The following is a 1,128,076-nucleotide window of genomic DNA, read 5'->3' on the forward strand; positions in this document are numbered from 1 at the left end:
CAAGGAGGCAGCGTCCATCCCAGTGATAGAGGGGAAATGGGGAAGGAAGACATCTGAGGGCGGGAGGGTAGCCAAGCCAACCTTCCGGTGCCATAATAAAGACATTTTTATTTTTAGAGAAGTAGCAGTGGCGAGAGGACGAGGAATGAGGGGAAGTACGAAAAGGCTAAGCACGAAGGAAGGAGGAAGAATGCTAATTGTCCGTGATGCTAGGGAATTATTTCACAGAATGCAGTGAACTTATCCATGAGATTGCTTGTCCTACACGTGCTTTATGTGGGTAGAAAGTTAAATATTATTTTGCATGAACAGCATTGTGGTACTAGTCAGATTGCTTTGATGATTTATTCTCGACTTGGCCAACATAGCCTGGCACGTGAGAAACTGTCCTCTCAGCAGCCATAAATTTTCTAAAAGTTTCATTTCATTTTAGGGAGAAAATTAAGTGTCCACTCCAACAGTAATAAGAAAGAATAAATCCCATTTTAGGCACATATTTCTTGCTGTGAGCTTATAAATACAATCTTTACCAGCCTGTTTCTCTCTTTATGGTGAATTAATTTTGAGTCGCGGCTTTGAGGTATGCGGAGTAGGCACAGGTCCATAGAAAGAAAAGCAAAAAAAAGGATATGTCTCAGAGACAGTTTCTTTTCCTAAGATCGCCCACATGTGTACGTCCTGGCCGATATCCGGCGGTGCTTATTAGCAGATTGGTAGGTTGGGGCCGCATCGACGATCCTGCGCTTAAACTGCAACGGCCTTATGGGGACCGTTGGCCTTGTCCTCGGGCTCCTGGCAGCCCAGGGCAAACTTTTATTTCCAGGCATCTGCTCGCCCCTTAATTCGTGATTATCATTCCGGGGGCAGCCAGGGCCGGGAGCAGCGGCTCTAAATCCCCACTTCGGACAAGCATCTAAATGATGAAACCTCATCGGTGACTGACGGCTCCGCAGAAGGGTGATTTCTGGCGGTGTCACATCCTTCGCCTGTGATTGAGGAGACACAAACCAGCAGCATTTCGCTGCAATAACCAACATAATGAATTGTCCTATTGTATTTTCCTTTTCTTTGTTTCCTTCTCAATTTTGGGAACGCTTCAGTCTGGACCCCTAGAGGCAGTTTTTCTCTTATTAACAATAGCACGGACAGTCACACAAATTAGGCTGTAATATTGGATTATCCCTCATTTTATTAGGCATGAAGATATTACATAAAGTGGGCTTAAATGCCGAGAATTTAAGGCCACGTTTAACTCCTGAGAACTGCATGACACTGGCAATGTTTCTATTACATTTCAAAGTTCTTTTTTTAAATTTTTGTTTCTGTTTGTTTTTTAAATTTCAAGATTTAAAACTTCAGTGGCAGCATTGTAAAATCTGTTTGCATGCACCGAGGGGTCAGTGCTCCTGGGTCCCTTGCTTGCTGTATGTCAGGCAGGTCATCTTGAGGAGTTCGGAGGGTTTGGGTAACGGACGCCAAACATAATGATGCTGTTGATGGCCCAGGTGAGGCCCGGCGGCCCCTCCACGGACCTGGAGGGGAGGCCTCCTGGAAATGGTCCCCAGGTGCCCACCGTCCTGATGGCCAGTGACGCCACCAGAGCCAGCGCATCTGTGGACACAGGGTCCGGCCCAGGCCCGGCCTCTCTGAGTGTCACCGCGCAACAGCTTGGGCCTCAGGACGCCGGAGGCAGAGACGCCAGTGACGGTCGACAAGCCAAGGAAGGACCATGGTATCACCGACCCAGGACTGGGGCAACCTGCGACACTCTATACAGAGTCACGGAGGTGTGTGACCTAGCAGAATGGTTAAAATGAAAAACAAATGGAAACCGGCCTAGGAAAACTCTGGAGCAGATAAAACCAGTTTCATCCAACAAACAAAGCTTAATTTAGTCTGTTTTCCAGACTGACTTGATCTGGGTCAGTGTTGCCTCTGCCTCTGGAAAACGTGAGAAAATTTCAAACTGTTTCTGAGACTGATTTCAGGTAACCATTAATCAATTCTTTATCGTTTAAGAAAATTCTAATATTATAAGCTCTGAGCTCTCCTGTCTTGCGTTCCTGCCTGTGAACACAGCGTGCACCAAACCCCCAAAGAACCGGCCTGTGGCTCGCTACAGTCGGTGTGTCTCAAATTCCGAATCCTATTCTGTTCCCCAAGAAACTTCTCTTTTTTGACGACTTGGAGTTTGCCTCTGTTTATGTCATTATTTAGGTTGACAGGATGAAAAGTAAAATAGACACTAACTTTTCCTTTTTTTTTTTTTTAAAGATTTTATTTATTCATAAGAGACAGAGAGAGGCAGAGACACAGGCAGAGGGAGAAGCAGGCTCCATGCAGGGAGCCCGACGTGGGACTTGATCCCAGGACCTCAGGGTCACAGCCTGGGCTGAAGGCCACGCTCAACCACTGGGCCACCCGGGCTGCCCGCCACTAACTTTTCCTTTCTAGCTCTGGGCTCGGTTTGGCTCCCTCTTGTTTATGGAACATGTCCTTCTGGTTAGGATTTTGGTTCTAAAAATCTCCATCCTGTGTAAGGGATACACGCGGGTGTCACTGGACGCCTGTAACCCGGACCCAGGACTGTCAGACCCCAGGGCGCCGTCCTGCTGCTGGGCCCTGGGCTTGGGGGTGGACAAGGAGGGACATCCAGCTCCAGGACAGTGCTACTTTGCCCTCCCGGTCTTTTGGCACAGAACGTGTATTTATACACTTCCACTAATAAAGTTTAACTCTCTTCGTCTGGTAATTTCTTCTGTTCCTTTATTTAGTGGAAAGAACTTTAGATCTATCTTCCCTACTTTAAACTCATTCCCCCCATTTTCCCACTGGGGTGTAAGTTAAAAAACCTTCCGCTTTTCTATTTCGGTAGGTTTGTATCTGGAGCAAGTACACAGCGCTCCTATTTCAACTCCATTTTGAGATTTTTTTTTGGGGGGGGGGATGAGCATTTTTAAAAGAAAAATTTTCCCACTGGAGTAAATGATTTGCCAGCCAGCTAAAAGAGCAAGGAAATTGCTCATACTAAATCTCAGAACACTCAAAGTTCTAATGTGCCTCTGAAGTTTAGCTCTTAGAACTTCAGGTGGTCTCAAATACCTGAAGCCTAACGGGAAGTGATACTATATAAGCAAAGGCTTCCTACTTCTAGGATTTAAACAGTAATGGACCTTGAAGAAGCATGCTAGGAATCCATGTTTAGATGCCATCTGTAGGTTAGTATTCACTTTCTTGAGATATGCTCATTAAAAATTCATATTTTACAGCATTTGCACGAATAGGTGCCCCCTCGTACATATGCTCATTTTACACACACACACACACACACACACACACAGCCTTTTTTCCAGAATTTTATTTCCTTTACTATATACATGACGCACATGGAATATTGTAAATAAAATCTATCAAGGAGTTAGAATCAACAATCAGATTAACTTCTGTATAACCAGCTAACAAACTGCCAACCCTCACCTAAAAGAAGGCTACTAACTACAGGAGACACTCGCTATAGCTAGAATGAAATGTATATTATAGATTCCATTGCAAAAATACCCTTACTAAGGCCATGCTTCCTTTAGAATCTATCTTCGAGTTTGAGACTGGTTAATCTCCAACTGTTTTTCCCACTTCCTCACCAAAAATAATAAAGGCTTTGATGCCGTATTTATCAAATACTTAGCACCAGAGAATCTTAATATGAAAAGAGCAATTATGGGAATCATCAGAGAAATTTTCAAAAGACTGTTACACCACAAAAATGGTAGTAGTTATGGGGTACAATTGTACCGCTTTGTCTCAAATGAACCATGTTCAGAATGAATCAGGAAAGAATACATACTTAGCTTGGAAATAGAAGACAGCAGGCTGTTCCTTTCTTCTTGATGTTATTTCTTATTTCATTGACATTACAAGGTAAGTAATATCAAGGTAAGTAACTAATACTTTGCTCATAAGTGGTAATACTGTGAGTTTCTACTTCTTTTTTTTTAATTTTTTAAAAAATTTTTATTTTTTGACTTTCTACTTCTCAGTGTGGTCCCCGATTGTGCTTGGGAATAAAGGTCTTCAGAATTAAGACAAGAAAGCAACTGGAAGCTGCTAACATCCTCAAATATAAAAGTATGAAAAGGGGCAAAGAACCTGCAGTGTAAGTCAGAGAAAGTTATTACTAACTGAGAGAATATCACAAAACAGGAGACCACCAGCAGAGTTGGCAGCAGGGGAAATTAGGATGTGTCTTTCTGTTCTGGACATCTCCTGGCCGTGTGCTCTCAGGCTTCCTCCTCAAATGCTCCTCCCGGCCCATCTTTTAGAAGCCCTTTCTAACCCAACAGCATCTACCTTCTGTCATTTCAGCGCCCTGCAGGACATAACTTGTCCAATTGCTCTGTTACCAACAACAAAAATACCTGAGCATCAAATATGTACAAGAAACTAAGGACATAAAAATTAGGTACCATGTTTAATGGTGTTAGCATTCCCATTTGTTCCTCCATTAGAAGGGATTTCTGGACAGATTAAAAAGGCAAAACTTTGGGATCTTTTTTTTAGGAAATAGATATCTAAAGGTATAGTCTTGTGACTTCCCTTGAATGACACTGTTCATATATATATCTGCTAATTTGATGTAACTTTATGACTTAGACTTTGAGAGCATACACACAAAAAATCAGATGGCTTTACGGTATTCCAATCACTAGTGTTTTGGGTTTTTTTATTATACGGAGTGAAAAATCTGGATTCTCAGGCAGGTTAAAGGAGTCATGGATTAACAAGATATTTTTTCATCCTGCAAATTGTTCCTTAATTTCTTATTTGATGTTCTCACATAAAATATTTGTTCTCCATTCTAAGGACATACTGACTTCAAATATTTAGCCTGTTCAACTTGACTTCTAAGAATCACCACAAATACGCTCACACCTAATTGGAGGTAATTTAAGGACTAATAGGAGATATGACTTAGAACTTGAAGGTGGCAATAAACACTTTCACTTTCAATTCAGCTGGAACTGAAAAAATGGAAAATGTGTATAAATAAGCCATTATAAAAAATGATTTACCTTATTTGTCATTGAAGTTATGTCTTCAAATATTTGGAATTGAAAATTTTAGAGATCACATGCTTGATTCATGCCCCTTAACTAATTCAACAAGTATATTAACATGATAGCTCTTCTACTGAAGAACATTAATTCCTTTCATTAAATCCACTAGCGGATACTGGCAGTCGTTGCTAAAGTCAACTACAAACATTCCCTTTTGACTCTTCATTGCCTGTTCTTATTTTTTTTATAAATTTATTTTTTATTGGTGTTCAATTTGCCAACATATAGCATAACACCCAGTGCTCATCCCATCAAGTGCCCCCTTCAGTGCCCGTCACCCAGTCACCCACACCCCCTGCCCACTTCCCCTTCCACCACCCCTAGTTTGTTTCCCAGAAATGAGCATTTATTCAGCTCTAAATATGATGAAGTGCATGACTGGAGGATGATGTCTGTTTCTTAGTTCTTTTGACTTCAGGATCATTATTGTACCAAGCCTCTCAGTAAAACTCGCACAAGGAACACAAGAGCCTTGAAGGAACGCTTTAGAAAGCAGTTACATGCGGCCTGATAACCTTCATCCAGACAGTTGAATGTGAAATGTGCATGCCTCTTTAATGTGTTGTTTTTAATAACAAGTACCAAACATTTATGAATAAAATCATTATGTTATTTCACTTCTAGACTGTTGCAATCTGCTGTTTCAGGACAACCTAACAGGGGGAAAAATACAGATACATTTTAGTTTGTTTGGATTTCGTTTTTGATTACTTTTTAAAAAATTTTTACTTGCTATAGATTTCAGTTTCATTAAGAACCTGTAGTGGATTCTGTAGGGTGCTGCTCAGGTTCCCATTCCAGGAATGAGACTTGAGAGATTTACCTTTTGATGGCTCTTGGCTGCACTATCCTCAGCCTGAGAGCCACCCACTCAAGGCCACACCCTTTTCCTGAGGCCAGCTACATCAAATGACTAGTTGACTTCTCCAGGTATGGGTTTGTGTATCTCACTCCCTTCCCCAAAGGCAGAGCACCATCCCTGCTCCAGAGCACCCATGTGATTGGGCGAGCCTTATTTGTGACTTCATCCAGTTGAACATTCTCTCCACCGTGTCTTCTTACACCCCTTCCTACTCAACTTCCTGCATGCATGCAACACACTCTTACCTACAGTACCATGCAAGTTTGAAAATGACAGTCATCTTTTGACACCCTAGACCAGTATTTCAAAGAGAAAGTTGAGAGTATAGGATAGAGTGACATTAATAGGCAACAATCACAAAAGTTTTTTCTCCTGGGGGGCAGGGTACACTAGAGCTGTAGAATCCAAGAATTAGTCAACAGAAATCTTCCTGTGACATAACTGATCTACTGCAAACAACAGAGTGTTGTGGAAAGAGTGCAGGGCAGGAAGAAGAGGCTTACGGTTCATCCTTCCAAACAGTGTGAGACCCTGGGCAAGGTTGGCTTCTTCCTGAGTGTGTTCTCTAAGGCCCCTTCCAATTACACAGATCTGTGATTTTCCCCAAGTGTATGAAAGAAGTGCTACTTATATTTAGCTGTTAAAGATTATTAGGACAGGGACACTTCGGTGGCTCAGTCCATTAAGTGTCAGACTCTTGATTTCGGCTCAGGTCATGATCTCAGGGTTGTAAGATCGAGCTCCATGTCGGGCTCCACACTGGGCATGGAGCCTGCTTGGGATTCTCTCTCTCTCTCTCTCTCCCTCTGGTCCTCCCCTACTCTAAAAAACAAAGATACAAAAAAAAAAATTATTAGGACAATATTTACTTCTTTATAGACGTCTTCAGCAAGAACTCCAGAGACCACAAAACAGGGTTGAATGACAGATAACCCAAAAGATAACACTATTTTTTTCTAAATCATATTACAGATTAACATAACAATAATTCACTACAGCTGACAATGTGTCAAAGCAGCTGTAATGTTTATGAAGGATTGGCCCTGAGAGAGAGGAGAGTGGTAAGACTATGAGGAGGCATCTGAGAAAATGTCATTTCAACAGGTAGAAAAGTTACTCCCACAGGCGAAAAGAAACACCACACACACACACACACACAAAACTTGTTCTGTCTTTCCTTTTCCACATTTCTTAGTGAGCTGTGTTAACTCCAAATACCCACCACAACCTCTGCTTCCAGCTATTGCAGACTAACTTGTTGCAGACTGTTCTTCCAAGAAAAGCTAGAAAAGTGAAAAGCTGGATTAAAATACACACACACACACACACACACACACTATCTGTCTGAAGACATTAGAGATTCCAAGATAGTAAGGACTTGGGGTGCAGACAGCTGAAGAGAAGGAAACGAAAGTGTGTGCAACATCCAGTGCTGCTTTTCTCCTCAAGGCATCTGCCAATTTGTATGTAATAGTTAAGAGGCTGGAAAGCTGACCAGAGCTTTAAGACAAAAATGGAATTCAGAGATCGTTATGGAGGAGACAGACCTAGTTAAGAACCCAGGATTTCAACTGTGACTCCTGAAGAATTACTCTTTAATAGTGATGACAAACCAGAAATAGACTGGCTCTAGCACAGGCTAAAGTCTGCTTCAAACTAGCTCAATTTCAATTTCAGACTGGATTAGGTGAATCTCCCTTATACTAATGGCCTGCTAGAAGCCAAATGTCTCTAGAATTGTTCATACCCCCACCCCCCCAAAAAAAATAGAATTGTTCATACCCTATGTGCAGCATTCATTTGTGAATTTACCAACCTATAGGAAATAAGAACAAATGACTAATAGAAAAAAAAAACAAACATAAGATACTAGTAAAGGTCTTTAGCAATTTCAGCTCTTGGGGTTATCAAATCCCCATCTTTTGTTAATGTGCAAGTACCCTAATTCCCTCGTTTTTCCCAAGGCCTCTGATGTATTCAAGGTGATATAAAGTAATTTCACATAATAATTCATGCTAATAAATGAGGAGAACTTTTCTTCCATCTCATTCAACTCTTTGATAAACTTCCATATACTTCTAGGAAAAGAACTAGTTAGTTGTATAAACCCCAAAGAGAAAGTAGGAATTTTAGGTTACGTAGGAGACAGGAGTGTTGGTAAAATGGCAATATGTGAGGGCAATATTTTTGGGGACAGGAAAGGCACCATGGGAATCTAAGATTGGCTTCATGCAGTCAACTCTTCGGTCTGCCTCCATGAACGTAAATTGTTAGCAAGCATAATTAACCATTGGCCGCTATGTTTTTGTTTCTGCTTGATCTGCACCCTATAGCTACTCTATACTTCAAGCCCCTCTTCAATATTTCACGCAGTTCCGTTGTTTTAAAACACTGATGAGGTATGATGTGTTTTCAGTGAAGCGACTCTAAATCTGTCAAATCTGCCACAGTCAATATCAAATCCACCAGGGCAAGATAGTTGCCATAAGAAATGCAGATTACTTTCTGCTGGCTGTGCTTGGGTGAAGATAGACCTTGCCTGAAGAATCTAGGACTCTGACAAGATGAAGGGCACGGGGCTCTTGGTTTTGTTCTTTAGAAAAAAGAGAAATGACATAAAATAATATTTCTAAGTCCAGTAAAGGAAAAAAAAGAGAGCATTTATTTATTTAGTAAGTTATACTGTTGCAAGGTACAATAAAATAAGAGGGACAACAAGAAATTCAGTTGGAAGATTGAATAGTTGGGTCCAATAGAGCTATTGTTCTGTCAGGGTTGACATTACAAATTCCCATCTTTGGGTGTTTATAAAATCCAGTTATACCTAAAACAAAATACACTGGCTCTAGCCAGCAAGCAATTTAAAAAAAAAATGAATAATAGACCTTAAATCATTTTTAACTCTAGGCCTTGCAAATTGCTCTACCACCAAACCACTCTAAATGTTTCCAATCTCATTTACCTGGTCTTGAACTTGATTTCTTTCAGACACAGTTATGGTATATATAAGTATGACAAAATGCTCTTCAAAGATACTTTAATATGGATAGATGTAGACATTAAGCTTCATTACTACTGTCAAGGGGTATTACCTTTAAAATAGAGTCACCAGTGTGTATCATTTGAATTGAGCAATTTTATTAAATACTTTATAAGTACTGAACTTCATTTAAGTAACAGCATTCTGAAGAGCTGAAATTAAGGTTGTAAATTAAGATTTCAACAGGCAATAATAACCAAGTATAATAGTCCCAGTGCTGACGTAGAGGCCAGCACAACACTGGTGCTCCAGGGCCAAACTGGATCAATCAACCCTGCCTTTTTCCAGCATTGCTACATAAATGTTGCCAAGTTTTATTGATTTTGTCTGAGAGACAGAGAATAGAAAAAGATGGGGGAAGACACCAGGATGGTTATTGAAGAGATAATAAAAGAAAGAACCAGAAAAAATAAAGCGGGGAAACAGAGGAGATGAGCAGACATGGGTGACCCAGAAGCAGACTCATATCAAGATTTATAACATATTCAATGGACATTATGCTGCTCTAAGTGTACCACACATTTCATTGTTACTCATTAATTTACCAAATGATCACCAAACACCTAATATAAGCCAGGAACAACAACCATAATACTATACTGTGGGATAAAAGGAAAGCCACAGAAAACTGAAATACTCGATAACAAAATCACACAGGTCAGACAGGTTTGGAGTTCTAAGGTCTTTACATTGTTTGAGAGGATGATAAAGAAATTTATTGATTTCAGACTTGAAGAAGCTAATAGCTCATCATAGAAAGTTTAACTTACCAACAAAATTGGATTGTGGTATATGTTCTCCAAATTTGTAGTTGAAAGAGGAGGAATAAAATACCATAATCCAAAGTGGGGGAAAAGCAAGAAAGGAGAAAAAAGAAAGCAACATTAAAAGCAAAAATAAGGGATCCCTGGGTGGCGCAGTGGTTTGACGCCTGCCTTTGGCCCAGGGCGTGATCCTGGAGACCCGGGGTCGAATCCCACGTCGGGCTCCCGGTGCATGGAGCCTGCTTCTCCCTCTGCCTGTGTCTCTGCCTCTCTCTCTTTCTCTCTGTGACTATCATAAATAAATAAAAAAAAAATTTAAAAAAAAGTAAAATAAAAGCAAAAATAAGACCACAGAAATAAATACAAAGGTATCAATAAATATCATGGATAGAAAAAGATAAATGCTTTGGTTGAAAAATTGGCAGATTGAACCAGTTAATTTTTTCCATCTTATCAGTCAGAAGCACATCTAAAACATAATGATCCAGAAGTTCTGAAAACCATAAAATAGGAAAAGATATTCTTAACCGAGCAACAGCTGGTGTACTTATACTAGTACAATACAAAGAAAATTTAAAGGTCAAAGAGCAGAAAAAGATATTCCCAATAAAATGAAAATTAGCATACTCACATTAACATACAGAGAAAGCTGTAAGGCAAAACAAAACAAAACAAAACAAAACAAAACAAAACAAAAAAACCAAAACATGATTAAAGATAAACAAGGGGTGCCTGGGTGGCTTAGTGGTTAAGGGTCCGACCGGTGATTTTGGCTCTGTTCATGATCCCAGGGTCCTGGGGACTGGCAATCCGCAACAGAAATTGACAAACGTCCCAAAGCACGATGGGACACTTAGTCATATTTGTCAGTAATTGATGAATCAAGTGTACAAAAAATTCATACCTTTATTAAAAACGTAGACTAATGGTCCCGTGCTTAAGTCGTTGTGTGCTTTCACAAAACATAACTAGTTGCAAGAGACTTTCACAAATGCACTCTGGCCAGAAGTAAAAAACAAAAAACAAAACAAAACAAAACAAAAAAACCGACCCAAACAGAAATGACAAGACAGCGCCTTATCAGACATAATTCTCTTATAATTAATAGTTGTTGGAAAATGGAACTTGGCATGATTTACAATTCAGTCAACACTCACGGAGGCTGGATACCTCAAACATAAGGTGCCTTCTGACCACAAGAAGTGTTTTCATGCTCTGCAAATGGTTTTGTAGTTCGTCTCTGAAGATCAGTTACCGGAGCCAAACTCAGTCTTAACAAACAGACCTTGCACGTATGTACATTCGAAGAGTCTCTTGCGTCTTTCTGGGCCTAGTCATTCTCAGGCAAGAATAAGAGCTGCAACAAGATTCTCCATAGCGTGCATTTACACGTGATGCACAATCTTCATACACTCTCCAATTGCTTTAAGGCACAAGGAGGGCTTGTGGCAGGGCCACATTGGTGCGGAAGTTCCCGATGGAGGCGATCCCACCCTCAAGTGTCTCCCATTTCATCTCTTTGCTCAGCTTCACCTCAAGCCCTCCGTCTCAGATGTCACGTCTTTTCTCATTGGGCGTCCAGGTGGCACTCTGCTCTCCTTGCCTGGCACCTGGACAACTTTAATTTCTCCAAATCTCAAACACTTTCAACGTAGAATGGAAGTCGGAGTATCTAACTGATGGCATTGTTGTGAATTTTAAGTGAGACATATTCAAAAAGCTTTACCCAGAGATATTAATATTCTTCTCTCTTCCTCTCACCCCGACCTTGCACCTCTCACTCCTAATACCCTGGGACTTATCTTTTCACTCATTACCCTTCTAAGCGAGAGAATAGGTAAGAGGATTAAGAGCAAAGGTCTGCGACTGTGCTGTCGTATTGTATGCTCACCCTAACTCAGGATCTACCCTTCACTCCTTTGGTGTCTCCGCTACGGGTCATAGTCCAGGTAACCTAGACGTCAAGCCTACCAGCCAGGGAAGCCGCATTATGCTTTTCTTTCTATGGCCAACGGTGTTGATATTGCATTGTTTTGTGTTCACCGAACACCAGGTCACTGTTATTATCATCATCATTGCAACTGATGACAATAATAAAACAATCTCTTAGGCTTTTGCGAATGATGTCAGCTCTCCTCAGGCTGTTTGGCTGTTTCTGCCCTATTTTCTCAGTTTGATCTAAAACAGATCCCTGAGTTGTCTCTTAGTTGATAATATCTTTCCTAACTCATTTGATTTCAGTCATTTTTCCCCCTCCAGATTTTAAATGATGAACAAGTTCTGTACAGACTCTTCTCAGAACTGATTTAGTTTAGATTCAGTAGCAGTCTTGCAGGATCATGGAGAGACTGCTAAGCTTAATGCCACAATCATCTCAGCTCCTACAGAGTATTCATTTCATTGTCAGCTGGTGGGAACAGGCAATTGCTGTGCTCTAAGGCTGATTCCCTTCAGTAATGAAGCAAGGCACTGGGACATTTTCATTTCTGAATTCCAAGTGAGTACATATTGTCATTTCAGATGCTATTCTAAGAGCTATTATTTGCTGGAGTGCATCTGGTACCACATTTATTTACAGCATTCTAATTTTTCTTTAAAACTTAGGGAATGTGGGAAGAAACTGAGGTATCGATTTTGGGTATGTAGAGCTCAGCTAGTAAGATAGGGTCAAGCTGTATCCTCCAAGGGAAAATGCTCAATTTCTCATCATTTCTCATACTGAAGGCAGCATTAGAAGTAATAATTGAAAATAGGTAATGGACAATCAGCCAGAGGGTTTATTTGATAGAAAAGAGATGTCTGAGTCCCAGGGAGAGAAAATCAAGTTGTATGAGAGGCAAAGTGCTACCATGCAGTAAAAATGGGAGATTGTACAACTTTTTACTTTGATTGTGAAACATTTCTTATCCCGCTCTAAATGAGATGGTGAGCACTATTACCTTGTTAGAAAAAATAAAGAAAGGAAAAGGAAAGGGAAGAATTGTGGAAGATAATAATTGCCTTGCCCTGAGACAAAGCCATAAAGCAAAGGAATATTGTAACGCAATATCAAAAAGTGAATTTAATATAATTAAACAACCAATTGAAGATGTAAAAGACAACCACATTTCAGAAATTCAAAAACTCTGGAATTGTCAGCAATTGTGTAGGATGTTAGATATCCTAGATATCTAGATTAGATAAAAGTAGAATAACATTTTTAAGAGGTTCGAGGGAGAATGTGTAGTCCAGGAATTTTATATGCTGTTCTTCAATTTTCACAGCTATAGAAAACCCACTTTAACCATGTAAGAATTCAGGGAATATTGCATTTGCAAGTTCTTTCTTCCTGAGAAATCTTCTAGAGAACAATCTTCATCCAATCAGGAGAAAATTTTAGCCAAAATGTTTCTAGTGTGTATCGTTGCATATATTTAATTGTATGTACATCTAAGAGTAAAACAAAGATAAGATTAGAATGTAAATGCCAAATCCTCTGAATAGATAGAAATGTCATAACTAAAAAACGGGAGAGGAAGATATAAAGCCAACAACTGTACAGAATGTACAAGGAAAACATTAAGTACTTCCTAATGAAATATAATTTAAACAAACTGGAAAGGTATTCAATTTTCTTTGAAAGGATGAAAAGATCATCAGGATGTTGATTCTCTCCAAGGTAGTAATAAGACCCTGATAAAAATACCAGGTTTTTAAAAGAACAGAATTAGATAAATATATGAAGTTCATATAAAAAAAATCAATCAAGTTCTGATAGCTTTAAAGGGGAAAACAAGGAAAGAAGAAGGCAACAGGCTGTGAGGAGGCCAGCATGAGAGATTCTAAAACATACCATGTAGCCTCCAGTTAAAGCAGTGAGGACTGGCACCTAAACGGACTGACGATCCAAAGGAGCACAATGGGAAACCCCCAAAGAGACTCAAATAACGCAAGATCACTTATGCCTCTTAAATCACTGGGGAAAAGATAACTCAACAAATTGTGTTGGGTTAACTGGAGAAATGATGGGAAAAAATTAAGTTGGATCCTTACCTTAAACTACACACAAGAATAGACTCCTTGGGGTGCCTGAATGGGTCAGTCAGTTAAGCGTCTGACTCTGGGTTTCCACTGGGGTCCTGATCTCAGGGTGGGGAGATGGAGCCCCACGTGGGACCCTGTGCTCAGGGGGGAAAGCCTGCTTCAATGCCCTCTCTCCCTCTGCCCCCGTCACATGCGCATGCTCTCTCACTCTCTAAAATAAATTTTAAAACCTTAAAAAAAAGAATAAAAAAATCTCCTCTGATTGATCAGAGATCTGAGTTTTTCAAAAAATGAAAATGAAAAAAAAATTATACATGTACCTTAAAAAAAGGAATTCCTCTATTAATTGGAAATGGAAAAACTTTCCTAATTATGACTAAAAAACTTTCCTTGAAAAAAAACCAAAAATAAATAAAATAAACAAATAAAAAACTTTCCCTGAAATTATTAGGGGAAAGATTGATAAATTCACCCTCAAAAATGTATAAGGCAAAGAAAAAAAACTAAATTGAAATATAAAAGATTTAGAAAGTAAAGGAAAAGAAGATTTGTCTTGCTACTATTGTCTTTCTTCATCTCAATTTGTTCTTAAAAGGTTTTGAGTAAAGAGGTTGGATAAAATGATGTCTAAAGTCTCTTTAACCTCAGTATCCTAGAATGCTGATATGCATGGACTCCTTAAATAAGAGAGAAAAAAGCTTATATGCTTAGAATGAATCTTGGTCTCTTTTTTGTTTTCTGATAACCGGACCTCTTCTGTTTAATCTCTTTGCCCAATCATAAAATACAGGATTATTCCTACTATCGCTTCTTTCTGTGTGGCCCTCACCAACAGCCTTCCCTCTTTATTCCTCTCGATGTGAAATTCCTGCTGTTGGCCCATGAGCAGCTCCTCGGGCCTCACGGGTCAGCGTTCCTGTTCCCTGTGCCTTTTAGCATCGAGGAGCTGTGGACCTTCAGAGTGACCAGGCAACAGCTGGTTAAGGCCCCAGGTCTGTGAAGTGCAGGGTCATACAGCTAATCCGGGAAGCTTTAGTCTTCTGAAAGGTGGTGGGAAAGGACAATATCCAGCAACAGGAAGTTAAGTTCCGTGACCTCTGACTCTGGGTGTATAAAAGGTAGTTTATGATTAGGAAGCGTAAGAAGGTAAAAAGGCACATGTGCAAAAGAAGCAATATTTTTATAAGAATTGTTTTTGTCAGTGATGACGACTGTAGTTACAAGAGCTTGAAGGAAAACAGAAGCTAATCGTGATTTTTTTCTAGATAAGTATACAACGTTTAGCTATTCGTAAAATATTTATTCCAAAGATGGTTTGAATTCACTTACGATAAAAGACGCATTTACAAAGAAAAAATCATAATGGTGTATGAGATTGAGGATAATTATACATACTACCTTGGAGATGAACAGTTTATAAGTTATGTACTCATATTAGGCAAAAGTAAAAAAAGAGGACAGAAATGAGCTATGTGTTTCTCATTGTCATTTAAAAGTAAGCACGTCTTGGGACGTATGAGTGGCTTCGATGGTTAAGCATCCAACTCTTGATTTTGACTCAGGTCTGGTTTGTGAGATCGAGCCCCCTGTTGGCTTTTGTGCTGGATGTGGAGCCTGCTTAAGATTCTCTCTCACTCTCCCTGTGTCTCTACACACTCCTTCTCTTAAAAAGAAAGACAAAGAAAGAAAGAAAGAAAGAAAGAAAGAAGAAAGAAAAGAAAGAAAGAAAGAAAAGAAAGAAAGAAAGAAAGAAAGAAAGAAAGAAAGAAAGAAAGAAAGAAAGAAAAAGTAAGCATATCTTTTTTTTTAAGTAATAGTTCTATTTTTATTAATTTATTTTTGGGACATCTTTTTAGGAGAGAGACATTTTTGTGTTTTTTTTTTTTTTTTCCTGTTGTTAAATTCTTTGAGAGGTTTGTTTATCAGAAGGATCCTTATATAGGAATAGGGAAGGAAACATTAACAGTGGGTCTGTAACTAGTTTCCTCTTTCCTCAGAGCTGCCTGGGGAATAAGATTGACCTGAACTCTTGCAAACAATGACTTCTGTAACTTACAGCTACCAGACAAAGGAGAGCCTAACGGGAATGCTTTTAGAAGGCTATACATGGTTTAGCTAGTTTGATTCTTATCAATAAATCTTAAATTTATGTAATTCCGTGCCAGGGCTGTGATGAAGAATAGGATTTAATTATGTAGCTAGAACGGGTCTATGTGATTAATGAAATGTATAAGATATCCCAAACTCATTGGTTTTCCTGTGTCTGGCTGACACCCAATAGATGGCATAACTCTGAAACCAAAGAACACAGGTGCAGAAAAGGGTCCTTGAAGAGCTGCAGCTGATGTTCGGGGCTTTCGTAGATCCTAATGCTGTCTGTATTATTGCTTTGATTTTTTTGCTAATAATAAAGCTTGAGGCTGAGGCAGACTCTTATTTTATGGATTGATAATTCGGGCCTTTGTGACTGTGCAGGAATAGTGAACCGTGTAGGTGGCAGCATCTCCCACTTTCTTTTAGGAAGGGCGCTGCTGCTTTCCTATGGACAACCTTCGTAGCTGCTAAAGACCCAACACAGTGCAAGCAAACTGCTTCTAAAAGGACCCAAATAGGCACCCCAGAAAGAGTAAACTATCTTTTAAACAAAATAAATAAATAAAAGGACCCAAATAGGGGATCCCTGGGTGGCGCAGCGGTTTGGCGCCTGCCTTTGGCCCAGGGCGCGATCCTGGAGACCTGGGATCGAATCCCACATCGGGCTCCCGGTGCATGGAGCCTGCTTCTCCCTCTGCCTGTGTCTCTGCCTCTCTTTCTCTCTCTGTGACTATCATAAATAAATAAAATTAAAAAAAAAAAAAAAAAAAAAGGACCCAAATATCCTGGGCACAAAAATGTGGCTTTTTGGAGGTTGGGCTCAGTTCAAGGCTAGACTCCCAGGGATCTAGAGCAATGAATCACTAGCATGTTCTACAGACTGTCTTTCAAATACTAACAACCTCCATAAGGTTTGTGTCAAGAGCTCTGCAGGGATCCATTCATGACAAAGCTTTCCAGAGAGCGGCTGAAGAGTAAGTGTTGATTGAAAGAAAGGTCTTTAAGATGTAGAGACAAGATGTACTGTACAGTGTTGGCAATGTTATCAAGTTTAAGAGATTTTTCCTCTTTCTTTTCCTTGGGACTGGATGCAAGACACTTACATGATCTATTCACTATTTATACCTGAACAGCAACCAGCAAATACAAATTCTGCACACATTCAAATGAAACTCAGAATCGTTCTTTAACGAATATTAGTTGCTTGTTAGAGTTCCCTTTACATGTGTCTAGTATTTATAAGTTGTTAAGTACGTAGTAGTTGTGTCTTCTTCACTTTTTTAAAACTCAAGAATACTTTTCCCTAGTAGGTTTTCTTTTTTTTTTTTTTTTTTTTTCCTAGTAGGTTTTCCTACTGGGTAAAGAAGGTGTGATCCAGTGTGAAATTTTTTTTTTTTTTTGCCCCTGGAGTAGTTCTTATTATAAATTAATGAATGATCTTTTTGTTTGATTGACCTGAATCAGTCCCCTAGAACTTATCACATCAAATTTATATTTTTTTTACTTGTAAATATGAGTATATGACTCTAGACTCACAGGGAGCTTATCAAGGTGAAGATACCCTTCCATGTGTCCTAGATAAACCTACTAGGAAAAGGCCTCATTGTTAGGAAAGGTAGGGCCAAGGGGACCAGGGGATAAAATAAAATAATTTAAGAAACAGGGGTTGAAAAGAGAAGAGTCTCTTGAGTCATGGCTCTTTAAGTCCAAAATTTTAATTTTTAAGTACAAAATTCATTTGTACATTCTGAATGTACTGATATTTTATTGGGCAGTATTATCTACATCACACCCAAGGTGGTGCTTTTAATCAAATTCATTCAATTGGCAAAGGTCTGGTTTTGCTTAGCCCGGGACTTTATGCTAAGGATATAAGTAATTAGCAAAATAAGGCTCTTTCCCTTGGGGACACCACTACCTTACGACAGAAACTCAATTGATTATTTCATTATAATTGTGATAGATATCTCATAGGAGCTGAATGCCACGGAAGGCTGTAAACAGATGATCTGAGGTAAAATGAGGTTAAGTAAGGTTTTGTTTGTTTTTTGTTTGTTTAGAGAGAGTTGGCGGGCAGGGCAGAGGAAGAGAGAGACTCCTCAGTAGGCGCCACATGGAGCTTGATCTCATGACCTTGGGATCATGACCTGAGCCAAAATCAAGCTGGTTGCCTAACCAACTGAGCCACCCAGGTGCCCTTTGGCCTTAATTGCCAAAGACCATACAGTTTAGAACGCAGAGCAGAGCACTGAGGGGGGCACTTGACGGGATGAGCACTGGGTGTTATTCTGTATGTTGGCAAATTGAACACCAATAAAAAAATAAACTTATTATTTAAAAAAAATAGAATGCAGAGCAGACATTTGAATCCAGGTATAATCTTACTCCAAGGCACCTACCGCCAACTAAATAGTGGCGCAAAATACCATGTGAGCAAAAGGAATGGTATGTTAGTTTTTTATGACTGCTGTAACAAATTACCACAAATTTAGTAGCTTAAAGCCACACAATATATTATTTAATAGTTCTCTAGGTTAGAAGTCCAACCAGGACTCAAGGGCCACAATCAGGGTGTCGGCAGGTGTATGTTCCTTGCAGGAGGCTCTCTGGGAAAATCTGTTTCCTTGCAGTTTTCCATCTTTAAGAGGCTGTCCTCATTCTTTGACTGGTGGCCTCCTTTCTCCATCTTCAAAATCAGAAACGATGAGTCAGGTTCTTCTCACGTCACATCACTCTGATCTACTTTGTGCTTTCCTCTTTTACATGTAAGGACTCTGGTGATCACATTGAGCTCACTTGGATAATCCAGGATAATGTCTCTATTTTAAAGTCAGTTGATTCACAAACTAAATTTCCCTTTCATATACAAGGTAACATATTCACTGGTTTCAGGGATTGAGATGTGGGTCTTTGGGGGCCATTAGCTCAACTACCACAAGGGGGACATTCATTGTGGCCTGAGAGTAGAAGAACCAGAGATAGCGCTTGGTGGAAAGGTGTGCGATAGACAGGTAAGTGCTGCGGTGTGAGCAGGACCTGCAGAGGTGCTCCAGTTACCAATTTAAGGACTGTGGAGTCCAGAGGAACACGAATCCAAACGCAGTTGGACTCTGATTCAGAGTAGCAGCTAAGACATATCTTTTTATATCTATAAATAATTGGAAATGGGAAACTTCCGAGATACTTGATGATATGGAGCATTGGTCATCTCATCTTTTAGCTATTATATGGTAGCATTGCCATGTGGATAGCCCGTGCCTCGCCTCTTGGGCACCCGTGTGACCTGGCTGTGGGCCGATCCTGAGACACCTGGACTGGCTTCCAGTCGGAAAGGGAGAGAGGAGATGTCTTGGCTGCGGGTACGGAGTCAGGGTGCTGCGAGTTCGGGGACTCATCCTGCCCTGTGCTTTGGAATTTTCCACAATAAAAAGTCAAAGTTAAAAATAAAGACATGCCTTTTGTCAAGCTGAATAATATTCTGCTGTGTGAATATAACACATGTTCTTCATGCATTTATCGGTCAGTGGACGTTTAGGTTGCTTGCAGGTGCGGCTGGCACGAATGGCGCCGCAGTGAACACAGGAGGGACAACACCTGAAACCTTGGGGACGCTTGGCTAAGGGAAACGAGGCCATCACAGGCCAGATCTGATGCAGGGCTGTGTAGATGGGGCATCTCGTGTGGTGGAACTCAGACCGGGGAGCAGCGTGGCGGCTGCCAGGGGAAGGTGCAGGTGGGAGTAGCTGCTCGGCACATAAAGTCTTAGCTACTTAGGTCGTAAGGTGTCTGGACGCCTGCAGGACGCACTGCGCTTGGCGTCAGCAACACAGTACTGTGCACTTAGAAACTTAAGAGGGTAGCTCTTGTGTTACATAAATTTAAAAAATGAAGTCATGTCACCATTTTGCATCTTTTGATGAAGAACGTAAGTGATGACTCTACCAAGGATCATTAATTTTACGTTAGTTATAATCTTTTCAGGTGTCTTATGTAATCTGGTCAGCCAGTTTACTGTCCAAACAATTCTCATTAAAATGTTCACCTTTTTACTTTATAGATAATGATCTTACTCCGTGATGATACTATACTTCATAAATTGAATTCACTGGCAGAGACCTCAAGTTTAATTATCAACCTACCAGTCAATGATCTCTTCATTCCATCTGATAATATTATGCCGTAGTTGACCTCCCTAAGCGAAGATATAAGACCTTTCATCTTAGAGCTTATAAAAATACTGAGTAGATAAAACTTAGGACTGTGGCCTATGAATCATCACACCTGCGTTACAGCCTTGGCTCCGTCTATCAAAATGCATCCTTTTAAGGCCATTCAGTTGACTCATTTTTGGACTAGGGCTAATAATACTCACTTAAAAGAGAATTATCTAGATCAGTGAATTTAAAAATGTTTTCATCTGTGACATTAAGCTTTGACTGAGAATTTCAAAGTAAAATTAATTAGTGAAAATAATTTCAATTCTAAGCACATTTGGTCAAATATTTGTGATATATGTTCTTGACATGCTTCACAGTTAAAATACAGACTTTGAAAGTTGGCTGTGTCATAGGCAATGAGGGCTACTCTAATATGGCTCCTTGCAAAACTTTCCAATTTAAAGTCATTTCTCCCATCTTTTCTTTTATAACAACTCACGGAAGTAAATGAGAACAGCAGAATCTAACATAGATAACAACTGGGGAAGGGCACAAGGACGTCAAATGAAGACTGCCCCTTCAGGACCTTACTTTATTCTCTGACTTTTCAAATTTTACGTACCCCTTCTAGGACTTTGAGGCTAGGAGAGATACAAAGCATCAAGCTCACAAGTTATTTTGCATCTTTGGAATCAGGTGGTGTAGGTTGTTGGGCCTCATGAGCGTCCCCGGAGCTTTCCGCAGGGGTGTTCGGATGGTTTACTTAAAAGCCTAGAATGATTTCTCTATAGTTTAACCCCGCCTTAGCATTCCCACTATTTGTAGTTAAAGCTGTTGTCACAGGAGTATTCGTCGGACCCATGAGTACAGGAGCAAACTTTAAGGTACGTGAAAGTAGTGGTTACAGATTTGTGAGCCGTTAGTTCTGGGCTCCTGTTTGTGAGCCCGGGGTTTGCAGAAGGCCTCGCTGGATGCACCACAATCTGGGGCTGCAGAGTTACCCAGCGAACGGAATGTTCTTGGGACCATGACCTCCTTACTATGGTTCTCTAGTCAAACAAATGAAGCTGGTAAATACAAGCATCAAACCCAGTGGCCTTCTAGAGTGAGCCCTGAGGGGCTGAGGGCTGACGAACCGTTTGAATGGAGACCTTGGCAGTGACTGATGAATTATGTTAATTCTGAAATTCTCTCCGTTTAGTTCACCTCTTGTGGTCCCAGGAATACAGGACTGCTTTGCAAAGCTGGAACCAAGAACAATCTTCCTGTCTCCATCATAACATCTAGTTTTGTTGCCTTCAGTATTATCCACATGCCAGAGATTTAATAATTAGAGACTGAACGTCTTACATAAAGTAGGGGGGCACAGTGATCTATGGTGATCTCCTATCTCCAAGAAAGTGAACGTGTTACATTTGACCCGAGTTTTATAATAGTAAATATTGTCTTCACAACAAGTTCTCTAAATGGAGGAATACTGGTTTTGTATTGAAGTAGAAATAACTTCATTTTTTTTTCTGCTATAAAAGGAATGTGTATATACATTCATTTCAAATAATTCAGAAAATACAAAACATATGAAAGAAAATTAAAAATCGTCACAATCTCATCACTAAAAGCCAATTTCTGTATTTTTTCAGACTCTTCAATATATCCACTATTTGTCTTATAGAAATATGATCATATTATATATGCTGTTGTGTGACCTGATGCTGTTTGTGACCAACCCCTGCCCATGGCTGCCCCTTAACCCTACACATGTACACACCCCACTGGGAACTTTCTATTTCAAAAACGTGCTTATAGACAACCAAAACCTAAAGAAGTTGAATATCATGTCTAATCTGAGGGTTTTCTGTTGGGAGTGGGAAGGAGGAAGGGTTACTACTTAACTATGAGAACTACCAGAAGTGTGTATGTTCCCCGAAGGATCACAAAGCTGGGTTAACATGATAGAGGCACCGAGGCAGAGTCTTAAGGAAAATGTCATTTCAGGGATGACATAGAGTGCAGTCGGACGGGCCCCTGTGGCTGAGAACAATTCTGAATTCCATCTCACAATTTCAAGTCTACATTTGTATTTTGCTTTAAGACACTTTATTGCTAAGCTAGTTACCAGCAGCTATGCATGAATTTATTAGTTACTGGTTTTTGGGTTTATTAGCAACCATATCCTTGTTGCTATATAAAAGCTGAATAAGAGGAAGATAAACTATATTTGCTGTTTATTTATGTCAACGATCAGGGAACATGGGATAGTGGTGCTGAAGGAGGCCCAGACCTGGTGGTGCCCACAAACCCGTCAAGTTCATTGTGATTAGAGGAAGCCTTGAGAGAAGCAGTTACTCTAGCTTTTGCGTTGCAGTGTTTGTAAGCTGCATGTTGCAGGAGCAACCTGTCTACTTTGAGATTGACTAAAAACAAACAAACAAACAAAAAAACCCCACCAATAATACAAAAAAACCCCAGATGTATTCAATGTGATTTTCCCATATCAGACCAGATTTACTGGGGATTTATAGTCTGAATTCTTGTCCTGAGCAAGAGTGTTATCTTGTCGAATGTAATAAGCATCTCCTTTTTGACCTGTGATCATAGGTTAAGGAATGTTAAATATGTACCTAAACATATTAAAGATTTATCTAGTCAAACAGTGTTTAATTCACCATTGGAAGAATTAAAGGCTAGAGAAGTGACCTTTTAAGATCGCATAAATAATTACTGACAGAGCTGTGATAGGAACCTATGACTCTTGACACCTAGGGAGTCTACTGGGCAAGATCAGGTATTAACTCTGTGTTGTTTTTTTTTTTTCTGTATTCTGATTCTGTGTTTTATATTCTGTATTCTGATGCTTTGACATCTGGAGCCCTCTTGACCCTGGAGAGGCTCCACCTTACAGAGCTAGCCAGCTTCTAGAGATAGTAAATAACTTGCTTACCAGCACACTTTTCCGTTGCAAACTAACCAAGCCAGAGCCCACATCCCCATGCTGGCCTTGCCATGCCTGAATAATCATTAAAAATCCATATATCAAAACACGTAGACTTCCATTCTGCTGCTACCACCGGAGTGAGCATTATGTGTGCAGAGATTTTAATCATTGCCTCTGATTCCACTTCATCCCAATACTGCATTGTCTTCAGCCATTCAAGTTATCTAAGAGACGTTAGTACTGTACCCCTGTGAGGGTGTTAAACACACACACACACACACACACACACACACACATAATAGCATTGGTACAAATGATGCACCTATTTCAAACTTTCCTCCCATCCAATTTATCCTTTCCCTTTTCCAGATTCATAAAGAGTTCGGCAAATGAGGTTTGCCACGAGAGCCTCTGGTGAACTGCTGAATTTAATTCAATGTATACAAGGCATGTGGCCTTTTGGCTTTGCTTTGGTAGTCCTGGGCTTCTCACAACAAAGCTCTTGCAACATTCTAGAAAAAAAAAAAAAAAGATGTACCTAAAGTTCACTTTATTCATAAATTACATTCCCATGACCACAAAGAGGTCTATTTCCTATTTTGGGAAATAGGAAGAAGACTTTGGGGGAATCAAAAGGATTTGGCAGAGCACTCAGCAATTCTCAGTCGGAGAAAGTTTTTGCATCGGAATTTAGAAAAGTCTCATGTTAAACAAAAGGTATAATTCATAGAAAAATTGCTATCACCTGTCAGATTGGACTATAGGAACTTTCCATTCTTGCAGATAAAAATGGTTGAATATTTACAATTCCCTATGGTTCAGCCTATTAGTGGAGCAAGTGGGATTTTTCTCTGGCAAGCACTGTTTTGCTTTGTTTTTTTAATCAATGTGAGAACTAGAAATATGGGACTTTAGTAATCAAAGTTAGACTCTTACTCATGTTTAATTATCCTCCTAACCTCCAGATGGAAGCTTACACTACAGGCACAGGGCCTCTTGCCTCTATAAGTCAAGAAGTGAGGGAGTCAGATCATCTTAGGACTAAGAAGATAGAAGCTAACACTTAGTTTTTCAGAGTAGAACTTATTTTCTGCTCTGGTATTACTACTCGATCTTGTCATCACTAATCCGACAAGTTTTCCAGTAGCCTCAGTTGATGGCCTGGTAACTTTATTTTTATATCTTCCTCTAACATTCACAGATGGTGAATCTCATGCTGCTTTCAAGAAAACATGGACTATTAACTGATTGTTGGAGTTTCCTCAATATTTTTCTCCCTGGTATTATATTTCAACAGGGAAGGATTTGCAAAATGGATACTGCAGTTGGTAAATAAAGATTATATTAGTAAAGACCTGTGTATCCTCTGAGGAAAAGGAAGGGATTGAAGTGGAAAAGAGTTTCTGTGGTGTTGATCTTAAAACTAACATTAGCAGAGCAAAGCGCCTGGGAATTTTTTCTGTTTGTCGGCTTCAGGCTTCGGTGTCCGACACCTGCCTTTATGTGCACTGACTCTCTCCTCTCTCCTGATGTTTGGATAGCCGGGGAGCATCAGTGAACTCACGCTGGGGCCGGGTGTATACAGTCCACATAGTGAACAGTAGAGTGGATGACCCAGGACACTCCCTGGTCAGTTCTTCAGAAAATAGAGTTTTCTCTGTCTTACCTTTGTGTATCGACTCTTAGTATTGTGTAGTGAATGAACGCGTGCTTTTTGGCTTGGTGTGTTGGAGAGCGAAGACATATTTTCTAAAATCCTCAACAATTAGACATAGAAATAGTATGGTCCTGGACATAATAGCAGTCCCACCATGAAAACCTCTTGGTCATGACAGTGACAGTCTGGCCAACTGTTACCTAAAAGCTCATCACAGTCTGAGATAAAGGCCTGAAATGAAGTAAATGGCTTTTCGCAATCTAGTCAGTTATTAAAATAACCAGTGGCATCAGCCGACAGATTTATTTCTATTATCGGAGGTAGTAATTCCTTGAGGGTTATTTCATAGGAAATAAGGTATTAACAAATGATATGCTGAAACATGTTCAAACTCCTGGCTGATTAAAAAGATTTCAAACTCAGAGCAAGTATGATGGAAATTTGTAACGATTTGTGATATTAAAAACTGGAAGCATCAGCAAGCATAATACAAAGAACGAGGAGAAAACACTCAAGTCTGGAAAAGAAAACGTTAGGAGGTCTAAGAAAAGACTGAGCTTCGACAACGGTGGAGACTACAGTGTCTAGGAGATCGGTCCTCCAGCCCACGGGCACCGACCTCGTGAATCGCTAGGACACGTTCTAATCCAGTGTTCTCTGGCATTACTTCACTATCTGCGTTTTGTTTCTAGAGTTCTCTTGGTTGGTTTAGCCCTTTTTATGGTATTATTTCAACCAAGTGATTATTTAATGGCACCCAATATGGTCTTCCTTTCAGCAAAGTGGTACTCTAGGATCCAGCGTCTGGGAATAGATTAGCATCTGCTGTATCTATTCTAGCTACACATAGTTGATAATCTTGTAAAGACTTCTCATTTTAATTGAGGTCTTGTGTCTGCTTAAGAAACCTGTATCGTTTCCCACCAGTTTTGTTTTTTTAAAAAATGTTAAAAATAAATAAATAAATAAATAATAAAATTGTGTCTTACTGTCTGACCTAATAGAAATTAAGTTAGTAAGTTTTTACATTATTGCAAAGTTAAAATGTGGAGTGTGACTATATTCTCATCTATGTAGACCATTAGTTATTTGCAGAAGAGTTAAGAAACGTTAAAAAAGATGGGCTATAAACTGAAAGTACTGTTATAAACTGGTGGTACTGTTACACCCTGAACCATCTCATGACTACAGAATGTGCCCCATGGAAAGTGTGCTCTGGAGGTCTGGTGCTGAGGCGCCCGAGGCAAGGAAGCAGAATCAGGGGTTCAGGTATGAGCAACGCGAAAAAAATACAGCAGAAGCAGGAGGTAGGAAGGTCCTTTAGATTCTTCTAAAATAAGGAGAAGACTTTAAAAACACCAAACGGAGCTGATCCTGGATGATCCCGGGGAATCCAGGACAAAAGAGCTATTCAGTCCTACTTTAGCTAGAATTAGGCACCTGTTGTGAAACTCACCTGGTGCTTCAGAGTCCCGGTCCTGGTGGCCTGAGGTTGGTACCGCAGGTGGGGGGGTTAGATGCTTTCATCTTTCTCAAACTTGGACACTACCTCTCAAGTTTGCCTTATAAAGCTCTGTCTTTTGCTGAATGGGCTCAGGGAACAGCCCAAGAGTATTTTATTGAATGCTATTTTCAGGGAGCTTACTTTTATTTTTTAAAAATTGATGGACTGTTTAAGCCTGTAAGTTGAGCGCATAGCGCAGGGCGTCCCTGAGAGCCTCCTCTCCCGTGTGCAGGATGTCTGCTGGCACTAACATCTCACATGAAGTGTGCTTCCCGTGTTATCATCAGTGAACCGATGTCAATACGTTGTTACTAATCAAACTGCATAGTTTCTATCGGGGTTAACCCTTCCTATTATACAGAAAGTTCTACAGTTTTGACAAACCTGTAACGATGTGCACGGGCCGTTGAACTAAGGTAATTGTTCAGGTTGAGTGAATCGAAGACAACTTTAAACTGGCCATATGACGTGACCATAAAGATGTTTACATCTCAAGCATCAGTTTGACCTTTTCTTCCTAAATGATACATGGTAGTGAGGCTAATACTAATTTGCAATAAAAAAAAGTGTAATATAGGGGAAAGGAGAGAAAATGAGTGGGAAATATCAGAAAGGGAGACCGAACATGAGAGACTCCTAACTCTGGGAAAAGAACTAGGGGTGGTGGAAGGGGAGGTGGGGGGGGTGGGGGTGACTGGGTGACGGGCACTGAGGGGGGCACTTGACGGGATGAGCACTGGGTGTTATTCTGTATGTTGGCAAATTGAACACCAATAAAAAATAAATGTACATAAAAAAAGTGTAATACAGAGGAGAGTGTAATGTAGACAGTAGGGCAAAAACAGAAGAAAAAAATCTCCCCGTTAGAAAGACGGAGTGCTTGGGTTCCCTCTGACCTGGCCAGAGATCAAGCTACTCCCAGCCAACGCCTTCGTGAGAACGCTCACCAGACCTCGAAGCTGGCGGCCGTGCAATAGTGGATTGAAGGGAAGCACCGAGAAATGAGTATTGAGGAAAAAATCTACTTACCAGCCAAGAACTATTCCAGATATTCTTGGGTGCCATGATTAAAGACAGCTTACTCTTTATTATTTCAGATAGCTTCCTGACTTAGAATCAAAACTTTACTTAATTCGATACTATTAAATGTGGGTCTTTAAAAAAAACAGTTCAGTAGCAAGAATACAGTTAAGTTTTATTTTTTTTAATTTTTTAATTATTTTTAAAATTTTTTTAAATTTTTATTTTTTGGTTTATTTTTTATTTCTTGGCTTATTCTGTCCTTGATTTGATTGACTCAACAGCAGTCCAACTTCATCAATAATTAATAAAGCAGCCGTTCCTAAATCAACCGTGTTGCAGGACGTGGCTTTGGTATTGTCTCAGCTGGAGGGCGTAATACCATCCGTTGGTTTCTTTTCTTCCCCATCTAATTCCGCCTTTGGCAACTTCTTCTTTCCATTATGCTTACACTTTGTTTATATTTAAATGGTACCATTGTCTTGGTTATCTTGGTGGTTATGGTCTTTTCCTGAGGCATTGTGATGTTTTTCTAGCCGTGTTTTCACTAACAAATCTCTTCGTGCTGTCTCCTGGAGGCCCTTTCATCTTCACAGGGTGAACACAGGCTCTGGGCTGTAACACGAGCTGCAATAGTGTGTGGTGTGTGATCTAGTCACACCTGGGTTGTAGGTAGAGCTGTGTTCTAGGGATCCGCCCCCTGGGAACCCAACGCTCTTGAGGGACTGTGTGTTAGACGTCCCTGTGTCCTCTCCACCACCACCAACCCCCCTGTTAGTTTTTTCCAAATCGACTCTTATTTTAATTTCTGTTCCCATTTCCAGACTCCTTTGGGAAATTTAAATCATCTTTCTTTCCACACTAGGTTTGTTTAACAACCGCCAATTTGGAATCATCAGCCAACGTTGGTTCTGAGAAGTTCATCTCTTATTTCAGATGATTAATGAAGACAAAGGTTGTTCTTCCCGTCTAGCTCCTATAGAACGATGCTTATACTTCTCTTATCACCTCCCAGGCAGCCTTGCACATGATTAGTTGTGTTTATTTTCCTTAGGAGATTGTCAGTGTCTCTAGAGTGGAGGATATGCAGCTTGGCATTTTCCACAGGGACCGGCATAATGCTTTACTTAGTAAATATGTGGGAATTACATTATTATGCATATTTATAGTAAACTGTGCAAAATACCTCTAGAAATCTTGCCATTCAACCTAACACATAGTCTGTGTTTTTTCTTCTCAGTGTCTTTCAGCTGATATTTACTGCATGTACTTATGCAAATTAATTTGAATTAAAACTGTTTTTATGGTTTGGGATGCAGCATTATGTCTTTTAAAATCCGGGCACACATTGAGTGTTACATTTGTTCTAATCACAACATGAAATTCAATGGAGAAGTTTTTTTTGTTGTTGTTCTTGTTTAAGTTAATTGGGCATTTCCATCCTGGCGTTTAAGATTCTGATTGCTTTGGTTTCAAGTATTTAAATGCTTTCCCTTGGCATTTTCTAATTATTACATAAAATAACTGAGATATATAGGAGCACTGTTTCAGCCTTCACTCTTGTTTTGCCAGGGAATCCAAAGTTATTTTGTTAGCATTGAGAACTTTCTTCATAATTTCCACCCGGTTTTCTGTAATAATATATTCTCCTGCTTTAAAATGGGAGAACAACGACTGTAAAACAATGGAAAACATTAAAAAGCATTAACAAGGAAATAAAAGTTAACTATAATTTATAAATCAGAGAATTATCATTAATGTTTTAGGAATATAATCTTACAGTTTTTTAATAAATTTTTTTGTGTTATCATTTTCTTCCTTCTACTTAAATGCATATATGCAACGTTTTTCAAGTTCTTAAGTACTGTACGATAACATTTTCAATATTTCTTATTTAATATTTTCAATTTTGACATCATGATTTTGGCGATCTTTGTTTTGGATATGAAAGACTTTTTCTTATTCAAATCCTTATAAACACAAGTGTATTACTGTCAAACATGCTTTATGATAAATTACTTTTCAATAAATAGGCAGCCTAAAGGGTACACAAGGGAACCCTGACTTGGACTACCATGATAAGTTCCTAAAGTCCAATTACCTGTTTCTTTACTATTCAGTCAGTGCCATTGGTAAACCTACAGTCCAGCAGTTTCTAGGCACTGAAATTATGGTTCTTTACCGGAACACCATAACTAGAGAACCAAGATAAAGGACAACTGCTGAGGCATTAGTATGGCCAGAGAGGAAATGAACAAATACCGCAGCTTACGCCGTGCCATGGAGAATGAAGTGCATTTTATTTTATTATTTCTATAGTAATGATAGTGTAAATGCTGGTACTGACTTAATGAAAAATTGAGATGTAACTAAGTTGGGAAAATGGGGAAAGGAGAAACAGGTATCATGGTGTAAGAGTGCCGTATCAGTTGTATCTGTTAGGATTAGGCTTGGTCATATATAAAATGAAAATACAAAAGGAGATTGACTTAAACAGATAGTAGGTTTATTTCCCTTCAGGTAAATGAGTTTGAGAGATGGACTACCCAGGTTGATTTGGAAGTTCCATCAAGTACGCGGGGTCCTATACTTTTTAAATCACTGCTTTGTCATGCTAGTGTGTTGCCTTCTTCCTCAAGGACCCAAGTGGCTTCTGGAGATTTACAGATGACAACTGCATTCCAGGAAGCAGGAAATAGGAAGGGGAGAAAAAAAACACTCATACAGGAAAATACTGAATCATGAGTACAGATCAATAAATTATCACAAAGGGAGCTTATCCAAGTAGCCACAACCCAGGTCAAGGAGCAGAATATTACCAGCATCATAGGAACCTTCCTGTGCTTCTTCAGCTCTGCACACCATCCTGCTCCCTGGAGATAACCACGGTTCTCACCTCTACCCTTATGGGTTGGCTTTTCCTAGTTTGCGTTTTTACAAATGAAAACATACAATATATGTTCTTCTGTGTTTGGATTCGTCCATGCGACATTATTTTCTGTGAACTGATTCACGGTCTTGTAGGTAACTGCACTTCATTCAAGGACTTGGGCAGTGTCCTTGTATGTTCTTCCAGCTTCCATGTTCCTGCTGAGAGTAACCTGTGTTGAAGGTAACCTGCCTTCTTTCTTTTTCTTTAAATTTCTATGTAGTTACCCTACAGTGTTCTGTTAGTTTCAGGCATATAATCTAGTGATCCAACAATTTTATACATTACTCACTGTTCATCACAATTAGTGTCAACTTACTGTTAATCCTGCTAATTTATTTCACTCATCACCCCACCCACTTCCTCTGGTAACCACTGGTATATTCTCTATAGCTAAGTCTCTCTTTTTGGTTGTCTCTTCTTTGTTTATTTGTCTGTTTTATTAAATTCTATGTATGAGTAAAAGCATGTAGTATTTGTTTTTCTCTGACTGACTTATTTGGCATTATATCCTCTGGGTCCATCCATGTTGTTGCAAATGGCAAGATTTCATTCTCTTTTATGGCTGAGTAATATTCCATTGTATACACATGCCCCCTCTTCTTCATCCATCAGTCAGTGGACACTTGGGTTGCGTTCTTTGTTTGGCTGTTGTAAATAGTGGTACAGGAAACACGGGGGGGTGGGTGTATATCCTTTTGAATGAGAGTTTTTGCATTCTTTGGGTAAATAGTGGTGGAATTACTGGCTCATATGGTAGTTCTATTTTTTCATTTTTTTGAGGAACATCCATACTGTTTTCCCTAGTGGCTGTACCAGTTTGCATTCCCACCAGTAGTGCACAAGAGTTCCATTTTCTCCACACTGTCAACAACACTTGTTGTTTCTTGTGTTTCAAGACAATGAGGTAGGCCAGAGATGTGGGATTTAGCTGTAAAGTTGGTCAAGTTGCCTAAACACTCAGATCTTCTTTTTCCATCTTCTAAATAAGAATACTGGTAGTAGATATCTTATAAGGTAGTCATGAAAAATTAAAATAATTCATACAAACACTTGGCTTATAGTAAATGTTATTATATGTTATTCTTATTGCCTAATAAAGTATTTTTTAATAACAAAGAAAGATTGTCACAGTAGTCACTAAATCTTCATCTTCTTTGGTGGCTTATGCCCTGTTTCCTTCTTTGGTTGGTTGGTTGGTTTCTATTTTGAATCGGTGTTACCAGAATTAACTATACTTTCTCCAGATGTACATAAGCTTTTAGCAATTTAATAGAAAGACTTCAGGGTACCTTTGTAGTTTTCAATGTAATTTTACATTTTGCAAAAAGGACAGTAGGAAAATTGAAAATGTGAACTAAATGCACTACCCGTTATATACAAAATTTACAGGACATGTACATCACTAGATATGTACACCAAACTTTTGTCTCCCTTTCTTTTTTCCCACTAGTGGATATAGATTTGCATAAACCTGACCAGTCCTACCAACTCATATTCAGCCTCCCTTATGTCCAACAGAATGTGTTAAATAACTGAAAGTGTATATGTTCAGTAGCCGAGAAACAAAGACAAAGAAGACAAGAAAAAATTATACTTCTGTTTTAATCCCTTTTAAACTCTTCTCAACAACTCTAATTATTGGCTCTTCATCTTATTTAAAGATAAAATGTGGCATGTCATTCTCTAGGAGGTAAATATATTATTTTTAAGGCCTTGAACCCTAAAATCTAGAAGAACCAATCCCTGTATTACAATATGAACATCTGCTGATATCTGGAGTCTCCAGCCTCCAGGGGTTAGCATCACATGGGTTAGCAGCATATACCATTTAAGGTCAAATTTTAAAAAAGTATTTACTGTTGGGCTGGTGAGACTGGGGACCTCAAAACGGCCGACCCCAGGCCAGCAACCTCCTGCCAACGCTGCCCTGTTGCCCTACCCTAACTGAGCTTACAAAGACCTATGACCCTGGCCCTAACTGGAATGCTGCCCCGCCCCCATCTTCCCCCAAAAAACTCCTTATAGACCCCCATGCAATTGCCCCGGGCCCCGACTTCCCCTGCTCTCTCCCTTCCCTGCGGCCGCCGAACCTCGCCCAACAGCACGTCCTATGAAAAGCCTGTTTTGACCAACTTTTGCCAGGCCTCTCTATTCCATTTCACTACCGATCAGATTAAACCTGACATTTACATTATGAGGGTTCTTTTTTTTCTTTTGAGAGAAAAAAAGAATTCAGAACCAACAAAAGTCTATTCAAGAAAAACACAAGATTTCTTTGAACGTGGAACCCGTGTCTCATAGTATTTCTTATACAGTCCCCATGCAAAAGGTGGCCTCAAGCCCTCAGCTTCCCAGGGCCTCCGAAGCACAGTGCTGCCCTCTCACATTTCCATCTACCTCTGACACACGTTCATAGCCTCCTTGGTAGGAGCCATGTGCCAACCTCACTACATCCCCCTGTATATGTAATATGGTGGCCTGCGTGTTTCATGTAAAATAAATGAATAAAAACCAATTAGCATAACTGGAGGCGACACACTAATTTCTTTATGCTTTATCTTGTCATATTCCAAACAGTCTGTTAACGGTTTGTTAAACAGGTCTGGCTACTACTCTGCTCACCTCCACTTGCCCAGGAGAATGTAGGCAGGGACACTTTGGTTTTACCTGACTCTGATACTTATTAGTGGCAATTTGAACACATTATGTCACGTTGGAGGTCTTCAGTTTATTCATCTGTAAAAGGAAGGTAATGTTTCCTTGCTGTGTTGGCCTCACAGATTTTCAAAAGGATCAAATAAGAACTGATACGAAAAGCTTAAAATATGCCAGTATACAAAAGGAATGTGCTCATATTAACCAAGCACTGAGCATGGGTTCACAGGCCAGGAAAGCCTTTAAGCAGAGAGAGGGTGGCTGTTAAGGGGTCCTGTGTTAGGTCTGCTCCCTGTAGGCTCTTCTCTTCTAAAATAGCTGGAGTCACCCTGCACCAGCTAACCAGTACGCTTGCCTTCCTGATTAGAGGGAAACAAACGGAGCACATGGACAGAAATAAGAGAAAGTAACAAGCCAAACACAGAATTGGAAACCAAACTGATTTTAGTCTGGATTTAAAAATTGTATGTTGTCAACATTTAGCAGAGCCATTCAAAACATGCACCAGAAAAAAAAAAAAAAAAAAAAAAAAAAAACATGCACCAGGAGTCATTCACTAGCTTTGCCTCAATATGGCTATGTCCTTGCCTCTTGATCTCTCACATTTCTTTTCCTCTTCTATCTTAAATATTTTTTCTCTGAGATTTTTTTTTTTGTTGTTGTTGTAAGCTTGAATCTCCACCCATCTCCTCCTTCCCCTAAATGGGCCAGGGCAAACCTGGTCTCTCATCTAATGCCCTCCTTAAAACCAAGTTAATGGCTGACCTAAGTTTTTTTTAATCTGATATAGTTATAAACAGCTTTTTCCAGCAGCAATTCAATGTACTAATGGATCATGAAGCAAAGATAAGAAGTACAGAAAGGGAAAAGACACAGAAGGAGGTATGAAAGTCTGCAACAAGCAAATATTCCGCTGGATATAAGTCTCTCAGTGATGTTTCTCTGCTGATTTTCTAAGCAAACAGGCTAGCTGAAGCCTACTGAACAACCTAGCCCTGGACTTACATACATTGCTTAGAACTTCACTTTCAAACATATAGAATCACTTCTTTCTTTAGGACTTAGAGCTGTAGAAATGCACATATAACATATAATGGGCATATTATATAAATAAATTATGTGTGTGTGTGTGTGTGTGTGAGAAGCATTAATGGTGACAAACCTAGTGCTCAACAAATATGTATTGGGCATTTGCTCCAAGCCAGGCACTATGTTAGGTGTTGGAGATAAAGCTATGGATAAGTCAAATTCAGCTTAGAGTGTAGTTTGCTTATACTTTTATTAAAGCTTTTGGTTTCTAAGTAAGCTTTTCTGCTTTCCTTGAAGTACTTAGCAGCAAACAGTTAAGGAAAATATACTACAAATATATTTGACTGTAATGCGTTGCTTTTCCCAGCAGTTAGGACTTCCTCGTTCACCTCCATGTGATAACTGGGATACATAAATAGTACTTGAAACACTGTCTGAACACGTGACCGGTCAAAAAAAGTTAGGAGGCAGGGGAAGGTAAAGATGATGGTCAGAGGACTCTAAGTAACTACTAGCTTTGAAGGTAGCACCGTGCTCCGAGGTAGGGGAGGCGCAGTAAGTTGAAGAGGCTTGGGTGCGAGTCCAGTATCTGCCATTTTTGTTTGAGCAGATTAGTCTCTCGGGGCCGCCAGTTCCCATATCGAGAGGGGAGGATAAATCACATCCTCCCATGTCACTGGAGGCTGCGTGGATCAAATAACGTACCATATGCGATCATCATTTCGTGAGTTGTAAAAGTACTATTAAGTATAGTGGTTAGTCAAGCTTTACGCTGAAATAAATCAAAGTAGCAGTAGGTCCACCTTCTTTTACCTTTTATTAAGAAATTCATACCACCGAATGCCCGAATTCCTTGGAAAATGTGAGCTGTATTTTTATTTCTCAGAATGCAAACACAAGGAATGTCTGAGATAGGCATATATTGCTTTTATGGGAGGGATAGACGCTTAGTTGTTTGGAAAATGGTCCATGCTGGTGAGTCTGTGCCAGCTCTGCCGTCTCCATGGCAACAAGCTCTGATGTAACAAACAGGGGAACTTGATGGAGAAATCGAAAATAGCTCAGAGATATGGCAATGGGATTTCATAAAGTCACTAGCAAAGTAAGAAAATTGTTTCCACGTAAATAATTCTCTCTTCCACTTCTGTTCCTAAAGTGAAATTCTTCTTTGAAAGTCATTTGTTATTGTGGTTCTTAAATTTTAAATATCCTCTAACCTTTCCTTTCTATTAAAAAGTTGGTTGTCAAAATACGAGAGAGACTCCTAACTCTGGGAAATGAACAAGGGGTGGTGGAAATGGAGGTGGACAGGGGGTTGGGGTGACTGGGTGACGGGCACTGCGGGGGGCACTTGATGGGATGAGCACTGGGTGTTATGCTAAACGTTGGCAAATTGAATTCCAAAAAATAAAAAATAAAAAAATAAAATAAATAATAAAAAGTTGGTTGTTGCAGAGTGAAGCATTTTTAGTAAAACAAAACATGACAGGCTTATAATTCCTGACTCACTTAAGGGGACATGTGGTACCTTGTGCCAGATAACATTCTTTGGCCCCAGCTGCGGTCCTAAGAGTAAAGTAGTCAGGAATGGGTCTCACTGTCGCTGGCGTTTTGGCCGTCAGGGTCACACTATGAAGGACTGCTAACCGGATTGTACTGCATGTCCTTGTCTGTTCTGGTATTTTCAGTATTTATTGATTAAAACTGAATAGCAATAATAGTGAACACGTAGTGCTCACAACATGTCAGCAATATTCTAGGAGGTGTGTGTTTTCATTCATTTTATTGTAATAAATGAAATTTATTTATTTATTTAATAATAATTTATTTATTTAATAAATTTATTTATTTAAATTTATTTATTTACTTTATGAAATATGTACTATTATCTGTCATTATTATTTATTACTATTATGTACTAGTTTTAATATTATTATTATTATTATATGTACTATTATTATTATACATATCCTATATATGTACAAGGAACAGAGAATTTCAGTAACTTGCCTCAAATCACCTAGCCAGTAATGTAAATGCTGCTGTTTGTTTTATTTGGTTTTTATTTGGTTTATTTATTTGGTTTCATATCTAGAGGTTCACCATCTCAGAATCATGATAGACTGTACTCCAAGTAGTAAGATATCCCATTTTAATCAGGGATGATGAAACCTTTAATACATAATTAAGCTCAAAGCAAAGGGAATGAGCAATGTTCTTCCTGAATAGGAACGAGGAGGAAGGGAGATACAGTTCCTTCTGGTTCAGGCCAAGTCCCGCTCCTGCACTTTGCAATAACATTGGTAGCTGCCATCGATATAAAGCACCTTTTTAGTGCGGAGCAGTAGAGTGCGTGTGTTATAAATATTTCTCATTTAATTTTCACAATAGCCTGTTCTGCGGGTGCTATTTTCACCTTACAAGTGAGGAAATGGGGATGAGTGAATCACGTGGCGGTAGAATTGTCCAATAATTTTTTATTCTTTCAACAGGGCCTTAGAAATTTTAAGCAGTTCATAACGGAGGGTGATCCAGGGTTTAGATCATAGGCGGCTCGATTCCAAGCTCTAGAGAGTGATCAAAAGCAACTCAGAAGGTAATCTGCCGCTTCCTCACACTCTCCTGGGAAGAATCAGACCTAACTCAGACTGGAGAGTGCTCTTCAGGCCAGGTCTTCAAAGGACTGGGAAAAAAAACAACTACATTTTACAAAAGACCAAGCCAACTTGGTTTGAACAGATTTGCTTGGGTTTCCCTGTCGCTGTGGCGTTCTGGGCTTGTTTGCTCTTTATTAAAAATTAAGAGACTGGGATCCCTGGGTGGCGCAGCGGTTTGGCGCCTGCCTTTGGCCCAGGGCATGATCCTGGAGACCCGGGATCGAATCCCACGTCGGGCTCCCGGTGCATGGAGCCTGCTTCTCCCTCTGCCTGTGTCTCTGCCTCTCTCTCTCTCTGTGACTATCATAAAAAAAAAAAAAAAAAAAAAATTTAAAAATTAAGAGACTGAACTGAAGAATATCTGAATTTTGGGGGGAGCTCAAAATTAGAAGATTCGAGGAAGCTTAAGGCTCATTTCTCTCCCACACAAGCACACACGAATATAAGGGATCCGGCTCTTCTATAGTGTCATCGATTAGAATTGTCTGATTCCAAACAACTAAACACCCCGGATCACTGGATTCTATGAAGTGATTGCATCGGGACATTTACCAGCAGTGAAGAGAACGATTAGGGAAAAGCTCCCTGAAAAGAGAACAGTTTACGTATCAACTGGGATGCGTTAGCACTGAGGAGTGGAGGAAAAAATTACATTTTTTGTGATTAGAGAGAGCACTGTCAATAAAGCAGATGGTCACTAAAGTCTGGGTGGGGAGGGTTATCCTCACGAACTGTCCCCCTGCAACGCAACCATCACACTGTGACACATCCTGAGCTGCAAAATGTGCGTAGGGTCACCGTCAGCAGGACTTGGGAGGCGCCCCTGAGAAAAACCCTAGGTCCCCACGGCACCTGGCCCTCCCTGGGGTCGCCCTCCTCTGCTGCTCGTGGACTCGGACCCTTCAAGGCCACACTTTGGGAGTAACCCCTGCTCAGGACCCCACGTAGGGCCGGCCTGCAGGGCTGCTGAACTCACAGCTGTTTAGGCTCCGTTCCTGTCAGTGGAAGCCTGGAACCGGGCGAGCTGCAGCTGAAGTCAGGGTGGCCGTGGGGTAGTCGAGGCACGGCTCGCTCACCCGGAACTGGCGCAGGTTGGTTCAGGCTGACACACCGGCTCTACCGACCGAGCGGGCCCGAAGGCTGTGGCTGCGAGCTCCTCCGGGGCTGAGGCGGGCCCAGCGAGTCGCCCTCGGGTCGGGCTCTTGCAGGAGGCCTCCCAGACTGTCCTCCCAGGCTGTCCTCCCACGCTGTCCCCCCAGGCTGTCTCTCTACAGTGTCCCCCTAGACTGTCCTCCCAGACTGTCCCCCTAGTCTGTCTTCCCAAACTGTCCTCCCACGCTGTCCTCCCATGATGTCCTCCCACACTGTCCTCCCAGACTGTCCCCCACACTGTCCTCCCAGGCTGTCCTCCCACACTGTCCCCCTAGTCTGTCTTCCCAAACTGTCCTCCCACGCTGTCCTCCCATGATGTCCTCCCACACTGTCCTCCCACACTGTCCCCCACACTGTCCTCCCACGCTGTCCTGCAATGCTGTCCTCCCACACTGTCCCCCCATACTGTCCTCCCAGGCTGTCCCCCCACACTGTCCTCCCACGCTGTCCTGCAATGCTGTCCTCCCACACTGTCCCCCCACACTGTCCTCCCAGACTGTCCCCCACCCTGTCCTCCCATGCTGTCCTCCCACACTGTCCCCCCATACTGTCCTCCCAGGTTGTCCTCCCATGCTGTCCTCCCAGGCTGTCCCCCCATGCTGTCCTCCCAGGCTGTCCCCCCATACTGTCCTCCCAGACTGTCCTCCCAGCCTGTACCTGGCAGTCCTAAGGCACCACCTGTCCTCCGACCCCAGGCTCAGCTGCCTCGGGCTTCTTCTGTGCACCTCAGTCCCCAGGCAGTGGTTGCACACGAGGGGAGCAGACCGGGCCCAGGGGCTCTGGCTGCTGGTGGCCCTGCGCCTATGGTCCGCTCCTACCGGGGGCCTGAGCCCTTGTGCAGAGCACGCTGTCCCCAGGGGGCAGTGGCCACTTGGCTCCGGGCTGGGCTGCTGTACTGCACCCTGGGCCCCCACGGCTGGGCCCCACTACTGGGCCGCAGACCCCCAGGATGCTTCGGGAACGGGCCTGCTCCCAGGGCGGCCTTCCTCCAGAAAATCCCTGTGACCCCTTTTGGGGTCAGCACCGTCGGCCCTCGCCCCCAGGGGCGTGCTAACAGTGAGGGGTGCAGGAGAACAGGCCCAGAACGCAGGCCCGAGCTACGAGCCTCGTGGTGGAGCCCTCCGCAGGAGCGCACCCTGGGCAAGTTGACAGCATTGGCCGCGTGGATCCCACAACGTTCTTTGCCTCGTGTAGCCGCCCGACATGCACTTAACTCTCCGGGTTATTCATAGTTTGCAAAACGTTTTTCATGAGTGTCCCCTCACTTAATTTTCGTAATACTCCTGCGGGGTGGGTATTATTATTTTGAAGATGATCTTGTTTTTCTGCTGATGATGCCCTGAATGTATTTTTTCTTACGTGTTGTTTCAACAAACAAATGTAACTTAACGTGACTCCTGTGGTCTGCAGAGTAATGGCCCCAAACATACTGCCCCAAGGACATCGTCATCCCAATCCCTGGAGCCTGGATTTGCTAAGGCAAAAGGAAGCAGGACCGCAGATAGAATTCAGGTTGCCGGATCAGCTACTCGTCCCTTAAAATAGGGAGTTTATCCTGAGTTATTGGGGGGGGAGCCCATTGTAAGCACAGGGAACTTAGAAGTCGAAGAACGGGCGGGAGAGGTCACGGTGGTGCTCTCTGAGAAGGACCGGACCGGCGGGTGCCGGCTTTGAAGACGAAGGAAGGGCCCCAAAGCTAGAGACGAAGGCCAGGGAACAGGTTCTCCTCCGGCGCCTCCGGAAGGGAGCATCGTCCTTACTGACACCTTGACTTCAGGCCAATTAAACTTGCCTTCGACGGCTGACCTACCACGTGGAAAGACGGTGAGCTTGGCACGGTCTTAAGCCACTACGTATGAGGGAATTTATCACAGCAGCCATAAAACACGGATTTTTGCACACAAGTGATCGGTCTAGGTAATTAAAGTATAATGGTGTGTTTACAGTTTTAATCCTTTAGATGGAAATATCTGTTAAATACATTTCGCATTTCTCTACTACGTTGAACAGGATACACTGATCACCATTTAGCTTTCCTAATAACTGTGGAGCGTAGTTATGAACATAAAAATTTGGGGCTGTAATAGTAGAGATGAACCCCTCGGGCTACTGATGTAGGAGGGGCTGTTGGCATTAATACTAAATAAGCCTAGCCCAGTGTTTTTTCTTTTCTTCCTTTTTTTTTTTTTTTTTTTTTTTTTTTTTTTTTTTTTTTAGTGCTTGAGTCTCATTTCTGCTTGTCATCTCTTGCTGCTGGTGGTTTATGAATTTCTGCCAGCCACCCCCAGGAATCCTTATAATCTGCTTAGAGCCAAACTTGTTGAAAAGTAACTTAAAATGACATTTGATTGCATTCAGAACTGAGTGATACACACGCGCACACACACACGTACTTTTCCCTAATGTGCGTGTCTTCTGGGAGGATTGAACATGATATGAAGCACCGCCCGTCAGTGTTTATGTATTTAATGGTCACGAGGATCCTGTGGGATAAGTGGGAGACTAACAAATGCATAGTTTCTGGGTTATCTCTGCATCTGGCCTCCGGGGGGAGAACAGTGTTATTTTGACTCAACAGTCTGGAGGTCGGGGCTAGGGGGTCTGCGAGGCTTGCAAGCTTGAGACCCCGGAAAGCCCGTGTGGCTGAAAGGTTTGCAAAAGAAAACAAGGCAGGCTGCAGAGGGAGGCAGGCCGCTGATCATGAGTTTGGGTTTTACTCCAAGAAGAGAGAATTAGGGGGAGAAGCAGCAGATTGGAGCAGAAGGTCACTTGCCTGGTGTGTGAGGAACGGAGGGGCCGGGGTGGCTGTGAGCAGGAGGGGATGACGGGGCACCCGAGCGAGGAGGCTGCGGGAGGCAGTCGGCCGCGATGGCGCAGCAGGGGACTAGAGAAGCGGATGGGGTCAAGGCAGAGCCTGGAGGCAGAGCATTTTATCAAATCTTAAAGGAAAGGGTCAGTTATTATGCGGGGCGCAACATGCAGCGTGGGGGGAGCTCTGGCTGATGGAGACCACGTTGGGCACAGGGAAGGCCGCGACCACCACGGCCGTCTGCCCAGCGGAGTCCCTGCAGCCCTTGAACCGAGGCTGGCTCTCTGCCCCGAAAGCCCGAGCCTAGACCAGGTGTGGGGGACCCCGGCCCTCAGGGGTCCTTCCTCTGCCCGTCCCAGTGCGAAGCCCCGACGCCGGCCACCGCTCGGCCTGGCGGGCACCCCTGCTCGGCCCTGCGCTCACACCTGTAGCCCCGGCCCTTCCAGGAAGGCCTGGAGACCCGACACTAACGTCACAGGACCCTTCACTTACAGGAACCCACGGTTGATGGGCCTGATCCGGAGCCCCAAGGTTGCAATGACGCTGTCTGAAGCGTGAGAAAATCCAGGAAAGAGACCTACGTTCGGTTAAGCAAAATAGGCTTCACATGTTGAATTTCAGTTCATTTGAAAGTCTCCAATTGTTTGAACCAGGAAAGGATCCAGACACAGAGATGATGACCCAAGATTCCTTGAAGTGGACGCCTGGCTCTGAACAGCACCTGCCAAGCTTTCCTAATAAAAGGGACATTTTCTGGCAAATGCTAACGTTTATCATCCAAATATACCTTCTCATTTCTTACAGGCATCCCTCAGAGGTAGCCTGATTTTTTAACTAGGCATAAACTCTGCACATTCAGGAGAAATGTCATGAGTCCTGCGTCAGGGTTTAAGGCCAGGTGAGCCTCGGGCAGCCCGGGTGGCTCAGCGGTTTAGCACCACCTGTGGCCCAAGGCATGACCCCGGGGTCCCGGGCTCCCTGCCCGGAGCCTGCTTCTCCCTCTGCCTGGGTCTCTGCCCCCCTCTCTCTCTCTCTCTGTGTGTGTGTCTCTCATGAATAAATAAATAAAATCTTAAAAAAATAATAAGCCCAGGCCTCCAGAATGAGGCCGATAAATCATTCCCGACTCCTTGTATTGGAAGTAATGAGAACAGTAACTAAAACAATTCGTAGAATTTGTGCTTTTTCTATATTAAAACTATTCTAACTAATAGCCAAAAAGAAAAGAATTGCTGCTTTTTAAAAAACAGTAATAGAGAGTAGTCACAAGAGAAAAAAACCCTGAACGTCCTTTCTGCATCTCTTTCAAAGAAACTTAGACTGATTTTTTTGAACGTAACAGAAATCAAATGTTGCGCAGCCACACGCTGGTGTCCACAGGTGCTCCGCGGTGCTCCTAGAGGCCCCGGTGCGTGACCAGGCCGTGAGGCCCGTGCACAAGTGAAGACGACCCAGGGTCGAGGGCACCCATGGCTCCTGCTGGCCCAGGGGCCTCCAGGGCTCTGGGGCGAGGCTCCCCCGGGCGGCTGGCCCGGCTGCGTGGCCAGGGTCTTGCTTCAGACACGCTGGGGCCACTTGGGGGTCCTGTCCCAATGGGAGGGGGTCTCAGCGAAGCACGATTTATGGGTCTTGGGGTGCAAAGTGCATTGCATCCGGGGCCCAGGAGCTCAGCCGTCTGCAGGCGGCCCGAGGGAGGAAGGCCTGCACCCTGGGGTCCCCTCGAGGCCCACGCAAAGCCCTGCCAGCCCCCGAGGCCTCCCCTTGGCAGGTGGGAGCTGCTTGGCTGCTGGGCGCACACCTTCGCAGGACGAGAGGCAGCTGCGGCTGTGACCCTGCCCCGCCCGGGGCCAACACACCCGAGGGGGGACCCGACGCTGGGCGCTCAGGGCCTCGGCTCCCACGCACAGCCCGGGGCCTGTCAACAGGGGAGCATCGGACCCGCACGGTGGCCGGAGGGTCCATGCAAGGCAGCCCGGGCACTGGGGGCACGGAGGCCGCGGCCCAACTATCTCATCAGCCTGGCCACGGTGCGGGGGCCTGTCCCAGCAGGTCCCCAGGTGCACGCAGGTGGCCGTGGCTGCTGGACCAGGAGGTCGCCACTGGCCGCGGTCAGGCCGGCACCTGCTCCGCTCGCCGCAGGCATCCAGGTCGCTGGGCCGCAGGCCGGTGGCAGCTGGGGCGGCAGCTGGCGAACATCTGGGGACCGTGGCCGACCTTGGCCCTCAGTGGCAGAGGCGGGACCATTTCGCCTCATGACACCATCACTATCGATTCACTCGAGCAACAAAAGGCCAGAATCACGCTCACCGATTTTCCGCGGGGTCTTTCCAAACCAGAGAGCTTCTCCTTCCTAAATCCATCACGTCAGCCCAGCGGCTCGGCCACGGCATGGCTTTCCGCAGGGATGTTCAGGTCATGCGTCGGCTCGGGCCGGCCCTGCCGTCCATGCATTAAGCTCAATACTGCAAGATCCAGCCAGTTAAGCTTTATTTGTCCTAAATTTAATTATGTGTGTCAAGACAAATATTTAAGTGTGAGGATTTCCAGCACAAGAAATAAGAAAAAAGTAAACTTGATTTAGAGGGAAGGTAAAAAGAAATATTCTCACGACACCCATCGGCTAACCTATATGATTCCGATGCCTTGGACTGAATTAAAAAGAATAAATGTGTCGGGTATTTAACAATCATGTTGCAAACACACGTATTAAAGCACATAGAGGGCAGCCTGGGGGTGCTCAGCGGTTCAGCACTGCCTGCAGCCTGGAGTGTGATCCTGGAGACCCGGGATCGAGTCCCGCATCGGGCTCCCTGCAGGGAGCCTGCTTCTCCCTCTGCCTGTGTCTCTGCCTCTCTCTCTCTGTGTCTCTCATGAATGAATAAATAAAATCATTAAAAAAAAGAGAGAGAGAGATACTTTAATAATGTTAATGTAAATAAATCCAACCCCGACAGGCTGCTGCTGTCGCAGGATGAGATGATTGGCCCGTAGATGACTGGGTGGCACCAGTGGGACTGAACTCCCTAATGGCAGCTGCTTCCGCTGAGCTGGTGGCTCCGGCCTGGTCCCCACGCAGTCATGCAGTTGGGAGCCCATGGGCCTCCCAGAGCCCGCGCGCCTCCACTGCCCTTCCTCTCACGGTTAACGGGAAGGCGTCCTGGGTCCAGGTCCTCCGCGCCTCCCCAGGCCCCTCCCGCTCCAGCCACGGGGCCCCGCTCCCCTTCCCCTGCGCCTGCTCCCGAGTCTCTGGCTCCAGAGCTCTCCGCCTCTCTGAAGGCACTGCCCTCACCTGGCTTCCCTTTGGCCACAGGAAGCCCTCATCTCTCCCCATTACAGAACGGCAGGCCCACAAAATCCGAACAGGAGGATTAATTAGTTAAAATCATCTTTTGAGCACAGTTTTACTGAATTCCCAAATTATTGATTTTCTGTTTCCCAATTAAGATTCGTATGTGCCCTTAAACTCTCGGGCTTCCCACAAATCTAGAGGATCTGGCGACGGGTACAGAAGCCCTGGGAGCTACGGTCATTCCACCCAAGTCACTCCGGAGGCACCTACCTGCCTAGAGACACCTGCTGCGGCCTCCTGCTGCGTAGCCGGGAGGGGCCCCGGGCCTGGGGGGCAGGGAGCTGGATGGTGCACGTCCCAGGCCGGCTGTGGGCTCAGGCCACCCGGTCACCCGTGATCTCCCGGGGCCTGGGGGCTCAGGCCTGGTCCTGAGGGGGGCTCAGGCCTGGTGCTGGAGGGGGGCTCAGGCCTGGTGCTGGAGGGGGGCTCAGCCCTGGTCCTGGAGGGGGGCTCAGGCCTGGTCCTGGAGGGGGGCTCAGGCTTGGTGCTGGAGGGGGCTCAGCCCTGGTGCTGCGTGTGGCCAGTAGCTTCTGGATGCGAGGACCCCATTCCTTGCTCTGTAGCCATGACTCGCCACAGCTTCCGTTCACTCCTGTGTCTCACACACATGAGCAAGGTGGCGAGGGTGACAGATCACTAGGGGTCGCGGGGTCTGGGTAGATTAAATCGCCCTCCCAGACACCCACCCGTGGGGGTGGCGAGCGATGGGCTGGGCTTCAGCGGGCAGGTGGCAAGTGGCGCCTGTGGCCTCGTCCCCTGGGTCCCCGTGTCCTGCTGGCTCCGCGGGCCCGCCGCCTGCCGCCCCCGGCCACCGTCCTGCTCAGGTGGCCTAGGCCCGCACTGAGCTGTGCGGGACCCCCGAATGGCAGCTGCGGGGTGAGCGGACCCGGGAGGCGCCTGAGCAGCCTGTGGGAAGGAGTCGAAGCTGCAGCGGGACGCGGGGTGTGCACCTGCCGGGGCAGGGACATGAGACGCGCACTCGCTGGAGCGTCTACAGGGGAACCGCTGCACCTTGCCTTCCTAGAAGCAGGAGGAAATCCGGAATATTGTACCTTATTTTCCCCTGGGAGTGACTTAACGACGAGGCAGTGTGACACGGCGGGAGCAGCTTCGAAAGAAATAAAGAATGAAAGAAATGTTTTGGGATCTACTTGCGAGTCTTCAAGCGTAGAAGATACATGGGAGGGCACACGTGCGTGCCCCGTTTTTATTTGGATTTACTCACTTATTTCATCGTCAAGCAGTGAGCGACGAGGTGGCACCGCTGGAGCCGCTGGGACCCGGGAGCCCGGAGGCGTCGCCGTCGCCCGCCAGGAAGTGGCAGCTCCAGGGCTCCGGGCCAGGGACGCGGCCGGGTCCACGCTGCACCGGGTGAGGCCTCCACGGACTCCCAGGAACCGGCTCTACTGACACCGCAGGACACCCCCAGCGTCCCGGTCCCGGGTGGTGAGTCGGCCTGGTGTCTGCTCCAGCTCAGGAATGATCTCAGGGCCCTGGGACGGAGCCCTACCCTGGGCCCCCCCTCTCTCAGGTAAATAAATAAAATCTCAAAAAGAAAGAAAACGAAACAGCCAGGACTCGCCGGGTGGACAGGGGCTCACAGGCCTTCATCCTTCTCGCGCGGGGTCCCGTGGCCGGGTGCTTGCCCTCCTGCCACACTTGCCTCCAGGCGCATCCCAGATGGGCCTCCTGCACAACGCTCCATGGGTCCCCGTGGGTCTCCGGGGTCCCCGTGGGTCTCCCCGGGTCTCCCTGGGTCTCCCTGGGTCTCCGTGGGTCTCCCTGGGTCTCCCTGGGTCTCCCTGGATGTCCCTGGGTCTCCGTGGGTCTTTGTGGGTCTCCCTGGGTCTCCCTGGATGTCCCTGGGTCTCCGTGGGTCTCCCCAGCGTGGACTAGGTGTCCTCCTGTGTCTCCGTCCCCCTGGTGCCCTGCCTTTGGCCTTCGACCCTGCGGTGGTAGTCCACTGCCGTCTACTCCGACTAGGGGTGCCTCGAGAGCGGGGACTGTGTTCGTGCCGGTCACCCAGAGGTTCCCAACAAGGCCGGGTGTGAGCCTACGAGACCGTCGCACACCTGCTGGGTTTGGAAAGACTCCCCGTACGGTTCCAGAGTGATTGGATGATGCCCTGTGTCACCTGTGAGCGTCCTCCAAGGGATGTCCCAGCCTGGGAGGCTCGGGGCCCTGGTCCCCCTCCAGGCCTCTGCCCGCGGCAGGTGATGCCCTGGGCCCCTCTTCCCGTGCCCCCCCCCCCGGCCTCTGGCACCTTCTCTGACCTCCTAGTCACGGAGACCACTTGGGTATCGGGGTCGGGCGCCGCTTGTCCCCTGAGCCCTGTGCCACCGGAACCTCCTAAGATACTAATTCGTGTTTTCTTTTCGTTGCTGTAGAAGAATCAGCACCCTGGGAGCTACTGTGTTTTGTTTCCATGTTTCTCTCCCAGGTTTCTGGAAGGCCTAAAGAGGAGCTTCTGCTGGGCACTCCAGGAGGCAGAGCGGGAAGGCCATGCCCGTGAGGTAGGGGTTACGGGGTGGGGGAGGACATCCCCAAACCCTGGGCGAGGGACAGAGCAGCCAATCCATGCGGTGGTTCCATTCCAGTTCCTGGAGGGACCTCACAGGAGGTTCCAAGTCCTGCCGAGCAGCCTCCTGTTGGGTCTCTGGGGATGTCGGTCCCTTGGAACTAGACCCGTTGCCTCAGCTGAGAGTTCTGAGCTCAAATATAGCTTTGGGGGCAACGGGCTGCCCACCCTCCCCGGGCCGTGTGGGCCCAGTGACTTCCACCGTCCAACCCCGGCCTCGCCGGCCTGAAGCCTGGAGGAGGAGGAGGTGGGCCCTAACCCCGCTGAGATGGAGTTTCCCACCAGGCTGATGTGCTGGGGACTCAGAGGTAGGTTTAATGTTGTTTGAAGCAAACACATCCCCCTGACAGTTCAGGCTTACTTGACCATAACCTATACCCACTACCGAAGCACTGTCATGATTCGCAATTATCGGGCTGTTTTCACTGGTTCATTGTTTGCCTTGCAGATTCCAAGTTTGATGAGGACAAGAAGGCGCTCAAGTAACTTTTCTCAAATCGGTGTCAAATTAATGAATGTTGCACATAATACGGTAAAGACTAACCATTCACTCAACCCACCGGTGCAGTATCCTTGGCAGAGGGCAAGGCAGTGAATAGCGTCAGGTAAAAAATAGTCACTGAGAGGTCGATAAGCTGTCTCCACTTTTTATTCCTAGTTATTAGCAGCAGAAACTTAACTGAGAAAAATGTGGCCAGACAACCTCTTCCAGAATCTTCCTTACTTATGTGACAGTCATTATGTGGGGTGGTCTGTTGAAAATGAACAAGGGAATGGGGAGGGGCGGCTGTAAGGATAAAGGAGACAAGGACCTGAGACAGGAATGAAAGAGAAAAGGGCAAAAGGGGGAAAGAGCACACTGAGGGGAGGATACCCAGGAAAGGCCTGAGGATGATGCCTGAGAAGTTGCCTAAGAACATTCTGGAAGAACTGAGTGGACTTAGGGAAAAGTCACCATGAGAGGCGCGCTCAAGATTTCAGAAGTCCCGTGGGGGCTGAGTCCTTGCCCACCATTATGCGGAAGAGATGGTCCATCATCCGCACCTGGGCTTCCTCCAGTTGATTTCCCTTCTTGGCATGGACTAGGACCTCACCACAGCCTGGTCTGCTGTGGACCCTGAACCAATAACAAGACTTGGGTGCATCCCGCTCTTCATAATCCTAATCAAAATAGCTCTTGATGATTCAAACTTGACATATATGCAGATATTCAAATATCAGATGGTTTGATTGCAAATTTCTATATTACTGAACCGAAGCTGAACATCTCTGTCTCCTTCGACTCCTGCCGTGTGCCCTTTCTTTGCGTGTGCCTTTAGCGTGTGCATAGTCTTCTTGTTAGATAACCTGATCCCCCAAGCACACGTTATACAGTGGGACACCCATTAGTAGAAGGCGAGAACCCAAAAACCAAGTGGACATGAGTAAGGAAGAGCCGTGCCTGTAGTTTGTGATCCCTGAATTAAACACATCTTAGGTGTCTGAGCTGTGACAGCCCTGGTTCCACAAGTCATTACAAACAAGAGAAATATGTGGTCGTTTGAAGCCTATAACGGGAGCTCCTAATCTCTTTTGGAGTGGGGAGAGATGCTATAACAGGAGTTCCTAATCTCTTTTTGAGAGATGAGGGAAAGCTTCCCAGGAGAGGCCACATTTTAGGTCCAGCCGTGAAGATGAACTGGAAACGGTTAGGAGTAGGATGGAAATGTGGGTGGAATTCTGTTTAGGAGCAGTCCTGGGGCTGGGGGAGCTCCGTTCTTGTCCTCGTCCTCCCATCTAGATCTTACTGCACACCATAATCTACATGAAGGGGTTGACTACCCAAAGGTAAAGGATAAGGGTTCCACTCTCATCAAAAATTGTGCATAAAGTACGGGACTTATAATGCTCAAAAGAGAAAGTTAGGGGATGCAGGTGACTTTTTGGTTTGTTTGTGCTCACTTCTCCTGAATCTGTCAACTGGTCTTTGTATCACCTGCCTGGATGTCCTAGTCTTTACAAATCATGACAGCGGTGAGCATTCAAGTGCTAAGATTCTACCATGAGTGCATTGAGTTATGAGCTCTATTTCTTTTTTTAAAAAATATTTTATTTATTTATTCATGAAAACATAGAGAGGCAGAGACATAGGCAGAGGGAGAAGCAGGCTCCATGCAGGGAGCCCGATGGGGGGCTCGATCCCGGGACCCTGGGATCACACCCTGAGCCAAAGGCAGATGCTCAACTGCTGAACCACCCAGGTGTCCCATGAGCTCTATTTCTAATGGTGAAGATGGCTTTGTGCAGAGTGGCCTTAAAACCAGCCATCATCCTTGGATGCTCTGCATCTGGCCACAGTGGACCCCTGAAGAGAGGCTGTTGATGGAGCAGAAAGTACAAATCATCCATTTCTGATTTCCCTATAATGGGCCTGCAAAACCCTCTCCTGCCCCAAAAGAAAGCTTTAACTAGTCACAAGGGACCACTGGTTATGGGGAGGAAAACTACCTTTCCCCCTTACTTTAGCAGTAAAAGTCAGGATAAGAATGAGGGTTTGAGACAAAGGCTGGTCTTCACCGGCTCTCTTTTTTCTGTTGTGGTTTATGATGGTGGTGAGCTTTGGAGTCAGGACAGAATGGAGGTGTGGGGAGAGGAAGGGCATCTTTCAAAATTTACAAATTACTAATTAAAATAAATGGCCGGGCAGCCCGGGTGGCTCAGCGGTTTAGCACCTGCCTTCGGCCCAGGGCGTGATCCTGGAGACCCGGGATCCAGTCCCACGTCTGGCTCCCTGCATGGAGCCTGCTTCTCCCTCTGCCTGTGTCTGCCTCTCTCTGTGTCTCTCATGAATAAATAAATAAAATCTTTAAAAAAAATAAATATATAAAATGAAATGAAATGGCCTTTTGGCACTCTCTGAAGGGGGTCCTTGTAAAAGAAGAAAATCATTTGTTTTCCTTTTGCTTTTGGCATCGTGAGTATCCCTTTAGGAAAACTGTGTGTGGAGACTCCGAGAGTTCGTTGCTCTATTCATTCAGTGTGACAGGAATGAAAATGATTCTATGAAAACAAGGCAGTATGAGTTGGATTATATTTTATATTGCTCATAATCTAAACTTTTCCAATGCCATCGTGGTAGTATCTGTTAATAAATATTCATTAAGCTATCAATGTGTTTTCTCCCTAAAGTAATTGGATGAGGATGAAAGGAAAGGAGGTTAGGTTGGAATAAAGACATAGAACCCACAAGACTCTGGTATCAACCCTGCCTACGTTTCTATTATAACTGGAAATTGTATTTTTTAAAAAGATTTTATTTATTTATTCATGAGAGACAGAAAAAGAGAGGCAGAGACACAGGCAGAGGGAGAAGCAGGTTCCATGTAGGGAGCCCGACGTGGGACTCGATCCGGGAACCGTGGGATCAGGCCCTGAGCCGAAGGCAGGTGCTAAACCGCTGAGCCACCCAGGAGCCCCACGGAAATTGCATGTTAATGCCCTTTTTCAGGATATGGACTTTACCATAAAGGAGATATTTAATCTAAAAAAGATATTTAATCTAAAAACCTCTACATACTTGGGGTGAGGTTTTCACTTGTAAATAAACACGTGTGAGCAACTACCTGTGGCAAAAACACCAAGGAATAAATAACAGTTGACAGTTACTGATAGTGGAGTTAATGACTTGGCACTGTAATTCATGCTGGATAATAAAACTATAGACAACAGTAAATTCTGGAGCTGCTAAGTGGTTCGGTCTTTAAAACCAATTTGAAAAAGGAAGACATAGAGCTCTTGAATAGAGCTGTTCCCTGGGACAGCTTTAGGAATAGTTTAGGAATAATTCCCTAAATTCCCTAAGGATATTATTTCCCATGACCACACCTCTGGTTTCGAGAGTGCAGATTCAGTTTATGCCTGCTGTACCAACATACATATTAATGGATCCCTTTTAACTCTAAAAAGTATAACGATTGGATTAAAAAAATTGTATTGGGACGCCTGGGTGGCTCAGCGGTTGGGCGTCTGCCTTTGGCTCAGGTCGTGACCCCAGGGTCCCAGATCGAGTCCCATGTCGGGCTCCCGGCATGGACCTGCTTCTCCCTCTGCCTGTGTCTCTGCTTCTCTCTCTCTGTGTCTCTCATGAATAAATAAATAAAAACTTAAAAAAATTATATCTACTCATGGGTCATCATACTACCATGAAGCGGTCTCAGTTTGAGGAGGATGAACCGTGTGAGTTCCAACCGAGTGTATTTATTGAGCAGCCGCTATAGACTCAGCAATGACAGTAATAGGAGCAGTAGTTTTCGCAGGTAATGCTTGTGCTCACCGTGCTCTAGGTAACACGCTGGGCACTTCACATGCATTAGCTCGTTAAAGGTCTGCAACAGTCTTACAGAGTAAATGCTCTTATCATCGTTAGATTGATTTTTTTAAAAAATGGAATGGAAGCACAGAGCAATAAGTAACTTTCCCAACATCACACAGATAGTTTGTATTAAATCCATTATTTACCATTTTTATTCCAAGCCCTATTTTCTTTTTTTTTTTAAGATTTTATTTATTTATTAATAGAGACACACAGAGAGAATGAGAGGCAGAGACACAGGCAGAGGGAGAAGCAGGCTCCATGCAGGGAGCCCCACGCGGGACTTGATCCCGGGTCTCCAGGATCACGCCCTGGGCCGAAGGTGGGGCTAAACCGCTGCGCCACCGGGGCTGCCCTCAAGCCCTATTTTCTTAACCACTTTTTAAAATCAAGAAGCCTACTAATTAGTTCAGTAATTAGGGTAGGAAGTATGGCATAAACACACGAAATGGGGAACATGGGATAATTAATAAAATAAAATGTATCGTATTGCCTATTTCCCAGGAGCTCTTCCATCTGTGAAACACAGAGTTACTGCAAGGAGTTTTTAAAGTTATATAAAAATGAAGTATTATTTATAAATTGAATAAATAATATGCTCCGTATCTCTGCTATACTTTTATGATTGATAAATTATACCTTAAATTAAACGCAGTACAGAACTCCCAAGTAGTTTCTTTTGTCAATTCAAAGAGATTTCCTTAAAACCCTACTACTTTCAGGTTTTCTGTGGCCAGGGACACGGAGGGTACCAGCAAGTCAGGAAAAGCTGGATAAACGAATTGCACAACACCCGCGAGCACCCTGTGTGGAGACAGTGAGCGTGACCGCTGGAGGGTTGTATTAGGTGACACGTGTGAGTGTTCAGGGCCACAGCAGGCTCGCGGCAAATGCTTACGAACTGATCGCTCCACGAAGGCTACTGAGGAGTGCGGCACGTGCTGTCAGTAGGGTGTTCGGTTGGCGTGGCACTCGGAGCTGCCAGGATAAGGATGGGAAGGTTAAAAGGAAAACCATCAATGAGTTGCTGAAGACGTGCTGTAGATCCAAGTGGGTCTAGCAGGACAGGACCAAAGAACAAGCAGGAAACAGTAGCTGGTGGTGGTACTAGTGATTGTGAACAGAGAATTTTAATATGTGGTTACTTGAAAAGGAGAGTAAAACCCTCCAAAGCACTCACCAAATCCTTCGGGATATTTGCTTCCTCCTTTTCAATTATTGCTATAATTCGCTTTCCCAGAACTCCTTTTGGTGACCCATTCATCCCTTTATTTTTTTTTAAGATTTATTTATTTGAAAGAGAGAGAGAGAGAGAGCAGGGGGAGGGGCAGAGGGAGAGGGAGAAAGAGAATCCTCAAGCAGAGTCTCTCCTAAGGGTGGAGCCTGACTCAGGGCTCTATCAGGAGCCTGGGATCATGACCTGAGCTCAATTGAGCCACTGAGGTGCCCCATTCATCCCTTTAAAGATTTTATTTATGTATTTGACAGAGAGAGAGAGAGAAAAAGAGCTCATGAGCAGGGGAAGCAGCAGAGGGAGAGGGAGAGGCAGGCTCCCCGCCCAGGACCCTGGGATCATGACCTGAGCCAAAGACAGACACTTAATTGAGCCACCCAGGTGCTCCCCCATTCATCCCTTTAAAGCCAAATTTTATGTATGTTGAATTATATATACTAAAAAATAAACAGTGGGAGCATTTATAATAAGTTCAAAGAACAAATAAATGAAGTGATTTTTTTTTTTGCACTTATATTCCTCATTGTTTTCTGGGTGTTTTGTGATCATCCTCCACCCTGCAGTGAGATGTGGTGAACACTCTTAATTGTGGTCGTCAGAAAGATGGAAGAGTTTTCATATCACAGGTGTTGACAGCAAACAAATCTGTGGTTTCAGAAAAGGAAGTTTCAGTCTGAAGACGAATGAATGTTTACCAAAGCAGAAGAGATACTGCAAGGGTAATAATCTCAAATTTTCTTTAAAAACTATTTTATTTATTTATTCATGAGAAAGAGAGAGAGAGAGAGAGAGAGAGAGAGGCAGAGACCCAGGCAAAGGGAGAAGCAGGCTCCATGCAGGGAGCCCGACGCGGGACTCGATCCTAGGTCTCCAGGATCACGCCCTGGGCCGAAGGTGGGGCTAAACCTCTGAGCCCCCCCAGGCTGCCCCTAATCTCAAATTTATAAGGAGAACAGGCCCCGTCATGCTTGCAGCCCAGCTTTGGGACGTTCACTGTGAGGAATGGCTTCCATTCTGACTCCAGCAAGAGTGTTCATCGTTCTCTTCCCATGCGTGTCTAGTGCTACAACACAAATCTTCTTCCCTTAATCAGATTTTGGAAATTTAGATTTTTGATTCAGAAAGGTCCCACTCTTGACCTGGATTGTTCTGGGTAGCAGCATTGATGAGTCTTATTTCAGCAGCCCGGAGGTGCAGCCCATCGACCAATCTGCCAGTTTGTACCACGTCCCTACTATGCAGCTGGCTTTGTGTTGGTGCCTTCCAGAGCCCACCCCTGAACCGTGGAGCCAAAGCCTGCACATGGGAAATAATCGGAGAACCGTGTGGACCGACTCTCAATGCAATAGGAACTCACAGGAAAGAGAGAGCAGTGTGAAATACATAGGTTTAAAATTTTTTTCTTATAATTTTAAATCATTATTATAAATCACTACCATTATAACAACATTTGCTGAGCATTGTGTGCTCACCGTATCCCAGGGACGATGCAAAGCACTTTGTGTATCTTCTCTGATTTAATCCTCCCAACAACCCCCTTTATTATTCCCACTTGCCAGGAGAAAACAGCATACCTATTATTATTATTATTCCTAATTTATAAATAGGATATTACTCTTAGGGTGGTTATGTAATTCAGCCATAGTAGAGTTAGCAATGCCCGAATCCATATTTGAGGGCTAGTTTGTCTGACTGCCGAACCGTGATGCACAGCGAGCTCCTGCAGCCTTGTAGCAGAATGAAGTACCCAGAGGAAGTCTTAAAAAGTATGTGCAGATTCCAAAAGGCAGGAGAGAAGAGGGAGGGTATCTCAACAGGAGGGTTAGCATAAGCACATACCCTGACATGAGAAGCAGCCTGGCATCTGTGAGGAGCAGCGGCAAAGAGCATGTCCACAGCAGAAGGTTGGTTCCACGGAGGACTGCAAAGGCTGAGTGGGTCTGGTTTGCATGATCTTGTGTTGTGCATCGACACAAACCAAGGCGTGGAGCCTGAAGTTGAGTCAGACGGGCAACAGGTGATACAGTGCAAGAAATTAGAATATCTGATGGCAAAAGATTTACATCCAATTTGATGGCCAAGAGACTCAGAGACACAAGAATCAGAGTAACAGAATGAGAATAGGTAGGGATGTCATGCGTTCATTCATATCCTCCCTTCATTCATTCACGCTGCTGTACGTGAGCATCTACTACACTCAAAACATTGCAGTGGGCATTGTAAAAATTATAGAGATAAAAAAAAGCAGATTTCTTCCCTCAAGTGATTTGCGGTCTAGACAGGGTTGACTTGAGCTGGGGTTGTTAACGTATGCGGGAATGTGGAACAGGAAAAGTCTTTGAGGAAGACCTAAAGATTCCAAGTCAGCTGAAAGCTCAGTCAGAGGATTGATTGATTGATTGATTGATTGATTGAATAACTATTTTTGAGCACATACCTTATGCTAGGTGTTGGGGAGAATGGAGTCCTCATAAAAGTTAGATGTGGTTAAAGGGTGGACATTAATAAGATGAACTCACGGATGAATATAAAATTACAGGGTCAGGAAAGGTTTCCCTGCAAGAAATTAATTGACATTGAGGGATAAATAGGGAATAACCAGACACAGAAGGGAGGGAACATTATTCTGGGCAAAGGAAAGGGCAAACATGAATGCTGAGCATGGGGTATAAGTGCAGTAACTGTAAACAACTGAAGGCCAGAGCCTCTGAGCACAAGGGATCATACTGTGTGAGACGTGGAGGGAAGACAGAACAAAGATCTAGAAGCCATTGGGCAGCATTGTCTCTATCTTAAGAGCAGTGGCGAGCCGAAGAACAGGGACAGAGGGAAGTGATCCATCAGATCTGCAACAACGTGGAGAAAGGACTAGATTGAATGCAGAAAGATCAATTGGGAGGCAAAAGCTTAAATGATGGTGGTGTTGATAGTGCTGGTAGGGTGGGGATGAAAAGAAAAAATCAAAATCTATTGATAAGGTAAAACCAGGAAGACTTCGCAGTGAATTAGATATAGGGGAAAAGAAGAGGAAGCACCAAGGAAAACTAGATTTTGCTTGTACCACTGATGAATGATGGTGCTGTTTTCTAGAAGACCACATTCTGGGAGGAAGACTATGAGTTTAAATGAGGTATTATGGGGAAATCCAAGAAAAATCTCAAGTAGGCGGCTGTACGAACGTGTCTAGATCTGAAGAAGAGTTCTGAATTGAGCATATATATTTGTGACTTTGTTGTATCAGATCTACAAGTTGTAGCTGAATTCTAAAAGGAGAAATAGGGATCCCTGGGTGGCGCAGCGGTTTGGCGCCTGCCTGTGGCCCAGGGCACGATCCTGGAGACCTGGGATCGAATCCCACATCGGGCTCCCGGTGCATGGAGCCTGCTTCTCCCTCTGGCTGTGTCTCTGCCCCCCTCTCTCTCTGTGACTATCATAAATAAATAAATTTAAAAAAAATAAATAAAAATAAAAGGAGAAATATAAGTTTTCTTCATGAAAACCCTTATTTTCATGTGGCCTAGTTACACGCTGTCTGAGGCCAGTGTTGTGCTGATACTTCCATCCTCACAGAGGAGACATCCTCACAGGCGAGAAGTATCCATCCCACCAGCATTTGGGGGCGTATGTAGCAAAGGCATATGGCAGGGACTTATACCATATTTGGTCTAGGAAAATCCATAATTTGTTTAATAAAAATCTGTTGTGGGTAAGGTCTTCTATTGACCTATCTGGGAGTTGAAATTTGAGTGAGATGCGGTCCCCGGTGATGTTCAGCATCTCCTATGGCTAACTCATGTGAAATCAGCATCGTCGGTTCTCAATAAGTAGTAAATCGTAATCAAAGCTCGTGGGTATGTTCATTATGATCTTTATAACCTAGAAAGGTTCCTAAGTGGAGCAGAGTTATATTAGGGCATTGAAGACTCAGGTTGAAGGATAACCAATGTGCTAAGACTCTGAGACAAGCTAACAAAAGGGGAGAAATCGCATAAAGAAAAGAGATGGACACTTTCACGGGTTCTGACCAGTCATCAGATAAAGGACTAAAGGACCGTATTTAGAAATGCAACGCTCCTGTGCACAGAAGTCACATTACCACTCTGCTTTCTTTACTTAAAATTTTCAACAGAGCATCGATTTTAATTGGAGAGACTCCACCCATGTTGATTTAGAGCGCATCTCATGTGAGGTAGAATTGCTATTTTATTTTATTTTATTTTATTTTATTTTATTTTATTTTATTTTATTTTATTATTTTTGAGGTAGAATTTCTATAAGGAACTTGAAACATCAGAAGGAGCACTTTAATGTACGTGAACCCAGCATATGCAGTGTGACTTGAAAGAAAGTGGATCTGATGAAGAACTTGTATTGAGAATATATAAAGAATATTTACAACTCAATCATAGTAATAGGAATAGTAGGAAGACTAGACATTCTGATTTTTTTTAAAGACCAAGATTTAAAGAAAGACTATATGCTAGAATAGCTAATAAGCACACGAAAGATAATCAACATCATTACTCAATAAAGAAATGCAAATTTAAGCCATACTGAGGTCCTACTACATACCAACCAGAATGATTAGAACTGCAAAAACCTAGAATACCAAGTGTTGACAAGGATCTGGAAAAACCGGAACGCATGTTCTGCTGGTAGGAAAGAAAAACGATTCGAGCACATTGGAAAATAGTATGGCAGGTTTTTTTTTTTATTATACACGCTCTAGGTATTTACTCAAAAGAAATGAAAATAGATGTCTGCAAAAGACATGTATGCAAGTGTTCATAGTAGTTTTACTTAGAATAATCCAAAACTGGCAACGATCCATATGTCCACCAGCTGATGGCTGGATAAACAAATTGTGGTGTATGGTAGGCCCATAAATCAAATAGTACTCAGAGGTTAAAAAAGAATAAAAACTACCAATATGTGCAAAATTATGGATAAAGCCTCATTGACAAAACCAGTGTAGTTCTTAGCCATAGAGTTTTGGAAAAACTGAATTTTATTCCTTTTCATTCTCCTCCAAACACTATCCTGTCCAGCTGCTCTCCATTCAGTGCCAGAAAGAAAATACCATCATTGTTCTACTGGCATATATTTACTTTTTAAATACTTTTGGAAATATCCTCTATACGACTGAAATACTGATGTATTATTATCCAAGAAGGGAAAAAAATCTCGGATTTTGTCAACAATAGGTTACTATAGTTTTTTTTTTTTTTTTCCATCAGTGGAGAATGCCTTGGTGTACTACTTAGAAATTATTGTCTTTATTACAGCGTTCTCTTGCTGCCCATATCTAACGTAAGGGTGGCCTGGTGTTGGCATGCACTTGCTTCTACCCCAATGATACATATTCATCTAACCATTCATTTAAAAAATTTTTTGAGTAATCTCTAAAATATTCAGTTCTATGCTAGATACAGAGAATAGGACAATGAATAAATCTTATTTCAAAGGCTTGAGCCCCATGGCAAGATAAGACATGCCAGTAGTTGATGAATGTCAGTGGTTCTCAATTCTGGCTTCATAATAGAATCGCCAGAGAGACCTTTCAAGAAATAATGATACTAGGTTCCAACTGAGAGATTCTAGTTTAATTGGTCCGAGGCAGTGCCTGGACATCAGCATTTTTTTTTTCTAAAACAAGATACAAGTAAATTTAGTAGCATCCATAATAGAGGAAAATACTGGGTGCTGTGAAAGCATTTGGGAGTTGCCTGGGATCGAATATAAATATCTGATGGAATTGATTCATTCAGTGAAAAATATCTAATTACATCAGGAAGACGTTTCTCCCAACCAGATGCGTCAGAATATGGCAAAACAGGAAAGTCCTGCCTTCATTCAACAAATACTTAGTAATATCATACCCCAGGCACAGTCCAAAGAACTAAGAACCAATTCCCAGTAACCAACCAGAAATCACTCCTGCTCTTACAGAAATTATAGTACGACGGCAAACACTGACGTCACACTATTAATTGTGGAAATGATAGTTAAATCACAATTGTGAAAACCTCAGTAAAACACAGGAACTGTGAGGATCTATTTGGGATAGACCCAGCTGGCTCTGGGGGGCCGGGAAGATTTGCCAGAAGGACTGATGCTTATGTCGAAACTTGAAGGATGGACAAACGGTGGTCAGCACAGGTGGGAATGCGGAGAATTGCTAGCGGAGAAAGTCGCTGTGAAAAGCCCGGGTGTGGGATGCACGGTGGGAGTAGAAAGATGGAAATTGGCTACAGAAGAGTAATATAATCTGTAGATAAATACACAGAAAGAAAGAGGGGCCCTCCTAAAGAGCAGTCATCCTACTGTTTACTCACAGGTGGTCCCGGGGGGCCTGGTTTTCCTGGAGGCCCTGTTTTTCTAACAACAGCTGAGGGGGCTCTGGGGGGGTCGTTTCCTCCGTGTGGCGAGGGCCCAGGATTCGGTAGGCCACGCGGGGGCCTGAGCGTGTCGCGTCCCTTCTGTTCTCGTGCCGCATCGGCAGGACATCAGTGTGGGCGCCTCTTGGCAGTTCACCGAGTGTCTCCACGGCTATTTCATGTCCTCAGAGCAGTCCTGCCTCTTCGATGATGTTCCAAGACGCGAGTTGGCTTGCTCGAGTCCACATAGGTTAAAGTCAGTGAGTGGCCCCCAGGGCTGGTGACTCCCAACCCGAGCCTTTCCCACCACGTCGCAGCTGGTGTTTTGTCACGGGCAGACTGTGAACACCGCATGCGGCCACGTGCGGGGCGCCCTGCTGACCCGGGAAGCGCTGGTCCAGACCGTATGCCCGCCCGACAGGCCTGGAGCGCTTTGTGGCTTGCTGGTCGCTTTTATAGGAACGATGGAGCCCGAAGCAAAGGGCAGATTCAGCAGCAGCGAGGCAGAGGCAGAGGCAGACCCCACGGGGAAGGGAGAGAGCAGGCAGCTGCGGGCCCAGAGCGGGAGGCGCCGCAGCACTCGGTGCCCGCCCGGGGGAGTGAGTAGGCCCAGCCCCGGGACTGGACGTGGACACCGGCTCCCCACCGCCCGGGTCCACTGCTGAGGGAGAAGGGCCTGGCCCGGCCGGAGGAAGAGCCCAAGGCGCCTGCGGGGCTCTGGGAGGCAGGGAAGCCGGGCCACTGGCTGCCGTGCTGTGGGTAGCACCGGGTCAGGGCCAAATGTCCCCCAGGCCACATTCCCAGGGATTGACCGAGCGCCCGCTGGGGTGGAAAAGATCCTGGTAGACTGGACAAGGCCATTCATCCTCCGCGCGCTTTTGCTTGTTGTAGTCCAGGCCGACCGGATCGTAGTAGCTATTACCACAAAAGGATTCAGAGAGAAATGTTCTCTGCAGACATTAAATTGGGACACAAACTATATATTTAAATAAGTAAACCACTACCTAGGTAGAGTGAATGCCAGAAAAAGTAACATCTGATAACCGGCTGAAAACATCAACTCCTTAATATTTGTCCCTATATCCTAAGTTTGCAAGACCTGTAATACGCATATATTCCAGGGAATGGAGGGCGGATATGTTTGAGTGAGCATCTCGACTCCTTGAACATAACCAAGGGTTTTATAAATTATAAAATTATATATTATTAATTATAATTATATATTATTTATATAATTATAAATTATTGCCTCATTTGGTTAGTGTCCTTAGAAGGCAAAATATCCGAAAAGCAAATTTCTGGAGGATTAAAAGCAGACCCTTCAAACGGCTGGCTATATTTTCCCATATTTTCACTTTTTACCATCCTTTAGCATAACTGCCCTTTGGTTTTACCACATCTGGTTAGGATTATCACTCTTCCCGTCCCTCCAGGCTGCCTCCCCGTGGCCCTTTATTTCTCCAGATCCCTTAATCCAGTCTGTCTTCCATCTTAATAGATTCGACCCCCTGAAAGCTCACATATTTAGTCTCGATTCCTCTTTTTTCCATTTCTACTGTTGGTGTCAAAGTTCAGATATCACCTGAACCACTGCAAAATGTCTTCAACTCTTCTCATGGTTGCCTCCTTCCAACTCTAACTCGATGACCAGGTGGGATGGCTGTCTGCCATGAGAATCCAGCACCTTGGGGCCAGGCTTGCTGTGCTTGGAGAATGGCCAACGTTTTGGAGTCTGCCTTCCCAGAGAAATCCCAGAAATCTATGTTCTCTGGCTTCTTGGTAGCAAGGGCACAGGAATGGGGACTGGGCCCCATTACTTAGGCTCATCCATGCAACACTTGGATTCCCAAGTGTGTAAATGAAAGAAGGAAGCTCTACGTACATTCCATTTTGCTGGCAATTGTGGCCGGAAGTCTGGTTCTGGAAACAGAGTCACTGGGGTGTCCAGAGGCGGCATTTGAGACGGCCGTCTCCGATGGAGCCAGTTCTGAGCACGATTCGGGGTGTCATTCTTCAAAGTCGCCTAGAGGCTAGGTCTTCAGCTTGCCTCAGGGTTCCATGGATCACTACTGAGTGATCTGGTTTCTTTCAGTAAAATCCACTCTTTTTCTTGCCCCCTTATAAGCCCAAAGTAATCTTTCTCAACGGTAAACCCAATCATTGCACTCCCCTACTTAAACTTCAGGACTCTCTACTGCCTACATAACGAGGTCCAGATTCTTTAACTTGTTTACTCCAGGTTCATCATCATTTAGGATCCATCAGCTTCTCCAGCCTCGTGCCCTCTAATTCTCCCCACACGGGCGCTGATCCAGGTACAGCAAACAACATGCAGGACCCTCTATGTGCGGCTGTTTTTAGGGCTCTACGCTTTGCTTGGAATGCTCCTAATTCCACTTCTGTCTCTCCAGTACACAGCGCTCCTCTCCTTCTCCGTGTCCTAACTCACCCTGACCTTTATTCCCCACAATCCCCTTGGCAGAGTTACGTGTTTTCCCTCTTTCTTTCAAGGTGCATCCTACGTGTCTCTGTTTTGAAACTCATCACATTAGAGAAATGGCGTAGACATGGGCCTTACACCCAGGCTGTATGCCCTTCAAAGGCAAAAACTGTGCTATTTACCCTTGTATGCCCACTGCCGGCAGTCGCTGATGCTTGATATAAACTTTATATATAAACTTTATATATCACGAATAGATGATGAATTTACCCAGTCCTTTTAATTCATCCAGCTTCACTCTCCTCAACACCCCACTCACACCCCACCTACTCCAGCCAAGTGCTCCCCTCAGCACCTCCACTACCGAGGGCGCCTGACATCTTTGTTCCTTTCTGTAAAGTCCTTCCTCTGGATGTTCTCTGGGAAACATTTACGCAGTTAACGAAGCTGTTCAGTTGTCTTCTTCATTTCTGTCCCCTTTTTTAAATTCCCCAACAGATCGAACCACTCACTCTTTTGTTTTAAAACTGTCCCCTAAAAAAAAAAAAAAAAAAAACCAACAAAACAAAACAAAACAAAACAAAACAAAACAAAACAAAAACCTGTCCCCTAAAGAGGTTTCATCAGTCTCTAAAATACTTCCATGCCGTTATTCACACAGTCCGCTTCTCTTTCCTATGCTGTGTGCCGTTGGGGACCAATGACTGGGTCTTCTTCATCTTCGTATCCCCAGCACTGAGCAAAATGCCTCGTAAATGAAAGAGACTTAATGAAAGTTTGACAAATTCCTTGAATGATGCTACCACATATTTTCTAGTGAAAGATGTATTTTGGCCTCTTTTTCTTGATCTTCTTTCTCTTTCTTTTCTCTTTCCCCTATCTATTCTTTCACTAAAAAAATCAATGTTTCCAGAGAAAGTGGAATTTGATATTTAGTTTTAAGGAATGGAAGGATGGATGAATGGATACATAGATAGACGGACAGATAGGACAACATAACAGAGAGAAAATTTAAAAAATTACAAAGCACTGAAACTTAACAGCTGAAGAAATTAAAACACGCAGTCGAGAAATGAGATAGTTCAAATAATTAAAATTCAAAAATCACAAGGCCCCGTCCTAATTTGTCCTGAAACCTGTGGCCAGAACTGGCAATCTTAAGTGCTTATCTATTTAAGTTGCTTTTATGCTTTAAATCTTCCATTGACCCAAATCTTAGCAAGACCTGTAGAGTTTAAGTATAACCTAACCCTTCCTCTCTTCCAACCTGGGAAGCTGATAAGGGGAAGATTTTTTTTTTAAAAGATTTTATTTATTTATTCATGAGAGACACACAGAGAGAGAGAGGCAGAGACCCAGGCAGAGGGAGAAGCAGGCTCCATGCAGGGAGCCCGATGTGGGACTCGATCCCGGCTCCCCAGGATCACGCCCTGGACTGCAGGTGGGGTTAAACCCCTGAGCCCCCCGGGGATCCCGCATCTCTGTCTTTCTGTTGGAGAGTGCCCCTGCTGTGCCAGGGTGGTTGGTCCCCACAGCACCCCTTTCCTTGGGCTGATGAGTGGTCTGCCCTGGGTCCTTCCAGCAGAAGCAGTTTCCAGCAGGTTCCAGGGCCCACTGCCAGCTGCCCTCAGCGGCCTGCATGTAGGGGTCCAGGTCACAGGGCCCTGCAGCGAACCAGTCGCAGGCCTTGCTTGCTGCTGTTTCTGCCGAGTTCCAGGGAGAGCCCCCGAAGAGCTCATTCGGGCATCTGCGGGAGTTCACTCCAAACTCAGTCACGGAAAATGATTCTACAGCGGAAGTTTCAGTTTATTTTCTCCCTTGTCCCCCCTTTTCCCCTTCTCTTGCTAAGCTGGGTGGCTCGGCTCTGACGTTTTGGCTCTCGAAGCCGCTGGAGGTGGGGTGATCTCATGGGTCACCTCGTTCGGACCCTCCTCCCGCGGGGCAGCCTCAGCCGCTGACCCCGACCTACCTTGCACCACCCCCACCCCCCACCCCCCCAAGGAGCAGAATCCTGGGAGCGTCGCCTTTGAGGCCCTAGACTGTCCCGCAGAGGTGGTCACAGGGGCAGACATCGGGCAAAGTCAGCCCTGCAGCTTTCTCCCTACAAAAAGCAGTAGTTTAGGGATCCCTGGGTGGCGCAGTGGTTTGGCGCCTGCCTTTGGCCCAGGGCGCGATCCTGGAGACCCGGGATCGAATCCCATGTCGGGCTCCCGGTGCATGGAGCCTGCTTCTCCCTCTGCCTGTGTCTCTGCCTCTCTCTCTCTCTGTTACTATCATAAATAAATAAAAATTTAAAAAAAATATTTTAAAAAAAAGCAGTAGTTTATTTGGTTCCTCTTAATGTGCATTATTTATCAGTAAGGAGTGGACACGGGCTATGCTGTGGGGCTGTTCGCATGTCCCATCGTGACGCGATGCTACATCCAGTGGGATGGAGAGGGGACAAAGGCAGCACCAGCATGACTGCGGCTGGAGTCCGCTCTGAGTGTGAAGCCCAGTTGCTCATCTTGGACACAAGGATCGGAGTTAGGAGCCCGAAGGCCCCACTGCAGTGTGGCTTCTGTGTGTTTAGCTCACGTCCCTGCTGGGTCGTGACCCGCTAGTGCCCTCCTGAGCAGAAGGCAGCGCGTCTGTAGTCAGAGATGGCTCAGGGACCGCGCACCGCAAACGTGCATCTCTTGGGACACAAGGATGACGCCGACCTCTCAGACCCGACTTTGACGTTCTTTCTTAATTAATGGTAACAATTTGTTCTGAGTCATCTGCGCGCTCTGGGATATGGGACGAGCAAGGCATAGGTCTGTCCTGGGCCACAGGACGGAGGTTTAGGAACAACTACAAACGGGATCGTATTCATGCCTTCAATTCCGTTAGTGTCACACTGAATCGGTTGCCAACGTTTAAATATCAGGAAATGTCACATAAAAGATTAGGTTTGTGAGGGTTTTTCTTTTTAGAAAATCAGAGAAGCCTGACACCCTGGGACCTGTGGCGTGTCACACCAAAAGACTGGCCCTGCGGATGCTCTGTGGCCTAGTGGGCCTTCGATCGGCCTCCCCCAGGTCCTCCGCTTCTTCTTCCCCTTCATCCTTGGCAGTCCTGAACTAAAGGCTTGTGGGTCTGCAGCCCTGCTTGAGGGCTATTGTATCTGCTGTACAGGGAAGGACCCTGACCTTAATGAAAGCAATTCCTCCTCCGGGATGGAAGGGGCGTGAATTCCGCAGTAACTTTCACCACAACTGCATTTTATTTTCTCGGTGAGATGAAGCTCCGCAGCCTGTGAATCAGCAAATCTATCAGAATCATAAATAAAACTTCTCTCCTAGAGACCGTCTTGTCACGCAAACTAATTTTTGACACTCAAAAAGAGATCCAGTGTTCAAGACACTTAGTGAGTTTTTTAGTTCATCTTAGGATTCTGGTTGCTCCCAGGATTTCTAAAATCCTGTACTATGAACTAATCTACTCAAGTCAGTCTTCTTTTTTTTTCACGAGAACCCTCTCCCCAGACCCTCAAAAGATCCCAGATCTTTACTTTGAGACCCCACCTAGGGATGCCTGGTGGGGGGGGGCTCAGTGGTTTAGCATCTGCCTTTGGCCCAGGGTGTGACCCCGAGGTCCTGGGATCGAGTCCCACATCAGGTCCCCGCACAGAGCCTGCTTCTCCCTCTGCCTGTGTCTCTGCCTCTCTCTCTCTCTCATGAATAAAAAATAAAATAAATAAAAATAAAGGGGACCCCATGATGCAATCTTCCTGGGATAGCCCCAGAGTAATTATTGAGAACATCCCTTTTGTTCTCAAAAGTGTCCAGATTCAGCAATCAAATATGTGGCTCCCGCTCCACTGGCTACCTCGATCCATAATGAAGCCTGCGTTCGTGGTTATCGCGAACACAGAGCGGTCCATGGTCTAGGATTCAACAATTAATGATTTTCTTATTTAATAGCAGTCTTCTCTGAGCGTGAACTGTTGTTTGTATCAACACCAAACTGGGTGGATGCTTCTAACTGCCTACCTCGCATAGAAGGCAAACTTCTTTCTAATAACAATGGTCTACCGCCTGCTTAGGTTAGTGCTTCTCAAAATGTGGTACAGGGACTCCTGTGGGTCTACAAAACTATTTTCATAATCAGCCAAAGACCTTATTTTCCCTTCCTCCCTTGCTCCCTCACCAGTGTCCAGTGGCGTTTCCCAAGGCAACACGGCCTGTAGGCCAGGAGTTGGAATGCGGAATCCAACTGTTTTCAGGCTCTAAAGAGATTTGCAAAAATGTGAAACAATATCGCCATTCTCACCGTTTATTTTTTTTTTAAGAGTAAATTCAGACTTCTTAAAATGTATTATTGACGTTAGCCTATAATGGGGTTATTACTTTTGGCTTTAAACAAATTGCTAAACATTTAAAATTTTTCTCAGTTTTATTTTCTAACAGCGTGTGAGAAAACGTTGAGGTAAGAGTACAGAGGAGTTCTGAGGCTGAACGTCTGAGAACTGCTGACAAAGTGCTTTTCAAGTAATTTTCACATTTATTACGTAATTTCGAGTCACTTTACTTTTTTCTTGAATTGAGATGTGATTCACATGCCATAATGTTCACTCTTAAAGTGTGCAATTCAGTAGTTTTTCCACAAAGTTGTACAATTATCACTGCCAATTTCAGCATATTTTCATAACCAAAATAGAAGCCCCATTGCCCTTAGTAGTTAATCCCCATTCTCCCGTTTCTCCAACTCTTGGCAACCACTCACCTACTTTCTGTCTGTGGATTTGCCTATCCTGGGCATTTCGGATGCAGGTTATTGTATAAAATACGTAGCCTTTTGTATCTGGCTTCTTTACTTGGCGGGATGTTATCCAGGTTTGTCCGTGTCATAGCATATATCGGGATTTCATTCTATTTTGTGGCTTATTAATATTCCATTGTACGGACATTCCATGGTCTATCCACTCATCATTTAGTGGACTTTTGAATTGTTTCCACTTTTCAGAAATCCTGTAAAAAATGCTCTTATAAAGACTCATGCGCAAGTGTTTGTTTCACTTGGGTGTGTACCTCAGTGTGGAATTGCTGGGTCGTAAGGCCACTGGATGTTTAACACTTGAGGAACTTCAGAATTGTTTTTCAAAACTTCTGCACAATTTTATGTTTGGACCATCACGTATAGGGTTCAGTTCCCAAGTCCTTGCCAACATTTGTTAGATGTTTATTGTTTATTGTTATTGATGTTATTGTTGTTTATTGTAGCCACCCCAGTGAGTTTGCAGTAATACTCCATTATCGTTTGATTTGCATTGCTTCGGCGACCAATAATCTTGAGCATCTTTTTTTTTTTTTAATTTTTATTTATTTATGATAGTCACACAGAGAGAGAGAGAGGCAGAGACACAGGCAGAGGGAGAAGCAGGCTCCATGCACCGGGAGCCCGATGTGGGACTCGATCCCGGGTCTCCAGGATCGCGCCCTGGGCCAAAGGCAGGCGCCAAACCGCTGCGCCACCCAGGGATCCCTCTTGAGCATCTTTTTGTAAACATATTGGCCATTTGTGTATCTTTTTAATAGAAATGTCTATTGAAGCCTCTTGCCCATTTAAAAAATGTATTATTTATCTTTTTATTATTGAGTTGTAATTTTTAAAAATAAATTCTAAGTACCACACCCTTACCAGATATATGATTTGTAAATATTCTGTCTCATTTTGTAGGCTGTGTTTTCACTTTCTTGACAGTGTCTTTGGAGCACAGAAGTTTTTAATTTTGATGAAACCCAATTCGTCTAGGTTTTCTCTGGTTTTTGGTATCATGTCTAAACAAAACAATGCCAGAGGTGTCAAGGGTTGTAGAAGTGGGTGAAGGTGGTCAAAAGATACAAATTTCCAATTATAAAATAAATAAGCTAAGGGCATGTAATGGACCACATTGTACATTTAAAAGTTACTAAGAGAGTGGATCTTAGAAGTTCTAATCACAAGGGAAAAAATTTTGTAACTGTGTGGTGATGGATTTTAACTAGACTCTGGTGACTATTTCTCAAAGATACAAATATCCCAAACCATTACGCTGTACACCTGAAACTAATATGATAAGTCGCTTATATCTCAATTAAAAAATAGACTAGAAAAAAAATAAATAAAAAATAGACTAGATAAAGCCAACGACAACACCACGAATGAATGGATGAATGAATGAATGGGTAAATGAATGAAAATTAAAAAAAAAAACAATGCCAAATCTAAGGTCACAAATATTTAAACTAATGTTTCTTCTAGAAATTCTATAGTTTTAGCTCTTACATTTAGTTCTTTGATCCATTTTGAATTAATTTTTGTATATAGTGTGAGGCAGGGGTGCAACTTCAATGTTTTGCATGTGGATGTACAGTTGTCCCAGCACTATTTAGTGAAAAGACTCTTCTTTCCCCATTGAGTTATCTTCCTCACCTTCATCAGAGTAGTTTTATTTTTTCCTCAATTTTCACTACTTCCAAGTCAGTCTCAACTACTTGTGCTTTCACTCAAATTCAAAGTGCACATTCTTGGACAGACCGCTGGCTGCCAGATAATTAGTGAAAACATGTGACAATGAAGTCAATTGTGGGAGACAGTTTACTCAGTGTCTATGAACCATCTTCCGGGGTGAGTGATCACAGCAAGCTGCTGGGTCTATGGAAAGATGAATGATTCTGTATAAAATCATCTGAACATTTATTTTATACTATCTAGATTGGATTTCTTGAGGTTCTATATGGCAATAAGTTTGTCCAAAGCCATTTTAAGTAGCAAATCTCTTGGCTATTTGTTTCGATTGACTTTGGATAGTTTCTTTTGTATTAAGAGTTTGTTTTGTTTTGTTTCACTTTTAGGAGAAACCGCACCAAAAGAAATCTGTACATTTTTCTAGAAAATTTTGAGAATATTGTATTTTTTGAAAGAAAAATTTTAATGTATATACTGAAAAGAAATTATTTGAATAGAAGTCAGTTTTAGAAATATAGAATGTAAGAGCCATGAGATCATATAAATCCTTAATTTTTAAAGGGAGAGTAATGAGGCCTACAAGCCTTATTATGAAGCCGGAAGCCTTATCTATTTGGGGAACGGCCACAGAGCAGTAACCAGGCACGGAGGAAAGATGGTAGGAGACTATAGCTAAGGTCTTAAAAGAGCCGAAAAATGGAAGGAACTTTACAACTTGCAGTAATAATCCAGATATAATACATATTTGTAGAACCTATCTACTTCGTAAAATGGGCTCAGATGAACAAGCAAACAAGGGATTTTTTTCTGCACCGGTGTGTCACAGGGGCCTAAACAATTTTCCAAACCAGAGATACTATGATTCTCCAAATGTAAAGGAAACCACGTTAGGTCAGGACTCTTGCTGTGAGAATTTCTAAGTAGTTATTTTAGGGACTATGAACACGGAGGCTGTTGTGAAATACAACAGACCAGTCGGCGGTAGTCGCCCTCCCACAGCGTGAGTCTCACGCTCTGAGCCATGAGACGGTCTTCACCATGTGCATGGTGTCTTCCCCATTTGATGTAAGCTCTTGCGGAGGCACAGTATCTTATTCACATCAATTCACTCACTAGAAGGGTCCATTTTATTAGCCTCATTTCTTTTAAAATCTCCCAGAATTCAAACTACTCACCACTGTTATTTTATATCATGCTTATCCTATCCAGGCCAAACACCTAAATTAAGCTGTGTCCTCATGGTCTGTACGTGAATGTGGTTTAACTGCACACTCCTATAAATGAGAGGAAAATGTTGTTCTGAAAATGTACCTCTGTGAATCTGTGGTTTAAAAAAATGGACGAAAACGTAAACATAAATAACTTGTCGGAATAAATGTTGGTTATGTTTCTTCATAAGGTCTTCAGTTGGTACAAGGCACATATTAACTTCCTCTAAACAATGAATTTTTTCTATAAGCAACCACTTTGAACCCAAAACTGCCAAACCCAAACAACAAAAGCCATGGGGTGAAGACCAGTGAATGCTGTAGCTATGCCAACAGAAAATTACTGCAACAGGTCAGCCTGGCTAACTTCCTGTGTTCACGTTAATGACATATTGTGAAATATCCTACACTTGGGCAAAAAATAACTCCCAAGGAAGATGGGTCAGCTTGACAGTATGCTGCATCATGTCAGTGCCGCTTACTACACTTGAAATGAAATCACCGTTAGGAGCTATGTTAACCCTTTCTCTTTTCACTGTCATCAAGGACAGGAGATGTTCCAAGCTTAAATGGGCAATATTTTTGGTGCTAAAAATGGTGGGAGAAATACCAATGTATTTTTCTGAGAGAGAGAAAAAAACAAAAAAAACCAGACACGAGGCTGTGGAGCAATAGTGAATTCGTAGCAGAATGGAGATAACCAGGGGAAAAATTGTTACCTCACTGGTTTCTTTAAACTGGTTTCTCTAGCTATACCCCAAGGCAGTTTCTGACCGCCTGCTTTGAACCCTAAGAAATCCTTCTGACTTGACGAGAAGCCTGGACTCGTGGATCAGCTGGGGTCATGTGGTGCTTCTGTGGTTCCTCAGCTTTATGGCCGAGAGCCCTGGAATCCATCATACGCGACCCTTCTTTAACCAGAGCAGCCCAAGTAAGCCCTGGTCTGCTTTCCCATCCAGATCCCGACTCCTGCTACATCCAGGAGTCCTGGGCTCACCTCTGGATACCCTACAGAGTATCACGAGGATGACAATACCATCTCATGTGTGCAGACTGCTGGAACATGACTGTTACGCAAGGGGATTGGCAGGGCAGGGAGGGACGGGCAGGGGGCAGTAAACAGAGTTCTAGACAATTCACCTTTCTTCTCTGATGGTTACGCTAAGTATTCTAGAAAGTCCTTTCTCCTCTTTCTTTCTTCTCAACACTTCCCTCTTCCTCCCTCCATCCCCCAATGTTTCCCTCTTATCTCCCAGAGAGCCCAAGATAAAGACATATGGTCAGCCTTGGTCAAGGAAACACATTCCTCCCTCCTCAGTAGAGGGTGTGACCAGTTGTGTCTGGTCTGGAGCACTAAGGTATTTTGGCAACTGCTTTTTTTGCTGGGAATTGGTCCTCTTTTTGGAATGTGCTTTGCTTCTCAGTTTATGGGACTTCAGGTCCTCACCTCACAGGACACAGTTCAATCTTCACTGTTCAGTCAACCATTTACTTCATGACAGTGGAGGAATGATTAGTGAAGTTGTAGTTAATAATCAGTGTACCAATGTAGGTATTTAGCCGTTGCATGGGAATCTGGAGTTTCTAGGGTAGATTTTCCTTCCCAGATAATGACTTTATTCCTTATATCAGGAAACAAAAATTAGAACTGGCACAGTTAATTGATGTGGGCCTGGAAATTATACTATATACATTATCTGTATGTTTCATTTTCATCAAGAGAATTCATCATCTTACAGAATAAAAAAGGGCCAGAGGAAATTGAAAATATTAAAAATTACTAGGGAAAATGATCTTTAGATGCCACTTAGGAAGGAACAAATTACCTTAGTTTCCACAGCATCTAAAAAGGTTTGGGGGCACAGTTCACATACGGCACCAGGGAGTAAACCCTTCACAGTGCAATGTGTGGCAGTTATGGAATTTATACTGTAACCAGAACATATAAATGGAGACGCACCATGAGTCAGTGTCAGAATTAGGGATTAGGTGAAGCTTAGAAACAAATGACTGTGAGGAGACAATCCGACCTATATTCCTTGAGTCGATAGTCTCAAGAACAGTAGTCGACTAAAGGTGCCATCATGCACTTTGAACTCTAAAATTTCTAAGAATGAAAATAGGAACACACCATAAAAGCATTATTTTTTCCTTGTCGAAGTCTATACTGAGTACAGACACTTTCTTATCTAAGCATTTATGGGTACATTTGCAACGGAGCAAATATTCCCCCATTAAACAAGCCACATCTCTTGGCAAACTTAACACTCTGTTGAAGAACTGCTCTTATAAACCATCCTCGGAATCCCTGGGTGGCGCGGCGGTTTGGCGCCTGCCTTTGGCCCAGGGCGCGAACCCGGAGACCCGGGATCGAATCCCACATCGGGCTCCCGGTGCATGGAGCCTGCTTCTCCCTCTGCCTGTGTCTCTGCCTCTCTCTCTCTCTCTCTGTGTGACTATCATAAATAAATAAAAATTTTAAAAAAATTTAAAAAAAATAAAAATAAATAAACCATCCTGTGTCAGCAATGAGGCTAAGTGGTTCCCATTTATCCATATTTGTAGTTAAGCTTAGAGAAAGTTCTCACGGAGCGTTCACTTGTCCCTAGCACCTTGTTGGAGACATAAGGGAAATGAATTCATGTCCCCTGTGCTCAAAGAGTTTGCAGTCTTACTGAGGATTTAGGATTGACATGTATTATCGAAAGAGTAAGTAATGTAAGTCAGTTTGCTCCAGGCCAGAAAATATCTTACAGATACTAAGTCAATGGTTCTCAAATATGAATGTGCATGAAAAGTACGCAGGGAGCCAACTAAACATAAAGCCACAACAGGGCAGGAAATCTGTACCTTTGTCAGGCGCTCCAGGTTATTTGGATGTAGCTGGCCCAGTAAGACTCTTGGGTGGGTGCATGGAGAGTCAGGAACTGCCAGGATGGGTCTACAGAAGGCCGCAGATTTGAGATGAGTCGACAAGTCACACTTCAAGGATTGGTGGGATTTAAAAATAGATAAGGGAAGCTTATTCTCGGAAGAGGGAAAGGCCTGAAGCAAAGCACCAATTTGGGAGCAAACGTGGCGTAAGGGACACCCAGAGAACAAGGCTGGGGGAAGCATGTAGGATAGCCACCTAGAAGCTGGTTTCCACTCCCTTCAGGGTGATTGTCTACACAACTTATTTATTTACTTATCCTGGACAGTCTAACCTCTTTACAAAGCTACTCAGAGCACATAAGGAAGGGGGCTTTCTTTCCCCATATACTTGAACCTGAGTTTCACGTGTCTTGTTCATTCCTAAGGCTCAAGAAACATAAAAAAAAAAAGCAAACCCTAGAGCTACGACTTCTAAGCTGACCGAATCATGTGCCTTTGTACAAATGCTAGATCGGATGATTTGGTGTTGAGTGTCACGTTGACAGTCATTATAGTAGACATATGACTAGCACACACACGAAAATCATTGCCTTTGAAGCCAGAAAGAACTGGATTTAAATCATCATAATATCACAGAGTACCTGGGACATTTTATTTGGCCTCTGAATTTCAGTTTCCAAATCTATAAAAGAGAACTAATTATAACGATACCTACCATATCAATACCTTGTATCGGGTTTTGAAGATTAAATGCAGTGGTGAGTAAACTCCCCGGCACAAAGCAGACAACTGTAAATGAGTGAATAATGTTTATAATAGTCTTATATTTGTAAAGAGCATGTTTTAAATGAATTAATCCATGATTGCACATGGTGTAATTCATCTTAGGTCAAACAGGTAAAACAGCACAGCTGTGATGTATTAAGCGAGACTCATGTTTTTCTTGCTTAGGTGCCAAGGAGGCAGGTGCAGTGTGACGATGGCAGGCCTAGGTGGCAATGCGATGTGGCTTGAGGGGCACCCTCAGATATGTTTCTAAGGGGCCCAGAGTCTCCCATTAAGAGGGTCGTGCCCTGGTGACTGGGGGAGAGGGTGCCGCACATGCATGCTGGGCGTGAATCATCCCCGCAGCCCCCTGATCCACGTGGGGGGCATGGAGACCGGCTAGACACAAGGGAAAGGCCGAACCATTAGCATCAAGGGCGCCCGCAGAACCCTGGTGGGGGCCGGCCTCCGCCCACAGGACCGCCCTGCAGCCCCAGCCTGGTGAGAACAGCAGAAGGAGAGAGAAGGCGGCAGGGAGGCACCGAGCAACGTCGAGTTTTCCCTTCATCCCTGTCTGGATTGGGTGCCACTGTCCCCTCATTTCTGTTAACTGTCACACAAATTCCTTCTCATTTTGGGTGTCATCTCATAAAGTAAAATCCTCTAAGGTAAGAAAGTGGGGCTCAAATGGTCTCACCAGGTGGCCTAAGGGAATTTAAGAACAGAAATGGTTTCTTAAAAAAAAAAAGAAAAAAAGCATCCAGTGAACTGTACAGGGTGTTACATAGGAAAAAAAGAAGTGTTGAGACGGCCTTGAGTAACTCTGTTCCTTTAACGTGTTTTTTTTTTTTTAAACACTTTTTAGTATTATTGATCACTATTTATTACTATCATTTGTAATTACCGTCTCTCTTTTTTTTTTTTTCACCTGAGAAATTCAAGATATAATGTGACTTTTCTGGTTTGGAGACTTTTTTCCTATTTACTCTGCTGATATCCCTGAATCACTATGTGTTATGTATCTTTAGAAATTTAGACAGTTAGAGGGGAAAAAAATGCTTCTTCACCTACATTTAAAAAAAAGTAAGTGTTGGCGAAAGAATTATTTTCTTTGTAGGAAAAGAAAGCAGAGTTCCATTAGTGTGGAATCAGAAATAAGGTCTCAATGCCAACTAGAGACTGCATCGGAGCAAGGTTATTTATGCCAAGAGAAAGTGACTATAAATTACAGAAAGAAATGTGTTCTGTTGACACCTAGGACTGGGTGCTTAGTAGTTGTTTAGTTGAAGTACATTGGGTTATTAATTTACATTATAATGAGAAACAAACCAGAGTCCTTATTAAATGTATTAAAATATATTAATATTACTTATATTATTAATTAATTATATAAAGTATATGATAATTAATATATATAATATAATTATTAAAATATATCCCCCATATCACTATCATAAACATCCCCATCTTCACATTTGTGCTTATACACACGTACACCCCCTCCCCGGACTCACCCCATGGGTGGCCCCCATGACTCATCTCTGTGCAGATTTCCCGTTAATTATCTAATCCATATCAGCACAAGAGCATCAGCTCAATCCTGAAGGAGTAGAACCAAGGAGGGTTTGAAAAGGCTTGATAGGGGATCCCTGGGTGGCGCAGCGGTCGGTTTAGTGCCTGCCTTCAGCCCAGGGCGTGATCCTGGAGACCCCGGATCGAGTCCCATGTCGGGCTCCCTGCACAGAGCCTGCTTCTGCCTCGGTCTCTGCCTCTCTCTGTGTCTCTCATGAATAAATAAATAAAATCTTAAATAAAATAAAAAGGCTTGATGGTAACTTTTGGTTTGCTGTCAAAAGAGGCAATAGGGTTCAAGAAATACACAGAACTTGGCTTTTAAATGGTGAATAAATCATTTTGCAGCTGAGAGTGGTACTGGGGAGGAAATGCTGCTCAACAGCAGGAGCCGCGTCATCCACCTCTTGAACGAGAGCCGAGAATTCCTGAATGAGAGAGGTCAGGAGCTCCTCTCTGAGCCAGGCTTCCCGTAGGCAGTGTCGAGGGCTGGCTCAGTGCGTTATCTGAGAAGCCCTAGAAAAATCCACCTGTACCAAGACCCTTACCTTTCACGCTGCCATACATGAAGCTCCTAGTACGGGGATTGCTATTTCAATTCACACCCTGCAAGCGCACCGGAGGCAGCCGGTAGAGATGCCCAAGGTACCACCCAAGTGCAGAGACCGAGAGTCAGGGAACGTCAAGAGGGGCAGAGGGGCCGCAGTGTAGACAGACCCAATTTACCTCCCAAGGCTGCCTTCCCCTAGATACGGCCGGTAAGTGTTCTAGCCAATGTGAACAAATTAAATAAAGGAAGGACAACTCTGTCTTTCAAAAAGCCGCACCAGCAAGTAGCATGTGATTTCTTGCAAACACTCTTGGGCTTATCTCTCCATGTTAATTGTGACAGTAAAACAATAAAAATCAAGATTTAATTTTAACTCATGTTGATCCGTCTAGCGCAGGAAATGGTGATGATGGGCTGGAGAAATATTAATCCACATTGGTTATTTAACGTCTGCCTTATTTTGAGGAGAGCACTGTCAAAGGCTCCTGCTCGGGACAATGAAAGTCTTCAGTTATATTTTAGTTTATCGCCGGTTTCTCCTTATAGTTCTCCCTCCGTTGGTTTTACTGCCGCTGCCAATCATCGTTCGCACCAAGGTGAGTGAACCTGGAGAGGAGGCTGATGGCTTTCCTGGGTTATTTCGTTGTCCCTTATTGTTTCTGTGTGACGGCCCGGTTCAGAGCTGAAGGGAAGGTGCTGCTTCCAGCTGAAGTCACGATGGTCATACATTGTGTTTTTCTCCTTATTCGTGGTTAATGTTGATCGATTCTCAGTATGACTAACTAGAATAATTAAATAACATACTCAGTCAGAATTGTTCTCTGCCTGGCTAGTAGTTGAGAGGAAGAGCAAAAGCAGCACATCGCTTGGGACCTTCCCATTCCGGTCATCAATCTCCAAGGAGATCCTGGATTAGCACCAATCCGTGCCCCGCGCCCTGGCAGCCGTGCGATACGGGGAAGAGCTGGAAAAGCAACCGGGAGCCCCAGGGTCTAGCACAGACTAATTTACATGTCAGCTCCCTGGCTGGTGTGGGCTCCCAAACCCCCGAGTAATATAGTTTCCTTATGGGATGAGACAACATTGAAAGCACGAAGCAATTTTCCTTGGTTAATTAAGTTTCCTTGGTTAAGAAAATTAAGTTATTGCACCATGTTCTGATCATCTGAGATGTTATTTCATTTTGGCACCCTTATAAGCATTTTTCTGTTTACTTTAAAGTAATAGTCTACTAGTCCGGAACAATAAACCCAAGACATTTTTAATTCCATGGTAAAATGATTTGAATCAGCAAACAGTGAGCATTCTTTGTGCCAGGCATGAGCATGATGACTGTCAGTTGGCACGAGGACAACCCCTGGAGCTAGGCTTTCTGCATCAGGTCCCAGGTCCACCACTTGTACACAAGCTGAGGGACCTGGGCACACCAGCTAACTTCCCTATGCTTCTATTTTCTTATATGTAAGATTGGGATAGAAACAGGCTTGTTGTGAGAATTAAATGCATAAGTTCAAGGAAGTTCTCACTTCCTTGGAGCGCAGCTGGCACACAGTAAGTTGGGCTGCAAGAGTTTCCCAAATGTGTTGACCCACAGCTGGAGCGATTCCCACCGTCCCATAGTGCCTTTCTGATGTTCTTCTCCAACAAGCATCAACCAAGGTTTTACCAGTCTGGGTTAAAATAGCATCACAGTAATCACGATACAGGGGATCCTCAGCCGCCTCGGCAGTCCGCCCCTGGGCTGGGACTCTGAAGGAATTCATGTGAGCTAATGGAAAGGCTACCAAGGTAGTTGGAGAAGGGACTGGCCCCTGCTGCCCTGGCTACCTACTAACCACCAGCTCTAGCGGCGCCCCTGGCTGGGCCTCTCTTCCCACTAATGTCTCACAGTTCCCTGTTGGAGAAGGGACCTTCCCCACCCCTTTCTGGTCAAACATCCTTCTGAACCCTCACAGCCCTAAAGAATGTCTAGTGATAGCAACAGGCACAGTCCATTGTTTTGGTTTGGTTGGTTTTGTTTTTCCAATTTTGTGGGGCTAATCTTCCCCTCTCCCCGTCTTCCCTTCCTAATCTAGCTACTTCTGAGGACTCCTCTAGGAGTCTCTGGCGGCCACTAGACGACACAGGGCTCTCATCCACATGCTCGGCCCAAGCCCCCTTTGTAGACCTGTTCCTCTGGCTAGCATGTGTGGTGGTTCCCTTTTAACTGCCCTGGGCCTGGGGCTCCCCCCGATCTGGTGACTACTACCATTCTACTATGACTGCATCCTGGTTCATACCCGGACCTTGCTATATTTTAATATTTCTGGTTAGCTTCAGTGTGAGTCCTTACTTATGGCAGAGAAAATGAGAAACCAAACAAGTCGATGCAAGCTTAGGCTGCGGCTGCGTATCTTCTGTGCTGCTCCTTTGATGTACTCATACATGACACTTTGATGATCTTCCATAATTTTCAGAGACAGTGAATATAAATTCTTTGAAAGGGAGAACAACCAAATAAATAAAAAGCGGTGGTTTCAGCGCATGATTCATTAATCAGAAAGTGTATTCTTGCCAAGAAATGCAGTCACTGATTTTTTCCCCAAGGTGTTATGATACGAGTACGTTAGGCCTGTGGAGAGACCAGAGACCTGGCACCAAGTTGCATTTGACGAACTGTGTTCCTCTTTCCGTTTCCGCTAATCAGCTCATTTGTTAAAACTCAATCAATGTTAATGTGAGGGTTTTTTCCTAGTACAATAACATGATTTCATTTTTGGCTGCTTCAAATGCATATTCAATCATTCAATCAACTGCTGAATAAACTCAAAGAATATTATTTTAACTCTTCCTTACAATGAAAGCAGAACTTTTTTTTTTTTTTTTCCAAGAATATGGGCCTTTGGAGGGTATGAACCTAAAGTAGAGGCTACTGAGACAAGGACGCAAATCAACCTATTATGACTTTTAGGTTACTGAACTAGAGAACTCAGTGCTTCTAAACACTCAGTAATAGAACAACTAAAGAATCCAGACAAAACAAAAAAATCAATTTTGATTTGTAAAGACACAGTAAATCTACACAATGTAGGATGAATAATGAATTACTGACTGACTTTTTCCCCATTTTCTACCGATTATTGGGTTGTTTCTATGGACTGGCCTTACCCCTTACTTTAGTTCCATCTCAGTTCAGAAATGTGGCGTCAACGATAAGGAGCCCTCCGTGGTTTTATGGTGAATTACTCAGAGTGAAGGAGAAGGGAACCCTTCGCAGAGCGCACCTCTCCACTCGGCATCCTACGTGATTATCTTATTTAACCTTCATCACTAATCATAAGACAATCATGTATATCGTATCATCACAATTGATGCTCACAGATATGTGACCCAACAAACGTCGCCCACCCAGATACTGTAGGAACTGGACTTAAACCCACATTCTGTCAGAACTCAGAGCTCATGCTTAAGCAGTAGTTATGTCTTTTCCGTACTTATACTTTTGAAGATTGACCCCCTATTTTGCACAGTTAGATAAAGTGTGACTGGAGAGTCGCTATCAATAGCTCGGGTGTTTCTCTGAGTTAATACTTCGGATGGGTCAAACCCCAGGCGAGGTATATCTCAGCCATTTCCTCAGTTGACCTCATGCTACCCAACGTCTTGAAGGTAGATCATTGCCGTGATTCTAACCACAGGGAGGGGCCTGCACCGAAGCAGCAGTCGTCTGTGCCATTTGCTGAAAGTCCCAGAGTCCCAGCTGCACACGTAGGTCACGTGGGCTTGTCAGAATATGCTGCCCCCCTTCACACCTGTGCCCAGATGTCCACCAGGATCACAGCATTAGGTTGGCATCTTCCTATCTTCTAGTTGGAAGAAATTTTAAGATTGTGGTTTTCAGTGTTTTCCTGGAAATATTTTATAGCAAAGAAGAATATGCTCCCAGGCATAAGTCAAACAGAAGCTCTAATTTAATCCTTATAAATTGGGTATTATTATTATTAGTCCAATGTTGCAGATAGAAGCAGAGATGTAAACAAGTAAATACCTTGCCAAAATGTGGTATATAGATGTTTCTGATCAGCATCTGTCTAACTCTAGAGCCGAGATTTCAACCACAACTGAATATCTATGTGTTTATGGCTTCCACGGTGTTGTGATATGTATACTCGTAATACGTTGGGATAAATATCACTTTACTAAAGGAATCCTGTTTTCTCATTGCTTCACACTAAAACATCAGGAATGCTGTCTTTTTTATTGTCACATAAGCACAGAGGTAGTCTTAGTCTTTCTCCAAGTAGTTGTTAGTGATCAATTAAACAAGCCTGTAATATTATTCCTACTAATGTAAATAATTGAATGAAATTAATAATTGCACTGAATTTTTCTCACTTTGGAGAGGAAGTTTCTTAAGTATTCCCAGAAAAAAAGTTAAAATTGGCCTAGAGTACATGCCATAGTTCCAACGATATCCTCTTGCAACTTTCTTTTTTTTTTTTTACTATTTCAAGTATCTTGTTAATTTTTGCTCTTCTCAGTACTCTGTACTATGTCTTTTCTCATTTTTTTCAATTATTGGCTTTTCTTTGTCTCTCTATTAATAAAACAAAGAGATAGAAAGAAGGCCCGGGTTTTTTGAGGAGCTGTAAGTGGTAAAATTGAGCAATAATATTTTCTGTGTGTATAGTGCATTTCTTCCAGGTATGTCTCACTCTGTCTGGCTTATCCCTGATTTGTCTTTAATTAGGACCCTCCTTTTTATAGATTTTATTTTTTTATTTGAGAGAGAGAGAGAACGCACACGCACATGTGAGCATAAGTGAAGGGGGAGGGAGAGGGAATTGCAAGCAGATTTTGTCCTGAGAGAACCCCACGCCCAGTCCATCTCAGGACCCTGAGCTCTTGACCTGAGCCAAAACCAAAAGTCTGACCCTCAAGCTGCTTAACTGACTGAGCCACCCAGGTGCTCTAGGACCCCTTCCCGAGATAAGGGGAAGGGAAACAGACACACGGATATTGAGCTGCTTGCCTCAGTTGATTGGTTGTAAAACCAAAACCAGATTTCAGTTATTTCTCAGATACATCAGGATTTCTCTGCAAAATATTTTACATGAGGAGAGACTTGAAGAGAGAACAGGAGAGTCAACACAGCAGAGCATGAGTGCACAGGCACAGCGCTGGTGAGGGAGGGAGGAACCACAGCATGAAGGGCCAGTGGTATTTCTGCAGCTGTCACGTGCTACCTGTGTTTCCTTCACAATATATTCATCTGTTTCATTATGAATTTCCTTTTTTTTTTTTAAAAGATGTATTTATTTGAGAGACAGTCAGTGAGAGACAGCATGAGAAGGAGGGAGAGGGAGAAGCAGGCTCCCTGATCAGCTGGGGCTCTATCTATCCCTGAGCAGGGAGCCTAATGTGGGGCTCTATCCTAGGACCCGGGGATCATGACTTGAGCCACTCAGATGTCCCCATATCATGAATTTCAAAGTTATGATAGAAATAATAAATAGAAGAAATGATCTATAATGAGAGACTTATGGTGCCAAATCTAAAAAAAATCTGGGAGAAATATTGTGCTCATAGAGAAATGCAAACCTGTAAGTGAGAAAGAATGTACTAAAAGGAGGGAAGTCTGACAGAGAAAATGAAAATGAAGGGGATAGAATTTAAAAAGACTACAAGTGAAAGAAGAGGAAAGGGAGGAATTCCAAGCAAAACATAATGAACTTTGAAAGGGACAAGTCAAATAAGCATATTAACAGAAATAATTGATATTGTTTTAAATGTTCTTTTAAAATATGGTAGGGATTTAAGATAAGGGGGGAAATGCTGTAAACTCCAAGAAAGTAAGCATTTTAGCCACAAAAGAGCATCAGAATGATGGAGGGCGAGGAAAAAGAAAAAAGAGAAATCATGGTAATAGTAATGTGGTCGATGAGCAAAACCAAGAAATCCAGATTTGGTGTATATTCTCCACGAATATCTTATGAGAACTTGCTAAGCCCAAAGTGCTGCGCTAAGTGAACTGTGGGATATTAGCGTAAGTGTAAAGGAATGCTTCAGCTTCCAAGTAGCTTGCACAGTTGCCACCTACGCTATGGCAAATATTAATCACAAAACAAGGTTGTATATAAATATGTGCCAAGTGATTTAAACAAATCATTTGTGTCTAGACGTGTGATTAAAAGGTAGTTAATCTCCGGGGAGTCATCCTCCTCCATCCAGCCCCTCCACGTCCCCAGCCACACCCAGTCCCATTGCCCACCACCTGCTGCTCCTTTCTTTATCTCAGAGAACCTGCTGGCCTTCACCCCGTTCCCAGGGCTGAAACCTGTGTCATCTCAGGTGCTTCAGGTCATCGGGCTGTGTTGCCTCATCTCCAAAATCCAACCCCCTCCCATCTGCTTTTATTTTTTAAAGATTTTTATTTATTTATTCATGGTAGACAGGGAGAGGCAGAGACCCAGGCAGAGGGAGGAGCAGGCTCCCTGCAGGGAGCAACGTGGGCCCTGACCTCGGGTCCCCAGGATCACGCCCTGGGCCCAAGGCGGCGCTCCACGCTGAGCCATCTGCTCCGTCATCTGCCTTCCCCCGGCCCTGCTTTCCTCGGGCCGCCCCCTCTCTTTCCCATGGACCATTTCACAGTCTTCTCCCCCAGGCCTCCTGCCCAAGTGCTACTTCCAAAATATCAACCTGGTCCTATTGCGCCCCTGGTCCAACTTCTTCGGTGATTTCCCTTTGCCTACAGGGGAAAAAGTGTCTACACAAGCCGTGTCTACACTGATGGGCCTTTAAGATCTTGCCATGCATTTGCCCTAACAACCAGCCCGCCAGCCCAGCACCTGGTCCCGCGTTCACAGCTCCCACACCAGCATCATCTCCCTGGATGAAGTCCCTGGGCGGCCGCCTGGAGTCTTGGGGGTGCATCCTCCACCCTGGTCCTGGGGCGCCCTCTCCCTCACTCTGTCCTGGACAAGGGGGCTGTGGCTGTGGCCTCACGTCCTTTCGGCGCTCCCTTGCACCTGGCCCAGGCCTGGGGACAGTGTGCTTCCCCCGGGCCTATAGGCCTTGGAGACGTCGGCCATTGCAGAGCGATGCTGGGGTGAGGGCTGATGGCCTGTCCCCACAGAAAGATGGCCTGTCCCCGCAGAAGGATGACCTGTCCCCACAGAAGGATGGGGAGCTTCCCCAGCCTCAGAGGCAAAGATAGGGCACAGGAGAAGAAAGATGGGGAAAGGAAGGGACTTCAGATAGAGTGGAAGTGTAGCAAGGGGACGCAGCAAGTGCTGGTAGACGAGGAGGTCCATTTTTATGCCTGGCTTGGCAACAGTAATAAAGGTGACCGTGCAGTCTACGCCTCACAGCAACCTGAGAAATCCTCAGTAGCATCCCCATCATCCCATCACCCCATCACCCCATCACCCCCATTACCCTATCATCCCCATCACCCCATCACCCCATCACCCCCATCATCCCCATCATCCTCATCATCCCCATCACCCCATCATCCCATCACCCCCATCACCCCATCATCCCCATCATCCCCATCACCCCATCATCCCATCACCCCCATCACCCCATCACCCCATCATCCCCATCACCCTATCATCCCCATCACCCCATCACCCCCATCATCCCCATCATCCCCATCACCCCATCACCCCCATCATCCCCATCACCCCATCACCCCCATCACCCCATCATCCCCATCATCCCCATCACCCCATCACCCCCATCATCCCCATCACCCCATCATCCCCATCATCCCCATCACCCTATCATCCCCATCACCCCATCACCCCCATCATCCCCATCATCCCCATCATCCCCATCATCCTATCATCCCCATCACCCCATCACCCCCATCATCCTCATCATCCCGATCATCCCATCACCCCATCATCCCCATCACCCCCATCACCCCATCATCCCCATCACCCCATCACCCCCATCGTCCCCATCACCCCATCATCCCCATCACCCTATCACCCCATCACCCCCATCACCCCATCACCCCATCATCCCATCATCCCTATCACCCCATCACCCCATCATCCCCATCACCCTATCATCCCCATCACCCCATCATCCCCATCATCCCCATCATCCCCATCACCCCATCACCCCATCATCCCCATCATCCCCATCATCATCCCTGATGAGCAGAGACTTGATGACAGGTGGAGCAACCTGCCCAGCTCACCGCCTCCTGAAGGAAGGGAGGGGGTTCAAACGCAGTCTGGGCGGCTCCCGAGCCCATCAGGGACATTGCGTCTTTACTAGGATTTGTGTCCCACCTTTAGGAGCTCGTGCCCAGTTTGCCTCCCTCCATCGTCTCTGGGTTTTAATCACAAAGCGAGAGAGGAGGGGACGTCCCCTGCCTGGGCCACAGGGTGACCACAACTCGGGAGGAGCAGGAGCGGCCGCAAGCCCCGGTGGCCCTCAACGACAGGGGCTGCAGCCACCCCGGCCCCCCTCGTCTGTAAAGTGGACCAGGCCCTGGAGGAGCCTCCAGCGGCATCTGTGGGCGGCTGTGGGTGCGAAGGCCACGGCGGCCCGGGGTCCGGAGGCGGTGGTGCACCCTGCACGTTGGCCCCCAGGCCGGGGCTAGTGAGCTGGGCCACCTGTCTGGTGCCACCGTGTGCACAGCAGGTGCAGACAGCACGTCCCCCTCGCTAACTAGCTGCAGGGGTCAAATGGAAAGAGGGAGTTAAACATTCTCCAGTAATTGGCAGAGTGACTCCACCCATGGCCTTTCCTTGCCATCCATTTGGGCTAAAAAGTAACAAGAAATGCTAGTTATTTTTCCTTGACTTTGTAAGTTGAGCTCCTCCTTACTCTTCATCTTCCGACAGGAGAATATTTCTAATCATTTTAAGCCTTGCAATTAATATGGATTGAGTCTTGAGAAATCCCTGCCGCAGAAGGGGTAGGTGTATCACAAACTATGCAAGCCCTTTACAGGCTCTGTCAAATAATAATAGTGTTTTTCTCGTAGCACCCAGATTTAAAATGCATGATTTTTCTCCTTTCTTAATTGCTCTGCGTTCTCTTTAGAAAATCAATTGCAGCGAGTGAGGCCCATGATTGGTCCTGCTTTTCTCAAGCTGTGCTGAGCGATCGTGCCCACATGTGTACTAATTCATCAGCCAAATTGCTCCCTAATATCCGTCAGAGTGTCATTAAAAAATGGAGGGAAGGGGTGAAAAAAACTATGTTTTACAGACTAATTTTTATTTCAATTCCGTCTGGAGGTATAATTTAAAAGAGAAACAAGGTGATTTTTAAATATAATCAGCCGCACTTCCCAAGACAGTTTGACAGTCGGAATTTGTGGGGGAGAAGCCATTATCCAAATTGCCTAGTCATGGCTTCATGTGCCTTCCTGCCTCTGCAGCGAGCACCCCGGCTGCACTCGGTTGAGGTGGTGAAGACGAGATACGACTGCATTATTGTTAAGTGGGGCCTGGGGAAGATAGTGTTCGACGCAGGAAAAGTTTTAGCTCTACTTCTTGTTTCCTGGCAAGAGAGATGAGAGCTCCGGGAAACACGGAGAAACATTTCCCCTGTGGGGTGAGGTTACGATATCCAGTGCCAGCAGGTAGGAGAGAATGCAGAAAAGAAAGCAAGGTTCCTATGCTGAAGAATTTTATATCTAGGGTAGTGATTAAGACTTTTACATAGGGGTCAAGGCATATAAATAGAAACAACCGTAGGAAGAACACAGCAAAACTGTGAAAGGAAAACAACTCAACAAATATTACTGGTGCTCACTACACGCCAGGCATTGCCTTAAGTACTGGGAACAGAGCAATAAATGACAAAATATATGTTCTCGTGGCGTTTCTGCTTGGATTGAAGCCCGGCTCTACCTCATCTTAGCAATGTGGTCATTGATCTCTATTTGAACAGGCAATTGCAATGCCTACCTCGAAGAGTTTTGGTGCAGACTAAATAAGAGGAGTTGTGCGGAACTCCAAGTACTGTACCTGGTGTGTGGTAGCATCCTCATAAAGCATCCTTTTACTTATTCAGAAGACAGAAAAGCAGCGTTGTCTATTTACTTGACAACTTACTTTAGATGTCTTTACCTTTTAAGTAAGTTCTTGCATCTACAAAGCTTGTGATCAGCAGTTCAGCTCACACAGTTAGGGCTCCTCCACCCCAACCACCCTCCACTCTAAACAGATGCATGTTTCCTGTGGACCAGAGTGAGTCAGACAAGCAAACAAGGGTAGTGAAGGTGAGAACCTTATGATTGAAATGCTCTCCCATCATCCTGGGTTCAGGCAAGTTCAATGACCTGAACTAAGGGCCAGAGAGTAATTTTCTTGTAGCTACCAGGAAAAAAAAAAAAAAAAAAAAAGCTACATCGACAACTGTCTGTGCAGCATTCACAGGAAGCAGGCGCTTCCCAGCCTCTCATCTAGGACATGACTCAAGCTACTGGGTCCGGCTAGACGAGTGGATTTGCATGGTCCTGGCCGGACAGGACCCCAGGCTGCCAGGAGAAGACATTCCAGGTGGGAAGCTAGGGACTTAACTGGAGGCAACTGTAAAGATTCTAGATGAGGAATAAAAAATACAGAAAGAATATGCACAAAAATAAAACAACTACCACACAGCATAAATATGAAAACAAAATCTCGGGCAGCCCGGGTGGCTCAGCGGTTTAGCGCCGCCTTTAGCTCAGGGCATGATCCTGGAGACCCAGGATTGAGTCGCGCGTCAGGCTCTCTGCATGGAGCCTGCTTTCCCCTCTGCCTGGGTCTCTGCCTCTCTCTCTCTCTCTCTCTCTCTCTCTCTCTCTCTCTCTCTCTGTCTTCCATGAATAAGTAAATAGAATCTTTAAAAAAATTAAAAAATAAAAAATAAAATCTCAACATGCAAGAAGACAATTAAGACTGAGAATGGAAGCACAGCGATGAAAGCACTCCAAATAGAATGAAAACAAAGGGGAATCAAGGCAAGTTTGAGAAAAATATAAGATGGGGGCTTGAGACACAGATTGCAGAACTTGTTGAAAAGCTGTAATAATGAAAAGAGTTTAATAATTTTGCGATATGTGATTTTCAAAAGGTGGTGATGACTGAGGGACAAAATAAAGAGCCCAGAAACCTATCTGCCTGCATTTGTAGAAATTTGGCACAGGAAATATAGAGCAATAGGAAGTGGTGGGGGAAAGATGGACCATCTAATTTAAAAAGACAGGCATTTTGGCTACCCATTTATGAAAAATAAGGTGTCTGTTTCCTATACAAATAAATCAAGGCCCCACACTTGAAACTTTATAAACTTTAGACAAAAAACATGGGAGTGTATAATATAGGAAAAATTTCTCATACAAGGTCGTAAAAACATAGCAAAGAATTTGATAATAACTGCACTACAACCAAAAGTAGAATAAAGCAAATTGCAGAGAGGAGCCAGAGATCAAGAAAAATATTTGGAAATATTTAAGTTATAAAGAAATGATAAGAATTCTAAAAATAACTCTACAAATCCATGAAAAAGAGAAGCAAACAAGCAACAGAAAAATGGTAAGAGGCTATAAATAAGGTAATTTGTATGAGAGAAACAATTATGTTTCAATAACCATGAAAAAATACTTTAAGGTATTCAAGCAAATACAAATTAAATTAAGAGGAACTTTCCATATCATCAGATTGTCAAATAAATAAACTAGCCCAATATACCCAAAGTTGGCGAGGTGGAATTTTCTCCCATTATTGCTACTGATATAAACTGATAAACCATCTTGGATACCAAATGGGCAAATATCCCTACAGTTGGACTCCTCTTCCACTCAGAAATTTCACCACTACTTTTATACTCTAGCTTAGAAAATCTCTTTCCTTTATCCACACGAAGATACGTACGAAGATGTTCATAGCCTTATGATAATGAACAATTGGGAGAAAAGCCCTAAATAGCCTTCAGTAGGAAAATGGACAAATGAATTGTAATATGTTCATAAAAAGAAATGCCATGTCCATTTAAAAGGAATGAATAAGTCTATGTGTATCACTATGAACGCATTTGAAATACATGAGTAAAATGATAGAGTGAAAAATAATATATTTCTTCTTTCACAAGTGGAAGAACAAGCCGAAAAATAACATATACAGTAAACCTTATTTAGTCTTAAAATCTTGTGTCGTTTGTCAGTGTGTTCATGTCTACGTGTAGGAAAACCACAAAAACATGGATGGAAAGGATACGACCCGCACCGTAGACGGTGGCTGACTTTGGGGTTGACAGAGGAGAGAGAAATGAAGAAGTGGCTTACATGTCTTGAACTATATGAGGAATGTTTTATTTTCCTAAAAAGTTTCAAGCAAATGTGGCCAAATCTTGCTTAAAAATTTGAAGCATAGAGTGTGTTATATTATTTTTCATGTGTTCTTGGTATTTCATTAAAAAACTCTTAAAAGATATATTGCTAGCAGGGTTCTAATACTTTGTTCTATTGTCAGGGAAGAGGAATTTCTTATCCATATGGGTAATCAGTCTACACGTCCCGGCTTCATCCCTCGGGTGGAGGTGGCCCCGCCGGAGCCAGGGAGGCACGTTGTACCCACCGAGGCAGGAAACCATGGCTAAGTGCCACTGCCTCATCCTGTGTAACGGAATTTGCAACATCTGCATTTGGCACGACTACCTCTGTCCATGTAATTTTTGGAAGTGGTAGGGAGTATATACATTTTTGAGCAGAAAATTTTGTCCTTTTATTTTATTTTGAGGTATTTTTATTTAGGGAAGCCCTCTCAGCTCCCTCCACCCCTTGTTTCATGTGTGTAGTATTTTGAGAATGAATCATGATTTTATTTCTTTTTTTAAAGATTTTCTTTATTTACTCATGAGAGACCCAGAGAGAGGCAGAGACACAGGCAGAGGGAGATGCAGGCTCCCTATGGGGACCCGATGTGGAACTCGATCCTGGGACCCCGGGTAACGCCCTGAGCCCAAGGCAGATGCCCAACCGCTGAGCCACCCAGGCATCCTAGAATGAATCATGATTTAAAAAATATTTTTTGTAAGATGGGTCTTAGAATTTTGAACCTTCCTTTTCTTTCTGTATTTTCCATCACAATAAACAAAAAAGGAGACAATGTGTTGCTCTACTTTAGCTCAAGAACTCATGTACTAAAGTTCTTTGCTATTTCTAGAACAAAATTTTACTCAAATTGTTACTTGTTATGGTTGCAGAGTTCATTTTAATAAAGACAACAGTACTTCCCCATACCCGAGAGGAATTGGAAGGGGCGGGGGACTTGACAACTGGCCTTCTTTTCCCGTAGCTTTACCATCGTTCACGGTAGTGGCTGCGGTCGCCGTGGTGGACAGCGGCGATGATGGTAGAGAGGCTCTATTTTAGGAGTAAGGCGCTTGCTGAGAAGGTGAAGAGAGGGAAGAGAAAAAAAATGAAAGGGATCCACAGGAAACAAAGATGCTATAGCTACAGATAACGGGTCAGTCTCCGGATTTCCACTGATGGAATGAAGGAATTTTATCCAGGACACAATTCTAGTGGTAGCACAGACAACTGACAATTTTTCTCCTTCATCAGAAGAATGTGTTTGCCAGAAATTATTCACCCTGATATTAGTGGTTTTTTTTTTTGACTACCTATATGACTAACAGAAAACAATGGAATGTTTGTGTTTGCCAAAAATTATTCACCCTGATATTAGTGTTTTTTTTTTGACTAACTATATGACTAACAGAAAACAATGGAATGTTTTCCTTTATCTTTTGTTGCTTCTTCTTAACAAGGATATTTGTAGATCTTGTTTATTTTTATTTTTTTTTAGATCTTGGTTTAAAAAAAAAGGATTCTATATATTTTAATATTAGATTCTTAAAAGCATCGTATCTGGATTAGCCTTCTGTTGTTAAAAGCCTGAAGAGTGTTGGTGGGAAAGAGTACTTTCCTGCCCACCTCTCCCAGCCTGACAAAGAAGGATCACAGGACAGAAAGCTGGAAGGAGGTATTCCTGGGATGGTGGACCCATCAGTAGGACGACTGTTGTTTATCAAAGAGGGACACTTTAGGAATGAAAAGGGTTGCTAATCAGAAAGACACCAATACAACAGGGGTAAACCAGCACTATCCCCCCAAACTGAGGCAGATTGCCCTCCTGCCCACCAGCCCCGATTCCTTCTCTTCTATGCTTTGATTTTTCATTAAGTTATGAAAAATGGGGCATTTCCCACAGATTCTGGGAAGCTATCTCTTTAAGGACAATGCAGGTGTGGTGCCTTAGCCAGCTACAATTATAATCCCCTGGGACTTATATGCAAAAATATAAAATGTGAGGACGCCTGGGTGGCTCAGCAGGTGAGCGTCTGCCTTCAGCCCAGGCTGTGATCCTGGAGACCCGGGATCGAGTCCCACATCGGGCTCCCTGCATGGAGCCTGCTTCTCCCTCTGCCTGTGTCTCTGCCTCTCTCTCTCTCTCTCTGGGTCTCTCATGAATAAATATATAAGATCTTTTAAAATATATATATATAAAATCTGCATGAGTGTTTGGAGGAAGCTCCATAGACAAGATATAAATTTGAACCTTAACTCTGAAGGATGGGCAACTTTTCCAAATAAGTTCTGAGTGTAGGGATTGTACTTAGGCAAGACATGGCCTGGAAGCAAGTGTCTGGTTTCCGAGTTGGACCCAGAGTTAGAGATAAGGGGGAGAGTCTGGGGAGGAGGTAACCCGGTGCTTGTCAAACTCCAGCCTGTGCAGGAGTCACCTGGGAAGCCTGCTCCCGATTCAGTCTGGGGAGGGCCTGATGTCTGCCTGCGTGAGCTGCGGGTCCAGGGGCCACATGGCGGGGTGCAGAGAAGTGCAAAGGGACAGCCTGTGTGTTGATTCTGGAGCAGCAGGGCAAGATCTACTCGCAAGGCAGGGTATCTGGGTAGCATTTTTATTACCAGAGATTTTATTCAAATGCCCACAAAGGCCGAGCAGGGAAGCCAGAAAAGTGACGGGGAGCCATGCACAACTGAAAAGCACAAGGCTGTCTCTAAAGGGTGGGCTCCCCTTGAGTGCAAAGGACTGTTGACGTAGAATATGGTCCTAGCATTACCAAATTCCTCAGTTTTTCAAGGAAAGCCAGAAATCCCGATTTTATTTTTAATATGAAATGTGTTGGTTCATAAATCATAATTCTAAGGAAACACACACTCACACACATTCCATCGTGAGTCAAATACGTCGTATTTTCCTGTTGGGCTTGGTCATCAGCTTGCAACTGCTTCATCTAACTTGTGGAGCAGGGTCCAAGAGTCCAGAGTGTGGTTACAGGCAGGTCGAGCCGTGACTAAGGGCCCCTGGGGACTTCCCCGCAGGATCCTGGCTCACCATTACCTACTCAAGTTCAGGAGGAGGCTGCGTGATAAGGAGTGGGGGTCAGAGCCCAGACACCGAGAAGGATGTAAATCAACTCTAGGAATAGAGACGTGATGCCAGGAGGTCGTGGGCTAGGTCTTCGTACAGTCAGAGTGGACGGGGCCTCAAATGCAAGATGAGGATTTCAGATCATTTCCAATAAACGACTGAAAATCCCTGACTTGATTTCGCATCAGGGCAGGGCCAGGTGAAATAGGACCGTTGTTAGGGAAACTAATAATTCAGTACTTGGAATTTTGCTTTTGATCGTGCTTTAAAGTGGCCACGCGTGAGCGGCCGGTGACGTCCCGCTGAGGAGGCCCGTGTTGGGATGAGGCCGGGGTGGTGGCAGCTGGCGCCGGGTTTCCTATTTACTTTTCTGTTCCGACGCTCAGCTGCAGCTGGTGCTCCCAGCGTCGGCAGGCGGCCGGTCCCTTAAACTCCAAGTGGATCCTTGGAAGACGGGGTGGCTGTGGGGCGGCCTGGGAAGAAGGGGGTGCAGGTTGGGGGGTGGGTCAGAGAGGGAGAACGATGAGGACAGGGAGGCGGGCTGGTGCCGGGTCCACTCATCTTGGAGACCCAGGTTCTCATCAGCAGGACGGGAAGCACCGTCGGGAGGAGGCACTTCGGGGCGTCCCCGCGTGTCCGCCAGGAGGACCACAGGCCCGGGCATGCACAGCTAGGCTGGTGTGGGGGCACGGGGGGCTGTCGGGGGGCCCAGGCTATCCGGGTCCCGGCTCAGGCCAGGACCTCGGGGTTGCGGATGGAGCCCCGCCTCAGCCTCCAGGCTCAACTCAGAATCTGCTGGAAGGTCTCTGCTTCCCCCTCTGCCCCTCCCCCTGCTCACCTCTTTCTGTCTTTAAAATAAATAAATTAAATATATTTTTAAAAATTAATTAATGACCTAATTGAGCTCATATTCACAAATTCTCTCCAGGGCAAATTAGGAAGTTTCAGTCAAGGCCTGGCTTTGTTCCATTGCTTTATTGTCAAGGTTACGGGACTTTCCATAAAACTGTCAACCTGCGAACTCCTTTCTGCTTCCTCCTTTCAAAAGACACAGTGAGGACGTAGCGTGGCCGCAGCTTCGGAAGGGTTTCTGAGGCCTCTGCCCGAGGTGCAGGGCTGCTGGGTGAGCAAACACCCTACGAGGGGGCTTCTGAGGGGAGCAGAGCTAGAAATTTTGCTGCCCTGGGAAAAGCATAAATAAAACCCCTCATTAAACTCCTCCTCGGAGACCACTCGCAGCAAAGTTCTCTCTGGGTCCACGTCTCCCTGGTGATGGGAGGACAGGGAGGCCCACGTGAGGCGGGCCATGGGCCGGGAGGTGCAGTTGGCAGCGCGTGCGACCGGCCCGGGGGAGGCAGCCTGTGACTGGGTGCAGGCCCGGAGCTGGGGTGCATGTGGGGGGCAGGCTCAGGGGTGCACATGCTCCGGGGCCGGGGTGCATGTGGGGAGCAGGCTCAGGGGCACACACTCCAGGGCTGGGCTGGGGGTGCATGTGGGGGGCAGGCTCAGGGGCGCACGCTCCGGGGGGAGCCAGGAGCTGTGCGCGGTCCCCCCCACGGGGAGGTGAAGGAGCCCCGCGGAGGAGGACTGGTTGGCGTCGCCTTCCTCGCGGGCTCCAGGGTTTGGCTCCTGCTGAGCCTCCTGCCGCTTCCCGCCTTCTGGGCTCGGTTTTGGGGGGTCGGGGGAGGCCGGGGTGTGGGGGGCGGGGGTGCTGGGGCGGAGGCCAGGAGCGCTTGCTGGGGGCGGGCTGCTGCGGGGGTGGGGGTGTGGGTGTGGGTGGGGTGCGGGTGCGGGTGCCGTCCGGGTGCGGGTGCGGGTGCGGGTGCTCCGCGCCGCCTCACCGCGTCTCCCCGCTCCGCCCGCAGGAGGCCGAATGCGCCTACACCCTGGCCGTGGTGGCCGCGCTCTGGCTCACGGAGGCCCTGCCGCTGCCCGTCACCGCCCTGCTGCCCGGACTCCTGTTTCCGCTCTTCGGGATCACGGCCTCCAAGGAGGTGGGTCCTCCCCGGGGACAGCGCACGGGACCCGGGGCCCCACGGCCGCTCCCGGACCCCGACACCCAGCCCGGAGCCCCCCGCGCCCCGCCCAGCACCCCGCAGCGCAGGCGCCCCCGGCCGCACAACCCCCGGGCTGCGCCCCCGGGGCGGGAGGGCTGCGTGGGAGGGCTGCCGCCACCCGCCTGCACCGGCCTGCACCTGCCTGCAGCCGCCTGCACCTGCCTGCACCTGCACCCACCTCCACCCACCAGCACCTGACTGCACCTGCCTGCACCTGCCTGCAGCCGCCTGCACCTGCCTGCACCTGCCTGCACCTGCACCCACCTGCACCCACCTACACCCACCTGCACCCACCGGCACCTGCCTGCACCTGCCTGCAGCCGCCTGCACCCGCCTGCACCTGCACCCACCTGCACCCACCTGCACCCACCGGCACCTGCCTGCACCTGCCTGCAGCCGCCTGCACCTGCCTGCACCTGCACCCACCTGCACCCACCTCCACCCACCAGCACCTGACTGCACCTGCCTGCACCTGCCTGCAGCCGCCTGCACCTGCCTGCACCTGCACCCACCTGCACCCACCTCCACCCACCAGCACCTGACTGCACCTGCCTGCACCTGCCTGCAGCCGCCTGCACCTGTCTGCACCTGCCTGCACCTGCACCCACCTGCACCCACCGGCACCTACCTGCACCTGCCTGCAGCCGCCTGCACCTGCACCCACCTGCACCCACCTGCACCCACCGGCACCTGCCTGCACCTGCCTGCAGCCGCCTGCACCTGCCTGCACCTGCACCCACCTGCACCCACCGGCACCTGCCTGCACCTGCCTGCAGCCGCCTGCACCTGCCTGCACCTGCACCCACCTGCACCCACCTCCACCCACCAGCACCTGCCTGCACCTGCCTGCACCTGCCTGCAGCTGCCTGCACCTGCCTGCACCTGCCTGCACCTGCACCCACCTGCACCCACCGGCACCTGCCTGCACCTGCCTGCAGCCGCCTGCACCTGCCTGCACCTGCACCCACCTGCACCCACCTGCACCCATCGGCACCTGCCTGCACCTGCCTGCAGCTGCCTGCACCGGCCTGCACCAGCCTGCACTGGCCTGCACCGGCCTGCACTGGCCTGCACCGGCCTGCACCTTCCTGCCTGTACCTGCCTGCACCTGCACCCACCTGCACCCACCAGCACCGGCCTGCACCTGCCTGCCTGCACCTGCAGCCACTTGCACCCACCAGCACCTGCCTGCACCTGCCTGCAGCTGCCTGCACCTGCCTCCACCTTCCTGCCTGCACCTGCACCCACTTCCACCCGTCTGCACCTGCCTGCACTTGCCTGTACCTGCCTCCACGCACTGGTACCTGCCTGCACCCACCTGCACCCACCTGCACCTGCCTGCACCCGTTTCCATCTGCCTCCACCTTCCTGCCTGCACCCACCTCTACCCACCTCCATCTTCCTGCCACCTGCCTCCACCCAGCTCCATCTACCTGCCACCCACCTCCACCTGCCTACGCACCTGCCTGCACCTGTCTCCATCGGCCTCCACCTTCCTGCCTGCACCCGCCTCTACCTGCCTCCATCCACCTGCACCCACCCACCTCCACCTACCTGCCACCTGCCTGCACCTGCCTGCACCTGTCTGCACCTGCCTCCACCTTCCTGCCTGCACCCTCCTCTACCTGCCTCCATCTGCCTCCACCTGCACCCACCTGAACCCACACACCTCCACCTGTCTGCCATCTGCCTCCACCCGCCTCCATCTACCTGCCACCCACCTCCACCTGCCTGCCACCTGTCTGCCACTGCCTCCACCCACCTCCATCTACCTCCACCCTCCTCCACCTACCTCCACCCACCTGCCACCTGCCTCCACTTGCCTCCACCCACCTCCACCTACCTGCCACCTGCCTGCACCCACCTGCACCCACCTCCCAGTGACAGGGCCAAGCCTTTCACGTCCTGCATAAGCTGCTGCTTTTCAGCAGTTTGGCTTCACACCATGTAGAAAAGCAATGTTTGTGTTTAATGAGGACAAAGCCACCGTGTTCTCTTGTCCACGATCCTGCCACCTCCAGAGACAAAGCCCAATGAACTTTGCCGTGTGACCCATCTGCTCTGCTGGAAGGACTTTAGTCCCGCCGGAGGTGCGACCCCCGACGCAGGCCGAGGCTCCGGTGACCTCGGGGCTCCCGTCACAGGCCTGGCCACCCAGCTCGAGGAGCCGCCCCAGGGTGCCCTCGTCCAGCACCCAACGCCCAGCACCCAACACCCAGGTCCTTGGGGCACCAGGCCCGCAGTCCGGCTCCTGTGGACTCGGGTCTTAGGCCACAGCCCAACGCCGTGGGGGCACCTGTCTGGCCACAGGGTGCAGACTTTTCTTTTTACCAACCCATGACGCAGAACAAGAATCTTTCTGGGGTTTCCCTTCTCTTCACACCGTCCTTCCTCCTTTTGCTTTCATCTCTCTTCATCTCAGATCCGCCTGTTCCTTTGTCTTCACTGCCGTTCCCCTTCCCTCCTGACCTCCACGCTGGCCTGCACGCCCTGCTCGCGGGGGGCAGGGTCTCCAGGGATGGGACCCTGGGTCTCCAGCCCCGGGAGTGCCCGCGGGCTCTTGGTGAAGGGCCTGGCGAGCTCTCGGGATGACGTGTCCCTATGGGGCCCGCCCCGCGGCCTGGGGGGTTCGCCCCGAGGACCCTCAGGTTCGGCAGGGATATGCTTGGCTCTTCGGGCTTCAGAACTGAGTAGGGCGACTATTTAGAGAGAGGCTGAGATAGAGACCGGCTCCCCGGAGTCGGGGCGTTTCCGTGCCCACAGCTTAGAGGAGGACAGAGCCGGGGAGCCGGGCGGCACGACAGCTGCCAGAGGGACCCTGGCCCTGGCCCCGGGCGCTGCGGAGGCCGAGCCCGCACCCCGACGTCAGCCTCGGCCCGCTTGCCAGCCGCCGGACCTTGGCCGCCGGGCGGGGACTTCCCTCCAGGATTCCTGACAGATGAGGTCACTCAGGAAATAAAGGCTTCCTGTGTGGGGGCCTACAACAGCCCACACGAAGATGCATATTATTTTTCAAGACTTTTAATATTTAAGTCATTCACCTGTATTTATTTTTTTTAAGATTTTATTTATTTATTCACGAGAGACGCAGAGATGCAGAGACACAGAGACGCAGAGACACAGGCAGAGGGAGAAGCAGCCGCCCTGCAGGGGGCCTGATGCGGGACTCATCCCGGGACCCTGGGGTCATGCCCTGAGCCCAAGGCAGACGCTCAACCGCCGAGCCCCCCCCCCCCCCCCCGGGCGCCCAAGTCACTTATCTTTATTGAGCTCAAGTGTGAAACTCAGTCACTTTGACGCTCAGCATTCCTCTAAACATCCCAGGTCACACACACGCACGCACACACCCAACAAGAACAACAAAACCCCCCTCGCCTTCCACAGGACGGTGTTGCTTGGATGGGGATAACTGTCGTTTCCTTCTGACGCCTCCCCACCTCGTCTGTATGGGCCGCAGCCCTCAGCTCCCTTCCTCAACCCCCACCGCCTCCGCCCGCAGCATCACCAGCATCTTCACTCCCCTTCCTGGAACGGCCTCTGGTTTGTCAGTGACGCTTACAGATTAACTAGTTAATCACGTGGGGAGCGCTCGGTGCACACGAGTCAGCACTATTATTTACACACTGGCAGCAGTGAATAGGTCACTCTAGACTCATTCGGACTGTTGCAAAGCTAAGTGAGTCTATCTCCCCTCCGCTCTTTCAGCCTAAATTCATTTTAAACTTCGTGTGATTTTTTTAAGCTTAATGGGAATTTACAGCAAATCAAAGTCCTTAGGTCTTTTAGTGTAGACGACTTCTCTTCAGTCTTGTGATTCTCTTTCCAGACAGTACAACTGATCTTTTACTAGGAAATATCTGACCAAAGCTACAGGGAAAGGTCTAGAGCGTTAGAAGATCTGAGCCTAAAACCTGATATTCAGGACACCCAGGGGGCTCAGTCGCTTGAGCATCTGCCTTCGGCTCAGGTCGTGATCTCGGGCCCCTGGGATCCAGTCCTGCGTCAGGCTCCCTACTTGGCCGCGAGCCTGCTCCTCCCTCTCCCTATGCTGTTTCCCCTGCTTATGTTCTCTATCTGTGTCAAATAAATACATTTTAAAAATGTAGAAAAACCCACCCAATATTCACCACTAATTACTTATATGACCCTGATCTCTCCCTCGGCAACGCTTCTTTTTTTCCACCTATGAATAAGGAATGACAATGCCACACAATCCAGGGGTGGTTGTGAGAGTCAAGCCAATAATAGATGTGTAATGCTAATGCGTACGACGCATCAAGTATTCTTATGAATTTTAATACCCACAGTCAAAGGTCTTGGACTCTCATGCCAGCCCACGGAAGCGTACTGAATCTCAGCTCCTTGAGAGCCATTGACAGTCGTGAGTCTTTGGTATCCTCCCCTAAGCCCAGAGCCCTCCACAGCCTTCTCTGTGGCCACCATAGTTTTAATCTCACTTTCTGTATTTATTAAGACAATGCTAAATGTCTATCTTACCAAGCACCTTGTACCAAAGAATATCAACAAGTATTGAATTTTCTCGTGTCTGTTGAATAAAATCTGAAATGCTAAATATTTAGTGTGCCCGGTTAGATATTCCAAAACAGACATCATTATTATTGTCATTGAACATATGTTTATACATGAATTTTACACCCATAAATGTGGAGGTATATGTGCATATGCATATGCAGATGTCATGTCACATATTTCCACAGTCGTTTGATAAATATGCGCTAGGCTCTTGGGAATACATTAATGAGTAAATACAGACAAGAGTCCTCGTCTTCCTAGGAGAGAAGAGACAATATACCTTAATGTATAGGTGAATTACAGTGAGTTAGGAGGTAATTGGTGTCATGAGAAAATGCAACAGGACAATGGAGATCAGGAGAGTTTCAGTCTTAAATAGGATGATCGGAGTAGACCTCGATAAGGTGTCAGTACTTGAACAAAGACTTACACATGAGGGAGTTCGTCGTGTGGCCATCAGGGGAACATCCATTGCTGAGGGCAAACACCCACCACAAAGATGTCGAGGCAGGTACGTGTCTGTGGTGTGATGAGAGCAGGTGCAGACAGGAGGGAGGTGTTGATCTCCAGGGAGATCATTAGCAGAGGGCCTCGACCCCCAAGGGCCAAGGTAGGCCACTGCAAAGGTGTGACTCTCAATGAAATGAGACTGTCTAGTGAGTTTTAAGTAGAAGAGTGACATTATCAGTTTGACTTTTATTTAAAAGGATAATTTGGACTGCTGTATTGAGAAATAAGGCAGAAAGAAGGAAACGGGTAGCAGGTTATTGCAATAATCCATTTGAGAGGCTGTGGTAATTCAGACCAGGGATAGTAATGGGGATATTGAATCTATTGTTAATGTATTTTTAAGATTAAAACCAACAAAATTTCCTGTATGATTCGACACGGCATATGACAGGGAAGATAAAAAGGATTCGAGGATGCTTCAAAACTCTTTGACTTGGCAGCTGGAAAAATGGAGTTGCCATCAGTTGAGATGGGGAAAACTATGAGCAGAGTAGGCTTCTTGCAAAAGAGAGGCTGACACTGAGAGTACAAAGCTTGATACTAAGTTTGAAATAACTAATGTCTAAGTGAAGGTGTTGGTTAGGCAGTTAAATACAAATGAGTCCAGAGTTTATGCGATAGACCTGAGCTGGAAATACAGATTTGAGAATTGTCAAGCAAATAGACGGTATGGAAAGCCCTAAAATTTGATGAGGTGATTTAGAGAGTGAGTGAAAATTTAAAACAAAACAAAACAAAATCAAAGAGGACGGGGATCCCTGGGTGGCTTGGCGGCTTAGCGCCTGGATCCTGGGGTCCCGGGATCGAGTCCCACATCGGGTTCCCGGCATGGAGCCTGCTTTTCCCTCTGCCTGGGTCTCTGCCTCTCTCTCTCTCTCTCTCTATCATAAATGAATAAATAAATAAATAAATATTTTTTTAAATAAATAAATATTTTAAAAAATCAAAGAGGACAAAGAACAAGCTCTGGAAAACTAAAATATTAAGAGATTGATGAGAAGAGAAAGTACTAGCAAAGAAGAATGAGAAGGATAGGTTATTGAGGTAGGAGGAAGGCCAGGAGAGTGTGGAATCCTGGAATCCAAGTGAAGAAATGTTTTAAGGACGAGGCAATGATCAAATGTGTCAAATCTGTTAATAGGTTAATTAATGTGAAAACTGGGACTTGACCATTGGAATTAGTAACAAAGCATAAATAAATATTTTTTAAAACAGCAAAATATATGTGATATAATAGAATTATTTCTAATCATATGCATTATTACTAAGAGCTTTTCTAAAAAATCTCATTTAATTCACACACTTGATGTGCAGCATTATTAAACTTTTATGGGCAAGCATATTGACTTGTAGAAAGCTTGTGAACTGGTACATTTTATAGCCAAGAGAGAACCCAGGTGCTGTGATTGCAAAACTGCATTTTTTTTTAATGAAATCTCATTTTGAGACAGAAATAGGACTATCTTGATCTTAAAAATAGATTTCAAATTTCATTAGGAATTTTATTTGACATGCCTACTTTGCCTCAAAAATATCAGTGGCCTTTTTAAACCAGTAGCATTTTCTCTTATTACCTCCTATGTCTGTAGGCTATAAAGAAACACATATGCTTGTGACTAATGTGCTACAAATACACTAACCTGATGAAACCCAAAGAATGGGTAATACAATGAAAAGCAAAGAATGTGAAAATTCCTCCTTAAACTGCAATTGATTTCATTTAGACAATTGGGCTAGAGGCCATTTTTTTGTTTACATAGTCTATTAAGAGATTGGCACACTATGAATCTGAGGGCCAAATCCAGCCCGCTACCCAACTTTTAAAATAAAATTTTATTGGAAACACACAAAGCCATGGTCATCCATTTACATATTTTCTTTGGCTGCTTTTTTTTTTGCTACAAAGACAAGTTGAGTAGTTGCAATAGAAACAATAAGGCTCACAAAGTCTAGAACATTTATTATCTGACGTTTTACAGACCAAGTCAGCCAACTGTTAGCATAATCTAAAGAGATCACAGTAAGAATGTCTCATGGTCCTGGCCTTCCTTCTGTGTTTAAGTACTTACTAATAATGGCTTGCTGCTCCTTTGTGTTTTTGAAGTCATTCTACATTTATTTTTTTCATTGAATTCTCAGACTGTGAGAATAGGGTGACTGGGTCTTATTTTCATGAGCAAAACTGTAAAAGAGATGAGAAGAGAAAAATTCAAATGTCTATTCATCTTCTAAGAGTCAACTTGAGTATCGGGTCCTCTAAGAAGACTTTGCCAATTCCCCTAGAAAAAGGTGGTCGCTTACTCTTTGAGCCTCAACTCTACCTTGAAGAAATATGTCCCATCCACCTATGATGCCTTACTGCAGTCTGTTAACTTGTTTTTCTTACCTAATAACCTCTAAGCTCTAGTCTAGGGACTTAGTAATTCAATATCTCCTGGGTGCCAGTATGTGTCGGGCATGGGCCAAGTCCACAAATTCAATGATTAGGAAGATACATCTCTGCCTTCAAAATATGTCTAGTCTAATAAAGGGGATAATTAAGTAGTAAATGATCACTGTATAGATTAAGATGTGCTCTGACAAAAGGAAGTAGCATCCAACCAAGCTGAGGACAGTCAGGGAAGGAATCTTAGAACTGACGCCTGAGTTCATCCGTGAAGGAAGATGTTGGATCACCAAAGAGAAGAGAGTCATTCCAGGTTAAATGACAGGCAAGTGTTAGAGCATCTCTGTGACCAGAGAATGTCACACGTAGGAAAAGTTGGCCGAGCACTAACAGACTAAGCTGGAAAAGTGAGATGGGACTAGGTGATGAAGAATCGTAGGAGACATGTTGGGGGACAGCCCGGGTGGCTCAGCGGTTTAGTGCAGCCTTCAGCTCAGGGCGTGATCCTGGAGACCCGGGATCGAGTCCAGCGTCGGGCTCCCTGCATGGAGCCTGCTTCTCCCTCTGCCTGTGTCTCTGCCTCTCTGTGTGTGTCTCTCATGAATAAATAAATAAAATATTAAAAAAAAAAGAAGAAGAAGAAGACATGTTGGGTGGGAAATTTGGATAAAGTCTTAAAAGACGTGGAGTCCAGTGAAGGCGTACAAGGAGCACAGTGATGTGATTAGATTTACACTTCAGAAAACTAGCTGTGACAATGGTAAGGGGCAAATTAGGAAGACACAGATCCAATAGTAACCGTGCGAGAAGCAGGAAGGAGCTCCATCAAGGTAGTAACGTTTGAATAGAGCAAAGTGGACAATGCTTTCTTGGGCAATACTATTTTCCTACAGATATAAATAAATAAATATCAGAAAGGGAGACAGAACATGAAAGACTCCTGACTCTGGGAAACGAACTAGGGGTGGTGGAAGGGGAGATGGGCGGGGGGTGGGGGTGACCGGGTGGCGAGCACTGAGGTGGGGCACTTGACGGGATGAGCACTGGGTGTTATTCTGTATGTTGACAAATTGAACACCAATAAAAATAAATTTATTTAAAAAATAATAAATAAATAAATAATCATGGGTTTAATTATAATTTCAGGTGGCATCTGCTTATTTCAAAGACTTTCACCTACTGCTAATTGGAGTCATCTGTCTAGCAACATCAATAGAAAAATGGAACTTGCACAAAAGGATTGCTCTGAGAATGGTCATGACAGTGGGTGTGAACCCAGCATGGTAAGTACTCCACGTACTGTTCCAGGTGTGCTTTCCAAACAGAGCAAATAGCTAAATAGGTAATGCACATCCAGGCAGTCATTCATATCTCCGTGTAATTCATGCCTTTTTTCCTCTGCAAATATGAGAGGGATGTAAAGTGCCCTGGTGTTGTAGGAGGAAACAATAGCAGAAAGAGCTTCCAGGTCTAATTACAGGGAGGCTGGGCTAAGTGCACAGGACCCCTGCACCTTCCACACGCAGTGAGCAGCCTTGAACCCCAACAGAGGGGACGGAGAGACTTCAGAGTAGATTTCAGGCCTATCTCGTTTATTTGGCCGATTTCACATGCAAGGCTTGTTCAAGAGCATCCCTGATCACAGGGAGGACGTTCAGAACCAAAGACAAAGACATGACTGGCAAAATGCAGATGTGTGCAGGAAAATTCCAGGGTGAACATTCTTCTTTTTAAGTGAACAGCTGAGAACCCAAACAACCAACTTAAAATTTCATCTACAGAGTGTGAAATCGCTCAGTTGACTGATTTTCCCTGCTAAAATAAATACTTTTTTCCCTTTACATTGTCTATTTTAGTTTTAATTCTAGCTCTTGTTAAGAACATGGATGTGAGCTAAAAAAAAAATTTTCCAGTGTCATAAACACTTGCATCATAGCGTTAAGCTCTAAAGCCTTAGGTGGTTCTTCCCTTCTCATTTTTCTTGGAAAACAAAAAAATTGTATTGAATCATGTTGCATAATTCCTCCTAGAATATATCCTCATCTGTATTTATCATTTATGAATCAAACAGTTTTGTTAAATACAAAAAATAACTTAGATGAACCAATTTTTTAAAAAAATATTCGTTACTTTAATTTTTATGACATATATGTATTCATAGAATTTCACTCTTGAGATGAAATGGTGTTTCCTGCCCCTTGGGGTGCCATAGAGATGTGTATCTTTTCCTTGACCACCTGTTCAGTGACCCCAAGGGACGGGGTAGTGAGCTGCACAGCGGAGCAGAGTCCTCCCCGTTGAGCCACTACGTGGCTTTGAAGGCATTCTCCCCACGCAGGCTTATCTGCTCACTATCTTTTTTTACAGGAAGATTTCACGTCTAGCCAATGCCTTAAATTAAAAGTATTTCTAGTTTAGTTTTTATCGAGAACCATTTCTTGTTTAAACAGATATCTAAAAAGTTTTATATGTAGAAATCATTCACTTGATCTGAAGTTGAAACCTGGAGTGCAGACTTTGTCTTGTAGATCTACCTATAAAGGGAGTCACAGAATCTCATAAGTGGCTCTATATGGAAAGATCTGCCTCTGAATGATTTTCTGGGATTTCCAACTCAAAAGAGATGATATTTTTTTCCCCAAGTGTGATTTTGAAAGCTTAAAAATATGATTTAAAACCCTACAATCTGAGGGGTGCTATTTTTAAGGGAGAAGAACTACTCTATTTATAAGAGAAGACAATGTCACACATCCAGTTCTTGACCACAGGCAGGACTGTCGAATTCGGGAAAGCACAAATAATAGAATCTACAGAAAATTCTGACACTGCATTTCAGCTGGTAATTTTAACCATTTTCCTCCACCTACTATATATCGAACCAGGGCAGGCAAAGGTAAAAAGTAGATTTACAAATATTAATTTCTCCGCTTGTCCTTGTGCCTCCTTGGCACACATACTAATACACAGAGATGTGACCAAAAGATCAAAGAAAGAGTAAGGGACCCTAAATTGAAAAACTGATTTGATTTCATCTAAGTAGTATTTCAAGGTAAGTGTCACTCATCAAGGGCTTTCAGATATTGGTGTGACATGTAAGCGGTCATACACTCAGTTTGACTTGCAGTTGGTCATACACTGACCCCTCTCCTGGGGTGAGAGAGTCTCGTCCCATAAGAACACCACTCTTCCAAATGCCACTTCCGTCCCCTCCCGGCTCCCACCATCCTCGGGTTCCTCATCTGAGAGGAGCCCGAACCTACGTGTGTCTTGAAACTGTCCCCAGCCCAGCAGCAGTGTCCCTTCCAGTCGAGTCACAGAGCGGGGACGCTGGAGAGCCCTTCCCCCTAAAAGCCCTCTCGTTCCAGGCTGACGCTGGGGCTCATGAGCAGCACCGCCTTCCTGTCCATGTGGCTCAGCAACACGTCAACCGCTGCCATGGTGATGCCCATCGTGGAGGCCGTGGCCCAGCAGATCATCAGTGCCCAGGCGGAGGTGGAGGCCACTCAGATGACCTCTCTCGGTGGATCCACCAACCATGGACTGGAGATCGACGGTATCACATGGTGCCCCAGCCAGAAGCTCAAGAGGCCTGGCGTGGGTTCCACCGGCCACACCAGCAGGACGTGCATTTAACTCTCTCCTTTCTGTAGTTCCCAGTATTTATGCAAGGGAGCGGCATTGCTGCATATTTTACCTTCCTTTAATGGTTGAATCCACATTCTCTGGAAAAAGAGAGAGAATGCCCTTCAGAGCCTCCAGCCCCTGAGGGAGCTCTTTCCCTCCCCGCCTCTCGTAGGCCCCGATTCTCAGACAGAATCGACCTTCCTGCATAATGGTGGGAATCGTTACTTCCGACATTCCATTTGGAAAGAGTATTATTACATTTGGCCGTGGTTATTTCTGGCTCTGATAAATTGCCCTGGTGGAGTGAAAAATGGTAGGGTGATAATTTATATTTATGAAATGCTTTATTAAAATGAATGTTATGTCAGTACAGGTGAATTTATTTTCAGTTTCTAGTAATGCCTGCGTCTTTACACACGCACACAGGCACATGCTGATAACCCTTTAAATCGTTTTTCTTTACTACTTTGCAGAAAGTGTTAATGGACAAGAAACAAATGAGAGGAATGAGAAAACAATACCAGCTCCAGGGTAAGGAATATTGACATTTTGATCAGGATTTTCTAAATTACATTTTAATAAAATTATAAACTGGGTCAATTTATTTTTCAGATACGGTAATGATGCAGGAAAAATTTCGAGCAAGACGGAGCCGGAAAAGGTAACTTAAATGTGATTCTTTCTAAATAATTATATGTGAAATTATCTTAGACCTGCAGTTAGAGATGTATGCATTTTTTTCTTTTATTTTTAGAAAGGGAGGAGGGAAGGGCAGAGAGAGAAAGAGAATCCTAAGCAGGATCCAAGCTCAGTGTGGAGTCCATCCCTGGGGCTCCATCTCATGACCCTGAAATCATGACTGGGTTGAAATCAAGAGTGAGATGCTCAACCAGCCGAGCCCCCCGGGTGCCCTGAGATGTATGCACATTAAAACCTGTTACTTCCTTCCTTGCCTACATCAAAGCGGATGTAATGGTTTGATGAGTCCTCGCAGCCATAGACTAAAATCAACACTCTGATAGAAAACATATTTGGGTTTGAGGATTAGCATCGTTAGTTTCTCCTTCGACTGAGTTCATGGTGATGGGAGTTAGCATATGCAGTTTAAAGAAATATAATTCCAGTCTCAGAATGTCTCATTTTCTTATTAAAATCTTATCAGCCTGAAAGCCTGATTTTCACTAGAACTATCCTTATTTCTTTCAGGTCATAAACTTAGAGCAACTCTTATTTGCCTAATTACAATCCAGTTATCTTTAGTGTCCCCAGTAAAAAATTCAGTACAGAATCGCTTTTGTCAAACAGATTAAGGAGTCGTAATCATTCTAGCTATTGAAGGAAGGAAGGAAACTTTTGTAAACTATCGTACAGAATTCATTGCACCCAGAATAAATCAATATAAAAATCCTATATTAAGTTGTATTGGGAGCAATAGATCTTGAGACCACTGAAAAATAATCCTGCATAGAAATGGTTTTCTGGTAACCATGGCATTAGGAATGGAGTGGGGCATATGGTCCTTCCTTAGACTACAATGCATTTACTTGCGACTCACTAGGAGAAAGAAAACCTTCTTGCTATTTACAGAAATCTTCAGGGAAAGAATGATTTCTTTGTAAACAGAATACAAATAACGAAGATACGTTTTAAGCCATTAGCTACAGTGTAAGGGTTAGGGGCTTTAAAGATGAGTATTGAATATATATTTATGAGAACATTATCATCTTTAGGAATAGAAATAATTCTTTTAAAACAGAAAATCAATAGTACGTGAGGTATATTACAGAATAATACATTAAAAATGAGCTTTAAATATCATGAAAATTGGCAAGCATAAACAGAAAGAATATACTTGCACAGTAACTTTCTCACGGTTAACTTTAGAAACCCAGTTTTCTGGCACGATGCCTAAATTTTGGGTCAAGCCCCTTCAAATCAACCTGACATCTAACACTGTCCTCGGCATTTTAGGAGGGTCCATTGGTGAAAAGACCTGCCCCTTACTGTAAGCAGCTCAGAGTCTAGTGGGGAAGATGGACTTAAAAAAAAAAAAAGAAAAAAAAATGTGTGACATAAATAAATCCTACGACAAAAGCATGCACAGGGGCTGAGTCTTCCAAAGGTAGAGGGACTCACTGAATCAGGGGATATCGCAGGACGGGGTGCGAGCGAAAGGAACGTGAGTCCAGGAGGAGACTGCACGTTCCGTCAGCAGAGTGCAGGCTCCATGTATGCAGGCGCCTTGTCTACGTCGTTGACCACCTTAACCCCTGGCACACTTCGTCCCCTAACACAGGGTAGATGCTCAGTAGATCCCTATCCTGGTTAATTAACTAACGAGTGGAAAGATAAGAGGTATTCTAATTAGAAAAAGCAATGAATTCAAAGACCCAAGTATGAAGAGAGCAGGGCTCCTTCTGGAAACGTCTGTACCGCAGGTGCCAGGGTTGAGTTGTGGTGAGTGAGATGCCTGGAGAGCTCGGGCCGCGTTAGACACGGTTGTTGAAGCCAGCCAACGAGCGTAGAGCTTGTCTCAGAGACCTTAGGAATCATTGAAGCTGGAGAGCAGCATGGTAGGTTCTGCCATTGAGAGACTCACTATGGCAACAATTTGAAGGGCAGAGGGTGTGAACCTAACTGGACTTTTTGATTAATCAGACTTTGAAGACAAGAGAGAGAAACGTAGAGAAGACGCTTTGCTGGAATAAACTTGGTAAAGGTAGGCTGTGACGCCACTGCTTGAGAAGGGGAACACAGAGGAGGAATAACTCTTCAGGGGGGCAAAAGTAAGGCAATTTGGGTACATCATAGGCAATAAGGATTGAGTTCTGAGTTTGGGGGAAGAGAGCAAGGAAGGCCCTTAAACAATGATTCTATGGTCTTTCTAGAACTCAAGGTATAAAAATTCAGTTTCGTGTAAAAGAAAAATTAAAGGATGACTTTTTACTTTACAGAAGTGTTCTTTATTAGAGATACGTGAAAGTATTACCTGCTTTTGGTGTCACATTAAAAAAGTGTTGTCAAAACCAATGCTAAGGAGTATGCCTATGTTTTCTTCTAGGAGCTCTACAGTTTGGGGTCCTTAATTCATTTTAAGTTAATCTTTGTGAGGAGTACAAGATAGGAATCCAATGTTATTCTTCTGCACGTGGTTATTGAATTTTCCCGACACCATTCATTGAAGAGACGAACATGTCCTCACTGGGTATCTTGGCTCCTTGACACATGTGGGTTCACTGTATACGTGAGGATTTATTTCTGGGCTCTCAATCCTGTTGCATTGGTCTGTGTGTCTGTTTTTATGCCAATTCCAGACTATTGTGATTATACAGCTTAGTAATATAGTTTGAAACCAGGACGTGGGATACCTTCAGCTTTGTTCTTCTATCTCGATTGCCTTGGCTATTTATGGAGATTAGTTTTGTTTTTGGTGGAAAGAAAGCAAGGGTTGGGAACTAAAATTTATCAGCCCTAAAATTCTTGTTAATAAAACTGCAAATTTCTGATGTAGATGATGATGATGATGATGATGAGGATGAGGATGAGGATGATGATGATATTTTTGCCATTACTTTGGCTGCTGATGGTGATGATTACATGTTGGTTTTAAAGATGGTGGATAGTCACTAGTCCCTTAGATTCCAGAAACTGATTAAAGAATAGTCATCTTCCAATGCTGCATATCTAAAAATAGATGTTTTCCACGACTCGCCAAGTTCTGTTCTTATCATAGGCCATGACCCAAACATTAGCAGAGCTTCCTACTTGTGTCCAGAATAAATGTGGTGGGTAGATACTTAGCCTGTAAATCCTGCATGACTCCAAAAGAAGTTAAAATATTTTTTTGAGAAGAAAAGGGACAAAAAGAATGGAATACCCTAAAAGGACACTGGCAGTACATGGAGAAATATATTTGTCAGGTTCCAGTGAGAAAACTGAGAGACCGGTCATCATCACTCATATTATTTCCATTTTTTTACATACCAAAAGAAGAATGAAATTGCTAGATTTTTCCCTTCCTCACAAGCACTAGTATCATTCAAAGAGATATCCCAGATTTTTATACTAGATCCATTTCTAAACTCCAGGCATCTTCAAATGAAAGGAATCGGAGAATCAGTTCGCTTTTAATGAAAGGTCTAAGATAATTGTTTTCCATTCATCTTATATAATTTGTAGTTCTCTAAAGGGAAAAGTTCAAAGGAAAAATTTCCTTGAACAAATTAAATATTGCTTTTTAATTGAGTGTTTAGTTTGGGGGTGAAATTCCTTATTTTTGAAAACCGAATTATGTTAAAGAACACTGTTTAATGTTCTCCAAGAATTCAAAGAACCGTATTAACGGTAATAAGCACGGTTCATAATATCATGGTCTAGGGTCATTGGTTCTGCCAAGTTAGGGGATATCAAATCTAGAATATCTGGTGTCTATCAAATGTAAACAGGAGTTTATCCTCCTTGATTATGCTTCAATTCAATGTTGGGTGAAATTGGGTGGCAAGGCCAATATTAGTCCTCACCTGACACAACCTACGTGTCTTCTTTCACTCATCCAGCCGAGTCCTGTAGTTTATAGAGAGATGATGACAGAGAAAGAGCAGCATCGAAGTGACAGTAGATAACAGGTGTTGGCAAGGATGTGGAGAAAAGGGAGCCCTGTGCACTCTCGGTGGTGTAAACTGGTGCAGTCAACACAGAAGACAGTACAGAGGTTCACTAAAACATTAAAAATGGGATAACCATATGATAATTGGTAATCCCACTTCTGGGTATAGATCCAAAGGAAATGAAACAAGATCCCAGAGAGATATCTGCGCATGTGTTCATTGCAGCATTATTCGCATTAGCTACAATACGGAGAATGTGTCCACCGACGGATGGATGGATACATGCATTATGCATATTCAGTGGAATGTTATTCGGCCACGAAACAGAAGGAAATCCTGCCATTTGTAAGAACATGCATGAAATTTGAGGGCATTCGACTAAGTGAAAGAAGACAGGCAGCAAAGTACAAATATAGTGCGGTAGCATTTATATGTGGAACCTAAAGAAAATAAAAAGTCAAACTCATAAAAACAAAGAGTAAAGAAGTGGTTGTCAAGGGTTGAGGGATGGGGTGCAAACTTGTGGCTGTAAGACGGATAAGCTCCAAGCGTATAATGTACAGTTAAAGTATACTTGGCAGTGTTGTATGGTTGAAGTTGGTTAGGTAGGGTGATGGTGCTTGAATGTCCGATGAAAGAAAGAAAGAAAGAAAGAAAAGAAAGAAAGAAAGAAAGAAAGAAAGAAAGAAAGAAAGAAAGAAAGAAAGAAAAAAGAAGAAGAAGAGAAGAAGGAGAAGGAGAAGGAGAAGGAGAAGAAGGAGAAGAAGAAGAAGAAGAAGAAGGAGGAGGAGGAGGAGGAGGAGGAGGAGGAGGAGGAGGAGGAGGAAGGAAGGAAGGAGAGGGACGTGGTGGGTGTGCTGATTGGCTGGATTGGGGTAAACTTTTCACGATGTCTACATGTCTCAGGTCACAGCCAGGTGGCTGGGTGTCCATGTGGCCGTGAGAGGATCGCCCCTATCCTTTGGCAGCACCTGGGTGCTCACCCACTTCCCCTGTTTGGCTCTTGCAAGCGTGTGTGGGGGGCCTGTGCTCTGGGCGCCTCCCGCTGAGCAGGCAGCACGGTCCCCTGCAGTGGCCAAGCGTGGCCTCGAATGCCAGCCAGGTCATCTCAGGGCAGGCCGTGTGCACCCGCTGTGCATTGCGCGGCCTCTCCTGATGGGGCAGCATCCTCGGCCTCTGGGAGGAGAAGGGGTTTCTAGAAGAAACCGTAGCCCCCTTACTTCCTAGACCAACAGAGAGATAACATTTCGGTCCAGAACCCGGGATCCTGTCACCTCCAGTGTTGTGTGCGAGCAGAAGCCTGGGCTTGTGCGGGAGGACGAGGCCGGGCCATGGTGGAGAGCGTGTGAGGATAAGCTCCAAGGGTATAATGTACAGTTAAAGTATACTTGGCAGTGTTGTAGGGTTGAAGCTGGTTAGGGTGATGGTGCTTGAATGTCCGACGGAAGAAAGACCGGCAGCAGCTGGGCCCGGTCACCCTGGAATCACACCCCGAGGACTTCCCGATTCAAGAGGGAAGCCGGGGCAACCGCCGGTGAGAACCACCACTCTCCTGAGTGAAGAATTTTTTTGACATTCGCTGTAACGCGGAGAGGGGATCCGGCAGCAGCCCGGGCCCACGACCTCCCCATGGTCCCAGTTGTCGTGGAGGTCAAAGGCCCGGCTCCTTCGGTGTCTGCGCTCAGCCGTGTTTCCACACAACATTGTGCTGTTGAAACGACCGGTGAGAAGAGCTTTGGTCCCACGAGTCTTCCATCTGTGAGTCCCCGAAACGGGGCTCCTGGCATCTGGAGCTAAGTGTGGGCTGGGGTGGGCCGGGTGGGAGCCTCCCGCGGCCGCGTCTGCTCTACGGTGGACCTTACCTTCTCAACCCTCAGCAGCGTGCTTCCGTGCATCTTCCAATAGCATCCCCTAAAACAGGAAAGCATTCATTTTGCTTTGTCCCCAAATGGCTTTTGCACTTGATTATGAAATATGTGAAATAGACACACATTTATTAAATGTAACAGAAAAAATTTAAAGGATATAAAAATGCATGACACGGTATACCTCACATCCCAGCTTAACTAATTCCGAAAAGTCTCGGGGCCTTGTCTGGTTCCGCCTCCTCTGCTCAGTCACTTGCTGGTCCCCTCGCCCAGACACACAGGCCGGAAGGTCGTGTCAATCATTCTCTCGTCCTCTTTTTGGTGTTTCTGCTCGTCCTGGTTACCCCTTCATCACCACAGAGCCCCAAATAGCAAGAGTCTTAACGAGAGAGAAGTAAGCGGGCAGGGCGGCTCCACATCACCGGGCCGACTCTGCCTCCCAGCTCCGCGGCCTCAGTACCAACCGCCCCCCTGGGGCAAGATCGCTGCCTCCCCTCGCCCTCCCCATCCTCTACTTAGGCTCACAGGAAGAGGAGAACGCAGAAGGCAGAGGCTCTCAGGAATTACTCTATCACTTTCCTGGCTTTAGGATTAATTACATTTTCTATTTCTTCTTGAGTTGTATTTTTCCAGGAACCGTATGCCTTCCATCCTGCGGCTAATAGCATATGGTTGTTTATAATATCACCAAGACCAATTTAATTTCCAAAGTATTTTTAGTTATAGCTTTTGTCATTGCTAATATTTCTACTTAAGCTTTTAAGCTTTTTTTTTTTTCAATAGTCTTTCAAAAATTAGTTTTATTAGTCTTACGAGTCTTGTCAAAGAACTGACTTTTGGCTCTTTGATCATATTTTATAAGTATTCTAATTTATTCATTTCCTCTCTTTATTATTTTGTTCTGCTTTATCTTTAATTCATTCTGCTGCTTTTTTACTTTTTATTTTTTTATTATTTTTTTCTTTTACTTTTTAAATTAGACATTCACATTATGAAATATGAGCGTTTCTTCTCTTCCAAAGTAAGGATTTAAGGAGATGAATTTTCTCCCATTAACTTAGCTCCATCACATATTTTTCAGTTCTTTGTATCTTCTGGATTTCTGTTATACTAGATTCTTCCCTTCATGAGTTGCTTAGAAGTGTATTTTAAAATCTGAAATAAATGAAACTTTTGTGATACTTTTTGTTTTTCTGTTTTTATTTCTGACTTCATTTTACTGTGCTCAGAAATTGTTTATATGACATCAGTTCTTGTTGAGACAGATTTATGGGCTAACACATGGTCAATTGTGATAAATGTCTCGTCGTGCTTAAAAAGAATTGTATATTCTCAACTTACTGGGAGCAATATTTTCCAAAAGTCTGTTAGATCAAGTTTGCTGGTTGTTTTTCAAATTGTCTGTGACCTGATTTTTTGTCTACTTAACCCAGCAGTTAATGAAACTGTTCTGTTAAAATCTCCCTCTAGGCTATGGATATGACTCTTTCTCCTGCTAGTTCTGTCAATTTTGGTTTCTATATATTTTGGACTTATTTAGATTATGTTATTGTGTCCCTACCAGTTTAGAATGTTTATATATTCCTGGTTAATTAATGCTTTTACCATTTTTCAGTGCCCCGATGTTTTGGGGTCTTAGAGTTTATTTGTCTGATGCTAATGAAGCAATGCCAGCTTTCTTTCTTTCTTTCTTTCTTTCTTTCTTTCTTTCTTTCTTTCTTTCTTTCTTCTTTCTTTCTTTCTTTCTTTCTTTCTTTCTTTCTTTCTTTCTTTCTTTCTTTTTCTTTCTTTTTCTTTTTTTTTTTTGGTAATTATTTTCATTCCAATATAGTTAACATACAGTGTTATACTAGTCTCAGGTGTACCACACAGTGATTCAACAGTTCTCTATATTAGTCAGTGCTCATCATGACCAGTGTATTCTTAGCTCCCATCACCTATTTTACCTATTTCGCCCATCCCTTTGCCCACCTCCCCTATGGTAACAACTAACTTGTTCTCTATGGTTAAGATTATTTTTTGGTTTGTCTTTTTTTTCTTTGTTCATTTGTCTTGTTTCTTAAGTTCCTTGTATGAGTGAAATTGTATAATATTTGTCTTTCTCTGACTTATTTCACTTAGCTTTATACCCTTTAGATCCATCCATGTTGTTGCAAATGACAAGATATCATGTTTTTTGCTAATATTCACACACACACACACACACACACACATATATATATACGTATGTCATATCTTCTTTATCCATTCATCAGTTGATGGACATTGGGCTCTTTTTGTAGTTTGGCTCTTGCTGATAATGCTGCTGTAAACTTCAGGGTGCAGGTGCGCCTTTGAATCAGTATGTTTGTATCCTTTAGGTAAATACCCAGTAGTACTATTGCTGAATCACAGGGTAGCTCTATTTCTAACTCTTTGAGGTCCAAACCCCCCCCCCCCCGCTGCTCTCCACAGTGGCTGCACCAGTTTGCATCCCCACCCACAGTGCAACAGGGTTCCCCTTTCTCCACATCTTCACCGACATCTATTGTTTCCCGTGTTAATTTTAGCCCTTCTGAGGGCTGTGAGGTGGTGTCTCCTTGTGGTTTTGATTTGCATTTCCCTGATGATGAGGGATGTCGAGCACCTTTCCATGTGTCTGTTGGCCATCCAGATGTTTTCTTTGGAAAAATATCTATTCATGTCTTCTGCCCTTTTTTTTAACTGGATTGTTTGCTTTTGAGATATTGAGCCATGTAAGTATTGAAATAGTAGGTTTCCTTGGGACTTCTCTGGAAATTCCTTAAGTCTTGAGTTGCAGCTTCCTGGAAGAGCTTTTATACTATTGTTTTTATTTTAAAAGACAGGTAACACGAATTTAGGCTAAAGATGCTCATGATTAGGAGTTTTTAGGCTACATTTTGTTTTCCTGTAAGTCAGCATTAGATTTCCTTATTGTCAACTTTTGCAGAGGACACCAGCTTTATGCGTATTTTCCTGTAGGGTTCCTCATAGATGATGGGCCTTTGGCATTATCCGCCATATCCAGCTCTTTCTGGAAAAAAAAAGATTGAGATTCTCAGATCAAAAAGCTGCCTAGTTACTCACTTAAGATTCCCACTTTCACTTGATTTAGGGTCAAGGCAAATTCCCTATTTTTGTATAGTTTTGAGATACATTTTTAAGGTGCTTTTTAAACATTTTATTTAACAGGAAATCTGATTTATCATGCTGTGGAAAAGAAAAATACTATATTATTTATATATTATGTCAGTCATTTTTACTGCTATAGAAAGAAAAAGATTTTTTTCTAATACATATTTATTTTTGGCTACTCACAAATGAATTAAAAAGGAAGCTTCTCTCTGGGAAACGAACTAGGGGTGTTGGAAGGGGAGGAGGGCGGGGGGTGGGAGTGAATGGGTGACGGGCATTGGGGGTTATTCTGTATGTTAGTAAATTGAACACCAATAAAAAAAAATAAATTAAAAAAAAAGGAAGCTTCTAAATATTTAACATTTAGGATAACATATATAACATTTTATAAAATACATCTTCAATTTAATTATGATTTTTGATATTGCTGAAAAAATAGAATTTTTATAAAGAGTCCTCAGGTCTTAAGTGCTTAAAGACTTTTCTATTCATCATACTATTACTATGTAAAGTAATATTCCAATTCACAATATGCAGCATAATTCCTTATTAACTACAGTGTATATAAATCGTATTTCCAGGAGTCTTATTGATAACTTCAGTTTTGTTACCAACTGCTCTGAGTTTTTCAGGTTATTACAGACTAGATTCTTACCAAAGCTTCATGATGAGTTCATATCAACAGTAGAAGAAGCGTCTCTCCTCTTATTTTCTTGCCGTTCACTTACGTATTATCTTTATTCTGGGCTTTCTTTACATGAATAATTTCTTATAGAAATCATTTAAAGCCACATGCACGTTATGAGAGGGCTGTTTTAATTAAAACTAGAAAGTGTAACTGTTATTCACTTAACCAAGCACATGTAAACTCAATACGCTGAGAGCAAAGAGGGAGACAGGGCCCCGCTGTCAATCGCTCCTCACACTATTGAGCTTTTCCTCCCCCCCATCTTTCCCTATATCACCCGCTGATGTATAGACCATGAACGGAAGTCAGTCTGTGCAATGATTATTAGTTAAGATTAATTTATTTTTTAATGTAAGAGAAAGGTTGCATCTTCCAGTAAGATGCTAGATTGAATACACCCATTTACCTTCAGTATCTCCTAAATCTCCATTAAAACAGGAACAAATAGACCTTTTAAGTCATAAGTCATGATTATGTAAATGTCAAGAGAAGAGATGACAGCAAAATCATTTTGGAAGCTGGAAAGTAAAAGGATGGATATGAAATGACTCAGTTATCTCATAAAAGTGGAATCCTAAATCAACAGTGAGGAGAGGAAATGAACAATCCAGGTTACATAGCAGCAGCCTTCAAAGTTTTTAAAACGTTGAAAATCAGGGGTAAAAAACTGCTTATGAAAACAGATGAATTCCCAGATTTTTCCTCAACTCCACACAGATGCAACTGCTTCTCTTCCACCAAACACCAGTGTCCTCTTTAGACCAGTAAAGCAGAGAGTAAGGAGAACCAGGCACAGTTCAGGTCACACAGGGTTTCACGATGAAAGGGGGGGGCATTGAGAGGCAGTTTACCTGCAGAATGGGGGAAACCTTGCTTCTACTCCACTGGTTCCAGGATCCAGGCCTGTCCCTTCCAGGCGTCAGCAGGCAGGACATCAGGAGATCCTCTCCTGGGGAATATAATCAACATAAAGGAAAGGTGAAAATAAAAAAAAGAAAAGAAAAGGTGAAAATATATACAATTGGATTTTCTCAGAAAAAGAAGAGGCCCAGTCAGAGGTACTGCAGCGAAGCCCACAGTCAACAACTCCCAAAGCAGGGGTACAGAGCTTCCAGACAGCTTTTCATGGTCTCAAATCTAAGCAAACAGCAAGAAGGTCCCGGATAGCTGAAGAAAACCTCAGGCATGAAAGAGAGTTCCAAAGAAGCAAAAAGAAAGCAGAAAGCTACAGGAAACAGGGACTATGCAAGAAGAAGGAAAACACAGGAAAAGAAACTATCATTAATATATTCAGAGGAAAACAAAAGAATTGCATTCATGGAATATGAATATCCTTTTATTTTTCATAACATAGATATGTTGTTTTATTTTTGCTTTTTTTTTTACAAACAAACGTAGCATACGATATGCTGTATTGCACATTCCTTTTTTTATCTTAATTTTTTTTAATTTTAATTTTTTAATAAATTTACACCCTCTTCACATATTTTATCTGACCCGCTGCCTCCAGCAACTACCAATCTGTTCTCTGCATCTATGAGCTTGTTCTTTTGTGTGTTTTTATATTTGTGGGTTTTTTTTTTTAAAGATTATACTTGTGAGAGAGATCATGTATTTGTCTTTCTCTGACCTATTTCAGTTAGCACAATGCCCTTGATCTCCATCTGTGTTGTCACAAATGGCAAGATTTTGTTCATTTTTTGTGGCTGAGTAATAGTCCACCATGTACATTTACCACGATTTCTTTATCCATTTACTCACCAATGGACACTTAGGTTGTTCCCATATTGTTGCTGTGGCAAATAATGTTGCAATGAACACAAGCATGCATATTTCTTTTTGAGTTAGTGTTTTCATTTTCTTTTGATAAATACCCCAAAGTAGAATTGCTACGTCATGTTGTAGTTCTATTTTAATTTTTTGAGGATCTTCAATACTGGTTTCCATAGTGGCTGCACCTATTTACGTTCCCGCTGTCAGTGCACAAGGGTTCCTTCTTCTCCACATCCTCACCAACATTTATTATTTCCTGTCTTTTTGATAATAGTTATACTAAAAGGTATGAGGTGATAGCTTATTGTGGTTTTGATTTGTATTTCCCTGATAATTAATGATATGGAGCATCTTTTCATGTGCCTATTGGCCATTTGTAAGTTTTCTTTGGGAAAATGTCTGTTCAGACCTGCCCTTTTTTTTTTTTTTTTAGAATTTATTTATTTATTCATGAGACACGGAGGCGGGGGGTGGGAAGAGACATAGGAAGAGGGAAAAACAGGAGGGGAACCTGATGCAGAACTTGATCCCAGGACCCCAGGATCATGCCTTGAGCCAAAGGCAGATGCTCAACCGCTGGGCCACCCAGGTGCCCCCTTCTGCCCATTCTAAAATCAAATTGTTGATTTTAAAAATAAAATTGGTGTTTTTTTGCTATTGAGCTGTATGAAATCTTCATATGTTTCGGTAAATAGCCTTTTATCAGAAATACAATTTGAAAATATTTTATCTCGTTTAGTAGGTTGTCTTCATTTTTTTTATGGTTTCCTTTGCTGTGCAGAAACTTTTTAGTATGATGTAGTCCTACTTATTTATTTTTGCTTTTGTTGTTTTTGCTTTTGGTGTCAGATTGAAGAAATTATCACTAAGCCCTATGTCAAATAACTAACCATCTATGTTTTCTTCTAGGAGTTTTATGGTTTCAGGTCTTATGTTCAAGTTTTTAATCTATTTTGAATTAATTTTTGTGTATGCTGTAAGATTGTGGTAAAATTTTATTGTTTTGCATGTGGCTGTCCAGTTTTTCCAACACCGTTTATTGGAGAGTCTGTCCTTTCCCCGTTATATATTCTTGGCTCCTTTGTCATAAATTAATTGGCTATATCTATGTGGGTTTATTTTAGGGCTCTCTATTCTGTTACACTGATCTGTGTCTATTTGTATGCAAATAGCATACTATTTTAATTGCTGTAGATTTTTAATATAGTTTGAAATCAGGCAGCATGATGCCTCCAGTTTTGTTCTTTCTCAAGATTACTGTGACTATTCAGGTTTTTTTTTGTGGTTCCATACAATTTTAGGATTGTTTGCTCTTGTTTTTGAAAAATGTCATTGGAATTTTGATATCAAATTTTCATCAAAACTGTAGATTGCTTTGGGTAGTTTGGGTCCTAAAGATTGTTTTGAGTAGTATCAATTTTAACAATATTGATTCTTCTAATCCATAAGCATGTGATATCTTTCCATTTATTTGTATCTTCAATATTTTTCATAGATGTCTTATAGTTTTCAATATACAGGTATTTCCCATCCTTGGTTGAATTTATTTCTAGATATTTTATTTTGGGGGCAATTATAAAAGATGTAGTTTTCTTTGTTTCTCTTTCTGACATTTCACTTTAGTGTATAGAAATGCAACAGATTTTTGCACATGGATTTTGTATCCTGCAATGTTGCTGATTTTTTTTTTATTAGTTCTAACAGTGTTTTGATGAAGTCCTTAAGGTTTTCTATATATAATAACATTTCATCTACAAATGGTGACAGTTTTACTTCTTCCTTTTGATTTTGGATGGCTTTTTCCCCCTTACTTAATTGTTCTGGCTGGGACTTCCAATACTATATTGAATAGAAATGGAGAGAGCAGGCATCCTTGTTTGTTCCTGATCTTAGGAGAAAGACTTAAAGCTTTTTACCTTTGAGTATGATGTTAACCGTGGGCTTGTCATATATGGCCTTTTTGATGTTGAGATATATTTCCTCTGTACCCACTTTATCATAAATGGATGTTGAATTTTGTTAAATATGTTTTCTACATTTATTGATATGATCATATTATTTTTATAAATTTCACTTAATAATGGTATATGATTCTTTTAATGTATTCTTGAATTTGGTTTGCTTCAATTTTGTTGAGGATTTTTGCATCTATGTTCATCTTGGATAGTGACGTGTAATTATCTTTTTTTGTAGTGTCCTTGAATGGTCTTGATATTAGGGTAATGCTGGCCTCGTAAAATGAGTTTGGAAGATTCTCTCCTCTTCTATTTTTTGGAAATTTGAGAAAGATTGGCATTGATTATTCTTTTAATGTTTGGTAGAATTTACCAACGAAGCCATCTAGTCCTGGACTTTTTTGGTTGAGAGACTTTGGATTACTGACTCAATCTCCTTACTAGTAATGTGTCTGTTCACATTTTCTATTTCATCATGATTCAGTGTTGGTACAATGTGTGACTCTTGGAATTTATCCATGAATGGCATTCTTTAAAAGAGGACCAAGAAGACAAAAAATAAAATATGAATATAAATAAAATAAATATATAAAATGTAGTTAAAAAGATATAAAAATATATCATAAATGGAAAATCTAGTAGAAAAATGGCAAGAAACAAAGTAAGAGAATAATAGGAAATTTCAGAAAAAGAATAGAGAAAACTGAGGAGACTACATCAAAAATTGAAGAAAATTTCCATAGTGTAAGAATATAATCCCACTGGGTGCCAGCCAAGAGTTGAAACACACATTGAGAAGGTTATTGATAGTTCAGAATATTATGAGAAAAGAGAAAATCCTAAAAATTTTCAGAAAAATGACAAAACTGATTCATTAAAAAAGATAAAAAATATGTTTAAAGACTTCTCTACAGCAACACTGGAAACTCAAACAATTGGAAAAGGATGCCTTCAACATTTGGCATGACGTTTATTTTCAAACTTGAAATCAATATCCAACCAAGCTATCAATGAAGTAGGAAGACTGACTGAAGTTGAGATAAATCTTTGCAGACCCAGAGAGAAAAATGCTCGGAGTTAGGACAGGTTAGGAATGTCCTGGAAGACGTGCTCTAAGACAATGAAATGGGTAGAATATTTTATGTACATTAAGTATCTTACTTGATTGTTCTGAGAGAAGATTTAAACAACCATGGAATGTTTGGAGACTTTTAGTGGTTACTCAGAAAACTAAGCGAAACTTACGAAACCAAGCAAGCCAGGAGGGGTAGAGTAGGAGTACGAAGCAGGAAAAATAATGTAGGTCATATTTCTCAGAAGTTCATGGATTTCTACTAGACAACATTCTAAATGTTGAACTCTGCTCTAAGTAGGATTATCACGTAGCCGTAATAGGAGGAGGATGGGGACATGAAGTTTAAGTGTGTTGGGTGGTCGAGTGTATCAACGAAAGCCAAATCCTCATCAACTAACAGTGGAAATCTAACTATAATGCCTACAACTGAGAAATCAATATGTGATATCAGATGGATCTAATGCAAGTAAATATCCAAAAAGAGCTAGATTTTAACCTGGCTGTTTGGCAAGCAGAAAATGATTAGTGATATTTTGTACAAGTCATCTCACATTATTATTCAACCATAAATAGAAACCCTAACGGTTTCATGCCACTGTCCCCCCAGTGAGTTGTCTTGTACAGCGTTGGAGACCCTGGGCTTAGCCCCTGCGGTTCACGGATGGAGTGTTGAGTAAGCCCCTGGGTCTGCACCTGTAACCACCAGGTAGCAATAGTGAGGCGTCCCTGGTCTTCGTACCACATTAATTTCTGAATACTTTCTGCACTAAGGGGTCTACAATTCTTTCATATGTTGGAAAGACTTTTTATGGTTGTAGAAGATACAAAAAGTATCAAGAAGGCAGAAGATATTCCCAATCCCATTGTTAATATTTTGACATATTTCAGTTTAGTCTATTTCTGGGCATTATATGCGTGTGGACATATTTTTATCATAAAAACTACATCCTTGTGTGTATTCAATTTCACATAAGTCCTCTGTTGTGAAACAGTATAAAACAAGCATTTTCCCATTCACAGTGTGTCCATGGCAATGCCCTTCGGTCACCTTAGCACAGGAGGTTCCCTCTAGCCATGCCATCCCCGACTGCCTACAGTTCCATCCCTCTAGATGCTTTGCTTCTCCTCCCTTCTTTGGGAAGGAATCTTTTTTTCTCTCCGAAACTCTTGGGAAAAGATATACCACACACACGCGCACACAGACACACACACACACAAACACCAAATTCCTCCTCCACTTATGGAAAAATGTCATGCTTATTCTGTTGTCCTAATATCTGCAAACACATGCTCTTAACTTTCCAAATGATTTTTTCCAGATCCCTTTGGGCCAAGGTCAAACCCTTGGTCTCAGGTTGAAACTAGTGTCTTAGGCAAAAGACTAATCTGTTGATGGTCCACCCTTCCCTTGTTTTTGTAGTTTCTGTACTAATAGTTGGCTCAATTAATGGCTCATCTCAGGCTTTCCTAAGAGCTCTATTATTCTGCCATTGACCTTCCCAACTGTCTCTCTGGTCCTCGGTCTTTACCCCTTACTACAGCATCATCTCTTCAACCAGCCCATCAATCACATGCCCTAAGCGAAAAACCGTAATAGAGCTGACTGCAAGGGGTTCATGTTTACTGCCAAGATAATACAGACGTTGCCCTCGATCCCACTTCCCAACGCCTGCACTTACTCCTCAACATATATTATGGTATATTAGCATTACAATTTACTGCAGAATTTAAATTCACCCTGAACTTTTAATGTGTTTCTAAATTGTAATATTTGCATAAATATCACCTAATGTATGTTTTAAAGGTCTGTACGTAGGAAAAAGTATGAGAAATCCACAAAGGATAAAGCATGGCAAATATATTAGCATTTTCTTATTTTGATTCTTTAATTTTGTATCTACCCATACCTTTTAATCATTATGTTTTATATACACATATATATATCTGTATATGCATATATTTGCAATTAAGAAAGTTTAAGTGTGGTGAGAATTATGTACATTACATCTTTAAGTTTCCATTCTTATGTTCAGTTTAATAATATCCAAATTATATATCACTTCCTGGTTTCTGTTGTTTTTTTCTACAGTAAAATAGTTAATATTTAAGCCCCAAATTTCAGTTGCCACTTAGTACTACACTATAAGAATTTTTAAACTTATTTTGCTATTTTATTTACATACCATTTGTTTTTCAAGTTTTCAATGGAAACTGTTATCATGGAAAATATAAAACATTCCCAGGTATGAAATATAAGGCAAACAAGATATTTATACATTAATTTGTTTGGGGTGAAGAGTAGATACCCCAGGGAGCTAACTTTAAATTAATTAGAACATAAAAGGCAAATTATAATCCAATGCACCTGACCCTACTATGCTAGGTCATTCCCACATCCATGATGGCTTTCAGTGAGTACTAAATACTTCCTTTCCATGATTTCTTAAAAAGATCCTTCAGTGTATATATCACAGACAGCATACCTCTCTGTATGAAACAGGGTGATTCTTCTATTTGTATATTTTTAAATAAGGACAGATCGTAAATAAGCAAGAATTGATACATGAAGAAATATAAGGAGGCTATTACAATAACCCAAATCAGAGGTGATGTTGATTTATTCCAAAGTGATAGCAATGGAGATGAACATGAAAGAGTCCAGACATATTTATATAGATAAAATTGACCCAATTTGGTGGGAAGGAAGAGAATGTTCTCAGGGAGGACAAGCAATATAGTATAGTGGCTGAGGGTATGAATTCTAAAGCAAGACTACATGGTTTCAAAATCCAAGTCTGCCATTTCCAGACTCTGTGACCTTGGGCAAGCCACTGAACTTTACTCTGTCTCATGTTTTCATGTGTAAAATGTGATAAATACAGTGCTAACCTCATTCCACTGTAAGAATAAGATGGATTAAATTGTTTATTTACTTTGAACTTAGAATAGTGTTTATTATATACGGAGCACACTGTGTTTGTAATTATAATGATGATAATGCTATTAGCTTATATAGGTGATCCTAAAGAAGAACTACATTTGAGGAAGAAAATAGTGGGTTTGGTCTTGAACATTTTGGGAGTGGAGTTTTATTTAAGATTTTCAAGTTATGTTAAATAGTCAATTGGATATATAGGTCTAAAAGGAGAAGTCTGGGCTGAAGACCAGAATTGATAGTATGGTGTATCTACAGGCATTAAATCAGTGAAAATATATGAGATTTCCTAAAGATAAATACTTCAGAAAAAAGAGGTAGCCGTGACGGAGTTTCAAGAAACTCTAGTTTTAAGGAAGGATAAAAGAAAATGAATTGGCAAGGTAAATAGAGAAACAAGTAGAGATGTGGGAGAAAAACCAGAAGAGTGAGATATCACAGAAGCCCCAAGAAGAGTTTTGCAGCAGGAAGAAGTGGTTAACTCTTCTGGGCACTGTCAAGAGGTCTACAAGACTGAGACTGAGAAGTATGTGTTGGGTTTAGTAGTACATTGATAATCAAAGCAAGTGCGGTTGGGGTGGCCTGAAGGGACGGAAGCCAGATTGGAGTGGTTAAAGGAACAGAGTCAGTGAATGTAGACGACTCTTTTACGTAGTTTGTGAAAATGGGGGTGAGGTAAGGCCGTGGTTTAATTGAGAAGAATGTAACGAAGGCCGCCATTTTCCCTTTTGTAAAGATGACTTGAAAATGATGAAATGTTGGCGGCATGAAGCCAAATATTAAGCAAAGGACCACATGATGTATAAACTTTTTTCTTGTTGAACAGAACTCAGACACAGGAACCAAGTACCGAACAAAGAAGGACCACATGATGTGTAAACTTATGTGCTTGTGTATCGCTTACTCTTCTACCATTGGTGGACTCACAACGATCACAGGCACTTCTACCAACTTGATCTTCTCTGAGCATTTCAATACGTAAGTAAAATGATTGGATCGTTGATTAAATAAATAGGCAGCACATAACTTACAAGGCTTATTCTTCACTGATTCAGAGAATCAGGAACGGAAATTGCTGTACTGAGTTAACCTTTTTTCTTTTTTTTCATCAGGACATCTATAGGTCTAGAGACCTTCCCTTCCACTAAGAGTTAAATATGGAAGGTGTAGTGAATTAACAGGTGCCTTAAGATTCCCCAAGTCAGCTCACAATAGATAGTTATGTCTGGCTGACCATTCTAATCAAATGGGAAGACTTTTCTTGTTAAAAATAATACTGTGAATGATAGTTAACTAATGTGAATAGGGATTATCTAGGTAGGAAAATTTATGTAGGGTTTGGGAACTAGCATTTAAACATAAAAGATGAGAGTTGCGTACAAAGGTGCTTATTACAGAAGTCTTGCCTAGAATTCAAAAAGATTTGAAGGATTGGGCAATTGCAAGAAATGTCAGTGATAAAGCATTCTAAGGACAGACATAGGACTCTAAATATTAGTTTGCAACCGTGATGTTCATCTATTGGAGAACATGGGGAATCTGTGGGTAGAGTCAGATAACTTGGGTTAAAAAATCTGTAATTTTCAGCCACTTACTTTGTGAATTTGAACAACAAAAAGTGAATTACTCTCCCAGGACTTAAATTTTTCGTATCTAAAACAGTCACAATTCAGATGATTAGTGTGAGACTTAAATGAAGTAAACCATGTAAAAATACTTGATGCTATTTCTGAGAGCTATTGTAAGAATTATTGATACAATAGTTTGAAAGTCCATGCTTTCACGTGAGGACTCAAACAGAATTCTACACCTGCAGTGTGTTTTCAGATACTAACAAGACAGATGATCAGAGTTCCAGCAAGGTGGGCCACATTAAGGATGCCCTGGAACAGGATGTACGTCTTTTCACAAAAAGACTAGGGTTCAGAGTCAGGAAGACTACATTCTTCAAAGCAGATTCACAGATTTTATGACCTTTCTAAAATTATTTGCAAAATGTTGTGCATGCATGGCTTTTCTCGGAAACCTAAGACAAAAAAAATGTCACACTCCATTGTCCTAAAAAGAACAAGAACTGTGTGCAAAAAGCAGTGGGATAGCAGTTGAAGACCGTCTAATACAGACCTCCATGTGTATTTATTGTTTCCCTGATTGCACGTCCATCACGCATGCTCCAGCGGCCAACATCGATAGGAACCTCAAAACGGCATTTGGTTTATTAAGTGGGAGACTTCTGAAGCTCTCTGTGTCAGAGAGGATTTATCTAATGTGTCTCCTAATTCAAGACAGGAAATGTACTTGATCTCTTTCTGAAAACTAGACTTCCATCCTTTTTCATGAGTTCCTCCAGAAAGAGATTCCACATTTTGGTCTTCTCTGCAAATCTTTTTCTAAAATGTAGACCAAAAGTTTATTGTTTTACTCTTGGTGTTAGAGAACTGCTGGTTTCCAACATTCTCATGAGATCGATGTTGTTGCAGTAATCCATGCTGACTTGCCCTGTGTCTGCGGTCTTGCACAATGTATCAACCAAATTTTCTTTCTTTTATTTAACTGTTCCCTTGATTCTTAGGATGCAGTAATCCATTTGCAATGACAGATTGGGAGCATTGCAGCACTTTAAGCAAAATGTTTCAGTAACTATTTTCCCTAATTATCTAATCTTCCAATTCTCCTATTCATGGGAATTTGGCCAAATATTCTTTAATTTAGAAAATGCTTAATATGTACTTGAAATTTAGTGAAGTTTTTTCTTCAAAAGTTTGCTTTAACATTAGAGAATTATACACAAACAGAAAGAAACTCAAAGTATCCCTTCCTGATAGAAAATACTAGAATAGAGGGGGAAAACAAACTTATGTGAGGCAATATGATTAATCCTATTAAACAAGCCAGACAGATATTTAACCCACTTTTTCTTAAACATTGGCCCCAAGATACAACCACATCTCAAAGCAACAGTGGAATGAAATGCATTCAATTTCATTGGAAAAAGTGCCAAGAACTTAGAAATACAGGGAAAAAAAATTATATTCTTTGTCAAGATGTTTGGACCTGGAAAGAAATTGCCCTTTGTTTCCAAATCTTATGCAATAATGCCACCTTTTCCTCTTGACACTGCTTGCCATCCTTTTTAAAGCAGTATCGACAGTCATTGTGTATAATTTAATTTGGATCTTGCCTAACTCCATGGGTGCATGAATCCTAAGAATCAGTGACTTGACATCTAGAGAAAGGTGCTATCTTACAAACAGTGGGAAGAAGGGAACGGATTTCAAAGCCTTTGTTTATTCATCTATTCACCTATCACTTGCAGATATAAAATGTATCATGTTTACTGACTGAGTGAATGGGTAAAGGTTTATTTTTATTTGCACTGAATAAAATTTAGCTTCCTCAGAATAAACATTTGTTCTAGGACTGATGATGTGCAAGCAAGGCACTGTTGTGAATTCTTTTGGAGAATGAAAAAAATGAAACTTGCCAGGAAGCTTTGAGATTCTCTCTGGGTTCTAGACAAAATGTACATCTGTGAAAAACATTAAAAATTTTAAAACATAATAGCGTTTGGTTTTTCACATGGAGGCCAGTAGGTAGGTGGTATGTGTTGGATTCCACCTGCTCCGCAGTACACACTTACCCTATATGCCCTTGCTGTGAGGGCAGCATATGGAGGTGAGAAAAGCACAGATTCTGGGCTTAACTGCCTTTGTTGAAATCCCAGCTCTTCCATTTCCAAGCTGGGTGATCTTACACTACTAACTCTCTTTAAGCTTCTTACCTTGCCAGAAAAATGGAATATTAAGAACTCTCTTTTAGAGAATTGTTTAAAGTTTTTATTAAAAAATAAATAGCACTTTATTTTTTTATTATTTATTTATTTATTTATGATAGTCACACAGAGAGAGAGAGAGAGAGAGAGAGAGGCAGAGACACAGGCAGAGGGAGAAGCAGGCTCCATGCACTGAGAGCCCAACGTGGGATTCGATCCCGGGTCTCCAGGATCGCGCCCTGGGCCAAAGGCAGGCGCCAAACCACTGCGCCACCCAGGGATCCCTAAATAGCACTTTAAAATCGTACCTGTCTCAGAGAATATGCTCAGTAAATGTTGGTTATTACTATGAGATTTGAGAAAGTTGATGTTCATCTAGCAGACTGAAGTTCGGACTATGGTCATTCAAACCCCAAAGTCTGTCTCCCTAAAAAATCACCTCCTTAGAAACATAATTGAATATACATCCCAAAAGGGGACTGTAGCTGTATGCAGCACCCTTCAAACACTAGAGATTTGTGCAACATGGCTCAATCCTAAAAGAGGTAAACACCACATTTATGGAGAAAATGAATGCAAATAATTCATAAAATGAAAGCACAAAAAGTTTGTAATCATTTCTTTTTTTTTTTTTCCTCAAGGCAGTAAAAGAGCCTGTGGATTTTCTTTTTCTTTTTTTTCCTTTACCTTTTTTTGCACTGTTTAAATAACAATGTGCAGATTGATTGGCATTCCAAGAGTCTGGGGATAGGAGACCATTTAGGAGTCTGTTACCAAAGTGCTGACAAGTGACAAGGGGCAGAACTAAACTAGTTATGAAGTGATAGGATTTAGACTCAAGATAATGTACAGGCAGAAGGTGGTGAGTAATCAGGTGTGAGGATTTAAGGGCCATGAGGGGTTAGGGCAAGTCTGGGATTTTTGCCGATCCAGCTAGATAGATGGTGATGCCACGAACTTTTAGGTTCATTGAAGAAATTAACAAATTTGATTTTAGATATCTCGGGATGGCTGCTAAGAGCCTATGCAAGGTTTTTTTTTTTTAATTTTTTTATAAATTTATTTTTTATTGGTGTTCAATTTGCCAACGTATAGAATAACACCCAGTGCTCATCCTGTCAAGTGCCCCCCTCAGTGCCTGTCACCCAGTCACCGCCACCCCCCGCCCTCCTCCCCTTCCATCACCCCTAGTTCGTTTCCCAGAGTTAGGAGTCTCTCATGTTCTGTCTCCCTCTCTGATATTTCCCACTTATTTTTTCTCCTTTCCCCTTTATTTCCTTTCACTATTTTTTATATTCCCCAAATGAATGAGACCATATAATGTTTGTCCTTCTCCGACTGACTTACTTCACTCAGCATCATACCCTCCAGGTCCATCCACGTCGAAGCACATGGTGGGTATTTGTCATTTCTAATGGCTGAGGAATATTCCATTGTGTACAGAGACCACATCTCCTTTATCCATCATCTGTCAATGGACACCGAGGCTCCCTCCACAGTGTGGCTACTGTGGACATTGCTGCTATAAACATCGGGGTGCAGGTGTCCCGGCATTTCACTGCATCTGAATCTTTGGGGTAAATCCCCAGCAGGGCAGTTGCTGGGTCGTGGGGCAGGTCTATTTTAAGCTCTTTGAGGAACCTCCACACAGTTTTCCAGAGTGACTGCACCAGGTCACATTCCCACCAACAGTGTAAGAGGGTTCCCTTTTCTCCGCATCCTCTCCAACATTCGTGGTTTCCTGCCTTGTTAATTTTCCCCATTCTCACCGGTGTGAGGTGGGATCTCATTGCGGTTTTGATTTGTATTTCCCTGATGGCAAGTGATGCAGAGCATTTTCTCCTGTGCATGTTGGCCATGTCTATGTCTTCCTCCGTGAGATTTCTCTTCATGTCTTCTGCCCATTTCATGACTGGATTGTTGGTTTCTGTGCTGTTGAGTTGAATAAGTTCTTTATGGATCTTCGATACTAGCCCTTTATCTGATAGGTCATTTGCAAATGGCTTCTCCCATCTGTAGGTTGTCTTTGAGTTTTGTGGACTGTTCCTTTTGCTGTGCAAAAGCTTCTTATCTTGATGAAGTCCCAACAGTTCATTTTTGATTTTGTTTCTTTTGCCTCCGTGGATGAATCTTGCAAGAAGTTACTGTGGCCGAGTTCAAAAAGGGTGTTGCCCGTGTTCTCCTCTAGGATTTTGATGGAATCTTGTCTCACATTTAGATCTTTCATCCATTTTGAGTTTATCTTTGTGTTGCACGGGGTTTTTAGTAGACATTTGCAAATGGAGTGGAAAACTTTGAGGGCTGTGTATATATAAACCCAGAAATTAGCATCTTGAATGTAGAAATGGTCACATAGGGAGAAGAAAGTTGAAAGAACCAAGACATGGATAGATTCTTGGGAACTATTGACAAGAAAGAAGATGAGAAAAGTTTATCAAAGTGGGTGGAGAACCATGGGCATGTGGTGTTCTGAGGGCTAAATGAGACCTTTTTCAGAATGGAGGATGAGTTGGAACAAGCTGCGCGGTAGAAGGGTCAAGGGGGACCGTGGCTAAGGGAAGGCTCCTTTCTGATGGGCGCCCTCCCATAAGACGTGGGAGGCGGGGCAGAGCTAGGCCGAGGAGAGGGAAGATGTGAGCAGTAGGGAGGGAAACAGCTAATTGGAATGATTTCCTTCGACGTTGAGGAAGCAAAGAAGAAAAGAGCAAAGTGTGGTGTGCCCAGAGGCAGAGAGCCCTCGTGGACAAGGAGGACGTCAGTTTTGTGTTGCGCTCAGGAAGGAAACTGTAAAACAGATACATGATGTTTTGAGAAAGAGAGAGAGAGAGAAGGAAATGACTGGCTAAGTGTCGGGTAGAAGCAGAAAGAAAATAGGAACAAGCGTAGAAACGTCGGTCTTGGAAAAGAAGGACGTGTCGTCCTGAGGACTAATGGGGGGAAGTAGAAAAATGGGAAGACACAGAAACTTCAGGTCACATATACGATTCCCTCATTTCACAGATGAGGAAACTGAGGCGCAGAGACTTTAAATATGTATTTATTTATTTATTTAAGAGCAGATAGTGGGGGGCGGGCGGGCAGGGGAGAGAATCTGGGGCAGAGTCTGCCCTGGGAGCCAGGCCCCACTCGGCTCCACCTCACGAGCGCCTGAGTTCATGATCTGAGCCCAAACCAAGAGTCTGACGCTCCACTGAGTGACCCTGGGGCCCTATGGCTCAGACACTCTGTAATGACCCCTAGTCAATGAAGGGACTGCCAGCTGAGGGCAGATGGCCAAGTTCCAGGCTCCTTCGACCCCACGGCCTGCCTCACAGACCATGGGGAAGGTGCCAACCTGCAAAGATCTAGAAAAACAAGTGAGTTTGCTGCCAGTAGCAAGGGCTACATCCGTGTTCACATTCACGGGTCGCATTTTCTTCCTATAAAACGTGAGCCTGCAAACACGGCGCGTGTTATGTGAAGTAGTTGCAAAGCTCAGTTAGCTCCGAGTTAGACTGAACCATCCCCTCGTCATGAGCCGGTAGACAGCTCGGAAGGTGACTTTCAGGATAATACTAACAAGACTGGAGCGATGTACTAACTCAACTATAAAGTGTGACATTTCTCACGTTCTTAATCCTGGAAGCGAGCTCCAGAGGTACCTAAGCTCTGACTTCTCTGTGATTAATTCATCGTTGGCCTTAATTGATCCTTGGAACAGAGCATTCTGGAAATATTTTTTGTTCTCTCGCCTCCTGTTACAACTTGCTGCTTTGTTAGGTTTTTATTGGCGCCTCCAGTGGATAAATCCTGCTTGCTCGGTGCTCTCTACCTGCCCCCCATTCCCTCCTGCTCCACCGATAACGCCCCCAGTCATCACCCAATCTCCGTCTTTCCCGACGATATCGTCAATAAATACCAGGCTGTCAGTAAGCCATTTCCTCCTACTCCGGTTCCCGGAAGATGGGCCAATGCTGCCAACTTCCTCCTCGGCCTGTGTAGATGCTGTTTCGTCTGCCACTCTGTTCAGGTGCTGCTATGCCACCTTTCCCAGCTCCTCTTGTCATGAACTATATTCGCGTTTCTACAAACCTGTCTCACCCACGCTCACGCCATCACCCCTAATGATTTGAAATCTTGTCGAGTCCGCAGGGACCGCTGTCTCATCCTTTTATCACACAAAGGGCGATCAATAAGCACTATCTGAGATGGACCATACCAAGACATACATGAAGCGTTTACTGTTCTTGGGAATCACCTAAATAACGAAATAATCTTTTGATATTAAAATTATGCTATTGAGGGAAATATTATTAGAGACAATGACTGCTTTCATAGCAGAGTAGTTTTGGTGCATCGATAGTAGTTAACAAACAGAATAGCTATTAGACTCAAAAAACCAAATCTACCGGATTAAAATGGAAGATTATCCCGAGAAATCTCTCCTAGCTTGCTAATTGTCAGAGAATATGATTCAGCTTGTGGGTGTCAGCTTGTGGGTATACCAGAAGCACAGAAGGAAGTTTTGTTATCAATAATTAGCGCAATGACTGTTACTAATTACCTGTTAAATTATAACTACTCTAGGTTCACAAACTAAGAAATGGCAAAATAAATGTGTTCATAGGGGCGCCAACTTCAGGGCCCACCTTCCCGCCATTTCTTCTTGGCGCCCTGCAGAGGGGAGGGTGAAGCGCTTACCTAGCAGCAGCTGCCGTCAGAGGTCGCCCCGATTTTCCCCTGCAGGGACGAGCAATTCTATTTCTCAGAAATAATTTCTCTGGCAAACACCATAGGGGAGATTTGGGCATTGCAGAGTTTGGACTCAGACTGGCTCAGGTTTCAGTCCTGCCACATGTTAGCTTGACGTCTGTGAACGTCGCTCCTTCTGCCAAATGCGGCAATGTCAGAGGACTGCGAGGACTGCCTGGAGAATGTGCGCGTGGGCCTTGGCTCGGTCCGTCACGGAGCCGCCGGCTGCCCTCCTGGGCCTTTGCCCTCGTGAACGGGAGGAGCTGATATTTGAAAAAAAACGTCTGCAAATACACGAATACCAACGCGACGAGTGGCTCGGACTCAGGAGTAATCAAGGCAGTCCGTAATCTAAAGGACTCTGATCAGCGTGGCCATGGCTTCGGGCACTCGAAAGGCCAAACGTGGTTTGAAGGCCGCAAACCTCCCCAGCTGCCCGCCGGAGGCCGTGGCGCGTGGCCCGGGCCGTGGGGCCGAGGAGGGCAGCAAGGCCTCCCCCAGCTGCGCCGCGCTCCGGGCCGGGGCTGGCCTTCGTCGCGGTGAGAGCATCTCCACGGGGCTCTACCGCGTCCTGAGGACACCAGGTTTGGGCCCGGCCTGGGCACGTTCCGCAGCACACACGGACCCGTCTGTTCTCACCGGGGCTGGAGTTGAGGACACTGGGCTTCGATGCAAACACGCTGCGCTTAAAGCGCTCCTCCTGGGGCGAGAATTCTGCTCGGCTGCACAGTCTGCGACCTTGAAGAGTCCACCGAAGCTCGTGAGATGGTGTCATCCTGCGGAAAGTGGAAAGATGCTGGCCGCGCCTTAGAACATAGCGTGCGTGGCTCACCTGCTCGTCCTAACCGTCCGTGTGACCTGTGGCTGGACGCCCGGGGTGCACGCCCCCTTCCTCCTGCCTCCATTTACTCTTGAAACCATCACACCCATTCCTCTGGTTGGCGGTGTCACCTACCTGTCGCTACCTACCCATCTTATATGTAACCTGCCCTCTGCCCTCGGGGCCAGACCCACGTGAGCACTTGGGAGCCTGGGGACGTTCCCACCTCAGGTGAGCATGCCCGCGGGGCGTGTGTGCCCAGCCGCTCCCTCCCCGTCTGCCAACCTGTTCTTCCCTCAGACTTCATTTCAATAAATGGCACCTATTCCCCACTTCTCCACATTTTGTCCCAAGTATATTGGAAACCAATGGTCTTCTCTTCACCTTCACTGCCACCAATCCTCCTCCAGCCAAATCTGCTCTACTTCCTACGCCATCACACCCTCCTCCTCTGCCAAGCTTCTTTGCCCTCTAATGAATTTCCTTGCGTATTTGTTTTATGTGACTGTTGTACAAACTACCATTAACTTAGTGGCTTAAAGAAGCATGAGTTTATGACTTCATAATTCCCAAGGTCAGGAATTCTAGGCCTGGGTTATGTGAGTCTGCTGCTTAGGATCTCGTTAGATGGAAATCAAGGTGGCAGCTGGGCCTCGAATCCCACAGAAGTCAGGGCCCTGTTCTCAGATCACCCACTGGCTGAATTCAGTTCCCCGTGCCTCAACTACGGAGGTGCCCACTGTAGGTGGCCTGGGGTCACTCCCTGCTTCCAGAGGCTGTGCCTCGATCCTCGCCACCTGAGCCCTCCGCTGACAACAGGAAAGCTCGCTTCCTTAGGCCAGCGGGAAAGGCTGTCCTTTGAGCACTCGCCTGAATAAGTCAGACCCGTCCAAGTCTCCCGTTTGAGTCACCGGAGTCTATCTCAATGGGGACCTTGGTTCCGCAACAAAATCCCTTCACCTTTCCCATGAAAGAACCTAATCAGACTCTGCCTGCACAGAAGGAGGGAGGATTATACAAAAATTTATACCAGAGGCAGATAGGGGGTCACCTATCACACCGTGGCTTCTACTCCGTGGCCTTCAATCCTGAGGATCATCCAACCAGGATGTTTTGAGTAAATCACAAATTTACAGACTCTAAATCATGTCACTAATGTATTTCCTGTGTTTCGATCACGCCTAGTTGCATTCATACTAAAATTCACATTTCTTCTGACGGCCTACAAGGTTTTATATGGTCTGATCCCTACTGGCTACTTCGTAGACTCGATTTCACTGATTTTAGCTCACCACCCACAGCCTCACGGCCTTCTGATCCTCAAACGTGCTCCTCTTATTACTACCCTAGGGCCTTTGGACTGGCTATTTCCTCCGCCTGGAATGCTGTTTCCCAGTTACTTACATGACTGGCTCCTTCTTGCCATTTAGATCTCATTCCGAATCTTACCCTCTTTAACCACACTATGTAAAATCTCTCCTTCCCCCTAGCCACTTTCTATTATATTATTTTGTTATATTTTATGATTCTTTTTATGCTTACCTATTTACTGCCTGTGCTCATTTAAATGTAAACTTTATGAGAGGCTGGACTGCATCCATCGACTTCACCACTATTTCCTCATTATCTGGAAGAGCGCCTGGTAGGTGTCTACATGGTAGACGCTCAAAATATGCTGTTGGGTGAAAGATTCTATCAGAATTAATCGTACTTAACATAATTCATGATGAAGGATTCTATTTTTACTTTAGGCAGATTCTTACAGGGTATGAGGAAGTGGGAAAAGAAACGGTGAAACCAGTCCCTCACAGTTTGCCATTCGTTCCATCATCGTTCAAAATAGTCACTGCAGATGGAAGCGTAAAGGTTGTGATCATGGAGGCCACTGTCCTGCGCGGTGTTCACTTCCTTACTAAAGAAAGAAACTAACACAAAACAGAATTTCACTTTTGCAGGCTTTCATTTTTCTACCTGAACTATCCCTCCAGGCAAAAATTCCAAATAAAACCCCCATTCAGTTAAACAAATTCAACAGGGTTGGGTGGAGAGAACCTGATCTCAAGGTATGAGCCGCAGATGGTGACAGCTGCAGCTGGGCGGGTGAACCGCAGCATCTCTAAATGCCTTTAGGCTGGACAGAGTAACTAGGTCATCGACCTGTAATCCAAGTCTAATAAATTGATGGGAAAAAAGCTTAAGCATTTCCTCCTTAATGCATTTTCCACCTGAAGACAACAAACATTTTTTTTTAAGTGAGCATTCCCAATACAGTCTTGTGGACATGATAAAGCATTTTTCCATTCATCAATTTTCTGTGTTCTCTAGCATGTCTTATTCATCATTTGTCGCTTCTTTTATTTATTTATTTATATTTATTAGTTTATTAATTAATTATTTATTTATTTTCATTTGTCGCTTCTAATTGCATAATATGTAAATTAAGCTTTAGATCTCTTCGTGGTCGATAATAATCACCCTCAACTTGATAATGATAACTCTAGAATCCACGACTTCTTATAACCTCAAAGAAATCTTAAAAAACATTACAAACCTAGAGTTTTAAAAACCCATTGTTGTTTTTTTAAAAAGTCTTTGCATTACTTAGCAACCATCCTAAAATAGAAGAAGAAACGATTTATAAAGTACAAATAAAAGTGGCTTCTGCTGATGCATGTGGTATGAAACATTTCAGTTATTTACATGACTTTTTTAAATGGAAAAATACAAGGTGTGATTTCAATAGAATAAGAATTTAAAAATCTATCATTCCTAGAAAGTTCTCTGTATTTTGTAATTTCAAAAATAATAAAAGTATGTTAATGGTGTTTTTATTGCTTCTGAATATTTCCTATACTTTCCAAAGTTCCAACTCTTTGTGTCGTGTCAAGAAACAAAATCAAGGACAATTGTCTCTCAAATTACCTGTTTTTCCCTCTTCTGTCACAAAATAGATAACTATATGAGATTTTACTTGGAATTTATACTACATTTCGCAAAAATAAGTGTGAGGTTACCAAAGAAACTATGCTGGTGTGTGACGCCCCCCAAGTGTCCTGTTACTGCTTGTGACTGTGTGGCCTGAACACCTGAAAGTAGGAGGAGTGACGGCCGAGCTCACGTTCTCCACAGAACTTTGGATTGATTTTAACTGGTCTCAGTGTTCAAGCGAGCCCAGGGCTAGCCTCGGCCCGCCTGGTGGTGACGGCTGCTTCAGGGCGGGCGACCCGGAGGGGGAGAGCCACGGGGGCCGCGGGGGCAGGTGCGTCCCGCGGTGGCAGTGCCAGTCGGATCCTGGGACTCGTTCCGGTGGCCATTCTGGTGGCCGGGACCAGGGCAAGGCCCCCGCCTGGAGGCCGCGCTCCCACCTCCTGGCCTTGGGTGACGGCCGGGCCTGAGCCGGCTCGGCGGCGCTGCCTCACACATCGACAGGAGACCCCGAGCCCCAGCTCCCCACCATCCTTGGAGGGGAAGCAGCCACAAGGGAGCACTCACGGAATCGGGACCCAAGGGCAGAGGTCAGACCGACCGCTGTACGTCCTCCTGCTGGCTGGGCCGCGGGGAGATGCGGGCCACTGCCCCAGGCCCCAGGCCCCCAGGCCCCCAGGTCCCCAGGCCCCCAGGCCCCAGACCCCCAGGCCCCCAGACCCCCCAGGCCCCCAGGCCCCAGACCCCCAGGCCCCCAGACCCCCCAGGCCCCCAGGCCCCAGACCCTCAGGCCCCCAGACCCCCCAGGCCCCCAGGCCCCCAGGTCCCCAGGCCCCCAGACCCCCAGGCCCCAGACCCCCAGGCCCCAGGCCGGGTTCCGGGCGCACCCCCGTGACTCTCCGTGTCTCCACAGGCGCTACCCTGACTGCCGTTGCATTAACTTCGGATCCTGGTTCCTGCTTTCCTTCCCGGCTGCTGTGATCATTCTGCTCTTGTCCTGGATCTGGCTCCAGTGGCTTTTCCTAGGGTTCAAGTAAGTAGAGCCCCCATGCTGATGGCGGGACGAGGTTGCCTGGGCTCCCCGAGAGCAGCCGGAGCCCCGCGGTGCCCGGACTCACAGAGCCCCTGGGCCCGGCTGAAGGCCCCTAGCAAGTCCCCACACCAGGTTGGCGGAGGAGGGGCCCGTAGAACCCAGCCCGTCCTGCCGTCCTTCGGTCCTACGCAGTGATTCACTGAGCGCCGGCGGGCCTGAGGCCTCCTCCTGATGGGCCAGGCCAGCCGGTCCGGGGGGGCTCCAAGACGTTTGCCCCCTCGTGTACGCGGGCATCGCCTGCGCCGTCCAGTGCCCGCGGCCGCCGCCAAGACTGGCACGTCCTCGAAGAGCCGCAGGGAGACCGAGAGCGCGCCCTGTGTGTCCGGGACGAGGAGCCGGAAGACCGGGGACAGAGCTGTGGCTCTTCGCGACGAGCCATCTGTCTCGGTCTCGGTGTTTCAATCATAAAACGATGGAATTTAACTGGAAGATGAGTAAGCCCGCTTCCCACGCTGTGGTTCTAACACACATGGTGCAAGCTGAGAAAAGGTCAAATCTCTGTATTCAAGGAGAATCGGCGAATATTACCTCGGCTGTGGCTGGAGCTAATGAGCTACTTAAATGACTTAAGTGACGGGCAGCGTCTAAAATCCCGAAGGGCTCCATGGCAGATCCGAATGCAGCCTATACCTGGAGCACATAAAACAAAACCCCAGAAAGACCAGGGAAATGACTGTAAATCAAACCCTGAGGATCTTTTCCTGAGACAAAAAACAAAATAATTCAAATTCATCTTTACTGTCTTGTATTCAAATAATTTCAAGGACCTGTGAGCAAAACCACATGCTCTCTGCCGGGCAGGGGGCCCGCGGTCAGCTCTGCAGCCTCGCTCTGCAAAGCAAAGCGCAGTGACCAGGTGGTGCTCCCTGCCGCCCTCCGAGCCCCACCAGGAAGGTGCTCCCCCGCTCCTTTCCCCTTCCTGGGTCCTTTCCAGAACGGCCACAGTTTTGTTCGTAGTTGGAAGACGGTACTGATGGCTATAAAACAAAACAACCCACTCTCTGTGCAGATTGTGGGACCAGCATGCGGCCGTCCTCCCGCTGAAGCAAATGTGTGGCAGGTCACGGACCCCAGCAGGGGCCCGGGGAGGCCAGCTGCATCCTAACGCCCCTTCCTGGAGACGCACGCTGTTGGGGTGGCTTCAACCGCACGGGTGGCAAAGCGAGAGGCGAAGGGCGGCAATGCCAGCCGTGGGACACAGCGCCCAGGCCCAGACCCACAGTGGTGTCCTTCCCTTTCGCTACATAGAAGGACTTTATAAAAAACGTATATGACCATGGTCATTATTTTGAAGTGGCCCACCGTGTATAAAGGGAAAACCAAGAAAATAGAGGGCAGGCGCACTGAAGGGGGTTGTCTAGGAGATCAAGAATGTGGTGAGGTGCCTGCGCTAGGCAAGGCCCCTAACCCACGGCCCCGGGCGCCTTGGGGCAGCCCCCGCCGCCCACTGCATCCCTTAGGCCTTGCACGGCTTTGCCTCTGCTAAGTTTGCAGTGTCCGCCTCAGGGCGGCAGGGTCTTCACCTCCAGAGGCCTAAGAGCAACAACCAGAAATGATCAGCCCCTCCCCGGGCAGGCACCACACATCCTGATCGGGGCTGGGGGACAACACGGCTGATGCCCCGTTATAAGTGACCCCAGCACACTTGGCGGGAGCAGCTCGTCTGTCAGCGCCCTGAACCTACTCAAAGCAAGAGCTTGCCACCCTGTCACAGGCCGCTCCAAGGCACCAACCTTCATTTGTCCAAAGCCATCCTGGCTTTGGACTTAACTGTTTATCATCTTCAACCAAAAAGACCAAGTACGTATGCAGTCCACTGGGTAAAAAACATTTTTTAAGGAGACTCACCTTTTTTTTTCTTTTTCTTTTTCTTTTTCTTTTTTTTTTTTTAGAGAGAGGGAGAGAGCGTCAGGAGGGGCAGAGGGTGAGGGAGAGAGAATCCTAAGCAGGCTCCACAGCCAACATGGAACCCAACGAGGGGCTCAATCTCACGACCCTGAGATCATGACCTGAGCCGAAACCAAGAGTCAGACGCTTAACCGACTGAGCCACCCGGGCGCCCTGAGACTCACCCTTTTTTTAAAATTCTACTTTCTGTTCTCTAGGTGGATCTCAAAGTGGTCCGTGGATCCGTTTCTCACAATGCTCTTATTTAAGTTGTGACAAGGGGTAAAATTTCAAGATTGGCGCTGGTCAGTAGTTTAGTTGAGACCATAAAAGTTAAATATTACCTCATCGATCTTAAATATAACAACATCCATGTAATTCTGTCCAGTGGTTGGAGTGTGTCCAGGAGAATGATTTTCAGTATGTACGATGGATGTAAGAATTGAGGAAAATCTGTTCATTCAAAGGGAATAAGAGTTTAAACATATTAGAATAGCAGAGCTACGGAAAAAATAAGTAAATAAAAATGTGTGTGATGGTTACGGTCACACCATCCTAGAGTTCTTATTTTTTCCCTCATGTATATCCATGTTTAGCTCAGCAATTTATTTATTTATTTATTTATTTATTTATTTATTTATTTATTTATTTATTTATTTATTTTTAGCCCAGCAATTTTATAGGAGAACATGCTTCTGCACTCATTCTTTTTTCCAAAACTGCTTTTACTGAGGCACGATTGGCATACAAAAAGCCGTAGATAATTAACGTATACGACTTGATGTCTTTGGAGCTACGTGGACACCCGTGAACCATCATCAATGTGAAGGCCATAAACTTTCCCATCACCTCCCAAAGTTTCCTGTTGCCCCCTTTGCTTTTTGAGGTTCTTTTTCTTCTTTTTCTCCTTTTATAGTCAAAGCACTTAACGTAAGAGCTACGCTCTCGGTAAATTTTTAAGTGACAGTACAGTGTCATGAATTATAGGCCTTACTTTGTGCAGTGGATCTCCAGGACTTATTTCTCGTGACTGAAACTTTGCACCCTTTGACTAACACCTCACCATTTCTGTCTCCTTACATTCCCTGACAAACAACTGTTTTACTCTCTGCTTTCATGTGTTTGACTATTTTAGACTCTACCTATAGGTGAGACCATACAATATTCGGTTTTTCTGTGTCTGGCTTATTTCACTTAGCGCAAGGTCCTCCAAGTCCATCTGCCTTATCACAAATGGCAGGATTTCCTGATTCTTTAAGGCTAATATTCCAGTGTATGTTTATACCACCTTTTCTTTTCTTTCTATACCGCTTTTTCTTTATCGACTTGTTTGTCAACGGACATCAGAGTTGTTTCCACACCTGGGCTATTGTGAGTCATGTTGCCGTGAACACGTGGATGCAGGTATCTCTTCAAGATCCAGATTTCAATTCCTAAATCTCCACTCAGAAATACCTTCCCTACCCACACATAATGTGATCTGAGCTACTTATAGACATTCCAAAAGATAGAACATAAGAATCTAAAAAAAAAAAAAGAAAAGAAAAGAAAAAGAAAGAACATAAGAATCTAACCATTTGCTCATTTGCTTGTTCCACTGGAGGAATTTTTTTTTTTTTTTAAATCTAGGCCTAGAGCAGTACTTCACCCAAAAAAAAATAAAATAAAATAAAAAAGTTTTGAAGACCTGAGACTTCAGGAAAGGAAAATTAGTCACAAGGGAAAGTGTCAGTAAAAAACGGAGACTGGCAGTTACTATTAGCAGAAGATGGGAAACTAGTGGATTCTATTAGGACATAAAGGATGAAAGAAACTTGAAGAAAAAAAAATGTAATAGAGTTGGTGTGCGTCCTGAGCGTAAGAGCCCTAGCTTCGACTCCCCTCACGATCAGCGTACATGACTTCTCTGCCCTAGAGAATGGATCGAGTCTGGTATATTTTGTGCAAACTGATGGATCTGACAACCAGCTGTCCCATAAATTTGAGGAAGGTTCTGTTGAGTTGACGAGTCAAGTATTTGTCATGCATGCCAGCGCTGAGTTCCAGCACCAGCGCAAACACCAATGGCACTGCCCCTCCTTCCAAGACTTCATTACCTAAAGAGATAAAGCCTACACATGTGCAGCAAGTAACAATCAAGGTCGACAATAAAGAAATCAAAATCTGTAACACTCAGGTACGGAATATGTCAGAGATGAGCAGCACGTGGCAAAATTCCAATGATATGAACACTTCGAGAAGGAGGCGATCGGGGGAGGATGTGTGAAAATACAGAACAAATATTAAGCCTTGAAAACGGAGCAAACCAGGCAAGACGGGAAAAGGGGAGAGGACATTCAAAGAAGGACCTGGAGGCATCGGCGTTGCACACAGATCTCTGTTATTGGCGGGAGGTTGGTATTTTGTGAAGCTTTCGCGCAAATCTCCTCTTTAGGGAGGATCCTCTGCTTAACGGGCTCCGTTATTGTTTTCAGTTTCAAGGAGATGTTCAAATGCGGCAAGACCAAAACAGCCAAACAAAAAGCTTGTGCCGAGGTGATCAAACAGGAATACCAGAAACTCGGGCCAATGAGGTGAGACACGCCCACGCGGGCGCACGTGCAAACACTCCTACACACGCAGAGGCTTATGCGGCCTGTGTTTGTTTAAGGTGAACGTGCACCTTACCGTAATTTAACGTATTTAAACACGTAATGGGGGCCTGGAGCCCACTGACCTTTGTAAATATGACTCGACGTGACAAAACACATACTTCGGCCCAACAAAAATTTCCCAGATAGAGTGGAAGGGAGCCAGGGCCCCGGCGAGGAGTCGAGTCCTCTAACCCGACGGTCACCCTCAGCTGCTGGTCGCCGTCACCTGGCCACGGTGTGGGGTCGGGCGGGCTCCGGTGCCTGCGAGTGTCCTGGCCCGGGGCCGACTAGGCACGGACTCCTCCCGCAGGTACCAGGAGATCGTGACCTTGATCCTCTTCATCGTGATGGCTCTGCTCTGGTTCAGCCGGGATCCTGGGTTTGTGCCCGGTTGGTCGGCGCTGTTCTCCAAGTAAGCATCGTTCCGTGTCCCGTGTGCTGACCCTTCCCGTCTCGCCCCATTTCTCTCCTCGGTGGCCCCACAACTCAGAGGGTCGGAGGGACTCCTCTCTCTGCTGGGAAGGTGGCTCGATTGGCTCGGTTCTAATCTTTTCGGGACAAGAGGTGGGAAGGAGTGAAATGACAGGGGCGACCGCAGACAAGAGGTCTATGCCCAGCCGGGCTCCTCCGAACAGGCCCTGCTGGTCCCCAAGGGGTGAGGTGGTAACGGGCCTGTGGGTGCCGGTGGGAGCAGGGCCCCGGGTGGGAGCAGAGCCCCGGGGCCCCGCTGGGTCTCACCAGGCTCCTCGCTTGGGGCGAGTCCCCCACGTTTCCGGCCTGGAAGGGACACTGGCAATGGTCGCTCCACGATGGGGGGGGCGGCGAGATGCGTGTTTCTTAGGTGACATGAATGCCACCCTGTCCTCGCTGGCCCCCCGAGAGAGGCTCACATTCTGGGATTCTTGCCGGCTTATTTTTTTATTCAGTTCAGTATCTCGTCTTGCCCTCTCATCGTGCTCACCTGTACCCTAGTTCACTATGACTCCATCCCTGCCCCTATTTTGTAACCAGGAATTTCCAAGTAAGTAGTCGGACCGATTCTACACACTGACGTTAGGAGCTGGAAGCTGGGTCACGTTAATTTTACCTCCTCGCATCTCCCAGGCCAGCAGTCATGCTGAGTCACATGAAGTGAGGGGGACGACGAGACTGTGATTTTCTAAATTAAGGACCAGCCTACATATCAATATAAATACTTGGGTTTTTGAGATTTGTGCTGTTAATCCATCTCTCACCGAGGTGCTCGGGTTCTTAAATTGAGCAGATCCCTGGTGGGGACTTCCTGCCTCACACCCCACAGCGGAAATCCACGTTTATGGGGACAGAAACCAAAATTGTTGGGGTTAGAAGTACCCGGCCCACATGGAGTAAAGAATTCCCCGACCCCTGAGCCAGAGCCTTCGGCCGCGTGGGCCCTGTCACGGCTGTTGAGAGCTCCACAGGGGCGCAGGTCTCCTCCGGGCCCCCGGGCGCAGCGGTGCTGCGTGAGGGCGGGTTCCACGGGGTCGGCTTCAGACGGTGAACTTCGTGTTTCGAACTAAGACTTGTCACTTTGCAAAGTCTAAACACGAGGCAGCATCCGGTTATTCAAAGCAGGCTATTCATAGCAAATTAGCACTTAACACCTTCAGTATTACTTTTTAGTCTTGTAATAGGTCCTAAACCAACATAAAGTGATTATTGTCCTTTTAAAATCTTACTCCTGGGCCACCTGGGGGGCTCGGCGGTGGAGCATCTGCCTTCGGCCCAGGGCGTGACCCCGGGGTCCCGGGATCGAGTCCCTTGTCGGGCTCCCCACAGGGAGCTGCTTCTCCCTCTGCTTGTGACTCTGCCTCTCTCTGGGTCTCTCATGAATCAATAAATAAAATCTTTAAAAATAAAATAAAATCCTCGTCCTATTACCTTAGGAAGGGAGAAGGGAGAGTCTTCTCTAAACACCAGGGTGTAAAGACCAAATGAAATCAGACAGTAGCTAATAAAAACCAGGAAGAAATCCCAGCAGAAGATTCAATATAATCAGTCTCTAATTTCTATTCCTTACTGAAGGAGAGTGTAATTCAGGAGACACTTTGTTTGCAGCAGGAGAACAGAGTATATTTGCTATGGGCGGGTGCTCAGGTTACCTAGAATTCTGAGAAAACAATAGGAAAAGGAACAAAGGTTTGAGAGAAAAGGGGATTTGAGGATACAAATCTAATCAACTTTGATTCATAAATTGTCAAAGCAAATAAAATTTGTGTAAGCCTAATATTTTGTAATGGTGAGACAACCTTTGTTCCTAATAAACTAAAAATAAAATGAAAATAACAATAAAATAATTATAGTTTTAAAAGTCTTTTGGAACAAAATTACTTCAGTATTTATAGCTTGATTTTATTTAAAGTATAATCTGTAGAATGTACATTATAGAGATTTTAAACATTTCAAATTTCCAAAGCTAGAATGATATATCAAGATTTATGGCTACCACCTAATGTTTTCATTCCATCTGTTTGAACCTGGACTGAATTCAATGTGTCGTTTCATATAAAACAAAATCAGATTACATGATGCCTGACCTAATTTGGCAAATATACCGTAAAAAAATACAGCTCAAATAAAAGAAATAAGGAACAACAACATAATAAATATTGGTTACATTTGTTGAATGAATTACACCAAGATAGCTTTTTATTCAGCAAAGAAATAAATAAAATCTATATTTAAGGAAAACAGACTCCTTTATCAGACTCCTTTATCCTTTGTCAGGTTGAATAAAATAGTCTATTTCCTTGATTGTTTAGACTGCTCAAGTAAATCACAGATGTAGAGGCATCTATACTGTGGACACGTTGCTGAGTCACAGGAGAGCAAAATAATCTCCGGGGTGTACATAGCTCTTCTCAGACTGCAAATATTCACTAGCTAATATTGCTGAGTCTTAGAACTGAATTCTAATTATTTATGTCTGTTTCATTCATATCTGGTTTCCAGGTGCTTCTTAACTGTTGAGGCTTCTGGGAGCCTGTCTTATTTGCTGGAATGGCCTGGTGATTCTAAGACCCCATCTGTTCCTGAATCACTCTTAATTTGCACAGTGATCATTTATGAGCATCTCATAAACCATTCTAATAATTAATATTCTTGATTGAGTTTCATAGGGTGCAAAGCATTAAATGGGTTGATTTCATTTGTATGATATGGCTAGGGCCTATAATCACAGTAGCAGATGTTGCATCTTAGAAAAACAGATCAATTTCTTTTCAGAAGAATTTTAGAGGACTCCAGAAATACCCTTTCCTTGCCACAATGCAATAGTAGGATGTTATACAACAATCATACAGGGTTTTGCCTGGGCTAGCCAATTGTTGAATTGGCTCAATTCTCTGCCAATATAATTAAAAGAAATAATTCAAAGAAAAAGTCGTTTATCAAATCCTTAAGCTTTACCTTAAAAGGAATTTGCCATGTTGCCCTTGTATGTCAGCATGTATATTCATGGTTTTGAAAATAAGGAAACATTATATGTTGGAAACATATGGAAACAATGGGAACATGGTCTGAGATTTTTGGCTTTACTAAGTTTTAATATTTGGTTGGAAATCCATAGATGTTAGACCAGATTATCCAGAATGAAGAACCTATAACATCACTACTATTTGTATGCTTATTAGCATAGTCAATTGTTGTTCAGTTCATGCAAATTCTTGATGCAATTTTTTAATGTATCCATCTGTCCTTTTTCAGGTATCCTGGTTTTGCTACAGATTCAACTGTTGCCTTGCTTATAGGAATCCTATTCTTTATTATCCCAGCTAAGAGATTGACTAAAACTACACCTACAGGAGAAATTGGTTGAGTATTATTTATAATTCTGAATGAATTTGACAGAAGAGAAAATATTACAAAATTCCATTGGTTTCAGTTAGTACTTAAAACAGAAAGAATGGACGTGCTCACCCTGTCTGGGCATGCCTTGTGTGCACATCGCAACCCTGATTCAGCCAGCACATGTTCTCCCCCTACAAGAAGGATCATCTTTCTTGGCAGAAGTGAGAAGTAGATTTCCTTATGTACCATGGTTAGGATTCCATTACGAGTGATACTATTTGGTCCACAATAAACCCACTTCCCCTGCCATAATCAGAATTAATCTTACTATTGGCAAACATAGGAACAAGAACTTGGAAGTCACACTTCATGAGGAGCCCTTGGTAATAAATAAGTGCTAAGGATCTAAAAAGATGAGGAATTTCAAGGGAAACTACTATTACAGCCTCACAGTAATCCTGGAGGGAATGCAAATCAAGCCCACACTTAGCGGAACCTAGTGTCACAAATGAAAGATGAGGTATTCCGTGGGAGCATTCGTTGTCTTTGTGATACGTGAATAAAGAAGTACCCACGTTATGTGAACCTACCCTTCCTTTGCCTGACACACACACACGCCTTTTAAACATAGGATTCATCTGCATCTATGCTGTGTACTAATACAGTATGTTTTGGGTAGTCAGATTCCTATGTTATTATTGTGGGACAAATAGCTTAAAATTGTTTGAAAATAGTCTAGTATAGTTGTGGGCTTTTTTCTTGATGGCTTTTCTTTTATTTCTCTCTTTCCATTTTTTTTTTTTTTTTTTTACTTAGATGGAACTGGGATTCATGCAGTTGGGTTGGCCCTTCTGACTCCCTGAGTCCAAACTGATAAATGACTAGAGTCAGATGTCTAGGACATGATATATGTAAATACCACAGCATAGATATAAGTGCCTTTTGTTCTTTACTTGAAACTAGAACATCTCAAAGCATGTTAGAAGGAGATATTAAAGTACAGAGTAACGATTTCTATGAGACCCTGAGGACTGACCATTGCACAAAGCCCTAAGGCCTGTCGGTGGCAAATGTTGAAGAACCAATGCTTGACTTAACTTTCCTGGCTCCCATATCTGAACCACCCACTGAGAAAGAGCCTTGCTTCTGTTGGGAAGAAAGAATTTTCTTTGCCCTTCAAGATTCTTGTAGCTGGACTAAGAATCAAGTTGACATGAGACAGATTAATGGTAGAAAATCAAATTTAATAGTGTGCAGGCAAGGAATCCACATAGACGTGGAAGTTCCAAAGACAGTGAGGCAACATGACACTTTTATGAGCTGCGAAGAAGGGTAAGGGTCTGAGGATACAAAGAGGAAAAAGACCATGAGCAGGAAGGTGAGAGGAGATATTTGTAAAACAAAGGCTGCCTAATTATGAAGATAAGGTTCTTAGGTAAAAAGGAATCTTTATTAATCTCTCTCTTCCTGGTACAAGAGGGTAGTTGGGTAGTTGAGGGGGAGGCCAGGAGCTTTTTCTGAATCTGCTGGGTGTTGATCGCTTTTAACTCAAAATAATGTTCATGCCAAAGAGGCCCATCTTGGGACAGCCTGCCCTTAGACCCCATGCCCCTATCCACAATTCTCTCTCTTCTCATTCTTCAACTCTTGTTCTCCCTGAAAACCCACTCACGCTAGGTTTAAAAATGATATCATATGTTAAATTTTACATGAGAGGTACATTTCAGAGATGTTTGCATAATAACAGGACATATGCCTTAATTCAAGTAAGAAATAACAAAATTTCCATCAATAGTGATGGTAGGTTTGGCTTAGGTTTGTGGGAAAGAAATAGGAAGGGATCTTATCAGTAACTCTAAAATCTTACCTTGTAGAAGGCTGCTTGTTACACACAAATGTCAAATGTTAATAATATATTCATGGATGACTTTTTTTTCAATAAATCAAATGAGCCATTATGACCCAAATATCAAGAGAAATCTTCATGATAATTGCTTTATAAGAATTTTAAGAGTCTTATAAATACTTAAATTATTTAATCTGAGCTTTGTTTTACACTGAAATCCTGATGAATCTATTATGACCTTCCTCATGATTTGAAAAAAACAATAAAGATTCAAGTAAATATTAGTGAATAAAAGTATAATGTCACACTGATGATTTTAGAACCAATGGCATATTATACACATTTTGTATAGCAAAGAATAGTACAGCCCAATGCACTGTGTCGCTCATAGTAGGCAAAGATGTTAGTGAATTAATGAATGAAAGGCATTATAAAGGACAATGATATAGTCTTTCTAAGTTTACTCTGTAATATGATCCAAAGGATTTTTCCAAGATATGGCATTTTTTTTTCTTTTTTTGTAATGCAGTGTTCCACCTCAAGATAGGGATATTAAAAACTTCTCCTGAGATGGTGATTTAGGATAATAGAAAAAAAATGTAATATGGTCATAATTAAGCAATGTATAACTATTGGGCTTGTGTTTTGCAGTTGCTTTTGATTATTCTCCACTGATTACTTGGAAAGAATTCCAGTCATTCATGCCCTGGGATATAGCCATTCTTGTTGGTGGAGGGTTTGCCTTGGCAGATGGCTGTGAGGTAATATGCTGTGACTAAGATATTTAACAATTAACTAGACTTTTTAAAAGAAAAACAGGAGACATTCAAGCTTTGGCGTATTCAACTTTATCCTATCATTTTAATGATGCAGATTTTAATAGCCATGCAGTAAGTATACCACACAGATGAAGTGAGTTTAATAATTTTGGCAGGCTGCAGGCATTAAACATCATTTTTAAATGATGTCTCAGTATGTCGAAAGGGATAAAGCAGAGAAAATTAGAATTCTGCAGGAAGGGGGTAAAGAGGGGCAGAAGGAGAGGGAGAGAGAGAGATTCTCAAGCAGACTCCCCACTGAGCACAGAGCCTGATATGGGGCTCAGTCTCACCACCCTGGAATCATGACCTGGGCCAAAATCAAAAGTCAGACCCTTATCCAACTGAGCCACGCAGGCACCCTGAAGATTAGAATTCTTAATCCATGAAATAGTATTAGAAACTTGACCAAAAAGAAAAAATATAAAAGTCATATGTACAATGACTCCTCATAAAACATTCTGTTTATAACCTTATCTTACTTCATGATGAATTTGAGTAGCTCACAGACCTCTTTTCAATATATCATAGTCCTAAGGCTGTCAGAGAAAGAGAAGGAGAAATAATAGTACTTTATTACATCATTTATTTATTACATATTAAGTATGTTAAAGGTGCTTTGTACATGTTTATGGAATGAAGTCAGAATTTTATATAACCATGGCTAATATTATATTATGTCCAATTTTAAAGAGAAATAAAACCAACATAAGGAATAAAATTCATGTCAAGGTTACAATTGCTGATTCTGATTCCCTCACAATTCAAAGTAGCTGTCAAAAGAATGGAAGTTATTGATTCTGAGAAGCCAGATCTCAGTCTTGCTGAAATAGTAGAAAAGTGTATTTGTCTTATATTTCTATCATTTAAACTTGAGTGGTCTATGAAGCAAGCCAAATCTAGACATCAAACAACATTGTAAGTGGCACTCAGAATTGAGACAATTTCTAAGATTTTCACCCATTACTAAATCGTATTGCCGAGAGCTCAGTGTCCAAATACAAAAAAAACCAAAATGACAATAAAGTCAGAAACAAAAAAACCCTCCCTATAGGCTGTTAAGAAGATAGCTGATAGTTATTTGTCTTGAAAAGAATAAAAATTTAACTCCCCAGAAGCTAAAAGGGTGGATACAACACATCTCTCTCACCAACCTTTTTACTTTGATGACTGGATAAGGAAATGGAACAGCCATGAGCTTTAAATGTTTCACAGAAGGCTTCGAAATCCAGAAATGAGAGGTTTTTAATTAGTCAAAGGAGTAAAAAATTTTCATGGACTTTTTGAGAAGATACTTTCCTTCTAGGAGTCCTACAATGACTTTCAAGTGACAAAGGCCTCCCCAGACTCGTACTTTATATAAACTGGATAGATCATAGGACAAAGAAGTAGCAACTTTATTCTTCACAGTACACTAAGTGACTCAGGTACGAGCAATATTGATATAATCATAATGGCAAACTTTAAACATTGACTTAATAAAAATGTGGATATAAGAGTAAAAGAAATAGGGGGACACAATATATATATATATATATATATATATATGGTTGATGATGTAAGAAAACCAAATCCTTATGTAACATGTTAGAAAGTTAGTAAACAGGGATCCCTGGGTGGCGCAGCGGTTTGGCGCCTGCCTTTGGCCCAGGGCGGGATCCTGGAGACCCGGGATCGAATCCCACGTCGGGCTCCCGGTGCATGGAGCCTGCTTCTCCCTCTGCCTATGTCTCTGCCTCTCTCTCTCTCTCTCTCTCTGTGACTATCATAAATAAATAAAAAAAAAATAAAAATAAAGAAAGTTAGTAAACAATGTCTAAATGTGAAAAATAGGAAAAAGCATGTTTTAAAAACTAGCTATACATAGCTAATATGGCTTGAAAATTGTGTCTGAGGAACACAACTTAGGAGGGGAGAGAGGTAGACCAGAGGCTGCCATTTTCCTAAAGCCGTATAGTGCCACATGACTTGTTAAACTATCCACATATATTAATTAGATAAAATTAAATTTCAATTGAAACAATGTGGGAAGACAATTCGAATTTCCTAAAGCATTTCAGTAGTTTTGAAATAAGAATAATTGAGAGCTTCTCTGTGTCAAAGCCGCCTAGATCCACCAAACCATGGGAAAATAGGAAAGATTAAAATTGTATTTTAGAAACTAAGTTCTTAGAGCAACTGGCATCTTATGCATTTAAATTGTGTCTGATTAAAATGATTGTTAATGAATAATATTGAAAATTTTTTTTTTAGGAGTCAGGATTATCTAAGTGGATAGGAAATAAATTATCTCCTCTAGGTTCATTACCAGTTTGGCTGATAATTCTGATATCTTCTTTGCTCGTCACATCTTTAACAGAGGTAGCCAGCAATCCAGCTACCATTACCCTCCTTCTCCCTATATTATCTCCATTGGTGAGTATCTCATTCATCTGCTTTTATATTCATCAAAAGAAGAGTGTTCCACTCTGCTTGTTCTCATATTGTGGTATAGAATCATTTTGGGTGTGAATGATCTTCCTGTAAGTAACTTATAGGGTGGTCTTTATTTGCATGAATACATTTTTAGGAGACCTTAAATCCGGAGAACTCTTTTCTTCCACATTCAAGTAGAAGGATCTTAAGAGAAGCACTTACCTTCTTCTGTCTCCCCGGATTTTATATTTGCATCATCGGGAGGGTCAGCTTGAATCCTTTCTAGCTGTAAGACTTTGGGAATCCATGTTTCCTGGCAACTTTGGCTCTGACACTGACACTTCTCTCTTCGGATTATTCTTCAATTTCTGAGAAGTGGTTCATATAAGTGATCTGCAAATGAATGAAAACCTAGGCTTACACTCAGGCTTTAAGCTAAAATATCTTAGACACAGTTCTCTGCGGCCCAGGGAATAGTTTTTAAAGAGAAGTAAAAAAGCAGATTTGCAAGGAGAGAGAGGAAAAGACAGCCTTACTTCTGTCTCCCCACCTAGCTAGCAATTACAAGAAATAGCCTTAAGTAAAGTGTTTTTCTTATGGGGACAGCTGAGTTTGGTGAAAGGATAGCACTTCAAATTAAGAAGGATCGCCCTTCTGGGATTGTTCTGCTACAGCTCAAGGGGCAGATGTTGGTGTTCTTGAGCTGCTGCTTCAAATTAGAGAAGAAATGTAGGCAGTTTTTAATGGTAAAATATCATTTTGGTTTTTCTCTTTTTTGCTTCTCAACAAGGCACAGTTAGAAAATTAGGTGATGAATTAAGGGTAGTAGTAACTCTTCTTCTAAAGATGATCCCTAAGCAATTTTAAATTGTATATGGCACAGGGGCAGACAATTAATGGAATAATGAGAAGCTTTGAAGCCAGAGGGACCTGAGACCTTACATACGCTCTACTGCTTGTCAGCTTTGTGTCTGGACAAGTTACTTTTGCCTTTCCGTGCCTTAATTTCTTATCTGTTATTTGGGGCTATAGTAGCCATCTCATAGGTCACTGGGAAAATTTAGTTATTTTATATAAATGCACCCCCCCCCACACACACACACAGAGCACCTGGCACTAGATGAGTAAAAACTATTTTTGTTTGTATATGGTTCTTGAAGTAAATGATACTTTATTTTCTATATGAACTAAGCTACAGCACTTAAATAGCACTAATTACCATATAAAAACAAGAGGAAAATATTCTTCAAGTGATAACTGCATTTCTGAAGAATATTCTTCAAGTGATAACTGCATTTATGTGTATAGTATTAGGTCTTTAGATTTTAACGTGCTTCTGGGAAAGCTTATCATACTAATCTTGTTCATTTTGATGCTTGGTGCCTACCTCAAAATTTTACCTAAACTCCTTCTTATCTTTTCCAACAGGCTGAAGCCATTCAAGTGAACCCTCTTTATATTTTGATACCTTCTACTCTGTGTACTTCATTTGCATTCCTCCTACCAGTAGCAAATCCACCCAATGCTATTGTTTTTTCCTATGGCCATCTAAAAGTTATGGACATGGTGAGTGAGCTGAAATCAGGTCCAATAGACATCTTTGTGTGTGTGTGATGTCCTGGGTTATCACTCTTTTTACACACTATCAACTGCCAGGAAAAGCAAGGCTTTAGTTCTGCTTCTGAAGGTGAGTACATGATTGGTCACAGAACTGTTTTTAAAAATGGTAACTAGAAGCAAACTTACCATTAGGATTTGCAGTCACAAACACAGAGATACTGAATGCATCAATAACGTACTTGAAAAATGAAAAGAGCACAGAGTATGGGCAACACAATGGCTTAAACTCGCATATCAGGATCAGGATCCAACTTGACCTAGTCAAAAAGAAGAAATAGGGTTAATGAAATTCAGCAATTACACGCTGTGGTTTTCTTTCTTTCTTTCTTTCTTTCTTTCTTTCTTTCTTTCTTTAATTTATTTATTCATAGAGACACACAGAGAGAGAGGCAGAGACACAGGCAGAGGGAGAAGCAGGCCCCACGCAGGGAGCCCGAGGTGGGCCTCCATCCCGGGTCTCCAGGATCACACCCTGGGCTGAAGGCAGGCACTAAACCACTGAGCCACCCAGGGATCCCCACGCTGTGGTTTTCTACCACAAATATTTTGCAGCAAATACTTGCTTCACATAATACACTGGACTCAGTACCTGCTGATGAAAGGTCATCTTTCTTGCTCTGATTCTAATGGTGGCACCTGACATAAAAGCACAAGCAATAATGAGACATTCAAGTGATAAAACATGGTCATTTTTCCCAAATACAAAAGTAGTGATTGTCAAGGACTAGTTTGAGAATATTCTAGTCTCCCCCTAACCTTGATTACCAACTTCCAAACCAAACAAGGAAAAAAAAAAAAAGAATATAACCAAAGTAAACTCAATGAGCTTACTATGAAAATTCAGTTCCAAGGTCTCAGTTGCCTCCTCCCACACACAGTGCTGTCCCTACAACCCTGCAATGTAAAAACTCTGGAAAGCTCTCTATGCAGAAGTCACATAATATCCTTTTGGAAAAGAAAATGTGCATAATAGAATACAACCAGTGTCGGGTGTATGTGAATTTAAAAAATTAAAACAGGATTCTTGAGTGGGAAATATCAGAAAGGGAGACAGAACATAAAGACTCCTAACTCTGGGAAACGAACTAGGGGTGGTGGAAGGGGAGGTGGGCGGGGGGTGGGGGTGACTGGGTGACGGGCACTGAGGGGGGCACTTGACGGGATGAACACTAGGTGTTATTCTATATGTTGGCAAAATGAACACCAATAAAAAATAAATTTTTAAAAAACAAACAAACGAAAAGAAAAACCAGGATTCTGGATTAAATGAGTGGCTTGCATGGACAGAAAAGGGGGCCTCTGTAATAAACATTGCTAGGTATCCCCTTTTGCTTCGGGGCTCCATGTTTTAATACAGAGAATGCAGAGATAAGCTTTCTCTGTAAAGAGTCAGATAGTAAATATTTAACGCTCTCTGGGCCATATGCTCTCTGTCACAACTGCTCGGTTCCACCATTGTACATGAATGCAGCCAAAATATGTAACCACCATGGTTGTGGTCCCATAAAACTTAATTTGCCAAAACGGATCATGAGCAGGGGTTTGCCAACCTCTGTTTTAATGGATTAAAAGCAACTTTGAAATTTTTAGTGGACACCAGGATGATGACACAAGAGCTAGAAAAATGATAACTCTAAAGAAGATGAATAGAAGTGGCATTTTATTAAATCTCAATAAGAGAATACTGAAGGCTAAACTAATAATGGTATTGAGTGAATTTGAAAGATCCAGTTATCATATAGTGACCTGAACCTTATCCACTGAAATACAAGACCTCAAAACTCATATTCTGATTTAACATGAAATGGGAAATTTTTAAAGGGATTTTTCTTGAATCAGAGTGATTCCAGTATATTCCTAAAAGGAACCTCATAGAATTTGCAACTAAATGTCATTTAGTTGAGGATAGATTCTGTTTTGATATGAATGGAGAGCTCAATGTTTTGTGAAGTAACAACAATTTATGCTAATCATTTATGACATATATAAGTCTGACATCTACTTTCTGCGTTAGTATTCTGATTCTCCTATAGGTTTTCTTTTCAGGAAACTGACATTTATGCTCTTCCCTATTCAAGGTTAAAGCTGGACTTGGCGTTAATATTGTGGGTGTTGCTGTGGTGATGCTTGGCATGTCCACCTGGATTTGGGCTCTATTTGACCTCTCTACTTACCCTTCCTGGGCTCCTCCAATCAGTAATGAGACCATGCCATGACAAGCTGAATGCTATGACTATCCTTTGGTGAGTTTTGGAAACTATTGAGAATTCACTGCAGATACGGCATTGGAAAATTGGTGACTCATTTAAATTAGTCCTGTTGTAGCTGCTGTGGTTCCAGTAAACACCCAAAACCTGCCGTCGTAACCTAGAGTTCACAATTCCTTTGAGACGCAACCAAAGAGCGACTACGTCCCTTTATCAAGAAGCCCACAGCTGAGATTCTGCTCATGGACCATATGCATCCTGCTTCATCATAAGAATAATTTATAACATGACCTTCAAAAAGATTAGGCGATTTACTTCATTTTACATTTTGGGTTTGGTGTAACATTTCAAACATCAATTTATTATCTCAAAAACTTCCCGTAAAGTTTGAAATAGAAAATAAAACATACCAGTTAGTTAATACATGGATAAATCATTCCTGTTGTGTTGTTGAAGGGAATTTGTTGAAAAACCAACACTGTGGTCATCTGCACCGTATTGCAGAAAAAAGTTTTAGTCTAAATGAAATGTGCATCCTCCCATTTAGAAAATACCATATTATTCTTCATGTATAGATATGGCATGAAAATTGAAATTGAATTAGTAGTTTCAAAATTGTAATTGAATCAACTAAACAACAGAAAACTTGTAGATAAGGATTAATTTCTACTTGACCGTGTGGTTAGATTAATGTAATTCATACCTTTAATATCTCAGTGCGCTAAGAAATGCATTTTGTAGGGCTGTGACTAATGCTTGCTGTGAGATGCACTGTTAGCACAGCATAGTTATAAAAGAAAGCTAAACACTATAGAACTATTAACACATTTATGTAGCTGTATAGCAATTTTGCTTTAGTGTTTATCTTACTTCAGAAATACACAAAGTTAGGGGTGTCTGGAGAGCTCAGTCGGTTAAGCATCTGACTCTCGATTTCGGCTCAGGTCATGGTCTCACAGTCATGAGATCGAGCCCTTGCCTGGATCCTGCTTAAGATTCTCTCTTTCATTCTCCCTCTGTTTTCTCTCTCTCTCTCTCTCTCTCTCTGTCTAAAAATAAATAAGTAAACAATAAAATAAATTTTTAAAAGTTTAGAAATAGAAATACATAATGTCATGTAAAAAGACTCAGAAATTTAAATGAATTATCACTATGTATAGAGACAGAAAAAGGTCACACAACTCCATTATTATCAACATTGAGATGAAATATCAGATGGAAAATAAGAATAAAACTGTTGAAAAATTTACAAAAAGAAAATGAATTATTCATGGGCAAACAAACAAAAAAGGAGATCTAAACATTCAAACAAAAAGTGGAAGAGAATAGTCTCCTAATATGAGGGTTGTGAACAGGAATAAGGTCTATTGACATTCCAAAATCAGACTACAAGGGGAAAAATGACAATCAAAAACAAAATAATGTGCAGTTAGGAAAAGATGGAGAAGTTAAAACATAACAAATTTCATTCTAAAAATAAAAAGGAAGAGAGGCCAAGAAAATATCTTTGGTATTTTTAATCTTCATAGAAGTCATCAGACCTGGTTTGGGGTTTTTTTGTTTTGTTTTGTTTTGTTTTTGTTTTTTGTTTTTTGTTTTTTGTTTGTTTTTTTGTTGTGTTTTTTTTTTTTTTTTTGCAAATGATGGTATTTATAAAGTTGTTCTTAAAAATTAAATATAGTAAAAAGTATTTTTAAAAAGGAAGACATTTCTTTAAAAAGCATACATGATAAATTGTCTATTATCTATTTATTAGTCAATGCACAATTTGTCAATTTAAACCTTAAAATATACTGCCACTTTATGTATATCTTCTAAGTTCCCCCCTATTCATTTGTTTCTTTCCCTATCATATGTTACATATTTACTTAAGATCAATAGTATTTCTTTTGGGCTTTTTTCTAGTCATTCAATTTATCACTGCTGAATTATGTGATGAATACATTTTAATTATGAAAAATGAAATGACTTTTCAAATTAGAATGAGTAAGTTTTGCTCTCAAGAAAATAATATAAACATTTCAACTTGAATCATTTTAATGAATTACTTCCAACAGCTGCCAGCTGAGTACAGGAAAAGTAATACTTGGTCAAAATTTGTTTAAGTGAGCCATATCATTCTCTTGCTACATCTTTCTGTTTAGTTGGTATATCAAAAATGACTTAACTCATCCATTTCACATTTGTTCCATTTACATCAAAGTTCTCAAGCTCTTTTAGTTGGAAAGATGATCAAACAAATCTCTGTCCTCCCACTCTATGGTAGATAGTGTTTTTGTCATTATCCTCATCCTTACTTAAAGGTTAACTAGAAATCTTTGTCACTTTAAATCCCAGTATCTCACTTAGGGTTGGATCTTGTCTAGATAATAGTAGCAATTTCACTAAGTGCCTATTTACTGTCTGTTCATGCAAGTGCTTGGAAGACTCCACCGACATGTGTAGATCCTTCACTCACCCCAACCGCCTCTGAACATGTCAGCATCTCCAGAACTCAGACTTCCTTCCTTTCAAATGTCTGCACTCTTTCCACCTCACTTGGTATCCAAGGCTTTGTTCTCTCCTTTCAGCCTGGACATTAGGAAAGTATGCTTTTTTCCAATGGTATTAATTAATCCTATTAGCCAAAATGGATTAAAAAAAATTATCCTGATACCTGAACTGTTTCTTGACATGTGTACTGCATAGGATTATATTTCAAAGATTTGATATTAAATATATTATTCTATCTCTGCCATGGCTAAATATATGATAAAGATCTGTGTCATCCGTCCTTTTATTCCAAAATTTTACTGATTCAGTTAATGAATGACTCTCTTTGCTTGACTATGTGAATTTCACCAAATTAAACTTTTTTTAAATTTTTAGGAGGGGTAGGGTTGTACTAAGAACAAAAGAATAAACTCAAACAAACTGGGTCAGTTTTAGTACTCTAACATAATCTAAAAAGGAAAGGTTAAAATTGTTAGTCTAGGACACCATTAGCCATGCTATTCAAAAATGAAGCACTTTAGTCAAAGGAAAAATTTGCTAGGTAAGTTTTGAAAACACACATATCAAAACCACAGGTCCCCATTGTAGAAGCGAGACCAGACTAGCCCAAGAGCAAACAGTGAAACAACACATAACCAAAGCAGAAGCTAAAGGGTTTTTCCAAATATGGGGATCTTCATTTACCTTGGAAGAAAAAGACAGCGTTTAAAAAAAGAAACAAAGGGACTTTTCTTACTTATAGTATAGTGGTAGAGATACTAGGGGCAGTTTTGAGGGGAGTAGATCTTAAAGCCAAATAATAATAATAAAAAAATATTGTATTATGTGCATTCTGTGTCAGCAAGAAAATAATGGAAATTCTCCAAAGAGAAAGATGATGGAGCATCAGCAAGAATGCAGACGTGGCAACTGCTAATCCCTAGAGAGCTCAACATTTTCTTTTAACAGATACACAAGGAACAAGGGGTGGGAGACAAAGCCAGGACCCAAGCAAGTTGTGGGTTGAGTGGAAAACTATGAGTGAGGATCTCAAAGGACTGTGTTCTCTGAAAAGATGTAAGCTAGGACAAAATCCCATTTTATAAAGGGAAACCTCAAGGGAACCTTGATGTCTTGGCCTATGCACTGGGTGAAGGAATCTCCCCGGAGAATTCACAATGTGCAGGTTATGGGCCAATACCAGTGTGGGGGTGGGGGTGAGGGAAGACCAAACCCTTAATCTCAAACTTTATTTTAAAACAATTCCGGGTTGATAGTGTGCCTGAGTACCTGGCAAAAAAAGGAACACTTTCTTCAACCTGGGGCTCAACATATTACTAAGATTAAAGCTCGGCAAGAGATTATGATCGAAACTTGTCAATTATGCTAAGACAGAAAACATTACTGTTCAAGAGCCACATGAACAAAAGAAACAATCCGAGTGCAAAGACAACAGATACTCTAATTATCAGATAGAGAATATAAGATGAGGAAGTATGTTTGAGAATATAAAAGAGGGTATTGTAAATGTAATTGTGGTAGGAAGAATGCTGAAAATGTCTCCTAAGACTTCTGGCTCCTGGTTACTCAGTCAGACTCCAATCTAGGTACTGCTGTGAAGAGGTTTTACACATGGATTCAGCCAGCCTTAAACGATGGAGATTATCCTGGATTATTCAGGTGGTCCTAGTGTGATCCTATGAGCCTTAAGAAGCAAAAGAGAAAGGTCGAAGGATCAAGGGGGTAAGATGAGACAAGGGGAAATCAGGGAGATTGAAAGCATGAGCAGGATGGACCCAATATTGGCGGTTTTGAAGGTGAAAGGATTTATAAACCAGGGAATGCAGAAAGCCTCTGGAAGCTGAGAATGACCCCTGGTTGAAACCCAGCAAGGAAACAGAGTTGTCAGTCCTACAGGCGCATGGAACTGAACTCTGCCAACACGTGGGAAGCCTGGGAGTAGCTCTCCTTAAGAGCCTCCATTAAGGACAGCAGAGGGAGGCCTTGATCTTGGTCCTATGAAACTTGTTTGGACTGGCCTGTTCATCTACAGAGCTTTAAGATAGTAATGACTATTGTTTTAGGCCACTAAATTTATGGTAGTTTTTTTCATGACAACAATAGAAATCAAATAATAAAGAATGAGAGACTGTGAAAAGTGACCATATCTGAAAAAGTATTGAATAGGAATTTTAGATATGAAAAGCATGGTAATTTAAATTAAAAATGTAATGAAATGGTTAAATAGCACATTACACCAACTAGGAAAGAAATGTGTGTGAACGTGAGGACACATTCCAAAAAAATTAATTAGAACGCAACACAGAGATAGACAAAAGGAACTCTGAAAGGGACATTAAGGAAAATACAAGCCAGGATGATAAATATAACATATGTTTAATTGAAATTCCAAGACTAGATTAAAAAACAAGGGAGACAACAATCATTGAACACAATGAGTGATAATTTTCCAATACTAGTAAGTGAAACAGAATTTTTCAGGAAGCATAAAGAATCCAAAGCAGGATTTAAAAAGAAAAAAAAAAAGTAAATGTACACTCACCTCCATGATTGTGGAATAGTGGAACCCCCAAAGGAAGGACAAGATCTTTACAGAGAAATTAAGGCTTAGCCTAAGGCTACCTTCTCCAGAGCAACTGGAAACAAGTATCGCAAGTGCGAAAACAAGGAACCGTCAACCTAGAATCGTACATCTAGAAAATCTACATTTTAAGAATAAAAGGAAACTCAAGAATTTTCAAACTCGCAGAAACTAAGGGAGTTTACCACCAGCCAAAGCTCCAAAGTTACTTCCAATGTCTATAACAAAGGAAAAGATAATCCAAAAAAGAAAATAATGTGACACATTATACATGGGTTTAAAAAACCGACTAGAATTAAAATCCTGCAAAAGTGTAACATACAGTTCAAAGGAGACAAAACATTCTAATTTTCTCTGAAGCCCCCATTTTTCTTGGCGGCAGAACACTTAATCTAGTTGAATCCAAGTCGAATTCACCATGTCTGTGTTTTAATGGATGTCAGAGTTTAATTTAGTCAACTCGGCCTTACGTTTTTAGAGCCTCTCTCTTATTGATTTCGCTTAGGGGTTTTATCTAAACTGTGTAGCGGGTGCGTCCACAGCCCCCTGGGAGGCCGGCTGGAGCTTCTGAACCCAGACTGTGCCCCCCCGCGCCCCATCCGACCCGTCGCTCCACCTCTGCAGAGCCAGCCTCGTGCTCTCTGCACCCTGGCCCCCGGTCTCCAGGATGGAGCCCCACCTGCGCCCAGAAGCCCGGCCCCTCCCCGCCCCAGGAAGTGCTCACTGCTTCTGCCCTGAGTTCTAGTAGCAAGGGGTTCACAGCAAAAATAAGGAATGTGACCTCGTGCCCCAGAGGGGAGCCTCGCATCACAGGAGGCCCCGCCCCCAGCCCTCACCTGCGCGGTCCTCACCTGGAGCATCCGGGCACGGCCTCTAGGGCCGCGGAGATGAGACGAGGGGTCGCGGAGGCCCCTCCCGGGGCTCGTGCAGGCGCAGCGGGGTTAGCCCCAGGTCCCCCCAGGAGTCGCACCCACCACCTGGGTCTAAGCCCTGCTTTGGAAGACTCTAGCCGGGTCTCCCCGGAGCCTGGGATTTACGGTAGAAGGGCGACTCCTGTTTGTAACGCCTAAATGCAGATTTCCAGAAAATCTTATTTTTACAAAATCAGTCCTTGGTTGAGAGAGAGCCCTGGAGGTCAAAGGGTGAACGAAGCATGTATCTTTTTAGACGGGCCCCCACTTACAGAGCCCGGCTCAGGGAGACAGTCTAGGAGGGTTTCCATCCCACATGGGATGCTGCAACCCAAGTTCAATAACTTAGTGAAATAATAATAGTGGCATGTTGGTGTCGAATGAGCCTCTCGCTCCATGAAATTATTCTCATCACTGTTCTCACTTCAGGGATGTTCAGAGAGTTCACCCACCCCCGCCCTGCTGCTGGTACCCCCAGAGCTTGCCCGCCAGGGTGTTGATGGATCCTGACACCTGTAGCCCACCTGTAGTGCACCTGCTGGGGCCCACGTGCCCTCTGACCCCCCGTGGCCATGGAATCGACACCTGCCTTTGTGGCTACAGTTCTGTAAAAAGTATGACCGAAAGATTGACCAAATATTGTAAATGTCACGCAGCCTCCTCCTTTGTTCCCAGAAAACGTATGTGCTCTTGCCTCTATTTGCAACAGCCAGCATTTCCATTATTTTTCCTTATTTATTCTAATTGCTTCATTCTATCCTTTTTTATCAGCACACCTGTCTTTCTTGACATATTGTCTTTTATTTTTATTTAAGCAAATGCGCTTAGACTTCTCAGAAAGTCAGACGCTACGTTTGTTAGAATCTCTAAGAATACTGGTCTCTGACGGCGTTTCCACACACAAAAAAATTACAAATAGATCACTTCATCCATGTATTCCAACCTCTGTTGTGGCCTATGGATAAATTTTCAAATAAAGCTGGAAAATTACCTACCTTATATTCTGTGCAATGGCTTTCAAACTCCAAGTCATCTTGATAGAGAGTGAGGGAAATGTTTGCTGGAAAAGCTAGGAAAGAAGAGACGAGATGTTTTGAAAAAAGCAAGTTTGATTTATCCTAACATGACTGCCATGAAATTGGCTTCCAGTTTGACAAAAGACATTGATTCTTCAAACACTTTTGTATCTATTAGACGTCAGCCCTCCAGACTAGCTTCCAGGGTCCTTCCTTAACACTCTTGATGATGTTCAGGGATTTTACCACCTTAGACAATGAAAATAAGCAGGTACCAGTCGCAAAAAAGTTTGAGACTAGCACAGGAGCCCAATGAACTCTAGTCATAACAGATAAATCAACTCAGGAAGAATTGACATCATAAAATTTCTGAGCCTCCTGACCCAGGAGCACGCCGTATCTCTCTATTTAGGTATTCTTCAACTTCTCTGGGCAATGCTGTAGAGCTTTCAATGCACAGTCTTGTTCATCTTTAAACACATTTATCCCTAAGTGCTTCATGTTTTTGATATCACTGTATTTCATTTTTTGACGTTATTGTAAGTGGTCTGTTTTTTGGCACCAATTTCTGATTGACAGTTACCAGGATTTAGAAATGCCTCACATTTTTATAAACTGATTTTGTATCTTCACCTGCACTAAGCTAACTTATTATTTCTACTTGGGGTTTGTTTGTTTTTAAATAGATTTCATAAGACTTTGTACTTAATAATATCTTCTTTGAATAAACTCAGTGAAATTTATCCATTCCAATCTAGATATTTTTATTTCTCATTTTATCTTAAGATATCCTTGTCTTTTTTCTGCCCTTAGTAGCAAAGCATTTTTTTTAACCATTAATCATGAATGTTGGCTGTAGAATTTTCAGAGCCTCTTTATCAGATTGAGGAAACTTCTATTGCTAGTTTGCTGAGAGGTTTTGTTTGTTTTTTAATCAAGAATGGATGTTGGAATTTGTCAAATGCTTTTTCTATATCTTTGGAGCTGATCTTATGATTTTCTTTATAAGTCTGTTAGTATGCTAAATTACATTGAATTAAACAGACTTTGAACATATTTTGTATTTTTATATATATTGTTATATTTTATTTACTAAAATGTCATTAAGAATTTTTGCACCAGTGTTCAGGAGGGACATTGGTCTGAAGCTTTCGGACCTTGTTGTTGTATTAAGGTAATGCTTGCCTTGGAGAATGAGCTAGAAAGCATTTCTTCTCTTTAGTTGTCTACAAGAGTTGTAGAATTTAAATCCTTTTGAACTTACTGAGATTTGTTTATGAAATTTACATTCTGATAAATATTCTGCCTTGAAAAAGATATGTATTCTGCTATTATTGGGCAGAGTCTTCTAAAGTGTTAATTGGGTCCACTTGGTTGCTACTTTTTTTCATATTCTATATTATGACTGATTTTTTCCCCTACTTGTTCTATCAGTGATATATTGAGAGAGGAATGTTAAAATCCTTGCCTATAATTGTGGATTCACCAATTCTTGCATTTTTATCAGGTTTTGCTTTATGTTTTTCAAAGCTGTATTTTTTGGTTGATGTGCCAATGTTTAAATTTGCACATTATGCCTTTATCCCCATGTGATGCTCTTTTATCAATGTTGGTATTCTTCACTCTGAAATACATTGATATTAATATAAGTATTTCAACTTTTTAAATTAGTTTTAGCATGAGTTATCTTTCTCCAGCCTTTTATTTTTAACCTACTTGAGTTTTTAAAGTGAGTTTCTTGTAGGAAATATAATTGAATCTTGCTTTCTTATGTTTTAATAAAAAATGACAGATTCTGTCTTTTAATTTAGGTGTTTAGGTCATTTATATTTAATGTGATTACTGGTATAATTGCACTTAAGTCTACCATTTTGCTATTTTTTTCTATTTCTATTTCTTCTGATTTATATCCTTTTTGATGGGAAATGTATTTTAATTCCTAACTCCGTTCTTTTGAATGTAATGTGTATTTTTTTTTCTTCTGGTTGCCTTTAAGATATTTTTCTTTATTACTGATTTTGTGTAATCTAATTGTGAGGTACCTTGATGTCATTTTCTTTGTTTCTAGTGTTCAGGGTTCATTAGGCTTTGAAGTATTTATAGGTTTGTTTGTTTTTTAATCAAATCTAGAAAATCTTCATCTACTATCCCTTAAAATATTCTCTCTACACCTTTTATTTCAGAGACTACAATTACAAACGTATTTGGTCACTTGAAATTATCCCAAAGTACACTTGCTGGAATGGCTCTGTTTTTGTTCTTTGTTTTTTCCACCATTTTCTCTGTATTATTTTGAATAGTTTCTATCGCTACATCTTTCAGTTCACCAATTCTTTCTTTTGCACTGCTGAATCTTCTATTAAATCCATCAAGTGTATTTTCCATTTAATGGAAATGTAATTTTCAACTCTAGAAATTTGACTTAGGTCTTTTATATTTTTCCTGTCATTACTGAGCATATGTATATTTTTCTCTACCTTCTTGAACATACATAGTATAGTTTTAATAACTTTTAATGTTCTTGTCTACTAATTCTATCACATATTCATTCCTGCCTCTATGTCTATTGCTTGATTTCTCTCTCTTTCAAGAGTCAGATTTTCCTGCTTTTTCTACCTGATATGTTTTTTCAATTGAAAGAAAGACATTGCTTATTTTGCTTTGTTTAATACCAGATATATTTTTATTCCTATATACTTGAATGTTATTCTGGGACACAGTTGCATTATTTGGAAACAATTTGATCCTTTTGAGGTTTGTTCTTCAGAGTTTTTTTAAAGATTTTATTTATTTTTGACACACACATGCAGAGAGGGAGAGAGAGAGAGAGAGAGAGAGAGAGAGAGAGAGGCAGAGACACAGGCAGAGGGAGAAGCAGGCTCCATGCAGGGACCCCAACGTGGGACTCGATCCCGGGTCTCCAGGATCACGCCCTGGGCTGAAGGTGGCGCTAAACCGCTGAGCCACCCGGGCTGCCCTGCTCTTCAGATTTATCGAGTGAGACTAGAACACCCTTTAGTCTACAGCTACACTTGCCTCACTACTAAGACAATGCCCTTTTGAGCATTGTACTTAATGCTCCATTAAATTTAAGGTTTTCCATTCTAGCTGGTGGGAACATGAATTATTCCCAGCCCTGTGTTAGCTTTTGGAGTTTGTTCCATCTAATAATTTTGATTAGTTCTTTCTTCACCCTCAGGTAGTTTCCTCTGAGACTTGTGTTGATCAGTAGTCAGCAGAATAGTGGACAAGATGCCCACAGATCTTTATGCACATGTCCCATGTCCGTGCCTGTTTTTCCTTTCTGATTCTCTGCCTGAAAACTGTAGCTACCACCTCTCTTCAGTCTCCCAGCTCCAACTATTCAACACATGATCACCAGCATCTGCCTGGATTCCTCCTTTTTTGAACTGCTGCCTGGATACTCTTCCCTTGTTGTAAGTTGGAATAATCAGAGGACTCAACTATTTTTTCTCTTTCAGCGATCACTGCCTATGTTGCCTGATATCCAATGTCTGAAAACTGCCATTTTAAATAATTTCTCCTATTGTAGTTGTTTCAGGCAGAGTGTATTCCTGTTCCTCATGCTGCATTTTACTGAAAGTAGAAGTATCTAGAAGAGTCAGATTTAATTACAGTCTTTTTTTATTTTTATTTTTCCTAGTAAGGTTGAAATCAGAACAAGTTGAGTTAATTGGATGGTTATGAAGTCTCCAATTTTAATCACTGGTGTATAATGCAGCTCTTAAATAAGAGCAAACCCTGGATGAGGAGCCTACTCTTCCTATTACCTCAGGAATGCAATTCTGAATTTGTTGAGTTTGAGATTTATTCACCACTTATGAGAGACTCAAGAAGAAATAACTAATGGGCACTTAAATAATCCAAATGTGAGATGCAGAATAATGGTCGGACCTGCATTCTAGTTTAAAATATAAGATAGAGTCTAGAACATAGTAAAAATGTGTAGGAACAACCTTTCTGTTTTTTTTTATCAACTTCAATACTATGACAGCTACTTAATATTAATGTCCTAAATTGATATATTTTTAATTATTATCTTAATTCAAAACTGAAGATTTTATGGCCATACTTGAAATATAATTGTACAATATTATTTAAATGTAACTCGTTTTTGTTGTTGTTGTTGTTTTTATGTAAAAATAATTAAGGAATAAGCAAGTTTAAAATCCTGGGGAAATTGTTCAGAGAACAATTCAGCCCCAAAGTAAGTTCAACCTGAGAAGATTAGGTCTCTGACAGAGATTGTGGTCTGGCAAGAAAATTGTATCTTCACAGCCACGGGGCTTTCTGGGTAGATCATCTAACAAATGTTAAATGAATAATAAATAATGGCAGGTTATTCCTCAGGGTCTGGGAAGGCATTTTTGACTGCAGTCCTTGATATTGCTCTCCATAAACTTTTCATCTCCATCTCAGCTAGGAAAGTAATTGCTTCTGGCCAGAGCTGGGGGTTCACAGGAGCAAGAAGTCCTTTTCTCACAGAATCTGGTAGGGTCCTCATCCTCCCCCATACAGAACCTACTCATGGGCCCACCCTAGAATTTGAACAAGGCCAGAATCCATCATCAGAACTGGAATTCGAATTCTTTTATTGCGTCTGTAGTCAGGACTGTATGCATGATTTAATGTGCTATATATTTTATACTTTGAGTTAAAAACAGCTTCATTATTTTTTTTTTAAGATTTTTATTTATTGATTCTTGAGAGACACAGAGAGAGAGAGGCAAAGACACAGGCGGAGGGAGAAGCAAGCTTCCTGCGGGGACCCTGATGTAGGATTCTGATCCCAGGACCCCAGGATCACGACCTGAACCAAAGGCAGATGCTCAACCCCTGAGCCATCCAGGTGCCCCTTAAAGCAGCTTTGTAGTTAATATATTGCTGAGGGCTATTGTTACTTGTGCTTGTTTCCCTCCCCCCTCCTTTTCTTTTGTAAAACCAGAACTCTGAAGGTTATAAAGAACCTCAGTCTTCTCATGGAGACAGAAGTCCCACTGGCCTCTGTGTACATACCATCCCCTATATCTATCTCCTTTATCTTCACATATTCATTTGACTAAAGAATATAAACAAAAAAACGCAATTGTATGCAATCCCCTAAAGCACTTTTGAGCATTTCTAGCAGCTTGCTTTTTAAAGATGTCATTAGCCAAGTACTTTGCAAAATATAAAGCAAGTTTCCAAGAAAGAGCCGTTCTAACTAGTAATCCTTGATGGGTTTTCCTGGGAAAACCTATATGGAAAGCAGAGATGATAACTAAACACACAAGTACCGGTGATTCTAGTATTACTATTGCATCTCATGCAATCTCCTCTGAATCTATTCTCTAAAGATTATTGATATTGAATCAGTAGTAAAGCGGCTCAGTATATCCAACAAAAACATTCAAAGAAATTCAAAATAGACTTTAAATTTAGATTTTTGAATGTCATGACAGAGGACAAAACCAGACTAAATAGTTTACCCAAGTTCAAGACTTATTAAATAGATATAGTAATCAAGACTATGTGCTCTTGGGAAAGAGATGGACAACTAGGGTTGACACGAAATGAAAACCCATAAATACTCTCACATAACTATGCTTATTTTTGACAAAGCTACAAAAGTAATTTAATGAAGGAAAAATAGCCGTTCCAGCAAATGGTGTTAGAGAAGTGAACATCCATGGACCAAAACAGAAAACAAAACAAACAAGACTTTGACCTAAGCTTCATACTTTGTATGAAATTTAGCTCAAGATTGATCGTGAACTTAAATGCATAAAGTGGAAAAACATAAAATTCTAAAACATTTAGAGGAAAATATGGAAGATAATCTTTATGGATCTAGGGCTTAGCAAAGAGTTCTTAGAATTAACACCAAAAGTATAGTCCACGAAGCAAAACTTAATAATTTAAAATTTAAATTTGCTCAACAAATACCCCATTAAGAGAACAAAAAACAAGCCACGAAATGAGAAAATATTTGCAAACCACAGGGAATAATACTGATAATGGATGAAGGACGCCTAAACTCAGTAACAGACAATCCAATGAGAAAGTGCGCAAAAGATAGGAAGATACTCTTCCCAGAGGAGCCCATGCGGATGTTAAATAAGCACAGGAAAAAACTTCAACATCATGATCCAGTTAGATAAATGCAAATTAAAACCACAGTGAGATATTACCAGCCTCGCATCAGAATGGCTAAAATAAAGAATAATGACGGCACAAAATGCTGGCGAGGAGCGGAGGAAGGCGGCCACGCGTATAGGTGCTGCCCTGGAAAACTAAGCAGCAGCTTCTTAACAAAAAATTGGACACAAAACTGCCATATGACCCAGCAATTGCAATTGTGGACATTTATTCCGGGGAAACAAGAATGTATGTTCTTACAAAAACCTATATAGGAGTGAAGGTCAGACCTTGGAAACAGCCTTGCTGACCCTCAGACACGTCCGGTGGAGCAGAGCCACACACTCCTACCGGGGAACATCACTCAGCACTGAAAAAGAACAACTGCTTTGCACCGAGCTGGGGCCTTGTAGGGCCTAAGCCCCTGAGTGTCCGTGGCCGCCCGGTGGAAAGGCCCAGGTGCCTCTCAGGGTCGTGGGGTCGAGCTTCCCGAGGCGCTAGGAGATTAGCGGGAGTCCCTGTAAACACCTGCCGCTGATGTGGCTCTGAGTCCCCCCACCGCCAACAGGAGATCACGGTGAGCAGGGGTGTGGGGCCCGAGGCTGCGCTGCAAGGTGCTGGGGCAGTGGGGCACCCAGAGGTGCAGACGCCTGGGCTGCACAGGCACCGCGTGACCCTGGAGGGAGCAGCTCTGGGCCTCCTCTTCCCTTCCCAGTGTCATCCTTCACGACCCGTCTGTTCTCATTCTTCCTATCTGGGTGGCTGACACCTTTCCATCAAGCCCGCAGAATGTCTGTGTGAGTTGGAAGACGCATCCCCCCATGACTTCTTGTTTTCCACGAACCTTCGCATTGTTCGTTCTCAGCGGAGTCCGGGGACGTGCCACGTGCGAGGCGAAGCAGCAGGAGCTGAACCATCAACGCAACCATCGGCTCATCCTCTGACTCCCACTTGTGGGAAAATGTCAGCTTGTGAATTAGACTTTCCAAAATTTTCTTGTTGACATTTTCTATCCCCCTTTTTAATTCCCTCAGAAAAAAATATAACAAGAGCTGATCTGATAGTGCTCTCTGTTTCCCCAGTGTTGTTCTTAATGCCTATCAGCGTTACGTGCGAACATGCCAGGAAGAGTTGGGAAATCAGCCACGTCCCCTACACACACACTCACACACACTCACACACACATGCACACACACGCTCAGCCACTCCTGTTCAGAGGCTAGAATTAGTTGGGGGCTGATTCAGCCTGTTGTACAAAGCAAGAGCTTGCAATCGGTTCTAGGAATTCTTTGTGAGAACATATCATTGTAATAAATATTTCTGTCACTCTTAGGGGAAAAAAATCAGAATAAACAATGATCATCCGGAAAAGATCATTTAGTCCACATTCTCGCCTTTTGTATAAATGTGGGTGCTCAAAGATCTTTGATATGAAGAGCTCGTTGACCAGCTGATTTTAAGGAAGGTGTGACCAAGTTGTTTTGAACGAGTGAGTGGAATTTGAAAGCCTGGGGTGGGGAAGTACAAGATAAGGTAGGAACATGTTTGTATAATATTTAAGTATCATCCAGGGCACCTGGGCTCAATTGGTTCCGTCACCGACTTGGTTTCTGCTCAGGCCATGAACTCAGGGTCATGAGAAGGGCTCTGTGCTCAGTGAAGAGCCTGCTGGAAGATTCCCTCTGCCCCACTCTTGCCCACGTGCAAGCCCTCATGCACGCTCTCTCTCTCTAAAATAAATAAATAAATCCTTAAAATAAACAAACAAACACTATCGAGATGCCTTGGATTTAGATTATTTGCCAGAGTACCGTTGTCTAATTTAAGATTAGGAAAGTTTAAAAAATATATATATATATATATGAGTTAAGACCTGGTTTGAGAGTAGGAAATCCCAAGGCCTGGGGTGCCTGGGTGGCTCAGTCGTAAAGTGTCTGCCTTCTGCTCAGATCCTGATCTCAGGGTCCTGGGATCGAGCCCCGAGTTAGGCTCCCTGCTCAGCGGGGAGTCTGCTTCTCCCTTTGTCTCTGCCACTCACCCCTGTAAAATGTCATACTATTGAGAGTACAAGATATAGTGCATGTATTTAGTTTTTAGGAAGCACTTTAAAATCGTCCTCACTATTTTATTATTGCTTATAAAATACGTTTTTGCCTATATGGATCGCAACTCTTATACAAGAGTAGGGTCAGAAAATCAACTCCTGTTGAATCCTCTTGATAATTTCTTTTACTCTGTTTATTTTTAAACTTTTACCCTGGACTTCCTTCCAAAAAGGATTGTGATTGGATTATAGATATTGCAATCTAAGATAATTTTTTAAAAATAGAGGCAGAAAGAGCATAGGGAAAATAAATACAGGAATATCAGTTGAAGCTAAATGCATTACAGTGCATTTAAGATAATGTCACACAGAGTCAGGTGTCTTTTTACCTTGGTGTTAAAGAGGATCCCAGCCTTCATGACATTAATATAATAGTGAAGCTCCTGAGCTGTTTCTTAGAATGCTCTGTAATAAAATCCTATAAAATAATCACAAGATATCACTCAGGAAAAGCAAGTCTTGTTACGACCCGGGTGGGCAGTGGGGGTGAGTTGAGGTGGGGAGGGCAGATGGAGGGGAAATGACACTTTCCTAACTAAATGACACTTTAACTAAATGACTTTCATTTAGTTCAGGTGTTTGGTATCCTACTGGCTTGACTCAATATTTTATCTAAAGAATGACTATCATTGTTTTTGTTTTTTTTTATTATTATTGGAGTTCAATTTGCCAACATATAGCATAACACCCAGTGCTCATCCCATCATTGTCTTTGAATGTTAATCAATTATTTTTTATCTATTTTTTTATTTTTACCATGAAAGACTTCAAATATATAGAAAAGCACAGAAAATATTAGTAACAATACCAGTACACCCACTATCCCATGAATCCACGATGCAGATCTTTAAAATTAATAACAATGTATGATGTTCATTCCATGTATTTTTTCCAAAAAGAAATAAATATTCCAAATAACATCTAAAGCCCCCCAAAACTCATTATTTCCACTAGAGGTAATCACTGGCCTCACTGCCATCCATCCACGATGCCATACGTCCTCAACATCTGTGTGTATCCATAAGCAATTTATAGTACTGTGTTGAGAGTGGGTTTTTTTAAGTTTTATATAACTTTTCTCATTCTATCAGTGTATTTTTACAATATATTTTTCTTAGGAACTGTATCAATGTGCATTATTAGATATTAACAGATAACTATTATAATAACTGTATTAATAGATCTAGTTCATTCATTTTAATTTTTGTATAGCATTAGATCTTATGTTAAAAGACAATCTTATCAACTCCTCTAGTCGTGGACAATATTTTTTTCCCTTGTAATATTCTTGCCCATGGCTCGTTGTGCGCACGTATGAATTTCTCCAGAGAAGATCAGTACCATTGAAATTGCTCAGTTCCAGAGTACGGACACCTCCGGTTTTACTAGGCATCACCAAGACGGCTTTCAGGAGTGACCATTCGCATCTATCCTCCCGGCAGTGACGCACAGGAGTTCTCACTTGCCCACAACGTACAGGAGTTCTCACTTGCCCACATCCTTTTCAACGTTTGTTATTAGACATTTCAATTCTCGCCATTCTCATAGGAATTCTGTCTTGATATTGTTTTACCATTTTTCTAATATGTTTTGAGGTTGACCATTTTTCCATATATTTATTAGCCAGCCCTCAGAATTTCATGTTCTTTGAAGTGTCTATAAATTGGGTTTCCCTAATGTTCTGCTATTTCTTTTTATTGATTCATAGTAATTCTTTTTTTTAAATTTATATTTTAATTTTTTTTCCATTTATGATAGTCACACAGAGAGAGAGAGAGAGAGGCAGAGACATAGGCAGAGGGAGAAGCAGGCTCCATGCACCGGGAGCCCAACGTGGGATTCAATCCCGGGTCTCCAGGATCGTGCCCTGGGCCAAAGGCAGGCACCAAACCGCTGCGCCACCCAGGGATCCCTAATTTATATTTTAAATAACAGTCTTCATGCTGGTTGGCAGGTTGTTGTTGTTGTTTTTCATGATGGATTATCTTTGAACCAATTTGTTAATTTTAATGTAGTAAAACTTATGAGTTGTTTTCTTTAGCATTTTGTGGTTTCTGCCCTTTTTGCCCTTATGGGTATACTCTATGCACTCATTTAGGAAACCCATCCCTGTGCCCCAATGTCATAAAGCTATTTTCTTATGTTTTGCAGCAATCTCATCTATAATATTAGTTTATAGTTTTTCTTTCTTTGTCTTTGTCCAATTTCCTTATCAAAGTTATGATACTCATCATGTGAGTTAAATATCTTTCCCACTTTTTCTATTCCCTGAAGTCATTTCTGTTTGCTATAGACTATCTTTCTTCCAAGAGTCGAGAGAAATTGACTACATAAGTATCTAGAATTTTCCCACAAAATTTTACTGTAAAAGTTCAGATATAGCAAAGTCGAATGAGTTTTAGTGAAGGTCCCCGTATCTACTACCTAGATTGTACCACTAACATTTTACTCTACTTGCTTTATCACGGATCTGTCCATCTCTCCATCCCTCTGCCCAACTAGACTCTTGGGGGTAAATAGATTTGATTCTGCCTTGATGTAATAAATCAATTCGGACTTTAAAAAGTTTATTATGAATGACTTTCACCTCAGTTTTCAGTATTATCAGAATAAAGTTTTCGATATGATCCTATTATTTTGTCTATTATATCTGTAACTGAGCCCATCTCTCCATTATATTTTTTTTTACAAATTGGTTGATCATGAACTATTTCACAAAACCTCTCAGTACATCACAACAAATCAATTTGAGACAATGTTCTGTGACCACAATGTAATAAAATTAGTAGCTAATAATATAAAGATAGTTCAAAATAACCTCAAGCGTTACACGTTTTAAAAACATCTTTAATAAATGATCATACGGCGTGAATTGTAAGTCATGCTGGTGTGTTTGTTACGTATGTTCCATAAGTTGCTTCCAGTAGCATCTCAGTGCTGTCAGCATGTCTCTACGGAGCGATTTGTGCTCGTATGCCCTGTGCATTTTCCTCTGTGCTACGGCTGTTGAGATCCTGCTGTGTGTGCTTTCATAAGATTCCAGCCTTCTCCTCATAGGTCCCCGTGGATTTTATGTTGTGACGTCGTGGTCAGAACAAGCACCTGTTCCGTGAGCTGCCGTGCCTGTGGATTCCACACGATGCCCAGTGATTCACTGTAATCCGTCCTGCTCCTGTCACTTGTGCACCGTGGGAGAAGCTGCCGTCTCCCCCGTTCCTGTGGGACGCAGCCCGTGTCACCGCTTTCCTGACTTGGATCTCTGCTCCTAGTCAGGTTAGGCCGTCACCCTTTTGCGACCGGGCCCAGGCGCTGCTCGAAGAACACTGGCTGCACACAGAGAAGAGCAGTGGAGCCCCGGCTGCTCCCACTGTGTGTCCCGGGCCCCAGACACCCCCGGTGTCGGGCACTGGCCCTGAGGACTTGGGGGCCAGGGTTGCTCCCCACCCCTTCCCCAGTAGCGGGGGACAGCGGGCACTCGGGGCTGGCCTGGGCCCGGCTCCCACGACAGGGCCAGCGTCCTCCTGGGCACAGGCCTGCCCCGCAGCTCTCGGGCTCCCACTCACATTCAGGGCAGCAGCCCTAAGGGCACTTAGGGCTTCCTACACTGGGCCCATTCCCTGTCGCCTCACCGCTTTGTTAAAGGTGGAAAATTAGTTTAACTCTGATTTAGCGGCAGCAGGATCAGTGGGGGACGCGTCCTCAGCATTTCCCTCCTGCCCTTCCCGTTAGGGTGCAGCCGGCGCCGCCAGGCAGGTTGGGTCAGCACCCGCGTGCCTGTGCAAAAACACGCAAAGGCAGCCGGACATAATTCATTATTTGGAATTATACGCCTAAAATCTCGCCGGTGACAATAGAAGATTCTAAATGATCCTCACAGGATTTTGTTGTTGTTGTTATTTTTTCCCTTCTTCATTCGTTTGGTGCTATTTTCTAAAGCCTTGCTCACTGCCTTTGCACACTTATCCCGCGGTGTTCGGCGGGGTTCACATAGATGAGGGGCAGTACCTGCACGGCCCCCCAGCCGCCGCGGGGAGCACCTGACCTGTGTCTTCCTGGGGCTGAGCCCCCCCCCCCACGGCCACCTGCTGAGGCTGCGCCAGGCCTGCCCCATCTGCTGGCCGCGGGTCTGGGCGCTGCAAAGCCAGGGGGGCCCGGGAGGGAGGCCCCCGGACTCAGGCGGGACAGACGTGCAGACAGGCGGCCCTCATTGGGCCTGGACGCCGCCCATCCCGGGGTGCTGCTTGCTGCCTGTGGTCGCTGCAGGCACCCACCGGCCTGGCAGCAGTGCCCGGAGCAGCCCCCCAGGAGCCCCAAGCGTGGCCTCCAGCCACAAAGGCCCTGGGGGTGTGGGGCCAGAGCATCCCTGGGGAGGCCTGGGGGTGCGGGGCCAGAGCATCCCTGGGGAGGGGGCCTGGGGGTGCGGGGCTGGAGCATCCCTGGGGAAGGGGCCTGGGGGTGCGGGGCCAGAGCATCCCTGGGGAGGGACCTGGGGGACACAGGGACCTGGGGCAGCCACCAGCACCTGTTGCCCGGACCCGGGGTGACACCTGTCTTACTCCTAATCTGCAGGAGACATGATGGTGGGGAGCAGGGAGGCTGTCCTAGCAACACGAGGTCTAAGATCCCATGTGGACAAAAGCAAATACAATCCTTTTTCCTGGGGATTCCTGGGGGGCTCAGCGGTTTAGCACCACCTCTGGCTCAGGGCGTGACCCCAGGGTTCCGGGATCGAGTCCCGTGTTGGGCTCCCTGCATGGAGCCTGCTTCTCCCTCTGCCTGGGTCTCTGCCTCTCTCTCTCCCTCTCTCTCTCTCTCTCTCTGAATAAATAAATAAATCTGAAAAGAAAAGAAAAGAAAAGAAAAGAAAAGAAAAGAAGAAAAAAGAAAAGAAAAGAAAAGAAAAGAAAAGAAAAGAAAAGAAAAGAAAAGAAAAAAGAAAAGAAAAAAGAAAAGAAAAAAGAAAAGAAAAGAAAAGAAATCCGCTTTCCCTGAGCAGAAGTGACACGGATAGTGCTGGGTTCGGGAACGGGTGTCGTGGCCGTGACCAAGTGGCCTGAGGCCTTTGGAGCTGCGGCGGCGACAGCACAGCCACCAGCCTTGCGCAGCGACACTGTCCCCGATACTGGGACCCCCGGGGGGGCTGACGCCCAGCCCCAGGCCCTGTCTCCATCGCCGTCCGCCACACACCACTGGGGGGATGCGATCCCAGCAGATTCAAGGATGTGAGAGTGGGAGGTCGACCTGGAATGACAGTCTCACTCTAAGTTTTGTCTTATGTTCGTGCTTCGTCCATATATGTGTTTCCCTTAATATATATTCATAATACGACACACGATGACATGCCTGTTCCCTGAGTTCCCAAAGGCAGCAGAGAACGTCTGTGCACGAGGAGCCCACGTGGCACTTCTGGGGGAACCCGCGCTGGGGCACCTGGGGATGCCGCAGTGCCTGGGCTCACGGTGCTAGGGAGTGAGAGCCCCCAGCCGCCAGGTGACCCCTGACAGTAGCCACACTCCGCTCCCACCGGGATGACCGACCATTTTCACTTACCCTCATTTTTTTTCCCCAACAATTGATATTTGCAACTTTCCTATAATCTCGGCCCACTTGGTGAACAGATAATCAGTATTTGATGATTTAAGTCTGCATTTCCCTGATTGATAATGAGAATATTTTTAATTTCTTCTCTGAATTGCTTCTTCATGTTTTCCCATTTATGTTTCTGTTGAGCTGTTGGGCTTCTGTTCGTCAAACTACCATCTCCTTGTACCTTCTTGTTTATAATCCTTTGACACTTGCAGCCGTGTCCAATCGTCCTGATAAACGATTGTCTTTTGCCTTTGTTTATTTTGTTTTTTTTTAATAGAAGTGTTTAGGTTTAAACCCTCATCAAATTAGCTTTTAATCCTCATTAAGTTTTTATCAAACTAATGTCTCTTTTCTTTTTTATTCTATACGTATCTTATTTAAGAAGAGCCTTCTCTTCTCCAGTTAGAAAGTTATTTTCTACAGTTTCTTTTAAAATATTTGTTTTGCTTTTCACATTTGTTTTTAACCCATTTAAAATGTATTTTGGTAAACACTGAGAATAAGCATCTATGTTAAGGCTTTCAGTATGAATAAACCTATTGCCCTGGTAATATAAGTTGAGAAGTCTAATATTTTCCCAGGCGATTGGCAAGACTATCTTCTCACGTGCCACATTAGAATAATCCCCGTGCTAGCATTTTCATCTCTTTCATTGACCTATTGGTTCTATTTTTTAAAAAATAAAGTTTTAATATAAATTTTAAATAAGATTTTTTCAGATAATTTTAGATTTACAGAAAGTTGCAAAGACAGTATAATATTTATGTCTTGCACCCAATTTCCCCTATTATTGACATCTTAATTGGTAAGATATATTGGAATTAAGAAACCAATATTGGAACATTATTATTAAATAAAGTACTTTCTTTAATCCTGTTTTCTTAGTTTTACCTAATGTCCTTTTTCTGCTCCAGGATAAGACCACCTTCAGGTGTCATATCTCCTTAGGCTCTCCCAACAATTTCTCGGACACTCTTTGTTTTAACAATCTTGACGATGTTGAGAGGTCCTGGTCAGGTAGTTTGTAGAATGCCACTCTACTGGGGTTTTTTTATTTTATTTTATTTTATTTTATTTTATTTTATTTTATTTATTTTATTTTATTTTATTTTATTTTATTTATTTTATTATTTTATTTTATTTTTTATATAAATTTATTTTTTATTGGTGTTCAATTTGCCAACATATAGAATAACACCCAGTGCTCATCCCGTCAAGTGCCCCCCTCAGTGCCCGTCATCCAGTCACCCCCACCCCCTGCCCTCCTCCCCTTCCACCACCCCTAGTTTGTTTCCCAGAGTTAGGAGTCTCTCATGTTCAGTCTCCCTTTCTGATATTTCTATTGGGGTTTTTCTAATGTTTTTTTTTTTTTTTCTCATGATTAGACTGGGCCTCTAGGTATTTTGATCTGCTTGGGTGCCTGCCCTGCTCTCCTCAGAAAGCTTCATTATGTGAGTAATACAACGTTTCGTACCTTCTTGGTGCTTGTGTAGCTTATTAGCCTGACATAGGAACTAAGTCTGAGGAGGAAGGGAGACCAGCAATCCTGCCTCAGCAGGGTGCCCATCACGGTTACTGTTGGTCATTAAAACAAATTAAGATCTTTGAATTGAGGCCCTAAACTGTATTCTGGTGAATGTTTACAGAGCAACTAAATATTCTTTTAAACTTCTCACCAGGATATCAATTATGAACCTGTGATGATAGATTTTATGTTGCATCTGTCTGACTTTCCCCTGTGGCTCCACATGATACTTTCTCTGGGACTGTCGTCATTTTCTTATATTAAAAAGAAGAAGAAAAGAAAAAGAAAACGCTTTAAAGCTTTCCTTCTAATATTTTGGTATTTGATACAGCTTTGAATTTATTTTGTGCTGCTATAAGGACAAGATACAACTTAATTTTTTCTATATACATGACCAACTATTCTAAAACTGGTTGTTGAATGCCCCTATTTTACCCCACTAGTTTGAAAGACTCTGCCATATAAAAGATTTCCATGTACGGTTGTGCGATGCCACCACAGACTTCTAGAAGGGGGAGCCTCCAGCTTAGGCCCCGTGCTTCAGGGGGTCTGCTGTTGTTCCCCTCCAGGCACAGACCTTCTCATGCAGAGAGGAGACGGCGACGCAAGAGACTTACCCACCCGGAGCCCGAGTCCCAGCTTTAGACCTAGCCAGCGATAGACCCCCGGGATCCCAGAATCTTATGCCCAGACAACTGTGGGTGCACTGGTGTGGCTGCAGCGAGCCCCCCCAAGGGCAGACCACACCGCAGTAAGCATGGGGGCTGTGCTGTCCACGGCAGGAGCCTGGATGTGCAGGCCACGGTCCCGGCGTCCACACACAGGTGCGCATGAGACCCTCGGGGATGGAAAGAGAACAGGGTTAGGCTGAGACTCGGGAGCTGGAGCTGAAGTCTACTCCTCCCATAGCACCACATCCTGAGACAGAACTCCAGGAATCCAAGAATTATAAATTCAGATCTTGCATTCCACATATAAATGTGCATATATCAAAATGAAAAGATAAAACATATTTCGCTTCATTGTTTGCTAGCTTGATTAAATGGCATATGGGTTTTCGTTTGCACTCTTGCCCGAGACCCTACAAAGGTTAAGGGGCATCTTGTGTTTGTGTATATTTCTAGGTTCTTTATCATGTTCCATTGGACCATTTGTCTAGTCCTGTTTCAATAACATTCTGCCTTCATTAGAAAAAATGAGTGGGAAATATCAGAAAGGGAGACAGAACATGAGAGACTCCTAAGTCTGGGAAACAAACTAGGGGTGGTGGAAGGGGAGGAGGGCGGGGGGTGAGGGTGACTGGGTGACAGGCACTGAGGGGGGCACTTGACGGGATGAGCACTGGGTGTTATTCTATATGTTGGCAAATTGAACACCAATAAAAAATAAATTTATTAAAAAAATAATAAATCTCAAAAAACAATTCCCTAGATAACTACTTAAGAATTTGGGGTATTAAAAAAATAAAGAAAAAAGAACTCAGGCTATTAAAATGAACATTAAATGTTCAAACAAATATACATAAAATGTTTATTTTTAAGGTCTTGACTGTTAAGTAGTGACTTTTTTAACATAAAAATTCTATAAAAATACCACTTAGGTATTTGGAGGAAAAAAATTCAGAATATATGGTCTAATTACTTGTTGGTATGTAGTGGTTGCATATGTGTGTCCGTATAATCACCTATCTTTTCAACATTTAGGATATTTATATAAAGTATTTGTGCTTAGACATGTACAATTTTGTTTACTACCTAACTAGTAAGTGGATTTATATTTAAATGTAAATGTCTTTGCAGAGTTCAATGTGTTGAAATTCCTAATTTTCATACTAGACATTTCAAAATTTGCATGTATAATTGCACATTCCTTCACGCAAATAAAAACTTAGTTTTTGCCCTCCTGGAAAAAAAATTCTGCCTTAATTAATATAATAATTAATCGAAAGGGCAATTCTCCTGCCAATTTTATTCAAAATCATCTTCATTATTTTTGTCCTTTTTTTCTTCCAGTATAAATTTGTGGGGCCAGAGTAGCAAGTTAAAAAAAAAAAAAGTCTCCTTTGAGCTATCACTTTGAATAAAAACTGTTTCATTCTCTTTTTAATTTAAAAGCTCCCTTTTAGCCTAATTTATGAATTTTCTCATATTTTAACTTCCCGCCATTAGTTCTACCTTAGTCTCTATGTCAGTGGTTCTAGACCAGAAGTGATTTCTGCCCTCCAAGGGACATTGGATGATGTCCGGAGACATTTTTTGGTTGTCACAGCTGAAGTGAGGGGTGCCCCTGGCATCTAGTGAGTAGAGACCAGAGATTCCCAGGGCAGTCCCCACAACAGATTGTCTGACCCAAAATGTCACTAGTGCGAAGGTTGAGAACCCTGTTCCAGACGACACAGGAACACGTAGAAGCCGTCATGACGCACCCTACACACAAGTGTACATCAGAAGTGTGTGTACTTATTTGCACATATGTGAGCGTATTGTAATCGGCGCTTAGCTGACCACTTTCTCACCCACTGCCTTCAGCTGAGATTCTCCGAGCGATTTACCAACAAGATCGTGTTAATCCTCACCCGGTGCTCCACAAATAGGTGACACCACGATTCCACTGGCTTTGTTAATTCAGAGACACAGATTAAGCGCCTTACCAGTGCTCCTTAAAAAAGGAAAACTCTTGAAAAACATGTTCCATGAAGTCCTCTGTTTCAGCTATTATGTGATAGTTGATAGTTTCTTCCTTTCTTCTGCTTATGAAAGTTGGATGACTTTTCTTTTTTTTTCTTTTTTTTTATAAATTTATTTTTTATTGGCGTTCAATTTTCCAACATATAGAATAACAGCCAGTGCTCATCCCATCAAGTGCCCCCCTCAGTGCCCGTCACCCATTCACCCCCACCCCCCGCCCACCTCCCCTTCCACTACCCCTAGTTCGTTTCCCAGAGTTAGGAGTCTCTCATGTTCTGTCTCCCTTTCTGATATTTCCCACTCATTTCTTCTCCCCCTCTATTCCCTTTCACTATTTTTTATATTCCCCAAATGAGACCATATAATGTTTGTCCTTCTCCGACTGACTTACTTCACTCAGCATCATACCCTCCAGGTCCATCCACGTCGAAGCACATGGTGGGTATTTGCCATTTCTAATGGCTGAGGAATATTCCATTGTGTACAGAGACCACATCTCCTTTATCCATCATCTGTCAATGGACACTGAGGCTCCCTCCACAGTGTGGCTACTGTGGACATTGCTGCTGTGAACATCGGGGTGCAGGTGTCCCGGCGTTTCCCTGCATCTGTATCTTTGGGGTAAATCCCCAACAGTGCAATTGCTGGGTCGTAGGGCAGGTCTATTTTTCACTCTTTGAGGAACCTCCACACAGTTTCCCAGAGAGGCTGCACCAGGTCACATTCCCACCCACAGTGCAGGAGGGTTCCCCTTTCTCCACATCCTCTCCAACATTTGTGGTTTCCTGCCTTGTTAATTTTCCCCATTCTCACCGGTGTGAGGTGGGATCTCATGGTGGTTTGGATGACTTTTCTTCAGGCAACAATACACTTCCTACTTTTCAACATGCTGTTGAACTCTAATTACCTAATTCTTAACATAGAAAAGGAGTCTGATTTTAATACACATTTAAAAACTTGATCTGGGTGGGTAGAAATATTTTCATACTTGAAGAAAAAAAATCTAAGGAAAGCTTTTATAAAAGATTGTAATGGTTTAGTGATTAAGAATCTGAAAAGAGCAGATGCTGTAAAGGAATTTACTGAACTGGGATCCCTGGATGGCCCAGCGGTTTAGCGCCTGCCTTCGGCCCAGGGCTTGACCCTGGAGACCCGGGATTGAGTCCCATGTCAGGCTCCCTGCATGGAGCCTGCTTCTTCCTCTGCCTGTGTCTCTGCCTCTCTCTCTCTCTCTCTCTCTCTCTCTATGTCTATCATGAATGAAGAAATAATATCTTTAAAAAAAAGGAATTTACTGAACTAATGAGGATAAGCAATGCCATTAGGTTTTAGACTTGATTTGTAAGCTTAATATTTGAAAGTAAAGTGATCTTCAGTAATTCTGAAGGGATTATTACTAAACACAGTGATTCTTAGGGAATTATAAATCTGTAAGTGGCTAGAAAAGAGTATTTCATGCTGAAGGCACTGGTCATGAGGGCAAGTCCAACCTCCTTGCTCCCCCAGCTGGTGGGATCATACTTCCGAGTGTGTGATGATTGACTTTAAGTGTCAACTACGTTGAGCCACGGTGCCAAGTATGTGGTCAAACATTTTTCTGGATAATTCTGTGATAATCATTGCTTTGGGTGAGATCAGCATTTAAAACAGTAATTTAGAATAAAGCTCATTACCCTCCTTACGGTGGATGGGCCTCATCAGGTGAATTCCTGAGAACTCTAGGCTGACCTCCTAGCAAGAGGGAATTATTCTGCGGCAGATGGCCTGTGTCCTTGAAGTGCGGCATTGGCTCTTCCTGGATCTCCTGCCTGCCATCCCACCCTGCAGGTTTCAGATTTGCCAGCCTCAATAATCATATGAGTCAATTCCTTAAAATAGGTATCTTTCCGCACACACACACACTCACACACACACACCCTATTGGTTCTGTTTCTCTAGAAAACTCTGAGTAATACAGTATGTCATGAAATCCTTTAAAAAATTCTTTATTATGATCAACAATATGAAGGAAGATGGCTTGAGAGACATATACTTTGAACTAAAAGGAATTATACCCTGTGTCAAGTAGCCAGCTGTATTTTCTTTTATTTAGACAACAGGTTTACACACCTTTTTGTCTTCTCTACTCTCAGATCCCATCAACGTGTTGTGAGTTTCGCAGACTTGCTGAGACAAATACTGTACATGCAGTTCTCCTGCCCTTGAGCATAAGGGAAACTGGATTTCCTAGGAGTTCTTGCAATTAGGCAGGCCAGTGGGACTGGTCTTGGCTAAAGGAATGTGAATGGAAATGACCGGGTCGCTTCCAGGTCGAGGCGGTCCTCAGGCTCTCTACGCCTCCTACAGCAAACCCTGAGACCTGACGCTGAGTTGTCTGCGCCTCCCTTAACCAGGATCCTCGAGTGATTCTGTGGAGCAGAGCCCGCCTCTGCCTGGCCCTGACACAGAAATAAACCTTTATGGTCTTTAACTGCTGGAATTCACCGCTAATAGGTTGCCCGGGCATGGCCTAGTGTGTCCTGACCAATACATGTGCCGTGCTTCCTGCGGGCCCTACAGAAATACTAGGAGAAAAGTTGATTGCGACTATTCCCTTCTGGAACACGGTCACAGTCTCTAAAGGGATAATAAGGTGAACCCAGAATTAACACAATATAATCAAGAATTAATAAAGTTCTAAAATTAGCACCACCATGTTAACTGATACTCTGACTAAATTCAAACGTATTTGAATCAGTTTATGTCTCACAGTTTTTCTGACATTGTCCAACTCATCTCAGGTACCACGGCTTCCTTACCACGGTGACATAAAAATTAGGAAGATGGCTAGTTTTCTAACGTCGCGAGCTTCTCAGAGAAACACATTTCACAAATATCAGCACAAGTGTCATCTAAGGCTAACATTCCAGGCATGTACAAATCAAAGAAGAGTGATTATGTAATTTTAGACCCATTAATGTACCATCATCGTTAATCTCTATCATCGGGAGCTGGAGATTGATAGACTCTCTCTTCTACTTCTTCTCCTTCTAGAAATGATGGAACATAGATATCACAATGAATGTTTTTCTGGTTCCTGAGCTAGACTTCCCGCCTATGTGGATCAGGAGAAGAAGAAGAAGAAGGAGAAGAAGAAGAAGAAGAAGAAGAAGAAGAAGAAGAAGAAGAAGAAGAAGAAGAAAAGAAGAAGAAGAAGAAGAAGAAGAAGAAGAAGAAGAAGAAGAAGAAGAAGAAGAAGAAGAAGAAGAAGAAGAAGAAGAAGAAGAAGAAGAAGAAGAAGAAGAAGAAGAAGAAGAAGAAGAAGAAAGAAGAAGAAGAAGAAGAAGAAGAAGAAGAAGAAGAAGAAGAAGAAGAAGAAGAAGAAGAAGAAGAAGAAGAAGAAGAAAAATGCTTGAAGCTCAAACTTATCTCAGCAGCAATAGTCACTGGTCTTAGTCATCTGCTCTGCTCGAGCAAACTGTTTTTCAACTCTGAAAGTCATGAGGACGGTACTGGATTTGCCTGACTCTGTGCACCCCCTGGATTTACTCTCTTATGATGCTGAGCTAGTCATTTAATCAACCTCACCTTCAATTTCCTCAATTCAGAAATAAATGTGTTACTATGTAGCTCATACAGGTCTATCTGGTGGTTTAAAATGACTCAAAATTATTGATGAATAAATATAAGAATGGAGGGGTGGGTGGTAATCACGAGATCCATAGACTGCGATAATGCTTGTGAAAATGTTTTCTAAATGACCGAGAGTTCGAGAGCATAGAGTATCATCAATCAAACAGTGTTTTGAAGACATTTTCTCTAATGTTTATTTATTTTTTTTTAGATTTTATGTATTTATTCATGAGAGACAGAGAGAGAGAGGCAGAGGCAGAGGCAGAGGGAGAAGCAGGCTCCATGCAGGGATCCTGATGTGGGACTCGATCCCGGGTCTCCAGGATCATGCCCTGCGGCAAAGGCAGATGCTCAAGCACTGAGCCACCCGGGCCTCCCTCTAATGCTTATTAGATGGGAGTCTAAAACCCGACGGGTTGACAATGTGGGGTTCTTAGGGCTTCTGTGAGCGCTTAGTGGGCTCCTTGGCAGCTGGAGACTTCCCTCGGCAGCAACCCGAGCAGAGGAAGCTCCGTGCTCCCCCTTCCCTGGAAACATGCGCTGGGGCTGGGCTTCTGCACCAGGAAGCTAAAGCTTGGCCTTGTGGAAACGGTGATTCAGAAGGAGGTTGAGAGAGACCCCGCAGGAGATGCCTGCGCGCCCCGACCTTCCACCCTCGCCTCTGTGGGGCGGCCCTGCAGGAAGGTGTCCGGTCCGTGGGCCTCCAGGGAGGAACTTGCTCCGAGACCCTGAAGTGGTGTGAGGCCTCGGAGCTGCAAGCAGTGCAGGCGTCAGGCGGAGTCCGCGTGAGGTCAGGCTCGGGGGTCCGAGGACCCTCCCAAAGGCGAAGCAAGTGCTTCTGAGCAGCTCTTTATTTTTTTGTTTGTTTTCCTGCTTTATTTATTTATTTTTAATGTAAAAGCATTGTCCTTTATTTTTTCTTTTTTTCTAAAATATATTTATTTTTTATTGGTGTTCAATTTGCCAACATACAGAATAGCACCCAGTGCTCATCCCAGCAAGTGCCCCCCTCAGTGCCCGAGCAGCTCTTTAAAGAGAGCCTGTGAGCAGCCGGGAGCTGCAGGCGCCCTGGACCGTCCCCCCGACGGCTGGAGCTCCTCGGAAGGAAGTCGGCCTGGGCCAGGGTCTGGGCCTGACTTGCTATTGATTCAGAGAAAACCCTTTTCTTCGGGCGTCAGAGTTGGATTTTGTCCCAAGCAGCAGCCTGTCGTGTCTCACTGCCCGGACCGGCTCACAGCAGGGGGTCGGCCTCTAACTGGGCCACTCACGGGGGCTCCAGGGCTGCAGGCCGCCTGCTAGCTACGTCCCAGAGCCGTCTGACGTGTCACGCGCGGAGCCGTGTGTCAGAGCCCAGCCTAGCCAGGTGAGGAGGGCGAGGGCCCCTGTGCCGTCTGCTTTCCCCTGCGCTGCTGTCAGCCCCGCTGCTCGCCCCACGCCGTTGCCACGCACCTCCACGGCCTCCACGGCCTCCACGGCCTCCACGGCCTCCGTCTTCACTGCTTGGGTCATACCTGCTGGGACGGTTTGTGAGACAAGCAGTGAGACCAAGAGCTCAAGAAAAAGAAGCTTCAGTCATGCTGTATTTAGCGTCTCCCTAACCCCTTAGTTCTGAAGGATCCCCTGGAGCTCGTTCATCACGGACGGCCACCCGCTGTCCCCTGGCAGGTGTAAGGGCACGACCTCCAGGCCGGGGCGGCCGGCTCGGGGACAGAGAGCCCCGGGGCTGGCAGCGTCCCTCGCTGTGGCTGCGGCCTGGCCTCGGGGGCTCCGTGCGTCCGGGCCGCTCCCTCCAGGTGCACAGGGACCCGGTGGGCAACCCAGGCTGTCGACACCCGCTGCTCCAGCCGGCGACGTCCCCAACACGATGAATCGGTAGCGCCAGGGGCGGTAAAGCCACGGCGGTGGAGAGTCCCCACGCCGTGGAATGCACCGGGGGCTTTCTTCTGTGGTTTTTGTTCAGATCGAGTGGACGAAGGGTAGAGACCTGTCACTGCAGCAGATAAGCTCCTCCCTCGTCCAGGCCCATCCCCGCCTCTGCCAAGGCCCCTGTGGTCACACTGGGTAATGGAGGCGGCAGGAGGGGCCTGGGCCTGTGTCCCCACGTCGGCGCGGCCACCCCACCAGTCATGTCACACGAGAGGAGGGGGGTCCATGCAGGGCGCTCGCAACGGGCGAAGGACGCAGCGGGGACTCGAGGCGGGGGAGCCCCAGGGCTGGCCCAGCCCTCCCGAGTCGGTGGCCGTGGCCCTCCGGGGGTCCCCGGGAGCTGCCCCGACAGAAGCCGCGGCCCGGCCCACGGGGGCCACCTCCTGCTCCCGGACACGCAGGTGCCCGCACCACCGCCAGGGCTGCCCCAGGGCTTCGGCCTCGAGGCCAGAGGAGCAACGTGATGCCCCCTCGAGCAGGTGCTCCGAGAGGAGGGGCCCAGGAGCGCCCCAGGGGGCAGGCTGTCCAGGCCGGGGCGGGGGCGCTCGGCTCACGGCCGACCTACAGCGTCCCTCACCGGGCGACCTCCACGGAATGAAATCGGGTGGAAAATACCTTATTCTAGCAGCACGAGAAGGGGCGGCCCCGGTGGCCTCGTCGGGAGTCGCGTCTCCACCCAATAGCTGAAGACCATGCGGTGTCAGGACGCTCCCCGGTGTGTTCTGACTATTGTGATCAAAACACAAAACTGAAAAAAAATAAAAAAAATAAAAAATAAATTAAAAAAAACACAAAACTGATTTTCAAGTGACATCAAGTTACGCTACGGCCCAAGTGACCCGAGGAGCAGCAATTACTGTCCACGTGCTCGCTTCGTGCTCGGCGCCGGAGAGAAAGCCTTAGACCCTTTTCTTGCGTTTAACGACGTGCGGTGACGGAACGGCTGGTTCGTGCCCGCTTCCACGGTCACAGGGTGAGCTTTCTCACCAAGAATCAAGGACCTTGATTCTCATTCCTCCCCCCAACCCTCCCCAGCTCCCACCCCGGGCACTTCTGGTTTGTTTTTGTTTGGAAGTGGAGAAGCTTGTTTACCACCTGCTTCCGGAACATACTTTACGTTCTCTAGGTGCCCGGAAGATGTCACATAAATAACACTGACCGCATCTGGGATTGGTCTCAAGCCAGCGCCTGGAAGGCCATGAGCTGCTTCTGAGCGACAGCCCAGGCCCGCCCTCGGCCCTGGAACCCCTGTCCCCACGGGGCTCGAGGAACGATTTTCTGTGCGTGACCCTCCGTGGGTCTCCAACCGCGCTATTGTCTGGGAGCAGAGAGGAGCTGGAAGGGGCTCACCTCTCGCAGGTGCGTTTCCTTGGCTGATGCTGCCCGCGGCCTGCGGCCCACCCTGCCCGCCGCGGCCCGGCCCCGCTCCAGAAGCAGCGGGAAGGGAAGCCCTGGGCGCTGCGGCCTCCCCGCCCTGCTCCCCGCGGACACGCGTGGACACGCGCGGAGGAGGAGCTGGAGGAAAGGACGGGCCGTGAATGCCATGGGTGTCTGGGCCCACCTCGCCCACCTGCTCCGTTCGCACACTTCCATCGCAGCTGTTATTACCTTGAGCTACTTTGTTATCCCTTCAGTTGCATCTCCCCAGACTCGGAGATGGACTCCACGAGCGGCGCCCCTGCCTCACTGGCACCTCGAAATACTGCATCCCTGTCAGAGCTCTCACCTTGCTGATGTTCAGGGAGACAAAAGACCGAGTAAATAAACCTGTTACCTTGAAGATCGCTTGTACTCCTCCGGGACACGCTGAGGACGGGAGAGCTGCTGCGTGTGGGGTCCCCTCGGGGGCGGGGGCCTCCCTCACCCAGCACGCAGGCCTGGCCCTGCCCTTCTACAAGGCTGCGGGCCCGCACCGGAAGCAAGGACGGGGGGTTCCCAGGGCACCTGCACCTGCCCCAGGGGCACCTCACCTCCCCGACCTGCACCCCTCCACGCCCATACCTGCACCTGGCTCGGGGGCACCTCAGCTCCCTGACCTGCACACACACACACACACACACACACACACCCCGTCAGCTCCCACCTATCACCACCCACAGATGAGGTGACCGTGGGGCTTTCAGAAGAGTTTGGGCCGATGACTCAGGGGAATACCCCAGTCGGGACCTTTCTGAATTGAATCTGTACCTTCTAGAATGTGTGAAAAGAGAAAGAAAGAAACTATCCTGAAAATAATGATGATGCTTTACAATGTAATTTTCTTCAATTTAAGGATATGGTCTAGATTTCTTTAAAGAAGCTAGAAAGTGATTTGCTCTCAATTCCAAGGGTTTTAAAATGTTATTCTTTAAGGAACTCCAGGCAAGCTTAAGGAGGAAGTTGTATCACTTTCATTTAAAGTTGCCAGATTAGTCAAAAGGAAGGAATATAACTTTCTTATTTCCTCTTTTTTTTTTTTTTTTATAAATCGTCCTTTTAATTATATAAAGACTTGGTAAAGAAAAAAATCCAAATAAGCAGAAACTAGCTCACCTATTTTTCTTTTCAGAGCAAACATCTTTGGTGCCTAGCACAATATCTTTTCTATTCCTGAATTTTTCTAGCAAAAGTTTTTTTTCAATTGGATGCATAATTCAAGATAGGCTGTGAACTCCCTGCACCCTTAGATCATGTACAGAGAGACTGCCAAAAATGCATCATTCACAAGTGGCATTTAAATGGCCATTTTTCAATAGTAAAATATAAGGCTATAATTAATAGCCATTATTGATGGGTCAAAATATGACACACTCGGTTCACACCTGTGATTTACTCTGTGATTAGCTAATTTGAGAAAAGCTGTCTCTGATATGTTGCCTTTGACTTACAAATTTTCCAAAGATTGTTTTAAATCATATTTGTTCCAACTTTCTGTTTAAGTGACATTGTCCCAGAAATCAGATTGGCGAGGATCCCTGGGTGGCTCAACGGTTAGCGCCACCTGCAGCCCGGGGCGTGACCCCAGGTCCCGGGATCGAGTCCCGCGTTGGGCTCCCTGCACGGGGCCTGCTTCTCCCTCTGCCTGTGTCTCTCTCTCTCTCTCTCTGTCTCTCATGAATAAATAAACAAAATCTTTAAAAAGAAAAAAAGAACTCAGATTGGCTAAAATAGCAAATGCCTGTTTGGAACAGGACTTTGAAGAAGCAAAGTCTATTCATCGTGTGTTTTAAATCAACTGAACTCGCTGCCGTACGGTAGAGTTGCCTGGGAAGATCTAATTTTTTTTTTTGTATTAATAATGGAAGAGCCTACAGATTTTAATTTAATTGAACTGGAGTGAGGCTTCTAAAAGGAGCCAAGATCTGAACGACTGATTTTCCCTGACGGGGACAATTGATGGGTCAGGAGAAACTGTAGGACCAGGAGTCTGTGCATTAGTGTACATCCTTACCCACAAAGGATTGAAGACCAGCCAATGGTGCAAAGACCCCGACCTACTTTCCTGTTTGCTATCCCTATAGATTTCCTTTTTTTTTCTTTTTAAATATTGTTTTATTTATTTTAGAGAGAGAAAGAGAGCAGGAGGGGCAGAGAGACACGGAGAGGGTCCCCAGCAGACTCCCCGCTGGATGTGGGCCCAATGTGGGCTCCGATCTGGTGACCCTGAGGTCACGACGGGAGGTAAAAGCAAGCGTGGGACGCTTCACCGACTGAGCCACCCAGGCGCCCCTCCCCGTAGATTCTCCTACATGGGGCTCACCCTTCATTCTCCAGCAAGCATACGGGGGGAGACCAAGGGCACAGAGAAACTGCGGAAGAACCGTGTCACCTTCACGCGGAGCTGCGGGCCGCTACCTGGTGCCGTGGGGCCTGGCCCGTGGCCCTTGTGCTGTCTGGGGCCGGGGCCATAACGGGCGGCCCCACAGGAGACCTACACTTCTGACCCCAAGATCGAAAGGCCAGAGAGGTCACGTCCCCTCCTTCTGCTGATTCAGAAGACGGAAGGTCTGAAAAAGCCGGAGATGTGTGGACGCGTGAAGGCCTGGGCAAGAACGCGGAGACCCACAGCCCACCCCATCCCCCCACCAGTGGCGGACTTCAGTGGCCTTTTGCTCACTCAAAGGACACATTTCTGGCAAACTCTCCCACCGCTGGCATAACAGATGCTCTGAAAATCATTTGTGAATTGATTAGAAAAATGGCAATAATAAAATGCTTGAATGCACAGGAAAATCCACAGGAAAAGAAGTCTTCTTTGGGGCCTCAGATAAAAGCCCATTGATTTACAATGATGAAGAAATGATTTATTTTTTATTTTTTAATTTAACAAACTTGGTCATCTGTGCCCCTAGGTGACATTAAACAACCTCTTAGAAAGGACAATTCGGCTGTTGAGCCAGAAGCTGACGCTGAGCAAGAAGAGCTGATATAAAACCCAGAGCTGGAAAAAATGGGGTCTCTCCGCATCCGCAGTAAAATTGAAAGAATTGCGATTTATCACTCCGGCTGCACGAGAGAACTTTCCATTCTATTCAGGATATTGTACTTAACAGGACGAGAAAGTGCCTGACATACGTTGAGAAGACTTGACTTAAATATCTGAAAAGCTTAAAAGTTACTGAATAAATTCTAAACCTAAAAAAAAAAAAATTCTAAACCTCAGCATCACAAAATTTTAATTATGGGAAACCATTTATTTTCTGATAAAGCTACACGGATGCAACGACGGTCTTTGTCTTCCCTAGAGGACGCCGAGGCTCCTGGCCCTGGAGCAGATGCGCGCTCCTCACGCTCCCCCCGAAAGCCGGTAGCTGCCCCCCTTCCCGTTCGCTTCTCCCCGCGGCCGGGCTGCCAGTCAGCGCTCGCTCCGCTCCCGGGGCTTCTGGAGCTTGCGTGCTGACTCTGTAATTAAAAGCCCGTGCCAGGGAGCAGCTGTCAGCTCGGGCCTTCCCTCCTACTGCTGAATGTCTGTCAACTCAAGGATTTATTATTTTTTTTAATATGAGAAAATGTCAGTTGTCGTCTGAAATAAGGTTTTTGATGATTCAAGCGAACTGAATACCTGATGGTTAAATAAGTAAAAATATTTTAAAAATACAGGATTGCTGGGATCCCTGGGTGGCGCAGCGGTTTAGCGCCTGCCTTTGGCCCAGGGCACGATCCTGGAGACCCGGGATCGAATCCCACGTCGGGTTCCCGGTGCATGGAGCCTGCTTCTCCCTCTGCCTGTGTCTCTGCCTCTCTTTCTCTCTCTCTCTGTGTGACTATCATAAATAAATAAAAAAACTTTAAAAAAAAAAAAAAATACAGGATTGCTTTGAAAGACACTCCTACAGGATCCCTGGGTGGCTCAGTGGTTTGGCGCCTGCCTTTGGCCCAGGTTGTGACCCCGGAGTCCTGGATTCGAGTCCCCCGTCGGGCTCCCTGCATGGAGCCTGCTTCTCCCTCTGCCTGGGTCTCTGCCTCTCTCTTTCTCTCTCTATATCTATCATGAATAAATAAATAAATCTTTTTTTTAAAAAGAAGACACTCCTTTCTCATTATCAAAAGGAGTTTCCCCAAGAACGCATCATAGATCATAAATGCTACATATTCCCATTTTGTGGATTGTGTGCGCGTGCGTTCTAGGGGCAGGATTTTTTAATGAGAAGAACCTCAAGAAACCTCGGGATCTCTTATCACTACATCTGTGAACCCAAAAATACTCTTAGTAGGAAAATACCATGAAGTTTCATAGCGGAGATGATGCTTCTTCATGACCTGACTGCACACGAGTGAGCCCATCTGGATTCCGTGCCAGGACAACAGTCTAATGTTTTTTGATTCCGAAAAAAAAATGGTTTTGGCATATTATGGTGCAGTCGACCCCTGAACGATGCAGAGTAAGATGAAGTCGCTCGTTCAGGCGGTGACTCCGGTCCCCCGTGACGTAAGCAGCCAGAACTCTGCAGCGGAGAGCAGATGCCCCCGAAACCCCCTGCAGCAGGTGCACCCGGACCAGGGAGGCCTGCAAGGCCCGGGGTTGGTCCCGCTCCCTGAAAGGGAGAGGCCTTGGGCAGCAAACTGCCAGGCTGTGCCCAGGCGGCCCCTGTCGGGGGGAGCACCCCCCCCAGGAAGCGAGGGCGACCGGGGCCCCACACTGGGCTCGTCCACTGCTCAGCCTCCTGAGACTTTGCCCCGTGCTCCGTGAGCTGTGACGCGCGTGGGGCCAAGGTGGATGCCCGGGGTGGGGGGGCCTCGAGTCCGGCCCTGCAGCTGCTCTACGACGAGGGGCTGACATCACGGACACGCGAGCGGCCACCCCCGGCAGCTGCACATCTGCAGGGACGTGGGCGCCTCCAAGGCTCGGCCGCTCACGGCCTGGAGGCCAGCAGAGGCCTTGCCGGTGCCGTCGGGCCCCGTGAGCACACATTTTGCGTGTGTTATGTACCCTGTTCCTACAATACTGTTTGGAAAGGAAATGTCATTAAGAAAGCTCTAGGGAAGGGGTGCCCCGGGGGGCTCAGCGGTCGAGCTCCGACTCTTGCTTTTGGCTTGGGTCATGGTCCCAGGGTCATGGGATCGAGCCGGGCAGAGCCCCGAGCTGGGTGCAGCGCCTGCTTGAGGTTCCCTCCCCTCTCCCGGCCCCTTGCCCTCACCTTTGTGCACATGCTGCCTCCCTCTCACGTAAATAAATAAATAAGATCTCCCCTCGGTCCCCTCCGCCCCTGCCTCTGGCTTCCTTCCCTGCGAACCTCCTTCCCTGTCCCGTCCAGGCCTGAGCAAATGCCTCGGGCCACTGAGTCCCTCAGAAGATCAATTCCTCCAGGCCCGTCTGAACCTCAAGTCACAGGATGTACAAGGGACACAGCGCAGGGCCCCCCTTGTATCTGCTTGAATACACACGGTCCCCTTCCCAAACCAGATGGCAGGCGACCCTTGGGTCAGGGGCCCCGAGGGAATCTCACCCTGAATCTGTGCGGAGATGGAGCCCTACCTGGACTCAAACCCGCAACCCCGAGGCCATGACCCGAGCTCCTATACATTCCTTCCTTCGCGTAACCTTTATGGAGACCTTTCCGAATTTCCGGTGAATCACTTAAAAAAAAAAAAGAAAAGCTACACAGGATGCAGGGCAGTGACAGGACATTAAGACAGGTGAGTTCACAGAAGGAAGCGGAGCTTGAAGGAGCAGCAGGCGGCGCGTGTGTGGTCGTATCCCGTACCCGCTTCTACGAGTTGCTTCTACATCACTGTCATTATAAACCTCAAAGGCAACAATTCCATCTTCATTTCATAGTCTTATGAATATATCCAGAGGTCTGTTTGAGGAGCACACAGTTAAATCCAGTTAAGAGCTACTAACGCTCTAAGATCACTCAATTGCTAAAGAAGGTGGCCCATGCTACGTTTTTATCTGCAGGCGCTGAAATAAATTCCTACATTTTGATTCCACGCAGCCAGGGGTAGGAATTACGGGAGATGCTAAGTTCCGTGGCTAATCTTTTTCTTGCACAATCAGGAAATGCATTTCCAAGTTTTAGCCATACGTAAGACACTATGTTAGGTATTTTGATGCATTAAAAAAAAAATAAAAATAAAAATGAAGTCACTAAAAAAAAAAAAAAAAAAAAAGTCACTGACCTGAAGGTGATTGGTTTGGAAAGGAAACCGTGTGTCTATGAATAAATACAAGGCCATACACAGGGCTGCAGGTTTGTAGATTTGTGAAGCTATGGAAATCCGAAATGTCTAAAAAGCATGTACTTCACACTTACACCAGCGTCTAGACCCCTGGTCAGGAACTGTTCAGAGATAGACTTTGTGTCCTTAGTCTTTTGCCATAAAAATCTCCATGTAAAAAAAAAAAAAATCTCCATGTAGCTCCGCACAACTGAGTTGCCGAGATCTCGTTATGGACACGTGAATTCCATCCTTTTTGAAATAAGAACATGTTTTTTTTTGAGATATGTTCCTGTTTATTTGTTTGATGGGTGATGAAGGCATTTGGTATGACACGCAAATGGTCCGACACCTAAACGGTGAAAGGTGGGTCTTGATCTCTTTTTCCCTCTCTGGTCAGCACCCCCCGGCTTCTTGTGTATCTTTCTAGACAAATGTTGCGGCTTCACAAACAGCACTAATGCTCTGCCGTTTGTGACAAATGCAGCATACATTTTTGTGTTATTCACTAAGAATGTAACTTAGAGCCGTTCTGGTATCTCTGTGCGGTCCGTGGAAGAGGGGGACGGACCGAGCACACTCCATCCGAGCCCCCGTAAGGAACGTTTAGCTATTCTCTGGTTTGGCGAGCACGGGCCGTGTCCGGGGGCCACCCGGGCATCCACGTCCTGTCACACGCGAGGCTGAGCTGCTGGACCCGGGGTGGGGGGAGTTGGTCCCGCGTCCAGCCGACATGGTCTCTGTCCAGTGATAAGTGTGTTCAGCCGCGAAAGTCACTTGTGAAAATAGCAAACTCCAAGCTGAACCTCTGTTTCTGTGCAAGAACCACCTGGTTTAAAAGCTCACACGTGAGGGCCGTGTCTCTGCCCGGAGTGTGGAGGCCAAAATGGCTCAAGAACTCTTTCGAATAAGGCGTTTGTCTTCCTTCGGGGGAGAAGGCTCCGGGCGGCTGCAGCAGGTGCACGGCCCTCGGCGCGAGGCACAGGGGCGGGCGTGGGGCAGCAGGTGCAGGCGGAGGCGAGGGCACACGGGCCGGCCAGCGACCCCAACCAGCCACTCCGGGCCCGGGGCCGGGAGGCAACTGTGGTGAGGCCCCTGGGGAAGCCGGGGCCACCTGCCGGGACCCGGGGGCAGGGCCACCCCCCGCGGGGCGCTCGGGGGCCTTCCTCCCACGGATGCTCCCCCCGCCTGCACCTGCGGTACCTGTCAGCCGCGGTCGGCCTCGCAGGTGGCTCCCGGTGTGACCGTGGCCCGAGGCCGCCAGTGTGGGGCCCTGGGCTCCCCCCAGACCCCGCCTGGCAGCCCTTGTCCGAGCCGTTGGCCCTTCGATGAAAGAGCACTTATGCGCCTGGACTTTACCTGAACAGGTGGGCTTCTGACGTCCCTGCCGTGGGCTCACCACGCCCGCCAGTCACCCCGCTCCCTCCGGCAGGTGTCCTCTTGCGACGCACACGCTCCCCTGTCTATCACCATCCCACTTTCCCTTTAGGTTAATACTTAGTGGAAAAGGCTCTGACGATGTTATGGAAATAAGCCCACAGGAGACCTTTAAGCCTTTTATTTTCCTTAACCTCCGTTGTGCGTGTTGTGTTCACGTCCTGAGAAAGGACATTGGATGGGCCGGGAGCCGCAGCGGTTCAGAGGTGAGGGGTACGCGGTGCCACCCCCGGGCTCGCCCACTGCCCGCGGCTGGCACCCCGGGGGGCTGGGGGCCTCACACCCCGTGGCTTTCTGTCTTCCCTTAACAGTAATGATTGCGGGTTTTGAAGTGATAAATATTCTTGGCAGCTCAGGTGACTTTTCAGATTGTTTTTCCTACTTTCGGCAGGACTTGCGTCACCTTTTTTGGGCTCCTCTGTTCCTCCTGCCTCCTAGTTTCTTCTCCCGCTTCCGACAGCCAGGAAACCGCGAATGTGTCTCTTACTTTCATTCTCAGACTTTGAGGCCTTCACAAAAGTAGAGGAAAACGTCTGAAGTTAATGAAAGGCAATTTTTCCTTCACCCACTGGAGAAATTGAAACTATGACCTTTCGAAAAGACGGAGGGAGGGAGGGAGGCAGCTGAAAGTGTGACAAAAGCAGCGTCAGAGTAGGCAAGCCCCCCCCCCCGCCACTGCTCTGCGGGGGCCCGAGCCCCCCAGGACCTGCCGCTCCCTCCCTTTCACCAGGGTGAATGACTCCTAATTTTGGCTCCGTGACTTGCTTTCACCCATTTGCAGACTAAATTACACGTCAGACACTGGGAACTCTGAACACCAACTTCATGCACGGAAAGTTGAAAAGAAGAAGCTCAGAGCAAGGTCTCCTGTGCCTGAAGAGAGCATCTTCATTTCTGTGCTGAGAAGAAAACACGCGTCCCATTCTGGGCTTAGATATCACTAATAATTTAATCTGCACTCAGTCTCAGTTTTCAATTGTAAAACTGAATAGAGGGATAAATAAAATAGAGGGATAAATAATCCTTTTAGAGAGGTCGTGAGATTGGAGGAAGGTCCCACCACATGGGCAAAAAAAAAAGAAGGTAGAATAATACTAACACGAAGTCAACGGTTGCCTAGAACTTGCAGTGTGGCTGGTTTCACACGCTGGGGGTTTAATTCGCCTTCACAACCATCTTGGGCTCCAGGTCGCTAGTGGACATCATGGCTGTGGGAAGTTAGACGATTCAAGCGACTTGGTCGAAGTCACACACCTTGGAGGAATCAAACGGCTGATTGAAACGAGGCCATCTGGTCCCACTCCCCGGACTGTCTTTCTATGCATTCCCAGAAAAATTAAAGTCTGTTTCTCTTCATTCATGAAATACTATTATTCTGAGAAACAACTGAAAATTTGTCATTGAAAAGCAGACTCTAAAAATGAGAAAAGTCTGGTATTCCAGTCTTTCCCTCTATCCGTAAATCTCTTTCATGACATCTCAAATCCTCTAGATTCCTCTGAAACGCCAGTGTCTGGGAGCATCCCACCTGTATACGCAGCCTGTTCCCTTCCTGAGTAGCCCCTGTTCTGGGTGGAACCAACTATTCCTTGCCCTCTTCTTCTAAGCACCTCTTCCCTCTGTCCTTCCACCACCGGGTGGTTGCCTATGTTCTTCAAAGACATCCTACAGAATGGGAGAGGATATTTGCAAATGACGTATCAGATCAAGGGCTAGTTTCCAAGATCTATAAAGAACTTATTAAACTCAACACCAAAGAAACAAACAGTCCAATCACAAAATGGTCGAAAGACATGAACAGACATTTCACGGGACATAGACATGGCTAACAAGCACATGAGGAAATGCTCTGCATCACTGGCCATCAGGGAAATACAAATCAAAACCACCATGAAATCCCACCTCACACCAGTGAGAATGGGGAAAATTAACAAGGCAGGAAACAACAAATGTTGGAGAGGATGTGGAGAAAAGGGAACCCTCCTGCACTGTTGGTGGGAATGTGACCTGGTGCAGCCGCTCTGGAAAACTGTGTGGAGGTTCCTCAAAGAGTGAAAAATAGACCTGCCCTACGACCCAGCAATTGCCCTGCTGGGGATTTACCCCAAAGATACAGATGCAGTGAAACGCCGGGACACCTGCACCCCGATGTTCACAGCAGCAATGTCCACAGTAGCCACACTGTGGAAGGAGCCTCGGTGTCCATCGACAGATGATGGATAGAGAAGCTGTGGTCTATGGATACAGTGGGATATTCCTCAGCCGTTAGAAGCGACAAATACCCACCATTTGCTTCGACGTGGATGGAACTGGAGGGTATTATGCTGAGTGAAATAAGTCAATCGGAGAAGGACAAACATTATATGGTCTCATTTGGGGAATATAAAAAATAGTGAAAGGGAATAAAGGGGAAAGGAGAAAAAATGAGTGGGAAATATCAGAAAGGGAGACAGACCATGAGAGACTCCTAACTCTGGGAAATGACCAAGGGGTGGTGGAAGGGGAGGTGGGTGGGTGCTGGGGGTGACTGGGTGGTGGGCACTGAGGGGAGCACTTAATGGGATGAGCACTGAGTGTTATTCTATATGGTGGCAAATTGAACACCAATAAAAAATAAATTTAAAAAGGATATGTGAATAAAGCAGTCACACAAGGAAAAAAAAGGGGGGCTTTTACCGTGGCCCCCTGGACACCTACTGTGTGCTGGCTCTGCACGCATTTTATCCCAAGCTTCCTCTCTGTTCTGTCTTCTGTTAGGTACATTTCCCCAAATCCTGATACGAGACATTTACCTGCTTCCTTTCTAGCCTTAGCATCTGTTTTTTGTTTTTTTTTTTTTTTTAACATTTCCTAATTGTCAAAGGAGCATCCAGTTGAAATTCTAGCTCCCTTCTCTATAAGACATTGGAAAAGCCACGTTTAAAACTCCTGCCTTCCATCAAGGGATGAGAAAACCTCAGAGAGCTGAGGAACTTATCTAAGGACACAGAAGTCAACGCAGGGCTCCTTCACAATATCCACTAATATTATTCTATTATTATCATGGTACAAATGATTCTCTCTTCTTAGATCCGCAAATACGAAATGCTAAAGTCACTGGAATGTTAAAAAACAGTCACCAAAGGAATGTTCTCAGGTGATTCTGCACTAAACCAGTCATTTTTGTCCCTGTTTCTTGGGGCTAACTCCTGAGAACTGTCAGGGCTCCCACAGAAGCAACCCTTGCACGCTCACGGAAAGTCACCCCCCAGCCATTGTAGCTCTAACACCCAACTGTCTAATGATATCATGCATCTCACTTCCAGGGAAAATTACTTCCAAGACTATCGCTGAATCTCTGTTGCTGACCATCTGGAGGACTGAAGAAATGTCCTATGTGTCTCTCAGTTACTAAAATTAGTCTACCTGGGGATGCTAGAAAAAAGAGTGTCATATGCTTACAGTATATTTCTAAGGTCTTGGTACAAGGAAGTATTAAATATACAAATATTTATTAGCTGGTATAATCAAGGAATAGATGGTTTTGATCACTCCTCAAGCTCCTTGGCTAACTGAGCATTCATCTCCTCATGTAGTAAAATCGCTGGGGCAATGCAAAGATTTGCCACAGAAATTCTGTGTGTGTAATTGCTTGCTCTTATTTTTAAACAATGTGTTTTAAAGCAGATGGTGGGATCCCTGGGTGGCTCAGCGGTTTAGCGACTGCCTTTGGCCCAGGGCGCGATCCTGGAGACCCAGGATCGAGTCTTGCATCGGGCTCCTGGCATGGAACCTGCTTCTCCCTCTGCCTGTGTTTCTGCCTCTCACTCTCTCTATGTCTATCATGAATAAATAAATAATAATAAATAAATAATAAATCTTTAAAAATAAAAAATAAAGCAGGTGGTAATCACAGAGGAGGTAGGTGGGCAGTTGGGTGAAGTAGGTGAAGGAGACTAAGAGTACACTCGTCTTTTTTTAAAAAGACTTTATTTATGTATTTGAGAGATATAGTGAGAGAGTGAGCACAAGCTGGGGGGTGGGCGGAGGGAGAGGGAGAAGCAGGCTCCCCACTGAGCAGGGAGCCGGATGTGGGGCTCCATCCCAGGACCCCGGGATCATGACCTGAGCCAGAGGCAGATGCCTGACCCACTGAGCCCCCAGGTGCCCCAAGAGTACATTTGTCCTTGTTGAACCACGATATTATACACCTGAAGCTAATTACCACTGTCCTAGCTACCCTGGAATTACAATTAAGAAAAATAAATACGGTGATTCTACAACTAAGGTATGACGACAAGATAACCAAGAAGCCTGGTTCTCCCTCTCCCTGGCTCCCCCAGCCTGTGCTCTCACCCGCTTTCTCTCTGTGTCATATAAATAAATAAGACCTTAAATAATAAATGGAGTTTAAGTAGGCACACAGGAAAAATAAATCATCTAAACTTTACATAAGTAAAAAGCTTAAGGAATAAGTAATAATAAAATTAAAATTTTTTAAAATCACAAAAATAAGAAGTCCAAGGAGTTTATTTTTTTTTAAAGATTTTATTTATTTATTTGAGAAACAGAGAGAGAGAGGCAGAGACCCAGGCAGAGGGAGAAGCAGGCTCCACGCAGGGAGCCCGACGTGGGACTCGATCCCGGGACCCCAGGGTCACGCCCTGGGCTGAAGGCGGCGCTAAACCGCTGAGCCACCCAGGCTGCCTAGTCTGAGATGTTTCTAAGAAAAACCAGAGGCTTAAAAAGTATTTGTGGTGGTCAGAATTAAAATGCTGAAGTCTGTCCATCTGTCCCTGCTTTATCATCTTAGAAACTATGATTTACATGCTTACATAATTAAAGCTTACTTCTAAAAAATATTTATTACCAATGGATTAAGATCACCGAAATTTCTAAAAAACACATTTCTTCTTCTTTTTTTATTATAACAACAATAATATTCAACTTAGAAAACTGGGACATATAGGGAAGCATATCTACAAAAATTAAAATTAACAACTTCATTACTCAAAGGAGATCAGTGACAAATCTGCCATTTATTCATTTAGCCTTTATTTTTGCCTAGATGTAAATATCATCAAATATAAATTTGAAATAGTGGGGTCATATGATATATAATGGAGTGTAACTTTTTTCACTTATGAAAATACCATAAAGACTTCTCTGTATCTTTTAATATCCTTCAAAAATGATTTTACTAAAAATGCTGTCAAGACATTATTATGGATATACAAAATTTGTTTAGTTCCCCTATTATGCATTATGTTGTTTCCATTTATTGTATCAAATTTCTTTCCGGTAAATAATATTATGTATATATGTATGTTTTATATACATATATACACATATATATGGGGTGGCATAAGGATATAGCTATTTTAAAGTTTTTTGGTGCACGTTACTAAAACACCTCACAGAATTTAATGATTTGTACTCCCACCAGACAAATATGGAATTCCTGTATTTTTTTAACTCATTGTTTTAACTTGCACCTCTCATTATTACTAACAAAATTATTGTGGTAAATAGGATTTATTTACCAATAAATAGGATCCCAAACAGTCCCCCAAAGATGTCCTTGTCCACATCTCCAAAACCTGTGAATATATTCTCTGACATGGCCAAAGAGACTCCGCCGAGGGGGTCCAGATCATCTCGGATTATCCTAATGAGCTCAATGGAGTCACAAGAATCCTTGCAAGGGGGAGGTGGCCTCAAGAAGTCAGAGAAGGCAGTGTGGCAGCAGAGGCAGAGAAGATGGGGTGACCGAAATAGAGGACAGAGAGGGAGAGAGAGAAAGATGCGGCACTATTGGCCCTAAAGATGGAGAGAGGGACGACAATCCAAAAAATGCAGATAGTCTTTGAGAAGCTCAAAAGGCAAGGTTATAGATTCTTCCCTAGAACCTTAGGACGCAGGAACACGGCCCTTCTGACCTCCAGAACTGTAAGATAATAAGCTTGTGTTGTCTTAAACTTCTGAACTCGTGGTAACGTGTTACGACAGCAATAGAAGCTAACACAGCTGCTTTCATTGGTTGTGGTTATTGTTAAATTATTGCAGGTCATCTTTTAGACTATAAAAATATTGTCTTTTTTGCTTTTGCTTTCATGAACATAAAAAATACTTGACAGTACTCAGAGACCATCTGCTGTTACCCAAGTTAATAAAATTATAGGTCTTACATCAATGGGAGAAGTAGGTTTCATTTACATCCTTGATGTGTAGGTAGACTCAAAGACCATTAGCTCTCCAAGGGGGTTTAGAGAATACGGAGTCCCACAAAAACTAGATCTTTTTACTCATGAGGGATACTTTAAAGTTTTGAAGAAGTGATGCACAATTAGGTGACAGTTTCATTTCACTTAACTTTAATTCAAAGTCACAGCGAGAATCACAATCACCTGCTCTATAGGCATGAAAACAGAAAAAAGATCATCAAAGAATCTCCCAACAATACAAGTAGGGGAACCATTCGGAACCTAGAAAAAAAAAAGTCACTCTCAGTAACTGATGGAGGAAGGCAACAACCAGTACTTTCTAAACTTTCCTCACAAAACAGAAAGGACATAGGGATTGTAGCTCTACAGTGTCCAGCCCCTATTGCACAGACACTGCGTGCTGCACCCCAGCACCCGGACCCGCTCCTCTGCAGAGCAGATACTCCTTTGCAATCAATCAGTGCCCTGCACTGCCCTGAACCAACTTCTTTTAGGACCCTGTCGAAATGGGAATGAATAATCCCAATGTATAATTTTTATTTTTTTATAAATTTATTTTTTATTGGTGTTCAATTTGCCAACATACAGAATAACACCCAGTGCTCATCCCATCAAGTGCCCCCCTCAGTGCCCATCACCCAGTCACCCCCACCCCCTGCCCTCCTCCCCTTCCACCACCCCTAGTTCATTTCCCAGAGTTAGGAGTCCTCATGTTCTGTCTCCCTTTCTGATATTTCCCACTTATTTTTTCTCCTTTTCCCTTTATTCCCTTTCACTATTTTTTATATTCCCCAAATGAATGAGACCGTATAATGTTTGTCCTTCTCCGATTGAGTTATTCACGAAAGTCCCAATTTAATTGACTTTTTAAACAAACAATGAGATGGAAACTTTTGGACACCAAACAATGGAATTCTGTTAAAGTGATTGTCAACCTATACCTTCCAACACCTACTATTGTTGAAATAACATTCCACCCTTTACCGGTGAGTCTCCTGTTCTCAAAATTTTGAGCAGACACCAAATAACTACGTTAGGTCCAGGTTTTCTGAGAAGCAGACGTCAAGATGGCAGTAAATGTGCAAGGACTGTAATATGGGAAATGCCTTTGTGGATGGAATAAAGAAGATGCTGGAGAAGCTTAGGAAACATTGAGATGAAAGCCTGACATCAAGTGAAGGAGAGGGTCCGTTTTCTCCAGCCAGCCAGAGACACCACGCTCTGGAAATAGGAATCCCCAGTCCTAACTCCCAGCCTCACTCCACCGTTTAAAAAGTGTGCAAATGTGGACAGATGAACGTTCTCCAAGACTTAGTCTCTTTGGTAGTGGAATGCGGAGACTAATTGTGCTCCCCTGCCATAGCTGGGCTAGCGAATGAAATAATGCGTGTGATTCCAGCTCAGCGGTTGGCATTAAGCCCTCAGTAAATCTGGCTATTACAAATATAACTTCACTAGCTCATTTTTCTTCAAGATAAAAGAAAAATGGGTTAAAAACAACATTTCTCTTTTAAGTGGCAGCACAGGATAGTGAAGAGTGCCATGAAGATATTCAGAAAGCGCGGGCCGTGCCGTCCTTCAGATCAGAGTTTGAATCCCATTTCAACTCCCGAAGCTTACTGACATGCTGTGAATTAATTAAAATGGCTGAGACTTCCCTCATCTGTAAAACAAGGGCAACTGCAATATCTACGGTAAATAGATATGGTTGTTACAAGAATGAAATGAAGTAATAAATGTATTTAAGAGTGTCTACCCAGTGCCTAACACATACCAAGAACACAATGAATTTTCGCCAGAGTCAACCATTGTTCTCTGTTACATATGATAATTTCATGGCTGATGAAGTACGTAGAGTTTATCGATTCCTAAAGCTAATAATTCCGGTGATTGTCCTCAAGGTTTTCATCATCCTTTTAAGAAGTATTTCAAAACCTCTTTTGTGTCGTTATTCACCATTTTGATGGTCACACGCATCCTCGCCACCAGAGGATCTGTGGCTGTTTCTTTCTTCTTCGATTTTGCTTCTAGGCTGCTGACATGCTCAGTAGTCAGCGATGCAAATTTAACTCAATTGTGACTTTAAAATTTTTTTGACTCAATTGTGTATAAAATAAGAATAAACATATTGTGCGTGAGGGACTGAGAGCTGTTCCCCGTGCAGAAAGTTGAGCTTGAGTACCAAGACTTCTATGAAATATATTTTAATCTCCAAAGGCCACCTTCCCATGCCTCTTGCCTCTGCGATATTTCCCCGTAAGAACTGAGTCTCAAGTGGGTTACACCTGCCAACTACACATAAAAAACGCCAATAACGGTCGCTAATTAAGTGAAACAGAAATAAGTGGAAACAGTAGCATGATGCCCAGTCCTCCTCCGTATAAAGGTGGTACAGACTACATGGTCTGTAAATGTTCACGTGACTTTATTTCCATCAATGGCATCACATATCTGGCCATGTGTCGCTGGGAACTTTGATTTTCTCATCTTTTATACCAGTGAGAAAATGCAAACTTTGCTAGTCCTGTTGCAATCCTCTGTGAGGATCCATGCCCGTGTCTGATTAGACGAGTGTTGGTGGATGAGCTTTGCCTTCAGTCACGGCAAACATTCAATATCCCTCTGCTTATTTGGTTTTAAAAGGTTTGTGAAGTGTACATCTGGGTATTTTCAGCACTTCATTTTCCTTCTTTTCCAAGTGGCATTTAATACTAAACAAAAGCTGAGCAGAGGTTGAGAATTATCCTTGGCCCGTTGTGTTTCCATGGTTACGGGTCTGTGTTGTTCATCTTCCGGATTCAGCCTCAATGACTTGCGCTACCTTTGTGACCCGTGCTTATTAAATCTTGATTACTATGTTCCATCCATGTTGGCCTCTTACTTACACACCACAATAGCTTCTAAAGGGGGCAGCCTTCCTACATTGTGATTGAAGCATCTGAACACAAACACCACTTTTTTCGGTATTTCTCACTTCTCATGACCAAGTCCACACTAAAATAACTGACCCCCTTTTCAGATTACACTTTGAGGAAAGTAACATCCTTTTAGCCTCTCTCACCAATGTTATTCCTTCACAGTTCTTTCCAATGTTCAGCTAATCATCCACTTCTCTACCTTCCCGTCCAGAAAAAATATTATTTGTTTGTTTGTTTGTTTTACCACCAGGGGAATGAACGGATTAATGTAATCTAGAAAACAATGAAGCGGTGCTACCAAATTAATAGAACATTATAATGCTAAACTAAATAGTAGAATATATTTTGAAAATGGAAATGTAATTCTTTTGGAGTGCCTACTGCCCTTTGTAAGTAAATTTTAGAAATCTTAGATGAGAATATATATAAATTAGAGAAGACTGAATTTTTTTTAGGATCGTATTTTTATTTATTCATGAGGGACACAGAGAGAGAGGCAGAGGGAGAAGCAGGCTCCCTGCAGGGAGCCCGATGTGGGATTCAATCCCAGGACCCCGGGGTCATGACCTGAGCCCAAGGCAGACGCTCCACCGCTGAGCCCTCTGGGCATCCCATGAGCTAAATTTTAAAACTCTCAAGCCAAACTTTTGAAATGGTTATAGTTTATTCTCATTTTATAGAAAACAAATTTAAGGAGGTAAGTGATTGGACCAAAGTCATGGAACCATTAAGTGGTGTAGCCAAGACTAACTCACTCAAGTCAGCAGGGAATTCCGTTCTCGCTATACGGTGGCACCATTCACTGGCTGTGATCCTCATTTGTCTCTTATGCTACTTGTACATCCAATTCGTATCTCCCTTGACTTCTGCTTTTTACATCCAATTACTTTTTTCTACTCATGTTCAAAAAAAAAAACAGTAAATAACGTAGCTTTTCTACTAAGAAGGGTTAGTTAGTGTCTTCACTGTCCTATTTTGCCTGATATAGTCCTTTGCATAAAGTAGGTGCTCACTAAATAATTAGGGGCAGCAAACGAGAGGGCTAGAAAAAAGCGATGGGTCATGTACTGGCAAGTGGTGTCAGCCGAATGGTGGAGGGAGAATTAGACTATGAGGTGTGGGCAGGGCGCCTGGATGGCTCAGTCGGTTAAGTGTCCAACTCTTGGTTTGGGCTCGAGTCGTGATCTCAGGGTCGTGACATGGAGCCTCCCATAGGGCTGCGCACTCAGCGCAGAGTCTGCTTCGAGCTCCTCTCTCCCTCTCCCTCTGCCCCTCCTGCCTGCCCTCCCTCTCTGTCTCTTCCTCCCTCTAAAATAAATAAATAAATCTCAAAAAAAAAATAAAGTGTGATCGGAAAAAGAAAGCAGGCAATGTTGGGTGAGTCTATACCCTTAGGTTTTGCATTACAAGATTAGAGGTTAAAGAAGGTCACAAGGCTTAGCAGGATTTCGTGCAATCTTGGTTCTGATTGTTTGTTTTTTGTTTATTTCGATTTTAACATCTGGGAAGGTTGAGAATGTTTGAGGTATAAAGCATCTGAGGAAATGAGGTGAAAGATCAGGTTTGTAAAGCAGAGGACAACATGCAAAGGTAACCCCCCAAGGAAGAGGAGAGGAGAGAGGAGGAGGGGAAGGGAGGAGAGGAGAGGGGAGGGCAGGGGAGGGAAGGAGAGGAGAGGAGGGGAGAGGAGGGGGGGAGGAGAGGAGAGGGGAGGGGAGGGGAAAAGAGGGGAGGAGAGGGGAGGGGAGGGAGCAGAGGAGAGGAGAGGGGAGGGGAAAGGAGGGGAGAGGAAAAGGAGAGGGGAGGGGATGGGAGGGCAGGGGACGGGAAAAGAGGGGAGGAGAGGAGAGGGGAGGGAAGGGAGCAGAGGAGAGGAGAGGGGAGGGGAGCAGAGGAGAGGGGAGGGGAGGAGAGGAGAGGGGAGGGGAGGAGAAGAGAGGGGAGGGTAGGGGACGGGGAAAAAAGGGGAGGAGAGGAGAGGGGAGGGAAGGGAGCAGAGGAGAGGGGAGGGGAGGGGACGGGACGGGAGGGCGGGGGACGGGAGGAGAGGAGAAGGGAGGGGAGGGAGCTGGGTGGGCAGGGACTGGGTTCATGTCCATGGGTTGAGACAAGTGCCCGGACAGAGGAGGAGGGGGAAGGGCATTGAGGTGGGTCACGAGAGCGGAGCATGGCCCAAGGCGGTGTCCGGTGTCCCCGAGGGCCTGGGGAGGGGACACTGAGCTCGGAGCTGAGCCACCAGCCTGGGTGTCCAGGAGGGGACGGGAATGGGGGACCCGAGGAGCCCCGAGTCCCTGAGGCAGGGGCTGTGGAGTCGGGGGAGTGACCAGGTGGGGACCTGAGGCCTCACAGACCCCCACACCCTGGGGAACCTCAGGGGGTTCCACTGGGCTCACAGGTCAGAGGGTCGCTGTGGACGCCGGGCTGTGAGTTGAGGGCAGGTGGTGGTGGGGCCACTGGACCTGGGGTCTGCAGGGGAGCAGAGGCAGCAGGGTGACGGGCTGGGACAGCATCACTGTCTGAGCAGGTGCACAGGGCGAGGTGGTCACCCTGGGGGCTCGAGGGCAGCGGGATGCAGCGGGAGACCACACATGCCCTGTCCCCGCAGGCCACCTTCCAGGGGCGCCGGGGCGGAGGACGGTGGCCCTGGTCAACCTGGACCCAAACCTAGAGGCACACGGCCAGGGTCAACTGTCTTGCTCCAAAAACCCTGCAGTGAGGGGGCGACCTCAGCCCTCGTGTCCTCCTACGTGTCACCTGGAGTCCGAGGAGAAGCCCCCCACCCTGGCCAGCGTGTCCTCCTCCGGGCCAGGGACAGAGGCAACACAGTAAGGCTGATGGCCCCTGGCCATCAGTGGGGACATCTGGTGACATTGTTGTAGCGACAGAGAGGCTGAGAACCGAGAGCTGGAGCGGGCTCAGGTGCGTTGCAGCAGGAACGATGAGCCGGGGCCTGGGAGCAGGCTGCAGGGCTGTGTGTCCGTCCGTCCCTGCTTCCTCCTGCCTCGGCATCGCAGGGCCCTGCACCCCACTGGCCAGGCTGCCCCCCAGGGCTGTTCCACCCCTAAGAGCAGGGGCTCCTTCTATTTTGCTTATTGATTCCCAAGGGAAATCACGCACCTCGGGGTAATAAGGGAAATCATACACCTCGGGGTAATTTTCCCCTTTGGACCGACTGCATCCTCTCACTTTGTGAAGTGAAGTGACTGTGGAACAAAGCCTTCATGGCCCTGTGAAAGTCGTACATACTTCTCTTCACCCCAAGCGCTATAGGACCAGCCTGTATAGCCTTGACCTTTTCTGGTTCCCTGTTTCCCCCCTTTAGGAGGCAAGACAGTCTTTAAAACATCCTACAAAAAGCAAAAGCCAAAAACAAAAACAAAGACGACATGGAAAAGTTTGGCCGTCAGGTTCACAGGGTGCTCCATTCCCCACGGCCTCGCTGCCCTCCAGCTGCGCGATGTCCCCGGGGACGAGCTCCGGGCCACACGGAGCCTGAAGACCCCGGTCTGGGCCCGGGTCCCTTAGCAGCCCCATGTCTGCCGCCCTTGGGTCAGGGTCTCCGTCAGCCATGGGGTGACCAGCTGCTCACCGAAGTCACAATCGTCTCCCCTCACTGCCCGGGAGGGCACTTTATATGGTCACTTGGCCACAAAGGAAGGACACAAGCCGATGAATCACATCCAAAGCTGATCATATAAAAAAAAAAAAAAAACAACAACCAAAGCTGATCATATTGTGAAAACCTGGGAAGGGACATCACAACTGCTGTGCCGTATGTTTTACTCTAATGCGTCTACGTTACATGTATGTGCTAATATTTTAAGTCGCTTGAGCCTTTTCGTATCCCCGTAACTTTCTCCAGAAGGTGATTAAGAGAAGGTGCAGGAGACTCACTTGCAAATGGATACACACAAGTCGGGAGAGGATACGGGAATGTGAAAACGTGTGGCCGCCACTGAGAGTCTAAATATGTTGTTAACTGGACGCAGTCTCCAGACTTCTGTTCCACGAGCCTCAGCTCCTCGTCACTCATAAAGATGTCGTAGCATTTATCTCCCGTTATTTCCCCAGGTTCACGAGTCTTTCATCTGCAGGGTTGAATCTATTTCTCCAGCTCCACTGAGATGCTGTTGACAGGGAGCAGCATAAGCAGGTTTCCCGCGGGCACCGCGGTGACTGGGCGCCACCCGGATCGTGCAGTGAGCAGCCCAGCAGATCAGCTGATGCCGCCTCCCGTCATATAAACCTGTCAGTGTGTGTGGTGATGACATTTGCTCATTTATTTCTAAATGTTTTACTTGTGTCCCGAGGGAGAGAGGCACGTGATCATGCGAAAGCTGGAGCGGGGCAGCCAGAGAGGGAGGGGGACTCGCAGCAGACTCCGGGCCGAGCACGGAGCCCACGGGGCCGGGGGGGCTCAGTCCCACAAGTCTGCAATTGTGACCTGAAATCCAGAGCTGGGCCCACTGCGGCGCCAGCCGGGCCCCCGTGGTGATGCTTGCAGCCTGCCCTCCTGACAACTTTCAGGTGGGTCACGCAGTCGGGTTCGTAGTCGCTGTGACGTGGGACCCACAGAGCTTACTCAGCTTGTGGCCAGGAGCCTGCACGCACGGAGCAGCAGGTGCCACTTCCCCTTCCTGCCCCGGCGACTACCGTCCTGCTCCTCATTCCTATGACTTCGGCTTTCTAACGCTCACGTGTAAGTGGACACTGCAGATGCGTCCTCTGCCTTCGGCAACGTCCTCACAGTCCTCATCCGTCGTTGCTCCACCTGACCCGCACCCTCTTGGGCCTCCAGTTGGCAGCAGCCTCGTGGACCGTTCCCACGTCTTGGCCAGTGTGACTAGCGCAGCGACGGGCCTGGGGTACACACGTGTCTCTGGGCAGCAGTTTCGTTCCCCTTGGAGACACACCCGGAGGCAGACTGCCAGGCCCTGTGGCAGCTCTGCTTTTAGTTTCTTGAGGAACCCGCATGCTGCGTCCCTGGTGGCCGTGCCACCACTGTGCTCCTCGCCTCTGGGCACCGGCGGGCGCGGGGTGACACCTCGTCGTGGTCCTCGCTGGCCCATCCCCGGGCCTCTGAGCCCTGTGATTGCTCTGTCTGGCCAGTGCAGGTCCCCTGCTCTGCCGTCAGCTTGTCTCATGGCCACTGGGGCCCTGCTGGGACCTAAGCTTGTTCACAGCCTGGCAGCGGGAGGGGACATGGGCCAGGCCCTGAGGGCTGCATCCCCGGCCTTCTGGAAGGCGCCTGTGCAGCCAGCAGCTTGGCAGGTGCAGCAGCTCCTGCGGGGGGCCCGGGCCCTCCGTGTCTGCAGCACCAAGTCCTGGTGCCAACCCTCGATGGCTCCCGCTGCCCGTCCCAGCAGGGCCTGGCCTCTGGCCCCTCAGACCTGTCTGGGCCACACGTGCTCGTGGTCCTGGGGCTGCCACCCCCTCGGGTCCCCAGCTGCTCAGCCGCCGCCGCCAGCCCCGCTGTGTGGGTGAGGCCTGGTGACGGGTGCGCTGCTGCACATGCCTCTGGCTTCCACGCCAGGCTCTTACCCACGTGTTCGTGATCTCAGAGTCCCCACCCCTTGCCAGGTGGCCACAATCTGGGGCACACCATTCCCTGATACCCTCCCAGTGACCCACCATCGCACCCACGGGCAGTGGGTTCCACTGATGTGTTTCCTGGGTCACCCTGGGGGCCTCCGGCTGCCGGGCCAGGGGCTGCGTGTCCCCGGACCACACTCGCGCTGAGGTCCTCTGCCAGCTGGGAGGGAAGGGAGTGGGTCACCAGATGCCATCCTGCCCCCTGGCCCTCCGACGGCTCCTCCAGCCCTCCTGCTACCCCAGCCTCCCGAAAGCAGGCAGCGCCCCGGGTTTGCTGCAGGCACCTGAGCCCCTCGAGGGTGGAGCTGGAGGAGCCACAGGTCGACCGCGAGGGAGGTGAGCAGGCGGGGGGGACAGCGTGGGCATTCTGGGGGCTCCGCAGCTCTCGGCAGCTCTCGGCAAGGCGTGGCCAGCCTGGGAGGCGTCGGAGCCGGAGTCGGAGCCGGAGCCACACGACCGGGGTCCCTCTGCTCTGGGGTCGGGCCTGCGTTATCTCTCTTTCTTCCCTGCCGGGCCCTGGGCGGTGGCTCAGGTAGGTCCCGCGGCTGGAAGCCAAGCGACGCTGCCCTAGCCGCTGCCCCTGCAGCTCTTTGCTGGCCCGTCCAGGAATGCTGCGCCCCAGGCTCTGCAAGGCACGACCCCCGTGCCTCTGCCACCTCAGCACCTGCTCCACAAACCGTCCCTTCCTCGTCCTCAGCTGCAAGGCCTTGTTCCCTACCTCGCTGAAAATACAGGAAAGGACCTTGTACAAGTTATGGCCATCACCGTGCGTTCACTTCTCTCCTTCCTGCTCCGGGGGAAGACGTCCTTGCCGGCAGCAGAGGCCGACCCGTCCACCTGGCTACGGGGCCCGTAACCTCTGGGGCACTAAACACAAAGCTCCAGAAGTTCTGTCTCTCAGTGTCTCCTCTGCCTCAGTTTCCCTCCTCCACGAGATCATCGCATCATACAAAAATATGCTATTATTTGTCTTTGAAGTTCTCATCCCCCCTTCCCAGGTACTAGTCAGTGTATCTGCTTCCCCTGGACACCACTGGTCTCTGGTTCCTCTCTTCACCTTCTGTCTTGAGTCAATCAGACTATTTTTCCCCACAATTCTATCAAAATGGTTCTTAACCCGGTATATTACCATAGGGGTTATGCTGGGGTTGCCATAACCAAGTACCGCAAACTAGGTGACTCGAACAACAAATATTTATTTTCTCATGGTTCTGGAGCCTAAAAGTCTGAAATCAAGGTGTCTGCAGGATTGCTCTCTTTGAAGACCTGTCTTCTTGCCTCCGGGTGGCCACCCTGGTGTCTTCCCTCTGTGCACATACACATCTATATCACTATTTCTTCTTTTTATCAAAACACCCACCATATCAGATTAGGGCCCAATATCATAACCTCGTCTTAATTTTTTTTTTAATTTTTTAATTTTTAATTTATTTATTTTTCTTCTTAATTTCATTCCTGTTTTAAAGACATCTCCAAACACAGGTACATTCCAGGAGAGCTAGGGGTTAGGACTCCCCATGAATTCTGAGAGACCCCATCCAGCACACACCACACGGCCACCTACAAGCTCCATGTTGCTGACACTCAACGCTCAGTTCTCAGTGGTCACCTCACTTCATCAGTCAACTAGACTATACAGTTCAGAACTCAACTCTCTTTGAAACACTTTCATCTTCTTTCTTCTTTTTTCTTTTATTTATTTTTTTGAAACACTTTCATCTTCTTTTTTTTATTTTTTTGAAACACTTTCATCTTCTTATTTTTTTCTTTATTTTTTGAAACACTTTGATCTTCTTTCTTCTTTCATTTTGTTTATTTTTTTGAAACACTTTCATCTTCTTTCTTTTCTTTTGTTTATTTTTTTGAAACACTTTCATCTTTTTATTTCTTTTCTTAATTTTTTGAAACACTTTTATCTTCTTCTTTCTTTTATTTATTTTTTTGAAACACTTTCATCTTTCTTCTTTCTTTTCTTTTATTTTTTTTGAAACACTTTCATCTTCTTCTTTCTTGTCTATTTATTTTTTTGAAACACTTTCATCTTCTTTCTTCTTTCTTTTCTTTTATTTATTTTTTGAAACACTTTCGTATTCTCACTCACTGGTTCTCTTTGCTCTCCTTTGCCAATTCCTCATCAGCTTGATCACTAAAGATCAGGATGCTCCAGAGCTCAGTCCTCAGAGCTCATTCACCAGGTAATACTGTATAGTCCCCGGTTTTCAAATAACATCTTTATACCGAGGACTCCCAAATTTTTATCTTCAGCCCAGACTATGTCCTTGAACCCTAGATGGACGTGCTCAGCTGCCCACTCATTACCACCAGGACAGTACCTAAAATCACCCTCTCAAACTTGATATACCCAAACTCCTTCTCCTTTCCCAGGGCCCAGAAGAAAGCCTGGCTCATAATAGATGTTTAATAAATATTTGCTAATGAATGAATGAGTGAACACAAATATAACTAGCATTGTTTTATCTTTCTGGAGGAAATTCTCTCATTCGTGAAGTAAACTATGACCTGCTAAACTATGACTGCTTCCTTTGCTAGTTTGTAAAATTGAGATAACAGGAAAGAATAAGATGCTCTTTGCTCACAGCAAGATTGCTTTAATGAATCTTCAGGGTAAGCTTAGAATTTAGTCTTTATATAAAAAAGTCTTTTAGAGGACACCTGGGTGGCTCAGCGGTTGAGCCTCTGCCTTTGGCTTAGGTCCCGGGGTCGAGTCCCACATCGGGCTCCCTGCATGGAGCCTGCTTCTCCCTCTGCCTGTGTCTCTGCCTCTCTCTGTGTCTCTCATGAATAAATAAATACAATCTTTAAAAAAATTATTTTGAAAGTTGTATCTCCTATATTTGCATTTGATATAGAGTTTTCATGGAAAAGCTTACATGGGGAATTCTAACCCTATGGACACGCTTCTGCCTCACACACTTTTCCCTGTCAAAGTGGTGCAGTGTAGCTTTTTACTGACTTTAGGTCACGTGAAGGGTGGAGGGACTAGATTTAAAGACATTGAGTCAGATTGGACATTCACCTGATATTTCCAGCATCAGAAACTCTAAGAAAAAATGTGACAAATATTAACCAGCTATGATTTGATTAAAGGCAGTTGACACTACCAACACCCCTTCTGTCTGCGACCCCAGTGGCGATTAACAGCTTTTATTCCTCTGTTCTGTGTGTGTGTAGGCGTGAAAGTAGGGGCTGGTCCCAGCAGGATAATGGCATGTAGTTGGCATCTCTACTCTTGAGAAATGATTGTTTCCAAACTCCAGGAACATAGCAGAGCCTTCCTTGACTCTGCAAAGAGGGTCCAGGCAGACTGAACAACTCTGAATTCTGGGGTAAGACAAAAACCAGGATGCTTGAGAGCTCTTGTCCTCTTTATTAATCCTTTCATTTTTTTCACCTTACTGTCTTCTCCTCTTGCATTTCCATTCCTCTTGTTACTTTTGTTCCTACTCAAATCCTTTGAGTAGTACAGAGGTATCCAAGTTTTCCATGACAGTTGCCACCATTGTCTGCATCCAGGGCTGGCTGATGAGTCACTGACCTTGTAGTTGAGAAAAATATAGAAGGAAACCAAGGGAAGGTCTCACAGCTCTTCAGTAGCTCATCTGTCTCTTACTCTTTTTCATGATATATCATTAAGATTTATTCCAAAACCTCTCCCTAAGGTACTCCACCTCTGAAAATGTTATACTGCCCCACATTAGAACAAGGATACTTTCATAGTGGGATGTTGTTTGTTAAAAACAAAAGCAAAACCACACTTTTTTATATGTGTGGAGAGTCTCAGCTTGGGCCAAAGTGTGTCTTCCTTTAGAGTCAAGATAAATTTATTTATCTTTATTTATTAAATTATTATGAATTTATTTATAACAGGAACACCCTGAGGATTGGCCACAAGGTAGCCACAAGGTACAAGGTCCTAACTCCTTCCAAGGTTAGAAGAAATCAGATATGATGTGTTCATTTCAATAATTCTCCAACTTTATCAGCCATCAAAATCACCTAAAAGCCTTGTTAAAATTCAGATTATTAAGTCCACTCTCAGAATCACTGATTCAGTAGGTCTGGGTAAGGCCCCCGAATCTGCATTTCTAAGCATTTTCCAGGTGTTAACGATGCTGTTAATTGGTGGGCACCATGGCTTTAGACGCTGGGGGAGAGGAGGGTCTCTGAGGGCAGTGTTACCGTTCTGTCCTAACCCCTTCCAGCCTCATGGATCTACACGACGTCCTAGGGAGACGGGGACAAGGCAAATGAAACGTCTCTGAGGCTCTGGAGTGTTTGGCTTTGGTACATTTCGAATTGAATATGACAGAAGAAGGGGGAGATTGTTCTCATCCACGGCCCCACAGATCACCAGAGCCCTACACCTTGAGTGTTCAAAGGTTCTGAGGCATCACGGGTCGTGCCCTGTCAGGGTGATGAAACAGAGACAGTGAGCCAGTGCAGCACGTACATCAACTGTACAGAAAGCTGCATATGTTTAATGTGTATAACCCGAAACACAGTTGCTTTGTTGATGATGGTGGTGGTGGAGTCCAACTCCCTTTGGTCAGAGTTTTGCCTAAGGCCTTTGAGTGGCATCATTTTAGTATTAAATTATAGTTCTTGCACTTTCTATAATTTGCAATTTGCCAATTGACTGGGTACATGCTCCCAGGGTTCCAATAATGTGTACATCCAATAAATTAGAGACTAAACAGATTAACGCTATGATTCTTATTTAAAGAATGAGATAAAAAAGCAAAGAAAAACATTACTTGCTTCAGGCCAGAAAGGTTAGTGGCAGATTTAGAAATAGGAGGGAAAATGCTCCCTAACCTTCTGCATGGACCACATTAGTTACTATTAGATAATCTTTCACTGCTGACCATTTTCAAATGAAAATGATTAATTTTCATTTTCAAATGAAAAAGATTAATTCTGATTATTCCTGCATACTAGTAAAATAAGGAAGAAAATGTATTTGACTAATTGGGAAATATCTAAATCCACTGTTTGTTGTTGTTTTGTTTTTGTTTTTTTTACAAATCTGGGATTGCTCTAACAGAGTCAAAGGCACAAGACTCCATGACAAGCCTATGACGGGAGTTCTATTTTTCAAGAAAGGGAGTTATGAAGAAGGCAGGTAAACAAAGCGTGCTATTCATTTTGGGGTGAAGATGAAGTCATTTTCCTACAGTCGTTAAGGACGGATGCATCTTCCTTCACAGAGCAAATAAATACCAGGAAAAATGAGAGCATCACAGGCTGAAAAGAAGCTTCTCCTACTACAAATAGGAGCAAGAGTAGGTTTAAGTCACCTCCAAAGCTGGATTATCTCTGGATTTATATCAGACAAGGAAATTTAAAAGAGGCATATGGAGTATAAATCCTCATAGGAAAAAAAAAAAATCCTCACAGGACCTTGAGAGAAGGCTTTGTTTAAAAGACGCAGCCCTCGATGTCGTATAATATGCAGGCTCTAATGTTACTAAATAATTAAAATGTGCCTGGAGTTCATGGACGCTTTGAAAATATGACACACGTGGCATTAAATGTCTCATATGCAGTCACAGAAAAGCGGTGGCTTTTCTGGTATAATCAAGGCACCAGAATGTACATGATATTAGGAGGGTCACATGCATGTTCACAAATGCGGAAACTATGAAAGCTCCAGTGAAGTCTATGCTGTGTGGATGCGCTGAGGCGTAAAATATATCTAAGGAAGAACGTCCTCGTTCCTTGGATGGATGAGAAATATTTCCTGAAGAATTAGACATTTTGTCATTTTCCAGCTGCTGAAAGCTTGTGAAATTAAGAGCTCACTTTGCCTCACACATGACGTTGGAAGTAAAAACACATGCGGGGGTTTTGTTGTTGCTCCGCACGCAGTTATCTTCCCCACAGAGTGGCTCCAACCGCAGTGAACCTAGAAGTAGGCTGCCGTCGAGAATTCGGGAGGTGACCTTTTAAAACCCTAAGACGCAGGCTATGCCCGAGACAATGAAATCAGAGTAGTAGGATGGACCTTCAGCCTCAGTTACTGATCTTACTATGGTTTTTATTTTTCAGCCTTACTGAGGTATAATTGGCATCCAGTGGATCCCCAAACACTGGCTTATAGGGCACGGGTCCGCTCGCCCACAGACCACACTGCAGTACGATTGATGCATCTTTCTCTTCCTTATGGTTTCCTCAGCCCCATTGTTTTCTCCAGCTTACTTTACTGTGAAACAGTTTATAGTACGTGTCACATACAGAATACGTGTTAAATAGCTTATCAGTAGGGCTTCTGGCCAACACCAGGCTATTAGTAGTTAAGCTTGGGGGAGTCAAAAGTTATATGTAGACTTTCAGCTACATGGGGGGGGGGCTGGTAGTTGATGTCCTGTTGTTCAAGGTCAACTGTACAGAAAGCTGCATATGTTTAATGTGTATAATTTGATGCGTTTACACATATGCCAACACTGGTGACAGCATCACTACAAGGTAATAGCCATATGCAGCTCCTCCCAGGGTTTCCTTGTGTCCCTCTGTCCTTTTTGCTTTATTTTGTTTTGTTTTTGTGGTAAAAACACTTAACATGAGATTTACCCACCTGATAAGTGTTATGAACGCACGATACCGTATCGTTAACAAGAGGCCCCATGTTGTATAGCGGCTCTCTAGCACTTACTCATCCAGCATAACTTAAACATTTTGCCTGCTGAATAATAAACCATTTCCCCCACTACTCAGTCCCTGGAAACCACTGTTATATCCTCTGCTTCTATGAATTTGACTACTTTTGGTACGTCACATAAGTGGAATCATGCAGTATTCACCCCTCTGTGACTATTTTATTTATAGGATGTCCTCCAGGTCCATCCATGTTGTCACAAATAGCAAGATTTCCTTCTTTTTTAAGGCTGAATAATATTCCATTGTGTGTGTGTGTATATATGTATATATATATATATTTTTTTTTTCTTAATCCATTCATCTGTTGATGAGCATTTGGGTCATTTCCACATCTTGACTATTATGAACAGTGTTACACTGAGCATGGGAGTACAGATATCTCTTTGAGATCCTGAGTACAATGTTTTGGATGTATATACCCAGAAGTTAGATTGCTGGATCATATGGTAGTTCTATTTTTATGTTTTTTGAGGAATCCTCATACTATTTTTCGTAGTTGTTACACCATTTTACAATCCCACCAATAGTATTCCAATTTCTCTGCAGCTTCTCCAATGCTTATCTTTTTGTTTTTTAAATAATAGCCATCCTAACAGATATGAGGTGTCAACTCAGTGTAGTTTTTTCTCTTTTTTCTTCTTTATGATGATGTTTTTAACCTGAGAACAAAGACTAAGATACTTATCTTCCACATTTTCTTTATTGCACTTCTAATGAGCATTTTCCTGATTATTAATGATTATTAATGACTAATGATTAATTTCCTGATTATTAATTGAGCATCTTTCCGTACACCTGTTGGCCATTTTGCAGGATCACAAATTTGATATACAAAACTGATTGCATTTCCAAACACTAATAATGAACGATCTAAAAACAAAATTAAGAAAACAATCCTACCTACAATAGTACCAAAAAGGGTAATATACTTAGGAATAAACTTTTTCTATAGAAATATAAAAATAATTCCAAAGTTCATGTGGGATCACAGAAGAATTACAATAAGCAAAGGAAGCTTCAAAAAGAATGAACAAGCTGGAAACATCGTATGTTCTGATTTCCAAGTGTGTTAGGAAGTTGCAGTAATTAAAACAGCACCGTACTGCCAGACAGACAGACAGACAGACATGCTGACAGAATGGAAGAGGGAGCCCAGAAATCAACCTATGCATACACAATCAACTGATAATTGACAAGGAATTGGGAAAGGATAGTCTCTTCAACAAATGGTGTTGGGAAAACTATACACACATGCAAAGACATAAATTGGACCCTGATACTAAAGGACCCAGTTCGGTTGGACTCTATGCTGAGACCAATACAGAATGCATTGAGGACTTAAATGTGAGACTAGAAACTGTAAAAGCCCTAGAAGAAAACTTAGGGAAAAGCTCGTGGCCACTGGACTTAGCAATGATTTCTTGGGTACGACCCCCAAAGCACAGGCAACCTAAGCAAAAATAGTCAAGTCAGGAAAACATCAAACTAAAAAGTTTCTGTACAGCAAAATAAAAAAACAACAAGGATAGAAAGGCAACCTAAGGCATAGGAGAAAAAGATTTGCAAACCATAGAGGTAATAAAGGGTTGAATTCCAAAGGAATAAGGAACTCCTAAAACTCAACAGCAAAAAATCAAATAACTGGCTTAAAAATGAGCAAAGGACTTGAATAGACATTTTCCCAAAGATGTCAGTTACTATTTCTGATGCTCCACGGGTGAGTCCATGTGAAGGACTACTGCTCACAGGGGCCTCCGCTGAAACGCCTGCTGTCATAAATAGTTCCTATGCAGCCCACTCGCACATACCCTTTTTTGCGACCTGATTTTTCACAGGAGCCTTTGTCTATTCTCTTGAGATTTTCCCTGTGTACAAACTCATTATTTTAGTAATTACCAAATACAGGTACCATAACTATGACTCAAGCTCACAGAGTTTGGTGATCTAATTCTTAGAGCTGTCTCAGTATTAGTTTCCTGTTGCTGCTATAACAAATTACTACAAATGTAGTGGCTTAAAACAACACTGATTTTTTTTTTTTTTTGTCATAAAGTTCTGAAGTGAGTCTTAACGGGTCAAAATCAAGGTATCCACATAGCTGTGCTCCTCCTGGAGGCTCGGGAGCAGATCTGTTCCTTGCCTTTTTCTGCTTCTAGAAGCTGCCTAGATTCCTTGGATTGTGACTCCGATGCCTGCTTCCATCACCCCATCTCCTTCTCTGACTCTCACCCTCCTTCCTTCCTCTTGTAAGGACCTTTGTGATTACCCTCGGTCAACTGGGGGCCACCTTTTCCAGGATCGTCTTCTTATCTCAAGACACTTAATCATATCTGCAAAATCCTTTTGCCACATAAGGTAACAAAGTCACAGGTTTGGGACATTCAGATGTATTTGGGGTCCACTATTTTATCTACAACAATGTAAATAAACTACCATGTGATGGGGGCATGACCAGAGCATTACTCGGTTGACATAATATTAAGCTGGGGTTCATTTTGCCAGGCCCATTGGTTCTCACGTGACATACTCACGCAGGGCAGGTCGTGAGACTCCCTCTCCACAGCGTCACACACTATAAATCACCATCTGTCTCATTCAATTTCAGTGCATCTGTTCAAACGAAAGGCCAAGCCACAACTTTTTTCCTAAAGCACATCTGCCGACGTGAGAGCACCTACCCTTTAGCGTCCTGGCCAATGTCAGTTGTCCGAATGGCGTAGGAAAGTAATCACAGTATGTATTTTGTGTCGAGCTCGGATGCTGGCTACGGTGGAATGGAGGGCTCCCCAGTCTGGTCTCCTGGTGCTCGTCATTCATTCAGGGGGTATTTTCTTCGAAGTCCCTACTAGGAGCCGCGGTCTTCTACATCAGGGGCCCCAGAGGTTGCACCACGGGATGTCGGGCACACACGGTGAAACAATCTTTAGGGGCCCCGGAGAGGCTCAGTCGGTTAAGCATCTGCCTTCAGGTCAGGTCACAGCCTGGAGTCCCGGGCTCCAGCCCTACAGGGCCTCCCATCTCAGCGGGCAGCCGGCTTCTCCCTCTGCCTCCACCCCCCCCCCGCATTCTCTCTCTCATTTGCTCTCTCTCTCTCTCTCAAATAAGTAAGTAAATAAATGAAATCTTAAAAAAAAACACCTCACCCCTTGAACTCCTAACCCTGAGAGCATCAACCAGCAGGCCGCAGGGACTCATTTTGTGGGTCTCGCATTCAGGGAGCCGGGGTGGGGTGGGCGCTGTCACGGGGGGGCGCCTACCTGGAGGAGAGGCAGGCCACGGCCCTTCCTGCTCCAACTACTACGGCTGCTATTGTCGGGGTCACGACCGAGGCTGGCTCTGCAGGACCCCCAGGAGGAGGCCTGCACCCCCAGGAGGCGGTGTCTATAGGAGGCAACGTGCTCAGTGCCTCCGGGACAAAAGACGGGTGTCCATTCCGTTACTGCGTATTTCCCTTATTCCCATTCCTTCCCTCTTCTTTCTCCTTTCTTACATGTGGATACGTTTCAAGCCAGTCAGCCTTTAACTGCGAACTACTGTCACCTCACTTTTTAATTTTCTGATTGTTACATTTCATTGAGAATGAAAAGCAGATGCTATTCTGTTTTCTAAAGTAGTTTTTTTAGAGTAATTTTTTTAAACCTGGTTTACCTTTGTATCATGAGTTCAGTGGTTTATTGTGTTAAGAATCCTAAGCTTCGTGTTGATTTCTTCTGTTTTCTCTGCCTTGAATGATTAAAAGTCCATAAGGTGGGGCACCTGAGTGGTTCAGGGGTCGAGCATCTACCTTCGGCCCAGGGTGTGACCCTGGCTCCCAGGATCGAGTCTCGCATCGGGCTCCCTGCATGGAGCCTGCTTCTCCCTCTGCCTGTGTCTCTGCCTCTCTCTCTCTGGGTCTCACAGGAATAAATAAATAAAATCTGAAAAAAATATAAAATAAGTAAAAGTCCATAAGGCTTAGTACTTATCACCCATAAAGTCAATGACCTTCACTTGGCCTCTATACCAGCTATTAATCTTTAGAATTTGCACCTCATTTTTGAAGCCACTAATTAAGTATTTGGTGCCTATCTGGTATAGTTTTCCTGGACTCATTTCCTGAATTCCTCCTCTAATCTGCCTTTATAGCTATGAATTAATTCCTAGATATTTGTCAGTCATGTGTAGCTTATCCCTGGTCCAAAACAATGCTCAAAGTCTACAGATTCAGAGGTCCCTGCTTGTAGGGATCTTTCTGTCTCTCGGTCTTTCAACCTCATCTTCAACGTGGATGGCACTGGAGGGTATTACACTGAGTGAAGTAAGTCAGTCAGAGAACAATCACCACATGATCTCACTCCTACGGGGAATAGAAGAGATAGAGAAAGGGATTATAGGGAAAGGAGGGGAACTGAGTGGGGAAAACCAGCAGGGGAGACAAACTCTGAGCGACTCCTAACTCTGGGAAACACAAAGGGTTGCGGAAGGGGAGGTGGGCGGGAGGATGCGGTGCCTGGGTGGCGGGCACTGAGGGGGGACACCTGAGGGGATGAGCACTGGGTGTGAGGCTATATGTTGGCAAATTGAATTTAAATAAATTTTGTTTTAAAAATTTGAATTACTGTCTCAGTCAATCATAGAATCCTCATCTCGCATGTTGTAAAATCTCAGAAAGCTGAAAAAAAAAAAAAAACACAAACGGTGAGCTCCATACATGCATAGAGAATAGCAGGGGAAACAAACTTCACCTCAACTAGCACATACATGGACAGTCTTCCAGAAGCTGTTCAGTGTTTGTCACACTCTGTCTTCTTTTGTATAAAGTCCAACGGAAAACTCCGGATACAGAAGGTGGGGTATTGGAGGTAGTTGAGGGGCTCCAGAAACAAATATAGTAATAGGGTAGAAACTGAAAGCATGGGGGTCCCTGGGAGGCTCAGCGGTTTAGCACCTGCCTTCGGCCCAGGGCGTGATGCCGGGGTCCCAGGATCGAGTCCTGCGTCGGGCTCCCTGCATGGAGCCTGCTTCTCCCTCTGCCTGGGTGTCTGCCTCTCTCTCTCTCTGTCTCACATGAATAAATAAATAAAATCTTAAAAAAAAAAAAAAGAAACTGAAAGCATGACTGCCCTTATGCTGTGGCACCTAGTAGCTCACATAGAGCTCTCACATACATTTTATCAGTTTCAGCCAAAAAGACAAGTCACGATCATCCACTCCAGCCCAGGGGGGCAACAGACTCAAGAAGGTCAGTGAGTGACCTAAAGGCACACGTCCAGTTAACAACAGACCTAAGAGGCAAAGGAAAAGAAAGGGACACCAAGGGACAAATTTGAAAGAAGCAAAAGGTTGCGCTCGGAAACAGGCAGTTAGCACTTACAAGGGAAGCCCTTTGTGAAGAGTGACGGTGACGTTTGGACCCAGAACCAGGAAGCTCCTCTTGGAGACGCTGATACCTCCCACGTGCCCACCTCTGTCCCCGCGGTTCAAGCTACATGGGCCCAAAACCTTCAGTTGCATCATTTTGCTGATCTGTGAGCTCACTGAGGACTTGACAAGTCGTCAGGGCGCCCGGGGAGCTCGTGACCCCGGGTCCCGGTATCGAGTCCCACATCAGGGCCCCCAGGGAGCCTGCTTCTGCCCCCGCCTGGGTCTCATGCATTAATAAGTAAAGTCTTACAGCTCCAAAGCCTGGCCAGGCCGTCCTCCGAGGCCGTCCCCTCCCCGTGGCTCCCAGCGCCCTGCACCTGCTCCGGCCTGTCGCACCTGCTCCCGCCTGTCACACCTACTTCCCCCTGTCACACCTGCCGTCTTGGTCTCTGGTGTCCGCCCCGCGAGCAGCCACCACTTTCTTCCACCTCTTTTCCCAAAGCTGAGATGTCGCTGCCCCGTGTCGGCTGCGCTCGAGCCGCGCACCTCAGCGCCGTCAAAGCCCATCGGGTCACCTCAGCCATGTGTTTCTGTGCTGGGGACAGTCAAGGTCTGGCTGGAAAGTGACTTCCCAGCCGCGGTCGCAGCGAGGCGCAGCAGGACGGCGGTGCTGCCAGGTCCCGGGCCCCTCGCTGGCGGCCTCGCACCCTGCCCCAGCCTCAGCCCCGAGCCCTCGGCCTCCACACGCTTGGCCGCCACGGTCGCGGGCGGGGGTGGCAGGGGGGCAGCGAGCGGGCCCCGGGGAGGCGAGGCCTCCCAGTCCCCGGACGGAGGCTGCCCCCGGGCCCTGCGCCCCCCTCAAGCTCCCTCACCAGGTCCCGTGGGCTTCGGCGGTGGGTGCTGCTTCCCGAAGAATTCAGCCCCACGAAGCTGCTAGGACCGGGCCGGGCCGCCGGTGTCCGGGGCGTGGCTCATCCTGCCGGGCAGGCCGGGGGGCTCGGCCAGGCCTGGAGGCCGGATGCTCGCCCCACCCCAGGACCCCGCGTGGAGCCCGCAGCCACCGGAGGACACGGCCCCGCGGGCAGGTGCGGGCGGCCCTGGACGATGCTCGGCGCGGGATCCCAGGGAGCCGGAGCCGCCGCGTCCTCCAGCCGACCCCACCCCGGGTCAGGGGAGCCCCGCAGGAACACGGGGACCCGGGGGCTGAGGTCCTGTCCCCCTGACACCGTGTCCAGCCGGCCCGCCCTGGGCTGCCAGGCCTGCTCCCGGGCGCCTGGCCTTCCCCTCCCAGGGCCACCCAGCTGGACGCCAGTGCCTCGGCCAGGGCCGGCTCGCTGGCTGCGGGGCCCTGAGCCCCCCAGGGCGCCTCTCCCTGCTCCACAGGTGCCCGGGCTCCCCTCGGCCCGGGATCCCGCGACTGTGCGCAGGCACCGCGGCTCCTGAATGGGCGCTGAGCGGTACTTGTCACAGGAGGCCCTCAGGGTCGGGGGCTGACTCCGGGTCCAGGTGGCCCCGAACTGGGGCATGACCTGGGGCATGAGATGGGCCCAGGCGACCCGACCTGGGGTGTGACCTGGGGCCCAGGAGGCCTGACCTGGGGCGTGACCTGGGGCCCGGGTGGCCACTGACCTGGGGTGTGTCCTGGGGTCCGGGTGGCCCTGACCTGAGGCGTGACCTGGGGCATGAGATGGGCCCAGGCGACCCGACCTGGGGTGTGACCTGGGGCCCAGGAGGCCCGACCTGGGGCATGAGCTGGGGCCCAGGTGGCCACTGACCTGGGGTGTGACCTGGGGTCCGGGTGGCCCTGACCTGAGGCGTGACCTGGGGCATGAGATGGGCCCTGGCTACCCGACCTGGGGCGTGAGCTGGGGCCTGGGTGGCCGCCGCCCCCACTTGGGGTCTGCTCGCTCCCACTCCCTCTGCCCCTCCCACACTCTCAAAACTAAATAAACAAAATAATTTTTAGAAGGACATCTGATGGCTCCTTGAGGTGACGTCACTCTCTGCTCCTCTCCGATACAGCTTTTGGTACGTAAGAAATTCAACATTAAAAGGCGATGATGACAACGCAGGGGTGACCAACGACACTGAATGCTGATGGCACAACACGGGAGTCGCCCCCAGTGCCACGTGCTCCACAAATCGTCCCCGGAACCTACTGCACTGCTGGGACCACGGAGGTGGGCGGGTGGCCACCGAGGACACCACGGGGACTTCCGACATCTCACACGGGAGCTCTGTCGTCTGCAGGGGCTACTGGCACCGACTGGGACCCTCCTGGTTTCAGGAGAACCTGTGGTGGCCCCACGCGGGCCTAGAGCAGTGGGTGCTGGGTGGCAGGTGCCCCCTCCCAGCCCGACCAGGGCCCAAACCTGCAGCGCTAGGGACCAGCCTGCACCTGTGCCCCAACCCCTCGACGCTCAGACTCGGGTTGTGTCCCCGGGTCACTCAGAGGCCCTGGGAGGGCAGGAGGGACAGGGACGGGATGGGGACAGGACGAGGACGGGGGACCAGGCTAAGTAGATACATCAGGGGCAATTGAGCATCTTAAAGCCCCAATGGGAGACTAGTTGTAGAAAGTTGTGGCATCTGTAACACGGTCAGGGGTGAGAGGGAGCATCCTGGGGACAGCCTGGAGGCCGAGGGGACCGTCCTGGGGACAGCCTGGAGGCTGAGGGGACCGTCCTGGGGACAGCCTGGAGGCCGAGGGGACCATCCATGGGACAGCCTGGAGGCCGAGGGGACCATCCATGGGACAGCCTGGAGGCCGAGGGGACCATCCATGGGACAGCCTGGAGGCCGAGGGGACCATCCATGGGACAGCCTGGAGGCCGAGGGGACCGTCCTGGGGACAGCCTGGAGGCTGAGGGGACCGTCCTGGGGACAGCCTGGAGGCCAAGGGCCCGTCCTGGGGACAGCCTGGAGGCCGAGGGGAGCATCCTCGGGTCAGCCTGGAGGCCGAGGGCAGCATCCTGGGGACAGCCTGGAGGCCAAGGGTGGAGAAAGGCTTGTGTCTGGAGCTCAGTCTATCAACGCACCTGTTACAGGAGACCTAAGAGGCAGTCATCGTGACACGACACACCTGTCTAGGCCCTCTGAGGGTGTTTGTCCTGAGTTGTGTGGCACATTCTCCCTTAAAGGACCTTGGGACGAAGTCTTTCCTCAGAAGGAACTCAAGCTTGGGGCCCGGGCCGTCACTGCCCCTTGTCCCTGAATTCAGGCGCAGCAGCTCCGACTGCACCCCGGCCCCAAACACGTCTCTAAGGGGCTCCTGATGCGGGTGCTGCTCCCTGGCCCTGCTGGGGGTGTTGCTCCTTTAAGGACCTTAGAGTTCTTATATCTCAGCTGTAAATTGTGGAGAGTCCTTCCTTGTCTTATGAAAAATAAAGAAAGAACAAGCCAGGGACAATGGAGGAGCAGCATTGGAGCAATAAGATGATTGTGACATAACTGCAAATGCAAATCAAATTTTTAAAACTATCCAGACTTACTCTTAGTCCTGAAACTTGTATTAAAGGAGAAAGTTTAGGGAACTCTTTCTTGTAAAGCCTCAGGGAGCATCTAGCTAAAATCCGTGGCAAATAGGTTCTCCATGTGAGTGTGCTTAATGTCAAAATGCTTCCTAACAGGAAGGGAAGATGCATCTTCTTTGGCTTTTCTAAAAAGAGCTTTAAATAGAATTCTTGAGACACATCCACCATCTATTTATTAGTCATTTCTTAAACTCCCAAAGGAACATTTTTCTTAAAGATTATTTGTTCTATTTTTAATAAACCTAACAGAAGTGTGAATTGACTTTTTGCTAGTTTTGATGGCAAGCATGGGGCTGTATAAACTATGTCGTGGTGCCAAGTTTCCCTCCAAAATTTTTTAGTTAACATAGGTCAAAAAGGACAGGTTAGATGGGTTAGAGAAGAGATAAGTTTGTTATCATGGATTAAGTTTTTCTTAAAATTTTAACCTACATGAGAGATTTTATAAAAGATATTTTTATTAAAACTGCTAAGTGCAAGACACTGAGACATAGCCAAGATACAGTCGAAATGACTGGAAATAATCCCCGACATCTGCAGGGGAAATAGATGTTAAGATTTAAGTTTCAAATTAGAAGAAAAATAAGTTTCCTGAGCCTTCATTCTTAACGTCTAAAGATAGACTGTGTAGGTCGATATTTCTCGAGAATATTGGCAGATTGGTGTTGTCAGCACTTGAAGGCTTGAATGAGGCCTGCTCCAGGAACTTGGAAATAGGATCATGTTCTTTAGAGGAAATCAAGGAATCAAGTTCCCTCCCTATTCCTGCCTGAACGCAGCGGCCTAAGCACTGAGGAGACAGTGGGAGGCTGGCTGGTCAGTGGTCGGCCGGGAGCACGGGGGATGGGGGTCGGCAGGGAGCACGGGGAGGACGGAGGTCAGCAGGGAGCACGGAGAGGACAGAGGTCACAGGGAGCACAGGGAGGACGGAGGTCACGGGGAGCACGGGGAGGACGAAGGTCACGGGGAGCACAGAGAGGATGGAGGTCACGGGGAGCATGGGGAGGACGCAAGTCCGTGGGGAGCAAGGAGGACAGAGGTCACGGGGAGCACGGGGAGGATGGAGGTCGGCAGGGAGCACGGGGAGGATGGAGATCACGGGGAGCACGGGGAGGACGCAGGTCGGTGGGGAGCAAGGGGGGACAGAGGTCACGGGGAGCACGGGGAGGATAGAGGTCGGCAGGGAGAACAGGGACAAGGCCTGAGCCAAGAGAGAACGCGAACAAGGCTGTGGAATTCATCGGCAATAGGTGAAAAATGCAGTGTTTACATCTATGAAATAAAATCAAAGCGGTTTTCGTGCAGAACACCTTTAAAAACACAGATACACAAGTAATATCTGTGGATTAAACACGCTACTCCAAAAGCTGTAAAAGGAAAACAGAAGAAAGCAAGAGAAAATAAAGATGAAAGCAAAAATTGATGGATTTGAAAACTGAAAAAGTCAAAGTAATAGAATTTAACGCTGTCACTTAAACTCTTTAACAACACGGGCAGATTAGTAGCTAATTTAATCGAGGAATAAAGGGAAAAACCGGAATCATCCACACTTAGAAAGAACAGGAGCATGTGTACAGCAGGGCTCAGGGGGCCTGGGGGCCCAGGCAGGCCTCCGGACCGTGGTTTGGGCTCAGGTCACGGGCTCAGGACCCTGAGATCGAGGCTCCCTGGCTCTGCCCAGGGCCCCGCGTCCCGCTGCGCCTCCCCCACTCACAGCTCCTTGCTCTCTAACACACGCATGAATCTTTAACATAGAAACAGAACTTTTAAAGAAAATCAGGAAACTACTTTGTACACTCTGAGCATTAAATCCCTTTAATTTTTTTAAGGAAGGATTTATTTCAGAGAGAGAACGCAAGGGCGAGCGCCCGAGCGGGGTGGGCAGAGGAGGGGAGCAGGCCGGGGCCCTGAGCGCCGAGCCCACTCGGGGCGGCCTCCCAGCCCTGAGGTCAGCAGCCGGGGCCGCCCCACCTTACAACAGATGAACATTTAGTAAAGTGGGGCAGAGGGCCCCCAGCTTGGGGCCACGTGGAAGGAGCCGCCACTGCCCTTGCAGCCCAGCAGCGAGTGCCCACCGCGGCCTCCTGGCCAAGGTCACCGGCGGGTCACGGGGGAGCCTCAGGCCGAGGCCCTGCTGTGAAGCAATGACAGTGACACTGTCTCTGTGGCCTCCCTCCTAGAAACCCAGTCTAGGGGCGCCCGGGGCCCAGTGGTTGGGCATCTGCCTTCGGCCTAGGGCTTGACCCAGGAGTCCCAGGATCGAGTCCCACATCGGGCTCCCCGCAGGGAGCCTGCTTCTCCCTCTGCCTGGGTCTCTGGGAATAAATAAATAAAATCTTTTTAAAAAATAAATTTAAAAAATACTACCTTCCAACCATTTCATTAAAAAAAAAAAGTGCTCTCCTAGACACCCCAGGCTCCCAAGCCCACACCTCCTTCTGCCGCCACCACTCTCCTCCCCTGATGCCCGCATCCCCACACGCACGCCCCCACATTCACAAGGACACACACTGCAAATCCTCTCTTTTTCCAGAGACACCTAAACCTTGTTGCCCGGGGCTTTGCCTATTTACTAATCAAAGCTTTGCATGGGAGAAAGTGTAGATGCTCACAAAGAGAAATAGGAAGAGAATCGAAAGGAGTAGAAGTTCTGTAGACATGACAGGAAATGGCTGCGTGGAAGGGGATCTGCGTGTGAATCTCTGCCTTCAGGATCTGGAAGAGCCGGACGACGTGGACGTGTGGATACAAAATTTGCGAGTGGGCGAGATCTTTGAGGCCGAGGCTGGCAGATAAAGAGAAGAAACAGGAGTGGAGAGTAGGTGACTTAATTCAGGAATTTAAATAGTTGGTGGGGAAACTGGAATTGGAAACTGCATCTGCCAGTTTTTCGATTAAGATGCTGAGTTGTTTTTTTTTTTCTGTTCACACAACCGTAGGCACGTGCTCCTCCCAACCCACGTGGGACACGACTGCCATTTGCTGACCTCCTCTTGCGAGATGGTTGTCAGCCCGGGAAGGGCGGCTGCGCATTGGCCGATCCCCGGGTTCGGGGGAACCAGCCGTCTGGGGCTTGCAGGGGGGAGGACCTGCTGCTCAAACACGCGAGGAGTAAACGGAACAGTCAACGGTGTCGATCACCCCACGGAGCACTGGAATGTCACGCAGGGCCGTCCTAGGAACCCGGAGTTTGGTTCCTGTTGGGCGGTGACATCTTCCTGTCCTGCTCCAGTGTTCTCAGATGACGTGGACCCAGCTCACCCCAAGTCTGATGCTCTTGTTTTTGCTGATAATAGACCTTTCTTTCCCCTTCTCTGTGTGCATGACCCATTCCAAGTCCCCGAGAAAAATGGCAATCACCATTTTTGGTGACTGCGCACACAGTGCACCTGCGTGGGCCTACTCTCAAGGCCGTGACTTAACCCCACGATTTGGCTCCTGTGGGTCAGATGCTCGTCCCTGTTTCCCTCAGGTATGGCCAGGGTGGCCTCCTCAGTGGAGGCCATGGGCGGAGCAGCCGTGTGATTTCCAAAAGGATCGTCGTGACCGCAAGCACGTCACACTCCGCGTGGCCTTGCCTTGAAGAGCTAAGCCATGAAAAGAAACCCGTAGACGATGAATTAATACGTGATATATGCGTGGGGTCCACCTAAGGCAGAGGGTTTTCTGGCTGCAGCTGAACGTACACAGTGGCCCCCCCGGAAACACGCTACACGATGACAGAGGAGGCGTAAACCCACGGAGATGAGGAGAAAGGAGGGAAAGACCACAAACACAAGGTTTTGTAAGCGAGAGAGCAGACGCTGGGCCACCGAGTCCGCATTCCCGAGAAAGGCGAATCCTACACGGACCATAGGGAAACCAAGGAGCAAGCAACCTACACGACGTAACCCTCGAGGGAGACGAGGCACCAGGCACCTCCGCGACGGGAGTGGAAGGGGCCGCGGCACGGCGAGAAATGCTAAGTGCAATTGTTCTAAACCACCACGTTGGACGGATGTTCACCTGAAGATCGCGTGAGAATCACGCTCTTGCCTTTTCAAAACTATGCTTTGGTGACAGCCGGCTCGTCGGTTTTCTCAGGTTGAGATAATGCCTCAGATTGGGGGAGAAAGAGGCAAGATGAGCCTGTTACTTCGAGTAATGGGGTCAACGTCCAAAGAACCCATTAAAGTTTGAGAGCGTCGCTTTTCCCTCCCAATCTTTACAGGACTCTTGTTTTCTGCAAGTCTTAGGCACGTGGAACTTGGCTGGGAGCCCAAACCACCTCTCAAAACGGGAAAGCCAGAGAAAAAAGGAAGAGGAGGAAACGCGCCGAGACGTTCGTGCCGGTGTTGGGGCCGGGATGGTGGCTTGCAAGCGGCTCTATTCTGTGCTCAGGAACTGACTTACGCAGCCTCTAACACTGCTCTTGTTTTCCAAATTTTCAACAATGAGTATACACTGCTTACATCATCATCATCAGAAAGAAAGAAAAACCTTGGAGAGATACGGAAAAAACAAACGAGAGCAGCGAGAAAGGGAAGGCCCTCGCCCGAGCTCCTTGCTCTCACACACACCCGGCTCCTCCACGACTGTCGACTCTTTTTAGGTTTTTGGTTCTTGCAGAAGACAAACCTCAGAAAAATAAACTGGCCGGTATATGGCAACTTTCTTTGATCGAATCCTCCGTACTTCTCGGTACCTTTAGGTCCCTGCCGCCTCCGGGCCCCTGGGCCGCTGGCTCTGCCCCCCAATCCCCCCCACCTAGACCCCGTCAGGAGATGCAAACTCACATCCTCCAGGCCCACGATCTGATTGCACGTTAAACAGCGGTTAGACCTATGGGAGCCGAATTACAATCCCCGTTCCCAAGCCGTTGGTCCAGGTCCTGGACTGATGTTGGCCAGGGACCAACAGAAGGTTCCTGGTGGCCGGTCCCCCTCCCGGGAGCTCTTTGGAAGGGGAGCCGAGACGCCGAAGGTCGCCCCGTTGTCGCCCATCGTCGCCCGTCTACACCGCTGCTTGTGCTACAGGCTCATCTGCGAACCACATAGAGTCGCCGCAAACCCAAGGGCCTTACAGAGCCGGCCGCTCAGGGAAGCGCCCTCGCAGGGGTTTCCAGGAGGTCCGCTCTTTCGTTCTTAGGAAATGGGCCAATTTTCACAAAGAAGACGATGTGGGGACAGGGAAGGCCGAGAGGAAAGGGCAGAAAAGGATCTGTCCCTTCACTAAGACGCACGTATTTTATATGTGAACGCCGGGGGTAGCTTCCACTCTGGAGTTCGAGTTCTTTATTCTCCAGCTGAATATTGGAGAATATTCAGGAATATTGCAACGCGACGGCGTTTTCTGGCCGCGCCGCTGTCACGCTCCACGTTGGGGTTCACCCTTTACATTGTGCTTCAGAATACACATAAGGCGGTTGTCAATACTTTCCATATATGCTTTATAAATTAGTTTGAATATTTGCATTTTTTGTAGGAAAAAAGTCTCCCTCATCCTCTTTTCCCATCCCTCTTTTCTCTCCCTTTTTGGGACAGAAAAAAAACCCACTATTATTAGCTGAGGGCAGGGCTAAAGTATTGGCTAAAGTAGGAGTATTCATGACTAAAGTATTCACTCATATCTAAAAAAACCTATTTCGGCAAATTGTTGCCACAGACAGCTCTAAGAGCATGAAAAGATCCTGATTTCTACGCGGCGCGCAGCTGTGTTTATATATAGAAGAAGGTCTTGGTGTGTAAACACTAGCGGCTCCCGCAAGAAATAACACCGACTTCCCCGGTGCGGAGGGCCCGGGAGGACTCACCCCAGGGGAGGAAGGGAGGAGGAAAGGAAGCAGGGAGGAAAGAAGGAAGAAAACAGGAGGAAACAAAGAAGGAACGCTACTAATTTAGACTGCATTAACAAACCCTAATCCGCAAAGAAAGTTTAGAAATGCTGATTTATATTAAGAAACACATTTTCCATCATATTCAGAAGTGGGAGAAGGGACGCTGATCACATGAAAAAAAGGAATCCTAAATCCATCTTATAAAGCTGTGAACAATAATAATCTATCGTCATGACTTTGTTTTCAAAGGTACCAAAGAAAATAAAAAGATTGAAAAAAAATTAAAAATAAATAAAAATTTAAAAAATACAACAAAAAAAATAAAATTAAAAGATCGAAAAAAATAACTTTATTATACCTCCCAGTCATTGTAATAGATGAAAATTAGGGAGATGTGGGCCACTTACTTAGTTTTAGAGAACTTTTGAAGGATGGAAATCTGGGTGGGTTCTGGTTTTTTTGTTTGTTTGTTTTGGGGGGGGGGTTGGTCAGAATGTATTAAAATGTTTTGATTTATAAAATAAAAAAGTCAGAGAAAACTAAACATGATAAAGATTAAAATAATAAAAGAAAATGTACAAAGAATGGGGATGGGATGGAGAAGTTAATTACCAGCTTCTATACTGATTCCACCTATATATTTTTTTAAAGATTTTATTTATTTATTCATGAGAGAGAGAGAGAAAGGGGGGGGGGCAGAGACGCAGGCAGAGGGAGAAGCAGGCTCCATGCAGGGAGCCCTATGGGGAAACTCGATCCCGGGACCCCAGGGTCACGGCTTGAGCCCAAGGCAGATGCTCCACCACTGAGCCCCTCAGGCGTCCCTCTTGCACCTATATTTTATCACAATCCTTGAATCTCACTTTATTTTTTTTATTAGAAATCAGAGTATTTTAATTACATAACCAAAGTTTGTAGTTCTTTTTTTATATAAATTTATTTTTTATTGGTGTTCAATTTGCCAACATATAGAATACCACCCAGTGCTCATCCCATCAAGTGCCCCCCTCAGTGCCCGTCACCCCGCCCACCTCCCCTTCCACCACCCCTAGTTCGTTTCCCACTTTAAACACCATTCCAAATTTCCCTTCTCTTCCCTTCAAATCTCCACACTCATCCCTCTTCTCCTCTTATTCCCTCTTCTTTTCTTGCTTCCCTTCCCTTCTCTCCCCTTTCCCTCATAGCAAGAGATATGCAAATTTTAAAACAAAATAGAAGTATTATTTTTAAATAAAATGGAAAAAAAAACATCAAGAAACACAGCAGAACATTTGGGAGATCAGCTCAATTGTGCTTCCTTTCTGCAAAAGCAGGATGAAGACAGAAGAGAGGGGGAAGCAGGAAGAGGAGGTGGAGACAGAGGAGAGGAGGAAGGAGGAGACGGGGATTTGCACAAGTGATCCCTCGTGACCTTGGGGCACCTACCCCAACGGGAAGCACGAGGAGTGACCAAGCCAACCAGAGGGACCGACGGGGGAGCGTACAGCGGGGGCCCGCGAGGAGTGAAAGCTCAGGGTTAGTGGTCAATATAAAGCACACAAGCAAGTGAGTACGTCGATTGCTAACGTAGCTTCTCAGGGCTTTCGGTCGGTCAAAGCAAGAGTAGGACGGTCGGTTAGGGAGGCTTTCGTTTCAGTGGCATCAAACGTCAGGAATGAGGAAGCAAAATCACGGCGAAGGACGTTACTGAAAAAATACGTTAGTAACACTTGAAAAATTATAGCACAGGGATCCCTGGGGGGCTCAGGGGTTGAGCGCCTCCCTTGGCCCAGGCCGTGACCCGGGATCAAGTCCCCCGTGAGGTTCCCTGCAGGGAGCCTGCTTCTCCCTCTGCCTGTGTCTCTGCCTCCCTCTCTCTGTCTCTCATGAATAAATAAATAAAATGTTAAAAAAAAAAGTTATAGCACACATAAATTCTTAAATATTGCCCACTCAAAAGTATTAATAATTCAACTTAATATGTAGCTGCTGCTCCAGACAAATGGTTTTAGCATATTTATTTAAATAATGAAAGACTTCATTAATTATGAAGATTGGTTAGTGGGATAAAAAGGCATTCAAATTAGTCTCTTTCCATGATATGCTCTTATAGAAACTGTTAAAATCCTCTAAGTTTAAGCAAAGATGAGATTTGCAATCTATTAGAATACCAAAAACTAAGGGCTATAATATTGCTGGATATTTATTTGTACTTAAATTATATATTCTGTAAGGATTTACCTCCTTTTTTAAAAAAATTTACAATCGTACCTAACAGATTGCTTGATTGTTCTATGTCCAATTTTCTTGTGAACATTCTAAATAATAAATTTTTACGTAAGTGGAATTATAGCCAGGTGACAAATTTTTTATTGAAAAAATACCATGATAGGCAAGCTTATTGGTAATTTAATTTCTGGTGGTAGGACAACTGTGTCAGAGCAAACAAACTTAATCATTTGCAGAGACAAATATATTTTAAAAATACATTTTCTAAGTTATTTCAGTCAAAATTGCTGAATATTTTAGGTGAGAGACAAAAAGACAAGTAATTACAAAACCACACCTGCTTTTATGTATATTTTAATAGTCCAGTAGTCCAGTGGGAGATCAGAAGTGGGAGAGATAAAAATAATAATGGAAAGATCTAGAAATCCCCATGGATTGGCAAGAATAATGCAGTGCCTTCCACAAACATCACAAGGAGAGAAAATTTGAAAAGAAGGTGAAAAACAAGAAAACAAGAGCTAAGGCACAGAGGTGGGCGCCTCTTGTTTCTGAAGCTTCTCTCCTGGATCAGCCTGAAATCCGACGCTCTGGGATTTCCGCTCTGATATTTCTCCCGCCTCCAGGATCACACACACTAGACCTACTCATTCTTTTAGAAGAAGCCTTCTAATTATTGCTGATTGCATCTGAGTCTTCCGTAAGTAAAGATCTTTTGTTCCTTCTTAAATGACAATTTTGAAGTGTTTCTTAACTGTCAAAATCTTGAATCGCTTTATCATCTCCATTGTCTTCTTCCAAACCAGTTTCGGACTGAGCCTACTGTTCCAAATGTGTTGTCAGGTGTCTTTTCAACAGTGACAAAGCAGAACTGGATTACGAGAGCTCCTGCTCCCAAACACAAATGAAATCAAACAATAATCAAAAAATGACAAATGTATTGCAATCAAGGAAAACAGTAGAAAATCCTGGGGCTTTTGTATGTGGCTCTGAACCCCCAAGAGGTATTATTAAAGGAAAAAGTGAATTGAAATCCTAAAAGTCTCACTAATACTGACAAGGTGGAGAGAAACGTACTATGTGTGGTGAGTAGGAAGCGGGGGAAAGCCTTGAGAGTAGAAAACAATATGACTTTTCAGGACTTTAGAAGCTCAGTGGAGGCAGAGTATGTTGGTGAGGATTGCCATTGTCCAGGGATCAATCCCAAAATAGAGAACCAACATAAAGCCTTAAACTATTTTTCTTAAAAATACAGCATTTTTTGGACTCGGTGGCATAGACCCCGTGAGGCCCGGGGAGGGCCGTTAACAAAATATTACACAAGAAGGCAGCATTCGAGCCCTCTGCGGAAGAGGAAGGCCGCTCCAGGTCCGCCTCTCACCCGTGCTTCAGCTCCAGAAATGTGGAAACCACGGGGTCCCCCGTCGTCCCGCAGAGGGTAGGTCTCAGGTCGAGTGCTAAGGCTGCGTGGAAGGATTCAGTCACTTTACAGCAGAACCTGGGGATTGTCTGGATACAACTGCCCACACCAGACATGAGCAAACTGAGGAAAAAGGCAGAAACAACAGCAAAGGAAAAATGAGAAAACAGAGAGAAGGAGGAGAACAAGGCGTGCAGAGATGAAGAACCTGCTACGGAAGAGGGCACTGCCCAGGGCAACAAGAAATATCTTCCAAGAGTGCTCTGAGCCCTGGAAAAATACATTATGAGTAGGATTTTAATAAAACATAAACTCAAGGAGAAGCTGATAAAGCAGCTGTGTAAATGGCTATAAAGAAACAAATTGGGGGAAAAAACCTCATTATTTCAGAACTTATCAGTGACTTAGGATCAGCAAGGATGTGGCTGAAAATCTATTAGTTGCGTAGAGAAAAGACCTGGATGTCATGGTAACGGCCACCCAAGGCATCCGGCTTGGCCCCTGAAACCCGCGGATGTTACCTGACAAGGAGAAAGGATCTTTTCAGCTGTGATCAAGTGAAGGATCTTGACCTGGAGAGGGGATCCCAGATTACCCGATGGGCCCTGAATCTAACCATGGGTCCCTGTAAGAAGGAGGCAAGGGGAGATCTGATGCACGGGGGGAGAGGCAGAGGCTGCGGTGACAGGGCCAGATCCACAGGGAGGGAGGCCGGCGGCCACCAGCAGCTGCAAGATGGGGGGACGGAGTCCTTTATTTATTTATTTATTTTTAAGATTTTACTTATTTTCTCATGAGAGACAGGGGGAGAGGCAGAGACCCAGGCCGAGGGAGAAGCAGGCTCCCTGCAGGGGGCCTGGGCAGGACTCGATCCCGGGACCCGGGGTCCCCTGGGCTGAAGGCGGGCACCCTGGCTGCTCCAGTGGCGGCTCAGGAGACAGGGGGTGGCTGTGCCGCCCTTGACCTCCAAGCGCAGCAGCGCGGCTCTGTGCAGCTCTAACCCCGGCCTAGGGCCTAGGGACGTGGGGCGCAGGAGGAGCCCGGCCCGCTCAGCGGGGGCCGGGGCGGCCTGGGGCCCGAGCTCTCCGCCCACAGCCTCCAGCCAGGGAGCACCGCTCTGCAAGCAGAGGCCGCTCAAGATCTGTTGTGCTTGTGAAACGAGCCGCTGCCGGTTCGCCCGGCCTCGGTGCCGCTTCCCGCCTCCCCGTGGCCCGGATGCCCCTAGCCTGACACTGCACGGGGTCGCGGCTTCCCTCTTGCAGTCACATAGTGGGCAAGGTCAAGTCACTTTTTAGAATTATTTAATCTCTACCTCAAGACAAAACTTCGAGAGGATGTGACAAGCAGAGAGGCCTGGGGCGCTCCGGGAGCGGGCTGTGTTGCCCCGACTTCCGAGCAAAGGTGACATAGGGACGGGCCGACTGCACCCGCGTGCCGGACGCGTCAGACACTTGGCCACCCGGTATTTTTTCTGATTGTCACTCTGTCTCTCATTTATTTATTAAAAAAAAAAAAAAAACAGAATCAAAGAGCAGCCGTTTCTGATGTGCAAGAGCGGTACCTGATTTTAAGTGTCACGCAGCATCATAAAAGAATTCATCACATGGAGGCAAAGATGTTCCCTTTCCAAATATCTCTCCGTTGATCATACCGAAGAGAAAGCCTCGACCTCTTGCCAGTGTCTTGAACGTACTTGCAATGCACTGATCCCTTTACGCAAACAGAGATCAGGTGTCAAGCTGAGGGCCGTGGCCAGGCAGTAGGATTTGCTCTCGTTTGCTTAGTGCTTTTGTCTTGCCAGTCTCTTTCCACGTACTTACTTTTATAAATGTCTTCTACTTGCTCCAAATTATATCAATTTCTGTTTATATTAGTTCTAGAAAGCCAAGTTAAGGGATATGGTCAATGAGGAAACGAGAAGTGGATGTGGATATGGCAGGTGTGATGCAGGTAGTACAAAAACGAACGAATTTAGGGAAACTGCGGGGAAATCACGCAGCGGGCATCCATCACCACCCCCGGCGGCGCAGGAAGAGGCTGCATCTCCAGAGGCTGTTGCTGTGAACCAAAGCTGCTGGATTTACACTTTGAATTGTTTGTCACAAGGGAAATCCCACAGGAAGGAATAGGCACACGGGCAAAACCAGACTCACTCAATGACGTTGCCGACCAGCTGTGATGACTGGCAACCGGGTTAAACGCGGCCCGGAGCAAGCACACTTGCATTCCTCTTCGCAGCAGGTGCACGGCAGGGGGGGCAGGGGTTCCCCTTCCTCGGGCTGCTGCAGGTCCCACGAGGCCTCGGCACGGGCCGGCCTCGCACGCCGCGGAGGAAGGGAGAGGCCAAGCCGGGAAACTCCTCCCGAGCACCAGACCCTGGAAGGCGCCAAAGCATTCGCTGCTTTTAAATATAAAGGAGCTTGGCTGGCCAGTCTCGTGGCCTGCCGAAAATCCCATTACTTCAGAAGCAGAGAATGGATATTAATGGGCAGGAAGCAGTCTGTTCAAAGATCAAGGGATTTCTCAATACAGAAGAGATGAAATCATATTTAGTATTATTTTATCATTACAGCATTTTATTGCATCTCATGGTTCGACTCCATATTAAATTAAATACAAACCTCTTGGCCTAAAGTTCAAGTACCTTCACAGTCATCTGCAATATAAAAATATGACATTAAGTTGCAAAGACATTTTGAAACGGCAGCATGTTAGAGCTGCTTCTTTTTTAAAAAAATCTGTACAGCGCGACTGAGTTTATTTGGGCGGATCTGATAATTAAGCAAGATGAGAATTGGAGCCCTTACGAGCATGTGCGTGGGGTTTATTTCTTGATGCTATCAACTGACCGTAAAGCCTGGAAAGGTGTTTATGTATTTTTAGCTCCGCTAATGACCAGCAGGTCACAGAAGGTAAACTTAAGGCCCCCACAGAAGAGGCTGACACTGACAAATGAATATGAGGTCACACGGAATCATTATCAAAATCCCTCTGGTAAAATTTCAGAAAAACAGAAGTTAAAGCCAGATGCTTCCATTATACAGCTCTCCCAATGTAAGTCCGCACAAGCATCAAAAGAGCTCTAGTCTAGGACTTTATAGCAAATGCCCAAGATTTTGGAGAGTGGCAGGAGGCGTGGCGAGCGCTTGCCACTCCTGGGACGTCTCGTATGGGGCCCCCAAAATCATATCACTTGAGTTATGGGAAGCCCCTGGAATCTGTCCTAGATCCAGGGATCTTAAATCACTTTCAACATCATGATAGCACCATGGGGAAAAATAACCTTTAAGCTTTCAGTATCTTGGAAATGGTTGTGGCATGCGGTGAGCAGAAAGGTCATGGGGACGCCCCACTGCCACCCGCCCTGAGAGTATCACGGGTTCCATTCAGTGTAACAGTGAACGTAGATGAAAACACTCATTAGTATAACAGTGTTATTACCTATTACTCAAACGGGACCAGAATATGAGAATTCACTCCTGTATCAGAGCGGAACATGTTCTCATTGACCTAACACTACTTTGCTCTCAAATCTTACGATCTTCTTAATGAGTAAGGAATTGTGTCCATCCATCCGTAGAAATTAATGCTACCCTGGACATGAGGCAATTAGCTTAACTGTCACTAGGTGTAGCTCTAAACAAGACAGTAGTGTAGCCAGAACCTGTCTTCACTGCAGCCTACAGGCTTTGCAATTTCCTCTTCCTGCTGGTGCCCCCCCCCCTTATCTTTCGAGCACCTGGTCTCCTTGCATCCTCCTCTACCCTAACCCCTGTCCTGGCCTCTGACCCACTCCGTGCCATCCCTGCTCTCAGAAAAGGATCTCTTACACAACGGCAGTAGTGCATTACATTTCATATTCAACTGTAAAGAGAAAAGAAAGACCCACTACGGGCAGGTGGCGGGATATCCTTGCCCTCTTCCACCGATAGTACCTGGTTTCCCATGAAAGAATTCATGCCCCACTCACTCTTGGTCATGCCGTTTGGATGGGATGAACCATTCCCGGCTCTGGGGGTGAGCCATAAGACTGTCTTCTGCCATCTGTAGTCAAGTGCCTGGAGAAGGTCAGGGCTTGAGTAGAAATAGAGTCTAAGGACCGTGGAGTTGGTTGGTTACTTCTAAAAAACTTGGGGAAAGAAAAACGATGAGTTTAGAGCTTTAAACTTCCAGCTCAAGGTCTAGGGAACACACAGAAAGCTTCCTTACATCCTAGAGCTAATGGGTTGGTATTTCTGAAAACAAACCCAAAGTCCAATCCTGCAGGTGACTAATAATGTACCTAGAATTCACAGCCACAAATTCTTTTAAGTTAAAGATATAGAATTGATTAGGAGAGAGTGGGAACTGTGAAAACTGGGTAAGTTCTAGAGAAGCTGGGCACCTTGAACTTCCAGATTCTTCTGTGTCTCCTTTGCCAGGAGAAGTAGCCTGTTTCCACCGTACAAGGGGTCAGACTCTTCTTGCCTAAAGAACCTGTAATGACCTTCCCAAAAGAGTTGCCTTTTCAAGGAATCTTCATTTTCTTCTTACTACTACTCCTGACCTATAATTATATTAAAATGCGAGGCACTGAGAATAAAGTACGACCTGGGAAGAAGCAGCATGCACAGTATTGCAAGATTCTACACAAACTACAACCTGAAGACTGTGTATCATAATAGATTCTAAGGGTCTGGAATCAGGTAGAAAGAATGCGATATTGGCCAAGTCCAGACTTATTGATACGGGTGGATTAATGAGAAATTTTGAATTTAATGTGTTATCTAAAGTAGCTTGGATTGGCTCGATGAGTTCAACTGCTTGACTGACATTTGGAGTTAAATGTGATTTATGCTGACTGAAGGTGAAGAACCAAAATTACCCTGGTATTTTGCAGGGAAGTGCATCAATGTTTAAGGATTATTGGCATGCTCTGGGGACTTCATAACGTGTGACTTCCTCACCCATCAATCACATAATGTCCCCGAGGAAGATCTGGAGGACATGTCCTTCATAGAGACTTTGAGATGTAGGCTAGTGAAGGCATCACCAGCATCCTTGAAGGCCTCCATACTAGCTGCTCTCTGGAGGCCAAGGGTAACAGTGGGTAATGCTGCTATTAAAATAAGTCCCCTCTCTCTCTCAGGGCACCTGGGGGGCTCAGGTGGTTAAGCATCTGACTCTTAGTTTTGGCTCAGGCCATGATCTCAAGATCTAGAGATTAAGTACCATGTTGGGTACCATGTTGGGCTCCATGTTCAATGGGAGCCTATTTGAGATTCTTTCCCCCAAACTCTCCCTCCCTCTCTGCTCCTCCCCCAATCCACACTCTCTCTAAAATCAATCAATAAAATATTTAAAATAAAATAGAATAAAACCAAATAAATAGGTTCTCTGAATTCCATGTGGGAAAGTACAATCCCAGAGTACTATGGGCCAAGTTCCAGTCTCCAGTAATTCATTAAAAGTCTACTACCTTCTCCATGATGTTGAGAACTCCATAAGAGCAGAGGATATGGTGTGATCATCTCTTTATCTGTAATGCCCAGGAAAATTTCTCAGCAAATTTCAACACATTTTTTAAAATTTTATTTATTTATTCATGGGAGATACAGAGAGAGAGAGGCAGAGACACAGGCAGAGGGAGAAGCAGGCTCCATGCAGGGAGCCCAATGTGGGACTCAATCCCGGGTCTCCAGGATCACGCCCTGGGCCAAAGGTAGCTCTAAACTGCTGAGCCACCCAGGGATCCCCAATTTCAACACATTTTTATAGAATGTGTCCCAGCATGAAATAATTAGGGCCTAGACAAGGAATGTGGGAATACAGCACAAAGGAATAAATGGGTTAAATTAAATTAGCAAGAAAGTTGTACTGGGGGCAAAGAGCTGAGAGAAGAGTTGAGAAACAACAAGAAGCATGGGAAGCATGGACAATGACAGTGAGAGTTCTGCTTCTCTTTGACTAAACCTGGGGTAGAAAAATGAAATTTTAGTGGAGGATATAAATAGAAATTTCAGGAAAAAAATGTCAGAAGAAAGTCACGAAGTTTAGTGTCTGTGAATATAAAATATAAGGAGTTCTTCAAGGCAGTTAGTCTCCCGAGGAAATAGTAGGTCCTCCAGAAAGAAGCATAGTCAAATTAAAGGGGAAGAAGAAGCAAGCAAAGAAGAAACTTCAAGAGCAAGTAAAGAGGAAAATGGAGAAACAAGAATAATGTAGTTGTGTCAAAGTGGGCGGGTCTAACAATATTACCAGATGTGGAGTAAAGAGGGATAAGCTTTAGTTATCTCTGGTCACTTTTACATTGGAATGATTTCAGCAAAATGGAAATAATGGAAACCACAACACAGAGTCAAAAATTTGAGAAAAAAATAGAGACAGGCTACAGGGATATTCTATTTGATCAAGATGAAACAAAGAGATGCAGTAGAAGCATTCAGGGGGAGTTTACACCAGGAGGAGGACGTACCTCCGCATGTTGGAATAGAGCAGGGCTGGAAGCAATGGGGAAAAGGGGAACAATGAGAGGAAAAGCAAGAAATGCAGGCAAGGGGACGAGACTGAAGCAGGTCAATGGGTGAAGAATAGGCGTGTCTGTGGCCAACAGCTGGCTTATGATTACGATATTGGGAGATGGGGGAAAGTGAAAAAAGATTAGGTGCCACAATCAGTGATGTTTCCCCAAAAGTCCACCTCACGGGGGCAGGGAAGAAATGATCGATGGGGAATGATAGTTTCAAAACTGTGAGTGCTCATTAGTGGCAAAGAAAGGGATAAGAGCTGAAGATTGTAGAAAAATGTGCATTGCTTCTCCTTGATGTGCCTTGTCGGCCTCATAAGTTTTCATTTCAGTTGCATTCGGAGAATACAGGACTACACTTGATCACAGTCTTGCGTTTTGGATTAGCGAATATTTAACAATAAATTTTATCGTGACTTTGGTGTTAAATCATGCTATGTCCTCAGTAACCTCAATTATGAAACATAATGTTCCAGATCCTAGCTCGGTAGCAAGGTACATGCACATTAACAGAATCTTTAAAAGCCTATACATATAAATCCTAATTTAAATATGAAAATCATATACGTTATACAATCTTAGGTTTGGAAGAGATGGGAAGATTTAAGAACTGCTCTTTATTCTTGCCCCATAAGATTAAACAAAGTTCTAGAGGCTTCCCATCGAAGCGAAGCTTATTATCTTGAATATTTCCCTTCTACTTCATTATTCCTATTTTCAATCTGAAAACTCAATATAGTCTTAACATAGTTTGAGTTTATTTGTTTATTATTTTGTTTATTTTCCTCATCTTGTTTAAGAATTCTGGGGGAATAGGAGAGGAGGAGTACCCTTCAAACTCCTATATTAATGCTGCGTTCATTGAATTGCACTCAATTAATTGGCACCTGACCTCAAACCTATGTGCATCCTCCTAAAAAACATTAATTAAAAAATGTTCAGTAAGCATGCTCAGTGAAAGAGGTCCAAGTGATGATTTTCAAGACTATCTTTTCTACACACATTCGGCTGCCAGTTTTGAAGTTCTGTTCTTTTATTATAAAGACAGAGCGGTCATAAACATAGCTAGTCACTAGAGCTTGGGAGTTTTTAATAAAGTGAAAATTGCCTTGTTTCTATCACTGATGCTCTTTCTTCCTTTGCTGGCATTGAGTAACAACTATTAAATGGGTTTTTAATACTAATTCTTTGGTAAACTCTGTGAGGTTGCAGGGAAAAGACAAGCCAAGTTAGATGATATTGTGCTATTACAATGGCCCTGAAAAGTAAAGAATCATGAGAAACCACCTCCGCGGAGTGCATCCGCTCCAGGAATAGGATTGCACTGAGCTCCCTCAAGAACCAGCAAGGGCCCGTTTTCACCCAGGATTCATCAGACTAAGGCCCGGGAGCCCACCTCCGATTGAGGTCGCTTCCCTAATCAGGCCATCCAGTATGGAATATCCCAATTCGGCTGAATATTGCATCAAGTCATCTCAGTAGCAGATGGCGTAACTTCTGTCTATAAGACGGTACATCTTATGTCTATTTCATGTCCAAGTTTACTTTATGCAGGGCACCTATTCATAGCTGGATTTCTGTATCTATTTCATTTCATGCACCTGCCATAAACCATAGCAACTTAAAATAGAACCTCATTTCCTTATAAAGGGTTTGAAGGCCACCCTTGTCCATAATTTCTCTCTGGTATCATTGCTTCCGTAGGCAGGTACTGCAAGAATAGTAAACCATTGGTTGTCAAATGTGAGAATGTAGGATTAACCTGTAACGCTTATTTCAAATGTGGGTCTCGATCCACAGTGCCTAGATATTTTGATTAAATAAATCCAGAGAAAGACTAGTGCTTTCGTTTTTAAAAAGCACCTTCTGTGTTTCTGATGAAAGTGGTAGAGGATTGCACTTTAAGAAATTCTGTAGAGAGCAAATCCGGGAATTGAGGTTTTCTCCATCTGCTCTGCTTTTTGCAGGATACTTGAGGTTATTCAGGGTGTTACCTGGCCACATCATCTTGCAGTAAGGTTCTTTAAAGTCTAAATGTTTCAGAACCAGACCAAGATACCCACAGAACAAGAAGAGAACTCGTCAGGGACAAAAGTAGTTTTAAGAAGTTATGGGGATCCCTGGGTGGCACAGCAGTTTAGCGCCTGCCTTTGGCCCAGGGCGCGATCCTGGAGACCCGGGATCGAATTCCACATCGGGCTCCCGGTGCATGGAGCCTGCTTCTCCCTCTGCCTGTGTCTCTGCCTCTCTCTCTCTCTCTCTCTCTCAATCTGTGACTATCATAAATAAATTAATTAATTAAAAAAAGAAGTTATGTATCACATCAAAATAACAACAAAACACCGTATCAGAAATTATTTTGTGCAAAATGCCTGTAATTCACCACCGTCATCACTTCTACACTGTTAGACGCCATTGGAATAGAGGCTATTAGAAGACTCCACCCAGCTGGGTTTGGAAACTTGATGAGATCATAGCCCAGTGGCAGATGGTAGCTGGGAAAATAATGCAAATCACAACTAAATGATAGTAGGAAAATGAGGATCCATATTGAGAGGGAACACACCATAATCTTTAACTAATGAGAAATTAAGTTCAGTTAACTAAGCTCATCCAAGCCTTCAGTGTCATGCCGCATGAGATTTTAGAAAAAAAAATTCTTTGCCAAACATGAACAAACCATTTCTTTTATAGACAACTTAACTGTAATCATTTATCTTATATTGGCAGCGAGATAATTTCATCACCAAGTTTTCCTTTAAAAATATTACTTCTATTTAACAGGTATTTATGAATAAATTTAGAAAGATACATAAAACATCATTGGGAAACTTTGCTGCTGGGTTTGCAATGTGAAAGATATGAATTACTTTATTTGGAAGCAGTAGAGGCCAATGCTCCTCTACATGTACCTCCCCCAAAAAGATTATATGGGTAATACTTCTAAAACATTACGGGAGCTTTAATTAGAACTACATAATTCAGCGTGTAGGATTTGGAGAAGCAGTGTTAACCAGTAAGAAAGGAAATATGGGCTCTAAAGGAAAAATCACAAAGGCTAAGCATGACAGGGCTGGGATAGATTAAGAACTAAGATGGGACAAGGAGCCAAATCATGGAGCGGGTGAGAGCTTGGACCATTTCTCTCTCTCTCTCTCTCTTCTCACCTAGTTTTGTAATCCTAACCCTTCTCTATCTGTAAAGAAGGGATAATAACACTCTGTGTCACAAAACCATTGGAAAGCATCAAGGAGTTACCTCAGGTGAAGGGTTCAGAACACCACCCGGCACACAGCAGGCCCCAGGGAGCTCGGCTCCTACCGTTGACTGCAGGAGATTCCTGCTACTGAGTCATGAGGGCTCAAGCCATAAAACCTTTCCCGGAGGTACAAGCCAAATCCCTTCCTCTCTTTCAATTTAGACTCCTATTCTTTCACTCCGTCACTCTCGGCACGGGGACTAGTTGGGCCCTCTCCTCCGCATGATGGCCCTTCACGCTCTGAGTGATTTCATGTAATCGGAAACATTCGTGGATGTAGAGCCCTTCAGGGAAAAGCGTGTCCCAACCTAATTTCACAAAGTAATGTCAGGAAGGAAACAATCAAAGAGGTTCGTCCAAATCAAAGCACTTTAGAGAAAGTCTTTTAATCCATCTTTAGGCCAGTAAAGCATGGAGAGAGAATCACTGCTGTTCGAAGGAGGTTTATCTCATCTATACTTCCTACTATATTTTGAGGCTAAAATTAAAGATTAGGGGAAGATTTAACCTATTAAATCGGCATGATTTGAGGAGGTCTGTTTCCACATTAGGATAATTTTTACTTACATGATTTTGAAATATCCTAGTCTTAGTTTTAGTCTCCTATGTTAAGCAACAGCTTGAAGGCAGAGGACACTATTTGCACATACTCAGATTTGCACAAAACTTAGCCAATGGTTTACATATTGCAAGTGTTCATGAAGCGTCAGCACTCAGTGAGTCCATAGAGGTCAAATTAGAAATTTAGGAACTAACACTTTCTGAACTCTGTTTATTGAAAAGAATGGCAACCCGGGGAACATCACGCTGTGATATAAACATTCAATAAATATGTGTTTCTTCAAGTGGTGCAAACAGTAAATCAAGGCTAAAGCTCATTTTCTTTCATGAGTGCCGAGGGTGCTCGTAGGCCAGTCGGGATTCGAGGGTGAGGTGTCCCCAGTGTCTCACGGGTGGGGTTCTTGATGGGAGTCCCTGAATCATTTAGTGGGAACTGCATCCTCCTAATGTCCTCTGAGAGCCTATCGGCCACTGAGCCTCCTCATGCAGCTCAGGACACAGTGCTCCATGGATGGTGAGAAGGGATTGGCAACAACCCACGGGGCTGGGGAGGCATGGGGCTCAGTTCTGTGCCCTCAACTCCCCTACGGGAGAGAGATCCCAGGCCAGTAAGGTCTTGCCAGGCACTGAGCTGTGCCCTTCGTTGGGGAGACTAACACAAGTGAAGTCAACGTCAAAGACTTCCTCTTCCTCTCCCTGATGCATCTCCTACCTTTTGTTTGTTGCTGTTCCGGTGGTGGGCCGGAGCTTCTTCTCTGAAAACCTAGACTTCCACAAAGTTTCTCTCATCCATGGGTGATTGTCTAAGTCAGTCCACAGCCAAGAGGGGCTGGAGCCAGCTCATAGGCCACTGCAAATGTTTCTCAATGTTTTTTCATTACTCATATCTTATCTTCCATATGTACTTAGGTAATGGGCAAAGAGCTTTAAAGTACTCAAGATCGGGGAGCCTGGCTGGTTTAATCAGTAGATCACGTGACTCTTGATCTCCAAATTGTGGTGGTTTGACTCCCACATTGGGTGCAACGATTACTTAAAAATAAACTCTCAAAAAAAAAAAAAAAGTACTCAAGATCATGCAATGGGAAGTTAAGAACTAGAATCCATTAACTACAAACTATTTGAATTATAGCTTTGCAATAATCTTCCGGTAATTGCAAGAGCTTAAGATGTCATCATTGCATTTTGAATTCTTTTAAATATAAGCTTATTTTTATGTTTCATGTTGTGTAGGATTTTGCTTAGCTTTTACTCATGTTCATTTTCATCTTTTTTTAAATCATCTATATTTAAAGTTTAAGCAATTTCTTACTAAATTGTCACTTCCAGGTAAGGTTGGTGAATGATTACTGATGACACTTAAACTGTACAGAATTCATAAATATCCAAAATATTCCTTACTGGCACAAGGTTTTAATTCTTTTAAATTAAAATATTTAGACCTCATAAATCTCTTATTAAAATGCAGATGTGGTTTCAAAGGATAGAAATGGAAAGAATAGTTCCAAACTCGTTCTATGAGGCCAGCATCACCTTAATTCCAAAACCAGACAAAGACCCCACTGAAGAGAATTACAGACCAATATCCCTGATGAACATGGATGCAAAAATTCTCACCAAGATACTAGCCAATAGGATCCAACAGTACATTAAGAAGATTATTCACCACGACCAAGTGGGATTTATCCCCGGGATGCAAGGCTGGTTCAACGCTCGTAAAACAATCAACGTGATAGATCATGTCAACAAGAGAAAGAACAAGAACTATATGATCATCTCAATAGATGCAGAGAAAGCGTTTGGCAAAATACAGCCTCCATTCCTGATCAAAACTCTGGAGAGTGTAGGGATAGAGGGAACATTCCTCAGCATCTTAAAAGCCATCTACGAAAAGCCCACAGCAAATATCATTCTCAATGGGGAAGCACTGGGAGCCTTTCCCCTAAGATCAGGAACACGACAGGGATGTCCACTCTCACCACTGCTATTCGACATAGTACTGGAAGTCCTAGCCTCAGCAATCAGACAACAAAAAGACATTAAAGGCATTCAAATTGGCAAAGAAGTCAAACTCTCCCTCTTTGCAGATGACATGATACTGTACATAGAAAACCCAAAAGCCTCCACCCCAGGATTGCTAAAACTCATACAGCAATTCGGCAGTGTGGCAGGATACACAATCAATGCCCAGAAGTCAGTGGCATTTCTCTAACCTGACAATGAGAGTGAAGAAAGGGAAATTAAGGAGTCAATCCCATGTACAATTGCACCCAAAAGCATCAGATACCTAGGAATAAACCTAACCAAAGAGGTAAAGCATCTGTACCCTGAAAACTACAGAACACTTCTGAAAGAAATTGAGGAAGACACAAAGAGATGGAAAGACATTGAATTGTCCTATTTTATTTTTAAAAAAATATTTTTATTTATTTACTCATGAAAAGTACAGAGAGGCAGAGGGAGAAGCAGGCTCTCTGCAGGGAGCCCGATGTGGGACTCGATTCCGGGACCCCGAGATCACGCCCTGAGCCCAAGGTAGAGACTCAGCCGCTGAGCCAGCAGGTGCCCTCAAATTGTCCTATTTTAAACATTAATAGTAACAATTGTGTTTAGAGTATAAAAAGAAAAAAAAAACAGTTAATCCCTTGTTTTGATGGAAACAATGTTAATTGATATAGACTTCCTGGCAATTGGGTGACAAGTACACAAATTTTCTGGCAATTAAAAAGATTATATCAAACATCTTGAAATATATGTTTATCAACTTAGAAAGACTTCTCCTAAAAAGTCGTTCAGAGGAAATATTTAATGGTATCCGCAAAAACATAGCTGCATTATTGAGGGTTATAAACGGGTTAAGTACTCGTGTTTCACAAATTGACATGTAGCGTTACTCAAAATTATTGCTAATCAGGAAAGCCTATTTTTGTAAAGAACAAAAATATATAAGCATATATAAATATAAATAGATATAATTTCAGGAATATACATCAGGGACTTCTGGGATATCTTTTTACTATTCTATTATTTCTATTTTATTGTTCTATTTTGTCCACCTCTGTTATTTTTGTGCAGTGATTATGTATTTAATAAAATTTTAAAAATAATCTAACAATTATTTTACAGAAGTGGCCTATGCCTCAACTATATCTCCTTAAGCTGTGATCCTTTTCCATGAAAGCAAATTGGGTAATGTCTAGAAACCCACTGAGCCACGCACCCAGCAGCATGCCCAGCCCTGGCAACTGCCCTTCTTTACCCCGTGGAAGCCCCGCAGCTCTGTGTGTAATGGCTAATGCTGTGGGAACCAGAGCGGGCATAGGTACAAACGAGGCCACTCAAAGCCTCTTTCCCTTTATCTGGAACCGGAATTCTCTTGACTGAATAACTAGTGAGCAATACCTGAACTGAAAACAAATAAACCCAGAGCTATGGGATGTCGTGAGAGACAGGTGGAGAAAACGAGCCTGCGGAGAGATAGAGAGAAGGCGAGGACAGAATGGAGCAGGTGACAGACTGTGGAATTACCAGAGAGATAAAAAGGAGAAATCCTAGTTCTGAGCTCTTTCCAAAGCTATCGGGCCTGATTGTACGTCCTGTCTCAGGATTCCAGGAGAAATCTCTATCCTACAATAAGTTAAAGAGAGTTTCTGTTGTTTGCAAAGAAAAAGCATAGATTAAGAAATATTCTATCAGTTAGGAAAGCAGAAATCACAGCAACTGTTTTAACCAGAAAATTTAATATTAGGAATTGATTTAACTGTTACTGGATGATCAAAAAGAGAAAAAAGAGAGACACTGAAGTATCGGATACAGAAGCAGCCCGCGCGATGGGAAGCTACCGCCTGCCGGGCTGGCATGATAAAGAGAGCAAAGTGGGGGTGCTACAGAAACCAGCAGTTGGAAAACAAGCTGCCTGGTTGGCGCTTGTGACTCAACAGTCTAAGGCCCCAAGGACCTGGGACTCAGACGTCTGAGGATATGATGCCAGCCACGTGGTGCAGTGGGCATCTCTGAGAGGGCAAAATGGGGCTGATTACGGATTACTGCTTTTGGGGGAAAGAAGTCGAAGGTAGAACCAACCACTACTTCTCGACGGCCACTTCCAGGGTGAAAAACCATAGCTCAGGGGTCGCTGACAGTGAGAGGAAGTAAAACAGGAAGGAACACGGCCCCGTTTCCTTCTTGAACCTCCCGTCTTCCCTTGGAATTCTCTGTTGTCAAAGTCTACGAGGGGTGCAACGGGCAAAGGGCAGTGTGGTTTGCGCGGTTCCAGCCCGGGTTACACACAGCAGACTGGGAAGCTAGGCCTGAAACAGCAAGAAAATGGCTTAACACGCCAATATGGTAGAAGTAAATTTTATGTTACTTCTTAATTCTATGCTTATGCCAAATTCACAGTCTAAAAATACCTTCAAAATGAATGAATAACACAGTAGAGAAACCATAGAAACCATTCAATAGATAAATTAGCAAATTCAGGGGAGATTTGCTATTTTGGCAGCCTGTGTTCTGCGAAAAAAAGTCTTTTAATTAGCTTTGTTTAGTCCTACATATAATTAAGTTTGTGCATTTAGGGGCAATTTTGTATGTTTCAGTTGAACAAAAATGAGAAATTGTTAGTAGCTTTTTTTGGTTGAAAAATATTAAATTTTGACAGATACCGTAACCTGAAGTAAAAGAAAATAGAAAGAGATAAATAAATGGTAACTGTGTGACGTGATGAATGTGTTAATTAACTTGATTGTGGTAATTACTTTGCAATGTATGCTTATATCAAAACATCACATTGTACACCTTAAATATATATAATTATTTGTCAAAAAAGAATAGAAAAATTAAATACTCCTAAACTATTAAGGAAATAAATCTACTATTTTTATAAAACAAAGAAAACCACATTCTCCAAAAACTCCACTAGTGAAAATTTCCAAACATCAAAATAACAAATAAGACCAATCCTAGATAAACTCTTTCAAAGAATAGAGGAAGAGGGGAAACCTCTTATTTCATTGTTTGTCAACATAGATTTCACAAGAAACAGAAATTACAAACCCCCTCTCTTGCAAATACAGATGCAAAATACCTTTTAAAATGATGTCAAGTCAAACATAGCCATATATAAAAAGGATAATGCATCAAAACTAACTGGGGTTTATCCCAGGAATGTAAGGATAGGTAAACATTCAAAAATTGACCTGTGTAAATTTTTACATTAACAGAATAAAGGAAAAAAAAATCACTTCAGTAAGTATAAAAATAGTATTTGATAAAATATAATACCTACTCATAATTTTTAAAAAATACCTCTTTGCATACAGAGATCAGAGGGAATATTCATATTCTTATCATAGTTGTCTATGAATAATCCATAGCTAACAATTATATTTAATGAAAGAGTAAATATTTTCACCCTGAAGGTAGGAGCAAGGCTTAAAGATCAACACTCACATTCCTATTCAACTTTGTACTTGAGGTCCTAGCCTGTGTTATAAGACAAGTAAGAGAAATAAAGGGTACAAAGATCAGAGAGAAGGAAGCAAAACTCTTTTTTTGCTTATGACACGTGTATATATATTTTTAAAGCCAGGAAAACTATTTGGAAGTAATAAATGAGTCTGGCAAAATTGCAGGGCTAACAAGATCAATCACAAGGTTATTAACAAGGTGAAAATAATTAATTAATTAATACAAAATTAATTTTTCTATATACTGGCAATGAATAGTGGAAAGAAAATTTTATTTTCTTTAATTTTTTGGAAGATTTTATTTCATTTTATTTTTGTAGGTAAGCCCCATGCCCAACCTGGGGATCGAGTTCACAGCCCTGAGACCAAGAGTCACATGCTCCACTGACTGAGCCTGCCAGGTGACCACCCTAAGGAAAGTAAAATTTTAAATCAATGTCATTTGCAATAGCATCAAGATCATCGAATACCTGAAACTAAATCTAACAAGAGATATGAAATGCCCTTACAATAACAATTTCAAAAACTTATTAAGAAAAATCGAGTAAAAAAAAAAAAAATAAAATAAATAAATAAATAAATAAATAAATAAATAAATAAGAAAAATCGAGTAAATAAAGTAGAATTCACCGTATTTTTGGCTTGGAGTCCTCAGTATTTTTAAAATATCAATTCTCCCTAAATTAACCTCTTCTTTCAATGTAATTCCAACCAAAAATTCAGAAAGATATGTGTTTGCGATTCTGTAAACTGACAAGATGTTTCTAAGAGTCACATAAAAATTCAAAGAAACTTGAAAAACCAAGACATTCTTAAATAGTAACAAACTTGGAGGACTTCTATCGTATTTCAAAACTTATTATGATGCCACAACCATTAAAACTACAGCAATCGGGGGATCCCTGGGTGGCTCAGGGGTTTAGTGCCGCCTTCGGCCCAGGGCGTGATCCTGGAGTCCCGGGATCGAGTCCCACGTTGGGCTCCCTGCATGGAGCCTGCTTCTCCCTCTGCCTGTGTCTCTGCCTCCCTCTTTCTCTGTCTTTCATGAATAAGTAAATAAATAAAATCTTAAAAACAAAAAACAAAAAACCTATAGCAATCGTGCAAGGATAGACAGATAAATGGGAAAATGGAACCAAGTGGCAAAAGCACCACAGCAATTCATGGAGAAATTAATTGCTTTTCAATAAATGGTTCTGCAATAATTGAATATCTATGAAAAATAAAAAGGAGCTTGACTCTTTACTTCATGCACTATACAAAAATTAAACTGAGGTGTATCAGAGGTAAATGTGAACAGTAAATAAATGAAGCTGGGGAAAAACCCAAGGGACAATATCTTTATTATTTTGGGATAGGCAAATATTTCTTACACAGGACAAAAAAGCAGTAGCAATAAAAAATGGATATGTTGGACTATTTTAAAATTAAAAACTTCTTTTCATTAAAAGACACCATTGTTGAGTCTGAAAAGGTTACCAGGAAATGATATTTGCAGTTTCTGTAACTGTCAAGGGCTTAGATAACAGTTTATACAAAAGTCCAGGATATTTAAGAACGCGCATGAATCCATTAAAAAAAGACAAACACAAGAGAAAATTGAGCCAAAAAAAAAAAAAAATAGCATTACAAAGACAGGAAAAGTGAAGTGGCTGGTAAATGCACAAAACTTGTCCAAGTTTACTGCACAACCAAACTCCACAAAAATCTCAGAAAGGACGACAGGCACGTGGAACACACGACGGGGGACATTTACACCGATAGCCCCTCGTGTGGGACACGCACACACCGGACAAGTTTCTGTTCCTCTGGACTCACTTCAAAGAAATGCGTACAGTTGGTAATAAGGACGGACGTGCACAGGGATAGTCACGGCGCTGTTGTCCGAATAAATCAACACGGGGTTAATGACAAGGTCTACCTGCAGTAAAAGTGATCAGTAAATTCCAGTATATTTTTAAAAACAAGATGCTACAGGGGCATCTGGGGACCGCAGCGGGTCAAGTGTCCAATTCCTGGTTTCAGCTCAGGCCGTGACCTCAGGGTTGTGGGGCGGGGCCCGCGGGGGCTCTGAGCCCCACCAGGACTCTCTCCCTCTCCTCTGCCCCTCCCTCCGCTGTGCTCTCTCTCTCTCTCTAAAGTAAATGAGTCAATCTTTAAAAAAAAAAAAAAAAAGGGATCCCTGGGTGGCGCAGCGGTTTGGCGCCTGCCTTTGGCCCAGGGCGCGATCCTGGAGACCCGGGATCGAATCCCACATCAGGCTCCCAGTGCATGGAGCCTGCTTCTCCCTCTGCCTGTGTCTCTGCCTCTCTCTCTCTCTCTCTCTGTGACTATCATAAATAAATAAAAAAAAATTAAAAAAAAAAAAAAACAAGATGGAATATTCCTCAGCCCTTAGAAACGACAAATACCCACCATTTGCTTCGATGTGGATGGACCTGGAGGGTATGATGCTGAGTGAAGGAAGTCAATCGGAGAAGGACAAACATATGGTGTCATTCATTTGAGGAATATAAAGAATAGTGAAAGGGAATAAAGAGGAAAGGAGAAAAAATGAGTGGGAAATATCAGAAAGGGAGACAGAACATGAAAGACTCCTAACTCTGGGAAACGAACTAGGGGTGGTGGAAGGGGAGGTGGGCGGGGGGTGGGGGTGACTGGGTGGCGGGCACTGAGGGGGGCACTTGACGGGATGAGCACTGGGTGTTATTCTGTATGTTGGCAAATTGAACACCAATAAAAAATAAATTTATTAAAAAAAAACAAGATCTGAAAGAAAAACAGGATGCTATAACTTAGTGACAATGGTCAAACTACGATTTCATACAACAGCACAAATATACCATTGGAAAAAGGAAGCCATAACCAAAAAAGAATATATTCTAAGGTTCCATTCGCAGAAAGTTCAAAAAAATAAAAATTGGCAAAGCTAATTATTACATTAAATCAGGATGATGGTCACCCTTGAAATAAGAAGAGGGGACAGGATGGGGCACAAAGGGGCCTAGTGAGGCACTGCTAACGTGCCGGTGAACTGGGCATGTTAATTTTGTGAAAACACATTAAGCTGCTCTATGATTTGTGTACTTTTAAAATGTGTGTTATAATCCAATAAAATTTACATTAGCAAACCCGAACGGAAAGATGAAGCCGCTAATTAGACACAGGTGAGAAATAATGTGGTGACGAGAAGATAGAGCTGAAGGAACCGGAAAATAGGGCGCGGGGAGAGAATATGAAAAATAAAAGATGCAGGAAGTGGAACCGAATGAGGGTAAACGCAAAGGGACACACACTTAGACACCACGTAGTGAGACACAAAATGATGCAAATCCGTAACGGGGAGAATGACTACCGGGACACAGGAGGACGTCAGGAATCCGAGCTGTATCCTGTAATATCACGACAAGAGGATTTAATACCTCCGGACATCGGTTTCCTTGTTCAAACAATCTAGGAGGAGGATGGAGAGAGCGAATTAATCCAGACGAGCCCCTTAGAACCAAACCGTCTAGGCCTCTTGGCCTTTAATATTCCCGGTTAGACAAAGCCTCATTTTCCTTTTTTCCATTTAAGAAATGGTTACGTCTAACACCTCGTGCTCCTGGTTGCCCTTCTCACGCGCCTCGGCGGTGGGCTCGCGGCCTGTGCCGTGACAAGCACGTGGGGGGTCGCTTTCATGGAAGCACATACTCGTAGTTTGATGGCATTGGTTTTGGGCTCACCCACACGATCTGGATGTTTTTGCAGGACAAGGATGGTGCGTTGGGAGCGCATTAGGGCTCCCGACGAGCACGGGCTGCGGGAAGAGCAGGTAGGGCAGTGACATAGGGTCCGGGCGGGAAGGTGCCAGGCGAGTGGCGATTGCCACCTTCCCGGGCCCTGGGAAGAGCCGCCCTGACCCAGCGGCTGCCAGGGGCCCGGGGCGCGTCCTTACAAACCGCAGTGCGTGGCCACGGGATAGGATACGCGTGGGGAGCCGCCGAGGGCCTGGGGCTCAGGGCCTGGAACCGCGCCAGGCTCACGGATCTGCCCTCGACGACAACGGGCCGGGTCTCAGGCAGCTCGGGCTTGAGGCGACCCCCGTCCGCCCACCTCGGGACGAGCCCGTGTCATGATCCCCGACAGGAGAACGTCTCGCATTCCTGTCTCACGTCGGGAAAGTTGTTGCCTGTGAAACATCTCGGCACGTGGGAATCTGAGGCAAATCATACAGCAAATGGGGAGAAGTCTATAAAAATGCAGGAAATAATGTTGACAAGTTATGGATTTCATAAATTGTTACTTATTACCCGGTGAACGGTACAAATCTTGACATAACCAGGAGCACACCGGGGGCCCCTGGGCGGCCCACTCCCGACTTGAGCTCAGGTCACGACCTCAGGGTCCGCCTGTCCCTGTCCCTCTCTCGGCTTCCCTCCCAACGGTGCACAGGTGCACGTGCGTGCTCTCGCGCTCTCCTCAATAAATACATCAAGAGCAAGTTGGCTCTGATTTCTGCATCCCTGAGTGCAGTTGGTCGTGGCTGGCACGAGCGGCCCTACTGGAGTGTCCGGCAGAGTCACGTCGCTGGGCCTCTATGCAGGGCCTGGTGACAGGTTTGGCACTAGCTCCCCCTCGGTCTTGGTCTCCCGGGAGCACCTGCTTCCGGGGAAGGAAGGGCTCCCCACGTGAGAGGCGGCAGGCAGCTCCGACCCCCGCCTCGGACGGTGACCGCGGTCACAGGCGGCCAGGCCACCTCCAACGGCAAGGGTCCCCGACGTGCTCGCTACTCGGCGGGGGTCGGGCGCCCAGGCGGTGACAGGTCGTGCTGGCCGGATGACACCTCCACAAGCTCCCAGCCCCCTCTTCCCGGTTCACCCCCACTGTCCTCCCCATCAGTCTCTTCTCTGTCCATAAACTCAGGGGGGTTGTGGGTTTTTTCTTTAATTTGGGGTTTTTGTGGTGGTTGTGGTTGTTTAGATCCGGCATATAGGTGAGATTCTATGGTATACATATATTTTTAAAAGTTAGGTAAGCCTTGGGGAGCTGGGGTGGCCCAGTGGTTGAGCCTCCACCTTTGGCTCAGGACTGACCTTGGGGTCCTGGCGTGGAGCCCCCCGTGGGCCTCCTCCCCATCCCTCCTCCACTCATCTGCACACACACACTCTCTCTTTCTCTCTCTTTCCAATAAATAAATAAAATATTAAAAAAAGAAATGTAACGCAAGCCTCTTGCTAGCTCGAGGAGCCAGACTGTGCTTCTCAATGACCCAGGGATCATCTCTTTGGAAATGTAAAATCGACATAGATGACGCCTCGATTTCCTAGTTTCTGTGGGAGGTTGGTGGCCTCACTTCAGTGCGAGTCTCATTCCAAGTTGCAAAACGACTTCCTGTCATAAAATAAGTGATTTTTTTTCTTCTTTTGGGTGAAGCCCATTAGATGGTCATCCCAATTACCAAGTAACTATGACGACCTGTGCGTGACCAGTGGGGCTCTTCTCCCAAGGACTAGTTGCTGCTCATCTTTGGAACATTTACCCAGTGGACCGTCTGCGGGGCCGCACGGAGTGACTTTCTGCTTCTGCAGTCCCGCTGTCGGACTGCCTGTGGTGTGCGTCACATTTGGGTTTACTGCTTATTCAACAATAAGCTTGCTCACCTTCTCTTCTATTTCTGCAGCAAGGTTTTCTGGGCTAGGAGAAGACTTGGTTTCTAATTATTTTTCTCCAACATAACTCGTTTTCCTCTGATTCCATGCTTATTCCAAACTCTTGATTTAAATGGCTTTCCCTAAAAAAAAAAAAACAAAAAATAAATAAAAAATAAATGGCTTTCCCTTAAACAGTCTGCATCAAATGCATTATATAGGGGCAAGAATTTGTGACCTGCATTATTCTTCCTCTCCTTGTAAAACAATAAGCATTTGATCATACACATCGGATTCCATGAGTAGTTAGTGGTGTGGTTAGTGCACCTGTCAAGTTTTTAAACTTGTAAATCTGAGAACCAACTTCTAAGCCCTGATGAATCGCCACAATGAATGCTATTCTTCTTGGACTCTCAGCAAAGAGCCAGCAGGCTTACCCTAGCGAATTACCTTAGACATGGGCCTTTTCATGCTTCAGAAACTAGAAGATAACAGATTGGGAAAACTCGTCTCCCCAGCAAAAATTGCTAGATCTGTTCAGATCATGCGCTTAGCTTTGCCCTAAAAAGACATAAGTCTTGGGATGCCTTTAAATTTCGTTCTGGGATATCCAAGAGAATTTATCAAGGTGGAAAGAAACAGGTATTGTACTGAGGAATGAATGAAATAAAACAAAACATTGTGTTTCAGTATTTTCTATCCTAACATCTCTCAAGTATAGGGCTTGGTAGACAGCAGATAGAGAACACCATTCTCTGCCTAATTCCCGTTAAAAATATATATGGAAGACTGAAGAAAGTCCACAGGCTGTAATTTGTGTTATCAAATGCTCATCCTATTCTGCATTTGTTGTAGATGCTCTTAAGTAGCATTAAAATAGAAAAAAATATCGATTTTTGGGGGAATTTCAAGATACCATTGAGTATCTGGAGCTGACCTTTCAATCAGCAACATGCGTGGTCCCTGTTCCTTCGTGTGAGGTTCTAATAACAAGCTCTCATCTCTATTTATTCTTTCTATGCTCATTTTGTCTTTCAGCCCCTTAATATGCTGGCACACTTTTATCCAGAGCAGCTTGTATTTACTATATTAGTTTTTCTTTATACTACATAGAACCTAAAGCTACATGTATATACACCACACCTAGCTACACCCAGCCTGCACGTGTATGAATTGCTTAAGATATAAAATTACTGGGGGCACCTGGCTGGCTCAGTTGGTGGAGCACCCAAGTCTTGACCTTGGGGTTCTGGGTTCCAGCACCATGTTGAGTATACAGATTATTTTAAAAAATAAAAGTACTGAGATTTATGTTCATTTCTTCATTTGGGGTACTTAATTTTGGTTCTAGATTGTCTTATTTTTCAGTATTTTAGTTTTCATTTGTCTACTAACAGATCTTTTAGTTTGTGAGTTCATGGTTTGGGGATTCGCTTAAATTCTGCTTATGATATGCATTGGTGGTGTGTCCTGAACTAATTTCATTATCAAACTAATTATGCATCTGAAGTTTATCCAAAAATCTAAAATGTTTATGAATATAGTGGCTAGTTACATTTGAATCTCATTCCTCATATCCATGCTTTGTAAGAAAAAAGGTAACAGATGTATAGACTTAAATCTATAAGTAAATTAGATTAGATCTATAATCTAATCTCAAAGCTTTATTTCAACTTAACCCCAAAATGCATAAAATATTTAGTCCTTGTCATGCTCATCAAGGGTGAAAAACAACAAATATAGAAAAAATGGGCATTTAATAATAGAAACAATAACTAATCTGTAGACATTTTTTCAGTCTTCCATAAATATCTTTTCATGGGAATTAGCCAAAGAGAATGCAAGAGAATGGTAAATATTAACAACTCAACATGTATTTCAAGATAAAACTTAAACTGTACTTCTGAACCACAAACATCACGTACACATGTAAACATCCTATACGCACACATACATACATGTACACACACACACAGCTTCTCCTTTATTTTCTGAATTCCCCATATTTTGTACCTCTTTATAATTTTTTCTAATTTCTTACTAATAATTTTCACTTCTTAAAAAAATGTTCTATATCATTGTCTTTTATAAATGATTGGTTAAATTGAGGTGGCTTTTGCTTCATTGTAAGAGATCACAAATCTCATTTAAAATAAAGGGCATGCAGATCCCCATCTCCACTGCCAAATAAACCCAACTGATTTTTTGATTTTTAGTCACTCTTCAGATGTAAGAGCTTTTTTTTTTTCAAAGTAAGCTCTGGGCCTAACATGGGGCCTGAATTCCTAATCCCAAGATCAAGAGCTGCACACTTTATCGACTGAGCCAGCCAGGCACCCCAAGAACTTTTAATAAAGGCCTTAAACATCTACCTTGTCTTACCCTCTTCAATGCTAATCAAGAAAATTACAAATGGAGAACGTGACTCTTCCAATTAAAATATGATGTTACCATTATATCACTAGGAATGTGATTTCTTTAAAAAGTATAGTAAAAATTTGCAATTTAGCAGTTATATTTAGCAGTTAAAATGTTATTTAATTGAATATTGTTCTAGAGAGTGGTTGAAATGCTACATCCCAAACCATCAAGACAGAAGGAGAAATTTGGGCTTAAATTAATAAATGGCAAGATTCCGATAAAGCTGATAAAACTATTCTGATAAATGGCAAGAATTTGATAAATAGTTAAGACTTTTTGGCACTCAATAAAACCTGAGATGCCAAGAAAACCAAAAGATCAAATTATTTTCTTATTTTATCTTAGCAATACCTGCTTGTCAGTTGCAAAGAGGCAAAGAATCAGGGTGATTCCTGTAGTATTTTTCTGTGCTGGCGGAGCAGTGTCAGAGGAAGTTCACTGGGACACGCGGGCGCGCTGCCACCGTCTTGGGGCCGGGCGTGCAGTCTGCCCTGCAGAGCTCGAGGGAGCGCCGCCGCCTGCACCCGTGTGTTAATGACCTTGGCTGTCTGTCGGGATGGATGCCCGTGTCCTGGGGAAGGGAAGGGTGTCTCCTAATACCAACGACAGCCGCACTCAGGCTGCAGCATCTAGACTCAGATTCCAGATCCACATTGAAAACAGTAATACAAGAAGCCCAAATCTCTGCCTGATTAGGTCACAGCTTCAACTAAACCTGCATCTTCCGTGAAAACATATGGAAATTCAAATGTAGCATTTCCCCACGATATTTAGCGACTTTACTGAGGATACCACATCATGAAGTAACATAATAAAAATGATTAGCTTTTATAGTATGAATAGAAATAGAAATCTACTGAGTTTCATTATTGGCTCCTCCCTGTTGCAGTTCTAGTTTATTTCAGTCAAGTACGGCTAAAAACTTTGACCATCGTGATATGAAATGCAGTATATTTAGACAAAATACAGCAAGGATTTTTTAATGAACAGTACATTCAAAAAGTAATATAAGAAACACAATGAGGTCACAGGTACAACCGGTAAAATAATGGCGCCTTAAATTACTTAAGAATATTACAGAGGAAGAAGTAGTTGCCTATGATGCTGTTAAAAAGAATTATATAACACATAGCATGAACTTGAAAATAATATATTAAGATATAATTATATTGTATAATTATACATTAATGTATTAATATATAATATAGGGAAGGTAAGTCCAAGCCTGCTCTTACAGAAGATACGGGGAAAGAACACTTGTAATAAACCCCCCAAAATAAGACCGCAAAAATTTAACATTGAGGAACCGTTCTAGATGCCTGCGGTGGGCAGAAACAAAGAGGTGGGGGAAGAGATCTTGAATAACCAAGAGAAAGCTGTCCTGCGGTCAGGAGACGTCTGGGGAGCTCGTTGCAAGAGAAGGATAATAATGAAGACGTCAGAATAAACTCCAGAAGTAGGAGGAAGTAAAGGAGAAGGAAGAAAGGAAGAGTAGCCCTCGAAGGGAAGAAGCCCGTATCCCATAAGGTAGTGGGTATGATCCAGATGAAAGCGCAGTGTCTCGCTGGCTTGGGTTTGAATCCTACATCCGCCGTTGAGCTGGCTGCGTGGACTCGGGCAAGGCATAACCATCTCGGGATCAGACCTTCTGTGAATGTGGGATTTGTCGTAACAAGATGCAGTGAGTACGTCCAGCCATCTAATCACGAATACGCATATTCCGTATCTTATATTATTACGGCAAAAACCACTGAAAGAGAAGAGAAATGCTGCCAGCAGGAAGCGTACTCCCAGGCGTTTTCATCTGAGCCTGGAAATCCCAAGACGTAGAGGAAGCGGGATAATAGATCCCTCTCACCATATAGTTGAGAATACCGCTAACTCTGCTTCCTTTCCGTCCTTAGCTTAAACACTGAGCCATTCGGAGTTTCTGTTGACTATACCTACATTTTGCCTTCTTGGGAGTTGGTTTTTCCACTGATTTCCTCAAAATGCTACTAAATACTTAGTTTATTATTGACAGTTTTGTAGCTGATGATGTTTCTTTGTCCTACCAATTTGGTTCTCTTTCTTCCTTCCTAGCAAAACGTTTTCATGGATCAAATGCTTATCCCTCCCTCTGCGGGGCGTGGCCTGATTGGACGAAGGTGAATTCCAGTGATTGCTTCAGGGGTCCAGGCCTCGGCCAATCAGCGCATGGCCTACCTTAGGGGCTACGAGATGCAGTCGCAAGCGAGTATGTGACCCAATTCTGGCTAAGTGGGAGAAATTTGCTGAATATTTCGGGAGGGGGGGAAGCATCTTTGTCATTATAAGATGATTCCCTGAGTCGTTTCTGTCTTTCTCTGGTGTAGTAACAGGTGATGTGCAATATGGTATTTTCCCTGGTACGTAGCGAGCAGCCTAAGGAACAGCCCAATATTCAGAGGAAGGCACAGGGAAACTGTGACGGAAGCAGAACCATAATGACTGAATTAAGCAGACCCGGAGTCGGGCCTCTGGAGCCTCACTCATATAAGCCAATAAATTTTCTTACTGCTTGAGCCAGTTTGAATTGGATTTTGAGGCACTTGTGTGTGACTTGGCTTCTATATCAAAAGAGCTGTGGCTCATTCTCGGACCAGAGCGCCCTTTATCTGGTTCGCCTGACTTCATAAATTACCGTACTTTGCCCAGAAGGACTTTAGGTCATAAAATCTTGGGGGACCTCTTGATCAATTCTGGAATGAGCCAAAGAATTAAAGACTTTCTAGATATCTAGGAAAATCTTAGGAAAATCTTCCACTTGTTTGCACTAGTTTGTCCTTTTGTTCCAGGTTCACAAATAAAACAGATTTCGTTCTCATAATTTCTTTCGCTAATGTAAGAAAAGCTTGAATGCAGTACAAAGCCAAGAGAGGTACTCGGCGATTTCTCGTCCTTTTCCCTGTTAGATTTGGACAGGGTTACCGCGGGGCTTCTATTGAGAACTGTGCGTCACGGGAAGTAGGCTGCTAAGGAAGAAAAATGAGATGATTCTAACCTAAAACAGTTTTACCTAAATGAAAAAACCTAAGACAAATAGAAATTAAATGAAAACAAACGCATCATGAATTTTATACTATATTTTTAATGAAGAGACTACAATCTGCACATTATGTTAAATATTCTGAAATCATTGCCATTTCAATAATATAGAATAATATTGGAAATCGAGGAAATGTACACTGGAGGGAAAATAATTCAAAATTAAATGTGTCTATTTTCAAAAATCAAACAAACAATTCTTTTGCGACTTTCATCTTCAAATCACTATCATCTCAAAATTTGATTTCCAATCCGTGTAAGGAGTACCCCATTTCTTCTACTTTCAGGGGTTTTTCTCCTTATTTGTTCACCAACACTTGGTTGACTTACTTTCCAGAAATAAGCTTTGGGGGAAAACATATTAAACATCTTTTAACAAATTTCAAACCTCAGGCTACCTAGCATTTATTCAGTTGTGTCCTGGACCATGGGCTTGTACCCAAGCCAAGCTACAAGTGACCTTTCACGTCTACCATGTCTCTTGCCTCACAGGTGTTGGGCCACATGTTAGAAATCACTTGACCAGGAAACGATTCCCTGGGGAGTGGGCAGTTCAGCTATCACCCCCTTGGGGGAGGCTGCCTGGAACCTCCTCGAGCCGCTTGCCCAGCCTCCTCCGTTCCCTAGAACGTGCGGGACACGCCATCCTCACGTCTGTGGCATGTCACCTGCTTCATTCTCATCCACCGACCGTCTGAGGTACTGTCTCCTTGCTGGCCTACGACGTCTGCAGCCCCCAGCGTCGCTGGACTTTGAGCCCCGCTGCCCACCCTGAGCCCTGACGCGGTGCAACCTGTACCAGGTCCCTGTGCTCCGAGGCCATGGAAGGTCTCCCGGGGAGCGTGCCTCGTTCAGGCCGCCTGTGCCCAGAGGCTGGAGACGGCCCCTTCACCTCCGTCGTGTCTGCAGCGCGGCCTTTGCAGCTCCTCGAGGTCAGGAGGCCAGCTTCCAGGGTCAGCCCACCTGCGGCCAAGTCCAGCTCTTACTTCGTAGGTGAACCACCTTGCAGACGTCGCTTAGTAACGTCGAGTCTCAGTCTCTTCGGCCGGAACGTGGGCCTGATAACAGAGCCTACCCCTGGGGCTTTGTGACGATCCGGTGAGAGACGTTCGCTGAGGCTCCTCATGCGGCAGGGCCCTGCTGCCCATCTGCACCCCGGGGGCGTGATGCCTGGGTTGGCGGCGGCCGTTCCCATCACCGTTGCCCTTACTAGCTCCTTGAGTATCGAACTCTCAGCGCGATTAGACGTGACAGTTCAGAGTAACGAGACTTTGTTATGAGAAGGAAGGCTGTTGGGCAAAGGTGGCTTTGGAAGAGCGCCCGGGGATCCCACAGTTGAAGAATGAACAGTATGGACAAGAGCGTTGGGGCCGGAATTGCATGCGTATGGTTCATAGGCTATCGTCTACAGGAGGGCAAGGTTCATATTTCCCGTCAGCCTGTATTTCCAATCTCTGACCCACCATTTGAATTCAGTGGCTACTGTCATCAAGGTATGAGCATGTGAAGATCTAAGTACACGAACTCTGGAGTTCAAATCAGCACTTGATGGGGGGGGGGGTTGCTGTATATTCAGAACGCTGCGAACTTCCTCCTATTGCCCTACATGACCCGTCATCGTGGAGAAGCAGGGGTTCGGAGACATACGGAAAATGGACGACAAACGCTGGTCATTTAGTATCCTCCTACTAGGTCTTTAATTTTTTCTTTCTGATTCCAGCTCTTGAAAATTTGTGGCTGGCGGAAACATGTGTTGGTATACGTTCGCCAGGGGAAAGTCTATTTGTTTGCGGCAGTGCTTCCAGGCGAAGAATCCCCCAACATATAGTCTCTTAGAATTTCAAAGACTCTCACGTGACTGTGGTTCTTTATTATTACCTCTTTGAAATATTCAAGTCGAAAAATTAGCTGGAACCAATAGAGACTTTTGGTTGGACAATAGAAAATTGGAAAGTTTTTTTGTTGTTGTGGTTTTGTTTTTTTTGGGTTTTTTTTTTTTTTTTTTTTTTTGGAAACTGACCCTGAAAACTCTACTATGTGATTTGTAAACTTCATATGCGGGAAAGAAAAAACAAATGTAAGATCGACTTGCGTTCGGGTGGACCAAGCTTAAGAGGGAATCAAGTAGGATCAGGGACAGGCTCCTCGGAGACACACTAAAGCTGTCTGGGTTTTGTTAGCTTTTGTGAGCGCTTAGACACTACGGCAACCTCGGGGCACCCTCTCTGAATCTTGGAGACTGCGTATGAAATGTTTGATTCAGTTTTTTTGCCAGTACTTCCAATTCTTTTAGTGGAATTACGTGTACTGCCTCTAGTGTATGCAATTTTACACCTGAAAATTCCCTCCCAAATTTACAACAATCAACCTTTGGTGAACCCACGGTCGGCAACGTCATAGCCCTGACTAAACTACGACAGTTGTCCCCCGTTGTCTGCAGGGCATATGTGCCAGGACCCCCAGTGGCTGCTTCTGCATAAAACCAAACCTTATGCAGAGAGAGTTTCCCCCAAATCTACAAAGCTATGATAAAGTGTAGCTGCTAAATGAAGCCAGGAAGAGACGAATAACAATAACTGTTGACACAATAGGACGGCTGTAATAGTTCCTATAGTGACGCGACTGGTCCTTGGAGTCCCCCATGGGGCCGGCTGTCGGGCTCGGTGTCAGGAGGCCCGGCAGCCCAGGAGCAAGGGCCCTGCAGTTAGAAGGGGACACGCGGGGGACCTGGCCCTGTGCTCGGCCCCCAGGCCTGGGCAGCCGTCGGTCTTCACAACAGCGAGTCTGAGTTTGGAAAGAGCAGTGTTACCGTCGTCACCCTTCGTGTAGTGATGTGTGCAGGAGGAGATGAGGCGGGTGGGCCGGGTGGGCAGCTCGCCCCCCACCCAAGGCTGCCACCCACCTGCTACCCACCTGCCGCCAGCAGTGGGTGCGCCCGGGGACCCCCTGGGCCGGGCTGCCCACCTGCCCACGGGGGCCACGGGGGCCACCAGACCTCAGCCGGATCACGTCCTTTCTGCTCCACAATAAATACCACGGGCCCGTAAACCCCAGTCCTCTCCAGGCCACAATTCCACGCCTTTTAGATAGCTTCCCGTTGTGTTCGCAACTTCCCTGAGCTGTGGCTGGCTGGGTTTTGGTAGACGTGCGCCTGAAGCTGCTGCCATGACCCGAGACCCAGAGGCTCTGCGTAGCCCCAGAGCAGGCCCCGTGGGGCCCAGGCAGCGCCCACCTGCCTCCAACCATCGCTTGTTAGCTTGCAATTTCCGTACTTTCACATAAGCAGAATGAGACATACGGACGGCTCGTATCTGGGTTTTCTCGCCCATCACGGTAGTTTCCAGATTCATCCACGTGGCCTCTATCATAGAGGCCACATGCATTGGCTACATTTTTTCCACTCACCTATTTATTTGGATGGTTTCTAGCTTTGGCGCTGATGAGCAATGCCGACCGGAGCATCCCTCGACGTGTCTCTGCATGGGCACGGGCCTCAGTTCTCCAGGGCAAAGACGTGCTTAGGAATGGAACTGCTGGCCCATGTGGTGATTTTATGTCTAAACGGAAAAGAAACCGCCAAACAGGTTTTCAAAGCGTTTGTACCATTGTACACTCTCACCTAATGAGGTATAAGTTCGGGTGCCCCACAGACGGACCAGCAACGGCTATTGCTGGTCTCCTTCGTTTTAATTCATATGAGAACGTAGTACGGTGTCACCGAGACCTTCATCGCTGCAGGGAACATCATGTAAACGTGGGGCGGAGGTGAAACCCCAGGGTCTCCCGCGAGGTCCCACTTCTGTCCTGACCCTATCTCTGCTCAGCAAGTTTCATGGATCGTCTACCTTGTGTCACGTGCTGTGTTAGGAAAGATGCAAGGATAAGACAGTTTCCTGGAAGATCATGCTTTGTGAGACACGAAAGAAAGAAAAAAGAAGTCACATAAAAGTCCCATAGGACCTAGTTGCTGCCATAGTAAAGGTTTAGAAGAAAATGCGGACGGTCATGGGGGAAGGAAGACAAGTTGGAGAAGGCTTCACGGGACGGTGTCACTGAGACTGAGTCATCTCCATGGCAATTCCTTCTGTCTTCTTTTGAAAAGGAGATTCGCTTATAACAGAAAATTTAGAGAAAAAAAAAAACACATAAGGATATTTACCTCATTCTCCTGTATTTTGGGAGGTAGCGGTCTCATACGGACCGACAAGCTGAGCCAGCACATGGGCCTTAAATAAGAGAAGGAAGCCTGGTGGACTTGCTGATGGGCCTTCCCTACGGATGAGCCAGGCACTGCCGAGCTCACGAGAGCCAGCCCCGCTGGAGTGTAGACCTACCGTCCTGGGCCAGACCCAGGTGCCTCCCCGGACCCGGGCATGGCTGTGGGAGAGAACACGGGGGCGGAGAGGCGGCAGGTGGGCCGAGGCCGACAGAGCACGAGTGCTGACTGCTTACCCACGCGGGACAAGCGTCTTCAGTGCTGTGCTGAGTTCTCACAGCAACGTGAGGCCGGTTTTCCTAAGAAGCCCAGGTAAGAGATATTAGGGCTACGGCGGTAGATTAGATGATCGTTCAGAGAAATTCAGTCTCCCCCACCGCCCTGCTGCCCCCACCCTGACCTCCCCATCCTGTTGATACTTAGCTTGGTCACGTGATGGGCTCTGGCCTGGGGTGGACAGACTGTACCCCCCGTCTCCTCCCTTGGGAAGGCTCGGGTTGGGCCGGGTGATCTACTTTGACCGGCGGGATGCTAACAGGCAAATACACGCAGAGGCTCAGAGCCCGCATGCAAGGATGGCTCGTCCTCTCGCCCTCTGCCGTTGCAGTAAAATGGGCGCCCCTGGAGAGCGCATCGGCACTTGGAGGATGAAGGGCCGGTGGAGCCGACCCAAACCAACCTGCAGATGCGAGCACAGCCCGGGTCAGGGCAACCCACCGACAAGTGGGAAACAATCGTCGGCTATTGTTTACTCCACTGAATTGTAGGCGGTTTGTTATTCAACCACCCAAGTGTCAGGAAGGATTTGCACTCTTGACAATCCAGCTACAGAGCCTAGGCCACGCTGCCGCTCATTCAGTGATTCTCAAATATCTAGGGAAAGATAATCGGCTAGAGGATGAAAGGTAATCAAGAGGAACTGATGGGCCTGGAATTAGAAGAATGTTTTTATCAATTAAAGAAGTAAACCTTGGGGGAATTATTTAAACTCTCTGTGCCACCCGCCCCCCTCGCCCCTCGGACTATGGTGAAAAAGAAAATGCAGTGATAGCTACCAAATGTCTTCGAACACGGTAAAAGTGTTACAGAAATGCTAGTTGCTCTCTCTTTCTATGATTTTATCTGTTTATTCATGAGAGACACAGAGAGAGAGGCAGAGGCACACGCGGAGGGATGAGCAGGCTCCCAGCAGGGAGCCCGACGTGGGACTCGATCCCGGGACCCTAGGGTCACACCATGGGCCCAAGGCAGCCGCTCAGACACTGAGCCACCCGGAGCCCCTGAACCTCAGAACCTTGAGTTTCCTCTTTAAATCTATTTTCTTTCCCGCTGTTTCTCGGTGCCTGCAACAGTACCTGATGTGCAATAGGTGCTCATTAAATATTTGTTAAGAGAAATTAAAGTGAACTATTTTCAAGTAGTACTCCCAGGGTGTAAACGACAAAAATAACGAAGCGTGTTTGTCATCAGGGAAGTAAAGTCTAGGCAGTCACTTTGTCTTAGGGCAGATCCGTGTGGGAAACCCTGTACGGAGAGTGAGCCTCCGCCCCACCGCCCAGCCAAAGGCTCCCCCACTCACGCTCTGTAAATGCTCGCGTCCAGCGACAGGGCTGTGGCCGTCGTATACGCCGATGCTTTCTGCCTCAGAGTGTTTTATTAATGGGAAAATATTTGAGTTTGCTCTTTGTTCTGCAGCTTGAAAAAGTGAGCCTTATTTAGAACACACAGGTAATCCAGGAAACAGCCGAAGGAGCCCGTGGGGTTGAAAGTTGGGTCACTACAACGACAGATGGAAAATGGCCATTTACACCTTTCCCTTCTCCGTTTGCCACGAACAAGGCAAGGTCTAGTCCAACGAGGTGCCTCGCTTTATGGACACTTGCACGCACATGCCTCGAGGGTTCAGACGCCTCAGGCCGTGCGTGCCGGGGCCGGGCTTCGGTGAGCAGCTTGTTCCCCTCATCGTCGCAGAGGTGGGACCAGAGGTGCGATTCCACGTGCTCCATTTTCCGACACACACACACGCTGCCTTTTTATCCCAAAACTTGTCCAGCGATTTCCCGAATTTTTGGCGGTGCAGGCAACGTGTGACATCAGCTCCAAAGTTTCCTGTTAAAATACTACACGGGCCACGGGAGCAGGACTGCCCCAGCGCCGTGGGCCGCCTGGCAGCCTGGAAGCACCGCAGTTCCCTGAAGTGTCCCTCCCGGGGGGTCAGCCCGTGACCGAGGCCCTCCGGCTCCCGCGGGCGGTGCGCGCCGAGCTCCGTCTGTCTCAGCCACGAATCTCTCCGCAGCCACCCCCGATCCTGGCCGTCAGGGGCCAGGTGGGCCAGGAACGTCCCTGGTCTCCCGGTGTCAGCCGCCCGTTGCCCGTTACAGACTGACCCGGTGTTGAGGGGTGGGAAGGAAAAGATCAGTGTTCTCTTTCCTCCTGCTGTCGACGTTCACGACCACTTCTTTGTTTCATTTCTTGGAAACCTACTGTATGTGCACAGAGACCAGCCATGTGCAGCTCTGGACTTGGACCCTGCAAGAGAAGGGACACAGACATCGGGAACAGGAATTTACCCGATACTCTGATCCTTTGGACAGGATCCAGGGTACGAACGCTGATTTTCGTCTACTCGACAAAGTTTACCTAATAAGCCCCAGACTCTGGATGAAACAGAAACCACGGGAGACGAATTTGGCCTTCCAGTCGGGACTTAAATCTTTTTTTTTTTTTTTTAAGAGAAAAAAAGGGACTGAATTGCTCAAGATTCCATGGGATGAGAAAGACCAAGACCACAGGGTTATTTTTTTAAATGTGATAAAAACAATTTTCTTAATTAAAAGAATTTCCAAAGTCCACTGTTGTACCAACTCAGGAACGAGGGGGCCTTACTATCTTCCTCTCATTCTGGTGCACCACCTGCTTCTTCACCAAGTTCTCTCGGTTGCAGCTCCTGCAATTCCTTCCAGGTGTTCCCTCTCCTCTATTGTCACCGCCTTCCCTCCTGCCTGCCCTCGTGTCATGTCTGCAGTGCAACCTGAGTGGTTTTTATCATAAGAAATACAGCGTAAGAATATAACCCTGCTGCCCGACGCCCGTCGCTGCCCGCGGGGAAAGGCCGAGGCCTTGGTTGGCGAGGCCCCGGCCTGGAGATGCAGCCTCAGGCCAGCCTTCCGGCCCTCGGGCCTTCTCTCGGGGACACGGGGCAACCCGGGGTCCCCGCCTGGGCCCGGACGTCCCGTCGCTGCCCATGCACCTGTTGGCGGGTCGAGCACAGCCGGGCGAGCAGGACTGAGCCCACCGCCCCCAGCGCCCCCAGCGCCCCCAGGCCACCGCCAGGCTGGACGTGTGCTGACGGACACCTCATCACCTGCGCCTTGCCCCAGGGCCTCCGCCCGCCCCCTCGCCCCTCGGCCAGGTGCACCTGCCCGGCCCCAGCTGCTGCCGCTGACCGTCGGCCTTCGTGTCGCCAGCTCGTGTGTCACTGCACGGCCGCCGGGGGAGCGGGAGCCGCGTGCACAGCCACCTCCATCCCCCTGACTCTGCACTCACTTCCCGTGGCCCCACGTGGCTGCGGCTCATTTGGCCTAAGATTGTTGGTCTCGAAAGTAAAGGACCCTGAGGCCACATTCAAGTGCTCTGTTTATTAAATCTGCTTACGAGCGACGATCTGGTATCACTGCTCTGCTTCCCCGGAGGACCTCACCCCAGACCGGAAGGGCCAGGGGATTGTTAGCGCATCCTCAGTCGGCTCTCCCTTGCTGCGTCGGGCACCGACTAGAGGAAGTTGTGGAGTTGGTTCCTCCGGGGGTAGAAGTGTTCTTCTAGGAAGTGTTCTTCTCCAACACTGCGAAGAGGCGCTTGCATGTGGCATCATGTCTAATTGCCATCAGATGGGATGCTTCAAAGGATTTTTTTTAAGAATTTATTTATTTATTTATTTATTTATTTATTTATTTATTTATTTATGATAGACATAGAGAGAGAGAGAGAGAGAGAGGCAGAGACACAGGCAGGGGGAGAAGCAGGCTCCATGCAGGGAGCTCGACGTGGGACTCAATCCCGGGTCTCCAGGATCACGCCTGGGCTGAAGGCAGGCACCAAAGCGCTGCGCCACCTGGGCTGCCCGCTTCAAAGGACTTTTATTATTTTTAAATTTTTTTTCCAAAGGATTTTTAAACTCTATCATTAACTTTGGTAGAAATGGATACTGGATGTCATTCAGCTACTTTATTCGCCTTATACGGGTGTGCAACGTGGCTACTCTCTAGAACGTGAAAGTTGAAATGAGAATTTCAATCACTTTTTTCACCTAGAGCTGGTGACTAAATCTGGCGGTAAAGACACTTTAGCAATTGTGTGATACGCGAAAAATAAGTGGGTAAAGATTCTGGTTATGCTTATGCTGACATCTCCACATCCTGAGACTTGTTAAAGGTGAGACTCTAACCTAGTGACTGTGCTTGTGAAGGACACGTTTAGCGCTCGGCGCGACCAGATTAAATAAGATACAGCACCATCTTATGGATATTTGTATGTTTGTGAAAATTGGAAATGCAAAAATCATTTTGGGTTTGTAAAGGGACATCTTTATCAAGAAAATTTGTAGGAGGACAGTATTTTAAGTTAACAGAGAAAAATGAGGGACGCCCAGGTGGTCGAGCATCTGCCTCCGGCCCAGGGTGTGACCCCCGGTCCCGGGATCGAGTCCCGCATCAGGCTCCCTGCATGGAGCCTGCTTCTCCCTCTGCCTGTCTCTGCGTGTCTCTCTCTCTCTCTGTGTCTCTCATGAATGAATAAATACAATCTTTAACAAAAAAGATGCAGTACTGAACAATCCGAGTACGCGTGTGCAGGTACGAACGAGTATGATCCCGGGGGCACGGCCACCAAAGGCACAAACTGAGATTTGTAGTCCTTTTTCCTGTCAAAATTAGGAATTCTAATAAAAAGAAAAATAAAAGATTGTCATCACAATGTAAGCCCCCGACTTTGTGAACTAAGACACGGCGCCCGGGACTTCTGAGCCCCTTATCACTGCAGCATCGCTGGGGGCCCCCGGCCCAGATGCTTCGCAGGCGCCGAGGCCCAGCAGCCCAGGTGTGCCCAGCCGCCAGCCCCACCTGCGACGTGCCCACGGCGTGGGGCGAGGAGCCCGGTGCCCTCCGCCGACACCGCGCAGCTGGTAGCAAGTCTCCTTACCGTCGTCCGGCCCGTAAAGTTTTCATAAGTGGTTTACGCACATCATTATGCTTAGATTTTAGGTGCCAATATCTTCCAACCGACACTTCTTAGGGTGACGTGGACGCAACGCCAGTTCAAGGAGTTTAGGGAAAAATTGAGGAACAGGCTCCCCACTTAGTTGTTTTGTTTTTAAAGATTTATTTATTTATGATAGACACAGAGAGAGAGAGAGAGAGGCAGAGGGAGAAGCAGGCTCCATGCCGGGAGCCCGACGCGGGACTTGATCCCGGGACTCCAGGATCACACCCTGGGCCAAAGGTAGGTGCCAAACCGCTGAGCCACCCAGGGATCCCATCCCCGCTTAGTTGTTAAGGGGCAGCGAGGTGGGTGCAGTTCATCCTCGACCTCTGGTCCCCCTTGATTGTCAAGCTGGGCCTGCGGCCCTATGTGATCCCCCGGGTCACAGTTCTCAGGCCACTGCACCCTGAAACCCAGGCTCGGGAATTCTTGGCTCTCTGGAGTCCTGGACTCCAGGGGAAAGGCCTTGGAACCTCTCAGTCCGCGGACACCATCCGTGCTCAGTGGGCCCGTGCTCCCGGGTCTGGGCGGCGCGGCCGGGGGTGTCTACCGTCCAGGGTCCTGGGGCCGGTGACCCGCTCGGTGGGGACCTGCCTCTGCCTCTGCCCGGGCCTGTGGCCTTGCTCTCCCTCCCTCTTAAATCAAATCAATAAGATCTTTAAAAAAAATAAAATAAAAAAAAATCACAGTGTTCTCCTCACTTTAACATGTCTTTCTTTAGGTCCAAATTTGACAAACAAAAGCCAGGAACTTATTTGCAAAACTGTGAAGTCTTCTTGTGGTAGAGGATCCATGATTTTTATACACACACGCGTACAAATATACACACACTCCCATTTGATTTTAACTCATTTTCCCCAACCACTAAATCATATAAAAAAAATCGGTGTGTACAAAGGGGTTCTCACTGGTTTTCTTTTATGTAGATTTAATTTTCATGTTATTTACTTCAGAGCAAAATCTAAAAATATGGCATCGACTGCAAACAACATAGAATTTTTGGCTTTATCCAAAAGCACCATCTTATGGATATTTGCATATGTTGCCAGAACAGTATAGTTTCCAACAGTGTCTTACTAGGACAATCATTTTCTACATAATGGAGACTCTTGAATCTAAATTTCTAAATTTTGTTTGAAATGGAAACTTGTCACCGATTAATAAAATCAAGTTATTCGTTAATTAGAAAAAAATAATTAATAGAAAAAATATGACATAAAGCTGAAAAATTCTGAGCATACCATACACATATTTTTATGTTCATGTCTTAGATGTCGACAGATATTTTATGGCTTAATAAGAAACCCAGGGAAATTCAATAGACTTATAATAATGTTTATATTCAGATCCAAGACAGTATATTAGACGTTACATTAAATTTTTAATGTCATCAAATGCAGAATTGTCTCTATATAAAAATTACTTTGTTCATTAATATCCTAGAAATATCTTGATAATTGAATATGCTGCTTTAATTTTTGAGAGAGACTGCATAATATTCATGGAAAATTTAGATATCTGATCATTCAAAATTTTCACAAGCCATACCTTTACCTGTAATAACATCCATGGGACATGTTTGTTCAACATAGTGTAAGACTTACTTTATTCTGAAATCAGGCAGAGAAAAGATCTGCAAGTGAATAGCTGCTGAGTAACAACAGTGTGTTAGTCCTACAAAGAGTAAAATTAGAAACTTGAAGACTAAATTCTCAAAATATGGTCTTTAAACCCCCGGGCATCCCTAAGGCCCTATGGGAGAGGGTGAACGTATTTTCATGTAAATACTAGGACAAACATTATATGGTCTCATTCATTTGGGGAATATAAATAATAGTGAAAGGGAATAGAAGGGAAGGGAGAAGAAATAGGAAATATCAGAAAGGGAGACAGAACATGAGAGACTCCTAACTCTGGGAAATGAACTAGGGGTGGTGGAAGGGGAGGAGGGCGGGGGGTGGGGGTGACTGGGTGACGGGCACTGAGGGGGGCACTTGACGGGATGATCACTGGGCGTTATTCTGTATGTTGGCAAATTGAACACCAATAAAAAATACATTTATTATTAAAAAAAATATTAAGATGGTGTTTGTTTTCTCTGTAAAGGGTTTTGCGCGGGAGCCTCAGCGTGAACCAAGGCCACTGTCCCCAAATCCACCGGTAACCGTGGGGTCCAACCGCACAGAGTCACAGAAAGAGAACAAAAAGCCAATATCCCTCAAAATATTCCTGACTAAGCAGTAAAAAGTATTAATTGTGTTAAATCTCAACCCTCAGTAAAAGTATCGTGTAGGTGAAGGAGAGGCCGACGTCGGAGGCTCGCGTGGCCCCTGCAGGGGCAGGGCTGCTGGAGGTGAGCTGGGCCGGCGGCTTTCTCGCAGAGCACACTCTTCACTGGAGAGAACGACTCGACAAACAAATTACAATTATTCATAGTTGGGTGACTTGGCAGACATTTGCCCAAACGTGAGCGAAGTGAGCTTGTCACAACTGACGCTATTGTGGCCAGTGATAAAATTCAAGCTTTCGTGCAAAAATTAGAATTTGGAAAACTTCTGTCTGCAATTATGAGCTTGATAGCTTTCTGGTACTTCATGACTTTTCTGAAGAGATTGCTGGTCATCGGTGAATGTAATTTTGGGGGTACTATATAATTAAAGAAAATATGTGAATTTTTGGACAATACATTTCCCGATGAACCAACATAAGAAAGGTTTATTGACGTGGTTCTAGATTCCACATTGCTGCTAATCTTAAAGAAACCACCCCTTGTTGAGTTTGGGGGTAATATCAAAATAGAAGAGCCACAATTACATAAAAAGGCTATTAAAATACTCCTTCATTAATTGCGTATCTATGTGAGATTGGGTTGTCTTCATCTATCTCAAACAAAGTAATATATTTCAACAGATTGTAGAAGCAGACATGAAAATCTACATGATTTTTAATAAGTCAGACATTGAAAAGATTTGTGTAGTTGTAAAATGATGTCACTCAGAATAAAAATAAAAAAATGAAATAATAAATAAAATCAAATAAAAATAATAAAATAAAATTAAATAAAAATAATAAAATAAAAAATAAAATAAAATGTCACTCTTTCCACCCATTTTTTTTTACTTTGGAAATATAGTTTTTTTTTCATACTAATATGTAACTAATGTCATATAACAGTTTTGTTATTTTATGTTTAAATGAATTAATAAAGAACTATTTCTAGATTTTCTTGGTTTTATTTTCCTAATATTAAAACTACTAATAAGTATAACCATAATCCACATAACCAAAAGATCTTGGGGTCCTTAGCGACTTTTAGGAGTGTAAATGGGTCCTGAGAATAAGTTTGTTAATCTCTGCTACAGACCGGAGTAACAGTAGTTAACAAAAATATATCTTTATTTTTCCCATGTAACGTGACGATCACTTATAATTGTCTCTGATAAACACTCCACCTCAATTTGGTCTAATTTTTTTTGACATTACTATTGAAATGGTTTCAGTTTTATTTTGCAGTAGTAGAATTCTCATCTCCTAGTGAGACATTGGTTGTATTACTAGTCAATCAGTGCAATGCTGTCTCTACTGCGTCCTAGTGCAGTGCTTAATATAGGATAGACACTCAATAAGTATTATTGATTGGCAGGAAATGTGTTTAGCAACAAAGTCAATATAAGTAAAAAAAAAAAAAACTATGAAAGTTAGAGGGAAAAAGGCTCTAGTCATTGCTTTATCCAATTGTGAGCACAATTTCTACATTTTATCCATTTCCACAAAAACTCATAGTTTGTGTCTCTATTGCCGTTTAAAGCACAAACCTCTCCTCCAGGCTAAATGCCCACTTCTCTAGGAGAACATCATCACCGCATACATTTTAGGTCCTGAATTAATGTAAGACTTTTCTCATGACATTTTGAGCACATAGGTCACAATATGCTTCTCCCTTTTTCCTCTCCCTGTATTTCACAACCAGTTCATTTCTGTTACTTCCTCCAAATTTCCCACAAGATGGAAAGTTAAAGAACAAAATTTTAATCAAATCATTAAAGAGTGCCCACAGATTGAATAGGAACAGAAGGAAAGTAGCTTCTTCTTGTGGGATTAGACCTTCTTATAAAAATCATGAAATCTTTTGAGATTTTTTTTTAAACATTTTTATTTATTTATGACAGTCACAGAGAGAGAGAGAGAGAGAGAGGCAGAGACATAAGCAGAGGGAGAAGCAGGCTCCATGCACCGAGAGCCCGACGTGGGATTCGATCCCGGGTCTCCAGGACCGCGCCCTGGGCCAAAGGCAGGCGCCAAACCGCTGCGCCACCCAGGGATCCCTCTTTTGAGATTTTAATAAAAATACCTTAACACATATTTGGAAGTTTCTTTAGTCTGATTGTTTCAAGACAAATAATCTAGAAATACAAATTCTAAGTTATGTAAAGCTCAATAAAAATGCGTAGAATCATTTACTGTATTATCTACAGTTTGTTTCTATAGCCGTCTGGATAGCAGTGAGCTAAACAATGAGGCAGTTAAAATAACAGGAAAATACTTGGCATTTGCTGAGTATTTACTCTGTACCAGAGGTTGTTTTTTCTTTATTTTTAAGACCTTGCATGCATTATCTTATTAATCTTCACAAGCAATCCTTTGACTCTATCGCATGAGTACGTACGTGCGTGTGTCTGTGTATCAACACGGGCTACTCGTTCACTGGTCCATTTGTGCTAATCACTTGCATATATTTTTACCCATTTTCCGTAAAAAGTGGAGTCCTAAAACAATTCTCTGCTAGGACGCCAATTCTGACTGGGGAGGAGAGAAAGGGAAAGGTGAGCAAAGAGAAGAAAGGGATTTAAACGGGGTCGCCAGGAGGATTAAATGCCTCATCAGATATAAATACCTTAGAATTTGTTGTTCTTCTCCGGCTCCTGTAAATGCATAATCTTTTTCTTAGCTGGGTTTGTGAGTTGACGGTTTTCCCGGACATATTTGCAAAACTGGTCTTTCTATTTGACCTGAAAAAGATTCCTCTCTCTGTTGTAATGTAATTCTAGTGATAACTAGACTACAAGCAATAATAGACTGTCCAATTCCAAAACACTGAAGGGGCATTTTGTGATTTTTTTTTCCTCTATTACCACAAGAGCACCTATTACCATAATTTCTTATTTTGCTCATGTCTGTTTCATACGCATCACCTCGGGGACTTTTATTGCTCTTATCTACTCAGAATAGTGCCTAGCCCAGAGAGGGCGCTCCCCAAAATATGTCTACTCAATGCAAGAACAATTTCATCTGTGACTTGAAAGAGTTAATATCTTCCTTTCAGGTCAAATGCACAAATCAATTCTCAACCAGAAAACAGACCACCTATAGCTATTCAGGTCACACACCTGTTTCCTTAAATATCATCGCCAAAGCGCATTTGATAACTGTGCATCCATCTTCCGCTAGCATTAGAGGTGTTTCATTAAAAAGCAATATAAGTCCAATTTGTTTTTATATTCACCTTGACAAAAGTAAAAATCACTGAGTAAGTTCATGTGTCTTTTGTGCATTTATGAAATCACACAAACCAATCACAGTCTTACGTTCGGCATCGTTCATTCAATTATCCAGGAGCATCAGTTGATGTTATGATGACCTGAAAAGGTAATATCCAAGGTAGAGATTTGGCCAGAGTATTCCTGTAAGCACAACGTTAAACATGTGAATCAAGAACAATTAATTTTTAACGATCAGGCTGTCTTTTCAGGTAGTCTTTTCTTTGGACCATCCCTTAACTGGAGGAGAGGCAGGGAGAGTTCCCCAGGGCCCACCGTTGGCCTGCGTCTCACTCTGAGCACGTGACTCTGGCCCTTACCGTCCAGAGCTGCAGCTTCCTCCGGCACCAACGTGCGGATGACCCCTCAGCCCGTAGTAGGTGTCAGCAAGGGCTTGGCCTCTCCAGCTGAGCCCGGGAGCTCTGTGACAGGCTCCTCAAAACTTTGTGTTTCTCCAAAACCTTTAGGACTTCTAGAAGTCTGTATTTCATCTACTATCAGTCAAATCACCCCATCCCAAGAGTCCCATTCTTTCCTTAGCCCCCTTTATTAGCTCCGCAGCCCTCTTCTGTTGAGTCCTTGGCCGCCTCTGAAGCCTCCCTCCTCCCCTTGTCTCCGCTTCCCTCCCAGATTAAGTTATTTCATTGTATTTGGTTTCTGCCGTCAGTGTCGGTCCCTTGCTCCAGAGTGACCCTCCAGAGTCACAGATCACCTCCTACCGTCCGACTTCCGAGGCTGGGCACGACCACAGGGCCTGCCCGCCGTCCTGCTCAGCGCCGACTGTCTCGGCCTCTCGCCCGCTCTCACCCTCCGTCTTCACACGTCCACGCTCACCTGGGCCAGGTGCACTGGCAACTCCCTGCAGGGGGTGCACAGCGGCCCGCCTTCGCCAACACGCTTCCTCCTGCCCCCGCCGCTCGGAGTCGTGCTCCTTGGACGTGTATCCGGTATCTCTCTCTTCCTCCGTCCTGCATGTGGTAGTTCTTCTCCATGTCACCATTACCTTCGGGTCGTTAGGACAATCATCAGATTGCAGTGTCAATGTTTATCTTCTGCTTTTTAAAGTACGTTAATTTTTCATTTGTCATTCTTTAATCTACACACTTTTCAGGGTCCAAGACTGTATCTTGTCCTTCTAAATACACGCAGCAGATTTTTAACATTTTTAAGCAATGTCACTTTTTTTTTTTAAGATGTTTATTTATTTATGTATTCATGAGAGACACAGAGAGAGAGGCAGAGACCCAGCAGAGGGAGAAGCAGGCTCCATGCAGGGAGCGGGACGTGGGACTCGATCCCAGGACCCCGGGGTCATGCCCTGGGCCAGAGGCGGACGCTCCACCACTGAGCCCCCCAGGCGTCCCTAGTTATCAGTTGAAGGGATCATACACTTTGTAATCACAGGACAACACAGAGTCGCTCTTTGGAACGAGAAAGGACTCACGTTGGCTCTAACAGCCCGTGGTAGGAAAGGGGGTTCTCTAAGTCCCAGGTTCCTTATCTGTACAAAGGAACTTAAACCAAATGACAGAATGTATGTAAAAGGCTTAGCGCAGTCCTGGCTGTGAAGCCGGAGGAGGTGACAGTCGTCCTCCCATCGTCCGCACCTGTTGACCCGGGGTTACTCGATGACCTCGGATGAGCAGGCGGACAAAACCTGGCAAGCGGACCCCGGATTGTTGGCAAGCAGTAGACGGGAGGCCGCGGCTCAGGGGCTCGTCGTCTAGCTTCGCCTCGCCGAGCGCACCACGGCCCCGGACTCCCTGGGTCCCCGGGACCCCCCCCCCCGGGCCCTGCAGCTGGAGCCCCGCGGCCCCACCGCGACGACAACCGCGGGCCCAGGGCGAGTCGGTCCCGGCACCTGGTCCCGCGGCCCCTCCCGGTCCGCCCGGCGCCGCCCCTCGGCCGGGGGGAGGGGACGGGGGTCCCGCTGGGGGCGCAGCGCACGGACCGCGGCAGGTGCCGGCGGGCGGACCCGCGTCGGAGGCGGCGGCAGGCGCGTCTACACCGCACGCCCCGGCTCCGCGCGCGGGTCGGGTCTCGCCCGGGGTCCGCGGGTCCGCGGGGGGGCGGGGGGGCGCCTGCGCTCGGGGCCGCCCGCTCCGGGCTCGTCCTTCCCGAGGCCGACTTAGGGGCCGGGCGGTCGGCGAGGGCGTCCGGCAGCCGCGGAGCTCGGTCTGCGCCCCCCGGGCCCCGGGTCGCCCCGGGTCGCCCCCTCCCCCCCGGCCGGGGCTCAAGCCGCGGGGATGAACCACGCCCAGGCCGCCCCTCCGCGGCGCCGCGTCCACCTGCGGGGGCACCTGGAGGGGGAGGGGCGGGGGAGGGGCGGGGAGGGGGCGGGGCTCAGGGCGGTCGGGCCGCCGCTCCCCGGGCCCCGCCCCCGCCCCGCCCCCCCAGGCCCCTGCACCCCCGGCCTCCCGTATCCCCCAGGCCCCCGCCCCCCTTTGCAGACCGCTCGGGGCCGGAGCAGGGGCCGGAGCCGGGGCAGGGGCAGGGGCCGGGCACGCGCACGCGCACTGGCCCCGGGCGTCCGCCCCCCGCGGGCCCCACGTGTCGCTTGTTGTGGCGCCGCAGGTCGGGGCGGGCGGGGCCGCGGGGTCGGGGTCCGGGGCGGGTCCGAGTCCGCCCGCCCCGCCCCGCCCCCCGCCGGCTCCGCCCCCCGCCCCCGCCCCCGCGGCTCCGCCTCGACGTGTCCGGGAAGCGGCGGCTCCTCGGCGGCGGCGGGCGGCGGCGGGCACCATGCTGGACCCGTCCTCCAGCGACGAGGACTCGGACGGGGCCCCGGAGGCCGAGCGGCGCGAGGGGCCGCGGGCGGCGGGGGCCGAGGGCGGGCGGGCGCGGGACGGGGGCGCGGGCGGGGGCGGCGGGGCCGGCGGGGCCGGGGGGGCCGGGAGCGGGAGCGGGAGCGGGAGCGGGAGCCCCCCCAGGCCCGGCGACGGCCGCCCGCAGCCCGACGCGCGGCGGGACGAGGAGCGGGAGCGGGAGCGGGAGCGCGGGGTCCGCCTGCAGCTCTACGTCCTGGTCGTGCGCTGCATCGCGCACCCCTTCAACGCCAAGCAGCCCACGGACATGGCCCGCAGGCAGCAGAAGGTGCGTGCGCGCGGCGACCCGGACCCGGCCCCGGCCCCGACCCCGACCCCGCCCGCAGACCCCGGGACCCCGGGAGACCCCAGCCCCGGGAGACACCCTCCACCCCGGAGACCGCCCGGGAGACCCCCCGGGGCACCCCCACCCCAGGGAGACCCCCCCGGGAGACCCTCCACCCCCCCGGGGCACCCCCACCCCAGGGAGGCGGCCCCTCCCCCTCCCCCTCCCGACCCCGGGCCGCCGGCGCCTGCCCACCTGCTCCGCGCGGGCGCTCGAGGTCCCGGAGTCGGCGGGGAGCGCGGTGCAGGCGCGGGGCTCCCGTCCCCTCGGTGGGCGCCCCCCGGGCTCCCTTGTCCCCGCGGGCCCCCCTCCCCTCCCCCCGCGCACCCCCCGTGGCTCCCCCCCGTGGCTCCCCCTCGCCCCGCAGGCTCCTCCCCCCTTCCCCTCCCTCCCCCCCTCCCTCCCCCTCCCCCCACGGCCCCCCCCCTCGGGCCCCCCCCCCCCGCCGGGCTAGGACGCGGCCCGGTGGCCTCCAGCAGCGCCCCGCAGCCGGCCTAGCCCAGGGTCCACCGGCCGCGGACTTGGGCGGAACTGCTGGGACCTGCCGGCCCCGTGGCTAGGCCGGTCCTCGCTGGGGCGCAGGGGTCGGAATTCTCCTCCGTGAATTAAAAAAGAAAAAAAAAAAAGTTCACTTGGGTGCAGGGCGCGAGGCCGGGACTGCAGCCGGGACTGCACCCGGAGCCCCAGAAGTTGCTGTGGGAGGCGGATCCCGCCCGATCCCGGCCCTGCAGGCCCAGCCCAGGCGCCTGGATGGAAAACAAAAGGGTGGTGGGAAGCCTTTAAGGATCGGGCTCTTGTTTGTGCTTGTTTGTGTCCCGCAGAGGCAGGGGCTTCAGGTGCAGGTCTTCCCACTGCAGTTTTAAAACAAGATCCCAGGGGGCCTAAGGTCCTGCAGAGATGAAGGCCATGACCCAGGCCGCCCCACTTGGGAAAATGTTCCAAATTAAACGTGTCCAGGGAATCCAAGAGAATGCGGAGCCTAAAGGTCCTAAAGGTGCCCCAGGAATCTAAGGGTGTCCTCAGTTGGCCCCCGTGTGGAGGCCCGGGGCGCGTGTGATTTGCTCCAGGCCTCTCTAGACGCGCAACTATTTATTTTCACAAGCAGGTGAGGCCTTCCTCAAACACTCGGGGGCATCGGGATCACCTCTGAAACGCCCCTGCGGCTTCTGGCAAAGGCAGTCTTCTTGCCACCCCCCCCCTCACTTATCGGGCTTTAGAAACACCCAAGCTAGGAAGCAGTGTGCAGCCTTCACTCGGGGTACGAGGGGAGGATCCTCTCCAGCTGTCCGTCCTTCCAGGCCCCAGCACTGTGGGTGATCCACGCACCCATTTCCTAGTCACAAACCGGTTGGCACAGTCGGGTCCCCGTTGCGCATGCCCCGTGGGGTTCTTGTGCGCCCACCACCCCGCTCCTGGGTGGGTACAGAGCCTCCTCCTCCTCCTCGCTTGCAGCGCCGTCACCTGTTGCTGCTCCACTCCCGAGGCCGAGCAGCTTTCAATAGTCGTCCTTAAAGTAAGTAAGTGCAAGTTTTGACCTGTTCCACGTGGTGCTGTATAGAGCGTCTGACGGCCGTCCCGGGCACCACGTTGATCATGCGTGGGCCATTTAGGCTTATTTTCAGTGTATTAAAGCATAAAAATGTACGGTGAAGCTAAGGCTGTTTCCCTCTGGACGATTTAGCTTTTGTCACTGGCAGCCGATCTATGCTGTGCTCACGTGTCGCATTCTGTCACGGAGACCTGTGCCTGTTCGTAGCTGCAGATCTGACTCCTATTTAAATGAAAAGTTTCTCCAGCTCCTGTTTAAACTTTCAAGCAGGTAATTCATAATACTAAGGAAGCTACTGCTGTGACGTTAGGTTATAACCGAAATCCAAACAAAACACCCTGCTTCTGGCCTCTGCAAAACGGTTGGGATGCTCGGCGACTTCCATTCTGTAAAGCTCGAGGGCACTGCGTATGGTCAGATTTAATTCTGTGGATTTTTATTGAGGAGGCGGCCACATAACAGCCTAAGTACGTATTTCCCTTATTCAGAGGGCTCCACGGTTTTTTTTTTTTTCTAAACATGCTGCTTTCTAAAGGGAGCTGGAGCATTTCTTGGCAGTAGGTTTTCTCCTAGGACAGAGAGAAGTGGGAATTTATATTCTTGTGAATCTGATGTACAAGTCAATTAATGCCAAAAGCCTTAAGTCTTGAATTACACAGTTGGGTTTTATAAAGATAACAGCATAATTGCAAAAATCACTAATCCACTGTGTATTTTTATTCTGTATCTTCAAGTAGTCAGACAGTGAGTAAAAGGATTTAATGGCGTAAGCATCTGAGATGCATATTGCTGCTTCCTCCTCGAAACGGAGCATTTAGAAACCCCCCCAGAATTGATCTCAAAGGGTCTTCGTCTTAGAAACGACACAGGGGCCCCACGGCGTCCGTCCAGCTCTCCGTTAGGTGTGGGTGAGCTTCAGGCAACTAGAGCCGAGCCACAGTGCGGGCGTTTTTGTTTTCTTTCTTGGCTGCAAAGCCGAGGAGACTAGTTTGGTTTTTTTTCTTTTTTTTTTTTTCTTTTTATCAATGAGGTACCTGAGAAAGCTTAGTAGCATTCACTTCATTTGACTAAAACATACCTTTCTTTTGCTTTTGGCTGGAAAACTTCGATTCCAGGAATGGCAGTGGCCAGCGTGTGCCAGTGGGACCTGTGACTCCTGACGGCTTGGCAGGAAATCGGGAGGTGAGGGTGGACCTGGAGAAAAGCTGTGCACACGGTGGTCACAGCACCTGAGTGGCCACAGCCAGGGTTTCACAAGTGACACAAATACGGTGCAACGGCCGACGGCGAGGTACTTGCGTGGTGCAGTGCCCCAGGCTGATGCTCCCGCACCGCGGTTGCGTGTGCGCCGTCAGGATGCCGCAGCAGCGAGCCCTGGCTCTGGTTGCGGCTGGGTCAGTGTGGCAACGACAAGGCGGTGACACATGAGCAAACCCATTTCATCGAAAGGCGATTTGCTGAGCCGTTGGAGAACCTGGAGACCCTGGAGGAAAAAATAGGTGGTGTGCAGGGTGCTCAGAGGGTAGGAAGAGCCTGACGGCCACGCCGATGCCGCCGCACAGGGCCCGTGCGTGCCCCTGTGGGCAGGGGTTAGGCCGCAGGCCTCCGCTTGGAGCCGCTTTCTAGACGTTTAGGACCTACAGCGCTGTAGTTCGGCGGGGTCTGTAGTGAGTGGTTGCACGGCTTTGGTTCTCGTTTAATTTAGTCAAGTCAGCTGTTGAAGGAGCCGACTCTTTAGAAATGAGCAGGAATTAAAGCTTGGTACCTAGTGGCTTTGAGCGTGAATCCTCCTGTTCTGTGCATGTTTACGTGCAGGGCCACTGTGATCACACCGAATGAGGACTTATTAAACCTTCATGTGGAATTATTATTCCCCCCACTTTGCATATTTTCCGTCTCTCGTAAGTTTGAGAAGTATAAGCAAATAATACCGTGAAATCGGTGGGAGGGGCAGAGGGAGAGCAGAACCCCGCGGACTTTGGCGCCTGACGTGGGGCTCCGTCTTACGACCCCGGAATGATGACCTGAGCCCAGAGCAAGTCCGGCGTTAGACCGACGGAGCCACCCAGGTGTGCCTTCTGAGACCTCCCGGATCCCCACCCCGCAGGGAAAGCCGTAAAAACGGTAAGGCCTGCTGGGGCAGAGCCCACGACTGCCGAGGGCAGCGTCGTTGTCAGAGCCACCACCAAGCCCGGAGCCCAGCGGCACACCTTGCTTTCTTGTCCGCGGGTGTCAGCAGACGGGAGGGGCTTACTTTTTTTTTTTTTAAGATTTATTTTTATTTATTTATGATAGAGAGAGAGAGAGAGGCAGAGACATAGGCAGAGGGAGAAGCAGGCCCCATGCCGGGAGCCCGACGCGGGACTCGATCCCGGGACTCCAGGATCACGCCCTGGGCCAAAGGCAGGCGCCAAACCGCTGAGCCCCCCGAAGACGTGAGGGTCTTACAAAAGCCAGACCTTTGGGAGTTATGAGGGGCCGCCCCGTGTGCTCCTCGGGCTTCGGTGCATGTGGTGCAGATGCGGAGGGATGGGTCCTGTCGGCCTCTACTAGCAGGGGTGCGGTGGGGTGGAAAGTGGGTGGAAGCGACCTCGGACCGGACCTTGGCGGTATCTCGGGGAGTCGGTGTTGCTTCGGCTCCTCCAACCCTCCGCTGGGTATCTGGGACCACAGCACGTAATTTAGGGAGATGAGTTGTGCTAATGAGAACTCAGACATGTTAAGTGATACCGGCGTTCGCCCTGCTCCCCAAAACGAAATCAGCTGTAATTGTGATACACGACGACTGCTTATCGAGTGCCATAAAATAACAGTATTATTTTCCCTCTTTAGTCTTTTTCTTTTTCTAAATAGAAATCACACTCTTTGTACACTCACAAGATAAATAGCACAGTTTATAAGGTTATTAAAGAACTTAAAAGGAAAGCCAAATGCCAGGTTGCGAAGGATGGGAATTCTGAGTGGAAAATCCCACAGTTATCATTTGGTAGTGAGGCCAGCCTCTTTTGAGTGATCGCGATTTTTATAATGCATTTCAAACTGATGTGGATCTTTGGGGAATAAGTGGTGGGTCACACAGTCATGTGTCTCTGCTGTTTCGATTTTTAGGCTATGAAAGATTTAATGACTGTAAATAGCGGATGTATCATTGGAACAAAGGACACCGTCCCAGAGGTGAGAATATTTAGGAATCAAATTATGAAACTATTGTCCTAAATTGGTAACACCTCATCTTAGGACTGTTTTGTTCCCTTTGTTTCAAACTCAGCTAAGGGTTTTGGTGGGATTGCCTTTCTTTAAAAACAAAACAACCCAAAAAGACCAAAAACCGGTGCTTTGTATCTTTAGCTGAATATTAGAATTACCCGGAGAGCTCTTCGGAATCCCGTCATCCAGGTTGCACTCCTGACTAATGAAATCTCCGAGGCTGTGCTCTTGCAGCTTCCCGGGTGATGCCGGTGTGCAGCCCAGCTCGAGGGCTGCCGCTTGGTGTTTAAAGCTGCCGGTGACCGGGCTTATGCGAACCTGGGCAAGGTGGAAGTGTTCCTCGTAAGGAGTGAGATCACTGAGTAATTAAGTCAGTATATTTCATATTAAGGTGAAGGCGACCGGGATGCTCTGAGCGTGGAACAAACGCATCCAAATAATAACCTAGAGTTCATTGAATCAGTGCAACGGGAGGCCAGTACCTTGCAGAGGGTCTTTAATTAGGTAACGTGCTAGAGGCGACTGCCTTGCATTTGCGATTGCGTGATTCCCTCTAAAACCACAGATGACAGCATTAGGAACGGAAAATCCAGGAGGCTCAGGGTAAGCGTGAGTGTTGCCTTCCATCCCAAAATAAACTGGGAAGTATAGTGGAATCTAAGTAGGAGTTGACAGCGAGAAATGCCTGACTGAGGAGTAATTTCACCAAGGTCTTTCAAGATCCTTAGTGGGAGGACTGTTTCCTGTGTCTGTGCTGGGAGTGCGCACGGGTCCTTCAGAAAGTAAACCTCAGGAGGCATCCGTAACGGATTGTCTTCCAAGTGATGGACTTGGATTTCCTGTTTATTTTTTTTTTAAGATTTTATTTATTTATTCATGGAGACACACAGAGAGAGAGGCAGAGACACAGGCAGAGGGAGGAGCAGGCTCCATGCAGGGAGCCCGATGGGGGACTTGATTCCGGGTCTCCAGGATCACACCCTGGGCTAAAGGCAGGTGCTAAACCGCTGAGCCACCCGAGCTGCCCAGATTTCCTGTTTAAACAGCTTTAAATGTGTTATTTTTGCGTGCAGCCTTTTTTTTTTTTGCAAAATTTTAGCATTAGTTAGTACGGAAAACCTATTCCAGATTGTGTCAGGTCAGTGCTGTACACCTGAAGCTAACACTGGGTATCAACTACACTTCAATAAATTAAAAAAAAAAATAGCATCAGTGGGTTGTTGGTTTGCATTTTGGAGTCTGTTTGTGGAGCGTCATGGATGGTCTGCTTTTTTGAAACTTTATCACGTCGCTTTGTAAGCACCATGGTTTGAATATTTTCATCTTCTAGTCTTCAAGTTAGTGATGAGTTTTTGCAATGAAAATGTTACTGGGGCAAAGGTATGAACAACTCGAAGGTGATCTTTCCAGTCCGGTAGATGGGACGATGGTCGACTTGCTCCTCGTGGGTAGTGAGGGTGGGTGTCTGTACGGTCTAACATCCTTTTCCCGTTTTTCTATTGACCTACGGGTTTCACCAAGGTGAACTCTTTATCAAGGTGTTGAGGAAAGCGTTCCTTTGTGGAGGGTTTCTTGAGTCTTACTGCCTTTAGATATACTTTGATTTTTTTGACATTTGTTCTCTCCCATGGAGAACTGTTTGAAGGACGGAGTTGACTTATTCCCCCGAACAGCTAAGTGATTCTTGCAGCCCCGATTCCTGATAATACTCTGCTTCCGTTACTGAGCTGTAAGGCAAGTTCATACCGTTTCCTTCATTACCTCATTGGTCAAATATTTACTGAACCTCTACCTAACACCATCCGATGTTTTGGAAAGACAGTAAAAGATAAAACAAGGAGAAATACCCTCACAGGCTGGTGTTTAGTGACTTACGGATTGTGCATGTTTTCCTTTACATCTTTCTCTAGGTTGGCTCCTCTAATTGATCTAGTTTTTCCTGTTTTTTTTTTTTTTTGTTTGTTTGTTTGTATTATGCTGAGTGAAATAAGTCAATCGGAGAAGGACTTTATATGTTCTCATTCATTTGGGGTAGTTTTTCCTGTTGCTAGTACTACATACATTTGGTTCTGGATAATCCTTTATTTTAATAACCTGATGGGGTTAGTTCCCATCTGTCACATTCTTTCCATCCTGTTCCCCCTTCTTTTTTTTTTCTTTTTTTTTTTTAAAGATTTATTTATTTATTTATTTATGATAGACATGAGAGAGAGAGAGAGGGGCAAAGACACAGGAGGAGGGAGAAGCAGGCTCCATGCCTGGAGACCGACATGGGACTCGATCCCGGGCCTCCAGGATCGTGCCCTGGGCCAAAGGCAGGCGCTAAACCGCTGAGCCACCCAGGGATCCCCTGTCCCCCCTTCTTTTAAATAAAATTGCATCAGTACAGCAGCAGCGAGGAAGTCCAGGTCTTCGGGGGTTGGGGGGGGCCTGGGCTCCATTCTTCAGTAGTATCCGTGCGTCGGATGAGTAAGGCATCTCCTTTCTCTGGGTCTCTCGGTCCTGGCTTTTTCATTTGTAAAATGGGGATAATGCCCGCGGAGATTTTTGTTGTAATTAAATGATATATATCAAGTGCTCAGTTCAGTGCCTATGATACATACGCTTTGGGTTGCGTGTTATCTTTTTTTTTTTTTTTCGGTCAGTTAAGCCTGTTGGCAACTGTTTTACGAAATTCAGTCTTCTCGCAACATCAGCATCACTCATTGAAGCCTCTTATGTCTTTGTGATGTTTTATAGGTTTCATTTATGTAGGCTGAGGTTGATGACCAAGGTTATTTTTAAGAATTTTAACATTTTTTAAAAACTCTGGCTTCTCTTGTTCTGTTGGTCAATGCTCAGCTAACTTCGTGTTAACTGATGATGTTACTTTACTGATTATTTGGGTCATGATTACCCCAATCCTTCTAGGTCATCTGCGTGGGCGGGTGGATCCTCGGATAGTAGGGACTTGTCCTGACCGGAGCTCCACCCTTTCTGCTTGAGGTCACTGGTAAGAGTGCTCAGGAGCATGTATTTTTGGCCGTGCTTTCGTTGATCCAGGCTCTACCGAGGAATGCCTTTGGTATTGTGCTAGTGAAATATTAGTGTTTTAGGGTATTCTTTGTTACTCTGTTACATTAGGATAAAGACATCAGGAATGGACTTTGAACGTCACCAAATTCCTTGTCACGTCAATTGAGGTCGTTGCCCAACCTAATCTCACTGGTGCGACCTAGTTTCATATTGTTAAATCATATTTACATTTCTAGGGTGATTGCTCCCCCATCGTGGTTTTTAAAACACTTCTGATTTCTGGTTCCCTAGACTTTTATTGCTTTATTTTTTGCCTGTGTTCCGAAAGGTCCATCACATGCTTGATTTTAAGGAATAGTATTAAGTGAGGAATGTATAGACTTTGCTCAAGGATGTAAAATAGATACTTGTTTGACAGCAGACAATTCACTCGTGAAATTAACTATACCCAGAATCTATTTTAGATTTTTCTTCTTTGATCCTATTTGATGTTCTCCTTATTCCACATTCAAGTATGATAATCATGACTTCAGAGAATTGGCCATTTCTGGGTTTTCAGCTATATTAACATAGTTGGACATACCTCTTTTGTTTTCTCTATGGGTTTTCAGTCTTCAGGTTTTATCTGTCCCTTAAAAAACTGCATTCGAGAGGCGCCGTGGTGGCTCAGTAGGTTCAGTGTCTGCCTTCAGTTCAGGTCATGGTCCTGGGGCCCTGGGGTCGGCCTGCAGTTGGGCTCCCTGCTGGGGTGGGGGGGACTCTGCTTCTCCCCCTCATGTACTCTCGCTTGCTCTCCCGCTCATGCTCAAGCTCTCTCTCAAACGAATAAATAATCTTTAAAGAATTCATTAGACCACCCAGATACTCTTGCTTTTTAGATGTAACTTCATAAATCTTTTTATAGTTGCTGTTTCCCTAAGATTTTTATTTGAGGTGGGGGGAGTGGAGTTGGGAGAGATAAAGGTGGTTCTTTCATCTGGCAGCTTAATTAGGATTCTTTTATTTTCTGCTTCATAATAAAATGAAAGTATATGGAGCTATGAAGTTACCTCTAGATACAGTTTGGCATCAATTCTATAATAATATGAAACTTTTGCTGTTTTCCTTTTGAACCAGTATTAACACAACTAGAATACTTAGAAATTTCTAGTGTTGAAGTTTTGTTTTCTCTTTAATAATTTCTAATTTTACGTTGACACTGTGGTTCACTGAACTATTTCTTTGTAGTATGTGATTAATTTTTAAGAATTTTTATTTTTATTTATTTATTTATTTTAAAGATTTTATTTATTTATTCATGATAGTCACACAGAGAGAGACAGAGAGGCAGAGACACAGGCAGAGGGAGAAGCAGGCTCCATGCAGGGAGCCCGACGTGGGATTTGATCCCGGGTCTCCAGGATCGCGCCCTGGGCCAAAGGCAGGCGCCAAACCGCTGCGCCACCCAGGGAATCCCAATTTTTAAGAATTTTTAAAGTATGAGTCAGGGGGGAGGAGCAGAGGGAAAGAATCTCAAGCAGAGATTCTCAAGAGAATCTCTGAGAGCTGCATGCGGGGCTTGATTCCATGACCCGAGATCATGACCTGGGCCACAAGGGAGTCTGACATGCAGCTAATGCAGCCACCCTAGTCCCTCAAGTAGTATTTCATATCACAAGTCCTGTGCAGATTTTCTGACTTTAGGATTTTTTTTTATGCATCTAATAAGTGTGAGTGATCATTCCTGTCTTGTCATCTTTATAGTGACTGTTACCCTACTATCATTCTACGATTATTTCTAGAAGTATTTAATTCATAAGTTTTGATACCAAATTCCTGAGTGTGAAGGTAAGTATATACTTAAAGGGAGTTCCTTTTCACTGATTTTGATTCATTTAGTGTGGTATTGGGCAAGGAGTTTTTGTTCAACTTTAAAGTTGAAATTGCTCTATCAGGTGCTGATATCTCCAACACACATGCTCTCGCTCACCTGTATATGCCTCTAAACGTGCACGTGCGTGGATGCATGCACGCATTTTGAGGTTTTTGTGTATTGAGGAAAATCAATGCAACAATTTTGGCCTAGTCTTTGCTTTTATTTTTTTTTTATTTTTTTTTTTAATTTTTATTTATTTATGATAGTCACAGAGAGAGAAAGAGAGGCAGAGACACAGGCAGAGAGAGAAGCAGGCTCCATGCACCCGGAGCCCGACGTGGGAATCGATCCTGGGTCTCCAGGATCGTGCCCTAGGCCAAAGGCAGGCGCCAAACCGCTGCGCCACCCAGGGATCCCATAGTCTTTGCTTTTATAAGAGCTTGAAACGGTCATTGCTAGTGTAACCATCTCCTTTTCCCTCTTGTTCTGTGTTTTCCGTTTCCTTTCCTTTTGTTTTATCTTTATTGTATGCATTTCACCTCTCTCCTATGCTGGAGTCAGGGACGGGGAGAGTGGCAGGACATAGATCTTAGGCCTTCCTTGTGGTTGTGCCTGTTACTTGGATTCACTGGGCAGAGCGTATGTGTGTGTTAAGCTAGGTCTCTAGCTTTCTTCATGGATTATGAAGTTAGTAGACGTTCATCTGAATGGATTTCAGTTTTATATTCAGTCTGCAGTGTTTCCTTTAAAGATACTCTTACGTATCTGCATGAATATTGGAAGATGGGAAAATTAAATTCTGCTGTGAAACCCGTATTTTTATTACTTTCACAAATTTAGGGAAATATATTCCAAATTTTATTTAAGGAGATGAGAATCTTATTTTAATTTAGTTCTCTAGAAAAATATTTAAAACTCAAAACACTGCTTTAGCCAAAAAGGCTTACAGAATGCTGCGTATCCTCAGGAGCCATTCTGAACTATAACAAGACAACTACTGATTACGTTTTTGAAGCTCTGGTCTTCCTGACCGGAAGGACTTCACGTATTCTTGAGCAGTGGGGAGTAGGGGGCTTGAATGCATGTCCTTGTTCTTTCATCCCTGCTTCAACTAGAGGGCCGCGTGCTTTCCATGATCAAACAATGCACCTGAAATGACCGAGGGAGGCCAAAATGTAATTTTTCATAATTGTGGTCCAAGCGCACAATATCATAAGAATTCCTGTAGTTTGCTCACTACGTCCTAGAATCCTAGCCTTTGGACTTTATTTCCTTTTTTTATCCTTACGAATACTTAAGAAGTGCTGTTGCGGATAAAATACAGTTGAACCCAGTACAAATCCTGCCATAAGGAAGCTGAGATCTAACACGTGAGATGTTGAATTTGTGGTCCTTCGGATGAGTCGAGATCAAAAGGACAACTGTTTGGAGCTCAGGAGCAATTTGGGTACAAGAGGTAGATTTGAGAATGGATTGTACTATCCATCGTCACATGGACTGTAATTGAAGGCATGGGCTTGGATGACGTGGTAGGAAAGCAAGTCCAGCAAAAACGGTTGTGATGCCTTGGTCTTCAAACTTGAGGATTTAAGCAGGAGACAAGGTTGAGCTGGTAAAGGAAATGGAGGAGGGGCAGTCACTGTAGAAGAGAGGATCTGTTTAATAGGATGACGTAGAAGACAAGGTCAAGTGCTATGGAAGGTCAAGTAACACGGGGATTGGAAAGGTTACCTGGATTCGGCGATACGGAGGTGACCCCGCCAACTTCTTTTAGGTTTAATGTCATGACGCAGTTTTCATGTTATTTCCAAGCTGTATTTTATATGCTGAATTCAGGCTTTCTTACGTTCTCTGACGAACAGCTTGGGTTCTACATGGTGGCTCTCCTACCCCGGACTAAGCCTCAGTGCTGCTCTTTGTAGACTGCCGTGTACAAGGACGATATAAATACAACTCTATATGTGTGCACGCGTATGTATTGTGCTTTATGAAAGGGAGATAGAAGTTATTGATGAGCATAGCTTTCAAATGTGCAGTGGAGCCCTACGCGACGTATGCTACGGAGAGCAGATCTTTGATGTTGATTGGCATTTTTACTGAGTTTAGAAGTTAATTGTGTATAAAACAAAGATTTTGTGTGAGTGCTGGCATGCATACAAGGGGGAAGGAAGGCCGTTCTTGGTATTCTTAGCTTATTGGTAATCTGTCTCCCCTCCTGTGTCGTCCCCCCCTTTTGGCCTTTCCAACTTCCACTCTTCTTTATGGAAAGCCCCCAGAGGAGCAGGGCTCTGCCTTTGTCTTCTCTAAACTGCTCTCTGACGTGTGAAAGGTTGGATCCTCCAAGATGCTGTGAAGACCCTATAAAACTCCTGAAATGCACCTAGTGCGGTGCCTGGCGTGGAGTAGGTCATCAAAGGGTTTTTTTCTATGTTCTCATTTTCATTTAGAAAAATGTTCTATGGAGCCTGTTAACATTGATGTAGGCAGCGAACAGGGGCAGTGTTTCAACAGGTATTATATTCTAGGCTCTGCTTTAGGCACTGGGGGCGTAGGTGTGGACCTAACTGCCCTGGTGAAACTTGTAGTAGAGATGGCATATCAGCAAGTGTATGTGTAAGTGTCGAGGGGCCGTGGAAGGGGGTTGGCACGCATCGCTGATTCAGGTGGGAGGTCAGAGGAAGGCTCCCTGAGGAGCAGGGACTGGTTGACTTAAGCAGAAGTCTTTGAGCCACTTGAAAATGGGGTTGAACGGTGAGGAGAAAGAACACGCAGAGGGCATGGACAGCAAGGCGGAGGGCTGTGAGGGGCAGTAAAACCGGCTGAGGACAGCAGAGGGGTAGGGGGCTAGAGTGGGACGAGAAAGGGAAAGTAGAGAAGGGACGACTCTGAGATGGTAGACGGCAGGCTCACGTACGTTCTGTAGGTCATGTTAGGATGTTCAGAACTGAAGTTTGGGAGCCGTTGAGTTTTGGGCAGGTACAGGAAGTGACCGGATTAAAAATCTAAAAGGATCTTTGACCTGAGAATCCTGCACTGCCTAACCCAAGGGGCCACCATTTATGTGCAATTTAATGTACACGGCGAAAGTTCTCTGGCCTCGAGAACAGGCCGTGGGGCAAGAGTCAAAGTGGGAAGACCAGGTAGGAGGACTGTGGCGTATGGCGATGGTTCTGGGTTTGAATAGGGTGGTCGCCTAAGAGCTGGTGTGCGGTATGGGAGGTATTTACTCCACGTCATGATGTGTTTGTGAACTTAAATGATCAGCACGGTAAAGTAGTGCTGCTTGGAGAGTCTAATGTGCTCAAACCAAGCCATTCAGGTTTACGTACGTAGTTCAGTAGAAACCTTGCAGAACTTAGGGTTAGTCTGTCCATGCTTCCCACTTGCAGCCAGCTTCCCGGAAGGAGCCCTTTGAACTCTTCATTTTTTAGTTCTTTTGGAAAAAACTTCATAAATTGAAATACCCGCAGCACTTTCTCTCATTGATTCTTTCTAGGCTTTACCCTTCCCTCCTGTAGAGCACATGGCAGGGAGAGTCAGCTCCTACCAGCATCTGGCTCTTTTTCTTCTACTTGGAATATGGTTCTTTACCATTGCTGGTTTCTGCTAGTTGCCTCCGATATGTTATTACCGTCTTGCAGGCGGTAGAATTTTTTAGGCACGTGGCTGTCTGGGTGAAGACCCTTCTTGCCGCCCCCCTTTTGCTATCCACAGGACTGCGCATGGTCGTCCAGAGAATGTGGGTCGAGACGATAGCCCTGGAGGACACCAACTTCATTTCTCCCCCGTGAGAGCAGGAGCACGTCCATGGCACCATCAGTCCTCATGGGGATGACACAGGCAGTGTCTTTGTTTTTCACACAACCCTGGAAGACCAGCTCCAGACTTGAGGTTCCACGGACGAAGGCGGGAAGGGAGTCTTGCCACTATAAGAGCAAGGGTGTGGCGTGCAGACGGTGGCCCCGAGTCGTTTTGATGGCTGGGGAACAGTCGGAATCGGATATGTGTTCCAGCTCCTCATGCGGTGACCTGGAGCCAAGACGGATTTCCGACTAGTGGGGTGTGGATGGAAGCGATGATGCGTGCAAACATATGGGCCACTCTCTGTGAAGGGGAAGAGAAAGTCTTCTCTACCTTTGACGTCTTCTAGCTGGACTGAGAGTTAAATTTACATGAGGCAGACCAACAAGAGGAAGAAAGCTTTATTGGCTGCACACATAGGCCCAATGATAGGGACATAAATAGGGCAGGTTTTCTATTTTTAGGCAAAGACCATAAATCTGAGGAACTGACAGGACAAAGAACTGAGCCTGGGGAGCTTCCATTATTATGGAATTCTAGACAGGATTTGGGCCGGGCAGGGTAGTAACGTAGTAAAGGGTTTTCTTGTGTAGGCTCCCGGACTCCACGTTTCCCCCCTCCTGTGATGGGGACATCTGTGTACCTCTGGGATAGGAGGATCCTTTCACGTGGGGGCACGTGCAGAGCTGGGTGTTGTCCTTGCAGAGGCGTCTCCAGTAACTTACAGTACCACGCCAGGGCCCCGGGGTGGCCCATGAGGCGTCTGACTCCTGGTCTCGGCCCAGGCCGCGACGTCCCGTGGGAGCCCTCGCTCGTGGGGGGTCAGCTTGCCATCCTCTCCCGCCCCCTCTCCCTTGGCCCACCGGAGTCTCTTCCTCCCTCCCGCGGCCGGCACACCTGCCGGGCTGCACCTGCGCAGCCACCTGGCCGGGGCTGATGCCGCTGGCTGAGGGTCGCGGAGCGGCGCCGTGCAGAGGGACGGCCACCCCACTTCTCGGATCTCGAGACCGAGCAGTGACCTCGTCCTGTTGGTGCTGATTTTCCAAGTCGCTTGGGTTTCCCCTGTCAGGGCAGGTCTGTGCTGTCGTGGTCTAGCTGCGTCAGTCCCATAGCAGAAGCCACCTGTGTTCCTGTCCTGCCGTGGGAGGCAGGAGGCCTCTTGTGGCCACGAGGGAAACCCCGCAGGGATCTCAGGAACCGGGATGCACATCCGTTGCCGCAGCCCCTGCCTCTGGCCCGTTCCGTGAGGACGGTGCCCCGCCAAGGCCCCCTGTATCTTCGAGCATCCGGAGACCCTCGTGCTCGGAGCGGTTGACTCTGGAAACCGAGAGCTACCGAGTGAGGCGAGCTGCTGTCACGACCGTCTCACGCCGCAAAGCCAGCTAGTGGCCGTTGGTTGCGGGTCTTAGAAACTTTCCTTGGAGTTCTTGGTTCTCTTCTCTGTCCCCCTTCATTGCCGCCTTAAGTTGGCGCACACTATAAACCAGCGGTTCTCCGCGGGGATGATAAAACCCCAGCACACGTTTTTAAATATCTGTGAGATACGTTGATTTTCTCCACGATTGGGGATCACTATTGGTGTTAGTGGGTAGGGCCCGAGGATTCTAGAAAACCTGAGATGCACGATGCTCTGTAGGGTGAAAGACACAGCATGGGGGTGTCCTATTGGATATTATGCAGGAAAAGCCCGTCTAGTTATTTGAGCCTCGAGGAGAGCTCTTTATATAATACAGAGTGTCTCGTGTGTGGGTTTAATATGGACGATCTTCCCAGAAATACAACCTCTGGGTAAATTTGGGGAAAGATTCCACTTTATTTCTTTTTTAGGAGCTTTCCTGAGAATTGCTCACCGTGTTGCAGTGTCACCAACAGCAGTGGTGCTCGTGATACTTGTGTTACGGACACAGGATGCTCGTGTCCACTTTTATTTTGAATTGTCCCATTCTCCTGGATTGTATGATAAGTGAACTACCGAGCCCTTCAAAACCCCAAAAAGAAATAGCGCTGGCCTTTGGGTCACGTGCTGCTCCACTCAGCTTACTCAGACTTGCACCCTGCGTATGTGGGTGCGTGCGTCTCTAGTCTCCTTCCCCGTGGACCAGCCATGCCCAAGCGCTTACGTCTGAAATACATGTTATTTCCCTTCATCTTATTATTCCAGTTAGGATGTTAGGTTTTTGAAAATATGAGCAAATTATCTAACCTGGTGATAGATTTCACTTCTGTGTAGCAAAAGGGGGGTGTTTTTCTAAAGAGGGGGCGGCTCATGCGTTAGGGCCCGTCAGAAAGCGCTGTCGCACGGAGGGGCAGCTCACGATGAGGCCCCGGCAGCTTTAAGGGCACCGGTGAGGGACGGGAAGGCTTCAGGGTTGGGGGGAGACCGTAGTGTCTTTGGCCTCTGTGGGCAAAGGCGGGAACTCCGGCCTGAGTTGACCAGGAGCCAGTGGCGTTGGGTCGCAGTCGGACGGGGTGGTCTGCAGGAGGAGCAGGCAGCGAGCCTGGGGGCCGTCTCCCGCCGGCTTCTATGCCCCCCTGACTGTGCAGGTCCCTCACCAAAGGGAAACCCGAAGAGGAGCCGAAGAACAGCCGGCCTGGCTGTTGGGGCCTGTTAGTCCCGAGCCACGGAGCGAGGGAGCCTGTGGGGCCGTGGATCCGGGGAGCGTTGGTGTCCTGGCCTCCTCCCCGGCCACCCCACTGCTGTGCTCTCCCGGGAACTTGGCGTCGGGGCCACAGGCTGAGTCGTGCTCCTCCCGTCACAGTTCTTGTGAGTTGAAGATCTCGTGCTCCGGTTTCCTAATTTCATTTGAACCTTTTTTTACATGTACCTTTGAAGGAGCGTGACAAATTTTCTGAATTTATGTGGGTTTGAAATTCTGTTTTGATAGAGAAATTGGGCATCACACTCTGCGTTGAAATCCTCTTCCCTCAACTTTGAAGATACTAATGCCCACCCTTCCGGCTTCCAGAGTTGCTAATGAGAAGGTCAAAGTCTGGTTTCTTTTTTTTTTTTTTTTTTTTTTCATTCTGGATCCATTTTTTTTTTCTCATGCTGTTAATGTTGGGTTTAGAGGGTTCTTTTTTTTTTAATAAATTTATTTTGTATTGGTGTTCAATTTGCCAACATGTAGGATATTGACTTGCAACAAATTATTTTAAGATTTGTGTGGAATCAGAAAAGACCCCGAATAGCCAGGGGAATTTTATTTTATTTTATTTTATTTTATTTTATTTTATTTTATTTTATTTTATTTTATTTTATTTTATTTTATTTTATTTTATTTTTTATTTTATTTTATTTTATTTTAATCTTATTTTTTTATTATTTTATTATTTTATTTTATTTTATTTTTTATTTTTTAAGTATTTTTTTTTTTAATTTATTTATTCAGAGAGAGAGAGAGACTGAGAGGCAGAGACACAGGCAGAGGGAGAAGCAGGCTCCATGCAGGGAGCCCGACGTGGGACTCGATCCCGGGTCTCCCGGATCAGACCCCGGGCTGCAGGCGGCACTAAACTGCTGTGTCATCGGGGGTGCCCAGCCAGGAGAATTTTAAAAAAGAAAACCATATCTGGGGGCATCACAAAGCCAGATTTCAGGTTGTCCTAGAAAGCTGTGGTCATCAAGACAGTGTGGTACTGGCACAAAAACAGACACATAGATCAGTGGAACAGAATAGAGAACCCAGAAGTGGACCCTGAACTTTATGGGCAACTAATATTCGATAAAGGAGGAAAGACTATCCACTGGAAGAAAGACAGTCTCTTCAATAAATGGTGCTGGGAACATTGGACAGCCACGTGCAGAAGAATGAAACTAGACCACTCTCTCGCACCAGACACAAAGATAAGCTCAAAATGGATGAAAGATCTAAATGTGAGACAAGAATCCATCAAAATCCTAGAGGAGAACAGAGGCAACACCCTTTTTGAACTTGGTTTAGAGGATTCAAAAATGTTACGATCTCTTTAAGTGTCTTGTGCTACGTGCTTGTTAATTCAATGTGGCTCTCGGCACGTGTCCCCTTCATCCAAGGAAATTCTAACTTTTTGTGCACTTGTGATGCACAGAGGCTGGGTTCTAAAGGGCGGTGGTTGCTTTTGTTCCGGGTGAGACAGCTCCTGGAGTTGCTCCACTGTCTGAGCGCACTCAAAATTTCTCAAGGTTCTATCTGGATGAATTTTCTAATCCTGCTTTTGAGATTATTGTAAAGGGTTTCCTCCTGCCTCTTGGCTTTAGGTATCAGAGAAATGTAAAATTAGCTTAGGAAAATCCAAGAACAGAACAGAGCGTATTTATGTTATATGTGTAAAATAATGCCCTATTTTTCTTTTAATTTTCTATATGACTCACGAGTCTCCTCGTTGGCTTCCATGGGGGCTGATGGAGCTGTTAACTGGAGCGAGGCCCATCGTCTCTGATGTCCCTGATGAAGACAGAGAAAGTTTGTCCGAGGAAGGGAATTTCAACAGAAACGTGGTTGTTGAGCGTGGTTTTTGCCTGTGGGCATGAACCGGTTGCCACAGATGTCATGAAGAAGCCAGACCTAACCAACCTCCTGCGTCGTGTAGGACCTTCCATGTCTAGTCACTGTGAGATGGAGTCGTGGGGAATTTTAACATAAAATGTCGCAAACTTATAATTAATCAAAACCCCGTTAATTTGAGTATTTTAAGCAGTCTTAGGAGCACCCCACGAAGGGAGCAGTGAGGGGAATCGAGTATCTTCTGAAATAGCGTGCGTAGGAGCTGGGGTCCGGGAGGAGATGGTTCTCAGTAGGACGTCGGAGGCTACTTTTCACGGTGTGAGGCCCTCGGGCCGCGCTCCCCGACTCGCCAGTCTGCTGGTTCCACTGGGTTGTAACGTCTGTATTTTCTCTCAGGAGCCAAGCGTGTGACCGTAAGAACACTTGAACTCTTCATTAAAAGAGTATTTGCTTAAAATCCTGCCGCCTTCACTGGTGAGGCCACTGATGAGCGGAGACGCAAGCCCGCGGTGTGTCACTCACGTCGGCCTCCTGCGCAGCGGGGGAGAGGCCCTCCAGCGGGCGGTCCCCACGTCTTCGCGTCGCGGTTTAGCGTCCGCGCGTAGAGGGGCCCGCAGCATCGCTGGCCAGGCGTGCTAGACGTGTGAGCTCATCTCGTTTCCCTTTCCGTGTTTGCTCAGAAAATGTAAGCAGCCTGCCTTGGGGCGGCTGGTAGGCCGTGGTGTCGGAGTTCTGATCTCGGGGCCCCCGTGGCCCTCCACGTTGACCTCGTGGGCTCCCCTAGATGGCGTCGCCCCCCCCACCCCCCCCTTGCAAAGGAAGATTTGTAGTTTTTCCCCCGATACAAGAGCTCTGCCCTAAAACCGGTCGGACTGCCCTGACGTCGGGAGCACGAGGTCCACCGCAGGATGCGTGGCCCGGCCTGGCTCATGCTAGCGAGCGTCACGGCCTGGCCTGAAGGGACGAGAGGGTTCGCTGAGCTTGTGCAGCGGCAGTAGCAGGGAGGTGCTTGGGCCCACAGGGGCCGGTTCCAGTCGCAGACCTTAGTGTCGGCCCCTGGCCTTGGACTTGTGAGTGGTCACGAAGTGCAGTGGTGTCCGTCCAACGGCTGGGACAGTGGTCGGCCTTGATGCCCGGCGCCTGCTGTTCGGGGGCGGCCCGAGGGCTTCTGACCCCGTCACCCGGGCAGCCCTGGACCTGGCTGTGGGACGCGGAGAGTGCACGTGTCGCCGCGCCTCCTCTCCCATGGACTGTGCTACAAACTGTCCTGTAGCTTGGCTTTTCCCCACCCCAGCACCATATCCTGAATGTTTTCCCTTGCAAACGACTTACTAGTCGCGTACTCTTTCCTCTGTGGACCCTATAACCTCATTAGCGTTTCGGCCGTGGTGGCCCGTTCAGCGTCCCGTAGAGGGACGAGGCGTGGATTTCGCGGTGTTTGTAGCCTGGGCGTAACGAGTGTGCACGTTCTGGGGCTTACGTACTTGGCCCCAGTACAGGGCACCAAGCACGCCCCCGCCCTTCAAAGTCAAATCTCTGGATAACTTTGATTTCCTGAAAACCTAATCCCTTAAAAATGTACCTCCGGTTTTCACGCTGACGGCTTGCTGCGGCCCGGAGGCCTTCCCGGCGACCTGCGCCTCGTGGATGGGCTGCGTTACGGGCCCGCGCTCTGGTCCACCAGGGAAGCCAGAGGAGACGTTGAAGGAAAGTAACGTCTGTCCCAACACCCGCACGGAGCGGCCCACGTAGTTAGACTCCCGTTCTGGGGGTGGAGTCCCGAGTGACGTGTCACACACTGTGGGGTCTGTGCAAGCACCATCTCCCCGTGTCCTCGCCAGCTCCGAATTCACCCGGAACAACGCCTTTGGGGGCCGCCTTTGGTGCTCAGAAGACGTCCCACTGGGCCGTGCCAAGGTCCGACATCTCTGCATATTGGTCGTGAAGGGATCTCGCTCAAGGATGTGGGAGTGTTGGCTTTTCAGGTGTTCTCGTAGCCGTTGTCGGGCCGTTCTGTGAAGCAGGTGGTGAGGCCGGGTGGCATCCACGACCCGTGGTGGTGTCTGGAAAGCCTGTCAGGAGAGGGGTGTGTGAGGAGGAGTGTCCTGGGGGCGGAGGAGGTGAGCGGAGGGGGTGAAGGCGGTGGAGGGGCTCTCGGAAGGCTGTGCGATCTGAAGGCGCGAGCGGGGAGCACACGGGCCCAGGTCTGCGGGGAGACTTGAAGGTGACGCTGCGGGTCGGGGCATCGCCTCCCGTGAGGGGTCAGGTTGGGGCACCGCCTCCTGCAATGTGACCTAGACGGCGGCGCCCGGAGGGGACGGGAACGACTGCTGGGCCCCCAGGCTGGGAGGCAGCCTCTGCGGCTCCTGGGGTGCTCCTGGGGTGCAAGCGCAGGCACCTGCCCTGCAAGGCCGTCTCCCCGGCCGTGGAGCGGCCGTCAGAAGCTGTGCCCTGGGGGGCCGTTGCCGACGAGATGAACTGTCTGCTCGGAGACGTGGGGCGCTCCCGGTTCAAACAAGTGAAACGTAAGAACAGATGCAGCAACGTGGGAAAGGGCGAGCCGTGCAGCTAGGGGGGAAAGCCGGCCACCCGTCCGGTGGTCACCGACCGCTCCTGGTCACGAGGGGACTCCGGAGCCACAGAGGATGAACGAGGGTGGGGCGCGGGGCGGTTCGGTGGCTGGAGTGTCCCACTCGAGCGTTCGGCTTGGGTCGCATCTCAGGGTCGAGGGATCGAGCCCGGCCTCTGGCTTGGGGGCCGCTAGAGATTCCCTCCCTCCGCCTCCATCCCCAGCTTGCATGTGCACACACGCTCTTAAAAAAAAAAAAAAGGAAGACTAGAGACTTAAATTCAAGTTTTACTTTTTATTGAAAGTCTAGGTTTTTGAAGGCCTGGCTCTGAAACTGCAGCATGTGGTAGGCGGCTAACAGGAGGCCTCTAACTGCACATCCCCGAGCCTCCCGCCAGGCGTCCCGCATCCGCAGGTACGGGTAGGGCGAAGGAGTTCACACTTTAACAGGCACCACGGTCACGGCCACCAGCGGTCCCTGGCCGAGGGGCGTCGCGAGGTCCTAGGCAACGACGCGTCGCGGGAAGGCGGACGGTGCCAGGTTGCGGGCTGTCTCACGACGACGACTCTGTCCCTTAATCAGCTCTCCTAGGACCATCCAGACAGAACCATCTGTCGTGCGGGCGTGGGGATGCCCAGGAGAGCCCGTTGATGGGGGACTTGGCTCAGGTGATCGCGGAGGCCAGGAGACTCCAGAGTCCGCTCGGCAAGCGGCAGAACCGGGAAGAGCGCTGACCTCACCTGAGATGAAGGCCTGGGAGTCGAAGGACGGAGCGCCAAGTCCGCGGATGGCCGCAGATCCAGGAACCAGGGGCTGGCGTCCGGAGCAAGAGAGGAGGACGTGCTACGCAGCCTCGTCCACCGTTTCCGCTCTCCTCGGATCCTCAGTGGCCTCGTGACGTCCAGCAGCCTCGGGGAGCGCAGTCTTGCCCCGTGTCCCGATCCGCGTGCCGGTCTCTGGGGAGGTGCTCTCACGCCCAGGGATGGTCACCAGCCCTCCGCGCGCCCTGCCGCTCCGTGCCGATGCCGCACGACGCCGTCCTCTCCGCTGTGCTTCCTGGAGCGTCGGTTTTGACCATGTTTGGGCCTATTGGCTGCTGTTCCCAAATGGGGTTAACCGGTTCGGGTCTTTGTGTTTCCGGCTGTTAGGAGACTCAGCAACACAGATTTCTGTTGTATTGCTTACGTCACAACCCCTTTTATTTCTGATTCTCATGCTGGATCTCTGAATACATCTTTCATTTGAAAATTGAAACAAACAAAAAAAGAAAATTGAGGCAGCCCTTCAGATCCCCCGTCCTTGGCCTTAGATTTCCTGTATTCGGTGACTTTTGCATCCAACTAAACTCAACCCAGAGTTTACTTTTGAGACTTCAAAAAGTGCATCCGTAAGGATTCTCCACCCTGGTTAAAAATTACCGTGATTTTCTTGGTATTTGAGAGGATTTGTACCTTTTGCTTCAGGCTGCAATTTAGTATACAATCTTCCCAGCATATGAAGCAGTTTTTCTTGCACAGGCTTGTTAAATCAGTTTTTCATCTTTTTATTCCTTAGAGTAGAGAGGAATAAACCGTCATGACTAGGCTTTATAGTACCTTTATCACTTAATACTTGAACATGCTCAGCACTTTAATTTTAATAGGACTAAATGGAATATGTAAGATGCAATGCTCACCATTTAGCACCTCGCATCACAGTAGACGTCTCAAACCTAATCGTGAAATCCCTGCACATAAACGGCTAGAACGCAGCGTATTTCCTTACTTCTGAATTTTTAGGATAGAGGTACGTGCCCCAGTTTTCTCTTCATATATTTTAACCATCGTGTTGCACAAAAACCAGTACAACCTTGTGTTTTGTTCCTTCACTACCCCCCCCCGCCCCCCCGCCCCGCCATCCTTGGATGGAATCTCCAATAGGTATTCCTGGAACACAACAATCTGCTGCCTGTAGTGCCGCGCATCTCATTTCGGTAATTAGTGTTCAATTCTGAGTTGTAGTCGAACCCTCCGACTTCGAGGTCTGAAGATCGTCTTCCTCCGAGGGCCTGCTTCGGGCTGTAGCTTGCGGTGGGAGCGACTGATAAATGAAGCTTCATGTTTTTTTTTTTTTTTTTTAACAAAAAGAAAAAAACATGGGACAATCTGAAACATACGGGACATTAATGCGAGAGGGCTGATTTTAATTGGGGTGATTGGAAAAGGCACCAAGGAAGATGGCCTTTGAATGAGGTCTTACGGCTGAAAGGAGGTGGTTTCAGAGGAGCCAGTGCGGCAGGGATGCTGAGAGCCTTTGGTGTAATCTGGTGAGATTTGCACGTGAACGGGCACGGGGGTGGTAAGGTTGGGCAGGCCAAACCCGGGATGTCCGAGTACCGTGCAAAGAAACTGGGATGCAAAGAAGGGAGCGCCCCTTAGTTGTCACACAGTACACGCCAAGCCCGGCCTCAGGTCTGCGCTGGAGGAGGCGATCTTCAGAGATGTGATAAGGCTTCACAGTGATGTCACGCAGCGACCCATCCAAGGACTTTGGGAAAGATCCTTACCACCTGCAGTCCTGGGTGGCCATTATCCTGCTTCTGATGGACGGTGATAACCTGCCTTCTCCCTCATTCCTAGCAGAGAATTGAGGGTCTCCGTCCGTTTGGCTCTGCCCATCAGTGGGGAAATGGTGATTGAAAAGCCCAATTTGAAGTTTTAAATCTCCCAGAAGCCCCTTGACCTTGCCCTGCTAGGAGTTTATGGGGTAAGAATGACCTACGACATATGTACGTACACACGTGCCTATGCAGGGACTTGGCAACAAAAAAGCCTCAGAATAAAATATCGGTACATCTTTTCATTTAAATATGGCTTTAGGCCTCATGTCTATCTTTATAGCTGAGTTTTGCTCAATCCCTTCAAATCGCCTCCTGTAAATCTCTTGTTTCTCAGACACCGATAGCTGACTGACTGACCACGTCGAGCTCCTGATTTCCGATCCCTTATTCGATGTGACTTTGGATAGCGTCCCAGGATGGCATACATGACACCTGAGTCCCTGCCCCCAAACTAATTTGGGATGCATCCCCGTAGGGGTATTTGAGGAGGTGTTTTCTACTTAATCTGTTCACCTGTATCTTCGATCCGAGTGCCAGTGTCCTGCGGGATGTGCATCGTAGGGCATGTTCCTCGAGAGGGGAGCTCCTGGGAACGGTGACAGGTACGTGTCCGTGAGGTGAGCAGCCTAGACCCCCAGGATGACCAGGATTTACTAAGTATCCCTCTTGGAGGCAAGGCCAGCGGGTAATTGTCTGAGGCTCCAAGCCATGAAGACCGTTTGTCACTAATCTGGGACGAATTTCTGTATGACCGCGAGATGCACCGCAAGTCCCAACCCGGACCCCGCCCTTGGGTTCAGCCTCGGCCCCAGGCAGGGTGAGCTTCGTCCTGGGGGGCCGCTGCGAGGGGTCCGGAACAGGAGGCCGTGACAGCAGCCCTGCTCCCGCCTGGGTGCCCGCCTCGCTGCTCCGTGGCCGCTGCCTGCCGGCCACCCCGTGCCCCTTCGGGTGCCATGTCCTCCCGTGGGATCCCTCGTGCACCTTTCAGCAGCCCCTGCGCTCGTCCCGCCCGACGTGGCCTCCACTTGGACCCGGTTTCCCTTGCGCCCTCGCGCTGAGTCCTTCGCCCCCCAGCCCTGCCATCCTGTGGGCCCCTCTTGGGTGGCATCTTTTACGCCCAGGCCCTCTCTACCATCTCTTCGTTGGTGGACTCTTTTTTGTTTTTTTCTTGCTCTTGTGCTCTGGTCAGTGTGGAATTTCAAGTCCATCCTTCTGTAGTCTGTCGTATCAGATGGCTTAATGCATAGGCCTGATGGACAGCTGAAGAACGTAAAGCTCTGACATCCGTATCGTAGAGTTTACGCGGGGACACACGGGAAGGCCCGGGACGAGCCAAGCCTGGGACGCTCCCCTTGCTGATCTTCGGTTCCCGTAGCTCTAAGAATGTGGGTGCAGAGCCGAGGATTGCGGGTGGCGGCTAAGCTGATCGTCGTGTCTCCCCGTCTTCTGCCTCGGGACGAGGCCTCTGTGGCCGCACACCTGGACGCGGCCCTCGCAGCAGCTTTCCTCTGGGGCTGAGAGCTGACTTCGTCTGCCACAGGCTGATGGAGCTGCTGTTGGGGCTCCGGGAAGCTGGGTTCTAGGGAAATGAGCATCCTCCGGCCAGGAGGGTAGGAGATAAATCTCAAATATGTGAATGATGAAAAACCTAGATTTGCAAGAAGACTGCCTAAAAATAGAGGAGGATATAAACTCATTTTAAACATGTGTGTTTTAGAGTCAGGTGGTGAGGACACCAAATCACTTAATTCAGTGCTTTTTTATGACCGGTAACGTATAATGCTGCTTGTCGCGTCGTCAAATAGGACTCACTGACCACACAGCTGTACTCCAGTGTTTATAACAAATGGGTGGCATGAGGAGGCCTTGTACGATCTGTAGCGTGGCGCCGAAATGCCTCTAGTAAACCAGCTGGTAAATCAACGTGAACATACTGGAGTCCAGCTGTGGAGAAGCTGCGCTTTGACCCACACATAGTCCTATTTATATAAAACCACGGGAGGGACCAGTCGGCAGCGCGGGCTGTCCTGAGTGTTTTCGGTTGTTCGTTCAGGTAACGTGGACCCCAATATGATTTTCCGAACTAGCAAATAAGTGTTCAGGTTTCTAGTAAAATACGGTCTTATGTGCATTTGCATAGTAGTAGTTTTTGAAAAATTGAGTATATTAAAGTACACAAAAATTCTTCTACATGAACGTAGCATTAGGCTCAGGTCCCTGTGGGTGTCCCGGAGGGTGTTTGAAGCCCCAGGACCGCCCTTCGTGTAGATTTTTTAGCACGACTAGCTCCTGCTCATGTAATGCCAGCTCCGTGCCTTCACCCCCGTGTCACAGGACAACACAGATAAACCTGCAGAAATTGCAGATGCCCGTGCACGAGGGTGGTGGGCGCCTGCGTCGTTCGGCGGGCCGTGCACCCCTGGGGGTGAGCTTCCAGCCTGCCTGTTAGAGCTGAGCAACTGGGTGGGGTGGGGGTGGATTTCCTTCTCAGGGTGGCGTCTTTGAGGTGACTGATGGGGCACCTTGATGGGAGCCTGGCTCCCCAGGTCTGGGCTGAATGGGACCGAGTCCTCAAGGGGGTTCAGGGGCTGATAGCACCGTCAACAGGCTTCTGATAAGGGTTGCAAAGGCAACTGAGGATAGACTCTGTTTCCTCTGAAACAGGATCGTGCCGGTCAGAGGGCGCCGCTGGCGGCTGTGAGTCAGCTGGTCCAGAGGCCCCCAGACGCGGCCCTTGATAGTCCATCTCAGGTTGGTCACGTGCCGGCGTCACGTAGTCCTTCATCGTGAAGCCTGGTTGAAGTCCCCTTGCCGGCTCCCAGTAGTGGTCAGAGCCCGCCAGCTACCTGCCTTCTAGGTTCACCGTCCTGACGCCTCGGTGGCTTCGTCCTTCGTGGCGGATGGGCCTGCAGCTCTGTGCCCCGCTCTTCTCCATCCTTCTGTATCGTTGAGGGAGAATTTCTTCCTGCTTTTTGTAGGAAACGAAAATACCCCTTTTAGTTAAGTGACTACAGGCTCTTGCTGGTGTCCCTTTGGCAACGGGGGTGACCTGGTAGTCAGAGAAAGCGTCGGTAAGGCCTTCGCTTTTCCATCGCGGTGCCCTCGGCTAGTTGTGAAAAGCAGCGTAGCCTCTTGAGTGCCTCAACCCTATCCCGTTAAAGCGTTGCTTTCCGTCGTGCCTGCTTCCGCACGCAGATAGTTGTTTTTGATGTCTACCCTGGTTGGACAGGGTTTTTTTTATTTTTATTTTTAATTGAGGTGTTAAACAAAAGCAAACCCAAAAAGTCTCCTGTGGGGATGTGGCTCCTGAAACGCTTAAGTTCTCTAATTATCTGTAGAGCAAAATCGTGATTGTTTACACGTTAAGCACTGGTGGCCCTCCCTGGATCGTGTCGGACACCTGCTTTCCTCGTATTCTTCCTAAACTTTCCTGCCTCTACTCGTATCTTGTGGTCTTTGAATTCCCAGAATGTGCGCACGCGTGGGGGTTGACACGTGTGTTCGCGTGCTGATGACCGCGTGAGCCGTCAGCCGCCGCGTGCTTATCCTACGTGGTTCTGTGAGCGGGTGTCGGGCTTCAGGCAGCCAGCTTAGTGACCCCCCCCATATTGTCACTTCCTGGTATTTAGGGCCATTGCGATTATTTGTAGGAAGTGTCAGTTTGTGAGATGGTTAAGGCGGAGTGGAGCAGGGGTGCCCACTAGGCCTCCGGCCGGGGCCTCCCTAGGCGTTAGGGCTCCAGCCGAACCGGGCGAGGACGGGCTGCAGGTGGGAACTGGAGCAGAAGAGCGGCCTCGAGGCGGCCCACCCCGTCCTGCCAGAGTGACTGTTTGCTCCTCTAGGCCCACCTTCCGCCCCTTCTCACCCCGATCTCTGCCCCGGAGGCTCAGGCCTCCGTCAGGTGTGGCCCTCGGGCCCTGGCTGAAGCTGGAGGTGTTGGGGGAGGAGGTCTAAGTGTTCACCGCCCCCGCCCCCCGCTCCCCGGGGTCACCCGAGGGGGCTGTTGAGCCGGAGCGCACTGCTCTCCGCAGAGCAACCAACTGTACGGCTGTTTCTGGGGGGCCAGGAGCCGCCCCTTCACCTCTTTTGGGTTGTCCTGGGTGGTTGACTTGGAGTAGAAAATTCCGAGTGCCACACTTGGTAGGAATCAGGCCCGTGAAATCTGGATTTAGTTGACTCAGCCTTGAGGCTCTTCAGTTCTTCTAAGCATCGTTTTAGAAAGAAAATGCTGCCTTGGATTCCCAACTATTTTTTGAGTGTCTTATGGTGGGCAGAGAGGTGGTGTTTTTTCTTTCCATAATCAGATCCTTGGATTTTTTTTTTCTTTCTGATGTTTCTTCCTACTCTTGTAGCAAACCTTGAGAGAAATTAATATCCCTATGGAAACCTCAATTTTGATCCTCACCTCTACTTTCATAAATGGCTTTAAATTCATGGTGGTTGTGCCACGCTTCATGCTGTGCGGTAGATTTAAGTGGGAGGTTTTCTGTGGTGCTGTGTTATCTGGTTATTTTTCCTAATCCTTGAGCTTCGTATTGAATTTATCGTACATTGAATTCCATATAATTAGATCTCAGACTTGATTTTTTTTTTTTTTTTTTTTACTCCATCTGCTCTAATTTTGCTTGTTTTAGAGGTGGCGTAGTGTACAAGGTGGGGCTAAACTGCCTTGTCCCTTTCCTGTTTCTCCGAGTGTTTGAACTTCTTTCAAAGTAAGGTTTATCATGTCAACGAATTTCTGATAGTTTGACTCCCTTGTGTATACGTGTACCCGTGTGTGTGTCATTTGTGTGGTATGTTTACTTTAGAACCGTAGATCTGCTTTCCATTTGTCACGTTGACCATTACCCCATAAAATCTCCACCCTACACAAACAGTGTAAAGAGTTTTAAACAGTTCAAACTCCAGTAGTACAGACACTAAAAGGGATTTTTTTATCCTGGGTAGAAGACTGCCCAACGGTGCCCTTAGACCACTGCATGTCGCCTCCAGTGTGGCAGTGTGTGACCAGCAGTGATCGTTTGATAGACCTGTATTTTCTGGAATATTAGTAAAAACTATTTTTTTGGTAATACTTAGCTTCGTCATAAAGGAATGTTAATGTTACAGTTTATATTCACATAAACTTTCTACCTGTTGGTGTATGAGCATGCAAGTTTCATTATATACTTGGCTTTAGTGAAGAATCCTTCCTGCAGATAATGTATCTGCAAATAATATAGCAATTCATACGATTTTACTGTGCTCTCCATTTCCTGTCACATTAAGAATTTCCCAAGGGATATTAATGATGGTAATAGAATTTTTTTTGGATCTTATAGATTTGAAGAGAAGTTCTCTACTTTGCCTTGAAGCATGTTTTGGCTTTTGGTTTAGTGCGATATATTCTATCACGTTTATCGACTTCCTACTATTTCTAAAACGTTTTAACTCAAAAATGGAAAAATTGTTTTGTGATTTTTTTTTTCCAGATACTCCATATAGTACCGAAACCCCTTAAAAGTTGGAGGGGGCCACGGTTAGGCTTTCTCCATTTGTGGCATGTGGCTATTTTTGGCCATGAAACCTTTTTTCTTTTTCTTTCTTTTTTTTTTTTTAATTTTTATTTATTTATGATAGTCACAGAGAGAGAGAGAGAGAGAGGCAGAGACACAGGCAGAGGGAGAAGCAGGCTCCATGCACCGGGAGCCCGACGTGGGATTCGATCCCGGGTCTCCAGGATCGTGGCCTGGGCCAAAGGCAGGCGCTAAACCGCTGCGCCACCCAGGGATCCCAAACCTTTTTTCTTTAGTAGGCTCCGTGCCCAGTGTGCCCAGCTCCAAGCAAGGCTTGAACTCACGACCCTGAGACGAACCTGAGCTGAGATCAAGAGTTGGATGCTTTACTGACAGAGCCACCCAGGTGCCCCGTGAAACATTTTTGATTTAAAGATTAAGGCTTCAGGGGCATCTGAGTGGCTCAGGCAGTTGGGCACGTCTGCCTTCGGCTCAGGTCATGATCCCAGAGTCCTGGGATCGAGCCCCACATCGGGCTCCCTGCTCAGCGGGGAGTCTGTCTCTCCCTCCACTTGTGTGCGCTCTTGCGCGTGCGCTCACTCTCTCTGATATCAGTCTTAATTTTTTTAAAGATTTTATTTTTCTTCAATTTTAGGCTCACAAAACTGAGGGAAGCTACAGAGGCTGCCCCCCGGCACAGCGCTTCCCCATTATCGGCATCCTCACTAGATCAGCACGTCTGCACCGGCACGTCTACTCTCGCAAAGCCCATAGTTAATTTTGGGGCTCGCTCTCCGTGTTGTACATTCTACAGTTTTGGACAAATGCACAATACGTACCCCCCGTCGTTACTGTACTTAGTAGCGTGGCTGCCCAAATCCTTTTAATCATCTAGTGGTCTCTCGCTCTCCCTATTGGAATGGCTGGGTTCCACAACCAGGGGAGATTTGGGTCGTGCGCGCGTGGAGGGCACTATGCTGTGGCCGTTTCCGTGTCGCGCTGTGATTCTTCGGCTCCTGCGGCATAGCCAGCTGTGGTTTTGAATTACTGATTTGTATGGCAGCATGTTTACATATTTACCTTAGTTTCCGTTCAGTGGTAGGTAGAGCCAGGCTACCGTAGTGCCATCTAGTCCCATGGGTACACGGGTGGATTTTGGGAAATACCGGCAGAAGAGATCTGCTTACGCTCCATTCCTCCTTGATGCAGATGGGAGATTAGACCCAGGAGAAGAAGCCCTTTTATTTATAAATGACTTGTGATCAGGAGTGCTAGGGTAAGATTAACTTGAGGGTAAATAGACTGGAAATCTGGAAGATTTAAATCTGTAAGACTGAAAACTTGTTTTGCTTTGGTAGGAATCACATTGGGCTGCCTTCCTGTTTTATTGGGAAACCCCAAATAATACCAATTAGGGCATAATATTATTGCTTGACGTGATGAGGTAATATAGGTCTGAGTCACTTATATGTTGACAGTGTAATGTTGGACTGGGGCCTCCTTTTGTCCAAGGAGAACATCAAAGAATAGCCCAATTGATCATGTTCAAAGGGGAGAAAGCAGAGGAGGTGGCCTACTTCCTAGTGTGTCGCTGAATTTTGCATGGGGTACTACTTGGCTCCGACGTAGGTTCTGAATTTCTCCTAGAAAAGCCTAATAATATGGCTCTCAAATGTTTTTTATCATTTAAAAGATTCTGGGGACGCCTGGCTGATTTGGTGGGTATGATGCGAGACCTTGGTCTGTAGGACATGTTGGGTGTGGAGCCTGCTAAAAACAAGTGTTGGGTTTTTCCTATTACCACTTAAATCTCCTGGTTCGGTGTCTTTTTATCATAAGCCCCGTTTACTGAAAGTCCTGATTGTGTTCTTTTAGTCATACTTTGTAAGTACCTCCTTTTGAATTTCATAGTGTTATAGTTGGAATTTATAAATGGAAAACATGACATTTTTTTTTCTTAAATAGAATGAGGTTATTTTATAGCTGAAGGAGACATTTAATTATTGGACTTGGAACTATCTTTAACTTTTACAGTCTGCAAATCGTTCACTTTATGATTAATCTTTTTGCATGTTTTCTGAATAACCTACTAAACTGAAGATCTAATATCTAGATGCAAATCTTTTTTTTTTTTTTTTTGCAGTTACTACAAATTGAAAAATGCAAATTACGGAAAAATCTACTAAGCCTGTTTATCCTCTTCTAATGCACAGTATATGGGAGCAGTTAAATTTCCTTTTTTGATACTTCTTGCTTAATTTTAATTTGCTGCACGTTCTGAATAGTTTTTCTCTGTGTACCTTTTGAGACCCTTTTGAGACCCTTTTGAGACCAGTGGGATTCTCATCCTTTGATTTTTAGCAGCATTCTGACTCTAATGAGGCTTAGTTGATTTCACGCTATTTCTGTAGCACTGTCAATGAGTGGAATGACATCTTTTTGTCCTCGTTTAAAATAGAATCCTTATTCCATATATTTTACACTTACTTTTTGCCTTTTAATCTTGCAGGAGACACACTTTTGCTGATTTCCCAGGACTGCAATCTCTGAATGTAATATTGGGTTAATGGCAGGGACAAGAGAGGCAAACTGTCTGCATTTTAAAGGATGGTTCTGCCTCCCGTTGGTTGGTTGACCTTGGGCAGGCCAGGTTTAACCTTTTGTGTCTACAGTATTCTCACCTTGAAATGGGGAGACCAGTTTCTTCTTTATACTGTGGTCACTGCTGGGAAGTATAGTGGATCGTTGCAGGCCTCATTCTGTGAATCCAGAAGTATTTTTGTGTTACTGCACGTCACAACACTTGAAAACGTAGCTGCCCTTCTGTTTTGAATGCGCTTCGCCTAAATGAATTATAATCTTACTGCCAACCTCTGAGATTAAAGCCATCTTTGATAAGATTTTTTAGATTTTTAAACGATTTTTAAAAATTGCATATTTTCTGCCAGGTAAAGATGCCAAGTTGTAGAACTGCTTAAGGATATATTTAATACATGAAATGATAGACGCGAAAGGCTTAAGGTCACGTAAGTGAAGCTCAGCTGGTACATAAATAGTATCTATATTGTAAGCTTTTCCTACAAAACTCATCTAATGCCTTCTTCACGGGATACAAAAGAAAGATAGCTGAATCCATCTACCAGTTGAACATAAATCTTCTTTCATAGGGTAATTGAAAAACAGGAGTGTGGCTCTCGCACGCTTCAAGGGTAGGAATGTGGGAGGTTGACCTTGCATGCCGTTCACAGAGGTTGCTTCTTGTAAAACATTTACCAAAATCGGTTTATTTCGTCAGTGTGGAGGGAAGAAAATTTCTAAGTTTTGCTTTTAGATCTTCTGCTTCCCCCCCTCCCCTGCTGTGTTGAAGGAAATTGAACACGTTAGAATTAGTGCAAGTGGTAGGAACTTTATACCTAATCTTAAAACGTGGGTAGAATTGGTTGGATTGGAGAGTGGACAACAGTGCTCTTCGACCACAGAAGAATACTCAGGTGCTGGCCTGCAGACCTCGGTCCGTGCGCTTCCCGTCATCGTGGCCCTGTTCCTTCCTGAAGGACAGGATAGGGCCATCGTGGTTTTGTTCGTCTCCACATCACCATCTTGAAAAGTCAGACTTTTTACAAAAAGGATTTAAAAATTTACACATCTAAATGCCAAGAAAAGATGACATCAGGGACAACCAAAGGAGAACTGTAAAATGTGATGGGAAGATGAGCGGGGTGGGAACAGCACCGTGTCTCGGGGTGTTTTCACATTCCTGCCACACAAGCCCAGCCACACCTGGCATTTCTTGCGGCCTGGGATATTTTCAAGTGCTAAACTTGAACTGTCAGCGTCAAATTTTATATCCAGTGGAGGTATCCTTAAAGTAAAAAGGGGGAAATAAAAACATTTTCCTTAAGGAAAACAAAGAACTTGGTGCCAAATAGGTTGGCTAAATGTCTTCAAACAGAAAAACAAGAAGAAAACGTGGTGCATCATAAAGGAAAACGCAATGAAATCTAAATTCAAGTATATACGAGAGACTAAGCTTTGCCCAGGACTTTCATAAACAGTACTTGATGGGCACAGATTTTAATACCATATAATCATCAAAACAGGGGGTCCCTGGGGGGCTCAGTGGTTTAGCACCACCTTTGGCCCAGGGTGTGATCCTGGGGTCCCGGGATCGAGTCCTGCGTCAGCTTCCTGTATGGAGCCTGCTTCTCCCTCTGCCTGTGTCTCTGCCTCTCTCTCTCTCTCTCTCTCTCTGATGAATAAATAAATGAAAAAAAATTTTAAAAACCCTAAAAAAAAAAGAAAACAAAAACAGTACTTAAGTGGGGGTTGTAAAAGGATCTAAGTGCAAGTGAGATTTCCGTATTTCCCTGGAGGTGATAAAATGCTGATATCCCAGAGTTGCTTTAAGTTGTTTTAATATTCAGAGCACCCCCTTAAAGAACTATATGGAGAGACACATCAAAGAAATCAAGGTGGAGTTCTAAAAATATTGAAGTAACCTGAAGTTAAACAGGATAAAAGCCAGAGAAATACCATGACTTAAGCACTAACCTGTCAATTACCTTAAATGTTTGTTTTTAGGGAGGGAGCCAGATGAGGGCTCTGTGGCTGGCCTGGCCTCACCACCCTGAGGCCCTGACCTGAGCCAAAACAGTCTGAGGCTTAATTACCCAACTAAGCCAGCCAGGCGTTCCTTTCCTGTAAATAAAAAATTAAGTATGTCAACCGACAGACATTGGCGTATTAGATAAAAGTTCCTCAGTTGTTTTCTGTTTACAAGAAACGTGAAATTCAGTGCCATCGCAAGGTGAAATAAACCCCACGTGGTCAGGGTATAGAATTCTTTGTATTGCTGGGTTATATTCCTTTAACACTGAGGATTTCTGCATCCGGTAATTTTTTTGCATGGTCTTTGTCTCATCCTGGTATCAGGGTGGTGCCAGGTTTATAAAGAGGAAAGTATTCCCTCTAGCTTCTGGAAGAGATTGTATAGAACTGTGGCAATTCTAAAGCCCTGGCTGGAATTCTCTAGTGAAACCATCTAGGCTGGGACATGTCTCTATGTGATTTTAAATTCGAAATTACACATTATTCAGATTATCCATTTCTTCCTAGATGACTTGTAGGTGGTGGTTTTTGAGGAATTGATGGCGTTGTTTTGGTGAGCTGTCCAACTGTTGAGCTTGAAGTTCATAGTGTTCCATCATTTTTAATGGTTACAGGATCTGTAGTGTCATATTTCATTCCTGATAATGGTGATGTGTCTTTTTCTCGATGGTTATTTCTAGGAGTTTTATATACTTTTCCTCTAAGAACCAGTTTTTTGCTCCGTTGATCTGTCCTCCCCCCCCCCCATTGATTGCCTGTTTTCAGTTTCTTTCAGCTTAAATTGGGTTTATTTTGTTCTTTCTCTAGGTTCTTGATCAGAGAGCTTAGATTGTATCCCACAAACCTAAATACATCATATATTCAGTTTAACGTTTCTAAAAAAATTCTCTTGAGACCCTCTTTGACCCATTGATTATTTAGAAGTACACTGCTTATTTTTCAGGTGTTTGGAAATTTTCCTGTTGTCTTTACTGATTTCTATTTTTTTTAAAGATTTTATTTATTCATAAGAGACACAGAGAGAGAGAGAGGCAGAGACACAGGCAGAGGGAGAAGCAGGCTCCATGCAGGGAGCCCGACGTGGGACTCGATCCTAGGACCCCAGGATCACGCCCTGGGCCGAAGGCAGGTACTCAACCACTGAGCCACCCAGGGATCCCCTCTTTACTGATTTTTAGTTTGGCCCCATTGTGGCCAAGTAACACACTCTATCAGTTATAAATTCTTTGAAGTTTGTGAACTAGAATATGGTCTATCTGATATGTGCTCAGGCTTTTGGATGTGTGTTCTGGGCAGAGTGCCGACATTAGATTCTGCTGGTTGGAGGTGTTGAACTCTGTGTCACTGCTGGTTGTCTCCCCTCGTAGCTTGAAGCCTCCAACTGCATTTGTAGGCTTGTATATTTTCAGTTTTATGACTTTCACTTTACACATTTTGCAACTCTTTTTTTTTTTCTTTTTAGCACACACATTTAGGTTAGCTATGTCATCTTGGTGGATTGACTTATGTAATATTCTTGTGATTTTCTTTGCTCTGAAGTCTGTATCTGAGTCCTAATTTCCCCTCATCAATGTTTGCATGATATCCTTTTGCTTAGATGTACTTTCAGTTGCCGGTATCCTATTTGAAGTGGGTTTATTGTAAATAGTATACCGTTGGGTCATGGTTCTTAATCTGTCCATCTGTCTTTAATTGATGTATTTGAGCCGTTTATATTTAATATAACCATTTTTAGGTTAGGGCATAAGTCTGCCATTTCATTTTGTTTCCTCATTTTCACTTCTTGGTCCTGCTTTCCTATGGATTGTATATATATGTGTATACATGTGTAAATATATATATATATATATATTTCAAAGACTTTATTTATTCATGAGAAACAGAGAGAGAGAGGAAGAGACACAGGCAGAGGAAGAAGTAGGCTCCATGCAGGGAGCCCGACGTGGGACTCGATCCCGGGACCCCAGGATCACACCCTGGGCTGAAGGCGGTGCTAAATCACTGAGCCACCCGGGCTGCCCAACTTCAGTATATTTTAAAGTCATATCTGCAATAAGTAAATCCTGATAGCTTTCTAAGAGGTAGCTGTGTAGGTATGACCTACGTAGACATAAGTTGTGACAATCTACTGGTATCACCTATTTGCCAGTCCTATCGAAGTATAGACTCTCATTTTTGTTTTAGATAATTTCCTATATTCCTGTGTGTGTCTGTGTGTACCCCCCTTCTCCCCATCTTCATCCATTCATCTGTCAGTGGATACTTAGATTGCTTCTCTATGTTGACTATTGGAGATAATGGTGCAATAAGCATAGGGGTTGCACATATCTTTTTGAATCAGTGTTTTTGTGTTCTTTGGATAAACACCCAATAATGGAATTATTGGCTCACAGGGTATTCCTCTTAATTTTGCGAGGAACCTCCATATTGTTTTCCACAGTGGCTGCACAGGTTTGCATTTCCACCAGCAGTGCACAAGTGTTCCTCCCCTCTCCCCACGTCCTTGTGAACACTTGCTGTTCCTTTCATTTTAGCCATTCAGACAGGTTTGAGATCTCATTGTGGTTTCGATTTGCATTTCCCTGATGATGAGTGATGAACATCTTTCCCTATGTCTGTTGGCCATCTGTTTGTTGTCTTTGGAAAAATGTCTATTCAGATTCTCTTCCTGTTTAATTGGATTCTTTTTTTTTTTGGTATTATGTAAGTTCTAAATATATTCTGGATATTATCTCCTTATCAGACATATCCTGAACAAATATCTTCTCCCATTCATTGCGCAATGTTGATGGTTTCCTTTGTTGTACAAAAGCTTTTTATTTGGATGTAGTCTCGATAGTTCATTTTTTTGACTTTTGTTTCCCTCACCTTAGGAGACCTATGCAGGAGAATGTTGCTATAGCTGATATCAGAAGTTAGTGCTTGTGTTTTGTGGTTTTGTGGTTATGTGTCTGACATTTAGGTCTTTAATCCATTTTGAGTTTATTTTTGTGTAGGGTATTAGAAGGTAGCCCAGTTTCATTTCTTACGTGGGGCCATCCATTTCCCAACACCATTTATTGAAGAGTGTATCTTTTCCCTGTTGTATAGTCTTGTTTCCTTTGTCATAGATTGACCATAGAAACATGGATTTATTTTGGGGGCTCCATATTCTTCTGTTCCATTGATCAATGTGTCTGTTTGTGCTAGATCCAGAATGTTTTGAGTACTACAGCTTTGTGGTAGGTTATGAAATCTGGAATTGATATTTTGAGCTTAATTCTTTCTCAGAATTGCTTTGGCTATTTGTGGTCTCGTGTGATTCATACGAACTTTAGTATTCTAGTTCTGTGAAAAATGCTGTGATGCTTTGAGCAGGATTACATTAGATCTATAGGTTGCTTTGAACAACTTGGACATTTGAACAATATTCTTCCAATCCACGAGTAGGGAACATATTTGTGTAGTCTTCAGATTCTTTCATCAGTGTTTTTTATGATTTTCAGGGTACAGGTCTTTCAACTCCCTGGTTACATTAAGTCCTGGGTATCTTATTCTTTTTTGGTCCCATTGTAAATGGAATTAGTTTCTTTTACGTTGTTGCTAGTGTATAGAAATACCGATTGCTGGGTATTTTGTATCTGCAACTTTACTGAATCCCTTTCTTTTCTAAGGGTTTTTGGTGGAGTCTTTGGGTTTCCTATGTAGAGCGTCTTACCCAGCCATAAAAAGGATGAGATCTTGTCATTTGCTACAACACGGATGGACTTAGAGGGCATTTTGTTCAGTCAGACTGAGAAAGACAAACACCCTAAAATTTCACGCATGTGGAATCAACAAGAAAGCAACAACAAAAGAAAAAACAAAAAGCAGAATCAGGCCTATTTTAAACAAAGAACAAACTGATGGTTGCCAGAAGGAAGGGGTGAGGGCATGGGCTGATAGGTGAAGGGGAGCGGGAAAGGGTCTTCCAGTTTGGGAAGGAATGAGTCATGGGAATAAAAGGTGCGCAGAATAGGGACTGTAGCCAATGGTACGTGACGGCGATGTATGGTGGGGCTGGGAGCTCCACTTGTGGCCGACACAGCGCACGTAGGGAAGTGGAGTCGCTGTGTACCTGGGACAAAGACAGCACTGTCAACTATCCTGGAAAACGAAGTGGATGAAATAATTGTTTTTATACCTACTCTCGGAAATAAGTTTTGCTTCAACCACCAGCGTGGTTTAGAACTCTGAAAGGAGGAAAGGCTGTTATGTTTACCTGCGTTTCGGTTTATTCTGTTGTTCTCCCTTTGTGATGGTCCAGGGTATTTGCTTTTGGTCTCTCTTCTGGTTAGAAAACACTTCAGCCGTAGCTTTAAAGTGGGTTTGATTGTGACGAGTTCTAGTTTGACTTTATCTGAGAAATTCTGGATTTCCCTTCTATTTCTTGAGGATATTTTGTTGAGTTACAGGAGTGGAGGCTGACAGTTTATTTCAACTCTTGCGTGACATTGTCACTTCTGGTCTCCAGGATTTCCAGCGAAAAATATATTTTCTATAAAGTATATCATTTTTCTCAGCTGCTCTAATGATAGGTCTTTGGGGTTACTGTATTCGGGGTTTTCTGAGCTGCTCGAATCTGTCGGGTTGTCTCCTGGAAAACTTGGAGAGTTTTCAGCCACCGTTCAGTACTTTTTCAGGCTCAGTCTTGTTGACTGATTCTGTTTCTTCTCTCCTGTGATTACAGTGACAAAGTTAATAATCCCATAGTTTGCCAAGGCGCTGCGCTGTTCATTGTCTTCAGTTTATTTTCTTTGTTGTTCACATAGGCCATTTCCTATTCTGCTTTCTAGTTAATGGGGTTTTTTTTCCTGCTCCCTCCATTCTGTCGTTAAATGAATTCACTGAATCTTAAATTTTGGTTGTTTCACTTATAAAAATGTCAATTTGTTTTTTTCCTTATTTCCTTGTTGAGACTTTTGATTTCTCTGAGGCTATTTTTCTTCCCATGGGTTTTAAATAATTTTAATTGTTCTTTTGAAGTATATTTATGGTGGCTGCTTTAAAATCTTTGCAGAAACCCAATATCTGTCATTTCACTATTGGCGTGTGATCCTCTCTTCATTCAGCTTGAGATAATCCTGGCTCTTGGTTATGATTTTTCTATTGAAATCTGGATATTTTTGTACCCTGAGAAACTCTGGGTGTTATTTAAATGTTGTGTTTCAGCCGGTTGTGTTGACTGCTGGCAGGGGCAAGGAGGTATAGCCTAGGTTCTTTATTCAGCCTGTGGACGTGCATATGAAGGCTCTTAAGTATTGCTGGTTGGGGTGTCATTTCTCTCTCCACGGACCCCATGACGTTCCCATTGGGTGATGGTGAAAGTCTTTAGTTTCCACTCGGCCTCCTCTGTCCCCACTCAAGGGGGAGAGATGCCACCTTGAGTGGAGGCTGCAGTCCAGGCTCACCGTGTTTGCCTCCAGTGACCTGGAAGGAGAGTGCTCGCTGTTGCCCAGAGGACTGTAAACCCGCTTCCTCTCCTACTTGGAGGTATTTGGCACAGCCAAGGTGGGAGCGTTCAAAGCGTGAAAGTCCCCAAAGAAGGTAAATTATAGGCTTCTGCTTGACCTCTGCTGGCAAGGGTGAGGAGAAGGGGGTAGGTTTGGCAAGTGGTGTGTGTGTGTTTGGAATAGAGTGGCTGCGGCCTAAATGTTTTCTGTCTTTTCAAGTTGCACGTTAGTTCTTTGGCTAGAAGTTCTTTGGGGAAGCCTTTGGGTGGGGCTTTGTTTGGTTTTGGCCCATCGGTGTTTCTAGGTGCCCTACATCTTCAGCTCCAAATCTCAATATATGAGATGGAACCAACCAGTGTCGCTTCTTGGTTTCTAGCCTGTCTTTTTCTCCTTAATACTCGTGTCCTTATTTTCTCTATGATAAACGAGATTTTTAGTTGTGCTTAATGGGAGGAATGGGGAAAAATACATCTACTCAGTCTTCCCAGAAGCAAAAGTTAACTATACAGCACTTTCTAAAGGTTAAAATTCTAGAAATCAAAGACCTTAGTTTTCACCAGGGGTTAGGGACCAGGTGGGGTGATGATGTTCTTAATGGGCCTTGGGGTTTTGTATCGATGGCGTTGAATTAGAGGAACCATCACGGGTGATAAAATCACAACCTAATGTGCATATACAGGGAATACAAATTAAGCTGGGGAGATTTAAGATAGATGGATGGTGTCAATGTCTATATGGTGGTTTCAATATTATTCTCTACTTCTGCAATTATTACCCTGGAGCAAACTAGACAGTGGACCTTTCTCTTTCAGCTGTGTGCGACCTGCAATTATCTCAGTAAAAATTTTAATTAAGAATAAGTTAATGAATTCAAAAACGCAAAAACTTTGTTTCCAAGACTAAAACTATAAGGTGTAGTCACAGAAGTCTTGTTTTCGGTTATATCCCCTCTTTCCCACGGGAACCATATCAGTGTTTTTTTATCCTCTTGTTGTGAAAATACATTTTATATCTATTTTAATTTTGCTCCCTTGCCTGCCCGCTCATCAAGGAAGAATCCTATTGGAACATCATTGTGTATCATCCTTTTTCATTGGGTAGTTTTCCTTGATCGCTCCGTGTAGACTGGTCTCCATAGTGCGCTTAGAGCTCTTTATTCTTGCGTTGGTAAACCAGAGTTTGTTCTTAGAAATAATGACACTATATTTGTGCTGCGGTGGTTATTTTGTAATTTTGTATTCATGAGCATGTCTTGGAATACACTAGAAATGGGGTGTCTGGATTAAGTGTAAATATTTGCCATTTGGTGAGAATTTTTAATTCTGGAGAATTTATAGTACTAGGGTGGGTTAATCCTCCTTGTCACCCAATTACTGTACTTTTTCTGGCTGCTATTGCTATTTTTCCCCCTTGAACTCCTCAGTCAACAAATGAAGGGCATCTGCATTGTTTCTTTGCCATTGGATTATGTCTTCATTGTTTCATTGATTATAAAACTTAGTATATGAAAAGGAGGGTGTACCAATTGAGGAAAAAATGGACTTCCTAATAAATAGTGTTGAAACAACTATAAACTTAGAATAGTTCCTCACGTAATGCACAAGAATAAGGTCCAAACTGAGAATAAATTACAAATACAGAAAATGAAATAGGACGAGCACTTAGGAGTGGAGGAGACATTCCTATACAAGGTTCAAAACAAGAGGCAATTAAGACATTTGTACAATTGCCAAAGTTCAGAAGCAAGGTCGAAAAATCAAACAGAAGATCTGCAGTACGTGTCACATAGAAGGAGGACTAATCGTGATTTATAAGGAGCTACTGAAACTGAAATAAGAACCTAAAAGAAAAAAGGGTGGAAGAGAAAATAGGTGCGGGTGGGCCTCGAACGTAGGGAAGGATGAAAGCGATGGTCGCGGAGGAAGCCGTCCTTGGCCCAGGCGTCAGCGCCCCGAGTCCCGCAGGGCCCGAGGAGGCACCCGGACCCAGGAGCCCGGCGTCGGGGCTCGTGCCCAGTGTGCCTTCCGCGGGGAGCGGCTCAGGGCTCGAACTCTGTACCTAGCAGGTGCGGTTCCTCCCGCTGCCCACGTGCCCTTGCACACACTTCTGGACTTACCTCAACTTGGCGTCTCGTCAGTGACCTGGGGATGGTACAAAAGCTTTATCCCGGGTGATTTCTGTGACAATTAAATGACACATTAAGTGAAAACCCGCTTTTCCATGACTTGTATCCTCACCGGTTGCTGATTTTTGTTGGACGGCGGTGGGAGTCGCTCATTAGGGGAAAGATGTAGGGGCGCGGGCGGGTCCTGGGGTCGGGGTCAGGCCGGGGGCTGCAGGCCGTGGTGGGGAGGACGAGATGGGGAGTGGGGCTCAGTGCCCAGTGGCGCGGACGTGAGGGCCTGGGCCACGGAGGACAGAGCCGGGTGCAGGGCGGGCGGGCCTCTGCCCAGGGAGGTCTGGTTGCAGTTCCTGCGTGGATGCGCCCAGCGCGGCCGTGCCCTGCGGTGACAACGGCCTTCTGAGTTGCAGCTGATCTCACCCGTGCATCCGTGGTGGAGCCCTGCTAGCCTGGCCTGGGCAGGTGGGACGGTCCCCTTTAGGAGGGAAGAGCAGCCCCCCCGGGCCTAAGGACTAAGGCTGCGTGTCATCACTGTCTGCAGGGGATGTGAATGCGTATCTCAAAGCAGAAGCATGTTTACTTGAGACTCCTGGAGGAGAACTATCTAGAAGAGGGAGAAAGAGCCCATTTTCATAACTTGGACTTTTATTACCTCATCAGTGTCCTTTTTCATTCCCAGCATCGAGATGTTATGACCGTATCCTAATCTATTAGCCATTTACATGCTAAGGTGGTGTTTGAACAAGGGATAGCATTGCCATTTAGTGCCCGAAGCTTGGGACGGAGGTTCTGGGGTCCCATTACGGTGGGCGGACAGACAAGGGAGGCTTTTTTTTTTTTTTTTCTTTTTTCCCCCTTCTTCCCTGAAATACCGCAGCACTGTGCGAGTAAGACAGGACTTCGAGATGAGCCTCAGGTATCTCTCTACTGAATAAAGGACTGAAAAGTTTGAAGCGCACTCCTTGATATAAAATGATTTCTTTAAACGCTAAATTTGAGAAATTTAGCAAGTGGAACTTCATCTTGAGACCGTGGAATCTTTTGTTCTGATGAGAACCTGGTTGTTGCCTAAGCAGAATGATCGCAATTAGAGCTGCTGTCTGCGGGTTGAAAGGAAACTTTGCCGCCAGTGGCTGGTAGGTCAGAGGTGGTAAATGATGCAGTTTGATGGCCCTGCAGGAACTGGCGAGTCTATTCCGTATTTGTCTTGTCAAGGCTTAACGATTCTCTGGAATATGAATTTTTGTTTTCCGTTATTAGCCACGGCAGGGTTGCTTTTTTTCCCCTCCTTTGAGGCCTGCTTCTGTTGTGTCTCTCCGCGGTCTGACCTGCCGAGAGCATTCCTTGCTTGTCTGCAGCCAGGGAGCAACTTGGACAATGACGTATTTTACCTGACTTCTAAATGACGGTTAGGGTTTTGATCTTTTGTTAAAAACTGTAGAGGAAGTTGCTGGGGTATAGCTTTTGTGAAATCAGCAGTTTTTCCAGATGTGAGGTCAAAGCATAATCATTCGAACTGTGTTCTTGAGCATCACATGCAGTCGTGAGCACAATTCTTTCCAGAAGCAAATTAGCTAGCATTTTGGGTCAGGTTAGGAGTCTGTCTCCAGTAGGTGAGCTTTGCAGATACTGTTAAGGCTTCCGACGAAGGAAAGCATACGGGACGTGTGGAATGGTGATGAGCTGCAGGAATATGTATTTACATGTTCAGACCACTTCATTGTGGCTGTGCTGCAAAGTCTATGCAGGAATCTTTTTTTTAATTTTCTATTTTTTAAAGCCTGCCTCACATCTTACACACATCTTGACTTTTGCCTGTAAAACCGCCTGCTTCAGTTTTACTTTCCTTCATGCTTTCTAATTTGGGTTGTTATTTATTTATTTGTTTGTTTGTTTGTTTATTTATTTATTTTTGAAGATTTTACTTACTCATGAGAGACAGAGACAGAGCGAGAGGCAGAGACCCAGGCAGAGGGAGAAGCAGGCTCCATGCTGGGAGCCCGACGCAGGACTCGATCCCGGGACTCTAGGGTCACGGCCTGGGCCAAAGGTGGCGCTAAACCGCCGAGCCACCCGGCCTGCCCTCTAATTTGGGTTTTAAGCTTTGTGTGAAAGCTCCATGGGACTGACCTAGGAATAATTCCCGCTCAGCCTGGGACGGTACACAGACCCTGCATCAGGTGTCTAAAGGAGGCGTCCATGAACCAAAATACAGCCAATTCAGTAAAATGACAACTGTGTGAACATCTTGAGTCACAGGAACTTATAAAAAATAATGAAATGCCGGCTATCTTTAAAGCCATAGAATCAAATGACTCCATTTGTATTTATTGGTGTAAATACAACCTAAGTATTTTGGGCTTTGCGGGCCATAGCGTGTCTGTGGACTCTTGCAGCGCAGAAGCCGCGCCAGCGCCCAAGCAGATGGACATGGTCGTGTCGCGGCGAAACCGGACACAAGGTTTAACCTCACAGAATTTTTGGTATATTGTGAATAATATACTTGGTTTGAAAAAACAAGCCGTGTAAACACAAGAATACCATTCTTGTAGGACGTACGTTTCCTAAGCCCCACGACACAGATTTTCTAGTTCTTACTGGTACTGTTATGGTTACGTGGCGCAGCTCCAGGCTTCTCGGAGTATTTCATGTGATGTTTCCGAGCTCTGCGTTTGTTTCAGGCTTCACTAAATTGAGAAGATTTCATGTCATTTTGGTTATGTGATCTGCTTAGCATCTCTCCTTCTTCCCCCATAGGATTTTGCTGATATTCCCACCCAGAATGTTCTCTGCTTGACCTGTTTTTCAAAGTGCTTTCCAGGAGATCGCTTGCAAGGCAGACAATCTGATGCAGTTAGACTTTGTCGTCAGGTTCCACATGCGAGCTGTGGGCGATTTGGGCCCACTTTTCCTTAGCCTCATCTTATTCTGCTTTAAAATGGGAATACTGGGGATCCCTGGGTTGCTCAGTGGTTTGGCGCCTGCCTTTGGCCCAGGGCGTGATCCTGGAGTCCCGGAATCGAGTCCCACGTCGGGCTCCCTGCATGGAGCCTGCTTCTCCCTCCTCCTGTGTCTCTGCCTCTCTCTCTCTCTCTCTCTGTGTGTGTGTCTATCATGAATAAATAAATAAATAAATCTTAAAAAAAAGTAAAATAAAATGGGAATACTAGGACTAGCTCTGCACCCCGCCCCCATCCCTATACACCGCACGCGAATGAAGTAATTTTAAAGCCGAAGCTGGGAGAAATGCAAAGTACAGCCGTGAGCTCCCACTACATACCTGTTAGATTGGCCAAAACTTGGGACATGGACACCACCAGATGCTGACGGGGAGCAATAAGAACTCATGTTGCTGGTGAGAATACAAAATGGAACAGCTGTTTTTGGAAGATGGTTTGATGCCTTCTTAACCTCTCTCCGTACAGTCTAGCAATTGTGGTCATTAGTATTTGCCCAAAGTACCTGAAAACTCATGTTCACGGGGAAATCAGCACATGGATGTTTATAGCGGCTTTATTTATAGTTTCCAACAAGTGGGCGCAACCATGATGTTCAGTAGGTAAGTGGGTAAATAGCTGGTATATTAAGACAGTGAAATATTCAGGACTTAAAAGAAATACCAAGCCATAATAAATGCAGAGGAATCTTAAAATGCATATTGCTAAGTCAAGAAACCAATTTGGAAGGCTTCTTTTTTTTTAATAAATTTTTATTTATTTATGATAGTCACACACAGAGAGAGAGAGAGGCAGAGACACAGGCAGAGGGAGAAGCAGGCTCCATGCACCGGGAGCCCGACGTGGGATTCGATCCCGGGTCTCCAAGATTGTGCCCTGGGCCAAAGGCAGGCGCCAAACCGCTGCACCACCCAGGGATCCCTGGAAGGCTTCTGTATGATTCCAGTCATCTGTAAAAGGCAAACTATAGAGAAAGTAAAATAGCTGAATGGTGGTTGAGGGATAGGAAAGGGATGGATGGCTACAGAGCACAGGGCTTTTAGGGCAGTGAAAATACGGGGACATACTCATGGGTACATGTCGTTAGTATACATTTGTCCAAAACCATAGAGTAAGCCCTCAGGTAAACCTAGGCCTTTGGATGATTATGATGTCAATGTAGGTTTATTAACCGTAGCAAATACACGTCTCTGGAGGATTTTGATAATGGGGCAGGCTGTGCATTTATTGGGGTAAGGGGTCTTCTGTGGGGACGCTGCTGTAAAAATAGTTTTAATTAAAAGCTGGCATGGATGAACATGACTTCTAAAACTTTAAGTCAGACCTCCCTTCCCCTTGGTTAAATTTTCTTTTCTTTAGGATTTAATACTAGTTAAAGCATAATGGATAATTGGTTTCAGGAGTAGAATTCAGTGATTGCTCACTTACTTATAATACCTAGTGCTCATCCTAACAAGTACATTCCCTAATACCTGGTTAACATTTTTATGGGACGTACTCCTTTTTCAGGGTTTCAGCCTTTGAGGAAGGAAAATAGGGGAAGTTAGTACATTTGTAACTTAAAAAGAATCCTTGATTAGTTAAATATTTCCCATTATTACCCTTTTTTTTGGTGCAGTACTAAAAATGCCCTTACTAAATAAAGCCCTGAAAAAGTAATTGAGACCAAGCTATTCTTTAGAACTGTGCAGTTTTATTGCGGTGGTATTATCAGAATATTCCTGAACAGCCTACATGCATTTCCAGGCATTTACTTAAGTCAAACTTTATGATATTAAAGTTGAGTTCTTAAGAGAATTTCTGAACCTCCAAGATTCTTAACATAAATACGCAAGGTAATTTACCAGTGATGGCGGTTTGGCTTGCTTTTGGACTAGAAAACTATAAACACTCCATTTGTGGTCAATAAACAGCTAGAAATGATGAGTTATATAACATCACAATAACATTTTAGCAAAAAGACTTAAATGTAATTATCACAAATTAGCATAATTAAGCAATATAATTATTGTAGGCTGTTGATATAATTTGGAGCTTGGACTTGAATAGAAAACGAAAGTGTTCTTATGCATGATTATACTTTGTTTTTTTTAATTGGGAGTAGGAAGAGAAGAAAAACCCCATAAATGCAGGTATTGATTTACATCTTGCAGGGAGGGTCAAAAGGGACTTAGTACAGATAAAGATGTAATTAGCTTGTACTTTTCTCTAAGATAATGTTGACTTTGAAAAATCTTTCCTTCTACCTATTGCTGGTTTAAAATGTGAATGGAGGAAGAATGGGAAGTGGTGGGTCCTTGGTTTCCTTTTTCACAGCTTTTCCAGCTGTGTTCCGTATTGGATGTAAGACCGGAAAATTCCTAGCTTTATGAGGCTCAAGGAGCAGTTAACAAACAATATGTTGAGAGCCCAAAATAACTACTAGGTTTTCACTGTAATAACAGTAGTGTTGGTTCTACAATAAGTTCGTAGGAGGATATACCATACTTAAAATGACCATAAATTTAAATAAACCATACTAGCAGTAATGGAACTAGATATTTTTAGCATCTAACCTGTAATAACTGGAAGACAGTAATGATTGAAATACTGAAAGAATGAATGCTTGTGCTAGATCATGCAGAGAGATCCCTGAATATGATAAGGGTTGGACCTAGCATAATGGAGGATGCCCTCCACACCCGTTCCTATAGACGACTAATACTTGCAATTCCCATATTATAGTTCTTTTACACCGTATTTTTTCCCATAACATTGACCATCTAAGAGACTTTTTTTAAGCTTTCAGCATTTGCTCAGAGTTTTAGATCTGTAACTAGAAGTAAATGCTGCTTTCATTTTTTGAAGTTCTGTTTTGTCAGTATATCATGAAAATCCTTTAGAATAACTCAACATTTGGGATCCCTGGGTGGCGCAGCGGTTTGGCGCCTGCCTTTGGCCCAGGGCGCGATCCTGGAGACCCGGGATCGAATCCCACATCAGGCTCCCAGTGCATGGAGCCTGCTTCTCCCTCTGCCTATGTCTCTGCGCCTCTCTCTCTCTCTGTGACTATCATAAATAAATAAAAATTAAAAAAAAAATTTAAAAAAAGAATAACTCAACATTTATAACTTTCATGGGCTTATGGCATCATACAGTTGGGGAATTGATGTGTTACCAGAAATCACTGAATAAGGTACTGGTACAAGTAGGTTGTTTTAGTTCTTGGGGACTTGAGTCTTCAAATTCCATGAAAGGAAGTGGACAGGTAGGAGAGAAATGAGTAAAATTCCCAACTAGCTGAGGACCTAGAATACTAGAATCTTTAAAAGATTGAAAAAGCAACAGCAAGTGATCTAAATGATTGAAATAGAGTTTGCTCAGTTTACCAAATAATTTCCCTAATTAGTAGTCTTGCTTAGTAGTGGGTAATACAGAGTGGTTTCCGAGGACTTTTTTTATGTCCATATGTAAAAACACCACTTAGTAATATGCATTTAAGATTCCTCAAGGTCTTTTCATGGCTTGATAGTTGATATTTGTGGGTATTTTAAAATACATTACAAAGCTGTTTTGTACTAAGATGTGCGGAAGCATTTCTTAGACACTTGTTATCACAAAACTTTAACTGAAAATTTAAAAGATATGAAATAGACAACATATATGCAGAAAATGATGTGAAACAATGAGTCACTAAAGGGACACAGCCTTGTTTCCGTGGCAAGGTGGTGTCTTGCCAAGTACTTCAGAAGCCCACCAGTGTCCTAAGAATCCAAGCGACTTGAAGTCCTAAGTTGGAGTTATCCATATATAGACCTCCACACGCAGGTGTGCGTACCTGTACATCAAAATCCTATCTCTCTATAAAGGTAAAGGTGACTTTCGTAGCTCTTTCCTTTCTCCTGAAAATACACAGAAACAATCCAGTAATAATGAACATCCCTGGTGCCAAGACTGAGTTTTGAAATACTGCTTTCCATAAATTTATCCAGTATCTTAGTTTTACTGAAATAGAACATTATTGTGGCAAATTCTGGGCCTTCAGAAAATGTCAGGTGGATGCTATGCCTGTGTTCAGAGCTATGTGAATTCAGTTTGCTTTATGTACATTGATAATGAAAACTTCAGTCTCAGTCTGAGGAATCAACCTTGAGCTCCTTGAGCTTCACCTTCAAGACAACACTCAGGTGTCTGCATCCTTCTTGTCCACTCTGGAGGAGCAGTTAGGTTTTGTCACTTCACTGCAGCAACCTGCAGCTGCTGCTACCCAGGTTTCTAATGTCCTACTGCAGGACCTGGGTCAGTAACATCCTGACGGTTAAGAATGGTGGCAAAACATTCAACAGAACTATACCAGAATTCAGTAAAACTACACTTAATTCTAAATCACAAAGGTCTGTAAGCATAGGAATGGAGTCATAAAAACACGAGCATAAAAATGTAAGGATTCCAGTCTAAACACCACTGCACCATCAAAGTATCAAAGGGTTCGACCTGGAAGCAGAAACTTTTGCAAAACTTGAACAAGAAAACCTTAATGAGATTAATGATTTACCACAAAAGGAGCAAAGAGAACCTTAAATGATGTCTTCATGAGATATACGGGAGCGTCCAAGTGTTATGGGCTGAACGGTGCCCTCAAAATTCATATGTTGAAATCCTGATCCCCCATTATGCCAGAATGTCATCTGATTTGGAGAGCAGATCTCTAAAGATGTCACCAAGTTAAAATGAGGCTGTTACGGTAGACCCTCATCCAGTCTGGCAGAGGGGACGAGGACATGCAGAGCGAGACAGGGATGCATGCGCACGGGGAAAGACCGGGTGAGGATCCAGCAAGAGGGCGACCATCTATAAGGCAAACAGAGGGCAGAAAGAAACTGAACTTGCTGACGCCTTGGTCCTGGACGTGAAGCTCCAGAATTATGAGGAAGCAAATTCCTGTTGTTTGAGGCACCTGCTCTGTGATACTGTTGTGGCAGCCTCAGCAAACTAATCAACGAAGGGAGCAACACACTTGGGAAGAGACCCCCTTCTCCAAGGCTGGAATTTGAGATCTCACTGTAGAGAGTATGGCTACAGCCCACATGTATCAGAAGTCGACTGGGGAAAAAAAAAAAAAAAAAAAAAGAAGTCGACTGGGTTGTCCAGGCCAGAGCTGTGGAGAAAAAACCTATGTAAGTGGTAGTTTTGGCAAAAATTCCCGGTGCTAGCCTCGGGAACTCATGGTTTTGATCTGTACTGTTCACTGAGATAGCTGTAGGTTTCTCGGGCTAGAATAAGCTGCAAGAGAAAGAAAAGAATCATTAGAGTTGCTGTTAATAGATGACAGGAATCTGGGTGAACAACTTTTTTGTCTAGAAACATGCAGTTATTTAAGTCAGTGTTAATGGATTTATAACATAAATGCTAGTTTAACTGTCGTTGCCAATATAGTGAAGTTACTGGGGGGAATTAATCGATTAATTGGGCAATACATTGTAGATTCTGGCCTCTATTTCCTCATCACTTTGTGTTTTCTTTTCTTTTTTTTCTTTTTTTACTTTTTTTTTTTACTTTGTGTTTTCTTTTCGCTTGGGTCCATTGTAGGATAAGAAACAGCAGGTCAAATTTTTATTCCCAGCTCGAGGCCAGTTCATTTTAGCGTCGAACTGAGATAGTTATAGAAGTGATTTATTCACTCAAAAGGGCACACTCCTCTTCGTCGTCCTCAGAAAGATTTATGTAGGAAAAGATGTTTGTAGCTTTGACTTAAAATCGCTTAAATGACCCGCGTTATGAATAGCTTCTGACGACACAGGTCTCCTCCCATCAGCGCCTCCGCCACACAGAGTATCTGAGAACCTGAAGTCACTGGGGCTCCTCGCTCTTCATCGGACTTTCAGAGAGGATGGTGTGGCCCACGTGCGCACGTCCCGCGCTCCGCCCGAAGGACCACTACGATGAGGGGCCGTGACTTCTACTGGAGCAAGTAGAGAGCTTGGCCGGAGGGTTCGCAGGGAAGCACCGAACAAGCACCCATGAGGAGCCAGGGGTCCAGGTCGGTGTGGCTGCGTCCTCATACACAGCTGTTTGGGTTTAGGCCTGGGCAGGGCGGGAGCACATTGGTAGTACCACGCACAGTGGTTTTCCTTTTTCCCCTTTTCCCCTTGTTTGGGGAAGGACCGTGGAGTGTGTAGTGTTGCCCCCGGTTAGCGTTGGCTTTCTCCAGCCCTCGATAGTTCTGAGACCCTCCCCCTTGGCTTCTCCCAGTACCTGTCCTGGTTCTCTGATGGCTTGGATCACAACCAGGGAGGGAGGTTATGACGTGTTAGGGTAGAGAAATATGGGAGGAAGAGGTAGTTGACTTCAAGTCCAGACCTGGAAAGGTCCTATCAGGTGTGTAAGCATGTAAGGTCTGTCAGTGCAGTCATTACATACGGGGAAGCTGACCCCCATGGTGCGCGGCGTCCTGAGGACGCCCTGTTACAGCCTCGGGTAGGAATCTCCAGTCACAATAATTCAGAGGTTTCAGAAAAGCTTAGGTATTCTCTCTCCCGTCGACTCACTGCCACACATACTCAAGTTGAACCAGAAATGCTTGGCGTTTCCTTAAAAATGCCATTGAAGAAATAACCTGTGAAAATGGTCATTTTGCTCCAAGCCAGGAGATCATTGATTATCAATGATTCCAAAACTGTCACCCATTCATTTGCACAGGATTTCAGAGCAGATGTTTTATTACATTAAAAATATTTTCAGAAAAGAGAATGTATATCTCTGGTAGTCAAAAAAAATTGCTAGTCTTCAGTGGTTGTGAATGTTTATATTCCAGCTGATGGTAGATGCTTATAAGTAGGCCTTGTTCTGGCTTAGAAGATGTAAAAAAAGTCACTTACTTGTAGAGAGCACGATCGGGGGAGGGACTGAGGGGGAGAGAAAATCTTAGGCAGGCTTCGCACCGAGGAGAGCCTGACGCGGGGCTCGATCTCAGGACCCTGAGACCATGACCTGAGCTGAAATCAGGTTGGATGCTTGATTAGGCCTCCCCGATGCCCACATAGGAAGCCATTTGAGAGGACGTTTCGCCGACCTACAGTACATCATGGGCCTCGAGGTGGTGGTCAGTAGCGCATTAGCTGCACGTGACACCCGGTGCTCGTCACATCACGTGCCCTCCTGAACCGATGGCGAATTTAATTTAAATGCAAAAAAAAAAAAGTGGTGTGTGTATACACGGCTCGGAATATTAATCAGCAACGAAAGTGAATGGGATCTTTCCATTTGCAATGGCGTGGATGGATCTGGAGAGCGAGCAGAGTGCTAAGTGAATAACCAAGTCGGAGAGACAAGTACCATGGGATCTCCCTCCTGTAGACTCCAAGAAACAAACCCCAGACGAAGGAAAGAGGGCAACAAGGAAAGACTGTTGTAGAGAACAGACGGATGGTTACCGGGGGGGACGTGGGTGGGGTGGGTGACGTAGGCGAAGGGCAGTAAGAGCACATTTACCTCGGTCACTGAGCAACACATAAAACTGCGGGATCACTGTTCTCCGCCTGAATCTAACAGAAGAGTAGACGTAACGTAAAGCATAGAGATGTTCGCTATGGGTAGGGAAGGCCGCCTCTTTATAGACATCAAGATAGAAGCCCTGACACCTGAGTGTTAACCACGCTGGCGTGAAAATAAGATCTAAAGTAATTAAAAAGAAAAATTGGGAAATGTTTGAGAATAAGGCATTAGCCAGTAGTGGGCCTGTGGTGTAAAAACACAGAACTTTTTCTTTTCTTCTTCTCCTTCCTTCCTTCCTTTCTCCCTCCCTCCTTCCCTCCCTCCCTTTCTTCTTCTTCTTCTTCTTCTTCTTCTTCTTCTTCTTCTTCTTCTTCTTCTTCTACTTCTTCTACTTCTACTTCTACTTCTACTTCTACTTCTACTTCTACTTCTACTTTCTTTTTTTTTTATATTTATTTATTCCTGAGATACACAGGCAGAGGGAGAAGCAGGAGAAGCAGGACTCAATCTCAGGGTCCCGGGGTCACGGCCTGGGCCAAAGGCAGGCGCCCCACTGCTGAGCCACATGGGCGACCCCCCCTCCAAGAAAAACTTTTTATAGGTGGGAGAGATGGTAACTACAACTTAGCATAGTAAGCGTTTCGTGATGGATATAAATGTCCAATCACCGTCACACACCTGAGATTAATATATTGTATGTCAACTACAATTAAAAATAAAATGCAAATATGGGGAAAAAATGAAGTTTAAGGCAAGTTCACTGGTTTTTTCTTCTATAGAAACACCGGTTATCCCAATGCCCTGCTGTGATGTTTGCAGCTCAAGATTAAAGCTTTGCCCTTGGACCTTTCCAAGCAAACTTGGAGTTTGGGTCTAGTCCCACCGTCTGAGACCAGAGGATCGTGGTGGCTGGGAACGTGGGGCCACCGTGGATTGATGGCTGGGGTGTCCCTGTTAGTCACTCGAAGCAAAAGACTCCCTGTGAGCCTGGTACTGACCGTCCCCATTCAAGACATAAAATGATAAAAAATGAAAAAAAAAAACCAACAGTGGGAGCTCAGAAGCTGGAAGCTTGGGGTCAGGAATTCCCGTAGTGATCCGTCCCCTCAGCTGGTAGGTTGGGCTGGGACTGTGCCGGAGGAGTCAGGCTTCCAGATTCCTCGTGGTCCGTGAGAACCTCCCTGCGGGCTCGGAAGGGCCCAGGGCTCGGCTGATACTGTCTTGTCTCTTGAGGGGCACATTCGTGAGGATGAACGGGGGGGGGCAGCTTGGTTCTCGAACTTCTCTTTGTTGAGGGGCCAGTGGGGTCAGGCCGGATCCGTGAAGCCCCCACATCACCGTCTAGAGCTTCAGGGTTCCTGTGCGGAGGCCGTGCGCCCCCTTGTCCTCCGCTCGTCATCGTCCGTGGCGCGTGGCAGTGGACCCGTGTCCGGGACCCCGGGCGGAGGCTCCCCGGTGAGGTGTTTGCTCCCTGACTCTTCCTCTTGCGTGACCAGGGCCGGACTGTGGGACGCCGGTGATGGCCCCTACCTTGCGAGGAGGAAATGGGTCTCCCCAGATCGTGACTTCTCTGTGGCATCCTGGCGGTGCGTGTCCCCACCCGGGACGCGCGGCTGTCTAGGGTCGGAGGGGCCGGATCGGGGGCTGCGCGCAGGGAGGCCCGGGGTGTGTTCGTGGCTGGCCGCTGAGGCCCGGGACTCGGGGCGGGGCGGGGGGTGGGTGGCGTGTCCTTAAACACCTGCCGTAGCGACTTACCCACGGGGCTTTCTTCCCAAGTCCCGCTGCTTCAGAGAGATGAGCAAGAAAAGGACGTGAAGGTGAAGGTGCGAGGCCACTTGCCACGTGCAGAGCCGTGGGCTTCCGTGTACGTGAACTTGTCCCCGGGGATCGTGGCCCCACGCGGTCTCCTGCAGGGGCACCGGCTTTCACTGTTTTTAGCGATGTCATTTGTCGTCCCAGTGGTTTGTTCCACTGCAGTCCATGCGTGTGTCAGTATCTAACGGCGCGGACCGTTGCGGTTAGTAGTGGGCCTCGAGGGTCTGCTTGAGGAACCTGTTCTCTCTCCTGAAGAACAAGCCCGCGTACCGGGCCGCTGCCAGCCCCAGAGGGGAGGCGTGTGGCCCGTCCGGGGCGGACGCGGTGGCTGCGAGGGCGCGGGGTGCGCCGGGTGGCGGCGGAGTCCGGCCGCTGCTGCGGGGCGGGGGGTGACAGGCGCTAGGCCCCGGGCGGCAGTGGCCCCACTGGTTGTGAAAAGGAGCAAATCTTGGAGCAACTATTTTTCCCTCTTAGAAACGGAATTACAGGTTCGGTGTCTTAAAAGCTGGACTTTCCCTTTTCCATGTGGGGTGGTTTCGGGGGGTCTTCGGCGTCCGGAGCGCAGATGCTTCCGTAGTAGGGCTGTAAGCTCCATCCAGGTTATTCTTGGTACGTCCGGGAGCTTCTGACATTTGACCCGCACCGACCCCGCTCGCGCATTCCGAGTTTTCTCTCTTAAGAGCCCTTTGCATCTTGTCGCCTGTCCTTATAGTTAAACCCTTACTGAAGTCTCATGGTTCAGTTGTCTTGGCTTTTCCATATGGATCTGTAATTTCTAGTAAAGGCGTATCTTCCTTTTTTCAAAATGCTTATTTTTGATTAGTACGGTTGCACCAGAAACCCCAGTGTGTTGGTAGCAGCGGCGGGATGAGGTCCCCTCGTCGTCCCTGGTGTAAATGGGAGCGTGCCGGTAGCTCGCAGTGACCCGTCATCCGGGGCCTCCAGCCACATGTGCTTCCCTAAGGGGCAGACTTCAGTGTCGCTCCTCGCCTGCTAAGTACATCTTATTTGCAAAAGGGTGACGGAGTCCTTAGCCCCTTCTAAGCACTAGTATGATCACAGGGCTTTTGCTCTTTAATCCGTTAACGTGACAGATCGCACGGGGCCACGTCTTTCTCGCTGGACCTGTGCCCTCCCGGCGTGACCGTCAGCGGGTTTGGGGACTTTGTTGTCTGGGGACTTAGACGTGCAGGGTCGCAGGCCTTTTCCAGCTACCGAACCAGGATCTGGAGTTCCGCGAGGCTCTCAGGTGGTCTCCCGGGGGCGCAGGAAGGTGCGCGTGTGCACCCAGGTCGGGTCGGGGCACCCGTGTGGGGCTGCGTGTGTGGGTGCGCGGTGGCCCCGAGCATGGGCTGCCGTACGCGTCCAGCACAAGGCTGTGCAGGTATTGGGTATTTTCTGCGGAGGCAGAAATTGGGTGCAGGTATTGGGTATTTTCTGCCAGAGGCAGCCTCTTTAAAGTTCACTATTTGCTTGTAGGTGGCGGGGCCAGGACGTGTCGATTTATCTCCCCTAATCTTTTAGGTCTCAGTGATTTTTTTCCTACAGCAATCTATTAACCGGGGAAAAAGTGTGAATATACGGCATCAAACCAAATCCCCTAGAAGAGAAAGTGAATAATAGAATATTTTTAAAGAGTCGTAATTGTGAGGTGCAAACTAAGTGCCACCAAGTTCAAGGTTTTCAGTGAAAAGATTTTTTGTTCAATTTGGTTCCATTTTAATTCTTCAGGTTACTTATGCGTCGTGTACTTAATGAGCTACACTCGCTAAAGATATGCTTGCAGCTTCTATTAAAAAACACTTGTTTCTTGGATTATTTGGTTACTCTATTTCATAGTTAATATTTTCAGATAAATTGGCAATATTTCAGGGTTGGTATTTAAAGTGCTGTATTGTTGAGTGCTGGGGATCTGACTGCCTGGAAGCTGACTTTGTTCACAAAACCGCTAGATGTATCACGGGACTGAAAGCGTCACCAGGATTTTCACAATGGAAGACCATTTTTCTAAATGTGGGTTGTGCATGAACAGACCGTTGCTCGAGTGCTCCTTGGCATTGATAGAGGACTTTTCTGGGGATCAAAGTGCAAAGTAAGGGCTAAGTACTTTCTGCAAAGGGGAGACTTCTCTTCCCCCTCTTGTCTTAGAAGAATCTGGCAGCAGGTAAGACAAACTTCTATAAGTATCTTCTACGAGCTTAGGAAACTTCAAACATTTCTCCTGTAACAAAACTCTTTTGTTTTCCTCCTGGAACAAGAGTTCCATGAAGTAGTTTAAAATAAAATGGAAATCTCTAAGGTTCCAGTACAGTTGGGTCTACAAAAACATTGTGATGGAGAATTCAAGATTTTAATAAGAATTCAAGATTTCTAATAAGAATCCAAGGTTTTAATAAGAGCTCCGCATCGAGTCTTTGGTTTGAAAGGCTATTTTTAAATATTTTGTGTTGACTAAACCTTTGTGAAGACTAACCTTTTGGTGGGCTTTGTAGTATTTGGGAGAATAAAAGGCATGAGTATAGGTTGATATAGAGACAGGCTATAAATGCCATCCAGGTAACTGTGATCCCCCTTTAAGGGGTTTATCATTGTTTCAGCTAATTCGTATCTTAGATAACTTAGTCTGCGGGGAAGTTTATATGCTTCTTTGGCTTTTCATCAAGGAAAGTAGCGTTTGACCTTGCTTCGGGGGCTGAGCGAGCTCCGTCTTGAGCAAGCAGTCACGGTTGACTTGAGATTGGTGTGTTCCGGGAGGTGCATAGAGTGAGGAGTTAGGGAAGGAAGGACACCCTTGGTTAGAGCGCTTGATAGGTGTTCTTGAAGGTACTGTCAAGGTGGAATCCCTCTCTGAACTTAAGTCAAAGAATAATGTTTCGGGGTTAAGGGTTGGAGGGATGGACCGAGGAGTTTTAAACAGTGGAAGTGGAAAGATACGGGGGAAACTTGTGAAGTCCTACGTACTTGACACCGTGAATCTGTACTGCTTTTAGGGAAGCTTTTAGTGTATATATGGTACAGCTGAAGTGTAGGACTTTTGTTTTCTCATTTGCACTCAGCGCTCTTTGCATGAAGTGAAGTGTTCGTGTTGGATTGTTCGGACATGCAGTCGGGGGTCACAGGAGGACTGTGCAAATCCTGCCCAAGGTATATGGACTGGAAGTCAACGTAAGACAAACGCGGTGCTATAGGGTGAGCAGTTGATCTTAAGAGACCAGATGCTGTCCTGTTAGTTTCTTGGCTTGGGGTAAGTGATGTACCTTTATTCGTTCACTCCATTTATGTTTAAATGCATCATCTTGTAATTCGGTTTCTTTGTTTTGCTTTATAAAATACGTTGTTTAAAAGACATCAGATCTACTTTACTTGAAATCCATGGTTTCATGCTACTCAAAACCTTTGATAATCTTAGAGGTGCTTCTTTAAAGGCTGTTGAATTTTTAGTAAAAAGTAGTTTAAAACGATAGGTTTTCTGGACTTTTTTTTTTTTTTTTCAGGTTGTTACCAGAAAGGTAGTGATCTCTGTTCACCAAAGGGTATTCTTGGAGATACATTTTGCTTTGGTATAAGATTGTGATTTGATTGATAGACAATGAGTCTGCCTTTTGTTTATAGGCTTGTTGATTTTTAATATTCAGTATGAGAAAGCAAATGGGATATGTAGGATTTGGTCTGTTTACAGCCTGACTTAGCCACTTGACTTAGTTCCCTTAATCAAACACTTAATACAGAATGTAGTTTTTTCACCAGAGATTTTGAGAAATGATTAGATGCATATAAATCATCTAATTTAATGACAACATTGAGATAAAGATGCATTTATTTGTGGTTTAATCAACCCGTTTGATAATTTCTAAAACTTAACGGGCTTCAATTCTGAACAAACATTCTAGATTGTGGTTTATAATTAGATTGAGTCCCTTTTTTTTTTTTTAACATTTAAAAATTCACTCTGAAATTGAAAAACTTCCAAGGAATGCTGTCTTAATAAAATTTTATGTCTTGCTATGCTGAGAATAATTAAAAAGCAATAAAATATGTTGGTAAAGTCAGCAAATCACAATGTACTTGGTAATGGCATTCTGTGTAATCTTTCTCCAGATTGTTTGAAAAGCTGTTGTTAATCTGGCAGATGCTATTAATTCCTCTGCTGGTAAATCTCACTGTTTCAGTCTTACCCTTTGCCCAATTCAGAACATACTCAGGATTTAGTTCACATTGAGTATCAAATAACCCAAGGAAGACTAGAATATTCAAAAGAATGAACCAAGAATCATAAGGTTTAAGAACTTGTGTTTGTGTCTGTGAAAAGGACACTCATCTCATCCATCTCTAGTTTCCCCAGTGTATAATTTAAAGTTTAAAACTTAATATTTTATCCTAAAGTGGAAAAACATTTTCTTACATAAGATGTGATGTAAAAGTAGGAATCTCAGCGTCTGAAACTCCTACGTTACAAACTGGTCATCTGCACTTGATCGCACGAGGACAGTCTCACGCAGCAGATTTAATTCTTCCCTGGCCAGTGTGGTCTACACTGTTCACGAACAGTAGTGTAGATGACTAGTAGAATTGAGGCACCTTTGCATTCACTGTGGGCACGCCGCATACGGAGCTCTGAATTTTAAGTGATTAGTACCTTTACCCCTTTGTTTTATTTTAAGGGCTACCATTTACTTTTGTACTTGCTCATAGTTGATATTCCTAAATCCTTCAGTGCTAAGACGTGATAGCCCGGAAAAGTTGCAAAGATGGGCCCTTAGGAGACTGTGGTTCTATGGAAAGCTTAGATTTTTTTGTGCCAGTGAATTTTCAAGTAGCAGCTCAATTAGGCAGAACTGGTCATGCATTGGGGTATCTTTTAAGAGTGATCTTGAAAGAAATTTCAGACCTAGATGGTGTTCATGAACAATAATGCCAAGAATGAAGGACCGAGTACTAAATGTAGATGCTTGGAGAAAAATCAATTTCGTGTGGATTAAGGTGGATGTTTCATAAGAGCTCATTTGATCTTTATATGCCTTGATATTTGAAAGTCCCGTCTTTCTTGCATTTTGAGTTCATTTCTACAGCCTTTATTTTAAAAAGCTAAATTGGGTGGGGGAGGATTAGGAGCATTTTCTAAAGTTATACAAGAACTTTAATAAAATTGCATTTAAGGAAAGCTCATCTGCTCTTGGCTGTTCTTCTGGCTTTAATCGACAGCCTCATTGCAAACTTGGATACAGGGACCTGTGTTTCTCAGAAAAACAAAAACAAAACCACCCAAAACCTGTCTGGTAGGATTTTGATTCTTTATTCTTACATGAAAATGTAGTATTATTTCCTTCAGCACTCCACCTTTTCTTGTTTTTAAAGATTCTAGAGGGGGAGAGAGCACGCACCGTGCCTGAGCGCAAGCCGGGAGCGGGGAGAATCTCACGCAGACTCTGCTGAGAGCGGAGCCTGACTGTTGGCTTCAGTGTCACTGCCCTGCGTTCACGGCCTGGGCGGAAACCAAGAGCCGCGCACCTGGCCTGCAGCGCCACCCAGGCGCCCCTTCAGCACCCTTCCTCTAACTAGAGTTCATTTTTCTAAGAACAAGGGTTAAGGCCATTTTTATTTTTTATGAATCCCGTATGCAGGTCCATGCTCCGTCAGCTAGCTGTGTATGTGTCTGCATCGCGGATGTTTCCCCACACCGAGTTTGGCCTTTCAGGATGGTGTTTTATCTTTTGCTTTGTGTTTCCATGCGCAAGTTTTAACTTTAGTCAAATCATCAATATTTTCCTTTTGGCCTCTGGGTTTAATGTACAAATAATTTTTGAGAAGCATTTATTGAATATACACATTTATCTAATGGATATTCTTAGTTAAAGCATCTCTTCTCTGAAAGTGGGGATTTGTACGATGTCCTTTGGGTTTGGGGATTTAAGATGTTTTGAGGTCAGACGGTGATGCTTCTCTAGTGAGCGCTTGAACGCTGTCTGCTCTTGGCCGTCATCCCCGGAAGGCCTTTTCCTGGACGCTTTCCAAAGCAAGATAACGTGGTTGCGGCAGTTAAGTAGGAGCTCTCACCACTCATCACTGGGCCTGTGGGGTGACTGAGCCAGTTAGAGGCCAAGCCTTCCTCGAGATGACGGGCTAGTAGAGCATAAAGGGCCTTTCTGAGGGTGGAGAAGGGGCTGTGGGGCCGTGGGGTCCTGCGTGCACCGGAAGCTGCGGCGGGCACCCTGGCCCCTCGCCCTGACGCCGCCATCCTTCCCGTCGGGGCATCCCCTTCACCCGCATTCTTCTGTGTCACACGCGGGGCCCGTGCAGCCGAGCTGAGGGCCCGGAAATACCATTTTCCTCGCCTCTGCCATCTGACACTTCCCGTCTCTGAGGACGTGTGGCCTTGCGAGTGTCTCAAAGCCTGGGACCAGGAGTTGAAGGTGGGGTAGCTGGTGCCGCTTCCTCCTCTGTGGTCGCTTCCTCCTCTGTGGTCGACGTGGGTGACAGCCAGGGAGCCGCAGGCTCCGGGGCGGGGCCTCAGGGAGCGGGGCCGTCGTCGGGGTGACCGCGGAGGCCTGCAGCACTGAGGCCCGGGGCGAGCACAAGTGACGGAAGCGGAGACCCCGACCCAGGGAGACCAGACTTCAGGCCGGAACTTTGCTGGAATCTAAAGTCGCGCACGGAGAGGCTGGTCACCCGAAGACGTCCCGAGGGTGTCGCCCCGGCCCGGTCGGCCGAGGACGTCAGCGACCAAGCTGCTGTCACCGTCAGGTTTATTCTTGGCCGCGAGGGAGACGACACAGCCGACGAACCACTCAGCTGCTCACCGCTACAGGGAAAATACCGAGTTCTTGTAGGATTTTGGAGAAGAGTGAAGAGTAGGGGAATGTGAGGGAACTTTTGGGTGGCCTTAGAGCAGGGCCGCCCGGAGAGGTCGCCGTCGCTGCTCGGGGGGCACAGCGCCGCCTCTCCGGGGGCTACGAAGCCGAGCGCTGTGGAACGCGGCGACCGTGACCGTCCCGAGGCTCTGCGCCTGGGGTGCGACGCAGGCTCACTTCTTGGCCCAAGTGACTTGGATCCTCCAGGCGAAATGAAGTGCTTCCTTCCTACCGTCAGGGTTCCCAACAGCGGAGTTGCTGAGTCTGATTTTAGAGAACCGAGTTTCTTCACGACTGAGAAAACGGACCCCCGGAGGGGGTATGACTATGGCACGTTCCGGGAGCAGGAGCCCTGAGGGGAGCCCTGCTTCCTGTTGCCAGCGAGGGGGTGTTCCTCCAGCCTGACGAGCGGCTGGGCAGAGTTTTACTTGAAGTCAGTTTGTACTTTCCTCATTTTCCAGCAGCGTGTGCTCAGCCTCAAAGGACATTTATGTCATCTGGTCTGCGCCCTGCTGGTCGGGGACTCCTTGTCCTCTCTGTGGACCACACATGCACAAATCCTTTCCGGGTTTTTTTAGGATGGTCGTTGGACCCTGAGAGGTGTCTGGTGAGGGTTGAAGGTCACGTATTCAGTACCGATTTGCCTCGTCCCCTACCGTGAATTCTTGTGAGCAGTGAAAGATATCTCTGAAGGAGTCTCTGCTAATCTGAGCTTCTGGAATGAGTTGCCTTGTCAGGTTTGAATCTACCCCCTTTTCCCTGCCTTTCCTCCCCCCCCCCCCCACCTAACACATACAGTTGGAAGCCTGTGGAATGCACTAGGCCCTTAATGTTAATACACTGTGGTTTTTGTCTTTCGGGAGCTCTGTTGGAGGAGATGGATATGAAAGCAGGTGGTCGCAGTAATCCGATAGTGGTAGACGGGAGGTGGATTGTGGGAGACACAAAATTGGTGTTGATGAAGTGCCCGTTTCCAACTTCCTTTTGAACTCAAATGACTCTTGAGTTACCTAGAATTTGGGCCTTGCAACGGGATGTATCTGGGCTTAGAGTCTAACAGTTAGAGAAGAGCACATCCTCCAGAGGTTTTATGATAGCTGGTAGGCCTGTGGCTTTTCATAGACCCCTCTGCGATGGCCCAAGAAAGGGTATGTGTAGGTTCATGAAGCTTGACACTGCTGTCAAATGGTGAGGAAATGAGGGATTCAACCTTTATCTTTTTGTTATGAGTGGGGAGACACCTTGTGAAACCCTTATGAGATGCAGGGAGAGTAAATATCTTGTCTCAAATCACTCAGCTGGTAAGAGCGTGAGCTGCTCCTGGTGCTGAGTTGGACCGTTTTTGGAATGACGTGATAGAATGACTTAACCAGAGGATATTTAGACTGAAGGAATTAGGAATTGTTTCCAAATAGTTCTATGTATTCCTGGGGGATTCACTTCTTACATGCTAGGTTAGGCTGCCAAATGCCTGGCATTTTCTAGCACTGAGGACGTGGCTGTGAGAAACATCAACACTTCATTCTGCCGTAACCTGGTTTCCAGCAGAGAGCGTGCTTTGGGCTGGGAAGGTGGAGTCATAAGTAGTCCTGATAATTCTGCTTTCGTCTGTTTTGCGGTGTGAGCTTTTATTTCAAATTTCAAATTCCTTTTGAATAGAAGGTGGCCAAAATCAGTTTGAAAACAAAACCACTTTTATAGAGAGAAGTGGAATCTGGTGATGCTTTATTGCTCTTCACTTCTCCTGGAATAGAGTTCTGAAAATACGAGTTGCAATCCTGTCTCAAACCTGAGACTCAAAACATGAGTAAAAACGTTTATATCTGAAGATTAGAAGGCAAAATTGTTCACAGAAGTTGTGCTGTATATATATCTCACTACTGAGCACCACACACTGCTGAATCCATAAATATCAAAATTCTTAAAAGCAAAATTCCCCAGTGTTGACAAATACTACAAGACATACAAGGATATCCACTCCCTGTTCACCCACTTCTCGCTAAATATCCTTGTTGTATAGATCTGATCTATAAACGTGTTGCTTTTCTATTTGTAAATCATTTTGGTGTTGCTTCAGGCATTCTGATTAGTCCTCTTTCTCCTGGTTTCTTGACCGCTTAATCATCCTCCCTCCCCTTTGAAATTTGCTGTTGGCATTCTCATGCTCATTATTAGCTGACCTAGCGTTCTCCGGCCTCTCACCCTTATTTCTCCAGCATTGCTAATTTGCTGCCTAAATGAACAAAAACTAAATTTAGATGTTGACTCTAACATGGGAGTGTAAAAGATGGAAGTCCATGTGATCCCTCCTAAGAGGATAAAGTTTGAAAGCAAGGGTACGTGTAGGTGTGTTCTGTGTCCCTTAGAACCTTGTTACCTGGCTCTTCGGAGCTACCAGGACCAATAGGCAGCAAGGTTTAGGGATGGGGCTCCAGGGAAAGGAAATGGAGGCTTTCTCTCAATGGCGTGAGCCTTGCTGAATGAGTTCTGTTAGGTCCCACAGGATGAAGAGCTTCCAGGAGATCCTGGATAAAGCCTGGCCTTCAGAGGTTTGAAGGTTTCTAGGAGTCAGACTATGAAAATGTGCTGGATGTCTCTGACCTCAAAAGCCCAAGAGGAAGTTGAATGACTAGAGTGGGTCACCCTTGCTTTTGCACCTGAGCACAAAAAGGCGTCCCTCTGCTCTCTGCGGGGGAGTGCACATGGTGCACGTGGTGTGATTTAGAACCAAGTTTCTGGTTCTCACACTTACCTGAGGAATTTGCCTAAGTACTGACGCCTGAGAACAGACTCCAGGGATCCTTATATAATAGGGCCTAAGAATTTTAAATTCCCTGACCGCCCAAGTGAATCTAACGTGCAGCCAGACCGGAGAACCACCAGACTGGAACCAGCAAAGATAATCTATGTAGGACAACCTGCAGCCGGGAAAAGGAAAATCAAAACAAATTTGGAGTGACGTATTCTACTGGAGGAGGAGACGCATTAAATACTTGAAAAAATAGAACAAAACCACCTATGGAGATTCATTTGCAGCACCTAAAAAAATCTTAAGCATGATTCCCAATTAACCTAGTTCATGAATAAGAGGGAGGTTGGTCCCTGCTTAGACCTGAGTTCATGTTCTGAAAGATCAAGTAGAAAAATGTTTCAAATTATGGAAGTACAAAAAAATAATAAAAGATAAAATCACGAGAGGAAAATATGAGAATGGGAGAGTAGATTCCAGAGGTCTGAAAATAACGAAATTCAGTGACGTGAAAAAAGAAAAATAGGAAAGACGATAATTATATGTAAACAGTCTTCCTGACCTGAGCACAGGAACGATCTGGGCCAGCAAATTGAAATGGCTCACCAAGGTCTAGGCTCACCTGATGAGAAAGTCCTATGGTCTAGACCTATTCTGGTAAAATTATGTTCTCTAGGCTATAGATGGTTCCAGGGAGGAAAAAAAAAAAAACCCACAACTTACTTTAGAAAACAGTGGGAAGTGGGAACCAGCCTGGCATTGGCTTTCTCATCTGCAAGTCAGGAAGAGAAGAGCTGGGGATATCCACACATTACTGAGAGAAATGGGCCATAATCCAAGAATCCTATTTCCAACTTATATAACTTACCTGCTTACATGAAAGATGCTTGAGGAGATGCACAAATTCAGAGAATCACCCGTATATAACCTGTTTTAAGGATAGGTTGCTGACCTATCTTGCTATGCTACGCTGACCACATGCTAAATGAACCTAAATAGGGGCTTCAAGATGGGAAAAGATAGAGCAGATATTCACCTTAGCCCTTAACATATATGTGTGTTGAAGATTAGAAACTAAACCTAAATGGATGGAGATGGCTGTCCAGGGAATTTGTAACTTAAGTGCAAAATAAGGACACGTTACTTTTAGGCTTTCTAGGAAAGACTTGAACTACATCAGACAACTTGAGAATGGTGGCCAGAGAAGTGGAAGGAAGCGTCCTAAGAAGACTATAGGAATGTTGAGGAGAAATTAAAAACAACACACACACACTGAGATTACCAGGGGAATAAAAGGTCATGGTGGGAAAATCCAGTGTATCTTACTGGAACTAGTTGTAATATTTGTTTTCAAAGAATGAAGCCCTATCATCTTGTGAGAACAGGGGAAGGAAGGTGGACTCATAGAATGGAAAAATGTAGAAGAATGTCCAATTAATAATGGGGAAGGGGGGCAAATAAGAAATTGATCAGTCATTTAAGTAAAAAACTGCATCATAAAATCACTAAAAGAAGGAACAAAAGGACGAAAATCGTATTAGTCCTTGTGTTAAACGTGAACAGAATAATTACAAAACTCAAAGCCAGATAGGAGACTAATGAGAAGAGTAAACCAAGCTAGATCCTGTTTATGGCTTACTGCCATTTATTGTCCATTGTTAATGTTTATAAGAACATTTGAAAGACATGCATTAAGGTTAAGTATCATTTTTATCATTTTAGAAAGTCCAAAATAAGTCAGAGCTGTATTAAAAGAATAGGATTGAGAATCGTTAGGAAAGAATAGATATTGAATAAAGACGAGACAAATTTGACAAGTTAAAAACACACCAAACGTCAGTTAAACTATAAAGGAAAAAAGTGAATAAAAGAGAAAATCAATACACATAACCCATTATGTAATCACATTTGGCGTAGACGACCAAATACTTCTTGGCATGTGCTAGAGCTTCATAAGTCCTTTCCAATGAAAACTAATAGGCATAAGAAGGAACTTAAAGGCAATCTGTAAAATTTTAGAAAAAATGATTCCTAGTACAGTTTCAGTTACAACCAAGTTATCTAGTTGTGCTATATATAGTATTTCTTGAAGATTTTAGTAAGCGTAATAGCAAAATAGCAAAGATGTTGAGGAGAGGTTATTTCTGTAACTGAGAGGTGTAATTTTATACCTAGAAAACAGTCTAGTAAGAAATAGAATTTGATAAGGTCGCTAGATACATGGCAACAACAAAAATATCCGTGGTCTGCCCTCTAAGCATCTAGAAGTAAAAATGAAAATAATTGACAAAACCATATATTTAGTGACAGATTCAAGATAAGCCTAAGACCTACGTGAAAAAAACCAAAGTTCTCCTAACATAAAATCAAATCTGAACAAATGAACTCATCCTAAGATGGAAGATTCAATAGCGATAAATATCAAGTCACTCAATATACTGCTTTAAAGCCTTGTCATTTCAGATCCAAACATGGGTATTTTTTAAATTGGAAGAAATAAATTAATGGAGAATAAGTGCTTGGATAGAAAATTTACTGAAGGGGAAATAGTCTCATTCTCCAAATAGAGTATAATTCCGTACCCCATATAGTTAATGTAGTATTATGCTTAGGACAGTTTACATAGGGGAGTAGAACAATTTAAAAATTTGAATACTTGAATAGAAAGGAATTTCACACATGGTGATAATTTTTTATGGAAAGGTTAGATTAAGAAAAGGGTATTCACTGAATGGTACTGACACAATGGAAGGAAATACGAGTTCTTCTATATTGGAAAAAATAAGACATAAAAAGTCCATAGTAGTAGAGAACTTCATAATCAAGACGAGAAGCACAAACTATCAAGAAATACTGACTTTAAAAAATAACTCTTCAAGGGGCCCCTGGGTGGCTCAGCGGTGGAGCGTGACCCCGGGGTCCTGGGATCGAGTCCCGAGTTGGGCTCCCTGCATGGAGCCTGCTTCTCCCTCTGCCTGTGTCTCTGCCTCTCTCTCTCTGTGTGTCTCATGAATAAGTAAATAAAAAATCATTAAAAAAAAATAGAACTCTACAGGATTAGCACAAGAGACCATAGAGTCAAAGGCGCCCCCGGCCCCTGCCTTGAGACTAGTAGGAAGTCTGTGGAGAGACCTGGTGATGAGGAACAGGGTAATGAGTTAGGACCCAGGCTGTTCAGAAAAGGGCAAACCCAAATGATCAACAAATGAAAGATGCAAATTAAAATGAAGCTTTCCACTTAACAGACTAGTAATTTTATTTTTATTTTTGATAGCACGTCAGAGTGAGTGGAGTTGGGGTTTCGGGGGGGGGGGGACGCTCAAGCAGGCTCCGCGCCAAGCAGCCCAACACAGGGCTCGATCTCACAACCCCGAGATCCTGAGCCGGAGTCAAGAATCGGGCACTTAACTGACCAAGCTGCTCACAAGCCCGTCAGGCTAATAATTTCAAAATCCCACTCGATCGTGGACATGATAGCTAAGGTACTCCTGTAACCTCCTGCAGTGTTCGACTGATTTAAAACATCCTGTACTTCCACTCGCGGGACTGCCTTCTAGAGTGAAGGCACCCCGAGGTGGTGTGGGTGTGAGGATGGGTACTGGGACATCGCTCATAGGGGCACGGCAGTGAGAGCCCGAGTGCCGTCAGGAGGGGACGGCCCCCGGCTGGTGGCACAGCTAAGTCGCGAATGGTGCCGCGTGGGCCCGAAGAGGACGGCCCTGCGAGGGGGGGGTCTCTAGAGCCGCTGGCGGAGGGACAGATGTGCCCAGAGCTCCAACTGCCCATTGTCCCCAAACAGTGCACGTGGAGTGCCTGCGTCTACGCGGCCATGCGCGTGGGGCGGGGGAGCCCCCTTTGCTGCCTGTGGGCCAGGGCTTCTGACTTTCCCACAGGACACACAGCGCGGAGGCTGAGGAAGCCGTGGACTCGGGCCGGGGGGAGAACGTGACCTAATGACCGCGAGATGTGAGGGTTTATGAGCGACTGTGGACGTAGGCAGGTTTCAAACCAGTCGTCTCTCGGTGTCTGACTTGAAGAAAAGTTGGGCCTGCCTATTTACCTGTTTTCTCCTAAAAATGTTAACAAGAAGCCTGGAGGATGCCACGGAGTAGCCTGAGCCTCTGGGGGCTTTCTCGCCGTCCTGCAGCGGGCGCGGCGAGGTGACAACAGTCCAGGGGTGCTGGCGGCCCTCGACTCCTCGCCTGGAACAGTGGGACTCCCGGGAGGGGACTGGTTCCCGGGCGGCCTTTCACCCCGAAGGCTCCAGTTGGTCGGTGGCTGCAGAGCAGTGGGGGGAGCGAGGGCTGCAGCGGTGCTCGGCGGCGGGTGAGGGCCCGCGCACATGCGTCGGTCCGCGTCGGCACCCCGACCTCCCCAAAGACTGTTGTGCAAACCAGCGGGCTCTCGGCTGCAGCGGGCTGTGTGAGGACACGCGGCTCTCCAAGACCTGGGGGTCGCTGATGGGGTGTGAAGCGGGCGTCCTGCTCCATCGCGTGTCGTGGACCAAGTCCGGCGCAGGTTGTCCGGCAGATATCTGCTCCCCCTTGTGCCTCCATCTGGGCACGCTTTACCGTCCTGCCCTTTCACCTTGAGTCTGGCCTTTGGGCTTGAGCCGGAGCAGCGTCTGCGGGTGTTCCTCGCCGAGTGCTGCTGGCTGGGGTCGGGCCTGCTAGCGGCAGCCTCCACCAGGAGGACGTCTCCGTGTGCTCCCCGGGCCCGGGCTGGCCCGGGGTGAGGCCAGTGCCAGGGTCACCCGGCTGACCGGGGTGCTGGGGGTGGAGCTCTCTCTGCCCAGGGCTGGGCCTGCCAGCTTCCGTGGTTGGTCCCTGTACAGCAAGAGACTAAGGAGCCGGTTTGTGGATGGGAAAAACCTGTTTTACAGGTTTAGGAACCCTGAGCTCCTCTAACCTACTAGAAGGATTTCTCTGCGGTTGAGGAAAAGTGCTTTAGGCAAATGCAGCGGGAACCCTAATAAGGAACTTGGAGGTGGAGCGGAGCGGGACACCGGAATCAGTAAAATTCATGATTAAGTCTAAACGACAGTTCCTAACGAGGCTGTGAGCCTTAACACAGTGGGGTTTTCAACCTTCAGGAGCTGTTCTGCTGCAGCAAGGACCTGGAGTCCAAGCTCGGTAAATTCCAAGAGGCTGCCGGGCAAGGAAACCAAAACCTTGTGTAGTCCTGCTCTACTAGGGAGAAAACCCTCTATAGAGAGTTCATTCTTCATGGTGATGAAATATAGGTGGGAATAGGCTAAATTAAAGGTAAAAAAAAAAATTGCAGTATTAAAAATCTGCCCCCTGCCCTCTGTGACAGAGGGAGTGTCTCCTAACCAGGGCAGGACATAGAGCGCCTTTCCTTCGTCGGGGAGGAGGTGTGGAGAGCTGTGCAAGCAGCTTCTTTAAAAAAAAAAAAAATAGGGGGCAGCCCGGGGGGCTCAGCAGTTAGCACCGCCTTTGGCCCAGGGTGTGACCCCGGGGTCCTGGGATCGAGTCCCGCGTCAGCTCCCTGCATGGAGCCTGCTTCTCCCTCTGCCTGTGTCTCTGCCTCTCTCTCTGTCTCTCTCTCTCTCTCTCTGGGTCTCTATGAATTAATAAATAAAATCTTAAAAAAAAATCAAAAATAAAAAAAAGCACATTTCCCAAACCGGGGGATACTTTAGCCCCCACAAGCCCACGGTGCACGCAGCACCTTGCTGGAAGCCCCCGTGCGTGCACGGCCTCTGGGACTGAGCTGGGAGAACCCGTGAACGGGGGAGCTGATGCTGCCCTCTGTGTTGGGAACAATCAGATCCTTTCATCTCTGACCCAGGAGCCTCCTCTCCTGTGACAGCATCTGCAACACGCTGGCAGCCCCATTTGTTGCCGGGCGAACACTAAAATCTCACACTTTTCAGGCACTTTGCACTGTTGTGAAGATATTTTTCACATCACCCCTGGAAAAGAGCTGCGGCCTACTGGACGTATAATCGTCATCAAACTTTTATGACACAATCCACATAGCGACTGAATCTATTAAGAACCCAAACTCCTGGAATTAGGTTATTCTGTACCTTAAAAGTCCTGTTTTGGAGGCTTTAACCTGGTGTTTACAATTTAACAGTTGGTCAAACCTCCCCAAATTTTTGTCTGTTGTCCTCAAACAGCTTGATTATATAAGATTTTGATGGATACACATACATATGCCATTAAACAATGTAAGCATCAAAAAAAAAAAATAACGTCCATGAAACAGTTAAATATAGTGGAGCCTTCCGAATGGAAGTTCAATTAATATTAAAAAGAAACACCTCAGTCTTTATTTGCTTTCCTAAATCCATTTAAACTGAAAGTTTGAAACGGCCAAATTTTTTTTTTTTTCCGGCCAAAAATTCTAACCTAAGAGAAATGAAACCATCTTCTAAATAATCTTGGAATCAAGGAGGATATCGAACGGGAAATTGCACTGCAGGATTGGGAGGAGACCTGTTCGGTAGCAAAGGTCGTGCGTGGTCTGTGCTTGAACCGCAGCTGGTGGGAAATTCACGACCTTACGCTTTGATTAAACAAAGGGAAATGAAAAAAAGAAAAAAAGGAAAAATTCAGACCTTAGAAACTAGGGAGTCTTAACCAACTTTTCCTTGGAGATGGTTCTGGTTCTTACTGCTAAATATAAGCTTGTGCTAACACATTGTTCCATTTTTAGAAAAGAAAATAGCTTTTTAGCTTTGAGAGAAATTGGCTCGAGAAGGCTTTTTTGTCAGTTAGTATGTTTCCAGAGTGTGTATTTTTATTTTTATCAGAGACTTGAATCCATTTCAGTGTATTTTTTTTTTTATATTCAAAAACTGCTTTCAATAATCTATACCTAGAGATTAATACGTAAGGCTGTGGTAGTGCTTGGGATTCAGAAGAGATTTTAAAGAATTCAAAGAAGAGTTATTTCCTTTTAAAATCTAAAATGCTTAAAAGACTTTAATTCAGCATCTGAACTACATTGATTTTTTTTTTTCTGGCTATTTGGTATTTTTCCTTCTTTTTTACAGCCTGTTAATAGAACATTTGAGCTGTAAGGCGCAGGGCCCGCGGGCGGAGCTGAGCCCGGGGTCGGACCCCGACGGCTGCGGTCGCCCTCGCTCCGCTAAGACGGGGCAGGAGCCTCGAGGGAAGCTTCGCGAGGGGCCTGGGTCTTGAGCGCTGTCGCGGAGGGGCCGGCGCGCGGTAAAGATGAGCAGGCGTTTGCATGCCGGCTGCCTTTTTTCCCTGATATTGAAGCAACGTCAGAAAGTACTCGCTCCCTCTTGGCCGTCGGGCGCATGGACTGGGGCGTCGCGGGGATCTGGGGGCTCGTGAGCGGCTCCCTGACCGTCGGGCACGTGGGCCCCAAGAGCCGGGGCCCGGCTTCCCCGCAGACCCGCGTGGCAGGTTCCTGCGTTACTCGCAGTTTCCGTGTCTCAGGACCCGTCTTCCTCGCACACGCACACTGCATCTCACAGACCCTTTTCTGCATTTTCCTCTGGGCTCGTGGTCCTGCCCTGGGTTCTCCCGTGACATCCAGTGACCTCCCCGCTCAGAAGCGTGTTGCTCGGCAGGTGAGCTGTGCCTGTCGGGGCTGCGCAACGGCCTTTAACACGAGCTGCCGACCGCAGGCCTTCCGGGTGGGAAGCTGCCCCAAAGGCTGGGGCGACCCCTTGCCCGGGACGGTCCTCGGTCCTCCACCCACCAGGCGGCTCTTGTCTCGAGACGCAGGTCGTGACGTTCCCGCCAACATTCACTGAAGTCTTGGGATCAGGAATCCCCGCAGAACGCGACAGGTTCTTCCTAACGTGCATCGAGATCACTAAAAGGCGTTGGGGACGTCGGCCTGCCGAAGGGGCCTGCTACTCAAATTTGTATTTTAAGCCATTTTTGAAGGAATCTGACTTACTCCAGATGGACGGTTATTTTAACATTAGAATGAAATTGATCCGCTTGTATTTCCCCAAATACTTTTAAGTCGCGTGTTCAGGACTTTTACGTACGCTCTCCATACTCCGGCCGCTTGTGTTGCTCTGTTCTCCTTTTAGTGACTTCAGATGATTACCCTGACTTTTTTTTTTTTTTAAGATTTTATATATTCATGAGAGACCCAGAGAGAGGCGGAAACCCAGGCAGAGGGAGAGGCAGGGGGGACTCGATGGGGGACTCGCACCCAGGCCCCTGGGGTCACGTCCTGGGCCCACGGCCAGCGCTCCACTGCGGAGCCACCAGGTGTCCTGTTACTATGTCCATTTTGAAGGATGAAAAGCCAGCTTTCGAGGTGGTGCATGGACAGCCGAGGACCTGGGATTCAGCAGCGGGCAGGTGGCAATCGTGTGCATCCCTGAGCCTCTACTTTGCGTCTCGCCTGCTGCTCCTGGGTGAACAGGAGGGTGCCCGCACCGCCGGTGGGTACGCTGAAGCCTCTCGTCGGGGGGCGCGCGCATTCCCCTGCCCTGGGCTCACCCACGAGCCTGAGCTTCGGCGGCCGCGCGCTGGGGCCTCCGGGAGGAGAGCCGCCAGGGCCCTTCTGGGGTGACGGGGACGGGGGTCTTAGGGCCGCGTTGGCAGCAGAACGAGGGCTGTTGCACCCGTGATCCGACCTCTGGCCGGGCCGCGCACTCTTGGGGGCGGAAAGTGCCGGTAGCTGCTCATCCGTCCGTGGCTGCCCCCGTCCCGCGGTGGTGCAGCGGGCCCGGGGCGGGGGCAGGGGTGCACCCAGCTGTCGCCGTCCGGCACCACCCGCGTTCTCTGTCGTGGCTCCTCACTCGGGTCTTCCTTTTAGAGTAGAGCGTCTTCTGCGCGCTCGTGACTGAGCTGCGAGATCGTGGGCCTGCTCCGTCCTGCAGGCAGAGGCGTAAAGGGAAAGTACACGAGGCTCAGCACTGGCGCCCGAGGGAGCTGCCCTTACCTGCGTAATCCCCCACGGTGTGATGCTCCTCACCTCTCCGCAGGAGCTTTAACAATAGCGCATTTTTCTGCAAAACTGAAGACGTGGCTTTGTGTCCTTTGTTTTCAATCTGGGAAAAACAAATCCGTCTTCTGTGTTGTGACGACCCCTCGCGAAGGACGGGTGGCGAGGCCGGGGGACCGCTCTCAGACAGAAGCGCAAAACCAACCCCTTGGAGGTGGAGCCCGCCCTGGACCGTAAGATTCACAGTCCTCCCTGGCCGCCTGTTCGCCCCAAAGTCTCCCAGCGAGAGGTGGCCGTCGGTTCGTCAGACGTCACGGATCTCCCGTAGGAGTAGGTCAGTGTCCATGTCGCCTTCCCACCCGCTGCCCAAGGCCTGGAGCGGAGGCTCGCACGTGGGGCCGGACCTGGGGCTGCTGGCGGCGGGTGTTCCCGGGGCTGTGGGGCACCGTCCCGCGCGTTGGGGAGCCTTCACGGTAGCCCCCGTGCTGGGCTCCCCGGCCTCTCACCCGGACGTGCCCTGCCAGCCCCGCGTCCTGGGGCTTAGCGACGTCGCTTCTCTCCGGATCATCCTGGTATCTAAGTTTCCCTGAGCCAAACCTGTACTGGGAGGGAAGGGCCGGGCCTCCTCCGGGCCCTGGTCTGCCGGCGTGGGCCTCGGGCACTGCGTGCCGGTGACCCTGGGTGCGCCGAGGCCCGGGAGCGAGGGGCGGGGACCCGCGGGTGCACAACACTGTCCGTAAGTCATCGAGACCCGGAGACGACAGCCGGTAGCGTCCGTCCACGTGTACGATTCCTCACGGGACGGGCTCCGGTCAGGAACGGCCGCTCACCTGCACCGGAGCATTGAGGCTGAAGTCGAGCGCGCGGTGTCGTAGCTCCGAGGACAGCGGCTCCCGGGGACCTTGGCAGCACGACCTGCCCGGGCTGTGACTCCGCGTCAGCAGAAGTGGCAGCTCGGGGTTGTTCACGTGGTGAAGCGGGTTGACGTCTCAGCCAGCGTCGCGGCGGAGGCTTCTGGGCACTGAGCTCTGCGACCCGGACGGACTGTGACGTTCTCCGGGCAGGACGCACCGTCCCTCACTAGCCTGTGCTCCAGCTCTGGACACGCCCGCGACAGCGTGCTCTCGGGGGGACGGGGTGACAGTGTTCACGAAGAGGGCGCCGCAGGAAGCCCCGAGGCCGAGACGGAGCTGGTGAGGACCGTCCTCGGGGGAGACAGCCTGGGGACCCGAGACCCACGGTCCTGAGGCTTCTGCTGTCTCCCAGGGACTGACTGCTCAGTCGTTGGTCTGCGCGTGTCTTTTTTTTTTTTTTTTTTTTTTTAATATTTTTAAGATTTATTTGTTCCGGAGAGAGAGAGAGGCAGAGACCCAGGCAGAGGGAGAAGCAGGCTCCATGCGGGGAGCCCAATGCGGGACTCGATCTCAGGACCTCGGGGTCACGGCCTGGGCCGAAGGCGGTGCTAACCCGCTGAGCCCCCCGGGCTGCCCGGTCCGCACGTCTCTCTGATGACCGCCCCTCATCACGCCCGGTGCCATCTGGGCTGGCCGTGCGGCGTAGCCTCGGGGTTGAGCTCCTCCTCTTCTGTCCCGTGGGTCCCCACGAAGTCCTGCGTCGCCGGGCCTGGGGCCGTGTGCATCAGTGGCCTGCCCAGAGGGAGGAGTCGATACCGGGCTCGGCCTGCACATACCCGGCTCCGGGGGAGGCCCACCGCTCGGCGCCCTGTCTGTGTCCTCGTGACTTGGGCCCTACTTGGGGCTGCAGCCCTCCAGGCTCTGGCCGGCGGGGCCGTCGTCCGGGGCGCCTGAACCCTCTCCCGCAGCGGGAGCTCCGGGGGGACGTGCCGGGGAACGGGTCGGGGAGCATTTCAGGACTGGGGCGGCCTGGGTGAGGCGATCGGAGACGGTCTGGCCCGGGGGCACCGTGGCCTCGCACGTGTCCTGGTGCAGCGGTGGGATGTGCGCTCGGGTCACACTGGTCCGCGAGGCCCTGCTTCCCACAAAAATGAGCGTGCTGCTTTTGTCCATTTAGTGACTTGGGACGTCTCAGGCGTCGCCGTGCGTGTCCCCGGCTGGCGTGGTGGTGGTGGGGCCCCCGCGGGGTCGCTGGCCCGGTGGCCGTCGGGGAGGAGCAGCACAGAGCAGCCCCGTGTGCCGGCCCCCGCCGGTAAGCGCACAAGCCCCGGCCCTTGGGGACACGGGCCACCTGGGCGTCTGTGGCGGTGCTCCCCGGAGGGCGATTTGGTGGCCAACACTGGCAACAAAGCCACCCTCTGCCCACCCGCCTGCGGGCGTGACCTGCCGTGGCCATGGCCTGCTGCCCCTCGGCACCTCGCCCTGCGGCCCCGGCCCCAGCCCCCCCCCCCCGGCCCCGGCTCCGGGCTTGGGCTCCGCTGCCTCCCGCTCGGCGGCCGCTGGCTCTTCGCCTGTGCGAGTGTCCAGGACTGGGAATCGCTGGACTCCTCCGGGGTGAGCAGGGACTTCCTCCTTCGCTGTGTCGCCCGTTACAAGTCACCTCACCACCTAACGGCCTCAGCACAGCTCTGCAGAAATTAGTCACCTTTTTTTTTGTTTTTTAAAGATTTTATGCATTCATTCATGGGAGACCCAGGGAAAGGCAGAGGCGCAGGCGGAGGGGGAGGCGGGCCGCGTGCGGGGTTGGACCTGGGCCGGGCACCTGGAGCAAGGAGGACCTGCTCTCCGATCCGGGCTCCCACCCGAGAGCACCCACCCGGCCGCTGCGTCCCTGCCCCGAGGCCCTGGCGTCCCGGGCCCCTCGCCTTGCTGCCTGCTCGCAGCCGCTCCTGGGCGCATGTCCCCTGTGTCGGGGGAGCATCGTTCCGATGAAGTACGTCCTCCAGGGACGTCCTGAGAGCCGGGGCCGGGGCCTGGGACTGCTGAAATGGTTGAGATTTGAAGAAGGCTTTTCACTCAGCCCCTCACAGATCGTGGGACCCGGTAAACAGTTTTACGTAGAAATCCATTCTGTCCAATTTTTTTTAAAGACTCGGCCCCATCGTCCTAGTTCCTGGTGAGCCCGGGAACCGGGGCCGCCCCGACTCCTCCTCTTCCCACCTCCTGGACTCCTCCCCAGGATTCAGGAACGCTCTCTCCACCGCCTTGTCCTAGGTCAAGGCGATTTGCGTGAGGAAATGTACCAAGGTGGTAGCTTTTTTCTTTGTACTTCTGAAAAATCAGAAATGTATTTTTATGAAAAATTTCTTCTCTCGCCTTGCATTTCAGTCCACCCTTTGTCACGTGTCTGTAGTCCTATTGCCTATCGACATCCGTTTCATTACTCTTCAGAGTATAAGCTTTCTCCGTGGAACAAAGGTTACTCAGAACCATAATGACCTTGATGGCTTTGGTCATATCTCGTAAGACGGCGGTTATCCATTTAGTGGGAAAAGTGGTTTTTTTTTTTTTGTCCTGTTCAGCTCCATAAAAATATGGTTTACTGCTCTGGAATCTACATGGATTCTTTGGCCTCTTCTTTTTCCTTCAAGTACTTTGTCTTTTTTTCTCCTCCTGAAATAAGATAGCCTTTGGACGCTGGCTTGTTCCAAGTGAGATTTTCCTTTCTGAACAAATGCACTCTTTGCATGTGTGCACCTTAAACTGCTTTTTTTCCCCCCTGGTCCTTTTCCCCTTGAACTTTGATAAAGATTGGTTTAAGAAACATTGATGGTTTGCAGCTATCACTGTATTTTTTGTTTTTTGTTTTTTGTTTTTTTAAATCCCAAAGGCTTTCAGGGGAGACGTAATTGAATGAACTCAGTTGTTTTTAATTCTGAAAAGGTGGCTTAGCAGGAACTCTGAGGACTGCTTAGGGAAAGGTCAATACGCATGTGCAAATCACATCGTCCTTTGAATTTAAGTAGCCTTTGCCCTGGTGTCCTCCGCAAGTCTGATTTTATATCATTTATAATATATCATATATATAAATATATAATATATATCATATCATATATCAGCAATATAGATAATTTGACATATTCCTGTTTAAAAAGTGGCCACAATTTAGTATATTTTGAGTAGGGGGTCTTTTAAGAAGCATAGATGCTGAAATTCATGTTGTTTATCCTAAGTCAGGCTCTTAATTTCAGTCTCAAAATAGTTACTTTATACCTTCATTGTGCTTTATGTCCAGTAGAGACCTTCAAAAATAAGGTGCGAGATTGCATTTGCTTCACCTCCGTGGTCATTACAGTAGGTGTGAAAACGTTTATGAGAGTCTTCGTGTGCGTGATCAAAGATTTGAGAGATTGAAGTCCAGTACCAGCGAGAAGTTTTATTTGTAGCCTGACCGTTTTCCTGCTGTGCCGAGGTTGAGTGCCCAACACCAAAAGGAAGAACCTAGAGGGACTATAAAAATAAGATGTCACCATTTTCTTTCCTCCTTTTGAATTACAACTGACACACGGGAACACTGGTTTCAGGTGTGCAAGCGAGCGGTTCACTATTTCTACGTGTGCCGAGACGGTCGTCGCGGTAAGTGCAGTTAGTATCCGTTACTGTCCAAAGTCATCCCAGCGTCATGGACTGTGTTCCCGTGCTGGGCGTCTCGTCCCTGGGGTTATTTTATGACTGGAAGTTGGGCCCCTTAATCGCCTTCCCTTCGCCTCTCGCCTCCCTACCCAGCGCACCTGCTGGTTCTGTGTATCTGAGCCTGTTGGTGGTGGTTTGAGGTTCCACCTGCAAGCGAAGGCACGACGCTTGCTTTCCTTTGCCTGACTTATTGCACTTAGCCCCATACCCTTAGGTCTGTCCACGTTAACACAAAGCTCTGGATGTCATTCCTCTTCGTGACTAATGCCGTAGTGTGTATAGATACCACGTTCTTTATCCATCTCCCGAAGGACAGTGAGGTTGCTTCCGTATCTTGGCTGCTGGAAACAAGGCGGCGGCGAACCTAGGGGCAATCGTAGCTTCTTGAATTCGTATTTCCTTTTATGTCGGATGAATATCCGGTCGTTCTGTTTTTAATGTTTTGAGACACTTCTGTACAGTCTTCGTCAGTGGCTGTACCAACTTACATTTTCACCAGTAGTGTTAAGGGTTCCCTTTTCTCCACATCCTCGTCAACACTTGTTATTTCTCATACTTTTGATCCTAGTCGTTCTGACAGGTGCGAAGGGATAGCTTATGGTGGTTTGGATTTGCATTTCCCTGATGATGAGTGGTGTCGAGCATCTCTTCGTGTGCCAGTGGGCCATCTGGATGCCTTCGGGAAAAGTCTGTACAGGTCCTCTGCTCATTTTTAGTGTTTTTTTTTTTTTTTTTTGTTACTGAGTTTTGTGCGTTTTTTATATGTTTTGAGATTCAACCCCTGATACGTTGTTTGCAGGTATCTTTCCCCTATTAAGCAGGTTGCTCTTTCATTTTACTGGTTTCCTTTGCCGTGTAAAGGTTTTTCAGCTTAATACTGTCTTATTTTTTGTCACCTTTGCCTGAAGAGAGTAAAAAAAAATGCTAAGAGCAGTGTCAAAGAGTTACTGCTTATGTTTTCTTGGGAGTTTTATGATTTCAGGTCTTAAATGTAAGTTCTTAATGCCTTTTGAGTTTATTTTCTCCATGGTGTAATAAAATGGCCCGGTTTCATTCTTTTTGTGTATAGCTAAAGTTTTTCAATGCCATTTATTGAAGATTGTCTTTTTTCCTCATTGGGTTCTTGCCTCCTTTGTCATTGTTAAATTAACCATATGAGCTTGGATTTATTTCTGGGTTCTCTGTTCTGTTCCATTAATCTATGTGTCTGGTTTTCTGCCAATACCATACTGTATTGATAACTATAGCTTTGTAATATAGTTTGAAATCAGGGAGTATGATACCTCCAGCTTTAGGATTCCTTTCACTGTTTGCAGTCTTTTGTGGTTCCATACAAAGCTTTGAATTTTTCTAGTTTTGCATAAGATGCCGTTGGTGGTTTTTTTGATGGGGATTATATTGAATTTGTACATTGATTTCAGGAGGGTGAACATTTTAACAATATTCCATTCTCTTGGCACAGTAATCCTTTCCATTTATGTTATCTTCAGTTTATTTCAACAGTGTCTTAGAGTTTTCAGAATACAAATCTTTTACCTCCTTGGATATATTTCTGGTGTTGTTATCGATGCAATTACAAAAGGGATTTTTAAAAACTTTACTTCAGTTATTAATGTTTAGAAATAGATTCTGCATATAAATTTTGTATCCTGCAACTTTATGAATTCTTTTTGTTGGTGTCTTTAGAGTTTCTGTATGTACTATCGTGTCATCTGCAAATAGCTGACTGTTTACTATCCAATTTGTGTCTTTTTTTTTTCTTGCCTAGTTGCTGTGGCTACGATTTCCAGTCCTGTGTTGATTAAAAATGGTGCGAGTGAGCATCTTGGTTCCTGCTTTTAAGGGGAAAGTTCTCAGTTTCTCACCATTGCGTGTGATAGCTGTGGGCTTGCCAGGTGGCTTTTGTTATGTTGAGGTGTATTGTGTCCACTTTGAGCTTTTACTAAAAATGCATATTATATTGTCAAATGCTTTCTCTGCGTATATTGAGATAATCATGACTTTTGACATTCATTTAATGAGTGTAGTATATCTTGTTTTGTAGATGTTAAACCATCCTTACATCTTGGAATGAATCCTACTTGGTTATTTTGCATGATCCTTTTAATGTATTGTTGAATTCAGTTCACTGACAGGGTTACTAGCCTGAAATTTTTTTGTAATGTTTTGTATGGTTATCAGCATAATGCTGGACTCATAAAATGAGTTTGGAAATGTTTTTTCCTCTCCTGTTTTTTGGACTACTTTTTGGATAATAGGATTCACTCTTTAAATGTTTGCAATTATTTGCGAAACCATCCAGACCTGGTATTTTGTTGATTGCTGATTCAGTTTTGTTACTGGTAATCTGTCTTCAGATTTCCTATTTTTCATGATTCAGTTTTGGAATATTGTTTCTAGGAATTTATCCATTTCTTCTACGTTGTCTAATTTGTTGGCAGTTTTCAACCAAAAAAGGAACTCATAATAACAAAAATATAATTTAATCCAAGATCTAAAAACAAAGAAGTTTTTAACAAAGCATAAAGGGAAGCAAGTTTTTCTTTGCTTCTAATAGATTTGATTCCTGTTTTAAGAAAATAATATTAATATTTTAATATTATTAAAATTATGAATGTTACTGTCAAATGATAGTTTTTTTTAAACTTTAGCATTTTATGTAGGAAGAATAGAATTATTTTAGGAAATTATAACTCTATTTGCATGGTTATCTTATGCTTCTGATGTTAATTTTTTTTGAACTATGTGGATAGACTCATGAAGACCCCCCAGGGGTTTGATGTAGATAAGCTTTTTATGACTTTAAAATGATCTCAGCATAAGTAGTATCATGTGGGTAATGACCACCTCCTTTTTTTAGGGTCTAAAATGTAACTTCACGTATGTAATTGTTGCTAGTCAGCTTTTTTAGTTCAACTAGAGATTGAATGTCCAAGCAAGAGGTTATGTCAGAGGACCATTCAGTTTTTCAGTTTTCAGCCAATATTCAGGACTTGAATGTTAGGACTGTCTGCATTTGCAACATAAATTACTACAGAGCCATCTTGACCAGGAACCTAGGAGTCTGAGTTGGGCCAAATGAGCCTCAACCAAAGGTATTTCCATCCCCTCAGTTGCTCTGTATTTATAGTAAGAAGCATTTCGAAAAAATGTGCCCAACTTAAGTTAACAAACTGATGAGCAGTATTTCAAAACATTGCCTTTTGGCCATATTTTAGAGATTTCTCACTTATGTGCTGGAACACACTAACATGGTCATTATGCATATGACCAAGGGCTGCCTGTTAGCAGAATCTTAGGAAGTACCATTCGCATTTATTCATCAGAAAAGATAGCCCTGGAGTTCTGCAAGATAGCAGTCCTGTATGCTGCCGCGAGGGCCGCAAGCCGGAGGGTATAGGAACATCTGTAAGGGATTGAAACAGTGCAGGACATTTTTAAAAAAATTTTTTTTTATGATGAATGACTATGACATGGGAAAACATCAAAGTATTTGGAAATTCAGTTGTTAAGGGTATAGATACTCTAAACGTAGCATCTCTTCATGTGGTAGCTGTACTTTTATACTATAAACGAATTTCAAATTGAGCTTTATACAGAGAATTTCAAAATGACTCTTCTTTATGCGTAATTAGATGACATTCCGCAGTGTTAGGATACAAATAACACCAAGTAAACAGTGTGAGTGACTCGTTTTCGCCTTGCTTTTCTGAAGTTGCGTTATTAATCTTTCAGCTTTGTCAGGACATGTTAATATGTGTCCATCCAGTGTGTGTAATTTCCGATAAGTTCATTCTGGTGCTCCAGTGTCAGCCACCCTTTGAAGCCAGTAACTGTCCCAACAACAAATCTGAAAGGTGAGACCAAAGCATTGACCGTTTTCTTTAAAAAAGAAAAAAGAAATCACCATTTAGTTCCCACTGTAGACAAACTTTCCCGTGCCCTTAGTGTGCCGTGGCGGGAAGAACAAGGGATGGTCTGATCCTGTTGCTTCACGTAAAAGCTGGAAACAGATGGAGCGGTAGCCGCGTGGGTCACAGTCACCATTGTGAGCATCATTTAACGTGGGATCCAGGCAAACTTCTATAGGAAGGGTCTTTTGGAAGAAAATGATGTGTTAATCAAATTGCAATGTTTTCAGGATAAGCTCTTGCTGCCGAAGCCTCTGCATATTCCCGTCAGTGCGGAGCATACACACAGGCCTTGTTCGTGTAACGTCTTACTTGTTTCTCAGCTTTCTTCTGCCGTGGAGGGTATGTCATCCTTAGTAGTTTGGGGATTTCTCTGCAGAACGAATCGTATTCTTCGAAGCATGACTGTTCTGGAATTTTAGGTAAAAGAGGAGACGCTGTAAACAGCTGCAGATGCATTAATATGTAATATTCTTTTTGATTTAATAATCTTGGGAATTGTCTGCTCTCTGACATCGTCATTACTAAGAATTTTGACCAATGAATCCCTTTCAGTGTTCTCTGCCTCACTTGTCCCATATGCAATCTAATGTTGATATGTAACTGATAAGTGATTTTGCAATTTATGTGACAGATCTTGGCTTTAGCTTTTACTTGCATGACCTTGAGCTCAGAATGATGCATTTGTCACCTCGCTCATAAAATTTCAAAGATTGTGAAATTTTTCCACTTTCTGATGAAGTATAACATGGATGTGTTATGAGAAGGCTTCAGAGTGGTTTGTGTAATGCCTTTGCTTAACCTGATAATGCACACGATGAAATAAGACCTTTAGAACACAGGAAAGAGTTAGTGGGAGGCACAAATCCGGACATGGTATATTCCTCATACTGCCTGTTAGTGTGCAGCCTTTTTACTTGTCACTATTACCTGAAGGTATTCTAAATTAAAAAGGAGAAAAAAAGTTGCTCCTTTTAGTGGAAAGAGATCTGTAAAAAATTTTATTTCAATCTGCAGGAGAGTGAGCTATTGTGAAGTTAGAGACTTGATCCAAAAAACATCTAAGGTTGCCTTTTGTAAAAATGTTTAATAGACTATATTCAAAAATTTAAAAATATGTTTAGGAACTACTGAGATACAAATGCCATTTAATTGAAATTTAGGGATTTACACAAATGTAGAAATGTAGGGATTTACACAAATGTAGATGTTCATAAAATTAAAAATTAGGAAAAAAGAAACAGTTTGAAGTTATGCATGCCCTTGATCCTTTCAATCAAATTTTGCGAATTGGGGAGCAAACATTTCTTCCTCATCAAATTCCTTCAAGAGCCAGACTTTGGTTAACTAATAACAGCCATATTAGATAAATTTATAGAGAGTTGATCAAGTTCACACACAAAAAATAGTAGTGGCACTAGTAATGGTCACCAGTGCTACACTTCCCACGTTAGTAGGAAAAATCATGAAATACAAAAATAATCTAAATGCAATGAAAACTCAATATTTTACAAGTATGCTAAATAAAACTCTGGCTATCAACGAGGACAGCAGCCCCACTGACAGTGAGTGAGCTGGAGGTCAGGTGGATGCAGCTGGTGAGGGGCCCGCACTGCCTTTTCTTGGGGGGCGTGCTCTGCGCCAAGTCTGGTCTGAGTGACGACGACCTCTCCAAGAGGGTTTACGGAAGGAGCGCGTCGATAATGTTCAAATGTGACTCAGTAGTTTGACGCTTCTACAGAGTAGTTTGAGAAGGTTGATTCTGGCGCCCTGCAGCCCTGGTTGGGAAGCTCGGCAAGCCTGCCAGCCAGCCCCCTGCCGTGGGACGGGGGCGTCCCTTCTGCAAGTGCCCGTGTGCCTCTGCATGTCCCCCCAGTGGGGGCTCTTGAACGCGGCCCGCTGTTGGCAGCCCTGGCTGCGAGCTGTGTCCTGTCGCACAAGCCAACGTCGCGGGGGGACAAAATTCCTTTCTTAAATTGCAACTGTATTTCCAAGTGCCCGTTTATTTTATAAAATATTGGAAAATGAGGCATTTTCCCCAAGGTACCAGTGAACTCTTTGAGGGTAGGCGTATTCCTTTAGTCCCCCTGCTCGTCCCAGGACGTTGGTCTGCGGCAGGTTTACGAATATTTGTGGAATCGTGGTCCTGAGTATTTGAAGAAACCTGAAATGCTAACAGTGTTTGTAAATGAAAGTCGAGGCAGTTACGGCTCTCGTGTCCCGTGTGCGTGCGCTGGAGACCGAGGGCGGCGCAGTGATCGAGAGGCGATGCGACGGCCTTCGCTTCCACGGGGAATGACCTGCGAGTGACTTTTGTGCTTCGTACGGGTGCAGCGTCGCTTTTCCCTAAAAAGTCATGTCTGACTTATCAAACCCTACGAGATCGTACTTCAAAACTGTGCTTTTAAGATGTATATTCAGCGGCTGATTCTCGGGCCCGTTGATCACAGCGACAAGCAGTGTTTTCCCCGAGGGCTGCTGACAGGCTGGGCCCCCGGAACCTCCACGGGGCGCTCCGTGGGGCACACCTCAGTCCTCCCGTGCCTCCCGGCACCCCCTGCCGCGTCCTGCCCACGGCCTCCTGCGGCCTCGCCCTTCTCGCCCCTTCCTCTGCCGGCCCAAGTCCCGCTCGGGCGGGGCGGGAGTGCCCTGGGCCCCGGAGCGGCTGCGGCCCAGGGAGCCGATCGGAAGCTGCCGCTGTCGTAAAGAGCTCGTGGGTTTAAATCCTAACCTACTGCAGGAACTTTTAACAAGGCCGCGGTTCTAGGCAAAGCAACACTCCCCCCCAAAGACCTGGTCGTGATAGAGTGCCAGGCATTTTAGTAGGCAACGGTAGGATATTTGAATGATGTTTAGGAAGAGGCGACAAATCACAGAACTGTCAGCTGAAGCCATTTGAATTGTATAAAATCTACCCAGTGTCGTTGGGTTTTGTTTTTTTTTTAGCTACTTTGTGTAATTCCTTGCAATATACTAAATTCTATATTAAATTGTTAATGTATTTTAATTTCCACATTGAAGTCTATTAATTCTGTCTTGTAGCCGAATTTCACAGTGATATCCAGGAACATTGCAAGAGTTTAAAATACTCAGGACTGCAGAGAGCTACTTCAGAAAGCATGAGAACGTGCCATTCTTTGCTACGAAGGAAATTGGGTGGTATTGTAATTTAGCAGTGTCAATAGATATTTTATAAGAGAAGTAGGTTTTGTTCATAGAATTTTTTTTTTCTGAGAAACATTAAACAGAAACTAACACCGGAATGTCTTCCAATATGGAGAAAAGAATCAGATGTGCCTTAGCAGAAAATATTTAAGTTTTCTGTTCTATATATTCACATCCTAGATTATCTTTCAGTTTTTAGCATCTTGAATCTCTTTTGAGTTATCTTAAGTTTTCTTGGACATCTGTTTTGTGAATCTAAATTTTCTCCTGTAAAAGGGAACCGATAAAAGTCCTAAACATTAACAAAGAGTAAATAAGGACTCCTTTCGTTGGCTTGGCTCTGGGTCTTTAGGTGGGCAGCAGGTGGAGGAGCGCCAGAGGCAGTCCTTAATAGACAGCGTTGGGGCCAGAATGCTAATGCTGGGGCCTGAGTCACATGGCACTTCACTGTTCACCCTTTGTTTTTATGCGTTCAGTATAGCATAGGTTTTCTCTTGAGACAGACGTATTATGAGACAACATATAGGGCATCTGGTCACCCGCAAATGGTGCTGAGCCCAACCTCTTCTCTGTCCCTGAGGTGTTTGTGGTATTCAGAAGGTTATGTCTGTGTGGCCAAAGTCTTTCCATGTTTATTTGAGCTAATTTCTTTACAATATATCTGGCACTCTGTGTTTTGTTTTTTTGACTTGTGGCTTTGGTATATGGATTCAGCCATGTTAGGGTTCTGTTATGGGAGCACTGACGTTGCTGGGCATGCTTCTGATTTCTACCACGGTATGTGTGCTCAGACTTGTGCCTCAGTGCAATAGGTGGGTGAAGCTCAGGGGTTCTGTGTTTTAATTCCCCATGCCCTGGTCATTATTTCCAATGAGAAATTTCCTTTATGTATATAAGCTTTTTTATATTCTGTGCTTTCCGAGCAGACAAGACTTCAGACTTAAGAAATTCCTATGTCTTAAAACTATGACTCACATGGACCGGAAGACAAATCTTTTTTTTTTTTTTTTTTTTTGAGATTTTATTTATTCATGAGAGAACAGCTGAGCCACCCAGGGATCCCCCAGAAGACAAATCTTCTGTTTCTCATGAGTAAATATCTAAAAGCTGATCTTAGTCCTGTTTATCATGCTTCTGTTTCTCCATTTTATGTTGGTCAAAAATACAAATTGTGGAGTTGAGGGATGCCTGGGTGGCTCAGTGTTGGAGCATCTGCCTTCAGCTCAGGGCGTGATCCTGGAGTCCCAGGATCGAGTCCCATGTTGGGCTCCCTGCATGGAGCCTGCTTCTCCCTCTACCTGTGTCTCTGCCTCTCTCTCTCTCTCTCTCTCTCTGTCTCTCTCTGTCTCTCATGAATAAATAAATAAAATCTTTTTAAAAAATTATGGAGTTGAAGCTAAGTAGTGGAATGCTGTGTAGATAAACCTAAATTCACTGCTGCCTCTCTGCATTTGGTTTAGTTGGGTAGATGTCGTAACTCATGGACACCGATCCTGCAATCCTGTAACCTAGCTGCATACCAAACCCTCCGGAATTTAATTGAATAGCCTTCCAGGTCACTGTATTCAGAACTCTGAAAATGGCAGGTCTTCAGTATCTGCGTTTCTGGAAAAGGTCTCAAAGACCGTCATGAGCCAGGCTTGAGAAACTCACTGGTTTTTCGTTCTTTTGAAAGCGATCACACTTGCCTCTTACTGGTATCTCGTCTATTTGTCCAGTTCTCGTCTTGCACAGCCTACTGAGTTGTGTTGTGAAAATTTCCTCTTGAGCTTCCTTTTCCGAGAACACTAAAAAGATAAAGGAGTTGGAGGTGACTGTCGCTGTGACACATCGTCAGGCCCTAAGAGGTAGAGAATCACAAGGCAACGTGGAGAGCAGAGGGAAGACGTTATCAAAGCCTAAGTGAGTCAGAGGTAGAACAGGAATGCAAAGGGAGGATCCCAGTTACATTGGGGTTTTAGGTAAACACTAGGGAATATTCAGCGTAAGTGTAACCCAAGTATTTCATGGGACGTCCTTGTCCTAAACACTACCCCAGATACGCACTTAGCACATGTACGCATCATTATCCATGGCTTGTCTGAAACCCAGATGCATTGGGGAAGCCTGCCCTGGAAGCCCCCGGCGGGAAAGGAGGCCGTGGGGTACCGCTTGGACGCAGCCGTGTGGCAAAAAGTGGGCTTCCAGAAGTTGCCTCTAGAAGCAGGCTGTATTTCAAAATACCTTATGTTGTCATTTTCAGTTACTTGAAAGCTAGCCTTGTCGTTGACAGAATAAACTCGTGTTTGCTTTTCCTGAGCAGGGAAATGCGCGTGTAGTCTCTCTTGACCTCCCTTGTGCGCAGCTGTCCCACGCGCTGGCCTTCACGCACCGGCAGCATGCTGTACGCGAACTGAGAGTCGCCGCTCGAATCTAAAAATCTAAAGCAAATACTTACGCCATCCTAGTCTAGGTACTCACTTCTTTTCATGTGAATCTCGAAGGAGGATTTTTATCCATTTAATCTACACAAATCCAGGAATTTGCCGATACAAGTGTTGCGCCATCACGTCGTGGCGTAGCGTTTTTTGCTGGCTAAAAATTTTGTTAGGTTAAAGAAGGAAATAATTCTCTGTAAAGGGGTAAAGTGATCTCTGCAGTAGTCAACCTGAGTCTCCCTGTTTTAGGTGCAGACAAGAATTGTCTTTGTTAGGGAAATACTGTTAGGCCTTAGGAGAAGTCAGTCTGTCTTCTTTCTCGATGCCGTTTCCTCGTTCCAGCCTTCTTCCTGGAAATGTCAGGACGGGATGGCCGTGCTGCTCTGCCTACGTGATAGCCCTTCCCTAGTTACAGTCCTTCCTTAACCAGACCTTTGAATTTGTTCAGATATCAGACCACCATCGTGCAGGAGTGGCTGGATTCCTCTTCAATCCCCAGGATGACTTTTTTTTTTTAGATTTTATTAATGTATTTGAGAGAAAGAATATGAGTGGGGAGGGAGACTCCCTGCTGAGCCAGCTGCAGGTGTAGGGCTCAGTCCCAGGATCCAGAGGTCATGACCTGTGCCAAAGGCCCAGGTGCTCTTCCAGGGGGGCTCTTGATTGGTCAGTCAAGACATTCTTTTCTTTATTTTAAGGATTTCTTTAGGAAGGGGCCCAGGAATCCCTTCTGGATGCTAATGTGCAGGGAGAGATCCTACAGGAGGGGTGTGCTGATTCTGGGAACGTTTTCTCACTCTGTGCCCTTCAGAGTAAACCCGCTTTATTCAATCTTTGGTTTTTGTGATGAGAGAACTTCAATAGAGTTAGTATGGATTTCTTTGGAGGCAGGGAAACTGAGGACAGACCAGCACATGGAAGGATATATCTGTATAGTTGGAAAAGGCCTGGATCCTTGAAGACTTCATTGAGCTACTGCATTAACAGATCAGGAGCCCTCTTTTCTTGAGATACGTCCTAATAAACCCCTTTATCGTTTACTAGGCCCTTTTGAGTTGGAGCTTCATAACTTTCAACCCAGTGGACTCTAACCAGATTAAAGGAGTAAGGTAGATGGGCTCTCACTAGAATCTGCCACTCTCTGTGTCACGGGCATAGGTCCACAAAGATGGCAAGCTGAAATTTCCTTTCCTTCCGCCTCGTACACTTCGCTATTTCTCACGCATCCTTAGGAGGAAGCAAGACCTTCAGACATTCCTGGGGAAAGCAGATGCAGATCATAGTTGCTCGCAAAAGCAGCTATCCCAGAGCACCTGGTAGCTACTGGAAAAGGCCACTGTGTGACTTGGAGCTGGTCAGCATGTTTAAGGTTTCAGACAAGTACACAGTTGTCTGCTGCTAAGTCTGTCCAAATTCTTTGTGACGAATATAAAATCACTGTTTCTTCAGCATACGGAACTTTGCCATGAAATACCAGATGGTACCAAGGCACAAAGTTCTTCCTGCCTGAGAACAATATCATCTGCAAAACAGAACTACTCACACTCCGGCTCAGCAAAGAAATCCTTTGCTGGTCCTTAGGCCTCACGGAGGGTGGCCATGAACTTACTCAATAGCACGTGATCTGTGTTGGAATCCTAGGACTGTTCCCGACTCCTCACTCAGGTATGTCACCGCTAGTGTCTTTCGTCAGTGGTTAGGACGGGATGCCCACAAAAAGCGGTCGTGTGCGGTGATAGGCTCTGCCACTCTAGATTCTCTTCTACTGTAGATGAACTCACATCAGCAAATATTCTACTGAGTGGGAGTGCGGATATTTGGATGACTGGCGTTTCTGAGCAAAGAGCATGTGCTTTGCTAAGGAGAAAGTCCTATTTTGCAAATGGTAGGGTACATGGGAGGTGCACGAGTGAGAGAGGATGTGATGACTCCATTGGGGGAGGAGGAAGGAGATTTTTGGAGGTTTCATTTGGGTTACTTAGGAAGAAAGGAACTGTAGGCAGAGGGAACTGGCATGTTGAACAAGCACGATGGGGTAATGATCGCAGGGGAAGAGCTTTGACCCAGTAGTCAGGCCAGTCGGATCATGTAACAGCTTTGCTGTGTGCTGAGGGGCCTGTGTCTTGAGCTGGGTCTAGAGCATGACATGCCCAAGAAGAAACCCCGAGGTACCAGTGGTCACGAGCGTGCTAGTCAGATGTACCTGGGTCTGCCTCCGAATGACATGAACTGGACCCCTTTCTTCTCCGGGTCTTAGCTTCGTGTTTCACACAAGGAACCCACCTCATGGGGGCTTCAGAGGATCCTGGTAAAGAGGTTAGAGATGTGCTTACTACGTGGCAAGTGGTCCATTAGTATTAGCTGTCACTGCGTGTGATGTTTATTAAGGGTGGTCAAGGGGAAGCCCTGCTGTCTCAAAAGGGCGATGATCTTACCTCCCTTGACGCGGGCTACCAGATTGTAGGAAGATGGGACTAGAACCTTTGTCTTATGACAGATGCTGCATCTGACTTCGCGAGGTGGCAGGACATGTGCGGACTGCTTCCTGTTGCCTTTTTGACATAGATCATCTCCCATGTGACTTTCTTGGGAAGCCTTACTGATGTTTCTCAGATCTTAATGGAGGAGAGGGTGAATTTTGGTTGCGGTAAAACCATCTCAGAATGTCTCAAGATTTGTACGGCCATGGTCATCTCTGACCTGATTGCTTGCTGCAGACCTCTAAGGTGGTTATTTATGATAATTGTTGTGTTTGTCAGGATTCTCTAGAGAAATAGAACCCATAGAAATAGAACCCATATAGATACAGAGCCGTGATATTTATTCCAATAATTGGCTCACATATTTATAGAAGCTGAGACGTCCCACCATCTTCCCTCTGCAAGTTGGAGAACTGGAAAGCTGGTATAGTTCAGTCTGAGTCCAAAGGCCCAAGAACCAGGAGCTCTGATGTCCAAGGGCAAGAAAAGGTGAATGTCATAGCTCAAGAAGGAGAATTAACCTTTTATCAGATTTTTTTCTGTTTGGACTGTCAATGACTTGGATGATGCCTGCCCCTAATGGTGAGGGTGGATCTCTTTATTCAGTCTACTAAATCCAGTGCTAATCTCTTCCAGAAACACTTCTGCGGATTTACTGAGAAACAATGTTTTACCAGCTATATGGGATTTCTTAGTTCAATCCAGTGGACAGATAAAAAAAATTATTACAATTGGTTTGCTTTTGATGAGCTTATTATTTGGGACCATTAAAGGCGTTTGTAGGCCCATCCCATCCTGAGTAGTGAGCGAAACCGATGCTGGAATGAATAAGAAGGGCTTAATGCAGATTGTTGGAGGACAATGACAAGATTTGCCAGTTTGCTCTCACCCTGTGTTCATGCTCAGAAACACGAAGCAATCCTATTGATTAGGACTTCCTCCGCCCTTGACTTGCTAGTCTTCATTCAGTTTAATATTGGACAATCAAATAAGAACATGCAAGTGGGACAAGCAGCATGTAGCGGCAGGGTGGAAACCGTGGCCGTGGATTCAGGATGCCCAAGTTGGGGTCTTGGTCCTGTGACCTTACTGGTTTGGTACCTTGACCTCTAAGCCTATTTTCTCACCCATCACATGGGACTAATAATAATACCCACTTCATTCTCTGGCAGTGAAAAACAGTAGGCAAAGACTTAAGTATTGCCTTTGGGTTCTGGTTCAGCTTCTCCTCAGTCATTCATACCACAGAACTTTGCTACGAGCTGTAGGCTGGGGTCCTGTCGTGAGTGAAGCCACACGTGTTTGGCGGGACATAGCCTGGCCCTGTCCGTCTGCCTTCAGTGGACATTGGACCATCACACACACATTTCTCAATCCCACTGCTGTCCAACTGAAATAAACTGTGAGTCATGTAAGTAATTGAAAACTTTCTAGTGGCTCTTGAAAAATAGATGAAAGTCATCTTAAACATTTACCCCATAAATGCAAAATGTTTGCAACGTATAACCAGCATGTAAGTATTACACACTGTCAGTATGTGAGTATGCTTTTTTTTTTTTAAATTTATTGTGCTGCGTATCTGAAATCTGGCGTGTTAGACTTGGAGCATGTGTCAACTTGGACGAGCCACATTTCTAGTGCTTGGTGGCCGGGCATGGTCACGTACGAGACAGCATACGAGTCTATTGTTTTTTTTTTTTTTTTTTAACGAGTCTATTGTTAATTATCCATCTGCATCCTTCTTCAGATTGGTTTTTGTCTCTGGCTTCTACAATTGCAGAAATAGAGCCAACACGTATATCTTTTGTTTCATCGTGTATTTCTAAAACAATAGCAGTGATAACGCATTTACTGTGTGTTAAGCAGCTTTCTTCCTGTTTTACTGACAACAGCCTTATTATGTATTACTACTGTCCTTATTGTTCAGATAAGGAATAGAGATCACAAGGTTATGTTGACCGGAAGACCCTGTAAATTGTGGGGGATCCTGGAAAGTGACAACGGTGGTCTGACCCCGGAGCCTGTGCTCCTCATCACTGCTCCATTCGTTACCTATAACCTTCTCCGGGAAACAGGTGAACCTATTTTCGGATCCGTTGTGGTCGATTGAGGTCATCTTGAGGTCTTATAATTGCATGCTAGACCAGCTTTTTTGCATAGGGGCAGGTGATCATGAGAGTGGAAGATGTGGCTACACTCGTAAGGAATAGTTTCATAGCAACTGGTGTTCGTTTTTTCCTTCACTTAAAAAAAAAATCGAGCCCTTTCTATGAGCTAAAAATCATGTTCTTATCCAGGTACAGATTTTATTCTAGTGGGGGGACTTAAGTAAAACACACACACCATGTGTGACATGTCAGATGGTGATAAACACCTGTTACTGAGGTGGGGCGGGGGGAGGAGTGACATGGGGAAACAGTGGTGTGGTGATTAGAAAGAGCATAGGCTTCAGATCCGGATACTGGTTTAGATGGTCACCTGACGCCCAGCAGGTGGGAGGTCGGGCAAGGTGCTTGCTTAACTTCTTTGAGCTTCATTTCGTCAATTATAAAGTGGGGGTCACACTGATCTCTAGCAGACTAAGGAAAGAGTCGGCGGACGTGTATGGAAGGTGCTAAGGACGGAGCCGCGAGGAAATGGCTAGAATGGGAGGACTGAGCATTCCTGGTTCGGGGGTTCCGCAGCAGGTGCGCCCCCGCCCCTCCCATAAGGCAGGTCATTCTGCTGCGGCCGGAACGTGAGTGGGAGGCCGTGGGGCGGACACAAGTGGTGGCTCGGTGGCCGAGGGGGCCTCGCCTGGCGCCCCATGTGGGGCGGGACCGTGCCCCCCGGGCCTCAGCGGCACGCATGGACTGCAGAAGGGCCTCGTCGTAGGAGTCACGTCCGAGCGTTGGCCTTCAGCCGCAGGGTGACCTGGCAGGGGGTGGGCGTAGCGCGGGCGCCGAGTCTCGGGGATTTGGATCTGTTAGGATGCGGTTTGGTCCCAGACACTAACGAGCTCCCTTACGATGATCTCTCCACACAGGCTTATTTCTGTTTTCAGGTGAAGGAAGTTAAGGGGTGGGCGCTCCAGGGTTGGAGGGGCTGCTCCGCCTTGAAAAGCGCATCAGGCTCCGTCTTCACCCATCGTCGTGGGCCCACCTGCCAGGTGCGGCCAACCCTCAAATTCCAGCTGCTAGAAGAGGGAGGAGGTCAGTCGGGGCAGGCAGCTGCCTTGCAGGGTCTCCCGCCAGTCACGGACCCTGTTGCTCACAAGCCCTAGCCCTTCCCTTGGAAGTGCCACGTCGCTGTCGCCCGTGGTCGTACACATTCATGCGTGGGTGGCAGCTGCCGATGGCAGCGCTCGGGGGGTTCCTGCGAGTGCGACCTGGTCACGGCCCCGTTGTTAGGCCCTGGTGGGCAACCTGGAGGGTCTGTTCGCACAGAGACCTGGAAGGCGCCGGGTAATCTGCTCCGGTGGTTGCGGGGGGACCTTTCCAGTGGTGCCCAGGAGGGAACATGGAAGGAGCACCTGTCCTTCGCCTTTCCTTAGGAGTGTCTCTCCCTGCGCGTCGTTAACATGCACAAGAGCCGTGCCCGTGCACGTCGGAGGCCACCTGTGCCTTCTGCTCCCTGGAAAGACGTTTGTGAGAATCGCTTTGAGGTCCAGGCCGTCATCCACCCCATCCTGGGGGGCCTGAACCTGCTGGCCCCTCTGCGTAGGGCACGTCATGCAGCGCCTGCCCGAGGGCCGGGACTCTGGATGCAGGGCACAGCCGTGCTCGCCGGCTCCCGGGCTCCCGACTGTCCTCGGGCTGGTCTCCTGCTGTAGTCGAGGTACGGCTGGGAGTCTTCAGTTGGTCATGGCTTAGAAGAAAAAGGCTAGACTCTAATTTGAACACGGGAGAAAAAAAAAAAAAACACCTAAGAAACATAAAACATCCCTGGACTTGGGGAATTGTCTTTCCTGCGGCAGTTATCACGGATAAATCACCGCTGGCAGCCAGGATTCATAGGCCCGAGCTTTCACTGTTGGTGTTGGAGCTGTGGTGTTTATGAGGCTCATCACTTGGCTGTATTTAGATATTTGCAAAGATATTTATGTTCTAGTTTCTGCAATTTAGTTTCATATAAAAAGCTCTCTAAAAATTCCCATTGGATAATTTTCGCATTAGAATTTTCTCTGTATTAGAGAAATGGTGTGCATTCACCCATAAACACGCTAGCGCAGAGGCGATGTGTGGGCAAAGCTGGGACAGGGGATGAATCTTAACAAAGCGGCCCCAGAGAGCGTTGAGTGGTAAACCGTGTCACACTGGACATGCCCACGTCTAGAGTCGCCACAGCTCCCGTTTCTCTCCATCCTGAACTGAGGGCTTCCTGTAATGGCCCAGGTGAAGACCGCGGGCACCACGTGATGGCAGCGCATGAAGCTAGGAGAGTTCCTTGGCCGTTGGGTGAAGGGACCAGTGTCCTAAAACATACTGAGCAACTGGAACAGTCGGCCAAGTGTAGCAGGATGGAATGTGGCTTCATGGGACACGTGCGGGGGTATTTTGGAAATTTCTGTTGAGCACGATGGGAGTCCATTGACGCGACTGCCAAGAAGAGTCGATTTGTCTCTGGTTGGGGTCAGTAGTGCCTGGGAAGTGGGACGTGGCCCACCGTTGGGAGAATCGGGACCCGTCCACACAGCACACTTGCCGGAGGGACGCCACTGTCAGGCCATCGTGACCTACGACGTCCACACGGTGTGAGCTCAGCTGTCAGCGCGCGTCTGTGTACTTACGCGGAGCTGAGTCTTACCAACGGTGGAGTGTTTGGTCCACGAACATGGGAGCGTGTGCCCCTGGGGTTGTCGGGGGACTGCGGCTCGCGGTGGGAGGGAGACGGCTCGCGGCCAGGCCTGCGCCTGCCCTCCGGCTCCTGGAAGTAAGCGTCCGTGTGTTCTGTCTTAGCGGTAGGACCAGGACGGTGCGAAAGTCGCAGGGGAGACGCGTTTCCATTCTGGACGATGAGGACAGGCTTCGCGGCGAGGTGATGGAGGCGTGTGCGGGCCTGAGAGATGCCCTCCCTGGGATTTCGTGAAGATTTTTATTTTTTTTAAAGATTTTATTTATTTATTCATGAGAGACACAGAGAGAGAGAGGCAGAGACACAGGCAGAGGGAGAAGCAGGCTCCATGCAGGGAGCCCGACGTGGGACTCAATCCCGGGTCTCCAGGATGACGCCCCGGGCTGCAGGCGGCGCTAAACCACTGAGCCACCCGGGCTGCCCGGGATTTCGTGAAGATTAATGCCTTGATCAGAAAATCGAACGCGATCACTACTCTGGTTCTGTTCTGTTGTCAAAGTTTTTCTGAATCTCTCAACAATGAAATGTCAGAAAACAAAACAAAACAAAAAAAAACAAACACAGTGGAGGACGGTCACGATCAGATCCTCCACATGGAAGAGGGATGGAAAGGCCCGTTGGTCTGTTCGGTCTCCCGGCAGGATGATCGGATCTGAGGTCTGTGCAACGGATCATGACCGTTCCGAGTCAAACACGTGCAACGTCGCCACCATGACTTAGATCTAAATTAGAATTTTGGTGAAGAGTCCTGGGATTTGAGATCTCAGATGAATATAGCAGGATACGGTGAAAAATCTCTTCCACTTATTTTCCATCTGCCCATTGCCCGCAGCCATCCTCCCCCCAGTCTCCATCTGCGTAGGGAAGCAGATTCACATCCATGTTCTAATTTTGCCCTTTTTCAACGGGAGTGGTGGCTTATTTTTACATACTGTTCTACAACTAGCTTCCTTCCCCCCAGAGATCTTAAAGATCTTTTCACATCGTACCTAAGAGAATGTCTCCGTTCTCTTTATGGAGCTAATAGTGCTGCCGCTGTGTGGGCGTGGTCCTCGTTGGCCCCTATTTATGGAAACCGAGGCTGTTGGCTTCTCTTTTTCCTCTTTGCCCCCTGCCCTCGGCCGAGGCGTGGGGGACGACTAGCTGCCCCTGGAGCGGCGCCGAGATCGGCCAGGATGGACTGCGGTGTAGACTCCAGCCTTGCCCTGTGACTTGCAAGCCGTCCGGAGACTCCAGAATTCCCCGGCTGCCGGTGCGGGCGTCGGGGCGGGACGGGACCCCTGGTGCCTCCTGCTGCACCGTCCTCCCGGCACCCTTGCTCCGTCACGTGGCCTCGGTCTGCATTTTGCTTATTATGAACGAAGTCAGGCTGCTCGCCCTGCGGAAGGCTCCTTCTCTGCGTCTGAGCTGTGCCTTCGCCCACGGACTTCCTCTCTGGTTCTTACCCGCGTCTGGGGGCCGTGTGTGCGCCCGGGCTCTTTCCCGCGGGAGTCACGCGCGTGCTTCTTCCTCGCTAGTCTTTGTCTGATGGTCTTGCATGTGCGGTTTCTGCTGCGTGGAATTTAATGTTTGAATCTATGAGCTGAGGCTTGGGGTTCATGGTTCCAAGGGTCTCTGACGTGCCCACGTCTAGAGGAATTGAGGCTTCGTGCACCTGGACGGCTTCATCGTCTTACAGTCGACGTGACTTAGACCCTCTCCTATGACAGCCTATGTGATGCTGCAGGTTGTTTTCCGCTTGGCGACCCGGTGGCTTCAGCACCATTGACGAGACCTCCTTTCCCAGCGGCGTGAGGTGCTGTGAAGGTCTTTCCTGGTGCGTCTCTGAGCACATCTGGATCTGGTTCTAGCCTCTCTGCCGGTGGACGATGTGGTTTATTTTGATGATGCAAATAGACTCTAGGGAGCTCTGGGTTCTAACAGCTCTCCCCACTGCTGGGTGTTAGATCTAGTTTTTTCTCTCTCTGTTTTGTGGACACGTGACCTCTCTGTACTTATAAAACAAAGTTGACTTTGACGTATCACTGTGGTGTTGGCCGTCGTTTTAGATCGCGGAGGTAACCTCCGTCACCGTCGCTCACAGGAGCGTTGAAGCCTGGTACTCAGCCGGGCGCCTCTGGCACCGTCGTGAACTGTTCTGACGTTGTTGGGGCTTCCGAGAAAACAGCTCAGCTCTCCTTTCCTGGGTTTGGTATCCGTGAAATTTCCAGGCCAGAACCCCCAGAAAGTCACTCCTTGGCACACTGTAAAGGATAAGATGCATCTGGTAAGGGAAGATGGAAGTTTCTAGTTTTTGAGGCTTATTTCCTCTTTCTTAAATCCAAAGAGGGAGCTGGGGCCAAAGCTCGTGAGGGCCTGGGCAGTCGGGCGAGGCCTTGCTGCAGCCCCTGCAGCTCGGGGCCCGGCGGCCGGCGTGTCCCCCGCGAGGGCTGCCCGGTGCCAGCTGGGCCTGGAGCCGTGCGGCCCGAGGTCGCCCTCCAAGGCGGGGGAAGGAGCCGGCTGGTGCTCGGGCAGGGGCCCTGCGTCCCGGGTGGGCCTGCCCCCGCGGACGACCTGCCGCTGCGCCCTGCACCAGCCACCCCTCCTCTGTTGGACGCGCTGGTCTCTCCTGCTGGAGGGACGCTGCGACAAGCCTGTCCCACCGACAAACCCGGGGGCCCGAGCTGGCCGCGGCCCACCTGCCAGCACGGAAAGCACGCCTGGGCCGCGTTGTCCCCTGGCCGGGGAGGTCCCGGCTGCTGTGCCTGCCGCGGTGGGCCCGGGCCCGCGCTGGCCTCCGCCTCCACTGTCCTGAGCTCCCCGATCTCCCGCAGGGGCTCTCGTGGCCCCGGGCCCGAGGCGGCCGCCAGCGAGCAGGTGGTTCTGGGTGGCCGGCGCCCCGGGAGGCGGGGGTGGTGGCCCGGCCGCTGCCTTGGCTCTGGGCTCCCCGACCGTCGTCCCCCGCAAGCACGGAGGAGGGTGCCGGGGAGCAGGACGCCCGTGTCTCCCGGCTGCTCCGTCCTGGCGCCCTGCCTCCTGCGCCCCCTCGGCTGCGGCAGCCGTGGATCACCCACCAGCACGCCCGCCCCTGCTCTCTCGGGGACGGCGGGCCGTGTCCACAACGGTCCGCTTCTCACCGCAGTTCTGGGCTTGACCCGTTTCTGCGGAGACCAGGCCGTGAAGTGTGTGTTGGGTCGCGACATCGGGATCCCAGAGTGTCAGGAAGAGCCGGAGACACTTGGGCGTTGAGCCGCAGCATGAGTAGTGGGGCTTTCAGCTCTTTTTTTTTCTCTACCATAAAGCTAACTGTAGGCGTGAAATGGACTTGGGGCCATCAGGATGCTTTAGAACCGATGCTTTTCTCCGCGCGCAGTGTTGCAGCTCACGCCCTCTCTGTCTTACAGCTCAACAAGCAACAGCTGCAGCTGCTGAAAGACCGCTTCCAGGCCTTCCTCCACGGAGAGACCCAGATTGTGGCCGACGAGGCATTCTGCAACGCCGTGCGCAGTTACTACGAGGTAGGGCCGAGGAGCTCCGGTGCCCAGGGCTCCATCCTCCCCTAACAAGTCCCTGACCCTTCCTGTCCCTGGGAACTCCCCGGGAAGGCCGCGCGTTCTCAGCCTTTGCAGTTTGAAACTCTAATTCCACAGCCCGGTTTCCAGAGATAAACAGAACTGGAGATCAGTCACTTTTGAGGAGAAGCAAAATGTCGGGGAGACTCTCCTGGGGATGGCTGGTTGAGCTGAGAGGCGCCGGCTTTGGGTCCGCGCGTCTACATGACCGTTTTTAACCAGGATGTCAGCAGTTGTGCCCTCGGGTTCCCCACGCTCTGTCCCGAGGGCTGGTCCCGGCTCCTCGCGGGATGAGTTGAATTCTGTTTCCGTCCTGGAGGAAGCATCCTGCCAGCTCCTTGCTGTGTTCTGGGTTTCCTGGTGGTTCGTCAGGAGTTCGGATCACCCCCGAGCCCCGCGTCTCACACTTGGTCGTTCACGGCCTCGGCGAGTTGCCCAGACTTCCCTTTTCATTCTGGGCGTTTCAGAGGCGCTGGGGCAACGCATTCCTTTGTGTCGGGCCGATGGTCGAGGTCTTTACCCGCAGGAGCGGGACGTGCCAACTCGTTAGACGCGTAGAAGGGCGATGTGGATGCAGAAGGTCAGAACCTGCCGACACGGGGGATCTCTTTGCGTGAATTACCAATTACGTGATTGACGTGAGTCTCATGACAACAGGGACCTTGTCGGCCTGGATCTTGACTCAAAGTACCTTCGGCAGGAGACCTCACCAGGCTTGAGGATAGTATTTTTAGTATTTTATTGCCCCTAAAGTCAGTCTTGCAAGGTGAATTCTTGCCCTGGATTTTACCAGATGAAATACAAGGGCCTGTGCTAGTGTCACATAATGTAAGAGGGGCCAGAAACCTGTGTTCAGGGTGAAGGAAATGTGGTTCAGGAAAGTAATTTGTGTAAAAAGATGTCATTTTATTTATTTTATTTTTTTAAAGATTTTATTTATTTATTCATAGAGAGAGAGAGAGAGAGAGAGGCAAAGGGAGAAGCAGGCTCCATGCAGGGAGCCCGAAGCGGGACTCGATCTCAGGTCTCCAAGATCACACCCCAGGCTGCAGGTGATGCCAAACCGCTGTGCCACCAGGGCTGCCCGAAAGATGTCATTTTAAAAATAGCCCATTTTTGGTTCGGGTGGATGTACCGCGGCCCCTGGGCACACTCACATTAGGGAATTGAAACCGTGTAAGGGGAATGTGTGGGGGCTTGCAGTACTCTGTCTTCCATTTGTGTGTGAGCCTAAAATTATCCAAAATAAGTATATTCTAAAATAATAAGCATATTAAAACCCACAACGTGGGGCGACTCAGTCCGTTAAACGTTGGACTCTGGATGTTTGGCTCAGCTCGTGATCTCCAGGTCCTGAGATCAAGCTCCGCGCTGGGCATGGAGCCTGCTTTAAGACTCTCTCCCTCTCCCCATCCTCCTCGTCCGCGTGTGCTCGTGCTTCCTCTAAAACCACACGTAAAACATAAAACCCAACATGACATGGCCACGCTTTCACAGAAGGCACACGTAAGCCGTGCCGGGGTGAAAACGCTGTGACCGTAACGAGCGTCCCCTTGGCATCGCACGTGGGGATCGCGTCCTCCTCTGCGTGCCAGACGGGGAAAGGTGGATAAACTGAGGCTCTCTGGTCTGGAACATAACGCGTGTAGGTCATTAGAAGGAGCAGGGGAGGCCGAACCTGGAGACGGGTTGGGTGGTGTTGCGTCCGGGAGGTGATCCCGGTGCAGCGGCAGGGCAGGGCGGGCTGGCGAGGACAGGTCCTGGAGCTCTGCCCTGGACGGTGACTGAGCATTTCAGGATCTGCGTCACCAGGACTCAGACTGTGTCCGCCCCGTAGGTGGCCAAGCGATGAGATGATGGTTTGCTGGGAGGACTAGGGAGAGTGGTGAGAAGCGGAGCGGCGGGCGGGCTGCCGGCCGAGGGTTTTCCAGTCTTCCCAGCGACTGTGTCCACCCTGTCGCTGCGCAGCCCCCGGCGCCGTGTTACGGTCGGTGACCATTAGTAACGTGTTCGTGGAGACCACGCTCCTGATTTACATTTGGGAGTCACTGCCCTGGTTGGTGCTTGAGCTCTTGAATAAGGACATTTTGTGGATGGATGTGGGGGGAAACATTTGCTTCTCCATTTTTTTTTTCCTCCCGAGTCTTTTCCATTTATGGATCATAGTTTTCTATGCTTTGCGATGACCGTGCAGCGCAGGTGGTCCGTCTTGACTTTACGTGGTGTGTTTTATGGCTTAGTAATACCTGAGTTTTTTCTTCCAGCGTCTCTGGTAGAGAGTTCAGATTTTACCCCCAACTTGCAGAGGCAGGAACTAATGCTCACAGGTGTGGAATGACTCGCCTGGTGCTATGTATTTGGTAAGCGTCTGAATTAAATTTGAATCTAGATTTTTTCAGACTCATCCTGATAAAGTGGTTTCACGGCTGCCTTCTTGAACGCACCAGTGTCAGGTGGTGTGCCCGGAGCACGCCGAAAAATATTTTCATTCCATAGAATCAGCCTTTTAAACAGACTCCTCAATTTCATTCCTAAAATAAGAATTAGAATCTACACGGCTGATTAATAGCAGAGCTGAAAAAAATCTCTTTCCGCTAAAGCTTTTTGAAAAGTAGATTCTTGGGTTCCACTCAAGCCTGAGTCAGAATTCCTGAGGATGGAGCATCCGAATTTTGAACTTTTAGTCTCGGTGACTTCAAATCACCCTGTTTTGCAAAACATGTGGAACTAGATGTTATAATTACTGGAAAAGGTTTCCCCGAAGGAGCCACTGCGTGCCCCACCGCGTAGCAAAACATGCGTTCAGCAAATACTGGCTAAGTGAATGAGGATCGAAGCGCTCGTTTCTCTATGTAGAAATGGTGTATTTTGTTCATTCCTCTCCCCCCCACATCTTTTTTCTAAAAGTATTGTTTCTGAAAGTATGGGATCTGTTTTGCTGTAACTGTTCTCATTCATGGTTTGCTTCTTCAGGGATTCCCAGCACGGTTGAGCTTCTGTGTTCTTGCTGGTTTAGAATCTATGGTCCTGTGGTCTATCTTCTTACGTCCTTTGTTGGATATTTTGCTGGTAGCTAAATACGACTGTTTTCAACTGTTAATCATCTTATCAGTGGCAGCATTCTCACGCATTAAGTTTTGTAGCTTTTAGCTGTGGTGTCTGTCATTACCATTAGAAATGGCCACAAAGAAACCTAGTAAGTGTGTATTACCAATAAAACAGTGTATCTTCGTGCTCTAGGAACACAAGTTCTCCCAAAGTCTGTAGGCTACTGATTTTTTTTAGCTTTTTAAGATTTTTTTTTAGCTTTTTTAGCATTTAGCTAATATCATAAATGCTATTTTAATGATTTTATGACGTCTTTTCCAGCTCGATTGTATGTCTATTTTCTAAAGACAATTAAGAGTTACCTGGGTGTTCTTAATGGGTTTAACTTCAGATATTTGTTTTATGTCACTTTATCACTTGGGATCTCCATTATAGGACTTTAAACATTTTTTTTTATTTATTCATTCATGAGAGACACAGAGAGAGGCAGAGACACAGGCAGAGGGAGAAGCAGGCTCCATGCCACGAGCCTGATGTGGGACTCGATCCCAGGACCCCAAGGTCACGGCCTGGGCCAAAGGCAAGCACCCAACCGCTGAGCCACCTGGGGATCCCCCTCCATTATAGGACTTAAAATACACTTTTGCTCTACATTATTTGACTTAAAACATCTCTTCAAGGTACATTCGCTACCCTAAAAGGTAATTTCTTTCAACCAGATCAGGACAGGATTGGATTCTGGTAGTACGTGATGCCCTGTCCGGGGTCCGTTCACGTGCCTTTGTTTTAATAAGTACTTAGTGAGCACTATTCAGTATGATGTGTGTATCGTGACGGTAACAGTTTTTATTTGACAACGTAATCTTTATCACATGCATTTTTTTAAGATATCATAAATTTGGCTTTAATGTCGGCCTGTAACGTACTAAGAATAAGAAGTCTGTTTTTGGTGAAATTTTACCAATCTTCGTCCCCATAAAGTCCAGCATAATCAGAAAAAAGGTGGACCCGAAGTCTAAACCGCCTAAGAAGGCAGCCACCATGGTACAGAGGGACCCGAATAGGGAAGGAAGTGGTAGGTAACATAGGTAGCTACCCAGTAAAAGTCAGCACCTGGAACCCTGACGGTGTTACGGCTGCTAAGTGGTTGTTAGATTCTGCTGTACTTTATTTGTATTGAAAATTTTTTCCTCCAGGAAAAAAATGTGTGTGTGTGTGTGTGTTAACAACCCCATAAGTAACTTCCTATCTGGAGGAAGACATGAAGTGGGCATGAATTCTACAAGTATTTGGCTTTTTCCTGGCTCTCTAGATGCATCACACACACGTTTTAGTTGAGGCAACTTCAGCTGATTCTGGGAATGGGGGAAACATCGGTCTTATTGCAACGTGATACTTTCCAACGTGTTCTTCCCCTCGGGTATCTGCTTGTTTCACAGAAATGAAGTGGACTTTTAAAAATGTAAACAAAGACAGTGTGATTCATAACAGATACCTGGGAAAGTAAATGTCCTTTCTCAGATTTCCAAAAGAATATGCAGATGTTTACTAGTTGCTTTTCAGCATAACAAACATTCAAGTTCTGTTAGCATGCAAAAAAAAAAGTTGGAGTTTTTTCTTTTTTCTGGCTTTTGTTTTGTTTTGGTGGGTTGACTTTGTTCACAGCTTTTCAGAGAAGGTGTGATTTTCTTATTTCAATTGTTTATGTTCTCTTCTGGTTTTGACAGATGGATGAGGGCTGCAGGGGTGTTTGGTGTTTAAGAAATTGCCAAAAATGTATTGACATTAGTCTCTCTCCACCATCACCACCACCATTTGCTTTTCAGATTTTCTACTTGTTAATAAGACAGAATGAGGGACGCCTGGGTGGCTCAGCGATTGAGCCTCTGCCTTCGGCCCAGGGCGTGACCCCGGGGTCCTGGGATCGAGTCCCGCATCGGGGTCCCCGCAGGGAGCCTCCTCTTCCCTCTGCCTGTGTCTCTGCCTCTCTCTCTCTGTGTCTCATGGATAAATAAAGTTCTTTTTTTTAAAAGGCATAATAAGAATTATTTCACTAAACTGAGTTTTTTTCAGTGTTTCTCAAATTTCATATAAATTGAAAAATTTCATCTCAAAATACATTGAACTCTAATTTTGACCCTTTCATTGCATACGGTAATTTAAAAAAAAAACATTTTTGAATTCTGGGACTCAGGAAATTTCTACTTTATTAAAGAACACTTTTAAGTAGAATATTGTTAGGGAATTAAATAACGAAGGAAATTTGCTATCCTAAAACTGTTAGAGAAAATACAATATTTTAAAAAGAGGAAAACAAATATCACCTTTGATTCCACAACCTGTAACTCCTTTTAACAGTTTAGTATTGCTCTTTAGCACATGTGAAATTGAAATTATTTGAATTTTTAAAAATACTGTGTCATGAACATTCTGTAACAGCAAATGTCCTCCATAATCATGGCTTTGAATAGCTGCACGATAGACTATTAATTTAAAAAAAAAACCGACTCTAATTCTGTTTAATTTCCTTCTTGTTAGACATTTAAACTTTTCCATTTTTAGCTACAAAAATGCTGACATGGTCATTCATGCTCATTTACTTCTGCATGTGCATTACCAGCTGACCTGAAATGAGCACTATTTACTTTTTTTTTTTCTTTTTTTCTTTTTCTTTTTTTTTTTTTTACTGTTTACTCTTTATACGGGTCACTAAACCGCCCTCAGCAAAGGCACTAACGTTTATGGTACTAAAACTCGGAGAGTGCCATTTTTTCCCTCCACACTGGTGTTAACGTAAAATAAATGCCAACTCTTAGGGTCACTGGCTTCTAGTTGTAGGGAAGCTTAACACTCCGTACTGGTCATTCCTGGTTCTTTGTGAGTTACCTGTTCATATGCTTTGCCCATGTCTCCATCTGAAAGTTCCTTGAAACTATGGTTTATAGGCCTACCTGGGTGGCTCAGGTGGTTAAGCATCAGGTCACGGGTTCCTCCTCTGCACGCGGCCTCTTGCTCAGCAAGGAGTCTACTTGGGATTCCTTCCCTCCCCGGCTCCATCTCATGCACGCTCACGTGCGCACGCTCTCAAAGATCCTAAGAAATATATATATACTGATTTATACGTGTTCTTTATACACCAAGACGACTACTAACCCTTTTCTGTGCGGTGGTTCCTCCACTTCCTGGTCTGGTGGATTGAAAGACATGTTCACACCCCAGATAGGGGCTGCACCCCGTTCTGTTTGCTTTGAATTCTCTGGTTCAGAAACCATGGGTGGCGGCGCTTCCCCCTGGCGCTTCCACTCGCCTCCACCTTCCAGCGCCCACCCGTCTTGCGTTGGTGGCCCTGTGAGTAGAGAGCCGATGGTTGGTGCAAGTCCTGTCCTAGCTGTGGACCTGCTGCTTCATCCGCTGGAGGCGGGAGAGAATCTCAGACTCCTTGTAATTGCACGAGTCTCTGAACGGTAGTTCGTGTCTTGCGACTCCTCCTTCCTTTGTCCTGTATGGTCTCGCGTCTCACCCAAGATGGAAGGAACAAAGGAGCATGGCTTGATGCTGTAGTAATAGGAGGAATTTCTGGGCTGCGGTTTTGGATGTTTATACACACCTATTAAAACTGTGTCGGACCCCAGGGAGCTTCATTCAGCCTCTTCTCCCACGGGAATTAGGGAGGGATCTGTTCCAGCTTCCTGGGACCGGCAGTCAGTGCTGTATCCTTCCTTTTACCTTTTGCTTTCCTGGATATTTTACCCCAAATCAAAGTATGTGCTTAAAAATTAAGTGCAGGGGCATCCGGCCGGCTCAGTCAGCAGCAGAGCACGTGACCCGTAATCTCGGGGTTGTGAGTTCAAGCCCCACGCTGGGTGCAGAGCTTCCTTCTAGAGGGTTCACCTCAAGGCTCGACCTACTGTGATGGTCCAGGCAGGGGTGACAGTGACATCAGGCCTGGAACGAGAGCCCTGGAGATAAAGACCCGCGGAACAATGGGGATATATTTGGTGGTTAGAGATGAGCCTCTGGCCTTGATCATTATCCCCCTCGACCTTGTGTTGACCTCAGTGATAAAATTCAGTTACTCATAATCAAAGAAAAGCAGTCGCTTAATATTTGATTTTTCAAATCTGAGAACCTTTTAATGGACTTTTAATTACTCTTTTTTAGAATTGACATGCACAACCCGAGTGTTACTTTCTCTTGCGTGTGCCAACTCCACGGAGAGAGGCTGAGAGGTCCACATTCACATATTTTGATGAAAATTTCTTTATCCTTTTACTTTGGGATAGAAAGATTTACTTGTCCTATTCCGAGGGATGTTTGACCCGTCAAAATTTTTCAAGGTTTGAAATACCGCCCTGGAAAGGGCCTAGTTTTTCACAGTGCATTGGTGATTGCTGAGTAAGCCAAGACCGGCAGCCTGGGGCGGGAGGGTCTGAAACGAGGTCAGCACACCCGGAGATGAAATCGTAGCCGGGAATGCGGGCCGAGGTTTTGAATTTGCATCGAGCTCTGCAGATCACATCGGGTCTGTCATTTTCGGTGTCTGTGGTCTCATTTCACATCACGTTTTCTTGGGTCGGAAGGCTGGCACTTGCAGGTGGGCGTCTGCAGGAGTGTAGCAGACGTGTGGTCGCGGCCGGGGCTCCCGTTGCTGTTTGGGGCAGAGGCGGCGCTGCCCGTCGCTGTGTTTGCAGGGTTGGCCTCCTGCCTGACGGCGTCCCTTTGGGGTGAGGGAGGCTCCGGACTTTCTTGCTGGCCGGCAGCTGAGGGAGTCACCTGGAGCGTTTTCCTCCTCTTCACCTGATCTGGGAAGGACCTGGTGGGTTTTCCGGACCCCCACGCGGCGGCCGAGGCGGGGGTGCGCCCTGCGTCTGCGCTCTCCTCTCCTCCTGCCCCCGACGGCCTTGGGCGGGGCGGGCTGGGCCGTGTCCCGCGGCCGCGGCCTCCCTCGGGGCTCCCGGGGCCGGGTCAGCGCCGCCTCAGCCCCTCGGCCCGGGCGCCCGGGCTCCCCTGCCAGCGGCACCGGTGGGCCTGTCCCGGGCTCGGGCTCCCGCGTGGCAGGGTCGTCTCCGGGGTGATGGGCCCGCGAGCCCGAGTCCTTGGCTCCTCAGGGCCGTGCTGGCGGCTGGGTGTTGGGCGGCAGCCCCGCGGTACGGGTCCGTGGCCCTCCCGGGCGTGGGTGACCCCTGGACGTGCTTAGGTGACCGGTTCCCCGAGGCCGGTGGTGCACGGGCCACGTGAGGGTGCCCCGAGGTCGGCGCGCTCCCCGCTGCCAGGCCGGCCTTGCGCCATCGGGCTGCTGGTGGGAGGCGGCCGTCCCGTCGCCGGTGCCCCGGGGCTCAGGCATCCCCCGTCCCGGGGCCACGCCCGTCCTCGCCGGTGTCCCGAGAAGCGGATGGCGGAGCCCTTGCCCCGCACAGGGCGTGACACCGGGGAGCGCCGGCCGCAGCCCTCCCCCGCCTTCCTGTGCCACCTCGGCCCGCCCGGCCCGTCGCCTGCAGAGCACGCGGCGCCACGGCCCCCACCATCGGGCGCTCGAGGCCGAGGCCAAGGTCCGCCGTGCGGCTGCCTGTGGGGTGGGCGAGGGGAGCTTCGTCTCAGCGGCTCACCTGCCTTCAAAGCAGCTTCATTCTCCGGCGGAGGACAGCGGCCTGGACGCCCTGCCGGCCGCTCACGAGGGCCTGCCGTGCGCCGGAGGCCGGGACAGAGTCGCTGTGCGCGCGTCGGCTGTCACCAGCACCGCGAGGTGCCGCCCGCTGTGCGCTCGGGCCGGGGTACGGGCGCTGCCCCGCGAGCGCAGCCGTCCCGGCGGGAGGCCCCTGGAGCGCACAGGCCGAGGAGCTGCGGTGAGTCTGGGCGCTCGGCCCCGTGAGCTCAGGCGAGCGTCAGGCCTTCCGTTCACCGGCCTCCGGCCCAAACGTGGCATCTGCCTCCGCGGCGAAGGCGGCCGCAGGGCGCAGGAGCGCTGGTCACCCAGCCCGGCGCGGCCTTGCTTCGCTTTTGCTCCTGACTCCAGCTCTGGTTGCCTAAGCCCCGCGCTTGGCTCCGGGAGTAGGACTCAGGGCCTCGAGAACACACGCGGCTTCGTGGCACATAGTTGACTGCAGCGCACTCGAAATGCCGCGCGGGTTCGTGAGCTGCGCAGACACGCCAGACCTCGTGTTAATGAGTCGCCAGGTGCACGTGAATCTCTACAGCACACATTTGTTTTGTTTTGTTTTGTTTTTTAAGATTTTCTCTATTTATTCAAGAGACATAGAGGCAGAGACACAGGCAGAGGGAGAAGCAGGCTCCACGCAGGGAGCCCAAGGCGGGACTCGATCCCGGGACCCTGGGGTTACGCCCTGAGCCAGGGGCAGACACCCAGCCTCTGACCCACCCAGGCGTCCCCACACATTTGTTTGTAAAAATATTTTTGTAATTCTTTCAGCAAAACTGCTTTCCTTCATAATCTTACGAATCCGTGTCTCAAAACACGACCCTGGGAAGGGATTCAGAGGCTTTGCCCACAGCCCGAAAGGCTCCTGTCCCCGGAATGGTTGGAATCTGACTCGCAGGACGTGCGAAGGCCTCGTCACAGGGAAAACAGAGTTGAAAGCTCAAGGGGGAAAGGCAGGCAGAGACAACGGTGCTTCGTTTCCGTGGTGGAGACGCGGGTTTCACGCCCTTTATCCTCGTGACTCCTCCCCACTGCGTTTTCTTCATCTGTAAAACGGTGACGAGGCACCTACCTCCCGGGATCGTTGACGATTAAACCAATTAATGATTTTTAATTGCTAAGCACGGCGCGAAACGTGCACGGCTCTTACTACCTGGAGCGTCGCTTTCCCAGAAGTACCTGCCATGTGTTTTGCCCAGTTCAGCACTTAATCCGTGTGACCGTGTGGCTGCCGCCTAATGGGAAGCTCGCCGGGAGCAGGACCCCGAGGCCTCGTGCTGCTGAACACTTAGACGCCACGTAATCGGTTTGGAATTGAGTAGCTCACCCGATAAGCACTTACTGAAGCGCTGATCGGGATCTGTCTTAAGTCCTGGCAAGAGAAGGGCGAGAACGGCGGGGTCCCTGGACCCCGGAGTCCGGGTGGTGGGCAGGGGATGCGCGGGCCTGTGGGCGACACGGACACGCGGTGCCGAGGACTAGGGCGGCTCCTCGACGGCCCTCGAGCCTCCCACGCAGGCCCAAGCCGACCCGGGCGGCTGGCGGCGCCCTCGACGTGAGAACATCGCGCCCGTGAGGTTGACGTCCCGTGGGCATCTCCCGACCGGGAGGAGCTGGGGCAGGCTGGGCCGTCACGGCGCGTGGCACGGAGGGCACTGCGAAGGGTGCCTTGCCCGTGGGCCCCGAAGCGCCAATGGCTTGACAGAGCGTGTCCTCCGGAGGCGCCGCTGACTAGTCAGGGCGTCCCTTCCGTGTAGTTTCAGGCCTGCGAGTCGCAGGACGGTCCAGCCGTCGGGCCAGAGTCACACGTGCTCCACCGTGTAGCGCGTGGACCGAGGCATACGGTTTACAGGGGGCGAGGTAGAGGATCCGGAAGGTTCCTCGTGCGATGGGGACACATGTTTGTCCCATGCCTTACGCTCTCTCCGTGTCCGGGTCCGTTTAGGTGTGTGCATTGTGATAGCATTGATGCTGCGTGTCCGCGTCCCCACCTGCGTCCCCAGGTGTTGGCGCGTCTGCCTGAATCACATTCAGCAGGGGACGCACTCCCGATTCTTCGGTGACTCGGTGTCCTGGCGGCCGCGCGCATTTATTATCTCCCGAGCGGCTGACACTGGCTCGCTGGGCGGGACGCCCTCGGGGCCACACTCGGATTCGCCTCGACTCCCTCCAGCCGCCCCCGCTGACCACGTGCCATCGGAGCGGCCCTCCGCTAAGGTAGGGGACTGAGTGCGGGTGCCAGCCTGACGTCTGGGCGGCATCTTGGTGGTCGTAGTTGTCGGGTGCAAGAGCTCCTTTTTGTCCCGAGACGGGAGGTACAGGTTTTCACTTTTTATTTATTTTTTACTTGTTTTATTTATTTTATTTTTACGTTTTTACTTTTTAAATCACAACAAATATTTGCGGAGAGAATCTTTCTTTCCCTGATGGCCTTTAATCTTTACATGACTTTTTGATAAAACGGTAAGCGATGATTTTCTACCTTTGTGATATTTTTTTTCCGTCACCTTGGACTATATTTTATCCTTCGTATGCTACCGGGTTTTTAGCTCGACTAGTTTTTTTTTTTTTTTTTTTTCCTGTTCTGAAAACGCTATGTCACGTAGGCCAGGATGGGAGGGAAACCCCCCTGTGCTGTACTTCCCTCATGAAACCGCACGCACCTCTAGCGGAGCCGGGGTCGGCGTTCGAGCGTGAGCGCTGTAGATGCACGATGAAGGGTCCTTCCAGAGCCCGCGCGCCGCGGAGACTTCACCTCGGCGCCCTGCATGTTGGGAAGAACAAGTGGGACCCGCTTCTCCTCCTCTTTCTGTGCCCGGTAGCCTTGGTGTTGAAGACTGGCTTCCCTCGCAGGGCTGGGGGTGGCGTGAACTTGGTCGCCCTTGGGTCCTCGCCTCATGGAGACAGTAGATGGCTTGCAGGAGCTGGGGAGCCGAGGGGACACGGCCCGCCGGCCCCACCTCCGTCGGGCTGCCCTTCCCCCCCGGCCCCCTCGGCTGCCTTCCTCCCTGCCTGGCCCTCCTCCTCCCACACTCGAAGGCCTTGGCTCCATGACCTTGGCTCTTCCCACGGATGCAAACGGGGCAGAGTCCTTAGAACAGAGGAATTGGTACGCTGGCTTCTCTTTTTGTTTTTTTGTTTTTTCCTCCACCTCTTCAAAATCCGTACACTTGGGCCGGCGTCGGGGAGCCGTCCCTGAAGGTTGTACTGTTGAAACAGGACGTGGCAGGTGATTATTGTAGATGCAGCAGGTTGGAGGTGGAAGCGAGAGCGAATGCGCCCTGACCGTAGGTTCTCTGTCAAGTTCTGTGTGAGAAATGAGTTTGTTTGCTTCTGCTCCCTGCGGTGTCGCGGGTGCGGTCAACTCCTTGGCTCCCCACGCTGTCCTGACGGGGTAGAGTCCTTGGCTCTCGGCTACTTTCTCTGATCCACGGTGTTTCCAATCTTCTCCTAAGTGCTGTGGTGCTTGGGTCACACGGGGACCTGCTTGGGTTCCCTGCTGGCTGATAGCGTTGCCGTAGTCCATTCAGGCTGCTAGACTAGAACAGAACACGCAGGGGCAACCCGTAAACAGCAGAAACGTGTTTCTCGATGTTGTGGAGCCTGGGACGCCCCGAGGTCGTGGTTCTGGCAGAGTCAGTGCGTGGCTGGCAAGGAGCTACTTCTGGCTCGTCCACGGTGCTTTCTTCCCGTGTTTCTGTAGGTGCAAGGGGCTAGGGGGATCCACGGAGTCTTTTTCACAAGAGCCCTGATCTCATTCGTGAGGGCTCACCCCTCAGGACTTAAGTGTCTTCCAGAGGCCCCACCTCCTAATACCTAGGATTTCAGCCTAGGAATCTGGGGGGACACAAGCCCTCAAAGCACAGCACCTCGTTTCACTAAACTTCCTCATCTGTACTTGACTCGTCAGCGAAGGGGGGGAGAAGCTGGAGTTGCCCGAAGATCACACGTGCATCTTGCTTTCCATTGTCCTGCATCCTGTTGGCTCTTTCCACCCTCCTGGATCTGGAGAACGCTACTGTCCTGCAGGACTGAGCTCCCCATACCGTATCTTGTAGGTGACCCTCCCTCCTCTCCCCCTCCTCCTCTTCCTCCTCCTCCTCCTCTCCGTCCTTTGTCCCCCTTATCCTCTCACATGACTTTTCCACGTGAGAAGATCTATAGATGCGTAGGGATATGATGGGCAGCGTGGACATGATGGTCCTGGTGGTCAGACTAAGGTGCAAGGACTGAATTGCGTAATGACGGTCACGTAAGCTACACAAAGTTTCTACCTTAGTAAACCCTAAATGTGCACTGAAAAAGAATGTGGCACATACTACAGATAGATAGTATTCCGGTACTTTCTGCCCAGCAATTTTACTGCATGAGGAAAATGATCATCCTCTGCACAGTGCAGTCTTGAATTCAAGGCCCTTGAGCGAGAAGATGGTGAGATTTCAGTTGCTGAGTGTTGTATGAGATTTTCTGTAGTGGAGTGTTTTTATTCTTTATTATCTTAATGCTACTTCATTATTGTTAACTTTAGGGTATAAAAATTAATTACTTTTTCATTCATAAGATAACCTCCATATGGAAAAATCTAAGTATTATCTGGAAGCCAATTTATAGTCTCATTGGGAGAAAAAGTTTTTGCCACTTTTTGTCATGTTCTTTACAATCTTTGTAGAAAGTTTTTACGTGGTCGTACCCATTTAGTATTTTCAATTAAAAATTTAAAAACTTAATCCACAAAAACTACTTATGGTCTGTTTTTTTTTTTTAATTTAATTTATTTATGGTAGTCACACACACAGAGAGAGAGAGAGAGAGAGAGAGAGAGGCAGAGACCTAGGCAGAGGGAGAAGCAGGCTCCATGAACCGGGAGCCCGACGTGGGATTCGATCCCAGGTCTCCAGGATCGCGCCCTGGACCAAAGGCAGGCGCTAAACCGCTGTGCCACCCAGGGATCCTGGTCTGTTGTTTTAAAAAAAAGTCTTTGTGCCTTTGGGACGCCTGGTTGGCTCAGTCTGTGATGCATCCAACTCAGGGTTTTGGCTCAGGTCATGATCTTGAGGTCATGAGATCGAGCCCCGTGTCGGGCTCCATGCTGGTCATAGACCCTGCCTGACAGTTTCTGTCTCTTCCTCGGCCCCTGGCCCCCTGCTTGTGCATGCGCTCTCCAAAAGAGAAAAATAAACTGTCTTTGTACCTTCAACTTACACATTTTTGAAGTTGCCAGACTATTGAGGCATTGCTACTAAATATGTCCATTTTTGTTTGTTTGTGGGACCAGACAGAGGAGAGGAGAACATTTCCTAATTAGGTTCTTGACAGGCTATTTGGGAAGTTAATGCAAGTGGTAAAAAGTGATAGGTGATGCCAGATACGAAAATAAACTGGGAATGTGTCGTATCCTCAGTTGAGAAGCATTGACTGTACGGAAGAGTTAAAAGGAGAGAGGATTTGCACCACAAGACGATCTTTGTTTTGTCCTTTAGCTCATTATGAATTTCCCTTCAGTGGCAAATGTTGTTGGTGATGAAAAGTCAGACACAACACGTGTGTGTTACAACGTCCACATTGAGCTTTCCTGCCGTCGTAGTGAGACGCCTGTTGACATTTCACAGAAACTGAACCTTCTGCGTGGTGTCGAGTGGCTGTAAATAGACACATGCTACTTCAGGCTTGTCTCATGTGAGTGTGTTGCAAACGTTGTGGGACCCAGGAAATTTAACAAAACTCCCCTACCCCTGGACAAGCAGAGCAGGACTGAATCCATTGTGTGCTGCACCCGCCACCTCCCGTATGACCCCCACAGGACCTGCTTATTGCTTAAGGCGCTGCCTCACCCTAGTCAAGCCGCTGGGCACACTCTAATGGGAAATCGGCTCATAACAATGTAACCCCGCCTTGTGCCCGCCAAAACTGTGACCTGATTCTGACCAAAATAATAGGCCAGCTCAAGTGGATACTATAGGGTAAAATGTAATTCAATCGGGCACCTGCGTGTGGACCTACATGACTGCAACTTTCTGCGTATATTATAATCTCATGGGCCACTGGCCCCTATAAAGCTGCTACGCCTCTTAGTCTCAGGGTCCAAGTCCCTGCTCCGCTGTGTCGGGTGCACTTGGACCCAAGCTCGAGCTTGTAATAAACCCTCGTGTGTTTGCATCGGTGTCGGCTCCTCGGTGGAAGGCCCGCCCCTGCCCCCCGGCCTCGCCTGCAGAAGGTGGCGCCACATCCCTGGAGCAGCGCCCGGCCGTCGAGCACTGCGGGTCGGGTGTAGACAGGTTAAAGGGAACCGCTGGGAGTCGTCATCGCCACCCAGGAGGCGAGCCTCCGCTGCCCTGCCAAGGGGCGGCAGGATCTTCAGCAGCCCCCTGACGTCCCGGCGTGGATGCCCAAGTGGCCGGCCCCCGGGTCACATCAGCGCCGCTGCCGTGGGCGGGAGAGCGTCTAGGAAGCACTGCAGCCAAGGCCTGTTTTTCCCCTAAACCTTTAGCCTTTGCTTTTCTGTCTTTGCTGTGGTTTTTGCGGAATGTACCACTGCCTCAGTGACTGCCGTGTCGCGGAGTCTGGGTGTTGAATTCTGTAGACAACAGCCTCAAAGAGTAAACTTGAACGTAGTAAACCTACAACCAAACCAGCAAAGAAGCCAGCACTAAAGTCTGGTTGTAGGAGACTTGGGCACGGCCACCAAGATCAGTGAGGAGGCGCCCGTAGCACGGTCGTAGTTCAGTTGGGTTTTGGCTGCTTTGGACAGGCCGGGCCGATGAATCTGGAGACTTCTATGAAGCGATATTTCTGTTGGAGAAGTTGAAGAAGAAATAGAAAGCCCGGATGAACTGCTGTTTGTTCATGAAGATAGTGAAGTGATGAGTCTGTTCGACCAAGACCCTGGGCTCAAATACTTTTACCACCCCTTCAAGGAAAAATAATTTCTCAATAAGAACTGTTCTGGAAATTAGAAGGAGTGCTTGGTTCTCTTTGTACAGTATCTTTGTACAAACCAATCTTGGAAAAAGATAAGAACAGAAAACCAAAGAGCAGTGTTTTTACATGGATACAAAGATCCTTGATCGAATATCAGGAAATACATTTCAGTGCTCTGTGTGTCCTGCAGCACGTGATGCCCTGAGCGGATGAATCAGGATTAAAACTGTTAATACCATACTGAGAAAAGAGATCATGATTATGTTAATGTAACAGAAATGGCATTATTACAATTCAACATGGGTTCAAGATAAAAAATGGGCACTAAAAAAGCTCTTGAATTTCAGATTATTCACAGAAAGTATTCCTCAGCCATTAGAAACGACAAATACCCACCATTTGCTTCGACGTGGATGGACCTGGAGGGTATGATGCTGAGTGAAGTGAGTCAGTCGGAGAAGGACAAACATTATATGGTCTCATTCATTTGGGGAATATTAAAAATAGTGAAAGGAAATGAAGGGGAAAGGAGGGAAAATGAGTGGGAAATGTCAGAAAGGGAGACAGATCATGAGAGACTCCTAACTCTGGGAAACGAACTAGGGGCAGTGGGTGGGGGTTGGGGTGACTGGGTGACGGGCACTGAGGTGGGCATTTGACAGGATGACCACTGGGTGTGATGCTATATGTTGGCAAATTGAACACCAATAAAAAATAAGTTAAAAAAATAAACTCAAATTATAATACCATAAAAAAAAAAGAAAGTCTCCTAGTTAACCAAGACTTTGAAGTTTTCCAAAGAAAATCAGGAGTAAGACAAGGAAGGATGTCACCCTGACTATCCAATGTGAAGTCCTGGCCACTGAAAGTGAGAAAAGAGTCCTTAAACTTGTAAACTGTCCCCAGTTGCAGGTGCTGTTTCCTGCCTAGACCATTTCAGGAGGAGCCGTAGGGAACCTGCTGGAACAGAGGACTTCGGGGTTGCCGGAGGAAAACTAGGCAGACCTACAGAAAACAGTCTTTTACTTCTTAACCGGGAAGATGGCAGGAGAAGAAAATCCTTCTCAAACATAAAGTACTCGTGAGACACAGATCCAGCCAAATGCTGTACGGCTCCAGGGGAGGAGAAATAGTAGAAAATCTCACTGAACGTAGAGAACACGTTTCTGGTTGGGGAGATCGGCCGCCAGCTCGTCCGTGAGTCGGGCAGGCAGTGCAGTCACACCCCCAGCAGGCCTCCTGCTGTGTCTGCTGTTCCTTGATACGGATCGTGAAACTACACGGAGAAGCAGGGGATCCGGAGTAGCCAAGGTTTTGTAGGAGAAGAGGCGTGGCGCAGGGGTCGTGCCCTGCCAGGGGCAGGGGGTGGAAGCGGGAGGGCCTGTTTGCTCCCCCGCTGTCAGTGCTGCCGTAACGGGTCCTACGTAAACCTGCGCGTGGATGTACGCTCGCTGGGCTCCCAAGGGGCGTTACAGACTTTTAATGAAATGATGGACTGATGAATAAACATCGCCAGGATAATCGGCCTCCCATAGGGAGCTAACTACTGGCATCTGTCCTCACACTCTGCACAAATACATTCTAGACATTAAATACATGTGCAAAAAGCAAGAACTTTGAGGAAAATGTAGGCAAAAGTAGAAAGGATGGCAGGTTTTTTAAGCCAAAGAAGGCACAAGCCATAAATGATTAGAAAAAAAAAAATTTTTTTTTTTCTAAAAGCAGAAATATTTCACAGGACAAGACAAAGTGGCAGGGAAGGGGGGTGGTTATAAAACAGATGGTATTACAGCCAACAAGCCTATAATGCACGTAGCCTTAATACCTGAAATACATATATAACTGCCCTATGTCTGTATGGAAAAGCAAACAGTCTCTGAGCAGAATGAGTAAAGAATATGAATAACAGGGGCGCCCAGGGGGCTCCGTGGTTCAGCGTCCGCCTTCAGCCGAAGCCATGACCCAGGGTCCTGGGATCGAGTCCCACATCGGGCTTGCAGGGAGCCTGCTTCTCCCTCTGCCTGTGTGTCTGCCTCTCTCTTTCTGTGTGTGTCTCTCGTGAATAAAAAAATAAAATCTTAAAATATGAATAACAATTCAAAATATAGGAGATCCTAGTGGTTAATAAACTGGAATACTTTCATGTGGTTGCTGTAATAGTTGCTACAAAATGACTTATATTCATTCTCCTAGTTTGGGAGGTTAGACATCTGAAATCAAGATGTGAGCGAGGTCCATTCTCTCGGGTCTAGGGGAGACTCCTCCAAAGCTGCTCCCCGCTGCTGGTGTCTTTGGGCGTTGTCTTCCCGACCCCTTGGATCCCGTTATTCCAGAGTCGACCTCCATCTGAACGTGGGCACCTTCGATCCTTCCTGCCACACCTTCCTGTGTCCCATAAGGACACTTATCCTTGGATTTGGACCCACCTGAAAATTGAAGATGATTTCAAGATCCTTAATTTTATTTATTTTTATTTATTTATTTATTTTTAAAGATTTATTTATTTATGATAGACCTAGAGAAAGAGAGAGAGGCAGACTCTGTGGGACTCAATCCCGGGACTCAATCCCGGGACTCCAGGACCATGCCCTGGGCCAAAGGCAGGCGCGAAACCGCTGAGCCACCCAGGAATCCCCGAAGATCCTTAATTTTATCTGCAAAGGCTGTCTTCAAGAAAACTAACATTCATAAGCTCCAGGGACTTGACATGGATATCAAATATATCCTGGAGCAATTGGACCCACTACAAAATCAAGAGATGATTAACATCCTACTAATCAAGGATATTCAGATTAAAATGAGATACTGTTTGTCTTTTAGTTTTACAAACTTGGAAAAATGAAATTTTAATAAGGATATAGGGGAATGAGTATATACATGCTTCTGGCTGAAGCTGTGAATCTTCGTAAGCACTCCGTAGTGCCTGTATCTTTTGACCTGGAAATTGAACTTCCAGGATATACTTTAGAGAAAGCTGAGCACAAGGAAGCTCATAAAGGAAGGTCCGTTGTGACATTATTTGAGATATTAAGAAGTGAAAACAGCTCAAATACCAATAAACGAGTGAGTAAGTACAAAGCATGACATCCATACAGTAGAATGCAATAAAATTGGTAAATCTTGAAGACAATGATCGAAAAAGTTGCAAAAACAGTTTGTATAGTTCTATTTATATAATCTTATTATATGTAGTGTGATTTTTTTTCTATTTCTATAAATAGATGCACATAAAGCTTCCTGAAATTAATACCACATTTCAGAATAAGGTTTATCTGGATGGCATATAAAGGGCTTCTAATTCATTTTTCTTAGGAACAAACACTGTAGTGGGGTGCATGGTGTTCTTCCAAATTCAGATCCTTTAGAACCTTAGAATGTGACTTTGTTTGGAAACACTATTTTGCAGAAGGTGAGGCATACAGGAGTAGAGTGTGCTCTACTTAGAGCATCCTTGTGTCCTCATAAGAGGAGAAAAAGGAGCTACGGCAGAGAGAACACCCACGAAGATAAACAGGGCAGACCTGGGAGTGGCCGGTTCGTACCAAGGCACTGAGGGTTGTGGGGAACCCCCAGAATGTGGAAGAAAGCGCGGACCAGGTTCCCTTTGAGCTTGCAGGAGGAGCCAGTCCTGCCAATCCCTTGATTCTCTACGTCTAGCTTCCAGAACTATGAGGAAGAAGAAAATCCTGTTGCAAGCCTTGCAGTCTGTGGCATTGTGTTACGTAGTTCAAGGAACTGAATGTGTCTCGGGTGTTAAGATTCGTTGAAGTTGCGTGACGAGTGCACGAGCGTTCTAAAATTCTAGCTCTTTAAAATCTTGCATCTTAAGATACTCAAAAGCAAACAACCCCCCACTAATTTGAAGTTCCTATGATTAACCTTTTTGATGTTGTTGAAGCACAAAATACATGAGTCCATAATTGTCGAAATGAGCGGTGCTCCAAATACGACAGATGGAATCATGGCTGATACTCCTGGTAAAACCCCTGCAGTATGTTTCCTATGGTCCATTAAGATTTTTAATATATATTTTTTAGATTTTATTTATTTACTCATGAGAGACACAGAGAGAGAGCGAGCGAGTGAGCAAGCAGAGACACAGGCAGAGGGAGAAGCAGGCTCCATGCAGGGAGCCCGACGTGGGACCCGATCCCGGGACTCCAGGATCACACCCTGGGCCGAAGGCAGGGGCTAAACCACTGAACTGCCCAGGGATCCCCAAGATTTTTTTCCCAAGATTTTTAATATTAAAGTGGGGGACAAACTCAACATCAGAAGAAGATGCTTGGCCGGTATCCACTATGGGAAACAATGACGCATCTCAACCTAGTTATTAAAAAAAGTAATTGGGCTCTGAGACATTCAGATGGACTTTGGGGTCAAATCCTGATGCATCTACTTAACTAATTCTATGGTGTTTAAGAGATTGTGGCTTGGTTTCGGTTTTCTCCTTCATAGCATGGAGATTCTGAATAATATGAACTGCATTGTGAATAGTCAGATATATAAAGTGCTAACCACCAACATTCGGTAAAAACTCAGATTGAAGTTTGTGTTACTGCTCACAGCAAGAACATGATAAATCACTATAATTCAACAAGTTATAGAAGTACGGTGGTTGAAATACTAGCTAGAATGGTTGGTATCGATACTACAGTAATAACCTTGAGGGTCCTTTTTTATTCCTGTATGTGGCAGTAGGTTTTGTCTAACTTGCTCTCAGTCTGTCTCACACTCGGCCCATCTTGCATGTTTTTGAGACACAAATGTAAAAAACCCACAAGTTTTGTGACTGTCTTCCCAGTTTTTCAGGGATTCTTTCCATAATTGTTTAACCTAAGGCTCTACTTCTGGTTTCATTTTATTCCATGATTGATGAAAGCGTTAAATTTACCAAAGAATTTAAAAGGAAAAAGTGAGATGCAGAAAACTGAGTTAAAAATAAAACAAGTAGAAATAATTCAAAAAGTTGTAGAGGATAGAAACTGTGAACCTAATAGAGTTGGAAATAAAGACACTGTCACGTATTATTTTCAGGTTAACTGTCATTTTTCCTCCTTTTTGAAGTTTTACCCCCCATTTCATATTACCCCCAACCTCTCCTGTGCTAACCATCTATTTGTTCTCATGTAGTTAAGTCTGTGTCTTGGTTTCTTTTTTTTTTTTTTTTGGCCCTCTTTGCTCAATTTGTTTCTTATATTCCACATCAGTGAAATCAGATGGTATTTCTCACTTATTTCTCCATCCGTGTCATTTTATTTTTATGAAATTTTATGATTAAAGGTTTTAATTTATTTGACAGAAGAGTGTGTGCGAGCATGTGTGCAGAAGCAGGAGGAGCAGGGGGAGAAACAGGTTTCCCGCTGAGCAGGGAGCCCAACACAGGGCTGGATCCCAGCACCCTGGGACCATGACCTGAGCCAGAGGCAGATGCCTCACGGACTGGACCACCCAGGGGCCCTCCTCTGTGTCTTTTTAAATGGCCAGATTTTATTCTTTTTTTTTTTTTTTTATGACTGAGTACTATCCCATTGTGCGTGTGCATACATGTACGCATGCCACATCTTTATCAATTGATGGGACACTTGTGCTGCTTCTGTATCTTGGCTGGTATAAAAAAAAATGCTGCTATGAATACCAGGGTGCCTGTACCCCCTTTGATTAGTGTTCTTGTAGCTTTGGTAAATATCCAGTAGCGTGATTGCTGGATAGTGGGGTAGTTCTGTTCTGAAGTTTTTGAGGAACCTCCATATTTTTTTGTAGAGTGGCTGTGCCGGTTGGCATTCCCACCAACTGTGTTAGGATTGTTTTTTCTGCACATCCTCACTGACACCTGTTTCTTGTGTTGTTGATTTTCACCATTCTGACAAGTTGTGAAGTGATCTCTCTTTGTAGTTTCAATTTGCATTTCCTTGGTAAGTGACTATGAGCATCTCTTCACATGTCCCTTGGCTATCTATATGTTGTCTTTGGAGAAATGCCTGTTCGTGTCTTTTGCCCATTTTTTAATTGGACTTTTTTTTTTTTTTTTAGTTGTATACTTTCTTTATATATTTTGGATAATAACCCTTTACTGTATGTCATTCGGAAATACCTTCTCCCATTCTATAGGTTGCATTTCGGTTGTATTGATTATTTCCTTCACTGTGATGCCTGCAGCTTTGCTTTTCTTAAGATTGCTTCAGCTATTCAGGGTCTTTTGTGGTTTAGTACAAATTTTAGGATTTTTTATTCTACTTCTGTGGAAAAAAAACGCTCTTGGTAATGTGATAGGGATTACATTAAATATGGAAATTGCTTCAGGTGATATACCCATTGTAGCAATATTTGTTCTTCCGATTCATAAGCCTGGAATGTCTCCATTTCTTTGTTTTCTGGTTCCTTCATCAATGTTTGATAGTTTTCAGTACACAGGTCTTTGCCGTTAGTTAGGCTTATTCCTAGGCGTCGTATCTTCATGCAGTTGTTAAGTGGGATTGTTTCCTTAATTTCTCTTTCTGCTGCTTCCTTATTGCTGTAGAGAAGTGCAGCAGATTTCTGTAGATTGATTTGGTATTGTGTATGCAACTTTACTGAATTCGTTTATCTGTTTAAGGGTTTTTCTTGGTGGAGCCCTCTGGATTTTCTGTAGATAGTATCGTCATCTGCAAATAGTGAAAGTTTGACTTCTTCCTTGCTGGTTTGGATGCCTTTTGCCTCTTGTCTGACTGCTGTGGCTAAGACGTCCAGTCCTATGTTGAGTAAAAGTGGTGAGAGGGAGGGGTACCTGGGTAGCTCAGTCATTAGAGCATGTGACTCTTGATCTCAGGATTGTAAGTTTGAGCCCCACACTGGGAGTGAAGATTACTTAAGAAAAAAAAAACAAAAAACAAAAGGAAAACCAAAAAAAAACCCAAAATAAAGGTAGTGAGAGTTTACATGCTTGCCTTGTTCCTGACCTTAGGGAAAGGCTGTTTTCCCATTGAGGATGACAGACACCTCTGGGCTGGTGCTTGTCCCCCCTAAACCTGCTTGCTAAGGGTTTTTATTGTGAATAGACGTTGTACTTTGTCAGATGCTTTTTCTGTGTCTGTTGAAATGATGATACAGTTTTTGTCCTTTTTCTTATTGATGTGATGTGTTGCACTGATTTATGAATATTGAGCCGCCCTTATAATCCCGGACTAAATCCCACTTGATCATGGTGAATATTTTTTAATGTGTTGTGGGATTAAGTTTGCTAGTATTTCACTGAGGGTTTCTGCATGTGAATTCATCAGACATACTAGTCTTTAGTTCTCTTTTTTCATGGTGTTTTTATATGGTTTTGGTATCTTGGTAATTCTGGCCTCAGAGTGAACTTGGAAGTTTCTCTTCTATTTTTTGGAGTAGTTTGAGAAGAACAAGTATTAGTCATTCTTTAAATGCTTAGTAGAATTTGCCTATGAGCTGTTGTGTCCTGGGCTTTTGTTGGGAATTTTTTGATTACTTATTCAATTTCTTTGTAATTGGTCTATTCAAATATTCTATTTCTTCTTTCAGTATTGGTAGGTTATGTTTCTAAGTTTCTGGGAATTGATCTTTTTTTTTTTTAGATTGTTTAATTTGTTGACATAGAGTTTTTCATAATACTATGATTGTATTTCTGTGGTGTTATTTCTCCTCCCTTATTTGTGGTTTTGAGTCTTCTTCTTTTTTCTTGATGAGTCCGGCTAGAGATTCATCAGTTTTGTTGATTCACACCCCTCTACCCCCCTACCCTGCCCCGAAGAACCAGCTCCTTGTTTCATTGATCTCTGTTGTTTTGTTGGTCGGTTGGTTCCAAACTTTCCTTCCTTCTGCTGGTTTTAAATGTTATTTTTCTTTTCTATCTCCTTAGGTGTAAGGTTAGGTTTTTGGACATTTTTCTTTGTGACATAAGCCTGTATTGCTGTAAACTTCCCTTTGAGAACTGCTTTTGATACATCCCAAAGGATTTTTAAATTTTATTTAATATTTTAAAGATCTTCTTAATTCATGAGTGACAGAGAGAGAGAGAGAGAGAGGCAGAGACACAGGCAGAGAGAGAAGCAGGCTTCCTGCGGGGAGTTCAGTGTGGGACTCGATCCCAGGACCCTGGAATCACAGCCTGAGCCAAAGGCCCCTAATTAGGTGCCCCTAATTTTATTTACATTTCAAGTTAGTTAACATATAGTGTAGTGTTGGTTTCAGGAGTAGAATTTAGAGATTCATCACTTATATGTATACAGCCCTCCCATCCCAACAAGTGCCCTCCTTGATGCCCATCATCCAATTAGCCCATCCCCTACTCACCTCCCCTCCAGAACACTCAGTTCTCTTTTTTCAAAAAAAGATTTTATTTATTTATTCATGAGAGAGAGAGAGAGAGAGGCAGAGACACAGGCAGAGGGAGAAGCAGGCTCCATGCAGGGAGCCTGATGTGGGACTCGATCCCAGGTCTCCAGGACCAGGCCCTGGGCCAAAGGCAGGCACTAAACCACTGAGCCAACCAGGGATCCCCAAACCCTCAGTTCTCTAGTTAAGGGTCTCTTATGGTTTGCCTTCCTCTCTGTTTTTATCTTATTTTTCTTCCCTTCCCTTGTTCATCTGTTTTTTTTTTCTTATATTCCACATGAGTGAAATCATATGGTATTTGTTTTTCTTTGACTTAATTTCCTTTAGCATAGCATAATACACTCTAGTTCCCTCCACATTGTTGCAGGTGGTAAGATGTGATTTTTTTGAATGCTAAGTAATATTCCTGTGTGTGTCTGTGTGTGTGTGTGTAGTATGTGTGTATACACACACCTTCTTCATGGATTCATAAATCAATGGACACTTGGGCTCTCTCCATAATTTATTGTTGATAGTGCTACTATAAGCATTGAGTACATATTTGAATCACTATTTTTGTATCCTTTGGATAAATACTGAGTAGTGCAATTGCTAGGTCATAGGGTAGTTCAATTTTTAACTTTCTGAGGAAGCTCCACACCTTTTCCCACAGTGGCTGCACTAGTTTCCATTCCCACCAACAGTGCAAAAAAGGTTCCCCTTTCTTTGCATCCTCACAAAAATCTGTTTTGTCCTGAGTTTGTTAATATTAGTCATTCTGACAGGTGTAAGGTGGGATCTCATTGTGGTTTTGATTTGTATTTCCCTGATGATGAGTGATGTTGACCATCATTAATGTGTCTGTTAGCCATGTAGGTGTCTTCTTTGGAAGTGCCTATTTATGTTTTCTGTCCATTTTTTTAACTGATTGTTTTGTGGGTGTTGAGTTTGGTAAGTTCTGTGTAGATTTTGGGTATAACCCTTTATCCAATATATCATTTGCAAATATCTTCTCCTATTCTGTCAATTGCCTTTAAATTTTGTTGATTCTTTTCCTTTGCTGTTAAGATGCTTTTTATCTTCCTCTATCGATATTCTCCAATCCATGAGCATGAAAGTATTTCCATTTCTTTGTGTCGTCTTTCATAGTGTTCTGTAGTGTTCAACATACAGACCTTTTACCTCTTTGGTTAGGTTTATTCCTAGGTATTTTATGGTTTTTTGGTGCAATTGTAAATGGGATCAGTTCCTTGATTGCTCTTTCTGCTGCTTCATTATTGGTGTAGAGAAATGCAACTGACTTCTGTATGTTGATTTTATATCCTTTTGACTTTTGTTAAATTCATGTGCTAGCTCTGGCAATTTTTTTTTCAGGTTTTATACGTAGAAGAGGATCGTGTCATTTATGAGGAATGAAAGCTTGATTTCTTCTTTGCTGAATTGAATGCTTTTAATTTCTTTTTGTTGTCTGCTGAGGCTTGGACTTCCGGTACTCTGTTGAACAACAGTGGTGAGAGAGGGCATCCCTGCTGTGTTCCTGACCTTAGGGGAAAAGTTCTGTTTTCCCTATTAGAATGATATTAGCTGTGAGTCCTTTGTATATAGCTTTTATGATGTTGAGGTATGTTCCCTCTATGCATTGTAGAGGGTTTTTATCAAGAAACGATACAGTTTTGACAAATGCTTTTTCTGCATCTATTGAGAGGATCATATGGTTCTTATCTTTTCTTATATTAATGTGGTGCATCACATGGGTTTGTGGATGTTGAACCACCCCTGCAGCTCAGGAATCAATCCCACTTGATCATGGTGAATAAACCTTTAAATGTATTGTTCAATTCTATTAACTAGAATCTTGGTGAGAATTTTTGCATTCATGTTCATCAGGGATATTGGTCTGTAATTCTTTTAGTGCAGACATTGATTTTGGAGTCAAGGCAATGGTGGCCTCATAGAATGAGTTTGGAAGTTTTCCTTCCCTTTCTATTTTTTGGAACAGCTTCAGAAGAATAGGCATTAATTCTTTTTTAAACGTTTGGTAGGATTCCCATGGAGACCCATCAGCCCTGGGCTCTTGTTTGTTGGGAGATTGTTGATTGCTGATTAATTTCTTTGCTGGTTGTGGGTCTGTTCAAATTTTCTGTTTCTTTCCATTTCACTTTTGGTAATTTATGTTTCTAGGAATTCTTCCAGATTGCCTAATTTATTGGCATATAATTGCCCATAATCTTCTTATAATTGTTTGTATTTCTACAGCCTTGATTGTGATACCATCTTATTCACTCGTGATTTTATTTATTTGGGTCCTTTCTCTATTCTTTTTGATAAGTCTGGCTAGGGCTTTATCAATCTTATTCCAAAGAACCAGCTATTAGTTTTATTCTGGAATTTTTAAAATTTCTGTATCATTTATTTCTGCTCTAATCTTAATTATTTCCCTTCTGCCGGTTTTAGGCTTGATTTGCTGTTTTTCTAGCTACTTTAGGTCTAAGGTTAGGTTGTTTATTTTAGACTTTTCTTCTTGAGGAAGGCCAGTTTTGCTATAAGGCCTCCTTTGCTATGTCCCAAGGGTTTTGGACCATTGTGCTTTCATTTTCTTTTGTTTCCATGTATTTTCAAAATTTCTTCAATTTCCTGGTTTACCCATTCATTCTTTATTAGGATGTTCTTTAATCTCCTTGTATTTGTGGTCTTTCCAAATTTTTCTTGTGGTTGACTTCAAGTTTCATAGTATTGTGGTTGGAAAACATGTATTGTATGATTTCAGTCTTTTTGTCCTCCTGATTGAACGCTGATTTTGTGACCCCAGTATGTGATCTGTTCTGGAGAATGTTCCGTGTGCACTCAAAAAGAATGTGTATTCTGCTGCTTAACGATGAAGTCGTCTTCTGAATATATCTGTTTATCTGGCCTAGCATGTCATTCAAAGCTGGTATTTGATGTTGATCTTCTGCTTAGATCATCTGTCCCTGGCTGTGAGTGGGGCATTAATGTCCCCTTACTATTACTATATGATTACCAAATTTATTAAGTTTGTTATTAATTGATTGATATATTTGGCTGCTCCCAAATTGGGGGCATAAATGTTTACAATTGTTAGATCTTCTTGTTGGATAGACCCTTTTATTATGATATAATTCCCTTCTTTATCTCTTATTAAAGTCTTGGGTTTAATCTCTAGTTTGTTTGTTGTAAGGATGGTGACTCTAGCTTTCTTTTGATGTCCATTAGCATAATAAGATGGTTCACTCACTTTCAATCTGGAGAGGTGTCTTGGGTCTAAAATGAGTTGCTTGTAAACAGCACATGATGATTCTTGTTTTCTTTCTTTTTTTTTTTTTATCCATTCTGATATCCTATGTCTTTTGATTGGAGCATTGAGTCCATTTACATTCAGAGTGATTATTTGACAGATTTGAATTTAGTGCCATTGTATTACTTGTAAAGTTGCTGTTCCTGTAGATTGTCCTTGTTGCTTTTTCCAGTTCAAAGAGTCCCCTTTAATTTTTCTTGCAGAGCTGTTTCAGTGTGTTCAAACTTTTTTAGGTTTTGTTTAGGAAACTCTTAATTTCTCCTATGCTGCATGACAGCCTTCCTGGATAAATGACTGCATACTTTTCTCATTTTGCACATTGAATATGTTATGTCACTTGTCTCTGGCCTGAGAAGTCTCTGTGACAGGTCTGTCCTATGAAATGTCCTAACTTTATGAGTCTACCATTGTAGCTTAAAGACCGATTGTCCCTACCTGCTTTCAGAATTCTTTCTTTGTATTTTGCAAGTTTGACTGTGATATGTGTTCACATTGACCTGTTTCTGTTGATTTTGAGGGGAGTTCTCTGTGCCTCTTGGGCTTGAATGCCTGTCTCCTTCCCCAGCTTAAGGAAGTTCTTGGCTATAATTTGTTCAAATAAACCTTCTGACCCTTTCTCCATCCCCCCACTCCCTACTCTCTGCTCCTCTTCTTCTGGGACTCCTGCTTTAGGGATACTGTTGTATTTTGTGGGATTGCTGAGTTCCCTAAGTCTGTATTTGTGATCTAATAGTTTTCTTTCCCTGTTCTTTTCAGCTTCATTTTCTATAGTTTTGTCTTGTACATCACCTATTTGATCATCCTCTACTTCTTCCATCCTCACTGTGATTTATATCCAGTCGGTTTTCCATCTCAGTTACAGCATTTTAAAAATTTTTGCTTGACTAGATTTTAGGTCTTTTATCTCTGCAGCCAGGATTTCTTTGATGTCTTCCATGCTGCTTTCAAGCCCAGCTACTATTCTTATGCTTGTTGTTCTAGTCTTGTTCAGATATACTGCTTGTATTTCTTTTGAGAAAAGTCCCTGGTTCTGATTTCTTCTTGATCTTGCTTTTGTGGAGAGTTCCTCTGGCTTGTCACTGTCTAGGTTTCTGTATTTTGCATATTATGAAAACTTATGTTTCCTGCTTCTGAGATTTATACCATGTTAAGAAGGGATTGTACACTGTCCAGGGCCTGGTTCTTCAGGAAGTGTTTCTAGATACGTGGGATACACTCTGCTGCTGTTTTGGCTGCTCTTTCCTGCATGTCAGTCCTCTACAGAGTTCCTCCTTACTGGCAGTGGGGAGTGTTTGGACTTTTAAGTATGTGTGCCTTGATTTAAGATGAGCCTGATTTAAAAAAAAATGGCGAGGGTAGAGGGGCTGGGGGACCTGGGTGGCTCAGTGGGTTGTTTGTCTTTGGTTCAGTCATGATTTCAGGGTCCTGGGATTGAGTGAGGAGCTTGTTTCTCCCTCTCCCTCTGCTGTTCTGCCTGCTTGTTCTTTCTCTTGAATGAATGAATGAATGAGTGAATGAATGAATGAATAAAAATCTTTTAAAAAATTAAAAAATTAACCTGATTGAAAGAAAAAGAAGGAAAAAGGGGGGTAAAAAAGCGTGATCCAAAAAAACAGAGAAGGGGAAACAAGCCAACAAATGAACAGAAACTGTTAAGTCTGATTCCAAAGAAAAAGATAAAAGAAATTGAACATATATAAAACCTAAAAAAAAAAGAGGAAAGCCGGGCCTTGTTTCCACCAGACCTGAAGCTGATGCTTTGGAGCACCAAGGGATCAGTAGACTTGGTACATGTGGGGGCTGGGGTGGGACCTTTGGGGAGAGGCCTGCTGCGCTGGCTCCCAGTCAGACCTGCCCTTGCAGAGGTGCCCCTGCTGGGAGGTGGGATGAGGGCATGAGGGTGGGCTCAAGGGTTGGTGTGAGCGACCCCAGGACCACTGAAGGCTCTGTGTTTGTCTTTGAATATGACCACGCTGGTGGGCTCCGGGGTGGAAGGTGGTGTCCCTCTGCCCCTCATCCCTGGGGAGGGGAGCTCCTGGCCGTTGCCATTCAGGAAGCCTTCCCAGAAAAGCAAGCAGTCTCCTCTCCTGTGCTGCAGGCTTTCGTCAGATCCCCACCTCCTGCCAGTGTCCAGCCATCGGCTCACTCAGTGCCAAGGCCACAATTCTCCTGTATTTTATCTCTAGCCAGTGGCTGGGATTCAAAACTCCATTCTTTTATTTTTTTTTTATTTTTTTGGAGAGGGAATGTGCATGGGAGTGAGGGAGGGCAGGCAGCAGGAGGGAGAGAACCCTAGGCAGGCTCCCTGCCCGGTGCAGATCCTGATCCCAGGCTCGATCGCACCACCCCGAGACCATGACCTGAGGGCAAAGGAAGAATGGGACACTTACCAGACCAAACCACCCAGGCTCTCCTCCGAGCTCCAGATCTCAGCGGCACCCAGCCGGGTGTGGGTCTCTCCCTCTCCCCGGAGGGGAGCCTCGCAGCTGTGTGCCCGGTGCCCGTGGGGTTGCCTGATGTGCCAGGGGAAGCAAAGTGACCAGCTGCGACCAGGTTACCTGCCCTATGCACCTGTCTCTGGCCCCTGCTGCTGCCGGGCAGGCCTGTCGTCCTTGGAGAGCAGGGAGCGTTCTCTCCCAGTGCTCCCAGGGGATCCCAGCGAGGCACTGGGCGAGCTGTCCGCACCGCGCTCCCTCTCTCCCTGACCTCTCTCCACAGAAGGGCTCCCTCCCCTCACAGCACCCTGGCTTTTCTCTCCCCCCAGGTCACGTCTCTGAACCTCCCATCTGCCACCTTCTCTCCCTCCAGGTGTGTGCATTGTTTTCCTAATCCTCAGATTGGTCTCCTAGTAGATGAAAGTGATGGGAGGCTGGCCTCGCCCTGTTCAGGGTTGGGGCACGTTTAGGGTCCCCTAACTACTCCATCATCTTCTCATCTCTTTCAATAAATGTTTGCATCCCAAAGGTTTTGAGCCATTGTTTTCATTTTCAAAGCATTGTTTCCATGTACTTTTTTATCTTACTTCCTGGTTGCCCCCTTCATTGTGTAGTAGTAAGTTATTGAACTCTTACTTTCTGTGATCTTTCTGGATTTTTTCCTGCGAATGACTTCCAGTTTCATAGCCATTGTGGTCAGAAAAGATGCCTGGTATGACCTGCGTATTTTTGAATTTGTTGAGGCTTGTTTTGTGACTTAATATGTGATCTGTTCTGGAGAGTGTTCCGTGCACTTGAAAGAAATGTGTATTCTGTTGTTTTAGGATGGAATGTTCTGAATATATCTGTTAGATCCATCTGGTCCAGAGAATCATTCAAAGTCAATTTTTCCTGGTTGATTTTCTGTCTTCATGATCTGTCCATTGTGTGTTAAAGTCCCCTACTATTACTATATTATTATTGATTAGTTCTTTTATGTTTCTCCTTAACTGTTTACATTATTTTGGGGCTCTCCTTTTGGATGCGTAAGTGTTTATAATGGTTTATCTTCTCATTGGATTGTCCTTTTTTTATGTAGAGCCCTCCTTTGTCTCTTGTTACAGTCTTAAAGTCTATTTTGTCTGGTATAAGTATTGCTACTCCACCTTTCTTTCAACATCTATTAGCGTGATAAATATTTCTCTATCCCATCACTTTTTTTTAAAGACTTTGAGAGTGAGCACAAGTACGGGGAGGGGCAGGGAGGAAGGAGAAGCAGACTTCCTGCTGCCCAGGGAGCCAGGTGCAGGGCTCCATCCCAGGGCCCTGGGATCATAACCTGAGCCAAAGGCAGGTGGTTAACAAACTCGGCTACCCAGGCGCCCCTCGATCTCTTCACTGTCAATCTGCAGGTGTCTTTAAGTCTGAAATGAGTCTTGTAGGCAGTGTAGGGATGAGTCTTGGTTTTTATTTATTCCATCGCCCTATGTCGTCTTGATTGGAGCGGTTAGCCCATTTATATTCAAGGTAATTATTGTGTATTTATTGCCATTTTATTACTTGTTTGGTGGTTGTTGAAGATTTTCCCTCTTTACTGATATATTTGGATTTCTTTCTTTTTATTCTTTGCATATTAGTGATTTTTTATTTATGGTTGTCATTAGGTTTATGTAACAATTATGTAACATTTGCATATAGCAGTCTGTATTAAATTTATGATTAAATTTGAATCTCTTCTTTATGTTTTAGGGGTGTGGTGTCATATATTTTATGAGATCCTTAACTGATTTTTTTTTTATGGAAATACTCATTTTTTACTGCGTCTGTGTTTCCTACCTTTATACTATCACTTGGTTTCCCTTTCCATTTAGAGTCCCTTTTAATATTTCTGGTAGAGCTGGTTTAGTGGTCATGAACTCTTTTAGCTTTTTTTGTCTAGAAAACTCTCTCGTGTTCTGAAGGATAACCTTGCTGAATAGGGTACTCTTGGCTTCAGGTTTTTTCCCATTTAGCACTTTGAATATATCATTCCACTCCTGTCTGGCTTAGAATCTTTCTACTGAAAAATCTGATAGCCTTCTCATGGGGTTTCCTTTTTATATATCAAGTCATCTTTTGTATTGCTGCTTTTAGTGTTTTTTTGGTATCAGCATATTTTGTGATATCTGATTACAGTATATCTTTGGATCTGCTTTTGTTAATTTTGTCAGGGGTTCCCTGTGCCTCCTGGATCTGGATATGTTTCCTTCCCCAGGTTAGGGAACTTTGTAGCTATTATTTCTTCAAAGGGATTCTCTGTCCCCTTTTCTTTGTCCTTTTCTCTGGGGACTCCTATACAATGAACGTTAGTTGATGGAATCAGAGTTCCTTAAATCTATTCTCATTTTGCATATTCCGTTTCTCTTTTGTTCAGCCACATTTCTTTCCATTACTCTGTCTTGTAGGTCATTAATCTGTTCCTCTGTTTCTTCCGGCCTGACGTCCATTCCTTCAAGTATGTTTCCCATTTCATCTATTGAGCCCTTTATCTCTGCTACTCCTCAGCTCTGCTAAGGTCTGTCTCACCCTTCTGAAGTTCAGTAGGATCGTTGCTTTAAATTCTCCATCAGGCCTGTTACTTACGCCTGTTTCACTTAGTCTCCCGCTGAGGCTTGTCCTGTTCTTCCATTTGGGACGTTTCTCGGTCTTATTTTGTCTGGGTCTCTGGGCCTGTTTCCCCGAATTAGGAAAGTCAGTTACTGCTTTCGTTCTTGAGAGGAGCGGCCTGGTGAAGGGTCCTGTGGCGCCTGCACGTCCCGGTGCCCTCTCCCAGGCCTGGCGCGTCCCTGGTCTTCGGCGTGAGCCGCGCGCCTCTCCTGTCGCGTGCTGGCCGCTTTTGCCTCAGGCCAGCCTTCTGTCGAGGCTCTTTGTGCGTCGTGGGCGGTGTGTGGTCCCCGGCGTGAATGTGGCGAGTGTTGGGTGTGTGCTCTGGTCCGCTGGAGAGGAGGCCCGCCCGTCTCCTGTGCCGCCGGAACAGAGGACTCTGAAAACTCCGGGTCGGGAGTCGCGGTGCGGGCGGGGGCTCGGGCCGGTCTTCTGAGACAGGGGACTTGCTGGGGCCAAGACTGAGGCACGTGTGACGGCGAGGGTGGCTCCCCCGGCGTGGGGGGCAGAGCGTGGAGTAAGCGGCTCGGTAGTGAGCCTGGGTACAGGCTGGGTCTGGCGGGCGGCCCCGCGCTTCGGGAGGGTTCTGTCCCTCACAGCCGCCTCTCTGGGACGCGCTGCAGATGGGCAGCCCGTCCCCACGGTGCTCCGCGGGCTCCCTGGCTTGCCGCTTCCACGCTGCTCACCCCAGCCTCAGCGGCCCCAGGCTCCCCCGGGCGCCCCAGAGCCGCGCCTGCTGCCCCCCGCGCTGCCGACGGCAGGGCTCGGGCACTTGGGGTCCTGCCGTCCCCGCAGCACTTGGCGCCGAGGTTCGCTGGCCCCGTGGGGGGCCCGCTGGCTGCTCTGCCCGCCGGTGCCCGGTCTCGCCTCTCCCCGCCCACACCTGCTCGGCCGCACCTGCACGTGGCTCCCGCTGTCCTCCGGCGCGACGTGGCCCGCGGCCGTCAGTCTGTCTGGGCGCGCAGTCCCCGGCCAGGCCCGCACCTGCCAGCGGCTCCCCTCCCCGATGCACGCGGGATGCACCCAGCGAGCTTAGCCACCCGGGTGACCTTAGTGCGTCTCAGTAAAACAGCGTAACAGCCACAACGCGGCTCCGTCTTGCATAGAACCAGTTCTTTATGTGGATTCTACAAGCACTTTGCTTCCTCACGTGATAACATCTTTTCCTTAAAAAGTGGGGTTTTGAGTCATTGGTGACCCGAATCTTGTTCTTGGAGTTTGATGCGGGTTAGTAATGTGACAAGTAATTGGTGAAACAAGACTCCTTTTCAGCGTAGCAAACAATATTGTGGCGGGAGAGTGGAACAAAAGGTTTAATACTTTGTCTTGTTTGTTTTTATGGGAGGTCTCTGGATATAAAGGGAAAAAAGGACCTTTTGTTTGAAGTTGGTCATACATGCTAGGATAATAATCAGATATTTTCTTGCCCCCTTTGTGAATCCCAAAATACTTTCTCTAATGGAAAATCATAATAGCTATTCAGTTGGTGACAGTAAGAGGCATTTATGTAATAGATTTCTAGTCTTTAGGAGTGAATGTTATATGTAGGAAAGTGATACCAGATGTTCTGTGTCAGTTTAGAGACTTTCTTAGAATTCTAGGATTTTAATCAGGTTTCTGGGGATTGCAGAATTTGATTGCATTTTGGCTCGGGATAGTAGAAGGCCTTCTGGGTTGCTGAAAAAGTTGATTTCATTTAGAGCTTTGTGTTTTCAGCATTCCTGCTGATCTGAGTTAGGGCTTTGGGGTGCTAAAATGTACAAAATTGATCTGATATAGTTTTCTTATAATGACCATTTGATGTATGACTTGAGATACAGATATGTTGATATACAGATGAGTAAAGGATTTTTAATTCAGTAGACTCTACTTCTACGTTAGAAATAGTTGTTAGTTTATGGCTGTATATTATTCCATTTTAAGATACAGAGATGTGGATGGAATTAATTCTCTTGGAGAGAAAATGTAAGACAGATGGCCCCTGATCTTGTGATATTAAATAAACCTTTTCTGGACAACTGCTGTCAAATCATTCTTAGCCGAGGGAAGACTTGTCAAATCATCGCCTGTTTGTATTTTTTTTTAATGGTGGCTTTACGGAGCAGAGGTTGCCAAAGCTGCTGGCATGTCTTCATATTTTGAAGAATAAATGCTTGGAAAGTTAAACATTTGACAGGGACCTGACCCTGAGCACTAGTCCCTGTGCTAGTATAGCAGCAAGGGGAGAAGAAACAGGCTTTATGAAAATAAGTTAACACTACTCCTCACAAGACATTTTAAATCAAGCAAAACTATGATCAGACACAAGCATGTGGCTGCATGTGATGTATGGCAAGATTGACTGTAAAGAGGTGCAAAAACAGGGTGTTACAGGAGCAGGTGCTTTTGTCTGGGGAGACTGCAAAGGGGAGACTGAGATGGGTTTTGAAAGTACAGAAAAATCAGGTGGAAAATGGAGAGAAATTGGCTGTGTAGAACTGGGAAGGTGAAGAAAGGCCCATCTCGCGAGCCCCTGCTGTGCCAGCAGTGTGCTTGGTGATTTGCCCATACGTGTGACAGCGGCCATCTGATCCTCCGCCGTGGTGCCGGGAGGCTGACGCCGCTTCCCCATCTCACACAGGAAACCTGAGGCTCAGTGTGGCTCACGTCACTCAGCTAGGCCGGGGGTCACGGCAGGTCCGTCCCACAGCTAGAGGCTTCCGCTCAGTTGCAGTTGCGTTGGCTGTGATGACTCCGCTCTCCTGCTCTTCATTGCTGCCGCCCGGGAGGGATTCAGGTACCTCATAAATGAGGAAGGGTTTTGTGACCTGTGAATTGGAAAAATAGAACTGATCTAAGTGGGAAAATCTCCTTAATCACTTCTACCCTGCTGTTTCTGGCCGCTAAGAGCTTACTCAGTTAACTGCTCAGCGGGACTGGTCTCAGGAAGGCAACACACAGAAACCTTCGACGACTGACTTGGGCTTAGGAAGGCCTAGAATCGACCTCAAGGTCCAGAACCACTCTAAAGCAGCGAAGCCCCAAAAGCAACCTTCATAACTCGTTTGGGCCCCATCATTGGCTCTCGTTAACTCCAGGAGCAGACTAGTCTACTAAGAGAACAGGACAAGTTTTGGTGCTTACTCAAAAGATTCTGCTTTGGTATTTTTTCCCCTTTTATTAAGTGTGTTACTTATTCTCCAGTCTTTCAAACAAAACTCTAGTCTAAATGAAGGGTCAATATTAAGATGTCTTTTGTCCTTGGATCAAAGAAAGATGAGCATACCATCAAATACTGTCTTTAATCTTGTGTTTCCCTGAAGACCTTCAGCTCCTTCCTCTGTCCTTCCTAATGCAAAGGGTACGGTGTGAAGGTTCTCCCGAAGTACTTCTCAGGCTGGTTAGTAATGGGTTCTTGCTCTGTCGACTACCTTTCTGTGTTAGTTATGTGAACCTTGACTTGAATTCTGAATGCAGAACAGAACAAACCCAGAAATGGGTTTGGTTTATACCCATTACAATGTAAAGAGATTTGGTCATATTTTTTTTTAAAGATTTTATTTATCTATTCATGAGAGATACACAGAGAGAGATCGAGAGAGAGAGAGAGAGAGAGAGAGAGAGAGAGGCAGAGACACAGGCAGAGGGAGAAGCAGGCTCCATGCAGGGAGCCCGATATGGGACTCAATCCCGGGTCTCCAGGATCATGCCCTGGGCCGAAGGCAGGGGCTAAACCACTGGGCCACCCAGGCTGCCCTTTTTTTTTATTTTTTTATTTTTTTTGAGATTTGGTCATATTCTAAATGCTTGTTTGTCTTTGTATTAAACTATGGCTATAGGAAATCCAGTTTGGAGGATTAAGTCTACAGAGCAATTAAAAACTGAACTCATTATACATATTCTAACTATGTTGTACTCTAAGATTATCACCCTTATAAAGATAAAACTAAAGAGATACAGTATTGCATGAGGAACAGTGTAGGTTAGAATATGGAGGATCATGACACTATCAATTTATTCAGCTTTCACTGAGAATTTATGATGTGCTAGATACAGTGGTAGAGGATGAATACTGAAAAAATGAGAGATTGAGACTCACCCCGCAAGGAAATTAATAGATAAGATAATTTTGTGGAGAGAACTGTATCAGCTGCTACATAATAAACCACCCCACAAAACCCTGTATATTGGGGACATTTTTTTCATAAACTACAAAATAAGAGTCAGTATCTGTTACTGCTCGGAAGTCTAGGGTTGACTAGGCGAGTCTTCAGGTCTTGGCTAGACTCTGTCTTTATGATCACAGAGACATCCCCACTCATCTTGTGCTCTCGCGTGTGTTGGCCTATCTGTAGGTTGATCGAGGGTAGGCTCAGCTAGGTTACTTACCTAGGGTCTCCTCCAAGTTGCTTCTTGTGTCTGCTAGGCTGGTCTTCTTTACTTGAGCGTGGTGGAGTTCCAAGAGAGGAGGAACCAGGGAAGAGCATAAGGCCTCCTAGGCTCTGAACTGGCACATCAGTACTTCTGCTCTAATCTGTTCTCCTACATAAGTCGCCGGTCCCTCCAGATTCAAGGGGTATAGAAATAAATCCCACTTCCTGGTGGAGGGAGCTGCTAAGTCACATGGCAAGGGGTTTCACTTGAGGGGAGAAAGTCATTGGTGTCATTTGCAATCGGTGTCCCTGTCATAGGGGCGGTTTTGTAGAAGGGATGAAGCCTGTGTAAGGTCTCCTATAGTGACTGGTGCAGTAAGAGTTCGGGGAAACTGTCAGCTGTTTGAACTAAGGAAGCATAAAATTCAGGATTGCTAATGGTAGAAAATGAGGCTGGATCAAAGGAAAGAGGACTAGGCTGGAGAGGCTTATATTCCATTCTTAATGCTTGGGTATTATTCTTCGGATAGAGCAGGCCACCTAAGCAAACAGGAATGCCGTTGTAAACTTCATTACTTTTTGTCTAAAGGTTGCTCTGGCAACAGAATGATTCCAAGGTGAGCAAAACAATGATGAGAGATAAGATAAGATGCTATTGCAAAACCGTACACAGGGAGAATGATTTTGAAGGCCAAACAAAAGCAGTGCAGAGTATTCATTCAAGTGTGGTTAAACGGGCCATGTTATTCATTCAAGCAAGCTCTTTTGAGCCAGCGCTCTAAAGGGTTTGAGAAATGCGAGTATTCCCCGTCCTCAGTGTCGTGCTGGCTCCTTGGAGCTATGGAGCTCTTACACAAGCTAAACTTTCTCCCTGCCTCTGACTCTTAGTGTTAGGCCTGCAGGTAAACAGAGGGGAATAGTAATACTGGCTCACATTAGTGAAGAAACCGTGGTTAGTGATGTGGTGATTTAAAATGTGTTTGCTTTGGCTGTTTGTTTTCTCTAATATACCTAATTACTAGAGCCTTTAATGATATTGAAAGTCATTAAATTGGTTAATACAAAGGATAATGAAGAGCCTGAGTAAATTTTGTGGTTTTCATGCATCTGGGCCTGAGCTAGTACACAGTATGTGACTTTCATGGTAATTCAGAAGCTCATGTTATTTTAAAACTCTACTGTATTTCACTTTAGCATATTCAGAACTTTTTTCTGGGTTCAGAAATATTAAGAGGAGAAAGTCCATTGTTATGTCAAAGAATGTTTTATTGCATATATCTGAGAATATGTGCAAGTAGTCATAAACTTACGGGAGAAATTGAGAAAATCCATTGTTTATGAGAACTTTCGAGCTTACAGTCAAACATAAAATTTTAAGCTACGATTTCGTTTTACAAGATAACTGCTTTCAGAAAATACCAGCATTATTTGCTTTTTGGTGGTTCTCCGTGAACTACTTTGAGTCCGTATTCTATTCCTGCCGGTTCCCAATATGATGCATTTAATTACTCACAGAAAACCTACATAGTTTTCAAACTTATGAAATGCAAATCCAGTGTGTTTTGTGGGTTCCTGGATACTACGACTTGTGAAATTTATTGAAGTTTCTCCAGTATTCCCAGTATCTTAGAGCTAGTGCCTTGGCAATGCTGTATGCATATATTGGACTGTTTCTCGCTCATCAGAGGAGAGATTCCTGGAAGTTTGAGGATTCCTAACAGAGGGTGACCAACAGCAGAGGGGCAGAGATCACCTGCTTTACACACCCCCAACTTCATGAAAATTATAACCTTTCTTGAAATGTTAGTTGGAACCTGGAAGTTAAGATGTATACGCGCACATTCCTAATCTGTGTATGACCCCTTTCTCCTGCCTGGGTGACGCCCTCCGTCGCATCGGAGCCGCGTTGAGGTCCTTGTAACGCAGGCTGTGGCTCCCATCAGTACAGAGCGTATGGTGTGTACTACACGGTTGTTGTGGCTAATGGTTATTTAAGTAAAACTCGGGAATTTAGAGCCTTGCAGCTGCTCTGTTTACCTGCGCACGTTCCGGGCTACCCCTTCCTCTCGGTGGCAGAGCACCAGCTCCCTTTACAGCCCCTCTCGCCCCGTGCTCTGCGGGGGGACGGGCTCTCCTCAGCAGATCATAGCTAAGGTTAACCTAACCCTTATCATCAGGATTCTACTCTGATTCCTGGGGGTTCCGTTAGGCATGGCTTTGTGAAGCTCTGCTAGCCAGAGTGACATCGAGGCAAGTTAGGTAGGTTTCTGTTAAACCTTGTTCCTCTGTAGACACACAGTGGCAGAAAGTCTCTGTGCATCTGGATGTGGTCCGTCATGCTGCCTGCTGCCAGGTGGAGTGACCGCCCCCGGGGAGGATCGTGATGTGAGCCTGAGTAAGGGGAAGACCAGCGTACGGAGGCAGAAGGGCAAGATGGAAGGAGTGGGGGCTTTTGAACCACCGGATCAACCAACCACAGGAGTCCGTTTCAGTTCCCCTCAGTCCTCCTGCAGAGGGCAGAGTGAAAACTTTAATTCTTGGCTCTTAAAAAGAAGTCTGCGTATTGAATACATGGTCTGAAAGGAGCAGGTTAGAAGAGCTCCAGTCACCCAGCCCATGTACCCTCCCCCTTGCTTTCTCTTCAGCTCTCCTGGACCCAGGAGAAAAGACTCGGGATCTGGTCCTGATGAATGGATGCAGTTTGTAATCAGGCTACACGGACTAATAGGTTCTTGTGCAGGTCTCCACTGTTTCTATTCCAAGGAAGATGGGAAATGGAGATGGGGTGAGGGCATCGTTCTTGATAGATTTTTTTTTTTTTGTCAATTATAAAAACTTACTCCACGATACGAGCTTAGATATGATTGTTTATCATGGAGAAATTACTTTTGGGGTAGTTTCTTCCTCCCAGGCCTGTTCCATTAGTTTCTTAGCCTTACTGTTGACATTTTGAGACCAGCTAATTAATTCACAGGCTGTCATGCACATGATATGGGATGTTTAAAGGTATCCCTGGCCTCTACTCAGTAGATACCAGTAGCACACTCCCATTGTGATAATCAAAAATGTCTCCAGAAATAGCCCAAGTATCCCTTTGGAAAGGAAGGGTGTTTCCTGTTTGGAAACCACGGTGTTGGAAGCAAAGGATCATTTATTGCGGTTGAATTTGTCTTTAGAGTCACTGCCTTAACTACTTCACCTTATGGTGAGAAAAACACAATGAGGTAGTGAACTTTTCAAATCTGTCTTTTCAGACAAAGAACCTTGAGCTTTGAGATGTGTTTTAAGGCAAAATATAGTTACCGTGTAAACTCTATGCCCTTAAAAATTAGCAAACTAAAAGAATTATTTTTACCAGCTTTACTGAGGCATAATTGAAAATTGTGTAAATTCAAGGTATACAATGTGATGTTTTGATACATGTATTTGTCTTGAAATCATAGCAGCGAAGCCAGATCACCATCCCCTCATGTGGTTATCATCTGTGTGTGTGTGTGAGAGGGAGAGACTTGAGATCTACTTTCTTGGTAAATCTTGAGTATACTTTATTAATTTACTATAGTCACCATGCTGTGTACATCTCCACAACTTTGTGATTTTTTTAATAAACTCATTTGAAGAAGGTAATTCCAGTGTTTTAAAATCTGTTTCAGTTGTGTTTTTCAAGTGCGACGAACACACGGTGTCACGTTACTTTCGGGTGTACACGTAACGTTTGGACAAGCTCATCCTGGATGCTTTGCTCACGCGTGTAGTTAGCATCTGTCACCGCCTGAGGCTCTTACGATACCATTGCCTGTACTCCTTATGCTGCACCACTTACTCCCATGACTTGCAGAATTAGTTCTTAAAATCCTACCTCCAAATGTTAATAATCACAGATTGAATAAACAGCCTCTGATGTGATGATGTAAACAGTCTTCTTAGTAAGGCTTCGCTTCATCACTGTGAATGGAATAGGCCAGGAATTCACTCGGTCTGCAACTGGGGAAAGTCTGCATTTTCGATGTCTTTACAACCGTTCAGCTGTGAACTGAATGACACTTGAAGAAAATGGTATGAGTGATGAAAATTTGTTTCCAAATTTATTTTTAAAAATGAATATTAAATAATATGGACAAGGGGGTACAATTAAATGCTTTTGTCAAAATGAAAAAATTCTCTCTACATGCCTCTGATTCCTTTTTGTCTTGCCTTTTTTTTCTTTGTTTTTGTTTTTTTTGTATCCTCGGGGTGTTCTAGCATGCCCGGGACATAGAGTATATCCCATATAAAGCATATAATAAATGTTTGAGTGTTGCCAAGTTATTGAAGCCTTGAAACAGACTTCAGGTGAATATTTAAAATAGAAGCAAATCAACAATCATCACATGGTGTCACTCATACGGAGAATATAAGAAATAGTGAAAGGGATTATAGGGGAAAGGAGGGGAACTGAGTGGGAAAAATCAGAGAGGGAGACAAACCATGAGAGACTCCTAACTCTGGGAAACACACAAAGGGTTGTGGAAGGGGAGGTGGGCGGGGGCATGGGGTGACTGGGTGACGGGCACTGAGGGGGGCCACTTGGGATGAGCACTGGGTGTTATACTATATGTTGGCAAATGGAATTTAGATAAAAAATTTTTATTAAATAGAAGCAAATCAGCATTAACGGATCTTTAAAACAGTAAAGATGGCATGGTTTGCAACAATAATGTAGTAACTGGTGACGGTTGTGGTCATCCTTTCCTGTACCTGCTACAACCTTTCCAGTTACCACGACTGTTAATTCAACCTTTGAAGTAACTTGCGGACTTGTCTGCATCTCTGCTCTTTCAGGGGTTCCAAGCCGCTGTCCACTTAGGCTCATCTCACCGCTCTGCTCTCCTCCTCCTCCGACCCACTTCCCATGTAGGGCACCAAAGTGTACTCGTTAACAAGTCAACATCGTAAAATGCTTATTATAAGTTGCCTCCCCAGCTTGGAACCCTCCAGCGTTTCTCTCGTCCCTGGGACCTAACCCTTAATCCTTGGTCCTGAACACTGACTGCTGTTTGCTTTCTCCCTCATCACCTTTCCTACTCTCTTGTTTTGTCAAACACACATTGCTTCACATCTTCTCACTTGCTACGTTCTTTCCTGCGTCAGCATCTGGAAGCTGCCATTTCCTCTGCCTGAAATATTATTCTTTTCTTGGGCAATTCTGATTTATCTTTCAAGTCTTAGACTAAGCACCACACTTCCTTAGAGAATCAGTGCTTCGGCCCCCTAATCAAAGGCTGGCTCCTTTTGTATTCATTCCTCTGATACCCTTTTACTTTCAGAGCCATGCTATTGCAACCTATAGCTATACATTTGTGTGTGTGTGTTTAAAATCTGGCCTCAGTAGATTGTAAGCTTCACATAGTAGGTGTGTGTTTTCTTCTCCAGTATATGAACCATGCTGAGTGTCTGCCTAGCACATAGTAGGTTCTTAGTAACTTCTATAGTGAAAAGTTGAATTTGCCTTGCACATTGCCAACGTACCTGTTTTATTTTTATTTTTATTTTTTTTTATTTCTTATTTTTTTATTTTTTTTTTTACGTACCTGTTTTAGAACACGTTTATGGTCCTCGTGTTGAATCTGGGATAAGCATTTAATGTTGGAAGAGAGTGGGAGTGATTCGTTCCCACTGCCCATGGATTAGCATATGGGGTAGCATAGAACCATGCATGAGGACTGGTGACTGGCCACCCACACGTACTGATACGTAAATGATTTCTACTTCACTTAACAGATAGAAAAACAACGAATATAAAGTAGCGTTAGGCAGCTTTTCCCTTTTCACCGAGGTGGGAAAGAACTGCTTTATTGCTTTAGAGTTGATTCTGGTATAACCACGAGTCTCTGCTTAGTAGCTTTCTGGCCAATAGGATTTCAGTATGCAGTGCCCTAATATAAACAACTGGATTGGCTTAAGTACCTCTGATGTCACAATTTCCCCATTAGGGAGTCATAATTTTCTTGAAATCACATTGTAGTAATAACAACTCTTGCTATTCTGTCTCATTATAAGAAAGACAGTCAACCCAAAATAAAAATGCTGGAAGGAGCAACATACCTTTGACCGAGGCAGGCCTTTCTCCATAAATGTGCTTTAATTATCTCCTGCCAACAACCGGAGTTAGCGTCTTTGTTTTACAGTTGATGTTTTGTTTTTTGTTTGTCAGTTAATAGGCAAATGGAGGAATGAGCCTACTTCGAATTACTCCTAGTTCTGTTTCACCTCAACTGCTGAGGCTTAGCATCTTTCTACTACTTAGCCTTCCTGACTCAAAAGGAAAATCCATTTGGACAGCCCACCTGAATATAACCTTTCAGGTGGGAAATCGGATTATATCGGAATTAGGAGAGAGTGGAGTGTTCGGGAATCATTCTCCTTTGGAAAGGGTGTCTGGTGCGGTGGTACTTCCTGAAGGATGGAATCAGAATGCTTGTAATCCCATGACCAACTTCAGCAGGCCGGAGCAGGCACACTCGTGGTTGGCCCTCATTGAACGCGGAGGCTGTACTTTCACACACAAAATCAACGTGGCAGCAGAGAAAGGAGCAAATGGGGTGATCATCTATAACTACCCAGGTACGGGCAACAAAGTGTTTCCCATGTCTCACCAGGGAACGGAAAATATAGTCGCAGTGATGATAGGCAACTTGAAAGGCATGGAACTTCTGCACTTGATTCAGAAAGGAGTCTATGTGACCATCATCATTGAAGTGGGGCGAATGCACATGCCGTGGCTGAGCCATTATGTCATGTCCCTGTTCACCTTCCTGGCTGCCACCGTGGCCTACCTTTTCTTGTACTGTGCCTGGAGACCCCGGGTGCCCAATTCTTCCACCAGGAGGCGAAGACAGATGAAAGCAGATGTGAAGAAAGCTATTGGTCAGCTTCAACTGCGAGTGCTCAAGGAAGGCGATAAGGAACTAGATCCAAATGAGGACAGTTGTGTTGTTTGCTTTGACATATACAAACCCCAAGACGTAGTACGTATTTTAACGTGCAGACATGTGTTCCATAAGGCATGCATTGACCCCTGGCTCTTAGCCCATAGGACATGCCCCATGTGCAAGTGTGACATTCTGAAAACTTAAACCCGGAGAATCTTCTGAAGATGTAACCGAGTCTTTCCAAAGATTGAAATTAAATGAATTCTCTTTTAGCCCTTTATGCCGAGAAAAAGCTCAACTTCATCTTCTTTACCTAAGTACTAAAGAGGATGAAATTTGTGTGTTTTTAAAATAAAACTCCGTATCTTGCCCAGCTATTTGAACTTGTTGTTTTTCTATTAGACAGTTACTTTTTGGCCCTTATCCAGATAAGAACCTTAGTATATGTTAAAGGTAAATTACTATTCAAATTAAAATGATTATGACCTTGTGGCCAAAGAGTCATGATATTTCAGTTTTTTTAACATCAATTTTATTTCCCTATTTTTGATATCTAATACTGTTGTTAAGCTTCATTATAGAATTAGATCTTGATTTAATTTTCCATGGTTAATTAATATGGAGTCTGGTTTCCAAAAATACTGAGTAGGTAATATGTTTTAAGTAATAACTTTAGATGATAGCACTTCTGGTTATGTAACAAAACTATTTTAAATAAGTATAGGTCTCATTGAGGAGAGCATCATCAAAAAAATCACTTTTGTTAGCCACAGCCCTTTAAATCCTAGCATACTGAATGGCTCTGGTAGCAAATTTCCCATCTAGAAGTGACTCTAGTAAATGTTTTTGTTTTTTTAAAGTGGTGATAAGTGTATGTCTGTGCATTTTGGTAAAGATCTAGAGCAGAGCTGACATTTTGTTTAGTCGCCTTTACAAACTGTGTCTTTTGCCGTATTTTGCCTCTGTTTAAGTAGATGGACACCCATGTATAACGGTAAGGCTAAGAGATGTGAGTTTTCATTTTGACTGACGTATTTGTGGGTGAAATGCTAAGCCATTGATAGCCAGCCTAGGTGGCACTTTGTAAGTCTATACACTGTGTACTACACGCTTCATGGGTTTTATGGAAATAAAATCAGATTAAAGGCCTTTGGGAAAGAAAATTGACCATGATGAGCTGAAGTTTACATGGTAAATTTTCTTTTTGTGCCACTTTGGTTGAGCCTGTAGGATCCTTTTCTCCTCCTTGCCTGCCTCAGATTGTTTTGATTCACATTTCATGAGAAGAACTAGCTCCCTTAGTCCTGGTGAGACCCAACCAAAACGGTCTCTGAGCATCCTGTGTGTAAAGGTCAGACCTTTGTGATCAAGGTCAAAATTCTTGGTTTCCTAGCGAGTGGATAAGAAGCACCTTGAGAATACCCTCGAGAAAGTGTGTGGCAGCCCCCAGGCCTGGCCGCGTTGGTTAGTTCACAGGTTGCTTTGGTCTGGAGTCATTTTGTGCCGTTGATGGACGTGTAGCAAGAACAGAAACAGAAACAATGCTGGGTCTTCTTGGCTTACGGAATTCAGTTTTCTTTGGCTTCTTAGAACTATTGCAGAGCCAGTGCCGTGTGGACTGCTTACATGAACATCTCCTTTCACGCTGGGAAAGGCAGCGCTGATGGTATGGGGCGGGGGGAACCCACCAGGGACTTTGTTGGTTTTGGCAAAGGTTTTGTTCAAAGCATCTATGACCTTTTAATACAACTATTGGTGGTTAACTCTAAATGGGGACCTTGAAGTTTTCCTTTTTAAAATCAATAGCTGCCTTTTTGTTCGAAATGCATTATGTTAAACTAAGACTGCTACGTAGTTTTTTCCTTGTACTCTTCCTTTCTTCCCTCAAAATTTTAGATCAGTAGCAAATGCCAAGGTCTGCAGAGAAGAGAGATTAGTAACGTCCTTTACCACTGTCATCCCTACGGATAGTCCCTGTGAGAGTGAGGAAGTGAAGCTCAAGTCATCTTATAGGATTTAGAAGTGAGAAAATCCTCCTTTTAAAAATCAGAATCAAAACCAAGCCGAACCAACAAACCTGAGCAAGCATTTATTAAATGAACATAGTGCAGCGGTTTACATGAGAAATAAATATGCCCTGGGACCGAATGTGAGGTAAGGGGTATTACAGATTTCACTGCTTTGACCACGTAATTATTCATAGTGCTGATTTCTTTTTTTTAAAGCTTTTTTTTTTTAATTTTTTTATTTATTTATGATAGTCACACAGAGAGAGAGGCAGAGACACAGGCAGAAGGAGAGGCAGAGACACAGGCAGAAGCAGGCTCCATGCACCGGGAGCCTGACGTGGGATTCGATCCCGGGTCTCCAGGATCGCGCCCTGGGCCAAAGGCAGGCGCTAAACCGCTGCGCCACCCAGGGATCCCTCATAGTGCTGATTTCTATTTAAAACTTGCCATTCTGTTAAATGTTCCTTTGATTTATGGTCAGAAAAATGATAGTCCTATGACCTTCTTGCATAGGCTTTTCAGGTTTCGTATGCACATGTGTAATATGAATTTTATACTTAATTTTTAGTTTGATACGATACGTATTAATGTGTAGCTCAGGGACTGAATTGACCTTACAGCATAGGCCTCTCCCATGACAGTATTTGAAGCATGCAGACCAAGAAGTTTCCGGCAAGTTCAAAGCTCTCCTCTAATTGGCTGTGTTGTCTTTTAGGTCATAATCACATGACCCCCCTGTAAATAGGATCTGGAGCTACATTAGTGAGACTGGAAATTTCCCCCCCCAACCTTAAGTGTTTCTCCTTCTCTCTCTAATAAAACATCTGGGCCTCGTAGGACACCTTTGAGAACTTCTTACAAGAAACATGCTGGAGGACTGCGGAGCCTGCTTTCACCGGGAAGGTTTCTCTCCTGTGGCTCTTCTCACCTGATGGCCAGCAGATGTGGAGGGCACGTGCGCGCGGGTCGGCCTGCGGGCCGCGTGCAGGGCGCGAGGAGTCGGCCCCGGGTCGGCCCCCGGCCCGCCGGCGCCGCGGCCTCCTGGCTCATGGAAGTCGGCGTCCTCTGGCTTCTCGGCCAGAACTGCTGCGCGGCCGGGGCCGTGTGGACCGCCTACGTGAACATCTCCTTTCGCGTCGGCTCGCGCCTGCTGTCGGAGCTGGGGGAGGCCGGGGTGTTCGGACGGAGCTCGGCCTTGAAGAGGGTGGCGGGGGTCCTGGCGCCGCCGGAGGGGAGGGCGCAGAGCGCGTGCCAGGCCAACACGAGCTTCGGCGACCCGCCGGCGGGCCCGTGGCTCGCGCTCATCGCGCGGGGCGGCTGCACCTTCACGCAGAAGATCAGGGTCGCCGTGGGGAAGGGGGCCAGCGGGGTGATCATCTACAACTTCCCGGGAACGGGCAGCCAGGTGTTCCCCATGTCTCACCAGGCGTTTGAGGGCGTCGTGGTGCTGATGATCGGGAACCTGAAGGGCGTGGAGATGCTGCACCTGATCCAGAAGGGAGTTCGCGTCACAGTCCTCGTTGACGTGGGGAGAAGGCACATCATCTGGATGAATCACTATTTCGTGTCTTTTGCGATCGTCACAACGGCTACCCTAGCGTACTTCATCTTCTACCACATCTGGAGACTCTGGGTAGCCCGGATTCAGAGCCGGAGGCGGCAGCGGCTAACCACCCACCTCAAGCAGGCCTTCGGGCAGCTGCAGCTCCGGGTCCTCAAGGAGGGGGACGCCGAGCTGGGCGCCAGCGGGGACAGCTGCGTGGTTTGCTTCGAGCTCTACAAGCCTGACGACACGGTTCGTATTCTCACGTGTAAGCACCTTTTCCACAAGGACTGCATCGACCCCTGGATCCTGGCCCACGGGACGTGTCCTATGTGCAAATGTGACATCCTCAAGGCTCTGGGCGTTCAGGTGGACGTGGAAGACGGAGCGGAGTCGTTGCAGGTTCTCATGTCGAGCGAGCTGTCTGCCGCCCTGTCCTCTGGCGCGGAGGGGACCGCCGCTGACCTCCCTGCCCCGGGCGGGTCGGACAAAGGGGCCCCTCCCCAGAACGACAGCCAGCCTCGTTCGGGAGCAGAGGGTGCGGGTCCTTCACCGCGACAGCATGACCCTTGAGGAGGTGGATTAAACCTGTTTGTCAACTCAGGTCCTAATACTGACAGGCAGTCTGTCTGTTCCAAGTGTGCTTTTTGTGTCCCTTTCTGTTACTGTGGCAACTGTCTCCATCCCTCCTCAAGCAGATAAAGGGCCTAGCAGGATTTTTTTGTTTCCCTTTTTGCCTTAGCTGAGTGTGACCTCTTGTCAGTGTCACTCCGGGGGGCGTCTAGGTCCCCTTGCACGTCCAGGTGCACGTTACAACCGAGGACGGCTTCCCCTGCGTGTTTGTACAGATGTTGGGCCCTGTCTTGGTAAGAAAACTGTTAACGTGTTTGCGTGTTCCTTGTACAGAAACCATCAATTGAGTTTGGAAAACAGAAGTTCTTTTACGTGCCAGGACAAGTACAATATACCCCTTTGGAAGTCCTTGGGCTGCATTCTTTGTTCTTAGCATGAAAATGTTGCTGTACGGAATTTTATGACTGTTACTCTCGACAAGCAGCTCTCTTTAAGCTCTTAGTACGTTTTATGTGATCTGTATGTGCAGTGATAGCAATTTTAAAGGTAAAATATTAGCTCTTTCGAGTGAACAGCAAAGAATCCAGTGCCCAGTATAGCTTATAATTACTCCATGTTCCTAATCTGTATAAAGATTTAAATGATAAATCCTCTTAGGTTTAGTTACGGTGTATTTCTTCCCCATGGGTTCCTCCGTACTACCCAGTTGCTTTTGCCACTAAATAGTCAAAACGTTAGATTAGGGCAGCCCTGGTGGCTCAGCAGTTTAGTGCCACCTGCAGCCCGGGGTGTGATCCTGGAGACCGTCGGGCTCCCTGCATGGAGCCTGCTTCTCCCTCTGCCTGCGTCTCGCCTCTCTCTCTCTCTCTCTCTTTCTCTCTCTGTGTCTCTATGAATAAATAAATAAAATCTTTAAAAAAAATTATTTTGGAGATGGGTGTCACCATGTAGCTGTTGTTATGACGCCTTGGGATGGTGTTCGTCACTGCATTCCCAGGATCTAGCACAGTGCAAGGCCCTGAAATATTTTTGGAGTGAATGAACTGGTAACTCATGATTTTTTTTCATTATCTGAATATGTGTTAATAAATAACAGTATGCAGTATTCTAGAATCATTACCATTTTGTGTCATCTAGAGGACTGACCTGGGTGCATGTTCCATGACAGACCCAACCCTTGAGGATTTTGTGGTTTGCTCTTTACATGAACGCTGTTCTCCGTCAGTCTTTTCTATGCAGCCTCATTGGGTTTCTCCTTTCTTTTCTTGGTTCATTGTTGTCAACCTAAAACTTGACTAACCATGTGTATGAAATGAACATTTCCTCACTTTTATAATTCAGTGTCTTGTGAATATGGACGTTGAACCAGCATGTGCTTGTTTTGATTGGAGAATTTTCAGTGGATGCCCTTTGAAGGGTCCGTGAGCTGGGGAACTGTCTTTGCTGAGCGCCTCGCAGGTAGCAGCCAGTGGACTGAGCGCTTTCTGTTGCTTTTCCTTATGTCAGAACAAAACAGCCTTAGTTTTCGCCCTTTGAGTGTTGTAAACAGATCAATAAACCACTTTGAATTTAATAACTGGGATCTGAAATAAGACTATGTCCAATGTAAGGTGGTATTTCTTATAGTAGTTTTCTACCTTCTTTGTGGGCTATGTCATTTTCTCTTAATGCATAGTGATGTAAATAAATTTTGTCATAATGGCATGGGAACATCATATGAACTATTTTGCCCCTAACACCAGTGTCATGATGGATTTCCCTTGCATTTCTCCTTTGTGTGTATTTTTGCATTCTCTAGTGGTTTGATTCCCCACACCTCAAATTAGGGGTGTTTCTTAGATGTTTCTTAGATAAATGCAAATTTGTTTCTTTATTACTGGGATAAAATAGGTTCAATATTTGCGAAAGTGGGGATCCCTGGGTGGTGCAGCGGTTCGGTGCCTGCCTTTGGCCCAGGGTGCGATCCTGGAGACCTGGGATCGAATCCCACATCGGGCTCCCGGTGCATGGAGCCTGCTTCTCCCTCTGCCTATGTCTCTGCCTCTCTCTCTCTCTCTCTGTGTGACTATCATAAATAAATAAAAAAAATAAAAAAAAATATTTGGGAAAGTGAAATGGATTCTAAAGAGCCCAAGCACTGATTAGATGATGCAATAGGTGATTTTACCTGTGTTCCCTTGTATTACAGGACAGGCCGATTGTGTCCCTGTCCCTTGCTAGAGGATTGCTGTGATGCAGTCGTACTGCAGAGAGACGTTGCTCAGCCGTCATATTTACCGTAGTGTGGGTACTTCAGAGGGTCTAGGTGGGATCTGGTGTTTCTGATGGTATTGAGGTTTAGTGCACAGTGTTTTCTCCTACAAACCTACAGCTTTTCGAAGTAGCACACAAGTGGGGGAAAGGAGCAGAATTCAGAGAAGCACTGATGTGAAAGGAGTAAGCCTTCACATACTGCTCCTGTGACAAGGAGCCTTGGCGACTCCATGTTCTTGCTCCACCATTGACTGTGGGCACCCGTTTCTGCATTAGAACTTACCTGGCTTTGTATTTAGTGCATTTTAAAAAATGTTTAGTGTGGGTGATGAAGAGGTAGGAGGACTGAGTTGTTAGAATTACCAACACAAATATCTTAATATATGCTTGTTTTTCTAGTCTGCAAGAATTCTTTGGGGAGAGGAGGGGGTAATGAACCTGAAATGAGTGGCTCCCTGTGCACACAGGTGTCAGAACTCTTTGTCACAGTCCCTCCACAAAAACCTCCCCTTTTCGTAGACGTACCACCTATAAGCATAACAGCCGTCTTCACGACTGTGCGGCTAGCTTAGACCTCCAAGGTACAGAACTCCTTGATGACTTCAGCTGCTGACACGGACTTTCCTCACTGCTGAAGACCAGAACAGTCAGGATTTCAAACCTTCTCTACGTCCGTGATATCGTGATATTCATCTCCCAATTCAGCAGCACGCCATTGTTGCCACACATCAGCTTTTGTCATTTTTGAAAACTTCCCAACTAAGGAGCATATTTTTTCAGAATTCCCCCTCTGAATTCACTTGGCCTTTTTTTTGGGGGGGGGGTCATCTACTTCTCAGTTTATTTTTTAATAATAAATTTATTTTTTATTGGTGTTCAGTTTGCCAACATACAGAATAACACCCAGTGCTCATCCCGTCAAGTGCCCCCCTCAGTGCCCGTCACCCAGTCACCCCCACCCCCGCCCACCTCCCCTTCCACCACCCCTAGTTCGTTTCTCAGAGTTAGGAGTCTTTATGTTCTGTCTCCCTTTCTGATATTTCCCACACATTTCTTGGCCTTTCATTTCCATGATTTGCTTTTGGTGTCACTTCACGCAGGGGTTCCTGCACCATTCTTTCCCAGCCCATCTGTTTTCCAGCTGCAGCCTGGAACCCAGTATGAGCCATTTGTTGCACAGGCCCCTGAGTTCTTGCCCTGTAGACTTCTCTGCAGGATTGTTTGCTGGTCCTCAGTCCTCTCTACTGATTTTCTTCAGATGTTTACTTCCATTTAAAAATTCTTTATTCTCTTAACTCCCTTTATTTCTCATAGAGCAGGACTTCTCGACCTTGGCTGCATGCCAGAATCACTTGGAAAGCTTTTGAAATTCTCTACCCAGGCTGCATCTAAGGCCTGTGCTGTGCTCTGGAACCCAGGCATCAAAAATTTTTTTAGTTGCCCAGTTGATTTCAGCAGACAAGGTTGAGAACCACTTAACCCTAGGGCTGTCCCAAAGAGCCTTTACATTCATCAAATTCTCAATTTTACCTTCTGCTTCCTTCACATTGACTTGTTTTCACTTTTTCAAAATAGTGAGGTAGAAATATAAATAACAAGTTGTACAGGGTGATGCTTCATGAAGAGGAATTGACAAAGGCGTCTGGGAATATGAAGGACTAGATTTCAACTAGAGAAACGAGGAGCTACCACTTGGGAAGAGGGGCATTCTGATGGAGAGAAGGATGTGAACAACAGTGGTGGTGGGTTTTTCCCTCAAGAAAGATGTTGATTGTTGGTAATTCAGGCAATAAAATAATAATCCTCCAAAACTTAAGAACTCTGATAGATCATGGATTCCTAATCTATTTTTTTCAGTTTTTATTTACATTTCACTTAACATACAGTGTAATATTAGTTTCAGGTATAGAATGTAGTGATTTGTTGCTCACAACACCCAGTGGTCACAACAAGTGCTCTCCTTAGTCCCCATCACTCATTCAAACCCTCCCCCCACCCAACTCCCCTATGGTGACCCTCAGTCCTCTATAGTTCAGAGTCTGTGTAACAATCGTGTTTTATAAAGAAGTTAGTGACCTATAGAATTTTGGTTTTCCAGAGGCTGTTGTAATAATCCAGGAGTGATGAGAAAATAATAGTGATAAAAAGCAATAGTAGATGGAATGGATGAGATGAATATAACGTGGGCCACCTTTAAGACGGTGTTCTTTGATTTCATTTGCTGGTTTGTATTTTCTAACTCACTTCTTTTTTTTTTTTTTAAGATTTTATTCATCTATTCATGAGAGACACAGGCAGAGACACAGGCAGAGGGAGAAGCAGGTTCCATGCAGGGAGCCTGATGTGGGACTCGATCCCAGGTCTCCAGGATCACGCCCTGGACCGAAGGCGACGCTCAACCGCTGAGCCACTCAGGCTGCCCTGTAACTCACTTCGTAATGACCAGGGTGGCACTGATTTCAAAACTGGTCCATACCCCTGACCATCTTCTTCGGTTTATTTCCCATTTAGGAACATGGTAGATACTGAGTGGAAGAGTTAGGGTCACAAGGAATTGAGGAAGACTCAAGGATGACTCCTAGCCCTGCTGCAGAGCTCTTGGAGTCAGGAAATCTGGGAGTGTGCTGTGGGGGGCAGATAGCTGTTTTAACAAGTCCTCCAGGTGACTGTGGGGAACACTTAGGTTTAGGGACCTCTACTGTGTCTCAGAAAGTCAGTGTTCAAACAAGAAGGTATCACACAGCTGTAATTGGAATGAAATCATATAAATGTAGATAACTGTGCATCTTAAAGCACTACACAAATAATAGTTGCGGTTGGTACATTGAGAGACACATTTAGGCATATTTCACGTGTTCAACTTCTCTGATTTATGCCTGACTTGTGAATATAAATGCTTACTCCCTTCCTCTCCCAGTTCTAGTTTCTCTACCACCCCATCACACTGCCACTCATCATTTGTGAGAAAACATATATTTTAGACAATGTATGAGTTCCAAAGTTAGAAAAAGACAAAAAAGCAGAAAAAAGCAGGTTAGAAAAAAAACAGGTTAGAAAAAAAACAAAAAGAAAGAGCTTTGGGCAGTCCACACCGGGTAAGGATGGTGTCTAATACACTGATTTAGTAAAGGTCTGAGGAAAACGTATGCAAATAGAGGGCCATCAGAAATTCAGAAAGGAATTGTAAAAATGCCTAGGTTTGGGTTCATAAAACTAGCTTCACAAATACTGGAGGGAGACTTAGTGTCCATAAAAATGTAGCTGGAAGTCCATGTAAGCAGGCCACCCGAAAGTGTGTGGCATCTTCCGTGTCAATAGCACAGCTACTGCGTCTGTAGCTACAGTTACTCCTTTTCACGTTCATGATGAGATCTTACTCCCGTGGCAAATTGATAATTTTATTCATACAACAAATATTGATCGCCCTGGAAATACAGGGACAAACCATATGATTCCCATTGCCCTAATGGAGCTTGCTTCCTAGTGGGATTAAGTTACAGCAAAAATATAGTATGGTAAATGGTAATAAGTGCTGTGCAGAAAAACAAAACTGAAAATAGGGCAGGAACCGTCAGAGGCAGAGTTGGAGGTTTAAGTGGAGGAGGTTTCACTGAGAACATGAGCAGTTGAACCGAAGACCTGGGAAGAATGCAGGCTCTGCACTCCCACACATACGTGGGAAATGTGGCAGGTGCTGAGAGCCGCCGGGCAGGTTAGGGCGCCTGACACCTGAGGAATGTTTACCCTTGAACACCGTGTTCACAGCCACTTAAAATGTGAAGAATGGCCTTGGGAAGAACTTTGATTTCCTTGGCTACTACAGAGGAGAGAAGTCAGAGAGAATGCGGGCTGTAGGGAACGTGTTGCCACCAGGAAAGGGGTGAGGCAGGGGGAGAAGGGAAGACAGAGACCCTGAATCCTCAAGCAGAAGCCCCGCTGAGCTTGATCCCAACACAAGGCTTGGTTCCATGACCTTGAGATCATGACCTGAGCTGAAATCAAGAGTAGGACGCTTAACCAGCTGAGCCACCCAGGTGCCCAGAGGAGTCTACGTTCTGAAAAGGCTCTTGGATTTGTTCCCTTGAAGTTCCTCACTATCTGGAAAACTCACTTCTGGGATTAAAAAAAAAACCAACATTCTTATTCCATGCATAGTTGCCATCTGGTGGAATAACAAATAACTACAAGGTGTGAACCACAGAAATTGATTCAACAAATATTTATCCAAATATTTATCGAGAGCCATTAGATGTCAGAGAGGTTGTCATTCAGTGATATTTGGGTTCATTTTTCTTTGACTCAGCAGAAGGTTTATTTTGAAGATTTACTTTCCAGAATTTTTTTTTTTTCAGTTTGGATCTTCATTTCCCTGCCATAGGCTCCTGGGTTATCAAGAGTAAATAACTTAGTATCCTTATGATTCACATTTTACAAATCTAGAATGTGAAAGGCTGGTAGCTCATTCTCTGGTATCCTGATAATATTGTAGGAAGTAAAGTGATTTGGTTTTTAGAAATATTCTCAGTTGCTCTGTCAACATTAATATATCACTCATCTTCTCAGAAGTTTCCTGAGATATTGTATTTGCAGCAAAGGGACCAGTATTTGTTTTCCAATCCATTGTGGATTTTTTTGTAAAATAAAAATCATGTGTTTAACTTACTCTGAATTGCATAACATAATTTGGATTGATGGAGGTGTAGATGGGTATGTGAGAGAAACACTAGACTAGAATGTCATTTGTAGAATCTAGGCTGGAGGTATATGTCAGAACAAAGGCAGTTGTTCGTTTTAATGATTTTTTCACACTTGATCAAGGAATGAGATTGGTTAAATGAGTGATTTTTCAAACCACTACAAACATTTTCAATTTTTCTATATGGACACATTCACAACAAAATGTCGGTGTAGAATCCTGGTTTTGGATGTCATGGCAACATCACATCACTGTGAATTTCTAAAAATTCTCTGTTGTCTCTAGTGGACGAATACTAATAATTTAGTTTTAGATTATTGGGGCATTGGTCCACGGATCACACTTCCCATAACCCTGATGAAACTCTTAATTTATTATATAATACTAAAAAAGTTTTAAGAAAGTCTCTCTTTTCCACCAGCGAGGAAACTGACCCAGGACGTTGCAGGGTTTCTGGGCTCATGTCACACCTTGAAACCCAGGTCTGATCCCCTCTGGGGTGTGTTACGTTATTTCCCTGCTGATGAAAGGAGAACGGCACAGAGGTGAGGGTGAGGTGAACAGAATTACAAAATTGATGTTGGAATATTGTAAAGCTGGAAGACCGAGCACATTTTCTTTGTTCCATATAATAAAGGATTTATTGAACATCATATACTAGGAGACTACACAAGTCATACGCTAATGCAAATTTTTTACATATCAGCATCATGAGGGGGGAATAAACCTTCTTCTTAAGATAGGCAGGATGAAGTAACTCAACCCAGGAACTTAGTGTTTTCTGTGGTACCAGGAAACACTGAAATAAGGGCAAGGGCACGTGTCGAGAGAGGGCTGCACCTTTTTCACTGACTGTATTCATGTAGAAATTCACATTTGCTATGTCCTCGCTTCCTTTTCCACTGTGAACATTTTTTTTTTTAACCGTACACCATCCCAGTCTCAGAATTGGAAGCCCTGCTAGTACCCGATGGTCTTGCTTCTATGTGTATATTTGTCTTTAGAGTGAGGAACTTGGTAATTTTCTCAGTTTCAGGCTCTGTTGTTACCGGGCTAAGGAAAGTGCACCGTTGGCTTAGGGAAGTTCAAGGATATCCCTGAGTTGGAAGTTCCTATAAAGAAACCTGAAGGATCTATTATTACTAGTTCATAATATATGAAAAAAGGCTTTATAAAAACTTTATAATATGGATAAGTTGATAGGAATAGCATGCATATATTTTTTAAAAAGAAGTTTCAGATCACATTTATGTTCATTTGAATATGAATTCTTCTCAGTCGAACCTCAAGACAATGCAAGAAGGTTTTAGTAGGTTAGACGGTTTAGACTTGTTCTAAGGGCTTTAGTTGTACGGAAGGGTCGTTTGAGAGTACCTGCTTTCTAGTTTAAAGATAGAGGGTAAAGGTAGCACCTAAATTTTTCAAATAAGAGATTGTTTGCTATCAGTTTTAAGTTATCATTTTTTCACATTTGACAAGGGAATGGCACTGGTTAAATTAGTGGTTTCCAAACCTTTGGTATTCATGGATCCGTAAACACCAAGGTCAAGTACAGCTTTTTTAAATTTTTTGCCAAGAAAGATGATTGACCAAAATAAGAAAAAATTAACCCACGATTAATAACACTGTATTACAAATAAGTGTCTGTTGAACCTAAGATTTCTACTAAGATACTGAATAAATTTAGCTTTACTAAAATTACTTTGCGGTCTACATTAATGTACACTGAATCAGACAAAATTACATCCTATAGGGGTCAAAACACCACCTTTTGGATTCAGTAACTTTCCAAAGTCCATTACTACTCAAAGGACCTCATGCATTCCTTTAAAATTTGAGTATTGAATGATACTCAGAGGCTTTAAAGGTGCAGGTCTAATGAAATGCATGGTCTAAGCAAGGGAGAAATACAGCGATGCTCCATGGAGGACACGACACGTATGTTTGATACCTTCAGAGAACATAGGGAGCCCCTCCCTGAAGGCTCAGAAAAAAGAACTGGCATCAAGCAGGGAGCAGCTTCACAAAGGAGGTAGAGAGTAACAGGAGAAAATTCTACTTACTGATTCTCTTCATTCAAATCGGTTGCTCAGTTTAATGAGCTCTAAATTGGTAAATCCCCAAATTTGATTATATGGTGGCGAAGAAGGCAGCTCTCAAATGAGTCCATTTGGGCTTAGATTCTCACTCTTAACCTCTGGCATGTTTCTTTCCCCGCCACCCCACCCCCCCCATGCTGCTTTTTTTCTTCCCTTAGCCTTTGGAATAGCTTCCGGCACCTACTTTGTGCTAAGGTTAATATATGTAAAAAGCTAGAACATTTTCTAGCTTTTTTTCAAAATGCTGTTCTAATCACATGACTCCCTGACTTTAAGGTTTGGAAGGCGTTCCACGTTCTTGAGATAAAAGCCAAGGACCTTCCAGGGGTTATGAAGCCTGTCCCTCCTCTCTAGCCTCTTTTTATTCCACTGGTCCTTTCACTGAAGCCCAAGGAGCCTTTTCAAGCCCACTTAGATAAGCTGTGTTCCCCCAACCAGGATCCTCGGTATCCCCACATTTCCAAACACATTCCTCTCCATTTTTGTATCTCTAGGCACCTCCTCAGGGAATCCTCTGTGACTTCCTCAGATGGGCTCAGAACTTTGTGACACTCTCAGGGCTCTAGAAACTCCCATTGTATTCACCAAGCTGCCGCCAGTTCCTGTAATTATCTTCCCTCCAGTGTAGGTTCTGTGAAGGAGCTCACTCGTCTCTTTGGCTCCCGAGTATATTCTCAACACTGAGCACATTGCCCAGCGTGTAGTATGTTCTGATAAATATTTATGGAACGAATGGGTGAGGTTTGGGGGAGGAAGCCTGTAGAGTGTTGAGCTAAACAAGTGTGCCCCTTTATTGGAACAGAAAATGTGTCCTCCAGAGAGGTGGAATGGAAGACTGGAAAGGCCACGTGAGGGAGACCCAGATGGATGAAGACACCGGCACAGTCCAGTGCAGATGGGGAAGCTCGTTGACAGGCTTGAGCATGTGCAGTGAGCTGATGAACCCCGGTGTTGGTACTGGAAAATGGGGAATTTACATAGAATGGCACTAAATTCGTCGCTGTTAAAAGGCTTCAAGGATTGGCTAACTTCCCCTCTGAAAAAGTTTCAGAAAACATGCCTTGTTTCTCTAGGCGCAGCATACATTATGGGAATTATTAGCAGTTGACGTTGTTAAGGAGAGAAAGGCATGTCTTATGGGTGGGACTCCTGTACTTTGTGGCTGTTTTCCTGGCTGAGCACATGCTGGCAGCCTTCCCAGGAGCCATCTCCTGGATAGCCACCATGATCTGGCAGGCAGGTAATGTTCTTCCTGTCATTGTACAACCCTTCTGAAGCAAAGAGGCAATGCACGGATCAGATCAAAAGTACTGTGTGAACAATAAGTGCTTCTGTGGAAAAGTCCGTTTGAAGTCTTATTTGGACAGCTGGGCAGACTCCCCTTCTGCAGACACAGTTTTCTGTTGTAGTCCTCACACTTCAGTCTTGTTATTTACCACGACTTTAAGATATTCGGTGATTTTTTTTTAGTCCATCAACTGAGCAGGTGAATGGAGAGGGTGGCCATTCGTGGTGCTCAGGAGGCCCCCATGCGGGGTATAACTTGCTAAAACGTGGGAAGCCGTGACTGCGAGGATGTTGCAGCGTTTTGATGCCCGTGTCCTGACTCCCACACTGAATTACTTGGATGTTCAGTGGCATTTTCACATAAAGGTCACTGATTGGGAACTCCACAGATCGTGGCCCGCGCCGTCAGGATAGAGGCTGCCAGGGGTGAACTGTGATGAGTGGGAGGAGGGAGGGAGGAGGTAGGTAATGCTGCTTTCGAATTCTGTCAGTCTCTGCTCTCCCGACGTGTGACCGTGGGCCGGTCACTCCATAGCCTAAGCCACTTAATCCATGAAGGATAACAAGGCACAGGGTGATTGGGGGCAAAAGGAGATAATAGGTGAAGAGCTGTAGGGAGACACAGTGAGTTTGTTGTAAACTGAATTCCCTCGGTTGCTTCAGCACCAATACGGCAGCCGAGGTGGGACCCAGACAGTGTCTTTGAGGATCCTGGGGCGTCGAGCGGAAAGCTGGTCTAGGTGCACCTGAAGCTAGGACCACGCTTTGTCTGCCTTTGACTAAAAAATAATGACCGTGAAAGGATAGAAGGTTAAGATCATTTGTCTCTACTGGGACTAAGTCCATCATCAGTTTCATAACTTATGTAACACCTGAAAAAATCTTAAAAACTACCACTTCGCAATTACAGCAGATTGTCGCTTAGGCATTGCATTTTTGAACAATATACCTTTTCTTCACAAAACTAGGTTTACTTTTCTCTGCGATGTTACCTCTGCTTCCTTCTGCGATCTCTTTTTCGCATTCATGTGGACAAGGTCCACGTCTGAGGTTAAGCATCTGATTGAAAGTCAGTAAACCCTAGTGGTTCATTGAAGTTAGGCAAGTGCGTGGATGGGGAAACAACCGTCCAAACCATTGATTCCCTCCTCATTCGCACATTGTCTGGGTATTTTCTAAGCACTTGCTCTGTGCTTGAGTGGTGGTGCGTCCTACAGATTCGGTGCGGGGTGACACCATCTTTGGGTTCATGGAGCTTGCTCTCTAGTGAGGAAGAAAGTAAAATGGCCATAAAACCTTCCCTCACCCATCACAGGTTGCTGGGGTTGCATCTGCACCATACAGGATCGGCCGATTCAAGCAGTTGGGGAAGGAATCAGTACGGGAGGGTTGATGGATCGGGGATGGGAAGCCTTAGGAAGAGAGGATTGGGTGATGGTGAGGTGGACTGGGTGAAGTTTGGGGAAGCAGAGCAGTGGGGCTGGAGCACGGGCACTGAGCGGGGCAGGATGCCGAGCGAGGAGGCCAGAGGGGTAGTCTGGAGCCATCTGAAGTAGGACCTTGGTGACGATGTGGGGGGAAAGTTAGTGAAGAATTTGTAAGCCGGGGAAGGACCGACATGGCCAGGTTTCTCAAAAGGAATCCTAGCTGGATACCCCCGGAGGGAAGAGGCTGGGGAAGTGAGTCCGGCGGCTTCCAGGTCACTTCTGAGGCGGGAAGGCCCGGTGACAGGCTCTTGCTCTCGGGACAGGGTGAGGGGCAGGAAGGCGTCGCCTGAGGAGCTTGTGCGGTGGGACCGGCCGGCGGGCGTCGAGGCCGTGGGGCCGGAGAGGTCCGCGCGGGGCAGACAGGGCCCGAGTGGCGCCGGGTCTCCAGGCCGACGTCGCGGAGGCGGGCAGGGCCGCCCAGGAGCAACCTTGCACCTGAGCCCGCCCGGGGCACCCGGTCCGTCAGCCGCCCTGAGGCGTCGCGCTTCGGAGCGTCCGGTGGGTCCGTCCGGTGGGTCCCGCTGTGACCCGGTCGGCTCCGACGAGGGGGCTGGCGGCTGCGGCCTGCGACGCCGCGGGGAGAGGCAGCCGCCCTGGGGGAGGGAGGGGCGGGGGCGGGGCCTCGGAGCGGAGCCGCCTCACACTTCGCTTCCTGGGGCGCACGCGGCGGCGCCTCGGGAGACCTGGGAGCCGGGTCCTGAGCCCAAACTTAGCCCGAGGGAAGCCAGGGTCCACGGGAGGCCGTACTTTCTTCAACAGATCTTTTTTTTTTTTTTTTTTTTAATATTTTATGTATCCCTGAGAGACCCAGAGAGAGGCCGAGAGCCAGGCAGAGGGAGAAGGAGGCTCCCTGCGGGGAGCCCGATGCGGGACACGATCCCGGGCTCCATCCAGGTCTCGATCTGGGGCTCCATCCGGGGCCGACATGGGGCTCCATCCAGGTGTCCATCTGGGGCCCGATCCTGGGCTCCATCTGGGGCCCAATCCGGGATTCGATCCAGGGCTCCATCCGCGGCTCCATCCAGGTGTCCATCCGGGGCCCGATCCGGGGCTCCATCCGGGCCCGATCCTGGACTCGATCCAGGGCTCCATCTGGGGCCCGATCCAGGGCTCGATGCAGGGCTCCATCCGGGGCTCCATCCGGGGCTCCATCCGGGGCTCGATCCGGGGCCCGATCCGGGGCCCGATCCGGGGCTCCATCCGGGCCCGATCCTGGACTCGATCCAGGGCTCCATCTGGGGCCCGATCCAGGGCTCGATCCAGGGCTCCATCCGGGGCTCGATCCGGGGCCCGATCCGGGGTTCCATCCAGGGCTCCATCCGGGGTGCGGGGTCACGGCCTGGGCGCTCCCCGGCAGAGCCCCGGCAGGTCGGCCTGCAGGCCGGGCTCCGTGGGGGCGCCGGGTGGGCTGCGCGCAGACCCGGGGCTGCCCTGCGGCGGGTACTGACTCGGGGGGACGCAGACGTACCTGGCGGCAGGTGCTGAGCAAGCCCGAGCGACGTGCGAGTGCGAGACGGCGGACGGGCCGCGGGGGCGGGGACAGGGCGGGGACAGGGCGGGGTGGCCCGGCGTGGGCACTGGCCTCGAGGGCCCGGCGCTCCCTGCGGCCCACGCCGCCTCCCGCCCGCCCGCGCCCCTTGCGCTCTGCCCCGGCCACTTGGGTCGTGCTGCCTGCCGCAGGCTTGCCCTGCATCTCGTCCCCGCGCCGCCCTGCTGCTGAGGACGCTCCGTTCCCCAGGCAGCGACCTGGCCCCGGCGGATGCTCGGATGCTCGTCCCGGGACGCCTGTCCCCGACCGCGTCCCCGCGCCCCGCAGCCGGACCTCGTGCCCGGGCTTTGCTCTGCACTCAGCTGGGCTGGCCCCGCCCCCCCACGCCGCCCCGCCCCGCACGCAGGCACGCGCACGCACACATACAGGCGCGCGCACGCACGCAAATATACATGCACGTGCTCGCGCACAGACACGCACGCACACAGATATACATGCACGCCCGCGCACGCAGCCATACGGGCACGCGCACGCCCGCGCACAGGCATACAGGCACGCGCACGCAGGCGCGCGTCCGAGCTCTTCCTTTCCGGGTTGGGCGCCGGCGGGTGGAGCTGGCGCGGCCTCGTCGGCGGGCGAGGGCCCGCGGGGCGGGGCGCGTGCCCGGGGCGGCCCACCCCGCGGTGCTGCGGCCTCCTCGAGGCGTGCGGCCCGTCGCGAACGCGCCCTCCTGGCAGGCGGCTGGGCCTTCCGCTCTGTGCCGAGCGGCCCGAGTGCGGCGGCCGTTTGGCCGGGCGTCCCGTAAGCGGCTGTTGGGTGTGTTTGCGTGTCTTGCAGGTCTTCCTGAAGAGCGACAGGGTGGCCAGGATGGTCCAGAGCGGAGGATGCTCCGCCAACGACTTCAGGGAGGTGTTCAAGAAGAACATCGAGAAGCGTGTGCGGAGCCTGCCCGAAATCGACGGCCTGAGCAAGGAGACGGTGCTCAGCTCGTGGATAGCCAAGTACGACGCCATCTACAGGGGCGAGGACGACGTGTGCAGGCCGCCCGGCCGCGGCGCCCTCAGCGCGGTGTCCGAGCTCATCCTCAGCAAGGAGCAGCTCTACGAGATGTTCCAGCAGATCCTGGGCGTCAAGAAACTGGAGCACCAGCTGCTCTACAACGCGTGCCAGGTAAGCGGCCCCGAGCGCCGGCGGCCAGAGCCCGCGAGCTGCCAGCTGCGAGCTGCGAGCCGCGAGCGGGGCGCCCCGTGGCCACCGCGGCTGCCAGGCTGAGCGCGCGTGAATTCTCGCGGATGGGCGGCAGCTGAAGGAAGGAGAGACGAGCATCCGGACGCTCCATCTCGTACGCAGTCGTGCCCTGTCCTAGGATGTCACGCTTTGTGTCTGCGGGGCGTGTGAGGGGCCTGCGCAAAGAACGAAGTGAAAATCCTCTGTTATCTGATTGCGAAGATTGTGCCCGGGAAACCCCCGAGGAGCCGACACCGGTGCAAACACATGAGGGTTTATTCACAAGCTCGAGCCTGGGTCCAAGTGCACCCGACACAGCAGAGCAGGGACTTGGACCCCGAGACTCAGAGGCGCAGCAGCTTTATAGGGGCCAGTGGCCCATGGGATACGCAGGAAGTTGCACAGTCCCGTCGGTCCACACGCAGGTGGCCGATTGAATTACATTTTACCCTAAAGTTCCATTTGAACTGGCCTATCACGGAGCCGATTTCCGATTAGGGTGTGCCCCGGGTTTGACTAGGGTGGGGCAGCGCCTTAAGCAATAAGCAGGTCATGTGGGGGTCATACAGGAGGTGGCGGGTGCAGCGCACAAGGGAGTCGGTCCTGCTCTGCTTGTCCAGGGGTAGGGGAGTTTTGTTAAATATCCTGGGTCCCACATTATCTAAAGAAGTTGCATAACTTATAATACAGAGATATTCCTGAGTGAAAAATAAGTTTTTTTTTTTTTTTTTTTTAAATAAAGTTATGCTCAAGGCACCTGGGGGGTTCAGCAGTTGAGCGTCAGCCCAGGCCGTGACCCCGGAGTCCTGGGATCGAGTCCCACGTTGAGCTCCCTGCAGGGAGCCTGCTTCTCCCTCTGCCTGTGTCTCTGCCTCTCTCATGAATAAATAAAATCTTAAAAAAAAAAATAAAGTTATGCTCATCTTTTGAGTTTTATAGAAGTAATCGAAACTCACAATGTCTTTAATCCAGATAGAAATGAAGATGTTGCTGTACTACGTAATTTAGAGATGATGAAAGAAAAAAGTATTTTTCTCTTCGGTCATTATTCTGATAATTATGTGGGACAAATTGAATGAAATATGTTCCACGTCTTTCATCTTTGGACCCTAGATTTGTCTAATACGTTCATTTGATATTTGCATTTTATTTTAGTGGTATAAATTATTTATGCCCTAATATACAATTTAAATAGACAAAATTCAGGCATTTTGAAATTCATGCTTTCATTAGGAGTTACACTCCTATAATGTATATAATTTACGTCTATTTTTAATCTTTTCACAAATCTCTTAATTTCTGCATTTTTATATCATTTGCTTTGCATTACTAACATCTGAGTCACTTCAAATGAATAAATTGGCAATTAATAGTAAAGCCTCTTAACCCTGTGAACAATTCATGCATTCATCATGCTTGCTTTCATGGTTAATAATCCAGGCAGTTACTAAATAGTGGAGGATGACTGTAAAACCTCAATCTTCAGTTTTAAAAGATTAATGCAACTGGCCTTTGTATTTTTAATGGAACAGTGGCTCACTTGTACAGTTAAAAATCGATGAACATAGTGAAATTCAGATTCACACATATGGTAGATATTTATTAAGTATTCAAGTTTTTGACTTGCTAGATGTTGAGAAAACCAAACTGAGCAAATGAAAATATTTGTTCTGTGTATCTCCATATGTTGAAGTCTGATAAAGCAGATGGACCTCCAAAATGAGTTATTACAAATGCATTCGGATTTATGCTGTGTGTTCCAGGATCATGACATCCTGTGGACCAGTTTTTTTTCTCATAATAGCATCACTGTTGTCCTTTATATAATTAATTTCTTTATCGGTGTATAAAATCCCTCTTTATCCCTGGTAATTTTATCTTTTCTGAAGTCTGCTTTGTCTTAAACAAATATGGCTTACTCCAGCTTTCTTTTGATTAGTTAGCCGGTGTCTTTCTCCATCTGTTTACTGTTAACCTATCTGATTCCTTATTTTGGTTTTTTTTTTTTTTTTTTTGAAGATTTATTTATTTATTCATGAGAATACACAGAGAGAGACAGAGACACAGGCAGAGGGAGAAGCAGGCTCCATGCAGGGGGCCCGATGTGGGACTCGATCCCGGGTCTCTAGGATCACACTCTGAGCTGAAGGTGGCCCCAAACCCCTGAGCCACCCGGGCTGCCCCATGATTCCTTATTTTGAAAGTGGGTTTCTTATAGACAACATAAAATTGCCTCTTGGTTTTCTTTTTAATCCATTCAGACATTCTCTGTCTTTTAATGGCTGTGTTTAGACTATTTATATTTAGAGTAATATAGTTGGTTGAGGTTCTACAGTCTTTTTAAGTGTTGGGTCATTTCCTTGCATCTGTCCTTTGTCCCCTTCCCCACCCATTTCTGCCTTCTCACATTTGAATTGAGCAGTTTATGTGATTCCATTTTGTGGGATTTTCTTTTGATGTGCTACTTGTTTTTTCTTTTTTTGGAGCTTGTTTAGGGGTTGTTTATTGGTGGCTCTAGGGTTTAAAATCTACATTTTAAAATGCTCAAGTCCACATTCAGATAACACTCTCAGGCTTCAAGTGTAGTACAGTTGCCCCATAATAGAGAATTTCCAACTCCTCCCTTCCATTGCTTGTGACATTTGTCATTTATTTCAGTGATATTTCTGTCCTTCATTACCTGATGTTTTTGTCATCCAGTATATGATTACTATTATTTCTTTAAACAGTTAATATTTAGATATTAAGATTAAGAAAACAAAACAAAAATTTGTATATCTTCCCTTGATGCCTTCTCCTTACACTTTCTTTATATAGACCCAAGTTTCTGACTCTCTCATTTTCCCTATCTTTCTGAAAAACTTCTTTTAACACCTGTTGCAAGGCAGGATGACTGGCGATGAGTTTCTCAGTTTTTGTTTGAGAAAGTCTGTTTTTCCTTCATATTTAAAGGATAATTTCACTGGATATAGGGTTATCAGTGAGCTTTTTATTCTTTCAGTACTCTGCAGCTTTCACCTCACACTTCTCTTGCTTGTGTGTCTTCTGGTAAGAAGTCTGAAACCCCAGTGTTCTGACTCCTTGTCTCACTTTCCTGAGTTTGAATATGATGTGTCTTGGGATAGGCTCTATGGTTCTCTTGGTTGGCATTCTCTGAGCTTTCTGGATCTTTGGGTTGGTGTCTGTCATTCCATTTGGAAGATTCTTGGCCATGATCACTTCACGTTTTCCTTCTGTCCCATTCTCACCATCTTTTGGTAGTGCAGGAGCATTTGTGTCATCCCCATTTGATATTGTCCCACAATTCTGGGATGTTCTTTTTGTCTGTTTAATTTTTTAGGCTTTTTTTTTTTTTTTTCCACTTTGCATTTGAGATTGGGAAGTTTATGTTGACCTTTCTTCAAGTTCACGGATTCTCTCCCTCAGAATCCTCAGGTCTGCTGATGAGCCAGTCAAAAGCTGTCTTCATTTCTGATCTCTAGCATTTCACTTGGAGTCTTAAGAGTTCCCATCTCCTTCATTCCGTTACCCATCTGTGCTTGCATGTTTTTAACTTTTTCCACTAGAGCCCTTAACATATTAGTATAAGTTATTTAAATCATTTTTTTCTTTTTCTTTTTTCTTTTCTCTCTCTTTTTTCTTTTTGTTTCTTTCTTTTCTTTCTTTCTTTCTTTCTTTCTTTCTTTTTTTTTTTTTTGAATTATAATATTTCCATCACCAGTAAATCTCATTGGGGTGCTTGCTTTGTGTTTCCAGTCTTTCTTTCTTTCTTTTTCTCTTTTGGTATGTTTTGTCATTTTTGTTAAAAGCCAGACTATTATATCAGATAATAAGAACTGAGGTATGTTAGCCTTTAGTATGAAGATTTACATTAATCTTGACTGGATGTTAGGCTGTGTTTCATGTTTGCTATAATGTTTGTGGGTACAAGACGCTTCAAGTTCTTCTAATGTCCTTGTCTTTGTCTCCTCTATTGACTTTAGGCTTCCCCAAGTATTCGTCGTCAGTAAGTCTGTCATACAGCTCTGATCCTCTGCTGTTAAACGGGGGCTGTGTTGGTGTTGTGGCAGAGTGTTGGCAAGTAGGCGCTGGTCTCAGATTTTTTGTGGCCTCTGTCTGGGGGCTGTAGCCTGCATGGATGTTTCTGTCCCTCTCCACCATGTGACTTATTCCCTTCCATGCCTGAATCATCCCTAGTCTGTTTTCTTGAAAGCCCTCCCCCCTCCCCTCGTTCACTTAGGGTTTGGTTCTCCCAGTAGAAGAGATCAGAAGGCTGCAAAAGGCTGCAGAGGATAGTCTTCTCTCTCTCCAGCTGGGACAATTCCATCCCCCTCTGTTATGTTGAAGAATGTGGGACATTTAACAGTGGCTTTTCTTCTCTTCTTCCTGCAAGTCCGCATGGGGATCTTTCTTGGATCCCTATCATGAGAGCTCGGTGGGGTCACTGGAGGTAAAAGCCAGCAGAGTAGGGGAACTACCTTCTGATTTTAGCCCCAGGAGTTTCTAACTCTCTGCACTCAGCTTCTGGTAAATGACCAGTCAAGTAAGTGGTCCAACTCTTTATGGCCTCCACTGACTTCTGCTCCTGGTGTTGTACCACAATTTGGTTTTGATCTCCAGGGTTTGGGTTAGTGGTTTGCCATGCAATCTTAGTTCTCTCACAAGTCCAAGAAAAATCATTGATTTTCAGTTTGTTGAGCTCTTTATTTTAAGAATGGGAGTGACAACTTCAATCTCTTTACAGATCTGAGCTCAAATTGCAATTCCTTTTTTTTTTTTTTTTGGTTCTGAGATTTGAAAAGCTCTTACAGATTATTTTTTGATTGATTGAAAAAAATACAGAAAATCATAAAGGAAGAGCTTTACTGTGGAGTAACAATCATTTTATGAAATCAATGCAGTTATGAAAATGGATGGTTAAGAAAACAGCTGAGATTGTCTTTTTCTTTCTCAAGGGCATATATATCTTATTTGTTCTTCCATTGTCTGTCAATAGAGGTTTAAGAAGAAAAGGTGATAGAAAACACATAAAATAGTCTGCTCTTTACCGGTAAGAAATAGTTTAAGAAGAGGAATAGTAGGAGGAGCAGAGAAACGACCTAAAGCTAGCTGAGCTGTTGGAACCTGGCTTCAGATGTAGGGCAGTGAAATTACTCCACGTTCCTGGCATCTCAGGAAAGGCTTTGAGACTTACTGTGACTCTTCTGTGGTGGTTTACTCTTAGCTGGTCCCTTGTTTTTTTTGCTGGTAGTGGTCCCCTAGGAAATCTCAAGGATGTGTGCTTGCTTCAGGCCAGAAGCTCAGGATAGAGAGCTGTTCTGCTAGGAGGTGCAGGATGGCAGCAGCCAGATAGTCCCTGGTACTTAAGAAAGAAAAGACCAGAATGTGAAGGGAGCCTTGTCAGAGCTGCAGCCTGCTGCCGGCAGGAGCCTAATGGGGTCATAACAGTCATCCCACAACTGTAGGGTCAGTATCAGGAAGGGAAAAGCAGGATGCTGTCTTCTGAAGAAGCAGAGGTGTTTATGTGACTTTTGATTAGTAGAGCCAAGAAGTTATTAATTATCGAAATTAAGGCATAAAAGTTAAACACTACTGTAGAGGTTATCACAATTAAATTATAAAAATTAGGGATAATTGAAAGAAAAATTATTACATGTTACCTTCCCCAAAAAAGAATAAGAACAATCCACATATTTCACAGATTAGCTGTTGTGCTCTTAAAATTATCTGTCACACTTTGGATTCTTTGGTTTCAGAGTAATGTGTCAGTATTGCTCCACATTTACAGAACTAAGTATTAGGTAAAAAAGGAAGGAGTTCCTTCTAAAATGAGCAACATGACAATATAAAAATCTGAAATTGTTAACCATGATTTATTTGAATCAGACTATTAGAGATACAGTGAAGTAACAGGACTAAAGGAAGAACAAACAAAATTTGTTGGTGAAAAGTTTAATTTCAGGATAATTTTAAGGAAGTGTAGTGAATTTCAGGTAAGTATAGTTACAGCTTTAAAGAAACAAAGGTAGTTGATATTAAAAGTATGTATTTTATGATCCTAAGTTAAATAAAAATTCTTTCACATATTTTTTAATAAAACACTGCTACTTAAGTGGTACTAATCAGTTGCCTTTGAACAGAAGTAGGTTATTAAAGATTATTTAAAAATAATGACAAAGGCTAATACATTATATTTCAAGTCAGTCAGTGAACTCAATCTCTATACTCATGTACAGATACGTATCATAAGAAAGTTCACGCCAAACAGTATATTGAGTGATAGAAACAGAGAGACCAGACCTAGTTATTTGCTAGATTCATTTTAAGAGGAAAGAAAATAATAAAACACCGTTGTAAATGGCACAGGGGTGTAGAGAGTTCCTGGCTATATGGTCTTGAGGTTGAAGAGAACACAATATTGGAAGAGTGTCATGAAGACACCAGAGTAAGACGCTAAGAAAGTATTCTGTGAGGAGGGATGAGCACGTGTAGAGTGTCCAAAACAGCGTGGCACTGGGGAGTGGCAAGTCTGTGGCTGCTGGGGTATGAGGGGGGGACGGGGCTGTGGTCTGAGATGACAGTGAGCAGATACAGGCTGAGGCGTCGCAAGCTGGAGAGCAACCCAATCCTGCATGACCAAGTGTGCGTGGTGGGGTATGTAGTCCTGTATCAATAGTGACTCTCCTCCTCTTGTTTATTTGTACTTTAGGAGAATTAGCAACTGAACTTCACAGCTATCTGTATCCTCATCTTTTCTGCCCATGGCCACCTTCATTAATCTTTTATAATCTCATTCCATTAACTGAAGAAAGTACCTCACCTGTATTTGCCCAAAAGTTGAAGCAAAGTTAGCTAAAATCTTCCTCTAAATATCCCTCCATCGAAATTTCTTGTGTTCTGATGAGTACAAGAACTCTGAGTGATACTACAGAACTGTTGTGAATTTTAAGGGATAAGAAGGAATAATTGACAAAATGGTTAAAAAGTAGTGTTCACGGGGTACCCCGGTCGCTCATTTGGCTGAGCATCTACCCTTGGCTCAGGTCATGATCTCAGTCCTGGGATTGAGCCCCGTGTCAGGCACCCTGGTCAGCGTGAGGGCGGGGGCCTGCTTCTCCTCCTCCCCTCCAGCCCCCTTAATCTGTACACGCTCACTCTCAAATAAGAAATTGTAAAAAAAAAAAAAAAAAAAAAAAAGGAATGTTCAGGTTTATGATACCCTTTGTCTAGGAATTTTAGCTTTGGAGTATAAGCACTTTGGGTTTCAGAGTTTTAAGGAAATCAGATCTAGGCAGTGGCTGTGTTTCTTGCCCCCTCACTATGAGTCTTCCCTCAAAGACCTACATCAGGATGTCCAAGGAAAATAGAAGAAGAAGAAACGTGAATGCTCAGGGGCAATTGTTATTTGCCTTTCACTACTGTCCTCTTTCTTTCTCTCCGAGAGTAGCATGTGCTTTGATAATACTTTTTATTTAATATAACTTGTCTACTTTGGCAGAAATAAAAGGCACACCCTAGGGAGGCAGTTACATTTCATAACAAAATCATTTTCAAAGAAAGAAAATAAAGCTGTAGAAATGACAATTAGGATGTCAAATTTTTCAAATCTGGATAATTTTAAAGCTAAAAACTTTGAAGAAAATATTCAAGTAAATGTCATTAAGTGGCAATTGTTATGTTTCAGGATGCAGCAAGAAGTTTCAGATCTTAATGAGTCAATTCTTATAATACCTGACTTTTTAAATTCTGGAGTTATTTGGAATGGCCCTAAGATTTATATATAGGTTCACTTTTTTAAATGAATGTGTCATGGTATAAGTGAGATGACTTTGATTTCATTTAAGTGAAATTTGAATATCTGATTGGTAATACTGAATCAGTTTCTTCTCTAAAAATTGAAAATTTTTGTGGATATAATTTTAATACATTAAATCAAATTACATTCTTATCAGTAAGTTTGGCTTCATCTGACTATGCATTATTTTGGTTTTTTACCTTTGGCCTGTATGTAAGAGAACTACATAAGGATACTCCTAAATAAGGGTTCTCCTAAAGTGTTTTGCTTTGCTTCTTCCCAAATATCACTAGATCACAAATATAGGCTACCTTCAGACATTCCTTGCATTTATTTTTAGATTTTTCTTTACCCAGATCTTCCCTATAGAGTGGTATAGGGTATTATCCAGACTTTTCCATCTTTAAGAGAACAGAAATCTTCAGAGATGAGGCATCTTTGTAGTAGTAATAGTGGGGGCGATGGGGAAGTATTTTTGCTAAATATACTTCAAGACCTGTTCTCAACTTTTCATAAAAAGGGATCGTATTGGATACCTTGTTTTTAAGTGTAATAAGTAATTGTATCTTTTTCATGATTGTTCATGAAAATATTCGATCAAAATTAAAATGAGATTTAAAAATGTCAGCAGGGAAAATGCAAAGACGACAAGATTTGGTTCTTTGAAAGTATTTGCACGTGGTGAGGAGAACAGATCTATAAAACACGTAACAGTATAGTTAGGAAGTGTGTTACTAAAGGCATATGTGCGGTGTATTGTAAGCATGTGGATGACAGTGGTTTAATGGAATATTGGGTAGTTTGTGCAGCCTTCTTCAGCGCTCTGCTCTGGCTACACATTAGTATGACCTGAGAAGCTTTAAAAACAACTCAGACCAAGTGAAACCATTTGTGGAAATGGGGCTCATTGTCTATTTTCAAAAAGTCTCATACATTATGCTGATGAAGACACATGGTTTGGTTGGGGAGACCTGGCCTGAGGGCCCATTGAGGACCCGTAATGCCCCGGTGACCTCAAACCATCCAGCAGCGTGTCCAGGAAGAAGAGCTGACGTGGCAGCACGGAAAACCTAATTTTCATTTGGAGCTTTCGTGAAGCTTCTAAGAAGGCCCACATCCCTGAATTTTAGAAGATGGGTAGAAATCTAACAGCCGGGTGGAAAATAACATTTTACAGAGGCCCGGGGAGAGTGAAATGTCCTGTAGTCTGCTAGGAAGGCCTGTCCTGTGTGTGCTGTAGCAGGAGACGACGCTAACGAGTCAGGCCTTGAACATCAAGGGCCTGAACGCTTGTGGGGTGAGCTTGGAGGGAACTGTGACGAGGGAGCATGGTAGGCTGTCCGCACTGACAGGACCGGAACAGGTTGGGATTCTGGGGGCTCCTCTCTGGGGCCTGCAGGATAGACTGTCCATCGCCGGTACCCTGCCTTGCCCACCCTGGGGCACGACCCAGCATTACTGAAACACGGGTGGCTCAGGACTTGCATGTTAGCCCTTCAGGTGATCTCTAGGCCCTGCTCCTCGCCCCACCCGTGGTCCTGTCTTGTTTCTCCATTGCCTGTAAAGTTCCTACACTACTGGATTCGACCTCGGAGTCTGCCTTCACATCCTCTTGGATCCATGCCTCAGAATCCTGCTGGGCTCCCTCCGCACCTGGGGACCTTGTCTTGGGTCAGAGCACTGGAACACCCGCTTGTCTGGACAGGGTCAAAGACGGAAGTCTGCGAACTCAGGCAGAGACTGAGAGTCCATGTGGGTCTGTAGACCAACATTTTCTAGAACTTTGAGTAATATGGCCTAGCCCTCTCCCTCTCTTTTTATGGAAAACATAGTATGCTTTAATAGCTGTCTTTCCATTTGTTACTGGATATATGATGCAGCATTTGTTAACTGTGGTCTGATGGGGCATCTGGATGAGGGTGTTCTTTCATCATAGTCCTATTGTTTTAGGCTTTCAATATGTGGCATTCCCTGTCCTCAAGGAACAACATTTTGGGACGGAGAAGGGTGGGGGAGAAATCAGGCATTCTGTTTTGTACACGCTGAAAATACTGAATGTCCATGTGGAAATGGCAGGTGGTGGTAGAGTATGCAAATCTGAAATTCCAATGAGTCGTCAGGGTTGGGCATACAGATTTGGAATCATTTAGAGAAAGTTAGTATTTGAAGCCTGGGGAGAGTCTGGAGATCATTTTAGGAGAGTCTGGAGATCAGGAAGATACAGGATCCAGGACAGAGTCCCATGGACACCAGGATTTAGAGGCTGCACAGAAGGGACAGAGCCAGTGAGGCAGGAGAAAAACCAGAGTGTGGCGTCAGGGAAGCCAAGAGGAGACATGTCAGAGGAGGGTGTTTATGCCACATGCTGCTCAGAGGTCGGGCAAGGTGACAGCAGTGGTCCTGGAGTCCGTGAAGAGTAGAACCAGGAAGGTAAGAAAACAGAATTAACAGGAAAATCTCTAGGGGATCAACCAGAGCAAAGAACAATATACATTCAAGGAATCCCTTCTATATAGTACTTTGAATCATTTTATTAAATTTATTGGGTGCTTACTGTGGTGCCGAGCTTATAGCATCAGACTTTCTTCTTTTTTTTTTCCTTTGACTTTTAGAAATGAGTGGCCCAGAAAACGTATCACCTGTTTCTTTTGGTAGACGGTTACACCAACTTCTCTGTTTTTGTAATTCACTTTTAGAAAAAGCAGTTTGAAAAGGCTGAGGAGAAGGGATTGACACATTCTCACAAAGAGTACCCGGTGATATTTAATGCTTTGAGCTGATTATCAAGTTCATAATATCCTAAATCCTCTTTGCTTTAGACTATAAAAAAATTTCCATTTACCCTAATCATGTTAGAGCAGGGCCAGCTGATCGTTATCTTAGTAAGATTTTCCTTCTGTAATGGCTGGCACTGATTGATTCTGGCTATTTGTTACAAACTTCTAGAAAGGCCTTTATGATTGTTCACTGTTTAAAATGATGTCATTTTCTATTTGTGAGTGTTTCCATGATTCTGATGCAAAGCTCTCCAGATTAATAAGGCTTACGTTTCAGTCTGAATCCTCATCAGAGGGTTGTGACTTTGTATACGGTTTGGTGCCAAGAGCAGCAATAGTGTTTGAAAAATATAGATAGGTTCTCCGCCCTGTTTTGAGAAAGGAGATGCTACCATGATTGTTGTACTAAGTTAGATCCCTGGAAAAATACTGCAGTGATTAAAAAAACCACCTCACTCTGTGTATTTTGAGCAGCTCCACCTTTTACCCTTCTCACTGAGGTCAGCCCTCTCTTTCCATGCTGTCTCAGTGGAGCCCAGGGCCAACTGATGAGCCTCAAAGTCCTCAGACACAATAGGTTCAAAATGCCATTTTTCTCATCCTCCATGTGGTTCTCCTTCCGTTTGTGTTCAGCCTTCTGACTCATAACCATCAGTCCTTTTCTGTCTTCCAGCCCAGTTACCTGCCCTGCTGTTTCTCCACAATACTGCATCATCTCTTTCATTTCCATGGGCATCGCCGTAGCTCAAGACATCAGTACCTCCCCTATGGGCATGGCGGTCATCTCTCAACTGCTTCCCCCTTCCATCCCTACATATTTTTGTTGCCAGGTCAATATTATTGGAGCACCATCCAGTTCTCATCATGACCCAACTTTGAATAGAAAAAAAGTGCCTTCTGTCTGTCAACAGAATGAAGTTCATACCTCTTAGTGTTCCATCTGGCCCACCTGCCTGGCTTATGTTCTCTCCCACTTAGCAATTCCTTACATACCCCATCCCATATTCCGTGTAAACTGAATCACTCCCTGTATTCCCTTGGATTTTAATTTTGTCTCAGGGTATTCTCCTCACTTGGGACTCCCCTTCTTCCTTCAAGACCCAAGAGAAATTCCACTTCCACAAATGTTTCCCTGCTCCTGCCCCCAGTCTTTTTTCTTGAATATTGGGGGAGGAGGAAAAAAGGGAAGAATTTACAATTACTTATCAGTACCCAAAGGCCTATTATATTTCTACTTTGTATTATATTTATATATAATAAATTCTTCTACTTCATTGTCATGGCTTGAGTACAGGGTATTAATCTTTGTGCCATTAATTTGACAGTATTGTTTAATGTGTTTCCTGTTGTGGGTACTTCTAGATAGTAACTGACCAAAAGAATGGAAACTGAGTGTGTGACATTGGGAATGATGTGATGCAGTTAATTTGAATCCTGCACTCAGATTGCCTAGCCCCATATTAACTGTGTGACCTTGACCTGGGAAAATTGCTTAAAGCAATCTGTGCTTCAGATTTCCCATCGCTGGAATGGGATAAAGTTATGACCTATCCTGTAGGGTTTCTCTGAGGCTTAAATGCCATCGTGTTTATAAAAACATGTAGGACAGTCCCTTACATGTAGTAGGTGCTGTGTAAAGATAGTCTTAGCCTCGGTGAGGCAAGAGTTCTCATGTGCTCTGACAAAGTTCCTTAATATTCCTCATACTGTGTTAACCTAATGCTAAACTCTCTCAATTTCAGCCTTATTTAATTATTAATGTGAATGTATACTCAGCTATTTTATTGAGGTGAGTATAGTTAGTAAGTAGTTGCTTGAAAGTATTATTAGTTCATTACTTTTATCTCCCAGGAGATAAAATGTTAATATCAAATGAAATAGGAAAGATTTCATGATGATTAAAAAATTTGCCATCTACCATTTTAGAGAATATGCATACATTGTCTTCAGGCCACTGAAGTCCCATGGTTTTTATGTTTGAGGCTAAATTCTTAGCCTTGGTTTTGAACATTTTGATTGATTATTTAATATAGTTTAGTTCACATAGAATAATTTTATATCTAATTAACTTATTCATCTTTTCCCTACTTTTTAGGATTCAAGTGAAAGTGTGGTTTGGGAAATACACTTTCCCCCCCCACTTCTATTGAAAAATAATCGACCCATATCTCTATATAAGTTTAAAACATACAGCATGACAGTTTGATTTACTTAGGTTGTAAAGTGATTACCACATAGGTTTAGGAGCCTCCATCTTCTCATGTACGTACAATAAAGAACACAATTACTTCCTTGTGATGAGAACTCTTTTAACAACTTTTCCCATCTATTCTGCAGCATTACCGTATCCTCAGGCTGCACATTACATCCCTGGTGCTTATTTATCTTCGGCCTGGAAGTTTGTACTTTGTGGCCACCTTCCTCTATTTTTCCCTCACTTTCCCCTGCCTGCCTTTGGTAACCACAAGTCTGATCCCTTTCTGGGAGTTTTGTTTTTTTTTTTAACTATGAAAAAAAATGTTTTTTAGATTATACACATAAGTGAGATCATACAGTATTTATCTTTCTTTGCCTTATTCTACTTAGCATATAATGCCTCCAAGTTCCATACTTACTGTCACAAATGATAGGATTTCCTCTTTTTATGGGTGAATAGTATCCCAGTGTATATATGCACCACAATTTCTTTATCCATTCATCATCAGTGGACATTTATGTTGTTTCCATGTCCTGGCTGTTGTAAATTATGAGCATGGGGGTGCAGATATCTTTTCAAATTTGTGTTTTCATTTCCTTTGGATATATTCCCTGAAGTAGAATTGCTGACCATATGGTGGTTCTATCTTTAATTTTTTGAGGATCTTCCATACTGTTTTCCATAGTGACTGCACCAATTTATAGTCCCCCTAACAGTGCACACAGGTTTCCTTTTCTCCACATTCACACCAACATTTGTTATCTCTTGTCATTTTGATGATGACCACTGTATAGGAGTAAGGTGATATTTTTGTAGTTTTAATTCACATTTCCTTAATGACTTGTGAAGTTGAGCACCTTTTCATATCTATTCAAGTCCTTTGTTCATTTTTAAAATACGGGATTTTTTTTTTTTTTTTGCTTTTGGTTTATATGAATTCTTTATATATATTGTGTATTAACCTCTTAACAGTTGTGTATTTTGAAAATATTTCTTCATTCCATAGATTTTCTTTTCAGGTTGTTGATGGTTTCTTTTGCTGAGCAGAAGCTTTTTAGTGTGATATATATAGTTCTACTTGTTTGTATTTGATTTAGTTGCTTTTCCAAAAAAAAACATTACTAAGACCCAGGTCAAGGAGCTTTTATTTCTGTGTTTTCTACTAGGATTTTCATGGTTTCAGGTCTTATATTTAAGTCTTTAACCCACCTTTAGTTAAATTTTGTGAGGGGTGTAAGATATAGGTCTAGTTTCATTCTCTTACACGTGAATATCTAATTATTCTAGTGTCATTTATTAAAGAGATTGTCTCTTTTCCATTGAGTATTCTTGACTCCCTTGTCAAATATTATTTTTTTATTTTTAAAGATTTTATTTATGTATTCACAAAAGACACAGTGAGAGAGGCAGAGACACAGGCAGAGGAAGAAGCAGGCTCCATGCAGGGTGCCCGATGCAGAACTCAATCCTGGGTCTCCAGGGTCACGCCCTGGGCTGACGGCGGCGCTAAACTGCTGGGCCCCCCAGGCTGCCCTCTCTTGTCAAATAGTAGTTGAATGTACATAGTTGGGTTTATTTCTGGGTTCTCACATCTGTTCCATGTGTCTTTGTGTATGTTGTTATGATAATACCATACTGTTTGTGGATGACTATAGCTCTATAGTATAGCTTGAAATCAGGAAGTGTGATGGCTCCTGCTTCTGTTATTTATCAGGATTTCTTTGACTTTTCAGGGTCTTTTGTGGTTCCATATACATTTCACGTGTTTTTTCTACTTCTGTAAAAAATAAATGCCATTGTAATTTGATAGGGTCTTCCAGTCCATGAACACAGGATACCTTTCCATTTATAGGTTTTCTTGATTTCTTTTATCTATCAATGCCTTGTAGTTTTCAGAGTAGTGATCTTTCATCTTTTTAGTAAAATTTTTGCCTAAACATTTTATTGTTTTTGATGCTATTGTTAATGGTGTATTATTTCTTTTTCAGAAAATTTATTGTTAGTGTATAGACATGCTACTGGTTTTTGTATACTAATTTTGTATCCTATAATTACTGAATTCATTGATTAAATCTAAAAGTTTTTTGTTTGCGTCATCAGGATTTTCTGAACATGAACCATTTTCTCTATAAATAGACCATTTTACTTCTTTGTAGTTCTGATACCTTTTCTTTTTCTTGCATGGTTGCTCTAGCTAGGACTTTTAGTATTATCTTGAATAGGGATGCTGAGGGTAGGCACTCTTGTGTTGTTATTCCTGATCTTAGAAAGCTTTTAACCTTTCACCACTGAGAGTGATGTTAGCTGTGGGCTGGTTTATTATATTGAGATAAGTATGTTCCTTCTTCCTTCTGGGAAATGCATTTTTAAGACTGTTAGAATTGGGACGCCTGGGTGGCTCAGCGGTTGAGCATCTGCCTTTGGCTCAGGGTGTGACTCCGGGGTCCTGGAATTGAGTCCCACATCAGGCTCCCACAGGGAGCCTGCTTCTCCCTCTGTGTCTCTTCCTCTCTCTGTGTATCTCATGAATAAATAAATAAAATATTTAAAATTTAAAAAATACTGTTAGAATTGTTCTACAAGGATTGTGGCCAAACTGCAATTTCTGAGTCAGGTTTTTTTTTATATATAATCTGGAGTATATAATAAGGGAATTCTTTAAATACTCTGCCTCTAGCAGATGTAATGTTACCTGAACATCATATATGCAGTGTGTTTCCCTTGAGGGTATGGGAATAACTTCATTTTCTTATTCCTGCTGTTGCACGAAACTACAAAAAGTTTGTTACAGTGTTGTTGGCTCATTTTCTTGATCAAGAAAAAAAAAGGAGGGATCGGATTTCGTTTTTCTGAGGGAGATTGGCTCACAGAAGATGAGTCAGCTTGGAAGGGTTGTTAGGGTCAAAGGACTTTTTAATTCTTTAGATTTAGATTAAAACTGAGACCAGTTATGTGAATTCCACCATTGGAGATGGATTTGTTTTACTCTTCTTCAATGGCGTAGGGTGAACTGACAAAGAACATATACTGCAATTTGAAGTAGAGGTCATAAATAATCTGAAGTTTAGCAATAAAAGGAAACTATAAAAGATCATCAGATAGTACCTGCTTTATTATTAAAGGATTGGGTAGGTAATTTCAGATTGTGATTGATCGAGACAATAAAGGTTAGGTTAAGAATGTTCTAGGCAAAAGAAACACAAGCAAAATGCATGACTGGGAAAATGTAACATCTTTGTAAACATTGAACAAAACTAATTTGTATGAATATGGAATTATCCAAGACAATGGAATAAAATTTGGGAGGGCCTGAATACTAGGCTAAGGTGCTCAGGTATCATTCCTTTTATTCGTATTCACATGCTAATTTAATCCCTCATCTCCTTTCTTTTTCCTTTCCTCCCTCCCTTCTCTGAGATTGTAGCCTGATCTAGGGTAGTAGGAATGATATGTAGAAGTAGAGAGCCTTGCTGAAGAGAGGATGATAAAGAACAGGTTCACTTTTAGCTTGAGGGCATTGTGGGTACCTGAAAGGAAAGGCCTTGCCTTCAGTTGGAGAGCTGGAACTCAAGAGGAAGACTAGTGGTATGTATGGACTTATGACACTGTTTTGAGAAATGGCTGGAGATATTCTGATGTCCAGAATAGCCAAGGGTGTGTGTGTGTGTGTGTGTGTGTGTGTGTGTAGGCATGTGGAGTGGGGAGGCAGCACAGAAAACAGAGCAGAGATCATCAGAGCTAGTAGGGTAGAGTTAGGCTCTATTTTTATGATAAAGTGTGGTTCGAGTAATAAAGTAGAGAATTAACACAACTTACTGATGAAGTAAATTTAACACTTAAAGCTTTTGATCAGTGGTTTTACGTTCTCTTGCAAAATCCATATATATTTGGTCCAACACTGGGCCACTAGAAAGCTATATGATAATGGGTTGGTTGGAGTGTTCTTTTGCAGTCAGTGTTAGGTTTGTGCCAGTTACTTCTCATGATATATTATCTGTAAGTAACTAGATTTATAGATAATATAAATACAGTGGACCAGCATATCAATTAATCTCAGGGAAAACACTAAGTTTATATAACAAATCCTAGTCTATTTTCATTTTTCATACTAAAGAATAAAGATGAATATTACAAGAAAATAACAGGATATAATGTGTTTGAAAAGAGGTATGCCATAATTGGAGAATGATATCAGAGAAAAAACTAATTTCTTCAGTGGGAGAAAGGAGGACATAGTTGAGTAGGGTCGGCACATATGAAGGCGTCATTATGGAAAAACAGCTATTAATTCCTTTTTTTAGTGATTGACAATGTTAATATAGTTATCCTGGTTCTAGAGAATAGATTAATGAGAGAGGGTAATGATGCTAAACAGTGCTGTGAAAAGTGCTTTTTATAAATGATCTTTTTTTTTAAGATATGAGCAAATTTAATGAATTCAAGTATTTGATATTTGTAGTTTTTAAAGCATTGGAAGAATGATATCACAAGTTAAATGGAGGTGTGGGGTGAAACTTAGTAAAGTTATTTTTATGCTGTTTAAAATTTTCATAGCTGTGAGAAGGTTGGGCTCTACACAGGCTTTGGGTCTTCCTGAGGCCTTCTGCAAAGGGAAATTTGTTGATCCCTGCGGCCTGATGGAGTTTGTTTCCAATGAAATGAGAGGAATGTGGCAAGGAAAGTCTAGCGTTGGAGATTTGCAAGTGAAGACCTGTAGACTGCTGCATCAGGTCAGCATTTTCTCTAAGTCCATTTTTTTTTTTTTTTTTTTTTTAGTATTTCCATTTTTGCAAATCCATCCTGTTGCCAACCAACCAGGAAACACAAAAGAAACACAATACCTTATAACTGCACATGTCTTCTATCGCTAAGTTCTTACAGCACTTGATCAGTAGCTTTCTTGTGGCAATTATATCCTGCTTTGTGTACTGTTTTCACTATTTTTGATATACAGTATGAGCTCCTGGAATGTCCCTACTTTTGTAGCTACTGAAGAGCCTTCACAGTGATTGCTGTGTGGTAGGTGTAAGAAAGAATAAATAGAGTAACTGTGGACCATTGCCAACACTGTTGAGAGCCTAAGTGTCCCTTTACAAAAATTTAATGAATCTCTGTAAGGGGTAAAGTTGATGATGTGCAGGTCTGAGGTGACCTCCTTCCATGGTTTATGTTTTAAGAGACCCATAGCCTCTTCTAGAAGAAATAGAGGCTTCTTGAAAATTTCCCTATAGCAGGGTTCTTTACCTCTTTTGAGTTAGGGAGTTGGCACTCCTTTGAGCTATGAAATTCAAACCATTCCTCAAAGGAAAAAATGCGTAACTCTACAAAATGTTGCTCACAACTTGAGTGATTCAGACTCCCAAAGGTCCAGGTTAAGAATTCCCTAGCCTAGAGAATTTTAAATGTGGAAACCATATAATCCTTGTGTAAAGAACAGGAGGAAAATAAAAGTATATTACTGTATTAAATATTTGTCAAGGCAGTGAAATATTTTCATCATTGAAGTGGCCATTGATTTTTGAATATGGTAATCAATTTTGAAGTGGTTATTTAAATTTTTAATTTTCAATTGATAATTGAAAATCCTTTGCGTAATAGATACTAGAGGAATTGCAGAGAATAAAGATACCTTTGGGAACCTGTTATGGTCCTGGCCATTGATTGATTCTTTTTAAAAAGACCTGAAAAGTATTCTGTGACAGAGGATTCTGAATATGGAAACAATACTTCCTTTGTAATGAACAGGAGGAAAATAAAAGTACATTTTCTGTACTAAATATTTGCCAGTCCAGAAAAATACCTTGATAATTGAAGTGGTAATTTATTTTGAAGTGGTAATTGAAATTGATAATTTTCCATTGATAATTAAAAATTCTCTATGTAATAGGTACTAGGGGCATTGCAGAGAATAAAGATACATTTGGGCATCTGTTATGGTCAGGGTTGAATGACTCTCTTTATAAGACCTGGAAAATATTCTAATCCAGGAAAGGACATCTGTGAGGTAAGTAATATATTGTCACAAAGTGTTGAAATCAAGAATTAAAAGAAAATGAAATTAAAAATGAAGTTGTCCTCATAGAGTGATGCTTGTGTCTGGACCCTGCCATGAACTCTAGAGTCCACTTATCCCATTTTCTTTATCTTATAACCCAAGTACTAGAGACAGATGTGTTACCCAGCATTTTAAAATCTGATGTCTCACATCTATAAACCATCTGTCTAAGCTTTTCTTCTTTTCTTTTCTCTTTCTCTCTCTTTCTTTTCTTTCTTTCTTTTCTTTCTTTCTTTCTCTTTCTTTCTTTCTTTCTTTCTTTCTTTCTTTCTTTCTTTCTTTCTTTCGAGGTGGAGAAACTGGTGTAAAAACCCAAGTTTTCTGGAGAGTTCAGAAAAGAAAAAGCATTATTTTCACCATAATCTTATGTACAGCTGTTCTTGTGGAAAGAGATATGCTTGAAGTGGTCAGGAAAACCCTCCACCACAAAAAAAGTAGAGCCCTGCCTGAGACATCAGAGTACCTGAATTCTATTCAACTTAAATAATGTGATCTAGGCTTCACATGACTGTGGATTGGTTGGATATGGGCTGTGAGGGATAAGAAAGGTTCAATATGACACCTAGGTTTTGGTCTTGGGCAGCTGGGTTGAATAGATGTGCTATTTATAGGACATGGCATTATTCATGGAAGGAATGATTGGGGAGCTAGAAGTCAGGATTGCATTTTGGGGCTTGTTAATTTTCATGGAAATTAAAACAGTGATAAGCAGTTGGAAATGTAACTCAACATTTTGTGAAGGGTTGGAGCTATAGATGCATTGTCAATGAGTAGATGCTGCTTGTGGCCATGTACTTTGAGGAAATCACCCCTGTGGTAACATGTGGATTAAAAGTTCGAGGCCCCCATCCAATATTTACAAACGTTAACCTCCCATGGGTGCACATCTCCAGTTTCATAATGGAAATTAGAAGAAAATCCATTTGCCTTATTAGAATTTATTTTTAAACATCGTGAAAAGCAGTACATTATTAATAAAACTAATCAACTGAGGATTGGCTGAAGGGAGGTGGATGTGGTTATAAAAGAGCAACATAGAGTATTGAAACTGCACTGTTGGGGGCACCTGGGTGGCTCAGTTGGTTGGGCATCCCACTCTTGGTTTAGGCATGGGTCATGACCTCAAGGTCCCGCGTCGTTGGGCTTCGTGCTCAGTGGGGAGTGTGCCTGATGACTCTCTCCCTCTGTCCCTCCCCTCACTCACATATGCTCATGCTCACCTCTTTGACGATAGTGGTGAATATATGAATTTAGATAAATGATAGGTTAATACAAATGAGTAAGCATAAAACCGAGAAAATCTGGGTAAGATGGCTAATTATATCCAAGTCTGTATCCTGGTTGTGATCTAATAGGACAGCTTTTGTTAAGATGCTGCCATTGGAGGAGACTAGCAGTGTATAACGGGCACGATTCCTTATAACTGCACATGAAACTAATTGCCATTGACACATCACCTTTTAAGGAAATGAAATCATCTTAAGCTTTCAGTTAATTTAAAAAAAAGTAATAAATGCTCAGGAAAATAAGGGGTGCCCGAGTGGTGTCATGGATTAAGTGTCTACTCTTGGTTTCGGCTCAGGTGGCGATGCTCAGGGTCCTGACATTGAGCCCTGTGTCCAGCTCTGTGCTCAGTGGAATCTGATGGAGATTCTCTCTCCCTCTTCTTCCTCTACTGCTTATTTATGTACACACATAGTCTCTCTAAAATAATAAATAAATCCCCCCCCAAATAAATGAAACATTAATATTTTTACATGTAAAAAAAAGTTAACTGATTTACTTCTTTCAATTCTATCTAGTGTTACATGACAGAAAGATAAAAGAAATTCGTTGTCTTTACTATATTAGCTCTTCCTTTTTTTTGTAATGTGTTTGGAAGTATGCAGTTCTGGTTTCACAGAATGACACCAGTAGTCACCAAAATTAGTAAGCTTTTAATCTCTGACAATTTTAAGAGAAGGCTATTAAAAGGTCATTTGGTAGAGCAATGCTCTGTTTTTCTCTGCCTACATTTTTTCAGACAAATGCAGTTAGGGTATTAATATTTTTTAGAAATAGTAGAAAACTGTCTCTTATAAAGAAAATACTTGCAAAACCCAGGAGTAAGTCAAATAATTTCACTCAAAATTAAGAGCTGTTAATACAAAGATAGAAATATCTGAAGATGTTAAATAGTATTTTGTGAAGTTTGAACAACTATGACCTTTTATTTGAAGATGTTAAATATTATTCCTTGGTGAAATTAGAACTCTTTACATGCAAGTAACCATTTTAATTTTTCTATGGAAAGATATTTATCAGAATTTAAGCAAATATGAGAACATATTCCTTATTCCATTTGAAATATTGTAGTTACAAGCTCTTACACATAATTTTTGCTTTTAGGACCTTGATTTCAGTTTCCTAGAGCAGACATGCTACACATTTTTTAACCATTTTATTAGTTTTTAGTGTAAATCATTTTGACGTTGGGCACAGTGAAGAGAAACTTTGTTTCTTTGACTTTGCATCCTATTAATGAAATTGCATTTGTTCTATAGATGACATAGAAAATTACTTACCAGCAGTTTAGTTTAAGAAAATTTTGACTGGGGGCAGCTGGATAGCATAGTTGGTTAAACATCTGCCTTGGGCTCAGGTCTTGAACCCAGGGTCCCAGGATGGAGCCCTCTCCCCACACCCTCGCTCATGCATGCTACTAGCTCACCCTCAAATCTTTTTTAAAAAAAATCTTGACTATTTTTAAACTTGTTTTGAAATGAATTTAATTTCTTAAATCTACCTGGAAACATTTTTCTAGGAAGATAACAGCAGATCTGTTTCTTTAAAGAGTAATATCAGACTTCCTATGTCCCCCTAAGCTGTTGTTTGTGCTAGAGACATTGTGTTCTTTCTAAAATCCCGTTTAAAATTTTTCCAGGAATCGCTGTGGTTGAGGAACCGACTCCAGACTCTCCAACATGGCTGTGAAGAGTGTTTATGAAGTAGCTAGCCTCTTTCCAGCCCCATTTGCCATGAACCTTCCCCTGCACCCCCAGTATCCATCATTTCCACAACTATCAACCTCACCTCCAAACTCTTGGTGCTCTCTTACTGGAACATCTTCCCCTTTTCTTGACTCTTTATATGTGTCCTGACAACACCATCCTGTTGACCTGCGTTGACCCTACTCATCTTTTTCAGGCATTTTTTTTTTTTTTTTAAAGCTGCTTTAAGGAATGTAATCTGGTCAGTTTGTAGTTCTTCAGCAAATAGAAAAGTCAATCCTTATTCTCCTGTGTGTTCAATGTTGTATTCAATACTAATCCAGGCTTCAGGTGTACCTGAAGTTGTGTGGTGTGTTCCAGGTTTCTTAATGATGGAAGTAGGAAAGGAGAAGGAATTAAAGTCGAGAGGAGTATCTGTAGCTCACCCAGTGCCTCTCACTGGCTCATAGGACTGCCTCAAATTAGCAGATTTTATAATGAACTAATACAGGAAATGGATTGTGGATAATTAGGGAAAAAGGGAATCATGAGGAAAAGTTTAAAGAAACTGTATAAGAAAAGGATTATTTCACTGGATAAGTGAAAGTCATTTTCCATGTAAATAACTTTAAAAATGATGATTGCACAGTTTTCTTGCTTTCAATCAAATTTAGCACAGGAGAATGGAATTCTAATGTGGTGCCAATCTGTAAGAGAGTGGAAGAGTTTCTTGGCATTGTGAGTCTATTGATACTGGAATGAGGAGAATATGAAGATTTAAATGGTTGGAAATTCTTATCTGTCAATCAAATGGTAGCTTCACAGTTTAGCACCAACTTGTTATAAAAATGAAGGGAATATTTTTTTTTTTTGAAGGGAATATTTTTTGAAAGGACAAAGAAGTAAAGCATGACTCAGTATCTCACCACTCTGGAAATTTGAAAGCACAAAACAAGATATTTATCTCTAGAACTATTTAGGACTGACCTTCACAAAGACAGAAGGATGGGCTGAATAAGCTTAAGGACAATTTAATGTAATTTCAACGAAACAAGGACTTCCTGGTTTAGAGTTGTTGTGGACAGGTTGGACAAGAAATTTTCATAATTAGATTTTGGGTAAACTGAGCAATTAACCTTAGCAATTTAATAACTTCTTTTGTGAACAAAACCAAAATGAAAAGTGCCTAAGAAATTTAATTGGACTGCCAATCTAATTAAATGCCATTCTATGTTCTCAATAGGTAGCTGAGAGAATTTATTAAAAGCAAAAATTGAGTCCTTAAGTCTTTGCTTTAATCTGTAGGTCACTGTCATTAAGTAATCACATATGTGTTATTTCTTTCTTAAAGCTGGATAATGCAGATGAACAAGCAGCCCAGATCAGAAGGGAACTTGATGGTCGTTTGCAATTGGCAGAAAAAATGGCAAAGGTAAATTATTAACTTTGACAAACTGTATCTCTTTTCTTTTTACTCCTATTTCTGTGAGCTGAAAAAGTTCTGTATAGATAGTATCAGTTTATCATCTTCTTCTCTGTGTGCATACTTATTAGGCCCAAATATCTGAGTTTATAGTATATAAATGGAGCATATTACCTGTTTTACATATCCTTCCTGATACACAGAACATGTTTAAATTCAGTAACTTAGTAGATTATTATGAAAGCAATGCCTAAATTTCTCAAAAGGCCAGATTTAGAAGAATTTTAATACTGTGCTTAATGTAACCTAATCAGGGAAGTGAAATATTGTCCGTGCAAAATCGGAGTCCAAGATATTGAACATGGTGCTTGGCATGTTGCGGAGTCAACTAATATTTGAATGGGTGAAAAATCTAACTTGAAGTTTGTAGTAAAAGAGTCTCACAGGTAGTGTGTTCAATATGATTTTATTCATGCAATCGCTGTGTTTCTATGTAACAGGAGTAAGTTCAAACAAAAACCATTAATTTCTTTTTTAATACTTAAGATTTCTTAGAGGATAAGAAACTTCATTATCTGCATCATTCTTTAGTAAATTGATGTATTAATTTATTAATAGTAAAAGAAAACTTAGTTTTTCCTAATAGATCTGTAATACGGTGTTTTGTTTTGTTTTTCCTTTTTTTCCCTTCTGCTAATCAAAACTTTGAATATTTGGAGATAAACTCTTCCTTTAGCATCCTCCATCTTTTCAAAGAATCCTCCCTATTGAGGAGTTTTCTTCATTTCTTTAAGATTTAGGTATAATGTGCTCAGTAAAACCTACAAATATTTAGTTTACAGCTCAGTGAGTGAATGTGTACATGATCCGTGTTAACCACCTCCCAAATCAAGATAGTGGACTTTTCCAGCACTTGAGAAGAAGATACATCCCATGCTGATTTTAACAAGTGAAATGTTTTTGTTTTTGCAAAGAAAAACGCATTTATGAATAATGTGTAAGTTTTAAGAATGCTAATTCTGTGTTATCTAAAAGTCTATTAAAAAGTAGGGAAATTGTTGAGAAGTTGGAGATAAACAGGGAAGTTGAGAAAATTAAGACAATTTGGGTAGCAGAAGTGACAGTAAGTTGTAAGAACCAAGCCAGAGACAGACGACAGGGAGTCTCCAGATGTTTGAAAACATAGGATGCTGTAAATAGGGGCTAAAGAGGTGCATTCATACAACGGACAGTGGTTAAAAGGGCAACATGCCTCGTTACTATCCTCGGGATATCTGGAGAGGTACTACATCATTTTGAAGATTCAAATGTCGAGTTCATAGGATGGAAATCAAGAAGGTGAAGGCTATTTGGAAGCTTTATAGAGAAAAACCCCCAAAACCTTTAGCTGAATTGGAAAACTGGCTGGAAAGACATTAGCTTTTCTTGAAGACCTGAGACTGGGGTGTTCCAGACTCTGCAGGGCAGGACTCTGGACCTGTGGTCCACATTTGTAGATTGCCTCAGTGTATGTAGATATGGGTACACTGAGCCTGTGCATGTGGTCATGAGTTGGATTTGCTTCTCTAGGGGCCTGGCTGGAGATGTGATGCTTTAGAATGAAGTGTAGATGAATTTCTAGAGGGGTATGAAACAGGAGGGAGAGCCTTATGTGTCTCATGTTTATGCTTGGGAGGAGAATGTGGGTTTATAACCTCGGGGCTTAAAGGGAGAGGGTCAGTGAGCACACACACAGATAGCACCCACTGGTTTCATTACAGACATTGATACATTTAAAAAAGTGTAGAGAGAGCAGTGAAGCCAATGGAATTGGAAGGAGAAAAAGCCACCAAAAATAAGATGCCTTTTGTTAATGTTTAATTGCTTTCTGATTCAGTTTCACCAATTGTAAGCCACCGTCATAAAATATTCATAAAGCTAATTGGAATTTACTGACCTTGTTGCATTGTATTTCTACAATGATCTTACGAACCCAGAAGTGGAGATGAGAACAATGAGTTCACTGTATAGATGAAGAGACTGAGATTTAGGGAAGATTACTGACTTGAAGATTATGGAACTAATAATATGGTGGAGGCTGGCCTCAAACCCTGGTCTTCGACTCCAGAGCCTTCAGTCTGATAAATCCAGAAGTATGGTCCATTAACAATCATTGGTGATCGGTATCACCTCCTACCATACTTCACAGCACAATATAACAACAACAAAACCCCAGGGCAGAAATCTATTTCAAAGGATAGAAATACTGGCTTTAATGCTTTTGCCATGCCATAATTATTAGAAAGTAGCAGGAAAAATGTGGACTGGGCCGGAAAAATCTGTAGGCAAATCCATGACTGCTGTTTCCTAGATATAGAACATTAGGCAAGTTTATTTAACTTTCTGAAGCTTGAATTTTTCTATCCATAAATTCATGGGATAAGTGCTTATTGAAGGCCTCCTAAAATAACCAGGCAACATAACGTGGTAGGCACCTGGGATTTATCCAGACAAACGTGTAGTTGTCTTGGGCTAAAGCCAGACAAGCATACTCCTGCCATGCCCTGGTGCAGCTTGCATTTGAAGAGCCCCACGATAAGCAGTAAGTGTTCGTGTAACTGAGTTATGGAGGGGATCATTTGCTATTGGGAGAATAAAGGCAAGGTGAACTGGGAGTGTAGGAGAAGGGGAGGGTGCTCAGCACGGCCAGGTAAGTGCTCAGGGTAGGCCAGTTCCTGGAGGCACTGTCTTGAACGTTACACCAGAAGAAACTTGAATCATCTCTGACTCCTTCTTTTTCTCGTGCCTCATGATAAATTTATTTGCATCTGTCTTCAAAGTATTTCTAGAATCTGACAGCTGTCCCCATCCTCCACCTACCAATCTGGCCCAGGCTTCATCTACTGGAATATTAGGAGCACTTAAAAAGGGACTAGATTTGAATACTGAGAATTTTTTTGTGGAGCAAACATTTTCATGTGTATGATGTCTTAGGGCCTCTAATGAGCGAGTAAATTAGAACATTTAAACCCTGGTGTATAAGAAAGACTCACAGTTAAACTAGAGAATAACCCACTTCTGATTCTGTTCTAATTTAAAAGATTAAATTTAACATGTATGGTTGCCTGAAGTACAGTTGATTTTTGTTTCCAAGAGAGAAACGACATAAGCCGGCTAAATAAAGTTGATAAAATACTATTAATAAACCTCAGAGCTTTAAAACAGAGTTGTCTTTTCCCCCAAAGAGAAAAAAAAAATCAAGGATAGTGTATTTCTTGAAAAGTTGGAAAATGTTGATAAGACAGTCAATTTTGGTGACTGTCTGCTCCTTGAAAAATGATAGTGAATGATGTGTTTATAACTAAAGCTAAATAAAAAGTGGGTTTTTGCTAATGCTAAGTTTTCCATAAGATGACACCTTAAAAATTTGAGAAAAAGAAAATTGGCCATCCAGAGTTTCAAACATGATTTTCTTTTGCTTTGCTAAAGTAAAATTTTTTAAAAGGGAAAATTATGAATCCTGCAAATACGAAATGAACACACAGTAATTTCATTCAGTGCATAATGAATGAGCAAACCAGTTACATGTTAAAACTAACGCAAGGAGTATATATCAAAAGTGATGTTTTTAGGCAAAGTTAAAATAAGATTCATGGATGAGATCTAAAAGTGGTCAATTTCTTGGGCAGCCCAGGTGGCTCAGGGGTTTAGTGCCACCTTCAGCCCAGGGCCTGATCCTGGAGACCCGGGATCGTGTCCCATGTTGGGCTCCTGCAGGGAGCCTGCTTCTCCCTCTGCCTGTGTCTCAGCCTCTCTCTCTCTCTCTCTCTGTGTGTCTCTCATGAATGAATAAATAAAATCTTTTAAAGAATAAAAAATAAAATAAAAATAAAAGTGGTCAATTTCCAACAAGGTTTTAAACTCAGGCATACATGAATCTCTTCCAGACAAAATTCTGTAAGGTAACGCATAAGCTCACTGTCTTGTACCTTAAACCAATAAATAGTAGGTTACTAAGTGTATTTCCTCAGATGACCTTTGGATGCCTTTTGCCCCTGTAAGACATAGAAAGGACCCGGCCTTCACCTTTTTTGCCTTATTTCTGAGTTTTGGATACTTCTCATAACAGCTTTTAAAGTCAGTGCATACATAGAAAAATTTTCTTTTTTTTAAGATTTTATTTATTTATTCATGAGAGATACACACAGAGAGACAGAGAGAGACACAGGCAGAGGGAGGAACAGGCTCTGTGCAGGGAGCTGATGCAGGACTTTATCCTGGGACCCTGGGATCACGCCCTGAGCCAAAGGCAGGTGCTCAACCGCTGAGCCCCCCAGGGATCCCTAAAAATCTTTTTACAGCTTATTCTGCTTGTTTTTTTTTCTTCTTTTTTCTGTACTGAGAAACCATTCCAGAACATTCCCTCATAGCCGAGGTATTCTGTAACTGAATAGTTGAATATATTTCCTCACTCTTCTAGAATATTGCTTCAAACTATACAAGAATGTTAAAAGGATACTTAAGAATCTTCCTTAAGAAAGTTAAGTATGCCCAGGGCATGACCCTGGGGTCCTGGGATCGAGTCCTGCATCAGGCTCCCTGCAGGGAGCCTGCTTCTCCCTCTGCCTGTGTCTCTGCCTCTCTCTGTGTCTCTTATGAATAAATAATAAAATGTTAAAAAAAAAAGTATGAATGTGGTTACTTAATTACTATGTGACAATAAATATGCAATTTTAATATTGATTATATGCAAATTATGTTAAAAGAAATAGATGACAGTTATGTTTGGGTGAAGAGGAAAAACAGGTGGCCTGAGGCTCTGGGAGTGATCTGCGAAGCGGTGCCAGATGTTGCTCTCCATCCCCTGAGCAAATGGTGTGAGCGAGTGAGGCTGGGTGCAGGCTGACGAGAGCAGCACGGATGGGTTCTGGTCCCAGGATGGGGATCCCTCAGGCTACGCTTCGGATGACGTCCAGGGAGCTGGAAAGGCATGGAGCTTTCTAGAGCAGTACGCCACTGGTGGAAAGGTGGCTGGCTGCTCGCATTCCCAGCCAGCCTTGTACGGTTGTCGCCACGTCACGTGGTACTTCGTAGAGCTGTCACCCGTTTTTAAGGGAAAGAGCTGAGGCCAGGTTGTCAAAGATTAAGAAGGAGCCAATAGCGAGAGGAAGCCTCCTTTTGCTGTTTGTAGGAATATAAATGGGTGTCCTCTTCTCGAAGGGCAGTTTGGCCATATATGCCGATCTTTTAAAATACAAGTATTCGGAACGTCCTTTTCATTGAGTGAAAGAAGCTGACATCTGATTGCAGAATCTAAGGATCAAATGGCGATGGTCAGTTAACGCAAAAAGGAAATCAGTCATCTAAATTTCTAGTTATTCTTTATGTACAACTTTATTCATAAATTGGCCTTTTGTTTTAAATTTAAAGTTTTCTAAATCTTTACTAGAAAACTGATTTTATAGTCATAAGGGGTCTGGTCATATTTGTGTGATGTGAAAATTAATTTTAGAAATATCATTATATGGCTATTATGTGGTTTTTAATTTGAATGCTTATAAAAAAGGATATTCTCTTAACAATACATATCTGAGGTAAGAAAGATGAATAAAATGTTTGTTTCCTAATAGGTACTGCAGTGTATGCTGAACATTTTTCTTACCAACCAATTTACCCCAAGCATTTCAAAGTTAACAGTGGCTAATTAAGATGTATCTAGACCCCGAATTTTCTCCCATGTAGGTTTTCAGTTTTTCCTTAACAAGTACATTATCAAAAATAAAGTTAGGGGATCCCTGGGTGGCGCAGCGGTTTGGCGCCTGCCTTTGGCCCAGGGCGCGATCCTGGAGACCTGGGATCGAATCCCACGTCGGGCTCCCGGTGCATGGAGCCTGCTTCTCCCTCTGCCTATGTCTCTGCCTCTCTCTCTGTGTGTGTGACTATCATAAATAAATTTTTTAAAAAATTTAAAAAAATAAATAAAGTTAACGTGAAAATGTTACTCATTTTGTACCATAATTATTTTGAAAAAGATATAAGGTACTCTTAGAAATAATCAAAATTACCGAAGCCTGATGATTTTAAAGCTTGGAGACTCAAGTATTGGGTAGACACATTCATATTGACCATCACAATTTCTAAGACAGCAGACTTATACATTGTATAACCTTCTATGATAGAATTGAAATATGACTTTTGTAACATTGTTATTTTAAAATTTGTTTTCAAGGAAAGAAACTTCCCCAAGTTTATAGCAAAAGAAATGGAGAGTATGTATATAGAAGAGTTGCGGTCTTCGGTGAACCTACTAATGGCCAACTTGGAAAGTCTTCCAGTTTCAAAAGGTGGTCCAGAATTTAAATTACAAAAGTTAAAGCGTTCACAGAATTCTGCATTTTTGGACATAGGCGATGAGAATGAGATTCAGCTGTCGAAGTCGGACGTGGTGCTGTCATTCACCTTAGAGGTAAGTGACTTCACCCCACGCCTCTGACAGCATAAACAGGACTGCAAAATAAGCTGTGCTGACCTTCGTGGTAAAGTTTTGAATTTAAAAGCAGTGTGATCTATTTTGAAGGAGTCATATTATTCTTCATTTGCTAGACAATCAGATTGTGAATGCAAATCAATGCAAATTGTGCTTTAAACATAATAGCAGTTCTAGGATCAAATAATAAGTTTTGAGACAAGTTGTCTTTATGCCCACTGGGCTGATGTAAGTTCATGGATAAAGTAAGCACCAGAGCACATTGGGTGGAGCCAGGAGTTAGACACATAATTGAATGCTCTGTGATTTGGGAATTGCTTTCAGGCTTTTGGTTTGCTTTGTTTTCAATCTACTTCACCTATGGTGTTTTTCTAGAATCGAATCACACCGGCTAGCTTTGCAACACGATATTGGGTGCAGATAGATGATAGGTAGACAGTTCTTCCTTTCCAGGATGTTCGGTCTCCTGATAGCTACACTACCTACTATGAAGAACAGGAACCAACGTCATGCGTTTAGAATTGTGATCCCGAAGACGGCAGAGTTTTATCCTTCGTATGCAGGTCATTCACTGGGAAGCAGATGTTGATGCAGACTCTTACCACAGCCCCCGTTGAGGTTTTCCATGGCACTGTTTTCTTGTTGCTAATGTTTCTGTTTGGGCTGATCCCTGTGTGTGGTTATGCCTTTATACACAGCACAACACATACTTCCCGTATCAAGCTTAAATTTACAGCACTCTCAAAACCTAAAGCTTGCAATTCCTTCCTTGCATTGTTAAATCTTCCTTTGCTGGAGCCCACTACTGCTATTTAAATTTATAGGTGGACCGAGGAAAGTACATGGAGTCTCAGGAGGTACCATCTTAAATTTCTTTGTTGATACCTGTTACTCGTGGCTTGCTTATTAGTTTGTGGCAGAAAAAGCAAATGTGTGCTTTGATTCTTTCCTGCGCTTACTCAACTCAAAGATAAATTCAGACCTGAGGATAAGCCAGCTGCCTCTCTCTTTCTTAACTGCCAGGCTAATGATTTCTTTGTAGTTTAATAGATTAAATTTACTTTGAGAGTTGGAAATAGGTTTTCATCTGACTCAAGACTCTTTTCTGGGGTTTCCTACTGATTTTACCATTACTGGGTTTCTCCTCAATCTCTTCAATACCTTAAGGAGATATTTAATGGGAAACTACACAGTATCTTACCTGTACAATTGTCTTCTCCTTCCTGTCTGTTTTCCTACTCACCAAGATATAAAGTGCCACATTGCTTTTCTTTTCCTCTTAAGGCTTTGTACAAAATATAATCAGTTACTTGATTATAGTATAATTTGTAATGCAGATTATTTTTTATCATGTGTAAACCTATCATGCAGAACTGGAAATCATTCAGAACACCTTCTCTTTTCTCTGTTTAAAAATTCTTAAACAAAAGTTGTAAATAGCTGGCTTTTATGAACTCCCTTTCCTTTTGAAAATAAAATCATGCTTGTAAAACTGTGAATTATTCCATACTTTATTGCCAGTATATTAAACAGGGCTGCTCAGTTAACAATAAAATCATGTTAAGGGGAGAATAGGAGTTAAACCTCCATTTTGCATGGCCTGAGGAGCTGCCTGTTTATAACCCTGTTTTGATGGTCCTCTGTTGCCCTGACTGTATAAGGCAGATATTTTCCTTGCACAGCATCTCAGAGATGTTTTCCACGATGTACCCCAGGATTATGAATAGGAGTGTGTGTCCAACAGCAAAATGAAGTCATACCTGGTGCAGCCTACACAGTGTTCACTTGTGGACCCGGGGGAGGATAGACTAGGGCCCCGCCGTCCCCAGGGCCTCCGATCTCCGCCCCGTTAAACCCAGTAATTACCCCTGGCCAGTTATCCGAGCCTTGCTCCTCAACCTCAGAAAGTTCTGAAGGCAAGCAGTTAATCCAGTTTTAGGGTCTCACGTTTCATCAGCCAGGCTTAGACTGCATCCAGTGGGTAAAGTTTTTCTTTTTCTTTTTCTTTTCTTTTTTTTTTTTTTTTTTTTGGGTAAAGTTTTTCAAGAAGTGATGTCTAAGGAGTACGTGCAGATCTGAAAAACTGCTGAACTTTATCACCTCTTTATGACTGCCACGGACTGCTCTCTTCTCTCTCTGTACCCTGTTTGTTCTCTTGTCCGGCTGAATTTTTGCCACAGCTCTTACCACTTAACATGTAATTCAGTTGTTATGTTTATTGTTCACTACCTGGCGCATCCTATTAACATGTAAGCTACAGGAAGTCAAGCACTCGTCTTGTTTACTGAGGTATCACAAGAGCCTAAAACACTGCCTGGCATATTTGACTTGATAAATATTGATTGAACTGGGAACTTTGATATCCAAAAAGCAGCAGTTACAAAAAAGAAAAAGGCAGCAATTACTTTTAGGTCTCTCTATTCAGGAAGCCTTCAGAGGGAATAGTAAGGCAAGGGGGAAGCTAACCCACAGAACCATAAGCCATCCAACGGTACGTTAAGTATTCAAGAGAGAGGAGGACGACGGCTGTTAATCTATGAAGCTGAGTGTGCGTGTTGTAGGAGAAGCAGTGTCACTGGCACGGATGCAGTTGATTTTCAGTTTTCATTGGCGTTAGGCTGGCAGACAACTTCTTTGGCAGTATGAGGTCTCCAAATACCGCTCAGCTTCGTTTTCACAAACCTGCAGGTGGCCGAGCGCTGTGTAACTCAGGATGATGCTGCGTGCAGAAGTATGCTACCAAGATTTGTATTTTGTACACGCCTCCCTTCTTTCTGCTTCTATAATAACTCTGTATATTTTGTCTTTATTATATCCGTCACAGAGAGATTGGGGAAGACAAGATGGAATTCAGACTGGTTTTATTTTCCATGGTTCCATAATCAAGTTTTGTGGGGAGTTGGTCGAAGCCATTGCCTAAATTAGGTCAGCTGATGGTCCATGGAATTCTGGGCTGTCTTTGTCATTAATGATTGAGACTAGCTGCATTTTTAAAAAATTCCTTTTGGAAATCAGATCTGTAGAATTTTGTTGTTTTATTTATATGTATGGATTCAGAGCAGAAGTTAACTTCCTTTGAAAGTGGCAGTTCTGCAGAATAAAACATTCCCAGCACAGATGGGAGTATTGTTTTTTGGAACAGAAAACTGTTTCACAAGTTGTGTGTTTCAGGAGGTCCTGTTTACAGTAGCTTGTGGTGGAGGTGACAGGAATAGTGGTAAGCAGATGCTTCCCTTCTTCTCCCTTGCACTTTGACTGTTGAGCACACGATAGGAAGAGATGCAGTGCAAGTAACATGTTCCCAAATAGGAACCAAAAGATTTCTACATTTATTATGTGTACACAGTTCTGTTGCTTCATATGTTTCAAGTGACCTTAAAAGATTTTACTAAGAAGTCATTTGGGTCAGACGCCTGGGTGGCTCAGTGGTTGAGCATCTGCTTTTGGCTCAGGTCGTGACCCCAGGGTCCCGGGATCAAGTCCCACATCGGGCTCCCTGCAGGGAGCCTGCTTCTCCCTCTGCCTGGGTCTCTGCCTCTCTCTCTCTGTGTGTCTCTCATGAATAAATAAATAAAATTTTTAAAAAGAAAGTCAGTTGGGTCATGTTGCTAAATAAGTCCATGTGGAATCCGTTTTTCATTGATATGGTTGATGTATTTCATTTGCCTCAGCTTTTGCTTCATTTTATTTGTATAAGGATTTAATGAGTTTCAAAATGACTAACAAGTTGATTTATTTATTTATTTATTTATTTATTTATTTATTTATTTATTTACAAGTTGATTTATTAAGACTATATACCTCCTTTTACTTACCCTCCACAAGACCAGGTGCTTTTCTCTAACTTCCTTGAGTGTATTACAGCAGTGAGGAGAGGTATTACTGTTCTCCATTTGTTCTTACTCTCTTTTCTGTTATGTCCTTTTCTTAACTCATATACTGGTATGCATCTCAGTGCAATAAAAAGACAAAAATCACTTGAGGCAGGAAAATGCTTCTGAGGTTGGCATTTCTTTTTTTGGTGATTAGTTTCTCATTTTTAAGAAAAAATAGCCGTTTGTATTTACGAGCATAGCCCTTCTGTTGTGCTGAAGAGTGGAAGGCAGAGAGGTTTTGAGATGGCTTCTCTGAGACCTTTGGCCTCAAGATTCATATCACGACTTAGTGATAAGTGCAGTGACTCTGATAATGTATTACATGATCAATACATGATGATAGGATGATATTTCTAATGGCTGTTTTGGTAGCTGCATAGCGTGAATGCTGTTAGCCTTGTTTGTACAAGTATACCATGAGGTCAGTGAAGACGTGAATGAGCGTGTTATAAAAATGCCATTGAATATATTTCATGAGTTTCAAGAACTTAGGAATGAAGATGCAAGTTTTGATTAGAAAAAAAAATTACAAAAAGTACTTAATAAAACTTGTTTATGTGTACACCCAGTGAAAATATTAGGTTACAGTATTTTAAAATCAATAGCTATTTATATGAATGTGAAAAGCCCACTTGAAAAATATTTGTTTCCCATTTTTCCAGGAGTTATAGATATAGAAACCATATCAGTCTTTCTGCCCATTCTTGGTGCACTACACTGAGTTAGCATGTACCTTTAGTGGATGGAAAAGTCATTTTTTTTTCCTTGCCAAGTTAGTGGTAAGATATTCATTGGCAAATCCTATTTTCCATATTTCATAATAAGATACACATTTTCTATAATATTATTTTATAAATATTGTCATCTAAAGTAAGTAACTGCAGAAAATTCTGATGATGTCACATACTGTTGACCACGAGTTGTGATGATGATGTGCACCATTCATAAATAGTATTTCATTTAATGTGAAACCAACCTGCACTGCTTTTAGCGCATTCACCCCATTTTCATGGGTGAATCTGCTTTACCTCTGCTTGACCTTTAAGGATCTGCATTTACACCTCAATTCAGTAGGGCTTACATTTAGAGATTTCAGCCTTACTTTCATAAGCTGGCAGGAGATATTCCTTCAATACTATACTTCCTCAAAGTGTTATTTTCTCTACCTACGTGAATGCAGGTAGATCCTACAGAAGATAAGATATCGTCGGCGTCACCAGATAATTTTACCCATTAGTGATTCTAATCGTAGTTAGTGTCACTATCTTTCTAGATGGTTAAAGATGGCCAATCTGATGCATCATCTCAATTCTTTTTGTATCTTTAGATTGTCATAATGGAAGTGCAAGGTTTGAAATCCGTTGCTCCCAATCGAATTGTCTACTGTACGATGGAAGTGGAAGGAGGAGAAAAACTGCAGACGGACCAGGCCGAAGCCTCAAGGCCACAGTAAGCCACTTGAAAAAAATGTTTTCCCCTTCCAAAGAAATGTGTTTATTTATCTGAAGCATTGTTTGGTCGTATGCTCCGAGACAGTTACCTGTTAGCTCTGTCTGAACCATGTTAGAATCATGGTGCGTCTTTCTAGATAAGGGTGCTGTGTCATGCAAACAGAAAATCTAACCTGCAGACGAGAAGTGAATAATGAAACAGGTAAATGTAAGTCATTGGAAAGGAAAGCATGGATTATCCTGGGGTATTTAGAAGGTGATGCTTGATCTAATTTCATCCTCTAGAATTGTAACCTGGTAGTTTTTCCACTTCCTTGTGTTGCCCAGGACCATAAAACACTGAAGACGTGGGGGTGGGTACCGTGTCTCGCACAGTGTCTTACAACAAGTAGGGAATAGGCTTGAGTTAGGGAACCAGTAATCAGAGAAGCTAAAGCTGTTCTTTTCTGGCAGTTTTAGGTTTCAAATTCTGGGATGAGTTTAAGTTTGGAAGATGTTCTTTGTAACTGATGGAAACTTGGGAAACATCACCGTCTCTGGTAGAAATAACCAGGCTCGTCTGAGGAATTTGAGTGACATTTCCTGATTTGCATTTTTCTACTGCCTTTAGAAAAGGGTTTTTTTTTTTTTTCCGTTCCTCAAGAGTTAGGATTTTTGTCTTGTCACAACATGATGATGTGGCCCGTTCATTCAGGAAACGTCCCTTCAGATCCTGTCTAGGCGCTGGTTAGATAGAGGTGAATAGAAACTTTCTTTTTCCTTAGGGCTGGCACTAGTTTGAGGTGGGGACACAGTAGTGTTACAGGACAGATGTGCACAGAGTATTAGGAGATGGAGAAGCAGCACATTGAAACCTGTCTCCCTGCCTTACACAAAGCCCTACAGGCCTGCCCCTCACCAGCCTCTCCTTATCCCTGGGACCTCATCTAGCCTCGCCCTTCCCCTGGTCAGTTGCTGGACTTCATGCCATTCCTCTTGCTTTTCCCACCTTCCAGTTTATCTTTGTGTGGTTGGACTCTTGGTATTAGACATTTCTCCAAAGAAGACCTGCACATGGCCAACAGATGCGTGAAAAAATGCTCAACGTCACTCATCAGGGAAATACAAATCAAAACCACAAGGAGATGCCACCCCTCACTGGTCAGAATGGCTAAAATGAGGGAACAGCACATGCTGGGGAGGATGCAGAAAAAGGGTATCCCTCTTACACTGTGGGTGGGAATGCACACGGGTACAGCCACTCTGGAAAACAGTGTGGAGGTTCCTCAAGAAGTTAAAAATAGGTGTGTGTGTGTGTGTGTGTGTGGACAATGGAATGTTACTCAGCCATCAAAAAGAATGAAATATTGCCATTTGCAATAATATGGGTGGAACTAGAGTGTATTTTGCTAAGCAAAATAAGGCAGTGAAAAACAAATACAATATGATTTCACTCATGTGGAATATAAGAAAACAGATGAACACAGGGGAAAGGAAGGAAATCTAAAATAAGATAAAAACAGGGAAACCATAAAGATTCTTAACTATAGGGAACAAACAGGGTTGCAGGAGGGGAGGTGGGGGTGGGGTTGGGGTAACTGGGTGATGGGATGAGCACTGGGTGTTATATGTAAGTGATGAATCACTAAACTCTACCTTGAAACTAATAGTACACTGTAGGTTAACTAACTGGACTTTAAATTTAAAAAATCTTGACTTGGCGCACATGGATGGCTCAGTCAGTTAAGCACCTGACTCTTGATTCCAGCACAGGGCTGAGTCTCAGGGTCCAAGGTGCACTGGTCTGCACACTGGCCTTGGAGCCTATTTTTAAAAAAAATCTTAAGCCTCACTTGCTGAGAGCCTCTTTGAGGTGACCCAATATGGAGCAGAATCTTTCTGGCTCATTCTAATCTTCAGACTAATGTGTTTCTTATCTGTTCATTTTATATTTCCCTCTTGAGAAAGGGACAGATATCTTGTCCTTCTTGATCTTCTCACACCATCTAGGCTGTCAGAATTGACTCAGTTGCTTGCACTTACTTTTATGGCTTAGTCACAGTAAATATTGAAGGGTGTGGGCTTCACTCCTTCAGGCAAACAGAGCTGAGTTATGGTGTGACAAGGAAGGGAAAATAATGAAAACAAACAGCCCTTTCAAGAGAGTCTTTAAACCTAGGAGGAGGCTGTGAGGCAGAAGGAAATCGATGGGGGATATTTTTGGTGGGGCGTATGGAGTCCAGAGAGAGGTTTGGTTTTTGTTCTAAGGGTCAGTTCTGTTAGTCTGCAGTAGTACGTTCACAGAGTTGTGCAACCAGCAGCAATTTCAGAGCCTATTCATCTCCCCAGTAAGAAACACCAGCCTCAGAGCACCTGTCCTGACCAACTACTGATGGATGTCTGTCTCTCTAGAGTTGCCTGCTGGGCATTTCAGGTAAATAGAATCATGTCATATGTGCTCTTTTGTGACTGGCTTTTCCCCTAACCTGGTGTTTCCTGGCTCCTCCATCTCTGGCATGTATCAGAACGTCATTCCTTCTCGTGGCCAAATCTTAGTCCAGTGTACGTCTATGCTGCGTTTTCTTTATCCTTTCATTTAGATTGAGGACACGTGCATTGTGTCCACCTTGTGGCTACTGTGAAGAATGCTGCAACTAATGTACAAATATCTGTCGGAGTCCCTGTTTCAGTTGTTTTACACACACACACACATATATATATATATATATATATATATAGGCGTGGAATTGCTGGGTCACATGCAACAATAATTGCATGTTGAGATTTTTGAGGATCCACCAAACTGCAATAAAATCATTACACCATGTTATTTTCCTATCAACAACATATAATAATTTCAATCTCTTCACATTCACACCAATGCTTAGTATTTGCCCTATGCAGTCATTCTAGTAGAGAAGAAATAGTATCTCATTGTGATCTGATTTACGCTTCCCTCCTGACTAATGATGTTGGACATATTTTTATCTGCTATAGCAGCTATTTGTAGATCTTCTTTAAGAAAAAGTCTATTTAAGTCTTCTCCTTTTTTATTGAGTTGTCCTTTAAGTTGTAAGAGCTATTTATATATCCTAGGTGTTAGATTCTTATATATTATTTACAAATATCTTCCCCCATTGTGTGGATTATCTTTTTATTTTCTTAATATTGTCTTTTGATATTGTTCAATTTATCTACTTTGTTGTTGTTGCTTATACTCTTGGTACCGAGACGAAGAATCTAGTGCCCAGTCCAAGGTCACAAAAATTTAGCCCCATGTTTTCTTCTAAGATGTTCATAGTTTTCTCTCTTTAATTTAGGTCATTAATCCATCCTAAAAGTTTATTTATTTTGAGAAAGTGCATGCATGTTTGCACATGTGGGGAGGGCAGAGGAAGACGGAGAGAGCATCTCAAGCAGACTCTGCACTGAGCCAAGAGCCCCATGTGGGGTGCAATCTCATGACCCTGAGATCACAACCTGAGTGGAAACCAAGAGTCAGCTGCTTATCCTACTGAGCCAGCCAGGCGCCCCTCATTAATCTACTTTTACGTTGATTTTTATTTGTGGTTGAATGTAAGGGTTCAGTTTCCTTTTTATGCATGTGATAGTTCAGTTGTTTAGTTCTTCAGTTGAAGAAACTATTGCTTTCCCATTAAATGTTCTTGGCAGCCTTTTGGAAATGAACTTACCATGGATAGACGGGTTTGTTTCTGGATCTGAATTGTAGGACATTCATGTCCTTATGCTAGCACCACGTTATTTTGATTGCCGTTGCCTTGTTTGCAGTGGGTTTCTGTTTCTGTGTTGGCCTCGTATGACATTTTAAAACCATGAGGATGTGTTTTCTGGCTATGTTCTTTTTCAAGATTATTTTGGCTATTCTGAATTTCCATGTGACCTTTAGGATAATTTTTTTTCCATTTCTACAAAGACTTTGCAAGTATTTCCAGCTGGGATTTTGGTAGAGATTGTGTTGAATCTGGTCAATGTGGGGAGTACTGCCATCTTAATGAACAATGTCAGGTCTTCCTATGCATGAACATAGAGTGTCTCTCTGGTTATTTGGACCTTTGTTTCTTTTAACAATAGTCTGTAGTTTTCAAAGTGTAAGTTTTGCACTTCTGTGGTTAAATTTATTCCTAGTATTTTATTATTTTTGATGCTATTAGAAATGAAATTGGTTTCCTGAGTTATTTTGGATTAAGTACATAAAGATGACTCTTTAACTATTGGCTTTATATGCTACACCCTTGTTGAACTTGTTTATTCTAATGGGTGTTTTTTTTTATTGGATTTTTAGATGTCTGTTTATATAAGATCATGTCACTTGCAAGGAGTGATAATTGTATTTCTTTTTGCCCGATCTGGATGCCTTTTATTTCATTTTTTTTTTTTGCCTAATTGCCCTGACTAGTTCCTCCACTGCAGTGGTGGGTAGATGTGGCAGGAGTAGGCATCCTTACATTCTCCCTGATTTTAGGAGGAAAGCGCACATCTTCCTTGGTTAAGTAAAATGCTAGCTCTGCATATTTTTTGGAGATGCTTGTTACCAAAGTGAGGAAGTTCCTTTCTATTTGTACCTTCTTTAAAGTGTTTTTGTCGTGAAAAGATGTTGAATTTTGTTAAATGCTTTCTCTTTATCTGTGGAGATGAACATACAGGTTTTACTTTTTATCCTGTTGACGTGATACATTACCTAATTTTTAGGTGTCAAACCAACCTTGCATTGCTGTCACGATTTGCACCTAGTCAGGATGTATGATTCTTATTTGTTACTACATTCAGTTCTCCAGTATTTTCTTAAGGACTTTGGCATCTCTTTAAGAAATAGTGGTCTAGGGGTAGCCCTGGTGGCTCAGCGGTTTAGCGCCGCCTGCAGCCCGGGGTGTGATCCTGGAGACCCGGGATCGAGTCCCACATTGGGCTTCCGGTATGGAGCCTGCTTCTCCCTCTGCCTGTGTCTCTGCCTCTCTCTCTCGCTCTCTCTGAATGAATAAATAAATAAATCTTTAAAAAAAGAAAAAAAGAAATAGTGGTCTATAATATCTTTTTTGGTGACCTGGTTTTATATTGGCCTTGTAGTATGAGTTTGGAAGTAGTCTTCCCTTCTTTTTTTTTTTTTTTTTTTTTTTTTGGTGGGGTGGGGGAAGTATGAAGAATTGGTATGAATTCCTTAAATGTTTGGTAGAATTTACTGGTAAAGCCATCTAGGGCTGGGCTTTTCTTTGTGGGTAATTCTCCATTACTGATTGAATATCTTTATTTCTTGTAGATCTATCCATATTATCTCTTCTTGTCAGTTTTGGTATTTGGTGTCTTTCTAGCAATTTGTCCATTTCATTCAAATTACCTAATTTATTGATATTGCAGTTGTTTATAGTATTCATTTATAGTGTTTCATTTCCATAAAATACTCCCTCTTTTCTAAAATGAATTCAGTGAATTCTAGTCATTTGAATCTTTTGTCTTTTTCTTAGTCCATCTAGCTAAAAAATTTCCTGATTTTTAAAAAACCCAACTTTTGTTTTATTGATTGATTTTTTTATTCTGTTTCATTAATTTCCAAGTAAGTCTAAAACCTAGCAAGATAAATTCCTTTAGTCATTAAGTCTCAAGAATACTCCTCTTTGGTACCATGCTTTGTCTTTTGGACCCACTAAGGCAGTGACCACACCTGTGTGGTTCTGCTGGATGGGTACTTACCCCTGCACTCCTGGTGGCTTCCATCTGGCATGTTGAAACCAAGCAGTGGCCCCATCCACAAGGCCCTGCTAGGCAGAAGTCTAAGCCTTTGAAACTGAGGTGGAGATAGTCCTATGTGCCCCTGCCATACTCCCCCAAACCCCCGCAGGCTTGTTGCACTAGAGTCCTGTGCTGGGGTTGGCAGCCATAATGATCTCTGAATCACCTTTGTAGTCATTCCACCCTTGTCTTGAAGGCGAGAATGTGTTCATAGCTGAATCTCTGGTCTAATTTTGTAGGAATTGAGGAGTTGAACAGCCTTCCTTCATTTCTTTCCATCTCCTTTGGTTCAAAGCAGTAGGGTTCCTGCTGGGATGGTTGGATATCTGCACTTACTATCTGATTAAATGGCTGGTCAGCCACACCTTTAGGAGTGCTAATGAAATGCTTTTTCATTTTTTATAATATGAACAGGCTGAGACTTGGTAATTTATGATATGGAACTTTTTACATAACAATTGTTTTTAATTCATTTTCTCATTGCATTTTACTGTAAGTGGTTGGGAGCAACCAAGCTGCTCCTTCAATACTTTGCTAGGACATTTCCTCAGGTCAGTCCCCAGTTTCATTGAATGGAAGTCCTACATTTTAAAAAACACTAGAACATGAAAATAATTCAGCCAGGTTCTGTGCCACTGATAACAAATATCATCTTTCTTACAGTTTCCAATAACATGTTGCTCATTTCCACTGAGAACACATCAAAATAGCCTTTACCATCTGTATTTTTACAAACATTCTGTTCATAATAATTATGTAGTCTCTGAGAAGATGGAAGCTTCCTCTATAGCTCTCTTTTCTTTGATTCTTCACCAGAATCTACTTTAGAGTCCCTTCATTGTGATACTGGCTCTTTCTGGCATGCACCTCAAAATTAATCCAACTCCAAACCTGCCTCCACATGTTTAGATATTTGTTATAGCAGCACCACACTTTTCAGTTTGGGCTGCTACAATAAAAATACCATAGATTGGATGGTTCAAACAGCAGACATTTATTTTTCATAGTTCTGGAGCTAGAAGCTTGAGATCAGGGCATCAGCAGAGTCAGATTCTTGGTGAGGGCCCTCTTCCTGGTTTACACATGGCTAAGTTTTTGCTGTGCCCACACATAGTGGAGGGACAGGTCACCACCTCCCCACCTCCATGACCTCATTCAAGCTCCCTAACCCCAACCGCCATCACACCAAGGATTAGTGGCCTCAACATACGAATTTGGAGGTTAGAGGGGGCATGAACACAAGGACAGTGGTAGTCGATGAAATCTTGAGGGAGTGCAAATGCCCTAGGAATCTGAATACCATGTTATTTTTACAGAATCTTTTTAAAAAGCTTTATTGAGGCATAATTTATACAGCATAAAATTTTTCCATTGTCAAGTAGATGGTTTTTAGCAAATTTATGCACTTGTACAGCTATCAACTTGTGTTGCTGTCAATTCAGTTTTAAAACCCATCACTTCAAAAAGTCCCTCATGCCTGTTTACAGTGTTCCAACTGCCAGTTCCAGGAAGCCACTCATCTACTTTCTAGTGCTATAGTTTTATTTTTTTCCTGGACGTTTCATATAAATGAAATCATGCACGATGTGGTCTTTCGTATCTGGCTTTTTTCATTTAGCATAATTTCTACAAAATTTGTTTGATACTTAAATATTTAGTCTATCAAATGAATTAACTTTTATATCAGTAACTTTTTTCACAAATAAATTTTCAGAAGATGTTTCTCATCTAATTTATGAGGGATTCACAAAAAAGTTCTGATAATAGGCAACATCTAAGTGGACAATTGAAATGAATTAAAATACTTACAAGTTAGAAAATATTACCATAATCCTTCAGTATTCTTTTTGTTCTTACCACAAAGAAATTCAGCTAAATACCTTCTCTCTTTCCTTATGGACAGAGTTAACTGTAAAATGAATTAAATGATTTATATTTATTATTGTTTCCCAGGGGTAGATTACCTTAAAAACGTGTCTTCCGAGTGCTGAACAACTGCAGCCTTTCAGCAGTGTGGTTACTTTTATCTTGAACTCCTCTTGCACAACAGGAAAGAGATTCATCTCCTCCATCATTATAGTGACTCATGCCTCAGACACGTTTTCTAAATTTTATAGCTTCAACAGTTTGTGTGGTATTGAAGATCAATTCGTCCTTCTGTCTGGTACTAATTAAAGTGCCTCATTTAGCCCATATTTCCAATAAACTTAATCAAGATTTCTAGCCACTGCCTATTTCATTCCTGTAGTTCCTATTTCCTGCCAGCAATTAGGTGGAAACAGCATGTGAGGTTGGTGCATAACTCAGAATATAGAATCTGAGATCCAGAAAAGTGTGTTTAGAGACAAGTCTGATTTATAAAGAGTAGTAGTGAGTTAATATTTTAAAGTTTTTATTTTGTAATGGAGGGAAGGACGTGTAGGTGAACTGTATGTACTCTGGTTGTGTTGGAAACTACTGATGGATTTGTAAGTCATTGTCTCTTAGTATCTCAGTGAGCCAGGCAAGGTTTTGTTCTGTATGAATAGAGGCACAGAAACATCGTCGCTAGGCTTGTACAGCTTTTTTACCATTTGCAGACATTTCATTACTTGATTTTTATCCCATACCTTTAATGGTACCACCTGAAAGAAAAGGGAACATGAGAAGAATGACGGTCATGTAGTCATCACAGATCTCCTGATAACATTGTGCCTACAGATAATGACCATCCTGTGAGCGCCTGAACCCACAAGCATTAATAACATCCCATGGAGGGCAAGGATAGATCTTGGTACCAGGGAGATGAAAGCAAAGAAATAGGTTGTTGGAAACAAATCAGGAAGTGGGAGGACGGGGAAATGGGGAGTTGCTCTTCAAGGCGTCTAACGTTTCAGTTATGCAGGATGAATAGTTGTGGACACCTGCTGTGCAGTATTAGGCTTGCAGTGAACAATACTGTACTGTCTACTTGAATGTTCAAGAGGGTAGGTCGCATGCTCTATGTCCTTAACGCAATAACAAAAAAGATAAAGAGGGAAGTAGCACTGCTTTGGGGAGGGTTTTTTTGTTTTTGCCATACTGCTCTTTTATTAAAGATATTTAGGGTTGATTGGTATCTACTTCCTGCCCTCTGACAGTAATAAGGTAGAAAGGTAAGGAGCAATAAGAACTGATGAGTTGCATCATTAGAGAGATAACATGTCCAGATAGGAGGACAGAACATTCTTCAACCTCATGAAAATGAGGAAAATACAGGTTCTAGTACCTGTTTCTGGAAACTCGGAATTCTGAATCAGAATCATCATAATCTGTCAAACGATAGAAAAAAAAAGGCACAGCTGCAAATGAAAAGCTTATCAGAGTGACCAGGTGTGCTGGGACACGTGTTTGAGAGGCTAAACACGAACTGCATATATAAGTAAAGCTAGCCGTGCTTTCTGTAAAAGCATATTAGTTGTCATTTTAATTTAGTAATGTCTGGGTTGGGTTTGAAGCACAGTTCACTAGCCTGCCACTCTTGCAGACCAGAGAGCAAATATGCTACATTTTTAAATCTAACAAAAAGTGTGCCTGTTTTTAATGAACCTAAGGGTAAAGACTTGGATCGGGTAAGTTTTAGTTTTCTTTTTTTCATTTCCATCTTTAAAAAGATGAGATTGCTTTATCTTATACGAATGAATTCAGCAGAAGTAACATTTCTCTAAGCTGATGCTACTGATGCAGAATAAAATGAAGCCAAAAGAGACAAACATTGGCCAAACACAGAAATTACATTCATTGAGAATTTATTTGGGAGTAAAGGAAGCTAATTTGGGGATCCTTGTAATTAGAGACATCTGAGTTAAAGAGAAAAGATGATAGATGAAGGTTCCAGAAGCTGGCAAAAGAGCCCTTGTGAGCTAAAATGGAAAATGACAGAGGGCCTGGGAGAAAGTTGGTATAATTATGATGATCAACATCTCTATGATTTTACAGTTTGTAAATCCACTTCCCTTTATGATCTGCGACTTTTTTCCAGAGCAACTTTTTGTAGTTTTCATTATTATTCCATTTAATTTATGGTAACCAATGTCTTGAATGGACTAAATTTGGCAGAATGTGAGTAGCAAACAACTTAGTTTTTATCCCTGTATTACTCTTCAGACATACTCCAGGATTCGCCTTCCGTATCCTTTGAAGACGTCTTGGCAGAAATCGTAGCTGCTCTGGTCATTGTTGGGTATTAAGTCACACGTTCAGGTATCGCAACTTTCAGATAGTTCTAAATCAACACTTAAGCCTCTTCCAAGCTTGTTCCTTTTCTTCCAGCCCATCCAGACACCTGTAGGAGGGGAAAGGTGGTGTTGTCTGGTCTTTTGCCTCCTCTTCTCCTGTCTGTCCGTACGCTTTTTCTACCACTAGTGAGTAGGGTTGAGGGAGGGAGAAGAGGAAAAAGTGAAGGGGCACGAGGTTTTCTGTGGAGGCGCTCTCTGTAAGTCCGCCAGTTACCAGACGCCTCGGTACGGCCCGTGTCCACCTGACTGTTCCCCGGTGCTGTTCCCCATGCTGCCGGGAACTTGTGACACCACGCTAGCCTTCCTGGAATGATGCATCCTGAGGCTGCCCTCTTCCTCTTTGCCTGAGCTGCTGGCTTCCTAACATCACCCACGCAGCCTCTTCCCACTTGCGTTGAATTTTCGAAGCAGATGATTCAAGTAAGGAAATAACGAAGAGGCTCCTTGAAGCCAGGGGCTGTCGAGGGCACCTCCTGGTTTCTGTCTGGCTCCAGCTGCAGTGATGTGGACCGAGTGCTCAGCAATCTACAGAGGGTGCTCTTTAGAAGGTGAGAAATACGGGCTCCCAGGAGGTTTCGCAGAATGACACCAGGGCCTGCGCTGAGTGTAGTCAGCAGAATAGCCCGTCCTTGTTTCTGCATGCCAGGTTTCCATTTTCCTAAAAATTCCTTGGAAAAACCTACTCTGAGGAGCCACTTCTGCTTGTGTGTGCTGTCTGGCGACTAGAACTCAGAATCACTTCCCACTCTTGCTACCTGGGCTTTGTTGAGCTGGGGGACCTTCTGGGAAAACAAGACCATTTCTCCAGTGATGTAGAGGGACAAGTATCATTTTAATAGAATCACTGTATGACTCCTTAGTTCGTAAGTACTCATTCCTAAGGCTCTTCCTTCTAGAAAAGAGCCCCCCATGCAAGTGCTTTCTCTGCTTCCTTTTCACAGACTCTGAGTTGGCCAGGGAAAGGCACCTCTCTCAGCCAACTTGTCTCGCCGTGATCTGGTCCTAGAGTGCAGACACCTCCAGGTCACTGTCCCAAAGGAAAATCTGCGATGTGTTAGTTTTGAGAAAGTGCTAGACAAATGATGTCATAAATCATCTGTAAATTACATGGCTTATACCTCCTTGCTTTCAACAGAGATGAAGGATTTATTTTGAATTGCTAAACAATTCAAAAATAATTTTTGCTCGTCAATCATTTTATTTGGTGACATTTAAATAGAAAATAAAGCAAATTGATGGAAATTGCTATAATAATGTCTACTTTATTTCTGTATCCCTATAATAGGAAAACAGAAACCTGGCAATTGATCAATTGAGATTGATGCTGAACTCAATCTAGAATTTTTTTTAAAGATTTTTATTTATTTATTCATGAGAGACACAGAGAGAAAGAGAGAAGCAGAGACACAGGCAGAGGGAGAAGCAGGCTCCATGCAGGGAGCCCGACGTGGGACTCGATCCCAGGACTCCAGGATGACGCCCTGGGCTGAAGGCGGCGCTAAACCACTGAGCCACCTGGGCTGCCCTCAATCTAGAATTAAGTAGTAGTCACCTTAAAAGGTGACTTAAAAGGTGATACATTAATTAATTGGGGGGAAAAAGCACTATTTCATTAAGAGATGCATATAAAAAAACTTTATTTTTCTTATTTACTAGTAAGAATCACTTGTCCTTTTTATCTTGGATCATTTGAATGCTGTAATAATAACCAAACTCAGAAGGAATTTTATTTCCTAGTTTAGTTTTTGATTTGGTTTTTGACAAATAGCTATATATTTAAGGTGTAAAACATGATATTTTGGTATGTGTTGTGAAATGATTGTCACGAAGAGACTAATTAACAGATCTGTCCCATCCCATAGTTATATGTTGTGTATCTGTGATGAGATACTTGAGGTCTACTAAGACTTACTGTCTTAGCAAATTTCAGGATATAATATTATAAACTTTAGGACTGTCACCATATTATAATTAGTTCTTGAGAACTTAATCATAAATAGCAAATTGTACCCTTGGATTCATATCTCCTCGTTTCTTCCACTTCCAGCTTCTTTAACCTCCATTCTTGTGCTATTAGTATGCATTTGACTTTTCCATATACAAGTGAGACCGTGCAATATTTGTCTTTCCGTGTAGGGCTTATTTCACTTGACACGATACCTTCCAGGTTCATACATGTTGTTGCAAATGACAGGACTTCCTTCTGTTTTAAAGCTGCATGATGCTCCGTCGTATGTCTATACCACATTTTCTTTAGCCGTTCTTCTGTTGGTGAATGCTTAGGTTGTTCCATATTTTCGCTACCGTGAATGATGCCGTAGTGAACGTAGGAATGCAGGTATCTCTTCAAGATGGTGATTTTATTTCCTTTAGATACATACCCATAAGTGCAATTGATGGATTAGATGGTAGTTCTACTTTTAATTTTTTTGAGGAATCTCCACACTGTTTTCCATAATGGTTGTACCAGTTTATGCTTTCACCAAAGTACAAATGTTTTCCAATCCTCACCAATACTTACCTTTTGACTTTCTGATGATAGCCGTCCTAACAGGTGTGAGGTAATATCTCATTGTTTTGATTTGCATTTCCCTGATGATGAGTGATGTTAAGCATCCCTTCATATACTTATTGGCCATTTATATATTTTCTTTGAAAAAAATGTTCAGCTCCTTTACCCATTTTTAGTAGGGTTATTTAATTTTCGCTATTATAGGAATTCCCTACATATTTTAGATAGTAAAATTTAATCAGATGTATGCTTTGCAGATATTCCAGAAGTTGCCTTTTCAGTTTGTTGATTATTTTCTTTGCTGTGCAAAAGCTTTTCAGTTTGATTTTTGCTTTCGTCGCTTTTATTTTTGGTGTAATCCAAAAAATCCTTGCCAACACAGGATGCTTTTCCTCTGTGTTTCTTTTATGGTCTCAGGAATTATGTTTAAGTCTTTAATCCATGGAGTTTTTTTTTTGTGTAAGGATCCAGTTTTATTCTTTTACATATGGATATGTAAAAGTTTTCCCAGCACCATTTATTATTAAAGAGATCTCATCCTTTCCCCATTGTGATTCTTGGTGCCTTTGTTGAAAATCAGTCGAACGCACATGTGTGGTTTATTTCTGGGTCTCTTTTCTGTTCCCTAGGTCTGTGTGTCTTTTTTCATGGCAGTACCATATTTCTTTGATCACTACAGCTTGGTAATATTGTTTAAAATCAGCAAGCATAATGCCTTCAGTTTAGTTCTCCTTTCTCGAGATTGCTTTAGCTGTTCAAGGGTTTTTGTGGTTCCAAACTAATTTTAGGAAATTTTCTTCGATTTCTTTGAAAACTGCCATGGGAATTTCATAGGGAGGTATTATATTGACTCTGTTAGATCACTTTGGGTAGAATATATATATATATATATATATATATATATATATATATATATAAATTTATTTTTTATTGGTGTTCAATTTGCCAACATATAGAATAACACCCAGTGCTCATCCCGTCAAGTGCCCCCTCAGTCACCCCAGTCACCCAGTCACCCCCACCCCCCACCCTTCCTTCCTCCCTTCCTCCCTTTCTCCCTTCCTCCCTTCTGCCTGCCTGCCTGGGTGCCTGCCTCATTGCTGGCCAGGACCTCCTATATTATGTTAATGTAGCAAGAGTGGGCACTTTTCCCTTGTTCCTGATCTTGGATGAAAAGCTTTGTGTTTTTCACTGTTGAGTGTGATATTAGCTGTAGGCTGGTCCTATGTGACTTCTATATTGAGGTATATTCCTGAAGGAGATAAATCTGTGTATGTTTGCATAGATAGGTATCTTACATAGATAGGTATCTTTATAGATACAACATTATACATAGTAACATATATTTACAGAGCATTACCAAAGAAAAAAGATTATATATAAATTTGGTACAGGTAGTTATGATAGGGTCCTCAGTAAAACATATTCAGGTATTAAAGTATCTACAGTAGTATAAAACTAATGGGGGGGAATGGAATCAAAGTAGAATCTCCAAGTAAAATGAAAGGATGTCAAATTTCTTTCTTTTTTTTTTTTAAGATTTATTTATTTTAGAGTATGAGTAGGGGAGAAGGGTCAGGGGAGAGGAGAGAGTCCTCAAGCCAACTTGCTGCTGAGCACAAAAGCCCAACATAGAGCTGGACCTCATGACCCTGCAACCATGACCCGAGCCCACATCAAGAGCTGGGCACCTAACTGACTGAGCCATATAGGCCCCCCTCACGTTTCTATTACAGAATAATTATACAGCTGTTTTTAAAATGGATGGTGGCAGGATTATTTTGCCAGATAGATTCCGTTGAGTCCCCTTAAGAATGACCTCACAGTTTTATGTTAAATGTCAGTGGTTACAGCATACAAGGAGTTAGACCCTTTGCATTTAAATTTAAAATTTCTAGACGTGAACTGAAAAATGTGTGAAGAGTATATACAAGCTTTCAAGCATGCCGGAGTTTTCGAGTCAGAGTAAGTCCTGAGGTCAGAAGACGTTACTGTTGCTGTGCTTCAGATGCAAACTACCTAACTCATGTGGTCAAAAGAACGCCCTTATTCTTAGTTTCGCTCATCCTATCAAGAAATCAGTTTGGCAGTCCGGGAGAGGTCCTGGGGCCCACCTCCATTGTGGCGGCTGCAGATCCTCACCTGAGTAGAGCAGTGCCCAGGGGTGTGATAGGACCCGTCCTCCTGAGGCACATGTGCAATGATGACAACTTGGAAAACTGCACGAGGAGAGAGCCAGGGTAGCTTGGGCAAAGGATTTGCCAGGATCCTGGGAACAATGCATGAAGGAAGAAGAATGATGGTGATATCAAGAGGTAGAAAAGACACCTTAGGAAACCTAATCGAAAAGCATTTAATGTGAAGTGGTAAATAAGTGCATATTTTCAGAAATGACCAGAATTTATAATCATTAGAAATAGACCTATATTGGAGGAAAGAGTTATGGAGGTAGAGTTTTTAAAGAATTCAGATTGTGAAATTTTACATGATCATTTCAGAGTGATTTTGGTGGGCATCTACCAGAACATGGTTTTAAAGAAAAGAATGAGTCAGAGTGGAACACAAATCCCAGCTTTGCCACAGATTCACCATGTTATCCAGGCTAGTTGGGGCTCTTTCAGTGTGTGTCCTTATTGGTGAAATGGGGGCGATAGGCTCGTATCGAGGGTTATATTGTGAATTTGAGATGTGTGTGCATTCAACCACGTTCTTCTGCTTTTACCTCTCTTCATGTGCTGTTTTTGTTTCCTTTAGGCCTTGTCACTGAGTTTGTTAATGTTTTTCTTTTCAATGTGTGCATGATCTCTTAGCATCTGTCTCTGGAGAATTAGCAGGAGAGGGCTCGCACACGATGAAGGATTGAGTACTCTTGACAACAGGAAAGAAATTTATTTTACGAAGTGAAATGTGCTTTTGACTCCAGAGTCCTGCCTAAGATTTTTGGCTGGGGTGTTTTTATTGTCATGCAATATTTATTTGGTGAGAACCCTATCACCATCTTTTTTTAAGATTTGAGAGTTTCAATCAAATGTAAGCAGTTTTCAACATGAATAATGGCCTGGTGTCAGTTACGAAGGGACAGCATTCTTTGGTTGTCATATATTTACTATCAGCATTGGTTTTGTTTCTCAGTTGATGTCACTGAAGATTTATATCTGCTCTGGTAAAATGCAGCTGTCAGAGGATCGCTAGCACTGTGCACCAGAGCGTTCTGCGATTGTTGACAGTAACTTTGCAGCCATGTCCTCCACGTTGGCACCGTGTTAATATGTTATGTGCAGGGCACTCAACTGTGACTTGAACTGGAGCTGCGGGATTGAAACACAGCTGGGGACTCCCACTACAGTTGACGTGTGGCTCAGCAAAAGAAAGAATAATCTTAAATCCAACGCGACCCTATGTTACCGGGATTGTGTAAGATAGAGGGAGATCTGAAACAGTTTGTAAAAATACCTTGGAATCCTTGGTGGGCCCTCAGTGGTGGGAAGGGAAGGCAAGAGGTGGTTTGTGTAGAGTGTTTCAGTGGCCTTGGTGACCTGGAGATGCAAGCTAAGGGGCGGTCAGAAATGCCGTGCTGCACCATCCCTCTGCACGTGAGAGCAGGGTGCTTCGTTGGCTTTTCTCTGTCCGAGAAGTCTGAGTGCTGTTCCAAGACCAGTTGGGCTGGGTGAAGGTTTTGCAGGCAGATTGATCTCAGCACAGTTTTCCTTTATTAAAGTACTTTTTTACTTAAACATAGTGAAATATTAATACAATGTATTATAATGTTTTAAATTTTTATATTCATTCTAATGACTCCTTCTATCCTCCTAGATAGCAAAACTCATTTTGGGGTAATATCTATAGCGTGTACATTTATGCATATACATTATTATATAGGTTTTTTTTTTTCAATTTGGTAAGTGTATGAAATACAGTTGCAGTAGTTGTAGTTAGATGAGGACTGACATCCTTTGCAGGTAAAACTTATTTGTCGTGGTAAGACACAAATTAAGAACACAAATGAAGACAGGATCTCCTGTCTTAATAAATTTTTAAGTGCACAGTACAGTATTTTTTATAAGCAAAATGATTTTCACTAGATCTGTAGAATTTATTCATCTCCTATAACTGAAACTTTTAACTTTTTTTTAAAGATTTATATGAGAGAGAGAATGCGCGTGCATGCACGCAGGGGGCAAGGGGGTTAGGCAGTGAGGCAAAGGGAGAGAGCAGACCCCCTGGCCGAGCGCAGGGCCCAACATGGTGCTCCATCTCATGAACCTAAGATCATGACCTGAACTGAAACCAAGAGTCAAACGCCCAACCAACGAGCCACCAGGCGCCCCAGAAATGGTTTACCCCTGGAGCAGTACCTCCTTGGCTCCCCCTCCCCCTAGCCCCGGGCAACCACCATTCTGCTCCGTTTGTCCTTTCATGACTAGCTACTTATACCTAGTATAAGGCCCTCAAGGTTCATCCTTGTGGTCACATGTGGCCAGATTTCATTCTTTTTCGAGGTGGAGTGATTTTACACACCTTCTTCCATCCATCCATCCATCCATCCATCCATCCATGATGCCTTTGGGTTGTTCCATATCTTAAGTATGGTAAGCATTGCCGCAGTGAGCATGCGAGTACTAATATCTCTTTGAGATCTTGATTTCAGTTCTCGTAGGTATATACCCAGAAGTAGGATTGTGCTGGATCGTGTAGTAGTACTATTTATTTAATGTTTTGGTGAACCTCCATACTGGTTTTCCATACTGAATGCACCATTTTGCATTTCCACCAACACTGTTACAGGGGCTTTACTTTCTCCGTGTCCTGGCCAGCGCTTGTTATCTTTGGTTTTTAGATTGATAGTCATCTAACAGGTGTAAGGACTCTGTCATTGTGGTTTTGACTTACATTTCCCTAATGATTACAGATGTGGAGCATCTTTTCATGTACCTGTGGCCATTTGTAGATCTTGTTTGGAGATATGTCTGTATGAGTACGTTACCCATTTTCTAGTTAGTTTTTTTTTTCTTTTTTGCTCTTTAGTTATATGCTCTTTATGCTTTGGATATTAACCAAAATTATTAATATCAGATAATAAGGTTTGCAAATATTTTCTCTCATTTCATAGGTTGCCTTTTCACTCTGTTGATTATTTTCCATACTGTGCAGAAACTTTTTGATGTAGTCCCACTTTGCTATCCTCGCTTTGTGGCTTGTGCTTTTAGCATCCTATCCAAGAAATCATTACCTAGACCAATGTCGTGAAACTTTACCTTATGTTTTTTTCTATAAAATTTACAGATTCGGATCTGACATATAAATCATTAATTCATTTTGAGTTGATTTTTGTGACAGTGTTCCAGTTTCATTCTTTTGCATGTGGCTATCCTGTTTCCCCGGCACTGTTTGTTGAAGAGACTACCCTTTTCCCCAGAGTGCCATTACGTATTCTTGGCACTCTGGTTAAAGATCAGTGGACCATGGATACGTGGGTATGTGAGTTTGTCCTGTTCTGTGTCGTTGGTCTGTATGTCTGCCTTTATGCCAGTATCATTTTGTTTTAATTACTATAGCTTTGTAATGTATTTTGAAATCAGGAAGAAAAAAAAAGAAATCAGGAAGTGTGATACTTAAGTTTCTTTCTCAAAATTATTTTGACTATTCAAAGTCTCTAGTGATTCCATTTGATTTGTAGGATTTTCTAAATTTTTGTAATGGCTGTAATTTTGATAGGGATTACATTGAGTTTGTAGATTGTTTTGGGTATTATGAACAGTTGAACAATAATAAATTTTCCAATCCATAAACATGGGGTTTCTTTCCATTTATTTATTCTTAAATTCTTCTTAAATTCTTTCATCAATTTCATATACTTTTCTTTACCACTCTGGTTAAGTTTATCCTAAATTAATATTATTTTTGATGCTATTGTAAATGGGATTTTTTTTCTAATTTCCTCTGTGGATATGTCACTGTTAATGTATAAGAAGGTATTTAAATTTTGTATTTTGATTTTGTTATCTGCAAACTTACTGAATTTGTTTTGCAGTTTTGACAGTTTTTTTATGGAATGTTTAGTGTTTTCTATATACAAATAATAGCTGCAAACAGATAATTTTACTTCTTCTACTCGAACTTGTATGCTTTTGAAATTATTTTTTTTTTCTTTTCAGAATTCCTCTGGCTAGGACTTCCATTACTAAACTTAATAAAATGCTAAGAGTGGGCATTCTTGTCTAGTTTCTGATCTTAGACGAAAAGCTTTCTGCTTTTCACCATTGAGTATGATGTGTGCAAGGGGCTTGTCATATATGGCCAATATTTTATTGAGTTAAATACCTTTTATACCTAATTTTTCCAGAGACTTTTATCATGAAGGGTGTTGAATTTTGTCAAATGCTTTATTGTGATGATCATGTGATTTTTATTCTTCATTCTATTACTGTGGTGATTTTCATATGTTGAGCCATTTTTGCATCCCAGGAGTAAATTCACTTAGTCGTGGTATATGATCTTTTTAATTGCCTATTGATTTTGTTTTGCTGGTATTTTGTAGAAGATTTTTTTATCTATGTATGCCAAGGATATTGGCCTGTAATTTGTCTTTGTCTTTGTCTAGCTTTGGTATCTGGATAACGCTGGCCTTTTAAAATGAGTTTGAAAGTGTTCTCTTCAGGGCCGCCTGGGGGGCTCAGTTGGGTCAGCGTCTGACTCTGGATTTCCTTTCAGGTCATGATCTCAGGGTCGTGAGTTGGAGCCCTGCACTGAGTGGGGAGTCTGCTTGAGATATTCTCTCTCCTCCATCTGCCCCCCTCCCCTCCTCCCATTGGCATGCCCTTGCTGTCTCTCAGAAATTAGAAAATAAAAGCAAAGTGTTCTCTTCAGTTTTTTTGGAAGAGTTTGAGAAGTGATTAGTACTTAATTCTTTCTAAACATTGTGTGATTTACCAGTGAAGCCATTTGATCTCGGGCTTCTCTTTGTTGACAGGTTTTGGTAACTCATTCAATCTCCGTGCTAGTTATAGGTATGATAAGATTTTTTTTTTATTCCTTCATCAGTCTTACATGTTTCTAAGAATCTATCCATGTCTTCTAGGTTGTTCACTTTATTGGCATTAATTGTTCATAACAGTCTCTTACATGATTTTATTTATGTGGCATTGGTTGTAAGGTCTCTTTTGTCTGATTTTGAGTCTTCTCTCTTTTATCCTGTCTAGCAAACTAAACAAATTAGTTTAGGAAACTTCTGCTCCAACCATAGAAGTGACATTTTCTTCACCTACCAAGGCACTCTTATTAGTGTATCATGACAGTGACTTTCCTATTTTAAGTTTTTTCATTACTAGTTTTTTAATAAATTATGTTTGAATTTATGTAATTTTTTTAAATCATAATTTTTAATTTCCTCTTTAGAAGAAAGAGGACACCTTGAATATGTCTAAAGTATTGTCAATTATCTGATAATTTTGGCAGAATGAGATGTATTATTCATAGTAGTTGTTCCTATTCTATAAAACCTGAAGAACCCTCTAAGTATAAGAACCCTATTACCTGGAAGATAGGACAGTGTGTTTTCTTTTCTTTTGAGGTAAGAATAATTCTTCTATAAATTTAGGTAGGGGGATTTTGGTGGGATTTATTATTATTATTATTATTATTTACACTTGAGTGTCTTCCAATTTAAAACTATAGGCTCTAGAAATATTGCTGCAAAAATAATAACATTAACGTTATTTAGAGTTTTGAAAGTTTGGGAGATGGGGCAGCCCAGCTGGCTCAGCGGTTTAGCGCCGCCTTCAGCCCAGGGCGTGATCCTGGAGACCCGAGATCCAGTCCCACGTCGGGCTCCCTGAGTGGAGCCTGCTTCTCCCTCTGCCTGTGTCTCTGCCTGTCTCTCTCTCTCTCTCTCTCTCTCTGTCTGTCTCTCATGAATAAATAAATAAATTTTTTGTAAAAAATGAAAGTTTGGGAGAAAAGCCTTTTTAAATTCTTTTGTTCTCAGAAAAGACTTCATTGATACACAACCACCAAAGAAACCACAGTGATGGTAATTTGGCAAAAGAAAAAAAAGTGAAGCATTAGTCAATTTTTAGACAAGTAACACTTTTGTTATCTTGGCTCAGATTTCCTTATTATATAAAATGCAAGATGGATTTGTTTGGCAAAGATTTGATATCTTTTGGCTTTTATAAAATAGCAAAATTTTACCTGGAGCAAGGTTTTGAAATTCTGACTGTGTTCTTATGTTTAATTTTCCTCTTTTTGCCACAATATAGCTTTGCTGGCAGATGGCAACATTTGGATCATATTGAGTTTGGCAAATTCTCATAAGAACCTTCAAAAATTTTAATATTTGCATGTGAAAAAAAAACACAAATTTTACATATCTCTGCCAGAATGGTAGAGACAAAGTCTTCTGCATTTTTCTTATTTTCATACCCTGTGTTACTTCACATTTAAATATGGTAAATGTCTAGGAGGAACATGAATGCATGTATTACAAATACAATTTTAGGGATGGAACAACTTAACCTATCCTCTTTCACATTTAAAAACTGTGTTCCTAAAGTGGCATCTTGTGTTTTTGTTAAAATATAATCAGTAGCTGAAGGTCAACATTTACATCAGCATTAAACAACTTTTCCTGTAGACTCCCTACAAAAATTCAAGACGTTTGCATCCAGGTACTCCTCCTGCCTGGAGACCAGTGCCTTGGGTCTCTTCGTTCTCCTGTGCTCCCCAGGTGCAGGCCGCAGGGGAACTCCCAGGAGAGACACTTGTTAGTTCTTTTTTTTTTTTTTTTTTTTTAATATTTTATTTATTTATTCATGAGAGAGAGAGAGAGAGAGAGAGAGAGAGAGAGAGAGGCAGAGACACAGGCAGAGGGAGAAGCAGGCTCCATGCACCGGGAGCCCGACGTGGGATTCGATCCCCGGTCTCCAGGATCGCGCCCTGGGCCAAAGGCAGGCGCCAAACCGCTGAGCCACTCAGGGATCCCCGACACTTGTTAGTTCTTAAGTAAATTAGCCCGAGGTCAGGAGGACCAAGACAGATGGATGTGTTTTAAGTTCACCTCCAGACAGCTTCATGTCACCGTTACATCCGGGGGGATTTCAGCGTTTATGTGAGCTCCCTGCTTAAGCACACGTCCTACTTTTATGGGGCTAGAATTGTAAATGGCTTAGACCGGAGGACTCGATTTCTGTGGCAACTCATTAAAATTTCAGAATTCTTTCCGGAGGCTCAGAACAGGTTTGTGGACTTAATGCAATTAGTGACTTTTGTGATGAGACTTACTGACAGATGGACCTGTTTCTCCCATAATCAGACAGATTGCTGATTACATGAAAATTATCATTAAAATTTTCTTGGGCATATCTGTGAATGTTTCACGGCTTCGTTTTCCAGAGAAGGTCCCCAACCTCGCCAGTGACCTTTGCTGTTCTCCCTCAGCTGGTGGGATCTTTAAAAAGAGGAAGCTTGTTTACACCAAGCTGTGCTTGGCTTTGTTGCTTTGACTCCACGGGGCTGCTCTTTCTGTTCGCAAAGAGGCTAATTCCTTTACTTAGCTACTTTCTGTGGTTTGCTTTGTTTTCTTGCCATCCTGTCGCGTGTGGCAGCTTGGACAAAAAGTGTGCATCTATTTTATAACCGTTCTTGTCTTAAAACCAGCGCGAAGATGTAACACGCAAACCCCGCGTTCTTAGAAAGGGATCACGACTGTCCCGTTTCACCGCACTTCTCCTGTAAACCAAGATAGGTTACCAGGAGGATCGTTAATCTGATCTAGAAATAGTCGTCCATCTGGCGTGGGTGAGCAAGAACCTCACCGTAGGATGTAATCAGTCTCTTTTGTTAGATAGGAGGCAGATACGATGTATTCTGTATTACTTCAAAATGTGAGCGATTCATAATGTATGTGGCGCTGTTCCTCCTGAAAGAAACCTCTGCGGGCCAACTCTTGGGACAGAACACGAAGGAAAATGGCTTTCGGATTCAGAAAGCTGTTCCTGGAAGTCACTGTCCACTGGACAGGGTCTCCTTTTTGATCCTCCACGTTGACACGGGGTGGCGCATCTGTGTGGTCGCCTTCACTCGGGGATCTTAGACTCTGAAATTCAACACATTCAAATAGAGACACTTCTTTGTGACCCTTAGCCTTGGACCCGCGTCCCATCCCGGGAGTGGGGTGCCTCCGTCTGCACAGGGGCCCCAGCCAGATGTCTGGGTGCTGAGCATTCCTTCCTCTTTGCAGTCCCCGTGTCTAAATCCTGTCACGTGTGTCTCCTCGTCGCCCAGCAGGATGATTTTCCTTCCCACGTCGCCTGGTCAACGGCTTGGTCCAGCCACTGCCGACTTTACTTTGCGAGGCTCTCCTTGGTCTCCCTGTCTCCCTTCTTGCCTCCCCCGTAGCCCAGTCTCTAAAACAGTGACATGATGTCAATCCCGGTGACATTCGGTGGTGACTTCCCTGTGCCTTCATGATGCCGTCTCCATGAGGGGCCGTGTTTACTCGACTTGCACTTACCTCTGCACCTGCCTCCTGCGTTCGGTGGGCCACGGTCTTTTCACGCAGGAGTGTGATGCTGTGTTTTTATGGCAGCAGTTTCCCTCAGCAACTCCCTCGGCAGGAGGGGGAAGCATTCGTGGAGAGAAATACCGTCTGTCCTGGTACGAGGCCGCCTGCTGCGCCCCTGGGGTGGGGTGTGCGGTGCTCCCCTCCGCGGCCTTCCTGTGCCCTGGCGCTCACTCTCCCAGCAGGTTCCTTAACCTCGTGTGGACTCTGTCCCCCAAACTCTATGTGTTGCAGCTTCTGCTATTTGCTGCCGCTCAGACCTGTAGGTTTCCTGGGAGGCAGACACCGGGTCCGGTTCACGTTGCGTCCTCAGTGGCTCTGAGGCTGACCTCTCTCTGTCGGAGCATTTGACCCTTAACAACTGATGACAGGATTCTCTTGGATCTATTCCTTAAGCATCAGGTTGATTAGTCTATAGGGGAAAATACTGATCAACAAAAACTGGATGTACGTATACAACTAGATACACACTGACTGGTCGTCTGGTGTTCAAGTGTAAGAAAGTCAAATGTGAGTCTGGACTTAACTGGGGCCAGTTGTCATCCTGATCTCCACCACCACGCGCATAGATACAACCTGCTGAGTGACACTGCACAGATCACTGTCCGTGTCCCACGGCTTCCTTCACAAATTGCACATAATCTAACCCTGACATCCCATCATGTACGTCAGGACATTTGTACGGTGACAGACTGAACTCTCCTCTATAGATCCCATGCGGTTTCTAGGGGCAAACGCTCCTTAGTTAAGCTAGAATTTTAGCATTCCTTAAAGTCGTTGTATCTTTGTAACAAAGGTAGGATATTTTTATTTAACCAAATCCACAACTGTGCTTGTTTTCACTTAAAAATGTCCCACCCATGTTGCTTACTTATTTCGCATATGTAAGTATTAACAAGTGACAGCAAAACATACATACATACAGGTGGTTAAGGAAAGGGAAGTTGTAATTCCAAAATAATTAAATATCTAACTGGGCAATTAAACTGTTTTGTGAACACATGATTTTGGAGGTCAGAGGACCCAGATGATGGTTGATGCCAGCTCTGGCTTTGTCACAAGTTCTGTATGCTTCCATTGAAAAACATGATGAATGTATCTCATTTGATTAAACAGGAAAACAGGTTGCCTTGGCGGGTGGCTCAGTGGTTACGCACCTGCCTTGGGCTCAGGTCATAATCTCCTGGTCCTGGGATCGAGCCCCTCGTTGGGAACGCTGCTCCCTCTCCCTCTGCTCCTCCCTACCCCGGCTCCTGCTCACTCACCCTCTCAAATAAACAAATCTGTAAAAAAAACAAGAACAAGCCTGAAACACAAATCCACAGGTAAATGTGATTCTCCTCAAGGTGGAAGCATCTCAGACCTATTTGGTCAACGTAACACTGGTGAGGTGTTCAAAGGGAAATTGGGAGTAAACCACCTTTCTCGTCTGGAGTTACCATTGAGTTTTACAATGTGTACAAATAGTCTTTGCCTCGTTATTTCATTTTTCATGTCAGGGAAGACTTCGGTGGATGAAAAGACCAGAGATATACCTCATAGAGAAAATTGTGGCTGCTCCTGAAGCAGTCATGGAGAATTCAGTTCTGGTGGGGTTTTCTGCGATGATTCTCTGCATAAGCTGGGCACAGGTGCAATAGTGGTACGATTAAAAAAAAAAATGTATCCAAACAACTGGAAAAAAAACACAAAATAGTTTTATTCAGTCACTACAAAGCTTAACAGAAAACTTAAGTGCTCAAAATAGATGTTTAATGAATAAAAACACACCTGTTACCCATTAACAAATATTTGCCTAAAGAAAGTTCTACTTTGTCACTGTTGGCTGAGACTGATTGGCTAAGAAACGAATAGTGGTCCCAAGTAAGCACACTTAAAATAGATGCACGTGTTGATCAGCTGTGACAGTTCTGGTATGAAGACACCTGTTTGCTTTAGAGTCTTAACCACTATAAACATGCTAAAGTCACAGAGGATATTAGCCAGAGGCGATGTCATCTCTTAAAATATAGAAGTGGCTTTCAGACTCAGGTGACCATCTTTTTAACAGTAACCCCCCCACCCCTCTCCTTGAGTTGGCTGCATTATCCATAGAAATTGTTCATCCATAAATATGACAAATTCTGTGTATGTTTGTGTGGCTGACAGTCTGGTGTAGAAGTTTGCATGTGACACTTGTGCAGTTGCCCCATGGGGCCGTGATTCAAGGAGCACCGTTCCTGATCCGACCTGGTTCACCTCCTACAGTGAACACAGCAGGATATACTTGGGAGCTTGTCATCCAAACACTGTGGCTCTCTGCGTGGTCCTTTGAGGACTGTTTAGAATAAAGCCTATGCTGTCGTTTATTTAATGATTTCAAGCTCTGCTAAGCGCTACGTGGGTGCTGGGGTGGAGATGATGCCTAAGATCAGACATAGCTATGGCGAATGGCACCTGTCGTCGGAAGCAGGGGAGACAGGCATTAATAGCAAAGCACCTAGGAACATACGTCATTACAAACTGGGTGACTGCTTTGAAAGAAACGAGTATAATCCTATGCAAATAGGTCACAATCTACCTGATTTGGGGGATTGTCCTGTGGAGCAGGTGGGGACGGGTAAGGAAGTCTTTCTGAGCAAGTGGCCCTTGAGCTTTCAACAGAAAGATGCGTTGTTGCCGGACAAGGGTGGGGCACGTGGGACAGCGAGGGATCCGTCCTACTCAGGAAGAACAGGCAGGTGGCTGCTCTATGGCCAGGCGTGTGTCTTGACTCTCTGGTCTTTCCAGTCACCTCATCTGCAGAGCCATTCTTTGCTTTTTTTGTTTGTTTAATCTCCACCTTTTAAAAGTAAGACTGTTGATGACCCTTATAGCCCAAGGACAGAGTAAGTGAAGGAAAAACAAATGAGAAAGCTCAAGTGTCTTCCTCTGGCTACCAGACTAAACGGGGGAGAAGAGAGCTGCCAGGTGGAGTCTTGAATCTTAAGAGAGCTTAAATTCTTCTCAAGACTGGACTTTCTGCAAACATACTGAAGCCCCTCCTCCAGTATGAGGTTCTCAGAGTAGCCAAGATAAGCGCCAGCTGCATACAACCTATAAAATGCGGTAAGGATGGATCGTCAGTTCTTTGGTTTCAGAGTTTCTTCCAAAGAGAACCTCTGGGGATTTTATATTTAGGAATTCCAAATATGTTTGGCACAGTATTCTCCAAAATGCAGCGTCTTACCTTAAGATTAGGGCACCATGACTATGCAAAGTAGCAGTGCTTTATATCCGCGGATAAAGCATCCGTAAAGCCAAAACATGTGTTTGCCCTGTTTGCTGCAGCGGATTGGGCAGCGATGGCCTTCCCAGCAGTCAGCGTCAGCAGAAGCTGAATCGCCGTGTGCCTAGAACCGGGAGTGTTTGACGACCTCTGTCCTGTCGTACTCGATGTTTGCTACTTCCCATGGAAAAGAGAATATACGATCACTCACAGGACTTCTTTCCCTTCGGGGAGCTGGTATGGGAAGGTGATCGGGAATTGGTCACTGGGAACTCCATCCTGACTTCAGGAGGACGGGGTGCGCACGTGCATGGAGAGTAAGCACTTGTGTGTAGGCCTCCTAGTTTTCCAGGCAGCCGGGTAATTCCTTATGGATGTCGCTCATTCTTCCGAATCCTTAACGTCAGGTGGGCCTCATTACTATTCCTGTGTTCTACATAAGAAAACGGATTCTTAAAAAATACTAAGCAGCATATGTAATTAGAGCAACTGCTGAGCGGAGAGCCAGGGTGGAGACCCAGGCATCCTCAGTGCTCCTGCACAGTCAGAACTGCAGTGTGTGCGGGTCGATCCAGGGCCACGGGGGCCGCAGTGAAGGATGCGCTGCTTCCACAGCTGTGGGTAAACTCGGTAGCTGCTGAGACCAGTCCTGAAGGTGGAAAAGTGATGCGGAGAGTCTGCCCTCTTGAGGCAGGACGCTGCCGCCTTCCTCAGTGACAGATGGTGTGTGCGACGTGCCTGCCCATCCCTTCCCTACGGGCCCTGGCCCAGGCTGCAGCCTGTTCCCTCATCTGCCTGTGCTCCACCTGCAGCCCCGTGATGAGCACGTGCCAGGTGCTTATGGTAGGTCAGGGCCAGAGGTTGCACACGTGAGGACAGGAGCTAGAGAGTGTCGTCATGTAAAGGTCCCCTCAGTTGCCTGCTAGGTTGGTGTTGGAGGAACCCAAACCGACGCAGCAGTTTCCGGGCCCGTGGAACCCCAGCAGGCTGTGTTCCCATATTAACTCATGAGCACCGGAGTCAGTTCCTAAAATATCGGTGTGAATGTCCTTAGCTGTCAAAGGCATGTCTGCGTTACGTTTCTGTTCTAGGGTCGTCCCAAAGGCCCGTTGCTGACCATCAGAAACCTGCAAGTGGGGATTTCTTTTCCCGAATAACATGGGGCTGGGCATCATAGGATCCTGGGGCAGCGACTACGTAGCTCGTGGTCCCTGCGTCCCCGGGTGCTGTCCCCGCGGCCCCCTGCTCGGCCCCGGGCGCTGCATGCCCTGGTGTCTGCCTGCCTCTGCCCCCTGCATCCTGCCCTTCTTGAGCACAGCGTGCGTTTTGCCATCTTCTCAACCCCCCAGGAATTGTGCCCTTGGGAGATCTCAGGTATTTGTGTAATTCAGATACTTTGTTCCTCCGAAGCTCCTCCTGTGCAGTTGAAAAGTTTTTTATTTCTCCCAAAGAGACAACGTTTTATCTGCAGAGAGCGCCCGGGAGGACCATTCCTGGGAGACACGGAGTAACCCGGGTAGATAATTCAGGCGGGCTTTCTCTCTTTAAAGCCCCCGTGTACAGCCATACGGACCCCGAGGGGGAGCGGGGAGCACTTGCTTTCAGGCGCCAGCCAGTAGGAAGCGATGACTGACATCAGAGCACCTCGCGAGTCCAAGGTGTTCATAGAGAAAATGTAGAGGAAAGCATTTTCGCACCCGTACATCTGGCCCCCGAGAGCATGAACCTGCCTTAAAGTTCTGTCAAATTAGAGATTGACTATTGGGATGTATCTGGTAAAAATCAATACTAGTAACATGGATGTTCCGATTTACTAGCAGCACCATGCTCTACTGATTCGTCACAATAGCTTGAAATCCTATATTTTAAATTTCCTTAGGACATTTTATCTTGGAAGGAGAATGCATTATTTTCACAGTTGAAAGGCTTTTTTTTCCAGTTCATATAACACAATCACATTTTACTTTGTATCAAAAAAACAAACCAAAACAGGAACAAACCACACTAATGTTCTATTACTTCAAAGTTGAGGGTATAACCCCAGGATGGACATACAGTGATACGTGTGTGGAGGTGATTGATTATTGGTTTATGCAGTGTAGTTCTGCTCCTTTCTGCACCAGTGCATTTTAGGATTTGAACCTCTCTGTAGAGATGCGTTGCATTACTTCATGCTCTAGAGCTACATTAATGGAGCTTCCATCAGTTTTGTGTTTCTCTAAGTTCTTTAAAATCTCAGTTTCCATCTTATAAAAAGTTACATTTTCTGTGCTGCCTTGACCAAGTAAAATGGTAATGCAAGATATGACAAATGGTTCTCTTTAAAATTCGATGCTTCAAGCTAAGATCTTTGAACCACCCCTCCATGAATGAGAGAAAGGAAAATGCTTGGGAGGGATTATATCTTCTATTTTTTCTGAAACCCGATTTTGAGCTAACATGCCTGCTAGACTTTCCCAGAAGAAAATGGTATAAGTGTAATATGATTACTCTGGATATGGAGGTTTAATGGCATGAATACTTCACAAATGAAATACAGACCTTGAAGGATAATTGTATCCTGTTATTCTTGAGGCTTTAGTGATCCTGAAAGCAGCGACATGGGAGCTGTCTCCTTGCAGGGAAGTGGAAATGTCCAAGACCCAGGAAGGGACGGTGGAGTGGGGCCCCCGGGATCTCTCTTGTGTTGTGAAAGTGACCAGTGCCCACCGCAAGCCATCCCCAGGTGTCCTTGTGCCTTCAAGTGAAAAATGTCATCTCAGGATTTCTCCTTCTGCCGTGTTGACAAGATAACTTTGTATTGTCTTTCCATCATAATCAAAAGTTTTGGGGCTCCAGGGGGCTCAGCAGTGGAGCGTCTGCCTTCGGCCCAGGGCGTGACCCCTGGTCCTGGGATCGAGTCCCACGTTGCTTCCTGCATGGAGCCTGCTCCTCCCTCTGCCTGTGTCTCTGTCTCTCTCTCTCTGGGTCTCTCATGAATAAATAAATAAAAATCTAAAAAAAAAAAAAAGTTTTAATGGACCAGTTTTGAAAGATCATCCCAGAAGTCAAGTAATCAAACTTAGTTTAACTGTAAAGGATACTTTCTAGTCCTGTTAAAATTTGCTTCATGTCAGCATTTTAGATTGAATTATTTTGTAAAGGAAGATGGCAGGTAATGTGCAAAACTCTTAGGATTTATTTAGGGTAACACTGAGGTTATAAGGTTGGCCCCTTACTAAGCCTCCCTCCTTTCCTCCATCTCTCTCCCCGTCTCCTCACCACCCTCTCTCCTCTTCCTTTTGCTCTCCTCTCTCTCTAGTTTCTTATACTCTCTGGATTCCAGTGTTGCCTTTTCGTGAAGCTCATTAGACTTCCCTGTTGCAGACTACCCGTTCTTCTCCGGGATGTGTCGCTCTGCTGGGCGGTGGAGCCAGAGGCCCTGGCACGGCGCCGGCACCCTCATCCCGTGCGCTTCCCGCAGGACAGGTGCGGGCCGTTGGGGCGGGCGCCAGGCTCATCGCCTGCATCCGGGCCTCGGGCCTCGACGGTTGGTGAAGGGGTAGGATGAAGTGAAGGCGGGGCCACGGCCTGGGCTGTGCCTGTCGGGAGCGGCCGTTGAGTCCAGCTCTGGCTCCAGTGTCTGCCCCATTTCGCCTCTGTACTCTGCTGGGGGCAGCCACTCTGGAACTGGGTCACAATTTTCTTTTCCTTCTTATTTTTATTTTTCTTAATCCATCTGTGTCCCGCCTCGCCACACACACTCCTCCGCAGGAGACTGTTGAGAGCAGTGATACATCGGGGTAGTTGATGTCCTGGGGGTGGTCGTGGTGCCGCTGTACAGATTGGTTCCTTTTGTTGAAAGAACAGAATACTTTGTCTTAAATAACAGTGTCCTTTGTCAGGTAAACGTCAGCTTCGTGGCCTAAAAGGCCGCGTCGTGATTTCATTCTTTAGCATAGCGATACTGCCCTGGATATATTCCTAACCTCTTGTGCGGTTCAAATTCGATACCAAATTGAAATTTCAAAGATGTTTAAAGAATGTCAACAACAGTAATAGCAATAAGTAAAGCATTTGTTATAAACGTTATTGATCACCTAACTTAAAATTTCATTAAATGTATAGGATATTTGTTGAATGATATATTCAGTGTATTTTTAAGGGAAGTTTAAGTCTGTCCTACAGATTATTAAAATTGAAAGTGAAGGATGTTTGTTCACAATAAAATTCTCAAATCCTAACATAGTTGGATTTTATATTAAAATGAATTATTTTAGAATTTGGACTTTTAGTAGAACAGGGCTGTTTGTGCTGCATTTTATTTCCATAGGCATTCATCTTATGAATCAACTTTTAAAATAGTATATTCTTTTATATTTAAGAATACTTTAATTTTTTTTTAAAGATTTTACCTATTTATTTGACAGAGGTTGGAGTGGCAGGGAGAGGGAGAAGCAGACTCCCCTCTGAGCAGTGAGCCCAACCTGGGGCCCCGTGCCAGGACCCCGGGATCACGACCTGAGTCGAAGGCAGACGCTTCACCGACTGAGCCACCCAGGAACCCCAAGAATAGTTTAAAATCTTGAGCTGTCTTAGAATTCTGTCCTTGGCGGTTTCTTTTTTCTTTTTAAGAGAGATCATGCATGATTTGAGGGTGGCAGTTGAGAGGGGCCAGGGCAGAGAGAGACAGGGGAGGGCAATTATCCCACTCAGGCTCCACGCCCAGTGCAGAGCCAGATGCAGGGCTGAGCTCATGGCCCTGAGATCAAGGTGATGTCTTTGCAGCACTTTTACAATAGTTAAAATTGGAAACAGCCTTAGGGTCCATCAGCAGAAGAGCCCTACAAGGAGGGGTTGCTTTAGAGTCTTAAAACTGTGTACGGTCCACTGGTAAGTAAAGAAGATCACTATGGCGTGTTATGTAATAGAGCACAAGTGAGCAATGTGAATATCCTGTGTATTTAACGACAAAAAGCCTATGTTTAGGTGCACACGTGCCCATCTGGCTAGAGATACATACGCAGGCCTGGATTTGTGAGATACGAACTCCTCCCATCTCCAGTTCTTAAGGGACACCCTTCATAGGGACACGCATTCCTGTAGTTCCTCCTGTCACCTGTTAGTGACTCTCAAATCCGAATCTTTATTTGCAGCCTTGTTGCTAAAGTCCAGATGAATTTCCAGCAGCTTGTTGGAATCGGACACTTGAGTTTTCAAATAAGTCCCTTCGCCTCTTGTAGTTTTGACCACGGTAAATGATGCCACCAGCCGTCCACACTTCCGCAGAAACACAGTCAAATCTTCACCTTTCTATCCTTATTCTTTGGCTTAAGTCCACCAGTAATTGATAAACCTGATATAGCGGGCCCTGGGAAATGATGCAGAAATGTCAAAGTTTTTAAATACCAAAATCTGCTCTTCTAAAAGTGTCTTCTGCTTGGAGCTTTCCATAAAACTGTCTTCATTGTCCATATTCATCAGAAATGCTGTATTTAAAAGAATTTGTTCAGCACTTAATATTTTAGAAGGCTTTCATTGTTGTATTTAACTTTTACTTATATAATAGACTCTTAGTCATTCTTTAAAAATTCTCAATTTTAAATTATTCCATTAAAAAGAGATAGCCCTGTATATTTATACTAATGGGGTCTTGCACTTACTTTGTGTATTTTGCGAGTCCTTTGAAGGTACCTGTTTTACATACATGCCGGTTTCACAGTAGTTTCAGTGTATTTCTGACAGTTGTGAGCAGGACAATGGCAGAAACCAACAGATACAAGCAAGGGTTACAGCTTGCTTTTTTTTTTTTTTCTAAACATTTTATTTATTCATGAGAGACACACAGAGAAAGGCAGAGACACAGGCAGAGGGAGAAGCAGGCTCCCTGCCCGGAACCTGACATGGGACTTGATCCCAGGACCCCGGGGTCACGTCCTGAGCCCCCGAGGCTCCCCGGACACAGCTTTCTTGATGGAACCAAAGCACACCTGCCTGTAGCTGCATGAGCAGGGCCACAGCTCAGGTGATGGTGGTGACGCTCCTGAGGATACAAGCATCAGGCTTTTCTGACCAACCCACTGCACTCCATTGTGCGGCATTTCTATTCCCTCTTGGTCCCTCTTAAGGAGCTGGTGAGGAGTGGCCATCTACCCTGTCACCAAATAGGAGTAATTAAAACTGTCTCAAAGCAGTCCTGACAGTTTATGATGAATTATATGAATCCAAATTAGTTTGGGGGGCAAATCTCCTACGGGACAGCAGGAGGAGACCTCAGACCTATGTGAGATTGATTGCAGTAGACGTGGGAAGATTTTCTACTTCTTAAGTAAATAGCTAAATCAGTGCTACTTCAAATATATGATGTTTGAATGTTTAAGTTATGAGCCTAAACTTTAAGGAGGCAAATATTCTTAGATAAATGTCACATCATTTAATCTTAAAATGCCTGCTTTAAAAATGATAATCTGTGGTTAGATTGTGTTTTTCATACTGCAGTTATTTGAAGAATTTTATTTGTTTTAACCCTGTATTTAGATGTTTTCTTAAAAAGATTTATTTATTTGGGAGACAGAGATAAAGAGCACACGCAGGAGGGGCAGAGGAAGAGAGAGAGAACGCCAAGCAGACTTCCCGCTGAGCACAGAGCTGGACAAGCGGCTCAGTCTCACGACCCTGAGATCACAGCCTGCACTGAAACCAAGAGTTGGATGCTTAACCCCCTGGGCCACGCAGGCGCCCCTCTAGTTAGATGTTTATTTCATGTTTTCCGTTAAAAAACAAGTGAGGTATTTGGAATTAGAAATCATTGTTGATTATTTTAATAACTCGGTTTTTGTAATAGAATTGTAATTTGGTGAGGAAAACATCACTTAAAAGCAATCACTGGATTGGAAATGAGGCAAAACTATAATTTGTAGAAAGAGTTTATAACTGTAGTGTATGCCAGCCATTGTCAGACAGTATTAAGGATGCAGATTCCTTAGAATTCCAAAATATAAAATCCTACGAAATAGCTTTAACACAGAATGTGTAGAAACTACATAGTAGAAGGAAAAAGGACTTTATGAAAAAAAATGTATATATATATATATATATATATATATATATATATATATATATATTAGAATAGATTTACTAAATGGAGAGAACTCCCTTTTACTGAATAGAAATAAAGTTGGAAATGTTTGTTTCCTTCTTGTTCTAACTGGTATCCTAACATCTCATAAAACCACAAGAATTCAAACATTTTACCACAGCTCAGGACATCAATCTTTAGGACAAAGTTCATCACCAAACCCCAGTTTTTGTGATAATACTGTAAATATATTTGACTTCTAAACCAAATGAGATCAGGATAGATGAAAAATTAAGGGAGAAGGCCATCCAGCATCACTATTAAGTCTTAGACAACTTGAAGGTTTGAACCATAGAAATATGTTGAAGAACTAAAGATTAGTATTTAGATAATCTTTAGTTAAGTAAAGACTCTTTAAGCAGGTGTCACAATCAAACTATAAATCAAAGTGCTAGAACTTGGCTATCTAATATTTTAGAACTATACATTTTTTTAAAAGCCATGAAAAGAGTTAAATAGAAAATAACCAGCTGCAACAATATTTGCCATACATGGTATCAGAAACAGTAAATCGTTATCTTATAATGATTTTTTTTAATCAAAAGGAAGCCTACTAGATAGCCTAATGTAATAGATAAATGGGCAACAATAATAAAGCAAGTCATAAAAGAAATTCAGATGACTCATAAAAGAGAAAATGCTCAGTCTCAGAAGTAATTTTTAAAAGTGCAGTTCATAACCCTGTTCAATTTTGTGTGATTGGATTTATTATTTATAATTATGAGTGTATAGGTCTCTCTCTTCTACCAGTCTGAGCTCATCTACAACAGGATCTATGATCTTGATTTTTTATTATTATTTTTTTAATGCCTGAGCTTTCCCAATGCCAGTCACACAGCTGGATGGATAAAAAGATAGAGAGAGAACATAATTGTGAAGTTACATATACCCTGTTCTTCAGGGCCAGCCATAGGTAGGGAGTGTAGGTTGAGCCTATTTTTAAGTTTTCGTTTCTGTCATCATGTGTGCATTATATGTTTATAATAATAATTTTGAATCAAGGAATTTGGATGATTTTGATAACTATTGCACTGTTGATGATTTTCAACATAATTGGAAACAAATATGCTAGTAAGTTCTGAAAATCCCTTTAGGTTACATTTTAAATCTACTTCCGTAGACACTCTGAGAGGCATGTCAGGAACAGAGGGCAGGCTTCAGAGGAGTATGTCATGGTGCATAATCAAGTTACTTGCTGTCTATCATCTATTAGAATATAAGTTCCATGAAAACAGAGACTTTGGCTGCTGATTCTAGGATATTATCTGGCACATACGACATATTCAGGTTTTGTGAAAGAATATGAGGCCCAGACTGTTTGGTGTCCCCGCCGCACCCCACAATACATCCCACCTGGCCTTGTATCAGCTTCTTGGCCTCGCTTTCAGTACCAGAAAAACACTCCACTGTGTGCCACATAATTGACATGATCTTCCCCTCGTGTTGGATACTCCGGTTGCTTACTTCTGCTGCCGTATATGATGCTGCAGTGAGCACGTTCCCCCCACCTGTAGTCTTTTCAGTGTTCACGACTATTTTATTAGGGGAGATTCCTAGAAAATAGCCTTACTGGGTTAATGGACATGTGCATGTATTTTGACTCAAGGTACGAATTTCCAGTATACTTGATTTAATACCAAATACATAATTAATGCCCGTTATTTCAGTCAGTGTGTGAGCTACTTTGTGTTTTCATAGCCAGGAAGTCCTGCTGTCCTCATAAAGGTGCTTTGTAGGGATTTTATTCTTTTGAAGGTTTCCATTCGAAGTCTGAATCCTCATAAATAATACATTAATAGAAGTAGAAAAAGGCAATGTATTTTGAGTCAAAGCAAATTGACAGCAAGGGTAATATATTCTTCTATCACATAATACAGAGAAAATAGTAGGAAGATAATAACTGGTATTAATTCTTGAAAGTGTTTAAACATGCCAGTTAAGTAGAAAACAAGGAAATATCTTGGTGAATATTGAAAATACTCACCTATTACCTTCTTCCCTCCTTTTCTGCCTTTTTGGGGAGTGGGGTGGGAGGGAGGACTTCTGTCTTTAATTCATTTATTGAAGAATTCACAAGCATTTTCTAACTGTATATAGCTTTTAGTTTTTATAAGAGAAATTATCATGGGGGTGCCAGTTTGTTTGTATTCTGGAATGTTGGGGTTTATGAGGATTATTAAGAACCACTGTATTTACATTAATTCACCCCTTTAAAATTGTACATTTTTACCAAATATCATGAAGGTTTAGTCCCCTGGCTGTTGTAGTTCAGATCTGCTGGTCCCCTTGTGCCCCTGCTTCTCCCTGCCGGCAAGCATGTTGTTTATTCAAGTCTCTCTCCTTTCGCAGGAGCTGCCCGTTAGCACTCCTCGCCCTTGACTCAGGAGGACCTAGGCCTTGGTAGGCAGACAGATTCCTGTGGATTGCCTACCAAGGCCTGTGATACTCCTGTATCCTGCCTTCCTTGCCTTAGGCTTTAGGAACAGATAATCTGGGTTGCTTTCCAAGTTCTAAATTACTAACAGCTTCCTACAAACTTCCTCTAGCTCTCCGTTTTCTTATCAATTACTGGCTATACTCTGTAATATGTTGATTAGGTTTCTTGTGTGACTTCTCTAAGCATGTTTTCTATGTTATTACCATTCCTAGCCTAGTGTTGTCTACTTTTACACAAGTCTAATGGTAGAGAAGTAATCATGGACTTCAGATTATAAAAGATAAATGGTTCATACTCAAAGGCCATGGTTGCTATTAAACATTTTGGTATCACCAAATAGGATACCAAAAGTTGACAAAAATATGAAAGGAAATTGTCAAAATCCCTATCTTGATGGGGGATTATAATACTTCGACCTTGCTGTGTAAAGGATACCAAAACATCAGTACTGATAAAATAGACTTAAGTAGCACAGTTAACATGCTCAATCTAATGGCCATGTATACAACAATTAAGAATACTTTTTATTTCCACATACTCATGCAAGAGCTAAACACACACATAAACACATAGAGGGCAATATGTCTTGGAATATATGAAAGGTAGTTTCCGTTATTTCAGGAGATTAGTATCCTGCAAGTTCTGTTATCTAACCTAATGTACTAAGTATAGAACTTACTTGGAAAAAGTAAAACTTCATTTATAAATTCTAAAAACACACCTGTAAACATCTAAACAATGAGAAAAATTATATAAATTTGTGGGACACTGTACTCAAAGTGGTCTTAGGGAAATCTATAGCCCAAAACGCTTACAATGCTGAGCTTGAATGCTTACAACAAAAGGCTTGAAATTAATGAGCCATGAATTCAAGTTAAAAATGTAGAACAACAGCAGAATTAACACGGTTGAATTAGGATGAAGTAACAAAGAGTTTAATGAAATAGAAAACAAGCATGCAATGGAGAAGATCATCAACGTCGAGCAACAGTAACTTGAAAAGAACAAAAGGCCTATATCAAAGTTAGACATGTAAAACCAATATTAGGAGTGAAAGAGATATATAACCACAGATGCCATAGATGTAAAAGATAAGAGGTATTTTGTGACTTTGTGCAAATACTTTTGAAAAACTTAGATGAAATTAGTATTTTTCGAGTATTATATCAAAATCGGTTCTCATTGAAAACCAGAGTAGTTTTATAACTAGAACCAGTGAAGAAATAGAATCAGTAGCAATCTTCCCATGAAGAAACACTGGGCCCAAACAGCTTAATGGATAAATTCCAAGAACAGATCATTCTCATTTTTAAAAAACTCTTCCAGATAATAAAAATGTGGCACTGTTTAACTCATTCAATAAGGCTATATAACAAAAATAGGACAATACAGGAATGTAAATCCATACACACACAAGTAAATCTGCAGGCCAGTCTCAATCAGGAATATTGATACAGAGTGCAAACTACAGGAGCCTAAGTCTGTGGGTTTTTTTTTTTTTTTTTTAAAGGAAGGAAATTAGACTTATCTCTGAAAAGCAAGAAAATGGATCAGTATAAACCACTGCAATTACTGATCATCTCAGTAAGTATAGGAAAAAAGTTTAGTAGAGCATTCATTTCTGGATTACAGGTAGGTGGGCTGTGTCTATGATTTGATGCATATTCCTATGATATATAGGATATCTATGATATGTCTAAGACCGTCCTTAAAATGTACCTCCATCTGTGATAGGAAATCTAGGACATAACTGATATACCATGATATACCATGATATGTATCACATATCTGACACGTGTATAAAACACAGATTTTCATTTATTTGTGGATATTTAATGAACTAAGAAGAGCATTTCCTTTCCCTATTAAAGACCAACTCTAAGACACCTGGAGCAGTGGTCGTCTGTAGAGGTAAAATGCTAAAGAAAAAAAATTAATTAAAAAAATCCACTTAAAGAAAAATGAATTTAAGACCATTATTAATATAGAACCCAGGATCCTAGCACCCTGGTGGTAGTGCAGTCTTGGGATGAGAGGAAGACATGACCAGGGCAGGTCACAAAGATGACTCTTCTGATGTGCTGGCATATTCTCCATCTTAACCTCAGTAGTGGGAATGCTGATTTTTATTCTTTAATTGAGCATCTTATTTTTAGGCACTTAATGTATAATTTACATAATAAAGTGTTTCTAATGAGTCAGTGAGAGATGGCTAGTGAATGAAGACTGGAGGTATAAGTGTGGAAAACTATTCCTTTCTTCCAGTGTCTTTGGTTGCTCTTATAATTGACATAAGACAGATTAACAGGAGAAAAACAAATTTAAATTTATATGAAATATGAGTGTCAAAGAAATGACCAAAGCAGACAGCTTTTATATTTCTTAGACAAACTATACATTTGTGAAGAATCGACAAAGAAGTTTGGACCCTGGGGTTATTAGTAAGTAAAGCAGTGACAAGATTTGTCCCTATTTCTGGTAATAAGGATGTTTCCTACCTTCCAGTATGGGTGGCCGGGGAGGGTACCTTTCCTGTGGCAGACGGATTTCCTGCTTTTCAGGGGCACAAAAGAAGGGTGAGAGTACCTCGTTGCACCTGCCTTATCTTAAGTAACTTTAATCCAAGATAATGTACCAAAATGGCATATATTGGAATAGCCTGTCCTGAACCATCCAAGAAGAGTTGTTGAAGATGTGTGTTCATGAAGGATCGGAGGGGTCGAAGGCAGTTTTCTAGGAGTTCACCGCCTCACGAGTGAGCACAGTTCTTCTCAAATGCACTGTTGTTTGTCTCATTCAGACAGCAGTGCCTCTGCCTTCACACACCATCCGTGCTCAGGGGCCACGCTAATCTTGTCTGTATTAGTGTATGTGCTGCTGCGGCGAGCGCACATTTCCCTTCTTGTGAAGTGGCGGGGAGATGGGGGTGGAGGATGAAACTCGCCAAGTCCCCAGTGACAGCTAATGTGGTCATCAGTATTTTTCTCTTTGGAGAACCATGTATTGTTGTAGATGGGGAATTACGAACAATCGTAGAAAACAGTTTAAGGGCTTTGGAGGGATTTTTGACATTACAGGGGGGAAAAAAACCCAAATGAATTTTTACAAAGAGAATTAGTTTAAAAGATAAGCGAATTCTACGTGAACCTATTTGGCTCTGTACATAGCTACTATAGATCTTTGATTTGATTTTTTTTTAATATTTTATTTATTCATGAGAGACAGAGAGAGGCAGAGACACACAGGCAGAGGGAGAAGCAGGCTCCATGGAGGGAGCCCGACGTGGGACTCAATCTCGGGTCTCTAGGACCACGCCCTGGGCCGAAGGCGGTGTTAAACCACTGAGCCACCCGGGCTGCCCTGAGATCTTTGATTTTAGTTGTAAGAAAATGTCTCAAAGGATTAGTTTTCCAAATTTAATCCTATGACACCAAATAAAGTTGATATGTCATGGGAATCTACTCCGGAGTTGTCATCTGGACGGCCTTGACCATTCAAGGCTGAAGATCCCACACATTAAGTTGAGAATTTTTCTCCCTTATTTTGGTTCTGAATCCATTTCATTGTTAGTCTTATTTTAGCTCTACTTTATCTCAGCAATCTTAATTCTAGGAAATGGCAAAAATTATTTGGTAACCACTTTCTACAAGTCTAAAATAAAAATTAAGCTGCTTTTCCATCCTAATTGAATATCTCTTTTCCCTCTAGTGTATGACTTTAATTTCAGGGGAACAGATTGCATCCGGATACTAGTTTCTTTGGTCATTGAAATGGCCTCTGCTTTACTATACACACACTATGGTGTTACCACTGCTGTGGTCAGAGAGGAAGACCTCACAGTTACTCAGTTTTTATTAGACTTTCTCCATTTTTTTTTCATTTCCCAAGCTTTCTGAATATGGTTTATAAGACAAAGTTTAGATAATCCCTTCCAAAGAGTAAGTTTGGGTTTTTTTTAAAACAATTTCAGAAAATCAGTATTTTTATATGGCAAGTTATTTGTAGCAGGAATTTTGTTAAATCTCACTTTCATGTGTTTTTCTCAAAGGCATTTCCTTCCTGCTGTGCTGCATCTCATGCCTGTGATCTCAGAGTTATGAGAAATATTGATAAGATTCTTTAATATCAGGTGTGCACCAGTTGAGTTTGTAAATATGCTGGGATGAATTGGTGTGTGGTAAAGCTGAGATGCTACTAATTAAGAGATAAGCCAAGAAAAATGTTATTTTGTTATAATGATTTGAAAAGCCAGATGTCGACAGACTTACTGCATTCCTAGGAGAGTGTATTGGGAAATTAACTGCAAAACGTTCATATTTTTATAATGATTATTTCTTTCCTTTTGACAGAAGCTTTAAAAAATCATATAAAGTAATAGACTTGAGATAATTACCTCCACTTTTAAAAATATAAAACATCTAGTAAAGACTTTCCAAGAAGTGATGGGAAAGTGTTTAGCATCCAAAAAAAAAAAAAATAGTTTTCTGCAAAACTATCTCCTATAAACAAAGTTTTAGCGATTTCCCTCTAGGCATCTGTAAAAATGGAGTTATATTTTGTATTTGAATGAATAATAGGTTTCAGTGGCTACTTATAGAAGGCTTTACCTTAACCTAAATTCTCACTGCACAGTCTTTTATACTCTAACGTGCTCATTTCTAGAACAGCTTTGGAATTATTACAAGCTGTAAAACTTATTGTTGTTTCTCCTCTTGACTGTGCCATCTGTCAGAAACAAAAGCGAAGTTGAAAATCTCATTGAGCCACCAAAGATTCTGTGTTGCTTCATGAGCCTCCTAAGGAGATACACCTGTCTGTAAAAAAAAAAAAAAAATTTAATGCTGCATTTTAAAGAAAATCTTTGTTACTTCATTACAGATGGGGAACTCAAGGTGATTTCACCACCACTCATCCTCGGCCTGTGGTCAAAGTAAAACTCTTCACAGAAAGCACTGGGGTCCTGGCCCTTGAAGATAAAGAACTGGGAAGGGTGAGTCCTGGTCCGTGCTGTGTGTTTGAGGTCACATAATTTTTACTTCTTTCAATTCACAGTTAATGTGGCGCAGTATGTAGTGTGTAAACTTTCTGTTTATAAACTACATAAAATAATTTATTTGTGATCTGTAAAATAATTTGTCATCTTCCACGAGCCCAGATTACAGCTCCAATTTATTAGATGTAATTGTGAATAACACAGAAAGCATTGTGATGGGCTTTGGGTACGTAAAGGTCGTTTACAGGATCACAGTCAGGGGCCCATGTGAATGGTAGACACCAACTTGTGTGTCCTTCCTCGTGAGAGATCAGTCTCACTTAAACATTTCTGTCCGTGAGTTAAACGCGGCATCATGATATTTGAAGTCCTCAGTTTAAGTCCTTTGTGATTAGACGGATAACAGAATATCTAAATCTGCTTCTCTCCCACTTTCCCTGTGAGAAGGTCTTTTTCACGCATCTTGTAACATTGAGATTTTTTTCCTGCACTTTGTACCTAGAATATACTTATTCTCTAATTCCAGTATCTTTCTACTATACTCAGCTTCTTCTGGGAGTTAAAAGCATTAAGATTCGGGTAGATTTGTGATCTTAGCACCTCTCTATGTGAAAGATTTTCTGCAGTCTCATCTATGAAGTAGACGTGCTCTCGTCGGGGGACTGTAGGGTCCTCTTCTGTAACATGGTCTCTCTTAGGCCTGAAGGCTGACTTCATAGGTGTTTGCCAGAGATTAAAGCCTGCAGAAATCTCACCTGAAAATCTCTGGTGATGATGATTGACAGCTTGTGTGATGCTAGATGTTCAAGGATACTTGGATTGTTGGGTATATTGGAGTTTTTTCCCTCAAAGTTGGGATTTTTATCCATTTCCAATCTTTCTCCTCTTCTGTCTCCTTTAGAGTTTTTCCATTTTTAGGGATTTTATGAGTCTGTCCCCACACTCCAGAAATTGAGGATCAGCATTCCCACATTCCGGTTTTTGTCTTCTGTTTCCTTGTTAACATGTATTTGTTAAAACCTAGAGCTAAGCCATACCATTCATTCACGTGCTTGCGTGTCTGCGCACCTACTCATTGAACAAACGTGTACAGGTGTCATGATCTCACACAAGAGCCCTGGAAACTACAGATGGTCTTACGGATTTATGAATCAGGATTTTTCATTTAAACTATTACATTAATTTTGCCCTATGTCCTTATTGTAACTATTTTTCACTAATAGCAGCCATTTTAAGTCTAATGCTATACTGTAATTCTTTAGATATTTTTAATTCATTTCTCTGCTGAATTTTAATTCATTTCTTAAACATATATATGTTTAAGCAGTTTCTAAATTGAGTATGCGATTGGTGTGTTTTCCAGTCAGTTGTATGTCTGAGAAGGGCCTACCTAGTGTTCCTCACTCCCTTTATACAAGACCACTGTTGTTTCTGTACCAGTTTCTGAACCCCACACTATTGGTATTTTGAGCAGGAAAATGCTTTGTAGTCAGAAACTTCTCTGTACACTTTCTGTTTAGCAGCATCCCTACCTCCAGTCAGATGCCAGTAGTTCACCCAGCCTTATGTCAGGACGCTCAGCAGTGTCTCTAAACACTGCTAACTGTCCCCTGGGAGGTGTGCGGAATCACCTACTTAGAGATCCATTGAACTATACTAATGATCTGAGTAGGTTCCATGATTATAATTATCATATATGTGTTATTGACTTCCAATTTTTAAGATTTTCTTACTTGGAGCTTCAGTTTATATATCCAGCCTGCATACTTGGTATTTCTAGTTGCATTTAACAGTTGTCTCAAACCAAATATTTCTAAAATACAACTCATGATTAGCACCCTCGTTGAATCTTGCATAGAGGCAGTTTTCTTATTTTTTAAGTGAAACAGGCATGCCATATCACCCAGCAGTTGCCCTCTTAGGTATTTACCCAAGGGTTTATTGGTAAATAAATATCTGTATGGGAATGTTTATAACAGCTTTCTTCATAATCACTAAAAAAACTGGAAGCAGTAAGGTGTCCTTGAGCAGAGGAATGGATAAGCAAACTGGTACATCTGCAAAATTCTATTCAGTGCTAAAAAGAAATAAATTATTAATTCATGCAGTAACATAGGTGAAACTTAAATGCAAGGGAAAGAAATCAGGCCCTTCGCCCCATTGAATCCTTTTTGAGAATGGTAGTAACACTGCCTGTTGAGACAGAAAAGTAAGAATCTGATTAAGAGCACTCAACAAGTGTGGGAGTCCGTATTGGAACCAGGTGTTCTGACAGCAACACCTGTGTTCTACATCATTAAATAGTACACCCGATGAGGTGAAGAAGTGTGGCAGTCTTTTCCAAATTACCATCTGAGTGTGGGCCAGTTGAATTTCATGGCTTAAAGTGGGAACCAGCTTTTATTTAAGCTAATGTCATTTTATGCATAGGTCATGAATACATTTCATATCACTTTAGGCCATGATTTGCATCCTATTACAGTACCTCTGGCTATGCTTTTATATGTGACAGTGCTTCTCACCTCTTGTGCACATCAGAACCCCTTTAGGGAGAGAGTGCAGGAAGAGACTCAAGCTGTGAGCTCATACTTTTGTTTTGGTCGGTTTGAGGTGAGTCCAGACCTCTCAGGATATAGTATGTGTGCATAAGGTTGAGAAGCACTGGCACAAACAGTACCACTGAACAGCCAAGGTTGAGAACTAGTAAGTCATAGGGGTAAGAAAACAATCTGTATAGCATATAGTTTTGTAAAATGGCGGTTCAAATGTAGGCATTGGGCAGTTGAAAGTTATGTTCTTTGGCAAGTGCTTGGCGGCAGATTTTGTTTGTAGGTGGCAGGTGCAAATACCTATTTATGGAAATGCAGGTGGCATATGGAGATTTTTCATCCGAATGAGTGGCCAGCCCTCCACCAGGGGCCTTGGGAATACCTGGAGGCAGAACAGGAAATTTTCCATATTACGGGCTTGTCCTCGCAGGCAGATAGTTGACCAGTCCAGCCCCGAAAGCATACAGTTCATCAATGACATCGTAATAGTGCTGAATGGTGACAGATGGTAGCTATGCTTATGGTGAGCGCAGCATAAGGTGTCAGCTTGTCAAATCACTATGTTTGTACACCTAAAACCAATGCAACATTATGTGTCAACATGCCCAAATAAAAACAAAATTTTCAAGATGATTTTGTCCCAACAACTTTAAAAGCAAAGCTTGCTTCACCTAACCATGTAAAAAATCTACATACGTCACACATTTATCTGCAGACAGCAGTTTCCATTGAGTCCATCAGAATGAATTCTTGCACTTAGTAACTTTTAAACTTGCTGAATGGTATTCTTAAGTGCAAAATGAATTTTTATTATTTTTTTATTTTTTCATTTATTTTGAGAAAGAGAGAACATGGGCAGAGGGAGAGAGAGGATCCTCAAGGCAACTCCCCGTGGACCCTGACCTGGGGCTCAATCAATCCCAGGACACTGAGATCATGCCATGAGCCTAAACTGAGAGCCAGATGCTTAACCAGTGGAGCCATCCAGATGCCCCCAAAATAAATATCTAAAGTTTCTGCCCATGTGACTTTTTAAGTTTTAGAAGCATTGTTGTAAAGACACTCTAACCATTGTTAGGAAAAGAGCCTGCTGTCTATTCATACACTTGGAGTCGATGGCCCTGGGACCACATCGTGAGTGTCCACAGAGGGCTGCTGGTTCTTCTGCCTCTCTGAGGATGGAGACTCCTACAAGGAACCTGTTTTCCTTTATGATGCGCTGGAGCCAGATCACCTTTCTTCCAATTCGATTACATAATATTTCAACATAGCTAAAGACTTAACAGTTTGCTTCCCTCTTAGATCCACATTTTGAAGTACTAATATTCTTGAGATTAAGATTTTCATTTTGTGTATTTCTCTCACTTTTTTCTTTCTATTTGAGTATCAGTACTTCTATTTAACATTTCTTGAGATGTTCGTACTTCATAATTCACAGCGCCAGTCATCATGCCTGTTTCACAAATACAAATACTATGTGGAAACAGCAGCTGGTGGTTAATTTCAGATACATTTTAAATATTAAGATAAATTAGAATTGCTGAATGGATTACTCCATTAAAAGGAACTATTATCTCTCAAGCAGCTTGTAATAGTGTAGCAAGTAAAAATTAGCTTTTATATTTGCCTTTTCCATTGAGTTGTTTCTTCAGTTTGCTTTATGAAGCATCCAAAGGAAATTTATCTGAAGAGCAGAATATGCATGATTTTTGGTCTTGAAACTTGGTGAGAGGAGTGATAGGGGGGTGTGTTGAAAGGTCTGTCATCTTAGAGAAATACTGTCAGGAACTCTAATTAAACTCGTCAGTCTTCTTTTCTCTTTCTTGCTTCTCTAGTTCTTCTGGAGTATATCCTTTTCTATTTTTCTCATTTGTGCAGTTTTGGTTGAGCTGAATGCTCTGTAAGTTCTTCATTAATGTTAAAACTTTCAGGAGGTACCTTAATTATTTTAGCCAAACTTAGCATATCTAATTGGACATTGCTTACGTAACTAGTTAGAACACATCGAGCTTGAACATTTCTCCAATTGCCTGGTTTATACACAGTCATCATAGAACTTCTGGTTTCAACATACAAAGTAATAAATTAGAAGTAGACTACAGATGTTTTGAGTAAGAATTTGGATTTTTCAGAAATAAATACACAGTTAATAAAAATGACTTTAGGACTTTTTCCTTCATTCAAACAGTCAAAGTTTATATTTGAGTATTAAAAAGAAGTTTCCAGAATGATATTAATTTGATTCACCTACATATGAATCAGCACTAGAGAAGCTGCTAGCAAAATTATAATAGGTATTTTTCTTCGCTTTGAAAGTAGAACTTAATATCCAGTTTTATTGAAATTGCCAGCACTGGATGGCTGCGACTATGGCCAGCGAAGTAACGTCCTCTACTGCAAGGTGGAAGGTAGACTCATTTGCATTTCATATGCCTAATTCAACTACTCTCTACTGTGGACCTTAATTTTGGTAATTTTAGCAAGTAGTTTAGCTTTCCTGAAACTAAAAATCATAGAAAAGATCTCCTTCCTTCCTTAAGCTGTTCCTGTCGCTGTTCCTCACAGGACTCTGCTGTCCTGTCCTAGGAACCATCCCAGTGACCAGAGGCAGGACCACAGACAGGTGCAGGGCCACAGATAATTCATGCGTGGCACAGATTCTCTCTAAATACTTTTTCTAGCTGCATTTAATTATGTCTGGCTCATTGGTCACATGCTGTGAAGAGTTAGAGAAGACATGGAGTCTGCCTTCGAAGGATGGGAGCCTCCGATTACTTCTGTTGTTAGTGGCTGTGGCTCAGACTTTACCTCAGGAGTTGACTGGCTTCCTCACTGTTTTCTTACTTGCTCACATTCAAGAGGGTGGACAGGTTGTAAATAGGCATCCTCGGTGGGTCCACGTGGGTGATGGTATTAGCAGAGGTTGACGTTTCCGTTTCCCTGTGAGGACAGAGGTCTGCCCCCCTCCCAGAGGGAGCAGATATGTACCTAATATGTATCTCGTATTTCTAGTAGGTGTGGTGTTACTTCATTATGATTTTAATTCTAACAACTAATGTAATCATGCTGAACATCTTTTTGCATGCTTGTCATCCATACATCATCTTTGATGAATCCCCAACGTTTTTCTTCTTTTTATAGCATGCATGCGTGAACTTGGGGCAGGGGCAGAGAGAGAGGAAGAGAGAATTTTAAGCAGGCTCCACACCGAGCACAGAGCCTGACCCAGGGCTCGATTTCACAACCCTGAGATCATGACTGAGCTGAAATCAAGAGTTGGACGTTCAACTGAGCCACCCAACTGCCCCAGTGAATCCCCAACTTTTATTGAGTTGTTTGTTTTTCTTGAGTCTAGAGAGACCATAATAAAATGTTTACATCTCCTTCATCAAAGATATGATTTGTAAATATTCTCTTAGTTCTGTGGTTTGTCTTTTCATTCTGTTAAAGAGTGTTTTCAGAGAGCAAGAGTTTTTTTTAATTCTGATGAAATCCAATTTGTGAATTTGTTTTTATGGCTGATGCCTTTGGTGCTCTAAGAAATCTTTGCCTAGCCCAAGGTCAGAATTCTCTTCTGTTTTCTTCTAGAAGTTTTATATTTTTATATTTTTACATTTAGGTCTTTAACCCACTTCCAGTTAATTGTTTTATATCTAGAGCAATGTATAGATCAAAGTCCACGTTTTTGATAGATGAATATCTGGGTGTCCTAGTGCTTTTTATTGAAAAGACTTTCTTCACTGAATTTCCTTAGCATTTTTGTTGCAGATCAATCGTATATGGATCTGTGGGTCTATTTCCAGATTCTCTAGTCTTCCATTGATCTGCTCTCTTAATGTCAACAGTGCACTGCTCTGATGAGCTTAATCCTAAGTCTGTCATATCAGGTACTGGTGGTTCTCCAATTTTGTTTTTTATTTTCCAGTTCTTTTGACTTTACTTTATCCTGTGAATTTTATTTTTTTTTATCCTATGAATTTTAATATCAGTTTGTAGCTTTCTATAAAAAACAGTGTTATTTTGACTGTGATTTCATTGAATCTTTAAGTCACTTTGAGAATTGATCAATAGTGTGGGTTTTGACCCATAAATAAATATAGTATATCCCTCCCTTTCTTTAGGTCTTACTTCATTCCTCACAGCAAGATGTTGCATTTTTTTGTCTGATCTGTCCTTGAGTATTTCATATTTTTGACACTATTGTAGATGGTGTCATTTTGCTTTAATTTTTAAATTAGACATTGCTAGTATATTGACAGATGACTTTTCTATATTGATCTTCTATCTTGCAGCATTGCTAAACTCATTAGTTGCAGTAGCATTTTGTAGATTGTTTTTCTATATATAATATTGTTATCTAAAATACTGTTTTTTCTTTCTAACCTAGATGGCTTTTATTTCTTTTGGTTGCCTTATTGTACTTACTAGAACCTCCAATACAGTGTTGAACAGAAGTAGTGAACATGGACATCCTTGTCTTATTCCCAATCTTTTGGGGAAAGCATCTAGTCTTTCTTCAACATTAAGTACAATATTAGCTGTAGGGTTTTTTGGTAGATACCTTCATCAAGTTGATCAAGTCTTCTTGCTAATTTTTATTTGTTTGGGCTGTGATATTTTTTATTTCTTTTGTATCTTGGGTTTAATTTGTAATACTTTTTCTGTTTCTTAAAAGCAGAAGGCATTGGTTTGAGAAAATTCTGTTTTTTCTAAACTAGGTATTTGGTGCTATAAATACTCATCCCCTAATTATTGCATTAGTGGCATCCCACAAATTTTTATCTTTTTTTTTTCATTTTTATCATTTTGAAAATACTAAGTTTTATTTTGATTATTTTTCCCTTTGGCTGTAGGTTATTAAGCATGTTTTATTTAGTTTCCATGTTATTTTAGAGTTTTTTAGAGTTCTGTTAGTGATTTCTAATTGAAGTCTGTTATGATTAGAGAATATACTTAAAGAACTTTGATCCTTTTAAAATTTACCGAAGCTTAGTTTATCACTCACAATATGCTCCATCTGGTGAATGTTCCACATGCATTTATAAAGACTGTGTATTCCTCCACTGCTTAATAGGGTGTTTCAGAAAAGTCAAATAGTTCAAATTATTATTCAGATCTGCCATATTCTTACTAGTTTTCTATCTACTTGTTTTTAGCAATTTTTGAGAAATTCGTATTAATTTCTGAGTATAATTTTGGGTTTGTTCTATCATTTTCCGCCTTTTTTATTGTAAGTATTTTATTTATTTCACGAGAGATACACAGAGAGAGGCAGAGACACAAGCAGAGGGAGAAGCAGGCTCCATGCAGGGAGCCCGACGTGGGACTCGATCCCGGGACCCAGGGTCATGACCTGAGCCAAAGGCAAATGCTCAACCGCTGAGCCACCCAGGTGTCCGCCTCCCCCCCCTTTTTTTTTTGCTTCTTGTATCTTGAAGATCTCTTGCTAGGTGCATACATATTAATCATCTCCATATCCCTTTAATTAATTGACTGCTTTGTCATTATTAAATGACCTTTCTTATCCCTTTTAATATACTTTGCTTTAAAATCTACTTTATCTTAGGCATCTGATTTTTTTAAACAAGTATTAGCATATTATGTCTTTTTCCATCCTTTAATCTATTTCTTTACTTTTAAAATATATTTATTTAAACAATGTATAATTGGGTCCCTATTTTTTATTCAATCTGGAAATCTTTTAATCATTAGTAAGTTTAAATCTGTCATTTAGCTTATTTGTTCTCTGTCTCTCATGATTTTTATTCCCTTTTTCTCTTCTTTAGAATAATTGAATGTTTTTATGATTCCATTTTTTTCTTAGTTGACTTAGTAACTTATTCTAGGTCTTGCTTTAACTCATCACAGCCTAACTTCAAGTAGTATTATGAAACTACGTATAGTGTATAAAACTTACAATAGTATATTTCCATTTCCTATTGAAGATGAGGCATAGGACATACTATGATGTCACCAACATCTAATAGTTTCTGACCTACAATATCTGTCCAATTAATGCTAGGAAGATGAATGAACAAATGAGTCTCTTAAACTTTGCCTAATTCAGTTTCATTTCTCCTACTGTAGACAGTAGAGTAACTCATATTTTGAAAGCCTGAGCTTCCCAACCAAGTGATAAACCGAAACAATTGCAGAATAATGTCTGGCTTAGACCCTTCAGGAGGAGTGAGGTTCTAGTATGTTCAGCCCATGTCTTATAATACATGGAAGAAGCAGGTTAGAACATCCTCGAGTCCATGCCTAACCTCCTCTTAACAGTTGCTGCCTTAAGAAAAGAGGTTCTTATGCATCTTGGAGCTATTCAGAGACACTTAAGAACATTCGTCTTCATGGTCTTTAGCACTGGTACTGAAAAAGCTAAGTACTTCTATTCCCTGCCAGCTATTATCTGTAGTGTTCGAGTCAAAAACAAATTCTTTAGGTAAAAGGTAAAAGATTCAGATTAGTTGTTTAGCACCAGAAACTGAGAAGTTTTAAACCCTGCTTCCAGAAGACACTGATTCTGGTATTGGCTTTGTAGCCATTAGGACAGATGGACAAGTCTCTAACTTCTCATTCTCTGCCCTTTCATTCCCTACCACCCTCTATCTTACCCTATATTGAATGTATATCAACTATATTTAAGGATGCAGCTCCAGTCACCCAGGTTTAGACATAGTCTGTAACTTTCTCTTCCCATCCTACTGTGGTATGTTCTGGACTAACAGAAATAAAACTGACTTGGCTCTAAAAATTCTTACAGTACTTAATAGATAAATGCATACATGCTCTCACAGCATTTAGTAACCCAACAAGAACAAAGCCACGTCAGTTACTATCATGTTTGTGAAATAATTAAGGGAATAATTTGTCGGATTGAGGAGGGGGATGTAACATTGAAGGTGTCCGTTGTTATCCTGAAGTAATTTTCCTTAGGTATTATTCATTTAACTTCAGTGTCAAATTATTTACATAACAAGAGTAATGCGTATCTTTTAAGGGTGATTGTGAGAATTAATTTAAATTCCACAAAGCACTTTGAGGCATTCGGTTGAAAGGTTCTTTATAAATGCCAGGCATTATTATAACCAGACTAGTAAAAAGAAACCGTGATAAAGCTACTCATGCAGTGTCCTCTAATAGAAACTGTATTGGTAAGAAATATAAAGGTTACTGCTATTCATAATTTATGGTCAAGGGGAATAGATTAAGAATAATAATGATGCTTTTCTGTCCAGATAAGTCTTAAAAAACACAAATGTAGCTCTGATGGAATATATTGCTCCATCCAAGGAGAAGTATGAAATCGATACCTTACAAGCAATAAAAATGATGTATGAAGATGAATAAAGGCCAATATCTTTAATTGAGCCATAAAGTATATAGTGACAGCCTTGACTGTGTCTTTCAAAATCTTCAAGAAAGACATTATAATAGAGGAGATAATTCTTGATTGTTTGAGTATATGAAACTTTAAATTTGTTAGAAACAGATGCATGATGGTCTTCATTCTAGTAACCAAAGTAACCAGTCTAATTATTAATCATTAAAAAAAAAATACAGGATAGGAGAAGTCAAAACTTTAACAAAAATTTTTTAAAAAAGAAAAGAAAGAAAAAGAAAAGACTTCAAAAGATTTCATATAAGCAGAATGCTTCAGGAATGTGAGAGAAGTAATCACACACAAAAACCTCTCGTTAAAATAATCAAAGCTACTGATAGAAGTCTGTACGTAAAGAATCTGTCCATCACACACTGGGCAGAAGCAATTTGAAAGGTAAATTTAGTGTTCTTTTTTTTTTTTAATTAGATGTCCACATTGAGTGTTTTTATGATCAAATCTCAGCCTTTATTGTCTGTATTCGTTCCCTGCTGTGACTTTCACAAATTGCCAAAAACATGACAAATTTGTCATCGTACAGCCCTGGAGGTTGGAAATCCAAAATGAACCTCTGAGCTAAAGTCGGCATGTTGGCAGACTGGAGGTCCTTTCCGGAGGATCTAAGGGAGAGGGCAATTTGTTTTCACCTTTTCAGCTTCTAGAGACTGTATTCTTTGGCTCGCGGCTCCTTTCCACGTTTAAAGACCTCACTGGCCAGTTGAGTGTTTCTGAGTCTCGCGGCTCGGACACGGGCTCTCCGGCTTTCCACTCCCCTGGGAACTCTGCTAGCTGCCTTCCCCCCGGGTGACCTGCCATCATCTTCCTAGTCTCAGGTTGCTAATTCGTGATCTGAATTCCACCTGCTGCTTTGCCACACAAGGTAACCTACTCACCGTTTCTGGAGATGACATGGAGGCATCTTGGGGAAGCTGCTTCTACTTATCGTGGTCCAGGAATGGAAAGAGGACAGTGTTATAAAGTTTTAAGGACTGGCATCCTGGCCTTCAGAATTACTGCTGTCATTTTCTGTTACCTGGTTTGACAGACCTTTTTCTCCTTTGACCCCAGCCAAGCATCAATTTTAGGTTTGCATTTTTATTTCTAATTTCCCTGAGCATCTATCTGTCTAGTCAGCCAACCAGCAAGTACTTGGTAGGTGTGTCCTGCAGGCTAGGAAGGGGGACTCGTGGTGAAGATGGGGGCTCAGATTAATGTGGAAGCCCCCGATGACGTAGCTTCTGCCTTCGGGGAGTGTGGTCTGCTGAAAGCATTTGACGAGTCCCTTCGTAGAGTGGTTCATTATCAAGCAGAGATTTCAGAGAAGATTCAGGAAGAATCCATATACCTTGGCTTTTCTTGCCCATGCCCTCTCCCCAGCCCCCAGCGTGCAGACAACAAGGTTGTTCATCTCTATCTTATAACAACGTCAGGAAAAAGTACCGAATCAAGATAATGTTTTTTCTTGTGCTGTTTTATTTGAAAAGGACCTTCTTTTAAAAGTTCTACACGGAAGAAAGGAGTTGGGTGGTTCTGCGTCAGGCCAAGTACACATTTGGTAAGGGGTTGGGACTTTGATCAGTTCCATATTGTAAATTCCAGGATTCTTTCCAACTCTGAAAATAAAGGGAACTGGATTTAGCGTAGGCAATAAGGTTGACGGAAGACTTAGGGCTAATCTCTCCGTGCACAAAAGAGCTTTGTGCCGGTGAGAGGCGCAGGTGTTCTTGTTTCAGCTAAGGGGGGCAGGAAGCCCTGATACTGAAACGAGGGGAGCTGCTGTGGACGGAGCAACCTCCAGCGTCCTGGAACCCGGGAAGATGGTGCCAAGGAGGTAGATGGTCTCAGGGCAGCCCCTGACTCCTCCTTCCTGCATGCTGAGAATGCAGAGGCTCGGTCCTGGGGGGGACGCTGCTCGCCACCAGCTGGGCACCTCCAGATTTGCTGCGACGACGTAAGTTCAGCTGGTCTCCCCGTAGCTCCAGGAAGGGCCCTCTACGTGAAGGGTTCTCGCTGTGATCCTAGCGGGAGTACAAAACCCCGTCGTTTGAAGGACAAAGATAGAAGCGTGTGGGCTGAACCCGGGGAGTCAAGGCCTCTCGTAGCTGCTGACCCGACGTGCTCCCTCGCCCGCGTCCCCAAAGGGCTCCGGGGCTCAAGGACACCGGTTGTCGATTGTCGGTGGAAGGGATTTCCAGGCACGGATGGGAGCGTGATTCCAGCTAATAGCACTTGTACGGGCTTCCTCTGCTTCCACGATGTGTTCCTAAGGGCAGTTCGTCTTCGTCGGAGGCCGGACGCCACGCCGCGGCGTGGACCGGAGCCGCCTCAGCTCAGCGCACCTGTTCACAGCGACGCCTGGCCTCCCGCGCAGCGTCCCGTCCCTACCTGCCCGCCTCCCCGCCGTGATACCCCAGCCTAGGCAGACAGCGCTCCTCCAGCCTGCCTGCCTCATCCCTGAAGACGGCAGCGAGGTGCCTGCAGTCCTCGGAGAGGTTGTCGTGCTTGAAGCCATCCTAGTCTGGCCGCACGTACGGTGCTGAGATCTTAAGTGATTTCCCCGTTGAACCAAGCAGTTCCCCTTCCACTGTTACTGTGCTTAACGGCCCCTTGGCCCCTTGGCACTGGTGGCCACTTCCTACTCCCCAAAACACTGTCCACCTTGAATACAGCATATCGCATTCTGCTCTTTCTGCCTCCTTGGCCTCTGGTCTCAGTTATACAATTCTCTTCCTAGTCGTCAGAAGTTAGTGTTTTTTTTGCCTTCTTTTAAAAAAAAAAAATTTTTTTTTGACTATATTCTTTTTGCTCTACTTTTTCTCTCTGTCACATATTCTATAACTGGGAGTTTGTACCTCTTAACCCCCTTCCCTTACTCTGCCCAGATCCCTGTCCACCACCCCGTGGCAACTACCAGTTCTCTGATTTTTAGAGTTTGAGTTTTTTCTGTTACTTTGTTTTTTGGTTCTACATATAAGTGAAGTCATTTGGCATTTATCTTTCTCTGATTTATTTCACTTAAGGTAAATGGTTTTGGGTCTACCCACATTGTCTTAAATGGCGAGATCTCATTCTTTTTTATGACTGAGTAACATTCTGTTCTGTTTATACACCACATCTTCATCTGTTGATGGACAGAGGTGGGGTGGCCTGGGGTGGCCTTCATATATGGGCTATTACAAATAATGCAGCAAGAAATTTAGGGGGTATGTCTATCTTCCTGAATTAGTATTTTTCTTTTCTTTTTTTTTTTTTTAAGATTTTATTTATTCATGAGAGGCCCAGAGAGAGAGAGGCAGAGACACAGGCAGAGGAAGAAGAAGCAGGCTCCCTGCAGGGAGCCTGATGCGGGACTCGATCCCGGGACCCCGGGGTCACGGCCTGAGCTGGAGGCAGGCGCTCAACCGCGGAGCCACCCAGGCGTCCCAGTATTTTGTTTCTTTGGGTAAATGCCCAGTAGCAGAATTACTAGATCATATGATAATTCTGTTTTTTTCTTTTTTGAGGAGCCTCCAGGCCTCTTTTCCACAGTGGTTGCACCAGTTTACGTTCACAGTGCATCAGCTTTCCCTTCTCCACATCCTCACCAAGACTTACTTTGTGTCTTTCTTGAGCCTAAGCCCCTCTGACTGGTGTGAGGTGTCATCTCATTGTGGTCTTGATTTGCATTTGCTCGACGACTCGACTCGTGATGTTGGGCACCTTCTCATGTTTCTGTTGGTGTTCTCCTTACCTCTTGCCGAGATAGAGAATTGACACGGTGGAAGATCTAATGAGCATTTGTATTGATTGAAGTCCTTTGGAGGGCCAGCCATGGGAGCTGACGGGGATGGGTCAGGGAACCAAGAAAGAGCTGACCAACTAAGCTTGGGGAAGGGCTTGAGAACCAAAGGCAGTAGTGGGAGTATTAGCACAGGATTGCAAGCCCTTTTCTAGAGTGCCACCCTTAGGGTGGCTTAGTTCCAGCAGCCTCAGGTCTTTGTCTCTGTTTCCTTCCCATGTCTTTTTTTGCCTTGTAATTCTTGGGTGCTCCTAGTCATCCAAATGGAAGTGATTTCCCTACACATTCTGTCCTGATTGCTTCCAGAATTGCTGGTTGCACCCATCTTTGAGCTAGAATTCTATCAACTGTGTATCTCAGTTTTAATTTAATATTAAAATGCAATTATTATAGTCACATACTCTTTTTTCTTCCTCTAGGCTAACAGATATTTATAGAAAAGGGTAATGAATTGTTTATCTAGCCCCAGGGCCTATCTAGCTTCCTCTCACTCTAGATTTTTTTTCTCCTCTAAGTTTTTACATTTTTCAGACCTTTGTTGAAATGGTGTAGAAGTTTAGAAGACCTTAAATGGATAGGTCACAAGGTTCAACTAATGCAAAATGTACACAAACACACATGGTTTGGCTTCAATATACCTTAATAGGAGGTGAACAATGTGGAAGTGTCAGCTTGTATAAATATAAAGATCCCATGAACCTTATAATACTCTAAACATTATGTATATACGTATATTTATACTTCATTCTTAAGGGTTTTTTTGCTGTGTATTAAATTTGACAGAATTTTAAACAAAGCCTAAAAAAATTTGTGTTTTTCATTACACCTCAGCAAAGATGGCAAGTAATGTGACATTTTATTATGAAGAAGATACATTGGTTTTATATTTAAGATAAGGAATCATAAAATGTGTCATGCTAAGTGACAAGACATTTAAAATGTTGGTGACAAAAATAAACTAGAAGCAGAAATGTGTATCCAAAGGTTCAGAGAAATGAATAGCAAAGAACAGACTACTTGCTAAGTAATAGAAGCTAACTATTTTGTCCAGAGCTATGGTTTTTTTTTTTTCTTTTTTAAGATTTTATTTATTTATTCATGAGAGACACAGAGAGAGGCAGAGACACAAGCAGAGGGAGAAGCAGGCTCCATGCAGGGAGCCCGATGTGGGACTCGATCCCGGGACCTTGGGGTCATGCCCTGAACCAAAGGCAGACGCTCAACCGCTGAGCCACCCAGGCATCCCCAGAGCTATGTTTTAATTTAGATGTTAACCTGGAATATCACAGAACCCCCAATTAATTTTTATACCGATTAAATATTTTGTTATGCTAAGTCCTATTGAGGTTCAACTGTTTATCTTAAAATTTTTAAGCACTTACCTGTGAAAGAAGACCTAGGAAGCCAGACTCTGTTAATGGACTGGTGTTAAATACTATGACAAACATTTCACTAGTTCAAAACAGTACCCGCCTAACAGTTCACTGTGAGATGAGGATTTCTTCTCATTTCTAGAGTTTGGAATTCTTTGCACTTGGCTAGTAGATTAAATAAAAAAGGATGAAGGAGGCCTACATTTATCTTCATCATTTTTCCCCAAAGTGACACCACTGTCTTCATATTCCAGTAGCCAGAATTTTCATGTCCCTACTTAGCTGCAAGAGGAGCTAGAAGATAGTCTCTGGCTGACTCGCTGCTTCTAGCGACGGTTCTGTGCTGGTGAAAGCATGCGTCCTAGTGAACAGATGACTGGCTGTATGTCGCCCCTGTAGCCAAAAATGAGAATAGTTGTGTTACCCTTCCTTCTACATTAGAGCATTCACTTCAGCTCAAGGGAATCAACCCAAAGTCTCCTGCAGGCCAGAGTCCAGTATCTGCATCAGGCCCAGACTTGGCTCTTGGCCTCCTGGTGACCTGTGAGCCAAAGTTCATGTGAACTACCTGCGACTCCACCTCCCCTCGCTCCCCACCGTGCCCTAGCACAAGTCCACCCCCAGCAGTGGAACAGATGCAGGAGAGCTACAAGCAAGTGTCCCTTTGGGGGGGGGGGGGGTAAAGTGGAAAATACGTAGCAATAATACGTTGTCCCCTGACAACACTGAAACCAGGATCTCTTGATTAGGTCCCTTGTTATGCGTCTGAGAAAGAACTTCTTTGTCCTTTATTCCTCCTGGCCCTTTGGGCTCCACACATTGGGAATTGCTGCTTGTCTGTTACCATCTGTGCTACCATCACGAAGAGAACTATGACCACTTCATGCTTGTGCAGTTTGGGGACCTGGAAACTGTTTCACAGTCACTGATAAGACTAAGTTCAGGCTTTATCCACCAGGTACAGTCTTTTAGAAACAATGGATTTCATATGTACCAACCTCCGTTTGTTACATGTGTCAGTGTTTGTCCCGAGAAACAGACAATTCCAGGTCTTTCAAAAGGAGGAAACGTAAGCCAGGGAATTAGCTTCACATGTAATAGTACAGAACCACCAAAGAAATGATAGTGCGTAAACCCAGAGACTGACAAAATGAGAAAACTTGCACACCTTAGGGATAGAGGGGCAGTAAGAGGAAAAGATGTCATCAGATATTATCTAAGCTCTTAGCTCTGATAAGAAACTATGGGGACGCCTGGGTGGCTCAGCAGTTGAGCCGCTGCCTTCTGCTCGGGTCATGACCCCGGGGTCCTGGGATCGAGTCCCTTATCAGGCTCCCTGATGGAGCCTGCTTCTCCCTCTGCCTGTGTGTCTGCCTCTCTCTCTGGGTCTCTCATGAATGAATAAATAAAATCTTAAAAAAAAAAAAAAACTATGAACTGCCTGAGGGATCTGAGCCCTCCATATCTTTGACCTTTGAGTGTCCCCACATCATGAGCCCCCAAATGTTTCATTGAACAGAGATAAGCAATAAACCCTTCCCCTGACTTCGCTTACAAGTACCCGTTAGGAAACCAAAATGAGGCAGAAATGATGGTAATCAATGGGACATGATCTTTAATTCGTGGATCAGATGCAATTAGTTATTTCAGGACCTAATTTAGTAACATGTCATCAGCATTTAGAGAAAGAGAAAATTGTCAAAAGTTTTCATTTAAATATTCTCATCCTGTAAACATAGAAGGAAGAATTAAAAACAAATAAAGTCTGTAGGTGGCTCATGCCAAAATAAATTTTGGGGAAAAAAGGGTGTGGTGGGGAGAAAGAGAAAAAGCTTTCCAGAATCTCTAGGGAAATGCCCGCTATCCTTCAGAGAGTGGATATGCAGCTGTCTTGGTCTTTGTTTCCTTTTTGGAATCTTCTTCTAAGTTGATGATAACATTGCTTTATCTACTGGTCCAAGCTAGAAATTATCACTTTTTTTTTTTTTAACTGTCATTTAAGAAAGAATCTGTAAAATATTCCATTGGGTATTTTAGCCGTCAGGACTAATCCTATATCATTTTTTAAAATACCACAAATGCCATTTTATCTGTTACTGGATGTGCCTTTATATGCTTAAGTGTATAGATACGCTGGATTCAACTCTGCTGTGGCTTTTAGGATAGGCTAGAGAGAAGTCTCAAAATAGCAGTTGCATTTAACAACTTGGAAGTTGAGAATAGTTTGAGAAGCTTTTATGACTGTTGTCTTTCCTAGAGAGAAAAAGAGCTTTGCTTAAAAATTTCTCTGTGAATAGTTCACTTATACATGGAAATGAAGACATTTTTTTTTTTTTTTTTTTGGTGAATCATGCCAGATTCAGTTGCCATGTTTTGTTTCTGAGAACGTTTTAGCATACCTGAGCATGTTTAGAATTCTCCCATTTACATAGAGATTTCAGGGTTGTTTACTTTTCACCTTGGTATAAAATAAGAGTGGCTTAAAATATATACTGCATTTACTATCTTTATCCTTCAGAGTATAGTCCTCTCATTTAAAAATATCAAGACTCAAAAAAAAATTAAAAATTAAAAAAATATCAAGGCTCGGATATAGGCTGTGTCTACATAAATGTTATGACTGACTAAAGAGGGGAAAATACATCATGTTACCTACAGGCATACCTTGGAGATAGTGTGAGTTTAGTTCCAGAGGTCTGCAATAAGGCAGATATCCTTGCAAAGTGAGTCAGGAGTTTTCTGCTTTCCCCATGTACATAAAAGTTATGTTTATACTGTATTGTATTATGTGTGCAATGATACTGTCTTTAAAAAGTACATACCTTAATTAAAAAATAAGTATTACTAAAAATGCTAACCATCACCTGAGCCTTCAGAAGGTTGTAATCTTTCTGTTGGTGGAGGATCCTGCCTTGATGTCGAGGGTTGCTGACGGATCAGGGTGGTGGTTCCTGAAGGTTAGGGCGGCCATGGTAACTTGATAAGACCACGTGACGTGTGCCATTACTGATTGATGACTCCTTTCACAAGTGATTTCTCTAGCACGCAATGCTGTTAATAGCATTTTGCACACAGTAGAGCCTCCTTCAGAATTCGAGTCGATCCTCTCAAACCCTGCCACTACTTTGCCAACTAGGTCTGTGGAGTATTCTAAATCCTTAGTTGTCAATTCAGCAATCTTCAGGGCATCTTCATCAGGAGTAGACTTCAGCTCAAGAAACCAATCCCTTTACCCGTCCTGGAGAAGTACCACCTCACCTGTTTCGGTGTTATCATGAGACCGCAGCCATTTATTACAGCACTCTGCCTTTCCCTTGAACACTCACAGGCCATGGCAGGGTAGTTAACTGGCCTAATTTCAGTAGTGTTGTATCTCAAGGAATAGTCGTTCAGTCACATCTTCGGGTTCCACTTCTGGTCCTCTTGCTGTTTCCGCCACATCTGTAGTTACTTCTTCCTCTGACGTCTTCAAACCTCCCAAAGTCATCCAGAAGGATTGGAATGAGCTTCTTCTAAACTCCTGATGCTATTGATATTTTGACATCTTCTTAATGGCATCTAAAATGGTGAATCCTTTCCAGAAGGTTTGCATTTACCTTGCCTAGCTCCACCAGAGTAGTCATTATCTATGGCAGCTTTAGCCTTACAAAATATGTTTCCTACATAAGATTTCAACGTGAAAATCACTCTTTGATCCATGGGCTGCAGGACGGCTGTTTTGTCAGCAAGCATGGAAATAACAGTCTCATTGTCCATCTCCGTCAGGGTTCTTGGGTGACCAGGTGCACTGTCCTTCACAGTAATATTCTGAAAGGAATCTTTTTTTTTTTCTTAGCAGTAGGTCTCTCCAGTGGACTTAAAATAGCCAGTAAACCATGTTGTAAACAGATGTGCTGTTTACAATTACCAACGTCATTCCATTTACAGAGCTCAAACAGACAGATTTAGTGTCATTCTTAAGGACCCTAGGATTTTTGGAATGGTAAGTAAAGGAGCTTTAGCTTTAATTTAAAGTCACCACCTATATTACTCATAACAAGAGTCATCCTGTCCCTTCAATGCTACGTAGCCAGGAACTGACTTCTCCTCTCTGGCTTATGGGAGTCTAGGATGACATCTTCTAGTATAGGACTGTTGCATGTACGTTAAAAATCGGTTGTTTAGCATAGCCACTTTAATTAGCTAGATCTTGGGTAACTTGCTGTGGCTTCTACATCAGCACAGACTGTGTCACCTTGCACTTCTGTGTTATGGAGACAGTGTCTTTCCTTAAACCTCAGGAACCAACCTCTTCTAGCTTCAGACTTTCCTTCTGCAGCTTCCTCACCTCTCTTTGCCTTCATAGAATTGAAGAGAGTTAGGGTCTTTCTCTGGATGAGGCTTAAGGGGATGTTGTGGTTGATTTGATCTTCTATCCCAACCACTAAAACCTTCTCTATGTTAGCAATAAGCTGTGTGGCTTTTTATCACTTGTGCAAGTACTGGAGTCCACTTTTAATTTCCTTCAAGAGTTTTTCCTTTGTAATGACAACTTGGCCCAAGAGACTGAGCCTTCAGCCTATCTTGGCTTTTGACAAGCCGTCCTCGCTAAGTTTAGTGATTGCTAGTTTTTGATTTAAAGTGAAAGACGTGTGACTCCTCCTGTCACTTGAACACTTAGAGGCTATTTTGGGGTTATTATCTTAATTTCAGTGTTATTGCTGAAATACAGAAGACTGTAGAGATACAGCATAATAACCAATTAGTAGAACAGTTGAAAAACACACATTTATTGATTACGTTTGGTGTCTTATGTGAGCATGGTTCGTGATGCCCCAAAAACAGTTACAGTAGTAACATTGCAGTTCTTCACTGATCACAGATCCCCATAACAAATATAACAATAATGTAAAAGTTTGAGACATTATGAGAATTATCAAAATGTGACAGACGAGAGGTGAGCAGATGCTGTTGGCGGAAGGGCACCAATAGGCCTGCTCAACGCAGGGTTGCCGTAGTCTTGCAATTTGTAAGACACAGCATCTGTGAAGAACAATCAGGTGAAATGCAATAAGATGAGGTCTGCTTGGATAAGGCATGTAATATCTGAAGAGTAAGCTGTTCTTCTGTGTTGGCTTCGTGAAGCTGTAAAGTTATGCAATAATCACTTGGTAATTTGGAAGTTTTCTTAAAAATAATTACTTCATTTCAGTCATTATATCATCTTTATAGTTTTAAAAACATGTCATCAGGGAAAAATCCTTTTTTGGTATTGATCTAAAACAAAACAATGTGCTATGGTATCAGTTTTTTCCGTCTCTAATTGAGTTTATTTCCTTTAACAATGAAAATATTAAAACATGAGTTGTATTTTTGCTGCCTAAAATAATTAGTTTTACTTTTTTAAACAAGCTGTCTGTAATTTCAAAAGATAGTTCTTTCTGAACTTTTGTTCTGAGAAGCTTAGAATAGTCTTGAAATAATAGGTGTTTAACAAGTATTTCTCAACTGTCAATTCAACTGTAGCCTTTGTGCTATTACCTCATTATGAAGTGACACAGGAAGAAAACTCGCTATGTGATAATACGAAAACACATATTTGTCAAAAAGATAAATGAGTCTGTATTGAAAACCCATCTGTTGTGGTGGGAGTCAAATGGTTTAGACACATTTGGGCATGATACCTTCTTTTTAACAGGAAAACATAGAAAAGATTTCCATTCCAACCCTTAGACACCGTATTGTGCACTTAAATGTTTTCCTTTTTTGTCTTTTACAGGTGATATTATACCCAACTTCTAATAGCTCCAAGTCAGCTGACTTGCACCGAATGATAGTTCCAAAAAATAGCCAGGACTCTGACTTAAAAATCAAATTAGCAGTGCGAATGGATAAACCACCACATATGAAACATAGTGGGTGAGTGTGTACTTGAAGATACTTTTCTCCTGAATTACTGAATTCAATTTCACTGTATCACTTTTGTCAGTTTGCTAAGAGAGCCAGTATATCATGGAATGTTCACCCCCAAAAATGACATTCATGGGATTACTTAATTTTTTAAACTCCTAGACATCTTTATATCTAAATACACAGATATTTAGTTAAAATAGCTGCTTCCATGCTAACATACGGTTGGTAATTGATTGCAGTGGTATTCCACATCACTTCTATTGATGAAGAGTCATGCTAGATGGAGACGACTTCTAGGATGTTATAACGATGTTTGAAACAAGCGTAGCGTTCAGGTCTCCAGAAATAAACTTACATAAAATATGTTAAAGCTGAAATGTCATTCAGATATAACCCAGGAGGCTGTGAAAGTTTTGTCAGGGAGGAGTGTGGGGGAACCGACGCTGGTGGGTGAGCCAGAGCACAGGGCCTGTCTCCTGGGGACTGCCGTGGGCCGGGGTCAACCTTCATCTCCACCAGGGCTCCTTTTCCCTTGTGGTTGGCGAGGTAACAGGTCTGAACTCTTGAATACAATAAAATGAGTTTTTTAGAAGCCTGAGTCCTCAGGTTAGCACTGTGGGACTCACAAAGCCAAATCCCAGCACAGAGTTGTTAGTTATTAAGAAAGAACGTGACCTTTTTTTCACCATAGGGAGAAGCAGTGGCTAAGGTGGCTCCCTCTGAGATTAGCAGCCAACATAAGAGTCTAAGAATATGTGTTCCTGAACAGACAGATGCCATCTGCTGGCTTTGGACTCAAATTACCAACACTGTGGCAGAGCTAACTGATGAGTCCATAGGATAAGTATCCTTTAGATGACCAACATGGGACCAAGGACTACAACACTTCCTTGGTTGGATGGGCAGTGTACACAGTGTCAGAACCAGTCTTGCTGATGGGAAAAACAGCTCAGGATGGGCTCTTTGAAGGGACAGCATAATTTGATAGCCCCCATTATGGCATCTTCTACGTAGTAATGCAAACTAAAGGTTAACCATGACTCAGCTCATGATGCAGACGGAGTTCCTGGGATTTAATATTTAGAGTTCTTCTCATTGATCCATCTATCTGCTCACCGTTGATTTATCTAGCAGGCATGTATTGAGCACTAACTCGTTCCTCCCAGAACAGACCGCAGTGAGATACCATCTCAGACCTAAAGGAAGTGGCTAGTCAGGGATTCAGGCCGGTATACAAGTATCTAAAATAGTGATAAAGGCTGTAAGAGAGGAATGGGAACCGGTGGAAGGAAAACCTGATTTTTGCTGCAGTTAGTCATGAAAACCTGACTTTCGAGATAAAATCTGAACTATGAATTCAGGGAGGGCAGTGAGGACAGAGGGCATCCCGATCACATGACATCGTATATATCTGGGCAAGAGTTCTGGAAGGACTTTTAGCCAATGAGGACAAGCTGAGCTCAGCTAGCCTCGAGAGCTTTGACTAGAGGGTTGGAATGCTACCTTAAAGTGCTTAAAGACTAGTAGAGCCCAGAGTTGGATGTAAAGGAACAGGTGTTCCAGGCACTGCAGTTATTTCTCTACTCTTTATATCAGCCTCTTTTGATGAATGGTACCATAAGGAATTGGAGCCTACATAATTTCCAACATAGTCTTTAATTTACAAATGGCCACCATGGTGAACACTCCTGGAGCCTTCAGAGTGTCCCCAAAACCAAGATTAAATGTGAGGTTGGGCACATGGCAAGTTTTATAGCCTTTCATTTCTGTAGAGAGAAAGCCCTATTCTCATCTTTGGCAGCTTCTTCTTTTTAGAATGCGCCAGGGCAGGAGGAATAATCCAACCTCCCCGTAAGACTTGGTTTTTTTGGTTGGTGGTTCTTCTTCTTTTTTTCTTTTTTTTTTTAAATCATTCCTTTGTACTGAAGGATAACTGGCTTATATCCTCTCTCTGAGCCCTTGACTAAGTCAGGAACCCCAGGATGGGTCTGGAGTTGACTTCTGTCCAAGACTCCTGGTGAAGGGGATCACTAAAGAGAATAGATCATAGTCTTTCAACTTAATATAGTAAGCCCAGGAATTCACCTTGGATTCAGATCAGGAATGCTTTAATCCAGCCACGTGACTTGTCGTCTGCCATTCCTAAATACCAACAGGCAATTCTAGGCATACAGGTATCTCTGCAGTTTATTGTATGTAAGAGGAAGGAACTCTAGAACTGAATCTGTGATGCTCTTCTTCTAGTTGCTATGTTATGCAGCATAATTAAGAATGTCATATTTCATAATAGCAATTCAGCAAAAACTAATGTCGGTATTGGACATAATCATAATGACTGATCAACCAGTTAAAGGTTCTCGACATTGCTGTAATGGCGTTTTCTCCCTGTGAGCAGTACAGGTGCTTTACCGCAAGCACCTGTTTGGGTTCCTCAGTGCGCTTGGAAACAGGTATTTTAAATACCACCCCTGTGTATATGGGCAAACACGACTTGACCTACATCATAACTGTATTCATTCTTTTTTTGGCAGTGTTTCATAAATGGGTTTTACTGAACTTAATTACATTTAAGAAGAGAAAGTTCACTAACCTTTTTCTTCCAAGTACTCTATCAGATGCCAACACGATAATAGGATGTGAGTAGTAGATTAATCGCACTTTGCTTGGGGGCTGGATTGTGTTCTGTCAATAATTCATCCTACAATGAATAATTAACAGATGAGTAATGAATAATTGAAAAAGAGACAAGCCAAGTCAAAAAAAGATTAATTTGTCTTTAAAATACGGCAAACCTCTCTCACAGATAAACTTGTCAAGTGGATTAAATGATAAATTGGGAGGGTTATGGCTTTTATCTTCAAAGCACTTTTGAGAACTAGACTTTGAAATCCTCTGGGTCTTTAGTTATAAAAACCTTTTGGATGTTCTAATACTGTGGGCATCTCTTATGTGAACTATCATAATATGTAAGTAGATCAATATTCATCATATTTATGGCACCTGTGTGGGCCCTAAATAAATACATTTAATCAGTGTTTATTTTTATTGCCCTCAATTGCACTGTGAGTTTCTTAGACCTGTTTGAATCCCAGTACCCCCCCATGGTATGTGGTCAAGGATAGGTATTAATATAATAATGATGATGAAAATAGGAGTGTGCTCCTTAGAGCCTTAAGGAAAAAATGAGAGTAAGTTGCATTCCTAAGTTGAAATGCAAAGGGTTCTAAACACAAGTTAGAGAATAGAGTATAATTGTAAGGTGAAAAATACCTAAAATGAGTGTGTTTGGTTCTCGACTGTTGCTTTATTTTTTTTAAAGATTTTATCTATTTGAGAGAGAGCGAGAGCCGAGAGCGCATAAGCAGGGGAGAGGGAGAAGCAGGCTCCCCGCTGAGCAAGGAGCCCAATGTGGGGGCTCGATCCCAGGACCCCAGGATCATGACTTGAGCCAAAGGCAGATGCTTGACCCACTGAATTACCCAGGCACCCCTCAACTATTGCCGTTTTAAATAACCTTTTTTTAAAGCAGAAAAATATATCTGAGCTAAAGCTCATGTTTCTGATAACTAATCAGTCCACGACTGCAAATTACAGTTTTTTTGGAATAGGATTGACTCGGAATGCCCTGGTGGCTCAGCGGTTGAGCATCTGCCTTTGGCTCAGGGTGTGATCCTGGGGTCCTGGGATTGAGTCCTGCATGGGGCTCCCCATGGGGAGCCTGCTTCTCCCTCTGCCTGCTTCTGTGTGTCTCTCATGAATAAATAAATAAAATCTTAAAAAAAAAAAAAAGGAGGACTGACTACGTGTAAATGAAAATACATATAGTCTGGATAAAATAAACAAAAAGATGATTTCATTCTTTTAAAACCAAACTGGATGTTACCACATACATAGATTTGTTTTTTTTAAAAAAGGGCTCATTTATTCTTTTGGAATATGTCCTATAAACTAATTATATAAACTTCTGTACATCTGTTAAATGAATTACCAGCTAGATTTTGAATGGTTAAATAATTCATATCCAGTTTTTAAATTTATTTTCCTGCTTTTTTGGGGTAGCTGGAAGACAGAAGTATTCTTGAACAAATGGACTATCCTTTAGCATAGCCTAGTGGCTGAGTAACAGTATTAACTTATTTCTCAGAATACTCTTCCTGTTTTTATCAAATACCATTTTCCTAATTCAAATGTTATTTTTTTCAGTCAAAAGAAACGCAAAGTAGAACTAAATAAAACAAATGATTCTTCTAACGATTCTACAAGGGGAAAGGAGAAAAGAAAATTAAATTGTCACAAATATGTAGAAACAGATGACCAGGATCGCTCCTAGGTCTGCCTGCAACTGATTATTTTGTAGGTGAAAAACGAATGAAAGCTTCATGAATATATGACTGTATAAGGGTTTTGTCACAGTTAAGAACTGGTAAGATAAAGTGTTAGCCAAATCACTGTCCCATAAATCTCCCATTTCTTTTCTGCAGAGTCATGCTTGGCTACTTAAGCATTTATTGATCAGATATACTGAAATAATTTGTAATTGTCATTTATAAAAGTCTCAGCTTAATTTATATCATAAAGGTTTACAAGGCGCTAGGCCTGTTTCTTGCTGCAGGGAGGGGCAGTAGTTCAGGCAGGAAGCGCGGTGTAGACTCCCAGCTGGCCGCGTTGCTGTCCCGTGCTTTCCGTGGAGCCGACCGCCGTGCACCCGGGGGCTGGGTGTCAGGCTGTCACACAGGGCGTTTGCTCATAACGTGAAATGACTGCACTCTGATAAAATGGTCTTGTTTGTGACTTACAGGTTTATGATCTTCTGTTAGTTTAGGGGATAGTCCCATTATCAAAGGGAGAGAAATCTTCCTTTGGTCAAGGTGGCCTTTCCTTAGAGGGCCCAGGCCTCACAGAAAGGACAGGTCTGTTTTTTACCCTGGAGAAAAAAAAAAATTGATTCTCCATTTAAGTTGACCTTTTAGGATGATTTTCCTACCTGTCCTAATCTAAAAGAGCCGTGTTTTGACATTTGAACCGATAGATAGGTCTGTTTGCCTTCCTGGTGTGAATTTACCTTATTCAGGCTAATTTCATATTCAGTCTAATTTCATAGAAATCCCGCTTCTTACTGCTTTGCCAAAACTTCTGACAAAGTATTGGTTAGATTCTTAATTAATGGTTCTTTTTCCAAATACAGCTTTCAGAAGAGAAGCCGGCCTCTGGTACCTGGTAAACACCAGTGTAACTGCTGTAGAATAATTAAAGAGCATAGGCCATAAAGCCAACTTTGTTTTTCCAAATGCCTTATTTTCATGTCCCTTTCAGTTGCTAATTTAAATCATTAAGAACTTTATTTCTCATCTCAATTTACTAGTGACTAATTATGTAATAATGGTAGAAACATTTTTAAGCATGGCTTTAATGATCGCTAAACTAGATGTTTTAACTTATATTCCCTTTGCAAAACTTCTCTGATTTCTTCTGTGATAAATTTGTTTGCCTTAAACTGTAAGATTAAGTGTGGCTTTCTGTTCAACACCCTCTTACTCCCAGGATTTTTCTCCAGGGTGAAACATTTTAACCTTATTTTCTTCTTTTTCCTGCATCAAATGACAATTACTTTTCATTCTCCTTCTGTGTCCTGTCCGAGCATCTTAAAAGCACAGCAGGCAAGATAATTAAAAGCAGAATATGAGGTCTTTTAAAATTCTCTTTCAGAAACCACAGACCGTAGTCATAGGTTATCCTAATTAATTTGGGACACTCTAACAAAATCATAGTGAAAACTATTTAGGAGTACTATATAATTTTATAAACAGTTAACATACAGAATCATAATTGGACAGTTCCATCTCAGTTGATGCCTTCCCATAAAATTCTGTGCTATGTACTGGCAAAGTAGTACTTTTTATTGCTTTGCATGTATCCAGAAATTTTAAAATATTAACCCTGAGTTTATACAGCAAAACTCTTGGGCTTGTTAAACGAGCCTTGTGGGAGGTCAGGGAAAACTTGGGCTTTATTTAAAGATACTTGTTTGTAGTTGATTCCCCTGACAGACGTCGCTGGGCGGTGGTACAGGTGGAGGACAGTGCAGTCGCAGTCGTGTAGAACTAGCAGTGGTTTCAGAGCCAGGACGCTGGTGTGTGTGGTCTCGCTCTGCTGCTGACGTGGGTAAGTCACCTCGCCTGGCCTGGATTCATCCGTTGCTAAATGGGACGTCTGACGATCAGGAATTTGGCCCCTTGAGCCCCCATAAATGCAGGACTTATCAAATCATGTCCTCCTTGGCCCCGCCAGGAATGCTCCCCGCGTTCCATGGCGCGCGCAGCAGCGTAGGGAGGACGTGCAGGGCCTAGGGTGAACAGGGGCGTCGAAGGGAGGACGCCTGGGAAGGTGAGACGTTTGGGGATGTGTCTGCATCTTCTCAAGATGAGAAGAAAAGGAAATATGAAGACTGAGACATCAGGCTGCCTTTATGTGAAATTCACTTGAAAACTCCTTGTGTTCTGCTCATGGCAGTCAGGAGCAGGTGCACGCGGGGTGCCTGGGTGGCTCAGCCAGTGGTGTGCCTGACTCCTGATTTCGGCTCAGGTCTGTCTATTTTGTGTCTTGCGACTTTGCTGAATTCACCTACCGGTTCTGATAGTCTTTGGGTTTTCTCTGTGTCGTATCACATCGTCTGCAGATAGTCACCGTTTTACTTCTTCCTTACGATTTGGATGCCTTTCATTTCTTACCTGACTGTTGTGCCTGGGACGTCGGTGTTGCGCTGAATCAAAGTGGTGAGAGCAGACATCCTTGTTTTATTCATGGTCTTAGAGGGAAAGCTTCCCAGCTTTTCACCGTTGAGTCTGGTGTTTGCCATGGATTTTTTGTATTTGCAGAAGTAGTACCTCAATGTGCATAAGATGCTTCCAGGAGAAGGTGGCTAACCCGCGGTGATAATATGTCTCAACGGTTATAAGACCCTGGAGAAAGTAGGACTGGGTAGGACGTGCTGCTCAGGCCTTGGGGCCGTGAGACCATACTGAGGAGTGCAGCCCCGGCTGGGCCTGCACGTGCAGAGCCATGTTGGTAGTTGAGTGACAAACCAAACTTCCACCGGGGCCGGCTGGCCATTCTGCTCTTTAAATCTGGTTAAAAGCATGGCCTGTATCCACACCCAGTGATCCATCCGGGAACAGGGACTGCAGCCCAAACTCTGAGTACCAGAGACGGAAGTCCTCAGCCTTGTCGAAGGGGACACCTCAGTCTTTGAACCTTTATTGTGTTTTGTGCAGGTTATTCTCTGTATGAATGGGTCGTGGCAATAGAACAATTAGTAAAAGAGCCTCCATGTATATTTTCCGTCCCTCTCCCCCATATTTTCCCCCCTCAAAAATCCATTCCTTTCTATATATATATATAATGTATTAGAGACATGTGTGTCAGGTACGAGTTGTTCCGATCAAGGATTGAAGGTGGCCTGGCACTTGATGTTGACGAGGCTGCAGGAGGTCGGTCCTGCAGTCGTTGAAGCGTCTGTGGGATATCATAGACCAGTCCTCTCACTACTAGAGTATCTCCCACCCATCCTGCAACCTTTATGCACGGAAGAGTACTACCCAGAGGTGCCTGTCAGGAGACGGATGGCAGAGAAACTTCTGAATTAAATCTTATTACCAATCTGGTAAATGTTATCTTTAAGTGCTCATTTTGTTGGAATGTTGCTATAGAAGGTTCCGGACCTCGGGTCTCAGGTAGTTTTGATGAACACTCAGTAGAACTCCTTTATCCAGGCCTCCTAGGGCTGTGAAATAAGTTGATAGTAAAGTTGAGCTTCTGGGAAATTTGCTGGGCTCTAGGTTCCTCCCCTCCCTTTCTTCCTGCCTTGTCCAAAGGATGTTCTAAAGGTTAAAGGTGGTCCTAAAAAGAGAAAATGAAACTTTCTGAGCCACAGCCCTCCACGTGATTCTAAAAAAGTCTTTTCAGGAATTTAAGCAAGCCCATTGTGCTGTGATTTAATTAGCTGTGTTTAGAGACCTCATGAACAATTCATTAAAAAAAAATAAGGCACTGTTTCCAACTCACCCCCCACCTCCAACACCTTTCTGTTTTGCTCCTTCTCCAGCCCCCCTGAGGACTGCTGACCTAGGTCTAGCCACTGTGCCTGTGGTCGCCCTGCGTCTGCAGTCACAGGCCTCCTTAGTTTCTTCATCTTCAAAAAAGCATGACTGAGCTCACTAAAAACTGTTTTCTTCCAGCTCTGAGATTTCTTTCAATTTTATTTTAAACCTAAATGTAGACGTCCTAAGGAAAGCAGGATAGAAATAGTTACAATTCCTGGGGCAGGATAGAAACAGGTAAACGATTTTCAAGCCACATCATTCTCTTTCAGGACAGGAGGCAGGGTACGGAGTGGTTAAGGTCACAGGCTTTGGAGTTAGACCTGGGTCCAGCCTTGAGCTCCGCAGTTTTTACGTGACTTCTCATAGCATCACTTTTCTCAACTGTGAAGTTGGATTGTCCCGAGCAAGAGACGAAAATCATGTAACTCAGTGCCTGTTACACGCTGGGTGCTCAATCAGATTAGTAGCCATTGTTATTAGAATAAACATTATTTTAAAGAATTCTAGTCCCATGAGCTATAATAAATCCTTTTAGTTTTAAACACATTGTTAGATTATACTTGGAAGAAAATGCTCAAAGACAGATGGGGTTGGTGCCCAAATTCTAATTCCATCAGTTACAAAAATAGGTCCCCTGCTAGGACCCTCTGATTTAATTGTTAGGCTTTAATGTGTTTTTATTTGACAGCTATTACGGATGTAGGTGGTGGTGGTGGTAGTTCATGTGTGTGTTTTTCGCTGCTGACTTTATTTTGCCTTCTCTATGTCCAAGGGGAGAAAAACAGAAGGTATTATATAAGAGCACTCAGATAAGTTCAAGTTCTAAAAAAGAACACCTGGAGACTATTTCATAGCAAGCAAGAAGAATAAGTAAGATATGACTGTACTGGGGCTAAAATAAAGGGAAAAGTTCTAACTTCTTTTTAAAATAGCAAATGCTTTTTTAAAGCATTTATTTTTTTTTTAAACAGCAAAAGCCCTGGGGGGCTCAGTGGTTTAGGGCAGCCTTCGGCCCAGGGCGTGATCCTGGAGACCTGGGCTCGAGCCCCACGTCGGGCTCCCTGCATGGAGCCTGCTTCTCCCTCTGCCTGCGTCTCTGCCTCTCTTTTTCTCTCTCTTTTGCGTGTGCGCATGAATAAATAAATAAAAATCTTTAAAAATATAAAATAGCAAATGCTTTCAAAGCATGTTATTTTAAATAACTAGTGGTGCCTTGTCTATTTAGGGCAGTGGCTAATTTTACATTTGTTGCTTAAATCGTTAGACAAGTATTGATCCTCTATAGCTCTAAGCAGTCTGCCTGGTTTTTCTAGTTTCCATATAAAAACGGGTCCACTTTTTAATAAGTTGTTGATCTCAATAATTTTTACATACCCAGTAAGTTTTAATGTGCATTCTAAATTGGTTTTACATGTGCTTCATTTAAGAAAAGTTTAGTCGGTACTTACAGATGCAAAACCTTGTGTGTTGTAGTTACCGTAGCATCCAAGACATTCATGTAGTTGAGTAATTAATTAGATATGCTGATGTTTTATGAAAATAATCCCTGGGAGAGATTGGCATCGTTGAGATGGGGCTTCTGAAGATGCTGCTTGAATGTTCTCAGCTGGTTCCTGGTGCAGGCCCTCCAGGGTGGCAGACACGGGAGGGGCAGTCCTCCCCGTCCCCTGCCCCGTGCTCGTCCCTCTGTGGTCAGGTGTGCTGCTGTGCGCAGGCCATCCTCACCGCCCAAAGCACAACAGTGCATTTCTGCCCCTCCTATAACTGGCTTCATTCTTTAAGCTCTTACCATTATGTGATACTATATTTACTGGCTATAGTTTGTCTTTCCCTAGAATGTTAACTTCATTTGGGTGACTTGCTGTTGGCCACCCCCGCCCCCCAAACCAGATCTAATTTCCAGAGGGAAATTTTCATTGTCTTACTGCTATTTTTAAACCTAGTTTTGGTTTTTTCGTGTGTGTTTTTTTTCTTTAGAAACTGCCTACTGATTAGTAGAAGCTGAATAAATACTAGAACAAATGTTTTCTTTTCCAAAAAAAGAGCAAATGCAGAATTTATGTTCACAACTCTTTTATATTCAAGAGAAGTACTGGATTGATTGGATATAAACTTCAAGTTATGGCATTATCTGATTGTTACCCTACTGTTAAGTTTGTTGGAATATGTTTCAAAATATTTCTCCAGAGGAATTACAGTAGGTTTTATTAGTCCAAAAAGTTCTATAGGACTAGAAATCTAAAGACTTAGGAAAAAAATGTATTCTTGTTCAAAATATATGAAATTCAAAGTCCTTATTCTCTACAGCAAGGCTTCCTTTAATAACTTTTTGCCTAGCTATGATGGAGAAAGTACATTTTTAATATCTATTACCTGTCGACATGTTGATATGTAGACTATTTCTGTGATATGTGCTGGAACCGTAGGACAGTGTCCATATACAAGAATAATATATAACCAATACTTATTAATGGAAAAAAAAAACCCTAGATTTGACTTTTGTTTATACTGTCTTTGTGGAATCAGTAAGTCTTTTGCTTTTTTTCTCCTACAGTAAGTCCTGATTTGAAAGTCATATTTATTTCAGAACTGATTTTGTCAGTTGTGTTTCGTGAACACTTTTACCCTATTTATATTGCCCCCCCCCAAAAAAAAAAAAAAACCAAACTTCATGAAAATATTCTCCCCAACAACTGACAAAGCACAACAAAGAGGAAAAGGAACCAGTGCCTTGCTCATCAGAGACAGGAAGCGTCATGGATACATCGGAGGGAAGGGAGTGGAGGGCCATGGGAGCAAAAGACCTCTACCTGCTGCCAGCTTGCGTGAAGATTACAGAGAGCTCAGAGCGTAGGGTGGGCACGAAGCAGGAGGAAATTAGGAGCCACGAAGGTTACGTGAACTAGAAAACAGGATGAAGCTGGGCAGTAGTGAAGGACAGTAGCCAGAAGGACTTGGTCAACATATATGGCAGCAAAGCTGGCCTCATTTGAGAAACCCTGACAAAGAACAAAGTAGGTTTGGGACAGGCAGTGGGGTGGTAATGACACATCCCAAGGGAAGAATATACGTGTTTGTGGAAAGTAGTGATGGGGGTAGAACAGCACCAGAAAACACGGACATGATGAGAAGAAACATCTTAAACGTAGTCCCAACTTCCCTACTGGTGTATCTAGGTCTTTCCACATAGGACATCCAGTCCTAAGGAATACTTCCCAATCCTCTTTATGATCATAGCTGGAATTGAGCAAAACGGCATTGGTAACAGGATATACCATCTCAACCACTGTTCCATGTCAAGATGGTGTTTGAAATGCCTCAGAGTCATTAAGTCAATGATGGGGAAGATACCAGATGGATCTGTCTCAGCTCCATGGGCACATGTATGGTCTGGTTATAGAAAGAATCATCACAACTTTAACATTAATGCCCGTGTTAGTGACATAAACAGAGGGCGCAGAGTTCAAAAGTATTAAAATGTCTAATCACTCATCCTGGGATCCTTCATGTTCTTAGGGAGGGTACATTAATATCCATATCAGAAGAAAATGCTTATTTTCATGATTTAAAAAATCAGTGTGTTGCCTTTATAAAAAATACGAATATATATTTTAGTGCCTTTTCTTATTTCATATATCAGGACTTCTGAAAAATTCTAAAAAATTGACAGTATATACAGGGGTATAACCATAGACCAATTTTCAGTCAGAACGTTGGAATATCCACTATTTCTATCTTTGTAAGATTGGTAACCTTCTTTTTGCCAGTTAGGTCTTTAGGTTTGTCTTTAACCACTTTGTCTTCACTCATAGTAATTAATCCATATTTTTCTGTAGTATTTCCCACAAATCAATCCCTTTCCCTTCCTTGACCCAACCCAGGGAGGTCAGGTCCTCCCTGACCACACTGCCCCCCCCCCAAAAAAAACCTGTTTCAGTAACTTTTGTACTGATCTGCCTGTATTTACCTATTTTTCAGTTGTTCAGGAATTTAGGAGTACTACTTATATTTTTACAAAAAAATTTCTAGTGCTTCCTGTTGCTAATGGGGTTAGATTCACATCCTTTAGCCTAGCCTTCGAATTCTTCAACAATCTGGCCCCATCTAGTCTTTTCCAACCTTTTCTCCTTTTAGTACTCAAGGCAAACCCCTAACTTCAAGAAAATCCATCTGTCATATTCCCAACATGCTTTTACTAACCCAGCTCTCTTCCACCCTCACTCAGTGAAGTGCAGGTCTAGTCCTAGGTTACATGTGTTCTCGCGCTAGTACAGATTGCCAAGACTTGTCATTTGTTTTCTCTGTAAGAATCTTCCTCGTGACCGGACGGTCCACTGACTGGCAAGAACCTTTGTTCTCAACCCCTGGTTTTGAGGGAACGGGTCATCTTTCCACGGCTGTCTTGTACCAGAAGAGTGGGCTTTCCTCACTTCTGTCTGCCTAGGACCTTCCTTATGTAAAACCCTTTAGCCACTAGCAGACCTGCTTTGAAGAGAGATGCTTATATAGAAAATGCATTCTTTGTGCACACGGTAAGTTAATTGTGTAAGTGGATCCAATAAATGGACTCCCTAAGCTACATCTTTTGCTCTGTATGTTCAGCCCAACACCGGGCTCAGCCATGTGACTTGCTTTGGCCCCTGGAACAGCAGGAAACTTGGCACAAAAAGCAGTCACGCATGTTCACTTCCCCCCTTGCTCTCTGCCTTCATCATGAGGAGTCCTGTGGGCTTGCTCACTAGAGGAGCGGAAATGAGTAAGCCCGGTTGTTCTGGCCAAGGTCTCAGACATGGGTGAGCCCCACAAAATGAACAAAGCCGGCTAGCCAATTTAGAGCTGACTCATAGATGGATGAGTGCATCATGTAGAGCCCTCTGATCAGATCAGTGAATAATAGGCTTATGAGAAATAATAAATGATGTTTTAAGGTACCAAGTTTTAGGGGGTTAGGTTACACAGCAAAGGTTCGTACTGTGCACTCTGGTCTTGCTACTAAAGCCTGTTCTCTTTTTTCTTCTATACATCAGATGTATTAGTCCTAAATTAATTAGTCCTAAACTAATCCAGAATTGGATTAGTCCTAAAGCTGTAGAGTGCTATAGTTGTCCACACATGTAATCATGAGTGTGACCTTTCCTGTATAATATGCCCTTCTATAAATATATAATTTATGCATTTTGCCAAAATGGGCATTTAGGTGATTTCCAGATTTTGGCTCCTTGAGACTGCTACTCTACGTGTCTTATATAGACCTCAAGAGATGCTGTTTCTCTTGAGAGTGTACCTGAGAGTAAAACTGCTGAATTGATGAGAATGTCAATGTTACCTTTACAAGATAATGCTATGCTTTTTCAAGTTTTACCAATAGTTGCAGCAATATACGTTTTTATACATTTCATGTTCTGTGTATGGCTACATTACCTTCTGAAGGCAGGGAAGGGATCCTGATGTCCACTTGGTTACTTTGTCCATAGGCTTCAGAATATAGTGGATAGAAATTAAATATTGACAATTGATTGGTTTTTATGTACTTTTAAATGAAGAGGCAATATGAAAATTCCTTGATACTCCTCCTGTTTCCACTTCAGGCTGACTGAGCATGCTGAACCTGTGTTCAGAGATACCCTGAACATTCTCTATTACAGAATTGTAACCGTCCACACTCTGTCCGGTTATGATGAACTCCTCGTAGACTGGAGCGTGTTAGTCCCCACTGTTTGACCAGGCACTTAATACAGGTGTGGTTTCATCAGATGAGTCATTCAACAGCATTTTTTGATGACCATGTGCCAGACTCTTTGGGAGGAAGAATGGATGGGTAAAATTTACTGTAAGAAAATAATGTTTGAGGTACCTGGCAGGCTGAGTCAGTAGAGCATGGCACCTCCTATTCTCAGCGTCATGAGTTTAAGCTCCATTTGGGGGGATAGAGTTTACTTTAAAGGAAGAAAATGGTGATATTTAACATTAGCAGGAGAAATATATTCGATACAAAAGAGCTCATTACTTTCCCCACTGAGATAGAACAGCCTTTAGCCTAGTAGCAGAGGCTTAGAAAGTGAAGAGAAGTGTAAAACAGAGAACAAGCTGGCAAAGTATACTTGTATGGAAAGAACGTAATGTTCTAACAGGTGATTGTTTCTTCCATGACTTTGACATCCCAGTTTGAAGAGAGATCATAAATGAGTGGTTGACAGAATGTATTTTAGTCAGAATTCAGAAAGTCTTTAAAAACAGACAGTTTTTTTTTTTTTTTAACTGTTTTACTCTCTGGATATTTAATATACACACAGAAGTATTGCTCAGGTCAGTGGAGGTTTAATTTTCACTGGTCACTCTGGTCAGTGACAGAACAGGAATATGATTATTTGAGAACAATATATGTTCACTGAAAAATACTGTGCCCAGTAGGTAGTGATTGTGAAAATTGTGTTTTTGTGAATATTTATTAAATGAAACAAGTATGACACATATTTAAGAACCACGTGCCACAAAATGTGAGAAGCCACAGGAGAAATCTGTGACTCATCCAGATTTCTAGCCTGATGTGTAGACTCTGATGACCAAGGCAGAAAAATTGGGTGAAGGAAGTCAAGATGTACAAACTTCTAGTTATAGAACAAGTCATGGGAATATGACGTACAGCATGATGACTGTAGTTAATAACATTATGTTGCATATTTTAAAGTTGCTAAGGGAGTAGATCTTAAAAATACTCATCACAAGAAAAAAAAATGCCTGTGAGGTAATGGATGTTAACCAGACTTCCTGTGATCATTGTGCAACATATACAAGTACTGAATTATGTTGTGCACCTGAAACCAATGGTGTATGTCCTTCATACCTTAATTTGAAAGATAAGTAAGGATTGGACCTGCAATGGGTAAAACAGTGTAAAATGAATAAGATAGCTACAAGGGAACAGCGAGGTCATGTTTCAGGTTGCAGATACTGCAGAGAATGTGGGTAAGCTCTTGTGCTTTACCATGCTACTTTCAGCTTTGGACACAAATAAACCTTTTTATTCAAAGGAAAACAAGTTTCCCCTGAGTTTAGTCTTTGACTTGACCTTAAACAAGACCCAGTTGTGGACTTTTGATAGGCTCTGTTTGTAGTTTACAAAATTTGCACTTACAGGTGTATATTGTTCGCTCAAAAGTTTGATCATTAGACCTACTGAGTATATCCGAAAGAATGAAAGTGTTAGGTCCACATTTCAATTTTATGGTATAGAATTATGTAATCTGGGTATCTTTGAGATGTTTTCATATTATAGTAGTAATAGGCCCTATAAAAAAAAGTTACAAGGGAAACATCAAAAAGGACATAAAAATCTTTAGGCATTTAAGGCATTTAGGCATTTAAAAGTTAAAAATGAAAGTCCTGTATTTTCTGATCCTCTCAGCTATGTAAACAATTTTGTGCATATATTTTCATTATATTAATACATTCGATTTAGAGTAGTTTTAGAAGTCTCATTTTCAGCACTGATATTTCTGCTTACCATCAACCACATTAATGTTCTGACCATTAAAGTCATATCATGAATAAATGGGTTAAAAATTATTTCTTAATTAAAATTACTCCTGCAACTTGCATTTCTACAAAATCAGTTGGTTGTAATAAATTATATAAAGTGAAAAATTGAACTTTGTGATACAGAGCACAAATTGCATTAATGATTGATAGGCAATATGCATGAAATGAAAATTACTAGGCAGGAAGAAGAAAGTGTTTATCCTGCAACCAAATATTCAGTGAATGGATTATAGCTGTGATCTTCCCTCTAATGTTCCTCATAGTTATTGTCAGGAAAAGGTATGAAGAATCATGGGACCTTAATAATATGCCTTGCCATTTTAATTGCTGAGACAAGTAAGAGAATCTTAACTGCCAGGAGATGCATTACTAATTAAAGTGTCATTCCGCATTCATTCTGAAATAATTAGTTTGAATATTTGTAAGAGCTGAGATATAAATTTAGTTCCAAATTCAACAGCATACCCACAACAGACTTTGTGAAAATGATCTATGGTTAAGAAAGGTTAACAATCATAAAATTTTTAATGTTTCTTTAATTTGGTACAATTTGATTTTTATTGGATTATTGAACTTGAAAGAATGGAGTTCATGAAATTGTAAAACTTAGTATGGTTTTCAAATTGCTGTAACACTAAGTTGAATTCCTAAACTCCTTTCAGATTTCTGGGGTATTGATATTTTGTTTTGGCATTTTATCACAGTTTGGGAAAAACCTTTAATGAATAATGATGTCAACACAGAGTTACATTACAATGTCTGAATTATAAGGTCTGTTAACACTACATGGCCACTCATAAATAAGTCATGATTCAGTGAACTTTGAAAATTTGGGAGTGCAGTATTTGAGATTCAGTTGTTAAGACTTGCGTATGTTATATATCGTTCTAGGTCATTTCTTTTTTGCCGTATAACATTCCATGGTATTTATTATATTTTACCTAGGTAGTGCTCTAAGGATGAACACTGGACTTGTCTCCAGGCCATCATGATAATGCTCCCGACTGTCTCCCTGTGTGTCCACTTGTAGGCCTGTGTAAGAATTTCTCCCCACACGTAGCCAAGGATCAGACATAGACATACTTAATTTTATTAAGTATTCCAGATTTGCTTCCCAGCTTATCTGTTCCTGTTTACAATCCTACTTCTCTATATCCTTACCCAAAATTAGTATATGTCTCTTTCTAATGTTTGCTTTTTCTGATGAGTGGGAAATAATGTTTTATTATGTTTTTATTTTTTATTTTTTTGTATATTTTTTCATTGGAGTTTGATTTGCCAACATATAGCATAAAACCCAGTGTTCATCCTGTCAAGTGTTTTATTATGTTTCATGCGTTTGAGTATCTAGTCCTCTGCATTTTCCACTAGTGAGGCGGCTGCTTTTGTGATTCATGTGTTCTTTCTTCCCTGCCGAGGCCCTTTTTTGTTTTAAATTTTTTTCATTGTCTTGCATACGTTCTTTCTGTGTATCACCTCTGTCAGAGAGAACTTCAGTGATGGAAATATGTACCTGGACTGCCCATTAGGTTGAACTGCTATGACGCTAAGTTGAATTCCTCAGTTTCTTTCAGTGTCCCAGGGTATTGATATTTTTTTCATGATTTTGTTTCAGGATTTATCACAGTGTGGGGACTACATGTGACTTTTGAGCACTTGAAATGTGGGCTAGCATGACTGAGGAACCAACATTTTTATTCTACTTAATTTGTATTTAAGTTTAAAAACGGGGCACCTCAGGGGCTCAGTCAGGTGTCTCTTGATTTTACTTTAGGTTTTTTTTTTTTTTTTTCACTTTAGGTTTTGATCTCAGGATCGTGAGTTCAAGCCTCATGTGGAGCCTACTTTAAATAAATAGCCACATTCATCTAGTCTGTTGGACAGCAGAGCAGTCCTAGATAATCTTTTATTGGTTTTAACTATTATGACGTCCTCTTGATCTATAATTTGCTGGATAACCTTCTTGAACAAAATGCTTACTGGTCAAATCCATCAATTTTCCTCCCATGCATTTGTGTTTTGGGAGTTGTTTTAAAAGTGTCCTCCATCTCTAAATCACAGAAATGATCTCTTTCATTTTCTTCTTTGAAGTTTATAGATTTATCTTTTACACCTTTATCACGTAGGGGCTTCCTTTGGAATATGGTATCAGAAAGGCTTCCAGCTTTTTCTCAACAAGCCAGTTTTCCCACCTCGTGGGGAGTCCACCTCTACCTTTGCTTTTGTTGTACAGAAGGTATTGTTTATGGTCAGCTAACTTGATCAATTCTCTTATTCTATCATCTGCAAATAGTAGGTTTTTTTCCTCTTGATTTAGTGTCTTTTCTCTTCTACTATGGGCCAGAGCCTCTAGTGCTCTATTACTTAGAAGTAACAGCAGGCAAACCTGCCTTTTCCCAGCCTTGGAACTAAATCTGTGTTAGGGTTGTCCAGAAAAACAGAACCAAGGGGCTACACAAACGTGTGTGTTTTTATTAGGTGCATCATACGGAATTGGCTCATGTGATTATGGAGTCTGACAATTCCAAAATCTAGAGAGCTTATGTCTGAATGAAGGCCCAGAGTTACTGTAGAACCCAGAAGAGCGATGTCTCAATGTGAAGGCCATCAGGCAGGACTTGATGTCTTAGTTCAGAGACTGTCAGGAGAATCCTCTCGTACTGGAGGGAGGTTCAGCCTTTGGTTCTCTTCAGGCCTTCAACCAAGATGAGGCCCACATACTTTGGAGAGAGCAGTCCACTTGGTCTGCCAATTTAAATGTTAATTTCATCCAGAAAGCATCCCCACAGGAACCCCCAAAATAACGTTTGACCAAGTATTTGGGAACCCTTTAGCTCGGTCAAGTTTACCCATAAAAGTAACCATCACAATATCTAAAATTTCTTTTATTAGACATATTTGCTTTATGTTCTTGGTATGCAGCTTCTCTAAATTTCTCAAACCAAAAATGGTTAAACTTTATTAAATGCAAATGCTTTCTCATGTCAAATTAGTAATATATTTTCTTATCCTTTAGCCATCAGTATGGTGATTTACATTGGTGATATTAAACCATTCTTACATTTACAGAAGACAAGGTTATATTAAAGTTATTTTAAATTTAAATATTCTCTACACTGGCAATGAACACTGATCACCAAATTCATTATCTTTAAATTGTTGATAATTCATAGCATTCACACATACATACTGAACGAGTTTAACAACTGTAGTCTGCTTCAAAAATGATGTATATCTAACATCATCATTAGAATGATGTTCTTCTACTTGGAGTTTATTGAATTTCTTTGATGTAAAAACTAGTATTTCTCAGGGCACCCCGGTGGCTCAGCTGTTGATCCGCGGTCCTGGAATCCAGCCCCATCTGGCTCCCTGCTGGGTGGGGAGTCTGCTTCTCCCTCTGCCCCGCCCCGCCCCACCACCACCACTGCTCTCTCTTCTCTATCAAATATTTTTTTTAAAAAACGAAAAAACTCATTTCTCATCAAATTTGGGAAGTTTTCAGCCATTATATTTTCAAATATTGTTTCTAGCATTTCTTCTGAGACTTCCATTATGTGTATATTAGTGTGCTGTGTGGAATTCCACAGATTTCTGAGCTAATCGGTGCTCCTTTTTTCTTCTTCTCTATTTGTCTTCCTTAGACTGGATAACCTCCGTTGCCTGTTTCCATATATATGGATTCTTCTGCCAGAAAACACTGTCTTACAGAATGAATTTCTTTCCTTATTGACATTCTCTTTTTGATGAGACATTGCTTCATAATTCATTCCAAAAGTGTTTTCTTTAGTTTTGGAAAATATTTTAATGTCTAATATTATATCTTCTGCCTTTTTCTATGGAGATTATATTGTGAGAAAATTGTTGAGAAACCCAATTACAAACATGATTTCTCTGAGGGTGCCTTGCCCTGCTACAGATTTTCTCCCTTTCTCCCATAGTGAGAGGTAGTCTAGGGTTTCTTCCAAGGTCTCCTTATCCCTTCATCCTCAAGTATGATTGGAAAACCAAGAATAAGACCTACAGTGAAATTCTTTGAAAAGTTGTAAAAGGCTCCAAAAAAACATGAGTCAGCTTTGATGACATTAGACTCAATATTACATCCCATAAGCTGCCATCTTACCATTTATCCATTAAAACAAGGTCTGTTTGCCGTGGGATTCCTGTCAAAGTTTCAAATACATGTGTCTTCATCAGCGATGCAGTGGTGCTCTTCATTAGGTCAATGTAAGTAACCTGACCCCCGTCTGTACAAGCCATGTGAGCACACTGGAAGGAGTCCTTGACAGCAGCAAGCAGTCGATTAAATAGCACATGTATCCATTACCTGGTGGGGCCTTAACCCTGTCCGAGTACACATCTGTTACACTAATTAGCAAGAAGAGGAAGCTATGATTTCCTATACCTGAGACATCAAAGTAGAGCAAAGTAATTGCTTCAAATATATTGAAAGGCACTTTACAGGTAATCTTACTTGGTTATCACTTGATGTGATAATATATGTGATAAATAGATGATACAATTTATACAATGTATTTACGTATCATTTGTGATATTAATGTCACTATTCTGTCAATTTACAGAGAGATTAGTGAGGCAAAGGAAGTTAAGGAGTCTGATTAAACTCTTGTAACTAGTAAACGACCATGGCTTAACCCCATTTGTGTGATTACATCCACACAGTACTCTTCTCAAGTGGTTACAAGTTCACAAAAGTCAAATGCTGCCAAAGGCTGGGCAAATCAAGTATAAATGCATGAAGTCATTAAGAATAAGGTCATGAAGAGTGGAATAGTCAGGACTATGGGAATCGAGAGAACATGAAAAGCAATTCAAACTGTATATTTTTAATGCTGTGCTTTCAAAGTACATCTGCAGTCCCTATTTGTCCCATAAGGTCACCATTTTGCATCTCTTGGTTTATGGAAATTATCTCTCTCTATTCTTACCTTTGAATAGTTTTTAAGGCTTTGCTGGTTGCCATATACTCAGAAATAGTATTTATTTTTTAATGAGTAAGGAACCTTAAGTTGTTACATATTTTCTCATTGATTTCACTGAGGTAAGAGAATGAAAGGAATGTTAAAAAAATTTTTTTAAAACCTTCTTCATATGTTGTCTTAATGAAGTCCTCATTCATGAAGGACTGTTATTACTCTGCCATCTAATCGAATGATCCTTTCTGTTATCTCTGTTGTGGTTATCTGATATTAAGGTTTTAGAGGCTTGGCCTTATTGGTTACTGAATAAGTAATTGGAAAATCCTAAATATTAGGATCTTGATTTAGGATGTAACCTAACATTTGTCCAATATTTACTCATCCTCTCAGAATTGTATCCATCCACAGACTTGGCATGATGAATATCTTAATTCAGAAGTACATTTTAAGTCTGTGCCTTGGTCATAAATATAAAAAGCAAGTCTGCATACCATCTTTTAGCCAAGCAGATATACTTGATCCCTTCTGCATTTACATCCTCTCCTAGCAAGGCTTTGTGGAAGTGGGCCTTACATGTTAAAAGCTTAGAATATTCCTAGTTCAAGGAATTTACCAAAAGCAAATGGTTTAGATTGTTTAAATGTAAGATTTAGTAACAAAAGTCCTCATGTTAAATGCTCTAGAGTTTAGATAAAAATCAAAATCATCCCTTTTAAAGAGTTCAATAAATGGAATTTAGAGCACCAAATATTCAAAGTCCTAAACAGTGGCAAATTGGGTAATACACAGGGCTGGAGATGTGAATATTATATAATGAGGATAATAAAGGAGTTGCATGTGGTGTGCCTTGGGAGCACGTTAGCAGCTAATTCCAAGAAGAACGCTTTGCAATCATTTGCCCGTTGAGATGCATGTGTTCAGCTAAATGGAAATCTTGGACGGTCTCTCATACACCCCATTATTTGTAATTGAACACCTGATTTCTATCATGCAACAAATTAACATCTGCACTGGATCTGTCTTTTATGCATATGGATACACTGATTAGAATTTTGCCTATAGGCAGATACTTGAAAACAAAAAGACAACATTGTGAAACACTTCCAGCCATAATTTTTGATTACATATTGAGAATCGTTTAATTATCTTACTCCACTTAATTAGCCCTTCTACTTAGGTCAATTGCTTTTTTTATTAGCATGACGTGTTGGCAGTTTGTTAATTGGCATGAAATAACATGAGACTTTTCTGGGTGTTTTGTATGAGCTACATATTTCATGTGTGCTGAAGGAAGTTAAGGAAAATTCCGAGAGGTAAATGTACTCAGTAGCCGCCTTATAGCCTTTGCGAGGGTCACTGTGCGGTGCCACCGAAACCTCTTTCTGCCCTTTGAATTTCTGTTCTTTTGTTATTTTGAATGAGTTTGTTGGTTTGAATGGTGACAAGATTTGTAGACCCTGTGTGTATATTTAAGATAGAAGATTCTTGGGGCGCCTGGGAGGCTCAGCCCATGAAGCAGCTGCCTCTGGCTCTGGTCGTGACCCCGAGAGTCCTGGGATGGAGCCCAGCTTTCGGCGCCCTGCTCAGTACAGAGCCTGCGGCTCCCCCTGCTTGTGCTCTCTCTAAATGAATGAATGAATGAATGAATGAGTGAATGAATAGAAGATTCTTTTCTGAAATTAAGAGAATGATAAAAAAGAATAGATGGGTGTGAGTGTGTGTGTGTGTAGTAGGTGAAAGGGAGATATACACTGATGTTATGTAATAAATACAAGTTTCTCCGTGAACTACAGAGTGTACTGTATGAGTGTCCATGGAGTGTGTGATTACAGCCAGGAAGAACAGTCTATTTCCTCCGAAGACTTCCTGCGGGATGCCCTGGGAGGCAGGCGCTGCCACAGCCCTTGTAGCCGCTAGCAGCTGTTGCATTATATTCAGTCATTGAAGTATTCAGTATTTTTTCCCTGAGCCCTACATTTTACCACAATTCTGAGGAACTGTGTGATGGTGAGGATAGAGAACATAGAATAAAGTCGGTTTTCTTGTTCTTTATATCCTACTTTTTTCTAAATAGGATTTGTAGTTATTTTGCATCAACATAAAATTAAAGGCTAAGAGAGATTTGGGGATGACGTGGCCCAATAGTAATGCTGTGTAAGTAAAATGCTGAGGGCAAGGGCGGTAGGTCTTACCGTGGGCAGGTGTCTCTTCAGCTAACCTGTCCGGAGGGTCTGGCGCCCAAACACCACGGGCTGGGCTCCCTGGCAAATGCAAAGGCAGCGGATATGAGCTCCATCCCAGGGACGATCGCTCCGTCCTCCTTTCTTGTTAGTAATGTTTTCTTCCACTTGGGGGCACTGTGAGCAAATTTTAGAAGAAAACTTACTTTGATTTATGCCACTTAGAGGAATTGTTCAGAGTAATCTAAGGAAATTATAACCGATTATGTACTTTCAGGTAAAAAGATATTTTAAAATATAAAGGTGTGGCTTCGGGTTTCGTGAAGTTTTAGAGCAGGTACAGCTTCGTAAGTGGTTGACGCTTGGTCTCTGGGCCCGGAGCACCAGCATCCCTGTGACCCTGTTACAAGTGCAGATTCTCCGGGCCCAGCAATCTGTATTTCCACAAGTTCTCTAAGATTTCATTGCTTGCTGACATTTGAGAACCCCTGAATTAGGATACATGGGTTTTGATGTGTTTTTTACTTCCTAACGGTTCAGAAATTATTAGGTTAAAAACTAACCTATCTGATGTGCCTGAAATATTGTTAAAATTCTTTCTAGGAAAGGATCCTTTACACAGTAAATAAATGGGTCTGAAAAAAAAAAAGCTGGTTTCAGTCCGTGATTATATAGCTGGGTCCATGGGAGTCAGAATGGTTAGTTGATTAGTCACTTTCATCCCCCTATCCCTCCCCAAAAATGTAATCTAAGTGAAAGTATGAACTGCCACTTGTTTATATAGATCAATCAGCCAACTGATGGAATTTCTCAAATCTAACTCCCTGTGATGACATCCAGACACGGCCTGGATTTCAACATCATGCTGCTGGCAGTATTTCTTTACATTTTATAAGCATGTTTACATTTAAAGATCTATTATTGATTGGGTCATTAGATTCTCTTGAGAGGCAATTAAGAGACCAATCATCAGAGGCACCCGGCTGGCTCAGTCCATGGAGTCTGCAACTCTTAATCTCAAGATCAGGAGATCGAGCCCCACATTGGGCCTTGAGCTTACTTTAAAAATGATATAGGGGCGTCTGGGGGGCTCAGTGGGTTCAGCTCAGGTCAGGATCTCAGGGTCCTGGGGTTGAGACTCGCCTCAGGTGCCATGCTCGACGGGGAGTCTGCTTCTCCCTCTGCCCCTCCCCTCGCTCATGTTCCCGGCTTTCTCTCTAGCTCTCTCTCTCAAATGTTAAAAAAAAAATAAAAAAAAATCTAAAAAATAAGAAAAGTAAAAAAATAAAAATAGAAAGAAAGAAAGAAAGAAAGAAAGAAAGATCATTTAATCTATTTACAATTAGATAAAAAGACTCCACTGAGATCAATTTCAGATTTCTTACTAAGTGTAACTTAGTATAGGGAGTGTACTAGTTCTCTTTTTCATGAGTAGTTTTGTTCCAGTGTTCCTCAGAGTTTATGGAAACTACGCGAAGGGCACACTGCTGCCCTTAACAGCTCCAGCCCTTTAATGTTTTAGGAGGGAGGACCTCCTGGAGAGCTGGGGTCCTGGGAGGGAGGAGTTCCTGGAGTCCCGGTGCCTGGGAGGGAGCACGGAGCCTGTGCATTTTCCCTCCTGGGGAGATCTCTCCCATCCTTGGTCCCTACCAGGCCGCAGTAGTGCATTGTGTGCCCCTCACTCCCGTTCCCTCCGTGCAGACCTTCCTTATCTCTCTGTTGGGTGGAGCTAGTGTAGACCTTCTGTGAGTGTTCATGCCGAGGGAGGAGGGATGTTGCAGCCCAAAGACTAGGAGGAGCCGCTGTGTTGCCATCCCCTGCTGCTGCCCAGTCGCCGTGCTCTCCTCCAAGGCTGACCTGACTCGGTGGCCCCATTGAGGGGCCCTACTGCCTTGCTGTTAGTGTTTGTCCCAGGGGAGAGCTGTATCTTAAGAGCCGCACCTGGGGCCTGGCCTCCTGGCAGGACAGGGCACCCGTCGCCAGCACTCGGAGTGGCCTTGATCTCAGCCACCTGAGGAGACGACTGCATGCTCCCTGCGGACAGTCTTCCAGGAACATGATTGCTCCGTGGACATCGCAGCTGGGGGCCATTTCTCCGCTATTAATGATAATGGTAAATGAATCGGATGGCAGAGTCAGAGGGTGTTAATAGTCAGTGGATGTATCAGAAGGTGTTTATAAACTGTGTGACGGGGGCTCCTGGTGGCTCAGTGGGTGAGCATCTGCCTTGGGCTCAGGTTGTGACCCCAGGGTCCTGGGATCGAGTCCCGCATTGGGCTCCCTGCAGGGAGCTACCTTCTCCCTCTGTCTGGGTCTCTGCCTCCCTCTCTGTTTTCTCTCATGGATAAATAGATGAGTAAATCTATCACCAAAGGACACTATTTCCAAGATAACTGTACAGTCTTTGAACTAAGTTTGTTGTCTGTTTCCTTCTTTAAAAAAAAAAAAAAAGATTTTATTTATCTATTTGAGAGAGAGACATAACGGGTGGTGGGGAGGAGCAGACTCTGCTGATCAGGAAGCCAGATGCAGGGCTTGATCTGGGGACCTAGAGACCAAGGCCTGAGCTGAGAGCAGATGCTTAACTGACTGAGCCACCAGGCCCCCTTGTCTGTTTTCTTCTAATTGTAGAGCAGAGGCAGGTAGAAAGAGCACTCTGAGAAGCTGAAAAATGTTTGGATTCTCCTCAATTATAGTTACGTTGTAATTGATAAGTTTCTGTTGATTCACTCATCCCACTGAAAAGCAGATACATGTGTGCCAGCGACTCAGTCAAACCCCAGCCCCAGGACGTAATTGGACCTTCAAGCCCCTCATTTTATTTTCCTTAAGAAAAAACTATGCCTTCTTAGTTGAAAATGAACAAATCTCACATTTCTTTACAGTTCTTCTGCTGTCCAGGTGGTGCCAGCATAAAAAGAATTGGAGGGAAAAAGGTAGAGGTCAGCTTCTTCTATGTACTCATCTTTTTGCACCATGTTTTATTACTGGGGTTTTTACTATTAAGAAAAATGCAGGGAGTAGGGCGCCTGGGTGGCTCGGACGCATAAGCATCAGACTCTTAGACTTCAGCTCAGGTCATGATCCTCAGGGTCATGAGACGGAGCCCTGCTTGGGTCTCTGCAGGAGCATGCAGCCTGCTTGAGACTCCCTCTGCCTCTGCCTCTGCACCCCCCCCCCCCACTCACTCTTTCTCTGCCTCTCAAAAAAAGGAAAAAAATTCAGAATTCAGAGATCCCTTTGGAATGGCTTTATCAGTTCTTTTCTGTGAAGCAGTCTTGATACTGTATGAATTTGTGGAGCAGAATTCTGGTCTTTGTCCCTAGCTGTGTGGATTCATGGCAGGGGGCCTCTGCTTCCATTTGTCTTAAAAGTAGATGCTGGTCTATTTTTTTATAAAGAGAAAAATGGTTATTTATCTCCTTTGCTCCATCTGTGTTTTTCTATCTCACATATGCTTCTGCCTATGAATTTACAACTCTCGAACGATTCCATTAAGAAGGGAATGTTGAGTTATTTGAACTAACGTATATTTGAATGTGTTTGAAATAACATACATTGACTTGGGGGGAACCTTGATTTCCTGTGCTGACACATGCCTTAGAGTGCAGGAAAGAGAAGGACCAGATTTTGTTTTAAAGGAAAGTATCTTTGGAAGTGTCATAGTTTTGTTTGATGGAAGTAGTCCTGTGTCTCTCCAGTAGATGGAGCAAGCATTCCCTGAAAACAGAACATTTTTGTCCTTTGAGAACTTGGTGATAAAGGTGGCACTATTTAAGGAGTATTCAGTAGCCTTCACGACATTTTCTTTTTTAAAAAATGTAAGAAGAAAGGTTAGGAGAAGGTGAAGTGGTAGTTCACTTTGGACATATCGAACTTGTCAAGACATCTTATCAAATTAATGTAGAAAAACTTTAATGCTTAGTAGTAGGTAAATAATCATAGATGCCACTAAGGTCATTTTTAACCAAAAATACCCGAAACTTGAAATTTCAAATTTCTTTTGTAAATGTCAAAGGTTTTTTTCTTTTTTTTTCTTTTTTGTATTAACTATCTTGATTTCATTTCTCTTTGTATCCTGCATTCATAGGCAGAAGTACTGTGAATATAGTCTAATAGGCAAAGAAATAAATGGAATTTTTAAGCTTTAAAATGAAATAATGGGAGACATTTTACAAGCATAGACCAATGAAGGTGCCATGTACAACGAGGCTGGGGTTAATTAGACTATATTCACTTTCCTTTATTGTGTTATTCTCCCCCAAATAAATAGACATAGGTGAGAAAGAAACTGTATATCAGGGTGCATTTTTCCATAGTATTCTAGAATTTTTTTTATTTGTTGGTAAATAGGAATTTCTCAAGAACCTAAGAAAATTCAGTAGCTGGAACACATATGTACGCTACAGAAAATTGACTTTTGCCTGATGAATGAGAACTAGCTTTGTTGTAACTTGTGAAATATCCTAGTTACACTTGATTTTAGAAAGACAGACACATTTTTGTCCCAGTCTTGGAAAGTTGTCTTTAATGGTCAAAGCTGGAAAATTTATTGTCACTCCCCCATGCTTTCCAGAAAGTCCTTCAAAGAATGCAGTTGGATAGGGATATTTTTCAGGGTGTCCTGCTCCTACTAATGTAACGGTGACGACGGTCCCTGGATTGACCTCGTGCCTTACAGCTGCGGAGGCCCCTCCACGTCCCTCACTCTGTTTCTGTAGGGACGCTGTTGGTCACACTCAGGGCAGATACTACTGTTCTGTGTGTGAGACAAGTGGGGAAGTCCTCCCAGGCACCAAGTAGTTGAGGGGACGTAAAAATACCACTCGTTTGTGTCCTCCTCTGCTCTCCCTCTCCTTCCCTGCCTCCGTCTCTAACTGTGTTCACTGTTTCATCTGTCTGAAGGAGCATATATTGCTCCCCCTGATACTCGCTTCCGCGTGCAGGGATGTCCGTGACCATGGTGACTCCTGGCCTTAGCTGGCGGGGTGGGTGAGCGCAGGAGCCGGCGCCCTCGGCATCTCCCGGGCGGTCCGTGGTGGCATCCTGGCACAGACGGCCATCCCGGCCAGCACGGTCTGCGGCTGCAGTTCGGACACTGCGTCCAATAGGAACGCCTAGGATGGAGACAAAGAAAAGAGAAAAATCCGTGAAAAAGTACTGGGCCTCCTCAGAGATGCCCGCGATGTCCACACGTCAGCAAACTTTTTGTAAAGATTATTAGTCGAGTTAGAATCTGGGGGAACTTTGAGATCGCTCGATGTAGCACGTTCCGTTTTGACTAAAAGGCCCCATGGTTCTGCGGCCCTGGTTCACACTGTGTCACCTGAAGTGCAGGCGACTCCCGGGCACCTGGCCGCCGCGGGGGGTGGAGCAAGCGACTCCTCACCTCAGGGCTGGGAGGTCAAGCCCCGGGTTGGAACTTTAAAGAGAGAAAGTGCAGGAGTCCCTTTTGTGGATAACGGGGTAGTGGCTAGACTGGACTCCCGAAATCCTGTGTTTGCTTTCATAGCAGCCAACGCTTCTCTTAGGTTTTGATCTTCCGCAGTAAGGTAAATACCAAAATAACATTCTGTTGAAACTATTTGAATACTCGTGATTCAATAAAAGTATAAAAATATCAACTTCATGGAATATCCTAGGTCTACCCAAGGCTTTTTCTCTTCCCTTGACACACAGAAATTTTTGCTGAAGATTTACTGCCTTTCTGTTCTTATAATAGTTCCTAATGACAGACCTAGAAACGGCCATGTAGTCGTCCCCCAAACGTCTGTGGAGCATCTGCTGTAAGAGGCACGGTGCTGGGATGGAGTGATGAGTCGTGGCCGACGCGGCCCTGGCCCTTGCAAGGACGTATGGTCCCGTATGTATGGCGCGCTATAGGCCGTGGCAGGGCGATGGACGTGTCCACATCCTGCCTAATGTGCGTAATAACGGCATGTGACCCCACCAGGGGTGCCAAGGAGGGGTTCCCCGAGAAAGGTGATGGTCACACTGGGGGGTGGGGAGAAATGGAGACGTGAGACTCCAGAGCTAGACTAGTTTAAATTGTGGGAAACGAGTGAGGTTGTAGGAAGTGTGGGACTGCTGGGCTAGGACAGAGCACGGGGAACAGGGGGCGTGTACGAAACAGTACGTGGGGTCAGAGCCGAGGAAAGTGTCTGTGGGCCTCAGAACGGGCAGCGTTTACAGATGTGAGCCCCCACCCAGATCTAGGCCCACTCTCGTGTCCGGAGTTCAAGAGCAGAGGATCAGAGAAAGGTGAGCCGGAGCAAGAGCAAAGCTGGGTCCCTGCCTGTGTGTCAGGCAGCTTATCCCCACGGTCGGGCCGAGGCGCCGCGCCGGAGCCCCCACGTCTTGAGCCGCAGCCCCACACGGCCCCGCGGCCACAGATGAGATGGGCCACGAGGCGTAGATCTGAAGCCCAGGTGACCCAGTGTTGGCAGAGCAAGGCGGGGAGGGAAGCGAGTCTGTGAAATGGCCGGCGGCAGGAGGGATTCAGACGCCCTTGTGAGGACGCGCGTGAGGATGAGTTACTTTAAAGGCGGGCAGTTTGTCGCGTGAACGGAGTCCTCCAGAAGTGTCCCCGTTCCCGAAGACCAGAGGGCGACCTCCCAGAACGAGAGCTCCTCCGGAACGCAGAGGTGATCCCCGGAGCCCATGATCCAGGTGTTACAGAAGCTTGGTTTTCCCCCAACAGAAACGTCTAGAGACTCTAGTAAGATGATGTTGGAAGTGAGGGTATTTCCGTCATGACCCGGATGCTCGTCAATTTGGAGCGGAATGCAGGTGCTCAGTGGTGGCACCGGACGGCCGCCTGGCTGAGCCCGAGCGCCTGTGAGGAAGACGCGGCCGTCCTGAGGCCCCGTGTGTCCCCGGCCCCGCACCCTCCTCCCCTCACGCGGCCCAGGGTGTCTCCCGTGAGCTCGCCGCGGCCTCGTCCTTTTACTGCGGGATTCCTGCCCGTAGCCGGCAGCCCCAGACGTGCTGGGAAGCTCGGAACCTCAGATTACCTGTTCGGTGACTTGCGCTTGGAGCGCGCACACCGGAGGAGCCTTCCAGGCGGCGCCTGTGCCCACGGTCCGTCTTGAGACCCGCCGAGCACGGAGAAGGCCCGACTCTCTCCCGACGGAAGGCGGAGGCCTGCGGTTCTCTGCTGACTCGGTGACGCGGGTATCAAAGTCGGGCTCTGCGGGCGAACGTCGGGCCAACAGGGAAGGCGCTGCGGAGCCAGGAAGACCCGGTTCCATAGGCGCAAACCCCGCGCTGAGACTCCTGTTCGTTGCGCCCGAGCCCCTTGCAGTTCCTAAAAGGAGGAGAGTTCATAAGGGCCCAGTCACAGACGCCGGGACGCCGACCCGCTGGGCGTGAGTGCTCGCACCCTGGCTGCTCGGTGCGCCGCGTGTCCGCCGGCCGTGACCCCACAGCGGCCCGGGGAGCCTGGCCGCGGCCTGTGCCCGCCTCGCGGGGGTGGAGGCGCGGGCCTGGGTGTGCGCGGGGCAGCCCGCTTGGAGCCGCCTGCCCCCCAGCTGCCGTGCTGCCCTCGGAACAAAGCGGGAACGGCTGCGCCCGTGAGATCCGGCCTGCGGGTTGGCGTCGGCGAGGACCGGCGGGCGGCCTGGAGGCCGTGACCCGGGCGCTGCATGGGCGCGCTCTCGCCAAGGCCGGCAGCAGAGCTCCTGCCCGCTTGTCCTCCAGGTGTGCGCGGGAAGTTAGGGGGCAGCGCCCCGACGGGCCGTGAGCCACGGGGACAGCGCCCCCGACGGCCCGCGCAGGGTGACTGGGTGGCGTCGGCCTCCGCAGAGGGCCCCTCGCAGCGCCGCGCCCTGTGCTTCCATGTCGTCGGGAGCGGCCCGTGGCCATGTGAGCAGCGTGCTCGCACCGACCCCTCCGGTGTCACCGCTGCCCCGCCAACGCCAGCCTGGAACGCAGCCGGTGCACGCCCTGGGGACTCCCGGGAGACGGCGCCTCTGAGCAAGGGGGGGCGCGGCGCCTCTGACGGCCCCAGCCCCGGGAACCTGCTCGGAAACGGGGGAAGAAGCCCACATTCACCTCACGGTTGCCGTGGGAAGTCTCCACAGCGCCCCCGGCTGCACGGCCCGTTCCACAGCAGGAGTCTTGGGGTTCTTCCCGGCAAGCCCGTCAGATCGCGGGGGCTCCTCACCGTGGCCCTCAGAGCGCGGGGGCTCCTCACCGTGGTCTCAGATCGTGGGGGTTCCTCACCGTGGGTCCCTCAGATCGTGGGGGCTCCTCACCGTGGGTCCCTCAGATCGTGGGGGCTCCTCACCGTGGGTCCCTCAGATCGCGGGGGCTCCTCACCGTGGGTCCCTCAGATGTGGGGGTTCCTCACCGTGGCCCCTCAGATCGCGGGGGCTCCTCACCGTGGGTCCCTCAGATGTGGGGGCTCCTCACCGTGGCCCCTCAGAGTACGGGGCTCTGTCCGCCGACGCCCCGCGGGCCCTCCCTGCTTCCCCACCGCCCGCGCCCCACGTAATTGGGGGAGCCTTGGGCCCCGGGCAGGAGTCGGGTCCGGGCGTCTCGGGGCGGGTGGCGGGTGGCGGTGGCGCTGTGGTCTCCAAGGCCGTGCCTGGGCTGCGGGGTCGTGGAGGTCGTGAAGGCGGGAGGGCGGGCGGCCCCGAGGCCGAGGCCGAGCAGCGGGCTGAGGGCTGCGGGCGCCTGAGGGCGAGCGGCCCCCTGGGCTCCCCGGAGCCGCCGCTCCGCGCCCGCCCGCCGCATTGTTGTCAGTTAAATGGGATCACGGGTGTCTGGAAGGTGTTCGAGAATGAACCGAAAATCATTTTCACAAGTGGATGATTACTTCTGCCACATGTTAACCGAACTCTATCAGAATGGCCCAGTTCTTGAGCCTGCATTAATTGCTCTTTCAACCTTGACTGAGGTTTCTCTTTAAGAAAGCCCTTTCCAGGACTGAGCGCCTCTATATATTGATTTTGCCCCCTTTCTGTATTTTTCCTTGAAAAACGAAGCCCTGTGCAAGGAAGACTTTATCATTCGACATGTAGATTGATGGTTCCATTGCTTTGAATTAAAAGTAGACTCAAGTGATCCAGCAGAATAGTCCTTTTATCCAGGCGCTGAAGGATTCCCATGTTCTGTACACAGTTAAGGTTTTCAAATATTCATTAGTGATGATTTTTCATCATAAAGTGAAACCATGAACTCCCACAGCATGGACTCAGTGCAAATACACGGGCACATTCTCCTTTCTATTAGACGTGTGGGCCACCAGCCTAATTGAAACTTAACTACAATATTTAGTACGGAGGATTTTTCTGCATGTCGAAGCGTTCTCTGAACAATCTTCAAGTTAGAAAGAGTCTATAAAGTGCTTTTAAGGTGGTTGGGCAGCTGTAACTAGTGATTTCACGTTCCCATTTTCCATCTTAAATATGGCACACGGCGTATTAGCTGCTTGTTCACTAGAATACTGCAGGGCGTGCTGGAGCTCAGACGGACTGTGTCAGCAAGTGGAGTTAAATCTCAATTTTAAAAACTAACTAGAAAATGAGTTCTTGAGATTTCATTAACTCTGTGCCCATATGTATTAGCAGAAAATATACACCATTTACAGAAAAGTGGTTTAATTTATTATTATTAATAATTTTGGAGGGATTTTGGCTTAAAGGAAGGCAAATCACAGAAGGATATACGTGAATCTCCTTTTAAAAAACGTTCAGAGGGGCATAGTAATGTTACCGATTTTTGTTTGCTTGAAGCTCATTTTTACCAAACTCCATTTTTCTTACTCTGTTCTTGAGACCATTTCATTGGTAATAATACATCTTGGTAATGAGCAACACAGATCAAACAGAAGTGTTTATTCCTGTTGTCACAAAGCATTCTGATGGATTTCATAAAGGCTCTGCTTTTTTTTTTTTATTTTTTTTTTTTTTAGGCTCTGCTTTTGTCTACAAAATGAAAACTTCAGAAGCAACTTGGCTTATTAACACATAACTCTTGTAGGGACCATAGTGATATCATAAAGATTGTGCCGTTTGTGGTGTTGAGAGTCTCTCGTGACTGTAGGCAGCTATGGGTAGAGAAGATGAAAAATAATGCCCTGTTTGCCTTGTTGGTGGGCCTTATCAAAGTTCTTTAATTTTCTCTTTCCTTCTCTTCACGAGACGTTTTTCCTAAAAGCACCCACATCCTATTTTAAATGTGCAGTCAAAAATCTTAAAGTTCAGTGTCCCATAGCCTATATTTGAGGATAGAGGATGACCCAAGAATACTTGGCAATACCAAAAAAATGGTCCTAAGCGAATGAAACATTGGTACACAGTTTTGTGCCTTGTTTTCGAGCAATGGTCGCTGTGTCTCTTTGGAACTACTTGCACTCTCCATCAGAAGCAGACCTAGAAGAGGGATTACTTCTTTAAGATTATTGCTGTGTTTATACTGATTTATAAAACCAAATGCTTCAAGGCTTTAAGTCTTATGTGTTAAATCCAAGCTTTGTGTCAGTGCTGCTAATTTCTTTGTCACCTAATCCCATGTAAGAAGAGAAGATTTTAAAGTTAAGCAGGCAATTTTTTGTTCAAAGGGAACAGCTTCTTAATACCTTAAGTTGGATGTATTGATGAAAGCAAACACTATTAAGTAGTATCTGAGCAGTTACTTTAAAGTAATCCAAAATACTCCAGTTACAAGAGTATTGTGCTGCACTGGAAATGGTTCACTGGAAAAAAATGTTACATCTTTAGTACAAATTAGAATTGGAAATATATTCTTTTCAAATATGTATGTACAAAAGAATATCTCTCTTACTCCCATTCAAGTAATTCTTGGATCAGATTTAATTTAGATGAGGAATTTTTTCCCCCACGGCTATACTCTAATAGAGACCTGGAGAATGTAGTAGGACTGTGAAAAGGGCTGATATGTGTTCCTTCATTTTCCATCCACTTGCTACTTAGCTGAAATAATTTAACAAGGATAAGTATAAAAAATGCTTCATTTAAAACCAAATTCAATAGGTTGATGAAAATGAATAATGTTGAAAACCCTATGAAAAAAAAAAAAGAAAAAAACCTGGCTTTCCTCTTTAAAACCTCTTCAAAATAAGGTGAAAAAAGCCTAGCAGTGCGCATTAGAGAATGTTGCTCTCACGCTGTATGATAAATATTTATTTTACTGGATAACATCATAAATTGTCACGTAGAGCCCAGTTAACTCTGTGTTCCCAGTTTGACTGGTATTTGGCAGGTCTGATTTACATACCCTTGAAATTTTTTTTTAATTTTAGTTAATTATACAAGATTCAGAAGAAGCTAATTATGACTCAGCAGGTTACAAAATATTCAGGGAGATTATAACTGCTGAGCCGACTCCCCGACAGACCTATAGGACATGAACCAAGATAGTCTCTGTCCAGAATGACGAATATACTGCCTGGAAGATATTCTCTACATCTTTATTGTAGAATCAGATTCTATAAAGCAATAAAAAACCAATTTGTTTAGAATTCAGAAAGGATAATATTAATAATAGGTTTTTAAAACTCTAAACTATCTTTATGAAACAGAAATGGATGACAGGTAAATAGCTTTCAAAGATCTGTTTAATTAATATCATTGCTAGATTTAGCCCTGTCGACCATACGTTCTCCTTTACAGAATTGTACAGTTATAATTGATGTTCATAATAATGACCCTGAGATGCTATAGGGTCCTTTCTAAATCATTAAAGAAAGATAAAATTATATTTTATAACTATTTGAAATCAAGTTGATGTATATATATACAAATTCTTTAAAAAATAGTTAATGGATATAGTCTATATAAAGTAACTCATTTTTAAATAATTAAGAATACTCAGTATCACTATGTAAGTGTAATGAACTGAATCTTACTGCCTAGTAGAGCATAATATACTAAATGTAACTTTAATATATTTTTCTGAAATAAAAACAACATTACTGGGTTTTTATCCATAAAAGAGAATTTGTAACCTAACACTGAATATTAAAAAAAAAAAAATGGGTGACGAGAGAATACCTTTTGATGTTTATAGAAGTTTCTAATAAATGGACTATGTGATGATGACCAAATATTCAAAAGATTTCGGCTTTTTGCTTACTCTCCCCACAACTCAGTCCTCCTAAAGCTAAGGTCACTGAACCACAAACTTGGGAATAGCCTTGAGAACTCGTAAACCATTTAACCGTTAAAGCTTGTAGGAGTTCTGCAGTACTCGGGTAGCTGTAGACCAAAGATAAGGATGTTTGTCACGGTACTTGATTTTGTCATATCAGGGATAGGACTTATGGCTCTATAATGATTATGGTCCCCAAATTTCTCATAATGGTAATTTCTTTCTGATCATGAAAATAAGCCGTGCTCTCATACATTGCTAGTGGTAGTGTAAACTTGTACAGCCACTTTGGAAAACCAGTTTGGAAATTTCATGTAAAGTTACACACTTCACATATAATTCAGTGATCCTGCTCCTAGATACTTACCCGAGAGGAATGAAAACATAGGCCCACGCAAACACCTGTACATGCATGTTTATAGTAATTTTGTTTATGATTTGCTAGAAAAGTGAAAGCAATCCAAATACCCACCAACTGGCAAATGGATAAACATGTTGAAGTAACTTCATACAATGAAATATAATATTCATCAGTGAGAAGGAATGAACTCCTGATACAGACAACGGGGTGAATCTCAGAAGCCTTTTATTAACTGAAAGAAGCAAATACAATGTGCTCCATACTGTCTTTTTCCATCTATATGGCATTGTGGAAAACCACGTAAAGTCAGAAATCAGAACAGCGCATGCAGAGCTAGGGGATGTGAGGAGGAGGTGAATCATAAAGGGGCCTGAAGGGAACGTTGCAGGGTTGCAGGTGGGCTGTCAGTCCACTGTGGTGGTGGTTACTTACCTCCCTGTGCCAACACTCACCAGGTCACACACCTGAAGTGGATGATTCTTCCTTCATGTAAACTCTACTAATAAACCTTACTTTTAAAAAAATGGAAGATATGCTCAGTGAAGAAATTCAGTGGAAAAGTAAAGACGTAAAGACCAATATGAAGGAGCACCTGGCTGGCTCAGTAGAGCATGCAACTCTTGATCTTGAGGTCCTGAGTTCGAGCTCTACGTCGGGCATAGAGATTATTAAAAATACATGTATATATGTGAGATTCATCTTTAATCTCCAGCATGGTATTAACTGCAGGCTTAACATTTTGGTGCATCTTACTGGATGTTCTTCCTATGCATATACTATAAGCTCATAAAGTTAAGTACATAAAGCTTATAAAGTTAGCTTTATAATAATTTTTCCATATCCTCCCTTCTTGGCATCACTTTTAATGGCCATTTACCCATTCCTTACCATTTGATTCTTTAACGGTTTTGGAGTTTTTATTTTAAACAATATTGATGAACATCTTGTTCTTCACTCTTAGTTTTAAATTTCTCTCATACCTGGAATCTAATTTTATACCAGTAAAAAAGCAGCTAGACAGTGATACTAGGTACTAATCATTCCTAGAGTGGAAAAAACCTCGAAATTTGTTGAAGTTGAATTCAATGTGTTCTTATTCAGTATAGTTATCTTTTCTGATGTATTTGTGTCCATTTTATTTCATAACATTTTTGTCTGGCTAATGTGGAAACTGAAGAGCAGAAACTATCATTTTTACCACGTAGCATTTATAACATTTCCCTTATGCAGTTAATCTTTTTTTGAATTGTCTTTTTTTTTTCCTTGTACAATTCATGCCTAGCAACTTTCTAGACGTGCTTGTTCAGTTGTGACTTCCATATATGGCTGATTAAATTCCTTCTCGTAGTGCAACACCCCAAAATACCTCATGGCCCAACATTCAAATGCCTTCCTTGGTTCCAGTCTCAAATGTCTTTCATCCAATTTCTTATGACACCTCCCAATGTCCAGTGTACGCATCTATGTGTCCACCCACAGCTCTGCTGTTGTCGGAGAATTCCTACATCGTCATTCCTAGTTTGTTGGTGCGTGATTTTGAATGATGTTGCAGCGGGTGTAGTATTCCTCGTGTAAGACCGTTGCTCCCAGGAAGACTTGCCGACACTTGCTTGGGGTGTTGATGGTTTGCATGTCACCGTTCACCTTCACTTGCATATGACCCAGCAGCGTGCTGAGCAGCGTGCTGAGCGAGACACTTGAAGGAGCGGAGAAGCGGGCCGTGGTCACAGGCAAAGGTGACTCCAGATGTCTTCTGTGGCTCCGAGGCAGCTGTTTGGTGTACATCTTGCATCTGTCGTGTCCACAGTACCCAGCTCCTGAGGTCATTGCTGTTAACCCTGTGAGAGGAGTTTGGGTGTGTGCCTTTCAGGAGAGGGAAATGACACAGGAGAGGCAGCAAGAGAGCAGCGAAACACTGTCACCAAAACCGTAGAAGAGAAATTAGAGGCTAGAGCGCAGGTGAGGCAAAGGGCGTTGGAGGGACCTCAGGAGGAGCTAGTGAACAGCTGAGAACAGTAGCCGTGGATGCTAAATGAATTCGAGTTATGCCCAGGAGCGTGGTGTCAGGGGTGTTGTGCAAGCCCAGCAGAAGTTACCCAGCTAGCGGATGTGTCTGGAAGAAACTACGTAATTGATTTGGGCAGTGCAGATGATGATTTCCCATGCAAAAGCCTAGTTTTTATTTCCACTTTGAGTAATTGCAGGTTTATTTCTTGATTCTGAAAATCCAGAACCCAGGACACCAAGCTCATAGATACAGAGACTGGATGGGTGGTTGCCAGAGCCGGGCGGGCCGGAGGTTGGACAGATGGGGAAGAGGTATTAAAAAGAATTTAAAAAGAGTGCCCATCCATTTCAACATGCCTCAGCCAACATCCTGCATTTCTTCTTAAAAATGGGGCGAGGTTTGCTTTGCTTTGCAAAAGAAAATTATTTAAGTAAGACAGAAACGAAAAAGTCATGCCAAGATTTTAGTTTTAAAAATCATGAAAGCCTCTGGGGGTGCCTGGGTGGCTGCGTCGTTTGAGCTTCTGACTCTTGGTTTGGGCTCACGTCATGATCTCGGGGTCGTGGGACGGAGCCCCACGGGAGCTCTGCGCTCAGCAGGGAGTCTGCTCCTCTGCCTCTCCTCTGCCTCTCCCCTGATCACGTACTCTCTCTAAATAAATAAATATTAAAGTAAAATAAACAAAAACAAGAGTCTCGAGACTTTTAAGCCCCCAAATAAATGATTAACCGTAGTACTTTTTTATTACTCAGAATTGCAAATAAATTTAGTTTGCTTAGCCTTTACAGTGACAAACCTTCACATCAGAAATAAAGGACTGTGATAAAATATTGAAAAATCTTGAATTTAAAAATTAGGCCTGCAGTCGTCACATTTCAAACTTCTAACCGTGTTTCCCACTGTCGTAGAAGGTGTGTTTAAGGTTCCATGGTCAAATTTTAAAATAGCTCTCCATGATACGCTTCACTTGATTAATTTTTAGCATCATCTTTTTCTTCCTTGATATATGTATCTATATATTCAGTGAGAACCCAGGTCCTATTCTCAAATGATTGACTATTCATTTCAACTCCTGTTACCCTTAGCAACGCAAAGTTAAACCAAAGCCCAGGTTGTAACTCTGTTGAATTAACGCCACGGCCTCCTCACCCACATTGCGGTCTGAATTCCGTGGTTAGGAAAATTTGCAGTAAGATACTTGCATAAATCAGCTCAACCAGCAAATCGTGAGACTGGGAGACACCGCAGAAATCAGCAAACCAAGTCCTCCGGTTGATAGTCGAAGAAACGGGAACGGCGGGGCTGGGTGCCGGCCTCACTCGGGGTCAGCTAGCCGGACAGTGACTCTTGGCTCTGTAGCCGCTGCCTCCGTGGGCCACACTCCCCAGCCCCGGTCATCGGAGAGCCGGGACACTGGGCGCCCTGTCCCCAGTTGTCGCCTTGGTCTCTCCGAAGACGTGTGTGTAGGAATACAATTCCCACTGGTTCTTTGATTATCCTTTCTGGCTCCAACTTTGCTCAGTTTGTCATAAGAACTAACAAATCGATGAGCCACATAAGTCAGTTCCCTTTCAAGAACCTAGAATAAGCTCAGTCATCCTGTACCACAGAAGCGACGTGCTGTCTCGGCGTTCAGATGAACTCAACTTCGCCTTTAGCAGGCCGGTCTCAGGAATAGACACCTACGGAAGAAACACGATTACACAGAGCCGCACCGTTATTCATCTAAAATATTCTTTGCTTGTTTTTCTTACCAGATATCTGTATGCCCTGGGACAGAAGGTTTGGAAAAGATGGAAAAAACGGTACTTCGTTCTCGTTCAGGTCAGTAAATTATTTTCGTGTTACAGAATCCATCCAACACAGCAGTTCTCAAACTTTTGTCTCGTGGGTTAGATCTACTGATTGATATTCACTGTGTTAGAAACTAAAACTTAAGACCTTTAAATATTTCATTTTAAAATAAAAGTACTAGGTTTTTTACATGCTAACACAAGCGACATTTTTGTGTAAAATAACTGTTTATAACTGTTTTCTGAACCAAACAATTTAGGGAAATGAGCGGCATTATTTTACACTTTTTCACATCTCTTTAATGTCTAGTTTAACAGAATGCAGCTGTATTTTCATATCAACTTTTGCATTCAATCTGTTGCAATATCAGATGAAATTTAGCCTCTGGAAAATTCCACTGTACACACATGAGAGAATAACTGTGAAAAAGGCAGATGATGCCTGAATATTATTATAAAAATAGTTTTGACCCTGCAGATTCCCTGAAACGATCTTAAAGTTCTCTAGGATGACAGGACCATACCTTGTGAAAAGCTGCGACATTCTGGTATTTTATAGATAAAGCATAATACTTAGAAGCTCCCGTGTTTTACAGATAAGCAATTTTTACGACCTATGCACATAATTAAATCTTTAAATTACCTGGACTGTGGATTTGATTGCAGTAGGGTTCTGCATATAGACCGATTACTGGGGTGGACATTCTGGTGGACTCTGTTTTGTTCTTTGTTTTTTAATCATGGGGGACGGTTGCTCATAGAATATACTCATCAAGTTAAACGTGCATAAGAGTGACCTTCTGAGTAGTAGTCGTTCATTCTATGATGAGTCCAAGCCATTTTATTCCCAATGGGTATATATGAAAAGAAAATCATCCTTGGTGCTCTCAACATAAAACAGTCTCTAAAATCTTATCAGTTCCTACGCATGCGTTGAGCAGACTTACGTGGCATCAGAATGACATGGTGAACGACGAGGTGGGAAACCTGTCAATAAGGCTCTCTGTCCATTGTTGGATGTGCCACCATTGCATGGTAACTTCATGAAAAGTGTGAAAATTCGGTCAAAAGCTTTACCTGCATAGCACACAGCCAGCCTGTCTGGTTAAAATGTAGCTTCATGTGATGAAAGCCAGGATTTGGTCAGCTAATTTAACCAAAGATACACCTACATGTATCTCTCCTCTGCCTCTCCCCTGATCACGTACTCTCTCTAAATAAATAAATATTAAAATAAAATAAAATAAATAAAAACGAGAGTCTCAAGACTTTTAAGCCCCCAAATAAATGATTAACCGTAGTACTTTTTTATTACTCCCACATTGCACACCCACATCGGCAATCTTGATACAAAGCCCAGGCATTTGCTTTGAGTGCGGGTCTCCTGTTTGAAGTTCTGGGTCGTGGTCTGTCCTCCAGAAACCAAACCCACGAGACCTCTCCTTGAGTTTCCAGGTTTAATTTTTTTACATTGGCACAAGAACTTAAATGCATTCATTTACTAAGCAGTTTTAACGCAGATCTTTCTGGGCATTTGATTTTATTCCTATTTATGTCTCCTCTATATCCTACAGATGTCTCACTCATCTATAACGTCACAACTTTGTATTAGCGACTAGTCTTTATCAGATCTTTTTAAAGCACTCAACTGATTTTTCACAGAAACAGTAGCTTTTTCATAGTCACACTTTGTGCATTACTCTGCAGATTTTTTCTTAATTCCATATTTTTAATAGCTGATGTTATTGGCACAAAACTGACTAGCTGACTCTTCACAAGCAGGGAGTCTTACATATTAGTCATTACATTTTTTTTTATTTTTAGGGTTTTTTTATACAGACTTTTATTTTTTTTTTAGTATTTTATTCCTGAGAGAAAGAGAGAGAGAGAGAGAGAGGCAGAGACCCAGGCAGAGGAAAAAGCAGGCTCCACGCGGGGAGCCTGACGCAGGACTCGATCCCGGGTCTCCAGGATCAGGCCCTGGGCTAAAGGCGGCGCTAAACCGCTGAGCCACCAGGGCTGCCTCAGACTTTTATTTTTTTAGAGCAGTTTTAGGTTCACAATAAAATTGAGAGGAAGGTACAGACATTTTTCCATATGCCCCCTGCCCCCACACATGCCACAGTCTCCCCATCATCAATGTCACTTGGTACGTGAGCCAACATTGAACATGATAGTCATCCAGCAAGTGCTGTTTATGTTAAGGTTCACTCTTGGTGCTGTGTGTTGTGTGTGCGCCAACAAATGTTTGATGGCCTTTGTCCATCGTTGAGGTGTCCTGCAGAGTATTTTCACTGCCCTAAAGATCCTGTTTCCTGCCTATTCTCCCTCATGGCAAAAACCTCATGGTGGTTTTTACCATCTCCGTAGTTTGACCTTTTCCAGGGTCGGAATCATACAGCACGTAGCCTTTTCACACTGGTTTCTTTCACTTAATAATATGCTTGTAAGTTTTCTCTATGTCTTTTCATAGCTCGATAGCTCATTTCTTCTTAGCACCGAATAATATTCCATTGTCTGGGTGAATCACAGTCTGTTCGTTCATTCACCCGTGGAAGGACATCTTGGCTGCTTCTAAGTTTTGGCAATTATGTATAAAGTCGCTATAATCACTCCTGGGCAACTTTTTATGGAGACATAAGTCTTCAGCTCCTTTGGGTAAATACCAGAGTGCAGTTGCTGGATCGTGTTCATTATGTTTTAAAGAATGAATCGGAGAGTGTTCGTTAGTCTAGAGACCTGGTTAAATGACGGGTTAAAAGAGTTCAACTATGTTCATTGTGTATATGAAAATGGACTCCATTAGAGCTGTCTGGAGAGATCAGGTGATCACCTCAAGCGTTTGGCCAGGCGAGGTTTGAGGTAATCCTCTGCTCCTTGCCTTATTTTCTGGCGTGGGATTACAGGAATCAAAAGTTATAGGACAAACTCGTATATGTTGATGATCACTCTGTAAAAGACTTTAGGAACGAAAGAATACTTTGAGATCATTAATTGAGATATCTTTGAGGAACATTAACCATGTCTCTGGGAAGCTAGAGCGTCCTCTTGGTAACAAAAGTAAGTTTAACATTTTAATTTTTTTTAAGGTTTTTATTTAGTTGAGAGAGAGAGAGCATGTAGGAGCTGGGGATGGGGCAGAGGAAGAGAATCTCAGGCGGACTCTCCGCTGAGCATGGACTGCAACTCAAGGCTCCGTCACAGGACCCTGAGACCATGACCTGAGCTGAAACCAAGAGTCAGATGCTTACCTGACTGCACCATCCAGGCGCCCTAAGTGTAACATTTTAAAGGGCACATTTTTAATTTAAACCCATAGGTAAAATTTAAAGGTGAGCTCATATGTTCCATAATTGAAATGCAGAAAAAATCACCACCAGACTATAATGAATTCAGATTTACTCTACCTGAGATACCATCTTGCCATCTAAAGTCACATTTAAGCATTATAATTTTGCACAAATATACGTAATACACGTGCACTCGTACAGAGAATTCCACGGCCAGACCTAGGGAGGTAAACATGCCAGTACTCTGGCAACTTTTTGAAGTTTTAAATACATTTAAATCTTCCTTTCAATTCCAAATGTAATGGGAAGACAAACTGAATGCACACACTTCAAAATCAAGATGGATGTGTATGGAGATTCAGTGCGAGTGACCCGTTGGGAGGAACTGGGTGGTTTTTATTAGTATTTTTAAAGAGCACTCTCATTCTGTTGGCACGCAGCTTGTAGGTTCATACCTGCGGGCTGCATTATTGAAAGGTGAAGGAGTCATTTTTCTAGGGAGGCCACTGTCCCCCTGCTGTGTCTGCTGCTGCCGTCGGCGGAATGGTGCTCTGGCGATAATGTGAATCTCATCACCACTTGTGAGTGGGTATTATATGAGTGATATAGCTGGAGATGTAGCCATCAGCTCAAGAATTTGTACTCATAAAAATTGATTGAGAGTCTGGTTTGGCCAGCTGCAAAGTCATTGTTCGAAGTGAACACTCGAATAGCTGCTGAGGTGAAAAGACCTTCATATAAACATTTAAAGCAGAGTCCAGAATGGGGAAATATTGATTAACGTGGGGTGCTTATTTAGCTTCTAAGTACGATCGTAAATGAGATTAGTTTGGTCCCCATTCAGTTTCTGAAGTCAGTGTAGTTACCATATTGAATAGATTCTTACATTTTGTAAGAGGCTGCCTTTTTTTTTTTTTAATGAAGATGGTAAATGTTAGTTTAAGCCAGATTGAAAGAACAATTGATTTTGAAGAATATGTTGGAAATCTTATCAAAATTAAACTCCAGTGTTTCTTATTCATTTTTCTTGTGCTTATTCAGCATTTTAGTATTAGATTTGGAGGATATCATGGTTGTAGAGTGCTTATAGCACTAATATATTTTTGTTTGTTATATAACGTGCAACCATTTAATAGCTTTGAAATTCTCGGATTTAATCAAACTGGATTATTTCGTGATTCTATAGTTTCTAGTGCCTATTCAAATGCTTCCACATGTTACATATTCTACAATAAAGTTAGATATTTCTGAAGCAATTCCCTGCTACAGTTATTGCTGTATCTTTTCTAATATTTACTAAGCAGTAGTAGCAGCCATTTGTGTGAAGCCCTTTTAACACATTATCTTATTTAATCCTCAGAATAAGGTATGTTTGAGGGATAGGTAATAAATACGATCCCTGTTGTACAGACGCAGTCGACGTACAAAGGGATTATTACCGGTATGTGGTGGAGTCAAGCATTCAAATCCAAATTTAATCTGCAAAGTAAGGAGGCTTTTATTTTCTCTGTCGTAACGCCGTGGCTAAATCGAGGCAAAACAAACACAGTTGATCTGAAGACCAACAGATACAGGGATGTAGGAATAATCACCGTGGATCATTAATTTCAGGAGGCACCAAAGAGTCTGACGACAAATGGCCAGTAAGTGAGAGCACAGAGCGTCTCACGCGCACGAGGGCCACTTACTGGGTGACATCACTGGAAACCGAAGTAGACATCGATGTTGTTTTGGCCCCGTATCAAAGTGTTCACTGCTTGTTGTCGACGTGTCAGAATCATGACTCGAAGTTGCTGCAAACAACAGCAGGCTATCAAGACGTAATGTTAATTACCCATGAGCTGAGTTGGCACAGGATGCGAACAGTCGGCCGTGTCACTGAGTGACGCGGAGCTGCTGCAGGCTTCCGAGCGCTCCCTGTGAGACGCCATCAGGAATCCGCCTTAGACGTGAAAGCAGTGGCTGCCCCAGCCTGTCGCCCTCAGAGATGCTCAGGGCGCGTGCAGAGCCCCCGCCGTGGGCTGCTGTCCCGTATGTGAGATACCGGTGATGCGTGGGGCTGTGTGGTCAGGGTGGAGCTTAGGCAGCGGCTGTGTCGGCCCAGAGCAACGTGGAGCGCAGAGACACTGTCAGACCAAGAAAGTCATGGACAGTGGCTCTCTAGCTGTATGTTTTATTTATTTATTTATTTATTTATTTTATTAGAGAGAGAGAGAAGCAGGCTCCATGCTGGGAGCCTGATGTGGGACTCGATCCCGGGTCTCCAGGATCACACCCGGGGCTGAGGGCGGCGCTAAACCGCTGAGCCACTAGGGCTGCCCGCTTTATGTTTTAAATTTATTTAAAGTTTACAAACCCAGGGCACGTTCAATGTAGGATAAAATCAAATCATACAGAATTATTTATGGAGAAAATGAAGAGCCGTCATCAACAACAGCCCTGCCTTACGCACAAGCATTGCCATCTTATTCCGTTCTCCTTCCCAAACGACCGTTGCCAGGGAACCATCGCCGGTAGGATGGCCTTCTCCACTTCTCTCAGCGTGTTTGTGCTCACGCATGTGCGCACACACCCTTCGCTTCTTAACGGGATCATCCCGTGTGTATGCTGTAGACGGTTTTGAGCCCCGTTAAAAATATTACAGATGAGGTGCCACGTCAGCACATAAAAATCCACTTTATTCTTTTGACTGAATCCTATACTATGGATTAACTGATGTAATAAATGCCCCTCGTTGTTGGACATTTAAGTTTTTCCTTTTCTTTAGTCAATAAGCGATGCTGGGGCGCCTGGGTGGCTCAGTCGGTGAAGCATCTGGCTCCTGATGGCGACCTCAGGCTTGGGACACGGAGCCCCGCGTCGGGCTCCGCGGTGAGTACACAGCCCGCTCACGATTCCTCCTCCCCCGCTGCCTCTCTCTCTCCCTCTCTTTGAAAAGACCAGCAGTGGTACAATCAATATACACAGTTATCAAGCTTTGTGTGCGTGTGGCAGTGTTCTTACAGAAACAACGGATAACTGGGCCAAAGGGCGTGGGTATCTATACCATGGAGGATTACGAAGCTTTAGGTGACTCAGGAGTGCTTAGCTACCAGAACTTTGGCCTGCTTTTTCATTTGTCATTTTTTTATAATTAATAAACAGTCCTCATGTGTCAAGTAGCATACATTATTTTATCTTTCAAGATGCACAGTTGCCATATGAAAGAAAATCGAAAGTCCTATTGGTTGTAGGGCTTATTTGAAGCAAAATGTTAGTGAACAAGAATTTTTTTAGTTTTTTACTTTTTTAAAGATGACTCTTGCTTTGTGATCATTGAGCTTTCCATAATGGAGAAAAACTGGTCATATTATTTTATACAGTTTACCCCTGAACATGAACCACCAATGCATTTACTTTTCAAAATAGTTCTAAAATGTGAGCTATCACATGACGGTTTACCTGTGTCTTAGGAGCTAAAATCACAAAACACAAGATGAAGTGAACATGGGGTGGATTTAGTAAGGAGACTCTCGTAAGGATCAGGCGGTGATCCCGATGCAAAAATGCCTCTTTTGTATTTACCCGGTATTCCCTTAAAATTCCTGTTGTTGTCGTCCTGTTTAAATTCCAGGGAAATGTCTGATTCCTCTTACTGTATAGCTCATTCCTACAAAAAAGTGCAAAGGACCTATGAATGAGAATTGCCCAGTATTGTGAAGTCAGAATTAAATATTGTGGGCTCAGGGTTTTTTTTTAGAAAATTGTTTTTCAAGTCTCAGTTTTTGCAAGCTGTCTGTGCGCTGACGCGTATGTATGTATTTATATGCACACACATCTCTGTCCGTGCTACATACAGAGTGCGCCTGCCACTTAGCAAAGACTCAGGAGGTATTTAAGTGAGTGAATATTATCTGCCCTTTACTTTGGGTTCCTGCTCAAACCTCTATATGGAACATAATATTGTCTTCTGTTTGTGCACACACGACAACACCTACGTGTCCTCTTTGACCTGTAGCCCAAACAGTGTCCCGCTTACATCCGTCCTCTGCAGTTCATGTGCCGCTGTCCTGGCTAGAACTACCCTCAGCTTCACACCGACTCCTACGGTGTCATCCTGCCATTCTCCCTGGAACCTACTGTTTGCATTGCCAAAATCATGTATTTGAGGCATAACCCAGGTCTCGCCATTTGCTGCTGAAGTCGTCCAGTGACTTCCCATTAGGCTTACAATTACCCCGCCGGCGACCTGGAGCAGGCCCTGCAGACCCGGGCCCGCGGCTTCCTGTTTGGTGTGTCCTCTCACACCGAGCAGCGCTCCGGCTTGCAGTGTTCTCCCTGGATTAATTACGGTGCCAAGAATTGGAGTTCAGTCTCTCAGTCACTGCCCTCCCTCTCCAAATGTACCCCAAATATATAATGCGGGTTTATTTTTTACGATATGATTTCTATGCAAATAGGCCTTTGCGATGAGTCCTGTGCTATTTGCACGTCTAATGGTTGTTGGGCTACTCGTCAGCCCGTCTATAGAAATTCTGAACATTCTCTTGCTTTCGCTTCCCCATGGCTGGCTCATTCTGCCAACCCATTTAAGTATCCAGTCAAATGTCATCTTAAATGGGCCTTTTCTGCCCACCCAATCTAAAGTATCTCTGTCCCAGCACCTTGTTTTATATTTTTCAGAGTATTTATTTCTAATCAAAATGATCTTTTTTATTTAGGTATTTTCCTATTAATTCTTTACCCTTCTAGAATATATGTCCCATGAAAATAAGGACCTTGTCTTTCTTATAATCTACTGTGAGTAGAAACTATTTGTTAAATATATGTGTGTTATCACTCTGAGCATTGTTTTTAAAAGACTGCCTTTCCCCTCTTTAGTTTCTACACCAATGGCTAAATTGTTTTTATGCCATTTGGTCAAGACAATGAATATATATTCCCCTCAAATCCATCATGATCTTGAAGATATAGTCCTTTTCCTTGATTAAATTAAGCTGTGGGATTTTTTTTAAAAATAACTCTAGCGGCACCTTTGGCCTCTACCAAGAGCGTTTCCAGCTAAGGATTTTTTAAGCCTTAATCTTTACTGAAATTAGATGGTGGCAGTTGCTAAGCTGCCAGCTGTTAACATGATCTCTGCAGTAGGAATACAACATGCAAACCTGAACGCTGTGGTCTCTGAAAACTCATAGTTAGCACTTACACGTGTGGACACAGACAGGTGTTGAACAGGTTGGCAATTGAAAATGAAGTGGGCGGGTTCCCAGACCAGATGCAGGTACCTCATGGGACCTCAGCAACTTAAGGGAAGGTGCCCCGTCAAAGGTAGTGATGCCAAAACCCGATTTAATGCTGTCCTCAGATTAAAGTCTGTTTTATCCCCCATTTCTCAATAAATCCATTCTTGATGGAGTTAAGAGTGGATTGGGTAAAGTATACTGAATGTTTATCATTGCTCTATCTTTCCACTGAAAGGATTTTCAATTGCAATGTAGTATATTATATAAGCTTTGTTCCATAATAGACATGGAAGCTTATAAGTGAAAACAAATACTAGGTCAGACCACCTGTTTCTGTCTAATTCCCTGTCATGTGGTGATGGGACAGTGTGGAGGCTGCAAAACCTTACCTTGGGGGCCCAGGGAGCTGGTCCCGTAGCTTCTCTGCCAGCAACATGGTTTAACCATTCGCGCCAACTGATACCCTGTTGCGGAGTGCAGCTCCTCCCGTTACCCTTAACTCGTTGGACACTGGCTAGCAAACCGGCAGCTACAAGGTGTTTGCACCATTCAGGAGCGTTCACTAGAATGTACGCTGCAGGTTCATTGTGGAGTTTGGCTCAGGAGTGTGATTGAACGTGACCTCGCAAAAGACGTGGGTAAAGTGAAAGCTCTTGGGAAGACTCAAGAAATCCAAAGAAGTGTAAAATACAGTACTTTTATGGAACTAGAACTAGGATCCAGTGAGTTAAAGGGTGGTATTCATGGTTAGTTGCTTCTGGAGCCAATGTATTAAAAAGCCAAGCTGTACTTTTTTCAGTTGTCTCCTGGGTCAGGTTTCCTAATTCTCAGTGATAGTTTTGTTAGTGGCAGGTGTTTTGTTACTCTTCCATCTGTACTCTTCATTAAAACCCTCAGCCCAGGTACGACTCATTCTGGGTCTGTGGAGGGACTTTTGAGGTTTTAAAAGATTAAATAAAACATTAAAAGAAGTACAAAATAAAGCAAATGTTTAATACATTGTCATTTAAGTCACCATGGCTGGGCAGCCCAGGTGGCTCAGCGGTTTAGCGATGCCTTTGGCCCAGGGCGTGACCGCGGGGTCCTGGGATCGAGTCCCATGGCAGGCTCCCCGCACGAGCCTGCATCTCCCTATGCCTCTCTCTGTCTCTCTTTGTCTCTCTCTCTCTCTCTCTCTCTCTCTCATGAATAAATATATAAAAAAATAATTAAATAGAATAAAATAAATCACCATAGCTTTAGAAAGTAGGTGATTCCTTTGAAGTTAAAGGGTTTTTTGTTTTGTTTTGATTTCTAAAATTTCTAAAAATCTTGAATTTGGTACTTAAAATTTTATGTATCATGTTAAAGCATTATTTAAAGCTAGCTAGAAATATAGTACTTAAAGCATAAAACAGTAGCCAGACTTGTATTCCAAGTTACATAAAGAAGCAACACTGATGTTAAGCATTTTACATTCCATATTAAAAAAAAAAAAAAGAAAGAAAGAAAGAAAGGAAAAAACAAGCCTTTTGACAGGTAATTTTGAAGATTAGACTTTAAATGGCAAGCAAATTTTTAGCATTTTAGGTGGGTTACACAGACTGTTACCCACAGTCTGGGTTCTTTAGTGCATGACCACATGAACATAATTAACGTAGAGATCTTTAGAGATGAATCTTTTTTTAAATTATTTTAAAAACGTATATTGAAGTATATAATCAAGATAATGTCCATTAGAATAAAAGAGATAATATCTAAAACTACATTTAGAGGCATCTCCACTTTCTCAGGTTCTTGTTCATTTACATATTCATTCAATGAATCTGTATTCTTAGTGGGAAAGAAACAACCTAAGGGAGAGAAAGAGAGAACCAAGTGAGGCTGGGACACAGAGGCCGAGACAGGAAAGCCCTCGGGTCGTCCACAGCAGAGGAGCGTAGGGCCAGGATCAGCGCAGGCCCTGAATCAGCCAGGTGCCTTCACTGTGCAGCAACAGAGCACATCTCCAGCCCCCAATGAAAGGGTTCTCGGAAGTCACAAAGGAAGAGAGGAGGATGGTTCCCTGACAGCTGGGTTTGGTTTGTTGGGAGACCAGCACGCTCGGCAGGCCGGAGCCAGGTACTCTACATCAGCCCCGTAGGGCATGTTATTGTTGTCTCTGATGGAAAATCAGACTGAGGCGTGTAAGAGTGCAAGTGATGTCCTGAGGTCATGTCAGAGCTGAGTTGGAAAGAGTAATTGAGGGGGAATCAAAGTGGGACTTCCACTTTGCAATGGGGGACTCCCGTTAAACCTGCTTATATCCCTTCCCTTCCATTTTAAGCACCTTAATATGATTATCTGCAGAGAGCCATTTTCTGGCCCAATTATCAAAAATATGCCCCCTTCAATACCATTCTCTTTTACTCTGTTTTCTTTTTCTTCAAAAACAATTCACACTGAAAGTTGCTTTAGATACGTCCTTATTTGTGGAGGCTTCTCCCTTCTGTGTGAGATTGATATTATTTTTCTAATTTTTTTTTTCTGACTCTGATGCTGGGGACATTGTTGTAATGCTCAGGACCTAGAAATATTCATTGTAGGTCCTCAATATTTGTTGAATGAATGAATGAATGAATGAATGAGGGAAAATACCCATAAACAAGGGAAGATAATGAAAATCATAAATATACATGAAACTAAAGTCAGTTATTCACTATTCTGACTAGTGAACAATGAAAGACCAGCTCCCAGATCTCTCAAAGATATCAAAGGACCAACTATATCTTTATAAAAGACCAGATTATAGTCAGATTAGTCTTAAAACTGTTTTGCTAATATGTCCCTTAAAATAAGTTTGTACAACTAACAGGTCATTGTAAACTTTGTTGGTGGTGGGTTTTTGTTTTTGTTTTTTTGAGAGAGAGCGAGCGAGCAAGGGGCGGGAGGTAGGGGCAGGCAGGCAGAAGGAGGAGACAGAGAATCTTAAGCAGGCTCCATGCCCAGCACAGAGCTCAACGCAGGGCTCGATCTCAGGACTCTGAGATCATGACCTGAGCCAAAATCAAGAGCCAGATGCTTAACCAAGCCACCCAGGTGCCCCAGGTCATTGTAAACTTTCCATTGTAAATTTAAGTAGTTGCCCATGGATGCAGGTCCTAAAATAAAACCATTAATCAATCAATTGTAAGCACAGATCTAAATGCCACTAAATAGGATCTAAATGCAGCTACCTGTAACCATTGAAAATTGTATTTTATTAGCTTTTTGTCCTTGAGTTCTTATTTCCCTGGCTCTTCTCCAAATGGGATTCTATTCTTAGGAAATAAGATCATGATTCAGAATCCTCTTTGAGTACTCTATCATGTTTCTCTGCAACTAAAAAGAAGTACATAAAGTTGGAATTAAAAAAAAAAAAATCCTATGAAGTCCTAACTGCCAATACCTAAGGATATGACCTTAGTTGGGAATTCTGTTCTACCTAGAATGAGGTCATACTAGGAAAGCATGGGCACCTGATTCAGTAGGACTGTATCCTTCTAAAGAAGAAGGTGTTTGGGAGCAGTCGTGCACACAGGGAGAACACCACGTGAAGATAAAGACCAAGACCGAGACGATGCTTCCACCAGCCAAGACATGCCCAAAAATGGTAGCACCACTGGGTGTGATGGGAGACACCAGGGATGGATCCTCCTCACAGCCCCCAGAAGGAACCAACCTTGATTTTAAACTCGTAGCTTCCAGAACGGGGGGGGGGGGGGGGGGGCGGCAAGGGGGCGGCAAATTTCTGTGTACGCCACATAGATCAAGAAACAAGCTTAGGCAGAGGACAGAGGTACCTTTTTATGTAACATAAAAAGTCACATAGGAAAGACAGCCCCTTTACCTAAAAGTGGCTTTGTCATTATGTCTTTTTATGCTCAACACCCAGATTTATTTCCCCTTCTCCCTCCATTTGAGCAAACCAGGTTAGTTAAACGACCTTGCTTGAATAAAAATGACGGCGAAAAGGAAAAAACAGACTCATAGAAACAAAAGGCTTCACATTAAAAGTTCTTTTATATTGATGTACATTTGCAGTTATGAGTAGCAGACAACTGATAAAAGCATATAAATAAGCGACAAAATTTTAAAAACAATTATTAAACGTAAAAAGTAAGTTTTATTGGCAAATGCCTCTCTTCATGAACTGGCTGTAGCTTCCCTTCCCAGTTTTTCTGTAAATGAGTATTTTTCTAAAATGAGAAAGAGTTTCAGACTGATTCCTTGTTTATAGCATTACGGAGAGAGGTGAGCATGGATAAGCCTGGCTCCCCTCGGAGCTGGGTGGAAACCGTCTTGTCACAGCACTGCTCACTTTCTCAACCGAGGTTTGGTCGTGTGTGTGGTTTTTCTAGGCTCCTAAGTTAGATGCCCCCAAACATGTAGTGAAATAGCATAAAAAAAATGTTTTTGAAATTCTATCATCTTCTAACTAGTTCCTTCTAGAATTTTGCCAAAAGCAAAAAATGTAAAAACCATCTAATAGTCAAATGCTTGGTTTTGCCTCCAGCCGTACAGAACCCCTCCCAGTGCACGGGGAAAACTCCTGTCCAAGCCTCACTCCATCAGTAACTGCTAGAAAATACAAGGTTAGGAGAGCTGTTCATTTCTACTTCCTCTCCAGCTCGAGACTGAAGAGGTATATCCTGTCAGTGCTCTAGTGGGAGATGAAGGGGGATCAACGAGGATTTTCTGTCGTTCAGCAGAGTCAGACCTTGAAAGATCAGTGTTGGTTCGAGGATAGACAAGAGGAGAGGTGGTGGGGCTTGGGGAGGAGGAGTAATGGAGACCCGCGAAGGGATTAGCTCATTAATGCCCATCTCGCTTCTTTTATAACAAAGGTGGACTCTACTGAATACGGTTGGTGAAAATGATGAAAATGAGAGTTGGCTGAGAGAGCTGACAAATAAGGCAGTAAAACCAAACCCGAACTGAGGTCCACATTTTAGGCAGTGACGTACAGGAGCAGCACTACACGGGATGAAGTCAGTAGCAGAAGACAAGAGAAGCTCTGAAAGTCTGAAAACCCTACCCACAGTGAAATATGAAGGAAAGAAAGAAAATGCCCAATAAGACAGAAAATCTGCTTATCTAAGTGGAGAGAGAAGAGAACACAGATAGAAGTAGTAATAAAAGCAAGAATGAAAGTAAAAAATAAAAGGGAACATTTTCTGATATTTAGAAAAAATTAGTCGGCAGATAAGCCGACTTCCACATTTCAGGAAATTCAGTGGGAAGAATCTTCAAACATTTCTTCTAAAATATTTTTTTCGATTAAAAATAAGTGTGTTGGGGCACCGGCTCAGGGGGTTCCGTGTCCTCCTCGGGCTCAGGTCTTGATCCTGGGGTCCTGGGATGGAGCCGCCCCCGACCCCCTGCTCGGAGGGGAGCCTGCTTCTCCCTCTCCTCTGACCCTCCCTCCACTTGTGCTCACTCTCTTGCTTTTGCTTGTTCTCGCTCTCAAAGTCTTATAAAATGTGTTACCTCCTACATCTTAGCACTCTACTACAGAAGTCAGTAGGGCTAGATCTACAGAGAATTGATGGGAAATTGTGTGACTTGAGAATTTAGTATGCATCTAAGATCTGTAGGTCACCTTCCTGAAAATATTTAAAGGGGAGCTCTTCTGGTATTTGAGATGAATGAATATAGTTTCTCAGAAATATGAAACTCAAAATATAAAAGAATTAAAGAGTAATGATAAAATTGAGCTAAATCTGTTGCTGTTCTAAAATATCTTGAGTCAAACGTACACATGAAAAATTATTCCCAAACAAGTTATAGACATATGAAGTAATTTTTTCTTTAAGATTTATTTTAGAGGGCGGGAGGGGAGGGGGCAGAGGGAAGGAGAATCCCAAGCAGACACCCCACTGAGCACAGAGCTCGACACTGGGCCCCATCTCAGGACCCTGAGGTCATGACCTGAGCCAAGATCAACAGTCAGATACTCAACTGACTGAACCACCCAGGTGCCCCATGAAGTAATTACAACAAAACGTGAAACCTAATTTCCATGTTTTGTCAAAGTTAATGGAGTGTTAAAAACAGGCTATACTTCTCAAGTTATATAAGAAACAGTAAAAAAATGATTTTTTTCCATTGGAGAAAATATGGGGTTAGCGCTCTCCTTGAAAAGTCTTAAGTACGTAGTATAGAATAAACATGGGATGTTGAGAAAACTTGAGTAAACCTAAAACAAAAGACAGCAATACATATTTTCTCACTACATATGTATTAAATGGATGTATTAGGAGTCGGATTCTCAGAATGGGATTAAACAAATCCATATGTCTGGTGATTTTAAGAGATATGCCACAAACAGCAAGAGTATGGAGGGAAAGTAGCATGACAATACTCAGACCAAGGAAAATTGAAGAGGGGTAGTAAACACATCAAAGGATTATAATTTAATATTAATTGAAGATATAATCAACAGTTACTAAAACATTTAGTTTGACTTTATACTAAACTTTAGTATAACTTTATGAACTTTTAGTATACCAAACTTTAGTATACGACTTTAGACTAAAACATTGAGTATGAATTTACTATAAGCATACAGTAATAAAACTATTACTGTAAAAATTACTATAAATGATCTATTGGATATGTGTCTGAGAGAAATAAAGGGATAATGCCTCAAATTACTTGCTGTTCAATTCACTTTTCTTTCTCTCCCAAGGTAGTCTTAATAGTCTTTGATTATAGATTCTTGCAGATAACTATATATCTTATAGCTATCTTATTTAATAACTTTGCCAGAAAGTGAGAGGTAATTGGCTTATTTGGGAAAGCAGTGTAAGTTTCAGAATGTGAATCATAAAATAACGTGGCATAGTAAAAGGAATACCTAACTAGGTTTGAGGAGACTTCTGTTCCTAGACGTACGTGATCATTTCCTCCTGGGTGACCTTGGGAAAGTCCGTTTCCTCCTCTGTGAGTTCTGGAGTTGAGATCATGACCTCAAGGGCCCCGAACCCTGATCCCTCAGTATCAGTATGTTCTAGAGAATAATCTTGTTTTCTTTCCATTGAAGCTTAGCTGTAAGTAACTCTCTGTGATTTCATGAGACTTGAGTCCTTTATATATCATAGTTTCCAGTTTCCCAACGTATTCTCTTAAGATCCTCACCACAAGTAACAATATTGTATTCATTAATTTTTACCGATTAAGTTAAGACAGTACCTTCAGAAAGTAAACCTGTAACGTGGAATCCAATACTGTCTATACTAGTACGTAATGTGTGTCTTAAGTATATGTAAGAATGAAATTAGACAGTTCATTAAGTTCCATTATAATTCCAAAACTGCTTATCATTTTTTCCTGATCAGTTTTCAATTTATAATACTTTCTAATGTCTTGGCTTTACCTTTTTCTCAAAGTAAAAACACAAAATATAGCAAGATCTCATTTATGTGAATCACGTGTTTTTGCGAAAGTGGGAATTTCTTTTTAATACAATGACTCCCTAATTACTTGCTTCCCAGTTAATTTTTGATTCGTTATTTCATTTTGTTTTTTTCTTAAAGTATCTCAGCATTGTAATGGGTTTCTTATGACTGTAATCACATCACAGCTACCAGTATACCTGAAAGAGTAAGACCTGGGTCCTCCATGGGTCCATCACATTCTGGATGCTTAAAATGGTCAGTTGGATAAAGGAATGAATTTAGTCTCATGTTTATTGTTTCCTGAACATTTTAGTTGGAGTGTTTGACATTTTTAAAAATCAAATACTATTTGTAAGTGGAGGAAGATTCATTAAAGGGTACAAGTTGGCAAACCTGGGAGTGCTAGACTGTTGGTATTATTTTTAAACTAGGAAAGTATGTGATCTGTACTATCAGGTAGATTTCCAAATGTGACTGAATATTTTATTGAATTGAGATAAATTTAATTTCATGGAGAAAATAAAAGGCGGGGACTATATGCCAGATACTGTGAGAGCCAGTGAGTCAAAAGCAAAGAGACAGCATACTAGTAAATGTAGTTAGAAATGTGTAAAGGGGACAATGTGTAAGGGTCCTGGAAAGAGGAGTAGGGTTTACCAGATTAGGAAATATGAATCATGCGATTTTAAAGGTGAAGGTGATATATTCCTGCTTGGGAGTTCAGGTGGAGAAATGAATAAAAGTAGGTGAGTTTTGTCGCAAAGCCTGTCTGGAGTACCAAACGCCGTGGTAGCTATAAATTCCAACTAATATTTGCGGGAGATTTTTGCAAGCCATGCAGGGAAGGCAGACCTTTCTGTGCTAGTCATCTCTCTCCCAGCAGATTCCAGATTATTCGTGTGGTGACGAGTAAGGAGACTTTCATTCAGCCAAGATTTTTAAGATTCTTCCAAATGAAAGAATGGAACAGGACACTTAGGAATTATTGGCTCAATATATTTTCTATTTTGTCAATAATTGGTGACAAAAGTATTACTTAGTCCCCTGAAGTCTAATAATTATAGTTTAATTATAAGACAAATCTGAACGTATTTTGGTTTCCTGTACTAACCACGTCATAGATTTTTTTTTTTCCTGGAATGTAGTGAAATGGGAAAATGAAAAGTTTTTCTCATATATATGGAAGTTAGACGTGTTATTCAGAATCTCCACAATAAAAGGAAAATTTAAATTAAAATAAATTAATTAAATTAAATTAGCCAAAGGATTTGAATTGGTGGTCTTGGCTAGCCCTAAAGATAATGCTAAGAATTCTTTTGTGGAAAACACCTAGAAATGCTGGGCAAGTTCTAGTGCACATCTTAACTGCAGAGCTGAACTGCAAGCAGGAAAACCTCAGGGACTAGCTAGGGAGGCTTGTGAGTGGACGTTGTCGCCTGTTGGGGCTGGAGTGGAGTATGCGGGGACAAGAGGTGTTGATGTTGGTATGTAGGGATTGTATTGTCCACTCAGAGAAAGAAAACATACCCTGAGGCATTCTCAAAGTGGGAATTTGGGTAAGAGATAGTCTCATGAAGAACTTGAAAGAATAAAGAACTTAAAAGAGCTAGATCTTGTGAAATGTGGACTAGAAAACAACCTGCCCCCAAGCTAGTAAATTAATATTTGACCTTAGGCTCTGGATATGGAGTAAAAATGACTCCTGAGAGTTTGTGACTATTAGACTGTACTCAGAGAATGTTGAAGTTCTAATTTATTTCATAACAAATATAAAGGAAATGCCCAAGTTAAGAAATTAACACAAAAAGTACTTCTGGATCGGTGATATATCTGAGGCATCTGACATTTTTTTTTTAAATTGTTTTTGGAGAGATGAACCTTTTACATAGGTTTTGTAAAACATCTACAGATGAAATGGTGCTGGATATGAGCTCGTGGTTAAAAATTAGAAAACAATAAACCAATTATTTACGCAACTAAGAATTTCAGTAATAATTGTCATATATGTAAACTGTGAAATAATTGCATTTATGGTGATGAAATTTATAAACTGGTTCAAAAGTATAAGAACAAAAGAGAGAACATAACACTATGAAAAATGAACAAGAGGGTTTGGAATGGGGCTATGTAGAGCTACTAGTAAAAAATTGAAACAGTCATTGAATTTACACCCTTATTGGACAGGTTAGAGTAGGTTAGACACATCTAAAGAGAAAATTAGTGATGTAATTAATGATAGACCATTATAATCTTAAGAAATTAGTACTCAGCATAGAGAAATGAAAAAACATAAGAGCTTAAAATAGGGAAGAGAGAATATAAAGTTCCAAGATACTTCTGACAGAATTTTGTTTTGTTTTGTTTTTAAGATTTAATTTACTTATTCATGAGAGACACACACAGAGAGAGAGACAGAGACACAGGCAGAGGGAGAAGCAGGCTCCATGCAGGGAGCCCCGTGTGGGACTTGATCGCTGGTCCCCAGGATCAGGCCCTGGGCTGAAGGCGGAGCTAAACTGCTGAGCCACTCGGGCTGCCCATTTCTGACAGAATTTGAAGAAAGAATAAAGGGAAAATGAGGTAGAGTCAACATTTGGAAAGATAATGAACAAGATTCTAAAATTGATAAAAGTCATGAATTCTAAGATACAAGAAATACTATAACTATCAATCAGGATAACATTAAAACTCCCCAAAATTTCGCAGTAAAACTAAGGATAACAGGGGCACCTGAGTAGCTTAGTTGATAGAGCACAGGATTCTTGATCTTGTGTTGTAATTTCAAGCCTGACATCAGGAGTAAAGTTTACTTAAAATTTTTTAAAATTAAAGATTAAAACAGGATAACAAAGATAAAGAGAACATTTAAAAGAAACCAGAGAGAAAAGGCAAATTAACTACAAGGGGACCACACGTGGACTTTCATCGAACTTGGTAACATGGATATATAAGCTTCTGGCAGTGGCATGATGTCCTCAAAGTGCTGAATGATGACTAGCCTGAAATGCCATATATACTGAATACATACTAATATACCAATATACTGATACCATATATACTAAACAGTCATTCATAAGGGAGAATTAAAGACTGATTTTAAAATAAACACTGACTCAAAAAGCTTTTACTAAAGAAGGAAATTGAACTCAATGATGGAGTGTGATTCAAGAAACAGTAGTGGCCAAAAATCGGTAAAGACAAGGGCTGCTATAAATATTGACTGTATGAGAAAACATATTTTGATACTTCCTTTTACTATATGTTAACACACCAAATATTACTCAAACAAGGTAGAACTAACGAAAATGAGCCCTGATTTATAAGATGGGAGGTGACGATACTAGAGCACTCAAAGGTCCCCGTATTCAGGACAGAAGAGTTAAAAACAGGATTTGAGAGAGCAATCACTAAAAATAAAAACAGAACATATAGTTTCTGCACTATTGGAAAAAAGGGGAGATTTTGTTAATGTTTAATAGAGACAGAGAATAAGAGGGAAAATAAGTGTGTTAATGAGCACAGGACGATAATAGAAATGATTGCAAATATATCACCAAAAGTAACAAATATAACTTGCCTATTAAAAGGCTAGATTCTTGGAGATTTAAAAATCCAACTGTATATTGTTAATAAAAATTTAAAATAGAACACAGTGTCAATGAGAATAAAAAGATGAAAACAATTTCAGGCACATACTAACCAAAAAAGGGTTGTATTGCTTTGTGAACATCCAACAAAATAAAACTTCAAGGCAAAAAAAAAAAAAAAAAAAAAAACACCTTTTGGGAATTAAAAACAACTTACACAGATATAAATGAAATTATATACCATACCTCTCGGTAACTGACACCTCAGAAATATTAGAAAACCATATAGAATATTTTACTAATATCAAATTAGCAAACCTGATAAAATGGACATAATCACTGAACAATAACCATAGAAGATGCATTCTTTTTAAACTTTCTTTTAACAATTGGCCATGTGCTAGGCAGTAGGGCAGGTCTCCATACCAAGATTTGAATCATTCGAGTCACAGTGGAATTACTTTAAAACTCGGTAAGAAAAGTGCAACTGCAGATACAAATTTAGAAGCGCACTTGTAAATAGCTCGTGTGTAGAAAAGAACTAACAAATGTAAGAAATACTTAGAACCGAAATATTTCGAAAATGCTCTATATAATTTGTGAGATGAAGCAAAGGCAAACTTAGAATAAACCTGAATATACGTGCGTCTAGGTTTGTCAGCCCTATATAATAACACCTGAAAATGAGTAAGGTAGTAGGTGAATTAAAACGTTCGTGAAAGAATAAAGTTACCGCCCCCCTTCAAAAAAAAGGAAGACAGAAATAATAAAGATAGGAAAAAATGAAAACAGACTAACAAAATGCAAGGATACTCTGCAAGAGCTCAGAAAAGGAAATAAGTCTTTGGCAAAACCGATTTAGGAAAAAGGATTTGGATGACTGATAGGTTAGAAACCGAGCCGACTTGTTTAATAAAGAAACCCACAGAAAAAGAAATCCCAAGTGGCTAATGAAAATACGAGGAGACGCTCAGCGATATGAGTGCCGAGAATCAAACCTCAGGTGGCAGGGAGTTCCACCAAAATGGGTCAAGGGTCAGCAGGCTCAAGTGTGGGCTCCGGGTAGCGCCCAGGCCCGGGGGTGGGGGTGGCTTCGCGCATCCGCCCCCCCTCCCCCCCCCCCAGCGTGACCCGCGGCAGCCGCCCGGACCCGTCAGTGGGCTGGACTCCGGAGCCGCGAGGGTGTGAAGACGCGGCCGCGACGGCGGGTAGGACGGGCGCGCACGTCGGGCCGTGGGCACAGGCGTCTCGCGTTACTCAGCGGCCAGACCTGGGGGCAGGTGGGGAGGGCGTCCGGCCGCTGGGCAGGGGACGAGGGACGCGGCTGGGGACCCCGAGCTGCAGCCCCGCAGCGGTCAGACCCGGGGGGAGCCCGGCGTCGCGGGTAGAAGCAGCGGGGCTCGGAGCCTCCAGCGTGTCGGGCGCGGCCCGGGCCCGCCTGCCTCGAGGGGGCTGCGGCTCCCGGGATTCCAACTCCGTGGCTCTCCCCGCGGAGCTGGCGTTGAGGCAGCGTGAGGCACCCGCGGGCCCGGGACGGAACCCGGGACGGAACCCGGGACGCTACAGGCGACCTGCTCGGAAGGGAACGGGCAACGCTCAGCGGGGGGGGACCGCGTGGGGGGCCGCGTGCGGGGACGGGACGGGACGGGAGGTCGAGCCGGTAACTGCAGCAAAGCCTCCCCGACGCCCACGTGCCCCCCAGTGGTGGTTCGGGGCGCCCGGCTTTTGTGTTCAGCTCCGGGTGACCTTAGGGGGAGGCCTCCCCGCATCAGGCTGCGCGCTCCGGGGGGTCCTCTCGGTCTGCTCCCGCCCCGCCCCTCCTCCCCGCGCGCTTGCTCGCTCTCAGGTCTTTCAAAAAGGAAAAAGCTATGATGGAACAAGGCAGGATGATCAGTGTCGGCATCACCTTTAGTATATGACAGTACTTTTGTTTACGCTTGAAATACTAAATGTATTAAAATGGTGATAGCTGTACTCTTTTTCCCTCATTAAAATGTAATTCAGGGGCGCCCGGCGGCTCAGTGGGTAGAGCCTGTGGCTCTCGTCGGGGCTGTGAGCTGGAGCCCCATGTTCAGTGTAAAGATCACTTCAAACAGATTTTAAACATAGTTTTTATTTTTTGAAAAACTCAAAACGCTAAAAAAAAAATGAAATCACCCACAATTGCACCTCCTGATAATTACTATGAATATTTTAGTCTGTATCCTATTCATACGTATGTGTAGTGTCAACCAAAAAGAGCACACTCTACATGTTTGTTTTTCGCCCGCTTTTTACGCTGTATTATCTTAGAAGTTATAGTCCCACATCCGGAGAAAAACACGTCCGTCTTTGTGTTTGGACGGCCGAGCAGCGAGCGCTCTGGGGGCACCGGAGGGTACTCACCGAGCCACTGTTGGTTTCTCCGCTTTTTGCTTATGCTCCGTGCTGCGCTCAACACACCACACGTGCATCTTTGAATGTGTGTCCGTTTGTTTATTTGCAGTAAGTTCTTCAAAGGAGACTTGCTGGATCCAAGGGGTCCCGTAACACACAATAGGGCTTACAGGTCGGCGAGTGTCCCGCAGGACTTGGTGCCGCAGCCCTGAGGCAGTCGCCTCTGCTCTGTTCACAAGAGACCCCGAGAGAAGGGCCGAGACACGGCCGAGGGAGGAGCGTGCTCCCTGCAGGAGCCCATGTGGGACTTGATCCCGGGACCTGGGGTCAGCCCTGAGCCGCCCAGGGGGCCTGTGGTGTCCTTTAATACAGAGAATGTCTTAATTTTAACATAATCTGTGTAATTTTTTTTTTCTTTCATAATCAGCTGCCTTTTTGAGTCCTCTTTAATCTTTGTCCACTGAAAGGTATTTTTACGTTTCCTTAGTTTCATCTGTATTTCAAAGTGGAAAAGGGGCATAATTCGCATAACCCTGTTTTCCATGGATCCTGTGTTAGGAGATACTTTGCAGTTTAGCAATTAATCCACCAAACACTCTTTTCTCCGGTTAGGAAGAGCACCTCCTCTCTCCATGTAGGGGAACTTCTCAGAGCCCACCTATGGAGCCATGGGATATGCTTGGCCACAGGTGTAAGCTGTTGACCCAGATTGGGCCAGCGTTACATTTACCCCTTAGCCCTGGTGATCGGTGCAAATACAGCCTTGTGACTCCGGGGGGACCGTCAGGGAGGTGCCGGACAGCTGTTTGCAACTGTAGGTATAGGTCAGCCAGGCTGAAGCACCGGGACGTAAAGCCTGTTTCAAAAGAGAAGTAGGATGGAGAGACGATGTAGACCTGGGCGTGTTGTCACTGGCTGCCTAAGACTCCAGCCTGTGAGGCAAAGGTTATGCAGGCCACTGAATTCTCAACTTTTATTGAAATCTTTTTTTTTCTTAAGTATGCTTTAAAATGCTGTTCCATGGGCCACCTGAGTGGCTCAGTCAGTTAAGCATTGGTCTCTCTATTGCAGTTGAAGTCCTGACCTCAGGATCAAGAGACTGAGCCCCACATGGGCTTGTTGTGCCCAAGATTGCGAATCTGAGAAGCCACCAAGGAGCCGACACCGATGCAAACACACGAGGGTTTATTCACAAGCTCGAGCTTGGGTCCAAGTGCACCCGACACAGCGGAGCAGGGACTTGGACCCCAAGGCTAAGAGGCACAGCAGCTTTATAGGGGCCAGTGGCCCATGGGATTGTAACACACACAGCAAGTTGCACAGTCATGTGGGTCCACACGCAGGTGGCCGATTGAATGACGATTCACCCTATAGTGACCATTTGAACTGGCCTATCACTCTGGTCAGAATTGGCGCGCAGTTTTGGCGGGCACAAGGTGGGATTACATTTTTATGAGCCTATTTCTGGTAAGGGCGTGCCCAGCGGCTTGACTAGGGCGGGGCAGCGCTTTAAGCAATAAGCAGGTCATGTGGGGGTCATACAGGAGGTGGCGGGTGCAGAACAAAATGGGATCAGTCCTGCTCTGCTTGTCCAGGGGTAGGGGAGTTTTGTTAAATTTCCTGGGTCCCACAGGGCTCTGCACTGAGCATGGAGCCTGCTTAAGATGCTCGCTCGCTTGCTCGCTCTCTCCCCCTTCCCCCACCGTGCTCACACGCGTTCTCTCTCTCTCAAAAAATATAGTTCCATGATCATATAAGTTTGAGAATGCTCCAGTTGTGTCTTAAAGATTCACAAAGTAAGTTAGCCTATTAAAGGCCACGAGAAAACACGCAGAAGCCTGTTTGTATACCTGTGATTCTCAAACATATTTTTAACAAAAGCGCTTTTTTATGGTACTTCTATTAATATCTCATAGAATGTTGACCAACAGAAGGTTGGTTTGGGAAACTGGTTTGGGAAACGCTGGGCCAGAGGCATGGAAGGCCTGACTGCAAGCTGACAGATGAAAGGTGCTTTAATCTCTGAGCTAGGTTTTGAAAAATGCTAACATTTAATAATTTATAAGCAAATCATGTGATTTTTAAATTTTGACAGAGTCTTCTAATAAAAGTTAAAGAAATGTAATGCAAGCAATCTGCAAACCTTTTCTTGTGCAGGTTAGCCAATACACATTTGCTATGTGTAGCTACAGAGAAAAAAAGTCTGAACCTCAAGAACTAATGCAACTTGAAGGATACACTGTGGATTATACAGATCCCCACCCAGGTAATTCCACATTACATCACTTTCTCTGCTTTGTATTGATGAAATCCTCATAAATATCCTGTTCTGTGTTTCAAACCCATGAATGAACAGGGAGCATGTTTCACTTATGTACCTGGACAAGACTTCATGAGTGTATCTTTCTGAGGGCTACTTGGCTTTAGCCATCACTCCTCATTTCTGGTATCTTTTGGACAAGGATGCGATATGTAAAAGTTACTGTAATGGAAAAATCATGTGAGAAATATCAGCAATGCTTCTATAACTTCTTGACAGGAAAGCAAAAAGGTACAAGAGATAGAAAAAGGGAAAGAAGAGGCAAATGAAATTTTACATATTTGACCCATTTTTTCCCCAATCTCACATTCTTATAATTCTCTCCATACCTCCATATTAATCCCAGGTATATGCTAGACAGTGGCTATCTAACATTGGCAAGGGAATGAAGTAATGAAGATGTGGAGATTAGGAAAATTAATGAAGCAATATTAAGAAATACAGAGATTTAATAAATACAGAGATCACAGTAACTGGTCACAGAAAAATACAAAATACCTTCTTTGTGAAAAAATTTTGCAGAGGTTAAAATGCCATACAAACACAAGTATCGTTTTTGCCCTACCTGTCTTTCTTTTCTGCTAAAATCCCATATGTTTCTCCTGCCGGTTAATAAGAAATGCACCAAAAGATCAGACTGTCTTCTCTGGCGTGAGCTTGCACACCGCGCTGTGTATTTCTATGGACTAGGTTTGTATGGCTTGCAGGATGTTACCCCTGTGTCATGAACTGTTCGTTTCCTTAAGCTATTTTTAATTTTTAAAGTGATAGGAAAATTTAAAGTTTCTCTTATTAATAGCATTGAGCTACTAATGTCAGACTGATTGTCTTCCATGTGACTGGTCAGTGAATGAGCTTGAAATCTGCCAATGACGCAAGTTTTTAATGACTTTTCTTTCTTCCTCCACAGGCCTCCAGGGTGGTCAGATGTTCTTTAATGCAGTTAAAGAGGGAGACACTGTGATATTTGCCAGTGATGATGAACAGGATAGGATATTATGGGTTCAGGCCATGTATAGGGCCACAGGCCAGTCATACAAACCCATTCCTGCGATTCAAACCCAGAAACTGAATCCTAAAGGAGGAACTCTCCATGCAGATGCTCAGCTTTGTAAGTTGTGTTGAAAAATAATTTGATTATCAATTAATAACCTTAATAAGATATAAAATTGAGACACATTTATTCAGTATCATAGTTTATATTATTAATGAATTCCTAATTGAATAAAAATCATTTGTATTAGTAGCCATAGAATCAGCTCTCTAATTTTTCACACGGACCTGGAGTAGATGTTGCCTGGGGTTTTAGTCATGAATTTGCCAAGCACTGGGGTGTATCTGTGAATCTCAAGAACTCATAAGAAAATTCTCCAAAACTTCAATAAAATTTTTCTTATTATTTTAACTTACGTGTGCTATAAAAATAGGGAAAGTATTGTGAAGTCATATAGTCTTTGATAGGACTCTGGGACACCAGAATGGTGGACCATCACTTCCTAAGGTGGTTCTTAAGCGTTCTAAAGGATAATAGGGCTGTTTCCTGTTGTAGATTGGTAAGAAAGAGTAAGTCATCAAGCCAACTTTATCTAGATACCTTAGTATTCATGTCATCCTTTGTATGCTGATTTAAATCATTAAAAAGTTATTTTTCATTTGAATCTACAAGTGATTAATAACAAATGATGGAATAATTATAGAAACATTTTCAAACCCAGCTTTAATAATCATTAAACCAGCTATAACTTGTTGCACTCCTTTGCAAAGCTTCTCTGGTCTCTTGTGTCATAAGTCAGTTCTTCTGTGACTTTAAATTCAATTTTTGGCTTCTCAGTGAAAAGGTTCTACTCTTAAGCCTCTTCTCCAGGGGGATAATGTCTTGACATGCATTATTTTGTTCTTCTGTTCATACATCAAATAACTAGTCTCTTTTCACTATTCTATCTAGGCATCTTAATAGCACATATTAAGCCAAATAATTGAAGATGGAACATGAGCTCAAGTCCAGGGCCTTTGTGTTTCAGGGTTTAAAATGTCCATCTTTCCACTTACCACAGTCCATCTTCATGTGATAGCAGAGCCCCACATGCATCGTATATGAATCTTAAAATAGTTTACTTCCATCTCTCCCTTCTGGGGCTCTGGACTACTCTTGTCCTACATTTTACTTCTATCCATGGTTATAAACCCCACAGTGTCTTGCTCTTATCATCATTGCTTTCACATTCAATGATCTTCTAGAGAAATTAAAATAATATGAGAAAATATTTGTTATAAACTTACCCACGTAGTTATCAGTTCTAGCATTCTTCAATTCTTCATTGTCTTGTAAAAATATTTCACTTCTTGAAGGATTTCTTTTGACTTATGTGCAAGTCTGGTGGTGATTAATTCTTTTGGCTTTCTTATACATGGAAAAATAATTTACCTTCATTTTGAAAAAAAAAAATTTCTTCTGGTGCTTTAAGGATTTTGCCTCATGCTCTAACACCTTTTTCTTTTAATATTGAGAAATATGCTCATTTTTTGTCTGTTCCTCGGTATATAATGTGTCTTTTTTCCTTCTGCATTAAAGATTTTCTCTTTAACACTGGTGTTGAGCAACTAGCCTATAATGTGCCTTGATGTAGTTTTCTTCATGAAATTGTTCTTGAGCTCTATTCTCAGACACAGTTAAGTTACTTGGAAACAGTTCAATCTTTTCAAATATTACTCTTAAGTTTTGTTAGATGGGACTAAACGGTGTCTAGTCTTGGGTTAATTTTCCTCGTTTCTGGACCAGGATTCTTCTTAGAGCCTGACGACCCATGAGCTTTGAGGTTTCCTACTGGCTGTTGAGAACAAGCAGTATTGCAGGCTCTGTGTGAGTGTGGGCACTGCTCCCTCTCGTCCTTTACGCTGAGTTCTTCCCTGGCCACAGGCAGTGTCCTCACACGTGGGGGTGGTCAGTGTCCCCCCGAATATAGAAAGAGGCAGCGGGAGCAAACCGCCTTCTTGCAGGCTGGCTCCAGCCATTCCAACCTCCCTGAACTGTCCGTCCATCTTCCCCACGGGGCGAGCACACGGGTGCTCTGGGGCTTCTCAGGCCTGTGCCACAGCCTTGAAAGTTTCTCCTGCATTAACTTGAGCCTCAACTCACCTCCTTTGTTTCCCATCTCTCAGGAATCACTCTCCTGGGTTGCCTGATACTCCATGTTTTGAGAACTATTTTTTTAATGTTTTTTTGTTGTTTGTTTTTTTTTTTTCCAGAATTTTTTTGTGTGTCACATAGGAGGTAAATCTCTTCTCAGGGACTGCATCCTGACAAGAAACAGAATGATTGTTTTTTTAAGTTAGAGCGAGATTTTTCAACCTGGGCGCTAGTAACATTTTGGGCCAGATGATGCTTTGTTTCAAGGGTTGGCAGGAGGGCTGTCCTGTGGTTTAATAGGATGCTTAGCTTCATCCCTGGCTTCCACTGCTAGATGCCAGTAGCAGACCACCCCCTCCTTCCAGTCTGATAACCAAAAATATCTCCAGATAGTGCCAAATGTTCTGGGGGCCAGAGTAAAAGATGAGCTAGAAACACCCTCATTTGATAACCACTGAGTTATAGTACCTTGAAAATTATTTTTAGGATAAGATTTCCTCATTGATTTGTGTGTCAGTATTTTTTAATATCCTAAGGGCAGGAAATACCCAAGGGGTGCACTGAGGTCTTGGATACCATCCGTCTTGTGTGCTGGCAAGTGGTCAGGAACCACTGGCCTAGGACATTAAGGCCGTAACTACACGATTCAGAATTAACAAATATAAGATCTACTAATGAGCTGATTCAAAGAGCCATGTAATCTCTCTCACAAAACCTTTCTGCTATCAGATGTCAGCCTGTTGTCAGAGCGGTGTCCATTAGGCTAAGTGGAATGGGGTTTTCCTGCCCTTTGATTCACTCGTAAAAAATCCAAACTTGTTAGGTTAACGACAGCTTTCTTGTATTCCAGGCTTGTAGTAAAGTTTTCTATCACAGCAGACTGCTATTTTATGTTTCTTTAAAAAGGAAGGTGAGGAAGAAGGAAGAAAAATGTGTTTCTGCCTCATTGAATGAGAATACTGCTCCTGACCTCTCTCAGAGAAGCCATTGGACTTCTCCAGAGAGCAGTTAGCCCCTGGCGTATTGTCCTGCCTTCTGGGACCTCCACAGCATTTCTTTTTCTTCTCTTTTGATCATCTCTAGGAAGAACAACTTTTAGAGTCATTAGTAGAAAGTAAGGAAATAATATGATATTTCTGTTGATAGCTACAGAAATCAATATGCTCCTAATCCATTTAATATGCTTTTTCTTTTTTTCATTCCTTGCTGACCTATAGCTGGTAAGGGTAAGTATTTTCATGATTTTTTTTTTTTTTTTTGCTTCATTGTACTAAAACATTATATGATTTTTGAAGAAATTTCACGATCTTGTTTACAATGCCAGTCTCCTCCTTTCTAAGCAATCCCAGAATATTTAGGTTAACTTTACCGTTTATGAAACAAAAGTCTATTTTTGCCACAACAGAAAAGTAGAAACAACCTAATATCTACCATTCATGTGGGCATAAATGTAATGGCTATGAAGTTGATATGCAAAAAAAGAAAAAAAAATAGTAATGTTAAGTGGAAAAATGCTAAATTATTATGTGATATTTTAACTATGTTAAAATTTTATAAATATCGCTAAAATTATACCTAAACTATTCACAGTAGGTGAGTTTAAGTAAAGGGACTAGTTACTAATCCACTTCCTTCTGTTTTATGAATTATCTATGTTATAAAACTCTTAAAAACTAAACACATTAATTGTTTAGAGATAGAACAAAACAATTTATAAAGTCTACCTTATCTGAAGACAACCTTATTATCTGTTTTAGGATATAAATAATATGTATTTATAGATTTTTCTGATACATGAATCTACTCAACTTCCCTCTTTCTTACACTTTCAGGATATTTAGAAATTCTAAGCAAATGGTAAACTGAATGGGTAGGGTAGGGTAGGGGTCTGCTCGCTATACAAATTTTCTGCCAAACTGTGCATTGCCTTTTGCCAGACATTCTTCGGTTAAACTATCCTTTACTATGCAAAGCACCTGTTTTTCATTTTTCTCTCTTATGTATATAATGTAATACAATATGTATGTAACATAATACAACAGAGTACTAGTTGACTTCTAAAAGTAAAAAAAAGTCAAAAATGAACCAGAGAAGTTACCTTCTTTTAAAGTCAAATTAAAAAAAAAAAAAAATTCTTCAATCAGTATATAAACTTACATTTAAATTCTTTAGCTTATTTTCTTGATTGATCTAGTAATTACACTTCACACTTCACAGGTATATTTTACTATACATCAAATATATTATTTCAAATACATGTTGAATGTTGGTTTACTTTGCTTATGATTCTATGTATGTGTTGATTAAAATTGTCATCATGTGAAAATACTTACTTGTTATTTGCCACCATAAAGCAAGATGTGTAAATTCATACATCCGTTTTTAGTCAATTTAACAAAAACAAGCTAAGAAATTATTTGGGTCAATAATAGAGGTGTGAACAAACTCCTAATTAATGCAAGTATTGACATTTCTCTTTGGTGTTCAGCATAAAACCATGTACATAAAACAAAAAATGCCAACCAAGATAATCTAAAATTTTGAAACTTCCTGTTACTGGCTGCATGGGTGCTATCAAATGACAAGAGGTCCTCTCTGCACCATGTTTAACTTCTTGTGAATTTTCAAGCTTAATGAGAGTTTGAGCTAAAAGGAAAATAAAATCAGATGTGGGTATGGGTAAATGCAGCTACGGGCAAACTCTTAACCACAGGATAATTTTAAACCAAGTTATTGTATTTCCGAAGGTTCATATGTTGCTTAGTTCAGGATTTTGCAGAGGAGCAGGTGAGCTCTTAGGCAGCAGCACCTTCTTCACAGTCCTTTTTGGTACTTGAGTCCCCGGCCCGGACATCTGGGTGGCCTCAGAATGCTAAGTGAATGGCCACCTCCTCTCCCGCTGTGTCCCATTTGCCTCTTCCCCACTCCCTTTTCCTCTTCTGTATTTTATTCCTAATTTTTCTCAATACAAGGAGCAGGAAAAAAAAAAGGCAGCATCCTTAGAATTAGTTGCAAAGGAAGAACAAACATTTCAGTTAAATTTTTGCCCATCTCACATTCGGCACTGTGACTTAGATGCCTGTCCTTGGGGCTTGGATTCTTGAGCACCCAGGGGCTGACTGTGCTCCCACCAAAAGCCCCCCTCCCACACGCCACGGGGGTCCTACTGGCTTGCTAAGAGTCCTCACGTTGTTTTGTAGGCTAGCTGTTCTCAAGCCCGAGGCAACTGTTTAAATTGGTACCGTCAGCCTACTTATTCTTTCCTCTTGACTTCCAACAGCTATTACCCTAATGAAAAATTTAAATTTTCAGGTTCCATTTGAATAAGCCTCCATAATTCCATAAATCTATAGCAAATAATAATCTTTCTCAATTTGGGTCTTATTCCATCCACTTTTACCACACCTGGTGACAGTACCACCTAAAGACGCCGGAGCATATATCCAACTGTTACCATAGAAACTCTCCACCAGTATCCTCAATTACCATGTCCCACATCTGTAGTTAGTCCATAGGTTAATCATCACAATTTATGACAGTTTTGCAGTTCATTGTTCAAGCTCATATCTTGTTGGTTTCTTCTGATAATTTTCTTAAATCATTTTGGAAAACAAACTGAACTAAGACTTGTCATGATCACTGAACATTTGATTAGTGCCATGAATAATTTTTCTTTTAAAACTAGTCACCGTAATTTTGTGTTTTAATAAACATTAATTGAAGATAATCGAGTATAACTCAGTTTTAAAGCAACTCTCCAAGCCTTGCATTTGGCTGTGTAATTGAAAGGACAATTCATTTGATCCAGATGGTATCACTTTATTTTCTAAGGGTAGATGTAGATATATTATGCCAAGAGAAAACTATATGAAAATAGTATTTTACAGAAATAAGAAACTAGGTAATATTTTAACAATAGATATTTTCCTATTTTACATTAGTTCATGAGAAGATCTTAAGGTGAAAGCTTTCTCACACAAGGAGATCAAATCCATTGCTTTTTCAAAATGTATGTCTTCATAAATTCATAGAAACTAATGAATCAATGGTGCATGGTAAAGTATATCTGCCTAAAATATTTTAAATTCTGCTTATCAGACAGACATAAAAAGAGAGATGCTTAGTCCTTACAGCCTGTGTTTTGAAGATGGGATAATCCCTAAAAATATATTTCACTTTCATGAAATTATAGCCCCAGAGAGATTGTAGGGTTTTTTTTAGTAGAATTTTGTTTGCCTACTTATTTTATCACTATCAATATGGAGTCTGTTTTTGTAACTTAAATTGCTATTATGAATATTTTTACGCTAAAGGAAATCATTGGCAAAGTAATTTTTTCGTGTGTGTGTGATACTGAAGGGCTTGACACATAGCAAACATGTAGTTTAGAGTTATATTTCATGAAGAAAACACTTCATAAAGTAAATTCATTTTTTAATATATGATTTAATTATAGAAATGAACCATAGATTCATTTTTTCAGGAACATGTAGATTTTACTTAAAGACTATGTATCCATTGCTTTAAAATAAAAATTTTACTTCTGTAAACCTTTATAAAAAGTAGAAGTAAAAAAAAAAAAAAGAACTATGTGGAATACACTGTAATATTTATGTATATAATGTATGTATTTTATAGAATAAAAGAATTCTGGATTTTCTGTGAAATTTCTTATATATCGTACTCTCAACAGATAAGCCATTAATGGGTGTTATTTTTGGCTTGTTACGACCTTCCCTGGTGAAAGAAATAATGAGTAAAATTTAGCAGTGTTTTATAAAACTAGTGATTTCCTAAAGGTGTTACTAAAAGCTTTTTTACTCAAATGAAGATTCTGAGATTATTTAGGATACAGAATAACAGCTTTATATCATATGTGCCTTGAGTTTTTCAGTATCCTGTGTACTCATGTGATATTATTTCACACTATCATAAATGTAACATAAATGTAAAAGACTTTCTTTTGAAAGACTATCAGACATAAGAATAAAAATACCAGACAAGTTGAATTGTCTCATTTCTCAGTTCAGGAGAAGCAGTTTAATAACACTTAGTGTTCATCCAGTTAATACTAATTCACCTCATGTAATGCACTTAATCATTCAGTCAAATAATTAGTAAATGTAAAGGAATATACATACGTACGCCAATTTCTCCGTAGATCCTAACCCCAGACCTTACATCCTCAGTGGATGCCCACTCCGTGCTTACTTGCTACATTCACCTTTTGATATCTGTCACTGTTGTGAGATCTTTTTTTCTTAAATGTGATTCTGAAGACCCTTCAGCTTGAATTACATAGTTCTTCCATCCGCAAATATGGCTGAAAGTTGAACTTGACATAGGATCAATATGATCTGGGCTAAATATCTAAATGTGACTGATTATGTTAGCATCATGTCCACAGATCAATATTGAGTTTTATTATGAGCCTGACTCTATAATTGCGTTTAATCAATAAACTTTTGTCTCCTTTCCTTTGCAATTTTAGGATTGTACCCATATAGGTTTTAAAAACTACATTTAGCTTACATTTAGGGCGCCACTTCTTGTAATGACCAGAGCGAGACCTATCTGTGAATTTTAAAGAACAATGGGGCCTGAGCTCTACCATTGTCAGGAGAGTCCGCTTTCATCCTGATAACTGATTGCTTGCCCGATGCGCGCTGCGCTTCTAGCAGAGCTAATGTCGTAACACCCCAGCACTCCTTTTGGGTGGTATACGGCTTTTTCTCTCTATGCTGAGTAACTAACTCACATTGAAGACTTTGACAAAACATACCATTAATGAAAGCAATCGTAAAAGCTTGCCTTTTGATAAACCCGCAGGGTCGACAGGCGTTGAAAGATGCAATCTGTAAAGAACAATAAATTTGGACCTTTGATTGAAGTGCCATTTGGGACGTTACGCTTTGTCTGCATATTTGCACAAACATGATGCTCCCTTTTTTATGTCTCTTAAGCTTGAAGCTTGAGAGCATTCATTGCCATTTCTACATTAAGGTTGGTCCCATTAAAGACTAAAAAAAAAAAAAAAAGACTGGAAGTGGTCCAACAGAAGCCTGTGTGTTCATTTCTGCCCCAGTTTGCCATTTGGAAAGCAAGCTTCTAGCTATCCTTGCTGTTTTTTATGAGTAGATCTGAGTTCTTTTCCAGTCAGTTCCTTCTATAAATACATACTTAAAATGCATCTGCTTTTCTTAAAATTAGAAAATAAGATTATTTCACTGATGGATATTAGAATTTGCTTAGAGGGGAAAATGGGATTTCTACCTTTCAAATGATTTGCAGATTTACCCAGGTCATTTTTCATTGGGGTCCAAAAAAATAGCAATTTATATTAATATGCTGAATTCTTGGCAGTGTATTTTTTGTAATGCAAAGTCATCTGTTTATCAGGAAGCATGCATTTTGTGTCCCAAAAACTGTATTTGCCCATCGTTAAGCCAGAGAAATAAGTGTATTTTAACGCGCTTTTCTGAATTTACAGATGCAGACCGTTTTCAGAAACATGGTATGGATGAGTTTATTTCTGCCAATCCTTGCAAGCTTGACCACGCCTTCCTTTTTAGAATACTCCAGAGGCAGACTTTAGATCACAGGCTCAATGATTCCTACTCTTGCTTGGTGAGTACAAGTCTCTCTCTCTCTCTCTCTCTCCGGTGTGCTATAGGTTAGAATGAAAGATTTTTCTTAAAGTGAGAAACACTTGTTATGAAGCGGCATTTTATTCCTGACTCCTTTAATAACTGTAGTGGGGAGTTAGGGATGAAGGATTCCGATCGATTGCTTCCCAATTTGAAAATTATACACTTGAAGACCACTGCTGTGCCACTCAATAGACAGGAGAGTAGACTCCAGCGGACGCGGAATCGTGGTCCGTCAGTCCCTCCGGAGAAGGCTGAATGAAAATAAAGGCTTTAATGAAGGTCAAAACAAAACAAAACCACACCTCTGAGATGAGATTCACTAACACCTGTGCGGACGTTTTAAGGTTTACATTCTCAGCAAACGTTGATATCTTCCGTTTCTCTCTTTTGTTCCTGGAGCACAACCTAGCGCTGGGGGAAGGAAACAGTGGAGAAACCATATGACACAGGAAATCTTCGGTTTCATTGATCCTTCCAGAGATCATTTGAATTCCTTAAAAAAAAAGCGGGGGGGGGGTATCACGTAGCTGAACTGCAGTTCTCTGTGTGTCGAAACCAGCCCAAAGTTGGGATGTAAAGTACAGTTCGCATTTTTTTAAAATTTTTATTTATTTATGATAGTCACAGAGAGAGAGAGAGAGAGAGGCAGCGGGAGAAGCAGGCTCCATGCACCGGGAGCCCGACGTGGGATTCGATCCCGGGTCTCCAGGATCACGCCCTGGGCCAAAGGCAGGCGCCAACCCGCTGCGCCACCCAGGGATCCCTACAGTTCACATTTTGAAGGGGCGCTACCCTCCTCGCGCTGCGGGCATTGGCCACCTCTAGGCGCAGCCGGTATTTTCTTAGTTCACTTTATAAAACGCTTCTGGCAACGAGGCGATTTCACTGACGGTGCCCCCTTTAACCATTGTCTTCTTAAGTGATGCACACGGGGATTGAAGTTTTTCAGAACGTGACTGTCTGTGACGGACAGTTTAGGTACTGTGAGTAAATTTGGCTAATTTTGAATGACCGTGGAGGAAAGCGGGTTGCCCGCGCCGTGGCAGTGAAGGGAGCATGGCACTAGGTCACCAGGGCCCCAGGTCAGGTCCGAAATGGACGTTAGCTTTATGGAAATAACGTAAACGTGCCACTAATAATAACAAAGAATTGTCAAAAGACACTTGGATGCAGCTGCTTCTAATAGCAAAGAGGACGCTCAGGTGGCTCAGGGCCCGGGATCGAGTCCCGCATCAGGTTCCCCGCAGGGAGCCTGCTTCTCCCTCTGCCTGTGTCTCTGCCTCTCTCTGTGTCTCTCTGTTTCTCTGTGTCTCTCGTGAATAAATAAAATCTTAAAAAAAAAAAAAAAGAGTGCCTACAGAAAAGCAAATCAATCCTAGTACAGAAAGGAAAAATATATATGTTTTTTCTCTTTTGCAGGGTTGGTTTAGCCCTGGCCAAGTCTTTGTGTTGGATGAGTACTGCGCCCGTTACGGCGTGAGAGGCTGTCACAGACATCTCTGCTACCTTACGGAGCTGATGGAACATTCAGAAAATGGTGCTGTCATTGACCCGACCCTGCTCCATTACAGCTTTGCATTCTGCGCCTCTCACGTGCACGGCAACAGGTATTTTTACTTGCAAACACACAGTGAAATGTGTAGGGTTGACTGGGGAAGAGAGAAAAATGTGCTTGGCCACAATCACCTAGTAACAGATTTTAAATAGCAAACACTTCTCGCAAGAGGCGGGAAAAAAAACCCACAAAGGAAAATGTACATCAATATGCTTGTTGATTTAGGTGGGCTGCACTTTATGTTTCTTTTTGCCGTTAAAGCCACTTGAAAGAGAAAGGAAGAGAATGTCTATGAGATAGAAGTTGCCTTCTGGTTCTTAGGTACCACCCAGTTCTAGGGTCTGCACAGCTGAAGTGTCCTCTGTAGCCCGTTGTTGTGCACACGCACGTCTGGGTGAGGCTCGTCGATAGGCCCGGGTCCACCTGGGGGTTCTTGCTTTTCCACCGCGGCGGAAGCTTCCGCTGATAAAGCAACAGACATGAGGAGGTTTCTGTGGAGTCGCCTCTCAGCCCTCTCCCTCACCTGTACTCTAGGAAGAAGGGCCCCCTTTTGGTTCGGAGCCCACGGGGTAAAAATATCCCCCCGAGGCGGGTTCCCGCACCCGTGTTCCTCGAAGTTCAAAATCTCTCCACGTCTCAGCCCCTCTCTTCCCAGGGACCCTGTACTGGGGCTCCTCCCACTAGGCAGACGCCCTTTCTCCCACCCCCTTTGGGCTGTTCCTACCATTATGCCCTCCCGCTCCTTTCGTATTTCCTTTCTTCCGACGAGCCTGCGTGAGCTTTTGCCAGCCTCACGGCGCCACAGGGTGCTTGAGGGCTGTGAGGTCCGGCTGCCTGGGTTCCGGGAAACACGCCTCGGTGGTGCAGGCGAGGCTAGCCTCCTGATGCGGTCGTGTCGGAGCCCCCCGCCTGCAAGACCCATGCAGCGTAGCGTGTGTCAGACCCAGTGCGTGAACGTGCACCAGGGACTCGGGACAGTGCCCGGCACGTGGACCCTCAGGAGCTGCGGGGCAACCGGCATGGTCTAAAATACTGTTATCCGGGGGCTCCGCAGCGCAGCGGCCGCCTTGGGCCCAGGCCGTGACCCCGGGTCCCGGGATCGAGTCCCACGTTGGGTCCCCGTGGGGAGCCTGCTGCTCCCTCGGCCTGGGTCTCCGCCTCTCTCTGGGTCTCATGAACAACGATCCCTCACGTATACACTCACGCCCTGAAGCCACCTGGCGTTGCTCTCTGTCTTCCCCACCAAACACCCGTCTCCGTCCATCCCCGGCTTCCTGACGTAGACGCAGCGACAGCCTCCTCTGTGGCCCATTGGCAGCTTCCCTCCTCACTCCCATCGGAGAGCTGGCGCTCCGGACCTCGTGCCTGTCGAGCCGCCGCGTGCCTCCCGAGGCAGCACCATCTCACCTCCGCTCCGTCTCGGTTATTCTCGACCATCTCTTTGCTGACGATTTTTGTTCCTCCAGACGCCCGAGGGCAGTAGCGTTCTTTTCTCACATCTGTTCCTGAACTTGCTCTGCCCTGAGAACGTTTCTACTTTACAGGAAAGTCGTACTTCGGTGGTCTTGCCCCTTTCCGCAGCCCCAGTGACCTGCCTTTATACAGATGACTCCAAACCAGTCACTCTCCTAGACTGACCCTGTCGACAGTTGACAGCCTGAATGTCCCGGCACTTTGAACTCTCTGGGTATAAAATTAAGTCCACATCTTGGGGCACCCGGGCCGCTCAGTGGGTTCAGCATCCAGCTCTCCACTTCGGCCCAGGTCATGATCTCAGGGTCGTGGGATCAAGCCCTGCGTCGGGCTCGCACGGGTTCTACTTGGGATTCTCTCCTCTCCCTCCGCCCCTCCAACCTCCTCCAAAATAAACAAATGTTTTCAAAAAAATTTAAGTCCATCATCTCACTAAAGCAGCTCCTGTCCCTTTTTTGGCTGTTAGGGTGCCTGGGAAAAAGTAACACCCGTGGCACAAAGTAAGTGTTCAGCAAACATTCCAAGAATGAACGAATGACTGCACTAGTGTTAACATCACTTCCTTCATGGCCTGGTCGTTTTCATGCGTCTTCCCTCCACCTCCTCGGCCCCGTGCAATGCTGCTGCCGCCTTCCGCCTTTGCAGCACCTCTCGGGGTGGCCTCGGTCATTGCCCGGGCACCCTCTGAACTCCAGCCGCCTTCTTCCTGCTTGTTTATCTTGATCCATTTCTCCCCCGCCGCGCTCTCTCCCTGCGACGGTCCAGCAGTCGCCTCCAGAACTACAGATTAGAGCTTTCCCAGTGTTGTTCTTTCCCCCCTACCCAGACTTGTCTCCGAGTATCCGTCCCTGCGTAACCTTTACCCCAGGCAACTCGTAATTCTCCCCGTAATGTCTGTTTCCAAGTTTGTGGTAGTCGGAGGTCATAAAACTCCTCGAAGGAGCCCTCTGCTAATGCGGACCCTACACACCTGCTACCTGGAGTTTCCTTAAGAACTTGATCATGCAAACCCAGTGCTGAGTCCAACACGCGGCTCTGCCCGTCTCCTGAGGTATTTTGAAGGCAATAGCCAGTTCTCCTCACCCGTTACGCGCTGCAGGAGGAGGAGGATGTACCCCATTCCTTGCATGTTGTGGGCACACAGTGAGTATTTGTTGGACTGACATCATCATCGTTGCTGCCTGTCCTCCCACAGTGACGTAAAGCCAGGCCTAGTCTCAGCTTCTCTTCAGGCTTGTACCTCGTTACGGAGCTCAGCCTTCCTTGGGAATGAGGAGAAGCTGCAGATCGTAGTCCTGCTTCTCAGGACCCCAAACTAAACCATCTGCAGTCCGCAAACGTCGCTGTTGGGGGTGGGGTGGACAGTCAGGAGGCGGCACCGTCGTGAGGGCTCACGGACAGCCCACCTGAGCCGCTGTTGCACGAACCCAGTTTCTTGGCTCCTGGTCCTTTCTGTCTGACTCCCTCCCGACCAGTTGATGTCAAAAGACCGTCTCCCAGGGTTAGGACTCTGACGCACGAGACGATAAAAAGATCGCAGCGAAACAGACATCCTCAAAGAATTTTGTATGATCAGGTGGGTTTCGTCCTCAACACCAAAAGGGATAATTAAATAGAGAACGTGAAGTAGGAGATCCAGGTAACGCTTTCCCAAAACGTGTATTTGAGACACATTTTAATGGAAAGTTACTGAGGCACCTGGAAACCGCTGCCTTGGAGGCAGCCTGATTTGAATCTGCAGGTTGCCATAGTTACTTTTATTCTGTAAAACCATTGTTTTCTTTATAATGTACACTGTAAAGTGTAATTTAAGATGTGTTTGTATGTTTGTGCGGGTTTTATGCTCAACAGTGCACGTGAAATCAGTTTTCCAGGCTGAAATGTGTCCATTTCCCGGTGCCTCTGGGTGGCGTAAAACCAGCTGGAGTCAGTCCGAGATTCAACATTTGGGTCACATGGAGCTTAAGGGGAAAGAAAAAGGGAGAAATGAAGGTTCTAGGGAAATCTGAACCTCCGCTGAAGGTAGACGTTATCAAAGATACACTGAAGGGTGTGGCGTTCCGTGTCCTCAGGCTCTCAGATGTCATTCAGAAACGCCGCGCGTCGCAGCCAAAGAATCAGAGGCGGCCAAGGGTGGCCCCTGAAGTCTGACTGAGATCCGCGCAGGGAGCCAGGGGGGCCAGCGCCTAACCTTCCCGGCCCCCCGAGGTGCCGCGTGTCGGAGGACGGCTCCCGGCGCGGGGCAGCGGTGCTTGCCCTCTTCTGCCGGCCTCCCCGTGCCCCAGCCCCGGGACGTGAACCGCGAGGGGAGCACAGGGCGAGAACGAGGCCGCGCCGCCGTCCCTTAGAGCCCGGCCCGGTGCGGCTGTCGCGGCGCGTGTGCGGTCGGGCCCTCCCGCGTCGGGCGCAGTAACCGGGCTCCCGGGACCGTTCTCTGCCCGTCCGGGCGCCCGGTCAGGGCACCGCCGCGCTCGTTACCTGAGCTACGTCCTCGGGCAGCCGGGTCGGGCTGCGTGGAGGACAGCCCTGCCGCCGCGTGTGGAAGGTTCCGGAGGCGGTTCCCCCGCATTGACCCCGGTGCCCCGCGCCGCCCCGTCGCCGAACAGCCCGGAGCCCGGCAGGAATAAAGGAACAGGGTTAAGCAGCGAAGGCGTGGCCGGCCCTGAGACCGAGGCCGACCAGAAGCAGGAAGGACCAGGGGAACACCTGCGTCCAGGACACACAGACACACTCCCGGGTGGAGGCCCGGCCTCGAGGGCCGGAGGCAGGGAGACAGGGACTCGGCCGAGCGCGCCCTTCGGCAGGCTCGGGGCCCACGTGCTGCTCAGGCTTTGAGGTTTGGCTGGTCAGGCTGACGGACGGAAACGAACGCGGCGACACAAAATGGCTTTTCTGTCTCGGTTCTCCCTGAGATGCGTGTGCACGTCTTCGCAGGCTCTCCCGCGGCTGCGGGGCTGTGGGGGCCGCTCTGCACCTGACCCGGGCCCCGCAGGGCGCGGCCTTCCCGGGGCAGGTCCCGACCTGGGTGGGGCCTCCCGAGGGCAGGGCCGGGGCTGGGACAGGCCTCCAGACTACAGGCAGAGTCAGGGCCGCCCTCGTGCCCCCTGCTCTGCCGCAGGGTGGTAGGGAGCCCTCAGGCCAGTCCCCTCGCCCACGAGGTCTCCTCCTCAGACGATGTCGTCTCTTACCTTCCCCTTCAGAAACCGTCCCTCCACTTCTCGTCTCTCCTTCTAAAGACCAGGATGCATTTCCGAGCAACATCCCAGGTAGCTGCGTCAGCGTAGCCCGGGGACGGTTCCTCACCTCCTTCATTTCCCCTGCGGCGTCTTGATTCTGGTCCCTGACGCACGACTGAGAGAAAAGAAGTGCAGGTCGCGTCCGCCGCGAAGCTAGAGACTCGTTTCTGGGACCCTGGAGCCAGCAGCTCAGATGCCGGGAGCGAGGCTTGTCCTCCCATAAGGCAGCGGCGGTGGGACGGGTTCGTCCTGCTGCACAGGTAGACGCACAGCGGCCGACCCGTGCCTTTGAACTATGCTCTGCGGGTCCCTCGTGGATTCTGTCGGAAACTAGAGAACGGCCTCAGATCTGCCGCCGTCAGGCTCGCCCAGCGATGACGTCCCTCCGCGCCGAGCGTGGCCTTCGTGCTAGGTGAGGTGACCATGGCCTTCCGGAGCAGACGCACGAAACCCGAGGTGCTGGCGGGCGTGCTGCCATCGGCGCTGAGGCCGCACTCACCGCGTGCCTTCCCTCGGGCTCTCCCATTTATGAGCTGTTCCATTTTGAGGATTGGTCCTGCCTGAGCCTCAGTTTCCCCCCTGTTCGCTATGAATAACTGTGGCATCGTGTTCTACGTCACGCCGCCGGAACACACGGCGGCTCTGACGGGCCCATGGCCAAGACGTGGCCCAAAGCAGGAGCGAGGAACGCGGCCGTCCAAGGTAAGGCCGTCACCCGGGAACAGCGACCCAGGTGGCCTGTTCGTGGCTTCTGTTTGGCCTCCGCGTCCTTCAGTCACAGCGCACGGTTCCTAGACTTGGGGCTAATACGTGAAGAGCCCCCGAGGACAAATCGTTGAGGAGCCGACACCAAGGGTTCCCTCACTGTGCGTCAGGATCCCGTCAGGTTCAAGCAGAGGCAGGAGGTGCCCCCACCCCACCCCGACCCCATGCTGGGGGGGGGGGTAGCTTCTCTTAAGAAGGGGCCTTGAGAGCCTTAGCCTCTGGAGTTAGGTGCGGGAGGCTTGCGGTCCTCGGGTGGGTTCCGCGTGCTTCCCCGGGTGCCGAGGTTTCAGCAGCGCGTGACGCGGCGGCACCCGGGCAGACGGCTGTGGGCGCCCCGTGCCCCTTCCCGCTGCCACCCGGTTCGGAGACTCTGGGTCTGCGCTGACGGCAAGATCGGCGCCCCCCTGCCTCTCAGGCTGCTGGTCAGGACGCGCGACCCAGGCGAGGGCCTCGAGTGGGCCGGCGCCCTCCAGCTCGCTCTCTGTGCCAATCGACAGATAATATCTATTTTTTTTGACATTTATCAAAAAGTCCTCTTTAAAACCATCGGGGCCTTGAGACGTCCCTGCGGAAAGGTTGTTCACCTACCGAGTGGGGCCGCCCTGTACAAGGGCCCCCGGCTTTCCCCTGACCTCTTGAGTGAGCTTGGTCAGTTAGGGCCGCCAGGAAACGGTGCGTTCCCGAAGCCCCCGGGTGCCCTGGTGGTAAGTTCGGGCGGCTCTCGTGCTGCTTTTTGCACTACGTGCACTTTCGGCCTGTGCCGTACTGTTTATTTTTACCTTCCTTTTTTCCCTTCAGTTCCTCTTGCCCGAAGGTCTTTTCTAAGGTGTAACTTACCGGCTTTCTTAAACTGTACTGCTCCTTCCCCTTTTGCTTAATTTTTTTTAATCAACTCTTTTAGAATAATTTTAGGTTTACAGGAAAACTGCGAGGACATTACAGGGACTTTCTGTATTTGTTTCCCCTGACATCACCGTCCTCTATTAGGGTACTTTTGTCGGAACTAAGAACCCGACATTGGCACGTTACCGTGACCTCACCGCCCGTTCTTATTTGGACCTCACCAGTCCAGTTTTTAAATTAATGTCCTTTTTTCCTGTTTCAAGGTCCAACTCAGGATGCCATCCATGTTGCATTCCATTGTCCCGCCTCCTCTGATCTGTGGCAGTTCCTCAGTCTTTCATGCTAATTTTTGCATTGTATATTTTGAGGCAGCTTATTAGGTAGATTCAAGTTTAAAACTGCTAAATCTTCCTGGTAAATGGAAATTACTATTATCTGATGACCCCTTTCATAACTAACGATGTATTTTTGCATTCTAGTTTATTTAGGTGGTTGTCACGCCCTTCCTTGCTCAGGTGCTTATTTTCCCTGGTATTTTAGGTGTATACTTTTTTGTTTATTTTCTGTTTTATACTCAATACTAGCTTAGGTTAGAAATTATTTTCCTTTTTCCTAAAGTATATTCTTTGGGATGTTCTATAACGGAGCACCTATATGTAGTGAATCTTTATTTGGAATTGTGCTTGTTTCATCCACATTTTTTTAAAGAAAATTTTGCTAGGTGTATAGTTCTGGATTGACAGTGACTTTCTCTGAGAACTTTGAAGACTTTCACTTTCTTGCGGCTCCTTTGTGACCGATGAGAAGGCTGTCGGCAAGCTAATTGCCTGTCTTTTGAGGGGGATGTGTCTTTGCTCTCTGGATAGTGCAAAGATTATTTTGTTCTTTCTTCATGTTTTGTGGATTCACCATAACATATCTACACGTGGATTCCTCGTCATGGATTCTGTTCGGGATTCCTGTGGATTTCTGATCCATGTGCCCTGATACTGAGTAAAGTGGATTTCTTTGAATTCACTCAGATTTGGAAGTGAAGATCCCTATTTGCCACCATCCTGGAATATTGTTATCTCTTTAAATACTGCTTCTTGAATCTCACTCTTTTCTAAAATTCCAAAGCTCCATATATGAGGCGTTTTATTTTCTGTATCTGTTAACGTCTGTAGTACATATTTTGCCTACTTAATTCTCCAGCTGCCTTCTATGGTTTTTTTTTTTTTTTTTTTTTTTTTTTTTTCCGTTCTTTTCCTCTGGTTCAGAACTTGGCAAAGTTTTTTTCTATAAAGGGCCAGATAGTAAACATAACTAAATCTTTTGGGCTTTGTGGGCCATATGGTCTCCTCCACAATTGTTCAACTCTGTGTTTTAGTGCAAAAAGAGCCATGAGCAATATGTAAATGAATATGGTTTGTGTTCTAATAAAATTTTATTCATAAAAGCAGGTGGTGGGCTATAGTTCCCAACCCTTACTCTACTTAATTCTCTCGTTAGCTATAACATCTACTTTTCAACCCACATATTGTTAACTTCAATTACTAAATATTTTAGTTCTGGAAATACTATTCACTTCTTTTTAAAACCCATTTGATTATTTCTGAGTATCTCTGATCTAATTCTTGGTTTTTATCCCTTCCTCTTTTTTTCCTTAGGGATTTTATAGTTATTTTATATTCTGATCAATTTCAATAACTTAATTTTCTAGGTGTTTGTGTCTTGTTTCCACTGACATTTTTGCCATGGTCACTGTTTTCTTATTCGGCTAGCTTTTTTTTTTTTTTTTTTTTTTTAAGTAAGCATACATTTTGACATTTATGGGAATTCTAAAAGGCCTGGGTTGAGAATACTTTTTTCTAAAGAGGATTTGCTTTTATTTGGTGGTCGAGATGTACGACTAGAGCTACTGTATTTCCTTATCCTGGGGATTTCTTGATTCCGTAGGTAGTACTCAGTTTAATGAGGCCAGACATATGGTGCATATTCTCAGGAAAGCCTCTTTCACTCACTCTGTAGATGTTGTAGAAACAGATTTCCTCATTGGCTCCTCCTTACAAGAATATTGATTCTTTCTGGACCACCCCTTAACTGATAGTACAGCCCATTCATGGCCTCAATTTTTGCAGGAATCTCAGGTTCTGCAGTCTGTGGGTCACTGACCCAGTGGTGCATTCTCTTAAACATAGCGGTGAAGCCCCCTTGGTACCCACATTTTCCCCCAAGGCAGCCCTGGTGTTCACAGTTACCCCTCCTTTGGTTTCAGTTTCTGTATCATTTTCTTTTTCCTGGCCTTGGGGAAAAATTTTTTTTAACTTTCTTCTAAGTGCAATACAACATTTAACTGCTTGTTATAGCTAACATAGTGTTGAGGTGTTTGGTAGTGGAAAGGGATTTTTGGAGTATCAAGTCAGTCCACTATATGAGGAGAAAAAGTCACATGATAAAATTTGTATTTTGAAAAAAAAATATTTGAACCTCTCTCTGGAGAACCTGTTGGAGCCTTTTCTATGACCTCTGCCTCAGGTTCCAGCTAATTAACTGCTTCTCGTCTATCACATCTTAACCTAAATATCATTCCCAAACTGACTCCTTCCCGAAAAACCTATATGACTTCAAAGCTTTATGCTTTTGCCCTTCTTCAATTTAATTGTATGTTACGGTCTGATTTTTCTTTTTTATACCTTTCCCTATTATAAATTCCATTAGGGCAGGAGACATTTCAGTTGTGCTTATATTATCCTCATGACCTAGGCAGGTACTCAATAAATATTTGTTAAGTAAGGAAATGAATGGCATGGGACCATCTGTTTACAAATTTATGGGTGAAATGTTGGGGGCACTTAGTAAGTTGAGTTCACAATTAAACATTATTCTTAATGAATCAAATGCAATGATTTTTATGACCCATGGAAGGACCCTGTGTAAACCAGAAGAATTGTATCATTTTACCACACAGAAAGTAATAGATTAAGACAATGAAATACCCCTTTTATGTATAAAATTGAAAATGATTATAACAAGTGATAAAAAATGCATTTGATGAGGTTACAGGGAAATTAATCATTTTATGCACATGGGTCACAGTGCAAACTGATAAGTAAGTACTTTCTTAAAAAGCAATTTTGTCGTATCTATCGAATGTTGAAAATATCATTGCATTTGTCTTAGCTTGGGCTGCCATAACAAAATTCCATCACCTGGGTGGCTTAAACAAAAATTTATTTTCTCACAGTTCTGGACAGTGGAAGTCGGAGATCAGGCTGTCAGCACAGTCAGGTTCTGGGGAAGACTGTCTTCCTGGCTTACAGATGACTGCCTTCTCCCCGTGTCCTCAGAAATTTCTCCCTCCCTCTTCTTACAAGGCCACCACCCTGTCACATTACTGCCCCACCCTGTGACTGACCTCTCTTAACCTTAATCATCCCTTACAAGTACCATCTTCAAGTATAGTAACACTGGGGGATAGGACTTCAACATATGAATTTTCATTCAGGGTGGACACAGTTCAGTCCACAGCACCACTTAAACTAACAATATATGTTTAGGAATTTACCCCAAGGAAACCATAAGAGATGGGTTAAACAAATTATACCGTAAGATTATATATATGTAAGAATGTAAGGACATGGGATCCCTGGGTGGCGCAGCGGTTTGGCGCCTGCCTTTGGCCCAGGGCTCGATCCTGGAGACCCGGGATCGAATCCCACGTCGGGCTCCCGGTGCATGGAGCCTGCTTCTCCCTCAGCCTGTGTCTCTGCCCCTCTCTCTCCCTCTCTCTCTCTCTCTCTCTCTCTCTCTATCATAAAAAATAAAAATTAAAATAAATAAATAAATAAATAAATAAATAAATAAATAAATAAATAAATAAATAAATAAAATCTTTAAAAAAAAGACTTTAAAAAAAAAAGAATGTAAGGACATACTGTATACTCTATGGTAAGAAAAAATAGAGGAAAAATCTAAATTCTAATGGAATAGTGGTTTAATAAATTATGGTACATCCATAAAATGAAGTATTATGCTTTCATTAAAAAGCACATGTTGGGATATTTAAATAATGTGAGGAGATGCTTATACTTCATTAAAAGAATCAAAAATAAAAGAGTCAAACTAAATCAGAATTGCAATGTATAATTAGATTTTATAGAATGAAAACTGGAATTTTATTTACAAAAGGGTATGACCTATTATTTATGATTGGGGCATTTAAAGAAATTTTAATTTTTGTCTTTGTGTTTTTCTGAATTGCTCTCCTAGATTATGTACGTTTCGACCTTTAACAAAAAATTATCTTTTTAAAATAATATTGGGTATGGGGCAAAGATGACCTATCAGAGAATACTACCAATCTTAATACTCTTTTTAATAAAAAAAATCACCTCAATATTTTATTTTTATTCAATTCTAGAGTTATGTGCAGTAATGAATTTAGCTTGATTCTGGGAGAGGCCAGTTGTCTAACACCTTAATAACTCTCCATGACCTGTCTGTCCGTCACTAACTTCACACAAAAGATATGAGTCACTGATCTCATATCTTCATGGAGCTCAGTTACTGCTTTTTTTTTAAATAAGTATCTTTTTTTTAAATAATGTCCAAAGAAAATAGACTACAGTAAGAAACTCAAATAAAGAAAGGATTAGGAGAGAGACGTGCTTGGAAAGAAAACAAGATTTTTAAATTTCATTTGCAGAATATTTTCTCATAGAAAAATGTTTCCTCTATCTCAGTAAACATAGGATCAAATTAATTTCTTCTGGATTAGTAAGATTTCAGGGAGAATGAAAGGACCCTGATTATGTGACCAATATATACGAATCCAAATGAGATGCCACGTTGTTTTAAACAGTAAGAAGCGTTCCAGGTTAGGGAAGAGAAATAGGAGACTATTGTTTTCTCCCTCCTCTTCCCATCATTTCTCATTCTCGTGCTGTGTCTTCCTCTCCTTCTTATTCTGTTCACAAATGGATATTGGTGGGAAATACACGAAGTGCAAAGTGACTTTTACCTGCTGTGCTGCCGTCAGAATTGACAATTCAGAACTGCTACTCTCTAGGTGTCTCTCTCCTTCTCGCTTTGTCCAGAGGAAGCTAAGATATCCCACATTCCTCATAGGAAAAGAAGCCTCTGAGAAACTTAAAAGCACCCCGAGCTTGGTCATCCACCCTGTCATTGCTTTCAAAATATCTTTACCGCAAGCCTCCAAACTGCCAGGACAGACGAACCTACTTGATGAGCGGGGAGGGGGGGCCGGTGGGGGTGGTGAAGGCAATCTGTCTTCATCAATTTACCAGACTTCTCTATGCAGCGTGAACTCCCGGCGTGTTAGTCAACCCGTAAGCTTCCTGCGCAGTCTCCTAGAAATTATAAAACCAAGGACACATTTATCCCTCAAGTATCTACAGGCTGCTCTGGCAGATAAAATGATTGAGAAAATAACCATAGGCTGGGTTACAGTTTTCATTAAATAATAAAACAGATGGCTCGTCAGCACTTAATGATGTTTGTAAGTGGGCATTGTGGAGAGATCCCATGATCGATTTCAAAAAGTGATGTTAAGCAGATTTCTTTACTGTCAGACTCCTCAAACTCCTTAATAGGCCCAGCTTACATTATCGACCTCCAGCAAGGTCTCATGATTTGTAGGGTTCAAAAAAAAAAAAAAAAAAATCCTTGGGCTCTCTAACCCTTTTTGCTGGAGTAGGTCTCAGGACCATTGTTTTTTAAAACCTCTTAGCAGCCAGGTGAAATGGATATTTAAGTCTGTTCTTATTGGTCATTATGGGTCTCTGAAATGTTATACTGGAAAAAAGGGCCATAAAATGTGTGAACTATAGGTTAGTCTGTACTTAAATATTTAAGCAGATTCCTCATCGATAGTTTGCTCTTCTGCTCAAATGCCTGACTCTGCAACCCGGTTTCATACTCTTTTCCTCTTAGAGCTTTCCTGAAATACAGTGTAGTGATTCTTCCCTTCATAGAAACTAATTTCATATCAGAACTACTCCCAAAAGCCATTAGAGATAGGAGAAGATGGAGAAGATAATACTCATGTTCCTGAGTTGTCTTTCAAAACCACCCTGCTCAATTTAGAGCTGATATTGTACTTTTTACAGAAAAAATTGATAGTGATGACAGGATGTCCAGGATACAGAATGGATTCTGTTTTAAAATGCCTACAGCGGGGGCAGCCCGGGTGGCTCAGCGGTTTAGCGCCGCCTTCAGCCCACACAGGGCGTGACCCCGGCTGCCGGGATCGAGTCCCGCGTGGGGCTCCCTGCATGGAGCCTGCTTCTCCCTCTGCCTGTGTCTCTGCCTCTCTCTCTGTGTTTCTCATGAATAAATAAATAAAATCTTAGAAATAAATAAATAGATAAATAAAATGCCTAATGTGCCAGATTGATGACTAGCACGAGTTATAAAATGCATTGTGAGATCTCTTAGTTCATGTCGGAAGTCAGTAAAGTTGATTTGTTCGTATAGGAACTATTTCTGGATGAATCTGCCTTTCAAAAAAGGTAGCCTGTGTGTGGGCACCTGCACGCACCTGCGTGTGATGCTCTCTCTGAAAGTAGGACGGGGCCTAAGGCAGACGTAAGAGGAGGCTGTTAAGCATCAGTAGCGTAAGTTCCATTGTGTGTGAATTCTTTTTTTTTTTTTAAGAATCTTTCAAAGTATAACTAACAAAGACCCAACTACATTTGGCATTCCTTTGTTTATTGTGTAATGCCAGGAGGAAGTTCTGTGTCATAATTTGCATCTATAATTAAAGGAAATACATCTACCATTGAACTATATTTAATAATTTGTTTATATCTTCAACTTTCATGGAATCTATTCTTACTAAAATCATGTGACTTCAATAACTAAAGGCCCCAGGAAAAAAAAATGAAAAATTTAAATCTCAATATATGAGAATTCATGCAACAGTTTCTTTTTTCTCATTGGAACAGTTTTACTATTTATATTTGAGTCATATAATTAAGTTTCAATTGACATTAAAATCTGAAAATTGGCCTCTTACTTTAGAATTTTCCATGACCATTGGCTTTTTATCAGTATCAAAGAGGCATTATTTATTTTACCTTTTATTATCTTGGGGGAAAATTCCATTCTTGAGATTTAAGGCAAATGATTTATTTCATTAATAATTAAAATGGCAGGTAAATACTAAAAATTTTCTGCTAAGTGTAAATACAGCCAACTTTTCTGAGTGATCTATTTATCCAGAATGCTTAACTATAATTCCTATACTATTTGCTTTTTTCAAAAATTTCTTGTTTTACCTACTGTTACATGATTTAAAACATTCCAATTAATTTATACCCTATTAATACTAATAATTAACAATAATTGTGATGTTACTCATTCATGAATTTTTATTATCTGCTATAGCTGAAATTTTTATATTCTGTGTATCGCTTATTCACATCTTTAACATTTATTTGCCATTTAGCATTTAGCATCAGGCTGTCGGCTTCTGTTCTGGGTACCAGGGCTACCATACAGGGAGGCAGACAATAAACACGTCACGTGTAGGGCGATGGCATTATGTACAATGACCAGCAGTAAAGCCGGTTAAAGGACAAGAGACCTGTGGGAATGGGAGGCTACACTTTTACATCAGGTGGCCAACCTAGAGCAGGCCTCATTGACCCGGAGTCGCGTGGGCAGCGATGAGAAGGCAGTGAGCAAGCCCGTGTGCCCAGGCGAAGACCTTCGCCGGCAGTGGGAGCAGCATGTGCGTGTGTCCCGTGTGAGGACCAGCTAGGAGGCCAGCGTGGCTGGAGTGAGGTACAGGAGTCAGAGTGAGCGTGGGGAGGGAGGATCCTATAAGGTTTACAGGTCATTATAAGAGTTTTGGCTTTTACATTGAGCATTATTAGCATTGTAAGTCATGACTCATGCTTGAAAAAAGCTCACTGTAGAGTGTTGCCAACACTGACATTGAAAAGATGAGAAAAGGAAGACAAAGGAGGCTGTCGACACACTTGAGATATGTTTTGAAGGCTCACCTGACAGAAATTAATTTATAAGCTGTGTTTATAGAGCTATTATTTTAAATCTGTACTACCCTGGGTCCCCTAGATGAATGTGCAGAAAATACAACTGGTTTAAGTTTCTCTTCAAGCCATTTTCTACAAGTACAAATTTTAGGACTGACTTTGTTGAGTTTTTGTTTTTTTTTTTAATAGAGTTACTGATTCAGTGTCAGATACTTAAATTTTATTGATTTTTATGCTCCCTGCCTTATGTAAGTAACATAGAAAATGTCTGATGTAAGTAAGTGTATTTAAAATATTCCACATTGCTTTTCAGATACAGTTCACATTTTTAATAGAGATTTTTTTTCCTCTTATTTTTGGTGAAAACATAAAGGAAAGAGAATAAGACATGGGCACCAAGAGCCCAGGATTTGGAATGTGAGAGACCTAGGTTCAAGTCCAGGTCCCTGTACGTACTAGCTGTGTGACCTTGGGGAAGTCAGCAGCTTCCCCTCTCGGAGACTGGAGAACGGACTACTGTGAGCATCCTATGTTATGCATATAAAACAGCAGAGTACCAGGAGCATATTTAGAATTCGGTTACTGATAATTGTTATGTTTAATTTGATAATGGCTGTGACGAGGAAGATATTGATGGCACCGGAGGTATTTGCGTTTATTGGGAAGAATAATTTTAATATTTTTTAAAAGGTTTTTATTTGAGAGAGAACACAAGCAGGAGTAGGGACGGAGGGAGAGGGAGAAGCAGACTCCCTGCTGAGGAGGGAGCCTGATGGGGGCTCGATCCCAGGACCCCGGGATCATGACCTGAGCCACCCAGGCACTCCAGGAAGAATACTTTCAGAAGGAGCTGTTGCCTTTATGCATGACTATAGCGAAGCTGTCATTTATTCCCAATCACTTAGGTATAAACACCTACTTCGTCTACCTAATTTTCAGTACATTGTCTAGTCTATGTACCTAAAAGGTGTATAAATAAAGACAAGTCCAAAATACTACCTATTGTATTTAATTTGTCAGATGTATAGTTAATTTAATAATAGACTCACAAAAACGACAGCCTTTCACTGTGTATAACAGTCTGTATCTTACTGAAAGTTGTCACAAGTGATATTCCTCTGACTTACCCTTCTCACTCTTCATCACCTGAACCCCCGATTCCATTGTGTTGAGTAGGCGAGCTGTCCCAGTGAAGTTCAATGTGACAGGATGGCTTGCAGCATCCCTGTGAATCACAATCTCCTTTGACAGTTGAAGCAAACAGTGAAATTCACTCTAATATAACCATGTGGTGGCTGTCAGAGAGTGAAGTCAAAGAAACCATACCAGGCATCAGAATAATAAATATAAGATCTTTGCTTTTTTTTTATTTTAAAGACTATTTATTCGTGAGAGACAGATACATGAGAGACAGATAGAGAGAGGCAGAGACACAGGCAGAGGGAGAAGCAGGCTCCATGCGGGGAGCCCAAGGTGGAACTCGATCCCCGGACCCTGAGCCCAAGGCAGACGCTCAACCGCTGAGCCACCCGGGCATCCCTAGATCTTTGCTCTTTACATCGAGTTTGCATAGGTGTATATAGTGAAACACCTACCCACAACTTTGTGCTATGAGTTTTTGCACTATCTATACGATAATATAGCGACAGTTTGCATCTGATCATGCTGATTCTCAAGTTAATGACTTATACAGAGCTCTCCGCTTGAACTTCTGTGATCATTATTATTCTTAAGTTATAGTCTGCGTTTTGTGCTATCATTTGCTCAGTGGGATGTAACTCTGAAGTAATATGTGAAGAACTCCATTATATTATAAATTATTGTAATATAATAAATTATTGTAAAACATTGGGGTGAGCTCACAGTTCATTGTTTTGTAATTTACAGATCAGACTTTCTTTTCTCCTTCCTAAAAATATTTGAAAGACCACCGTTTGCCGTTAGTTTTTCTGCAGTTCACATTAAAAATATATTCTGATGGAATGTATTATTCTGACTACGAAATAAAATAATTGATGTTTCCCTAGTTAGCAATGAGGTATAATTGTTAAGATTTTCAAAGCATAAATTCCATTTATGGAATGGAATGGAATGGAATGGAATGGAATGGAAAGCATTCATAGGAGTTTCTTAAATAACAAATAATTTACTCTATAATGACAAAATTTCAGACTTAAATGATGCTTTGATATGAATAAAAGGTCTTTATGTCATTATGATTCAAGTATAACTTTAATCGTTTTTATCCTAATTGACTAGTTGCAAGCATCAAAGATACATGCACACATTTACATGTTATATATGTAAAACAAGAATGGGATTACTAAATAAAAATCTTCTTGGGAAAGTTATAAAGCATTCATTTTTGTTTATTTTTCATAATCATGTCTACCTATTTTACACATAAGTATTAAGAATTCAAATTGTAAGTCATAAATCTTTGGGAACAAAAATATAATCTTTAGAAAAGTAAGCTAATAGAGGAAGGTGCTAATTAGCAAGTGCAAAAGATTCATTTCGTTGAAATAGATACTTATGAATATAAGATTAATAGATCTTTCTCTTTGCGTTAACAAAGTTACAATTCATATGTTCAAAATTTTTGATGACTGTTGTGCAACCAGATACTTCCACTGATCAGAATGAACTCTAAATCCATTATTAGAAATATTTTATACTTTTAATCCTGATCTTAGTAAAAGAAGATTTCTGTTCATTCTATATAACTACTTCTAAAAATCCTGACATGAACTTGCCTTGATTCCATAGGAGTATTTGTCGCACAAAATCTGGAAACAGCTGATCTGTCTTCTCTATATGTTTTTATTCAAATATTTATTTTGATTTGTACACCCCCACATTTAAACAAAAAAATAATGCAGTAAACCACAACATGTATGCAAAATTGCTGTTTTTTATAATTAAAATGAAATATCCAATTCCACAATAGCTTAATTTTTATTTGGGAGAAAAGTAGTTAAAACATTTTAGTTTGCATTCAATATGCTTTTTGATATTTTCATTTATTCAGTTTTTCAAATGTTTGGTACCACATAAAACACTTTTCACTACCATTCTCAAGGACTAGCCATTGTTTTCAGTAGATCTGGAAAATATTTATTATAACCCTTTACCTTGAAGGCTGTCTAAAACAGAGTCATTCCATTCCATTCATTCCAGGTCAAAATATGAAGCAAATGGCTATAAATATCCCCTTTAAGTAAATTTCCACTATAGATGCAAGTAATATGTGTACCGTGGACCAGTATGCATTTTCCTTAATTATTCTTCAGGGAAATATAAAGCTGCATCTATCTATAGAATTATATATTAAAATAAAGAGATATAAAGATATAAAATATATGAAAGTAACCATTCTGTCAGTACAAATTACTGATTCTGTTTTTTTCCCCCCCCAGGCCTGATGGAATTGGGACTGTTTCAGTGGAGGAAAAAGAAAGATTTGAGGAGATAAAAGAAAGACTCTCTTCTCTTTTAGAAAATCAGATAAGCCATTTCAGGTATATAATCTATTCGTTAATATTAAGTATTTTCTTTCTTCACCCAACACTCTGGTCCCCTACAGATGTTTATTATGTCTTTCTGCGGCTACTCCCTCCTCCATTGCCTGTGAGGTAAGATCCGTATTATTCCTTGGCCTGTGGTCTGCTTCTAAGCCTGCCATTCAGTTTCCATCATGCATTAAGGTTGGTCCCTTGCCCCTTCAGTTGGTGGGATGCATCTCTCACTTGCTGGTGCATTTCTCATCCGTGAGTAGCCTCTTCCCTCAGCTCTGGTGACTAGTCCTCTCTCTCTTTCAATCACCAAGTAAGGAGCTTCTTCTGTCCTGTCTTCATAGTAGAGCTGTTTTCAGTCATTCCAACAAAGACTGGAAAACCTGAAGCCTTTTAGCATTTATCATCTGTACTCTTCACTAGTCGCTTATCGCATAGTTTTAATACCCATGTCTTTAAGTCATTAGTTATTTTATTTGCATTTAGTGGGAACAAGGGCCATGTTGCCTGGCACAGTTCCTTGCTCAAAGAAAATTAGCCGTTGGTACTAAGACACATTTACAGAATGAAAGATCAATATCTTGATATTTTTCTCCCTGGTTGTAGTTAGCTCACTAGAATGATTGTTAAAAAAACAGAAATATTTCTGAAGAATGAAATTCAAGACAAAGGAGAAAACAAAGAAAGAGGGATAGTTAAGATCCCTGAACAGAAAATCAGCATTAAAGAGGAGGGAATCTTCATAGTGATAGTTAATAGAAAGTGATGATTGATTGAGCTTAGAAAGCAACCAGTTCTGATGAGAGCAGGTCAGAAAAATTCTTTAAGTAAATTAAATTGACAAAATACTAAGATGTTTTAATATATTGAGAGAGGATTTACCAACCTAGAATTGAGTTTGGAGTTCTATTAATTAGATTGTATTAGTTATATTGGAGTTTGGAGTCACATTAGATTAAGTATATAAAAAGAGGATATTAAAAACAAAGACAAGTTTTATAAACAAAATAATGGCACATAAGTTGTAGTAAATACAATGTCTCTGTTATCTAGGGCATTTACATAATATGAATACTGAATTTAGTCCCCCAAAATGGCATAACCATGTTAGAAAGATAGGAAGGACAGGAATTACATTTAGGGTGGCTGAAAGTAATCAAAAGAAAAAGAAAAAAGCTACATATGTCTAAAGGGGAGTAACATACTCTCCCATCTGAAACAAAATTTTCTAAGGATAAAATACGTGGAAAAAGCTTTTCAACACGTTAAACATAAAACAATGAATAAAAGTCATTCTTGATAGATGAAAAACAGATGAATAAGGCCTTTCATTGTCTCTGCTTGGCACCAGTAGAGTGCTTCTGGGCTGTGGGCCAGGGAGGAAAATCTCAGTGGACACCCTGATTTGAGGAGACAGAGGGAGAATCTAGAGAGGACAAGGCAGCCAGAGTTTGCAGGTCAGAATTCTAAAGAAAAGATAGGAGAGACCTACAGGCATTTGCTGAGGTTTCCCCCGGAGTCAACTAAGTATTGATCTGAGCGTGTATGTAAGGAAACTAAAGTCGGACAAATAATCCTTTAACTCTGTGGTAGTATTGTAGGAGATAATCCTCAAAGCTAACACAGAGCTAAGGTGAGTACCAGTTTTTGCCACCCAAAGTGGAAAGACTCTAAGTCATGGACAGAGAGTAGAATACTCCAGAGAATTTGTGCCTCAGTAATAGAAAAAAATTAGCTTTTTTAAATCTCTCCTAATGAGGACTAAAGCCAGTATTCTAATAAATCAAACTGTTTTTAGGTAATTTAACCACATTCCAGAACAAAGATCAAGAATAAAGGAATACAAAAATATTGAGCCACCATATTGTAAAATAATAATGTCTAGCATCTGGTCAAAAATTTCTAGGCATACCAAAAAATCGCCAGATATGACCAATGAAGAGGATGGAAATATCCAGAAATGGAAATGAGAATTACTAAACAGGAATATTAAAAGAATTCTTACCAAATGTCATATATTCAGCCTGTTAAGGGCATCTGTGGAAAACCTACAGCTTCATACTTAACAGTGAAAAGTTTGAATTTTTTTCACCTAAGATCAAAAGCAAGGCAGGGATATCTGCTCAAAAATCAGCAACCAAGGTTGTATAGTACGGACAGTTCAGAAATCAACTCACACATATTTGGTCAATTGTGATTTTCAAAGATATACAAAGATGATTTTCTAAGTATCCTCTTTTCAATAAATGGTGCTAGAACTAGTTACATAGCCAAATGCAAAATATTAGCCTGGACCCATACCTCATACCTGATTAATAAGTTATTTCAAAATGAGTAGTCCTAGGAAACAGAAAATCTCTTTGTCCTTAGACTAAGTAAAGATTCTTTAAAACACCAAAATCATGATTTGTAAATGGAACAATGTTACATTGAACTTCAAAAACATTAAGAACTTTTGATCTTCCAAAGACACTGTTAAAGGAGTAAAGAGATCTCAGAGTGGGAGAAGATATTTGTACAATACGTATCCCACAAAAAACTTGTATCCAGAATATATAAATAACTCTTAAAACTTAGTAAGAAATGAAATAACCCAGCAAAAAATTGTTTCTAATATTTCACCAAAGACGTGGTGAAAAGGCAGATGAAAAGATGCTCAGTATCTTTATTCAATAGGGATATAGAGATTAAAACACAATGTAGTACTGCTGTTATTAGTCTAACTAAAATTCCAAAATCACTACCACCCAACTCTGCATATACTCTTGAGAGGAGTATAAACAGATAACAACCCACTCTGTAAGATAGTTTGCAAATTTTAAAAAATTCAAACACTTAACATATGACCCAGCCCACGATAAGCGAAAGCACGTGTCCACACAAAGACTTCTATGTGAATGTCTGTACCAGCATTATTGATAATAGCCAGAGTATGAAAACAAACCAGGTGGCCATCAACAAGTAATAGATAAACAGTGTATTGAGATACTTCTGAGCAATAAAATGGAATGAACAGTCGATGGTATGAATGAGTGTCAGAATATAGTGAGAGAAATCAGAAGCAAAAAAAGTATGTACTATAAGATTCCTCTTACATAAAATCATAGAAAATACAAACAAATCCAAAGATAAAGTAAATCAGTGGTTGCCTGGGCCCGAGGGCAGCAGGGAAGGAAACATTTGGTGGTTGTGATCATGAATATGTATATTAAATTGATTGTGGTGATGGTTTCACAGGTGTATGCATATGTCTAAACTTACCAAATTACATATTTTAGATATGTGCAGTCATTTGTCATTTACATCTCTAAATCTGTTAAAAACTCAGTACTCCCTAGTGGGAAGTTAGTAGAGTAATATTTAAAACTGAAAAATCAAGAATTAGAAATATTAGAATGTAAGTTAGGAATATAATGTTTAAATAAAGAAATAGCTAAAAGTTAAGAACTTTTTTTTTTCCTGGAGAAATTGCTTGGGGAGTGGGGTGGAAAGGGCATAAAAAGGACTGCTTTTCATAAGAAGCCTCTGGAAGAACTTGCCTTTCAGACTATGTGCATATCTAACTTTGATAAAAAGAAATACTGTATTTTAAAATGGTAAAGAAAAGAAACCAGTTTCATTGTAGGACATGTCTAGGCCGGGCTCATCTATCTGTGTGATCAATTTAAATTTACTAAGGTGGGAATCAAGATGATTTCAATTTATTCAGATTAGATTCTAAATTTGGTTGAATTTGATGATTGGGCATTTTCCACTTTGCTTTGTTATTACAGAGCTGTCAAAGTGGTTAAAAAAACAAACAAAATATTTATCTTGGAAGGCAGAACAAAACTCTTCCTTTCTTTTAAAACTCGTTTTGTAAAGATTAATTAAGCTTCTGTGTAGTTATTTTCTGTACTTTATTGATTCAGGATTACTTGTACCCTGTAAATGTGTTGAATTATTTACACATCGTGGGCAGCTAATGCTAATTCAGAACAGACCCAGTGGGACCTCGGAGCCCTGAAATGCTAAGTGTAATCTGGGGATCAGTAACATTCCATTCATAAAACGTGTCACCCACCGGTTAATGGAAATAAACAATAGGAAAGACAATGGGTGGATTATGCAAATGCACTGAAAAGATTTAAGCGGGGGAGGGGACTGTAAGAGCCCAATTTGTGTTTTATTTAAACGTGGATTAAGATGTATACAAAATGAGGACAGCTACTTTGCTAATTTGCTCCTACTCTGATGAGCAACACTGCGCAGGGAAAAAAAAACTATCAAAAATAAATCGTTGCTTCTGTGAGTGGCAGCAGAGAGGAGTAAGACAAGGCATCGAGGTAAGAGTTGAAGGAAATTGTTAAGGGGAAAATAGTGTTCTGAAGAAAAATTTGGCTAGATTTATGACTTTTTTTGCGTTTACCTGACACTAGTAAAAGTTTTCTGAAACTAAACCCCAATCCTAATTTAAATTTAGCAACTGTTTGGTGAGAAATTCATCCTTAATTAAAAGTTGCTGCTATAAACAATGAATTTAAGATACATGTGTTTTTAGGGAAACCTGTGCAAATCGCCTTGTAAAACAAATAATTTTACTGTGAGGTACGTCTTACAAGACGTGTCTGCCAAGTCCCTGAGTCATGATGACAAAGGACATGGAAACATACTGACTTTAGGTTCCTGGCTTGAGGATTCCTGATCCGGAGCCCAGTGGCAGCCTAGGGGGCACTTGGTCTTGAGGCGGGGGTGGTGGTCGATCTCAGGGAGCCAGGGGCTCCGGCAGGCTGGGGTGGCCCTGCCCTGCTCCTCAAGTGGACCGTGACCTGCGAGGGACCCCGGGAAGGAGCAGCACGTCTGTCCCCACCGTGTGCCACCAAGTCCCATGGAGCCCGCTCCCTTGCCCTCCCGGACCCCACTTTCAGAGCAGTGGTGACCCGCCCTGGGGGTGGGGGGTTGGGGGTTGGCCAGGAGCCGGACAGGGCCCAGTGCTGTGGCCCAGTGCAGGCTTCGGTTGGGGCGTTCCCGCTCGCAGAGACCGGCAGGTGTCAGGAGGCAGCAAGCGGATCGCGTGTTGTCCTCAAAGGGCATCAGCGGCAGAGCAGCCCGAGCAGCAGGTCTCCCGAGCAGCAGGCCTCGGGGAGCTTCAGGGGCTCCGTGCTGCTCCCTCTGCCTGGGAGCCCTGGAGGTTCATTCTGAACGTATGTCACCAAAATGTGGACCCTTTTTATCACAGTTTATACTCTTACTGTGAAAAGAAATTGCAAGCATGGAACTAGGGGTGCCCGGGTGACTCAGTGGTCGAGCAGCTGCCTTGGGCCCAGGGTGTGACCCCGGGGTCCCGCATCGGATCCCTGCAGGGAGCCTGCTTCTCCCTCTGCCTGGGTCTCTGCCTCTCTCTCTGGGTCTCTCATGAATATATAAATAAAATCTTTAAAAAAAGAAAAGAACATGTGGAACAAGGTAAACTTCTGCTGTTAAAATTTCCCCAGATGGGTTGATGCTATTTTAACCACTTTTCACCATTTTTCAATAATGCCAAGTACTACAAAAGGGAATAATTCGGTGGTCTTGGATATTAAATGTTTGACTTTCTTGTTCCTCCTTTTGTTTTTGAAGATACTGTTTTCCCTTTGGACGACCTGAAGGTGCTCTAAAAGCTACGCTTTCGTTACTTGAAAGGGTACGTTTGAACACCCCTTTATCAGTACTTGGTGTACTGGTGGCTGAGTATTGGTGGCTGAGTATTTTAGATGCTGGACCAGGCAGACAGGCCCATCCCTCACGGCAAGTATGCTCTCCGAGGCCGTCGGTCCCATTTCATCACTTCTCACCTGCCCTTCCTGCATCCCGACCCCTCCTACGTCCTGCTGCTTCCTCCTGGCGGCTGTCCTGAGGCCTACCCCTGCCATCCTGTGCTGAGTCGATGGCGTGTTGGTAGGTCCCGTTTCCCCACCTCCTTCTTTCCCTCATGAAATAGGATTTTTCCCCCCAGTTGAGTGTAATCGTGTTTCTCAGACTTCTCAGTGGTCTTTCCTTCCGCTCCCTTGCTCCCGCCCCAACTTGTGCTTCCACCAGTCCCAATTCTCATACCTGTGAGGGTTTATCATTGAACATGCACAAACGTATCATTCCCTTCATTCTAAATCAATCTCAGAATTCATTTCAACTTGTGTTACTTTAAATGAATTCATGAGTTGTAGAAATTCGTTTTCCCTCAAAAAGTAAGTAGCAAACAAGAATTTCCTATCCATGCTAAAATAATTCATTGACGAAAGCACATTCTCCACTCCTGTTTCTGTGCAGACTGGGTTGGAATGGGAAGGGTCCTTTTCATTTATTTATAAAACTATTCATATGGTGTTTGCTCCTAACAGTTAAGTAATGTGGACAATTCCTGTTCTTACTGGCATCAAAAATAATTTCTAAGGATCGTTAATAGCTGGTGATTTGATTATTCTGGCCCTGATTTATTGACTTCACAGCATTTGGTCTTGTCCACTTTTCTGCCAAAGAATTCTAGATATGTTACGTTGTTTATTAGCACTTCTATTAGAAGTGAAAAGGGAAGGCATTTTTCCAGTGATGTAGGGACTTGGAAGATGAGGGTAGACCTGATGTCTGTATACATTGGTTGCGTCTGTCTGTCCCTGTCTTATCCTGGATTCCGGTGCACCATGGGACAGAAATATTATGGTGGAAGTTGCCTGTTTTATTAGAATTTTTATAATAAAGCTGCAGGTAACACAGGCTTTCCAAAGTACTCGTCTTATCCAGCTCATTAAGGTATCAGAAAAAAGCTAAAACCTTTACAGAGAGCTCTGCTTTTGGGGTGGCCTCCCATGCTGGGTCTGCGTGCAGCCTCTCTGCTGGTTTCCAGGGGGACAGTAATGGCACAGACTTCCTCGGGCACTGGCAGGGGGCAGGGGACGGGGGGAACAGGGACCTTTTTTCCAGTTATAGCCTCTCCTGTCTCTTGCTCAGTTGAGGGAGACATGGTAGGGCCACTTCTTCGTTTCCACATCTGTGTACTTATTGACATCTTAGGAAACTGAAATCTGCATGTGACTTCTTCATACTTCCTATGCTTTGGAAGAAGTGGAGAGGGTACGCGAAGCAAGCTGGCCCTCCCTGTTTGTCCTCCCCAGCCTTTCATCTGTACTTTGCCAGGAAAGACGACACAATTCCCCCCACTCCAAATTACACATCCAGCTCCTGGGTCATATGAACTGTCCCCTGATTTCAACCCTGGACCCTCCTCTGTCGTAAACATGCATTCTAATTTTAACAGCTATGTCTGTTATTTCAAAGTCTGTTGGGCACCCGGGTGACTCAGTCAGTTAAGCGTCTGACCCTTGATTTCAGCTCAGGTCACGATCTCAGGGTTGTGGGATCGAGCCCTGCATGTAGGCTGCACGCTGGGGTGTGGAGCCTGGCTTGGGATTCTCTCTGCCCCCACCCCCCGCCCTTACCCCCCCACCCCCACCCCTGCTATGTGCGTGCATGTGCACACGCGCGTTCTCTCTCTCTCTTTCAACAAAATAAAGTTCATGGTTCTGCATATGGGACAAAATTAATTTTAGATTTAAATTTTAGTGATAGTCACGTTAAAAATAATAGCACATTTGGAAACAAAAATAACAGTATGTTAATGCTTGTTTTTTTCAACTATGAGCAGAAAAGATTTTTTTTGCCTATAAAGAATCTAATGTGCAGTTCTAATTAAAGTGCCAAATGTATGTAAATGTGTTAAAGATTTTTAATCTATGAAGAATGATTGAATTTGATGGGAAGGAAATTTTTAAGTGATAAAATTTGCTGTTTTGAAAAGGAAAGCTTGCCTAACAAAACTAAATATGTTGTGAAGGATCACCAATGCTTAAATGGTTGAGTAAATCAGAGATTATAAAGTCCTTCATGCTGAGGCCAATCAAAAGAGAATGAGGTAATAGAGCACGAAAGAGACGTTTTCATATTCTTTTGATGAATCTTTAAGGTAAAAGACTAATAGAACAGTAAGAATACGTACTGTTCTTGTCTTCTCTATATACACATTTTACCTTTGATTTTGTAATTTCAATGTAAGTAAAGCCAGAAAAGCTGCATTAAATACATGGAAAGATAGAGGTTAACGGAGTAACCAGTTTTATCATTGAGAAAGTTTTAAGGAAAATTATCAGTGAGTCATTACAAAAGTGCTTAAATACATTATGTTTTGCATTCTGGATATAAATTGTATTTTCCCCTTGCTAACAGTAATACTTCTAGAGAAAAAAAAATCCGAAAATATATTTAGGAACTCAACAGAAATAATCTGTTCTTTTTTTAATTTCAGAAAGTTTCTGTGTATTTTAACATTTGATACTCCCTTCACTTTGCTGAAAGATTCCTGCCCCCTCCCCCCCCAGATCCCAGTAATTAAAGTTTAAGTGTCAGAATTGGAGATGTTGATTTTCAGAGAGCTCAAAAACAGTGCTTACTCTTCGCAGAATCTTGTGACTGTTTTAATATACCTCACTCCAAAGATGTAAAAGCTTTTAAATTAGGAATTGCGAGACAAACTATTACTCGTCCCAAGGACTCTAGTCCCGATCCCAAACAGCTGTTCTAATGGTGTTGCGGCCCCCGGAGGAGAAGTGACAGTCGTCAGGGTGAATGGTGGTCCGGCCTCGGGAGGTTTTGATGGGCATAGATGAGGCTTCGACAGGAGGAGCCAAGAGGGGAGGATCACGTCCCGCGCTGTGAAGTGCCGACTCATTACTTTCCCCCGGTGCCACCTAGGCCCCCTTCCTAGTAATAGATCTCCGACAATTTGTGTCATTTGATTGTGGTGTCTATTTTATGCAGCCGCTTTCTCTCCCCTGCTTTAGGTTTTAATGAAAGATATTGCCACTCCCATACCAGCGGAAGAGGTGAAAAAAGTGGTCAGGAAGTGTCTGGAGAAGGCTGCCTTGATCAATTACACCAGACTCACAGAATATGCCAGAACAGAAGGTCAGTGCGGCGAGCGCTCGCCCAAGTGGCGGTGAGAGCCAACAATGCCTATTAACTGAATTTTCTGTGCGGAGTTCTTTCCTTCCCTGAACAAACCTGTACCGTGGCAAAGGGAAATGTCTCATTAAAATCTCAGCTGGTGAACTGAAGAGCTTTTTCCTATTCATTGCTTTAATATGCCTCCTGGGACTCTGCTTGAATGAAAGACCCGGGATTCGTGCTTAAGTTGCCCTTTGTTCTTATTTTGAGTTTTCAAGGGACCAAAAGGTGTTTTCATGGGTTGTATTTTTTGACATTACCGTAAGTATGTCTAGCGTTTAAACTCTGGGCAGTGTCTTCTTTCCTGATCGGTTAACGGTACAGTGTCACATCATTTTATTTTCTGTGCAACGGTGTCTCTCAGAGGAGGAGGAAACTGGATTATGGCGAGGGCCCAGATAAACTGATAGGATTCCTGCAACTTTTCATTGCTGGCGGTATATTAATGCACTTGAAAGATTAGAGCTCTGGAGAGGACTGCACATTTTTTCCTCTTCCTTCAGCTTTCATTCCTTAAGAAGACTGAAATTTAAGATGCTTAGAAATAATGAGATTGAAATCTGTGACAAAATCACTTTATTCAACAACCCTTTAATATAAATAAAAACGAAAGAAAGGGGCTCAGATTTTTTGCTTTGATTATGAAACTGTCTTGTGTGGTACGTGCAGTGCTTACTTAGGAAAAAAGTTTGTAACGTTAAATACATCTAAAAATAAAAGCAAATCCTCTATTAGAAAAATTTTCGTAACTTAATATAAAATTGTACTTAATCATAAATTTATTAATTACTGATATTAAGATAGTTTTATCAAAAATGGGACAGTGAGAAAGACTGATTATAATTGGCTGTTATATCCTTTTTTTCTCTCCAAATCTGATCGAGCTTTCTAACAAGCATGCAATAACCAACCTCCTGAGTGATTAACAAAAAAGCCATCCCATCACTATAGCAACCAATATTATATCACGAGAGTAACAACATGAAACCGCCTTAGTTACCAGTTTAACATCATTAATTATGATATCACGTTGTGTTAAGGCAAAAGCAGTGAACATTAGATCATTTGGGGAAAGTGGAAGATAAACAGATTGGTTTTCACCTCTTGAATACTCATTCAAACAATTTTTGTGCTTCGGAATATTATGTGTCGTGAACATGGGTTGAAAGAATCCGTACAAAAACAGGCATTTTAAAACCCTTCAAATCCGACAAAAGGGAAAAAGTTTGTGCACAACTTGAATAAACACAATATTATTTTATCCTAATGTTTAAACTCTATCCAAAAAAACCTATGAGAAGCCTTTTGTTCTTAAGTCTCTATTCTAGTTAATATTTTTGACCACTGTCTTATCCAAGGATACTGAAGGGATCTGCAGACTGTTTGTTTTCTCATCAGAGTCCATTTTAACATGGACGAATAAAATTATCTGTCGCAGCCACAGGTAGCTTTTATGAATTAGCTGGACATGTTAACACTGGTGGTCGAAAGGCACGGCTGTTCTGGATCACACACAGAAATAAGTCCGTGTTAGAGAAGATCCTATTATAGGACTAACTGGACAATGAGCAAGGATTTCTCCCACCTTTTTCCCGTCTGGGGTCATTGGTCTCTTCTAGCTGACTGTGAGAATATTCTAGAAAATGGATCCTAGAAATCTAATTAGGTCAAACTACTGAGCCATCTCCATTTTCAAAGAAAAACAAAACAAAACAAAACAAAAAAATGCATGCTCTTTACATGAGAAAACCTCTAAGCATTTCACTGTCTCCTTTTCTTCCAACTCCCTTTTGTGTATCTTAAAAAATACAGCACTTTTTTGTTTATGCTCAGGACCACCCCAGGAACAAAATCTAATTTAACTTAGAAAAAGGAAGTGAGCCCCTTTTCTTTTGCTTGATTGACTGCCAGCCTGGGTGCAGCAGCACGGGGAGGGTCTGCTTTTCTCCTAAATTGTCTTTTCTTATGTTTTAGGCCCAGCAGAAAAGGACACAGGTAATGACCGTTTGTGCATGCACGCGCTGTGATTTCTGTCGTGGCGGCATGATGTTTGGCGCTGATGAATAGCTGCCTACTTTCCAGGGCTCCTATTAGATCACTTTGATTAAGATACTGAGAACACTTGGATTCTGTTGGGACTATGGCTCGTGCTTCGTAGGGAAAATGCAGGCCATTTACCTCTGGAAAAGTTCGGCAGTATTTTTTATATAAATTCAAAGTGAAAAAGCCCCGAGACTGTATGAACGTCACACATTACGTTTGAAGCGTGGACACCATCTCAGTTGGAAGCCACTGCCGATATTCGGAGGGCTCTTACCGCAAGGAAAGAGGACCGTCTTTCCTTTATCACTCCTGAAAAATAATGGGTAAAAAGCATAAGTGCCACTAAATGAGAAGTAAGCAGGTCTTAACTCTGCAAGTTGCTAACGGGAGGAAGGCGCAGGGGTTCTGAGATCCCAGCCTCAGGCCTGAACGCTGCGGGGAAAGCGTTCTCTGGGTCTCTGAGTTTGATAACGGTGCTGTTCTGGTCTCCTTATGCCTCTGATCACAGTTGTGATGAACTTAACTGCATGTGCCGCTACGTGTCCGTCCTGCCTGCGTCGTCCTTAGCGGGCAGGACCCTCGTGGAAGGTGTTCCCTGTTGGGTCCCAGCACCCAGCCCGGCGCTGCGCCCACAGGGAGGTGAGCTGGTGAGCTCCCTCTGACGACCGTGGGACAGGAGAGCAGTGACGAAGCGTCCTCGCCCTAGTTTGCCGTCTCTTTCGAACCCACACGCAGCGTTACAACACGTTTGGGTGGCTTTTAACTGACGTCTTTGACTTAAGGGCCGTCTTTCTAGCTTCTGAACTACCCCTTCTGTTGGAGCATTTGACGGCGGAGAGGCAGAGAATGACCGGCCCCAAGCCGTGCCCCCGGGGTGAGGAACACAGCTGCACTGACCCCAGAAGTGCACCTCGGGGGTCCCCGGCCCTCTTGGGCAGCCTCTCGGGGTGGACTTGTCCAAGATCCCTCACGGCATTGTCTCTCTCACAATGTCAACGTCGTGAAGTAGTTTGTATGTCATTGGCCCACAGTCGGCTCAGGGTCGTTGGCCCACAGTCGGCCCAGGGTCGTTGGCCTGAGTAGGCCCAGGGTCGCTAGGGCCTTTCCTAGTGACCTGGAGAAAGAGTCAGCCCGTGGGGCCGAGGTGGGTGTCCTGAGCTGGTCTGCAGGGCTCTCCTGCCTGGGCTGTTGGGGTACTTGGGGTGGGGGGCAGAGGTGCCCTGGGGCAGCCCCATCAACAGGGGACAGGAGGGGACTGTGCTGTCCTGTGGCCCCTCACTTCCGGGCGGAAGCCCGCTCTGTGCGTGAGGACCATTGTTCGCTCCTCTGCTCAGGCTGAGACTCCAGGACCAGTGCTCCATGAGCTTCAAGGCCCATGGGGGCGCCGGGCGGGCTCAGCCAGTGGAGCACGACTCTCCACCTGGGGGCTGCGGGTTCGAGCCCACGTCCATGTAGAGATTACTTACGAATCTTTAAGGGGCGCCTGGGTGGTCGGTCAGGTGTCTAGTTCTGGGGTCGTGATTGTAGGGTCGTAGGACGGAGCCCCGCTCGGGCTCCCCCTCGGAGTGTAGTCTGCTTAACTCTGCCGCCTGCCCCCACCGCCATCGCTTCCCGTCACTCGCCTCTCTCTCTCTCTCTCTCTCTCTCTGAAATCAATGCATCCTTTGGAAAATCTTTAAAAAATGTTTCTGAATTTTAAAGAGTGGAATTAAATAGGAAAGTGGAAAACCAGTGTAGTCTAGTGATTGATGTGGATGAAGGGAGAGCTAGCCTCAGGTGAAGAATCTTCTCAACTAACAGAACAAAGGTTTTGAAGAAACGTCGTTCCGTTTCTTGGGCCACATCTCGTAGCGAGTGCACAGGGTCACCTCGTGAATGTCCTCGGAGGTGCTTTTAAAAGTGACTGAAAACGAGGGTGGCCGTTGGGTGTATGGGAGGCGGCCGCTCCCTCGGGGGGCTCCTGCCAGCTGGGAAGAGCCCCCTGTGCCCAGGGGCGTCAGGGTGCCGTCACCCAATGACCCCGTCCCCTCCGAGGACTCTGCTCCGTTGGCTCCTCAGAGCAGGGGACGGTAGCCTGCCAGCGGTGTGCTGCTGTTACCAATTCGGCAGACGTGGGACTTGCACCCGCGTCCCCCGTGTTCCTGCCGCCAGGGCTGATTCGCAGCCGCCGCCGCACCATCGCTCGAGCCCCAAGGTCGCTTTGGCCAAAAGTACAGATCTTTATTCCCCAAGAGCGGACACTCGCTACAAGTACTAAGAGTCTTAAGCACCGTGCACGCACCCGTTCACCCTTCACGCCTTCCTGCTACTGCCTTTCCAGGAGCCCGGAGCCGGGAGGGCTCCAGGCACGGCCGGGCGGGGGGCGGGAGCGCAGCAGCCTCCTGGAGCTGTCGCCAGCTGCCCCTGGCTCGGCCTCCCTCGCTTGTCGTGGCAGCTCGCGTGGTTAACTCTGCACCCGGTTAAAACCTGGGAAGGGAAGTCGGGAACAGTATGGCCATAGAGTCCCGAAGAGGGCCGTAGACGCCACTTAAAATTCTCTAGTCGTCCCGTTAAAGAGGTAAAATGAGACGGGCGAAGTCGATTTTAATAGCAGTTCCTTTAACCTGACACATCCACGTGGTACTATTTCAGGGCGTGTTCAGCGGACAGAACCACTGAGGCATCTCACGTCACTGTCTCGTACAGCTGTTGAGGTCAGCTGCGTGACTTACTGCACTGGCACGCGGCGTAGCCCCACGTCCAGGACCCGTCTGCCGGCAGAGTCTCCCTGTGCTCGCCCCCCCCCCACCACGTCCCAGGTGTTGGGAGTGACTGAGATCTGTAAGCGCCCCGCCCCCGCCCCCCCAGCGCCTCCCCCCTCCCCGACCCGATGTTTCCCTGGCACTTAGGATCTGACACACGCAGGCCGGTCACCCTACTGTCGCCCTAGACCGCCCGCTCCACAGGGGCAGGGCTCTCGTGTTTCAGGAACCCGCTCTGTCTCCGGGGCTGGAAAATGTGCCCGGCACATAGTGGGTACTCAATTACTATTTACTGAATAAATGAATGAGTTTATGGCAGAGGGTTGATGAGGCTATTTATAGCAGAGAGAACATCTGTAAACGGGCAGACTGGCTTGCGGAAGGTCCTTCAAATCAATCACTGAATGATTAACAGTATAAAAGCAAAAACTAACCGCTTCACAGTAACAAGGTTGGAAAAATTGAACCAGAATTTGATGCTCTTATTGTGGGCGGGGGTGAGGTGGGGAAGGGGCGCCCCTCGGCCCCGGGAGCCGCAGGTCACAGAGGACAGTTGCACTGACGACCGTTGGCCATCTAGCCTGTTTGGTTGAATCTGTAATTCAGCAGGATGCTCGTTGGACTCCTAGTTCTCTTCCATCCTTGGGAATTCTTCACGTTCTCCATCTGCAGCACAAATTTGCAGAATAAAGGGATTTTAAGACTTTGCAATACGTGAAAACAAACGCCTGCTCTCTAAACACCGCCTTTCCTTTTCGGGAATTCTTTGCATTTGTTCCATGAGAACAGATCGTTCGTTTTGAGAACTTAAGATTTCCAGAAAGCATTTTTTTTCTCCTTAAAATTTTAAGAAATGTTTCAGATTTACGTGGCTGCAATATCAACTAGTTTTCCTACTTGATTGAATCTCATCACGACTGTTCACGTAACAGTGAGATCCTTTGTGCGGTATCTACAACCTAGGGTTCAAAGAAGGGCCGAACCTCACTTTCCTGTTGTCTTTTTGTTTTTTTTTTTTTAATTGTGTACCTCGTTGATGCAAAGTAGCTCTCAGTAAAGGAGAATCGGTGCCTTAATTCAAGGAAACTTCTTAGGGACGAGAACCGCAGTGACCCATCTAAGGACAGTCCTGCTCCCAAGCGCGGCGCGGACCTGCCACGGCGGTGCCCTGGGCCAGGAGGCAGCCGTGAGCAGGCCCGGCGTGCAGTGAGGCTGCCTGGGCCCTTTGGTTGCCAGGTGCCCGGCCCTAACCCCCAGGTGCTCTCATTCTCCGAATCTCCATTGAACGGGGAGAGATGCTTTCCCAGGGGGGCCGCGCCGCTCGCCTTCCCTGAGAGAAGCGGCGCTTCGCAGCCCTCGCGGGGGAGGCCGTGGGCCGTGGGGTGCACACCGCTGTCGGGGGGCGACGGGCAAGAGCTGTGCCGCAGTCCCTGCGACTGTGGAAATGGGTCGATGAGAACTATGCCGCGCAGGAAGATACTTTGTCAGCGAATAGTTTCTTCCTGATATTCCCAGAGTAACTCTTTTCTCTCATAAAAGTTTTTTTCATACATTTGATTTAAAAAATTTTTTTGATTATATGTTACAATGAATTCCAGGCTACTAATATCTAAATAATAAACCTGAAATCCTGCATTCCCATAGGAATTGACAGTACTGTGCGGGAAGTACGTCGTATATCAGAAACAATAGAATTCTCCGCTTAAAAACTACAAAGTTGAAGCATTAAAGGATTTCTTTGTAGGCTTTTTGGGCAGCGTGGCTTGAACAGTGGGACTTTGGCACGAAACTAAAACCTCTGTGACCGTTTCTGCTTCTGAGTCACCTGATGACTTAGAGACAAATTGATAAATGCAATTTCTGGCTGTAGGAGAGAATGACTTATTGTCATCTTTAAAATATTTGTGAGAATCATAAATCTATAAAGAACTTGTAGTCTGTAAAACAGTATGTGTAGGTAGAGTAAAACTTGCTGCTTGAGCTACATCATCTGGATAGGGACGAAATTAAAATTTATTTTTGTCCTATATACAAAGGAAGACTGGCTGTTTTTTGGAGGCTCGACAGATGCTTTAAATTACCTAAGAAGATAAGTTTTTTCTGATAGCCAAGAATTACCTTTATTCCATCACCTATTTGGCAAATGAAACGTTAAACTATCTTTTTCGGCATGTTCTCGTCAGTATACAGAGTTCAGTGTCTTTACCACCACTTCTCTGCGACGCCAGGAGCCTCACTCAGTGTAGCGTACACACCCGGAAGGACTAGGACCATCCTGTGTCTTTACATGTCTTTTTTTTTATTTTTTTTAAATTTATGATAGTCACAGAGAGAGAGAGAGAGAGAGGCAGAGACATAGGCAGAGGGAGAAGCAGGCTCCATGCACCGGGAGCCCGACGTGGGATTCGATCCCGGGTCTCCAGGATCGCGCCCTGGGCCAAAGGCAGGCGCCAAACCGCTGCGCCACCCGGGGATCCCCATCCTGTGTCTTAAGCTCTGTGTCAGTGATAGGAGTTTGGCCGTTTCCACATCTGATCTGGAAGGAATGCAGATTTGTGGTGTGTGTGTGTTTGCTTCAGCCTTTCTCCCCACCGCCTCGCCAGCCACACAGGATAGCAACCCCACACTATGATCTGTGTTCACACCAGTTAGTTGGCCCATGACCATGCTGACAGATTAATTCCTATGAATCAAGAGATGTTTCGGGGACCTAATAAGCAGGAGTTGCAAGGATTATTGACCAGAAGAGGCCAGTGGAGACATTGGCTGCCCTGCGATGGGGCTCTAGAGCAGGGTGCGTACCCGTGCTAGATCAAGACCCACTGCAGACAGGAAGGGGCGTCGTGCACTTGCACACTAGCTCTCTGCACACTCGGGTAACTAACCAACGACGTGAAGAGCCAAGTGAGGACACAGGAGCGCCCTGTACCAGGGGCAGCGTGACGGTAGCGTTTGCAACGCTCTTGGGCCCACCGCACCCACCACCCAGCTCTGGTGACCCAAGGACGAAGGTCTGTCAACTCCAGACAAACCACGGAGACACTGAAGGGCGCTTAGCACCCTCTGCTCTTAAAATGGTTCCGCGTCTGCATTTCGTTAACATCCTTCCTGACTTATCTGGGCTTAATCGTGAGGAAGCATTAGCGTCTCACTCAATTAAAAACAACTGCTGGCAGCACCTCCCTGCTCCCCTGGGTTCGGGCTTTTCATACCCTACGTTCGCGTTAACGTTGCCAGCCCTGGATGGTTGGCCACGCTTCCCCCCGGGTGTTCTGTGACCTACCCGGGTGGCACCTTTCCTTGACTCACAGTCTTTGTCATGAGTCGTCCACCCTTTCCTTCTCTGTTTTTGAATCGTGAGTTACAACAGGTAAGGACAGGCTCAGTCAGGATGGTCAGAGCTAATCCCATATTCAAAATGAAAGTGGCTTCAATCTTGATTGATGTTCTCCTTCCAAACCAGGCTGTCAGAGGAGCTTTAAGTTGTTAAGATCTTAATCTTAAATAAGTTTATGGTATTCAAGGGCAGTCCCTTCCTTTCGGCCTTGGAAGCACAGTAAGCCTCAGCTCTTAGCCTCTGTGCCTACAAACTTATTGGCATCCCCACCTCCCCATGTCTCCTGTTGCCCAGCATCAAGGGATGAAGTATCTTCCTTTTCCAGGCTGACTCCTCCATGTGTGATACTGATTTCAGTTGCACCTACCTCTTTCTGGGTGGAATCTACTCCATATTATCTCTCTTCTTTCTCCTGTTTTCCTTCTACATACTTTTCCATCTATAACCCCGGTGTCTCCCCAAATAAAGCTGCCCTACCCTGACCTCTCCACTGTCTCCCATCTGCCCTTCAGAGAGCATTTACTCCCTCTCACTGCACTTGTCTGCCCAAGGAAGTTTGGTATCCAGTCTCCCCAGTGTGTCTGGTGGGAAGTCATACCAGCAGGAGTACAGCTGCGCAGAGGGAGCGTGCACAGGGCATCACCTTGAGACAATCAGTGCCTTTCCTTTTGCCTTTGGAATTGGTACCTGTAGGCCAGGTGGCTGGTGTCTGTGGCATTACCAAGTTGGGCCCACCTGTGCTGCCATGCGATGAAAGCTGGGATGGGCTGAGCCACTCTCGGGCAGTCACGCCTTCGCTCCTCTGCATCCCAACCTCTAGCCTGGTGATCTACAACCTAAGCAGACTTTTGGTCAAGTGCCGCAGCTTTGAATCTAACAGCTTAACGGTGAGTCCCTTTCCTTAGTTGCCTAATAGATCAGAAGCAAAGGGGAATTACCAGCATGGGTCCTGGATTCTGGGATTTTCTGCTCCAAAGCTGACGTTTCTCTGTCCTCAAGGGACCCAGGCAAGCACCTGTCTCCATCTCATCCTGAGTTTCTCTGAATGGCCCTGAGCTTTCGAGTCAAAAATAATCAGACTGCTGAGGAGGACAGCCCCTTACGAAAGACAAATTATATGTATCATCTAGAACTTAATATTAGGAGCAGAAATTTAAATTATGCAAAATACACTCAAGGACATATAGGAAGATTATAGCAATATGATGCAGGAACAAGAAGTCATGCAAAACCAAATGGAAATACTGGGTATGAAAATAATATGGTGGTAAGAAACCTTGGATAAAGGATGAATACAGCCCAAGAACTTATTAGTCATCTGGGAGATCAGAGTGAGGGCAGCAGGAAAGGCAAAAGATGTCGACAACGCAAAAGGAAAGCTAAGTGATGTAGAGAGTAGAAACCATAGGGTTAGATTTCCGTCAGACTAAGAAAAAAATTCAGGTAAATACAATATGAAAGAAAAATAAGAGACACGAGATATGGAAAATAATGGGAGAGTAGTATGAACAAAGACAAAAATTAAAAATCTAGATGAACTTGATACTTTCCTGAAAAACTGTGTTGATATGATCGACACAAGATATGAAACTCGGGCCAATTTTAAAGAAATTGAAAGAGTTGTCAGAACCCTTCCACTCCCAAATCTGTAAGTCTGGTTGGTTTTGGAGATGAGTTCTACCAAATTTTTAAGGAACAAATCTTATCCAGAATAAGTTCAGTGAAATGGAAAATGAGTGAAAGCTGTCCAGTTCATTTCACGAAGCAAATATAATCTTAATTCCCAAATGTTCTAAAAGTAGTAGAACAAAAGAACATTATTATAGGCTCATTTCCTTGTGAGCATCTATGCAAAGTCCCTAAGTATTAACTCACAAAATCCAACAGTATGTTGGGAAAATAATATTCCAGGAATATAAGAGGGGTTCAACATCAGGAAACTAACAAACTAAAGACAAAACTTATATCTCAAGAGATGTAAAAAAAAAAAAAAAAAAAAGGTTGGGGAAACAGTTCAGCACAAATATTAAAAATTATACTGTTAGCATCCTAGAATTCCTTAACTTTATAAAGCCCATATAGAAAAAACCTTCAGCAAGTATTTTACATAAAGAAGAAACTTGAGAGGCTTTCCCACTAGGATTAGTGACAAGTACTAGAGCCCTTGTTGTCCAACCCTGAGAGGCTTGGACAACATAAAAGGAAGGAAAAAAGTAAATCCAAAGAACAGAAAAAGGTGGCAAAACCATCATTGCGGATGAAATGATCCTCCCGCTAGAAAATCCAACAGGATCCGCGTAGGACCTTTGAGGTCCAAGAGTCCAGCAAGGTTGCCAGATGTAAAGTCAACCTGCTGAAGTCAGTACCTTCTCTGAACAACCATGGATCTCGAATGTTTAGTCCCACAAACTAGTACACTCTAATAAAACCCCCAATCCCGAGGAGCTTGTGTCTCGATGGGTTGCTGCTACCGGATTTACCGTACTAGAAGCAAAACTGAGAAATATACAAAATACTAATTACAAACGATAAGAGTAAACCCATCATCTGTCAACATAAATAGGTTTTGGGGAAAAAAAAATTTTTGCCCTCCCCTCTTTAATGGCCGTCGTCGTCTTTTTTTTCTTTTTTTTTTTTTTTAAGATTTGTTTATTCATCATGAGAGACACAGACTGAGAGACAGGCAGAGACACAGGCAGAGGGAGAAGCAGGCTCCTCAGGGAGCCCGATGCGGGACTCGATCCCAGACCCCGGGATCACAGCCTGAGCCCAAGGCAGGCACTAAACCGCTGGGCCCCCCAGGCGACCCTAATGGCCGCCTTAATAGAAGACAGCTGGCCTCTCAGAGGTGCTTCTTGCACCGAGTCCATTGCAATGTGTTTTCTCGGTTGATACAGATTTTTTAAAAATCTGGCCTGGTACTTGTAGGTAGTTGGAAAAGGGAGGAAGCTTTCAACAGACTTTTTAACATAATTGTGGGTTTTGCGCTATGAGATGATACCAAAGCTCGAAAAGTGATCATTTCTTACAGGTTAATTGCAACGTCGAATCTGAAAGCATGTCAGTGAACCTGTTCAAACTGTTAAGTCCAATTGGTTCATCGTGGACTTTGAGTAGATCTCTCGCCAAGCATGATTTTGTGACACACGGGACTAATTCAGAAAATGTCGGTGTGCCCTGAGTGAAGATCTTAGTGTCAACAAATATACCAAAAAGTCACTCTTGTTCACATGACCGGTCTCGTGGTCTTGGGAAGCTGTCAAGTTCATGACAGATACAAGTTTCTTAAAATTCTAGCTTTCCTTGAAAGCTTTCATTTCATAATTGGCAACAAATACTGCTTAAGTGACAAATTTAATTCATTGTTTCAAAAAACATGGGCCAAATATCCCCAAGTCTGAATAAGCATACTTTGTCCATCAGTAGTCTTTTCAACTGAAACCGGTTCTCTGAAAATAGCAGTTCCACCTTCAAACAATCACACACTTCTCCTTTAGATAAACGTCACACTTCGGTGTGCAGACGTGCTTTATGCAAACTTCTCATTTTGTCACAGAAATTTAAAAATGTGTACTCCAGGGCAGAGATTGAATACAGTCAGTCTTTCTTTTATCCTTCCTTCCTTTTCTTTTCTTTTTTTTCTTTTCTTTTCTTTTCTTTTCTTTTTTTTCTTTCTTTTTCCTTCATTCTTTCTTTTCCTTTCTTTCTTTCTTTCTTTCTCTTTCTTTCTTTTTCTTTCTTTCTCTTTCTTTCTTTCTTTCTTTCTTTCTTTCTTTCTTTCTTTCTTTCTTTCCTTCTATCCTTCCATCCTTCCATCCTTCTTTTCTTTCTTTTCTTTTTCTTCCTTTTCTTTCTTTCAACTTTTGAATGTAAAACTGTTTCCTTGTGTGCGCGTAGAGGTAAAGATCCCAGCAGTGGGTATGATGGTTTAGCACCCTGGCCTTGGTCTGTGCCGAGGGGACGGCAGTTTTCCCTCCTGTTGCTTTTGTCCCATCGCTGTAAATATCAACAGTCAAAAACACAAACAAAAAAAGCTGCTGGCGGCCTGAAGAGGGGCGGCCCCCCTGCCCCTCGCCGCCCCACCATGGCTCGCGTGGCCACATGCTCTCCCCCCAAAAGTAAGTTGCTCTTGGGACGGGCCTGGGAAGTGGGCAGGGCGGACGGCAGCCCTGCGGCAGAGGCCGGGCTCCAGGGAGGGCAGGACGCGGGGCAGCGAGGCCCCAGCCCCCTCCATGGAGCCAGTGTTCTCTGTGTGAGGGTCCCCAGCTGACGTTTTACCTTTTCACTCCCTTGATGGTTTCCTAAGTGTATCTGCTACCTATTGAAGTTGAAACAAAATTGCTTTGACTTTCTTAAAAAATCTAGCGTGTTCCATTTTAGTCACTTCATTTTCTAGCTAGAATTGTCAGCTAACTGTCTATGCTTGGGGGAAAAAAAATACTTAACCTACCCTGAAGGGATGCCACGAAAGCTCCATGAATCATATTGATTCACAGTTGCAAGAGAAGAAAGATTCATAATATAAGGTAACCGCACAAAACAGTGCATGAGGGGTACTTAATTGAATATGTCCCAGATTCCCCAGGATCTGGAGGAAATTGCATTCTCCCAAAAGCTCCCCTTCAATGAATATTTGCCTTCTGTAGGAATTCTTAGCGCGAACATAAGCACCTCCTGAGAAAACCAAGCATTTATGTGCTGTCTCCTTTGGCGTGCCCCTTCCCGGGAATCACTCCCTCAGCCGCGGTCTGTAACACTCTGAACAGCTCTTGCGACAATCTTGTCTCCTTCCTCTGAAGATGCATGGAAACCTCATTACAAGTGTTCGACACCTGTTCCCTAAAAGGTCTCAAAAAGGATGTCAGTTTACTCAGCTCACTTGACAACGTGTCATGTATTTGTTGCGTGTGTTGTTTATCTTTCTTTTTTTTTTTTCTTTAACGTGGAGTGCGATGCACAGATAAGTGCAGTCTTGACATAGCACGTTTTCTTTCTTCCGTGAGCAATTTGGTAGAATTTATCCTCCTCCAACTCCAAAGTTTGAAACTGAATGATTGGTGACCTTTTCGTGTATCTACTAACATGTGTCAACAGGTAAACCAAGTGACACGTCGCCGTGCGGCTCCCGCGGCACCTTGTTAATCTGAGTAGGTTAGATGTATCAAAAAGTCTTTTCCAATTGGACAAAACCAGAGTAATGCAAACTGACAGATTTCACCTCTTTATTTCTCAACACTTTGTAAGTACTCAGAGCCAGGACAGATGAATGGTTTTAGAAATCAGTTTATTACCTACAGGTCATAACTCAGTGCCCCTGTAGCTTCCAGCACTAAATTAAAAGGCTTCATCGGGGTTTGTAATGCCAGATTTTTTTTTTTTTTTTTTTTTTTTAATTTCAGAAGACTAAACCTGTCAAGTCCCTGAGGAGTTTTGTATAGTGGCTGGCAAGCCCCGGATGTTAAAACTGTAGAAATATTCAAGATATCCCTAAGCCCGACGCCCCTCGACACCGGATCTTTACACTTGTCCATCTAGGAGACAGTCTGCAAACCTAAGCGTCACAGATCGCCCCTCATGCTTTAGTTGGCTGCCCTAAGCCGTCTTGCTTCCATGTCAAAGGAAACAGATACGTTTGACGACAAGATCCCCGACTCCTTTCTCAGCACCCAGGTCACACTTCTGTTCAAAGCATATCCTTCCTATGCGTTCTTTCTTTTCCTCTGCTTGCCTCCCCCTCCTGTTGCCCATTTCTTAACATCTTCCCCTCCACTATCACATGGGATCCTGCCTGACTCCCGTGGCCCATGGCAGACCCTCCCCTTGAGAATGAAAAAGAGTTTAAGGGGCAGGAGGAGAGTGGGCGTGTGGAGGTGTGATGGTACTTCTCAGGGGCTGGAATATAACAACTGACCATGGAAAGGCCGTTCTCAGTAAATGGAATTAGAAGACACGAAAACCTAGGCATGAAATCTAAGACGCTTAATTATACGATAATGGAGTATTGGCCTGGCAGTGGCTGTAACTGAGATTGTTCTGACACTTTCCAATTTCTGAATCTGAACTATGCTGAGAGGAAATGTATAGTGTATATATAAAGAACAGTAATACCAGGAGACTGTTTATCAGTGTCCACTGCTGAATATTCTTCAGTGGGAGATGCGTACAGGATGGAGAGATATGACGGGTAGGACCTACGGATACGTATCGGGGGTAAAGACCAGTCTTTAGGAAAACCCATCAGACAACTAGGAGGCAGAAATACCAGTGGAAAATGTCTACGCGGTCATTAGACTCCTGCGGCGTATTTCCAGCCAGAGCCAACCAGAGCTAGCTAAATAGCCATTGTAGAAAGTTTTCTCCTCCTCAAGCCTTCGTAGGCCTTGCAACCAGCAGCACTATGATGATTTGTTTTCCTACGAGGTCTTGCATCTTCCTGCTTCACACACTTGAGAGCCAGGGTCTCAATAGTTAAAAGGACGACTTTAATGAGACTCTAGCCAAGGTGTCTGTGTTTTTCCGCCCTCATAATCACAGAACTATAAAAGCCTGTGACAAACGTTAGACTACATATTAAAGCTTATTGGTGTGTCTCTAATTCCATCACCATCATCCCTTATTTTAAGATCTTAAGAAGAGACTATGTCTCCATATTCCTCCTAAAGAAAGTCTCACAAAGCATCACTGACATTTACCTCACATACATATCTGGTTTTTTATGCCCCATTACTCCTGAGTCTCCACTTGGTCTTGGCTCCTGCAGATTGTTCAATTTGGGTCCAGTCTGGCTACTATTGGCCTAGACTCCAGTGGGCAGTTCTCCTTTCTTTCACAGTTGATCATTTGCTCAAGAATGAATTTATTGATGGGAAAGATAATCCAGGTAGTTAGTGTGACTGTCACCACAGGACAATTATTCCAAAGTACCATATCATTAGCATGGTTAATGCCAAAGAGATATCAACTGGAACTGTTGTTTTTAAATGGCAGGGTCATTAAATGAGTTGGTCCCAAAGGGATTCTAGGAATTAGCAGGCCACAGACCTGTCTGTTTTCAAACATCTGTGTTATTAGTATTGTCACAGATTTTAAACAACTGTAGGGAAGCCATAACGTCCTGAATATTTTCATTCACACAGATTTGTTCAAACATGCACAGCACCCTATCTGGAATAACATTACAGAAAAGGAAAATGTGTTCAGATTCTACAAAAAAAGTCACCTTTTTTTCCTAAAATGAAGTTTATGCAATGAGGTAGCTTGATTGCAGGTAAAGGAGGGGATAATCTGAAGTTTCAACAGGTCACCTTTGTATTTAAAAGTTTTTCATAAACACTACTTACTAGTTCTCGAAGCTCATTCACCAGACCAGCATCATTGGCATCTCCTGGGAACTTGTTAGAAATGCGAATTCTTGGGTCCCAAACAAGACCTACTGAATCCGAAACTTTGAGAGTGCTCCCAGGCAGTCTGTGCTTTAACAAGCTCTCCAGGAGGTTCTGGTGCATGCTGGCGTTGAGAACCAAGACCTGCAAGGAAGGTATTCCACTCGTTGATTAAAGGGATGTATATTCTAGCTCTCACAGAACTGTACCAGCATCCGGGTCGCAGTCAGACAAACTGGGAAGGAGTCAATGTTACATCAGTCTCTTGCATTAATTGATGACATCAGGTCTTGGGGAGTCAGGCATTGGGCAAGTTGGAGTCAGGTTGGCCCTGAAGAATTAGGGAAATAGACTTTAGTTTTAGAAACTACTTCTCCCCTAGATTCTGAGGCAGTCTTGTTAGCAAGGTGTGTCCCATTTCCTCTAGTCAAGAGAGACCCCCCCAAAATCAGCTAATCACAGAATCAGCTGGTCACAAGTTCTGAAAGTGGCAGGCAGGTTTGGAGAGGGAGGGGTGGTGTTGCTTAATAGGAAAGAAAGCATTTGCTCTCCTACCCTCCCTCTCAGGGTGAGAAGTCCCGTGAGAATTGAGATCTGGCCAGGACTGGGACTCCCAGGAGCCGGGTGGTGCTAGGGTCTGGCGCTGTTGTCACCACACGTCCCCAGGGCTAGAGCCAGAGGATGGGTCAGAAAACCTCAATGAAAGTTTAGACTTTCCAGTTGAGTCATCTGTCTGGATCATGCAAAAGGGGAGAACATTGACACCAGTAAGAATTAAGGTTAAAATTGGGACAGAATCAGGGACCAGTAGAAAATCCCCTGAACCAGTTCAACTGGTCTAAAGGGTTTGATGAATGGAAGAAGACATCGAACATGGAGCAGTAGCTCAATGGGACCTTTTCTGATCTGATTGGAACACATTGTTTACGCGCCCACAGCAGCGTGTGTGTGTGTGTGTGAAGGCGAGAAAGGAGGAGGAAGCGATCGCTGTCTACCTGGAGAAGGAGGACAGCACAGGAAAATGGAGGGATCCATCCTACCATTGCTCAGCCAGGTCTGAGGGTAGAGAAGTTTTTCCATCCAGCAGTCCATGGAGAGGATGCTGATCGTCCTTGCCACTGGATGACCTTTCAAGTTCCAGGTAGAAGGAATCCGAGCTGGTACCGCTGGCCCAACTTTCTTGATCTTTTGAACCTGTCAAGACGAAGCCTCACTGCTTGGGGCTCACAGTGTATCCGGGTGATTGTGTCCATGTTACTGATCTCTCCGCTCCTTCCAAGCTGTGGTCCTTTGTCTCTTTTCCCTACGCAGTACTCGTGTTTGCATTTCCTCCCCTCTTTCCTCTTTTCCCCCCTTAAGGATCCACAATTATCCCTATAGTTTCTCTTTGAGTCTTAGAGATTTCTCACCTCCATTCCCTACTGAGTATCAGGGCTTTCTCCTCATCCATCTGACTGATGTTCTTTAGAGGAAGGGAGAAGCAACACCAGAGTGAATGTGGGTTTTGTTTTTTTTTTTTTTTTTTCCTTCTGACAGGAGGAGAAGGAAGGTGGGAGCCTTAAATGTTAGCCTGCTGCTAACTTTCTCTCATCTAAAGTTCCTGACCTCAAACACATGCCCATTAAAAGAAGCCTTTCTTTCTGAAGATCTCCCTATGTTATCCATGAGCAATTTAAAGCCTTCCTATCAACATATCTTTGATCCCATTTCTTTCAAGATAATAATACTGTTCTTGCATGTTGAGTGCATTTAATTCATTCTCTACGAGACAGAGCTTTATGGCGGAATTTCCTCATATTGACCAAAAATGGGTGGTACGTAGCTACTCTCTACCTTATAATCTGGTTAGGGATAAAGATACAGAAATTCTTGGAGGCAAAAATATCACCTTGTCCGTCATTGTATCCCCTTAGTTGTTAGGACAGTAACTTCCAGGCAATAAACGTTTGTTGAATCAAATTCGGGGTCACAAAATCAGGCTGTCGAACCAAGAAATCTTAGTGCATACACAGGAATTACTTTTTGATGCACTCTAGCTGGTCATCATGACCCAGATGCAAGGGAGAGAAGCATTATGATGGCTTTATGTCATCATCCTTCAATCCACCATCTCGAATCCTTTCTTGCTTAGTTGCAAATAGAGTTTGTAAGACTTAAGGTCAAATACCTTACTAATTTCTCCATATCCCATATGGGGGAAAAAAAGAACTGAAATGATTTGGTCTTTTCCCCAGGTCCCCTTACAACCTTCACTCTGAGTATCACTGTGTGTCCACCACTAGGGATTTTGACGGGAAATGGCTGGAAAGGAGGCAGCTGGAGGGGGAATGTGCTGGGAGTATGCAATGGGGGAGCAGAACTAAAACCTACCAAAGCGAAACAGCCAAGCTGTCTCCCCATCTCCTGATCTTTTCTCCAGCAAGACCACTTCTTATATGTATAGAGGCCTAATTAAAAGGAATTGCTTTGAGCAGCCAGGAAGTGTTATTGTAAAAAAGTAAAAGTGTTCCAAAATGAAGAAAGATGGTACCCAATGCGTTGAAAGTCATCAAGAAAACTTGCTACTTTGGGCATACTTATTTTAAATGTATTACAACAATCAGCAACTTGGTGTGAAGCTTGAAAAATACAGAGGCATCTGTAATACTGTGAAAATGTTACAAACAGTGAAAGTGAACATTTTGAGAAGGAATTCTCAAATATTCAGTGTTCAGATTTATAATGGAGCCGTTGGTAACCTTGTTATCTAATAGAGTTCGGACTACAGAATGCATTAAACTTCTTGGCTGTAGTCAAATGAGTGACAGCCAGAGATGGCATACACGGTGTACTTGATAAAAAAAAAAAAAAAAATGCTGTTTATTTAAAGTATTAGAGTGGCCATTATGTTCAAGTACAAAGTTCTGTTCCTCTCAGTAAATTTAGTCTAGAAAAAAATACCATGTTTAAGGCTGTTTTTAAGTTTCAGTAGAACACAGGGTACTTTCAGAGTCTTTCCTCAAGATAGTGTCAAATGTAAAAGCTGATTTTACAACGTAAACAGAATAACTTTTCAGGTTGTTTCTGTGATTATTTTCCATTATTGCATACTTGTGACTGAGGATATGGTGACTTTATAGACTCTTCAAACTTCCAGCCATTTCAGAAGTTTCTATTGCATTTATACAGTCAGTTTACTGTTTGTATGTGTGTGTGTTATTCAGAGAATTGAAAATGAAAAAGAATTCAAGTCCTTGCATTATTGTTGCTTACCTGACATTAGAGGGAAGGTTTTAATCCTATCCCAGCTAGTGTCCTGTATGACCTTGGACACCTTTTTTTTACTCCGGAAATGGGGGCCATAATCATCTAACTTGCAGAATCGTTGTAAAGATTCAGTAATTAATGTACTAAATAGGTAGGAAAAATAAGTTCTTTTGTGATAAAAAAAAAAAATTTGTTGCCTCTCTATTTCGTTATGAAAAACACATGATATAAGCATAGGGATATGTTTAAACAGTATAATCCAATGTAGAGAAAGCCTAACACATTTATAGGAAACATAGAATACCCTAAGTTTAGTTTAGAATAATTAATTTATGCATATATGGCAATTAGTCCTAAAATATATGGAATGTCCCGTTGAAAACCGATTCCCTAGTTTCATCAACCTGCACCCTCATTCCCTAAGCCACACAGTCTCCAAATCTCAGGACCATTCTTCTCTATGGCCTGTAATTTCTAGTTACTCAAAAGGGCTTCTTTCTTCAGAGCATTCCTGCACCTTCCTCATCTATTCTCACTCCCATCTTCCCAGACCTGACCCTTGGGATCCAGGTTGCACAACTTCACCAATCCTTCCTTTTTCTATACAACCACAAATGCATTTTCCTAAAATTAATTTAATCTGAAGCCTTACAAAGAAATCCTTGCTCTGAGTTACACATAGGACAGTTATCCAGGATGCTTATTATTTCACTTAAACTCTGCCATAATCTGAGCTCAGGCTCACCACCCACACATCTCACCAGCACATTGTGCATCAGCCAGGCAAGGGGGAGGCAGAGATGGCAGGAGCCCATGTTAAGTTCAGGTCTCACCTTCTCAAGTGAGAAGTCTCAGCATCTCCACTTGCGAGCTGTTGCATTTCATCTCTCCAGGTTTGTTTCCTTATCTCTCAGTTATATGATCAAATAACCAAACAACTCAAAGCTGTTGGGGAAATTAGTGTGATGATGCATGGAAAGTGCCTGGTGCTATGCCTGACACGCAACTGGCTCTCAATAAATGGTGACATTTGTAATCATCGTCGTCATCACTTTCCTCTGAAGTCACCACATCTCTGTCACATAGACGTTTCTAAAAACCCATCTACTTTCCCAGGTCGTTTGTTCTTCCTTTAGGACCTGCTTCAGGTCCTGCTAACCTTCCTGCTGATTCCTGTCCCCAGTCCACTCACTCTCAGCAGTTCTCACCTCTCCTGCATAACCGCTGTTTGCTCTGTGTTGTTTCCAAACTTTTCTTAAGGATCTTGTCTTTCTCACCAGGCTCTAGTAGCTAGAGCTGCCCCCAAATGGAGTAGACTGTCTTGCAAAGTCATGAGCCTCCTTGACCTCACCCTCTTTTGAGGATGTTGAAGTGATCATGAAACAGGCGGAAGATGGAATAGTTGATGTCTAAGGATCCTTTTAGTAGAGATTTTTGGAGTATGAGTTGTTTAAGATCAGGGACTTGGCTTATACCTCCTCCTGTTTCTCACAGCTAGAAACATCGTAGGCACACTCAATTACGTGCTGTTTGGCAGACTGGTTTTCTGCTCGTGATCCCCGTCACAGACAAGCATGGCTTTCCATCCTGCAGGGACATTTAGGAGGATGAGTGCAGGGTTGGGGGATGTTTATCACACGGGGACTTATAGTAAGCTTATAATAAGTGTTTAATGAACATGCACCAGCCGTAAGCAGGGTTTCAGTGCATCATTGTACGTCCCTTGGCAATGAGCAAATGGAAGAGAGTATCCTTCAAATTTAAGGCTGAAGTTTTAGGAAGAAGTTGAAGGAAAAGATCCATTGCCAAAAAACAGAACTCCTGAGGTTCCACCGAAAAAGCTCTTTTTTCTGAAAATTTTATCTCCCTTCCTTTTACAACCTCCTTACTGGGACGAAGAGAGTCCACAAACGTAAGACAGTATTTATCTTCAGCGTCCTTACTGGAAGCTCTGTTCTTCACATTCAGTTTTGAAACCATTTCATTACACAGGACAGGGCACCTCTAATTTCTGCCAGTGTGTTGTATCCTGAAATCGACCGCTCTTCCTTCTCTGTTGCTCACTGTGGCCTGGCCTCCTTTATACCAGTTTGCCTTGATGCTGAAAGAACCTTCAGCTTTCAGAACACCCCTCCAGCCCTCTCCAGTTAGAGGAGGGGAGAGGGTGACATAATAGTGGACGGGGAAGCAGGGGAGGAAATGGATTAATTGAAGGTTGTCAGAGTGTTTTAGGTGACTTTATACGTCTTGAATGTAAGATCAACATACACTATATAGACATTTCAGGCAGAGGATTTAAATAACAACAACAAAAAAAAGCATGGTTTTGCTAATGTCGAGAATGACTCATCTGGTAAGAATGGTATTGTATTGATAATACAATACAGAGAGAAGGAAAAGACTGTGGTATCTGCTCTCTTTGTGTTTCTGACCTTGAGGAGAATTATAACTTGTTTGTTGCAGAAGTTGAGCATCTAATGTGCTGATGCACCTGTTAGTTCTTATATATTAAATGGCACAACACTTGCAGTTCCCTGTGATTGCTTTGCGGGTGAAATGTTTTCTGCAATGTGGTGAACTGGTTTTTTTTTTTTTTTTTTTTTTCTTTAAGAATGTATTTGTATTTTTTGTATGTCTTGTTTCTCAAAAATGTGCTTTCTATTCTATTTCCACACCCTGGTCTCCTCATTATACATGGAAATATGTTTGGCTTTTGATTTTCAAGGTAACATTATTATGATCTCTTTCTAACAGAGACCATGAACCAGGCAACTCCTGCTAGAAAGCTGGAAGAGGTTCTTCATCTAGCAGAGCTCTGCATAGAAGTCTTGCAGCAGAATGAAGAGCATCATGCAGAGGTGATGACTTGCTTTCACTGTCATATAAAGTCACATAGAATGCTTTGCCGCGGTGAGAACAGCACTGGGACGTGCCTGCCCGTAGACTTTGATACACGTCTGCCCATTTAACGTGTAAAAAACTGAGAACATTTAAGTGCATTTCCTGGATAACAATTCCTCTATGTTACAAAGGGGTTGTATAGTATATAGTGTATTATCTGTTCCTGACGACAGTCACTCTTTGAGGAACACGGGACAGCTTATGGGATCTGCCAAAGTCTGCAAGTAGTAAGGGAAGCTGGAATCCCATGATGGCAGCAGATTGCTGCCGTGATTGCTTTACTTTAGAAATGTAAACGAATCAGCATGCAAAAGGAAAAATAGTGATAAACTCTAACAAAATCAGATAGAAGACTTCATAACCATATGGCTGATAACTAATCTTTTATTCTTACCATCAGACTTTTCTTTAAAGTTTCACTAAGCCTGCATTGTTCATGGTTTTCGAAAGTTTTAATTATATATTAACGTTCACTCTATGGAGTAAAATTCCACAGCCAACTGCTTATTCTAAGACTTAAAAGTGCCACTCTAGTAGTCATAAGCTTATTTTTAAAAAGAAAAGTTTTATGACTTTGAATTGGGTGGGAAAAATATATGGAATTAAATAAATATAACAAATTTCAGCACTCTAACAGTACTTTTATTCCTGAAGAAGCACATGGAATGGGCGAGAATTTTTTCTAAAGCTTACTTAAGAATTTATACAATATTCGTACGTAATGAAGCCAAGTTTTCAAAATTATAAGAAACTATAGGAAGTACACTTTAAGCACATTCTTAAAAAAGAGTATTCATGAAGCCTTACTCTAGGTAACCAAGATGTATTGTATCTGGTTATAAATATGATCATTCAAAACATCTGCTTTTAGCTCACACTATGGAATCTAGTTTTTACCTTGCATCTGTCATGTGTGAACTTGTTATGGATATTGTATTTTAAACTGAAGAAACAGCTGCTTCAATAATTCGAAATGAATCCCCAAGAGGATCTTTTCTAGGCTGGTACTACTGCTATGTTACAATGAAAATGATTATATGATAAAATATATATGTGCGTGGTCTTTGTCTTTTGTTAAAAGGCATTATCATCAGAGTATTAGACCTTTTTGAATTAAAAAAATACTTCTGATTGGATATTCAGTTGCAGTATATTTCACCTAAGCAGGTACATCTAACATTCCCACGCATTTCACAGAAATAATATTTAATTTTCCTGCCCTCATAAGAAAAATAATTACTTTCCTGTCTTTTAAATGCAATTATTAAATGTCGTGTACTCCATGCAATCACTATATGCTTGTTAATGTAGCCAAACCTGATTAAAATGTAAATATTATTTTCTAATCCACAAAAATCAGGTTGGCTTTATTGAACAGAGATAATCATAACTCATAAATATCTCTCTATGCTGAAATATAGAACTATTATGATGACCTCTTTTTAAAATGTTTTGTAACAAACACTGTGGCATTTTCCATCTCCCAATGCTTCCAAATTCTTGGAACCCATCAGGGAAGAGAGGTGAGTAAAACTGTTCCCACTATTTTTCTAGCATGGGATAACTCTTTTAGTGATAGTAAGATAGAAACCACTATTTCATTTTATTTATTTATTTATTTTTATTTATTCATAAGAGAGAGAGAGAGGCAGAGACACAGGCAGAGGGAGAAGCAGGCTTCCTGCAGGGACCCCGATGTGGGACTCCATCCCAGGACCCCGGGGTTACGCCCCGGGCCGAAGGCAGGTGCGATGCTCAACCGCTGAGCCACCCAGGCATCCCATCCCACTATTTCATTTTAAAGCCAGTCTAGTTCTCCTCCTTGCAATTAAACACTGTTTCTCTGAATGGGCTTAGAGTTGTAGTGTTTTGGTAAATATGTCTTATTAATAATTGCTTGCATAATTAAGGCCATCTGAAAGGATTTTGATAATTTGGTTTCATCCCTTTTTTCTTTTGCCTTTTTCTTTTCTTCTTTTTTTTTTTTTTTTTTTTTAAGATTTTTATTTTAAGTAATCTCTACACCCAACATGGGGCTCGAGTTCACGATCCCCAGATCAAGAGTCACAGGCTCTACTGGCTGAGCCAGCCACGTGTCTTGCCTTTGTCTTTTTTTAACCAGAAGATCCAACTTTTCCTCCGAACAGTCCTGGGGAGTGAATTGGTCTGGTTCTAAAGTCATTTCCAGAGTGAATTGGTAGACTGAACTCTGCACTGATCTTTCTTCTGCTGGATGTTCAAGCTGGAGTCTCTTGACTCCACGAGGGAGCGCCTGGCTCAGCTCCGTCGAGGAGGTCACTGCGTCTGCCTCGCAGAGCCCTCCCTTTGGCTCTTGTGCAGGCTTCCTTTACCTTCACCTGCTCTCTCCCAGTGGTAGTTCACATCCAGGGCTAAGAGGTTGTTTGTGTCTTTCAGCAATTTCCCAGTCAAGCAGTTTTCATGTCCTTCACATTTTCGACAGCGACTGGTTTATAAGCTAGTCCTCCCCTTCCCTCCAGTGGCCTCTCCACCTCTTCTCTCAGGCTTTTTTCTGAGTTTGTTTTCTCTTTAAAAAGATACCTTAGGGTCCTTCCCAGAAAATCTTGAAAGCCGTCTCCATATTCCAGTGACTAGACTGTGCCTGGCCAGAAATTTAGGCAAACCAGTCCGTCAGCTGTCCATCTCAGGGCCAGGAGGTCCCGATGCTCATGAGGAAGCCCGGGCTCTCGCCAGCACACCATCCCCACGTACGCCATCTGACCCGTAGGAAAACTAACCCGCACACGTTGAGCAACTTAGCGCACATGGCAGGAGGTCAGTGACGGGACTCCACCCAGGGCACCTTGCAGGGAACCACGTTGCTATTTCTCAGTAAATACAGGGGTGGGATGGTTGTCCTCCCCTGGTTCCGCTGCCAGGGTTCACGCCAGGCAGCAGAGATGTAAATGCAGAGGGGATGGTGACGGCGCAAGCCTGGAGACGTCCCTTCCATCCGTCCTCTTCCTTTCCTTGCTGTCTTGTGTGCCTAGCACGCCGCCCAAGGGGATGCAGCGTTGAAAAGATCAGGAGAGGGGCCCCGGGAAGAAACGTGATCAACACAAGCACAGTTCAGGTTGCTAGTTTGTTGGAGGTTATCACACCAGAGGCGTGATTTAAGGTCCCTAAAGCAGTCCAAGTGTAATATCGTCCACCGTGTCGGTGACCCTGTAAGCAAAAAGGGTGTTTTGCGATAATTTGGTATTTGCTGCATAGACAGCTCTCAGGACACCACACGTGGCTGATTCAGCCTGCACTGCAGCCGCATGTGTCCCACGCTCCTCCAGCGACCGAGGCAGGACGAGGAAGGGAGTTCAGTGTGGACTCACATAGCTGCACGTTTGCTCACATGAACGCCAGTGTCTGAACCAGAGTGTTTCTGGGTGGATTCTAACAAGAAGAGAAAGGGCATTTGATTCTTTTTTCCCCGTTTGTTTTGCTTCTTTGTGACCTTCCTCTTCCCACTAGCATGCACACCTACGGAGCATCTTAAAGTCTGCTTATTGGTTCATGAACAAGATCTGTTTATTGCTTACTACAAACTAAATTACAATAATCACGACAATAGGCTTGTATTAAGTACATAGTATTTGTATGTGGGTAGCCGGTGAAATAAACCAACATTTTTTAAGGTGGTTTTAGGCTTAAGATTAGATTAGCCTCTGATCGAACAAATATCCCTCATATGGGAAGAAGATGACCAGCGTATGGCTTTTAGATGCAAAGTCATAGCCACAGAATTCCATTCGCAGCTGTGACTCTCAAATGAACTTCTATGGGCATAAGTATCCTACGAAAAATTTTCGTTGATTATTTAGTAATTTTTAATACTGTGTATATGATAATATATAATAATAATATTATTTTACCCTGAAATACGCCTTGAAGTATTTTCAGTTTATCATCACATTTGGCTATTTCAGTATTTATATTCATGTATGATCCCAACTAGGGAGAGATTTTGTTGAATCCAAAGAGTAGTAAAAACCTTATGGTTAGTTTGAAAGTGATTTAGGTGTCACCCTCTCTAGTCCATTCTCTTAGCTCCTCAAAAGAGCTTACATATTTCTAGAATCTGGCTTCTCCGTGTTACATGCATGTGTATGTTGGGACTGGGAGGTATCCTAGATACTAGACTATTTCCAGAGCTTTCAGGATCATCTACAAAATACAGGATTGAAAAAAAAAATACAAGATCGCAAACTGATCTTTTCTTGGGGGAAAAAAATGAGCATATACTGCATTCCAAAATCAAATTCACTGTTTTTGCTCATTTATGCAGCCATCCAAAAAGAGGATGTTACAACAAAAAAGATGTTGTAAATTACAAATTTTAACTACATTTTGAGGGTAAAAGTAATCAAAAGCCTCTGACCTCCAAGAAATCAAGAAAGATACAAAGAAATAAGATAGGAATAGATGCTCTGGCAAGAAAAAACCCAGGACATTAATGGTGGTCTGATCTACAAAACATGATGGACGTACAGATGCATATGCAGGGTACGGGCTGCATATAGTTAATTAAGAATCTGCATGTGAGGGAGCTTGATTTCTGTGCTCCAGCTGACCTGGATTCAAATTACTGTTCTGTCACCGACCAACTGTGTAACTCTGGGCAAGTCGTTTAATCGCTCTGAGTTTGCTACAATAGAAAATAAGGGTAATTACTCTATCTACCTTTCTGGAAGTGTTGTCTGAAGGTTAAAATAACGTATAAAAAGCCTTTAGGACAATAGTTGGCACAAAAAACGTCTAAGCTCACATAAGATGTGCCTGCATTTCAGTTCATCTCTGTAATTGCTGATAGTGATTAGATTTTGACTTTTGTAGAGCAAGAGATTTCCCTATTCACTGAATCTTCACAGCAACCTGGGGGGGGAGTCAGGACAAGTATTATTGTTGCCGGTTTGCAGATGAGGAAATGGAAATCCGCCCAGGGAACTGGTTCGCCCACAGCATCGGGGCTCCCCACCAGGTGCAGGAGCTCAGGACTCACTTCCAGTTTCAGGATCCGTTCTTACCTGCCACTGTTTCCAGTGACACTCAGCAGCGTCCAGGGTATTGTCACCTTGCCACATACATTGTTTTCATCGTGTGAGATTTTTCCTTATTGTTAGGACTTTGATAGGAATGGTGTGGCTGAAGGATGATAATCAAGTTTTGTTTTGTATTTCCCTCTTAATCAAATTAAACACTGCCTTCTGCCTCTGCCATTTCGTTTACACTAATTAGTGGCTTAGCATTAGAGTCGGGATCACTTTAACCCAGATAATCACGGCTTGATTGGTGCCCTGCGGATGGTTGTGTTTCTGAGTGGGGTTTTCTTCTCCCCGGTGGAGACCCTGGTGCTGTGGAGCCTCCACCGCCCCTCAGGAAGTGGCCCTCGAGGGAGGCCGCTATTCACGCTCTCCTCTCACTAACAGTCCAGGTTGAGGTGACCGCCACCCAGCAGACTGGCAGAAAGGATGAGGGGATGGGTGTAGAGTCCACCCCGTGTTCTCAAGGTAACAGCCTTGCTTTTGTGACGGCTTAATGCTTTCTCTAGTCATCTTGAGGAAACAAGAAGCGTTCATCGCAGACTGGCTTACATTCATCAGGGATACAGTTTGAGACACAGACACACACGTCTGCAAAATAGAATGAAAATTTTGAGTTGATGGTAACATCTTGCCATCCTGAAGCTACTTCTTTTTAATCTAAATATTTTATTTAAATTCAGTTTGCCAACATACAGTCTAACACCCAGTGCTCATCCCATCAAGTGCCCCCCTCAGTGCCCGTCACGCAGTCACCCCATCCCCCCGCCCACCTCCCCTTCTGCAACCCTTTGTGTGTTACTACGTTCTCTCTGAACATATATCATCAAAATGTAGAACCTTTCATCACACTTTATACTCTTACTGTGAAAAGAAATTGAAAGCATGGAACTAGGGACGCTTGGGTGGCTCAGTGGTTGAGGGTCTGTCTTTGACCCAGGGCATGACCCCGGTGTCCTGGGATCAAGTCCCGCATCAGGCTCCCTGCAGGGAGCCTGCTTCTCCCTCTTCCTCTGTCTCTGTCTCTCTCTCTTGTCTCTCATGAATAAATAAAATCTTTTTTTTAAAAAAAAAGAAGGAATTAAATGAAATTTCACAACCGTGTATCTGATATGTTCCTAGAAAGTTCTTGAAAGTAAATGTTGACTTCTCCAGCCATAGTATGACAAGTCCTTTCTTAAGTGATTAATTCTAATTGAAAGAATAATAAAAATTTCTGTATCACAGAAATAGGGTGTTTTGTAGTTATTTGGTTAAAAAGTAAGTAGCAAACAGTAAATTTAAAAAGAGGAAAAAGTGGGTACCTGAATGACTCAGTCGGTAGAGTATGTGCTCTTGATCTTGGGATCATGAGTTCAAGCCCCATGTTAGGTATAGAGTTGACTTAATAAAAAAAAAATTTAAGTGGGGGAAAGACCCAAAAAATCAATTCACTAAAAACGGTATAAAGAGAGCCCTTACACCTATGAAAAAATGTTTGAACTCATAGTTAGAGAAATGCAAATTGAAAACAAAACAGACGCTATACCCGGAGAAATCCACATCACTTGGTGTGAATGTGGTAAGAGCACTTAACACGAGATACAGCCTCTAAGCAAAATGCTGAGTGTGTAAGGCAGCACCGTTAGCTGTGGGCGCTAGACTTGTTCGTCCGGTATAACCAAGTCTTTGCACCCTTTCACTAATTCCTCCCTGTTTCACGCTCCCCCAGCCCTTCTCCCCTCTGAAACCACCATTCTACTCTCTGCTCCTAGGGATTTGACTATTCTAGATTCCTCATTTAAGTGAGGTCATATAGTGTTTGTCCTTCTGTGTCTGGAGTATTTCGTTCAGCATGACATCCTCTAGACTTAACGATGCTATTGCAAATGGCATGATTTCCTTCTTTTCTAAGGCTGAAAAATACTCCATTGTTTATAGACATTATATTGTCTTGATCCATTCATTCATCTGTTGATGGACATTTAGGTTGATTCCATGTCTTAGCTATTGTAAATAATGCTGCAGTGACCATGGCAATGCAGATATCTCTGAGATTCTGATTTCAGTTCCTCCAGGCGTATACTCAGATGTGGGATTGCTGGAGCATATGGTACTTCTATTTTTTTTTTTTTTTTTTTTTTTTTGAGAAACCTCCATACTGTTTACTATAGTGGCTGTAGCAACTTGCATTCTCACCAACAGTATACAAGAACTTCTCTTTTCCTACAACTTCAATAAAACTTACCATATATATATATATATAAAATAGCCACCCTAATAGGTGTGAGACGATAGCTCATTGTGGTTTTGATTTATATTTGAAAATCAAGTTGTGATTAATGATGTTGAGGACCTTTCCATATAGCTGTTGGCCATTTGTAGGGCTTCTTCAGAGAAATATCCATTCAGGTCTTTGCCTGACTTTTAATTAGATTATTTGGGGTTCTCATGCTGTTGAGTTGTAGGAGTTCTTTATACACTGTGGATATTAATCCTTTATTAGGTCAACTTCTTGCAAATATTTTCTCCCATTCCATAAGTTACCTTTTCATTTTGTTGATGGGTTTCCTTTGTCATGCAGAAGCTTTTTCGTTTGATGTAGCCCTTTTTATGTATTTTTGCTTTTGTTGTCTGTGCTTTTTAGGTCATGTTCAAGAAATCACTGGATAATGGTTTCTTTTTTTTTTTTTTTTTTTTTTGGATAATGGTTTCTTATGATCTTTTTTATTCCTGTGGTATTGGTTGTAATGTCATTTCATTTATGATTTATTCAAATTTTCTTTCTTTTCATTAGTCAAAAGTTTTGTTGATATTATTTGTTAAGAAACTTAACTCTTAGTTTCATTGATCTCTTCTATTGTTTGGATTCTCCATTTTGTTTATTTAAGCTCTAATCTTAATTATGTTCTTTCTTCTCCTAACTTCAAACTTAGTCTGTCCTTCTTTTTCTAGTTTCTTGAGGTGTAACAGGAGGTTGTTGTAAGATCTTTTTTCTTTTTTAATATGAATGTTTATTGCTATAAATTTCCTTCTCAGTGCTGCTTTTACTGCAACCCATAAATTTTGGTATGTTGTGTTTTCATTTTTGTTTATCTCAATCCTATCCAGGTTTGGGAGGTTTCCAACCACTATTTTTTTTTAAATAAGCTTTCTTCCCCTTTCCCTTTGTCTTCTCTCTCTGGGATTCCCATAATGTCTATCTTGGTTTATTTAAAGATGTTCCACAAGTCCTGAAAGCTTTCTTTACTCCTCTTCATTCTTTTATTGTTGTTGTTTCTCTGACCAGATAACTTCAAATTACTTGTCTTTGAGTCCATTGATTCTTTCTTCTTAATCAATTCTGTTGAAGCTCTTCATTCAACTTTTCAGTCATTGTTCTTCAGTTCTAGAATATTTGTTCAGTTATTTTCATGCTTTCTGTCCCTTTGTTGAACTTCTCAGTTTTTGAAATACTGTTTAACTGATTTTATTTAGTTGTCCATCTGTGTTCTTTTGTAGTTCATTGAGCTTCTTTGAGACAATATTTTGTATTCTTTCAGGGACTTTATAGATCTCTATTTCTTCAGGGTTGGTCACTTGAGCTTTTTTTTTTTTAAGATTTTATTTATTTATTTGAGAGAGGGAGAGCACAAGCAGGGGGAGCAGCAGAGGAAGAAGGAGAAGCAGATCCATGCTGAGTGTGGAGCCCAACATGAGACTTGATCCGAGAACCTTGAGATCATGACCCGAGCCCTAGTCAGACACATAACTGGCTAAGCCACCCAGGCACACCACTGGAGCTTTATTTTGTTCTTTTGATGGTTATCATATTTCTTTGATTCTTATAGTCCTTAGACTTGTGTTTGTGTCTGCACATTTGAAGAAGCAGTCATCTCTTGTAGTCTTTACAGACTGGCTTTCTCAGGGAAAACCCTTTACCAGTCAGCCCAGCAAGAGATTCTTGGTGGGCTGGGTAGTAGGGTTTATGGGCCCGCTCGCTGCAGGGACCATGGGAAATCAGGCCTGCTGCTAGATTCCATGGGCAGATGGTATTGGTGCTGTGATCCATCATCAGACCACATTGTTTTCAAGAACTATCTAAAAAGTAAATATTAGGGGATCCCGGGATGGCGCAGCGGTTTGGCGCCTGCCTTTGGCCCAGGGCACGATCCTGGAGACCCGGGATCGAATCCCACATCGGGCTCCTGGTGCATGGAGCCTGCTTCTCCCTCTGCCTGTGTCTCTGCCTCTCTCTCTCTCTCTCTCTCTCTCTCTCTCTGTGACTATCATAAATAAATTTTTAAAAAAATTTTAAAAATAAAAAAAAATTTAAAAAAGCAAATATTATTTTCACTCATCTAAAGATTTTTTTAAGGTGATTAAAGTACTACAAATAAAAAGCAATATTTTTCGAACGTGAGAAGAAATTTCATACACAAATTTTAGATAAGCAGATGCAGCATTGAATAAAATAAAAAATCTAAAATAGAATAAAAATGCAAAATGATGGGATCCCTGGGTGGCTCAGCGGTTTAGCACCGCCTTCAGCCCAGCCAGGGCGTGATCCTGGAGTCCTGGGATCGAGTCCCACGTCGGGCTCCCTGCATGGAGCCTGCTTCTCCCTCTGCCTGTGTCTCTGCCTCTCTGTGTGTGTGTGTGTGTGTCTATCATGAATAAATAAATAAAATCTTTAAAAAAATGCAAAATGACTTTTACTGCTTTATTTTAAAAATACATGTTTACTTTAGAACATTTGAAAAATATATAAAATAAAATTTGTGTATCTCATTATTTAAGCATAATGACTATGATGTTTTATGTATTTCTAATATCTCTTTTTTCTGTAAGAAATATTCTATAATGTGATACCCTATTGTACAACATTCTACAATTTCACTTTCCGTGACATGTTTTCAAGTGGCACAATATTTGTGTGTATTTCTAAGAAGTCATCTAATTTTACATTATTTTTATCCTTTTATAGGCATTTGCTTGGTGGCCTGATTTATTGGCAGAGCATGCAGAGAAATTTTGGGCTTTATTCACAGTGGATATGGATACCGCACTGGAGGCCCAACCACAAGACTCCTGGGATAGTTTTCCTCTTTTCCAACTGCTCAATAATTTCCTCCGAAATGACAGTAAGCACGTGGGTTTTCTTCAGTATGTGTAGTGGGGCCGGGGGGTTGGGGGGAGGATGGAGAGAATGTGTGTGTGAATGTGGATTTATAGAGCTCTCTCACTCACCAGCAAGATTGCCAGAGTTCATTAGTGTTTGCTCAGTCTCCCTGACTCTTTCAGGCCTGGTTCTAGGGGAAACCAGGAACATGCCCACATGGCTCCACTGGCCTCTGAGGTTCCTCTTATTTCTACCCTCCTGCGTTTATCAAGAACTGGTAACACAGGCATCTTTTCTCATTGCACCTTGTGAATCAGAAATCTTCAAAGGTTAGCATTTCTAAAGCACTTGAGAATACCTGTGTTTCTGAAAGACCCCTCAGAAATGTGTCATTATTCTAGAAATTCATGTTGTGTTAAGGTTTCTACTAATACGCATTCTGATAATATTGTTTGTCTAAGAGGGATTCACTTCCCTGGATGATGGTGTAATATGCCACGTGGTATGGGTTGCTCTCGCTCTGTATTAAGAAATTTAAGAGAATGTAAAGGTCCTGTATTGAGACATTTCTTTTCAACGCAGTAGTAATCTTCACAAATTTTCTGGTGCATGGTCTTCCAGCAGCCCCAACAAACCGAGTTTTATATCAGGACTTTAGAAGGACATTTCTTAACGTAGGTTCCCAGCTTTTCCTATGATGACTCTTCAGACGTTTCCCTTAAACCCAACTTTGGTTACTGCTGACCGCTTTGCTTTACCACTTGCAGAGACCAGAGTTACCAGTTATCTGTTCTACGCAGTTCTTCCCTTTACAAACCAGTTTAATCTCTGCCTCTTCCTGAGCTCTGGTTCTGACTTGTTCTACATGATGGATGTAACAGTCTTTTATATGGTGTGTTTTCTTCTCCGAGCCGTTGCTGCGAAGTCACTCAGTTCTTCTTCACATGATAGGGTTTCTGTGCCCATTACCGTCTTATCACCTTCCCCTGCCCAGACCTCACTCCATTTTTCAGTATTGCTCTGGGGTGTGGTGCTGTGAAGAACACAGTGTGACCTGAGTAACCCAGACCCCCCGGAGAGGTGCCCTTCCTGTGCCCCGTCTTTCTGCAGCTCCTGCTGCTCTAACTCACCAGGGAACATAGTCACCCTGTGATACGTTTCAAACTTGCTGCATTTTAGCGCTCCAGAGCTGTTTGCTGTTCTCCTGCCAGGGCACACTACTACTGTGTACTTTTAGGCATAAACTTAAATCCATATTTTTACATTTGTCTTGTTTTTTTAAAAAATTCCTTTTTTTTTTTTTTTGGTTTTGTTTGTTGCTCAACTCCATTATTTCTTACCTTTCTTTGGTTGTTCATCCCTTTGAGCCTCTGATAAAACTAGTACTGTTTTACTGAGGGGGGAAAAATTCACATTAATATGAAATTTTGTTTAGTATTAGACCTCCCTATGGACATCAGATTTAGGATAGCAGGTTAAGAGCCTCTGTTATAGTAAGAGGGGCATCATTTTGAGTAATTGATAACACGGACTTGGATACCAGACAGATTCACATCTGTCTCCGCCACTTGCAGCTTGACCTTTGACAAGAGCTTAACCCTCTGCAGACTTTAGGTTCTTCACCTATAAAGGACGGAAATGCTGGTCCCTACAGCATCATTGGTGGCAACGATGAATCGGAGCTCACTTAGGGCTCCGATTCATACAAAATAAGTGTTATAGATGTTAGAGTATGAAAATTTCAGTCTTGACTCTTTCAACCAATTTCATCTCCCATCCAATTTCATCTCCAGAAGATCCTATTAGAAAGCCAAAGTACTAAGCTACATTTCCCGCTTGATATTTCACCAGCGTCTACTCTCAGAAGTTCCTAACCTCACACTGAATTATCTGTATGTGAATCATCCATCTACAGACAATCCCCAGCCAGCTTTGAAGTCCTACTTTGCTTTTCTCCTGCCAGCTAGAAGACTTCAAATGACCTTCTTCTCTTCCCAGTCTTCTGGCATCATTCATCTTCTAAGAAATTTTAACTCAGATTTAATATTATTTTAAGACAATAAACCTGTGCTAAAAATAAATACATATATTATGCATCAAGTCCCTAACTGAAAGTGAATAAGCATAGGCATATCTCTAGCATTACTTTCTCCATTTGTATGAAAACTCCAGATTTGACCATATTTAGATTTGTTTGGGAGTGGCATTTATTAATGTTCATAAACAGTAAAGATAATGAATCATCCAACTTATTCAACATATCAGAATTTATTTATGGAGAAAACAAGTGTAGATAGACCTCTTAGAAAATTGGGGGGGGGTGGCCTCTACTGCAACTCCAATGAGTTAGCACCCTTTAATATTTATTTTTAAGAAGAGTTCTTACATTACAGGTGCAAATTTTAATGAGCGTTCTATCAACAAGAACACTAAGGTGAAGGGCCCGTCTCTGGGGGGCCATCGCGGGGAGGGTTCCCTCTTGTCCTCGGCCAGGTTAGCCCTGGAGGATCATTGCTGGGGCTGCCGCGAGCTGGCGGCTTTGTTGTCCTGCCCCGGTCATCCGTAGTTGCCGGGAGCGCCCACTTGGTCTGTGCCAGGCCTTCCCCCTCGGGTGGGAAGGCGGCACTGGGCACGGGCCCGGCTCTCCTTGGAGAGTGCCAGGCCCGAGGCACCCATCTGGCTGCAGGCTCCGGGAGTCGCTGGCCTCCTGCCCGCTGCCTAGACACACAGGGGCGCGGGGCGACCGGGAGCAGGTGCTGGACAAGAGGCAGGCCGCGGGTACCGGGGCACGAGGCCCGCGTCTAGGCCATCAGCCGCGGCCAGCTGCACAGCTCCAGCTCCCTGCCTGTGCGCGGGAGGTTTTCTGTGCAGAGGTGCCTACGCCCAGCAGCTGACACGATGGTGCCTTAGAAAGGTCTTCAAGTTCTAACAGGTTTTCTTCACCTACAAAAGTTCTAAAATCAACTTTGTTCTAAAAGCAATGAACCACTTTCTGTGGGATTGTGGGGAAAAAAACCCACAAAAATGAGAACAGAAGAAATTTAAATTTTAGCCAGACTTGCAGATATTTAACTCAAAAGAGTTGCATACTCCCTCTCCTGTTTTAAACTATTTCTGTAACATTGGCTACTGGTAAATGCATAGAGTACAGTTTCGTGGTTTTCAGTTAAAACAAGGAAGCATCTATTACTGATCTCTTTTGAGCATTGTCAGTTTGGGGGTAAGTCCAGATCTTGGCTTTGATTTTGCAGTGATTAACGGATTTGAGAAAACATCAATTATTTCGGAGAAAAACAGCTCCTCCATGTAGTGAGGTAAATAGAAAAGTTCCCCAGTGCCATAATTGCCTTTTGGTATTGGGAGTACAGTAGAGTCTGGGGAATTGAAATAGAATGTATTGACTTTCATCTCAAACTCACAAGTTACTACCCAGAGCCAAGACCACTGAGTGTCTTAATAATTGGTAAAACATACTCCTTTTTTTTTGCTATTAATATCATTCTTGATCATAACGAAGAATATTGTTAAGAATTTATGTTTTACTAAATTCCTGAAATATTCAGATGGTGACTTAGTGAATTTCAATCCAAATGTTAAATGTCAACCTATCACTGTTCCCATATTAGCTTTTGGAAAGCTTTAGGAAGACATAAAACTTCTATCCTTTTAATCCCACCTGAAAAGAAAGAGACTTCCATCACTGCCGTGGCCTGACAGCTTTTACCACATCGACCCAATTAACATTATACCCCAAATTCTAATTAATTACAACTTTAGCCAAGAGTAATAGAAACAGACTGCTCTGAAGTGTCCAGTCTTGGAAGGGGAAATAATTTGCTAAATGACAATATTTGCTGTTACCTCAACATACGGTGCACAACTAATTATATAGCATAGATTTTAAGTGGTTGTGATCTATAATAATATCGCATGTTTATGTTTGCTCTTCCAAAATAAAAATTTCTAACACATCTCCAAGTACTTGGAGGTGTTGGTCAGAATTTTCTCTTTATTTGTGCCTTGAAAACTTGGTAGCCGAGTTGTTTGGGGTTTTGTTTTTTGAGGGCTCATTCAGATGTCCCCACTGCTTGCTTACCACCTTTCTTTTACTAAAATCTTTATGCTTTGATATTTTAAAATAGGTGTTTATTTTTTGAAAAGTGGACAGGATTGTAGACAGAGCTCTTCATTTTCCAGCGGAGGAAACTCAATCCCAAGAGGCAGTGTGCCCGGGGAAGGAGCTTGCTGATGGGCATCACGGACAGAGCTGGCCGGGGGCCTCCTCACTTGGTCTCCGGCGCAGTCTGGGTCTGCACGGACAAAAGCAGGTTCCGGAGACATTTGTAAAATAACAGAATCCTTTAAAGGAAAATAGGAGATTCCTTGAAGTTTTATTTTTACCTTAGAAGATTCTCATAAGGTCCTGGCATCGTTGGGGGGCGGGGGGTGGAGAGGGCCAAAGGGCATAGAAGGAGCCAGACAATGGCATCTGTTGTCCTATCACACATGTGACAAAATGTCCGTGGTGAGAAGGCCAGAGACTCGACCCATGAGCTGGGGGCAGGATCCAAGACAGCAAATCCAGTTCCTGTATTAAGGAGAAGAAAATTCTGTCGGGGGCAGGCGTCTCTCCTTAAAGTTGGGCGTGATTAGGGAGAGTCTTAGCCGTAAGAACCCTTGGAGATGAACTGTGGTTTTTCCTCCAGGGAAGAGTACCAGCTGCACCCTAATTTTAGCAACTGTCCCCAATCTCCTGCCCCTCACAGACTCACCCACTGATTCCCAGAGCAGAACTGATTATGAAAACAAACTCGGGCACCTGCATTTCTGCCCAGAAGACACTGAGCTCCTGCTCGTCCCTCCAGCCTACCTCCGTCCACCCCGGTCACCGCCCCCCCCGCAACTAAAGAGATGATTAAATGGGTAATCGCTTTAAACGGTATCTAAGGAAACAGTCTTGAGAAAGAGGTGTATTAAAATTGAGGCAAAATAAATGTTTTCATAATGAAGCAATTAGCATGATAGTTAAGTGATGCTGTGCGCCCATCAGGCTGGTACAAATAGATCCCACCCCTGCATGCTGCCTCTGCGACGGTCCTGGCGATAATGGATACGGCCAGTGACCGCTCCTGACAGATGAAAGCCATCTGCAAATGGCACAGATCATGTCTTTCAGCACTACTGAAAGGCAAACCCTTGGAGCTAGTCACCTTTTAATCTGTGGATATGTTAGCAAGTGGCAAATGACCATTCTTTTGGGAACTGATTCCCAAGTGAAAAATACCACGGTGCTTCTTCTTTAATTAACAGCCTTTTCACATTGCTAGCACATTAAAGCCATCCCGAAGAACACCCGTGCTTATATAATCAGTGTCACAGCGTCTCTGCCTAGACCAATAATAAATGTTCGGGCTCTGCACTAAGTGAAAACCTATTCTCCAAGACTTTCACCTTCATAAAGATGGGCTCATAAAAATCGAAAAAAGAAAAATTGGAATGTGGTCTCATGAGGATAAAAAGGCTAGTGTTAATAATTAACAAGGAGAGTGAAGTGGAGTCAAATTAGCCATAATAGAGCCCAGAGTGACTGGCAAAGTCACCTCTCATTATCAAAAAACTCATTAAGAAATGAAGAAGTGGAAATCCCGCTGGGTTATTCTCACACTTGGGCTGTATCAGAGATTATTTTTCAGATTTCTTTCAAATGAAGAACTGTTAGGTCACCATATTGTATATGAGGTTAATCTTCAAGCTTTGAAATGTGGAGGGTTGACACCTGCGTGTTATCCTTCCGCAAGCGCTTAAATGAGCTGTGCGTCTGAAATCCACGAATTGGTGTTTATAGATACATCTGTCCATACGTCTGCCAGGAGCGACGCCGGGCGGATGCAACTTCGGGACTCGAGCAGGGCTGTGCTCGGCCTCATTTTACAGGCAGGCGCTCTGACACATGCGGAGACGACCACCAAAATGCGACAGTGCGTTTAACTCCAATCTCCAGGGCTGACTGAATTCGAAATTATATGTCAGAATGTGTTTTGCTAGACTGGATAGCAAATAAAAACGCAGGAAGTCACTAGCTTTTTTTTTTTTTTTTTTTTTTTTTTGAGTTCTATAGTGTTGCTCTAGATTCTTTACTATATGTTGACACTTTAAATTCCTAGTCAGCTTTTCCTGTTTTTATTTTCTTTTTAAGATTTTATTTATTTATTCATGAGAGATACACACACACAGAGACAGAGACACAGGCAGAGGGAGAAGCAGGCTTCCTGTGGGGAGCCCAAGGCAGGACTCGATCCCGGGACCCCGGGGTCACGCCCTGAGCTGAAGGTGGTGCTAAACCGCTGAGCCACCCGGGCTGCCCTGCTTTCTGTATTTTTGTAGGACTTAATGCCTTCGAGAAAATAACCTCTGAAATGCCTCTAAAAGGCCTGTGTGTCTTTCACAGTAGATTTGCAGAAACCTCTGTAAGTCCCGAAGGCCGTGAGCATCGGGAACCCAAAGTCTGATCACGTTACAGCCGTGCTCGGGTGTTTTCATCACCCAGAGCAAGCAGTGGGGGACGTAATCCCGGCCAGAAGGCTGTCCATAGCTGGAATAAAATGACAGACTTTTCTGTTTGGCTTTAATATCAATCTCGTAAGAGATGGGAAGCTTGAGAACTGCGGGGCTGTGAGTCTTCTTTGTCTGTCTCTACCCTCAGCCTTGGTTAGTGTTTCTTTTGTTTTTCCCTGAATTAATTCTGCAAGAAACAGGCCCTGAATGCCTAAAATTTACAAATCCCGTCACCTTGCAGAAACACGTATCTAAAACCGTTCTGGCCCTTGAAAAGCATACCGTCTAGTGGAGCATATGCACACACTCACTGTGATGCGATAGTTACTAAAAACGTTAACTCCGTTATGCGTACCGTGCGGTGGCGTCTTTAGTTGTGGTTTGAAGCTTAGGTCTGTTGGATCTGGAGTTGTTGTCTACAGTGTAGGAGACGTCATAACACCAGGGCTCTCACCCCTTAGGTACATACGTAGGTAGATTATTTTTAACAAGTGCACCAAGGGGAAAGGAAGAGTTGCATGTGGTTTTAGGAGGTTGTTACGCAAGGAAAATGTACAAATTAAATATTACCAGACTGTATAAATTTACCTATTGGGATTTTAATTAAAAGGAAAATAAAACCCAATGTGTTTCCTATTCTACTTAAGCTTGAAAAGTGCACTCTCAGAGTTTCCTTTAGGCGCTGGATGTTTGATGGTGTTTATTCAGTATTTATTTTGCTATTGATTCAGTGTTTATTCACTCAAACATACATGTATTGAGGGCCTATATAATGTGCCAGACTCTTGGCTGGGAGCTACTCGGAGATCTCAGGGGATTTTTTTTGTTTGGTTGTGTGTATTTTCTTCCTTTTACGTAAGTCTGTTCTAGGCTGCAATCCTCCTGACGTTCCTCCTGAAGCCCATGTTCGTGTTTCCAGTGACGGGAATCCTCATTATGTGCACTTGTTAACGCGGAGAGTGGCCTCCTAATTTTGTGTCTTAGTCCAGTGGGCTTTCATTGTGCAGGGCGTCTACAGTTTGTAGTCCCTCGAATAATTGTTGTTTCCTGGCAAAGTCCTGGTTTTTATTGTGGCCGGTGTTGTTTGTTTTGTTAATCATGTGTTCCTGGTTTCCTTCTGAAATGCCTATTTAGAATTTCAGTGGGGAAGTCACTCTTCCTAATAATCCACTCATGCTGACTAATTGGAATGGGGTGGCACAGTATAATATTGGATTATACGGACTCAGGAGTCAACAGCATATTTTTACCCTAAAAAGAATACAGGAACTCTTTTATCTGCTTATTCTTCATTTATCCAGTGACTATTATCTCAGTAATTGTCATTAATTGGATCATAGTTGAAATTCTCAGTCGAAATCTTACTATTAAAAGCATATGACAAGTTCCTTTGTGAATGTAAGACTCTTTTTGGTATGTAAATAATCAACACTAGTTTATTAATTATTGGGATGCTCAAAATAATTGGGCATCCCTAGTTTACCTTTTATTTAAGACTTTTGCTTTCTTTTTGCCATTTCTAATTGTACCGTTGGACTGGATGTCATTGATGCTTCATTATTTTCTGACAGGGTGATGTTTGGAAATGTGGAACCTTTTGAGGGAAAAAAGATTATTTAACAAAGTGGATGCTGGTCCTCCACTTACATTCTTGTAACCACTACTCCAGACTCCTTCTGAGCAGTCCTTTCTGCTTGCACACGTCAGATATAATGTCAGAAGCATTCTTGGATACGGCCGCACTGAGAACTTGGCTCTTGCAACGAGCTGTTAGAATGGGTGCCTTGGAGAGGCTTGATTTGGACAGGTGGCAAGCCCCGAACCACAGCCTCTCCTTACTAAGCCAGATGGGGAAGATAGAAGCGCTCGTTCTGATGCCTGGGGTTACATGTTAAGAGGGCTTTTGACAGTGTCTGATAGGAGTGGAATGCAAACTGGCATATGGGCAACTGAGAAAAAGAGGGTACATTTCCATACGCGTGTGTAGTGTCATGTGTGTTTCTGTAGTCTTACCTTTCGACACCAAGCTTTCTCTTCTCTTTCCTGCCCCCTCTGCATTTTTTCCTTATTTCTCCTCTTCTCTCTTTCTTTCCTTCCCTCTCTCCTTCCCCTTTCTGGAGTCTAATGTCCGAAGAAATAATACTACCAGTTGCCAATTTTCTAAAACTTTGGAAAGTGGGTCTATAATCTGATTTTTAAAAAAAGAAAAACACTCACTGAAACATGAGCAGGCTCTGGGCCTACCATGCAAAGGCTTTTATAATTTGTTGTGATGATCCACTGAAAGATTATAATCTTTAGGTAGGATATTATAGTTTTATATGTTGGCAGCCCCCTGCTTTGAGATTTGAAGAAGGTGGACTGACAAAGGGAAAATTAGGACCCTGAAGACAAAGAAAGAGATGATCGTACTAATCAAGGCAAGAGATGAGAAAGTGAGAAGTAGGGCAACAGCAGTGGTGATGAAGAGAGGAAGGGATGTGTTAAGGGTATGAAGGACACAGAGTATGCTGGGTGATGGGCATTAAAGAGGGTTCTTGTTAAGATGAACACTGGGTGTTTATTTAAGTGATGATCAACACATTCTACTCCAGAAACCAATACTGCACTGTATGTTAACTACCTAAAATTTAAATCAAAAAAGAAAAATACACAGGTCTTGATTGCTAATTGGATGTAGAAAGTAAAGGCCAAGCCTTGGTACAATCACCAGGTACGGATAGAGTGATCTGGTGGCCAGTCTCTATTGTGACTCCCATGGTGGGAATACAAGAGAAGCAGGCTTATTTAACACGTTAATGAATTCAGTGTGTATCAAGTGCATCAAAAAAGAGAGGTCTTGCTAGAAATACATTTGAGTCATCTGGGACTTAATCTTAGGATCATTATAACATTTAATAACAACATTGAGTGTTGATTCTCCTATGTGCTTCTTCATTTTAACCAACTAAGTAGGACTTAATAGCCAACATACCTAATCTCTAAATGTATAATAGAGCATTTGAATGATGAGGTAGGGTACTCATTTGCAGATGTAATAATTTCCTAGGTGAGCGTGTCTTGGACTAGTTAGACATAATGACGGCACTTAACGGCACCTACCGAGATGTAGAGCCTGTGGGTCTTTCCATTTTTTTATTAGTAGGCCATATCAATTAAGGGTTAAGCTACGGTCTAGCTGTATAAAAAGGTAAAGTTGCCCAGTTCTTTATGTGTATTATGAGCACATGAAATATGTTCACAGTGTTAATTCATCTGTCAGCTCATTCAAATGTAATAGTTTTCCTCAATCTCTTGACTTTTCATAGTGTAGATGAGTTTTTCAAAATTCTAATTCTAAAAATATATAATTCGTCTAAGATGTGGAGTAATGCATGTGTCATTTACAAGATTTTTTTCTACCTCAAATGATCTCCAACATTTCTAGGTCTTAAAAGACGGTGACATGCTGCCGATAGGTTGGGTGACTGTATGAATGGATGGATAGATTTATGGTAATTGACAGTAATGTAAATTTGGGGGTGATGGTAATATAATCTTGGGAGGTTAAGAGGGAGCTTTTAATTATTGTCTATTGTTCTGTTGTTTTATTGTCTAATGACTGGATGACTTCACCACATGTCCCTAGATTCTCTGTGCCTCCAGCTTCCATATTGGTAAGATTGAAAAACATAATAGTGGTTCTCTCACGGAGTTTTTGTGATGATTTCTCAATCATTAGCAGCTGTGCTTGACACTCCAAAAATGCTGGTGAGGAGGAGAAGGAAGAGAAAGAGAGTTCCTAAGTGGAAAACCAATAAATTCAGATACGGGCATATTTTTTAATTTGCTTGCCACAATAATTTAGGTGGTTTGAGTGAGAATATTTCATCCTTAAGTTCAACATCCTTATTTAGGTGACATTTGGCAAAAGGAACTGATCTATATAGTACCTTCTAGCTCTGTGATTGAATCTCCAGGAATAAATAAAGCTCCTTTCCGTGTGCTAATGAAAACATCATTAAGATAACATTAATCTCCTAAATAGGACATTTATCTTTAAATATGATTACCGTTCCCACTTTAATAAGAAATCTTTTAGCATATAGATAAGCCAGAAAAAATTATTTAACCACAGAAAAGTACTAGGCCATATTAACTAGAAATAGAAAAAAAAAAAAAAAAGTGTTGTATTTCCCTCTGTATTTAGAATTGCTTCCCACCCCACTTTTATGTGTCTCTAGTTTTCCAGCCTCTGACAAATTCCAGAATCAGTTAAAACAGTGTTCATGCCACTGTGGTAAACGTCACATACTTTGCCTAAATTTTAAAACACTGTTTAACGTTCAGGGTATTTTTGCCCTGGAGAAGATTCTGTGGGGAAAATGGCACATTCAGCTGAGTACTTTATAAGGCATTACTTTAAAATTATTAGTTACCAAATTTCGTGTATAAGCATGTACAGCTATTGGGATCCATAAAAGTGAATGGGATTGCTGAGAGACCTTTCTTCACCTTCCACCTCTGCCACTGTAGTCCAGGCCGCCATCATCATCATCGTCATCCTTCACGTGGTCTGCGGCAGTCAGGCACCAAGCGTGAGCCTCCTTCTGTGCTTCCACCCTCGGTCACCCGCTCCATTTTCCACCCAGCAGCCAGGGATAGTATATCGTGTCACTCCTCTGCTTAATAATAATAAAAATAATCATGCTTCCCTTGTACCCAGTAAATCCCATACTTCTCACCACGTCCTACTGTCTAGACATACTCTTGAACTATTCTTTCCCCTCCCTCACGCTGCTCCTGCCACACTGGCTTTGGCATCCTTCTGGAAGTACCCCAGCTCATTCCTTGCCTGTTCCCTCTCATGCTAGCTGTTCCCTCCACCTGGAGATCTTTCCTCCAAATCTTCCCTGTCACTCCCTGGCTCCCCTGTCACTTAGGCTCAATAAAAATATCATCTCTTCAGAAATACCTTCCCCAGCCATGATGGGATATGTTTTAATGAACATGTTTTCACTTTGAAAGTCAAAAAAAAAAAAATCACTACTGGGTTTAAGATATGTTCACTTGAAGGAGCTCAGTGGTTGAGCGTCTGCCTTTGGCTCAGGCCATGACCCCGGGGTCCCGGGATCGAGTCTCGCATCGGGTCCTCGTGGGGAGCCTGCTTCTCCCTCTGCCTGTGTCTCTGCCTCTGTGTCTCTCATGAATAAATAAATAAAATCTTAAAAAATAAAGATATGTTCACTTGAGAAACAAATACGTACCATCATCTAAAAAATTACGCATTATTTATTATTACTGAACATTAGTATTTTCCTATAGATTCTCTTTCATAGGGCAACTTAGACACACACCGACTGTCTCTGTCTATTCAGGCTGTATTAACAGGACACCAGAGACCGGGTAGCTTATAAACAACAAAGTTATTTCTCACAGTTCCAGAGGCCGAGAAGTCCAAGGTCAAGGTACCCACAGGTTCGGTAGCTGGTGAAAGTTTGCTTCACAGATGGCCGTCTTCTTGCTACACCTTCACATGGCGGAAGAGTCCAGGGGTCTGGTCTCTCTCCTACAAGAGTACGAATCCTGCTCACGAGGACTCTGCCCCCGTGACACGATCACCCCCCCCCCCCGTCCCCACCATCACATTGGACGTTAAGATTTCAACACGCAGATTCAGCAGAGGAGTGAGTGGGTGGGACGAGCAGTCTGTAAATAACACTGACCTATCTTCTAGGGAAATTACGTCCAGTGCGTGGAAAGCGTCTACCTTCTAGTGTAGGGAGGTGCACCTTTCCTATTACCAATCTACTTAACAGCCCTATCCTGACGGCACAAATTCTACGACTTCCACAGCTGTTTCAGGCAGGATGTTCCATAGTATCTAACACATTAAACACAAAGGGACACCTGAAAAATGCATGTGATACGCTCTTTTTAAAGATGCATATAGAAAACTGGATGACTTACAAGAAAATCCACAAATAACTGAAAAGTTCATGAATCAGAATAGACATTTCCAAGGCCACAGTCATCCTGCTGGTGAATTAAATAAGTGTATCTCTTAGAAGTAATCGCGCTTAGCTCTTAGAATCGAACGTGTGGAGCTCTTCCGTGAGGTGCCGTGTAGCACAGGGATCGTAACTCCCTTCTCACGGGCGTGTGTCAACCCGTCATGTTATCCAGCAGCTCCCTTGAATCTCTAGCAAGTGGTCATACGCCTCACGTGCTAAATCGCTTGGAAAGTAAACGCGTCCCACCCGCCAGGAGGATTTTGCAGAGATATAACCTGTTTGTGTTTTGACAGCCGTTATCTAGGAGGTTGATTATGCTTCTTGATTAGCTTTCACGATATATTCCATATGAGGAGCAAGATCCGTTATCATCTGTATTTTACCCATCCTTCTGCGCCAGACTCTTTCAGGAAACGTTTTTTCACCCCTATTTTCCCCAAATGCCTGATAATGATCCCTCTGACAAACGCTGTTTCTGCTTGACTGTTTCAGCACTTTTATGTAATGGAAAATTTCACAAACATTTGCAAGAAATCTTTGTGCCCTCGGTTGTCCGCTACGTCGATCTCATGGAGTCCTCCATCGCCCAGTCAATTCACAGAGGGTTTGAGCAAGAGACATGGCAGCCTGTCAAGTAGGTATCCTGCCAAGTGTCCATGGAACATCTGTCTCTTCAGTCCTGACCTTATGACTTTACATGTGGCCCATCTGTAGTTATTGCTTATGGTGGTCCCTTCCCACGTTGTTTGTTTCTTTACAGGAATATCGCCAACAGTCTTCCCAATGTAGCTCTTCCAAAAGTTCCAAGTCTGCCTCTTACTCTTCCACAGATTCCTAGCTTTTCTACTCCTTCATGGATGGCTTCTTTATATGAGTCCACGTGTGTATCCCTCACTTATTTCCTGGTGGTGTGTTAGCTAGTGCATGGCCTGGGCTGTGTTCTGTGCACCTGTGTTCAGATTGCATGGCACTTATCATCACTGGTCGAGGAATACTATGTTTTGGTTTCATTTGAGTTTTTTAAGCTGTTGAGCTAAGCTGAGCAAATTGACGATAAATGATACAGATTGGGGGAAAAAAAAAAAAAACACTCACTGGTGTGATGTAGTTCCTATGTGACCTGTAGGTCGGAGGTCATTTTGTGAGTCAGGTTGTAGACTTCTGCCTGAAGGATCTACCACAGTTCAGGCGATCAGTGTGGCAAGAGTATATCTAGGCACCGTAGCGGCGTTGCCACTGCCCACATAGTTCCTCTTCTACGTGTAGAAAACCATCAGAAGAATAGTTTCAAGAATATAGTGTTTTCTTTTTATTTTATCTTAGTCACACTTGTAAAGAAATAATATTTCAGGTTGCAGAGAAGCGATTGCCCTTTATTTCCTAACACGAGCAAGTTCTTCATTTGTGCTTTCATGTATCAGTTGATGCACTTTGTTATTTTTAAATAATCCTTATAACATAAAAACAGTATTTATCAGCTCCATGTTGTGATAAGCCCACCTACCGCAGGTGTGCGGTAACTGAGAGTCACTACAACGAAGAGGGCACAGGCTTTGAAATTCGAATTTAGATCCTACTTTAGTAATCATTAAGTCTTTCTTAGCCTCAGTTTCCCCAGTGCCAAAATGGTTATGACACGTAATTTAAAGACATTTTTGTGCAGATAAAAAAGAAAAAAAGGATGATGAAGAGTGCCTGGCACACTCTGAGCTCTCAATAAAAACTACCTTATGGTTTTCACTTTTACTGCCATCAGTCATCATTATTCAAAACGGTATAGTTTTCAAAAGTATGAACCTCCGAGCAATCAGATGAACTCAGTACTAGTCCATGCGTGGCCAAGATCTCATATGAAGTCAGCTAGAAAGAATAAAATAACTAGAAGAAAAATAGCTCCCACTCATTGAGCATTTAGTAGTACGTTCCAGGTACAGTGTCAAACCCGTTATCTCAGTTCAGCCGCGCAGTAACCCTGGGAGGTACATGTCCCTGTGCCCATTTTACAGTTAAGGAAACTAAGTCACAAAGAAGTTAAAGGCCCCGAGGTCCCCCAGTAAGTAAGCGGCAGAGGCAGGCTCTGAACCGGGCTTGTCTGCCCAGCGCTGTCATTCCCCTACCCGTGTGCTCGGCCTCAGGAGCATGTGCAGAGCCCCCCTCCCGCCCCGCCCGGTCCCCCGCCACGGCTGAGGCCGCCCCCCGTCAAGGTGCACACCCTCAGGAGGAGACAGAAGACGGAAACGGAGAAGAATAACTTGGAGAATAGCTTAGCGGCATTTCTCCAAGTGAAACGTCATCACTGGCCCGTGACAGTTATTAGGTCACGCGGGGATCTTTCTCTTTCGGGCAAACGCTTTGGGTGGTTACAGGGTACGGACTGGTGTCTGCGTGCTTGGCAACTATCTAGCAAGTATAATGAATCTAAGTTTATGTGTTTTTTGTGCTTCTTAATACTGTTTTGCAATTTAACTGCTCTTCTTCCTCACCCCTCACCTGTTCAACACCCTGGATTTAACCACGAGCACTATTATGGGCATTGCCTGGTGAACTTTAGACTTCTTTTTTGGTCATTATTATTTTTTTTAGCTTTGAGATATATGTGGAACGTGAACCTCATTTATTGGGAGTCCCTTTTTAAAATGATCTGCATTTCAGGACAGGAATCATGACAGATCGTGGCTTTGTAAATAAAGTGCTCAGACTTTCATCATTCTGAGGAAATAAAAAATATGTTTTACAAGGAAATCACTGTCATCTTTACGTGCCAGGATTATCAACATTAGGCTCTTCATCGGGGTGCTCACAATTACTTGTAATGTTACGATGTAGTCACTAATTTTGGGGGTTCTGGGTGGTTTTTTTGGTTAAAGATTTTATTTTTATTATTTTTAAGTAATCTCTACCCCCAGGGCGGGGCTTGAACCCATAACCCCAGGTCAAGGGTCCCATGCTCCCTAACTGAGCCAGCCTGGTGCTCTCAGTTTTTTTCACTTTTCATTTTAAAGCACTAATTATAAAGTTCCTCAATGTCTTCCTTCTCCATGTTTTGTTTGTTTGAGTTTTTTGGGTTTTTTTTTGTTTTGTTTTTTTTTAGCTCCAAAAGTAGATGCCAATAAGATGTGCTTCCTACTGGCATTTTTAGGAAATTATCTGAGTCCATTATTCATTTTTGAGTTCTTTAATCTGTTCATAATACTTTCAGAATGGGTCACTGATTAAAAATAATTTTAAAATGAAAAAGTTCTGAGTAAATTGCAGGTTATGTATTCCAGCTCAAGAGAAAACCTACTTACATTTTTTTATCTATTTAATCATAACAGACACTTGTTACCTTAATTACATTCCCAATTAAGCACATTTATTGTTCCAGAGTCTTACCATAGCATCAAAGAACAAAAGAAACATATATCCATAGTCTCTGTAAAGATTTAATTGTCATATGTTATGAGAAAGTCTGTTTTCAGTAGAATTCCACCTTCAGTATTTCAGATTTTGTTTTGATGATGGTTGTGTTGTTTTGTTATGCTGTTAAGAAAACACACATTTCCAGTACCTACCTATGTCTCTCCAAAGTGAAAACTTATTAGATTTGCTTCTTTAACCAATTAGGTTCAATTACTCTTAAAATATAGATCCTCTGATTTACCACATGAGCACTGTGGGTATGTAATAGAGGCTTTGCCTTGTCATTTTTTTTTCCTCTTATTTTTATTAAATATATGGCAACAGGGAAAAATAAACACAGTGTTTTTTCTAACATTTTTCACAGCAATGTCTACATGATGTTGTCTGGTTCCTTTGTTTCATGGTACGTTGGGGGCTCCGATTTTTAAGGTGAAGAGGTATTGGGGTAAAGAGCTGTGGGTGGCGTTCAGGGCTCTGCCGCATCGGTCCTTTGAGGACTTAACTCCGAGCACGTCTTGGCTAGGCGAGGAGACCACGAGGAATCACTGGCAGAAGGGGAGACGGAACACAAAGAAGGTTGGCGACGCAGGAAAGATGCTGAGCTGCAGGTGGGGAGGGAAATAGCTTTTAATTAGCCGAAGAAGGAGGTGATTTTTTTTTAAAGCCAACTAATTAAGATATATTTAGCTAAACAAAGTGGGGATTTAAAAGAATTTTATCTTTATACAAGTTTTCCACTGTGCTCTTATGATACACTATTTCATTTCTCTATTTTTGTTTCGAACACTGAAAAGACAATTTTCAGCTCAGTGTCTGTCCAGCATGGACGGGAAAGCTGAGGAGAGGTGAATCACACGGCACCTTTTTCTCCTTTTGTTCTCTTCTACTATTAAGTTTCAGGGTCTTCTAACATAGGAGCATTTTACTTTCAAATCATCTGTTTCCCTATTAGGCCAGATCCTTGCATGATGGAAAGCAGTAGTGTTATCCCCTGCCCACGTGCCCTAGGTACCGTGCTACCAGCCGCCTTCATGGGTGGCGCGAAACTCCGGTCCCCCGGAGTAATCTTGGCACAGCCGTGAACACATAGCGCATCCGGGCCCCGAGTTCCAGAGATGGGATGACCCGAGATAGGTGATTTGGCTCCCACCCCAGAGCACCCTGGATGTCCTTTCTCTGTTAGACTCTACCCCGTACCCGGAGGCTCCATTAGGAGCTAGAAAAGTCACGAAGCATTTCAAACCAGGTGTAAGGCTTGTTCCCCTACTCAGCTTGTTATTTCACTTGTAGTACCTGGTCCCCTTCTCCTGTTGCTGAGAAATGTGAGCCCCCCCCCGCTCCGTACACTCCTGTCTGTAGACGACAGAAGCCACCGGGATGAGCACGGCACCACGTGTGCGCGAGTGGGAGAGTAAAGCTGCCGCGGCTGTCATACAGACTTTCTTTCATAAAACGTACTCTTTTGAATTTCTAGGAGGAAATATTTCTGTATTTGTATCCTACACATTGGTTTAAAAAAAAATATATTTGTTTTTCCTTGTATCCTTGGGCTCCTTTTCCTCAGTAAAATATCCTTGTGCATTCAGGCCCTGTTTATGACACCTTCCTACTATATTCATCTCTATTTTTGGGGGGAGTTGCCTTATTTATTAAGATGTGAAAAGATTTAGAAGGTGGAATAAAGAAAATATCGACTGTTAGAGATTTTATGTGTTATTTTTTCACTAATGGCAAACGGTACGGAAAGGGAAACGACAATGTATTGGCCATCACGGTGGAAGTTCATGACGCTCTTCATGTTTCCTTTTTCTTCCAGCAATGGCTCGGCAACATCAGAAGACCTTTTTTGGAAACTCGATGCACTGCAGATGTTTGTCTTTGATCTACACTGGCCAGAACAGGAATTTGCCCACCACTTAGAGCAAAGACTCAAACTAATGGCCAGTGATATGATAGAGGCCTGTGTCAAAAGGTAGACCTGTGTTTTCAAGTTGCTGCTTAGTACGCCGGCGCCCAGAGTAGCACTTGTCACCAAGTATCTGCTATATAATTGTCACAAGAAAGGTGATGTGAATTTAGGCGTAGACCTAAATTCTGGGGCCTCGTGTAACTGATAAAATTGGCCCGAAACTGTTTTCCACGCCTCCTAACACTGCCCTCGTCCCGTATAGTGATTGTTTCTGTTTCTGTGCTGGTTGTTGTCTCTCTGGGAATACTGTGCTTTAAATCCCGAGGCAGTAACTGCCAAGACATATGGAAAAGGCCTGTTAAGTACTTTATACGTTCTGCACCGTGTCTGCGTGCTGTGAAGTGGCACTGCAAACCCAGATTAGGATCAGGGCCGTCACTTGTTCTGTTTTCCAGTGTTCTCTATCCACGTCAGATGAGTTCCAAGCATCCAGTTACATTCTTCAGAACTTAACCAGAAATAAGTGATGAGGCTTAGAATTCCCCCAACTGTGCTTTCATTTCTTTGAATAGTTCTCACAAAATCGGCTTTGTATCTCTGATTAACCAAGCATCGTTTTTCCCGTTGCCCCTTTACAAGAACAATGGGGGCAGCATATGGGAATAAACACCGGTTGGAGCGATTGAATAATCCTGAATTCTCCAAAGTTAAGGAAAATACAGCATTTAGAATAATGTTTAATGGCTTCCTAAGGCAAGGCCAGGAATTAGATTATATGATGTTTTTTTTAAAAAAAAGTCACACTTGTCGTATGTGGTTCTAATGTTTCAAATCTGTGGGTGATCTTTGGATACTTTAGCAGAAAACAATTCCAAATTGCCTGTTGCACAGTTTCTTTCAAACACCCATCTACAACTTTAGATACTTGAAAGAAAACCTAAGTGACACAGAAGAAGTAGACATTCTCTGCTGTACATTAATTACGATGCTTTAGAGTTTTCCAGACTTGTACATTCATTTATTTATTTATTTGTTTATTTACTTATTATTATTATTTTTTTTTTTTGGTAAGCCTCACACAGGATTTATTCCACTTTAATGCAGAGATGCAAGTGGCTGTTTTACTTGGAAATTAATTCAGGCAGTTAAGTAAAACCAAGAGATTTTTCCATAAAACGTCTTATGCTAGATGAAACAAATGGCTTCCTTTGGGCAGAGATACTGTCTGCATGACTGCAGACGCTGTTTCATACAAAATGCCTCCCCAGTCTTTCATGAGACACCTGATAAAGAAGAGCAGGCCACCCCCTGGCTCCCAAACTGATGCCGCGCTCCTTATTTGCATGTTTTAAATTAGCATCTTGTAGTGTTGATTTCACTTTGACTAAGCAGGTGAGACATATTTCAGAATTTCTTACTCTGAATTCATGTTTCAATGAATAGAACAAGAACCGCGTTTGAAATCAAGCTGCAAAAGGCAAGCAAAACAACTGACTTGCGCATTCCGGCTTCTGTGTGCACAATGTTTAATGTACTCGTTGACGCCAAAAAGCAAAGCACCAAACTTTGTGCCCTGGATGGAGGACAAGAGGTAAGTGAACCGAGTATCCCACAGGGACGTGCAGCACAAGGTGCCCCAGCTGTTTCCAGAAGGCTCTCACTTGGTTAGATTGAAAGGCCAAGTTCTTCAATAGAAGCGCTTGGTCTTTTCTTCACTATAATAGCGGACTTCATCCCGGCTCATGTCACTTTCCTCTCCTTTCTATGAACACTGCCCAAAATTTTACAAGTGGCAGTTGAAGCTTTTAACAGCTTAGGTGTTGTGTATTTACATAAACCTTGCTTTTCACAAGCAAATAAGAAAGCTAGAAAGCTCCCCGCTTTGTTTATACAAATCTAGAGTATCCAGAGTTTGCATTCAAAAAACAAGGCACAGAAAATAGCATATGAAATATTTTATTCATACAAAAGTTTCCGTGTTTTAAAAATAAAGTAGAAATGCACTTTAAAAATTAGACTTCTTTTTTTAAAATGAATATCCCATTTTTTCATTTTGATTCATGTTTTGTTTGGTTGTATATTGCAAAACACACCTCATGTTATCCCATGATTTCTTTTTGTTGAAAGTGACGTTTGTGTGAAAATGGATCTATTTTTCTTAGATTATCTGTTGAAGCTGACATTGTGTTGCCGCTTTTCTCATTGTAATTACTTTTTCATCATTTTTTTACTCTTCCCTTATGTTCTCCTTCGTTGTCTTTTTTTTTTTTTTTCTCCATGGCATGATCCAGTTTGGTAGTCAATGGGTAAGTCGCTCTCTTTTATTTATTTTTTTTGTTTGTAAAAGCACATTTTCACTTAAATTATTATTTTTATAAATGTACATTTTTTTATTTTCACCTTTTCCAATTAATGTAATTAATTCCATTTTCAGGTTTATGTTTTCTGTGTATGTGTAGAACACTGACAGCTTATTATAACATAGCAATACGCAGAGAGACATTAAAACACCTATAAATACTTACACCTTAAATAATGTCAAGGGAAATGTTTCTTCCCTATTAGACTGCAGAACCTACAAACTTCCCTTAGATTGTTTAAGGATAAGATTATTTAAAAAGAAATGAATTCACCCTCCTTTTTAAACAACATTCAAATTTCAGAAGCAGAGTGATTATTACTATTTCAAGGTGCATATATCTATAGTATATACTTTGACTAATGCTAGAAAAAATTGGAGTTCTGGATGACATATATCAGGGCACCTCCAAATTTGAGGACCGGGAGGCCGCTGCTAAGGTCACTTCATGCAGAAGAACCCAGTTGTGGATTTCAGTAAGGTAGGTACGCGCCCAGCAGCGTACAGTCTTGCCTCCCGCTCATGGCCTGGGCAGTAACCAGAACCAGAGGCAGGCCTGGGTCAGCAGCCCTTCCTCTTCCCCACACAAGGTTGTCTTGAATTACTACCCAGAACTTCAGAGGAACATGATATGAAAAGTCGTATGCATACAAAACAGAGTCGCTCTCATATATATATATATTTATATGAGATATATATATACACACACACATATATGTGATCTCATATATACATATATAATCATATATATCATATATGTATATATGTGTATATATATTTACATTTATATTTATATATCTGTTCTATATATACATGTGATAAGCCAAAGGGGTTTTGGATATGCTCTGTGGATATGTTAAATCTTACAGGTCTTACAGTTGCCACCTAGGAATACAAGTCAGGGTGACTCTACTAAGCTAACAATTCTCATCCAAGCAGAAGGGCTTAGGTAGCTCTGAAAGGGGATGACAAGGCCCACTATTTACAAATTTCATACTTATTTAACCCAGATACAGACACTGGCTATTTGGCCATAATTTATGCACATGTACTTATTTCGTTCTTTGAGCAGTTTCGAGGGGAAAAGATGTATTTCTATTACCATAGCACATACAACCTAACAGATACATTAAGTAACCGATATGTGTTATAGAATGTTCAGTAATTATTCTCTGAACGCCTGCAACGTGACTTATTACCTCTAATTATCTGAATGAGGAAGCAGCTGGCTTGGATATCAGTGGCTCATCTCTACCATTTCATGTTTTTACTACAGATGTGAGCCTTTGATGGTCTACTCAGAAATATTGTCTTAAGTCTTCACACGTCCATCCATTTCTCATCAGGTTTATAGGAACATCTTGCCTCTTCCCACTGATACTGGATTTACCCATTTGCTTTTATTTTAACATGCATGGCAGTACCTGACACATAACAGGCACCGAGTAAATATTTTTTGAATGAACAGACTGATTGGTCGTCACCACTTTAAAAATCCTCCCCTGAAAAAAATAATAAAATAAGTAAAAAAAATAATAATAAAAAAATCCTCCCCTGTAAGAAACGACTCTCTCTAGTACCTAAAAAGAAAAACAGGTACACGCACAAATGACAAAGCACTGTTGCATTGTCAAATGATCCTTAATATTAACAGGTAGATGGTTTTGAAAAGTAATCTGCTACTGTTCATTATATTTGCATCTGTACCTTCTCACCAGAGACAATTAGATCCCCACAACTTTCACACAATTAATACAATTCAAAATGTGCAGGTGTCAAACCCATTAGCAACTATGAAAAGTGGTAAATAAGAATTTCAGTGCAAAAGAAGGATTTTATGCTTTGCTTTTTACTCACCAATACATATACCCGCATGATTGCACAGGGTTTCCCTCTCTGTGCTTGAGGTAAGTTTTGGAATTGTTGCAAATTAGCAAATCCGTTACATGCAGAGGTGAGCCAGTGGACCTCATTCTGCAGTAAGCAACAAATAAAAAACTAGATTATCACACAATTGGGAACCTTGTAAAATACCTGCTTACCTAGATAAACCTAGTAGGGATAGTTGCCTGAGTTGTACTGAGAGACCTCTCCAGAGTCCCAGGAAATTTGTCATATGGCATTGCCGAGATGAAACTTTCCCAGCTCCTTTTCCACGAGGCGGCCCCTTCCCTGCTCCTACGTTACGGCTGTTTCCTCACGTGGCACGTGGTGATGCAGACGTGCTCAACCGCAGCCCAGAATGGTGTCTAATGGAGTCATTAGTGAGCCAATGATCTGCTCCTGTGACAGCTGTGTGTAATGAGTCAGCAGTCTCGGGCCAGTTCCTCGGGGACAGGTGTTGAGACCACAGAGCCACCAGTGTTTAGATATCATTGTTCTCCACCGACTGCATGGGTCTGAGGTAATTCTCGGCCCTCAGCGCCCCTGCATCTGATAGGAGCCCATCCATTAAGGGTGAAAGCACAGTAATGGAGGCTCCTTGTGTAGGATTCTCCACGACAGTAAAATGTTTCCACCTCCAGACCTAACAATTCAATTCCGTTAAAGTTCTTCCCAAGAGAAAGACCCAAATCTTTTAAGAATGCTGGGTTGTGCTGGCATTTGATTAGTCTTCGTTTCCAGTGTGTTTACATTAGCAGCAGTCAGATGAAAAGAGAGGATAGGTACCTGAGGACGGGGGCCAGGCTTTCAGACCCGCGTCTGATCTCTCAATTCCCTGCGCTCCGTGGAGTGAGAATTCCTTACAGGTTAATCTTGATTTAGAGTCAGAGTCATCTGCTGGAGAAGCACAGACCCGTTGCTTTTGAGGGCAGACATAAGGAGAATTAGTTTAAGAAAGGGGCTGTAGGGATCCCTGGGTGGCTCAGCAGTTTAGTGCCTGCCTTTGGCCCAGGGCGTGATCCTGGAGTCCTGGGATCGAGTCCCACGTCAGGCTCCCGGCATGGAGCCTGCTTCTCCCTCCTCCTGTTTCTCTGCCTTTCTCTCTCTCTCTCTCATAAATAAATAAATAAATCTTTAAAAAAAAAAAAAAAAAAGAAAGGGGCTGTAATTTGCCAAAGCCCTGGGATGTAGGATTATCGATCCGGCTTGGAATATTCTGATAGAAATTGTATAGGTTTTTATTGTTGCAGACAAAAACTTTGCGGATTTTTATCAAAAATTCAGTCTATTAATGCCAGTAAAATATCTACCAGTTTCAGGTTAGGTAGCGTAGATGTCTGTGCAGGCAAATCCTCCTCCTCTCGGTGCCCTCCTTTGGTGTATCTGGCCTGTCTTTGGGCGCTGTCTGGACCCCCTGATGAACAACTCTTCCCGCCTAACCTTCTGTCACCTCTGTGTGGTGTATGTGAATTATTCTCCTTGCAGAATGTGTATGTAAAATATGGATTCTGAGGCCACCTGCCCACTCCCCTCCCCAGGGCCTCCAGACCACCTCTGACAACTGTGTAGCGAGAGGAGATTCTGGAAGTTCTCAGCAATTTTAATATTAGTGAAAGCCCGAGCTAATCAGATAAGTTTACAATAGCAAAATGTCACATCATAAAAACCTAACAAACCTTACGTTGTTTGGGTTTGCCCCTTGGGCAGTACATTTACTCTACTTTCTTCCTTTTTAATTTTTTGTGTTTCTCTCTCCGTCTCCTCCCCCTTCCCCACTCCCCTCCCGGCTCCCTCCCTCCCTCTCTCCTCTCACTGCTTTTGGCTGGATCAGGTGTCAAAGAAAATAGTCTTAAGGTGAATATTATAGGAGAATTTGATGGCTCCTGGGGTCCATACCTTTCCCTGCCTCTTGATAAAAAGGGTGTGAGGAACCCCTTGAGTGGCTCACCTCGTAAGATGTGTCCAAATCGATCCAGTCTAAAAGTTTAACATGTAGAAGCTCTACAGTTTTATGTCCAGTAGCCTTTTGATGATATTTGATTACTTTTGAGTCAAAAGATGACTCTATGGCAGGGGCGCTCGGCTGGCTCCATCAGCAGATCCCGTGACTCTCGTTCCGGGGTTTGTAAGTGTGAGCCCCATGTTGGGTATAGAGAATAACTCAGCAATAAATCTTTTAAGAAATGAAATATAGACACACACAGAACATATCAAGTATATATTTAAGAACATGGAAGCCCTCAGAGGTCTGGGCGCCTGGGTCCCCATATGGCCGATAGCACTTTGCAGGAGAGAGAAGTGAGAAGCCCGACGCCTGTATCCCTTTCCAGTTCTCCCCCAAAGAGGAGCCTCGTCTGGTATCTCACTTCCACCTGCTGCACAGACACAAATTTGGAGAGAGAAGGATGTAAAGAGAGAGTAGCAGGGAGGGAGAGCCGGGCACAGCTCGTTGGCATAAGCTCCTGACGCAGGTCAGCTCCCGCTGGCGCTGGGGACCTGCTGGTGCCCTGTCTGCGGGCCTTCCCAGCTGTCTCAACGGGCATCCAGGGTCTTCAGGCGGTTTCTCTTCTCCTTTGTTTTTCTTTATTTTCCGCCCCTCTTCCTTCTCTCCAGGATGTTGTAAAAAAGCCAAGGGGTCCACACTACTGTGCTAGAAATCCACCCTCTGTGTTTCTGTTGCTTCTGGAGAGCACGGGTTTGAGAACCAGGAAGGCCCTTTTTCAGGAAGACAGACACATAATTCTTCCCTCTAGGAGAAATACATGCCTGGAAAGTTCCATATTCACATGTGTGTGATTAATTTTAGACCACAGATCAACACGCACGTGTACGTGCAGAAAAGAAAATTGACGTGCTCCAGAATTATGCTTCCCTTTTTCTTTATGCAGGTAGACGGCCACTTGTAACTGTCAGAGCCTGTGGGGGGATCACGCCCGTGTATTCCAGAGCAGACCTAAGTTGGTGTTTTGTTGTGTATGAAAACTTTGAGACATGTTTTCAGAAGAAAAAAATAGCCTTCAAAAACTTACATCCTAGGAAACCATTCATCCAGCAGCTGTTAAGTTGGTCTAATGTTTATACTGACCTGAGTACTTTTACTCTGTGCATTATGTTAGCTGTTCCAAGAAGCCTTGAACCATCAAGATAGGGTTAGTCTTTACAAGTCACATTTTCTGTGAAGTGGCTATTGGGGACAATCGGCTGTCAGATAAATGCTTCTAAAGCAAGAATTACTGTTTAAATGAATGTGCCTCCACACACCGCAGAAGCCAAAGCTCCTGCTAATTTAAGAATGCAACTCTCCAGTATTCTCTAAAGAAAGCAAAAAAGGAGGCTTTCAGGTTTATTTTAAATACACCTTTTTTATATTTACTTAAAGGCGTCTTTTTCATGAGGAAGCAGTGATAAAACTATGGGGAGTGAGTGCTGCTTCATTATACCTTTTATGGCCTATTAATTTGTTACCATCTATTCACCTTTGTTGATGAAATTTTAATTTTGCCCTTGCTTGAGCATATTGTAAGAATTGTATAAACTGCTGCTCCGTGCGCTGACAAAACGGTCCTTTTAGAGTGAACAATTGGGAGCTCATTTTATTTCTAGAGCACATTTAAAATAACTTATGAATGAGAGTTGTCAGACATGAAATGCTGTATTAATTAAATCTTTTTCTAGTCTTTTTGCTTCTCCAGCTAAACCAACCCTTTAGAAAAATACGCGGCCACCTTAATTATAGAGGAGAAGACAAAAAGTATCCTTCACATTCCTCTGCCTGAATAAGAATAAGAACCCAATTCATCTATATAATAACCCCATTAGCTGCTTAACTCAACAGCGCACATGGGAAAATTTTCAAACCACAATGTAAAAAGTGTTGATTGGGTGGATCGTTTTCAAGGTTTTGTTCTTCTAATGTTCAAAATGATCATTTTAAGTAAATCCGATCTGTCATAACTGGGAGCTTTAAAGCATTTATGACTTAGAACAAAAGTTTTGTGTCCACATCAACTAATGCATCTTTGTCTTTTAACATCCAGCAACAATACCATTCAAAAATAGATGATTTGATTGACAACACCGTAAAAGAAATCATTTCGCTGCTAGTCTCAAAGGTAACGTATTATTTATTCACCTTAAGTCAGATTCGAAAATCATTTTGCTGAGCATGTTTGGGGAAAAAATCTGTCTTATGTTTCTAAATACCTAATGGAGAAACAGTAGTTTTAAAAATAGCTGCGAGAAAAGTTCAGATTCTAAGAAGAGTTCCGAACAAAACATTAACACTCTTTGTCAACAACTTTTGATTTTTTTTTTGTTTGTTTACAATTCATCTCGGCTTTTCTTGCAGCTGTTGGCTTTTAAAAATAACTCTGTCTTCCAGCAAGACTTTATTATTTTACATTTATGTCCTCTTTCTACTCGTCTGTTTGGCTGATTCAAGCAGTCACCAGTCGTTGAGTGTAGCCTGTTTGTTGGGATGCCGTTGGCGAGGCTCTAGAGCTGGTCGCAGGTGGACGGAGGAGGCGGGCAGGCTGCGGTCTGAGGTTCTCCACTCCCAGGGGGCCCCCGCGACTTCCAGCTTGATGCCACACGTATCTGTGACAAACCCCACAGCCTCTAATTGTCTAAGGGATGAAGCATAAATGAATATCCCATTGAATGCCTTAGATGATTTGCCGTCCCACTGAGGTCACAGACTGCCATGAGCGACACTGGAGATCCAGGGCTGCCGGGGAAGAGACGGAGACTGGAACGCAAGACAGAGAGGGGTCCGGGTGGACGCGGTCGGGGGGACGCCCACGGGAACGGAGAGAGCCTGTGCTCCCGCAAGGCTTGGTCAAAGAACCCCCGTCAGGCTTCATGAAACCATTGGAAGAACGTACGGAAAGCAAAGGAAAAAACACCCCCGATTTAATAAACGAGGGACATGCTGTTTAGAAAAGAAAAAAAACAGGTGCCCAATAAGCATGAAAACGTTAAACCTCATTCACAATTTGAGGAATGAAGAAAAACTACAATGAATATGCCACGTTTTCTAGGAAGTTAGCGTAGGTATTTTTAAACCGACACTTGGGTTTGGAAAAGGTGAGGTGGGACACTCCCGTCTCCCGTCTGCAGGAGTGTAAACTGCCACGGCCTTTCTGGAGAGAGAGCTTGGAACTATGTGGAGCACATGAACACCCTCTTACCTAAGAACTATTTTGTGGGTTTTCTCCTGCTCAGAGAGATGCACAAGGTATATATACAATGATAGGGTTGCAATGACTTCTAATCGAAATTTGGAAGCAACTTTAATCTCTAACATGAAGGGAACGGTAAAGTAAATGACGGGGCATCTATATTAAGAAACCATGGTTTCAGAGACTATTCGTGATAAAGGAAAGGTTTCCTAATATACTAGCAAGTGGGGAAAAAAAAAAAAAAAGCTTAACATTTTAGAAATGTAAAGTATGACCTGTCTGGCATCACATTGGGAAAGGACAGGATAGACTCCGAAATGTTGGCAGAGCCGCTCTGGATGGTGCGGTCAGGCTGGAATTTTGAGGCAGGTAGATTCTTTGGGATTTCAGGGGTTCTTTTGTTTTGTTTTGTTTGTATTTTGCAAATTCTTTGGTAGCAGGTGTTGAGATGGGAAATAGCCACCAAGATGCAGTTAGAACAGCCTCACCCCTCCAGCACGTTCTTGTTCTCGTTACTTCTCCCACCACGAGAGTGCCTCCCGCTTCGCCCAAAGTGGAAAGGGAAGAGGCTAATGGGAGACGCGTCCGGCAGGTGGGGGAAAGGCGAACCCCAGGGAGCGGAGCCCCAGGGGGGAGCAGGGGCTTGCAGCACTGCACAGAGGCCGGCCCACGGCACGAGGGTGGAGGTGACACGGGACCGCCCTTGCCTGTGAGTCAGCCGGGGAAGTTTAACCGGGCGGCCCGACCCCATCGTCACGCTGCCCCCGTGCGGGTTGTCTTGTGAGTCGGGGCCTCACGGAAGCCCTTAAATTGCCCCATAGCGCGCAGCTGGTAGAGCCTTAAACAGGCAGCGAGGAAAAGGGACCAGGGCGGGATTTGTGCCGGCGCGGGGAGGGCTGCGTGTCCTCTGCGTTCTCTCCTGGCGAAGGAAAAAACGGAATCTTTTTTTATGTCAAATACATCTGTTAATCGGAAAAATAGTATATTTGACTCAAGTAAGGAAACAGTGTTGTAGAGATCAGTGCTATTCAGTAGAGCTCTCTGCGGTCTAAAAATACCAGCACCATCCAGTGCACGGCCTCCTAGCCACGCGTGCCCACGGCCACTGGAACGGGCCCAGTGCAACCGAGGAACTGAAATTTTAATTTTACTTAATTATATAAGTAATTTTAACTAAAATAGCCTACTGTAGCTAGCTATTATAAATGGGGTTAGCGCCCTTCGCTTCTAAGAGGCTTCCCGCAGAGCTCCCTAGCTCCTTCTGCCGTGTGGAAATGCAGCCAAAAGCCGTCATCTCTGAACCAGGAAGTGGGTTCCCACCAGACACAAATACACCGTCGTCTCGTCGCTGGACTCCCGGCCTCCAGACCTCTGAGGAAAAGACGTCCGCTTCTATGTCACCCAGTCGAGGGCGTGCGGTCCAGCAGCCTCCGGGCTAGTAACGGGGAGACGGAGGGAACCCTGGGTGCCGTGGACTGGCGCAGGGTGCCTGGAAGAGGGACAGATCGCGAGGGGAGGACCGCGGGGCAACACCGGCCCGTGCAGGCCCAGCTGTCTCGGAGATGCGGGCAGGAGGGGGCGGCCAGCGACCCCAGCGGGTGGTTGGGTCTGGAATTCCGAGGAAGTCGATGGAGCCAAGCGATCAACCCGATTATAAGATGTCAACCATTAGGGATGATTCCGTGCGTGGCTGCTACTCTTAGGCAGATGTCCCATAACTGGAAACTCCACGGAGAAATAAAAATCAGCCTTGAAGGGGAAAAAGATAAAGATGCTTCTAGCCCAAAAGGGACTTAGGTATTTTTACTGAGAAAAAAAAAAAAAAAGATGACAGCAGGAACGTTCTTGTTCATTGACTTGTAGTTGTGAGCGGTGGGTGATTTTGTGGGTTTTGCTGTTTGTATCCCTTAGGATACCTGACAGCGTGCAGGACTGTCACTCTTCCAAGGTGCGGCTTCGGCCGCAGCCGCGCGGCCCTGTTTCCGTTTCTTACATCATGTCGCACCCGGTGCGTGGGGAGCCCCTGGGGAAGCCTGTGCTCCTCTTGCAGAGACTACTTTGCGGTAATTGACCAGCCACCAAGAGAAGCGGGTCTCCCGTGCGCTCTGGGTGAGCTCGCGGTCACCGGAGACCAATAAGCCGCGTCCCTAGCACTGTTATCACTTTGTTGAAGAAGCTGCTATGTGAACAAAAACCAGCCTTCGTTAATTTCCCTTTTCGTATTTGAAAAACCTTGTCAGGAGTCCCCCTTTGGGAGCTTATAATTTGTCAATAGCGCGTGTTATTTTGGTTCTAAAGAGGAAAGATGTGCGGCGGTAGATTCCTACTGAGTTCTCCTCCTGTCTTAGTATTTCCACTCGATGACCTCTAACTCCCCACACCCTTGGTCATAGGATGCGTACACGTCTTAGCTGTAACTTCATAGAGGAAATGAACTTGTAGAAACGTAAAGCACTCGTGAGATGAATTTTAAATCCGTAACACTCACGGGGCGTGGGCGCACGCACAGTGGTAACCGTGGAGGGCCCCGTGGGCGTCGTGCTGGCCCGAGCTCCCACAGTGGTCAGTGTTGGAATCAGGATCTAGAACCTCGGTCTCGGGCTCTTTCCCTTGCAGCCTGCAGCACGTTCGTCTGTTTTCTCTCCAACTGCTTCGTAAGCTTCTGAGAGCAGATTTGATCCCTGTGTGTCTAGTTAGAGCCTCTCGGTAAAGGCCCGGCGCCTACTGTCGGGCTTCCCTGCAGTGTCACAGGAGCATCAAATGTCACACATTCCTCCTGTTACCTGGTCACTTTTATTCAACTTCTTCAATAGATAGAAATGATAGATAGATAGATAGATAGATAGATAGATAGATAGATAGATAGATAGAGAGAGAAGGTCAGGGAATGGCCAACTATGAGAGAAAGGAACTTGAGGAAGCTTGACCATCATTGCTTCTAAACATCAGTACTGAGGTTAGCCTCGGGAACTTCAACTTCTTTATTAAAGGTTTAAAATAACTCATGTGTTCTGTGAAAAGGCTGCTATTACATATTATTTTTTTATCTTAAAAAAAATTTTTTGTGTGTGTATTATTTCCAGCAGTGGAAAAGGGCCGTAGGGCTCATCTTCACATGAAACAGTGAACCTTACAAGTCAGCCCTCCGCTGCTGTCACTTTGTTCATTGTGGATTTTTGTGCTGTGGGGGAAGTTGGTCCAGAAATTATTCCCCCTGTTATTAATTTGTAATATTCTAAATACTCACTATAAATGATTACAGTTTGTTTCAGTGTTGGAAGGGGTGTTATCCAAGCTGTCAAGATACGATGAAGGCACTTTCTTTTCATCCATCCTGTCATTCACTGTAAGTATTTGAATGAGTTCTCTTCTGCTGTCTTTTGACTGCTGTCATAGTGCTTATCTAGCAGTTAAGAAAATAATTCTCATAATTATCTCTTTTCCACTTAAGGTGAAAGCAGCTGCAAAATACGTTGATGTTCCAGTAAGTATTTTTTATTTGCTTTTAAAAACTGTGTGTGTGTGTGTGTGTGTGTAACTCTATCTTAAATAATTACGGTTTACCACAGATTTATTTCAGATCTTTAAAGCAGTGAGTGCCATTCCCTCGGGGAGCAGTTTATTTTCCTTAAGCAAGTGCTAACTCTCATAACAAGGCTTGACATGGTGATTTCAGTGTCCTTTCTCCACTTTAACTCAGGAACTCTCGTGGAGATCAAGTCACTATGAGAACATGTCAGCTCGGGTGGTTCTAATACTCCAGGACTGGGTACAAAATGCCTCAGACCATTTACAGAAAAATGCTTACTGTCTCTTCGCTTTATATGAAAGCTGTGCCAGGTTTCTCATAGGAGTTAAAGTAACAATAGAGATGAACCAGTTAAATCAAAGAACTAGTTTTCTCTCTCTCTTTTTTTTTAAAGATTTTATTTATCCATGAGAGACACACACAGAGAGAGGCAGAGACACAGGCAGAGGGAGAAGCAGGCTCCATGCAGGAAGCCCAATGGCGGGACTCGATCCCAAGACCCTGGGGTCACAGCCTGGGCTGAAGGCAGACGCTCAACCACTGAGCCACTCAGGTGCCCCAAATAACTAGTTTTCTAAATAAAAATGTAGTATGAATCAATATTCACTTATTTTAAACACTTGGCATTTTGCAGAATTCTTGGGAAATAATTTGTAACCTGTAAATCTGTTCAAAGATTAAGATACCATGAGCTACCATTAGAAAATTCACAGGACAAATATAATCAACAAGTTACATTTGTAACTTACATTACAATTATAAAATGTGTTACACTTAACATATTTTAAATTGATAATCCTAAGCAATTACGTTTTGCCTTCATCCTATTATGACATATGTATGATCAAGGCCTATTATGTTCTGTTTAATCATGTATCTTGGCATATGTATCGCTTTGCAAAGAATTTGAGCACAATGAAAATAAAACTTACAAATTGAAACTAAATGGAATATAAGTCAGGCAACCTGGGTGGCTCAGTAGTTTAGCACCACCTTAGGCCCAGGACGTGACCCCGGGGTCCTGGGATCGAGTCCCACGTCAAGGTCCCTGTGTGGAGCCTGCTTCTCCCTCTGCCTGGGTCTCTACCTCTCTGTCTCTCATGAATAAATAAATAAAATCTATAAATAAATACATACATACATAAAATGGAATATAAGTAAATGAAATATAAATAAATAAATAAAAATAATAAATAAATAAATAAATAAATAAACAAACAAACAAACAAACAAACAAACGGAATATAAGTCATCTTATCTTTGCTTGAGATTGTGCTTGGGTAGCATCACATCTAGCTTGTCATTATGAACGTTAGTGGTTTAGGGACTGGCAAGCTCTGTATACCAGTTGTAGATGGCTCTTATTTTTTTTTAATGTTATTTAAGCTCAATTAACATATAATGTAGTATTGGTTTCAGAGGTAGAGGTCAGTGACTCATCAGCCTGTGTAACACCCAGTGCTCATCACGTGCCCCTCCACGACCCTCAGTTTTGTTTCCTATGGTTAAGAGTCCCTGGGATCCCTGGGTGGCGCAGCGGTTTAGCACCTGCCTTTGGCCCAGGGCGTGATCCTGGAGACCCGGGATCGAATCCCACGTCGGGCTCCCGGTGCATGGAGCCTGCTTCTCCCTCTGCCTGTGTCTCTGCCTCTCTCTCTCTCTGTGTGACTATCATAAAAAAAAAAAAAGAGTCCCTTATGGCTTGTCTCCTCTCTGACTTTATCTTGCTTTATGTTTTCCTCTCTTCCCCTATGATCCTCTTGCTTTGTTTCTTAAATTCCACATATGAGTAGGATCATATGATAGTCTTTCTCTGATTGACCTATTTCGCTCAGCATAATATCCTCTAGTTCCATCCACGTCATTGCAAATGGCAAGAAAACTCTTTCTATGGCTGAATAGTATTCCATTGTCCGGGTAGACCACGTCTTTATCCATCATCTGTGGATGCACATCCGACCTCATTCCATAGTTTGCCTATTGTGGACATTGCTGATATAAAACATTGGGGTGCAGGTGCCCCTTTGGATCAGTACATTTGGATCTTTGGGAAAAATACCCCGTAGTGAAATTGCTGGATCATAGGGTAGCTCTATTTCAACTTCTTGAGGACCCTCCATACTGTTCTCCGCAGTGGCTCCACCAGCCTGCATTCCCACCAGCAGTGCAAGAGGGTTCCCCTTTCTCCCCATCTTCACCAACATCTGTTGTTTCCTGACTTACTCATTTTAGCCATTCTGACAGGTGTGAGGTGGGATCTCCCTGTGGTTACTTCCCTGATGCCGAGTGATGTTGAGCATCTTTTCATGTATCTGTTGGCCATTTGTATGTCTTCTTTGGAGAAATGTCCGTTCACGTCTTCTTAAATGGCTCTTATTTTTACTGTGGACTGAATAACCCCCAGATTTACTGCTGCCATAATTATTATAAATGAATATTTTAAACCTTTTTTTCATAATGGTAAGTGTACTCTTTAATCCCCAAACCCTACTTCCCCTGTCCCCCCACCCACCCACTTAACTCCCCTCTGGTAACAATCAGTTTGTTTCCTGTAGTTAAGAGTATAAATGGATATTTTTTAAGGAAAAGGCTATGGATTTTCCCAGCTCTGCATAGAGTTTCTTTGGAACAAGGCTTTTTTATTTCACAAATGATTCCCAAAGAATTCTTGGTGTCCTCTTTGTCTTGTACCTAAGAATCAGAAAATCAGCACTGGGCAATAAGCAGAAATAATCACATGTATAGGGTCTTGCAAAAGAACAGCACAACAGAGAGAAAGGAAAAATTAAGGAGAATTTATATTCCCTATCTTAAGACAAATAATCGTAGGAACATGTGAAATTCCTTGAAATTCCTAACATGCTTTAGAATACAGCTTTGTTTTTATTTTGAATTAAAAATGGAATGGGATACCATAATTATTTCTGTTCTTAGGGCTTTTGAAGTTTTTTTTTTTTAAGACTTTAATCTATTTTTTAGAGAGAGAGAGTACGAGTGGAAGGGGCAGAGGAGAGGGGAGGAGAATCTCAAGCAGACTCCACTGAGCAGAGGAGCCCCACCCAGGGCTCAGTCTCATGACCTGAGCCAAAACCACGAGGTGGATGCTTAGCCGACTGTGCCACCCAGGCGCCCCACGGCTTTCGAGGTTCTTAATTTGACCTTGTGCTAGATCTGTCAGACCTTACAGAACTTGAGAGTTGAAAGATAGAGAAAGCGGTTCATTCATCCTCCGCCTCATTGCAGAAACCGCCCTCCCTTCATACCCCTCACAGAGATTCATTCAGGCTCCGTGAATTTTTTTGGTGATTGCAGGCTTATGTCTAATGAACTGAAGATCTGCACCTCTGTGAATTCTTCCTTGATTCTAAACCCTCTTCTGCATGATAGCCCTTCAAATAGTTGATGATAATAAGTCATGCCTCCTCTTCCCAAAGGATGTGGTGGCTGGTCAAAGGGATATATCGTCGGAGGAATTGTTACTGTCTCTATTAGACGTCTTCAGTGTCTTCACTGAACTCACTATTTATTTAACACCAAGTGCTAGGCTCTGGGCTTACGTGATTAACAATATACATTGACTGCCCGCAAGCCAGTCCGTGTCTAGGATGAAAGAGGTAGAGAAACAGACGTACGTTAAAGCAGCCACAACAACTGGACCCAGGCTCTTTATCGTGCCAGTAACTCGTCGCTCCCTCGAGGGATTCGCATGCCAGTGTCAGTATTAAATCAAGCTGCCCCCCTGCTCCAGCAGAGGATGCTAAATCATAGAGTCTGGCCCTGGGAGATTAGTAAGGGAGGACTTCCTCCCTCGGATCTGGACATTACACCTCAATCACTGATGCCGGTGAATATCAACCTCAAAAGCTGTAAGTTGCTGTTAACTCTTACTGTTTTTTATGCTAAAACTCCAACAAGGTGGAGTTTTACACCTCTCTAAAGCAGTCTTTTAAGGAGAAACTCATGAGAAAGAAGAACACTGGTTCATCAGTCACAAAAAGGTAACTCAAGACTGATCAAAAACCTACCAGCAAAATGCAAACTATCAAACTTCTAGAAGAAAGCATAAGAGAAAATATAGGTGGTCTTGGATTTGATGATGAGGTTTTAGGTGCAACAACACCGGAAACATCCATGAGAGAAAAACAATGTAAATTGGACTTAATAATGAACTACTCTGCACTGTTAAGAGAATGAAAGGACACCCCTACACACCCATTAGTGTGGCTGAAATTTAAATTAAAAAAAAAAATGACAATAGCAAGATGTTAACAAGGATGCAGAGCAACAGGGACCCTCATTCATTGCTGGTGTAAATATAATATGGTACAACTACTTTACGAGACCGGCAGTTTCTTACAAAGCTAGTCTAACCATGCAGCCCACCCACTGCATCTCTAGGTATTTATCCAACCGCTTTGAAAGTGAACATCCACACCAAAACTGCACACAGATGTCCCTACCGACCTTACCCGTAATCACCAAAACTTGGAAGCAACCAAAATGTCCTTCAATAGATGAATGAGACAAGGGGAATATTATCCAGGGAGAGAGAGAGCCTGCAGTGGGGATGGGCAGAGGAAGAGGGAGAGAGACACCCAACGGACTGCACGCCCAGGGTGCTCCACCGCCAGAGATCAGACCCCGGCCAAAACCAAGACCTGACGGTCTGACCGCCTGTGCCACCAGGTGCCCCGTGTCAGAGGTGACTTTTGAAGGTACAGTCAGGGGCACCTGGCTATGTCGGTAGAGCTTGTGACTCTTGATCTTGGGGTTGTGAGTTTAACCCCCGCATCGGGTGTAGCAATTACTTTAAAAAAAAAAAAAAAAAAAAGGTTCATTAGTGCCCATTGGTGATGGTTAACAGTTGAATAAAGGCTTTCTTTAAAATTAAAAATAATGATGTAGTCGGTCAGTTTTACAGTATTTTCCCTCCTTCCTTTGCATCAAGATACTATTTATTTCTTAGATGAGGCCACTTGAATACTCAATGCTTCAGGATAAGAGCCGGGAAGAATCCAGAGAATGGAGCACTACCCGCAGGGACATAGTGCCCTGGAGGGAGGGCTGCACAGCAGGACCGGATTACAGTCCCCACTGTAGGGGCGCGGAGCTTGCCCGCTGCCCTGCCCAGATGAGCATTTTGCTTCTCTCCTCTTCTTTTGTTTTCTCTGTTGTCTGTTTTGTCTGGCTGGCTCTTCCCTTACGAAGGAAATCCCGGGACCGAAATCCCGGGACCGCTGCTGGACTTCTGACATCCCAACATCCTCAAGGCCCCTTGAGACCAAAATCTGAAATGTTCCCAATTGGGACTGAATAAATCGGTCCCAGTCAATCTCACTTTTAAAAGCTAAATTAAATAATACCCACGGCATTTTAATTTCACGTCTTCAAGTCCTCCGTGTAGTTTGTAGGGTTGACATCATAACACCTGTAGACAGACCAGGGAGAGGTGAGCGAACATGTTTATAAACTGTGGGATCAAAAACCTTCACCTTGGGCAGCCCGGGTGGCTCAGCGGTTTAGCGCCGCCTTCAGCCCAGGACCTGATCCTGGAGACCCCGGATCGAGTCCGTCGGGCTCCCTGAGTGGAGCCTGCTTCTCCCTCTGCCTGGGTCTCTGCCTCTCTCTCTCTCTGTCACTCATGAATAAATAGTCTTAAAAAAAAAAATCTTCACATCATAATCATTACTTATGAAAATGAGAGTGTAAAGGAATTACGTGCTTCACATATTAGCACTTTCCTTGCTCGGTAGTCCTGTATCAGCACCTGTCCCTCCGAACTCTGAGATGTTAGTCATCCTTATTACAGAAATAGCAAGAGAAATACCAGAAGCTCATAGTGTCAAATGGGCAAGACATGACGGGATTAACCTTGAGCCCATAAATCTCAGTTCAAAGTCCACCTGCCTCTTTTCCTGGAGTATTTCAGGCTAAGGTTTTAAACCATTATTCAGTATCCCTTTTCATATTTAAAATAACCTCCTCTTTGGAAGGATTTTTTTTTCCACGACTATACGACAAAATATTTGTACGTGCAAATGCTTACACCTGTGAGTAACCACATATCACTGTGTAGAAGAAATCCTGTGAAGCATCCATGTGAGTTTAAGAGTGAAAACATTATGACTCTGTGAGGTCTCAGTATTAATCACAGCAGATTCTGGTATGATATACTCTGGTAGCATTAGGGTAGGAACCTGCTCTCTACTAATTATGTTCATGGGGAGCAGACCCGAGATCGAGATCGTTATCCAGAGCAAGAGGAGGAATGGAAGTCTCTCCCTTAGAAATGTGGGATTGAAGGAGGTGTGCATACGGGAAACAGGCGTGTCCCAAGTCTAATAGATGTTTTCCAGGGGGTGTGGGTGACATTGTCTTTAAACCTGAATTTTCTGCCTTCCAATTGGGAGTCAAAATGTATAACAGTGTTAATGGAATACTGCTGAATTTAAGAGAAAGGTAATTCTGGCCACTTCACTGCTTGAAATCATAGTGTAGAGGGTTTTATGGGTTTTTTGTTTGTTTGTTTTAAGAACATTGAGATTTTTTTGTCATTGTTTCAAAAAAGTCAGATACACTATTATTAGAAAATCTTGAAAAAATGTATATCCTTGTGATGTTTTTGTTGTTCACATTTCTCCCCCCCTCCCCCCACTTTTATGAATTATTCCTCTTCCCCGGCTTATGTAATACCTAAGACAGGGTAAATCTAGTTTGAAGGCTTTACTTCCATTTGTTTCCTTTTGCTTTTCTATGTGAATACAATATAATCATTCCACTTGTACGGAATTGGTAAAAGATATATTTTCACAACAAAATCATCATGGGTATGCTCAAACCTATTTAAGTTTTCGAGGATCTAGAATTTATTTAGCCTACTCTAAATGCTTTTGAAAAGCTTAACTTTAAGAACATTTTCGCTCAGATGTAAAATTATAGAAATTGCTGCATGAATGCCAAGGTAATAAAGAGTATATTACACAGTGAAAGAAAGCTATATAGTATTGTTAATAATACCTGGATAAGTCATATGTTTGTAGAATTATGTCCTGCGGTCCCTGGTGATCAATTACAGACTACTTCTGAATCTGAAATGCTGGAGCTGAGATAATAAAAATTCCTCCTATTACAATTTCAAACTGAGGAGACCTGTGATTGTTTGAAATCTCAGAAGATCCATATGTGCAAATTATCGGAAATCAGGATATCAAAGTTCCACTCTTTTGTAGGTTCTGTAGGTTCCAAGCTTTTGTAGGTTCTGAGAAGTATACTTTCAAATTAAGTCAATTATACTGTAGCTTCTGGTTCATCTTTGAGGCTGGAATAGTTTATTTCAAAATTTGTCTCCTTGTTAACTAGACACCATGACAGTGTTTGCATAGTGTGTTGTTAACCTCCCGTGGAAGGTTAAGCGGCTTCTTCTGCATCTAAATCCGTTGCTGTGGAAAATGACTTCAGCATTGCACACACCTCCCCGTGAATAGGGGACTGAAGACGTGCACCTGTGGGATTAGGTGTAGCAGCAGGAAGTAAGAGCATTTGCAGCGTATAATTAGCAAGGAATTTTTTTTTCTCTCTTTCTAAACAGCATTTTCATCTCACTAGGTTAACCAGTGATTAATGCTTGAAAAAAAACTTGCTGGAGCTTACACCCTTGCTTAAACTTACTCGCTCACTGGTTTTCAATTACTTACGCAGCCGAAGTCAAGAGGCACTCTCTTTACCATACTTCATGTTCTTCCACATTTATTGATTCCTTTATGATCACAGAGGAATTTTTTAGGTATTTGTGTCCTTTTATTAGGACTTCGTTAGTCGAATTTTGTTCTTTTTTGAATCAAATTAGAATTCGAGAACTCCTGTTTTGCGTTAGAGAGCACTGCCCTGATAAGATGGAGAAGTTAGTGCCCAGTGAACCAAGGATCTCAGAGATTTAAATGGGGGGATGAAAAAAAGCATTGACTCTCAGTGGTATTTAATGCATAGCGTGCTTGCTATGTGGATTTTAAATGTTCTTTCCTCAATTTTGTTAAGAAAACTGCGATTACCAGTATAGAAGAGATTTCTAAACATAGCTCTGTAGAACACAACATTCTTGATTAAAAACTCATCCAAAGCCACAGTTTTTGAAGTTTAGCAGACGTCTCCTTTGGAAGGGTAGTGGACGCCCTCCTGTACCAGCATGTGTAGGAATTCCTTGTCTCCGCCTGGCAGCCTCGAGCATCCCATTCGTTTACACACCAAAACAAAACAAAACAAAAACTTAACAGCGTGTTCAGTTTTTACTTTTTAACAAAACCTCATTTCCTAATAAGGTACCGTATAATGATGAAGTTAAATGCATAACATGTAATAATAGAATTAGATGCAGTGACTTCCAAAGTATGTAAATTTTACTGCCATAAAACAGAGTCTTTGCACAAAGGAGCACTGAACCAGTGATAATGTCTTCTATCCAAACACATTTGTACTGTAAGTAGAAACTGTTTAAAAGGAAAATTACATCTTTTTTCAGCAATTTATCAGAGATAATTACCCTTCATACACTAAAGGAAGGGATAAAGAACTAGAATTCTAATTGGTAAATGTCACCAACTGTTGCAGTTACTCTTACTTGTGTATATTCTTTTAATGATTATAGTCTCATGCCACAGCTACATGAAAATATATTCACTAGGTGTGAAATTCCCATATGTCACAGTTTCAAGAATAGGTAAACAGCTCAAAGATAAAGAAAGAAATAATGCTAATGAGAAATGTAAGAATTCTGGGTTTTGTTTTCCAGGCAAGTGGATCTTAATTTGCCAAAAGGGGAGGAAATACAATTTCAAAAAAAGAAAAGGACAAGCACTTAATTTTGTTGAAATAAACTTTTAAAAGAGCTTCACTTCACACCCTCAACCAGAGATTCTTCTTTCCTTAGAAAGTTGTAGAACTGTCTGCACCCATGGATTCAGTATCATTTCCCTTGGGTCTGCCAACGGGAACAGCATTTACTTTTGGGCTTAAACTGTAAAGTGTTTGTTAGTTTTAGATGTTAGAAGATAAACTCTTCCTGGCTGGTGTTTCATTATGCCGAATGTTATCTTGAAGGAGATCAAAGAAACAGGAAAAAAGACCTTAGAGTCTACGGCCACGGCCACGTGTTTAGAGTCACTAATCCCCAGTCCCCCCAGCTACAGCTTCGATTCCAATGAGGCTGATGGGTCAAGTGATTGACTACATAAAACTCTCAAGCCTACTCTTCTGTGGAAAGAGAGAAATAAAACTGGCATTGAGTGGGGGGAGAAATGGTAGAGAGAGCAAGCCTCGGGTTGGCATATTCTCTGCCTCCCAGTTCAGCCAGGCGGTGCCCACTGCAGCGTATGCGTACGTACGTCACAGAGGTTTATTTCCAGGCACCTGCCTGGAGCTGCCGAGCCTAGCCGCCTCACTACCCATTATACATAGAAATGTGTCGTCTGGTCATTTCCATTCTGTGCGGTACATTTTCTGAATGTTCTCATTTTCGGTGCTTTGACAAAGTTTGAGAAGCGTGGAGAGAAGTGCTTGTCTTACGGGTCAGCCGTCCTCAAGTATTAATAGTAATAAACTTTGTACAAATCACCCGACCTCTTCACTGGAAAAACTGATACATGACACATACTCCCCCCCCCCCAAAAAAAAAAAAGAACAAACAACCCTACATTTCATTCTTGGTTATCCTTGTCATTTCATTTAAACTTTCAAACCTTGCTTAAGAGAATTAGGTGGAAAAACAGTGAAGGAATGACTTAGGTAAGTTACCTCCATTATGTTGAAACATAGTCACCACGTGGTACATGGACGCTCTTCAAGGAAAGACCAGTGAAGACCTTTAAGTAGTTGTTTCAAATCATAACTAATAACTAATTTTGTTTATATTGGGACATGTTTGAAAGGATCCTTGACTGTACGTGGTATGTATCTCCCTTTGCCCAAATGTAAGAGCAGTAAGAGCTTCCTGCGACACTCAGGACCCAGAAGCCACTCCGTTACCAGGAAACCAATTTAATTTTTGTTAATGAGATGTTCATTTCCTGCACACTGGTGAAGAGATGGGCAGTCTTATCACCATATATAAAATTTACTCCCCCCACACTCACCCCCCAAAAAGCAATAAGAACTTTTTGTTGTTCTTTAAGGAGAGGCGCTGCCTTATTCAGAACTATGACCTGTTTCCCCCTCAGTGGTAATAGTTAAATGACCCATATTCTCTTTCACCTCATTTCTTTGCAAGATTTACTTTAGCAAAATGAGTCCGTTGATAGAAGTTATAAGGTACATTAATGATGCAAGACCAGGTGACTCATCTGAGCATTAGCTCCACCATTTTGTTCTGATTAATGCCGTATTCTAATCAAACAAATAGCTCAGTACAGATTATGAATCAACCGCAAGTGTAGATCGTCCAAATGAGTATTTTTATTAACTAGTCCAACTATATGAAACTTGAACTAAAGATAAGTCCAGAAGAAAAACTTTTTAGAAGCCATTCAGGTGTTTGTCCCTTCCTGGGACTGATCTTGTAGACTCTGTAACAAGGAATAATTGTATTAATTGGCCTCTCTCCTCTGGCATTACAAGACACCAGACGCTGTGTAACTTCGGAAAGTTACCTGATTCCCACTTTAGACTCTTCTTAGAAAATTGGTTCATCAATATTCTTATTGTATTTCTGAAATAAAATAAATCTTTGACGTAGTATTGATGAATATAAATGAGTAGAAGCAATGGATAATCCTCAAAATTTCGGTTTACATTTCAGTTTGTGATCCTTTAAAATTTTTGCCCAATATCTTCCCAATAATATTTTACTCAATAAGAAAATGTAGCTTGTATGCCTTGAGCATCTAGAGTAGTTGAGAAGGGCAATCCAAGGAAAAGTAACATTTTTGGTTTTTTATATGGATAACGAGCCAGAGACAGTGACAATTGACTATATTGGCAATTAAGAAATGGTTATTGCAGTTGGGGACTTTTTAAAAAAATTCATTCATTTTTACTGCTTGGCATATTAACCTTTCAAGATAGCCCTTAAAGAAAAAAGATAACTGGTACTTTACAGCCACATGTCTCTCTACTCCTTTTAGTAATGATGAATGACTGTGACCTCGAGTTACGGACGTCAGTAATAAACTTTTATTTATTTTAATTAGGGAATTTACTGAAGGTGTGCATTGTCAATTTTGCTATTGAGCATATTTTACTAATGTAAGCCTTGAAATGATAGAGTGAATTATTTTCTAAGGTTGTGATTAAATAATACTTTCACCACTGAGACCTGATCTTTTATTCCCCACGCTCTGCTCCCACAACAGAAACCAGGAATGGATTTGGCAGATACCTATATCATGTTTGTTCGGCAAAACCAGGATATCCTTCGAGAGAAGGTCAATGAAGAAATGTATATAGAAAAGCTGTTTGATGTAAGTAACTGCCCTTGCAAGGCCTCCTGGCATCCTAGAAATATGTGCAGGAAAAACCGCCTTTGGCTGGTGTGTTTGCAAAGCAGGCTCCTCTCCTGGTCCTTTTTCTTCTGTGCAGCTAATATAGTTGATAATTTTATTTCTCTGACTGTTGACAGAAGCCTTAATTGGCTTCTTTTGTACATGAAAACTGTCACTGTTAGAATGAGAGTCTCAAAAACCTTCTGAGGTTAATTTTAACAAGCGGGATGATAGCCAGTTTATCACTGTGTACAGCATCATTTCCATAAACAGAATCATGCTGTAATGGATTTGGCTCCTCCTATAAAAGTTTCTCAAGTCCAAATAATGCTCCCTAGTTAAACAAAGACATAAAGTGCACTGAAGCCAAATATCTGCCACTCCCCAGTTACTGAACATTTTTATCTTGATTTACAGCCCTGATGCCCACTCACAATATAACCCGGCAGTTGTGTCAGGACAGAAGTCTTCATTTACCCTTGGCAACTCCTGGCAATGGGGAGGTTGTGGTCTTAGAGAGCGTGATCATTAAGTTTCACTTGTCTAGTGTCTGGAAAGGAAACTAAGAGAGCAATCCATTTCAATCACAATGTTGTCACTCATTTGTAATTATTTAACAGTCAAGTCAAAGGAAGTGGCACTTTGCTGGGTTGTAACTTCACATCATTCACAATGCTGATTCTGAAATGGAATATTTGCTTTGAACTGTATTTATTTATGTTACATCTCCCCTGCATTTTAGAAATGCTTTTCTGGCAGTTTCATTTAATTATGCAAGTTACTGCAAATGTTTTCATAACAGCAATTCACGGGCTTCGTGGTGACACTTCAGCTGTGGCAGGTACAGAAGGTCTTGCTACGTCATCATCTCCACCATGGTCTGTTGTGTCAGTGTTCGCTGTTTGTCAGGTTGGGTGGTCAAAATGAGTCTTCCCTTTCATATTTTACACTTCTAGCCTCTACCCAGGCTGTTTTACAATAAAAGTATCATCTGTTTTAATAAGCTAAGTGTTAATATGTGTGAAAAGAATGATTTCCTAAAAGCTTTGATGCCCTGCAGGGGTAGAAAAATTATCATCTATCCAGCTGGCTCTTTTACAAAATACTGAAACCATATTAGCAACTTCTGCTTCCATTTGGTATTGCTCTGAATTTACAAGCATATGTTTTACTTCCAAATTCTCTTTTTACTTTTTTTTTTTTTTTTTTTTTTTTTTTGCTTATGTGGTAATTTTCAAAAATGTTGAACAGGATAGGAAATTGGGTTGATGTTGTTCCCTTTATGTTTGCTCTTGGTATAGCTAAAGCACGTGTTCTATGGTGCAAACAGGTAGACACATCTGGAAATAGGCCACTGTAGGTAGGGGTGTGTGTGTGTGTGTGTGTGTGTGTGTGAACGTCTTCAATTTTTCATCCTGGTGACCTGTTTACTACAAAGCTTGCCAGCAGTTCATAGCAGAAGTAGAATTTCTTTCTCTATAAAGATATTACCTACTTCAACTCCAGCCCCTTCACCAAACTTTTTTCGAAGACTTTTTGTGTGACCACAATAACGAATGGAGCTAACTGAAGTGGATGCAAAGGGGCCGACATTAGAATCATGTCTAGTTGAGGGGCACCTGGCCGCTTGGTTGGTAGGTAGAGCATGAAACCCTTGATCTCAGGGTCGAGTTCAAGCCCCACCTTGGGCAAAGAGCTTGCTTAACACACACACACGTGCAAAATGATGCCTAGTTTAACTGTCCTGATGAGGTACACTTTTCTTTGATGCCTAAGCATCTGACATGGCTGTAAGTTAGCTTTTGAAAGGAATGCTTGACAAGCAATTCTGGTTTGGTTGTGAAGGTTTTGTCATTTTGCATATCCCCAGTAGGACACTGGACTTGTTATTTGTAAAATAGTTATAATGTCCTTAAACATTCTAATATTTTTAAATTGCACATTTTTATTACTATAATTAAAAATAAAAAAGTAGACCCTAATTCTATTGATATGTCATCAAGAATAACATGTATGAGGGGCTACTAAGAGCCCCTAATTAGCCAAGACTGAATTTGCCTCAATTATAGTTAGTAAATGAGAGGTTATCAAGTATGTGTTGAAAGGTAAAGCAGAATGTGTATCTTAAGCAACAGATCATTACCGAGAGACATTATATAATTATTGGAAATCCTCTTGGCTGGAGCTTAAAATAATATTGTTAGGTGTCAAGAAACAGTTGAAAATAATGACCCTATAAATACTGTTGGCAACCTTAGTCTATTACAGAGAAAAAGATGGAAGAGAACAATTTTATTCAGGCCTCATGACAAACTTTTGCTATTCCAATTAAAGTAAGAAGTAAATAGAAGGAAAGGAAGGAAACAGAGACTCCTGCCTTCAGCCGCAGAGGAAAACGTGCGCAGCACACAGCGCGTACATGCGAGCACCCTACAGTGAGTCAACGCTCCGGGGTTTGACCAACCCAGATAAGGGTAAAGGGGATCGAGGTTCTGGTCCTGCTGTGTGAGAGCATCCTTCCTCAAGAAGGATATGCTTTTAACCCGGTCGAGATTTCGCTTAGTTTTGGAAATGCCGCAAATTGCAACGTTTTTACATAAAAGTTACTCTGAAGGCACGTAGTCGTCCTGCCTCCAGTACCAACACTTCAACACTTGAGTGTCTTACTAAATAATCCTTTTCTGCATGACGCTCCACGCATGGGAAAAACTACTAAAAACTTTATGAAACTTTCCCTGACAGTAGTAGTTCCTTGTGGTGTTTCTGTCCTCAAAAACTTTTGATCATTTAAGCGTCTTAATTGTCCCTGGTATGTGTACTGAAATACTTTAGGTTCCATTTGAATAACTGTAGCAGTGCCTACAGACACATAATGACCATCGCCCTAGATTTGTGTCCATTGTTTGGGGACACCTCCTACAGTCGTCCATACACAGCCCGTGCAGCCACGGGCCATGACCCAGTCTCCTGAACGTCTCACGCTGCTATTATTACTGTCCTGGCCTCCATGGACAACAGTGTTTTTGCTCCTTATCTTCAAAATCTTAAAGAGAAGGATGATTAAAATATGTATTCTCTTCAAGGTCCTAAAGAAGATAATCCTACACTTTTACATTAGGTCTTGAAACAGTAAAGCCAGAAGTACTCTTGCAAGATCAACAAAGTTAATATTAGGACAAATAACCAAGATATTCTCCATTCTGTAAGTGGTAAAATTTCTAAAACATTGTTTGCATAACAGAATTTTTTTTTTTAAGTCTAAATAAACGATGGCAGATTCATGTTGTTCCTAAAAGGAACTGAGTTTGTTTTAAGGTATATCCCTAATTCTCTCAAATTATCGCAGGAGCAATCCCAGCCCTAGCTGTCCCAGGGCGCCTGCTTGTACCAGGAGGTGGCTGGGCACTTCACTCGTTTCCAGCCAGCTCAGCCAGATGCCATCGTCCCCATTTGTCCTTATTTTCAGGGTTAAGAAATCTCCCACTTGAGGAAGACAAGCGACTTGTTGAATCAGACTTTGAAATTGTGCCTCAGGTTCAAAGTCTGTGCTGCCTCTATCATGCTTTCAACTTACAAAATCTGAAGTGGTAAAGCAGTCCTGGGGGAAGAGGGCCGGGCCAGGAGTCCACGACCCTGAGTCCCAGCCTCGGCTCCACTGCCGACTGTCAGGGTGGATTCTGAGAAGCTTTGTCGCCTGCTCAAAATGCAGCAGAGTCATCACATATAAACTGAAAAAACTGGTCTAGGATTTCAGCTGGTTTCTGAAATAGCTTCCAGATTTTAAACCAACGAAATTAAACGAGTTTTAATTTTAGCTGTGAGTGACGACCAAAATCAGCGGGCTGGTTGGATGCTGAGTCTCGCACCCCAGAGTGGCCAGTCGTAAGGTTGTCGTGGCGGTGAAAGCAGGATGTCCCCCCAAGGAGCAGTACAAAGTGCAGTAGATAAAGTAGCAAGGAGATCCTATACGAAAATATGGCTGTGCTGTATGACACTCCGTGTATCTGCCACCAGGGCACCGAGCCCCAAATTCAGAAAGTCAGTTGGAACTCGTCTACTCCGTATCCGTGCTGAGTCTGAGCGACCAGAACATTCTAAACAGAGACCACCCATCCTCTCGAGTGAGTGGTCAGTGTTATACATGCTAAGTTTAAAGTCTATATGTTAAATTCACATTTTTCAGTTTGGAAAAATATGTCTTATCTGGGTAAGAGAAACCCCAAGGAAGCTGTCCCGTAGCCAGAGGGTTCACCAGGGGGTCTTTCTGCAGGTCCGCAGGCTCTCGCACCGCAGGCTGGGTTCCCTCTTACCCATCAGCGACCGTTTCTAAGGTTCTATCAAATCAAAACCACCTACCACTTGTCTAGTCCCGCTCCGGCAGTTTGGCAAAGATTTTCTAATTCTTAAATTGCATCTTTAACGTCCACTCTGGTGTTTTCTTCCCACCCGCTGGGGCCTCAGGACACTTGGCGAAGCCACGGGTGCCCGAGGGAGGGGACAGGCTGGGTAGGGCTCCAGAGCTTGGAGCTCCGGGTCCGGGGGGAGGTGGCTCCCGGCTGCAGCCGTGGCCCCGCAGTCGTTCCCTAGTGCCCGCGAGTATCAGGGGCCGGCCAAGCTGTGCCTCTGGCCAAGCACGCACGCCGAACCCACCTACCTGCGGGCCTCCGCACTGATGGGCATCGCCCTGCCCCGGGCCCTTTAAAACCATTTCGTTTCAGCTCTCGTGTTGCTGAGGACACGTCGAGGTGCGGTGTTTAACTGGTAAATCATGCAGATTAAACGTTCTCTTGTGATATAAGCTGATTAAATATGTAATTGTTGAAGAGTTTCAACGAGATTTTTTTTAAAACGTTGTGATGCCTTGTAAACCTAAAAGTAATTCTTTAAATGATAGTTAATCAGTTATATTCACCTAAATAGTGTTTTACAAAGGATTCATTTCTCAGGACTTCCCTGGAAAAGAATTCTTTTGAGGAAAGAAACTCTAAGTTAAACATTTTAACTAAAATGGACCTAAACTATATAAATGAGTCCAGTAGCCATTGTAAGATACGGTAACACGCAAAGAAAACAAAAACCTGAACCCATCACAAGAGAATATGTCTCTCAAAATAAAACTCCCTTTCCGTGTGTGCGCCAGCCGACTCTGGCCTCCCAGATACGGAAGGGCGGAGATTCTCAGATTTTGGAGCACAGGGTTTTGCACCAGGGCCCGAGCCTCGCAACGCAGGCATTTATCCATCCCCAGTTAAAGTCAACGCTACTGTCCTTGACCTTATTTAAAAATTCGGCTTATTATCCTGTTGATTTCACAAGAGTAAGTGAAACAACAGAGCCTGGCTGGGAGCGGCTGCCTCATCCCACCTTCTTCCCGGGCCCTCGCAGGTGTGTGTAGAGCTCCCTGTCTCCGGGTTCAGTCCTTCCCTCCGGAGGAATTTCCTCATGTGTAATCCGCCTCTCCTGCGGATGCAGGCCGCCGCCCACTGCGAGTGGAGACTCCTTTGTCCTCTTGCATTTCTCATAATTCCGCGACATTATAGATACAGTCTCTTGCATGTGGATGTCAACTCACACATAGCAGTTTTCCCCTTTTTTAATAATCTTTTACTTTCAAATGACCAGGAAGTTGTTGCATGAGCCACATAAATTCGTCTAGATTCCCATACAGAGGATTTTCACTTTGACGTTGTCTCTCTATAAAAAAGAATTGAAATCCAGACATGAACTCTTGGACGATTAGGCCCCGCCATGATTTTCCTGCCAACACTCAAGGTTAAATGTCAACAACAGTCATTATTTTCCCGTTTCATCAATAGAAAGGGACGGATGATGTACGTTCAGCGACCTACTGGAGGCTCTAGAACCTGCCCATGTTGGGCGCCCAGCACCTCACTGTACTTGACGCAGATGAAAACTTTGATCTGTGTGTCGTGTGTGTAACTTTCAGCACCGTGTTATTTAGCTGCCGTGATGCACTGTCCCCCAGGTGGTTTTGGTTTTCTTGATTGTATTTCTGGTTTGTCTTACCTACAGTATTTGGACTCCTACTGAAGTCGTTTGACCTCTCTCAAGATAGTCACAGCCAAACCTGTTGTGCAGATTGCCTTTTCTACCTTAGTAGAGGCCATACAGAGCTTGCTCCGTAGCTACATTCCCCACCCCCCTCAAAGTTTGTTTCTTTTTTACAGCCTCTCCTCTGGAGTACAGCTGTCTGGTTTGTTTTTGTTAATAACCTTATTTTAATGTTATTATTTGTAAGTATAAGAATTTATAAAGGGATCTACTTTTGATGTACAGTAGGTGCCAAAATAGCTTTGGCAAGTCCAGACGCAGCTTGGAGCAGCCAAGGGCCTTCATTTGAATCTAAGCTGTTGGTGAATTAAGACCTGAGAAACTTGAGATGCGCGTGCCTAATTGCCTAAAAGAAGCTCAGCAAGAAAATGTAGTGTAGCGTGTTGATCTGATTTCTTTGATAATTCAAAAGAATCTCCCAAGAAATATGTGGACTTCTTACTTCTATTCTTGAAATGTGATCGTGAAACACAATTGTCATTTGGCACATTCCCAGAAATACACATCTTTGCATGAGGCACCTGGACATATGTGGCAGGTCTGTTAGAATCAGCTAATTAACAACACAGGCTTAAACAGGCACCTCATCTGGCAGTGCAGTCAGTTGCCTGATGGTGCTCAGCAGGATGGGGTAGTGCTTTTTATTTTTCTATCCTAATGGTCTGCTGCCCACCTAATTTTGCCTTATTGTCAGTCACTACTTACCGCAGCTTGGGGCCCTCCCAGGAGGCTAAATTATTATCAAAGGATTAGGGAGATGTAGCCTTGCAGCTCTGACATTTCTGATTACTTGTCTATGCCAGAACACTAATTAGCTGTGACTAATTAAGAAAAATGTCCCTGCCATAGAAAACCATTTAAAAGAACTGAGAAGTAGAAAAGCAATTCAAAAGCTGAGCAGTGCTCAGATTTGCCGATGCTCTTTAGATTTCCACCAGAGCCTTAACTCACCTTTAATTGTGCTCAGAATTAAAAAAAAAAAAAAAGAAAGAAAAGAAAAGAAAAGAAAGAAAAGGAAGAGAAAAAAAAATCTCACATGTGAACTGATCTGAGGTTTTTACTTGAAGAGGAAAAAAAATTGTGGAAATTGTGGTTGATCACCTAAACCCTCTTAGCGATGGTGAAATTGTCTTTGATCAGTGGAAGATGACAAAACTTTGATTTTCATCGAGAAATTTTTCTAGACACCAAATGTGTTGAGCGTGCGTTTGCATTCGTTCACCCAAGCCGACAACAATGACTTCATAGTTCTCGAAGGAAGAAGAATATTCTCTTAACCGGTTTTATAAAAGATGGCTAAAACGGTTACAAGCCGCACCTTGAGCGTTTTCAAAGCTGTTTTCCGTTGATTTCATGCTGCTTCCACATTTAAGATCATCTGGGAACCTGACTTCGTGGGCTGAGCGGCCTCTCCGCGGTGACCTCGCCCGCCTGGACTGGGCTGGCCGGGCGCCTTGCTGCTGGAGACCGGGGCCCAGACTCCCGGCCCTGGGGCGGCCACGGCGGCCACCGCCCCTGACCGCCCGGGCAGCCGCTCGAGGCCCCCCACTGCCCCCCGTGCCCATCCCCCCCACCCTGTGGCTGCCCTCCTCCTCTCCCCGCCCCCAGCTGTGGCTTGTCTGCACCTCAGCGAGTAACCCCTGTGGGTCTCCCTCCATGTCCCACCCACGTCCCGCCTCTGGCCCCTTGGGACCGGCCTCGGAACTCCCCTCTGCGCAGCTCCACCAGCTGGGGCTGTGGGCCGCGAGCTTTCATGCGGCCGCAGGACTCCCCAGGCCGCAGCCCGTCCCTGCCGCTGCCCCTCTCCACCCCTGCTTCCCCCCCACACACACTCCCCTTCCCCATGGGACCGGCTTCAGAACTCCCCATCAGCGCCCTCCGCCAGCAGGGGCTGTGGGCCGCAGTGGGCCGCGAGCTTTCATGCAGCGCACAGGACTCCCTGGGCCACAGGACTCCCTGGGCCGTGGCCCATCCTTGCCGCCGCCCCTCCCCACCTCTGCTTCCCCCCCCTTACTCCCCTTCCCCGTGGGACCAGCTTCAGAACTCCCCATCGGCGCCCTCCGCCAGCAGGGGCTGTGGGCCGCGAGCTTTCATGCAGCGCACAGGACTCCCTGGGCCACGTCCCGCCCCTGCCGCCCCGCTTCCTGCTCCCCTTTCCTACCCCCTCCCCATGGGACCGGCTCCGGAACCCCCCTCTGCGCCCTCCGCCAGCTGGGGCTGTGGGCCGAGTGGGCCGAGTGGGCCGCGAGCTTTCACGCCCCGCAGGACTCCCCGGGCGCGTCCCTCCCTCCGCCGGACAAGGCCGCGGAGCCCCTCGCCCCGCCCCCACTGCCCGTGCGCCGACTGCGGTGTCCGCCCGCCCGCCGAGGGCCCCAGAGCTGCAGCGCACAGTCCCCGGCGCGGGAGGAGCGGGAAGCCGGCGAGGCCTTGGCTTGGTTTGGCCGCGGGGCCAGCGTCTCTCCCGGCGACCAAGACGAAACGGGAGCTGGTGTTCGTGCGGCCGATGTTCCTGCCGGCCCTGCCCCGTGGCGACGCTAGAGGAGCCCCCAGCCCTGGCGCCGCGGAGCCCGCCTCCTGGGCCAGCGGGTCTACTGGCGAGAGCACCTCCCGCCGAAGCGTAGGCTGGAGGCTTCGTGGACGGAGCAGACGGGCCGGAGTGCAGCCCCCGTCGGGAGAGGCCGGTGACCACGACGCTCGCTCACTCAGTGTCTCTTTCCAGGGGAAGGTTGGAAACCTGCCGGCGTGGGGGCCAGTGAAGGTCTGCGCCTCCCCGTTCGCGGTACCAAGCGGTGACCCTGCGGTGGGGGCAGTGCTGGAAGCCGGGCTGACGTCGCCTCCCAAGAGGCTTCCCTGCTCCCTCAGGCTGACGTCAACTAGGCCACAGCACTGGTACTTTTCTACGTTTATTTAAACACTCGTAGCTCACAGAGCCGACAGGCCTAGAGTTCGCCCAAGACACATCCCTTGGTGGTGAAAGTGCACGGGCAGCCTTGGCCGCACCCCACACGGGCCCAGCCCCAGGTACGACCTGGCGATGGGCCCACAGGCCCTAGGCCCGGCCGAGCGTGCAGCACGGTCGCCTTCCGTGTAAGGCTGTGCTCGTGGACACTCAGCATGGACGCACTCGTGGGGCTTCCTCCTCTGTCTGCGTCATCACTCGAATGAAGTCAGACTGTCACACTTAGAGCCCGCTGTTAGCCTTACGTTCCCCTTCTTTAGCCCAACGCAGTCGTTGACTTCTGGGCGATGCCTACGGCTCTCACATCCATTCCGTTAGTTTTCTGTTACTGAGACGCATGGATGAAGTCAACGCCCTGGCTCCGACGCTTCTGTCGTCTGTCGGTGCAGAGGCTGCACGGTCACTGTTACACATGTACACCCTCTAGCCCCAAATACCGAAGCGCCTTGGGTTCTTTGGCGGGTAGGCAACGTGGGCTGCAGGCCGGCCTGCTGAGGCCCGGAGGCAGCAGGACGAGGGAGGCTTTGCCGCTCCCCGTGCTCACCCGTGGCCACCGTGGCAGCTCTGCAGGACGTCGTTAGATATTTATATCCATGTCGGGGCTTGAGGAGCAGGGAATGTGTGAGCACCCGATTGCGCCTGGTCAGCGAGAGGTAGCACAGGCTTCCCGGCAGAAATAATGAGGGAAAGGAGTCTCCACGGTTCCCAGAGATGAGGCCCAGGAACCGGTGGTCGGGATAGACGTCCAGGCAGAGGGATCGACGTGCCCAGAAGCCCTAGATTTAGAGAAACCCAACATCCAGCAGAGCAGCAGCTCGCTGGGCTGGCAGAGATGGGTTCCCTGGGAGTGGCCCGTGGGCTGCAGGCAGAACGATGGCTGGCTGGTCCCGTCCCCACAACACTCTCAGAAAGTAACTCCGGAATGATTGTTTTCCATTTTTATAAGGAAATGGAAGCAGAAAGGCCTGCTTATAGTTAAGTCTCAGGCCTAGATCTTCTCTCCGACCATGCCGCTCAGTAGCCATGCCAGACGTCCAGTTTATTTTATCCAGATCTGACCGTATGGATTTAAATGCAATATTGACCAAAAATTTTTTAAAGATTTAATTTATTTATTCATGAGAGACACAGAGAGAGAGAGACAGAGACAGAGGCAGAGGGAGAAGCAGGCTCCATGCAGGGAGCCCGACACAGAACTCAATCCGGGGACTCCAGGATCACACCCTGGGCTGAAGGTGGTGCTAAACTGCTGAGCCACCTGGGCTGCCCTTGACCAAAATTTTATACATAGTATTCAAAATGAGTCATTCAGCCAGGTGAAAGTGTCACGGTGCCCACACGAGCTGTGCAGTGGCAATGCGCCCCAAACTGGTGTCTACAACAGCATAACTGGATTGACAGCTGGGCCAAACCAATCATCATGATCAGTCATTTTGGTCACAAAACATTAGTCAAACCAGCATGTGTCCCATCATTTGTCATGAAGTAGGAGAGAGGGGAACAACTGATCATCTGAAATTTTCACTTCGTAATCTTTATCTCTTTTAAGATTTTATTTATTTATTCATGAGAGAGACAGAGGCAGAGACCCAGGCAGAGGGAGTAGCAGGCTCCCTACGGGGAGCCCAACGTGGGACTCGATCCAGGACCCTGGGGTCACGCCCTGGGTAGAAGGCAGATCACTGAGCCCCCCCTCTCCGTGTCCCCACTTTATAGTCATTTTAACCCCAGGAAAAGACCCCCAGAACAAAATGACAGAGGTATTACCTAGTTGATAATAATAATAAAGAACAGTATTAATTTGACTTGATTTTAAAGATTTATCTATCTTCGAGAGGGAGCATGAGCAGGGACAGAGGCAGAGGGAGAGGGGTCTTAAGCAGAGTCTGTGCTGAGCGCGGCGCCCCACGCGGGACTGGGTGTCACGGCCCAAGATCATGAGCTGGGCTAAATCCAGGTGCTCAGCTCCTGAGCCACCCAAGCGCCCCGAGAACAGTCTTGATTTTAGTGCCTTTGTGTGGAGTGTCGGGAAGGGTCGACTGGCTTAATAGTGTACTTCCAGGACATTTGGGAATGAAGGGAACTTGGGATTAATGAGGTAGAGCAGAAAAGAGGTCTTTGGAAATGTAGATCATTTTAACTTTGCAAGGAAATGTGGTGGACTTCTTTGGAATAATGAACGAGCACGTCCTGGTTACTTCACGGTCCGCTGTCGTGACGACTCTCAGGGACCCCCAAGAACGGAGGAGGTTGTCTTCTTGGTTGTCTGCTGGAGGCAGCGAACTGCCTTCAAGAATCAGAGACTTGACTGGCAGGACGGAATGGTTTCTAGAAGGAGATGGCCTAACCCAGGCTGTCATGAGTCCACACTCTGAAGCATGGATATAAGATATAAACTATGTGTATATAAATCAGGTAAAACATAAAATGCCACTTATTGTATAAACCCGAATAACACGTTCAGTCTGACCTCGGGTTTCCACCCGTACAAGCTCAGTTTCCACGGGTGCAGTTCGGCCACGATGATAACCGTCTCCCGAAGGTCGCTGGAAGAATTCAATGAAATTTTAACTGAGATACTTACATTTCCCAGGGAGGACTGAAAAAATAGACCGGATGCCTTTATCATCAGGATCCGTGAAAATACCAGACATGAGTGACTGCACCTGCCGGTTCTTTAGAAATCTCCTTCATTGCTCGTGAGTCTTCGTGGTTTTATTTTTATGTTTGTGCTTCATCAAAAGGCCAAAATGAGTAAGCTGAAAACAGACAAAAACAACAGGTAATGGACACTTCTGGAACTCTAAACTTGCACATTTTTTGTCTTTGAAGATAAAGCCGTGTTGAAGGACCACGCAGAAGGCAGAGCGCGATCATTTGGCCTTCCCCGCGGGTCCGTGTCCCAAACAAGGCGGCCGTGCTGGGGCCGGGCCGGGCGCCCTGGGCCGTGATCGGCGAGGCCGGCGGCGGAGGGGCGCTTGGGGGAGGTCGGCCCCACGGCACCTGCCCATCGGTGACAGAGGAGAGACGCGCGGCCCGAGCTGTGGGCCCGAGCGCCCCGGGTTCCCGACCCGTAGCCTCCCGGAGCCGCAGAGCGGGCCTGGAGAACGGCTTGTGTTTGCCAGACTTTCGAAGACCTTCAGCATCTCGAAAATATTATCCGTTCTTTTATCCAGGCCGCGTAGCCCTCAAAAGGTGCCATTTCCCGGGGTGACCTCTCGGGCGGCAGCTCACCTGGGCGCGGTGCTGCGGGTGCCCAGCCTGCCCCCCAGGAGAGGGCCGCACACCTGCACCTGCTGGGCCCCAGCGCCCACGGGGGTCGGGGGGTGCGTTTTCCTGTCGTTCACCTACGGAGGCAGCATAGCTGGAGAAGAATGAAAATATATCAGCTAGCCGGACCGACTCCTAATCAATAAAAAGCTAAACGCTTAAGCAGAAAATTCGTCACCGATTTGTTCCAGCAAAGCGGCTCTTTCCTCGTCGCCGTTGTCACCAGAAGCCACATTCTGACAAATGACTTGCTTGAAGCCGCCGTGATCTGCGAGCCCTATGTGGTCGGGTGATTCGGATTGCGGGGTATGGGCCACAGAGCCCTAAAGGCATTGTGCATCAGCATGTATTGAGACCTCGTTCCAGGTGGCCAGCCGCTGGACTTTCTTAAAAATAAAATTCCCCAAATAAACGCGGAGCGCCTGTGTCCAAGCAGTACGTGTTCCATTTAACCGAATCACCCTCGAGACGTTATGAATCGGGCAGAAGAGGGAGTTGTGCATATTTAATATATTTGTTTTATATTTCCCCTAGCCAACAGAATAATGAAATTCCTTAACTACTTCTCTTTAACTTGCATGAAGAAAGCACGGTATGTTGCTAAATCTCTTTTCAGCGGCACCGCGGAGAAACAACTTTAATCCTTGTTAGAAAATTGCCGAGTCTGGGACTGACAAAGAGCTCATGCTTGTTCCATTGTTAGCGGCCGCCCGGAGCAGGGCCCTTTACAGCTGCGCGGATCCCGCGGCTCAGCTGCACTATTTAGGAGGCGAGGTTTGTCAATTCTATTGACAATGGAGAGAGTTTTTCAGGGCCCGTAGCAGTGCGGACACAGTTGGGGATCAATGCCAGCCATTCAGACTGCACCCTCTTTCATTGCTTTGGTTTGTTAATTCAAGACTAAAGGTCCACTGAGGGGGTTCAGGGTGTTTAAGAAAGCTGATGAACTGTTTAAGAAAGCTGATGAACTGCAAGCGTTTCTAGCCCTGGTGTGGCAATTTCCATAGTCAGTGGCAACTCCTGGCACTGAGGGAGCTATGTCCTTGTTGACCTTCTTGTTATTAAAAATGCACAAGTGCTGCGCTTCTCAATATTTCAACACTCTTTCATTGTCAATACCACCTTCTGAGCCCTTCAGCTTGTTGCTTGCTCTAAAGATCTTCTTAGATTGGGTTTGAAAACTTCACCTTAAACACTAGATTAGACTGATGTTCTGTTTTCCGTGCTCCTGTTGATTTGTTGAACCTTCCCAGGGCTGGAAAGCAAGTAGCAGCTTGATGGGGAGACGGGCTGCTAATATGATTTACCAGTCTACAGTCATGCACAATAAGTGTGAATAAATACAGGGGTCTCACAGAGTCAACCCTAGCCTTTCCTTTTCTTTTCTTTTTGCTTTAAAAGAAATATCTCAAGAAAATGAAGTGAGTAATGCATGCCCTTACAGGAGTTGAATGAACCACAAAAAGAAAAAAAAAAAAAACCCATATTTTTTTTGTTAAAGCGGTAGGCTGCTGTCACGGATTGATGTGGAAAAAAAAAAAAAAAAAAAAAGGCACCACCACACCGTAGAATATACACTTACTGCTTTATTCCTAAGTAGAGCAAAGCGAAGAATGAAGCGGTAATGCCATGCCCACGGCTTCGGTGCAGCGGCAGCACTGCTTGTCATCCCCCGAAGGGAAAAGTGAATAGTCAGCCCAATGTTTTCTAAAATGAACTTTTCCAAAACGAAAGGACACTTGCCAACATTCAGACTTTACTGCACATTCACCCTTTCTGAATGTTTTTTGTTTTCCTTCTTTCTTTGTACTGAGGGCTTGGCGTGGTCTGGGGTGGGGGAAGAGGCAGCTGACCTACCTTTGGACTTTTTTGTCAGGACGACAACCCGGGACCCACCCATATTGCAGCACCCAAAAGGGGAACGTGTCAGTCCCCGCACCAGAAATAGGAGCGTGCTGGGGACCTCTGGCTGCTGGTTTCGTTTGTTTGCTTATTTGTTTGCTTGGAGTGTGTGCGAGTGTCTCTTTCACCAGATGCGAGAAAGCAGCAGTCCTCCTGGGTTTTGTTGTTGTCGTTAGCTTGCTGTTAGAAGCCACAGAAACTGAGCTAAAGTACTGCTTTCTCCCGATTGCTTGATTTAGCCGAAAATCGTCAAAATCCTTTGACTTGGGAACCGAAAAATACGCATTTTTATCCGAAAAGAACAATCTCTCTTAAAGAATTTTCCTTATCGAGTCACTGGTTGCCTTTAAAAGTAAGATGATGGTAAAGTAGCTGAAGCCTTTTACTTCACAAAGGTCCTCTTTTCTTCTCTGTCTTTATAGTTAACTTCCAATCATTTTATTCCCAACATATTTTTCTCTAAAGTTATGATTTTGCCATTGTGTTAAAGTAGTTCTATTAATAATAAATTTCTGTTACATTAGATGTCCTTTTGATTATCACTTAATCATGAGTATCATTTATGTGTAATGGGAAAAATGAGTTAATTTTAAATCGTGTTAGATTTTTTTAAAAGCATAAAGATGTTTATGGAGTAATTTTAAGAAAGTATTTTCATTTCCCTCAAATTTATACAATTTACCATGGATATGATAACTTCACAGTCTAACAGATTAACTGGTACGTTACGCTAGACTCCATATTTCATAGTTTGTTCTCCCCTACAAAACGTTGTCTCTTGCAGAAGGACTTCATATAATTCAAAAATCATAGCTGTTGTGACTACATTTTAGCTTCCAAATTACCTGGAAACTGGTGTAGGGGTGAGGGTCTTAATTTAGTATATACTCCTACTCACCATCAGCAATACCCAGGAGTGTTTACCTGTATTAAAATAGAACTCAAGAGGTTGAGGCTATAAGTAATCTGAAATAAGGAAGTTTAGGGTTTAAATACTATTAGAAATCACTGTGTCAGCTGAGGTACTGAATCCATTTGCACCTTTTTTTTTTTTTTTAAGAATTTAGGAGTGTGTCTTATTTTGTAAAACTTATTTCTGATACTTTTATGATATCCAGAAAATTTAAAAAGCCATCATTAGGAAAGAGCAAAAGTGGGCACGTGGATAACATTTTTTTAAAATCATAACCTATCTCACATTTTAAAAACCTGGAGTTCTCATTTGTCCGTGTGGTATCAGAATATTTAGCAAATCAGTTATTCATTTTAATTAGCTTATTTTATGCATGTATGTTCAGTGTACTAACAAATTAATAGAAATAAGTCTAGTGAAACGGATTCAGGTTTAATTCATGCTTAAAATACCATTTCTTACACGAAATTTTATCAGAACAATGTTAATAATAAATACAAGGCCAGATGAATTTCAGACTTACTCGCATCACATAAGATTTCTCTTGGAAATTGAATTTACTATTTTGTCATGGGAAAAAAAAAAGTATTTTTTAAGGTCTTTTTTCTGTATTTGAATACCTAAGCACACATGCACCACACATACATGATCTGTGGGGTCACCCTACATCCGTACCCTGTGTCTGTCCCTTCTCTTTCAAAAACTCTCGTCATTTCCTTAGTGCTGGATGGACTTTGCTATTTCTCACGGTTATCTGAATGAGCAGCATTATTATTTTTACAGTATTACCTGAACCTAGCTCTGTCACTATGAGTAGCAGATTGCCTTTAAAATGAAACAAAAGCAAAATGTCTGCTTTTACTATACCGATTGACGTTATTTAGGAGCGGGAAATTACATTACAGAATAATTTTGGTTTTCCCCTCAAGAGAGTGGTCATGGAGAGGAAAAAATACGAACCTTCCGAAAACACTAGCAAACTGAAACAAATCCTTTCCTTTCGTGACTTAGTCAACTGACCTCTTCTTTCTGATTCTTGCAGACACAGCAATTCCGTCCTGACAACATTCCTTCCTAAGGTCTCAAATCTTTATCTTGGGTGGTTTTAAAACAGCTTGGCAGATACTTAACAGATAGTAGATGAGGGCGTGATTGGGGATCCCTGGCTCGTAAGCCCTGGCAAGGCTTTACCATCGCTGCCGTAAAATGTCATTTCTAGGTACTGACAGCGTGCGTCAGGGCATAAGGCGTCTGCTCTCTGGTTTTTACATAACATAGAGGCTAATGAGAAATTTCCCTTTGAAAATAATTCACCTGCTTCTTCCTGCTGTGGGGGAGCCCCTTCAGTCCCATAACGTGTATTTAGCGCCCATTGTTACCTAGAGATTACAAAGCAGGCCGCTAGGCTGCAAGTGCAGAAACACGGTTTCCCATGAATATGTTACAGCTGAAAGACTCATGTTAATTCATGTAGAGAACAGCCTAGGTCAACTTAGCAGATTTTCTAGCAAAACATACAATTCTGTTAACAGGAAATTATAGCATTATTGACTTCAAGTGCTGATCTGTGGTCATTCCAGAGTGTGTCATTACCCCCTCATTACCGAATCTGTTACATGAATACTGCAGAGGCTGTTTTCTGTTTTGTTCTCCTCCCCTCTGCCCCCATCCTTCTTTCCAGCAATGGTACAGCAGTTCCATGAAAGTCATTTGTGTCTGGTTGGCTGATAGATTAGACCTTCAGCTTCATATTTACCAACTGAAGACGCTCATCAAGATTGTGAAGGTAAACAAAATGTGTTTAGATGTGAATTGCCACCAAGCTACGAAGAATAATGGCTAGATATTGACATACAAGGAAATTGTATTTGATGCAACTGAACGGATGTAAGTACTTTAAAATCATCACCCTCGGCAAACCATAGGCTACTGTTCACTTACATTTTCAGTTAGGTCATTAAGTGTATTTTAATTTTTCTGCACTAATACAAATATTTTATCGAGTAATCACATTTTAAGATAATGTCCATAAAGCCTTGAGCACATTTACCCGATTGTAGTAGGTCCACAGTAATCTGGTACTAATGTTCTTGATTATAGAAATGTTTTCTCCTAATACAGTTCCTTCATATTTATTAGGATCACCTATCATCCTGAGGGCTTTTGAATTGTATTTGCCCACAGCATAAGGAGAGTTTCCATTCTTTTGTTCTATCCTGACGTGAAAGTAACGTCGTCACTGCCTGGCTTCCTTTGGAAGCACGCCCCATCTTCTCTGTAAGTCAGAAACGATCAGTTTGAGTGTTGGGGACCATGCCAGCTACCAACAGGTGTCACATCCCTTAAGCGAGGCCGTTTTAACTTTTGCTCTTCAAAAGAAAAGGCTGACAACATACATATTATATTTAGCGAGTAGGGGCTTTAAAATCATATTATATTTAACATGGTTTTTCACACTTTGTAAATTCTAGTGGAAACACAAAATTTGCCCCGAGTATAGCTATGTCTTAAAATTGAGACAGATCCTACCTTCTGCCTAAAAACAAAACTCTAAGCTATTGAGATTCAGCTATTTTTTTAAAAAGACGACCGTCGCTTCCATTTTAGTGCCATTCACCAAATGGGATACATATGCCATTTATATATATGTATGTGCCCATATATGTGTGTTGTGTATCGGCACATATATTATGTTTAGATACGTATGTGCACGTATGACACACACACGTATACTCAGTGGTTCTCGGTGTCATCCCTGACCTATCATCACCAGCATGCAAATTATCATGTCCCACCCCAGACTTCCGAATCAGAAACCCTAGTGGGGCCCAGCAATCTGTAGATTAACAAGCCCGCCACGTGATTCTGATGATAAAGTTAGAGACGATCTGTTGCATTACGTTGTTTTTTCCACATTACCAAAAGAAAAAAGTTTTATCCACACTAAAATATTTCCCATCGTGCTCTAGGTTCCTGCAGTCTAATTAGAATACATGTTCTTTTGTGCCATAGCCACACAGGCTATCACACATTAGAACCGTAAATAGGAAAGTTCCGTTCTAAACTGAGAAATTGGCGAATCTCCTGGAACATAGAGCCGGAGCTATGATCTCACAGCAATAGCAATCACAGTTAGTCATAAACGGCAAGTAAAATTATAGCCACCCGCTAATTTTTAATACTGATAAACATAGTCCATTACAATGGACAAAATACCATTGGTCCGGAGCACTTCTTACCAGGTGCTCTTTAATTTACAAAGAAACCGAAAGCACACTGAGATACATTCGTATTTCCCTTCGTTTCTGCAATGTCTTTTCCTTGTTTCTATAAATGGGACTCGGAGAGCTTCCAAATGCATTTTGTTTTTCATAAAAGACAATCCGATTGTCTGCGTACCCTCTAAATTCCCGTGTATGTTAAGGGTGCAGTGCGTGCACTGGGATTGGCTGCCTGCCCTTACGATCAGCCGTATTTTCAGGTTCATATCTTGCCTTCAAGGTGCCAGAGAGGACCTCTTCAGCTGACCGGTATTCGCTGATAGATTGTTAAGCTCTCTGTTTTTAGAATAAAATCTCTATCGTTTATTAGCCCATCATTTGTTCCTTTCAAAGTTATTCCCCTTCTCATATTCACATCATTGCGATGATAGATCAAGCACAGTGAATACTTTAGCAGAGTAAAATGATAATGTCATGAATTATACGGTGACATTTCCGTTGTACTCGAAGGCAGTCAGTTGATCTTATTTTAACACAGTCTTCGTTATGGGCCACTAGTAGTCCAGACTGGTAAATATGAAAATCAATGTCATGAGTAGGTTTGACTCCCCATGCTTTGTTTCTCGCAGGCAGGTCCCCACACTCAGCCAATGCTTGCTTTGGCTCATACAGTTAATCAAATTGTAGAGCTTTTATTTAATAATTAAAAGTTATTATTTTCATAGTGGAAATCAGAAAGAATTAATAATTTAATGTTTAATTGTTTCTTTTCCTACTCTGAATATAAACAGACTTTAACCAATTTCATACATAGATTCATAATTCTTCAGAACTTCAGAATAGTGGTATTTTATAACGTTCACTTTTTGTGAACTTAAGAAGCTATTAATGGCACGTGCACACAGTTGTGAAGGTTGGTGAGTGGGCCTTCCTTCCATCGCCACCGCCTAGGGCGAGTCGGAGGTCACCACAGAGCAGCGCCGGCTGCCCAGGAGCCTGGCTGCTCTCCTCTGGCAACCTGGCCCTCACTACCTGCACGCATCCTCGTCCCCCGAGCCCACCGGGGCCCCAGATGTCGCCAGGGTGTATGGGATGGCGGACTTTGCCCCACGAAGACATTTAGGCACCAGTTGGTTCATTCACGTTGCTCACTAAGAAAAAACAAACTCCACTGAGAGTTTCATAGTTTAGGACTAGGAAATTATTTGCAAAGTTTTATTGTGGAAGGGAGAAAAATAGAATCCTCAGAAGATCAAAATGCCTGATGGATTTGCATCCTCCCAGCGGCCGCAGGACGTGTAAAAGCAGGTCACATGAACCCGCGGCCTCTCTTGCTAAGACAAAGGAGACAAGTGAGCAGCACCCTGAGGCAGGCCCCGTCTTAGGAGCTGAGCAGACCTCCGTTGGCAGCCACAGAGGATGTCGGGCCGTGGCGCCCTGGGAATCCTAGAAGGGAGGCCGAGCGGGCAGGGATGCCCGTCCCGCCCCTCCCCTGCTGCGTGTTGCCTGCCGGTAGAACGAGGAAGGGGAGTCCTAGCTCCCCGGGCAGAGAAGGCTTCGGGGCTGCGCACCCACAGCTCGGGCGTCCTGAGCGACCTCCCGGCGGGCGGCTCGGGGAGCCCAGAGCGCAGGGAAGGCCCGTCCTGGTGAGAACGGAGGCCGCGCCCCAGCGGGGGGCTGCGGGGCAGCGCTGACTCCGGGTCTGGCTCCGGGTCTGGGGCGTATGGTGTGTGCTTGAGGTAGTTTTAATCGAACTAGAAACAGAGGCTCGCACGCAAACCCTGGCCAAAGACTACGTGCGTTAGCTACCAGGTGGCCCAGCTTCTCCTGTGGGCTTGGATGCAGATCCCCACGGGGTGTGGCGCAGGGAAGCCGTGGGGTGCAGGTGACTCAGAATAGCAACATGTGAGGCAACAGGAGCTTTGATCATTTGAGGAAGAAGGGAGCACTCTCCGAATCAGGTTTTTATTTGCTGTTCAGACACTGACGGCCGAGGCTCCACAGTATTGGTCACAGCTCCGGGGCAGATTCTCAGAGACGAGTCGGATTTATAACAAGGGATTCCCCACATGGAAAAAAAGTGTTCACCGTCCATCCATGCTTCGGGGTGTCCCCTCTGAAATGCGGGGTGTCCCCGGGCCGAGGCAGATTAGGAAGGGGGGGCAAGCGTGACAATGGCCCTGCTCCCTCAGCCTTCCCGGTTTCACCCTCCTCCACCCTCCTCCACCCTCCCGAGCCCGCCAGCCCGTCAGGTGCCGCAGCGGGAGGCGGCAGGGCCCGTTCTCGGGCGTCCGGCCTCCCGGAGGAAGCGCCTTCGCTTCGGCTGCGAGGATAGCGGGAGCCTCCTCCGGGGCCCGTCGGGACAGCAGCCCTGGCCCGGGGGTAATTTTCAGCCCCCAGAGTCGTCCTGTTGGGCCAGGAGGTGCCGCCGCCTTCCTCTTTGGCTTTTCTCACCTACTGAGCGCGGAGCCACCCCCGGAGCGCGTACCCACTAGAGAGCACCTGGACGGACACCGAGGCCCGGGGGCAGGTCCCGATCCTGGGGCCCGGCCCTGACGCAGGGCAGCAAACGGGCGCTGGGAGGTGGGCAGCGTCCGGGACGCCCGGGCCTGCCCCGCGGGGCTGCCTTCACCTCAGAGTCCGGAGCGAGGGGCGGTCGTGAGGAGGCCGAGGGGGCCGCCTCGGGTGTCGCCTCGGGTGTCGCCTCAGGTGTCGCCTCAGGTGTCGCCTCAGGTGCCTCCTCAGGCGCGCCTCAGGGCCGCCGGCTCCCGCTGCCGCCCCCCCCACCCCCCGCGAGGGGCCCGGCGCTGGGCGGCCGCCGCGTGAGGCCGGGGCGGGCCCGGGCAGCGGGTGGGGGTGGTGGGGCGGCGCGAGGGGCCGCCGAGGCCGAGGCCGAGGCCGGGCCGCCACGCGTCGCCTGAGCGGCTCCTCTCTGTTCCGCAGAAGAGCTACCGGGACTTCCGGCTGCAGGGCGTGCTGGAGGGCACGCTGCACGGCAAGGCCTACGAGACGCTGCACCGGCGCCTCACGGTGGAGGAGGCCGCGGCCTCGGTGTCGGACGGGGGCGGCCTCCAGGGCATCACCATGAAAGACAGCGACGAGGAGGAGGGCTGAGCGCGGGGCGGCGGCGGGAGGATGGAGGCGGACGGAGGACGGAGGCCGAGGAGGAGGCGGAGGAGGACGGAGGCCGAGGATGGAGGAGGCGGCGGAGGAGGCCCTGCCCCTGCCCCTGCCCCTGCCCCTGCCCCTGCCCAGGCCCGGGCCGCCCAGCCGCGCTCGCCCACACGCAGAGGCTGGCTCGGCCCCCTCCGTGCGGCCCCCCCGCGCAGCAGGATCGATGGTTTTGTTCCAACACTTGCCTTTTGCTTCTGTGAGCGCGTCACGGCAGCGCCCGTGGGCCTCGCCGCGCCGTGGGGCCGCGCTGTGGGGCCGCTGGCGCCCGGCCCTGCCCTGCCCTGCCCTGGCGTGACCCCGCAGCCCGCATGCCTGGCCTGGTCCGCCCGGCCGCGTCGGGGCGGCTCCACGGGGTGCGGGGAGGCGGGACGGCGGCGCCCCGGAGCGTGTGGCCGGCCCGGGGGCTCCAGAGCTGCCCACCGGCGGCCCGAGTCCCCGCGGAGCAGCAGGCCCAACGCCGCCTCGCACCTGCCGGGCGCACACGTTACGGGCCGTTCCCGCCACAGCGCGTCTGCCCAGCGGAGCCGAGCGGCGGCCGACACCAGGGGCCCCGCGCTGCCCGCCGCGGTTCTGAAGGAGAACAGGGTCGCACGTCACCCCCACCATGACCCTGCCACGGCAGCGCGTCACCGCCTCACTATGAGTTTGAGTTCTTGTATTTTCCCCCTAAAACGCCCCGGCACGTCGCGACCCCCCGCCCGCTCCCAAGCGCCCTGCAATGCGGGAAGCCGAGGCAGCGCAGCTGGAGGCCGCTGGCCGTGGGGAGGCTGCGCCCTGGAACGCGGGTGGGCCCCCGGGGTCACGCCCCGGAGTGTCAGAAACCACGGCCGCTGGCCACAGGCCCACGGAAACCCACGCACTGCGGTCACTGTAACAGGCTTTGCGCTCAGATCCGGGTCCTGAGGGTAAGACACCCCGAGTGACACAAGATACACACGCAGGCGACCGCGCGCCTCCCCGCTAGACACGGGCCGTGACTGTGACCTGGGCCCAGGGCAAGGCGGTGGCCCTCCTTCGCTCGCCCTCACAGCCCCCGGCCCCCCGCTGCGGCACAGCGCCAAGGCTGCAGGCTCCCCAGGTACCGCCGTCCTTCCCCGGGGGCCTGGCGCTCCTCTGGGCCTGAGCGGCCTGGCTGTCCCGGCTGAGCGCAGAGCGACGGCCGCCCCCTGGGCCCACACGCACCCAAGGACGCTGGCTAACCCGGGGCCGCCGTGCCGGGCAGCACTCGGCCTGGAGCAGCTTGGGCCGGGGCGCCTTCACCTGCCCGGGCTGTGGGCAGCCCCCCCACCCCACCCCCAACACCCCGCTCTCCCCCCACACTTGAGGGCTCTCTGCGCCTTCCCTGCTGTACCCAGGAGCTTCCAGAAGCCCCATCCCCAAGTCCAAGCTCCAGTGGCTTCCATGCGGAGGACAGGGCCAGACGTGGGGACTGCGACGCTCCCAGGTCCAGACAAGGCCGCGGGCCGCCCTCTGAGCCGCCTGAAGGTGCCGGAGAGCAACCGACAAAGGAGAGCAACGGACAAAGGAGAGCAACGGACAAAGAAACAAACGACGGCGGCCCGGGGAGGGGGGGGCTCGGCGCTGCCTTCAGCCTGAGTTGTGGTCCTGGTCCCGGGATCGAGTCCTGCCTGGGGCTCCCTGCGTGGAGCCTGCTTCTCCCTCTGCCTCTGCCTCTCTCTCTCTCTCTCTCTCTGAGATACATGAATAAATAAAATCTTTAAAAAAGAAAACTGAAAAGAATGAAGAGTCATTTTTGGGTTTTTGCCCAGAAATTCTCTTCAACATAACTGCAAATTGCTTGAAATGACTTCATAATTGTTCACTGGCGTGTGTAAGCGTTGGGGTGAACGCCCAAGCTCCTGTCTATTAAAGGAGGCCAAGCGTTATTTTTTAAGTATTATTTCATTTAAAGGGATTTCACTGAAAGCCTAACAAATCTTACAAGATTTTTTTAAATGAGAATCATTTTTAACTCAGCAGAAATAGCTCCCCCTCCTAACCGGTTCTGGCCGCCCCCCCACACAAGGCATTCCCCTTATCACACCTGGAAGTTTCTCCAAACACAAGGAGAAAAATAACAAACTCCCTTCCCGGAAACGGGGAACCGGCGGCCCGAACCCCTCCCTCCAGGCGCGTCCTGCTGTTCGCCCAGTTTTCCACTCGAATTCCCCCAGGTCTTGCTCCTCGGCCTCGCTCCGCAGATCTGCTGCTCCTTCTGCAGTAAACGCAGGAGCAGAGTGTTCGGGGCTCCCCCCGCATCCCACATCCCGCCACCCCCGTGGCCCATCCCCCACCCTCCCTCCCACCAGCACCCCTGCCCCATCCCACCCCGCTGCCCCCATCCCCCATCCCACCACCGCTGTCCTCATCCCATCTCCCACCACCACCACCTCCGCCCCATCACCCCAACCCCCCCCCCCCCCGCTGCCCCCATCGCCCCCTACTGCTCCCATCCCAGCCCCCCTGCTGCCCCCATCCCGCACCCCCGCTGCTCCATCCCATCTCCCATCCCACCAGCACCCCGCCCATCCCCCATCCCACCCCCGCGAGCACCCAGGTCCCCCCCCCCCCCTCCTCGAGCTGTGCTCCCGACGGCCGGGCCGGGCTCGCGTGGGGGCGGGGAGGAGCCGGTGCAGGGCCGCCCTCGCGCTCTCCTCTGCGGGCGCTGCGGCCGTCGGCGGGGCAGCGGGACGGACAGACGGACGGGCGGGCGCTGACCGGGTCCCGGGGGTCACGGGGGCGGCGTGCGGCCTGGGGCGGCGGCACGGGGGGGGGGCAGCGGGGTGCGCCCCCGAGGGCAGGGGACCCCGACCCGGAGGAACACCCAGGGGTCGCGCGCGTCTGCGGGCCGCACGTCGGGCGCGCACCGGGGCGGGCGGGGAAGTCGAGGCCCGGGAGCCCCGGCGGGGGGGGGGGGGGGCGGGAGAGAAGGAGGAGGGAGGGGAGGGGGAGCGGCCCCCGCGGAAGCCGAGCAGGAAGAGGCGGGGAGCCCTGGGCAGGGTGCCAGGAGCTGGGCACCCCGGGAGGGGGAGGGGAGGGCAGGGGAGGGGAAGGCAGGGGGAAGGGGGAGGGCCGAGGCTCCCGCCGTCCCGCGCAGGCGCCCGCGCACGGCCCGGCAGCTCGCACCCCCTCACCCCCGCATTCCGAGCGGAGGCGACTCTGTGCCTCTTTGCGGGTGACTTTAAAACTCAGCCACTAGAGGAACCCGGGGTGACCCGAGTCGTTTCCACCCCCACCCCCACCCCACTCCACCCCGGCAGAGGCACCAGCGGCTCCGGTCCGGTCCGGAGGTCGCGGGGCTACCTGGAGCCCTGAGCCCTGGAGCCCCGCGGGCCGCCCCTGCCCTGGGCGCACCCCGGGCCCCACCCCCGGGCCCCAGAGGCTCGCGCGCCCTGTGCGCCTTTGCAAAAGTCACAAGCGGTGCGTCCAATCGCTTCCTTGTCTCCTCTAAATCAATTCTAGTTTGCCTTTTAACACTACTTCCTTGCTGACACCCAACAAGTAACACCTCTCTTGGGTGTGATTGGCAGGGGAAAAAAAAACGCATAAATGCTGAAATTTGTTGCTTAGGGCATTTCCCTAAAATGCCCAGGAAGCAGAACCGATTGTAACTTTGGAAGATGTTGGTGAAGGGGTTACACAGTGGAAGGTCAGAACCCAACAGGGCCGTGTTGCAAAAAGTGGGAAGGGAAACATGGAAAGGCGGACTCTGGCCGGAGAGAGCTTTGTGGGGTCCTCCCCACGCCCACAGCCCGGTAATAATTTTATAAAACACACTTCCAAGTCGCCGTGTTGCACAACCTCATTCGCTGTCACTCATGGAAACTGCCCGGCTTTGTAGCTAGGTGTGTGCCTTCCTGTAATTAGGACAGTCTATCAGCAAGCTGATTAATTTTAGAGATGCGTAACTGCTTCTAAAGAGACGAAATCTGCCTTCATCAAACTGGGATTTTTGAAAAGCTTTTGTGAAAGGTTAATTCGTCATTCTACGGAAGAAAGTGTCCCCTGGAGACCTCAAGACTGAATGTGGGAGAGCAGGCCCCCAAGGATAAGGACAAGCCTCAAGGTTGTGAAAAATAATTTAGCAAACACGATTCCGTGTGTATTTTAACACGTCCGCGTACTTAGCCAGACGCTGAATCACTGAGCAGAAGGGTTGTTTTTTAAATACAGTTGTCTGGAAAATATTGTGGAAAAGTTTGTAGCCTAACTTCTTAACAAGATGTGGGATAGCTTTTCATATGTAAAGTAGTTTATTTTAACGTCTCTTTTCAAACTCCAAGCCTCCCGAGAATGAAGTGGGCTTTGATTTAGTCCCATTTCACAGACAAACAATTCAAGGCAAAGGGAGCTGCCACCGTCTGTTCTGGTTCAGGAGGCCCGGCGAGCTGTGTGGCCTTCCCCAGCCCCGGGCACCCTGGGTGAGGAGGCCCACGCGGGGCAGGAAACCGGTCACTTATTGCAGCTGCCAAGTGTCTGGGCAGGCGGGTGACAAAAGTGCTCACGGGGAGCTTCCTTCCAACGGGGGAAGGTGGTTCTCCACTTCAATGGACAATTGAAGAATCCAGCTTTAAAGGACAGGAGGGGACCTGGAGGAGCAAAGGGGATTACAATTCACCTTTTATGGGGCAGAAATCGGGGGGCAAGTGGGGTCGACTTCACTGCGCACTTGCAAAAGGGGAGGCTTTCCCCTCTTCAGTCTAATTAAAAGCTCTAGAAATTCAAGCACGACTGCACACTGCTGATGGGATGGGTGGCAAGTTCTAGAAAGTGGCCAGTGTTTTTGCAGAGAAAGCGGGAATAACGGTAAGAGCAGCAGGCGGCGGAGGGGGAGCCGGCCTTCTCGGTTCCCACTTCCAGTCCCCGCGGCCCCATGTCCGAGCCAGGCCCGGAGGCGGTCGGAGGAGGCCGAACAGGAGGAAGGGACGAGTCCGAGGTCCTGGGGGGGGGGAGGGGAGGGGAGGGGAGGGGAGGGCGGCCGCCGAGCCCGCAGGTGGGAGCCGGGCCGCGGGGCCGCGCTGGGGTGTTCCAGGGCCACGCTCTGCTGCTCGCGGCGCGGGGGGCGCGGAGGGGGGGACCGCGGCCTCGAGGCAGCACAGGCTGCTGGACCCCCGAGAGCCAGGCCAGGCCGCCGAGGCCCCCCGCCCCCCAACAGCGCGTGAAGGTGCAGGTGTTCTCTGGACCCCGCCGCTGCGCCCGCACCGGGACCGCCGGACCCAGGGCGCCAACAGGGGCCTGCGCTTGGGGTGTCCATCCGCCCTGGAGCTTGTACATTCAGGGGAAGCTGTGCCCGCAGGGTGAGGCGAGGAGGGGACCCCCGCGGGGACCGACCCCACGCAGTCTTGCACGGATGCACGGCCTCGCCCCCCCCTTCCCCGCGCCCGCTCCTGTCCCGCCACGGCCCGGGCCCCCCAGGTCCCCAGGTCTCCAGGTGGCTGCAGACCCCGGGCCCCCCCCCAGGTCCCCAGGTCTCCAGGTGTCCGTGGACTCCGGGCTCCCCCAGGTCCCCAGGTGGTCGCGGGCCCCAGCCCCCTCCAAGTCCCCAGGTGGTCGGGGGGCTCCGCCCTCCCCCAGGTCTCCAGGTGCCCGCCGACCCCGCTCCCCCAGGTCCGCAGGTGTCCCCGGGCCCCCAGCCCTGCTGCGCCCCGCTCCCCTCCCCCACCCCCTTGCAGAAGCCTCCTGGTCCCGGAGGCCTGGGGGGGCGCGGGGGGCAGGCCCGCGGGCAGCGAGAGGCGGGCAGGTCACTGCGCTCGGGGCTGGCGCGTCGGGGACTCCGGATTAGTTCAGACGGGGCCGAGCTGGCCACCCCGCGCCCCGCACGCTGCGGGATTCCGTGGAGGACCCACGGGCGGCCCCAGGGCGGTCCCTCGGGCTGGGCTCCGGGGCGGTCCCCCCCCCCCCCCAGGAGCGGCTCGGCCGGGGCAGGGATGCGCTGCGCTCCGGGCCGCGGGGAGGACTGCGCCGCCGGGGTCCGGGGACGGGGACGGGGACGGGGACGGGGACGGGGACGGTCCCGCCACAGCCCGGGGAGCCGCTCGGGCCGAGGTCGCCGCGCCGCGCCCGCCGCTCCCCCCCCCCACCCCCCCACCCCCGCCCCCGGGCCCCGCCACCTGCGCCGGGTCTCTAAGCCCGCCCCCCCCCCCCCCGCAGCCCCGGCGACCCGGCCGGCCCGGGAGCGAGGGAGGGGCGCAGCGCGGCGGGGCGGGGGGCCTGGGGGGCCCTCGGAGCCGCCGACTCACCCGCCGCGCGGGGCCAGCGTCGCAGACCCGGGTCGCCCCGGCCGACAGGTGCGCTTGGTGCCCTCGGGCTCCGGCCGCCGCCTGCGGGGGGGGGGGGCTCGGGGGCGGCAGGTGCACCCCCGCGCCGGCCCCCGGCACCTCCCCCGCGGCCGCGTCTCTCCGGCCTCACCCTCCGCCCCACGCGGCGGCGCTTCTCGTCCAGCTTCCCGGGAGGTGAGGACGGACGGACGGACGTGCGGACAGAACGACAGACCCGCTCTAACCTTCTCGGGTGTGTCAAGGAAAGAACTGCGCCGGGTTGAACGTAGTTTTTATTCTGACCGCGAAAGGGCTCAAACATCACCTGGGGACGGCGGCGGAGACGTGGGAGGGCGCGGGGCGCGGGGCCCGGGGCGGGGTGGCCTCCCCGCCTGCCCCCTCGGCCTCAGCGGGCCGCTCGGCCTCGGCGGCTTCACTTCAGGTGGCTCCTGAGCGAGCCGGAGACATGGGGTCCCCGGCGGCGCAGCTCCTCCGCCACCAGGTCCAGGTGCAGGTGCAGGTGCAGGGGGTGCAGGTGCAGGGGGTGCCGGCTGCAGGGGGTGCAGGTGCACGGGGTGCACGGGGTGCAGGTGCAGGTGCAGGGGGCGCAGCTCACAGGCCAGCGTCCGGGCGGTGGGAAGCAGAGGCGCGGCCTGCGCGGGACAGCTGCCCTGGGGCTCCCCAGCCACGCTCTGGAGCCGATTTAACACGAAAATACTGTTCTGAGAACCGTAGCCTCACTCGGCTGCCGCGGAGCCCTGATAAGAAAGAAATAGTGGTGACCACGGAGGGCTAAAGGCAAACAAGGAACCTCCCCCCAGGAAAGGTGGGCTCCAGGCGCTGAGCGACCCCCCACACACACACCTAGCCCGGACGCCGCCCCGCTGGGTCTGCAAAATCAGCAAAAAGTTTGCTCCAAACTGAAAGCCCGCTAGCAGCCTCAGATCGGAACTGTCACCCCAGGGAATACTGAGGTGCTGGGTTCGCCCGGGTCTTCACTGCCTAACCCGAGGGGCTCGAGAGGCTCCTTCCTCGGCCCTGCAGACCCCCGGTGGGGGCCCACTCCAACCCCGCCTCCCTCACACGCCACCAGAAACAACAAAAGACCAGACATAAAGACTGAGCAAAACTGTACAAGAATTTAGGAATGTTTTTTCCTCCTCTAGGAGGAAGGTAGGTCGCTATTTATTAAACGGAAGTGCGGGCGCAGAGCGCCTGGGGAGGGGGGACCCCCGCTCAGAACAACCACCTTCTTTTCCCATGCAGCGGCGGCTAACAGGAAGCAAAGGGAACGAACGCGCACTGCTATTTTCTGATGAAGAGGCAAGGGTCGCGATGTTGGAGAGGCCCGAAGATCCTAAAAACAACCAGAGATAAATTAATGCGCTTGGCAGAAGTTCACATAAGTTATAGTATTTTGCCATCCACCTTTTTATTCTTTAAAATTTCAGGATTAAAAAAAAATAATAATAATAATAAATAAAATAAAACTTCAGCATTTTCTGGCTTATTAAGGAAAAAGAGATGAAAGATTGTGGATTACTTGGTAGTCGATGGCTCCATCCTACTGCCTTTTAGTTCAGAGGGCAGCAGTCTTGACCCAAACCCTGCATCTGCTGGCGATGGGGACGGAAATAAAAAGCCTGTGAAAACCATGCAGGTTCTGGAGCAATCGAGAACGCGGTTTAAGAAGCACCGAAATAAAAAAAAAAAAAAAGGTTCTGTAGGCAAAGAAATGAGGACTTTGAATAATTTCAGAGGAGTCGAACTTTCTCCTATTTTCTCAGGAGGTCCTCGCTCTGCGGCGGGCGAGCCGGTCTCTTCACATCGAGGGCTGCTGCGCTTTCCTCGGGGCGTCTCACGCAGGATGAACCGCACACAATCCCTTCCACGAGGATTTAAAGTGGGGCGAATAAATGCTGCCTTTCCGCGGTTGGGAAGGGGAGGGACACTTAAATCACCAGCTCTGGCCGAAAAGAGGGGATTATAAGATTCCGCAAGAGAATCCAGAGAAGCCATAACGGAGTTTCTAGTTTGCCATTAACAAAATGAGCAAGGCCCGTCTGCATTCTCTTAATAAACGACTTTAAAGTGCTGAGCAGTGTCAGAAGCCTCCAGATTTGCCAGATATACTCTGCTTCCCTCGGTGGGCTTTTGTGGTGGTTGCTACCTTTCAAACGTGTTTGGGGGAAAAAAAACCCAAAGTACCGGACAGATTTGACAATACGATGGGAGCCCTTCCTAAATATATTTCGCGACTTGTTTGGGGGTGACCCTTACTTAATACAGACTTTTATCTTTAATTAACAGTGTGAGGTTAGGGTTCGAATAGAAAATACTCATCAACAAATGTTGGAATATCGAGACCTTGATTTATAAAAAAAGCCCCTCTTCAGTCTTTAGGATTAGCAGGCTCAGGTCTGACGTTTTAGAAGAGGGGCCTAATTGCTACTTTGCCATATTGGTGTTACTCAAATGACACCGCACTTTCAAACACTTGTCAAAAAGGCAAAGCCCGAGAAGGCCAGTGAAGGGCACGCAGCGGAGCTGTTACCCGCGCGGAGCACCGTGGCCCTTGGCCAGGTCCACCAAGGAGGCCTCCGCTGGGGGGTGGGGGGTGGGGGGGGACGAACCTGAAACCGCGGCGGGGCTCCTGCCCTGGGCGGGAAATCCGACCTGCCCCGAAGGCCGCAATTACAGTCTTAGGGGACCCATCTGCCAGGGGACGCCGCCCCCCCCCTTCCCCGGGCGTCCGCGCTCTTTGTCTGAGCAGGGGAGACTGGGGGGGGGGGGGCGGACCTGGGGCCCCGACAGCAGAAGGATGGGAAACGTCTCGCGTGGGCGCGCCCTGGGTCACCAGCCGCGGCCGACACCCGCCCGCCGACCTGCGGCACCTGCCGGCCCGGCCAGGGTCCCCCCCCAGGCTACCCCAACCCACCCCAGGCCACCCCGAGGTCCCACGAGCCCACCCCGAGGCCCTCCAGGCTCCCCCGAGCCCACCTGGGGTCCTCCGGGGTCCCTGAGCCCACCTGAGGCCCCCCGAGGCCCCCAGAGCCCACCTGAGGCTCCCCAAGCCCACCTGAGGCCCCCGAGGCCCCCACGCCCCAGGCCGGCACCCCCAGGCCACCCCAAGGCCCCCGGGGCCCGCCCCGCGCAGCCCTCCCGCTGCCCTGACTTCCACGGGGACTCCCGCCCCGTCCCGGGCACCCCCCGCCCCCCGCCCCGGGAGCCCCCCCAGCCCCCGGGAGCCCGGGCCGAGCCGGGGCGCGGCGACTCCGAGGCTCACCTCCGCGTCCGGGTCCAGCCTCCCGCTGCGGCCCTGCCCGCGCCCCCATCCCGGCCTGCGCCCCCGCGCAGCCGCCAGCGCCCCGGGCCGTGCGGCCTCCCCCGCCTCCCCCGCCTCCCGCGCCCGAGGATGCGCCCCGTCCCCGGCCTCACGGGCCCGCAGCCGGCACGTGCGCGCGGGCTCCGGGCGGGGCGTCGGGGCGTCGGGGCGGGCGGGGGCCGGGCGAGCCCCGTACCGCGGTGGCCCGGGAGCAGGGCGCGGCGGGGCGCGTGCGGGGCCGGTGACCTCCCGCGAGTCCCTCGACGGCCGGCGGAGGGGCCGCGCCTGCGTCCGTGGCGGCCCGAGCCGGGCTGCGCGCCCTCCTTGCGCGCGGACGCGGTGCTGGCGGACGACGTCACCGGAGCCGGGGGAGAAAATTGATGTCGGATTTGCTTGTGGCCTTTAAAGCCCGGTTGAGCAGATGGAGAATTAAAAGGACCGAGGGACGGGCGCGGGGGCGGGGGGCGGCGGGGCGCGGGGAGGGCGCGGGGCGGGGGCGGGGGCGGGGAGGGGAGGGGCGCGCGGGGCGGGGCGCGGGGCGAGCCGCGCGGGGAGGGCGGGGCGGGGCGGGGCGGGGCGAGCCGCGCGCCGGGGCGCCCCCGCCTCTTGGGGGCGGAGGAAGCTCGGGGGCCAATGGAAAGTGCTCGGCGGCCGCGGAGGAAAAAAAAAAGTTTTGGCGGCGCCTGTCGGGGGCGAGGCTGCGCGGCATAGAGCACCTCGCGCGCTCGGGAGCCTGCGGTCGGCGCGGTCCCGGCCGCCTCTGCAGCGCAGCCCCGGTCGGCGCGGAGCGGCGGCTGCCGTCGGGCCCCGAGCGCAGGGCGCCCCGCGATGGGCCGGCGGGAGCCCGCGGGGCCGGGGCCCGGGCGGCGGCGGCGGCGGGCGGCAGGCGCGGCGGGTGCGGCGGGTGCGGCTCCGTGACGCCCGCCGAGGCGCAGCGCGGCCCCCGCCGGCCCCGCCATGGACGGCAGCCGGCCCGGCGCGGCCGCGGGGATGCGCACGGGCCCCGCGGGCGCCGCCAAGCCCCTGGCCTTCTCCATCGAGCGCATCATGGCGCGCACGCCCGAGCCCAGGGCCCTGCCCGCGCCGCCCCTGCTGCCCGCCGCGGCGCCCAAGCCCGACGCCAAGCCGCCGCTGCAGCTCGGCCCGCCCGTGCCCTGCATGATCCCCTTCGTGCCCGTGGCCTACGACGCGGGCCCCAAGGGCGCGCCCGGCGGCCCCGAGGCGCGCAAGGCCGGCCCCGAGGCCCCCGCCGCGCCCCCCGCGCCCCCCGCGCCCCCCGCGCCCGCCGCGCCCGCCGCGCCCGCCGCGCCCCCCGCGCTCCGCTGCGGCGACCTGCTGCACTGCGCGCTGAGCCTCAAGGGCGACCTGGCCCGCGACGCGCTGCCGCTGCCGCCCTACAGGCTGGTGCGGCCGCGCGTGGTCAACCACTCGTCCTTCCACGCCATGGGCGCGCTGTGCTACCTGAACCGCGGCGACGGCCCCTGCGCGCCGGCCGCCGGCCTCAACATCCACCCGGTGGCCTCCTACTTCCTCGGCTCCCCGCTGCACGCCCCGCCCAAGACCTACCTGGCCGAGAGGAACAAGCTGGGGGGCCCGGCGGCGGACAAGTTCCCCGCGGCGGTGGCCTTCAAGGACTTGTCGCAGGCCCAGCTGCAGCACTACGTGAAGGAGAGCGCGCAGCTGCTGTCGGAGAAGATCGCCTTCAAGGCCGCCGACTTCAGCCGCGGCTCCCCCCACGCCAAGCCCAAAGTTTTCACTTGCGAAGTGTGTGGCAAGGCAAGTAGCACGGCCCCGTGCTTCCCGCCTTCCTCCCCTCCATCCTTCCTTCTCTCCTTCCTCTCCTCTCTTCCCTCCTTCCTTCCTGCCTGCCTTCTCTTGCCTTCCTTCCCTCTTTCCTCCCGTCCTTCTTTCCTTCCTTCCATCCTTCCTCCCTTCTCTCCTTCCTTCCTTCCCTCCTTCTTCCCTACCCTCCTTCCCTCCTTTCTCCCCTTTCCCTCCTTCCCTTCTTTCTTCACTCCTTCTTTCCTCTCTTCCCTCTTTCCTCCCTTCTCTCTCCTTCCTTCCTTTTCCCTCCTTCCTTCTTCCCTTCCCTCCTTCCTTCTTTTTTCCTCCTTCCTTCCTTCTTCCCTACCCTCCTTCCCTCCTTTCTTCCCTCTTTCCTTCCTTCCCCTCTTCCCTTCTTCTTCCCTTCTCTCCTTCCTTTTCCCTCCATCCTTCCTTCTTCCTTTCCCTCCTTCCCTGCCTCTTTCCTTCCTTCCCTCCTCTCTTCCCTTCCTCCCTTCTCTCTTCCCTTCCTTTTCCCTCCTTCCTTTCCTTTCCTTTCCTTTCCTTTCCTTTCCTTTCCTTTCCTTTCCTTTCCTTTCCTTTCCTTTCCTTTCCTTTCCTTCCTTCCTTCCTTCCTTCCTTCCTTCCTTCCTTCCTTCCTTCCTTCCTTCCCTCCCTCCCTCCCTCCTTTCAAATCTCATTTTATTTTCTTATTGTTTGTATACGTTTGCTATAAGGTCACCTCCTGACATGCCCCCCCTGCACCCCGCGCCCCGCACCCGTGCCCGGCTTGGTTTCAAAGTGCTTGCCGGGCTAACTGTTCTCCTTGTCTTTAACTTTAAGGTCTTTAACGCGCACTATAACTTAACCCGTCACATGCCAGTGCACACAGGAGCCAGACCCTTCGTTTGCAAAGTGTGTGGAAAGGGCTTCCGGCAGGCCAGCACCCTGTGCAGGCACAAGATCATTCACACCCAGGTGTGTTCGTCTGTCTCAATTTCACCCCGCTTCCTTCCAAACGGTTTGTAGGAAGACAGCGGCCAAACTCTCACTCTTCGTTCGGCGTGAGGTCTAGAATGTGCTAGCTGCATGGGGGAGACGCCGGGGTTTTGCCTTTGTTCTGCTTAAACGCACGAGAGACCGCATGACTGTTTGTGAGTTTGCAGGACCCCACTTAATAACAAAATACCTTATACCTGCCCCGCTTTTCTTCCCTTCCTCTTAGGAAAAACCTCACAAATGTAACCAGTGCGGCAAAGCATTCAACAGAAGTTCCACTTTAAACACACATACCCGAATACACGCAGGCTACAAACCGTTTGTGTGTGAATTCTGTGGCAAAGGATTTCATCAAAAAGGTATAGAACCCAGGAGGCCCTGCTTCCACGAAAGTTCTAGTCTTTTCCAGATATTTTAGAAAACTGTTTTCTGAGGTGCAGCTAGTTACTGGCGCGTGTGTCGCCGCGCAGGCTCCTGCCGGGTTGCGATGAGTAGGGTCAGAGAGGCGCGGTAGAGACCCGGAGGGGGACCTCCTCGCCTGGCTCTCCCTTTGGAAAGCTGGGTTAAGAACCCGTGTTAGAGCGCGGAGGAGCGGCCTCGGCTGAGGGCAGCGGCCAGCCCGGTGCGGTGCGGCGCCCGCGGCAGCTCCTCCCTGCCGTCCCGACCCTCGGCTCCTCTCTTCTCCAGCTCTTTTCCCATGTCCGCCCTGTCGTCTGTGTTGCAGGGAATTACAAAAACCACAAGCTGACCCACAGCGGGGAGAAGCAGTTCAAGTGCAATATCTGCAACAAGGCCTTCCACCAGGTTTACAACCTCACCTTCCACATGCACACTCACAACGACAAGAAGCCCTTCACCTGCCCCACGTGTGGCAAGGGCTTCTGCAGGAACTTTGACCTCAAGAAGCACGTCCGCAAGCTGCACGACAGCAGCCTGGGGCTGGCCCGCGCCTCAGCCGGGGAGCCCGGCGCCAACCCGTCGCCCCCTCTGCAGCAGATGCCGCCCGCGACCCTGCCGCCGCCGCTGCCGCCACTGCCGCCCCCTGGGCCCCTGCAGCCCGGCCTCCACCCGGCCCATCAGTGATCAAGGCCAAAGTCCCTTCCCAGCCCCTTTGGGGTCCCCACTACGGAGGCATCGGGGATAGAGCTGGTCCTGCAGACCCCGCCGCGTCTGCAGGCCCCAGGGCGTGTTGGGCCCCACGTGGCAGCGCCCAGACGGGAAGCCTCTGCATTTCCTGGCCTTTCCCCTCTTGCATGCACCTGCTACATGGTTTTGTGTATTATATCCTATAGAGGCACTCACAATCATGAGAAAATTCGGGGTTTTGTTTCTGATTTTTCTTTTTTGATTTGGAAAGACTTCATCTCTGGTGGAGAGATGCTGTTTGTTTTGTTTTGTTTTTTAAAAACAAAATTCTACTGTATTTATTGAGATCTGTATTATCCTACCCGGGAATGCTGCACCATTTTAATTTTATTGTTGTATATATTTCCATTGTGTTCTCCTGCCGTCTCCAGATGCCTGCCGATCGTTTATTATCATTTCCTCTTTCCCTGAGGTAACAAGACACGGTGTGTATGTTATATATACACGCATAGGTGTGTGTGCCTGTAAAGGCACGTTCCGCATTCGTGAGTGCATACACACACGTACACACTAGGGAAAGGGGGTTCGATATGGATGAATTTGAATTTTGGTTTTGATTCTTGCACGTGAAAATTGATTCATTGACTTGGAAATAAATACTTGGAACACGCTTATTTAATCAACAAGCTTCGGGGATCTTCGTATTCGGCTAGATCAGGGTCTGGCTTCCCCATCCCTCCGTGGTCCTTCCAAGTTCCGCCCTCGGTCCATACCGCCTCCTGTCCCACCTGAAAGATTCGCTGAGAACGAATGATAGTCTCTTTAAGCCGCTATGACTTTGGTGAAGTGCAGAGACGGGAGCTGTGGGGCATGGGCTGGTCTCCCGCGCAGCAGGTGCTGCGCCCCAGCCACGGTCTCGGGGTGAGTTGGGGTGAGTCGCTGTGGCCCGGAGCTCCCCTTGACCCGATGCTCCCCTGGGTCCGGTGCTCCCTGTGTCCCTGTGTCCCCGCGACCTGGTGCTCCCTGTGTCCCCGTGCTCCCCTCTGCCTGATGCTCCCCCGGGCGGTGCTCCCCTTGGCTCGGTGCTCCCTGTGGCCCTGTGCCCCCGCGACCTGGTGCTCCCCTTGGCTTGGTGCTCACGGTGGCCCTGCGCCCCCCCCCCCGGTGCTCCCCGACCCGGTGCTCCCCGACCCAGTGCTCCCCCCCGGTGCTCCCCCACCCGGTGCTCCCAGGCCGCGCGGGGGGTGGGGGGGAGGCCGAGCGCCGCGGGGCCTCGAGCACTAACCGCCGCTCCCCTCCGCGCCGCTCGCCGCTGCTGCCTGCAGGTCTCTCCTGTTTTCTTGCCAAAACAGTGAAACAACCGCTAAAGACTTTAATTAAGAGGGGTAATTAGTTCAGATTTATCAAAGCCGGGTTGTTAGACTATTAGCTGCTCAGTAGAAGCTGCCAGACGGACTCGCGGCGCAGCCCCAGCCCCAGCCCCAGCCCCAGCCCCAGCCCCAGCCCGCCCCGCCCCCGCCCCCGGGTCCCTGCGCTCTCGACCCCCCCCCGGCCCCCGCCCCCCCCGCCCTCCGCTGGCCCTCGCGCCCCCAGCTCCGGGGCCGACCGTCGGGGTCCTCGTGCCCCCCCCGCCCCCACCCCCCGACCTGCGGCCCGACTGCGGCGCGACCTCCCGGGCGCCGGGACCCACCGCGGGGGAAGCGCGGGCGCCGCGGGGCGGGGAGGCCGCAGCCCGGGGTCAGGGAAGGTCGGGGGGGGCGGGGGCGGGGCTCTCGAGGGTCCCCCGGGGCGCGCCTGTTCCCTGAGCAACGCGGGGAGCCCGGGTCGTGCCAAAGGGCAGACGTCGGCCTCGGCCTGGCCCGACCTCGGCTCCAGGAGGTTTGGGGTTACTGCCCCCCCCCTACCAAGGGACACGATCTCACTGTGAAAAACAGGTTGAACAGGGTGGAGGGAACCAGCAAAACCCCTGCAGCCCGACGCCCGTCCGCGTGGTGGGGGGGGGAGGGAGGGAGAGAGGGAGGGAGGGAGGGAGGGAGGGAGGGAGAGGGAGAGGGAGGGAGGGAGGGAGGAAGAGAGAGGGAGGTGGAGGGAGAGAGGGAGAGGGAGAGAGGCAGGGAGGAGGAGGGAGAGGGAGGGAGAGAGGGAGGGAGGGAGGGAGGGAGGGAGAGGGAGAGGGAGGGAGGGAGGGAGGAAGAGAGAGGGAGGTGGAGGGAGAGAGGGAGAGGGAGAGAGGCAGGGAGGAGGAGGGAGAGGGAGGGAGAGAGGGAGGGAGAGGGAGGAAGGGAGGGAGGTGGAGGGAGAGGGAGGGAGAGGGAGGGAGGAAGAGGGAGAGAGGGAGGGAGGGGGAGAGAGGCAGGGAGGTGGAGGGAGGGAGGGAGGGAGGGGAAGGGAGGGGAAGGGAGGGAGAGGGAGGGAGGAAGAGGGAGAGAGGGAGGGAGGGGGAGAGAGAGGGAGGGAGGGGAAGGGAGAGGGAGGGAGGGAGGGAGGGAGGGGGAGAGGGAGAGGGAGGGAGAGAGGGAAGGAGGGAGAGGGAGAGAGGGAGGGAGGAGAGCGAGCTTGTGAGCCTGATCCCGAGGCCTTCATGGGGGGGGGGGGGGAGCAGCAGAGTCCGCTGGAGGCTGGAGGGGCCTGGAGCGCTGCGCTCAGGCAGCAGAGGCCGAGGAAATTCTCTAAAATAAGCAGCACTGGAGACAGCTCCTTGTCCGGAGGCGGATTACCGATGAACTTTGATTTAGGGCAGCTGTTGGAGCTTCCGGACCTCAGGAGCGGCCCCTTGACGGTCGCAGGGCTCTGGAGATGAAGTGGGGGGCGGGCAGGTGAAGCTGATGAGAGGGCCTCTCCTCTCCTCTCCTCTCCTCTCCTCTCCTCTCCTCTCCTCTCCTCTCCTCTCCTCTCCTCTCCTCTCGGGAAGGCCTTCCGCCCGGCCCCCTCCCCCCGGCAGAGAGTAAAGGCTGAGCTCCCCCTTCTCTGGCCAACCTGCCGGCGTCTGTGCTGCCCTAAGTGTTCATCTGTTCCCTGGCAGGACAGGCCCCGCGACGGGGAGCCGGCTGGTCCCAGCCCACCTAGGGCTGCCAGCAAACTCACTCATGTTTCTCAGAAGAGCGGCCAACACCCAGGGGACCTGCAGAGGACACCGGCTGGTCCTCAGCCGTCTCTGTGGAAAGTGCCTTGTGCTACCGACGGTCGGCGGTGGAGCAGGGGCTCAAGGACCGGCTTTAGGAAGTCACTCTCCTGAAGCTTCTGGTTTGGTCAGCCTGGGAGATCAGAATATAACACAGAACGAACACTCTAAATAGTTCCTACCGATCTTAACACAGAATGCGAGTCCTGATTTCCAAATCTCTCTCCCCCAAGGATGTCCTCTGTTCAGACTCTCAAACTTTTAGTTTGAGACCAAGTTTTTGTGCAAGATCAGAACTAAGGTGTCCCATTTTTTCAGCAATAGATGAAAGCATTAGTTACTAGCAAAGCAGTTACTTGTCAGTGAAGTTTGAAAGTTTAGGAGGTTTTTGTTTTTTGTTTTTTTTTAATAGAATTTTGCTCTTTTACAAATGTGGAAGAAATGAATCCAAAAGGTGTAATGGAGTCCTGACTCCCGGAATCTGTGCACCACCCTGCTTGATGATGTCTCTTTTCTTAGAGGTAGTTAGCAATGTCATAAATCATAATTTTGCTAGATTTGGTGACGATTCAAAGCATTGACTAAATTATAATTGTAATGGTCGTGTTTTGTCTTTGTATTCACCTCCAAATAGACGATATAAAGTATAAATTATCTCAAATTCAAAATCGGGGAAGAAACAAAAATGTCTTCTTCATCACTTTGTGAACGGTCGTAACGGGCAGATTTTTGTTACACTTCAAGTTCATGATTTTGAGGAATCATGATTTACTGCTATCCAACAGTACATGTTTTAAAAGCATGAAAATTAAACACAATTCTAAATTTCAATGGGTAAGAAGAATATGAAGTTGTTGACTTGTCCGGAAAAACATTTTGGGCCAGATGAAACATTGCCTTTTTGCTCTGCTTTTGCCAAACCGCAAGATTTCTTCCACACGAGAAATGATATATTTCCATTAGGTTAATTAAAAAACCAAAGAAAGAAACCATATTCATGATAAACCTTATCATGAATTTCACAGTTTCTAGAAATCAACGCGTATGTCCGTTCATTCCAGCTCCAGGGCATAGTAACAAAAAACAAATATTGCAAAGATAAATTAATCAGCACTGGGCATCTGTGTGTTCTTGGTGCTGAAGCAGTTGCCAGTTGAAGCCAGGGCAGGTCGTCCCACTCCGGGCGCAGAGAGGAGGGAGCCTGCTGCTCCATGACCCTGCCAGGCGGGCCGGCCTCCGCTATTATTATATTTTTCTGCCTGCAGTGAGACACGTCGCTCCTAATGAACTTTAAGCAAAAGTGAGAATCCGTCATGCACTTGAAGGGGCACAAAGTCATTACAAATGCCCAAGTACCTTTGCTGTCCAAGTTTGAGGTGACACTGGTATCAAGTGAAATCATATTCCTTCTGGTCTTGTGGAGATCGAGTTACTAAATAAAGATGAAACACACTTCTGTCAATACCAGTCTCCAGGGCTAATATTTTGCCGTCAAACAAACACATGTTGCTCATGGACGCAGCAGTGGGAGTGGGGAGAGGAAAACACCACATATCAGTTCTTTTTTTTTTTTTTAAAGATTTTATTTATTTATTTATTTCTGAGGGACCCAGAGAGAGAGGCAGAGACACGGGCAGAGGGAGAAGCAGGCTCCATGCAGGGAGCTCAACAGGGGATTCGATCCTGGACCCTGGGCCCAAGGCGGAGGCTCCACCCCTGAGCCCCCTGGGGCGCCCCACGTATCAGGTCCTAAGGGGAGCTAGAAATCTACCACAAAATGAAGACCAGATCTCCGGTTTGATTTAACTCCGTCTTTCTTGATGAAAACAATATAGACATTTTGTGTATAAATAATCTGAAGGTTCAGACCCCTCGGGTGCAGCTCCCTCCCCTCACAGTAACCAACAAGCTGAGGCCTTTTGATGCCCACCCCCCCCCAAGAAGCGTGATTCTTCAGTTACACGTGAACCAAATCCGGAGTAGGTGACACATTCCACAAGTAAAAAATTGTTTACACAAATCTCTGAATCAGATTTGCACCTTAAAAATTTCAGCAAAAACCGGAGTTTGGAATCAACCTCTACAGGACAACAAATGCAATTGCTTTGACAAGAAATAGGAAGGGAGAGGGGGAGAAAGAAGAGAAAGGGGAGGAGGAAGGGCAGAGCAAAAGGAGGAGGAGGAGGAGGGGACCGGGACAGGCAGGACAAGAAAGCCTGTCATTTAAAAGGGATTTTAAAAACAGAATAACTGGGAGGCCTGGAGGCTGAGCGGTTGAGCATCTGCTTGGGGCCCAGGTCGTGATCCCGGTCCAGGGACTGATTCCCACATCGGGCTCCCCGCAGGGAGCCTGCTTCTCCCTCTGCCTGGGTCTCACGAATAGATAAATAAAATCTTAAAAAACAAAACAAAACAAAACAAAAAAACAGACTAACTGGGGCACCCAAGTGGCTCAGCCCAGTAAGGATTCAGCTCTGGATTTCAGCTCAGGTCCTTATCTCAGGACAGTGAGATGGAGCCGCATGCTGGGCTCAGACCCTGCTTACGGTCCACTCTCCTCTCCCTCAGTCCCTGCTCCCTCTTTTCTCTCTCTCTCTAAAAAATAAGAGAAGAAAGAAGAAAGAAGAAAGAAAGAAAGAAAGAAAGAAAGAAAGAAAGAGAGAGAGAAAGAGAGAGAGAAAGAAAGAGAGAGAGAAAGAAAGGCCAATTGCTACATGTGACTCTCCTTTCAATCTCCAATCAATCAAATGAACTGTAAAAATAAAAGTCACTCAGGAACACCTGGAAATTTGAACACTAAGTGTTTAATGAAATTAAGGAATTGTGTTGACTTTTTAAGATGTGAAAAAAGCGTTTTGGTTCTGTTTTTAAAATAGTGTTTTTGGAGCTCTGTCTTCAACGTATTATCAAATATGTCTGGAATTTGGCCTGAAAGCAGAAGGAATGGGACGGTGACTGGGGTGCAGGTAGGTGAGCGGCCGGCTGAATCCCAGGTCCCAGGTCCCAGGCCTACTCCGGGCCCCAGGTGCCAGGTCCCACTCCAGGTCCCAAGTCCCAGGTCCCAGGTCCCACTCCAGGTCCCAGGTCCCAGATGCACTCCACATCCCAGATCCCAGATCCCAGGTCCCAGGTCCACTCCAGGTCCCAGGTCCCAGGTTCCAGGCCCCACTCTAGATCCCATGTCCCAGGCCCACTCCGGGCCCCAGGGCCCTGCCGCTGAGCCCGCCCAGCCGGCCCGTTTCTCCCACGCACGGGGCAGTGCCTGGAGGGGAGGCCACCTGGCCATGCAGAGTGCCTCCGAGGCCCAGCAAAGCCAGAACTCGCACTCAGCACCCACCGATCATTCCACCGCTTTGCTCCCAGCACGACAGGTGCCAGCGGCCGTGCACCCGGACGGGGGACTCGATGACTTCGGCTTCCCGGGCCCGGCCCTCTGGGGGGACGCAGGCCCACGGCAACGGTCAGCGGTGTGTGAGCCAGACCACAGGGCTGTCTCTGGAGCGGCCCGAACCCCAGGGGCCTGCTTGTTCTCATTCACTAGAGCTGTGGCTCCAGTGGGGACACGGGTCTCCCAGAGGGCACTTGGCCCTGGCGGGGACCTCGGGGTGTCCGCGGCCCTGGAGCGGGTGCCCCGGCATCTACCGAGTGGGAGCCACTCCGTGTCCCAAGACGCTGTGCACTAGAGCGCGGAGACCTGTGCCCGCGACAGAGGATGACCCGGCCCCGCATGTCCGGGTGCCAGGATGGAGCCTCTCATTCCCCAGGCAGGTGCTGAGCGGGCCAGGCCAGTGGCCCCACTCGGCGCCGTCCGGGTGCCCCCGGGCTCCGGCCTTCTCTCCTGCGGTGTCCACTAGGCCACTCCGCTCATTCAGTGGAAACCTCGCACCCACTCCACGGCCGGTTCGGAGCATCCGTGTGTTCGCCTTCCACGGCGGCCTCTTCCTTCCCCCAGATTCCCCATCTATTTGCTCTCCCGGGGGCTGTGAGGGTGTGTCCGCGTCCTGCTAACGCCAACACCTGTCACCTGGGGGATGTTTCTGTTGTTTGTTCTCCAGATCATATGCCACATTTTTTTTGCGTCTTTCTGCCTGTATCGATGTTTTATCGTGGCTTAGATATGTAATTCAGTTACCATATTGTTAACTTCCGTATCCTTTAGCGCTGAGGATTTTAGAAAGCAGGCAGTTCATCTGCTCTAAGTCAGCGTGATCCTGTTGGGGCTCAGGGTTGGGTCGTGTTAGCAGGGTCTGTAGCAGCCACAGTTAAGGCGTAGTTTTTCTGGGGTCTCAGCGAGTCTCTCCACTCCTGCTGGTGGGAATTGCAACAACTCCCAGCACCGGCAAACCCCAACATCTCCGGTTGGCTCAGAGGGCCCCAGCTGTTCCCCACCAGGCTTCATGGAGTCCCTCTGTATGCATAGAGAGCTTGCTCTTCAGCCACAGACCCCAGGGGACCCCATGCATGTATCTGGAGCTCCCCGCTCCATGCAGGTCATAACTTACCCTATAGTTTCTAGCCACTTCAGCAGCCCCACCGTCTGGCATGTCTACACCAGGAGATGGCTGCTTTCCATTTGGACTCACTTCTCTGGGCCTGGGTTTGGAAAGAGCCTCCAGGGATCCCTGGGGTCTCAGCGGTTTAGCGCCTGCCTTCGGTCCAGGGTGTGATCCTGGAGTCCCAGGTCCCACCTGAGGCTCCCTGCATGGAGCCTCCTTCTCCCTCTGCCTGTGTCTCTGTCTCTCTCTCTGTCTCTCATGAATAAATAAATAAAAATCTTAAAAAAAAAAAAAAAAAGAAAGAGTCTCCATTGCTAAAGGCAGAAGATGGAATACCATGTGATTGAGGAGGTTGGGTATTTTTAGCTTGGAGGAAATGTAGTCTTTCATTTATATAATCATTTATCTTAAAAAGTTACAGGAGTAGTACGGGAAGTGGACCGACATCAGGACTGTCCGTAATCTCACACGAGTTGGCAGAAAATGTTGCACAGTCCATGGTGCGTCTTCACACATGTTCATACAGCATCCGTGCGTATATACTGTGGTTCAATTAAGCACAAAGGTTTTATAAAGTGAGTTTAAAATAGAATATGAGAAATGTATATGTAGTTAGAAGTAACTAAAATTAGCTAAAAGGATGAAAAGTACAATGGAAGAGAACTGAGAGTCTCTCAAAGAGGATCTAATGAGGTCCTGGAGGGGGGCAGTGGATATTTGAGAAAGCTTTCCCTTTTTTAAAAATTTAAATTACACTGTTTTATTTAAATTCAATGAACCAACATATAGTACACCATCGGTTTCAGATGTGCAGTTCCATGATTTATCAGTTGCCTGTAACACCCAGTGCTCACCACGTCACGCGCCCTCCCTAGTGCCCGTCACCCAATTACCCCGTCCCCCCACCTCCCCTCCAGCGCCCCTCAGTTTGTCTCTCATGGATTTTCTCCCTCTCTGATGACTTCCCATTCAGTTTTTCTGAGGAAGTGGTTTTAGTGGGAGAATTTTTACCGCCTTCTGGATCTTCCCTGTCTATAACCCAATCTTTTCTGCAAGAGACAAATCTTAGGGAGTAAGAGAAAATAAAATTCAGAACAAAATCGTTTCCGTTCTACTTGGAGCCTCCCTGTTGACTTCTAGAATTTATGGTGAGAAAAGTCTTAAAACCTAGTCTTCTGCAAGAGACAAATGATTTTTCTTCATTTCCAAGTGCACATTTAGTCCTTCTGGATATCTTGGAGGCAGTTCTAATATTCGTCTCAAGCATATAAAAGATAAGGAATGTAATTATTTCTATAACACCTGTTTGGCTTGTGCCAAAGGTAAGTCGATCTTGGAGAATGACACCTGAATTATGAAACTTTATCGGCGGCTGGTTCTGATTATAACTGTCGTCCGTTGGCCAACTTCTGGAGTCACGGACATGTACCTTGGAAGGACATGAATGCTCCTTCTTCTGCAAGAGGAGTAAAGAGCGCCCGAAGCCACTTGGTTTCACCCGGAAAGGACAGCAGTACACTTTGTAGCTTCTCTGCTCTCTACACAACCTGAACTGCTAGAAACTCGAGTCTCACTATTCCTCAGGAAATCATGTCAATCCACTGTATTGATTATATCATGCTGACTGGCTTGGTTGAGCAGGAGATTGCAAGTCTATTAGAGGCCTTGCTAGGGCACAGGTGTGTCACAAGGTTAGTAACAAACCAGATGAAAATTCAGGGGCCTGTCATTTTAGTGACGGTTAAGAGGCCTAGAGGTGTGGGATATGTTGAGATAGCACCTCCAAAATGAAAATGTGGCTGTATCTCACACCTCCTGTCTTTACGAAAAATAGCACAACACGTGACGGTTTTGGTTGTACAGTAACGTATACATCAGACATTGCTCCTTGGATGTATTCGCTGGGTGGCCTGAAAGCCTAAAAGTTTTAAGCAGAATCAAGAGCAAAATAGGTCTTCAGAGATGGTACAGCTGCGGTTCAAACAGCTACGCAACAAACTCAATAGTAATATAAACGTCAGTGACAGATCCGAATGCTGCACAAATTCTCTGTCCAAGCTCAGTTGAAGAATCTCAGAGGATATCTTTAGGTTTTAGAACAAACTCGTATCTTCTTCAAATAATTATGCTTATTTCAGAAAAATCTCTTGATTTGTACTGAGCCCTGGAGGAGATTTGGTGCCTGTCCATAGCTTTTTTTTTTTTTTTTTTATTCCCAAATATCCAATAGCTTTAACACCCAGTCTGACACTGGTTATCGCTGGCCCACCATGCCACAGATTTGAGTTTGTAAAGCAGGATTCTGTTACCAAGAGAAGGTGGTAGATTTGAAAATGGGCCTGATTAATTCCTAAAGGCATAAGTGAGTTGCAAGAGGAGATGCCCGAGGCTTTCATGTCACTTGTATTTTAAACCACATTTGCGGCCTTTTGGGGGATATTCTTTATAATAATTGACTGGGGGAAGAAATAATGAGCCCAGTTTAGAGATTGCTCTAAGTGATATGCTGACATTAGTCAGAAGTGAAACCTAGAGCATTATAATCCCAAATAGAGGGAGAAGTAAGGCAAATACTCCCTTGAGAAAGAACCTTTGAGCAGTATATCTGGTTGTCCACTTGAAGGAGAGATGGCAAGAAGTATGGATATATGTTTATTCTCAATCGGTGGCGAATATTTTACCCCGATGGTCAAGGACTGAGAAGGAACATGATTGGAAAATGTATGAAAAGGAGATCTGGAAAAGAGATATATGGATGGGCCTTTCTGAACAGCCCCACATCTGTGGATATTTCTGTCCTGTATGATCGAAACAATCAACAACTGTGATGACACGTTCTTATCAGGTAGGCAAAGTACCTCTTTCCCCAGTCACCCCATACCTGCCTGCTGGGTTCATAAACAAAGTGGCCTTGATGACAAGGGTGAAAGCTACGTATGGGCTCAATGGACTTTCCTGCCACCGAGACCGTTGTGACTTTCATGGATGAATGACACCCTTGCCAATAGCAGGATCTAACGCAGAGCCTTTCTCATGGTGCTATGGGACTAGCTGCCTACCTGGTGATACGCTGGTCACAGTGGATCTGTTCTTCATGGCGGAGAGCATGTTGTCGTTGCTGGAGTAGACGTTTATCGTGTCTAAGGATTTCCCTGTCTCTTATACAGAGTGCTTTTCCCCAGCATGTCCGTCCATGGATTCTCTAAATTCCCCATTCCATGCCACATGAATATTTTAGATTAAGAAATGTTATAGCTAGAAAATGGGTCCTGTGAATATACAGTGAGTTTATAGAACGTATTTATAATGAGCAAAATGGCTAAAACATTCAACACACATAATTGGCTAATAGTTTCCAACCTATATAAAGAATCTTGTAAGTCAAAAAGAAACGACAAAACAAAACCAATAGAAAAACAGGCAAAAACTTGACAAGGAATTACAAAGGAGGAAACCAAAAGTGCTCTCATACGTGTGAAAAGATGCTTGCTTCATTTTCTTAGGAATCATCAAAGTGCAAGTTATCACCCCAATGAGATCCAGTTTCATACTTAACCAACTGGACAAATTAAAATGTTTACAATAGCAAGAGTAGTGGCTACACAGAGCATCCGTAACACCCAGAGGCTCTCCATGGGGAGGGAACCCAGAATAGTTTTAGAAATCACTTTATTTTTAAAAAATTTTTTAAAGATTTATTTATTTATTCAGAGAGAGAGAGAGAGAGAGAGAGAGAGAGGCAGAGACCCAGGCAGAGGAAGAAGCAGGCTCCATGCAGGGAGCCCGACGTGGGACTCGATCCCGGGTCTCCAGGATCACACCCCGGGCTGCAGGCAGCGCTAAACCGCTGCACCACTGGGCTGCCCTAGAAACCACTTTAGAAGCCCTGTCGGCACTAACAGGCGAATTTGTCTATTCACTTTTCCTATCAGCTAGAAATTCCTTCATTAGCCGTATAACTTAGAGAACTTGTGGTTCCCTATATGCCCATGGTACCAGGGACGTGCAGGAACTAGGGTAAAAGACCTCATCATTGCACTGTTACAATCATAAAAAATTGGGAACAACTCACACGTCCATTAACAGGAGGATACGCCCATTGTGGTGTGCGTACACAATGGAATAGTGTGCAGCAGAGCATAGACGGAGGACCGCCGCGTGTAACGGCCCGGAGACATCTCAGGAACATACTCTGAGTGAATATGCAGGTTACTGAAGGGTGCACACTATGTGAATCCATTAATAAAAAATTGTAAAAGCATTTGTGGTAAAACTACCAATAAAACTCAGAAATGAAGAACAAAAAATTTAGAGTAACAGCTACCCACGAGCCGGAAGTAAGTGAAAGAGGTAGGAAGCACAAGAGGGGTCAATGCTAAGAGTTACGGTCTTTTTGTTAAAATAGACTATTTTCACCAGTCGGAATGTGAACACCTGAACCAAATCAGGTCTCTTCAGCGGGGAAGGAAGGAAAATGACCAAGGGGCAGGTGGGTCGCGGGGTCTGCTGCACACATACACTGGTGCACTAATGATGGGCCCTGAAGGGGGGGAGGGTATGCCGTGTGTCCTCTTGAGCCACAAGTGAACCACGTGCTCTCCTGAATCGTGCACCAGTGTATGTGTGCAGCAGCCCCCGCGACCCGCCTGCCCGTCGGTCATTTTCCTTCCTTCCCCGCTGAAGAGACCTGATTTGGTTCAGGTGTTCACATTCCGACTGGTGAAGTCAGAATCTGACTTGTAACTTAGGTATATTTTGCTTAATTTATGCCAAGCATTGTGGTTTTTTTTTCCCATCAGAGATTTGTTGAGAGTGAGCAGTGGGTATTGGTAAATATCGATTGGCTCTCAAAAAAAAAAAAAAAAAAAAAGAAAGAAAGAAAAAGAAAAAGAAAAATGAATAGACAAGAAAAGAAGAAAAGAAAAGAGGCCAGAGGCGCCTGGGTGGCTTAGTGGGTTAAGTGGCTGCCTTCAGCCTGGATCATGATCTCCGGGTCCTGGGATCCAGCCCCGCCTCGGGCTCCCTGCTCAGTGGGGAGTCTGCTTCTCCCTCTCCCCTCACTCATGGTCTCTCTCTCTAATAGATGAAATCTTAAAAAAAAAAAAAATCCTGATTTGTAGCATTCAACAATTTCCCTGGTGTAGATACTCCCACTGTGGCCGGTTCAAGCTACCAAAGCGACGTCAACTGGGTCACAAAATTCCTGAAAATTTAACAGTTCCCTCTTGCAAGCCAGTACGAGCCAGCTACAACACACTCCTGACAGTGAACACCTGGTTGTTTCTGCCAATAAGAAATGAGGGAGATTATTCTGGAAATTATTTGGGGGAAAGCTTTCATTACTCATGAAAAGAGACTCAGAAGAACAGACCATCCTTTTCCTTCTGGGGGCTTTTACAGCTTCCTATTGCGAAAAAACAATCAGCAAAGAGGAAAGGTTGTTATAGTAAAAGTACATACTCACCACCTAGAATCTCCTATTAATATTTTCCGGTAGTTGGTTTATCACATATCTACCCATCCTCTATAACTCCATTGATCTTACTCTTAATGCACTTCGAGGGACATTACAGATCCCTTATCACTAGACACTTCAGCATGTATCGTACTAACTAGAGTTCACTAGATGTTGATAGTTTTCGTCTTTTGAAATAAAATTTACAGATGAAATGTAAAAATCTGAAGTGATAAACACATACCCTGTGTAACCCAATCCCCACCAACACACAGAACATTGCTCTCACTCCAGAAAGTTCCCTCATTCTCCCTCCAAGTTAATCCTCACCTCTTCCGCCAAGAAGCATCTGTTCTGTTTTTTGCTCTCATAGCTTGATGATGTCTATTCTAGAATTTCATATAAATAAGATCATGCACTATGCCCTTTCTTGTGTAAGGCTCTTCTCAGGCAGCGTAGGGTTTTGGAGACTTACCTACATTGTTGAATGTGTCAGGGATTTCTTCCTTTCTTAATCATGTAGTAGTATTGCATTGTGTGATATGCCACTCTTTGTGCATTCTTCTCCTATTGGACATCTGGGACTTTTCCAGTTTTTGACTGTTTTGAGTCCAGTTGCTATAGACATTTTATACAAGTCTTTTTGTGGAAACATGGTCTTAGTTCCCTGAGTAACCACCCAGAAGTGGGCTTATTGGGTCAAAGGGAAATGTGTTTTAATTTTGTAAGGACGTTTTCCCCCGTGATTGTAACCCTTTACACTCTACAAAGAATAAATGCAAACCCTAGGGACTCTACACGTGGCGTCGTGGTGGGCATGTAGTGCTATCTCATTTCCTTGATGACTAATGATGTTGAGCACTTTTTCATGTGCCTATTAGCTACTCGTTCTTTTTTATGAGATATTTATTGAAACATTTTATCTGTTTAATTGGGTTGCTCATCTTTATATCATTAAGCTGTAAGAATTGTTTATATATCCTAGATACTGGTCTTTTAACAGAAATACACTTTGCCAATGTTTTTCCTGGTCTGTAGCTTCCATATCCATTTTCTTAATGGTAACTTTTGATAAGCAGTTTTTAATATGGATGAAACTTAATATACCAGATTTTTTCCTGTTGTTTATCCTTTCTAAGAAATGTATTCTTAAAAAAAAAAGAAATGTATTCTTACCTCAAAGTCATAAATGTTTTATTCTGCTTTTCTTGATGAGGTCTAGAATCCATCCTGATTTAATTCTGGAGTATGATGTGAAGCAGGGATTGAGGGTCACTTCCTTTCCACATGCATATCCAGTTTCCCCAGAAATATTTGTCAAAAACCTTCCTTTTTCTCATTGGATTTCTTCGGTGTCTTTACTCAGAACAAGATAACCATATAATTGAGAGTCTGCAGTTGGAGTTGGTATGCCATTCCATTGATTTAAAGACTATCTTCGTATACTATCTTGATTACTGTAGCTTTGTAGTAAGTATTTATTATTACTTTTTAAAGACTGCGTTTACTATTCTAGAAAGTTTGGATTTTTATACACATTTTAGAATGACCTTGTCATTTCCAGAGTCCTGCTGGAATGATGGTTGGAGCTGTACTGAATCTATACATCAATTTAGTGAGAATTGATGTATTGATGTAATTGATGTATTAACAACATTAAGTATTCCAATCCATGAATATGGTTTATCTCTTTATATAGACAGCATCTAATTTCTGTGAGAAATGTTTCACAGTTCTCAGTATGGAGGGTTTACATATTTTGTTGTATTTATTCCTAAATATTTCATGTTTTCTTGGTCCTATTCTAGATTGAATTCTTTCTAAATTTAACTTTCTAATTGTTTACTTCTAGCTAATAGAAACACAGTGGAGTTTTGTACATTCCCCTCATAACCTGCAACTTTGCTAAATACATTAATTTGTGCAGTTGATTAGTAGATTCCATTGAGTTTTCTGAGTAAACATTCATAATCCGCAAGTAAAAATAAATTTAATAAAAAATAAATTTGCTTCTTTCTTTTCTGCCCTTTGGCCTTTTATTTCTTTTTTCTTTTTTCTTTTTCCTTGACTTATTGGAATGGCCAGTGTCTTCTGGGTATTTTGGTGTTTCTCTTTGTTGCCTAAAACCTTAGCAGCTACCTTGTAATATGAAGGAAGATAACTTGAGGGACGCTTGGGTGGCTCAGTGGTTGAGGGTCTGCTTTTGGCTCAAGGCATGACCCCAGGGTCCTGAGATGGAGTCCTGCATTGGGCTCCCTGCGGGGAGCCTGCTTCTCCCTCTGCCTCTCTCTGTGTGTCTCTCATGAATAAATAAATAAAAATCTTTTTTTTTTTTTTTAAGTAAGATAACTTGAAAAGAACTTGCTGAAGATGGCAGAGCATAAATCTGAAGGAACTTACACCCTAACGATTTTATCAAGCTGCTGTATTCATTCCCTATTGCAAATTTACGTCTAGACTTCTAGTGAGGGGAGGTAGAAATCATTTTTGGAGGCAGGTTTAACATAAAACCTAAAAATCAAGGAGTTTCTCTTGCATAGTACTTTGTAAGACCCGGAGAGTGGCCTAGCAATATTAAATTTGTAATTTCACATTCTTTTGCACGAAGAGACCTTCAAAAGTGGTAGAAGCTTCAGGTTTCATAATGCTTGAATCTGCCTAAAATCCTCCATTGTTGAAGTCATTTCCAGTTGTGATTTCTGTTATTTGGAGCTAAGAGCATCTTTAAAAAATAAAGAGATAATGTGGCATTTGCATCCTTTAACATCTTCTGACAGAAAATACATTCTGGCTTTTCTTTGTTTTTCCTCTTTTGTCAGTGCATATTCTCAAGATTGGGACCACTTGTCAGCTATCATCATCATAGTATTTACTTTTGAATCAGAAAGTGGGGCCTCTCTCCTTAAGAAAATGAATGGCCCTGTGTACTAATTAGATTTCTGGGGACAAGCCATAAAATTGGACCTGTATATTTGAAAAGAAAAGGCATTTGCTAAATGGAAATTGTTTGGTTTACAGACCCAGTTGGTCCGAGTTAGGATCACAGAGCTTTGAACTGAATTCTGAAACAAAGAGTGACAAGGAACAGTCATGATCCTACTCGGGATGATGCCATAGGCACCATCGCCACTGGATACTTGACACCAGCACAGCCAAGGGCCTGGTGCTAATATCTCAGAACAAAGAATCTCAGCCAGAAATACTACATTGGCCTTTCAGTGAATGGCGTTTTTGAATGTTTACTCTACTCATCCTCCTGAGCTTCCCCAGATTATAGATTCAAGGCTCATTAAGAAGTCCTCAAAAATGAGTTCCCAAAGACCCTTTCTTTCTTCCCCCACAGCAAGATTCTATGAAGGCCGGTAAAGTAGATTGAAGAGTAGCATTTAAGGAAGAACGCTTGTAATGAAATACAATTTTCTTTTCCCAGATTCCCAGGAATCTGAAATACCTTCAGAATTTTAGGAAAGAAAGACATTCTAAGAAAAGTTTCTGTAAGAGCATTGAAAATGATTTTCTTTGTCTCAGGAGGAATTTAAAACAGATTACTAAAATACATAAATATACTAAGAAAATGAAGTTTAAAGTTAACAGATGAAAAAAAATGAAGGCAGGAAAGATAAAATCAAGCCTGGAGTGGGTTTAGGATGTGAACTGTGCTGGCAGGTCTTGTTGGTTTATTGGTGCTGAGACACAAGTTATGATTTACGCTTTTTTAAGATTTTTTTTTTTATTGGTGTTCAATTTACTAACATACAGAATAACACCCAGTGCCCGACACCCATTCACTCCCACCCCCCGCCCTCCTCCCCTTCTACCACCCCTAGTTTGTTTCCCAGAGTTAGCAGTCTTTATGTTCTGTCTCCCTTTCTGATATTTCCCACACATTTCTTCTCCCTTTTGAAGAGCAAACACGAAAGGGAGAAATCGCCAGAGGTGCCACTGCCTGGACCTACACAAAGATACGCTGCAAAGGAGTAAAACTACACCAGGAGTGACACCCGGTGGAGATTTCCAGAGTAGGTCTTCCTAGAGAGGACCCTGGGTGGAGGCAGTGGATTTCATCCTCATAGATTTCCTTACAATAGACACTCAATTCTTAAAAATGGTGTCCTGGTGGGGGTCTGGGTGGCTCAGTCAGTTAAGCATCTGCCTTTGGCTCAGGTCATGATCCCAGGGTCCTGAGATCAAGCCCCATGGCTAGCTCCCTACTCCGAGGGGACCCTGCTTCTCCCTCTGCCCCTTACCTGCTCATGCTCTCTCTCTCAAATAATACATGAAAAAAAAATTGTATCCTGTTGCTTTGCTCAGCCTGGGCCACTGACAACATGTGAAAGTAAAACTTAACAGAACAACCAGTGAAGGGCCTAGCAGTTTGATTCAGGAACTCACTTCTTTTTTTTTTTTTTTTTTTTTTTTCTTCTAAAAACAGAGCATTTATGGGTGTAGTTAGACTGCATTTCAGGTATTTCTTCATGAGTGTTGACTTTCAGTGAATTGAAGTAACATAACCCATAATATAACCCAACAAGCAATGTCTTAAATATCAATAGAGGTGGAGGATTCAATTAAAATTCCATTATGAAAATTGAGGAATCCGAGTCGGTTATGTGCAGGAATAGAGTGCCACGCTACTGTGGCACAGAGAGGTGTGAGGGACCCCGTTAGGCAGGGCCGAGGGGTCTGTGGGACGTAATTTCGACTTTGCTCTTACCTACAATGAATCTTTGAAATCTATTTTTTTCTGTTATAGGGCAGAGCTGAAAATTAGTTTAGCCTGGAAAAATTTCACAGCAGTTGTAACCAAATACTCACCTCGACCATAAAAATAAATTAAATAAAAACAACAACCTCCCCCCTACACAACAAACAGCTACCCCCCTCAAAACCTCAGGTTATTCCATACTCTGTAACGCCGGGTGGTGGAGCTGTGCTCGCTGAGGAGCTTTCTGAGGTAAACTGGTTGTGAATACGCGGCCAAGCAGGACGGTGAACTTACTCTCCTGGTAGCGTGGGAACCTGTTCATCCTCAGGTCGTAACACGCTATTACATATAAGGGAGAAAAACACCTCTTTATTCTGCATAACACCCACCGCCCAGGCATGACCCTGGGTTTGATCGTGAACTCGGTGGGTTTCAGAGTCTGCGTAATAGTAAAAACTATTTCCTTCCCGTAAATTTAAAGCATGAAAAAAGATCGTAAAAGCTGGAAGCAATTTCTTGAACAGCTTTAGTGAAGTACGATTTACACACCAGACTAAGTTTTTAAAGTAAACCTACAGGGTTGTGCAATTATTACTAGAGTCTAACTTTAGAACATTTTCATCCCAATATAGATACTGATATAAATATGCGGACATAGACATAGAGATATTCTGGAAGTCTAAAAACAACTTTTGGGGTAATTCTTTCTTTTTTTTTTTTTTTAAGACTTTATTTATTTATTCATGAGAGACCCAGAGAGAGAGGCAGAGACCCAGGCAGAGGGAGAAGCAGGCTCCATGCAGGGAGCTCGACGTGGGACTCGATCCCGGGACCCGGGGTCATGACCTGGGCCCAAGGCAGACGCTCCACCCTGAGCCCCCCGGGGTCCCTTTTTGGGTCATTCTTAGCAAATTTCTCCACCAAGGTAAGGGCGGATGACCCCGCTTCAATCTTTGGCCACATCCCCTGGCCTGTAGTCCGCAGGCGCCCCAGCGGCAGCAGGAGGAGCAAGCCGAGGGCACAGAGCCCTTCACTCGGGCCTGTGCCCGCCATTGGCTGTGCAGGGACGGCCACCTGCAGGGACCTTGTCCTTCCCGCCTCTTAGGCACCTTTCTGGATCTCAGGGCAGAGATCACTCCCTTGAGGGACCCTCAAAAGGGAAAGGGAGTGTGGCCCTTGCAGTGCGTCTCCCAGGAAGCGATGGGTGTCTGCGGCCTCCCGCGGCCCGGTCGGTGGGCTGGTGGCGGCCGAGCACCTGCGGCAGGGAGCACCGCCAACGGCTGAGCTCATGACGGACCGAGTCCTCCCCGCATCGTGTGCAAGAGTGTGCCCCCGGCAGGTGTGCGTGAGGCCACCGGACTGCCCTTCAGAGAGGTCTCCCGCCAGACCGTGGCCAGCACCCCAGCCAGCGCAAGGGCCGTCCCCGGAAAGTCGGAACTAATACAACAGAATAGAAAGAATTTTAATGTCCTTTCATTAATAATGAGCTGCAATAGTTGTGCACATTCACTAACCACATTTATCTTTGTCATCAGGCATCGTCTCCTTATGTCCTTCGTCTATTTTTTTAAGTAGACTCCAGGCCCGGGTGCAGCCTCGACGCATGACCCCGAGACCAAGTCACATGCTGTCCCCACTGAAGTGGGGAGCACCCCCGCCAGGTGCTCCCCCTTATTCCTTGGAGTCTCACGTTCAGGAGGACTCAGCTTTGTGCCGCTGCCGACCACCGGCCGGGCTGGCCTGAGTGTCCAAGGGCTGCCTCTGCCGGAAGCTGGGACTCCGACCCCCACCTTCCTCCCAGACCAGGGGTGACCCGCAACCTCTTGCCACCGTCCGCTTAGCAGGCTTATTGGGGACTGACGCTTTCCTGAGTCAGCAGGACATCAAGTCAGGGTCAACACTTTCCTCCCTGTTGAGCTGCTTTTTGTGTGCTGCTGGCTCTCCCCAGCGTGCCTGCTTGTTTCCAGTCTCCAGCACATTCCAGCTCCCGCCAGTCTCCTGCTTTCTGCATATTTGCATGGCTTTGGGGGTTGCTGTTCGCCTGGTTTCCATCAGAGTCTTTTGCTCCTGCCTCTCCTTCACTAAGCACCAGTCTCTTCTGAGTTCTGCGGTCCGGTCCTTCCACCAGGCTTCTTGCTTCCTGTTCCTTGACTGGCTGCTGCCAAGAACCCACTTGGACAATAGTGTTGGGAGACCACCTGGTGGCATCCAACCTCGGGCCTAGGGCAAGGAAGCAGTAACATATCATCATGGAGCGGTGCTGTAATGGGCAGGTTACAAAATCAAGAAACCCTGAAGAGGTGTCGTCGAGGGTGCTGTAGCACGTAGCATCAGTCCTGCTGTCCAATGAATGAATGTCAATGGTGCCGGCTCAATTAAAATAGTCCAGTATAGGCTAAGGGACAGAAATTTCTAGCATAAATATGGAAAGGGGCTTTTGGATTGCTTGCTGGGACAGGCCCTCCTTACAATCCCTCACCTAGTCCGTCATTACTGATATTTGGAATTGGTGGTTGTGGTTGAAAAAATAATGATCTGAAGCTCCCCCGTTGTGAGTCTAGTCAGCATTGACGTCCCCCTTGGATTGTGCTCCTTAAGCAATCTTCCTCACAATCAGCAATTATCTCAAACCGTCTTTCAGTGCACACTTCCCTTATTGATGAGCTCTCAAATCCGCTTAGTTCTCACCTCACAGTGGTCACTTCTGTAGCTTGAAGTCCTCAGAAAATATTTCTTCCAAGTTTATACCTGGCTGGGACCAGACCCTTAACTGATACCAGGAAATTCTAGAGGAATTTATAGGACATTGATCTGCAGCTCCTGGAAAAAAGTTGGACAAGTGTGCCATTTCTTTTTTTAATGTAGGCTCTACGCCTAGTGGGGAACCCCATATGGGGCATGAACTCACAACCCTGAGATCGAGCCCCAAACTGAGATCGAGGTGCTTAACGGACTGAGCCACCCAGGTGCCACAGGTATGTCCTTCTTAATACCTTTATTCCACCTATGTTGGTCAAACATCTACTACCGTGGTAAGAACCAAAAGAAATAACAATTAGGGCAAAATGTGAGTTTTACCTTTATAGAAATTTCAGCTTAATATTTATTGGGTAAACCATAATCGAATGTATAATGTGACCTATTCTGTGATAGACGTATAATCAAAGGCCATTTAATTCAATAAATATCATTGAGTGTCTACAAGAGGATGGAGATACTCTTGTGAATAAGTAAGACAAAAGATTTTTCCCTCAGGTCCAATAGGTAAAGGACAAGTTGCTTTTCATTTGAGGAACTTGTCACTTCAGTGATGACAGGGTCTTGAAGAGGGTCCCCAAAGCACAGGTAACGTCTACCCAGGGTCATCCCCCCACCAGTCATCCATGTGCCCGGCAAGCCAGTCCTCCGGCCGGCCAGCCAGTGTGGCCTGGTGTGAAGCTCACATGGAGGAAGCTCGGACTCCACGGTGACAGAGGGCCCAGGCCCGTAGAAGAGACCGGGAATGTCTTAGAAGATGGAGCTGGAGTTGCATGGAGGGGGACGCTGCTGATCTCTTCAAGGGATGCAATTCCGCGCCTTTGCCACCTCGGCCTGTGTCTTCTTTGGGGGCCTGGACGCACCTCACTCTTCAAAGCGAAATGCTCCAAAACTATCATCGCCGAAAGGCTGTGGGGAGAAGGCAACGCTCATGCACGACCGGTGGAGGTTCACTGGGCGAAGCCGGTCCGGAGCTGCCGCAGAAAATTAAAGATGGAGTTGGTAGAAGGGACGGTGCGGCCGTGCCTCTTCCGGGTGTCCCAGAGGAGAGGAAATCGCCACCTCGAAGCGGCATCTGCACTCCACGTCCACGGCAACATTATTGAGGGCAAACGGCCGTGACCGGGCCCGCCGGGCCTGCCGAGGCCTGAGGCCTAAGACCGCGGCCCAAGCCCGGCGCTGAGGAGCGGGTCTCCGGGGGCTTTGGCCCTCAGGCAAAGGGCCTGTCGCCTTTCGAGCCATCCCCCGTTCCCCGGGGGCGTCCCCGCAGAAGGCCGTGGTCACCGGGTCCCTGCCGCGGCCCGGTCTGGCCCCCACGCCAGCCCCCTCCCGGGACCCTCAGCGCCCTGGCCTGCTCGTGCTGCACCCTCGCCCCCAGCTGCGGCCACGCGTGGGCCGCCTCTCCCTCGTGCTGGCCCTGATGCTGGCACGCCCGGAGGCCGCCGGAGCCGGAGGGTCACTTCCCGGGTGCGACCCTGGGTGCGACCGGCTCCAGCCTCCGGGACGGTTCCGGCCCCGAGGCAGAGCACCTACATCAGTTACCTGGGCTTCTGCAAGGGAGATTTGCCTTCTCCCCATTCATGTATTTATTTGTTTAATCATCTATATAAATCAGTATGGAGTGAGGGGGGCTCACTGCGTATTTTGGGTCATAACACAATCCTAGTTTATTTCTTTGCTCTGACTGTCCCAGCTTTGGTCGTTGGGAGCTTGCTCAGTTGGCTCCTCTGTCCCTCTAACATAACCTCATCATTGTCAGTGTGTGTGTGTGTGTGTGTGTGTGTGTGTGTGCGTGTGTTTCCTTATAAGCTGACACTGCAAGATGTCCCAGGCTCACCCTAGGAATTTCCTACTCTAGGCATAGATGCAACAATTTCCCCAACTATCTCTGGTTCTTTTTACGGGAGAATGACATTAGAAATCAAGGTTGGGGGGCGCCTGGGTGGCTAAGTTGGTTGAGCATCCAACTACTGGTTTCAGCTCAGGCCATGATCTCAGGGTCATGGGATTGAGCCCCGCCATGGGCTCCACACTCAGCAGACTCTGCACCACACTCTCTTCCCCCTCTTCCCCATGCTCTCTTTCTCTAAAATGAGTAAATCTGAAAGAAAGAAGAAAGAAAGAAAGAAAGAAAGAAAGAAAGAAAGAAAGAAAGAAAGAAAGAAAAGAAAAGAAAGAAAAGAAAGAAAGAAGAAAATAAATAAATAAATAAATAAATAAATAAATAAATAAATAAATAAATAAATAAATTTGGGCACTAGGTATGTTCTTTGCTACTGGGCTGTCATTGCTTCCAGTCTCAGAGCTGTCAGAGCAAGTGTGTATGAGTGTGTGTTATACCTGGCATATAACATACTGAAAATATTTCTTTTTTTTGGAAAATATTTCTTTATGTAATATTTCTGTATGAAGCTAAACATGAGTTTGTATTGATGTCTCAAACCTGAGTCAAGTAGCACATGGATCATTCTAGGCCTCCTTTGTTCCTATTTGTTTTTTTTATTTTTTTTATTTTTTTTTATTTTTTTATTTTTTTATTTTATTTATTTATTTATTTATTTTTTTTATGATAGTCACACAGAGAGAGAGAGAGAGGCAGAGACACAGGAGGAGGGAGAAGCAGGCTCCATGCCGGGAGCCCGATGTGGGACTCGATTCCGGGACCCCAGGATCGTGCTCTGGGCCAAAGGCAGGCGCTAAACCGCTGAGCCACCCAGGGATCCCCGGTCAGCACTTTTTCAATGAGATTGTTGTATATATTTACAATATAGTTAGATCTTCTTGACCCAGTCTGTCTTCCTTTCGGGGAGTCTAAGACCTTCTAAGTAATTCTTAAAAAAAAATTTTCACATATTAAAGTTTACTCCTTGCGCTATGAAGTCCCATGAGTTGTGGTGACTACACGGTATCATATATCCACCACTGTTGGGCCATGTGGAGTTATTCCACCACCCCTCCCCAAAATCTAACCCTCGCTTGTTCAGCCTCGCTACCCTGGAGCCCCTGGCAAACACTTACTGATTTCCAGCCCATGGGCACACACTGTGTCTCCATTTTTTTAGATTTCTTTAATTTCTTTCATCAATGTCTTCTTAGTTTTCCACATATAGATTCTGTATGTATTATGCTAGATTTATACCAGAGTATAAATCTATACTATAAATCAGAGTTTTTGGTGTTATTGAAAATAGTATTAAGAAACATTTTTAGATTGTAGGTGTTCATTACTGGTACTTAAAAAAAAAAGTCTTCCTTTTCACATTGACTTTGTATCCTGTGAACTTGTTGTACTAGCTTATTAGTTGCAGAAGTTTTTTGTAGATTCTTTGGAGATTTCTCTATAAACATGTCATCTAGCGCTAAAAATAGTTTCATTTCTTCCCTTCAAATCTGTAGATCTTCTTATTTCTTTTTCTCATCTTAGTGCATTAGCTGGGATTTCTAGAACAGTGTTGAGTAGGAGTGGTAAGAGTGACCGTCTTTGTCTCGTTCCCAATCTTTGGAGGAAAGCAACGAGTCTCTCACTATAAATTTGATGTTAGCTGTAGATTTTTTTGTGTTTTTTTTTTAAGTCTTTATTTTAATTCCTCTTAGTTAATGTATATAAATGTTATTTATCAAGCTAACGAAATTCCCCTGTATTCCTATTTTGTTGAGAGTTGTTAATCACTAATGGGTATTTCTGATTCTACCTAAAGCAGAAAATTGATGCTCTTTCTGCATCAACTGATGTGCTCATATGACTTTTCTTCTTTATGCTACTGATACGGTGCATTAAACGAATTGATTTTTGAATGTGGAAGCAGCCTTGGACATTTGGAATAAATCCCACTGGGCTGTGGCTTATAATTCTTTCTATACATTGTTGGGTTATACAAATATGAATTAAAAAAAATGTCCTGCCTTGAAAGGTCCTTATAGTTAATTAGAGGGGAATAAAGAGAAGACACATGCTTAACTATAAAATCCAAGGTGGAGCATAGCAAATATTCTAAAAAAAGGGGCGGCGGGGGGGAAATCCTACAGGTTTTTAATAGAGGGAAAGATCCTAACTGGTTTGGAGGAGTTAGGGGACATGGCTAGTTAACATGTGGCTAATGGAGCATCGGAATTTGGGACCTAGAGAAGATTTTTGGATCGTCTAATTCAAATCCTCTCCCTTTCTTATGAATGAGATAGTATAGTGCACAGTCTCTCTCTCCCTAAGCAAGGAATTGGGGTCTGATCTGAGTTATCCCATCTTTACACCAGGCAGCTTTCCTCAGCCTCACACAACCACCCACTAAAATAAGTAACATAAATCTTGACTTTTAAGTAGCTTATTTAGAAAATGAGCATGACTGTTCCTTTGAATTTCCTCATTCCTTCGATAAAAAGAAAATGGGAGGCACTAGGTGGGTATGGAATTGCCTAATTCTGCAATTGTGTTCCATCGTGTTCTTGCGCCTCAGCCCCATAAAGCCAAACAAAGAAAACGTAATCCCCATCTGCTACAATCTGTAGCTACCCTGCTCCTCCCCGAGGGAGCTGGTTCCCGGCTGATGCAGCCATTACTGGATATTCTCTGCACGGACTTGCCTTTCACGTGAGTTAGCTCTTTTTGTTAGACTTGGGCCATTTTTTTTTTCCCATGGAAAATTTACGGGGAAACTTAAGTCGAAGTTCACCTGTGTTTATTCTTTGTGATTTAAAGTGATACAGCTCACTTTGCCTTAAGGACGTTCTACATAAGGCATTTCTGATGGCTTATTCCAAGAAAGGTACATTTTTTAAGGCTACTCCAAATGAAAACAGTCACTTTATATAATTGCTGGTAATTGGATTCTTTCTGTCATAGCCATGCGCAATAGTGGATGGGTATTTTTACTCAATTCATATAGAGAATTAATTTTCCTGAAATAATAATTATAACCATGAAGATAATAATGACAGTGTCTGGTATTTATACTTAATCTTCCAATGTGACTAATACTTTCTATAGATGAGTTTATTTTTTATTTTTTTATTATTATTTTTTGGAGAGGGCAAGCAGGCAGGGCAGGGAGGGGCAGAGGGAGAGGGAGAGGGAGACTCGTAGGCAGGCTCTACAATCCACGTGGAGCCCCACACGGGCCTCAACCGCATGACCCTGAGATGGTGACCTGAGCAGATGGCCAACCCACTGAGCCACCCGGCGGCCCTCTACAGATGACTTGTTAATTCTGTCCATCAGCCCCTGGATTAGGACTTGTTAATATCATCCCCATTTGAGGAAGAAGCTAATTTCTGACTTAGACAAGGTAAGGAGTTTGCCGCGGGTGGTGGAGTGAGGAAGTAGCTGACCCAGTATCTTGGTTGGCTGGTCCGACGTCGGTCGTTCAGTCCTCACCGCGGTGCTCTGCTTACTGGCACCACTGGCCGACCCCTGTTGGCCTAAGTCCTTGGCCGGCACCCACCCCCCCATGCCCCTTAACTCCCTCTCCCCAGTGGCCTCTGTGGCTTCCAGTTATCCTGACATTCAAATCCATCTGCAAAGGGCTTCCTCCCCTGCAGCCACCCACATCCCACATGAACCCCAATCCCACCAAAGGAGTCCCCTTGCTTTTTCCCCTCCCCTTGAAGTGTCCCCTTTGCTGAGGCAGCTCCCTTCAGCTGCAGGGCCCACTCCCACCTCCTCAGCGCCTCCCTGTATTCTTGCTGGGTCAGCCCAGGAGAAACATCTCCAAGGATGGAGAGAAGATAGGCAGTGGGTGGCTGAGCCCAAGGTGAAATAAAATAATGTTTTCTTTTATTGATTTACCAATGTTTGTCTTTTAATTTCTGGAGAGCCTCAATTGCATGCAAAAATGTTAATAGGAGTTGAAGGTCTCTTATTCATGCGGTTCCAATCTAGTCTGCAAATAAAAAACAGTGAAAATGATTCATGTGCGAATAATTCCCCCAAACCTTTGCTTATTGAAATGGATCAGAGATAATTACCAGGTTGGAGAATTTGCATCCACACAATTTTCTAGTCTCACAAACATAATTTTCTTTAGAATGAATAGAAAATATTTGCTCTTTTAAAAGCTGTTGTGAGCGGTGGAACCGTGTTCTTTCTGTGTCTGCAGAAACGCCACTGCCCTGCCCACCGCTGCCGCTCCTGGGCCGGGGCCCTCTCCCGCCCAGCCTGGCCGCCCTGGGGGCCCACGTCCCTGGAAACCCCCAGTGCCCCCCACCCCCCGGGGGGAGATCCCCTTAGTCCGTGGGTCGTCACACCCACGACGGCGGCCAGTGTGATCCTGCAGTCCGAGGGTCAGTCGCTGCTTCCTGCAAGATCGCTCCACGTCCACGCACGAGTCCGGGCGACTGGGGTGACCTGTCACATCCTGGGGGTTTATTAACTTTCAGTATTTAGCGCGGTGAGTAGGAGGAAATTTTAATTGGCGTTGCTCTGAAAAGGGGGTGGAGACCAACGCTTTTTGTCCGTGATCCTTCAGAACCATCTGGAATACACATGAGATTCGTTTTCTGCCATTGTGTCCCCAGAGCATCAGGCTGTTGTTCCAGGTGTATGGGGCGGCAGCATGGCTTAGGGTTAATACTTGATTTTCATTATGCCCAACAGCTTGGTCCTTTATTCTCCGAGGGATGTGTTTTCAATACCACAGGAGATTTCTTTATGCCCAACCAAATGGGTCTTTACAAACAGCTCAACTGGTGTAAGGCCTCAGGTGGGCTTAAGGGACCCACAAGAACAGGGTTTCTGCGTGGGCCCAGGCACATTCAAATGTGGCATTATATTAAGGGCGTTTTTGATTTCTCTATTCGGGGTTTCTAGAAAAACAAGCACCCTTCCTCCTGGCACTGAAATGCAAGTTCCAGGGTTCCTTGAAACTATGTTGGAAAAAGAAGAAGCAAAGCCTGCACGAGGCACTGAGTAAAGCGAAATGAGGATATTGTGGAAAAAGAGAGGAAATAAAGGACGACAATTTAATGTTTTTAAAGGAGCAATTGAGGGGGAAAAAGTGATGTCTAGAGATGAATTTCTAGAGATGGACGAGGTTTATTTGTGTTGCTCTGAGTTAACACATTATCTTTATTATTTTTTTATGTTTTTTTAAAAAATTTATTTATTCATAGAGACACAGCTAGAGAGAGAGGCAGAGACACCGGCAGAGGGAGAAGCAGGCTCCATGCGGGGACCCTGATGCAGGACTCGATCCCGGGACCCTGGGGTCACGCCCTGGGCCAAAGGCAGAGACTCACCCGCTGAGCCCCCCAGGCGTCCCTAAGAATATAATTTTAAGTGAAAAGTCCCCAGAGATTACATCCTGCATGATACTTTTAAATAACCCTTTTTATGGTGAAATGTACCCTAAAATTGTGTGGAAATATCCTTTTTATAAATTTATAAAAAAGAATCAAACCCAAAGTATATGCTATTAATAAATAGATATGAGTGCCATATAAGTACATCCGAAGGAAAGCAAGGCAACAAGGAGCCCAGGTTCTGGGGTGAGAGCATGGGGAGGGGGGTGCGCTGCTATCATCATTTTAATTTTTGTTGGGTTGGGGGGGGTGCGCAGGGAGGTCAGCTGCTATCATCATTTTAATTTTTGTTGGGTGGTGATTTCACAATTATCATTAAAAATCAACATGCCAACAAATGCACAACCAACAAACAAATAAGAACCTTTTATGTATGAATGAGGGAAGCCTGTCATGAATTTAGGACCATGACTCCAGCTGTTCCGGGCACCTGGGGTCCAGCTTTAGGACCTGACGAGGGCAAGGGGGAAGGAGCTCTCGTTCCCGAGCCGCGTACTGCAGGCGCCGCTGTGCCGGGCCTGTGGCTCCGCCGGACGGAACAGAAAGTATTCCCCTGCTCTCCATGGTCTTTGGCTTATATATATATGTACACACATATATATATATTTTATTGAAGTTCGATCTGCCAACACAGAGTGTCACACCCAGCGCTCATCCCGTCGCGTGCCCCTCAGTGCCCGTCACCCAGTCCAGTCTTCTCGCCTTTGAATATAGAGAATCTGTAGGGCCGGGGAATCTCTGGAGAAGTCGCAGTCCCACCGGCAGGTGTCAGCCGTTCGGGAGAGCCCGACCCGCCTCAGAAGAGGGTCATTCGTGCAGGCGCTGCAGGCCCCAGCGCCCTCTGCCCTCTGGCCAGGTGTCGAAGCCCCGTGCAGGGTGTCACAGCCCATGCAGGGTGTCACAGCCCTGTGCAGGGTGTTGGTGCAGGGTGTCGCAGCCTGTGTAGGGTGTCGCAGCAGGGTGTCACAGCCCCACGCAGGGTGTCACAGCCCCACGCAGGGAGTTGCAGCCCATGCAGGGTATCACAGCCCCATGCAGGGTGTCACAGCCTCATGCAGGGTGTCGCAGCCCACGCAGGGTGTCGCAGTCCATGCAGGGGTTCCGGGGGGACACTGCGGGGCTGCGGGGCCGCCTGCACAGGCCTGGGCCCTGGCCCCTGGGGCTGCACAGCTTGGGCCACGTCCCCAGCCAGGCGAGGGGCTGGTCCACGAAGCACCCTTCTCAGGGGCGCCCCCAGCCCACCCCAGGGCCCCCTCGCAGCTGCCCTGTTCCCTGGGACGCGCATCTAGCCCAGGTTGGTGGGGCCGCAGGCGCCGACGTTGCAGGTGCAGGTGCAGGTGCTGAGCCGTGAGCTCGGCGAGGCCTCCCGGCCCTGGCTCTGGGTCCGCGGGGACGCTCGCTGCGGGTGTCACTGGATGTCCTCGGGACGGGTCACCTGCTCATGCCCTGACCTCACTCTGTGCCCGACCTCGGACGCGCCCCTGCTGCAGCACCTGGCGGTTCTCTGCTGGCCCAGGACCCTGGGTCTCCAGGGTCGGAACTCTTCTGTGGGATCTGCTGTGAATCCACAGAGCATCTTTCCTCACCGGATCCCTCCCGGGTGTGCTGCGTCCTGTGGGCACTGGCAGGGCTGCTGTGCTGCCGCCCCACCTGCCCCCGAGCCCCCCTTAGATGCTGGCAACCGTCCACCTCACTCGGTAAATAGGGTGGAGCCGGATCTGCAGGTGTGAAGCGTGTTGGCCCTAGAACCTCAGGTGCGCTTATCCCGGCAAAGCTCAGACCCACGAGATCCTAAAACACGAACACACAAAAAATACCCTTACTGAGGGTCTCCAACCTACTGGCTGCTTTTGCTCAACTGGTCCCATTGCCATGGTGCCATCGGTAGAGTGGGTCCAGGTTACGCCACACTGAATGTCAGCGTCCACGTGGGCGAGGCCTTTTTCTGGACATATTGTGACGGAGCAGGGGAGAGTTCATCTAGTCTTGGGGCAAGACTATGAAGCGCACTGTCGTCCACCTCACCGGGTGTGAGTTGTGTCTTGTCCTCCTCGAAAGAGATGGAAAAGAAAGCACTCGCCAGACCAAGGGTGGGGCGTCACGTATCTGGAACCGCGCGGATCTGCTCCAGAGAACATTCCCCATCTGGCACCACGAGTACAAGGGGGGCTGCGACTGGCTGAGCCTGGAATATCGACGGATCCGTCAGCGTTACAGCGGCCACACCAGTGACTTAGATGGAGAAGCGCAGGACGCTGCCCACCCCTGCAACCTTTGGATTTCTAAGGGTGCTGGAAAATCTCTACTCCCCGTCCAGAACAATACATATTCGATTATTTAGTTTGGTTGGTTGACCTTCACTGACGTGTAGTTCACACCACAAAATCCCGCGTGTGTAGTCCAGCGAATTTCGGCTGTGTAAGCTCCCGCGGTCGAGACACAGAACATTTCTACACCCGAGGAAGTTGTCATGTACCATTTTCAAGTTAACTCTCCCTCCCTCTCAACCCTGAGCCCAGGCAGTCACTGACCCACCTTTTCCCTATATGGTATATTTGGCTCTTCTGGAGTTTTATATAAATGGAATCATACAGTAGGAGTTCTTTGGGTTTTGGCTTCTTTCTCCCACCACAATGTTTTGAGATGCATTCATACTGCTCCTGGGATTGGTTGTTTGTCCCTTTCATGACTAATATTCTGATAAATGAATATATTATGACTCGTTTCCCACCCTCCTGTTAACGGACACTTGAGGTATCTCCCAGTTACAGCCGTTGTGAGTACAGCTGCTCAACACACTCATGCCAAGTCTTCGTGTGTGTGCACATGTGAACATACATTTTCATTTATCTTGAATAGATTTTTAGGAGTTGAGTTGTTGGGTCATAGAGATGTTTCACTTTTTTTTTTTTTTTTTTTTATTCATGAGAGACACAGAGAGAGAGAGAGAGGCAGAGACACAGGCAGAGGGAGAACAGGCTCCACGCGGGGAGCCCGACGTGGGACTCGATCCCGGGTCTCCAGGATCACGCCCTGGGCTGAAGGTGGTGCTAAACCGCTGCGCCACCAGGGCCGCCCCGATGTTAAACTTTTTAAGAAACTTTGCAAACTACTCTCTAAAGAGGTGATGCGAATTTTCCACTACCACTGGCCGTGTATGAGAGCATCAGTCGCTCTGGATCCTCATCGACATCCCGCACCCGGACAGCGTGGGACTAGCTGCTCGAAGACGTGCGAGACAGTATTTCACTGTGGATTGTTTGCTTATTTAAAAGATTTTGTTTATCTAGTTGAGAGAGAGAGAGAGTGAACCGGAGAGCTCGAGCATGGGCAGAGGGAGAGGGAGAGGGAGAGGCGACTCCCCACTGAGCAGGGAGCCTGACGCGGGGCTGGATCCCAGGACCCCGGGATCATGACCTGAGCCAAGGGAGAGCGACTGAGCCACCCAGGCCCCTTCATTGTGGTTTTAGTTGGCATTTCCCTGAATAATGATTTTGAGCACCTCTCCATTTGATGTTGGCTATACCTAATCTTCTACTAAATGTCCGTTTAACTCTTTGATCCATTAAAAAAAAATTTTTTTTAACAGTTGCTTGGTAGCCATACTCAAAAGTATTACAGCTACGAGTTCTCTCCTAAGGACATGCTGCATTTTTGCCAGTCTCTGGGTTGACTTTTCACGTTTTAAGGTTGAAATACAGTTCACGTGCAACACTATGTTAGTTCCCGCGCACAACACAGTGACTTGATAGTTGTGTGTGTCACGCAGGGCCCACCGCAGTGAGTACAGGCGTCCTCGGTCGTCGCCAGACAGGATTATTACGGTGTTATTGATTTTAGTCCCTAAGCTGTACTTTTCACCTCCGTGACTTATTTATGGTGAAACTGGAAGTTTGTGTGTCTTCATCCCCTTTACCTAACTCACCCATTCCCTCACCCACCTCCCCTCTGGCAACGACTGGCTCTCTGTATTGAAGAGTCTCTGTGTTTTTTTGTTTATTTTGGCTATTCATCTCTTCAAAAAAATTTTTTAATTTTTATTTATTTATTTGAAAGAGAGAGCAGGAGTGGGGATGGAGAGGAGGCGCAGAGGGAGAGGGAGAAGCAGGCCCTCAGCTGTGCAGGGAGCTGGACTAAGGGCTCGATCCCAGGACCTTGGGATCACCACCTGAGCCGGAGGCAGAGGCTTAGCCGCCAAAACCACCCAGGCGCCCGTTGGCTATTCATTTCTTGAGAGGCCTCTGATGAGCAGAAAATTTTCTTTTATGGTTAATACTTTTTGTGATTTAAGAAATCTTTTCCTACCTCGAAGTCATGAAGCTATATACCGATACTTTCTGTTAAAAGCTTTATGAACCTAGCTTTTGCATTTACGTTATGATCCGTCTCAAATTAATTTTGGGGTAGAGGTCCATTTTTCCCCATATGTTTATGCAGTTCCAGAATCATTTCTCAGGGAAAAGGACTTTTCTTTTCCCATTGAATTGACCGTACGTGTGTTGGTCTGTTTCTGGAATCTCTATTCTGTTCCACTGATCTGTTCATCTGTGCTTGGGCCGATACAGCATTGCTCCTGTTATCGTAGCTGCGGAATCATTAAGTCAGGCAGCGTAAGTCTTTTACTTTGTCCTCCTTTCACAAGATCGCTTTGGATATTCTAATTCCTTGGCATTTTCATAAAAATTTTAGAATCACCCCCTGAATTTCTATGAAAATCCTTGCTGGAATTTTGACTGGGATTGCACTGCATTCGGAAAGGCAGGAAACACCATATCGACTCTTTTCGCTTTATGACTTCTTTAGTTTCCTTCAGCAACGCTTTGAAGTTTTCAGTGTAGATGTGTTATAGGTACGCTTTGTTACCTTTGTTGACTGTATGATGTTTTTCACGGAATTATAAACTATATATTTTTATTTATTTTTTTAAGATTTTATTTTATTTATTTGAATGAGAGAGAGAGAGAACAAGCAGTGAGGAGGGGCCGACTCCCTGCTGTGGAGGAAGCCTGACTTGGGGCTCAATCCCCGGATCTGGAGATTATGACCTGAGCTAAAGGCAGACACTTAACTGATTGAGCCACGCAGGTGCCTCTAAACTATATATTTTTAAATGTAAAGTGTTTTGGATTACAGTTGATTTCTGCATACTGATCTTGTATTCAGTCACCTCGATCCATTCATTAATATTAGTATTTTTATTGCTGGTGTTATTTATTGATATTTTATTTTATTTGTAATTTTATCAGTGTTTTTGTAAATTCGGTTGAGTTTTTATGTATTCTTAACATGTTGTTGAAGCGTAGCTATGGTTATACTTCCTCCTTTCTAATATTTCTTTTTTCCATTTCTTTTTCTTGCCTTATTACATTAGCTGGGATTTACATTATAATGTAAATCATTATAATTTAAATCATTAATAATAATTAATGATGTAAAACATTATAATGTTGAATGGAAGACGTGACAGCAGACATCCTTGCATTGCTTCCTACTTAGTGATGAGAGTTCAGCGTTTCGCCATTCTGTATACTGTTAGCTATAGTTTTTCATGGATGTCTTTTATCAAAAAGAAGTTTCTTTCTCTTCCTAGTTTGCTGAGAGGTTGTGTTTTTTAAAAAAGATTTTATTTATCTATTTGAGAGAGAGAGAGAGAGAAGGGAGGAGCAGAGGGAGAGGGACAAGCAGACTGCTGAGCACAGAGCCTGATATGGGGCTCAATCCCACATCCCTGAGCTCATGACCTGAGCTGAAATCAAGAGTGGGACTGAGCCACTGACCGAGTCACCCAGGTGCTTCTGCTGAGAGCTTTTATCATGAATACATTTTTCCCATCTATTAAGATGTCAAATACTTTTTTTCCACTTATTAGGATAATAATTTGATCCCCCTTATGCTGTTAATAAGGTGAATTACATAGATTGATGTAAAAATGTTAAGTCAACCTTGAATTTTTGGGTTAAATCCCACTTGATCATGTTGTATTAACATACACACACACACACACACATATACACACATGTATATACATACTACTGAATTGGGTTTGCTCATATTTTGTTAAGATTATTGTGTTCCTCTGTTCACAAAGTAAATTATTTTGTGGTTTTCATTTTTTGTTAGTATCTTTTCAGCCCTAATCTCTTAAATTGATTTTGGAAGTATTCCCTTCTCTTCGATTCCTTTTTTTTTTCTTTAATTTTATTTATTTATTCATGAGAGACACAGAGAAAGAGGCAGAGACACAGGCAGAGGGAGAAGCAGGCTCCCTGCGGGGAGCCTGACATGGGACTCGATGCCAGGACTCCAGGATCACCCTGCCCTGGGCCAAAGGCAGACACACTCAATCGCTGAGCCACCCCGGGATCCCTCCTTTTAAAGTTTCTGCAATAGTTTGTGTGAAATTACAATCATTTCTTCCTTAAATGTTTAATAGATTTCACTGGTGATGCTATCTGGGCCTGCAGTTGTTTTTGTTACAAGATTTTGGTCACGTATTTACTTTCTTTAAGAGATAGAAGGCTATTTGATTTTCTAATTTTTCTTCTGTCCACTTTGGAAAGTTGTAATTTTTAAGGAATTTGTTCATTTACTTTATATTGTCAAATTTTTTGGCATGAAATTGTTCATAATATCCGCTCGTCTTTTTAATATTTGTAGCATCTGCAGTGATGTCTTCTTTCATCCTGCTGTTAGTAATTTGTGTCTTCTATTTTTCTGATAAGTCTTACTGGAGGATTATATATTTAATCAGACTTAAAACTTTTAAAAATTTTTGTTGATTTTTCCTATTGTCTATTTGATACTATATTGATTTCCATTCTTTTCATTGCTTTCTTTCTTCCTTTGTTTTGGATTTAATTTACTCTACTTAAAAAATAAATTATTAGGATGGAGGCTTAGATAATTGATATACTTTTTAAATTGTAATAAGTATTTAAACCAATCTTTTTTTCTTGAAGCACTACTTTTGCTGTAGCTCAAAATTTTGATATGCTAATATATTACAATTTTTAAATGATCTTTTAGTACAAAATATTTTCCAGTCTTTCTTGTATTTTTTTCTTACTTGACTCATGGGTTATTTAGAAGCATGTGACTTAATTTACAAATATTAGGGATTTTCTAACTATCTTATTTTTTGTTGATTTCTGATCTGAAACCGTCATGGTTAGAGACCATACTTTGTTATATATCTATCATTTTAAATACTGGCAAATGGTCTTTATGCATCTGAAAGGAATGTGTATTATGAAATTTTGATTGTGGTTTATTCATAATATTAATTAGGTGAAGTTGGTTAATAGTGTCACTCAAATATTCCAAATCCTGAGTGATTTTGGAGGGGTATAATTTTTCTAACAATTATTGAGAGAAACCTGTTAAAATTGCCATCTATAATTGTGGATTTGTCTACTTTCTTTCCCTCATTTACCATCTATATTTTGTTTCCTTTTATCCCCCATTGATGCCTTCTTTTCTTTTTTTTTTTAAGATTTTATTTATTTATTCATGAGACACACACACACACACACACACACACAGGCAGAGACACAGGCAGAGGGAGAAGCAGGCTCCATGCAGGGAGCCCGACGTGGGACTCGATCCCAGGACCCCGGGGCTACGACCTGAGCCAAAGGCAGATGCTCAACTGCTGAGCTACCCAGACGTCCCAATGCCTTATTTTCAATAAAGTAATTTTTTAGGACCTTAGTTTATCTCCTCTTGTATTTTTAGCAATATCTTTGCATTTGATTTTAGTGCTTTCTCTAGAGATTATGTTGTGTATTTTGTCACAAAATATCTTCAAATGATATTCTATTACCTCATGAAATTTATAATAATCTTAAAATAATGCAGTTTTTATTCCTTCTCCTGACCCCTGTTCTCTTATTCTTATATATTTTACTTCTGTATATACTATAAAGTTTACATTACTAATGTTACTGTTTTTATTTTTCATAATCCATAATCATTTAAATAAAAATTTTAAAATATATAATTATATAATTTAGTGCTTTTATTCTTTCCTCATATCCAGTGTTTGATAGCATTTTTCTTCCACCTGAGAAACTTCTTTTAGTGTTTCTTGTACAGATCTTCTAGAGGAAAAAATCTTTCCGGTTGCCACTAATGTGAATGTCCTTATTTTATTTTCATTTTTGAAGGGTGGTTTTGCTGGATATGGGATCTAAATTGGTCTGTTTTTGTTTTTGTTTTTGTTTTTTTTAGCTTTTATAGCTTGCTGGCAATAGTGTTGGAGCAATAGACTCATTACCGTGTATATTCTCACTGGAAGTGGAAGTCTCTTGCTTTTCTATTCATTATCTCAGATAAGGAAGGGACGATTCAGAAGCTCCCACCTGGTTTCCTTCACTACAACTGCTCTTGCCTGACATGTCATGGAATTATTGTGTAAATTCCGCCGAGCATTGAGTATGTTCGTTCACAATCCAGAAAATGACCATTGGATGAGTCCATGAAGTGACTAGATCCAGCGGATCTACCATGAATCAAATCTAGGCCAGAACATCACATGTTATTTAATTCCCGTATGCTCCACCTCTAACAACTGGACTCTAATGGCACTTCAAGTCCCTGGGTATCAATTTCAACTTAGACCATTTGTCCAAGAGCCTAAAATAAAATATAACATAATTTAAAAAACCAAAGCAAACTGTGCATTCCCTCTCCCAAGTTTACTGTTACCCAAGTATCTGGGCTATGAGGCTTTGGGGAAAGATCAGAAGAATTCTTGTCATATACTTGCCAGACTTTGCATGGCTCTTTCTCACAGCATTTCTCTCTAGGCTACATTATTCTCTCTTTAAAGTGACAATAAAATGGAAAATTGCAGGGCATCAAGAGATAGAGCATGCTAAAGATTTTTTCAATCCAATTATACCCTGTCAAATAGAATACTGAGCAATCCTGAGATGTTCCATTGCTGTTCCAATCCTTTGCCTGAAGGTAGGATTCTTCAATTTTTGAAGCATTCTGGGCCATGAGTTGACATTACTTTTTCACTATGAGGAATGGACAATGAACAGAGAGGTTCTTGAGACTTCCAACTGAGGCTCTGCTGTATTGAAGTGCTATCTCCCAAAGGAGATATTATGACCCCTTTTATTGACTTTCTCCAGGATGCAAATTCCAGCAAAAGCTTTAGGTGACCTGGAATCTAGTCATCTCTCATTTACTCTTGATAATTTCTACTAAACAGGACACTAGAGGGAAAGTGTCTTCCTATTCTCCAGAAGAAACACAGAGACTGGGTTTGCATAATTTCTAAACAAAGAGGGACTTGTAATAGGAAATGTGCAAATATTACATGTTATCTTCCTTCGTTGCAATATGTAGTCTGTCTTCTGGGAAAGAAGCCCACACATCTTAAAGCCATTGACCCTAGTCCAGTCCCAATCTATTAATTCCATCTCCTTCCCAAGGTGGGGGGGTGGTAGTATATATTGCTTATTAACCAACATCCAGTGGGCATCTACAGTCACCCACGTGTTGTTCCAAGTAGTGGAGATGCTGTTAAAAGAGACAAGAGCTTTTATGGGGGTTCTAGTCCAGTGAGGGGAGGCAGTCAATAAATCAGTCAGTATGTGAGGTGGTGTTAAGTACGATGGAGAAAAAGGAGAACAGGGTAGAGAGCTTCTGGACTGGAGCTGGTGATGGTTGTAAGTTTAAGTGAGGTAGTTAGGAAATTGCTCACTGCAAAGGTGACATTACAGATTCTCTGTGGGAGGGTGGCAAGGAGTCTGAAGGCCCAACGAAGGGAGTTTTTCCAAACATCCCCTGTTACACCTAAGTTAGCAGCAAATTGGGACCGAAATGCAGGTATTAGGATCCCTTGTGTCCTGTTTTCTCATTCTGTGACACTGTTATAAGGACCTATATGGGATTCTCCGATGCACTATATCAAGTAATGTGGTGAAGCTGTGACCTGTTGGCAAACAGGAGTTGCAAACAAATTAGCTAAACAAGTCTCCATTGATTACCTACTGTTCAGAGGCGGTCACAGGTTCCCCAGGGATCTCAGAGAAATACACACTGGATTTCCTGCCTTCAATAAGCTGACAACGTGGGGTGGGGGTGGGGGTGGGGGTGGGGGTGGGGGCAAAGACAAACAAATCAAGCCAATGTTTTGATGATACGACCTAAACCTGCAGCCGCAGAACTACAACCAGTGATGCTCCGAGGCCCGTGTCTTTTGCCAAAATCCAAATGATGTTTCTCACAGGCTTGCTGTGAAGGAAGACAATTCTGTTCACTCACCTTCTTTTCAGCCTTGCTCACACACATGGATTATCATACTGTCAACAGTATAACCTAATAAGAAGGATGGCAATATCTTGTCTTTTGTGAGCTGGCTGAAACCCAAGGACCGTGGCTGTTGAACACAGAAGGGCAGACAGGTGGGAGCTTCATGCTGTCCTGTAATTGCAAAGTAGCCTTACCTCTGAGAGTCCTTTCCAGAACTGCAGCTATTACCTGTGGCTAGGTTGGGATGGTACTCTTTAAAATAATATGGAATAGACCAACTGGTGACATTTAATTGTTGCCAATTAGATCTAGCAGAGGAAGAATTCATATCAAGCTCCACGAGTCACCTAATTGGACTGCAGAAGCGAAGCTGTCACCATAACCAGGACAGCGAGGACTTGTTTTAGATGCCAGTTTTTACACTGCATGAAAAATCGTGGCTAGAAACCAGGTACGACGGGGCCTCCCCGAGCCGCCTACCGTGGTGCCAGGCGATTCAAAAGGTGTTAAAAAGCAGTCCCAGGAAAAAGAAGAGAGATTCAGAAAGTCTAAGATATATCTACTTCGCAGCAAACCCAGGCTGTTTATTTGATCAGACAATTCCATAAGGAAACATCAGCCAAACTAGTGATTGGCTATGGATTTTCATAAAAACTTATTCATATCATTAAAACAGTCTGGTATTTGTCTTTTGAGAAGACTCTGTCTCAGTTTTCTTTTTTTTTTTTTTGTTTGGCTTTACCTTTCTCAGTTTTAAAGAGGTATATTTACAAAAGTTCAAATTTTATGGCATATTTAAACATTTTCCCCTTCATCCTGTTATCTGTTTAATGGGAATTATCAAAAGAAAAAGAATGATGGGTGTATTTGAGGTTACATAAAGTATTTGCATGGAAGGTGATAAGAACTTAGTGTTTAGGGGGCGCCCGGCCGGCTTAGGCAGTAGAGCATGCCGCTCTTGTGAGTTCGGGCCCACGTTGGGCATGGAGCCTACCTAAAATGAAGGAGAAAAAAAAGGGGAACTTAATATTTGGGGTTTTAAGATTAATTCTATCGCTGATTTTGTGTTTATTTTTTCAGTTAATGTAAAATGGGCTCCATGGATCCTACTTCTTTTTTTTTTTGGGGGGGGGTCCTACTTCTTAATATACATTTGTACACACACATATACATATATATGCATAATTTTCCCTATATCACACATTTCTTAAGAGAGACATTCCCGGTCTACTAGATTTTCCTATTATTGAAATGTTACTAAGGACCTCATTTTTGGAGTGTGAATTAATTAACTACTTAACATTTAAAAGCCTTAAATACCGGGGAACCTGGGTGTCTCAGTGGTTGAGCGACTGCCTTTGGCCCAGGGCGTGACCCCAGGGTCCTGGGTTCGAGTCCCGCCTGGGGCTCCCTACATGGAGCCTGCTTCTCCCTCTGCCTGTGTCTCTGCCTCTCTGTGTGTCTCTCAGGAATAAATAAATAAAATCTTTTTTTTTTTTTAAAGTCTTGAATACCTGGATTTTTCAATTAACAGTAGATACAGTATTATTGGATTTTTACTGGAAATGCTGCTTAAATTGTTTCAAGATAATCTCCAACAGGCCCCAGAAAAAGCAGCTTCTAAGTGCATTCAGGCCGGAATCCCCTGGGGAAAGGACTTGCCTGTGCTTCATGGAATCAGGCACCATCCAAAGATGAGGTTTATTCTAATTTTCTGTAGGCTTAGAATTTGTAGGTGGTCCGAAAGGTCAGTTCCATCACTCCTAAGGTTGTCGTAATGAACACCGCGAACTGGAATAAAAGGTTCTGTGGCCTCTCGCCTCGAGCCGCCGTCTGTGCCAGGGGGCAGCGGGGGCGGCCTGGCTGCCAGGTGCCCCCCCCACGAGGCCCCAGGGCGCTGGCCTGGCCAGGAGCGGAGGGGCGGCCCGGGCACCGGGGCTTCAGGTCTGACTCTGTGAACTTGGGTTCTATTGGTATTTTGTGTTTTCTCTTTTTATATATATGTATATTTTTTAATTTACTTATTCATGAGAGACACAGAGAGAGAGAGAGAGAGAGGCAGAGACCCAGGCAGAGGAAGTAGCAGGTGCCCTGCAGGGAGCCCGACGTGGGACTTGATCCTGTGACCCCGGGTCATGGCCTGGGCGGCAGGCAGCGCTAACCGCTGGGCCACCGGGCTGCCCTGTATTTTCTCTTAAACAAACCTTGCTGCTGCGGCTGTGGCTGCTGCTCCCAGGAAAGTGCGATGGTGCCGAGGGCAGTGGGGCAGGGCACGCGCTCCCACCCCTACCCCCGATCCTGCAGGGATGGGGCCCAGCCCGGGGCAGTGGCCCCCCGCTAGGCTCCTTGGCAGAGAGAGAGACAGAGACAGAGAGACACAGAGAGAGAGACAGGGAGAGAAAGACAGAGAGAGACAGAGAGACAGAGAGACAGAGAGAGAGAGGGAGAGAGAGACACAGAGAGAGACAGGAAGAGAGAGAGGGAGAGAGAGAGACAGGGAGACAGAGAGACAGACAGAGAGAAAGGGGGGTAGACAGGAGCAGACCCTGCAGAGCCCGGAGCCCTACGTAGGAATCCATCCCACGACCCTGGGACTGTGACCCGAGGGAGGCGGACGCGTACCTGACTGGGCCTGACTGGGCCGCCCGGGGCCCCCATTTATTTATGGTAAGTATTTACCTATTTAAGTACTCGCTACACCCCGTGTGGGGCTCCGATTCGCGGCCCCAAGACCAAGGGGGCACGCGGTCCCGGCCGAGCCAGCAGGCCCCCGGCTCACTGTCCGCGGCCTGGGGCTAGTACACCTGTTCCCCGAGGGCGGAGGGGCCCAGGGGGTCGCTGGGGCCGTGCAGCTGGGAGTGGGTGGAGTCAGGAGCAGGTGCAGGCGGTGGGGGCCCCCCTAGTGCCCCCCGTGCCCCCCACGCCCTTGCCCCCTGTGCCCCCGCCTCATGCCCCCGCACCCTCCCACCCCCCATAGCTCCGTGCCCCCGTACCCCTCCAGCCCCCTGCTCCCCATGCCCCCCCGCCCCCCGTGCACTCGTCCCCTGCCGCCCCCCATGCCCTCCCTGGGTGCTACCCCCTGCACAGCCCTGAGGGGTCCCACGCCCCCCCCAACTAGTAGGGCCTGGCGTCCCCCTGGGACCTTGGAGCAGGCTTGGGCTCCTGTCGCAGCCGGCCGGCAGTCCCTGCTTCCTGGCTTGGGGTTGTCCCCGTGACTCCCAGCTCCTTGCGTCCCCTTCAGAAGGTGGGGGCCAGGGGTCCCTCCCAGCCTGCTGACAGCTTGGCAGGAGCCCTGGGGGTGGTGGCCGAGCTGACGCTGACCCGGTGGCTGTGGCCTCAGCAGCCGGGGTCTCGGGGACCCTGGCCGCCTCCCAGTGCTCCCCAGCAGAGGCCTCACCTCCGCAGCTTCTGGACAATCTCTTGGGAGGTGGCTCAGCGTGAGCTACGCTCGGAGAAAACCTGCAAGTCATCTTTAATCATGTATTTTTCCTGCCGCATTTAAACCCATTTTTAACTCAGGGCCTGATATGGCATATTTCCGTGGCATATTTCATCACTTAGGTTTATTCTATTGTTTAGCCTTTCTGGGTATTGGTTCTGTCACATGAAAATAGCCGCATCCAAGGGCTGTTTTCTTCAAGATTTGGTGTCATCATCAATGTCCCCTGGAAATGATTCAAACAGATGGTGAAAAGGCAGGTCAGAGCCTGGTGATCTGACCCTAGGAGCTCTCATCAGAAGATTTTGGGGCACCGGGTGGTTCAGAACAGAACATCTGCCTTGGGCGCAGGGCGTGACCCCAGGGTCCCGGGATCGAGTCCCACGTCGGGCTCCCCGCAGGGAGCCTGCTTCTCCCTCTGCCTGCGTCTCTGCCTCTCTCTCTCTGTGTCTCTCACGAGTAAATAAGTAAAATCTTAAAAAAAAAAAAAAAAAAAAGCAATTTTTATTCTCTTTGGAAAGCTAAAGCATTGTACAAGTCAGGAAGGACAAGCAGCTGTTCTGAATTTTAGCGAAAAAGCATCCAGAAGTGGTCTGGCAAAGCCCCTCTGCGACTTCTGCATCTTCTCAGTGCACCTGTGTGGAGGCCCGCACCTGGGATGGGTCCCTGAGTTACACGCGGGTTCGTGGGCCTTGAGTGAGAGACCCTGGTCCCCGGCGTGCGTCTCTCCACATTCCCTCTGGGGAGGACAGCGGCCCTGGTGCACTAAGAGCCCCCTATACTCCACCACGGTCTCCTCTTAGCTGCTTTTGCGGTGACCCTGTTTCCCAATAAGGTCACACTCTGAGGTCCTAGGGAATAGGGGTTCGACACACCAGTTTGGGGAGACACAATTCAACCCATACCATGTGATCGACGGGTGATGTGCTGCCGCGACCCTCTCGGCTTCGGAAGATGTTGCAGGAAGAGGGCCTCAGCTGCCACCGCTTCCTGGCACCGCTGGCCGCTGGGGAAAGCGGCCTCCCCCAAGAGCCCGTCCCTCCAGGGGGGTCTGCCGCACAAAGCTGAGCACCCCGTGGCTCTGTGTCCAGCACTCTTGCCCCGGTCTGGATGCGTCTGAGGGGCCATCCCCGCTGCAGAGCTCCCCTGGGCCCAGAGCAGGCCTCCCCTGGAACCGTCTCAACCCGCCTGTCCCTGGCCACTTGCTTCCACCCCCCACCCCGGGGCGATCCCTGGGGAACGTGGAAGGGCCCGTGCTTCAGGGTTGGCTTCCGGTCTCCGACGCAGGTGCCCTTTACCAAAAACTCCCAAAGTTTCAACGACTCTTGCTCATGAGCCACTGTCTGAGCTGCCGTGCAAAGCTGGCCTAGAGGCCACGGGTCATTGCTTCGATCACTCTTCACTTTGCCGAATGCATCGGTCTCGTCTCTTGCTTCTGGGCTGTCCCTAACGCACTCACAGCGTTTGGCTTTATCGTAAAAGCGTGTGCACGGGTGGGTCTAAAATGTTGTGTGAGGACAGGGAAGGGGAACACAGTGGGGAAGAATAAGAATTTGCCAGTTTCTTACAAATTCACCGGCTCCCCCAAGTTTTAAAAATGCCAACTGGTGGTATGAAACCATCGTTCTCTCTGTGGATTCTCTTAAAAATTACAGTGTAGGCTGATTTTCGACTTAGATGAAAACCTGTGGTTTCTATACAGAAACATGGGAGGACGTACAGGTCGTGGAAGAGAGACTTTCAAGGTGGGTGGGCTCAGGTTCTAGGCCGGTGTTGCCATTTTTCCAGCAGCGGGACTTAGGGACGCCTGTCATTTCCTCATCCGAGACTTGCAGAATTGCGTGGATCAGAGAAAACATACATAAGGTGCCTGGTAGGTGCATGAGGTCCACTAGAACATCAAAAGATTGTATTCAAAGAGCGGTAATAATGTAAATATTAACAATAGTCACTACTTTATTTGGAAGTAGAATGATGAATTATCTCGAGCGGCTCCTGTATGTATTTAAAATACATTCTAAAGGGGATCGTGGGGGGCTCAGCAGTTTGGCGCCTGCCTTTGACCCAGGGCCTGACCCTGGAGACCCGGGATCGAGTCCTGCGTCGGGCTCCTGGCAAGGAGCCTGCTTCTCCCTCTGCCTCTCTGTCTCTCTCTCTGTGTCTATCATGAATCTTATAAAAAAATAAATCTTAATACATTTTAATAAATTTAATACATTTTAATAAATCTTAAAAAATACATTCTAAAATGAACATAAAAGTGTATAGATTATTCTAGAATCATGGCTTGTGTGGGCTCACCCTTCTCAGATCCTCCTGCTGAAATCGTCTCTGCGCCCGCGGGGCCCGGATTATGCTGAAGGATATGTGTTTTGTGTGTGTAGTGTCTCAGATAGCATCTTCACATCCAATTTCCTGAATTGTCATTTCAACAGTTTGCAGTGAAAGGAGTAAACCATCACTTGAAAAGAATGTATTATATAAAATGTGTTTCTAAGGAACTTGAATTTATTCGAAAAATTTTGTGGGGTCTCAATTTTCTAATGAAAAACATGATTTCACCTAAGTAGCTTTTCTGAAGAATTGAAACTTCTCCATTAAGTGCTAACGATTTCATGTGGCACCAGGTTTTGAAAGGTTTTTAAAAGAACACCTAAAAGCGCCCATGAACAGCTTATGCTGCCTGTGTGCTCAGAATTAGAATAAAGCTTTTGACAGTATCATCAATGCGCTGACATTATTAGTAAAGGTCCTTAACCTTATTCTGGAACAGTTGAACAATACTTGTTTGTTCATCCCAGAACCACGTAGGAAAGACCATTGGGTTTCAAGGTTTTCAGGTGCTTTTTTTTTTTTTTCTTCCTTTTCTTCTTCTTCTTCTTTTTTTTAAATCAAAAGTGATGTTGGCAAAGACAAAGAGCAGAGTGACAAGCGGATAGTACCTGTGCAGACAAGTTCTCATGTTATCGTTAATCGTGATAAGAGTCTCTAAACAGGGGTGATTTTTGTCATACACTCATTTTTTTTTTTTTAAGCCGAGTACTTGCATAAAATTGCTTTTCTCCCCTGGGGAATTCACTTACCCTTGTAAAATAACCTGTTATATGAACGTACAACGGATCTTCCAATCGTGTCTCCCATTGCCGCAAGTGGGGGCCATGGGGTGTCATCAGGCTGCCGGGTTCGCACCCCAAGGTGACCGGGGCGCACCGCTGTTATGGCTTTGATGATGTCACATTCTAATCTACCTCTCCACTTTATTGTTTAGTGTCTTAAAAAATATTCAGAAATTTTAAAAAAATTCAGAAATATATAAAGTAGACACAAGTGGTACGCGGGCACCATCCAAATACCTCCAGTCGAATTTTTTAATTAAAAAAAAAAAAAAGTGCTACGGTCACATGATTAGAAAGTCACGACAGGGCTGTAGGTGCCTTGGACGTGTGTGGTGTTGGCAGCACTTCACTGTGCCGTTCGCAGGGATGGATTTTATCATTATGCTTCAAAATACGTGTGACTGTTGCGTAGATAGTTTTGTACGCGCTCACAGCTGCGTGGAAGACAATCCTTAACTCTCCTTCAAATAAATGAACCACAGTGGGGCGTCTGGGTGGCCCAGTTAAGTGCTCAGCTCCTGATCTCAACTCGGGTCATGAGCTCGGGGTCGTGAGATCGGGCCTGGGGTCAGGCCGGGCATGCAGCCTGCTCAAGATTGTCCCTCCCTCTCCCCCTCCGCCTCCCCCACATCCCCTGCTAGCATGCACGCTCCCTCTAAAATAAAGAACAACAACAAAAAAAACCCCTGAAATAACAAAAAGTAATAATTTCTTCCATCCCCATGTAGTCTCCTTAAAGGAAACCACTATTTTGCCAATTCTAGTGTATCTTTCTTGAAAATGTTCTAAGCATATAGGAATATACATATTTTTAAAATATCTCTTTTATTGGACTGTTAAGACAGAGCTAGAACCTGGGCTGGAATCCTATCTCCTCCAATGACATTATGTGACTCTGAATAAATTATTTAATCTCTCTGTAGTTTAGTCCCTGCATCTGTAAAACGGAGCTACTAAGCCTCAGAGGGTGGTTTTTAGGGTTGGAAGTGTTGTATTAAACACACTCCTGGGGGCGCCGGGGGGCGGCTCAGCGGTGGAGCGGCTGCCTTGGGCTCAGGTCGTGACCCCGGGGTCCTGGGATCGAGTCCTGCATCGGGTCCCTGCAGGGAGCCTCCTTCTCCCTCTGCCTGGGTCTCTGCCTCTCTCTGGGTCTCTCATGAATACTAAAAAAAAAATCTTTAAAAAAATAAAAATAAGTAAACACACTCCTGGCATGTAGCATTCAGGAGATGTGAGCCACAATAACCGTTTATGCCAGATTATTTTTTCAGTCTTATTGGGGTACAATTGACAAAACCCTAAGATACATAACGTGTACAGCATGATGGCTTGGTGGGCGTAGAGGCCGAGAAGGGGCTCACGAACACATCCATCATGGCAATTAGCGCCTCTTTTTTGCCGGTGAGAACATCTGCCCTCCTAGTGGGTTCGGGCGTGCGGGCCACGGCACCAGCCCCTGTCCCAGGCACGCTGGCTCCCCGTCCTCATTTATCTTACAGCTTAAGCCTGTGCCCCTTTCTCCGCCCGCCCTTGTTTCCTTGCCCCCCTGGCCCCTGGCAACCACTCTGCTACTCTTTCCTTTAGGAGTTTGACTTTTTTTTTTTTTATTTCATGTATAAATTGTCCTAGGGGGTTTTTGTTTTCTCTCTAGGGCTGATTTTACTTAACCTCCTGCCCCCCAGTCTCATCCATGTTGTCGCGAATGAAAGGATCGCCTCCCTCTGTAGGGAGGACGCGTACCTACACGTCCACATACCCATAGCTCACCTTTGTTTCCCATTCACCGTTAATGGGCACCCAGTTGGGGTCATATCTGGGCCACCATGAATAATGATGCGACCAACACGAAAGGCCTCCCTGAGAAGACGGCCCCGCGTCCTGTGGCCAGGCCCTGGAGTGGGGTTGCCGGCTCTCCGGGGGCTCTATGTTTGGCTTCCCGGGGGGACCCCCGCCCTGCATGCCCGGGGGCCCTCGCAGTTTGCCTCCCACCAACACAGCTCAGGGCTCACTTTTCTCAGCCCCCCACCGACACTCGTTCTCTCCGTCTTTGGGGTCTCCTTGTGGTTTGCACCTGCGTTTCTCTAGCGATCAGTGACTCCGAGCAGGTGTCGGCGACCTGTCGGTCCTGTGTGTGTCCTCCTCGGAACAATCTGGAGTTGATTTTCGTGCGTGCTGTAAGATGGGCGTCCAGTTTTGGGGTTTTGCGGGTGGCCACCCAGTTTTCCCGACACGGAAGAGACGGGCCTTCCCCGTTGTATATTTCGGCTCCGTTGTTGATCACGAATTGACCGCAGAGCCCAGGTCCACTTCTGCGCTCTCCACGCTGCCCCATCGAGCCCCGTGCCTCCATGCCAATGCCAGGCTGTTTCTCGTAAGATACCCAACCTTGGGTAAATTTATTTCTTTGGCAATTTGCTTACAAATACAAAAGTATGGATTTGAAAGAAGACCTATTGCAAGAACTAATGACAATCTCTGGTGCATGAATTTTCTCATTTTTGTGTCTACTAAAAATACAGCAAATGGTTTGTAACCAAAATGTAACTTTAAAAATTTTAATTCCGGTGTAGTTAACATATAGTTTCTATTAGTCTCAGGTGTACCATATAGAGACTCAACAATTTCATGTACTATTCAGTGCTCATCAAGGTAAGCGTATTCTTTTTTTTTAAGATTTTATTTATTTATTCATGAGAGACACACAGGGAGAGGCAGAGACACAGGCAGAGGGAGAAGCAGGCTCCACGCAGGGAGCCCGAGGTGGGACTCAATCCCGGGACCCCAGGATCACGTCCTGGGCCGAAGGCGGCACAAACCACTGAGCCACCAGGCCGCCCAGGTAAGTGTACTCTTGCTTCCCTTCACCTCCTCTGTTTGTTCTTGATAGTTGAGAGTCTGTCTTTCGGTTTGTCTCTGTTTTTGGTTTTTGCTCATTCATTTTGTTTAATTCCACATATGAACGAAGTCCTATGGTAACAGTTTTCCTCTGAGTGGCTTGTTTCACTTAGCACTGTGCCCTCTAGCTCCATCGTGTCATTGCAAATGGCAAGATTTCATTCTCTTTTATGGCTGAGTTCTATTCCATCATATATATATATATTACGCATAAATACACCACCTCTTCTTTATCCGTTCATCTATCAGTGGGCTCTTGGGCTGCTTCCACAATTTGGCTATCGTAAATAATGCTGCAATAAATAGGGGTTCATGTGTCCCTTCAAATTAGCGTTTTTGCATTCTTTGGGTAAATACCCAGTAGTGCAATTACTGGGTCATAGAGCAGCTCTGTTTTGGATTTTGTGAGGCCCCTCCACACTGTTCTCCAGAGTGGCTGCACCAGCTTGCATTCCCACCCACAGCGCAGCAGCTTCCTTTTCCCCTACAACCTTGTTGACACTTGTTTCTTGTGTTTTTGAGGTTGGCCACTCTGATGGTGTGAGGTGCTGTCTCATTGTGGTTTTGATTTGCATTTGCCTGATGATTGAGTGACGTGGGGCATCTTTTCATGTGACTGTTGTCCATCTGGACGTCTTCTTTGGAGAAATGTCTGTTCATGTCTTCTGCCCCTTTTTTAATGAGATTAAAAAATGGTCCGTGATCCATTTTAAGCTTATTTTTACGTGTATGGTGTAAGAAAGTGGTCCAGTTTCACTCTTTGGCACAAAGCTGTGGGGTTTTCCCAACAGCATTTGTTGAAGAGACTATTTGTTCCCATCGCATATTCTTGCTTCCTTTGTCAAGGATGAAGTGACCACGTAATTATGAGTTTGTTTCCAGGCTCCTTGTTCTGTCCCTGTGATCTGTGTGTCTACTTCTGTGCCAGCACGAGACTGTTTTGACTACTACAGCTTTGTAATATAAGTTGAAGTCTGGAATTGTGACACCTCCACTTTTTTCTTTTTCAAGATAACTTCGACTGCTTGCGGTCTTCTGTGGTTCCATACGTAACGTCGGATTGTTTGTTCTAGTTCTGCAAGAAATGCCGTCAGGGTTTTGATAGGAGCGGCACTGGACCTGAAGATTGCTGTGGGTAGTATAGACATCTTAACAATATTCATTCCTCCGATTCATGAGCACGGAATGTCTGCCCACGTTTGTGTCACCTTCAGTTTCTTTCATCAGTGTTTGCTACTTTTCAGAGTACAGGCCCACTCACCTCTTTAGTCAGGTTTATTTCTAGGTATCTTATTTTCGGTGCAATTGTAAATGGGATTGCTTTCTTAATTCCGGTTTCTGCTGATAGAAATGCAATGGATTCTTGTACATTGATTTTGTGACCTTACTGAGTTCACTCATCAGTTCTAGCAGGTTTTTGATGGAGTCTCTAGAGTATTTATATCTATGTATCTATATGTATAGCATCGTGTCATCTGCAAGTGGTGAGAATTTTATTTCTTCCTTACCAGTGTGGATGCCTTTTATTCCTTTCTCTTGCCTGGTTGCTATGGCAAGCTCTTCCAGTACCACGTTGAATAAGAAGTCCCTCAGGAAACTCTGAGATGAGGGAATAACTCTCCCTCCCATACACCCAAGGTGTTTTTTTTTCAAACTTCTGCTTCACTGCTGTACCTCCATGGGCTGTTTGTTGTGCTGTCTCTTTAAGGACGAGGCCTCAGTTTCCCATCCCGCTCCCAGCTCTCTCGAAGCCATGCCCTGATCTTCAAAGTTCCAGGCGCAAGTTCTGCAGTTGTAAGAACTCATGAAATTTGGCCCGTCTGGATTTCAAAGCCAAATGGTGTGGAGATTGTCTTCCCTGTGCAAGCCTTCCAGTGTGATGACCTGTTCCTGGCCTTTCTCTGCACCTGTGATCTGCATCCCCCAACCCCGTGTCCCTGGCCTCCTCTTCCCTGTGGCCTCTTCTCTACCTTCAGTCCTCCAGCTCACTCTCCCAGTCATCAGGTCATTCTCTAGGCTGTTGACACTGAGGTCAGTGTCATCTAGTTGTATCCAGGGGAGGAGGGGAGCACAGGGTCTCCCACTCCACCACTTCCCTGCGCGTCTCCACCCTTCTGTTTTGATGATTCTTGCTTCGTCTTACAGCTTGAAGTCAGGGAACGTGATACCTCCAGCTCTATTCTTCTTCTCAAGACTGCTTTAGCTGTTTGCAGTCTCGTGGTTCCACACAGATTTTAGGGATATTTTTTTCTATATCTGTGAAAAATGCAATCGGAATTTCGATAGAGATTTCATTGAATCTGTAGTTTGCTTTGGGTAGCGCGGGCATTTTGACATTATCAATCCATGAACCTAGAATATCATTCTATTTATTCGTGTCTTCGGTTTCTTTCATCAGTGTCATAGTTTTGAGTGTGTGGGTCTTTCAGCTCCTTGTTTAAATTCCTGTTTTATTGTTATTGATACCTTGTAAATGGAATTCTTTTCTTAATTTCTCTTTCTGATAGCTCATTATCAAAACGGATGATATAGTTTTTCTTTTTTAATTAATTAATTAATTGGTTTTTTACTGACATTTAATGTATTATTAGTTTCAGAGGTAGGATTTAGTGATTCATCAGTTGCATACAACACCCAGCGCTCATCACATCACGTGCTCTCCTTCATGCCCGTCACCTAGTTACCCCATCCACCCCCCATGTCTCCTCCAACAGCCTTCAGTTTGTTTCCTATAGTTAAGAGTCTATAGGATTTGTCTCCCTCTCTGTTTTTGTTTTATTTTATTTTTCCTTCCCTTCTCCTATGCTCTTCTATTTTGGTTCTTAAATACCACGTGTGAGTGAGATCACATGCTATTTGTCTTTCTCTGACTGACTTAATTTGCTTAGTGTCATACCCTCTAGTTCCATCCATGTCATTGCAAATGGCAAGATTTTATTCTTTCTGATGGCTGAGTAATATTCCACTGTCTATATGCACCACATCTTAATCCATTCATCTGTGGATGGACATCTGGGCTTTTTGCATATTTTGGGTTATTGTGAACATTGCTGCTATAAACATTGGGGTTCATGTGTCCCCTTCAAATCTCTATGACAGAAAAGAATATATTTTTATTCCTGCTTTATTTTATTTAGCTCTGTGTGACCATTTTATATTTTTTCTTTTTTATATATATTTTTTATTTCTTCATTTTAAAAATTCTTCTGAATCACATTGTTTTAAGTGTGTTTCTTATAAATAATATATAATTTTAAAGTATCAAATATGATTTTTTCTTTTTAGCAGATGAATTTATGCTGTATTTTCAAATTCTCTCTTTTTTCTTCCAAATGTTTATTTAAATTCCAGTTGGTTAACATGTACTGTAATATTGGTTTCAGGAGTAGAATTTAGTGATTCATCACTTATACACTGTATTTATTGATATAATAAATTTATTGTGTTTTATTTATTTTTTGTTATTTTAAGTTGTTAATACTTTCTCCATAGTCTTTCTTTTGCTGCATAGATTTTTTGATATGTATATGTTTTTCTTTTTATAATTTACACAATTATTGTCTATTTTTAAAACTCTACTTACATTTATAGCATTATATGTTATACTTAATCTTTTATTTTTATTTTTATTCTAGTTTATTTTTTTTAAGATTTTATTTATTTATTTATTTATTTGAGAAAGAGACATAGCATGAGCAGAGGGAGGGGCAGAGGAAGAAGCAGACACCCTGCCGAGCAGAGAGCCCAACTCAAGGCTTGATCCCAGGACCCTGGAATCATGACCTGAGCCAAAGGCAGTTGCTTAACCAACTAAGCCACACAGGTGCCTTAATCTTTTATTTTTAAGTTAAGCAATTTTAACCAATACTATTCCTTGCAGAAGGAAACAAGAAAATCATCAGTTTACACTTTCTTTTAATTCTTTTTTATCTTCCACCTTCCAAATGTTGTTAGTTACATTCTTATTTTCAGTCACTTTTGGTAACGTGGTAGTGTTTAAAAATATAAATCTTGATTTATTAACATAAGAATATTTTTATTCACTAAGAAAGATGCCAAAGGTGTAAAATTTATATTTATTCCCATTTCCCTTCCAAATTTTTACTTGTTATTTTATAACTGCCAAAATGTAAAGCCTTCATTTTCTGCAATCGTATTTCCTTAGTTATTTGTCTTTGTTTTATATTTGAGTAGATTCAGTGCTCATAACAAGGTATTTGACCCCAGAAGTTATTGAGAATGGTGGTTTTAAGTTTGCCTTGATGCTGTAACTTCTTGTCATTGTTGTTAATTTACAACATATTTGAATTGTGGTTAGAAAATATGGTCTGAATGGTAAAATTCTTCTTGAGCCTTACTTTGTGGCTTGTGGCTGATTTTTCGTTTTCCATGCACTGGACAATAATGTGTATTCTTTCTTTTTTTAGGTGGAAGATTCTACATACATCTAGGCTATTACTCTCATCTTTTCTGTCTGTTAGCCTTTCAATAATAGAGCTGTATAGATATCTCCCCCTCTGAAGGTGATTTTTTCATTTCCTACTATGCTTTTAGTATCTTTTTCTTACTTATTTTGAAGTTATTTTACTAAGTGTATTCAAAGTTAAATATATATATTTTAAAGATTTTATTTATTTTTTTGAGAGAGGGTGCAAGAGAGCAGAAGCAGGGGGAGCTGCAGAGGGAAAGGGAGAAGAGGCTCCTTGTTGGGCAGGGAGTGGGGCTTGAGGGCACGACCCTGGGATCATGACTCGGGCCAAAAGCAGACACTTAACCAACTGAGCCACCCAGGTGCCCCTACAAAGTTAAGTTTTTTTTTTTTTTTTAAGATTTTATTTATTCATGAGAGAGAGAGAGAGAGAGAGGCAGAGACCCAGGCAGAGGGAGAAGCTGGCTCCATGCAGGGAGCCCGACGTGGGACTTGATCCTGCGACTCCAGGATCAGGCCCTGGGCTGAAGGCGGTGCTAAACCTCTGAGCCACCCGGGCTGCTCCAAAGTTAAGATTTTTAAGCTGCCTTGACTAATGGAACTTTCCATTTTTATATAACGATCTTTCAAAAAAATCACACATAAAATATTTGTCTTATGGTATATTTTATTTGCTATTAAAATACGTATCCCAGCTGTCTTTTATTTTTTTTTCCTGCATAGTACTGAAATCTTCTATTGGTTCCTATCACTTTGTGCTTTATATTTGCCTCATTTACTTTTCTTTTTTTCTTCCTTTTCTGTTTATTTTGTTTTTGTGTTTGTTTTTGCTCATTACATACTTTTTTATCTATTGGAAATTGTACACCCTATTTTACTTTATTGGTCATTTCTTGAAACTTTGCCATTTATATGTAACAAATTCCAAAATTTATTCCTAACCCCTATCCCAGACAAGGATCTTAGCACATCTTAATTCTAATTGATGCTTCTGTAGCTTTATCTACAATTATTATTATTTTTTTTTTCTGGATTTCTTTTGATTTTTCCTGAAGCACATCGTTAGGAAGTTCCTTAGTAGAACTCTCACTATGTGCTCAGTTTTTATCTTCCCACCAAGATGACATTAGACTCAGACACATTTTTAAGAAAATTTTCATTTCTAAAAGATTATCTTCCCACGAAGATGACACTAGACTCAGACACATTTTTAAGAAAATTTTCATTTCTAAAAGATAGTTTTGATGACTCTAAGATTCTAGTTTTTTTTTTTTTTCTAATGAACTCTGAATATGTTACTTTGCTGTTCTCTAGCAACTACAGATGCTAGCATAGTGGCTGTTGGTCTATCCATCAGTCCTTGCTTTCCAGCTGTTTACAAATGTAAGGTTTTAAATTGGAAATGTTTGCTTCAACTTTCTTCTTCAATTTCATTAGAATATTTCTAGGTGTGAATTTTTATACAGTCTGCTTTGGTTCTGATATATTTAAAATCTGAGACTTGGTATCTTTTATCGGTTCTGAAAAGTGTTAGCCATTACCTCTTCAGAGCTCCTTTTCTCCATCTTCCTTCTTGTCTCTTCTTAGATTCCAATTAGACCATCTTATTTGAACTTCCTTAACTCTTAAATTTCTTTCCTGTTTTTCATATTCCTGTCTCTTTGTGTTGCGTTATTGTAATTTTTAAGCTCTCTTTGTGGTTCTTCAATTTGCTTTCAACTGTGCTTAACATGCTGTTACCCTATGCACTGAGGTGGTATCAGTGGCGGTCGTAGCAATAAAGGTAAGTTGCTAGTTCCCAGGTTAGGTGGTGAAGTTCCAAGTGTTCATTTTATTTATTTTTTATTTTTTATTTTTTTGCCAAGTGTTCATTTTAGTTTTAAGATAGAATAAAATTCAAAAAGACCATTCTTGACAAATAATTATAAAATGTCATGATTCAAGGGTTATGATAAAGCCAATTCTGTGCACCTAATTTCTTTTTTCTTTTTAAATTTTTTAAAAGATTTTATTTATTTATTCATGAGAGACAGAGAGAGAGAGGCAGAGACACAGCAGAGGGAGAAGCAGGCTCCCTGTGGGGAGCCCGATGTGGGACTCGATCCCGGGTCCCCAGGATCACACCCCCAGCTGTAGGCAGCACTAAACTGCTGTGCCACCGGGGCTGCCCTGTGCACCTAATTTTTAATAAAAATAATAAAAGTTTTCAAATTATTTCAGATGTTTTATTTTTTGAGCTATTTTATTTTTATTATTTTTTATTGTTGACATACAATGTTATGCCAGTTTCAGGTGTACAACATAGTGATCTGATAACTCTGTTACCCAGTGTTCATCATGATAAATAGTTCCCTTCTGTTACTATACAAAGTTATTACAGTTTCATTAGGTTTACTCCTATGATGCGCTTTTCATCCTTGTGACTCATTTATTTTGTAACTAGAAGTTTTTACATCTTAATCCCCTTCACCTGCTTTGCCCTGCCACCCACCCCTTCCCCTCTGGCCGTGGGAAGTTTAAATTATTTGTTTTTCTCATAAAAAATTCTATTTTGTATTTTAAAATATTTCCCACCTAGTGCTTTGACATTATATATCTTTTTCTGGATATTAAGTATGATTTATTGAGGTAAATTCACGTAACATAAAATCCACCACTTTGAACAAAGTGTACAGTTTAGTGGCACTTGGTACACTCACGGCGTTGTACAGCCATCACCTCCGTTTATAAAATAATTTCATCACCCCAAAAGTAGATAGTGTACCCGCTACATGGTCCCTTCTCATCTCTCCCTTCCCCAGTCCCTGGCAGCCACCAGGCTGTTCCCTGTGACTTGCTTATTCTGGACATTTCGTGTCTATAAAATCCTGCAATAAACGAGGTTTCCTTCACACGGCGTCAGGGTTTCAAGGTGAATCCGTGCTGAGTATACAGCAGTATTTCTTCCCTTTTTGTGGTTGAACAATATTCCGTCGCCGTGGTTGAGCACCTTGTGTGTCTCCGTTCATGCACCGACGGACTTTGGGGTGTTGCCACCTTTTGACTATTTTGAATAATGTTACTGTGACTATCGGTGGACAAGTTTTTATTGAACTGTCCTCAACTCTTTGCATAAACGTGCAGGAGTGGAATTTCTGAGTGATGAGGTGACTTTGTGTTCGACTTTTTGAGGAACCATCGAACTTTTTCCCAAATGGTGGCACCACTTCACACCCGCCCCGGAACCCACAGGGCTCCAATACCCACACTCTCGGCAACACTTGGTGTTTACATTTTGTTTTCTTGTAGCCGTTATAGCGTATGTCCGGTGATACCTCATTATGGTTTTGATTAGCATTTCCCAAATGACTAATGACATTTAACATCTTTTCATATGATTGTTGAATATTCATATATATATTTTTTTAAATTTTTTTTTGAGAAACATCTATTTAAGTCCTTTGCTTCTTTAAAAAATTGTTTGGCTTTTGGTTGTTAAGCTGTAAGAATTCTTTATATATTCTATAGTGAACTGGATGAAACATGCGATTTGCTGATTTTTTCTTCCGTTTCATAGGTTGTCTTTCCATTTTCTCCATGGTCTTTTCACTATAATGAACAGATGCTTCTGTTTTGATGAAATCCTTTTTCTGTATTTTTCCTTTTGTTCCATGTGTATTTGGTGTCTTTTTAAAGAATCCATCACTAAATCCAAGGCCATGCAGATTTACATCTGCGTTTTTTCCTAACTGTGCTAGTTTTAGCTCATAAAGTTAGGTCTTTGATATATTTTGAGTTAACGTTGGTGTGTTGTGCGAGGTAGGGTCCCAGCTTCCTCCTACTGCAAGTGGACATCCATTTGCTGAAGAGACTTTTGTTTTTCCACTGAAGACTCTTGGTATCCTTTGTTGAAAATCAGTTGGTCACAGAAGTATGGGCTTAGTTCTGGACATTCAATTTCATTTTTTAATAAGTTTATTTAAATTTAATTTGCCAACATATAGTATAACACCCAGTGCTCATCTCATCACTTATCCTCCTCAGTGCCCGTCACCCAGTTACCGTGTCCCCCATCTACTTCCCCTTCTCGACATTATATACCTTAATTTCAATATCTGAAGCTGAATCTTTTAGTTTTTTTTTTTTAAAGATTGATTTATTTTTGTTTTAGAGAAGAGGGAGGGGCAGAGGGAGAGAGAATCTTAAGCAGACTCCCTGGTGCGTGCACCCCATGTGGGGCTCAATCTCGCAACCCTGAGATCACGACCTGAATGAGCTGCAGCCAAGAGTCGGATGGTTAACTAAGCCACCCCAGGTGCGCCTCAGTTCTTTTTTTTTTTTTTAAGATTTTATTTATTTATTCATGAGTAACACACACAGAGAGAGAGAGGCAGAGACACAGGCAGAGGGAGAAGCAGGCTCCATGCAGGGAGCCCGACCTGGGACTCGATCCCGGATCTCCAGGATCACGCCCTGGGCTGAAGGCTGATGCTTAACCGCTGAGCCACCTGGGCTGCCCCATCGACACTAAGTTTTTGAGCAAGATCACACAACAGGTAGTATACGCTCTCCTCCCCTGGCAATATTTAAAGCTACAGGTTAATTTTTAGAACAGAAGCAGTCTTCAAATTGGAATCTTGGACCTGGAGACACAAGTCCTTTAACCTGGATGTCTTCACTTCCTGGTGAGCTATCCTGCAAAGTACACTTGAGAAGCAGAGCAGAGCTGTGTTTTCGTTTTAACTTCCTGAGCTTTTGAGCTCCTGTGGACAGAGGGGAAAGTCCTAAACAGCCACTATTCATACTAAATATTTTACCTGAATATGTTTGCCTGAACTGCTTGACAAATAAAATGCTTGGAAAGTTAATATTGATATCTCTGCATCCGTCATCGATCCACGAATTCTCTCCAATCGCTGGGCGTCTGAAGCTGTGATGAATACTTGCTACTGTTTGTCTTTTGGTGCCTTATACGCGGAGGCAGACTGCGAAACACTCATAACACTCCGAAGGGATTCTCTTTCCACCATGAAACATATTGTCTGACATTATATTAAATAGCTTGAAAATACTGTAACCATTGATGCACTGCTGTTGTTAAAGTATCTTAGAATCAATGAAAGAAATTAATAAACAGAAAAGCCACTCTTAAGAGAGATCTTCTCCTGGTTTCCTAGCTAAGAAAAAATAAATTAGCGCTCTCAGCAGGGGAGAAGGCAGTAGATTGTGTGGGATTCTTTTGAAAAAGAAGAACTTCACTCCCAATGTTAATTTAATTTGCATGCACTTCTGGAGATGTCATTTATCACCTTACTACGCACATACCTCGGATAATATTTATGCTTCTCTATAAGCGTCTAATAAAATATGCTATCATTGGAATACCAGCCCCGGGTTGGTTAGTAAGGGAAGCAACTGAAGGAAAGTTCCCATAAGAATTTAGTGCAATCCCTTCACCTATCATTTTGGGGCCTATTTCCCGGCGTTAGGATCAAAGACTGAGAACAAGGAACTTCTGGTTGTATTTATTCTTCTCTGGTGCTGTCTATGCGGCCCCAGCTTCTCCCTGAGGCGCACAAGGCCGCTGACTTCAGCCCCACGCCCTTCTCAGTGGCCGCGAACCTGGGGCCCAGGTGCAGAAGCAGAAGAACCCCATCGTCGAGGCTCGTGACTCTGAGGGCACCACAGGTGTCAGAGGGACCGGGCCTCCGTCTCACCCCGCTCCCGGGTGGCCGGGCCCAGCAGCCCGCCAGGGAGAAGGCCACCCGGTGCCGGGGTGAGCACCCCGGGGAGCTCCCGCTCCAGGTGCTCTGGGCTCCCGTTGCGGTCACCGTGCCCTCTCCTTGCCAGAATGCCCCCGAGGATAGGCCCCATGCCCAAACCACCTCATATTTCATAGGAAAAAGGTGGAGGCCAAATACCCAAAAATCAAAGGGATTGCAGGTGTGTCCTTATCTAGCACACATCTGCAGCTGCACGTTAGACTCATATTTACATCATTATATACTTACATAGTTGTAGAATATGAAGTTATATGTACTTACATATAAAATCATCTAGAATTATATATGCATGTCTAATAATTGATATATAAATAAATAAGCATTATTTATATTATATTACATTTAACATATTATGTATTTATCATATATAAATACTCATATATGTGTAATAGTCATCTGTGTGTAAATATAATCATAGTGATTATATTCATTATAATTAGAGTGCCTGGCATGTTTTAAATACACACTAGATATTAAATTTTTAAGAGTTGGACACTTCTTGCTATAGGCTGCAGGTCTCGGGGCAAATGTCCTTTTTCATGTATCACGGAATTGATCATTCTAGTTAGACTCCCTTATGTTCCTGACAAAAGTCAAGAAAATTCTGTCTCTTAATTAACTAAAATGTATTGTCTGACAGCTACTTAAATTTAACTCATTTTTTTTGCATGTCCTGTCTGAAGTTTTAAATGGAAATATAAATTCTATTTTTAAAAGTTGAGCCGTAAAATAGTTTGGGATGATGAACTGATTGACTTACACGAAGAGTTTTAGGCCTGAATTTTCCTTATGTTTGCTTTTACTCAATGGTGATCATTTTCACTCAAGTAGCTTTCAGGACTTGACTGTGAGAACGATGCTCCAGAAAATCCGATGTCCTAGTGATAATGAGATTGGCCAGTGACATTTAAATGTGTCTTTACCCTTTATCTAGTTGTCTGTCGCAGCCACTTCATGACTTACTCCATATCTGGTCCACTCGTGTTTTGTCTCCAAGACAGAAAATCGCCTCTATTAGAAAATTCTGTACGGAGCTGTGGGCTCTGAGCTCTCTGCTGTCATGTGAGTAAATAATGCTCTTTAAATAAAAAGATTGTGCAATGTAAAGGTCACATTATAACTACTCGCTTTAGTCTTTCCTATGACCAGCCCTCAGAGGTGGACTTAGCACTGAGATTTGGATGAGAAAGACCCGCAATTCTGATTTTCATCTGTGCATGTTGGCAACACTTCCCGAGGACGGTGTGAACGAAACTCCGAGGCTAAATAGCCCATAGCATGATACACCCTCCCGCCTGCTGGGAAATGGAGGGGAGAAAATTAAAGCTCCAATGGCCTCCTAGAAGGATTTCACAAATTATTTTCCAGGACAAAAAATGAGTTTGAAAATAGCTCTCCTAACACTTTTTAGACTTGTATCAGCTTTGGAACCATGACAAAAATCCAAAATTCCGAAGGCATTGACACTTATATGATTTATTTAATTACGAATGAATATGATTTTAATTGCAAACAGTCCGAGTGGAATACTTAGGGCTCGCCAGCCGCGGGGCTCGGCGCCTCCCGCCCGGACGTTGGCTCACTCAGGTCTCAGGGCGGCTGCGGCGGGCGCTGTTAGGTGGCCCATTTCATAGGTGAGAAGCTGAGGCCTGTAGATGTTGGGGACTTGCCTGCCGCTGTATGGGGCGGGAGCCGGGGTTCCAGCACCCTTGGGTTGGGCCTGGATTTTTCTTGACATTTCTGGCCCATGGACATACTATGTGTATTGGCTTATCTTCTCCACGGAAACTCATATATTTATCACTTCCCACAACTGAACACAAGTTTTTCTTTTAATTGTTCAGTTTGCACACACACACATTTATATATTTTTAAAAGACTTTTTACTTTAGAATGATCACCCCGCTCTGGGGCGATTGGGGCGGTGGTGGGGCCGTGGGCCTGGAGGGACAGAGGGGCAGGGTGGGGGGTGCGGGCGGCCGCTTCTCTCCCCGGTCAGTCCCAGGGCCTGGCCGTGCCCCCAGGAGGAGGGCGGCTGAACCCTGCCCCCCAGCGGGTCTGCTCCACAGGTGCCCCCGACGCCCCGGAGGGACCTGAACCTGGGCAGCCCGCGCGGCCCTGACCTCGGGAGGCGCCCCGGCCCCCCAAGGAGACTCCGCGGCCCAGCCTCTCCTGCAGCCCGGCCACGCGTGCACGCCCCCCACGGCCCCCCGGATCCCGCAGCCCCAGCCCCGCGTGCCCACCAGGGCGGGTCACAGGGTCGTGACTCGGGCCACCGCACAGAAGGGCCTATTGTCTCTCTCCCCCTATTTCAGTCTTTTCCGTGGCTGTGACTTCCACAAGTTGCCTACGGGTGACCTCCCACCTGCACGTTGGGAAAATACCTTTTATTACACGTTTCTCTCAGGGCTTCTTTCTCCTTTTACACTTGACTCTTCTGCGGCACAAACAGCGTCTGGTTCCCGAGCGAATGGGGCCGGGGAGGCCGCTTGCCCAGCAGCCGGGCCCTCCCTCCCGGCACGAGGCCCTTTCATCCTGTAGATTCCTATATTTCGGTCCTCTCCGTTTTGTCCTAGTTTTCTTTGACTCCACCAATACTGTGTCATTTACTTATTAAGATTAGCTTAGTCTTTTTATTTATTTATTTATTTATTTATTTTATTTTTTTATTTATTTATGATAGTCATAGAGAGAGAGAGAGAGAGAGACAGAGACACAGGCAGAGGGAGAAGCAGGCTCCATGCACTGGGAGCCCGACATGGGATTCGATCCTGGGTCTCCAGGATCGCGCCCTGGGCCAAAGGCAGGCGCTAAACCGCTGCGCCACCCAGGGATCCCAGTCTTTTTATTTTTAACTAATTGATGGCAGAGAGGGAGAGGGGATGAGGGGCAGGGCCAGAGGGAGAGCCAACCCTGAAGCAGGCGCCCTGCCCAGCGCAAAGCCTGACCCGGCTCCATCCCCGGGCTCCAGAGCCCAGTACATCTGCACCCAACGGCCCGAGCCACCCAGGCGCCCCAGCACCCCTACTTTAGAGTACTTGAGACTGGTGTGACTGTGACCCCGCCTAACGAGGAAGCGGCGCCGATGCGCGGCCTTGCAGCGAGAGCGGCTGCTGCCTTGTCCAGGCCCTCGGGGTCTGGGCAGGCCCCACGGCCGAGCTGCCCGCAGCCGGTACGCATCCTGATGCACGTGGGGCCCAGCACTCAGTCAATAGGGACGGGCTCATATCATAAACATGATCACATAAGTCTTTCCCCAAAGCCTCCCATTTCGATTTTTTAACACAACTTTCTGCCCAATCGCTTCTGTCACCCTTAAGTGTCCACCCCTAGCCTAGCGGAAAGAATTTGATATTAGAATCAAAGACCCCCACAAGCTTCCCCATTTATTAACTGGGAGACTTTAAGCAAATGACTTCACCTCTCAGAAGCTCAGTTTCCTTATTCTGTAAAAGAAATAACACTTATGAATATGGTTGGACTAATTATTACATGAAATAATACCCATCAAAACACTACGCAGAGTGTCTGGCTCTACAAGATACTTCTGCTACATAGACGTTAGAGGGGTTTAAGCAGTAACTTACCCAGGGAGGGACACATGTCTGTTGATAGGGGCGCCTTTTAACCCATTAAATTCAGGCAGCTAGGAAATTTGTAAATAAACGTTTCTTTATGAGCTTTACGTATGGAACTATTTCGGGTCCTCCCTGGGGAATGCAAGTAGCCGTTGGACGCCAGTCCTCACTCTTGATAAGCCTGTAGCCTGGTAAAGACACAGATGTTGTTGAGTTTAGGACATCTCCCCCCCCCTTCCTATCCAGCATCCTTTCTCACCCTTTCGGGACTTGGCCACCTTACTCTCAATTTGTGTGTTCTTGATGGGGTTTCACGTGGACGTCGGCATCGATGCCACAGGCCTGGCCTTTTGGAGATGACCACTTCCCAACTACTACGATTGCTCCGAGACTGGCCATGAGACCAATGTCAGCTCAATAAACTGAGTTTTGCTGGAGCTGTTGGGAAAGAAACTCTTTGTACAAATTGTTAGCCCAGGAAAATTTGAGTTTGAAGCTGACCATGAGCCATCATAAAAAGACAAAACCAGGGGATCCCTGGGTGGCTCAGGGGTTTGGCACCTGCCTTTGGCCCAGGGCGCGATCTTGGAGTCCCGGGATCGAATCCCACATCGGGCTCCTGGCATGGAGCCTGCTTCTCCCTCCCTCTGCCTCTCTCTCTCTCTCTCTCTCTTTCTCTGTCTATCATAAATAAATAAATCTTAAAAAAAAAAAAAGACAAAACCAAAAAACCCCAACCCGGTTGGTTAAGCGTCTGCCTTCGGCTCAGGTCATGATCTCAGGTCTTGAGATCGAGCCCCACATCGGGCTCCCTGCTCAGAGGAGGGCCCTCCCCCTGCTCCTGCAGTCTGTCTCTCAAATGAATTACTAAAATCTTAAAAACGAAACCCAACACCAGACCTCATTAGAAAAACACCAAAACAACAACGACAGCGACAAAGACATGTCCAAGAGAGACAGCAGCTAGAAGGGGGCAGGCAGGATCGAGAGACAGGGGAGGGGAGACCTAGGCGGACTTGGAGCCCTCAAATCCACCTCAAATTCAGCCGTCTGTGTTTCATCGCTTGCACTTCCCAGTTACCTTTTTGGTTTGAGAACACAGCTTGAGGTGTCTTTCTGTTATTTTTCAACTAACAGTTCTGACCAATATAGAAATATAATGCAGGTATGAAAATCATGCCAGGAAGCTTACAAAGCAACAGAGATACTCCGAAATCCGAAGGTTTATTTCTCTTCCTGGGCATCACTGCTCCAAGTCTGGCTCATACACCCTGGGGAGGAGTTTTGGGAGTAGATGGGAGGCATTGCACAATTTAAAGAAATAACCCTTAGATTGGGGTTCCTTTTGCTGCAAAGATAAGGGAACCCAAGATTTAATACAGGGAGATCTTCCTCCTTATAACTGGTCTTTATTATGTACTGGACAAGTCTTCTCAGCATATTTCCTTGGGGGAAGCAGTGAAATGGAACTATTTTTTAAAATATGGAGAGAGGGATCCCTGGGTGGCGCAGCGGTTTGGCGCCTGCCTTTGGCCCAGGGCGCGATCCTGGAGATCCGGGATCAAATCCCACGTCGGGCTCCCGGTGCATGGAGCCTGCTTCTCCCTCTGCCTGTGTCTCTGCCTCTCTCTCTCTCACTGTGTGCCTATCATGAATAAATAAAAATTAAAAAAAAAATATGGAGAGAATTCATTTTGTTGTAAAGGATAAGATAATGGGCAGTGTTGAGGCCCGGTAGGAAGTGCACTGAGGTGGGGACGGCCTGCAGCGGGGGCTCTGTTCTGCAGCCAGGGTCGGCCCCCCCAGGGCCTGGGCAGCCCCCTCCCGGCCTCCCCCTTCCCCCACCCCAGCCCAGGGCGCAGCCTGTACCTCCGGAGTCGCTCCTGCAGTTTAAATACCCGCTGCCCGCACCCATCTCGGTTTAACTGCAAATGGATCTGAAAAGGTGAAATTTGGTGCCATCCGGTGGCAAAATGGCAAATCGCGGCACAAGCTGGCTTGGGAGGAAACCGGTTCCAGGGGAGGCCTTAGGGTGGGTGGCCTCGCCCTGTGCCTGGCGGGGTCAGGACCCTAGAGGGACCCTCGTATTTGGAGTCACCCGTGACCGCGGCAGGAGGTGACATCGTCGAGAAATCATTTTATTTTAATTTTTATTATTTTATTTTATTTTTATTTTTTTAAAATTTATTTATTAATGAGAGATACACAGAGAGAGAGAGAGAGAGAGAGAGAGAGAGGCAGAGACACAGGCAGAGGGAGAAGGCCCTGGGCTGAAGGCGGCGCTAAACTGCTGAGCCACCGGGGCTGCCCCATCATCTAGAAATTAAACCTGGAAGTAAGAACGTGGAGGCTGTTCTGCAGCCGGTGGCCCTGCGACATTGGAGTCGGTCCTGCGCTCTGGGGCTGAGAGCTGGAAGATCCGTGTGTTTGTTTTTTAAGACAAAAAATTACGATTCTATGTCATTAGAATTAGATCATAAAAAAAAGATTTCTGTATTAAACTCTGTGAGGCAACATCTTCACATTTACACGTTTGGAAAAAAAAAATTACAGGAAGGAGGGTCAGAGGGAGAGAGAAACTGAGGCAGGCTCCACGCGGGCCCGGGGCTCCAGGCCCCTGGCCGGCGGCCCGAGAAACAAGCGTCGGCATTCAAGGTCCCAGTGGAGACCCTGTGCTCACCCCACCCTCACCCAGGCCCTGTGCCCACTCCCCCCCCCACCCGGGCCCTGTGCTCACCCCCCACCCAGGCCCTGTGCTCACCCCCGACCTGGGGCCTGTGCTCACCCCCACCTGGGACCTGTGCTCACCCCCCCCCACCTGGGCCCTGTGCTCACCTCCACCCTCACCCAGGCCCTGTGCTCACTCCCCCCCCACCGGGGCCCTGTGCTCACCCCCCACCCAGGCCCTGTGCTCACTCCCGACCTGGGGCCTGTGCTCACCCCCACCTGGGACCTGTGCTCACCCCCCCCCCCCACCCGGGCCCTGTGCTCACCCCCACCCTCACCCAGGCCCTGTGCTCACTCCCCCCCAACCCAGGCCCTGTGCTCACCCCCCACCCAGGGCCTGTGCTTACCCCCACCTGGGACCTGTGCTCACCCCCGCCCCCCACCCGGCCCCTGTGCTCACGCCCACCCGGGCCCTGTGCCCACCACTGTCCCCACTTTGAGTCCTTAGGTAGCTTTGAGTAAGGATCATAGTTAGATGATTAAAGCTTTCCTTTGTCATTTAAAGATCCGAGACAGAGACAGTTTTGTTGACAGAGGGACTCTCTGGAAACCATGACCTTTCTCTGCTGTTGCCAACACCTAGATTATTCTGGCTTGTGCTGGGAACTTCAGGATCTCTCTTCTTTTTTTTAAGATTTTATGTATTTCCTCACGAGAGACCCAGAGAGAGAGGCGGAGGCCCAGGCAGAGGGAGGAGCAGGCTCCCCGCGGGGAGCCCGACGCAGGACTCGATCCCAGGGCCCTGGGGTCACCCCTGGGCGGAAGGCAGCCGCTGCACCGCTGGGCCCCCGGGCGCCCCCTCTCTCGCTCCTCCGTCCTCCGTCCTGCGTTGCTAACCCGCCTGAGCCACGAGATCCTTCCCAGGAGCCTGGGCAGGTGCCAGGGCAGTGCTCACCTTGAGAACCGGTCCCTTTCCCCCTCCCTCCCCATGGCTCCACCACTTCTCTGCCCTGAGCAGGGACAGTCCTCGGAGAAGTAGAGGCTCTTCAGTCCCGAGTCCCCCCCGCCCTGGGCAGGCTGCCCCGTACCCGCCACTTTGTTCCAGGCGAAGTGGGAAGTGGCCGTCGGTGGCCGGACCGTCCCCGCACCGACACTGCGCCACTCCGTCTTCTCCACGGCACTGGTCGCTCCTTGTCCGTCCCCCTTGGTGGACCCTTTTCATTTCTCTCTAGCTCTGTTTCATTTTCCACTCTCAGGTCATTTTTTCTCCTCTTTCACTCCCCGGGTGACTTCCTCCATTTGCACAGCCGAAGTGCCGTCTAGGATATGTCAGGTCCTCACGCACCGTGCAAAGGGCTCCAATTTTAAGCGCTTAAATCTGAGACGACTCCCAGATTTGTACCTTCAGTCGAGCCCTCTTACCTGGACTTCAGACGGGTGAGTCTAAGTGCTCAGCCTCTCAGGCCAGAAACCTCGAAGCCATTCTTGGTCCCTCTTTCCTCTTGTACTAGATTCAGTGTGTTCGGCGGAGTCTGTCGCCTGCAACTTGGAATAAATCGTATCAGGACTCGGTGAGAGAAGCAGAACCACTGTGGGACCCGAGTCAGCATCTAAAAGGGTTTGCTGCAGGGACTTGACCTTAGAGAAGGGCTATGGGAGCCGCTGACACCCTCTGTAGAGCTTGGTCATCACTTCCGCCCGGATCCTGAAGCCCGCAGCTCAGCCTGTGCGACTGGGAAGACCTCTGTCTGTCTGTCTGTCTGTCTGCAGATGTGCTTACAAATATCTGTGTACTTATTTACGGATATATTTATTGCTACACCTGTAGCTGGGTACAAAGGGATAGATACGTATGTCATCACGCTTCTGTCTCTTTCACAAGGATCCATCCTGACACCCTCATCAAAAACTTACCTGAAGGGGCACCCGGGTGGCTCAGCGGTTGAGCATCTGCCTATGGCCCAGGTCATGACCCCAGGGTCTCGGGATCAAGTCCCGCATCGGGGTCCCTGCGTGGGGCCTGCTTCTCCCTCTGCCTGGGTCTTTGCCTCTCTCTCTGGGTCTCTCATGAATAAATATATAAAATCTTAAGAAAAAAAAAAAACTTACCTGAAACGGAATTCTAAAAAAATCATTCAAATGTAGCCAAATCAAGAAGGCACCATACTCCAACCCCTGTTAAGTTGGCATCCCTGCACATTTCCTTAAACCATACTTAATCTCAAATTACAACAAGAAAAAGTCACATTTTCACCGTACCTGCTACAACTATCTCACCTACAACTAAAAACTATGCTAACTCTTTCCCCAGGAGGGGTCGTAAGTCTCTTTCTGTGTGTGTTTGGGTGTTCATTCTTCTCCGCGCTGATTTAAACTCCCTCTTGGATATCCTGTTAATTTGATATTTAGTTAACGACTATTAACACATCTAATGTTAGATAATAAGGGGCGAAGGAGGGAAGAAAACAAAAATAGTCACATAAAAGCTGAGTAAAAACACTGAAAGCTGTTACAGTTCTCATTTCTTCAACAGGTCACACGATGCAGCTAGAGCTTGTAACTATCTCCTTCTACTGCGTCGTCAGTATTTCTTTTGCCTCCACTGGTCGTGCTTCTTTGCCTGGTGAGGTGACCCTCATTTTTATCCCTGAAGGGTCCAAGCCATTAGCAGTTCTACTCACATTGTTGAAGTTTTCCATGAACTTTACTCAGAGTCCGTGAGAGTATTAAGAAGCATCCTACAGGATCTTCTGGTTTCTAAACTCATTTCTCTCCTGTACTAGCAACCTCAATTTCCTCCTTTTCTTTCTTTCTTTTTTTTTTTTTTTAAGATTTTATTTATTTATCCATGAGAGACACAGAGAGAGAGGCAGGGACCCAGGCAGAGGGAGAAGCAGGCTCCCTGTGGGGAGCCCGATGCAGGACTCGATCCTGGGACCCCAGGGTCAAGCCCTGGGCTGAAGGCAGATGTCCAACTGCTGAGCCAGCCAGGCGTCCCTCAATTTCCCCCTTTTCACTGCACACCAATCAACCCCTAGCCATGCAAGCATCCCGTGTTTGGCCCGTTGATTCAGTGTCACAAGGGGCTCAAAGTGGCCAGGTGCCAGTCTTAACTCCCAGGATAACGAGTTCACTGGAATGTTCCGTAAGCATAAGCTCAATATGGTGGCAATGTTGTTTGGAAATTTATTGAGATGGAGTTTTTTTCAAAGATTTTATTTATTTATTTGAGAGAGGAGGAAAGCTCGTGCATGAGCAGGGGGAGGGGTAGAGGGAGAGGGAAAAGCAGATTCCCCGTTGAGCAGAGAGCTGACTCAGGGCTCAATCCCAAGGTCCTGGGATCACGCCTGAACCGAGGCAGACGCTTGACCGATTGAGCCACCCAGGGGCCCTGAGGCTGATTACTTAAGCCTTATCCTCCTAGCTTTATCTCTAATAGACTTCATGCTTTGGGGGCGCCCGGTGGCTCAGCCTGTTAAGTGTCTGACTCTTGATTTCAGCTCAGGTCATGATCGCAGGGTCCTGGGTTCAAGCCCCACATCAGGCTCTGCACTCAGTGGAGAATCTGCTTGAGATTCTCTCTCCCTCTCCCTCGGCCCCTCCCTCTGCTCAGGCTCTGTCTCTCTCAAATAAATCAATCAATCTTTTTTTAAAAAAGATTTTGTTTATTTATTCATGAAAGAGCGAGGCAGAGACACAGGCAGAGGGAGAAGCATGCTCCCTGCAGGGAGCCCGATGTGGGACTCGATCTGGGGACCCCGGGACCACACCCTGGGCTGAAGTCAGGTGCTAAACCACTGAGCCATCCAGGGATCCTTTTTTAAAAAAAAAAAAAGATAATAATAAAGTTCATAATTTTATTTGTGTCCGAGTCCTGCATCTACTGCAGTAGGGAAGAGAGGAGTGCTATTCATGGGCTCTCGAAAGCCACAATCACAAGGTCCAGAAAAATAAAATATTCACATTTTAAGTTATACCCAGTAAGGCCAGTATAGAGACATTTAGGGTAGACATTCAGGAATCTATACTTTTGGGACTTACGCTGAGTTCACTGAACTCAATTTTCAGGGATTCTCTTGCACATGCCTGCACATAGGGGTCCAGCGTAGCCTTTACAAAGGCAGCTGCTGAATGCTGGGAACCTTGAACCCTCAACGTTGCTGGAACCTAAGTTCTAGGGGCCAGACCTCAATTTCCTTGTGGCTGAGAGGCATAGCCTTTCCTTTGTAACTCATTACAAAGGGTTTTCTGGTTTCACACAATGTGAAGGAGGTTGCCTAATAAAGCATGTTGTGCAAAGAAGAAAGGTGATTGGGAAAAAAATAAAATAAAAGGTGTAGCAACAGCAGTCCTTTCATTTCCGCCTGTAAAGCATTTACTACATCTCAGGTATTTTGTGCTTCTTCCTCAGTTATGCACATACTCCCTGCTTTTGGGATACTTTGGCAGTTGTAACCAGAGTGACAGAAAGGATGAAAGTTTTAGAATAAAACTGCATTTGTAAATCATTTGTACTAGAGTATAATAAGTCTCCCAGATGTCACCTGTGCTGTTCAAAAGCAACTGCATATTTTAGTCGCTACTGACAAGCTCTACCACTGGGGAAAAAAAAAAAAAAAAGATCATCTAATCTAAATTCCTTTCTAAGAGAATCGATCAATGATGTTGGTAAGAAAAAGGAATAGAAAAACTGTTCACCTCGTAGCCATTGTTGTACATTCATTGCTGAGACTTCTGGCTTGGTTGCCATTGAGGGATTTTTCTTTGAAAATGTGAAAATCAAGGTAACAGTTTATTGTCAGACTTTTGTTGCTATGGAAGTAGTCACTACCTTGGAACATCTAGTGCAATGGAAACAAATAGAGTCATTGGAGGCATAAATGGAATATGAACTTGCGGCTCCTTAAGCTGCAGCTAGAGCAAGTCTCTTTCCTGCACTTTCCCGGTAGGTTATCTGCTGAGACACTAATCTGTGACAGTCTGGGGTGGTAGTTGGAAGGGGTCCACTAGGCGAAGTCTGGGGGAGCTGAACCCAGACCATGCTGCCTGGTGATGCTCATGCAGGGCTTCAGTTCAGGGCGTGGGGAGCAGGCGGGGAAACAGCATTGTGGAGAGTTCGGATGTTTCCTTTGGCAGCGTTGGCATGAATAGAGGTGGCCCAGGGTGTCTCTGGAGCCTCAAGGCAATGATCCAAACCCCAATTTTGGTCACTTTCTAGGTCTCTTAAATGGATCAAGGCAGCGGATGAGACATATCACAAAGATCACGTGCCAGACTGTTCCCCGCCATCACTGACCATCTCGGGAGCAATTCAGCCGACATCCCACCCATTCCTTCCAACGAACCACGTCTCCCTTATCAGGTCATCGACTCCTGGCCCTTGGCAGTCGGCCGGTGCCAATCTCACTGCAAATCCTAGTCTTACCTCCAGATTCTGAAGACCCATTTTGGCCCTGCTGTTGGCTTTTTCTATCGAACAAAATCTCAGAACTGGCTTTGAGCTGCTGTAACTCCAGACCCTCTGGATGGGAAAAGCATAGGGGTGGCTCAGAGAAGGTTGGAAAGCCTCGAACGGGGAGCAGTAGGGAGGTTGCACGTGTGTGGCTAACACATTGTTTTGATTCAGCTTGTTTGTTACAGAGCAATGAAGATGCAGAGTGGGGTTTTTTAAGTGCTTAGGGATAACACTGAGAAAATACTCGTACCTAGGAATTCTGGTCTATTGGCTTAGAGACAGACAATGGGGAGCATGGGGGAGTTGGGAATGAGACCCTGACACAGCCCCACACCTTCATTTTTAAGCACCAGATTCCAGTACCCTGTTCTCTAGGCCTTTGATTGCCCATCAGAGGGATGTGACAAAACAGCCAGCGGCACCCGGATGAGGCAGAGGGTACATCGTCTACACCATATAACCTTCTCTGACCAGCAGTCAGCGCTCTCAGAATCATGGCGGCAGAGAACCCAACCCCAGTTGGCTTAAGCAAAGAGCTACTTGTCTACCATGATAGCAATGTGCAGGGCTGGCGCTGGCGCTGGCTTGGATCCACGTGACCCAACTCCATCCCTTGACGTCGTCCTACTCCACAGGTTAGTGTCGTTTTCAGATGGGCTCTCGCCTTGCCACGGTGAGACAGCTGCAGCAGCCCCAACTTCACATTGTCACCCAGAAGAGGCCAGGGAACTCCCTTCCTGGTAACTTCCCTGTAATTCCCGAAAGGCTCTTGAGGTCTTTTGACGGATGAAACACCTACTTAGAGTCAATGAATTACGGACTTTATCACATCTACAGAAGATCTCCACGGCAATACCTAGGTTAGTGTTTGATTGAATTATTGGGGGTCGTGGCCCAGCCTAGTTGTCCAAAAACCTCAACCACCACAGCAATGTTCTCAGCCTTTAAGATGGTCCATGTAAGAGACTCTGAGGCTTAAGCTTCATTCGCTTTATTATTATTTTTTGTTTGTGTAGAGTTGACACACAATGTTACACTAATTTGACTGGGCAGATGTGGATGTTGTGCCGTGTTCACCCCAAGTGTAGCCCATCTGTTCCCTGCATCGCTATCACAGTACCATTGACTATATTCCCTACGCTGCACCTTCCCCCCCATGACTTACTCATTGCGTAACTGGAAGCTTGTATCTCCCTTTCCCTTTCAGTAATTTTGCCCATCTTCCTACCACTCACCCCTCTGGCCAGTCATCAATTGTTCCCTATGTTTATAGGTCTCATCACACTTTTTGTTTGTTTATTCATTTGGCTTTTTAGATTCCACATGTGAGTGAAGTCATATGGTATTTGTCTTTCTCAGTCTGACTTATTTCACGTAGCGTAATACTCTCTAGGTCCATCCATGCTGTTGCAAATGGCACGGTCTCATCCTTTTTTTATATTCTATGTGATATTCCATTATCTATCTACGTATCTACCTCTTTATCATCTCTCTCCTATTCAATCCGTGCATATTTAGTTATGTATGCACACGACTCCCATCTTACTTAACTATTTGCCTATTGATGGACACTTAGGTTGCTTCCATATCTTAGCTATTGTAAATAATGCTGCAATAAACTTAGGGGTGCATACATCTTATCAAATTAGTGGGTTGTTTTCCTTTGGGTGAGTACCCCGTTGTGGAATTGTTAGATCATATGGTATTTCTGTTTCTATTTTGATTGGTTGATTGGTTTTTACACTAATTTTATTTGTATTTATTTATTTATTTTTTACACTAATTTTATTTAAACTTTTTGAGACTTTAGCTCCAATACAGTTAACAGACAGTGTCATATTAGTTTAAGGTGTACAATATAATATTTCTTCTTTGGAGAAATGTCCGTTCGTGTCTTCTGTCCATTTTTCAACTGGATTATTTGGCTTTTTTGTTGTTGAGTTGCATTCGTTTTTGGCATATTTTGCATACTAACCCTTTATTGGATATGTCATTTACAAGTATCTTCTCCCATTTAGTGTGTTGTCTTTTAGTTTTGTTGATTGTTTCCTTTGCTGTGTTTAGAAGCTTTTTATTTTGATGTAGTCCCAATCGTTTATTTCTGTTTTGTTTTAGTTTATTATAGTTTCCCTTGTCTTGGGAGATCTATCTAGAAAAATGTTGCTACAACTGACATCGGAGAAATTACTGCCTATAGCTAGCTCTCTTCTCTGATTTTTATGCTTTCAGGCCTCACATTTAGGTCCTTAATCCATTTTGAGCTTTTTTTGTGTGTATTGTGTAAGAAAGTGGTCCATTTTCATTCTTTTGCATGTAGCTATGCAGTTTTGCCAACATCAGTTGTTGAACAGACTGACTTTTTCTTACTGCACATTTTTGCCTCCTTTGTCAAAGATTCATTCACCATATAATCATGGACTTATTTCTGGGGTGTTATTTCAATGCTTACTTTTTTTGAGGAAACTCTATACTATTTATCACAGTGACTATACCATTCGCACTCCCACCAACAGTGTATGAGAGTTCCATTTTCTCCACATTTTTACCAACACTTGTTCTTTCTTATCTTTTCGATTTTAGCCATTCTCCAAAAAGAACATACAGATAGCCAATAGATACAGGGAAATCATGAGGGAAATGTAAATCAAATCCACAATAAGATATCACTTTATACCTGTCAGTTTGGCTAGAATCAAAAGCTTCATTCATTTCAGATAAATTTGTGCCTAGAGAGGACAAAGAGAAGGAGAAGGAAAGAATGAAGATTATCCAGAAGAACTTTACATTTTGGATCAGATAAGCCTTACAGCCTCATTTATTTATCTTGGGCTATTTATTTCATATATTTCTATTAGTCTTTAGTGATTTTTCTAAGTTGAATTTATAGAAGGAATTACATTGGAATTTCTCAGGATGATCCAATGTCTTACCCCTGAGGAACGGGAAATTCATGGTTATACGAAGTAGCATATCCTGTAGTGAGTATGTAAATAGAGTCATTTGCTTCTATTGTTATGTATCTAAGAATAATAAAGGTCAATACCCATGAGTAGCTAACATGAAAAATTTTGTTAGTTCTAAGTGCTCACTGTTCTTTGTCTACATCTAGTTTTTCAAAAAAATAAAGACTTCCAATATTGAGAAGTCAATAAAAATTACCAGGGTTTTGAAACTAGTGATCTTTCAAAATCAATCTATTTGACTGAATTTTCTCATTGAATTGAAAAAAGGAGTCTTTTAAAATGAATACCAGAGACACGAATAATGCTTTTGAAACATTTTGCATTAGGGTGAGACACTTAATACCCCCTTTTTTCCCTTCATATATAGAGTTTAGTCAGTGATGTTTTGTAAGAACCGCAGGAATGCTCATAAGTGGCAGTGTTCAATATACTTGGACCTTGGCTTTGAAATGTTGGTGAAAGTGTTTGAAGGATTAATTTTTGTTCCTTTTGTTCAAGGCACAAAACAGGCTGCTACTGCATGGGAGGGAATAGCTTCACTGTTTTCTGCATTATGTCAGGGAATCTTTGTGTGTATTTGTAATTTCATCAATTCTTTTAGTTTGCCAGAGTTTATTTAGCTTTTGCCTTGGGTTCCCTTGACCAATGCTAACTTTTAAGTATCAAGTTTCTTAAAAAGTCTACATGAATATGTACTTAAAACTGAGGAGAAAAAACTTATTCATACATATATCTCTAAATCCAGATTAAAGGATCTTAATACATTTGGATTTCAACACTTTCTTATGACACAGCCAAACAAAATATACCTGATAATGCAGAATTGGCTGTATTGTCATCTGCCAGAAGTTAGTAAACTTATGTTTAAATCACTTGGAAGAGAGATACTCCCACGGTGAGAAGATTAGCATGAGCGTCAATGACAGGGATGGTCAGTGGTTTGCTAAAAAATTAGCCCTCTGAATGAATGAATAAATAAGCAAGCCAGCTCTGATTTCTTTTTTTTTATGGTAAAGAAGAAAGTTTTTATTGATTTTTAATACAGTAATAAACAATTGTGTTTTATTTTTTGTGATTCCTTGCTGTATGTTTATTTATTTATTTTTTGTATATTTTTTATTGGAGTACAATTTGCCAACATATAGCATATCACCCAGGGCTCGTCCCGTCAAGTGCCCCCCTCAGTGCCCGTCACCCAGTCAACCCCGTCCCCCCACCCACCTCCCCTTCCACCACCCCTTGTGCGTTTCCCAGAGTTAGGAGTCTCTCCTGTTCTGTCTCCGTTTCTGATATTTCCCACTTATTTTTTCTCCTTTCCCCTTTATTCCCTTTCACTATTATTTATATTCCCCAAATGAATGAGAACATACAATGTTTGTCCTTCTCCGGTTGACTCACTTCACTCAGCATAATACCCTCCAGTTCCATCCATGTCGAAGCACATGGTGGGTATTTGTCATTTCTAATGGCTGAGGAATATTCCATTGTATACATAAACCACAGCTTCTTTATCCATCATCTGTCGATGGACACCGAGGCTCCTTCCACAGTTTGGCTCTTGTGGACATTGCTGCTAGAAACATCAGGGTGCAGGTGTCCTGCACTTTCACTGCATCTGTATCTTTGGGGTGAATCCCCAACAGTGCAATTGCTGGGTCATAGGGCAGGTCTATTTTTAGCTCTTTGAGGAACCTCCACACAGTTTTCCAGAGTGGCTGCACCAGTTCACATTCCCACCAACAGTGCAAGAGGGTTCCCCTTTCTCCACATCCTCTCCAACATTTGTGGTTTCCTGCCTTGTTAATTTTCCCCATTCTCACTGGTGAGAGGTGGGATCTCATTGTGGTTTTAATTTGTATTTCCCTGATGGCAAGTGATGCAGAGCATTTTCTCATGTGCGTGTTGGCCATGTCTATGTCTTCCTCTGTGACATTTCTGTTCCTGTCTTTTGCCCATTTCATGATTGGATTGTTGGTTTCTGTGCTGTTGAGTTTAATAAGTTCTTTATAGATCTTGGAAACTAGCCCTTTATTTGATGTGTCATTTACAAATATCCTCTCCCATTCTGTAGGTTGTCTTTTAGTTTTGTTGACTGTTTCTTTTGCTGTGCAGAAGCTTTTTATCTTGATTAAATCCCAACAGTTCATTTTTGCTTTTGTTTCCCTTGCCTTCGTGGATGTATCTTGCAAGAAATTGCTGTGGCCACCTTCAAGAAGGGTGTTGCCTGTGTTCTCCTCTAGGATTTTGATGGAATCTTGTCTCACATTTAGATCTTTCATCCATTTTGAGTTTATCTTTGTGTCTGGAGTAAGAGAATGGTCTAGTTTCATTCTTCAACATGTGGTCAGCCCTGATTTCATAGTGTTTACTGATTTCTATGGTGTAAACATTCCCATCATGGTGACTTTTAAGGTAATAAGGTTGGCTCTCAACATTTTAAAATATTTAACCATCAGTAATATCCAGCTCCAGTTCTGCACATTGCCACTCATTTCTTTAATTAATTGAATAAACATTTACTGGGTATCTACTATGTGTTAACCATGCTAGATATTTATGAGAATAAGGAGATTAATTAATATGTTCTCATTCACAAGGAATTTGTCATTTGCTCTTTCTTGAAGTGAAGAAATTGCTTAAAATTTGGGATATAAAACTGAGGAGCAAATAAAGAACAGGATCTCATGATTCGGGAAGCTTGTACTAGCTCATGAAGTAAGGTATGGAAACTTCATTTCCAACATTCAAGAATAAATTGCAGTGGGGGCCCCTGGGGGGTTCAGTCAGTTAAATGTCTCTTGATTTCAGCTCAGATCATGATCTCGGGGTTGGGAGATTGAGCCCCATGTTGGGCTACACCTTCAGTGTAGTGTCTGCTTGAAATTCTCTCTCCCTCTGCCTCTGCCCCTCCCCCTCTCAAAAATAAATACATGAAATTTTTTTTTTAAAAAGAATAAATTGTAGTGAACATCTTGCTACCATTTACATTGTTCCATAATTCATGACTTGCCTTGAAAATCAGATGACCTCATTTTCAGGTAAAAAAATACAACCCAGGCAGCCCGGGTGGCTCAGCGGTTTAGCGCCATCTTCAGCACAGGGTCTGATCCTGGAGACCCTGGATCGAGTCCCGCATGGGGCTCCCTGCATGGAGCCTGCTTCTCCTTCTGCCTGTGTCTCTGCCTCTCTCTCTCTCTTTCTCTGTGTCTCTCATGAATACATAAATAAAATCTTAAAAAAAATACAACAACCCAATAACTAATTCTATTTCCTTAATGTTTAAAATGATGAGTCTATTACTCAATTTACTGGAGGCTCTTCCTACATCAGTGTTCCTTTTGAAATCTTTGGGTTAATTAAGTACTTTGAAAAAGGGGAAGCATTTTCCCTTCTTTCCTATGTTTCTGTGTCTCTTCATAAGCAAGAGATTTGGGGGTCCAACCCACACTAACATTTCAGAGGAAATTAAAGGGATCCCCTCTGACTCTCCTTTTTTGCACCCCATCGTCACTTCTCTCTGTGGGAGAAGGAATTACAATCCTGATTCGTTGGAGTCTAAGTCACTATGCTACATCAGTGTCTTGGTAACACAGTCTCTTGGCCTCTGACATGCTCTTGGACTTAAATGAAAATTGGCTAAATTGGATAATGTCTTTATAACAAGCAGAAGACTGGATTAATGAAGTAGGCCTGACCTTCTCATTCATGTGGCTGGTTGGGTTAGTGAATCAGATGAATGTCTTGGCCATCATCTCTCCCTCCAACTGTCCTTCCCTCCCTTCCAGTACTCATAAGAGAGTAGATTTCCCTTTAATTTTGAGCTTAAACTATATCTTCTTATTTATCATTTACCATTGAGATATAGGGCATTTATCAGGTGTTAATAAAATTGACAATAAATTTTTACTCAGCTACTGATTTTTATAATATGTTCTCTCCATCAGGCTACCTCAGAAGGGAAGAGGGGCAAGTTATAAGAAGTCGTATGCCACTAAAAGTCCTCCGATTACCTTTCACCATTTTTTCATCCCTATCCAGTTCAATCTAATTTTTTTGTTTTTTTGCAAATTCTGCCCAGGCTTATATGTCCTTGAAACTTCCCCCTTGACAGAAGTTCTTTTCTTTCTTGATAATTCTGTTGTCTGCAAACTCCAAAATATTTCAAACAGTCCTGTTACTTTTCTACTCAACAAAACCCTGACTTTGTTGAAACTACATTTATGTTTTATAGTATCTCAGGTACTGTATCAGGTATTTTTAGCCCTTCATATCACAAGATGAAGATAAAAGAGCATGAGGTTACTTTCATTATTCCTCTTAACCGCTTCTAGCACCAGTTCATAAACCTTCATTCTTAACCAGTTATTCCAGTCATCACTGATTTTCAGAACTGGAGAACAGGAAGGGATGGAAAATCATGGGCACAATAAATGGTTTAAAGGGTGATAGTCTGAGGATGCCTGGGTGGCTCAGTTGGTTAAGAGTCTGACTCATAATTTTGGCTTAGGTGATGATATCAGGGTGGTGAGATTGAACTCTGAGTTGGCCTCACACTCAGTGGGGAGTCTGCCTGAAATTCCCTCTCTTTATGCCCCTCCCCTTATCAAGTACATAAATAAATAAATAGATAAATAAAATCTTTTTAAAAAGATGATATTCTGTAATGATATGCCAAGCTGGGACAAAAGAGAGACAAGGACTCACAAGTATAAACGGCACCATGCTTAGAGTGAAACTGGTCCATAAACACAAGATGTCACTTCCATTTTTCTGTGTCTTTTAAAATTTCTTTCATCAATGCTTTGTAGTTTCCAGCGTACAAGTCTTTCATTTCCTTGGTTAAGTTTTTTCCTAAGTATTTTAGTCTTTTTGGTGCTATTATAAATGGAATTGCTTCTTAAATTTCCTTTTTGGTCCATTCACTGTTAGTGTATAGGGATGTTAGCGTATGTATATTTGTGGTTGATTTTGTATCCTGCAACTTTGCTAAATTTATATATTAGTTCTAATATTTTTAAAAATGAAATCTTGATGGTTTTCTACATATAGGATCATAGGATCTGTGAACAGAGATAATTTTATTTCTTCCTTTTTGATTTGGATGCCTTTTATTTCTTTTTCTTACCTAATTACTCTGGCTAGGACTTCCAGTCTATGTTTAATAGAAATGCCAAGAGTGAGCATCTTTATTTTATTCCTGATCTTAGAGGAAAATCAGTTTTTCACCATTGAGAATGATGTTAAATATGGACTTCTCATATTTGTCCTTTATTATGTTGAGGTAATTTCCTTCTATTCCTAGTTTACTGAGAATTTTTTTTTTATCATGAAAAGGTGTTCAATTTAGTCAAATGCCTTTTCTACATCTATTGAGATGATCATGTAATTTATATCCTTTCTTCTGTTAATGTGTTGTGTCAGATTGATTGATTTCCATATGTTGAACCATCCTTGGATTCCTCAAAAAAATATTAATGTTCTTTTTATTTATTATTTTTTAAGAGTTATTTACTTATTTTAGGGGAGGGGCAGAAGGAGAGAAGGGGAGAGAGTCTTAAGCAGACTCTGTGCTGAGCATGGAGCCTGACATAGAGCGTGATCTCATGACCCTGAGGTCATGGCCTGAGCTGAAACCAAAGTCAGACACTTAACTGTGCCATCCAGGTTCCCTGGTGTATGTTTCTTTTAATGTGCTATTGGATTCAGCTTGGTAGTATTGTGTTGAAGACTTTTGCATCTATATTCATAAGAGCTATCGACCTGTAATTTTCTTATAGCATCAGCCTGGCTTTAATATCAGAGTAGCACTGGTCTCACAAAATGAGTTCAGAAGTGTTTCAAGACTAATTATTGTTAAAATTTCCATACTACCCTAAGCAATTTATAGACTCCATACAATTTGTATTGAAATGCTGATGACAGTTTTTTATAAAAATGAAGAAAATCATAAAATTCGTATGAAATAACAAAAGAACCCAAATAGCTAAAATAATCTTGAGAAAGAAGAATAAAACTAGAGTCTTCACATTTCCTGACTTTCAAATGTATTACAAAGCTACAATAATCAAAAAGTATGGTAGATACTGGTAGAAAGACAGACATAGATATCCATGAAACATAATAGAGTACAGAAATAAACCCTTACTTATGTGGTCAAATAATCTTTGACAAGGGTGCCAAGACTACACAATGGGAAAAGGAAAGTTTCTTCAACAAATAGTGTTGGGAAAACTGGATACACACATGCAGAAAAAATGAAACTGGATCTTTATCTTACAACAAACACAAAAATCAACTCTAAATGGCTTTAAGACTTAAATGTAAGACCTGGAACTATAGAACTTCTAGAAGAAAATATAGAAAAAAAGCTTTATAACTCTGTATTTGTAAATATTTCTTGGATATGATGTCAAAATCACAGAAACACAAGAAAAAATAGACACATGGGACTACATCAAACTCAAAAGCTTCTGCACAACAGAAGAAAGTGAATAAAAAGAGACCTATGGAAAGGGAGAAAATATTTGCAAACCATATATCTGATAAAAGGTTAGTAACTAAAATATATAAGGAACTCTTATAACTTAAGAGCAAATAAGCAAATAACCCAATTTAACAAGGGGCATTTCTCCAAAGAAGATATACAATGGTCAACAGGTATATGAGAAGATGTTTAACATCACTAAATAAAAATGCAAATAAAAATCATAATGAGATACCACCACACCTCATCTCTTAGAATAACCATTATAGGGGTGCCTTGGTGGTTGAGCGTCCGCCCTTGGCTCAGGTCATGACCCTGCCGTCCTGGGATCAAGTCCCACATCGGGCTCCACGCAGGGAGCTTGCTTCTCCCTCTGCCTGTGTCTTTGACTCTCTCTGTGTCTCTCATGAATAAACAAAATCTTTTTTTAAACAAATGACCGTTATTTAAAAACAAACAAAACCCAAAATAGAAAACAGTATGTTTGAGAGGATATGAAGAAATTGGAACCCTTGTACATTGTGATGGGAATGTGAAACAGTGGATCTTCTATGGAAAAAGGTATGGAGGTTCCTTAAAAAATAATAAACAGTACTACCATATGGTCCAGCAATCCTATTTCTGGGTATCTATCCAAAAGAATTGAAAAGGAATCATTGCCCTGTCGTGTTCATTTCAGCATTATTTTTAATAGCCAAGAAGTGGAAACAACCTAAATCTCTATCAGTAAATGAATGAATAATGAAAATGTCTCTCACAAACACACACACACACACACACACACACACACACACACTCATACACGTAAGCATGTATGTGTGCACACAAACAATAATATTATTTAGCCTTAAAAGAAGAAGGAAATTCTAGAGGCACCTGGGGAGCTTAGTGGTTGAGCATCTGCCTTTGGCTCAGGGCATGACCCTGGGGTCCTGGGATCAAGTCCCACATCAGGCTCCCTCTGCCTGTGTCTCTTCCTTTCTCTCTATGTCTCTCATGAATAAATAAATACAATCTCAAAAAAAAAAAAAAGAAGAAGAAAATTCTATTATAAATTACAATGTGGATGGACTTTGTAGACATTATGCTAAGTGAAATAAACCAGTCACAGAAGGACAAGTACTGTGTGAGTCTACCTATTTGAGGTATCTAGAACAGTCAAACATTTTCAGATGAAGAAATACTAAGAGACTTGTTGCCAGTAGAGCTGCTCTACAATAATTGCTAAGGTACACTTTTCAGACAGAAAGGAAATGATACCAGAAGGGATAGCAGGAATGATGAAACAGGTAAATATCTGGATTAACATAATAGAATGTTCACCTCTTATTGAGTTCTGTAAAATATGTTTGATGGTTTAAAACTGGATGTAAGACCAACAAAAATGTCAATTATATTTCCACATATTAACAATAACAGTTGAAGCTGACATTTTAAAAAAATGCCTTTTAATCACTCCAAAACTTTGAGTACTTGGATATGAAGCTAACAAAAAAATGTACAGGATCTGTATGCTAAAAACTGCAACTTTGAGGAAGGAACTCAAAGAAGGCCTAAATAAATGCGCATGATTAAAGGACTTAAAAATGAGGACATCAATTCTTTCCAAGTTGACCTACAGATTTAATGTAATTCAAATGAAAATCACAAGAGGGTTTTAAAAATATATGTAAACAATTATATGTGAAGGCCAAAGAACTAGGATAGCCAAACACTTTTTAAATTTATTTTTGACAAAAATGCAAAGGCAATTCAAGAGAGAGAGGGTAGCCTTTTAAACAAAGCATACTGGAGTGATTAGATAGCCACTAGCCAAAAAAAGAAAAAGAAAGAAAAAAAAAAAGAACCTTGACATAATTTTACATCTTATGTGATTAATTTTAAAATGGATCATAACTCTAAATGTAAATTTAAAACCATGATAGAGGCATTCTGGAAAATAGATTGGCAGTTATTTATAAATTTTAGAAGCGAACCTAGGAAAAAATTTTATAAAGTTAAACAAGAGTTCTTGGTTAAGGCAGCCAAAGCACAGTCCACAAAAGATATTAATGAATTAGATTTAATCAAAATTAAAACCTTTCTTTCTGTGGAAAGCTCTGTCCAGGGAGTCAAAAAGAGAAGTTACAGATTGAAAGAAAATATTTGCAATCCAGATGGTCTATGAAGACCTTATATCTGGAATATATAAAATCTCTCAAAACTGAAGAGAAAGAAAAAACAACAATCCAACTGAGAATGCACAAAATACTTGAAAAGTCAGATCACCAAAGGGACTACGTGAAAGGTCAACAAGCAAATAAGCACATGCCGGGATGTCCAACGTCCTTAGCCATTAGGAAAACACAAATGAAAACTTCGATTTGGGGGCAGGTGGGTGGCGGGGTCGGTTAAGCGGCGGACTCCTGAATTCAGGGCAGGTCAGGATCTCGGGGTCCTGGGATGGAGCCTGCGCTGGGCGGCGTGTCTGAGCTCAGCCAGGAGTCTGCTTCAGGGTTCTCCCCCTCCCTCTGCCCCTCCTCCTGTTGCCCGCTCGCTCTGAGGTAAGTAAATAAGCCTTAAAAACAATAAAACCACAATTTTAATGCCATCATAATGCAGGTATTAGGCCTTCTGAGATGAGGATGACTAACCCTGTGGGGTACTGGTGGGCGTGCAGAACTATCTCCCTGGCTCCTGGGGGGGGGGGGACACATGCCAGAGCCACTCTGGGAAGCAGAGCGGTGGTTCTTAGAGAGTGAGGCTCCCCATAAACCTTGTAACCCCCTCCTGAGCAGCAAGAGGAAACACAGCATGTATGGAAGGAGGATCTCACCAGGAACCGCACTTGCGGGTGCCTGGTCTTGGCCATCCTGGCCCCCAGAGTGCTGAGAAGCCCCTATTGTCGGGGTCACCAGGTCTACAGAATTTTGCTGCAGCAGCTTTAGCGGGGAGAGCTGCCGCCTCGGGGACACGTTACTACAGCAAGAAGCCTAGGTCTTCCAGCCACAGAAGCTCGGGTCCTGCGTCGCGGATGACCCTCCCAGAGCTTCAGAGCGGACAACAGCGTGTTAAAGAGTCTGGGAAATACTTCGTCATCATAAAAAAGAAAGGAAACCTGTTGGATTGAGTTGAGAAATTTTTTTTTCCTCCCCCATCAAAGCTATTAATTTCCCTTGAACCATTTCCCTCAGTAAACCAGTTTGGGAAGTTCTAGTGCTCAACAGTCTTTTGAGGAGTTTGTCAACAAGTGAAATAAGATCAATGGATCTTTCACCTGATTGGGAAGGGAAAAAAAAATCAAAATAAAAACTTGTATAACCATTACTTCATTTTAAACATAAACATGCTTGGGGCACCTGGGTGGCTCAGTCCGACTCTTGGTTTTGGTTTGGGTCATGACCTCGGGGTCTGAGGTCGAGCCCCGTCAGTCTCCACACTGGGTGTGAAACCTGCTTAAGAAACACTGGGTGTGAAACCTCTCTCCCTTGCCCTCTGCCCCTCGCCCACTGCACACGTGTGCACGTGCTTTCTCTCAAAAAATAAAAATAAACATGCATTTACCATTTTTTGGAGAACAAATCTATGAATTTTTAACACATGTATAAATTCTTTTTTTTTTTTTAACACATATATAAATGTTTAAGCTCTAACCACCAGCAGAACAGTTATACCATCCACAAAACTCCCTCCTGCTAGTAACGTCCTGTGTAGTAACATCCTGTTCCCACCCTTAACCCCTGGCAACCAGTGATGTGTCGTCTGTTGCTGTAATTTTATCTTTTCAAAAATGACCTATAAATGGAATCAGAGTCCAGGCCAGAAGAGTTTGTGTCCTTAACCCTCTTCTTTTTCTTTGTTCTCAATACCTCATCAACTGGTTTGTGTTGAACCATCAACTCCTGGTTTGTGTTGTCTGCGCACACCCTCCCCTCCTGCCCCCCAGATCCTTCTCTACAGCCTTTTCTAACTCCAATCTTGAATTTTCCTGTATATGGTCAGGTAGGTATCTTGCTGGAACATTGCTTTTGAATTTTCTTTTTCTTTCTTTTTTTTTTTTTTAAAGATTATTTATTTGAGAGAGAAGGAGGAAGAGCAAGAGCATGAGTGGGGGAGGGGTGGAGGGAAAATGAGAAAATCCTCAAACATACCCTCCACTGAGTGCGGAGCCCGATGTGCGGCTCCACCCCAAACTGTGGTCATGACTCAAGCGACATCAAGCATGGGGCTTAACCAGCTGAGCCACCCAGGCCTGTCCCGCGCTCACATTTTCCAACCCGACTCCTCCCTGCCATCTACTGTGTTAGTCACGAGCCTCCTACTCCACCATTTCCAGTTCTGCTGTCTCTTTCCCCGTCTCCCCCTTCAAAGTTCTATTGACTCTACCACTGTCTATTTTTCCCACCGATACGAGCCTTCCTTTTTTTCACGGCTTTACATTCTTTGGCTGCTTCAGGTGCTCCAGGCACACTGACTCACTGCCATGAGTGCTTTTCATGGCCTCTCCCTTGGTGTGGGGACTTCTTTGGGCCCCTCCTCCCCTTCTCACATCAAACTTCCCCTTGTATCCGCCCCATTTGGTTCACATCATACTCTCTTAGTACCTTTTTTCTTCTTTACTGTTCCAGCATGTGCCCCCTAGGATTCTCTATTACCTACACAGTCACACTCTAGGCCCCAGACCAATATGACTGTATGACTTAGTGATTCCTGATACGTTATCAATATATCTCAAGAGAGTTCCAAAAAATCATCTGTCACTAGTCCACTCCATCGTGTGCTGTCACAATAAGAACTGCGTGTCAGTCAACACACGGAGGAAGGAAAGAGGTAAACATGAGGCTGGAGTTGACAGGGAGGCGGGAATATGGCTTCTACGCAGCGCAAGGCTGATGTCGCAGTCCAAATAGATCATCCGTCGTAGGTTGAACTGTGTCTCCCTCAAAATTCATAAGCTGGAGCTCTAACCTCCAGTACCTCAGCTGTGACTGTATTTAGAGACAGAGACTTTTAAGAAGTGCTTAAGTTAAAATGAGGCTGTCAGGTGGGCCCTCATCCACTTTAACTCCTCCTCTGGGAGAGGAGTCCGTAGAGACACAGGGAGGAACCTGCGCAGAAGAAAGGCCCAGTGAGGACACAGTGAGAAGCTGCCCAACCACAAGGCGAGGAGGGAGGCCTCAGAAGAAACCACACTTGGCATTTTAATCTTGGACTTGTGGCTTCTAGATATGTAAGAAAATAGATTTCCATTTAAGCCGCCCCGTCTATGGCATTTTATTATGGAAATGGTAGCGAGCAAGCTAACACACCCCAATAAAAACAGTAAAATGTGTGCATGCCACAAGCTGTAAGCTGGTGTAAATATTAATGATCAAGCTTCAGGGAAACAGACCCTGGGCAAATTTGGTGCTCACAATGAAGTAAGGAATAAAGGAAATTGCACTTCTCCAGTTTCATCCGCTTTCTTCATTTATTGAGCTAGTGATGCACGTAATAGTCATTAGCTCACGCTAATGTCGTTTTAAATATACGTATGTTGAAATGAATTTATTTATCTTTGCAACAAGAGCAGCAGTCTGCACACCAGCCAGCTCTTTCCTGCTTCCTCTCCTTCGCCCAAATGAAAGGTTTATGGGGAACAATCCTAGTAGGTGTTGCTGGTAAGAGGCTGAGAGAAGGACGTGCAGGAAATGAAGCTTTTTGCCCGTTCTTCCTCAAATTTGTTTTTGCCTCTATGAAATGGGTATAATTGGGTGAGCATAAAGCCATCCTGGCCAGGTGATGAGAAATTTAAGGAAAGGTCTCATTTGCTGTGGTCATTTTGTTTGCTTTACATAACATTGGCAAACATGTACGGTATTATTGAAGGACTATTTCTAGTTGTAATTATATCACGCATAATTTGTAATAAAATTATATTCTAAAACTGACAAATTCCATTTTAACAAAATTACACCAACAAATTATTCAAACTCATTAAACCTCAAAAGGAAAATATAATCAAAGTAAAATAATTATAAGTCATGTTGACATTTGCCGAGTAATCTTCCCATTGAGAAATGGATTGATTTTTTAAGATTTTTTTATTTAAATTCAATTTAGTTAACATATAGTGTATCATTAGTTCCAGGGGTAGAATTAAGTGATTCACCAGCTGCAGTGCTCATTACATCAGGTGCCCTCCTTAATACCCACCACCCAATTACCCCATCCCCCTACCCACTTCCCTTCCAGCAACCCTCAGTTTGTTTCCTATATGTTAAGAGTCTCTTATTGGTTCACGAAGAAATAGATTTAGATAGAAGGGTCCCAGACCCTTAGATCAGAGAGTCTTCCATACACACGTTCATATAATCTTTTATATTAATTAATTTAAAAGAGACAAATATTGATATTTCACTCAGGAAAGAAGATTTAAATGTCTTCTCAACCTTAAATTTCAAAATTCAGGAGTTATGGCTTAAAAAACAAGTTACTTTTTAAAAAATGTCTCATTATTATCTGACTACTCCACCTCACCCATTCTCCTGGTTTCCCCGACTTGTGCTGTGACCTTTACGGATTGCAACACCAGTTTCCCCTAAGTTCTCTTGTTGAGTTGTGTTGATGAGATACACAGGCCAAAGTTTGAAGTATGGGGGAAAAAAGATGCCAAGGGATTCGTAGTGAACCATTGTGTTTCTACTGACACCCTGGCTGATTTGAGAAGTGACCCCAGGAGGCAGATCCTTAAAGCGGCATTCTGGGATTGTGGTGGCACATATTTGAGTGTGTGGAGGACTTCCTTTGGGGGGCAAAGTGCGATATAGAGTATCATGTGATGACATCACGTTACTCAAATATCACTGAAGGTAGCATGTGATGGAATACAGGGAGAGAACTAAAGAGTGAGAGTCCAAATAGTTGCAGCACAGAGTTGCTATGGCAACCGTGAGATTAAATTGTGAAATGGATTTGACACTTTGGGGCGCTCTGGAGAGTGTACATGAGGGATGGAAGTAAAAATCTACAATTCCCAGCTCAAAGCACTAGTCAATGAAAAACTGCAATAACTTGATAAAGTCAGAAACACCAAGGGCTCAGATTTTTCAGGGAAGAAGTTTTGGGTACGTTAGTAGATAAAGAATTCTGTTCATTCCCATGCAGTGTACGAGGATTCCTTTTTTTCCCCTACATCCTCTCTAACACTTGTTATTTCTTTTTTTTTTAATTTATTTTTTATTGGTGTTCAATTTACTAACATACAGAATAACCCTCAGTGCCCGTCACCCATTCACTCCCACCCCCCGCCCTCCTCCCCTTCTACCACCCCTAGTTCGTTTCCCAGAGTTAGCAGTCTTTACGTTCTGTCTCCCTTTCTGATATTTCCCACACATTTCTTCTCCCTTCCCTTATATTCCCTTTCACTATTATTTATATACCCCAAATGAATGAGAACATATAATGCTTGTCCTTCTCCGACTGACTTACTTCACTCAGCTAACACTTGTTATTTCTTGTGTTTTTTTAATTTCAGCCATTCTGACGGGTGTGTATATTCATACCCACATACAGGAACATTACACAGCCTTAAAAAAGGATGAGATCATGCCATTTGTCGCAAATGGATGGACCGAGAGGATATTATGCTAAGTGAAATAAGTCAGCTGGAGAAAGACAAATATCCTGTGATTTTACTCACATAGAGAATCTAAAAAAGCAAATGACTAAGCAAACAAAAAACAGAATCAGACTTATAGGGAACAAGGGATGGTGGCCAGAGGGGAGGATGTAGGGGGGATGGGCAAAATGAGGGAAGGGGAGTGGGAGATGCAGGCTTCCCTTAAGGAACGAGTAAGTCGTGAGAATGAAAGCCACAGCATAGGGAACGTAGTCAATGGCATTGTAGGAGCGATGCTTGGCCACAGACGGTACCTACCCCTGGAGAACACAAGATAAGAGACAGAGAAGCTGAGTCGCTATGGTGTACACCTGAACCTAATGTACAGTGTGTCAACTGTACTGAAATTAAAAAAAAAAAAGAATTCTGTGCTGCCAAAGTATTGGTAGTGGGAAAGGGAACGAGTGCTAAAACAGGGGAGCTCGGGACGCCTGGGGGGCTCCGTGGCTGAGCATCTGCCTTCGGTTCAGGCCGTGACCCCGGGGTCCTGGGATCAAGTCCTGCATCGGGTTCCTGCATGGAGCCTGCTTCTCCCTCTGCCTGTGTCTCTGCCTCTCTCTGTGTCTCTCATGAATAAATAAATAAAATCTTAAAAAAAATAAAAATAAAACAGGGAAGCTCTTATTATCAATTCAGGGCTTGTGACCAGCTTCAGAGCACTGTAGAAGGTAGTTTTAAGTTAACTAACCATTTTCTTATTTTGTCTTCTTACATTTTAATAAGAGTGCTAATGGTGGCTAACGTTACAATTTGGGTTCCAGTAGGAAAAATGGCAGAACTGACATTACTCAATAATGATACTGTGGCTGATGAGACCTTGTGTTTCTCCAGAAGGGATCAGAAGTTCTTCACCCAATTAAAGGTCAAGAGTGAAAACTAAGTAGCAGAAGGGAGATGGACTGCATTGGTCACTCTCAGTCTGCTCCCCCCACCCATATCTTGATCCGCACCGTGCCCTTCACCTTGGGTCCCCCAGGTTAATGACCTCTATGGATTCCATTACTAGGGTCCTTTTGCCCTTTGGCTTCTAGATGAGTTTGGCTAAAAGAAGGCAGCCATGAGGACTGAAAGGTGGGGGAGAAGGGGGTTAGGATACTTGCCCCCCCCCCCCGCCTTTGCTTGGACACAGCTTTGGGGGAGGCTGTATTCTACGCTTACAGCTTCTGTCAGAGTCTCTCTTCCGTGGCTCCAAGCTTTTTCCTGTCTCTGGAAGCAGTCCTCACCATCCTTGCCTCCTCAGTTCAGGCTGGCAATGATTTCCCGTTATTGCTGGTCCCTGAGTGCTTCCCCAGGCCTTTGGCTCCCCTCAGCCTTGTCCATATGTCTTAAAATAATATTTTTATTAAAGTCTTTCAGTCCCAGCCTTCATGCTTATGCTTTCCTTCCCACTAGTACGTGGACTGATACACTATGGAGAAAAGGACACATGGGGAGAGACCAGGTGAGGACAGCCGCTGGCACTGGGATGCCGTTATGGGGGTAGGGGAACTGCAGCTTGGAGGGCAGAGCCCAGGATACAGGGAATATGGGCAGAGAGCCAGGTGGTCCTCTAACTGAGCAGTCGGCACTACAGAGGAACAGCAAGGAGTGGTGGTGGGAACGGATGGGCGGACGGAGCAAGGGAGTGAAGGATCTAAGAGCAGGGTAGCCTGTGGGAGAATCTGGAAGCCACGGAGACAGAATGAGAGCATCAGGATTTCCAGACATCAGGACTTCAGGCACCTGAGCTCTTGTCTCTGTCTGGGCTAGATGGCTCAGTTCCTAAACAGATTATCCAACACTGGTTAATTTACTCCGTATGTCTGCTTACTAGTTCATCCCTTCATAAAATACGTACTGAGCTCGTTCTGAATTGCAGGCTGTGAGCCGGGCACCAGGAGCGTAAAGGTGAATGAGATACATTATCTGAGCTCATGGGGCTCACGGCCTGTCCGAGGATGAAGACACGTGGTGACTGGACGCCTGGATCGAGACGTTCTGCGGGATCTCAAATGATGCACGAAGCTGAAGTCTTCTTCTTCTAAAAGGCACATCCCCTCTCCCACCACCCTCTTTCGTAAACGGCACTGCTACGGCCTTGACCAGGGAAGCAAGGTGTGATTCTTTGTAACTAAGGCACTGGTTTACCCCTTGGTCCAATGGCCTTGACCATTCCTCTTTTTTAAAAAAAATTCCATTTTGTATATTGTGATTAGAACATTTTTCCTATTTGTGATTCTGATGCACAGCCGAGGCCAAGGACCACGGTCTTAGATATAAACTCATCCTAAGCTGGGGCTGTATTTGGTCTTGCGGGAATGGTGTGTGCTGTATCTTGTGAGGTGGGTGTGTGTCCGGGAAGAGTCAAGTGTTTCTTGCTAAGTAGATATACGGGCTCGGAACCAGGTGCTCCTGGTTTGAAGATGTCAAAACTACGGCGTGGCTGGCTGCTCAGTTGTGATCCTCGCTGTGATATTATTTGCGAGGGTCCCCAACACTCAGCCTCCCCCGCTGGGGTCAGTGCCGTTCTCAGGGACTCCTGCAGATCATGACGATCTCTCTCAAAAGAGGTCGGAAGCCAAAATGTCCATTTATTATTAATTTGCAGTTAGAAGTCGCGTCCCTGGCGGACGGTGCACTGTTCCCGCTCAGGGAAGCCGAGTGAGGACGGGCTGCGGCCTTCTCTACAGAAGTAGACGTCATGGGAGGCCAGACCCCTTCAGCCCCGGCCTCCCGCCCAAGCGGCCCCTGAGCGCTGGGAGCCCCGGGAGCCCCGGGCACCCGAGAGGGTTCTGCGCAGAGAGGAGAAGCCGGAGATGCGACCGACAAGACTTTCTCTGGACACACTGTGGGTCACTTGCGTAAAGAGATCTCAGAGCTGGGACCTGAACCTGCAGGCCTCCAGTAGTCCGCTGTGAATTCTCATCTTCGTGTGACTGCTGACTTTTCTATTTCATTTTGAATCCACAATTTTTTACCTTTTATATTAAAAAGGTCCCTGGGGGGGCGCCTGGCTGGCTCAGTTGGTGGAGTGTGACTGTTGGATCTCGGGGTTGTGAGTTGACGCCCCACGTCGTCGTGTGCAGAGCTTACTTTAAAAGAAGAAAGAGAGAGAGAGAGAGAGAGGAGAGGGACAGAGAAGGTCCTCCAGAGAGTAGTTCGGGCATCTGGGGTGTGGATCTGCCCCGAGTCTCTAGTGTTGGGCGCAGACCCTGCTGGCGTGGCCAGAGGACACTTCCAGGCGCGGGCCCCGCTTACCTGGGGTTGGGTCCACGTGTCCTCCTCCTCCTTCACGGCGCGTCCTCCAGGCAGGAGGCAAGCAGCTGAGCCACGGGCCATCCGTACTCTGGGGGCCGGGGGAGGCCTTGGGGGTGCCCAGCAGGGGCCCCGGGAGGGGAGCTGGGGCAGTCCTTAGCCTTCCAGCAAGTCGTGTAGCCACAACTGCTAAATTTGGCCACTTCTCTCCATCTCTTGTCGTGCATCTGTTCCGTTTGAGGGTGATACTTTTCTGACTTTTTTCTCACATTCTGGGTGTTGTTGTGCCCCGTGTACCGTGCACAAGGACAACAACGATGCTGTTTTCAAGATCGTATTCACCAGTTCTTCAGCCTCCGAACCAGGGAGCGGAAGTTACAGACAGTTTGTCAGGAATGAAATGATTAGAAACAAGTTTGTTTCCACCACTTTTTTTTTTTCCCACCACTTTTCACAGTTTTTGGTGAGCGAGATACTCTTGCTAAATGGGTCTGTAGAAATTGTGCATATAAAGCTGCTTCCCCAGAATCCCTGGGCGTAGGTTTTTTAAAAATAGGGCCAAAGAGCTGCAGTGGAACTGTATTTCAAATTGATTTTAGCGCGCACAGGCGAGCTCTAAGTCAGCTTTGATTTTTCTAGACATTGAGAGCAAATAATCTTTCAAAGATCAATCTAACACAATCTAACAATCTTTTAAATTCCTGCTCACGCGGCTATTGTACATTTTCACTTTCTTTGTTCATCGTATGATGTTATTCCGTTTTGTGCCTTCAGGTAGCAGGTAGCGGTACATGAACAATCACCCAAACGCTGGGTGGCAGCCTGGCCTTGGGTGGCTGCAGTGTGTACTAGTCCCCAGGGCTGTGTAATGGGGGACCACAGACTGGGTGGGTTGGAAGCACAGAAATTTATTGTTTCACCGTCTTGGGGACCAGAGGTCTGATATTAAGGTGTCGGCACCATCAGGCTTCCTCTGTAGTCTCGAGGGGGACAGAGAGAGAATTCTTGCTGCTTCTAGTTCCCGGTGCTTTTGGGGCTCGTCGGTTTGTGGCAGCAGAACTCGTTTTTTTTTTTTTTTTTTTCTTTTTTATTTATTTATGATAGTCACAGAGAGAGAGAGGCAGAGACATAGGCAGAGGGAGAAGCAGGCTCCATGCACCGGGAGTCCGACGTGGGATTCGATCCCGGGTCTCCAGGATCGCGCCCTGGGCCGAAGGCAGGCGCCAAACCGCTGCGCCACCCAGGGATCCCGAAATCGTCTTTGATTCTGACTTCACTTGGCCTTCCGCCCCGCGCCCTGCTGTGTTCTCTTCTGTCGCCCACACTGGTATTTTCAATGGCTTTAGAGCCCACCTGAATCCAGTGTGAGCTCATCTTGGTTCTTCCCCTGATTTTATCTGCCAAGACTGTATTTCCAAACAAGGTCACATTCTGAGGTTCTGGGAGGACGTGTATTTTGGGGAGACATCATTCAACTCAGTACGAAGGCCACTGAACTCCACTGGGTGCTTGGGGACATAGTTCCTTTCCTTTCCGGTGAGAAGGTAGCCGAGCCGCGGAGCTTTCGCAGCAGCCGGGAGGAGGCTGAGGCCGAGGCCCAGAGGGGCTCAGGGTGGAGGCAGCCAAGGGCAGCCTGGGCCCGAGGAAGAGCAGTATTAAGGGCAGAAGTTGCGGCTGCCTGTGCAAGGTGGCCTCCGCTAATTCCCTCCTCCTCCTCCTCCTCCTTGTTTTTCTTCTTCCTCCTCCTCCTCCTCCTCTTCTTCTCCTTCTTCTTCTTCTTCTTCTTCTTCTTCTTCTTCTTCTTCTTCTTCTTCTTCTTCTTCTCCTTCTCCTTCTTCTCCTTCTTCTCCTTCTTCTCTCCCTGAGTATCAGGGGCAGGGCACAGGGAGAGGAAGAGAGAGAACCAGAAGCAGGCCCCAAGCTCGGCTTGGAGCCTGAGGGGTGGGGTTCAGTATCACCACCCTGAGATCAGGACCTGAGCAAAAGGTCGGACGCTTAACTGACGGGGCCACCCTAGGGGCCCCAAACTAGTTTCCTTATTAAAATGCAACAGAGGTATTCTAAGATTTGGGTGTTTTCACAAGACCTTTGACTCCTTTTCCCTTTTTGAAATACTTTTCTGTCCTCAATGGCAGCTCATCCTTGTTTCCCTTGCACTGGACTTGGACACAGTGAGTAAATTTTGCCTTAATTCTCCTGCCGTAGGCCTGGCTCCCTTCTCTCACCGCCTTCACTCTTTATCCTTGTTTTTTCCCACTCTCCCCAATCTTGTTCTCATCGTTTCTCAAATCTATTTCTTCCATGTCGCTGCATGGATCCCTCACACCTCAGTGTGTGTCGAGGGGGAACAGTAGACACTGGTGGATTCCAAAGACACAGAGCACAGAGTCTCTGACTCCCAGGAGTTTATACATCGGTGTGGTGTTTGTCTTGCCATATCGCTGGCATTGTGGACATTTAGCTTCTTAGGGCAGGGGAAGTATTTGTTTAAACTGTTTACAAAACAGCTAACAAACACTTGGAATTAGCCTGTGTATATTGGCCCAGGGAGCACTCTGGTTATTTTGTAAATTCTTGCCTTTTGCCTTTGTTTGGTTTTAGAGGGTTGGGGTCCTTCAATTATAGTAAGTGATAGGGACCAAAAAGGCCTGTGCCCATCATGGGCAATGTCAACATTACACCATCCAACAGGGAAAACCCCTTTTGGTGTTCTTTTCAAATTCTATTACATTTTTCTGAGGAACTATACAAATGGCGATTGTCATGGATGTCAGTTCAATGTCAGGGATACTTTCTCCACCTGATTTTCTGCTTTCTGCTGTGACCTTGCCCATGCTGAAATTATTTTTCTAGCTGCTACTACCTAATACTGCAAACCCCCCAAATTTTATGGTTTTTTTCTTTCTTCCTTGCTCTGTGGTGAGATGACAACAATGAAAGATTGGTGTCATTCAGTTCCTGACCCAGTCTGGGATGAGAAGGAGAAGGTCTTGGCTTGGGATGCTTTGGTGGCCCAGGGGTTGAGTGTCTGCCTTCGGCCCGGGGCGTGACCCCAGAGTCCCACATTGGACTCCCCACAGGGAGCCTGCTTCTCTCTCTGCCTGTGTCTCTGCCTCTCTCTCTCTCTCTCTCTCTGTGTCTCTCAGGAATAAATAAATAAAATCTTAAAAAAAGAAAAGAGAGAGAGAGAGAGGTCTTGACTTTCCTACCTCCTAAACCTGGCCCACTACTTGTCTCTGGCTCAGTTACACTTACAAATACTCCGTAAAAATCATACTTGTGTTTTATTTTTTTAAAATTACCTCCTCCCTCCTTTCTCCAATCTTTTCCCAGTCCCTCAAGTCACATTCTCTCTTGAGACTTTCATTCAAACCAGGCTGAGAGGAAGAGCACTGGGTTTTCTTCCTTGATTTGGATTTATTAGATCTATCATTTGCCAGGGAGATATACTCCAAAATTTGCGTTCCCCAAATTTGCTTATATTATTATAGCTTATAATTCTCAACCAATTTATAAAATACAATGATATGTAACAAAATTGGCAAGTCCTAGCAGACTTCTAATAACAGTGATTAGGCAAACAGTGGTGGGCAACAAGCTGACCTAGCGGGGTACACCTAGCCACACTTAACTCTCAAGGGATGCCAAGACCTTAAGGATTCTGTGAAACAGAGACCAGTAAAGGTTGACCCTGGAGATGCCAAGCAACTTTGAATTGTCTTGAATTTTATTTTCTTCAGGAATGCTTGTTAAGGATTGCTAACAGTAGGGGAGGTAAACTAGGAATTAGATTTCTCTGCTGCCTTATAAAAGGATGGGAGGGGAACGGTCCCCCAGGACATCATCTCCACCCAGAACCTGTTTGCAGGAATTGCGATTTATCTGTGGGTGGTTCCCGCTTTTGCCTTACCTGGTCAGAGTTTTAAACTGCTTGAAGATAAAGAAGGTATGTTTCATTCCCAAGATAACTGGGGAGGCAACAGTGATAATTGTCATTTAGAAACTTTGCCTTCCAAAACTGTATTTTATTTTGTACATTTGATTTTGCACTTTCTGTCTACAAGGAACTTGTCTTTATAACAGAATAATTTATTAGGGTGGGCAGATTATCGGTGATATAATAAAAATCGCTGTTCATGTAAGAAATGCAAAGTCTTGAGAAATAAATAAAACAAACTTAGAATCATGCTGGATTGTTCCCCCCTCCTCCCTCTAAGTGTCCACCTCTTTTCTCTTTATGGCAAAGTTCACTTAAAATTCTGGACACCAAAAAAGGCAGGGAGAGGGGGGGATAAGACAGATTGAAACAGTAAGCACCAATAATAGCTCACATATACTGAGAACGTGGATCACTTAATCTTCTTGAGAACTCTGTGGTATTTCCCACCGTCCCGACAAGGAAAATGAAGAGACAAAATGGCTCGTTAGTGAGTGAAGCACGAGAGATTAAGTCCGGGCCCAGCTCACTGCAGGGTCCAGATGCCCAGCTCGTACCCTCATGGTCTCTCAGGAAGGACAGAACCAAAGCAAGGAACAATTAGGGAAGAGAGAAAGCCAAAGAAGGTGGGAGAAGGAGAGGCAGCTTGAGACCCCAAGTCAACTTTCTCATTTCGAGGGTCAGCCCAGCACCCCACACAGCTGGAAGGGGTCTCCGGGATCGAAGGGTCTGAGGGGTTGACATGGGAGCTGACTTGGGGTGTAGCCCATTGTTTTTAATCTCATCTGTTGCCCCTTTTCATTATGAAGCAAATTAAACCAACTGTCACATTTATTAGGACAAATATCACTACGACAGAGAACATTTGAATTCCTCATTTTAAGGAAAAGTCTTTCTCACTCACATACTTTGCAAAATTCCGGAATCCCATAAAAGCAGTTGAACAGGGACGCCCGGGTGGCTCAGTGGTTAAGCGTCTGCCTTTGGCTCAGGTCGTGATCGGGGGGGTCCCGGGATCGAGTCCCACGTCAGGCTCCCTGCATGGAGCCTGCTTCTCCCTCTGGCTGTGTCTCTGCCTCGATCTCTCTGTGTGTGTCTCTCATGAAAAAAATAAATAAAATCTAAAAAAAAAAAAAGTCAGTTGAACAGTAGTTAGAAATGCACAGAGAGGGGATTCGGGCCAGGTGGATATTTCTTGGAGGTGAGGGCAGGGATTTCAAAGTGAAGCAGGAGAGAAGCTGAGTGAGCCTTATGGGAGTTGGGGCCCCTTCCCCAATTGGCCCGTTCAGGGAAGCAATCTGGGTCGTCTCCCCGTGAATGTTTAACCGTTTGCAGAGTAAGGCGCAGTAGCCAGTCGGAGGAGGGTTCATTCCTGTCGACAAGCGTTTGCTCAACACCTTTCGTGCTGAGCATTCATTCTCCTTTGAATCTTCTAGAATCTCTGCCCCCTTCTCCACTGCTCTGTCCTGAGGGACTACCAGTGATGGAGTGCACCAACCCTCTGGCTGTTCTTGTGTTCAATTTGTAGGCAGCACCCCAGGCGATGGGAGGGCAGGAGAATGGTGGGAGGTCATTCATCCCCTGGGCCAGAGGTCCACGTCTGCCCTGCCACTTGCTCTGATAAATACAGTTTTCTTGGCCCACAGCCACGTCTCTCCATTCAAGCATTGTACACGCTGCTTCTAGACCCCAAATGACAGAGCTGGTGCTGTGACCGAGACCGTCCAGCCCCTTGCAGGAGACGCTCTGCGCCTGCCTTAGCTCCCTGTGCGCCCAGTGAGTGGTTCCTCGGGCCTCCCTGCGCCCAGGGCCCCCCCACTCCCGGCCCAGGGGCTGCGGCTCTTTCTGAGCCCTGGGAACCCCGTCTTGCGGCCCCACTCCCCGCTCCCCCACTTGGGCCTGCAGGTGCTGGGCCCCGGCGCGGCAGCAGCTCTTGCCTTCCCCGGCGGCCGCCGCACTCCTTCCAGGTCTCCTGCTGCCCTGTCCGGGCTGTGCCGGCTGTTTCCTTCTGAGCCCTGACTGGTGTGTCACGCACGGTATTGTGCCCGACACACACGTGCATATGCACACCCGCACACACATCCTTGCTCCTCTGGGCTGATGGTGACCACAGGGGAGGGATGGAGGGATGGAGGGATGTCTTCCCTACCTTGTAGGGGCCCATGCGGGGGGAGGCGAGCTAAGTGCAAGGGGGCCACGGCCCGGGGTGGGGGGTGGCAGGGCCCGGGGGGCAGGGGGCCTCGTTGGTGAAGTGCGGTGGGCCGAGCCCTAGAGGGTGGATTCGGTTTCGAGAGGCCGATGTTTTTGTTCGTGAGAATTACAGGGCGGTGACGGCCTGACATACTGGGGGGACAAGTCACGGTCACTGGTGCCTTTAGACGCCGGGCAGAGCAGTCTGGGCATCCGCTTGGTTTATTCTGGGCAGCTCCCCGCGAAGTAGTGAAGTAATTCCCGTTATCACCCCATCAGCAGAGAAGGGAACCTAGGCCTTGTTGAAAAGGAGGTGACTTCCTCCTGACTTACTGCCTGAGGGAGGAGTGTCCAGGCCAATCCTTGGGGATAAAGTCGAGCACCCACTGGGTTTCAGTGTCCCTGTGGGGAGATGAAGCGGAGCTGGCGGGGTTGGGCCTTGAAGCACCTTGGTCCTTGTGTGGAGGATGCGGGGCGGTGACCTGCGGGGGGGGGGGGGTGGTACCAGGGCCTTCTGCTCAGGCCCATGCGATGCTCAGAGTTGTGTGCTTGAGGGACTATGACCTTGGTGGTGGGTGCGAGGGGTTTGGATGAGAGGGACAGTCGAGGGATTTTATCATTGTTTTTTAAGATTTTACTTATTTATTCATGAGAGACACAGAGAGGGGCAGAGACAGAGGTGGAGGGAGAAGCAGGCTCCCTGCGGGGAGCTGGACGTTGGACTCATCCCAGGACCCCTGGGTCACGGCCTGAGCCAAGGGCAGGCGCTCGACCACGAGCCCCCCAGGCGCCCCACAAGTGGAGTTTCTAAGGATGTTGTAGGACCCAGGTTATTGACACAGAATTTCAAGGTCACAGACATCCGTGGTAGGTGCGAGAAACCTGCGTGCTGGAGGAGGCCATGGCGATAGGAGGGAGGGACAGCCAGCCTGTGGCGGGGACCCCCGGGAAGGCCACCCCCTGGCGTTTCTGCAGCCTGTGCGCTGGGGCTCTCTGTACAAGGCGCCTGTTCCCCTGTCCTTCTAGGGCCCCTTCTAGGGCCACGGGTGGTCAAGAACAGTAGTCAGTCGGGAAATTACGTGGTCTCATTCATTTGGGGAATATAAAAATTAGTGAAAGGGAATAAAGGGGAAAAGAGAGAAAATGAGTGAAAATATCAGAGAGGAAGACAGACCATAAGAGACTCCTGACTCTGGGAAAGGACCAAGGGGTGGTGGAAGGGGAGGAGGGGGTTGGGGTGCCTGGGGGACGGCACCGAGGGGGGCACCTGCTGGGATGAGCACCGGGTGTGATGCTACATGTTGGCACATCGGACTCCAATAAAAAAAAATTAAAAAAAAAATTTTAAAAGCGCAGCAGGCTGTGTCCCGGCCCCGGACTGCCCGCGCTCCCGCAGGCGGAGGGCCCCCAGCTCCGGGCTCGTGGGGGGCACGCCCTGAGGGGCCCCGAGGGTGCCCGCCCCCGCCCCCGCCCCCGCACGGCTCGCCACCCCCGTCCCCCGCGTGCGGCCGCTCAGCGCCCCGAGCTCGGGCGCCCCCCGCCGAGGACGCGCGGGTCACGGGGGCGGGGCAGGAGGCTCGCGGGCGGCGGGGGCGGGGGCGGGGGCGGGGGCGCGGCGGGGGCGGGGCGGGGCCGGGCTCCCGGCGGCGCCGCCGATTGGCGGAGGAGGAGGTTGTTCCCCCAGGGCGGCCGCTGATTGGCTGCGGCGGGAGGGGGCCTGACGCCCTCCCAAGTTGTGCAAACACCTCTCCCGGCCCCGGCCCGGCCTCGGCGGGACCCGCGAGCTGCGGCGGCGGGAGCTCGGGCGGCGGGAGCTCGGCCACGCGGAGGGACGAGGTGAGCAGGGCGGCCCGGGGGCACGGGGCGGGCGGGGGCTCCGGCGGGGGACCGGAGGGGACGGGGCGGGGAGGGAAGGGGCGAGGAGGGGGGACAGGAGGGGAGGGAAGGGGCGAGGAGGGGGCAGAGGGGAGGGAAGGGAAGGGGAGGGAAGGGGCGAGGAGGGGGGACGGGCGGGGAGGGAAGGGGAGAGGAGGGGGGAGGGGAGGGGAGGGAAGGGGAGAGGAGGGAGACGGGAGGGGAGGGGAGGGAAGGGGAGAGGAGGGAGAGGGGCGAGGAAGGAGGACGGGACGGGGAGGGAGGACGGGAAGAGAGGGAAGGGGCGAGGAGAGGGGACAAGAGGGGAGGGATGGGGCGAGGAGGGGGGCAGGAGGGAAGGGAAGGGGCAGGAGGGGAGGGAAGGGGCGAGGAGGGGGGACGCGAGGGAAGGGAGGGGCGAGGAGGGGGGCAGGAGGGGAGGGAAGGGGCGAGGAGGGGGGCAGGAGGGGAGGGAAGGGGCGAGGAGGGGGGGCAGGAGGGGAGGGAAGGGGCGAGGAGCGGGGAGGGAGGGAGGAAGGGGCGAGGAGGGGGACCCGAGGGAAGGGAGGAGGGAGGGGGGCAGGAGGGGAGGGAAGGGGCGAGGAGGGGGGCAGGAGGGGAGGGAAGGGGCGAGGAGGGGGACCCGAGGAAGGGAAGGGGCGAGGAGGGGGGCAGGAGGGGAGGGAAGGGGCGAGGAGGGGGGACGGGAGGGAGGGAAGGGGAGGAGGGGGACGGGAGGGGAGGGAAGGGGCGAGGAGGGGGGACGGGAGGGGAGGGAAGGGGCGGAGGGAGGGGGAGGGAGGAAGGGGCGAGAAGGGAGGAGGGGAGGGAAGGGGCGAGGAGGGGGGACCCCGAGGGAAGGAGGGGCGAGGAGGGGACAGGGAGGGAGGAAGGGGCAGAAGGGGGGCAGGAGGGGAGGGAAGGGGCGAGGAGGGGGGGCAGGAGGGAGGGAAGGGGCGAGGAGCGGGGACGGAGGGGAGGGAAGGGGCGAGGAGGGGGGACCCGAGGGAAGGGAAGGGGCGAGGAGGGGGGCAGGAGGGGAGGGAAGGGGCGAGGAGGGGGGCAGGAGGGGAGGGAAGGGGCGAGGAGGGGGGCAGGAGGGGAGGGAAGGGGCGAGGAGGGGGGAGGGGAGGGGAGGGAAGGGGAGAGGAGGGAGAGGGGCGAGGAAGGAGGACGGGACGGGGAGGGAGGACGGGAAGAGAGGGAAGGGGCGAGGAGGGGGGACGGGCGGGCCCCTGGGAGGCGGCGGAGGCGGGGCTGCAGGAGGCCGCGGAAGCTGCGCGGAGACCCGGTGAGTGTCGGGGTCGGTCCTCGGTGCCCCCCGCCCCCCGCGCCGACGCCGAGTCCTGGCGCTCGCCGGCAGGTGGGGAGCCCTCGGCCCCCCGCGGCAGGTGCGGGCCCGGCAGGTGCGGCCCGGCAGGTGGGGGAGGGCCTCCGGCGCTCGCAGGCGGTGGCCTGTCCTGCCCCACGGGGCCGGGCGACCCCCAGGGGTGCTGCGCGGTCGGGGAGCGGGGACGGGAGGAGCTGGGGCCCAGGACGGGAGGACAGCGCCGGTCCCCGACGCGGGGGCAGCCAGGAGGGCCGCTGCCGGGGCGGAGGGGGCGGAGGGGGCGGAGGGGCGGCCCCGCCGGAGCTCACGGGCTCCATCCTAAAGCCTAAAAGCCACCAGGAGACTAGCCTGGATGCCTGGGTGTCTCCGCGTGTGCGTTCTGTCCCTTTACCCCGTGGGTGAGTGAATGCAGGGGTCGATGACCTTCTGGCCGGGTCAACCTGTGGCCGTTCTGCAAAGGCAGGAAGGACAAAGATGTAGGCCAGCTTCCCCTAGTGACTTTTCCACTCTCCAGAAAGCCTTATTGGTTTCCAGTCTCACTTGGTATTGGTGACAGGATCCTCAGAACTTTAATTTGATTGATTGATTTGCAACGGAACTCTCCTCCCCTCTCCCCTCCCCTCTCCTTGTCCTCCTCCCCTCCCCGTACCTGTACCTGCAAGCTTTTAAGCCTTAACAGACCTTGGCTCAGGAATTTGTAAGTGATCTTTGGTATGTTTGCAGCGCCCCTCTAACAGAAAAGTTTCCATTTTCCAAATATTCTTTTTTTTTTTTTTAAGATTTTTATTTATTCATGAAAGACAGAGAGACAGGCAGAGACCCAGGCAGAGGGAGAAGCAGGCTCCGTGCAGGGAGCCCAACATGCATCTAGATCTGGGACTCCAGGATCACACCCTGGGTCAAAGGCAGGTGCTAAACCACTGAGCCACCCAGGGGTCCCCCCAAATATTCTTTTATTAATTATCTCACAGAAACAACGTTGCCAACAGTGGCAAGTGTCTTTAGTGAGATGACCAAAGAATTCTGTGGAATTAGGAAACTGGACATTTGGCATGGAAAGTAACATTATTACTGTTTTCATCCAATCTAAGATGCCATGGATTGTAAAATACATCCCTATTTCAGGGAGATGTGAAAGTTGTATCACAAATGTAATGAAATGCAGTATTAAATGCTAAGTTATTTATATTGAACACCCAGGCCTGGAGGGTGACGTTGAGGAGAGGGGTTACTGGGCTTCATTTTGTTTCCCTTGAAAAATGAAAAGCGGAAAAAAAAAAAAAAAAAAAGGAAAAATGAAAAGCGGGAGGGAGGGTCAAGGCGGAGCCATTGTGAAGGCCTCACCACAGTGTGAGGAAGAGGAAGGGAGGGCAGTGTTTTCTGTTAGTGGTGTGGCTGTGCTCCCCTTTGAGGACAGGCCAGGCTTGGGGCCGTTGTGTGTTCTTCACATGCATTGAGCGTTAACGGCCGGCGTGCAGGAAGGTGCTCCGCACTCTGTGCATACTAGCGCAGATGAACCTCCCAGTAGCCCTGAAAGGGAGACATTAATATGAATCCATTTTGCAAATGAGGCGCGAACAGGTCAAGTTCTGCACCAAGGTCACAGAGTAAGCATTTATGGTTTAGCGAAGGGGCAGACACATAAGCAGATGAACGTTTTGGATCACAGTCCGGCTTAAAACTGACTTTGCATTCCATCTCCATGATACTAAATCTGTGGGCCACAGACCAGAAAGAAGAGTCCTGCGTCTTAGATCTTTGGATGACGTTGAGTAGCTGCTTGGAAACATGAATATTCTTAGACCAGATTAATTAATATTAGTGGATTCCCCTGCCGCCAGTCTATTGTTTGTTTGTCTGTTTGTGTTTTAACATATGGTTAACTGTTCTACAGGGAGTGGACGCATTAAAAACCGTACTGATGCCACAGGAGGTGGACGTCCGGAGGGTAGTGTTGCTGCCTGCCCAAGCCGCGTTCTAGCAAGCCTTGGGGTGGGGAGGCGTGGGGAGGAGTCTAGGCCATCACCAGGTGTTCTACCAGTTGGAACCCTCTTGGGCCTCTCCAGGATTATTTTGGTCTGGATGCCAACTACGTGGTGCGGGCCGAGACTCCTGGCCCGGAGCTGCGTCCTCTGCAGCTGTCAGCTGTGATCTTCTCTGAACACCCCGCACCCCAGCTTGGTTCCCTCCTGTGATTAAGGGTGCTAATGTCCTCGGTAGCCAGGGTCTACTTCACAGTAACTGAAAGAAAACGGTGGGGTATGTATGGAATTCTGGGTTGTTCCGCCTGCCTGGCTCTGTCTATCCTCTTTATCTCTAATGGCCATCTTCCCTTCCACTTCTCTTGAAAAGGATAGAAAATACCAGGAATTTGTATTTGAGGATGTCCTCCCTCTGCCCCTGCCCCGTCCTCACTGTACATTGCAAAGATAGATCATTGTACGTCACGAGTTCTTTCCCCAGTGAAAGATGCACAGGGAGGTGAGGCGGTGTCCTGGCGAATGTTCTATTGCTACTCCCCCCCCCCCACCATTGCCCTCCCATCTCCGTGCATGTCTGTGCGATTCCCTATAATACTCCCATGACTTTTTAGAGTCATTTCAAGGTCCTGAAGAATCTTTTAAATTTCATTCTTATGCTATTTGGTACCTTGACCTTTTTCATGTGTTGAAGGAAAAAGACTTTAGAAATTGTCAGAGGAAGGGTCTTACTGCCTTCGGCTGGCTTGTGTGACTGACCCTTCTCTTCTGCTCCTCCTCCTTGTTTTCCCTCTTTCTTTATCTCTTCATCTCCTTTTCTTGCTTTCCCACATCCTCCTTGCTCTTCCCCCAGGCTGTCATCAGCACATGGCACTGTCAAGTGATCTCCCTAGAGCCAGTAGATAAGCCCGGGGTGGGGGTGGGGGTGGGGGTGGGGGGGTGGGGTTCCCTGCTTGGTTTCAGTGAAAGCATTGCCAGGAGCATATCTCATGTTTACTTCTTGATATTCTTGGAAAAGTCCACACCATAGGGGACAGGGAAATCCCAAACAGCTCACCTGGGCATTTCCATGAAATACCAGGCACCTGCGGTGCCCTATCTAGGAGCGCGAAAGAAATCCTCCCTGCTGCAAATTTCTTGATGACCGCAGAATGAAATGAATGGTGGACCTGGAAAGTTCCGTGTTGAGACCACATTTTGAGGCTCAAGGAATTATTAACAGTAATACCTGCTATAATTAAATCTCTATTTCTAAGCACCCAGTAACCTAGAATTTACCCTGGCAGTGACTCAGGAAGGATCTTCGGTAGCACGTAGGAAAAAGACGGGTAGCAGCTCCCCATGCCGGGAGAGAACCGACCCTTTCCTGCCGTACGGCTCTGATTTGTTTCTGGAATGAGCAGCGGTGGCTTGGCTCAGGTCTACACGGTGTGCGGTGTGCGTCGGTGGGCTTTGGCCAAGAGGAAATCCCGGGTGTTAAATATTAACCTGGGGGTCCTGCTTCTGCTCAGAAGCAACAGCTCTAGTCAGATTCCAGTTCAGTGCTTTCATCCGTAAAATGAAGATAGGTAACAGTATCTGCTTCCTAAGATTTTTGCGCGGAGAAAAGGAAATCATGCCTGTAAGGCGCTCAGCATAGTGCTTGACATATACTGCTGAATCACTGGTTACTGTGGCACTATATTGTGTTACAGCTGACACTTTCCTACAAAAAGTGAAAGTGAAAGCAGCTTCCCTAAGAAACTTCAGAGGATCACGCCCAGCTACTCTTCTCGTCTGGTCTGGTCTCCGTACAAAGCCTGCCTTTGCGAATACATACGTGTGTTACACGTGGGCACGTCTGTGCCTCCTCCCACCCCCCCACCCTCTGCTCCAGACCGGGGAGGGGCGCAGAGAGGAGGGGGGATGGCCACTGAGTGGGGTGAGGCTGGCATTCTAGATCAAGGGGCACCTGGGGGCCCAGCGGTGCAGGGGCCGCCTTCAGCCCAGAGCATGACCCCGAGGTCCCGGGATCGAGTCCCGCATCGGGCTCCCTGCAGGGAGCCTGCGTCTCCCTCTGCAGGTGTCTCTGCCTCTCTCTGGGTCTTTCAGGAATAAGTACATAAAACCTTTAAAAAAAAAGAAAAAGATTCTAAATCAAGTTTGGGCTGCAGGGACACGACCTTACCGGAACATGTTCCCTCACACTGACTCCGAGAATTGCTTCTAAGAATAGAGGATGCAGGGTCCCTTGGTCCCTGGTGGTATGTGACAGAGAGCCCCGCGGGGAAGGCAGCACCTTCTCTGGGCTCATCTGTGTGTCCAGAATAACTCACTTATTTTTGGAATCGGTTTCATTTAAGAACCATAGGGACTTAAGTCCTATGGGAGGTTGTAGTTTTTCCTGTGGTTTGGAAGAATTAAGTGCAAGGAGCCTGGGCTTGGGTTTGGGCCTACCGTAATCTATATTTATTTATTTATTTATTTATTTATTTATTTATTTATTTATTTATTTATAATTTTTAGATTTTATTTATTCATGAGAGACATGGGGGACAGAGAGAGAGAGAGAGAGAGAGAGAGAGAGAGAGGCAGAGACACAGGCAGAGAGAAGCAGGCTCCATGCAGGGAGCCCAACGTGGGACTTGATCCCAGGACCCTGGGGTCACCACCTGAGCAGAAATCAAGCGTCAGGTGCTCAACACTGAGCCACCCAGGGATCCCCTATAATCTCTTTTCAAAACAAAACCATATGGCAGTGCATGGCTGGCTCATCTGGTTGAGCACCCGACTATTTCTTCGTCGCCCTGTGGGGAGCTCAGTCCCTCTGTCTGTCCCTCTGTGGGGCCTGAGCGTGGGGCCTCCTCTGCACTCTCTTCCTCTGCTCTTCCCCGCCGCTCCCACATGTACTCTCTCGCTCTTTCAAAAAAAAAAAACAAAAAAAAACACTGGATAGATAGATATCCCAAAACTTAGAGAGTATGTAGCAACCTTTTACTGAAAATACTGCTCTGAGCCTTTTGCCCCAAGTGAGAGCGGCCCGAGCCTTTCGGCTGTCGTGGGCGTGTTCATCGGCATGTGCATTGCTTCTCTCACTGGCCCTCTTCTTTCTAAAGCCTTTTTATTTTTGTTTTATTTTATTTTATTTATTTATTTATTTATTTATTTTTTAATAATAAATTTATTTTTTATTGGTGTCCAATTTGCCAACATACAGGATAACACCCAGTGCTCGTCCCGTCAAGTGCCCCCCTCAGTGCCCGTCACCCAGTCACCCCCACCCCCCGCCCACCTCCCCTTCCACCACCCCTAGTTCTTTTCCCAGAGTTAGGAGTCTCTCATGTTCTGTCTCCCTTTCTGATATTTCCCACTCATTTCTTCTCCCTTCCCTTATATTCCCTTTCACTATTATCTAGATTCCCCAAATGAATGAGAACATATAATGTTTGTCCTTCTCCTATTGACTTATGTCACTCAGCATCATACCTCCAGGTCCATCCACGTCGAAGCACATGGTGGGTATTTGTCGTTTCTACTGGCTGAGGAATATAGAAAATGCTCTAAAGCCTTTGCAGCTGATTTCCTCACTGTTTGCTTTGTTCGGTGAGCCTGTCGCTGTTGTGAGTTGACCTGAAAGTTTTGTATCCAAGTGGCAAGTACTTGCTCCCAGGAGATGCGTGTGCCATTGTTCAGACACAACTTCCCCGTCTGTGAAGTGGGTCTGATTTGGAGACCGCGGTCTGGCATAACAGAAACGTGCTTCATAAGGACTTTGGTGTGTGTTAGCCGGGACTAGTAGGAAATTTCGAGAACACGTGAAAGCATTTAGTCCCTATATTTTGATGCCGACCTTAAACATAAGCAACGAAGGTTTGGCATCCAACGATCCCCGAATCATCCGTGAGGTGACCTCTGAGGGCAAGGTCCGAGGGGGGCCGCAGGGCTTTAGCGGCCGACGCACAGAAAGCCTCTTGTAGCTACTGCTTGTTGGGACAAATGAGCCATGTTTCGCAATCCGGAATCCCGAAGCCGGAATCGCAGTCAGAAAACTGGTGGAGACAGGTCTGGGTTTAATGTAACAGCAGGAGGAAGTGGATGATGGAGAGGAAACCCTGACCCGGGGACGTCGGTAGCTGCGAAGGGGTGGGGGGCGGGGGGCGCAGGCCAGGGCTTCTCCCCTTCCAACCCCTGTCCTGGAGGAGCCTGTTTGTTTTGTTCTCTTAAATTTCCCATCTGCCTGGACAGATTGGGGCACGAGGAATTACTAGAAACTGGCCCTGTGCTGTCAAGGAGCCCGGCCGTCCTTGCTGGCCTGGGCCTCGCTGGGCTGCCAGGAGCAGGTCACTACCCAGGGCCCCCCCTCACAGTGGCACTAGTTCGGGGACCGGTCCAAGGTGCAACCTGGCAGAGGTGGCGGCTGGATTGTCCAGGGTCTCGGCCAGGACTGAAGGTCACAGCCTTGAGGCCGGCACAATGGGCCTGAATCCGGGCCTGTAGGTGCCCTGGGGGTGGGGTGGGGGGGACACCTGCCCAAAGCTTTTGTCCTGAGCACACCTTTGAGGAGCAGAGGCACCTGGCTTCTTAGCTAAAGGAGCACTTTGACCCTGGAAGGTCTCCCTCCCCTTTCTCTGGCTTTCACAGCAGAGCCCGGCCGCCCCCAGCCCAGCTGTCCCCTTACCCTGTCTTTGCGGTCCCCAGGCCGAGATGCTGCGAGCGCCGGGGAGCAGCCTGGGCCGGCGGGGCCTTCACCACAAGGCCGTGATGGCCCTGAGGCGGGAGGACGTGAACGCCTGGGAGCGGAGGGCGCCCCTGGCTCCGCGGCACATCAAGGGGATCACCAACCTGGGATACAAAGTCCTAATACAGCCTTCCAACCGGCGGGCCATTCACGATAAGGTACATGTTTCTAATCGTTTCTAAATATGTGCAGCTAAAATGACCCGCGTATGGAAGTCAAGGGGCCTCTGAGTAAAAATGAAGTGTTTCCTAATGTCACTTAAACACCACATGACAACACTCCTTTCTTGTGATTACGATGAGATTTCTAGTTGGAATTTTTATTTGAGCCTAGAATTTAGTCCATCGAGTCTTATTTTCCCCCACTGCCCTGCTTTCTCCAGCTGAGGGATGGAGGGATTCCCTTCAGAAGGAGGGCATGTCCCTCAGTCACCATCTCCCTGTGCCGCCCTGTCCTGGGACTGCGGCGACAAGACCCTTCTGCATTTCCTGGGGGTAAATCACTTTCCTACGTAACTCTCATACCTAAAAAATTAATAATTCCATAATATCATCTCACATCATCCATTTCAAAATCCCATGGTCTCAAATGTCTTTATGGCCTTTTTTTTTTTTTTTTAAGATTTAATTTATTTATTCATGAGAGACACAGAGAGAGAGAGAGAGAGGCCGAGACACAGGCAGAGGGAGAAGCAGGCTCCATGCAGGGAGCCCGATGCAGGACTCGATCCCGGGATCCCAGGGTCATGTTATGGTCTTTAATTTTAATTGAGGCTTAATTAATTAAGGCCTGTTGCATTTATTGTTATGTCTCTCTAATCCAGAACAGCCCACCCTTCTGATTTGTTTGTTTCTAGGACACTGGCTCTTTTTGAAGAGTCCGGACTAGCTGACTTGTAATGGATGGCCTGCTTCTGGGTGCTGTTGTTCTGGGCCTTGTGATTAGATTCGGGTTAAAACACTGTTGACGGGGATCCTGGGTGGCTCAGCGGTTTGGCGCCTGCCTGGATCCTGGAGTCCCAGGATCGAGTCCCACATCAGGCTCCTTCCACGGAGCCTGCTTCTCCCTCTGCCTGTGCCTCTGGCTCTCTCTCTCTCTGTCTGTCATGAATAAATAAATAAAATCTTTAAAAAAACAACAACACTGTTGACTTAGATATTATAGGCGTGGTGCGTACTCTTCCCGCGAAGCGTCAGGCTGTCCCGAGGGCAGGAGTTCGCAGCATCTTGGCTGAGACCTTGCCACCGGGTCTCTCGACTGTCCAAGCACCTTTAACCTTTGTAGCTACAGAGTCGTCTGCGGGATGATGTTTTGAGACCCGTGAATCTTGTTTCTCAACTACCTGCTGCTGAAGGTGTTAGCATATACTGATAATCTTTGCCTGAATCATTTTTGTGTGTGTGTGGAAGCTTGTGATAATTTTCTGATTTTATCAGTCTTCTAAGTTTATTGGCTCATATTCTTCTATAGAAAAGAGACTTCCCTTAGTTTCTCTTTTCTCTCTTGCTCTTTCGAGTATCAATCATTACGGATGCATGGGCATTTTTCATTTAATGTATGATGATTTATTAACTATGTTTTAAATATCCCAATTATCCCAAATTTGAGATAGATGGTTCCTTTAAGGGTGCCCCTATGTCCTTTGGACATGAATCCATTTATTTTTCAGCTTTCTTGTTTCCTGCAACAACAAATGGTCTTAGTCTTACCTCCTGCTTTTTTCGCCCTGCCCCTGGGATGAGCCATTTCATCAGGGAGGCCTGATTTCTTTTAGTTCATAGAACCCAAGATTGGATATCTGTGTTAGGTGTGCTTATTTTTACTGGTTGCCCTTAGCACTTTCAGTGAATAGAGCTAAGAAATGCACAGATTACACATGTGTATAATATAGATTATTTAATTTTATTAAATCATGAGTTAATACTATTTCAATGAAGATTTTTAACATTGCAGGTTTTCATTACCTTAAAAATTTTATATTTGTATCTATTTTATCCAGCAGTGAAAATTTTAATTCTTTATAATAATAATGCATGTTTTCTGCTTTATCCTGTATTACACATAAAGTTAGTTTTGGAATCACGATACTAATATTACAACTAAAGCAAACCTATTAACGCAGAGAGTAGGTCTTAAAAGTTCTCACATAATTATGCATGGAGATGGATGTTAACTAGATTTATTGTGATGATCATTTTGCAATAAATACAAATACCGATGATTGTGTTGTACGCGTGAAACTAATGTAGTCTATGTCAATTATACTTCAATAAAAAATAAGCCTATTAAATGGGGTTTAATATTTTTGAGTTAAAAGGTTTTTTGCTCTTAGAATATATCTCACAAAGAATGTCCAGAGTGCTGTATTCAAGTTATTTGAGTCATTCTTTCTATGTAGTTAAATTGTCAATGTGATATACAGTTGGATTTATCTACATTTTTCTATACATTTTAAAGTTTGCTTTTAAATCCTTTTTGATTTAATTATATTTTTTAAATAAGTGAAATATTTACAAGTTTCAAAGACTAAAACTGTAGAATGATGTAATGCAGAGAAGTCTTCCTCTCATCTTAATCCGTTACATACTGTTCCCACCCACTCCCTGGGTTACTATCATCATTAGTTTCTGATCTGTTATTCCTATATTTCTTCTTGCAAAAAGGAGCATGTATATGTGTATTTTTGGTTCCCCCTTAGTCTGACATGGAAGGCTGTCTACTATGCATACTTCATGGTACCTTGTTTCTTTAGTCAACAACGTATCCTGCCACTCACTCCTTGCCTGTTCATGGAGCTCTGCTTCATTTCTATTTAATGGCTGCGTTTGAATCATTCTGTCGTAATTACTCCATGATTCGTGATTTATTTAAACCCATCTACTACAGATGAGCCAATAGATTGCTTTTAAAGAAACCAGCTGTAAATCGTACGTTCATCCTTGTAGCGTCTATCCATCTGTGGTTTCCTTTAAAGTAGGTTCCTCCCTGGAGCCATCTTCCTTTTATTCAACTGCCACTTTTGATGCTCTTTTAATTCCCCCTGGATCATGCTAACCCTTTATTCAGATATCTGGAATAACTTCTATTGTCTTCATGTACTAGCTATTCAATCTCAGATAAATGTGTAAGCCTCACGTTTCCCATTGATAAAATGGCCATAATAACAGTACCTACCTCATGGGAGTTTTATGAAAATTAAATGAAATAATTCCTGCAAAGAGCTCAGTAAGGTAAGTACTAATTTATTAATCAATGTTGATGATGATTTTTATTTTTTGTCCAACAAAGATCATATTCACCATGATAATATTTAGTCTACTTTTCCAAATTGATTTATCCATTGTGCCCAAACATGTCCTTATTTTCCTGTCTCCATATTTGTATATATTTCATCAATACTTTTTACTGATATTACCACCTTGCATTTCTCACCTCTGTCTCTCCAGATCCTACCTAGCCTTTTAGATTACTTTAAAGTTTCATATTTCCTTCATAATCTCACCCAGGAATTGTCTCAATATCCATTGGACTAATGTATCACTTAGATTCTGCTATTCAGAATTCTTTTGAATTCAGCCTCATTTACTGTGCTCCTGACTTTTTACTGTATTTTGTGAGCTGCTTTATAGGACAAATGTCTGTTTTTTTGTGTGTGTGTCTTACCATCTCATCTCTAGCACAGTCTACTGGATGGAATGGGGCAATAACAAATACTAATTGACCCCCCCCAAAAAAGGGAAAAAAAATAAATATTGCAGATATATATTTCTTTTAAAAATATACCTGAGTAATAAATTACTAGCTTGCATTTAGCATTTCAGTGCATTGTTCATACAAAATAAAATATACATTTCACAAATATTTTTAAGTGATATGAACTAGTGGTTATGATCAAACTATTAACTGGTCTTAAATAAGAGTAGGTGGTGAATTTTCTCACTGGGTTTTTTTTTTTTTTCTACAAAAGTCAAATATTAAATTGATCTTTAGCTAGAAACTAAAAATACCAGAAGTATTTATTCTATCAGTCACTCTAACCCATACAGATTTTATGCCTTCAAAAGATTGTGCCTTTAATTGTTACACTTATTTATTAAAGAAAGTATGAATATAGCAAATTAGGGAAATAACTTTTAACCAAAATTGCATTCCCAGGAATATGTCAAAGCTGGTGGCATTCTTCAGGAGGATATTTCTGAAGCTTGCCTAATTTTGGGAGTTAAAAGACCCCCAGAGGAAAAATTAATGTCTAAGAAGACTTACGCCTTCTTCTCCCACACAATAAAGGCGCAGGAGGCCAATATGGGCTTACTGGATGAGATTCTGAGACAGGTAATTAGTGACCAGTAATCATTAATATTAACATAGAAACAATATTGCCTTTTGCCTAGTAGAGTTTTAGTTTTCTTTCAGCATCTAGGAAACACATCCTGTTATTCACCTCACTAGGAAAGGTGGTGCTCGAATAGTCTGCTGCTCTTAGGGCTCCTCTGCTCTACAGGTTTGGAGTTTGTAAGAAGAGAAACCAAACACTGCATCGCTTTTGTACTGAAAAGAAAGAATGTTAGAAGTGTTCCCCCTACATGATTAGCGCTTTATTAGGTCAATTGGTCAGATATTACAAAGTGGAATTTAGAGCTAAAAAGAGCCTCCGGGATCATATATTCCACCTCCCTCATTTTTCAGATGGAGCCCAGAGAGGCAAAGTGACTTGGCTGAGGCTGCACAGTTCTGTCATGCCAGAACCAGACTGGGAATTCCTTTTACATTTATTAACATTCATAAAGGAAGAAATAATTTTTGAGGTATAAGTACTATGGAAAAACTATCAGCTGATTAAAATGCAGAGTATTCATTCGATAAATATTAAGCGAGTGTCTGCCGTGTGTCGGACACTCTTCACTGCAGTGGCAGTAAGGTACCCCTGTCTTCGCAGGGCTTACATTCCAGTGGGAGGAGACAGATGATAAATATATAAATCAGATAGCCCACCTGTCATTTAGAGATACGTGTGATGGTGATAAATAGGACCCAGGAGGCGAAGGGGGGCTCTGGGTACTCTGGGGAGGGTGTGACAATAGTTTAAATAGGATGACCGGGGAGAGACTCAGCACAAATTTGGCACTGAGCAAAAATTTGAAAGATGTGGAGGATCAAGTCATATCTGTTGGGGAAGAGTCTTCCAAGGAGAGAGCATTGCTGCACAAAGTCGTGCAGTCTAGTTGAGTGGAGGGTTCGAGTCCATCGTGTTCTAAGGTGCTTATTCAGCCCACTGTGTGGGTGATATTGGAGATGGGAAGAGCAAATTGATGTGATGTTAGTCCAGACTCGCAGGGACACCGGGTTACAGAGGACAGTGGCTCACACGAGGGTGGTGGAAGTAGAGGTGGTGAGATAAGACCCGATATTGGGTGTCATTTAGAGGTCAGACCCTGCAGAAGTCGCTGGTGAGACGAATGTGGAATATGGGAGAAAGAGCGAAATGAGAGGGGTCCAAGGTTTCAGCTTGAGCAGTTCGAAGGAGTTGCCACGGACTGAGATGATGGTGCTGCGAGAGGGAGCAGGCTTGGGCGGGAGCCTCAGGCGTCAAGTTCAGGGCTTGTTGAGTTTAATTTGTCCCTTAGACATCTAAGGAGATTTTAGACTTTAAACATTAGATTTTAAGGAGCGAGCCGTTGGTATGAGTTTGTAGCTCAGGAGGGCGGCTTCTCCCGATAGGTATTTGTAGTTGTCAGAGACTTGGTGGCTCCTACGGCCATGAGACGGGCTGAGGGTAGACAGTGAGTGTGGATAGAGAAGGCCAGGCTCCAAACCGGGTAGGGTGTTAGATTAGGGCATTAGAAACTAGACTAGAATCTGAGAACAGGGAGCGGACAGGAGACCTCACAAACACTGAAAGCAATGGAGGGAAATGTGTTTGTGTAGCCTATGGAATACATTCCCACCCACTTCAAATAGGCTAGACCCGGGCTAGTGAATTTCTAGTGATTTTGAAGAACAAATTCAAAAAGTAAATAATGGAAATAATATTATAAGAAAAAGGTTTCACCTTAAGCAGATAGACTCCTTAAAAAAGTACTTTAGAAACATTTTGTTGTTGTTGTTATGATACGAACTTCTGTTCGTGACAAGAGAATTAATAAAAACAACCAACATGGCAGCTTTTTGTAACCGATGACTTGCAGGTGGATGAACACTAAACATTCTTTTTTTTAAAAATTTTTATTTATTTATGATAGTCACACACAGAGAGAGAGAGAGAGAGAGAGGCAGAGACACAGGCAGAGGGAGAAGCAGGCTCCATGCACCAGGAGCCCGATGTGGGATTCGATCCCGGGTCTCCAGGATCGTGCCCCGGGCCAAAGGCAGGCGCTAAACCGCTGCGCCACCCAGGGATCCCAACACTAAACATTCTTAAATTCAAGCACATGGTAAAAATCATATGATCTTTGAGGAGATAAAATGACTATTTAAAACATTCTATGATTACAGTGTATCAAGAGCTTTTAAGCATGAATTACTAAGGCATTTCTGAGTGGGAAGATTCCCAAAGACAAAGGAAGAATGTGGTTTTAGCGAAGGTGAGAAAGTGAAAAGCAGGCAGCATGTGCTACTTTGTAAATGGATGGAGAAAAAAGAGGGAAAGAGGAAGGGAAACAGAACAAGATTGGTTGCATGTATGGACTTAGAGGGGGTGCTGTCATTTTTAAGGTAGGAAGGAGCAGGGTACATAGGGGTGATGCTGGAAAGATAAAGTTCACGAGTGGTCGTGGAAGACATGGGGGAAAGGCTGGGATCCAGCTGACAGAGATTAGCCCCGGGAGGGACTTGTTTTCTCTGAGACTAGAAGGATGTGGGGACGAGGGGGACTATATAGATAATATATGTAGAATGTGCAGGCCTAAAAGCTAAAGGAATTCCTGCCTTTCTTATTTTATTGATTACCATCAGGGGGCTTTTATCACCCTGCTAGGACCATCTCTGACCACAAACCTATCGTTGGTTTGTGATCTAGCGTTTTCTAAATATTTCATGGTACACCTGAGGGTGACTTATAGAGTCAAGATATGTTTTATAGGAGAAAGAAATGTGGAATATTTATTTGCTCATATATGTGCTTTTACTCATTGAGATTAAGCTTAATGGGTCTGGGTGAATATTTTTATCCTTTCCTCAGGAAATCCGGCTTATTGATTATGAGAAAATGGTGGATCATAGAGGAACACGGGTAGTGGCATTTGGACAGTGGGCAGGTGTGGCAGGTAGGTATGCCAGGGCTTTTATGTCACCCACTTTCTGAATTTGCCTGGGAAGTGACTGTGCTTTCTTTCTTTCTGTGGCAAGGGCATGGAAGTGTTCATTTCCACTAATACAAATAAACACGGGGGTGTGACTAAGGGTGATGAATATTGGGAGAATAAAATAACAAGGCAAATCATCACATATCTTTATCACAAAAGTTAAAAAGAAAAAGAAAGCAAGGACAAGGAGAGTAACTATGAATAGGATCTGACTTTTTAGATAGTTCTGTTTGGAAGACTAGGAGAGGTCAGTTTGGTGATGAGAAATTGTGGAGAAGAAGAAAGGGGGAAAGAAAGGGAGAAGATGCAAGGGCAGAAACCAAGAGAGGAGTGGTCTAGAAAGGATAAGAGCTGGAGTTGGGGGGAAACTCCACTTGATTTTTGTCCCAATTAATATTTTGAACCTTCTTTAGTTGAAGAAACATCACTTTATGTTATAACTCTGTATTAGGTTCAATTACTTGAAGGTCTCTTATTGTTAAAACAAGTAGAAAATTTGTGGGGATATAGAACAGTAAGACCCCATCAGCCACCCTGACATAACTGACGGTTGTTGAGCATTCACCCAGAGGGCTCATATGCTGGGTGACAGTACAGTTCTTAATAAACATGAAATGTTTGAAATCACAGAGTATGTGCTCTAACTATAATAAAGCTGATGTTGAAATAATAGTAGAAAGATATCTAGAAAATTTCTGATATTTGGAAGATAAACGGTGTATTTTTGAATAACCCATAAGTCAAGAAGAAATCACAGGGAAAATCAGAAAATACTTTGAATTGAATGAAAATTTAAAACAGCATACCAAAATTTATGGGGTAGAGATAAAGTGGTGCTTAGAAGCAAATTATAGCATTTAATGCTTTTATTAGAAAAGAAGAAAGTCCAAATTAGTGACCTAAACTTCCATCTTATAAGGGAAAGAAGAAGTAATTAAAGCAAATACAAGGAAAAGAACAATAAGAGGAAAATGAAGTCAGAAGCTAGTTCTTTTTAAACAAATCAATAAAATTGATAAGCTTCCTGTTAAACTGATTTAAAAAAAGAGAGAAGCCACAATTTACCAATATTAGGAATACAAGAGTGTTCTTCAACATCGATCATGTAGACATTACAAGGGTAAGAAAATACTATGAATAGGCCAATAAATTTGACAATATTGATCAAATAGACAAATCCTTGAAGGACAAAATTATCAAAACCAACTCAGGAAGAAATAAAAAAACTTGAATATCAATCTATACAAGAAATTCTACTCATAGGGATTTATCAAGAGAAATGAATTATTTTCTTATAAAGACTTACTTCTAGTAGCTTCATTCATAATAGCCTAGAAATAATCCAAATGTCCATCAGCAAAGGAATGGATAAATTGTGATATACCTATAAAATGGAAACTCCTTGTCAATAAAAAGTAGACTATTAATACACTGAATTATGTATGAATCTGAAAAACAAGCTGAGTAAAAGCAGACACGTCTAGGAGAGTATATAGTTACAATTTCATTTACATAAAACTGTAGAATTAACGACTCTCTACAGAGAGAAATAAGATCAGCAGTTTTCTGGAACAAAGGATTGGGGAGGGTTGACTCGGGGGATGGAACTATTCCGTATCTCGATTTTGTCGGTGGTAATATGGATGGGTACGTGTGTTCACAGTTATCAAATGGTACATTTTAAATCGGTGCGTTGTATTGAATATAAACTACTCTTTTAAAAGTTGACTTCAGAAAAAAGATCAAAGAACATTTGGAAGGGAAGTTCTGTTCCTAAAAAGAGGAAGAGGAGAATGGATGCTGAGGTCTTTGCTATGGGTATGCTGAGTTTTCACTATTTGAGTCCAAATCGAGAAATCCATGAGGTAGTTGGTCAGGTCTTGAAATACAATATCAGTGTTAGAGATACAGACTTGGGGTCATCAGCATATACAGAATACTTGAAAATTAGGACTCGATAAAATTAGCTAAGGAAAAAATAGTAGAGATTGAAGAGAATAGGGCCCTGGTCAGAATCCTGAAGCTGATTAATGCTTGAGGAGAGGGCAGAGGACACTAATTTAAAAGAAATGGACTTGGAAAGAGGGACCTATAGAAATGTGGGATGAAAATTTTCAAGTCGGGGATGCGGAGGGAAGAAAGGGCTCTAAGTGAGGGATTTCACAGTGGCAAGTCTCTGACAGGTAAGTCGAGATCTGACACTTGTTCACTGAATTTGCTGAGGGCAGCCAGAAGGTCAATGCTGACCTTGTGTTTGTTTGTTTCTTCGTTTTAATTGGAGAGAAATGCAAGTGTTTTTGAATGTTGAGAAGAGTGAGCCTATAGGGAGGGATAGCGAAAGGACTAATTTCAGGAGTGAATTCCTTAGAGAACGCATGGGAGGGGATGGGATCCGGAGCGGAGGCGGAGAGGATAAGCACAGGAGAGAAAAAGGACCCTCTTTCCATTCTGGCAGGATCGGAAGTGGAAGGGACAGGTAGGGATGCAGCTGGGTTAGCGCTTTGGACGGCAGGAAATTGAGGGGATGGATATGGTGACCCCCGGCCCCCTTCCAAATTTGGGATGCTGTGGTCTGTGCTTCATCAGCGCACCGAGCAGGTTGGAGGATGGTCGGAGAGAACGGCTTCGGCTCCTGATAACGGCTCTTCTGTTGGTCTGATTCTGCAACAGGGATGATCAACATTTTACACGGAATGGGGCTGAGGCTCCTTGCTTTGGGACATCACACACCTTTCATGGTGAGATGTGTATTTTGTTTATTTCTTTTGAAAATGCGTATCAGGAAGATGTCTCAGGCTGTAGGCTAACTGGAATTCGTGTGTGCTTGCTTCCAGCACATCGGCATGGCTCATAACTACAGGAACAGCAGTCAGGCTGTGCAGGCCGTCCGTGACGCTGGCTACGAAATATCTCTGGGTTTGATGCCAAAATCCATAGGGCCTTTAACATTTGTGTTCACAGGGACCGGTAACGTCTCTAAGGTAACTTAGATACTTCTGAGAAATTCTTCTTTCTGTGAAGCAGTCGAAACTCTGAAACTAACCCCAGGATAAGTGAGCATTTTGTGGTCATTTCTGAGCCCTGTTTCTGGAGGAGCAGGTGTTCTATTTTTGGTCCTTTTCCTACCTACCTAACTTTTCCCACAGTATAGAGCGGTGGACGGTCCAAACTCATCTTCTTTGCTTTTAGCTGACTCCACGCTGTCAGAGTCTTTGAACACTTGTTCTTTTTAGAGGGATAAACCATTGTTAATGGTATGAAGGTCTCTTCTCGGGGTGATCTGTTTTACCTTTATCGCTGAGATAGCCAAAAGTTTCAACATGAGCACAGGATGTGAATTTTTTTTTTTTAAAATGATTTGGAGCTTCGCCCAAAATATTTTAGGAAGCTTAATTCAGGACCGGAATTAATATTTTCTCCTTTCTGGGATAGTTTTGAGAAGGCATTTGCGATTGGTGAAACTTGTAATTGGGAAAGAGATCTTTCAATGAAAATATTTTACAAACAGGACATCACTATTTGTATTACACTGTGAGATAAGCATCTGATTTTTTCTCATAGGAAATATAGTTTCCTCACTTGAAATAATTCTGCAACAGAACAAAAAGTAAATAGAAATATTTTATTGTGCTCCCATTTCTAAACACTCCTGTGTCTACTCCGAGTAACTAAGTAAAAAAAATAAATAAATAAAGTTCCTTCCAATGAATGCTGTTCATACTTGAATAAAAGCTGGTTTGTAGAACGTGCAAGAGGCTTATCTGTACTTCTGTGTTGCAGTCCTCATTGCCCGATAGGACAAGTGGAGCTAAAAATTGTGGGGAAAGTGAATTGGAATCTTTGCAGGAAACTGTGTTGGCTTTCGTCCCATTGATTTTTAGATCTTTACTCATGTATTATTTGCAGGGAGCCCAAGAAATCTTCAATGAGTTACCTTGTGAATATGTAGAGCCACATGAATTGAAAGAAGTTTCCCAAAATGGGGGTAAGGAGGAGGGGGGGGGTGACTGTACATATCTTTTACTGTTTTTAACAGTTTCTGTGTTATAATATTTTATCACCATAAATCTTTACCATTTGTCACCTACTTTACTAATTTCTTTCTCCTCTGCAAGACCTGAGAAAAGTGTATGGGACGGTGTTAAGTCGCCATCATCATCTTGTCAGGAAAACAGATGGTGTGTATGATCCTGTAGAGTATGACAAATATCCTGAGCGCTACATAAGTCGTTTTAATACTGATGTGAGTATCACCCTCAGCTTCTGGGTTGGTTGCTCATAATATACTGCAGTTAGGCTGCTTCCAAGGAGGGATTATAAATGCATACTTTGGTTTGCTCCTCATATGGACTTGTGAATCCTTTGGGTTGGCCCTAGGAGTTGTTGGCTTCTATTGATGTTTGGAGTGGCCTTTGCTTAGGGGTTGAGTGGGTCTGCTCTTTGCTTTACTGTCTGTGTTTCTACTTCAGGCCTGTGGAGTACTGTTTTCTGTATTTATCCTGGATTAGTTAATGCTATCGGCAAAGCACACCGTCTATGAGGTTTCATCTCAATCTAGGTTCATCCCTTCTATGGCCACAGATTGCGATCCTGACCACAGCCAGCTGTTTGGGAATGCCCGACATTGATTGTAGGGAACTAGGGTGAAATAGCACAGCTGCATTAGCAGGGATCTATCTCCGCTGTGCAAAAAGTTACCTATAATCCAGAACCTTCTGGTGGGAACACGCTGGCCTTATCTCCTAAGAAGAACAATGTATTTGTGTGTTCTGTAGGAGCTACTGCAAAGTCCTCCTCAAAATAAACCAACAAACCAAAAAAAAAAACAAAACAAAACAAAAACAAAAACAAAAAACAAAACAAAACAAAACAAAAAACTAAAAGTGCCTGCAATTATTATGAAAAGGAATGTTTTAAATAATTTTAAATATGTTTGGATAACAAGATTGTAGATCCTGGTTTGAAATTTAGCTGTTATAGCATGTAGAGCCTGTAGCTTGAGATGCTTGGGAAACAAAGATCATGAAGCTAGTTTCAGACTGAAAAATTAAAACTCTAGTAAATTTCCATTCCTTGTCTTCCCCCAATCACAGAAATATTGGTGATTGGATGCATCCTAAGATTTATAACGATCTAGTTGCCACATATGCATGCATGTAGCACGTTTGTCCATGGAGCTTACAGATATTATCTGAGTTAATCTTCACAGCATTCCTTTGAGGAATGGGGTACATATTCCCATCTGGCAGGTAAGGAAAATAGAGCTCAGAGGTAGTTGAGGCAGCATGATGTCGATCACACAACTGGTGGTTGAGCTGGAAATAGAGAGCTGGGCCACTTGATTCTGTCCTTTCCTTTTTCTTGGCCGTGCAGCATATGGGAAAACAGAAATACTAACACATTTATGTTCATGTACTTCTCTATCACGGAGTAATCCTACGCTGAAATCTGGGTGGCTATGTATTGTCCTTGCCTCACAGAATGGCCACTGGCATGGCAAATAGTAAGTCAGTTAGAAGTAACATGGAATTATTTCTCGTAAACTTTACTGCTAGGTCTCCCGCGGCCTACTGCGTTGAAATTTGCTGTTGCCTGTCTTGTTGAACTTGGCATCTGCTTTACAGATTGCACCCTATACAACTTGCTTGATTAATGGAATCTACTGGGAACAAAACACCCCTCGTCTACTAACTCGCCAAGATGTCCAGAGTCTCTTGGTGCCAGGCAAGTCCTCTGTTGCTGGTGTGGAAGGCTGCCCTGCATTACCACACAAGTAAGGACTTCACTTCAGTAATGATGGTGGTTTTTAGCAGTAGAGCCCATTTTTAGGGAGTCATCCACAGGGGACCCACATATCACCGGATCTGAGGCTTAATGACTAGCGATCTGCTTTATCTCACCAGATCTCTCGGCAACATTTGACAGTTAACCTTCCTTCTTGAAACTCTTTTCTCTTAACCCTACATGAAGCTTAAAGGTAACTTCCTACGAAGGATCTTCTGTATCCCCATTCCCATCTCTCTCTGGTCTGTCACTATTTTTCCCCCTGAAATTCACGATCATTTATTTTCCTGTGTTTATGGCTTTTCTCCCTCCCATTAACATTTAATCTCCTTAAAGATAGGGGTCCTGTTTATCTTGGCTACAAGAACGCAGGACATTGCCCGACATAACAATTTGCATTCAAATAATTATTACACGTTGGATTACATAACCAATCAGTAAATATTTGTGAACACCTCATCTGCCTGGCATTCTGTTAAGCTGAAAGATGGAGAAAAGATATGATTGCTACCCTCAGGCATGTAGCTGGCATGAGGTAAATGCCAAGGGAATGCTAGGAGCAATAAATAGTACAAGGATTGAGAAGAAAACGGGAATACTGGGCTCAGCAAAGCCTTGAAAGGGAGCACTGAAGACAACGAGAATTTCAAGCAATAGGATTGGTGCTTGATAAATATGGACCCACCAAAGCATGATTTAAGACACACTGAGTCTAACAGTCTAGCGCTAGTGCAGAGTTTATTTTATTTTATTTTTTAGTGCAGAGTTTATAAAGGCAAGTGGTAGTTGGAGATTGGGTAGGGAATTCTTGGTCATCCCGTAAAGGATTTCAAAAGCTGGGCTGAAATTCCTGTTCATAATTCTAGAGATTTCCCTCTATTAACATGTAGAATTATGTGGTGGCTAGACAAGCCCAGGCCTGTCCCCACTGCACAAAGAGTGAACTACAATTCCAAACCTTCTGGTGGGGCGCACTGGCCTCACCTTCCATGGAGGACAAGGTATCTGTGTGTCCTGTCGTCATTGATCATACAAAGTCCCCTCAGAATAAACCTTGTGCCTCTAAGCAGGGTGGGGGTGGTGTAGTCAAACCTTCATAAGTTATTCAGAATTGGCTAAACAGGTTAACGTTAACTAGACTGTTTCTTATGATTTCTCTAGGGAAGGGGTTTTCTACTTCCTTGTTTTCCTTAGGAAAATAGGGATTTCCTATTTTTCTCCTGCTGTTCTTTTCCTTCTTATTTTTGTGTGTGGAGACTAAAACTTGTATTGGGAAGATTGTCCATACCCTAGAAGAACACAGCGTCCCAACAGTGAACTGTAGGAAAAAGAGCTGACGAGCCCAGGAAATATTGGGCACCCCCTGCTAAAAGTTGTTCAAGTACCTTTCATTTTTACTCATTTTCAATCTTGTTGAGAAGTTCCAAGCTCTCACCCGAGTGTCATTTTCAGGCTTGTGGCGATATGCGACATTTCGGCTGACACGGGAGGCTCTATAGAGTTCATGACCGAATGTACGACAATAGAACATCCCTTTTGCATGTATGATGCGGACCAGCATATTATTCATGACAGGTGAGACTGCAAGGCTGTGGTTGGTGAGAGATGGAGGATAATATGTCACTTCCTTACCTTGACGTACTAGTTTAAAACATTCAATTCCTCCATTTTTATGAAGGCGATGCAAAGATCCAGGCATCTGCTCCGACGTCTGAAAACATCGGGTAGAAAGCCTGCATGCAGATTCCAACCCTTAGATGCCTCACCTTGTAGGCTGTACTCAACTGGGAGATGGGTTGTGGAAGAAGGGCAGTTTTTTAAAAAAATTTTTAATTATTTTATTATTTATTTATTTTATAAATTTATTTTTTATTGGTGTTCAGTTTGCCAACGTACAGAATAACACCCATTGCTCATCCCGTCAAGTGCCCCCTCAGTGCCCTCCTCCCCTTCCTCCACCCCTAGTTCGCTTCCCAGAGTTAGGAGTCTTCATGTTCTGTCTCCCTTTCTGATATTTCCCACTCATTTTTTTCTCCTTTCCCCTTTATTCCCTTTCACTATTTTTATATTCAAGAAGGGCAGTTTTGTTCGAAAAGCCTGTTTATTTCCTTCTATACTTTGGTGCACACTCACACATCATTACGGAGCACATATAGTGGAGTAGACGTCTGGAGAGGTTAGATGTCGCACAGGACACTTTGTACATCTGAATAAAGCATCTTGCTTCTCCTAGTGTGGAAGGCTCTGGGATTCTGATGTGTTCCATCGACAATTTGCCAGCACAGCTTCCGATCGAAGCTACAGAGTACTTTGGAGACATGCTTTACCCTTACGTGGAAGAAATGGTAAGCTGACCGGCCGCATCCACAGCCATCCGTGGCTTTCACAGACTGCGGAGGATCTTAGGAATGTTCTGGTCTTCGGTATCCGAGAAATCTGTTGTGAAATGAAATGCCAGCCCTCCCTCAGAAGTGTTTATGGACACTTTTAATGTATATTCGGCTTACTTGTCTCATTGGGAATATAATCATAGAACGGCCTCCGTGAGTAATTACAGTCGGGTTTATCTCTCATTATGCGTATTTTTATTGAGAATGTTCCTGACACATGGGATAAGATTTCCTTTTCTTCACCCTTCCTGCTGGTCGAGGTCAATGCGTGGTAGAACATTCTTGCGACGCTGTCATGAACAGATTTGAAAAATCAGAAAGACAGAAAACTTTATTGGATGTTTATCACGAATGCTTCGTGGCGTGACAGCTGTTGTTGTGGCCCTGTACTGTTTAGTGTAATCAGTGATTGGCCACTGGAACACTATGTTACCCGAATCACATTTTATTTGCCAAAGATAAGCGTTCTTATTTCAGTATCTACCTTAAGCATACTCTTCTCTTTCTCTGTTGAGAATTTCTGTCTTTTTGTACATTTTGAGTGTACTGTTCTTTATCATATGGACGTAGTTAAGAAGCCACTGTGTAGTCTTTACATCATATTTCCAAAATTCTGGGTCAGCTTGGGGTCGAACTTTATTGATTGTCTTTTCCCTTGAAAATGAGCCAGGTCCTAGGTTTCTTTTCTTTTTTTTTTTTTTCCACTTGAATAATTTGGGAATTGTGTCCTGAATGATGTGAAAAGTTATGCTGTGGAGATTCTGGATCATTCCATGTTTCTGAAAAGTGTTGATTTTTGTTTGTTGGTTTGTTGTTTGTTTGAGAATTGACTGAGCTAGACTTACACTGGAAACTTTGTGGCACCTGAGGCGGGGAGTAGCTCAAATAAAAGTTCAGCTCTTGTGTCTTTCCCTGGGTCACTTACCCCCACACACTCAGTTTGGGGGTTATCCGGAGACTTGAACAGAGGTCACGTGGAAGTTGGGCTTCACTCTTTCTGAATCTGCCCTTTCTGGCATTTTCCCCTCACATTCTGCAGCTGTGGTTGCTCTAGTTCTTTGCCTGATTCCTTAGATCAGAAAGTAGTGAGCCGGCTGCATGTTTCTCCTCCCGGCACCAAGTGGCTCATCATCAGGACAACGTCCAAGGCAGAGTACACTCAGCTACGGTGCTGATTATTTCCTTCAAGTTCTGACACTTCACTAATATGCTTGTTTACTGTTAATTGCCAGACATTGTGTATGTAAAACTTTAGAGATGGTTTGGGGCTCTGATGTGTCATTTTCTCCAGAGGAGATTTCCTTTATTTCTGGCAGCGAGAAAATCACCTCAATTCAATAATGGAAGGGAATGACTCAAAACCAGGCTTTAGGCAGGTGGGAAACTGATGTTTTTCAGCTCATCATTTATTTTAGAACGTAGTCTTTCAAGATCCCAAGTGAAAATCTGGCATTGATTGGGGTCCCCTTCAGCAGAACTGAAACTCCAATTTTTTGTTACCCTGTTGTCTAAAGTTGGCCAAAAGCTCTTCTCAGTTTCTCTGCATCCCAGCTACCACTTCCGCGTTGGCAACTACACCCACAAAATGTGGTGCCAAATGCTAGACTCATCTCTCTGGGCTTTCTTCCCTGGAATCACGGTGCAGTAAGTCTTATCTACCTTAAAGTATTTTTTAAGATTTTAATTCCAGTGTAGGTAACATAGGGTGTCATAGTAGTTTCGTGCGTACAATAGAGTGATTCAGCCATCCTATAATACTGAGTGCTCATCACAAAAAGCATACCCTTAACTCCCACCACCTGTTTCACACATCCCTCCATTCACCTCCCCTCTGGTAACCATCTGTTTGTTTTCTATAGTTAAGAAAAAACATTTGTTTTTTGGTTTGTCTCTTTTTCCCCTTTGTTCCTTGGTTTTGTTTCTTTAATCCTGCATATGAGGAAAATCATACTGTATTTGGCTTTCTCCGATTGACTTATTTTGCTTAGCGCTATACTGTCTAGCTCCATCTATGTTGCAAATAACAAGATTCTATTCTTTTTTATGGCTGAGTAATATTCCATTGTGTGTGTGTGTCTATATGAGCACATACGTATATATGTGTGTATATATACACACACACACCCCATATCTTCTTTATCTTCATCTATTATTGCACACTTGAGCCGCTTCTATGATTTGGCTACTGTAAATAATGTTGCAATAAACATAGGGGTGCATATATTTCCTATTAGTGTTTTCGTAATCTTTGGGTAAATACCCAGTAATGGAATTACTGGGTTATATGATAGTTCTATTTTCAATTTTTTTGAGGAATTTCCAAACTGTTTTCCCAGTTTGCATTCTTACCAACAGTGCAAGAGGGCTCCTTTTTCTCCTCATTTTTTCCAACACTTACTATTTCTTGAGTTTTTTTATTTTAGCCATTTTGAAAGGTGTGAGATGATATCTCATTGTGGTTTTAATTTGCATTTGCCTTATGGTGAGTGATGTTGAACACCTTTTCATGTGACTGTTGGCCATCTGGATGTCTTCTTTGGAGAAATGTCTGTTCATGTCTTCTCATTTTTTAATTGGATTATTTGGGTGTGTTTTTTTTGTTGTTGTTTGTTTGTTTTTTTGGTGTTGAGTTATATCAGTTCTTTTTATAGTTTGGGTACTAACTCTTTATCAGATATGTCATTGGCAAATTTTTTCTTCCATTCAGTAGGCTGTGTTTTTTAGTTTTGTTGTTTCCTTTACTGTGCAGAAACATTTTATTTTGATGTCCTCCTAATTGTTTGTTTTTGCTTTTACTTCCCTTGCCTCAGGAGATGTATATAGAAAAATGTTGCTATGGCCAATGTCAGAAAAATTACTGCCTGTGCTGTCTTCTGTGATTTTTGAGATTTAATGTTTTACATTTAGGTTCTTAGTCCATTTTGAGTTTGTTTTTGTATATGATGTAAGAAAATGGTCCAATTTTATTCTTTTTCATGTAGCTGTTCGGTTTTCTCAACAGCATTTGTTGAAGAGACTTTTTTCCCTATTGCTTATCCTTGCCTCCCTTGCCAAAGATTAATTGCCCATAAATTTGTGGATTTATTTCTGGGCTATTTTGTTCTTTTAATCTATGTGTCTATTTTTGTGCCAGTACCATACTGTTTTGATTGCTACAGCTTTGTAGTATAACTTAAAATCTGGAGTTGTCATACCTCCAGTTTTGCTTTTCTTTTTTAAGATTGCTTTGGGCTTTGGGGTCTTTTGTGATTCTATACAAACTCTTAGTATTGTTTGTCCTACTTTTGTGAAAAATGCTGTTGGTATTTTGATAGGGATTGTATTAAACCTGAAGATTGCTTTGGGTAGTATGGACATTTTAACAATATTTGTCCTTCCAACCCATGAACATGGGATATCTTTTTATGTGCTTGTGTTATCTTCAGTTTCTTTCACCAGTGTTTTATAGTTTTTACAGTGCAGGTCTTTCTACCTCCTCATTTAAGTTTATTCCTAAATATTTTATTCTAGGTATAATTGTAAATGAGATTGTTTTCTTAATTTTTGTTCCTTCTGCTTCATTATTAGTGTATAGAAATGCAATGGACTTCTGTACATTCTGATTTTTGTATCCCACAACCTTACTGAATTCATGTATCAGTTCGAGTAGTTTCTTGCTGGAGTCTTTAGAGTTTTCTACATACAGTATCATGTCATCTGCAAATAGTGAAAGTTTTACCTCTTCCTTACTAATTTGGATGCCTTTTATCCTTTTTTTCTTATCTGATTGCTGTGGTTAGGATTTACAGTACTATGTTGAATAAAAATGGAGAAAGTAGATATCTTTGTCTTGTTCCCAACTTTAGGGAAAAGCTCTCATTTTTCCCCAGTAGGTATGATATTAGCTGTGGGTTTTTCATATATGACCTTTATTATGTTGAGGCATTATCCTCTAAACCTATTTTATTGAGAGTTTTTTATCATGAATAGATTTCATACTTTGTCATATTTTTTTCTATCTATTGAAATGATCATATGGTTTTTATCTTTTCCCTTGTTGATATCATGTTGATTTGTGAATATTGAACCAAGCTTGCATTCTAGGAATAAATCCCAGATTTATTAATAAATTGTGGTGAATGAAATTTTAAATATATTGTTGGATTTGATTTGCTAATATTTTATTGAGGATTTTTGCATCTGTTTCATTAGAGATATCGACCTGTAGTTCTCTGTTTTTGTAGTGTCTTTTCTGGTTTTAGTATCAGTGTATTGGCCTCATAGAATCAATTTAGAAGCTCTCCTTCTTTATTTTTTGGGATAGTTTGAGAAGAATAAGTATTAACTCTTCTTTAAATGTTTCATAAAATTCACCTGTGAAGCCATCTGGTCCTGGACTTCTGTTTGTTGGGAGTTCTTTGATTACTGATTCAATTTCATTGCTGGTAATTGGTCTGTTCAAATTTTCTGTTGCTCCCTGATTCAATTTTGAGAGGTTATATATGTTGCTAGGAAATTATCCATTTCTTCTAGGTTGTTCAATTTGTTGGCATACATTGTTCATCATATTCTCTTACAATTGTTTGTATTTTTGTGGTGTTTGTTGTTTTCTCCTCTTTCATTTCTGATTTTATTTGAGTCCTCTCTCACTGGATGAATCTGGTTAAAGGTTTATTAATTTTGTTGATGTTTTCAAAGAATCAGCTTCTGGTTTCATTGTTCTGTTTTATTGGTTTTTGTTTGTTTCTATTTTGTTTATTTCTGTCCTACTCGTTTAGGGTCTTGTTTATTTTTTTCTAGATCCTTTTTTTGTTTATTTGAGGGTTTTTGTTTTTGTTTTTGCCTCTTTAAGTAGGCCTGTATTGCTATATACTTACCTCTTAAAACAGTGTTTGTTGTAACCCAAAGATTTTGGACCATTGTGTTGTATTTTCATTTATTTCTATGTATTTTTTTTTTATTTTTCTCTTTGATTTCTTGGTTGCCCCATTTATTGTTTAGTAGCTCATTATTTAATCTCCATGTATTTGTGGTCTTTCTAGAAGTTTTCTTGCCATTGATTTCTAGTTTCATAGGTTGTGTACAGAAAAGATGCATGGCATGTCTTTAGTCTTTTTAAATTTGTTGAAACTCATTTTATGGACTAATACGTGATCTATTCTGGAGAATGTTCCATGTGCACTTGAAAAGGATGTATATTCTATTGTTTTAGGATGGAATGTTCTGAATATATCTGTTAGATCCATCTGGTCCAATGTGTCACTTGAAGACAGTGTTTCCAGGATCCCTGGGTGGCTCAGCAGTTTAGCATCTGCCTTCCGCCCAGGGCATGATCCTGGAGACCCAGGATCAGGTCCCACGTTGGGCTCCCTGTGTGGGGTTTGCTTCTCCCTCTGCCTGTGTCTCTGCCTCTCTGTTTCTCTCATGAGTGAATAAATAAATAAATCTTAAAAAAAAAAAACAACAAAGACAGTGTTTCCTTGTTGATTTTCTGTTTTGATGATCTATTCATTGATGTAATTGGGGTGTTGAAGTCCCCTACTATTATTATATTGCTATTAATTACTTCTTTTATGTTTGTTAGTAACCGCTCTATGTATTTGGGTATTCCCATGGTGGGTGCATGAATATTTACAATTATTATATTTTCGTGTGTGTGTGTGTGTGTGTGTAAGATATGTCTATCTTGTACAATATAAGTATTGGTACCTGGCTTTATTTTCACATCCATTTGCATGATAAATTCTCCTCCGTTTCTTTATTTTCAATTTGCATGTGTCTTTAGGTCTAAAATGAGTGTCTTGTAGAGTCATGCTTTTTTATCCATTCTATCACCCTATAGCTTTTGATTAGAGCATAGTCTATTTACATTCAAAGTATTATTGATAAGTATGCACTTATTGCCGTTTTGCTACTTGTCTTATGGCTCTTTTTGTGAATCTTCTCTGTTCCTTTCTTTTGCTCTCGTCTTTCATGGTTAGTTGATTTTCTTTAGTGATGATATTGGGTCCTTTTACTTTTTTGCATATCTATTACTGATTTTTTATTTGTTATTCTTATTTAGTTTGCTAACATCTTCTGCATATAGTGGTCTATATTGAGATGATGGCTGCTTAATTTTATTTATTTTTAAAATTTTTAAATTTAATTTTATTTATTTTTAATTTTTTTAAGATGATGGTGCTCAAGTTTAAATGCATTCTTTACTCCTCTCCCTCCTACATTTTAGGTATATGATGTCATACTTTACATCTTTTTAGTCTTTGAGTCCCCTGACTGATTTTTATAGATATACTTAATTTCACTGCTTTTGTGCCTCGTACTTTTCTTGCTCCTATTTATGGTCATTCTTCCCACTCAAAGAGTCTCCCTTAACATTTCCTGTAGGGCTGGTTCAGTGGACATGAATTCCTTTATCCCTAGTTTGTATGGGAAACTATTTTCCTTCAATTCTGAACCATAGCCTTGCTGGATAGAGAATTCTTGGCTGCAGGTTTTTTTCTTTCAGGATTCTGAATATATCATGCCACTCTTTTCTGGCCTGCTAAATATCTGCTGAAAAATCTGCTGATGGCTTTATGAGGTTACCCTTGACTATAACTGTTTTCTTTTCTCATGCAGCTTTTAAAATTTTCTCTTTATCACTACTTTTTGCCATTTTATTTATTATGTGATTTTGTGTGGATCTCCTTGGATCAATTTTGTTGGGGGCTCTCTGTGCCTTTTGGATCTTGATTTCTGTTTCCTTTCCTAGACTAAAGAAGTTTTCAGCTATTCTTCAAATAAATTTTATGCCCCCCCTTTATCTTTCTTCTCTTTATGGGATCCCTATAATGTAAATATATTACATTTGATTGTGTAGCTGAGTTCCCTAAGTCTATTTTCATTTTGTATTATTAATTTTTTCTCTCACCTGTTCAGCTTGATTATTTTCCATTATTTCGTCCTCCAGGTCCCTGATCTTTTCTTCTGCTTTCTCTAGCACACTATTTATTTCATCTAGTGTATTTTTCAATTATTGAGTTCTTCATTTCTGATTTGTTATTTTTTATGTTTTCTCTCTCTTTAAGGGTCTTACTGAGGCCCTCCACTCTTTCCTCAAGTCCAATGAGTATCTTTATAACCATTACTTTAAATTCTCCTGCAGGCATTTTACTTATCTCCATTTCACTTAGGTATCTTGTGATTTTGTCCTGTTCTTTCATCTGGGACATATTCCTATGTGTCCTCCTTTTGTCTAACTCTCTGTGTCTGTTTCCACGTGTCAGCTATATTTCCTACTCTTGAAAGTAGTGGCCTTAGGAAGAAGAGGTCCTGTAGCACCCTGTAATGCAATGTTCCCTGTTCACCAGAACCTGGTGCTTCAGGGATGTTTCCTAGGTGTGCTGTGTGGACTCTGCTGTTGTGGCTGAACTACTTTTTTCTTCAGTCCAGTCATCTGCAATGTCCCTCTTTGCCTGTTGTGAGTAGGGTTTGGTTCCTGTGGTGTTAGTAGATACCTTGGGCTTGATTCATGCCAGATATGGCATTTGCCATAGATGTATAAGTAGCACTGAGGTGAAGGTTGCTTTCCCTGTTTGGTCCTCTGAAAAGCTTTTATGGTGATGCTAGGGTCCAGTTTGACTGGTGTGTGTGGTTTTCTTCCCTTCTCCCTGGGGCAGGCATCACTTTGGAGTGGTGCTGGCCCATCAGGGCTGCTTGCATACTGCCAGACTTGTGGCACTGCTTTGGATGGGCTCAGACCGAGAGTATATTGGAGGGTGTTGATCTGCAGAAGCCTGTGGTGTCTGATGTGGGATGTTAGCAAGGCTTGCACAGGTCTTCCATGGGAGGAGACATTGAGCTGAGGCCTGGCTTGAGGGGGTGTGTCTGCAGGGGAACACATGGGCAGGGCATACTGTTGGCAAGTTAGGTAGGAGTGTAGGTGCTTTCAGCTGGTGGCATGTGCTTAGGCTAAGGGGTAGGGCAGGAAAATAGTGCAGGTCAGCTACTTTATTCCTAGACAAGTCTCTCATGGATCCTTGCCCATGCTCTTAGATTAGTAAACAAATCTTCCTCTCATATGACCCAGGCGTTTTTCAAACTGCTGCTTCTATGCTGTATCTCAGTAGGGCTTTTTCTTATGCTGTGTCTTTAAGAGTAGGGACTCAGCTTCATTTTGCTCTCCTGGCTCTCCCAGAGCCAAGCCCACAGATTTTTAAAGTTCTAGGTTTTAAGTCCCAGGATTTGTAAAAACCTGTGAGAGTCAGCCCTTCTGATTTTCAAAAACAAATATGGGGATTCATCTTTCCTGTGTGGGCTCCCTCATGTGAGAGTCTATTTCTCCTCCTCCGTGAGTCTGTATTGCTCCTCCCTCCTGTGGAAAGTCCCTTGGGTTCCTGCATCTCAGCCCTTCCTACCCTCTTCACTATGGCCTTTTCGCTTCATTTAGCTGTGGAGAGTTCTGCTAGGCTTCAGGTCATTTTCTGAGTTATTTAAACTGATATAAATTGTTATCTACTTGTAACCATGGAAAGAGATGAGCTTAGGGTCCTTCTTTTCTGCTGTTTTCCCCAGGAAAAAAAAAAGTTTTAAACTACCTTTTAAAACTAAAAACCATGGCTTTTCATGTTTTACTAGTTTTACTCAATGAGGGGACTGGTCTGAAAAGATCTAATTAACCATTTCTGGAAGGAAAATATACATTTAAAAAGGTGATATGTCTTTGCTTATATAAACTGGCAGTTAAGAGACTCTTAGTATTGTGACAAGATTAAAATTATCTGAGAGCGAGGTATTGGAGGTTTTTGTTCAGACTGAGGCAGGCAGGTGATATTGCTTAGATGTCTATTGACTAATTGTCACAGCCTTTTCCTTTTATACATCACAGTAGTCCTCCAAACAGTGTGGTGAGGTTGTCTTAGTGGCATCTGTCTCAGCACTGTCTTTAAGCACTGGACATTGTGAAAATTTATGGCTATTCTGCTTTCCACTAAAAAATTAAGTGTATTGTCTGTGTTCTCTTCTGATAACTGTATGGGAGCTATATTTAAGGTATATGCACTGTTGAGGCGCCTGAGTGGCTTATTTTGGCTCAGGTTATGATCTCAGGGTGGTGAGATCGAGCCCTGCATCAGGCTTTGCTTGTCCCTTTCCCTCCCCCATGCCCCTCTCCCTGCTCTCTCTCAAACAAATAAACAAGATCTTAAAAAAATAAAAAAAGTATACGCATCGTCTTTCCCCTCCTAGATTTTCCTTTTTGATATAAAGTTCAGACTCTGTGGCATTAAAGGGCCCAGGCTATCATTCTGAATCAATATAGAGAAATTTGTTTCACTTGAATTAATTACATATTTATTGTCTGTCAGAACATAAGGCACACATATGGATGAAGAAAATTAAAATACACCCTCTGACCTATAGAAGCATGAGGTCCAGGAAATGGATGAGAGAAGTGTGCAACCCTGCTATAACGTGGAATATGGCAGCCATTAGGAAAATGCTAATGAAACTGTGAGGGGAGAGGCTCTGTTTTGTTGGGTAAAGTCTGGAGAGGTTTTAGGAAAGAGGTGACATTTGAGCTGATTCTTGATAGATGTATAGGATCTGTTCATTTGCTTGGGAATGGGAAGCCTACCATCTGATGGAGACAGGAGAGCGAAGGTGGGAGTTGATTTAACAGAGTTTCTGTGAGCTGTCAGGTCTGATAGAGTAAAGGGAAGTATGTTGGTTCCATATTGGAAAGAGTCTTGACACCTGGGTAAATAGCTTGAAATTAATTTAGGAAAGAGTGATGAGCTCTCTCAAAGGTGCTAGAGGTGAATGTGGCAAGTCATACCACATGCTTTAGGACCTTGTGCTTGCAGCTGTGTCACGGTTGAGTTCTAGCAAAGAAACACAGTTAAATGCAATAATTCAGCAGCCTTTTGTTGTCTTTCATGTTTGCCATTCTTTAGGTAGATTCAAGATAGTTATTTCATTTCTTGGGAAAAATCCATGTGATTATTGCATATGTCCACTAATCTATTTATTGAATACCATTTTATTGTGCAGGCAAAATGCCAAGGCCAGTTCTTTTTTTTTTTTTTTTTCTTAAGATTTTATTTATCTATGCAGGGAACCCGATGTGAGACTTGATCTCACTCGATCCCAGGACTCTGGGATCACGCCCTGAGCTAAAGGCAGACGGACGCCCTGCTTGGGGCAGATTTTGATCAAAGTTTCACAGAGGAGGCAGTTCTTCAGCTGTATCTTGGAGGATGAAGAGGGGGAATTCCATGTAGAGGAATAGCATGTGGGGCATCCACATGGTGTAGGACAGAGGCATGGGAATGTTGATGCAGATGATCAGGTCCACAATGTTAATAGGACCAGAGTTTTGGGTATGAGTCAAAAGGGAGAACTGAAGTTGGAGAGGTGGAGACAGACTATAGAGAGAGTCTTGGGGGCCACCTAGGGAGTTAGAGACTTTATCCTGAGGGTGTTGAAAAGCTACTGGATTATTTTAAATAGACACAGAAGAAATAATCAGATTTGTGTTTTAGATTGAAGATAAATGGAAGGAGAAAGGTGAGAGGTGAGGTTCCCATGGTCTCAGTAAGGCCTGAGTAAGACTGCAGAATTACAGATAAACAGGAGAGACAATGATCGGATATACAAAAATTTGGTGTTTAGCCATATGTAAAGTGAAATCCAAATCCCATGTTGTTATTCACTAACGGTTCCTGGCAGAAGACAGGTTGGTAGAGGGAGGAGTCGGCTTGCGGCAGGATGACTCAGGGATGCCCGGATGAAAGAAGCAGTGGATGACACCAGATGTGCCAATTCCATGAGCTTCCCCAAAGAAGCCCTACCTGCTTTAAAAAAAAAAAAATAAATAAATAAATAAATATATATATATATATATATATATATATATATATATATATATATTTAAATGCCCATAACCCAGGAATAGATAGCCTAAGTGTCATGTGTTTTAGACACATGAAAGTAATTTTGATATTTATTTTATTTTTTGAAAATTTATTTATTTTAGAGAGGGAGAGAGAGCACAAGCCAGAGGGGCAGAAGGTGAGGGAGAGAGAATCTCAAGCAGACTATGTGCTGAGTACAGAGTCCAACACGGGGCTTGATCCCATAACCCTGAGCCCCCAACCTGAGCTGAAACCAAGAGTTGGATGCTTGACTGACTCTACCACCCAGATGCCCGATGTTTATTTTAAAACAGTAAACAAATATTTTTCTGCTAGCATCTGGTAGGTATATTTTGCTCTTGCTCAGCTAGGTGAGTGCTCTAGACTTTAACCTATAAGGATAAGGAGGGAATGGTTGTCTCATCGACCCTAAGGTCCTGACCATCAGAGGCAATAATACTAACTTACGTGACTTTCCTTTCGGCAGTCTATTCAGGAGTTGGACACCTTGGAAGAAAAGAGGAGGATTAGAAGGATGATGGGATGTTGATGGGAGAGATGTGGCTTTTGTTGTTGGCCGTCTGACTCCTTCTTGTGAGATAATGGGAAGACTGGTTGACTTTTCGAGGTCTACTTTTTCCTGATACATTTGAAATGCTGATGTGCCTGTACATAGAACTAATAATGATCTGAGAGAAATTCCGATTGTAGGGTTGGTGACTTTTTGTCTGAAAGACCCATTCTCTCTTCTGATAGAATCGTGTGAACCTTTGGGATGGGATTCAGGCCCTCCGTGGGGACTATGGCTATACACTTGTGGCGATGTTGGCCAGCGTGTTCAACATGAAACGTCTACCTGGTGGGGAAGGATAAACCACTTTGTGTCTTTAATAAGCAAAGATGATTGGAATCAAATTTTAGTTTTAAAATTGGAACGTGTGCTGAAAGTATGTTCTTGGGGAACAGAATTCTCTACTTGTAGACTTCTATTACCAGTTATTCAGTGATCTTCAGAAAACTTTTCTAAATTCTTTTTTCCCCTCCGACTAATATTTTAATATGGAATCAAACACCAAGAATCCTTCTCTGCACTGTCACTTATCTCTTCCCAATCTCATTTTCCTTTCAGATACTCTCAGATGCGACACAGCCTCTTGAAAGTCAGAATTTTTCTCCTGTGGTGCGAGATGTAAGTCATGAAAACAATTTTTTTCCCCAAATGTATTTTTCCCACTACCATCCTCTCTCCTTCTCTCCCTTCCCGTCTCTCTCCATCTTTGTTACCTGAGCTCATGTTTGTGGGTCTAAAACATGGACACTAAAGAAATGTCTTGTCATACACATTTAGGCAGTGATTACATCCAACGGTGTATTGCCTGATAAGTATAAATATATCCAGAAACTCCGAGAGAGCAGGTAAGCATTATTCTTACGTTGGATTTGTTGAGTATTTTTAAATGCTTCTCTGTGAGTTCATGATGCTAGGTTTACACAGTTTTAAAAATGTCTGCAAATATAGAAAATCTGCAAATATAGAAAACTATGTGACTGGCTGGAACCAGTGGGAGTTATTTTCCCCTGAACATCATTTTGGCTTGCTGATCGCCTGTGTAGACTTGGGTGTAAGCAAGCAGAAGTCCAAACAGTTGTCCTCTGGTTAGCCCCTTGCTCCTTCTCTAATGTTTTGCGTTATCGACGTGTCTCTGTTATTTTCTCAAAGAAAATAAGCACACTAACCCTTTCTGTGGTGCTTTCAGTCTGGTTTTTAGTTGAGGGTTTAGACTATTTTGTTTAGGCAAGTGGGCTCTTATTTAGAAATTACGAGAAGCAGTAAAGAAAGAAAATGGTGAGGGGTCAGTTTTCCCTGGGAATTCTTTTTAGGAGGAAGGTGCCAAGCAGTAATGTGATAAATGTAGCCAGGAGAAGGGTTCTCTTAGAAGGGTACTTGGCTAAGGCCCTTGTTTCCTTAATTGAATTTACTACTCAGAGTTTGAAAACATTGACATTTCTTTGGGATGTGTCTTTATCTGCTCCACTGGTCTATTCACATTTAACAAAATAACCGACGCACTGAGTTCTCAGGAGAGACCAGAGTGGGAAAAGTAAAAAGAAGCAAACAAACTGCCTTATCTTCTTTCTCAGTTCTTCTAGCTGTAAGAAGTAAATAAGAGATCACGTGCTTGGATCACGCCGCTCTACCGCCGTGTGGGTCCGTCTGTGTTCGTTTTCTTATAGTTACTTTTTATGTGTCAACAAAATATTCCGGGATAAGATACCCAGAGATTTTTTTCTTTTTTTAACTGGCTAGCACTATAGCCCTATGGGCAAGTTTCTTATAGGGGAAACGGCATGTGTGTTGGTTTCTCGTAACTCTCTGTATCTTCTGATGCTTATCATCTGATGATCTCTTATTACTAATCCTAATAACATGTCTAACATGACCAGTCACGATGGTGTTTTCACTCTTACACACCGTATTTCTTGTAGCAGCAAGTCTCCTAGGACTTCCTGCCCTTCTTCCCAGTGCAATCTCTGTCCAGAGACTGATAATGAAGATTGTATTTTGAAAGGAAATTTAAGTCATCTTAAATATCTGCCTTATTCAAATGTTTTCTTCATCTCTTAGCACAGTGATTATTAACCTCGAGTGTTTGAGATGGCTGATGGGGCGGACAGTACTAAAATCTAGGAGTGAGTTTTTAAAAATATATTTTGAATATTTTATTTTTGGGCATCAAAACAATATAATTTAATTACATAAACTAGAGAAAGTGTTGTTAGAAAGGATATACAATAGCCAAATAATTGTGTCTTTTTTTCCTGGGGGGATGAAATGGATGGGGGTGGAGATTAAAGGAGACTCACCTCATCAGTAACAGGAGTGTGGAGGGTGAAGAGGGGCAAGGACATTTTGTATTTAAATTTATTTTTATTGACTTATAATTAATGGAAAGGTTAAAGCTTGAGAGACATCTTGACCTAAAAGATTCTAACAACAGAGACTTTTGTTATGTCCCTGGCACCAAGCCATTCCCATGGTCTTCCACTGATATCTGTAAATTTGATTTAACAGAATCTTAATGAGTATCTTCCATTAAGAAAATTTGTTGAGCATTAATGGGTTTATAAAGATGAACATGACAGTCACGATCTTGGAGGTCATAGTTTGTAGGAAAGACAGAGGGTTAATCTGTCAGGAAGGGACAAATTCCAACAGAATAAACTGTTCAAACATTAAAATCCTGCTGAGTTAATTGTCATCTTAGGTTTTTACATTTAACCCATGGAATTTGCAATTTCAAAAGTATGGTTTTAATTGTCTTCAAGGGACTCTGATGATAAATGACAAAACAAAAATATGGCTAATAATAATATCCTCCTCTGATTGTTGTAATAATTAAGTAAGGTGTCTGATGTATAGTCCCTGGCATGGACATACATGGATTTTGAATCATGTCCCCTGGAAGGACAAAATGTGAAACCAAGTTACTCGGTTGTGAGTAAGCCAGGTGGTAGCCTGGCATCTGCACCTCGCCTGTAGTTGGGAATTCATGAAAGTCTGTGGACACACACTTCCGAGAAGTCAGGGTCTGTTCTTCATTGTACAAAATCTAAAATAAGGGACACCTGGGTGGCTCAGTGGCTGAGCACCTGCCTTCAGCCCAGGGTGTGATCCCAGGGTCCCAGGATCGAGCCCCATGTCGGGCTCCCTGCGTGGAGCCTGCTTCTCCCTCTGCCTGTGTCTCTGCCTCTCTCTGTGTGTCTTTCATGAATAAATAAATAAAATCCTTTTCAAAAATCTAAAATAATGAATAAAAAGTATTGGGCAAGGGAAAGTATTGAGGTCTTCATTATAAGAAACGTGGGAAAAATCATTGCTTCATAGTCTAAGGTTCAGTTTTTTGGGGGGATAGCAAGATTTTGTTATTTATTATTTTGTTGTTAAATTTTTCTTCCCTTCTCCTCTTTTATTTATAGGGAACTTGCTCAGTCACTTTCAATGGGCACCAAAAAAAGGGTCTTGGTTCTTGGATCTGGTTATGTATCTGAACCCGTTTTGGAATACTTGTCAAGAGATAACAGGATAGACATAACAGTAGGTAAATAAGCCCTAATTTTTAAAGAAGAAGAAGAAGGAAAACTGATTTACTCTGTGAATTTTAGATGACTATCTTGTTTCTAAACTTTGAGGAATTGTTTTTGGAGATGTTGAAATGTGTTGTACTCTCGGCCTAGTGAAGGATAATATAAAAATTGGACTTTTGTATTCTTGGTCTAGGCTCTGACATGAAGGACCAAATTGAACAGTTAGGCAAGAAATATAATATTAATCCTGTTAGCATGGACATTAGTAAACAAGAAGAGAAGTTGAGCTCCTTGGTGGCAAAGCAGGATCTTGTCATCAGGTTAGTATCTAGGAAGAGATGATTGTCATATATTTTGTTGTTGTTATGTCTCCTTCCTTATTTTCTCTTTCTCCTAAGAAAATTTTCAATTGAAGCGTGTACCCAGAAATATGCCCAAATCCTAAGTGTATATAGTTTGGTGAATTTTCACAGTGAACACACTTCATAACCATCATCCACATCCAGAAACAGAATGACAGTACCCCAGGAGCGCCCCATGTGTCCGTTTCCATTATTAGCCCTGCCCCTAAGGGTAAGCACTACCCTGGCCTCTCACATATACATTGATTCTTGCTGGTTTTTAGCTCCGTCCAATAGGAACCACTCAGTCTGTCCTCATTCGCAGCGACCTTCTTTCTTCAACACTGACTGTGAGAGTGGTTTGTGTTGTTGCCTGTCGTTGTAGTTTACTCATTCTAATTGCTGTGTAACGTTCCCAGTGCGTGAATACCCCCTTACTATTCACTTGGCCATGGATGGATGTTTAGATTGTTCCTGGAGTTCGGCTATTATGAATTATGTTGTTATGAACATTTTAGTATTTGTCTGTTATTTGCCATTTACACATATCTTGGATGTGCATCTAGAAGTAGAACTTCTGTGTCAAAACTATTCATGTTTCATCTATTTTAGTGGCTATTTTATCTTTCGGACATAATAAAGCTTGAATGAAAATGACTAGATTCTCGAGCATTATGACCATTTTTAGTCTTATCAGAGGAATACATCTCGAAATTCAGTATTTATTACTGATAAAAATGTAGGTCTAACTTCTAGGTACACAGCTACATGCGAGTCACTCTATAATTAAACTGGGTTTTGAAATACCGAAGTGAGGAGAACAGTCATTTATTTTTAGAATATAATTTTTCCAAGATGGAAGGAAGAAAGCTATTTGCTCATCCATAATTGGGTCACTTTTATAGTTAAATCAGATTGAAATGATATCTTTGGAGGAAGCTCTGTGTGTCCCACTTCAAAAAAACCCAAAAAACCAAATGGGTTTCGAAAATATACAATGAAAGGTAATCTTTTGTGGGAACTTGTAGATTAACTCTTGATGTATTTAAATTATACACTCATTTTGGGCACTTAAGATGTTATCCTATTTATGTAAATTTAATGTGCAATAATTTTTATTCAGCAAAAACTAATCAGTGACCCACAGACCTTGTCTGTTAGTGATATGACTATGATTCATAATGGAATGTTCTAGCCTCCTGAATAAAACAAAGAGAATTTGTTTTGCCACCCACAAAAACCTAAGTAAAACATTGTGGGTTTTTTAATATATATATAAATGTAAGGAAGAAAGCATGATAAGACACATTTGGAACTAAATCTGAAGCAAAATAGGACAAGATAATAATCTATTAATATGCACATATTTTAAAATTTAGCAAACTGATGGCCTCAAATAAAATTTAACATTAACAAAATCTGTTTCATATTTAATTTTTCTCAATTGGTTGAGTTTCCATGCCGGAGAGTGGTAATATTGTTAAACACTCTCACCTTGTAGCGTTCTTTAAATAATTTTTTATTTTTTAAGTTGGAGAAAGGATACTTGATGAAAACACAGTAATACTACCAAAACAAAATGAACTAAGTATGTTTCACAAAAAAATTTATAATATGTCAAATCCTCATGACTTTAATTTGGCAATTCTAGTTCTTAGTGTTTTAATGCAAATCAGTAATTGAATTTGATAAGTTACTTTGAAAATTCCATTTCTATTTTGTGTATCTTTTAACCAGCTGCATTTTAAATTATTTGGATTAATTGGGTTGGAATCAACTCAAATAATTCAAGAGTTATGTCCCTTTGAGTAGGTTCTATATTACATATGCAAAGAGTTATGAAAGCTAATCCTTTTGTCTAAAACAGGCACCATTAATCAAAGTTCTGGCATTCTAGTTCTTAGCATATCATTAGGTTAGTACAGATTATGCCATCATAAGAAGTTTAAAAATGTTATTAGATCTTGATAAAATTTTTATCAAGAAAGATTTTAATGTGGGGAATGTGACCCCAAAAATCTCTACTGGGGCACCTAGGCGGCTCAGTGGGTCAGGCATCTGCCTTCGGCTCGGGTCGTGATCCCGGGGTCCTGGGATGGAGCCCCGCATCGGGGTCCCTGCTCAACGGGGAGTCTGCTTCTCACCCCCCGCCCCGCCCTGCCCTCCTCCCGCTGGAGCTCGCACGTGCATGTTCTCGCTTTTTCTCTCAAATAAATAAATAAAAAATCTTAAAGAAAAAAAAAACTCGATTTAATCTTTAAGATGATGTCATTATATACATTTTCTATTGATACTTTTTCAATAGAGTTTTGCATGTATTCTGTTCATTGGCTTTTAAGGGGTTACCATGTTTGGTAATAATTCTTTTTTGATTAAAAAAGTAAAAAAATAGAGAGTAAGAGTTTTCATATTATGACTGGCAAGATATGAACACAATTTTATTTTACATGATAATAAATCTAAGTAGCAATACTCTATTAACCTGAGGAGGCATAAGTATCTGAGAGGTGATTTTATTGTTGTGTCTTATATAAAATAGAGAAAATGTGAAGTTTACAGGATGAATTTGACAAGTACAGTGATATAGTGTGATCATATTTATAAATTTGTAATTATATTTTCATTGTACTTTGTAGAGTGCTTTACCACAGAGGCAATAAGCTTGTAGAACTGGAGTATTGTTATGCAGTTGACAGGATGTTTTATTATTCCTTGGACAGAATATGAATATATTCATTTATATTAACACTTGCAGAAATTCGGTCTTTTTTTTTTTTTTTTTTTTTTGTGATTGTGTGGTCCTAGTGCCAAATTAAAACACCAAAGCCAGATTTTTAGAAAATCCAACTGAAGTTGAGTTTTGAACACATTTTAATTTTTGCTTAGCACATCGACTTCTAAGCATTTAGATAGCTTTTATACCAATCAGTACCATTAAGCTTATTTCCTCCTTTGGACCTTCCTAGATTCTACCCTGAAATGTAACACCTGGGTCATTTTGACTTAGTTTCACCCAACCTGATAGCCATTTGGGAAATACAGAGGAAAAAGAAAAGCAACCTTATCTTCTAGTAGGGGAGCCAAGACAGAAAATGATAGAAATATTATAAGGATAAATGGGACTAATCCTATTAAATGTTGCAAAGAAATAGCTGAATGGATGTAGAAGATCTGGCTTTGGGGGAATCTGGGAGAGCTTCTTGGAGGAGATGCCTTTTCCGACATTTGTTTAAGTAGGGTCTGGCCTGGGCAGGGATCAGTGGGTGGACATAGTATTCCAGGTAGAAGGTTCAGTGAGAGTAAAGTTGCAGAGCTGGAAAAGTACCGGCTGTGAGTGGAGAATGACAATAATTTCTTTGGTTCCCATATATGGCTTCTGAAGGGGATAGGAGAACAATGGAAAGGCTAGGTGAAGGCCAAATTGTGGAGGGTTTTAAATGTGGTAACTGGATGAATTTATTCTGTAGTTTTCAGAGTCATTGGTGACCTTGGACGGAATAGCTTAATCAGAGCGATGACTTAGCTTTAGTGCAGTTCAAGGTACATTGGAAGGTAGGGTGGGAAAAGTGTCTGATTAGTTTCTCTCTGTTTTTAAGCTTATTGCCTTATGCACTGCATCCTCTTGTGGCCAAGGCATGCATCAGAAGCAAAGTTGACATGATCACTGCAAGCTACATCACACCGGAGCTAAAAGAATTAGAAAAGAGGTAAGTTTCAGTCATCTTCAACAAAATAGCTCCGTGGCGTGGAAAATAAATATTTTTATTTCATATCCAACTTTTTCATCCTCCCCTTTCCACCTGTTGTAGTGTGGAAGACGCTGGCATCACAGTCATTGGTGAACTGGGATTGGACCCTGGTCTTGACCATATGTTGGCGATGGAAACCATAGACAAGGCCAAGGAAGTGGGAGCCACGGTGAGTCCAATTTACACCCAAAAGTCCATTTAGGAAAATATTAGAAGGTCCCGATTTTTGTGTACAAAAATAATCTTTTTATAATTTTGATTAAGGAAGCTGATAGAATATAACTCAAACTTTGAGTAGAAATTTCAAGTAAAATCCTCTAACTGCAAAAGTATCTGTATGATAAAACAACATCCTAGGCTTAGCAATCGATTTTTAGAAAAATAGATGGTACTATACTATTTTGGTTTAATGAAAGCTTTCAGACTGAGATAGTAAGGTTTGACTTTTAAAAGTGGGAAAAATTTTTTGGAATATTGTCATTTTTTGGTATATGGAGTCTGTTTTACACATGAGAAGGAACGATTGGATATGAAAATGTGATGAGTCAGATTCAGTGGTTTAGGTTGTATGTATGTCACATGCATGGAATCAAATATAGAATCAAATTAATCATATTTTATATAAAGATTAATTATATTGTATATCATTCTGTATTAATACTAATGAATTACACTTCTATCACAAAATATATAATCAAACATATCATTTGAACACAAAAGTCAGGAGGAACCAACTAAGCAGAATTGAATTAATAGTTGGATTTTTAACTAGTAAAATATTAGTCACAAACTCCAGTGGATTTTAAAAATTATATATATATAATATCACTGACTTAATCGGATGGCGTTTGGCTTTAAGGAAGGCTTTTGAAAGCCTTTGTAAGTTTAGGGAAGAAAAGACAGCAAGGTTACCTCCTCTATCCCATTTCTGCCATTGTCTTTCATCCCGTATTTCACAGATTGAATCCTACATTTCCTACTGTGGGGGGCTTCCAGCCCCTGAACATTCAGACAATCCTTTGAGATACAAATTTAGCTGGAGTCCCCTGGGAGTCTTGACCAACATGATGCAGCCGGCCACCTACCTGCTCGATGGAAAGGTGAGGGATTATCCGCGAGCTTTCGCGAGGCAGACCTGCAGCACCTGTCTCGGCTGGGCCCACACTCCTCCTCCCTGGCGCCAAGGCCTTTGCCAGTCCTCCCTCACCCCCTCCTCCACCCCCACCCCGGGCTGACGGTGCACCCCCACCCCGCACCCTCACCCCGGGCTGACAGCTTGCCCCCACCCCCACCCCCACCCTGCACTCCAGGCTGACAGCACACCCCACCCTGCACCCCCACTCCGGGCTGACAGCGCACCTGCACCCCGACCCTGGGCTGACAGCACACCCCCACCCTGCTCCTCCACCCTGCACCCCGACCCTGCACCCAGGCTGACAGTGCACCCCCACCCAACCTGCACCCCCACCCCACCCTGGGCTGACAGCTCAGCCCCCGACCCCCCTCATACCCCACCCTGCACCCCCACCCCCACCCACACCCCCACTCCCTGGGGCCGCCTGGCCGGCTTCTGGTGCCCAGGTGCGATGGCCCCGGGCCAGGTGTAGTGACCATGGTGCCCCCTGATGTTCTTCAGGTGGTGACAGTGGCGGGCGGCATCCCCTTTCTGGATGCAGTGACCCCCATGGGGTATTTCCCGGGCCTGAACTTGGAGGGCTACCCCAACAGGGACAGCACCCAGTATGCGGCGACCTACGGCATCCCGACGGCGCGCACGCTGCTGCGGGGGACACTGAGGTACCAGGTGAGGGCGGCGAGGCCTGCGGCCTATTGGGGGGATGTGCCCGGGCCCAAGGCAACCAGACCAGCCGGTGCCCCCCGCTCCCTCAGGGCTCCTTGGAGGGAATGTCCCGGGCATGACTGAACCCGGCCCAGCCGGGAGGTGATGCTGTAAGGAGTCGGGTGTGGGGGGTGCAGGCCGCTGCAGGCCCCCAGGGATCTGGGGCCAGGTGACCCCACTGCTCAGCTCCCCCTTGGTGCTGGCCGCCGTCCCAGGCTCCCGGTGGGGGCAGCATGCAGCCCCTGCCTCTTTGGTTCACCTCGGGGACTGGACAAGGACGCTAAGAATATCTCCGTTGTCCCCTTAGGCCCTGAGGCCAGGGGGTGAACTAGGCCGCTCGTTCCATGTCCCTACAGCTGAAGATGCGGTTAGTCCACTTTCCCCAAGCAAATCTGAAATGTCTTTACCACCAACTGGGGGTGTGGACCCCAGGAGCGTGAACACAATCGTCCACCACGTACTTACCCATCACAAAGGAGCGGGGACAAACACCAGCAGACACTCCCGTCTGAACTGAGGCCGTAACACCCTCAGCGCCGGCAGATTTCTTGATTCTGTTTTCTTCATTTTTTTTTTTTTTCAGAGAATATCAGTAGTATTTTTTGGAGGGGTCCAAGAATTAGGATTTTTTTTCCTTCCTTTTTTCCCCCAGCCCCGTGCCCACTGTAGAGCCCACCGTGGAGCTTGAACTCACAACCCTGAGATCAAGACCTAAGCTGAGCTCAGGAGTTGGACGCCCAACCCACCGAGCCGCCGGGCGCCCCAGCAGTTAGGGTTTTCCGAGGGCCTCCCGTAGAGGCTCTTGCCGAACTTGCAGACCCGGGAATAGGAGGTTCTACGAGTCTACGAGGCGACTAGAGCGCCCCAGGCCGCGTGGATGAGCGGCCCAGGGAGTGTCAGCGAGGCCCCCGCCGGCCAGGCCGGCGACCCTTCACCAGCTTCAGGGCTCTTTCCTCTGAGTATGACAGGGACCCCAGGCCCCCCGCGTGTCCCTTCAGGCGGAGCTGGCGGTACCTGCCGTGGCTCTCCCTCAAGGCTCCCCCTTGCCCCCCCATCGTGTGACTTAGGAGCCGCTCTCGGGGGCCTACCTGTGGCCCTGGCCGCCGTGTGCGGGGGGACAGCGGCCAGTCGGCAGGTGGCTCCGGGTTGGGTGACCTTCGGGTTCTGTTAACGGCCTCCCCCGAGCAGCGTCCTGGCCCTCGCCTCCCCTGCCCCCGCGAAGGGAGAGCCTCACAGCCGGTCACTGATCCCGTTCCAGGGCTACGCCAGGGCTCTCACCGGCTTCATGAAGCTGGGCCTGATCAGCAGGGACGCGGCTCCCGCCCTCCGGGCCGAGGCCCACCCTGTCACCTGGGTGAGTGACCCCCGAGCCGGGTGCGCTTCGCTGCTCCAGGGATGGGCGGCTTGGGCTTTGGTTCCAGGGAGGCTCCCAACCGCGGCCCGGACGCCCCCGCCCCGGGGACCACCCGAGAGGCCCGGGCCTGGCCCGCCACGAGGTCCCAGCGCCTCGCTCACTCCGTGGCTTTTACCTGTGAGCACTTCGGGTTTCCACCACTGAACTGCCCGCACCTGTGCCGCATCAAGCCCTCGGGGCGTCAGAGGTGCCAGGGGGTCACTAGCCGCCGCCCTCACTCGCCGTGTCCGCGGGAAACGCCACCGACTTACACAGGGTGAGAAAGACCAGCGTGACCAGCCCCGGCGACCTACCCAGCCTCTGCATTAGGCGCGGTTTTCCATGAGGCCGAGAGCCCCCCAGTGTGTCTTACGTTTCACTAATGTACGTGTTGGACAGAAGTGAATGAACACGTATGGGGTGAATTCTGAGGTGGAGGCAGCTGGACGGCAGGGCTGGGACGTGAACCCTTAGGGGGGTCCCAGGATGCTAGTAGCTACAGAAGAGGCGCTGGCAAACTTTTTTTTTTTTGTAAAGGACCAGATTATTAATATATTAGGTTTTGAGGGCTGTACGTACTCATTTCTACATAAACAAATGAGTATGACTACCTTCTAATGCGAATCTTCTTTACAAAACCAGGTGGTGAGCCAAATATGGCCTGTGAACCATTTTGTTTTTCCTTGATCAAGAGTCTTAACTTTTTCTCTTGGGATCCTGGAGAAAGTCTTGTTTGGAAAGTAGAACAAGCTATGACCATGCTTAAGTGTTCTTGCTTTGAGATTTTATTATCTGCAAGGTCTTTCTCTTCTCCTGAACCTACAAAAGAACTCTGGTTGCTATTGACAACCATAGCAATGAGCCCATTCCATTTGATCCTGGCCAAAATGGACTACTGGAGGGAGAGGGAGAATGAGTGAAAACGTAACGGAGACGATGTGATGGTAAATACGGTGCCATCGTTTTAGAATTGATTTCATGCCATGGTCCATTTTTATTGCTGAAACATCGTTTTAGAATATCATTTGTTCATGAGTGTGGATATGTGTGTCTGCCTGTGTCAGTATTACAGTTTATTATTTCTAGTCATTTCTGATTTAAAATATGAGGTGCATTTGTGATCGAATGCCTTAGTAGGATAATTTCTCAACTGATTACTTATTAGGAACTTAGGATTTTATCTTTATTTTTCTGACCAGAAAGAGCTCCTTTGTGATCTGGTTGGGATTTCACCGTCCTCCAAGCATGATGTGCTTAGGGAAGCTGTCTTTGAGAAACTGGGAAGAGATAATACCCAGCTGGAGGCTGCTGAATGGTAGGCACCCACCGGTCAACTGAGCACAATATTGGATTCCTTCAATATCAATAAAAATATCAATGATTTCTTAGTCCTTTCTAGTAAAAGGGACTAGACGTTTTACATTGTCTTTGATTAATTTGCTGCTCTAATGTTGGCCTGTTGTAGAGAGATTTCCATGTACTGTGTTCATGTGGGGATAAAAAGGCAGATAGAAACTCAATGGCAGTTGTGACTTGGGAATTACTTGTTTTGAGACACTTCACTACTCAGTTCCCCAGAAAGCTGGGATATTTTTTTTCTGTCCCGTAGGAGATTCTCCTACTCTTCTGCAACTACTTCACACAGTTGTGGCCCATTATGCTGCTCTTCTTCCTGTGGGAGAACTAAGCTGTACGTGATCTCACAAGAAGCTTTGCCACAGTGCGGACTTAGCATGTGTCAGTTCTGCTCTGGGGAGCACTGCCTTGGGGAGTCTGATGATTCTAAAGATGAAAACTTTGCTATTGTTAATGTCTTTTTACGATTTAGGAGAGTCCTATGGCTTGGACTGTCACCTTGCGATTGTTCCCTTTTAAGATAAAATCCAAAGAGCTCCCTTCTCCTTCCCAAGTGAGATTCTGTGGAAGACTTGACCTAACACAGCCACCTCTTGTGCTTCTCAGGTTGGGCTTACTCGGGGATGAGCAAGTCCCTCAAGCCGAGTCTGTGGTGGATGCACTCTCCAAGCATTTGGCCAGGAAACTCTCCTACGGTAGGCCGTGGGCTATTAGCTCACATCCCAGAAGTGGCGTCATGGGATGCAGTCAACACAACTAGTGGACGTGATGGGAGGGCTGGAGCCAAGCTGTAGGGGTGGGGAAGTGTGCTCGAAGGGAGGGGGCACTTGGGCTGTTTTTCCAGAGGGAATAATAAGAGAATTATCACATAGGAATGAACTTGGGGAACATAGAAAAGGAACAAATGATTAGTTTTATTTTTTAAAAATTTTTTTATGATTAGTTTTAGTGTTAATGCCTTTGAGAAACGCTGAAGGAGCATTTCTGGGGGAAGAGTGGGAGCTTTACCACAGCGCCTTCATGTGTGTAGCCAGGCCACAGTGCTACCAACCCGGGCAGAGGAACGTGGCCAGAGTTGTCATTTGTTGAGTTTTTCACTCGGCCTTTGGGCTAAAGAGCAATATAGATGATTGTCTAAGGGCTGCACACGGTGAGAGGAGAAACCTGTGAGAGCAAAAGGTAGATGCTAATGAGTTCCGGTGTTGGAGTTGTTCGGTAATGACATTTAAGAATATGTGTTTATTTACCTTAAGGCCCTGGAGAGAAAGATATGATTGTGATGAGAGACAGTTTTGGAATCAGACATCCTTCTGGACACTTGGAAAATAAGATTATTGATCTTGTGGTTTATGGAGACGCCAATGGCTTTTCAGCCATGGCTAAAACTGTGGGGTTACCCACGGCGATGGCAGCCAAGATGCTGCTTGATGGTAAGTTCTTTCATTGGAGAACTGAATCGGTCTCCAAATCATTCCAAGTCATTCCGTGCCTGGACATCAAATAATTACTCTTAGTGTGACACGAGCGTCCACTGAAAGTGAGCTGTCTCAGACTTCTGAGACAAGTACTGCCCGGGAGACCCCGTGGTGCGGGAAAGCCCTGGGTTTTAGAGTTACACCTCTTTGTGGCTCGGCTCAATCACAAGATGACCGAGTGATGGAGAGCGAGTTGCTCTCCGTAGCTGAGCTGCAGCTCATCTTTCACGTGAGGATTCTCATTCCTAATTCAGAATTTTTTTGTGCTGCTGAGGTGAAGTAATACATAAAGCTCCTACCACACACATGACCCCACCAGGCAATGTCAACTCTTCCTTTCTCCCCTTCATTTTTCATATCTTAAGGGCGCTAACCCTGAAATAGCGGAGGGTATTCACTTTCAGATCCCCCCAAAGACAGACCGTGTTCTACTAACCTTCATTCCTTAGTACATTAGCAGCACTCGATAAATATTTTGAACTAAGCACATTTCAACTCCCCTGCCCCCTGAGATCATCTGTACGCTCAGGAAGCATCATCTCTGAGTGAAATCCTTCATTTGGCCCTCGTGAGTGTGTGAGGGAGTAACAAGCATCAAGCATATAAATGTGAAAAACGGAGAAAATGTATCTACAGTAGCTTATCAGCTAATATCAAATTAAATGACCTACTTAGTTATTGAGGAACCGGAGTAGAGAAGTGATGAGGGGGCGAAAGGAAAGTACTCAGATTTGTTGTTTCAGTTGTCTTAACGGAAGCCTGTGCCAGGTAATCAGACTGGTTTTAATTCGTTCCGTTGGTGTTCTGCTTTTTTAAAAAAAGCATCAGCAAATAAAGCAGACAAATTAGGTTTACTTTACGTTCTTATTGCGCTTTATTCTCCGATCATTTTGGCAATAGTTACTGCAGTTCATCCAGCTGTGCTTTCATTCTACAGTTAGCGTCTTTCCCTGTTTATGATACGGAGGCTTGTGCGGTGGAAATTAACCTTAATAATGCCTTTAAAACGATAACTACAGATTTATTTTCTTCTAGGTGAAATTAAAGCTAAAGGCCTGATGGGGCCCTTTTCAAAGGACATCTATGAACCAATACTGGAGCGAATTAAAGCAGAAGGCATTGTATATACAACACAGAGCACAATCAAACCATAATTGAGAATTATCTCTTGTTTTTATCTTCCCAGACAACATAGCTCTGAACATATGTGCAACAACCTGCTTGCTAATATGCTACTTTGAAATATAAAGCATGGTATTTTTTTGAGTCAGTCAATACAGTGATGTTTTAAAAATATAAATCTCTATTTTAATATGAAAACATTTGGAGAAGGAGATGCCAGTAATTACCAGAGAACTCTAATAATTTTACATTTATTTTTTCATGTGTATGTAAAAGTGATGATTGTGCTATATGTTAATTTATCGTGCATCTTTTTTTTCTTATAAGAATATATTTTCCTATGATCAGATAAACTTTTATCTTTCTAGTAAAAAAAATATCTTCACACAGCTATATTTTTGTATTTTTCAAATTGATTCAGTTAGATACTCTTAGATTACCTATCCACAACCTTTGTAATAATTCTATTTTATGGCTTTTTTGGTAATATTACGATTTACCTAGTAAATGACATTTCTGACAGTTTTGAGTGTTTAGAAAAGGAAATAGGTAAGATTAAATCAAAATCCACATGATCACCTCATTAGAGACAGAAAAAGCATCTTGCAAAATTTAACACCCTGTCATAATAAAAAGATTCAAAAAAAAAAAAAAGATTCAACAAACTAGGAGTTGAAGGGAGCTTTTCAACCTGATAAAGAACATCTATGAAAAACCCATAGCTAGCATCATACTTAATGATGAAAGACTGAAATATTTCTTTCCCCTTGAACCAGAAACAAGGAAATGATGTCTTCTCTCTGCAGTTCTACTCAACTTGGCCTGGAGGGTGTGGTCAGGGCAATTAGCCAAGAAAAGGAAATAAAACACATCCAGATTTGGGAGGAAGAAGAAAAACTATCTCTATTTGTAGATGGTATGATCTTATACATAGAAAATCCAAAAGAATACTTTAAGAAAATGTTAGAACTAATACATGAGTTCAGCAAAGTTGCAGAACACAAGATTAATATACAAAATTGATAGTATTTCTATACAATATAAATAAATGAAACAAAAATAATACTGAAAAAGGCAATTCAATTTACAGTAGCATGAAAAAGAGTTAAATAGGAATAGATTGTGAGTCCAGAAATAATACTCATCTTTATGATCAGTTGATTTTTAAAAACGGTGCTAAGACAATTCAGTAGAGGAAAACAGTCTTTTCATCAAATGGTGCTGGAACAACTGGATATCCACATGCGAAAGAAGGAAGTTGGACCCCTTCCTCACAGCATATATAAATGTTAACTCAAAATGGACCAAAGACCTAAATAGAAGAACAAACACTGTAAAACCTTTAGAAGAAATAGATGTAAGTCTTCATGCCCTTGGATTAGGCAATGATTTCTAAAATAATTGAAACCAAAAGCACAAGCAACAAGAGGAAATTAAAAAAAAAATAGATTAGCACCATCAGAATTAAAAACTTTTGTGCTTCCAAAGGTAACATCAAGAAGCAAAAAGACGAGTCATAGAATGAGAGAAAATTTTTGCAAATCGTTTGTCAGGTAAGGGAGGAACCAGTATTTAGAATAAATAAAGGACTACTATAGCTCAGTAAGTAGACAAAGAGCCCAATTTAAAAAAATCTAAGGATATGAATGGACAGTTCTCTAAAGAAGATACAAAACCAATAAGCACATGAAAAGGTGCTCAACACCATTCACTACCAGGGAAATGCGAATCAAACCTACAATGATACCACTTCATATTCACCAGGATAGTTATAATGGAAAAGACAGTAACAAGTGTTGGTGGGGGTGTGGAGAAGTTGGAGTCCTCAAAAACTGCTGGTGGAAATGTAAAATTGTGCAGCCGTTTGGGAAGACAGTTTGGCAGTTCCTCAAAAGGTTAAAAGTAGAGCAACCACATGAGCCAGCAATTCCACTCTTAGGTACACACCCGAGAGAAATGAAAACATATGTCCACACAAAAACTTGCAAGCAAATGTTAATGGGAAGTCTCAAAACAAGCCAAATGTTCATCGACTAATAAATGAATAAACAATGTGGCATATCCATACAGCGCAATATTATTTGGCAATCAAAAGGAAATGAAGTTCTGATCCATGCTACAACATGGATGAACCTTGACGAGATTATGTTAAGCGAAAGAAGCCAGACACAAAAGTCCATGTGTGATCTCATTCATATGAAATTGTCCAGAATAGTCAAATCTACATAGAGAGAAAGTGGATTAGTGGCTGCTTAGGGCTAGGGGTTTGGGGGAAAGTGGGAGTGACTGCTAATGAGTTTGGGTTTCTCTTTAGAGTTATGAAAATGTTGTGGAGTCGATGGAGGTAATGGTGTCACAGCTCTGAATATATTAAAAATCACTAAACTGTATACTTTGTGTGAATTATATCTCAAGTTGTTGTAAATGATTACATTATAAATAAAAAATTTTTTTTTGCTCTTTGGGGGAAAATATAAACTAAATATTCCTTTAGAAATACAGAGTAAACCCTTGTTTGACTCTCTAGGACTATACACAGCTCCTGGCCCTATGGACTGACCTCTGCCCTTGGAATAAGTAGGTATTATATTTGGGGGATATGGAGGTTGAGAAAACATCGATGCTATTTAAAAAGGATCAAAGTTGATTGAGGCCTAGTCCTACGTGCCAAAAATAATGTATGGAGATCAATATTAATCAATATTAAAGACATTTCTGTTATGGCACTTTTCTTAAATCACAACATTGGGTTCAACAGAGTCAATTAGGAAATATGAGTGTCACCCTGATTCCACCTCCAACCAGGAATAGTGCCCGGATGGAAGGGGGACTAGGGAACTAGCCCTTAGTGGGGGTGAGGGAAACGTGTTGAGTCCCCGTTGAATTATTGGCTTCATAATACCAATGAACGATAGAGGGGAGAAGATTGAAGAGCTAGTCTCGCGGCAGTGCTAGAAAAGGGATTTCAGTAAACTCGAGTAAGGATGATGTCATCACACACTGCGTGGACTCTCAGTTTTCCATCAGGAATTGCAGAAGTGGAGGTGGTGGTAGTGAGCTGGGAATGAACGGATAAGTTGTAATTACAAGCATGTGGCTCACTCAGGGGTCAGCAAACTTTGACTATTAAGGGCTAGATATTACATATTTTAGGTTTTGTAGGCTAGAGGGGGCCATAATTGCTCATTTCTGCCTTTGCAGTGTGAAATCAGCCATAGAAAGTACATGAATGAGTGGACATGACTATGTTCCAATAAAGCTTTATTTATAAAAACAAGTCACAGGCAGACTTGGCCCCTGAGCCAGAGTTTGCTAACCCCTGGTCCTCCCATTATTTTTAGGACTAGCTGATAATGCTGAGGAGGCGGGTGTTTCTCTGCAGGGGTCGCCTCTTTCAGCGCTGGTTCATAAGCCTGGACGTCACCTGGAGGGTGTCACCTGGTGATATGAGTCAGCCCCAACCATCGCAGTCACTGTGTCACCACGGGGCAAGACTAGGTCAGTCAGTCATCGGGGCTGGCGCGGTGAGATTTGTGCTCCGGAAGGATTCCTTTCGCTCCGGTGCTCAGAAGGTCTCAGGCTAGGGCGGAAGAGCAGGATACTCGGGGCTGCTACAGCCGCTCAAGGTAGAAGCCACCGAGAAGGTCATGTACACACTTGTCCAGGCCACCGAGTCAGCGTTGGGAAGAGGGAACAGAGACCCCCTGCTGGCATTTGGAAGAGCAAGGCACCCGAGGCGGTGGAGCAGGGGCAGGGGCGCCCACCCAGTGGGATGCAGGCGCTGGCCCTCGGGGCGCCGGGGGCTTAGGCCCCGCGGGATGCTCAGGTCACCAGCTTGGCCGCGAGCTGCAGCCCCGACAGAGTTTCAGGGAGGGGGGCACGGGGTGCGGGGCGCGGGGCACGGGCACTCTGCAGCCAGCAGGCTGACCTGGGCAGGCGGCCGTCCTGGACTCTGTGGCCAGGGTTCAGGGGCTCATTCACACCCATGCCCTTAGCTGCAAGGGAGTCGGGGACTAGAGTTTGTGGCCATTGGGCTTTGAAATGTAAGAAGTGTTGTCACTGCCACGACCGTGTCATGAACTACCCCAACCGCAGTGGCTTAGAACAGCACGTCCCTGGCTCAGGCTGCAGCTGGGGCAGGACCCAGGGCCCCACACAGTCCCACGGGGGGCTGACCGGGTGGAGAGGTCCTGTCCCCGGAGCTGGCAGGGTCGCGGCTGTCAGCTGGAAGGCCCCCCCACCCCGGTCAGGGGCCAGGACCTGGGGGTCAGACCACACGGATCCTTCCATGTGTGGGTTCCGTCCTGCCCTGGCACTGCCAGGAGCGCGCATCCCAAAGGAGCTAGCAGAGCTGCACCGCCCTTCACCGCTTAGCCTCATAAGTCGCATGGCGTCTCTTTTAGCACAGTCACAGGCTCACCTGGGTTCAAGGGGAGGGTTCCCAGACCCCACAGTCAGCGGGATGAGTTAGGAAAAGTCCTATGTGGGAGGGAGGATACTGTTGAGCGGTTTTTGGAAAAGAGCATGTGCCACAGGAAGCCACCCGAGAGGGACAGTGGCGGGCGGGTGCGCGCGGCCAGTAGGCCTCAGTGGCCCCGGTTATCAACCCCTCGTCATTGGCCTTATTTTCTAAGCATCTCATGTTTTCTCGATCTAGTTCTTGAGTCTCTTGAGGTATCCTTACAAGCTTTAAACTGACATACCATAATGACGAAAGCTGGGAGATTTCTCATTTACTCTAAAAAGTCCAAGAAATGCAGATTTAGCTTCCTGACTCCATTACACCAACTGGAGTCAAGGTGCCTCAAAAGACTCCTCTGATCCCACATTCTGCACTAGGAACCTTCATGCTGTAGTTTTGGGGACGTGGCTTCATTAAATGCGTGAGCAGCAAAGGGAGGAATTTCTCGCATCTGTTCATGTCTCTGCATAATTCAGAACTGAGGCGACTCCTCTAGGGCTGAAGCAAGTCCGTAAGCATCTGAGACACAGGCTGGTGGCCCATCCAGAGCCGCCGAGGAAAGTATCGCACATTCGCCCATCTGCAAAGTTCCTCAAACGCCAGCCCGTGTCTCCCGTGGGCTGCTCAGAACGCGTCACCGTGGACGGACTGCCAGGACTTGTGTGCGCGCTGAGAAGTTTCCAATTCACACCCACAGCCTTTCTTACTCCCACTTTCATATCTTGTTTTTCATTTTAAAAATGATTACTGCAAAAAAAAAAAAAAACACGCCTCCCAGCTCTAATGCCAAGAATGTCTGGTTTCTTAAAACTGGTGTGATGTGTCATTTATATGCCTTAGCATTTAACACCACCTACTCCGACACACTAATACTGTACTAATGAAGAGGAGACCTCTGATGCACCAGAACATTTTGCAATTAGCAAGTGAGTGGATGATATTCAATCACGCTTTATGATAATAATAAAAAGGTGTTTTATTTTGACAAATATGTAGCTTTTCCAATTTTCCCTAAAAAGTTCACTTTAATCCAATAAATGATTAGTTCTGATTCTATGTGCTATTTGCAAGTGGAGTTCAAGCCTAATAAAATATTTAAAAATAGATCTGCTTATAAGGAGATCTTAGTTTCCAAGTTCTGATTATCAGAGAAATGGTCTAAGGCGTCTTATGTGCTAACAAATTAGGGGGTTTCAGATCAGAAATAGGAAAATTAAGAATCCTAAGCTTCAATAATGAGTAGAATATGTATGTACGAAATGTCTGTGTTCCTTATATGTAAAGAAGGCGATGCCCCAAAGTCTCAGGGAGTCTCACACTGCAACTATGATGGACCTTACAGTTCCGCTACAGTTATTAGAATCTGCCTACAAAATGTTGACTCACCATACATGTTACTTGCATAACTACTTCCCTTTGGAAGACATTCTGCAAGGCGCCTCATTGATAAACGATCATGAAGGCAAAAAAAGAAAAAAAAAAAAAAAAAAAGAAATTCCAGTTCTCCCCGAAGGGTGTTTGCTCTCGGGACAAAGGCCCAGGGAGAAAGAGAGCAAATAACTACGGTGACACGTACTCCCGGTTCGCATCAGCTGTTGATCGAACACTGTGGCTTGGGAGGGAAAGAATATAAAGCAAGACCAGAAGGTTAGAAAAGCTACCGAGAAATCAAAAATAACTTTGCAGCTTTCTTCCCGAGACAGGGTGAGAAAGAAGCGCATTTCTTTCTCTTGTGCCTGGTAAAACCCTGCCCGACCCCCTGCGACCTGTGACACTCGGCTCTTTGGTGAACTTTTTCCTACTTCACATCTCTTTGTGACTACTGCTTTAAAAGGAAAGCCAATTAATTTTGGTTCTGCGTTAAGGATTTGGTGAACATTTCCTGAAGTGCTCGGGCAACTGGAGGCTCCCTGAATTGTTGCTGCAGAGCTTGGTCCCCAAACTGTAGCGCTCAGTAGACTGCTGACCTTCCACCTCGGAGCTGCTGCTGTGGCAGGTCAGGGATGGGAGTCCAGGGTTCGCATTTCTATCCAGTTCCCGGGTTTTGCTGATCCTGCTGGTTTAGGGACCAGACTCGGAGAGCCACTAGTTTTTTATTTTATTTTTCTTTTTTATTTAAATTCAATTTGCCAACATATAGCATCACACCCAGTGCTCATCCCCTCAGGTGCCCCCCTCGGTGCCCATCACCCAGTCACACCATCCCCCCGCCCACCTCCCCTTCCGCAACCCTTTGTGTTTCCCAGAGTTAGGAGTCGCTCAGGGTTTGTCTCCCCTGCTGGCTTTCCCCACTCAGTTCCCCTCCTTTCCCTATAATCCCTTTCTCTATCTCTTCTATTCCTCGTATGAGTGAGACCATGTGATGATCGTCCTTCTCCGACTGACTGACTTCACTCAGCATCACACCCTCCAATCCCATCCCACCCACGTCGAAGCACATGGTGGGCATTTGTCCTTTCTGACGCAAGAGCCACTAGTTTAAAGGAAGCTTTCCTGGCTCTGGCCCTGGGCGTCCCTGGGGGTTGGCACCTCCTCCTCAGGGCTGCTATTAAACGGTCCCAGCTGAGGCAGGGGACAGCTTCCGGGTTCCAAGTCCACCTGTCGCCAAGGCTGTTTCCGTCTCCCTGCACTTCAGCTGCCCAGGGCTCTGGGATGCTGCCCATGTGCCCCGCGTGGGGCGTCCTCCCTTCTTTCTACCCCGGGGTTGAAGAGCTCTGGGCCTGGGTCTGTCAATCCACCTGCTGCCAGGTCAGCCTGGCTCGTCCCTGACAAGCAAATCTGCACAATTCTAGCCCCAGCTTGGTTCTAACTGAAGTTTCCCACCATTGCTTGGTCCACGGTGAGTAGTGAGGTCCCAGGAAGGCAATAATAGTGGTTGCGCGCATCAGTGAGCTCCCGTGCACCTCGGCGCCCAGGCTGGGAATCGCAGCTCCATCCCATCAACCTTTCTCCACTTCCACCATCCCAGGGGCCCCCGTGTCTACACTTTTCTACTGCACGTGCCCCAGCACGACACTCCCCAAACAACTGCAAATGGATAGCAATATTCATATTTATTTTTGCAAGGCCTTGGATAAAAACCATTGAAACAATGCTGGGTAAGGTGTTATTCTCATAAAAACATCTTTTGAAACAAATGTATTTCTATTTCCCATAAAAGTTAAAGTTACATGCTAAAACAGAGTTAATTTATAAGATACCACGAAAGAACGTCAGAGGGCTTGTAAAGTAAGACCAGATAATGAATTACATCATTAAAAGAAACAATTACACGTAACTAGAAAACTGACTCAGTAGTAAAATATAAAAATCTACAATTATAAATATAAATTTGGTCCATGGAGACACTAGAGCAGTATTTACAGTAAGTATCAGATTATTTCTACTTTAGGCGAATACTGCGGTTGTAAAACGCTGAATATCATAGGGAACGGCTTGTTTTATTTACAATCTACTATATTAAAAGTTATATTTCTAGCAAACCTGATGATTGCTACAAATACAGCTAAAATCTGACAGTACAAACAAACATGTGTTCTGTAGTTGGGAATTCCTAATATCTATAAATCAAAATTTTTCTGTTAAAATCAATATGAAAAAACAAACCCACAATTCCATTCTTAGAAATACTGTAAAATTCAACCATTTTAGTTCAAACGCAACTAAGAATCACAAGAAGTTCTGCAGAAAGGCACACGCTGTTAATGACGGAAGTTCGGCAGCGGGATCCCACGCCACGATGGTCCCGGTCAGGTGGTGGACGTGAGCAGGTAGCGGAGCGGAAGCCACTTGTCCTGTCTCGATCTGGGGACGGCCGCGCCCCGGCCGGGCTACACCAGGGACTCCAGGCTCTCGGCCGTGCTCCCGGGGGCCAGCGGCGCGCCGTTGCTGTCGGTGGCGGTGGGCGGACTCTCCTCCTGCCTGCTGCCCACGAGGCTGAGGACCGCTCGGTAGAGGAACTGGTACTGGTCCTGGGGACAGAGCAGCACCGGTCAGCGGGCCGCCGCGAGGACGTGCCTGGAGGGGCTGTCCCCCGTCCTGCCTGGGCGCCGTGGGCCGGGGCTGCGGGCACCTCCGAGGGGATGGCCAGCACCTGCTGACCTGGAGGACTCCCCCACCCCCCCGCCGGGCAGGCGCTCCCCCACACTACGCCCTGGAATCAGACGGTGATGCCACCCGGCAGCGGTCCTGACTCGTGGACGCGCGTGACCCTTTGGTCCGAGGCTCCGTGAGGCCCTACTTAGGAGCCCTCACAACTCACCCACCCTTTCCCCTTCTCCAGCCGCGGGGAGGTCCGCTGGGCTCCCCAGGCACAGAGAACCCCAGAAGGGGCTGCGCTGTCGCCTCGCGCATAGTGTTTGCCAGGAGCCTGCACACCCCCCGCAGGTCTCGGGGTGAGACCCAGAAGGACAGAGATCTCTTCCAGGTGCCCGTCGGGGGCTATGGGGTGTAGAACATGAGCTGGGACCACAGCGGGAGGGCCTCGGGCCTACAGGTGCTGCTGCGTCGTTCCAGGCACTCACCGACCAGGGGCAGGTCACCAACCAGGGAAGGTCACCAACTGGGGAAGGTCACCAACCAGGGGCAGGTCACCAACCAGGGAAGGTCACCAACCGGGGAAGGTCAGCCTCTGGGGGAAGGTCAGCCTCCGGGAGAGCACCTTGCAGAGGTGCAGCTTGAGGTGACTCAGCTGGCCTGAGGGACTTTGAACAGGGCTCCCCTGGAGCGTGCGTGTGCCGGGGTCACCTTGCTTTCTGACAGGCCGGGGAGCGGGGCCACGGCCACCACGTCCCCTGAGCCTCTCCCCCGGGGACACTGGCACTAAGCTCCCTGTTGCCTTTCCAGCCCTCGTTTCTACAAGAATCAAAACTTCAAGTTCTTCTCAGAGTTGAGACTTCTCTTTCCGAGTGTGCCGCGTCCCTTTCCTGGGCAGGTTTCTCTTTTCCACGAACCCAGGAACCACCCATCCGCTAAGCACCAGAACGATCCAGCCCCGGCCCCGGAGGACACCGCACAGCGCAGCGCCTGGGCCCCTGCAGAGTGTTCTCGGAGGCCCACGGACCTCAAGCCCCGGCCCCCCTGAACTATTTTTGCGGCTAAGGTGGATTAGTCGGTGCTTCGACTGAGGGTATTTTTCAGAATGTGACGTTTAAGGACTTTTATCCAGCAATTTTCTATGTTCATTGTTTATATTCCCGTCCTACAGCCTGTGGACGGATTACCGTGTCACTCAGCCCGAACGCTCTGCGGGGTAATAGGTTAGGGGTCCACCTGATCTTTTCTGAGACGTGCCTGGATGACTTTGGCGGCCTCTAGGAATCAGCAACGCTCTAACGGGGGAGTGGGGTTCACTGTCTTTTACTCACAATGTCAGCAAAGACTCCCGGCCTCATCAGGTTGATCATCTTGGCCACCTGGTAAACGTCCATTGAATTTTCTTTCTCTAGCTGGTGCATAAGGGTTGTCAGCGCACAGAAAGTTCCTGCCGTCACTCCTCCAGGCCTTGGAGCAAAGGGAAGGGACAAAGACTCCATTCAAATGCATCAACACTCACAGTGGGAGCTCAGAAAGCCCCAGAGCCCCCGGGACAGCCTGGCAGGGGGAACAGGGACACTTCTCATGGGGCGTCTCTGTCTTTGGTGCAGAGAACTAAGGTATAATTGGAAACGTCAGCAAGTGTTCACGGTGTTAGTAACGGGCACTTCATGGGACTTTAACGTCTGCTCACACACTTGTTTGTCTGCTCTGGGAGGGGCCGGCAAGAAGCCAGCACGACTGACAAGTCATCACACCTGGTGTATAATACGTGCAGATAGCATGTCATTATTCCCATGCTTCTCTTGTCTGCCCGTAACAGGAGCCTGGAGAGATCTACTGGATGGATTCCTGCTCCTGGTAAATAAAAACTCTATCCACCTTCATCCTGTCCAGCGTGTCAAGAACTTAGAAATGGGGATCCCTGGGTGGCGCAGCAGTTTGGCGCCTGCCTTTGGCTCAGGGCGCGATCCTGGAGACCCGGGATCGAATCCCACGTCGGGCTCCCGGTGCATGGAGCCTGCTTCTCCCTTTATGTCTCTGCCTCCCTCTCTCTCTCTCTCTCTCTCTCTCTCTCTCTCTGTGTGTGTGACTATCGTAAATAAATCAAAAAAAATTAAAAAAAAAAAAAAGAACTTAGAAATGTCTCTCGGGTTAGCACCTGCAGAGACTCAAGGGCCAGAATACTGACTCGTCACCGAGTGTTCTCCGCACGCAAGGCCCGGGCACCTTCTTGTGGTTAGGCGTCCATCGTCTGCCTTCAACAGGAGCGCCAAGAGAAGTGGGAAAAAAAAAATCTAGTTCTGTGTTAACCTTGTTTATAAGAAGCAGACAATCCCCCCTGGCTGAGTCACCCCAACTGGTCCAAACAAAACAGAAATATGGAGAGCGCTGGGGCAGGAAACAGTTTAAGGGGAGGGACTTACTCATCGTGAACAACCACAGGCCCATCTCTGCTGGCAGCTTCCTCCTTGATGATACTTATGAGTTCAAACGTCTTACTAATGGGGCTATCTGGATTTGGCCATTTGGGGCACTGAAAATGCCTCACTTCAAGCACATAATCGTCCTGGAAGACAAGAGAAAAATTAGTATTTCCAGAAGAGTCACCTTGGCGAGTGCCGGTATGAGTGGGATGGCTGGGGAAGCCAGGACTCCCTCCAGAAAGGTGATACAACCAGGGACACCACGAGTGAAGGGCAGCGGTTGAGGCCTGTCCTCCAGCTGCGGGGGAAGAAACTGCTGCGATGCCTCGTCTCCCATGTGCAGACGCAATCTCCTTTTCTCATACTAAAAATAAGCCTTATTTGTGGGTTTACTACGGCGATCGCACTATGAGGTCAGGTACCAAAGACGTGTCTGTGCCACTCCGTTTAATCCCAAAAGAAATCTTCAACGTTCACATTTGTCTTAAAAAATCCCACGGACCTGTTCAAATTCCGGCATTGCTCGGGATTGCTCGGGATCGATGCGGGGAGGGCGCAGGACAGCGCGAGGCAGGGCTGGCCCGACGCCGACGCCCGCGTGCCACCCCAGCCCCTACACCCCCTCTTCCTGAAGTGTACTGGATAAAATGCCACATTTAAAAATACGCAGCAGAACCTAACTTTTTATCCGGTCCCCCACTTTCAGAATCGAAGTGCGACATTTAAACCACCGAAAACATGATTTGACCTTTCTCTGGTTGGAGACGTACGCTGCGTCTCACACGCCTTCCTCCTTGGTATCCGTTAGGATTTTACTCAGCTGTACGATAAATTATGTCCTCTAATTACATAAATAGTCCTTGACAAAGGATTCAGGTGGCTGCCTTATAGGTAACCGGGAAGGAGCACCACCGCCCTGGTCGCAGCACCACACTTTCAAAGCCCTTCTCCACTGACATCCAGCACACTGTCTCCTGGTGGAGGGCGCTGGGCTCATTTTGGTAGATGATATTTCTCCCATTTTACTCAGAAGAGTTCAAGATAAAAATTTACCTTAGAACACGAGAATCAGGATTAATGGAATTATTATTTTTTCCCGAGTTTCTTTTCTTTTTCTTTCTTTCTTTTTTTTTTTCCCCCTGAGTTTATTTTCAATTTCAGTTCTATCAGAACGACTCCGGAGTAGGAGAGAAATCTTTGATTTCCTGTGTCTGAATGCTGTAGTTTGGTGGTGACTGATGTTTTAATGATTCTACGGGATTTTTTAAGGGAAAGTGACAAGTAAGGTAAAATTGACTATTTGGGTAATCTGTCTTAATTTGTAAGAAATTAGGTTCCTTCTTTTTATTTCTAGGGAAGATCCTTAAATCAGCATATATTTAACATAACATGTGCGTAAAAGAAAAAAGAAAAGTCTTTTCAAGTAGGTCCATACCTGTGTCGCTTCTAAGATAAAATCTTGAATGATAAGCTTTTCTTCATTAGACAGACATTTGTGTTCTTCAGCCATAAGGGTGACCTTAAAACTCTCACAGTTTATAGGCTCGTCTTTATTCGGCCAGTAAACAAATTCATCTTCTGCCTGGAGGATTAAACACCACAGAAGAGTCTAGATTTTACTCAAATGTTTAATAAGTCAGACTGTGAAATGAAGTTGACTGGTTGACACAGACAATTCAACTCGAATTTTCCTTCGGATCTCAAAATCTACTCTGGAAATGTTGAGCGTTAAACAAGTCTGATGTGCAGAATAAAATATTACACTTAAGAAACTACACTATGGCTTTGTGTTCCGCTCTCGGCTCTTCAGTAACAATGGCAAGTTGTGGCTTCCGTAAACGATAAGTGAGGAGAGATGATTCAAGTGATTTTAAGAGCTCGGAAATTTCCAGTGTCATTTGGAATGGTCAGTCTAACTTTACAGCTCAGAAATAAATCTCCGCGTGAAGTGTATGTGCAAAGCCTAAACACAATAGGGCTTTTTGGGGGGCATTTGTATAGATCTCCTTAAACTAGGGACTCTCCAAGGATCCTCAGGAGTTTTATTTTTTAAGAATGTAAATAGAAGCATATGGACTGACTTCATGGTTGCAGGGTCACAGAACACCTGAATTTAAGTTAATTTTAACTTACTTTTACTTAAAACTGTCATTCAACAATTTCAAGACCTGGGAGGCGACGTAACCGAGTGGGGCCCAATCGTAGACAAGGTGCCACTCCAGTGACATGGGTTCACGAGTTGAAAAACAATCATGTGCTGGAACGCGAGGGCTTCTGCCTGCCGTGACTGGGTGCGTCTTAGGAGGCCAGCGCCGAAGGCGACCGGGGGGCTTACCATGTTTTGACCATCAGGAAGCATGACTACCAGCTGGGCGTTATGGTCCCATATCATCCTCCAGAAATCTTTGATGGTATGGAGAAGAGGATGCTGGGTGACGATGAATTCACTGCTCTGATAGTAACCCTACGAAACCAAAGAGAAGACAGGAGGAGCCCTGGCACGCGGCCTTAAATGTTCCAAATACGTGCACGAGCGAGGCAGCCTTTCGTAGACGGCGCCTGTCAACAGCAACGTGACTGTTGGAGCCCGTGTGTCCACGGCACGGTCTGCACAGCGGGCACAGGACTAGCGCGCTCTTTCCCTTAGGTCCCTTCTGCCCCAAGCAGTCATCACGCGACAGGAACGGTGACCCCCTCTCTCACAGAGAATTCCACTGAGGCCTGAGAAGTTGAGCGCTGTGCCCACGGCCACCTGGCTGTCACGCCTGGGGGCGACTCAGCAAAGTGCACGCGGACCATGTCCCACTACAGTAGACAGGACGCAAACCCAGAGGGGAGCGCGTGCTTGTCACTTCCCACAAGTCCCAGTGCAAAGTGCCTGAGTCCATGCACTGACCACGGGGCGCCCTCGTGCCCAGACACCCTCCGCGGGAGAGGACCAGGGTGCAGTGGGCACCTGCTGGGAGGCTGGGCCGCTGCACTGGGGACCATCCGCACGCTCAGCCCTGCTCCTGTCCCCGGGCCTCAGTGGCCACCCGCACGCACCTCCCTGCTCCCGTGACCCAGACTGCGACAGGCCTGGGCACAGCACAGCCCCGCCATGGCCACAGGCCCTCGGGTCCTCCCGCGTCACGCTCCAGTGGCTGGCCGTGGGCCGCAGCTTGGAATGTGTCAGAGGACGCTGCGGGCCACGATCCTGGGACGTGGCTTCTACGCCACCTGGGTCTGCAGTCGCCGCTCGGGGGGCCCTGCCGGAGTCGCTCTGGGGACACAAGCCGGCCGGCGGCGTTCGGGGACGTGCCCGACTTACCATGACATAGGAGGCGTTGATGTAGTCTGCGCCTTCCCCGCTCGGGGACGAGATGCCGACCCGCGATCTCTCCACTGGAACACAGAACAGTCGTGGTGACCCGCCGCGCCCACAGCTCTGCACCCCCCCCCCCCCGCGAAGCTCCCCTGCGTGTCCCGAGCGGAGCGCCGACGGTCTGCAAGCTAGTTTTTCTATTATTTTTGCATTTATTAAGAAGCACGTCAGGATTCAGGAGTCCCTTTTTAACAGGCACGTTATCGGACGTAATTAGAAAACCACGGAGCGCACGGACTCATTCCGCGATGTACGAATATTGCCAAGTTGCCTCCAAGGCTTCCACCACCGGACAGCGCTGGGTTTTCCATGGTGCGGCATCACGTACCGGGGATGATGGAAGAAGTCCTGTTCTTCTCCCTGTTGCATTGCTTTAGGGCTGTGGAATAGTCGCTCTGCTGTATATTTGATTGGCTCAGGAGCTGGAAAAATATAGACTATTTAAGTCACCCAGACACTCACACACACACACACACACACACACGTGACCCAACCAAGAAACCAAGGAACGATACTGGTTTTCCAAGAGTCCCTTGCTCTAACTCCCTGGCACACCTGTGTTCCCTGCACCAGGGCTGCTGCGAGCAGCACGCACCGCCCCCCCGTTGGACGTCCACCGCTGGGAGAGTGGGAGAGGCTTCCCTGCGGCTCCCTCCACAGGTGTGCACCCTCCATGTCTCCCACTGACGTCGCACACCAGAGTTGGGAGAAAATGGCGTGAACTGTGTGTGTGTCTGTGCACGTAAATGGATAGGGCTGGATTTCATTCAGTCTCTTAGTACCCGTTTCACGAACAATCGACTTGCTATTTTTCTATCCCCCCAACTAGTGAATGTTAGGATTATTTCCAATATTGTGCTTTTCTAGACTTTGTAGCCATGGATATCCCTTGCATATTTCTTAACACCCACACACGGAATTAGGAGGCATCACCATTTGATTTTCGACAGTCTGATAGATGCAACGTGGTTTTGATTTGCATTTCCTTAATTACTGTGAGATTGTGAATTTTAGCATTCATTAGCCATTTTGATTTCTTCTTCGATGATCGCCTTTTTATATTTCTACTTCACTGTCATTGATTAATTTGTAGGAGGTTTTGATGTCTTGAACGTTAGTCTATAATCTGTTTAAAAAGTTGCCAAAGTCTTTGTTCTCTTTAATCACTCAGACGCTCATGACCAAGTCATTTTTTAAGGTCTCGGCAAATTATGTTTTTATTTAAGAAGTCCTTTTCTACCTTGATGTCTTCAAAATATATATTGCTAGTATTTTCTTGTAATAGTTCTAAAACCTTGCTTTCACCTCTAGGTGCCTAATACATCCTGAATTAATTTTAGTGTTTGAGGTGCGGTAAGAACCCAATTTTACTTGTTTACACACGGAAACTGTCCCAGCCTCCTTTACTGTTTACTCTGTCATTTCCTCACTGATTTATAGTATCCTATCTACCCTATAACCCTTTTTGAATATTTATTTATGTGTACTCTTTTCTTTTCTCACCAATCTGGCTGTAGGTTTGTTTTATGTCTTTGACAGAACTTGCTTTTGGTTTTGTTTCGTCTCTGTTTCTATTTAATAACTTTAACTTTCTAGTTAATTTAAGAAAGCTTTAACTTCCTTAAAATTTTTCTGTCTCCCTCTTTGGGTGTACCATGCTTCTCTTCTAACTTTTACATGATATGCCTATTTCATTTGCTTTTTTTTTTTTAATTCTCAAATATATTTAAGGCTATAACTTTCTTTCCAGATATAACTTCAGTTGTATCGTATACATTGTGCCAAGTAATGCTTCTGTTGACCTTTAATTCTAAAGATTTTATAATTTCCTCTTTAATAGGTCAATTATTTAAAAGAACATTATTATTGTCCAAATACGTGGATTATTTTTAGGACAAGTTTTCATGGTCAATTTCTGATTTTACTATATTAGATTCTGAGACTACAGTAAGGACTGTGCAGAGTCCTTGAAATTAACTCTTCCCCCTCTGGCAGCAATTTGACATCATTATTTTAGAATATGTATACGAGCACACGTGTGCACCGCATGCCCATGCACACACACTCACCTCCTGTGTCACACTGGGAATAGAAGCCACAGAATTTTCCCTCAGTCTCCAGCCTTGGAGCGCATATGCTTCCTGCCATACACACCCACTTAGGTGTCCCTGCTTTTGGCCGCAATCCCTCTTTTTTCCTGAATCTTACTCCTTTGCACCTTCCCAGGATCTCCTCTCTCTCTCTCTCTAACAATCTCTCCTCCCCCCACATACCCACTACCATGGATCTCTATCAGTTTTTTTTTTTAAGTAATCTCTCTTTGATTTAATTTAATTTAATTTAATTTAATTTAATTTTATTTTATTTTATTTTATTTTAAGTCAACGCTATTCCCAACATGGGGCTCAAACTCATGGCCCGAAGATAAAGAATCGCATGCTCTACTGACTGAGCCACGCAGGTGCCTCACTTTCTAATAGTCTTTAAACAAACTCAGATGCCTCTCATTAAAACATAAAAAAAAAAAAACCCAAAATACATAAACCAAAAAATATCTCTTTCCTTCCCACTTGAAGTTGCCTTCTGGCTACCCCTGTCATTCTCTTCGGAGTCCAAAACAGCTTAACTTCCACATATGAGTGAGATCGTAGGATGTAGCTCAGAGAGTTTAAGTCATTTGGCCAAAGCTGTAAAGCCAGCAAGGAGCAGAGTCTGAATTCTAATCTAAAATTACTGGTAAACAAATAACATTTTCTTTTCGTTACACCACTACATTTATAGCTTGAACTAATTTGATTTAGTTGTTCAATGACTTTAGAGATTAGTCAAATCTTTCACAAATGATAGGCCTATTTATAGACCCACCTCAAAGAAGTAGCCTGAATTAGAACATATCCAATCCTCTTGGCAAGGTACATTTTAACTTTGTTTTATAAAAGAATGAGCCTGTGTTTTGTAGAAGACGAAAGATTGGCTAAAGCAAAATCTATTTGCCTCATGGGATAAGCACGGGAACTCAAAAGCAAAAGGGAAGAATAAAGTAATGGTATCAATATAAAAAAATCATGTTTATATCCTAGTATCAAACACAAAAGCCTGCATGTGGTGTCCGAAACACACTTGTTTTCTTTTTAAAATGAGATATAACTGACATATGACATTACGGTAATTCCAGGTGTACATCATAATGATTTGATGTCTGTATATATCGCAAAATAGTCACAATAGGTCTAGTTACCATTACTCACCGCACATAGTCATGAAATTTCTTTCTAATGATGGGAACTTTTAAGATCTTAGCAACTTTCAAATATGCAATACAGTATCATGAACGATAGTCACCATACTGTACGTTATGCCCCTACGCCTACTGATCTTATAACTGGAAGTTTGCATATCTCGACCCTCTTCACCCATTTGGCCCACCCCCTGCCCTCTGCCTCTGGCGACCATCAATCGGTTCTCTCCATCTATAAACTTGATTTTTTTTTTTTAAATTCCACATATAAGTGGTATCATACAGTGTTCGTCTTTTTCTGTCTTTATTTATTTCATGGAGTTCTTTCTGATCTACTTCACTTGCCATAAAGCCCTCTAGGTTGACCCATGTTGCTGCAAATGGCAAGATCTCATTCAGTTTTGTGGCTGAATAATATTCCATGGAATACATACACCACATTTTCTTTATCTAGTCATCCTTCAATGGACACTTAGGCTGTTCCCCTAAATCATGCTGCAATGAACGTAAGAGTGCAGATGTCTTTTTGAGTTAGCATTTTTGTTTCCTGCAGATAAATACCAGAAATAAACAGACATGTAATTTATTTCAAAGAATCGTTCCTATAGATAAACTTGAATGGCTAATGTGTTATAGGATCATGCAGATGCGCGCACACACACACACATCCCTCCACCTCCCTACTTATGTGTTAGTAGGATACAGAGTCAAATGTCCCTCCCTTCACTAAGATTCTGGCCCCATAACTGATCTATCCATTTTGATCCTGGGTTATCTAGTCTAAGCCATATCAATTCTCTTATGCAGTCATGTAGGCATAAGTCATGCTGAAATGAGAATTCTGTTGAAAATGAGTAATGTTTACATATTTTTTAATTTAGAAAAAAAGCTATCCTAACAACCTAATGTTGATGTTTTATACTCCTTTATTGTCTATTTCTGGGAGCCAAGCAGCATACTTTTTCTTTCTTTAGTGTTCTGTTATCACTCAGATAAGCTCTGCTGAATAAAAACATTTATGTCTTCCCGACAGCAGGTTCCAAGCGCAGCATTCACCCCTAATCTTTCTCTTACTCCTCCAAAGGCACAAAAGGTGCTGACTGAGAAGGCAAAAAATCAGAAGGAATTTGTAGTGACTAACATCTTTTATGTGGTAGCCTGGGGAGAAGAGGAAAAAAACACCCTGCAATTTCAAGGTTTGTTAACTCTCCTGGGTTTTTCCAGGGTCTTTCCCATTTTCCCTAGACAGTCCTTCTTCAGAAATGGGCCCCGTTTCTTTAGGAATCCCGGGAAGCAAGGAGGTAGGACAGGCCTAAGGGGGAGTGAACAACACAGCCTCCATTCCTTGGGAAAGCCACATCTGTGCGCCTCCCCCTCGCTGCAGGGCCCAGGAAGATCTGCTTTCTGAATTCTGTGCTGACTGATTTCTGGAAGTCAGAGAACTAGGGTTGTGGGAGGTATGATATTGAACAAAACACACTCCCTGCTCCAGTTCACTGCCTCGTGATAAGGTGGGTGGGAGAGGCTGGGGTTGGAGAGCTATTGTTCTGGTGTAGCCTCTTCTCTAGTCCAGGGCCTTCAAGTGAGACAGATTTTTCCACAGAGTAGCATCAACAGCCTGAGCCGGAGCACTCATCGTCAAGTGGTCTGGTTTTCTCAAAGGAAAAAGAGCACTTAGGCCGTCTGTATTATGAGGTCTGCTTGCCCCTGTTCCGCTCCGTGCCCCCCTTTCCTGGACCAAGTCTGCATTTGCAAACATTAATCTAGAGTTCTTGAGAACTTTCCTTCTTGTTCCTCAAAATTAAGATTCTCCTTGAGATTTACCACGTGGCTTTGGTGCCCACTATAGAGAACAATCCAAAGCCACTGTACCAGTGGAGCTCTGAACCCATCCACCTGGCCTTGTCGACTCAACCGAGGAGACGTGGGAACACTGAATTGTGTGGTGACATCCAAGAGGCTTCCGAGAGAACTCACCTTGAATTGTTTCTCTAGCTTTGTTTTGCCAGTTGGTCCAGGAATGAGGAGCGCGTTGACATAGGCATGAATGTGGCTGTCTGGCACCTCGGTCTCCTTACTGAGTATGGCCTCGACCAGAGCATCGTGAATGAAAACATACTGTTCCTGGCAATGACAATAGGGGACATTATTTCAGGTTTCCTTTATATATGTCTAAGAACAAAAGTAAGAGTCTTCACGGACGGACAAAACCAGTTTTACATAATGGCGGAGGCGGACCCGCTCAAGATGGCCTCCTGGCCCAGGCAGGAAATCAGATGTAGGGAAGAAGGCGGTCGGGAGAGAATGCAGCTCTTCTTGTCCCTCACCTCTCTACTCCTAACGTGTTGACATTTGGGGGTAAGAGGCAAAGCGACACGCTCATCCTTCAAACCTGCGACCCGCTTCTGTGTATTTTGCATGAGGGCTTTCCTGGCTCTTCTACTTCTCATGGCTCTTCTTCCATCCATTTCAATTCTCCTTTTAGCCAGTCATATACAACTTAGCACAATTTTACATATAGCTTTTAATGGCCGTCTTCTGGTTCCTGTATGGGACTCTTCCCTTGTCTAATCTGACTAGTGTGTCATTTCCCTCATGGCATGGTGTGGCTCCATGGCATGGTGTGGTTCCATGGTATGGTGTGGCTCTGTGGCATGGTGTGGCTGCATGGCATGGTGTGGTTTGATTTTCCCCCACATGGCCATATATCTCTGACTGCCCTCAGGTTGCCATCCATAGTTTGCAACTTCAATTCATTTTTATTTAGAAAGAGGAGGGAAAAAATACAGATATGCAGACTTCATCCGTGTCACGTAAACTGCGTATGACGAACTCTATGGGCTTAAAAATGGGATATAATTCGAGCATAATTCATATTTCTAAAATATGAAAATGAGTGCATTTATTCACTATATGCAGGAGAGACCTGAGGTGTTTGCTAGCTGGGATGGGTGCTGTCCAATGCACTGACTCTTTTCTTTGAATCTTCTCTGTCATCAGTGTCATTTCAAAGATATGATCACAAAATAGACAAAATGTAGCCGGTCCATCTAGGACATCTAATGCAGTTACCTGGTGTTGTGTGTGGAATTGTATCCCCCCAAAAGACACGCCGAAGCCCTAAGCACCCCTGACCAGTACCTGAGAACGTGACCATATTTGTAAATAAGTTCACTGTGGAGGTCACTAGTCAAGATGAGGTGGTGGCTTTTGTTCTTCTAAGAAAAGGAAATTTGGACACAGAGAAGACAGCTGGGTGAAGACGGAAGAGACTGAAGGAAGGCTGCTTCATCCGCAGACCATGTAGGGCTCCCCGAAACTCAGACAAAGCAGGATCCTCCTTTAGAGGATCCAGGGGCAGCACGGCTCCACTAATACCTTGATTTTGGACTTTCATCCTCCAGAACTATAAGGCAGGATGTGTCTGTTCTCTCTCTCTCTCTCTTTTTTAAAATTAATTTATGTATTCCTGAGAGACACAGAGATGGCAGAGAGCCAGGCAGAGGGAGAAGCAGGCTCCCTGCGGGGAGCCCAATGCGGGACTCGATCCCGGGATCACGTCCTGGGCCGAAGGCAGGTGCTCAACCGCTGAGCCCTGCAGGTGCCCCACGTCTGTGTTCTTTGGAGCCACCCAGTTGGTAGCGCTTTCAGACGGCGGCCCTGTGACACCAATCAACCTGGTGAAACAAAGCCTGGTGCTCCCAGTGCCAGCATCTTAGTGGCATCTCCAAGCCTTACGGAAGTCAAAGTATCCTCCTCAGTGGGGGAGGGAGAGAAGCAGCAACCAAGCGCACCCTTCTCATACCTCAGTTTGCACCAAATAATTTCTTTGTGAACGAATGTGTTTCAAGAAGCCAAATATGTTGACGGTCCCTTCCTGTTGAATTTGCTGCAACATACTGTCCAGCACGATGTACGTGCCTGTTCTTCCAACCCCAGCGCTGAAGGGGACACAAAAAGAGAACCGTTTCAATGTCAAGGATTAGATGAACCTGACGTTGGGTCACTCCTGGCTACCTCGTAAGTGAAAATAATTCTCTCCCCCAAATGACTGAGCCACATGAGAAATAATTTAGCAATCCCAAACCAAACAGGTTAGGTGCTGAGTACAATGCTTCAAATAACAAATTGGTTGCCTTTTAATTTTTGGCCACAGGGCAAACTGTAAAACAACCTGTTTCTGGGGGAGATTTCTAATTCATTAATTAGAGATCTTTAAATCTTCAATAATCGTATTTGTTATTCATCATACGTGATACAGAATGAAGACGTTCTGCACCCGAGCATAGCAAGTAGACATTTAATCGGAGAAAAACGAAAACATCAGCTTCAGCCAACTCTGAGAATAAAAGGTCCTGGGTCTGTATTGTCAGGTAGACATGTTTGTGTAAAGGTTTTCACATTAATTGGAAAAAGAATTTGATAAGGCTTTCAGCTGAAAATATCATTTCAGCGAGCCCGCGAGGAATAAAGCCTACCTTCAGGCATTTCTAAAGGGCCATTATCTATTGACTTCTTCAAAGCCTCTACCGGAGGGACGGGACTCATAGGCAGGGATTCTTTTCAAATGCTCTGACAAGTAGGAAGTGCTAGAGTGGAAAATTAGCACCTGCTCCTCACAATACCCGGGTCCTTCTCCATTTGCTAAGAAACAATCCCTGACCTTCAGAGCTCTTTTTCTTGCATTTTCCTGTTTCTCTCAGCTTATCGTCAGGCTAACAGATGAAAAACCTCAAGATAGGTCTCTCAAACTTTGTCTGAGGATAACTCCTGAGATAGATAATTAGAATGTGTCAGATAAGCTGTATATCAAAGGAAAACACTTGCCTCTGTAAAAACACAGACGGGCTCTGACACAAATACCGTCCACAGAAATCAACTTGATTTGTGTGGTCCTAAAGCGTGGCGCACACTCAGCGCTCAGTGCATGTTAACTGTTATTTCTCTTTTAACTGAAAAAAAACAGGAGGTTAAAACCTCTGACACAGTTTTTTTCTCTTTCTTTGAAATATCATTATTTCTCTTCATCAAATTAGTCTTGGAAATAAAGTAACCGGGTAACGACGAGTTGATAACACCTTAACCTATTAGACAGAACTTGGGAAAATGAGAAAACAAGTTTGATCCCAAGCTGTTAAAAACATCTTAAAAAAAAAATCTTAAAAGTAGTTCACCAAACTCGTCACCGTCCGGGCGCGTTCGTTTCTCTAACATAAACCTGACGTCGTAACGGCGCGAGAGGCCCTAACTCCCAGGGACCGGGTATGTCCCACGCACTTTGGTCCCAGAATAAATGTTTAATGACGAAACACGTTTCAAAAGCTAAAATCCAACTCAACAGTGAAACAGAGTAAGAAACACCATGAACATGCCCGGTGCTTGGGAATCCTTGGCGACGGCGCCCCGAGTCTGCTGCGTGCATTTCCGAGCGGTCAAGATGCTGGAGTTCGGGCATGTAGTCTCGCTCCCCCGACTCCACAGAGTCACGCCAGCTCTGGCAAAACCCTTGTTCCAGGGACTCCCTCTTGGGTAGCAGAAGCCATGCTGTGGGTTCAGGAACCCGTGCCTGGGACTCACCTGCAGTGGACGACGACAGGCCCCACGGCGTGGCGCTTGGCGTGGGCCGCCTTCCGCACGAAGGTCAGCACGGGCAGCGAGTACTCCGGCACCCCCATGTCGGGCCACTGGGTGTAGTGGTACTGGGTGACCACACGCCCGCTGGGTCTTCCCTTCTGGGAGCCCTGGGAGACAACACAACAGGACATGCACGAGTGCGCTCGCGTGGAAACACACAGGCACACACAGGTCCCTAGCACCGACTCGAGTTCCGTGGCCCATAATGAGGCATAAAAACACACTGTGGCTTGTGACGGTTAATTTCATGTGTTCATCTGGTGAGGCTACGGTGCTTGGTCGTTCGGTCAAACACCAGCCCTGCCAGATGTTCCTGTCAAGGTGGTTTTTTTTGTTTTTAAGAGATTTTATTTTCTTAAGTCATCTCTACACCTAACATGGGGTTCAAACTCACAACCCTGAGATCAAGAGTTGCATGCTCTACTGACTGAGCAGGCCAGGTGCCACCCCCCTCCCCGTTGGGGTATATATATATATATTTTTTTTTTTTTGGTGTGATTGACATTTAAATTAGTAGATTTTGAGTAAAGCAGATCACACTCCATGATGTCAGCAGACCTCATCTAATTAACTGAAGGCCTTAAGAATAAAGACTGAGCTTTCCTCAAGAAGGAATTCTTGTGACTAGAACATAAAAACTTTGCTTGGATTTCAAACATGGAGTCAATTTCTTAAAAAATCTCCCTCTTGGGGCGCTTGGGTGGCTCAGTCAGTTGAGCGACTGACTCTTGGTTTCAGCTCAGGGTTGTGAGTTTGAGCCCTGCATTGGGCTCCACGCTCAAGGCCGAGTCCTTTTGTGATTCTCTCCCTTTGCCCCTCCTCTCAGTCTGCGCGCTCTCTCTCTCTCTCTCAAATAAATAAAATCTTAAAAAAAAATTCTTCTTCTTTTGATGTCAATCACACACATGTGCACACATTGCTCTCGAGAACCCTGATTTATACGTCAGTGCTTTTTTTTTTTCCTGCCTTATTTCAATCTCCACTATTTTTAGTTAGATGCGCAGTTATCACATGGGGCAGGAACTTTCATTTGTGCATCACATCTTCCACTGCACCTGCTGGCACCATGACCAATCTGGCTCCAGGGCCATGGCTGGCATTTAGAGACTTAGCAGGAGCCTTTGGGGATGAGCGTGGTTGTGATAAGAACTCTTGATGCCTTCAATGATCTCTATTTTCAGCCTGTTTTGGTTGTACCACCCACTCACTTACAAAAAGACCAGATGTATCACTTGACTGAGGATGTCCTCCATGCGTGGACTCACCTTTTTTATCTTTGTGTTTCTTAGAGTAAAACTCCTCACAGTATAATAGGCCAGCATTTGAACACTCTTCTGAGTGACCAGGAAGTTCCCGTACTCTTCACTACCATCAGCAGGCCAGTACTGGTCACATTTTCTCTGCAGAAGACAAAGTAAAGATGCTATTTCCATATTTCAAATGTTTGATGTGAGAGTTGTCCCTGGAATCAGGAGGGGTCTAGCCCTGGGACACAGACGGGCTCCGTCACTCTTCCAAACATTTTCTTTTCTTTCTACAGGATTGCAAGTAGTTTAGAGGAGCCTGCCGAGCCGAGAAACCTGAAAGGATCTGACCCAAACTCCCCGTTTCAGATGAGGAAAGAGAGGCCAGATGTACTGAGTCACCACAAAGCTGGACTAGAATCCAGCTCCCGTGAATTAAAATGTTTCACTCTCCTTTGCTTTGCAGTGAAGCCCACTGCAAAGGAGCTCATTACTCTTTTCCTCACGGCATGAAGAATGCATTTAAGCAGCCAACAGCTCGGGGGCGCCTGGGTGGTTCAGTCACTTCAGTGTCTGACTCGACTTCAGCTCAGGTCACGATGGCAGGGTCCTGGAATCGGGCCCCACATTGGGCTCCACGGTCAGTGGAGGATCTGCTTGAGGATTCTCACTCTCTCCTCACCTCCTTCTCTCTCTTTTTTTCTCTAAGAATAAATAAATATTTAGGGGCACCTGGGTGGCTCAGTGATTGAGCCTCTGCCTTCAGCTCAGGGCATGACCACAGGTCTGGGGACCGAGTCCCACATCAGGCTCCCTGCATGGAGCCTGCTTCTCCCTCTGCCTGGGTCTCTGCCTCTCTCTCTCTCTGTGTATCTCATGAATACATAAATAAAATCTTAAAAAAAAAGAAATGAATTTCTATAAATGAATATTTTTTTTAAAATAGCAGATAACATGATTTACAGTGAAACTGTGTGACCTGTGACCTACAGCATCAGGCTTCCCATAGCCGTCCTCCACAGAGGAGGGATCCCGATTAGGCTTCAGGACTGCTGCTCCTTCCTGATGTTGAGATGTTGAGCCTATTAAACGCACCTCACAGCACTTCGGATGACTACCTGGGGGATGAGAACGCAGATCACGACCTACGTACCCTTCCTTTCTCCACGAGGTTTGTTATCATGACGATCACCTCCACGTTATGCTCCCATATCATTCTCCAGAAGTCTTCGGCAGTGGACTTCAGCGGGCCTTGGGCAGCAATGTAAGCTTTTGGTCGGTTGTAGCCCTGAAGAAACAAGTGACACACATTTTTTTTTTTTTTTTGCTAAGTTGCTGATTTTATGCCATTTTTATTGTACAATAGTGAGTTTTTAAGGTCAGTGCATTTTTTTCCATAAAAGAAAAACAATAAAAAATAATCCTGCGATGGTGGAGAAACTTGGCAGTATCAGCAACAACAATTCTCTAACTATAATCTTTGGGGGGAAAAAGTTCTCTCTGCTTCAATCCAGATGCTATTCTCTGCATCTTCAGTCCAAGTACACTTGATCTATTTACTATGGGCTTTCACTGCGCTGCTTTGAAATGTTTTTGAGGCACTGGGGCTCAGCTGTGTCTGACAGTGGGGAAGCCTCTGGTGTTGTCTCCCTCCCCAGCCCCGGGGGTACCAGCAGTGCTAATCACGAACAGCTATCCTGCCCTGGGCACCTGCTGATACCCAAGATGCTCTATGAACATTTACCCAAATCCTTGCAAAATGGAAGCCTTATCCTTGGTCTAGAGATGGGGAGAAGCTCAGGGGAGTTAAGTGGCTCTCCAACCTTTCGTGGCCACCCAGTGACAGGGCTGGGATTCAAAATCAGTTCTAACTCCAAAGCCCATGTTGGATCCGACATACAGGCTGCCTCCTCTGGAGCACGAAGTGGCTGCCTGTGACAACCCCCTGGATACGTATACTCGGTGCTCACTTCTGCGAACTAACTGTTCCACACAGCATAACCTGCAGGCAGCCACACGGGAGGTGTAACTGAACTCCCCGACACCAGCTGACCACAGTGAAAACCCAGTCAATTAGTCCGTGGCCTGTGGGGAGCTCTAATGAGTCCCACACGGTTGGGGACCCTGAGGTGTGTGCCAGAGATGACGAGGTCGATAGCTGGGCTAGGAATCACGTGTTTGTCTTTTAGCCAGGACGGCCTTGGGAATCCTTCAGTCAGGATTTATGGATCAACTGCTACCCATACAATATTGGGCGAGGAACTGTAGAGCATTCAAAATAAGCAGGAGTCCAGTCCCTCACATTTCAGGAGCTCCAAACCTGTCCAAGTGAGTATACACCATCCCCCTTGAACGTGCATTTCCAACCTGAAATACCTTTCTCACCCACGAGAGAAACCAAGTTCAAGCACTTGCATGTTACTCAATCTGAAATCCTTTAGCCATGGGATGTCCGACTGCTGATTCATATTATCTACCGTATAACATGTATTAAGCACTATATAAGTACAGTACAGCGGCCTAATAAATTCCTAGTCTAATCTCCATGAACGTTTCAATTGGAGCATGCTTACATCGACATAATTGGCATTGATGTAATCAGTCAGCTTGCCATCTTTCTCAGCAAGTTGTGCAAGTTTAACCCTACTATGATCATCTGTAATAAAGAAAAGAAAAGATGTCACTATGGCATGGACTAATTTTCAGCATAAAGGTCATTTATATTTACATAATGATACATCAAATACAACCCAAATAAGTGCAAAAATAATTTAATTTTAGGAGTCTTTATGGGGATACAGAGATGACAAAGGTAAATACAACAAGGGCCCCGGCCTTCAACAAGTTGTCTAATGCACATCATGAACGTGGACACATACACAGAAAGGAATGTTCAGGTGTCAAGGGAGGCGCAAAGTATGAGGGGGGACTGGAAGGCAGAGATTGTGTTGGTTTGGGATGTAATAAACATCTTCACTAAGGTTGGAAGGGGACACTGGCATCTCAGATGGGTTTCTAGAGATGGATCTTAGGGCTGTGAACAGTGGAGAGCCACTGAAAGGGAGAGAAGAGTGTCGGGGGCGTCTTAGAAAGCTAAGGAAGGATGGTAGTATATGTCCTCTGAACAGGAGGCTGTGGGGGAAGAGAAAGCAGAGAGGGGAGGAGAAGGGACCTAGGACATCTCTGTGTAGGGTTACGGCAAGTAGCTCTCTCAGGAACAAGCTCGAAGTGCTGCCACCACATAGCGAGGCCAGAGAAGGGCTCCCCAAGAACAGGGGGTGTGAGTCCCGCACTGTCTATTTAAAGGGGTGAAAACCATGGTAACTTAGACATGGTCTCCTGTGGCAATTAAAATACGCAGAAATGAGGACTCTTAGATGAACTTCAGTTGTACAGAGAAATTATATGTATTTGGAGGAATGACATAATAAGAAAGGGAAGTCTTACTAGAAGGAAAACCGAGAATTTCAAGGGGCAGAATGTATTTATTGTTTTCAAGGATGAAGAAGTGAATACAAAAAAAAAAAAAAAAAAAGCGGATACAGTCCAAACCATGACAGTGGAGAGATATCCTGGGATATTACTGCTTCTGGGACAACAGGAGCTCACAAAGTGCAGGGAATGTACCCAGAAATAGATGCATGGCAATGGAAGGATAGGTTTGATGCCAGGCTGACATTTTTGTTTTTTTTTTGTGTATTTTGGTTCTAATATTTTTAGAAGGATGTTACTGGGTAAATTTTCTGGATTGTTTTACTTCATTTCTACAGTAGGATTGTTATTATTGATATGCCAGGTTATTTCAGGGATTAAATGGAATCATGTGTTTATGGGGCCAGGCACATAGAAGGTGCACAACAAATATTAATCTCCATCCCCTTCTTAATTACTGGGTAGGTGTTTTCTATTTGGCTTGTAGTGCGAATAGTTTAACAGCTTCACCCTGTCCAAGAAGCAGCTGAATTTTTATGTGCAGCCAGGATAGTTACTTCAGTTGAGGAAGACAAAGATGAAGCAGAATGTCCTCCTTAAACCTTCTAATAGAAATTTGTGTCAGCCCTGTGCAAAGGAAGTAGCATTTATCCAAACTATTTAAGGAAATGTGACCATAAAAGGATTAGTATTCAAAATACATAAAGAACCACAACTCAACACTGAAAAAAAATCCAATTAAAAAATGGGCTGACGGCATGAACAGACATTTTTTTCCAAAGAAGACATCCAGATGGCCAACAGTCACATGGAAAGGTGCTCGACATCCCTCATCATCATGGAAATGCCAACCAAAACCACAATGAGACACCACCTGACACCTGTCAGAATGGTTAAAATCAATAACACAAGAAACAACAGGTGTTGGCGAGGATGTGGAGGGAGGGGAGCCCTCTTACACTGTTGGTGGGGATGCAAACTGGTCCAGCTAAGCTGGAAAACAGTGTGGAGGGTCCTCAAGTAGAACTACCCTGTGACTCAGCAATTGTACTACTGGGTATTTACCCAAAGATACAAAAATACGAATTCAAAGGGGTACATGCACCCTGATGTTTACAGCAGCATTATTTACAGTAGCCAAACTATGGACACAGCGCAAGTGGCCATCAACCGATGAAAAGATAAACAAAAAATGGGGTATAGATATAGATACATTACTCAGCCATGAAAGAGAAGAGAATGAAATCTCGCCATTTGTAAAGACATAGACGGAGCTAAAGTATTATGCAAAGTGAAATAAGTCAGTCAGAGAAAGACAAATACATACGATTTCACTCGTATGTGGAATATAAGAAAGAAAACAATGAGCAAAGGAAAAAAAGAGATAGAGAAGCGCAAACCCAGAAACAGAATCTTAACTACAGGAACACACTGATGACTAAGGGGGTGAGGGTTGGGGGGAGGGAGGGGCGAAACATTGGGTGGGGATTAAGGAGCGCCCTTGTGAGGAGTACTGTGGTGTATGGAGGTGTCGACTTACTATACTATACGCCTGAAACTAACATTACACCATGTGTTAACTCACTGGAACGTAACCCAAAAAGTCTGAGGGAAAAAAAAAGGAGTGCAGTTTCATTGGCTTCCAGAAACTAGAATGGTGCCCGAACTTAAATAACCAAGCTGGTAATAGCATGCTCATAGGATCCAGGGAGGCCCACTGAATACTTAAGGAAGGAGAGGAGAATAAGTTTTGGGGGAGGGGATGTAGATGGATTTCAAGAGATGGAGGAGAATATAAAGGAAAACCAGCAGGAACATATGTAAACAGGAGATGCAGTATGAAGATGTAAGAAAGATGGTAATTTCATAGGAAAAAATTAGGTAAATGTGCATTAAACAAGAGATAGGTAGCTGCTCATTGAGGAAAAAAAAAAAAAAGACAACAGCTAAGAAAATAAAGGGAAAGAGGAATAAAAAACAATCCAACTAGCCATAAGACCCCAGGAAGAATGGCAAGAAAGACACGAAAGGTTAGAAGGAAAAATAAAGTCTAAAGGAAATCTCATTTGGTCAGTAAATTCACCCAGAAGTAAACAGATCTCAAGTGAAAATAGGACCAGGGGATGTAAATAATGACAGATTTACAGCCCATGGGGCTTGAAGGAAGGCCAGGATTGAATTTGAGCTTCTTTTGTTTAAAGGGCACCTATGGTTAATTGTAGGATGTGTAAGTTAGAGGAATATATGCTCTGGGCCACCTAACAGCAGCCCCACTCCCCGGTACCCAGGGCCTGAGCCAGCCACACCGAGGTCAGCAAGGCCAGTGACAGCAAGGTCAGGGCCGAGGAAGGACATACTTACAGGCAACGATATTTATGTACCGGTTCTTGTGCTTATTGTCGGGGTGATTGGAGCTGTCTGCTGTAATGCCTAAATCAACAGTACAGCTCTGCACCTCCTGTAAAGAAATTTACGTACGACATTTTAACACATACCCTTTCAAACCAAGTGCCTTAAAAATATAACATAAAAGACAAAACAAATTAGTCTATCCAAAAAAAAAAATTTTTTTTTTTACATGTTACAACTATTTCTTGGCTAAAAGAAAATGCAGTGAAATAATGCCTTACCTGGTAAAACTCTTTCAGTGTCTAATGAGGGAATGAATGCCAAAAAAGTAAAGAAATCAAATTCCACAGCACACGACAAATGAGAAAAAAAAGCGTTCATATTAGGTTTACAATGGAAAACTATGATCATGCAATAAATACATTTGTCAAATAGTAACAAAACAGAATGTTTCAAACAGTTGCATGCACATCAAAACTTCCAACAATTTGGAACCTTAAAATTATGTACAAGGAAAAAAATAACTTTTAAAAGGGGACAGTGGTATAATAATACGAATATAAAATGCAGATGAGAAAAACCATCTATTTGATGACACGTTTTCTTGTATTAGATTTGCTAATATCCAAATATAATTTTATTTGACCACTATAGCACTATTTGAAACTCTAAATTAGTGACACATTCTTTTTTATTTGTTTAGAGTAATTTTAAAGAGTAAACAGCTTCCTATTAGGTGGTTTGTAACAGATTTAGGGCTATCAGAACATTAACAATTCTAAGATTTTTTTTTATCACATATACTATATCATTTTGAAACAAAATTTAGACAGCATTACTTTCAACATATTTAACTAGCAGATTTCTTTTTAATTTAAACTTTGATGGGTACAAAAAATTATTCTGCCAATTATCTTTAAAATGAATTAAAATCCTTTTCAGAGATGTTTTCTAAGTACATTAGGTAGGAACTTACAATTATTTAATATAAGATAATAACATGAAAGCTTTATACTTTTTGAGAAAGTGTATAACCCAAATACGAATCTGACTCATCAGCAAATGGCCCAGCCTCCCGCAGTAAGTTTTTAAGGCCTCTTTTGCAGTAAGCCATTCTGACTCTAGATCTATACACAATTTAATATCTGAACCACTTAAAAGGCATAGCATTATTAGTTATTAAGCTAATTACTAAGTTAATGAAACATTTTCTTGAATCAGACTGTGAGTTAAAAGCAATGGAATTAAGAATACACATTTTTACATGAGGTTATTTTATTAATTTAATTATCATGAGCTGGCTTAACATTCTTGAAAATGATTTTATAATCATAAAAACTACAAATCTGCCTTTGTGCATATGCTATAGGCAACTTTTATTATAAATTGTCTATTTTTCCTTGTGGTTTTTAACATTTGGGAAACGAGGCCCATCCTCGTCATATTCTCCCTCTTTCAATAACAATTTTGTTTGATGGGAGTCTGATAGTTTCTGTGAGCTAACATAGTACCGCCTCCCCTCTAACCTCTATTCTGGTAAGAAACAAATAATTTGGTGTTTTAAATATATAATTCTTTATATTATTCCACTTAGTATTACCTTGTACTGCTTTCTATTTCAATGACTTAGAATTCTTTTAAGATTAAATGAACTGGCTTCTATTATTTTTCATTTAGCAAAAACACATCACATTTCACTTCTATTTCTTTTGATTTCTTAAAGCTTTCTAATTTATGGCATTTTCCTTCCCTAAATACATCTTAGCTGATGTGACTCCTGGGGAGCAGGAGTCACAAAGTGCAATGGGGAAAGTGGGCCACCCTCTACTCAGGATCAGAGCTCAAGGTGCTTCCAACAAGGAGGTCCATAGAGCACTTCCGGAGAGTAGGGATTATTCTAAGAGGGGAGACAGAAAAGTAATGTGATGTTCCCTAGAGCAGAGGGATTAGAGGGGAGGCTAAAGATCCCTTGCTTGCTGGAACGAAAAGTATGTTTTAATTTTTATTATTTCTATTTTTTAATTCTTTTTTTAAAATTTAAATTCAATTTACCAGCATAGAAAATAGAATTTAAATTAAAAAAAAAATTACAGACCTAGGTTTGAATCCCAGTCCTGCCATTTTTAAAAATTAATTATTTAAATAGAATTATAATTAACATGCAGTGTTATATTAGTTTTGGATGTGCAGTATAATGATTCAATAATTCTACACATTACTTGATGCTCATGGTAAGTGTCTCAGCTCTGCTATTTAGGGGTTGTTAACTGACTTCTGTGGAAGTTGATTTTGTCAGTAATATGAACAGAAATAAAAACAAATAACCTCCAGAGTTGGGTAAAGATTGAATGTAGAAGCATTTAGTCCAACGACCGGCATGTTAGGGAGTGCTCAATACTGGTCAACTTTATTTTTTTGCAGTTGTCATTGTTAACTCCAACTTATTTTGAAAACTCTGTTTAACTGATAGTTTGGGGGCCATGGTAAATTTGCAGCAAATTTCTCTGCCTCTTCTAAGAGTATTTTATGGATATTACTAGAAACATTTTTACTGATTGTGCAGTTCAAATGTTTTTTAGAATTGCATATTTTCTTGAGGAGAAGATAGGACTTTACCTTGTTTAGTATTTATTAGAACTTGTATAATAAATGCTTCTGCATTTACACTGGTGTAATACTTACAACTGAGAGTTTATATGTACTTTGGTTGAAAATCATGAAATTTAGTAGTTTAGTATAATTTATATAATTTAGAAAATTAAAAGGAATCGGTGTTACTAATTCAGATTAAAATAATAATACTGGAATTCTGTACTTCTTGGGAGAAAATTAACAATGTTTTTTTCTACGAGTACCACTTGGTTTTTAAAATGGGAAACCAATTTTCTAAATTATATGATAACCATAACACATCTCCTAACACATAAATGATTACAGAACTAATAACATTCTTCCTAGAAGTGAAAATGGTTTCAATGTCTTTAGGTCAAGAAATAGCCTACCGCTGAATCTTTTAAATTTACTATTTTCCATATAATTTAAAATAGGCATATTAAAATCATACCTCAAATTCTTCAGTAAACCCACTACTTGCATGTAAGTCTGCAACATGCTTTGGAAAGTGCTTTATTGGAATTGCCCCAACATCATCTAAGTAAAAAAAAAAAAAAAAAATTAGTTCGCAAAGGATAATTCATCAGAAAGGAATACGCCTGTCATTTATAAAGATTTATAAAGTGCCTTCTTCTAAAACAACTTCAAAGTTTAATTATTTCTACATTCCTGAGGGAACCACAGCTTCCAATGAAACATCAAGCAACGATCAATTTTCTCCAAATTTACTATCAATCATAATTTGCATTTTACATGCTTTGATCATGAATCGCTTTTCCTTTCATACTTTAAGAAATAAGAATCAATTTTTGATGTTAAATAATGAATGCCACCAAAGCCTCATGTCTTATCAATGGACTCCATCTTTTTATGGGTGATTTTCTTTAACATGAATAGGAGTTGTATTTACATTAACACATTTAACACGAATGTGATTTCTGGGTAAAAAAAATGCAGAAATAATATATTTTCAATTCTACCCCGAACTAAACATAATATAAAGCGTAATTTTAGTTTCATAAAATTACATAGTTTAATGTTTTACAGTTAGTCAGATGTTTACATTTGAAAACATTTTTCCTTCTCTATAAATAATAGAAAACATTGATATGCAGACTATTCATTAAGGATAATGTCAAAAACCTTTGGGACTTTTAATATGTAAAATTTCAAGAACTCTAACTTGAAAATATGCTATGTAAACAAAGTCATTGGATCTGTTAATTAATTGTGAAGGGGCCAAATTATTTTAACTGGCTCTGTTTTTTTCCCCCCTCTAGAAAGACTTTCTTAGATTAAACATATCACTAGTTCACAGTATGCAATTTCACAAGTGATTTCTTTGACAAGGAAACATCAAACACATTTCACGAGAAACACTTATTTACATCAACAGATGTTCAGCATCTAGGCCATTTAATATTTTTAAGCTTCAGTTACCAAGAATTTGTCGATTTTTTTGAAAAGTAGAATCCATCTGTTCTCTCTTTTAGATGAGTGTACCTGAATACTAAAATTGAATTAGCCAGTTAAGCTTGAGAAACACTAAACAAAGGTGTAATCCTGCCTTCACATCTACAGAAGGATCTTGCCTGGAAGGAGCGTTTATAATTAGACAAGAAAACAGAAATAACTTGTCACGTCTAAGTCATTAGCTCTTCCCGTAACGGTCCCTCAAGCCCGTAGATGCCGCCTGCACGGCTAACCTCTTTTCACAACCAAACTGACTACTATCTATTTCCAGTCATGTGTTTTGGTCATTTCTTTCAAAAACTGGTCTGCAAGTAAGTGAGACCAACATATCCTTTTAATTCCCTATGTTCTGTGGAAAGGCAGGTATCTGGGTGATCTGGAGCGCGGGTGACGTGAGGAAATGCCCTCGGTCACACGTGTTCTGAGAAGTACAGCAGGGGATGCTGGAGTTCCTGGACTGCGTCCTGACTTGGGATTATTTACTGTTAATAATAAGTGATATGGGACTTGGGAAGACCATGCATGTCAGCTTGCTTACCCATGCTGAGAGCATCTGTAGGAGAGCCATGAAAGGGAAAAGAGTCAAAACGCAATAGGTACCCAAGAGCTGTCAATCTCAAAACCCTTAATATGTTAATGAGAAAGGGTGCTGTACTAAAAGAAAGGTACAGAATTTTAATATAAACTAGAAAAACAGAAATAAGTGGTATCTAAAGGCTCAGAGTGGATAAAAGAGGAAAAAGAGCCAAACACTTCTAATTCCTATGCCCACTGAAAATCACACAGAAAATGCTTCTCTTTGTTTGTTGGTTGTTGGTTTTTTTGAAAATATTTTTTAGATCATGAGATTTCAGAAGATAACATCTTGTGGAACTTGGGCCTCTAACAATAACATATAGAGTATCATCAGACAATTGAAAAAGAGGCCTCTGTAACATAACCACATTGATGAATTTCTCCTTTTGTTTTCCCTGGTTTGGTGGTTCTCTGTGTCCTTGTGTTATCCTCTATCCTCCAGGACTTCTTCCACGGTTCACATATTTCTAGGCAATTCCTTTTTTGTTATCACTTTTCATTCTGAAATGTTATGCAATGTTAATCAAATAAGTGTCTGTGAACTCCAGGGTCAGCGGATGTCTGGTTAATTCCTGAATATTGTTAACCAGGTGAGTTCTGATAAAAATAGTCGGTATTCAAGCTGTTTGACATTGTGACTTTAAGTATTTCAGGCAATTACACATTCTTCGTGCACTCATGTTTTTCTTCTACTCCCACCACTTTCTAGTTTTTAGTTTTAGAGTTGGTTTTCTTTTTTTCCTACTGTAGCGAAGGAAATTCTTTTCACATAAATTCAGAGGATCAGAAAGAAACTAAGCTTTATCCTTATTTTTGTTATTTTGTCCTAGCCACCCTTACTGCATCGGTTTGGTCTGACTTTTGTTGCTCAGGTTTCCATTAAGGTACTGGAAATGACTGAAGGTCAGCCTCCAATTATATTTTATCGCTATGCCTGTGTTAACAGACTACAGCTGACTATCATGAGTTACTTAGCCATATCGCCTGTATGGCCAAGAATGTTCAAAACTATTAAGAACAAGATAGAAACCTTGGCGCCTGATACACGGCTGTAATAAACATTTTGGGCAGCTCAAGTATTTACTCATCCACATCAGAGCCATTTGCAAAGTACTCCAATAAGGACAACCCTTCCCGCATTATGCTTTTCATTCAACAACTACCAGTTACTCGTGGTCACACCTTACGCTATTACCTGAAATTGGAAAGATAGGTGTTGGAGGTGTGGATATTACTCGAGGGGATGTGCTGTCCTCTAAATAAAAGTGTGCAGTCTGGAAGCATTTCCTGGAAAGAAAAGAAAGCAATTTAGGTACCAGTTGCCATAAGGCCACTTCGGAGCTGCTTGAAAACTATGACAGAAACTTCCAGAATTAAAGCATGAATGGAAAGCTACATCTATTTTACAAAACACAAAGTATTAAAGAATTTCACGGCCTCCAAATTCATCTCAATTGTACGTGTGCCAGACGCACACGGGTGAGTAGATATCAGACGCCCTGAAAGCAGAGATGGCATTTGAAGTCGTGGTTGGTGCCAAACAGGATTTTGCCAGGATCAGGACATCTCAGGGCCCGAGTCACTCTCCCTCTGCTGCTATGTACCAGGGGGTCCTGCCACCTTGGACTGGACCGGAGGGGAAAAGAAACCACGTCCGAAGCTCTTTTCACTCAGTATTCCAGTGAGCATACCTTTCTGAGCACATTCAGCTGCTAGCAAAAGGTAGCTCTGACTTGTACAAATGAAATTCTACAGTGCCGTGATATTCTGATGAAAAAGGAAGACCGCCTTATACTGTGAGTATGATAATGCAGTAAGGACAGAACGAAGTGAGGAAATAATGAGCATATAACCAAAAACAGGCGTGATTTTCTTTCCAACAGATGCTAGCCTTGTTGATGAGGGTTTTGAGAATGAATATATTTGGAATCAACGACAACTATGACCTACAATGTCACCTGAATCTATTTTCATTCAGATAATAAGAGTAACATCTGGTAAGAGCACACCACAAACTATTGAGAAGAGCAAAGAACCAACTGCTGCTTTAAACTAATGCAAACCGTACTTAATTAAAAAAATTTAGATAATTAAAACTGCTAATGACACTCTTTGATGTGGGTCATTTAATTTATCTGAAATATTATTCATGAGTGGTTAGGCTTAAATAGAAATATCTGTTTGAGTAAAAATGCCAATCTCACTTTCCATTTAAGAGTCGAGCTACAAGATATTTATTCTAATGAGCTTTAACATAACATTTGTTCTTATAGGACACACCTCAATTGTAATATTCCTTCAGTAATCAGCTCCCTGCATAAAATTCATCAGTGGCTTCCCAGTGGAATTCGAATGAGAGTCAATTATTTCAAGAAGGGCTGTAAGACCCTCCATGACCTGGTCCCCCACCTACATCAGGGGTGTCCTCTCCTGGCCTCCTTACTACTGGCCTCAGGTCCACACTGGTCCTCTGTGTCTTCTTCCAAGAGGCACCATCAGCTCACCTTGGGGCCTTGGCTCTTGACCTTCCTTTTGGTTGCCTGCCTCCTTCCGAGCATATTTGCACTGGCTAATATGCCACCTCCTGTGACAGTCCTTCCCTGACCACGTCAGCTAAAAGGATCAGCTCATCCCACCAAGTCACTATTCCTCTCCCTAATGTCAGCTTCGCGTCACTTGTCGCTTTCTGAAATTCCTTACTTATGTATTTGTCTCGTGTGGTTTTAGCCGGTCCTTCCTCATCAGAATGGAAGCCTCACGAGGGCAAGGTGCTTGGTCTCAATGCAGTGTTGGTCCTCAGCGCGAAGAACAGTGGCAGGTGCCCCACATCTTCAAGTTGTAGGTGCCCCAAATATTTGCCCAATGAATTGACTGCTATGAGTAGTATACAATTATATAGTTTATTTATAACCTTAATGTCACAGGCAAAAAAAAAAAATCCAAAAGTAAGGATGTGCATAGTAAAGACTAGCCCTCTGCTGTGATCGTGTAAGCCTTTGATAAGAGGACACGTATCACCAAGAGAACACGAGAATGTCTTTAAGGGAGAACAGGCAGTGTAGGAGGAAGAGGAGTGCACGTGGAATCAAGTGTTGAAGGGATGTGAGCTAGGTTCACAGCCTGGAAAGCGGAAAAGAGTACAGCCGACCATGAAGAATGGGAGGGATGAGGGCCACTGGTCTCACGGGAAAGAAACTACCCAGCTGCAAGTCTGCATTTGAGCACCCCTGCAAGCAGGCTGGAGCAGAGACTCCAGGGGAAGTTTGGTGTCTCTGTGCAGCCACAGATGGAGCATGTCCAGACACACTGATAGGAAAACACTGGGTTTGATACGTCTTTCAGGATCACAGTTAAATCTCTTTGATTCCTCTAAAATGCAGATTACTAAGGCTAGGAAAAGGGTTTCTATTTATGTTTCAATGAATCTTCAAGTCGTAAAATGTCTTAGGGGACCTCGTGCAATATCACAGCAGATGTTAAGAATCTTTCTGACGCATAAAGATTAGCTCTGGTGACAAGGACCTCACTGCTTTATGAGTCATCTCGAGTCACTAGATATTTCTTTCTCATGCTAACTGAAAGTACCTCTAAATGGTACCCACTGTTATGCCTCTTACTGTTGATATTTTTTTGGTATTAAGCCAAAAATCTATCTTCCTGTTACTTGGCCATATTGGTTCTATTTCTGTACTTGACTGTTAGATACTGGTACCTAAGATCTTTCAGCACTTAAATGCTACCCCTCTATGGCCCTCACTTGTTTTCACTTTCTCCTTGAAGTTTATACTCCAATAATACAAGTTGCAGATCACTGAACATGCCTTGTCCTGCCTTCACTCAGGGTTTCTTTCCCCTGCTTTAAAACATGGTTCTCCTGGGACGCCTGGGTGGCTCAGTTGGTCAAGCATCTGTCTTTGGGTCAGATCATGGCCCCAGGGTCCTAGGATCAAGTCCCACTTTGGGCTCCTTGCGCAGGAGGAAGCCAGCTTCTCCCTCTGTTTGTGCGCACACTTTCTCTCAGACAAATAAATAAAATCTTTAAAAAAAACTCTGCTTCTCCTGATCAAAATGCCTCACTCATGAATATGCCAGGGAAATACTAACCTCCTTAAAGACAACTCGGTGGTATCTTCTCTGTGATAAAGGTTCTCAATCCTAAGTAGCCTCTAACACTCCCATTTCTCTGTTTTCACTGCACTCAAGACAAACTTCCACTCATCCTCACCTTGACAAAGACTATTTTGAAAAATATGGTTAAGTAATCCAAGGATGACCTTCACTTCCTGAACTCTACAGAATTAAAAAAAACTTTATTAATTGGTAGCTAGGGTTATGATTTTGCAATATATTTGTTTTGTGCCTATATCCTCATTACATTTTTTAAAAGATGGGGCCATGTCTTTTGATTTCTGTAAACCCAACTCTGAATACAGTGCCAAGAGTACAAGAGGTGTTAAATGTCGAATGTTTAGATGGATTTCCAGGAGCAACTAAATCTCACCAACCACAGGTAATTCAGCTGCATCCTAGATTTCTTGCCTACCTGAGCCTCAAATGGGATAACTTAAAATCTCAAAACATTTGGGAGAAGGAGGTGAAACATATATAACTAGAGGAAGATGGATGGATGGATAGGTGGATAGAGAGAGGATGGGTCTGAGAAAATGGGAAGAAGGCAGGACCTCACAGAACAGAAAAAGGTAAATTAAAACTTACTGGTATTAGGCTTTACTATGTTTAATGTTCATTGTATCATCTGTGCAAATACCAGCTCTACTCTTTTTAGCTATGTAAGCTATGTAAATATTTGTTGGTTTAAGCAAATATGGTCCAATGGTGTTACTTGTATTAACAAGCAACAAAAGGGTATTATAAAATCATACCAAAAAACTCTGTAAGTTGGAAAAGTTAAAATTAAGATAGTGTAGGATAAGTTCTTGATGACGATCATAACATATTGCTTCAGTATACTTGATAGTGCAGTTCTATCCCGGAAGTGACACTCTCCCGGAGGCAGCATGGTAACCGGAGGCCTCCATTCTGGGTTGGTAGCTATCCTTAGTGACTCATAAATTTGAATTTAAGATCAAGAGAGAACTCATATTGCTTTTCTTCCCACTCCCCAAAGCTAAAACAACTGTCTACATAAAGTTCTTTTCCATACTGCTTTTGATGGAGTGCTATTTTGTTGATTATACCTTTGGTATTTTTTAGGTTCCAACTGTAAAAAAAAAGCTCCCAAAAGTTTGCCCTTTGTCTTCTTTAAAAAGAACTTTTTGAAAATCTTCCATCTTGACGTCATTTTGCAACTTAGAAACTTACGATTTGGCTCATGTAAATCCTACCTTAAAACATCTGGAAAATAATTTCAAGGCATATTATTTAATGTATGACAAGATTCAATATCTATAGTCCATCTGTTCTGTACAAGCAGCGAACGTCTTCACGTCTATGTGCTAAGTGTTGATAACTACGTCTCTTGCTAATTATCACTCAGCCATGATGAAAAAAGTGATGACTGTTTTAAACTTGTAGACATAGGTCCTATCAATCAATGTTAATCTGATTATTTGATTTACACCTTTTCATCACAGTATTTAGAATTAAGAGCTAGAAATGTGTAATTATTATTCCATTTTTTTTGGATCCTTACACAAATAGAACCACATTTATTCATTATGCTGCATGCATCACAGAAACCCTAAAGAAGGTCTGACTGCAGTCTTAGAAATGATCTAGTGAACCTTCCCCCAAAATGGTAGAGAGAGGAAAACCAGCTCATAGGTGGATAAGTGACATGTCCAAGACCGCAGAACAAATGGCAGGCAGAACCGGGAAAGGGACCCAGCTTTCCTCACCTCTAATTTCTTGTCTTCCTACTACAACATGCTTTCTCCCAAGTTTTACACAAAACCTAGGGGACTGCCTCGAGTTAGGTGAAGAGACAAAAGAAAAGACTCATTGTACCACTTTACAATTATTTTTTCTCCCAGGAAATTAGGTTAGAAAAATATAAATATATCGGCTTTAAATATAGCCTTTAAATATATCGGCTCAGAAAATCTCATAAGGACTGAGTCACTATTAGGACTTCTTTCCACAAAGGTCTAAAATGTTTTCATACTAGCTAGTGAAATCACACGGGTCTACATCAGAATTTGAATATCTCACAAAAACCGTGAAGAATTTACTAACACTGTCATTTTGTGATTCACCAACTAATACCCCTGGTGTATTACTGATCTAAAAAGTTACATTTTGAAGTGAATTCATTTCAAATGGATGTGAAAAGGACAGATATGTTAAATTTTAAATGGGTAAGTAAAAAGAGTGACAAATTTTATCAGAACGTTTGATGATAGATATAAAATATATACATAAAATCGTCAGAGTGCTCAGATTTTAAGCTAATGCACTCTACTCAAGGTACCAAAAGTGTTATTTGTGAGGAAAAGGCGAATATCTTATTGGTGAAGGTCAACTTAATATTTTTACAACTGGCAATTTCTTTCTTCTTCACATAATACAGATGAGATGACCCATTATTAATAGACTATAAAAACCGTTACAGATTTTAATTCTCCATAAAATACCAAATCATATTAAATAAGAAACTTTCAAATTTGCAAAAAGTAAACTTGAAATATTAAGTAACAAAGATTAAAATCCTCATTCTAATTATTTCAACATCATAACTGAAACCATCTGACATTTTTATTGGAAATTTATTCTAACACCATTTATTATGAAGTAGAATTTGGGTGTATTTTCCATCTCACTTTTAAAAAATTAACTCTAATTCCAATAACTTCAAAAATTGGTTTTGCAGGGAAAAATCAGATGAGATAAAAACCCGTAATCTGAACCAACATAAAATCAAAGTTGGTAAAAAGTTTGGCCAACAAATCCAGTGGGGAGTAAGGAGAAAAGCAAAATGAATTCTTCTTGAGCAAACATTTATGGATTGTGCACTGCGTTCATGCTACTCTGCTGAGCATGGAATCTTCTATTAAAAAAAAAAAAAAAGAGTCCCCAGTAACTACAGGCATCAGTTAAGAGAGCAGCTTTGTTTGCGTCACGTTATGGACAAAATAGCCTCCCGACTCCTATATCACAGCAAAAGGAGGATCTGTTCTCCGTACTCTGCAGTTTACTCTCTTCTGTAAAGGTGGTCAGACAGGAAGCAGTTGGTCATGAAAACGCTCTGCTCTAGTCAACCGACGTCCAACTACATGCAACCGCGTGCTCCAGACGTCACTGTCAGAGCGCTCAGGACCCCTGCTTCCTGTTGCTCCCACCCGCGGGGTCCCTGCCTGAACGCTGCTCTCTTGCCTCCACCTGGGTCCTGTGGCACGCAAGCCCTACCTGTTACATTTACTGTCATCCCGGCCTCTCGAGACCCCTTGTTCTCTGTCCACTCCCACCGTTAGTGTTCAGTTGTCATGTGTTCACTTCTATATAGTTTGTTATAAATTTTTCATGGGAAATCCTCAATAAGCATACATTTCTCAGCCATAGTGACTCATTCACTTGTTCATTCATTCATTCATTTTTTTATATTTTCCACAGTAGTCAACATAGTACTATACACATAGGAAATAGTCCATAAACACGGTAAATATTTTTGAATAAATTGAGAGAATATAGTTTAGAAGAACACATCAAGAGTGGTCATATGAACTTGTAGAAAAATGTTGCTAAACAAAAAGGAATTAATTACAGAGCCTTTGAACAAAAGTCTCTTTTAAAACAAAGGAAGAAATCACCAGGCTATGATTCCTTATATCATCATAAAGGTTTTGTTTTCCAGGACACGGTTATAATAGTCAGACTGACTTACATGGCTTCCCCAGTAAACCCCCTAATTTGCAGTGTGTTCTGCTTGCTATGGGACAGGAAGCTTATGATGGGTGCAATTTTCTTTGTCCTTTAAAAGTTTTAAAAGGATATTGATGACAGCAAAGTTATATTTCATCCTCAAAGCAAATTATAATTAACTTTAAAATCCCATGCATCTTAATATAGTCATCATCTTTATTTTCTTATTATATTCATATTTTATTTGCTTGATTTTTACTTTTGTGTACGGGTTATCTTCTTTTTGTTATTAGTATGCTGCTGATGCGCAGCTTGTATAAAATCCACTATTGTAAATAAACTGTGTTTTTACTGTATCAAAAATTACGTTTTTCTAGACAATAGCTTTTGAGATTGTAACAGCTGGAGCATTTAAGCGGAGAAGCTTAGATTTACCTTAAATGCTACGATAACGTTTGAATGTTAATTAGATTAATATGAAAGCACACTGTCGAAATACGGTCTTCAATATTAACTGAAGCCAGAGTTCCTCCATTTCAACTTTAGTTGTTTCATGGAAGTATGAAGAACAACCAAATCTTTGCTTATTAGGTCTCTGGATTTACAGAATCACTGTATTCACAGTTAAGTTAATGGTAGATGCATAAATTAATGGTACCTATCAAGTAACAAGAATCATAAATATGCTTTGAAGAAGTTTCAGGTCAAAAAACAGGCAAAATCTAAGCTTTATGAAGCACATTTCTACAACAAGCACTCAACTTACCTCCAATAGATGAGAATACCCACAAGAACCACTAGACAGATAAAAGTCAGGGCTGACACGATCACAAGGGGTATAACTGCCTTCTTCTCGGATTCCAGCCCCTCAGCTAGACCAATACGAGACTCATGGCTACTATTACTGGCCTCTGTAGTTGGAGAAAATTGAGAGAGTTGATATTGAAGCTTAAGAAAAAGTCACAACATTTTTCAACCGAGTAATCGCAACCTTCATTGCTGTTGCTTACCTTTACAATTTCAAATAAAAAAATGTCTACCTTTACAAGCCGGTTTAAGTAAAACAAGGTTTAAAAAGTAAGGCAGGCTATCAGAGCAGAGACTGGCACCTAGGTACGGGTGCTGTGGCAAGAAATGAGCATAACACTGCCCTGAAAGGTTTGCTAAAAAGAAAACAGAAGTATTAAAATAAGAAAAACGATCCAGTTTTTAAATAAAATGACCAGGAAAAACAATGCGACTTACTGTACCATATATCATCTTGATTTTCCAAGTGTGATTTTAATAAAATGTTTCTGATCCTGCAATTAAGTAAGTAGCTAGGAGCAATTAATAATTCCATAAAGAGGGAATCTTGGAATAACCCTTCGTACATTAAGATAACCATTCAATCCAGAAAACTATTAAAAATTTAAACATAGGTTTCTCGTAAAGTGACAGCAAATGACTATTTTTGTGACCAGTTGGGTACACTATCGTTCTAGTACTTTTGAAATCATTGCAACTGGAGCAATCCTTCCAAGTTGCTAAAAAGAGTTTCAGAACTTCAGCGTATCTGCGGCCGGTCACAATGCTTCCCTTCTACTTTGAGGCATGTGCAGTGGCGAACCAAGGCAACTGGACATTACGAGTGCTCTGCTGTGATATGCTGACACTGCTACGGAGTTAAAGCTCTCAGCGTGTGCCTGCAGAAGTTCTGGAAGAACCACACTGACGTGCCCCCTGAGAGTCTATATTGCTTTCTAGACACCTGGCACATGAGGTGCTTTTATGCCAAGCAACTCACTTTAGTTGATATGAGACAAAGGGAATCGATTTAATTTAAAGGTTTCAGAATAAATTTGGGAGTAATAAATTCACAAATACAGCCCTGAAGTATACCTAACGGCAGAGCGCTTCAGATTTAAAATGGTGGCTTCCTTCTGAAAGATGAAGCAGAAAGGGTCAAGAATTTAGTCCATTGATTGAAGAAATGTATCCGTAGACAAAGGACACCCAAATTTCCCTAGACATTTGTTCTTCTAATTATGGATGCATTTGCTAGAAAAGAGTAGAATCCAAAGGTGTGACTTAAAAAATCATAAAACTGAGTAAAAATTGGGAATACTGTAAATCAACTGATCCCTCAGCTGTAGTTAATATTCTTGTGAGAGACCCAAGCTTTAGTTTCTATTCTGTTAATCATATGCTCTGGTCATTACACATTATGATGAGGCTCATCTAGAAGCCTAAATAATCTGATGGTGAAAGCACTGAAAGAAAGTTTCCTTATAAAATTTAAGAAAGGATCTTGTTTTAATACATAATTGTCTTCACTTTTTTTTTCTTGACTATAATATTGTTACCTAAATGGACATTTTGAGGCTAAACAATGAAATAATTCACTTCGTAAAGTCCCTGGCACCTAGAAATTACAAATGGCAGTTAATATCATTATCTAAATCATTCATTCTTGAAATGTGGTTCTCAGAATATTGGCATTGGCATCACCTGGAACTTGTTAGAAATGCCAATTTGGGGCCCCATGCCAACCATCACAAATATGCTGAATCGGAAACTGTGGGTAAGGCCTAGAAATCTGTGTTTTAACAAGCCTTCCAGGTGATTTTGATCCACATTTACGTTTGAGAACCAATAATGTACATTAATTTATGTACAACGTGAGCTTATATAATTATGTGACCACAAATATTTATAGAAATACGCACATAGGTGTGTATACATATATGCATGTATGTAAATACATATCTCACTTATATATGTACGTGCATATGTATATATGAGATAGATCTGATCACATATGTGATATATATGTAAGATTCAGAACACATAAAATATGTAACAAATTACCATATATATCACACTCACTATACACATGCACTATATACACACATGCACACATAGAAAATCTTGTGATACAGACTTTACTCGTAAGTTCTCTGGGAGGCCTGATTTTAAAATAAACCTTTTTACTGAGGAGTCAGAATGATAAATCCATGGTAATTATATATTAGGAAACCCAGGTATTTTATTCAAGATGAGCTACTACATGAAAGTATAGATAATACTGGCTAGCTAAGTGTCTGCTAGTGTTGAATGTCAGGGTCATGAGTTCAACCCCCACGTCGGATGCAGAGATTATCTTAAAAAATAAAATATATAAAATTCAAAAAATATATTTATAAAAAAAAGAAGCATGATCAACTGGTTGCTTTACATGTTGCAGTGAGGAACGACTACTGGTATTGATCTTTAGATTCATCAGTTGAGACTAAAATACCTATTTTGATATGGTTCAGGAGTGTATATGAGTTACCTAAATAGGACAATAATCTTCCAACAGATGACTAGTAAACATAAATGAGATTAATACTTCAAAATACATTTTTAAAAGAAAACAGTATAATTTTGGCATTACAAATTAAGCATCATATATATTTTATTGTCCTCAATGATGAAAGCATAGTCTCTAAGAGATGGACACCAACAACACATGATCCAGTCTCAGTTTTGTGTTAACTTCCTTTGAGACCTGAATCAAGTAATTTAGTATTTCTGGGTCTCAGTTTATGCCTTCATAAATTGCAGATACTCATATTTGCTGCCTCATCTACTTGGTTTTAGGGAGCATGTCTCATAAGTTATTCTACGTTCTAGAAGTGCATAATAAAATAGTAAGTTTCAGAATTACCCTGTTGCATTTGATAAGGAGGCATATTTAATTACGTTATAAGACAGATACAGTATTAAAAGTAGACAAGAATTTTTCCCTGATTTGTTTGATCTTATTACTCCATTAATTATGTTACCTGGTAATATTGGAAGTTATATTCCTACTGTTTTCTCCTCACCAGTGGGAGAACATACTCTTCATAATTAATCACATTAGTGCACTGATAAGAAATTACTAAGTTTTAATCGATAATTCTAGGTTTGGCACGTTGCAATATATATAGTTTCTCCATAACAGCATAATCTAGCAAGGACATACTGATGATGTTACTACCTAGTAAGATAGAAAAAAAAAAAAAAAGGATGAATTCCTAATATGTCTTTAAAATAAATCTAATAATTTTTTTTTAAAAAAGCCATGTACTATAATTGAAGCCAGATAACAATCATATATATGGCAACACTAATGAATATGGTGACCTATGGATTCATTATTCATTCTCACATATCAGAGTGTAATGTTTAAACTGGAATGCAATGTTAAATAGGTATCAAGTCAGAATGTAGAAAAACTTCTCTATCAAAATGTACAAACTTTTAATTGCTGCTGCACTGAAAGAAAAATATACAACTAATTCAAAGGATGGAAATAACGAAGAGAAAAAAATGTCCTAATGAGACTGGTATCTATGATATGGCTTATAAGTATCTGCATCTATGAAGTAAGATTACGAGATGGTACCTTAAACTATCTTTTGACTTACTATGTTGAGATTTAAATATTTTCATTGTTAATTTTTAAAATGCCTTAAAATTTAACAAACTATAAAATTCCTACGATCAACTCAATGAAATTATCTGGTATTTCATATGCTTAATGGTATTGAATTTCCCTTTCTCCCCATTGGTATTTAAAACAAACATCTGTATTATATATGTTGCAGGTAATCTGCTCAGAGAAACAGCTGGCCAATAACTAATTTGCATAAAATACATTAACAAATGAAATGCATTTCTACAGAGAATGTTCTAGTGTTTTACATCTTGTCATACAATACCTATACAGACTATGCATATTAATGCCATTCTCTAACTTCTTAGAAAGGCGAATCACTGCAAGTCCAAAGTAGAACGTATCTTGTTAGTTCACACTGCCCTCTTTAGGCAACATTAGGGTAACCAAACAAAGACGACTTGAAAAAATTAAAACCTTAAAAAAAAAAAAAAAGATCTTAGCATTAACTCTCAAAACTCAGCAACAGAACCCTTTAAAGCTCCCCAGGCTGACGTGGATGTGCAGACTATCATATCTTTTCCATGGGGTGGGTCAGAGAGGTGTTTCTATCATATTATTACTATCAGAATTTAATCATCCACTTTATCATTCAGTGAGATTAGATCACATCTTACTTTAGAACATAAGTGAATATAAAAGTTAAACTGTCCAAAAACAGCACACTCCAGTCTATCATTTAAAAGGCAGTATACTAAAAATGCATTGCACACACATAATTGCTCCTACATGGAACTGGCATCTTGAAGAATATGAAAAATTTAGAATAAATAAAAAACGTTTTTTTTTTTCTCTCTGCTACCAAAGCATGTCGAGTATTCGTTTGAAATGAGTAAAATAATACTTTAAAAACTGTAAATTGATTATGTCGAATGTCTTGATTCAAAAACAAAACGATGTGCCACTTTACCACTGCCTCCTTCCATGGTTTTTCTATTTTTGGAGGAAGAAAACCACCACACCTCGGTCTATCTCTCGGATCCAGAACTAACCTGCCTCTGAAATGTTGAATACTTCCGAGTGCCTGCTAGTCACCGTCGGCGTGGAGGACTGAGGGGATCTGGGGGGGGTTTCTGAGTCACCTGCTTCCAGGCCCCCATCCACATCTCTCTCATTAATGTCTGGAAAACTGAAATCTGTGGAGGTGTCGTTGTCATTCAGGTTATCCACGAGGGCGTGCCCTGAGCCGCTCTCTTCGTCACCGGCAACCACGGCCCATGCTCCGGGCTCCGGGGGGCGAGGAGGCCGGGCCTTCCCGGTCTGAGGGTCGTGTTCCTGCTCCCCGCTCCGGGGCTCTTGGGGCGGCTCGGGCGCTGGCGGGGATTTCTCAGCGCCTCTGTGCGGGGCCGCCTGACTGTCTGCTATCACACCTGTGCCTTTACTGTCTTCCGCAGAGCTTTCAGATAGTGACCCTGAGGTCGGGGCGGCCTGATCCACACGACTGCCCTCTCGGGTGTCTGCCTCGCTCGTTACCCTTTCCTGGGACTCCCTATAGGAGGAGCACCACATACACCTGCTCACGGACAGGCCTTCTCTCTCCCTGTCGTCGTCGTCGTCGTCATAATCGTCAGAATCCCCATCGTCACCACCACCCACTAAACCAGCATCAGCCCTGGCACTCGGGATCTGCCCGGAAGCTGGTTTGGAAGGAAGGAGCACCTTGGTTGTGGGGACAGGGCTCTGTGTGCCGGTGGGGACAGCTGTGATGGAAGCGTACACACTTGCTGGGGGAACAGAATGACGGGTGGTTACAGGCGAGTCAGAAAACGTGGCTGGAGCCCCAGCCAACACCTCGTTGGCCAGGGACACGTAGGTGGAGGTGAGAAGCTCATGGGGATATACGAGCTCGCTCGTGACTGTGCTCAGTGGTGCAGCCGTCGGTAAGGCAGGGGTAGCAGGTGCACGCCTTCCGCCCTGGGTGAGCGCATGGCTCACCTGAAGACTGGCCATCGAGGTTGGAGCCTCAGCCAACACCTCGTTGGCCAGGGACCCCTCGGTGGAGGTGAGAAGCTCATGGGGATATACGAGCTCGCTCGTGAGTGTGCTCAGTGGTGCAGTTGTCGGTAAGGCAGGGGTAGCAGGTGCACGCCTTCCGCCCTGGGTGAGCGCATGGCTCACCTGCAGGCTGGCCGTGGAGGCTGGAACCCCAGCCAACGCCTCTTCGGCCAGGGACCCCTCGGTGGAGGTGAGAAGCTCATGGGGATATACGAGCTCGCTCGTGAGTGTGCCTAGTGGCGCAGCCGTCGGTAAGGCAGGGGTAGCAGGTGCACGCCTTCCACCCGGGGCGAGCGCATGGCTCACCTGCAGACTGGCTGTGGAGGCTGGAACCCCAGCCAACACCTCGTTGGCCAGGGACCCGTCGGTGGAGGTGAAGACCTCATGGGGATATAGGAGCTCGCTCGTGAGTGTGCTCAGTGGTGCAGTTGTCGGTAAGGCAGGGGTAGCAGGTGCACGCCTTTCACCCGGGGCGAGCGCATGGCTCACCTGCAGCCTGGCCGTGGAGGCTGGAGCCCCAGCCAACACCTCGTCGGCCAGGGACCCGTCGGTGGAGGTGAGAAGCTCATAGGGATATAGGAGCTCGGTCGTGAGTGTGCTCGGTGGCGCAGTTGTCGGTAAGGCCGGGGTAGCAGGTGCACGCCTTCCACCTGGGGCGAGCGCATGGCTCACCTGCAGCCTGGCCGTGGAGGCTGGAGCCCCAGCCAGCACCTCGTGGGCCAGGGACCCGTCGGTGGAGGTGAGAAGCTCATGGGGATACAGGAGCTCGCTCGTGAGTAAGGCCGGGGTAGCAGGTGCACGCCTTCCGCCCGGGGCGAGCGCATGGCTCACCTGCAGCCCGGCCGTGGGCAGCGGCTCCTCACTGAGCAAGGACGGAGCCCACTGCGAACTTTGGCGACTAGGCCACAGCGGTTCGAAGGATTTCTCAGTTGCACGAGAAACGGTTGAACCCTGGGGGTCAGCGGCGGGCCCCAGGGCCCCGGGGGCGGACGCGGTTCCCCCCGGGGCGGCCCGGCCTTGCCCCAGCCCGGGTCCCGGGCTGCCAGGCGTCGGGGGCTCTCGCGGCGCGGGCGGGGCGGCGGTGGGCGCGGCGTGCCCCTCGGGGGCCCGCAGGGAGGGCTGCAGCGGCTCCGCGGGGAGGGCCGACGGCTCGCAGGGGGGCGGCGGGGCGGGGGCGGGGGCAGCAGCGGGCTCGCGGGGGGCGGCGCCCAGCGCAGGGGTCGGCCCGGCCGCCCCGAGGGCCTGCGCCCCGACGGCGTCCTCCGGGGCGTCCTCCGGGGCGTCCTCCGGGGCGTCGTCCGGGGCGTCGGGCACCCCCTGCGGGGCGGGCTCGGGGCGGAGCGCGACGTCGGCCTCCGCTCGCGGCCCCGCCTGCCCGGGGGGCACAGGTGCGGCGCTTGGCGTCGCGGGGCCCGGCCGGCCGTCGGGGGCGGGGAGCGCGCTGTCCGCGGGGGCGCCCGACCAGTCGGCGTCGCCGTCGCCGTCGCCGTCGCCGTCGCCGTCCCCGTCCCCCGACGCGCCGGGCGGGGGCAGCAGCGGGGGCGCGGGGGGCGCGGGCAGCACAAGCGTCGGGGAAGCGGCGGCGGCGGAGTCCCAGGGCGCGGCGTGCGGGGCCGGGGCCGGGGCAGGGGCGCGGCTGGCAGCGGCAGGGCTGGCGCTGCGGGTCGGGCCGGCAAGCAGCGGGGGGGCTAGAGGGCGGGCCGGGCTAGCGCGGGCGGGCCGGGCGGGCGTCTCACCGTGGGAGCCGGGCGGCGTGCTGGGCGGGTGCGCCGCGCTCGCGGGGGGCCGCGGGGGGCCCGGGTCCTGCCGTCCGGGGGGCGCCGTCGGGGCCGAGGCCGCGCTGGCGGAGGGCGGCCCGTGCGCGCCGGGGGTCGCGGGGGTCGCGGGGGTCGCGGGGGCGCGCGGGGCCGAGGGCTGCGCGGAGCCGGGCCCGCCTGCGTCGGAGGCGGCGTCGGGCGGGGGCTCCTCGGGCCCGGAGCCGGAGCCGGAGCCGGAGCCGGAGCCCGACGCGGCTGGCTCCCCGGGGGCGGGCCCCGCGGGCGGGGGCGGGGGCGGGGGCGCGGGCGGGGCTGCGGCGCGGGAGCCCCCGGAGCCCGGGGAGTCGGCGGCGCGCGGGGCCAGCCCGAGCGCGGTCAGCAGGCCCTCGTCCTCGCCCAGGTCGCTGGACGCCTCCGGGGACTCGGCCCCCGACCCCGCGGGCCCCGGCAGGTGCAGCTGGGAGCGGCCGGGCGCGGGAGTCCCGGGGAGCCCTGGGCGGGGGGCGGGCGCCGTGACCCCCCGGGAGGTGGGGCGCACGCCCTGCCCCGGGGCTCCGCCTGCCCTCGCCGGGGTTCGGCGGGGCTCGGCCTCGTCGCGTTGGGTCCCCGCGAGCTTGTAGCCGGCTGTGGTCGGAGTCTGGGGCTCCTCCCTCCGCAGGTGGCTTGTGGCGCCGTCTCTGCGGGGATGCACGAGAGCGTCCTCTCCGCTGTCTTCGCCCCCGTCTTCCTCCTTTGAAAAGCAAACGAGATTCAATGGGACCTAAGGAAGGAGGAAGCGCCCGAATGCGCAATGACGCCTCACACCGCCCTGCACCGCTCACCTCCACGGTGCGAACCCAGGCCGCGCCCGCCCTCCCCTGCCTCCAGCCCAGGACCCTTCTCGTCCCCCTCCCAGGACACTCCGCAAACCCCTGAGGACACCTGTTCACGGCTGCCTTTATTCTTTTTTAATTTTTATTTATTTATGATAGTCACAGAGAGAGAGAGAGAGAGTCAGAGACATAGGCAGAGGGAGAAGCAGGCTCCATGCACCGGGAGCCCAACGTGGGATTAGATCCCCGGACTCCAGGATCACGCCCTGGGCCAAAGGCAGGCGCTAAACCGCTGCGCCACCCAGGGATCCCGGCTGCCTTTATCCTTAATGCGTGGAAGTAATTAAGTTGACAGGTACCACAGCTTGGAAAGAAAGGTGCGTTATAATCTGTTTATCGACAGCGTTACTTATTTCATGTTTCTCTGTTCGGTGCCTCTGGCAACAACTCAATAGCAATTAGCTTCTTATAATATGAAGGGGAACAATTTATTTCAAACATCTAACTAGTCGCGTTTTCAGGATATATTCTGATGCATTCAGAGTAAGTCATAATGTCTAAGTCACCGTAAGAGGAAGATTTACAACTAGAAGTTTTGGCCTTTCATTTTTTTTTTTTTTAATTTTTATTTATTTATGATAGTCACAGAGAGAGAGAGAGAGAGGCAGAGACACAGGCAGAGGGAGAAGCAGGCTCCATGCACCGGGAGCCCGATGTGGGATTCGATCCCAGGTCTCCAGGATCGTGCCCTGGGCCAAAGGCAGGTGCTAAACCGCTGCGCCACCCAGGGATCCCCTTTCATTTTGTTTTAAATATTTTCCACTCAAGGCATAGGTGGACATCGTCGTCTTCTTTTATATTTAAAAAAGTTTTTATTTAAATCCAATTAACATCTATTATTATTGTCTTAAAATATTTTATTTATTTGAGAGAGAGAGGGAGAGGGACGAGTAGACTCCAGCTGAGCACAGAGCCTGACCGGGAGCTCGATCTCAGGACCCTGAGACCATGGCCTGGGCCAACACCAAGAGGCCAGACACTTCACCAACTGAGCCACCAGGTGCCCCACAGACACTCTGTTAAAAACAAATTGTCAGAGTATGCTTCTAGCACCAGGTAATTTTATATTTTCCTTTGAAACACCATTGGGGTGACCCAGTCTTTCAGGAACACTTGTCACTGCTGTGGCCCAGGAGCACTCTGGCTAGAGGTCAACCAAGACCCATGGTTTTTGCTGTTTTTTCTTTTTTAACTGTGCATTTTATGACATGTCTAATCATGTGCTTCAAAAACAAAACGGCCACAGGTGTCGTCCAGGTAGGCTATGGGACATGCTGTTGTCACTCTGAAGCCTGGGATGTGAACCTCCTCGTGAACCGTGCTTCCCTTTAGGGGGACACAAGGGGAGGCAAGGCAGCAGCGAGCCCAGGTCCCCGGGCTTCCACTCTAGCTCGCTCTCGTCCCCAGCCTTCTCTCTGCTTCCCAAAAAGGTGTGAAGAGAGCATACGCACACATTCACCCCCAGAGAAAGCAAAGGAAACGGCCACCCCTCACGCAGCGCGGCAGCCCTGTCCCCGCCGCAGACTCCGGGTCACCACCTGGACTGGTGGACATGAAACAGCTGCAGCGGAGCCGGTCTCCTCATCTGCTCTCCCCGCCCCGGCGGCCGGCTTTCAAAGACCAGCCTCCGCTGCTATTGCCCCCGTCAGCCTCAGCAGCATTTAGGGACTTTCTTCAAACACCCAGCCAGGGCGTGACGGTTAACGTCAAATCTGGCCGCACAACATAACCCATGGGGCTGGGACATTTATCACATGGGGGGGGGGTGCTGGAGACTCCAAAGGGGCCTGAGGGGTGGGGGTCAGGCAGGGGGCTCCCGGCCTGGCTTTTCCTCCAGCCTGATCCTCAGATCCCTCAGAGCCGGAGAGATCAAGGGGCTACCTCTGTTGGCCCGCAGGACTGTCACTTGTCAGATCTTTTAAAGTCACATCCCTTAAAAGAAGAAAACTGACAGTACAAATTAGTAAGAACTAACCAATTTTAGGAGAAAGAATCTGAATCTTAAACTGTGTTCATATACCTCTCAGAATCTGATGAAAATGGGGGTGCTGGGATGGAGCAGTCGGTTAAGCATCCAACTCTTGGTTTTGGCTCAGGCCCTGATCTCAGGGTCATGGGATCGAGCCCTGGGTCAGGCTCTGTGCTCAGTGCAGAGTCTGCTCGAGACTCTCTCTCCCTCTCCCTCTGGTCCTGCCCCCTGCCCACGCTCTCGGTCTCTAAACTAAATAAAGAAATCTTTTAAAAAATGTGATGAAAATGAGGTGCCATTCATTGATCCTACCTAACCACATCTTGTAGATCTCTATGAAGGCATGTGACCTCATGTCAACACTTCAAAAACAGATCATTCATCCTCTATGATTACTTTATACAAACCTGAAACCACAAATATTTTAATGTATACTCCTTCCTATATTTTCTTATGAAGTTACTGTGGATCTTTCTTCCACTATGGTTTTGAACTGTGTCACACCTGTTATTCTTCACAGCTTCCATTTAGGAAATTTTATTGTAAGGCCTGGATCATGCTGGAGATACTTTATCCTTCAAAGTAATGCATTTTTATTTGAAGACAATCTAAGAAACATCGCCCAAACTATTGGCTTCCAAATTCAGTTTTTAAAGACCATTACATGGACCCTGGGTGGCTTGGCAGATGAGTGCCTGCCTTCGACCCAGGGCGTGATCCTGGAGTTCTGGGATCGAGTCCCACATCGGGCTGCCCGCAGGGAACCTGCTTCTACCTCTGCCTGCATCTCTGCCTCTCTCTCTCTCTCTGTCTCTCATAAATGAATGAATGAATGAATGAATGAATAAATAAATAAATAACCATTACAGATACGTTCCAGGAATCTGCCAACATTCATCCCTGCATGAATCCGTGGTAGTGAATAGTGTCATGCATGGACTAAATATTTGTACCTCCCTGAATTCCTATGTAGAAATCCTACCCCTCAGAGTGATGGTATTAGGAAGTGTAGCCTTTGGGAAGTAACTGAGATTAGATGAGGTCTTAAGGGTAGATCTTCATGAATGGGATTAATGCTCTTCTAGGAAGAGTCATGAGAGACCTTGCTGCTTCTGCTCTGCTCTCTACCGTGTGAAGATGCAATGAGAAGCCGGCAGTCTGCACCCTGGTGATCGCGGCTAGGTTTACACCTATCCATGTGTAGGCACACAGACACACACAAAGGTATCCTTGGCTGGATTTTGTGAACTCTCGTTGAAAGGTAGACTGCTCACTTTGGTAGAATAATCCTTTGTGTATAAATTAATCCTTTAATTTTTATAAGACATAAAAATTATTGAGATAATTCTACGTGTGAAAATACAACCTAGCGGCTATTCATTGCCAGATAGTAGTAGCATTAGTTATCATGCTCTATGGCCTCATACACACATACATACATACGTGTACATTTGTATTACATTAAGAACAGCACCTGCATTTAACATAATTTCAGTTACGATGAACAGTACATTTGGCTGTACGGTGAGACAGAAGATGCACCAGTCATTTTGTCTCTATTTTAAAAATTGAGCTAATGTTAAAATTTATAAATCTTTTAAAGTACTTATTTACTTATAGGACGTTATGTTAGCAACAAACATTTATAATAATAATCCATACACAATTGTTTAGATTCAATGGGCAGAAGCGTATATACAACCTATATTTTGGCTCATATTTATATCAATCTGTCAACCATTAGTTATTTATAAATAAACTGCAGAAATGTTAAGAATTGGTTAAATATTAGTCTTTTAGAAAAACTTGAACATTGAAAAAATTCTGAGTTATAGTTTATAGCTATAATTATCTTGAAAGTTCACTTTTTAAATTATCACCAACCTTTTTGGTTTTTTTTTATTATACTATCAAAGTGTCTTCCAACTCTTCCATGGAGGAATCATGTATATCAATTACATGCCTACCTACGAAGCTCAGCAACTAACTCCTACAATGAATAATGCCGCACAAACTTTGGTAAATGCAACATCTGAAATCTAGCCAATAACTGAAAAAATACTTTTTAATTTTAAAACATTGTAATATGAAAAGAGCTATAATACCTTGACTATTTCTTCAGTTCCAATCAATTCAGGGAAGAGGTCAAGTTCTACAAAAATAGAAACAAAATTATTAAAACGTTTATTCAACTATTTCAACCATGTGGGTTTACCTTTGGATGGAAAGAGGAGAGAGAAGGGGGGGGGGAAGGCTTTTTAGCTTTGAAAATACAGAATCTCCAAAAATAAAAATCTCAGATTTTAGTTTCCGACAGTACTGAACACTGCGTAACACGCCACCACGCCAACCTACGTGAAGCTGCAGTCGAAGCCTTCATCTCTATCCTCTACCCCAACTCCCTTCTCCTTCCTCCTCCCCTCGTGTGTGACTGAAGCTAAGAAGGGAGAGGGGGACAGGCTGACACTACGGAGTATTAAAAAACCCAAATGATTTTTTCTCAGTGTAGACCTCTATCTTTAACAGGGTTGATAGGGAAATGCCAGGGATTAGGGGGAGAATTGACAGGATTTATTTTCTTATTCGGCTTCTTATCCCTTCAGTTCCTCTTCGGAGTGAGGTCAAATGATCCTCTTATACCGTGGATTTGGGCTCACGCTCAGACGTACGCAGGGCATTGCACCAAGTGGCCGATGTCTTCCCGCAGGTCCAGCCTGGTGGCCACAGGACCACATCATCCCAGTCCCTGCATCATCCCAGTCCCTCCTCTCCAGGGAAACCCGGCTGTGCTGTTTAGACGGGGAATGCACTGGCCAGGATCATTCAAGCCTGCTATTCCCAAGGACCAGAATCCGTGTATTTCCAGTACATGGATTATCTCGATCTTAAAACCTGTCCGCGAACGAGGAGAGACTAGGCGCTGGTTCTCTCCCGCCACAAGGAGACCACACGGGTCACTGAGGGCTGAGCGAGAAGCAGGTTCACTCCGCATCTGAGCTGCGTCGGGCTCAGCTGGAACGAGCGTTAGCACAGCGATGCTTCTCTTGTTCCTATTACTTCACAGAATCTCATTCCACCCCCGACACTCACGCTCTTCCCTAGCCCAGTGCTGCTTGTGATTATGCTTTAGGCCTCTAGGTATCCTCAGGGGAGATGCACATTCTCTAAAGTTTTCAAAGGTAAAAGTAAACTAACAGGAAACGTTACAGGAAATGATCAAATCCAGGCCTCTTCTATAATAAAGACTTCCTTGAGTTTATTTTTATCATAAAATTTCTAGGCATTAAGAAATGTTGAGGCCATAAAATGTAGTCCTGTGCATGGATTCCATTTAGAGGAGAATTCAAGAAAAATTTAGAAGTGAGCCAATCTCTTAGAGAATTTAGGCAAAATTAATACTCTTAGCCATTCAGCTCTCTCAAAGTTTGTTAGCCTAAACAATTTTAATTGAGTTAAATTCTAACCCTCAACTAGTTTTTTTCTTATTAAAACTGACCATGAAAAAGTTTGGAAACCTTTATTTGGACCATCAATGTTCTCTGTTTTCCATTTTTTGTTTTTCATGCTCTTTATTCTTCATGTTTTCGAATTGAGAAGATTTCAATAGTTTGAAACATTTGTGTCTCTATGACCTCCAAGGAAATCAGTACAGTGAGTTTAAAGATGGGATGCAGCTAAACTATAAAAGGCAAATAAGAACCTTCAATATGATTTTCTATAAACTACATTTAGAGAAGTTCATGCATGTGAGAGCCTTTAAATTCAGCATGTGAGACCATGCATAATTTTACCAAAATGCTCTTAAGTGGAGTCACACCCTTCATGAACTTTTAAAATATTTTAATGTTAGTGAGGGCAAGTCATAAGAAATGTTTGCTAGTGACACATATATTATACTATCGATTTTTCTCTGCTAAGAGGCTATGGGAAAAAAGTTTCAATGATAATCCATTCTCTTCAACATGTTTAAGGAAATGTTTTAAAATTAAAAACAAACAAGCAAGCAAATTAAAACATGGTCCATCTTTACCTAACTTCATACTTTTAACAGGCAAAAGTAGTTTTCTTATTGATTGTCAAGGCTGGGGCAGGGCAGGTATAATTATCACAGTGATGACTGATTTTCTTTCCTTTCAATATTCTCTGAGTGCATCATTGCATGTGATTTATCCTTATCCTTTCGCCACAGCATAAGTTAACTTCAATTTGGTTTCCAATTAGATTATTTGAATTGACTAAAATTCTGGGGTTGACCTGGATCACCTTTTACCCCATATAATCCAGAAATCTCTCTGCTGAGTGTCTTTAGAACAATTGTTAAACACAAAACTTTTAGAAAATTTTTTCTATCAGGGGCGCCTGGGTGGGTCAGTCAGTTAAGCGTCTGTCTTGGGCTCAGGTCATGATCCCAGGGTCCTGGGATCGAGCCCCATGTCGTCGGGCTCCCGGCTCAGAGGGGAGTCTGCCTCTCTCTCCCTCTCTTTGCCTGCCCCTCCCACTCCCCACCCCTCCACAGCTCATGCTCTCTGTCAAATACATTTTTTTAAAATGTGTGTGTGTGTTTTTTTTTAATCTTCCTGGAGATTCTGAAGCCATACTTCTGAGTCTGAGAGTTCACAGCGCCCAAGTCATAGTTCTGGTGATGGGCGCAAGCTCATACTGGGTACCCTCTGGCCTGCTGGTTCTTCACCAGAAAAACTGGCATTTTAGCAGCCATTGATCGGACTCAGGCAATACTGATATATTAAGTAGTTCAAAATCATACTGGTTTGCAGTCTTCTCACTCACTTCATCAAAATAGACTGCATGAAGGCTATAAAAAGTCCCACAGTAAAGACGGTTAATGTATTTTTTGAGCGAATACAGAAAATTCACATGTGTGATAACTGAACAAAAGCTATTATTGGTTCATTACAGTTTAGTTTGGGGGCACATGTCATGTTAAGTTTTCTAGAAGAGCATGTTAGTAACACATTAATATTCCACGACACAAAAAAGCAACACTGATGTAGGTTGGCAAGCAAGGCTTATTTAATTGTCTAAAGAAAGCCAAGTTTCACACTGCAAGAGGTCGAAGCAACGTAGACTGCAATATCTTGAAACTGTGATTTTAAATATTATATAATAACAGCCATAGCACATGATGATACAGAGCGAGGACAGAGAGACCGTGATTTAACAAACACAACTGTTACACAACTGACAAGCACACAACAACAGAAAAATGTGTGGATCTAAGTCACCATGCATTTAAATTTAACACATATAATTACCAAGACCCTAAAACGTGTACTTAAATGATATCCTCTATAATTGTATAATAATTAACTCTACATTATAGAATAGAAATGACACACTTATTTTAGTTACAATGAAATAAATATATTTATGAATAGTTTATTCATAAATATAGTTTTCTACAAAGTATTTGGAAAGAATATACTTTAAGCTTACTAACCTTTCCTGAGGAATTCGAATAGTTTCTTAATATGAATTTATGCAGGTTATTTTAAAATAGCAATTTATAGACATATTTAATGGACACTCGTTTTATGGTGACACTGTGGTACACAGCAAGTGTAATGAAAATGCACAAGCAATAATCAAATTAGCCAAAGTTAAATGCACAACTTAGAAGGTTGAGTTTTCCTTCATAGATATTGATTAAGATATTTGAAATCTACCATTGAAAGAATGAGGGCAATTAGAAGTGACCCCCTTCATTTCTTTTTAACAAAAGTAAAAAACAATACAGTATTTAGAAAACAGCTTATCCAAAATAATAATAATTCAACAGGGTACATTACAATGTTACTAAGGTAATGAACAATATGATTAACAGGATGAAATGGTACTGATGAAAACCATGAAATAAGCAGCAAACTCAAAAGCCACTTACATCTACATTAGCCACATAAATTATAAAATTCACAAAGCTGGTAGGTACCATCACACTAAAACACAAGATAGTACTTTTATCAAGACTTCTACTGTGATATATTTACAACAGACACAATATTTAAGATAATGTAGTTTTAGTAACAAATTAAAAATATATGAATTGAAACGCCATTGCCGCCTTTTAGATCAGAACAAAAGTTCCAAAAGAACAAATCTTTTCTTTATGAAGAAATAGGAAGACCCCAAACTTTGGGTAAGTTGGTTTTTGATGAAGGACTGCCACCAAATTATTTTGGTGGCAATAATTATAGAATAGTCTAAGTTTTTAACCTTGGATTTACAGAGGGATATCATAGTGAAACATCAAATCAAATACCATCTTTTACTAAAACATCATTACCGTACAAAATGCTTTAAGGGACTGAGATATCCATGGGGACTAACATCTCATTAGTTCGACATTGTCCTCAGCCTTTGAATAAATGGAAATCAAGTTATAATATTTGTTATTTTGTACAAATGTGAACGTTCTACAAATGATACAAGAATGTTGTACTTTGTGCCAGTATAGAGTCAGTCTAAAAGGATCACTCAGAAATTACTTCTGTAGAAAATAGACATTTGATCTGTTTTTCTTTATGCAATAAGCATTTCAAAAGTAAAAACGAAAGAATTAATAAAGTTTGAAATTCTGGCATAGTGGATAGAGCAAGAAAGATATAACACAAATAGCTGGAAGTAATTATTTTTTGTAAACTCCTGGGACATTGTTTCATGTGCAGAAATGAGAGTGTTATAATTAAACCAAGGTAGTAAATTAAATGAATGCATTTAATATAATTCATATCCTAAAATATACAATAGGATTCGAGGAGATTTTTACGTGCCATACTTCTTCAATTCACATATGATATTGGCCAATATAGTCAATGTTGCACTGCTAGGTGGATCGATATGGGGAACTGTGGTGAGGGATGACAGTGGAGGACGGTATAACTGAAGCCAGGGTCAGTAAATTTGATACCCACCTTTCAATAAGATTTAGTGTTCACATTCCATTTAAAAGTAGCCTAATTTTGAAGAACAATGCTAAATAAAAGCAATACATCATACCCAGGCCATGATGCAGATCGTAAGAAATATTAATTAGTGATACTGTCATCATGATAGTAGTAATTAATATTTATCAGCCATCAACATTTTAACCTGGGAAATAGCTTGGCAAGTTTCGTAGCCCGTGGTTTAGAAGCACATATAATCTATCATCTAATGCTCTGACATATATACATCAACTTAAAAATTTAACTAGTGAGACCAACTATGTTGAGGTAATCAATGAGCAAGCTCACAAGGGATTAAAGTCCTTGCTAATTCATATAGACCACAAAGGTTAATCAATATATCGGTTTTCCTTCAATGTCGAACTGGAATATGCTATAATTGATATAGTTTATTTACTATCCATCTCCATTAAAAATTTACAAAATATCAGTGAGTAGACTTAAGGTATGGTAGTGATGACCGAAGAATATCTACATTTGTGTATGCATGTTTGTATATATTTATGAATATGCGTATGCATGTCTATGTGTATATAAACATGTACATATACACATGTATACGTACATACATAATTCTATCCTATTACCTTAAAACTGCTTATGCTAACAAAGGGAAGATTTTAATTGTATTCATTTGTAAATGGTCAAATTATGATGTTGTGCACTTCATTCGATTATTGCATAAGGTTTTAGATCAAAAGACTTTTCCATAATTCTTAGAGAAGATCCATGCAAATAAAGCACAATTAGAAACATCTTCGTTTTGCTTTGTGAAAGAATACTGGCAAATCAGCTAAGAAGAAAACACTCTACCCCCTTCACACAGAATTATAGAAAGTGGATAAAAATACCTAAGATAAGCTGCTGGATACTTTGTACAGATATTCCAAAGTACCTCACATGAGCCTACGATCACATGTATACTTACTACAAAATGCTTTGGGTGCTGAAAAAGGAAATAAGCACAAATGAAATCAACTCTTCGTTATGAAAATATAAGTCTTGATATTTACATAGCTATTTTCATTTGATGACCATTACACATAACAACTGATTTTGCTGCTCTTAGTTTACAAATAGGAAACTTCAACGTTTAGAATGAATTTACTTATTGTCCTGCACCACATCTGCTGAATGAAAATGGTTTCCAAGCTTCATAAAATTAACTGATGATCCAGACCAAAAAAAAAAAAAAAAATCATTTCGCCCTTTGGCCAAAACAATATAAAGTCAGAGATAAAGCACCAACTGTATCCAGTAACTAAACAAGCCTCATATATGTAGATAACATAAAGGATGTCAGGAGAGCACTTACCGGGGTCATCGGAAGGCATGTCAACAATGAGCTGGTCACTGTACTTTCCATATAAGCCATTAGTGCATATGGCTACTATCTGAAGCACATAACTCATATTGGGTATTAAATTATTGAGAATAGCACCCTAAAAGAGAGATGTCAGTAATTATACAAGTGTATTATAAGAGTCCTAACATAATAGACATCTACCTTTGGAAAACATTTCTTATTTGTCGGTGGAATATTTATCTTATTAATCTAAGAAAAAATTTATGGGCTGTTGTTAAGTTGAACTTGTGATATTTGTGAATTAGGCTTTTTTGGTTTAGAAATTAGTTTTAGAAAGTTTCATTTTGGGATGCCTGGGTGGCTTGGTCAGGTAAGAGGTTGCCTTCAGCTCAGGTCATGATCCCACGGTCTTAGGATCGAGCCCCACATCAGGCTCCCTGCTTGATGGGCAGCCTGCTTCTCCCCCTCCACCACTTATGCTCTCTCACATTCTCTTTCTCTCTAAAATAAATACATAAAAACCTTAAAAAAAAGAGAAAGTTTCATTTTTACTAGAACTCATCAAATTCATAAATGAGTACCCCAAACTACAAATTAAATATTTTAGACAAACATGCAGCATTGGCAAAGAGCAAGATGTGAAAAATACAATGAACACCCAACTTATCTTTTTATCATAACAATATAGATGCCAGACAAGCTAGAATTATTATCTTCTCAACATCATTATGAAAAGAAAGAATGGAATATTCTCATAAACCTCACAGTGGACGTACTTCATAATGTCTCTGTTCTAGACACCCGGGTTAAAATGTTGTTATGTATTTTATCAGTTTAGTCCACATGATACTCAGCACCGTGATAACAAGGACAGTTTTTGTCCAGGTGCAGATACCCAGACCTTGAGGGATGCTGGCCGTCTGAAGGCACAGTCAGTAGTGACTCCGGCCTGCTGTGGGGCTTTCCTGGAGCCATACCCAGACAGGGTCTTCTCAACTGGACCCCAATCTATGGCCAATCCTTCCCTACCAAGGCAAAATTTAGTACTGAGATGCTCAAGTCACAGAAGGAATCTGTTACTTTTTTTAAAAAAGTATTAATTTTAATTCCACCTAGTTAGTAGACAGTGCTGTATTGGCTTCAGGTGGACAACATAGTGCTTCAACTGTCCCATACCGTACTTTATTTTCTTTAATTTGCGTGCATGACTATGGAGGAAGAGGGAGCGGACCTTTGCCTCAAAATTATCTGCCTCCTATTCCAAAGGTTCGGGCTCAGGTGATTTCACATCTGCTACTTGGAAATTCGATGCAAAGAGTCCCCTACTGTATTTTTTTGTGCCAGCAGAGGATGGTGGGGACAACGATATATGACCGTATCAGAGCACTGAGATTCTACGTTCAATTATTTCCACAACTGTGAGAAAGTCAAGGTCATAGTCAAGGTATTTAGCTCTTTCTTGAGTCCCTTTATTTGTAAAGAGAGGCTACGCGAGATGAGTTTTAGTTCCCAAGTCTTCTGCAAGTGTCTGCTCTATAATGCTGTTGGTGGCCAAGCTGTGATCTTCCTGTCACTGAAAACAAGTAAGAACCTAGTGTGATTCACTGTGAGGTCTGACCTTGTTTGCTTGGTATAGCTTCTGCTCCCCTCCTCCCCACCGGAGCGTCTCACACAGAGTTTAGGGCAACAATATATCATCATCCGTTAAGTTCTCACCTTGAAAATTAAACGCTAGTGCTATCACTACATGAAACAACTGATCTTATAGTTACCAAGTCTTGATAGCCGTCGGTCAAAAATTCACGCTTGGTTTGGTCTTCTCCCTCTAGCTGCTGATACAGAACGGCAAATTTCTCAATCATGGTATCATAAACCACTCGTGGTCTCTCCCACGTCACAAGCAGACTAGTATAATTTTCCGGGTCAGCTTGGACATTTTCTGGTTCTGAACTACAAACTTCAGAGAGAGAGAGAGAGAGAGAGAGAGAAGGTACAATTAACGATACAAATGTCGGCCTCCAAGATTTTAACAAGTAAAACACATTCTACGAAAACGTGTTGCGTTTAATTTCAACAGAAGGTAAAGCGTTACACTTCTCCACTGCGGAGCTTTTGCTTATGGCATCTCATGTACCTGGAACACTTTTCCTTCCCTCCTACCTCCACCTGCGTCTACCTTCCCGTTCAGGAAAGGCCTAGGTCAGAGGCTCCCTCCTGTTAGGTGGGCTCTGATCTCTGAAGCGATCTGGGTCGTTTTCAACTGTCTGTCCTAACACACAACTATTGCATTAGTTGCATGTTCTCTTACATTATTCTCTCCTCAAGAGGGCTTAAGTCCTATACTAGCTTATACACACAAGCATCACAGCTTTCTATTTCTATATTGCTTAGAATACTGTCTTGAATATATTTGGCATACAAATTCATTTTTAAAAATAAAGGATGTCTTCAAGCTCGTGATGTTTTTATTTCTCGTTTCATGCCCAACAGATATGTTTAGCTCAGCATGAGGAGAATTTAAAATGACAACATATGGTCTGTTATCAGACGTTGTTGTTTCAAAATCCTCGAAATAGTGTAAAGTTCCCTATCAGAGAAAACTATAGGAGAACAACTAAAGCTACCGTTTCTGTATTTTTCAAACTTGCTGACAAAAATCCCACGTTGGCAATTGATTTTAGGAAATTAGAAGGGATCCCTGGGTGGCGCAGCGGTTTGGCGCCTGCCTTTGGCCCAGGGCGCGATCCTGGAGACCCGGGATTGAATCCCACATCGGGCTCCCGGTGCATGGAGCCTGCTTCTCCCTCTGCCTATGTCTCTGCCTCTCTCTCTCTCTCTCTCTCCCTGTGTGACTATCATAAATAAATAAAAATTTTAAAAAAAGGAAATTAGAAGATTTGTTTGTCTGATCTGAAAAAAGAGTTTGAAAATAGTTCAGGGACTTCCTAACAATGAATTCAAGCCCGTGCTGGGAATCCTGTCAAAAAATTTTGTCCCATTAAAAAGAGGATTTTGATACTTCCTGAAGTATATTCATAAGGTGATGATTTGGACTAATTACAAGGATGAAAATCATGAAATTTTATGATATTGTGCTATTGGAGCAGAGCAATAAATATAATCCGTTCACAAGCCAGGTCAGTTTGCAAAAGAGGAGAAAGGTCTGTAACACTAAAGACTGACATAGTCACAGAATCCAAGCTTTGCTCCTGGGAGACACCTGATGTTATGAAGCCACGAGATGAGACTATGAGGTCGACCTGAGTCAGCCGACAGCCGACAACCGACCGCTACAAAGACTCAGTGAAAATATACTCAGGATAGCATCAGGGTGGGACCAAAAAGGCTGTGGTCTCTTCTAGCTTGCAGTTTTGCTCATGAACACAAGAGAGCAGTCAAAACTAACACCTGACCGCATAAATCGAAATCTGAATGGTCTCTGCATGTGTGATAACAGGAATTTGAGCCCATGTATGCTCTGCTGGCAATGGTATGTACATGATCCAGAAAAATATAAATATATATGCTTAATAATACACGCATGACTTTACATGAGTGAGAGACAGGAGGATTCACTGTACAAACTGTCATGTGTTGTTGTTGTTGTTGTTTACTAAGGATTTAGGGTGAGGTGTTCCTTTGGGAATAAGAGGACAGTTCTCCAAAAATGTGAATTCATCAAAAAGCATGAATTCAGACTAAGACAAGGCATTCTTCTCCAGGTCTAGACGACATCATTACTCATCTAGGGACACTTCTTCAGTGGCCACGAGATGGCAGCAGACCGTCGATTATCCCCAAAGTGAGCCAGCCACGCTGGGAACTGTCCAGGGAGGAGCAGGATTGCCTGGGTCTTGCTGCTAGGGAAGCCCAGGTTCCTTCTGAGAAGGTCAAAGCAATTCTGGACAGTAGCATGGGTAGACTTTGTCCCACAAAAAATCAATCCCCCTTTTTAGAAAGCGGGAATGATTTAAAGTGAACTATTCTCTCCCCCCACCAAATGAAACTATCTTAAAATTCATTAGAGTTGTATGCATGCACACAAAGCAAAAATCTCTTGAGAAAATAGAAAATTATTGGCTGCAAATATGCCCAAAGGACTGCTACTTAATTAACACACAATTACTTTGGCTGGATGTATGTGTTTATTCTGCCTTAATAGTTGAAATCAGCAGATGTTTTGAATTTTAAGAATCAGCATTAATATAAAGTAGGAGTTTAAAAACAAACTTGCATTTCCTTGTCATCGGGTTATTATTCCCCTTGCTTTCTGTGTTTTACAAATCTGTAAAAGCTTATAGGTAATTTAATAGTGTAGGTTTACATTTTAATTAGGGATTATTTTTTTAAGATTTGTTTATCAGAGAGAGAGAGACTGTGTGAGTACATAGAGGGAGAGGGAGAAGCAGATTCCCCACTGAGCAGGGAGCCCGACCTGGGGCTCAATCCAAGGACCCCGAGACCATGACCTGAGCCAGGGCCCCCGAGACCATGAGCTGAGCCAGGGCCCCCGAGATCATGACCTGAACCAGACCCCCCGAGATCATGACCTGAGCCAGGGCCCCGAGACCATGACCTGAGCCAGGGCCCCGAGACCATGACCTGAGCCAGGGCCCCGAGATCATGACCCGAACTGAAGGCAGATGCTTAACCCACTGAGTCACCCAGGTGCCCCAGGAAATTTTTTAATGTTCCTTTTGTTTAGTGATAATCAACAGCTTAGTAATATGTTATAAACCTTTAGCTAGACTTTATCATTTAGATGCTGAAATAGGTGATTTTATGGGAATAATACACTTTAGAATGTGCTCCAGAGGAAAACCCGTACTGCTGTATATTGCTTATGGTCTTGCCAAAGGGCTGCCCTTCTACAGGGTAGGGATGGATCTTTAAAAGAACAATCTAGTTCATTCCATATACACTACGTTTGGTGTACACACAAAAAGCTGGGTAATGGTCATGGGGTAAGTTATTAATTTGCACTAAATTTTCCAGGTTTTCCTTATTGGAATTGGCTTATGTTATGTTCGCAGGATATATACTCTGTAAAGCACCGTACTTGGATTAAAAACCAAGAAGAGTTTTCCAGATTCACATGTACTCAGACACCCAACACAAGCTACTAACTGATACAATAAATAGTAGCAAAACTAATTTCCTTCATCATGGGGAGTGCCGAGGGGCAGGGAGGCAGGGGTGGGGGGGTGGGGGGGTACAGAGAGGCCCAGGGGTAGGGAGGCCAGAGGATAGGGAGGCCGGGGGTTGGGAGAGGCTGAGGGGCGGGGAGGCCGAGGGTAGGGAGGCCGGGGGGCGGGGAGGCGGGGGGTAGGGAGTTCTGAGGGGTGGGGAGGCCCAGGGGCAGGGAGGCTGAGGGGCAGGGAGGCCTGCTTTCTTCAGGACTGAAGCCCACGCCCAATGCCTTCCACAGCCACTCGTGACCCGGTCACAGGTAGTGTCTTTGAGCAGCACAGGCCAGGAAGCGGAAGCTGGCTCCCGTGGGCCCCCTGCCGGGCCCGGCCACGACAGAGCTGGGGTCCGAGGCGGGTCACGCGGGGGATACCTCGTGCCCTGGCAACGGGCGAAGGCCGCTCACTCAGGAAGAACGGGGGCGGGGCCTCCTCTGCGAGCCACTGCAAGTGTCACTCCTTGGAGGCCTCGTCACCGTCTGAGGCCACATGAGCAGGGGGTGCGGTCCTCGCCCTCGGGGAGCTCAGTACCAGGGCAGGGGCAGGGCGGGGCGGGCGCTCCTGGGAAGGCGGAGAAAGTGTCACTGCTGTCCAGGACGTGCCCAGAATGTCCCCAGGATGTCCTCAGGACGTGCCCAGGACATGCCCGGGACATGCCCGGGATGTGCCCAGGACTTGCTCAGGATGTGTTCAGGACGTGCCCAGGATGTGCCCAGGATGTGCCCAGGATGTCCCCAGGACATGCCCAGGATGTGCCCAGGACGTGCCCAGGATGTGCCCAGGACGTCCCCAGGACGTGCCCAGGATGTCCCCAGGATGTCCTCAGGACGTGTCCAGGACATTCCCAAGACGTGCCCAGGACCTGCCCAGGATGTGCCCAGGATGTCCCCAGGATGTCCCCAGGTTCAGCCCGGCTGTGTGCCCCTGGAGCAGAGGCCGGTGCGGGTAACACAGCTCGCAGCCCCGCTGAGGCCCAGCCGCCCTGCAGACACGGGGGTCCTGGGGAAGCCTCAGCCAGGAGCCCGAAGACTCGAAGGCAGGAGGGAGTAGCAGGTCGTGACAAAGTGAACGTGAACGCCAGCACGAGTGTTAAAAGCCATAGCCCAAAATGACCTGCCCCAACGTGACCCTGTCCGCGGCGGGACCCTGTGCGCGGTGGCGTCCTGGCCTCAGGTGAGAGGCCAGAAGGCGTCTTTCAGCTTCCAGCCCAGTCATCAGCCTTTCCGGGGACACATGGGCCTGACTTCAACAAGATACAGGACCTTCTAGGGAGAAAATGACCCTCAGGTCACTCTTCTGCATACAGCTGGAGGCCAGGGGTCACGGCCACACGACCTTAACGGATGCTATTTAAAGCCACTGACCTTCAGGAAGGCGAGTCTACTGCTGTTTAATTCATCATGACATTTTTCAGGGAAGTAGAGAAAATGTCTCGCGACTCAAAGGCGGTTTTAGGCTGCAGGGTCACCCTTTCATGCAAACCTGCCTTGAAAAGCATTTTCTATCATATTTTTTTAGACTGTTTGCATTGAATGTATTGCAATGCTAGCAAGTGAAATCTGAGGTGCGTTTATGATTTAGTTCAACAAGCCAAAGCCTTAAAACATGAAAAGCTTGAGGAACGCCCCACACCTGTCGTGATAGCTTGCCCCCCTGACACGCACCACACGGCTGTGTGCATGCACACACTCCATGCATAGCAGCGGCAAGTCTGGGACATATTATGTTCGAGGGACTGTACTGCGTTACAGACTTTAGCCCATTTAAACCTCACAACAAGGTGGTCTGATTTTATAGGTCCAGTAACTTGACAATCTTTTAAAGATTCTATCTATCTATCTATTTTAGAGACAGTGTGTGAGCCTTTGTGTGCATGCGCGGGGCAGGGTGGGGAGGAGGGTGGAGAATCCCAAGCAGATTCCTCGCTGAGCGCAGAGCTTGAGGCGGGCCTGACTTGGTGACCCAGAGATGACCAGAGTCGAAATCAAGAGTCAGGCGCTTAACTGACAGCCACCCAGGCACCCTGTGACTTGACAATTCTCATTTAACCAGTAAGTACTGGCAGCAGGGTCTGATACCAGAGGCCGACTGGATTTTAAAGCCCCAGCTCTTCCCCCGCTGTGCTCCGGGAGGTCCCTGCTTCTTAGCTGCGGGAGAGACCTGCTAAGAAGGCGGCAGGAGAGCTCGAAGTTGAACTTCACCTCCTTCACACGCATGCTGTGTTTGTACAGTTAGTCACACAGATGTCTCATTATCGAAGACAGTTTTTACGGACTCCTTCAAGGTTCTGTTAAATTCTGTGGTTCTTAGAAGAGGCGGGGTCCATCCCACGATGCCAAAAAGAAATGTCTCTAATAAAGGGCAGCTCTACACAGAGACGCAAAAACACAGGGCCGAAGTTCTAGTAAAATAGGAGTAAAATACGCATTCATTTACAAACATTCACTGAGTTCCTGCTATGAATGCAAAAATGAACACGTCTTAATCTGTACCTTGCGGGAGTTTACATAGATATACAGACCTCACGTGGTTTTTGCAATTATTTGCAGTGTGTTTTTTGCAAAATGTATTTTTTCCACAGTGCATTTACTAAAAACCATATTCTGACAATTTTCATGCCACCTCTTCTCTCTTGGTCAAAATGAGGATGCTAGATATTTGCAATATCAAAGTATACTAATGCAACCTGAGTGTCCAAAATTGAGCATCTGGATTAGTAAACTGTTATGACTATACAATGGAATGCTACACAAAATTAAGAATGCTGTATTGATATATTTGTATCATCGAGTAAAATAAAATCAACAAACATATATGTACTGTAGTCTCATTTTTGTGAGGCATAAGAATATATTTCCAATTTAAGAGAAAGTCCTGAAAGGATAGTCACCAAAATCCTCATGGTGGTGATCTCTGGGCCATGACATTACATAGGATTTTACTTTTTTTCCTGTGTTTATATGTGTTCTCTGCCTTTTTAAATAATGTTCATATAATTAAAAACTTATTTTCATTTTAAGTTTAATAAAGATTAAAACCAGGACATAAATGCAATCCTCAATTTTTATTCTCAAATTAAGTCCCAGAAAGTAGAAGGGGTATAGTGTGTCCATTAAGAAGAAAAGCATCACAGGAATATGCCCAGGAATATGCAAATAATAAATGCAAATACTCATGATGGAAAAACCAAGAATTCAATCTTTCTAGTTTTTGAAAAAAGCCAATGCCTTTTTTTTTTTTTTTGGTAGGCTCCATGCCCAAGGGGGGCCTTGAACACAAGAAATTAATTTCTTGAACAAGAAATGAAGTCTCATGTCCTAATGAGTGAGCCAGCTAGACACCCTGCCAATGCTATTTTTTTTTTTAAAGTGTCATGTCATTAAGGCCATCAGTTTTTGTTGTAAAACTTGGGAGGCTTTAGAATCAGATCTGTGTTCAGGTATAAAGATATAGCTCTGTGCAGGGCAAGCCACTTGGCATCAGCTTCCCAAACTGTAAAACAAGAAAAATAAGGCCAACTCCACGATGGTGTTGGGAAGCTGCAATCAGATTCACACGGTTCCGTGCCCAGTTAAACCACTGGTGGACACAATACATGGTGATTATTGCTGCTTTTGTTATTACTTGGTTTCATCACTTATCTGTGAAAAGAACAATGTCCTACACAAAGTTTTTACATAAAACAGTGCAAGAGGCACCCATCAAGCATAACTTTTTTTTTTTTTTAATTATTTTGTTTATTTTAGAGAGAGTGAGTGCATGAAGGAGCATGAGCAGGAGTGGAGCATAAGGGGAGGGAGAGTGAGAGGGAGAGAATCTTAATCAGACTCCAGGTGAGGGCTGAGCCAGATACTAGGCTCCGTCTTACAAACCTGAGATCATGACCTGAGCAGAAACCAAGAGTTGGCCACTCAACGGACTGAGACACCCAGCTGCCCTGCTAAATTTTTATTATATGAAAACGGATTCTTTCAGCGAATATTTGCTGAAGGAGAGCCTTGTATTAGCCCAGCAATGGAGGTAAAGACTTAATTACTTCCAACACGGAGCCCATGTCCAGTGGGGGAGGCGAGTAAGTAAACAGACAATTCTTATACTGTGGCAACTGCTACACACTTTGGATGCATGGAAATGACACTACTCCATGTGAGCAACACTGATTTTGTCCTCCATGGGCACGGCACCTTCACACGTGCACAGTCCTATGCCCGGGCCACAGCCAGGCTTGGTGAGGATGGAGACAGACTCAGAGATGGCTCCCCAGTGGATACAAAGTCTGCTTGAGTGTTGAAGAACAAGGAGGAGGCAGGCAAGTGAAAACAGCAGAGAAGACAGCCACGGCAAGGAAATAGCATGTAAAAATACAACCTGGGAGAATGTGATTTTCCATCTTCACGGGATATCAAAGAGTCCATTCAGTACAAGAGAAGGAAGCCAGTGGCGGAGAATAAATGCTAAGACGAGTAAGTGCTAAACAGGACCATGTAATGATGAATGGTTTGGGTTTTATTCTAAAAGCAATGGAAAGCCACTGAAGGGTTTTAATAAAATACAACTGACAAAAGTACATAGCAAATAAATATCATATTTATTTAATATGTTATTTGATCTATTGTATTTTTTCAAAGGAGATGGTTAAATGTAGTTTTTTTTTTTCCTAATCAATTCTCTATTATTTACCAGCAGAATGTTATAAGTATTTAGTACTGCTGGTAGAAATATAATGAAATTTCCTCACTTTGGGGCAATTCAATTAGAAATTTATTGTCATGTTACATGTAGGTAGCTATTCATCTCTGTTGTGCTCTATTTTACTGTTGCTGTTAAAGGATAAATACTTCTCATAAACATTACATTAAAATAATAAAAACATGCTGTTTTAATGCTAATCCTCAAAAGCAGATGATTATTAGATTAATATTACAGACGGCCAAAAATTCATCGTACAGCTGAGATCAAAGAAGGCCGTGTACTTGGAAATGTTTTAAGTCCCCAAAGCAAAGGCTATTTCACCCATTTGTTTCATCAGCTGGTACATTATCAATGTCAATGGAAAAGGAAAAGTCAGTAGGTGTATCTGATTGTGTTCTCTGGACATCTTCAAAGGCTTATGACTGTGTGTCAACTTCAAAAGACACAGAGGGCACTCTGGAGACATCTCCCTGGTGTTCTCTCCATTGCTGGCCCTGACAAACATCTTTTCCCCCAAAGAAGGAAACTGGGGGAAAGACTTCCTTTTTATTCATTAAGAATACAGTCCATTTGATTTTCATCCCCATGTTATACTCTTCCTTCAGAGCTGCCAACACAAAGACTAACACTTTACACCCCAAATCATGCACCAAGGCTCAGCTCAAATGTTGTTCTCTCACCGAGGCTCCTGACCACCTCAACCAGAAGTGACCTCCCCAAACTCTGTGGACCTAAGCCGCGTATGCATTCATTTCCTGAAGCTCTTAGCACAAACACTAATGTGCATTTGGAAGTTTGTGCATGTGGTTTTGCCATCTATTACTATGTGTTTAATAATCACTTTCCTTACTGAATCTCAGTATTTCCCATCTGCAAAATGGGATAATTCTGGTGGGGAAGAACAGCTTTATTTATTTTAAAGTTTTTATCGATTTATTTTGAGAAAGACAGAAAGAATGTGAAAGTATGCAAGCAGAAGGAGAGACAGAAGCAGAGGGAGGGAGAGAATCTCAAGCAGACTCCATGCTGAATGTGGAGACCAACATAGGGCTCAATCTCATGACCCTGAGGTCATGACCTGAGCTAAATTCAAGAGTGGGATGCCTAACCGACCGAGCCACCCAGAAGCACCAAGGACAGCTCTTTTTACATGTTATTTTATAAATGTGGTGAGATTCAGAGAAGTCAAATAGCTTACCTAAAGCTATAAAGCTAATAATCAAATATTTCTAAAATCTAAGTCTTGTATATTTCCCATTATTCCACAATTATCTGCTATAACATTGAATCTGTAAAAGTAGTAGAAGAATTATATTTCAATACATACCTGCTTCATGAATCTCTTCCTTTCCAGTATATGAGGAAAACACCTGTCTAGAGAATTTGTACTGTTGTTCTCGGAAATTATTTTGTAAATAGTCCATCAGCATGACATAACCAGACTGCTGCATTGTAAGAACTTCACAAAACACAGCCAACTGGAAAAAAAACATCATTTAACATATAGCTTAACATATCTGCTTCAAAGGCATCTGCAAATGCTTTAAAATAGATATTCAGTAGTAAATCTTAGAAAGTAATTATTTTTAAGTTGCTTCAAATTTCTGCATTTGTTTGAATTTCCAAGATTACCTGGCTTTCAGAGATGCTAACTGTATCTTTAAAAATAATCCAGTCCACAGTGTCTGTGCAGGGAGGAGATGTCAATGAGCCGTTGTAAGTGTAATACTTGTCAGTCGAGTTTGGCAGAAGGTTCAGCAATATGAAGGGATCTAAGGCAGCCTGTTTCCCTACAAAGTAACAACATGCATCTCGGTTGGAATCTCAACACCTGAACTTGAGTGGCTCAAGGCTTCTATGAAACAGAGGCATATGGTTTGTTATAAATGTAATAAGAAATGAAACTAAGAATATTTGAGATACATTTCAAAAATGGTGACAAAACCAACATATTTTGAATTTCTTTACAAATATTGCTACATAGGGTTAAATATTTCAACTTTCAGAGACTGATTTCTCAACTGGAGAGATTATTTCACATATAAAATATATTCAGAAATCATGTAATCATCTTAGTAGATACAGTAAAATCATTTGAGAAGACTTAATACCAGTTTGTGAAAAACATCAAAAGCAAAACCATATTCTGGTGAAGATTATTTTCAAAAGCCTGTAGGGGATCCCTGGGTGGCGCAGCGGTTTGGCGCCTGCCTTTGGCCCAGGGCGCGATCCTGGAGACCCGGGATCGAATCCCACGTCGGGCTCCCGGTGCATGGAGCCTGCTTCTCCCTCTGCCTATGTCTTTGCCTCTCTCTCTCTGTCTCTCTGTGACTATCATAAATAAATAAAAAAAAATTAAAAAAAAATTAAAAAAAAAACAAAAAACAAAAGCCTGTAGTAAACATTGTATTTAAGAATGACTTACTGGGTAAGTTTTCCTCCTAGAGATAAAGAATGAGAGAAAAAACTCCTGCTATCACCATTTCTAATTAACCCTGAACTGGAGGACTGGGCCAGTGCAATAAGGTAAGAAAAAGAAAAAAAAAATCATAAATATTGGATATTTTCCAAATACATGATTGTGCATGGAAAACACTGAAAAGGATTTATAGACTTAGAATTAAAAAATATATTTTGTAAAGTCACTGTACATAGGACCAATATACCAAAATTAATTTTATTTCTATGTACTGGTATCAAACAACAGAAAATGAAACTTAAAGCAACGTAACAAATATCAAATACAAGCAAACCTAACAAATGATGAGTATGACATCTACAATGACAATCACAGAACTTTCTTGAGATTAGATAAAAACCTTAAAATGATGGGAAATACCAAGTTCATGAGTCAGAAGATTTAGTATTGTGAAGGTGTTGATTGTCCCCAAACTGATTTATGGAGTCAACAAATCCCAGAAGCTTCTGTACATGTGTGTATGTATGTGTATTTACTGACACACTGATTTTAAAACTTAAATGGAAAACAAAAGTTAAGACAATCTTGAACAATAACAAAGTCACTGGAGAACTTTCACTACCAGGTAAGAAGATCTATTTTATTAAACTATAGAAATCATGACAGTGACATATTCATGCAAAGATAGACAAAGAGAATAATGAAAGAGAATAGAGAACCCAGACCCATACATATAGAGTCACTTGGTTTAAGACAGGAAAAATTACCATGTAGTGGGAACAGACAGCCTTTTGAGTAAACAGTGCTGTATCAATTGGCTGTCCTCATGGAAAAGCTGAATCATGATTCCCTACCTCACACCGTAAGCACCATGAGTTCTAAGTAGATTAGAGATCTAAATGTGAACAGAATCATAAGGTTTTTTAGAGGAAAATAGAAAATTATTTTTATGACTTTAAAGTAGGCTGAGATTTCTGAAATGGCACACAAGAAGCTTTCACCATAAAGGGAGAAATGATGACGTCTAGTACATGATAATTAAGATCTATTTATCAAAAGCAACTACTAAGGAAATAAATGGTAAGACAGGATGGAAAGCATAGTCTGGATACAATATACAGGATAATAAATATGGATTTTATTTCTACATACAACAATAATGATTTTATATCTTGTGCCCAGAATAAAGAATTCCTTTTTTTTTTAAAAAGGATTTTATTTATTTATTCATGAGAGACACAGAGAGAGAGGCAGAGACAACAGGAAGAAGGAGAAGCAGCTCCCTGCAGGGAGCCCAATGTGGGACTTGATATCAAGACATCGGGGTCATACCTTGAGCTGAAGGCATTGAGCTCAACCATTGAGCCCCTCAGGCTCAGAATAGAGAATTCCTATTAAAAAATTGGTAGAGCTTTCCATCTGGCCTTACACCTCTGAAACATTCCAACTGTATCTTTTTCCTAGGATCCTCCCATTTTTGCTTTTGGATCTTCCCAGCAGCACTTCTCAGTAGCACCGTCTTGGCTACTCAGCTTTCCGCCTACCAGCCCTCACTCAGACAGCAATGTGCCAGCCAGAGGACATGTGCCCCCTCCCCTCCCCATCCCATGTCCCCCTTCCATCTCCGTCCCTTGTCCTCCTCCCCTCTCCATCCTGTGGCCCCCTCCCCTCTCCATCCCATGGCCTCCTCCCCTCCCAGTGTCTCCCTCCCCTCCCCATCTCGCCCCCCCATCCCATGCCCCCTCCCCTCTCCATCCCGAGTGCCCCTCCCCTCCCTGTCCCATGTCCCCCTCCCCTCCCCATCCCTTGTCCTCCTCCCCTCAGAGCACGCCCCACTGGGTGCGGGGGACCCCCTGCCCCAAGCTGGGGGGTGGTGCACTAGGGCCTCGCCCGGGAGCCCGATGCTACTGTAGTCATCACAGCATCTCACGAGTTGATGAGAGCATCATCCGCGTGGCTCTGTGGAAACCGAGCAGGTGGTGGGAGCTGGGGGCGCGTGGGGCACACGGGGCGCGGTGACCGCATGAGCTGCGGTGGGAGGACCCCCGGGCCTCAGCCCCCCGCGGCCCGGCTGCTGCGGGAGAAGCAACCCCGCTGCTTGAGCTCCCCGAGGCTACCCGGAGGCCCCGGGGCTGCACAGGAACCCAGGACGCCTCTACCCGCCGGCCACAGCGTCAGCCGGCTTTCCGATCAGCTGCGGGGCTTTAAATAAAAACACCAGTGTTGGGGATCCCTGGGTGGCTCAGTGGTTTAGCGCCTGCCTTTGGCCCAGGGCGCGATCCTGGAGTCCCGGATCGAGTCCCGCGTCAGGCTCCTGGCATGGAGCCTGCTTCTCCCTCCTCCTGTGTCTCTGCCTCTCTCTCTCTCTCTATGTCTATCAGAAATAATAAATTAAAAAAAATATTAAAAAAAAAAAACAAAAAACCCCACCAGTGTTCCAGACCCCACCTGGACCGATTTAATTTAAATCTCTAGGAGTAGGGCCTGCGCATCTCCATTTGCAGGAAAGCATCCCCTGGTGATTTAAACATGCAGCCGGCACTGAAAACCCAGAGTAGGGGCACCTGGTGGCCCAGGGCGTGACCCCGGGGTCCCTGGGATCAAATCCTGGGTCAGGCTCCCCACACGGAGCCTGCTCCTCCCTCTGCCTGGGCCTCTGCCTCTCTTTCTGCGTCTTTCTGAATAAATAAATTAAATCTTAAAAAAAGAAAAAGAAAACCAAAAGTACGGTGAAGCTTTTGCAAGATGTTAGGTCTTTTTGAACCCTCTTTCCACCTGATAAAGTAAAATGACTGGCCCAGATTATTTTCATAGTCTATTCCAACTCTAAACTCCATGAAGACTGGGCATATCCAGAAAGCCTCAAAGAAAAAGAAATCCATTTAGAAGTTAAATTACTGAATGCTAATTTTTCTACAATCCAGAAAGTTTTGAAGGAAGGAGGGAATGCTGGTAATAATTAAAATTATAGATAACTGCTTCCAGTCTGAAATTAAGACTGAAACTTAGAAATGAAAATCTGCTTGGCTGAATCGATAATGTTGTGTATATACAACCTAAATCTAATTTTAAACCGTTGGAAAATTCAAGTTCTGCTTGGTTTAGCAGATTCATTAGTAACTTCTAAAAGTATGTCTCCCTCTCTTTTCGTATCAACATGAGATTATCAGAATTCAGACTCGGATTCACGTTATCTGAAACTGAGAAAAATATCTTTAATATGTGAATGTTTCCCACTTTCAGATTTATGCTTTTAATATCCAAAAAATGTTATGATTAAATAACCTCCTTCTTAATCATCAATGGGCTACAACTGTTTCTTTTTTCTGCTGAAGATGAAATTTATCCTACAAATGTTCTGTGGAAATGCGGATGTGGAGAATACTAATTAAGTCAGGAGCCAAACATTGACTCACTGCTAAATTAGGCGGGAAATGAAATGACACCGTGAGAGTTTTGAGGCCAGAACTCAAAGGAAGAAAGGAGGTGAGATCTGAATAGGGACGGTGAAACAGAGAATTTTCTTGAAATACTGTTTTGTACCTTGTTTTGTTTTTAAAATGTTATTTACATATACATCCTAGATTTCTGTCTTGGATATCACAGGACTTTTCAATTGAAAGTAGAGCTTTTCAATGAGGCCATGGTCTTTCAAGAAAATTGGAATAAGGTAATTTTTTGAATATACGTCTAGCAAAGACATTTGCTTCCTCTGAATCACCTCGCTACTGTTAACACAGGCGAGAATCACACCTGAGTCAATGCGGCTGTACTGGCAACCAGTCGCTATTCATTTGAACACACACTGATGACTAACCCATCAACCAGATGCTCCCCTTTTATAGGAGGTTGCTAGCAAGGGGGGAAGATGAATAGGAGGGAGATAAGGAGACAAAGACCGTGATAGGGTCACGCACAGGGAAGAGCCCCTAAATACCTGACCGACTCTTGCTACTTAGGGCGGTAAGATTAAGAAGGGGCCATGTCAACACAGTCTGCAAGGACTCTGCAGTATACAAATTCCTGGGCTGAATTTGTGATTAAGAAAGCATCAGAAAGCGTCCTTATGCCAACTCCCAGTTGAGAATCACGGATGATGTTCCTTGGGGTGTGTCTCTTCCTCTGCAACTTGGAAGAGTCCAACCAACCAACAGTTCTCTTGTTTTCGTGGACTCCGCTCGGGGATATCAACATGCCAGCCTGTGTCGATGCCACCTCACCCGCTCTCTCGCCCAACACGGAGCAGGTATGGTGGAAGGAAGGGACAGAAGGAGAGGTCGGAGTGGGGAACGGACGGGACATGGGTCTGTCTCTTGGAGGAATATAGGAAATGAGGAATCGGCCCACGTTGGAATAAGAGATTTCATAGTCTCGATGATCGCGGAAAGTGTTGCTCGTTGAACAACTGACATTCTGAGGAGAATACGGAGCAGGACCGGGGAGCGAGGCTGCAGCTCCACGTCACCGCCTCCCGGCCGCCACGGCCAAGGGCCAATATTGGGAAGCCTTCAGTTTATGGGGCACGAGGGGATTTTCTAGACTCTGAGATAGATTTAGTCTAAGAACTCTCAAAATAGAGACATTTACCTTTCAGAGGATTTCACTTATTTGGTTTGTACAGATCATATCTAATAACCATTCAGGTCAAATTGACGCATATAACTAATACGAATCCCCACAGCGTAGAGGGAGCAAACTCTGTGGACAGAGCAGGATCTGCACCCTGGCTCTACTACCACTTCTTAACCATATAAGCTCACGTGTCCTTGCTGACTATATTGAAATATTAAGTGTCTAGTGGGGCGGGTGATACACCTGCAGGATTATTATTCTCTTTTCTGGTAAAGGAGGAGGAAAGAAGCCAGTGCACAGGTAGCAGGGCAGAGACTCAGAGAGCAGAGGACCCGGGGGGCAGATTGGGAAGTGGCCCCAGGCAGTCCGAGAGACAGGAAGTTCTGTTTCCAAACTAAGAGCCAGGAGACAGGCCGAATGGCGCTGCTGGGAATCCAGATTCTCAGGGAGGTTATTAGGCGGCAGCCGAGGCTCCGATGAAGCGCTTCCCTCAATGGCTTGCGCACAGTTAACATTCAAAAGGAAACCTTAGCCAAAGAATATGAGCAAATTGGTTCTTAAACTCCTGTGAGCCTCATAGGACGCTCCTAGGGAGACCCAGAAACAACGATGAAGCCTCGGGAACAAGTGGCCCAAGTGCTGCAGCCCAAGTCAGGACTAACCCCCTCTAGTTGGGCCCTGGGGCTGCCGCAAGGCCTGGGGACATTCAGAGTTCACGTTCCGCACGAGTTTCAGTGTAGGGATTCAAACAAGCTGCCTTCCTTCAGTCTTGATAGAATCCACTTTCCGACTAAGTGAGGGAAAAATTAAGCGTGGCTTATGGCATTCAGTGCCCAATTCCGCAATCGAGTGGATGGAGGGAGGTAACAACTTCATCTTGCATTTGATTGCACCTTTCAAAAAAAACCCAATGAAAGCAGCCCTGCGTGAGCTCACCGATTCCTGACTTCTGCAAAGTTCTGTCAATCAAGATCATCACATGTGGGCGACAGAGAGGAATCAATGCTAGGCCTGGCTTTTGCTTTCAAAAAGGATCTATATGAATTTGGTTCCTGCTTTCAAAATTTTGCAGCTTCCTGGAGAGGAATGATTCTTATTTTAGCAGTAACTCAGAGCAGCAGCTTTAATACCGTGTGTGTGGATGCTTACTAAAAATAAAATAACAATAATAACAGGTTGGCTGTCTGTTGCCCATGTTGTCACAAGCATTCACCGTGACAAATGCCAAGATCCATGGTGGAACAATATCAAAGCATATGGCATCTTCTTCTATGTAAGTGTTTGCCTTCTTCCAAAAACCCTGTCATACTGGAAAAGCAAAGGACCTATCAAGGAAACCACCGGGAAATAAATTTTAACTTGAGTAATAATTCTCTTTTCAGTTTGAAACATAATGTTTATGAAATTAACTGGTCTCAGATTATAGAGTCTTTAACAAATGTACAATGCAGTCAGAATGGATGAATACATTTTATTTTTTAAAGATTTATTCATTTGAGAGAGGGAAAGAGCATGCTCCAGCGCATGTAGGGCACAGGGGGAGGACGGAGGGAGACACAGAACCCCAAGTGGACTTCTCACTGAGCATGGAGCCCAACTCGGGGCTCAATCCCAAGACCTGAGATCATGACCTGAGCCTAAATCAAGAGTGGGATGCTTAACCAACGCCAACGCAGGCGCCCCCAGAGTAGATAAATACATTTTAAATGCGTGATGTCATTATCTTCAAGAATAAAATCAAAAAACTTCAATTTCCTGCTTGACATGAACATTTTATGATTTTTATAAGACCAAAATTTCAGGTAAGATATTCTTTAGTGAGACGCGTATAAATCGTCAAGTGTGAGAACTGAAAGATTGCTCCTCTTTGAAAAGGTCTTTCCTTCCTCCTCTTGGAACAACTTACATTTGTAATATTATAAACATTCACATGCATCCAAAGGAGAAATCTGGAAGAAAGAGATTTCTCCAAAGAGCTTACCGAAACGGCTGACACTCTCGACTCCGTCAATAATTGCTTTGTAATCCAGATTTTCTTCCATGCCAACCTATTAAAGAACAATGACATTCTAAGAATGGGATAAAATATTTGATTAACTCTTCAACGACTCTTATTTGATGACTCTTCAATGAAAAGATGAATGCATTGCATTTTCAGTGCCCAAAAGCAAAGCCCTCCAAACGCATACTTGTTTTTTAAACAGGGAGATAAAAACAAGTAACGCACACAGAAATCAGCTACCTTTTCAATTCTGCACTGAGAAAAGTACACCGTAAAACTGCGGCTTCACAGCCCCTGCTCCACGTGCTTAGGATGCTGTGCGTGTGCCCAGGGGCCAGTCCGGGCCGCACAACAGCCGCCCGCGGGAAGCCACGTACCCCATCAGTGAAAGCAAGAGCCCCCTCTGCCACACAGCAGCCAGGGGGCTATTCTGTTTGAAGACCATCACCAGTTACTCCCACTGGCAAGCTCTTCCATCAAAGAGCATGCCTCAAAACGTCATATCAGGTGATCGCGGAAGGAATTAGGTTAGCGTTCAATCTACGCATCATGATTACCTCGAACAGAACGGATAAAGCTCTTAACTTCCCTTTTGCTTTTACTGCTTCCTCAAAACTTGAAAACCGGTCCGCGTCAAAGCAGTAGATCTGCATCTGCGGATGCAACAGTGACAGCTTTATTATACACGAGGACATCCAAAGGGCACCACAGGAGCGATAAAGTAATTCACCAATTCAATAAATACTGTTAGAAAGGCTCTTTAAAGCTGCATGACTCTATATTCTGTACAGTTTCAGAATCTTTTATCCATTACACGTGCAGACGCCTGCATTCACTATCACTTACCACCCTGCAGGGAGGAAGGAAATGCAACGTGAGACACATGGAGGACAGAAACGGCCGCAATGGGGCTAACAGGGAATACTGAGGCAATAACATCCTAGAAAAGCCGTCTCATAAGATAAACTATCAAATATCACTGTGACTATTTTGTTGGAATTCTTTCAAGTGTGGTTTCATCTTTGGCTGGACGTGCCTTTCCTAATGGTCTGGGTTACCTTTTTGGACATTATCATACCACCTTTCAGTTCTTTTGAGACTTCTGTATTTATTTGAGAGCGAGCGGGAGAGGGCGATTGCGGGGAGGAGGGACAGAGGGGGGTGGGGACGGAGAACCTCAAGCAGACTCTGCACTGAGCTCAGAGCCCAGCACAGGGCCTGACCTCCCAACCTTGAGATCATGACCTGAGCCGAAGGCAAGAGCCGGGCGCTCGGTGGACTGTGCCGCCCGGGGCCCCCGCGTTCTGCTAATGGTGAAACGCTCAAGGACTCTCCACGTCTACCTACAAAATACCAAAAAGAATTTCAAGGTCCTTATTCCGAGTGTCCTGTCCTGCTGCCAGGCTGTGTCCCTTGTGAGGTTCTCCTTCAGCCTCTCCTCTCGCTGCTCACCGTGCGCCCCACGTCCCGAGCGTGGAAATCGGGCCCCTCAGCCCGTTGGAAAGCCTCTGCCAAGGCCGATGCTGGGTTGGAGCCACAACTGGAGAGACAGCAGGTGTGAGGGCCAGGACGGCCGTGGCTCCTGCCCCAGGTGATGGCAAAGACTGCTGGGAGAGGGGCTGTAAACCAACCTGGGGGGGGGCAGCTGCAACACTGGTGGAGGAGGTGAAGGCGGGTGTGGGCAGGGGGCGGGCAGGGGGCAAGAGGGGAGGACCGAGGGCACCGGGAGGTAGCTGGCTGTGACTGCAGCTGAGCGCACGGCGGAGAAGACACAATGGTGGGGGTGAATCTCCCTGACGGGAGAACGTTCTATGTGTAAGGCATTGACTCTTATTTCCTTCGACAAACCAAATTTGATGAATGTGCTTTTCCTTAAGGATAATTAATATCCTTAACAGTTATCCACTGGGAAAAAAAATGGATCAGCTGTAAATGAGAATGTGCTTATCCACATTAAAAGTTTTTTAGTCCTTTAACAGATAATTCACTCATCTTATTTTTATTCTTGATAATAACTATTTTGACAACAAAAGGAACACAGTTTCATTACAACTAACTTTAAAAATATGGGAATTTTGAAGGAGAAAAGAAAAGGCACCTATCAGGCCGTCACCCAGGGAAAATCACTGTTCATGTCTTCTTGGCTTCCCTCAATTATTTTTACAACAGTAATAATTCTCTCTCTCATTTAATGTTCATAATAACTTCATAAGGCAGGTGTTACTCCTTTTATGTCACTTTCACAAGGGAGACATGGAAGCTCAGGTAAATTAAATATTTGCATAATGTCACGTCCATGATTCCTAAATGGTGAAGTCAGTAGTCAACCCTAGTCCATCCGACTCAGACTCGGGGCCCTCAGTCACTGTTTAACAAGCTTCCATGTTTTACAAAATCAGAGTAATGATACTGCAATATTATTTTATATTCTGCTTTTTAAAAACAGTATCTTAAAAAAGAAAAAAACCCATTAATATCTCATGATGAAACTTTTCTGTGTAAATTAGTCATTGAAACACATGATTTTTACAAGATCGGTAATATTCCATCATAATATATTTTTTAAATACATTTTTATTCACTAATTTCTAATTTCTACACTGAATGTGGGGCTCAAACTTCCAACCCGGAGATCAAGGGTCACATGTGTCACAGACTGAGCCAGCCACAAGCCCCTCCATCATGATGTATGCAACCATTTCCTTTTCTTTCAATTTTTTATTATTAAATATCTTTGCACATACATTTTTGAGCCTGTCTTCATTTTTTAGACTAAATTGTTATGAGTAGAAATGGTGGGCATTGGGAATAAAATGTGTAAAGTTCTGGATAAAAACAAGGAAAATACCAATTTATACTATTTCCAGATGTATCAAAGCGTTTGTTGTATACTCATTATTTATTATATGTATATATTTTTTTACCAAATTCAAACTTTAATTTTTTTTATTTATTTATGATAGAGAGAGAGAGAGGCAGAGACATAGGCAGAGGGAGAAGCAGGCTCCATGCACCGGGAGCCTGACGTGGGATTTGATCCCGGGTCTTCAGGATTGCGCCCTGGGCCAAAGGCAGGCACCAAACCGCTGCGCCACCCAGGGATCCCTTTTTTACCAAATTCAAAACTGAAAAATGTTCTCATTTTATTTTGCATTTCTCTGATACTCCAGTAAATTGATAAAATTTTCTTTTTTTTTTCCTCCTCCTGAGCTGTAAGAGAAATTTCATTTCTTTTACTCAACATCTGCTCAGACGTCAGACGTCTATAGTGTGGCCCCCTGGGTTGCCAAGAAGCGGAAAATCAAGTATGGGTCTTACTGAGCTTAGTCCAGTGAGGAAGGCAGATATCAACCAAGAAACCAGACAGATATAACTATAATTTATAAAATTTGATCATAAATTAATCAAGTCATACACTACATAAAAATCTCAATGGTTTAGAAAACGAAACAGAGTAACCCGTGGAACCAGACTTACTTCAAGTGGAAATTTTTGTCCTTCTAAACTATGTTCCGATCCTTCAGAAGACATATTGCATTTTCCCCAGTGGAAACTTATCTTGCTTGCTTTGAACACCATTTCTGAAACTCCTCCACTGAGACGGTAGTCATTAGTGAGATTAATCTCCACTTTAGAGAAAAAAAAAAGACAACACAGAATTGCATCTCTTTCTGAACATCAAAATTACAAATTTCAACTAACTTTTCCTCAGTCAGAGGTACATTAAAAAAAATTATTTGCTAAATGAAAAACAATGAAGTTGCCATTTGGAAGCTAAGCTTGTAACTCTGCAAAGATACACTGGATGTATCTCAGTGAACTAAGACAAAGACCTTCACTGCCTTAGGACTCGAACTGCAGCAGGCAGCTGGTCCCTCTGCCCTGTTCTGCTTGGCGTCCCGAAATCACCTGCCCCACAGCTCTGCTTTCCTAAGGCATTTGATGGTGCTGAGGGGACAGCGCAGAGAGAGAAGGAACAGAAAAGTGGAGAAGAAATGTCTTCCCTTGGAGGTGCCCCCCCTCACTTTCAACCCTCCCCACTCTTTATCAGCAGGTGTCGTGTCCCATGTCCTGGTCCCTGCAAGCAGGCATCATCCCCGCTTCAGGAGGCTCCCGCACTTCTGTCGGGTGGGAAATCCCTTCCCACTGGAGGGGTCTTAGCCATGTGATGTTTGCACCCCAAGGGGCAAACCAGAATCTTAACTGCTCTTGTTTGAGCTCCACAGCAGATATTTTGACTCTATTTTACAAACGGTCTGAAACCAATGCTTCTTTTAAGAGCCTTTTACTGTCTCTCCATCAGATTTAAATAGTCTTTGTTCCATGAGGCAAGAAACCATGGTTGGCATTAGGGACTGAACCCAACATCTTGGCCAGCTGGCTAGAGACCTAAACTTCCATTAGTAATAATAACAACAACAACAAGCACAGTAGCAGCAATGCTCAACATTTCTGTATCACTTGCAATGTGCTGGGCACTGCACTGAGTACTTTATATGTGTTAAACACTTGCCTTTTACACAACCTCACACAATGAAGGAAGGGACACCATTAATACACCCTTTTACAGACAGGGAAACTGAATCATAGAGTTTAGGTAACTTGCTAAACGTTCCACCCGTCACGGTTCCACTTGAAAGAGCCAGCAGTGAACCTAAAAAGGTCAAGCATTTAACTAGATTCCACTAAGGAAAATAAAGCAGATATTACCTGCTTTACTCCTCTGTAACATCTTTCAAGACTGGTAATGAGAATGTCAAGTTTCGGGACAATATGCTGTTATGTATTTAATGAACATCTTATAATGTATAATCATTTTATTAGTTATTCATTAATTTAAGAACACCTATTAAATGCTTAGTGTGTATAGGAACTGATAGAAAATTTCTTACCCTCATTGGACTTAAAATTACTACATTCAAATAATTGCATTACCAAAATATCAAGAATAAAGACTCACTAATGATAAAACCACTCAACATAGCTTCTATTATAATTTAGAATAGTTTTTCTGATGAGTATATTTGCTTTTATTATAGAACTTCCCCATATACATACAATTTTGTTTAAAATATAGTATCAGAAAAGGAAAGTTATTCACTCTTGAAGATTATTTTGTCCCTCTATTGTTTACTGGAATTTTTTTGTGGTATTATATTTTGTATATTTAGGGAAAAAAAAGACAGCTCTTTTAAAAAAGCATTTAGAGAATTCTTTCTGAGGACAGTATATAATTTTGAACTTTCTATATAGAAGCATTAATTTCTTTATTTTTTTTACTAATTTCTTTTCTTAAAATTCAATTATAGTTGATTGCTTTTTTTCGTGTCCCAATATTGAACATAGCATGGGGCTGAGCAAACAAGCGCCAACACAGTGTCCGAGGAAAGGAAATTCTGATTAACTAGGTGATTTAACCAGAGATGGAGTTATTAAACTGCATCAGCTGTATCCTGTGTTATCACATCTTCTGGTGGAGGCATCACTATTGTTCTATTATTGGAGAACAGGATGGGATGACCCAGGTCATTTTATTTTTGTACACATTTTCAAAATGTCATCTAAACTTCCGATTTACTGTATTCTACTTGGTTTCTTCTACTATAGTTTCAGGGCAGTTCATAGTACTTTACACACACAAAAAGGAAATGAAATAAAATGAAGGAAATGAAAATAAAATGAAATTGATATAAACATACTCTGAGCCCAATAGGCACACTCAAGTCAAACAAAATGCAAACATTTTACCTGTTTTCCCCGTGTTATGAATGAACGTGTTTTCCAAAGACGTTTTATCCCAACCCTGAAATTTAAGTTTCTTAAGATTCACGTTGACTTGGGTAAGATCTTCATCAATATTGATGGGAGACTGTTTGGGGCTACTACACGTTGGGTACTTCTTTCCCCAGTTTTTTTGATTCAGTGCTCCTAGGGAAAGGAAAGGGTAAGAAGTTAGTTTTTTAGATACTGTGCAAAAGCTCAGCTTTGTATTCTCAAGTAGTCCAGACATTTCGTAACCATAGATATAATAGTAGAAAATACTGGAACATCTTTGAATCGGTTCCTAAAGCAGTTGTGCCAGGGTGGGGTTCTGGGCTTTGCTGTGATCCACGGTCGGAGGCCTCTGTGAAGCCGCTCGAGCTCTGACTCAGCAAGGGCTCGGCTCAGCCCTCGCTCCTGGCTAATCGACAGCGGCCTCCCACCACCTCTCCGGCCTGTGCAAGGCCAGGTCCACCCAGCAGGTGCGGCAGGTGCCAGGTTCTGGCCTCCCTGTGTGCTCCGTAGGGCGGGTCCCTTCTGGCCTCCTGTCACCCCACCTACGTGATCCTCATGCTTTCCCTGAAATGTCTCCTCCTCTCTCTCACTCTTGTTTGTTATTTGTTATGTTGTGCCCAAGATTGCGAATCTGAGAAACCACTGAGGAGCTGACACCGATGCAAGTACACGAGGGTTTATTCACAAGCTCGAGCTTGGGTCCAAATGCACCCGACACAGCAGAGCAGGGACTTGGACCCAAGATCGAGCTTGTGAATAAACCCTCGTGTACTTGCATCGGTGTCAGCTCCTCAGTGGTTTCTCGGATTCGCAATCTTGGGCACAACATTTGGGGGCTTGTCCGGGATCCTAGAGACCCCCAGGACCACATCCAGAGGGTTTCACACCTGGTGAGTGTACTCAACTTTTTCCACTTTTTGCACGCATATTCTCTGAGAGCTCTACACTGTACTTTTACCTGTAGGATTTCCCATCTGTATTAGATTGACATTGGCTTAGGCGGATGCACTGGTGGGCCGTCGACCGGGGGTCTTGAGGAGATGTCCCTTGCCCCTGCCGGGAGGACTGGGTCCTCATCTGCAAGGAGGGCCGTCTGCCAGCCCTTTCAGGTTACTTTCTGTTTTGTCTCTGCAGCCACACTGGAATGTTTGTCTGTGTTATTGTGTCCTTGTTAATCGTCTTTGCTGTGTCTTGGTGTGGGTGGGGGACATAATGGGGCAGACAAAAACCAGTCCCCTGCCTCTTATGCTCTCCCACGTCTCAGACGTTAGGGAAAGAGCTCATAATCTGAGCACAGACATACGGAGAGGGAAATTTCAAACTTACTGCATGTCAGAATGGCCAACCTTTGACGAGGGATGGCCCCAAGAAGGAACTTTCCACCTACCTATTATCTTAAAGGTTAAGGCCGTGATCTTCAGGGACAAGCCAGACGGCCACCCTGACCAGGTGCCCTACATCCTGGTCTGGCAGGACATGATCGAGAATCCCCCTCCTTGGCTAAAACCATTTTTACTCTCCAAAGCACACAACTCGGCTGAAGGTAAGGAGAGACTCTAGGTCCACTGCCAGACTCTCCCGGCAGGTCTCCAGGCTCCTCGGCAAGCCTACCGATCCGGCCGAGGTATATGGTGTGAGACAGGGTAAGGATGAGAGTCCAGCAGCCTTCTTAGAGACAGTCATGGAGGCTTTTAGGCAGTGCACCCCTAGGAACCCAGAAGCCCCGGAAACAAAGGCCGCAATTATCACGGCCTTTGTTAACCAGGCCGCTTCAGACATTAAAAAGATATTGCAAAGAGTAGAGAGACTGGGGGAGAAGAGCTTGCAGGACTTAGTAATAGTAGCAAAAAAAGTCTATAATAATAGAGAAAGTCCAGAAGAGCAACAAACCAAACTAAGTGACCGGCAGACCTGAAACTTGGCCAAGATCCTGCTGGCCACAACCATGGACGACCCACGGGAAAGACGGAGGCACCTCAAGAAGCTGGCTTCAGGGACAGGTAAGGAGGATGGCCCTGGTCCCCGTCGGGAGCGCCCTAAACTGAACAAAAACCAATGTGCTTATTGCAAGGAAGAGGGCCACTGGGTGAAAGACTGTCCTAACAAAAGATCTAAGGTCCCTGCCAAGGTCTTGGAGATGGAGGACCTGGGCGACCAGGGGAGTCGGGGTTCGGCACCCCTCCCCGAGCCCAGGGTAACTCTCAGAGTGGAGGGGCAACCCGTTGAATTCCTAGTGGACACTGGGGTACATTTGGTTTTATTACAACCCCAAGGGAAATTGGCAAACAAGACCTCATGGTGCAAGGGGCCACGGGCGCCAACAGTACTCATGGACTACCCAAAGAACTGGGGATCTCGGCATGGGCCGGGTATCCCACTCCTTCGTGGTCATCCCCGAGTGTCCCTACCTGTTGTTAGGTCGGGATTTGCTCACCAAGATGGGGGCACAAATTTGCTTCTACCCCGAAGGGGCACAAATCCTAAACAAGGAGGGGCACCCGATTCAGGTGCTTGTCCTGAGTCTAGAAACTACTATTGTCTCCATCAAACGCCCTCAGCCCCAGTGACTGGCACTGACCGTTGGCTGCAGGAATTTCCCCAAGCATGGGCAGAAACTGGGGGAACTGGGCTGGCCCGGCACCGACTGGCCATATACATAGAACTAAAGCTGGAGGCAGACCCTGTCAGGGTCCGCCAATGCCCCATGCCTCTCGTCTCCCTAACCCAGACTGGGACCCCCCTCTGCATGACTGTCAAGAAATTTTGGCACAGGTGCATGGAATCAGAGCTGATCTGAGAACTTATTCGGAAGACGCGCCCTCTTCCTGGAGAGCCGGGAGCCGATGGCCTTCACTCTGCCCCGGGCCTACTCTGGCCTCTAGGCACAGCTTTACGATTCGGCCCGACTGCGCCTTGTGCCGCAAAGGTCGCGGGCCCGGGGCAAACTGCTCGGCCGACTGATGGCGTGCGACGGCAACGGGAACGTGCAGCAGGAGTCCGTGGGCCCGCGCACGCTCCTCTGTCCTCCCGCACCCAGCAGGAGCCTCACGGTCGTGGTGCAACAAACACGAAACTCCCAGGGTCCTCGAACGAGCCTGCACTGCGCGCGTGGCTGGCGGTCACCTCTGCGGACCCTGGCGCGGCGCGGCCACCACCGAACGCTGGACTCCTGCCGGGCAACCAGCTGCTCCTGCCATCTCCGTCATCCCCTGCACGCAGAAGCCATCCCGGCGCCCGTCCCTGTCTCCTCCCCATCGAGCCTCTGGGTCCGCCTCCCAGGGACGTCCTCCAGCAGACGGCTCAGGACTGCCGCTAGCTGCCCAGCCCAGGCCGCTGTCCCCGCGGGCCCCAGTCTTGCCGCGCCCCGAGCACCTGCCATCACCCGGAGACCGTGAGGGAGACCGAGGGGCAGGTCCCACCAGGACGCTGCTAAGCCACAGGCTAATTTTAACCGGGTCCCCAGGAGATGCATGGACACATTAAATTTTGAGAAGCAACGGCTTGGACGTTTCCAGGGCCTTCTAGTGGGTCTCCGGCTTCTCCTCTGCCCCCCACCTACAAACCCACTCTCCCTGACATGGTGGGAAGACCTCTGAGAATATGACGGAATAGCCATTCCCGTAACCAGGTCACGTTACACGACAAAGGTGACGGGGGTCCCTGCTGCGATGCTGTGACGGTACAGGAGGCTCGTCCCGGCTCACTGCGGACGGAGAGATCCAACGTGCCAGACGTTCGAAGCCGTGCCTGCCCCCCGCCGGGGCTGGAAGAGCGGGGCGTCCAGCCAGGCCCCGGATCCCGGAGCGGCCCCAGGCCGACAGCCAGCAAAACAAGCACACCACATGCCAGTTACAAACAGACCAACACCGGGTGGTTCCTCTACACACGAGGCTCCTAAAATAACCAAATTCACGGGGAGAAAGCAGAACGGCTGTCACCTGGAGACGGGGCGCTGCTTAATGGGTACAGAATCCCGCTGTGCAAGAGGAAAAGTCCTGGGGATCTGTTTTCCAACAACGTGAGTACACATAACACGACCAAACTGCGCACTTAAAAATGCTGAAGATGGAAAATTCTGTGAGTCTTTTTTTATGGCAGCGGAAGTAGTAGTTAAGCAAATAAACAAAATAAACAAACAAAAAATAGGGACCTGGACCTCAATCTTGCAAAAAGGAAGGGAACCCTGCCAACGCCCCGCAGAAGCCCCGCACTTCACGTGAGAACACAGCCCAGCCAGCGGCTCGGTTTCACTCAGGGGACCCTGAGCAGAGCACCCGGTTCAGCGGTCACTCCTCTCTGACCCCTGACCCATGGAAACTATGAGATAATAAATTATTTTTTTTAAAGATTTTATTTATTTGACAGAAGAGAGAGAGAAAGAGACAGCAAGCATGAGTTAGGGGGAGAGGTCTAGAGGGAGGAAACTCCCCACTGTGCAGGGGGCTCAACGCAGGGCTCGATCCCAGGACCCACAGAATCACGCTCCATGCCGAAGGCAGATGCCCAACTGACTGAGCCACCCAGACGCCCTGATAAGAAATGTGCTTAAAAGCCACAAAACTTGGGGCCCCTGGGTGGCTCAGTCCATTAAGCACCTGACTCTCAATTTGGGCTCAGGTCATGACCTTGGGGTCCTGAGGTCAAGCCCTGAGCCCAGCTCCAGTGTCAGGCTCTACACTCAGTGGGGAATCTGCTTAAGATTCTCACTTCCCCTCTCCCTCTGCTTCTCTCCTGGCTCCCTCCCTCCCTACATATATAAAATATTAAAAAAAAAATAAAAGCCACTAAATCCGAAGCAATTTGTTATGTGACATAAGAAAACTAATACAATCAATAACTTATCTTTTAAAATATTTATCAAATCATGTTGTTTCCTGACCTGGGTCCCTCTAATATCCTCCATCTCACTCAGAAGAAAATGCAAGCTCCATTTTTAAAAAAAAAAAAAAAAGATTTTTATTTATTTATTTATTTATTCATGAGAGACACACACAGAGAGAGAGGCAGAGACACAGGCAGAGAGAGAAACAGGCTCCACGCAGGGAGCCCCACGTGGGAATCTATCCTGGATCTCCAGCATCACGTCCTGGGCTGAAGGCGGCGCTAAACTGCTGAGCCACTGCCTGATAATGCAAGCTCCCTAACGCAGCCAAGAGGTTCTCTAAGACCCCATCTTTCGCATCCTCTCTGATCCCATTTCCTGCCTTGGATTCCAGTCACACAGGCTTCTCTCCTTGGAGCACGGGAGGCCTCGGGGCTTGGCACTCGCTGCCACTTCTCCGGGAATGCTTCCTGACGGCTCCGCCCCAGGTGTCTGCAAGGCCCACCCACTCACGTTCCCACGTCTATCAGGTCTCTCTGCTCAATGCACCTCCTTGGGGAGGCCCTCCCTGAACACCCTGCATAAAAAACACTTTCCTCCGTGGTCGTTTTCAATCCCTTCTCCTTATTTTGTATTTATTCTCCTAAAACATGAGGTTTACTGAGTAGTTTCCGCACCCCAGCAGCTAGGAAAAAAAAGCCTGGCACGTAGTACATGTTCAATAAAATACTGGTTTAATGGCTAAATCAGACAAATAAAACATGATCATGTTTTTTGTTTTATGAGTTTAAAATCTCAAAGAGATCTACCACGCGATGACAACAGAAAAAAAAAAAAAAGAAAACAATTAAGAAACGTTTCTGAAACAGGCTCTAGGTCGTATCTGACTGGCACATGATAATTTTGTTGAGTAGTCCCTATTAAATTTCTGCTGAAGAGTATCCAGAAAGACTTTTAAGTCTGGACATTTTAAACCTCAATGACCCTAAATGACTAGATTATGTGTGAAGTGTATCAAATGATTATATTGAGTCTAGATTCAGTTTTAAAAACCAACTAGATCATGGGACCAAATACAGTACAGGTTCAAGAACACTCTTGAATCTTTGTGATTAAGTTGTGGTTTAATTAATTGTGATTAATTGTGATTAAATTGAATGTTTGTGATTAAAACACAAAAAGATTCCAAATTCTTTTCGTGAAAAGTCTGTAAAGCAGAAAAAGCCCAGAAAAAAAAATAAATAACTTGAGGTTCTTCTTGCAGAGGGCTCTAGAAACAAGATTGTTTCAAATCATTAGAAGTAGCAAGCCAAAGGAAGTAAACTAATGAAGTGTTAAAATTGTGCACGAGGATGAAACACAAACCAAGGAAGCATTAAATAGATTTTACCTATCTTTAATAATGAAATGTCGGTTTACTCTTATGCTTAAACATTATTTTTTAAATTCCCAATTAATATGCTTAACATTGCAGCTGGAACCTTCAGTGGCTGAGGCAGGTTGGCGTCCCTGAGAAAGCAGGTGTACAGAACTCATCACAACGACCCCGTATCCACCTGAGTGTTATCAGCGACTGTCGTGAAGGAAGGATTAGGACTCACTGTGGTTGCAGCAGGAGACGATGAGGTGGCCAGCCACGCGGAGGCCTGCGGAGGACCACTCGTCCGCTCTAGACAACTGAAATAAATGGTCCGTTCACTTACTCCTCCATTCTTCCACCCGCACACCGACTCCTGAGTCAGGGTCACCTGTGAGATTCCCGCGCCCTCCCGAGGGCCCTCAGCAGACCCTATTCTGTTGGTGGAGCCTTAACTCATCGCCACGGGATTGCCAGACTGGGAGTCAGGCACAGAGTAGAAACCCACCAAAGGCCGTGATGGGGGCTGTGGGCAGCAGTGCACGGATTCAAGATTTACACTCGGTGCAGCCTCTACTCCCACCAGGAGGAAAGCAGTTGGAGGCTCTGCGGGAGATCTGCGAGTTCAGGCTGGTGGGCTGGTCTGCGTGCTCCCGCACTCCAGAAGGTCGTGGGGGGCAGTGCAGAGGCCGGGGCCAAGGGAATCAAGGGCTGACCAGGCGGGGCAAAGCTCAGGCGCTCCGAGAAACGAGCAGTGCAGCGTGGTCCGGGGAGCGCCAGCGGCCACCAAGCAATTCCAGGAGGCCATGGAAAGACAGACGGTCACATGCCACTGGGTAGGCCGGTGGGAGGCAGGGAGGCGTGGAGGAGCGCAGCTGCCCTGTCAGAGACGCAGCTCGCCGGGCCGCGGGACGGGGAAGAGGGACGGGCGGCCTCGCGGGGCAGTTTCAAGGGCATCTTCCGTTCGTCTTCATTCGATCTTCACAGAATCCCTGTGCAGTAGACTGAATGCCCCAAAATCCATCTTAAAAATTATAATACGATCCCCCGTGGGATGGCCTCCGGGGGCGTTCGGCTCATCAAGGGCAGAGGCCCTGCGATTGGGGTCCGTGCCCTGGCGAAGATCCCGGAGAGCTCGCCCGGCCGAGCTAAGGAAGCAGCGCCCCCGGGGTTCGCCCTGGGCCTCCAACCTCCCCCCCTGAGAAACAAGCTGCGGCCCACGGAACCGGCCGCTAAAGCACTTGCTGCCCCTCCAACTACACGAGGCCTGTCCCCTAATCAAACCGTCACTTCAGTACCGTTCTCAGAACCTGGCACTCAGGATTGAACAGTCGTTTCCCGAAGGAATCTGTACTTCAGTCCGACGGCCAGTTACCCCCCTCCGACCTTCTTGTGCTGACACCTGGACCAGGGAGCATTCTAAACCCGGACACGTTTTTAAAGACATTCTGTGTAGGAAAATATTACTTCACCAGTACCTAATATGAAAATAATATAAAAATATCAACTGAAAATAAATAAATAATAAAAATAAATAAAAATATCAACTGAAAAAAAACAGTTAAGTGAGTTTAAAAAAAACTGCAGGTTTTTAGCATTTGGGGAAAATGAGAAAGGGATGAAAACAAAGGAAAACCAAAGAAAAAATTATTTTGCTTTCTTTTTTGCATTATGCCTGTGGAGTCTTACCTTCCAGTCTCAGAAAAATGGGTATATTTGTTATAATAATTATAATATTGGGTAAAGTATTCAGTAGACAGCCCCTGAAAATTCACAGAAATGATAAAAATCCCAACATTTGCTTTTTTTCTTTCAAGATTTATTGATTTATTTGAAGAGAAGGACAGGGAGAGGGCAGAGACACAGAATCTGAAGAGACTCTGCACCGAGCGTGGAGCCCGAGGTGGGGCTCAATCTCACGACCCTGATCTCAAACCTGAGCCGAAACCGAGAGTCAGAGGCTTTAACCAGACACTGTGATCAAATGCGCCACCCAGGTGCCCCCCCCAAATTAATTTTTTTAAGGTTACAATAAATTGCTGATTTTTAGCAAGATTTGAACAACACCACACTTAGAACTGATTCTTTAAGGACCACAATATTATTAATAAAAATATGTACTTCTTTTAAACATTATGAATCTCTTTTCTAGGATCAGCTTTCATGCAAGAACATGTTTGCAATGTCTATATATTTGCATATAAAAATATTAGTAAGAGCAAATACAAATGTAATATTGAAGTGCGGACTGTAGTGATGATCATAGGATCTGTTATTACTTGCCTTGAATTAACTTCATTCAAAATTCCACACACTAGGAGTCTCAGCTTTAGACACTACTAGGGGCTTCCTTTATATATGCTAACGAATCTACCAAAACCCAAAACTTAGGTCACTGAAATAGTACAGAGCTATTGATAGTGAACGACTTGGATCAAATATCAGTTAATTCCAATATAGAAATGAAACAAACCAGTGTTCTTGCCACTCAAGATTTAGGATAGAATTCAGAACTCCAGCAATGGAGCTCCTAATGGAAATGGTGAGAGATTTCAGTAGACACTTCTCAGGTGCGGCAGCCTGAGAAAGGGAGCTTCCTCAACGTACTGAATAACGATCATTAAGTGATGTTACGTTACACCAGTAAATGTCATCACATAAACGGACAGAAAGCAAAGAAGGCTGTCTGAGCTCACTTCCCATGATGGAAACCAGAATGAGGACATATTTACATGCACACATCAGCGTGTCTGTTTCTGTTCTTGGCCAAACAGAAGTTTTTGGAGCTCCTAAGAGCGAAGCAGTTGGCGAACATAGATAATGGTTGTTACTAAAACTGGACTGGAACCGGATCAAATGCAAACAATTTCAGAAGAAGCTGTTTGGTCAAGACTGCATTTTCCTTTGTCATTTGTTCGAATGGGACCCTTGCATCAGAATGGCAGAAAGTCTTGGCCTGGCCAATATATCCAATTGAGACACGTCGGGGAAGGCCATTATCAATTTATCTAGAAAAATGCTAGCACAAAGTTTCCTTAAACATTAAGATATTTAAGAAAATAAACCCATAAATATAGAGGATTCTGGTGGTTGCCAGAAGGGAAGGGATTGGGGAGATGGGCACAAAGGAGAGAAAAGGAGTGGGGGTCACAGACTTGTAGTAATGGATGAAAAGTCACAGGGACGACAGGCACAATGTAGGGAATAAAGTCAATGGTATTATAATAGCACCGTATGGTGACAGATGGCAGCTTGTGGTGCGCATAGTGTGACATATACAGTTGGGAAAAAAAGAAAATTATTTTTATTTTTAGATTTTATTTATTTATTCATGAGAGACACAGAGAGAGAGAAAGAAAAAGAGAGAGAGAGAAAGAAAGAGAGAGAGAGAGAGAGAGAGAGGAAGAGACACAGGCAGAGGGAGAAGCAGGCTCCGTGCGGGGAGCCCGATGTGGGACTCAATCCCAGGACCCTGGGGTCAGGACCTGAGCTGAAGGCAGACTCTCAACCCCTGAGCCCCCAGGCTGTCCCAAAAAAGAAAATTATTAACTGAAGTTCAGTATAAATAGAAAGAGAGAGATTGGGCAGCCCGGGTGGCTCAGCAGTTTAGCTCCACCTTTGGCTCAGGGCGTGATCCTGGAGTCCTGGGATCAAGTCCCACATTGGGCTCCCTGAGTGGAGCCTGCTTCTCCCTCTGCCTGTGTCTCTGCCTCTCTCTCTCTGTGTGTATCAAATAAATAAATAAATAAATAAATAAATAAATAAATAAATAAAATCTTTAAAAAATAAAAAATGAATAGCCTGAAAAAAATTACGAGTTTAGGAGAAAGGAGTATTGTGAAAGTCATAAAGACAGTTTTGTCAACGAGAGATTATCCCACGGTAGATATCACACACGGCAGAAAGCCCGAAGTGTCATGACTGAAGAGTAACTACTGGATTTGGTTATTTCTTAAACTGAAAATCTCATCTTTGTAGAACAAAACAGCTTCAGTAAAATGATGAACCTGGAATCCAGACTACAGCGTGTAGAAGAGTGAACTGGAGGTGACACAGTAGAGTTAAGAAAATGCTGTTCAAAAGTTTGCTATGAGGGAAAGAACAAGATAGAGTAGCATCCAGAGACAGATACGAGGATGAGGAATGGATTTTTAACACAGAAAGAGCTTTAAGCATGTAGATGTATTGAGGCGATAAAATGATTACAAGAAGGAGCCGGAAGTTAAGGGAAGTCCATGCTCAAGGCCCACCCAAGGGGAGAAGACACTGGCCACGGATGGAGGAAAAGAAGCATAAAAATAATCAAAGAAATATGGATTTGTATCTAAATGTTCAGAAATGGGAAAAAGAGAAAATTGATGGATAATACCACGAGCTTCAGCTGTAAAGCAAGGCACATCACACGGAAGGAAAAGCGGTTTGGGAGTAGAGCACACCATTTAGAGGCGCCACACGTCTGTTATGTTATCTGCAGTAGGAATAGTAATCTCAGTACTCTCAGTGTGAGAGTAATCTCCCACTCTCAGACTGTGCCGATTCAGTAAGATAACATATGTACACATGCTGGAGTGCATGAATCTCCTTACCCTCCTTCCTCATGTTCTCAGGAAAACTGGAGGGGAGACAGGCTCATCAGCTGCGGGGTAGAGGCAGGAGAGCCTGGGCTCAGGAAAATCATGGAGAATGAACTAGTGGACAGATGAGACTAACAGAAAGCACCAAGGGCCCTCCTGAGGTGGGAGGCCGTGAATTTGCAGAAACATCTCTCAAAAGCGGGTCCCTGTGTGGTTTCGTGTGTGCAAGTTCAGTGGTCCTGATGGACAAGCACAGAGAACAGGGAGCTGTGGTCCTAGGGTGGCCAACAGGAGCATGGGCAGGATGGACCTCCGAAAGGTCAGGACCCTGGAAGCTCCCTGCCAGCCCCTCGCTCCCCTGCCCCCCAATCTCAAATCCGATATGGGGAGAGAAAGGTCATTTTTAAAATAGCTGTTCAACAGCTACAACCACAGCATCCTCTGTCACCTTTCAGAGAAGTTAGAAAATGGTAGGAGTGACAAGAAGCCCAATACTGCAGTGTTTCTACTGCTATGGGCTGGTAGGGAATATTTAACTAATTAATATCGGAAAAATCCTCATTGAAACCTAACATTCGCCAGAAACTATGGGGCCTTCTTGTTGCTCTTTCATCTCCTGATAAGCCACCACTTCTAAAAGGAAGAAAAGGCTGAGGGTTTAGGTAACTCTGTGATTAATGTTACGACCTGTATATTTGCCCGATTCTCTCCAAATGAGTCCACTGTTTAATATTCAGGATTGAGACTGAGGGCAACGCAGGCTGACTAATGGCACAACTTCTCTGTTGCATTTGTTGTTAACTAACTGACCTCGATGCACGGCAGGCAGACTCTGTAGATTGAGGAGAGGCACACAGAGCGAGCAAGGTTTCTTTTCTTTGTTGCTATAGTCTGGCTACTACTGATGTGATCATAAATACAGAAAGAAAGAAAAGAAAAGAAAAGAAAAGAAAAGAAAGAAAGAAAGAAAGAAAGAAAGAAAGAAAGAAAGAAAGAAAGAAAGAAAGGGAAAGAAAGAAAGAAAGGGAAAGAAAGAAAGAAAAAAAGAAAGAAAGAGAAAAGCAAAGCAAAGCAAAGCCAAGCCAAGCCAAGCCAAGCCAAGCCCTGGAAATTACTCCTTCGTATGGAATTAAAGATAAAAAAACTCTCTGTAGCATAGCTCCGAATGTCGCCTTGGCGTCCCTGTGGCTCTTTCCCATACCTTTGGTCAGAGGACCAGGGATTCAGGGTTGAAGTCTGAGTCATGGCTATAACCTGATATCCTACCACTTGTGATAGGATAAGACTTAATTCCATTAAATATAGCTTTTATTTGTTCATTTGTTCACTCATTCATCAAATATTGGTGGGGTGCTTAACGTTGGACAGAATAGAAGTCTGGTAAAAACAACTCAAATAAAAGAGTAACCATCGTCAAGAACTCACATTCTGGGGGTGCCTGGGAGGCTCAGTCGGTTAAGCATCTGACTCTCACTTTTGGCTCAGGTCATGATCTCAGGGTCGTGTAACTGAGCCCCACGTTGGGCTCTGCACTTACTCAGCCTGAGTCTGCTTGGGTCCCTCTGCCCCTGCCCCTGCTCCTCGGGTCGCATGCATATGCTCATGCTTTCCCGCTCTCTCAAATAAATAAATAAATAAAATCTTTAAAAAAAGTAATAAAAGAACTCATGTTCTAGATTAGTATCCAAGGCATATCAACTATTTCTTTTAAAGATTTTATTCATTTATTCATGAGAGACAGAGAGAGAGAGAGAGAGAGAGGCAGAGACACAGGCAGAGGGAGAAGCAGGCTCCCTGCAAGGAGCCCGACGTGGGACTCGATCCCGGGACTCCAGGATCACACCCTGGGCCGAAGGCAGGTGCTCAACTGCTGAGCCACCCGGGCTGCCCAGGCATATCAACTATTAATTAGAATATAATCTAGTAAGTATGATAGTAGAGATGTGCATGGAATATTGCAGGGACACAAAAGAGTTCTTCTGAACCCAGATGGACAAAAGACGAAGAAGGCCTCCTGAATGACAAGATGCCCGAGATACATCTTAACCAGAGGACAAGTGCGATCAAATTAAAGGTGGGGAAGGAAGTCGGGAAGAGGGAACAGCATGAGCACAGAAGAGAGGAAGAGTGGCTGACTGGGAGGAACGGTCGGAGGGTCTGTGTGCTGACAATGAAATGCAAGGCAGAGAGAGAGATGGAATGGGAAAGGTGAGCAGACACCGCAGCTCTGGATGCCGGGACGAGGGGCCTGACCTTTGTCTGCTGGGCTTCGGAAGGGCTTTACGTCACGTCACGGGGAGCACGGTCTTATTTAAGTTCTATGAAGAGTCTGTTGGCCTTTTGCAAGTATTACCTTTCCTCAGTCTCACTAAATTGTACCACGGTCCTTCCAAACCAAGCGCAAGTCCTACAGACAGACCCTCCCATGGACGATTTGAGGGAAATGACAACCACATGTATTTCTTCACGACCAATCTGTAACAAAGCGTGAGAGTGAACAGAACTCTGAAATACAAGAGGAACAGATGACGAAAAATATCACCCAAATCAAAAGGCTGAAACAAGAAAACAAAAAACGTTTAAGCGGTAATTAAACCAAACTTCTCTTTAAAGATAGCAAATTTATTGTGAGGTTCTTAAAATCTTAAAGTCGAATCATGAATTATAATGAGTTTTTTTAAATATGGCATTAGGCAGCTTGTGAGAATGACATTGACTGCTGCTGTGTCTCCGACCTGTTGGCTCATTCTGCACTTTTTTTTTTTTTTTATTAAATCTCAGGAAATGCCTATAAAAGAACAGAAGTCTGAACACAGGCTCTTTCCTTTTATTTCTAATGTATATCTTAGCAATGAGGTTTAAATAGAAGAGTTTTTGAATATAAATAATTCCAGTCCATGGCAGTGTATAAATCTGATAAAACAAGCCGGCAACCTATTCCATTGCAGACACTTACTGCCAACGTCCCTGAAGCTAGCAAGTGCCCCTACTCTTTACTTACATATGTAAAGAGGTTAGAAAAGAGGAAGGATTTAAACCTGGATGATAGGAGTCCCTGCCAAGGGACTATCAATCCCAAAGAAGGATAAAATAGTCATGCAAAACAAGTAGATTTGGTTTTGAATGAACTGGTTATTCTAGGTTCTATCCTTTATGCAAAATCAAGGTATACTTGCATGGATTCGAAGGTATCTGAACGTGTGTCCAGCCCACGGGATGACGCCTTAGGAGCCTTTCCAGTAATGACAGATGTAAGCAGATCTCTTTTGGGACCAGCAGGTTTCCTGTCCTTCCTTGCGTGACTGCATAGCATTGGGCCAAAGGTGCAGAGAAGGGAAATCCCTTGGGGAGTTCCAGGAATCCTAAGGAGGATTTAGGATTTTCACGGGCCATGGAACTTGAGGGAAGGAAGAGGCAGGTTGGCTTCTGAGCCAGCACAACCTACATCTTTGAAAGGTTGGAAGGCTCCAGATGACATCTGTTTGAGGCATTTTAAACTCTGTGATAATGAGAACTGGCTGACCCCAGAGCAAGTGACCGGCAGCTGTACACGGCCAGAGGGGTCAGCTGCGGTCTCTGCAGCCCCACATCTTTACATCTGCTGCTACCAAATAGTAGACCTCACGCTTCTAAAGTATCGAAGTCAAATTGTAAAACATTCTTCAAATAAGTCATTCTTCACAGCTCCGCAACAAAACTTTTAAAAGTTTAGTAGTACCAAAGCACTGCAAGGTACCTTTTTCTTCGGTGGTGGGCAGCAAAAGGGTTACAATAATCTCCACTCCAAGGGGCCACAGCTATCCCTTACTTAAGGAATCCATCTAAAATGTTGGGCGTTTCAAAGAAGTTGGCCCTAAGCCATATCTCTGTAAAAATCTACACACTGGCTTGGCATAAAACACTTATTTTCAACCACTTCCCTGCAATTTCCTCTGGCAGACCTCTCGAACACCAAATGGAGAAATACCTTCCAGAGCTAAGATCTAGTTCTATCACAACTCATCATGCCTTTTACTGAAAACACTTGGATCTTACGATCTCTTCAGTGAAAGACGTACTTTGTGAATTCGTGTTCTGACGCCGTGGTCAAGGGGCACCCCTCTAGGATAACTGGAAAGTGAATGCTGGCCACAAATGCACTTCTAAATCCAGGTTTGACTTTCTGATCCTACGCTCGGCACCTCTAAGGGCTTGCTACTTATGGTCTCAGTTACTTTTTCGTAATACTCTAGACCTGACAACAAAAATACGAATTTTCCTTCAGTGGCTCTAAGGTCTAGCTGAAGACATTAGATGAACCAATCGATACACTGAAAATTACAAGTAATCTAATAAAGACACGAAATATGATCAATTCCCTGGGGTGTCAGGATTGGTTTAGAAATGGACATGATGTTGAGAGTAGAAAGGTGAGGACGGGTTCCCTACGACAGGGTGACTCCTTCCAAGTCTCAGATGGGTCACCATAACTAGAGAAGACAATGGGGTTTCAATATCTAAGTGCAGCCCTCCTATTTGGGATCTCACTTTGCTTCTTCAGCTCTGTCCCGCCCGGGGGTCTCCGCCATGCTCTGCCAAGCCCGAACCTCATGGTTTCTGATCATAGCTTGTCCATCATAGAATCTCAGGATTGGGAAAAACCACCCAAGTTCAATGATCCAATCACGGCCGGAGCCCTCCCCTACACAATGCTTAGTAACAGGTTTTTTTTTGCCTCAGCTTAACTACTTCTGATGTTGGAGTTTATCTCCCTCTGCACCGCTTTTCCCAGTTTTTAGATTTTTTGATGTCAGAGTCATTTCCTTTATCAAAGCAAGCTCCTCTCCAAAAGTAATTTCTCCCCAAACTGTATCTACTAGGGGGCCAACAAGACGTCTAATTATTTTTCCACCCAATGACCTTGAAAATATATGAATAGCGACAAAGAAGTGAACAGTCTCCTGAGCTGCATCTTTTTCGTGAGTCACACCTGCTTCACCTGTGTCAACACTCTTCACTAGCTCTTCCCGATACTCTCCAGTTCGTCTACATTCCTCGTAAAGCTTGGCAAATGGAGCAGGGCGCAACGTTCCTTGCGGAATGAAGTATGGAAATACAGAGGAGTTTTTTAAGCTATAAAAGGTAACTGAAACTTTATCATAACAACCAATAAGTAATTTACACGAGTATGGTGCGGTCTTTGGGAAACAGCATCATGTAAGGCTGAAAGCATGGGTTCTGAAGTCAGACTTCCCGGGTGAAAATCTGGTCCGGACCACTTACAAGTTGACTAATCCTTGGTGGGTTTCTTTATCATTCTGTTCCCCGGCGTTCACCCACTTAAGAATATGGACCATGTTAGGATGAGCCTCTTAGGATTGCTACAAGGCTTAAGTGAGCTAATCAGAGGAAACCATTAGCACAAGGCTTGACACAAAATAAGGGGTCATGTGCCCTCTCCATTTTACCACGCTCCTCTCTCCCTCAATCATACCTCTCTTTTTTTGTCCCAGTGCCTTTGCACTTGCCATGCCCTTGCCTGAAACACTCTCCCCTCTATAGGTCACTGGCCAGCTCCCCCTCTTTCTCAAATCTGAGCTGAAATATCCCCCTCTTGGAAGCCGCCCCCCTTCTGCTAAGCTCTTACCTGTCACATCACACTGTGTTTATTCTTTTCGTAGTTCTTCTCATACTCGGCAATTACCCTGCTTGCTTGTTTTTCTTTCCCTGCTAGAATACGAGTTTAATCACAGCAGGTACCTTATCGGCTCTGTCACTGCTTCTACTACAGAGACTAGCACTGAAGAATACATTGATGAGTATCGCCTACGACTATTACCCTTTTTGGATTTGTTAGCGTTTATCATTTCTCTTGGTTCTCCTGCGCGCTCTCTGCAGCCGGCAGATAAATGAATTCACAGTTTTAGAATAACTAATGTGTGCAGCAAAATGCATTTCACAAAGGTTAAGGGGAAGCACGGTCACGAAAATGAATAAATCCTCTAAAACGCTCCAAATGTTTCTAAGCAGCCACAGAGAATTCAGTTCAATGGAGCATAAAACTCCATTTCATGTGCCCCAGTTTGTCGTATTAGGAAGTTTCAATATGCGTATTAAATGAAAACACTTATTTAGAACCCAGAATGATAATGTAACCATGGCAGATCTATTTAATTTAGTCTGGATTCCGCCTCACAAACAAAATTCTTCTAACAGAGGCTAAACAACAAAGTCTTCAAGAGTCACAAAACAAATTCTCACTGCAACATCCTGTTTTCATTTTAGTTAGAATCCTTGGCAGATTTGAATAAAGGGAAGCTCACATTAAATGATGTATTTTTGAGGCTCCAGTATTATTTTCTAATCCAAACTTTTTCTATAGAAAAATCATTAAGCTCAATGCAAAATTACCAATTGAATTATCTCTGTTTTTCAATTAAAACTCAAGGGTAATTCAACAGTTGAAACTAATTGAATTTCTGCTTTGGTAGGCACATAGTTGCAGGCTCTATGATATTATTTTTCCCTTTTCTATTAAACAATTCGAATTTGCACGCAGTTTCAAATGAAAAGAGCAACACGTAAGACTATAGAGTAAAACAGTAAAAGCCTCCATTTTAACCCTCCTCCTCATCTACTCCTCTCTTATGTATTTTTTATTCTTTATTTTCTTCCTGGTGTAAAAAGAGATTTTTCTTACAGCACGAGGACAGGACCAGTGGGCTGACTGGGCGGCCTCGGGACGGCCAGGAGCGGTGGGTTAAGTACTTTTAAATTGGGAGGGACGGAGAGAAAGGATGTTTCCAGAGGGATTTTCATCATATGTTAAAGAAGACTCCCCTGATCCCGGAGGATCCCGGAGGATCCCGGAGGATCCCGGAGGTCGGGCTATTGTTAAGCGAAGGTTGCTCTTGGGCCTCTAGCGAAGCATTAACGCTAAGACAATTGGGAACTCCGGGAGGAGGGTCCCACTCGAGGCTAAAGGAATGTGGTTTTATCTGTACTTCCTTTTGTCTTTGTTCTCATCACGCCCCCCTGAGCACCCCCCCCCCCGAAACCTTTCTGGTCCCTGAGGGTGGGAGGCCTTATCTTCTAGAACTTCTTCCTGCTGGACTGGGGCACAGAGATGTCCCCATCTGTGGTCAACATTGGTCAGTTGGGAAACCTATGTCTCTCTCTCTCTATCTCTGTCTCTCTCCCTCTTTTCTCTATCTGTGTATCCCTATCTCTCTCTCTATCCCTATCTCTCTATCTCTCCATCCCTATCTCCCTCTATCCTTATCTCTCTATCCCTATATCTATCTCCATCCCCATTTCTCTATCCTTATCATTCTCTATCTCTGTCTCTGTCTCTATCCCTCTGTATCTCTCTCTCTCTATCTCTCTGTCTCTCTCGGTCTGTCTCTGTACCTCTACCTCTGTCTGTCTAGGAGCTACCAAAGCAGGGGCCACTGCATCCGCGGGAGACAACACACCTGAGCCCCGCTGGGCCTCCTCGTCTCTTCCAAGTTAAGTCCCGTTAACTGGTCGTCATGATGAGGGAACCGAGGGGCCCAGCCGCCGCCCGCCCCAGGGTGAGGCCCCTCCGGCCGCCCTAAGCCAAGGAAAGGGAAAGCAAGCACTTCGCTCCCCAGATCGCGGCCGGCGACACCCGAGCGTCCCCCGGTCTGGTCCCGGAGCTCAGCTCCTGAGAAGAGCGAAGCGTCTGTCAGCGTCCGGCTGCCCGGGTTGTGCCTGCGACCCTGCAGCCCGCGGCCCCCGGACGGACCCGGCCACAGGCGGCCTCGCTGTGGCGCCTAAGGGCCCCGACACGGCCCCCGCTGGGCCAGGGCGAGGCCTCGGGAGGTCGGGCCCTCGGGTCCACACGGAGCGCCCTCCGGGGCCCGGCGCAGCCCCCGGGGCGGCAGCTCTTCCCCGGCACCTCCAGGGCCGTCCTAGGGCTGCGCCGCCCGCACCTGGAGGCCGCCCGCGCGGTCCCGCCGCACCTGCCTCAGGGGGCGCCAGCGCCTCAGGGAAGCCCGGCCTCAGGGGAGCCCGCGCCTCAGGGGAGTCCGCGCCTCAGGGGAGCCCGCGCCTCAGGGGAGCCCGCCCCTCAGGGGGTGCCCGCGCCTCAGGGGAGCCCGCGCTTCAGGGGAGCCCGCGCCTCAGGGGAGCCCGCGCTTCAGGAGTGCCCGCGCCTCAGGGGGTGCCCGCGCCTCAGGGGTGCCCGCGCCTCAGGGGAGCCCGTGCCTCAGGAGTGCCCGCGCCTCAGGGGTGCCCGCCCCTCAGGGGGAGCCCGCGCCTCAGGGGAGCCCGCGCCTCAGGGGAGCCCGCGCTTCAGGAGTGCCCGCGCCTCAGGGGGTGCCCGCGCCTCAGGGGTGCCCGCGCCTCAGGGGAGCCCGTGCCTCAGGGGGAGCCCGCGCCTCAGGGGAGCCCGCGCCTCAGGAGTGCCCGCGCCTCAGGGGTGCCCGCCCCTCAGGGGGAGCCCGCGCCTCAGGGGAGCCCGCGCCTCAGGGGAGCCCGCGCTTCAGGAGTGCCCGCGCCTCAGGGGGTGCCCGCGCCTCAGGGGTGCCCGCGCCTCAGGGGTGCCCGCCCCTCAGGGGGAGCCCGCGCCTCAGGGGAGCCCGCGCCTCAGGGGAGCCCGCTCTTCAGGAGTGCCCGCGCCTCAGGGGGTGCCCGCGCCTCAGGGGTGCCCGCGCCTCAGGGGAGCCCGCGCTTCAGGAGTGCCCGCGCCTCAGGGGAGCCCGCGCCTCAGGAGTGCCCGCCCCTCAGGGGAGTCCGCGCCTCAGGGGAGCCCGGCCTCAGGGGTGCCCGCCCCTCAGGAGTGCCCGCGCCTCAGGGGTGCCCGCGCCTCATGGGGTGCCCGCGCCTCAGGGGTGCCCGCCCCTCAGAGGTGCCCACGCCTCAGGAGTACCCGCCCCTCAGGGGTGCCCGCGCCTCAGGAGTACCCGCCCCTCAGGGGTGCCCGCGCCTCAGGAGTGCCCGCGCCTCAGGGGTGCCCGCCCCTCAGGAGTGCCCGCGCCTCAGGGGTGCCCGCCCCTCAGGGGTGCCCGCGCCTCATGGGGTGCCCGCGCCTCAGGGGTGCCCGCGCCTCAGGAGTGCCCGCGCCTCAGGGGTGCCCGCGCCTCAGGGGTGCCCGCGCCTCAGGAGTGCCCGCGCCTCAGGGGTGCCCGCGCCTCAGGGGTGCCCGCCCCTCAGGGGGTGCCCGCGCCTCAGGAGTGCCCGCGCCTCAGGGGTGCCCGCCCCTCAGGGGTGCCCGCCCCTCAGGGGGTGCCCGCGCCTCAGGGGAGCCCGTGCCTCAGGGGAGCCCGGCCTCAGGGGAGCCCGCGCCTCAGGGGAGTCCGCGCCTCAGGGGAGCCCGGCCTCAGGGGAGCCCGCGCCTCAGGGGAGCCCGCGCTTCAGGGGAGCCCGCGCCTCAGGGGGTGCCCGCGCCTCAGGGGTGCCCGCGCCTCAGGGGGTGCCCGGCCTCAGGGAGTGCCCGCGCCTCAGGGGTGCCCGCCCCTCAGGGGGAGCCCGCGCCTCAGGGGAGCCCGCGCCTCAGGGGAGCCCGCGCCTCAGGAGTGCCCGCGCCTCAGGGGGTGCCCGCGCCTCAGGGGTGCCCGCGCCTCAGGGGAGCCCGTGCCTCAGGAGTGCCCGCGCCTCAGGGGTGCCCGCCCCTCAGGGGGAGCCCGCGCCTCAGGGGAGCCCGCGCCTCAGGGGAGCCCGCGCTTCAGGAGTGCCCGCGCCTCAGGGGTGCCCGCCCCTCAGGGGGAGCCCGCGCCTCAGGGGAGCCCGGCCTCAGGGGTGCCCGCCCCTCAGGAGTGCCCGCGCCTCAGGGGTGCCCGCGCCTCAGGAGTGCCCGCGCCTCAGGGGTGCCCGCGCCTCAGGAGTGCCCGCGCCTCAGGGGTGCCCGCCCCTCAGGGGGAGCCCGCGCCTCAGGAGAGCCCGCGCCTCAGGGGAGCCCGCGCTTCAGGAGTGCCCGCGCCTCAGGGGAGCCCGCGCCTCAGGGGGTGCCCGCGCCTCAGGAGTGCCCGCGCCTCAGGGGTGCCCGCCCCTCAGGGGTGCCCGCCCCTCAGGGGGTGCCCGCGCCTCAGGAGTGCCCGCGCCTCAGGGGTGCCCGCGCCTCAGGGGTGCCCGCGCCTCAGGAGTGCCCGCGCCTCAGGGGTGCCCGCGCCTCAGGGGTGCCCGCCCCTCAGGGGGTGCCCGCGCCTCAGGAGTGCCCGCGCCTCAGGGGTGCCCGCCCCTCAGGGGTGCCCGCCCCTCAGGGGGTGCCCGCGCCTCAGGGGAGCCCGCGCCTCAGGGGAGCCCGCGCCTCAGGAGTGCCCGCCCCTCAGGGGGTGCCCGCGCCTCAGGAGTGCCCGCGCCTCAGGGGTGCCCGCGCCTCAGGGGAGCCCGGCCTCAGGGGTGCCCACGCCTCAGGAGTACCCGCCCCTCAGGGGTGCCCTTGCCTCAGGAGTACCCGCCCCTCAGGGGTGCCCGCGCCTCAGGAGTGCCCGCGCCTCAGGGGTGCCCGCCCCTCAGGAGTGCCCGCGCCTCAGGGGTGCCCGCCCCTCAGGGGTGCCCGCGCCTCAGGAGTGCCCGCGCCTCAGGGGTGCCCGCGCCTCAGGGGTGCCCGAGCCTCAGGGGTGCCCGCCCCTCAGGGGTGCCCGCGCCTCATGGGGTGCCCGCGCCTCAGGAGTGCCCGCGCCTCAGGGGTGCCCGCGCCTCAGGGGTGCCCGCTCCTCAGGAGTGCCCGCGCCTCAGGGGTGCCCGCGCCTCAGGAGTGCCCGCGCCTCAGGAGTGCCCGCCCCTCAGGGGAGTCCGCGCCTCAGGGGAGCCCGGCCTCAGGGGTGCCCGCCCCTCAGGAGTGCCCGCCCCTCAGGGGAGTCCGCGCCTCAGGGGAGCCCGGCCTCAGGGGTGCCCGCCCCTCAGGAGTGCCCGCGCCTCAGGGTGCCCGCGCCTCAGGAGTACCCGCCCCTCAGGGGTGCCCTTGCCTCAGGAGTACCCGCCCCTCAGGGGTGCCCGCGCCTCAGGAGTGCCCGCGCCTCAGGGGTGCCCGCCCCTCAGGAGTGCCCGCGCCTCAGGGGTGCCCGCCCCTCAGGGGTGCCCGCGCCTCAGGAGTGCCCGCGCCTCAGGGGTGCCCGCGCCTCAGGGGTGCCCGCGCCTCAGTGGTGCCCGCCCCTCAGGGGTGCCCGCGCCTCATGGGGTGCCCGCGCCTCAGGAGTGCCCGCGCCTCAGGGGTGCCCGCGCCTCAGGAGTGCCCGCGCCTCAGGGGTGCCCGCGCCTCAGGGGTGCCCGCCCCTCAGGGGGTGCCCGCGCCTCAGGAGTGCCCGCCCCTCAGGGGGTGCCCGCGCCTCAGGAGTGCCCGCGCCTCAGGGGTGCCCGCCCCTCAGGGGTGCCCGCCCCTCAGGGAGTGCCCGCGCCTCAGGGGTGCCCGCCCCTCAGGGGGAGCCCGCGCCTCAGGGGAGCCCGCGCCTCAGGGGAGCCCGCGCCTCAGGAGTGCCCGCGCCTCAGGGGGTGCCCGCGCCTCAGGGGTGCCCGCGCCTCAGGGGAGCCCGTGCCTCAGGAGTGCCCGCGCCTCAGGGGTGCCCGCCCCTCAGGGGGAGCCCGCGCCTCAGGGGAGCCCGCGCCTCAGGGGAGCCCGCGCTTCAGGAGTGCCCGCGCCTCAGGGGTGCCCGCCCCTCAGGGGGAGCCCGCGCCTCAGGGGAGCCCGGCCTCAGGGGTGCCCGCCCCTCAGGAGTGCCCGCGCCTCAGGGGTGCCCGCGCCTCAGGAGTGCCCGCGCCTCAGGGGTGCCCGCCCCTCAGGGGGAGCCCGCGCCTCAGGAGAGCCCGCGCCTCAGGGGAGCCCGCGCTTCAGGAGTGCCCGCGCCTCAGGGGAGCCCGCGCCTCAGGGGGTGCCCGCGCCTCAGGAGTGCCCGCGCCTCAGGGGTGCCCGCCCCTCAGGGGTGCCCGCCCCTCAGGGGGTGCCCGCGCCTCAGGGGTGCCCGCCCCTCAGGGGAGCCCGGCCTCAGGGGTGCCCGCGCCTCAGGAGTGCCCGCGCCTCAGGGGTGCCCGCGCCTCAGGGGTGCCCGCCCCTCAGGGGGTGCCCGCGCCTCAGGAGTGCCCGCGCCTCAGGGGTGCCCGCCCCTCAGGGGTGCCCGCCCCTCAGGGGGTGCCCGCGCCTCAGGGGAGCCCGCGCCTCAGGGGAGCCCGCGCCTCAGGAGTGCCCGCCCCTCAGGGGGTGCCCGCGCCTCAGGAGTGCCCGCGCCTCAGGGGTGCCCGCGCCTCAGGGGAGCCCGGCCTCAGGGGTGCCCACGCCTCAGGAGTACCCGCCCCTCAGGGGTGCCCTTGCCTCAGGAGTACCCGCCCCTCAGGGGTGCCCGCGCCTCAGGAGTGCCCGCGCCTCAGGGGTGCCCGCCCCTCAGGAGTGCCCGCGCCTCAGGGGTGCCCGCCCCTCAGGGGTGCCCGCGCCTCAGGAGTGCCCGCGCCTCAGGGGTGCCCGCGCCTCAGGGGTGCCCGAGCCTCAGGGGTGCCCGCCCCTCAGGGGTGCCCGCGCCTCATGGGGTGCCCGCGCCTCAGGAGTGCCCGCGCCTCAGGGGTGCCCGCGCCTCAGGGGTGCCCGCTCCTCAGGAGTGCCCGCGCCTCAGGGGTGCCCGCGCCTCAGGAGTGCCCGCGCCTCAGGAGTGCCCGCCCCTCAGGGGAGTCCGCGCCTCAGGGGAGCCCGGCCTCAGGGGTGCCCGCCCCTCAGGAGTGCCCGCCCCTCAGGGGAGTCCGCGCCTCAGGGGAGCCCGGCCTCAGGGGTGCCCGCCCCTCAGGAGTGCCCGCGCCTCAGGGTGCCCGCGCCTCAGGAGTACCCGCCCCTCAGGGGTGCCCTTGCCTCAGGAGTACCCGCCCCTCAGGGGTGCCCGCGCCTCAGGAGTGCCCGCGCCTCAGGGGTGCCCGCCCCTCAGGAGTGCCCGCGCCTCAGGGGTGCCCGCCCCTCAGGGGTGCCCGCGCCTCAGGAGTGCCCGCGCCTCAGGGGTGCCCGCGCCTCAGGGGTGCCCGCGCCTCAGTGGTGCCCGCCCCTCAGGGGTGCCCGCGCCTCATGGGGTGCCCGCGCCTCAGGAGTGCCCGCGCCTCAGGGGTGCCCGCGCCTCAGGAGTGCCCGCGCCTCAGGGGTGCCCGCGCCTCAGGGGTGCCCGCCCCTCAGGGGGTGCCCGCGCCTCAGGAGTGCCCGCCCCTCAGGGGGTGCCCGCGCCTCAGGAGTGCCCGCGCCTCAGGGGTGCCCGCCCCTCAGGGGTGCCCGCCCCTCAGGGGGTGCCCGCGCCTCAGGGGAGCCCGCGCCTCAGGGGAGCCCGCGCCTCAGGGGTGCCCGCCCTTCAGGGGTGCCCGCGCCTCAGGGGGTGCCCGCGCCTCAGGGGAGCCCGCGCCTCAGGAGTGCCGGCGCCTCAGGGGAGCCCGCGCCTCAGGGGAGCCCGCGCCTCAGGAGTGCCCGCGCCTCAGGGGAGCCCGCGCCGTCCCGCCGCACCTCGGGGCCGCCCGCCCGCCCTGGACTCCCACTGGGGCCCGGCTCTTGGAGGCCCCGCCGTCGCCCCTGAAGCCGCAGCCTCCCTGAGCAGCCCCCGCCGGCCCTTCAGGTCCCTGGGGAGGCCCACCCCGCCGGGAGTAGCGGCCGCGGGAGCCGGCGCCGCGTGGTCGGAGGCAGGTGAACGCGCTGGGACCTGCGGAGTGACCCGAGGGCACGACGGGGCGGCCCCAAGCGGACACGCGGCCCTAACCCTGGGGGGCCTCAGCGCTCCACAAGGTCATTCAGGTCAGTGATCTCTCTTCCATTTTGACGCCTTTGCCACATGAAAACCAGCCACTGTGAATCAGACACACACACGCACACACACAATCGATTAACCGTAAAACAGAATCAGAATCCAGGTTCCTCAGCAGTTACTTGACTGAAAACCCGCGGTGACCAGTGTTAGGGCAGCAGCGAGGGCTCCTGGGGCCGCCAGGCCTATGCCAGCGCGACTATGACACAAGAAATTGTGATGAATCATATTTAACAGGTTTACCGCAATGATAATTCTGTTGAGGTTTGAAGCTAATCTAGGATTTTTAATTAAATGAAATTATGCTCTTAGCAAGTCAGCTTCACGAAGGAACTCTAAATATGTCTAAAAATAAATCTGCCACTGAAAAATAATTTATCTAAATTTTATCTCTTTTGTTTACAAAGATAATTGTATAGAAAAATATCGCTCGAGCGACGCCTGGGTGGCTCAGCGGGTGGAGCATCTGCCTTTGGCTCAGGGCATGACCCCGAGGTCCCGGGATCGAGTCCTGCATCAGGCTCCCCGCATGGAGCCTGCTTCTCCCTCTGCCTGTGTCTCTGCCTTTCTCTCTGCGTCTCTCATGAATAAATAAATAAAATTTAAAAAAAAAGAAAGAAAAATATCACTCAAGGGGAGTCTGGGTGGCTCGATTGAGCTTCCGACTCCTGATTTTGGCTCAGGTCAGGATCCCTGGGTCTTGAGATCGAGCCCTGCCTCCGTCTCCTCTCTGGATGTGGAGCCTGCTTAAGATTCTCCCTGTGAACTGCCCCCTGCATCCTGCTCTCATGTGCTCTCTCTCTCTCTCTCAAAATAAATGAATAAAATCTTCAAAAAAAAAAAAAAAGAAAAATGTCATTCATTAACGTTATCTCATAAAATCCAACACTCTTCAAGGATGAGTTAACCTAGGCAACCAGACTCTCACATGTGTAGGACAAATTTAAAGGGACATTTTACTCTGAATTTCATCAGCCGATAAAAGGAGAGGTTGGGGTGGGAGTCAGTGACACAGTAACCAGGACACAGGCAAGTGAGAGGCAGCGAGGAGAGTGACCTGTGCGTGTGATTATGGGGCCTGAGGCAGACGTACAGCGACTGGGAGAGCAATGACAGACATCTAAAAAAAGAGGTTTAAGCAGGTTAGACTGGGTTCTTCACAGAGTCAGGGAATCGGGTGCTCTTACGAGGCTGGTAACAGAACTTTAAAGGGACTAGAACTCATAGGATCCCCTTTGGGTGACCCCCTCTCCCACTGTCCCAGGAAGGACAAAGCCAGGACATATCCAGTGTGGGTGGCCAGGATGGGCCCGGCTGTGCTGCTGTTGAGGATCTAGGCTGCAGGCCGAGGGTTTCTGAACCCGTCCAGGGGAACGCCATCTGCCCTCTTGGCCTTGCAGGGATCCTTTAACTCCCAAAGTTAATCTGAGACGTAAAGACAGACTTGGCTCTTCTATTCCTCAGAGGCCCTAGGGATTCTTTATAAAATTCTGAGTTATCTGTTAGAATGTTGAGACTCTTTTGTCTTAAAGGAGCTTGAGTTTCCCATTTTATTGTTTGGGTTTAGACCCATCAAGTCTAGACTGCGTTCTTTCAGAGTATAACCATTTTACCAACATCCCTACCCTACCAAGCAAATACCGCTAAAATCTGCACCATTTCTTTTCTTTTTTTTTAAATTGAAGTTCGATTTGCCAACATATAGTATAACACCCAGTGCTCATCCCATCAGGTGCCCTATTTGGTGCCCATCAACCAGTCACCCATGCCCCCCCCACCATTTCTAAAGGGGCCCTACAGACCCTTTTCTCTACCTTCTTATGTGCAATGTCTTTTCTAAGAAATGGATTCAGACCCATGGCAACTGATTTTAGGGTTAATATAAGAGGGAAATAGCTCCTACATCCCATAGTCTCTCATGAGGGAGGCTCTGAATTTCCTTCCAGACTTCTATGCTCCCTTACATCCTTTGGGGTACAGCCCTGTCCTTGGAGTCCAGCAGAGGTTTCCACTAGAACTAGTATTCTGGGGCCATCCTTACGTACAGGAATATGAGAGTGGAGAGGAATGTTAAGATGCTCCACATTGCTGAACAGTGCCTTAGGATCTGTAGGGAATCACTAGGTCATTTCTCCATTTCTTTAGGTAGAAAGAAAATTCTTATTTCAAGTTCAGGACACTCAACAACTATTCCCCAATTATAATCAGATCAGAGTAGTAGTGTTCTTCAGGATTCTCTGGTATTAACAACCTAGAGTCCTGACCAACATCTACTAGTACACACATGGTAGGTAAGGTGCAGAACTATATATTTTTTAAAAAGATCAATTTATTGAAAGAATACAAGCAGGGGGGAGGAGCAGAGGAAGAGGGAAAGATATCCTCAAGCAGATTCCCTGCTGAGCACACAGCCAGGGAGTGGGGCTTGGTACTGAGGACCTTGAGACCACGACCTGAGCCAAAATCAAGAGTCAGACACTTAACCGACTTAGTTACCCAGGTGCCCAGTGCGGAACTTTTAGTGAGTGAAGGAGATGTCACAGTGAGGGCATGGCGCCTATGAATTCTACTCTGAATGCTTAATGATAAGAATTTGACCAAAATGACAAGCTGCTTCTTATAAACGTTTGAGAAAATAATACTGTTACTCAGTCTAACATTCTTCCCAGGGTTCTGGAGAAGAGGTTATCTTTTTTTTTTTTTTTTTTAAAGATTTTATTTTTTAAATTTTTATTTATTTATAATAGTCACACACACACAGAGAGAGAGAGAGAGAGAGAGAGAGAGAGAGAGGCAGAGACACAGGCAGAGGGAGAAGCAGGCTCCATGCACCGGGAGCCCGACGTGGGATTCGATCCTGGGTCTTCAGGATCACGCCCTGGGCCAAAGGCAGGTGCCAAACCGCTGCGCCACCCAGGGATCCCAAGAGGCTATCTTTAATCCACAAAAGATATCTCCTGGCCAACAAGGGAGAGAAAATTCCTCCTCCCTGCACTGGACCTGGATTGTGATATTATGTCTCCAAAGTATGGGTAAAGGGAGGTCCAGAAGGTAAAGAAAGAACAGGTATGTCTAGTCACAGATACTAGTGAGAACTAGGATACATTCAGTAATTTTCTAAGAGTTGCCAACATTGAACCAAGCATAACGAGGCATGGCTTACTTGGGATTTTTCATATGAGCTTGGAGGTATAGTATGACTCTTTCTTAGCCCAGAGGGAAAAGTGAGTCAAAGGAAGTAAAAAAAAAAAAAAAAAAAAAAAGGAAGATGAAGAATTTGCAAAATTTTCAACTTTGAAAGTTATTAAAAAATAGTATTTACTTAAGATAACATCTTGGCCTTAGAAATTGTGTAGTTGTTCATTTACTTGCAGTTGTGGTCGCAAATTCTAGAATTTTGGAATATTTCCAGAGCTAAGAGAGTAAAATGACTGCACTCAACATTCATGAATAGGACAGCATCCTCACACAGCGCGGTGTAACAAGTCACCATGAGTCATTTCCTTTACCTGCACAAATTTGCCTTTAGTCTGTACGGTTTCTTGTTGCCAAATAGGAAATGCTCAATTAAATGTGTTGAATGAGTGAATGAATGAGATTATTACCCAACAAGTACAGGCTCTGTCATCCATTCTACAATTGTCAAACAAGTTCTGTGCTACAATCATGAGATGTGGCAGGTGTTTTCTCTTTTTTGTTTTTTCCCCTCAATTTTTATGGACAACAATTACAATTTTCAAAAATATTTCCCAAGGTAAGAGACTAAATCCCAATAAAAATACAGGCCAAGGATGGAAAATGTAATTTGTATGTGTAGCAGTTGACATTAGTGGTCTGAAAAGTGACAACTACCTGTTGGGTGACTTAATTCTGAACAGTTGCTTAAGAAAAGAAAAAAAAAAATGAGTAACGTTTCCTGAAAAGAAGCTCAGAAATATTTCTATCCTATTTTTGAAGTTTTGAGGGTAGCACTGATTTATATTACCAACAGCCAGAAAAACATGGACAAAGTCATTATTAACAAGAGAGTTGAGGAGGGCTTTGACACTGGAATTTGGAAACAAGGAAAGGAAGAAGAAGGAAGGATGGTGGAACTGATAACACAATCTTGTTATCACCAGGACCCAGGAGCTTTGGGAGCCGGGTCAATAAAAATGATTTTTAAAAGGTTACATAAAAAGAACGTTCCTTGGAAATTGCTATGGATAAATGTGTCAAGAATAATTCAAGGTCAAGATCACTTGCAGCCCAACTCACTAGTAAGAGATTCCCAGTGGACGCACCTGGGTCAGGAGCTCTCCTTTGTAGGGAATGAGGCCCCCGTCTAGATGAGCAAGTAACGGAAGCTGTGTTAGCAACTGTTCAGTTACCTCACTGCTTTGCTGATACGGATGGTGGACTTTGAAAATAGCATCATCATATAACATTATATGCTGAGTGGAAGCCACAGCATTATTTCATATCAATGTATCACAGCTGGAGAACCAAAGCAGTTTCCCATATATGAATTTATTCATGCATATGCTTTCTCTTTTTGACTCTTAACATTCATTCATTTATTCCACAAATCAAAGCAATATAAGGAGAGACCGATCTAGATTTGGATACTGCAATATGAAATTTCCCAGACCAGTGGCAGCAGGATCACCTGAGAATGTGCTAGATATGAAATCTGTAGTCTCCATCACAGAGCTACCAAATCAGAAATCCTGGAAGTCAGACCCAGCAATCTTATTTTAGCAAGCTCTCCAGGTAATTCCGATGCACATTAAAGTTTAGAAACCACTGTTCTAGATTACAGACCATCTACACTTAATGTTCTCTTTACTCTTTATCATTGCAATGGCTCCTTTGGCAATTTCATTTTCAAAAAGAAACAAAATGTAAAGGTTTAGAGGCACTCCAATTAAGAAAATAGAATTCCTTGTTAATCCAGTATTTTATTTTATTCTATTTTATTTTTAAATATTTTATTTATTTATTATGAGAGACACACAGAGAAAGAGAGAGGCAGAGACATAGGCAGAGGGAGAAGCAGGCTCCATGCAGGGAGCCAGATGTGAGGCTCGATCCCGGGTCTCCAAGATCACGCCCTGGGCCAGAAGGCAGACGCTTAACTGCTGAGTCACCCAGGTGTCCCACCAGTATTTTATTTTTTAAGTGTTATTTAAATGTAAAGCACTTTCACAAAGATTGTTACAAAAGTTATTTTTTACTTGTTTTATGTTCATAAACTGTGAGTAAATGTAGACTAAAGAATTGTGATTAAAAAAATTGTGATAAAAATATTGTGATAACTTAGCATGAATCCTAATATGAAACAATTGTTCAGTGATAATCTATATCATACAATCTAAGGTATATGAATTTTCAACATGTCTTGTAATCTGTCCTAACATAGTCCAAATATGGTAAAAAAAACTTACATATATTTGGCAAAGTTTAACATTTATCTGGCCAACAGCTGCTTGCTGTTTAATTGCTTAGCATTAGGAAATTAGAAAGTGGTGTGATTATCTACTTAAGGCCAAATATTAATTAGGATCAAATAAATATAGTCCCTTAGATCTCTGTGGTATCTAATCTATATAAGCATCTTGCAGTGATAACTCATAAATGATTAAACAAAGGCCAGATACATTAGAGGAATTTGCATCATATGCCAGAACTTAATTTTCTACTCAATTTACTTTTAAAAATGTTGATGGCATAAAAACACGTCAAAAGGACTTAGATATTATTTTAAATCAAGCCTTCTTCCTTATGCTTAAATATGAAGAAGCAATCACCACAAATGAAAGGACTTATAATTTCCTAAAATATGCACATTCTGGGGGGTATAAGATCATCATGAAAAGTCATAGAACCTTCTCTTCTTATCTCCTCTGAAGCCACATGAACATATCCCAAACTGGGATGTGTTCCTCCTTCATCATCTCCACAGAAATTAGAGATGTAATTATTCTGCTAAAAGGAAACAATAGAGGCTGTTCTCTAAAGATGAGCTGAACTGTTCTCCTTTCAAAAGAGAATGAGCTCTTTCATGTCAATAGAGACTCACTTAGAGAATGGAGCATTGGGGTGGAGAATCCTTTGATCTACAGGTCAGCAACATCGTAGGATCAATTTGGAGACGAAGTTGAGCTCTAGGAGTGGGTGACCACTCTGCAGCACATTTGGAGGGCACGTCAAGGCGACAGGTTACCTGCATAATTGTTCTGACTTTTTTTTTTTTTAAACTATACTTCCTGGTAAATGATGTAGAAAATGTGACCGAGCTGACAGTGATTCAGACAATCAACGATGAGAAATTGATTCTCACTGAACTGGGATAATGATCCCAGATTGTGAAATGAATGTGAAGTCAGTACGCGGTGCCATAGCCGAGAGGAAAATCAAGTTGTGTGATCCTTTAAGTGCCCTCGATAGAATCCTGGCTAGGTGAAGTCCAGGTGAAATGCAAATGTACAATGATATGACCATTCTTCTAGGAGAATATCATCTATTTCCACATGGATTACAATTCATCTGCCCTTTAAGGATACAGATGACTATGACAGTATTTCTGACCTTACTGATAAGTAAAGAAGTTCACCTGTTACGGTCACATAGACACAGGCCCAGATATAGGCCCTTCAGACTCATAAACCATGAGACCTTTACAGAGTGAGGAAATACGCAAGGGCAGAGGACTCTGTTATGCAAACCAACTTGGTAACCCCCCATAGAACAAAGATGAACTTAAATAGATTCATGTTATATTAAATAGACATTTAAGCTCTTTTTTCCTCCCTGCTCAGTTATAAAACAAACACATGTTTGGGGTAGGGAAGCTAGAGGACATGGACGAGCAACGAGATGAAACAGAAGGCACCCACCTCTCCCGAGTGGCTGCTCTCAACACTGTCCTTGAAAAGACACATGAATAAAACAAAAAGAGACCATACCAAGCACAATGCTCTGGAACCAACATTTTCTATATCCACACAAAAATTCAAAAATCGAACAGCATTTTGCCTGTGCTATTGGCCAGATCCCTGAAACAAAGGAATGAGACGTGCCCCCAGGACTCTCAGGAAACAGCGCTGGGAATCGAGGCCCAGGCTCACCTTTCAAGTCTTCTGCTCACTTTGAGATTCTGGGTAAGTGACCCGAATCTCTGTTTCTACACTTGTAAGATGAAACCACGGTCTTCTCAGATCCATTCATTCATGCCAAGCACACCGACTGACCACATACCGTGCACCACGTTCCTGTTTTCTGTCCAAAGGCAGGAAGGATTTTACAGCTTCCTCACTCACCTACAGGTTAGCAAAACTGCCCCCTTGCCCTGGAATAATCTTTCACCCGTGTTGGCTCAGCTCCCACTTATGCTCTATCTCGATTTAAAATACCTTTCAGGGATCCCTGGGTGGCGCAGCGGTTTGGCGCCTGCCTTTGGCCCAGGGTGCGATCCTGGAGACCCGGGATCGAATCCCACATCAGGCTCCCGGTGCATGGAGCCTGCTTCTCCCTCTGCCTGTGTCTCTGCCTCTCTCTCTCTCTCTCTCTGTGTGACTATCATAAATAAATAAAAAAAAAATTAAAAAAAATAAAATAAAATAAAATACCTTTCATTGGGAAGCTCTCCGTCAACCCCAGAGCAATGTAGGAGTCTCTAGACCTGTGTCACCACAATCTACCACTAGGCATTTGTCCTACTTTGTAATCGTTGTTGTTTGTTGGCAAGCTTGTGATTGTTTTCACTCCTCCCCGCGTCCCCAGAGCCTGCACATGTTATAATCCTGGTATTAGTTAATTAAATGAAGTGATCTCAAAACCTTACATTTTCCTTTCCTGAAGAGTATCTAATGACATTCAGGTAGGAGGCAAGCCAGGATAGTGATAAGAAAATGGACTCCTTCATGTTCTAACAAACAGATGAACACAGATGAACCTAAAGATCTTTTCGAGGGTATGGGAGGTACATTCTCAAATGCAACTGCTCTTCAAGGATAAACTTCTGGGGTTTTGAAAAAGAAAAACTGTATGTTGTTACCTATAAAAAAAAACTGCTGCAGGCAGCTCTTACTTCCTAGAGATGCTCATGAAATATGAGAGGACGGGAACCACACTCATAGAAAAGCTAGATTAGTCCTTCCCAGTTTAGAGATAATGTAGCTTGGCATATGCCAACTTTTTGGATTGGCTCTGCCACTAATTCTGGGCCGTTCTGCTTATTGCTTCTATTTCTAGCTGGCAGAGGGCTTCAAAGTTCAGCCTTTCCTGTGTTCCAATTAATTAAGATTTATAGCTACTTCTCATATACTAGAACTTGCACCTCGATACTTACTTTTCATGTATCCCTCCCTATCCGTTGCAAGAAAGATTTCGGTTGGTTCCCTAAAATTATGTTATTACTAGTCACAATTCCTCCCAGGGAAAATTAATTCTGTGCCCCAGTGAGGCTGAAGGAAGTTGGGTAAAAACTACCTTTTATGGGCCACCTACATGTGAGGTCTGCTGCAGGCATGGGGCTACACCGAAGAGAAGCAAGCTCTGCTCTTAGCAGAGGCCTCGTTCGGTTTCCCTCACCCTTAGTTACTTAGGCCTGGCTACAATATTAGGAAGGTATTCACAACCTCTTATTGAGGTAAAAGCAGAGCACAGAGCAGTACATACAGTAAGGGGCTGTAACGTGTCAGAAACGATCATTAGAAAGGACAGACGGACACCAAAAGTCAGAGACAATTCTCCTTGTTGGATATCGGGAAGACACTTCTCCCCTTCCTTTTCTTAGAGCATTTACTTTAGAAGATTCTCACTGTAAGAAGTACTTTAACCTCTCTCTCCTTGACATATGTAGAAATCCTTTTGAGACCTTGGTAGGTCTTTCTTCTGCTTTATGATCCCGGAATGTCTTTCTCAAGGGCCTGGGAGCCATCCCCGATGAAGGGAAACGGCGAGGGAGGTAACACCCGTCTCCCAGTCTCTGCGGGAAGGTAGGAGCCTAATTGTGGTGGGCACCTTGTTCCAAGTTGCAAAGCTACCTCCTCTCATGAAGATATGAGGCTTGCTTTTCCTCCCGAGAAAGCCAATAAGCTAACACACGAAGCCACTCCAATTACCGGGTGATATTAGGATGAACTGTGTGTCACCAAAGCTGCTGTCAAATCTGCATGGAAGAACAGTCATCGTTTATCTCAAAAACATGTATGCAATGGGTTGTATCTGCTCGGCTAGGAAGGGGGCGAGATGCCTTCTTGTTTCTTCAGTCTCTTAGTGGACTGTCTGGCTTAATGCTTATTCAATAATAAAAGTGTTTCCTTTCTCTACTGTCTTCAGAAAGGACGTTTGTGGGTTGGGAGATTTTTGTCTTTAATTATATTTCCTCAACGAAAGACACTAGTTTGGCGTATGCCAACATCACAAATATGTACATATTTGTGAATATATATTTAGATACTCATGTATTTTGAATATTTAGGTATACATCAATGTATATTTATATATAAATCACATATATATGATGCTTTTTTAAATGATGATGTATTATTCTTATAACGAGAAGTAAATGCAGTGGTTTTCATTTAGGGGGAGACCATAGACCAAACTGGCACCTAAGATACTCATTGAGATAATGGCCCAGATCTGGACACCTCATAGACCTCATCATTGGGGGAGACTCATCAGAAAGGCATCTAGAGTCAAACTACGTGTGGTGTCCTCAGCCAGGATACAGTCTCCTCTTTCTCCATTCATCATCACAAGTCATTGTCTTAAATTAGGGGGCTGAACAGCACCCCTAAGGGAAAAAAATTTAGTCCGTGTGGACCAGAATCTGATTTTAAGTCCAAGGTTGCTGCTCCTTGCTCCGGACCCTCAGTCATCATCCCTGGCCATGGCAATGGCTTGAATGGACTGGACGCCTGCGAGTCTGCTGGTCTGCCCTCCTGTGTCCGCCTTGGAACTCCAGGGTTTTCCTCTTCTCATTCAGGCTCTCTGAGAAGGAGCTCCACAATGGAGTTGCTTGGGCTCTGCTTCCAGCCCAGCGCCCGCAGGCATTTAAGAGCCAGGGAGGCTGTGGGTGGGGAGTGGCCTAGCAAAGCAGCCGAGAGCCTCACAGGGAACCTGGCACCTGCTCTCCCAGATAGGGCTCTGCACTCAGCTGCCAGGTTTCTTCCCTAGACACCATTGTTGCCTCTCAGGGGCTCCCTATTGCTTCTCTTTAGGTTCTAGCATCCATTGGGCCCACCTTCCTTAGGTTATCATCTGCTGCTTTGAACCCTAACTGTAAATAGGTTTCGAGTTCCCTCCCCTTTCCTTGGAATCCTAGGCTTATACAGTTTGAGGAACAAATCTGAGCCGCTGCCACAAGTGTCCCAGAATATTCTATGATAGTTAAGCAGCTCCTTGCAGTCTACAACAGTTTGCAGGCTGGCATGTCAGAAGCCACAAAGGACTTCTAAGACTGTCTGCATTCCAGCCAGGAAAAGTCCCAGGGTGTCTAACTTGAACAAAACACACTGCATGGTTAAAACAGAAACTTGGTATCCAGAGGTGGCAGGACGGAGACACAGTCATATAGATATACTCAAAGGAAAAAGGAAATAAAATCAATGAATCTTAAACATATCCGAATATATTTCAAGGTTATATTTTTGTAATTCTGTGCCTCATCCATAAAAATATAGTTCATTTAATAAAAAAATCCTTCTGAGTGTAAGAAATGAGTCATTTGGATATTTTCTCACTTTTGGTCTTTGAAAATCCTTGGTTAAAAGAGTCAGAATTACCATACAGAAGAAAAAAATAAGAAACTAAGTAAGCCTTGCACTTTGCCTTTACTGATTCCTAAAATAGGAGGGTGACACAGGTCAACTTAAACTATTTGCCATGGTATTTTGCCCAGAAGTTGAAAACATTTAAATGAGCTTTGTGTGGCGACACCAACCATAGCCTGATCTTGAATTTTGTGTTTTTTTTTTTTTTGTAGCCATGTAATAAATACGCTTTGCTTTTCTTTTGACCAAAGATATAGTTCATGGACTAAAGCACTTGAAAGTAGAGAACACAGAGTGAGATAAAAGAATTCCAGAAAGGAGAAGGTGAACAATACATGCAGACACAGCCAGAAGTTTAAGCACAAAGGAGAAACAACCAGATTTTCTCCCCCTGAGCTGCTAGAAGACATCCAATCCATTTAAGACTCTACCAGATGCTGTCAGCAGGGGCACTTAGGAGTCCGCACCAGAGAATCTACAGGATTTCAACGTTACTCGCTGGGGAATACTCCTTAGCATACGGTTTTATTATTAGATAAATTTAGCAATGATTGTTTAATTGTGATACTCTTCTGCAGTCATGTCTCTTTTTTTCAATTCTATACTGAATGAGAGTTGCATATAAATAAATTCTGAATTTTAGATCATTTAACTAAACTCTATGCAGTTTTTGCAGTGAGGCACACTCTACTTCCCATATTTAGCACAGGGAAAGTTTGCCTGGAATATAAATCTTAGTGGAACTTTTAAAAATATGCAGATGATAGGAAATACCTGTCTATAATATGCATTCAAGTCAGTCGGCTCCGAAATCCTCTTGCGATGATCAGAGACACCCAGACTTGTTTAATGTGTTCAGGCTCAAGCTAAGAGACGGTCAAACCACAATCACTTGGACTCGTATACCCGTTCAAAGAGATTTCCTCTGACAGCGTGGAACACGTATCTCCTCTATGTGTGAGGACATTAGGTCCTACCTGTAGTCCTCATGCCCTACAGTGACTATGATATTATTAAAAAACATTTTACTGGCAAGAAAACTGAAATGCACAGCAGTGGGGTGGCCTGGTCTGTCTGCATGTTAGCGATGTCCAGAGCATGAAGTGCACTCCATGCTCCCGGGGGGTATCTGTGACACCCTTTCACCTCAATGCGGCTAAGCAGAGACCCTACATTCTGACTGCTGAAAACACAATGCTGTGGTTCTTGCCCAGACACCTTGCCCTTCTTGTCTAAAACTAATCTAAGTACGTTGAAAACACTGGTTTCAACATATTTATACAAAACATTAGCACAATCCAAACAGTATACAGTAAGATGTGAACGTCTCCCGGCTCCTATGGCCTTCCAGTCCCATTCCTCAGGGGCACCAGTGCCAACAGGTTGGTGTGTCTCTTTCCAGGCCTTTCTTCTATGCCTATATACACATGTAGTGTTTTTACAAGGATGATATAATGCTCTGCATAGAGTTCTGGAACTTGCTTTTGCATTCCTAAGTTGGAAATGAGACATGAACAGTCTGTTTACTATAAGGAGTGATAGATCAAAGATGAAAATATCGTATGTTAAAAAGGTATTTCAGATTCTAGAAGAAAGGCCTGGACAAGTCAGAAATCAGCCATTACGAGACACGGATTCAAAAAATTCTTCTTCAAGTTATGTGTGGCCTACTTTCTTCTAGGTTAAGAGAAGTAAAACACAACACCTAACTGTATCCAAAAATAAATGCCAAACATCTAACCACATTGTACACCACCTTATATTATGGCCCCTTTGTTTTCCATAATAGTATCTTCTAGTCTATATATCTCTTGGAATGGAAATACCATTTAGACTAAATATTCTATTTAAGGAAACAATAAATTCAGTGTTTAAAGCCCTCCTTCATTCTGGTATATTCAGCCAAGCATCTAATATTGACTCCTGTGTTTCCTTTCTTACTTTTACCCAATGCACCTCTTCAGCTAAAGCTTAAAAGTGCCTATAGGTTTAGGAACATTTAGGATATATCGGTATAAAATTTTCAATTTCAAGTTGCTTTAGAGTATGATGGAAAGGAAACGAGTAATTCTTAAAGTCCAGGAAATAAAGGCTGTATTTCAATAGGGACTACTTCTAGGGTGAAGCAGTAATAGTTCATCCATTTCTTATGATCTTATTGCTTGAAATTACAAATGTCTAACAACCCAATGGAAGGAAAACGTGTCGTCTTGGAGTATAGCTGACAGACACACAGACATAGCTTCAGATGCACTACACAGTGATCCAGTAACTGGGTATGTTACACTGTGTAACAAGGGTGGCGCAAGGGTGGCGCAAGGGTGGCGACCATCCATTACCATATGACGCTCTTACAAACCACTGACTATATCCTCTTGCTCTATCTTTTATCCCTGTGCCTTACTCATCCATAAAGAGGTCTGTGTCTCCCACTCCCCTCCCCCCCATTTTGCTCATCCTCCTACCACTCCCCTCTCCAGCAATCATCAGTTTGTTCACAAACAGAAGGAAAATTTTAACATCTCACATAATTGTGGGCTATGTGTTCATGATCTCAAAAAAAAAAAAAAAAACCCACACCAAATGACTCATTTTTTTTTTCACTGAACTGTCTTTTTTTTAGGCATTGTCATAGAAAATTCAAGGTTAATAGGAAGAAGGAAATTCATTTTCTGAAATCCTTAAATTAAATGCAATTACTATGGAAAGAACTAGATTTTAGTGCTGACATTCCCAGATTTATAATTCACTCTTTTATAGCAGCATGACAAACAAACCTTGCTCACCTTCCTATAATAACTTTAAAAATGGGATTGTCGGCTGTATTTATCAACCCTTTCATTTCCCAGCATAATTATAGCATACATCCCAAATAGAAAAGTTGTTTTTAACCTATGTAAAAAAACACAATTGAAAGAGTAATACTTTCTCCTCCCCCCCCCACCCTGTTTCCCCACCTGCTGATAGGACAGATCTGCATTGTTTCTTCACATGATTGTGCAATCTTTCACAAACAATCTTAGTCCTAATGGTTCCATTTCAATAACATCCACTATCTGCTGTATATTTTTAAATGGCTTATGGTAAAGCCAGGAGCTCTTTTACAGAGAGATGTTATGATTATCTTAGTAACTGTTGTTAACAGAATTCTATATGTACAAATATTCAAGGGCAAGTCCTTCCTTCTGAGATTGTAGCTAATCTGACAAATTTAAGTGATAATAATACCGGAAGGAACAGAAACACAGAGCTCAACAAGATAAGCTGTTATGTGTGAAACTAGGACTAAGATGTGGTCGAAACCAACCTACTGGGCAGCCCGGGGGCTCAGCGGGTTAGCGCCGCCTTCAGCCCAGGGTGTGATCCTGGGTCCTGGGATCGAGTCCCATGTCAGACTCCCTGTGTCTCTCATGAATAAATAAATAAAATCTTTTAAAAAAATATTTATTTATTTATTTATTTATTTATTTATTTATTTATTTATGAGAGAGAGAGAGAGAGAGACAGAGAGAGAGGCAGAGACCCAGGCAGAGGGAGAAGCAGGCTTCATGCCAGGAGCCTGACTTGGGACTCAATACCGGGACTCCAGGATCGCACCCTGGGCCAAAGGCAGGCACCAAACTGCTGAGCCACCCAGGGATCCCCAAATAAATAAAATCTTAAAAAAAAAAACAAAACAACTTACTTGGGCCATTCATAAAAGTACTTAAATTTAAGAATCTTAAAACTAATTTATCCTGAAATTCTATACAGCTACATGGTTTTTCATTTTCTACATGGAATGAGTATAGAAAGGGAAAATACTACCAAACTTTAACTATTTGTATTAAAAATAAAAAAGAGGCAATAAATTTATGGCAAAGAATCTACATCTTCAATGCCTGGCTTTCGTGTAATCCGCTTGGAAGAGATGTGCTCATTTGGATAATGGCTTTCATTTGTTTTTCTTTTTGACATTCTGAGAATTCAGACAGAACAATTCATCCACACTCTGTTTGAGCTAAGCAGCTGTAAAATGTCCTCATCTGAAACTCTTTCTAGTCTCTTCCCTAGGATCCTCAAATATTCTAGGAACAGATAATTTTCCAACCCAACGAGAAGTACCAATGTAAGTAGAGCAATCCATTCTTTAAAATTCTGATAAGCTCCACCTTCACCTCAACTCTGGAAAATCTCCTCTTGAGACCTACCATCCCTCCCCCCACCAAATAACACTTTTGGTGTTATTTGGTGTTATTACACTCCCTTGATCACTAGACTGTCTCCTAAAGGACCTAAAGCCAATAGGCCTCAAGTTATAAGCAGGATGATGAACTTCTTAGGCAAAGAATTGTGCACCGTTTATGCACAGACCCATCCACGAAATCCTGACCACTCTATAAGCACCATGTCCATACACAATTAGCTCATTAAATGGAAGAGCTCTGTGGCCTCCTCATAAGACAATAGGATATGCATAACAGCATGTGCGTGAAACCAATGGTAAATCTGTCTTTTCTTGACTTGATGAGGCAAATCCAGCTGCGCAAGGAGCCAGAGCTGCTGAAAAGCATAGGTCCTTGCTTGGGGTGGTAAGAACTGCTACCCTCTCTTTCCAGGCTACAGGTCCTCCATTTTCTAAGTCTCGGTTTGGGGAGAATGGAAGATGCATAAATAATGCCCAGATGATGACAACAGCAAATAATTTCCAGGAGAACCAGGGTGCTAAGCATTGTGATAGCATCTTCCATGGCTAAGGAAGAACTCCAAGCATTCATAGCCTTCACTAATATGATTCTTATAATTACTAGGGGGGGCAAAAATTAGCTGTAACTTTTATCAAATACTAGAATTTCTATTTTGGAGAAAGAGAAATACAACATGGATTATAGTTGTCAGATATAAAGTTACAAAGCATATATAATTTTTATATATAATATATATTATTATCATATTATCTTGTCTACTATCCAGTGGGGTAGTCACTGACTTATACTATAAATAGGGTAATCTCTCTGGAATGCAATTAAACCATAGTATCAAGAATTGTGGAAGCATTTACTTTTTTTATGCTTAGTAACTGCCTGTCAAGGATTCTCTAATAAAGAAATGATAAAAATAAAAATAATATGTATGAAAAATATGAATGATACATATCTGTTCATATCATATCTATTCATCCATTTGTCATTGTTTATAGTAGCTTAGATATATAATCAAAATATATATAGAGAGAATATAGAGAGTCAAAAATAAAACATTTATTCAATGGAATATTAGGCATACCGTTTAAGTACCATGATCATTAGGAATCATCACTGAAATGAGGAAATGTTCAAAATAACTCCTAGAGTAAACTGGATGCATAATTCTATGTAAAATATACAAATATAAAATAATAAAAATTGGCCTCAAAGGAATATAACTTTTTTTTAAAGTGAATATCCCTGGAGTGAATAGTGATATGTACTTTCTAAATTTTCCAAAGTAAACATTTACTACCTTTTTTTTTTTTTTTTTTTTAAGTAGACTCCGTGCCCAGTGTAGAGCTTGAACTCATAACCTTGAGGTCAAGACCTGAGCAGAAATCAAGAGCTGGACATCGAACCTACTAAGCCACCCAGGCACCCCAATATTTACTACTTTTAAAACAAGAATAAAAAAAGAAAGAAAAGAAATGCATGGCTATCTACTAAATTCATTGTGCTGCTGCCCTTCATCTGTAACATAAAGTTCAAGTTGGCTAGGCTCACGTTAAAGCCCTTGTAATCCAATCATGTCTTATCAGCCCAATGTTATTTCTAAGGAATACCCAACTCTGTCTTTGATGGTCACCAGGCCTGTCATGGGCCATCTAGATTTGACTTGTGCTCTTCTGACAATTCTACAAAAGTCTTTTTGGACTCTCATTCCAATTGATTCAGCAAAAATAATTTAGAAGGAAGCCCTGCTGAGAACAAGAATCCCATCAATATTTGTTAAATGAATGAACAATCACTACTGTGGTCATAATAGTAACGGCAAGTAACATTTATTGAAAGCTTTGTATTTATAAGAATGCACTGTGCCAACTTCATTGATCTCATTTAATACTTTGAACAATCCTCCATTTCACCGGTGAAAAAACAGAGCCTCAGGTAGGTTCTGTATATCTTCCAAGGAGGTACAGCCAGTGTTGACTTGGGATTCAAATCCCGCGGTGTCTGATACCAGTATGCTCTTACACTACCAAATTCGCTAATGGAAATCGTTCTGCCTATGATATATTTTTATTAATTAATCTAGCTGAATATCCATGAAGCTAAGTAAAAATGATGCGTTGAATTACAAAGTTTTCTTTCCATATAAAAATAGATACAAAAGCAATAAAAATTTTCTGTTGAATCTCATTACATAATGAAATGTTTACCTGTATAGGACCAGCCAATCTCTTCAACAAGTTTTCTTTGTTGTCTGTAGTATCCATAAGTCCAATCTACAACCAAGAAAAATCAATTGGTCAATGTGTAGAAAAATATATGTGACCAAATTAAATATAAATCGGATGCCCAAATCATTCATACCCCAGATGGTCCTCAGATACTCCTTCCCATGTCACCTTCCCCAAGATCCCCTGAATGCCAGCCACCATCATATAGTCTCTGTTTTTCCTGTTCTAGTAGTTGATGTTTTAAAGTTTAGGGGGCACATTAAAAAAAATTGAAGTTCTGGTAGGGATAAAGCAAATACTCGGGGTAAAGCAGGAGGAACCTAGAGGGATACATCCCCCCAAAAGATGGGTCAGAAAGAATAATTTGTCCCATCTCCAAATTTTTAATATTCCTCAAGTCAAACATCTAAGATCCTGTTGATTAGAGATACTTTTAGGTTTACAAAACAAGTTTGATCTATCAATGCACCCTAGGATACCCAGAGATTATCATGTTTTCAAAATTTGTTTCCTTTTTGCCAAAAATGAAATTAGTCACCTTGAGGAAATGAGAATTCAAATGTGTATATGTTGGCCGGGAGGAAAGCTATGTTAGACAGTGTAGGTGACTTTGTCTCTTAGAAGAACCTAGATCCCCGAGAGAGGTAATACAGTGGGAGATTTAGGCCTCATAAAAGAAGATGCCTCATGACCCCAAGAGAGTGGTTCTAGATCAAGAACACAGGGCAAGTGAGATAGAAAGGAAAATGGATGGAAGCCAAAATCTCGCTCTGCATAATTCAAAATGTTGCCAGGAGCCACCCCTGCACTCAAAAGAAACTGGGATGTGATGATGCAACCTCCTTTCTGTGCCACTGTCTGTTACTAACATTCGATTTCAGCTACATGGTAGGCAAAATAAATCTTTGTGAGCTAGCTTTAAAACCTGGTCACTCTTGACAAAGCATTCTGCAGAATAGCTAATTTACAAATAAACGCACAGGACATTACTTATTCATAAATGGAGTTTCTATCAATATGGCTTTCATTTGAATACAAGGATTTTATACTAGATCATACCATACCTGTATTTAAACATATATTAAACATTAAATATGTTAAATACATTTTATATATTAAAAATATATTATATATTATAATATATTTAATATGTTATATTAAATATACTATAATTTAATATATTATATTAAATACAATACATAATATATTAAATATATTTAAATATGGTATGGTATGATGTTTCATCATTTGGGAAAAAATTCTATTCTTATTCTTGCTACACAGTTGTTTTCTCTTTATTGACAATTCTCAATTTCAGGAATGTAAATATCTAAGGACACTGTGGAAATTATTTTCCTCTCGTCTGTGTCATATATTCCCTGGTTAGTACAGCATGGTAATAAATAACTGCTAAACTGTTTCATAAAAGCCAGAAAGCAGATCTGCTGTCAGAAATACATATTCTGAATCTATAGATTATTCAAAACCAAAACTTACTTTTAAGAAACAAAGATTTTCTTTTCGTTGTAGAACTTTGATTGGTCAGAAATATAGGTAACTATTCTATTGTCCATATAGCACATTACAGCACATATCTATTTTTATAACAGCTTTACTGAAACAAAATATATACATCATACAATGCACCCATTAGAGTATACAATTTAATCCTTTTCAGTATATTCACAGACTTCCGCAATCATTTCCACAATTTTAGAACATCTCCATCACTCCCATAAGAAACTCCAATCTTTGGCAGCCCCAAGCCACCCCCAATCCCATTGGTCTAGGCAACCACTATCTACTTGGTTTCTATACATTTGGACATTATAGACATTTCATACATCAGGATCACGCAATATAGGCTTTTGTGACTGGCCTCTTAAGTTCAGCACAACTACTGTTTTCAAGGTCCGTCCATGTTGTAGCCTACATCAGCATTTCCTTCCTTCTTTCTGGTCGCCTAATGGGACCTTACCGTACGGTAACCAAGATAGTCTTGAAGTTTCCTTCAGCTCCGTTAAAGTTTGGACAGGCTTCTTCCAGACTCTATGTCCCGGGTCCCCCTTTTCTGAGTACTTAGTTTAGAAAACCTGTCATTGTAAATTCCTTCTCTGGCCCTTTGAGATGTAAATCCTTTTTTTTTTTTTTTGAAAGCCACATGCCAGTTTTACAACCAGGAATATACCACTCAAAGACACGGGAGCCATCTCTTTGAAAGGAAACAGGACCCTTATCTCCCAGTTTCTGTGAAAGGGTAAAAGCTTAATTTTGGCGGGGTGCCTTGCTCCAAGTTGCAAAAACCAGTTCCTGTCAGGAAGATCCCAGTTTATTTTTCCTTTGGACAAAACCAATTAGCAAACAAATGGCTTATGACTCCTGCGAATATCATGCATTACTGTTCCACTGGGGCTCAACATCACCCTCAAAACAATGTACCCCTCTACTTCATCCAAGTTGAGTTCGGACTTGGTTCTGGCTTCTCTCCTCGTTGCAACAACCCTGAATAAAGTCTCCCTTGCTTGTTTAACTTTATCCAGTGAAATTTTTGTTTTGTTTTGACAACAGATATGCCACATTTTATTTATCCATTCTTTTTTTTTTAATAAATTTATTTTTTATTGGTGTTCAATTTGCCAACATACAGAATAACATCCAGTGCTCATCCTGTCAAGTGCCCTCCTTATCCATTCTTCAACTGATGGATACTTGGGTTGTTTCTTCCTTTTGGCCATCATGAACAATACTATTAATATTCATGCCTATGTTTTTTTTTTTTTTTACTTAAAAAGGAATATTAGGTTCCTAATTTATTTTTCAAATACAGTGGTTAACATAAAATGGTAGTTATTTAAGGTTAAATTCTGGGAGCAAGTGTTTCTTCATGATCAAGAAGTATATACAACTAGATGTTAGAAAGGGCTCCAAAGGTCATTTGACTGAGACTTTAACAGTCTACAAAAAAATGATTCCTAGAGATCAGGTAATTTACTCAGCCAAAATGTAAATGGTTTCTAGAAGAAGAAAGTGGCAAAATGGAAGCAACAAGGCATGGCTCCTGCCTTCTACTCCAGGGAGCCTTCTCCAATATCAAGGATCCCTAACGACCTTGACCTCTTGGTTACTCTCTTAAGGTGCTTTGCCCAAGGAGGAACCTCTATAGCATGTGTGCTTTCAAGAGAAACAAAATGAAACACAAAAATAAAAATTCAAGTGGCCTAGAATTTAACCCGGAGAAATTATTTGGACAAGTAGATTAAAGAGAATTGATTATACCTGTTTTGACCTGGCTGTCAGTTGAAATTTTCCTCTGAAATTTTGCACTGGCCGGAAGGAAAAGATGTATTGTCATTTATTACATGTCTTACATAGAAATATTTTTTAAAGGTAAGACATTTTTGTCATATAAATGGATTTGGAAGATTTCAGAAGATCAAAACCTACGCTTAACAAATAACCCATTGAAATAAATAAAACAGTAGGCTCTTGTTTTAATGATTCGGTCTAAAAGATGACAGCAAAATATCAGCAGATTTTAGCTTTCCTTGCAGGGCTTTATCACTACACAATGAGCATTTGTCCTTGGTTTTTAATTACTCACATTAAGAAAGCTTTATTCAATACAGGATTCCCAGGTGTTGGTAGCTCTCTTCAATTCCTTTATGTATTGTTCCCTTAATTGTTACTTCAAACAATCCGTTACACATTCATATGCTAATTACACAGTCCTTGGGCGTGAGAGAGTACCCCACTTTTAAAATTCTACTTAGAGGTCTGATAGATGAGATGTGATAGCTTCAATGAACAAGAAAAAAGAAGCGAGGTTCACTTTTTTGTTGTTGTATTATATACTTTGAAAACCAGTAAATCCTATATAAAATGAACCTATCAAAGTGCTTACATGTTTTTAAATCAATTAAAATAATGAAATATAGAATGTTTTTTTCCGGCTTCTGTGAATTTTAGTTTCTTTCACTTTTAATATTTTGTTTCTTTCAATTTAAAAGTATTTGCCCGGTCTGTTTCGGTGTGAGTGTTTTATAGTGGAAAAACGAAGAGAAATTTCAGAAATGAATTGTACATGCGATGTACAAGCAAATACACATGACTAAATTTTGTTAAGGCTACCCTAAAGTTTGTCCTGAAAAAATATTCTTCATGAAGTGGCCTTTTGACCTGCTACCAAAATTAGGAGAAACCTCAGGCACTCTTAAATGTTCCTGTTTCAACATATTCCATCTTGACCTACCTTGAGCACCTACAGACGTGCAAATATGTGTGTGTGTGTGTTTTATTCTTAAATTCAGATAATGGAAATCAAAGTCTATCACACAGAAGATGTAGATTAATCTAGCTTTTTCTTTTTACATTTTCTTTTTTTGTTCAAGTTCTTTTTAAAAAAACAGTAACAAAAAATCTGGATGCTTATTTCCTACTAAAAATATCATTAACTATTTTGAATTATTGGGGTGGCTGGCTGGATAGGCCGTGGAGCACGCGACTCTCGGGGTTGTGAGTTCGAGCCCCTTGTGAGTCCCGGAGCCTGTCAAAAATTTAACACAAACAAATAAATAATAAAAATGCCTCTGATATTGGCCTGAAGAAAGTCACTGCTTCATGTTAACTAGTAATTTCATCTGTATCCTACTATGTAATCTAGCAGCAGTCCTCTGACAACACGCTCACACACACGTATTTTGATGCTATCAAGTGGGCAAACATGACAAGGAGAGGAAATAGACTGGTCCTCTGAAAAAGAAACTTCAGGTAGGAAATAATGACAGATAACACTTGAAGATGAGGATTTAAAACTAGATTAGTCAAGGTGGACTTTCCGGGGTAAATGATCCTTGCATATTTCACTAAAGAACCACAGAGGCGGAGGGGCCCCTGGGGGGCTCAGGCCGTGACCCCGGAGTCCCAGGATCGAGTCCCACATTGGGCTCCCTGCATGGAGCCTGCTTCTCCCTCTGCTTGTGTCTCTGCCTCTCTCTCTGGGTGTCTCAGGAATAAATAAATAACATCTTAAAAAAAAAAAAAAACAACTACAGAGGAGGAGAAAAGGATGTTAGATGATGATCAAAACCTGGAAAGGCAAAGGAGAAGGATGAGAATTAGGGACAAATTTTTAAAGCCCTTGAACAACACTTTGGCAAAGAAAGACTTGGGGAAAAGAAGAGAAACCCTGCAGGTAGAGGAGAGGCCTGTGCACTAAGAGGTGGCAAATGGTGGAACCCGCGGTGGGAGAGGCCAGTTGGGCTCTGGCGTAGGCTTTGCAGGCAGGTCACCAGGGACTTGTGCTTGGCGACAGCTCACCAAGATATAAGGGTGACGTCAATTTTCAGTTTTTGTCCTCCTGCTACGGTCGCCTCTGACCTAGATTTCTTCTGAAGAAGGAAAAGAGATCGTCTGCTGAACTATCACAAAGCCTTGCATGTATTTCCTTTTTAAATATATTTTCAAAATGTTAAGAAGGGTATTAAACAAACAAACAAACAAAAGAATCAGCGTATGTAATTGAAGTGAAAGGTAAGGGGCTGGCGACGCCCGGGGTACAGCCCAGCGTCATCGGCGGCGCCGTCCCCTCTGGCCGTGGGGGCCGATGGAGCGCCGAGGCCCAGGCCGCACCGGGAGCTCCCCTGGGAGGACAACCGCCTGCGACTGAGGGATGCCCGCGACCGTGACCGTGACCCGGCCCCGGAGGCCCTCTCCCTGTCACACTCGCTGCGACAGGTCCCTTCGGTGGGTGGAGGCCGGGTCTATGGCCAAGTGACCTCGCCCAAAGCCTTGGTAGCAAACCGGGGCCAACCTTCCAAGTGAAATGACATCCGCCCACGTGTGTGGGATCCAGTCTACACCATCACACACGGCAGATTGTTCCTCGGTGGACTTTCCTGTCACTGAACATTAAGAATTAGCCTGCTGCCTACCTGTGCCATCACGAGGCCTGTGTCTACCTACCTGGAGTGTACACTTTTATCTGGCACGTACACAAAAGCACTTGTGAGGCATAATTCGGCTGCTTGTGATATCCAGACACGCGCAGGATACGGCTACAGTTCAAGCACATTTGCACTCATCACTTCAGATACAACTAAATGCCTTAAAAACAAACTGCTTTTAAAAAAAAACAACAGATACGTATCATTTTCTCCTAAGTTTGCTTTCTAATTTCTGCTGCTTTCTAGGGTTACAAGAAGAGTCTTCTTGGTTTTCTCCCCTCCCCAAAGGATTACAAATTAAAGTACTTTTTAGAGTCTCTAAACTCAAACTGTGACTTATTGCCAAATCGGAGAGCACATGACATCCTACTGCTAACGACAGGGAACTCTGGGGAGAGGTGAGTTTCTAGAGTCCAAGTGACCTCAGTTGAGGGATAAGGTTAGAAAGATGAAAAAAGGTAGATATTTGAGGCACTATATGCAAAAAAAATGGTCAAATGGTATATTATCAAAGCAGATGGAGATACTGGGCATATGGATAATGAAAGGAAACAAAAGGAGCCATTTCTTCCCTAGGTTTGTTTTAATAGCCAGACATCCGATTAAATACATAGTTCTCACAGGACAAAGGGCGAGCCTGGAGGTGAGCAATTAGGTCTTTACTGTCCCTTAACACTGAGGACAGTGTTTGCTTTCACAGGGGGGACGTGTATGGTCCCGGAAAAGCACCCAGTGTTTGTCCTCGTACTTTAGACACAAGTGTTCAACCTAACGTGATTTGTCTATATTCCTAGATTGAGGTATTTTCTGTTAAAAACATTTAATAATTTTATCTTTATCACATGAGCAATAATACATGTCTGTTTCAGATAAGTTAGAAGAACAAAGATAAGCAAAATAATTTTAAAAATCATCTGTAATCCCGTCTCCTAAAGATAACCATTCTTTACCATTTTTTACGTGTGTATGTTTTCCTAGATGTTCTACTGTGCATACATAGAAAAGTTACACTTTATATAAATTGAATTACATTACCTCATTATTTGCTGACCCACATTTTCTACGCAATAATAAACTGCTGCTATTGCTCAAGTTAACAAATATGGCTTCGCAGCATCATAACAGTTCATTTAAAGAAGTCTCTGCTTTTGGATATTAAGATAAAAAGTTGATTTAACTTTAGAACATTTATTCTTTAGGCTTAAATGATACGAGGAATGAAAGAAGTTCCCATTAAGCTAGTGTGAGCTTTATGTATAAAATAAAGTTTGTAGGACATTAAATACCACATGTTTCCCGTCAATCTTTTTCTAAAACCCCCCAAAAACACTAAATTACATGAACTCATCACTATAACATGATAGTGAATATACTCCACCATAAGAGAAGATCCAATTGTTGACGAAATAGTGATAATGGCCACAGAGATGGAAATAACAATGTGTAAGAACAACTATTAGGAGAAGAGTTAAAGACAAGATTAAGAGCAGGGAGAGAACCAAACCTGTATAGGAGAAAGCAGATGAAAGTGGGTAGAAAACATGGAGTTCATCAGATCCCAAAAATAATGTGCCATTCTCCCTGTTACGTATTATCATATTATTACACTATTATGTTACTATCCAGACAATAGTAGTGTGCTATTATTTACCAATCTAACTGATGCTCCTCTCATAAAGTCTTACGTCCTTGCGCTTTCCCTGAGGTCAGGAGCACGACAATGGTGTCTGTTCTGTAGCTCTATGATTAGGATCGCTTGGCAGGTTTTGGACAACTGGCACACTAAGATAACCAATTAGAAGATATAATGGGATTCCACGAACATTTACTATGAAAAGCATAAAAGGCCAAAAAAGTGCATAAACAAAACTATGAACTACTATTAATATGCAAAAAAAGGTGAATAAAGGGACTCACTCCTATCCTTTTTTTTTTTTTTAAAGATTTGATTTATTTATTCATGAGAGATAGAGGGAGAGGCAGAGACACAGGCAGAGTGAGAAGCAGGCTCCCTGCGGGGAGCCTGATGCGGGACTCGATCCCAGGACCTGGGGTCACGACCTCACGATCCAAAGGTAGATGCTCAACCCCTGAGCCACCCAGGCATCCCTGTTAACAGCATTTTTAACTTCAGTTTAAGACATCACAGCCACGTCTACGTACAGCTGTACTTCAGCTCCCAAGACCTTAAACAGAAGAGCCAGAGCGAAGCAGAGCACGCGGCGAACTCACAGATCATCCTCTGGGCCCTGATGACCAGCAGACTGACTGGATCGTCTATTCATCATCAATACGGCCTTATTTTCATTTGCGCCTTACTTCTAAAACACTACTTTTTTGCTTAGGTAAAATGAAGCCTAAACCTAAGTATAAATCCACTAAGCAGGAAAATCTGCCGACTTTAGGGTTTGACTTTTCACCCTGTCCCAGCAAGGGTGAAAGTTTTCTTGACTTCTTTCCATGGAATTGACTGAAAATTCATTTTTGTCATTTTTTTTAGTCTTTCTTTTACTGTTCTAGAAAAATAAAATTTTTATTCGTAAGAAACATACTCATTTGAATACACAGACTGATGTTTTTTAATGGATTTTTCATGATTTAAAATATTTTCAATTTGCCAACATGTTTTACAAGCTTACTAAACCACATACTATTGCTTATTCAGCCTACTTAGGCTTTCGAAAAGAAATCAGGATGACCATGGTAGGTCCATCTAATTTAACTATAAACAACTATCAGTGTTTGGTGCCTCTTTTTATTAATCCTTAGGGTCAGAAATCTAGACCCTCCCTTTGAGTCGAGACCTTGGATATACAATTGTGTATCTACAATTATAAAATGGAAATAGGTGTCCTCCACTTGCTAATGACGATACGGTCACGAAAGCTGGGGCATATGTTAAACCATCTGAACTCTTTGTGAAATATGTGCTTATACCACCTTATATCATTTCCTGAATTTATTTTTCAAGGATTTCATTTTTACTTTCAATAGTGAAGCAAAGTCCAAAAAAAGCAATGTGATGCTTGTGTCATATGCATACACCTGACCAGTCACAAAAAATATTCATTTGTTTACTGACATTATCCAGCTCTCAGGCTAACGTATTCTTTAGTCTTAAAGATAAATGTGGATCCTCAGAGTAGATGGAAAATACAACTCCCTATATTCAAGTGTTGAACTGAGTCCTACAAGAACGTGAATGATGAGAAACATATAATATTTAATTTTAATCAAAGAGACTACCATTATCTACTTTTGTAGCTACATTCCAAAATGAATACATTTCTAAAAGCAAAACTTCACAATATTTGTATTTTCCTTGTTTCAGAAGACTTGGGGCAGCTTAAGACCATTATTTAGAAGTTCATATTGTTCACGTTTTAAAGTTCTTCATTTTAGAACCACTTTCCCCTCTAGCAACCTTAAGGAATTACACGCTTTGATGACATTCTTAATTTGCTGACTTTTCGTTATCAAGCACTTACCTATATTAGTCACTGATTTTGTTCGTAACTATTTAAAAATGATTCTATCTGTTGCTTTTCTGGTATAGACGTTTCATCGTACTAGACTACCAAGTGATAATTGTTACGTATCTTCTTATTTGCTCTGTTATAAGATTTATTTGAAGTGAATGGAAACTGCTAAAATCCTCTTGGCTGAATGGACGGGCACAGCATAGGGATGTTCTATCTGGCTGCAGAATCATTATTTTTGCTTCACTTTCTTCTGCTTGATATTTTTATCCCCGTCACCTTCCCCCCCCCCACCCCCACCTCATGCCTCTACTCCTTGTGAAGCATCCCCTGGGTATTATCTTTCTCAAGCAGATATGTGAATCTTCCTTGGAAACTGGTGTCTCCACGATGCTCACTCTGTGACCCACCAAAGTCTAAGAAAAGAGGTGTCTGTTCAACCATCAATCACAACACACCTATCTTCAAGTCTTGCATTGGTGACCTCTCCTGACCAAAGGCAGTACTGGGACTTAGTGGGCCACTGTTGTTAAAGCTTTTCCCAACTCTTGCCTGAAATTTGGAAGTTCTCTGCAGTGGCAGATGCTCAGAGATGTTCATTAGGTTGCCTAGATGACCCAGGTTCATTGCCCTGTTCCTGTTAGGACATAATTAATATCCTCGGAGAATGCATCTCATGAGCTACTTTTATACACAATCACAAATGGCCAGCCAGAGACTGGATATTATTTATTTTGGAACAGTTAACTCACTTGGAACAAATATGTTTTCTCTCTACATTTACCTTTCTGTTGGCGAGGATGTCAAGAAACTGAACAAGTTAATGCAACATTTCCAACCTGGACTGCAACCAGGCTTCCGCTGGCATCTTGCCCTGAAGTTACTGGGCCACTGGGACACCTCAAGATAATTAACATACTCCTGCAGTGTCTAACGTGATCATCATAGTGGTTAAACGAAAAAGAACATCCTACAACAGACCAAGGGTAGCAGCACCTTTGCATCTCAAGGGAAAAGAAAAAGTGTTTTTTAGAGACGAAATTTATGCCTTAGACTTCATGATATATCATGAAGGCTTAAGATATTGACATAAGACTTACATTTTCTTAAAGGACATTCAAGCATCTAAGTGACTTCACACCTTTATGAAATTTATGATGTTTCCCATTAATTTCACTAACAATGGGATCCCTGGGTGGCACAGTGGTTTGGCGCCTGCCTTTGGCCCAGGGCGCGATCCTGGGGACCCGGGATTGAGTCCCACGTCGGGCTCCCGGTGCACGGAGCCTGCTTCTCCCTCTGCCTGTGTCTCTGCCTCTCCCTCTCTCTGTGTGACTATCATAAAAAAAAAATTTAATTTCACTAACAACAAGTATCTTTTGGTGGAAAATGTTTAACTGGTCATCTTTCATTTATTTAGCCAAAGACATCTTGATTTAATCTTGGAAATAAAATCTAAAACCCATTTTGTGTTCAAAGGAATGCTATTTTATCGATGTCTTGATTTCTGCAATAAAAAATAAACAATCTGTGACTAAACAGACCTGTGAGTATAAAGAAATGCTGTGCGTGGCACTCCAAGGTCAAAGTATAAACACGGGGGTGTGCGGTGCCTGGGTGGTGCAGTCGGCTAAGTGTCCAACTCTGGGTTGCGACTCAGGTCATGATCTCAGGGTCATGAGATCGAGTCCTGCGTTGGCCTCCATGCTGGGTGTGGAGTCTGCTTGAGACTCTCTCTCTCCCTCTGCCCCTTGCTCCTCAAAAAGATGAAGTAGAAACACGGTAAACTTTCACTTAGAACAATACTTTACTCTTCTCCCACATTTATTCTTTAAATGGTCATACAGACCTAGTACAGATTACAGAAAGAAAAGGCAAGAGCTGAATGTGCAGTGACCGTGTGCCTTTGACATGGAGTCCTAACATTTCGTTCAAGGTTTTATATTCACGTTATCTACTTTATAGCTACTTTCCTCCCGTCGCATCTCAACTTCTCCAGTCAAGGGTGCCTCTCCCAAAACAAAGAGCTGGTTTTCATGTGTGACACTCTCAAAGGCTGTGCATCAACGCGAAAAGAGATCGGGATGAGAGACGGGGCCAGAAGAACTCGGAATATAAGCCCTGGCTTTGAAACTGCCCAGCTGCGGACCTTCGGAAGAGTCATTTGCCCTCGCAGTTCTTCTGTCTGAAAAATCAGGTCCTCCTCTGCTGGTGAGGAGTTTAGAATCATATCGATTAATTCATTTGAATGTGTTTATAAGGGATAAGACAGTATATTGACACAAGTAATAATGCTTTCGTCGGGAAGTAAGCTGAACTCATTACAAATTATTTTCTCAGATGACTAAAGGCTATTTAAAGGTTATTTAAGGCTAGCGTGTTCTATCTTTTCTTTTACGTCCCATGTGAGATAGTACCCAATGAAATCATTTAAAATGGCTCTTATGGGGGGATCCCTGGGTGGCTCAGCAGTTTAGTGCCTGCCTTTGGCCCGGGGCGCGCGATCCTGGAGACCTGGGATTGAGTCCCGCGTCGGGCTCCTGGCATGGAGCCTGCTTCTCCCTCCTCCTGTGTGTCTGCCTCTCTCTCTCTATGTCTATCATGAATAAATAAATAAATAAATATTTAAAAAATAAAATAAAATAAAATAGCTCTTATATTGCTTATCATCTCTGTGGGCAAGCCGATGTTTCCGTCTCGATTCCTATAGCCACATAACAGGCATAATAATGATATCAACATAAGCTTAGGATAAAGCACATATAGCCATTAGTCCATATATATTATGTTAATGTATATCATAGTAATTTATAATTCATTAATATATGTTAGCTATGTAATTCTATGTTATTACATATTTAATAGTTTTTTAAAATTTTTATTTATTCATGATAGTCACACAGAGAGAGAGAGAGACAGAGAGAGGCAGAGACACAGGCAGAAGGAGAAGCAGGCTCCATGCACCGGGAGCCCGACATGGGATTCGATCCCGGGTCTCCAGGATCACGCCCTGGGCCAAAGGCAGGCGCTAAACCGCTGCGCCACCCAGGGATCCCTGTTATTATATATTTATTACATATTTGTATTTCACTTAGAGTTCATTCTACTATTGCTTTTTTCCCCCAATTTCAGCAATTTCACGGATTCATTATTTTCTGTGCAAAACAACAAGCTTCATTTGCCAACAAATACGGAGTGGTGAGTCATTTTACACAAACACACCTTGAGGAAAATTGTTCACTGAATTTCAGTACAAGCAAGAGTACACATTTCCCCCCTATGTGAATAGAGTCAGTTCTACTCAATAACACACTCAATCTGGCTAAAAAGACCCAAAGGAGAAACAATCAATAATATACAATTTTAATTTAATTAAACTGAAATAAATTCACTTCAAAAGATGAATATTTATAGAGAGAGCTCTGGAGCAAAGGGATGCACAGAGTTGTTCTTACATCACATTGGCAAGAGAGTTTGGGTTCTGACATTCTCAGTATATATACAAGTATCATGAATCCAGGAGAAAGTAAGAGTCACAAAGAGAATCTCACAGTAATAGATCTAGTGTAGGAAACTGTCTAATGTGAAGGAGAAAATCTGAGGCAAGAAATTCAAGCAGCATCAAAAGGTGACAGCAGAGAGTTGAAGAAGGTCACCAGACAACCATTAAAAATCAAAAAGACAACTTAAAAAATAGTAATGGGCTCTTTCATGACACGGAAAATGACATTCATTCTCCAACAGTGTCTTAAGGAACTGTAACAACTGAGAACGCCAACAGAGATGTCATCTAAAAAGTTACATTACACTAAAGATATTCTTTTTTTTTTTTAAGATTTTATTTATTTATTCATGAGAGACACACAGAGAGAGAGAGAGAGGGGCAGAGACACAGGCAGAGGGAGAAGCAGGCTCCTTGCAGGGAGCCCGACGTGGGACTAGATCCCAGGACTCCAGGATCATACCCTGGGCCGAAAGCAGGCTCTAAACTGCTGAGCCATCCCACACTAAAGATATTCTTTAAAATATTTCATTTATTTGACATAGAGCTGGAGACAGGGCACAAGCGGGAGCAGCAGAGGGAGACGGAGACACAGGGTCCCCGCCGAGCAGGGAGCCCGATGTGGGACTCGGTCCTAGGACCCCGGGGTCACGCCCTGAGCCAAAGGCACATGCTCTACCGCTGGGCCACCCGGGCGTCCCAAGGTCCCCTATTATTAAAGATATTTTTTAACAAAATGGAAAAACCTGTTTCTATTTTAGAAAGACTTTTATCATACACCGGGGAGATTTTTAAAACAAATAATTTGTGCTTTAAAGGATTTATATCAGTTACTCCAAAAATTCAATTCTGTAGAATGCCCCATTCCATCAGCATGATGCTAAGTGGAACGTCATGCACAGTTCACAGCTGGTGGCTTTCTATTAGATGTCACCCACCAGAGATGCACAGCTCAAATAAGCAGGGCATCTTCGAGGAGGCCCCCGACCGGCAGCTATCGCCTAGAGTACCTTACCACGTCGTTCAAGTTCATAGACAAGAAAATGTACTTATTGAAATAATTATTTTGGTTTTTTTTAAAGGTTTTGTTTACTTGAGCGAGAGCGAGAGCGAGCCACCCACGAGCAGAGGGAGGAGGAGCAGGCCCCGCTGGGATCGCAGCCGAGCCCGAGCCCCGAGGTGCCTGCCCCCCGCCCACCGAGGCCCGGCCACCCCGAAATAGCAGCTACTTACGCTGTGTTTTTTAAAACCTCAAAGAAAAAAAAAAAACAGTTTACAGAACAGTCAACTCCTTCAATTTTAAGTAGTATTTATGCACCTCCAGTAACTGAAAGGTCTGCTTCCTATAACATTGAGATGACACGAATATTTCTCCTGCAGATGCAATTCCCAGAGGCCTCTGTGGTGTCAGATGCTGGGCCTTCCTGGCATCCCGGCCACACCTGCCGTCCCTGACCCCGGGCAGGGAAGGTGCAGGGCACAGCCGTCCCCACGGGGTCAGGGACCTCCCAGGGCATCCCGGCCACACCTGCTGTCCCCTACCCCGGGCAGTGAAGGTGCAGGGCACGGCCATCCCCGCGGGGTCGGGAGGTCCTAAGAGGCCCCCAGGAGCACTGAGGGTCCGGGTATCACCACCGCGGCGCCCCGACCCCAGGGCCCCGTGGGCCTCACTTTCCCGCCCTCTGCCGGGTCATTTAGGGCCAGCCCCGCTCTGAGGCCGACGAGGAAACCTGGTCTGTCACCCGGGGAGCCGGGCACACAGGGCACACGGCGTCGCAGTCCTAAAGCTCTGCGGGGTCAGCCCTGGGGTGGCCCGACAGCCAGCACCCTGCCACACCCTCCGGGAAGGGGGGCGCTGAAGACCCCAGCCCATGGGCCTCAACAATCCTGCGGCGCCTGACTTTAATCATTATTGTTTACCTGGGTCTGTACAACCCCACTGACCACAGGGACATTTGGGCAAAAAGAAAAAAATTAATAGATAATTTATGATTTTAATGAACTTGATTCTTTGAATTCAAGGCATGTCTTGAGGATGTTTCACAAAGACAATTGATCCTATCCTGGCTTACTGCCCCGAAACTTCCTGCCCCCAGCCTGCCACACCCTCCGGGAAGGGGGGCGCTGAAGACCCCAGCCCATGGGCCTCAACAATCCTGCGGCGCCTGACTTTAATCATTATTGTTTACCTGGGTCTGTACAACCCCACTGACCACAGGGACATTTGGGCAAAAAGAAAAAAATTAATAGATAATTTATGATTTTAATGAACTTGATTCTTTGAATTCAAGGCATGTCTTGAGGATGTTTCACAAAGACAATTGATCCTATCCTGGCTTACTGCCCCGAAACTTCCTGCCCCCAGCCAGCAAATTGCCATGGACACACACTCCCACGCTTTTCACACTCCGGGTCTCCACGAGTTTACATTTGGGTAAAAGAAGAAAGAGCAGTGCATGTCTTCTACGCACGAAGCTTACTCACTTAAAACCCTAAATAGGCACCTCTGTAAGTGACCATACAAATCCCTACCAGAAATCTAGGGTATGCTAAAAATTTTTTCTACACAAATAAAAAAAGAGTAATGCTCTAAAAATTCAGATAATATCAGCCCACCGCAAACCAAAGACTTAAGACAGGCGAACACGAATGTTTTCCCAGAGGTTGAACATCCCACAGAGAAGAAAAGCCATGCCAGGATTTTAGTTTTTAAAAAACAGGCACCGAATCGAGAGGTAAAGAAGAAAAGTACACAATATCAAAAATAAACAGTCTGTGCGGCTGGGTAATTCAGGCAAAAGTTCTAGTTTTTCCAAGCAATGAAGCTGGATTATTTTTGCCTGAACGTTAGAAATAATAATAAAAAAAAAAGAAAGAAAGAAAAGAAATAATCTCCCGCGTGTACTTAGTCTGTGTCGATAGTGGAGAATTCTTTTGGTTAAATATTAATGATTTGAAACTCCACTCAATCTGATTCTATTGTACTGACCACTCAATAAAAAAGGAATGAGAGAAAGATTTTCCCCAGACCCAGTGTGTCCAAGGTAGGAGAATTCTTACTCTCTTGGTAAGTAATTCCCCAAATAAACTTCCATTTTACATGCCATCTGGGCATAGACGGGGTAAACACAGCATCATTTTCTCAAATACGTATCCGCCAAACAAATGAATTACGCGATTGTAAACATGAAAAGTGTCAACCTAAGTACCAGAGACCTCATTTGCTCCGGGCGCCTTGCCCGTGATCCAGGTGAGAGGTCCTCAGGCTCAGCTCCCTGCACGCACAGCTCCCCTGTGCCTCCCGCCCAGGCAGCGAACGGTGACCCTGCAGCGCCAGCACTGGGCGGAGGACGCGGCACCGTCACCTGCTGCAGGCCCAGGGCAGCGCGGCAGGAAGCACCGCCCTGGGGCCCGCACGCGACTCACCTCAGGGCCTTTGCTCAGCCGGTTCTCTCCCCGCATACCCGACCCTCCCCCTTCTCTCCTTTCCCACGCCCAATCCTCCCCGCCCTTCAGGGCCATCTTAACACCTCTTCTTCGAAGAAGTTCTTCTGCGAATCCTACAGTCTTTCTTACAATCATCACTGAATAATAATTTGTGTGATAATCACTTAGGTATTTGTTTACCGTGCGAGGCTGTGAACTCCCCGAGAATTTCCAATGTGTCTCCCTTGGTCGGTTGTGAGCTCAGCACCCGCTTAGGCACACAGTGTTGTTCAACGAATACCCACTGCGTGAGTACACTACGAATTTAAGATTTATAATCTCAGAGGAGTACCCCCTGCCATCCATAATCATTTACCCCTCTACGACCATCAATATTTTCAGACCAGGTACTGTGCTAAGTCCCTCCCTTTACTCTTTGGTGTGGACTCAGCATTCTGTCAGCACCAAGAACGTGGAGGCCATTGCACAGGACTTTTTGCAAGTTCCCTTCTGTCCATCTTCACTCCTAGGCCTCTTTCCCATAGAGGAAGGTGTCCCCACACTTTCCCTTCCTTCTACCTCCTATAAGCTATTTCTTGAGCTTCAATTCTCCCTCTTTCCTTGGGCTCCTCTTTCCCAAATGTACTAAGCATCTGTTCTCCCATGTATTTGCGTAATGGCAGCCGTGACCCTCCTTCAACGGACGTGTCCTTGGCTGTATCCCTTCTGTCTGGCGTTCACTTCAGGAGCAGAAACCAGTGAATCCTTGCATCCTCTCTGGTGCCAGGCACAGATAAGTGCTCAACACATATTTAATGCAAAAAAATTTTTTTAAAAATCCTTGTACATAGAATGATGCAAAGTAGTGCTGAACACAATATCAACTTTATAAATATCTCTTATTCTGTTTCCCATACTTGACTGCTCTCAAGGAACAGCAGATACAATATTGATAAGCATATGCAAACTTTGCCCTGTCATTATTTTCACATAAAATGGTTATTAAAGATAAATATATAAATATATTTTTACTATATATAATATATATAATATATATAATAAATATATATAATAAATATATAAAATTTAAAAAGTAAATCTATAAAATTTACTTCAAACTTGCACCAAAACTGACAAGATTTTGTGGGTTTTTTTTTTTTTTATCTAATACTGTTCAATTATTGAACTATTTATAAACTAGTCCCTTATGGGTAAAAGAATCTTTGTATTCACACTACTGAAAAATGTTTCATTATAGATTTCTATTTCGAATATAACATGGAGGGAACCCCAGGTGGCTCAGTGGTTTAGCGCCACCTTCAGCCCAGGGCGTGACCCTGGCCGGGGTCCTGGGATCGAGTCCCACGTCGGGCCCCCTGCATGGAGCCTGCTTCTCCCTCTACCTGTGTCTCTGCCTCTCTCTGTCTCACATGAATAAATAAATCTTTAAAAATAAAATTAAAAAAATAAAATAAACAAATATAACATGAAAACAAGCATTTCCCTTTTCTTCTTTTTTAACTTATATTCAATTTGCCAACATATAACACCCAGCCCTCATCCCATCAAGTGCCCTCCTCAGTGCCTGTCACCCAATCTCCAGCTGCCTCCCCTCTGCCGCCCTTCGTTTTTTTCCCCAGAGTTAGCAGTCTCTCATAGTTTGTCTTCCTCTCTGATTTTTCCCCACTCAGTTTCCCCCTCATCCCCTGTGGTCCCTTTCATTGTTTCTTATATTCCACATTATCAGTAAAACCATATGATAATTGTCTTTCTCCGACTGACTTACTTCACTCAGCATAATACCCTCCATGACATTTCGCTTTTCAAAATAGCTCTACTTTTTAATTACCAAGTCTTTAATAGAACTTTAATGAATTTTACCATTAAATTTTTCCTGGGTAGATTTGCCATTGAGATAAACACAGTGATTGACCTTCCATTTGTTGAGGTGCCAAAAATATTCAATAGCCTATTTAAATATTCAATAGCTCATTAAAATGAAAGGTATTATATACACACATAAATGAAAGAGAGAGGAAGGGAGGGAAAGGTTTTTTCTTATAGGGTATATATGAGATGACAGATCTTACACTTTGAAAGGTACAGTCATGAAGGAGAGCGACAATCAACTGGTTGTGAAAACAACTGTGTTTATATTGTAAAATACTGGAGAATGGGGTTATTTCCTCTGTAACTTTTTCTTTTCACCTTGAAACTTCTTAGCAGGATAAAAGGCTTTGAAACATTTGCCACTTTTCCTACCACCACCTACGTGCTGCCCACCTAGGTTTCAGAAAAGGGAGGGACTATGAAGGGCAAGAAATGGAAGAAGAATCAGATAGTGGGAGGGTTGCTGTACACATCTGCTCAGGGTGTGCACGAGAATTCAGGCACGAACACTAACTATATATGTTTTCAATATAGAAATATTTATTCTTAATATGAAAGAAAACCACAATGTATATATACTAGTCATCACTAGGGGGAAAAACAACAACAACAAAGGAGTTTATTAAACTGGCTGATTAAAATGTAATCATACTAATCCATAATCAGTGTTTTCAGATATACAGTCAAAATGAAAACAGAATCTTTTTCTAATTATCTTACAGTTTAATAAATCACTGCAGGACATAACTGTGTATGTAATTATAAAGAAATGTATATAGGTTTTCTTTTCTAAACAAATGTTACAGATATTTGTAGATAACAATTTGCTTTCCTAAATTGTCATCAGTAACAATCGACTCTTTTAAACAAAAGACTATTAATAAGTCCAACCTTTTCTTTACCCAAGGTATGAACTGTTACATCCTAAAGCAGAAACAGCTTTATCTTAGTAAACTGCATCCAAGCTAAATAGATGATGAAACTTATTGGAAGACTTTTGACAAAAGCTTTTTGTGGTTGTTAGCTAAATTATTACACCATTCTTTTCACTCCAAATCCAGAACTTCCATGGGTTTAAGTGAAACTTAATTATTCTTAAATTCCATTTTTGCATGGCTGTGAATACTGTTCACTTCTAATAACATATATTAGAATCCTGGTATTTTTAATTTTCAGGTATTTTCTGCTCACAAACTTGCTGAAATGTTGGTTTTAGACATACTGTATATTTTCCAACCATTTCATCAATTCCATGTTCAATAGCTATCTGCAATTACTTCTCTGCGCTTGTCTTGCCTCCACCCAGACTCAAACTACCACCACTGCCTATGAAATAATGCAATCACTTCCTAAGTAGTGTCCTGTGTTTGCCCATCCCTCCATTCTTTTTGTCCTGCTTTCCTTTAATCCCTTCATTTAGTTAATTGACTCACTTACCCAACATATACTGATTGCCTGTTGGGTGCCAAGCACCAGGCTAGGTACCTGGGATACACTGGCGGGAAACCAACCAACCAATCGACCTGTCCTTGCAGAGTTCTCGTTTTAGTAAGGAGAGGCAGAAAGTAAGCAAGGAAGACAACAAAGAAGTCAGTTGTACAGGATGTAAGAAGGGGGCAGGTGCCCTTGAAAGAAGTATTACAGTAGAATAAGGCGAACAACTGAGCAGATGCAGTTTCTTTTTTTAATTGATATGTCATTTTTTAATTTTAATTTTAATTTTAATTTTATTTTTATTTTTTATTGGTGTTCAATTTGCCAACATATAGAATAACACCCAGTGCTCATCCCGTCAAGTGCCCATCTCAGTGCCCGTCACCCCCCGCCCACCTCCCCTTTCACCCCCCTTAGTTCCTTTCCCAGAGTTAGGAGTCTTTCATGTTCTGTCCCCTTTTCTGATATTTCCCACTCATTTTTTTCTCCTCAGATGCAGTTTTATACTGGATGCTCCAGGGCGGCCTTGCTGAGAACATGCTGTTGAAAACCTTGAAGGAGATAAGTGAGCGAGACTGTAGACACCTGAGGGGAGGGCAAAGCCCCTAAGACAGGATCGTGCCAGGGGGCTCTGAGGAACAGAAAGGAGGCCAGCAAGGCTGAGGCAGAGAGAGAACAAAGAAGAATAGTTGGAAATGAGGATAGAGGCTCCCTGTGGGGCAGAGTCCGTTAGGAGTCCAGCTCTTGGTTTCAGCTCATGTCACCATCCCAGGGTCATGAGACTGAGCCCTGCCTCTGGGGCCTTGCTGAGTGCGGAGTCGGCTTGGAAGTCTCTCTCTCTCTCTCTCTCTCTCTCTCCCCACACACACTCTCTGCTCTCTAAAATAAATAAACCTTTTTTTTATTTTATTTTTTAAAAGATTTTATTTATTTATTCATGAAAGACACACAGAGAGAGGCAGAGACACAGGCAGAGGGAGAAGCAGGCTCCATGCAGGGAGCCCGACGTGGGACTCGATCCCAGGTCTACAGGATCACGCCCTGGGCCAAAGGCAGGCGCTCAACTGCTGAGCCACCCAGGGATCCCCAAATAAACCTTTTTAAAAATGAGGATGGAAAGACAAAAATGGCCTATTCTCACCTACTCTACAAACTTCCAGCCGCTACCAATTTAATTTCTTTCTTTTAAAAAAATATCTAATATTATAGAATAATGCATAAATGCAGTTTAAAACTTCAAGTACTAAGACTGAGAAACAGTCCTCCCTTACCTCACTCCACCTCTCTCATGCAGTCTCCTTGAGGCCACAATTCTCCACTCTTACAGCTCTCTCTTCTGTAATTTAATTTCATAATTTTAAGTCATAGTTTCACTGTGATTCCTTGTCTTATGAATTTTAGATATTATATATTGCCTTTTTGTTTTGATGATGTGTTTATCTTCCAACTGAAATAGCCCCCTCTCTCCTCTCCAAACTGGCACTATGGAGATCATCTTTTAGAAACATTCAACATTATGACAGTAAATCCTGATGACTACCAAGGGGAGTCATCCTTAAGTGTATGATTACACCTTCTAATCAATGGTTTATTTTCCTTGCTGTTAGTTAATGCCTTTAAAACTTTTTTTCATTTTCCCAGCACCAAATGCTAATTTCCCTCAATGTAAATAAAATCTCTCCAGATCTCTAAATCATCTATAGATTTCAATATTGTCTGATGTGGTCAATGAAGTAGGTAATATAGTATTTTTATTTTTTATTTTTCCCTTGAAATCCTTCTGTTCCAATTGGTGGCACCACAGACTGCTGCCTAGCTGGTATCCTCAGGTTTTCCTTCCTTCTGATCGCTGTTTCACTGGTTATAACCCTGGTTTCCTGAATTTCAGGCATCTTCTTTATTGATTTATTCCCTTGTTTTTGGTGGAGTGCTGAAGCACATCCTCCAACAGCTTCCAAGAAAAAAAAATGCGTAGGATAAAAGTTTTAAGATTGTCAGTTTCTTGCAGAAATCTCAGGTCTTTCTGGGTGATCTAGTCCCGTATTTACAAGGTTTTGTTGTAGCCTGAAGTGGGAAAGTGAGGAGAGGCATCCTTTACAATAAGCGTGGTACCAGGAATTGCCCTGTCTCTCATCCAGGACTGTCCTCACAAAGGCTAGAGAGCAATGGGAAGGATGCAGGGTGATAACTGACTGCAGTAGGAGCTGTTCTCCTTGCATGCCCTGGGGTAGGGTGGGGGTGGGGGCTGCCTCCAGCTGTTGGTTTTCTATAGAGTGTGGGACTTAGGCACCTTTGTTTCCACCCAACGAAAAATACCAGCAATTCCACAGCAGGAGGAAATGTCTTTCTCAGCATCTTCTTGCAGAATTAAATTATGTATAGTGTCTCTGGTGAAATCAGGATGAAAAGTATATACTAAGGCTCAAACCAGTAAAAGAGCAAGTGTTTTAAAGGTAGATAAATCTATATAAATAGAGTTCACGTCAAAAATCTTTAAATGGACTGAATAACTTAATAGGTAGCAAAAAATGAAATTATTTTCAATCTATCAAAGTCAAGCTAAGTACCAACCCATAGTTCTTAGGTACATTAAAAACTGAAATATTATAGATTTATAATGTAGTTATTTTTCTAGTAGTTGAACAAAATTGCGTTTGTTAAAGCAGCGCTACATGAAAGTTGTTTCCTATCCAGAGTCAAGTTCTCATTATCTTCAGACACCAAACCATAAGTTCTAGATATTACAAAATGATTCCTTCCAATTCTAGAGACTCTGGAAGCTACAAACTCTGGAAAGCTATCCTTTCAAACTTACAGGACAAAGTTATCTATCTTCTGATTATTATGTCATTAAAATTTCATTAGTAAAGAATTAAAACACATTTCCTGCTTCACAGGAACAAAGAGTGAAAATTATTTATTGTGTTAAAATGGATAAACAAATTGTTAAAGCCTAAAACAATTATTGTATTACTTATGGTTATCTAAGAACATCACGAGAGCACAAAAGCAGCACATGAAGAAAGATATAGATAGGAGTGCCTGGCTGGCTCAGTCTGAAGAGCATTTGACTTTCAATCTTGGGGTCATGAGTTCAAGCCTTACCTTTGGTGTAGAGATTACTCAAATAAAACTTGAAAGAAAGAAAAGAAAGAAAGAAAGAAAGAAAGAAAGAAAGAAAGAAAGAAAGAAGAAAGAAAGAAAAGAAAGAAAAGAAAGAAAGAAGAAAGAAAGAAAGAAAGAAAGAAAGAAAGAAAGAAAGAAAGAAAGAAAGAAGGAAGAAAGAAAGAAAGAAAGAAAGAAAGAAAGAAAGAAAGGAAAGAAAGAAGAAAGAAAGAAAGAAAGAAAGAAAGAAAGAAGAAAGAAAGAAAGGAAGAAAGAAGAAAGAAAGAAAGAAAGAAAGAAAGAAGAAAGAAAGAAAGAAAGAAAGAAAGAAAAAGAAAATATTTTGTTCTCTAAATATCAGTTGAAAAAATGGATGAGTAAATGAATAATAAGGTAAGCAGAAGAAATTAAATTCAAGATTTTGCTGAAAGTTATTAATCTGAGATATATTAACTGTGTTCTAGTCTTTAAGTCATAAAAAAACAGTAGGTGTATGGCCCTTAAGAGTTTGAAGGAAAAAGGTAAAAATAGAAATTCAAGTGAAAGACCTCCTTTGACTACAAATTACTTTTTCTCTATTATTCTGTTAAGCGAGGACACCTCGAGGCCTTCACTGATAGATCTCCAAATGCTTCTCATGTGTTGGGCATGTGTTTAGGAAGAGGGTGTGTGGATCTTCCACTTCCTCCCTGAGTAGGGAAAAGGGGTTTGGAGAGACAAGGGAGGGGGAGCCATTCCTCAGGCATTCCACCCAAGAGGCTGACTGCCAGTTGAAGGCCGCCCAGAAGGAAGAGAATGGGATCATGGGTGGTGAATACTGAGATGGGGGAAGAGGACAACCTGAAACCAGGCCTCCCATACTGAGGATGTGTGCGGGCTCTACTCAGCCTCCTGCAAAGAAAGCGAACGCAGCCAACACATGCCCCACAAGAAAGTCAAGCCTTTGGGCCCCACCCATGGGAGGCATTAGCCAGAGAATAAGCAACTACTAACAAGGAGAGGATTACTAGAATAATCCTTTCTTTTTCCTCCTCTGTGATTCTCAGATTAAAGGAGTATTTAAGAGGGAGGATGGGAAAGGCGCCAAAGGGTGGATTAAATCTCTCTTTATACTTCAAACTCCTCAGGTCTGAGCTAAGGAATGGGTAAAAGATGAGGTTTGAATTGAGTTTGAAGCTGTTTTTTTTAAACAGAACTGGACTTTTAAAAAACCAAAAGTGACCAGAAAATTGTGGAACCTGCCCAGGATGTCATTATTTGATGGGAAAGTGAAATTCAACCTAGCTTAGCTGGACATAATGACGTGATCAAAAATAAACATGCTTATGCTTCTATTCCACGGAATTGATACTCAAGTGTCACAGTTTTACTCAGAAATGAACAACAGAACCTTCGTTTTCCTCCAACTTGTCTTAAAATCTGGTAATCTCTGACGACTCAAAACAAATCACTGCTTCCACAATAGGAAAAGTCTATCATGACCATTTTCTTATGGTTAAAAAATATGAATATGATGACAACTTTTAAAGCGAACAATATTGCAAATGATAAAGTGACAACTAGAGAATTCCTAGCAAACTCATGCCTGCCAGAAAAAAAGAATATGTATGCATTTTTATTAGGTTAATAAATCCAGTTTAAAAATTACCATTCAATATATTCTAGGATAGTTCACCACAAAGAAGAGTTGCCCAGCCTTAATTAAGTGACTCTATCATGACTGGATTGCGCTCGTAGCAGGACGTACAGCAGCGCTATTCTGCTGGGGCAGGGCTGGACGGTCTTGCTCTCCTCCACATCCCAGCACTGAGCCCGCTGCCTGACACGGGACAGTGGCCCTATATGGAATGAACGCTTCGAGCATTGAGAACAAGGAATCAATAGTGACAGGGAATAAAGGGGAAAGGAGAAAAAATGAGTGGGAAATATCAGAAAGGGAGACAGAACACGAGAGACTCCTAACTCTGGGAAACGAATTAGGGGTGGTAGAAGGGAAGGTGGGCGGGGGGTGGGGGTGACTGGGTGGCAGACACTGAGGGGGACCCTTGACGGGATGAGAACTGGGTGCTATGCTATATGTTGGCAAATTGAACATCAATAAAAAATAAATTTATAAAAAATAAATAAAATAAATATTTAATGCAATGCCTATCAAAAAAAAAAAAAAGAAAAAAGAAAGTAAAGAAAAGAAAAACAAGGAATCCGTGGAAAGCACCTCTGGTTTTTCTTTCTCCTACATTAATCTGTAAATCTGATTTTTCTACCTGGTTATGGAATTTAGGAGAAATACAGAAAGCAATATTCTAAGGTTTTTGCCTCACTGTAGGCATACAAGAAGGATATTACAAACAAGTCTATAAGCGAATAAAATAAAGAAATGAATAAGAACCTTTTTCATAACACTGGATTATGAAAGGTGAAAGAAAATTTAGGATGACAAATGAGAGGGACAAAAGAATCTCTCATGCTCCGATGTGCATTTCTGGAATAATTCCTACAACCATTTCAGTAAACAAAATCAAAGGCCAAGCAATCAATATTTTCTAAAAACACTCTTCCTGCAATGAAACTTTGAAAGACTAATTATTAACAAATTCTGGCTTAATTTGTGAACTATTTCCTTCAACAAATTTTAGAATATACTAACCCAAACATTTTTTTGGTAATGATATAATTCCATAACATTCACTGAATCTTTAAAAAACGGTCTATGTTTTCTAGTATACCCCAGGACAAACACACGGAAGAGATTTTAAGGGCTCGTTGCTCTGTTTCCCCAATTACCAACCACTTTAACAAAGTACATCTCTCTTTGCAATAATATTTACCTAAATTTAGCTATTATGACATTGCTCAGGAACTTTACATTACGTTGCCTCATCCCTATTTTTAGTTTTGCTTTCTCACTTCGAGTAGGTTGTGAACATGAAAATGAGATTACTGGCACGCATAATGTCTTTGGCTGAGTTATGGAAGGAACTTCTTCAAACATTGTTCTGTTACTACTTTCATTCTTAAGAAAGAGACAGTACTCAGAACCTAAGGGCATTCATGGTGGTAAATATTAGAGAACGGGGTACATACACAGGGCTACCCCAAGAGCCTCCCTTTCCTTTGGGCTCAGACACTTTAATCCAAGCTCTCCTACTTACGAGCTACATGATACTGGGCAAGTTACTTGAGCTCTCTATACTTCATTTGTAAAACGGATACAACAAAGCTTTTGGTTTGCTGTCACAGCAAAGTCACACAAAAAGGAAAACCACTGGGCAGCCCGGGTGGCTCAGCGGTTTAGTGCCGCCGTCGGCCCAGGGCCTGATTCTGGAGTCCCGGGATCGAGTCCCATGTCGGGCTCCCTGCATGGAGCCTCCTTCTCCCTCTGCCTGTGTCTCTGCCTCTCTCTCTCTCTCTGTGTCTCTCATGAATAAATAAATGAAATCTTAAAAAAAATGAAAACCACATAGTAGTGTGTGACATGAGGGTCATATACAAGAGAACAGTGGTCATCGTGCTTTAGCATTAGACTTTACAGGTAGTGATCTCATCATCTTCATTTGTACCCCAAATACTGATTGTGGCCCACCCAAAAGTACATACACCCCACTTCGGGCTCTGGGCTTATGCACACATCCCCATGCCCTTCCACCAATGTAAAGATCCAGAGCAGGCGGAGACATCTGAATGGATGGTAAGCAACCGGCTTACCCTTATCCGTATCCCAGAACGAACCAATGTATCAAGGCTACTTGTTGTTTCCTCCACACACAGATACAGATACTCCCAACATCTCTGACCACTCAAGACCGTCCCTATGCCCTGTGGTGAGTCAGACTCTGGCACGAAGGCGTTCACAGACCAGAACGGGCAGAGAAAGCTATGGTTACTATATAGTGGGATCCAGGCAACCGGAGGTACCAGGGCAATGCGACTTCACGGAAGAGGGAGCGACCCTCTTCGGGTGGCGAGAGAGGAGTCAGAGATCCGTGATGTCCGCATTCCGTGGTGAGGATGAGGGGCCTCTCCCGGGTTGTCCTGGTCTTCTGAGCTCCCAGGGCTTTGACCCCGTTCATATTTATGACTGTGTCTGTGGATCCTATTTCAGGCCACCCTTCTCCACGGTCATGTTTCCTACTTCCTTCCAGCTCCTAAACCTGACCTCTGCGCTCTATAAAGCAAATACGGATTCTTGACACTTGCATCTCAGGTTTCAACGTTTGTTCTTGCGTCCTGCTCCCCCTCAGTGCACTCAGCATCCTGCCTCGGTGTTATCTCGACTGACACTGTGGTCATGAGAGTATCCATTGACTGGGCTAGAATTTTCTTCAGAAGATGGATCTGGGTCTGTGGCAGGATCAGTGCAGGCCCCGGTGTTTACCCACAGAAAACATCATTGTCCTGCTGTCACACAACTAGGTCCTGAGGCACAAATGATCGTTCTAGAATCTGCTTGCTCTTTAAGAACTCTCTATGGTCCCAAGTTCCCAGTGTGGTCCTCAACCATAGAAGGCACCCTTGGACTCCATGCAACACTACTTCGGGGGATCTGTCAAGCCCCCATTGAAAGCTGCTCCACATCCCACACTTGGCCAGCAGAGTTTCACAGCCTTCCAGCCAGATCTGGTTCTTGCCTGGGCCAAGGCCCAGGCCTCCCTTGTCCCAAGTCAAGAGACACCTCCATCTCCTAGCCTCAGCTCTAACTCCCAAGAGCTCCAGAATCCAAGCTCTCTCAGCAGGGAGAGAGTCTGAAAGAAGACTGGGTGACGGGCACTGAGGGGGGCACTTGATGGGATGAGCACTGGGTGTTATTCTATATGTTGACAGATTGAACACCAATAAAAAATAAATTCATAAAAAAAGAAAGTAGATCAAGTTTCTAAATGATCGTTCCATTCAAACAAACTCTGAGCTTTTGGTAACTTGGAAAATAAAACTTCTGATAACATAAATGTGAACTTGTACACATATAGCAGGATTGATCATCTCCACATTCAGTGTTACATGTAAACTACTGAGGCTACACGAGAGCGAGGGAGAGGCAACCTTCTTGGGTCCCCTTCCTCCTCGGGAGCTTGGTACTACTGCTCAATAAAATTTGTTTGGCTGCCCACCAAAAGGAGAAAAGAAAAAAAAAAAGAAAAGAAAAAGCGAGAAGGGAGGAAGATGCATAAGAGAGATCTGGAAGTCATTTACGAATCTGTTTCTAAGCATTAGACCTTAGAGACATTCTGAGTCACGACTGAAAATAAATGTAATCAATTTGAATTGGGCTGTGAATTGCTATGTCTAATAGGATTTCCAGAGAACAGCAAGAAAAATGGACACATTCTCATCACCGCTGTTTCAGTCCAGTGGAAGCCAACAGGCTGAAGGGCCTCTGAGGCTAGGAACTGTCTAATACCCTGGAACTGGACTCTTGGTAGATGATATTATATGAAATACTTTCCTCGGTAGCTTATTCCTGGAGGCGCATCCTCCTTGTTCCGATGTATAAATCAGTGGCACTTCTTGGAAAGACGTCTCAATTTATTTAAAAAAAAAAAATTCAAAAATATCCCTTCATCTACCCAAAGCAAGTGTAGTGATACAATTGAACTTGCCACTATTCTTGCAGGGGGGGAAAAACACTATTCAAAAAAAAAAAAAAACAAAAAACACCCCCAAACAGTAAAGGTTGACAGCGAGCTACAATTTCTCATGCCTTAGAAGTTACTATTTGAATATAACAGAGATGCTACGTATCATAGGTGTAGTGTAATCCCGCAAAACAGCAGATTAAAAGGCTTCCGAGAAATCCTTTTAATAGCAGAGACACATTCTGAAATGTGTGGAACGAGGCCACGCTGGGATTGCAGGAGACTTCCATGTCCTGCTTCTCTTCTTGGGTCCCGGGACCACCCCACGCGAGAGCACGAGGAAATCCACCCAGCACTTCCATGGTTAGCAGAGGTGGGCCCTGAAGGGAGTTCAGTGAGTGGGCTGGAATCTGCGAGAGGCACACATGTCCCTGGGCGTCCCTGAATGCTTAGGTCATTGTTTCAGTGCCAACTGTACACATTTTCAGGCATTACTTTCTGCTACTACAGCTAATTGAATATATTACCAATAGATATTACTTTACTACTTACTGGGGGAAAAAAATCTCCTCCTGTCCCCACTCTTCCTTCCCCCCCCCCCGCCGCCCCCTTGAACTGGGTCAACCAAGGGATCTATACGGCATCACAGGGTGTTAGGGAAAATGACAACTGTTGAAAACCCGAGTGGAATGACTGAACGAGCCACGCACGCAGGAAAGGGCTAACTGCCTCCGTGTGTTTCTGGCCAATATAGTCACTGAGCGCCGCGCATCACTTGCTCTTTTCACCCAGAGAGCGGACACCCTCACTGCATGTCGCACGGGGAAAGACGTGCGCCCGGCTCTAGGGGCAGGGCTGCGAGAGACCTGCGGGAAGGTGACCCGGGCCCGCTCCCAGGGAGGAAAGGGACGGGGCCTCGTGGCTAGTTACAGGGAGGGGTGTTGGTGACATCTGGGCGTTAGGACAGGCCGCAGCAGACACAGCCGACTGGCCCGCCAGACGCCGCCGTGCTCCAGGCTCCAGGAGGGACAACAGTGACCGACGTCCTTACTTCTGAAGGCACCGCGGTAGCAGCGAGCCTGAAACCAAAAGCATCGATGTAAAAAAGCTCAAGATTCTGTTGTTGTTTTTAATGTGCTCCATTTTCCCCCAAAGAACTTAGTGCTTTGCACTGCGTAGGCCGCGAGACGGAAGGCCGCAGCCCCTGCCGCTGTTGTGAATAAAGCCACGTTCACCGAGCGACACAGGGGTTCCAGGCGGAGGCTTTGCGATCAGCAGCCCTGGGTTCGGGTTCTAGGTCTGCCACCTTCCAGTTATGCTAAAGCTTTAGCTTCCAAGGAAGCTAAGGGTGAAGATGGAGAGCGGCCATCACGTCTACCGCAGCAGCGTGAATTAGATGAGGAACTAACTATAAAGCGTTGGCGACCATGTGGATCTCAAAAAATGGTAATTATTAGTAATGCAAATGTTAAGCTAGTGTCTCTCGTCACATAGGCCGTGCTGGTTATTAAATAAATCCCTTGTCAATATAGAGATGAAGACAAATGACCAATGGGGAAAAAGCAGACCGGCTTCCCAGGCTCGGAGCAACGGAAGACGCTGCACCCGAGAGCCCGCTGCCTCAGTCCCTCAAGCGCACCTGCTTTGTGCTTAGGCCAGTGACACAGTCGTCGATGCTCAAGTGCTTCTCCCTTAAGATGTACGGAGGGCCTGCGCTCGCTTCGGCAGCACACATACTGAAGATGTACGGAGGTCCTTACTAATTTTGCCCATTTACAATGGATTTCAGCAATCAGATAATGAGTGAAGAAATATGCAACCGAGCAGTCAGGGCAAAGAAATACGCGATTTCACGGGGACGAGAGGGAGCAAGTGACTAATCAGGACTTGGCGAGACACTTGGCAAGAAGGACCCCGAGAAGGTGTAGCAAGAATGGACACGGGCCGTCAAGCGCAGCCTGAAGAGCTACGTATCCGGGGAGGGCAGGAGAAGAAGAATGCATCAAGGACCAAGAAACCTGCTAAGCTAAACTTTTTTTTTTTTTTTTTTTTTTTTTTTGCGTGGGTGTCTGATAGGCCCGGTTTTAGAAATTATTTTTTTGAATGTTTTGGTGTCCAAACTCTAGGCTGACGATTCCTTATATATCCTGTCCTCACAAGGCCAAACTGAGCCCTCATGAAGACTCTTGAATGATGTTTTAAGACAAAGGGATCTTTATCCCTGACATTAAAAATGTGCAACACTAGAGGATTCATAATAGCATAGCACAGAATATAATACAACTTTGTACACTAAGCCTTCACCACAACGTGCAATATATAAAAATCTCTCCTCTCTTCCTAGAGTTCACATTACTTAAAATACTATTTTTTCATATCTCTCTTAATAAATATCAAAAAAAGGGGATCCCTGGGTGGCTCAGCAGTTTAGCACCTGCCTTTGGCCCAGGGCACGATCCTGGAGTCCCGGGATCAAGTCCCACATCGGGCTCCCTGCATGGAGCCTGCTTCTCCCTCTGCCTGTGTCTCTGCCTCTCTCTCTTCTCTCTATGTCTATCATAAATAAATAAATAAATAAATAAATCTTTAAAAAATAAATATCAAAAAAAAAAAAAAAGAAAGAAAGAAAGAAGAAGGAGCATCGCTATTTTGGGGGCAAATGGTCTGCAAGAATTCTAATCAGTTTATGGAATCACTCCCGCCCAACACAGTCAACTCCTAGCTGTCCCCATTTTCTTGCACTAGAATTCCAACACCTGTCCCCCCAAAATACATAGCTATCATCACCCCACACCTGCAGAACCTGAATTGGGGCAAAAACAAGACTAGATAGACGGGAACAGCAAGGTCTTGTTTATTTTTCTCGTCAGGGTCACAGCCAGACTTGTTTTGGGCCAATGCCTGTTTCTATGGGACTTAAAACCAAGGGTACATCCTCTGTTTTCAGAGAGAAATAACATATCTTTTCTAAGCATCTGGATCTCAAAAGAGCTAACGATATTTAAGTAAAAGAGATAATCGACTTATGCAAATAAAAGCCTTCAGAGAATATATTTCACTTCTGTCCTCCACACTCTAGGAGAGAGGTATTATTTTTTAAATTAGGGTGATACTTTCATAAAGAGTCAGCTGTCATGACATTTAGGCTATTTTTCACTTTTAAAGTCTATTCGCTTATGGAATGATAAATTCCAAAATTATTCTAAAAGCTAAATAACAAAAATAGTGAACATAAACAAATAGAATATGTCAAAACCCAAAGATACGAGGGGAAATCTGATGTTTATACATGTTTAACACAAAGACTTTTAGTAACTTATTAGTAAAAGAACGAACTTTATGGGATAAAGAGCAAAATATTTGTACAAAAGACAATTCACAAAAGATATAATAAATACAAATGTGTTTAACCTTATTATTCATCAATCAATAGATGTCAACTAAATGCAAACTAAAACAAAAATAGGGTTTTTTTTTTTTTTCTTTCTTTTCTTTCTGGCTTTCTTTCCTTTGCTGTTTTTTTGTTTTTTGCCTCTAGTATCTAACCACTAAGGGACTCTCTCATCCACTACTGATGGGAGCATCAACTGCTACCTGCTTTCCAAAGGGTACTTTCTGGGGCGACTGGGTGGTTCAGCGGTTGAGCACCTGCCTTTGGCCTAGGTCATAATCCTGGGGTCCCAGGATCGAGTCCCGCATTGGGCTCCCTGCATGGAGCCTGCTTCTCCCTCTGCCTGTGTTTCTGCCTCTATCTCTGGGTCTCATGAATAAATAACATCTAAACAACAACAACAACAAAGGGTACTTTGACAGCGCGCACCAACAGCGTTAGACTTACGCATACCTTTGTGGTAGAGCTTTTCTTCCAACAATTTCCCCTAAAATGGTATTTAGACAGTAGGTACTAGGACTTGGATTCAGAAGTCAGATAGTCACGGATATGAATTTCATGTTAATCAACCATTTATTAGGGCTCTGAATGTGACCAGGCCTTTCAACACCTCGTTTCCCTTCCACGCATCCGACACAAGACTTCCTTTCTCAACTTCCTCAGTCTTCTCTCTGAAGGAGGATGAAGAAGGGTATGACGGTCGGCTGAGAAGACGTATGTAAACTATTACCCGACACTCGGGCACCTGATACCGTTCCGATAATCCTGCTCCTCATCCAGAAGTTAGCATCAGAGGGCGCGGGTGTGGGATGATGAGGATGCTCCAGCCGGTCGGAGCGCAGTCTCATGAACTACTATTCCGACAGTGACCTCCAGTTACCCCCAACAACCATCCCCCTCTCCTCCGACAGGAGCAAAATGTTTAGCTGGGCAGCCGGCTGTCTAAAGAAACCTGAAGTTTTCAGGTCTTGGGACGCTCGGGGAGCTCAACGGTTGAGCGTCTGCCTCCGGCTCAGGCTGTGACCCCGGAGTCCTGGGATCGAATCCCACATCGGGCTCCCGGTGCATGGAGCCTGCTTCTCCCTCTGCCTGTGTCTCTGCCTCTCTCTCTCTCTCTCTCTGTGTGACTATCATAAATAAATAAAAATAAAAATAAAATAAAATCATAATAAATAAATAAATAAATAAATAAATAAATAAATAAATACCAGGAAATTCACTACCATGCAGAAAGTATTATACACCGTGGAAGGGCTAGTGCATTTTTAAAGTTTTACATTGTTATTATCTTTATTTTGGGCCAATCCCAAGGGCCTTATCAGAAAGACTGGATTATTTTCTTGAGTCACTGCATGAAATTCATACATACACACGTACACGTACACACATGCTCGTGTGTCCATACGCAGATCCAGACCCAGACATGATGGGAAATGCCCGCCAACTCGAAGATCCATCAGACATTATGACTTTGCCTCTCAAACGGTGAAGTGGTCGGGCGCCCGCTGGGATGAGCCCTGGATGGTATACTCTATGTTGGAAAACTGAATTTAAATAAAATATATTTTTTTAATTTAAATAGAATATTAAAAAATTGAAGAAACAAATGGTGAAATAGAAAAGCCAAATTGAACACTGGTGAGATGGTCTTGTTAACATTACAGTTGCAAGTACATGATTTTTGATGTATTTAATTATTTTGACAACGGAAGAGAGGATACCTTCTGTCGGTGCAAGGTCTCGGTCGATCCAATGCCTGTGCCCCCTCCTTTTACCGCAGACATTACATTCTGAAGAGACCAGGGTGCTGCTGTACCCCCTCAGCCCTGCCTTCTTTTCCAGCCATCAGATACGCCCGTTCTGGCCGAAAAGAAGGGGCCCTTGGGGGAATTTTTTATGGATTTCTCAGTGACAATAAGAGCTTCAAGATTTAAAAAACATACATTCAGTAAGAAAAAGGTCGCAATCAAGTAATTTTACACCCATCCTGGTTACCTTTCATACGCGAAGGAAAAAAAAAAAGGCTTCAGCATACAGAAAGCAAGTCACCTACGTCTCCTTTGAGCGAGGACGTCAAGGAGGAGTCCAACCAAGAACGATAAAGTTACCGTAGGAAACAACAAAACTGTAGACTCCGCGGCTCTGAATGTAAGCCAGATACGTCTTCTTCAGCTGCTTGCTGAACCAATCATGAATGCCCCAAAGGAAAGGTAAAAAATCCTAACTTAATAACAATGTTCTGTGTTTAGTTACTTTTTAGTTTTAGTCTTTAAAGATTTTTATTCATTTATTTGACAGAGAGAGAGCGAGAGCGAGCACACAGGCAGGGGGAGCGGTGGAGGCAGAGGGACAAGCAGGCTCCCTGCCGGGACTCGATCCCAGGACCCGGGGTCGCGCCCTGAGCCAGAGGCAGATGCTCAGCCACGGGGGCCCCCGGGCGCCCCAACATTCTGTGTTTCGATAATGAGCCTGTCTTATGCCACCGGGTGCCAGGACCACGGTGGCAGCGGAGGCTGGTGGGTGTCGGCACCCACGTCTGCTGGCGGTGAGGGAGTCCCAGGAAGCGTCCCCCTTCCCAATCGTGCCACTATCAAAGCTGTGCAAACAGCAGGAGCCGGACACTGGGTCCCTTGAGCCTTAGGGTCGCACCCCCGTCCTCGGCCGCGCCGCGGTGTGCAGAACTGCGGGGACTTAATTCATTCCCTACACAATTGCGTTGCAGAATCCGACCTTCCCAAAGCAAGGCCCGCGGGAACCGTCCCCCGCTCGGGCTTCCTCCACCGGTGGCGTCGCGTGTCCCCACAAACGCGGTCTCTCCAGCGTCCTCTGATCGAGCGCCTGAGCGTCTGGGTCCTTCTCGGCAGATGTGCCGTTTCCCCTCGGTTCTGGGTTCCCTCAACTCTCCCGATCCCATTTCTGTGCTGGACGGATTAACAGTCGGAAGCTGTTTCGGGACCCAGCCGCTGCTCCCTGTCCCCGCCACACACAGAATGACGGCGTCCCGCAGGCCCGTGTCCCGCCAGCGGCCTCCCCGTCGTCGCCCGACCTGGGCAGCTGCACAAGTCCGCGTGAACGACGTCTACTTGCCCACGAGCCTCACAGATGAGTGACGCCGGTCGACCAGGGCCTGGCGTCGAGGGCACCTCGGAGGCCCCCGTCCCATGTCCACAGACCCGTTCCCTCGTCCCGTCGCCCCAGGGATGCTCCACTGGGACCAGGATCCGGACCAGACACGACACTCAGATTCCTGCCCCAATGCGGGGTTTTCAAGTGTCCCCGTCAGTCCCCAAGGCGGGGGGCGGGCCGGGCCGGAGCCTACTGCTCTCTGAGGTTTTGCGGCCGGAGGGCCCGAGGAGGCCGCCTCCTTTCCACGGAAAGTAGCTTTGATCCACGGCGCCCACGTGGCCGCTCGGGCTCCCCGGTCAGATCCCGACCACACGGCCCTGCTGCACGTCGGCGGCTCGAGCTCAAATGGAGACAAACGGAGGAACAGGGCAGCTCTCGAGGGACAGGTCGGGGCGCCGCAGGGTGGAGCCTGGGCGCCGTCCCGGGGAGGGGACCTCCGGGGCCAGGAGCGACGCAGGGGACCGCTGCTGGCCGGCGCGCTGGAGGACGGCAGGTGTCAGCCCCGGGGCCCCGGCCTCTCGGCGGCCCGAGCCGACCCCGGCTGGACGGCAAACGGCGGCCACCGACGCGGCCCGGCCTCCGGGTGGCAGAGGAAGCAGCCGGTCCCCTCCGTCCCGTTCGGGCCCCGCGCTGCCCCTCGGCGCTCACCCCCGACCGCAGGCCAGTCACTTGGTTCTCCTTCCTGCAGCGTGGACGCGGAGTACAAGGCCCGAGGGGGCGGCCGCGGCCCTGGGCCAACGCTGTCCTGAACCCACAGAGACGCTCTGGCCCATCACGACGAGAATGTGACTTGATTGACCTACTTGTACTTTACTTGTTGAAAATAAGGGGGATTGAGTGGATTTGAGGGTGAACTGAAGTCTAATTCCAAATGCCGTAGCGGGACCCCAGGTTTCCTCTGCCGAGGAGCGTCCTGAACGAGCGGGTGTGGGGGTGACACTTTGGGTGGGACAGGCTAGATCCCGCTGGTCTCTACTGGGGACGGCCTTGGGGGGTACCGCGTGCCCTGATTTACGCTGTATTCGCGGGGCACCCGCCACACGGGCAGGGGCTTCACGGCCCCGTGCGCTGACCTCTAGACACCGACTCCTTCAGGGACGAGGGCTACGGACAGCACGGAAATCCGACGGGAGTGACGCTCCCGCCTCCAGGCAAGGGGCAGTGATGCGTCGCGTGCACAGCACAGGTGCACGGTCTCCGGGGACGCGAGGGACCTCGGGCCACCCAAGGGAAAGGAAAGCAGGAGCCTAGAGGCAGGAGCATAGGTGCGGAGGTCCAGGGGAGGCCGGACGGCTGTGGCCTGCCGTCGGGTCCTGCGGGGCCTTGCGTGCCCGGCCACGAGGCCACGGACACCCAGGGTCACCCCAACCTATGGCTCCTTCCTCACGCTGGGCAGGAACAACACCGCACCCAGTACTTTCTTGACGGTGTCCACGGACGGAGATCCTCGTTCCTCGACCGTGTTCAGTCCTCGCGGCGGGGGCGGGAGCATCTCCTCCTGACCATTACTGGACCCCCCCTCCCCCCGCATCCAGGACTCAAGTTCCGAAGAGCCTTGCAATGCCCCCCGCGGCGAGTTTGCAGAACACCTGGTTAACACGGGCCTCAGCGAGCCGTAACTTCTGTCAAGCGAGTGATGGGTCAGTTGAGCTGCATCCACTCTGGCATTTCTGACCTGGATGTCCCAGGTCAGCAGGGACGTGTCCGAGCTGTTTTCCTGGCCCTGTGTGGGGGCCTGGGCGACTTTCCAGCTGCGTTGGCATCACCGGGTTTGTGCGCACGGGGTTCACAGGTGACCGAGCAACGGCGCATATCAGCAAGCGAAACTCTTCATTCTTTATTACTGGGCGCCGCGCAAGAGTCTTGGGAGGGGGACGCCCGGGGTGGGGGGGCTCAGCGGTTTAGGGCCGCTTTCGGCCCAGGGGGTGACCCCGGAGATCTGGGATCTAATCCCACATTGGGCTCCCTGCACGGAGCCTGCTTCTCCCCCTGCCTGGGTCTCTCTCTCTCTCTCTCTGGGTCTCCCATGAATAAATAAATAAAATATTAAAAAAAAAATGACTCTTGGGAGGGTCAAACGCCTGGGACTTAAACTCCAGCCTAAAACGCTAAGCGGGATTCCCCGTGAACAGGCTTCCTCCGGACCCGCGTGGCCTGGCACATTGGATCGTGAGCAGGACGCAGTGATCCTGCGGAACTGCTTCCGCCCAAGGAAGTCCGGTCAACCTCTGTCGATGACCTACTTGCAGCGGGGCTCCTCCAGGAAGGCCATCACCCTAACGACCGCGTGCTACAGTCTCAAAGCCTCACATTAAAAAGCACAGAGCACGCCGGCGCTCCGCACGCACGTCTGAGGGAGCCCTGGGTGCGAGGAGGTGCAGGGGCCCTGCCGGCACCCAGAGGAGACCCCACCTGTCTCCCCGGAAAGGGTGAGCGGACGGGTGAGGCGGCTCCGGAGCCGTGACCCTTCCCCGGCCTGGAAGCCGCTGCGCCTGACGCAACTGAACCTCTCATCGTGTCTGTAAGGACTAGGAGTCGCTTTATTTTTTTCAGGTTGACAGATGCTGCAAGATTCCAATTAAAAAATGTAACGGCTGGAGGAGGGAGAGGGAAAGGAGAAAGGCAGAGAAGCCGCCAGGCCTGGAAAGCTCTTGCCAGACAGGGACCTGGAACCGGAATACTTTCTTATGGCTGTTTTATCATTTTGGGGAGTGGGGTGCGGGGGGGGGGTGAGGGAGTCGGGGGGTTAGTATTCAATTTTGAATACATTATTGAGGCACAAAGAAGCATCCTGTGTTTGGTCAATCCCTTCTGCCAAGAATACTAAAGAGCTGAAATGCGATGAGAGGTTGGGAAGAAAATAAATCGGCGTCACAGGCAAGCAAGGAGCCTGGGCCGACCGGCCGTCCCCGCGCTGGGACAGAGGAGCCCAGCGCGCCTGCCCCGGGGGGACTGCGGCCACGCTGGGCCGTGCTTGGCCCATTAAGACTGACTTCCTTCCTTCCTTGGTGCTTCTTTCCAGGACCCATCTCGCGGCCGGCGCTGCAAGCTTCCCGCCCCCCGACGGCCTGTGGCCCAGAGTCCCACGCGGGGAGGCGCCAGCAGCTTGCCTGCGTCCCTGAGCAGCGGCTGCCGGCACCGGGACTCAAGTGGCAGCTCGGGACAGAACCCACTGGAAACTCCGAGCCACTCCTGGGGCAGCGGCGGCCAACAGGACACGCCCCTCTGGGTCTCGCCCCAATGCGCTGGGGTCCCCGGGGTCACCCAGGGTCGGCTGGGGTCACCTGGGGTCGCCCAGGGTCGGCCAGGGTCTCCTGGGGTTGGCTGGGGTCACCTGGGGTCAGCCAGGGTTGCCTGGGGTCGCCTAGGGTCGCCCGAGGTCACCTGAGGTCACCTGGGGTCGCCTGGGGTCGCCTGGGGGCCGCTGAGAAGGACGGGCGTCCCAGACCAGAGCCGCGCCCGGCTCCCGGGGCCCAAGCCTCTCGGGCCAGTCATCCACGGTGGGAGGGGGCCACGTGTCCCCCGCTCGGAACAGGACAAGGAGGAAAGGAAAGTGGGGCACGCTCCTGCTCGGGCGACGGGCCACACCCAGCGGCACCTGCAAGGTGAGCTCGCGGCCGGCTCCCCTCTCGTGACCTGCCCAGACCTGGAGCCTGGCCCACCCGGTCTCTGCGCCCCATTACTCTCCATCCCGGGGGCTCCCACGGGCCATTTCGCACATGGAGGGACGTGAACGCCCCAAGGAGACGCAGCCACAGGCGCCCAAGCACAGCCGGGAGCCAGGCAGCTGCTCGGGGCACCTGCTGCCACCTGCGCTCCCCCAGGCCCGGCACCCCTGGACTCTCGGCTGCTCCGTGAATCGTCAGGCTAAGCACCCCCGGACAATTCCCACCGAGGAGACTGATGATTTTCCCAAAGGATTTAGTCTCTTAATGCTTGGAATTAAACATAAAAGCACGGAGAAGCCGGAAACCACACACACATACTCCTCACGTACGGACTGTGTGTATATACACGCAGACAGCACGACACACGCTCACGTACACATGGGCACGTGAGGAGCACTTACGCAGGTGCGCTTCATAGCGCGTGCATCCCACGTCGTTTCTCACTCTGAAAGCCGTCAGTCGAGGTCTTCCCATAACTATGTTACTATTAAGAATCTATTTATCTGGATTTCTTAAACACGGAAGGCTGCATCCCACTTCTGTCGAGCACAGTACAGATCTCCTTCTTCGTTATGTGACTTGACATATACCACGCGTCTATCCTTGACAGCCGCCACTTTATCCCTTTCCTAAATGTGATCCTTTGTCGATTTTTCACTTCACGTACCCTTGACGTATGTTAAGAGACATTCAGTAGATAACAAAATTCTATTGCGTTTTTCATGAGTTAAAAAAAATTTGTTAAAATAGATTTTAAATAATAGTGAAAGGGAATAGAGGGGAAGGGAGAAGAAATGGGTAGGAAATATCAGAAAGGGAGACAGAACATGGAAGACTCCTAACTCTGGGAACCGAACTAGGGGTGGTGGAAGGGGAGGAGGGCGGGGGGTGGGGGTGACTGGGTGACGGGCACTGAGGGGGGCACTTGACGGGATGAGCACTGGGTGTTATTCTGTATGTTGGCAAATTGAACACCAATAAAAAATACATTTATTATTAAAAAAATTAAAAAATAAAATCGATTTTAAAAATTCTGGGAAGCCTATCCTAACGGATTATTTCTCACTGCACTGCTTTTATGTAAAACACAAGTTGAAGGCAATTTACGAACACGCTAGTTTATGCCACACGAACGGGCCACCTTCACGCAACCTGACGTTGTGGATGTCGAGCAAGCCCGTGTATTGGCAGACGGCTGACTGAAACGTCTCAGTAGTTCCTGAGCACAAATACAGGGATTTTAGAGGTGAAGTCAATAGTTTTGATGAGACTTGATAAAATAAGCCTGACACGATGCGTAAACTCCAACTCCTCCCATCCTCAGGAAAAATGGTGGGCTTTTTTTTTGTCGGCACTATGACCTCTGCCAAAATAGATAAAAACAGATCATTGTAAGTGGCACTATCTCTTCTTACTAATCCTCCAGGCCCCGAGTTAATCAGTTCGGGGGAAATGTTTAGCTTCAACTCCGTCATGCTATGGTAACAAACGTGGAGTTCCACCATCGGTAAATGAGCCATCTTCAAGCTACCCGCCTCTACTTCTCTCTCCTCTTCCCTTCCAGTTATCGGCTTCTGTAGAACTGTTATGCATTTGCTGCCTCGACTTCTCCTTTCTGGATGATTGCTTTGACTCTATGTGGTCCTCGCTACACCTTCACCTTTCCAGGGAAGATACCCCCTTGAAGACCACCAACGACCCATTCTCCAGAGGGTGGCACCAACTCCCAGCAATTACACCCACTGCACTTACATCAAACGAGGTGACGTATTTGCAAGTACCTGTTCGTCACTCAAGTATTCTTAAAAAAGGACGGTGCAATTACACCTCCAAATGGTCGACCAAATATCCCCTCTGACTGCCACCCTGTAACAGCCTTTTGCTTGTGCTTCCCGAGCACCAGTCTCGCTCTCCAATCCATCCTGTACTGATACTTACCTGTCTACAGTAAAGAGACCTACTCAAGTCATTCCACTACTCAAAACCCTTCAATAGTTGCCCACTGTATACTGGATAAATTCCAAACTCCAAACCCTTCAGTTAGCCATGGAGAATCCTACCTACTATTCGGTGCTTTTCCACTAGTAAACACCTCTCCCAATTTTTTCCAAATACCACACTTATACGCAGTCCATGCTTCTGTGTATATACCATCCTTTTTGCCACCGATGCCCTTTCATCCCTTCCACTCTATTAATGCCCTAGCCAGGCACCCTGCAGAGTCTACACCCAACCCTACCTCCTCCGAGGCACCTTCCCAGAGGTGAATTTAGCCTACACTCCCAAATTGCTCACACTTTCATATTCTACAACATCTGCATGTATGACAGCTACTTTTTTTTTTTTTAAGATTTTCTTTATTTATTCATGAGCGACACAGAGAGAGAGAGAGAGAGACACAGGCAGAGGGAGAAGCAGCCCCCACACAGGGAGCCCGACATGGGACTCGATCCCCGGTCTCCAGGATCACACGCCGGGTTGCAGGCAGTGCTAAACCGGACAGCTACTTGTGTATGGATTTTTCTCTCTTGCAAAAGCCCAGGCAACCACTAGGAGAATAGTCTCTCTAGGGGAAATATTTATTATACGGAAGATGCTCGATAAAGATACAGCGAATTGATTTCTGCTTGCGTCTTCACCATTAATGATAAAGAATATGTCAGTAGGCGTTTGGACCATGTAAAAAGGTCTTTGTTAACTTTTAAACAGAGCTCTTAGTGCTTCTCAAATACAGTAAAAACCAAATGCCCTAGACCTGATAGATAATGCACATGTAATTTTAAGATGCACGGGCGAAATGAAGTGCTGAAATGAAGAAATGCAGCTGAATCTTGTGTCCACCACATAACAGAAATAACTCAGGTTCTAACAAATTGTACATGCAGAAAGGAAATAAGCAAGACAAGGGAGCAACGAGGATGTGCATCATTGACAAAATAAAAGCCATTATGTGCCTATGTCCTGATAAACGCAATCACCTCCCACCTCAGAGGCTGAGAGAGACTCGGATCTTTGGACCAACTCCAAGAACGTCTGGCCTCTTGAAGTTTCTCTGCCTTGCAAGACCATGAGGTCAACCACCGTAGTCCATACTCCTCCTTCTAAGGTTACCCTGAAACTGAAACTGCCTGGAGAAGGAGGAGGAGGGCTGGGCAGCTGTCCAGGGCCTCTGTCCTGGGACACCAGCTTTGTTTAGGGCAGCGTGGAGCCTGCCAATGCCTCTACCTTAAGACAAGTGAACGAAGATTAGTAGTATCATGAGGTTGACCTAGAATGGTGGTTTTAAACCTTGGCTGTCGTCTGTAGTCACTGCCAAGTCTTTAAAAATATACTGGTGTCCGGGCTCTGCACCGATGCATATACTTGATCCAGGGTGGGGCCCAGACATGCGATGTTTTAAGTCTCCCAGGTATATGGTCAGCCCGGGCCGCTCTAACAAAACACCGCAGGCCCAGTGGCTTGCACAGTGTCTGCTTTTCACAGCTGTGGGGCCGAGAAGTCCAGGGGCGAGGGGCGAGCTGGAGGGAGGCCTCTTCCCGCTTATGCCAGCTGCCTTGTCACTCTGTCCTCATGATGCAGGAAGACCAAGCCCTGGTCTGTCTGTCTCCTCCTCTAAGGATATTAATCCCAGCATGGGACTCCCCTCTCATGACCTCATCTGAACCTAATTACTTTCCACAGGCCACACCTCCAAACACCATACACCTTCGGTGGGGGGCTTCCAAACAGGAATGTTGGGGGGACGCAAGCGTTCAGTTCTCGACCCCAGGTAAGTCCGAGGTGAGCCAGGACCGCGAGCCACCGACTAGATCCATGGTTATCCACCTGTTTTTTCGGCATCGAAACAAACGTGACAACCAAACCGCACGTGCAGCGCCGAGAGTCCGTACGAGTCCGTGTGTACAAGTCCCACTCGGGAAATGCAAGAGGGTGAAAATGTCCCCACGGAAATCACTTTTAATTTTCAGATGACAATGTGACTGAAAACCATGAGAAGATCGGGAAAGTTCTTTATATCCGGCCCGTGTTTGTTATTCTAAGCGCACAATCAGGACTCTGGTGGTGATCACGATCTCTGCGTTAAAAAAGGGTCATTTTAAAAAGCAGCATTTTCTTTTATTCCCTCTCATGGTATTGAGTTGATCAGTTCAGAGGAAAGGTCTTGAGGTAAACGTATGAGGGCTTCAGAATTCGAGAAATAAGCGGTCCAGTCAGTGACAGTGAAAGAACAGAAAAATTATGGAGTAAATGTTAACAGGGAAGGCAGAGAAAAACAAGGACAAAGTAATTCTCCAAGAGTGGAAAGCTATCTGTAGTCTCTGTCATCGGTATTTTAATAGAAAACCCTTCTTTATTGCTATTTAATAAATCATTCTTTCCAAATATATAAAGACTGTATTTTCAAGGAAATCTGTAAAAAAATGCATCTTTGGTCAACATGTACATAAATCGATGTGCGCTTACTGAATGAGACTAGAAGGTTCACATTAATGAGGACCCTGAATAATTGAATTTACTTTAATCTGTGTGCAAATATCACAAGTAAAATTAAAAAAAAGAAAAACAACCTGCCCATTTTAACATACAAGAATTTTTAAGAGGAAAGAGGCGTTAACCCATACTTTTAAAACACGGGTTCCTAGCTGGCTCAGTCAGAAGACCATGTGACTCTTGATCTCAGGGTTGGGAGTTCAAGCCACATGCTGGGTATAGACATTACTTAAATCAATACATAAAAATTAGGGATCCCTGGGTGGCTCAGAGATTTACCGCCACCTTCAACCCAGGGCTTGACCCCGGAGACCCAGGATCGAGTCCCGCGTTGGGCTCCCTGCATGGAGCCTGCTCCTCCCTCTGTGTCTCTGCCCCTCTGTCTCTCATGAATAAATAAGTAAAATCTTAAAAAAAATCAATACATAAAAACTTTAAAAAGTAAATTAAATTTGTTAACTACAAAGCTTCCCAAACGATATCAACACAGTAAAAATATTTTTAGATAATCGTATCAAATAGTATCAGTCTCCTATCAAACTTCTCATCAAGATGCTGAGCAATGTTGACTTTTTTTTTTTAAATCTTAGATTCTCGTTTAAAGGAAGTGAAGATGGAAAGGAAAAAGCCACAAATACACACGTACAAAGAAGGAAGGATGGTGAATGAGAAAATGACACAAATGTCCTATTAGAAGAGCAAGTCTTTTTTCTGCTTTTAACTCCTGTGGGGATTTCTAACTCATCCCATTGTCTGTTCCATTTGCATCCAATTCAACCCAAATGCTTGTGGGGCCCTGCTGCGCGCAGGGTGAGCACCATCTCCGTGATCCACCCACAGACCAATGCTGAGCGCACACGTGTCCGTATAACCCAACCGCACTTCCTGCCCTTACCCAGTTTCCAGAGCTGCCTCGGGCGGTCACTGATGGAAAATACAGTCTCCGTGGATTCCAGGCGCTTCATTTCTCATTGCGGCCGCCCCTCGCCCCGTTCCCTTCTCCTCCCCAACAGGTGAGCACAGGTGCGCACCCACGGCTGGGAGGGGCTCTCCGGGCCGTGACGCCCTGCCCCCGGGCACAGAGCCGGCTTTCCTGGGGCCAGGCCTCTAGAGACCAAGGTCCCAGTGCTCCTGCCACCACACCGGCAGGATCCGGCAGGGGGGCTGGATTTGCAGGCACAGAGTTGACGTGATGCACAGGCTCTGCATGAGGCTTACGTGCATTCGAGGGAGAGTCAGACGGTGGGGTCCCGGGGCCAGAGGAGCCCTGGAAGTGAGCGGGCCAAGGTGGATGCTGACCGCCCCGGAGAGGCGAGGAGGCCGGCGGGAGAGGCCGCAGGGGGCCGGGCCACCCCACCCCGAGGAGGAGCTGCCCGCGGCCTCGCGGCGCCACCTCTGCGGCCCTGCCGCTCAGGCACCTGTAGGCACTAAGGCCCACACTGCGGGCGGGTGCGGGCCGGGTGCGGGCGGGTGCGGGCGGGGTGCGGGCGGGTGCTGGCAGGTGCGGGCGGGTGCGGGCAGGTGCAGGCCGGGTGCGGGGCCACAGCGTCTGCGCTGCACGAGCTGCCCTGAGAGCCACACCGAGCGCCGGGCGGGGACGGGCCCTGCCTCCTGGACTAGCAGCCGGCTCTGCCCGCAGGCTCCGGGAAGGCCAGGCGCTCTGCGCTGCTCACCCACGGCTCATCTCTGGTTTTCAGAGGGCCGACATAACTAGGACGCAAACAGCCCTCAGCTATCAACGCTTGAAATAATTTTAATGACTTTGGGGCCCCTGGGTGGCTCCGCGGTGGAGCGTCTGCCTGGAGCGCAGGGCGTGACCCCGGGGTCCTGGGATCGAGTCCTGCATCGGGTCCCCGCACGGAGCCCGCTTCTCCTCTGCCTGTGTCCCTGCCTCCCTCTGAGTCTCTCAGGAATAAATAAAATCTTAAATAAAATTTTTAATGACTTTAAAAATGTTTTTTGCTGTCGACAACTTCTCATCATTTTATCCACTTTTTATTACTCTAAAACAGCTATTCAGTAGACTCTCTGCAGTGACAGACATGTCCCGCGCCTGCCCTGCCCCGTGCAGTGGCTACCGAGGACCTGAAATGTGGCTACTGTGGATGAGGAACTGACTCAATTCACTTTAGTGAACTTAAAGTTGAACTGTCACATATTCCTAGCAGTGATCAGAAATCACAGTCCTAAAATATAAGTGTTTTAGGATTGTGCAATATGACCAAATAATTTTCCCCTTAGTGCCTATGTGGTATGTTACACGTGTCTGTGAAGAATTACACACACGGGACGCCTGGATGGCTCAGTCAGGTAAGCCACTGCCTTCGCTCAGGCCACGATCCCAGGGTCCTGGATAGAGTCCCGAGTCCCAAGCCCCCCACCGGGCTCCCAGCTCCATGGGGAGCACTCTCTCTCTCTCTCTCTCTGCCAATTAAATTTTTAAAATCTTTAAAAAAATTATAAACATGGATAAAAACCGATTTCCTTCCATAACCTGAAGTTGCGGCTGGGGGCGAGACTCCCATTAAAACATTAAAGTTAAAAAGCACATTCTAAACATGCCTCTGCCTTGTTTAAGTTGACTTTGACTTTTATCACTGGCTTTCTTGCTAAAATGGGAAACATTCTAAAATATCTGAAAGTTAAGACAGGTAACACATTAAGAGATACTTCAGAAAGACTGTTTTTTTTTTTTTTTTCTCAACTAGTGCTAACCTAAGAAAGTATCTTAAAAGTGAGATTTAAAGAAGGTTTTCCCAGTGGGGACTGACCCGGATCAGCTGGATGGGAGGCATCGCGAATGTGAGGGCTCTTTATGCCCTGCGGAATGATTACTGCCTAGCGGAGGTCAGGCACTCAGTAAACACGGAACAAAAGAGTAGTTGATTGAGATAGTACGGGCAGGAATATGCCACATCTGGATCAAGGTGGTTAAGTGACCACATGCATCTGTAAGAACTTGCAAGATGGTAAGCTTTTTTTTTTTTTTTTTAAGATTTTTATTTATTTATTTATTCATGGGGGGGGGACGGGGGCAGAGACAGAGGCAGAGGGAGAAGCAGGCTCCACGCAGGAAGCCCGATGTGGGACTCGATCCCGGGTCTCCAGGATCAGGCCCTGGGCAAAAGGCAGGCGCTAAACCACTGAGTCACCCAGGGATCCCCGATGGTAAGCTTTCTAGGGTAAATTATGCCTTAGTTTCGTTTTTTGTTTTTTGAAGGGGAAAAAAGTGGTATGGGAGCACACGGGAACGTGAAATGTAGCATCACCTCTCTTATGAAACAAGCCAATCGATTCCAAACAGGAAACTGGTCTCCTCGGAAAGTAAAGAGAAATAGGCTCAGGCTGGAGGGTCAGAAGCGATGCATAGGCTGAGCCGGGCTGTGGGAAACCGGGGAAGTCATCTGACTCTTCTGCGTTTCACTTCCCCCAGCTGTGAAAGGTGTAAAATGAAAACACCTACCTCCCACGGTTTGGGGAGACTGCAATGAGAAAATATACATAAAATATTCAGCACCTGGCAAGCACTGAGTAGATGGTGAATGGAATTAAAACACAAGCTCATCTTTTAATCAAGCCCTTCTTCTGAGCTCCTCCAGCTGGGAATGGGGGGTTCCATTTCTCTACCACCCTCTAAACAGTTGGCAAAGGGGTGGTCAAGCAAAGCTACCAGATTAGACATAACTCTAAGCTCGCTGGAGTAAGGGGAATGGGGAAATGCAGTGCATGTTTCCAGAAAAACCTGAAGTTTTGCCAGAAGCAAAATTCCCACGACATAAACTTTTAAGCGAGTTCCCAAATATCTAGCGCAGACACGAGAGCAAAAATGAACTGGTCAGTGAAATGATTTATCCTGGCAAACTTCCCTGAGTGAACACAAGTACAGTCTATATAAAAAAAGGAGAGAGAAATGAAATAAAGAAAATTGCTGCTCTGCAAATCAAAAGTAATTAATTTTCTGAATGGAGGCTACTTCTTATTTGGGGAGAAAAAGCGTGAATCTTTTCTATTCCTGGTTACATTTGTTTTCAGAGAATAAACAGACCAAGCTGAGAGTCACAACATTTTGGATTCTACTGATTCCATACTCAGGATAAACTGAGCAATTAATCCTTGCAAAGGAATTGGGTATAATTTGTAATTAATGTGTTCCTTAAAGCAGTGAGATGTGACCTCAAAGTTCGGAATCAGATTCATTACATATTTTACAATGTGTGAACACTTGAATCTAGTGTACCCTGCAAGGCTGTAACTTACTTCATTCAAAGATCCTGAATTCTCATGAGCTGAGAAAAACTATTCCTTCAAAGCTCTTAAAACACCTACCTTCTCCTCTATGACTCAGAGTTAAGCCTCCTTACAGGAAAGTCACCGCATGCAGTTTTCTCCTATTACCTGTTCGGTGGGTCAAGATTAAATAATGACAGTGTTGTGCTGCCATTATATTAGTTCTCCACCTACCAGAAAACCTCTCCATTATTCTAGAGAAGGTCCAAATTCACTTGGGGAGTGATCTTGGAGTCATCTTCAATTTCTGCCTCTCTGACCGAGCATCTCCTTCAGCTGAGTAACATTCAGTGTTGTCTAACTCATGCCATTTCAAAAAATACTATTAGGTTAGGTATCAGAAATCAAGTCCACAGTAAGGACCTGTTAATAATCCAGAAACTTTACTGACATCTAGATGTCAAACTTGGCTCAGGAGCTGTCAAAGTATGGACTGGCACCAACAGCATCACCATGTCCTAGGAATTTATTAGACGAGATTCTCAGGCCCTGCCCCAGATCTACTGAATCAGCAGCTCTTTGGAATGGGCCCCTAAATCCGTGTTTTAATAAGTTCTCCTGGTGATTCTGATGCTTACTCAAGTGTGAGAACTGTGATCTAGCTAGTTCTGGCAAAGACAGTTGAGGCCACAGGCCAATCTTGATAGAATCACCCAAACAGATGAACCCACAAATATATTTAATCCCCACCCACCTAAAAACACCCATTTTGTTCCTCTTTAGTCTCCAGTGATCCCTGCTATTTGGAAAGAAAGGATTTGTTTCAGTCCAAATGATTTAATAATAATTTTTTTTCTGGAGAGTTATTAGAAAGAAAACTGGTCCAGTTCAAAACATGTGGATATTCTAACACGGAGAGTGGTGGAGTCACTAACTGCTAACTCATTCTTAATTGCTAACAATGAACACTTCAGCTTGTTCCAGGACAATGGTTAAGAACGGCAGCCTATCCTTCATTCAAACTGGATTGGAGCCGTGACTCTGCACAGCGCTTCTCAGTTGACAGACCTTTCCTGAGCATCTGTAACATGTGCTGGGCCACGTGATTGGCCCCGAGGACTCTGAAGATAAGCAATGAATATACCCACAGATACAACAGCAGATGTTGAGGGAAAAATAATTGAAACGGAGGTTGCATGTTTTATTTGTAGATAATACGCTTCCGTTTTTCCAAGACATGTTATCCTGAAATCGAGATACTCATCCAGTGTGAGGTTGACAAAGCCCCTAAGTCAACGTGTGGGCAACAATGTTCAGAGGCCAACTTTGTTCAAATGGGAAGGGATACAAAAGCTGTCACCTGTCAGTCACAGAAAGAGAGTACAATGTGAGTTCTGACACAGGCTTACCTTCACTATCATTACATAAACTGTGATACACTTAAGCAATTAGTTTGATTCTTTACAGTTAAATTTTACATCATCAAAGCCTTAAAGACAACATCCAATAAACCAAAATCTGTATAACCGAAAATATTAGGTTACAAATAATGCTTTATTGGGAACAACCTTTGCAAACCATGGAATATCGGAATGGAGTATCTATCACTGAGCCACAAAAAGGAATGAAGTACTGATACAGCTTACGGCATGGATGAGTTCTGAAAACATTATGCTAAGTGAACGAAGCCAGGAACCCAAAGGCCACGTATTGTATGAATCTATTTATATGAAATGCTCAATAGGCCAATTTACAAAAAAAGAGAAAGTAGCTTAGTGGTTGCTAGGGCTGGGGTCAGAGAGAATAAGGAATGAGTATTAACGGAGTTTCTTTTGTGGATGATTATAATGTCCTGTGATTAGATAGTGGTGGTGGTTGAACAACCTTGTCAGTATATTAAAACTCACTGAATCGTACACTTTAAAAAGACGAACTGTGTACCATGCAATCTATGCCCCAATGTATTCAAAGCAGCGGTCTGGACGGCCTACAAAGCAATGTTCTCCGGTTTATTTGTGCACTACAGTGAGATTCACTTTAAATAATAATCCGAGTACCAAAAGGATCTGGGTTTCTTGTTAAAACCGATCTATAACAGAAGTGTAAATTCAACAGGTGTATATTTGATGAGCACAGCACTTTAAAAAAATTTCTCCCCCCCTCCTTCCAGATTCAACTCTGGGGTTTTAGGGAAAACCAGGACCAGACTCTCCTGCGAGTCTTCAGCCTCAACCTTGTGTATCACATCATCCCCGAGTATTCTTGTAAAAAGCTTTCGGAATTTAAACTGCGTCCCTGTATCTGGAGACGGGAGCCATCGGCAATCACCACCGCGTTCAAAACGTAATTCTCATTAATTAGACCATGAAAATGATGTCTCTTTGTAAAGGTTACCGTGCCAAGAGCAGCACCGTCCATTCTCAAAATGTAGGTTAATATGTACTTTATAGGAATAATCTAAAACGTTAAGACATGGGATGCTCTCGTTGAAAAGAGTGAAATATGTGTATATTTGCAAGTGGAGGCACAGTTTCCAAACTTTCAGCTTAATACCTCCCAACCTATGATATAATCCATCGTAACAGAAAATCATTACGAAGGAAAATTTTTTTTTTTTAAAAAGGGTAAAAATCCAATCTTACAATTCTTCAGGGAAACGCCTGGCCCTCTTGAATCTGCATGCCAGGTAAATAATTCCCAACTGGCTGCTGCAAAATGCGATCCCAGGACTGAATGCATGACCTGGAGGGGGGCGGATGAGGGACGCATCCCTGAATCCGTACATCAACCTGCGGCTGCCCTGCAGAGAGATTCTGATAGAAAACTTTTTTTTTTTTTTTTCTTTTACGGGATGGCCCAGGCTTGATGGCGACTAGGTTAGAGGCAGGGGAGCCGGGCAGGTGGGGCCGGGGCTTGTTCCCGCGGCTGCCTGGGCGCGTGCGGCTCGCGGCGGGCACGTGTGTCTCCGGGCAGCGCTCGTGCGCCTGCGGCCCCGCGCCCCTACCCCGCGCCCCTAACCCGCGCCCCTACCCCGCGCCCCTAACCCGCGCCCCTACCCCGTCTGGGCGCCCGGGGGCCGCACGCTCTGCTGCGGAGCCTCGGCGCGGACGGCGGGGGCACCCGGCGCGCCCCGACCCGGCCTCCGCCTCCCTGGACCCCCGCGCCCCGCGCCCCGCGCCCCGAGCCGGGGCCGCGCACTCACCCAGGCGGCAGACGCCGAGCAGCTGGAGCCACGCGAGGAGGCGCCGGAGGACGAGCATGTCCACGCGGGCCGGGCCCCCACGCGGCCTCCGGGCGGACGCGGCGGGGGCGAGGGAAGGGCTTCCTCCTCCGGGCCGGGGCACACGCAGCGCGTCCGGGCGCCGGGGGCTCCGGGGGGCTCCGGGGGGCTCCGAGGCAGGGCCGCTCCGCGAGGCTCCCCGCGCCGCGTGCAGGTGGGAGCTCCGCCGCCGCGCTCTGCTGCTCCGGGCGCCGCGCTGCTGCCGGCGGGGGCGCGCTCGGGCGGGCGGGGGCGGGGGCGGGGGCGCGCAGGGGCGGGGGCGCGGCTGGGCTCGGGTCCGGGGGATGCGGGGCGGGGCGGGGCGGGGCGCGCGGGGGGGCGGGGCGCGGGGGCGCGGCTGTGGCTCAGGGTCGGAGGGCGCGGGGTCGGGGGCACCGGGGGCGCGGCTGAGCTCGGGGTCCGGGGGGCGGGAGCACGGGGGGCGCGGGGCGCGGCTGAGCTCGGGTCCGGGGGCGCGGGGGCCTGGCTGAGCCTTGGGGTCCGGGGGCGCGGGGTCGGGGTCCGGGGGTGCAGCTGTGGCTCGGGGTCGGGGGCGCTGCTGGGCGCGGGGGCGCGGCTGGGCTCGGGTCCGGGGGCGCGGGGGCCTGGCTGAGCCTTGGGGTCCCGGGGCGCGGGGTCGGGGTCCGGGGGTGCAGCTGTGGCTCGGGGTCGGGGGCGCTGCTGGGCGCGGGGGCGCGGCTGGGCTCAGGTCCCGGGGCGCGGGGGGCGCGGCTGAGCCTTGGGGGTCCGAGGGGCGGGGTCCGGGGTCCGGGGGCGCGGCTGGGCTCGGGGTCGGGCCCCGCGGGCCTTGTCCCCTCCCTGCGGGCGGACCCGCTGCGGCTCAGACTCTCCGCGCGACGAGGTGGGTCCGCGGCGCGCGCCCCGGGGGAGGGGGGAGGGGGAGGGGGAGGGGGAGGGGGCGGCCCGACCCCCTTGTCCCGCGCAGCGGGGGGCTGACCTCTAGCTTGACCCCTGGAAGCGTCCCGGGTTCCTGTCCGACCAGCAGGTGCCGGCCGGGCTCCCCTCTCGGTTTCCTTCCCTTTTACCAAACCAGCAGAGGGGCCGCGCCGGCCTGCAGGGTCCCGTGAGGCCTCCCGGTCCTCGGGCCGCGCCCTGGCTGTCGGGCGGCCTGGAGGACCTTCCCGCGGGCGGGTCCCCGACGGGTCCGCGGCCCCGAGGGTGCAGAGGCCTCGTGCACGGTGCTGGGCGGCCCTGGCGGCCGAGGTCACGCCCCCGCGCCCCTCGGTCTCTGCAGCCGGACTGAACCCCTGGGGGCCGCAGCTTCCTCGCGCCCTGGGCTGACCCTGACCGCGCTCGCGTGCAAAGGCAGGACTAGGAGCTGGACCCTAAGGTCTGTTGAACTACCCTGAAGCCTAAATGAAAAGAGAAGGCACCTGGTATCCTCCAAGACCCTGACTGCACAGAGCCCTGAAAACCCGCGTGCTCTCTTCCAAGATTTCCATCTACATATTCTTTAGGCAAAAGTACATTTTTTCTACTTAGGTGACACCCAGTCGGAGCAGGGAAGTCAAGTTCTGGAATTATCCCCTTTATCCTTAGGAACCATTTGATGTAGGCGACCTGTACTGTGTGTATTTCCGTGTCCTGCTCTTGGTTCTAAAATGGCATTTCAGCTTAAATATTTAAAGAAAGCTTTTCGCATTCAAAATTGGGTTCTGAATGTATTTTGACAATTACTATCAGTTCTCGCTAACACACCGGCCTCCGAACACTCGTTTGACACGTGCAGAGCTACTGACGCAACCTACTGTTGCTTCAGGAATTGATTACAGTCCTGTAATCACAAATCTCAAATCTACCTGGAATGTGTATTCAGGACTGCGCGTGTATGTTCAGGAATTGATCTTGATCTTATTTTCCCCACGAATTAGTACAGAGATGCTGTAGCTTTTTTTTTTTTTTTTTTTTTTTTTTTTTTTTACTTATTTATGATAGTCACACAGAGAGAGAGAGAGAGGCAGAGACCCAGGCAGAGGGAGAAGCAGGCTCCGTGCACCGGGAGCCCGACGTGGGATTCGATCCCGGGTCTCCAGGATCGTGCCCTGGGCCAAAGGCAGGCGCCAAACTGCTGCGCAACGCAAAGATCCCGAGATGCTGTAGCTTTTGGAAGGGTTACAACGGACAGTGCTGATGGCTCCTGTGAGTTTCCACCTAGGAAGAAAATTTTTGCCAGCATCCGCAGGAAGCGTAGCTATAAACTAGAAACGCACTTAGAGCTGCGAGGGTGTTTAGCACGGGCTGGAGTCGGCAGAGGAGGTTTCCCAGAGGTGAGTCGTTGATCGAGGAGGACTAGCCAGGAAAAAATTGTTGTGCGAGGAAGTGGAGATGGAAATGAAAAGCAGATGTCATGTGCTATAAAAAACAATGTGAATTAAATTTGAGCAGGTTGAGTGGAGTCAGTCTAGGGGAAACACTGATTTCCTACTGGAGGAGCTTGTACCTGAAATAGTAAGCGAGAAAGAACCACAGAAGAAACTTCCAAGAACTTCAGCTGTTTGGAGGCTAGGTTTGCTCCAGGGCACGTATGGTGGTCCAGGAGGTCTCAGTGGTCAAGTCCACACCAGCAGCCTGCTAGAAGAATCCAACAGTAACAAATATCCTGTCTCCCTTTACTTGGTCAAAAAGTCACATCACTAGTCACTCTTTTGAGCTAGATGGCAAAGCAAAGGCACCGCTGAGGTCATGGTTACCCAGGTAGAAAGGGCAGGGAGGTCCTGTGGTTTCTGCTAATTCTGTTCTCATATTTAAAGAGATAGCTACGTACTTGGGGAGGCACAAAAGCCGCGTTGCGGAGTAGTCAGGTTGCTGTTAAGGTTTGTACAGGGAGAGGAATGGCAACTAATTCTATGCAACTGAGTGACAGCAATGGAAAATGGACCCGGAGGACCAGTCAGCGTGGATCTGATAGTCCTGGGGAGGGTGGGGGTGGGGGGCACAGCTCTGGAGGTTCAGGTCCTTAGAAAACCAGGTCATTGCAGCAGTCCAGGTGTGGGAGAAGAGAAGGTGTCAGAAGGGCAGGGACCAATAAACATGCCGTATTTCACGTTTCACGATTTTATGGGGGGTCATGACCATATCTGAGATGTGTTATCACACATCATCGTCAATACAATACACATTAGACAGGGATCCCTGGGTGGCGCAGCGGTTTGGCGCCTGCCTTTGGCCCAGGGCGTGATCCTGGAGACCCGGGATCGAATCTCACGTCGGGCTCCCGGTGCATGGAGCCTGCTTCTCCCTCTGCCTATGTCTCTGCCTCTCTCTCTCTCTCTCTCTCTCTGTGACTATCATAAATGAATTAAAAAAATTTTTAAAAATGCATCAATACACATTAGACATTGTGAGGTATAAACCTGTAAAACCACATGGTTTCATTCGAGTCTAAACTTATGTCTCTTTTTATCTACCTATTTGTCCCCCTATCAATAGATAAAAATAGAAAGAGTTCTACATTCTATGAGTTTTTGATATATTTATATTTTTTAAAAATATAAATATTTTATATTTTTTGTGTGTGTTTTGCTAAAGTTTAATTACGTTATGTGCCAATCACTTTTCAGTCCTGAGAGTTTGTACGGAATTCTGCACATTCCTGGAACAATACTTTCTACCCGCCCCCTGCCAAACAATAATAAGACAGGATACGATCAATAGACATCTCGCTTTTTTTGGGGGGGGGTCTCATCTGGGATTTTACAGTGACTTGTGTCCAAGTTACCAGAGACTTGTTGAGCGCTTCAGTTTTCACCATACGCTCCCTAATCCCCCAATATTTGTATAAAGATGTGCATCTTCCAACGGGTCTCCATCTCGGTTTTCAGCCAGAGCCGTGGTTTCCTCAAGCGTAACCTAGGTTGCAGCTGGGCATCCAGAGGTCGCACACACAAGAAGGTTGCGCCCATTTCCATTTACGGCAGAGCCACCGCTGGAACCAGAAAGAGACTAACAGGTTTGCTGCTTCTGGTACCAGTTGGCCAAAGGGGTAACCCTGGTGGTGCTGAACCTCTGGCTTCACTCTTTGACAGTACCAGTCACAGTGATTTTGTTGAGCTACGCCAACAAAAATAAGCAATAAAGTAAATATTTCTACGTATATCAGCTCTTTAAAAGTCATCCTTTCCATTCATTCATTCATTCGATATATTGATATATTTTTATTATGTATCAATTATATATCAGACAGTGCTGTAGGGGCTGCCTGTTCAAATATGAATTACTCCGCCCCAACGGTAAGGGAACAAGGGAACGCACCAGCTAGTAGGAGAGAAAGACCTTGCTATTACAAAATGTCCTGGGAGAGGATGCCAGATAAAATGCAGGATGCCCCGTGAAATCAGAACTTCAGATAAACGGTGAATAATTTTTTCGTATAAAATAATTTTAGTGCAGTATGATGCGCTAAACTTACTGATTTTTTTTTGTATAATGAGTGATTTTTTTTTCTTTTTAGCACAAAGTAGTATTTTAGTGCACTCCATGCAATGTTTGGAACATAGTTATATTAAAAAAATTATCTGCAATTCAAACTCAACTCCGTGTCCTGCATTTTTATTTGCTGAAGCTGACCAACTCACTTTGTGTCTGGGTATTGTCTGATGCGAGAGCTAAGCATTTGTGGTTGTGAGACGTCTGTGGTTTCCCATTAGTTTCCTTACTCCACAAATCACTTCCAAAGTATCTCTGATACAAATAAAGTTAGGGGCAGATGGAGGAAGGAGAGTATTTTCTCTGCAGAATCTGCTTAGCTCATAAATTCAAATTAGGGCTAGGAGACTACAAAATATTGTGCCCTCACTAAAAAAAAAAAAAAAAAAAAAAAAGGAATTAAAGGGGAAGTAAAATGTCTACTTCTTCTGCTATGGCAGGAACAAGTTGCTCCTGTTTGGCTCACATACATTATTGCTCATTTTTATCCATTGTCTTTGACAGATACATTTGAGTAGATGTCATTAGGTTGGATTACTTAAATATTTACAGTTTGTGAAAGTAATCATTACCTATTTAAAAGCAGAAGACAGCTGTTGGAATTATAAGATGTTTGTAAGACGCAGATCGTGTGACTTGAAACCCTGTATTTTAGATTGTGAGGATAGATTTGTCTCATGTTTGGTACTTTGACAAATTGTGTTCACTCTGATTGACACAATGGCATCGACGTATGGCAACTTGTAGTGAAATCTCTGAAAAGAGTTGAGAATAATTTTACTTTCTACAACAAAGTTAACCCTTTCATTTGGATTTGTCCAGCTAGTAACTTTCTGCCTGAAAAGCAATTGTGTCCTACCTGCCCAAGGACCCTCAGGAGTTTAGTCAGATGGCCTGTTACTGTCTTTTCCTGGACATAAAACTGGTGGGAGGTTACTCAATGGTAAGTCCAGGGCGGAGTGTGATGCGGGGTTCGGAGTGCATTTGAAAGGAGCATAACTGTGGTTAAGAGAAGACCATGGCATATCACATATTTTGCCTTTTAGTGTCTTGGTATGTTCAACTCTAAAAGAATTTAATCGTATTGTATGCAAGATATATAATTCAGTGATTAAAATTGTCTTAAAAAATACAAAAAGAAAAAAAATACAAAAAGGCAGGAATCGTTCTTTTGTCCATGTCGGGAATATTTAGCATAGTACCAGATTCAGGATAATTCTTCCTCTGCATGTTAGTAGAATAATCCTTTTTTCATATTTTACATATTTTCATTTTAAACGATTTTAAAATAGTTTTTAACTATTTAAACTATTAAAACTATTAAACTATTTGAACTATTAAATAGTTTAACTATTGAATTATTAAATTAAATAATATTAAATTATTAAATTATTTTAATAAATTAAACAAGGTTAAACTATTCAAACTATTAAATAGTTTATTTTAAACTATTTTAAAATGAAAATAATGGTCAAAGCATAACCATACATTTGAAAACTATTTGTGGATGAATATTGCTGAAATCTAAGTCAGAAATGTGCTACATGCCTAATTGTTGGTTATGTTAAGATAATTGCTGGGTGCACTAAGAGAATTGTATTTTATTTTGTTTTCAAGATTTTATTTATTTATTTGAGAGAAAGAGACAAAGATAGAGCACGAGCAATGTGGAGGAGGCCAAGGGAGAGAAAGTAGACTCGGGTTCTCAGAGAAAGACGCTGAGCGGGGAGCCTAACGCAGGATTCGACCCAGGACCCTGAGATCATGACCTGAGCTGAAGGCAGATGTTTAATCGACTGAGCCCCGGGGGCCCCAAGAATTACATTCCTTAGTAGAGGTGATGCCTCTTCTACATCGTGCTGGTCGTAAGGTAATGACTGATATTTCAACATCTACAAATCTGGCCCCCTTCTCCCTACCTCACAACCATCTCTGTTATGACACAGAATAATCATATTTTTCTTCTACCCCAACAACAGGATGGGAACTCCGTCACTCAGATAAGTTCCAAGGGAACGTGTCTTCAAATTCGTATTGCGTTACAAAGACCCACAGGGCCATATTTAGGTTTAGTAAACCCAAATGCTACTTTCACTTCATTGCCATTTAAAGGTGAAAACACATTTCTCCCTCTTCTACCAGAGACAAGCTTGGGATTTCGAGTCTTCCAACCAGCTTAATTTAAAATCAATATTGGTCTGCTCTCTAGGTCTTTGAAAAATGTCCAAGATGATGTTGGAGTAGAAAGCAAACGTGTAAAACAAGTTCTGCAAATCAGAAAATCAGCCCTGGACTCGGTCATTCAAATGAGCTGCTATATTTCAAATGCATAAACATTTCTGATAACTGGCCATTTAGCTGTTTCCTGCCTATCTCCAGCCAAAAATAACGTAAAACAACTCTAAATGATCCGTTGTGCTTTTGACGTTAAAAAACACTTTGTTCATCTTTATTTTTAGCCAAACTATGATCTCTATATAACTGCCCTCCATTGATTGATTTCAGGGACCCAGAACAAATCTCTTCCCTTCCCTCGTAGAAAGAAATTCTGCTTTCCGCTAATACCAAATAATGAGATTTACCTTCTCTTGCCAAACTTGACCTGAACCCTAAGCTCTTCTGGAGCTGATGATCCGTCATTTCTTTGGATTGCTCTCTCCCAATTTATTCTTCTCACCAAGCTATTAAAATATTTTTTTTCCAGTAAAAAAAAAAACTCAAAACACAAACTTCTCTTGACCACATATCTCACTATATAATTGTAGTACCAGGTGTGTTTTCTTTCTTGATTTTCTTGTAAAAATAGACCATAACCATCATCTTCGTTTCCTTACTTTTCGGTTTCTCTCGAAGCACTAACATTAGGCTTCTGCCTTCCTGACTCCATTATAGTGGTCTTTAAAAGGTAAAAAATCACACTCTAATAGCCTTGCAAGTACAGTGCACCCGAAAGTAAAAACTCACCATTCCTCCCCAGATGGTATTTTCTAGAACCTACAAAACCCGAGAAGTCTTCCTCACCCCTCCAATGTAATCAGTCACTAAGTTCCACACTCACTCTTAAGTCCCATTCTGTTTCTATCATGATTTCTTCACATAATCAGTGGGCCTGGCATATATTCAGTGATTAATACATGTTTAAATATATGAACTAATTCATGGAAAAAGGGCAGCTCTCGGGCCAGTTCTAGCAGCTACTTCTCTCGCCTGCTTCTTTTTTTTAATATAAATTTATTTTTTATTGGTGTTCAATTTGCCAACATACAGAATAACACCCAGTGCTCATCCCACCAAGTGCCCCCCTCAGTGCCCGTCACCCAGTCACCCCAACGCCCCGCCCACCTCCCCTTCCACCACCCCTAGTTCGTTTTCCAGAGTTAGGAGTCTCTCGTGGTCTCTCGCCTGCTTCTAACAAGTTTCCAGAGAGCTCCTGGTGTCCTCTTGTCAGTTCCTGGTCGCCAACCTAGATCCTCAGACTAAGGAGCCATCCTCTTCCCCTTATTAACGGACTTAGACTATTGGCCTTGACCTAGAACTTACGAGGTAATTTTGTTCCTCAACTGACAGCGTGGCTGGAAGGCCTAGAACACGTCCAGTGCATTCCTGGCCTGGTGTGACCTTGTTCTCTCCTCCTCCTGCACAATGAACTCCTCCTCGACCGCTTCCATTCAGGCCGAAGACTGGCCAGGCCGCGGAACTTCAAATTTCCCCCGATGTTTCCAGTAGCAGTATTTGGCATTCAGTTATTTTAAGTTTGGGGAGTGAAGGACAATCTGTATTTCTGGGCTGTTGCAAAACCCTGACATTTTGCCGTTGGCCGTTCCTGATAACCATCCACATTTCCTTAGGTTATTTCTAGACAGCTTCTTCTGTTCCTTAAGCTCGGCAGAGCAGCTGAGGAGGCCCGTGGCCCCAGAGCCTCCCCTCATTACTCTCACAGGAAAGGATACAACTAGGATCACGCCTCTGCTGGTTCTCCTTTTACCAGGTAGCGATGAGAGCCGCACACACACCTATTAGGTGGCAAGTGTTGCTCTAGAAGGTGCTGTGGAGGCCTGTTTAATCCTCCAGCAAATGATGTGTGTGACATTACCATCTTCCCAATCTCATAAAAAGGAAACAACAAAAACCGAGGCAAGATTATGCGTCCGATCCCATAGATTGCAGGTGGCAGAGCTTGGGCGTGAAGCCATGTGCTTCATTATGACTCGGCGGGGCCTCTCCCTGAAGACAGACCTCAGACCGGGGCCTTACGTGGTCAGAAACATGTCCCTACTCTGCCCTCCTGGTACGTGCTACACTTTACAGGTCCCAAGTCACATGTCAGTGATAGGGACAATGTGTGATGCGACACATAAATGCCCTCCCGGGACTTCTGATGTGCTGGCTGCCCAAGAAGACTCCCACTGGCCTGAGACGAGTACGCCGCCCCCCTCATGGGTGGTCTCTGTCTCTGCACCGTCAGCTCCCATCACCAACCACAGGGGTGACCCCTGACGTTACGTCCTGGGCCGCGTCATTGCCTCGCTTAGTCTTGCAGAGGCGTCTCATCATCTCACGTCATCACGAGAAGGGGGGGGGGGGAGCACAGCACGACAAGCTATGGTAAGAGAGTGAGACCGTATTCACATGACTCTCATTGCAGCCTGTTGTTATAATTGTCCTATTTTATTATTACTTACTGTTGTTTCGCTCTCATGATAAACTCTATCATAGGTCTGTGTGTGTAGAGAAGAGGGTCGTGTGTGCAGGGTTCAGCCATCTCCAGGCCCAGCAGGGGCCTTGGGCCTATCCCCACGGATAAGGGGGGCCTGCCTGACTGGCTTGTGGTCCCGTCGGTTACCTAGATCGATATATTTGAAACTAATCCTTGCAAAGATTTGGGAAATGACTACAGGGGAGTTGAGCAAAAGGAGACATTAAAGCAGAGAACAGGGCAGCCCAGGTGGCTCAGTGGTTTGGCGCTGCCTTCAGCCCAGGGCCTGATCCTGGAGTCCTGGGATCAAGTCCCACGTCAGGCTCCCTGCATGGAGCCTGCTTCTTCCTCTGCCTGTGTCTCTGCCTCTCTCTCTCTCTCTCTCTGTGTCTCTCATGAATAAATAAATCTTAAAAAATAAAAAATAAAAAATAAAAATAATAAAGCAGAGAACACCGGGGATATCATCTGGAACTTTCTTTTCTTCCCTGAGGCCGCTGGCGCCTGGTAAACTTCCAGAATCTTATCAGAAAGCAGGTAATGACACTAATAGTTATCCTCTCGACCGCTTGCCCTATGCTGACTCTCTTGCCTCAGTGGCTTGGAGCGTTCTCAGACCCCACAAAGGAGACGCATCCTTCCCTTATTTTGCAGGGGTTTTCCGAGGCTGCGAGAGTTTCCTGTTACTCAGAATCCAAGAGGTTGTGGTGGCGGAACCGGGATGAAGAGCTGCGTTTCTCTGGTTTCAGCCGTGGGCTCTCTCCATAGACGGGCCTTGAGTTGTGAGTCACAGGAGGGCATCCTGCGGAGAGACCGAAGCGCGGTAGCCACCGCGGTATGGGCCAGGACCAGTGGGTCGGACCGAACGGACGCGCTCCCTGGTCGCTGTGTAAGCCACACTCCGGGGCCTCGTCGCGTCTAGGCCTGCACCTCTGTACACGTGTATCTGACAAACTTAGGTTTGAAGGTTGATCAAGCACATTGAGTAACGGGAAGAAATGCCCAAAGATAGATGCTTTTGTCATTCATACGCGTGATGCTTGGGCGTTCAGGCTGCCGTGTGACACGTGCCTCCCTCAGACCTTGTTATGACCTTGGCAGATCACCAGTCTAAGGTGGAGAAAGAAGGAAAGAAAGAAGGAAAGGGAAAGAAGAAAGAAAGGAGAAAGAAGAAAAGAAAGAAAGAAAGAAATAAAGAAAGAAAGAAAGAAAGAGGAAAGAAAGGGAAGAAGGAAAGAAAGAGAAATAAAGAGAAGAAGGAAAGAAAAAGGAAGGGAAGAAGGAGAAAGAAAGAAAGAAAGAAAGAAAGAAAGAAAGGCCTCAGGATAAGAGCAAATTAAAATGAAAATCATTAAATTAAAGTGGGGAAAGGGGTTGTGCATAGTAAGTGTGACAATCGAGATGGGCTAGGTTGTACCACAGTAACAACAACAAAAAATTAAACTGTGATCGGAGAAAAATGTCTTTGTTGCTGGCCTGAAGCCAGTTTAGGGTTCCAGTGACCCCCGAGGGTCCGCCTGCCTGTGGCTGCTCTGCGCGCGGCATCTCCTCGCAGTTTCGGGGAGAGGGAGGGCCGGGGGGCACCTGCCCTGTCATCTTGGGTCTCCCCACAGCGACCTGACAGGTGTCACCCCAGCGTCAGCCCCGCGGCCCTCGGATGGGCTGGAGGGAAGCGGGAGCCCGGCAGGGGAGGGTGCCGGGGTGTCGCCCACCCAGAGCAGAGTGAGGAAGAGGAGGAGCGGGTGAGTGGGCCCCAAGGAGGGAAGGCCGGCAGCGTCTGTGTCTCAGGATTGCGCAGTGGCTTGAGCGTCGCCTTCTCTCCCCGACGGTCCGAATGTTCAAGGTGACTCTACAGCCTTCAGGGGAAGGAGCTGTGACAGCTCAGGCCATCGGGCTGTCCCCTGCCCCCCGCCGCGTGGCCCATCCTGCAGGCCCTTGCAGGGGCCTAGGGTGGGGAGCCGGGGTAGGACCCCAGAAGCGCAGAGTCTGTGTCACCAAAGCAAATCACTGCTCGGATTCCTTCCGACCTTTTTTTTTTTTTTTTTTTTTTCCGACCTTTTTTTTTACCTTTGAAAGGAAAAATGTTGATTCGTCTCTAAGCTTTAAGAGCACGAAGGCTTGAGCTCATTGCTCGTATCGCTAACAGCACCAGGCACTCGATCACCGCCTAGAAATGAAAAATGACTTTATCACTATTAGCCTGAGCCCCAGTTGGTTTTTTTTTGTTTTTTATTTTATTGTGAGAATATAGTTTTAAAGAGAACTATTGCCGGAAATAAGAGCCCGAGGAAAGCACACGGCCCTTCAGCTCGCTGGAGGGACGCCGCGTTCCTGTCTGTCGTTCTCCCCGGGGCTAATGTCATCTAAGTGACATACAAATTGAGTTGGCCCTCCAGATTTTCATAAACTTGTAACAGGCTGTTGAAGAATATAGACTCGTGGAGGTAAAAATAGGAGACTTAAAATGTTTTCCCCAATTGTCCTCAGTGGTCCTGTTGCTAGCAGTTGCTTTTACCATCTCTTACTGCATCTTTGTCAGCGTCTATAAATCTTCCGGGCACTTTTGTCCATGAAAGCTCCAAGTCAAGTCTACGGCATCGATACTGCGTGGGTTCAGAGCGCTTCTCCTCCAGGGATCAGGGCGCGTAACTTGGTGGCGGTGTATTTCTTCTTATAGGATTCCTACTCCTAAATCTTGTACAAGTTCTGAATCCTCTGGGCTTGGGATGCAGATCAGAGAAAAGTGACAAATCCCTCCCCAGGTGGCCGTATGACGACGCAATCCTCTTCTTTTTTTTGTTTTCGTCCCCTCTCTGTCGCTTTCAAGACTATCGTTGTCTATGCTTTTTGGAGAATATTCGGTCTAACTCTTAATGGTTAGGAAAATATATGGGTTCTTTTGAGCCTCTCCACTACGACGTTTCCTGTTGTGCATGACCTAGGGTTGCCTCCTCTCTCCCCCTTTAAAGCCCACGACCAGGGATCCCTGGGTGGCGCAGCGGTTTGGTGCCTGCCTTTGGCCCAGGGCACGATCCTGGAGACCCGGGATCGAATCCCACATCAGGCTCCCGGTGCATGGAGCCTGCTTCTCCCTCTCCCTCTGCCTGTGTCTCTGCCTCTCTCTCTCTGTGTGACGGTCATAAATAAATAAAAAAAAAAAAAAAAAAAAAAAAAGCCCACGACCACTGGTCCGCCTCGGTGCCTGGTTACCTTACGGTCCAGCAGCGGGAATCTCTGGGAGGTGATACCAGCAAGACAGCTGAAATCCGCCCACCTCTGCGTTGTCCCAGCCGTCCCTCGGTGTCACATGGTGCTAAGAATGGCTGGTTCTCCGAGGATTTCCACACCCGAATCCCTGAAATCTATGAATATGTCATGTTATATGACAAAGGGAAATTGAGGTTGCAGACACCAGTAAGGTTGCTCATCCCGAGGGACCTGGAAGGGGAGATTATGCTGACCTAGAGTCAAGGTCCCATGTAACCACAGGGGTCCCGAAGAGCAGGGGAGTGCGGCCGAAGGCTGGGTGAGGGTGGTGCGATGTGAGGCCTTACCTGCTGTCACTAGCTACGAACCCGGGAGGAGAAGGTTATGAGCCAGGGAGTGTGAATGGCTTCTAGAAGCTGGAAAAGGTGAGGAAAGGCTCCCAGAGCCTTCAGGAGAGAATAGATTCGTGCCTACCGACACCTTGACGTTAGGCCAGAGACACCCGTGTCAGAATTCTGACCCACGGAACTATAAAATCCTAAATCACAACTGTAAGTCTGTCTCAAAGCACTAAACTTGTGGTGATTTGTTGGGAGAGCTCGACGACGAGTGCTCGGGGCCACCCTGGTGTCCCTCCGTGCCAGGGCCGCGCTGCCCCCGGCGGCCTCGTCCTCACTGTGGCCAACCCAGGCGAGCAGCTGCACAGCCGTGTGGACGTCTACACGGGGGCGTGACAACTTCCCTTCCTATAAGCAGGGGCTTTCTTTGAACTTTTACGTGTATTTTTTCCCCTCAAGTGTACCCAAAGAGAGCAAATGCTTTATAAAGCTCTTTGCAAGACACGCAGCAGCCTCTTGCGTCCGCCCCCTGCACCGCTTCCTCCTCCAGAGGCAGCCGACATTCATCCAGTGGCTGCCTCTTGGTAGTCAGACCTCTAAGTGCCGTGCTTGGACGTGATACTTCTCGATCTTTCCCTATCTGTCGACTTCCCCGAATGGCAAACTTGACTATACCTTTCCTACATCTTAGCCCACCACATGTAAACTTTCCTCCCTCCCGTCTTCCCAGGAGGGCTGTGTTATGATTTTGTCTTTTTTTTTTATGATTTTGTCTTAATCACTCTTAAGAATTGACAGTGCTATGACCATGTAAATAGGCAGGTGGTGTACTGTGATTCTTGTCTTGTAACACACATCATCTCTGGAATGAAAATCGTCTTTTCTGTTTATTTTTTTGATTTTCCATATCCACATTACACTTCCGCCTCAAGTTTTTGCCAAATAATATAAATCCTCCACCAATACTTTTAGGCACAACAGGTGTTCTATTTTTAGTATTTTTGGAGAAAACACCACCAAGGACTGATCGCCTTCGATCTGGGCGGGGTGCTTCTCCGTCCCTGCAAGCCATTCCCCCTGGGATCTCCTTTCGGGGTCTTCCTGAGGATTCTTGTCACCTTTGGCTTGTTGCCGGATCTGTTTGCAGTGTCCAGCACTGAGAAAGTGTGTTCAGGAGGCAAATTGTGAGGATTTTGTTTATCTAACAACATCTCTACCTTTGTCTTGAATTGGTTTTGTCTGAGGGTTGTACTGAAAATAATTTTTGCTCAGGATTTTGAAGCAGTTGTTATATTCTCTTCAGCTGTCAACCATGTTGATGACAGGCTACCAAAGCCATTCATTTTTTTTTCTTTTAAGTAATCCCTCACGCTCACCCATCTATCTCCAAATTTAGAACCTTTTGATTTTACTTTTCTTTTATTTCTTTTTTTTTTTTTTTGAATTGGAAAATAATGTATCTTCTCCTGGTGTGGATCTATTTTGAGTCCATTGTCTTGGCACTCAGATCTTACAATTTGGAAATTTTTATTCTTCTGTTGATAAAATATTTGAAGTATTTCCGATGATTTCCTCCCTTCCATATTCTTCTATTCTTCTGAATTCTCATTATTTGAATATTGAACCCCCTAGACTGACACTCTGCCATAGATTGAATATTGGTGTCTGTCCCAAAATTCATATGTTGCAACATGATCTCCGATGTGATGGTATTTGGAGGTAGAGCCTTTGGGAGATGATTAGGTCATGAGCTTTCTTGGATGGGAATGGTGCCTTTCTAAGGGGCTGAAGAGACCAGAGCGCCCTGGTTCCCCATGCGAGGTTACAGTGTGCAGAAGAGTGTGCTGTGCACCAGGATGCTAGGCCTCAGTACACACTGAATTGGCCGGTGCCCTGACCTTGGACTCTGTAGCCTCCAAAATTGTGAGAAATAAATTTCTGTTGCTTGTAAGCCTTCCAGTCTATGGCATTTGTTATTAGCAGCTCAAACAGACTAAGGCACTCGCTAAATTTTATTTTCCCTCTCCCCCTCCTTTCCTTCCTTCCTCCTTTCTTCCCTTTCTTCCTTGAGAGATCCTGCTTCCTACGAGATCTCAACTCCCTTCCAACGTGCCTATTGAGTTTACTGTTGCTCTTACCATAGTTTTGATTTTCAAGGGCTCCTTTTGGTCTCTAAATGTACTTTAAAAGTAGTATCCTGTAATTGTTTCCTGAATGCTGCATTTTGCCATCTATTTTATCCTCTCCAGAGACTAAAACCTCCATTATCCACCGGGTTAGAGAAGATATAGTAACCTGAATATATGAAGTAAGTGAAAGGATCTAAGATTCTAACTTCTTCAACAGACTTTCAGCCAATCTGCTGTTTTAAAAACCATCTTTCCCTTACTTCCAGAGCATCTGGTGCTTCTAACTACTGGAGTGTTTTCAGGGATCAGCAATGCAAATTGGGTTGCTTATTGGCTTTCACCGCTGCCAGTTTGGGAAACAGCTCTCTCAGGGCTGGTAGATCTTTTAACATTCATTCGGATTTTCATATTCTGATTTTTCTCAATTTGTCTGCTTTTGCAATTGCTTTTTCGCTGTCTTCTTTGTTCTCATGATATCATTCCTTTTAAAAAAATTCTGTAAAAAGTTGTTTAAGTAGGGTTTTTATAATAAGTAGGGCTAAAGATATGTGTTTAGTTGACCATATTTAACATCTTGAATTGGGATGGGACCACACATTGTTATGAACAATTCACTTAGAATCATCCTCCCAATTCTAATCACCTGACTTAGTGGGGGTGGGGGAGGGGGTAGTACAAAGTATAGTACAAAGAAAGAAAACCCCCTCAACACAAACACTACTCTTCTTTGAGAATTGAGCACTCCCCCTGCCACTCCCCAGGTGGTGGTTGCAGACCTGTTTCTACAGCCTCATGGAAAATGTGTTAAGGGTCTCATTCTAATTTTTGTTTTATTTTAGAGGTTTGCATTTAGTTTTTGGCTTTGTACGTTAGCTAAAATTCTGAGAGGACAGGGAAAATTCCACTCAATATCCTCTTATATACTGACCTGGTTTTTATTTCTTTCCTAAGAAGTCTTTTCTTTCCCAAGTTAAATTATAAGGTTGTTCTGGGTAATCAAACAGTTGATAGTTATTTTATTTGAATATCTTTCACCTGTGCCTTCTGATTATCTCATATCCTTGGTCTTAAACATAAGGATAGGAACAGATTTTTTGTTGTTATGCCCCCACAAATTTATGCAGGTCTTCAAATGCTATTAATTTGGTGCCAAGAATGCATATGTCATCCTAAATGAAGATCTGATTAGGTAGATTTCACACATGATTCTGTGTGTTAAAGAGTAGAATTACTGAATTAGAATTTGTAGGGAAAATCTTTCTATAAGACCTTCAATCAAATCAAATAGATCACACTACATTTTGAAGTATTTCATTTTTCTTTTCTACCTTTTGAAAATGTTTAATAGCTTAAAACAACTTTAGTACTCTTCTAATCCCGTGAGCATATACACACATACATCATAAATTCTTTGGACATAAGGTTAAATGGTATCATAATTGATGGTTTATAACTCTGTAAATCACTTCCCTCCTTAATGCTCCCTGATTCCATTTAAGGAACTCACTCTAGGACTGCGTTTATTTCTAGCAATAATAATTTTTATTCGTTGTCATTGTTCTTTTATATTATTCTATTATTATGAAGTAAATTCAAATGTGATTTCATTTTACTAGATGATGGAAAATAGGTTGTCGATCTATTAATTTTTACATGCAAGAATTTCTTATTTTTTCATTTTTTTTCCTGACAGTGTGGTACTGGCAGATTTTCCTCAATGATAAGATTATCCAAAAGGTAACTCCATTGCTTCTGTGCCTGGTACCTGGAGTTCATTTTCACCCTTCTTGTTGATCTTATAAGCTTACTGCAGGTGTGATGTTGGTAGAAGAAAGTTTACCTCATCTTGTGTGTCTTACACATGCCTCTTGACAAAGTTTTTACAAAAATTTAAATAGGTTAGAACTATTCTAATTCAATCATAGTAAAATAAAATAAAGTAAAATTGCACTGTACTGCCAAAAATTGATCTAGAGTGCTTACTTAGCAAGGTGAAGCTTCAATTTTTGTCAAAGGTGACGACTACATTTTGTAGGCCGCCAATCAGGAAAGAAACATAATGGGAGCAAGGGCTGGCTTTACCAGGAATTGAGCCATCTTGCCCAAAGCAAAAGGGAAAAATAAACTCCAGCAGAGTAATGTCATTTAAAGGAGGTTTTTCTTTGTGTGCAGTAGCCAAGATGTTATAATAAAGCCTGATGTAAGTTTTGGGGCACAGAGACCCATCAGGACTTTGCCATTTGCTTGCTCTGTGATCTTGGGCAGATTACTTATCTAAAGCTCAGTTGCTTCTTTGGTAAAAAAAAATTTTATATATTGTAGACTTCTTGTAAGGACTTGGTGAGATAAAGTTTGTGAATGTCCTTTGTGAATCTATAAATTCCATGGAAATCCAACTGGTATAATTGTTTACTGCTTTCTACAGTGCAAGGGTTGCATTTCAGGACTATCTAACAGTATCTGACACAGCATATACTCAATAAATAGTAATTCCTTTCTTTATCCAAGGAAGAAAGAGAAATGTTCCATCAATAAAAAGCGATAAGATACCAAACAAATTCCAGCACAGCATAAACATTTTTGAGGGGCATAAAAGATAGTTACATGGAATATTCTAACGTCTATACAATCTAATTTTCCAAGAACTATCATTATTATAGAAAAAGAGTAACAATGCACATATGGTATATATGGCATAAGTGGCTTCCCCTTTTCACAAAAATAAGACTAAATAAGCTAAAATTTACATGAGATGTCAATAACTTAGATGATCATCATAATGGTGAAATTTAACATTTTTTAGGAATAGGAGAGAAACTAAGAAATCCCCTCTTCTACATATCAGTGACCTAGTATCACTCAGAGATCTCATATAAGTAACTAGTTATTTACTTAAAGGACTGAGTTACTAAGTAATCTATTTAGTCAGTAATAAAACCAGAATTGAAACACGGATGTATTGATCCCTAACTTAGTCCTCTTTCGACAATAGTAGGCTGCCAATTCTCTCTCTTATGATTTCATTCATTTGACAGGACTTTAGAATATATTAGTCACTGGCAAACATTCTATTACTAAACATTTTCTTGTTAAAATAATACTAAATATTCTTCCTGAATATGCCAGTTCCAGGATAGAACTAAAAAGCCCCCATTGGTGCTATATATCTGGGCCTCCTTGGCTCCTCCTCCCCTGTATAACCATGATGGATGAAAGCAACTGTTGACTTCCTACCAGCAGTGGTGGATCCTGTGTATCAACATGTGTTCTAACCCCGTGTGGCATGCAGAAGCAGGAAAGCCAAAAACTACATTTCTCAGACTCACTCGAAGCAGGAATTACACCATCAGACAACCTGAGGGAGACCTCTACAGAAGTGAGTGTGGGTAGGCGTGTGGTCTTCCCCTTTTCACTGGTGCAAATAGCAGCAAAGTGGCATAATTCTGGGACTGGCATCTATTTTGGAAGTTCCTCCTTGCACAGATGCCTTATTGAATCAGAGGCAGCAGATTTTTATGCTTCACAATCTGATGTTCATAACTATAATGTTGGCTTGGTATTTCATTAAATGACTAAATCATAATTTTATTAAAAATTTCCCCATTGCAGGTTATTAATTGATTTCTTCCAATTCTGTAACATCACAAGTACTGTTGGAGTATAAGTCTGAATGCATAAAGTTATCTCCTTTAAAATTTTCACTCCTGAGGATAAATGAATAGATAGGAAAGTTTGAGCTGAAGGGCATGCTCACTTTTATAGAAATTTATTCTGAAGAGATGCCTGTAAAGGGGCCTCTTCTGGGTAGAGGACAGAGAAATGGGTGTATGTGCAAACTGGAAGAAATGCGGTCTTATTTGAGACCAGGCTGCAATGGCTTTGTCCTGATTTCGTCCGCATCCCTATAAGCTGAGAAGACTCTTCTTTATGGAATGATGCTGATCAAAAGTATTGCCGGGAAGGATGGTGGAAGTTTAGGGAACGCTCCCTTTGGATGGAGTAAGAGTGGAGAAGAGAACTTCAACCTTTCTTCTGTGCTGACCCTGAGAAGAAATATTAGGATCTACAGTCATTTATAGAGTTAGATATAGTTACTGGATAGCTATTTAAAGAGGTATAATTTTTATACAATTATGAAATTTTTGAAATTTCCCATTTTAAATCATTGAACTTTGCTAATTTTCCTTAGTAATGTTCACTAGGATGATTCGAATGAGTAGGGAGTACCGAGAAAAGGAGGAAGCTGGGGATTCTGCTACTTTTCAGAGCCACAGTGGAAGAGTATGGCTTAGGGGTGGGCCACTCCGTGAGGTGAGCTGGCTGGCTCCTTATCCTGTGTAAGCCTGGGATCAGGTGTCTTAGTCAAGGGTGTCTGGGGATTGAGAGCTCTTTTGTGTGAATAGCCAAATCCCACAATAGCGTCTACCTGACTGGTATACTCAATGGGACGAAGCTCTGTTAACAACTTTTTTTTTTTTTTTTTACTTTGTTAACACTAGTGTTCTTAACTTAATGGTTATTTTATGTCTATGAGATTTCTTGGCAGAACAAAAAGGTCTAAAGTAATAATAAAGCACTGAGAACATCAATAAGTCCAATTGTGAAATATTTCTAACATAGTTAACACAAAATGAGACCTAGCAGCAGATACAAAGCTATCAGATTGAAAAAAAAAGAAGTTTGCATAAGCATTTGTCAACTCAACTAAAAGTGTGTATTATTCACCTGTTTTGTCCATTGTGCTAGATACCCTGGGATGGGGGGAGAAGCTAGGAACCAAGAAGCAGGAGAGATGTCTGTCCTAGTCCTCCAGGATCTACCAAACTACCAAACTCTACTTCAGATGAACACCAGCCAGGTAGACAGTAGGTGAGACATAGATTGTGTATGCATGTGTCTGTTGAGTTTTGCTCTCCGTAGACACAGTGTGGAAGTGCTGAACTCTCTAGCACAGACACACATATTAGCAAACGAGACTCCTCTTCAGTCATGGTTCTTATAATGCTTATGTGCAACATATTTTTTTAGACGTGGTTATTGGTTATACCCAAGAATGTACTCTTTTTTTTTTTTTTATTGTGGAAATAGATTCTTGATTGAGAATTATGGGCCCTCTCTTGTGTCTGATGTGTTGATTTTTCAAGCTGCCTATTCAAGCTATCCTATTGTGCAGGATAGGTGAGTTGCACAATATAATGATGCAGGCCTATGTTGTAAGTGGACGAGAACAAGTTTAAATGTGTGTTGAAGTGGTTTTGAGCAAATTTCACAACACTAATTGTCCTTCAAAGTAATCTCTCTCAGGAGTAAATCTAACAAAAGAATTGAATGTCATCCAGCTATTATATAAAACAAATGTAAACTTGATCATAACATATGACTGTGACATAGAAGAACACTACATGATATAAGCTTAGCATTTTTTGATAATTGGATATATAAGTTAGACTGTGTTATGTAAATTGATAATATTTACTGTATCATTTTTTATGAATATGAAAAATTTGGCAGAAAAAATACATAATAATCCTGCAGTATCTACTCAATCTAATAAATAAATGTAAGTACAGATTTTTAGACATATATTATCCTTAAGTAAGATACAAAGGAAACACTATGTACTTTCATTATATATGTAGAGGCAATAATATTATCTAAAAATGTAGTTATTGTATGTCACTATATTTTATACAGATGAGAAACCTCATGATAAAATTATATTTTTAGAAAATGGCTGTTATTTTGTTTTACAAAATTTATTTGGGAAATTATCCATTAACTGTGTTGATTTGATATTCATTAAAATTTTTATTCTGGAACTATTGTCTAAAATATCCACTGAAAATGAACATGTCCATCTGCAAAATAGGCAGTTAATTCATTTAACTGCTTTTTCTGACAAATATAATGAACTTTTAAACTGTTGTTTTATTTTTTAAAAACATTTTATTTATTTATTTACTCATGAGAGACCCAGAGAGAGAGGCAGAGACACAGGCAGAGGGAGAAGCAGGCTCCTTGCAGGGAGCCCAATGTGGGACTCAATCCCAGGACCCTGGGGTCAGGACCTCAGCCAAAGGCAGATGCTCAACCACTGAGCCTCCCAGGTGCTCCTAAACTGTTCTTACTATAATATGTTTTATCAATAAGGCTTTATTTTTTAGGTGATATGATGAAATAAAAACAATACTTGAGCAGGAATTGTATTATACCTGTTACTCATTATCCCTAAAGTTTTGATTTATTTTTGGATTTATTATCATTGACACTTTAATTACTTACAATTATAAGTGGGATGAAAAAACTAAATTTTAGTGGAGTCATTCTATGTTGAAAGTACGTTTTGTGGCTTGTGTCAATTATGACTTATATTAACTTGCTTTTGCTTTTGCTTTTGAGAAAAACTGAAGAACATGCCAAATATGGCAATAAATCAGTCTGGATTGGGCAATCATTGAAATTTCAAGTCTTTTACATCTTCCGCATCAGCCTACACAATCTCACAAAGTGAGAAAGTAAGTCATTTTGCCATAATGTAGTGGTATTTTTTTTTAAGATTTTATTTGTTTATTCATGAAAGACAGAGAGAGGCAGAGACCCAGGAAGAGGGAGAAGCAGGCTCCATGCAGGGATCCCAACGTGGGACTCGATCCCAGGACCCCAGGATCACCATGACCTGAGCCAAAAGCAGATGCCCAACCACTGAGCCACCTAGGCCTCCCGTATTTTGTTTTTAAACACAAAATTTGTACTCACATGATACTTTATTACTAAAGTAGAAATACTAGAATCTTAAAATTATTATAACATAGAGTAAAAAGAGGAGATACTGTTTGTGATTCTGTGCACAAATAGGAGGAAATGTAAATTATGCCCTGAGACTAGGGGATAATTGTTTTGTCCTGATTCTTCCACGTACCTACAGGCTGAAAAGATTCCTCTTCCTGGAATGATACTAATCAAAAGTAGGGGCGGGAAGGATGGTGGAGGTTTGGGGAGCCCTTCATCTGGTTTGAGTAAAAGTGGAGAACGAATTGTGTTCTGTGAAGATATCTTACCGTCCGTATTAGCTGTATATTGCTGTATAACAAATAGCCCCGAAACTTAGCAGCTTAAATCAACTAACATAATTATCTCACATAGTTTCTGGGGATTAGGAATTTAGGAATGGCTTCGCGGGGTGGTTCTGGCTCAGGACCTCTCATGAGATCATAGACTGTTGGCTGAACTCATCTTCGAAGACTTGAGTGCCACTGGTGGATCAGCTTCCAGGTTCATCCATCTTGACGTGACAGGAAGCTTCATTTCCTTGCCTTGCGCTGCTCGTGATGTGTCTTCTGTCAATGCAAGGGACCCAAGACGGAGGCTGTGGGCTTCACACTACCCTCAGAGCTGGCGCACCTTCCCTTCCACCGTAGGCTGCTGGGCACACAAATCCACCCTGATAAAATGTGGGACACGACTACTTAAGGACGTGAATACAAGAAGCCAAGGTGTGAACGTGGCTACAATCCCCTTCCACAGCATCCTTCATTCCATCCTTTATCTATACATTCTCTAGTCTGTGAACTCTACCAAGCCTTCCTGCCTTCTAGGAACAGTGTTAGGTCTTGGAGATAACCAAGATACACGGTTTCTACCCTGACCGAGACAGAGGAGTGCCAGGTAGTCACGGTGGGTAAAGCTAGGTTAAGGACGCCCACAGACTAGGTCACATGCTCCCCTGGTATTTTGTATTTCCTTAACATAACTCTGCTTCCTGTCTGACTCCACGAGGGTAGGGAGCATTCCTGCCCCAACGAATATGCTTCCTCTTGTCTGATGATTTTCACTTCCATTTCACCTTACTACATGCCCACTCCATGCACATCGTGCAAATTTTCTTCACCTAAAACCTCTTCGCTTTCAAAAGCACTAATTTAAATAATCCACTCTTTAATCACAATTGATTTTTCCAACTTCTTTATGTAACTAATGTATTAGGATTGTACTTAAACACTATTGTGATTTCTAGTCCCTTTATCCCCATACTTTTTTCCCATCTATCTTACTTCTCTTGTCTCCACTTCCCCTTCTATCCTCTTAATTTCTATGATCCATCATTTTAATTTTCCTGTTGCCAATATCCCAAATTCACTTCCCTTTGTTTGACAAAATGCCAAACTAGGATGAACTCAATTATCTATTTCTTTATGCCTTTAGGTGACAGCTAGAGCATTGTAAGAAAAATCCAAAACAGGGTATATGGATTTCATTATAAATGTATAATCATCAAATTCAAATGTATCCCAAATATGCCAGAAACCTGATCTCATTTTCCAAGTCAGTTTGTTCTTCCATTACACACTATTCCATTCCTTTTCTACTCTCCTTAAATATCTGACCTGTCTCCACCATTGCACCCTCAACTTTTAGCAGAAAACTTCTAAAGAGGTAATAGAAGCCACTATCTAGAGTTGACTCAACTTCTCTCTATTTCCAAATGTAATTCTATCTGCACCCATTCTATCTTCCATCTTTCTTTGATGAATTGGAAAACCTTTGAGTTTTAGGGAAAGATTAAGATGGTATAATTTTAAAGCTCCCGTTTTAAATTAGAGATGAGCAAATCCATGATTGAACCTAAGGAACTACAACTACGTAGGTTTTTCTGTTATGTTTTAATGGCACCCCACCCCATAGATACCCTTCTCCTTTGTCACGATAACTGTTTACAAGCTTATCTCCCTGGACTCCTGCATCCCCGTATCGAGGAGAAGGCCTGACTGAGGACGAATGACAGTCCTTACAGTGACTCAAACCCTTACCAAGTACAACCTATGAGGCCATGTTTTATGAGTGAGGTAAAGCTATGAAGGCTGCAGGAGGAGTCAAGCAAAATGATGCAGTTTGAGAAAATAGAAACTAGTATGATTTAAAAAAAAATGCTAACTGCACCCCCTCAAAACCTATCAATGAAATAAGAGAGAAATAAGTGGGGAAACAAGGAAGTAAGTTGAATCATATATGAACAATTATTAAAGGTAAAGGGTTCAACTGCAGAAAGTTAGTGGATTCAAATGTGTGGTTTCTCAGGAACTATTTTCCAAATTATTAAAAACATTGTCCTCTATGTCAGTATGAGGGTTCTTGCCTTCTTCGTGGAAGACCCATACAGGTCATTGCTACCACTCTCCACACATGATTTCATAACATTGGAGTCAGTTTCAAGAAATCTCATATGTCTCATTTATTCTCTGGGTGTATGACTAAGTTTAGATAGATGGTCTCCCCATTGGCCCATGAGAGGTAGATATTGGATGATTTATAGTTATCTGTAGTGATAAATTTGTTTTGATTTTTTATTGCTTTTATAGTTCTTTCTTATCTTTGAGTGAATTGGATGGGAAAACTGGAATTGAGAGTCACCCTCTTTTATGTTCTGCTATTTGGGAGTAGGTGCACATGGGTGCTTGTGCAGGTGTGTGTATATGCTGAGGGGACAGGTTTGGTTACCTCTTGCTACCACATTTCTCCCACCATCCTCTCACTTTCAGGATTTCTTCTATAAGACAGTTGGTCAATGTTAAAATATAGAGTTAGCAAAGATACAATATTAAGAATTATTAGGTCCATTTAAAAGTGAATTATAGTTTCTAAAGGCTGATAAGATTCATAGATGAAAAAGGCAAAATGATAAAGAAACATGAGAAATAATGAAAAAAAGTGGAAAACCTAGAGAAATACTTGAGATAAGACAAAATGGCAGTCTAATTGGTGAACATTCTTTGAAAATAATTAAAATCCAGATCAGATCTAATGAAAGTTCAGAGGCATCAAATTCTGAAATGATTGATGTAGCGCTGGAGGGCTTGGGTGTCTCAGTTTGTTGAGTGTCTGACTCTTGATTTTGGCTCAGGTCATCAGCTCAGGATTGTGAGATAGAGCTCTGCCTTGGGCTCCATGCTGGGCATGGAACCTGCTTAAGATTCTCTCTCTCTTTCTCTGCCTCTATCCTTAATCCCCCTCTGAAAAAAAGAAAAGATCTGTGTAGTGCCAGTTATTAATATTCATTTAAAAAATGCTGTATTATAAGCAAAGAAAGTATGTTACTGGATTTTTGGTCTCTTAGTGCCCGTGGTTCTTGGTCACACTGCTTCACAGAATGAAGAGGTAGACAAGATGAAGACTGGGGGGCAGCAAAGTTTATTGAATGATAATACAAGCTCCCAGAGCGGGAGGAGACCCAACAGGTTTGCCATTTTGGCATTCAAATCTCGGGGTTTTTATAAGCTCTTTCAGGAACTATCTGAAGCATTCTCAGTGTGGGCGCCTGTGGATCGGCTGCTGACGTGCGCCAGTTAAGGCTTTGATCATGCACCTGTCTACCTATCAGGTTATTGTTCACATGTTAATGGTCTTTTGGGCTGACACCTGGAGACTAACTGCCTCAACTTGTGATAGCGACCAGTGTTTCATGGTCGTTTTGTTTCAGAATGTTTTGTAAAAGTCACTTCTGCAGAACCTGCTACACAGGATGTTCCTGGGCTCTTGTCTAAGCTGTAGAACAGGATGCTGGTGTGGTTTTGTCTTAGCTGTCCCGGCCTTTTGGCTTTCTTGTTGGGGACCCTGACATGACTACCTAAGTGTCCAATTAATCTCTAACATTTATTTGAATTATAAATAATGACACTTCATAATGCTTGATTTTATTTTATTTTTTAAAAGACATTGATTTTAAAGAGAGAGAGAGAGACAGCATGCGGGCTAGTGGGGGAGCGGCAGAGGAAGAGGAAGAGAATCTCAAGCAGACTCCCTGCTGAGTGCAGAGCCCTGGCACAGGGCTTCATCCCACAACCCTGAGATCATGACCTGATCTGATTAACTGACTATGCCACCAACACGCCCCTGCTTGATTTTATTTTTAATTGATTTTACCTTCTCCTATTACTATCAGCATTTTGAATCCTGAAAACTTAATTCTCTGTCAATGAATCCAAAATCAATGCTAAAAGATTTTTTACACACATTAGTCATATAGTACCAAACCATTTTAGAAACAATATTAGTATAGTTTAAAAACTAAACAAAATACAGTGTTGAACTCAACAGAGACAAGTAGATTTCAGATGCCAAAATAAAAAGAAGTGGAGTGGGGGGGGGGGAATCAAAGCAGAACAATAAACAGGTGCTGATACCAACATGATTTGTGGGATTTGGAAAGTGGAGCTAGAATTTAAATTCTGTTGTGGGTAAAGAAATAGGGCCAAGGAGGAAGGAGAGGTGGGGAGTGAGAACCGACTTATCCTCTAAAGCCTGCAATTTCTAAAAACAGCCTGCTGCTATCTCTTCCCTGTATCCAGGAAGAACCTAGTACCCGTTATGTAGGATAAATAAGTCACCCTTATGGAGTAAATCTTTTCTTTCCAGAGAAAAAGGAATTAGCTCAATTATATGGTCCTCAGAGCAAGGGTAGATCTCAGTGTGAGGCCACATTTGCCCCATGAAATTGCCGTCAAGTCTTTCTTCTTCCTTCTTCCACCATCCCTCCCTTTTTTCGTTCCTATTATTTTTTCATCATTTTGCTCTTTTTTCAGAATAGTGCATATACCTGATTGATAATTATAATCCCAGCACAAGCTTGAACATAATTTATGATTAAAATCAAATGTGGAGATAGTGATATTTTATACCTAGCAACTTAAGGATAGTGAGAGTGGCCCCAGTAGAAGGTTCAAAATAAGGAGGAAATTAATATAAAAATTGGTATAGGATTTATAAAAACCCTGGTGAATGGACATTTCTGTAATTCAAGTTCTATAAGATTCTCTCTCTCTCTCTCTCTCTCTCTCTCTCTCACACACACACACACACACTCATACACACAGTTGTTATGCTTCCAGTTAAAAACTACATACACCATAAGAAAAACTACTATAGAGTTATCAGATTTTGAAAGTAGAAAAACTTTTGCCACAAGAACCAGAAATGTGAGAACAATGAGAAATACCTTAAACATTGTGCTTCTGTAGATTACAGGGATGGTCCTGTGACTCCACCCACTGGGACCCAACCCTCCACTCCAGAGTGGGCTCCCGCACACTCATCTGGGGAGGTGTGAATTGCTGTGGGAGGTGGAGGTGAGTCCCAGCAGTGTGGATGTGAACTTCGGCCAGAGTGAAGCAAGAGTTTTGTTGAGAAAACTGGCTACGTTTGTGGGGGGTGTTATAGTGGGCAGTAAGATGGCCCTGCAGTGATGGTCGCGGCGAGCAGTGGACAGAATCTTCACGCTCTCTGGTCATGATTTTGGTGGTTGACAGTAGACAGAAGGCCGCCATAGCAGGTGGAATGGAATTCCCACCTACTGTCTTAGAGGAGAGGCTGGTTTCTCTGATAAAGAAATGGTTACAAGTGACTAATAAATGGTTCAATTAAGCATCTCTTTCCAGATGACTAGTTTTATGATACATAGTTCTTTTGTAATCTTTTGCAGCAGATGGTATTAATGGACCTGGTGTGCTAGCAAACAATGGAGCTTTTGTAGCCCTCTTGTTAAGAGAGGTTTCTTGGAATGGGTATTGTTGGAGTGATATAATTAGGAATGATTGATGGAGAACGTGTTAACATAATGTAAACACACACATAAATGTCTTCTCATACTTTAAACCTGATGGATGCAGGAGCACCAAAAAGTCAGATTGTTATGTTGAAAGTGTCTGCAAAAAATGTAGTGCATCAGATGGTGGTGAAGTCTACCCAATGAAAGATTCAGGCCACACAGCAACGAGTAAAATAAACTGGTGCTATGAAACAGTTAAGTCAGACATTTTTAAAAAAAGATTTTTATTTATCTGAGAGAGAGACAGAGATGGGGACACATAGCACACAAGCTGGGAGGAGAGGGAGAAGCAGGCTCCTCGCTGAGCAGGGAACCTGACACTGGGCTCGATCCCAGGACGCTGAGATCATGACCCAAGCTGAAGGCAGATGCTTGACCGACTGAGTCACCCATGTGCCCCGATAACTCAGAAACTATTTACTGCTTTCTGAGAGATTGTGAAGTATAGTCGTACACTTACCTTGGAAGGCAGCATTATTTCCCTTTAATTTTGAACATTCAAAATTTCCAGAGATAAAACTATCAAGAAGACACTATTGGATACTGAGGATAAACAAATGGAACTTCCTAGAGGTCATTCCACATGAATAGAACCCTTTAACATCATTTTTCAGGAGGTTTTCAGAAGTATTATTTTGAATGACTACCAAAGGTATGATGGTTGAAGTATGACTGCACTTAAAAATATAAATTATAAGGTTGATGTGCTTAAAACTCTTCATGGGTGAGCACTACTTTAAAGAGAACAATTGCTGGCACTTTGAACTGTTACATTTGATTCATTAGAATTCGCTGTGAAGTCCGATTTTCTTATAGTAGAATAAATGGGATAAGAGGTACAAGTTTTACGTTGCTCTATGAGGTTCCTACTTACACAACTAATGAAATTGATGAAGTCATTCATGTAAGTAGAAAAGAACGTGGGCGTGGTGCTCTGACAGATAAAGCTTTAGATACTGTTATTCACAAAGATTTTGTTTTCACCAAGAGTCACAGTTGAGATCCTTGAATAAAATGGGCCATATTCTACAGCCGTGTTCTCCAGTAGAACTCTTTGATATTTCGAATGTTCCATATTTGCATTGTCCATCGTGGTAGCCACCAGCCACATGTGGTTCCCGAACTCTTGAAATATGGTTAGAATATCTGAGCAGCTGAATTTTTAATTTAATTTATTTATGTTTGAGTTTAAATAGCCACATGTGATCAATGATCACATTATCGAGCAGTGCATGTCTACAGCATTGATCTAGATTGAAAGTTTAGATTAATGAATGCAGGGGTTCCAGCTTTGTCTGCTCTTGCATATGTGGCGATGTGATTAATTACCACAAACTGTGAAATAAGAGGTCATTTGTTTACAGAATTAATGGAAATTGAAGTTTAAAATGAGGTGATATGGATTTTAGAATAGCTGACATCCATAAGGGAGTAGCTGAGATGCAACCCAATATTAAATTTCCAGGGGCACCAATAAAAATTTAATGGAGGCCATTTAACAAGCCTCAGTAGTAAAGGAGAAGATGTAACAGGTAATGAACAAACAACGCAGAGCCTCAGGCATCTAAGAAGTAAAACAGACCTGTCGTGAAAGCTGTCCAGATTCCATTATGATAAACGATCCAAGATTTTGGACCAGGGAGATATAATTTCAAAAACTTGAGGTATTAAGGGAGTAACTATTGATCAGTTGGCTGGAGAAACATTTCCTGTACTTGCGTCCCCACGCCTGAAGCAAGAGGCTTCATTTCCAATGTCTACAAAGACAATGAGGGGCTGCCATTAGAGTCTGAGGCAGGCTCCGTGACACAGTGACAGGCCCCAGAGGCCCTGGAGCAGGGACAGAGCTGTGCGCACACATGACCGCAGTACGGTTTTACCAGGTCCTGCGTGATCAATGCAGGATTAAATATCCCGCCGTCCTGCACTCAGAAATCGACCAAAACATCAAGGTGAAGGATTGTGGACGTTCTCTGGCCGATGGTAGGATGGTGCATCATTGTAAATTAAATGCTGTAACTCTTGTCAAAACTCTAAATCATAGAAGCAGGATGGTAATAGAGAGGCAGTTTCTCAACTATTATTAGCTCTTCGTCCTCATGATTTCTTAAACAATTATGGAATAGAATTTTCCACACCAACAAAGAGTTCAACATTTCAGGAGTACTTTCTCCTGTGTGGGTTTATGTACAAAATAAATAGGTACTAGTATTTTATTCAAAGTGAAATAGAGGGAATTAAAAAAAGAAACAAAAAGAAAGATGGGGGGAATGTGAAAATAGAATAGGAATATCTGAAGCATAGTGAAGAATGTCTATAAATGAAAAATAATTATTTAATTAAAAATAAACAACAGGTGGTTTAGAGAGTAAATAACTGAAAAAAAATGTTAGTAAATTGTATGCTAGGTTGAAGGAAATTTCTGGGGGGAAAATACAGAGAAATAAAAGGATAGAAAAATAAGAAAGATAGGTCAAGGGAAAAGATAGGCTAACAACCCAAATTTTCTTTGAAATGATGTGTCCTCGTCTACTGTCCAACACTGTTTCCTTAGCTGCAAGCCAGAAGAAAAAATGATCTGATAAATCAATATTTCAAAACAGAAGAGGAAATAAGCTACTAGGAAAAAACTTCAATAGACAAAAAAAAAAAAAAAAAAAGAACAAAAGTAAACTCAAGGACCCAAACTTCAGTAGAAAAAACAAACAAACTAAACTAAACTAAACTCAAGGACCCAAACATAGTAATGATCAAAAATATATTATAAAACAATTTATGAATGAATGTTTAAGGAAGTAAAATAGGAAACCATGAAAATAAGCAAGCAGGGATCCCTGGGTGGCGCAGCGGTTTGGCGCCTGCCTTTGGCCCAGGGCGCGATCCTGGAGACCCGGGATCGAATCCCACGTCGGGCTCCCGGTGCATGGAGCCTGCTTCTCCCTCTGCCTGTGTCTCTGCCTCTCTCTCTCTCTGTGTGACTATCATAAATAAATAAAAATTAAAAAAAAGAAAATAAGCATCAATAAGATTTAAAATGGCAAAGCACATCTGAAGAACAAACCAGAAATTAAAAATATATACATAATCACTGAAATTGCAAGATAGACTTGAAGAAATTATTAAAGATTCATTAAAGAGAAAGAAAATGGAAAAGACAAGTTAGGACATGTGGGTAGTAGAATGAGAAAGGGTCACATACATCATCTAATCAGAATCCCTAAAGGGTAGAAATGCAAAAGTGGGAAGAAGTAATATTTGAAGAGATAGTGGCTGATTATTCGCAGATTGAGGAGACATGGATTCTCGCGTTCAGAAAGCATCTCAAATCCCACAAGGATAAATAAAAATAAATCCAAGTCAAGACATATTTAGCAAACTGCAAAGCTCCAAAGGTAAAGAGAAGATATCAAAACGCCTGGAGACACCGCCTATCTATGCAATGTTGTTTTGATTCACTGCAGGTCTCTCAAAAGCTATAATAAAAAAACAGAAGATGATAGTAATATCTTAGTAAGGTTAGAGGAAAGAACTATCAACGTAAAATTATATACTTGGCAAACTATTTCCCAAGATCAAGGAACATTTCTTCAAGCAAAGAAAAAACAGAGTTAATTACAAGAACTTTCTTAAGAAGAAATATTACAGAAAGAAGAAAAAAATCATCTCAGACTAAACAGTCTAAGATGCAATTAGGAACGAAAAACTAAGGTATTGTAAAACATGTAGGTTAGCCACAAATTATCAACCATAATAATGTCTAATTTGTGGGGTTAGTAAACAACTAAATAAAACTTGTTTCTGGATACAAATATTACATTAGATAGGAATGTGCTATGGGAGTTAAAGCCCTACGTGTTAAGTGTATGTTAAAAAGAAGGTAGGCACTGATTAATTTCGATCTTTTAAGTTAAATATGCATGTTACTTTGTAGAATATTAATTAATAATAAAAATAGAGTAATATTTGGGTCAGTATTGGAGGGAAAAATGTGATTTAAAAAATGCCACTAGAAAGCAAGAAGACAGGGAAGAAATGAAGATTAAATATATCAGTATTTAAATTGCTAAATATAAAAATTAAGGTTAACTATTATTGTACAAGCAAATATAAGGGGATTAACCTCCCCTCCACTCCCACACTCAGAGCTAAAAGATAGACAGTGGTTATTTGTTACCTACAGAAGATCTATACAAACCCTGAGGTCACAGAAAATTGATATACTTTTTTTTAAAAAAGATTTTATTTATTTGGAAGAGAGAGAGAGAGAGAGAATGAGTGGGAGGAGAAGAAGAGGCAGAGGGAGAAGCAGACTCCTGCTGAGCAGGGAGTGCATCTTGGGGCCCCATCCTGGGACTTGACCTTGGGACCCCGGGATCATGACCGGAGCCGAAGGCAGATGCTTACCTGACTGAGCCACCGGGGCGCCTCTAGGTTGACATACTTTTAAAGATGGTCATATAAAGTCAGATATTTCCCCTTTTTTTCTCCTATAAACCATTCAAAATAATGAGAATAAAAACTAAAACTACAAACACCAGTTTGTTCATTTCTTTTAAATCTGGCAGCAACAGAGACCTTCCATTCCCAAAGTGGAGAGAGAGCTGGCAAAGCAGGATCAGATCAGGGGCAGGAAGCAGGACCTCCTATCAGCCAGCCTCAGAAGGTTATGAAAGACGTATCCTATCCTAAGTCCCTTGTTGGCAGCAATGGCAATGGGCTACCCAAACTGTTTTACGACTTTGATTTGATTCTCTTCCAAGAGTAGAGGAGTCGAGGCTAAACCAGGGACCGCAAGATGAAGAAGCCACATTTCTAGGCAGTAGGACTGTCTCTAGCCGCACTGCGAAAGCAAGTATTAGAAACATCCTATATTGTCTTTCTCTATTTGGTTCATAAGGAAAACTCTTGCTAGCCTGAAACTCCTCCCTTCCCCCTCTCCCCTTCCATGCAGGACTGGCTAGATAATCTTCAAGGCCTGATGCAAAATGAAAACGTGGAACCTTTTGTTCGGAATTATTAAAAATTTTAAGATGGTGACAAGCAGAGTATTAAACCAAGCACAGAGCCTCTCTGTGCAAAGAATGTTTTGCTACTGAACATCTTGTATGTCTGTGAAATCTTGCCTCAATGGAACGCTCTTTCCCAGAAAAAACTCACCTCCTTAAAATATGAAATAGAGAAGAGTCAGCAGAGGGTTTCGTTGGAGACACTACCGCAAAATGGAAAGGAACAGGAAGACAAGTTCACAAAAGCAAGACCTTCATCAGAAAATGTTGCTGTGAAACACTAGAATATTGTCCAACTTTTACCATGAAAATATAAAAAGGAAAACTGTCTCTTCGTGGAAGAGGATAGGAAGAAATGGATAATGGAAACTGAATTAGCAGAATGAACGAAAACAGCAAAATGATAGCATCCTGTGCTAGCCGAGCCTGGCTGTCTACTAGAACCACCTGTGGAACTCGTAAGTCAGACCAGTGCCCCCAACCTGCGTCCATGGGCTCTTCTCTAATAGTCCTGGCCCGGAGCCCACTCACTGCTGTGCTTCAAAATCTGCACCGGTGACTTTCAAGAGCAGCCAATGTTGATAGCCACGAAGGACAGTTTAGAAGGCAGGGACGGTGACGATCTAATAAAAACCAGTGGGAGGCAAAGGAGAAAGAAAATGGGAGCTACTCTAAGGTACCACTTTCCTTATTTTTATTAGCTGAAGACAACAAATATAATCTTATAAACCAATTAAGGTGTATATAACCATATCAGCATACATGCAAAAACTAAGAAAGACATTAAGGTAGGAAAATTAAGGAGTTGGAGAAGGAAATGGAGGGGGGTACAGATAAAATACACTGTCTCAAATGAACACCATAAGCATAATACATAAAACTATATAGGTAACGAGTAGTATAGAATATAACACTTCTCAGTTTTCAGGAGAAACAGATACCAAAAACTAAGAAAACGTACAACAGAACGAATAAGATATACTGAGAGGATGTTGAATAATTTAACAGGACTTAGACCACATATACATAAACAAGTGATTAAAAAGTTAAAAATAAAAGGTTGAGTAAAGAAAATACAGTCAACTAAAACAAAACAAAAAATGGAGATTTTCAATAGCAGCTAAAAGATAATGTAGGTAGGAATATATTTAACATAAAATGCACACAATTCATCTGAAGAATAACAAGAAAACTCTTCAAGAGACACACATAACCATAAAGTCTAGAATATTTAAACAAATGGAAATTCACTAGCGGCTCTAGATTACAAAGATACAATTCACAAAGATGCTAATTCTCCCTGAGTTAATAAATAGCCTAAATAATAAAATTCTAGTGAGAAATATCAATAGGTCTTTGCTTACTCATGATACGTGGAGCCTCCTTCTGCCCATCACAGCCACTGGTCACATACCCACTCTCTCCACCTCTACTCCTGAACCCCGAGGATAAAAAATACCCAAAGATCCAACATTGAAATGCAGACATTTTGGGACCTGGGGGCTCAGTCGGTTGAGCGCTTGACTCTTGATTTTGACTCAGGTCATGATCTCAGGGTTGTGAGGTGGAGCCCCGCATTGGGCTCCCAGCTGAATATGGAGCCTACTTAAGATTCTCTCTCCTTTTGCTCCCCACCCTGATCTCCCAAAAAGCTCACTGGTCTTCATTATTTTAAAAAATACATTTTATGAAGTCATTATTATCTGAAAAAAAATAAGGCATAAAAGACTAAATAATAAACAGTACTGAATAACCACAAGTTTACTTCTTTACCTTCAGCCCACAGACTAGGAAGGTTAGGGCATTTTATGCCATCCTTTTACCTAAATTGGGTCAGGTCTCTGTAGAAAGCATTTTAAAATCAAGTAAAAATACTAAAATAATTCAGAGAATATGGAAATGTATGTTTGGTTTTTTTTTTTTTTTGGAAAAGTAGGTAAATATTCCAATACATTTATAGCTTAACCTATCATTTCATATCCTAGATTATAAAAATTTTGTGTGAGGCCCTAGGAATCAGCAGGCCTCTTTGTAAGAGGACTGAAGGAGAAAAATGAAAGAAAATGATAATGTTTAATTTCATGTATTGATTCTTTGAGTTGATTGCCTATAGTCCAAAAGTATTTAGCTTAACTTAAAGTTTTCTTCCCTATGTTAGGTTTACAGTGGTTTTCCTTACTGTTTATATGGTTTGTTTCAGTCATTTATTCATGCGTACATTCATCCATCCCAACATTTGCAGGGAATATTTTTATGGTTGCTCCTGTTGTCATTCTTATAGTAAAAGGAAAAAAACCATTTCTCTACTCAGAATACTTCTGACACTAACTATCTGGAGTGTAGACTCCACAGGTTAATGCTAGAGTTCCACCCGATTGTCCTCTCTTCAGAAGCCTCTTGAAAGTTCAGACCTCTGGTACTTCTGACCAACTGACTGTAACTCAGGGGTTCCCACACTCCACTTCTTGGGTTTGATCATTTGTCAGAAAAGTTCACAGAACTCAGGAAAGTACTTTACTCTACCCATTTAATAAAAAGGACATAACCTTGGAGCAAGCAAATGGAAGAGAGGCATAGAGCAAGGCATGGGGAAGGGACGTGGAGTTCTGTGTGCTCTCCTGGCATGGCAGCTTCCCAGCACTTCCATATGTCCACCTGCCCAAAAGCTCTCCAAATTGCTTAATTTAGGATTTTTATGGAGGTTGCATTACACAGGCTTAATTTAGGATTTTTATGGAGGTTGCATTACACAGGCATGATTAATCAAATGATTGGCCATTGGTGATGAAGTAAATCTCTAGCCCCTCTCTTCCCTGGAGATAGAGTTGGGACTGAAAGTTCCAACCCTTTAATCACACAGTTGGTTCCTTTGGCAACCAGTCTCCATTTTGCAAGAATCGCCTCAGTAGCATGAACTCTTTATCACTTGGGAAATTCTAAGGGTTTCAGCAGCTCTGTGCCATGAACAGGGGGCAGAGACCAAATATATATTTCTTATTAGGTCACAGATTGTTAAAAAAATAAACCAAAGATGGCATGGCTTGTATAGTAAAGGAACATATAACTTAATGGCAAATGATGGGATAGGTGGAGAGGAGACAACTAACATGAAGCTATGAGAGACAATTTAGAATCTAGAAGGAGCTTACTCTTTACATCAGCATATACATACATTAAAATTTATGTATCAAATATAATTTATTTAATGTATATTTAGAGGCACCTGGCTGGCTCAGTCAGTGGAACATGTGACTCTTGATCTTGGGGTTATGAGTTCAAGCCCCATGTTGGGTGCATAGATTACTTAAAAATAAAATCTTTAAAAATAAAGTTATATTTAATACAACCCTTAAAAACATACTAAAAGTCTTTTTTTTTCTGATACTGAAAAATTAATCAGTAAATTTGCCTTTTTTTTAGTACCTAAAATGCAATCTGTTAAGTTGTGGGTGGAACTTGTTATTATTTTATTGTGTCATGCACTGACAAGCTGTTGATTTATATTAAGCCAGGTATATTTGTTCAAAAAGAGCAAATTACTCAAAAAAAAAAAAAAGATCAGAAATATTCCCTACTTATTCCAATGAAATTCTATCCTAGTCTTTCTGTTAATTGCCCCTGGCTTTGTACACAACAGCAGATGGATTCCATGGCCAGAAGGAAAAGTTCACTCATTCTGAACACAATTTTAGTAGAAATTCTCAAATAGAAAAAAGACATAAAAGAGTATTTGAAGGCAAAATCATATGAAATGCATACATTGCTCTTTGTGAGTCAAACATAAATATTTAAAAAGTGTATAGATGGAAATGAATACTTTCCAAAGCACTTGGTATTAAGTAAGAAAAGACAGACTTTTAAATTGATAACTTTTAACTTTTTTTTTAAACTATTTTATATCCTCTTGGTTCTTAGGTTTGTTATTCTAGTAAAAATCTGTGTTTGAGTTACATATCTTTATCAAGTTTCTTGCTCTGTGTTTGAGGAAAAGTATACCCTTTGTGCAATCCAACATTTTATATTAAAGGATGACTAATCATGTCCTCTTCTTGTTCACACTTTTTACTAGGCAGATGAAATGTTTTGCAAATTTAGAACATATGCACCATCTGGCTTTGGTGTGCATAATTCATACGCTGAAAGGCAATGGAGTTACATGACTAAAGGGAACCAATTTGGAGTCAGAAAGACCTTCATTTGTCACAGGCCGTGTGGATATGGGTGAATGGCTTACCATCTTGTCGATCTTTATTTTCCCCATCTGTAAGGTGAGGACACCAATACTTATTTACAGCGTTGTGATATGGATTAAGTGAAACAGGTATAGTAAGGGGTTAGCGTAAAACCGAGACATACATCTTTCAGAACTGAACATAAGCTAGTAATTGGCAAAGTTTTTACTTATGTGAAAAGAATATATAATCGTTAATTCTGCTAAGAAATGATTAAAGACGACAGTTTAGGAGATGTAAACAAATTTTATTTAGCATCTCATGGAAGCTGATAGTCTCCTTTTGAAGAAGTACAAAATGAGGCCATTGGCAAGAAGCTTTTTATAGGATAAACAATAAAGAACAAGGAAGGGAAAAATAGGAAAATATCCAATTGGTTGGGGCCACGTAGTCAGCCTTGTTTGTGATGTGGTGTCCTACGAGGAGCGGCTTCATCTTAGGCCTAGAAAGTTACTTCAACAAATTGAAATCCGTCCTTATGGAAGGAGAATTATTTTCCTAGTCCAATATCTTTTATGACTTGTTACTAATTCATATAATGACCAGTAGAGGAACAAGTGCCGTGGGATACATGGAGAATGTCAATTTGATTTTGGAGACCAGAAAAGATCTAAGGAAATAGGCATTTCAATTAAAAATGAAAAATTGTTTGAAAAATTTACTTAGTTTACCAAATATTTGAAGATGTAGACACCAGACTAATAGAAAATCCTTGTATCCTGCCCTTTTAAACTGTAGAAGCCAGAAACAGAGCTAATGAGAGTAAAATATGAGAAGTTCAATGTTTAGATAATTTCATAGTTTCATGTATTTATGTTAAAGGGATTGTTTTCATATAATGAATTTCCATTCCTGTTTTGAGATGTGTTTGTGATCCCAGGGCCCTCTTTCTGGATAAATCAATAATTATGCCCACCACTTCAATTATTAAGGACCCTTCTTTCCTGAAGAACATAACAGGACTGCTGATTTGAGGGCCATCTTTTGTATGTTAAATGATTCTGTCTACCATGGTCTTCACAGACTCTCCCAGACACAAGATCTCTGTAGGCTGCACAAAAGGTACAAACTGGGCTGGACAAAAGAAATTGAGTGATTTCCTCAGGATTTACTGCTATACGGACCAGCACCATCTAATAATATACAATGTAAGCTACACATGTAATCTCAAATTTTCTAGCAGCCATATTGTGAAAGCTAAGAATAAACATTTGGAATTAATTTTAATAATATGTTTAATTTAACACATCTAAAATATCATTTCAACATGTAACCAATATAAAAAGTGTATTGAGGTATCTTCATTCTTTTTTCACATGACATTTTCAAAATCCAGTGTGTATTTTTATATCCATATTGTAAATCACTCAGACTAACTACAGTTCAAGCACTAAATAGCCTCTTGTGGCTATTGCCTTCCAAGCTGGACAGTTGGGGACACATGATCAATCTGACTTAGGGAAAAATGTAGTTGCACAGGGAAACGTATTCTCATTCTGAAACTCATGATTGGTGATAACTCTTTTCTTTTTTATTTTTACAAAGACTTTTACTTATTTATCTGTGAGAGACACACAGAGAGAGGCAGAGACACAGGCAGAGGGAGAAGCAGACTCCCTGCGGGGACCCTGATGTGGGACTTGATCCCAGGACCTCGGGGTCACAACCTGAGCCCAACGCAGGCGCTCAGACACTTAGCCACCCGGCCGTCCCTATAACCCTTATTTTCAAACAACTTTCCAAAATATACACACTGAGCAAAGGAGACTTAATCTAACTCATGATACTTTACCTCCTTAAAATTCAGATTTGACCACTAGAGGTTCATAGCATTAGGACCATTAATCAAATATCATTGTAATTTCCAATTGAAATTGATCAGAAAGGAAAATTGATATCCTAGCCTGAAGAAGGCTCCAGAAAGCAGCATAGCTGCCTTTAAATATCTTAAGAAGTCTCAGAAGGAAACCAAAATGAATGCTCTTTGTCCAAAAGAAACTAATATTTTAAATGTATCTTGAGAACGCCTTTGTTTTCATTTTAAATCCAACAGCAGAATCTTATAGTCTGCTGACAATTAACTTCTATTTCCATCCTGAGGGGAAGTTCTCAAAGTACCCAATTCCCTCATTCTGTAATTGTAATTCTTGTGTCTCAATCTTCTTCTGGAAAGAGCCCCCCCCCCCCAAATGTTAGGAAGTCATTAAGGATTCATCTCTATTCAATCTTTCTCATCTCTGCCAAGATTGCCAATAGAGTGCCAAATGGCCCTTAGCTGTTTGTAGATCTGAGCTGAGCTAAACGGGCAGGCTTACACTAAGTCTTTATTTCCCTAAGACTCTGAGTGATCTGACTTCCCATCAGACTTAATTTTGATAGCTTTTATTGGTTTCATTAGTGAAAACAGTGGGGAAAAATGAATAAAAACCATGAAAAATGTCTATAGTGGCAGATTACGAACATGGATATTTCATTTCTCAATGGTTGTCCTTGTCACAATTTGCAACGCAGTGTCAGCTGGGTATTGAATTTTTCAGCAAATGCATTTCCCTCTTTTGTGAAATTGTGGAATTAAAATTATATGGGACGCATATAACATATTAAATAGGATAAATTTCGGTAGTTTTACTTCATCATTAAGAAGATATATGACATCGAGGAGAGAAAAATTGGACATAGTTTGTGTTTTAGCACAGTATAAACAATTGATATTAAGATATCCTAAGGGATGCTATTCATTATAGGCAATCTCTGTGTTTCCCAGGGTTTTGAAGGATTATACCTATGAACATGTGTTTTTCAAAATATAGCTCTGAGATCGTTCCTTCTGCCTGTAAAAACAAGTCATTACAGCCAAGCCATGTTTGCCCTATGAATTTGACAAGCCACGTGCATTTCAATGACAGATGACCTAAAGATAAGTGACAGTTCACCTTGCGGAACTATTTAGAGTAAAAAAAGACACAGCTCATTACAAGCGTTACCCAATCTCCTTTTAATGTCTGTTAGTTCTCAGCATTAAAAATAACTTGAATCAAAGCCCAAAGGGTCATAGTTAGACACGACATATGCTAAAAATTTTTACATTTGAGGACTATAGGGAGCAATACAATACCCAGATAACCATAAACGGATCTTGTACATTAGGAGAATATCTTTCATGAGCATTTATATGCTTCTTTTCAAAGGCCCCTTTCATTTCATATGTCAACATAAAAGAAATGCAATATATCCGTTCATCATATTATGTCCTAGAAACTGGATATTGAGGGTTCTGAATATACTAAAGAAGAGATTAAAAAAAATGGAACAGCTAGTTTGAAGTTGCCTTTTTGTGTGGTTCTTTAATAAAAGAGAAAAAAGTAAGTCATCGGATATAAAAGACAAAGCCATATAAAACACTCAACCAAAAAATGGAAATAAAAACATGAATATATATATGGGAAGATCTATGTCTGTGTTATATATATGTACACATACATTTATGTGTGTGCATGTGTGTGTATGTATCTCTATACATATCTGTAGCTTTATCTGTATAGGGACACTCCCCCCTTCCTCTAAAATAGCACAAATGATGCATCATGGCCCAAGTTGCGCACTTTATGTTTTGTAAGGTCACTTTTTATGCAAATTGCTTGGAAAAGTACTGTTTGCCTCTCTTGTGTGACTTCCATGAAATCGGCATTCAGCAAGCCTGGCTTCCTGGCAAACAACGGAACATTCAGCTCATATGTGAGGGAAGAGACCTCTCCAATGAGGAGGGAGGGCAGAGAGTGGGAAAAGTGGCAAGTCTGGTACAAAGGAGCAAAGACCGGTGATTCATAAGGAGGCTGGGAGAGTGCAGCCCGCCTCCCTGCCTGCCACAGTATAGATTCCACGACTGGCACTTACTTGGCAGATAATCCCCCAGGGCGCTGACCTTGGCAGCTTTACAGAGGTAACCTTTATGTGAAGAGGAACTGTTCTCCAACAATGTCTCCAATATGCTTGCCACAAAAATTCTCCTTTTTTCCCCCTAAGAAAAAGGGGGACATGCATGGAAAAGCATATTTTATTTTTCCATTCCCCCTCTACCCCTTGTTGCAGAGGCAACATTCATGGTTCATTGTGGAAAATTTCCTATATGCCCTATGTGTTCATCCCAGTCCTTAAGTTCCTGTAAATGACATTTAATTACAGGGCACAATGACAATGCCTTTTATTAGCTCCCCGCATTTTCCTTTCAGTTCAAGGCCGTACGGTAACTAGTTGTCCCCAGTGACCTTTTGTGTGAGCAATTCTGTTAGGCAGTCCCATTCCCAGTGGGGCGGCCTCTACCTAGAATGTTGCCTCCTGTCCTGGTGTCCTGCTCTCACCCACAGGCCGCATTATACACGTGGCCGTGATGGTGACCTTCTTGCTTCCGTTTACACGTCCGTCCATCGCCTGTCATTTGTTATCCTGGGTTCTCGTGCACTGACGCTCAGAGGTGCCAAAACGTATCTGGTACCTCGCTTTTGAGAAAGACAGCTCTTGTTTAAGATAACTTCATACTCTTGCAATTAGAAGCATTGATGCAGTAGGAGAAAACAAAAATGAAAATCTAACCTTGTCTTTGATGATTATAGAAATAGCAGGAACGGTTCCAGCTCTGGGGGGAAAAATATTCGAAGAGTTTCCATGCCTGTGCCTGCCTAGCAGAGCAGGCTGCCAGCTGAGGCTGGTGGTGAGCCCATTCAGAAATTTCAAGTCATAGTTCCTTTGGGAATAGTGTGCTACTGTGCCTGCAAGCTCTAAGTCAGAAAGGGCTTTTCCCTTACAGCTGGCATCAGGCTTCGTGATGAATCACTTGGCTCTTTATATTTTTGCTCTTCTTATTTTGTTGGAGATTACGGGCCATGATTGACGGCTCCATGCAACTGGTCAAAGCAGAAAATAGCTGGTCTAGAGTAAAACAACAGGAAGAAAAAGGCAACACTATACTTCCGCCTCGGGTTTGCAGCTAAACTAAATTAGTCAGTTATACTTGCCCGGAAATGGGAAATTTAGTTTCCTATTTCATCCTTCAGATATTACTGTCTTTACGTATAATGGCCAGATCATGCCATAAATCAAGGAAAATAGGTGCCACTAGACTAGCAAATACCTTTAAGCTAGACTAAATATGACTCCAGGTAGGGTGCTTTGGAGTATAAAGTAAAATTGTCATATGTGTTCACTTTCTTTTTTTTTTTAATTTTATTTATTCATGAGAGACACACAGAAAGAGAGAGAGAGAGAGAGAGAGGCAGAGACACAGGCAGAGGGAGAAGCAGGCTCCATGCAGGGCCCCACGTGGGACTCGATCCCGGGACTCCAGGATCACGCCCTGGGCTGCAGGCGGCGCTAAACCGCTGCACCACCGGGGTTGCCCATGTGTTCACTTTCTATATCTTCATATAGCATTGTATAATTTTTATTTTTAGTGTTTATCATAACTTTAGTTAGTTGGCTACTTATTAGTCATTTATCAGGAGTCTTTCATACTTACATGCAGCCCCGAGAGAGTAGGGACAAAGGCATCTTGTTCCTTGCCTATCCCCAGTACCCAGCACATAGGAGGTGCTCAATAAATCCTCCAAATCGCTGGAGGAATGAATACCTAATACAAGGATGCATAATGTGAGGTCTCCCTATATTGCATATTTCATCATGAGAAATTAGCCACATTTATATACATTCCTATGAAAATAGGAGGAAGAGGGAAGAGTCACAAGAGAGCAAGAAACGGATACCGAAGTTCGGAGGAGGAGAAATGTACCTCTTTGACTCAAAGGAGGGTAGATCAGAATAGGCTACGAGGCAGGGGGTGGTGTCTGCGGTGGGACCTGCAGGTGGGGTGGCCAGGGAAACGTGGGAGGGCCGAGGAGCGTGGAAAATATTCAGGTGGAACAAATGGTTTGGAACATTTATGGGGCCGATTTATGGAGGCTGTGGGAAATCATGCTGGAAAGGGATTAGGGTCAGCTTGTCAAAACTTCCTGTTAACAACCCAGGTGACTTCGAATCCTGTGGTGAGGACGGGGGTGCGTGTGCTTTCCAGGAGCAACAGCGAGGCTCAGAGGGAGGCCGGGAGGGCGGCTCGAGCGCTCGGAGGCTCTGGGCGCCGGGGGGCCGGGGCTCGAGCTGAAAGGCTTGTGTTGGGCCCGGGGACGCGGGTTCGGAGCGTGGGGTGCCGGAGGAGCCTCTGCAGGTGCGAGGGGCTGACCTGGAGGCCTCAAACGTCAGTGACAGGGCAGGCAGCGGCAGCACAGTGACCAGACACGCGGAGAGCCATGCGACGAACACGGTTAGATGACAACGTGGTGGATTCAGTCTTGCCAGGTGAGCTGGGGGCACGCTTAGGCCATTTGTGCGGGCGTCTGGCGATGCCATCGGCGTTTCTGAGTTCACACTCTTGAACGGAGCAAGGTGACGGGCAGCAGCAGCACGAGGAGCCGCCGAGGATGCAGTGGCTGGAGGCCAAGGTCGGCGGAGACGGGACAGCACGCGCTCCCCCGGGGCCTGGATCTGCCTGGAGCCCCGCCCGGACTCCGCTGGGCCTGCAGGTGGACGTGCTCACCCGCATCCCCACGGAGGCGCCGCCACCGGCTCTGGAGGGACGGAGCAAAGCAGAAGCCCTGGGCCCTCACAAGAAGCTTGCGACCGGCCAGGCCTTCGATCTAGCTCGGGGCGTTCGCCTACTGACCTGGCCGTGGGGTCCGCACCTGCGCCCCGGCGGGGGGACAGCATCCTCCCCTCGGCAGGTGAGGACGCGGCTCAGGGACACGCGGCACCTCATCTTCCTGCTGCTGCTGCGTCCTCCCTCCGATGCACCGACGGGCCCTGAGAGCCGGGGCCCCTGGGCTGTAGCACCCCTGAGGGGGGCCCTCGCCGCCTGGCAGCGCAGGCCCGCACCACTCTCGGGGCTCATTTTATGAACAAACGCGTAGAACGTTCTTATTAGACATGTTATGGTCATTATGGAAAAATTAGGAAATAGAGATAAGGAAAAAAAAGTGACACCCAGTTCCACGCCATCAACTTCCGAGTTTGGGGAGCAGGGCGGTGGCCTTGCCCGTGGCCAGACGCTTGTCGCCGTCCGTGTCCGGCAGGTGCAGGCCGTGGGAGCCTGGGCGCTGGGGGCTCCTCCCGGCCCGGGCCCCTCCCTCTGCCCCAGGCTGAGGCCTTGGCCGCGCTGCCCTGGAGCTCAGGCGCCCCGGGCCTTCCTCCGGCCTCCGGGCGGCCTCTGGGCTGGGCCCACGCCATCCTCTCCTGGGGTCCAGTGACCCCGCCTGCACCCCACGCTGCCCACGGCGCTGGGAGTCGCGGGAGGCTGCGGCCCGAGCTGTGCCTCCGGGGGGGCCCTCGCCCAGGAGCTCAACACCGGACCCCTCCTGTCATTTCTCCTTAAGGCCGATTGGAGACCCAGGTCGCTCTTCAGGACACGGTGCCCTGGGGTCCCCTCCGAGGGCTCTGTCGCCTCCGGCTCTGCCTGTCGCACGTGGCCCGGCTCCTAGGGAAGCCGCTGGAGGCTCGGGCTCTGGAGCCGCCTTCACACTCCCATTGGCGGGAAGCGCCTGCCTCCTTGGGGTCCCCGGGACGCCGACCCCCGGCTTCCCTGGCAGGTGGGCCCGGCCGGAGGGCCTGCGGTGCCCTTGCCGTGGAGCCTGGGCTCCTTGTCCGTCGACCCCACCGTCTCACTGCAGCGCTTAGGGTGGGGGCCCGGGGGCCCGGCGGGGGAGCACCTGCCCTGGGCCCAGGCAGTGACCCGGGGGCCCGGGATCGAGTCCCGCATGGGGTCCCCCAGGGAGCCTGCTTCTCCCTCTGCCCGCTCTCTGCGTCTCTCTGGGTCTCTCAGGAATACATAAAAAATTTTTTTCTTTTCTTTTTTTAAGAACGCTCCAGGTGGTAAGGACCTGAAAGGCCCATTCGGATAGGGAAGCGCAGTAGGTCTTCATCAGGAGTTGAGCAGCTGAAAGTTCTCGAGTGGGAGATGAACTGCTTCCAGCTGCACACACAGACACGGCCCAGAGGAGGGCTTCCGGCGTCCGGATCCGGCTTGCCCGGTCGTTTGCAGGCTCAGACAGACAGGTTCCCGTCGGTGGACAGACGGCTACGGTACAGACTGACCCCACACTCTTCCAGGTTCAAAGTCAGGGGGAAAAAGGGCCTGTCAGCTTCATTCAGAGAGTTTTAGGCTTAATTCTGTCCTTGGACAGACAGTCCCTGAATGGACCATTATTCTAAGGGGAGGAAAGGGGGGGCCGTGTGCCCCCCTAGATCTGCGGGGAGGGCTAGCCCGCGGGGACGTGGACACTGTCACCAAACCAATGAGAAATGGGTGCCAGGTTGCTCGGACCCAGCCAGTAGCTGCCACAACTACCACCCGCATTGCCCTTGGGTGCAGCAGCGACAGTGCGAGTGACTGAGGCACTGTCCGTCTGTACCTGGAACGGGGCCCGCACACGTGGACCTGACACTCTAAGGCTACCTGCGCCATGTGCATTTTTATCAAAAACAAGTCTGCAGCAGGTGCATTGTCTCGTAAACCCGCTTTCATTTTTTTTCATTACTATAGTGTATCGTGACTGCCTGGTCATATGGATATCTTCGATTCTTATAAATACTTTTGTGGGGGATCCCTGGGTGGCTCAGCGGTTTGACGCCTGCCTTTGGCCCAGGGCACAATCCTGGGGTCCCGGGATCGAGTCCCACGTCGAGCTCCCTGCATGGAGCCTGCTTCTCCCTCCTCCTGTGTCTCTGCCTCTCTCTCTCTGTGTGTCTATCATAAATAAATAAATAAATCTTAAAAAATAAATAAATAAATACTTTTGTGGTTTCATAGAAATCTGTTGAAATGGTCATCACAATTTATTCAGCTATACCCTCTCCTCATTGTTAAATATTCGTTTTTTAAAAAAAATTTTGAGTGATTATACGTAGTTCAACAGCAAATATTTGTGTTGCGGATATTTAGAGATATGGTCTTTGTTGCCTCATTAGAGTGAGTTATTTACTAGGAGTGGAAATTTATGGCTAAGGTATGCACTTTTTTTTAAAGATTTTATTTATTTATTCATGAGAGACAGAGAGAGAGAGAGAGAGGCAGAGACACAGGCAGAGGGAGAAGCAGGCTCCATGCAGGGAGCCCGACGTGGGACCCGATCCCAGGACCCCGGGGTCATGCCCTGAGCTGAAGGAGGCACTAAACCCCTGAGTCCCCCCAGGGATCCCCAGGTATGCACTTTTTTAAGGCCCTTGATGCATACTGACAATATGGTGCAGTGCTCTCTCTCTCTCTCTCTCTCTCTCTCTCTCTCTCTCACACACACACACACACACACACGTTTACATTACCCTGTTGGTTCATACTAAATTTGAGGTCAGATCACCTTTTTGCACATATAAACTAGATAGTCTCATTGGTGTACAAAGCAATCTCGAGGCTTTAATCTCGTAAGTCTTCTGCAATCTAGCTTCCATACCACGTTCCTTTAATTGCCCAATCCAGATTTTGTGATATCTGTAGATTCCACCAGCAGGTCGTCCATAGCTTCAAGCAAGTTTCTGATAAAAATCCTGGACAATACGAAACCAGGACAAAGTCTTATTAAAGTCTACCTAGGTCTTCTTGTATGTTGATATCGAATTATTAGAACTTTAAAACCTTTGAATTTTAGAATAGGAAATCAGCTCAGAGTTAAACAGCCCAAGTGCTTATTATTATTATTATTATTATTATTATTATTTAACCAGTATGAAGTAGACCCGGATTTAGTAATGTTTACAAGGTCACACAGAACAATAATGAAACATACTACTACTATTATTTATATTTAATTCCACTCTCATTTTTCCCTCTACTCTTCAGCTATTTTATCCAAAATTATATCATTGAAGGATCCATCACACACTTCATTGAAATCAAGCAACTTTAAGTCAATAGCATTTTCCTTTCAACACATCATCAGAAATGAAGCCGCTATGACACATGCCTTATTTTCTAGCGTACTTACAGTAGGTGTTCGATTTATTGATTTAACCGACGTTTTCTCGCTATGCTACGAATATAATTAAAGCTCTTTGGTACATCCACCCCGTTGCCCGGCTTGCGGATCATTCTCCTTTATGAACGCTAGAAACAAAATCAAGCTGGATGGGGCCTTGGTGTCCAATCAATACCTTTTCACCTGTTGAGGAGGCAGGAAACTGTGCGGTGGAGAGATGAAATGACTTGCCCAAAGAGGAATATTGAGTCGGTTGCCTTGTCTTTGTCTTCTGTGAACATTACGTCATACTCCCTGAGACAATTTCTCTTTCTTTTTATTTGGAACACATCTTTAAAGTTTTCTTTGTGTTTAGAATTTTTGAGACTCCTGTTGTTCAGTGAGGACGTTAGTCTTCCTGATACTCTTCATACAAGTTCACACTGATCGTTTGCCTTGGTCTTGGTTGTGGGCCCACATTCCATGGTTCTTCTTAGTTCCTTTTAGAAGGTTTGTTTCTTTAGAAGTTACTTCCTTCCTTAAAATTTTAGAGCGTTTTAAACGAGTACTTAGTTAAGATTCTTTCTCTCTAGACCTTTCCAGACTATCCCTAGTATCACGGTCCCGACCCTTTACAGCAGCGTGTTTTTATTCTGTTAACTTTGGAAACACGTTTTCTTTTCTTTCTCTCTTTTTTTCAGAGATTTTATTTATTTACTGAGAGCGATGGCGAGAAAGAGCGTGAACAGGGGTGAGAGGGAGAAGCAGGCACCTCACTGAGCACAGGGCCCTGGCTCCATCCCAGGACTCCAGGATCATGACCTGAGCTGAAGGCAGATGCTTAACTGACTGAGCCCCCCGGGGGCGTCTGGAAATGCATTCTCTTAAACTCAGGCAGAACTTCCCATTCCCTTGCCTTACTGACATCTGATAGGAATCACTGTTACCTAGTCCTGGGTGGCATTTCAGCCTCTCTCCAGCATTGTTGCATCTCCACGTTGTCCATTTGTTCTTCGTTGATGATTAAGGTTAGGGAGAGAGTCCTTCTTCCCCTGCGTGGACTCACAGTTGTCTGAGGGATCCTTTTCCATTTCCATTGTTTCCCAGCAATGCCCGTGGCTGGGTGTGTAAATCTGCCCGAGTCAGCAGTTCAGTATTGCAGAGCCTTCTGGCTGCTGGCATAACCCTCCCTTTCCACAATTGGCCTTACACGTAATAAAGAGGAGATATGTAAATATGTCTCCCCCCCCTTTTCTGTTTGTGTTCTCTCTGTCTAGCTCTTAACTCAGGCAGGGAAAACCATGTGGTACCTCTTGAGCTCCATCTAACCCTACAACCTGGGACCATGTCTGGGTACATTGAACCTTCCACCATGCTGTTCCCTACCGATGGCTTCGATGAGGCCAATGGAGCTTCACGGAAAATGAAGAAAGAAGGTCCTATCTTGGATGGAAAGAGGATAAAAAGGAGCTGACAAAGGAAATAACGAGGGGGAAAAGTAGATGACAAGTGAGAGGTGATACAGAACTTACAGATATAATAAGCATCCAATAAATTCCCCCAAATAGTGGTGGGTGTGTTAGAGATTGATTACACATGGGAGGAGTTTGGTGGTAAAAGTAAAAGAGATCTGAAGTTAGCCAGAAAGTATATTAGGACAATACAAGTATTAATTTTTTTTAAGATAAAGGAACTGATGGGTGAAGGAGTCTGTGAAAAAAAGAGATTGAAGAAATGTTATATAGAAAGTGTGTGTGTGTGTGTGTATCTTTTAAGAAGGAAAGAGAAAGAGAGAGATTGGAGAATATTGATATAAGTATCAATGTTTCTTAAAGTAATTTTAAAATTCAGATTCCTCATGGGGCTCAGGGGTCTATATTTTAACACACAGATGGTTTTTAAGCACTCTAAAGACTAAGAAATACTATCTAAGCAGGTTGAAAATGGATCGGATTCAAGGTCTACAGGTAAGAGAGCAGCGTTAGATAAGGGGTAAGTCTCTCCCAGACATGTCGGAATGGTAAGAAGACAGGTTTAGTCGATGGTGGAGCAAAAAAGGCGTATGAAGAGGAAGGGAAGGAGACTTGCATTGCTTTATTCTGCATGGGTTTTCACGTCTATTACTCATTTAAGGACAGAAATCATTTTCTGTGTGTACCCGCCTCTAGGCGAATGCCTCACTTCCGCTCCATGACTCAATTCTCAAGGGTCACTCTGTGTAGTAGCTGTTAGCATCCCCCCCCCCCTTTTCTTAACCATCCCTTTTTGAAGAAAAAAAAAAAAAAAACCCAAAAACAAAACCATAAAGCAAAGCTCAGAGAAATTGAGTAACATGTCAGGATGACCCATTCAAGTGGGCAGTAGAGCCAGACTCTGTCTCAGGTAAATCTGTCTCTGTTCTCCAGCTGTTTTAGCAAAGGGCAGAGGTCATCAGTTTTGTTTTGTTTTTTTAAAGGAATAAAGATTCTCAGTTTTGTGGGCAACGACTCAACTCCCTGCCCCTGTAGCGCAAAAGCAGCCTCAGAAAATATGTAAATGGTGGGCACCTCTGGTTCTAGTAAAACTTTGTGGGCGCTGACATTTGAACTTCATGGAACTTCCACGTGAAATAAAATCTTCCCATTGATGTATTTTTTTTAACCATTTGAAAAAGGCAGACACCATGCACACCTCGTAGGCCCTGTGCAACAGGTGGTAAGCCAGCTTGGCCCACGAGGTGGCTCGGCTTGTGAGTGTCTGGCGTGGGGGTGCGGCGTGGCAGACTCACGCTCCCTGCCTGGCTGTCCAAATGGAGGAACCGAGGCCTCCAGGCAGAGTAACCGCCAAGGCTCCACGTGTGAAGTCAAAGTCTGAAGTAATCATCATCTGGAGGAAAGCTATGAGTCTGGGTAGCTTCTGTGTGGTTTTTCATTTTTTGATCCTGGGTCAGTAAAGGAGAAAGCAGGCGACATTGAGGACGCGCTGCCTGTCATCCTTTTGTCTTTCCAGAATCGTTTTCTGTGCTGCCCTGAGACTGGGGAGGGTGATCCAACTGGATGCCTCCTTGTTCTCCTGTTTCGGGTTGGGGTTTGGGGGTGAGGAGCACCAGGAGGGAATGAAAAGGAAGAAGGGTGGTACGGTTGGCGTCTTTCCCCTTCTGCTCCTCTCCTGGAAGTTCTGTGCAGTTTGGTTATTTTCTCTAAGGCCTTTGTTCCCTTTTAAGTGGCCCTCTTTGGAGGACACCTGCTGCCAGTTCCAGGAACCACTTGTCCCCTCCATTTCCAGTCTAGAGAAAACCCAGTGAGTCTTGTGCCACCAGCCGCAGGACACTGCGCTCTCCCCCCTGTCTTCCCACATCTTCTTCACATCCTTGTAGTCGGTCCTTTTGTTATTCTCTTCTCAGATCACATGTTTTGCATGTGGCCTCTGTTTGCTGTGAAGACCCTGACGACGAGGAGGCCGCAGGCGGCTGGGGCGGGGTGTGCAGGAGGCTTCTCCAGAGTGCCTCATCCTTATGCGTCCACTCGTGGCCTGTAATCTATTCTTCATGGCCTTGTTGAGGTCGGACAGACGGACAGGAAACCACGTAAGTGAGGTGCACATTCTAAAAGGTTTCGATGTATGTGTGTAGCCACGACACGTGAGCAGAGTCAGGATCACGAACACATGCACCACCCCAGAGGTTCCCCTGTGCCCTTTGTGGTCCTCCCAAAAGCTCTGCGTGCTCCCCTCAGCTCCAGCCCTAAGTAGTTCACTACCTCTGTCCTTAGAGATTCATTTACATATACATGTTTATCCAGCCAGCTGTATAGCAGGAGACTTATTATTGGGTATGAACTCTTTTTTCTTTTTAATTTTATTTATTTATTCATGAGAGACACAGAGAAAGAGGCAGAGACACAGGCAGAAGGAAAAGCAGGCTCCCTGCAGGGAGGCTGATGTGGGACTCGATCCCAGGACCCAGGGTCACACCCTGAGCCCAAGGCAGATGCTCAACGACTGAGCCCCGGGCGTCCCACATTGATGGGTTTTTGAGTGTTAAATGGACCTTGCATTTCTGGAATCAACTCCATTTGGTCATCATGTGTTCTCTCTATATTTTGTTCTGTTTGATTTGACTGTAATGTTGCTGGGGACCCTTGCATCTATGTTCCTGAGGAAAGCCTATGTGTGTTTCCTTCTCTGGTATGTTTTTGTCTAATTTTGGTTTCAGAGAAATACTGGCCCTATGTAGAAGAGTTGGCAAGTATTCGCTTCTTTCCAAATTTCTGGAAGAGTTGGTGTAGAAGGGTAATTTTCCTTCAATATTTGGGATGATTTGCGGGCAAAGCTGTCTGTACCTGGAGTTTTATTTGTGGGAAGATTCGTAACTATGAACTCAAATTTCTTTAATAGCCATGGGAAGGCTGTTTGGGACATTCAAAATTATTTTTAAATAAGCTTTGTTAATTTGTGTCTTTCCAGTTATTTGTCCACTTACGCAAGTTGTTTCTTTCTTCCTTCCTTCCTTTCTTTCTTTCTTTCTTTCTTTCTTTCTTTCTTTCTTTCTTTCTTTCTTTCTTTCTTTCTTTCTTCTTTCTTTCTTCTTTCTTTCTTTCTTTCTTTCTTTCTTTCTTTCTTTCTTTCTTTCTTTCTTTCTTTCTTTCTTTCTTTCTTTCTTTCTTTCTTTCTTTCTTTCTTTCTTTCTTTCTTTCTTTCTTTCTTTCTTTCTTTCTTTCTTTCTTTCTTTCTTTCTTTCTTTCTTTCTTTCTTTCTTTCTTTCTTTCTTTCTTTCTTTCTTTCTTTCTTTCTTTCTTTCTTTCTTTCTTTTTCTTTCCTTCCTGCCTTCCTTCCTTCCTTTCTTTCCTTCTTTCTTTCTTCTCTTTCTTTTTCTTTCTTTCTTTCTTTCTTTCTTTCTTTCTTTCTTTCTTTCTTTCTTTCTTTCTTTCTTTCTTGTTTTTTTTCAGATTTATTTATTTATTTGAGAGAAAGAGCATGCACCCAAGCATGCACCTGCAAGGGTGTAGGGGGAGGGGGAGGGGAGACAGAGAGGGAGGGAGTCTCCAGCAGACTCTGCCCTGACTGTGGAGCCCAACTCAGAGCTCAGTCTCAGGACTCTGAGATCACGACCTGAGCCAGAAACAAAAGTCGGTCACTCAATAGACTATGCAACTCAGACGCCCCCCAGGTTGTTGAATTTAATGGCATAAGCTTGTCCATAATATTCCCATATTGTCTTTTTAATATCTTCAATATGCGTAGTGATCTCACTTCTCTCATTCCTGATGTTGGTAATCTCTGCGTTCTCACTTTTGTCCCTTGCAAGTCTGGCTAGAGTTTTATCAATTTCAATGATCTCGAAAACCAACTTTTGATTTCATTGATTTTTCTCACTTGTTTTTGTTCCCAAGTTTATTGATTTCCTCTCTGGTATTTATTATTTCCTTCCTTATGTTTAGCTTGTTTAACTTGCTTTTCATTTCTAGCTTTTTTATTTGGAAGCTGAGGTCATTGACTTGAGACTTTTTCCTCATAAAGCAGTTAGTAATATGAATTTTCATCTAAATACTGCTCTACAGGTAGCCCACAAATTGTTATATTCTGTATTTTCATTTTAATCAGTTTAAAATTTCTAATTTCCCTTTAGGTTTCTGTTTTGACCCAGGGGTTATTTAGAAATATGTTTAATTTTCAAATTTGGGGGGATTTTTTCCAGAAATCTTTCTGTTATTGATTTCTGATTTACTGTTATTATGGTCGGAAAACATAGGACTTGAATTCTTTTGAATTTGGGGGCACATTTGTTATAACAGAATAATATAAATATAATGTGTATATGTGAGAATATGAATTCTGTGGTGGGGTCTCATGTCCTATGGATGTTAGTTGTGGGAATTTGGTCAATAGTGTTCAGATTTTCTGTATCCTTACCGATCTTTTTTCTACTTGTTCTGTCAATTATTGAGAAAATAGTATTAAAATCTCCAATTACTATTGTGTTTGTATCTATTTCTCTCTGGTTCTGTCAGTTTCTGTTTTCGTGTAGTTTGAAGTTCGCTTGTTGTGCATATAAATGCCTAGGATTATTATGTCCTCTTGATGAATTGACCTTTTTATCATTATGAAATGATTTTCTTTATACCTGGTAGTATTCTGTGTTCTGAAATTTGCTTTGATATTGATATAGCCATTCCCATTTTCTTTTGATTAGTGTTAGCATGGTATATCTTTTATCATTTTCATACTCATAACCTATTTTTGTCCTTATATTCAAAGCATTTGTTATAGGCAACATACAGGTATGTTTTGTTTATTTATCCAGTTGCAAAACCTCTGCCTATTATAACTGGGGTGTTTAGACCGCTTACCTATTTTGCGTTTATTAATGTGTTTTAGTTTAACTATATCCTCTTGCTTTCTCTTTGTCCCACCAGTTCTTTATTTCCTTTTCTAACATTTTCTGCCTTATTTGGGATTAATTGAATATTTTTTGTGATTTAATTTTGTTTTATTTGTTAGCTTATTAGCTATGATTTTTTGTTCTATGATTTTAGTAGATGCTTTAGCGTCTATAGTGTGCATCTCCAGCTCATCACACTCTACCTCCGAATGGTATACCATTTCATCAATAGCATAAGAACCCTGTATTAACATGCTTCCGTTTCTTCTGTCCAACCCTTGAGCTAACACTGATGTACGTTTACTTTTATATATGTTATAAACCCCATAATACACAGTTTTTATTTTTGTTTTAATAATCACTATCTTTTAAAGAGATTTCCATAATAGGGGTAAAAAAAAGTCATAGTTTCTGGTGCTCTTCATTCCAGATATGGATAAGATTCCCCCAGTATGATTTTTTTCTACACCCCCCACCCCCGGTATCATTTTGTTCAGAGGGCCTTTCTTTAACATGTCTTGTAGTGCAGGTGTACTTGTGATGAGTTCTTTCATCCTTTTTATGTCTAGAAAAGTCTTTATTTTGCCTTTGTTCTTGAAAGGTATTATCTGAGTTTTTTTCTTTCACTATAATAAAGATGTTGCTTCACTGTCTTCTCACTTGCATTGTGTCTGATAAGAGATCTGTCATTATCCTCATCTTAGTTCCTGTTACATAGTGCGTCATTATTTTTCTCTGACTCCGTTTAAGTTTTTCTGTTTCTCATTGGTTTTGAACCATTTAATTACGATGACTTGATATAGTTTTCTTCATGCATATCATACCTTGGGCTTATTGAGTTCTTCAATCTGTGGGATTATAACTTTTATCAAATTTATTGGAATATTTTTAGGCATTATTTCTTTAAAAAATTTTTCAGTCCCATTCTCCCTCTCTTCTCTTTCTATGACTCCAATTAGGTGTATATTAGACTGCTTAAATTTGTCATTACCTCATAGCTCACTGATGCTTTTTTTTTTATCCTTTTTCTTGATTCCTTTTTGCTCTATAAATTTCATGTTTGATAGTTTCTGTTGCCATGTCTTTAGTATATTAATCTTTCCTTCTGCCATTTATTCCATCTGGTGTTTTTTGGATTTCTACAAATTTAACTAGGGTTTTTTTTTTAATATCTTCCAAGTCTGTACATAACATTTTGAATACATAGAATACAAGTATAACTATTTTACTGTTTCTATTTGATAATTCTAACATTTTTGACAGTTCTGGGTTGGTTTTTCTCAACTAATTTATTTCCTTTTTTATAAGTCATATCTTCTTGCTTTTTGTATGCCTCATAATTTTTGACTGGATGCCAGGCATTTCAATTTTACCATCTTGTCCATTAGATATGTTTTTATTTTTATAAATCTTCTTGAGCTTTGTTCTGTGACACAGTTACATTTTTTTGAGAAATTGTTTCAGGTGTTACTTTTAAAATATGTTAGGGATCAGAGCAGTGCTCATTCTTAGACTAATCATTTTCTATCACTCAGATAAAAAACAAACAAACAAAAAACCCAAAACAACTGTGTGAATTCTACCGATGTTTCTTAATTTTTGAAAATTAGAAGTTTGGTACTACTTCTTGATCAAGACCCTAAAAAAAAGTGTCAAATAAAATAAGGCTTATGTCTTCTCTTCACCCACAAATAACACACACACACACACACACACACACACACACACACAGACTCGTTTGATGCTGTATGCAAAAAACAATGTGTAGTCAAATATCAAATATCAAATACTTGCATAATAGTTTCATGTAAGGATTAAATAGCATGAGTAGAAGAGAAAGTCAAAGCTATTGTGAGTTTTAAGTGGGAAAACTTTGGAATATCTGAGATATCAGTAAATTGTGGTGATGGCTGGGAAATATCAAAGGTTTCTGCAAACTAATATGGAGGCTATTATGTAGTTGGTGGGATGGTTAGGAGAGAGGTCAGTTCAATTATTGACCTGTGCATCTTCAATGATCTTTGAAACCCAGGGAGAGATAAATATCTTAGGAGGAGTATATAGAAAAATAACATCTAACCTCAAAATTATAACTTACAAGAAAAATTACTTCTTTTCATAGAAGGAAGAGAAATCTATGGCAAAATTGCTAGGGTTGATTGGCTACAAGCTTGGAACCTATTTTTGGGTCAAAACTCTGCAACATATTCCAGGGACAAATAAGTGGTTCTGTTTGACCTGATGTACTACTAAAAGCTAAGTTTTATTTTTAGAGGTTGTTTGCCATCATTTTAGGAGAAAAATCTGTTGAACTCTAGCTGGAGAAAATTGCAGAATTGAGAAGGAGCAATGCTTGTTGGAATATTTGGAGACCTTACCTAATGTAGTTTCATGTTTTGAATGCTGATAAACCTTTTATCATGGTCACTTCTGGTAACTGGACCCTAAGGTTAGAAGTATGGAGAAAGATGGGCAGTTCTATGGCATATTCTTTTTTTTTTTTTTTAGAAGATTTTATTTATATATTCATGAGAGGCACAGAGAGAGAGGCAGAGATACAGGCAGGGGGAGAAGCAGGCTCCCTGTGGGGAGACTGATGTGGGACTCGATCCCGGACCCCAGGATCATGACCTGAGCCAAAGGCAGACACTCAACCACTGAGCCACCCAGGTGTCCTTCTATGGCATATTCTTAACTACAATTCAAAATGAGGATGAAAATAAATCCAGATAACTATAGTTGGTAAATGATATCCCAGAAATTGGTGACTGTAACAATAATTCTTAACACTATGTTGCATGGAATCCTAGGAAGCTCCTCCTGTGCTAGAAAGATTTTCAGTCCCTCTGAATTTACTCCAATTAGTAAACTATACCTTTATATATTTAAAAAATGGAGATTCTGTGAAAGCTTTCATTTCAAAAAAAGTTTTGCCTTTCCTGGGATTAATCTGAGAATTACTGTGTTTTGGAGTTAGAGAACCAAAATAAGTACTTGAACTAATTCCTGATTAATGGAATTATTATGGAACTCAGTAGCTCATAAATATCACCCAATACTGGTTGATACAAAAGAAGACAAGAAATAGTTAGGGCATAGATAATTATCTGTACTTTGAATTTGTAGATTAAAAGTAATTGCTCCATCATTCTGTAAATTCAAGATAATTCTTGAATTCTATGTGGATTAATTTTGATTTTCATCTTAATAAGAAAACAAAGATAAAAGCACACCCATTTCCCTGTTGGATTTTACCAATTTAAATGTGTATGGCAAAATATGTCTGGGCCACCAGCTGGTTGTTTTCTGGTTAACATATAAAACAGCTATATTGAATATGAACAATCTGAAGAGTTTTGGCCTGCTTGAAGCACCTAATTATGTTTGGGCATATGCTGATGACCAAAAGGAGAGACAGTAAATCCAGAGAAGGCATCGCATGCCTGACATAATCTCACATTTTGTACCTATTTCAATGGGACAGGTGCAAAATATAATGCTTATTCAACTGTAGGCTTTATTTAGTGTAGGGCCTTGCTTCTCTAAGTGCCAATCCACGATGAAATAAAAAGCTTGCATGAGAATGTAAATCAGTTCACTACATCCGTCATTGAGAAAATCTTAACTAGATACTGTGCTAATTGATTGTAATGGACTGAATGTTTATATCCCCCCCCTAAATTCATACGTTGAAATCCTAACCCTTAAGGTGATAGCCTGAGGAGATGAGGTCTTGGGGAAGTAATTACATCATAAGGACAGAGCTCTCAAATGGGATTTGTGGTCTTGAAAAAGAGGCCCAAGGAAGCTCCTTTGCCACTTTAGCCAGTGAGGTCACAGCGGAAACACAATTGCCTAGAAGTGGGCTCTTACCAAATCCCCCTCATCTTGATCTCAGACTTCCAGCCTCCAGAACTGTAAGAAATAAGTATTCAGTGTTTTAAAATTACCCGGTCTATGGTATTTTGCTATGGCAACCTGTACCGACTAAGACAGCGATATAGTTGATTTACATTCTGACACAAGCTCTTTGTCTCCTCACATACGGATAACAAAACCCTTCATAGAAAGGAAACTGGTCGTCAGACTGCGCTTTGAATTAGCGCTAATATCGGAAATACTACAGAAACTCCCTGTGTCCCTTAAGTTATCCTCAGGTTCATATATTAATACTTTGAGCAAGGACCTTATCAGCAATATTGAAGAATGAAGAGTTTCTTCTCCATAAATGATGTGATGGTAGAAGCTTTAGAAAAAAATATAGATCAGGTCACAATGGTAGAGGTGAGGTATAATTGGATAAATAGGCCTGGTATGAGTCAGAGCCCACTAAGCTCACAAGGCTCTGCTGGCATAGGAGAGAACATGACAACATCAAGAGGTTAAAGTGCCAGACATCACACACCATATTTGTGTTAAAGTTCTAGAGATTTGGGATTTAATTAGAAGACTATCTAAAGGGGGCAGTACGGCATGGCAGTTATGTGTGTGAGTGTGGTTGAAAAACTAGTGACCATACTTCCCAGTTGTACAAATTCAGGTAATTACTATAACCTCACCATATTGCATTTTATCTATAAAATAAAAGAGATGAAATAATATCTACTTATTACAATTGTTGTGAGGATTAAATAAAATATTCATGTTAGAACATTAAGCATATAGCATACTTGCTACGTGTCAGCTCTCGTTATGCTTTTGCATCAAACTAAAGTATATTTTATGTATTTGACCAAACACTAAAACGAATCATAATATTCTAAGTGTTGTTGAATAAGCCAGAGGACAAATTATTCTATAGGGAGGGATCACACCAGGCTTTAAAGTTTATATCTTATAAGAATATAAATTTATTAAAGGAGATAAAATTCTGTAGTTAGCTTTGGTAAGCTGAAAGCTGGAGAGAAGCAAACGAACGTGTTTCAGACTCAGTGAATCCTGAACGTTTCCAGAAACAAACACAAACTCTTCCTTTGAAATTTTCTATGTGATCATGACTGGAGTCACCTTAGTAAAGCTCATTCATAGGTCACTCATCTAAATCCACTCCTGGATGCTTTCCTAAAGGTTGCAGTCTCAGGAAAATGGTCTGTTTATTCGTAATAACAATTTCCTCTGCATCAGGAGACTCTTACCTTCGATGCTGGTGAAACAGCACTCGCTGGTAGACAGAAAGGGTATATACTGTCATTAAGGTTAATAATTTACATCATGGAAAAGATATCCTTAAACGTCAATCCCGTGGTATCAGAATGGAGCTTGGTAAAAATACTGTAAAAATACTCATTTAAGGGTTAAACATGAAATGAATAATTGCTGAACCAGGAAGGAGGAAAATACCAACAACATTAACTAACTTCCGCTCGGTTCCATTGGGAGGAGTCTTAACTGGAACCAGCCTTAGGCAAATATGACAGGTGCGCTAAGGTCCCAACAACCACATCTACTCCCACAAAGAAAAACTGGTGCCCTCCTCCCACCAAATGGCTATGCTCAAAACCAGGTCTGGTGAAGAGGGACTAATGCCTACAGGGATCAGTTCTTGAGGAAGCACCTGGAAACCAGGGGATCAGGGACGTTTGGAGTGGCACAGAAGCTTCACCTGGATCCATGTCCTACTGCTAGGAGAGGGGCAGGCTGCTGTACATTGGAGGGGTCTGGTCACATAGCAACTCCTTTTTTACTGTGACCCCCAGTTATTATCCGCATACGTTCCTCCCACTAAGGATTTTACACTGCTACCTCTCATCCCTTTTCACGTAGGCTTCCTGGTGTTCTTTAAAAGGCACCGCTTTGGGAGAATGTGCTCAGGAAGATCGGCTCTCTCACTTTATTACCCTGTGCTTACATGTCACGTCTTCCAGGACTTCCCTGGCTACCCCCCTTAAATATCATTCCCTCACCTCCCCGCTCTCTCACCCTTTTCCTAGGTTCTGCTGCTGCTTAAAATTTTATCAGTACCCTGTTATTTCCGGTCTCTCCCTACGACTTCAGTCAGGACCTCAAAAGTACGGATCTACAAAACAAAGATCTGTGATTTAAAGACCCAGGGCTTTTAAATCTTCTCTGAACTCTGATTCTTCCTCACGTGTGTTTCTTCTGTGAACTGTGTTTCTTCCTCAAATTTATTTCTAGGACTATTCCTCCACTACATCCTTGTAGCAGATGTCTTGCTATAAATGGGGTCAGAGGGGGCTTAGCAGGAGACTGCTTTCGTTTCTATGTCAAGCTCCATAGCTGCTCCTCGGGTTTAATGTGTCTGCACCTCTGCTAAAGAGCTGTTTCATCCAGTTACATAATGTTTAGAGGCACATGTCTTCTAAATCCAGTTCTACAGCTACTGGCAGAAAAGGGTGGGCAAGAGTTGGCCCGGGAGCTGGCTGCTTGCCTCAACTGAGATTGTCCAAATGGCACTTTCTGATGAGTCATGGAGAGTCTATGGCAGGGTGTTCACATGACCTTGCTGAGGTTACTGAAGCACCCTGCCCTCTGACCGTATTTTCAGCAGGGCTGGTTCTGTAAAGGCACCGACGAGGCAGCTACTTTGTTTAATCTGAGAGCCCTCAAAAGGCCCATGTGAGCGCAAATTTGATTCATATTTACTTGATCTGAAATTCCTGCATTAGTCACCTTCTGGAGATACACATCTTCTAAATAAATATTTTTTTCCCCTCCAGACACCAGAGTTACAAATGAGCTAGCCGACACATTGGCAGGGGTTAGTCACCTGGTCAATATTTCATCACCTCTCTCTAATCGGGGGGAGCTCAGGTATCTGACGTGTGATGAAGAGTGGCAGTTTATTATGAGAATTAAATAAGACCTTGTATGTAGAGCACGTGGCACTTAGACTGTGCTAAAAAAAATAGTAGTTTTTATTAAAGAAGAAAAAACAGATGGAATAAATGGTTATTAGATATCTGAGGCAGGCTGAAAACCTCTTTCTGATATTGATCCTCAAATGCTGTGTGGTTGTTATGAGAACCAGAAACATTACCGCCACACACATGCTCCTGCAGTCCCAGAAACCCTTAAAAAGAAGCCCCAGGTCATTTTCTCTTTATCATTTCTGAATCTAAAACTATTCATACTGAGGTGTCAATGATTAATATCAGATTAGTCCTTGGGATCGAGAGGAGAACAAAAACACCAGGAGCCCTTCAGGAGGCAGGTGTGCAGCAGTGAAAACAACGCTGGTTTCCTCTCACTTCAGCCTAACACATCTTC

General features: G+C 44.4%; 7 protein-coding genes, 6 long non-coding RNA genes and 1 other non-coding gene across 40 annotated transcripts in view; 8 read left to right on the forward strand and 6 right to left on the reverse strand.

The window, feature by feature from the left end:
* LOC140608551 (uncharacterized) overlaps window positions 1-5,680 on the forward strand; it is a 21,698-nt gene extending 16,018 nt beyond the window's left edge. For 3 of the 5 annotated variants that reach the window (XR_012010527.1, XR_012010528.1, XR_012010529.1), the window contains exon 6: window positions 2,275-2,752. This is a non-coding gene — a long non-coding RNA (uncharacterized lncRNA). The other 2 variants (XR_012010531.1, XR_012010530.1) reach the window with 2 other exon arrangements.
* Window positions 5,681-74,614: 68,934 nt separating this feature from the next.
* On the forward strand, window positions 74,615-179,939 carry SLC13A1 (solute carrier family 13 member 1). Of its 3 annotated transcripts, none has more exons than XM_072783281.1 (16): window positions 74,615-74,772; window positions 91,425-91,553; window positions 100,192-100,328; window positions 102,411-102,598; window positions 103,143-103,200; window positions 103,282-103,330; window positions 121,532-121,683; window positions 133,867-133,986; window positions 138,408-138,506; window positions 138,877-138,978; window positions 142,293-142,399; window positions 144,874-144,983; window positions 147,294-147,455; window positions 148,884-149,021; window positions 151,154-151,318; window positions 179,360-179,939. In XM_072783281.1, the coding sequence occupies exons 1-15, from the start codon at window positions 74,674-74,676 to the stop codon at window positions 151,289-151,291; spliced, it is 1,788 nt and encodes a 595-aa protein (XP_072639382.1). In that variant the 5' UTR covers window positions 74,615-74,673; the 3' UTR covers window positions 151,292-151,318; window positions 179,360-179,939. The 3 variants fall into 3 exon arrangements, with proteins under 3 accessions (XP_072639382.1, XP_072639381.1, XP_072639380.1); XM_072783280.1 differs by lacking the exon at window positions 179,360-179,939 and adding an exon at window positions 169,583-170,399; XM_072783279.1 differs by lacking the exon at window positions 179,360-179,939 and having other exon boundaries at window positions 151,154-151,703.
* A 71,951-nt stretch (window positions 179,940-251,890) lies between these two features.
* On the reverse strand, window positions 251,891-264,297 carry LOC140609409 (uncharacterized). 2 transcript variants are annotated; one of them, XR_012011238.1, is made up of 4 exons: window positions 263,355-264,297; window positions 262,012-262,454; window positions 260,965-261,116; window positions 251,891-252,215 (listed from the first exon to the last, which is right to left on the reverse strand). It is a non-coding gene; the product is annotated as an uncharacterized lncRNA (long non-coding RNA). The 2 variants fall into 2 exon arrangements; XR_012011237.1 differs by lacking the exon at window positions 251,891-252,215 and adding an exon at window positions 257,583-259,467.
* Window positions 264,298-271,166: 6,869 nt separating this feature from the next.
* Window positions 271,167-274,387, reverse strand: LOC140609410 (uncharacterized). Of its 2 annotated transcripts, XR_012011240.1 has the most exons (3): window positions 272,419-274,387; window positions 271,926-272,040; window positions 271,167-271,831 (listed from the first exon to the last, which is right to left on the reverse strand). It is a non-coding gene; the product is annotated as an uncharacterized lncRNA (long non-coding RNA). The 2 variants fall into 2 exon arrangements; XR_012011239.1 differs by having other exon boundaries at window positions 271,926-274,387.
* Window positions 274,388-275,503: 1,116 nt separating this feature from the next.
* On the forward strand, window positions 275,504-729,704 carry CADPS2 (calcium dependent secretion activator 2). 16 transcript variants are annotated; one of them, XM_072783288.1, is made up of 30 exons: window positions 275,504-275,658; window positions 371,980-372,093; window positions 433,989-434,321; window positions 457,523-457,603; window positions 463,803-464,039; window positions 469,263-469,384; window positions 510,116-510,227; window positions 531,070-531,209; window positions 570,202-570,268; window positions 594,267-594,375; window positions 595,340-595,540; window positions 604,047-604,183; window positions 605,626-605,813; window positions 623,498-623,599; window positions 629,195-629,258; window positions 632,446-632,569; window positions 634,583-634,603; window positions 654,112-654,215; window positions 664,255-664,411; window positions 677,430-677,571; window positions 677,698-677,817; window positions 682,156-682,311; window positions 683,692-683,839; window positions 684,540-684,554; window positions 690,529-690,603; window positions 694,934-695,017; window positions 695,123-695,155; window positions 706,540-706,647; window positions 723,466-723,570; window positions 727,949-729,704. In XM_072783288.1, exons 1-30 carry the CDS (start codon window positions 275,638-275,640, stop codon window positions 728,117-728,119), a joined length of 3,591 nt encoding a protein of 1,196 aa, XP_072639389.1. In that variant the 5' UTR covers window positions 275,504-275,637; the 3' UTR covers window positions 728,120-729,704. The 16 variants fall into 16 exon arrangements, 15 of the variants coding, with proteins under 15 accessions (XP_072639389.1, XP_072639395.1, XP_072639397.1 ...); XM_072783285.1 differs by lacking the exon at window positions 275,504-275,658 and adding an exon at window positions 331,801-331,980; XM_072783294.1 differs by lacking the exon at window positions 684,540-684,554.
* Window positions 405,574-409,398, reverse strand: LOC140608558 (uncharacterized). The gene is made up of 3 exons (XR_012010533.1): window positions 408,821-409,398; window positions 407,718-407,898; window positions 405,574-407,259 (listed from the first exon to the last, which is right to left on the reverse strand). It is a non-coding gene; the product is annotated as an uncharacterized lncRNA (long non-coding RNA).
* Window positions 414,381-416,092, forward strand: RNF148 (ring finger protein 148). Its single transcript, XM_072783298.1, has one exon. The coding sequence runs from the start codon at window positions 415,017-415,019 to the stop codon at window positions 415,917-415,919; it is 903 nt and encodes a 300-aa protein (XP_072639399.1). The 5' UTR covers window positions 414,381-415,016; the 3' UTR covers window positions 415,920-416,092.
* On the forward strand, window positions 418,460-419,886 carry RNF133 (ring finger protein 133). Its single transcript, XM_072783297.1, has one exon. It carries the CDS (start codon window positions 418,656-418,658, stop codon window positions 419,838-419,840), a length of 1,185 nt encoding a protein of 394 aa, XP_072639398.1. The 5' UTR covers window positions 418,460-418,655; the 3' UTR covers window positions 419,841-419,886.
* On the reverse strand, window positions 605,962-609,050 carry LOC140608559 (uncharacterized). Its single transcript, XR_012010534.1, has 2 exons — window positions 606,486-609,050; window positions 605,962-606,223 (listed from the first exon to the last, which is right to left on the reverse strand). It is a non-coding gene; the product is annotated as an uncharacterized lncRNA (long non-coding RNA).
* Window positions 729,705-734,717: 5,013 nt separating the features above from the next.
* On the reverse strand, window positions 734,718-737,825 carry LOC140609412 (uncharacterized). 3 transcript variants are annotated; one of them, XR_012011243.1, is made up of 4 exons: window positions 736,206-736,941; window positions 735,980-736,052; window positions 735,686-735,793; window positions 734,718-735,194 (listed from the first exon to the last, which is right to left on the reverse strand). It is a non-coding gene; the product is annotated as an uncharacterized lncRNA (long non-coding RNA). The 3 variants fall into 3 exon arrangements; XR_012011241.1 differs by lacking the exons at window positions 735,980-736,052; window positions 736,206-736,941 and adding an exon at window positions 737,723-737,825; XR_012011242.1 differs by having other exon boundaries at window positions 735,980-736,933.
* Window positions 737,826-738,718: 893 nt separating this feature from the next.
* Window positions 738,719-742,188, forward strand: FEZF1 (FEZ family zinc finger 1). Its single transcript, XM_072783267.1, has 4 exons — window positions 738,719-739,537; window positions 740,369-740,503; window positions 740,751-740,883; window positions 741,249-742,188. The coding sequence occupies exons 1-4, from the start codon at window positions 738,719-738,721 to the stop codon at window positions 741,605-741,607; spliced, it is 1,446 nt and encodes a 481-aa protein (XP_072639368.1). The 3' UTR covers window positions 741,608-742,188.
* Window positions 742,189-839,260: 97,072 nt separating this feature from the next.
* AASS (aminoadipate-semialdehyde synthase) lies at window positions 839,261-889,769 on the forward strand. Of its 2 annotated transcripts, XM_072783299.1 has the most exons (24): window positions 839,261-839,324; window positions 847,329-847,526; window positions 851,524-851,700; window positions 854,546-854,630; window positions 857,340-857,407; window positions 857,504-857,650; window positions 858,576-858,654; window positions 858,785-858,912; window positions 860,294-860,442; window positions 861,906-862,028; window positions 862,687-862,798; window positions 874,847-874,906; window positions 875,066-875,133; window positions 877,696-877,817; window positions 877,997-878,123; window positions 881,741-881,851; window positions 881,954-882,062; window positions 882,853-882,993; window positions 883,530-883,697; window positions 884,992-885,087; window positions 886,326-886,441; window positions 887,089-887,177; window positions 887,736-887,912; window positions 888,993-889,769. In XM_072783299.1, exons 2-24 carry the CDS (start codon window positions 847,335-847,337, stop codon window positions 889,109-889,111), a joined length of 2,763 nt encoding a protein of 920 aa, XP_072639400.1. In that variant the 5' UTR covers window positions 839,261-839,324; window positions 847,329-847,334; the 3' UTR covers window positions 889,112-889,769. The 2 variants fall into 2 exon arrangements, with proteins under 2 accessions (XP_072639400.1, XP_072639401.1); XM_072783300.1 differs by lacking the exons at window positions 839,261-839,324; window positions 847,329-847,526; window positions 851,524-851,700 and adding an exon at window positions 856,394-856,487 and having other exon boundaries at window positions 854,584-854,630.
* A 6,806-nt stretch (window positions 889,770-896,575) lies between these two features.
* PTPRZ1 (protein tyrosine phosphatase receptor type Z1) lies at window positions 896,576-1,056,362 on the reverse strand. The gene is made up of 30 exons (XM_072783268.1): window positions 1,056,275-1,056,362; window positions 1,017,317-1,017,382; window positions 975,689-975,868; window positions 973,418-973,569; window positions 970,498-970,593; window positions 969,920-969,986; window positions 962,580-962,737; window positions 962,275-962,425; window positions 952,842-953,026; window positions 951,079-951,205; window positions 944,907-944,953; window positions 937,201-940,690; window positions 932,510-932,654; window positions 925,121-925,212; window positions 922,328-922,413; window positions 919,545-919,565; window positions 919,276-919,372; window positions 916,056-916,138; window positions 914,636-914,770; window positions 913,504-913,638; window positions 912,182-912,345; window positions 910,410-910,545; window positions 908,582-908,728; window positions 903,695-903,788; window positions 903,313-903,386; window positions 902,338-902,466; window positions 901,438-901,584; window positions 900,003-900,145; window positions 898,908-899,043; window positions 896,576-897,512 (listed from the first exon to the last, which is right to left on the reverse strand). Exons 1-30 carry the CDS (start codon window positions 1,056,345-1,056,347, stop codon window positions 897,372-897,374), a joined length of 6,897 nt encoding a protein of 2,298 aa, XP_072639369.1. The 5' UTR covers window positions 1,056,348-1,056,362; the 3' UTR covers window positions 896,576-897,371.
* A 21,642-nt stretch (window positions 1,056,363-1,078,004) lies between these two features.
* On the forward strand, window positions 1,078,005-1,078,108 carry LOC140609612 (small nucleolar RNA U13). The gene has a single exon (XR_012011381.1). It is a non-coding gene; the product is annotated as a small nucleolar RNA U13 (small nucleolar RNA).
* Window positions 1,078,109-1,128,076: the final 49,968 nt, after the last annotated feature.

The sequence above is a fragment of the Canis lupus genome, chromosome 18 (assembly GCF_048164855.1).
Source record: "Canis lupus baileyi chromosome 18, mCanLup2.hap1, whole genome shotgun sequence".
NCBI lineage: Eukaryota > Metazoa > Chordata > Mammalia > Carnivora > Canidae > Canis > Canis lupus.

Excerpts from the sequence above, each read along its gene's own strand:
- FEZF1 (XM_072783267.1), top strand. The coding sequence starts at position 738,719 with ATGGACGGCAGCCGGCCCGGCGCGGCCGCGGGGATGCGCACGGGCCCC. Across the intron at positions 740,504-740,750 it reads ACAAGATCATTCACACCCAG|GAAAAACCTCACAAATGTAA; the intron begins GTGTGTTCGTCT and ends CCTTCCTCTTAG. Across the intron at positions 740,884-741,248 it reads CAAAGGATTTCATCAAAAAG|GGAATTACAAAAACCACAAG; the intron begins GTATAGAACCCA and ends TCTGTGTTGCAG.
- PTPRZ1 (XM_072783268.1), bottom strand. The coding sequence starts at position 1,056,347 with ATGGGAAGACCTCGACTGACGGCTTTCAGAGTGAGAAACGACGTGGGA. Across the intron at positions 975,869-1,017,316 it reads GATTGGCTGGTCCTATACAG|GAGCACTGAATCAAAAAAAC; the intron begins GTAAACATTTCA and ends TCCTTTCCCTAG. Across the intron at positions 925,213-932,509 it reads GGTATTCTCATCTATTGGAG|GAAATGCTTCCAGACTGCAC; the intron begins GTAAGTTGAGTG and ends TTTTCTTTCCAG.
- AASS (XM_072783299.1), top strand. The coding sequence starts at position 847,335 with ATGCTGCGAGCGCCGGGGAGCAGCCTGGGCCGGCGGGGCCTTCACCAC. Across the intron at positions 881,852-881,953 it reads CTAAAAGAATTAGAAAAGAG|TGTGGAAGACGCTGGCATCA; the intron begins GTAAGTTTCAGT and ends CACCTGTTGTAG. Across the intron at positions 886,442-887,088 it reads CAGCTGGAGGCTGCTGAATG|GTTGGGCTTACTCGGGGATG; the intron begins GTAGGCACCCAC and ends TGTGCTTCTCAG.
- RNF133 (XM_072783297.1), top strand. The coding sequence starts at position 418,656 with ATGGCCAGCAGATGTGGAGGGCACGTGCGCGCGGGTCGGCCTGCGGGC.
- CADPS2 (XM_072783288.1), top strand. The coding sequence starts at position 275,638 with ATGGCCCGCAGGCAGCAGAAG. Across the intron at positions 595,541-604,046 it reads CCATGCAGATGCTCAGCTTT|ATGCAGACCGTTTTCAGAAA; the intron begins GTAAGTTGTGTT and ends CTGAATTTACAG. Across the intron at positions 695,156-706,539 it reads CAAAATACGTTGATGTTCCA|AAACCAGGAATGGATTTGGC; the intron begins GTAAGTATTTTT and ends CTCCCACAACAG.
- RNF148 (XM_072783298.1), top strand. The coding sequence starts at position 415,017 with ATGAGCCTACTTCGAATTACTCCTAGTTCTGTTTCACCTCAACTGCTG.
- SLC13A1 (XM_072783281.1), top strand. The coding sequence starts at position 74,674 with ATGAAAGTCTTCAGTTATATTTTAGTTTATCGCCGGTTTCTCCTTATA. Across the intron at positions 103,331-121,531 it reads GCAAGACGGAGCCGGAAAAG|AACTCAGACACAGGAACCAA; the intron begins GTAACTTAAATG and ends CTTGTTGAACAG. Across the intron at positions 138,979-142,292 it reads TGGTCGGCGCTGTTCTCCAA|GTATCCTGGTTTTGCTACAG; the intron begins GTAAGCATCGTT and ends GTCCTTTTTCAG.